Source organism: Saccopteryx bilineata, chromosome 5 (genome assembly GCF_036850765.1).
Source record: "Saccopteryx bilineata isolate mSacBil1 chromosome 5, mSacBil1_pri_phased_curated, whole genome shotgun sequence".
NCBI classification, from domain to species: domain Eukaryota; kingdom Metazoa; phylum Chordata; class Mammalia; order Chiroptera; family Emballonuridae; genus Saccopteryx; species Saccopteryx bilineata.
In genome coordinates, this window is record NC_089494.1 from 124374140 (window position 1) to 125392003 (window position 1017864).

The following is a 1017864-nucleotide window of genomic DNA, read 5'->3' on the forward strand; positions in this document are numbered from 1 at the left end:
TTGATGGTCATAGCAAAGGCAAGTTTTACAGGAAATTGTCTACGTCTCAATTGAAACGGCAACCCTGTTTGAGATGGAGCCAAATCAATTCTTGGAATGACATGTGTTTCACCTTTAGAGGAGCCAGTCAAAGACTTAGCTATTATAACATTATTTTTCAATTGGAGAACCTCTAGTCTTGTACCATTGCAAAGACCCCTTCTGGTGTTAAGATTTCTTAACAGCATAATAATTGCTCCAATCTTTAACCTCAATTTTTGAGGTGGCATGCCAGAAGGCGACAGACTATTTAAAAATTCCATTGAAAAGTTGTTGGCACTCGCTTTATTATCAGCTACAACGGAATCAACACTTAAATATGTTGTGTCGTTCCCTTCTATGATATTTAAGACATCATCATTTAGTTTGTCTACATCAGAATTTTTAGGACACAATATTGCCCTTTCACTAATTTCACTGATGTTTCCAGGCTGGATTTTATTACCAAAAACCCAATCCACTAAACTATCTTTGCATATCATTGACAAAGGAATCTCGACAACATCTTCACTCAATCCATTATCATCAGAAAGAGTTCCATTTCCAAGTTTTAAAAGCCACTCACTATATTCGGGGTCATTTGACCTCATGTTCATTGCCAGTGGGAGTTTCTTAAATAAATCCCATGATTTTGCAAATTTTATGCTATTTTGTATTATTGCGGCTTATGGAGCATGAGGCAATACTGATAGACATTGTCTAAAGTCACCTCCAAGAAGTAAAACTTTTCCTCCAAATGGATAATCATTTTTCATGATTTCTTTTAACAACCTGTCAGTTGTATCCAAAGCATGGTTTGAAGCCATGGTACATTAGTCAATTATTATGAGCTTGCAACATTGAGAAAATCCTTTCTTGCCATGGTCAAATCGATTAGTTTCTAATGAAGTTTAAAGACTGACAGTGTTCACATTTAATATTCATGTCACCAGAGGAATGCTCAAAAATTAAAGTTTCTCCGTTTGAAACTGTTTTAATCCTTTTTGCGTTTCAGTCAGCATTACTCTGTCATTTTTTGCATTTCTCTCCTGCCTTTGTTCAAGGGACTCATGTTGTCGAGACAGGCTTTTTTGTCTTGCATCTGAGGCAAGCCTTGTTTCTCTATGCTCATCAATCTCATTTTGCCGAGAAAGACGCATTTGCTCTGCGACTGAAGCAAGCCTTGTCTTTCTCTGCTCAGTGGCTTCTTTTTGTTGAGAAAGCCGTTTTTGTGCAGCTTTAGCTCCTTTTCTCTCTTCTTCAGTGCTGTATTTTCTAGGAGGCATTCTTAAAAGAAATTACATTAAGACATAGTTTTTATGTAAAACAGATGATTGCCAATGAAAACAAATGTTCACCTTCCCCCTGACCCGCTCAATTTGCGTTCAACCATGGCAACTTCACCCCATTGGCTAGTACAGTTATGCAAGCAACCAATAAGCTATTGGTGACAAACAGACACTTAAGCCGCATATAATAAAGATTCTTAAAGCTGAGAAAACTCTTTTTTATAGGATATGTTTTTTCAATGTGCTAGGTGATTGGGCTATATATAATACATATTTAGTTCCTATCAACATGGAGTTTTCATTCAGAACAATGCTACTTAGTTAACAGCTATTTAGTACAGGACAACTTAACAACTACCTTATCAAGAACAACTTCCATATTTGCAATCTTTTCTTCACAACGACGTTCCTGAGATCTTAGAACTTCTAGTTCTTCAGTCATCTTGTTTTTCTTGGTTGCAACTGTACTCAATTCCTGGCTTAATTCATTCTTTTTTTCTTTTAGAAAGTGGTGTTTCTACAATTATAGAAGAGAAAAATATCAGAAATAATTTGCTGATGTAGAAGCTGAGATATGATCAAGTATAAAACTGTTACATAAAGATCTGAATTATACTTTAATTCATATGCTGTTTAGTTGCTTCTGAGTTGGAGTTGGGAGCTGCTAGAATTATGTTACCATGTAGTGTTTTTATTTTTCTTTTTTTCTTTTTTTTTCTTTTTTTTAGCAAGAGAGAAAGACAGGAAGGGAGAGAGATGAGAAGCATCAACTCATAATTGCAACACCGTAGTTGTTCATTGATTGCTTCTCATATGTGCCTTGACTGGGGGCTCCAGCTAAGACAGTGACCCTTTGCTCAAGCCAGCAACCTTGGGCTTCAATCCAGTGACCTTTGGTGCCGGGGTCCAGCCCCGGGGGGGATCCAGGGGTCCCACAGGAGGAGACGGTGTCGGCGAAAATCGAGTGAGAGAGCCGAATTCTTTTCTTTCTCTTTATTCTCCTGTTAGCATTTACTGCCAGGCATCTCTGCTCAATGCTAGTATAGCTCCCTTTTTATACACACACACTGAGTTATAATCACATGGTGTTAATTATTGCTTTTGTTTCACTATGTTTGCATGTTTCCAGATAACAGTTAATTTACATCTATGAGTCACAAATCAGGTAGCAAATCATTGAAAATAACTTGAATAACAACATCAGTAAAAGCTTTTAAAGTATTAGTCTGTTGTGAGTTAAGGGGCAGAGAGAGATTTAGCAGACGACTAACAATGGACCACCGCTTGCTCAGGTAAATGGCCTTGAGTTTATACAGTGTCCTACAAGATTCTGAAAGGCTTGCCTCTAAAGAAATTAACATAACATTAAGGATAGCTTTCACCCAAAGATATGCAGAGTGCACTTGCAAGATAACCCAGCAGCAACACAAGACATTAACTGTTATTACTTTCTACATTTTATTTAAACACTAGTTAAGTTCTGACTCTATTCTTCTCAGAATATACCACTATTTGCAGATCAAATAAGCAGGAAGAAAGGAATGTTTCTCTACTTATCACATGAAAAGGCTAGGGAGGAAAAAGTGTTAAGTGAAGGCCGAAGGGTGCTCTGTGCACAGCCACTGCCTCCTAAGTCACAATTTATTCTTTTTAACATGATTAAGAAGGAATTCTCCTACAGACTTAACCCTTTACGAGGGATATCATAGCCAGCCTCTTATGTCTATGAGCCCAGTTCAAGGGGCTTACAGGCTTTTCTGTGGAACTCACACCCTCTGTCTCATTTCCAAAGAAATCACTACAAATCTACAGGGAAAGCATGGTACTATTATCCCTGTGCCACAAATAATAGCACACACCCAGAAAAAGGGGGGATATAAGGCCAGATTAATTCAAAAAGTCAAAGGGGGAAGTATCATTGTGCCTTTCCTTTGCGGTGACTTTGTCACCCCACAGCCATTGGTCTTCACTGCAGTGACTTTGTCACCCCGCAGCCATTGGTCTTCTCTGCTGTGACTTTGTCAATCAGCAGTTTTTGATCTTCTTCTGCTGTGACCTTGTCAGCCAGCAGTTGTGGGTCTTCTTCTGCTGTGACCTTGTCAGCCAGCAGTTGTGGATCGGCTCCCGACACTTTGGGATCAAGCCATTGACCATGGAATCATGTTGATGATCCCACACTCAAGCCAGCAACCTTGTGCTCAAGCTGGTGAGCCTCCGTTCAAGCCAGATAAGCCTGTGTTCAAGTCAGTGACCTGGGGTTTCAAAACTGGGACCTCAGTGTCCTAGGTCGATGCTCTATCTACTGTGCCACTGCCAGTCAGGCTCTACTCTTTCATTTTCATCACTACTGGTATTATTTTTTTCTAGGCTCAGTAAATCCTTGATAAAATCTACAAAATATGTAATAATTACATTGTCATAAAAAGAAAGTATATGATGATTTTAGACTGAGTAATAATATACCAAATTTTATTGGAACTTGTTTAAAATGACGAAAGAGATTTAAAGAAGATATATTTATTTGAAAGTTTTAAGGGTTTCTATTTTGTTTCAAGATTGGGTGTTCATTTAACAAATTCCTGCAGTCCCTATGACATAAAAGAAATGGGACACAAAGTTCCTGCCCTCGAGTTACTCATGGTCCAGGGATGAGAGTGAGCTTACTGATACACTTATGGAGAGTCTTTGGTATTCAACAAAATTTCATTAAAATAGATCATTTCCTTAAAGAACATCACGGAATAAGTAGACAAAAAGAAATGCAAGGCAGCCAAGTTAAAACACAGACCTCAACTTATTGAGTCTATTTCTTTAAATATTTTTTCATAGAGAAAATGTTGATGTAAACAAGATAGACGGTATCACCACTGTCATTTTGGATGTAAATAATTTTCCCTTTTCTGTTAGGTAAAAAAGTTTTCAGAAAGAAAGGGGGATTTATTTTACAAACTGCCTCCTTCCCTTTTGAAAGGAATGCTATTGATCTTGGATGAGCAGTTTCCTCCAGTGGGGCCGGCCTCTCTGATGCCAGCAGGCAGGGCCTCTCCACGCCCTCCGTACCTCAGAGGATGAGCATCAGCCCTGCTTCAGGTTTCCAACAGGCAAATGATAGATGAGAAAGAAAGGACTTAGGGGAAGAGAAAAGGAAGGGAGAAAATAAATGGTAAAGAGCAAAGAGATAGGTACATATTTGTGAATATTTAGCCTCATTCTCAAAAAGTATTGCAGCAGCTCCTTCTGGGTTTGGGGAAAGCAATTCCTTGAGTTGCACTTACAATTTTCCACTATGCTCTTTACGTTCTTGCCTCCGCTGCTGTTGGTTCAAACTCTTCTATTAAAAATGCAGATTTGTTCCAAAGTGTGATATGATCAGGGAACATTTGAGCATAACACAAATTTCACATTTACTTATACAAACTTTCGTTTCTGACAAATATTACATCAACGCAGAAAACTGCACCCAGCTAAACGAAGCTGTGTAGTAATACACAGAAAGCATACGTGCACTATTCAAACAACTATCTAGCAGCTACCTTAGTTTGCCTTAGTTATGAGCCACATCTGAGCAAATCTGGTGTTACAGAAAACTCACCTTCTACCCCTTCATAATAACCCCCAAGCTGCAGCCCTTCAATGCCACTTCCACAAAGAAACTTTAAGTAAGGGACAATAGTTGCTGTAGTATTTATGTATTTCTAAACCACTGAACATGTGTAAACTGTGCTACCACATTCATTAGGTTCCTATTTTTTGTGTGTTGCTGATAAAATTTGTTAGTGTGTTGCTCCTCATCCCATTGTTTCCACAAGCGTGTGGTTTGATTGCATAATTTTATAGACCACAGTAATTTTAGGAACACATGTCACATGATAGTGAAACTGGGCTTTGTTTATACTCATTCCCTGACTCTATCAGGAATGTCCTTTTGCCCATTTCCTGCATTTAACTAGCTCTTTTGAGATGCTGCTCAAATGTTCCTTCAGGAACCTTTCCCTTATTTTTTGTCAGAAATAACTTCTTTTCTTTTCTCCACCGTACTTTTTTAATCTCTTCTCTGTCTTACTCTGTTTTGCCGTATATTAATGAATGAATATATTGGCTTTCCCCACCTTGAAGACAGGGACTTACCTTGTTTGAATTTGTTATTGCTTCTTCCAAAAACTGTATCTTGCTCTGAAGGGCATCTATTTGATCTCTTTTATCTGTGATAACCTTTTGCACCCCCACTGCCACTTTCATATCTGAAAAGAAGAAAATAAAATGTGCCTTAGTTTCTCAATTTTGAGAGGCTACTATAATGTGATGGTTAAACATTATGAGAAGGTGACAAGTAAGATTCTCAAAGGCACCTAGATAGTTTCAAGGGAGTGATCATAGTAAAGGTCTTTGGATTTCACAATATTGGGATATAACAATTTTCATCAATTACTCAGAGGTTTTAAGCTAATATATGTATATATCATATATGTATTATACATATTTGATAATATTTTGTGTTTTCCTTGTTACTAAAATTAACTTCATTGCCCATTGTAAATTGCCATATCATCAATAGTAATAAATAATACTGAGAAAATTTATACTTACACATATAGGAAATATATGCATAAAATATATCTGCTTCTCCACCCCTCCCCTTCTCCTTCCTCTCTGTCTCTCTCTTCCCCTCCCGCAGCGAGGCTCCATTGGAGCAAGGATGGCCCGGATGCTGGGGATGGCTCCTTGGCCTCTGCCCCAGGCGCTGGAGTGGCTCTGGTCACGACAGAGCGACGCCCCGGAGGGGCAGAGCATCGCCCCCTGGTGGGCAGAGCAGCGCCCCTGGTGGGCGTGCCGGGTGGATCCCAGTGGGGCGCATGCGGGAGTCTGTCTGACTGTCTATCCCTGTTTCCAGCTTCAGAAAAATACAAATATATATATATATAGTTATATAGTTATATAATAAATAACGTATATAGTATTTTCACTAAAATAATTTTCTAGAAATTCATATTTAAAATACTATATAACACATTTACTAAATCTTAAACATTCCAGTGATATCACAAACCATTCCATTTTTATTCTCATGGTTATTGTCACGTGCTTTTAATTCACTCCTCTTTCTATATTTAAATTGGCAGCATAAGCATATAGGTGATTATTCTAATAGAACTGGTGACAGGATGAGAATGTTTTGTACAGGTAGTAGGCACAAAATATTTAAGACGTGGCAGGTCATTAAAAAAAATATATAAAACTCCTCCTTGCTTGGAAATTCAAAGTCAGGGACCCTATGTTGTTTCTTATAGTCAGCTGTGGGAAGTTTTGAAAATGTCACTGCTTAAAGGTTAAAAAGAAAAAAGAAAAGCATTTTTGGTATTGCTGTATTAGCTGACTATAAGAATAAATATTTAAGTAAAGTCTACATTTTCCCATTTCTCAGTATTTTTTTAATGTCAAAAGACTAAAAACTTGCTAAGTGTTGGGCAGATAAAATATATTATGCTCACTTTGTTAAAGATGGCGCTGCCCACATGGAAGCCCATCGCCCAGGTGATATTAATGTGTGTTGGGGGCGGGCTGTGGGCAGGCTGGATCCTTGTAGCCTGGGGCTTGGTTTTAGGACTAAGCCTTTCCCACACTTTTTGATGTGGGGTGGTGCAATCCCATCATGCCCCAGATATATGACTTTGTATTAGAGACTTCCCTATTTTGTATATTGGATTAAAGGTTTTGATTTCTACACTATAAAATGGGGGCAGAACGGAGCTTGCTCTCTTGGTTCCTGAGATTATCATTAGAGGAGAGAGCAGAGCAGAGAGCAGAGAAAGGCTTTACATTTGGCGTAGTCTGTGGCAGGATTCAATACAGATCGGCAAGGAGCCACCACCACCTTTGAGCGGTGTAGTGGAGGACTGGCTGCTGTTATGGTTCCCCATGGCTGTTATTTTGGGGACCGTAGGCTGGCTGACTTTTACAGCCATGCATGAGGAAACCGAGAGCTCTGTGGAAAAGGCTGCCTGGGACCTGCAAACTGAGCAGTGGAAGGAGCTGGAGCAAATGTGGGAGAAACAGATACTGAGCCTGGAGCTGGAGGAAGCGCTGGAGAAGGAGGCCGACCAGGTTTGCGAGATTCGCCTGGAAATGGAGCAGCTGCTGGAGAAGGATTTACAGGTTCATGAGTTGCAGATTGCTCTGGACATTGTGGAGAGCCAGCAGCGGTGGGAGGTTGAGGCTGAGACCAAAGCTGGAGCTGCAAGATCTGCAGAGCAGTGGCCCAGGACTCGAGCCCGGCAGCGGGAGCTGATGTTTTCAGGTCCTCTTTGGAGGATGAGGAGAATCGGGCTGGAGTTGCAATCCGCAGTCTCCAAAAGATGAGAGCCCAGCTGGAAGGATCTTGGGACATAGGGCTGGACGTCATCATGCTCTCCAGAGCAGAGATGGAAATGCTGACTGCCATTGCCACGTGCTCCTCTTTGGGACAGTGTAAGACCTGCCAGGATGGCAGGGATGAGGGGGGTGGCTGACGCCCCATGTGTGTGGACTGATTTCCTGGACTATGACTGGGGTGGGCACTGTCTCCTTTGTTGGATGGACTTACGGATTTTGGATAATGTTAAATACCCTGATGGGGGTGGGGGCGGCTTTGCTAGAGGCCCTTCCCCTGCCCCAGGAAGCTTTTCCCATGGCTAGAAAGAAGGCTGAGGATATTTTGTGCTTTTGGCAAAGTGCTCAGAGACTGGTGAAATGTACCTTTGTAATTGTTGAAATTGTATGATTTGTAATGTTGTTGTAATTTGTGTAATGTGCCTAATTTCCTTGCACAGGGATGTCAGTGGTGTAGATTGTGGGTAATAAAGTGAGCATAGGAGTGGATTGTTGGCAGATAAAATATATTATGCTCACTTTGTTAAAGATGGCTTTGCCCACATGGAAGCCCATCGCCCAGGTGATATTAATGTGTGTTGGGGGCGGGCTGTGGGCAGGCTGGATCCTTGTAGCCTAGGGCTTGATTTTAGGACTAAGCCTTTCCCACCCTCTTTGATGTGGGGTGGTGCAATCCCATCATGCCCCAGGTAAATGACTTTGTATTAGAGACTTCCCTATTTTGTATGTTGGATTAAAGGTTTTGATTTCTACACTATAAAATGGGACAGAATGGGAGCTTGTGCTCTTGGTTCCTGAGATTAGCATTAAAGAGGAGAGCAGAGAAAGGCCACGTGGAGGAGGCCAGAAGAAGCAGCCAAGATGGCGGAGTGTTGAGTGAGAAGCCAGTTTGTGCAGAGTTTGTGCAAGGAGAAGGAAGGAAGTGGGGAACAGAGGTGATAAGTCTGATGAGCTAGAAACCTTTGATTCTAGGAAACTCGGATAAGTTGGTAGCATTGTGAGCACTGAATGAGTGGGTTTTGGAGCCCAGTGTGTGTTTTTACTTGCCCGCCCGGTGCAAGCTAGAATTAAAGATGATGGCCCACCAGCTTTTGGCTCTGTTGTTTCTTTGCCGACTGTTCAAATCCAATGCGAACCTGCATGGGCCAGGCGGCTGTGATGGTGGACTTGGATACTGGCTTTACACTAAGATACAGTTCCTATAGCCAAACTGTCAAGAACAGGATAAACAGAGGCACAGTATATTGATATATTAGTAGATAAATGTCATTTAATTCCCATTCCTCAAACAAGGCACCACTTGTCATGGAGACAATGACTACTTGGAGAGCACATGACATGCACTGAGGGACCTAGGGGAGATGGCCTCACAATCCCTATACAGGTTTCATAAGAATGGCCCCAACCTCCAGTCCTTACAGGTATTTACTGATACACAGCAATAGAAGCAGGGAGGAGAATGAGGAAGTTGGGAGGGGGAACTTCTCTTTTTTTATTTATTTTTTATTTACTTATTTATTTTTACAGACAGAGAGAGAGTCAGAGAGAGCAATAGATAGAGACAGACAGACAGGAACGGAGAGAGATGAGAAGCATCAATCATTAGTTTTTTGTTGCGACACCTTAGTTGTTCATTGATTGCTTTCTCATATGTGCCTTGACCGTGGGCCTTCAGCAGACTGAGTAACCCCTTGCTCGAGCCAGCGACCTTGGGTCCAAGCTGGTGAGCTTTGCTCAAACCAGATGAGCCTTCACTAAAGCTGGCAACCTCGGGGTCTTGAACCTGGGTCCTCCGCATCCCAGTCCGATGCTCTATCCACTGCAACACCACCTGGTCAGGCATGGGGGGGGGACTTCTTTAGAGCAGACAAAAGGGCAAGGGAATAGCTCAAATGTCACAACCAACTGATTAATCAGAATTGCTAATTCTATCCCTATTGTGCTGCATTCAGCACAGTACTGTCTTTGTTCAGTACTTTTGTCAGTAAAGCCACTGAAAGGCAGAAACCACTGGACTAATCAAAAACACGAGGCTAGTATGTTCCAAAAGGGAAGTTTATTTTAAAAATGCCTGGGTGCAGGCAGGCTGAGACCAGCAAACGGTGTCAGCTCCAAGCTGTGGGAGAGAGCATTAGACACAGGGGTTGCTGCAGGCATTTGCTGGCATGAGGTTGGATGCACTTGGACATGCTCAGATTAGTTTATCTTGGTTTGTTGCCCTTGGTCACAGACTATCTCCCTTTCCCAACCCTCAGGTCCCTCCCGATGGCCTTGTTCCAGGGACATTTCTCAAAACCTTCCCAGGGTGAGGGAGTTGTTTAAGGGAAGGAAGAGGTTGGGTAAGGGAGATACTTAATAAAGAAGTTGCCCTAGTGGGAGGCTGGGTGAGGGGAATTTGAGTTTGAAGAGGCTTTGGATTTAAAGGAGCTCTGAACCTAAACCTAACAGCCACTGTGGCTTTTGCCTCAGGGCACTAAACTCTGTCCTTGTTCTATGTTCTTATTCAGGGCCTCTACAAAGTCTGACATCATTTGTTCCGAAGAATTCCGGGCTGATTAAGTGGATTGTGGTTAGCCTTCAAAGGTAATTTTCTTATATAAGTCTTCTATACTTTAAGATAACTTTAATCAATAAAAGTAAGCATTTGAATGCAAATACAAGATTACCTAGTTAATATAATCACTGTAATGTGACTGGGGCAGCTGTGAAGATGAGTGGAGGGTACTGAGGAAGGGACTCCGTGTGTGTGTGTGTGTGTGTGTGTGTGTGTGTGTGTGTGTGTGTGTGTATGTGGGGGAGACAGATCCCAAATGGGCCTCCTGAGTGACTTCTCCAAACCCCATCACTTTCTTGGTGTGAACCAGCAGAGAATGAGCTGAACCTCTGGGAACCACATAAAATATGGAATGACTCAAAATGTTGCCTGCCATCTTTGTGCAGGTGCCCTGAGAATCTTCTCTGTATTGTTCCAATTTTAGGGTGTGCTGCTGAAGCAAGTGCAAAAATTAGTCTTTTGACACTTAAAAAAATATTGAGAAATGGAAAAATGTAGACTTTACTTAAATATTTATTCTTATAGTCAGCTAATACAGCAATACCAAAAATATGAATAATATGAAACAGTAAATAACCTTTTCTTTGAATTAATATGGGCAGCAAGGTAAGGAAACAGATCTAGGTGGAGAGAAGGGACCCCTCATCCTAGGAGTTCAATTCCCAGAGCTCTTTCTCAGGAACTGACAATTAGCCACAGATATAGAATTATTATAGATAATGAACATGTGAAAAATAAGAGGTTGAATAAAAATTATCAGTAACTTGTATTTATATCAATATATCCTTAAAATAATTAATTGGCATTCACCAATATAAAAGTCTGTTAGAAATTATTGAAATAACTACAGGGAAAGAAAGATTCAGGTATTTGAGGGATTAAAGCAAGCACGTGGTACTCACCCCCCAAAACCAACGAGTGGAATTACTGTTATATAACACCCGTCACTGATATCTCTTTCATCATGTGGCACCATGACGAGCTGGCAGGCAATGTATCCAGGTTTGTGTTTTTAATAAATCTAGATCGATGGAATTAAAAACAAGAGAAAATCTATTAAAGTATACCGTAAGCACCAGATCTTTCCATGGACTTTAATGTATTTCCTGTTTGTTTTAGTTCAGACTGTGCAGACATCAATTTCATTTTCAGCTCATTTGTAGTAGTTTCCATTTCTTCACTTTCGTTTTGAAAATTCCTTTTTGAGACTTCATAGTCTTCTGTACATGATAATCAATAATAGATTGTTACTTTTTTCTATTTCATTGTTATGAAGTATGTTTTATTTGTAATTAATGATCACAGAATTTTGGAGCTGGAAGAGACTTCACTTAGTCTTCATTAGTTACATTGTCATTTGTTACAGAAATTAGATGTCCCTACATACACATTTCCAGGGATCTGTCTCTCTTTAAAATCTGCTTGGGTGGATTTTACCCACTTACTATTCACTGCTTTTCCTAGCCTGTGCAATTGACTCACATCTGTTTCATTTAAATCTTTTCCATAGATTATCATATCTACTAAAATAGATTCAACCACCATCTGTACAAGATAGATCTCCATGAAACAAGAAGTAACCTGAGGCTGTCACATGTGTTATCTGACTTTTTATCTCCAGTAACTATCAAGATACACACACTCAACTATCTATTTATGTTTATATATTTATAGATGATAGATTTACATATACAGTGAACACACAGAGCTAAGGCCTCTTTGCTGAGATCTCTGTCTATCCAGACATTTCTGTGTGGATGCCCTGGTGTCACTCGAACCCACTGTCTCATACTAACTGCATCTCCCTCTCCCATGAAACTTGCCTCTCCTTCCAGTTCCCATCTCTCAGCTGTTGGATCATTGATTTCCCAGTAATTCAAACTTAAAACCTGAATCCTCCCCAACTCCTCCAATCACTAAGTACTGTTGACTCAATCTCCAAAAATATTCTGAATACTTCATTCTCCTCTTATTCTTACTGCCACTGCATTAGTCCAAGTTCTCATCATATTTCCCTGAGACCCTGCAAAATCCTCTAACTGGTTGGCCTCTGGCCCTTTAGTCTTGCCTTTCTCTATTTACCTGTAAACATTGTTCTTCTAAAAGGTAAATTTGATGACAACAATCTCTTACTTAGTATCTGTTGCTGGCTCCACACTGTCTGGGTCCGACTATCTATTTCTGCCTCATTTTTTAGTCCTCATGCCTTCACATTTTACTCCAACAAATACTTCTGAAGTCACATTATGTTATTTCATACCTTCATGGTTTTGCCCATAGTGTTTGCTCTGCCTGGATTGCCCTTCCACCTCTTTCACCTGCCAAATTCCCTTTCCCCCTTCAAACCTACTACTGATGACAGCGCCTGTAGGACACTGATTCTCTACCGTCTCCTCCATCTGTACTCAGCAAACATCCACTGAGCCTCACTCCCTGTACTGCAACCCATTCTGTATAGTCCGGCTACCAACTAGCTGGGAGCCTCACTGTTGTGTTCCTAGGGCTTATCCCAGTATCTGGCTTAGTAAATGCTCAAGAACAAGTGGTGTTTATGGGAAGCAAATGATACCTCCACTGTTATGTGAACAAGAAGTGTTTCATTTTTAAATTTAAAGGCCTTGGCTTTTTCCTCTCAAGAAATTTGCATAAGTCTTATTACACATGTTGCTTCAATGTTAAACCTCTAATCAGGAGTTTTACTCAGAGGACTCAAAATTTCCATTTCCCTCACCCCTGTCTTAGAAACTCAATAAAGAACTTCATGGACACTGAGGGCTGACTAAAATTAACAGTTAATGAGGACAAGATATGAAAGCTCTTCCAGGAGAAGTATCAGGATTTCAGGCCATGAAGGACCTCCACTGCAGCATATTTTATCCATATTTGTGATGTGGGACAAAGAACTATTCTTCTGCAATAGTCCTAGTAGCCACATCGAACTTCACTGATAGAGCTATTTTTTTTTAGCAGAATTTGAACTGAAGTAACATACCTGTAAGACTGTTCAGCTCGGTCCTAATAGTTATCTTCTTATTCCATAGCTGATCTCTCTCTTGTTTGATGTCCTTCATTGCACGGAGTCACTTAGAGCCTGCATTCACCAGCTTCACCTTCTCCAGCTCCAGATCATGCTGTCTGGCCTTGAGCTCTCGGTTCTTCTTTTTTTGTTTGTTTTTCAGAGACAGAGAGAGAGTTAGAGAGAGGGATACATAGGAACAGAAAGACAGGAACAAAGAGAGATGAGAAGCATCAATCATTAGTTTTTCATTGGACACCTTAGTTGTTCATTGATTGCTTTCTCATATGTGCCATGACCGTGGGCCTTCAGCAGACCGAGTGACCCCTTGCTCGAGCCATTGACCTTGGGTCCAAGTCGGTGAGCTTTGCTCAAACCAGATGAGCCCACACTCAAGCTGGTGAACTCGGGGGTCTCAAACCTGAGTCCTATGCATCCTAGTCCGTCGCTTTATCCACTGCGCCACTGCCTGGTCAGACAGAGCTCTTGGAACTTTGCTTGTCTTTTATCTTTTAAAGTCTGAGTATAGTGATAAGTACAATGAGTAGAGTAAGAAATAAAAATTATATGCATATATAGTTATAACATTGTTTTAATATCCTATCTGTCTATCTATCTATCTATTAATCTATCATCTATCTATCTACATATAAAGCGTCAATAGAGTAAGTGGGAAAACAAAGGCCATATTTTACCTTTCATTTAACCTTAGATGTCTATTCTGCATATACTTGTGCCACTAGCCATATGTGACTATTGTGTATTTGAAATTTGGCCAATCTAAGCAAAGATGTTCTATAAGTGTAAAATATACCAGATTTCAAAGGCTTTATATTTTTAAAAATGCAAAATATCTCCATTTGTTAAATTTATTGCAATATAAAAACATTATATAAAATATTTTGGATATGTTGAGTTAAAAAATGTTATTAGTTTTACCTATTTTTTTAAGTGTCCACTAGAAATTTTAAAAATATGTGGTTCACATTCTATTTCAAGCAGACAGAGCCAGCCTAGATGCTTCCAAGCAAATGCCATGTGAATAAAAACTTTTTGTCAAAATGAACTTCTACTGTGTTGTGTATATTTCTCCAAATATTGATATAGGTATAGATATAAAAGTGTGTGTGTGTGTGTGTGTGTGTTTTCTGTGATTACACTTAATTTTTAACTTACTTTTTTGGTGATAAGATCGTTCCCTCAAATCAAGGCCTGTTGGTCTTAAATATAATTAGGCACACCTCATTTTATTGCCCTTTGTTATGTTGTACTTCATAGATGTTGTGTTTTTTTACAAACTGAAGACAAGACTTTCCATCAGCAAAAATATTACAACTTGCTTCATTGTGATACTTCACTGTGGTTGCCTGGAACCAAACCCATAGTATCTCTGAGATGTGCCTGTGATAGTCACTCCCATACCGCCTAGGATCAAATCCCAAGGTAGTGTTGCTCACAGGCAAGTTTTTAATGTCTCCATGTCCCGGTTTCTTCATCTGCAAAATGGGATAATAATGTACCCACCCCATAAGTTTTTTGTGAAGATTAAACTGATTTATTTTTGAGAGTGTAAGACTCAAAAGATAGAGCAAAAAAGGACAAAAAAAAAAACAAACCAAAACCCAAAATCTCAAGGACACGGAAACATTGTGATGACTTCCCAGGGGTGGGGAGAGGAGAGTACAAGGGAGATAAATGATGATGAACGAAGACTGGACTTGAAGGGGTGAACACACAATAGGGTGTACAGACATGTGTTGTAGAATTGGGCACCTAAAACCTGTATAATTATGTTAATCAGTGTCACTCCAATAAACTTAATTAAAAACCCAGTAGGTCCTTCCATTTGTTTGTACTATTAACAATACTAGAAATCCTTCTTTTTTCTTTAGTAAGAAGGTGGGACAATCATCTTTTCTCTAATATGTTCTACAAACCTATTCTAAAATTTCATTGTAAGGGTTGGCCATTAAGATGCCTTTATAAAAGTCTCTTTCATGGTGAGTTTGGCCATTAAAAAAATTCTTATAATATAATTAAGCAAAAATTTAACACCCGAAAATTCTAGTTTTTTAAATGCAATTAACTTGTGTATCTCCATAAGATAGGTAATAATCTATAGTTGGTCCTATTTTTAGAATAAAGAAACTCAGGCATCTAAAGTTATATAAGATCTATGGTTATCAGAGGCAAGGGATGGGGGGAATTGGGTGAAGGTGGTCCAAAGGTACAAACTTCTAGTCACAAGCTAGACAAGTACCAGGGACGTAATGTACACCACCACGACTGTCGTTAACACTGCTGTATACTATACAGAAGAGTGCCTGAGAGTAGATCCTACAAATTCTCAGCAAGGGAGAAAACATTGTTTTCTTTCTTTTCTTGGTATCTATATGAGATAATAAATGTTAACTAGACTTATTGTGGCAATCATTGCACAATATATGTAAGTCAAATCATTATGCTGTAGACTTAAACTTATGCAGTGTCAATCATATCTCAGTAACACTGAAAAAAAATATGTGATTTGTGTACTATTAGTTACCAAGGTAAAGAGACAGGTGACATAAAACTTAGGAAACCAAATGTTAAAAAAATTCACTCAGCTTTAAGTGCTGATGACTATTTACTGAGCATCTGCTGGGCAAAAGGCACAGACATGGGGCAGGGGTACAGGGATGAGTAAGGTGCGTCCCTGCTTGAAGAAGTCTGCCGTCTTAAGGGGAAGAGGACACACAGCTATTTAAATACGCACACAGTGCAATATAGAATGTGATCCAGTGAGATGAGATTTAGGCGGAGAATGGAACGGGGAAGGGAGTTAATATTTTCTAAACATCGTCTGTAGGCCAGGAACTAAGTGCTTGATATAAAATTTCTCATGTAAGCCTCAGGTAATCCAGTAAGGCTGTTCGGATTTTTGTTGTTGTTTTGTTTTGGTTTTTGGTTTTGTTTTGTTTTACAGATATAGAAGCCAAGATTCAGCAAACAGTCCAGTGTTTTTCACTTACTGGGTGGTGAGAGATGTGGTGCAATTTTAGGTTTGTCTGAAGAGGAAGAAAAACCTTCAATCTGGGGTCAGAAAAGCCTTCAGGAAGAAGCTGTACATTTTCTGATTTTTTTCTCTTCTGTACAGGTAGTTATGAGGCATTGTCAGGCCACTCTTTTGAAATCTAATGAAAGTATGAATACTTTCTCACAAAAAACATACATATGCACATACACACAAATACTTTCAAACAATTTCAGAGCATCCACAGACCATCTTTACACAACCCCTTTTCAGTAGAGGTCATATTTATGAATGGGGGAAATTTTCAGAAACAAAACCACACACACCCAACCTTGTACAGAACTTAAATTCCTGTAGCTTCCGTCTCCTATCATTACTCTCTTTCTCAAGCTGAGCTTTCTCTACTGGCATAGCACCCGCTGTTCACGCACGCTGGTCTACCAGCTGTGTCCTGTTCTCCATCTGCTGTCGCAGAATCTCGATCACCCTGTCGTTTCGGCCTTCTGTAGCCTGAGAGCCTCGCACTCTGCACGTTCTGGAGGTGATCCCCTTCATTTTTTTGGTGCTGCAGCTCCTGCAGTTTTAAGTCTACCCAGAAGGCAGAGCTCTGTGATCTCTGCATTGGCCTCAATGGCTCTCTCTTTCTCCTGGAGGAGAAAAAAAAATACAGTAGATTTTTAAAGTCATCTGTTTTTACATTTTGAATTTTCCAGCAAAGGTATTTTGTTTCACATCAAGTGTGCTCCTGTGATAAAGAAATGCTCAGAAGGTTGAAGGAACAGCGATAGTAATTTGTTTACTGATTCAGATATGCAGGATGATGCCTGGTACTGGGACGGGAGGGGCAGTTGGGCTGTGAATAGAATTACCTCCCTCTTTAATTACTAAAAAAAATACATAATGTAGTGTGTATCTACTGTTATCAAAAACTCAATAGAGCAGGAGACACAAGGTTCACAGACATTTTTATTTATTTATTCATTTTAGAGAGGCGAGGGAGAGAGAGAGACAGAGAGACAGAGGAGAGACAGAGAGAGAGAAGGGGGAGGAGCTGGAAGCATCAACTCCCATATGTGCCTTGACCAGGCAAGCCCAGGGTTTCGAACCGGCAACCTCAGCATTTCCAGGTCGACGCTTTATCCACTGTGCCACCACAGGTCAAGCCTACACAGGCATTAACGGACTTATTACCCAAAGAGAAAGAGGGGACAAACACAAATAACTGGAAGTGGGTTTTCATTAGGACAGAGCTAGGGACTAGCAGAGAGAACCACTATGGAGATCAACATGCTTTGAGAAAGGATTTGAGTTGGACCTCGGAAACAGTTTGGAAACAATTTGGAGATTAGAAGGGACTGGCAAGGCATGTGTGTGGTTTACTGGGAACACTGGGTGCATGTAGAGAAAGGCAGGAAAGGTAGACTGGGCCAGGCCATGAACAGTCTTGAAGGCAGGGAGTCAGATCTTATGGGGAAAGTAATTTTTGAGCCGAGGAGTGACACAATCGGGGCTGTATTTTAGAAGGATGACTATGGCAGCGCTTCCAGGCTGGACTTAGGAGGGAGAAAGAGGCCTGAGGAACCGAGGAAGGGAGCACTGCCATGCTCCGGATGTAATGAGGGGCGTTTAGAAGAAGGGGGCAGAGCTGTAAAAATGAAAGGAGGATGAACTTTAGGATATTTCAGACATTTAATTTTCATATTTTTGAAATCAGATATGAGGACACTGGGAAACACGCAATAGGCGGGAAAGAGGAGAAAGGCTCGCCCCGGGTCTGGAGCTCCACATACAGTGCCAGCTCCATCTTCGGTGAAACTGCCCATGCCCCTGCTCCTATGACAAGTGGCGCTCCCAGCAGAGTCCACGTGCCCCAGGAGGGGTTGCTGGTGAGAGGGAGATGTACTCTACTGCACCACCAATACCGCACAAAGGAGCGCCAACATTTCCTTTCTCTAAATTTCTCAGCCTGCAGCACCTCTAACAGAGTGCAGAGGCTGGTTCACAATGATCAGATCCCACTTTCTTTCCTTTTGAAAAAATATTTAATCTAAATTTCCATTTTAGTTTTCTATGTACATAATTTGTACATGTTTGAAATGTTATTTTGCTTTGAAATGAACACTCGACACTACTTCAATTTTGCAGAATATAGTATCTAGTTAAAAGACTATGGCTCTTTGAAGATCAGCTTTACCTAAGTTTTAAGCCATAACAGTTCTACTTAAGGAAAGAAATAAAGTATGGAATATTATGTTTTATATGTAAAACTTGAATAATGTCTAAGACATTCTATTGTGTATGTATATATAAAATATTTTGAAAATTTCGTAATTTTATAAATGAAACTAGCCTTGTAAAAATATTCTGGTGAAAATTTTTCCATAATTATAGTCATTCAGATTTTAGAGCATAATCTCACCAATCAGCTTTTGAAGTTGATCGTCCAAATTTTCAGATTCCTGGCTGAACCGGTCATGTTCTGTCCGTGCCTCAGTCAGCTCTGCATTGGCAAAGACTAACTGCTTCTCCAGCTCTTCTGTCTAAAACGGAAGCACAGATCACACAGCCTGACTGTGTCAGTGGGTAATATAAAATACATATTGTCTTTGGAAAATAAATATTATCTAGGGGGCAAAAATAAAACTTTATTGTGATGCGTTTTTGCAAAATTTTCTAAACTTAAGATCTATGTAGCATTCACACATATAAAATTAGTCAAATGAAATATTCAAGATTTAGTTTCTGTGAATATATGTTCTATAATTTGATATTTAAGGAAGCTTGATGTGGCACAAGTACATTCTACAGCACCTACACAAATGAAATGCATTATACTTCGAACTGTTTTGTTTCAAAATATCAGAGTATCAATAACAAAAGGCTTTGACTATAAAAGAATAAATGCCAACGAGTTTTTAGTTATGTCATTATTACATAGTCCCTATTTTGAAAGGGTGACTATATATTTATATATGTATTACATATTCCAATCCTCATTTTTTTTAGAAAATGGGACAAGCATCAGTTTTAAAGGGTTGTTACAGGTGTATATTTCCTCACAGACAGGGCAGCTATTTGACCTGTGTGGCTCTGCATTTCAATGACCTGCCGGAAGGGCCATCGCTGTTAGTAGCGTTCCAACCGCTCTTGACCTGCAGGTGCAGAACAGGCTAAGAGCTCAAGGTCTCAGAGGATTTTAGCTGAGCCACAGAAATTCAAAATTTAGATATTGATACATTAAACTAATAAGAACATGTTGCTAGTGTTATGTAATATTACCTGATCTTTAATGTGATACTTATAATACTATTTCATCATCTGCTTTTCAGTAATAAGGCATCTTTCATGTCTGTTCTAATGCTACATAAGGCATCTCTGCAACAGGCTTCCAAAACTATATCAAGAATAAAATTTATTGATTGGTTTGGATGACGAATTGTGATTAAACTTTCTTAGAGAACATGAGCAAGACTACAATTTTTTTTTTCTTTTCATTTTTCCGAAGCTGGAAACGGGGAGGTAGTCAGACAGACTCCCGCATGCGCCCAACTGGGATCCAACCGGCATGCCCACCAGGGGACGATGCTCTGCCCATCTGGGGCGTCGCTCTGTTCCATCCAGAGCCATTCTAGCACCTGAGGCAGAGGCCACAGAGCCATCCTCAGTGCCCGGGCCATCTTTGCTCCAATGGAGCCTTGGCTGCAGGAGGGGAAGAGAGAGAGAGGAAGGAGAGGGGGAGGGGTGGAGAAGCAGATGGGCGCTTCTCCTGTGTGCCCTGGCCGGGAATCGAACCCGGAACTCCTGCACGCCAAGCCGACGCTCTACCGCTGAGCCAACCGGCCAGGGCCTACAATTTTTTTTTATTTTTTTTATTTTTCTGAAGCTGGAAACGGGGAGAGACAGTCAGACACTCCTGCATGCGCCCAACCGGGATCCACCCAGCACGCCCACCAAGGGCGACGCTCTTCCCACCAGGGGGCGATGCTCTGCCCCTCCGCGGCGTCGCACTGCGGCGACCAGAGCCACTCTAGTACCTGGGGTAGAGGCCAAGGAGCCATCCCCAGCGCCCGGGCCATCTTTGCTCCAATGGAGCCTTGGCTGCGGGAGGGGAAGAGAGAGACAGAGAGGAAGGAGGGGGCGGGGGTGGAGAAGCAAATGGGCGCTTCTCCTGTGTGCCCTGGCCGGGAATCGAACCCAGGTCCTCCGCACGCCAGGCCGACGCTCTACCGCTGAGCCAACCGGCCAGGGCAGGGCCTACAATTTTTGATGACTATTTTTACCTAGACTTGGTTCATTTAAGATCTTAGTTTATTAATTTTACAGATATTTATTAATCCTATTATACATACACATAATGCAACTCTTTTTTTTTGCAACTGTCTTTGATAAATAAATATGAATACATAGAAGTTGTATATATCTCTTTATCTACACATACCTATATGACTTAAGAAAGTACTAACATAGGTTTATCAAACAGTTTCACATTTACCTACAGAGTAATATCACAACTTACAGGGATTGAGATATACATTTTAATATTTACATTGGATACATTTTAAAACTGACTTTGTTTTTACTTTGATTGTATGTTATGTAGGGTGGTGGGCAATGGGGGAAGGTCATGTGGGGAACTCAGGCTTGGGAACTTTGGCTAGGACTGCCCACAACCAAGCGTGCCAAAAGAAACTTCCCAGGAGCCCTTTGGAAAAGAGTGACACCTCCGTCAGCTAGTGAGATTTCACCACGTCATATTAGATCGACCACCCTAGGTACCCTTTAAATATCTCTCACGCGGGTCACCACTTGTGATTTCCCTGGCCTCCATGTCCCCTTGGGGCCAGGGAACCTCGTCAGATGGGAAGCATTCTGTACTCAATAAAGCCTTTTATTATTCCACATTTCATGGCTATGGCCTCTTCCTTCTTTCTTGGCGGGGAAAAATACCTTACATTTTGGTGCCAAAAACCTGGGAGGAGTTGAAGTCCACAAGGACCGCTCCTCTTCCTTTCCCCTCCGAGAAAGAACCAGGATCTCCAACCTTTCACCCACTTCGGTGCACGGTGCGGTAAGTCCCCTGCCTCCAGCCTTCCCCTCAGTTCTTTCCGCCAAGACTCCCTGTCCGGAAACCAGCTCCGTCAGGGACCTCTTTCCATTCCAAGTGCGTGTGCCCATAGAGACGTACTGAGTACATCCACTTTCGTTATCTGTCCCTGGCCAGAGCTTGAGTTTTGGAACGCCAGTTCTCAACTCTGACCACTCCGAGGACTGAGGGCGGCCGTGGGGGCACAGGAATCTCCCACCCTAAAGCAGAAGAAACTGTTCTTCTTCTCCACTGTGGCCAGGCCACAGAACCTATGGGATTAGCCTCTTGAAGGGACTTTCGGTTTTAACACCCTCACCAATTTATCGCCAAAAAAGCTGGAACCTGACTGGAGATCCCTTACATTCAGGGCTTCCAGTTATTTGCGCTCCTGTCCTAATCCCTGTGCCGCCTGTTTTATCACGCAGGCCCTTTTTTTGGTCAAACTTCACCTAAACCCTCCACTCCAAATCTTTTCTTCTTTGCCCAACCCCCAACTCTCTCCCCCTCCTGCCTGACCCCCGGGGGCGCCCCTTTCTCTGGACTTCTCTCTGGTCCCTCTACAGACCTTTGCCACTCGAGTCTCTTCCCTCCGGAAAGCCCCCTCCCTTCGCAGGATCCTGTTTCTCATTCACCTGCAAATATCAGTCTCTTTCTCCTCCCCTGCTGGCCAGGGGCCCCTCCCTTCTCCACTGTGTTCTTAAGCCCCTCCTCTGTCAGGCCATTCTTAGCCTGCCATTGGCCCTTACACCGGTTTGCAGGATGCCCAACCCCAATTTTCTTAAGGAAGGCCTGGCCTTGTCCTGCCTCCGGCTCCAGCGTTTCTGGCAGGATCTGGGTGCCGAGATTCCCAGGAGCCCCCCTCCTTTTATCCTAACCCCCAGACCCCTATATGGGACCTGTGACCATGGCATTTAAAATTTTCAATAATCGTGGCTAGTAGAAAAAGGCCAAGGCTGTTCGCCAGGCTCACATGCAGCAGAAGGTAATGCTCCAAACCCAGACTCTTGTGGCAGCCCTGAGGCTGACAGAGCAACAGGAGCAAGGCACAGGAAGTGCCTGATCCAAGTCCAAGCCACAAAAAAGATCCCTACCAGCAGCTTGCTTTAAGTGTGGCAAGCAGGGTCACTGGTCCCAGCAGGGCTCCTGCCCGTGGCTGCCCACTGAGCCCTGCCCTGACTACAAGCAACCCGGTCACTGTTGGAGTAATTGCCCCTTTGGGCAACAGGCTTTTCCTCAGCGCCACTACGTGGAGGACAAGCCACCTGAATGGGAGGCCAAGCCAGCCAGGTGGGTGCATCGCTCAAACTCCTAGGATACAGCCTGGACTCGGAGAACCCAGGGTATGCTGCAACGAGTGGGTAAGTCCATCTCATTTCTTGTGGACATGAGGGCTACCTTCTCTGTTTTGCCATCACACTCACACTCTGGACCTCTAATTCCCTCACAGGTCTCGATTATGGGAATGGATGGGACCCCTTCTTTTCCCCTTTGCACACCACCTGACATGCAGTTTGAATGGAATCCCCTTTTTTGCACTCCTTCTTAGTTATGCCTTCGTGCCCTGTACCCCTTCTGGGTCGAGACATTCTACACAGTCTCAAAGCCACTATCCAACTAACAGCATCTTCCCACTTACTCCGACCATTCCTCAGTACCAAGGGTTCCCACATAATCAATACTACCCTCATTTCTAACCATGTTTCTCACATCAAGCTTGCTCCCATGCAGGATCGCTAGCAGTTTGGAACCCATCTCCAGCTCACCAAAAAGATGGACCCTGCAAATCCTCCTATTACTCCTCTTTTTAAAAAATTCTTACAGAACCACATCCGCAAAGTTTTTCCAGTCACAGCCAAACAAATGTTCCTCCCAACTCCCCTCAAAGCCACCACCTTTCGATCTCCCCTTCCCCACGATGCCCCTAATGAGCAGGAAGTAGCCAAAGGAATAAGCGGGGCCCCTAATTAACACAAAAGACCAGAATGTAGGGTGGTGGGCAATGGGGGAAGGTCACGTGGGGAACTCAGGCCTGGGAACTTTGGCTAGGACCGCCCACAACCAAGTGTGCCAAAAGAAACTTCCCAGGAGCCCTTTGGAAAAGAGTGACACCTCCGTCAGCTAGTGAGATTTCACCACGTCATATTAGCTCGACCACCCTAGGTACCCTTTAAATATCTCTCACACGGGTCACCCTTGAGACTTCCCTGGCCTCCATGTCCCCTCGGGGCCAGGGAACCTCGTCGAACGGGAAGCGCTCTGTACTCAATAAAGCCTTTTATTATTCTACACTTTGTGGCTACGGCCCCTTCCTTCTTTCCTGGGGGGGAAAAATACCTTACATATTATATGTAAGAAAGTATTTCACAAGAATTAGATAATACATAAAACATTAGGTTACTGGTAGAAATGTGTTCATAGACTAATAATCCTACAAACTATTTCAAAAAATACTTGTAATGATCTATCAAATTTCTTTCAATTCTGCTTCTAAACTTTTTTACAGCACTGATAAAGCTGAAATTCTTTATTTTTCCTGTATCCTTGGAAACAAAATATGATTAAAGAAACTATTTTGAGCTTTAAATTTAATAAGAACACTTTTGATTTGAAAAGTTATTCGTGTGACTAAAACATTTTCTACTCCTAGGTAGCCTGGCATAAAACCATTTGTATCTTTGAACTGAATGTTTATGTGCTTTAAAAGCTTAAATTAAGACTTGCTATTTTATGTCTGTTTTGATTTTTTAAATATTCTGGATGACTATTTTTTTTTTTTTGTATTTTTCTGAAGTTGGAAATGGGGAGGCAGTCTGACAGACTCCCGCATGCGCCCGACCAGGATCCACCCGGCACGCCCACCAGGGGGTGATGCTCTGCCCATCTGGGGCGTCGCTCTGTTGCAACCAGAGTCATTCTAGCACCTGAGGCAGAGGCCACAGAGCCATCCTCAGCGCCTGGGCAAACTTTGCTTCAATGGAGCCTTGGCTGCGGGAGGGGAAGAAAGAGACAGAGAGGAAGGAGAGGGGGAGGGGTGGAGAAGCAGATGGGCTCCTCTCCTGTGTGCCCTGGCCGGGAATCGAACCCGGGACTCCTGCATGCCAGGCTGACGCTCTACCACTGAGCAACTGGCCAGGGCCTGGATGACTATTTCATAATATCAAACTTGATGGAAAAATTTATGAGACCAAAATTTTAAAAAGGAAATTTTGAAAAAGAGCCATGTCTTATCTTTCCATCTACGCTGAAGTTTCAGAAGTCCCTTCTGACCCCAGCAGGAACACTTGTTTTGTCGGTACTGACTCACCTGCTATAGCTCTGCTTTTACCTTTCACTTTTTAGAGTAAAAGTATTTAAATCAATCAATCAATCAATCAAAGATAAATGGAGAGTGAAAGGGAAAAATCATTGAAGTAGCAGCTGAGCTGATACAAACAGCAGTAAAAACACTATAAAGAAAAGCCTTTGAAGATGTCCAGAATAAGTACTGACATCTGAGAGGCAGTCAAGGTGTTGTTTTCTTCTTTTTAAATAGCAGCATTGGTTTTCCTTTTCACCATCTAAAAATCATTTTGTTTTGGATCACTGGACAAATAAGTACTGGGATCTCATTCTAACCTTACAGTGATTTTAGAGATTACCAATTATGCCGAATTGGAGCGTTTGTTTTCTGTGCTCAAAAAGACTCAGAACTGGGATAAGTAGGGTGCGGGGTGCTGCAGACCAGCACGGGGTGCATCGGCAGGACACAGGTTTGCACAGACTCCTCCAGCACAGGATATGGCTCCACCCAGTGCTACTGCATCTTCACATTTTGAGTATGAAATTCAGACCCAAATGTTTTCAGAGTAGGAAAAATCAACTTATAATCAAGGTCATGCGATATTTTTGTTGTCAAAAAGCGAAAATTAAGAGTAAAGCCAAATCTACAGGTCCAATACTGACAGTTTCCACTGGTAAGAACTCGCAAGGGGGAGCTCTAGAGGCTCTCCTAAAATGGCAAGAGAAGAATAGAAAAAAAAGCACTACAGCAACACTTGTAAGCTACGAAAGCTGTGTCTAAAGTTTTCTTCAAAACAGTGTCTCTTTTTACCAGTATGAAAATACTTTCGTTAATCTGAAGAGAAACACTGCCCTCCTAAAAAAGCTTTCTCACAATTTCTGCATTCTAGTTGGAAAAGTTTTGTTTAGACCTTTTTAAAAAATAATGAATACTTTTTTTTGAAAAAATATGTCCTCAAAAAAAAAATACTAATACCGCCTCTCACAAAATATGTTAATAATATCAGCATATCCTTATAAATTTCTTTTCCGACATCTCTCATTTAATCACAGATTTTATTATTTTCTTTGATGCATTTGCGTTATTTGGAAAACATATACTAAAATATGCACTAAAGCAGCAGAAAAATAGATTTTAAAATTTTAATAGGCTTTAGCATGTAAAGTCAACATACACAAAATAAACAGAAGAAACTGAATGTTTTGGATTTTATATTCATTACAACAAAAATAGTTCCTAACAACAAAATTATTCATGACCCCAAAATGCAATCCTATTGATAGGTTGCTTGTTCTTCCTAGCTCAGTTATATCATGTATGAATTCCTTTCAGGTCAGAGTATATTCAAATCTCTATTAACTGCTTCTTTTCAGTGGTCGGCAAACCCAGGCTGTTTGGCCCCTTGAGTGTGGCTCTATCAGAAAATACCGGCCCTGGCCGATTGGCTCAGTGGTAGAGCGTTGGCCTGGCGTGCAGGAGTCCCAGGTTTGATTCCTGGCCAGGACACACAGGAGAAGCGCCCATCTGCTTCTCCACCCCTCCCCCTCTCCTTCCTCTCTGTCTCCCTCCCCCTCCCCCCCCCTCCCCGCAGCCAAGGCTCCATTGGAGCAAAGTTGGCCCCGACGCTGAGGATGGTTTTATGGCATCTGCCTCAGGCACTAGAATGGCTCTGGTTGCAACGGAGACACCCCCCGGATGGGCAGAGCATTGCCTCCTGGTGGGCACGCCAGGTGGATCCTGGTGGGGCGCATGTGGGAGTCTGTCTGACTGCCTCCCCATTTCCAACTTCAGAAAAATACAAAAAAAAAAAAAAAAGAAAATACCACATTGTGGTATCCCCACACGCGGGGCCTTGGCCGGTCAGGTGACTGGGAGAGGCCCCACAGAAACGCCCTGCAGAATAAACAGCGCAGGGGAGGCACCAGTTGAGTGAGCATATGGCTCCACAGCTAAGGTTTGCCAACCACTGCAGGGAAAAAAAAAGGTACTTTGTGGTTCCCAACCTTTCTGGGCCTTGTTTTCTCCACCTGAAAATGAAGAATGTACAAGTTGAGGCTGTGATTACCTTGGAAAGGAGAAGGGGAAAGAAAAGGGAGAAGGGGGAGGGGAGAAGGGGAAAGGGGGGAAGGGGGAGGGGGGAGGGGAAAGGGGAGCCACATGCTCACTCAACTCGTGCATGAATCGCATTCTCGCACAAGTTTTGTGGAAGAGCCACACTCAAGGAGCCAGAGCTGCATGTGGCTTGAGAGCAGCAGTTTGCCGACCACTGCCCTGGCCTGATGACACAAACTCGAGTTTTCTTATCTCTTTCCTTCCACTGTTCTCTTCAATTTCATCCCTGGCCTAGATGTACCCAATCTCATTGAGCTCATTCCTGGGTCAGGGATTTTTGATTTTTCACTTGCTATTTCTTCTAAGATGAAATGAATTCGCTGTTTTCATTCTGTGTAAATCTCTGCTTTAATGTTATTAACTTCAAATGGCCCAACTTGACTTCTTATGTAAAATACAATCTTCTCCAACTTCCCTGTCCCTTTAGTCTTTTTGTTGATTGATTTTTTTTAGAGGGAGAGAAACATCATTTGTTCCATTTATTTATGCATTCATTAGTTGATTTTATATGTAACCTGATGAGGGATTAAACCTGCAACCTTGGCATATCAGAACGATGCTCTAATGAACTGAGCTCCCTGGACAAGGCCCCCCTTTGGTCTTCATGAATGCTTTCAGAGCATGTATCAAAAACAGAAACTATGATACTATACTGTTACATGTTAATTATTTGCCATGTTTAAGCATGTAAGGTCTAGGAGGGCTAATTCTTTGGCATTTGACAGAGTGCCTGGAATGTAGTAGACACCCAGTAAATATTTCTTGACTAAGTATTTGACGATTATTTCCCTTATAGTGTTCATCAAAGCTTAGTTCTTTCTTTCATGTTCTTTTCCTTTGGCATGGCCTTGTTACCCTTCTTTTTATTTGGAACCTGAAAGCATTGGATCGGCCAGTTGGTGTGGTCCATTTTCTCTTGAATGTCAGATTTCTAGAGAATATAAAAATTGAGTTCCTAAGTTACCACTTAGGTTCTGCATGCATGAAGATCAATGCTTCCAATGACCAGCGTAGTAGCTATGGAGAAGAATTATGAACCTTTTGCAAATCAATGAGAAAAAACTAAAATTTTAATTATTAGACAAAATGAGAGATCAAATAGATAACCTGAACAGACACTTCTCCCAAGGCATACAAATGGCCAATAGATATATGAAAAAGTGCTCATCTGCGCTATTAGAGAAATGCGAATCAAAACTACAATGATATAGATACCACCTCACATCTGTTTGATTGGCTATAACCAACAAGACAGGTAATAACAAGTGTTGGAGAGGCTGTGGAGAAAAAGGAACCCTCACTTACTGCTGGTGGGAATGTAAACTGGTACAGCCATTATGGAAGACAGTATGGTGGTTCTTAAAAAGAATAGAACTATTGTATGACCTGGCAATCCTACTAAGTACCCAAAAAACAAATACATTGGTATGCAAAGACACATGCACCCCCATGTTCACTGCAGCATTATTCAATGGCCAAGACATGGAAACAACCCAAGTGTTCCTTGAAAGAGGGTTGGATAAAAAAGATGTGGTACATATATACAATGGAATACTACTACTCAGCCATAGGAAGTGATGACATATTGCCATTCATGACATGAATGGACACTAAGAACATTATACTGAGTGAAATAAGTAAATCATAAAATTGAGACTCATGGACATAGATAAAAAAATAAAGTGGTTAACAGTGGGTGGGTGGGGGATATAAGGGGGACAAATACATGGTGATGGAAAATGACAACTTTGGGTGATGGGCACACAACACAATCAACAGTTCAAATGCTATAGAAATGTTTACCTGAAACATGAATAATGTCACCCCGTTAAATTTTCTAAGTAAAATTTAAAAAAATAAAAAGGGAAACACTCAAAGAGCAACCTGGAGTTCAAGTTCTTGGCAGCTGCTTGTTGTGACCTACTTCAAATACATAGTCCTGTTTTACGTTTATGAGACAAATATCTACTCTAAGTGAGCCATTAAAAATAAGTTTCAAGTCCTTTTGGTTCTTATTAAGAATTAAACACTTTATTTTTTGTTAAAAAAATTAAAAACACAATACTTCCTGGAAAGGAAGGTAGCCTAAAAATACAATTAGGATAGACCTTAGGGGGAAACACAAGGGTCAGACACAGTACCGTTTCCTCATATAGATCAGAGTCTGATGAAATCTAAGGTTCGTGAATTTTATTTCTAGCATTTACACATCTATTGTAAATCAAACATCTCACATGACATCTCTCATAATTGTTACATTTCTACCATGACACCATCATGGGGAAAACTAATTTCAGAGCTTAAATCCCAGTATCGTAATCCTACCAATTTATCCAATCTTTAGGTAATATCAGCCTTCACTTGGGTCAAACGGCGTATGGAAAGTCAGGTTACGTAGGTAGTCGAATCTCCTAAATAGGATTTTTTTTTTTTTTTTCTGAAGCTGGAAATGGGGAGGCAGTCAGACAGACTCCCGCATGCGCTGGACCGGGATCCACCCGGCATGCCCACCAGGGGGCGATGCTCTGCCCATCTGGGGCGTTGCTCTGCCGCAATCAGAGCCGTTCTAGCGCCTGAGGCAAAGGCCACAGAGCCATCCTCAGCACCAGGGCAAACTTTGCTCCAGTGGAGCCTTGGCTGTGGAGGGGAAGAGAGAGAGAGAGAGAGAGAGAGAGAGAGAGAGAGAAAGAGAGAGAGGAGAGGGGGAGGGGTGGAGAAGCAGATGGGCGCTTCATGGTAATTTCCTGGGCCGCGAAGTATAATAAAGTATATGTGCAAGTTCCAAACTCCATTCTTTAAGGGGTGTTTGTTTTTCAGTCATGCTTCATAGCTTCTCAAATGCTGCATTCATTTTGGTTACAGGTTTCAGTTTCTTCAAGCCATATTTTGGAATCATAAAATTTTTAGGTATTTCCATTCAAAGTTCTATAATATTGTGTGTGAACAGAAAGCCATTCAGATATGACTTGCAATGCCAGGTAAGGTTTAGTGACTTAATAAAAACAAACAAACACCCCCCCCACCCCCAAGAAAACAGAAAAGAAGGAACCTCGCTTATAACATCAGTACATCTAAATTATATCAAGGGGAGTGATCATAATTATCTAGATAAAAAAAATTTATTTGTAGAATTTGAGTGCTAAAAGACACATTTCAAGATCAATTAGTCCCACTTTCCTCATTTTACAGATAAGGAAACTAAAGCCCAGAAGTTAAGCAACTTATCTGGGGTGAGCTAAATTAATTCTTTTGCCTCTGTGTCTATAGAAACACTAGCATCTTATTGTGATAAAGAAGCAACACTGCACACCCTATAACCCAAGAGAAGCAGAAACACAGATCTCAATTTATCCTCCAGGTTTTGGGCAAAAAATTTGTGTGAACACAGCCATCAGTATTATGTACACAGAAGATAATGGATTTTCCACGTAAGGGTCAATGTAAAATGTGGCGTCATATCAGCACAATGGAAGGAGGTACAAGGCAAAGCTTGTAGGCTTAACATGTATTTGTTTTGATTGTGTCAATGAGAAACACGGGCCACACAGAACCAGTCCTTGCTTTCCTAGAGCCAGAAGAAGCAATGTAGGTTGTGAATATCTGTATGAAGTCAGTGCTATTTAAGGCTATTCAGAAATTTGGCATGTTCTTCTCCTCTAGGTAACAGAGTTTCTCCTCCTATCTTTGGGCCCATCTTTTCCTAGAAAAATGAAAATAGTTTAATAAGAAATGAGTCAACATTATTTGCATGGTCACTAAAATTAGTCTCACCCTGCGAAGACCATACCTTTAGCATTCCGTCCCGTTCCCATTTGAAGAGGCCACAGTTACTGAAACAGAAAAAAGGAGACTTACTTGGCAGTGAGAGGCCCAACACATGCAGACCCAGAAGAGTGTCCCCCATTCAAGCAAAAGCTGATCATATGTAATCATATGACAGTCATATTACAGGCTATGCTCAAATGCTACTGAAAATATTCCAATGATTTGAGAAATGGTCTTCAACTCTGTAACAGCCAGATACATAAGAAATAGAATTTCTAATGAGCATAACAGAGTTGTGCTCTTGGCAGGTGATGAATGCAACCTTGGTTCCTACTGACGATTGATAACTGGGATGAAACTCAGATTTAGGAAGCTAGCTTAAGTCTTGCCCAACTTTTCTCTTTTTCTGAAACTAAAAGGTTGGGATAAAAAAGAATTACTCTTCCTACCGGTCTGAATAATCTTTTCTCCTTTTTCATAACCCAAACACATTTACTTTCTCTTATTATTCAAAGGGTCTAGAGATGCTTATTCACCTTTTCTACCTTGGTGAGTGAGTCTCACCTGAGAAGGGATGTGGTTACTATGGGGAATGCTTATTTTCTGCAAAGTTACCGTAACTCGGGAAGGAAGAAACAGAAAAACACAGGAAAGACCTGGAAGTAAGTCTGACCTGTAGATCCGAGAGAATGTGGGGCATAGAGCACTGGTCCCCAACCCTTTTTGGGCCACGGACTGGTTTAATGTCAGAAAATATTTTCACGGACCAGCCTTTAGGGTGGGACGGATAAATGTATCACGTGACCGAGACAAGCATCAAGAGTGAGTCTTAGACGGATGTAACAGGGGGAATCTGATCACTTAAAAAAAATAAAACACCATTCAGACTTAAATATAAATAAAATGGAAATAACGTAAGTTATTTATTCTTTCGCTGCAGACCGGTACCAAATGGCCCATGGACCGGTACCGGTCCATGGCCCGGGGGGTTGGGGGCCACTGGCATAGAGGACTGCTCTACCTGCCTCATTCTTCTTCCCTATCTAGTTTTGTAGTGTCAGTCCTGGTGTTTGTCGTCTGTTTTCTTTTTTGAACTGCCAGTGCCTTACTAAAGCGTTGACTGCTGAGGCACCCATTTCAAAGAGGAAGCCACTTCAAAGATGCTAACTCAATAAACACATCATCAGCCACAGGACTACTTGTTCTTTCTTCGTGTGTTTTAAATCCCCCCTCATATGTAATAAGGAGCAAGCCTTGGAAGCCCTAGGCCTTAACCCCAATAAAAGCAGAACCCCACGCCAGTGTACTCTGGCTCCAGGCTCTCTCCAGGGACCTCGCTGTGTGGCCCCAAGTATATTGTGTAATTTCCAGGTCTCATAAGTAATAAACCTGTATCTTTTCAGAGTTCCCTGTTGGTTATAGCTGAAGGGTATCTGGCAATCATAGGAAAAACTACTAGGGCTGGTCCAGCCATAACGCTGGTTATTCATAGGCTGAGACCAATACAAAACAAAATTAGACTCTCCTCCTGCCGAGAGTCAGCATGCTGGTGGCCTGAAACTTGAGCCTCTCTATTACTTTCCCCTGCTAGAGACCCACTCAGTATCTACTGAGAGAACGTTTGCAGCCTACTAGATCAATGACAATATTTAAAAAATTACTGTTCTAGTTAGGGGTAGGCAAAAAATATAATGCAACCCATGGGCCAAATCCTGCCTGCATGTGTTTAAAGTTGTATTTGAACACAACTATCTCAATTTGTTTCTGTATTTATTGCTTATGGCTGCTTTCATGCTTCAACAGCAAAGCCGAGTTGTTGGGAAACAGGCCATGCAGCCTGCGAAACCTAATGTATTTACGAACTATAAAAATGATCCCCGAAAGTAGTCTTGCCTAATCTATTTACTCTCTGGCCTGTACAGAAAAGTTTGCTCACTTCCGCTCTAGCTCAAGAATTGACGGCCCTGGCCGGTTGGCTCAGTGGTAGAGCGTCAGCCTGGCGTGTGGGGGACCAGGGTTCGATTTCCGGCCAGGGCACATAGGAGAAGCGCCCATTTGCTTCTCCAACCCCCCCCCCCCCCCCCCCCCCCCCCCCGTCCTTCCTCTCTGTCTCTCTCTTCCCCTCCCGCAGCCAAGGCTCCATTGGAGCAAAGATGGCCTGGGCGCTGGGGATGGCTCCTTGGCCTCTGCCCCAGGCGATAGAGTGGCTCTGGTCGCAGCAGAGTGACGCCCTGGAGGGGCAGAGCATCGCCCCCTGGTGGACAGAGCGTTCGTTGCCCCTGGTGGGCGTGCCGGGTGGATCCCGGTCAGGCGCATGCGGGAGTCTGTCTGACTGTCTCTCCCCGTTTCCAGCTTCAGAAAAATACAAAAAAAAAAAAAAAAGAATTGACAAGAGAAAGCAGCTGTTCTTACAAAAATTACAGTGCTGCCCAGACGCCAAAACGGCACCTTGCTCTTCCATTTGGGAGTTGTACTAAACTGTTTATCCTTAATGAACAGAATTTTTCTGATACTGAAATGTTTTACAGAAGCCGCTGTCACAATAATTTGGGGAGAAGTCAAATATCAATAATCACAAAGCTTAAAACAATTATCTAGGCTGAACAATTCACAAATCAGCTCCTGACAGAGTGATAAACTAGTGTGAGGTTTGGGTCCCCCTTCCCCTAAATCAATCCTGGGAAAACTTGAAGTGAGAGTCAAGTATTAGTTTCAGGAAGCAAAAAATGCCCAAAACCAAACAAGCAAGCTAAATAGTAGTGAGACTATCCTGGTGAGACATTCTTGGGAAGACCGAAGGTGATTTTGAAATTGCCTCAAATTCCAAAGGATCAATATCATAAAAATTATGTCTTTTAAGAATAAAATTAGAATTTAATGACAAAAATAATAGCTAAAAACAATCCTATATACAGTTGTCTCTCGCCATATTGCGGTTCATTTTTCGCAGTCTCACTGTATCGTGGATTTTCAAATTATAGATATCTAATTTTGTATGGCAGATTTTTCGCTATATTGTGGGGTTTTGTGGTATATAGGTATTTTTACATATTTATTATTTTAATTATTTTTGTGGTAAAGTAAGCATTTTCTAGCCTAAAAAAATTGAAACCAATATAAAAATTTAATTAAAACATTAAAAAATATTAAATTGAAATAATAAAACCTTAAAATATATATAAGTAATAAAATAAATATAAGGTTGCTACTTCTCGGATTTCCGCCTGTCACGGGGGTTCTGGAACCTAACCCCTGCGACAGACCACTGTCCTTGGAAATTAAACACTATGAACCCAGCGTATTCACACTCCATTCAGTTAGTCAATAAACATTCCTGAGGACCTGCTATGCGCCAAGCAGTATGCTAAGTACTGGGAATAAAGCAGTGAAGAGGACAGGGCACAGAAATAAGGCTTGACTCTCACAAAGGACTGTCCAATGTTCCAATGGAACAGTATCATGTGGGAATTGAATAAAGAGTTCAGGAAGGTCTAAATGAAACAAGTAACCCCAGGCAGTTCTCATACCTGCAATGTTTTTTGGGGAGCCTGTCAAGGGAGATACATCTGCTTCCACAGGGACATTTGAAAAACCTTTTCGTGCCGTCGTGCCAATGGTAGTCATGTTGCTCAACGACGCAGGTCTCCGAAGGTTTGAAGTGGGTGTAGGCACACTGTATGAAACCAACAGGACCCACATCAGTCCGGTAAAGAGCTCTGAAGGAGAAACCAGCTAGCTATTATGACAGCAGCCTGTTCTCTCGTCATGACCCAGGTGGCTTGCTAGTGGGTGACCACCCTGCCTTCCAGCTGCTGCGAGCCATGTGATTTCTTGGGTCCCTCATACTGATACCACTTTTTCTCATGTTTGCCCCATGGAAGTACAAAATCTGCTGTGACATCAAGACAACAGAAGGTCAGAGGAAGAAGACTCCTGGAGAGCGCTGAGCAGCCCAGGCAGGGCTGTACCGAGGCAGCACAATGCCCTAGTTACAGGACACTGAAGCACAAGGCCATTTAGGAAGCTCATCAAGCACGTTCGCTCTTCTGAGGCCTCTGAAAAGGATATGAGCTTATTACTACTACTATTTTTTTAAGTAGAAAAACCAAGACAGAAATATTAATTAAATAATTTGTTTAAAATTTTGATTCTTAAAATGAACAAAGAGACTAAGAAACAGTGGGGGAAGCCTGAAAAAGGTGCTGGGACAGTGTGGTGTTAAATTCTGTTCATCACACTGAGTCCAGATAAACAACTCCCGACTCGGGCAGCCTCTGCAACCACAGAGCAGAGTGATGTGCCGGCAGTGGTGGGCAGGGCAATGCTCTCCTCCCCCAAATGGACAGTCTATTCCCTGGAGCCTGTGAGTATGTCAGCATTAAGGTAGCTAGTTTTCTCTTTTCTTTTCTTAAAAACTGTTTTCAGCAAGAGAGGAAAGTAGAGAAAGAAAGAAATAGAGAGAGAGACATAACATTGAGCTGTTCCTGTATGTGCCCTGATCGGGGATCGAACCAGTCACCTCTGCGTTTTGGGATGAGCTATCTGTCCAGGGCTAATTAGTTGGTTCTAAGACAGGGAGATTATCCTGGAACACATGAGTGAGCCCCAAGAAATCATAAGTTGTCCTTAAAAGTGGAAGTGGGACAAAGGGGAAGAGGTCAAGTGACGCTGAGAGGGCTCAACCTGCCTTTGCTGGCTTGCAAGAGGGAGGAAGGGGTCACCAACTCAGAATATGAGTGAAACTGAGAAGCCAAGAAAGGCAAGGAGATGGTTTCTATCCTGGAGCCTCCAGAAAGGAACATGACCCTTGAGGACAGCTGGATTTGAGCCCAGCCAGACTCACAAGACGTCTGACCCACAGAACTGTAAGATAATAAATTTGTGCTGTTTTAAGCCACCACATCAGCAGTCATTTGTTAGAGCAGTAACAGGCAACTAACACGCCAGCTTTCTCCTCAGGCTGCCACATCGTCGGGCTAACGCTGTCATGTGAGCCTGGAAGACCTTCACTCATTCTCCAGGGGCTGACCTCACTCAAGGAAGCCCTTTTGGTTGTAGCTGCTCCAGGGCTGCTCCCTAAATGTAAAGGAGAATCTAAAGTTTTAAAAAGAATAAAGACAGAAAAAACTGTACTTGGTAAGCTAAGCCTCTTTATCCTCTTCTATGCAAATACAAGGGTGACCAGCCAGGCAGGTATAAAATGAGTGGTAATGGAAGGAATAGTGCTCAGCAAGAGCTTTTTTGGGAGCCATTTTTAAAGCAATGTTAAAGAATAGAAAATTTATTATTTTCTAACAGACTTAGGATAAAAATTCTGCAAACACAGACAATAATGCAATTCATACTATAAGGTCTACCAGAAAGTTCTGTCCGTTTTTGGAATAAAACAAAATACAAATTTTTCTTACCATCAATAAACTTTATTAAATAACATAATTGCCATTATTATTAATGATTTCTTGCCAGCATGAGGGCAATTTGTATATCCCATTTTTGAAAAATGTTTTATCTTTTGATGCAAAAAATTGAACCAGTGCTTGTTTGGTATCTTCTTCATTTTTGAATTTTTTGCCTTTCAAAAAATTTTGTAAGGACAAAAACAAGTGATAGTCGGAGGGTGCTAAGTCTGGGGAATATGGTGGATGCGACAGACATGCTTCTGGAGCATTTCTTTCTTGTTGAAATTCGTAAAAATTACAGTGGTGTAAATGAACTTTATCAGTAGCCATGGGCACACGATGGCTTCACACATAAGACTAACGTGAATCAACTTTGTTAATTTTTAGTTAATTTGCTACGTAAGTATGTATACATTAAGTGATAAAAATAGAGAGGCACACATGCGCCAAATAAACATATGCTTACGTGTCAAAACTTGTGATAGAAACGGACAGAACTTTCCGGTAGACCTTATATTTTGGGATTCAGTTTAGTGGTTTAAGCCTGAGTAGAAACAGACAACAGTAGTTGGTCTTATCATGAGATCCCAGATCAAGTAGTTCAAGCAAGGTCCCAGAGGCTGTGAACTGAGGTGTGCTAAACCCTTGAGAAAGACTAATAACTTGGGTCCAATGGGCAAACGGGAAGAGATGTTAGAGGCTCATTTGCAGAACTGTGAACAGAGGTCAAAGGAGAGAAAAATCTCACTACAAATATTCCCCCACCAGAGCACACTGGACAGGGTGGGCTGAAGCCAGATCCTGGGCTAGTGTAAGCAGTGACCTAAGCAGGACTCTGGTCACAAGATATAGCTCCACATCCCAAAGGTTCTCCATGTTCTGCTGAGTCACAACAGCACAAAATAGGGCAGAGTGTCTTCCTGTACTCACTGTCTTGCATGTCACCACTTGACATTTCACTTCTTTGATGCTTCTCATATGTTCTTCCATTTGTTCTTTTTTCACAAGTGGCTCAAAATAGAGTTCCTGCAGCTCAGCCTCAGCCTGAAATGACAAGGAGTAGAAACTGTGTACCAAATCCAACATACACTCAGACAACAGTACAATAATAGAACTAAAGAGACAAGCTTTCCGTCAATGAGGACACAATAATAATGTGGTAAATGCAAACCAAAAAATGACCATAAGGAGACACAAGTTTTAAAACATTAAATACTACCATTCCCAACAGTGTCACCATGTCAAATGCACACAGAAAGGAATAACTCCTACCCCAATACAGATTCCAGCTATAGAAGGTATTCAGTGCCTCCCCAGCAATGACAACCCAGTCCATTCTAGTCTCTTATCCAAACAAAGCACTTGCTAGGAGCAACCCTGGTCATTTGGAACAAGGAGGAGATATGAGGGCAGCGAGACGTCTACAGTAGAGTATGGTCACAGGTCTGGAGTTAGTGCAGTTATACAAGACACAAGGACCTAGGGCCTTTGGTGCCACAAAAGAAGAGAAGCTCAGTTCTATAGTCATTTGAGTAATTCTCCTGATCTCAAGTCCAATAAAAAGATATGATATATAACCTTCTCGTTGGTCATTTAATTATCAAAAGAAAAGCAGATCATTCAGACTACTGGCACAAAAGGGGATGACACTACCCCCAGAGGACTGCTTGAAAATCTGTGGGAGGCCCTTGTTTTGTTATCTCCATCGCTACCCTTGCTACTGGCAGAGGCCAAGGCTGCTACACCATCTGCAATGCACAGAACAGTTCCCATACAACAAAGGATTTTTCTGAATGTTCTTTGGGACATGTAGATAAAAACCTAATCATAACCTCAGAACCTAACCACTTTCTATATAACACCACAATATTTGTGCATGATTTTAATATACACTGAATATTCTAAGAGTGCAACTAGACAACTCCTGTGTATACGGAGAGACAACTGCACCTTGGTGTCTTCAAAAGTTTCCCAAGATTATTCCTGTTAAAAAAAATATCACATTTTGAAATAAATAGGCCCATCGTATTTAAGCTACCAAGAAAACACATCTCCATGAGTCCTCTTTTCTATCTGTCTCAAATATATACAAAAACTTATAAATCCAACACTCTGACTACTTCACTATTTTTTTTAGGGTAGTTGTGTCCATGTGTTTACAAAATAAAATACTTATTATTTTTTTTTGGTATTTTTGAGAAGCGGTGGGAAGCAGACAGACTCCCGCATGTGCCCGACCGGGATCCACCCCGCATGCCCACCAGGGGGTGATGCTCTGCCCATCTGGGGCATTGCTCTGTTGCAGCTGGAGCCATTCTAGTGCCTGAGTGGAGGCCATGAAGGCATCCTCAGCACCGAGGCCATCTGCTCCAATGGAGCCTTGGCTGTGGGAGGGGAAGAGAGATAGAGAGGAAGGAGAGGGAGAGGAATGGAGAAGCAGATGGGCGCTTCTCCCGTCTGCCCTGGCTGAGAATCGAACCCGGGACTTCCACATGCTGGGCCAACACTCTACCACTGAGCCAACCAGCCAGGGCTAAAATACTTATTTTTAATATATTCTCCCTTTTCATTTTTACATTACAGTTAATAGAATATTAACATTTTCAATATACCATAACTGAACTAGTTAGGTGATTGATTATATCATAAACTTTATTTCAGGATAATAAGAGAATAACAAAATACCTGTCATTGAAAAGGAGCCCTGGGAGTGTTGTTAAACTACTGATTTATGCATTTGAGGCCCTGGCTGATTGGCTCAGTGGTATGGTGCTGGTTCAGTATGTGGAAGTCCTGGGTTTGATTCCTGGTCAGGGTACAGAGAAGTGCCCATCTGCTTCTCTGCCTCTCCTTTTCTCTCTCTCTCCCTTTTCCTCCCATAGGCATGGCTCAATTGGTTTGAGCTCATCAACCCCAGGTGCTCAGAATGGCTCCATGGAGCCTCCACCTCAGGCACTAAAAGAAAACCAGGCTTGGTTGCAAGCACGGTCCCAGATAGGCAGAGCATTGGCTCTAGATAGGGTTGTCTGGTGGATCCTGGTTGGAGTGCATGCAGGAGTCTGTCTATCTTCCCTCCTCTCACTTGGAAAAAAAAATTTGAAAAGAAAAATCCCTCTCACATTGGAAAGGCAGAAAATAGTAGAGAGTGATGAGCCATATAAATGTTACATTCACAGCAATAACTACATATAGAAATTTTTATAAGGAACTGAAGTCTAGTTAAATAATGTTAAGTGATATTCTTCAATGTAAGGGCAAAGGCAAAACTAAAATCTTTTGCAATTATTCTTGTTCTTTAAAGTAAACTCAAACTGCCATACAGCTACGTCCTGAGGTGAAAACACAAACCCTGGGCCCCACAACAGCACACTGAGTCTGAAGGACAGCTCACCAGCTTTGAAGTCTCACCTCCTTTAGAGTCCCGGTGTGCCTTGATTTTGCTTTTAGAATGTTCTGAAATTCCTTAGAGTCCAGGTAGGCCAGCTGTTCTTTCCTTTTTTTCCTGGCTGGCTCCAGTTCATCCTCAACTAGAGCAGGAAAAAATGGCATGAGCCAGAGCAGCCTGACCACGATTGTCAGAAAACTGTACTCCCTTAACTCAGTCCTTTCTGTCTCTGCACACCGGGTCCTTCAAACTTAACTCACCCCACAAGGCATCAGCAGAGGAAGGCTCTTAAGCTGTGAGCTGAGAAGTAGAAACTAGAATATGGGAGGTAGCAGATTTGACCACTGAATTAGAATCTCTTTTCTACTTTAAAGGAGCTGATTATGATAAAAGATAACAGAATATACCCTCTTTACAAATTGATGTTAAAATGACATTGCCAACTTCCGAATTTTAAAAATAAAAATAGGGTAATTCTAAACAAAGAAATTCTCTTTTTTTCAAAGTAAACCTTTATACTAACATACAGGCACAAAGATCCAGTGATTTCAAAGTAAACCTTTACACTAACATACAGGCACAAGGGTCCAGTGAGGACTCCTTTCCTAGTTTCCACACTGTGTGATTTCAATTTAATGCAATTACAGAAAAACAAATAGTTTCGGTTGTGAAAATTCTATTTAGGTATTCTACGTAGGAGTAAATGGAAGTAGAATAATGACTTGATTATCAGGGACACTGGCTGTGGCTTTCTCTGTCGTAAACAGTTTCTCTTTTCTACCATGAACTTTGACATCTGCAGTACCTTGAGAAGAAAATGTGTTCTTTTCTACACGTTCCTTTACTTCCAAGACATCCTGGGGGTCATTTTGCTTCTTTTTAATCCTGTTTGGATCTGTTTTTGAAAGAACTTGGCCTTTTGCCCTTAATTTGTTTATAGCAGCTACCTAGAAGAAAGAGAAGAGAGGGAGGTATAAATATAAAATGAGAGAGGCATCTGCTGCTCTGTTCTCCTTTCCAGTTTAGAAACCAATGAATTCAGGCTGCTCTCAAATATAAATTGGCAAAAAGTAGCTTCATTTTATTTTAGTATTATTACAGCTGTTAAAATTGAAAAGCATGGGAAACAAACCTATAATTTCATAAATAAAGTTTCAGCTTATTTAAATATCATGTTTAACATCAGCTGGTTTGTAGGCCTCTAGATCCATAGAGTAACCACATAAACATTTTGGGAGTTTGTTTTAGAATCAGACAATATTAGGATAGAATTCCAGTTCTGCTACTTACTGGTTTGCAACCCTAGTTACTTAATTGTTCAGCCTCAGTTTCTGCATGTATAAAAAGGCAATGAGAGCCTTTCTCTGTCTTTTTGGGTTCTGTGAATGAAATTAAACGGCATGGAAAGCATGCACCTGGACAGAGAAAACAGCAGGTACGTACTGATCACAGGTAGCATAACAGTGACGAAGAGGTGCAGTTCTGATTACTGTAGGTACGGCTTTGGTTTGTAGCTTGCCTTGGCCTTCCATGTGGTTATACAACTGCTGCTACCGGAGCAAAGAGAAAACAGCTCCTGACACAGGAAGGGAAGTTGTGGAGCATGCTGAGTAGTGGGGTTCTAAGACTTCCCAACTCTACTTCAATCAGAGCAACTTGGATTTTGTGTCTACAGACTGGTCTTCTGTATAAGATTTTGTGTGTGTGTATGTGTGACAGAGACAGAGTCAGAGAGAGGGACAGACAAACAGGAAGGGAGAGATGAGAAACATCAATTCTTTGTTGCAGCTCCTTAGTTGTTCATTGATTGCTTTCTCATATGTGCCTTGCCTGGGGGGGGGGGCACAGCAGACCAAGTGATCCCTTGCTCGAGTCAGCAACTCAGGGCTCAAGCTGGTGAGCCTTGCTCAAACCAGATGAGCCCACGCTCAAGGTGGCAACCACAGGGTCTTGAACATGGGTCCTCCACATCCCAGTCCAACGCTCTATCCACTGCACCACTGCCTGGTCAGGCCTGTATAAGATTTCTTTCAAAGGACTCTTTGAAAGAAATTGTACAGTCTTGCCTCAACAATTCCAAGAATTTCCCCCTAATGCCAGCATCTCCAGTTGTGAAAGAAACTGCTTCTAGGGCAGTGGTCCCCAACCCCCGGGCCGCGGACTGGTACCGGTCCATGGGCCATTTGGTACCGGTCTGCAGAGAAATAAATAACTTACATTATTTCCGTTTTATTTATATTTAAGTCTAAACAATGTTTTATTTTTAAAAAATGACCAGATTCCCTGTTACATCTAAGATTCACTCTTGGCGCTTGTCTCGTAAGTTCAACAATTATATTTAAAAATACCATAGTTTATACACTGGTTGCATAATTTTATTTTGTGCATTTATCCGTCCCACCCTAAAGGCCGGTCCGTGAAAATATTTTCTGACATTAAACTGGTCCGTGGCCCAAAACAGGTTGGGGACCACTGTTGTAGGGTCTAGGCCAAGTGTGGCCAACAGTTTTTGCCCCCCGGCCAGATTAGAAAGAAAACTTTTTTCATGGGCCGGACAAAATATTAAAATTAAAAAATGTTAAATACAAAATGATTCATTTAAGTAAAGAAAATTTTATTATGTAATTTGTTTAGGAATAAATGTAAGTAATTTAGTACAACAAATTAATAAAAGAACTAATGTGACGTGTTGAGGCACTTTGCATCGCCTATTATTTTTTTAACATCTGGCTCTATACTTGTAGCTATTCTTAAAACAGCCTCCAAATGTAAATCACTCAATCTTGATCTTGTACTTTTAGATTCATTAAAGAAAAAGTTTGTTCACAAATATAAGTTGAGCTGAAGATTACTGAAGATATCGTAGTTTATGTATAATGATTTAAAAGTACCACTTATTTCATTTCCACAGAGTGTCGTGCCAAGAATATTAAAAAATTTAATCGCGGGCTGCATAAACTCATTACGCAGGCTGGATCCGGCACAAAGGCCCTATGTTGGCCACGCCTGCTCTAGGCTATCTTCAGCCTGACAAAAAAGTGTAGAGATAATGGCTAATTTTCTTGGACTATTTTAATGGCATTATACTGATACCATTATCATTTAAAATTTTGTTGACTCTAATTATCATAATCAGAAAATAGCTATTAGGTGTCTGTCATTCCTGATCACAGGCATATATCATATAAAGTGTCAAAGACCAGGTATATCTTAAGGAAAGCAAACTCAAACACTGAAGAGAACAAATACCAGTTACCTTTTTGGCTTCTGCTAAAGCACTTAGTTTTGGTTTTGGAGGTGGTGACTCATCAAAAAAGAGAACATCATCTCCTTCTGAGATGCCTCGCCCCAGCCTGGGCGCCTGTGCGGCTGGGGTTCCTTCTAGCCTGGGGAACTCTGCTCCTCTTGCTGGAGACCGAAAACGTGGCTGTCCAGAAGACGATGGCACAGCTGGGCTCGTGACCTCATTTGAACTTTGCAAAAATCTTTAAAGAAATATGCAGTCACTAACTATGCAATCACAAAATAACAGACTAAGAGACTGCAGGTAAGTCACCAGCTGATACATACTAGGTCAGTAAAATGATTTCCCCTCTTTGGTTAATAATTCAGATTAGCATGCAATAGGAAGAATGCTGGTTTCACTAACTTCAAGTTGACTGATTTTGCATTGAAAAAACTGTTTTACCAATTTAGAACTGATTACTATTTTTATCAAGTGGCTTCCCAGTGGGTGCTGTCAATGAAACATAGCCCTGAAGTTGAGCTACGAACTCTGGTTTGTCTAAGACATTAGGAATTCACTAAATCTCTCTGTACTTTTATTTTATTTTTATTTATTTATTTTTTAAGTGAGAGGCAGGGAAATAGACAGATTCTTGCATGCACCCTGACTGGGATCCACATGGCAACTGTTGTCTGGGGCTGATGCTTGAATTAACTGAGCTATCTTCAGTGCCTGGGGCCAACACTTGAACAATCGAGTCATTGGCTGCAGGAGGGGAAGAGAGAAAGAAGGCAAGAGGGAGAGGAAAAGAAGCAGATGGTTACTTCTCATATGTGCCCTGACCAGGAATCAAACCCACAATGTCCACATGCTGGGCTGATGCTCTATCCACTGAGCAAACTGGCTGGAACCATCTCTCTGTATTTTAGTTTACTCTACTGGGAAGAGATAACTCATGTGATAAATTTGGAAGTACTTAACAGAAGGGCTCTACAATTCACATGGTGATTACTTTATATATGGTTTTGAGGGCTATTTAAAAACAACAAATCTCAGAAATTATATAGTCCGAAGCTCTCACCTTACAGATTAAGAAAGTGAGGCCCAAGACTGAATTGCTCACAGTGACAGGCTCTGGATTAGTACCAGGTAATCCCAGGCCAGCATTCTTTTCACTACCACACACCCACTCTTGCCAGCTCCAGACCCAGTTTGTAAACTGCCTATCACAACCTGCCCAAAGGTATGTTTTACTTGTTCAGCAAAATTCTGAAAACTAAAAATTATAATGCCGTTAAACTGACAGGAACTTTAATTTCCCACAAGGTCCACAACTCCATATATATTTTTATGTCCATATATCATCTGTTGGCACACGATAAACACCTCTAAAGACATCCCATCAGTACTTTGCAGATTATTGTTAAGGACCAAATGAGACACTATTAATACAGTGCATACCATGGTGCTTGGTACATGTTAAAGGCCTATAGGAAGCAGCTATATAACATATATAAACACCTATAAGTAATATGATTCAGATAACTAGAGCTCAAGAATCTCTGGGATAATCAGTCAATTAAACAATGAGTTGTACACCTGAAATTAATATAATATGTCAACTGTAATTAAAAAATAAAAAAATTAAAGTAAAAAAATATTTTTTTTTGCTTCATTTACCTTTCATATCCATTTCCACTTGATTTTGCCTCTAAAATAGCTATTTCCGGTGCCTCGTTTTTATCATTTACCTGAATAACTGCAGTCTATCCAATGGCTCAGCTTGTAATTAAAAATCTAATTGTGACAAATTAAGAGACAGGAGCCAAACAGGTCAATATGTGCTTTGTTTTCCCCAAACTCTTTTCAGATGTCATTCCTTTCTCTTCCACAGTGATATTAATGACAATAACCTGCAACACTTGGTCTCAGGATTCACTAACATTTTTAAGTCAGAAGTGTGTAACTTTAAATGCTATCTATTTAGGTTATGTTAACATTATTTTAATACTTTCAAAATTGAAAAGGTAGCCAGCCATTCAAAATCTAATTTTGTAAATCTATGAAGAGGATTCCTGAGGTGACTAATCCATAGGATAGTAAATGTTACTCTTACTGTTTCTTGATTTCTTCTGATTTCTTTTTCCTCATCTCCAACATATGCTGCCTCTGTTGCTTTAGGAGGGCTGAGGCCGAAATTGACTGAAAAGCAGGTTTCAGGGTCCCCATTATCCCTAAAACACAAGTCACAGACTGAAAGGTTTCTCAGAGGCAGTGGGGACTCAGGTATGAACGCTAAGCAGGTACAAGCTAAATCTACCTGATGACTTGGCTTTGGCTAAATGTTGTTTCAAGTTTCTGGCTCCAAATGTAGGCAAGTTCATCAGTTCCCTGAATTCCTCCGAGCAAGACAAGCTCTTCTGGGCTATTCCTGGAATATACAAACACCAGCTTTAGAGGATTTGAAATTTAGACTATTTAATGTTATGTGACTTATCACTTTTAAACTGCCTTCATAACTTAAGTCATTTGTAAATGAAGAAGATGGAATACGAAGGAAAAAAGGATCCGTAACCTCTAACCTCATACCAGTAGGACAGCAAGGGCATGGCAAACATGACTCCTGTGAATGATTAAAATCCTCATAGATGTGGGGTCGCTTCATACACTATTTCTGGACTATGCCCTACAAATAAGGGCCCATACTAGGCCCTGACCATTCTTATTTTATTTATTCATTTTAGAGGGAGAGAGAAGGGAGAGAGAGAGGAGAGAGAAGGTGGGGAGGAGCTGGAAGCATCAACTCCCATATGTGCCTTGACCAGGCAAGCCCAGGGTTTCGAACCAGCGACCTCAGCATTTCCAGGTCGATGCTTTATCCACTGTGCCACCACAGGTCAGGCCCTGACCATTCTTATAATAAAGCTCCAAGGACAATAAAGGCAGCATTCACTAACCTAGACCTATTTTTATGAAACGAATGGGTCTGACCAGGAATGTGATACTACTGATTCTAATACTGGACATTAAGAATTAGACCCAGAGCCCTGGCCGGTTGGCTCAGCGGTAGAGCGTCGGCCTAGCGTGCGGAGGACCCGGGTTCGATTCCCGGCCAGGGCACACAGGAGAAGCGCCCATTTGCTTCTCCACCCCTCCGCTGCACTTTCCTCTCTGTCTCTCTCTTCCCCTCCTACAGCCGAGGCTCCATTGGAGCAAAGATGGCCCGGGCGCTGGGGATGGCTCTGTGGCCTCTGCCTCAGGCGCTAAAGTGGCTCTGGTCGCAACATGGCAACGCCCAGGATGGGCAGAGCATTGCCCCCTGGTGGGCAGAGCGTCGCCCCTGGTGGGCGTGCCGGGTGGATCCCGGTCGGGCGCATGCGGGAGTCTGTCTGACTGTCTCTCCCTGTTTCCAGCTTCAGAAAAATGAAAAAAAAAAAGAATTAGACCCAGAAAACTCAAATTTTAAAAAGCATACTAACCTAAGACACAGCCAAGATTAATATGCTGTTATTTTCTTAAGATGCCACTAACTAAGCTTGATTCCTTCAGCTTAAGCCATATTACTCACTAAGATAGCAATTAGCAGATATTTGTTTGTTTATTTACTGATTTAAGTGAGAGGACGGGAAGTAGACTCCCGCATGCGCCCTGACTGGGATCCAACTGGCAACCTCTGTCTCGAACCAATGCTCAAAACAACCAAGCCACTGGTTGCAAGAGATAAAGAGAGAGAGAAGGGGGAGAGGGAGGGAAGAGAAGCAGATGGTTGCTTCTTATATGTGCCCTGATCAAGGATCGAACCTGGGATGTAAGCACACAGGGCTGACGCTCTATCCACTGAGCCAAATGGTGAGGGCGATATTTATAATTTAGAGTACAAATCTTCAAGATTGCACATTTAAGCTGGAGAAAGGAATGAAGTCTTGAGAAATAAAGTTACCAAGTTTTTGTTGAGTTTCCCGAATGATCAAATCTGTACCCTTCATGACCAGATTGGTCAGAGTGGTTTGAGTCTTCTTTTTAGGAGCACCAGCTGCTGCTCTGCAACGACAAAACGGAACATCAATGCCCGTCAGTGCTCTGATGCAGTAAAGGAGGCAAAGTTCTCATTTATTACATATTGCAGAAGTTTCTCCAAACAGTATTCAACTAGACTTTAACACCATCGCTCCACAGCAGAGCTGGTGAAAGCACCATGTCACAGATGTCCACAGCAACCTGCACAGTATCAGCTCGAGGCCATCTGGAAGGATAATGCGGCAAAAGAAATGGAAATCATGCCAAGATGTCAATCAACTAGTCTAGGAATTTATCTTAAGATAATTAAAGAGTATGCAAAAAACAAGATATTAACTAACATAAAGCTTTATTTGTAACATTAAAAATTAAAAAAACCACTAAGGTTTATCCAAAAAGAGTTGTTTAAATTATCGGAGCCATATAAAAAAATACTATGTAGCCACTAAAAATAATGCCATAAATATTTGATAAGGAAAACGCTGTGTTAAAAAAAAAGTTATAAAATATAGGTACAGTATGATTTCATTTTAAATTAGTAAAAATTTATATATGTGGAAAAATAAAAAACACCTAGAGGAAGCATATATAAAAACCATATACATAAATATATATTTTAAAATAATGCATGTATGTTGCTTTTTGCAGTTTGGAAAAACACAGAAATTATTTTAAATTTAAAAACATGCTTGGTATTACCAAGTAGGCAGGAAGTGAGGGTCCTCTTGCCCAATTTGTTGGACATGGGACAAAATCAATGCTTTGCTTAGATCAATGGCAATGCCCTTGTGCCAGGTCCCCACCTGTGATGTCCACAGATGTGCTTTTCACAATAACAGATGTCATAGGTCACCTACTTCAGGGACTCTGTGGAGAGGCTGAGATCCCCAGAAAAGAGGCTACAAACGCCTGCCTCCCCTACACCGTGTAAAGCTACACTGAATATTCCTTCACTGAATATAACATAGATTTCAAGAAGTCTGCAACCTCACTCTAACTGCAGCGAGGGAAATCATTTAAAGGATGTCAACACAATGATTAACACTTAACCAATCAGCCCTGACAATGTTCCAGTATTCACATTAGAACCCAAACAGAAAGCTCAGGATTTCTGTTAAAGACCATTGTGACACGACTCAATTTCTCCCCGTTCTGTGGGTTTTCCTCTCTACCTGGAAGTAAGAGGCCCTCACTACCTTGTTCTAGGCAGTAAATTATGAAAGATAAAACCTGCATAAGTCTTGTAAGACCATTACAGAAATGTATAACCACTCAGTTTATTCTTGTAAGACCAGCAAGATCCTGGTCCCTACAGCAGCCCAAGAATGTCTTACACTGAGGCCGCATATGAGGCAGAAGAGACCCCTCCATAGTAAAAACCATCCTGACACAGCCGCTCTCTCAGGCTGCTGCCTTTGCGGGCAAACTTCTTTGGGATTCGTCCTCCGGAGAAGGTGGACTGTAGGTCAGCTCGCTTGGCACTGAGCTTCTTATATTGGGCTTGGATGTGATACTGACAGTACTCACAGTCCTTCTGCAAAACAGGAAGACATGCTGCTCAGGATCGGGGAAACAGGCCAGCAAGGAATACAAACACACACAGTCCCTTTCTCCTAGCTTTGTGGGACATCGTTCTATGTGCAGAGTCCTCCCCACTCACCTTGGAGGCCATTTGCAAGGTGCAGCCATGAAGTCACTAAGGAGAAAAAGTTCTTTCCTTAAATCCCAATTATAGCAGTAGTTAGGTGGGAAAAAATTGATACAGTTCACTCTTGTAACACTCTTTCTACAATAGGAATAAAATTGGCTTATAGGACAAACCTTGAAAACTAAATTACACTAAGTGCAAGTCACACAGGAAAGGCCACATATTATATGTATCTTCTTCTATCACATATCCAGAGCAGGCAAGTCCAGAGACAGCAAGTAGGTCAGAGGTCATCAGGAGATGGAGGTGAGGGGGATGAGGGGTGGTTACTTAAAGGGCACAGGGTGTTTCCATGGGGTAATGAAAATGTTTTTAAACTGGAGGGAGCTGGTGGCTGCACAACAGTGAAATACACTAAGTACCACTTAAGTGTACATTCAAAACGGTAAATTGGATGTTATGTGAATTTTACCTCAATAAAAATTAATTTAATAAAAAATCAGCTGCTAGTGAGATTTTTCTATTTCTCTGGTTAACTCTTGGGCATATGCTACTCCTTCAGTGAAAGGAATACAAGAGACACACCATACTACTGTTCTGCTGGGTAAGCCTTTAGATATGGTAGCGATAAAGTTCTAGCTCTTGTATGGAGAGCTTCAGGAACATCACTCTTTTTCCAGCTACCTCCCTCCTTTCTATTTCCTGCCAATTAGTTCATTTGTGAGGTAGGAATGCGGGGGGGGGGGGGGGTGAAACCAAAACCTGTCATTTAAATTCTTTCAAAGAGTTCTAAAACATACCATGTTATACCCACTCTCATGGCTGTAATCAAAGACAGAGTAACAAGTGTTCGCTGGATGTGCAGAAACTAGAACTCTTACATACAGCTGGTGAGAATATAAAAGCCACTTTGGAAATCGGTCTTGTAGTTCCTTAAAATCCTAAACATAGAGTCACCCTACCACCCAGAAATTCCAAGAGAACTGAAAACATACATCTACACAAAAACTTGAACACGAATGTTTATAGCAGAACTGTGTATAACTGAAAGGTAGAGAGCCCAAATGTCTACACACTGATGGATATATGTGGTGTGTCCATACAACTGAATAGTATTCAATCATAAAAGGAATGAAGAGCTGACAAATGCTACACCATGAATGAAACTTGAAAATAATGCCAAGTGACATAAGGCCACACATTGTAGGATTCCACCACATCAATGATGTTCAACTGGAGTGCTGCAAGAATTTTTAAATCATACAATACCTGACTAGTTAGACAGGGGCACTGACCTCTTTTCCCTGAGATTGTCAAATAAAAAAATGACAACAGCCAACACAACAATAGATGTCCAGTGTGCATGAATCAAAATCATACCTGGGTTTTTTTTGTCAGATCTGCAGAAGATACATTTTTCGGTGTGCCACAGAATTTTAGTTTATGTGTGCCATGAGATGAAAAAGGTAAAAAAATCACTGCACTATATGAAATGTCCAGAATAGGCAAATCCATAGAAAACAGATTAGAGCTTACTTACGGGGGGGAAGGGGAAGGAGGCTGGGGCTGAAAATGTTCTGAAATTACAGTGATAAATGTTGCATAACTCAAAGTGAACTATGTTTGTAAATTATGAGGGTGAACTAAAATTCCATTTCTTCTACCGCCTAGTCAGCTAGCAATAAAAGATCACTTTCCTAAGAGGTTAAATTCTTCCTTACTCTCAGCTTTTCAAACTGGTAATTATTAACTACACATTCAATCTTCCCACTTCGATGCTTTCTATTATGTAAGAAACTTAGTTCTAAAGTGGTCTTTACCACTAAAGTACAATAATTTATTCCTACTATTTCCTTTCTTTAGCAGAAACCATCCTAACAAGGCTGAAACCAACCAAATTAACAGTCTGTGTACATGGTTCTCCATTCTTCTTCTTTGCTTTACAGGTTCCCAGATCAAGAGCTTCACCCATGATTAAGATCTTTTGAGGATGATCAATAGAGAAGCACACCTGCAGAAGAGAAGTGGAATGGGAATTAAAAGCAAATGAAGGCATGACCTTTAATCAGCAAGAATGGATAAAAGAATGGTTAGAGTGAGTGAAGGCTTGATCAGTCTAAGGGAATCTGAAGCCAGTGCCCTATAAAAGTTTTAGAAGTGGGAGGTATAGAAGACACATTTAGTTCTCTACCCAATATCCATCTCTCTCTTGTGTCTTTGCTCTCAGAATCTTGATTTTATTTGGGTTGGAAAATGCTGAGTATCAGGTAATGGATCCTGTTCCCAGTTCTCCCAGCATGCCTATGGCTAGCAATGGTGGTCAATGAGGCTACAGTTGGTTTTGGTAGAGAAGGTAGCTAGGGAAGCTTTTGCTTTACTGGTAAAAGCAGAGAGAGGAGGCTGGCTCACTTCCTGCCTTGAATGGAGAGGTAAAACAATGGCCAGACCTTCAAAGCCATCTTGTGACCAAGAGGAAGGCTGAGAGGTTCACAGACAATGGCCTTGACATCACTACATTGCCTGTGTCCTGATTTTTCCCTTTTTTAATGTGAAAAAAACAAACCCCATTGTTTACTGTTAAAAAGAAACTATAGTGAAGTTTTTCTGTTACTTGTAGCCAAACACATTGGAACCAGGAGGTGAAGATTTGTTGCCATTATCTGGTGCCACCGACCAGCAGGGCTAGAAATTCTGGGTCTTGAGGGAGAAAGGTGAGGAATTAAGAAAACAGACTCATCGAGAAAAAAGGATGGGATCTGAAGGCCTCTTCAATGCTGATGGCACTATCTGAGAGTGCCCCATAGCCCCAGTTTGCTTTATTATATAGCCATATGCAAATAAAGAAGTCTTTGATACAGAGTCACACATCTGAGGCAAAAAACAGGAACTCTCTTAAGGCATAAACAGGAATCCTCCCACCACACATAAGTGAAATCAACCAACATCTGAACAAAGAATGAGAGGAAGGGCATGTAAATTGCTTCCAGCAACTTAAGGAAGCAAGAGACGTTGGTGCAAATACTCAGCTTCATAGCCAATATGGAGGTGGAGTGGGGGGGGGGGGGGAACTTAGCCTTTTGCTAAAGCCTTGAATTTACAAAGGCTTTTTGCCACTTGCAGTGTACCACAATCTGGTGAAAACAAGGAATGAAAACTTTGTCTCTCACTACTGTAATAATAATCTGCTACAACAAAGTGTAGCTTCTTGCTGGACCAGATGAAGAAATGGTCTGTCCCATTCACACTGTATTTAGATTTACAATGGACTAGAGCAGGGGTCTCAAACTCAACTCAGCATGTGGGCTGCAGAGCAAGATCACAGCCGTTAGACGGGCCGCACTAGGTCTACAAAAGGCAACTGTTACGCAACACTTTTCTCACTGCAGTTGAAAACAAAAAAAAATCAGTACAACAAGCATAATCGTACATGCAGTTTACTCAGTGTCACAAAACGACCAGAAACTGTAGTTCGCATCACAACTGCTGTTAACTAAGCTAATATCTAGCTAGGATGCTAGAGAAATGAAAAATACAAGTAGGCCCCTAGGCTTACTTAATTTTATCCAAAATATTTTGAACTTCGTGGATTAGTCTGCGGGCTGCACAAAATTGTTTGGCGGGCCGCATGCAGCCCGCGAGTTTGAGACCCCTGGACTAGAGAATCAGTGAGTAGTACCCAAACTCTAATAATCTTAAGGAGATAAAGGAGATAAAAATACACTTTGACTCTAAGTTGAAGTTATGATTGTATTAATCAACGAAGCCAAGTACCCCCAACTACAAAAGTATAAACGCTTGTTTTTTCGATGTGCCACAAAAGTTTCTGTGGGAGAGCTAAGGAGGCCTGAGTAGAAGAGTTCAAACAACTCCAGGAACCCTTGGAACTAATTTGATAAGAAATAAAAGTAGTTGATACAAAACACTTTAGAGTAGGTGAAAATTCAGAATATTGGTGGGTGAGAGATGAAAAACAAGCAAAAACCCCCAGACTAATGGAGACATACAATATAAAAGCATGATTTATTACCTGGAGGTAGACCAATACAAATCTTTTTGACAGAATTTGACTAAGTTGCAAACAAACCCCCCCCCCTCCCCCCCATAACCACAGAAACAGACTCTCACCTCCTCTGAACCATCCTTGGGCTTCATGGGGTTAGCATTGAGCAGCCCTATGACGGTACCCTGCTCAGTTTTCCAGAGTTCTTTGTGAACTTCTCCAAACAAGAACAACGACACATACCGCGTCAGGTCACGAAGATCATTCAGTCGCCAGATGCTAAATGTTTTCCCCTGGAACAAATATTTATTCTTAGTATTTTAATAATTTTTGAATAGTAAGTTACACCGTCTCCATTTATGGTTCAATTGTTCTATTGTGGGAAAATATATGAGTGTAATCCACTCTGAATATAAAATCATCAGAATGTCTGTTAATTATAAATGAATCCTTTCAACAGGCATTAGAAATACCCTTCTCATTGTAAAGATGAAAGTGAGGTTAAGGCAAGCCAGTAGCAAACTTGTTACCAGAGTCTCTAATTCTCAACTCTAAGTGGTCAATGAGATAGCGCTGCCTTTCTAAATATCTCTAACACACACACACACACACACACACACACACGCACACACACATTCATGTGCGCACAATGTTAAAATGACAGGAGGAAGCTGTTACACTACTATTTAATAACTTACTGATATAATAACTTTATTACTGGTTAATATAATATTAATAAGGTTTCATCTCATCTCTATGCTTCTAAATCTTTGTTTAGCTTAGGAAAAAAGCACCATTTAAAGTAAACTAGTTGCATTTACCTAACTGCAAAATTTCAGAAGTGTTATTAAATACCTTAAGAAATGAAACTTAAGGCCCTGGCCAGTTGGCTCAGCGGTCGAGCGTCGGCCTGGCGTGCAGGAGTCCCAGGTTCGATTCCCCGCCAGGGCACACAGGAGAAGCGCCCATCTGCTTCTCCACCCCTCCCCCTCTCCTTCCTCTCTGTCTCTCTCTTCCCCTCCCGCAGCTGAGGCTCCATTGGAGCAAAGATGGCCCATGTGCTGGGGATGGCTCTGTGGCCTCTGCCTCAGGTGCTAGAATGGCTCTGGATGCAGCAGAGCAACGCCCCAGAGGGGCAGAACATCGCCCCCTGGTGGGCGTGCCGGGTGGATCCCGGTCGGGCGCATGCGGGAGTCTGTCTGACTGCCTCCCCGTTTCCAGCTTTGGAAAAATGGAAAAAAAAAAAAAAAAAAAAAAAAAGAAATGAAACTTAAAATGCTGACCAACTATAATATGAACAAACAATTCAAATCCTGAATCAAGCTATTTCACAAAGGCATCCAGAGTGGGTACAGTTTTAGGGTATGGTGAGCTATGGCCCGAACTCCAGGGTTATAATTACTCTTCCATGGGTTTGTCCAATGACTTTCTTAGAAGAGTTTATATAAAATTTCACACCTATTATTTCTGTCATTATACCCAGTTGTGATGCCATTAAAATTTAATCAAATAAAAATCAGACTTACACATTTGCTGAGGCAGAACAGGGGGCTACAGTAGGACTCAGAATCTAAAATTCAACTCCTGGTGTCAGAGCTCATAAAAATAAATCTAAAGTTGGCCACGATCTAAATCAGAGAATGAATTCATTACTGAACATGATTAATCACAGTATTTGAGCAATGGGAGGAACTTTCCACATAACTGAAAGCCAGTTCCTTCATTTTATAGATAAGGAAATGGAGGTCCTTAAAGAAAGATTAAGTTAGAGGAAGAACAAGGCTTAGAACCCATGTTCTGACTTGCCAGGCCACAAAATAATTTTCCTGCTAGGGCCCAGAAAACAGCAAGTTTAAAACCTGTTAGATCTTTTTTAATATCCATCAAATTAAATATACCAAACTGTGCTGGCACAGGTCAGCAGCTGAGAACTTCGGCTACTGATCTTACATCCCAGATCTAGGAACTCAGCCTCTTTGTACCTGCTCCTGTCCTCCACAAAAGGGACTACAGCATCACAGGGGCAACCACGTGGCACCAAAACAAAGACAAGTGAAATGCAGTAAGAATTACGTGGGTAATGAAAAGGCCAAAAAATACATTCACCCAGATCTTCTTTAGCCATAGCCCCTTGATACCAACCCAGTGATGGCATGGCAACTCGAGAACTTCCGAGCAATGATTTCAAAATGAAATAGTGATGGGCTCTGGCTAACAAGTCAAGAGCATGAGTGCCCCCTGCCAGTTTTTAACGAAGCAGCTAAGAAATCAGTAAAATGGCTTACATTGTTACAGCTCTGTGGAGTGATTTTCTTCACAATAACCCCAAATGTCACCCAATCTATTTCTTCCAGCTTTTCACTTGCCATCTTTTCCTTGAGCTGAGACAGTCTGATCAGTTTTCGACCAGTCATTTTCTTGTTCATTTCTGTGGAGGATACCCGAGGGCACCTGGGTCAAGAAACCAGCAATTAGTAGATTATTAGAGGTTATCTGGCACTGTAGCAGGTTGGTTAAAAGACGCATTAAAGGCAGAAACCTCTAAAGAACCTGTTTTCAGGGACGTTTAGTTATCTAGTTTGAACTAGGCAAACATTTACAAAAATAATTTTTAAAGCTAGGTTTGTGCTTCCTTAGATATAGAATTGGGGCTTCCTCACATATAGAAAATAAAGATCACAAATTCTTTAAGTTCTTATCAACTATAAGTTATAATATCCTTCTAAAAATGCCTAGGCCCTGGCCAGCTGGCTCAGTGGATAAAACATCAGCCTGGTGTATGGATGCTCCAGGTTTGATCCCTGGTCAGGGCACACAAGAGAAGCGACCATTTGCTTCTTCCCCACTCCCTTTCCCACCTCTCGCAACCAGTGGCTTGGAGCCTTGGCCCAGGCTGCTGAGGATAGCTTGGTTGGTCTGAGTGTCAGTCAGCCTCAGGCACTAAAAAATAGCTTGGCTGATTTGAGCATCAGCCTCAGGCAATGGTTGCCAGGTGGATCCCATTCAGGGTTCATGTGAGAATCTGTCTCACTATCCCCATTCCTGTCACTTAAAAAAAATTAAAATAAAGTAAATGAAATTAAAAAATAAAATAAAAAATGTCTTTTGACTTTAATACAAATCATGAGTTGATATAAGTAAATAAGATACTGAAATTTCATCATTCTGCAAGAATTGTGCTGGTTCTTCTTTTTCTAATCAGATTTTCTTAAGCCAACACTTTCACATAATAAAATATATTCTAGTTTCAATATATTCTTGTTCCTAATTACTGGCCAAAACATGGTGAATGGCAAATTATTTTTCTCAAGTAGAATATTAATATCTGTTATGTTTGATCATATTATATAGTCAAAGACAAGAGAAAACACAAATAAACATGACTTTGACTCTTTCAGAAGTCTTTTGGAATAGAAATTACTAGAGCTAACTGAATAATGAAGAATAGTCAGGAGAAAGCCTTTGCCTGATTTCTGTGAGTTTTTCATCAGATCACTATCCTTTGGAGTATTTTTAGGTTCTGATATAACAGAGACTACAATTCTTCAGCCCCCTAAATCTGTAGGCCACTGAGAAGCTTTGGCTGAGTAGTCTCACCTTTGTCCACCTCTATTCAATTCACATGTGTGGTATACTCGCATCGGTAACATCTTTCATTATTCACTGGGAGTGTCAACTGGGACAGGCAGTATCATCTCAGGAAGGGCGTGCTTACCTTGAGAAAGAAGGCTGACCCTGACCTATGCTGGTGCAGTGGATAAAGCATCAATCGACCTGGAATGCTGAGGCTGCTGGTTCAAAACCCTGGGCTTCCCTGTCAAGGCACACACGAGAAACAACTACTGCGAGTTGATGCTTCCCACTCCTTTCCTGCCTCTCTCTCTCTCTTCTCTTTAAAATCAATAAAATAAAATATAAAAGAAAAAAATAAAAAGAAAGCTAATGCTTCTCAATGAGTTTCAGTATCCCATTCCTCAGACTGCCTCAAACATAATTAAGACTGAATATTTTTTCGATTTTGGAGAACTGAGTCTTCACAATACTCGTCTACTGTATTACTCTACATATAGTACATACTGTAGAATGGCAGCTACTTGTTCTCTCCCTGCTTAAAAATATACAGTTCAGGAGCTCGGTAGGTTTTAGTTTAGATTGACAAGGTTTAGGTGTTCTAGAGGGGGTACGCTTGCTCAGACGGTCTGTACTAAAAGCAATCATGTTAGAGTAGATTACCACTCTGCCCTGGGCTTCAAGGGAAGTGATGATGAAGACGGTGGAGTAGTGGTATAGAGCACAGAATTTTTAAAAGTCTAAGCTTTTCACTAAATTGATCCTGGGATTTATTCCTATTTTAACTGAGTATCTTAGTTTTTCCACATAACAGATGCAAAGAATATAAATTTAAAAATTTTTTTTATTTTATTGACTTTAGAGAGAGAAAGGGTGAGAACAGAAGACAGGAACATTGATCTGTTCCTGTATGTGCCCTGACTGGGGATCGAACTGGCAACCTCTGCACTTCGGGACGATGCTCCAACCAACTGAACTATCCAGCCAGGACAAAGAATATAAATTTACCTTAAGTTATTAGGAAAAAAAGAGCATAGCTATTTTTTTTTAACATCAATTACATGACTATTATCCTGGTTAAACTGTATATGCCTTTGTGTATTATAGTCTCTATCACTGTTTCTGATTAAATATATAATCTGTTTATTTCATATCTATCTATCTATAGAAATATAGACATAACAAGCAAAAGTCTTCCTTAAACATTTCATATGCAAATGTACTGAGTCACACCCAATGCTTAATGCCAAGTTTTGTCAAGTTCCAGAGCTACTGGTATTATATGGATCTTCTGTGCAAACACACTATTTCTAAAAGGCTCTGCCCTCAGGACAGAGGAGGAATCTGCGGGGCCATGAGAGCAGAGTGAGGGGCTGTCAGTCACTGACCTGAGCCTCAGGCCAGAGAAAGCTTCCATGGAGACTGGCTGAGCTGTTTCCCCAGAGCTCCTGGGGGCCCCTGCACCCCGATCTCTGCTCATCCTACTAGGTTTGTTCCCAGGAGTTGCGCGGAGTGGTTGGGAGGGTGCACTTGTCATCCTTGAAGGTGAGCTTTTGGGTTCTAGAAAATTAACATAAAAATTAAGTGCAAGGAAAACCACAGTAATAACTACAACATTTTAAATGAAATTGTTGCTTTGTTCATCAAGACACACAATAACCAAATCCTGAAGTGAACAAAGGAAGCCCACAAGATCATTTGTGTACTACCCTCAAAATCTCTGCAATGGGCCCTGGCCGGTTGGCTCAGCGGTAGAGCGTCAGCCTGGCGTGCGGGAACCCGGGTTCGATTCCCGGCCAGGGCACATAGGAGAGGCGCCCATTTGCTTCTCCACCCCCGCCCCCCCCCTCCTTCCTCTCTGTCTCTCTCTTCCCCTCCCGCAGCCAAGGCTCCATTGGAGCAAAGATGGCCCAGGCGCTGGGGATGGCTCCTTGGCCTCTGCCCCAGGCACTAGAGTGGCTCTGGTCGCAGCAGAGTGACGCCCCGGAGGGGCAGAGCATAGCCCCTGGTGGGCGTGCCGGGTGGATCCCGGTCAGGCGCATGCGGGAGTCTGTCTGACTGTCTCTCTCCGTTTCCAGCTTCAGAAAAATACAAAAATCTCTGCAATGTAGTCCAGAAGAACTTTCTGTAATAATAGAAATGTTTTATACCAGTGCTGTTTAATGTTGGCCATTGATCACTTATAATTGACTACTGTTTCTCAAGAAAATGGATGTCTAATTTAATTTAAATAGACACCTGTGTCTAGTGGCTACTAAATTAGATAGTGCCACTTTAAAACACTGCTCCTGTTTAATGACGATTATCGAGTATTCACTGTATACAGAGCACTGTGGTTGATTGCACGGAGACTTCAGGATTCCATAATTAGTAGATATTCCTGCACAGATCAAATTCTATCTGAAGAAAATCCAAAGTTTGCTCCTTACTTTTGTTTGTTTCATTTCCTTTCAATCCATACTGTTTTATATATGGGGCTGGAGAACTGGGGGAACCAGGGCTTTCTACTAACATGGCTACTTTACATTTTTCAAAAGCCTTTGTTATTACATCTGAAGGTCAGAAAGCTTGGATATTTTCCTTAATATTACTCTCTCTTAAACCAGATTTCTGCTTACCCTCAGAGAGACTCTGGATCACTGCTCCTAAGCTAGGGGTCAGGGCAACCCTAGAACTTCAGAATCTCTAGAAATCATGTCTGTGCCTCACCCCTCAAACCCAACTTTGCAAGTTACCTAGTAAAATACCTTAGTTAATACCAAAGATCCTAAGGGGACACTATTCATAAGTGGATACATAAAATACACATTTGTTGTCAAAGAAATATAAACACCCTGAGGCTGCAACTGCTTTCTGCTACTGTGCCATAGGCCAATGCTGTTCAGAGGGGCTTTGTGAACATACATGCTTACACTAAGCTATGTTATCTACAGACCATTCTGTCTTCCATCTTCCAAAGAACAATCACTTTAGGCAAACAGGCAATACAACAAAATCAACAGTGCTTATAAGTCTTTTTCATGTTGTGTGCATTTAGGTGAGTGCTGAAATAGGCTTTCATTTGAGTACTGTTACAGACCCCTGGCAGAGAAACCTTTTCTTTTTTAAATTTTATTTATTTACTTTTAGAGAAACAGAGAGAAAGAGGGTGGAGAAGCAGGAAGCATCAACACATAGTTGCTTTCTGTATGTGCCTTGACCAGGCAAGCCCAGGGTTTTGAACCGGCAACCTCAGCATTCCAGGTCGACGCTCTATCCACTACACCACCACAGGTCAGGCCAGAGAAACCTGTTCTAAATGGGCCTTCTAGATTAATACAGCCTAACTTCAAACAAAACCTGACCACTTTATAAGAGAATCTGTGCTCAGTCTCACAGGCGTGAAGATGAAATCTCTAGATTGCTAGCATGAGAACTCAATTCAAATCAATTACATGACTACAGAGTTTAAAAAATATTTCAACCCATTAAATATTTAGTAAATACCTACTGTCTACCTAAAACTTTTCTAAGCACTTTGAGATGTAGAGAAACAGTACAGAATACAGCATATAGTTACCATTCCCAAGAAATTTTTCTCAGTGGGCAGATGTAACAGACCAACACACACACACACACACACACACACACACACACACACACACACACACACACGATAGTGTCAAAATATATTTTCAACAGAATCAGAGCAGTGAGCAGCCAGGCGGCCTGGGTACTACACCTGTAGGTGGAACTTTTGGTGTGTGAGCCACCCGGTTGTTTTTTGGTACAGTAGGGACATCAAGCTCTGCAGAAAAGCACGTCAACTCCTGAATTCTCTGAACTTTCTTTTCCTTAAGAGGGGGGCGTGGAGACTTATCTCCTTGATTAAAAGTAAAAAAAAGTAAAGAAAGTTTAGAAAGGGGCTCAAAAGCTGTTTCACCAGTAATTAGATGCAGAAATAATGTAATGATTTCTTAATATATAGAAATGCCTACTACTCCTAGAACTACAGTCTGTTTACCAGATTTATGTGGACGGGCTGGACTTGCAGGCTGTTTAATTGATGTCATTTTTAGCTGATCTTGTAAGGATTTCATTTGCTCTTGCAACTTCCTTAATTCTTCTAGGGAAAAAAAAAAGATATTAATTTAAGAACCAAACCAGAAGAAATATTATACATGATGAAAGTTCCGGAATCATTTTTGGTATCCACCCATCTTCCTCCTAAACTTTGGGACGCACAATATAATTACATACCAAGAACTTCACAATTAATTTTTGCACTTCAAAGGGGTCCCTTTAGAGCAGAGGTAGTCAACTTTTTATACCTACTGCCCACTTTTGTATCTCTGTTAGTAGTAAAATTTTCTCACCGCCCACCTGTTCCACAGTAATGGTGATTTATAAAGTAGGGAACTAACTTTACTTTATAAAATTTATAAAGCAGAGTTACAGCAAGTTAAAGCATATAATAATAATTACTTACCAAGTACTTTATGTCGGATTTTTGCTAAGTTTGGCAGAATAAATCTTTATAAAACAACTTACTACCGCCCACCATTATAGCTGGAATGCCCACTAGTGGGCAGTAGGGACCAGGTTGACTACCACTGCTTTAGAGAAATAAAACTTATTTCTGGTAATCAAGTCTCTAATACCAAGGTTAGTCATGAATTTGTACTACTGATAGAGATCATAGGTATATAACTACAGTTAAGTTTTTAGGAATCAAGACATTATTACATTTATTTCACAAAGTAAGTATCATAATTAATACAATAAATGCTTCTCTTGTATCAGAAGAAACTGCGAACAATGAATTTTATTATAATTTATAAATATCAGAGAAGAGGGAAAAAAGGACACTCCTTAAAACTTCTATTCAGGAATGGTTGCTAGTAGCTTTTATAGTCTTGTCTCTGGCTCCACATGCATATAAGTTCCAGAGTAATATATTTTTGTAATAAGCATGAAAAGCGTTAAGTCACCCTGTGAAGGGTCAGTTATCACTGGCTGTCCTGATATACATATACGTTGCTGGCTGGCTGTCACTTTGTATGCTGAAATGCCGGCCTTAACTGTTTGATGTACTAACTCAGACAATTGTTTTTAACAGTCATTTATCTCCACCCCTGACTAAACAGCTATTGATAAAAACTGCCAGACTGGTAGTCTTCATCTAGTGTAGAGAAAGCCAATAGTGAGGGTACCTTGCAACTCCTGATTCGTTTTCCCGTGACTAGGGGTAGGAGCAGGGAGGGCTCTGTTTTTAGTTTTTGATTGCGATGTAGGAACTTCTTCATCTGATAAGTCTCCCACATCTCCAAAGAGAGGAGCCAAACTTTCCTTATGGTCTTGAGTCTTCTCCACTTCAATAGCCTCCTCTGTGTAAGATTCATCGTCACCATCAGCATCGAAGAGCTCATCAAATGAGTCAGGTTCACCATCATTCTGGGCAAAGGGGTGGCTCTCTCCTGAATTACAATCCAAGGCTGACTCATTCTCCTCCAGCAGTGCGGTCAGCAGAGACAATTCATCTTCTTCTACTAAGGGAAAAAGAAGATAAAAGAGAGAAAATAAGCCTATCTGAGAAAAACTGCTAATGACAAGTATAGTTAATTACAACATTCAACATTAATAAGGCAATTAAAATGACTGCAAATTTACCATTTGCCTGATACAATTATTGGTCTTATCTCCACCTTCTCTCCTCCCAAGTGCTTCTCAGAGGGCCCTGGGCTTAGGGAGAAGGGATGAATATCTGCTTAGTAACCACATACTGGGCCAGTCACTAAAAACATCTTTTTCCCTACACTTACTACATCAGGCAATGAGACTCCCTGCATACCAACTTCAACCGGCAAAGGAGTAACTGAAAAACACACTAAACATATATTTAGGCCCTAGATGTATATATTCTCCCAGGTTTTAATTGTTTGAGCAATTAAAAATCATACAGGTACACACAATTATATAAAAAGTACTCAAAACTCATCAACCTAGAATGAACTAGAATTAGCCATCACTAGCACTCTGTCAGGTTTGCTTTTGGCCTTTACATTAGTTTTTCAAAAACTTAAAAAAAAAAAAAACTTATCAAGCCAAATTTTATCCCCTAACTCCTTACCACTACCTCCAGACCCCATTGCAATCACTATCATAATTTTGGTACAGCTAGTGCTCAACTTACAACCACGATTGGTTCCAACAGACCGGTCGTAACACAATTTGGTCGTAAGTTGAATAGGCTATATGTACAGTACTGTGAAATGATGTATAAAAATATTTAAGTCATATTTTATCATAATTTTCTTTCATTATTGTTATATAAATATATCATAATTTTCTTTGTTCATTTTATGCCATTTGTATCATCTCTACACCATTTTCTTTCTTAGTTTTACATTCGTCAGGTTTAAGTAAAACACTGCATAACCAGTACAACTGGTTTAATATTTGCAAAGACAATTTCCTCTTGGTAGACATCTTGGGAGGGGTTTGATGAAAAATATCCAAGACACAAAACACAATTTGCTGTACTGAATTTGGGATAACAGTTGAAATGGTGCACGTGGAGATGGTAGTGCTGCCGGAAGCTGGTCTGCACTGTCGTACGCCCAGCTGGGCAACGCTTGTGTTGCCAGATGTGGAGCAGTTGTGGCTAGTGATTGTGGTCCTAAAGTCGAATGGTTGTAAGTTGCATAGGTCGTAAGTCGATCAATATTTGTATATCATTCTAGTCAATTTTTCATATATTTATCATAAATATATATAGGTACTCATAATCAATACATAGTATTTGGTTGTTTTAAAAATATTTAAAGAAATTACTTCACACTGCATGTATTACTCTGTATCCTATTTTCATTCAACAGTGCATGTAAGATTGATCCAAATCAAACCTACACTTCAGTTTATTTCTTTCAACTGCTATTTAGTAGTTCACAGTAAGACTATCACATTTTATTAGCCCCTTTTCCAATAAAGAATATATGTGTTATTTCCAATTTTTTCACACTACACACTATGACACAATCATGCATACACCTTTTTGCATATGTGTGAGAATTTCTTGGAAATACATATCAAAAGTGCAACTTCTGAGTCCAGGTCAGGTAGCTCAGTTGGTTAGAGCCTTGTCCAGACACACCAAGGTTGCGGGTTTGATCCCTGGTTAGGGGACACACAAGAATCAACCAATCAACAGCTCCTGGTCAGAGAAATTTGACATCACACTGATTAACGGATGTCAAATGAAGAACTGCACACGTTAATACTTACTTACACCAATACTAAAAATATAAACTTGTTGATCCGTGACAGGAATGCACAGGGACTTTGGCTTAGTGATAGCTTTTTATTTCCACTTATTATAGTATGTTGACTGCTGAGAAAGTTGTTTCCAAACAATCCAAATAAAATGTAAAAGGTTAACCTCCCCAAAAGAATCAACCAATGAATGCATAGTAAGAGGAACAAATTGATGTTTCTCTCTTCTAAAATCAATTTTTAAAAAAGTGAAATTCCTGGATGGGCAGGTATGCACATTCTTCAACTGTACTAGACACTGCCAAATTGTTTTCAAAGTGGCTGTACTCTCACTAGCATCATACTCAAATACCATTTCTCCTTAACACCTCACCAATATCTATCTAATAGATCACCTAAGATTTTTTGCCAATCTGCTGGATGATTTAAAAAGGCAGCCAATTCTGTCCAAATAGCTTGATCCTGAAGCAGTTTGACAGTTAGATCCCTGGTCAGGGCACATACAGGAGCAGATTGATTTCCTGTCTCTCTTTTCCTCTCTCCCATCCTCTCGCTTTCTCTAAAATCAATACAATAGTAAAAAAAATTTTTAAAAAAGACAGCTCATTGTTTTGGCATTTCCTGATTACTATTAAGGTAAAGTGCTTACATTAATTGGTCAGTTTGATTACTTATTTTTTGACTTGTCTACTTTCTTGGCTCATTTCCCCCCCTACCTGGGCATTATTTCTTTATGAAATCAGAGGTTGGCCTTGGCCGGTTGACTTACTGGATAGAGCATTGGCCTGGAGTATGGACATTCTGGGTTCAATTCCCAGTCAGGGCACACAAGAGAAGTGACAATCTGCTTTTCTCCTCCTCCCTCTTCCCCTACTCTCCCCCTCCACAGCCAGTAGCTTGACTGGTTTGAGCATCAGTCCGGGTGCTGAGGATAGCTCAGTGGGTCCCAGTGTCAGTGTCAAGCATTAAAAATAGCTCAGTTGATTGGGTATTATTAGGTCCAGATAGGGGTTGCCGGGTGGATGCCGGTTGGGGTGTTTTGTAGGAGTCTGTTTCAGTATCTCCCCTTCTCTCACTTAAAAGAAAAAAAGAAATCAGAGGCCTTTAAAAGCAAAAACATTAAGGATATTTGATTCACTCCCTCACTGGAAAGAAAGGAGCTGAAGTCCAGACAGGGTAGGAGTTCGGTAATGAAACAGGTCAGCACAGGAGCCTGGGTTAGGATGGAGAGCTTTGGATCAGAAACCTAGTATCCTTTCTACTATTCCACACTCCCACACCATATGGTAAAGAGCCAACAGCCAAATATAAGGCCTAGAATCTAACTAACGGGTCTAAGACAGGGGTCGGGAACCTATGGCTCATGAGCCAGAAGTGGCTCTTTTGACGGCTGCATCTGGCTCACAGACAAATCTTTAATAAAAAAATAATAACGTTTAAAATATAAAACATTCTCATGTATAACAACCCATTCATTTCCTACTGCTCACATTCATGATTGCTCACATTCATGATTGCGGGTGGCTGGAGCCAATCACAGCTGCCCTCCAGGACAACACCAAGTTTTTATTGGATAATGCGTAATGTACACGGGTCGTTGTATGGCTCTCACAGAATTACACTTTAAAATATGTGGCGTTCATGGCTCTCTCAGCCAAAAAGGTTCCCGACCCCTGGTCTAAAGCTTAATTAAAGTCAGAGGTGTCATAACTTAGTTTTGCATGCTGAGTCCACAAAGACTCTTGGACTGCAGGGTACAATAGAGAAGAGGCAGCCCGAGTCCCTGGCCTCTAGGTGAGATGGCCACATCCTGGCAAGCGAGCCCAGAGGCCCTCCTCTCTCTCATTCCCAGCTGCTCTAGAGAGCACCCCAAGAAAAGACCTTGGCCCACACCCCTGGGAAACATGGGTGAAAAATGTTACTTCATGGCTCCATACACTTGGCCTTGAACCCATGTTCTTGCATGAGAATAGTAGTAGGCTAATCCATGATTTCTGCCCCCCGGTTTACCTCGGCCAATATGCTCTCCCCGTGTTACGGTGACCCCATCTTCTTGTCTCCTTAATTGCAAACCCCTGGGATCTGCTACCTGGAAATCACAATCTACTACCAGCAAGTTATCATATATCCTCAGAAATCTGGCTGTCCCTTGAATGGAATGTTTAATTGCCCACACTTCATATTGCAAATGCTAGAATAGTGTCCAGCATGTACCAGGAACGTAATATCTAGTAATCAACTCAAGGGCCCTGACGTCCCCTTGCTTATCACTGCCACTTTGAAGCTATTAACCTTTCTTCAAGACCACAGCATGACAGCAGATTTCTTTCATCAAGAAACCCTCATGGTTGCTGTCATTTCTTGAATTCCCTCGGGATACCTTCCCCTCTATCTTTATTAAGACAAATCCAGCCTGACCAGGTGGTGGCACGGTGGATAGAGCAGGGGTCCCCAAACTTTTTACACAGGGGGCCAGTTCACTGTCCCTCAGACCGTTGGAGGGCCGGACTATTAAAAAAACTATGAACAAATCCCTATGCACACTGCACATATCTTATTTTAAAGTAAAAAAACAAAACGGGAACAAATACAATATTTAAAATAAAAAACAAGTAAATTTAAATCAAGAAACTGACCAGTATTTCAATGGGAACTATGGGCCTGCTTTTGGCTAATGAGATGGTCAATGTGCTCCTTTCATTAACCACCAATGAAAGAGGTGCCCCTTCCGGAAGTGCAGCGGGGGGCCAGATAAATGGCCTCAGGGGGCCGCATGTGGCCCGCGGGCCGTAGTTTGGGGACCCCTGGGATAGAGCGTCAGACTGGGATGTGGAGGACCCAGGTTCGAGACCCCGAGGTCACCAGCTTGAGCGCGGGCTCATCTGGTTTGAGCAAAGCTCACCAGCTTGGACCCAAGGTCGCTGGCTCGAGCAAGGGGTTACTTGGTCTGCTGAAGGCCACGGTCAAGGCACATATAAGAAAGCAATCAATGAACTAAGATGTCGCAACGAAAAACTGATGATTGATGCTTCTCATCTCTCTCTGTTCCTGTCTGTCCCTATCTATCCCTCTCTCTGACTCTCTCTCTGTCCCTGTAAAAAAAAAAAAAGTCCAATCCATTGATCCTCCTACATTTTTACCACCCCTCTTCCCTCATTCCTCACTTTGGATCCATGCTCCAACATAGTAATCACTGCCTTCTAACAACTCTTCACTCCCTTGCTTCTTTCTCATGTCCTCAGTTTCCTTTACAAAATCTTTTCTATTTTATAGTGGCATGAGTTATTAAATAAATACAGAAAATTAATAATGTGTACAAAGTGATACAGAACTTCTACTTCACTTCTAATTAATTCAGTTCTAAACTTCTGTGGTAATCTAATAATAAACTGCTGACTATAGTCAAGTCATACAGGTTAAAAGGTGTCTTATTCTACTCCAAGAATACATTATTTTTCTATATTTACCTTATAGTCAATTTTACCATTCATAACTCATTGTGAATATTTTCTATAAGCTTCTGTCTTTATATAATTTCCAAAATTTTGAATGTTGACTTTGACATAAATCTTAACCCTGATTAAATCCAACAGACTGCCACTTCCATGCTTGCACCCCAAATGGTGTACTTCCCTGAAGAAAGACCACCATTCAGATTGGTTTGACTTTATATACTAGCCAAGAACAGGCATTCAGTAGTGCTTAAAATCCCCTTACTTCCCCTACTACATTTACTTTCCTTCTCTAACCATTTCAGTCTCTTCTCAAACCTGATGCCTCTCCTCCTTCTTTACTCTTAGCTGATCTTGTCTCTTTCCTAAGTGTACTGTGTCATTTTTTGCATTAATAACCTATTATAATAATCATAACCTGCATGTCTTTTTGCATATGAACTATAAACCTACTTTTGCCCATGCCTGCATTCTCTGCTTTTCCTCCTATGACAATGGATGAAGTATCTAGTTCTATTTATGGCCAGTTCTTTTATTTATTAACTGAATCCCATTCTTCTAAACTCCCCAAGGACTTCAGCCTACAATCATCAGCTCTCTCTCCTACCTCACCAATTTCTTCATCTTCTGTAGCATGTCTCTCAATATACAAACTCATTCCAGTGTCTTCCATCCTACCAACTTCCAGATATTATTCTACTTATTTTTGTTATCTTGCTTCCCTATTAGAATGTAAACAGAGATGTTCTTCAACAGTGTAACTCTACTACCAGGAAACTGATTTCATCTATACTGTTATCAAATTGTGAGGCTATGCCAACCAAATGAGATTTTATTTGATACAATGATTTCCTAGAGAACACATACCCACTCACCACTTGTTTTCATTACCTTCTCATAGCAAAGAGTTATACTTTGTATTACATAAGCTGCCCTGTAGGTAATTTGATGATTTTTAGGAAACAGGAAATTACTATTATACTAATGGTGCAATCAATTTCATATACAGTGTGTCTGTAAAATCATGGTGCACTTTTGACCAGTCACAGGAAAGCAACAAAAGACGACAGAAATGTGAAATCTGCACCAAATAAAAGGAAAACCCTTCCAGTTTCTGTAGGATGATGTGGCAGCATGTGAGCATGCGCAGATGATGTAACACTGTGTATACAGCGGAGCAGCCCACGGCCATGCCAGTCGAGATGTGGATGGTACAGAGGAAAGTTCAGTGTGTTCTGTGGCTCACTAAATTAGAATCCGTGACCAAAGTGCAACGTGAATATCGGTGCGTTTATAACGAAGCACCACCACATAGGAATAACATTACTCGGTGGGATAAGCAGTTGAATGAAACTGGCAGTTTGGTGGAGAAACCCCATTCTGGTAGCCATCAGTCAGTGACGAGTCTGTAGAGGCTATATGGGATAGCTACCTAAGGAGCCCTAAAAAATCTGTGCATGAGCCCACATCGAACTGCACTGAATAGGTATGAAACTGGGAGAGTTTTCCTTTTATTTGGTGCAGATTTCACATTTCTATCGTCTTTCGTTGCTTTCCTGTGATCGGTAAAAAGTGCACCATGACTTTACGGACATACTGTAGTATCACAGTGTGATGGATTTTAACATTTTGCTTTTTTTTTAAAGGCAATGTATAATAAACTTGGATTAAAAAGTTTCAGACAATGAACTCAATTACACAACCAGAAAAATAATGCATTTTATTTGTTAGCATCTCTTTACAACCAGCACAATCAATTTTGTGTTGCTCCCTGGCTAAGCTCTGCTAATCAGAGCAACATTTCTTTACTAAGTAAATATTTCACACCATTCCTGTAAAACGAATAAACCAAGAAAGGACTATACAATTTTAAGACAGAGCTAGACAAAAATCCCTTCAATATTAAATGTGAACTCTGAAGTCAGATTGCCTGGGTTCAAATCCCTGCTCTGACAGTTTCAACTGTGACAAGTTACTAAACATTGGTCTGTTGAAAAAATACAGTTGTGCCTGACCTATGTTGGTGCAATGAATAAAGTGCCCACCTGGAATGCTGAGGTCACTGGGCTTGCCCAGTCAGGCACATATGAGAAGCAACTGTGAGTGGATGCTCCCTACTCCACCCCCCCACCCTCACCCCGTTCTCTCTCTTTTCTGTGAAAATCAATAAATAAAATCTAAAAAAAAATACAGTTGCTATGAGGATTATGTTAGCTAATATAATTAGAATCTTAGAGCAGTGCTTGGCACATTGTAATTACATGCCAGCTATCTTTTTTTTTTTTTTTTTTTTGTATTTTCCTGAAGTTGGAAACGGGGAGGCAGTCAGACTCCCGCATACGCCCAACCAGAATCCACCCGGCATGCCCACCAGGGGGCGATGCTCTGCCCATCTGGGACGTCGCTCTGTTGCAACCAGTCATTCTAGCACCTGAGGCAGAGGCCACAGAGCCATCCTAAGCGCCCGGGCCAACTTTGCTCCAATGGAGCCTTGGCTGTGGGAGGGGAAGAGAGAGACAGAGAGGAAGGAGAGGGGGAGGGGTAGAGAAGCAGATGGGTGCTTCTCCTGTGTGCCCTGGCCGGGAATTGAACCCGGGACTCCTACACACCAGGCTGATGCTCTACCACTGAGCCAACCGGCCAGGGCCGCCAGCTATCATTATTATGCAAGACAATCAGCCTTGGCTAACTAGTTGGCTCAGTGGTGGAGAGCCGCCCGGTGTGTGGATATCCTGGTTTGATTCCTAGTCAGGACACATTGGAGAAATCCATTTGCTCCTGCTCCACACTCTTCCCCCCATCTTCCTGTCGTGCAGCCATGGCTCCACTGGTTCCAGCGCATTGGACCTTGGGCACTGGGTATGGTTCCATGGAGCCTCCACCTCAGGTGCTAGGAATGGCTCAGTTGCAAGCATGGCCCAGGATGGGTGAAACATCGGCCCCAGACTGGGCGTGGGGGGGGGGGGGGTGAGAGAGTGGAGGGTTGCCAGGTTGATTCTGGTAGGGGCACATGGGGGAGTCTTTCTATCTCCCTTGAAAGACAATCAGTGCTGCCAAGAGGAGAAATCCCACCCAATTAAAGCAAATAACCTTCTGTGACTTAAGTGCACTAGTTAGACAATACTTAAGGGGGAGGTCAGTTATTTTCACTATTTTGCAAGTGGGATAAAAAACAAATCCATAGTCAAAAGGGTGATTTTCTAAAAACAAAGGAAAATTTAGAAAACTGCCAGGACTTACCATCCATGCTGTCTAGGGAACAGTGGTGACAGTGAACTTCAAAGGAGGATCAGGTACGCAGATGGCAGAAATGCAGAATCTTGCATGTGTAAAATCATTAGAGAAGTTACCTTTGAGTCCCTCTTGCTCACACTGCATAACCAAAAAAACCCAGAATCCTACAAATCCTAGGGGCTCTGAAGGTAGAACTCATCCAGATTCTGACCATTTCTTACCCCCACTGTCAACACCATCTTCCTCCTAGTATGGAAGCAGTCCTGTTTTGTTTTGCAAAATATGGTTATAGAAACTCAGCTGAGGTACAGAGAAGTTTGTATGATACAAGATTACATGGATGAGACAAACTGTAAACAGTATTACTGTGCTATCTATTGGGGAATCTGCTGACTTGTAAGCTCTCCTGGGTTTAGGACAGTGGTAGTCAACCTGGTCCCTATCGCCCACTAGTGGGCATTCCAGCTATAATGGTGGGCAGTAGTAAGTTGTTTTATAAAGATTTATTCTGCCAAACTTAGCGAAAAGTTTTTATTTAAAAGTCAGTAATTATTATTATATGCTTTAACTTGCTGTAACTCTGCTTTATAAATTTTATAAAGTAAAGTTACTTTCCTACTTTATAAATCACCATTACTGTGGAACGGGTGGGCGGTGAGAAAATTTTACTACTAACAGAGATACAAAAGTGGGTGGTAGGTATAAAAAGGTTGACTACCCCTGGTTTAGGAAGACACTATCTCGTTCATTTCTAAACCAACCATCGTTTCCACCCAAGCCCATTCTTATCTTACTCTCTCACAAGTGCTATGGGTTCTATCCCCACAATACTGCTCAAAACTTCCACTTCCCACCAACTCAATCTCCAAAAGCCTAGTCCAAACCACCATAATCTTTTGCCCCGACTACTGCATTAGCCTCCTGTACAGGGTCTCTTTGACCCTCTGTAATCTACTCTCTGTATAACAGCTACACTAACCTTTTCTTTCCCTAGTAATCTTTTACCACAACGCCAATAGCGGTACTCCTTTAACAAAAATTGCTTAATCATTTTCCATTGCCCTTAGAACAAAATTTACAAACCCTATGAGGCAATGGATACTTTCTCTTGCCTACCTCTACTTCTTCAGTAAAACTGTGGGTCCACTACACCTCCCAAACATGTTTCCAGCAAGACTAAACTGCATTCAAATTCTTGAACACACTGAGCGCTTTCAGGCCTCAGGCTCTTTGAAAAGTCCCCCTCAGCTCCTTCTCGCCCTGCTGTCTCCGCTTAACTATCAATTTTTCTAAGCCTTTCCAGAACACCCTCAACTCACCCTGTTCACGATTTCGCCGCACTATCGTGTATCTGTTACCTTCTTTAGGTTGTAAGCGTCACAGAGCATAAGTAAAGAGCATTAGGAGTCCCGTACACGGCATGTAATCAATGATTATTATTAAATCATGACTTTAGAAAATGAATATGAGATTCAAACGGCATGTAGCTAACAAGCGTTTTAAAGGTTACTTAAAAAAAAAAACCACACAAAACTGGTCCCTTAAATAAAGTAAACAGCACCTCACGATGAGTTTAAGGAGTGCCCCGCAGCTGCTCAGCCCCGGCCCCACGGGCCAGCGCCCGCGCTCTCCTGAGGCTGCCCCCACTTCCCATCTCGCCCATTGATTACCCGCGGGCTCCGCGCCTCCCGTTCCCGGACCTCGCTAACCTCTCCCGCAGATGCCTGTGCCGCCCCTCTCTCACGCAGCCGAAGGCCTCCCACACACCTAAGCCCGGCTTCTTACCCGGTGCCGCAGCCCTTCCCTTTCTACAGCCAGTCCCGCCAAAATTCCAACTTGACTCCACCCCCGTCTCTAACGTTAGACGCAAGCCGGCTGGCAGTCGCGCGGATTGGTTGCGTCAGAGCTCTAGGAGGAAACGACCCGGGGGAGGGAGCGCATAACGTTCCTTGAATAGAGCAATATGATTGGTTCACGTAACCGGCCGCCCTCTGTTGGGGGCAAGGGAACTTCCGGTGGGCGAAATTCTAGGCACCTCTAAGTAGAATAAAGTGTTCTGGTACCCTCCAGTGGCAGGAAGCGTAAGTATTCTTCTATGGTATTTTTACATGAGGTCAAAACTCAGTTCCTAACACTCTGGGTCTATGTCAGCCAATCCTGAGCTTCATATTTCTCGTATTGCCTCAGGTATAGAAGGTTAGGACAAAGACGTGGTCCATATTCCAGGAATTATACCGTCTAATTTGGTAGATGTGATATATGTCATAATTAAGGCAACTACTACTGAGCACCAATCTTGCTGGAGAGAAGCCAACAAAGGAGAGAGCAAGAAACACTGAAATAAGTAGGTAAGCCTGACGTGTGGTGGCTCAGTGGATAAAGCTTCGCCCTAGACTGCTGAGGTCGCAGGTTTGAAACCCTCGGGCTTGCCCAGTCAAGGCATAAACAAGAAGCATCTATTAGAAGTTGATGCTTACCGCTCTCTACCCCCCCCACCTCTCTTTCTCTCCCACACTCCATCTCCCCCTTCCTCCCTCCTATCCCTCTTTTCCCTCTTTCTCCCTCCTCTCCTCTAAAATCAATAAATAAAATTTAAAAAATAAATAGGTAATACGAATTGTGTGGAGGATGAAGAACTCCCAAGTCAAGAACTTCCTTCTGTAATCAGTAAAATGACCGTGTTTGAGCAGGTAGGGGAAGAAAGTAGTTGTAGAGAGAAAAGGTGTGGCTATGTGCTTAGACTCTGGAGTTAAGATTGAAAGATTTGTAGAGAGAAAAGGTGTGGCTATGTGCTTAGACTCTGGAGTTAAGATTGAAAGATTTTTAACTGCTGCATACTAACTGTGCAACCTTGGGTAAATTACTTAACCTCTTAGTGCCGTAATTTACTCATCTGCAAAATGTATAGTAATAACTAGTTCATAGGGCATTGTGAAGACTGAGAAAACCTTGCAAATACATGTACTGTGCCCAGCACATGTAAACTTGAATATGTATTAATTTATATTCTTACCACTTTATAAGGCATTGTTTAGGAAGATAAAGTTAAAGATAGGTGCTCAGGAACTGAATGCCCCGGAAACAGAGGCAGAGAAGCACATTAGGAAATTGTGATAGTCCCAGATATAAGAGATATATGGAAGGGACAAATAGGAAACATTATGAAGGAAAACCTATCTTGCTTTGGTAACTGACCAAAGGAAAGTCTCCCTTGGCAGGAAAGGAGAGGATAGTGGCCATGTTGGCAATACCTGGAAGGAACTGGCAGAATTATAGAAATGGACTGGAAGGCTAAGGGAGGAGCTTATTTTGGACAGGGCAAGAGATGAGTTCAGGCTAGGGGGATGTTGTGGAGATAGCAGGTACCTTTAGATTTGTGATTGAATCCGAGGGGATGTATCAGGGCTTCAAGTGTAGGTTTTGGATGTGGTTTATTGAACACAGTTGAGTTCTCTAATGTAGATTGTAGAAGCTCAATATCTCAGTATGTTTACTTGGTTAATGTACCAGAAACTTACATCAATTCTTCCATCCTTACACCCAGCAGAAAGCAATGCTATTCAAAATCAGAAAATCAGACCTTTTACTGGCAGAAATTGTCAGTTCCCACAGCAACCCCCCACCCCCACCTCCCTTTGGAAATCTATTTACATCTGCCTTCACAAATTCCAAGCTGCACGGTGCAGAATTCTCTATAGCCTCATTCCAAACTTGAGTTTGTCCAACAAACTGGACCAAAGATGCTGCACTGATTAAAAATGTTTTCCTTGATCAGAGGCAACCCTCTGCTTAGATATAAATGGCTATGGTGAGAAAGAGGAAAAGCTGAGCTACTTGATTTTCATAACAAAATTGTCTGTGCTGCCCAAATAATTGTTTTTTCAACAAGTGTAGAGGTTACTTTAAACAAGAGTATGTTCTTCCATATAGTTATCTCAGCTGATGTTTTCCAAAGGGAAGCCAATAAAAAATGCTAGCCTTGATGGTTTCAGTTAACTCATTAGAATGTTCAACACATTTCTTCTTGGTTGCACTGGATAATAACTACAGTATATATTTTATATATGTGAAATACCTAACCATGATTATGGCTCCATATATTTAAAGTACAAAATTACTGTATAAATCTCTTAGCTCATTGAAAGTTCCTGAATCAATACTTTTTTGTATTATACTTCACATCTTTGCAATTACTGAGCTAGAAAGAATAACACTTAAATTACTCAGCAATGACCAAATTTTCCTAGCAAGAGTATATAATGTTATTTCAGTAATTTTTTAAATAACATACTATGTAAGTCAAAAGATGCCAAAGAAGATTGTTAAATTATTTCTACTCTTAATTTGCTTTTCATAGCAAAGCAGTCTGGATACCTTAACTTGTTCCACTAAAATATTTGAGTATTGGTTCATGACAATGGCATAATGAATTTGACATTTCATTAAAAGCAATTCCAAGTTAGCTCTTTCATTATGAGTCAAATGGAAGTGTTAGTCAATCTTCACAAGAGTCTTGATTTTATGATGCACACAATGCACCTTATGTATGTTCATATTAAATAATCTAATCGCTCAAAGTTATTTTTCTCATTTTTTAGAAAATAATAGATTTTATTTCTTAGAGCAGTTACAAGGTTACAGAAAAATTAAGTGTTAAGAACAGAGTGTTCCCACATAGCCCCTTCAACACCTAATTTCCTGTATTATTAACATCTTGCATTAGTATGGGACTTTTATTACAACTGATGAGCCAATATTGATATTCTTATCAACCGAAGTTGGCAGTTTAGAGTTCACTCTTTATGTTATATATTCATGCAGAATAGTTTCACTGCTCTAAAAATCTTTTGTGCTCTTACCAGTTCATCCCTCCCCACCCCCCCAACTCCTGGCAACCACTAATCCTTTTACTCTCTACATATTTTTGCCTTTTCCAGAATGTCATATATTTGGGATCATACAGTATATAGCCTTTTCAGGTTGGTTTCTTTCACTTAGCAGTATGCATAGAAGTTTCTTGCTTAAACTACAGTGTATCCGTAAAGTCATGATGCACTTTTGACCAGTCATGGGAAAGCAACAAAAGATGACAGAAATGTGAAATCTGCACCAAGTAAAAGGAAAACCCTCCCAGTTTCTGTAGGATGATGTGGCAGCATGTGCGCATGCGCAGATGATGACATAACACCATGTATACAGTGGAGCAGCCCACGGCCATGCCAGTCCAGATGTGGACGGTACAGAAGAAAGTTCAGTGTGTTCTGTGGCTCACTAAATTCGAATCCATTACCAAAGTGCAATGTGAATATCGGCGTGTTTATAACGAAGCGCCACCACATAGGAATAATATTACTCGGTGGGATAAGCAGTTGAAGGAAACCGGCAGTTTGGTGGAGAAACCCCGTTCAGTGACGAGTCTGTAGAGCAGCGGTTCTCAACCTGTGGGTCGCGACCCTGGCGGGGGTCAAACAACCAAAACACAGGGGTCACCTAAAGCTGCCACAGGTTGAGAACCGCTGCTGTAGAGGCTATACGGGACAGCTACCTAAGGAGCCCTAAAAAATCTGTGCGTGAGCCCACATTGAACTGCACTGAATAGGCATGAAACTGGGAGAGTTTTCATTTTATTTGGTGCAGATTTCACATTTCTATCGTCTTTTGTTGCTTTCCTGTGACCAGTCAAAAATGCACCATGACTTTATGAACACACTGTATATCTTTTCATGGTTTGATAGCACATTACTTTTTATCATCAAATAATATTCCATTGTCTGGATATACCACAGTTTGTTTATCCATTTACATACTCAAAGGCATCTTGGTTGCTTTCAAGTTTTGACAATTAAACATTCATGTGCAGGTTGTGTGGAAATAAAAATTTTTTTAAAAATTGGTTTTGATAGAAGCGTCAACTTTTCGTTGCTTCACTTTACTTTGTCATTGATTACTCCTCATACGTGCCTTGACCAGGATGTTCAAACCAAGCTAGTGACCAAGCTGGCAACCCCAAGCTCAAGCTAAGGAGCCTGTGCTCAAGCCAGAGACCTTGGGTTTTCGAACCTGGGACCTACGTGTTCCTGGTGGATGCTGTCTTCACTGCGCCACCACCTGTCAGGCATGTTTGGACATAAGTTTTCAATTCATTTGGGTCCCTTGTCGGCAAACTGTGGCTCGCAAGCCACATGCGGCTCTTTGGGCCCCTTGAGTGTGGCTCTTCCTCAAAATACCACGTGCGAGCGCTACCTCGATAAGGAATGTACCTACCTATATAGTTTAAGTTTAAAAAATTTGGCTCTCAAAAGAAATTTAAATTGTTGTAATGTTGATATTTGGCTCTGTTGACTGAGTTTGCCGACCACAGATTTGGGTAAATGCCAAGGATTGCATGCTTGGTTCTGCAAGAAAGTGTCAAACTGTTTTCCAAAGTACTATTTTGTATTTCCATGAGCAATAAATGAGAATTCCTGTTATTCCATATCTTTGCCAGTGTTTTGTTTATTAATAAACTATATAATCTTGTTTAAAATATTTTAAAATTTCCCTTGAGTTATTGGTATTATTGCCATTGGTGATATTGTTTTGGATTTTAGCCATTTAATAAGTGTGTGGTTATATCTTGTTTTACTTTGCAATTCCCTAAAGTCATGTGATGTTGAGCAGCTTTTTATATGCTGATTTGCCACCTGTATATTTTCTTTGGTTAGAGACCTGCTATCTTTTGCCCATTTTTAAATTGGGTTGTTTTCTTACTGGTGAGTCTTGAGAGTTCTTTGTATAATGTATTTTGGATACTGGTCCTTCATCAGATATCTGTTTTGTAAAGAGCTATTCCCAGTCTGTGGCTTGAGTTAGTTTTTGTTAAAGGTATAAGGTCTGTATCTAGGTTCATTTTGTTGTTGTTGTTTTGCATGTGGAGGTCCAGTTATGCCAGCGCCATATAAATATTCCTTTCTCAATCAAATTGCTTTTTCTCCTTTGTCAAAGACCAGTGGACTCTCTGGATCTATTTCTGGGTTCCCTATTCTGTTCCACTGATGTATTTGTCTATTCTCTCATCAATACCATGCTGCCTTGATTACTATAGCTTTATAGTAAGTCTTGAAGTCAGGTAGTGTTCTGCAATTTTATTCTCCTGCAATATTGTGTTGGCTATACCAAATCTTTTGCCTCTCTAAATTTTAGAATCAGGTTGTTGATATCCACAAAATAACTCATTAGGATTTTGATTGGGATCATGCGGAATCTATAGATCAGGGTGGGAAGAACTGACATCTTGACACTGCTGAGTCTCTCTATACATGAACATGGACTATCTCTGCATTTATAGTTCTTTGATTTCTTTTATTATGTCATGTACATATTTTATTAGATTTTATAAATATTTCATGTTTTTATGCTAATGTAAATGTTACTTTGTTTTTAAACTTCAAGTTCCAATTGTTCACTGCTGGTGTATTAGTAATTTCTATTTTCTATTTTCAGTTAATCTGGCTACAGGCTCACCAAATTTATTGGTCATGTCAAAGAACCAGCTTTGGTTTTGCTGATTTTCTCTACTGATTTCCTGACTTCAATTTAATTGATTTCTGCTCTAATTTTTATTATTTTTCTTCTGCTTATTTTGTGTTTAATTTGCCATCCTTTTCTTAGTTTCTTACAGTGAAACTTACTGATTTCAGAGCTGTCTTTTCTATATTGCATCCAATGCTATATAGAGTTCCTGCTAGGCACTGCTTTTGCTTTATCCTCAAATTTTGATTAGTTATATTTTCATTTTATTTGTCTAAAATATTTTAAAATTTATCTTGACTACTTCTTCTTTAACCCATGTACTATTTAAAAGTGTGTTGTTTAATCTCCAGGGCTTCTAAGTATCGCAAAGTTCTAACCAGCTTAATATTTTTACTTGAACAAAGTAAAATACCCCAAAACTTAAATGTAAAACCATTTGGTTTGCTTTTCTAGTTAGGGTAATATAGAAAGTTATTTTCTCCAGTATAAAATGGTAAGGAATAAAATAAACTAGAAACCTTAAACAAGAAATTAAAAGTAATATTTTCATAGTAATTTTAGAAATATCTTTAACAAGCATTCTCCCTGGGCTGATGCAGGATAATCTTGTAATCTAACTTACTGTTCAGTTTGTCCTGTGTGTTCTCTTGGCATGAAGATAAAATTAACTACATTGATTCCTGTTTGATTCCATATGTGTAGGTTTGTATTAAATCAGCTTTATCTAGGAGAGAGTCTTATGACATAGCCAAACAGAACAGATATTTTAATTTTCTCTTAAGTGATTTAGTTTCTAGATGCATAAGGTACTGTTAACTTTTATGGCTGACCCAGTATTAGGTAATAACTATAGGTTTACAAAATATGACACATCCTTATCTTTTCACTTCCTTAAAAGAACAATTTCTAATTGAATAACACATACTGGTCTCTAGTAAATGGGTTTGCTCATGTTCAGAGAATTAACAAAAGAGATCTGAATTAAGTAATAAACTTATATGAAACTGAATCCAGACAATACATTCTATGAAATTAGTCAATCACATATGAACAGTGTGAAAGATTCATAAGCAAAATTTTACTTTGCAATAACTATTTTTGTGATTTTCAATATATAGCTTGATCTAGGAAGAATAAACAGCAGTTCTTTTTAGAAATGAATGAACTTTATACCGTACAAATCCACATACCTGCAGCACAATGAAAGAACAAAGATAATGTCTTTGCACTGTGGTTATGTCAAATCCAGTGAGCCTAATGTATCTACTTCATCTATGCCAAATTATTTCCCTTTGTCCTGATGATCAAGTAAAAGCTCACAATACTCATATGAAAACATCCATATTGTAACTTACTGTACACTTACTGTGGCTGCAGTAATACTACAACATACACATATATACTCAACCCTAAATAGGTTTATCCTAAATGGATGAATAATAATACATTTCAAAACTACTTCAAAGACATTTTCCTTGAAGAAACCTGTGACTGCTTCATTTTTCTTGCCTCCTTAAAAGCTTCTTAAAGTTTATTAGTGATACTTCTTCCATGTAATTACTTTTAATGTGTCCCATGATGTCACACACTCATTAACTGAACTGAACATTTAAAAAAATGAAACTATTATCAGAAAAATTCTATATAAGAATTCTATTTTACAAGTTTATGGAAATACACACACACAAAATGTCCTGCATGGAACTTACTGATTTTCTTTCTCCAAAAACAAACATAATGAAGCCAAAATATTTGAGTGAAAACAAATAACAGAAAAGTAGAACTCTTGGAGGAAAGAAATCTGACATCTTGGAGGAAAGAAATGCCAACAATTAGATGATGCAGTCCATGACATGAATCTGTAATGTATCTATGTCAGGCAGAACCTCTCCGCATTTGGGGCAAGAATGAACTGGCACGGGCTGCTGCTGCTGCTGCCGCCAGCTCCTGTCCTCGTCTCCTGAGAGGAAACAGGAGATGAAGCGTTATTCCATTCCTCCCATGTTTCAAGCAGTCTTCTGATGGCTTTTAATAACAGATGGTTAATTTTAACATCAGTTAAGCACTGTAATCAGTACCTAGTGGGAAGTGAATCCAGGTCATTTTTGTCTTACTGAAGTAATCTATTCATAGAGATAACCTTCAAAAGTAGTACCTGCTTCCCTGTTATTTTAGGATCTGCGCTCTAGTCCATGTCCTAGGTATGTGAAAGCCTATGGTTTTATTTCTAGGATAATACATGTTCTAGTGAACACTAGAATATTTGAGAGAAGAAGAGATAGACAAGCATCTAAGTGTGAAGAGGAGAGAATGTAGAGAGGATGGTGAGCAGGGCATGGAGGGGGTGTCCTAGAACAGCTGTGTACCTTCTCCTTCTCAGAAGCGGAGACAGTAATGATGTTCGTTCAGCAGATACGCTTACGTACCGTGTGAGATGAAAGAGAGAGATACAGAATGGATGGGGGCATCAGACAAGAAAAGTGATAGCATGGCAAGGTGGCTTAATGGTAGGACAGAGAAAGGCTCAGACTGCTCCGTGCAGACAGGCCCCCTGGATGAGACTGATTCCACTTGAGAGGAGGCTTAAGATAAGGGTTATCCAGGCAAAGTAAATAAGGAGAAAGAATTGAAGAACAAGTCCTGTCAATTACCCCAATTTTAGAGTAGGACTGAGGTTCAAGTTGAAAAGAACACTTAAAATAAGTCTTGAGTCTAGGTAGGTCCCACACGTGCAAACTGTTATCAGTGCTGGAAATGATTTCTGGCTCCTGGGGCAGCTCTTTGATCTGACCTTTCTGGACAAATGCAAACCATTCATTCAACTCCCCAAATATTTGTTATTTTGGAGGATGGCAGTCGAGGTGACCTTTAACATGGTCATTTGCTTCTGAGCATATTACTTGCATTGAATAACATGTGAGACTATTATAGATGGTTTGTGTACAGCAAACTTTAGAAGCACCTTTGAATAGAAATACTGATAACAAGGAATGATTTCTGAAGCTGGTAGCTTTCCAATGGTCTTATTGTTCTACATCAGGTATCAGTAAACTGTTTCTGTAAAGGGCCAGAGAGTAAATACAGGGTGGGGCAAAAGTAGATTTACAGTTGTTTATATGGAAAATAATACAACTAATAAATAATAATAATACACAAGAATAAATTCTGTTTCACATATTCATAATGGTAAACCTACTTTTGCCCCACCCTGTATTTTGGGCTTTGCAGATCATATAATTTCTGTCACAGCTACTCAACTCTGCCACTATAGCATGCAAGTGGCCATAAACGACATTTCAACAAAAGGATATGACTGTTTCATAACACTTTTTTTTATAAAAACAGGGCACATTTGGCCTGTGAGCTGCAGTTTGCCAAATCCTGTTCTAGATGACAATCAGCCAACTACCAGTTTCACTTGAAACTCCTTTGCATCAATCTGTGCTTTTCTGCTTGTCCTGGTCTAAGTTTAAAAACTCAGACTTTGGATGATAGGTTCCCTCTACCTTCTGGCTTTTCACTATAAGATAAGTTTAGCTAGTTTTCATTATTAACACATTACACTTATTTTTGCCTTTGTGCTTTCATTCTCATAACACTCTTATCTAAATCCTACCTTCAAGGTCAAGCTTAAAGTCACATCTTTTCAAAGCCTATTCAACTTGCCTGCCCTTAATGATCATCCTTTTTTATCTTGGTGCTATTATTTCTATTACTTAAGTATCTTGTATTATGAAGTCATACAAATATCTTTGTATGTGCATATCCTCTCTCTCCAACTAAACTGTAAGCCCTCACAGTTCTGACCATGACTTATGCTTATGTATTTTCTTGTACTTGACTGGATGTACTAGACCAGACTAGATACTTAGATGGCCGCTAACAATGATGAAATGTACTGAGAGAGGCTCTTGTTTAAGGCAGCTTTGCTAGTAAACTAAAAAAAAAAAATTCTTAAAACAGACTCTAGAATATTGTTTTTGTTTGTTTTTAAGTGAGAGGAGGGGAAGATAGACAGACTCCCGCACGTGCCCTGACCAGGACCCACCCAGCAACACCTGTCCAGAGCCGATGCTTGGACCAACTGAGCTATTCTCAGCACCTGGGTCAACACTCAAATCAATAGAGCCACTGACTATGAGAGGGGAAGAGAGAGAGAAGGGGGAGAGGGAGGGAAACAGAAGCAGACGGTCATTTCTCATGTGTGCCCTGACCAGAGATTGAACCCTGGATGTTCACATGCTGGGCCAGCTCTATCCACTGAGCCAAGTGGCCAGAGCAAGCTATTGTTCTTTGATTTTTTGATTTTTTTTTTTTACAGAAATAGAGAAAGTCAGAGAGGGACAGCTAGGGACAGACAGACAGGAAGGGAGAGAGATGAGAGGCATCAATTCTTTTTTTTTTTTTTTTCTTTTCTTTACAGAGACAGAAAGAGAATCAGAGAGAGGGATAGACAGGGACAGACAGACAGTAACGGAGAGATGAGAAGCATCAATCATTAGTTTTTCGTGGCACGCTGCAACACCTTAGTTGTTCATTGATTGCTTTCTCATATGTGCCTTGACCACAGGCCTTCAGCAGACCAAGTAACCCCTTGCTTGAGCCAGCGACCTTGGGTCCAAGCTAGTGAGCTTTTGCTCAAACCAGATGAGCCTGCGCTCAAGCTGGTGACCTCAGGGTCTCGAACCTGGGTCCTCTGCATCCCAGTCCGACGCTCTATCCACTGTGCCACCGCCTGGTCAGGCAAGAGAAGCATCAATTCTTCATTGCAGCACCTTAGTCGTTCAATGATAGCTTTCTCATATGTGCCTTGACGGGGATGGGAGGGCTAAGCAGAGCAAGTGACCCCTTGCTCAAGCCAGTGACCTTGGGTTCAAGCCAGTGACCTCAGGTTTCAAATGCTTTGTCCACTATGCCACTGCCTGTTTAGGCCCAGCTATTGTTTTTTTATTATTATTATTTTTTAAAGGCATACGCCTTTTATTTTATTTTTATTTGTTCATTTTAGAGAGGAGAGTGAGAGAAGAGAGAGAGAGAGAGAGAGAGAGAAAGGGGGGAGGAGCAGGAAGCATCAACTCCCATATGTGCCTTGACCAAACAAGTGCAGGGTTTTGTTTTTTTTTTTGTATTTTTCTGAAGCTGGAAACGGGGAGAGACAGTCAGACAGACTCCCGCATGCGCCCGACCGGGATCCACCCGGCACGTCCACCAGGGGCGACGCTCTGCCCACCAGGGGGCGATGCTCTGCCCCCCGGGGCGTCGCTCTGCTGCGACCAGAGCCACTCTAGCGCCTGGGGCAGAGGCCAAGGAGCCATCCCCAGCACCCGGGCCATCTTTGCTCCAATGGAGCCTTGGCTGCGGGAGGGGAAGAGAGAGACAGAGAGGAAGGAGGGGGTGAGGGTGGAGAAGCAAATGGGCGCTTCTCCTGTGTGCCCTGGCCGGGAATCGAACCCGGGTCCTCCGCACGCTAGGCCGACGCTCTACCGCTGAGCCAACCGGCCAGGGCCTCTTTTTCTTTTTAATGTAAATAGGTATTTACTTTATATAGTTATGATGAATGAAAATCTTCTTTTAAGAAAGCGAGGTGCAAGAGATTGTCCTCAAGACAACTATGTTGGAACTTCTAGATATGAGGTACATTGGTGTTCCTAGGATATTTAAATTAGGTTAGAGAAAATGCACAGCAGTGCTCAAGTGGGTAGATACAACTTTCAGAGAAGAATACAGCTTTACCTGCTTATGTGAAAAAATGCCTGAGACTGTATTTATGTCAGTTCACATGCTGCTGCCTCTGCATGTGCCCTGTGAATACTGTTTACTTGTACCCTGAACTGCTATCTCTAATATTTACTTTAGCCTGTTTTTTCCTGTAAGATAACTTTGGTGGTGGGAGGTACGGGGGTGGCGGGACAGGAGGAAATGGGAGGTAAAAGGGACAGAGAAATTTCCCCAAGATTTAATAGTTAACTATACATACTAATATTATTTCTTTCTGCTGATAACATTGTGATGTAGTTCCATTTCAATAATCAGTTGGTATGTGGAAGGGACTTAGACTGGTCCAGCATTAAAAAAAAATTAACTGGTTTTATGTGAAATTTAGGATGACATCCTAAACCCAGCATCTTCTTACTGGAGCTGCTAGTAACTTTTCTTCTTGCCATGTCAGTTTTTGATCCTTTTAGAGGTTTTTTTTTCATATCTAGAAATCAAGGATAATACTTCCCTTTCAGTAGTGTTAAGACTGTGATTTATTATAAATTATAGAACATTATTACCAGTGTATTAAAGCCATGTAATAAACAGCATTATTACCAGTGTATAAAAACCATGTATAAATAGCATCATGTTTTAATAAGTGGCATGATCAATTTCACTCAGGAAATTAAAATCTGAATGTAGTAGTATATAATTACATGACAGTCTGTCTATTCCATGCATACCTTGTAGCGGTTAAAAGTCTCCTTTAAATAAGCTCTCTCAGAGCTTGGGTTCCATGTCCAGTTTTGCCCCTTGTGATCTTCTGTAAGATAGTGATAATGTACACCTGATAGACCTGTGTGAGGACTGTGTGAGATAATGTGTGTGAAGTGATCAGCACAGAGGCCATGCACAGTGAGCTCTCAATAAAGGGTAACATTATTATGTGCGTAACACCAGGTGATGGGTAAATATATAAGCTCTCAGGGAATTTATTTAAAGGAGACTTAAATGTATATTTAGAACACATAAATAATTATAATAAATAGCAGATGAGTACTAAAACAGGAATAAAGTACTTTGGAAATTCAGGAGGGAGAGGTCACATTTGTTGGTTTCACAGAGATGGTATTTGAAATGGGTTTTATTTATTTGTTTGTTTGTTTGTTTATTTATTTTTGTGGAATAACAAAAGGCTTTATTGAGTACAGAGTGCATCCCGCCCGACAATGTTCCCTGGCCCCAAAGAAAAGTGAAATGGGTTTTAAGGATGGGATAAGAGGGTAGAGGAAGACGAGTATATGAGTGAGGGAAGGGCACTTACATGAAGGACACCCCATAAACAAGTATATGTAGGTGTACAAGCTTAGGGCAAGTTCAAGGAACAAGGAATGATTCAGTTGGCTAACTGATGGAAGGGAACAGAGTGAGTGAGAAGTTTAAAAGTTTGGCTATGCCAGGCCTTAATTGTCAGCTTGGAGAGTCTAGTCTGGATTCAGTAGGTAATGGATGGAGATTGAGGTACTATGGAAGTAAGACTAGTGGATACTACATTTTTGGTAGCTAGATTTGAAATCCATTATATAGGATGTAGTAGAATTTTTAAGCATCTTCTTCAAGGATGCTTATTCCCTGGAAACCTGAAAGCCTAGAATCCCATGAGACTCACCTCTTTGGATGAGGTAATCCTGCTGGTCGGGGTCACTGGTTCTGGCCCCGTGACGGCTCTGCATTTCCATCAAGGACTGCCTACTGGGATTAAAAGCAACATTCTATGTGATGTTTTAATTCCCTGGAATATGACAACATTAAGCTTAAACACATTCAGCAGAAGTATGAAAAAAAAGCTGAATTATAATGCTAAGGTGCACAGGAACCAGAACGTAAGACTAATGTGCATTGTAAATATTATTGGTACTAGGACATGATGTGGTAAAAGTAAATAACAAGATTTAAAAAAAATCAGTTAAGAACTAACCAAACAACCAAACTGTCAATTGATGGGGGAATGGATTAGAAAAAAGTGGCATATTTCTCATGAGACACTGTAGAGCAATTAAACAGAATGAATTAATCTGCACATATATACACACAGTTCAAAATCACAGTGTTATGTAAAGCAAGTTGCAAAACAATATTTATAGATCATTTTGTAGCTTAAGCACAGGGAAATTAATATTATCTTGTTTTAAGTTATCATACAGAAGCCCTAGCTGCATAGCTCAGTTGGTTAGAGTATCATCCCAATACGCCAAGGTTGCAGGTTTGATCCCTGGTCAGGATACATAAAAGAGTCAACTAATAAATGTATGTATATGTGGAACAACAAATCAGTTTCTCTCTCTCTTTCTCCCCCACCCCCGTCCCCTTTCCTTTCGCTCTAAAATAAATAATATTGAAAAAGATACAGATACTACCGTATTTCCTCATGTATAAGACGCACCCCCCCCCAATTTAGGGGTCTAAAAAACTGGGTGCATCTCATACAGTGGTTGTAGTAGATTTTTTTACTTGCATTTCCCACCTTTTCAGGCTTGTTTTTTCACTCATTGTTGAAGACAGTGATTCGTCATCAGACACAGATGAGGACAAGCTAATGGACGGGAGTTTTGTCAGTGATGAGGAGCTGTATGAATTTTATGATGAATAAAACTTGAGTTCAATAACTCCATGTAATACTTTTTTTTTCCAAATTCCAGGCCCCAAAATTAATGTGTGTCTTATACATGGGAAATGAAGTATATGTAAAAATAAAAAACAAAGTCCAGGCAGTATGGGGAAGGGGAGAGAAGAAATATAATGAAGGATGGGGGAGAAAAACGACTTCAACTTCATCTCCTTTTTTCTTTTAATAAAAATATGCTTGAAACAAATGTTAGTAATTGTCAATTCTGGACAGGGTACATATTGGTGTGTATTTTTCTATTTCTATGTTTCAAATTTTTCTCAAAATGAAAATTTAGAATATAGAATTTTAGCAGTATTTTAAGATATATTATAGAATTATTTAAAATGTTAGGACTATTTCATCCATGACTGTGGCAACATATGGCTTTGAAACTCAATGTCATGTTCTTATAGCTAATCTAAAAGCAAAAAACTTGATCATGTTTCTACAAAACACAGCTAAGCCTTATAAGCCAAACTACAATGAAGTAACTCAATCAGGTGAAGTGTACCCAGTGATTCTTATAGCTCAAATTAGGCGGCACCATCTTTTTTTTTTTAATTGAGAGGTGGGGAGGCAGAAAGACAGATTCCCGCATGTGTCCCAACAGGGATCCACCTGGCAAGCCCCTATGGGGAAATGCTCTGCCCATTTGGGGCCGCTGCTCCATTGCTCAGCAACTGAGCTATTTTAGCACCTGAGGTGAGGCCATGGTGCCATGCTCAGTGCCTGGGGCCAACTTACTTGAATGAGCCATGACTGCAGGAGGAGAAGAGAGAGAGAAGTGAGATTTAGAGGTGGAGAAGCAGATGGTTGCTTCTCCTGTGTGTCTTGACCAGGAATGGAACCCGGAACTTCCAAACACTGGGTGACGCTCTACTGCTGAGCCAACCGGCCAGGGCCAGGCACCACCTTTGACAGGTCTGAAATGTGTTCTAAGTCTTCCCCTCACCTTACCTGTCTCCATCTTCAAAAACATTACTGTCTTTCAGTAAAATTGCCAGCTGCAATTCCAGCTGCTCCTTTTCTTCATGAATCTTCTCTCTGGCTGCTCTTTCAGCATGAAAGTCTGAACAGTAAACCTCCATCTGTCAGAGGAAGAAAGATAGCAGTCACTACCTAGCTGATGTACATTCTCTACAGCTCACCTATCGAGGTGAAGAGGCAGGACTGCAGCCTGTGACGTGCCTTCTAAATAATATGTACATGTTCCTACTTAGAAACTAGTATAGTGACCATGATTTTCCAACTACCCCCAGGTAGAAGACACAAGTTGTGTATGTGTGTGTACTTTAAACAATTAGAAACTGTCAATTACACGGATGTAGGTGGTCTAAATACTGTATTTACCATCAATTCAGTAAAATTCTCTGGTTTCTTTTGAAAAAATCATATTCATAATTAGCTTAATATAGTAAATGGTTTATTAACTCTGTCAGGTATAGCTATGAAGGCTGGCCTTATGTTCAATTTAAAATAATAATAAGTAAATGCTCTTTATTGAATTCTAGACATGTGCGAAGTCCTATGTCGACTATCTTATTTCATCTTATCAAAAGTCTTGGGAATATAGAATTGCTATACTCATTACACATTACAAGTTTAATAGCTCTTAATCTTGGGGAAATTAGTTAAGAGGTCAAAGCAGCATTTGAACCCAGACTAAAGCCCATATAGCACATCACTTCCTACAATAGAGCCAGCCTCCAAGATGGCACCGAGGATCATCACCTCTTGGTATTCATAACCTCACATGTCCCCCTTCCACAATGAATAAGGCCAGCCTATGTAACCACTAAAAGACACTGCAGAAGTGATGGTGTCCACGTGGCTTCTGAGACCTGGTTATAAGAGACACTATGGCTTCTGTCTTGTTCTCTCCTAGATCACTTGCTCTGTGGGAGAGCTAGCTGCCATGTCATGAGCTGCTGACGCAGCCATATGGAGAGGCCCATATGTTGAGGAATGGAGGTCTCCTACCCACAGCCATGTGAGCGAACCATCTTGGAAATGGATCTTCCTTCTTGAGTCTAGCCTCAGAAGAAACCCTGAGCCAGAATCACCCTGTTCCATAGGAAGTATATGAGGCTCTGGCCAGTTGGCTCAATGGTAGAGCATAGGCCTGCCTTGCGGATGTCCTGGGTTCAATCCCTGGTCAGTGCATTCATGGGAAATGACCATCTGCTTCTCTACCCCCCCCCACCCCCGTTCTCTTTCTCTTCCCCTCTCATAGCCAGTGGCTCAATTGGTTTGTGCATTGGGCCAGCACTGAATTTAGCTCAGCTGATTCGAGTATCAGCCCCAGAAGGGGGTTGCCGGATGCATCCTGGTCTGAGTGCATGCCGTCTCTTTATCTCCCTTTTCACTTAAAAAAAAAAAAGTATATGAGATAAAAGTGCTTGTTTTAGCTGCTAAGTTTGAAGAGTAATTTGTTACCTAGAAACAGATAAATACTATGCCATGACAGTAATTACTATCAGTTAACTGAATTAACTGATAGTAATTACTTCAGTTATAAAATTATAAAGTAAAAATGAACTACTTAACAGTGAATTGACCATTATTAAATACCAGTTTTTAATTTACTATATTTAAAATTAACATTTTTTCTTTTCAAATTTAGGGGTTCTAGGCAATAAATTTTAATCCATTACTTTTAAAAGTAAAGTTAACATTTTAAATATTCAATCAAAATTGTAGTTACAAAAAGAAAGCATGTAATAAAGAGATCTTTGTAAGGGAGTTCCTGCCATTTATGAGTAATCCAAAATTTTATGGCATCATTGATAGATTGTGGGGTTTTTGTGGATTTTTTTGAGAGAGAGGAAAGGTGGGAGGAAGGGAGAAAGAGAAAGAAGCATCAACTTTTTTTCTCCACTTAATTGTGCACTGATTGCTTCTTATATAGGCCTTGACCAGGGATTGAACTGGTGACCTCAGGCTGAAGCCAGTGACCACAGGCTTGAGCCAGCGACCTTGGGATTCCGGGTTTATGCTCTATCCACTATGCCACCACCAGTCAGGCCTCATGGGCTTTTCTGAGTCTTTTAGAACTGGGGCTTTGTTTTGTCCAGCACTATATCCCCAGCAGAGAAAACAGTGCCTGACATATTATAGGTGCTCAAAAAAAAAAAAGACTTGTTGAATGAATGAACAAGAATATCCATCAAAACAAAACAAATGTCTGAGTACAGAATGTGATAGAAGTATATAACTATAGTATCATGGGGTGGCCAAACAAAAGAAACACTATGTAGAGCTCAGGTTGAGATTCTGTTCCTCTAGAAATGAAATTAAAGCCCTAAGTGCATTCAACCAGCTCCATATTTCACTGGGTCAGCCACTCTGGGCAGCTAGTAATCAGTTTATAAGAAATAATAAACTGTTAACATTGTTATATTACAAATCTGTTTATCAGGTTGGGAAACCTTTTAAAGAATGATGCAAGCATGGGGAAATAGCTCTTATCAACTTTTGGTGAGAGGATAATTTTCGTTGTGCATTTTTGGAAGATAACTTAGTACTACTTATTCAACTAAAAACAGGCATACCCAGTGACTCTACTATTTCAATTCTATATCTTACTACAGGTTCCACAGTGCACAAAGACATGTATAAAAGAATGTTCAGCCTGACCTGTGGTGGCGCAGCGGATAAAGCGTCGACCTGGAAATGCTGAGGGCGCCGGTTCGAAACCCTGGGCTTGCCTGGTCAAGGCACATATGGGAGTTGATGCTTCCAGCTCCTCCCCCCCCCTCTCTCTCTGTCTCTCTCTCCTGTCTCTCTCTCCTCTCTAAAATGAATAAATAAAATTTAAAAAAAATTAAAAAAAAAAAAGAATGTTCAGTTCAGCATTGTTGATAATAGTAAAAATACCAGTACAATCTACATGTCTATCAAAAGAGGACTGGTTAAATCTATCACAGCAATGCACACTTTGGAACGCTTTGCAGCCATTAAACAAATAATGTATGGCTGTGAGTAATAACAAGGAGATATGTCCAAGATATATCATGAGTAAAACTGTTATAGTACAAAAGGTATAGAGTGATCCCCTTTTTAATTAAGCAAACAATAAAAATGGAAGAAACTTACTGGACACTCACCAAAGTGGAAATCAGGGTGTTGGATTTCCACTTTCTACTTTCTACATTTCTCGTTATAATCTAAAAATTCTATTTTATAATGACTAGCATTATTTAGATAATTAAAAAAATAAAAGTATTTTAGTACCTAATTACACTAAAAGCATCTCTGAAATCTCTAGTTATTTAGAAAGAAAAAGGTTTTCCTCCCGATTTTAAAATCTCAGGCAGGATATATTCTCATTCACAAACTGACTTCTACTCCACCCACCAGTAACCAGAGTAGGCCAAAACAGTTATGACAAGCCAATTGTATACAAATTCTTCCAGAGAATAATAAAAGAAGAAATGTGTCTTAACTTGATTTTATGAGGCCAGTATAACTCTGATATCAAAACCTGATAAGTATATTAGCAAAAGGAAAATTCTAGGCCAATATTACTTAAGAATATAGATACAAAAATCCTAAGCAAAATGTGAGCAAACCAAATTTGGCAATATATACAGAGGATAATTCAAGAAATACAGAGTTTATTTAATGTTTAAGAAATCAATTTGACTTGCCACATTAATAAAGGAAAAAAAGCATATAATTCCTAATTACATCATTAAATAAAGAAAAAAACATTTCATAAATAAAACTCAACATCTACTCAAAAATTTTTGGCAAACAAGGATAGAAAGAAATTTCCTTAATCTGAAACCTATAGCAGACATTAATAGTGAAATGTTGGAAGCACAGTCTCCGAGACTGGGAGCAAGGCAAGACTACCTGCCCTCTCCCAGTTCTATAACATTGTGTGTGTGTGTGGGGGGGGGGGGGCAGCCAGTGCAATAAGGCAAGGAAAAAAGTGGAAAGAAGGGGGTACCTGTTATTAGTCTAATGATATGATTAATGGACAAAGTCCAAAAATATTCAGAAATATTAGAATTAAAATGTGAGTTGAGCAAGTTTACTGCACACAAAGTCAGTATATGAAAGTCAATTATATTTCTATATAACAGCAACCCTCAGAAAATGAAGTTTTTAAAAAGATGCTATTTATAATATCATCAAAATACAAAATATCTAGGAATAACCTAATAAAAGAACAAAATCTCTACTATGAAGATTAAAAATATTACTGAGTAGCACTGAAGAAGATATGCCATTTTCATGGATTGTAAGAGTAAATGTTGTCAAGATGTCAGTTATCTCCAAACTGATTTAACATACAGGGGTCCTCGGGTTACAACTCAGGACATAGGAACACTGTTCCTTTGACAGTGATGTAACCCAAATTTTTGTGTAAAGTGAAATGCATCTTAGACTAGCACAGATGCAACACTTGCGCTTTTTTCAACAGTCCAAAATGGTGTAGGTAAGCGTACGGGGGGATGCCAGCTCCCTCACACATACGCTGCATTACTGCGTATTCTGCTGCACGCCACCAAACTAGTTCATCCATGTAGTCCGTAAGTACAATGCTAACAACGTAAGCTGAAACACTCATGTCTCAACTTTTTAAAGTTTCTATGGGAGTGTTATAAACTTGAAACATCGTATGTTGGGTCTGTTGTATTCTGAGGACTCCATATACTTAATATAATTTTGCTTGACCTGTGGCGGTGCAGTGGATAAAGAGTTGACCCGGAATGCTGAGGTCGCCGGATCGAAACCCTGGGCTTGCCCAGTCAAGGCACATATAGGAAGCAACTATGAGTTGATGCTTCCCACTTCTCCCCCCTTCCCACTCTCTCTCTCTCTCTCTCTTTCTCTCCCCCTTCCACTAAAAAATGAATAAATAAAAATATTTTAAAATATATATATTTAATATAATTCCAATCAAAGCGCCAGTAGGTTTTTCTGTGTGTGGGGGGAATATCAAGTGGTTTCTAAAATTTATATGAAAATTAAAACGGGAAGAAGACCTAAAGTTCTCTTGAGGAATATCAATGAGGTAGGAAGACTTACTCAGAACTTAAAACTTTTGATACTTTCTAATATGTCAAGATAGTATGATACCAGAGCAAGGAAATAGAAATAGCCCAGTGGAACTATAAGTATAGAGCAGGGGTCTGGAACCTTTTTGGCTGAGAGAGCCATGAATGCCCCATATTTTAAAATATATCTAATTCCGTGAGAGCCATACAATGACCTGTGTATGTTATGCATTATCCAATAAAAATTTGGTGTGTCCCGGAGGACAGCTGTGATTGGCTCCAGCCACCCACAACCATGAACATGAGCAGTAGGAAATGAATGGATTATAATATATGAGAATGTTTTATATTTTTAATGTTATTATTTTTATTAAAGATTTGTCTGCGAGCCAGATGCAGCCATCAAAAGAGCCACATCTGGCTCGCGAGCCATAGGTTTCCGACCTCTGGTATAGAGTCTAGAAATAGACCTAGGGTACATGGACACAATATATGACAAAGATGCCCTTTTTAATAAACAGTGCCAAGTCAACCAAGGGAAAAAAATATTAATCTTTACCCTTACCCCCATATAGAAAAGCTGATTCCAGGTGGCTTATAGATCTTAATGTAATAGGCAAAACAATAAAACTTAAAGACAAAATAGGGGAATATCTTCATGCCTTCATGGCCTCGAGGTAGTGAAAGTTTTTTTAAAAGGCTACATAAAGTACTAATAAATGAAAAAAAAATTGTCTACAATAACAAGTGAACTTTTGTTCATCAAAGGCACCTTTTATAAGAGTGAAAAGCAAATCACAGAGTGAAAAAAATCTGCAATGAATCTAATATAAAAAATTAAGAAAAAATCAGCATCAGAAGAAAAATGGACAAACTCCTGATTGGACACTTCACAAAAGAGGATAGTTAGATGGCCAGTAAAAATCTGAAAAAGCACTCAATCTTATTAGCCATTAGGATATGCAAATTAAATGAGACATCATTATAAACTCACTAGAATGCTTAAAAGTAAAAATACTGATAATACACATATAAGTAAGTATGTAGAGCAGTGAGAAAACTGTTGATGAGCGTGAAAACTGGCACAACCACTGTGTGAAACTGACAGCTATTAAAACTCAGTTTAGGCTCTGGCTGGGTAGATTAGTTGATTAGAGCATTGTCCCGATATGCCAAGGTTGCAGGTTTAAGCCCCGGTCAGGGCACATACAAGAATCAACCAATGAATACATAAATAAGTGGAACAACAAATTGATGTTTCTCTCTCCCTCTCTCTCTCTAAACAATCAATTAAGAAAAAAAACCAAATTGCCTGACCAGGCGGTGGTGCAGTGGATAGAGCATCAGACTGGGATACGAAGACTCAGGTTCGAGACCCCGAGGTTGCCAGCTTGAGTGTGGGCTCATCTGGTTTGAGCAAAGCTCACCAGCTTGGACCTAAGGTCGCTGGCTCGAGCAAGGGGTCACTTGGTCTGCTGAAGGCCCACAGTCAAGGCACATATGAAAAAAGCAATCAATGAACAACTAAAGTGTCTCAACAAAAAACTGATGATTGATGCTTCTCATCTCTCTCTGTTCCTGTCTGTCTGCCTGTCCCTATCTATCCCTCTCTCTACTCTGTCTCTGTAAAAAAAAAAAAAAAAAAAAAAAGTACACGCATATTCTATGAACCTACAATTCCATTCCTAGTTGTGGACCCAACAGAAAGGAATGCACAAGGTGAACAAAAACATGCACAAGAATTTCACAGTAACATTAATCATAATGCTGCAAATACTGGAAATAACCCAACTATCAACTGCAGAATGGATAACTTCATTGAGCTATTCACTTAGAAGTTTGATGTACTTTCCATATTTGATAGGCTCCAATTAAAATGTTGAAAAAATATTGTCCTGGCTGATGGGCTCAGTGTTAGTGTGTCGGCCCAGCATGGGGATATCCCAGGTTTGATTCCTCATCAGGGCACAGAGGAGAAGCGCCCACCTGCTTCTCTACTCTTCCCCCTCTCGCTTCTCTCTTTCTCTCTTTCTCTTCTCCTCCTGCAGCAATGGCTCAATTGGAGCGAGTTGGCCCCAGATACTGAGGATGGCTCCATGGCTTTTGCCTCAAGCACTAAGAAGAGCTTGGCTGCTGAGCAACGGAGTAACCCCCCAGATGGGCAGAGCATCACCTCTAGTGGGCTTGCCAGGTGGATCCCAGTTGGGGTGCATGCAGGAGTCTGTCTCTCTGCTTCCCTTCCTCTCACTGAATAAAAAAAAAATTATTGATGAAAAGAATATAAAATAAAAAAATGTATTTTCAACATCATCACTTTCCCATTTAAGACTATAAGTAGGACTGGCTTCACTCAGCTCATGTTTCAAAATGCAGCTTACCTGGGCTCTAAGAACAGTCATGGTCTCCAGGTCCTCCTCCTGCTTAGCGATGGTCTGCTTCATCTCATCCATCCGAAGCTGCTTGGAAGCCAGGGCCTTCTCTGCCAGGCCCAGTTTTTCAGTTAGCTCCTGCAGCACCGCCTTATCTACTTTTTCTGACTGGAAAAGACAAGTTTATTCTAGAAATGGCTTTCAAATATTTCCATCTATTTTAGTAAAATACTATGTGAAGGTTATTTTTTTAAATGATTGGCTCTAAGCTGTTTCGTTAATTAGCAGTGAATTACTTACTTGGAAAGTTGTATTCATGTAACTTACAGCTTGCAAGTAATAATTTTCTAATTTAAAATAATAATTTAAAAAAGAAAACACTGAAATAAGGGAAATTATAACTAACCCTGATCTCAATGAGGTTGTAACTTGCTAATATTTCTACTTTTTCATTCACATTGCTCTTACTTTGTGAAGTCAAAGGAAGAGAAAAATGTTTAAATAAAAAATGTATTAGGTTCTAGAGATGAATAATAACTTATTACAAATAAATAAAAAACAAAAACTATTTATCAGGATATAAACCCAAAGACCCTTTCTAATTCAAAGCTTCCGTCATCTTTATTTATTGCAGCTTTACTGAGGTAAAACTGACAAATACTTAAAATGTACAATGCGATGATACATGTATATTTGTGAAAGGATTCCTCTCATTGGGTTAATTAACACATTTGTTACCTCACATATCTATCCGTGATGTTAAATTGTCATACCGTGCTGGTCATTATTACTAATTTAAGTTGCAGCCCGAGAAATCCAGGGTTTCAAGTTCACTGACAACATGCAGTAGAGTGCCTCTCCAGCCCAGCGAATGGTCTCACTGTGCCCTACTCAGGGAGGAGCCTCCACTCAGCTCCCCTACAAACACACCCACTGTGAGAAATGCTGAGTTTACTCCCTGACTATGGGACATTAGCACCACCTCTGTATACAAAGCCTAGTATACAGATATAATTGCATTTTGCTTTATTGTACTTTGCAGATACTGAGTTTTTAACAAATAGAAGGCAGGCCCTTCACCAGCCAAGAGATTACAAATTGCTAAAGGCTTATGTATGGTTAGTATTTTTTTAGCCATAAAGTATTTTTTAAATTGAAGTATGTACTTTTTTTTAATAACATAATGCTATTGCACACTTAATATACTACAGTATAGCATAACAATTTTTATATACCCTTGGAAACCAAAAAATTCAAGTGATACCTTTTATTGGTGATCTGGAACTGAACCTGCAACATCAGAAGTTATTAACACTTAGACACGAGAAATCAGTTATAAACTGAAAGACAACCTTTGAAACCAGACTTAAAGATGAATGTAACTACTTTACATATAACATGTTCAACAGTTTCCATCCCTTACTAGGCTATCAAAGCAGGTTTTTTTCTGAGTACCTCTTTCCGTCTCAGTTCTTCAACTGTTTTCAATGCACTATCATATTCTTGCACAAGCCTGCTGTGCGTCAACTGTAGAGTGGCTAATCTGGACCTGTTTAAAAATACATTGAGAAATGAAATCTAGTGGAAAACATCACAGAAACATAGTCTTGCTTCCCAACCTTCTTGTGAACACTCAAATAGCAAAATCTTTTCTCCTACCTTTACTATCCCATCACCTACAAGCATTTTCTTACTCTCAAAGGAAACAAAATTTTTCCAAAAAATCAAAATAAGATTACAAGTATTTTCATAATTCTGTTATAATAAAACTTAAAATGTTATCCCCTCAGCAAAGTCTCTCTTTCAAATAAATGAGAAAAAAATTAAATGTATTCTCAAATCCTAATTCCAAGCTGTACAAAAGATCTACTGTTCTTAGCAAGTACCCATTCAGACACAGCACACTCACTTTTCTTCTTCTGTTTTTGCTCGCTCCATCTTGATTTCTGATCGCATGCTTTCCACTTGTAGCTCTAACTTTTTGTTATTATAGACAAGCTCCTGCTTTTCAGTCAGCTCTGATGGGGTTGCAGAAGTTTTCCTTTCAAGAGCCTGACATCTAAGAAAGATAAAGATATCATCATAAAAAGTACTCCTTCATTTTTCATTGGTTTTTAAACAAATCCCAAGATTATGTGGCAAATACAAAGCATTTTAGATTGCATTTTTCAGGGATTTAACAGTAACAAATAAAATATTTTACCTTTCTAGTTTCTTTACTAGAAGCAAGTAGTATTACTGAACCCTTATCCCTACACATAAAAAAATTACAGATTTTTTTTTTGTAAAAAAAAAAATTACATATTTCTGAATCTTTATGCCTAACATAAAAAAGCACAGATGTAAGATTGCACAAGCTCTTGCCCACTTGGAATAATTGTTTTAAATAGTCATGAAAATACAGTTTTGTTATTTAGTCACAGACCAAAGTAGTAATTGGCTAAAGATGCCTCTCATATAGTGATCCATGGATATCTTTTGTATTTTAAAAAGTGATGGGTTCTATTAAACACAAAGACTACGACTTCTGACAAAGATTCAGCAGGGGGAATGAAAGTGTCCTAAGTCCTTTTAAAGACCAGAAAATTGGCCCAGGCTGGTGGCTCAGTGGAGAGAGCGTCGCCTGGCGTATTGCAATTCTGGGTTTGATTCCCGATCAGGGCACACAAGAGAAGTGACCATCTGCTTCTCCTTCCCTGCCTCTCCCCCTTCTTTCCCCTCTTCCCCCTCCCCCCACAGTCAGAGGCTGGATTGGTTCGAGTGTGGCCCCAGGTGCTGAGGATAGCTCCATTAAAGCACATCAGCCTCAGGCACTAAAAATAGCTCTGTACTAGAGCATTGACCCCTGATAGGGTTGCCAGGTGGATCCCAGTCAGGGTGCATGTGGGAGACTGTCTCACTATCTCCCTTCCTCTCATCTAAAAAAAAATCAAAACTAATTTCCATATAATAATGCAACTATGAACCAATGATAGTTATGTGCAAGGCATCAATGCAAAGCATATTAAACATCTCACTTCATACATTATGACAGGAATTATGACATACATTTTACAAATAATAAAACTGAAGCTCAGGGAGGTTAAATAAATAACTTGCCCAAGGTTGATACCACAAATAAGTTATAGATTGATATTTCAACCTAGGTATGTTTGTCCAACATCCACAGCTATAACTACCATGTTGTATCAGCCTTGGAAAGTATTAACTCCAAGGAAATGCACACTGTATGTATGTTATGCTGGATACATGTTTGCCAACTAAACCAAAAGAACAACATCAACTTAGCTTTCCTAAATTTTGGGATAACTTCTTACATCAAGAGAAACTAGCAAATCAAAATTCTCAATTTATATATTAGCCTTTATAATTGATTGAAAATGAAAAAAATTTTAAATAATCACTCAAATTCTTGCTCTTTGCAGCTGCTTTATGTTTGTTTACATTAATGTTGTCAGCTCGTATAAGTCACAGGAAATCCAGCTCATGCTTTTTATAGGTCCTTATTTAGGCTAGTATGCTTAACAAATGCCCCCAAATAGAATCAGAGTCTCCAGAGCCCCATTCCCCAATATTACTACAAGCATTTCATGTTTGACCTGTACATTAACCTGAACATCAGTGTTCTCTGAATTCATATTTTAATTAGGTCTCTGTTTTTCATTATTCTTTTTTACATGAATCTGGGGTTGTTGTTTTTTTTTGGTTTTTTAGGAGACAGAGACAGACAGGAAAGGAGCGATATGAGAAGCATCAAATTGTAGTTGCATTACTTTAGTTATTCATTGATTGCTTCTCATATATGCCTTCACCAGGGGTCTCCAGCCAATTCAGTGAAACCTTCTTCAAGCCAGAGACCTTAGGCTTCAAGCCAGCAACCTCTGGGCTCAAGCCGGTGACCATGGGGTCATGTCTATGATCCCATACTCAAACTGGCGGCCTCATACTCAAGCTGGTGAGCCTGTGCTCAAACTGGATGAACCCGCGCCTAAGCTGGTGTCATTGGAGTTTTAAACCTGGGACTTCAGCATCCAAGGTTGATGCTCTATCCACTGGTCAGACTAATTAGATCTCTATTTTTCTTTTAGTGAGTAACAATGTAACAAAACTATGTTTTTATATAGTTTTATATAGTATGTTTTGTAAAAATATACTTTTTGAAGGAAGGTAAAATTCATCTCTCAGTCTTACTTTTCTTGAAGTCTCTTCTTCATTAGCTCAGCTTCACTGAGCTTTGTATGAGCCTCCTGAAGCTCCTTAATCAGGGTTGTCACCTGAAGGTTCAGGGCTTCCACTGCGTTTTCAGCCTGTCATACAGGAAATCCCAAGCACACATACATGATTTGCATCAGAGATTAAATACACCTCTTTGTGAGGAAAGTGTCAACCATTAGTGTCCAGTTAAGACTGACCGGTGAATTCATTAAATTTTGACAATGAATGCCCCAAATATCTTGTATGGAAAAAAAATGTTTGGATACAATACAACTCTGTTTCCTCATATAGATCAATTAGAATGTACTTATAATAATAACTTTATCATAATTAAAATTAATCTGATTAAGGTTCAGGGGACCAGGGATCACAGATCACAGCAGTGTCAAAGCACAATCTAGTTTATCCAGTTAGCAACTCAAACCCATATTGTTGGCTGATTTATGTTTCTAGTTCACTCAACTATTTTCTCTGTACTGCCTTTTTCCTGGCAGCTCTAGAATTTTAGTCAGGGAGTTTTATGGTGTTTTGGAAGTGTCAGTACTTCTTTCTTTATTACTGGTTGTCGAATTAGTTTTAGTCAACTGGGTACTATTACTCACAGGTTGTCTCTTCATCTCAGTTTTTCAAATGTTCTCCATTCTCTAGAAAGTAAGGGTCTTAGCCCAGAGTGTGGCATATAGTAGTCATTCAACATATATTTGTTAAATAAATGAACTAGCTAAAGTGAGTATCTTATGTAAATGCCTTCTGCATGAGCTGTGGCTCTTACAACTTTCTGGTTTCCTCAACTTCCCCTAGGTTTAAGACTATGTTTGCAGACTCAAAGACAGTCAGTAAGTTGCCATGGAACAGTGACTATATAAACATGAACCTTTCTCATTTAAATTATTTTATTCAAACCAGTAGTGGGATAAAACAAAGATCTTTCACTTCTATTCATGTGTCTGAGCCATATCCTCAAATGATGTCATTATAATAAGTAGATAACATTCCTTTCTCATTTTGCAAGCTTGTTCCCTTAGGGAATTTAGGAGAGAAAACCAGTCAAGAAGAGGTAGAAGAGTGATTTCCTAAAATCACTAGAATAGGAACACATCTCACTACAATTCAAATCAGGACAAGGAAATACGAGAGAAAAAAATATTCAACGTTAAAATTATTTCTATATTTCTAAAGCTAGTAGCACCCGTATGTCCACATGAGTGTGATAGCAGTCTCACAATCTTAGTACCTACAGTTTCTCTGTCTTTCTCCTCTTCTTTCTCTTTTTCTGTGCTCTCCTCTGTCTGGGTCTCAATCTCAGAACGATCATTGGTTTTCTTCTCAAAATCCAAAACTCTAAGAATTTACAGAATATAGAAAAATTACTTTCTCTTTGACTGTAAGAGGAACAACAATTGCAAAAGCACCACAGAGAACATTGTTCAACTTGGATCAATCCGGAGTTTTGAAATCTCATTGCATGCAATTATTAGCTTTGATTTAGCTTTCATCCTAAAATTAGCTGGATCCGATCTAAGGGATGAATGCATACAGAGGCAAAAGGTATAACTCATCCTGAACACTGAAAAACACGGTCTCTTTTCATGTAACTGAAATACTGTATGCACAAATATTTTTTAAATTTAAGTTTTTGTGTGTGTATACATGTGCATGCCTATATGTTACATGAATGTGTATGTGTCCTTTATAAGGATTCAGCAGAGAAGGAAAGACTTTTCCTTTTTGGACCCATCTAAGTTTACAGATCCTTAAAAACAAACAAATGCAGCAACATTCTTCCAGTGGATCATAATCACACAAAAGCCATCCCAATACAAATGAAACAGAGACACTGGTTAAAGAAGGTAGATTGAATATATGCATGTAATTTTCCTCCCATCCTGAATCCCACTAAAATTACTTTTAAAAATATAAAAATGAACTTTATGTATCTGTTCTTCTGAGATGACTTCTAAAAAGCCATATACCTATAAGAACAAAGAGAAAGGGAGAAGAAATAATATTAAGATTTGAGAAGCATAGGTATGACTGGGAACTGACTTTGACAGCCCAAGAAATGTGGATCTGAAACCAACAGAGCAAAGATGTAACTCGGTTTCCACTGTGAGACCCAAAGGCTCAGGAATTGGTGACAACAGGTACCTCTGGACCTAAGGATAAATGTAGGGTATGTTTAAGAAGGACTAGAAGACAGTATGATAAAGGGACCCTTCATTAATCAGAGTAGAGGACTTGGATTTCCTACTGAAAAGAGATGAGCTTACACACAGAATACTGAGACCTTCAGTCTTCTGTTTATCGCAAGAATTCTGGCATCTAGAAAAATACCCTCCAGGCAGGAGATTGGAAGACTCTTTTCTGGAGTATGTGACCAGGAGGAGGGAAAAGATTTCAAGTTTCTAACATGGGGTTCTCCAAGGAAACCTCCCAGCCAGATCTCCCTACATGTGTACAGTTAGCTTCTAATCCCCTCTAACATATGACCAGACAGACAAGGTTACCAGATATTTGAGGAAAATCTTAAACTGAAACAAAGAGTAAACAAACAAACAAAAAAACACTAAAATTAGAACATAAACCCACCCTCCCTCCAAAAAAAAAGATGAAAGTTGATCAATGAAGAGAGAAAGAAGAGGAACAGTTAAGAAAATCAGAGGATTTGTCCAGAAAGTCCAATTCATGATAAGAGTGGTGCTAGAAAGAGAGAACAGAGAAAACTAAGGATCAAAACTATACCTAAATTAATTCAAGATAATTTTTCAAGAACTGAAGGACATGAATTTGCAAAAGGAAAGAGCCCAAATGTCCAGAACAAATGCATGAAAAACAGGCTCAGACCAAAGCATATGAGAAGTTTCATTCCAGAAGAATTAGATTATAATAGATTATAATGGTTTTCTCAGCAGTAATACAATGAAGTGATGCATTCAAAATTCAGAGGGAAATTTATATCCAGTATAAAATTTTTTACCTGGTAAAACTGTGTACAGGGGTCCTTGGGTAATGACAGCCTCGACATATGACATTTTGAGTTTACGATGCTCACTCCCAGGAAAAGATAGAAACCCAGAACCCAAGAGATTTACTACCAAGGGCTTGACAGAAGGTTTTTCTATGGTAGAGGATGGGTTGGCAAAATTTCAAGCTGAAGACCCCAGCGATGACAGATACAGTAAAGTCTACAGAGCTATTATGGATGCCTTGCAATGCTATAAGCAAATTTTGGAAGAGAAGTCATCAGCCTTCCAGACTAACCTGGAACAATTCTTTAGGAAGACAATTAGGCTTGCAACAGATCCTGTACCCTCTACAACAGCTGCTTCTCGAGATGAAACACCATTAGTACAGGTAGAATCATCTCCAGCATCTCCTGCATGTTCCTTAGACAATCCTGATTCACCTGACCCAGTATCTCCAGCACCTTCAGCAGATTCCCTGTCTCTACAGCTTCCTCCTCCCAATAGGTCACTCTCTCCCACCCTGCAATGTCCCTTCCAGTGTGCAAGCCAACCACAGGAATAAAGGTAAGGAATTTTTTTTACATTCATTTTCGGTCATTTTTTTTGTTACTATAGTACAGTGTGCCATACAGTGTATTTATGTCCTTTTCCTTTTTCTGTGGCTTAGTTGTATTTTTATGTTCTAGATTATGATTTTTACAATTCTGTTATGATAGGTAAGTGATTTAGGCTAGGATATGTTTCAATTTACATCAAAATTTGGGTTATGTCACTGTCATAGGAACGAAACTGTGTTGTAACTTGAGGACGTCCTATAATTCAGACAGTGTAGTACTGATATAAAGATAGATATATAGATCAATGGAGTAAAATTTAAAGTTTAGAAATTAATCTTAACCTGTTTGGTCAATTAATTTACTCCAAGGGTACCAAGACAATTCACTGAGGAAAAGAATAATCTTTTCAACAAATGGTATTAGGATAACATATACCAAAGAATGAAGTTGAACATCTACCTCATACTATAAAGAATGAACTTAAAATAGATCATAGACTTAAATGTCAGCATTAAAACTATAAAACTTTTAGGAAAAAACATAGGAGTGAATCTTTGTGACCTTGGGTTAGTTAACGATTTCTTAGTTATGACACCAAAAGCACAAGGACAAAAAAAAGTAAATTGGACAGTCAAAATAAAATAAGTTTGTGCAACAAATGATATCAAAGGAGTGAAAAGATAATCCACAGAATGGGAGAAAATATTTGCAAATCAAAAAATCTAATAAAGGATTTGTATTCAGAATATATAATGAACTTATAATAAAAAGATAATTCAATTTTTTTTAAAAAGCAAAGGTTTGAATAGATATTTCTTCAAAGAAGATGTATAAATGGTCAATATGAAAAGATATTCAACACTATTAATCATTAAGGAAATAAAATGTTTAGTCATACAATAGAATATTATTCAGCAACAAAAAGAAATAAAAAATCAATGCATGCTATATCATGGATAAACTTTGAAAACATTACACTAAAAGTCAACCAATCACAGAAGACCACATATTCTATGATTCTAATGAAATGAAATGTCCATACTAGGTGATCCACAAAGAGAAAGTAGGTTACTGGAAGGAATGGGGAATGAGTGCTGATGGGTACTGGGTTTCTTATTTGGGAGGAAAATCTTCTAAAAGTATAAAGGAATAATGGCTATATAACTAACTTTGAGAATATTCTAAAAATCATTGAAATGTATACTTTAAATGGATGAATTATATATCAATAGTATCTTAATGGTAGCTCAAAAAAGCTGTTAATAAAGCAATGTACACATATTTCAAATTACCTATTTCGTACCTCTCTTTGGCTTCCCTGAGTGCATTTTCAAGTCTCTCCACCTTCTGGTTTCCTTCCCTTAGACCAATCAGGAGCTGGCTCACCGTTAATTCCTCAGATTCCAAATTCCTGGCACCTTCCACAGATCTGTTACTACATCAAGACGGTATAAAAGTTAAAAAGTTTTCATTAGAAAACAAAAATGTCATAGTTTAAGAATATAACTGGAACCAACTTAAAGAAACTACTTTCCAGAACATTCTCCAAATAGTTCTCATTTATTGACCAAGTACAGGAGGCTCTGTGACACCCCCGCCCCCAAGTGCCAAAGGCCCCCATTAGGGAAGGAATGGGGACTAATGAGTAGGCCTGCCTTACACTGCACTCCAAACGGTCGCTGCGCTCACAACACCAGACCAAGGGGTCCACAGAAACAGCGGAGCAGAGGTCGTCCTGGTTCCCAGTGCCCAGCTCGCTTAGTGTCAACAGGACCACAGTCAGAGTACATAGGCACACATACTGCCTGGGGTGATATGCAAACCACCTGCCTTTCTCCAGAAACCATCACATTCTCAAGTTGAGAAGAAATTCAAAGAATTAGAGCAGAGAAATGTAGGCACTATTGGTATGTCAAATATTTTTCTTGATTTCAAGATGTGATTAAATCAAGAGGGAATTCAATAACAAGCAAACAAAACCACCACCACCACAACTGACCATTCCAGAGGACTATGCTGATGCTTAGGGCAGCTCCTCTTTCAGGGACCTACTCAGCTCCGCCCAGCTAATAAACAGCCGGGAGTAATTCCAGTTCCCAGCTCCTAAGCTCAAACTCCAAACCTAGAAACCTTAATATACTTTCAGACAGGATGAAGAATTCTACATAAAAAAACCCAGCTGTGTGTCTGGAAAGCAGAAGTGGTCTGTGCACATGGATCTCACTGACGGAGCGGCTCGGGAGTTCAAGCAGGGCTTTCTTCCCACCACTTCCAGGAACGTCTTTTGATATTAGAAAAGCAATCTGGGGAAAACTGAGGAATTTCTAACTAAAAAGAGAATAACTTTCATCTATGCCAATTGTCCTGCTTGAGGAAGGAATATTACCTAATACTTATTTTCTCCCTTATACAGGGCTTGGGAGCCTAACAGAAAAAATAACCCATTTTCCTATTTTATAAATACATTTATTAAGTTTTAGGAAAAAAGATATTAAAAGTCTATGAGGAAAGAGATCTGTAGAGAAACTTTCAGATAACTCTCTCTCTCTTTTAGAGAGAGAGAAACAGAGACAGGAGGGAGAGAGATGAGAAGTATCAACTCGTAGTTGAGGTACTTTAGTTGTTCATTGATTGCTTCTCATACATGCCTTGATGGGGGGAGGGGCTCTAGCCGCACCAGTGACTCCTTGCTTAAGCCAGCAACCTTTGGGCTCAAGCCAGTTACCGTGGGGTCATCTCTGTAATTCCAAACTCAAGTCAGTGACCCCACGTTCAAACTGGATAAACCCACACTCAAGCCGGCAAGCTTGGGGTTTCAAACCTGGAACCTCAGCATCCGTGGTCCACGCTCTATCCACTGGGCCACCACTGGTTAGGCTAGATAACTGTCTGTTTAAAGTAAACTAATATAGTAGTAACTAGCCTATAGCAGTGTTTTTCAATTGCCCACTAAAGAGTTTACCACTCGGATGTTGTATGAAGATTATAGCCCAATGATCTTAGTCGAATTCGCTTATGCTCAGGGTAATTTCTACCTTAGCGGTCCCCAAAATAATTCTATTTTCACTGTTCCACAAGTGTAAAAAGGTTGAAAACCACTGGCTTATAGAGAATGAGGTGGAAGCCCATTATAGGGTGTGTTACCTGCAAGAGTCTGGGACCCAGTCCTTCTACCATCTCCTTAGAGTACCCCCATCATTTAAGGGCTCTGCTTCCTAATATGTACTTGGGACAGATTAACTTGAGACTCCACAGGTAAGATATTTGGGCACTTTCAAGAAACATGCAGAGACTCAGAGCAAGAACAGCCACTGCTATAGAAGTAATACTAGTCACCATGCTTGTACTCAGTAATGAACAGGATAGAGAAAATGGAACTGTCTCACTCAGTAAGCTGGCAGCCTGGTCTAGCCCAAACTACACTGGTATGCAAATTAGGAAACATAGCTCATCTGATTGAGAACAAACTTGTTTTCACTTTTTATCTGAAGGAGAGGAAACACCTTGAATGGTGAAGGTTAGTTAGCCAGAGAAGGCACCAAACATTGTTTTTATTCTCTGTCAGTTTTCAACATTCAAAACGAACATTCTTGAAAGATCCTCCTATAAATTAGTAAGAAGTGACCTTTTCAGCCCATAATGTTTGACCTCCCAGTAGAGAACTAGACATGACCACCCAGTCTGTCTGTCCCAAAGCCCTAGTCTTTCTTCACATACGTGTCAATGGAATCAATTCTTGTGGGCCCAGGACTTGTCTTGATTTCCTTCATTGCCACATCTGCTTCTCCTTCCTGTAGAAGCAGAAAGGAAAGGGCTTTAACACAATATGTCAACAAAACAAGTTCTCTATCAAAAGAGAAAAAGACAAAAGATCAAGAATATTTTTTTTATTAATTTAAATTGATTGTGTTTACATAGATTCTAGTGTCCCACCGAATCAAGAATTTTGATGACATGCAAACATTTAAATATGAAGACGTTTAAATTCGGTCACTCAGATGGAATAGAAACGTACCCTTCCCTCACTCCATGTGCCCTGTCAGGATTATAAATACCAAGGTCAGTCTCCTCTCATTCAGCACAGTCAACCTGACCCCATAACATGAAAGCTTATCTCCTCTCCTTGGCAGTTCCCTTCATTCCTAGGTTAAGGTCACACAGAGGTAGTGACAACTCCACGTACCTTCCCCGTACAGTTCTTTAATATGCTAGAACTTGCTTCTGCCCTGGCCAGGTAGCTCAGTTGATTAGAGCGTTGGCCCAATACACCAAGGCTGTGGGTTCCATCCCCGGTCAGGGCACATACAAGAATCAACCAATGAATGCATAAATAAGTGGAACAGTAAATTGATATTTTATTTTGCTCTCTCTCCCTTCCGCTTTCTCTCTAAAATCATTTTTTTTAAAAAGAGAAAATTTTAAAAAACATTAGAACTTGCTGAAGCAAAGTTGAAAAAGAGGCAGTTCTCTGCATTCACAAAGCACAAAGTCTGCTCCTATTAGAAATCCTATGCATCTTAGCCATTTAGGAAACAAGAAGATTAAGACCACTTAAATGACTTGAAGGACATTTCTATTCTAATGAGGTAGTGGGATAATCTTCCAAAAATGCAAACAGATGTTCTGGATAATTTTGGTGGATACACTCTTCCTAAATCTTGGGCAGTGCTTTCCAGTTCACAGAAGCAAGGCAAGAAAAATAGTGACAGTTAAAAAGAACTGTCACTCATCAGTGAGGGAACATATTATGCGAACCATGCATCCTGAATAAAGAAGCGTTCTGAAAACTTCTGATGCTTTTTGGGCTTCCTGAGTTTTATCAGTTATTTGCAGAAGGTTAACACTCTGATCAAATTTGTGTTTCATAATCTTTAGTCATTTGCAGAAAGGGTATTCTGGCAAAGTGTGCTTTCAAATGACATTTTAATTCTCTTGATTTCAGCCACTATTAATGAATCTAAATTTACTAGAGGACATGGGGGTGGGCAAGGTTATCAAGAGCCATCTATCTATAGTGCAGCTAAAGAATCAGAAAGTAAAGAAAGTCACACCCTAATATTTCAGAACTATCCTGCTAGTTTATCTTTTTAAAAATTGCTCCCCCACATACTCCCCTTATCTACAAGGTACATTTTTCTCCTTTCCTTTATCAGACATGCACTTTCACAAGCTGAAGAGACAGTGTGTAGGACAGGGGATCTGACCCTCACATGTTTCTTCCCTCTCTTCTCAATCTTTTTTAGTAGCAAGGAAGGAGACCCCTCTGTGGTTCATCCGCCTTTTTAGTAGGACTGCCGCACCCCCAGACCTAGCATGACAGGCACTGAACCCATGCTTAGGAATGGGCGGCGACGTGCCATCTTGCTCAGCGTGCTTCATTCCAGGTGGCACCCATGCGAGTTTGACAGCACTGGCTTCACACTCTGTTCTCAGAGGTTCCCGAGTAGCTGCTGTCGGAGAAGCTAAAGTGGTCCCTCCGCTCCTTCTTTTCTCTACTTCCTGTTTTTTAACAAACCATGGTTCCTCATAAGACCTGGTTTGAAAAGAGGGTTCTAATATTAAAAAGTGTTTTAAAGCCGTTATTTTACCAAATCTGATCATGACTGTGCTCACCTAAGTAAATGTAGAACACAGCTCTGAGACCTGGTCTGAAGAAGTTTATGCTTTTGTTTTAGATCATTCAGATAAAAGTATGACTTGTGAGGACATATTGGAAAAAATAAGGATGAGCTATTTCATCATAAAAGGTAATTGATGTTTTTTCATTTCCGCAATGGTAATCCTTACAAGCATTGTATTATACCTAAAAAACAAAAGCCAATTTACCTTTGCTACACTGAAATTTCTCTACTAAGTGGCTTCCCTGTGCTGAAAAAGAAAAGGTGGCATTTGTGTCAATTGCCCAGGTGAGCTTTTGGAATTTGCTTAACACAAAACCAAAACACTTACAGCCATCCTAATTTCAACAAAGGAGTCTTCAGAGGAGCCTCTGGAGTTCAGCTTGAGTTGCAATTCAGACACAATGCCCAGAAGATCTGCCTTTTCAGCTTGAAGGCGAGCTACTTGGGTCTTGAGCTGTTCCATTTCCTGCTCTGCTTCTGCCTTGGGGACCTTGAGGTCCCCAGTGGGGTGCTGGAAATAATGAAGAGCAAAGTAAATTAATGAATCAAGCTGAGGCCCTGGTGTCAAACTTGCCTATACCCACTGGCAAGAGAGTTTCCCAACATCTAAGTCTCCTGGGCTTTACAGTAGAAAATTCTCACTTTTCCTTGGCAATTTATTTTGACATAACATTTTAAGGCTTTTTAAAAAAAGATTTTATTTATTCATTTGAGAGAGATGGGAGGGAGAGAGAGAGAAGTGGGGGGAGAAGCAGGAACCATCAACTCCCCTATGTGTCTTGACCAGGCAAGCCCAGGGTTTCAAACTGGAGACCTCAGCGTTCCAGGTCGACACTTTATCCACTGCGCCAGCACAGGTCAGGCCTTGACATAACATTTTAAATAAACATTTTTACATTATTTTATTGTATTCAAATAATAGAAAATTATTCATGATAAGAAAGACATGCTTCTTCAGCGTGCGGGAATAATCTGGTATCATGAAAATAACCAGTCATATTGTTGGCAATGGCAAAACTGTAAGCTGTAGTCCAAAAATACCAGAAAATAAGGACAAAAAGCTCCCACAACTCAACCTCTTGCTTTTTTTCTCCCCCAAAATATATACCCACTCCACCCTCCCCATACCTCTCATGCCTTCTAAAAGGCAAATCACTTGGTACAGTAATGGCAAAAACACAATGAAAGGTTCAAAATTCTCCCAGGTATGTAGTCTGGGTATTATAATACCCTGTGTTTGGTGGTTTAAGGTTGTTAAATGTAAGTTTGCTGAGAAATAAGCAAACTGAAAATTCAGAGGCTGGTACGAAAGGTAAGAAAATTAAATTTCAGCTTCTCTAAACATTAATAATAAATCAACATTTCACTGATGTCAAATACATACTGTGTTCACCTCATTGCAATTACTGCATATGACAAAGTCAGAAGAGCAAGATTGTTTAGCTGAGGTGTTTAAACTGAGAGCAGGGAGAAAAGACTTGAGTCTACACTCTGCTAATTAGAGCATTTGTTGCCTTGAGTAGATTCACTTAATGTCTTGGCCTCAGTTTTTAGAGATAGAAAGAAGGACCTGGTACCACGTGGTTCCTGTGGTCTCTTCCAGCTGTGACCTTTGCGGCTTCTCTGATTTCCTCCTCAGGAAACCTTCACTGCTCTGTGGGCCTGGCACCACCAGAAATACATACACTTGGGATTATCAGAGGATGGAACACATTAGAAAACTGACACACACATATACACACACACACCCTCTGTGATAGACTTCTAAGGAATAGTAAACAGGTCCAAAGGCTCACAGTGGAACCAAAAAGTATCAAAAGGGATGTACCTAGACCATAAAACAGCTTGTCGGTGCAATACTAAAAAGTGCAGCAGGAAAGTGCCTCAGCTGCGAGATCACGCTTTTATTTATTTGAAGCAGTCCCTCGCTAGGAATCTACCACCGGCCTTAGAGAAAGCAACTCTGTGAGCCGGAAATCAGGTGTGCAGAAAAGGTTAAAAGCTTGTGCCTTCTCTCTAAGAGATGACTCACCCCGAGGAAACATACATGTAAAGGGATGAAAACACAAAGAAGAAATGTACTGCTTAGCCTGGAACCAGGAAGTAAGCGGGCAAGGGCAAGACTTACGTGTGCCCCATCAGGACTCTTCGTATTTAACCCCCCACCGCTTTGGGGACATTTTATAGAATGAATTTTTAAAATATACCTTGGCATAAAAGTAGGAAATAGAGTTGTTTTTTTTAAAGAGGCTTTTAGAACTTTATTTAAATTTTCTGTCTCCTCATAAAAGTATGTTCCTGGAAAGAGTTTAAACAAGCGACTGAAGACCAGATATGACACTAGAATCATGGCCCTTCAGGTTAATTGTCTTTTTCCACAACTGTGAGCATCTCTTCATTATCCTTGGGAAATTATGAATCTACTCATTTGCATATAAACACCTTGTGGGATAACACTCTACATTTCTCTCCATTTTCATACTGAGAGTCGTTCACTGCCTCCCTGGACTAGGAACTTCCCTGGCTCCCTCTCCTGCCTCTCAGCCCTGCTCCACTATTTGTCATGCTGCTGTCGCTCTTGAGCACTTACCACTGACCTTTGTGCAACACAGCAACTCCTCGGCCTTTCTGTCTCTATCCTACTGTCCTGGCAGTGTGTGCAGGTTGATATGCCATTTTACAATCCAAGAGGGAAAGTCTATCTAATGACTTTTGCCTAGCAATATGCACTTAAAAAAAGTTCTCTTTAGAGACATTAAAATGTATAATTCAGTGAAATTGGACAGAACCATTAATGCCTCAGCCTCACCCTGAGGACTGGAAGGCAGCTTTCTAAAGGAAACTCCCAACTCCCTTGCCTGTGTGACACAGAGGCATGAGAAGCCTGATGGCCTGGGGACACTCCCAGTAGGAACAGCGGCAAAAATGGGCCAGCATGAGTGATGACCGAGGGTTTTAAGAGCCATTAAGTATCTCTTTGTCCCAAACACCCAAGTCTTTTGTCCCAAGGACTCGTTTCTGAGTTCTGACTGTAGGTTGCTTCAACTTATCATCTGCACTGGAAGAAGCTGTCTGGAGCTTTAGCTTCTGATCTCAACTTCTTCCAATACTGAGACATGTAGGAAAACCTACAGGCAGACTCTCAGACAGACAAACTGCTTCTGGAAGCTTCCTCTTGGGCTTCAATGTGATAGGCCCCAATTGGCTGAAGCCAACTGTCAGCTCACATCCCAAAAGTCAAGAAATACCTGTAAGATATTTTCTTCTGGAGAATAGAAATTACTCATATATCTCAGGTGATCATTTCTTCAGAGATATTTAGACAATGTGAGTTTTCCCCTAGAAAAGTGACTTCATGTTCTTGGTAGTGTAAGACACATTGAACCATCAGAGGTGATGAACCTTATCAATAGTGAAACACTTCCAATACAAATATAAGTGTATTAAAGCTCAATGTTTTCACTGACCTCGTGAGCATAAGTTGATGCTATATTGATATATACTGCTCATAAAAATATGGGATACTTCAAAAACGAATATGAAGCAGTAAAATAGCCTCTAATTTTTGTGAGCAGTTTATAACTTATGTTTTTCTAAACAACTTTTCATTCTTTAGATTATTCCATACTATCCCCTTTTCATTATTTTCTTTCCATTTTATTTGCTTGCATTCTTTATCCATTTAAGATATTGAAGATCAACAAAGTAGTCTGGAAAAATCACTGATATCTGGGATTACATCCTCCCTGAATAAACCCAGTACTCCATCTTCCAAAGGTTTGGACAACAGATGTTCATCTAAACAAATAATACGCAGTGAGCTTTAGAGTGTGGGCAGACTTCATATGTGTTCTGATTTGTTTTTCACTAACTTTGACACCCACTCTTGGTTGTGAGCATATTTCCCAGGTTTTTGGGGTAAGTTAAAATATGGCCACCCCTTTTAATCTCCTATCACAACATGACATTTGTCAAACCATTTTTCAGAAGTAAATGTAAAACGTAAAATAAAAATCTGTTTTAGACTGAGAGGGAGGAAAAGGTCAATAAGTAAAAATTCTGAGTAATAGTAAATTTTAAAAATGTAAATTTGTATCAAAGACATACACTGGCCCTGGCTGGTTGGCTCAGTGGTAGAGTGTCTGCCCGGCGTGTGGAAGTCCCAGGTTCGATTCCCGGCCAGGGCACACAGGAGAAGCGCCCATCTGCTTCTCCACCCTCCTGTCTCCTTTCTCTCTATCTCTCTCTTCCCTTCCCGTAGCCAAGGATCCATTGGAGCAAAGTTGGCCCAGGCACTGAGGATGGCTCCATGGCCTCCACCTCAGGCGCTAGAATGGCTCTGGTTGCAAAAGAGCAATACCCCAGATGAGTAGAGCATCGCCCCCTAGTGGGTATGCCAGGTAGATCCTGGTCGTGTGCATGCGGGAGTCTCTGCCTCCTTGCTTCTCACTTCAGAAACACACACACACACACACACACACACACACACAAGACATACAACTAAAACTAACACTTGGACAGTTCTAGGGAGAAGTCCTTTTGTTCCATCTATAATGAATACAAATATTGATTTATAACCCCAACATTCTTTTGACTAAAATCAATATGGTCAAAGCTTTACAATTTTTTCCCCCTCAACAGAGATTATTCATGACCCTTACAATTGCAACCAACCTCTCAGCAATAATACTTCCTTCAAAATAATGAAAAACATCCATCTAACCTGAACCATGAAAGGGTTTGGTCTCGAAGACAAATAAGATCCCACTATATATATTAATAAAATAAAATCACAACTAACCAGTCTGCTTACCTTGAGTGAACTTTCTGTTTTCCCTTTTAGTTTTCCAAGTTCTTCCTTCAATTTTTCATTTTCATGACTCAAAGCTATTAGGCGCTCTTTGGCTTCTTTGCTCTGGATTTCAAAAATAAGGCGTTCTTCCTTTTGTTTCTCTGTCCAGGCTGAAAGTTCCTGAAATCGCCCTTTCATAGCTTGGTTATTTAGCTTCATGGCTTCTGTATGGGGTTCAGAGTGAGGGTATCACACAAGGGACTGGATTTGATTTAATGACTCAAACCACCTCTCAGACCATGTCACTGTGAGTCTATGAATCTAAAGATGCCATGTTGGGCCTGGGCCCAAGGGTCAGCCAGCAAATGACTACAGCAAGATGAGTGGTTTTTACTCCTAGATAGGATAGCCTAGTCCTCAAAAGTTATTTCTAGTCCTCAAAAGTCTCAAGAAAATAAAATTGATTAGGGTACCTCCATATAGCACACATATATATGAATAACTACACAGACTAATAATGTCTGTGAGCCCTAGATTCAAACACCTATCCCTCCAAAAGCCACGGCTTGAGAAATTGGAATGCTTCCTCTTTACTAGGTAAGATTTAGGTCAAATTCAGAAATAACAGCAGCCTTTCTTTCCTTTTCCTTTTAAATGAGGCTAAATGTCATTATGCCATTTCCCTGAGATACAAAAAATACTTTTTATTTTTATCTGTATCCAAAAGTAAATAATAGGAAAAATTTTAGCCTTACTAAAAGTTAAATTCTGTGCTTTTTGCCCCATGGAAGCAGATAGACAACAGGGAGTTCACCTACAAGCCTTATTACCCAGGGATTACACTCAGGACGGCCCAGGGTGAATGGAGACACAGAGGCCAGGTGCTGCTCACCTTTCAGCTGATGGTTCTCAATCAGGAGCTCTTTCATTTGCTGCAGCAGCTCCTCTGGGGTGAATGTGTCCAGGTTTGGGTGAGCCAGATTGGGGGGTCCATTTCCTGTGGTTTCACTGGGGCTGTCCCCCTTTTCTGTCAGGCAGCTAAGTGGTTGGTGGGACATGGCAGCAGTTCCTATGGAAAAGTTACAAAAATAGCTGTCCTCCCTCTGCAAGGGGTCCCCATGAGTCCCCCCAATTCATTAGCAATTGCTAATAAGTATTCCAAGAGTTGCCTACTTTCTCTCCAATTATATTTGAACATTTGATTCTTCCTTTTTTTTTTTAAGTGAGAGAGAAAGTGGAAGGAGAAGTGGGAAGCACCAGCTCATAGTAGTTGCTTCCTCAGTGTGCCTTGACCAGGCAAGCCCAGGGTTCTGAACTGGCAACTTCAGTGTTCCACGTCGACGCTTTATCCACTGTGCCACCCCAGGTCAGGCTGATTCTTCCTTTTAAACAAAAAAAGTATATCCTAGCTTCAGTGTCTATGTGTGTATGTGTATGTCTGTGTACATGAGTGTGCACAGGGGTGTGTAGAGGGGCGCAGTGAGGAGCTGGGATACAAAGGAAGAAGAGGGCATGGCATCATGATGGTCAGGAACCCTAATACAAGTCATTCCAGAGGGTTTCCATATGCATATCTGTAGACATGAGCAAAGTATCATTAAATTGATTTCCCCATGCAAATCTTTAAACAAATCACCATATTTTGGGTGAACTGTATGCTATGTGAGTTACATCTCAATAAAGCTGTCCATATTTCATTTCTTATATTGTTGGCTAACATATTTTGGATGCTTACTATGTCCTGAATCACTGCACCCCAGGTTCCAGTTTCTAACCTCACTGAAGCTCAACCATAGTACATATCTCTTTCACAGGGACAAAGCTGGGTTCACTGAGGGTTCATAGCTTGTCCAAGGTCATGTCACGAGAGGTGCAACCAAGTATCAAGGGGGATTCCAAACTCAGAGCTGTAAGACAAGAAAGGTCTGACTGAATATTTAGGCTTCAGCAGTTGATAATTTTGCAAAGCGCACTGAAAGGACTAGGAAATACTGCCTAACTATTGCATATTCTGAGACTATTTTAGGCATACCACTTTATTTTGTAGTGGGGTCCAAGTGGACATAACGAAGAGAAAGTGTATCCTAATTCTGCTTCTGTGTGGCCTACCACCTGGGCAAGCATAACCATCTCTTCTAAGGATAGGCCAGGGGTCCCCAAACTACGGCCCGCGGGCCACATGCGGCCCCCTTAGGCCATTTATCCGGCCCCCGCCGCACTTCTGGAAGGGTACCTCTTTCATTGGTGGTCAGTGAGAGGAGCATAGTTCCCATTGAAATATTGGTCAGTTTGTTGATTTAAATTTACTTGTTCTTTATTTTAAATATTGTATTTGTTCCCGTTTTGTTTTTTTACTTTAAAATAAGATATGTACAGTGTGCATAGGAATTTGTTCATAGTATTTTTATAGTCCGGCCCTCCAACGGTCTAAGGGACAGTGAACTGGCCCCCTGTGTAAAAAGTTTGGGGACCCCTGCTATAGGCAAACGTTTCTCCCCCCATACTGATGCCAAGACTTTTCATGAGGAATTGCAGTCAGTGAGTCAGTCGCTGGAAGATGAGAAGTGCACTATCTGATACAGCAATGTATCATAACATCTATGAGCACTTTTTCAATCCCCATATACTAAAATGTAACCACACACGTGGAGTACAGGGGAGTGCTGCTTTGCGATCCAACAGGGGTTATTATTCCCAGGCTCTCTGGAGGTCCCCTGGAACCAAGAGGCTGGCAGCCTGCCTTTGGTCTGAAGGAACTTGTAGAGATGGAGCTACTATTGATGGGACAGCAGGCCCAGTGACACTGTCACCTTTGTGACTTCTCCCTAAGGCAGCTAGCACAAAGAAAGGCATTTTTCTGAAATTTTTTAATGAGGATGGCAATTTCGGGAAGTAAAAGCACTGATAAAGCAAAATATTCAACTGGGATTCTTTTGAAGGCATCTGTTTTACACACCAATTCATTTAGAAAAGGGGAATCATGCTGAATTGCTCTCTCTTAGCATCGATGACTGGATGAACTGCTTTTGTTTTCCCTAGTAAAATAATCTATTATTTTGCATAAAATAATTTGTATAAAAATAATTTGAATAACGTCAGCTTTTCTGGCTTTCTATACAATTCATTTTTGCATAGAATGATTTCGGTGCTAACATTTCATAAAAATAGTTTTTTACTTATTAACAGTCTTCCCATATATTTTATAGAGGAATATTAAAATTCTTTGTAATAGATGTAAATATAAAATCCTTGTAATGTGTATCACTTCCTGGTCCACATTAAATTTTCTCAGGGATTCAATGATTATACTGTAAAAAGTACAATAAAAAAGTAAATGAAAACATTTAACAGATATTTTTAAAGTGGCTAAGCAGATATATGTAGATGGGTTTGGTTTCATCTTATTATATGCACACATTTCTTCTTCATGTTTTTTTCAAGGGAGGGCAAAGAGAAGGAAAGAAGAGGAACGGAAAGCAAGTAGGGGGAGGGTAGAGGAGAGAAAAGGCAGGGGAAGCGAGCAGAGGGCAAGTCGAGAGAAGAGCTTTTCCTCTAAAAACTGGGCAGATATTGTCGCCCCCAACTTTCCTTTTTCCCCCCACCAACCTTTTAGACATGGCCATGATAAAGTTAGAGGCTCTAGTTGTTACATTGCTGCTTCTCACTTCTTCAGGTTGCCCAGGTTTTATAAGGACACCAGGAAAAATAGCAGGCTTATACTAAGGGAGACAGTAGGAAAAATACTGGGTGCCACTAAGCAGATGTGTAACCTTCAAAAGTCACCTGGTCTCCTGCTGTGGTTTATTGACTTGTCTAGCAAATGATGATCATTATAGTTGGTTTCAGCTCAAAAAGTATTCTTAAGCTTCTAGCAAGCTCACAGTTGAACCCACACCGTTCAACACACACCCCCTAACACCCTCATGGCTGTGCCACCTCCTCTCACTAATAGCATATTATATATGCCTGTCCTAGTAAACCCTTTGTTATCCAGCATTGTTAGAAATTTTTATTTGGGTAATGCAGATGTCATAGTAAATAAAAAGTTAGCATATATGCCGAACACAAGCATGTAAACACTAAAATTATAAGCTTGCAAATTATTACCAACATTTTACTAAAAGCAATTTAATCAATTTTTGGTGACTTAAAAGGCACTCTATGGTTTTAGAATATTTGGGGGGACCTCATTAGCAGTTATCATAATAAATGCATATGTGAAACATCTGTTGGTAGAATGCCAGTTAGAAGAAGCTGAATTATCTGTTTTATTATTACCTTGAGCTACTTCCAATTAAGCAAACAGAGATGCATTGGTATTCCTTGCACACATCTTCAAGTTACAGAAGTTGCAACTAAGCCGTTTATTACAAGGTTCTGTCAAAGAACAGAATTTCTCATAAAAGTCCAACTAATCTGGATCTGAAATACGTCATTTCTAAGCAAAGGTGATATTTAATTACAGAAGGGTGAATTAATTTAGCACAGGATTTGTCAAGCTTTTGCCAATGATAAAGAAAGAGAAATTGCTGGCAGGTAAAAGATCCAAAGCAAATTTGAGATTTAATTCCCAGATTTGCTATTTGAATTCCTGATTAGCCTGACCTGTGGTGGCGCAGTGGATAAAGCGTCGACCTGGAAATGCTGAGGTCGCTGGTTCGAAAGCCTGGGCTTGCCTGGTCAAGGCACATATGGGAGTTGATGCTTCCAGCTCCTCCCCCTTCTCTCTCTGTCTCTCTCTCTCCTCTCTCTCCTCTCTCTCTCTCTCTCTCTCTCTCCTCTCTAAAATGAATTTAAAAAATTAAAAAAAAACTAAAAAAAACCCAAACCTTTGAATTCCTGATTATATATTTTCATCATTCTTAATTCCAGAGTTAAAGAAAATAATTATAGCAATGACTTGACTTTGTAGGCATGAGCTTAAAACTCATTCCTGAGTTGGCCTTAAAAATGATGTAGTGAAACTCCTTTATTTAGTGCAAGGATAACCTGTCCGGTTTCCACAGCAGATGGTCATAGAGGCCAGGCTTGAATGACTTCAATGATAGAAAATATGAGCAATAACCTTAGCAAGCAACTGCTCATTCTATTACAGGATGATTCTGATTGTCAGCAAGTCATTTTGTATCAAATGTTACTGAATTCCACCACTGGACACTCGATAGACCAGCAGGCATAATACAGAATAAGCCCAGGACCCTACCCTGATGTGGCTGATTCTCCAGATTTGATGATGAAGTATTCATAGGTTCAATTTCCAAGTGAAGAAAGTATTTTTAAAGAGTGAAAGCCCACTTGTGGATTGGAAACAATAGCTGACTATTGGCAAATTCTGGTTTGGTTTCCAAGATTGCATCAGCTAAACCCATCACCATCCTGGAAAAAGAACTCAGAGTATATATCTTACTAAGAGGATAAGAAAACCTCACCTTTTATGACAGAAGTGGTATTCTGGTTTTGTAATTTGCTAAGATATAGAAATTGGAAATAGATTTCACCTCATTGTCCCAGGCAGGAACCTGGGAGTTTTGATTGATTCTTCCCATTCACTCTTCCCCCAAGTCCCACGGGTCAGCAAGTGCTGTCACTTCCACCTTCTCTCCATCCCACCAGTTTAGATGAGGCCCTCTTGTTTTTCCTGGACTACAACACCACTGCACTCCACAGAGTATAGGATTGTGTGTGTGTGTGTGCGCGCCTATTTTGCCCTTTTACTGTGTCCACAGTACTTAGAACATAACTTGACATATTTAGGGGTTTCTTTCCCAGTAAAAGCTCACCTGACTGCTTAAAATTCACCCATTTAAGACAGAGTTCCAGCCCCTGAGCAAGGCAAATATGGCCTTTCAGGGTCAGTTCCCTCACTCTTGCTTCTGTGCTCTTGCACCTGTTGTTCTGCCTTCTGCCTGAAATGTCTGTCCCCCTTTTTGCCAGGGCAAACGTCCACTGGACAGTTCAATATTCAGCTCAAATAGATATCCTATGTGAAAGGCACTGTTCTTTGCTCTTGGCTCTTTTCTGCTAAATACTGTAATCACCCGATGCCAGTCCATCTCTTCATCAAACTTAAGCCAAGATCTCTATTTCATTCTTCCTAGAGACCGGCACACAGCAGGCTCTCAGTACATGCTTGGTGAAATGAAATGCAAACACAGTTTAATAAGGCATTTTAAAGTCTAATACTAGTCAAACATTTCTTGTTGTGTAGGTGACAAACCCGGAATGCTAGTATTATGAATTTTGCTACAGTTCTATGACATTCATTTCAGATTCCTATGCTCAACTTTTAAAACTTATTTTGAAAATTAGAGCTATTTTTATATCACTATAAAGGTATCTAGATGTTATTTCATAACACATATTCTGTTATTCAGTGCTCATACAAACATCAAAGTGAAAACAATGAAAACATAACTTTTTTCTTTTGGAATGAAATGGATTTATGTACAAAATACAAAGTTTAATTATTTTTCCTTTTTCTTTGCATTTACTATTCCATAGGTTCCAAATATATCAAATATGTAGTAAAAAAATTTCACAAAAAGCAGGGCTTGGAGAAGCCCATGTGCTTCTACTTAAGGGAGGGGGTTGGTGTTCCATGGTAAGGTAATAAAGTGACCACTTCCTTTCAAGAATAAAGTTTGTTTCATTTTTTGGAGGGTTCAATTGGATTCAACCTGAGGTCAATTATAAAAAAATTTTTTTCACTGCTTTTATACTGTTGTTCACAATATATAAATAACCATTAAAACTGGCCCAGCAGAAAAACAGATCAATGACCCCAAAAGACTCTAATGACTGTCTTTTCTCTACAGGCTACATTTAAACTTTACTTGCCTAGTCGGTTCCAAGGCAGCCTCCAGCCTTGGCCTCTGCTCCTGGATCTCTCCAGCACACTACAAACTGGACACATCATCCTGGGGATTAGCCAGGTCACCCTAGGCAAACAGCAAGGAGGGGTTCTCCTGTTAATAGTGCAGCTTGCTCAGATCTGAGGCTTTTGATGTCCTAACACAACCTTAAGGTCCTACTGCGTTGGTTTTCCATTTCACCTTTAAACAGATCTGTGGCATACCTTCCCATTCAACAAATTTCCTGGTGGAGGAGGCAGACCAGAACCAGGGTTTCATTTTCTCAGCAATGTTGACTGCCTACAGCTTACACATTTACACAGAAAAAACAATTCCTCACCCTCATCAAATATTCATATTCTTTTTCTCTTTATATATAAGTATGTATGTACATACACACCCAAAAACATTTTTCTAGACAGAACGGTTTATGAAGATGCCTTTCAGCTGTTCAGTATCCCACCACCTTAGGGAGAAGTCACTTGATCCTTAGTGTTCCTGGCCATCTCATGAAGCTAGAGTAGATTTTAGTTTTTACATCTTCCAAAGGTGTACTCTTAAACCACTTCCCTTATAATGGGCTGTACAGTCATTCCCAACCTGAGGGAGGGTGTCACCCTTAACCACCTTCTTGACCTACAGAGTAAGTCACCTGCAGCTCGCCAGGCCGGTAAAAGGGGGGAAGGGCACTTTGGGGCAGCTGCCCCCGCTGCCCCTTACCCACCGGAGGGGACAATCCACTCCTCGCCACCAACACCCCTACTGGCTCAGGGTTGCAGAGAAGAGGGCTGCGGGAACAGCTTCCAGGGCAGAGAAGGCGCCATGGATTAGCCCAGCCCCTGCCACCCCCTTCCCCAGCTCACCCGGCGCCCGCGCTCCCGCCTCACTCCGGGTCACTGCTTCCTCCGCATCGTGTCTGCGGGGGGGCTGGTGGGGGAGAGTCGGGACCCGGATGCAGATGCCGCCCAGAACACCAGCCTGGGAGCGCCGGCCAGGGTTCGCCGAACCTGGGGCTGACGTACTGCTTCGCGCTCCGCCTAGCGACGCTCAGCTGACTGCCGCGCCTGCCTCCCGGCCTCCGCCAAGAAATTTCAGGCCTCGCCTCTCCGCAGTCCTCCGGCCCCGCCCCTCCTAAAAGCCCCGCCCCCAGCTGTCCCGCCCCTCCGTTCCCCTGCGTAGGCCCGCGGCGACCTAAGCCTGTGGCTCGCATAGAGTCATGGCGACGATCCGGGGCAATAAGGTTTGCGCTGAGGTGTCAGTGTGACAGTGTGACAGTTGGTGTTAATTAAAATAATTAAACCAAGTATGTAGAGTCGGTCTTCCCCGCGGGGCTCCCTGTAGAAGGCCATATCCACAGGAGGTCGCTGCGTCCCGTGGAAAGAGGGGCATGGTCACAAGCATCTTTGGAACAAGGGTTCATTTCTTCTTGTCTTACATCTGGATATAGTAAACTGAGCATGTGTGGCTTTCCACCCGATTTTGCTCTTAAAATAGATCTTTAATTTAAAAAAAATCCTGCAGGATGCTTCTTAGGTTCTTGTTCCTAGGAAACAAGCCAGCCTTTGACACCTGTATTCTTCAGCTACCTCAGGCAGAAGGATGACTGGATTGACCTGTGTTGTACCTGAGAAGCAAGAGTATTGTATTGATATGCTGGACCAGGGGAGGGAAGATGCTTTCGATTAGACAGAATTAAAAAGGAGGAAACAAGACAAGGAAAGAGAACTGCCGTGGTTTGCATCCTAAGCACTGTGAGCAAAGATGAGCAACGATGAGGACACCGGATGCAGAAGACATCTGATCATGGCATGGTCAAGTTCTCTGCCAAGGCCAGTGCACCTGGCAGGTAACAGAACCTTCAACCAGACAAGAAAACAGACATCAGGGCTGGATCCCAGGTGGTCTGGAAGAGAGAGTGTGTGGAAGCCACTTTCTGCTGAAAACTAAGAACGACACACCAGGAAGAACTTGATTTGCAAATGAGGGAGCTGATGCTGCTGGAATCAGTGGGAATATTCAGCACACAGTTGTGCGTCCAAGCTGCCTACTGGCTGTAAGGAAACGGATGCCAGGGGCGGGTTTCTTCTTTTTTTCTTTTTTAATTTTTATTTGGGGGGGGGGGGGGTGGATTCTAATACAAATGGTAAAAAGCAGATGTTCCTTTTCCTGGCATCCGGGAAGGATTCAGTTCCAGTTTCTTTATTCAGACTGCCTACTCCTGGCCACTCCCAGTGCCTGGCCTTTCACATCACCCTGAGGTTAAACCCGGGAGGAACGGGGCAGGGCCGCTAGCAAGTGTAACGTGCCCAGATCCAATTTCCCAGGGTTCCTCCTGGGCCAAGTAGGGTGCCTGGGTTGAGTCACACTCCACGGGGCTTTCTTCTATTTTAAACCATATTAAGGTGAGATAAAGTGAGTATCAGAGAAGCTGGAGGGTAGGGTGGGGTGGGAGGGGGGGGGTCGCACACAAGGCTGCAACGCTGCTGTGGAGTGGGAGGATTGGAGGTGAATTTCTGGTAGAGAAAGTGGTCAAGGTAGTTTTCTCCCCATGGTCCTGCTCCCAGCAGGGGGCCTCAGAATCATTGAGCATCCCCACCACTTAGCTATGTGATCTTGGACAAATTACCTAACCTTGCTGTACCTCATTCTCTACCGTTAAATGGAGGTTATAATACAGGTCTAAAATCCAAAAAGTTAAAAAAAATTTTTTTTGTTCATTGACTTTAGAGAGAGGAGAGAGAAAGGCAGGGGTGGGAGAAGCAGGAAGCATCAACCCCTGCATGTGCCTTGACCCACCAGCCAGGGGCTCTGAAGCAGTGACCTCAGCACTCCAGGTCAGCACCCCATCCACAATACCACCACAGGTCAGGTAAAATCCAAAACCTTTCTTAATTCATATGGAGGCAGGCACAAACAAGAGAGCCAGAGAATAGCACTTAATTAAGCATTAATCCCTAGAGATGACATCTAGGCCTCAGTTGTGTTTCAGCTCCAGGCCCAGAAAAGCAGCAAAACAGACGAGGAAAAGCCACTGCTGACCTCCAGACAATCTGCATTGACTAATGACCACCTGCGTTGGCACCGTCCAATCAGTGGAACATGACCCTGAAAGAACACAGCTGGAGAACTAATGAATATTTTATTAAAATCCTCCCTTGGGACCTCCCCTAAAGTCCCTACCCTTAAAATCCCTTAGGACAGAGGTCCAGTGTGCTCTCTCTTTGGGGAGTACAGCTGGTGCCTTTCCCTTCCCCCTCCTTCTTCTCTTCTCCCCTCCAGGCATGTTTTCCTTTCCTCTCTCTTTCTTCTAAGCTCTAAGGGACTCTATGAGACTTGCAACCAAGGGGGCAGTGGGCAAGGCATGTGACACCTGTGATCATGTGCTCGGCTTGTCATGCTGCTCCAGGTGCTCCCTCACAGCTGAAACCATTGTGTTCCTTCTCAAGACCCTCTAAACACTTAATGCTTCACTGTTCTCCTTCCCCACCCCACACAGTCCCCCTCACTCCTATGACCTTGCTCAGACCCTCCAAGCTTCAGAGCTCAGCCATCAGTTGCTTGCTGACATTTCAAAACCGACATGTTATACAGGGTGGGGGTCAGGGGTTATATTTGGTGGGACACTTGAATCCATGTGAACACAATAAATTTAAATTAATAAAAAATTTTAAAAATTCAACATGTTATATATAATCCCCAAATTCATGATCTTGGCCAAATTGGCTTCTCCTGTCCATTCTCCATGTCAACGCATGCCATTTGCATTCACTCAGTTGTATATGTTAGACAATCTGGAGGAACCTCTGACTCTTCCCCCCAATATTGAATTAGTCATTGAGACCTGCTTAAGAGCTTTTCTGTAATTTATTTGAATCTCTGCTTCTATCAGTGGTGCACTGGTAAATGGTTAACCATTTGCTCTGGGGGAAGGGGGACACTTTGATTTGTAGCATTCATCAATTTCTGTAGAGTAAATATTCCCACAATGACTGATTTTAATCTATCAAAGGTTTAATAGCCTCTCCCCCAAATTCCTGAAAACTTAGTTGGCTTTTGTGAGATGGGAAAAGTCAGGTCCAGTCCACTCTGGTCCAGCTTCACTGATGTTTGCCCAGTCTGTGCCTCCTGCTCCAACTTTCTTGCCCCTCAGCTGGTCTGTAGCCAGCTGCAAAAAGGGTCTCATATCTGACCAGGCCACTTCCCTGCTGAAATGACACCGATGGCTTCTTGGGTGATTCAGTCCACACCTCTTACCAGTTTACTGAGTTCTTGGTGACACATCCCTGTCTATCTCTACAGTGTCATTTTTGGCCACCTTGTGGGGTTATTCCTGCCCACACTGCATGTCTTCCCCCCTCATCCTTCTCATGCTGTCTGCCCACTCGCATTACCTTTCTCTTCTGGCTCCTATTTTTTCTTCTTTGAGGAGACACAGCTCAGCTGAAGCCTCCTCCCACCATTTTCCAGGTTAGATGTGTGCCCCATCACTGTGTGTCTATAATAACCTTAGCAGGCTTTGTCACTGCACTTAAAACTTTGTACTTATGGGGTTTTGTTTTGTTTGTTTTGGTCCTTTTTCTTATTAGCCTGTATGCTTCTTGAGAGATACATTATGTTTTGTGTTTTTCCCTCCTCTCAGCTTTATAGCTACAGAGCCTAGGACAGCGCCTCTCTCAGTGTGTATTGGGGATGGGGTGGGGGTTAAGAGTTGTCCACTTATCTATTGCGGTGTAAATCATCCCCCATTACATACATACAATTTTTGGCTTAAAACTGTTCAAGTCAAAAGCAGTGACCAACCTTGAAAATTCCCAGAGCAGACAGAAGCTAGTTTCTTCATACAAGCAAATCTTAATTTAGTTGATTTTGCAAATCTACCATGACCAGAGTCATTTCTTATATATGACTCTATAAAGCAGAAGCAAAACTTGAACTGTTTCCCAAGGTTGAGATGAGGTAATTGTTGACCAACTTCCTATCATTTAAGAAAATTCTAATATTATAACCGATTTCTGTGAAGAATAAACAGTCTTATATGCACTCCTTTATAACAATATACCCCCGAGCACGATTCCATGTTTGGGTGGAGCACTCCCAGTTTGCAAACTGTCTTTCGGTGTGTGCTCAATACATTTTACTAATTGTTACTTTGGTGATTTGTTGCATTTACTTCTCTTATTTCTGAACTTTTGACAAAACAGCAGTAATTATCTTGCTCATGAATCTGGGGTTTAATAGGGTCCTGCTAGGTAATTCTCACTGAGCATCTTCCACAGGTACAGTCAGATGGTAACTGAAGCTGGGGACATCTTAAACCTAGGAAGATTCAGATGGCTGTGGCTCCTCAGGACTCTCTCTCCCCCTGCACCCCTCCCCCCAGCATGGCTGCCTCAGGGGGGCTGGTCTGAAAATCCACATGGTCCAAAGTGGACTTCCTCTGCCCTGCCTACCCATCTGCCCACTATGATGGTCATCTTTCCCCAGTTTGGGAGAGTACACCCCTAGACAGCAAGGTGGTTTTGAGATGTGGTTTTTCTGCTTTCAGTGTCCCTTTGCCTGTTTCAGGTCAGTTGCTCCTTTGTGTTTCAGTTCCTGAGGCTGAAAACTGTACAGGTTTTTTGGCACTGACCATTTGTCTTCCTAACATTACAAAAATGGCTCATTGGAAGCCAAGGAGTTGAGAGAAAGCTTTAGGAGCTCTGATTGGCAGATTTTAGGTCAAGGAAAAGAAAATGCCTACAAGAGTTTTTTTGGGGGGAAACCCTATTTTCTTTCCTAGTTCCCCCAGGTCCAGATCTTTGACATCTGAATGGATTCCTCATTTACTTTCCTATTTGTCACAGATAATATCTTCATCACTAATTTGCAACAATTGGGTAATTCTTTTGCATACTATTTCATGCAATAGATGCTTATTTTGAGCTTCCAAAATTATGTTTTATTATAATCACTATTCTGTTTTTCATTGAATTTATTGGGGTGACATTGGTTAATAACCATACAGGTTTCAAGTGTACAATTCTATTACACATCATCCACATACTGCATCGTGCGCTCACCACCCAAAATCAAGTCCCTTTCCATCAAAATTTATCCCCCTTTTACCTCCTTTCACTTCCTCCCATCCCCACTTTCCCTCTGGCAATCAACATATTTTTGTCTTTTTTTTTAATTTTGCTTAATCTCTTTACCTTTTCACTCAGCCCCCAACCCCCTCCCTTCTGACAGCCATCAGACTGTTTTATGTATCTATGAGTCTGTTTCTATTTTGTTATTTTGTTCTTTAGATTCCATATATAAGTGAAATCATATGATATTTGATTTCATATATATATATTGATATATATATATGTCTCACATAGACACAACAATATGTTGACAGCCAGAGGTGGGAGAGGGCAAAAGGGGCATAAATAGGGTTGGAAAGAGACTTTACTTTTAGTGATGGGAGCACAATGCAGTATGCAGATATTTTGTTGAGTTGTACACTTGAAACCTGCATGGTTTTATTAACCAATGTCACTCCTATAAATGCAATAAGAATTTTTCTAAAATAAAATAAAAGATAGCCTTGCTAGATAGAGTAGTCTTGATTATATATCTTTGCTTTTCATCACTTCAAATATTTAATGCTAATCCCTTCTGGCCTGAAGTGTTTCTGCAGAGAAATCATCTGACAGCTTTATGGCAGCTCCTTTGTAGGTAACTAACCTTCTCTTGCTATTCCTAAGATTCTCTCTTTTTCTTTAACCTTTGCCATTTTAATTATGATGTGTTTTGGTGTGGGCCTTTTTGGGTTCATCTTGTTTGGTACTCTTTGCACTTTCTGGACTTAGGTGTCTTTTTCCTTCACTAGGTTAGAAAAGTTATCAGCCCTTATTTCTTCAAACAACTTATTGATTCCTTGCTCAATCTCTTCTTCTTCTGGTACCCCTAAGATACAGATGTTGTTATGCTTGATTGTGTCTCAGTGATCCCTTGAACTTTCATTTTTAAAAATTATTTTTTCTTTTTGTTGTTCTGTTTTCTGTTATCGTATCCTCTAAATTGCTGATTTGACCCTTTGCTCCATCTAACCTGCTGTTGATTCCTTCTAGTATATTTTTCATTTCACATATTGTATTCTTCATTTCTGACTTTGTTTATATGGTTTCTACATCCATTTTAATGTCTACTTTCTCTTTGTTTAAGTTCTCACTGAGCTCATTCATTTTCCCCCTAAGGTCCTTGAGCATCCTATAACCATTGTTTTAAGCTCTACATCTGGTGTGTTGGTTGCTTTTATTTCATTTTATTCTTTTTCTGGGGATTTCTCTTGTTCCCTCATTTGGGGTATATTTCTTTGTTTCTCCATTTTTTCTGCCTTTTTGTATTTGTCTCTTTGTGTTAGGTACATCTGCTATGACTCCCAAACTTGTCATGATGGCTTTATAATGTAAATGTCTTGTGGAGCTCAATGGCATAGTGCTCCAGATTATCTGAAGTGGGTGCTCCAGGAATGTTTCCTGTGTGGGTTGTGTGCACCCTCTAGTTGTAGTTGACACAGCTCAGTGACTGTCGGAGTGTCTGTCTAGACCTTGTCTAGAAAAAGAGTGTGGCCCTGGCCAATTGACTCAGTGACTAGAGCATCGGCCTGGTGTATGAATATACTGGGCTCAATTCCCAGGCAGGGCACACAAGAGAAGTGACCATCTACTTCTCCTCTCCTCCCTTTCTGCCTTTTTTCCCTCTTTCCTTCCCACAGCCAGTGGCTTGATTGATTCCAGCATTGGTCCCAGCTGCTGAGGATGGCTCAATTGGTCTGAGCACATCAGCCTCAGGCACTAAAAATAGCTCAGTTGATTCCAGCATCAGCTCTAAATGGTGATTGCTGGGTGGATCCGGGTCACATATGAAAGTCTGTGTCACTATCTTCTCTTCTCTCACTTAAAAAAAGGAAAAAAGAAAAAGTGTGCACCAAAGATCCCTATTTGGTACATTCAAAAAACCTTTCTGCAGGATTTGATCTTGGCAGGGTGGTGCTGCCAGTAGCTGGAGGTTCAGGTTAGTGCACTGCCCAGGCTGGTGCTGTAAGAATAGGAGTGTTGAACCCTGGGAAGATGGTGTCTGAGTGCAGTGTAGGATAGGCACTCAGAACATAAATCTTAGTGGCTGACCCCTGATCTCTCCTTAGGCCCATGCCTCCCAGATCTCTTTATGACTCCTATGTACCCTGAGTTGCCTTCTCTCTATTATTGGAGCCCCTGGTGAGTGTCGGAGAGCAAAACCCTGTTCATTGACCCTTTAAGAGAGCATCTGGATTTCTAGCAGACTCCCTGCTCTTCCAGGAAGACAGAGTCCCCACTGATTTTCACTGCCAGATGCTGAGCAGGCCCCTCTTCCCAACCCTGGTGCTCTGGGTTAGGCTCCTGGAGTGAGGTTGAGGCTTTTATAGCTGAGAGATCCCTCTGGCTTCTTGGCCACCACACATGCGTGCAGGGGCCAGCCCTCTCTGCATCTCATTTCTTCTTACCAGTCTTTATGTGACTTCTCCCATAAATCCTTGGTTATAATACTCCTGATCAGCTATCCTTCAGTTGTTTATTCAGGTTGATTGCTCTATAATTTAGCCATAAATCCAGTTTGGCACTGGGAGGAGCTGAGTACAGCTTTAACCTAACTCCTCAGCCATCTTAGAATCTCCTAGATGCTTAAAAAAAAAAAGACAAGATTTTTGATGATGATAAATAAGTCATAAATGTGATCTTTAAGGACTTTGCAACTAAGCAGTAAAGATAGCCAGCAGTTTAAAGACTTGGGCTCAGATTCTGGCTTCATCATTTAATAGTTACTTCACTTCTCTGAGCACATGTTCTCATCTAAAAACACCTGCCTGCTGCCTTTCTAAAACCAGAAGAATCAGCTGAGCTACTATGTACCAAGTGCAATGCATCACTGTTGCGCTCTCCAGATGCATCAGAGAAATGCAGCAAGCAGAACAGGTGCAGGCACCAGTCTGGATTCTTGACTGTTGCACTGGCTGGGCTCTTGTGACACTTGTCTCTCCTGGTTCTCCTCCTGTCTTCCTCAGTGGCTCCTCCTATTTTGCTACCTTGCAGGTACTCCTCTTATTGAGTTACACAGGCTGGAGTCCTCAGGTCTCGGTTCTGGGCCCTACCCTCTGCCTATGAGTCTCCATTCAGGTGACTTTATCATTCCCTTGTCTTTAAATCCTGTTTATCTGTTGATGACTCCCAACATTACATCCCCATGTCAGACTCCTTTGAATTTCATACTGGAATGTTCACCTGTCTCTATGAGAGGCTACCCCTAGGGAATGGCACAGGCACACCGATGTGCACAGGCACTACACAAAAGCAGTTCTGATGGCTTCCCTGCCCAGCAATGCCTGGAATGCCATCTGACCCCACCCACCTTCATTCTTCATTTGGTTTCTTTTAGGTCTCAATGAGCTTACATCACACCTTCTCTGACTTGCTTAACTTAGGAATGGGTCCGTTCCACAATTATTTTGTCATTCCACCTTGCTCATTGTCTTCATTGTACTTTTCACATGCTCTACAATGTTAGTTGTTTTTTGGTCACATGACCATTACTGGTTATCCTTTCTAGAATTCTAGCTCCATGAGGGGATCATGTCTCTCATTTACTTTTCTATGCCCAAGGCTAAGCAAAATGCCTGACCTATATAGTAGCTGCTCAGCAAATATCTGATGAACAAATGAAAGGTTGTCCTAACTTTGCTGAGGTAATTTGGTCTGTTCTATAATAGTAATTAATAGAATTCAATGGTGAAATAATGCCAGTGGCTGAGGCCAGGTGGGTTCACATTAGATTCAGGCAGATGGTAGAAAAACTGTGGAGCTGGAAAGCATTGGACTATTCCATTTAATAAGGTCTCACAACAGTGGACAAGCACACAGGCAGGGAAAACTGCCTCTCAGACAAACAAACAGCAAAATGGCCCCTCACAGTGGTGGGCAGGCAATCTGTGCCTCCGCAATCCCCCATCTCTCTCGAGCTCTCGAGCGCAAGCACCCATAGCCTTATATAGGCCATACAAATATGGCACCACTATGCACTTACATGCCAATCAGGCAAAGAGCGCTTGCAGCTGGTAACCCTGCGAGCAAGCCTAACACAGCTGCCCCACAAATGGGAGATGATATCCTTGGAAGAGCCTAGTCTGCTACCTGGCACATAATGGGTGTTTATTAACTGTTATTAAATTTAAATTAAATATTAGTTTCCTCTCCCCTTTCTAGGTTATACACAATAAGCAAATACTGTAATGTGTATCAAAAAGCTCTTAATCAAATCTGGTGTGATGCACATCACATAGTTCTAAATTGAGTGTACCAACTGTGGAACTTACTATATATATATACACACACACACACACACACACACACATATAGATGCCCTGCAATGTACTTCCTGAGACAATTATTCCAATGATATTTATCTTGATGTATATTAAAGTTTGAGATTCAGTTATGTAGAATATAATTATATATTAAAGTGCAGACATGGGTATATTAATTATGGTTCTTCAAAACAAAAAAGACAATGGAAGAATAGCTATCTATCTATCTATTTATCTAACTATCTATCTAAAATCTATAGGGTTGGCCAGGAGGATGGAAATTCAGGTAAGACTTGATATTGCATTCTTGAGTGTGAATTCCACAGGGCAGCAGGCTGTAAATACAGACAAGACTTTAATGCTTCAGATTTAAAGAGAATTCCTTCCACTTTGGGAAACTTTATACTCTTTACTCTTAAGGTCTTCAACTGATTAAACAAGGCGTACTACATTATGGAGGATAAGCAGCTTTACTCAAAATTACTGATTTAAATATTAATCATAACTGAAATATATCTTCACAGAAACATCTAGACTAGGGGTCAGGAACCTATGGCTCGTGAGCCAGATGTGGCTTTTTTGATGGCTGCATCTGGCTCACAGACAAATCTTTAATAAAAAAGATAATAACATTAAAAATATAAAACATTCTCATGTATTATAATCCATTCATTTCCTACCAATCATATTCATGGCTGCAGGTGACTGGAGCCAATCACAACTATCCTCAGGGACAACACCAAATTTTTATTGGATAATGCTTAACGTACACGGGTCGTTGTGAGGTCAGGAAGTAAACTTCACTCCTTTTAATCAAGTAGTCAGCTAGCTAATTGCAGAAACCCTTTTGATGAAGAAGATGGCTAAAAGAAAAAAAGATGAGCAGTATCGTACTTTTCAGCAGGAATGGACATAGGAATTCGCCTTTGTGGAGAGAGCAGGTTCTGCAGTATGTCTAATATGCAATGATAAAATTGCATCAATGAAACGGTCAAATATAAAGCAGCACTTCAATACATGCCATACTACATTTGCATCGAAATATCCAGCAGGAGACAGCAGGAAGAAAGCATGTCAAGAGCTACTGTGCAGAGTGCAAGCTAGTCAGCAGCAACTCTGTGTTTGGACCCAACAAGGTGACTGGAATTCAGCTAGCTTTGCTGCTGCTTTAGCAATTGTGAGAAACGGAAAGCCATTCACAGATGGGGAGTTTGCAAAAACATTCATGCTTGATGTTGCCAATGAACTTTTTGACGACTTTTTGGATAAAGACAAGATAAACGAATAAAAGACATGCCTCTGTTGGCAAGAACTGTTCACGATTGTACCATCATGATGGCAAATCAAATTGAGGCAACACAAGTGAAGGACATAAATGCAGCACCATTCTTTTCTCTTGCTTTGGATGAGTCAAGAGACGTAAGCCATTTATCCCAGTTCAGCGTGATTGCAAGGTATGCTGTCGGTGACACACTACGTGAGGAAAGTCTTGCTGTTTTGCCTAGGAAAGAGACAACAAGAGGAGAAGATTTATTCAAGTCTTTCACTGAGTTTGCTAAAGAAAAAAATCTATTGATGAATAAACTTATTTCGGTGTGTACTGATGGTGCTCCATGCATGGTGGGGAAAAACAGAGGATTTGTAGCGCTTCTTTGTGAACATGAAAAGAGACCCATCCTAAGTTTTCACTGCATCCTACATCAGGAGGCGCTTTGTGCTCAGATGTGTGGTGAGCAGCTTGGTGAGGTGATGTCGCTGGTCATTTGGGTGGTCAACTTTATTGTTGCCTGAGCTTTAAATGATCGCCAGTTTAAAACACTGCTGGATGAAGTTGGAAAGAATTATCCTGGTCTGCTTCTGCGCAGCAATGTGTGTTGGTTGTCAAGAGGGAAGGTGCTCAGCTGCTTCGCAGCTTGTCTGAGCGAAATCCAGACTTTTCTTAAAATAAAAACCGTCGAGCATCCTGAGTTAGCTAACAATGTGTAGCTTCTGAAGTTCTACTATCTCATGGACATGACTGAACATCTGAACCAACTCAATGTGAAAATGCAAGGCGTTGGAAATACAGTCTTATCCCTTCAACAAGCAGTGTTTGCACTTGAAAACAAGCTGGAACTCTTCATCCCCGACATTGAAACAGGTCATTTACTACACTTTGAAAAACTGGGAGAGTTTAAAGATGCATGCACAGCAAGTGACCCTGCTCAACATCTTGATCTCCAGCAGCAGCAGGCTTCGCATTTAATCTCCTGCTGTCATTCAAAGCATACTTTGGAGAATTTCGTGAGCTCACTTGTCTTTTTAAGTTCATCACCCATCCACACGAGTGTACAGTGGACAGCACCAACCTGAGTTACATCCCCGGTGTCTCTGTCAGAGATTTTGAGCTACAAGCTGCTGACTTGAAGGCCTCAGACATGTGGGTGAATAAGTCCAAGTCACTGAATGAAGATTTGGAAAGACTTGCACGACAGCAAGCAGAGTTGGCGAGCAAACACAAGTGGGGAGAAATGAAAAACTTCAACCCGCAGACCAGCTGATTGTCAAAACTTGGAACCTGTTTCCCATCACATACCACACACTGCAGCATGTGAGTATTGCTGTACTGACAATGTTTGGCTCTATGTATGCATGTGAGCAGCCTTTCTCACATCTAAAGAACGTTAAGACCAACCTACGATCACGTTTAATGGATGGAAGTCTCAATGCCTGCATGAAGCTTAACCTCACCCCATATTGACCAGACTACAAAGCCATCAGCAAAATCATGCAGCACCAGAAGTCGCATTAATGGTAAGAAGTACTTTATTCATCATTGGTTAGCAACAGCATAACAACATTATTAAAAAGAATTCAGAGACTTGTTTAAAGTCTCACTTGTACTTTAAAAGTGTTGGTCTTACATAAAATACACACATTTACTTATATTTAGTGTTAAACATATTGTGTGGCTCTCATGGAATTACATTTTTTTTCTTCACGGAATTACATTTTAAAATCTGTGGCGTTCACGGCTCTCAAACCTTTTTGGATCTCAGCCAAAAAGGTTCCCGACACCTGATCTAGACTGATATTTGACCACACAGCTAGGCATTCTGTACCAGTCAAGTTGACACATGAAATTAACCATCACACTGGGCAAATGTTTTAATGATCAATTTTAAAAAGATTGAAATATTGTAATATTTTTTTTTAATTCTAGGCTAGGTTACATGGAAGACCTACAATACAAAAACTTATTCCTTCCTGCTACTTGCAGGAGTTTGTTACTGATTTCTTTTTCTTTTTAGTGTCTCCTCCCTATTCTTAATAGATTTAATACTTTAGAAGTGGAAAGGGGTTCCTAGTTAGAAGTTTATTAATCACTACCTACTCAGATTGGGAAGTCTCTCTCTCCTTAAAATAAAGATATCTGTGTGTCATATTCCCCCATCTCAGATATCAATTGCTTATTATTTCATTAAAAACCCACAAAAACAAAACTAAAGCAAGCTAATTCCAGAGCTCTGGTTGCTATGCCAGATGCTAGTTACCACAAAGAAAATGTAACTTCTGCTTTCTAATTTGCTGGTTATCACAAGGCCTCTTAATTCTCATGATTTACTTAACTAAATAAAACAACGCACTTTATGAAACTGCAAAGATATTTGTTATGAAAGGATGCAAAGCATTGTTCCAGCAGGAAATTATTTCTTCGAACAGTTCCAGGTGTTCAGTGGTACTCATTGAATCAAATTTGATTTTCCAAGCTTGTGACTGTTTATGTCCACTGGATGGCGCCAAAGGACGTGCCGTAGCTAGGATGCACTGGCTCCTACTCAGAAAACAACTTATATATTGAAATATATAAGGCTGACATCTGAAGCAAAGCACTCAAATTGTCTGAGGCCCTTCCTTTTTCTCCATTTTAGTGTGACATATGAATCAAAATAAGTGGACAAGGAAATGGTGTGTGGTATATTGTGGAATACTGGAAATGTAGGTCAAACACAAAGACAGCCCAATAAAATGCCACCCCGACACAGGGAACTCTCTTTCTCTCTCTCTCTCTCTCTCTCTCTCTCTCTCCCCCCCCGATACTCATGCTTCTGAGAGTAAAAAGTGAAGAATGAAAGTGATTAAAAATACTTTAAAAAAGACAAAGAGAAACTGTTGTAGAAAACCCTATAGAGAATAAAAAAGTTTGAGATGAAAAAAAAGAAAAGTGGGAGATGAGAGAAAGAGAGAGCTCTCAACTGAGCATGAGACTAAAAACTTGGTTTAAAAATATTAATATGAAAACTCCAGAAGGAAGAATTCTATTCCTCCATTTCTTGTAGTCCTAAAAGCTTGAAATTGAATGAATGTTATATAGGTAGAGGCTTAGGGAAAAAAAAAATCAAATCATCTAGAACCAATTCAATGGAATTTCTTCATTTCAAGGAACTCTAAAGATTAGTTCACAAAGATTAGAAATGATCCAAACCGCCTGACCAGGCAGTAGCACAGTGGATAGAGTGTCGGACTGGGATGCAGAAGGACCCCAGGATAGCCAGCTTGAGCATGGGCTCATCTGGCTTGACCAAAAAAGCTCACCAGCTTGGACCCAAGGTCACGGGCTCGAGCGGGGGGTTACTCAGTCTGCTGAAGGCTCGCGGTCAAGGCACATATGAGAAAGCAATCAATGAACAACTATGGTGTTGCAACAAAAAACTGATGATTGATGCTTCTCATCTCTCTCCATTCCTGTCTGTCTGTCCCTCTCTATCCCTCTATCTGACTCTCTCTGTCCCTGTAAATAAATAAATAAGAAATGATCCAAACCACATTCAGTACCTACTGGAGAAGGTAAAGTTGAAGCTTTAGGTAGGGAAAGAGAAAGCATCTTACTGTGGAAAAAGAGAAAAGAAAAAAGCAAAGTTGAGTGGGAACAATGGTAAACCTATTGGATTTACTTTCTCTTTGTTAAGCTCTTAAAATCTACCATTAAAAGAATAAGTTTGCATCTGATAAAGTGGAGCATAGAGAAAGAGGGTTATTCCTGCTGCAGTTGAAGGATTTATTGAGCATTTTATAACCTGTTTCTAGAGCAGGATCATAAACTACAATAGTTTGGAAAAAGATTCCCTGTCTGTGTCCTATGTCATCTATCTAGTGACATTTCAGAAAGAAAGACAAAGGAAAACATAGGTGAGGCAGCCCCACGAGCACACACAGGTGACTACTGAGGACAAGACTACCAAGCTACCTTCTGACCAGACAGTGGTGTAGTGGATAGAGCATCAGAATGGAATTTAGAGGACCCAGAATTGAAACCCCGAGGTCACCAGTTTGAGCATGGGCTCACCAGCTTGAGTGCGGGGTCACTGGCTTGAACATGAGATCATAGACGTGATCCCATGGTCTCTGATTTGAGCCTGAGGGTCACAGGCTTGAAGCCCAAGGTTGCTGGCTTGAGCAAGGGATCACTTGCTCTGCAGTAGCCTCCCCCCACCCCGTCAAGGCACATATGAGAAAGCAAGGCAATCAGTGAACAACTAAGGTCCAGCATCAATTTCCTCTCTCTGACTATGTCTCTATGTCTCTGTCCAAAAAAAAAAAAAAAAAAACGACAACATAGCTTGCTCCCAAGAATGTTTCTGAGCTCAGGGTTTCCTGCAGGTTATATAACTCCTAAGTGAAATGATGCTACAGGAATTCTATTTAATGCATAATAATATACCAATACTATGGGCTTTACGATTTACAACTCCAAGTAATTTACAACATTGGGTGTTCCTCTCTTCCCGGAGAGTTAATTTCCTACAAAAAGAGTGATTCCTAGGCTATTTTGTTTGAGCTGAATTATAAAATCTATAGATGGGAGTAATGTTGAATCCAGATTATTCCAATAATCATTCAAAAAATATCTTCTGAACATATTCTGATGAACCAGTGGCTCAGATTTGTGTGCTAAAGAATCGATTGAGGTGCTTGTTAAGATGCAAATTCCTGGGCCCAACTCCAGACATTTGGGTTGGAGGGATTGAAGATGGAGCCTAGGACTTTGCATTTTAAACAATTATTTAAGGTGATTCTGAGGAAAAATATTGAAAAAGATCCCTTAGAGAAACATTGCAGTAAGAAAAGGCAGGATTGGTTGATCAGAAAGTCCTTCAACTCACTTGTTTATTTGTTCATTCATTTTCCCTCCCTTCCTCTTTCCTGAATACATTAATTCAACAAACATTTCTGGTGCCCTAACTGTGTACTTGATGATGTGGGACAGGGGTCCCCAAACTTTTTACACAGGGGGACAGTTCACTGTCCCTCAGACCATTGGAGGGCCGGACTATAAAACAAATCTCTATGCACACTGCACGTATCTTATTTTAAAGTAAAAAAAACAAAACGGGAACAAATACAATATTTAAAATAAAGAACAAGTAAATTTAAATCAACAAACTGACCAGTGTGTCAATGGGAATTATGCTCCTCTAGCTGACCACCAATGAAAGAGGTGCCCCTTCCAGAAGTGCAGTGGGGGCCAGATAAATGGCCTCAGGGTCGTAGTTTGGGGACCCCTGATGTGGGACATAGTAAGTTTAAAGAGACTCAGTTCCTGCCTGAAAGGAACTTATATCTAATGCCTGATATCTATCTATCTATCTATCTATCTATCTATCTATCTATCTATCTATCTATAAATAATATATCTTATGCCTAGTATACACACAGATACATATATACAGATATCTAATGCCTGATATATATCTAATTATACACATATATTTAATATGTAATATATATGTATATATAATGTATCTAATGCCTGATACATACAGGGTTGGGCAAAGTAGTTTTACAGTTGTTCATATGGAAAACACAATAATTAATAGATAATAATATAAGAATAAACCATTATGCATACTCACAACTGTAAATCTACTTTTGCCCTATCCTGCATGTATATAATATTTAAATAATATATTTAATATTTATATACATAATATATGCACATATATACACATTATATCTAATGCCTGGTATATATAGACATATACACATATATAATGTATATAAATATATATAAGGCATTTGATATATATGTATATAATATATATCAGGCACAATATATCTAATGCCTGATATATACATATGTATACACATATGAATGACAATGTCAGGTGGTAAGTATCGATTTTGTAGAAGTGATGCTAAACAGCATTTAGAAGAAAATCATGGAAAGGCAGAGAAGTTTTGGGAGAGTGGGTGGGACATTGCCACGGCTCTGAATGATGAGGAGTGATCATGATGTTTGAGGGAAAGGAAGAGGACAGCTTCCTATTCTACTTATGGAGCTATGTAGAATGTTATTAATATCCCTAAGCCTGTACTAAAAGATAGCAGGTTGGCAAAGCATGACCAGGGATTAAAACTATAATCTTGTTAACTACCCTCAGAGGAGAAATAAAGGATGAGAAGCCAGAAGTTCTTGAATCAGCAATACCATCTTCTTGTTGTTTTCAATATTCTGATGCCAATCGGACCACTTTTTTGCTTTAATGAGTTGATAAATAATAGGAATGCTTGGCATGACATGTTTATTATATATATCCTGTTTTTCTCATAGATTCATATCTACTCCATCCAGTTTCTTTCAAAAAGTTAAGATTATGATTATAAAACACATGAAAGATATAGACAACTAGCACCCTAAGAAGAGAATTAGGACTGTTTAAGACCACGGAGGGAAGATTAGTCTAATTAAAACTCACCTTTTATTTAACAAAGAGATCTGTATTCCTTAAATTTATATTTAGATAGATTATTTTTTAGCTCTATTTTGCCTATCTCATTACATGAAAGAAATTTTAATCTAGCTACCTTGTTCTCTGTCTCCAGCTCTTCTTGCCAACATTCTCCAAAGCAGCAAAAACAAAATAAGCAATTTTGTCTGCATGTTCTCTGAGCCTATAAAGAGGTGGTATTACTATACCACCACTACAGGGGGAAAGGGCCAGAGTTGAGCCAGACAACTAGGATTTTAATCTTAGATAAGTTACTATCTGTATGGCTTTGGTGAAGTTACTTAATCTTTATGAGCCTTGATTTCCTTATCTGCAAAATGGACATAAATAGAAGTTGTTATAATGATTAAATGAATCCATACATATAAAGCGCTTGAAATAGCCAAGCCCAGACTAAGGACTCAATTCATGTTATTATTGTCATGATCTCTGGTGTTGAGAAAAGTACACAACATTAAGTTTCATAGGAATATAGGTAGACTAGAGAGATATTTTATTAACATATAATTATAAATTATTAATGTATCAATAACATTTAATATAATTTTATATCAATAACATTAATTATAAACAATTAATTTATAGTAATAAATTTTACATTAATAATGTATATATTATATTATAATTTATAAGTACATTATAATTATATTAATATAAAAAAGTATTCAACATTCCCCCAAGAAATAATTACTTATGATATGTCTTTCCTTGTAACAGAAACCATTTAAAACTATAATAATGCATACTATAAAGTCATATGGCACAGATATTGAAATAAGAGACTAGGAAGCATAGGGACATAAAAGAGAACTGGAGAAGAATCTAGTATAAAAACCCACCCAGTTGGAGCTTTGTCCTGAAGCATAGAGGTTGCTGGTTTGGTCCCCGGTTAGGGCACATACAGGCAGAGCTCGATGTTCCTGTCTCTCTCTCTCTCTCTCTCTTCCTGCCTCTCTCACAAAAGAAAAAAGAAAGAGAGAATGAAAGGAAGAGAGAGAGAGGAGAGAGAGAGAGAGAGAGAGAGAGAGAGAGAGAGAAAGAAAGAGAAAGAAAGAAAGAAAGAAAGAAAGAAAGAAAGAAAGAAAGAAAGAAAGAAAGAAAGAAAAGGAAAAAATCCATTCATTGCCTCTTCTGTACATGCAATGGATGGATCACACATTTGCTTCTAAGCTTTCTACTAACCATTGCAAAAGGGAAACGTGATCAGTTTATTCACAAGGTAAAAAGAGGCTAATTGTTTAGGAGAAACACAATTACTTACACAATTAAGACCAGAGAGGATACTCCCAACGAGATGAGGCTGTGTATTATAATAAAAAACATTTTCAATGTCTTTTCAACAAAGGAGCCAAAGGGTTTCAAGAGGCTGCTCCTATGACATTCTTCAAATGGTAACCCAAGTGCATGTCAGTAACAGCAGTTCTATGAGGAATGGAATTGTGTGGCCCAGGTGCTCAGCTTGCTGTTTGATTCTGCTTTATGGAGATGAGCTTGTTGAAATGTCTGGAACACCCATAACTTCAACTCATTCTTAATTGTCTGGTTTCATAAAACACAGTCATGACTGTTCTCTCATTTCATCCTCAGAAACCTCTCTCAGACAGAGATTATTAAACTCATTTTACAGATAAAGAAAATGAACTCAAGGATGGTTGGACAGCCAGGAAATTTAGGGGGAGGATTTGACCTGTTAACCCCTGAGCTCTACCCAATCTTTGGCCATGCCTTCATTCCCAGACTTTTTAGAGCCCTGTTGCATCTGCCTTACCTCTCATCCATTATTCTAACCCATTAAAATTTGATTTTTATGTCTGCAACTCCATTAAAGTTACTCTGGCAAAAGTTGTATGCGCACACACACACATGCCAGAGACAAAGAGAGAGAGACAGAGAGAGGGACAGACAGACAGGGAGAGAGATGAGAAGTATCAATTCTTTGTTGCAGCTCCTTGGTCTCCTTAGTTATTCATTGATTTCTTTCTCATATGTACCTTGACTGGGGGGCTACAGCAGAGTGAGTGACCCCTTGCTCAAGCCAGCAACCTTGTGCTCAAGCTGGTGAGCCCATGCTCAAGCTGGCAATCTTGGGATTTCAAACCTGGGACCTCTGCATCCCAGTCGATGCTCTATTCACTGTGCCACTGCCTGGTCAGGCTTTTTTCTTATTTTTTTTAGGCTTGAAACAACTTTGGCATTCTGTTCTCCTTTGGTTTTGGGGCACTTCTGGTCCTCCTTCTTCTTCCTCTACTACTTCTGCTCATGGTTTTATGAGCAACTGCTTCTCCACCCACCTCTCAAAGATTGGAGTGCTCCAGGGTGCTACTTCGGTCCTCTCCTCATCTCACTCTATGCTTTTTTCCCAGGAGACCCAATCCTCTCTCACGAAATCAACTGCTATCTTAAGAACATTAATTCTCCAATTTACACAGTAGGGTCACATCTTATATGGGGTTGAGTTCAGGGTCTGAGGTAAAAATAGTATTTCCTTTTTATCTTTCTTTCTTTTTAAAAAAATTCAGTGAGAGGAGGGAAGGCAGAGACAGACTCACACATGCACTCTGACTGGGATCCACCCGGCATACCCACTAGGATGTAATATGCTGCACATCTGGGGTGTTGCTCTGTTGCTCAGCAACTGAGTTAGCACCTAAGGCAGAGGCCATGGCGCTATCCTCAGTGCTTGGGGCCAACTTGCTCCAGTCGAGCCATAGCTGCAGGAGGGGAAGAGAGAGAGAGAGAAAGAAAGAGAAAAGAGAGAGAGGGAGAGAAGCAAGAGGTGGAAGGATGGAGAAGCAGATGGGCACTTCTCTTGTATGCCCTGACCTGGAATTGAACCCAGGACTTCCATAAGCTAGGCCGATGCTCTACTACTGAGCCAACTAGCCAAGGTCTAAAAATAGTGTTTCATCAATATAAGACTTGTTCATTGTTTTTTCAGTTGAATAAGAAATAAGACAGCAGGTTCAAATAGAGAGATGTTATGCAGGAAAAAGGTTTTCTTTAAAAACCACAATTGTATTCAGAGTGGTGACATGTTTATATTGTAAGGACATACAGGGAAATGAGACCATTTGGAAGAAGAGTGGTTCACACATTCCATTTCACAGTCAGCTTAGCCTACAGCATTGGGGTGAACAGGTAGAAAGAAAACATTTAAGTAATTCTTTCCCTCTCTCCATTTATTTGTTTATTTAAGACCAAGTACATATAGGTGAATTTGTATATGTTAATGATAACTCCTTATGCAGGGGCGGATTTAACAGTGAGTGTACCTGGTGTGTGTCCTGGGCCCCGACTTCTGAAGGGCCCTGCAAAACCTCAACTTTACACTTTTTTTTTTTTTGTATTTTTCTGAAGTTGGAAACGAGGAGGCCGTTAGACTCCCGCATGTGCCCGACCGGGATCCACCTGCACGCCCACCAGGGGGCAATGCTCTGCCCATCCGGGGCATTGCTCTGTTGCAACCAGAGCCATTCTAGCACCTGAGGCAGAAGCCACAGAGCCATCCTCAGCACCCGGGCCAACTTTGCTCCAATGGAGCCTTGGCTGCGGGAGGGGAAGAGAGAGACAGGAGAGGGGGAGGGGTGGAGAAGCAGATGGGCACTTCTCCTGTGTGCCCTGGCCAGGAATCGAACCCGGGACTCCTGCACACCAGGCCGATGCTCTACCACTGAGCCAACTGGCCAGGGCTTACACTTTTTTCTAATGACACCAAGTTTGGTTTCATATGTGCAATTTTAACATTAATAGTACATAATATTTTTATTTATTTAAATATATGGTTAACATGTATTTTTATTTTCCCTGCCTCTCTCTCTATTTTTAAGGGGCCCAATATTTTCTTCTGCGCCTGGAGTCTCGACCGACTCTAATCCACTTCTGTCTTTGTGCTCCTACGACCTCTAACTGTGTGCCTATTAGCCATTTTCATTTGGTTGTCCCACAAGATTTCAAACTCAACATGTCTAATATGTAATTTGTTTTATGTTACATCTCGCTGTTTTAATTAGATATAGCAAGATATCCACTCTCTATTATTCCTGTAATGAAGATACCCCTAAATTTTAGTGGTTTAACCAGTAAAAACTTGTTTCTCATCTGTGTAATAGCCCAAGGTAGGTGTTCTGGGTCAGGAGGAGTGAGATAAAATGGGGCATAGGAGGTCCTCTCCCTTCTTCCCCATTTCTTTCTTTCTTTCTTTCTTTCTTTCTTTCTTTCTTTCTTTCTTTCTTTCTTTCTTTCTTTTTTTTGTATTTTTCTGAAGCTGGAAACGGAGAGGCAGTCAGACAGACTCCCGCATGCGCCCGACCGGGATCCACCCGGCATGCCCAGCAGGGGGCGATGCTCTGCCCATCCGGGGCGTCGCTCTGTCGTGACCAGAGCCACTCTAGCGCCTGGGGCAGAGGCCAAGAAGCCATCCCCAGAGCCCAGGCCATCTTTTGCTCCAATGGAGCCTCGGCTGCAGGAGGGGAAGAGAGAGACAGAGAGGAAGGAGAAGGGGAGGAGTGGAGAAGCAGATGGGCGCCTCTCCTGTGTGCCCTGGCCGGGAATTGAACCCGGGACTTCTGCATGCCAAGCCGACGCTCTACCACCGGGCCAACCGGCCAGGGCCCTTCCCCATTTTTTATTTGTTCTTCCACCAGTATTTTGTGTCTCAGTTTCCTCTTTTCTAAGTGGGCCAACACTAGTACTCTTTATGAGGGTTTTGTGAGAATTGAGATAATCTATGCAAAGTAATTAGAATGTGTCTGACTTAGCACTGATGCTCAAAAGTTGGTTAACGCCCTGGCCGGTTGGCTCAGCGGTAGAGCGTCGGCCTAGCGTGCGGAGGACCCGGGTTCGATTCCCGGCCAGGGCACACAGGAGAAGCGCCCATTTGCTTCTCCACTCCTCTGCCGCGCTTTCCCTCTCTGTCTCTCTCTTCCCCTCCCACAGCCGAGGCTCCATTGGAGCAAAGATGGCCCGGGCGCTGGGGATGGCTCTGTGGCCTCTGCCCCAGGCGCTGGAGTGGCTCTGGTCGCAACATGGTGACGCCCAGGATGGGCAGAGCATCGCCCCCTGGTGGGCAGAGCCTCGCCCCTGGTGGGCGTGCCGGGTGGATCCCGGTCGGGCGCATGCGGGAGTCTGTCTGACTGTCTCTCCCTATTTCCAGCTTCAGAAAAATGAAAAAAAAAAAAAAAAAAAGTTGGTTAACTATTATTATTATTAGTCTCAGAATTTCATCAGCCACAAACTTTCACCAAACTAGAAACTCTCTTCTCTCATCACTGACTCCCAATCAGTCAAGAAGCCCTACTTACCTAATTAAAAATACATACATGTTTATGTTTCTTTAAATGCAAGAAATAGCTGTTTCTGACATGCAAATCAAAACAAATGTGTTTGGATTTATTTATAATTTTTAATTTATTGTATTGACATGGTTTCAAGTGTCCCACTCAATGTAACACTCTCAACCCCCTGCATCGTGCCCCCCCCCATGCCCCATGCAAAGTCTCTCCATTCCCATTTCACCCCTTCGTCTCCCCCCACCTCCAGTCCTCCTTTCCCTCTAGGACTTGCTATTCTGTTGTCTGTATCTATGTGTTAAGTATATATCACTTAGCTAATTCTTTCACCTCTTTTGATCCCAGCTCCTCTTCCCCCTTCCCTCTGATAACTGTCCATTTATTCCCTGACTCTGCCTCTGTTTCTGTTTTGTTCCCCAGTTTATTGTGTTCATTAGAATCCACATATCAGTGATATCATATAATATTTGTCTTTCTCTGCCTGGCTTATTTCACTTAGCATAAAAAACTCCAGATCCATCCATGCTGCACAAAAGCTAAGATTTCTTTCTTTTTCATGGTTGTGTAGTATTCCATTGTGTAAATGTACCACAGCTTTGTGTGTGTTTACATAGATTTTAGTGTCTCCCCAAATGCATTCCCCCTATACCACAGCTTTTTTTATCCACTCGTACACTGACACAGACTTGGGCTATTTCTAGATCTTGGCTATTGTAAGCAATGCTGCAATAAACATCTAGGCGCATTTCTTCTGTTGAATCAGTGATTTGGTATTCTTAGGACATATTCCTAAAAGTGGGATAGCTGGGTCATAAGGCAGTTCCATTTTTAATTTTTTGAGGAATCTCCATACTGTTTCCCATAGTGGCTGCACAAGTCTGCATTCCCAGCAGCAGTGCAGGAGGGTTCCCTTTTCTCCACACCCTTGCCAGCACTTGTTCGTTGATTTGTTAATGAGAGCTGTTCTGACAGGTGTGAGGTGATATCTCATCATGGTTTTAGTTTGGATTTCACTAATGATTAGTGATGTTGAGCATTTTTTCATATGCCTATTGGCCATCTGTATGTCCTCTTTGGAGAAGTGTCTATTTAGGTTCTTTGCCCAATTTTTTTTTTCAAAGTTGGAAGTGGAGAGGCAGTCAGACAGACTCCCACATGCACCTGACCAGGATCCACCAGGCATGACTACCAGGGGGCGATGCTCTACTCATCTGGGGTGTCACTCCGTTGAGGCCAGAGTCATTCTAGCACCTGAGGTAGAGGCCATGGAGCCATCCTCAGCGCTCGGGCCAATTTTGTTCCAATGGAGCCTTGGCTGCAGGAAGGGAAGAGAAAGACAGAGAGATAAGAGAGGAGGAAGGGTGGAGAAGCAGATGGGTGCTTCTCCTGTGTGCCATGACTGGGAATCGAACCTGAGACTTCCACATGCTGAGCTGATGATGCTCTACCACTGAGCCAACCAATCAGGGCCCTTTGCCCATTTTTTAAATTGGATTGTTTATCTTTCTGGTGCTGAGTTTTAGAAGTTCTTTATAAATTTTGGTTATTAACCCCTTATCAGACATATTGGCAATATGTTTTCCTATTGAGTGGGCTGTCTTTTCATTTTGTTAATGGTGTCTTTTGCTGTGCAAAGGCTTTTTAGTTTGCTATAGTTCCATTTATTTATTTTGTCCCTTATTCACTTTCCCACAGAGATATATCAGAAAAATATTGCTATGAGAGATATCAGAGTCTACTGTGTATATTTTTCCCAAGATTGTTATAGTTTTACAACTCACATTTAAGTCTTTTATTCATTTTGAGTTTGTTTTTGTGAATAGTGTAAATTGGTAGTTTAGTTTAATTTTTTTTGTATATACCTGTCTAATTTTCCCAATACCATTTATTAAAGAGACTCTCTTTGCTCCATTGTATACTCTTGTCTTCTTTGTCAATATTAATTGACCATTAAGGCATAGGTTTATTTCTGGGTTCTCGGTTCCATTCCACTGATCTGTATACCTGTTCTTATGCCAGTACTAGGCTGTTTTGATTATAATGGCTTTGTAGTATAACTTGATATCAGAAAGTGTTCTTTATTTTCAAGATTGCTGAAGCTATTCAGTTCTTTTTTTGGCTTCAGATAAATTTTTGAATATTTGTTCTAGATCGGTGAAGTATGCCTTTGGTATTTTAATAGGAATTGCATTGAATCTATAAATTACTTTGGGTAGTATGGACATTTTAATGATGTTAATTCTTCTTATTCATGAACACAGTATATGCTTCCACTTGTTTGTATCTTTCTTGATTTATTTTTTTAATGTCTTATAATTTTCTGTGTACAAGTCTTTACCTTCGTGGTTAAATTTATTCCTAGGTACTTTATTTTTCTTGTTGCACTAGTCAAGGGGATTGTTTCCTTAATTTCTCTTTCTGATTGTTTATTATTGGTATATAAAAATGCCACCAATAGCCCTGGCCGGTTGGCTCAGCAGTAGAGCGTCAGCCTAGCATGCAGAGGACCCAGGTTCGATTCCCGGCCAGGGCCCATTTGCTTCTCCACCCCTCCGCTGCACCTTCCTCTCTGTCTCTCTCTTCCCCTCCCGCAGCCAAGGCTCCATTGGAGCAAAGATGGCCCGGGCGCTGGGGATGGCTCTGTGGCCTCTGCCTCAGGTGCTAGAGTGGCTCTGGTCGCAACATGGCGACGCCCAGGATGGGCAGAGCATCACCCCCTGGTGGGCAGAGTGTTGCCGCTGGTGGGCGTACCTGGTGGATCCCGGTCAGGCGCATGCGGGAGTCTGTCTGACTGTCTCTCCCTGTTTCCAGCTTCAGAAAAATGCAAAAAAAAAAAAAGCCACCAATTTCTGAATATTAATTTTGTGTCCTGACACCTGTTAAATTCATTTATTATGTCTAGTAGTTTTTTGGCTGAGACTTTAGGGTTTACTAATGTATGGTATTATGTTGTCAGCAAATAATGACAATTTTACTTCTTTTCCAATTTGAATGCCTTTTATTTCTTCTTCTTGTCTGATTGCTGTGGCTAGCACTTCCAGTACTATATTGAATAAGAATGATGAAAGGGGACACTGTCTTGTTCTTGATCTTAAGGGGATTGCTTTCATTTATTTATTTTTTTAAGTGAGAGTAAGGGAGATAGAGACAGACTCCCACATGCACCCTGACCAGGATCCACCCAGCAACCATTGTCTGGGACTGATGCTAGAATCAGCTGAGCCATCCTCAGCACCTGAGACTGACACTCAGACCAAAGAAGTTATCCTCAGTACATGGGGCCTACACTCGAACCAACCATGCCACTGGCTACAAGAGGGGAAGAGAAACAAATGGGGAAGAGGGAGGGGATGAGAAGCAGATGGTTGCTTCTCCTATGTGCCCTGACCGGATATTGAACCTGGGATGTCGGCATGCTGGGCCAATGTTCTATCCACTGAGCAAACCAGCCAATGCCTATTGCTTTTAATTTTTGCCCATTGACCATGATGTTGGTTGTTGGTTTGTCATATATGGTCTTTATTATGTTAAGGTATGTTCCTTTAGTCCCACTTTGCTGACAGTTTTGGTCATGAATGGGTGCTGGATTTTATTGAATGCTTTTTCCACATCTATTGATCATATAATTTTTAGCCTTCATTTTGTTTATGTGATGAATCACATTTACTGACTTGTCAATATTGTACCAGCCTTGCCTCTCCATAATAAATTCTACTTGATCATGATGTATAATCTTTTTAATGTATTGCTGGATTTGGTTTGCTAGTATCTTGTTAAGAATTTTAGCATTGCCTGGCCTGTGGTGGCACAGTGGATAATGCGTCAACCTGGAATGCTGAGGTTGCTGGTTCAAAACCCTGGGCTTGCCTGGTCAAGGCATATATGGGAGTTGATGCTTCTTGTTCTTCTCCTTTCTCTCTCCTCTCTTTCTTCTTTCTAAAATGAATAAATACAATTTTTTTAAAAAAAAAAGAATTTTAGCATCTATGTTCATTAGGGATATTGGCCTAAGGTTTCTTTCTTTATAGTGTCTTCGCAGGAGGTCCTCATATTATGACACAGTTTGTTTCTATGACAGTGACGTAACCCAAATTTTGGTGTAAGTTGAAGCACACCCTACATCACTTACCTATCTTAACACAGTTATAAAATCATAATATAGAACATAAAAACACAACCAAGCCACAGAAAAAGGAAAAGAACATAAATATGCTCTACTGTACACTGTATTGCAGTAACAGAAAAAATGACAAAATATTAGTGTAAAAAAAATTCCTTACCTTTATTCCTGTGACTGGCTTGCACACTGGAAGGGGCATTGCAGGGTGGGAGAGAGTGACCTATTGAGAGCAGGAAGCTGGAGAGGCAGGAGAACCTGCAGAAGGTGCTGGAGATACTGGGTCAGGTGAATCAGGATTGCCTAAGGAACATGCAGGAGATGCTGGAGATGATTCTACCTGTACTAACGGTGTTTCATCTCGAGAAGCAGCTGTTGTAGAGAGTACAGGATTTGCTGCAGGCCTCTCTACCTTCTTAAAGAATTGTTCCAGGCTAGTTTGGAAGGTTGATGACTTCTTCTCTTCCAAAATCTGTCTATAGCACTGCAAGGCATCCTTAACAGCTCTATAGACTTTACTGAGTCTGTCATTGTTGGAGTCCTCAGCTTGAAATTTTGCTACCATAGAAAAACTCTACCAAACCCTTTGTAGTAAATCTCTTGGATTCTGGGTTTTCTATCTCTCCTCTTCAATCAGCTGCTTCTCCTGCTGAATGAGGTCCTCAGCAGACAGTTCCTCTCCATGTGATGTCAGTAGCTCTGTGACATCCTCAGCCTCCACCTCCAAATTAAGCTGTTTACCCAGGGCAACAACCTTCTCTGTTACAGTTTCCACTGATTCCTCAAAGCCATGGAATTCATACACAAACTGGGGACAGTTTTTTCCACACACCATGAAAATTTGTTCTCAATTTTTTAAAGATTTTATGGGAGTGAGCATCGTAAACTCGAAAGGTCATATGTCGTGACTGCTGGAACCTGAGGATCCTCTTTATTTGGTTTTGGAATTAGGATAATTTTTGTCTTGTAAATGAGCTTGGAAGTCTTTCTTCCCTTGAAGTTTTTGGAATAGCTTGAGAAGGACAGGTGTTAGTTCTTCTTTGAGTGTTTGGTAAAAATTCGCCTGTGAAGCCATCCAGTCCAGGACTTTAGTTTGCTAGGAGTTTCTTGACAACTGTTTCAATTTCATATGTTGCAATGGGTTGGCTTAGGCTTTCTGATTCTTCCAGATTCAGTTTTGGAAGATTGTATGTTTTTAGCAATTTATTTATTTCACCCAGGTTGTTCAATTTTTTTTGGCATATAGTTAGTTTTTCATAGTATTTTCTTACAATCCTTTGTATTTCTGTGATGTTAGTTGTTACTTCTCCTCTTTCATTTCTAATTTTGTTTATTTGGGTCCTCTTTCTTTTTTTCTTGATAAGTCTGGTTAAAGGTTTGTCAATCTTGTTTACCTTTTCAAAAAAACAGCCGTTAGTTTGAATGATCTTTTATTTTTTCTTTTAGCCTCTATGTCATTTATTTCCACTCTGATCTTTATTATTTCCTTCCTTCTACTTCCTCTGAGCTTTACTTGTTGTTCTTTTTCTAGTTCTTTTAGGTGCAATGTTAGATTGTTTATTTGAGATTTTTCTTGCATCTTGAGGTATGCCCGTGATGCTATAAACTTACCTCTCAGGATTGCTTTCATTGTGTCCCATTAGGTTTTGGGTTGTTGTATGTTCATTTTCATTTGTTTCAAGGAAATTTTTAATTTCTTCCTTGATCTCATTGTTAGCCCATTTAATAACATGCTATTTAGCTTCCAAATATTTGAATGTGTTTCAGTTTTCCTATTGTACTATGGTTGATTTCTAGTTTCATGCCATTGTGGTCAGAGAAGATGCTTGATATGATTTCAATCTTCTTAAGTTTATTGAGCCTTGTTTTGTGTCCTAACATGTGGTCTATCCAGTGTTTTTCAACCAGTGTGCCATGAGACATGGTCAGGTGTGCCGTGGGGAAATTAAACATGGGTCCCCAAACTACGGCCCGCGTGCTGGATACGGCCCGTGGAGGCTATTTATCCAGCCCACCGCCAGCCGCCTCCATCCGAACATAAACATTCCCCTTACAATCCCTCCAGCTATCAGTGATAGGAAAAGTGGAGGCACAGGGAACGCTCACTGACCAATCACCTTCTAGGATTCATCCCGACCACTAGCGATGAACCAATAGTAGGCCACCTCTCATCCACACCCAGGAAGGTCCCCGCTCAGGCTGCCATGCACTTGTCATTGTGTGGCCACGGCCACTAGTTGAAGCTGCTACTCCTCCCCATGGTCCCGATTTCTAATCCTGGTCAGGACTGGAGGTAAATGTTGCCACCACTAGATGAAGCCTCAGCCTCAGCCTCAGCTGGTTATGTCTATCCTGATGGTGTATATAGATATTTGACCTTTTTCTTTTTAAAAGAGGCCCCCGCAGAGGGTGATATACAATGCATCACAATGTTATCTAACTTTAAAGCTAAAGTTTGCTGATCTTCCTTTGGACAGTTTTTGGTTATCTGTTGCCAACGAGTTCCCCATTCTGGCCAACAAAGCTATTTTGACATTGCTCCCATTTTCAACCACATATCTATGTGAGCTGAGCTTCTCAAGCTTGACTGCGATAAAAACTAAAAACAGAGAGAGACTGAGAACTGTTGAGGAAGAGCTTCGTGTGTGTCTTTCTACCATTCCTGCCAGGATATCCCTTTTGTGTTCATCGAAACAGGCCCAGGTTTCACACTAAGTAAGTATAAATACATTTAGAAACTATATTATTAACTATATGTATAATATGTACTGTATTAGAGTGTCATTTTGTGTCATTTTGGTAGGTGGTGTGCCCCAGGATTTTGTAAATGTAAAAAATGTGCCGTGGCTCAAAAAAGGTTGAAAATCACTGGTCTATCCTATGGGAACTTGAAAATAATGTATGTTTTACTGCTTTGTTGTGAAACGTTCTGAAGATATCAATTAAATCCAATGATCTAGTATGTTATTTAAGGCCACTGTTTCTTTGTTGATTTTCTGTCTGGAGGATATATCCATTGACGTTAGTGGGGTATTAAATCCCCTACTATTATTGTATTGCTCTCAATCTCACCCTATATTTCCATCAAAATCTGATTTATATATTTAGGTGTTTTGATATTGGGTGCATAAATATTAACAATGGTTATCTATTCTTGTTGGATTGCTCCCTTAATCATTATGTAGTGACCTTCTTTGTCCCTTACAATAGCCTTTGTTTTAAAGGCCTTTTGACGTGGACCAGTGCAGTAGTAATTGCCCAGGTCTTGAGAGAAAACAGTGCGGAATGAAGAAACAAACTCAGAGAGAAAAGGATAAGATTGGGGGCCTCTGCAATGCCAATAGCTTGCAAGAGCAAGTCTCCACCCCCAAACCGCATTATTTATAGGTCAGAGCAAAGTCATTAGTAAATCAAAGAGATCTGATACAAAGTCACATTTCCAAGGCAACCCAAGAATTCTGCCAAGTACAGAAAACCCTCCATCCTGAATAACATCTTAATTTCACAAAACAAAGAATAAACATAGCTAACACAGAGGTGTGGAGAAGGGCATGTAAATTGCCTTTACCAACTTAAACAAACAGTCAGAGGTTGTGGGGAAGAGCTTAGCCTTTAGCAACTTAATCAAGCAAGTGAAGTGGGGGGATGGGACGAGTACTCAGCTTCATAGCTAACATGGAAATGTGGGAAAAGAGCTTAGCCTTTAGCTTAAGCCTTAAACTGTGAGGGCTTTCTTTGCCAGCTTGCAGTCTCCCACAGCTATTTTATCAGATATGAGTATAGCTACCCCAGCTTTTTTTTTTTTATTTCCAGTTGTATGAAATACTTTTTTCATCCCTTCCTTTTGGTCTATGTGTATATTCTGTTCTATGGTGGTCTTTTATACAGGTCTTGTTTTCTTATCCATGCAGCTACCCTATGTCTTTGGATTGGAGCATTTAATCCATTTACATTTAAGGTTATTATTGATATGAACTTATTTATTGCCATTTTATTCTTTAAACCTATAATTCTCTTTCTCTTGATTTTTTTTCTTTCCTTTTTTAAAAAAATTTTTAATTTATTCATTTTAGAGAAGAGAGGGAGAGACAGACTGAGAGAGAGAGAGAGAGACAGAGAGAGAGAGAGAGGAGAGACAGAGAAAGAGAAGGGGGGAGGAGCTGGAAGCATCAACTCCCATATGTGCCTTGACCAGGCAAGCCCAGGGTTTCAAACCGGCGACCTCAGCATTTCCAGGTCGATGCTTTATCCACTGCGCCACCACAGGTCAGGCTTTTTCTTCCCTTTTCTTACAGCAAGCCATTTAAAATATTTTGCAGTACTAGTTTGGTGGTAATGAACTCCTTGAGCCTTTTTTTTTTTTTGTCTGGGAAGCTCTTTATTTCTCCTTAAATTTTAAATGATAGCTTCGCTGGATAAAGTAGTCTTGGTTATAGGTCCTTGTTTTGCATCACTTTGAATAATTTTTGCCAATCCCTTCTGACTTGAAGTGCTTCTGTTGAGAAGTCAGATGTCAGACTTATGGGGACTCCTTTGTAGGTAATTAATTGCTTTTCTCTTACAGCTTTTAGTGTTCTTTATTTCTTAACGTGGCATTTTAATTATGATGTGTCTTGGTGTGGGCCTCCTTGGGTTCATCGTTAATGGGACTCTCTATGCTTCATGAACTTGTGTGACTTTTTCCTTCATCTGTTTAGGGAAGTGTTCAGCTATGATTTCTTCAAACAAGTTCTCTATTCCTTGTTCATTCTCTTCTTCTTCAGGAACCCCATGCAAATGTTTTTCTTCATGTTGTCACAGAGATCTCTTATAGTTTCCTCAGTCTTTTTGAGCCTCCTTTCTTTTTTGCTGCTCTGCTTCTGTTTACATTTATCTTGTCATCTAAACCAGTGGTCCCCAACCCCCGGGCTGCGGACTGGTACTGGTCCGTGGGCCATTTGGAAACAGTCTGCAGAGAAAGAATAAATAACTTATATTATTTCTGTTTTATTTATAATTAAGTCTGAATGATGTTTTTATTTTTTAAAAACGACCAGATTCCCTCTGTTACCTCTGTCTAAGACTCACTCTTTTTTTTTTTTTTTTGTATTAATTTTAATGGGGTGAAATTGATAAATCAGGGTACATATTCAGAGAAAACATCTCTAGGTTATTTTGACATTTGATTATGCTGCATTCCCAGTACCCAAAGTCCAATTGTCTTCTGTCACCTTCTAACTGGTTTTCTTGGTGCCCCTCCCCTCCCCAACCCCCTCCCTCTCCTCCTCCCACATCATAACCCCCACACTCTTGTCCATGTCTCTGAGTCTCATTTTTATGTCCCAACTATGTATGGAATCATATAGTTCTTAGTTTTTTCTGATTTACTTATTTCGCTCAGTACAATGTTATCAAGGTCCATCCATGTTGCCGTAAATGATCTGATGTCATCATTTCTTATGGCTGAGTAGTATTTCATAGTATATATGAACCAAAGCTTTTCAATCCACTCGTCCACTGATGGACGCTTGGGCTGTTTCCAGATCTTCACTATTGTGAACAATGCTGCCATAAACATGGAAGTGCATTTCTTCTTTGAAACAGTGCTATGGTGTTCTTGTGGTATATTCCTAAAAGTGGTATAGCTGGGTCAAAAGGAAGTTCAATTTTTAATTCTTTGAGGAATCTCCATACTGCTTTCCACAGTGGCTGCACCAGTCTGCATTCCCACCAGCAGTGCAGGAGGGTTCCCTTTTCTCCACAGCTTCGACAGCACTTATTCTGTGTTGTTTTGTTGATGAGCGCCATTCTGACTGGTGTGAGATGATATGTCATTGTGGTTTTAATTTGTATTTCTCTAATGATTAGTGATGTTGAGCATTTTTTCATATACCTATCGGCCATCTGTATGTCCTCTTTGGAGAAGTGTCTATACATTACTTTTGCCTATTTTTTGATTGGATTGTTTGTCTTCTTGGTATTGAGTTTTACAAGTTCTTTATAAATTTTGGTTATTAACCTCTTATCATACGTATTGTCAAATATATTCTCCCATTGTGTAGTATGGCTTTTTATTCTGTTCTTATTGTCTTTAGCTGTGCAGAAGCTTTTTATTTTGATATAGTCCCATTTGTTTATATTGTCTTTTATTTCACTTGCCTGTGGAGATAAATCGGCAAATATATTGCTGTGAGAGATGTCAGAGAGCTTACTGCTTATGTTTTCTTCTAAGATGCTTATGGTTTTATGGCTTACATTTAAGTTTTTTTCCATTTTGAGTTTATTTTTGTGAATGGTGTTAGTTGGTGGTCTAGTTTCAGTTTTTTGCAGGTAGCTGTCGAATTTTCCCAACACCATTTGTTGAAGAGGCTGTCTTTACTCCAATGTATGCTCTTACCTCTTTTGTCAAATATCAGTTGTTCATAAACATGTGGGTTTATTTCTGGGTTCTCAGTTCTGTTCTATTGCCTGTTCTTATGCAAGGTTGTTTTGAGTACGATGGCCTTGTAGTATAACTTGATATCTGGAAATCTGATACCTTTCACTTTATTCTTCCTTTTCAAGATTGCTGAGGCTATTCCTGTTCTTTTTTGATTCCATATAAGTTTTTGGAATATGTGTTCCATATCTTTGAAGTAAGTCACTGATATTTTAATCAGTATTGCATTGAATTTATAAATTGCTTTGGGTAATATAAAAGACATTTTAATGATGTTTATTCTTCCTAACCATGAGCATGGTATATGCTTCCATTTGTTTGTATCTTCCCTGATTTCTTTTATCAATGTTTTATAATTTTCCAAGTACAAGTCTTTAATCTCCCTGATTAAATTTATTCCTAGGTACTTTATTTTTTTGGTTGCAATGGTGAAGAGGATTGCTTCCTTAATTTCTCTTTCTGACAGTTCATTGTTAATGTATAAATATGCCTCTGATTTCTGAGTATTAATTTTATATCCTGCCACCTTGCTGAATTCATTTATCAGGTCCAGTAGGTTTTTGACTGAGACTTTAGAATTTTCTATATACAATATCATATCATCTGCTAATAATGATAGTTTTACTTCTTCTTTTCCAATTTGGTTGCCTTTTATTTCATTTTCTTGTCTGATTGCTATGGCTAGGATTTCCAGAACTATGTTGAATAAGAGTGGTGAAAGGGGGCACCCCTGCCTTGTTCCTGATCTTAAGGGGATTGCTTTTATTTTTTGCCCATTGAGTATGATGTTAGCTGTGGGATTTTCATAGATGGTCTTTATCATGTTGAGGTATGTTCCCTGCATTCCCACTTTGCTGAGAGTTTTGATCATGAACGGGTGCTGGATTTTATCAAATGCTTTTTTGGCATCTATTGAAATTATCATGTGGTTTTTCTCCTTCCTTTTGTTTATGTGATGAATCACATTGATTGATTTGCAAATATTGTACCCGCCTTGCCTCCCAAGAATAAATCACACTTGATCATGGTGTATGATTTTTTTCATATATTGCTGGATCCGGTTTGCTAATATTTTGTTAAGGATTTTAGCATCTAAATTCATCAGGGATATTGCCTATAATTTTCTTTTTGTGTGTTGTCTTTGTTTGGTTTTGGAATCAGAATTATACTCGTCTCATTAAAGAAGCTTGGACGTCTTCCTTCCTCTTGAATTTTTTTATATAGCTTGAGAAAAATAGGAGTTAGTTCTATTTTGAATATTTGGTAGAATTCACTTGTGAAGCCATCAGGCCAAGGACTTTTCTTTTTTGGGAGTTTTTTGATAACTGTTTCAATCTCATTTGTTGTAATTGTTCTGTTTAGGTTTTCTGATTCTTCCAGATTTATTTTTGGAAGATTATATGTTTCAAGGCATTTGTCCATTTCATCTAGGTTGTCTAGTTTTTTGGCATACAGATCTTCATAGTATTTTCTTACAATATATTGTATTTCTATTGTGTCAGTTGTTATTTCTCCTCTCTCATTTCTAATTTTATTTATTTGAGTCTTCTCTCTTTTTTTCTTGGTGAGTCTGGTTAAAGGTTCATTGATCTTGTTTACCTTTTCAAAGAACCATCTCTTGGTTTCATTGATCCTCTGTATTGTTTCTTTAGGCTCTATGTCATTTATTTCTGCTCTGATCTTTATTATTTTCTTCCTTCTACTAGCTCTGGGCTTTACTTGCTGTTCTTTTTCTAGTTCTTTTAGATGCAGGGTCAAGTTTTGTATTTGAGCTTTTTCTAGCTTTTTAAGGTATGCCTGTAATGCTATGAACTTCCCTCTCAGGACTGCTTTTTCTGTGTCCCATAAATTTTGAGTTGATATATGCTCATTATTGTTCGTTTCTAGGAATTTTTTTATTTCTTCTTTGACCTCATTGTTAACCCATTTGTTATTTGATAACATGCTATTTAGTTTCCAAGTGTTTGAGAATTTTTGAGCTTTTCTGTTGTGGTTGATTTGTAGTTTCATGCCATTGTGATCAGAGAAAGTGCTTGATATGATTTCAATCTTCTTAAATTTGTTAAGACTGCTTTTGTGCACTAACATGTGGTCTATCCTAGAGAATGTACTAAAAGCACTTGAAAAGAATGTACATTCTGCTGCTTTAGGGTGAAAGGTTCTGAAGATATTTATTAAATCGAGTTGATCTAGTATGTCCTTTAAGTCTGCTGTTTCTTTGTTAATTTTCTTTCTTGAGGATCTATCTAGTGATGTTTGTGGGGTATTGAAATCGTCTACTATTATAGTATTGCTGTTGATCTCACCCTTTAAATCCATCAAAGTCTGCTTTATATATTTAGGTACTCCTATATTGGGTGCGTAGATATTTATAAAGGTTATATCTTCCTGTTGGATTGCTCCCTATATCATTATGTAGTGATCTTCTTTATCTCTTACTTTAGCCTTTGTTCTAAAGTCCATTTTGTCTGATATAATAAGGATTGCTACCCCAGCTTTTTTTTCCATATCCATTTGCTTGAAACATTTCTTCCATCCTTTTATCTTCAGTCTATGTGCATCTTTTGTTTTAAGGTGTGTCTCTTGTAGACAGCATATGTATGGGTCCTGATTTCTTATCAACGCAGCTACCCTATGTCTTTTGATCGGATCATTAAACCATTTACATATAAGGTTATTATTGATATGTAGTTGTTTATTGCCTTTTTATTCTTTAAAACTATATTCCTCTTTTGCTATATTCTTTTTCTCCTTTGATCTGTTTACAACAGGCCCCTTAGCATTTCTTGCAGCCTTGGTTTGGTTGTAGTGAATTCCTTGAGATTTTTTTTGTCCGTAAAGCTTTTTATTTCTCCTTCAATTTTAAATGATAGCCTTGCTGGATAAAGTAGTCTTGGTTGTAGGCTCTTGTTCTGCATTACTTTGAATATTTCTTGCCATTCCTTTCTGGCGTCAAGTGTTTCTATTGAGAAGTCGAAAGTCATCCTTATGGGGGCTCCTTTGTATGTGATAGTTTTTTTTTTATGTTGCAGCTTTTAATATTTTCTCTTTATCACTTAACTTTGGTATTTTAATTATGAAGTGTCTCAGTGTAGATTTCTTTGGGTTTCTCTTTATGGAGTACTCTGTGCTTCTTGAACTTGTGAGATGTTTTCCTGCCTTAATTGAGGGAAGTTTTCAGCTATGATATGTCTGAACAAAGTCTCTATTCCTTGTTCTTTCTCTTCTTCTTCAGGATCCCCTATGATGCAGATCTTATTTCTCTTCATGTTGTCACAGAGCTCTCTTAGAGTTTCCTCAGACTTTTTGAGTCTCTTTTCTTTTTGCTGCTCTGCTGCCATGCTTTCATTTATCGTGTCCTCTAACTTGTTGATTTGATTCTCAGCTTCATCCATCCTGTTTTTAATTCCTTCCATTGTGTTCTCCATTTCTGATATTGTATTTGTCAATTCTGACTGATTCTTTTTTATTATTTCAATGTCTTTTTTATATTTGTTATCTCTTTATTTAGGTGTTCATAATGAACATCTATTGTTGTTCTAATATCTTTGAGCATCCTCACAATCATTATTTTAAACTCTGCATCTGGTAATTTGGTTATATGTGACTCATTCAGGTCTTTTTCTGGGGATTTCTCTTGATTCATTTGTGTTGCATTTCTCTGCCTTCTCATTTTGTCTGTGTAAAAGAAGTTTTTGGTCACTGGAGTCCACTGGGTGTGGCCCCTGTGTTTCCCTAGGTGTGGTCTGTCTGCAGGCCTGCCACCCCCTCTGCTGTTGCTGCCTAGGGCGTTTGGGTCTGGGCATTGCCAGTGCCTGCCCCTGGGGCTGTTGCTGTGGTTTTTGCCTCCCCTTCACGGGAGTAGCTGTATTACATGCTCGGGTGTACAAACCTCGGTGGCCTTGGCCTTTGCCCCGCCCCCGTAGGTGGCATTATGCTTGGCCCTGAGGGCAGGGGTGAGCACCTTTGCTCAGCTGCGGTCTTCACCTGATTCCAGGCTTTCACCCTGCCCTTCCAGGAGGAGCCTGCTTTTGGGACGGCTGCAAGTCTTGGCTACACAGGCTGGGCGGGACTGTGTGCCCACCCTCAGTAGCGGAATTCTGCCTGTTCGGGGCTTTTGGCTCCACCCCCGGGGGAGGAGCCAGCTCCCAAGTCAGGCCACAAGCCTTGGTTCCAGGGCAGGACAAGGCTGTGCTCCTGTGCCCTTGTTCAAGGGCATATCTCTGCCCCTTCAGGGGCTCCTGCCCTTCCCCCGCAGGCTGGATTGCAGGCGGTCCGCAGCTGGGCTTGACCACTTTTGCACATCCTCTCCTCCCCAGCTGGGCAGGACTGAGCTCACACCTAGGCCTCAGTGGTGGCCAGCCGGCTTCCACCCTTGCCGACAGAACTGCGCTTCCGCTTCCCGCCACCCGCCCTCAGGCGAGCCCTCAGCCATGTGGGAGGGGGCACTGCAGCTCAGACCCTAAGACTCACTACTGTAGGGCTGAAGGCTCCCTCCTTCTAAGCAACTCTGCTCTGAGTGCCGCGGGAGAGCTTGTTTGGCTGGTGTCCTGCTTCCCTTTGTTGGTATTGTTGTTTCCAGGGGAAATATTCACTTCAGATTTGGGGAGTGACTCATCCCAGGGGTTAGGGTGGCTGTCTCTCAAAATGTTTCTCCCTGTGCCTCCTAGATTACACTCTCTTTCTGCTACTCCGGTCCTCTCCTCTGTCCCCATCCCCCGGAGCCCGGGGTGAGTGGTTGTGAGAGAGGTTTTCTGCGTGGCCCCTTTAAGGAGAATCCTGGGTCTGAGAAATCAATCTCTTTCTCACAAACAGTATTCTGTCTTGTTTCCAGGTAATACTGTCCATACACCTCTTCTAGGCTCTAGGGCTATAGGCTGGGGCTTTGTTTCTGGGACTCAGGACCCTCCCCTCTCTGCTAAACTCACTTCCCACCATGCAAGTCTCTCCCGGCTGCAGTTCACTCCGGGGAGCTGGGCAGCCCTCTCCACGTTTCCACTTTTCCTACCAGTCTCAGTGTGGCTTCTTCAGTGTTCCTTGGTTGAAGAGTCCTCTTAGTTTAGTCCAAAGTTGGTTTTTCCAGATGATTGTTCTTAAAATTAGTTTGTATTCCACTTTGGTTCTGGGAGGTGGAAGTTGGTATGTCCGTGTACTCCATTGCCATCTTATCTTCTCTCTGCTCATCCATTCTTAGTTGAAGATCTTCAAGCATTCTAATAGCCATTATCTTAAACTATATCTGATAGTTTGGTTGCTTCCATTTCATTTAATTCTTTTTCTGGGGATTTCTCTTGTTGCTTCATTTGGGTCATATTTCTTTGTCTGCCCATTTTGTCTTTGTATTATGTAGCTGTGCTCTGATTCCCAAATTCTCGTGACATCTTTATGAGGAAGGTAGGCTCAGTGGTACTGACCTCCAGGCCACCTGACCTCCTTGCTCCTAGGACTGTTTTTTTTGTTTTGTTTTGTTTTGTGGGTTTTTTTTTGTATTTTTCTGAAGCTGGAAACGGGGAGAGATAGTCAGACAGACTCCTGCATGTGCCCAACTGGGATCCACCCGGCACGCTCACCAGGGGCGACGCTCTGCCCACCAGGGGGTGATGCTCTGCCCCTCCGGGGTGTCGCTCTATTGTGACCAGAGTCACCCCAGCACCTGGGGCAGTGGCCAAGGAGCCATCCCCAGCACCCGGGCCATCTTTGCTCCAATGGAGCCTCGGCTGCGGAACGGGAAGAGAGAGACAGAGAGGAAGGAGAGGGGGAGGGCTGGAGAAGCAGATGGGTGTTTCTCCTGTGTGCCCTGGCCGGGAATCGAACCCGGGACTTCTGCACACGAGGCCGACACTCTACCACTGAGCCAACCAGCCAGGGCTCTAGGACTGTTTTTAGGGGGTTATATTTACCCTCATGTTGTGATTCTTGAATGCTGTTGGCCTTTTGTGGATTGACTTAACCCTTCTGGCTGGCTGGCTCTAATACACTTGATCATGTGTATTAGATGCTTTGCAGTGTCTTTCCTATGGGGTGTATTTATTTTCCTCAGTGTGTGGTGTCTGCTGGGCTATTCCTTTGATTGTGCCACTTGTGTAGATCGCTGAGTCTAGCATTGGTATGGTCTGCTACCCACTACTAGTTGTATTGGTTCTGGGTCCTGTTGGGCAGAGTTTGGGTATGGGTTGATGTCATCCACTGTTTGTAACTCACCATGGGCTACCTATCTGGAGCTACTGCTCTGTTCACTGTTTGTTTGCATTTTCTGTGCTTGGGTAGTATGGGAAAGGCCAACCTGTGTATAAGGATCAGCTTCCTCCTGCTTAGAGCTGAGAGCAGCTCAGTAAAGGGGCCCAAATTCCATATAATTTGCCTCCACTTTTCAGCTCTCCACCTCCTCTTGCAGCCATGTTGCCTTCCCACAGTCTTTTGTAGAAAGACTGCAGTGAGGGCTCAGACTGGCCTCACCCCACCAACCCCTCTATCGGTTGCAATCTTAATGGGTTGGGACAGCTGAGGTCAGGAGGACAACATTAGTGGGACCCCCTACTTCAGGGTTCTCTTGATCAGGAGCTCAGTATAAGGAATGTGGCTGAGCCTAATCCTTCAGCCATTGCTGAATATTCCACTTCAGTTTTTCCCAGAAACATGAGCTGTAGGTTTAGGTTGGATCGGTCTGACAGTCCCCTGTGCAGTTCTTCTAGCTGGGAGCCCCTGGTCTCAGGGAGGAAGACCAAGAGAGTCCTCCCCTGAGGCTGACCATGTCTCCCCCTAGAAAGAGTCTAAGTCCATCAACCAGTCCAAACAATAGGCTCCAAGGAACCCACACCTTGAAGTCCATGCTCCAAGGCTCTCTCTCTTCCCTCTGTGGAATCTAACCCAGAGGGGGCAGGATATCTGGGTCCTGGGCTGGCTGACTGTGAAGCTCCACCCTATCCAATGCACATGTGAACTGCTGTGCAGGTGCTGACCACAGAAAGTGGAACTCACCTAGCTGGGCCCGGTGTCCAACAAGCCCTACCTTTGGACATGCCACCAGCAAGGGTAGCAGGGTCTTGCTCCAATGCTCTCTGTAGCTGGCCACTGGATGTGCTGGTCCTGAGCCTCCCAGAAGAGAACCTGGCACTGTATAGTGCAAGACACCACCTGTGACTGGCCCTCATGACCCTTCTTGGAGCTACAAGCAAACCAGAGTTGTGGCTGCCTCTGCTGGGCCCAGGTGCACATGGAAATACCAAGCTGCACATCTAGGCTGGCTTTTACCCACACTGGGCCTGGGGGCAAGTCAGCTAAAGCCCATGGTTCTCCTACTGCCTCTGGCTGCTTGTTGGGCTCAGCCATTGAATAAAACCTCTCGTAGAGTCTAGAGCCGTGATGGCGAACCTTTTTATAAAAACCGCCCACTTTTGCAGTGCTGGTCAACCTGGTCCCGCCTGCCCACTAGTGGGCATTTCAGCTTTCATGGTGGGCAGTATCGGAGCAACCAAATGGCACCATGATTGGCCCATCATGAAAGCTGGACCATCCACTAGTGGGCAGGAGGGACCAGGTTGACCAGCACTGAAAAAGTGGGTGGTTTTTATAAAATGTTTCGCCATCACGAGTTTAGAGCCTGGAGCAATTCAGGGATTAGGAAAGGTGGTGAGTGTGGCTCCTACCTGAGGGAGCCAGGTGGCAGTGTGTCCTGACTTTTTTTCAGACCTCAGTAGGGTGTGGCCACTAGGAGTCCAGTGGATGTGGCTTCTGAGACCCAGAGATGTGGTCTGCTCACAGTCTGGACAGTTTCTACTGAATCTCTCTTGAGGCTGAAGCACCAGTCATATTCTTGGGAGAGTGTAGGGGAAAGCTCCAGCCTCAACACCAGGAAACTGAGTCACTGACACACCTCCTGCTTCCTGGCTTACTTCTCAGAATGGCCCAATCTCTGTAGGGCTGTATGGGGAAAACAGCTGTGTTAGGATTACTTGCTGGTTTCCTGGCTACAAGCTCTTTGCACAATTGGTGCACGAGCATGTGGCAGAAAGCCGCATGCGTGTCTCTATGAAAAGCCATGGGTGCTTTCCCTCAGGGGTGATTCTCCCAGATTGCTCTCCCACCACTGCGGGCTATAGTCCCCTGATCCCCTCAGCTGCACTGTGAGGAGTGGTGTTCCTGATCCTTTGCCCTCCACTGTGAAAGGCAGTTTTCCTTTGTTTATTTGCTTGCCTGTCTCTGTGAGCCTCCAATAAATGGGTTTGGCCAGACACTTTCAAGCTCTGCAGTTCCTCTGCTGTCTGTCTGAATTCAATGTGAACCTGCTTGGGCTTGGCCACCAGAGCATTTCATGTGGGGCAAGAGAGATTCCCGAATGTGGGCAGTTGCTTTCCCCCAGGCTGATGCCACATGGAGGGGACTGCTCCACCCAAGGAAGATGACAACTGCAGTTTTAGAGAATGACTCCACACAGGGGTTCCAGTGGCCGTCCCCCACTGTGTTCCCCACCCCCCGGCCTCCAAATTCGCATTCTCCTCACAAAACTCTAGTCCTCTGAGCTCTCCCCTCTGCTGGGGCCCCGTGTAACTAGATGTGAATGAGATTTTCAGTGTGGGCCCTTTGAGACAGAGCCTGCATCTCTGAAAGTGCCTGGCCCTTTCTTGCAGACAGAAACCTCATCTTTTTTTTACCACCAAATGCTATATGGGCACCTCTTGCAGGCTCTGGGGCTCTAGGCTGGGTGCCTGGGGCTGAGGACCCTCCCCTCTCAGAGTGACCTTCCCAGCCATGAGAATCCCTCTGTACCCTCTGCCTTGCTGAATCCTAGGAGCGGACAGCCCTGTCTGCCTCTCACCCTTCCTACCAGTCTCTGTGTGGCTTCTTCTGTCATCCTTGATTATGGACTCCTCTTCATTTAGTCCAAAGTTGGTTTTTCAGGATGATTGTTCTTAAGTTTACTTATAACTCCAATTTGGTCCTGGGGGGCCTCAGTTGGAATGTCTACCTACTCTGTTGCCATCTTGGAATCTCTTGATGGATTTGGATTTTTTTAGAAAGAAAGCAAAAGCCACTCTCTCTGGGGATCCAATGCCTTCATATGACTTCAACTGCCTTCTTTAATATGGGTCATATGAGACTATGTGATTAGATTTAAAACTTTTGGCCTGACCTGAGGTGGCGCAGTGGTTAAAGCGTCGACCTGGAAATGCTGAGGTCGCCGGTTCGAAATCCTGGGTTTGCCTGGTTAAGGCACATATGGGAGTTGATGCTTCCAGCTCCTCCCCCCTTCTCTCTCTCTGTCTCTTCTCTCTCTGTCCCTCCCTCTCCTCTGTAAGATGAATAAATAAATAAATAAATTTTAATTTAAAACTTTTAGCTGAAAGGGGTCTAGGAAGTCTTCTTGTTCTCTCACTTTAAAACAGAGGAAATTACAGCTCAGGTAATGACAAAGCTGAGACTTAATTCTTTCTAATTTTTTGGTTTTGTTTTGTTTTTACTCCAATCACATGCTTCACCATACTCAGCTACCTTCCTATGTAGGGACCGTCACACAGTCCTCTTGATTCTCACTCCTGTGTTTATCTCCTAGCTTAATTCCACAGATAAGTAAACTGAGCCAACACCAACCAAACAACTCTTCTCCCTCATCCTCACAATTTTTATGTCTATTAAATGAAGACGACTGCTATATGAATTTTCTGTAATATCCTATGGATACCAAACCACTTATGTTTCCAGAGTATGTACTAAATTCTGATTCCCCTAGCCTGGTTACTTGGCTCCCCGAGCTCAGTGCAATATCCTTTCCCACTTTTTATCCTGAGCAGCAGATGGCACTGTATACAAGTCTGGAACATGTTTTCCATACTCAGAAAGTTGAGGGGAAATGTGCTCATCCATTTCTTAATTTTTTAGGCATGCTCACCCTCCTCTTCCTGGGTCTGAGTGATCACAATGAGTGTGAGCTGTGTACTAACAGGAATAAGTTATACTCTGTGTGTAATTTTTATGGTCCAGGACACTGGCTGCTGATCCATCACATGGCTTTGGCCATGTGACTGAGATGTGGTCAATGAGAGGAAGTGCTTTGCTCCATTTCCAGTTCTGGCTTATAAAACTCTCCCAAACCGTTCTTCCTTTTTAGCTGGATGTCAATGCCCAGGATGACTGTGGGAGTCATGGTGGCAGAGTTGCCCCTACCCCCAGGTTCTTGAATGACTGCATAGATCCAAGTGGCCCCATTGACTTGGACCCACATCGCAGGTCCAAGTCAAAGTAAAAATTAAACTGTAATATGTTAAGTCATTGAAATTGCAGAGTTTGTTGTTGAGGCGATTAGCCTACTTTTACTGATACAAAAATTAACTAATGAAACCCTATTGTTCTGTGTGGTGTTTCCTGGGGAAAATGTTTAATGATATTTCATAAGAAGCATCTAAGTTTCTGCACAATTGAGTGTCTTTTTTCCATATTAGTCTCCAAAAAGGAAGTGATTGCTCCCTGTAAAAGAAGGTTTTAATTGGGGCCTCCCACCCCCAATTGTTTCAGCAAAACAAAGGATTGATCTGCACACTGGAAGGTAGGCAGCTAGTGGGAATAATGCAAATTAGCTCTGGATAAAGACAGAGAGAGCCTTGTCAGATTCATTTATAAGTAAATCAGGTAGCTAACAAGTTGCCAAGCACATTGGAGTGAAGTAAATCCTTTAGTAGAAATAAGGGCACTCACTGTTATAAGAACTACTCAGGGTGGGGAGACTGTCTTTAAATCTGGTCACCAACAATTTCTCCCCTCCCCTTATCCACAGCTTTTCCTACATCAAGAGGTAGATCCTGTCTCCTCTCCTGTTGAATCTGGGCTGGCTTTGTGACTTGCTCTGGCCAACAGAGTGCAGGGGAAGTGATGTGGTACACAGGCAGCTTCTGCTTTTTGGAACTCAGCTGCCACCTGTGAGAAAGCCCGTCTGGACTGTGGAGGAAGAGGAGCCATGTGGGGGAGAACCCAGAGGTCCCAGCCAATGGCCAGCACCAACTGCGTGTCTTCTGAGTGAAGTCTTTTGGCTATTCTGTCCCAGCTAAGCTCCTAAGCTGAACGCAGCCACATATATGGCCACAATCTATACTATACGGAACAGAAGAGTAATTGATACAAGTTTGACCAACCCACAGAATCATGAGAAATGCTAAATCATGTTGTCAGGCACTAAGGTTTGAGGTAGTTTATCATGTGGCAACGGATAACCAAAGTACAGGATATGAGAATAGATATTCTTTAGTAGGAGGTAGGTGTTCCAGGCACGGCAAGAAATAAAACATGGTTTGGCAGAGGAGATAATCCCTCAACAATAAATACTGAAGTCTCCCAAGAGAGAGTCTGTTAGGCCCGGGGATCCAGCAACCACTGAGATACTATTACTGCCCTCATGGAGCTCATAACAAAGCTGCGGGAGACAGAAATGCAAACAAACAGCTGGATATGGGAATTGTACTGAGTGGGAGAACATAAAATGGGAGCAATCCATTTTCTTTTTTAATTGAGAGGAAGGGAGATAGATACCCACTCCTGCATGCGCTCCAACAGGGATTCACTGGGCAACCCCGTCTGTGGCTATGCTTGAATCAACTGAGCTATCTTCAGTGCCTGAGGCCAATGCTCTGTCCAACTGAGCCATCCTCAGGGGGTCTGGGGCCAACACTTGAACCAGTGGAGTCACTGGCTGTGAGAAAGGAAAGAGAGAGAGAAGGGGGAGAGGGAAGGGGAGAGAAGCAGATGGTCATTTCTCACCCAGAAAGCAAACCCAGAAAGTGTGCACACCAGTCCAGGCTCTATCTACTTAGCCAACCGGCCAGGACCAAGGCAATTCATTTTTAAAAGAGTAAACTAAGTTTATAAGCTGAGTAGGATTTGATGAGTAGCTAAAGGGGATTGCAGGAGAAGAGCAAAAGCATTTCGGGCAGGTGGAGATGGTGCACAGAGGAGGGAGGGGTGAATTGTGGTAAAAGCAGGGAATGGTAGCAGTCTGCAAAAGCTGGGCCGAGAGCAGGAAAAGCTCACCAGGTGCAGCCCACTTTTGCAGAGTTCCCTGGTGTGGGGCAGCTGTGTTAGGCTTGCTCACAGCTTTACCGACTGCAAGGACTTTTCTTGATTAGTGCGTGAGCACATGGCAGAGGCACGTGTGCATAGCCTGTATAAGGCTATGGTGCTTCCCCTGGGGGGCGATTCTCCCAGATCTCTCTCCCACCACCGTGAGGTGCAGTTTTCCTTGCTCCCTTGCCCTTACTATGAATAGCAGATTGTCCTTTATTAGCTCTTTCCCTTTTGTTTATTTACTAGCCTGTCTTTGTGAGCCTCCAATAAACAGGTGTGGCCCAACGCTTTCCAGCTCCACGGTTCCTCTATTGTCTGTCCGAATCCAACGTGAACCTTCCTGGCCTCGACCACCGGTATCACACTTTGTTTTTAACATACTGCCTCGTTCTGCTCAGACCCACGCCATGTCAGAGGACACTGTGAGCTGTCGATCTTCATGCCTGCCCACAGTGCTTACCACCAGCAAACGAGGCAGCTCTTACTTTGGTTGAAGTGGTGCACAGATAAAGTGTCAGGTTTAGGTTTGTGACAAATGAATCAAATCATTTCTATAACCTCTGGTATTTCTCAAAAGCATAAATTTGGACTCTGTGTGCTTTTATTACATAAATCAATTGGTATCAGATTTTACCAATTTTAAATTTACCAATTTTACCAATTTTTCATCTATTTTAACCCTCTGACTTACAAATCAAAACAAAACAAAAAATGTGACTCTACTTGCACTCTTTTCAGACTGCTGGTTTTAGAGGAAGAAAAATGAGTTATCTTTCTGAAGATGGAGGGGAAAAGTTCTGTTCCCAGACCCACATCCTGTTTTGGGGGCCAGGAGTCAAAAGCAGGTGCATAAAAACTAGGAAAAAAACTAGAAAAATCATTGAAACATTTTTATTGTAGTAAGAATGGTTAACATGAGACCTACCCTCTTGACAAATTTTTGAGTGCATGATTGCAATGCCGGTGACCGCTATCATGGGCAGGCAGGTTCACATTGAATTCAGGCTAACGGTAGAGAAACTGCGGAGCCAGAAAGTGTCGGGTCATACCTGTTTATCAGAGGCCCGCAAAGACAGGCGAGTGAATAAACAACAAAAGGGAATGAGCTAATAAACAAAGGAAAATCTGCTCTTCGCAGTAAGAGCAAGGGAGCAAGGAAACCCGTACCTCATGGTGGCTGAGAGTGATCTGGGAGAATCACCGCCCAGGGGCAGCACCATAGCCCTTATACAGGCTATGCACACATGCCTCTGCCTCGTGCTCACGCACTGATCAAGCAAAGTACTTGCAGCTGGTAAACCTGCGAGCAAGCCTAACACAGCTGCCCCACAACGTTGGATTCAGGAAGACGGTGAAAGAACTGTGGAGCCAGAAAGCGGTGGGCCATTCCGTTTAATAGATTCTCCCAACCGCAGATGAGCAAACAGGCAGAGGAAAACTACTTCTCATGGCAGCAGGCGAATGAACAGCGTAATATCCCCTCGCAGAGGCAGGCAAGTGATCCACTCAACACTGCCCTGAGGACAAGCACCTATAGCCTTACATAGGCTACACACACATGGGTCTGCCACATGCTCGTGCACTAATCATGCGAAGTATAAGTGAGGAAGTCTAACACAGCTGTTTTTCCTACAGAGGTGATGCCATCACCTCCACGTCAATGTCATGATACTTGGGGCTGAGAGTTTAAGGCAAGAATCTGAGTGGGAATTTACATACAGATGGTTCTCATGCTACCAAAGTTGGATTCTCTGCCACACCCCATGGCTTTTCTTGCCACAGCCCAGGTGGCGGGAATTCTCTGTTATTAATGGCATACCAGCACCAGAGTGGCTTTGCTGTGAGAGAAGTATGAGCTTTCCTCCCTAGGCAAATCATCTCATTTGCAGTCTATTAGTAGATAGATAGAAAAATAGATAAAATAAGTTGGTTGCAAATATTACAGGTTCATGGGAGGAAGAGTCAGAATAATCATTCAAAGAAATTCCAGTCTAGAGCTTTGTCTAACCCCATGTTACTAACATCACTCTTCTCAAAGCCCAGGAACTGGAAATGGCCCGTGTGTTCTGCACTCCTGCAGATACCACTTATTTAAGCATTTAAATATCAACACCAGCCTCCCACAGTTTGGTTTCCTGTATTTTGGCAGCTTCACAGAAGGCCAGGGAGAGGATGTGGATGCAGGGCTGCCTGGGCCTGCTGGCTGTCCGTCCACTTGTCTTGTATAAATAAGACCTCATCGAACAGCCACATTCAGGCTGAAAATGGGTAAGCCCCTCACCCCCTGAAGGCACATCACAGCCATGACCATGACCAAAAATGCTTTCCTCCACCTTGCCTCACAGCCAGGGGAACACCTGGGCCTGGTTCACTTTTCCACCTTTCAGGTTTGTGGTAGCCTCCGCAGCAGAATCAAAAAGACAGATTTATTCAAGGCTGTGGGTTTGGATCAGAGAGTGCCCTTGAGCAACGTCTACTCTCTGTGTCTCCTCATCCTAGCTGCTAACTGGAAGAGCTGATGGAGAGGAAAACATTGTTTCTTTTTCAAACCTGCTATAGCTGTTCTGCACACCTAGATACATTTCGTCAGCAAAAGGTTCAGCATTCACCTCCAGCAGTGGGGCTGGGAGTCCTTCACTGCACCTTTGTTCCACATAAGACGGTATGGTGCAGCTGTGTTAGGCTTGTTTGCTGTTTACCGGGAGCAAACCCTTTGCCTGATTAGTGCGTGAGCACGTGGCAGAGGCATGTGTGCATGGCCTGTATAAGGCTATGGGTGCTTGTGCTCAAGAGAGATTAGAGATGGGAGTTGTGGATGCAGATTGCCTGCCCACCACTGTGAGGGGCCATTTTGCTGTTTGTTTGCCTGAGAGGCGGTTTCCCCTGCCTGTGTGCTTGTCCACCGTTGTTAGACTTTATTAAACAGAATGACTCAACCCTTTCTGACTGCAGTTTTTCTACTGGCTGTTCAAATCCAATGTGAACCTGCCTGGCCTTGGCCACTGACATTATAGACTGGAATAGACTGGTGATTGCGAGTGTAGAAAACTCTTTTCCCTTAGAGATGAGCAGCCAGCTGATAATCTGGCTGCATGTCATTTGTTTCTGGGTTCTTCCTTCGGTTGTGGCTTTCTCTGAACCTTAACCCCTAGAACCGGAGCCCTGCAGTGCTGAGAGAGCTCTTACCTGCATCACAGTTTGGCTGCACACCCCTTCTTACACTGTGGGGAAACCATTCGATTTCTACTGCCTTGGTCCTCCCATAAAAGGGATTTTGGGGGATAATTCTCCAAGAAATCTCAAGTGGTTTTGAGACCAAAAGCTTGTTTTGATTCATCTCATTTCTTCCAACTATTTAGAGTTTTGTTCCCCTGCTTTTAACCCAGGAGGCCCAGACCCTGAAAATCAGTCCGGTGTTGTTGAGGAATCCCAAAGAAACCACAAGGAGGAACAGATGGAGCACGGTTCCTTTATTCCAAGAAAAAAGGTACTCGAAGGCTCCCTTTCCAACCTTTTTCCCAGCAGGTACTGACTGATTTATTTGACTTTTGAACTCCAGTCAAGAATGGAGAGTCTAAGTGGATCTACACTCAAACAAAGTGTTCAGGACTTGTGCATAGAATATTGATTCACTTCTAACTTGAAGCCTTTTTGGTGAACAAAGGGAAAGGATAGTAGAGGCTTAATTTTAGGTATCTTCAGTGGATTAGAGAGATAAGATGTCCTAAACTATAACCCAGGTCAGGTCATCTGACCCTCATTCCTATACAATAAACATCTCAGGAGGCTTCGCTCCCCAGCTATGACAGTGGGCATTTGTATGCTCATCCTATCATTGTCACATAACTAACCCTGCATGTTTTGCAATAAAAAGATGGAAAATTCAAACCAGATGGTTAAAATCCATGTGGCTCTGGTTGTAATAAAGGACAGTTATATATAGTTACACAGTCTTACCCATATACACATACACTACACTCATATGCTTAGAGTTTTACTTTACTCTGAATTTGATTATAATTCTATCTTGGCTTGGTCTATATTGTCAATGATCAGGGGGCCCGGAAAGATAGCTGGAGAGGCACCAGACTGACCATCCATTTGAGGCTATTTGACAGTTGGTCATAGTACTTAGGAAGCACCTCCAAGTTCATGACTGCAGTGGGTGCTACCCAAGTCATTAGCGCAGGAACCTTCCTATTATATAAAACTCCACCTAAAAATGGATGGGATCAATAGGAAAATAGAACAGAAGATAATATTTTCTGAATAGGTAACAGAGTCTACGGAAACAGGTCAATCTCAGGTCTTGGTTCCTTTGGAGTGTCCCTTTCACAAAATCCATTTCATAAAAGTAATAGGCTCCTCTCACAGCCCCTCTTCTTAGTATGGTGCGTGGCCCCAGGGCAGGCAACTCTCTGGGATGTCAGCCTGTCCATGTCAGTCAGGCTGCGTAGGGAAGACACGGGGTGGGGTGGGGTGGAGGTTGGACTTTCAGGACCAGAGCACATTACTAATGTTCTTCTATAGACAATTATGTATTCTTTAGGGGGGCGGGGAGTTAGGGGACAAATCAAGGTCATTTGGAAAATTCTGCATTAAACAAAGTGAAACAGGCTTCTTTAGCTTTTTAAAATTTTTTTATTTTTTCCTTTTGTACTTTTCTGAAGTTGGAAACAGGAAGGCAGTCAGACTCCCACATGCGTCCTACCAGGATCCACCCAGCATGCCCACCAGGGGGCGATGCTCTGTCCATCTGGGGCGTTGCTCTGTTGCAATCAGAGCCATTCTAGTGCCTGCGGCAGAGGCCACAGAGCCATCCCCAGCACCCAGGCCAACTTTGCTCCATTGGAGCCTTGGCTGTGGAAGGGGAAGAGAGAGACAGAGAGGAAGGAGAGGGGGAGGGGTGGAGAAGCAAATGGGCACTTCTCCTGTGTGCCCTGGCCAGAAATCAAACCCGGGACTCCTGCACACCAGGTCAACGCTCTACCACTGAGCAAACCGGCCAGGGCTTCTTTAGCTTTTAATATTTAAATTTTATTGCTAATCTCTAAGAGGTGGAAATAGAATAGAAATCTTTTCCAAGATTTTTTTGACCTGGAAGCCTTCACTTGGAATCTCTAACATGTCAGAGGGTGCTAATATCCCATAAAACCCAGTTTGGAGAATGTCATTTGGAGAAGTCAGGGAAGTCTCAACTGTCTAGGGTCACTAGCTCCACTGAAGCTCAGCTCCCAACCCAGTGGGGACATTCTGAAGTAGTGGACTTCATATTTGGGAACCCACATCCTTGGGGAGCACATGAAAACTTGCTAAGGGTACATAATACATGGATTTAAAAAAATCCTAGGCCTACCACTTTTATATTCACACTTTCCTAAAATAGCTCTGCCAAGAGCTGAATGGCAGTGAGCCATACCAGTGGATCGGAGAGTCTCCTGTTAGCCCCCCTTTCACAAAGTCCATCTCATAAAAGTAATAGGCTCCCTCACGCCCCCTCTTCTTAGTATGGTGCATGGCTCCAGGGCAGGCAACTCTCTGGGATGTCAGACAAAATGCTGTTTTTTTTGTTTTTTGTTTTTTTAATTTTATTTATTTATTTTTTTAATGGGGTGACATCAGTAAATCAGAATACATATATTCAAAGATAACAAGTCCAGGTTATCTTGTCGTTCAATTATGTTGCATACCCATCACCAAAGTCAGATTGTCCTGTCACCTTCTATCTAGTTCTCTTTGTGCCCCTCCCCCTCCCCCCTTCCCTCTCCCTCTCCCCCCTACCCCCATAACCACCACACTCTTATCAATGTCTCTTGGTCTCACTTTTATGTCCCATCTACGTATGGAATAATGCAGTTCCTGTTTTTTTCTGATTTACTTAAAATGCTGTTTTTTTGAGACTGTGCATGAAGTCTATTGACTAAGATTTAAATAATAAATCTTTTGGTAACTCAGATGATTTCAAATTTTTTGCTTTCAAGACAATTGAGGAAATACCTAATTGAGTTGTCAGAGAATTAGATCATTATAAATAATTGTGATGATAGATCTCTGAATCAGAAGGAGCTCTGTAATTGGCACTGCTATAATAAAATTTCTGTCATTCTTATCTAACTATTTATATGAAAAAGGTTTCCTGGTGCTTATAATAATAGTAACAACAATTTTTTTTTTTTTCTGAAGCTGGAAACGGGAAGAGACATTCAAGACAGACTCCTGCATGCGCCCGACCGGGATCCACCCGGCATGCCCACCAGGGGGCGATGCTCTGCCCACCAGGGGGTGATGCTCTGCTCCTCCAGGGCATCGCTCTGCCAAGACCAGAGCCACTCTAGCGCCTGGGGCAGAGGCCAAGGAGCCATCCCCAGCGCCCGGGCCATCTTTGCTCCAATGGAGCCTTGGCTGCAGGAGGGGAAGAGAGAGACAGAGAGGAAGGAGGGGGGGAGGGGTGGAGAAGCAAATGGGCGCTTCTCCTATGTGCCCTGGCCGGGAATCGAACCCGGGTCCCCCTGCACGCCAGGCCGACGCTCTACCACTGAGCCAACCGGCCAGGGCCAGTAACAACAATTTTAAAGTAGAATTAATATTTATGAGAAACATCATTTATAGTAGTTTTTCTCAGTTAAGTTTTACTTTTCATGTTTAATAATTATTTATAAAAATTATATTTGTGTTGTTTTGATAAATTACAAATAAATGAATAGTGCCTATACTAGTAGTTCAGTCCAGAAATATTTCTTTGATACTTAGAGCTCTATGGTCCCAGGAAAATTTTTAAATTCAATTTTAAATTAATTAAAGTGTGCAAGATTATTTTCATATTCTATAGATACTTTTACTGGGCGATCAATAGAGGATTTCAGGCATAAAATGTATCATATTAACATAAAATTACTTCATGAGTATGAAAGGAAATATAACCTTAAGGAGTAAATGAAATAATATTTTGCTTATTAAAGACAAACTTGCCAGTGTATATTTAGGGTGAATTATGATGGATACCAAATGCTATGATATTAAATTTAAAAGTTATATGAGTTTTATTTTATTTATTTATTTATTTATTTTTAACAAACAATTTTTTTAAAGACTTGATTAATTTTTCAGAGAGGAGAGAGAGAGAGAGGGAAAGGGTAAGAGAGAGCCAGAGAGAGAAGGGGGAGGAGCAGGAAGTATCAACTCCCATATGTGCCTTGACCAGGCAAGCCCAGGGTTTCGAACCAGCGACCTCAGTGTTCCAGGTCAACGCTTTATCCACTGCGCCACCACAGGTCAGGCCCTATGAGTTTTATTTTTAAATGTTCAATATTTCCAATTCCCCAGAAGTTATATCTCTTGCAACTATTTAAACTTTTAAAGACATGTTTTAGATGTTCACTTAAAGTGTGTGAGAAGACATGCAGTTAAAGGGTCATCAAGAAAGAAGTTGAGGTCTTGAGTCCAACAGCGTTTAAGGAAAATAGAGAGATAGGGATCCAGAGATGGCTATCTTTGGCTTAAATCAGGCTTTGGGCTTTCCTGCCTGGATTTACTTCACACTTCCTCTCTCTGCCATCCCTCCCATCTGTCATCCTTGCCTTTCCGAGTTTAGGTCCCCTCAGCTTCCAACTTAACGTCCACATTACAGCTAAGCTTCCTCCTCCCAGACGTGGTACTCATTTCCTTCTTGATAATCAACCCTGTGGACTTGGCCCTGAGACTACCTCATGGGACCTGACTCAGGGGTCATGGCCCCTGCCCTATATTCCCCAGCTCATTCTTGACCCAAATCCCCTTAGATGGTAGAAAGCCAAAGTTGGTCCTGGTCCCTGAGGCCTTCTCGACTCATCACCCTCTCATTAATTAGCACTAATTTGTAGGTTTGCACTTTTCAAAGTCCTTCCCTCTATGTATTATCTAATGTAGGTCTTTTTTTTCCGATCATTTGATCTTGTTTATTTATTTTCTTTTTTTAATTTTATTTTATTAATTTTAATTTATTGTGTTAATATGGATTCAATCTAATGTAGGTCTTGCCACAACCTACAGTGATAGATGAAGAAATTGGGGCTCAGAGGATTTGAGTGGTTTACCTGTGATTATGCAGCAAGAAATGACGGCGTTAATATTTGGATCTAGTTCTCTGTTCTCAAACTATTTTTTATCCATGACATCTCACTGTCCCCTGGAAGTCTGTTTTGGTTGATGACCAAAGCAAATCAATTGGGTTCTCCTGAGTCTGCAGTGGCCCACTTCTCAGTGCCCTGAGTGAGCCCACCCCCTGGTGATGGTAGTGGGTGTTAGGACAGTTTTCTTGTCTGATGAGGTCTCCTCTGGGGACTCCTTCAAGATTCTCCACTAGACACTGGGAATGAATCAACAGTCAGCAAGACAGAAATCAACACATTCATATATACTGCTCACAAAAATTAGGGGATATTTCAAAATAAGTATGAAACAATTAAAAAAAAGCATTTGATTTTTTTCCTAGTAAACAAGAACATCAGAAAAGCAAATAATAAGTCAAAGAAAGTTGTTCAATTATGCAAAGGAAATGCAAAACCGACTTTTATTTCATTGGTGAAAATGCACTATACAAAAGGCTGAAAGTATTGGAATATCTGTATGTTCCCTGATCCCCTAATTTTTGTGAGCATTATACTTAACTCAGAAGAAGGTATTATGATATGGAGCCAAGATAAAACAAGTATAAACAAACATTCATGTGAAAATGTGCAAGATTTGCCATGATTGGTGGTTTTTAGTCTGTATAGTAGTTGTACCAGAAATAAGACTTGGTCAGATATCAAAATACCAGTCATCTTACTTTAGTGTTTATTATTAATTAAAGACAAAGACTTTTTGAAACCAGGAAAAGCACTAAATCTCCATGTCAGTTTCCTATCAGTTCCTAGTTCTAAAATGTCCTTATCATACTCATGAGCAGGGGACAGTTCTCCTGAAGAAAGAATCTCATTTCATTGTGACTGAACTTTCAGAGACTGATATGCATAGACTTTCATAGACTGTCACACTGGGCAGGAAGTTAGAGGTCACTTTCTAATGTAAATGATCACCCAGGGTACTATTGGCATTTAGGGCAGGAAAATCCTTTTCTGTGAAACTTTCCTGTGCAGGAAAAACAACATTCTGGCCTCTACATATCAGTAATGCATCTGCCAGTTACTGTGACAACGGAACATCACCTCTCCCACAGTTCCACATATTTGGGGGGTTGGGCCAATGAGTTTGTAAAATTTGTGTTATTTGAGTTTGCTCACTTTTATTGTGAAAAATGGCTCTGGGCATTTTGTGTCTGTGAAATTGCTAATTACTTTTCTGCTTTGGAAGAGCCATTGTTATGGTAATGTTTGCTGGAGAAAGGGTTTTGTGCCAAAACTTTTAAAAAGAGCAGAGAAGGAGAAGGAAGAAGGGAAGAAGAAGCCAAGATGGAAGGGAAGGAGAGAGAAGCCAGTTTTGCAGATGAAGAAGCCATGTTGGCAGATCGAGAACCAGAGATGACTGAGACTGGTGGGGACCTTTGAAAAAACAGATGAGTTAGTGGCTTTGGGAGTCCTGAATGGAAAGGGAAGTGTTTTCCTACTGTGTGTTTACTCGTGACCGGTTGTGAGGCTAGAATAAAGGAATGGCCCACCATTTTTTGGCTCCACTGTTTCTTTACCATCTGCTCAAATCTAATGGGAACATGAATGTGTATGGCCTCGATGGCTGTGGCCCTGGGCCTTACAGGGGGAAAAAAGAAAAACAATCACACTACTTTTAGCTGACAAGGCTCTTTGCAGAGAGGACACCTGGGTCCCTTGCAGGGGGAGTGGCTTGCCTGAGGTCATATGCAAATTACTAATGAAGTCAGAATTTTACTCTAAAGAAGAGGTTGATGGTTGTCAAAGGGGAGGGAGGTTGGCAGACTGGGTGAAAAAAGTGAAGGGATTGAGTTCAGGTTGGTAGTTACAAAATAGTCATGGAGATGTAAAGTACAGCATAGGGAATACAGTCAATAATACTGTAATAACTATGGTTCTAGATGGGTACTAGAAATATCAGGGGGAACACTGTAAAGTATATGATTGTAACCAATATGCTGTATGCCTGAAACTAATACAAAATAATATTGAATGTAAACTGTAATTGAAATAAATTTAATTAAAATAATATTTTTAAAAATTAAAAACAGAATTATACTCTGATGTCTCATGAATCACCCTCTTGTTACTTACTATTCACCTATGAAGTAGGAATTACTTTATTAATTACTAAATTAGTAATTTAGGAATCACTAATTAATTTAATATTCATGGCTGTTGTAAGGTACCAAAAAGCTGAAAATTGATATTAATATTCTGGGAGGAAAGGTCCGGCTTTCCTATCAGGCTTTCCTGTCCGGTCCCTTCTTTAGGGAGGGGAGGGAGAAGAATGTAGAAGTTCCTGGCTTGCAATAACAATGGGTCATTCAGTTTCAAATCTAAAATAAAGGTTAACCTAGAAACTTCTCTTTCAATAGGTGTAATTTATATACCACCTTGCATTGATTGTAGTTCTTCCCCCTTCCTGGAATCTTGAGGGTAAAATACCTCTAGGCTAGTGAGAGAAGATGAACCCTGAAAGATTTGTAAACATCTATGATTTTGTTACCTTGAAAGTCTTAATTTTCTGTGTATCCCCTGAACAAATGTTGTCACGATGTCATACTCTCCCCCACCTGTGTGTGATCAAGGGTATATAAACAGCCCCTGAACTATTTTTGGGACTGCACAATTTGCATCTGATGCCCTGTGTCAGCTATATGCAGCCAGCACATTTAATAAATCTCCTCCTCTAATAAAACTCTTCAAAATTCATCTGGACTGGGTGTCTCTATTTGAACTCGATGAAATGAGGTACAGTGCCTTTCAGAATCTGAGGTGTGGTACTTTATAACAATGGCCAGTATTTATGAAATGTTTTAAAGTCCTAGGCAAACAATGCTAAATATCCCAAATTATCTCTACTGCTCACAAAAATTAGGGGATATTTCAAAATAAATATGAAGTGATAAAAAAAGGAAGCATTTGATTTTTTTAATTAAACAAGAACATCAGAAAAGAAAATGATAAGTCAAAGAAAGTTGTTCAATTATGCAAATGAGATGCAAAACCAACTTTTATTTCATTGGTGAAAATGCACTATACAAAAGGCTGAAAGTACTGGAGTATCTGCACTTACTCTGATCCTCTAATTTTTGTGAGCAGTGTATTTATAGCTCAAGGCATTATCAACAGGACTGTAAAGCCAGTATCCAAGGCCACCATCACAGCAGCCCGGCCCATGCAGGTTCGCACCGGATTTGGACAGTCGGTAAAGAAACAACAAAGCCAAAAACTGGTGGGCCATTATATTTAATCCTAGCTTGCACCTGGCGGGCAAGTAAAAAACACACACTGGGCTCCAAAACCCACTCACATTCAGTGCTCACAAAGCTACTGACTTATCCCAGTTTCCTAGAATCAAAGGTTTCTAGCTCACCAGACTTATTAACCTCTGTTCCCCATCTCCTTCCTTCTCCCTGCACAAACTCTGCACAAACTGGCTTCTCACTCAACACTCCGCCACCTTGGCTGCTTCTCCAGACCTCCTCCACGTGGCCTCTCTCTGCTCTCCTCTCTGCTCTCTCTTCTAATGATAATCTCAGGAACCGAGAGAGCAAGCTGCCGTTCTGCCCCCACTTTATAGTGTAGAAATCAAAACCTTTAATCCAATATACAAAATAGGGAAGTCTCTAATACAAAGTCACTTATCAGAGACATGTTGGGATTGTACCACCCCACATCAAAAAGGGTGGGAAATGCCTGACCAGATGGTGGTGCAGTGGATAGAGCATTGGACTGGGATGCTGTGGACCCAGGTTCGAGACCCCGAGGTCGCCGGCTTGAGCGTGGGCTCATCTGGTTTGAGCAAAAGCTCACCAGCTTGGACCCAAGGTCGCTGGCTCGAGCAAGGGGTTACTTGGTCCACTGAAGGCCGCGGTCAAGGCCCATATGAGAGGGCCATCAATGAACAACTAAGGTGTTATAATGCGCAACGAAAAACTAATGATTGATGCTTCTCATCTCTCCGTTCCTGTCTGTCTGTCCCTGTCTATCCCTCTCTCTGACTCTCTCTCTTTCTCTGTAAAAAAAAAAAGGGGGGGGGGTGGGAAAGGCTTAATCCCAAAACCAAGCCTCAGGCCAGAAGGATTCTGCCTGTCTTTAGCCCACCCCCAACACACATTAATATCACCTGGGCGACGGCCTCCTCATGGGCAACGACATCTTTAACAAAGTGAGCATAATATATTTTATCTGCCCAACAGTCGGTAAAAAAACAATGGAGCCAAAAACTGGTGGGCCATCATCTTTAATCCTAGCTTGCACCCAGCGGGCAAGTAAAAACACACACTGGGCTCCAAAACCCACTCATTCAGTGCTCACAAAACTACTGACTTATCTGAGTTTCCTAGAATCGAGGGTTTCTAGCTCACCAGACTTATGCGTCTCTGTTCCCCATCTCCTTCCTTCTCCCTGCACAAACTGCACAAACTGGCTTCTCACTCAACACTCCGCCATCTTGGCTGCTTCTCCTGGCCTCTGCCACGTGGCCTTTCTCTGCTCTCCTCTCTGCTCTCTCCTCTAATATTAATCTCAGGAACCAAGAGAGAACAAGCTCCCATTCTGCCTCCATTTTATAGTGTAGAAAACAAACCTTTAATCCAATATACAAAATAGGGAAGTCTCTAATACAAAGTCACTTATCTGAGGCATGTTGGGATTGTACCACCCCACATCAAAAAGGGTGGGAAAGGCTTAGTCCTAAAACCAAGCCCCAGGCTACAAGGATCCTACCTGCCACAGCTTGCCCCCAACACACATTAATATCACCTGGGCGACGGGCCTCCATGTGGGCAGCGCCATCTTTAACAAAGTGAGCATAATATATTTTATCTGTCCAACAAGGACTATAAATTACATTAAAAAATTTTTTATTATTATAAGTTAAAGGTGGGGAGGCAGAGAGACAGACTCCCTCATGCACCCTAGCCAGGATCCAACCAGTAAGCACACTAGGAGGTGATGCTCTGCCCATCAGGGGTTATTACTCCATTGCTTGGCAACCGAGCTATTTTAGCGCCTAAGGTGAAGCCATGGTGCCGACCTCAGCACTCAGGGCCAACTTGCTCCAATGAGCCATAGCTGTGGGTGGGGGAAAGAGAGAGAGAGAGAGTAGGGGAGTGGAAGAAAGGCAGATGGTCACTTCTCCAGTGTGCCCTGACTGGGAATTGAATCTGGAACTTCCATATGCTGGGCCAGTGCTCTACCACTGAGCCAATCAGCCAGGACCAAATTACATAATAATAATTTTTAGTTGTAATCTATTCTGTTACTAGTTACTTTCTGTAAAAAAGATAGCTCAGGGATAGATAGAAGAACATAACTGTGCCCATACTTACAGCCTCAAAGGGAGATCTGGAATATTCTCCTGACATGCCAGAGCTGAGCACCAAGCCTGGCCCAAAGCCTACAGTTAGTTGGCCATACTTGTTCATCTGAATTGAAGCACACGCCAGTTTGCATTTGAGCTGCTCTCGCAGCTAGTTTGTGAAAAGGTGTTTCTTGGAGTTTGTTGGGTAAACAAATGTTTTTTAAGTTTGCTCCTGTATCAGGGCAATGCCTCTTGTATGTATAGTCTATGGAAGGCTGTGGATGCTTGCCCTTAGGGCGGCAGATTGCAAATTGTGGATTGCCTTCCTGCTTGGGAAGTGCGATTGTTTGCCATTGTTTGCTAGAGAAGGGTTCCCCCTTCCCCCCCCCAGTCTGTTTTGGCTGGAGAGAGCAGAGAGAGAATCCAGAAGGAGAGAAAGAGAGCTGATGCTGGTGGGGGTCTGTGAGTCTGGCTGAGTCCGGAGAGAAAAAGGGAAGCGGTCTTCCCTACCTGTTTGCTTGTCCGCCATTAGGAGACTAATAAACTGAATGGCTCACCATTTTCTGGCTCCACAGTTCCTCTACTGTCTGCCAGAATCCAATGGGAACCTGCATCTGCATGGCCATGGAGGTGGCCACTGGCCTTACAGAGTTTCATTTCTAATTACCACAAGGGCTACTGTTTAGGTTCCTCTGGATTGTGGTGAGAAAACTCTACCCTCAGAAGTAGCCCGGATAGAATGGGAATGTGTGTGGGATGTGACCCAAACATGCCATTGGTGCTGCTGGGCGGCGAGCATAGAACAGGCCCCCTTGCCAGTTCATATTATCCCTCCCTCCCAGATGCTCTAGCAGCGTGAGCAAGATGCTGCCTGCCAAGTGCTTTGAGCTGCCTGGAACCAAGTGCGGAGTGAATATCAGCCTTACTGTTTCTAATCTGCAGATCCTGGGCTCTGTGTCTGGAAATACAAAGGAATGGGGCTGGGCAGACAGAAGAAGCACATGCATCTGAGCACCCCAGGCTGCTGTTTGCTATGTGCCTTTCCAACAAGGAACACTAAGCCTCTGCTTCTAAGCCTTGCTTGGCAAGTCCTATATATATGTCTGGGAGAAGAGCTTCCTCTGTAACATAAATGCTATTTTTTTTTATTAAACAATTAACTTTTGTTCCTTCCCAGCAGAGATCCTACACAGCCCCAGGCTGCTTCTCCTAAGTGAATTGTGGTAACACTGGGTTTCCCTGGAGAAAAGCTGTTTCTTAGGGTTCTGAGTTGTTAGTTTCATTTCTCCAACTGGACCCAGGGAAGAAATAGGGTAGTATAGACACTCAAGTTATACACCCATCAGTTTCACTAAATTCAGTGATGCAGAGTGTCCCTGAGATCCAAGGATGCTCTTTTAGAAGTTTTAGCTGTCAGGGTGTTTAATGCTTAAGAAGTGGCTTTGCAACCTTTATGTAAGCTTATCCCTGATAATAGCCCTACTTTCCAGCTTGCTGATGGACCAGCTTACTGCCCTTTGGCAGTTTTTTTTTGAAGTTTGACAGAAGCAGAACTAATATTGAAGCAATATTTATAGGTCTTTAAAAAATGACCAAGGTTGCCATGGAAACTAAAGACAAAATGATAAAGCTCCAGGGTAGGGGAGCTATCCTTTCCTTAATTGCTTATGAAGATATGTGAAAGGAACAGAAAGTTCAGGCCTGATAAAATGATAGATCTGTTCTAGGGCAGGAAATGAAAAATAGGTAACAGCACTCTTGGGGAGGCCCAAACCGACACTGTTGAAATCATTGACTCTGTGGAAGTGTTTCAATTATAGAATTTTAGTTACACTACTTCTCACATTTATGCTGTGGTAGCAATGACAAAAAAAAAAAATAGCTGTGTTACATTGACTACTGTATGATTAAATAGAATCTTTGAGAAGAAAAAAATGGTTAGCATATATGGTTCTTGGCTAGATTTTAAAACCAGTTTAAAAAAATCACATCACCTGTAGGCTCTGGTCAGTTGACTCAGTGGTAGAGTGCCGGCCTGGTGTGTGGAAGTCCCGGGTTCGATTCCCGGTCAGGGCACACAGGAGAAGTGCCCACCTGCTTCTCCAACCCTCCCCCTCTCACTTCTCTCTCTTTCTACCTCTTTCTCTCTCTCTCTTCTCCTCCTGCAGCCATGGCTTGATTGGAGTGAGTTGGCCCCAGGCACTGTGGATGGCTCCATGGCCTCTGCCCCAGGCACTAGGAAGAGCTCGGTTGCTGAGAAATGGAGCAATACCCCAGCTGGGTAGAGCATCACGCCCTAATGGACTTGCCAGCTGGATGCTTGTCAGGGCACATGAAGGAGTCTCTCTGCCTCCCCTCCTCTCACTGAATTAAGAAAAAAAATCACCTGTAGTTTCATCAAAGATTAAATAAGAATGTAGAGTGTTTCCTAAGTTTCTGTGATTTTAGTTGTTTTAGATATTTTTTCTGTCACTATGTACATATCCCAAGTACTGTAAGAGTAGACTATCCAGTGTTATAAAACATGAAGTATTATTATTTAAAGTTTCATTTAAAACTTAAATATGTAGCAGAGAACAAATTAAACCTCTATTTAAAAAGTGTACCTTGGAGATGACGTCAGAGTAATGGCAGAGTAGGAAGCGATACCGATAAATCTCCCCCAAAACTCAACAAGATCTTCAACCAGAAACAGAAAAACCTATACTTGGAGCTTCCAGATTCTTCGCAATACACCCAAAGGTATGATTGAGTGAAAAATTGGCTAAATATATAACCAAACCCCGAAGGAAATAGGGAGTAAGAAATGCTCCGCCTTCCTCACTAACCTAAACAGGGCGGCTTTCTCTGGTAACTGTGAATATAGAAACTGAGGCGGGCAAAGGGGGTGAATAGATCCAGGCCGCCGCAGCAAAAACAGCCGAACCAGGCTGTGGCTCAGAGATCCAAGCCGAGGAAAATCTGATCCTGTGGCAACCCGGGCAATACAAGCTAACACTCGCGCCAAACCCAAACAAAGAAAGACAAGCGGAGCGGCCATTTTACCCGGTCTCCTGGTCGGTGCGCAGTTAGTGGAAGAGAGATTTCTTCCTAAGCCGCGGAAGTGGGTGCCCGTGTTGCCCCACGGAGAGGCAGGGTCAGAGGCCTTTCTGTGGGCTGAGGGCAGAGTCTCTGGGCAGCCCCAGCGCCCTGGGAAAGCCACGCACGGGAAGGAGTGAGAACTAATCCCAACGGTGGAGATTTTCCGTGCTGGAGGCTGTTTCATTCAGAGGGAACCGCGGCCGGCCTCATATCCTGGTTTGCGCGCGCAGATAAGGAGTGAGCGATTCCTCCGAGTGCCTCGGCAGTGCGCGCCCGTGTTATCGCACAGAGGGGCAGAGTCAGGGGCCTTTGTGTGGGCCAAAGCGGAATCTCGGGCCGCCCCAGCGCCTTGCAAAAGCCGCACACGGGGACGGAGCGAGACTCAATTCCAACGCTGCAACTTTTCACTGCGGTTGGGGGTTTCACTCAGAGCGTGAGACTGCTGGCCGGATATCCTGGTTGCAGACAGTGAGTGAGAGTTTCCTCCAAGCGCCCCGGAAGTGGGCGCCCGCTTGTGTTACCGGATAGAGTGGCAGAGCCAGAGGTCTTTTAGTGGGCGGAAAGCCCGCCTGATTATGCTAGCAGCTCTGAATGACTGAGCCTTACCCAGAGCCCTGTGCTGAGTGGAAATAGAGTGGGGAGTTGCCAGCAATTTGAGCCTCTTACTATCCAGGCACAGGCAGCAGCAACCCCATACCTGGACTATCAGGCTACTAATTGAGGAAGGAAAGACTAGGGGAAAGGCTCCAGGAACACGGACTCTCTCACTGTCGGAGCCTATAAATGCTAATGAGCCTCGACTCCCAACGAGAATAAAGCACAATACATGACATTGCCATAGAGACTTATCAACTGCAAACCTCTACCTGAGCGTGCCAAAGGGGCAGAACCCGGGGTACAGAGTCACCGACCAGGAAGAGGGAGAGAAAAGAAAAAGCAAGAAGATAACCTCTCAAAATCAAGAATAATCTGCAGACTTTATAACCTATCCCATTTTATTATATTTGTTCGTTTGTTTCTCTTATCTTCATTCTTGAGACTTTTTTTTCCTCCTCCAATTTGGCCGATTAACTCTCTACCGGTCTTACTCTCTCCTCTCCTTGAACTACACTACCCATAAGTGTTACATCTCCCATTATCATTTCTCTTCTCTTCCTTTCTCTCTATGAGGGTTGCACTCCAAAACCCTTAACTCTCTCTCTCTCTCTCCTTTCTTTTTTCTTCTTTTAGTGGTTCCCTCTTTTTTTCTCTCTCTCTCTTTCTTTTCTCCCTCTATAGTAGTTTCTTCCTTTCTCCTTTACATCTCCTCTCATTCAAACCTCAATAACAAACAAATTATCTTATCTGGGACTCAAACCTATGTTTGTGGCATTTTGGGGGGTTTTTACTTCACCTTTTTAACTCACTAGCAGTGCTCCCATCCCTGGCTCTCCATAATATCTAGTTCTTGTTCCACTAAATACAATAGTAAGTTTTTAATTTGTCCCCCCATTTTTCCATTTTCCTCTTATTCCTCTCATCATAACTTTTAGAAAACCAACACCTAAAAGCAAATCATTTTATTCTTGACCCAAATTTTTTCCTTATTTGCTTTTTGTGGGTCCATACGCTCTTTTTTTTTTTTTTTCTTTTTTTTTTTTTTTTTTTTTTTTTTTTTTTCTTTCTCTCTTTTTTGCCCCTTTATTACTTTTCCCCAATTCAGGCCCTCCATCACAGGCATTGTTTGTTATAACTCACAGTCCACCACAAGATTTTCTCAAGAAAGAGGGGAGAGGAGAGGAGAGGAAAAAAAGAGGGGGGGAATAATTTCCTTTTTTTAAAAAATTTTTATTTTATTTTATTTTTCTTTATTTCATTATTAATTTTTTTAAAAAAAACAACTCTTTTCGATTTATTTTTTTATTTTTTTAACTTTTTATTCTTTATTAAATCTCATTAATACTATCAACAAAACCACCCTCAGATGCCATTAAGGAAGAGAAAATCGAATATCATGGATACAAAAGAAAGAGAGGTAACACAGCTAGATGAGGAAAAATCTATGGAGAAAAAATTTAATATATTCGAAACCTTGGAGCTAAATGACAGAGAATTCAAGATAGAAATCCTAAAAATCCTCCGAGATATACAAGAAAACACAGAAAGGCAATATAGGGAGCTCAGAAAACAACTCCATGAACACAAAGAATATATGTCCAAGGAAATTGAAACTATAAAAACAAATCAAACAGAGATGAAAAACTCAATTCACGAGCTGAAAAACGAAGTAACAAGCTTAGCTAATAGAACAGGTCAGATAGAAGAGAGGATTAGTGAAATAGAAGACAAGCAACTTGAGGCACAACAGAGAGAAGAAGAAAGAGACTCAAAAATTAAAAAAAATGAGATAGCCCTACAAGAATTATCTGACTCCATCAAAAAGAATAACATAAGAATAATAGGTATATCAGAGGGAGAAGAGAGAGAAAATGGAATGGAGAACATACTTAAACAAATAATTGATGAGAACTTCCCAAGCCTGTGGAAAGAACTAAAGCCTTAAGTTCAAGAAGCAAACAGAACTCCAAGTTTTCTTAACCCCAACAAACCTACTCCAAGGCATATCATAATGAAATTGACACAAACCAACAGCAAAGAAAAAATTCTCAAGGCAGCCAGGGAAAAGAAGAATACAACATATAAAGGAAGGCCCATTAGATTATCATCAGATTTCTCAGCAGAAACTCTACAAGCTAGAAGAGAGTGGACCCCAATATTTAAAGTCCTGAAAGAGAGGAACTTTCAGCCACGAATACTATACCCATCAAAGCTATCCTTCAAATACGAAGGAGAAATAAAAACATTCACAGATACAGAAAAGATGAGGGAATTTATCATCAGAAAACCCCCACTCCAGGAATTACTAAAGGGGGTTCTCCAATCAGATACAAAGAACAAAAAAAAAACAGAGCCACAAGTAAAAGCTCCAAGAAGAACACAATAAAACCAAATTTAAACTGTGACAACAACAAAAAGAAAGAGGGGGAGAAGACGGAGATTAACAGTAGCAAAGGACGATGGAGTGCAAAAGTACTCACAAAATAGTTCGCTACAATGAACAGGGTAGGGACCCTTTTCATTACTCAAAGGTAAACACCATTGAAAAAACCACCACAGAAGCACATGAGATAAAAAAGATAGCAACAGAGGAAAGATGTATGGAATACAACCAAATAAAAACAAAAGATAGAAAAACGAAAGAGAAGGATCAAACAAGACACAAAACTAACAGAAAGCAAGATATAAAATGGCAATAGGGAACTCACAAGTATCAATAATTACACTAAATGTAAATGGATTAAACTCACCAATAAAAAGGCACAGAGTAGCAGAATGGATTAAAAAAGAAAATCCAACTGTATGCTGCCTACAGGAAACTCATCTAAGTAACAAGGATAAAAACAAATTCAAAGTGAAAGGCTGGAAAACAATACTCCAAGCAAATAACATCCAAAAAAAAGCAGGTGTAGCAATACTCATATCGGATAATGCTGACTACAAGACAGGAAAAGTACTTAGAGACAAAAATGGCCATTTCATAATGGCTAAGGGGACACTGAATCAAGAAGACATAACAATTCTTAATATATATGCACCAAACCAAGGAGCACCAAAATATATAAGACAGCTACTTATTGATCTTAAAACAAAAACTGACAAAAATACAATCATACTTGGAGACCTCAATACACCGCTGACGGCTCTAGATCGGTCATCCAAACAGAGAATCAACAAAGACATAGTGGCCTTAAACAAAACACTAGAGCACCTGGATATGATAGACATCTACAGGACATTTCATCCCAAAGTGACTGAGTATACATTTTTCTCCAGTGTACATGGATCATTCTCAAGAATTGACCATATGTTGGGCCACAAAAACAATATCAGCAAATTCAGAAAAATTGAAGTTGTACCAAGCATATTTTCTGATCATAAAGCCTTGAAACTAGAATTCAACTGCAAAAAAGAGGAAAAAAATCCCACAAAAATGTGGAAACTAAACAACATACTTTTAAAAAATGAATGGGTCAAAGAAGAAATAAGTGCAGAGATCAAAAGATATATACAGACTAATGAAAATGACAATACGACATATCAGAATCTATGGGATGCAGCAAAAGCAGTGATAAGAGGGAAGTTCATATCGCTTCAGGCATATATGAACAAACAAGAGAGAGCCCAAGTGAACCACTTAACTTCCCACCTTAAGGAACTAGAAAAAGAAGAACAAAGACAACCCAAAACCAGCCGAAGAAAGGAGATAATAAAAATCAGAGCAGAAATAAATGAATTAGAGAACAGAAAAACTATAGAAAAAATTAATAGAACAAGGAGCTGGTTCTTTGAAAAGATCAACAAAATTGACAAACCCTTGGCAAGACTTACCAAGGAAAAAAGAGAAAGAACTCATATAAACAAAATCCAAAATGAAAGAGGAGAAATCACCACGGACACCGTAGATATACAAAGAATTATTGTAGAATACTATGAAAAACTTTATGCCACTAAATTCAACAACCTAGAAGAAATGGATAAATTCCTAGAACAATACAACCTTCCTAGACTGAGTCAAGAAGAAGCAGAAAGCCTAAACAGACCTATCAGTAGAGAAGAAATAGAAAAAACCATTAAAAACCTCCCCAAAAATAAAAGTCCAGGCCCTGACGGCTATACCAGCGAATTTTATCAAACATTCAAAGAAGACTTGGTTCCTATTCTACTCAAAGTCTTCCAAAAAATTGAAGAAGAAGCAATACTTCCAAACACATTTTATGAGGCCAACATAACCCTCATCCCAAAACCAGGCAAGGATGGCACAAAAAAAGAAAACTACAGACCAATATCTCTAATGAATACAGATGCTAAAATACTAAACAAAATACTAGCAAATCGAATACAACAACATATTAAAAAAATAATACATCATGATCAAGTGGGATTCATCCCAGAATCTCAAGGATGGTTCAACATACGTAAAACGGTTAATGTAATACACCATATCAACAAAACAAAGAACAAAAACCACATGATCTTATCAATAGATGCAGAAAAGGCTTTCGATAAAATACAACACAATTTTATGTTTAAGACTCTCAACAAAATGGGTATAGAAGGAAAATATCTCAACATGATAAAGGCCATATATGATAAACCATCAGCTAACATCATATTAAATGGCACTAAACTGAAGGCTTTCCCCCTTAAATCAGGAACAAGACAGGGTTGTCCACTCTCTCCACTCTTATTTAATGTGGTACTAGAGGTTCTAGCTAGAGCAATCAGACAAGACAAAGAAATAAAAGGCATCCATATCGGAAAAGAAGAAGTAAAGGTATCACTTTTTGCAGATGATATGATCCTATACATCGAAAACCCCAAAGAATCCACAAAAAGACTACTAGAAACAATAAGCCAATACAGTAAGGTCGCAGGATACAAAATTAACATACAGAAGTCAATAGCCTTTCTATATGCCAACAATGAAACAACTGAGAAGGAACTCAAAAGAATAATCCCCTTCACGATTGCAACAAAAAAAATAAAATACTTAGGAATAAACATAACAAAGAATGTAAAGGACTTATATAATGAAAACTATAAACCATTGTTAAGGGAAATCGAAAAAGATATAATGAGATGGAAGAATATACCTTGTTCGTGGCTAGGAAGAATAAATATAATCAAGATGGCTATATTACCCAAAGCAATATATAAATTTAATGCAATTCCCATCAAAATTCCAATGACATTTTTTAAAGAAATAGAGCAAAAAATCATCAGATTTATATGGAACTATAAAAAACCCCGAATAGCCAAAGCAATCCTAAAGAAAAAGAATGAAGCTGGGGGCATAACAATACCTGACTTCAAACTCTATTATAGGGCCACGACAATCAAAACAGCATGGTATTGGCAGAAAAATAGACACTCAGACCAATGGAACAGAATAGAAAGTCCAGAAATAAAACCACATATATATAGTCAAATAATTTTTGATAAAGGGGCCAACAACACACAATGGAGAAAAGAAAGCCTCTTCAATAAATGGTGCTGGGAAAACTGGAAAGCCACATGCAAAAGAATGAAACTGGACTACAGTCTCTCCCCCTGTACAAAAATTAACTCAAAATGGATCAAAGATCTAAACATAAGACCTGAAACAATTAAGTACATAGAAGAAGACATAGGTACTCAACTCATGGACCTGGGTTTTAAAGAGCATTTTATGAATTTGACTCCAATGGCAAGAGAAGTGAAGGCAAAAATTAATGAATGGGACTACATCAGACTAAGAAGTTTTTGCTCAGCAAGAGAAACTGATAACAAAATAAACAGAAAGCCAACTAAATGGGAAATGATATTTTCAAACAACAGCTCAGATAAGGGCCTAATATCCAAAATATACAAAGAACTCATAAAACTCAACAACAAACAAACAAACAATCCAATAAAAAAATGGGAAGAGGATATGAATAGACACTTCTCCCAGGAAGAAATACAAATGGCCAACAGATATATGAAAAGATGCTCATCTTCTTTAGCTATTAGAGAAATGCAAATCAAAACGGCAATGAGATACCACCTCACACCTCTTCGATTAGCTGTTATTAGCAAGTCAGGTAATAGCAAATGTTGGAGAGGCTGTGGAGAAAAAGGAACCCTCATACACTGTTGGTGGGAATGTAAAGTAGTACAACCATTATGGAAGAAAGTATGGTGGTTCCTCAAAAAACTGAAAATAGAACTACCTTATGACCCAGCAATCTCTCTACTGGGTATATATCCCAAAAACTCAGAAACATTGATACGTAAAGACACATGCAGCCCCATGTTTATTGCAGCATTGTTCACAGTGGCCAGGACATGGAAACAACCAAAAAATCCCATCAATAGATGACTGGATAAAGAAGATGTGGCACATATACACTATGGAATACTACTCAGCCATAAGAAATGATGACATCGGAACATTTACAGCAAAATGGTGGGATCTTGATAACATGATACGAAGCAAAATAAGTAAATCAGAAAAAAACCAGGAACTGCATTATTCCATACGTAGGTGGGACATAAAAGTGAAACTAAGAGACATTGATAAGAGTGTGGTAGTTACGGGGGGGAGGGGGGAATGGGAGAGGGAAAGGGGGTGGGGTGGGGCACAAAGAAAACAAGATAGAAGGTGACAGAGGACAATCTGACTTTGGGTGGTGGGTATGCAACATAATTGAACGACAAGATAATCTGGACTTGTTATCTTTGAATATATGTATCCTGATTTATTGATGTCACCCCATTAAAAAAATAAAATTATAAAATTAAAAAAAAAAAAAAAAAAAAAAAGTGTACCTTGTTCCAAATGTTCTTTATAAAGACTACAGGCCTTTCAGAAATAATTTCTGTACAATTCTCAAACAGAAGCAGTTTGAAAAAGCTGTAGGTTATTAAGGCTTCATGAGGAATGTACTATTGCATATAATTTAAAGCCACATCTAGTTATCAGTGTCTACTTACAATGCTGGTAGAAGAGTGGCCACTTAGTTCTCTATGAGTAAAGTAAAGTAAAGTTAAAAAAAATAAAAAATAAAAAAAAATAAAAAAAAAAAAAAAAATATATATATATATATATATATATATATATATATATATATCAGGATGAGGAATGATATTTTGGTGCTATTAAGATGGTGCTATTTCCAGGGACCAGTAATGCCCAAATTTTGTTTTTTGCTCACCACTCCCCTGCAAAGAGTTCTTTTGTGTGTGTGTGTGTGTGTGTGTGTGTGTGTGAGAGAGAGAGAGAGAGAGAGAGAGAGAAAGCGAGACAGAGAAGGGAGGGACAGATAGGGACAGACAGACAGGAAGGGAGATGAGAAGCATCAATTCTTTGTTGTGGTACCTTAGCTGTTCATTGATTGCTTTCTCATATGTGCCTTGACCAGGGGCTACAGCAGAGCAAGTAACCCCTTGCTCAAGCCAGCGACCTTGGGTTCAAGCTGGTGAGCTGTGCTCAAACCAGATGAGCCTGCATTCAAGCCAGTGACCTGGTGACCTCAGGGTTTCAAACCTGGGTCCTCTGCATCCCAGTCCGATGTTTTATCCACTGAGCCATCGCCTGGTCAGGCTGTAAAGAGTTCTTGACATGAGAGTGACACTCCAAGTACAAAAGCTAAATGGAAAATAAAATACAAGGCCTCTTTAGATCTGAGGATAATTGATACAAGAATAAGGCCACTCAAATGGAATCCACTTACCAAAATATCATAGTAGACAATGTAAGTCAGGTTTGATTGGTATGATTTTTTTAATGAAAAAATTTATAAAAATGAATTTATTTTGTCTAATAACACAATAATTTGATAATGACAACAGTAGACTAAATCATTTGCTCAACTAAAAATAAATTGTGTTGATTTAAAAGATGTGATAGACTGTTACTTTGGTGACTCTCAATGAACTATACTTTTTTCTATTTGTACCCTTAAGCCCCCTCACACATTGATTCTGGGCTTTGCCACGTGACAAGCTTTGGCCGGTGAAAAATTAACAAGGGTGATGCAAGTGAAGGCATGGTAATTCCTTGCAAACAGTCTTTGTCTTTTTTGAAGGTGTCATGGGAAAACATAAGCCACAATGTGGTGGAGCCCAAGAGGAGGAGAGCTGAGTTGAGCTAAAGAAGGAGCTATTCAAATTTAAAGCAGAATTCAGAAGAACTAAAAAATGAGCTAGAACTTTTGGGTTCATAACAAAATTGTTTTTCATCTCCAGTCTCTTCGAGAAAACAATTCTCAAAGTAAAACAGTTCTCAAAGCCTTAGTTTGAAGACAAAAGCCAGGTGCTGGCAGTAAAATATGGCCTCTGTGTGAAGGTCTTTATTAAGGCATCAGAAATATTTAAGGGGTATCTCAAAGGTCCTCTCAGCTAGACAAGAAGATCTCTGAGAATCTTAAGGTTATTTTTGTCATAATACTCTGATTTGCAGGCCTAAACAGAGAGAGGACTGTCTTGAAGAGATCTGTGAGTGTTGCTCTTATCTGATAGAGTGGATAATAATTTGATACATAGGAAACTACAAAATTTGTAATAAATTATATTAACCTAGATTTAAAAGAGACAATTCAAAATTAAAAGCTGCCTCATGACATCCAATCTTTTATGAAGAGGAAGCAAGCTGAGAATGAAACTCAGCTACAAACCTGGATCAATTCTTTTAGGGAAAAAGGGATATTACACAGAACAGAGCCTAGAGCACAAAGGGTGGAGGTAAGAGCCACAGAGACTCTCTAGGGAACAGAACTGGGCCACAGTCAAGAAAACGGCTCCATGTGCCTGGCTGTATTTCAAAATTGCTATGGACCAAGAAATGTTGTGTGCTTTCCATTTTCAATCTTTTCAAGTGAGAGTTTGTACTGTAGTTTTTCTTGAGACTGTGGTTTTCCTTGCAACCAAGAGAACTTGGTAGCATTTGGACCTGATGTGGAGGATAAGATTCTATTCCTGATGCCATAATATGATAAGAACTTGGGAGCTTCAAAGTGTATAAATATATTTTGCACATGGGAACAACATAATCCATTAGAGGCCAGAGGGTGCTCTGTGGTAGACAATACTTTGGTATCCTTCATTGAACCTCATCTGCTGGTATTCAGACCTTTGTATGGCTTCGTCCCTCATTGACTATGGGTTTGGCCCTGTGACTAGCTTTGGACAATGGGATTTTAGCAAGTGTAATGCAACTGGAGACTTGATAAGCACATTCACATTGGGGCTTGTTCTCTTGGAACAGTGCTCCTTAAAACCTAGACACTGAGCCGTGTGAAGGCCCAAGCAATTGTGTGGAAAAGAACTGAGGCCCCAGAAAACACCTCAAGCTAAGCCCCCAGCCAATGGTTATCACCAACTCTCAGTCACATGAATGAGGCCATGTTGGACTTTCTGGTCATTGTCATTCCAACATTTTAGCCAATAACACATGGAACAGAACTACTAGATCTATCAATAGAATTGTGCAAGATATTATTGTTATTGGTAAAAATCATTAAATGTTTGGGTGGTTTGTTATGCAATAATAGATAAGCCAGACAAGAGTATAATAATATTTACATAAAATTACATAATGACAGGATAAAATGTCTTTTACTTCACATTTGACTTCTGCCATACAATCACAAAAATAGCTGTTTTTGCAAAAATAGTCAAGGTTTATTATATTTTCCCAAGTGTTTAAAATTTTTTGATATTTGAATCTCTTTATTTTTAAGTATTGTTTATGTCATAATTCTTGTTTTAGAATTCTTTTTCAGAAAATTTTAATTGATTTTAGAGAGAAAGAGAAAGAAAAACATTGATTTGTTGTTCCACTTATCTATGTATTCATTGGTTGATTCTTGTTTGTGCCCTGACCAAGGTATTGAACCTGAAACCTTGGCATATTGGCAGAAGGCTCTAACCAACTGAACTATTTGGATAGGGCACAATTCTACAATATTTGATTCAACTTTATGAAATCGTACATTTTTTTCAATATTTACAATTTCTTTCTTTATTTTGAATGAGAAGAGGGGAGATAGAGAGACTCCAGCATGTGCCCCAACCAGGATCCACTCAGCAACCTCCATCTGGGGCCGATACTTGAATCAATTGAGCTATCCCTCAGCACCTGAGGCTGATGCTCTGGCCAGCCAAGCTATACTCAGTGCCCTAGGATGATGTTCAAACCATTGAGCCACTGGCTACAAGAGGGGAAGAGAAAGAGAAGGGGAGAGGGAGGGGGAGAGAAGCAGATGGTTGCTTTTCATGTGTGCCCTGACTAAGGCTTGTACCTGGGACATCTGTACACTGGGCTGATGCTCTATTCACTGAGCAAACTGGCCAGGGCATACAATTTCTTTTACAATAGACTTCTACAGTGTTTGAATTTATTATCTTCTATAATGTTGGTAGGATAAACACTAATGTCTTGAAAAAAGGGTTTCTGGGGATTAATTTCATAAGAGATCTGTTTATTCATAAATAATTTTGCTTTAGCATGAGTTTACTTTACATAAACAACCCAGATAATGGATACTCAGATTGCGAGGGGGCCCCTTGTACTACTTTATTTATTGCTGAGCAACCCTAATAACAAATAATGCTGGGCTTTATGGCAAAAGATGAGTTGAAGCATATAATTTAAGCATATGGTCTAATAGGAGCTACCTACTCTTCACCCTGAATCTAACTCTGGGTACCTACGCAGGTACGCCTCGGAGGGAAAGAACGATGGAGAAGTCTGGACTGCAGGCCTGTTCTGGCGTGCATTTATAATGTGGAAGAGGAAGAAAACAGGGAGGAATGCTCTGAAAATTCAGCTTTTGTATAGTCTGCAGGAGAAGGCTGAAGAAAGGTCAGTCCACCTGTTTTGTCCTTCAAGGCACCATGAGTCTGCTCACTGGTAAATGAGGCCTAGTGAATGTCCTGGGCTCTCATCAGTAAGATTAGTAAATTTTCATCTCTTCTGGGAGGGAGGATAGAGAAAGGAGAAGGTTGAAAATTCGAGGGGTAGGATAAAGGACTAAAGAATCCCACTGTGTACAATATTCATCTCATTGGGGAGATTCTACTGTTTGGGTGATGGGAGGTCACAAAGTAGAGAAAGGAGGTAGGCATTATACTCTGAGGGCAAGTCATTGTATTTCTTTCTTCATTCTGCCCAGTGGAAAAGAGAAAAGGCAACGAAGCAAAGGACCCATACCTCTGGGCACAATTCCTGTAGCATCAGAACAAGAGAAGCTAGTCACGGGATGATCTCTTGCCCAAGTTGTAGTTCTCCGAATTTGTTGCTGATAAAAGCTGCAAGATTTTTTAAAGCCAAGTTTTCCTAAAGTCTGAACTAGGAGAGAGCTTACTCCAAGAGAAAATTGAAGTGGAGCAAGACACTCTTGAGTGACAATGTGGAGATCAGTACAAGATGATATTGTGACTGGGAAGAGCAGAAAGGTCGAGAAAATTGATTGAACCTCCAACTAGCTTATTTAAAAATGTTATTCCAGAAGAGTTATCAACTTTTCTTGGCAAATGTTATTTTTAGTTATTTCCACAAATAGAACTTTTATAGCTATATTAAAGCTAGAATCTATGTCTCAAAGCCCATACTTTCTGAGTTTGGACACGTAAATTAAATATATGATAAGAGCACATTTAAATTGAATATTCAGTTTTAGGGATAAATAAACTGAAAAAAAAACCCTTGAAAACTGAAGTACATTTTTCAAAACATGACACATAAATTCATTTATTCACTCATTCAGCAAATATTGAGTTCCTGCTCAATGCCAGTCATTATATCTAGTGCTCATATTATTAATGTATATTTGGAAAACATGTTTAAAATGTGTAAAGTGGGGTCAGTGGCACTAAGTCATAATATTTTTAGTTGGAACAAGATCAGTAATGGAAAATTTGGGAAAAGCAGATAGTTTACCTTAGGGGTAGAAGTTGCTGAAATACTGACCACATTAAGCCTTTGCAATGACAGCACAGATAGAAAGATTAATAAGTGCAGAGAGCGAGTAAAAAATCACTTAGAGAAAAAGTACTCTAATTATGATGCCTTTGGGGTTTTGTTATAAATGAATCAGTTGGACTTTTTCTTGATGCCAGAAAAAAGGCTGCAATCAGCACTGGTTTCATTTACATTGCAGAGCAGTCTGTATTAACCCTTTTAATGCAATGCTTTCATTACAAATATGAGACAACCCAAACTTTTTCCAGACTTTCTGTTCATTTCTCAACAGTCATCACAATGTACTACTAAGCTGAAAATCCTGAGAGATCCTTCCAAGAATAGGAGGCCATCCCAGCAGCACACTTTTCAACAGGACTGGAACTCTTTTTTATGTAGCTGGCAAGAACATAGAACCAGCAAATTGAAAACACACAGTGGTATGCATGTTTGGAGTGTTTATAAACTTTCCCATGCATGCTATTCTATCAGTGTAGCAGATTCTGATGAACTGAGCTATCAGGCGACTAACTGTTCAGAGGTGAAAATTGGTCTGGTGTGTGCACACTCTGGGAATTTCCAGTCTGCTGAGTGGGCCTAGCCGGGGGTCTCCCCTTCCACTGCAGGGGTTTTGCCTTTTAAGAATTGTGTTCCACTCCACTCACTATGGCTTCTATCACCTCACCAGGATACTTCATTTCCTATGAGAAAGAGCCACTTACTGACAACATATCGGGGACACTCAGAGGCGCTTCATGGTAATCTACATATTTCCTCTCTCTACTCCTCCCCAACTGAGGCTTACTTCTTCCTTCTTTCATTTCATTCCAAGGAAATAGTTGTAAAAAGAAGGTCAACGAAACCCATCTTGCTCTTAGTCTGAGGGTTGGTCATGTTATAACATGTAAAGGGAAGTTTGGCTTCTTAGAGATCTGAGACCACATGCTTACTCTTAACCTTGTCGGTTACACAGACATTTAAATGAAGGCATTCAGCCTGACCAGGTGGTGTTGCAGTGGATAGAGCATCAACCTGGGATGCAGAGGACCCAGTTTCAAAACCCCGAGGTCGCCAGCTTGAGCGTGGGCTCACCAGCTTGAGCATGAGGTTGCTGGCTTGAGCCCAAAGGCCACACTGGCTTGAAGCCCAAGGTTGCTGGCTTGAGCAAGGAGTCACTCCCTCTGCTCTAGCCCCCCCACCCCCACCCACCTAGTCAAGGCACATATGAGAGAGCAATCAATGGACAACTAAGGAGCTGCAATGAAGAACTGATGATTCTCATCTCTCTCCCTTCCTTTCTGTCTGTCCCTGTCTGATCCTCTCTCTGTCTCTGTAACCAAAATAAAAAAAAGGGTGTTCAGAAGATATTGACAAGAAAATATAAAGCCATTCTTTCCCAGGTAGAGGTTCCATCTCCAAAGGTAAATTTTTCTTTTCCCAATTTATTAATTGTACCAACTTGAGTATTCACAGACATGTACTCCTAGCAGTCAGGGTCTTTGTTTTACTCATTGCTGTATACTCAGTGCCAAGAACAGTGCCCAATACACAGTAATGGAAGGGTAGATATTGAAAGTTATTTGTTGAAATGTAAATGTTGAATGATGACTATAGAGAGTCAAAATGCTCAATTTATGCCTAGTGTTTTCATTTAGTATCTAAAAATTATATACAAGGATGTTGGGAATTTGGTCTGATGGACTTAAAATTGCAGCAGGAATTCTTAGAGCCTTGTCTCGTTTACTTGAAAAAAATCAGCTAGCCTCCTTGTTTCCATTTTGCCAACTGTGCAAAAGACTGTTGGTCGGGTCTTCATTGTGATAGCAGAGTGAGGAAGTAAGCATAGTGCTTAACCAAAGTGCTCATAACACCTACCAAAGATTGGTGCATTTCAATGGGGTGCTTGTCCATGCCAAACTTAGCTCATTCTTTTTCTGAAATACAGATGCTTATTATAGCAGTTTAAAATGTCTATCAAGAGTTCAGTCCCCTGATTTCTGTCCTCTTCTGACAGGGCAGAATTGTTATAAACTCACAGTCATTGGAATGGTCATTTAAGCTAAAATATTGGTCCTCAAATTGGATGAATTTGGAACTATTGTAGATAATGGCTATGTGTCTTAAGCCTGACTTCTGAAAGTGTAGCATGTATGAATGTGTAGGGGAAGAAAAATGCAGTTGTCTCTCAGCAGTCCCAGAACATTCCTTTTATAGAACAAGACTCCAATAGAGTTTTAACATACAGTTATTTCATAGGAAGAAGGCCACATTTGAGAGCCAGAGGATCCCAGGCAGGGATTCCTAACCTTAAGCCCATTCCCAGCACCCCTAATGCCTGCAGTTATGTGACCCTGGACAAGGCGTTTAACCTCCTGGGAATCTAGCTTCTTTATCTATGAAATAACATTGGCTTCCTGCATCCCAAGGATACAGAAGGAAGAACAAGTTAACATTTATATAGCACATAGGGATCCTCCAAAAAAGGCACACATGAATAGGAAATACATTAGAGTAGGAAAAATGTCTTTAGTTTTTTTTTCTTCTTTTTCAAGTGAGAGGAGGGCAGATAGAGAGACAGACTCCCACATGTGCCCTGACCAGGATCCACCCAGAAACCCCCATCTGGGGCCAATGATCTGACCATTTGGGACCATGCTTGCAACTGAGCTGTTTTCAGCACCTGAGGCAGAGGCTCCATGGAGCCATCCTCAGTGCCTGGGGCTGATGCACTCAAACTAATTGAGCCATAGCTGTGGGAGAAGGAGAAAGGGGTGGCAGCGGGGGTGTGTGTGTGTGTGTGTGTGTGTGTGTGTGTGTGTGTGTATGTGAAGAAGCAGACGATTGCTTCTCCAGTGTGCCCTCACTAGGAATCGAACCTGGGACATCCACATGCTGGGCTGATGCTCTACCACTGAGCCAACTGGCTAGGGCCTACTTGTGTCTTTAAAACATTACCTGTTTTGTCTGTGTTCTAGTACAGTAGTTAAACTCATGGTCTCTGGAGTCTGAGGCTAGGATTTGAATGCTGGTGCACTTTCTAGCACTGTGATCTTGGGTAAGTCAGTAAACCTCTCTGTGCCTGAATTTTCCTATCTATAAAATGAGGATTGTAGTGGTATCTATTTTAGAGTGTTGTTTGCAGAATTTATTAACATATCATATGCAAAGTCCTTACAACATAGTGCTTGGCACATAGTAAGCAATGAATAATTGTTAGCAATTCTTAATATAATTTGGCATTGCTTGCTCTAATTCTCTTTGTCAGCTATATAAATCATTTTATATCCCTTCTCTCTCTCTAGCAAACCTGTAGGACACCTGCTAAATAACTGCTATGGACTGAATTGTGTTCCCCCACTCCCTAAATTCATATGTTGGAGCCTTACAACCCCACCCCCAACCCAGTGAGACTATTTGGAAACAGGGCTTTAGGGAGGTAATTAGGATTAAATGAGGTCAAAGGGTGAACCCCTAATTCAACAGGGCTGGTCTATTTATACCAGGAGGAAGAGACAAACGAGATCTCTATATGCACATAGAGAAAGGGTCATGTGAGGACAAAGGAGGAAGGTGACCATCTTAAAGTCTAGAAGAGCGACCACACCAGAAACCAACCCTGACGCACTTTGATTATGGACTTCCAGCCTCCAGAACTGTAAGAAAATGAATGTCTGTTGCTTAGGCCTCAAGTCTGTGGTATTTTGTTATGACAACTCAAGGAAACTAAAACAATGACATTGAAATCTCTGAATTCATATATTAAACGAGAGACAAATGAGCAGTGCCACTCAGTGTCTGATATAATCCTGAAATACCAATTGTCCATTGCATTAAAGTCTGGTATCTATGGGGAGGGGGGTGTCACAGCACAGAGTCGCATGCCATCAGGACTGCTGTCCACTTGATTCCCCCTAATGTTAATTTTTTTTTTTATTCATTGAGAGGAGGGGAAGCAGAGACAGACTCCCACATGTGCTGCGACCAGGATCCACCCAGCAAGCCCACTGGGGGGCGATGCTTTGCCCATCTGGGGCATTGCTCCTTTGCTCAGCAACTGAGCTCTTCTTAATGCCTGAGGCAGAGGCCATGGAGCCATCCTTAGCGCCTGGGGCCAACTTGCTCCAATCAAGCTTTGGCTGCAACAGAGAGAGAGAAGTGTGGGGAGAAGGGGGGAGGGGTAGAGAAGCAGATGGTGCTCCTCCTGTGTGCCCTAATTGAGAATCAAATATGTGGTTTTTTTCATCAAAATTTATTGAGGCCCTAAACCAGGAGTCCCCAAACTACGGCCTGTGGGCCGCATGCGGTGCCCTGAGGCCATTCATCCGGCCCCTGCCGCACTTCCAGAAGGGGCACCTCTTTCATTGGTGGTCAGTGAGAGGAGCATAGTTCCCATTGAAATACTGGTCAGTTTGTTGATTTAAATTTACTTGTTCTTTATTTTAAATATTGTATTTGTTCCCGTTTTGTTTTTTTACTTTAAAATAAGGTATGTGCAGTGTGCATAGGGATTTGTTCATAGTTTTTTTTATAGTCCGGCCCTCCAACGGTCTGAGGGACAGTGAACTGGCCCCCTGTGTAAAAAGTTTGGGGACCCCTGCCCTAAACTGACTCATAGATGTACAGGGATTTGTTAGCTTCTGTGAGGAGCTCTCACTTTTATTTCTTCTTTCAGGCCCACCCAGAGGATTTTGTAAGAATAAGAATTCAGTCGACTGGATCACCATTGTAGGGGAAAGCTGCAGTTGGGCTTGCTCTTTTGTTTTCAGGCTGTAATTACTTTGCTAGACTAGTAATGTAAACACCGGGGCAGAAAGCCACTTTTGTGTGCGTAGCCTATATAAGGCTACAGGTACTTTCTCAAGTGGCGAGTCTCCTATTCACTCGCCCACCACGACAAGAAGCGGTTTTCCCTGCCTGTTCACTCACCTGCCTCCACGAGAATCTAATAAACGGGAATGGCCCAACGCGTTTTGGCTCTGCGGTTCTTCTGTGGTCTGCCCGAATCCAGTGTGAACCTCCCTGGCCTCGACTTCCTGCATTATAACCATACTCTAGACCAGGGGTAGTCAACCTTTTTATACCTACCATCCACTTTTGTATCTGTTAGTAGTAAAATTTTCTAACTGCCCACCAGTTCCACAGTAATGGTGATTTATAAAGTAGAAAAATAACTTTACTTTATAAAATTTATAAAGCAGAGTTACAGCAAGTTAAAGCATATAATAATTACTTACTAAGTACTTTATGTCGAATTTTTGCTAAGTTTGGCAGAATAAATCTTCATAAAACTTACTATAGTTAAATCTATCTTTTTATTTATACTTTGGTTGCTCTACTACTGCCCACCATGAAAGCTGGAACGCCCACTAGTGGGCACGAGGGACCAGGTTGACTACCACTGGTCTAGACTAATGTGACCTAACATCAGCTGTGGACTTCCACTCCCTCACTAACTAACTAGTGCTTGCTGGAGTCCTTATCATTCCACTTCTGGGGGTGCCAAAAGCTCTCCCTCAGATATCTTCAAAGTCACCCTCCTTTGCCCTCTTCCTTCTGAGGCCTTGTCCTGATGGACTGGATTATACCACAGAGTTGCCTTTTAAAAATTTAGGCCAAAACAACCATGCATAAATTTAGTCATCTAAAGATTGAGAGATCTGAGGAAGGAGATTTGGGAGTCATGGGAGGTGAGGCTCAGCTCGGAATCTTCTCTACCACTTTTTTTTTTCTTCTTTTCCAAATTAGAGGAGGGGAGACAGATTCCCGCATGTGCCCCAACATATCCACCCAGCAACCATATCTGGGGCTGATGCTCTGCCCATCTGGGGCCATGCTCACAACCAAGCTATTTTTAGCACCTTAGGTAGAGGCTCCATAGAGCCATGCCCAGGCCAATGATGTGCTCAAATCAATCAAGCCATGGCTGGGGGGGGGGGAGGGAAAGGGGGAGGGGTGGAGAAGCAGATGGTTGTGCCGCGGACCAGCGCAGCTCCAAATAACGGTGCGGAATTAAGGAAACACACTTTGTCAGAACAAAACCGATGGGACCGGGAGGACTCCTCAAACTGCCTGGCAGCATCTGAGTGCCTCATAGCCCCAGTTCACTTTATTATATAGACCTATGCAAATCAAGGACCCTGATACAAAGTTGCACATCAAAGGCTAAGTCAGGAACTCTCCCAAGGCAAAAACAGGATACATTAGTGAAATTTACAAACATCTGAAACAAACAAAGTCAGAGGAAGGGCATGTATATTGCTTCCTGCAACCCAAGGAAGGAAGTGGAGTGGGTGCAAACACTCAGCATCAAAGCCAAATATGGAGATGGAGGGGGGAGAACTTAGCCTTTTGCTAAGCCTTGAATCTATAATGGCTTCCTGCCATTAACGGTCCACAACATGGTTGTTTCTCCTGTGTGCCCTGACTGGTAATCAAACCTGGGACATCCACATGCCAGGTGGATGCTCTACCACTTCTGTGGCTGCTTTTCTGCTTATCTTTCTATAACACAGGTGGCTGAGGCCAGGCAGGTTCACATTGGATTCGGGCTGATGGTAGAAAAACTTCAGAGCTGGAAAGCGTTAGGGCCATTCCATTTAATAAAGTCTCACAACAGTGGACAAGCACACAGGCAGGGGAAAACAGCTTCTCAGGCAAAGAAACAGCAAGATTGGTTCCTCACAGTGGTGGGCAGTCAATACACCACCTGTAATCCCCTCTCATTGCAAGAACCCATAACCTTATACAGGCCATACACATGTGGCGCAGCCACATACTCACTTATCAATCAGGCAAAGTCCTTGTAGCCGGTAAACCAGCATGCAAGCCTAACACAGCTGCCCCCCATTCCACCCCTGTAGAATTGCTCAACTCACAATAGGTACATTGCATACATATCAAAAATGCCAATCACAAAGGTGCCCTTCACAATGTCTCCCTGAGTACTCTGCCTAGGGAGTTAACTGGAGGCCTATCTCTAGCTCCTCATCCCATGGTAGGTGGGAGGGCCTGTATAGTCCAGGGCTGTGTCCTTTGAAAAAAGTGGCCTTGGTAGGTCTCTGCAACTTGGTGAGAGCAGCTTCCTGGTACAGGAGGGCCTCCACAGGTGCCACAACCCCCCATCAGGTCTCTCATAGTACTGTCCACAAGTGACGTGTCCATCCATCAAGGAAGCCAGTGCCTCCTCCTGGTTGCAGTCCAAGATCAGTCCATGATAGACAGCCAAGCTATCTGTGCCAGTCACCAAGGTAAAAGTTCATTACAGGCAACTAGGCATACAGCTCTTTATTAACAGACCTCAGCATCTTTCCATCAGTGCTCTGTTGCCACAAGACCCATCCAAACCCCTCAGCAAGCTCACAGGGCCTGGCAAGATGAAACACATTCAAGGCCTGTGCCACCTTGACAGTTCTCTTAGCTGACTTGAATACCAGCCATTTTCCTGGCGGATGCCAAGGCTACCCACTTCTCCTGTTTTTTCAACAGCTTGAACCTCTGTTGTGACTCAAGCTGCTACCAAAGCTCCAACAATACTCTATTAGGCTTGCCATCTAATTTCTCCCTATCTGTCCTGACCGCAATCAAATACACCCACATATGTGTTAGGTAACTTCTACAAGCCCGTTTCTCTTGCCAGTCAAAGGGGCAGCATGGGCAGCAGCCCTCACAGCCTTGATCCATCTCTGTTCTGGAGAGCATGATGCCATCGACCCTATGTCCTGCAACTGCAGCAAGCAAGCTGCCAGCAGCTTGGTGGGTTTCTGCCTGAATTGCACCCCCAACTCCATCAGCTCTGCCTGGGTGCAGGGCCTGACCACAGAGTGCTCCACTACCTGGGGAGGAGGCTGTGGCTGCCCCTGAGAGACTCCTGGCTCCTGGGTCTTTACCTTCTTGATGACCACCAGCGGGCTCTGAGTCTGCAGATGGCAGTTGCAGCCTGAGTGCCCCCCTCAGAAGAGTCGGAAATGCCTGCTCCCACCAAATCAGAGCCATTCTGCTGGCAGGACTGCAGCTCCACCTTCTGTGCCCACTTTGGCTCCTGTGGCTGCCGGCTCTTAGCCTGAGGCTAAGACTCGAGCTCCTGAATCCACAGTTGTTTCTCCAACAGCTATCACTGCCAACCTTCAGCTTCCAGGCAAACTGCAACTCATGGACCCACAACTCCTTGTCCAGAGACTGCTCCAGTTCCAGGTGTCTTTGGTGTTCAGCCTGCACCCCACACCACAACTCTCAGACCCAGTCAGCCTCCCTCTCCAGTGCTCACTCCATCCAGTTCATGCAGTTGTTGCCACTCAGTATTCAGCTCATCCTGGGATTTTCAACCTTGTTCAGCTTCCCACACAGAGCTCTTGATTTCTTCTTGCAGGGTTATAAAAAATACCCTGCCCATGGTCCCCACCAAGAGAGTCACTGGGAACAGCCACCTCTCTATTCCACCCTTCAAGGATGTTGGCAGCTTCATACCAACCTGCTCAGAATACTGCTTACACCAGATGTAATGCCGGTGGCCCTGGCCAGGCAGGTACACATTGGATTCAGGAAGATGGTAAAGAAACTGCGTAGCTGGAAAGTGTTAGGCCATTCCATTTAATAAAGTCTCACAACAGCAGATGAGCACACAGGTAGGGGAAAACAGCTTCTCAGGAAAAGAAACAGCAAGATTGGCCCCTCACAGTGGCAGGCAAGCAACCTGCCAGCCACAACCCCATTTCATTGCAAGCACCCACAGCCTTATATAGATCATACACACGTGGTGCAGCCACACATTCATGTACCAATCAGGCAAAGGACTTGCAGCTGGTAAACCAGCGAGCAAGCCTAACACAGCTGCCCCATGCTTGTCTTCCAGAATTCCCCAAGAATTCCTTTCCCTTCAGTGCATAGAAGAAGTCAATTGGGGCCCAAGGCTCAAACTTGCAGAAACCCTAATTCATAAGATGCTTGCAGAGCCTTCCATTTTAAGGCAATTTTGCTTATAAATTTATTATAAATATATCAGTATATGTTAGAAATAATTTACATGATATATGTAAATATTAGCTGTATAATATACAGAAATATTATAAATATATTTATAAAAAACATTTCATTTTCTTCTTTTCACTACATTAGGAACAATTAAAGAAATTTAGATATAAGAGGAATTGCTGAGTTCAAAGCTAATGATAGAATTGTCAGAAGCTGGGTCTCTCAGATTCATTCACTGACTTGGGAAAAAGCTGTTTGGAATTGACCTCAGAATTTATTGCTCAGGGTTAGGGTATTTAGAATCTGGAAGTAGGAATTATGTAAATTATGTATTTTAGAAAAATCAGGGCAAAATAGCTTTTCAAGTCTTTTATTATTTTATTTTATTAATTTTAATTTTAAAAATTTTATTTAGACAATTAACTTTAACAGGGTGACATTGATCAATAAGAGTACATAGGTTTCAGGTGAACATTTCTATAGCATTTGAACTGTTGATTATGTTGTATATCAATACTCAAAGTCAAATCATTTTCCCTCACCTTATATATATTTATCCCTCTTTACACCCTTCCCCCACCCCTTCCCCACTCCCCATTTAAACAAGTCCCCTTCCCCCTGGTAACCAAATCTTTTATTAAGGCTTTTCTAAGATCACGATTAATTTAAATAAACAGAGAGATTCAAAAAGTTGATTAGCTTACATTGACTTTCCTAGTTAACCTCCGTGAAGGTAAACTCAGATTTGATTTCTATGTATTTTGACTCTAAACGAACTACACAGAAAATGTAAAAATTAACGCAGAGTAATCACGCCAATGAGCAGCAATTATTTTAAGGCTGGCACGCGTTCGGAGCACGCTTTGCCCCTGGACAGCTTTGCCTAGGTGCCTCAGTGGGCAGCAGGGGGAGGCTGAGCGGCCGCTCCCAGCAGTGACTTTACCGGGCATCCCGCAGCCCCCTAAACAACTGTGCCCGGCGCGGGGCCGCAGCCCGCGGCTGCTGAACTTCCCGCGGGTCCCCGGCCCGAGTGTTACCCGGCCCGCGACTCCCCACCCTCTCCCGCTACCCGCCCCCGCCCCCCGCGGGGAGGGCAGGGCAGGGCAGGAGGCGGTGGTCGGCCCGCCCCACGACCCTTTTAAAGAGTCCCGGGCGAGGGCCGGGCATGGTGAGCCTGGAGGCGGGGAAAGCGGCGCACCGAGCTCCTGGAGCAGCTTGCGGGGCCCAGCGCCCGGGACTGCCCTTCCTCGGCCGGAGCCGGCGGTCTTGGATCGCCGACGTCCCCTGCGCCCCGCGGCCGCGCGCCCCCGCTCCGCCCTGCGGGCCCGGGGGCCAGGCCATGCGGCCAGGCTAGTGCGTCTGGGGCGCAGCGCCGACCGGGCTGTCCCGCCGCCCGCTCCTGCCGCCGGCATGCTGCGGCCGCTGCTGCTCGCCGCGCTCTGCCTCGCCGGCCGGCTAGTGCCCGCCCGCGGCTGCCAGCTGCCGTCTGAGTGGAGACCCCTGAGCGAGGGCTGCCGCGCCGAGCTGGCGGAGATCATCGTGTACGCGAAGGTGCTGGCGCTGCACCAGGAGGGACACAGCTTCTACAACTACCTGCCCTGGCAGTACGAGGCCGGCGATGCGGGGCTCTTCTACTCCGCGGAGATCGAGATGCTATGCGATCAGGCGTGGGGCAGCATGCTCGAGGTCCCCGCCGGCTCCAGGCTCAACCTCACCGGCCTGGGCTACTTCTCGTGTCACTCCCACACTGTTGTCCAGGACTACTCCTATTTCTTCTTCCTCAGGTGAGAGCCTGGGACCTCGCGCCCACACCACCTCTGCCTATCTGCGTGACCTCCCCAGGTCACCATTAATTGGAGCCATGTCGGGACTTCACAGAATCCTGTCTGTGCCATATGAGAATATCCCTGGGGTCCTTCCCTTACTCTTATCGGATGTCTCTACAAAGATACCAGACATCTCTAGCTAAGGGTGGTTTAAAACAACAACCACCAGGAATGATTTCTGTTTCATGCAAGAAAGAGTGTTTCAGGCAAAACGCTCAAGATAGTTTCTAATACTTCATTTGAATCAACTTAAAAAAAATTATTATTATTTAAACGTATTCAATAGGAGTAGCCTGGGCTGGTGAGAAAGAAAACAAAAAACTTTTGAAATCAGACTGTTGTTGGAATTCTGGTTCTGCTTCTCCTGATTTTGCAAGAGTTACCTTCCCAAGAATGTCAATTTCTTCTCCTTAGTAATGTGAAAAGCAAGGTTGGTGGAGGCTAAAACACAGTAACTCATGCAAACATTCCATGCAGGATAGATGCAGGAGTGGTCTCACTCCCTTCTCCCCACCTGCTTGGAATGCAAGGATGTGAATGGTGTGGAATGCAGCCTGGCTGTCTTCCTATTTCACATGAGTGAAACATATCATTCTCATATTAGCTACCAACAGACCTCAATGCCAAGCCATTCAAAATAGCCAAGGTTCAAGGGGAGTGGGCTTCTGGAAGTAAGACCCTGAGTCACAGTGCTTCCAAGAGGATAGGGGTGAATCAGGCAAGAAGCCCTCTCTGATTGGAGACTCCTCGAATCTTGAAAGTTGCTCTGTGGTGAAGATAGAATGCTTGTGCATAAGAATTTAGTCAATGGGTTCCACTGAAGTCTGAAACAACAGCAAGTGGAACCCTCAGTGCATTGATTGTTTTCAGTTAAGGTAGGAGAGTGATACAGAGCAACTGAGAGAAATATCAAAATGGAATCTAACATCTATGTCCAGATAGTGAATTAATCAAAGTTGTGATTGGTATGGGTTCCAGTCTGTCCAGCTGTGAAGTAGCAATAGGATGTTTGAATGACTGTGACCTAGGTCTGCAGATTCACTTTGAGCTCTTGAGAGTTCACATTTCTCTGAAAAGGAAAACCGTAAGTTCCACAGAGGGCATACATAAGCTCAGGGCAACACATGTTTTCCATATTGAAGCCAGAATAGCTAAGTTTAGAATCCATGGCGTGCTTTGTGTTGGCTTGAGTGGTTTAGCTAGAGTCAGTTGAATTATTTTTTTTCATTGCTGGAGAAGTGTAGTTTCTAAGTAAAGTCAGTGAGGAGTGACTGTACCTTTCTCATTTGGAGAGGCTTAACTCAGATATTTCATGTTTTTATTTAGCAAAAACACTGAGAACCCAGCTATAAAACTATACTATGACAAAATTTCATTTCCCAAAGAAGAAAGAGCTGCAGTGCTTGAGTGGACATTGTTTTTCCCCCCAACTTTAGCATGAAATACAGTTTTTGTCCATTGGCTCTGTGCTAGTCAGCAACTCTTTCATCTTTTGCTCTGACATATTTACAAAGGGGGAAGAAATTCAGAGTCAAATAGCAGTCTGATAGATTTCCACTTCACAGGGCTATGTTGTCCCGAAGTGTGTTAACAGCTGCATACAAATCATTCCTCCTCTGTTATTCGGGGACCCATTGAGACAGAATCTGGTCAGTGTCACAGTGGAAAGCGGCAGTGGGACTCACTGGTGAGTTCCTTTTCCTTTTCATGGCTTATCTTTGCAACAGGCTTTACACTAGGCTCTATAGAAATGTTACCTGACATTATACTGCACTTACTTCATGCCACGCACTTTCTTTACCTACATTTTGTGGTGCAAACCTTCATTGCCATCAAGAAGTAAGGTGCTAATATCATCTTGTTTTTGCAGATTGTTTTTGCTCAGAGAATTTTAAAAATTTGTTTCCTGTTAGAAGATAAGTAGTAAGGGCAGTATTTGAACCCAGGTTATTACAACTGGCCTTCTTTTCACCAAGAAACAACACTCTCTGTGAGAAGGAAGGCCTCTTGGGAGATATTACAAGTAGAGAAACATACATGCAAGCATGCACTTTCCCCATGCCTCACCCAAAGTCATCTTTTTGAAAACCTTAAGAATAGATGCATGTAGGTGAGGCAGAGATTTAATTAGAAACAGTAACTCCTCTGAGGAGAGCCACGTGAGACATTGTTGTGGAATTGGCAAGACTCTGTCTTCTCTGATTCCTGATTAAAGTTGGAACACCCAATAGATATCCACTGTACATCTGCCCTTTTCCCTTTTTTCCACTAGGATGGATGAAAATTATAACCTCTTGCCTCATGGAGTCAATTTCCAAGATGCCATCTTTCCAGACACTCAGGAGAACAGAAGGATGTTTTCCAGCCTTTTCCAGTTTTCAAACTGTTCCCAAGGGCAGCAACTGGTGACTTTCTCTAGTGACTGGGAGATCCAGGAAGACAATAGGGTAAGACTTGGCTGTACCCTGTACAGCATGTCTTGTGTGAGTATTGTGACTGAAGGAGTCAAGAGTACTTTCCCAAAAGCCCTGACCAAAGAGTATTATCCTCTCATCTCCCTCCTTACCAGCAATTAAAAAACAGTGCTTATAGCCTGACCAGGTGGTGGCGCAGTGGATAGAGCATCAGACTAGGACATGAAAGACTCAGGTTTGAAACCCTGAGGTCGCCAGTTTGAGTGCCGGGTCGCTGGCTTGAGCATGGGGTCATGGTCGCTGGCTTGAGCCCAAAGGTTGGGTTGCTACCTTGAAGCCCAAGGTTGCTGGCTTGAGCAAGGGGTCACTGGCTCTGATGGAGGCCCCCGGTCAAGGCACATATGAGAAAGCAATCCATGAACAACTGAGGTGCCGCAACGAAGAATTGTTGCTTCTCATCTCTCTCCCTTCCTGTCTGTTCCTATCTATTCCTCTCTCTGACTTTCTCCATGTATCTGTCAAAAATCAAAACAAAACAAAACAGTGCTTATACACTTTGGATTCCTGAGGCTTTCCTGTTTGGCATGGGGTTCCTCATGAAGTTAGGGACTTGGGAAGGTTAGCACACTGTACTTCAGTTTCCTCTTCTGTAACATGGAGACAGTGGTAGCGTCTATGTCATAGTGCTGATGCCATATTATTTCACTGTAAAATGTGTAACTATGTAAAGCCCTTAGCACTCTACACATGTGAGCCATTGTGACTATCATACTCATTGTTATTGATAGCATAGGACCCTAAGACATTTTCTGAGAGGAAAGAAAATGTCCTTAAGGAAATGAAATGAATTAATTGTGAACACTTCTATGATTTTTAACTATAGTTGTTAAGACACAGAGGTACAGGGTGGACCGGTGGTTGTTGAATGGAAGGGTCAGGATGACTTGGGGGATGAAAATATAGAAGGGATCTTCCAATCTGGGGCAGATGCCAGAGTTTTGGGGAAGTTTGAAGGATTGTTACTTTTACAAAGCAATGGCATTGCCTCAGTGGGATAATTGTGGAATGAGGCCAGTCCCTGGTCTGAGACATTTTAAGGTAATGAGACAGAGAGACAGACTGCTAGAGAGAGTTCTTCTGTGGAGATGTGGGTATCCCGTGGAACAAGGACTGTTTTATGGGTTAATGAATCATTACACATGTTTGAGGGTTTCCTTCCTTCCACCCTGACGTGACGGGTTTGGATGAAATGCTTTTATCTGGTGTATTGGCCTAGGGTAGCTGCCTTGTTCTTCCAGACTTCCTTATCGTCTGCCTAGAGCTCCTTGGCTCCTGGAGGCCTTCTTCATGTTCTTGGCAGGGACTGTTAGCCTGATGGTCAGGTACTTGTAGCTAAGGAACATTTTATTTTTACTTTCTAAATATTATCAAGAGGTTCCTCCCGTAGACCTACTTTATTAATAGCAGTATAGAATCCTCTTACCCTTCCTTTATTGTTTGTCAAAATTTTCTCAACACTTGTCTTATACTTTGCTCCTAACATGCTCCCGAGCCCCTGTTTCTTCCCCTTCTTAATATATACTATAAATATTAATCGCCCACTATATATTGACCTAGACTTGCCAAGTGTAAGCCCGAGTACCCCAAACACGAGTCATGTTCTAGCACACTCCAAATGAAATCCTTTTAGGCATGGCAATTTGGTTCTCCATTTTGTAGGAGTTCTGCTTATACTCCTAGATTCTCTTTTTTTAATTGCTTTTTTAAAAATTTTCTTTTTAATTTATTTTAGGGAAGAGTGAGAGAGAGAGAGAGAGAGAGAGAGAGAGAAAGCGGGGAGGAGCGGGAAGCATCAACTGCCATATGTGCCTTAACCAGGCAAGGCCAGGGTTTCGAACCAGTGACCTCAGCATTCCAGGTTGACACTTTATCCACTGCGCCACCACAGGTCAGGCTATTGACAATTTCTTGTTCCTTTCTTCAAAAAAACCGCTAAAAATGTTCTGCCCTTTTTATGAGTAGGTGAGCATCACATTGTCCAACTCAGGATGACTATATGTCATGTCAGAAGTGGTGTCTATTTTTTCTGCGGTGGTCCTCAGCCAGGGAATGAATCAGAAGAGCTGTTCAGGTCGCATTTTTATTCCAGCAGAAATAGGTCTGAGGACACTTTTGAAATCAAAACACATGACCTCCTCTCATTTATACTGAGGCCATTATAAATGGCCCTGGACAGCATAGCGTGTGTTACATGCCTTTCTTGTATGATGTGCTGTGTCCTAGATTAGAAGATTGGCAAATTCCCAGGCTTTCTCCTGTTTATGCTGTTGTTCTCAGCTTCTGGTCAGCTTGGACAGAGATTTAGATTGTGGTCATGAAAGGTAGCTTTCATTCTTTTTACTGATAATTCTTACTTTGTCTTGGAGGATCAATGAATCCGGGACTCGGGAGTCAATGCAGAGTTTAAGAAATGGAGGAGGAAGAAAATTGTACATAGGGAAACTTTTGTGATGTATTCCTGGGGCCATGTGCACCTCAGTCCTCGGCAGCAAAATCCTCCCTCTCTGCAGTTCCATCTATAGACGTCCTGCCCATGCCTTGGGAAGTAGAAGCACAATCTTTCAAAAGTTGCCAGAAAGTCAGCAGTGTTACAAAGTGTTCCGTGCTGCTCTGGTTCCGTGTCATGGTGTTTATGAGACCTTGGGGATGTCTCTGGCAAGTAGGAGCAACCACCAGATTTACTGGCAGGATTCTCTACACCAGCCAAGGACATTTTTCTGTCTTCTTTTCTGTCCTGCTGGGTGAGTATAGCCGTCAAAACAGAAGTTGGATATTTATCCTTCTCTGTAAATCCTGCTCCTTAGGACCAAGGCCCAGACTGACCAGATTTGTATAGATCTGTCAAAGAGTATCAGGGACTGAAATAAAATTTGTAAAAGTCATTTGCCATCTCTTTTGTTTTTTTCTTTTTGGAATTGGGAAGGATGGGGGAGTTATTCTCCCAGCTGCATTAGAAAGAATATAAATTTGTAATCTGAAAGTCTGGATTGGCTCTGTCATTTCCAGAGAAATGAGCTCTGGAAAGGCCCTTAATTTCTCATAATGTCAGTTTCCTCATCTTTAAAATGGGGATACAATTTATAACTATCTAAGGTTGTTGTAAGAACCTAACTAATTAGGGCATATTTGAAAGTATCTCATCAATAGGGTGATACAAGGGTTTATTACTGTAAATTGATTATTTTAAAATATGACTTTAAAAAGTTTTCTGCCATTTCCCAGGGGAGTGGCAGAGTGGTGGCTGCCTGCCATGGGATGGGGATATGTTTTGGAGATGGGAACGGAAGTCCACCATGTGTACTTTCATTCATTCAACAGAGTTTTATTTGATTCCATGCAGCGAGCACTTAAAAACTCATTTACTGAATTATAAACGGATGACATTCATATGGGTCCCAAATCTAGAAGTATAAAATAGTAGTCAGTAGAATTTCTCTCCTACCTCTGACACCATCAGCCCACTTCTCACTCATCCTCCAAACTGGTAGCAACTGTTATGAGTTTCTTATAAATGTTCAATGAGTATTTTCATGCAACAAATAATGCAAACATATTATTTGCCATCTTCTTTGACACAAATGTCAGCACATTATGCATACTGCTTTACCTTGCTTTACTCACAAGGCTATCTTGATCTTTCTATATTAATGCATACAAAGTTGCTTTAAATAGCTGCATAGTATTCCATTGTATGATGTGTCACAATTTTTTAATCAAGTCCCCTATTGATAGAGAGTTAGGTTGTTTCCAATACATTGCTGTTACAAAGAGTATGGACATGTGTGACATTATATACACTCTCCTCACGTCCTCTCAACCCTCCCTCCGCCAGAGCCCAGGGTAAGTTGTGTGAACAGGATTTTCTGTGTGGACCCTTTACGAGGGTACCTGCATCTCTGAGATCTCTTGTCTCTTTCTTGCAGACAGAAACCTTGGCTTTTTTTCACCGCCAAGTGTTGTCTGGGTGCCTCTTCTAGGCTCTGGGGCTCTAGGCTGGGTGCCTGGCCTGAGGCTGAGGACCCTCCCCTCTCAGGGTGACCCTCCCCGCAGGGAGAGTCTCTCTAGACTCTCAGCCCTGCTTGCTCCTGGGAGCAGGCAGCCCAGTCTCTGCCCTTCCTACCAGTCTCTGTGTAGCTTCTGTGACTCCTTGGTTATGAACTTTTCATTTAGTCTGAAGTTGGTTTTTCAGGGTGATTGTTCTTAAATTTAGTTGTAACTCCAGTTTGGTCCTGGGAGTTGGCAATTGGAACATCCACCTACTCTGTTGGCATTTTGAATCCAAGGAAGTGTTTAAGCATTGGGAAAATGGCAAGCATACTATAGCAAATTTTTAAAAATTCTAATTTTTGCTGGAAAGCTTGAATTTTATCAGTGGCAACAAATACCATGAATTGTTTTCTTTGAAGTGACAAACTTATTTTCCCATGTTCAAGAAATGTCTCTCAAAGCTGAATAAGGCCCTGGCCGGTTGGCTCAGCGGTATAGTGTCGGCCTAGCGTGCGGAGGACCCGGGTTCGATTCCCGGCCAGGGCACACAGGAGAAGCGCCCATTTGCTTCTCCACCCCTCCGCCGCGCTTTCCTCCCTGTCTCTCTCTTCCCCTCCCGCAGCCAAGGCTCCATTGGAGCAAAGATGGCCTGGGCGCTGGGGATGGCTCTGTGGCCTCTGCCTCAGGCGCTAGAGTGGCTCTGGTCGCAACATGGCGATGCCCCGGAGGGGCAGAGCATCGCCCCCTGGTGGGCAGAGCTTCGCCCCTGGTGGGCGTGCCGGGTGGATCCCGGTCGGGCGCATGTGGGAGTCTGTCTGACTGTCTCTCCCTGTTTCCAGCTTCAGAAAAATGAAAAAAAAAAAAAAAAAAAAAGCTGAATAACTTTAGTTTATCATTCATTCTTTCCAGTAAAATCCTGTTTCATGAAGAAAGCTGCTAGTTCAGCTCAGAACACAGCCATACTGTGCTCTTCCTTGGCACAACCATTGCGCTTTGATAAGCAGGTGAGGTGCCTTGTGTACTTCTGGTTTCATTACACAGAGTGTTAGAAACATGTATACCGAAGGGTTAGTATTTAATCAATGATTTTTACTGTTTCATCAAAGACATTGTTAAGTTAGACTGCCACTTCCTTTTCTCCCCACACAAGGCACTGAAGAATACAATGGCTATTAGTATATTTCGGTGCCACTGCCTGTACTTGCTCTACATGCCAGTGGTTTTACTCACCTTTGCTTTTGCAACAATAGGGCAAATGTCAGCACAGTAAAAAGGATATCTTAGTAGTATTCTGACAGTAGTTTTGATTTCATGCACCCCCTGAAATGATTTTGAGATCCCCAGGAATCTGTAGACTTCAAGAACCACTGCTGTAGACCAACTTGCTGATGAAAGAATGGTATAAGAGGAGGTGGTACATGAGATGAACATTCAAGGATGGGGATCATTTCACAGACTGAGCTATGCAAGGGTGATTCTGAGCCCTCACAATGGGGCCCAGGACCTCAGAAGACCTGGAGTAAACATTGATTGGAATGATTTCAGCATTGGGCTCCTAGCATAGAGACGAAAATGAAGTTGTGTGAGAGCAGTGTTTTTCAACTGCTGGTCTGCAGACAGTACCTGTCCGCCAGAAATTTCAGAAGAGTCAACTACCCTAATATATGAGGATTATAGACCGAAAAATTTTAATCAAATTCGCTATGTTCAGGGTGATTGCCATTTACCAGCCTGTATCATCGATGAAAATACTATTGAGGTTGTCTTAGATATCTTTGGAACTTGTAGGTATTCCTTCAGACAACCTTTTGCACCATGCAGAACATTTGCAAATCATGTGCAATAGATAAAAAGCAGTTGGACAAACTTATTTAGTATTCAATGCATCGTACATGTGGAGTTCGGAAATCAAGCACTAGCTTGTATCATGTGGCACTATTGTGTGTGGTAAAGTAAAACTTTATTTTTTGTGTGTTTCCACTTCCAGCCAGCTAGGTTATTCGCAGGTTCTAACTCCCATTCCCTATTCCTGTAATTCATTTTTTTCACACTTGCCCAAATAGCATTCAGACAAACTTATGTAGTGTTCAATGCATTGTACAGTGGTATTCAGAAACCAAGTACCGTTTGCACTGTAATGTGCTATGGTACAAAGTACAATAGAACTTTAGCTGTTGTGTGTTTCTGTGTCCAACCGCCTCCCTTCTCTCAGTAGTACATTTTTTTTTGTGCTTGCACAAATAGTCATGCATGTACTTGCCTGTTCAAAATGTGTCCATATTGTTTACAAATAAATCATTGCTGTTTTAGTGTCATTGTGCTATAAATTTTAAATCCTTCAAAATGGAAAGGAAAAAACAAAACATTTTAACCTTCTTTTTTTTTTTTTTTTTTTTTTTTAATAATTTTATTTTTTTAATGGGGTGACATCAATAAATCAGGATACATATATTCAAAGATAACAAGTCCAGGTTATCTTGTCATTCAATTATGTTGCATACCCACCACCCAAAGTCAGATTGTCCTCTGTCACCTTCTATCTTGTTTTCTTTGTGCCCCTCCCACCCCCTATCCCTCTCCCATTCCCCCCTCCCCCCCGTAACCACCACACTCTTATCAATGTCTCTTAGTTTCACTATTATGTCCCACCTACGTATGGAATAATACAGTTCCTGTTTTTTTCTGATTTACTTATTTCGCTTCGTATCATGTTATCAAGATCCCACCATTTTGCTGTAAATGTTCCGATGTCATCATTTCTTATGGCTGAGTAGTATTCCATAGTGTATATGTGCCACATCTTCTTTATCCAGTCATCTATTGATGGGCTTTTTGGTTGTTTCCATGTCCTGGCCACTGTGAACAATGCTGCAATAAACATGGGGCTGCATGTGTCTTTACGTATCAATGTTTCTGAGTTTTGGGGATATATACCCAGTAGAGGGATTGCTGGGTCATAAGGTAGTTCTATTTTCAGTTTTTTGAGGAACCACCATACTTTCTTCCATAATGGTTGTACTACTTTACATTCCCACCAACAGTGTATGAGGGTTCCTTTTTCTCCACAGCCTCTCCAACATTTGATATTACCTGACTTGCTAATAACAGCTAATCGAAGAGGTGTGAGGTGGTATCTCATTGCCGTTTTGATTTGCATTTCTCTAATAGCTAAAGAAGATGAGCATCTTTTCATATATCTGTTGGCCATTTGTATTTCTTCCTGTGAGAAGTGTCTATTCATATCCTCTTCCCATTTTTTTATTGGATTGTTTGTTTGTTTGTTGTTGAGTTTTATGAGTTCTTTGTATATTTCGGATATTAGGCCCTTATCTGAGCTGTTGTTTGAAAATATCATTTCCCATTTAGTTGGCTTTCTGTTGATTTTGTTATCAGTTTCTCTTGCTGAGCAAAAACTTCTTAGTCTGATGTAGTCCCATTCATTAATTTTTGCCTTCACTTCTCTTGCCATTGGAGTCAAATTCATAAAATGCTCTTTAAAACCCAGGTCCATGAGTTGAGTACCTATGTCTTCTTCTATGTACTTAATTGTTTCAGGTCTTATGTTAAGATCTTTGATCCATTTTGAGTTAATTTTTGTACAGGGGGAGAGACTGTAGTCCAGTTTCATTCTTTTGCATGTGGCTTTCCAGTTTTCCCAGCACCATTTATTGAAGAGGCTTTCTTTTCTCCATTGTGTGTTGTTGGCCCCTTTATCAAAAATTATTTGACTATATATATGTGGTTTTATTTCTGGACTTTCTATTCTGTTCCATTGGTCTGAGTGTCTATTTTTCTGCCAATACCATGCTGTTTTGATTGTCGTGGCCCTATAATAGAGTTTGAAGTCAGGTATTGTTATGCCCCCAGCTTCATTCTTTTTCTTTAGGATTGCTTTGGCTATTCGGGGTTTTTTATAGTTCCATATAAATCTGATGATTTTTTGCTCTATTTCTTTAAAAAATGTCATTGGAATTTTGATGGGAATTGCATTAAATTTATATATTGCTTTGGGTAATATAGCCATCTTGATTATATTTATTCTTCCTAGCCACGAACAAGGTATATTCTTCCATCTCATTATATCTTTTTCGATTTCCCTTAACAATGGTTTATAGTTTTCATTATATAAGTCCTTTACATTCTTTGTTATGTTTATTCCTAAGTATTTTATTTTTTTTGTTGCAATCGTGAAGGGGATTATTCTTTTGAGTTCCTTCTCAGTTGTTTCATTGTTGGCATATAGAAAGGCTATTGACTTCTGTATGTTAATTTTGTATCCTGCGACCTTACTGTATTGGCTTATTGTTTCTAGTAGTCTTTTTGTGGATTCTTTGGGGTTTTCGATGTATAGGATCATATCATCTGCAAAAAGTGATACCTTTACTTCTTCTTTTCCGATATGGATGCCTTTTATTTCTTTGTCTTGTCTGATTGCTGTGGCTAGAACCTCTAGTACCACATTAAATAAGAGTGGAGAGAGTGGACAACCCTGTCTTGTTCCTGATTTAAGGGGGAAAGCCTTCAGTTTAGTGCCATTTAATATGATGTTAGCTGATGGTTTATCATATATGGCCTTTATCATGTTGAGATATTTTCCTTCTATACCCATTTTGTTGAGAGTCTTAAACATAAAATTGTGTTGTATTTTATCGAAAGCCTTTTCTGCGTCTATTGATAAGATCATGTGGTTTTTGTTCTTTGTTTTGTTGATATGGTGTATTACATTAACCGTTTTACGTATGTTGAACCATCCTTGAGATTCTGGGATGAATCCCACTTGATCATGATGTATTATTTTTTTAATATGTTGTTGTATTCGATTTGCTAGTATTTTGTTTAGTATTTTAGCATCTGTATTCATTAGAGATATTGGTCTGTAGTTTTCTTTTTTTGTGCCATCCTTGCCTGGTTTTGGGATGAGGGTTATGTTGGCCTCATAAAATGTGTTTGGAAGTATTGCTTCTTCTTCAATTTTTTGGAAGACTTTGAGTAGAATAGGAACCAAGTCTTCTTTGAATGTTTGATAAAATTCGCTGGTATAGCCGTCAGGGCCTGGACTTTTATTTTTGGGGAGGTTTTTAATGTTTTTTTCTATTTCTTCTCTACTGATAGGTCTGTTTAGGCTTTCTGCTTCTTCTTGACTCAGTCTAGGAAGGTTGTATTGTTCTAGGAATTTATCCATTTCTTCTAGGTTGTTGAATTTAGTGGCATAAAGTTTTTCATAGTATTCTACAATAATTCTTTGTATATCTACGGTGTCCGTGGTGATTTCTCCTCTTTCATTTTGGATTTTGTTTATATGAGTTCTTTCTCTTTTTTCCTTGGTAAGTCTTGCCAAGGGTTTGTCAATTTTGTTGATCTTTTCAAAGAACCAGCTCCTTGTTCTATTAATTTTTTCTATAGTTTTTCTGTTCTCTAATTCATTTATTTCTGCTCTGATTTTTATTATCTCCTTTCTTCGGCTGGTTTTGGGTTGTCTTTGTTCTTCTTTTTCTAGTTCCTTAAGGTGGGAAGTTAAGTGGTTCACTTGGGCTGTCTCTTGTTTGTTCATATATGCCTGAAGCGATATGAACTTCCCTCTTATCACTGCTTTTGCTGCATCCCATAGATTCTGATATGTCGTATTGTCATTTTCATTAGTCTGTATATATCTTTTGATCTCTGCACTTATTTCTTCTTTGACCCATTCATTTTTTAAAAGTATGTTGTTTAGTTTCCACATTTTTGTGGGATTTTTTTCCTCTTTTTTGCAGTTGAATTCTAGTTTCAAGGCTTTATGATCAGAAAATATGCTTGGTACAACTTCAATTTTTCTGAATTTGCTGATATTGTTTTTGTGGCCCAACATATGGTCAATTCTTGAGAATGATCCATGTACACTGGAGAAAAATGTATACTCAGTCACTTTGGGATGAAATGTCCTGTAGATGTCTATCATATCCAGGTGCTCTAGTGTTTTGTTTAAGGCCACTATGTCTTTGTTGATTCTCTGTTTGGATGACCGATCTAGAGCCGTCAGCGGTGTATTGAGGTCTCCAAGTATGATTGTATTTTTGTCAGTTTTTGTTTTAAGATCAATAAGTAGCTGTCTTATATATTTTGGTGCTCCTTGGTTTGGTGCATATATATTAAGAATTGTTATGTCTTCTTGATTCAGTGTCCCCTTAGCCATTATGAAATGGCCATTTTTGTCTCTAAGTACTTTTCCTGTCTTGTAGTCAGCATTATCCGATATGAGTATTGCTACACCTGCTTTTTTTTGGATGTTATTTGCTTGGAGTATTGTTTTCCAGCCTTTCACTTTGAATTTGTTTTTATCCTTGTTACTTAGATGAGTTTCCTGTAGGCAGCATACAGTTGGATTTTCTTTTTTAATCCATTCTGCTACTCTGTGCCTTTTTATTGGTGAGTTTAATCCATTTACATTTAGTGTAATTATTGATACTTGTGAGTTCCCTATTGCCATTTTATATCTTGCTTTCTGTTAGTTTTGTGTCTTGTTTGATCCTTCTCTTTTGTTTTTCTATCTTTTGTTTTTATTTGGTTGTATTCCATACATCTTTCCTCTGTTGCTATCTTTTTTATCTCATGTGCTTCTGTGGTGGTTTTTTCAATGGTGTTTACCTTTGAGTAATGAAAAGGGTCCCTACCCTGTTCATTGTAGCGAACTATTTTGTGAGTACTTTTGCACTCCATCGTCCTTTGCTACTGTTAATCTCCGTCTTCTCCCCCTCTTTCTTTTTGTTGTTGTCACAGTTTAAATTTGGTTTTATTGTGTTCTTCTTGGAGCTTTTACTTGTGGCTCTGTTTTTTTTTTGTTCTTTGTATCTGATTGGAGAACCCCCTTTAGTAATTCCTGGAGTGGGGGTTTTCTGATGATAAATTCCCTCATCTTTTCTGTATCTGTGAATGTTTTTATTTCTCCTTCGTATTTGAAGGATAGCTTTGATGGGTATAGTATTCGTGGCTGAAAGTTCCTCTCTTTCAGGACTTTAAATATTGGGATCCACTCTCTTCTAGCTTGTAGAGTTTCTGCTGAGAAATCTGATGATAATCTAATGGGCCTTCCTTTATATGTTGTATTCTTCTTTTCCCTGGCTGCCTTGAGAATTTTTTCTTTGCTGTTGGTTTGTGTCAATTTCATTATGATATGCCTTGGAGTAGGTTTGTTGGGGTTAAGAAAACTTGGAGTTCTGTTTGCTTCTTGAACTTGAGGCTTTAGTTCTTTCCACAGGCTTGGGAAGTTCTCATCAATTATTTGTTTAAGTATATGTTCTCCATTCCATTTTCTCTCTCTTCTCCCTCTGATATACCTATTATTCTTATGTTATTCTTTCTGATGGAGTCAGATAATTCTTGTAGGGCTATCTCATTTTTTTTAATTTTTGAGTCTCTTTCTTCTTCTCTCTGTTGTGCCTCAAGTTGCTTGTCTTCTATTTCACTAATCCTCTCTTCTATCTGACCTGTTCTATTAGCTAAGCTTGTTACTTCGTTTTTCAGCTCGTGAATTGAGTTTTTCATCTCTGTTTGATTTGTTTTTATAGTTTCAATTTCCTTGGACATATATTCTTTGTGTTCATGGAGTTGTTTTCTGATTTCCCTATATTGCCTTTCTGTGTTTTCTTGTATATCTCGGAGGATTTTTAGGATTTCTATCTTGAATTCTCTGTCATTTAGCTCCAAGGTTTCCAATATATTAAATTTTTTCTCCATAGATTTTTCCTCATCTAGCTGTGTTACCTCTCTTTCTTTTGTATCCATGATATTCGATTTTCTCTTCCTTAATGGCATCTGAGGGTGGTTTTGTTGATAGTATTAATGAGATTTAATAAAGAATAAAAAGTTAAAAAAAATAAAAAAATAACAAATCGAAAAGAGTTGTTTTTTTTTTTTTTAAAAATTAATAATGAAATAAAAAAAAATAAAATAAAATAAAAATTTTTAAAAAAGGAAATTATTCCCCCCCTCTTTTTTTCCTCTCCTTTCCTCTCCCCTCTTTCTTGAGACAATCTTGTGGTGGACTGTGAGTTATAACAAACAATGCCTGTGATGGAGGGCCTGAATTCGGGAAAAGTAATAAAGGGGCAAAAAAGAGAGAAAGAAAAAAAAAAAAAAAAAAAAAAGAAAAAAGAAAAAAAAAAAGAGCGTATGGACCCACAAAAAGCAAATAAGGAAAAAATTTGGGTCAAGAATAAAATGATTTGCTTTTAGGTGTTGGTTTTCTAAGAGTTATGATGAGAGGAATAAGAGGAAAATGGAAAAATGGGGGGACAAATTAAAAACTTACTATTGTATTTAGTGGAACAAGAACTAGATAATATGGAGAGCCAGGGATGGGAGCACTGCTAGTGAGTTAAAAAGGTGAAGTAAAAACCCCCCAAAATGCCACAAACATAGGTTTGAGTCCCAGATAAGATAATTTGTTTGTTATTGAGGTTTGAATGAGAGGAGATGTAAAGGAGAAAGGAAGAAACTACTATAGAGGGAGAAAAGAAAGAGAGAGAGAGAAAAAAAGAGGGAACCACTAAAAGAAGAAAAAAGAAAGGAGAGAGAGAGAGAGAGTTAAGGGTTTTGGAGTGCAACCCTCATAGAGAGAAAGGAAGAGAAGAGAAATGATAATGGGAGATGTAACACTTATGGGTAGTGTAGTTCAAGGAGAGGAGAGAGTAAGACCGGTAGAGAGTTAATCGGCCAAATTGGAGGAGGAAAAAAAAGTCTCAAGAATGAAGATAAGAGAAACAAACGAACAAATATAATAAAATGGGATAGGTTATAAAGTCTGCAGATTATTCTTGATTTTGAGAGGTTATCTTCTTGCTTTTTCTTTTCTCTCCCTCTTCCTGGTCGGTGACTCTGTACCCCGGGTTCTGCTCCTTTGGCACGCTCAGGTAGAGGTTTGCAGTTGATAAGTCTCTATGGCAATGTCATGTATTGTGCTTTATTCTCGTTGGGAGTCGAGGCTCATTAGCATTTATAGGCTCCGACAGTGAGAGAGTCTGTGTTCCTGGAGCCTTTCTCCTAGTCTTTCCTTCCTCAATTAGTAGCCTGATAGTCCAGGTATGGGGTTGCTGCTGCCTGTGCCTGGATAGTAAGAGGCTCAAATTGCTGGCAACTCCCCACTCTATTTCCACTCAGCACAGGGCTCTGGGTAAGGCTCAGTCATTCAGAGCTGCTAGCATAATCAGGCGGGCTTTCCGCCCACTAAAAGACCTCTGGCTCTGCCACTCTATCCGGTAACACAAGCGGGCGCCCACTTCCGGGGTGCTTGGAGGAAACTCTCACTCACTGTCTGTGACCAGGATATCCAGCCAGCAGTCTCACGCTCTGAGTGAAACCCCCAACCGCAGTGAAAAGTTGCAGCGTTGGAATTGAGTCTCGCTCCGTCCCCGTGTGCGGCTTTTGCAAGGCGCTGGGGCGGCCCGAGATTCCGCTTTGGCCCACACAAAGGCCCCTGACTCTGCCCCTCTGTGCGATAACACGGGCGCGCACTGCCGAGGCACTCGGAGGAATCGCTCACTCCTTATCTGCGCGCGCAAACCAGGATATGAGGCCGGCCGTGGTTCCCTCTGAGTGAAACAGCCTCCAGCACGGAAAATCTCCACCGTTGGGATTAGTTCTCACTCCCTCCCGTGTGTGGCTTTCCCAGGGCACTGGGGCTGCCCAGAGACTCTGCCCTCAGCCCACAGAAAGGCCTCTGACCCTGCCTCTCCGTGGGGCAACACGGGCATCCACTTCCGCGGCTTAGGAAGAAATCTCTCTTCCACTAACTGCGCACCGACCAGGAGACCGGGTAAAATGGCCGCTCCGCTTGTCTTTCTTTGTTTGGGTTTGGCGCAAGTGTTAGCTTGTATTGCCCGGGTTGCCACAGGATCAGATTTTCCTCGGCTTGGATCTCTGAGCCACAGCCTGGTTCGGCCGTTTTTGCTGCGGGGGCCTGGATCTATTCACCCCCTTTGCCTGCCTCAGTTTCTATATTCACAATTACCAGAGAAAGCCGCCCTGTTTAGGTTAGTGAGGAAGGTAGAGCATTTCTTACTCCCTATTTCCTTCGGGGTTTGGTTATATATTTAGCCAATTTTTCACTCAATCATACCTTTGGGTGTATTGCGAAGCATCTGGAAGCTCCAAGTATAGGTTTTTCTGTTTCTGGTTGAAGATCTTGTTGAGTTTTGGGGGAGATTTATCGGTATCGCTTCCTACTCCGCCATTACTCTGACGTCATCTTCTTAACCTTCTTGAAAAGCAAAACAATAGTTAAAAAAAAAAGTGGTGATGACACTGAAAGTAAACCAAGTACTAGTGCTTCAAGTCTCAAAGAAACAGTGAAAAGGAAATGTGGAATGTGTTGGAACTTTGTTAGGCAGTATGATAAGGAGTATTTAAAACTTGGTTTCAGTGTAGCACCTGGTAGTGAATTATCACCATGGCCGTTGTGTGTAGTACAGTGGTTCTCAAAGTGTGCGCCAGGGCACACTGGTGCGCCCTAGAAGATTTCCAGGTGCGCCTTATGATATTCCAGAGAAATATATGCCTGTTGGGGACCAAAAAACCAACAGGGTTTTTGGAGTTTAGATTTTGGGGGAACAGAGGTGTAGGGTATTGGCTATAAGCTGACAGTCTGCCTAACCCCCCACCTCACTTGCCTGATTAGGTTGCAAAAGGCTGTTAACCTGTGGTGCTGGATTATTTACACTACCCCTCATGTTCCCCAGAAAGACTAAAGGCAAGTTTCTTCTATCCTTTGGTGTAAAGTTAAGATGATATGTATGGTGGGGGTTTCCTGCACTCAACACAAGAGTAAAAAGAGAGGAATTCTTCAATGTATTGACGAGGAAATGAGAATTTGCCTTTCAAATATATGCTCAAACATTGAAGAAATCGCTAGGACACATCAGGCTCATGTTTCTCATAAACACAAGAATGAAAAAACTTAACACATTTGTGCCTGGGACCTGCCGAATTTACTAAATCTTACTAAGAATGTATCTATATATATAAAAAGATAACTTTTTTGTCGTTTTTAAATTTTTTAACCCCTCTTTTTTACAAATTCTATAAAGCATAACAAAAAATGTAACATAAAAATGTTTTTTAATGTCAGAATAAATTTAATTTTGTTGTATTTACTTTGTTTAATTTCCATAAAAGCATGCTTGGATTTTGTATTTTTTTCTTTAATATTTGACTTAATGATTATAACATATTTCTCAGAAATTTGTATATAGTGCACCTACAATTATTTGTAGGATTTTAAATGCACCTTGACTTCAAGAAGTTTGAGAACCACTGGTGTCATGTTATGAAATTTTGTCAAATGATGCAATGAAACCTTTCAAACTTACTTGTCATTTGTATTCAGAACATAGAGATGTTATTGAGAAGGCACGGGATTCTTTTTTGAAAGATTACATAACCAAATGAAAAGTCAGAAAATTCAAATGAAGAAAATGATGACTTGTAACAAATCGCTGCTTTGAGCATCTTATTTAGCTACCCTTTGAATGTCAAACAGGAAAAGGTATTGAACCGTTCACTATTGTACAAGGATTGGTAAAGCCTTGCATCTTAGATGTTACTAGGGAAATTTTGGGCCCTCAAACCACACAAAAACTTGAGACTATCCTGCTTTTGGACAATACCGTTCAGAGAATTGTTGATATGACTAATGATATTGAAAAGCAAATTGTAGAGGGGATAAAGAAACCAAAATATTTTGCCATTCAACTTGATGAATCAACTGATGTGAGTAACCATGCTATTCTACTTTGTGTCATAAAGTATATTGATGATAAAGAACTACTCTGTTTAGGGAAGATCTACCTGGTCGACCACTAGTTCAGAGATATTTAATATTCTTAATGAGTACTTACAAGGGAGGGCCTAGTCTCGGAAAAGTGCATCAGAGTATGTACGGACCGTGCTGCAAGAATGATTGGATATCACTCAGGTAGTTGCAAAATAAAGAACATTGCACATCCAGAAATGTTGTCCACCCTCTGTGTGATTCACTGGTAGCATTTAGGTTCAAAGAAACTTTCCCCTGAATTGAACACAGTGGTGAATGAAGTAAAGATCATTAATGATATTCATAGTCAAGGTTTGAACTCCAGACTAACTGTTCATGACACGATGTGAAAGCGTAGATTCACACCACTTTTTCCTTCTCTATATGGAACTGAGGGGGCGCTCAAGAGAGTTTTCAAGGTGAGAGAAGTGAGATAGTTTCTGCAAGAGCAAAACTCGGCATTAGTAGAGCTTGTGCTGGATGAAGAATGGATGGCTAAGCTTGCATATATGGTGGATATGTTTAGCCTCTTCAACAAACTAAATATTTTTCTTCAGGGGTTTAACACAAACATTTTTATATTAAGAAGTAAGACAGATGCATTCAGAAACTTGTTTTTTGGGGAAGTTGCATACAGGAAGATGTAGAAATGTTTCCACTTTTCCAAGACTTTTTGCTTGCTTCAGACATCACCTGGAAATTCATATTTATTATAAGGCAACATTGAAGAATGTTAGTACAGAACTTTGACCATTATTACACTGAAAATGAGGATCCCTGTAAAGGTAACCTCGATCAATAACCCATTCATGGAAGACATCAATTCCTGCTTCTGTAATCATTGTGAAAAAGAAAAACTGAGACTTATCTTTTGGTGTAAACATAAAATGTAATTGTCACAACTTGGATATCACTGGAAAAAGAATATCCATCTCTTTGTTACAAAGCTATTAAATTTGTAATCATATATTTTCTACTACCTACTTGTGTGAGACTTTTTCAGTCCTATCACCGACAAAAACTAAACAAAGAAACCGAATGATGTTCTTACAGTGCTCATCTCTCAGAAACAAAACTGCAGCCTCTGTTATCAAGTGTTCTTGCAAAGAAACAGCAGCAGATTTTACACTAGCTTTACTTGAATTACATATTGCTCTCTAGAAATTTCAAGTTATATTCTATTGAAAATATTTTTTTACTGTTCATCTAGTTATTTTAGAGAGTTTTATTTTATAGTAGTATAATTAAAAGATAATGCACAAAATATTAGCAATGATTTTTATTTCTGCTTTAGCAGTCCCTGAAATAATTCTGTTTTCACCAGTCCCCAAGTATGAAATGGTTGAAAACCACCATGTTACAGGTTAGTTGAGCTGCATGCAGGGTGTAGAGGGCCAATGAGAATACATGAGTGGGTCCACACTGGGAGTTCTTGGCTTGTTTTTGAGTATGAGGTTCACAGTAAGAGAGCTCCCTCCCTCCCACACACAGAGGCTGCACTGTGCCAGCTGTCATGTCTTCTCTACTTTTGCCATCAAGTATGAGTTTTATTGAAACATAGTCATTACTCTTAAACATTGACTAATGCTATCACTATATAGTTACCATAAAAAAAAGACTTCTAATTTTGGAATAAACATAGATTCAGAGACAGCTGCAAAGAAATGGAGAGAAGTTGTTGGCGCCCTTCCCCTATGCTCCCCTATAGCTATATAGTACAGTAGCAAAACCAAACAAGGTCGTTGGCAAAGTACATGGAGCTGATTCAGATGTCACCAGTTATACAAGCACTTCTTTGTGTATGTATGTGTAAAACTAGACAAGTGTGTCACATGTGTAGCTTCCGTTCCCTGTCACCACAATCAAGATATAGGACTGTCCCATCACCTCAGGCTCTCTCAACCTACCCCTTTATAGCAACACTGTCCCTGCCCATTCCTAAGCCTTGGCAGCCTTTTCTTTCTCTAAAATTTTGTTATTTTAGTGGTTATATAAGTAGAACCTCACAATACATAACTTTCTGAGATTTTCTTCTTCAGTTAGTTGTATTTTTTATTGCTGAGTAATATTTCCCATTGTGGATGAACCATCCTTTGTTAAAACCACTCAGTGAAGAACATTAGGTAGTTTCTAGTTATTAGCTATTATGAATAAGCTACTCTGAACATTTGTGTGTGACTTTTGTGTAGACATATACGTTTTCATTTCTCTCTAGGAAAATGCCCACGGGTGTCATTACTGGGTTGTCTAGTAAGTTCATTTTCCATTTTAAAAGGAACTTGCAAACTGTTTTCCAAATGGCTATATCATTTACATTCCCACCAACAATGTATTTGTGATCCAGTGTTTTGCTTTGTTGCTAGCATTTGGTATTATTTCTATTTTTTATTTTAGCCATTCTGATAGGTGTGTAGTACAGTCTCATTGTAGTTTAAAATTTTTTTTCATTGAGTTATAATTCACATTACTGTAAGACTCATCCTTTTTTTTTCTTTTTTTCTTTATTCATTGTTAGAGAGGAGAGAGAGAGGGAGAGAGAGAGAGACAGAGAGAGAGAAGGGGGGAGGAGCTGGAAGCATCAACTCCCATATGTGCCTTGACCAGGCAAGCCCAGGGTTTCGAACCGGCGACCTCAGCATTTCCAGGCCGATGCGTTATCCACTGCGCCACCACAGGTCAGGCAAGACTCATCCTTTTAAGTGTACAATTCAGTGGTGTTTAATATATTCACAGATATGTGCAACCTTCATCATTTACTGAAGCATTTTCATCTCTCTAAACAAAAACCCAGAACCCATTACCAGTCACTCCTGATTCTGTCCTCATATATCAGAGGAGTCACATAGCATTTGTTTTACCATCACTGCCTTATTTCACTTAGCATGATATCCTCAAGGTTTACTCTTATTGCAATATGTGACCATACCTGTAGATTTTGATCTATGCTAGTCAACTCTCATTTTTAATCTCATTTTGATAATCATGTGATTTTACCATGACTCAGACTCTATCAGCAAAATGGGTAACAGTAGGTCTTTGTAGTACAGAACATGGGAATGATCAAACTCAGAGATTTGTGAATAATTAGTACTTGAGTTCTACAGACAGGCTCATACAGTCTGGCAGTTACAGCACGTATGCCAGGAAATCAGGGATTAGCAGGGGGAAAGGTCTCATCCTGGTTTGTTGAAGGAACTTCACTGAGTGTCCTCATTTTTTTCTTAATTTTATTTCTTTTCTTGAATAATAATGTTCAATCCTGAAGCCTTTCCAGGATATTCAATACATACATATTGAGAAGGAAAGGGAGGAAATAAAAATGAAGTCTGGTCTTCCATTAAGGGGCTGCTGTGTCTCCAAAGAATAGAGTCCTTCAGCCTCCACCTGGCCTCATGCAATTCCCCAAGACCTGGATTTACTATGGAAATGTGCTCCAGTATTAAAAGGAAATGAAATAAAACATCCTGAGAGTCTTGCAGGCTAGAAAATAGAAGTTCTGACTTTTGTTCCCGAAGTCTGTGGTTGCTTCCTTCATGAAATTCTTTCTCAATGTTTCATTGTCCCCACATGGAGGTGAAGGCTGAATGTGTTGACAGTCCTTGCAGAGGTTTTGCAAAGAGGCATGTGAACTTTGTAAGATCTCTGGCCATCAGGCTGTGACTTTACATAAGAAATGATCATTTATCTCCTTTCTGTCTTGGAAGCAGAAAATTTGCCACCATCTGAACCCTCCCTGTGGACATCCAAGCTCATGCAACCTTCTCTTGGGAAGGGGAAAGTGTCTTTGCCTTTATGCTTTCTTCTTTCCCACACTCCCCCGCCTCCCTGTTGCCAGTTTGCATCTGCATCATCATGTTCCTTTGTCCAACAGTTTCTCGCTCTGTGGTTTTGCAGACAAGTGCGGGCATCTCTGGGCATTGATTGCAGTGGTAACAACAAGCACTGACTGTGAATTTTGGGCAGAGGAAATATCCTCCTGTCTCCCAATGTTGCTCTGGTTCTTACTGGCCAGACCCTCTGGGACACTGTCAAGCTTCAGTTTCCCTGGCTGGTTCTCATCTTTTTTTTAAACTTAAATCAGCCTTGACACCTGGCAGAACCATGCTTCCTCTGAGGGCCCAGGCAACACAAGATGCTGCCAGCAGGTCCCAGGGGTATTGCCTTCAGAGTACACACAAGGCCATCTCATTTACTTTGTACAGATATAGGATGAAGAATGTCAGGGCTATAAGGGAGCTGAGAAGTCATCTAGTTCAACCTCTTAATGCTACATCACAAAATAATTTTATAGGAAAATAAAGACTCACTTCACAACTACAACTGTTAGTTAGCATGTGGTCTAGTAGTGCTGTTTTGACTTTCAATAAAATCATAATTTCAATGATAAAGCTATTAAAAATGTTAGTAGAACTAGTATAAGGTTCCAAAAGTGTGCGAAACTTCATCATAGCTTTGTAGTGAAGTAAAACCGTCATACTGAGAGTCAGAGGAAGTGAACCAAAATATACGTACATATATATATATCCTTGCGAACATAAAGTATAAAAGAAAGGCATTCTTACACAGTAGCAGCTGGTAACTGTAGGTGCTTTCTTCTTTCTGTTTATTTAATCTAGGAAGAGAATTCTTTTCTATTTCCTTATTTTGTGGCTGGAGAGAAGTATTGATTACTGTTTTCTAGGAAATGGTAGTTGTATCTGGAGACCAGGGTGGTCTTTCTGTGCTGTCTGTCTGTCTATCCATCTTTCTGTCTTATTTTCTTCTCCGGTTCTCCCAGCAGACCATGGGTTGTCCACTTGCCTCATGCTTCAACCTGTCTCTTTCTCACTGTCCCATCCTCCAGGCTACAGAGATGTCTTCTGCTGACCTGTGTTGTGTAACCAACCCCAAGAATCTGCTAAACAGTGGGAGCTGATCCTGGAATAATTCAAGTCAGAGCAGTAAAGAGTAGTAGTGACGTTATATTTATTACTGTTCTGTAAACATTTGCATTTAAAACTTTCGATCACTTAATTCTAATATGTATACATACATAAGTGAGTACAACAGAACACTCAAGCAAGAGCAGGACATAGCTTTTCTTTTCTGATTGATATGTTGAATCACTCAAGCTATAAAGCTGACACCATCTATACACCATCCACGCACGAGCCCAGCCAAGTCCCTCCTGTCCTGCTGTCCTAAGGGAGATCACACCCACATTTACTCCAGGTGTGTCTTTCATGAGCATTTATCTGTCTACAATTAAGTTATAAGCCACTAATGAAAAGGCATCCTATCTTTTAAATTCAATTCTTTTCAGAAACAAGAGGAACTTAATGTGTGTTTGTCAAAGATGAAATATTACTGTGGCTGAAGGAAGCAATGAGTCTTTCCTAGTGTTGGAAAACTGCTTATAAAGCCTGGTTGGAAAGGCCTGTGAGAGCCTGGATTCTGGATTTTGTGTTATAAGAAACACTAATTAGTTGAAGTCCTCTGGTGAAGGTCATTTCTTCTCCCTCTGGCCAATTCATGTTGCAAGTATGTTTTTCTCACGGCTGGAATTTTATGCTTAATGAAGAGACCTGTCTCAGGAAATTAGTGTTAGGATCTCATTGTCAGCACTGCAGTCAGCTGCTAACTATGGGGTGCTGGATTTGCTTTTTTCCTTTGGGAAGTTTAATCAGCGCTACTGTAGGCAGACATGTAGAGGTGCACCCCCCCAAAAAAAGTAAAAGGCATAGCTTCCCTTCCTGTGGACACTTAAAAGTGGTGGATACCATTGGATCAGAGCAGACCCTGAGATTGAATCCTAATACTGCTCCAAAGAGATTCTGTGACAGTAGGCAAGTCATTCAACTTCTCTGAACCTCCACTTTTTCTATAAAACTGGGGTATTGACACAGGGTTATTTTGAGATTAAATGACATATTCATGCAAAGAGCTTGGCACAGAGTAAGAAGTGGCCAGCTGGTGAATAGGAGCCCTATAATTTGGTAAATTCCAAAATGCATTTTTCATTTTCATTTTGATGCATTAAATTGCCATCTCAGCATAGTGTATATGGAGTGGAACTTTTATAGTAAGAACTTCAGGTTTCCAGGTACACATCTCTTTATTTTTTTTAAACAGAAAAATGTAACCTGACCTGTGGTGGTGCAGTGGATTAAGCACCGACCTGGAACACTGAGGTTGCCAGTTCGAAACCTTAGGCTTGTTAGGTCAAGGCATATATGGGAGTTGATGCTTCCTGCTCCTCTCCCCTTTCTGTCTGTCTGTCTCTCCTCTCTAAAATGAATAAATAAATTCTAAAAAAACAAAATTTAATAACATTTTGTAAACAATCACACTGAGCATTGTTAATTCAATAATATTTTTTCTATGCATTTATAGAAAACCCTATATAAATTCAATAAATTAATATAAGAGTAAAGATGAATAGGGAAGAATAATTTCTGAAAATGTTAAATTATAGCACTCAATACAAAGACAGATAACTGTGTGCCATAAAAGTTTAATGGCACAAAACATTAATTTATAATTTTAAATATGCCATAAAGCAAATTTATAAAAAAGCATCAACAGGCCCTGGCCAGTTGGCTCAGTGATAGAGTGTAGTCCTGGTGTGTGGATGTCCTGGGTTTGATTCCTGGTCAGAGCATATAGGAGAAGTGTTCATCTGCTTCTCCACTCCTCCACCTCTCCTTTCTCTCTACCTCTCTCTTTCACTCTTTCTCTATCTGTCTCTTTCCCTTCTGCAGCCATAGCTCGATTGGAGCGAGTTGGCCCTTGGCGCTAAGGATGGCTCCATGGCCTCTGCCTCAGGTGCTAAGAAGAGCTCAGTTGCCGAGCAACAAAGCAATGCCCCAGATGGGCAGAGCATTGTCCCCTAGTGTGCTTGCTGGGTGGATCCTGGTAGGGGTGCAAGCGGGAGTCTGTCTGACTGCCTCTCTGCCTCTCACTGAAAAAAAAAAAAAGCATCAACTTTAATTTTATTATAAGCCCATGAATTACTCAGAAGAATACTTATAAAAACTTACTAAAAATTAGTAAATACTGCAACTGAGGTAAAAACTTATAGGTAAACAAAACTAATTTATAAGGGTCAAAAAGGAAATGAAAGGGCAGAAGACAACACTTTCTGAAGATTATCTACTTCTTGGTATTTTAAAGTAGTTTCAATAACTGTGACTTAATAACTTGTTGAACACTCCAATAGCCCAGGGTGACAGCCAAATGCATAGAATTTATCCAGCATTGGTTTCAATTGTTGGGTCAGGTACATTTTCTAAAAGCATTTTTACACATTTCCCATGAGTTTCATGTACCACATAAAGCAAAAGTCTGCCTCCAATCCAATTGTATTATTCATTTGTATCAACTCCACAACCAAGCAGCATTTTGACAGTTTTTTTTTAAATGAGAGAAAGGGAGGTAGACTCCTGTAAATACCCTGACTAGGATCCACCGGTGCTATTTAGGGCCAATGCTCGAATCAACCGAGCCTGAGGCCAATGCTTGGATCAACCTAGCCACTGGCTACATGAGGGAAAGAGAGAGAGAAGGGTGAGGAGAGGGGAAGAGAAGCAGATGGTTGCTTCTCATGTGTGTGCTGACTGGGCATTGAACCTGGGGAATCTGCACACTGGGCCGACACTTAATCCACTGAGCCAACTGGCTGGGGCCCATTTTGACAATAATTAGTTTTTTCTGCAGGCTATAGACAGTGCAGGCTCTTGACCTTTTCCTCAAAGCTGGGGATCAGAACCTTTCTGAAGGAGAAACTAAAGCACAGCTACTTGCCCGTGTGCTGTGGCCTACATCAGAGGAGTAAATCCTTTTTCATCTGTGTGGTGAGTAACATTTTCTTGTTCCATGTGAGTAGCCAGGTAGAGCATTTCTCCCTGAGCAGCACACTGGGGAACAGATAAAGAATTTTCTAACAGAGGGTGATTGAGACCTCATTTCCTCTGTTGGTTAAGATAGTTGACTGTTTTATGGGTGATAAGTGCTTTGTTGTAGAAGGAGAATAGACATAACCTTACTTGGATTCCTGAAGGAGATGTACGCCTGTTGCATTCAGCTTTATTTATTTTTTTATTTAGAAAATATAATGGGGTGACATAGGTTTCAGGTGAACATCTCTATAGCACTTGAACTGTTGATTATGTTGTGTTCATCATCCAAAGTCAAATCGTTTTCCATCACCGTATATTTGTCCCTCTTTACTCCCCTTCCCCACAGCCCCCTAGTAACCACTTCACTTTTATCTATGTCCATGAGTCTTAGTTTTATATCTCACCTATGTGTAAAGTCATATAGTCCTTAGCTTTTTCTGATTTACTCATTTCACTCAGTATAGTGTTTTCAAGATTCATCCATGTTGTAAATCACAGTATGTCATCATTTCCTATGGCTGAGTAGTATTCCACTGTATACATATACCACATCTTCTCTATCCAGTCCTCTATCTAATGACACTTCAGTTATTTTCATGTCCTTTTGGCCACTGAAAAATGCTGCAATGAACATGGCAGTGCATGTATCTTTATGTACCAGAGTTCTCAAGTTTTGGAGGTAGATACCCAGTAGAGAGGTTGCTGGGTCATAGGGTAATTCTATTCTTTTCTTTTTTTTTTTTTTAGCAAAGACTATTTTTTTAAAATTAATTTTAATGGGGTGACATTGATAAATCAGGGTACATATGTTCAGAGAAAACATCTCTAGGTTATTTTGACATTTGATTATGCTGCATTCCCATCACCCAAAGTCCAGTTGTCTTCCGTCACCTTCTATCTGGTTTTCTTTGTGCCCCTCCCCTCCCCCAACACGCCTCCCTTTCCTCCCCCCTACCCCATTACCCCCACACTCTTGTCCATGTCTCTGAGTCTCATTTTTATGTCCCACCTATGTATGGAATTATATAGTTCTTAGTTTTTTCTGATTTACTTATTTCGCTCAGTATAATGTTATCAAGGTCCATCCATGTTGTTGTAAATGATCTGATGTCATTTCTTCTGGCTGAGTAGTATTCCATAGCATATATGTACCAAAGCTTTTTAATCCACTCATCCACTGACAGACACTTGGGCTGTTTCCAGATCTTTGCTATTGTGAACAATGCTGCCATAGACATGGGGGTGCATTTCTTCTTTTCAAACAGTGCTATGGTGTTCTTGGGTTATATTCCTAAAAGTATATAGCTGGGTCAAAAGGCAGTTCGATCTTTAATTTTTTTTTAATTTTTTTTTTTTACCATAATTGACCTTTTATTTCAAAAAAATTACAGGGAATGATTTCCAGTATATCTTATTTTATAAAAGTACTGACTATATCAAACATTTTTATATCACTATTAATTTCACTGACGAGCTGCCTTTTTGAAGGTACTAATTCCAATTGATGGGACACACGCCCTTAAAATAGGAAGTTCCCACTATTTATTCAAATGTCAAAATTAAGAATATTGAGAAGTTTATTGCTTTATGGCTGGGTAAGATGCTACTAGCACATTTTAGGTAAATAATAATCTTTTTAAAAACTAGGAGGTCATTCTCTTTAAAACTTTTAGGATAATTCACAGAAAATAGATATTTATTCAAATGACACACTGAAGGGCTGGGCTATTATAGACACATACAGGAAGCAGCTCTTTAAAGAAGATGCACAGACAGGTCTGTCTGGTATTACAGACGAAACTGAAATTAATAAAACTTGGAAGATCAATATTGTTACACTATGTTCAGTTAGGATAGTTTTAAAAATATTCAAACACTTAGTAGTCCATTTGTGCTTAAAATAAACAAATGCACGAGCTTAAAGAAACAGTCACCTCTGTACTGGTGTGAGGTGATATCTCATTGTGGTTTTAATTTGCATTTCTCTAATCATTAGTGATGTTGAACATTTTTTCATATGCCAATTGGCCATCTGTGTGTCCTCTTTGGAGAAGTGTCTATTCATTTCTTTTGCCCATTTTTGGATTGGATTGTTTGTCTTCCTGGTATTAAGTTTTACAAGTTCTTTATAAATTTTGGTTATTAACCCCTTGTCAGATGCTATGTCAAATATATTCTCCCATTGTGTAGTTTGTCTTTTTATTCTGTTCTTATTGTCTTTAGCTGTGCAGAAGCTTTTTAGTTTGATAAAGTCCCATTTGTTTATCCTGTCTTTTATTTCACTTGCCTGTGGAGACAAATCAGCAAATATTTTGCTGCGAGAGATGTCAGAGAGCTTACTGCCTATGTTTTCTTCTAAGATGCTTATGGTTTCACGGCTTACATTCAAGTCTTTTATCCATTTTGAGTTTATTTTTGTGAGTGGTGTAAGTTGGTGGTCTAGTTTCATTTTTTTGCAGGAAGCTGTCCAGTTTCCCAACACCATTTGTTGAAGAGGCTGTCTTTACTCCATTGTATTTCCTTACCTCCTTTGTCAAATATCAGTTGTCCATAGAACTGTGGGTGTATTTCTGAGTTCTCTGTTCTGTTCCATTGATCTATATGCCTGTTCTTATGCCAGTACCATGCTGTTTTGAGTACAATGGCCTTATAATATAACTTGATATCTGGAAGTGTGATACCTCCCGCTTTTTTCTTCCTTTTCAGGATTGCTGAGGCTATTCGTGTTCTTTTTTGGTTCCATATAAATTTTTGGAATATGTGTTCTATGTCTTTGAAGTAAGTCATTGGTATTTTCATTGGTATTGCATTGAATTTATAAATTGCTTTGGGTAATATAGACATTTTAATGATGTTTATTCTTCCTAACCATGAGCACGGTATATGCCTCCACTTATTCATATCTTCCCTGATTTCTTTTATCAATGTTTTATAATTTTCCGAGTACAAGTCTTTAATCTCCTTGGTTAGATTTATTCCTAGGTACTTTATTTTTTTGGTTGCAATGGTAAAGGGGATTGATTCCCTGATTTCTCTTTCTGACAGTTCATTATTAGAGTATAAAAATGCCTCTGATTTCTGAGTATTGATTTTATATCCTGCCACCTTGCCAAATTCTTTTATCAGGTCTAGTAGTTTTTTGACTGAGACTTTAGGGTTTTCTATATACAATTTCATGTCATCTGCAAATAATGATAGTTTTACTTCTTCTTTTCCAATTTGGATGCCTTTTATTTCTTTTTCTTGTCTGATTGCTGTGGCGAGGACTTCCAGAACTATGTTGAATAAGAGTGGTGAAAGGGGGCACCCCTGCCTTGTTCCTGATCTTAAGGGGATTGCTTTTAATTTTTGCCCATTGAGTATGATGTTGGCTGTGGGTTTGTCATAGATGGCCTTTATCATGTTTAGGTATGTTCCCTGTATTCCCACTTTGCTGAGAGTTTTGATCATGAATGGGTGCTGGACTTTATCAAATGCTTTTTCTGCATCTATTGAAATTATCATGTGGTTTTTCTCCTTTCTTTTGTTTATGTGATGAATCACATTGATTGATTTGCGAATATTGTACCAGCCTTGCCTCCCAAGAATAAATCCTACTTGATCATGGTGTATGATTTTTTCCATATATTGCTGGATCCGGTTTGCTAATATTTTATTGAGGATTTTTGCATCTAAGTTCATCAGGGATATTGGCCTATAATTTTCTTTTTTTGTGTTGTCTTTGCCTGGTTTTGGAATCAGAATTATGCTCGCCTCATAAAAGGAGTTTGGAAGTCTTCCTTCCTCTTGAATTTTTTGAAATAGCTTGAGAAGGATAGGAGTTAGTTCTTCTTTGAATATTTGGTAGAATTCACTTGTGAAGCCATCTGGCCCAGGACTTTTCTTTTTTGGGAGTTTTTTGATAGCTGTTTCAATCTCATTTGTTGTAATTGGTCTGTTTAGGTTTTCTGATTCTTCCAGATTGATTTTTGGAAGATTATATGATTCAAGGAATTTGTCCATTTCATCTAGGTTGTCTAGTTTTTTGGCGTACAGTTCTTCATAGTATTTTCTTACAATATTTTGTATTTCTGTTGTGTCAGTTGTTATTTCTCCACTCTCGTTTCTAATTTTATTTATTTGAGTCCTCTCTCTTTTTTTCTTGGTGAGTCTTGTTAAAGGTTCATCAATCTTGTTTACTTTTCAAAGAACCAGCTCCTGGTTTCACTGATCCTCTGTATTGTTTCTTTAGCCTTTATGTCATTTATTTCTGCTCTGATATTTATTATTTCCTTCCTTCTACTAGCTCTGGGCTTTACTTGCTGTTCTTTTTCTAGTTCTTTTAGATGCAGGGTTAATTTGTTTATTTGAGCTTTTTCTAGCTTCTTGAGGTATGCCTGTAATGCTATAAACTTCCCTCTCAGGACTGCTTTTGCTGTGTCCCATAAATTTTGAGTTGATGTATGCTCATTATCGTTTGTTTCTAGGAATTTTTTAATTTCTTCTTTGATCTCAATGTTAACCTATTCATTGTTTAATAACGTGCTATTTAGTTTCCAAGTGTTTGAATGTTTTTTAATTTTTCTGTTGTGGTTGATTTCTAGTTTAATGCCATTGTGATCAGAGAAAGTGCTCGATATGATTTCAATCTTCTTAAATTTGTTGAGCCCGCTTTTGTGCCCTAACATGTGGTCTATTCTAGAGAATGTACCATAAGCGCTTGAAAAGAATGTATATTCTGCTGTTTTAGCGTGAAAGGTTCTGAAGATATCTATTAAATCGAGATCATCTAATATGTCCTTTAAGTCTGCTGTTTCTTTGTTAATTTTCTTTCTTGAGGATCTATCTAATGATGATAATGGGGTATTGAAATCTCCTACTATTATAGTATTGCTGTTGATCTCGCCCTTTAAGTCTATCAAAGTCTGCTTTATATATTTAGGTGCTCCTATATTAGGTGCATAGATATTTATAATGGTTATATCTTCCTTTTGGATTGCTCCCTTTATCATTATATAGTGACCTTCTTTATCTCTAACTATAGTCTTTGTTCTAAAGTCCATTTTGTCTGATATAAGTATTGCTACCCCAGCTTTTTTTTCATTTCCATTTGCGTGAAATATTTTTTTCCATCCCTTTATCTTCAGTCTGTGTGCATCTTTTGATTTAAGGTGTGTCTCTTGTAGACAGCATATGTATGGGTCCTGTTTTCTTATCCACGCAGCTACCCTATGTCTCTTGATCGGATCATTTAATCCATTAACATTTAAGGTTATTACTAATATGTAATTGTTTATTGCCATTTTTTTTCTTTAAAACTGTTTTCTCTTTTGCTATATTCTTTTTTTCCTTTGATCTGTTTACAACAGGCCCCTTAGCATTTCTTGCAGCCTTGGTTTTGTTGCAGTGAAATCCTTGAGTTTTTTTTTGTCTGTAAAGCTTTTTATTTCTCCTTCAATTTTAAATGATAGCCTTGCTGGATAAAGTAGTCTTGGTTGTAGGTTCTTGTTCTGCATTACTTTGAATATTTCTTGCCATTCCCTTCTGGCCTCAAGTATTTCTGTTGAGAAGTCAGAAGTCATCCTTATGGGGGCTCCTTTGTAGGTGATAGTCTTTTTTTCTCTAGCAGCTTTTAATATTTTCTCTTTATCATTTAGCTTTGGTAATTTAATTATGATGTGTCTTGGTGTTGGTTTCTTTGGGTTTCTCCTTAATGGAGTTCTCTGTGCTTCCTGAACATGTGAAATGTTTTCCTGCCTTAATTGGGGGAAGTTTTCCGCTATTATATGTTTGAACAAAGTCTCTATCCCTTGTTCTTTCTCTTCTTCTTCAGGAACCCCTATGATGCGGATGTTATTTCTCTTCATGTTGTCACAGAGCTCTCTTAGAGTTTCCTCAGACTTTTTGAGTCTCTTTTCTTTTTCTGCTCTGCTTCCATGCCTTTATTTATTGTGTCCTCCAACTCACTGATTCGGTTCTCTGCTTCATCCATCCTGCTTTTAATTCCTTCCATTGTATTCTTTATTTCAGATATTGTATTTGTCATTTCTGTCTGATTCTTTTTTATTATTTCAATGTCCTTTTTTATATTTGTTATCTCTTTATTTAGGTTTTCGTAATGGCCATCTATGGTGGTTCTATCTTTGAGCATCCTAACAATCGTTATTTTAAACTCTGCATCTGGTAATTTGGTTATATCTGATTCACTTAGGTCCTTTTCTGGGGATTTCTCTTGGTTTATTTGTGTTGTATTTCTCTGCCTCCGCATTTTCTCTTCACGAGAGTGGCTGTGATCATGTGCTCGGGTGCACAAGGGTTGGTGGCCTTGGCCTTTGCCTGGCCCCCGTGTGTGATGTTATGCTCAGTCCTGAGGGCACTGGTGAGCACCTTTGCTCAGCTGCGGGTCTCCGCCTGTTTCTGAGCTTTTGCCCTGCCTTTGTAGGATGATCCCAATCAAGGAACAGCTGCTAGCCTTGGCTCTACCGCCAGGCAGGGCTGCGTGCCCAAGCTCAGCTTCGTAGCGGAACTCCGCCTCTTCTGGGCTTTTGGCTCCACCCCCGCGGGAGGAGCCGGCTACCAAGTCAGACCGCAAGCCTGGGTTGCACGGGCGGGGCAGGGATGTGCTCCTCTGCCCTTGCTCTGGGGCTGGTTTCTACCCTTTCTGGGTTTCCCGCCCTTCTCCCGGAGGCTGGATTACAGGCTGCCAGCAGCTGAGCTTGGCCGCTTTTGCACGCCCCCTTCTCCCTAGCTGGGCAAGATTGAGCTCACACCTGAGCCCACTGGTGGCCAGCCGGCTTCCGCCCCTGCCAGCAGAACCGCGCTTTTGTCTCCCGCTGCCGCCCGCTCTCCCGTGCGCCCTCAGCTGCGTGGGTGGGGGTGTTGCAGCTCGGACCCTAAGACTCACTACTGTAGACCCGAAAGCTCCCTCCTTCTATGCGACTCTGCTCTGAATGCTGCGGGGGAGTTTGTTTGGCTGCTCTCCTGCTTCCCTTTGCTGGTATTGCTGTTTCCGGGGGAAATATTCACTTCAGCTTTGGGGAGTGACTCGACCCAGGGGTTAGGGTGGCTATCTCTCAAAATGTTTCTCCCTATGCCTCCTAGATTGCACTCTCTTCCTATTACTGTGGTTCTCTCCCCTCTTCCCCCTTCCCCAGGAGCCCCAGGTGGGTGGTTATGAGAGAGATGTTCTGCGTGGTCCCTTTAAGAAGGATCCTGGGTCTGAGAAATCAGACTCTCTCACAAACAGCATCCTGACTTGCTTCCAGCTAAATACTGTCCTTACGCTTCTTCTGGGCTCTGGGGCTGCAGGCTGGGGCTTTGTTCCTGGGGCTCAGGACCCTTTCCCCTCTGCTAAACTCACGTCCCGCCACGCGAGTCTCTCCCTGCTGCCGTTCACTCCGAGAAGCTGGGCAGCCCTCTCCGCATTTCCGCTTTTCCTACCAGTCTTGGTGTGGCTTCTTTAGTGTTCCTGGGTTGAAGAGTCCTTTTAGTTTAGTCCAAAGTTGGTTTTTCCAGCTGATAGTTCATAAAATTAGTTTATAATCCACATTGGTTCTGGGAGGTAGATGCTGGTACGTCCGCCTACTCCAGTGCCATCTTGTCTCTCGATCTTTAATTTTTTGAAGAATCTCCATACTGTTTTCCACAGTGGCTGCACCAGTCTGCAATCCCACCAGCAGTGCAGGAGGGTTCCCTTTTCTCCACATCCTCGCCAGCACTTATTTTGTGTTGTTTTGTTGATGAGCACCATTCTGACTGGTGTGAGGTGATATTTCATTGTGGTTTTAATTTGCATTTCTCTAATGACTAGTGATGTTGAGCATTTTTTCATATGCCTATTGGCCATCTGTATGTCCTCTTTGGAGAAGTGTCTATTCATTCCTTTTGCCCATTTTTTGGTTGGATTGATTGTCTTCCTGGTATTGAGTTTTACAAGTTGTTTATAAATTTTGGTTATTAACCCCTTATCAGACGTATTGTCAAACATATTAACCCATTTGTGTAGTTTATCTTTTTATTCTGTTCTTATTGTCTTTAGCTGTGCAAAAGCTTTTTAGTCTGATATAGTCCCATTTGTTTATCCTGTCTTTTATTTCCCTTGCCTGTGGAGATAAATCGGCAAATATATTGCTGCGAGAGTTGTCAGAGAGCTTACTGCCTATGTTTTCTTCTAAGGTGCTACGGCTTACATTTAAGTCTTCCATTCTGAGTTTATTTTCGCGAATGGTGTAAGTTGGTGGTCTAGTTTCATTTTTTTGCAGGTAGCTGTCCAATTTTCCCAAGACCATTTGTTGAAGAGACTATCTTTACTTCAATGTATGCTCTTACCCCCTTTGTCAAGTATCAGTTGTCCATAAAAGTGTGGGTTTATTTCTGGGTTCTCAGTTCTGTTAAATTGATCTATATGCCTGTTCTTATGCCAGTACCAGGCTGTTTTGAGTACAATGGCCTTGTAGTATAACTTGATATCCGGAAGTGTGATACCTCCCACTTTATTCTTCTTTTCAAGATTGCTGAGGTTATTTGTGTTCTCTTTTGGTTCCATATAAAGTTTTGGAATATGTGTTCTATATCTTTGAAGTATGTCATTGGTATTTTAATCGGTATTGCATTGAATTTATAAATTGCTTTGGGTAATATAGACATCTTAATGATGTAAACATCATTATTCCTAACCATGAGCACGGTATATGCTTCCACTTGTTTGTATCTTCCCTGATTTCTTTTATCAATGTTTTATAATTTTCCAAGTACAAGTCTTTAATCTCCCTGGTTAAATTCATTCCTTGGTACTTTATTTGTTTTTGGTTGCAACGGTGAAGGGGATTGCTTCCTTAATTTTTCTTTCTGATAGTTCATTGTTAGTGTATAAAAATGCCTCTGATATCTGAGTATTAATTTTATATCCTGCCACTTTGCTGAATTCATTTATGAGGTCCAGTAATTTTTTGACTGAGACTTCAGGGTTTTCTGTATACAATATCATATCATCTGCAAATAATGATAGTTTTACTTCTTCTTTTCCAATTTGGATGCCGTTTATTTCTTCTTCTTGTCTGATTGCTGTGGCTAGGACTTCCAGAACTATGTTGAATAAGAGTGGTGAAAAGGGGCACCCCTGCCTTATTCCTGATCTTAAGGGGATTGCTTTTAATTTTGCCCATGAGTATGATGTTGGCTGTGGGTTTATCATAGATAGCCTTTATCATGTTTAGGTATGTTCCCTGTATTCCCACTTTGCTGAGAGTTTTGATCATGAATGGGTGCTGGATTTTATCAAATGCTTTTTCTGCATCTATTGAAATTATCATGTTGTTTTTCTCCTTCCTTTTGTTTATGTGATGAATCACATTGATTGATTTGCAAATATTGTACCAGCCTTGCCTCCCAAGAATAAATCCCACTTGATCATGGTGTATGATTTTTTCCATATATTGCTGGATCCGGTTTGCTAATATATTTTTGAGGATTTTAGCATCTAAATTCATCAGGGATATTGGCCTATAATTTTCTTTCTTTGTGTTGTCTTTGCCTGGTTTTGTAATCAGAATTATACTGGCCTCATTAAAGGAGTTTGGAAGTCTTCCTTCCTCTTGAATTTTTTGAAATAGGTTGAGAAGAATAAGTGTTAGTTCTTTGAATATTTGGTAGAATTCACTTGTGAAGCCATCAGGCCCAAGACTTTTCTTTGTTGGGAGTTTTTTGATAACTGTTTCGATGTCATTTGTTGTAATCGGTCTGTATAGGTTTTCTGATTCTTCCAGATTAATGTTTGGAAGATTATATGTTTTAAGAAATTTGTCCATTTCATCTAGGTTGTCTAGTGTTTTGGCATACAGTTCTTCATAGTATTTTTTTTTACAATATTTTGTATTTCTGTTGTGTCAGTTGTTATTTCTCCCCTCTCATTTCTAATTTTATTTATTTGAGTCCTCTCTTTTTTTTCTTGGTAAGTCTGGTTAAAGGTTCATCGATCTTGTTTACTTTTCAAAGAACCAGCTCCTGGTTTCACTGATCCTCTGTATTGTTTCTTTAGCCTTTATGTCATTTATTTCTGCTCTGATATTTATTATTTCCTTCCTTCTACTAGCTCTGGGCTTTACTTGCTGTTCTTTTTCTAGTTCTTTTAGATGCAGGGTCAAGTTGTTTATTTGAGCTTTTTCTAGCTTCTTAAGGTGTGCCTGTAATGCTATAAACTTCCCTCTCAACACTGCTTTTGCTGTGTCCTATAAATTTTGAGTTGATGTATGCTCATTATCGTTCATTTCTAGGAATTTTCTTATTTCTTCTTTGATCTCATTATTAACCCATTTGTTATTTAATAATATGCTATTTAGTTTTCAAGTGTTTGAGTATTTTTCAGTTTTTCTGTTGTGGTTGATTTGTAGTTTCATGCCGGTGTGATCAGAGAAAGTGCTCGATATGATTTCAATCTTCTTAAATTTGTTGAGACCGTTTTTGTGCCTTAACATGTGGTCTATTCTAGAGAATGTACCATGAGCACTTGAAAAGAATGTATAATCTGCTGCTTTAAGGTGAAAGGTTCTGAAGATATATATTAAATTGAGTTGATTTAGTGTGTCCTTTAAGTCTGCTGTTAATTTTCTTTCTTGAGGATCTATGTAGTGATGTTAGTGGGGTATTGAAATAGTCTACTATTATAGTATTGCTGTTGATCTCGCCCTTTAAATCCATCAAAATCTGCTTTATATATTTAGGTGCTCCTCTATTAGGTGCGTAGATATTTATAATGGTTATATCTTCCTGTTGGATTGCTCCCTTTATCATTATGTAGTAACCTTCTTTATCTCTTACTATAGCCTTTGTTTTAAAGTCCATTTTGTCTGATATAAGTATTGCTACCCCAGCTCTTTTTTCATTTCCATTTGCATGAAATATTTTTTTCCATCCTTTTATCTTCAGTCTATGTGCATCTTCTGTTTTAAGGTGTGTCTTTTGTAGACAGCATATGTATCGGTCCAGTTTTCTTATCCATGCAGCTACCCCATGTCTTTTGATTGGATCATTTAATCCATTTACATTTAAGGTTATTATTGATACATAGTTGTTTATTGCCATTTTATTCTTTAAAACTGTATTCCTCTTTTGCTATATATTTTTTTCTCCTTTGATCTTTTTACAACAGGCCCCTTAGCATTTTTTGCAACATTGTTTTGGTTGTAGTGAATTCTTTGAGATTTTTTTTGTCTGGAAAGCTTTTTATTTCTCCTTTAATTTTAAATGATAGCCTTGCTGGATAAAGTAGTCTTGGTTTTAGGTTCTTGTTCTGCATTACTTTGAATATTTCTTGCCATTTCCTTCTGGCCTCAAGTGTTTCTGTTGAGAAGTCAGAAGTCATCCTTATGGCGGCTCCTTTTTAGGTGATAGTCTTTTTTTCTCTAGCAGCTTTTAATATTTTTTTTTATCACTTAGCTTGGTTATTTTAATTATGATGTGTCTTGGTGTAGATTTCTTTGGGTTTCTCTTTAATAGAGTTCTTTGTGCTTCTTGAACTTGTGAGACGTTTTCCTGCCTTAATTGAGGGAAGTTTTCAGCTATGATATGATTGAACAAAGTCTCTATTCCTTGTTCTTTCTCTTATTCTTCAGGATCCCCTATGATGCGGATGTTATTTCTCTTCATGTTGTCACAGAGCTCTCTTAGAGTTTCCTCAGACTTTTTGAGTCTCTTTTCTTTTTGCTGCTCTGATTCCGTGCCTTCATTTATTTTGTCCTCTAACTTGCTGATTCGATTCTCAGCTTCATTCATCCTGCTTTTAATTCCTTCCATTGTGTTCTTCATTTCTGATATTGTATTTGTCATATCTGACTGATTCTTTTTTATTATTTCAATGTTCTTTTTTATATTTGCTATCTTTTTATTTAGGCGTTCATAATGACCATCTATTGTTCTAATATCTTTGAGCATCCTAACAATCATTATTTTAAACTCTGCATCTGGTAATTTGGTTATATCTGACTCATTCAGGCCTTTTTCTGGGGATTTCTCTTGATTCATTTGTGTTGCATTTCTCTGCCTTCTCGTTTTGTCTGTGTAAAAGTAGGTTTTGGCCACTGGAGTCCACTGGGTGTGGCCTCTGTGTTCCCTCGGTGTGGTCTGTCTGCACGCCCACCACCCTCTCTGTTGTTGCTGCCTAGGGCGTTCGGGTACAGGCGTTGCCGGTGCCTGCCCACTGGGGCTGTTGCTGTGGTTTTTACCTTCCCTTCACTGGCTGTGATTACGTGCTCGGGTGTACAAGCCTCAGTGGCCTTGGCCTTTGCACCGCCCCCACGGGTGGCGTTATGCTTGGCCCTGAGGGAAGGGGTGCTCATCTGCGGGTCTCCACCTGATTCCAGGCTTTTGCCCAGCCCTTGCAGGAGGATCCCACTCGTGGGACAGCTGCAAGCCTTGGCTCCACCCCTGGGAGGAGCTGGCTCCCAAGTCAGGCCACAACCCTGGTTCTGCAGGCCGGGAAAAGCTGTGCTCCTATTCCCTGCTCTAGGGCAGGTCTCCGACCCTTCTGGGGCTCCTGCCCTTCTCCTGCAGGCTGGATTGCAGGCAGCCTGCAGCTGGGCTTGATCACTTTTGCACATCCCCTCCTCCCCAGGCAGGCAATACTGAGCTCACACCTGGGCCTCAGTGGTGTCCAGCCTGCTTCTGCCCTTGCTGACAGAACCACACGTTTGTGTCCCCACGCCACCCGCCTCGGGTGAGCCCTCCGCAGTGTGGGTGGGGAAACTGCAGCTCAGACCCTAAGACTCACTACTGTAGTCCCGAAAGCTCCCTCCTTCTAAGCTACTCTGCTCTGAGTGCTGTGAGAGAGCTTGTTTGGCTGGTGTTTTGCTTCCCTTTGCTGGTATTGCTGTTTCCAGGGGAAATATTCACTTAAATTTGGGGTGTGGCTCATCCCAGGGTTTAGAGTGGCCATCTCTCAAAATCTTTCTCCTTGTACCTCCTAGATTGCACTCTCTTCCTGCTACTCCGGTCCTCTTTTCTCTCTCAGTCCCCCGAAGCCCCGGGTAAGTGGCTATGAGACAGGTTTTCTTTGCGGTCCCTTTAAGAAGAATCCTGGGTCTGAGAAATCAGTCTCTTTCTTACAAACAGTAGTTTGTCTTGTTTCCAGCTAAATACTGTTCATACACCTCTTCTAGGCTCTGGGGCTGCTGGCTGGGGTTTTGTTCCTGGGACTCAGGACCCTCCCCTCTCTGCTAAACTCACTTCCCGCATGCGAGTCTCTCTGGGCTGCTGTTTGCTCCGGGGAGCTGGGCAGCCCTCTCCGTGTTTTCTCTTTTCCTACCAGTCTCAGTGTGGCTTCTTCAGTGTTCCTTGGTTAAAGAGTCCTCTTAGTTTAGTCCAAAGTTTGTTTTTACAGATGATGGTTCTTTTTTTTTTTTATCATTTTCTTAATTAAATTTAATGCAGTGACATTGATAAATCAGGGTACATATGTTGAGAGAAAACATCTCCAGATTATTTTGACATTTGATTGTGCTATATACCCCTCACTCAAAGTCAAATTGTCTTCCGTCACCTTCTATCGGGTTTCCTTTGTGCCCCTCCCCTCCCTCACCCCTTCTCTCCTCCCTTGCCCTATCCTCCCTCCCCCCTACTCTCCCCACCCGCCCACCCCCATTACCATCACATTCTTGTTCATGTCTCTGAGTCTCATTTTTATGTCCCATCTATGTATGGATTCATATAGTTCTTAGTTTTTTCTGATTTTGATGATGGTTCTTAAAATTAGTTTGTAATTCACTTTGGTTCTGGGAGGTGCAAGTTGGTACGTCTGCCTACTCCATTGCCATCTTGTCTCTCAGTAATTCTATTTTTAATTATTTCATGATCCACCATATTTTTCTTCCATATGGTTGTACTAATTTGCATTCCCACCAACAGTGAATGAGGGTTCCTTTTTCTCCGCAGCCTCTCCAACACATGTTATTACTTGTCTTGTTGATAATAGCTGATCTAACACGTTTGAGGTGGTATCTCATTGTGGTTTTGATTTGCATTTCTGTAATGCATGTCCTCTCCCAATTTTTTAAAATTATTTTTATTTATTCATTATTTTTAGAGAAGAGAAACAGGGAGAGAGAGAGATAGAGAGAAAGAGAGAATGGAGGGGAGGAGCAGGAAGCATCAACTCCCACATGTGCCTTGACTGGGCAAGCCCAGGGTTTTGAACCAGTAACCTCAGTGTTCCAGGTCGATGCTTGATCCACTGTGCCACCACAGGTCTGGCCTCTCCCCATTTTTTTTTTTTTACAGAGACAGAGATAGAGAGAGGGATAGATAGGGACAGACTGACAGGAATGGAGTGATAAGAAGCATCAATCATTAGTTTTTCGTTGCGCATTGTGACACCTTAGTTGTTCATTGATTGCTTTCTCATATGTGCTTTGACCACGGGCCTTCAGCAGACCTAGTAACCTCTTGCTTGAGCCAGCAACCTTGGGTCCAAGCTGGTGAGCCTTGCTCAAACCAGATGAGCCGCGCTCAAGCTGGCAACCTCGGGGTCTCAAACCTGGGTCCTCGGCATCCTGGTCCAACTCTCTATCCACTGCGCCACTACCTGGTCAGGCCTCTTCTCATTTTTTAATTGGGTTGTTTGCTTGTTTGTTGCTGAGCTTTGCAAATTTTTTATATATTTTGGACATTAACCCCTAATCGGAGCTATTATTTGTAAATATCATATCATCTTCCATTTGTTGTCAGTTTCTTTTGTGGGGAAGAAGCCTTTTAGTCTGATGTAGTTCCATTCATTTATTGTTGCCTTTAGTTCCCTTGCTTTTGGAGTCAAATTCATAAATTGTTCTCTACGGCCAAGGTCCATAAGTCTAGTACCTATGTTTTCTTCTATGTAATTTGTTGTTTCTGATCTTATATTTAGGTCTTTGATCCATTTTGAATTAAATCTTGTGCAGGGGGACAAACTATAGTCAAGTTTCATTTGTTTGCATGTGGCTTTCCAATTTTCACAGTACCATTTCTTGAAGCTTTTTTTCATTGTGTGTTTTTGGCTCCTTTGTCAAAGATCATTTGTCCATATATATGTCATTTTATTTCTGGGCTCTCAATTCTGTTCCATTGGTCTATCTGTTTTTCTGCCAGTACCATGCTGTTTTGATTATCGTGGCTTTAAAGTATAATGTGAAGTCAGGTATTGTGATACCTCCAGCATCATTCTTTTCTCTCAGGATTGTTTTGACTATTTGGGATCTTTTATGGTTTCATACAAGTCTGGTAATTTTTCGTTTGGTTTCTTTAAAAAATGACTTTGGGATTTAATGGGGATTGCATTAAATTAGTATATTGCTTTGGGTAATATGGCCATTTTAACTATGTTGATTCTTCCAATTCATGAACATGGAATATTTTTCCATTTCATTGTATTTTTTTCAATTCCTTTTAATAATGCTTTATAGTTTACAGTATATAGGTCCTTCACATCCTTTGTTAAGTTTATTCCTAGGTATTTTTTGTTGTTACAATTTTAAGAGAAGTTGTTTTTTACATTCAGCTTTAAATAGGAAAGATGCCACCTCCAGATTAGAGTTAACCTGGCCTCAAATATTTTTACTATCCTCTTCATTTAAGGACTTCACAAATCAAGGATGCCTGTTCATATCAAATTGGTTAGGCAGTATGAATTTTATTCCATGGCAACAGCGTGAGCTGATCCATTATTTGGGATGAGCTGATGTTATAGATGTCTGGCATGACAGACTCTTAACTACTGGGACATTCTTCCACTATCAGCTGGGCTCCAAGATCCAGATTTGCTGAAGTAGCCATGATTTCAATTGTAGTTTCAGTAATTAAATCATTACTTCATAATGTCCCCTTTGGTTTTATAAGTGTGGCTTCCAGTGTATTCTTGGAATTTGGATATTAAAAAAGTTTGCAATGGCAGGTCCTAAGAATAGCAGCCGGAGGCCGACCAGGTGGGAGTGGAGGGCCTCGTGACCATTTTCTAGTTGGGCCTTTCCATCTGCAGCCTCAGATTTACTGTAGGCTCTCAAGCCCCGGCTTGTTTTGATTGATGTTACTTCCAATTTCTTCTGCTTTCTGGACAACAAACGTCCCACTTCTCTGCAGCCGAGAGCATTTGCAGGCCCTTTCCCGCTGCTATACTTTGTGGTGCTTGCTGCCCGGGTACCACAGAGACACCTCGTTTCAGTGGACCACTCTGCATCACCAGAGCAAGGCCCACGTTGTGTCCTTCGGTCACATTTCCTCTTCCCCATCGCCCCACTCACATGACCTCCCTGGACTTCTCTTTTAATCTTGAATCCCAGAGGGTGGGCATGGAGGGTCAAATGCCTGGCATGCTGTGAAATGTTTCATATTGATGTGTGAAAGGCTGCTTCTAGGCAAGAGTATGGGTTTGATTGCTGCCATGGAGAGAGCTCTGTGCAGAGAGAATTCTCAGGGCAAGTAGACTGGCTAGATGCCAAGGCCTTTTATGACCATAGACTAAATGCCTGTGCTGCCCAGCCCAAATTCATATGTTGACATCTTAACCCTCAATGAGATGGTTGGGAGGCAGTTGAGTCTTGAGGGTAGAGGCCTAATGAATGGAGTTAGTTCCTTTATATAAGAGACCCCAGAGAGCCCCCTTACCCCTTTGGCCCTGTGAGGATACAGTGAAGGCTGGCTGCCCATGAACCAGGAAGCAAGTTCTCACCAGACACCAAATCTATTAGCGCCTTGATCTTGCAATTCTTAGACTCTAGAACTACGAGAAGTAAATTTCTGTTGTTTATGTCACCCTGTCTACAGTACTTTGTTATAGTAGCCAGAATGGACTAATACACCTATAAATATTATGTTTCAGTGTCCTGGTTGGATGTTTAAAAAACAGACTGTTCTGCAGAGCACTTTTAGGTTTACAGCAAAATCAAGTTGCAGGTACAGAGATTTCCTGTATACCCCCACGCCCACACTTAGTCCTCCCCCATTATTATATCCCCACTAGAGTGGGACATGTTATAAGTAATGAATCTACATGACATGTTATCATCAAAAAGGGTGTGTAGTTTACATTAGGGTTCAGTCTTGGTCTTGTACATTCTATGGATTTGGACAAATTAGTAATCAGATTTTCCACCATTATACTATCATATAGAGTAGTTTCCCTGCCGTAAGATTCCCCTATGCTCTGCTGATTCGTTCCTCCCTCCTCTCCAGTTTTACTGGCTTTTAAAGCAAGAATTAAATTATTTTGCATACTGAATAGGGTATATGTAGAGGCCCACGGGTCTGTTCTGAGTACCCTGCTGCAGGCCTGGCCATCTGCACCAAGGGGCCTTGCGAGTTTCGGGACCACAGGAGGAGTGAGTCAGTGAGTCAGTGGTTCAGTATGAATTTGCTTATCTTTCTTCTAGTTAAAAAACAACCAGGGATGAATTGATTTTGTGGATTTTTAAAATCTTTCTCTTCAAAGGCTGTTGAAACATATCATGTTCTTATTATTCCTTTATAAAGCCCAACTAATGCCCAGTAGGTGGAGTTGGGGCTGAACAGAACATGGAAAGGTTCTTGTCTGTTCAGAATTTGGGCTGGGGTTAGGTGCAACATGAACCTTGGTTGTTTCCATTGGTGGGTATGTGGAGGCCTGGAATGAGCATATGTGGTAGGTTGGGGGTAGGTGGGAGGGCCAGCGAGCCCCTTCCTCCTGAGCCTTCTGAGATGATGTGGGCAGAGGACTGGAAGACCCTGTGTGGATGACATTTACGAGGAGGATTGGCTCCTGCTTCCAGATGCAGGGGCTTAGGAAGAGGATGTGAATGGTAGAGTCAAAGCCCACAATACCTAAAACAATTTAAACCTTAGAATGAGACTGACCACGGAAGCCCACAGATGACTAGGGCAGAGGGAGCGAGGCATGGACTGGATTCCTGACCTTGCCAGCTGTCTGACCATTGGGAATCCCTTAGTGTGGGAGCCTCAGACTCTTCATTTGTCATGGGGAATACAAGGTAGGCATGATTATACTTAGCTAGAAGGGCTGCGGATTTCACGAGATGATATATATAAAACACCAGATACAGCAAATCTCTGACACATAGTAAGTGTTCCAAAAAAACCCTCAAAATGATAACTGTCAATTATCAAATTGATGGAACACGCTATTGGGGGGATTGTGCTAAAGTTGAAATAAGGTGTTAAGGAGACCCAAATCTGGTCATCAACCATCATCCTTGGATGGGGTTCAAGGATCTGGCTATGCCATGTGCTATATAGTAATACCCATCCAAGACATTGGACTAGAAGCTCACAGAAAGCCCTCCAGTTAGGCAGTGATCTAAGACAGGGGTCGGGAACCTATGGCTCCCAAGCCAGGTATGGCTCTTCTGATGGCTGCACCTGGCTCACAGACAAATCTTTAATAAAAAAGATAATAACATTAAAAATATAAAACATTCTCATGTATTACAATCCATTCATTTCCTACCAATCATGTTCATGGTTGTGGGTGACTGGAGCCAATCACAGCTGTCCTCTGGGACAACACCAAATTTTTATTGGATAATGCGTAATGTACATGGGTCGTTGTGAGGTCAGGAAGTAAACTCCCCTCCCTTTAATCAAGTAGTCAGCTAGCTAATTGCAGAAACCCTTTTGACGAAGAAGATGGCTAAAAGAAAAAAGATGAGGAATATATTATAGTACTTTTCAGCAGGAATGGACAGAGGAATTCGCCTTTGTGGAGAGAGCTGGTTCTGCAATGTGTCTAATATGCAATGATAAAATTTCATCCATGAAACAGTCAAATATAAAGCAGCACTTCGACACACGCCATACTACATTTGCATAGAAATATCCAGCAGGGGACAGCAGGAAGAAAGCATGTCAAGAGCTACTGTGCAGAGTTCAAGCTAGTCAGCAGCAACTCCGAGTTTGGACCCAACAAGGTGACTGGAATTCGGCTAGCTTTGCTGCTGCTTTAGCAATTGTGAGAAACGGAAAGCCATTCACAGATGGGGAGTTTGCAAAAACATTCATGCTTGATGTTGCCAATGAACTTTTTGATGACTTTTCAGATAAAGACAAGATAATCAAACGAATAAAAGGCATGCCTCTGTCGGCAAGAACTGTTCACGATCGTACCATCATGATGGCAAATCAAATTGAGGCAACACAAGTGAAGGACATAAATGCAGCACCATTCTTTTCTCTCACTTTGGATGAGTGAACAGACGTAAACCATTTATCCCAATTCAGTGTGATTGCAAGGTATGCTGTCAGTGACACACTACCATACCATGTGAGGAAAGTCTTGCTGTTTTGCCTAGGAAAGAGACAACAAGAGGGGCGGATTTATTCAAGTCGTTCACTGAGTTCGCTAAAGAAAAAAATCTACTGATGGATAAACTTTTTTTGCATTTATTTATTTTGCATTTTTCTGAAGCTGGAAACAAGGAGAGACAGTCAGACAGACTCCCGCATGCACCCGACCGGGATCCACCCGGCACGCCCACCATGGGGCGACGCTCTGTCCATCCTGGGCGTCGCCATGTTGCGACTAGAGCCACTCTAGCACCTGAGGCAGAGGCCACAGAGCCATCCCCAGCGCCTGGGCCATCTTTGCTCCAATGGAGCCTTGACTGCGGGAGGGGAAGAGAGAGACAGAGAGGAAGGCGCGGTGGAGGGGTGGAGAAGCAAATGGGCGTTTCTCCTATGTGCCCTGGCCGGGAATCAAACCCGGGTCCTCCACACGCTAGGCTGACGCTCTACCGCTGAGCCAACCGGCCAGGGCGGATAAACTTATTTTGATGTGTACTGATGGTGCTCCGTGCATGGTGGGGGAAAACAGAGGATTTGTAGCGCTTCTTCGTGAACATAAAAAGAGAACCATCCTAAGTTTTCACTGCATCCTACATCAGGAGGTGCTTCGTGCTCAGATGTGTGGCGAGCAGCTTGGTGAGGTGATGTCGCTGGTCATTCGGGTGGTCAACTTTATTGTTGCCCAAGCTTTAAATGATCGCTAGTTTAAAACACTGCTGGATGAAGTTGGGAACAATTATCCTGGTCTGCTTCTGCACAGCAATGTGAGTTGGTTGTCAAGAGGGAAGGTGCTCACCCATTTCGCAGCTTGTCTGAGCGAAATCTGGACTTTTCTTGAAATGAAAAACGTCAAGCATCTTGAGTTAGCTAACACTGAGTGGCTTCTGAAGTTCTGCAATCTCGTGGACATGACTGAACATCTGAACCAGCTCAATGTGAAAATGCAAGGCATTGGAAATCCAGTCTTATCCCTTGAACAAGCAGTGTTTGCATTTGAAAACAAGCTGGAACTCTTCATCGCCAACATTGAAACAGGTCGTTTACTACACTTTGAAAAACTGGGAGAGTTTAAAGATGCATGCACAGCAAGTGACCCTATTCAACATCTTGATCTCCAGCAGCTAGCGGGCTTCACATCTACTCTCCTGCAGTCATGTAAAGCGTGCTTTGGAGAATTTTGTGAGCGTGCTCATCTTTTTAAGTTCATCACCCATCCACACGAGGGTGCAGTGGACAGCGCTGACCTGAGTTACGTCCCCAGTGTCTCTGTCAGAGATTTTGAGCTACAAGCTGCTGACCTGAAGGCCTCAGACATGTGGGTGAATAAGTTCAAGTCACTGAATGAAGATTTGGAAAGACTTGCATGACAGTAAGCAGAGTTTGCGAGCAAACACAAGTGGGGAGAAATGAAAAAACTTCAACCCCTGGACAAGCTGATTGTCAAAACTTGGAATGCACTTCCCATCACATACCACACACTGCAGCATGTGAGTATTGCTGTACTGACAATGTTTGGCTCTATGTATGCATGTGAGCAGCCTTTCTCACATCTAAAGAATGTTAAGACCAACCTACGATCACGTTTAACGGATGAAAGTCTCAATGCCTTCATGAAGCTTAACTTCACCACGTATCAACCAGACTACAAAGCCATCAGCAAAATCATGCAGCACCAGAAGCCGCATTAATGGTAAGAAGTACTTTATTCATCATTGGTTAGCAACAGCAGAACAACGTTATTAAAAAGAATTCAGAGACTTATTGTACTTTAAAAGTGTTGGTCTTACATAAAATACACACATTTACTTGTATTTAGTGTTAAACATATTGTATGGCTCTCACGGAATTACATTTTAAAATATGTGGCGTTCATGGCTCATTCAGCCAAAAAGGTTCCTGACCCCTGATCTAGGATGATGGAAAGCTGCCATGCTGCTCAGGAAAGCGGGTGCCTGTGCTGGTGAGTCAGCCTCGCAGGGTGCCCAGGGCCCCTCAGGGCCTCATCGTCTTATCTTCCTGACACACTCATAAAAGCTGTCAACAGTAGGGTGCCAGGCTCCCATTTTGCCACATGGAATGTCATTTCCCAGACATGCTGGTCTTTTCTACTTGGCTACTCAAAGTGACAGTTATATCTTGGAGCCATGAAGACATTTTTCAAACTTGTGGCATGAATGTGAACCACAATACTGGCAGTGGGATTAGTTTCTTCATCTAAGAAATGACATAATAATGGAACTTCATAAGTTTTGGGAGGTTTAAATGTATTTACTCATTACTTACTTAGTATACTTATAGTAAAGGCTCAAATATTGGCCCTGTTGTTATTACTATGATTATTCTAGCTTCTTTCTTCTTCTCCATCTACAACTCTATTGACTCCTACTTCCTATCTTTGATTTGGGTTCCAAGAAGTTTCCATGAAGAGCAGGGGTTTGTTGTGATGTCATGTGGAAGCTATGTTTGTCCTGTCCCCATCTCCCACCTGCCCTCCTCTGTTCTGATCCACTGAGTCAGCCCAATTTTCTTCCTGTGTGCTTGGCAACAATCAGGTCTTACTCTCGGTGAGAGATTGGTTCCTACCATTTCAGAAGCTGGCAAGAGAGTGTCCTTGTCTGACCTTAAGGGATGGGCCTCAGTGGCATACGGGTGCTGAGCAGAGCCTTGGGTTGGGCATGCATGGGGTTTCTCTGGGCAACAGAGAGAACTTCCAGAAAACACTCTGCCAATTCCTTTTATGGGATTCAGGGTGGAGATTCTACCATTAGGAAAAAACTAGACCTCCTGACCCTCTCATCTACCCTTCCTTTCTCCTATAAAGGCTGGGGTGTCCTGTGGGCCTGGAGTACAGCCCAGCTTGGGTATTCCTGACCGTGAGCTCAGCCCGCAGCTCCTCTGTGATTCCTGACCAGAGCTCACTGTCTCGCTCCATCCTCTTTGCTTCCAGTAGCACATGTTCCAGTCGGATTATAATTCCCTATCCACCCTACCCCTCCCAATCCATGCTATCTGAGGGATATTATGAGGCAGAGGTTAGCAGGATAAAATGGTCACCTACAAGGTTTCCTACTTCTGTATAATTGAAATCACTGAAACATAACAATCTACCAGCAGTCAGCTTCATCCCCTCTGCCAATGGAGATAACAACTGTAAAAACACACTGTGGGAAAAACAGGAGGAGAGGAATGTGGCCAGTCCTTGCCAATGGGACAGCCATTTTGGTGGCACTGGAAACAAACCTCTGGCCTGTGCTGTCCTATTCTTGTGCTCAGTGGATGACACCTCTCATAGAGCTGCTACCTGTCTTGGCCATGTCCCCAAAGCAGCCTGTCTCACAAATGGAAATTCCACAGGAAGCTTGGAAACCCTGCTCTGATTTCTGCATGGGATGGGACGTTTCTTACTGTACGCATCAGGCCTTTCCTATCCAACACGTTTCATTTTGGTGGCTTAGGTGATTTCAGATTGGGGATGCTCTCTCCACCCACGATCCCTCACCGTTAGAGAGGCTACTGACCATGCCTTTGATCATCTTTGACCTGCTCGAATGCTGCTTGTTCTCGGGGTGCTTTTCATTTCTCTTCTCCTTTTACTTTCATAACCCACCGATGTCATGACAGATGTCTGGAACCGAACCCACAATATCTCCATGGTGTGCCAGTGCAGTAGAAGTTGGGCAACATGTGCAGTGAGTGAGAGGAGAACTTACACCTTCTCCTTTACATGGAGGCAGCACTAGGAGCTAGCACCAGGAGCCCACCAAAAAATTGCTGTCTTTGGCCTTTTGGAGGAGACTTCCATAGTGGAAGAGCTGATTGGCTCCCCTTACCTTTTCCTGAACAGACGGTGCTGGTCTGGTCTGGACAGACAAGAATTTGTGGCATTTCCCAAAGAAGCTCTGTCAGGACTCAAGAAAGAGGCTGGGCTGTGTGCTGCTGCCTGCTTCCCTGCCCTTTTCTGTCACTCAGAAGTTGCTTAGGAATGGACTCGGGAGAGGCCTTTCTGTGGAGCCTCCTCCCTTCAGCCATGCGACTTACCCTGCAGGTTGAGGCCGCTTTATACCAGGACTCATGCCTGGGGACGGGGCTTGCACCATGTTATGATCAATTCTGTCTCTTGCTTCCCTAAGGGCAGGGCTCATCTGTTCTATTTTCCCTGGTGATCCCCAGACTGTTTATTAGCAAGAGACCTCATGTCTTTAAGAGAGAGCTTTGTCCTCTCTGGCTCCTCCTGGTCCCTAGCAGAGCACCTGGTGCACAGTAAGGGCTCAGTTGTAGCTGTTGCCATTGTTATTATGAACTTATTTATTTCTCATCATTCTGAAAGCAGGGTGGTGATGTCCCCATTTTATAGATGAGGAGCCAGGCTTGGAGAAGCCCACCTGGTCCCACCACCAGTGCGTTGCAGGGGTGGGATCTGAACTCAGCCCTGTCCACGTTTACAGTTGGGGTTCTTTTTGCTATACCAGTCACCTGCCTCTGCTGTCCTGTTCACTCCGAGCCAAGCTGATTTCTGGGATCCCTATTGTAAAAGCATCTGAAATGTGACTTGGGTGTAAGTAGCATGGGACAGCTTTCTCACCCATCCTGGTGGATGGGACTTGGCAAGAATTAGGAAGGTATCAGGGCTTTAGCTTAGAATGGGATATAGCTCAGGATATGGAGTTAGGTCCAGCAAAAAACCCAGACAGCCCAGCTGTAGGACCAGGCGGAGCCAGCTGTATGGCCTGTGCCCACAGCAGAGATCAAGGAGACTTGCCCCGGCCAGTTTTAGAAATTGAGGATGAGGCATAAATGAAGCCTGACCACACTACGCATTCTTAGACTCAAAGCCTGCCTGGCTGTGAGTACTATGACAATAATAAAATGAAATGAAACAGAATTGCCAGTGAAGTTGGGGAGAGGGCTTGTATTCGAGGCCTTGGGAAGGAACAATGAGAATGTCCTAGGTTTGTGGATGGCGTGAGGTGACAGTTTAAACAAGAGTTACTGTCCTGCGGCAGTGGGGGTGAGGGGTAGGGAGAAGATAACACTCCCAGCCTTGAGACGATGGTTGCAGCCTCATCGAGCTGGAGAAAATCCATCTTAGAGGAGACGGGAGAGAGGCGAGGTTGAGAAGCCGTGTTTGGTGGCTGGCTGCAGTTGTGGGTGGGAGGAGGAACAAGACTTGGCAGGCAGACTCTCTCAGTGGGAGGGCAGCAGACTGCAGCATGGCAGACCCCGTGCAGAGACAGCCAGGGGAACGAGGGCCGCGCTGCCGAGAGCCAGAATTCAGGGTGCGGAAAGGACGCTGGGTTTGGGAAGGAAGAAGTCGTTGAGGACCCCAGGGAGCTCTTTCCTACCTTTCCACATCTCCACCAACAGTAGTCCACAGTGAGAGCCTGGGCTCCCAGCGAGTGATCTGAGGTCCTCAGAGAGTAAGTGTGTTCACCGTGTAGGATCAACGAAGGCAAAAGCTGGCCTGCTTCCTTTTAGAAAAGATACCAGCCACTTGTGTTTCTTCCCAGGCATTGGTTCAGCTGACCACACAGTGGCCCCTTTCCTCCCATTTCAGTGACTTAGCAGAGTTTTACTTTAGGCCCCAGGGACAAGGAGGGAGGCAGTCATCTGAGGCCAGTAGATTTCTTGGAGCCTGATTCCATGTGGTGATAATCTACCAAAATATGGTGACTTGGTAGATTTATGTGTTAGGGTAATTAGCCTTGACACTACACTACTAAGTAGACAGATTCCCTATTTAAACTGTAGACACTGAAAACTCAAGAAGCAGAAGGGTTTAATGAATGGTCTGACTTTGCCCAGTGCTTTATAATTGCTTAGTCTATTGCTTTGTGGAGTGACTTTTAAATTTGGGTAGAGACGTAGTACTTAAAAATGGAAAATAGGTCATTAAAGCAACAAAAGAATCAATATAATTATCTTCTTTGCCTGGCAGAAGCCTCCAAAGCTCAGAAAAATTAAAGTTGGGGTTTCCAGTAAATGAGGCTGTTTGTTAAATGGCACCAAAGTCAAGAAATTCACTAGCGTACTAAAGCAGCCTTTATAAGGCAAAACTGCTATGTTGTGGGAGATGGAGAGCGGTGTGAGTCACTCAAGTCATTGGCCTCAGAGCGTTGGAGGACATTGGAAGAGAAACAACAGAAGTGTGGCAGCTAGAGATCTGGAACATTCTATGGGGTTGTGTATTGTGGACAGATCACTTAACATTTCTGGGTCTCAGTTCTGCTGCCAGAGTCCATGTGGGACAGTAAACCTTGCCTTCCACCCAGGTTTGTTGAGAAGGCTCAAAGAGGTGAGCTACAGCAGTGGTCCCCAACCTTTTTTGGGCCATGGACCAGTTTAATGTCAGAAAATATTTTCACAGACAGGCCTTTAGGGTGGGATGGATAAATGTATCACGGGACCGAGACAAGCGTCAAGACTGAGTCTTAGATGGATGTAACAGAGGCAATCTGGTTTTTTTTTTTTTTTTTCTGAAGCTGGAAACGGGGAGAGACAGACAGACTCCTGCATGCGCCCGACCGGGATCCACCCGGCACGCCTACCAGGGGGCGACGCTTTGCCCACCAGGGAGCAATGCTCTGCCCCTCTGGGGCGTCGCACTTTTGCGACCAGAGCCACTCTAGCGCCTGGGGCAGAGGCCAAGGAGCCATTCCCAGCGCCCGGGCCATCTTTGCTCCATTGGATCCTCTTTGCGGGAGGGGAAGAGAGAGACAGAGAGGAAGGAGAGGGGGAGGGGTGGAGAAGCAGATGGGCGCTTCTTCTGTGTGCCCTGGCCGGGAATCGAACCCGGGATTTCTGCACACCAGGCCGACGCTCTACCATTGAGCCAACCGGCCAGGGCCAAATCTGGTCTTTTTTTAAAAGTAAAACATCGTTCAGACTTAAATATAAATAAAACAGAAATGATGTAAGTTATTTATTCTTTCTCTGAGGACCGTACCAAATGGCCCACAGACCAGTACTGGTCCACGGCCCGGGAGTTGGGGACCACTGAGCTACAGGACATTACTTCAAATGCCATCAAGCACTAGACACAGAAAGATATGGTGAGGTCTCTCTAATTTTAGAAAATGTCAGGGTTTTAGCAAGCTCAATGAGTAGCCACCAGCTTCCTCTCCTGTGTTCTGATTTAATTGTGTTGAAGATTGTTTTTGGTTTTTTTTTCTTTTAACTGATCAAGATGGTATTGGAAAATGTGGTTACTATCTGCAGGTGAGAGGGCTTTTCCCCAACTCGGGATTCAATGGACCCATCCAGGCAGGCCCTAACTCCCCCCAGGCTACACTAATTCCCCCCCAGTGGAAAGACTCTAACATTTTCAGACTTAGAGGAGAAGAGTAGGCAGGGGGCTCGCTCTGGCCAACTAGCTCCCAAGAGGATAAGGGGAGAGGGTGAGACCAAGTGAGGTGTGTGCAGTTCCTGTTCCCATTCCACCAATCTGTATTCACTCCCATTTCCAAGAAGGATGGTGAGTGAGGGGCCCTGGAGAGACTGGAAAGGTACCTCTAATGAAGCATCCACTACGCAGAAACTAGATGTCAGGGGAGGAGATCTCTCCTAACAGATATTGCCATTTAGAAAGAATCCAGTGCCCCAGCAGCTGATGCTATGGCTCTGAATTCATTAAAACCCATTTGCATCACTCCCAGATGTTTCCTGTCCATGGATCATGACAGATACATTGACATGGAGCATCTAGGGAAAGGTTCGCAAAGAAGACTTATAAGAGGCTTAGATAGAAGATTTCCTTTCTATACTGGAGACTTGATGGCATGTAGTCACTAAAAGTGAACTCTGTTTGCTTTCATAAGACTCAACGATTTCTCATCCAAAGTGAATTATAGTTTGAGTCCTGCTTGGGTGGGGTGTACCTTCTCCATGTATCATTTTACAGCTTGTAGAGTGATGAAGTCTTCTCTTTGGGAATGAGACATCCCTGGGTTGTTTTACGTGATGCCTCCTTTTAGCTGAAACACCTACAGTGCTAGTGTCCACAAATTTATGACTTGTGATCACATCAGAAAAGAAACATTAACAGTTAACAACAGATTACTGCTATACTTATATACTTTGACCATTATGGCTAATTACTATGGTGAACTGTTAATGTCAAAACCATTAGGGTTTAATAAAAAAATGATAATATATTTGCCTTTTCAAGTGCCTGTGACCCTTTCAGTGACTTACCCCTATTATCTCTCTCACACAAATAAAATAAAAATCTAACAATCTTTGGGAGTAGGAATCAGAAACATATATTGAGCACTAGTTAATGAATTTGCTGAACCATTATTTCAAGATTAGTTGTGATGTGAGAGTGTGCATGTGATTATAAAGTATATGAACATATAATGTACTATAAAATATTGGTGTCTGGAAACCCTTCTCTTAGTACTTCTTTTAAGTTTAATGTATAAGTATTAGACCCTAATGCCTGCACATTATTACTATATTTACTAAGTGTGACTGTAGGAAAGTCCTTGTCCCTTTAGTCTCTTTCCTCATCTGTAGAGTTAATTATATCATTAGGGATGCCTTTAGCTGCAAGTAAGAGAGAATTCTGGACTCAGCTAATTTAAAATATTTAATATTTTTCCTAATGAGGAATGTATCATTCCACGAGGTAAGAAAGGAAAATCTCAAGCAGTTCTGGACACAGAATCAGGTCTTGGGTCCCTCTGGGTGACTCTTGGGGCTTGGCATTCTATCTATGGTGCCCCTGTCCTCAGGCTGGTTCCTTCATGGTTGCAAGAAGGCTGCAGCAGTTTCAGGCATCAACTCCAGACCCAATACGTTCCAAAAGAGGGAGACATTCTCTCTTCCTGTGTGGCTTTTATTAAGAAAAACAACAACAACAAAATATTCTCGTTAACAACCTCCTCCTCCCCACAACCAGCAGACTTTCTTTCACATGTCATTGGCTAGAAGTATGTAGCATGCTTATATCTAATAAGGACCCCTCTCCTAGGACAGCCCTCCTAAAGTAATGGCCAAGTGGAAAAGAGTGAAACTTTAACAAAGTCAAGGTTTATTAGGAACAGAAGAAGAATTTAAACCAATAAAGTGAACCCTATAGAATTATTGTGAGGAATAGATGATATAACATTTTTTAATGAGTGAACACATACAAAACTCTTTGAACAGTGCTTCTGTGTCCCAGTCCAGTGCTCTATCCACTGCACCACCACCTGGTCAGTGAACAGTGCTTAAGACATGGGAAGTGCTATATATGTATTAGTTTATTGTGATGAACAAATACCCCATTGGTAAGTCTCAGAGTGCCATACCAACACAAAATAGTATTATGACTGGTGTTTTATTATAGGAAAGAGGAAACAGATGGATGCCAAAGATAAATAAGAGGGAATCTAGCTGATGCTCAGAGGCAAAGAGGAGACAGTGAGCAGTTGGCCCATATTTGGTCATAGTCTTTATACAGGGAGGAGTTAGTGCAGCCTTCTCAATAAAGGAAAACTACTATTTCCCCAAGTGTTAATGAATTCCAGTCCCAATAGTCTCTTCTTTTCCACAGCTATTTTTTTCACTAGTTGAAAGTGGTATTTAACTTCCGAAGTATTTTTAAAACAGCTGGAGGGCTCTTAACCAAATAAAATGTTTAGATTTTATTAGTTAAAAAAATTTTTTTTATTTATTCATTTTAGAGAGGAGAGAGAGTGAGAGAGAAAGTGTGTGTGTGTGTGTGTGTGTGTGTGTGTGACAGACAGAGTCAGAGACAGAGAGACAGACAGGGAGAGAGGGGGGGAGGAGCAGGAAGCATCAACTCCCATATGTGCCTTGACCAGACAAGTGCAAGGTTTTTGAACCAGTGACCTCAGCGTTCCAGGTCGATGCTTTATCCACTGCGCCACCACAGGTCAGGCCTAGATTTTATTACTTTTGATGGGAGAGGGGGAGTGGAGGTGGAAAATTGTGTTATGTATCTCTGTGTGTAAATTTAAATATCTCTTTATGAAAAACACATGCACACTTGTAAGAAACTACAAAAGCTAGAGTAATTGTACCCAAGACAAAGAAACAAAAAATTGGCATTTTTAAGCTTTTAACTATAACTAAAAATAATCTTCCTAGTTCATGTTTGAAACATTACTCAAGAAAAAAAAAACCCTACTGTGTGTATCCTGAATAATTTTAGAGCTCATTGTCATTCTGTGTGACTTCAAGAAATTCCCTGCTACATCTGATGGCATTTTATACCATTTGGGATAGGCTTTTGTTCTGGCCACTTGATAGAGCACATTAAACATAACAGGTGACAAAACAAAAAAGGAAGACACAGCTCTAAAAGGAAAAGCTCATTTCACATTAATGCATCGTTTTACTTTTATAGCCTTGAAGAGATTTGGGAGGAATGGCTGATTGTTATGTGTTTTTCTTAAATACAAAGCAAATTACTTTAAAGAGAGGGTGTCCGTTGAACAGAAAAACTTGTCATATCAAATCTTTTTTCTCCAGGGAAACCAAAGAAGGCACAGAGAAATCTTGGGGCTCTTAATTTTGGCATGGAAACAGCATTTTCTGTTTTCATCTTTCTTGGTCTTTTATCAAATTTTACTTCCAACCTTCTCAGAAAGCAATGTTCCATTATTTATAATACCCTCATAAAGCTGATGTTTGCCAGTTCTATCTGGTTTGGCATTGAATATCTTTAAATCCAAATTATAATTTCTTCCTTTATCAGAGATTTACAGTTCTTCCCACTGATAGCCCTGAAAAAGGGGTCAGAGATGTATTTCTCTGCATTTGTGGAGTCCTGTCTTTGAAGTTGAGACTGCAGCTAGCTTTGGACCCCCAAGGAGAGGATTGAAATGGAAATTGTACTGATTTTGACTGATTATTTGGGATGAGAGATTCTTTCTGCTTCCTGGTGCAATGAGCTTAAGCTCCATTAACTTCCTAATGCCTAGCCCTCCTTTGGATATCAATCTAATGTACTTCACCAGCTGTCCTGAATTGCTCCAGGCTCCAGAGCAAATACTGAGCAAGGCTCGGATATATTTATACAGTGATCACAGAGCCTTTGGTACAAAGCAACAGATTAGCACCCAAAGTTATGTATGCTAACATATTTTCAAAGGCTCACAATGACCATTTCTCTTCGTAGATTTGTTCCATAGACTATAGCTAGGATAATTTAAGACCAATGGAAGGTTCCCCCCTTTCTTCACTTTTCATGCTACTTGACTTTATTCTTCTTTCAAGGAAATACTAGTCTTAAACAAGGAGTTGACCCACCTGCTGTTTCCTTCTCTGACACATTCTTGGGAACAGCAGGATTAGTGGGTAGCAGTCACTTGTGCAGGCTATTGTGACACAAGGTTTTCACAGCAGCCCTGTGATGTGTATTATGTTCCGTACTCTCGTGTCAAAGATGTGGAAGCTGAGACGAGGTGGGAGGTGGCCGCTTGCCCAAGCCCCTGAGCAAGGGAGGGCAGAGTCTGGGCTGGGGCGTAGGTCTGTGGGATTCCAAGTGAGAGAAAGTGAGATAGAGAGACAGACTCCTGCATGTGCCCTGACCAGGTTCCACTCGGCAACCCCTGTCTGGGGCTGAAGCTCTGCCCATCTGGGGCTGTGCTTGCAACAGAGCTATTTTTAGCAACTGAGGCAAAGGCTCCATGGAGCCATCCTCAGTGCCTGGGACCAATGCATTTGAACCAGTTGAGCCATGACTGCAGGAGGGGAAAAGAGAGGGAGAGAGAGAAGGGGGAGGGGTAGAGAAGCAGATGATCGCTTCTCTTGTGTGCCCTGGCCAAGAATTGAACTTGGGGCATCCACATACTGGGCCGATGTTCTACCATTGAGCCAACCATCCAGGTCTGGGGTCAGGCCTTCTGCGTGGTCCCTCAGGCTGAGTGGCTATAAGCTCCATGAGGCTCTTCCTCAGTCACAGTTCCACAGTGTTCAAACCTGAGAGAGCCACCTTTCAACTCGCTATCTCTGAGCAAGTCAGCAGTGAGGCTCAGGGGAGAAATTTTTCTGCCCACATTTGAACAGTTGGTGCCTGAGGAGCAGACTAATAACGTCTCTGAGGTATTACTGTGGAAAGATGGTCAACCACTTTCTATTTTTCTTTCACCTCAGGCCATGTCAGTATTTTATTTGCATGTATATATTTTAATCTCATCATTCTCTTCATTTTATTTCTTCAGTGTTCTCTACATGTAACTTTGGAGGATATGACGTGATGGGCTAAGGATGGGCAGAGGAATCCTGGAAGATTAACTGGATTACTCATTCCAGTCAGAGGTCCACGGTGTACCCAGTACAGAGGTGGCGTAAAGGAAAGCTGGCTTTGCTCTGCAGCGGTCAGGGTTAAGTGATCAGGGATGGCTTTGAGCAGGTCACTCCTGACTGGGGCTTAAAGTAGGATGGTACTGTTTGGCTGGGTTCTCAAAGAAGACAAAGGACACTGAGTATGTAATGGCACCAAGTTATAAAACACTCCCATGCGGCTGGAGAATTTAAATAAAGTTCATTATTGTTAAAGAAGACATTCTGAGATGAACTGAGAGGAAAGAAGAAGGTGTAGCTAGAAAGGTAGGCAGAAAGTCGGGTAGAGAGAGATGGCATGGGCCAGCTTGGGGTTCTATTGAGCTGATGCCATTGAAACATTTCAATCTGGCAGTGAATAATCTTGGTTCCGTGTCTGACTAGTTCTCTAAGCCTAGCGGAGGATACTTTCTGTACCTCCAGGAAACATCATTTCTTTGTAGGATCAGCTAAATGTCTGTGTCAGTAAATAATTATTTTTGAATTTGGGGATTATCCTAATTCATTGCTTTATTAAGTTAATCATTCAACTAATATTAATTGAGGGCCCACTTTGTCCTTGAGCTGTTTTAGAAGATAGAGCAGTGAGCTAAAAAAAAAGCCTTTCTCTCCTGGAACTCACATTCTAACTAGCTATTTGTGGCTGTTCATTGTTTGGCTGGCTACGTAGAAGGTTTGAGAACAGCACCACACAGACCTGCTTTTTGGGTCTATGGATTTTAGCACAACCATTTTGGCTCTGTTCTCTGTGTGACCACAAGAACTCATTTTCTATTTTGTACCTTTGTTTTCTTATCTGTCAAACGGGCATAATCGTGGCCATCTTTGGTGAAAGCAGCTGGAGAACAAATCAGATATTGTGCAGATGGGGGTCGAATTAAGAAGAGCAGTTCCCAGGAAAACCCAAAGTCCATCCTTTATTCAGTCAGTGATTTCCAGACATTTTTGGCAGTGGCTCACACAAAGAACATTTTGGAATCAAACAGAAGTTTGGCAAAATCATGAAAGAGATGCCCCGATCTTTTGTCTATTCTATCCTGATTTATTTATAAATGCTGGTAGAGACCTGCTGCATTGATTTCACAGCCTCTGTGCCTAACCCATCCTTCAGGCCAACAAAAATTGTCTTAACTTGAACATTCCTCATGCTGGCAGGATTTTAAACTTCATTTCTCCCATTTTTTTGCTGAGTACTTGATGGATTTTTTCAGCTCTTACTTGACCTCTTATAACCCAGGCAACTGTTCCCAAACTGAGCCATAGATCACTCAATCTCTATTACCAAGGAAACCAGTGAGTCATACATGCCCACTGTGCACTCTGCCCACCATGAGGTGACCCAGGCTGCCCTGTCATAATAATTCCAGTTGGGCATTTAAATAGAGTCAGGTGTGGTGGTTGAGAAGCCCTCTTTCCTCTCCTCCCCTTCCTTCTAGAGGGTCTTGCTTTTAGCTCTGAATAAATTATCATGACATGACGCCTTAACCCAGAGAGAACCACAGGTCTGAGCTTGTGCAGCCAGTTCTGGTTAGGGTGCACAGGCTTCTCTTAAGGGTTTCTGATGTGGGGAAAGAGGTGGAAAGTTTAGAAATGTTTGCATTATCTGTTCTAATGTACAGAAAATCCAGGATAAGGGGAAAAAATGACAAATGCACCTTTTTCTGGAGTTCACCTACTCAAGCATGCTAAAGCATCTCGCATTGATTGTTTTGATAGAGTACATTTCGCCTTTTTCCACTGGCTCCTCCAGAGCTGGTCTCAGTAGCAATGGCTAGAATGTCAGAGGGTGATGGAGGAATTTCTCCCTTTAGATGTTGGCTTAGCATTTCAGTAGAGCAGTGTCCCTTCTTTATTTCCAACTGAAACAACCTGGAGACTTCTCAGGTTGATTCTCTCTTTCTGTTAAATAAATACTGCTTTCAGGCTTTCTGGGGTACTTTGGGGATAGTTTTCTATTATTTTGAACTCTAAAGCCCAAGGCCCTATTGATCATATGTAGTTTATTTATTCATTCCCTATTTCTACTAAGTGGTGGTTTTGATCCTCCAGAGTGAGAGTGCAGGGGATTGGGGGAGAGAGATGAGGGAAGCATGCAAGGTCTTGCTTGATTGGGACTATATGAAACTGTATTAGTGCTTTCTGGGCCAGTCTACAAGTTTGTGTGTTTGTTTCAATTCCATATGTCATACAATATTATATTAGTTTCAGGTATACATCATAGTGATTAAACATTTATATAATTTATGACATCATCACCCCATAAGTCTAGTGCCAATCTAACACCATACATGTTATTACAATATTACTGACTATATTCCCTATGCTGTACTTTACATCCCTGTGACTGTTTTTGGTTTTTTTCATAACTGGCAATTTGTACATCTTTTTTTTTTTTCTGAAGCTGGAAAAGGGGATAGACAGTCAGACAGACTCCCGCATGCGCCTGACTGGGATCCACCTGGCACGCCCACCAGGGGTGATGCTCTGCCCACCAGGGGCGATGCTCTGCCCACCAGGGGGCGATGCTCTGCCCCTCCGGGAGGTCGCTCTGCTGCGACCAGAGCCACTCTAGCGCCTGGGGCAGAGGCCAAGGAGCCATCCCCAGCGCCCGGGCCATCTTTGCTCCAATGGAGCCTTGGCTGCGGGAGGGGAAGAGAGAGACAGAGAGGAAGGAGGGGGTGGGGGTGGAGAAGCAAATGGGCGCTTCTCCTATGTGCCCTGGCCGGGAATCGAACCCGGGTCCCCCGCACGCCAGGCCGACACTCTACCGCTGAGCCAACCAGCCAGGGCAATTTGTACATCTTAATCCCTTCTGCTCTCAGCCACTTCCCAACCCCCTTCCCAGTTGGCAACCATCAGTTTGTTTTCTGTGACTATGAGTTTGTTTCTGTTTTGTTTGTTGATTCATTTTGTTTTTTTAGATTCCAAATATAAGTTATGGCATATGGTATTTTGCTTTCTCTAACTTATTTCACTTGGCATAATATCCTCTAGGTTTATCTGTGTTGTAGTAAATGGTAAGAGTTCATTCTTTTTTATGGCGGAGTCACGTTCCATTCTGCCCGATATATGTGTACTATATATATTTTCATTATCTAGTTGTCTATCAGTGGAAACTTAGGTTGCTTCCATATCTTGGCTAGTATAAATAATGCTGCAGTGAGCATAGGGATGCATATATCTTTCTGAATTAGTGATTTGGATATCTTTGGATGAATACTCAGAAGTAGAATTCATGGGTCATATGGTGGTTCTGTTTTTGAGTTTTTGAGGAAACTTCATACTGTTTTCCACAGTGGCTGCACCAGCTGACAGTCCCACCAGCAGTGCCTGAGGGTTCTCTTTTCTCCACATCCCTGCCAATGCTTGTTGTTTGTTGATTTTTTGATGATAGTCATTCTGACAAGTGTGAGGTAATATGTCATTGTGGTTTCACTGTAATTCTCATTTCCCTGATGACTAGTGACTTTTAGCATCTTTTCATATATCTTTTGGCCATTTGTATGCCCTCATTAGAGAAGTGTTTATTCTGATGACCATTTTTTAATCAGATTGTTTAGAGGTTTTGTTGGTGTTAAGATGTATGAATTCTTCATAAATTTTGGATATTAACCCCTTATTGGGTGTATCATTGGTGAATATCTTCTTCCATTCAAAAGGTTGTCTTTTTATTTTGTTGATGTTTTCTTTGCTGTGCAAAAACTTTTTAGTTCCATGTAGTTTTATATATATATATTTTTTAATAAATTTTTATTAATGGTAATGGGATGACATTAATAAATCAGGGTACATATATTCAAAGAAAACATGTCTAGGTTATTTTGTCCTCAAATTATGTTGCAAACCCCTCGCCCAAAGTCAGATTGTCCTCCGTCACCCTCTATCTAGTTCTCTTTGCCCCTCCCCCTCTCCCTAACTCTCTCCCTCCCTCCCTCCCATGTCCTCCCTCCCCCCCACCCTTGGTAACCATCACACTCTTGTCCATGTCTCTTAGTCTCATTTTTATGTTCCACCAATGTATGGAATCATGTAGTTTTTGTTTTTTTCTGATTTACTTATTTCACTCCTTATAATGTTATCAAGATCCCACCATTTTGCTGTAAATGATCTGATGTCATCATTTCTTATGGCTGAGTAGTATTCCATAGTGTATATGTGCCACATCTTCTTTATCCAGTCTTCTATTGAAGGGCTTTTTGGTTGTTTCCATGTCTTGGCCACTGTGAACAGTGCTGCAATGAACATGGGGCTACATGTGTCTTCACGTATCAATGTTTCTGAGGTTTTGGGGTATATACCCAGTAGAGGGATTGCTGGGTCATAAGGTAGTTCTATTTGCAGTTTTTTGAGGAACCACCATACTTTCCTCCATAATGGTTGTACTACTTTACAGTCCCACCAACAGTGAATGAGGGTTCCTTTTTCTCCACAGCCTCTCCAACATTTGCTATTACCCGTCTTGTTGATAATAGCTAATCTAACAGGAGTGAGGTGCAAATCATTGTAGTTTTGATTTGCATTTCTCTAATAACTAATGAAGCTGAGCATCTTTTCATATATCTGTTGGCCATTTGTATCTCTTCCTGGGAGAAGTGTCTGTTCATGACCTCTTCCCATTTTTTTATTGGATTGTTTGTTTGTTTGTTGTTGAGTTTTATGAGTTCTTTGTAAATTTTGGATATTAGGCCCTTATCTGAGCTGTCGTTTGAAAATATCAGTTCCCATATAGTTGGCTGTCTGTTTATTTTGATATCAGTTTCTCTTGCTGAGCAAAAACTTTTAATTCTGATGTAGTCCCATTCATTTATCTTTGCCTTCACTTCTCTTGCCATTGGAGTCAAGTTCATAAAATGTTCTTTAAAACCCAGGTCCATGATTTTAGTACCTATGTCTTCTTCTATGTACTTTATTGTTTCAGGTCTTATATTTAGGTCTTTGATCCATTTTGAATTAATTTTAGTACACGGGGACAGGCTGTAGTCGAGTTTCATTCTTTTGCATGTGGCTTTCCAGTTTTCCCAACACCATTTGTTGAAGAGGCTTTCTTTTCTCCATTGTGTGTTGTTGGCCCCTTTATCAAAGATTATTTGACCATATATATGTGGTTTTATTTCTGGGCTTTCTATTCTGTTCCATTGGTCTGAGTGTCTATTTTTCTGCCAATACCATGCTGTTTTGATTATCGTGGCCCTATAATATAGTTTAAAGTCAGGTATTGTAATGCCCCCAGCTTCATTCTTTTTCCTTAGGATTGTTTTGGCTATTCGGGGTTTTTTATAGTTCCATATAAATCTGATGATTTTTTGTTCCATTTCTTTAAAAAATCTCATAGGGATTTTGATGGGAATTGCATTAAATTTGTATATTGCTTTGGGTAATATGGCCATTTTGATTATATTTATTCTTCCTATCCAAGAACAAGGAATATTTTTCCATCTCATTGTATCTTTTTCGATTTCCCTTAACAATGCTTTGTAATTTTCATTATATAGGTCCTTTACGTTCTTTGTTATGTTTATTCCTAGGTATTTTATTTTTTTTGTTGCAATCGTGAAGGGGATTATTTTTTTTGAGTTCGTTTTCTAATATTTCATTGTTGGCATATAGAAAGGCTATGGACTTTTGTATGTTATTTTTGTATCCTGCGACCTTACTGTATTGGTTTATTGTTTCTAATAATCTTTTTGTGGAGTCCTTCGGGTTTTCGATGTATAGGATCATATCATCAGCAAAAAGTGATAGCTTTACTTCTTCTTTTCCGATATGGATGCCTTTTATTTCTTTGTCTTGTCTGATTGCTCTGGCCAGAACTTCTAGCACCACGTTGAATAAGAGTGGAGAGAGTGGACAACCCTGTCTTGTTCCTGATTTAAGGTAGAAAGTCCTCAGTTTTATGCCGTTTAATAGGATGTTGGCTGATGGTTTATCATATATGGCCTTTATCATGTTGAGATATTTTCCTTCTATACCCATTTTGTTGAGAGTCTTAAACATAAAATTGTGTTGTATTTTATCAAAAGCCTTTTCTGCATCTATTGATAAGATCATGTGGTTTTTGTTCTTTGTTTTGTTGATATGGTGTATTACGTTGACTGTTTTGCGTATGTTGAACCATCCTTGAGATTCTGGGATGAATCCCACTTGATCATGATGTATTATTTTTTTAATATGTTGTTGTATTCGGTTTGCCAGTATTTTGTTTAGTATTTTAGCATCTGTATTCATTAGAGATATTGGTCTGTAGTTTTCTTTCTTTGTGCCATCCTTGCCAGGTTTTGGTATGAGGGTTATGTTGGCCTCATAAAATGTGTTTGGAAGTATTGCTTCTTCTTCAATTTTTTGGAAGACTTTGAGTAGAATAGGAACCAAGTCTTCTTTGAATGTTTGATAGAATTCACTAGTATAACCGTCTGGGCCTGGACTTTTATTTTTGGGGAGATTTTTAATAGTTTTTTCTATTTCCTCCCTGCTGATTGGTCTGTTTAGGCTTTCTGCTTCTTCATGACTCAGTCTAGGAAGGTTGTATTGTTCTAGGAATTTATCCATTTCTTCTAGATTGTTGTATTTGGTGGCATATAATTTTTCATAGTATTCTACAATAATTCTTTGTATATCTATGATGTCTGTGGTGATCTCTCCTCTTTCATTTTGGATTTTATTTATTTGAGTCCTGTGTCTTTTTTCCTTGGTGAGTCTTGCCAAGGGTTTGTCAATTTTGTTGATCTTTTCAAAGAACCAGCTCCTTGTTTTATTGATTTTTTCTATAGTTTTTCTGTTCTCTATTTCATTTATTTCTGCTCTGATTTTTATTATCTCCTTTCTTCGGCTGGTTTTGGGTTGTCTTTGTTCTTCTTTTTCTAGTTCCTTAAGGTGTGAAGTTAAGTGGTTTACTTCGGCTCTCTCTTGTTTGTTCATATAGGCCTGAAGTGATATGAACTTTCCTCTTATTACTGCTTTTGCTGCATCCCAGAGATTCTGATATGTCGTATTTTCATTTTCATTTGTCTGTATATATCTTTTGATTTCTGCGCTTATTTCTTCTTTGACCCATTCATTTTTTAGAAGTATGTTGTTTAGTTTCCACATTTTTGTGGGTTTTTCCCCCTCTTTTTTGCAGTTGAATTCTAGTTTCAAGGCTTTATGATCAGAAAATATGCTTGGTACAATTTCAATTTTTCTAAATTTGCTGATATTGTCTTTGTGGCCCAACATATGGTCAATTCTTGAGAATGTTCTATGTACACTAGAGAAAAATGTATACTCTGTTGCTTTGGGATGAAGTGTCCTGTAGATGTCTATCATATCCAGGTGTTCTAGTATTTCGTTTAAGGCCACTATATCTTTATTGATTCTCTGTTTGGATGACCGATCTAGAGCCGTCAGCGGTGTATTGAGGTCTCCAAGTATGATTGTATTTTTGTTAGTTTTTGTTTTAAGGTCAATAAGTAGCTGTCTTATATATTTTGGTGCTCCTTGGTTTGGTGCATATATATTAAGGATTGTTATGTCTTCTTGATTCAACTTCCCCTTAATCATTATGAAATGACCATTTTTGTCTCTGAGTACTTTTTCTGTCTTGTAGTCAGCATTATTAGATATGAGTATTGCTACGCCTGCTTTTTTTTGGGTGTTGTTTGCTTGGAGTATTGTTTTCCAGCCTTTCACTTTGAATTTGTTTTTATCCTTGTTGCTTAGATGTGTTTCTTGTAGGCAGCATATAGTTGGATTTTCTTTTTTAATCCATTCTGCTACTCTGTGTCTTTTTATTGGTAAGTTTAATCCATTTACATTTAGTGTAATTATTGACACTTGTGGGTTCCCTACTGCCATTTTATAAATTGCTTTCTGTTAGTTTTGTATCTAGTTTGATTCTTCTCTTTTGTTTTTCTATCATTTGTTTTTGTTTGTTTGTGTTCCATACTTCTTTCCTCTGTTGCTACCTTTTTTAAGTCAAGTGTTTTTGTGGTGGTTTTTTTAAGGGTGGTTACCATTAAGTAATGAAAAGGGTACCTACCATATTCATTGTAGTACCCTATCTTATAAGTATTTCTGCACTTCATCATCCTTTGCTACTGTTAATCTCCATCCTCTCCCCCCTTTTTTTCCTTTGTTGTCACAGTTTAAGTTTGGTTTTATTGTGTTCTTGGTGGAGCTGTTACTTGTGGTGTTTTCTTTTGTTCTTTGAATGTGGTTGGAAAACCCCCTTTAGTATTTCCTGGAGTGGGGGCTTTCTGTTGATAAATTCTCTCATCTTTTCTGTATTTGTGAATGTTTTTATATCTCCTTCATACTTGAAGGATAGCTTTGATGGGTATAGTATTCTTGGCTGAAAGTTCCTCTCTTTCAGGGCTTTAAATATTGGGGTCCACTCTCTTCTAGCTTGTAGAGTTTCTGCTGAGAAATCTGATGATAATCTAATAGGCCTTCCTTTATATGTTGTACTCTTCTTTTCCCTGGCTGCCTTGAGAATTTTTTCTTTGTCATTGGTTTGTGTCATCTTTATTATGATGTGCCTTGGAGTGGGTTTGTTGGGGTTAAGAAAACTTGGTGTTCTGTTTGCTTCTTGAATTTGAGGCTTTAGTTCCTTCCACAGGCTTGGGCAGTTCTCGTCTATTATTTGTTTGAGTATATTCTCCATTCCATTTTCTTTCTCTTCTCCCTCTGATATACCTATTATTCTTATGTTATTCTTTCTGATGGAGTCAGACAGTTCCTGTAGGGCTTTCTCGTTTTTTATTATTTTTGAGTCTCTTTCTTCTTCTCTCTGTTGTGCCTCAAGTTGTTTGTCTTCTATTTCACTAATCCTATCTTCAATCTGGGCTGTTCTGTTAGCTAAGCTTGTTACCTCGTTTTTCAGCTCGTGAATTGAGTTTTTCATTTCTGTTTGATTTGTTTTTATAGTTTCAATTTCCTTGGTAATATATTCTTTGTGTTCATTGAGTTGTTTTCTGATCTCCCTATATTGCCTTTCTGTGTTTTCTTGTATCTCTCTGAGTATTTTTAAGATTTCTATTTTTAATTCTCTGTCATTTAGCTCCAAGGCTTCCAATATGTTAAGTCTTTTCTCCATAGATTTTTCCACATCTATTTGTGTTACCTCTCTTTCTTTTGTATCCATAATATTCGATTTCCTCTTTCTTATCGGCATCTGAGGGTGGTCTTATTGATAGCACTAATTAGAATTAATAAAGAGTAAAAAGTAAAAAAAAAAAAAAAAAAAAAAAAGGGTAAAACACCCCACAAAAAAAAAACAGTAATAATTTATTATTTCCCCCTTTTTTTTCTCTCTCTTCTCTTTCCCTCCTCTCCCCTCCTCAGGGTAATATCGTGCCTATAATGGAGGGCCTGATTTGGGGTGAAGAGTTCAACGGGCAAAAAAAAGGGAGTAGGGACCTACTAAATGCAAAAAAAAAAAGGAAGAAAATCTTAGACAAGCATAAGATGATTTGCTTGTAAGTGATGGTCAACTAAGAGATATAATGAGAGGGATAAGAGGGAATCAGAAAAAAGGACCAAAAAAGAATAATAAAGAAGAAAAAATAAAAATAATAAGTAAAAATCTGTTGTATTAAGTGGAGCGAAGACTAAATACAATGGAGACCTTGGGTTGGGAGGACCCAAAATGCCACAAAAATAAACAAACAAGAGAAAAAAAAATAAAAACAAAAGCAAAAAAGAGAAATAAAGCCAAAAAAAAGCCTTGAGTCCCAAATTAACTAATTTGTTCGTGATTGAGGATTATATGGGATGAAAGTAAAATGAGAAAAGAAAAAACGAATAGAAAGGAAAAAATAAGAAAAAGAGAAAAACGAAGGAAGAAATAAAATAGGAGGAGAAAAAAACAAAATAAAGCAAGACAAAAAAAAAAACAAAAGAGGAGAGAGTGAGAGTTAAGTGTTTTGGAGTATAACCTTAAAGGAGGGTGAGGATGAAGAAGAAAAATAAAATGCAACACTCATGGGTAGTGTAGTTCAAGAAAGGGGAAGCATAAGATGGGCAGAGAATAGAAGGACCGAGGTGGAGGAAATAAAGGCAAAAAGATAGAAGAAACAAGCAATAACAACAACAACAAAAAAAAAATTAGTGGATCAAGTTGTAAAGTCTGTGGGTTTTTCTAGATTTTGAGAGGTTAACTTCTTCCTTTTTCTTTTCTCTCCCTCTTCCTAGTCGGTGACTCTGTACCCCAGGCTCTGCCCCTGTGTCACTCTTAGTTAGGGATTTGCAGTTGATGGGATTCTATGGCAATGTCATATAATTGGCTTTAGTCTTGCTGGAAGTAAAGGCTTGTTGGCGTTTGCAGGGTCCAACGATGAGAGAGTTTGCTTTCCTGGATTCTCTCTCCTAGTCCCCCCTTTCTGAATTAGCAGCCTGGTGATCCAGCTATAAGGCTGCAACTGCTTCTGCCTGGGGAGTAAGAGGCTCAAAGAGCTGGGAAATCCCCACTCTATCCCCACTCAGTGCAAGGCTTTGGGAAAGGCTCTGAGAGTCAGGGCCTCCAGTGTAATCAGGCGGGGGTGGGAGTCAATTGTTGTCAAGGTGACTGTTCAGCGCCTATCATTTAGTTGGACCTCTCAACCCAGGCTTTCCACACTTTGTAGCCTGTTTTTGCAGGGAAGAAGAGGCACTAGTCTCTGCTTACGACTAGTGTAGTATAGACCTTATTATCTGCCAAGTCCTTCTTGTTAGCGTTTATCCCTGAATATGGAGGCTCTATCAATCAGAAGTTGCCCCCGCCCCTTTAGCGAGAGGCACTAAAAAATATCACGCCTCTTGTCTTGGATCGCTGAACTGAGAGAGATCTTATCAATTAGAACCGAGGGTGCGCAGATTTCATGGGTTAAGCTAATTTCAGTGATTGGGTGGCAGCTGTGTTTCCGAAGGTATTTTAGGCTGCCTGCGCGCGCCCCTCCCCCAACGCTTGATTGTTAGCTTGAATGGCTGGGTGAGGTGCCCCACCCACGGAGAGAATCTCCCAAGCCTCTCCCGCTCGCCCCGCCGCTGGCGGCTGGACCGCACCAGGCGCAGGATAATGGAGCCCCCTGGGTGTGCGGGCCAGCAGGGCGCCCTGGGCGCGCGAATGGGGCGCTCCAGGCACCGGTGGCCGGCGACCCCCACTCGCAGTGTGCGGGCCGCTGGGAACGTCAGCGGTGCTCAACCGGACCGGGCGCGCGCGGCTGCTCGCGGCGGCTCGCGGCGGTGGCTCGTGGCGGCCGCTGGCGGTTCACGGCGGCGGCTCGCGGTGGCTCGTGGCGGCTCGCGTCGGCCGCTCGCAGCGGCTCGCGGTTCCCAAGTATATGGGCTGACTCACCACAGGCGCACTTCCTTGCGGTTTGAAAGAACGTCCCTGTGGTAGATTCCTCCACACCCTCGTCTTTCAGATTTAAGTGATAACAGTCCTTTCGCTATCAGTTTGTGTGGAACTCCGGAATGCTCCGAGGATAAATTTTTCTGTTTCTAGTTGATAAATTTGTTGTGATTTAGGGGAGAGCTGCCGGATGCGCTGCTCATGGCGCCATTTCCGTGACGTCACTCTGTTTTATATATTTTTTATTTATTTATTTCTGTTGCCTGAGGAGATATATCCAAAAAAGTATTAATAAGAGTCATGTCAAAGAGTTGACTGCCTATGCATTTTCTTAGGAGTTTTATGGTTTCATTCTTTTGCTTGTGTTTGTCTATTTTTCCCAACACCACTTTTGAAGAGACTGTCTTTACCCTATTGTATATTCTTGTATCTGTCATAGATTAATTGATCATATGGGGTGGGTTTATTTCTTGGCTTTCTATTCTGCTTAGTTGATCTATATGTCTGTTTTTATGCCAGTACAATACTAATTTGATTAACTATAGCCTTGCAGTATAATTTGATATCAAGTAGCATGATACCTCCAACATTATTATTATCTATTAATCAAGATTGCTTTGGCTATTTGGGGTAATTTTTTGTTCCATATAAATCTTAGGATTTATTTGTTCTAGTCCTGGGGAAAATGCCATTGGTCTTTTGATAGGGTTTGCATTGACTCTGTAGATTGTTTTGGGCAGTATGGACATTTTGATGGTATTAATCCCTCCAATTCATGAGCAAAGTATAGTCTTCCATTTATTTGTATCTTTTTCAGTTTTTTTCTTCAATGTCTTATAGTTTTCCAAGTACAGGCTTTTTACCTCCTTGGTTAAGTTCATTCCTAGGTACTTTATTTTTCTTTTTTTTTTTCCTTTTTGTATATTTCTGAAGCTGGAAACGGTGAGGCAGTCAGACAGACTCCCGCATGTGCCTGACCGGGATCCATCCGGCATGCCCACTAGGGGGCGATGCTCCGCCCCTCCGGGTCGTCTCTCTGCCACAACCAGAGCCATTCTAGCACCTGGGGCAGAGGCCACAGAGCCATCCTCAGAGCCCAGGCCAACCTTGCTCCAATGGAGCCTTGGCTGCGGGAGGGGAAGAGAGAGACAGAGAGGAAGGAGAAGGGGAGGGGTGGAGAAGCAGATAGGCGCTTCTCCTGTGTGCCCTGGCTGGGAATCGAACCTGGGACTCCCGCATGCCAGGCCGACCCTCTACCTCTGAGCCAACCGGCCAGGGCCTAGAACTGTTTTCTTAATTTTTTTCTTTATTTTATTATTGGTATATAAAAATGCAACTGAATTTGAATATTAATTTTGTATTCTGTTACTTCACTGAATTCATTTATTAGTTCCAGAGGCAGATTTAATGGTGGGCACACTGGGCACACGCCCTGGGCCGCAACTTCTGAAGGGTCCTGCAAAGCCCCAACTTTACACTTTTTTCTAATGTAGGTGGCCCAATATTTTCTTCTGTGACCAGGGCCTCAATTGACCTTAATCCACCTCTGATTAGTTCTAATTGATTTTTGGTGGCTTTCTTAGGGTTCTCTCTATATAGTATCTTGTCAAATGCAAATAATGGCAGTTTCATGTCTTCTTTTCCAATTTGGATACCTTTTATTTCTTTTTCTTGTCTGATTGCTGTGGCTAGGACTTCCAATACTATGTTGAATAAAAGTAGTGAAAGCACTCATTCTTGCCTCATTCCTGATCTTTAAGTAAAAGCTCTCAGGTTTTTTTTAATTTTTATTTTATTAAATTTAATGCAGTGACATTGATAAATCAGGGTACATATATTGAGAGAAAATATCTCTAGATTATTTTGACATTTGATTGTGCTGTATACCCCTCCCCCAAAGTTAAATTGTCTTCTGTCACCTTCTATCTGGTTTTCTTTGTGCCCGTCCCCTCCCCTAACCCCTCTCTCCTTCTTCACCCCATCCCCCCTCCCCCAACCCCCATCCCTGTTGCCATCACATTCTTGTTCATGTCTCTGAGTCTCATTTTTATGTCCCTTCTATGTATGGATTCATCTTAGTTTTTTTTCTGATTTACTTATTTCACTCCGTATAATGTTGTCAAGGTCCATCCATGTTATTGTAAATGGTCCGATGTCATCATTTCTTATGGCTGAGTAGTATTCCATAGTATATATGTACCAAAGCTTTTTAATCCACTCGTCCTCTGACGGACACTTGGGCTGTTTCCAGATCTTCGCTATTGTGAACAATGCTGCCACAAACATGCGGGTGCATTTCTCCTTTTCGAGCCGTTCTATGGTGTCCTTGGGGTATATTCCTAAAAGTGGGATAGCTGGGTCAAAAGGCAGTTCGATTTTCAGTTTTTTGAGGAATCTCCATACTATTTTCCACAGTGGCTGCACCAGTCTGCATTCCCAGCAGCAGTGCAGGAAGGTTCCCTTTTCTCCACATCCTCGCCAGCACTTATTCTGTTTTGTTTTCTTGATAAGCGCCATTCTGACTGGTGTGAGGTGATATCTCATTGTGGTTTTAATTTGCATTTCTCTAATGATTAGTGATGTTGAGCATTTTTTCATATGCCTATTGGCCATCTGTATGTCCTCTTTGGAGAAGTGTCTATTCATCTCTTTTGCCCATTTTTGGATTGGGTTGTTTGTCTTCCTGGTGTTGAGTTTTACAAGTTCTTTATAAATTTTGGTTATAAACCCCTTATCAGACGTATTGTCAAATATGTTCTCCCATTGTGTAGTTTGTCTTTTTATTCTGTTCTTGTTGTCTTTAGCTGTGCAAAAGCTTTTTAGTTTGATATAGTCCCATTTGTTTATCCTGTCTTTTATTTCACTTGCCCGTGGAGATAAATCAGCAAATATATTGCTCCGAGAGATGTCCGAGAGCTTACTGCCTATGTTTTCTTCTAAGATGCTTATGGTTTCACGGCCTGCATTTAAGTCTTTTATCCATTTTGAGTTTATTTTTGTGAGTGGTGTAAGCTGGTGATCTAGTTTCATTTTTTTGCAGGTAGCTGTCCAATTTTCCCAACACCATTTGTTAAAGAAGCTGTCTTTACTCCATTTTATTTCCTTACCTCCTTTGTCAAATATCAGTTGTCCATAGAGCTGTGGGTTTATTTCTGGGTTCTCTGTTCTGTTCCACTGATCTATATGCCTGTTCTTATGCCAGTACCAGGCTGTTTTGAGTACAACGGCCTTGTAGTATAACTTGATATCAGAAAGTGTGATACCTCCCACTTTATTCTTCTTTTTTAAGATTGCTGAGGCTATTCGTGTCCTCTTTTGGTTCCATATAAATTTTTGGAATATGTGTTCTATATCTTTGAAGTATATCATTGGTATTTTAATTGGTATTGCATTGAATTTATAGATTGCTTTGGGTAATATAGACATTTTAATGATGTTTATTCTTCCTAACCATGAGCACGGTATATGCTTTCACTTGTTTGTATCTTTCTTGATTTCTTTTATCAGTGCTTTGTAATTTTCTGAGTACAAGTCTTTAGTCTCCTTGGTTAAGTTTACTCCTAGGTACTTTATTTTTTTGGTTGTAATTGTGAAGGGGATTGTTTCCTTAATTTCTCTTTCTGACTGTTCATTGTTGGTGTATAAAAATGCTTCTGATTTCTGAGTATTGATTTTATATCCTGCCACTTTGCTGAATTTATTTATCAGGTCCAGTAGTTTTTTGACTGAGACTTTAGGGTTTTCTATATACAATATCATATCATCTGCAAATAATGATAGTTTTACTTCTTCTTTTCCAACTTGAATGCCTTTTATTTCTTCTTCTTGTCTGATTGCTGTGGCTAGGACTTCCAGGACTATGTTAAATAAGAGTGGTGAAAAGGGGCACCCCTGCCTTGTTCCTGATCTTAAGGGTATTGCTTTTAATTTTTGCCCATTGAGTATGATGTTGGCTGTGGGTTTCTCATAGATGGCTTTTATCATGTTGAGGTATGTTCCCTGTATTCCCACTTTGCTGAGAGTTTTGATCATGAATGGGTGCTGGATTTTATCAAATGCTTTTTCTGCATCTATTGAAATTATCATATGGTTTTTCTCCTTCTTTTTGTGTATGAGATGAATCACATTGATTGATTTACAAATATTGTACCAGCCTTGCCTCCCCAGAATAAATCCCACTTGATCATGGAGTATGATTTTTTCCATATATTGTTGGATCCGGTTTGCTAATATTTTGTTGAGGATTTTAGCATCTATATTCATCAGAGATATTGGCCTATAATTTTCTTTCTTTGTGTGGTCTTTGCCTGGTTTTGGAATCAGAATTATGCTCGCCTCATAAAAGGAGCTTGGAAGTCTTCCTTCCTCTTGAATTTTTTGAAATAGTTTGAGAAGGATAGGAGTTAGTTCTTCTTTGAATATTTGGTAGAATTCCGTTGTGAAGCCATCGGGCCCTGGACTTTTCTTTGTTGGGAGTTTTTTCATAACTGTTTTGATCTCATTTATTGTAATCGGTCTGTTTAGGTTTTCTGATTCTTCCAGATTGATTTTTGGAAGATTGTATGTTTCAAGGAATTTGTCCATTTCATCTAGGTTGTCTAGTTTTTTGGCATACAGTTCTTCATAGTATTTTCTTACAATATTTTGTATTTCTGTTGTGTCAGTTATTATTTCTCCTCTCTCATTTCTAATTTTATTTATTTGAGTCCTCTCTCTCTTTTTCTTGGTGAGTCTACTTAAAGGTTCATCAATCTTGTTTACCTTTTCAAAGAACCAGCTCCTAGTTTCATTGATCCTCTGTATTGTTTCCTTAGGCTCTATGTCATTTATGTCTGCTCTGATCTTTATTATTTCCTTCCTTCTACTACATTTGGGCTTTACTTGCTGTTCTTTTTCTAATTCTTTTAGATGCAGGGTTAAGTTGTTTATTTGAGCTTTTTCTAGCTTCTGAAAGTGTGCCTGTAGTGCTATGAACTTCCCTCTCAGCACTGCTTTAGCTGTGTCCCATAAATTTTGAGTTGTTGTATGCTCATTGTCATTCATTTCTAAGAATTTTTTTTATTTCTTCTGTGATCTCATTCTTAATCCATTCATTATTTAAAACCCTGCTATTTAGTTTCCATGTGTTTTAGAATTTTTGAGCTTTTCTGCTGTGATTCATTTCTAGTTTCATGCCGTTGTGATCGGAGAAAGTGCTTGATATGATTTCAGTCTTCTTAAATTTGTTGAGAGCACTTTTGTGCCCTAACATGTGGTCTATCCTAGAGAATGTACCATGAGCACTTGAAAAGAATGTATATTCTGCTGCTTTAGGGTGAAAGGTTCTGAAGATATCTATTAAATCGAGTTGATCTAGTGTTCCCAATAAGTCTGCTGTTTCTTTGTTAATTTTCTTTCTTGAGGATCTATCTAGTGATGTTAGTGGGGTATTGAAATCCCCTACTATTATAGTATTGCTGTTGATCTCACCCTTTAAATCCATCAAAGTCTGTTTTATATATTTGGGTGCTCCTATATTAGGTGCATAGATATTTATAATAGTTATATCTTCCTGTTGGATTACTCCTTTATCATTATGTAGTGGCCTTCTTTATCTCTTACTATATCCTTTGTTTTAAAGTCCAATTTGTTTGCTATAAGTATTGCTACCCCAGCTTTTTTTTCATTTCCGTTTGCATGAAATTTTTTTTCCATCCTTTTACCTTCAATCTGTGTGTGTCTTTTGTTCTAAGGTGTGTCTCTTGTAGACAACATATGTATGGGTCCTGTTTTCTTATCCATGCAGCTACCCTATGTCTTTTGATTGGATCATTTAATCCATTTACATTTAAGATTATTATTGATATGTAGTTGTTTATTGCCATTTTCTTCTTTAAATGTGTATTCCTTTTTTTGCTATATTCTTTTCCCACTTTGATCTGTTTACAACAGGCCCCTTAACATTTCTTGCAGCATTGGTTTGGTTGTAATGAATTCTTTGAGTTGTTTTTTGTCTGGGAAGCTTTTTATTTCTCCTTTGATTTTAAACAATAGCCTTGCTGGATAAAGTAGTCTTGGTTGTAGGTTCTTGTTTTGCATTACTTTGAATATTTCTTGCCATTCCCTTCTGGCCTCAAGTGTTTCTGTTGAGAAGTCAGATGTCATCCTTATGGGGGCTCCTCTGTAGGTGATAACTTTTTTTTCTCTTGCAGCTTTTAATATTTTCTCTTTATCATTTAGCTTTGGTATTTTAATTATGATGTGTCTTGGTGTAGGTTTCTTTGGGTTTCTCTTTAATGGAGTCCTCTGTGCTTCTTGGACTTGTGAGAGTTTCTCTTGCATTAATTTAGGGAAATTTTCAGCTATGATATGATTGAACAACATCTCTATCCCTTGTTCCTTTTCTTCTTCTTCAGGAACCCCTATGATGCGGATGTTATTTCTCTTCATGTTGTCACAGAGCTCTCTAAGAGTTTCCTCTGACTTTTTGAGTCTCTTTTCTCTTTTCTTCTCTGCTTTCATGTCTTCATTCCAGTTGTCCTCTAACTCGCTGATTCGATCCTCTGCTCTATCTATCCTGTTTTTAATTCCTTCCATTGTGGTCTTTATTTCTGATATTGTATTTGTCATCTCCGACTGGTTCTTTTTTATACTTGCTATTTCTTTATTTAGGTTTTCAAACTGCCCCTCCATTGTTGTTCTAAGATCCCTAAGCATCCTTACAATCATTATTTTGAACTCCGCATCTGGAAGTTTGATTATTTCCATATCACTCAGCTCATCTCTCAAAGGTATCTCTTGTGGTTTCATTTGGGTTGCACTCCTTTGTCTTCTCATCATGGTGTTTTATTTGTAGAGTTGGTTGAGTCTAGGCTTGGTGTTGTCTGCCTCCAGTTTTCAGTTGTGTTATTTCTAGGTCTTCTTGGGTAGGTATCAGCTATTATTTGTAATCTACTTTCGGATTTGGGCAACTTTGAAGTCTTGATTTGTTTGTTTTCTTAACAGGTGATAGTCTTGTTAACTGATTTCAGCAGGGGGCTTCCTTGAAACTGTAACCAGGAATGCTGTGGGTGTAACCTGAGACGCTGAAGGTCTCTTCCACCAACTAATCTCACTGGGGGCAGGGTTTTTTCTCAGCTTCAGTAGGGGCAGGTGTATCTCAGATCTCCATGGAGACCTGAGTTACTGCCCCTCCTCCCCACTTCTTGTTTTCAGCTGTGTCTTGTTGCGCTGATTGGAGCTGGATAGATGTCCGGAGATCTCTGATCCGGAAGCACTTTAGCTCTGTTTTGTGAAAGGTTCAGTCCCTCCCCCAGCTATGGCCGCCTCCAGCAGGAATGAGTCAGCTTTTTTATTTCGTTTCTTGCATACCTTAGCCCCTCACAGTCTGTCCCTCTCCCTGTCCTTTCCACTTGGGAGATAAACTGGTCTTTTCAACCCACCTTGCTCCCTGGTCGCCAGGTAAGTGGCTGTGAGCAGTAGTTTCTGCTCTTTTTCCTCTGTGAAATCCTCTCTGGGCTCTCAGCCTCACCCCCCCTTTTGTTCCTGTAAGCAGAGGAGATTCAGGCACTCCTTACCAGGATTAGTTTGGCTTCCTCTTTGCTCCTTGGTTTTTGAGAGCTGTTCTTGCAGTTCAGTGTTGGTTTTTCATGCTGATTTTTCCTAAATTGATTTGTATTCCAGTTTGGTGTAGAGAGCTGGGTGTCTGTGCGTCTGCCTACTCCGCTGCCATCTTGGAGCCTCAAAGCTCTCAGTTTTTCACGATTGAGTCTGATGTTAGCTGTGGGTTTGTCATATATGGCCTTTATTATGTTGAGTTATATTCTCTCTATCCCCATTTTACTGAGAGTTTTTATCCTAAGTGGATGTTAGATTTTATCAAATGCTTTTTATCCATTCATCATTTTTAAAATGTAGTATATGTTGTTTGAGGATATTGAATCAGCCTTGCATCCTGGGAATAAATCCCACTTTATCAAGGGATGATGTTTTTAATGTATTTTGTGTGCTAATATTTTGTTGAGGATTTTTGCCTCATCTTCATCAGAGATATTGGGATATTGGCCTATAATTTTCTTTTTTTGTAGTGTCTTTGTCTAGTTTTGGTATCAAGATAGTACTGGCTGTTTAAAACGAGTTTTGGGTGCTTTCCTCTTCTTCAAGTTTTTGGAATAGTTTGAGAAGGATATGTATTTATTCTTTGACTATTTGATAAAATTCACTATGAAACTTTCTAATCCAAGGGTTGGTTTGTTGAGAGTTTTTTGATTACTGGTTTGATTTCATTAATAGTTCAGATTTTCTGGGGTTTTTTTTTTTCTGATTCAGCCTTGGAAGATTGTGTGTTTATAAGAATTTATCCATTTCTTTAAGGTTGTTCAATTTGATGGCAGATAATTATTCATAGTATTTTCTTTAAAATCTTTGTATTTCTATGTTGTCGGTTGTCACTTCTCCTTTAATTTTTGATTCTATTTATTTGGGTCCTGTTTTTTTCTGATTAGTCTGGCTAAAGGTTTATCAATTTTGTTTATCTTTTCAAAGAACTGACTCTTAGTTTTAGTTATATTTTCTACCTTTTTTTAGACTGTTTATTTGTATTCTCTTTTATTATTTCCTTCTCACTTTGGACTTTACTTGTTGATTTTTTTCTAATTTATTATATGTAAAGTTTGAGTATTTGAGAATTTTATTATTTATTGAGTTAGGCCTGTATTGCTATAAATTTTTCTCTTAGAACTGCTTTGGCTTTGTTCCATAGATTTTGGGTCATTGTGTTTCACATTCACTTGTCATCTTTTGATTTCTTCCTTGATCTCATTGTTAACCCACACATTGCTTAGTAGTACATTATGTTGTCTTCATGTGTTTTTTTTCTTAATTTTCTTTTTGTAATGGATTTTAAGATTTATACCATTGTGATTGGAGAAGATGCTTGATATGATTTCAGTCTTCGTAAATTTAGTGAGACTTGTTTTGTGGCCTAACATGGTCTATCCTGGAAAATATACCATGTGCACTTGAAAAGAATATATATTCTGCTGTTTTGGGGTGAAATGACCTAAAAATATCAACTAGGCTCATCTGCACTTATAAGTCATTTAAGGCCAATGAGTCTTCTAAGGATGAAGAAAGTGAACATGGTGATCAAGGGTATTTTTAATAAGATGCATGAGGAAATGGTTGTAGCATCTAAAGGGTCTTCTCCTGATTCCAAGTAATCATTAACCCCTCAGCAGTTTAGCCAACCTGAATTGAATGACTTAGTAAGAGATTTGGGCCTATCAAAGAAAGCAGCTGAGTTATTAGCCTCCAGGCTTCAAGAAAAGAATGTACTTTACCGGTCAGCTAAAGTATTCCATTTCAGGAAGCGTGAACAAATTTTTGTGGACTTTTTTTCCGAAGACAACACTTTGTTTACTGTCATGATATCAGTAGTCTTCTCAGCCAGCTAGGTGTTACCATTTACAGTCCAACAGAATGGTGGCTATTTCTTGATAGCTCTAAATGGAGTCTGAAATGTGTTCTCCTAAACAACAGTAATGTTTATGTTTATGCAGCGGTTCCAATTGGTTATTCAGCTCATCTGCAAGAAGATTATAATGACATAAAAATTGTCCTCAACTTACTGAAGTATGAGGAGCATAACTGGATTATTTGTGTGTATCTTAAAATGGTAAATTTCCTGCTAGGACAACAGAGAGGTTTCATGAAGTATCATTGCTTTCTGTGTTTGTGGGACAGCCGAGCTCGGGAGAAACACTGGACACAGAAGGAGTGGCCGAAAAGTGAAGCTCTGGAAGTAGGGATGCAAAATATTGTGGGTAAACCTGTAGTGAATTGAGAAGGATCATTTTTCCCCCACTTCACATCAAACTTGGCCTAATGAAACAGTTTGTTCAGGCTTTGAATAGCGAAAGTGAATGCTTTCAACATATTATTTCTGCTTTTCCTGCTTTGTCTTTCGAGAAGATAAAAGCAAGTGTATTTGATGAACCTCAAATTTGAACCCTCATACGTGACAAAGAGTTTGCCAGGAAGATGAATAAGAAGGAGAAAGCAGCATGCAGTCTTTCGTGGCAGTTACAAAGAACTTCCTTGGCAACAAAAAAGCAGAAAACTATGAACTTCTGGTTCAAAGGATGCTGTTGGCTTTCTGTGACATTTGGATGTAACATGAACATTAAGATTCACTTTGTGAACAGTCACCTTGATAAGTTTCCCGAAAACCTTGGAGCTGTTAGTGATGAGCAGGGAGAAAGAACACTTTCATCAAGATCTGAAGATGATGGAAGAGTGTTATCAGGGGCAGTGGGACAGAAATATAATGGCCGACTACTGCTGGAGCATCAAACGAGATTGTCCTCAACAAGTACACAAATGCAAGAGCTACAAACACAATTTTTTAATTTAAAAAAATTTATTTTTATTTTTATTTTACTTATTCATTTTAGAGAGGAGAGAGAGAGGGAGGGAGGGAGAGAGAGAGAGAGAGAGAGAGAGAGGAGAGAGACAGGGGGGAGGAGCTGGAAGCATCAACTCCCATATGTGCCTTGACCAGGCAAGCTCAGGGTTCCAAACTGGCAACCTCAGCATTTCCAGGTCTACGCTTTATCCACTGCGCAACCACAGGTCAGGCCTAAACACAATTTTTTGCCTGAATAGAATTTAAAGAAGTTTTGCACAAATTTAATGATTAAACTACGTGTTTTAATATGTGTCCTATTTCAAAATTGTAGACAAATTCTGATGCAATCATATCTTTTAGTGTATTAGTGTATTTACTGCATTATATAAATTATTATATTTTCACAAAGATGATGCCCAAGAAGACATTGTACTTTATTATATTAAACTAAATGTTGAAAATTTTACAATAAGATGAAAACCTAAAATCTTGAATTGCAAAAAAACTGTAGCTTACAGAGAAAAACTAATGTCAGATTTGAGATCAGCACACCCGAATTACATAAGAACAAGTGTTTTTGTGGATGCAACTTTTTGTTCCCCAGTGAAGTCCACTGAGTCCCCCACTATTACTGTATTACTATCAATCTCTCCCTTTATGCTGGTCAATATTTGCTTTATATATTTAGGTGCTCCTACAGTGGGTATATAGATGTTTACAAAAGTAATATGCTCTTGTCGGATTGATCCCTCCTTTATCTTTATGTAATACTCTTTTTGTCTCTTAATAGTCTCTCGTTTTAAAGTCTATTTTATCTAATATAAGTATTACTATGCCAGTTTTTTTTTTCCATTTCCATATGCATGAAATATCCTTTTCCACTCCCTTATTTTCAGTCTGCGTCTTTCAATCTGAAGTGGGTCTCTTGTAGGCAGCATAGGTATGGTCTTGTTTTCTTATCCGTTCAGCCACATATGTAGTTATTGCCATTTTATTGTTTTCTTATTGTTTTTTAGTTCTTTGTTCCTTTTTTATTTTCTTGCTTTCTTCTCTTGCTATCTAGGTCATTTTTTATAGTGTTGTGTTTGGATTCCTTTCTCTTTATTTCTTATATATTTTTTTGTAAATTGTTGGTTGTGGTTACTATGTGCTTCATATATACCAAGCTATGTTTATAGCATTGTATTTTAAGTTGACAGTTGCTTAAGTTCAAACACATTATAAAATCACTACGGTTTTTACTCAACTCCTCCCATGTTTATGTTTTTGTCATTTTTTTTACTGGTTTTTTTTTGTGTTTTATATCCCTTCATTTTTTGTTGTAATAATAAATTTGATTTTCCTCCTTTTGCTTTTTAACCTTTTAACTAGTTTTATAGGTGATTGATCTACTGATTTTACTGTTTGCTCACAGATTCCTTTGGGAATCTGGTGCAAGCAATGCGTCCTCTCCAAGAAAAATATATTTATGTCCATACTATACTTTCATTCATTGTCTGAAGCCCACCCATAGAACACCAGGGGTCAGAAATGAATAATTCCTATTCAGGGATCAGAGACCAATGCTCCCAAAATGCAGCATCTCCCTGTCCTGTCACTGGACAGCACTAGATAAATCCTGTCCTGTTCACAGATTCCCCTTTCCAGACTTCCATCAGCCATCAGCTACTCCCTGTTGTTGTTGTTGTTGTTACTATTATTTGTGTGTGTTATAGAGAGAGATAGACAGAGGGACAGATAGACAGGAAGGGAGAGAAATGAGAAGCATCAATTCTTCGTTGCAGCACCTTAGTTGTTCATTGATTGCTTTCTCATATGTGCCTTGGCGGGGTGGGGGGGCTACAGTGGAGTGAATGACCCCTTGCTCAAGCCAGTGACCTTAGGCTGAAGCCAGCAACCTTGGGCTTCAAGTCAGTGACCTTTGGGCTCAAACCAGCGACCATGAGGTCATGTCTGTGATCTCACACTCAAGCCAGATGAGTCTGTACTCAAGCTAGCTACCTCGGGGTTTCGAACCTGGGTCCTCTGCATCCTAGTCCGACACTCTATCCACTGCACCACTGCCTGGTTAGGCAGCTGCTCCCTATTATTGATCACATCTTTCTTCAGAACTGGGGTAATGCCAAAGATTACACTATGGACTCTTTATCCTTCAATTCTTCTGTTTTGATTTAGGGCCAGGGGACAAAGGAGAGGAATAAATAGTTCATTTCTAATGTACACTTGATTCATATTCTTACTTAGCTTAATCCTCACTACCAAAATAGGAAGAAAATGTGACTATACATTGAAGGTCTAAGAGGTTAAGTGATTGGACAGTCATGCAACTAGTTAGTAGTTGAGTAGGATTTAAACTCAGATGAGTCTGCCCCCAGACTGTTATTTTTGCTTGACTAAAAGCTTTACACTACTTCCCCCCCTCCGCCCCCGCATTGACTAGGGAACTACCCTGACCCTAAAGTGACTTCTGGAGACATCTAATTTTGTGGATTTTATTAGTGTAACTCTCAAAAGGTCATGTGATTTTGGTGATTTGAAGTCCTTGCAGACCATTTTATTGTGGTCTCCTGAGTACCAGTCGTGCATTTAAAATGCAACCATTTTCTCCCCATCACATTTCTCAACTATAAAATCTCATTCCCAGGAGAAGCAGTCAACTGGGGCTTGGCTTAAGGAAAGAAAAAAAACAACATTTCATTTCTCTTTTTCCAGATGCCTTCTTTTTCTTTTTGCATTTTTGCTTCTGTAACTGAAATAGTCTGATGTATTTTGAGCCATTTCCTTTATCATGTAAAACATCTGCCAACAGGGTCCTGTACATTGGCAGAAAGACCAGCATGTATTCAGACATTTAGGTCTGAGGTGTTAACTCAGAAGTAATATTAGAGATGGCGGAGGCCTTGGAGTGGGCATTGAATCCGTCCTGGCCAGGTTTATCCTATTTTTAAAGGCTTCTAACAGCCTTTGATCAACTGCGCTGGTATCTAAAAATCTCTGTGTTAAGGAAATTCTTAGAATCAGCTAATTAGTTATTTTTATTAAATCATTGGCTGTATAAAGTTACTTTTTTGGTCACTCTTAATAGGATTGACCAGGCTTTGATTTCATCACCCTTTTAGGTAATTATTTTGATTTTGTCAGAACCTCTATTATGTCATGCAATAATTTTTCTTTGTGGCTTCTGTAAGAGAGAGACTGACCCTGACCTTTCCTGAGTGTTGAATTTATTCTTAGAGGCCAGCTGATATCTGAACAGAATTTATCTACTTCTACCATTTTTATGAACTAATCTTTATTATAAAATACTAGAAAACCTGGCGGTCATAAGAAATGACCGCTGTTCTAGATATTATAAATTGTAATTAAAATGATTTGTGCAAAGGTGTCTGCTAATTCAAACTGAATTACCCAGGGCAGGCGGCGAGGACGTCCCTTTGCTTACTGCCCCACGGGGTTTCCCCCTTCTACTTGCTTAATTGCTTAAAGTAGAGTGCAATGAAGGAAACCACTGGCAGTACATTTCTTAAGAGCCACCGCTAGCTCAATAAATAAAGGTGATTTAAATAATAAAATGTTAATTCACATGTCAAAGATCTCTTTGTACACAACATTTCTTGTGTAGATCTTTCCATCATTTTTAAGCTCGCCTTGCAGAGGACCATCAATTATTTTTAATTTTACGTCCGTTCTTTCACGAACTCTTGAACAGGAAACATAAAGTTGACCATGTCCAAATGCAGGCTCAGGTAAAAAAATGCCAACATGCTTAAACGTTTGGCCCTAAGACTTATTGATGATCATAGCAAAGGCAAGTTTTACAGGAAATTGTCTACGTCTCAATTGAAACAGCAACCCTGTTTGAGATGGAGCCAAATCAATTCTTGGAATGGCATGTATTTCACCTTTAGAGGAGCCAGTCAAAGACTTAGCTATTATGACATTATTTTTCAATTGGAGAACCTCTAGTCTTGTACCATTGTAAAGACCCCTTCTGGTGTTAAGATTTCTTAACAGCATAATAATTGCTCCAATCTTTAACCTCAGTTTGTGAGGTGGCATGCCAGAAGGCGGGATTATTTGAATGCCGTGGCAACTTCACCCCATTGGCTAGTACAGTTAGGCAAGCAACCAAAAAGCTATCGGCGACAGACACTTAAGCCGCATATAATAAAGATAAAGTTTCATTCTCATGCAACTTAAAAGAATGGTCAGATGAGCTGTACAGAGTTGAGCTCTGGAGTAGGACTTTACCTTACTCAGAAGGCGGACATCTTTTCTATTGGAGTGAGATCGGAGGATACAGATACATTTAAGGAATGGAGGAGAAAGCTGAGGAATTTTTCTCTGTGTGTGTGTATATGTATGTGTGGAAGACTTTATTTCTCTGTATAGTAGGAAACAATGTCATCTGCCAAGAGTGAAAAGAATGAGGTGGTAGGAGGAGAGGGGATTTGAGAAAGTGCTTAAGGTTAGAGTTGTTGTTGTAAGGAATAGAAAAGAGTTGATTTGGGACATGTAAAGAAATGACCCAGCAGAGTTAAAATTGGAGGTTCTTAACTTGTAGTAGAAACAGTCTCAGGAGTAGGTGGAGAGAAGATAGATTTTTGCTTATATCTGGGGCTGGCATATCATTGGGTGTGTTTATTTGAAAGGACAAGAGGGCAGGGGGATTAGGGAATGAATGAGAACATAGTTGAAGTTATGAATCATTGATTTTCTCACACATTGAGCAAATATTTATTAAGCAACCATGGGAGACAGAGTGGCTGGTAAAGAAAGAGGTAAATATAGAAGTAAATGGATACTTCCAGAGAAAACAGAGGATCAGGAGATGAGAAGCCCCAGGTGGTCAGGGACCAACAAAGGAAGTGAGGGCCTGAGAAATCTGGAAGGATTATAATAGAATCTAGTATTTAAATAGCTCTGTATGTATGCAACACATTTTTCTAGATTCTTTGCACACATTAACTCATATAGAAACCCTATGAGAAAGGATCAGTGTTATTCATGTTTATGAGCATAGAAAGGTTAGTAACTTGTCCAAGGTCTCCCATCTCATGTGGGTATAGTCTGGGTTCAAATCTCAACTATTTGAACCAGGCAGTCTGGCACTGAAGCCTAAGCTCCCCACACTGTACCATACTGCCTAAAGGACATTGTGGTCAGAATGGGATGCAGAACGTTGAAGGTAGACTGTTTCTAGGTAATGACACAGCATTGGATATATCCATAGGAGAAAGTAGCTAAACCCGGGTATGGGTAAAGATCACTGGAAGCAAGACTGGTGGGTCATTATTCAAGTGATTACTGATTGTCACACTTGGAATGACAGCAAGACTCAAGGGAGAGAAGACTGGGCTGGGGTTGGAAAGCATTCACATGTGTAGCTGCTGATGAGTAGGCCAGTCAATGACAAAATGAAGAGGTGAAGATAGTGATGCAGTCAGATGGTATGAGTCCCAAGCTCCAGGGTTATTATATGTGAGTAGAGGAGAAATAGTGTGGAAATGCTATTGCTGAGGGAGGAGCATGCTAACCCCTCTTCCCAACCCTGGAGCCTGCCGAACTGGGAAGCTGTGTTCTTGGGAAAGAGCCAAGATTCAGCAAGGTAGGCACATGGAAGGAGAACTCTCCACGTGAGTTGAAGATGTTTGGGGACTTATTCTCTATACTGAAGAGTTCAAGTTATTTGGGAGGGAGATTTGGGGAGCCTGGCTCAAAGAACACTGAGGAAGGCAAGGGATGGGAGATGGAAGGGGCCAACATTTTGGATGATGTCTGAGACATGAGCAGACTGTTTACTTTCAAGGTTCCCTGTAGGGCCCTTGTTTTTCAACACATTATTTATTTATTTATTTATTTATTTATTTATTTATTTATTTATTTAGTGCATGTGAGGGAGAGACAGATAGGAAGGGAGAGAGATGAGAAGCATTAATTTTTTGTTGCAGCACCTTAGTTGTTCACTGATTGTTTTCTTACATGTGCCTTGACTGGGGGTCTCCAGCCAAACCAGTGACCCCTTGCTTAAGCCAGCAAGCTTGGGCTTAAGCCAGTGACCTTGGGGCTTCAAACCAGCAACCCAACCTTGGGCTTAAGCAGCGACCATGGGGTCATGTCTACGATGCTGTACTCAAGCCCATGACCCTGTGCTCAAGCCAGCAACCTTAGGATTTTGAATCTGGGTTCTCAGCATTCCAGGCCAATGCTCTATCCACTGTACCACCACCTGGCCAGGCAACATACAAGCTTTCTGAGTGCACATTGCAGATAGGTGACCTGTTATTGCTGAATAGAAAAGAAACCGAAGCATTTGGTTTTTTTTGACAGAGACAGAAAGAGAGTCAGAGAAAGGGACAGATAGGGACAGACATGCAGGAAGAGAGAGATGAGGAGCATCAATTTTTCATTGCAGCTTCATAGTTGTTCAGTGATTGCTTTCTCATACATGCCTTGACCTGGGGGCTACAGCAATGCAAGTGACCCCTTGCTCAAGCCAGCAACCTTAGGCTCAAGCCAGCAACCTTTGGGCTCAAGCCAGTAACCATAGGATCATGTCAATGGTCCCACGCTCAAGCTGGTGAGCCTGTGCTCAAGCCAGATGAGCGGTGCTTAAGCCGGATGAGCCCATGCTAAAGCTGAGTGACCTCCAGGTTTTGAACCTGGGTCCTTCGCATCCCAGTCAGATGCTCTATCCACTGTGCCACCTCCTGGTTAGGCCCAAAGCATGTTAAACCGTTTCATGGAGAAACTTTACAGACTCTTCTTCTGGAAAGCCTTTTTAAAGGATTAGAGACGTATTTGATGAAAACACTGTGGCTGAATTTCTGCCCAGGGCTTGAGTTTGACAATATCAGAATTCTGTGCACAAGTAAGAAAATCACCCTTAGAACTTGCTCCCAAATTAGTGTCCCCCATTATAATATACAGACATGTGGAGAGTAATTTTATTTGAAAATGAAACATAATTTTAAACATTATTTTCTTCCCATTTTACATCTAAAGACTTTTCTCTAATACTCTTTACCTTTCTCATACTCATTACAAAAACTAGTGGCCAGGTCAGAAATGGAAAGTTCTTCCACCATCTAGCATTTCTCTGATTTTGTCCTGCAGGATGTGACCTTACTCCATCCCACTTTGACTACTCGGCTTGCCTTTGTGTAGCATTTCACAGGTTTTAAAGACCTTCCACATTCATTTTTCATGTTTGATGTTTTCCCCAAATTCTATCAGAACTGCATCATTACTCCCATTTTAAACATAAAGAAACAGCCTCAAGAGGTAAAGGGTCACCAGCGCAGGATTAAATGGTGTTAGATTATCCAAATGGAGTCAATCTGGAGGCACGTTGGTAAGAACCAGTACTGGAGTGTCAGGAAGGCTGAGGGGGCATTGTGGGTCACTGTGGTGTTAAATGCCACGTGGTTGACAGCGATAGAGAAACTCGATGATGGAGTGGGCTCGAATGCCATGGACCCTAGCCAGCGTTAGGCATGTAGATGTCATCCGTCAGTGCCAGGGCCGGGCCTCACAGGGACATGATAGAAAAGAGCCACTAACTCAGAGGCAGCTGTCTTATCTCATTCTCACAAGCTCTGCTCTGTGGAAGCCATTCATCAGAGCCCCTAACAGCTCTTGCAGTTCATTAGTGAGCTTAAAAATGGACAGGGGTAGGTTGAATAGCTTGTCTAATATGATAGCGTGCAAAAGGAAAACCCAGCGTTGGGCAGGGGTCCTGTTTGGGCAGCATTCTCCTGTTGAACTGCAGAGTCATGCTTTAGCTGGATGATCCTGGTTGGCCTGGATCCTTGCTTTATTAGTCACGGTTCTCTATCTAGTTTTCCAAAGAAACAGGAATAGAAATATTTCTTAACTATACGTTTCTAAAAATTTCTATCTTTCTAAAGAAAGATTTATGAGGTACTGATTCACAGTCTGCTATCTTCAAGTGAGAAGAAAGCTGGTGCTGTGGTCCCGGTCCAAACCTGAAGGCCTGAGAGCCAGGAGAGCGGATGGTGCAGGTCACATCTGAACCTGATGGTCTGAGAATTGACTGATGGTGTAAGTCCTGGTCTGAGTTCGAAGGCCTGGAACCAGGAGAGCCGATGTCTGAGTAAGTTTGAGAGCAGGAAAAGGTGAACATCCCAGCTCCATCAGAGAGCTAGCACTTGGCCTTCCTTCACCTCTTTGTGCTATTCGGGCCCTCAAAGAATTGGAGGAGGCTCACCCACATCAGTGAGGGTCGGTTTTTACTCAGGCTGCTGATCAAATGCTAATCTTTTCCAGAAGCACCCTCACAGGTACACCCAGAAATGTTTTACTAGCGATCCGGGTATCCCTTAGCCCCGTCAAGTTGACACAGAAAATTACCCATCACTTATCTCCAGTTCAGATCAGCCAGGTGCCTGCGAAGCTGTTCTTGTTTCCTCTGGGGCATGTGTCAGAGAGGCTCCTTTAACAATGGTTGCCCATTTGATAGATGCCCTCTGTCCCCTCACTTTGGATACTGAATGTCTTCAATGGAATAAGGGCTCTTTGTTACATCAGAGCAACTATGTTAGGGGAGGACTGAACTACACGATTTCTGCTCCAGGGATGTAATTGTGGTCAGAGAACAAATACCTGGATGTTTCTGAACCCACTCCTCCGGGGCTCCTGTGTGCAGAATCCCTCCTGCATAAGAGCAGATCAGGTGACTTGGGTGAATGTTAAGGCTAAACTGTTGGCATAAATTATGTGCCCCCTAAAGGAGTTTCAGAAAGAGGTAACTGAGATTATTCAACCTCCCTTATTGAAAAGGCAATTTTCTACATGGTAGCCAAGTACAGTCCTGCAAAGGGGTGGGAAGAGGGATGGCTCATGACAAACTAGTATTGGTTTATTTCAATTCACTGATGTGTCCTGCTGAGGACATTAAGCATGGTCATTCCTAAAATGACCAGAGGGAGGTTGAACAGAAAACTGCTGAGGAGAGGCAACATGTCACATTTCCTCTTTGTTTCCTTTCGTTGTATTTGTCTCTTCTGTGCCCGGGGCTTTTCAAACTTCTTTCTTCCCAAGATTATGGCTTTCCAAGCTCTCTAAGAGAAAACCAAAGTTTGGATTTGCTATGGGCAAGGGTTGGAAATGGTTTCCTGGCTGACTCACCTCATGTGCTTTGAGCCACACTCCTCATAAGCACCTCCTTCAAGCTCTGCTTATGTCTGTATTAAGTTGTATTTGAACAGCATTGTGATTTCATTTGCTTGGCTGTGTTTGGACATGTGGAGGCTCTTGGTGTGTACACCTGCATTCCTTGATGGCTCCCATATGCCCCAGCAGGCCTTGAGTTTAGAAAAAAAATAATCAGTTACTTATGAGTTGGCAATCTTCTACTTCAGACCTTGGGGCCTTTTCTTCATTGTTATTTCTTTTCTGGATTGTACCTGTCATTTGGGATTGATAGAAACTGTGTGTCTTGTTAATGCTTTTGAAATGAAGATTGAATTTCACTTAATGTTGAATTGAGATGTCTTTGCTGCTGATGATTCTAATGGGGTCCCTGGATTCTAATGGGGTTCCAATTGGCTTCGGTTCATAAATCTACTTGGGCAATGAGAAGCAATGTCTTTGGAGTGTTTTGGAACAGAGTATGTATTAGAGAAGTCACTCCTAAACTTCTGTGTTGTTGTTCTTGACGTGGTGATGATATTCATCTCCGGAAGAGATCTGTAAGTCAGAAAGAGCACTTTCTGGGTCATTTTTTTTTTTTAATATTAATATTTTTTTATTAAATTTAATGCAGTGACATTGATAAATCAGGGTACATATGTTGAGAGAAAATATCTCTAGATTATTTTGACATTTGATTGTGCTGTATACCCCTCCCGCAAAGTTAAATTGTCTTCTGTCACCTTCTATCTGGTTTTCTTTGTGCCCCTCCCCTCCCCTAACCCCTCTCTCCTTCTTCACCCCCTCCCCCCTCCCCCAACCCCCCCGCCCCTGTTGCCATCACATTCTTGTTCATGTCTCTGAGTCTCATTTTTATGTCCCTTCTATGTATGGATTCATCTCAGTTTTTTTTTTCTGATTTACTTATTTCACTCCGTATAATGTTATCAAGGTCCATCCATGCTATTGTAAATGATCCGATGTCATCATTTCTTATGGCTGAGTACTATTCCATAGTATATATGTACCAAAGTTTTTTAATCCACTCGTCCTCTGACGGACACTTGGGCTGTTTCCAGATCTTCGCTATTGTGAACAATGCTGCCACAAACATGCGGGTGCATTTCTCCTTTTCGAGCCGTTCTATGGTGTCCTTGGGGTATATTCCTAAAAGTGGGATAGCTGGGTCAAAAGGCGGTTCGATTTTCAGTTTTTTGAGGAATCTCCATACTGTTTTCCACAGTGGCTGCACCAGTCTGCATTCCCACCAGCAGTGCAGGAGGGTCCCCTTTTCTCCACATCCTCGCCAGCACTTATTCTGTGTTGTTTTGTTGATAAGCGCCATTCTGACTGGTGTAAGGTGATATCTCATTGTGGCTTTAATTTGCATTTCTCTAATGATTAGTGATGTTGAGCATTTTTTCATATGCCTATTGGCCATCTGTATGTCCTCTTTGGAGAAGTGTCTATTCATCTCTTTTGCCCATTTTTGGATTGGGTTGTTTGTCTTCCTGGTGTTGAGTTTTACAAGTTCTTTATAAATTTTGGTTATTAACCCCTTATCAGATGTATTGTCAAATATGTTCTCCCATTGTGTAGTTTGTCTTTTTATTCTGTTCTTGTTGTCTTTAGCTGTGCAAAAGCTTTTTAGTTTGATATAGTCCCATTTGTTTATCCTGTCTTTTATTTCACTTGCCCGTGGAGATAAATCAGCAAATATATTGCTCCGAGAGATGTCCGAGAGCTTACTGCCTATGTTTTCTTCTAAGATGCTTATGGTTTCACGGCCTACATTCAAGTCTTTTATCCATTTTGAGTTTATTTTTGTGAGTGGTGTAAGCTGGTGATCTAGTTTCATTTTTTTGCAGGTAGCTGTCCAATTTTCCCAACACCATTTGTTAAAGAGGCTGTCTTTACTCCATTGTATTTCCTTACCTCCTTTGTCAAATATCAGTTGTCCATAGAACTGTGGGTTTATTTCTGGGTTCTCTGTTCTATTCCATTGATCTATATGCCTGTTCTTATGCCAGTACCAGGCTGTTTTGAGTACAATGGCCTTGTAGTATAACTTGATATCAGGAAGTGTGATACCTCCCACTTTATTCTTCTTTTTTAAGATTGCTGAGGCTATTCGTGTCCTTTTTTGGTTCCATATAAATTTTTGGAATATGTGTTCTATATCTTTGAAGTATGTCAATGGTATTTTAATTGGTATTGCATTGAATTTATAAATTGCTTTGGGTAATATAGACATTTTAATGATGTTTATTCTTCCTAACCATGAGCACGGTATATGCTTCCACTTGTTAGTATCTTCCTTGATTTCTTTTATCAATGTTTTGTAATTTTCCGAGTACAAGTCTTTAGTCTCCTTGGTTAAGTTTACTCCTAGGTACTTTATTTTTTTGGTTGTAATTGTGAAGGGGATTGTTTCCTTAATTTCTCTTTCTGACTGTTCATTGTTGGTGTATAAAAATGCTTCTGATTTCTGAGTATTGATTTTATATCCTGCCACTTTGCTGAATTTATTTATCAGGTCCAGTAGTTTTTTGACTGAGACTTTAGGGTTTTCTATATACAATATCATATCATCTGCAAATAATGATAGTTTTACTTCTTCTTTTCCAACTTGAATGCCTTTTATTTCTTCTTCTTGTCTGATTGCTGTGGCTAGGACTTCCAGGACTATGTTAAATAAGAGTGGTGAAAGGGGGCACCCCTGCCTTGTTCCTGATCTTAAGGGGATTGCTTTTAATTTTTGCCCATTGAGTATGATGTTGGCTGTGGGTTTCTCATAGATGGCTTTTATCATGTTGAGGTATGTTCCCTGTATTCCCACTTTGCTGAGAGTTTTGATCATGAATGGGTGCTGGATTTTATCAAATGCTTTTTCTGCATCTATTGAAATTATCATGTGGTTTTTCTCCTTCTTTTTGTTTATGTGATGAATCACATTGATTGATTTACGAATATTGTACCAGCCTTGCCTCCCCAGAATAAATCCCACTTGATCATGGTGTATGATTTTTTCCATATATTGTTGGATCCGGTTTGCTAATATTTTGTTGAGGATTTTAGCATCTATATTCATCAGAGATATTGGCCTATAATTTTCTTTCTTTGTGTGGTCTTTGCCTGGTTTTGGAATCAGAATTATGCTCGCCTCATAAAAGGAGTTTGGAAGTCTTCCTTCCTCTTGAATTTTTTGAAATAGTTTGAGAAGGATAGGAGTTAGTTCTTCTTTGAATATTTGGTAGAATTCCGTTGTGAAGCCATCAGGCCCCGGACTTTTCTTTGTTGGGAATTTTTTGATAACTGTTTCGATCTCCTTTGGTGTAATTGGTCTGTTTAAGTTTTCTGATTCTTCCAGATTGATTTTTGGAAGATTGTACGTTTCAAGGAATTTGTCCATTTCATCTAGGTTGTCTAGTTTTTTGGCATACAGTTCTTCATAGTATTTTCTTACAATATTTTGTATTTCTGTTGTGTCAGTTGTTATTTCTCCTCTCTCATTTCTAATTTTATTTATTTGAGTCCTCTCTCTCTTTTTCTTGGTGAGTCTACTTAAAGGTGCATCAATCTTGTTTACCTTTTCAAAGAACCAGCTCCTAGTTTCATTGATCCTTTGTATTGTTTCTTTAGCCTCTATGTCATTTATTTCTGCTCCGATCTTTATTATTTCCTTCCTTCTACTACCTTTGGGCTTTACTTGCTGTTCTTTTTCTAATTCTTTTAGATGCAGGGTTAAGTTGTTTATTTGAGCTTTTTCTAGCTTCTGAAAGTGTGCCTGTAGTGCTATGAACTTCCCTCTCAGCACTGCTTTCGCTGTGTCCCATAAATTTTGAGTTGTTGTATGCTCATTGTCATTCGTTTCTAGGAATTTCTTTATTTCTTCTTTGATCTCATTCTTAATCCATTCATTATTTAACACCCTGCTATTTAGTTTCCATCTGTTTGAGAATTTTTGAGCTTTTCTGCTGTGATTCATTTCTAGTTTCATGCCGTTGTGATCAGAGAAAGTGCTTGATATGATTTCAGTCTTCTTAAATTTGTTGAGAGCACTTTTGTGCCCTAACATGTGGTCTGTCCTAGAGAATGTACCATGAGCACTTGAAAAGAATGTATCTGCTGCTTTAGGGTGAAAGGTTCTGAAGATATCTATTAAATCGAGTTGATCTAGTGTTCCCAATAAGTCTGCTGTTTCTTTGTTAATTTTCTTTCTTGAGGATCTATCTAGTGATGTTAGTGGGGTATTGAAATCCCCTACTATTATAGTATTGCTGTTGATCTCACCCTTTAAATCCATCAAAGTCTGTTTTATATATTTGGGTGCTCCTATATTAGGTGCATAGATATTTATAATAGTTATATCTTCCTGTTGGATTACTCCCTTTATCATTATGTAGTGGCCTTCTTTATCTCTTACTATATCCTTTGTTTTAAAGTCCAATTTGTCTGATATAAGTATTGCTACCCCAGCTTTTTTTTCATTTCCGTTTGCATGAAACATTTTTTCCATCCTTTTACCTTCAATCTGTGTGTGTCTTTTGTTCTAAGGTGTGTCTCTTGTAGACAACATATGTATGGGTCCTGTTTTCTTATCCATGCAGCTACCCTATGTCTTTTGATTGGATCATTTAATCCATTTACATTTAAGGTTATTATTGATATGTAGTTGTTTATTGCCATTTTCTTCTTTAAAGGTGTATTCCTTTTTCTTTTTTTTTTTCTGTATTCTTTTCCCACTTTATCTGTTTACACCAGGCCCCTTAATATTTCCTGCAGCATTGGTTTGGTTGTAATGAATTCCTTGAGTTGTTTTTTGTCTGGGAAGCTTTTTATTTCTCCTTCAATTTTAAACGATAGCCTTGCTGGATAAAGTAGTCTTGGTTGTAGGTTCTTGTTCTGCATTACTTTGAATATTTCTTGCCATTCCCTTCTGGCCTCAAGTGTTTCTGTTGAGAAGTCAGATGTCATCCTTATGGGGGCTCCTTTGTAGGTGATAACTTTTTTTTCTCTTGCAGCTTTTAATATTTTCTCTTTATCACTTAGCTTTTGTATTTTAATTATGATGTGTCTTGGTGTAGGTTTCTTTGGGTTTCTCTTTAATGGAGTCCTCTGTGCTTCTTGGATTTGTGAGAGTTTCTCTTGCATTAATTTAGGGAAGTTTTCAGCTATGATATGATTGAACAAAGTCTCTATCCCTTGTTCTTTTTCTTCTTCTTCAGGAACCCCTATGATGCGGATGTTATTTCTCTTCATGTTGTCACAGAGCTCTCTAAGAGTTTCCTCTGACTTTTTGAGTCTTTTTTCTCTTTTCTTCTCTGCTTTCATGCCTTCATTCCAGTTGTCTTCTAACTCGCTGATTTGATCCTCTGCTCTATCTATCCTGTTTTTAATTCCTTCCATTGTGGTCTTTATTTCTGATATTGTATTTGTAGTCTCCAACTGATTCTTTTTTATACTTGCTATTTCTTTATTTAGGTTTTCAAACTCCCCCTCCATTGTTGTTCTAAGATCCCTAAGCATCCTTACAATCATTATTTTGAACTCCGCATCTGGAAGTTTGATTATTTCCATATCACTCAGTTCATCTCTCGAAAGTGTCTCTTGTGGTTTCATTTGGATTGCACTCCTTTGTTTTCTCATCTTCTTCTTTTTTTTTTATTTGTAGAGTTGATTGAGTCTAGGCTTGGTGTTGTCTGCCTCCAGTTTTCAGTTGTGTTATTTTTAGGTCTTCGTGGGTTGGTATCAGCTATTATTTGTAATCCACTTTCGGATTTGGGCAGCTTTGAAGTCTTGATTTGTTTGTTTTCTTAACAGGTGATAGTCTTGTTAACTGATCTCAGCAGGGGGCTTCCTTGAAACTGTATCCAGGAATGCTGTGGGTGTAACCTGAGACGCTGAAGGTCTCTTCCACCAACTAATCTCACTGGGGGCAGGGTTTTTTCTCTCAGCTTCAGTAGGGGGAGGTGTATCTCAGATCTCCATGGAGACCTGAGTTACTGCCCCTCCTTCCCACTTCTTGTTTTCAGCTGTGTCTTGTTGCGCTGATTGGAGCTGGATAGATGTCCGGAGATCTCTGATCCGGAAGCACTTCAGCTCTGTTTTGTGAAAGGTTCAGTCCCTCACCCAGCTATGGCCGCCTCCAGCAGGAATGAGTCAGCTTTTTTATTTTGTTTCTTGCATACCTTAGCCCCTCACAGTCTGTCCCTCTCCCTGTCCTTTCCACTTGGGAGATAAGCTGGTCTTTTCAACCCACCTTGCTCCCTGGTCGCCAGGTAAGTGGCTGTGAGCAGTAGTTTCTGCTCTTTTTCCTCTGTGAAATCCTCTCTGGGCTCTCAGCCTCACCCCCCTCCTTCCCTTCCTGTAAGCAGAGGAGATTCAGGCACTCCTTACCAGGATTATTGTGGCTTCCTCTTTGCTCCTTGGTTTTTGAGAGCTGTTCTTGCAGTTCAGTGTTGGTTTTTCATGCTGATTTTTTCTAAATTTATTTGTATTCCAGTTTGGTGTTGAGAGCTGGGTGTCTGTGCATCCGCCTACTCCGCTGCCATCTTCTCTCTCTCTGGGTCACTTTTTTAAAGCATAAATTACCCAATTTCTCTTAAGAAATCAATGGCTTAAAAAATGAGGGATTATCATAACATTAAAAAGACTTGGGAATTATAACAACCAAATGACAAAGTATAGGCTTATTTGGGTCATGATTTGAATAAGCCAAATTTTTTAAAAACCTGTGATGTGATTGTACTGCGTATTAGCTAATATTAAGGAATTATGATGAATTTTGTTGAGTGAGATAAAGATATGATGGGTCTGCTTTTTTAAAAGTGCCCTTAGAGCTGGAGAAGCCTACGAGAAGCCTATTTACAGGTTAGGGGATGTGATATAGAGGAGTCCCTCTAAAATACACTTTCAAAAATAGCTGGGGAAGGACCGGTGGATGGATGAAACAGAAGAGGCAAAATGCTGGGAATTGCTGGAGGTGGTTGGAGATGAGTACATGGAGGTTCACTGTATTCATATCACTGCTTTCATGTGTGTTTGGAAATTTCCATAATAAAAAGGGATTTAAAAAAAAAGATTTGTTTTCTGGGTGGAAATGGAAAATAGGATGTGGTAAACATCATATCAGCGGGTAGGAAGAAGACCAGAATGTTGGGGTGTCTGTTTGCTGCTAATGCAATACATTTTACAATACAACTTTCTTTACAAGATGGAAGTTGTTCGGGGAAAGTGTTTTATTTATCTTTCTAACACCTACAGTGCTAAATAATGTTCCCTGAGTTTGCTACATTTATCGTTCATTTCTAGGGGTAAAAACATTTATGATTATAATGTCTTCATGATGAGTTGACCCTTGGCGAAATGTCCTCTGTTTTTTTGAGTAATACTTCATGTCCTCAAGTCTGTTTTTCTTGCTATCAATATAGCCATACCTGCTTTCTTATGCTGATTGTTTCTGTTATCTATCTATATATCTTTTCTATCCTTTTACCTTCAAACTGTTTGTGTCTATATTTAAAGTTCTTGTAGATAGCATATAGTTGGGTCTTAGTTTTATATCCAATTTGATCATCTCTTTATTTTATCTTTAATTATTTTATTAAATTTATTAGGGTGATACTGGTTAATGAAATTATACAGGTTTCAGGTGTACAATTCTATAACACATCATCTGTATACTGCACTGTGTGTTCACCACCCCAAGTCGTCTCCCCCTATCACCATATATTTTCCCTCTACCCTCCTCCACCCCCTTAGTGTTTAATTCATTCATATTTAATGGATGGGTAGAAGTCTACCATTTTGCTATTTGTTGTTTTCTACTTCTATCTGTTATATCATCTTTGTTCTTACCTTAGTAGAAAGACAGGATGCAGAGCAAATAAAGTAGTCTCTTTTTTTAGATGCAGAATTCCAGGAGGCATCATTCATATTCCCTTTTTTGAGACGTATGCTCCTGGAGCACAATTCCAGTCAGTACACCGCAGGTGAGGCACCCTGGGGTGGGACATCGTATTGGCCAGTCTGCCTTTCACTGGCCCTCATAGCAAAGGCCTCTGATGCCTGTCCTCCTTAGGTTTTATTCAGCCACATTTCTTGGCCTCCTTGAGACATATATGAATGGCTTTAAATACATGGCTCCAGCGGTGGAGCTTAGGGTTATGTCAGTTTCTTCGGCTCAGAATTCAGTGATCACTAACATTACACACAGTCCCATGCATGAAGTAGGGACCAGTGTGTTCTCACTGATTCACAGCGCTCTTCACTCCACCTGTGTTCCCTAGTCCATACCACGGATTGATGTTCTTGTTTGGGTTTCTTCACTTGACTGTCCTCTTGTGTCCACTTTACTCCAGTATCCTAATCCTGCCCACCCCAGGACTGGAACAGTGTCCTGCGCTCCGAGTGCAACACCGGGTGCCAGCTCTCTGTGCTCCTGCCCAGCCTCTCCTGGGCATAGCACCTCAAATAGCGCCCTATACCTTCTGATGTTCCCTCTGCAGCCCTTTCTGGCCTCCTGAGCCTGTCCCAGCCTAGTAAGAACTGGCCACACGGGACTCTCCTTCCTACTCATTCTTAGCTCATACATAAGAATTGAGCTTTAACAGTCCTGGTCAGACTGACCCGAAAGCACAGTGCTCAGCTCTGGGAACTACATTAGGATGAATGGATCGGAGGATTCCAGACCATGGAGATTGAAGAGGTCTGACCATGAGGAGTCTTGAAAACTGTAATGTGAGAAATGACCCAGGAAGCTGAAACGTTTCCCCTGGGATAGAGGAGGTTTGGAGAAGATGTGGCGATTTGCACAAATCTTTAGCTTTTTTTTCTGTGTGATTCCAGAAGCAAGAATTATAACCATTTGTGTTATAGTTAGTTAAAGGTACATAGGTCCATTGACTTTGGAATAGGTAGTTGTGGTAGGAAGAAACACGCAGACAAACACACACAGTGGGTTGGGTGCCAGGCGTGGACGAGTGTACACCATGCGCGGCAGCGGACTGACCACTTGTCACAGGACTTGCTGAGAGTTTGCCTTCACTGGGTAAGAAGTTGTCAATAGTTACTGTGAAACACGTGATTCAGCAAGGCTGAATTTTGAAAATTTTTTGACTAATAAGTAGGCCCCAAAGGGTTTTAAAGAAGGAAAAAGAGATCTTGTAGTTTTTCTTTTTGACTAGGGTCATTTAAGTTACCCATTGAATAAAGCCAGAGGAACAAAGATTACCCCTCCCCCTCCAGTTTTGGGACTTTAACAGCCCTCCCACTGACTGGCTTTCTCAGCACCTCCGAGCATCTCTGCAGGCTTTGTTTCTTAGTCCCTGAGTCCCTTTCCCACCCACCTGCTTCCTCATGGGGACCCACTGTGTCCCCTAGGTTTCTTGGTCCCCAGTTGGGTTCTCCGAGACTGTGTATTTTATTCAGACCGTCTCTGCCTCCCAGACCTGCCTTCTCCCCTAAGCAGGACGTGTGGCTCCTCTTCTTTTGCACCCAGAAGCTCTAGAACTCCAGGCTAACCCCCTCCTCTGCACCTGTGCTCAGGGTTACCCGCGGACTCCTCACCACTGTCACATCTGGTTCTCACGTTTCGGAACTGCAAGTCTTGCAAATCTCCAGCCAGTCTCACTGTGTTCTCTTTCATTCTTCTCCATGGCCCAGCTCCACTCCTGAGACCCAAGATGATCACATATTCTGGGTAGTCTCTCACATATACATATATACACATAGGACATGACAGCAAGGTAGGAGCTGCAGCCCGGACGCTCCAGTGTGAATGCCGGGATGACATTCGGAGGAAGACGTCAGGGATGTTTCGAGATCCACAGAAAGTGCACTAAGGGCCAGAAAATGGGTGTCAACCCAGGCCCTTGTGGAGACCACACCTGCTGTTCCACTCAGCCTGTCCTCAGAATCATCAGGGCCTAGATATTCCTAGGCTGAGTGAAACCTGACAGATCAGCTGCCATAGCAACACAGTTATAAGTTCTGTTTGGGCAACGAGTTTGCACTTTGGAAGGCATGATAGGATTTCTACTTAAACCCACAGGCATGGATAGGATTTCGTAAATCATAACAAGAATATAATGAACTCGTTTCTGCTCGAAAGTATTTGCAGCCTCTTGGTGCAATGCTTTTTGTGTCTTTAGCCACATTGTGTGGCAAGGTGGTTTAAAGCCAGAATTGGAAATATGTAACATCCAGCTCTTTGACTTCTAGACAGCTTTTTGGGAGACTACGAAGGACTCTTAAAATCTCGGAGTTTTACTTGAAGGTTGCGTAGCCAGAGCTCATGATACCAGATGCTTAAAGCAGAAACTGAGGCCGTGGCACTTCCATAGCATCTGAACCCAGTCTCCTCCAAGGCACAACACTGAGCTCACAAATGAGTACCACACCAAACTTAGTGTCCTGTCAATCTGTCAAAGGGAGGACATTCCAATCTCCCTGGTTTTACTGCAAAGGGCAGCTGTGCCAGGGGGTGTTTGCATTGCTGAGTTCAGGCACCCTGATCAATGTTTGCCAAGATACACGTGGCAGAGGAAGTTGTGTCCACAGACGGCGTGCTCAGAGGAGGATTATTGACTTGTAAAGCTTAACAGAGAGTGCTTATTGAGTACCCAAGTTGCAGGCACAGAGGGAGGATGGTGAGTGATGGAGATGGGGCCAGACATGCATGTGGCCTTCGAAAAGCTCATCATTGAGCACAGAGGTGAAGGTAAGTATGTACAGGACCATGAGGTATATCTCAAAGGCACCTTATAACACAAGTGGTTTTCATTCTTGCCTCTGCAAGATAAATGCAAAAAGGGAGCTTCCAAGCACCATGGGAGTCCAGAGGGTGGATTCCGTGCAGCCGGGGAGACTGGCCTTGGAGCAGGTATGATTTCTGGCGTGATGGTAGGAGATAGGTCTGGAAGAGGAAACACCAGGAGCAAAGACTCAGAAGTGACACATGGAGTATGTTTAGAGAGTAGTGAGACTGGTTCAGGTGCCTCTTATTGAGTGCTTGTGAAAGAGTAGTGATGTCACATCAGGAAGTGAAGTGAGAACTGTCTCCTGAGCTCTGGTTGCCTTTGAAGGTTTTCTGAAGGGAAATGGCATAATGCAAGTGTGCCAGCATTTGTTCCCCGAGGAGAAGGTCACCCAGAGATTCCTTTCCCTTCTAGAAAATTAGAGTTATAGGGGGGGGGGGGTGTCTGTAGAAGGACATTCTAATCTGGTTTCATCTACTCAGTTTCTTTCCTGTGTTCTGAGGTTTTCAAAGCCTCCAGATGGTCTCCTTCCCTCTACTGACTTTTAAAAAGAAGTGATTTATTCTTCAAACCTGTCAAGGGATTGTCTTTCTTACTTCACTTACCACGGGGGGGGGGGGGGGGGGGGGGGAGAGCCCGCAAAGGAGAGCATATGTTTGTCTGTCAAACATTTGGCAAGTATCCAGACAAGAGCACATTTCCCAGACGTCAGGCTCTCCTAGTCTGTAAACTGCTTCTGATGGACCTTTTTATGTACGCTCCATACTAGAAAATGTGACGTCCAAACAGGCGTTTTTGCCAGACTCAGGCAAAGGGGAGCAGGGAGAAGTGGAAGGTCATGGGCGCAGCCAACCGAGAGCCGGGCTGTAGTTTCTACAACTTCCTGGGTGACGTAAACTCTCTGGGTTCCCATGGAAGGAAGAGTGAGGAGGGTGTGGAAAGAAGGAAATGAGGGATAAGGAAAGGGATGGAGAGAGGGGACACTGGAGAGGAAGCAGCAGGTCAGGATAGTCTTATAGACAGTGTGACAATTAACATATGACAGGGACTTCTAGGCACCAGGCCCTTCACCAGCTTCATGTCCAGTCCTCACAATCACCCAGCTGTTTGATATTCATGGCCTGATTTGGCCTGAGGGGTGAAGAGGCTTCTGAAGTTTGGTCAACTGCTCAGGGCCACTTAGCTCTAAAGAGGCACCTGATTATAACCCAGGGCATGTGGTTCCCGAGGAGTCTCCTGACACGGAGGAGCAGAGAGGAGTGTGGAGGAGGAGGAAGGCTGGATGGGGGCCCCCGGCTGGGAGCGAGGAGCGGAGCTTGGAGGAGGAGGAAGGCTGGATGGGGGCCCCGGCTGGGAGGTGGCTTCGGAGTCAGCACCTGCGGCAGGTCCTGAGTCCTCCGGGCAGGAGGTCCAGCTGGGCCAGAAAGAGGCCCAGGACACCATCAAAGTGGGGACCACTCAGGAGTCATTGCAGTGTGATCATGCTAAAGACTTCATTCATAATCACAGCACCTCTGGTCAATGCAGAGAACCTTCTGGAGAAGCGGATGTCAGTTTATAAGAAGTGGAACAGATGGTAGAAGTTAGGGTGGGGTGCACACACTTGAGGAGGTGAGAGGAATGGCCTGCAGATGGGTCGGGGGACAGTGGCACAGTAGTGGCGATTGATGTACTACTACATGCTGTGAAACTATGTAGGTAAAATAGGTTAAAACGGTTACTTTTAGTTTCAGCATATTTTACCGCAGTAAAAGAGAAAGGCCTAGCTTTTCCACTGGTCAGTGAAGTCTAGCAGTGGGCAGGGCTTCCTGGCTGTAAACTCAGTCAGTCAGAGGACCTTGTTGGGGCCTGTTCCGAGCTGACCTCCCAGTAGACACTCACAGCCTTGGTAACGGGGTCACAGCACAGAGGCGGCTCAGGCTGCAGAAGGTTTATGAGTCAAAATGTTGCCTTCTCAGGGACTGGAGTGGAATTTGATGTTCATTGTGAGTTTTTAAAACCTGGGGCTGCTGTACTTCCTCACTTAGGTTGCCTCCTTAATTCATCATAAAAAGTTTTTTTCTTTTTCTTTTTAAATTGATTGATTTTAGAGAGACAGGGAGAGAGAGAGACGGTAACATAGATATGTTCCTGTATGTGACTTCACTGGGGATCGAACCGGCAATGTCTGCACTTCGGTATGACGCGTTAACCAACCTAGCTATCTGGCCAGGGCTCCTTAATTCATTTTCAATTGAATACACATCACATACTAGTGGGATTATGGAAGAGGATGAGGAGGCAGTCATCTGGAATGGTGGTTTTAAGTTTATTTTTTTTGGTAGCTAAAAGCACCATGTCCCAGACAAATAGTATCATGTGGTTTGCCCAGGTTTTTCCCAAGAGTTGGAAGGTAGTGGCTCTGTGGGCTCTGCGGGGAGCACACCCTGTGTGCACTGCCAGGGGCTGGGAAGAGCCAAGAGGGGAAGGCTGAGGCCCCTGAAACTGCACTTGACCTCCTAGTTTGCAAATGAAATCTGCTTTGAAGACCTCAGGAGTCTATCACAGAGCTTCAGAGCATGGGGGCACAACCTTTTAAGATAGATGCTCTGATTTCAAGTGTAAGCTCCATCACGTACCATGGGGCAAGTTACTTCAGCTCTCTGAGCTTCATTTTTATTATCTGTAAAGTAGGGAAAGTAGTACAATCTACTGAGTGGGTTGAGAATGTATCCAAAACACCTAGGACAGTGCCTGGCATGCAGTAACTACCCAGTTAATGTAGTTACTATTTTTCTTTCTCCACTGCTAGAACATAGTGAAGATCAAGCCCCAGGTCTGAGAATCTTAGTGCTTTGGGCAAGTGCCTTCCGGCTCCCACAACTGTGAGTCAGCTCTGATGGTCACGTCCACATGTGCTGTCTGTCCCCAGGCAGTTACCTTGCTTGGCAACTGGCCCTTTGGAAGGCTGGCTGGGAAGCCTGTTCTGCTTATGCCTGGGCTCTGAGTCAGTGCCAGGCCCTGGTCAAGCCCCTGCTCTTTCCTGAACTTGGCTTTTCTTTCTGTAAGTCCTGTGTCTCCTACAGGGCCAGGACTTGGTCGTAGCACATCTCCCCGGGGCCGAGTGCCCTTCTCTGCTGCAGTGTGCTAATAACCCTGGTGCTCTGTCCAGGCTGAGTCTGTGATGAGCACCTGCAGAGGGAACTGCATGGCCTGGACACCAAGGCATATGCAAGGGAAATGCAGCCCCTGAGGCGATAATTGCTCAAAGAGAATAGCTTTTAAACTGCTATTTCTAATCATGTGAGGAAAACAGGTGTGAGTATATTATCTGTGCAAAAATGTAGGCATTACAAATAAAAACACAGCTTTCTTTACACATTCAGTCTCAGGCCCCTCCCCAGAGAGAACCATGCTGACAGTAGGGGTGCTCGTAAACTCTGACCAGGGCTTTACATACACTATGTGGACCCTTAAACAGTAGTTTTGTATTGAGTGTAAACTGTGGTTGAAAGAAGAACTGACATGAAAAGGAAGATTAGTAAGAAAAGATTATCATTTACTTTCAAATCCAATGGTTCATTCTAAACGGTGCTCAAAAGTATTGGCTTCACATACTTGAATCCGGCAATAAAATACATATCTTTAATGCTAAAAACAATAGTTTTGTGGCATTTTTTTCATAAATGGTATCATACTACAGGAATGGGTCTAAAACTTGGTGGGGTTTTTTTTCACATGATATACATGTAAGAAATCTTTCACTCATCCTTTAATTCTGCATAGTATTTCCTAGGGTGGATGAGCTGTTGTTCATTTAGCCATTCCCTTAAAAATTATTTTATTTTTGTTTTTCAATTACAGTTTACATTCAGTATTATGTTGTATTAGTTTCAGTTGTGCAGCATAGTGGTTAGACAATCATATACTTTACAAAGTGTTCCCCCCGATATTTTCAGTGCCTACCTGGCACCATACATAGTTATTACAATACAGGGTTGGGCAAAGTAGGTTTATAATTGTTTTATGGCAAATACAATACTAAATAAACATACAAGAATACACTCTGTCAGAGCTCATCACTCAGACACAGCGAGGCTCCTCAGAGTTTGTTTTGTCTCACAGCCCCAGGCCTACAGAGTGCATGTGTGTATGCATGTGCATGTGCGTTCATGTATGTGCATGCACATACAGGTTTGGGTCCATGCACCATGCTGTGTGCTCAGGGCTTTAATCCTCACCCAGTGTGCATATGTCCTCAGAGGACCCAATTGTGGCTGCAGGACAAGCTGACAGGACACATCAGGACCTTTCCTTTCTTTCGAGGGGCCCCTGGCAGCTTTCTTTGTTTGGAGGCCTCTGTAGTTACCTCATTGGTGCCAGTAGGTCTCAGGATGCTTAGGAAGGCAGCACTCCCCAAAGTCTTGGGGTTCAAGTCCAGCACCTTTGGTCAGGGGAAGTTAGGGCTGGAGCTGGTAATGCTAACATTCCAACACATGTGACTTTTGTTCAAAAAAAAAAAAAAAAAGAATAACCTTTGTGTTTCACATAGAACTGTTACCTTACTTTTGCCCACCCCTGTATTATTGCCCATATCTCCTGTGCTACAGTTCACATATACTGAAGTGTATATGTAAGTCCTGTGTCTCCTGCAGGGCCAGGACTTGGGCATAGCACATCTCCCTGGGGCCGAGGGCCTGTCTCGGCTGCGGTGTGCTAATAACCCTGGTGCTTGACTATTTTGTAACTACCAATCTGTGCTTCCTAATTCCTTCTCCTTTTTCACCCCGTCCCCTAACCCACCCTCCCTCTGGCAGCCATCAGTCTGTTCTCTGTGTCTATATTCTGTTTCTGTTTTGTTTGTTTATTTATATTGTTCTTCAAATTCCACATGTAAGTGAAATCATGTGGTATCTGTCCTTCACTGACTGACATATTTTACTTAGTATAATATCCTCTACTTCCATACATGTTGTGACAAATGTTAAGATTTCATTCTTTTTTAATTAGCTATTCTCTAAGTTGTTTCTCCTTTTTCAATCTTATAAACATTTCTGCCGTGACCATACTTGTTTGTCCCCATTAGGAACATCTGTGCATATTTTCCTAGATGGGTAATGAGAAAAGCGAAAAATAACTTTTATAGGTTAAAACTTTTATAGAAGGAAACAAAATTTTATGGCTTTATTAATAAGACAGAGATAGAATCAAGATTGTATATAAGAAAAAGTAATGGACTGGAAGATCAAAAAGCATATACTTAAATCAGTTTTTAAAAATGTCATCATCAAATATGAGTCTATAGTTTTTGATCCATTCAAAATATATAGAGAGCTGCATAGTTTCCATACTATAATTTTAAGTTTGCCATTTTTTAAAAAGATTTTATTTATTCATTTTAGAGAGGAGAGAAAAAGAGAAAGAGGAGAGAGAGAGAACTGGGGGAGGAGCAAGAATCATCAACTCCTATATGTGCCTTGACTGGGCAAGCCCAGGGTTTCCAATTGGCAACCTCAGCATTCCAGGTTGACGCTTTATCCCTGTGCCACCACAGGTCAGGCCTCCATACTGTAATTTTAAGATTATTATAGGATCGTTCTGGATTTAAAATTTTTTGACAAAAAATTTTTGAAAAAAAGGAATACCCTATCCCATAGTAAAGCCACATGAAATTGGTATACTAACAGCTAAATAGGATGAAGTAGGTCCAATCAGACCTTCGTGTAAGTCAGAAGTCTAAGGAGGAGGCTATATCATCTGTGGGGAAGGGAGGGTGGTATTTAATAAAATGTAGGGGAATAAATCTATTTGCTATTTGGAAAAAATTTAAATAGTTATACCATATACTCAAATAAAATCTGGTAAATTAAAGAAATAAATATAAAAACTTAAACTTTAAATTAGTATAATACTTTTAGAAAACAATATGGTAACATAAAGGAAAATTCTTAGAAATGTTATTACTTCTAATATAATAATTTAATAATTCACTTATAGGTGTTAACCCTGAAGAAGTAACCTTGATAAAAGAAAATGTGGTGTCTTATTTTCTTTAACAATATTTAAAATAGTACACCATTTAAAAACAGCCCATGTACCCAACAAAAGGTATGGCTAAGTAGATTAAAGAGTAATATTGTTGCAGCCATTAGAATAATGAAGCCCTTGGGTTATAAAGTTTTTATGAAATGTAAGCTTAAAACAGCAAAATTGAGGGCCCTGGCCAAATGGCTCAGGGGTAAAGAGTTACCAAGTGTGTGGATGTCCTGGGTGTGATTCCTAGGGCACACAAGAAAAGCAACCATCTGCTTCTCCATCATTCCCCCCTATCTCTCTCACTCTCTTCCTCTCCCACAGCCATGGTTTGATTGGTTCTAATGCATCGGCCCCAGGTTCTGAGCGCATCGCTTCAGGCACTAAAAATAACCCAGTTGCAAGCATAGCCCCAGATGGGGAGAGCATTGACCCCAGATGAGGATTGCTGGGATCCTGGTTGGGAATTTGGGAATCTGTCTCTCTCTATCCCCTCCTCTCACTTGGAAAAGAAGAAGAAAATTGAAAATAGTGCATTTATAACCAGGTTAAAACAATCATGCCAGTAAAAAAGAAATGAGGGTTGTCTTAGAGTGGCGAAATGATAGGTGACTTTTGTTTTCTATTTTTCAATAGCCCAGATTTTAAAATAACTAGCATATGATGGTTTTAGAACACATTATTTCATTCAACAGTCACTCTTTGGAGTACTTACTCTGTGTCAGGCATCATATGAAGCAGTAGGGCTATAGCAGTAATGATGAGATCAAGTCACTGTTTTAGAGTATAGTAGAAAAAAAGACAACCATTAATAAGTAAACCTGCTAATCTGTGCCCATTGAGACCACAACCAGAGTGTTGAGATAGAGTCACTTAGGGAGGCTGCATAAGGAGGTAGGGAGAGCTATCTAAGGAAGTGACAAAGGAAACAGAGGATGACAGTGAGCCTGCCATATGGCATCGTGGAACAGCATCCCAGAAAGATGGAACACCAAATTGCTGAAGAGGTTGCTAAGAGTAACTTAGGTTGTTTGTATAGTGGAACAACAAGTAAGGCATATTTATGACTTCTCACAGCTAATACCCACTTTTCATTTGTCACAGAATCTGGTCATCACCTTGCACTGGGTAGGATTCTGTAATCTAATGCCTTTCATATGTAAATTTTGCTCTGACCATGTTATTGAAACTTTCAAATTTGCGAGGACTTTATGCCAGATACCAAGCCAGAAAGAACAATTTTCGAAAGTTGGCAGAAACATGTCACTTTGTGCTTTTTAGTATCTCTTTGTTGGCTGTTTCAAGGTTTTACAATAATATTATTCCCTAATAAATATTAACTGCGAATTAATTCTGGACATAAGCTTATTGACAGAGCCCAGTGGTATGTAAGTATAACAGTTAACATTTAGTGGCTTTAAAGTTTACCAAATAAATCTGTGCATATTCTGAACAATATTGTCAGTATCTCTACTTTGTGAAAGAAAGAAAACAGCTGCTAAGCCAGCAAGTGGCAGAGCCAGGTTAGAAGTGAGGTCACACTAAATACCCACCCCAGCTCTTTTTTAAAAAATTAAATGTATTGGGGTGATACTGGTTAATATTATATAAGTTCCAGGTGTACAGTTCTATATATTGCATTGTGTATATATTGCATTGTGTGTTCACTGCCCAAAGCCTCATCTGTCACCATATATTTGACCCCCTTTACCCTTTTCATCTTCCTCCTCACTCTTCTCTCTCTTCCTCTCCGGTAATCACCATACTGTTTGTTACCTGTTCCTTTGAGTTTGTTTATTTATTGCTTTCTGTCTTATATCTCATGTATGAATGAAATCATAAGATACTTGTCCTTTTCCATCTGACATTTCATTTAGCATGATATTCTCAAGATCCATCTGTGTTGTCCCAAACGACAGTGTTTCATCCTTTCTTATGGCTGCAAAGTATTCCACTGTATATATGTGCCACATTTTCTTTATCCAATCAGCCACTGATGGACACTGACTGCTTCTATGACTTGACTATTGTGACCAATGCTGCAGTGAACCTAGGGATACATGTATCTGTATGAGTAAGTGTCTTCAAATTTTTCAAGTAGTTAACCCAAAAGAGGGACTGCTCTAGTCTTAATTTTCTGAGGAACTGCCATACTGTCTTCCATAATGGCTGTAGCGGTTCATGTTCCCACCAACAGTGAATGAGGGTTCCTTTACCCACTCCTTACCAACACTTTTTATTTCTGTTGATATTAGCCATTCTAACTGATGTGAGGTGGTATCTTATTGTGATTTTGATTTGCATTTCTCTTATATTTAGTGAAGTTGAAGATCTTTTCATATATCTGTTGGCCATTTGTATGTCTTCTTGGGAAAAGTGTGTTCAGGTCCTCTGCCCATTTGTTTGGATTGTTCTTTTTTTGTTGTTCTTATTGAGTTGTATGAGTTTTTTGTGAATTTCAGATATTGGCCCCTTATTGAGGGTGTTTTTTTGCAAATATCTTCTCCCGTTCTATTGGTTGCCTTTTTGTTTTGTTGATGGTTTCTTTTGCTGTGCAGCCTTTTAGTTTGATATAGTCCTGTTTAATTTTTTCTTTTACTTTCTTGCTTTTGGGGTCAAGGTCACAAAAGCCTCTCTGAGACCAAGGTTTGTGAGTTTAGTACTTATGTTTTCTGCTATGTATTTTATTGTTTCAGGTCTTATATTTAAGTATTCGACACATTTTGAGTTAATCTTTGTGCACAGTGTTAATTAAGTAGGAATCTCGTTTCATTCTTTTGCATGTGTAGGGCCACCTGTCTTGATTCAGTAACAGAAAAGCCAGTGTCTGCATTTGAAAAGCTCTCCCTGACTTTCAGCTCAGTCAGGCCCTGGATGTGGCGTAGACAAGTCGTCAGTCCCTGCGAAGTAAATAAAGGCATGCTCACAGCTCATAAATCTCTGTCACATTCCCCAGAAGGGCGGGTGGCAGGAGCCCTTTGGGGTTTCCAGCCAGTGGTGACAATGCCAGGAAAACAGACCAGCCACCAGGAGGAAAAGGAGGGCCTGGTCCTTAGCTGCCCTTTGCAGAAGTGCTGGACACTGAATCCCGGATACTTGGAGCCCATGACTGTGAAATGGGCATCAGATCAGAGAGGGGTCAGGCCAACAGTTCTACTGGAAAGAGAGCAGGGGTGGAGTGGGCCAGCATTGGCTCTGGGCCAGTCCTCCTCTAGGCTTCCATTCTTTGGTGGATCCTTACTGATATCAGAGAGGACTACCTCGAGATCACCCTGGACCAAGTCAGAGGTCCACAGGGCGAGGTGGAAGATTTGACTTGGCTATCGATCTGCTACTGTTCCCTGGGGCAACAGCAGTGTCCCAAGCAGCCAGCCAGTGACTCAGTGCACCCCACTCAGCAGTCGTCCGCACACCCGGGGCTGGGGCAGGAATCAACTTGGCCTCCACCGCTAATGGTAGCTCATCTGTCAACTGCTGGGTTTGGAGGAGGGGGCCACATTTTTAGCCCTTTCATACCATCCTCTCCCATAGCTCAAGCTACCCTGGAGGCTGAGCACACACACATCAGAAGACCCGTTGCTCAGATCTCTACAGAACCCTGAGAGTCCAGTGAACATGAACAGCACCTGTCCCTGCCAAGGGAATTCCTGCATCAGCAAGTCTGTAGTGGCTGTTTCCTGCCTGCTGTTTTCATGGGTGGGAATCCCAACCCTGACAAGGACTGGCCAGCTGGGGACTGAGACGCCCAAGGCAGCTCTCAGCAAACGTTCAGAGGGTTCAGGGGTGGCAGATGTCTTTCAGCAGCTGCACCTGAAGTTCAGAGAGCTCCATCATTCAGCATGGTCACTGACTCCCCAGTGGCAGGATGGGCCCCTGTACTGTGTTGTTAATTTTCTGGGATCCTAAAAACTAAACTAAAACACCCTCTTTCTCACTTTGCCTGGAAGTATCTCTTCCACTGCACCATGGAAAGTGCTGGGCACTGAAAGAGAGCCCTGGCCCTGGCTGGTGAGCTTGGTCGGTTAAGAGCATCGTCCCGAAACAACAAGGTTGTGGGTTTGATTTTCGATCAGGGCACACATGGGAAGCAACCAAAAAATGCATGACTAAGTGGGACAACAAGGGAATGCTTCCCTTCCTCCTCCCCTCTCTCTCCCGTTCTCTCTCTCTCTCTCTCTCTCTCTCTCTCTAAAATTCAATAAAATTAAGCCCTGGCTGGATACTTGTTTGGTTGGATTGTCGTCTTGGACCATGGAGGTTACTGGTCTGATTCCCCAGTCAGGGCACATACAGGAGCAGCTCAATGTTCCCGTCTCTCTCTCCCTGCCCCTCTAAAGAAAGAAATGAAGAATAGGAGGGAGGGAAGGAGGTAAGGAGGGGAGGGGAGGGGAGGGGAGGGGAGGGGAGGGGAGGGGAAGGGAGGGAAGAAGGCAGGAAGGAAGGAAGGAAATAAAGAAAAGAGAAAGAAAGAGAGAGAGAAAGAAAGAAAGAGAGAGAGAGAAAGAAAGAGGAAAGAAAGCAAGCAAGCCCTAGCAGCCCCCTTATCCAAGAATCTGCATTTCAGTATTTCCTCCCCTCAGTAGGTCTAGAAAAGCATTGTGGGTTTGGAATCAGTCTTCCATGGTCTAGTGCTTTCCAGTCTTCTTGACATCATAAACAATGGAAATGTGTATTTTCATAATTCCCTGAATGAGATACAGATTCACCCACAAGAAGCTCAGAACTTAGACTGAGATGCCACAGAATGGAACTTGTTCCTGGTAGGCCCGCATGTGTAAAACTGAGTAATAATATATAGAGAGAGCAGTGGGATGCAGTGAAAAATTCATTCATTTATTTGGAAGAGTGGTAATTAAAATATATTTGAATGAACTTATTTTAAAAGTTACTGAACTCCTAGACTCATTATGCCATTTTCAACTGTAACAATAAGATTTTTGTTCCGGACATTGAAAACAATTCCCTGGGGAAAATGGAGATGAACGGGGATCATCAGGGGCGCTGGGGTGTCTCCAGAACCGAGAGGCTCAAAAGCTCTGCAGCTTGTAGTCAGTTCTTGTTGTCTGTTGGTGGCTGTGCCCTGGTCAAATGAGATTTGGAGTGATTTACTTACTCCAGGGCCAGTGTGCAGTGGCTCACTGTTAATGAGCATTACATCAGAAGGAGATAAAATATACAGCATTTCTGAACTTTACTTGACCAAAAAATCTCTTTGTCCCCTTGTAAGCATCCCAGGAGATGAGCACTGTGTAGACCCCGCTTTAGGCAACACCCTGTGGTGGATTTATCAGAAGATGAAATTTATTTCTCTGTAACTGAACTTAACCAATAAACTTTCTTTCCACGATGGCAAAAATGGACCCAAAGTGGTGCAGTCTCACCTGATTATAATCATGGCCGATTCCTGAGTTAAGCTATGACTGTTTAAGACCCTGTCCAGTTCCTCTCTCCTCTCTGAAGCCAGCATCCAAAATGCGATCCTGTCCCCTAAATTTACCTATGTTTTCTCTAATCTGGCATCTCCCCTCTAAAATTCACTGTCTTTTTTCATCTCTACCATGGCCTGCAGCTTTTGTGGGATTTGGTACATACAGGGATAGACAAACAACCCAGTCAGGGGTGTGGGGAGAGTATCAGGAAAAAAAAAAGAGCACTAATTTCAGCAATCTTTAAAGCCAGTTCCTGTTCTTCCCAGAACAGGTAGTCAAAACTGACTTTCTTTTTGGGAAACGACGTCACAAGGATCACAGTGAACTCAGCACCCATTTTCCGAAGGTATCACCTGCTTCTCTGTTTGTTGCCCATTTTTAAGTCCTTGAACTTATTTCTGTTTCAACCTGCATCCCTTCCTCTGTTTTTTGAATGCTTACAGTGTGCTAGGTGCTGGGTGCAAGGGTGAAAACATAGAACCCTTGAAAAGATGGGCTTATGGTCTAAGAGAGAGGGAGACTTACTAAGGAGAGCATGATGCAGTAAACGTGACAGTAGAATCAGGGAAGTCTTCACAGAGGAGGTGGTCCTCGAACTGAGACTCAGAAAATAAATAGAATTTCGTGAGTTGGATAAAAGTGTGAGGATTGTGGGTTGAGGCAGATTTTCTAAGCAGGACATAACTACATGTGCAAAGGTGCAGCCACTTAAGGGAGCCTAGTGTAGTCAGGGAGTAGCAATTTGATCAGGAAACTCAAACTTAGGATGGATAATAAAGCTCCATTTATTGTTCACTTTCTGTCAGGTGCTAGGTCAAATGTGTTACATATATTGTCGGATTTAATCTTCAGAGCAAATCTGTGGAGAGGCTTTATTATCCGCATTGTATAAAGGGGACCAAGGGGAGGCAGCTTCCCTGACCTGAGCAAGGCCCCGCTGTCGGGCAACGGGGTAGCCAGGATGGCCTCACATTGCATTGCCGGGTGTTGAACAGTTTTGCTCTCTACCGTGTTCCCACACAGGACGCTAGGGAGCCTCCAGCTTCCCAGGGCCCAGCAGTGGGGGAGGTGAGCTCTGGAGGCAGTGCTGCAGCTGGGTGGGGGTGGGGGGCTCTTGCCCAGCTCCCTCCTCAGCTCCCTCCTCAGCTCCCCCCTCAGCTCCCTCCTCAGCTCCCTCCTCAGCTCCCTCCTCAGCTCCCCCCTCAGCTCCCTCCTCAGCTCCCCCCTCAGCTCCCTCCTCAGCTCCCTCCTCAGCTCCCCCCTCAGCTCCCTCCTCACTTCCTGGTAGACCCAGTCCCATTTCCCATTTTCACCCCCATCTCCTCACCTTCCCAACACAGCCTGTCCGCGGCACTTGCTTCCTCCTTGTAGGCTCCTGGCACAGGGAGACAGCTCTCTGGACTTTGGGTGTGGCAGAGAGCCTGCTACCAAGTCAAATACAGTCATAGGAATCTCAGCTTCTTCCTCCAAAGAGTCCTCATAAGAACTGCCTTGTTGTCACTTCTGTGGTTTGGAAGATTTTTCAGCGGCGCTGGGTGTCATCCTGCCTATTAGGATTGAATCAGTTGGGACGCAGGTCTGCACGAGCTTGACTCTGCCGCCCACTTCCTCACAGACCTCTGTCTCTGTCCCACCTCCTCACAGACCTCTGTCTCTGTCCCACCTCCTCACAGACCTCTGCCTCTGTCGGGTTGAAGATGGTGCAGAGAGAACTGCAGGGCTCCTGGCTGAGCTCTGTGAGCGCTCGCTCTATCAAGCCCAAGTACCCAAATCACACACAGGATGAAGAAAGTTTGTCTTCTGCCCTTGTTTGGGTCAGAAAACAACACAATGTAAACTTTTCAGAACTAACAAATTGCTTGCCTAGAGTGTCTACAGATCTCCACCTCTAATCACTGATGTTTATGGGTGATGCATGTTTGTAGGTTCTAGAAAGCTTATCTTTCCAGAGTTGCTGGAGAATGCATTTTAGAAATAGTTGCTAGTCATTTGGAAAAGGAAAATTTCTTAAAGAAACACATATTTGAAAACACAGCCCTTGTGTAGAAATTCCTGCTTTCTTGATGAAAATGTAAAGCAATTTTCATTTGAGGTGATGGCCAGGGTTCAGGGGGCCTCCTGTGGTAGTGTTGGCAATCGCTTCATCATCTTATGGGGTTAACCTCTGTTTCTAGGGCTGAAGTCACCCTACTTGTTGACATAGCCTACTTTTCTGTGGAGATAAAGAGTTTGTGCCTGGTTAAATGTCCTTGGGTCTCAGATTTCCTATTGGTGACATTGGACAAGTTACTAAGAGTCCTGCTGTGTCTTTCTGCTGCCACCCAAACCTTACCCATGTCAAAGAGAGGCTATGGGGATCTAGAATGACAAATTCACCAAGATCTCTAGTCACCTCATCTATCCCAAATTAATAACATCTCTGCCACCACCCCTAACCCCACCACCACACATACGGGGTTTGCAGGAATCTTTTTGTTCCACCTTGGTTTCTTCAGGTCATCATTAAAATGGTCTTTTCATTGCTGTAGTTTCTCTAATCTAGGGAATAGCTGTCCCTTTGATCTAAAGGATGCTTATGAAGAGCATTGACATCTCAGAAGTGATTACTAAAGTCCCACCGAGAATACAGATCTTGTCGCATCCCTCTGTTTGCTTTTGTTTATTATCTTAAAATGCAGCTTTTGAAGAACATCATAAACATGACTTCTCACCTTCTCTTTGGTGTGTTCCAGGGTACCAGATTCTGTCTTCTCAAACTTTGAACAAACAGCAATGAAAAAACCCAGTCTTGTTTTAATAGACTGTGCTTGGACTTTCATCCTGTTCTTGATTGAATAATCTACAATAACTTTTATTTATTATTATTATTTTAAAATTTTTCCTTCTTTTCCAAATGAGAGGAGGGGAGATAGAAAAACATACTCCCACACGCACCCCAACCAGGATCCACCTGGCAGTCCCCATCTGGGGCCTATGCTCTGACCATCTGGGGCCGTGCTTACAACTGAGCCATTTCTAGTGCCTGGGGTAGAGGCTCCATGGAGCCATCCTCAGTGCCTGGGGCTGATGCACTTGAACCAACCAAGCCATGGTTGTGGGAGGGGAAGAGAGACAGAGAGAGAAGGGGGAAAGGGAGAGATGGAGAAGCAGATGATTGCCTCTCTTGTGTGCCCTGACCAGAAATCAAACCCGGGACATTCACACTCTGGGCTGACACTCGGCCACTGAGCCAGCTGGTCAGGGCCTACCTACTATAACTCTTAGTGACTTAATGAGAGAGTGGATATAAAGTGCTTGGTCTGCTACTTGGCCATATTAAGCCCTCAGTTATATAAATGGTTGATCCTTGAACAACATGGGTTTGAACTGAATGGGTTCATTTATATACAGATTTAAAGAAATACCTGTACTGTTTTTGATCTGTGTTTGGGAAACCACGGATATGGAGGGCCCACTGTGTGCATTGCTCTATAGGGAATTGGAACATTTCTTGGATTTTGGTATCTGCAGGGAATCGGATCCTGGAACCAATCTCCCGTGGATACCAAGAGACAGCTAAGTTTTGGGGAAGTCCAAAGTTTTATGCAGATTTTCGACTACATGAGGGTGGGTACCCCTAAGCTGTGCATTGGTTCTCCAGAGTCTCCTGTGTCCACCTCTTCTTTTTGAGAGGGCTTGTTTTGGCCAGAAGGGGACAGTGTTGCATATGTGGTCTCCCCAGAATGTGGCAGCCCCAGGAGACCAAAGCTTTCTATTAAATGACAGCTACTTTTGGAACACTTAATTTGATTCGGATTTAGTATCGTATGCCTAAAATGACCAGGGTGATCAGGCCACAAAGAACAAAGGGAGTTGGCCTTCAGGAGTCTTCACTGTGACAGGCAGTGGGTGTACGGCCAGTGCTGCGTGGGGCTTGGTCGGTATTGTGTGGACAGTACTGTGGAAACTCTGGAGCAGGAAACAGGATGTAAAATTGGAGAGACCCCATGGGGAGGGTCATGGAAGGGGACTCGCAAAATGGTCACAGCATTGCCAATCAGAGGATGGGAGACAGTCTTTCAGGAGGAAGGGAGAGCATGGTGGAGGCCCAGAGATGGGGAAGAACATGCTATTTGGGGGGACAGCCAGGAGATAGGTTGCTTTGGGCTTACAGGGGATGAACAGAAAAAAATAAGACTGGAGCCTGACCAGGTGGTGGTGCAGTGGATAGAGCATCAAACTGGGATGTGAAGAGCCCAGGTTTGAAACCCCGAGGTTGCCGGCTTGAGCGCAGGCTCATCCTGCTTGAGCATGGGGTCGCTGGCTTGAGCGTGGGATTATAGACATGACCCCATGGTCACTGGCTGGAGCCCAAAGGTCACTGGCTTGAAGCCCAAGGTTGCTGGCTTGAGCCCAAGGTCACTGGCTTGAGCAAGGGGTCACTCGCTCTGCTGTAGCCCCCCAGTCAAGGCACATATGAGAAAGCAATCAGTGAACAACTAAGGAGACTAAGGAGCCACAACAAAGAATTGATGCTTCTCATCTCTCTTCCTTCCTGCCTGTCTGTCCCTATCTGTCCCTCTCTCTGTCTGTCTCTGTCACACACACAAAAATAATAATAAGAAGAAGAAAAGGACTGGAGACACAGGCCAGGCCTAATCACAAAGGTTAAGGGTTTTCAAAGATCTCATAATAATGCTACAGTTGGTGAACATTTACTATTTCTTTGTCCATTTGGGCTGCCATAACAAAAATACAATTGGATGGCTTATAAACAAATTATTTTTTCACAGTGCTAGATGCTCAAAGTCCAAGATTCAGGTTCTAGCACAGCCAAGTAAGGATTTTCTCCTGGGTCTCAGAGAAAATCCTTATTTTTTGTGGTAGAAGGGGCAAGGGAGCGCTTTGAAATATCCTATAAGGACATTAATCTCACTTCTGAGGGTTCTGCCCTCAAGACCTAATCACCTCTTAGGCCCCACCTCCAAATACTTTCACATTGGACATTAGGATTTAAACATTTTAAATTTGGAGAGAGACATTCAGGCACCTGCACAGGATATGGTTCTGAGCACTTTACATGTAAAACTCATTGAATCCTTGAAGCACCCCTATACAATGGCACCCTAATTTCCCACTACACACCTGAGGACAGTGAATACTGGGTTCCCTGGGAAGTAGACTGGGCTGAGTAATATGCAGGAGGCTTTATTGAGTGCTCCTGAGATCACACCGAGGAGGGGAAGGGACGGACAGGGAAGAGCAGGACTGGGCAGAGGGAGAAGGTGGGCTGCAGTACAGTCTCGCCAGAGGTCACCCCCTCTCCCAGCTCTGCTCTGAGGCTGGGAGCGCCCTCAGCAATGTTCAAGATGGGAAGAATGCCTGGTTTTCATACATATCTTTGTCTAGCCAGTCACTGGATGTGGGCACCCGGGGAAGGAGGTGTGATGGCAGTGAGGCAGCTCTCTTAAATCGGGCAGTTTCTGGAGAGAGACTCAGCTGAGGACTGTCAGCACTCCAAGAAGCTGGGGCAACAACGCCTTTATTCCCTAAGGGGTCGGGCAGCTGCAGCAGATATCCCATGATCATGATCTTAAGAACCATAGTAACCATGTTTAGGTTGTTATCATTTCCCCTTAACTTAATAGAGATATAATTGGCATCTAACCTTGTATAAAAGTTTAAGGTGTATAATGTGTTGATTTGATACATTTATATGTTGTGAAATGATTACCACCTTAGCATTAGCTAACACCTTCTTCCTGTCACATATTGACCATTTCTTTTTGGGGTGAGAACATTTATGCTTTACTCTGTCAGAAATATTCAAGTATATAATGTAGTATTGTTAACTATAATCACCATGCTATATATTATTAGATCCTCAAAACTTTTCATCTTATAACTCAAAGTTTGTAACTTTGACCAATACCTCCCCATGACCCCCCACCCCTGGTAACCATTATTCTACTGTTTCTATGAGTTTAGCTTTTTAGAATTCTACATATAAATGATACTATACACTACTTGTCTTTCTCTGACTTATTTCACTTAGCATAATGCCCTCAAGGCCCATTTATGTTGTTGCAAACTCAAAGTGCAGAATTGCCCTCCTTCTCATGGCTGAATAATATTACATTATGTGTATGTGTACAAACACGCGCACACACATTTTCTTTTCCCATTCATCTGTTAACAGACACTAAGGTTGTTTCCATATCTTGGCTACTGTGACTAACACAATGAACATGAGCGTGCAGATAAATCTTTGTGATCTTGTTTTCATTTCTTTTGGATAAGTAGAAAGAAGAGACATTGCTAGATCATGTTATTTCTATTTTTAATTTTTTGAGGAACCTTCATACTGTTTTCCATAGCAGCTGAACCAATTTACATTCCCACCAATAACGTAGAAGGGTTCCCTTTTTTTACATCCTTACCCACACTGTTATCTATAATAGTTTTTTTATTTTAATTTATTGTGTTTACATACATTCTAGTGTTGCCCAAATGCATCGCCCTTCCCCCATATTCCCCTCAATATCTCCCTTACCCCTCCCCCATACTGCCCTCCCCCCTTCCCTTCAGGTTTGTCCCATATTTTCATCCTCTTTCCCTCTGTTCTCTTTTCCTCTGATCCCTTTGTTCTCTCCTCTGTCTCAATTTCGTTCCTCGGTTCACATTATTCATTGGATTCCTCAAATGAGTCAGGTCATATGATATCTTTCTTTTTCTACCTGGCTTATTTCACTTAACATAACAGTTTCCATGTCCATCCATGTTGTCACAAAGGGTAGATTTTCTTCTTTTTCATGGCCCCATAGTATTCCATTGTGTATATGTACCACTGCTTTTTAATCCATTCATCCACTGACAGACACTTGGGCTGTTTCCAGATCTTCACTATTGTGAACAATGCTGCCATAAACATGGGGGTGCATTTGTCCTTTTGAAACAGTGCTATAGTGTTCTTGGGGTATATTCCTAAAAGTGGAATAGCTGGGTAAAAAGGCAGTTTGATTTTTAATTTTTTGAGGAATCTCCATACTGTCTTCCACAATGGCTGCACCAGTCTGCATTCCCACCAGCAATGCAGGAGGGTTCCCTTTTCTCCACATCCTCTCCACTTATTCTGTGTTGTTTTGTTGATGAGCGCCATTCTGACTGGTGTGAGCTGATATCTCATTGTGGTTTTAATTTGTATTTCTCTAGCCTGACCTGTGGTGGCGCAGTGGATAAAGCGTCGACCTGGAAATGCTGAGGTCGCCAGTTCGAAACACTGGGCTTGCCTGGTCAAGGCACATATGGGGGTTGATGCTTCCAGCTCCTCCCCCCCTTCTCTCTCTCTCTGTCTCTCCCTCTCCTCTCTAAAATGAATAAGTAAATAATTTGTATTTCTCTAATGATTAGTGATGTTGAGCATTTTATCATCTGCTTATTGGCCATCTGTATGTCCTCTTTGGAGAAGTGTCTGTTCATTTCTTTTGCCCATTTTTTGATTGGATTGTTTATCTTCCTGGTGTTGAGTTTTACAAGTTCTTTATAAATTTTAGTTATTAACGCCTTATCAGACGTATTGTCGAATATGTTCTCCCATTGTGTAGTTTGTCTTTTTATTCTGTTCTTATTGTCTTTAGCTGTGCAGAAGCTTCTTACTTTGATATAGGCCCATTTGTTTATCCTATTTTTTATTTCCCTTGCCCGTGAAGATAAATCAGAAAATATATTGATGCGAGAGATGTCGGAGAGCTTACTGCCTATGTTCTCTTCTAAAATGCTTATGGTTTCACTGCTTACATTTAAGTCTTTTATCCATTTTGAGTTTATTTTTGTAAATGGTGTAAGTTGTTGGTCTAGTTTCATTTTTTTTTTTTTACAGAGACAGAGAGAGAGTCAGAGAGAGGGATAGACAGGGACAGACAGACAGGAACAGAGAGAGATGAGAAGCATCAATCATTAGTTTTTCGTTGCATGTTGCAACACCTTAGTTGTTCATTGATTGCTTTCTCATATGTGCCTTGACTGTGGGCCTTCAGCAGACCAAGTAACCCCTTGCTCGAGCCAGCGACCTTGGGCTCAAGCTGGTGAGCTTTTGCTCAAACCAGATGAGCCTGCATTCAAACTGGCAACCTCGGGGTCTTGAACCTGGGTCTTCCGCATCCCAGTCCCATGATCTATCCACTGCACCACCGCCTGGTCAGGCTAGTTTCATTTTTTTTCAGGTAGCTGTCCAATATTCCCAACACCATTTGTTGAAAAGGCTGTCTTACTCCATTGTATGCTCTTACCTCCTTTGTCAAATATCAGTTGTCCATAAAGGTGTGGGTTTACTTCTGGGTTCACTGTTCTGTTCCATTGATCTATATGCCTGTTCTTATGTCAGTATCAAGCTGTTTTGAGTATAATGGCCTTGTAGTATAACTTGATATCAGAAAGTGTGATACCTCCCACTTTATTCTTCCTTTTCAAGATTGCTGAGGCTATTGGTGTTCTTTTTTGGTTCCATATAAATTTTTGGAATATGTATTCTATATCTTTGAAGTATGTCATTGGTATTTTAATCGATATTGCATTGAATTTATAAATTGCTTTGGGTAATATAGACATTTTAATGATGTTTATTCCTCCTAACTATGAACACGGTATATGCTTCCATTTGTTTGTATCTTCCTTGATTTCTTTTATCAATGTTTTATAATTTTCTGATTACAAGTCTTTAATCTCCTTGGTTAAATTTACTCCTAGGTACTTTATTTATTTATTTTTTTGCAATAGTGAAGGGGATTGTTTCCTTAATTTCTCTTTCTGACAGTTCATTGTTGGTGTATAAAAATGCCTGATTTCTGAGTATTAATTTGATATGCTACCACCTTGTTGAATTCATTTTATCAGGTCCAGTAGTTTTTTGACTGAGACTTTAGGGTTTTCTATATACAATATCATATCATCTGCAAATAATGATAGTTTTACTTCTTCTTTTCCAATTTGGTTGCCTTTTATTTCTTTTTCTTGTCTTATTGCTATGGCTAGGACTTCCAGGACTGTGTTGAATAAAAGTGGTGAAAGGGGGCACCCCTGCCTTGTTCCTGATCTCAAGGGGATTGCTGTTAATTTTTTCCCATTGAGTATGATGTTGGCTGTGGGTTTGTCATAGATGGCCTTTATCACGTTGAAGTATGTACCATGTATTCCCACTTTGCTGAGAGTTTTGGTCATGAATGGGTGCTAGATTTTATCAAATTCTTTTTCTGCATCTATTAAAATTATCATGTGGTTTTTGTCCTTCCTTTTGTTTACGTGATGAATCACATTGATTGATTTGCGAATATTGTACCAGCCTTGCCTCCCCAGAATAAATCACACTTGATCATGGTGTATGATTTCTTTCATATACTGCTGGATCTGGCTTGCCTCTATATATATATATATATATATATATATATATATATATATATATATATATATATATATATATATATATATATATATATATATATATATATATATATATATATATATATATATATATATATATATATATATATATATATATATATATATATTTTTTTTTTTTTTTTTTTTTTTTTTTTTTTTTTTTTTGTATTTTTCCGTAGCTGGAAATGGGGAGAGACAGTCAGACAGACTCCCTCATGCGCCCGACCGGGATCCACCCAGCACGCCCACCAGGGGCGATGCTCTGCCCACCAGGGGGCAATGGTTTGCCCCTCCGGGGCTTCGCTCTGTCACAACCAGAGCCACTCTAGCGCCTGGGCCAGAGGCCAAGGAGCCATCCCCAGAGCCCAGGCCATCTTTGCTCCAATGGAGCCTTGCTGCCGGAGGGGAAGAGAGAGACAGAGAGGAAGGAGAGGGGGAGGGGTGGAGAAGCAGATGGGCGCTTCTCCTGTGTGCCCTGGCTGGGAATCGAACCCAGGACTCCTGCACGCCAGGCCAGCGCTCTACCACTGAGCCAACTGGCCAGGGCTGGTTTGCTAATATTTTGTTGAGGATTTTAGCCACTAGATTCATCAGAGATATTGGCCTATAATTTTCTTTTTTTGTTTTATCTTTGCCTGGTTTTGGAATCAGAATTATGCTTGCCTCATAAAAGGAGCCTGGAAATCTTCCTTCCTCTTAAATTTTTTGAAATAGCTTGAGAAGGATAGGAATTCGTTCTTCTTTGAATATTTGGTAGAATTCACTGGTGAAACCATAGGGCCCCGGGCTTTTGTTTGTTGGGAGATTTTTGATAACTGTTTCGATGTCATTTGTTGTAATCAGTCTGTTTAGGTTTTCTGATTCTTCCAGATTGATTTTTGAAAGATATGTTTCAAGGAATTTGTCCATTTCATCTAGGTTTTCTAATTTTTTGGCATACAGTTCTTCATAGTATTTTCTTACAAACCTTTGTATTTCTGTTGTGTCAGTTGTTTCTTATACACTCTCTAATTTTATTTATTTGAGTCCTCTCTCTTTTTGTCTTGGTGATTCTGGCTAAAGGTTCATCAATCTTGTTTACCTTTTCAAAGAATCAGCTCCTGGTTTCATTGATGCTCTGTATTGTTTCTTTAGCCTCTGTGCCATTTATTTCTGCTCTGATCTTTATTATTTCCATCCTTCTACTAGCTCTGGGCATTACTTGCTGTTCTTTTTCTAGTTCTTTTAGATGCAGGGTTAAGTTGTTTATTTGAGCTTTTTCTAGATTCTTGAGGTAGCCTGTAATGCTATGAACTTACCTCTCAGGACTGCTTTTCCTGTGTCCCATAAATTTTGAGTTTTTGTATGCTCATTATCATTTGTTTTTAGGAATTTTTTTATTTCTTCCTTGATCTCATTGTTAACCCATTCATTATTTAATAACATGCTATTTAGTTTCCAAGTGTTTGAGTATTTTTCAGTTTTTCTGTTGTGGTTGATCTTTAGTTTCATGCCATTGTGATCAGAGAAAATGCTTGATATGATTTCCCAATCTTCTTAAATTTGTTGCAAGTGCTTTTGTGCCTTAACATGTGGTCTATTTTAGAGAATGTACCATGAGCACTTGAAAAGAATGTATATTCCCCTGCTTTAGGGTGAAAGGTTCTGAAGATATATATTAAATTGAGTTGATCTAGTATGTCCTTTAGGTCTGCTGTTTCTTTGTTAATTTTCTTTCTTGAGGATCTATCTAGTGATGTTAGTGGGGTATTGAAATACCCTACTATTATAGTATTGCTGTTGATTTCACCCTTTATATCCATCAATGTCTGCTTTATATATTTAGGTGCTCTTCTATTAGGTGTGTAGATATTTATAATGGTTATATCTTCCTGTTGGATAAAGGGAGCAAGCACCCTTTATCATTATGTAGTGGCCTTCTTTATCTCTTACTATAGCCTTTGTTTTAAAGTCAATTTTGTCTACTATAAGTATTGCTACCCCAGCTTTTTTTTTCATTTCCATTTGCATGAAATATTTTTTCCATCCTTTTACCTTCAGTCTGTGTGCATCTTTTGTTTAAAGTGTGTCTCTTGTAGACAGCATATGTATGGGTCCTGTTTTCTTATCCACACAGCCACCCTATGTCTTTTGACTGGATCATTTAATCTATTTACATTTAATGTTATTATTGATATGTAGTTGTTTTTGTTTTTGTTTTGCTTTTTTCAGAGACATGGAGTCAGAGTGAGGGATAGATAGGGACAGACAGACAGGAACAGAGAGAGATGAGAAGCATCAATCGTCAGTTTTTCATTGCAACACCTTAGTTGTTCACTGATTGCTTTCTCATATATGCCTTAACTGTGGGCCTTCACCAGACTGAGTAACCCCTTGCTCGAGCCAACGACCTTGGGCTCAAGCTGGTGAGCTTTGCTCAAACCAGATGAGCCCGCGGTCAAACTGGCGACCTCAGGGTCTAGAACCTGGGTCATCGGCACCCCAGTCTGATGCTCTATCCACTGTGCCACCGCCTGGTCAGATATGTAGTTATTTATTGCCATTTTATTTTTTAAAGCTGTATTTTTCTTTTGCTGTATTCTTTTACCCCTTTGATCTGTTTACAACAGGCCCCTTAACATTTCTTGCAGCATTGGTTTGGTTGTAATGAATTCCTTCAGTTTTGGGGGGTTTTTTTTGTCTGGGAAGCTTTTTATTTCTCCTTCAATTTTAAACAATAACATTGGCTGGATAAAGTAGTCTTGGTTGTAGGCTCTTGTTCTACATTACTTTGAATATTTCTTGCCATTCTCTTCTGGCCTCGAGTGTTTCTGTTGAGAAGTCTGATGCATCCTTATGGGGGCTCCTTTGTAGGTGATAGTCTTTTTTTCTCTAGCAGCTTTTAATATTTTCTCTTTATCACTTAGCTTTGGTGTTTTAATTATGATGTATCTTGGTGTAGATTTCTTTGCGTTTCTTTTTAATGGAGTTCTCTGTGCTTCTTGAACTTGTGTGACTTTTTACTGCATCAATTTAGGTAAGTTTTCAGCTATGATTTGATTGAACAAAGTCTCTATCCCTTGTTCTTTCTTTTCTCCTTCAGGATTCCCTATGATGCAGATGTTATTTCTCTTCATGTTGTCGCAGAGCTCTCTTAGATTTTCCTCAGACTTTTTGAGTCTCTTTTCTTTTTGCTGCTCTGCTTCCATGCCTTCATTTATCTTGTCCTCCAACTCGCTGATTCGATCCTCAGCTTTATCCATCCTACTTTTAATTCCTTCCATTGTGTTCTTCATTTCTGATATTGTATTTGTCATTTCTGACTGATTATTTTTTAATATTTCAATGTTCTTTTTTATACTTGCTATCTCTTTATTTAGTTGTTCATTATGACCATCTATTGTTGTTCTTACTAAGATCTTTGAGCATCCTAACAATCATTATTTAAACTTTGAATCTGTTAATTTGGTTATAGCTGACTCATTCAAGTTCTATAATAGTTTTTGTTTGTTTTGTAAGATAGAGAAAAATAGACAGACAGGAAGGGAAAGAGACTGAGAAACATCAACTCCTAGTTGCAGTACTTTAGTTGTTCATTGATTGCTTCTCATACATGCCTTGACAGGAGGTGGGGGGGGGGGTTCCAGCCAAGTCAGTGACCTCTTGCTCAAGCCAGTGACCTTGGGCTTTAAGCCAGTGACTTTGGGTTTCAAGCCAGCAACCTTTGATTTGAGAGAGGGGCTGTTGGGCAAATAAGTTTGTAAAATGTGATTTTTATGTTTGCTCACTTTGTTAAAAATGGTGTTGCCCACATGAATGGCACTGCCCAGGTGAAACTGCTAATTACCTTCCTGCTTGGGAGGGGGCTTTGTTATGCTAATGTTGCTGGAGGAGGCATCTTTGTGGGCCCAGATAGTTTTTTAGAAGGAGAAAGGAGAGGAGGAAGAAGGAAGCCAAGATGGCAGGGTGCTGAAGCAGAAGCCAGTTTGTGCAGAGAGGAGAAGGGAGAAGATGTTCAGATGGGGAACCAGAGGTGACTAAGATTGGTGGGGAGCCTTTGATTCTAGGAAAACCCGGATGTATCAGTAGCTTTGTGAGCTCTGAATGAGTGAGTTTGGGAGCCTTGTGTGTTTTTTAGTCACCTGCTGGGTGCAAGGCTAGGAATAGCCCACCAGTTTTTGGCTCCACAGTTTCTTTACTGTCTGCTCGAACCTCATGGGAACCTGCACTTGCCTGGTGGCAACGACTACCACAGCTACTGGGCCTATAGGGAGGAAAGAGAGAAAGAGTAGCATTGACTCATTATTTCACTTAGTTGTGCACTCATCAGTCATTTCTTGTATGTGCCCTGACCTGGGATTGAACCCACGACCTCAACATGCTGGGATGACACTGTATCCACCAAACCACCTGGCCAGGGTCTGTTTCTCTACGTTTTACAGTCCTGTGAAATCTGCAGCCATAAGCACCACTGGCCACCAGAATCAAGTGTTCAAGGGGTGTCCCTTTGGCATAGCCACAACCACAGGGGCAACAGATGTGTGACCATGTTCCTTTCTGGGTGTTTCCATGACCTGGAGCAAGGCAGAGGCTGATGTCTGTGGTGTTTGGAGAATATTGCAGTAGTTCTCTGGATGTGTACTCATTTAGACCTCTCAGGCTGAAGCTTTAAGATAAGCAAATAGGCCCCTTTCCCAGAAAGACTGCATGCTTTGCTGCCTCTGTACTGGGCCCTGGGGTGGGTTAGTTGTGGGAGACCTGTAAGAGCTGTTCCTCCATTTGCTATAGCCTCGGGGACACAGCCTCACCACTCTCTTTGGGGATTCATCTCTCAGGCGCAGGTCTTAAAAGTTGGAGTCCCCAGCATGTGGTTCCAACACTTCACTCCTCAGGGAGAAGCTGAGAGTTGTGAGTTCCTTCTCACCTATGGGTCACCACACCAGGGGATTTCTGACAGGCTTGAGTGTCAGCCTCTCTTTACTGTTTTGACGTGAGTTTTTTCTCATTTATCGAATGTGTAGGAGTCACTCATCCAGTTACTGGGCTTCTTTCACAGGGAACTGTTTTGTATGCAGCCGTAGATTTGGTGTGTCCATGGGACGGGGTGAATTCAGGATCTTCCTGTGTCAGCATCCTACACTGTAACTGTGTCTCTTATCTTTTTGATGACAGCCATTCTAATGAGTGAGGTGATACTGCGTTGTGCTTTTGATTTGTATATCTTTGATGATTACTGATGTTGCATATCTTTTCATATACCTGTTGGCCTGTGTATCTACTTTGAGGTCTTTTGCCTGAGAGAGGTTGGAGCCAGTTCATGGACCAGTGCAGGCTTCACAGCTTGGACTGAGGTCTGTCTGATGCATGGGTGGGTAAGTGTTCTCTGGGGTCCCTTGGCAAGTGGTCACTGAATCCCACAGCTCCCACAGAGGCACTTCGGTTTATAGAGTGTAAGACAAAAACAAGGACGTCTTTGGCCACCATGTTGCTAATGTCACTTCTCTGTCTTATATCTATAACAAATGATAGTGTCATATATTTTTGCATGTAGCAGTTTGTACATGTGGGAGTAGTTCTATGAGGAAAAGCTAGAATTACTAGATCAAAGGGCTCGTGAAGCTTTCATTTTAATAGATGTCGCCAGATAGTTTTGTGCGGCAGTCTGTGCTCCACCTGCAGTGTATGAGTGTGCCTGTTTCCCCGTATCCTGACTCCTTGATTTTACCAGTTTGTGAAAAACAGCAATTCACTGTGGCTCTGATTTGCAGTTCTCTTACTATGCAGGAGGCTGAGATGCTTTTCCTCTGTTTGCGAGAGATTTGTAATACTTTTCCTGTGAACTCTCCGTAGTCTTTGTGCATTTTTCTGTCTCAGGTTTTGGTCTTTTATTTTTTGATTCATGGAGTTCTTTCCTTTTTTGGTAGGAGTGACACATTTAGGTTTTCTTTTTAAAAACAAGATTATCCAAGGAACCCAAATATAGAAAGCACAAGAGGCTCTGTTTGTGTTTGAGGACAGAGCAGGATTCACAGGGTGGAACCCAGGAAGGAGCCAGGAGGGGTGGCCTCATCCTGGAGTGGGGGGTGTGGGTAGTCTTAGGGTCTGTGTCCACGAGCTCTTGGCGGCACCCAGAGACACTGACATGGGCCAGTTTTCTGTAACTCACCTGCCTCTTCCTTCATGGTGATCCCCCCCCCCCCCCAGCTTATGTGTTCCTCAGTGCAGAAGGCCCTGTTTGAGGAGGAGGACCATGTCAAGAAACTGCAGCAAAAGATGGCTACCCTCGAGAAGCGGAACAGGCAGCTCCGGGACCGGGTGAAGAAGGTCAAGAGGTCCCTGCAGCAGGCGCGGAAGAATGGCCGCCACCTGGAACTGGTGAACCAGAAGCTCAGTGAGAAGCTGGCGGCCACAGCGGGAGCCATCCCGCACATCAACGCCCTGGGCCAGGAGCCCGCAGGCAGCGCCTACCTGCGGGGTTAGCGGACTCCCCACGCAGCAGCCAGCACTGCCGGCACACTGCCACTCCCCAGGGAGCAGAGGGAGATGCTGTTAGACGTGTACATATTTCAGATCTTGTAGAAGATAATTTTACTATGCATTTGATAATGTCTCATTGGTTTAAAGGGTAAGTCTTGCTGCCCCTACCTTGCCTGGCCCCAGACACAGTGCTTGGAAGCCCAGAAGCAGCAGGATCCTGGAGTGCTGTGTGCTTGCCAGGGGCTCGTCCTCAGCTTCTGGGAGCAGCTTGCAAAGCACTAAGAGTGGGGACAGAACATTTTAGACTCCCTAGATATATGAGACTTCAAGGGGCTTGTCCTTTATTTCAGGAACAAAGGCAGTGTGGTCTGAGCTCTAGAACAACTGCTAGTTTTGAGGAGTGACCTGATCAAGTCATGGGACCACCTGGTGTCTCATTTTCCAGCTCCTTGGGAGGAGGATGGCAGCCTTGGGAAGCACCCAGGATGCCTATAAGTAAACATGTGCAGGTGTTCCTGCTGCAGCCAGCAATTTTCACAGCTGAGGAATGTTAAGACTTAACGAGCTCAGCACAGGTAAGGGAACTGAATCGGGCAGCAGATCATTAAAAAGATAAATTAGACCCAATTTCTAATACCAGCTCCCCAGAGCTGAAGATGCTATCTAGAGGTTACTTTAATCAAGAGGAATGTGGCATTTGTGGGCCTGTCACGTTCCATCACACCACATTGCTAAGTTGGAAAACCCTGAGCAGTGTCTTAGCCCATTCTAAATTTTAATTTATTGTTTGCTCAGTAGTTTCTCTGAGCTTTTCTGAATTCAGGGTGAGCTGCCCCAATAATGTGGACTTCTGTAATGACACTGCCTTACCTACTGGTATCAGGTGACCTTACCTCATTCCTGTCCAGTCTCCCAAAAGACTTGTTCCAGGTGTTCCAGTCTCTTGCTTCTTCATGCAAATGCTTTCCATCCCCCAGGACTGGCCTAGCCCTGGAATGTTTGCATATCAGTCCACCTGTCAAGACTATACCTGTACACAATCAAAACACTTCATCCTCTGGGGAAAGAAACCTTTAAAGACAGTTCTACAAGTAACAAGTAAAGGGTTTGTTATACACCTGAGCTTGTAGGCACATTTGATCAAGTCCCAGTTGTGTTACTAAGAAGTCAGCTGAGTGTCCTCTCTCAGTTATCTTCTATTGAGGGACCTCCAAACTGAGTTTCCCAGGACCCTACAGGGCCTGATCGTTCAGTCTTCTCCATTGGAAGGGACAATTACTGTAAGGTTTCCATTCCACGGCAGTTGGCAGAGTAAAACTTATGTCACTTGAGTCTTGGTGGCAGGCCGCTGCCTCCGGGGAGAACTCTGCTCTGCCCTGAATGGCATTGGGACATTTGACTCAAGAGCACCTCATTTCCAAGCTTTTGCCACCACTTTATTAGCTGTATGCTTCCTAGTGGGGTACAATAGAAAGTACGTCTTCTAGATAATGCTTCCTAGGGACATTTCCTTAGCATGGTTTTGCCTTTACTGAAGAGAATGACAAGCCTAAGGGTGATTTATAGTCAGTGTTTGAGGAACTGTGGAATCTGGTCACTATAGCTGCATTCTCTTCTCCTTTTTCAATAAATATGAGCAATATTTCAGCCACACCAATAAAGCAATGCTTTTCTTTTGGGTCAGGGGAATTTCAAGTTTGGCCTGGAAAGACAATTTGGATCCTCTGGGGAGCATGTGTGAGTAACACCTGGGGCATTGAGGACACTGAGCTCAAGCCTCTTCTGTATTCCTTGTTGGGATGTGGCCTAACCCTGTCTTTCTTGAGGTTTCCATCTCTCAACACACCTGCGGAAAAGCAGTGCTATCCTGGCCTGCTCCCCACAAGGGACAGCAGCTGCATTAATCAGTATCACTGAAAGCACACTCAGATCAATTGCCAAAGGGAACTCCCCTGTTATCTGCTGTGTTGTTATCCTAACCACAATCCTTACTCTCTGTTTATTTTACTAGTAGGGACTATATCAAATTAAAAAGCTTCTGCACAGCAAAAGAAACATACAACAAAACACATAGACAGCCAACTAAATGGGAGATATTTGCAAACAACAGCTTTGATAAGGGGTTAATATCCAAACTATATAAAGAACTTGCAAAGCTCAGCAACAAACAAGCAAACAATCCAATAAAAAGAATGGGGGGAGGACCTGCACTGACACTTCTCCCAAGAGGACATACAAATGGCCAACAGGTATATGAAAAGATGCTCATCTTCACTAGCTATTAGAGCAGGGGTCCCCAAACTTTTTACACAGGGGGCCAGTTCACTGTCCCTCAGACTGTTGGAGGGCCAGACTATAAAAAAAACTATGAACAAATCCCTATGCACACTGCACATATCTTATTTTAAAGTAAAAAAACAAAACGGGAACAAATACAATATTTAAAATAAAGAACAAGTAAATTTAAATCAACAAACTGACCAGTATTTCAATGGGAACTATGCTCCTCTCACTGACCACCAATGAAAGGGGTGCCTCTTCTAGAAGTGTGGTGGGGGCCAGATAAATGGCCTCAGGGGGCCGCATGCGGCCCGCGGGCCATAGTTTGGGGACCCCTGTATTAGAGAAATGCAAATCTAACTACAATGAGATACCACCTCACACCTATTAGATAGGCTATTATCAACAAGACAAGTGTTAGAAAGGTTGTGGGGAAAAAAGAACTCTCATTCATTGCTGGTGGGAATGTAAATTAGTACACCATTATGGAATAAAGTATGGTGGTTCCTCAAAAAATTAAGAATAGAACTACCATATGACCCAGCAATCCCTCTAATGGGTATCTACCCCCAAAACTTGAAAACATTGGTACATAAAGACACACGCACCCCCATGTTTACTGCAACATTATTCACAGTGGCTAGTAGAGGATTGGATAAAGAAGATATGGTACATATATACAATGGAGTACTACTCAGCTATAAGAAATGATGACATATTGCCATTTACAACAACATAGATAGACCTTAAGAACATTATACTGAGTGAAATAAGTAAATCAGAGAAAGCTAAGGACTGTATGATTTCACACATAGGCAGGATATAAAACTGACTCATGGACATAGATAAAAGAAAAAGTGAAGTGGTTACCAGGGGGAGGGGGAGGGAGTGAATGGGGGAAGAGAGTAAAGAGGGACAAATATATGGTGACAGAAAATGATTTGACTTTAGGTGATAGGTATAACATAATCACAGTTCAAATGCTATAGAAACATTTACCTGTAACCTATGTACTCTTATTGATCAATGTTACCCTGTTAAATTTAATTTTCTAAATAAAATTTTTAAAAAAGAAACAAGATCTCAAATAGCCTAACTTAACATTTTAAGGAACTAGAAAAATAAGAGTGAAGTCCAAAGTTAGTATAAGGAAAGAAATAAAGATCAAAGCAGAAATAAATGAAAGACTAAGAATACAATAGAAAAGATTAATGAAACTAAGAACTGTTTTTTTGAAAAGATATACAATATATACAAACCTTTATTTAGCCAGATAAAAGAAAGAGAGAGAGAGAATCAGACATGAAAGAGGGGACATTACAACTAATACCACATAAATACAAAGGATCATAAGAGACTACTATAAATAATTATATGCCAGCAAATTGGACAACCTAGAAAAAATAAATTTGTAGACATACCAACTATAAAGATTGAATTATGAAGAAATAGAGAATCTGAAGAGACCACTTCAGGAGACTGAATCAGTAATTTTAAAAAAACTCTTCCAATACACAAAAGTTCAGGACCAGGTGGCTTCACTGTTGATTTCTACAAAACATTTAAAATATAATTAATACTATTAATTCTCAAACTCTTCCAAAAAATAAAAAACACTCTAAACTCATTTTATAAGGCCCCATTACTCTGATAAAACCAGAAAACCATAAGGAAATTATAGCCAATATTCTTCATGAAAACACAGAAATACTCAACTAAATAGTATTAAAAATGATATTAAAATAAAATATTCCATTAAAAACAAACTGAAATCAATAATACATTAAATACACCATGATCAAGTGGGATTTATTCCAAAGATGCAAAGATGCTTCAACATTCATAAATCAATCAACAAGATAAATTACATTAACAAAATGAAGGATAAAAATCATATGATCATCTCATTAAATGCAGAAAAGCATTTAATAAAATTCAATATTCATTCATGATAAAGACTCCCTACAAAGTAGATATGGAGGAAAGTACCTCAACATCATAAAGATCACATGCAACAAGCCCGCAGCTAATATCCTACTCAATGGTGAAAAACCAAGAGCTTTTCCTTTAAGATGAGGAGAGACAAAAATGCCCACTCTTACTACTCTTGTTCAACAGAGTGCTGGAAGTCCTAGCTACAGCAATTAGGCCATAAAAATAAAGGCATCCAAACTGTTAAGGAAGATGTAAAACTTTCTCTATTTGCAAATGACATAATTATATGTAGAAAACACTAAAGACTCTACCAAAAATGTTAAACAAAGTTAGTAAAGTAGCAGGATACAAAATCAATATACAAAAATCCATTGTGTTTGTATTAATAATAATGAACTATCAGAAATAGAAATTAAGAAAACAATCCCATTTACATTTGCACTAAATACATAAAATACCTAGGGATCAGTTTAACCAAGAAGGTGAAAGATCTGTACACTGAAAACTTTAAGACATTGATGAAAACAATTAAATACACAGATAAATAGAAGGATATTTTATGCTCATGAATTGGAAGAATAATATTGTTTAAATGTCCATACTACAGATTTAATGCAATCCCCATCAAAAAGCCAATGGCATTTTTCACAGATAAAGAACAAACAATCCTAAAATTTGTATGGAAACACAAAAGACCCTAAATATCCACAGCAGTACTGAACAAGAAGAACAAAGATTGAGGCATCACATACCCTAATTTCAAACTATATAACAAAGCTACAGTAATCAAAACAGTATTGTACTGACATAAAAACAGCTACATAGCTCAGTGGAACAAAATAGAAATCTGAGAGAAAAACATATGCACTTTAGGTTAAATAATTTATGAGAAAGGAGTCAAGAATATACAACACAGAAAGTCTTTAATAAATGGTGGGAAAACTGGACAGCCACGTACAAAAAAATGAAACTTGACAACTATCTTACATCATAAACAAAATCGACTGAAAATGGATTAAAGAGTTGAATGCAAGATCTGAAACCATGAAATGCCTAGAAAAAAATATAAGGAGAAGCCTCTGTCTTGGCAATGATTTCTTGAATTTGACACTAAAAGCAAAAGGTAACAAGTAGGACTAAATCTCATAAAAGCTTCTCTGTATAGCCTGACCAGGCAGTGGCGCAGTGGATAGAGCGTTGGACTGGGATGCAGAGGACCCAGGTTCGAGACCCCAAAGTCACCAGCTTGTGTATAGGCTCATCTGGCTTGAGCAAAAAGCTCACCAGCTGAACCTAAGGTCGCTGGCTGGAACAAGGGGGGTTACTCGGTCTGCTGAAGGCCCACGGTCAAGGCACATACAAGAAAGCAATCAATGAACAACTAAGGTGTCACAACAAAAAACTGATGATTGATGCTTCTCATCTCTCTCCATTCCTGTCTGTCCCTATCTATCCCTCTCTCTTACTCTCTATCTGTCCCTGTAAAAAAAAAAAAAAAAAAAGCTTCTGTACAACCGTGGAAACTATCAACAAAATGAGAAAGCTACTTGTGGAATGAGGGAAAATATTTTTAAACTATGTCTGATTAGGGGTTAATACCTAAAATACAATTCAATTAAAAAATGGGCAGAGCCTGACCTGTGGTGGCGCAGTGGATCAAACATCAATCTGGAACGCTGAGGTCGCCAGTTCAAAACCCTGGGCTTGCCGGGTCAAGGCACATATGGGAGTTGATGCTTCCTGCTCCTCCCCCCTTCTCTCTCTGTCTCCCCCCCTTCTCTCTCTGTCTCTCTCTTTCCCTCTCTCTCTCTCTCCTCTAAAATGAATAAATTTTAAAAAATTTAAAAAGAGAAGCAACATAGAAATATCATAAATAACAGTTAAAAAAATAAAAAATGGGCAGAGTATTTGAACAGACATTTTTCAAAGAAAACCTACAGATGGCCAACGGGCACATGGGAAGATGCTTAGTATCACTAACTGTCAAGGTAATGCCAATCAGAACCACAATGAGGTATCACCTCATACTTGTCAGAATAGCTGTTCTCAAAAAAAAAAAAAAAAAAAAAGGAAAAGAAGAGAAATGATAAATAATGACAAGGATATGAAGAAATAGGAAATTATGCATTGTTAATAAAATGTAAATTGGTGCAGCAACAGTGGAAAACAGTATGGAGTTTCCTCAAAACATTAAAAATCAAAATGCTATATGATCCAGAAATTCTACTTCTGGGTATTATCCAAAGGAAATGAAACCACTTTCTCAAAAAGATATATGTACATCCTTGTTCGTTGCACATTATTTACAATAGCCAAGATGTGTGTGTGTGTGTAAATGCAATATTATTTACACACATAATAAGCAAGGAACTCTTGCCATTTGTGACCACAATGGAGGAACCCTGAGGGCATAATGGAGATAATTCAGATAAAGAGACATATTGTATGATATTTATATATCGCATCTAAAAAATCAAAACATACAGAAACAGGATCTAGAATGGTGGTCCAGAAGCCACCATAGAGAGATGGAGAAATGTTGGTCAAAGCTTGCAAACCTCGTTATAAAATAAATGATTTCTGGGGATCTGATGTACAGCATGGTGATTATAGTTAATAACAATATATTATACATGTGAAAGTTGTTACAAGAGGAAATCTTAAATGTTCCCAACAAAAAAAAAGTAATGGTATTTTTGTGAGGTGATGGAAGTGTTAGCCACACTACGGTGGAAATCATTTTGCAACATATAAGAGTATGAAAACAACACATTATACATCGGAAACTTACACCATGTTATACGTCACTTATATCTCAGTAAAGTTGAAAAAAAAAAGAAAATAAAGTCTAATGTCATCATCCTTTAAGTGGAGATGGTCTTCCTCTGAAGGTCAGGGAGTAATGCAGAAGATACTGCCACTGAAATGTATTCCTGATCTCATTGCGAGATGAGGTCCTAGGATACAAAGATCAGTGTAGCAGTGCTCACCTTTTGGAGACAAAGTGGGTATTAAATTACAGAAAATATCACCAAGAAGGCCATCCAAATGACTTATCAGAATTGATGGACTTCCTATTATATTATATATATAGTGAACAGAAGACATAGTAAACAGAGGGCCTGGCTGAGTCTCTACTTATGGGAAAGTCATAGCCTTTCCACCTGAGACAGTTCATGGAGCTCTTTGATTTAAGGTGAGATCAGGAACCCTTGAAGAGAGACTTCAAGGTAACATTACAGAATACTATACATCTTCCTAGTTGTCGACCAGAAACCTGTAGGTGTTCACCACTGTAAATGTGTGCCAGAGAGGGAAAATTCTAAAACCGTTCTGGGGTTGGATAATGGTGCTGGGTGATCCCTCAACCAACAGTCAAAGGGGATGCTGATGGGGGTCCAATAGTAAATGGTGTTCTACTGCAAGGCTATCTCACAGTAAGTTTCATGGGTCTGGGAACCCGTTCTGAGATTATTTTCCCCAGCTCCTGAATATGTAGTTGGAATAGACATTCTTGGCACCTGGCAGACGCCCACATTGCATCCCTAAACCATGAGATTAAGGCTAATATGACAAAAGATCAAGAGAAAACTGTGAAGTTTCTCCTCTTTAGTAATGCTAAAGTATATAAATAGTAAACAAAATAGAATCCATGAGAACAGTATCTAATCAAATAGGGAATATCAATAAGAGACAGAAGTTATAAGAAGGGAACCAAATGAAAATTCTGGAGTTGAAAAGCACAATAATGGAAACAAAAAATTCACTAGAGAGGGGGCTCAATAGCAGATTTAAATAGGCAGAATAAGTGATCAGTGAACTTCAAGATAGGTCAATTGAGATGATCAAGTCTGAGAAATAGAAATAACAAAGAACAAAGAAAAATGAACAGAGCATAAGAGGCCTGTAGGATTCCACACATTACCCAACATACTTCCTGGCGGTCCCAGAAGGAAAGAGAACAACGAGGCAGAAAGGTTCGTGGTTGCCAGGTGCTGGGGTGAACTGGAGAGTAGGTTCAGGGTTTCTTTTGGGGTGTTCTGGAATTAGATAGTAGGGATGCTTGTACACAATTGTGAATATACTAAAACCCATTTAATTGTGTACCTTCAATGGTTAAACAGTGAAATTTTGTCAGACAAATGTTACAGCAATAAAGAGAAATCATCATTTCAGTCCCTCCTGGTTTTTCTCCCTTATTCCTGAGCCCAAGCCACACGGCCTACTCCACTCTGCACCAAATGCTTTTGCTTATAGCATTCCCCTGCCTTTTGCCTTGGTCTCTCTTTGTTCCTCTATTTCAGAAAAATTTTATTCAAGTTTCAAAATCTGCTCGAAGTCTATCATGATTTTCATTCCCCATAGCCACTGTTGTTATGCTTTAAAACAGTCTGTAAACTACGTAGCTATTGAAAAGGCTTCAGTTAGCCAGATTAATCTCAACTGGAAAGTTTTGTGAAGAATCTTTTTTTTAAAGTTTGGTAAATTTTTTTTTTATTTGGTAAATTTTTTTCCAGTTTGTTTTTATACAAACAAATACCAGGAAATTTACCATCTTAGCCATTTGTAGTTGTACATCTCAGTAGTAACAGGTATATTCACATTGTGCAACAACTAAGTATCAATGATACCCTGATTTGTGAAGCCTACCTAGGTAAATCAATTACTCCTTCCTCTGTGATCCTGTAGCATTTTGGGCACCCTCCCATTCTAGCACTGACCACATTTCTGGTTAGTTCTGTGTCTGTCTCTATCACTAATGTGTGATCTCCTTAAGGGCAGGCTGTGAGGCTAACTCATCTCTGAGTTATCTGACCAGCACAATGTGATACTAACTAAATGCTTTTAGGGGAGGGAATGAGGGGTAAAGATAGCAGTGGTGTCATATAAGACCTGGAGATGTGTAAGGAGAGTGTAAGAGAGAAATGACACTCTTCATCACCCACACTTTCTCCTCCTCCTCTATATCCTTGGCCAAGAACAGGGGCCAGGCGTGTTACTCAGTGGGTTCCAGGGTCCTGTTAGCTGCTGGCCTCAAGGAAAATCCTACCTCCAGAACAGTCTTTCATGGTTAATGCCCTATAGCAGTTGAATTGCCATTATTTAAAGTTATCTGTCTATGTGCAAAGATCCAGGTTCTGTTTAGCTTCCAACTTTCCTAAACTATAGGACCACAACCTTGAAAAATACCATCTACTTGCCATCTTTAAAGTGAACATATAAGAAAATATAAGGCATCCCTGGCCAATGGCTCAGTTGATAGAGCATCGGCCTGGCATATAGATGTCCCAGGTTCAATTTCCAGTCAGAGCACATACGAGAAGCAACCATCTTCTTCTCTCCCTCTTCCCCTCCCACAGCCAGTGGCTCAATTTGTTTGAGTGTCAGCCCCGGGTACTGAGGATAGGTCAGTTGGTCTGAGCATGTCAATTTCAGGCACTAAAAATAGCATGCTCAAGCATTAGCCCTAGACAGGAGTTGCCAGGTGGATCCCGGTTAGGGTGTATGGAGGAATCTGCCTCACTATCTCCCCTTCTCTGACCTAAAAAAACAAAAACAAAAACACACAAAAAACAAAAGACAAGAAAAAAAACCACACCAAAAAACAAAGAACAAACAAAAAAAAGAAAACGTGGCAAAAATCACTTTTTGGTTATCTGGACACTATTTCTCCGAGGAGGTTACTAAAAAACCCCTTGCTTTTCTCCTCCCTCTTTACCCCTGTGGTCATCCCTTGATGTCTACAGAACTTGTTGGCACTAGAGGCTGTGAACACAGTGATGGGATAAAACTCTAAAGAAATTGTTTGCTAAAAGCTCAGGGAGGAGGCTCAAAAAGGAACTAAAATGGCCCTGGTCAGCTGGCTCAGTGATAAAGCCTTGGCCTGTCATGCAGACATCTTGGGTTTGACCTCTGGCCAGGGCACACATGAGAAGGAGCCATCTGCTTCTCTTCCCCTCCCTCTCCCCCTTCTCTCTCCTCCCCTCTCACAGCCAGTGGCTTAGTTGGTTTGAGCATCAGCCCCAGGAGCTGAGGGTAACTTGGTTGATTCAAGCATCGGCCCTAGATAGACGGCAGTTGCTGAGTACACCCCAGTCAGGGTGCATGTGAGAGTTTGTCTCTTTATCTCCCCTCCTCTCACTTAAAAAAAAGGAACTAAAATGATATTTTTTGTTTATCTGTGGTTTTCCAGTGAATCCTGTTCCCCATTAAAGGACTGAGTTGGCTACCTCGCACGCCCCTGTGAGGTGAGTTTCCATTTGCCAGATGGCTGGCATGAACTGGTGGCCTGGCATTTTCTTCCTTCCTGTCCAATAAAATTAGGAAATTCAAACCAGATACTGAAATGTCCTTTTCTTTTATTAAAAACAGTTCTTAACTGTAGCTGGGTTCTCTGAGGGTGAACTTGAGTATGTCTGAACCTTTAAATGGTAAAAAACAGGGACAAAACTGACATTCTAAAAGTGCTAGACAATTACATAATGTGACTAAAAATGAGTGGGGGGCTGTCAGTAAGATGCTTGCCAGTCTGCCCCTCCTACCAGAATGGGGCTCTTGCCTCAGCATTAAAAAGAAAACAAAACCCCGTTCACAGGATGCCCACCAGCAGCCATGCCTGAGAAATCACTGCTCTGAGCATAAAATAGGCCATTTATCTTCAGAATAAAATACATATTTGGGGAGAAATTATTTTGGGGAGCCCCCTTGATAAAATCTCAGTCGAGGCATATGGAGTAGCTCTGAATATTGGTTGACTGATCCAAATGCAAATCCTAGACTGATATATTAGCTATCTATTTCTGTGTAACAAAGGATCACAAACTTAGTAACTGTGTGATTACCAGTAACTCAGTAAAACTATAAGATAATGAGTAGACACATCTTCATTGCTGTCTCTACCATTTTCATGGCTAGGTATTTTTATGAAGGACAGACAACTGACAACCCTAGAGGTAGCTGAAAATCACAGAAGCACTGGTAATTACCCACCATCTCTTTGATATAGTCCAACATCCAACAATGAGTCTATAAGAGAGTCAATTAAAAGCATATAGAAGTCCAGGGTAAATGAGACTCTAAGGATTCTCTAGGGCAACTTCAACCTGTGCTCAAATCTTTTCTTTAGCTCTCTTAGTTCTAGTTGCTATAGCAGAATGCCACAGACTGGGTGGTTTAAACACATTTATTTTTCACAGATCTGGAAGCTGAGGAGTCCAAGTACAAGGAATCAGCAGATTCGGTGTCTGTAAGAGCCCTTTCCTGGTTACAGATGGCCGTTTTCCCACTGTGTCCTCTCATGAAGGAGAGCAGAGAGGGGTAGCAACCCTGATCTCTTCTAAGGGCACTAATTCCATTCACGAGGGCTCCACCTCATGACCTACTCACCCCCAAATGCCCCACCTCCAAAGTCATTACACTGGGGATTAGAGTTTCAGCATATAAATTTGGGGTGGGGGGGGACACACCAACATTCAGTCTACAGTACTCTCTCTCAGCCTAAGGATCCTGGGGGAAACTTCCAACAATGGCAAGTATGGTTCCTGAGCTGAAGGACATCACTGTGAGAGGCAAACACACAGGACTGAGTGTTACTCTTGTTCCTTGGAAATGTTTTCCCTATGATGTAGAGATAATTTAGTTTCTCTGTACTAGTTTCTCATCAGTAAATGTAAAGCCAACCAATCCACTTATCCATCATCTTTATATCTACTATATTTGCTCTCCAATGTGGCCCCTGAAAACAGAATTGATTTTCCTATCTTCCTAAACATCAGAAGGATTGATTTATTTTACAGTTGTTCACGTGCACGGATCTTTTGCAAAGAGCAGCTTTGCCTCCACCCCAGTTATTATTTGCAGACGGTGTTTAAAACTCATTTTCTCTGTTCAGTTAGATTTCGCTTTGAATTCCTCAAGGCGGTCTCTTTACTTGAAGTTAATAACTCAGACCCAAGTGTTTAGTTTGGAAGAGGGAGGCTGTTGCAGATCTCTGGAAAGTTTTTCTAAGCATCCACTCTAGGGAGGGGCCAGCCTAACCATTCCACAGCTCTCCTCCAGGTAATCCCTGTCGATGTCCCAGAGGCACGAGCCTTTCTGACCCGCCCAGTTTGCCAGCTTGCCAAGAATTACACACCTGGGGGACTGCAGAGACAAAAGAAATGCATCAGGTTGAGAGACATGTTTTTAAATTCTCATAATTTTTTCTTGTTTTGAACATGAGCATCAGTGATGAATACAACAGTTGCCCTGACGTCGCTATAGAATTCTCATCCCACTCATCACTCACGCTGGCAGGCAACAAGAGGCTGTCTTCCCTCATTGCACACCATGACAGCATGCAGCAGCGTCACCAGGGCAGGGGACAGAAGGCACTGAGGATGGGGAAGTTACAGACGGCTTTCAGTTCAGGAAGAGCAGGGTAAAATGGGAGGACTGTCCCTCAGTCTAACTTCCATCCCATAGGAACTACTTCTGCTTTAAAAATCATGTCAGCCATGGTTCCATATTTTCAATCCATGTCATTTATTTATTTAACTTTTGCACTTGGATTCTCAGGTAGTAGATTCTTGTCCTTTAACTTTCAGAAGATGGTGGTGATAAAAATGAACATTATAATAACCCACAAAGCAGAACATACAAAAAGTAACTACACAGTGTTTCACAAAGAACTCCTATATCTCTTAGGAAAAGGCTCTTCTCTCAACTCATGTTTACTATTTTGGTGTCAGAATAAGTGCTAACAAGCCAGTAGGTTGTACCCATCAAGCACTTCCTATTTTCTGGCTCTCAAATAATCAAATATCAGCAAGGTTTGGGCTGGGAGGGTCACGAGGGCCTCTTTCCATCCAACTTAGTCTGTAAAGTGTTAAGCCCTCCTTTCCCTTTCCAAAACGCTGATTGATGTAGACAGACATTTCTGGAAGTTTATCACACTACCTGTTTAGTGAGGAAGAGACAGCTCTTTTCATCAGACGAAAAAGAGGCATAAACAATATTTCAAAAGAAAAATTATAACATCTCCCTGCATATGATTTCTCTCAACCCATGAACTCTGACTTCCTTTTTTCTAGAATATACATAAAAATTTTGCCAGGTTTTCCCTTGGCCTTTATGCCTCCCTATTGTTTAATTCACATGCATAAATTTAATCTCTTCAGAACAGTATGAGATCCATAGTTCAGATTAACAAAAGTCCTCATCATTTCAACCACCCTTTATACTTTTCCTGTTACTTCATTGTCTACTTTCTTAACTGGACCCGCCATGTCCCTATCTGTCAACAGGGCTGCAGGATAGTCCTTGCTGAGTAACCAAGAGCCCTATGATATTTTCAGCTTTCTTCCCAGGAGCACAGCTAGCAATTAGCTTCCCATTCTAGGCTCAGAGAAGCTGGATACGTGCTGTATTCCCAGAACTGTCCAGTGTGTTGGGATGGAACATAAAAATAGCCTTCTCCACTGCAGGAGACATATCCTGATTAGAAATCTTGAAATAGTTTCTCAATTTCTTTTTCCATGAAAGGGACTAGTTTTTCAACCAGGCAGTTGGCACATAGCCATACGGTTTTTTCAGTTTGCTGGCCCTGACATCTCCTGAGAACAAGTCTAAAAGCTTACAAACATCTTTTGCTTCAGGAGCTTAGTAGAAAGTTGGAGTGGACCCACCCACCTCTGGGCCATGATCCTGATTCTACTAGTGATGTCTACACCATGGTGCTCAGTAAGTGATGCAGATGGCACCCACTCCTGCAATTCTTGGAAACCTGCCATCTTGTTAGCCTTTAGGTTCCCTGATAATTATTCCCTATGCAGTCTTTAAAAACCAGTTCCTTAGACCTTATTGGTCTTGAATAACTACAAAGTTCACACTCATTGAATAACAACTCCCCATTTTCTCCTCACCTCAGCCCCTGGCAACTACCATTCTACCCTCTGCTTTTATGACTTTGACTATTTTGTTTGGAGGGTAGATTCATGTAAATATTTTCACCATAACAAACAAAACAAAGCCCATTCCTTGTCATGAGATCTGGAATAAGGCTACTCCAGCCCATGTTTAAGAGTGCTAGTGATATCTCAGGCAGGGGAAGCTCATTTACTTTTTCAACAAATATTTATTGTGCACCTACTATGTGCCAGGTGCTGTGCTTGTTCTGGCTGACCAACTCAGGCAGGTTCCAGCCACAGAGTCTAATTCTCTAACAGAAGAAACAAACAAAAATAAATAAACTAATAATTATAAACAAATTATTTGCATGAAATCAACAGTGTGTTGAGGAAATGTTGCAGTGGAGAGAAAATCAAGAAAGACCTATTTTAGAAAGGATGGTTGGAGAAGGTGACCTTTAACATGAGATCTGGAAAGTGAGGGGTTAGAAGCAGTCTGCAAATAGATATGATCCTTTAGGAAAGGGAAATCATTTTTGGAATGTGGTAATTGGCATTAGTGTCTACTGAGAGCAACCTCTGATCTTGTTTCCTCTTCCTTCCCCCACATTTCTGCTACCTGTAGTCATCTAGGGAGTGGAACTATACCTTAAAGGGAGACGGAAGAACTGGCACCCCCTGCAATTGCAAGGAGCCTTCATAATAATACTTTACATTGCTATGAACTCCTCCTTATATCTTTAGTCTTGATTTTGCCCCTAAGCTCCAGACTCTTATATCCATTCGCACACATGATATCTCCATCTGGTTGTCTGCTCTAATACATATCTCAGACTTACTGTGTGTAAAACAGAATTCTTGATTTTCTGCCTGAGACTCCCTTACATCAGCAAATAGCACCAACTTCTATCCAATTATACAAGCCAAATATATCCAGAGTCATTCTTGATTCTTTTCTTTTTCTCATCTACTCATGCAATATATCAGCAAGACCTGCTGACTCTATCACCAAAATATAGCCAGAATCCACCTACTTCTCTCCTTCTGCAAGGCCACCAGCATGGTCCAAGCTCCCAGTGTCTGGAATGCTGAAACAACCTCCTACAACTTCCTGGCTCCTATAATTGTCTTCTCTACAACTAATTTTCCACAGCATAACCAAAGTGTGTGTTGTAACATGAAATCAGAGCTTCCTAATCCCTTTGTAAATGTTCCAAGGGCTTTTCCTTGCGTTCACAATCCCCAAAAAGCCATTGATCCATGCATCTCCTCTCCCCTAACCTATCTCAGCTCCTGTTTCTCAACTAAACTCACTACTCTCTAGTTATACAGTGTGTCTGTAAAGTCATGGTGCACTTTTGACCGGTCACAGGAAAGCAACAAAAGATGATAGAAATGTGAAATCTGCACCAAATATTTATTATTCTTTTTTACAGGGACAGAGAGAGAGTCAGAAAGAAGGATAGATAGGGACAGACAGACAAGAATGGAGAGAGATGAGAAGCATAAATCATCAGTTTTTCGTTGGGACTCCTTAGTTGTTCATTGATTGCTTTCTCATATGTGCCTTGACCACGGGCCTTCAGCAGACCGAGTAACCCCTTGCTCGAGCCAGCGACCCTGGGTCCAAGCTGGTGAGCTTTTTTTTTTGGCTCAAGCCAGATGAGCCCAGGCTCAAGCTGGCAACCTCGGGGTCTCGAACCTGGGTCCTTCCGCATCCCAGTCCGACGCTCTATTCACTGCGCCACCACCTGGTCAGGCAAATCTGCACCAAATAAAAGGAAAACCCTCCCAGTTTCTGTAGGATGATGTGGCAGCATGTGCGCATGCGCAGATGATGATGTAACACTGTGTATACAGCAGAGCAGCCCATGGCCATGCCAGTCGAGATGTGGATGGTACAGAGGAAAGTTCAGTGTGTTCTGTGGCTCGCTAAATTCGAATCTGTACCAAAGTGCAACGTGAATATTGGCGTGTTTATTACGAAGCGCCACGACATAGGAATAACATTACTCAGTGGGATAAGCAGTTGAAGGAAACTGGCAGTTTGGTGGAGAAACCCCATTCTGGTAGGCCATCAGTCAGTGACGAGTCTGTAGAACAGGGGTCCCCAAACTATGGCCCGCGGACTGCATGCGGCCCCCTGAGGCTATTTATCTGGCCCGCCACACTTCCGGAAGGGGCACCTCTTTCACTGGTGGTCAGTGAGAGGAGTACTGGAGTACTGTATGTGGTGGCACTGCAAAGCACAGTGTCGCTCACATACAGTACTACTTCCAGTGATGCGGGACGCACGCGTCATGGCTCTGGAAGCACGTCATATCACTTGTTACAGCTAGCAGTGACAAATATGGAACTGAACATTGACCATCTCATTAGCCAAAAGCAGGCCCATAGTTCCCATTGAAATACTGGTCAGTTTGTTGATTTAAATTTACTTGTTCTTTATTTTAAATATTGTATTTGTTCCTGTTTTGTTTTTTTTTACTTTAAAATAAGATATGTGCAGTGTGCATAGGGATTTGTTCATAGTTTTTTTTTATAGTCCGGCCCTCCAACGGTCTGAGGGACAGTGAACTGGCCCCCTGTGTAAAATGTTTGGGGACCCTTGTTGTAGAGGCTATACGGGATAGCTACCTAAGGAGCCCTAAAAAAATCTGTGCATGAGCCCACATCAAACTGCACTGAATAGGTATGAAACTGGGAGAGTTTTCCTTTTATTTGGTGCAGATTTCACATTTCTATCATCTTTTGTTGCTTTCCTGTGACCAGTCAAAAATGTACCATGACTTTATGGACACACCGTACTGGGCTTTTTATTCCTTATTAAAGACCTGATTTATTCACTTTAGAGAGGGAGGAGAGAGAGACAAAGAGAGAGAGAGAGAGAGAGAGAAAGGGGGAAGAGAAGAAAGCATCAACTCCCATATATGCCTTGATCAGGCAAGCACAGGGTTTCAAAACGGCAACCTCAGAGTTCCAGGTCAACACTTTATCTACTGAGCCACCACAGGTCAGGCCCTGGGTTTTTCATTCCTTGACTGTCCAAACTCATTCCAGCCTCAGGGCCTTTGGACATATTATTTCTTCTGGCTTCGTCTTTCATACCTTTGCATGATCCCCTTCTTTTCTTACTTTACAACTTGATTCAATGACCTACCTCCTCCAGAGGTCTTTCCCTGAGCACGCTGTCTAATATATGATATTTTTCGGTAATTGCAGTACTTTGTTTAATCTCATTCATAGCATATATTTCTATCTGTGGTATCCCCCACTTCATTATAAAATTAGCTCCATGGAACCTTGTCTGTTTGCTTACTGCTACACTGCCCAGAAAGGTGGGTCCATCCTTCCTACCTACAATGCTTGACATACAGTAGATGGTCATTACATATTTATTGGATGAATGCATAAATGAACAAAATCTAGTAAAAGATACTTTTATGACAGTCGTAAAATATACAGTGTGTCCGTAAAGTCATGGTGCACTTTTGACTGGTCACAGAAAAGCAACAAAAGACGATAGAAATGTGAAATCTGCACCAAATAAAAGGAAAACTCTCCCAGTTCCATACCTATTCAGTGCAGTTCGATGTGGACTCACGCACAGATTTTTTAGGGCTCCTTAGGGAGTTATCCCGTATAGCCTCTACAGACTTGTCACTGACTGATGGCTACCAGAACGGGGTTTCTCCACCAAACTGCCAGTTCCCTTCAACTGCTTATCCCACCGAGTAACGTTATTCCTATGTGGTGGTGCTTTGTTATAAACGTGCCAATATTCATGTTGCACTTTGGTCACAGATTCGAATTTAGTGAGCCACAGAACACACTGAACTTTCCTCTGTACCATCCACATCTCGACTGGCATGGCCATGGGCTGCTCTGCTGTATACACGGTGTTCCGTCATCATCTGCGCATGCGCACATGCTGCCACATCATCCTACAGAAACTGGGAGGGTTTTCCTTTTATTTGGTGCAGATTTCACATTTCTGTCGTCTTTTGTTGCTTTCCTGTGACCGGTCAAGAGTGCACCATGACTTTACGGACACACTGTATATTAAGAAAACAGTTTTATCCTCACTTTATAGATGAGGAATTAGAGGCTGAGATACCCACAGAGATTAAGTAACTTGATCAAAATCACATGATTAATCTTTTAAAAGGCTGGGATTCAGACCTGGTAGTCTGACTCGTTATATTTTTCTCTTTTTAATAGAAAGAATGTTTTATTTTTATTTAAAAATCTAATCATCTTTATTGAGCTATAAAATATGTATAATAAATATGTTCCTGTCTATGTCTGTCTCTCCCTGCCTCTCTAAAAAAAAAATCATAACTTTAAAAAAAACATAACCCATCTTATCTACATGCTGCTTACAAGAGACTCACTTTAAATGGAAAGACACACATAGACTGAAAGTGAAGAGATGAAAAAAGATATTTCAAGGGTTAACGTAATACACCATATCAACAAAACAAAGAACAAAAACCACATGATCTTATCAATAGATGCAGAAAAGGCTTTCGATAAAATACAACACAATTTTATGTTTAAGACTCTCAACAAAATGGGTATAGAAGGAAAATATCTCAACATGATAAAGGCCATATATGATAAACCATCAGCTAACATCATATTAAATGGCACTAAACTGAAGGCTTTCCCCCTTAAATCAGGAACAAGACAGGGTTGTCCACTCTCTCCACTCTTATTTAATGTGGTTCTCGCCACAGCAATCAGACAAGACAAAGAAATAAAAGGCATCCATATCGGAAAAGAAGAAGTAAAGGTATCACTTTTTGCAGATGATATGATCCTATACATCGAAAACCCCAAAGAATCCACAAAAAGACTACTAGAAACAATAAGCCAATACAGTAAGGTCGCAGGATACAAAATTAACATTCAGAAGTCAATAGCCTTTCTATATGCCAACAATGAAACAACTGAGAAGGAACTCAAAAGAATAATCCCCTTCACGATTGCAACAAAAAAAATAAAATACTTAGGAATAAACATAACAAAGAATGTAAAGGACTTATATAATGAAAACTATAAACCATTGTTAAGGGAAATTGAAAAAGATATAATAAGATGGAAGAATATACCTTGTTCTTGGCTAGGAAGAATAAATATAATCAAGATGGCTATATTACCCAAAGCAATATACAAATTCAATGCAATTCCCATCAAACTTCCAATGACGTTTTTTAAAGAAATAGAGCAAAAAATCATCAGATTTATATGGAACTATAAAAAACCCCGAATAGCCAAAGCAATCCTAAAGAAAAAGAATGAAGCTGGGGGCATTACAATACCTGACTTCAAACTCTATTATAGGGCCACGACAATCAAAACAGCATGGTATTGGCAGAAAAATAGACACTCAGACCAATGGAACAGAATAGAAAGTCCAGAAATAAAACCACATATATATAGTCAAATAATTTTTGATAAAGGGGCCAACAACACACAATGGAGAAAAGAAAGCCTCTTCAATAAATGGTGCTGGGAAAACTGGAAAGCCACATGCAAAAGAATGAAACTGGACTACAGTTTGTCCCCCTGTACTAAAATTAACTCAAAATGGATCAAAGATCTAAACATAAGATCTGAAACAATAAAGTACATAGAAGAAGACATAGGTACTCAACTCATGGACCTGGGTTTTAAAGAGCATTTTATGAATTTGACTCCAATGGCAAGAGAAGTGAAGGCAAAAATTAATGAATGGGACTACATCAGACTAAGAAGTTTTTGCTCAGCAAGAGAAACTGATAACAAAATCAACAGAAAGCCAACTAAATGGGAAATGATATTTTCAAACAACAGCTCAGATAACGGCCTAATATCCAAAATATACAAAGAACTCATAAAACTCAACAACAAACAAACAAACAATCCCATAAAAAAATGGGAAGAGGATATGAACAGACACTTCTCCCAGGAAGAGATACAAATGGCCAACAGATATATGAAAAGATGCTCATCTTCTTTAGCTATTAGAGAAATGCAAATCAAAACAGCAATGAGATACCACCTCACACCTGTTCGATTAGCTATTATTAGCAAGACAGGTAATAGCAAATGTTGGAGAGGCTGTGGAGAAAAAGGAACCCTCATACACTGTTGGTGGGAATGTAAAGTAGTACAACCATTATGGAAGAAAGTATGGTGGTTCCTCAAAAAACTGAAAATAGAACTACCTTATGACCCAGCAATCCCTTTACTGGGTATATACCCCAAAAACTCAGAAACATTGATACGTAAAGACACATGCAGCCCCATGTTTATTGCAGCATTGTTCACAGTGGCCAGGACATGGAAACAACGAAAAAGCCCGTCAATAGATGACTGGATAAAGAAGATGTGGCACATATACACTATGGAATACTACTCAGCCATAAGAAATGATGACATCGGAACATTTACAGCAAAATGGTGGGATCTAGATAACATGATACGAAGCGAAATAAGTAAATCAGAAAAAACCAGGAACTGCATTATTCCATATGTAGGTGGGACATAAAAGTGAAACTAAGAGACATTGATAAGAGTGTGGTGGTTACGGGGGGGAGGGGGGAATGGGAGAGGCAAAGGGGGAGGGGGAGGGGCACAAAGAAAACAAGATAGAAGGTGACAGAGGACAATCTGACTTTGGGTGACGGGTATGCATCATAATTGAACGACAAGATACCCTGGTCTTGTTATCTTTGAATATATGTATCCTGATTTATTGATGTCACCCCATTAAAAAAATTAAATTATTTAAAAAAAAAAAAAAAAAAAAAGAAAAAAGATATTTCATGCAAATAGAAGAGAAAGCTGGGTTAGCAATACTTATATCATACAAATAGACCTTAAAACAAAAAAGCAAAAAAAGAAAAGACAAAGACGGACATTACATAATTATAAAGAGGTCAATCTAAGAAGAGGAAATAAAAATTGTAAATATCTATGAACCCAAAATAGGAGCACCTAAATATATAAATAAATTATTAATTGACATATAAGGAGAAATCTATAGTAATACATTAATAGCAGGGGATTTTAATACCCCATTCACATCAATGCACGCATCATCCAGATCGAAAATTAATAAGGGAATACATGTAATGGCCTTAAATATCATATCAGATCATACTAACACAAGACATTTCTTATAACATTTCATCCAAAAAACTGCATACTATATACATATTTCCCAAGTGCACATGGAGTATTCTCCAGGATAGCTCACATATTAGGCCACAAAATAAGCTACAATAAATTCAAGAACATTGAAATCATATCAAGTATCTTTTCTGACCACAACGGCATGGAACTAGAAATCAACTATGGGAAAATAACTGAGAAAAACACAAATATGTGAAGACTAAACAACATGCTATTAAACAAGCAATGGATCAAAGCAGAAGTCAAAAACTATTTTGAAACAAAACTGAAAACACAACTTTTGAAAATTTATGGGGTACAACAAAAATAGTTCTAAGAGTGAATTCTTAGTTATACAGGCCTACCTCAAAATACAAAAATCGCAAATGAACACTCTAACACTACACTTAGAAGAACTAGAAAAAGGAGAACAAACAAAACCCAAAGTAAACAGAAGGAAAGGAATAGTTAAGAGCCAAGTGGAAATAAACTAAATAGAAATTTCAAAAACATAGAAAAGATCAATGAAACCAAAAGCTGATTCTTTGAAAAAACAAACAAATGTGACAAACCTGTAGACAAACTCATCAAGAAAAAAAAGAGCCCAAATAAATAAAATCATAAATGAAAGAAGTTACAAGTGACAAAACAGAAATACAAAGGTATTTTAGTATTCACTAAATAATACTATGAAAAGTTACTTGCCAAAAAATTTTACAATCTAGAAGAAATGGATAAATTTCTAGATATATATATATACATATATATGCATATATATTTATATATGTATATGTGTGTGTGTGTATATATATAATTTTCTAAGATGGAACCAGAAAGAAATTTAAATTCTAAATAGACTAATTACTAGCAATGAAATTGAAGCAGTAATCAAAAACCACCCAACAAGTGAAAGTCTAGAACCAGAGAGCTTCACAGGTAAAACCTACTAAATATTTTTAAAAGTACTAATACCTCTCCTTAAACTATTTTCAAAGAAATGGAAGAAGAAGGAATGCTTCCAAACTTATTCTATGAGGCCAGTATTACCCTGATGGTTCAGTATTACCCTGATACCAAAAGCAAACAAAGACATTACAAAGAAAGAAGACTACAGGCCAATATCTTTGATGAACATAGATGTAAAAATTCTCAACAAAATATTAGAAAACCAGATTCAACAATATACCAAAAGGAGTATACTCCACAATCAAGTGGGATCATCTATCCTAAAGATGAAAGGATGGTTTAACATCTGTATATTAATCACATTAAAAAAGAAAGGGTAAAAACCATATGATCATTTCAACCAATGCAGAAAAAGCATTAGATAAAATTCAACATCCTTTTATGATAAAAAATCCTCAACAAAATTGGTATAAAAGAAACATATCTCAACATAATAAAGGCCATATATGACAAATGCATGGCTTAATATCATACTCAGAGGTGAAAAGTTGAAAACATTTTTCTAAGATCAGGAACAAGACAAAAATTCTCACTGTCACCACTTCTGTTTAATATGATATGAGAAGTCATAGACACAGTAGTTAGAAAATAAAAGGTAAAAGTAAAAGGCATTCAAATCAAAAAGAAAGAAGTAAAAGTCTTCCTATTTGCAGACAACATATTAGTACGTATAGAAAACCCTAAGGATTCCACTGAAAAACTATTAGAATTAATAAATTCAGTAAAGTTGCAGGATACAGAATCAATGTATAAAACCTGTTGCATATCTATACACTAATAACAAACAAGCAGAAGGAGAAATTAAGAAAATAATTCCACTGACAATTGTACTGAACAACACAAAACATCTAGGAATATATATATATATATATATATATATATATATATATATATATATATATATATATATAGACAGACATCTAGGAATATATATATTGAGAGACAGAGAGAGAGGAAGGGAGAGAGAGAGACAGGAACATTGAGCTGCTCCTGTATGTGCCCTGACTGGGGATCAAACCGGCAACCTTCATGCTCTGGGTTAATGCTCCAACCAACTGAGCTATCCAGCCAGGGTTTAATTTTTATTGACTTTTAGAGAGACAGAAAAAGGAAGGGAGAGAGAGGGGAGGGGGAAGGGAAGCATTTGTTCTTCCACTTCATCATGCATATTTTGGTTTGTGCCCTGACCAAAGGAAAAAATTTAATCAAAGATATGAAAGAGCTGTATGCTGAAAACTATAGGACATTGAAGAAAGAAACTGAACAAGATACAAATAAATGGAAGGATATACCTTGTTCATGGATTGAAAGGATTAATATTGTTAAAATATCTTTACTGGCCCTGGCCAGTTGGCTCAGTGGTAGAGCATCGGCCTGGTGTGCAGAAGTCCCGGGTTCGATTCCTGGCCAGGGCACACAGGAGAGGCGCCCATCGGCCTCTCCACCCCTCCCCCTCTCCTTCCTCTCTGTCTCTCCCTTCCCCTCCTGCAGCGAGGCTCCATTGGAGCAAAGATGGCCTGGGCGCTGGGGATGGCTCCTTGGCCTCTGCCCCAGGCGCTAGAGTGGCTCTGGTCGCAGCAGAGCGACGCCCCAGAGGGGCAGAGCATCGCCCCCTGGTGGGTAGAGCGTCGCCCCCTGGTGGGCGTGCCGGGTGGATCCCGTTTGGGCGCATGCGGGAGTCTGTCTGACTGTCTCTCCCTGTTTCCAGCTTCAGAAAAATACAAAAAAAAAATAAATAAATAAAATAAAAATATCTTTACTACCTAAAGCAATATATAATTTCAGTGAAATCTCTATTAAAACCTAATCCTAAAATGTATATGGAACCACAAAAACCCAGAATAGCCGAAGAAATTTTGAGAACATTGGGAGGTATCATATATTCCTGAAATAAACTATACTATAAGCTACAATAATCAAAACTGTATGGTACTGGTATAAAAACAGATATATAGAAACAGAATGGAGAGCCCAGAAATATATTCTCACTTATATGGTAAATTAATCTACAACAAAGTAGGCCAGAATATACAATGGGGTAAAGATAGTCTCTTCAATAAAGACTGTTGGCAAAACTGAAGAGATACATGCAAAAAATGTAATTGGACCACTTTATTATACCACATTCAAAAATAAACTAAAAATGGATTAAAGACTTAAATGTTAAGACCTGAAACTATAAAATTCCTAGAAGAAAACACAGGTAGTAAATTCTTTGACATCATTTATAGCAATGTATTTTTGGATATGTATATTCAGGCAAGGGAAACAAACAAAAACAAATAAAATAAAATAAACAAATGGAACGGTATTAAGTTTTTGCAGAGCAACAGAAAACATCAAGAAAAGACAATCTACTGATGGAAGAAGATATTTGCCAATGATGCACCCGATAAGGGGTTAATACCTAAAATATATAAGGAACTCATACAACCTAACACTAAAACAAACAAACAATCCAATTAAAATAAGGGCAGAGAACCTGAATAGACACTTCTCCAAAGAGGATATACAGATGGCCAACAGACATATGAAAAGATGTTCAACATCATTAATCATCAGAGAAATGTGAATTAAAACCACCTATCAGAATGGCTATCATTAATAAATAAACAAATAACAAATGCTAGTGGGGATGTTGAGAAAAGGGAACCCTTGTGCATTGTCAGAGGGATTATAAATTAATGTAGAAACTATAGAAATAAAAAATATAGCTGCCATATGCTCTGGCAATTCCAATTCTGGGTATTTATCCAAAGGAAACAAAAATAATAATTTGGAAAGATTTATACTAGTAATTAATAGCAATATATACTAGTATTTACTATATATAATACTATACTATATACTATATAATACTAATAGTATATATATAATAAATATATACTAGTAATTACTAGTATATATTACAGCATTACTAGTAATAGCCAAAATAAAGAAGCAACCTAGATGCTCATCTCTATCTATCTAAGGTAAACACACACACACACACATACACACATACACACACACACACACACGCACACATGCATGCACAAAGAAGAATATTATTAAGCAATAAAAAGGATGAAATCTTTCCATTTGTGACAACATCAAGGTACCTAGAGGATATTATGTTGTTAAATAAGACAAAGAAAGACAAATACCACAAATACCATATGATTTTACTAATATATGGAGTCTAAAAAATAAAACAAATGAATAAACCAAACAAAATGGAAACAGACACATATATATAGAAAACAAGCTAATGGTTGCCAGAGAGGAGGGAGTGGAGGATGGGAATAAAATTTTTGAAAAAGAATAAAAAGAAAATGTTAATGTATGAAAAATAAGTTAATTAGCATTTAAGAATAAATTGAATTGAATGGATGATGCTATGCAGGCACCAGAAGACAAAACAAGTGTAGAAAAGTAAGAAACCCTTATGACTCTTGATCTAGATTTCACCTCTGGAGGAAGCTCAGAGTCAAAAGTTAGAGCTTGGAGGTTTCCCATGCCTCAGTCAGTTCTCACTTCCTAGTGCTCAAGCAATAACTGGCCCTGGAAATCTAGGGAGAAAAAAAAGAACAAAGTTGGAGGCATCCATTTTTGGCATATCAAAACTCTGTTTTGGAAATAGCATACAAAACAGACACATAGATCAACAGAACTAAATAGAGATCTCAAACATAAACCCACACATACACAGTCAATTAATTTACAACAAAGGAGCCAAGGATATACAATGGTCAAAGGATAGTCTCTTCAATAAATAGTGTTTAGAAAACTGAACAGCCAAATGCAAAAGAATGAGACTGGTCCACTATCTTATATCATATGGAAAAGTCAACTAAAAATAAAACCAAAGACTTGAACATAAAATCTGAAATCACAAAACTCCTAGAAAAAAACATAGGAGGAAAGCTCCTTGACATTGATCTTGGTAATGTTATTTCTGGTTTTGACACCAAAAGGAATGACAACAAAAGCAAATATAAACCACTGAGATTACATCAAACAAAAATGCTTAAGTACAGCAAAGGACACCGTCAACAAAATAGAAAGAAAATCTACTGAATGAGAAAATACTTGTAAATGATGTATTTGATAATGGCTTAATATCCAAAATATATAAAGAACTCACACAGCTCAATAGATTAAAAAATAATCTGATTTAAAAATGAGCAGAGAAACTGAATTTTTCTGAAAAGATAAACAAATGGCCAACAGGTACATGAAAAGGTGCTGAACATCACTAATCAAATGCAAACAAATATAAATAACTACAGTGAGGTGACACCTCACAGCTGTTAGAGTGGCTATTCTCAAAAAAACAAGAGGTGCCTGACCAGGTGGTGGCACAGTGGATAGGGCGTCAGACTGGGATGCAGAGGACCCAGGTTCGAGACCCCGAGGTCACCAGCATGAGCGTGGGCTCATCTGGTTTGAGCAAAAAAGGCTACCAGCTTGAACCCAAGGTCACTGGCTCCAGCAAGGGGTTATTCGGTCTGCTGAAGGCCCTCGGTCAAGGCACGTATGAGAAAGCAATCAATGAAGAACTAAGGTGTGCAATGTGCAATGAAAAACTAATGATTGATGCTTCTCATCTCTCTCCGTTCCTGTCTGTCTGTCCCTGTCTATCCCTCTCTCTGACTCACTCTCTGTCTCTGTAATAAATAAATAAATAAATTAATTAATTAAAAAAACAAGAGGTAAGTGCTGGGGAGAATGTGAAGAAAAAGGAAACTATGCACCATTGATGAGAACGTAAATTGGAAAACAGTATGGAGACTCCTCAAAAAATTAAAACTGGAGGCCCTGGCCAGCCGGCTCAGTGGTAGAGTGTCGGCCCAGCATGTAGAAGTCCCAGGTTAGATTCTTGGTAGGGCACACAGGAGAAATGCCCATCTGCTTCTCCACCCCGCCCCTTCTTGCTTCTTTCTCTCTATCTCTCTCCTCCCCTCCTGCAGCCATGGTTCAATTGGACCAAAGTTGGCCCAGGTGTTGAGGATGGCTCAGTGGCCTCTGCCTCAGGTGCTAAAATGGCTCTGGTTGCAATGGAGCAAAGGCTCCAGATGGGCAGAGCATCGCCCCCAAGTGGGCTTGCTGGTGGATCCCAGTTGGGGCACATGCAGGAGTCTGTCTCTCTGCCTCCCCTCCTCTCACTAAAATAAAAATATAATAATAAAAAAAGAAAGAAAATGCGCTACATGCATATACACACACATTAGAATATTATTCAACCATAAAAAAGAAGAAAATCCTGCCATTTTGCAACAATAATATGAGTGGACCTTGAGGGTATTATACTAAGTAAAATAAGTCAGACAGAGAAAGAAATACAGTCATGCACTACATAGCAACATTTCAGTAAATGACAGACCTCATGTACAATGGTGGTACCATAAGATTATAATGGTGGTGGCGGCATAGTGGGTAAAGTGTCACCCCAAAACACTGAGGTCATCGGTTCGAAATCCTGAAGTCACTGGCTTTGAGCGCAGGCTTATCAGCACAGGATCACTGGCTTGAGCGTGAGAATTGTCCACATGATTCCAAAGCTCATCAGGTTGAGCCTAAAGGTTACTAACATGAAGAACCCAAGGTTGTTAGCTTGAATAAGAGGAAACGGGCTTGCCCCAGTCAAGACACATATGAGAAGCAATCAATGCACAACTAAAGTGAAAGCAACTGTAGGTGGATGCTTCTCACCTTCTCCCTGTCTCTCTCTCTCAAAAAGAAAAAAAAAAAAGATTACAATGGAGATTCTTATGGCCTAGAGACATCAAAGCTCTTTTAACATGGTAGTGCATGCATTATAATTATCTACAGTAATATGCTGTACAGATTTGTAACCTAGGAGCAATAGCCTGTACCATATAGCCTGAGTGTGTTGTAGGCTGTACCATCTAGAATTATGTAAGTGCACTCTATGATGTTTGCACAATGATGAAATTATCTAACAACACATTTCTCAGAAGATATTCCTATCATTAAATGATGCAGAATTGTATTATAAAATCTCACTTACATGTGGAATTTAAAAACAATCCTGAATTTATAGATACCCAGAAAAATTGGTAGTAATCATAGGCAGGTGATGGAGGGTGGGAAAAATGGGTGAAGGTATTTAAAAGTTACAAACCTTCAGTTATAAGTCCTTGGAATGAAATTTGCAGCATGATGACTATAGTTACTACTGTATTGTATACATATTTGAAAGCTTCAAAGAGAGTAGATCTTAAAAATTCTTATCACAATATAAAAGTTTGTACCAATATGGTTTGAATGTTAACTTACTATGGTAATTATTTCACAATATACACATGTCAAATAATTATATTGTACACCTAAAACTAATACAGTGTTATTATATGTTAATTGCATCTCAACTTTTAAAAAAGAGAAAGTATAGAAAGCCCCTTTTCACCATTGAAATAGAAACTAGATTTCAATTATTGATTCAAAAAGTGAAATGTTTCATGAATAGGCAACGTCAAGATATTCGGAGAACAAAATTGTGCACTTTCCAAAGAAAAATACTTTTCCAGATACCAGAGAGCTCTTGGGAGATGGTTAGTACTTAGACATTTAGAACAAAATTAAATGCTGAATATCTTAATTTCCAGCATCTGGCCCAATACCTTAAAAGGGTATTGTGAGATGGAGAAAGTGAAGGCTAGACTAAGCATAGCCCGTTATTAAAAAGGTGTGCAGCACCACTGAAGAGTTGCACTCTGATTGGAAGACAGCTATTGCATGAATACAGAACTATGGCCAATGACCTATGACCAGATAAACAGACCTAACCACGTGAGGCACTGGGTTGCCATTTACTCTGCACCAGGCTCTGAGTTAAATGTTTTTCCTATGTTACCTCACCAAATCCACACCGCCATCCTGGAGCTAGGATTTTACAGATATAATATGGAGCCCGATTTTACAGATGAAGACAATAGGGCCAGAAAGGCTAACTTCCTCTCCCTCGCATAGCCAGTAAGTGATGGAACTAAGCTTGTGACTTTGGAGCCATCTGACTTCCTGCAATTCTCTTCACTGTCAAGCTAACTGCAGAGTCATTAAATGAGCAACTAAATGAGGGCTTGTCTTTCAGGAGCCCTCACTGGGTGCTAAGATATTGCGAGACACACTCTAGGTGCGTGGAGATTCCTACCTGTTGGAAAACTGTAGAGACAAAACACTCTGGGAAATGGGCAGGAACTGGAATATGCTGTGGAGGGCATCCCCTAGGAAGGCTTCACCTAACTACCTTCCTCTCGGACAGTGAGGAGGCCATACTTAGCATATAACTAAGGTCTCCCTTCCCCCTACAATGAAATTCCACTTAATTACTCACCTCTTTAATAAAGGGCACCAGGGAGCAGGTAGAAACAGAGAAATTGGTACAGAGCTCACTAAGGAAGTAAAAAGGAATAACATTTAGAATTTAATATGTGAGAAACAGATACTTGCCTCATTAACAGAAATAAACTAAATATGCAGGAGTGAGAAAAAGTAAGTTAATAACAATAAATAATACCATAAATAAATAAATAATACAAGAATAGACTGTTTTACATGCTTACAGTTGTAAACCTGTTTTTGCTCCACTCCTGTGTATAGCAGTAGAGGTAGCTCAGTCAGGAGTCCTTAGTTGCAAATTGTAGAAAACTCAACTGACATTATGGTAAAGAAAAACTGAGGACTTTAAGTTTCTGAGTTAGTAATGCAGTCACATGATTTCATAAGGTGGCACAGCATGTACACTGAAAACACCTACCGAAATCCCCTAGCCATTCTGGTTTCCTCTCCAGAACCAACCTATACAGTCAGTTTCCTATATACATATACATGGACACACACACACACACACACACACACACACACGATTGGATATACAATCAGGAGAACTAGACTCTAGTCTTAGTTTCCTTCAGAACACACTCTGGGACCATGGGCAGGTAGGTCACTTTGGCATTTTGAGCCTTAGTTTCCTAATTTCAAAATAAATGGGTTACATCTTTTTCCAGTTTGAGGAGTGTTTGATTTGACAAATTTTCACATGAGAGGTGTTGCTGAATTCCCCGAATCCATAGACATTAGTATTAGAATGAGGGAGGGTGGCATAGTTCTATAAAACATTCCAAAACACCTACCACAAATATACAGGCCCCCAGAAGTAGTGCTCCCAGCTGACTCTAGGAGAACAGTGACAATAACCAGCCTAAAAAGCCTTTGGCTTAGTCTCCAATGTTTGCCTCCAACCCTCAGTGTGTTGGAGCCAGATCACACAGACTGGAGAGAAATGATTACCTATTTTCCCAGCTCCTTGACTTCATGTCGGTAGTTTAAAATTGGTCACAGAAGGGGCTGGCCCAGATGGCTGCTACAGCAAGCTCCACCGCTCATGGGCTCTGGGTTCCTGCCCTGGGACCTGGGGATAAGTTTAGCTGTGGACATGGGGGAAAAAATGGTCACAGGAGAAGCAGCACAACAATACCTTGGCAGGTGGGAAGTCTGGGCTTCAGGGGTGCTCTTGACAGAGGCCCAGCCACAGCCCCTCTGAGATGGAGGGAGGAAGGGGTGGCTCAGACAGAGGAACGGAAAAAGACCAGATCGGGGATCAGGTCAGGAGGAGGAAGGGTTAAAAGAAGAAATGGTTATCTGGAGTCAATCCCAGTGGAACTGTGCACATGGAAAGTCACCTGAAAGGGATGGTGATGGGTACCAGGCAGTGTCTCTGAACTCCCCGTGTGCCCCATGATCAGCCCATTCTCTGCCTGATGGAGATTCCATTGCTAGATTAAAGCAACCAGCTCTGATTCTAGTAGACTTCAAAATACAACTTTATGCCCTGTTGGACGTTCATTTTGTAAAATGAGCAGCACCTGATGCAACCAGCCAGGCACATAGGAGAGATGATTTAGAAATGGGAACCACTCCAGGGTGCTCCCAAGTCCTTCAGTAAACCAGCCCCTAATTCCCCACCTGTCCTCTTGCTCCTTTCTGTTGGCAACAAGATGAGGGTATTAGATACAGCCTGGGGTTGAGAAGGTTGTTCAGAAGACAGCACAGAAGGCAAGCTGTGACAGAGGGGGCAACGGAAAGAGGAATCCACTCACTGGTGTGCTTTTCACTCTCAGGTGGCTGGGTTATCTCATAGGAGTCTGGTTTTCAAATGGTCCTTTAGGTGCACAAGCATTTATATAAGGCTTCTAGGGCAAGGTGATCTACGTTTGAGCTGCCAGAATGGGGACACAGTGATGGGTCCACTATGATAGGTCACAGTGATCCTGTCATCCCTATCTACCAGCTTGTGTAGTCAAATGTGCAAAATATGGGGTATGTGCTGTTTGTCACTGGTTCTCAGCCTGGGTGGTACTCTGAAGCTCCCTGGGTGATTGCAATGTGGGTGGAGAACCAACTGATGTTCTCCACCTTCTCTTATAGGTGGGCTGGCCCTGCTGTCTTGTCTCTCCTCTCCTTCCCCAAGCAGCTTGATATTCCTAAGCCAAATTCAAACATCAGGAAAATGAAAATAGAAGTCCTGATTGCTCACCATGCAAGCAAAGGACTAAGGATACAAAACACAATGGGTGGAACCGGACTCAAGAGGATCTTCAGGCCCTGGATGGGTGGCTCAGTGAATAAAACATTGACCTGGGCCCTGGCCGGTTGGCTCAGTGGTAGAGCGTTGGCCTGGCATGCAGGGGACCCGGGTTCGATTCCCGGCCAGGGCACATAGGAGAAGCGCCCATTTGCTTCTCCACCCCCCCTTCCTCTTTGTCTCTCTCTTCCCCTCCCGCAGCCGAGGCTCCATTGGAGCAAAGATGGCCCGGGTGCTGGGGATGGCTCCTTGGCCTCTGCCCCAGGCGCTAGAGTGGCTCTGGTCGCGGCAGAGCGACGCCCCGGAGGGGCAGAGCATCGCTCCCTGGTGGGCAGAGCGTCACCCCTGGTGGGCGTGCCGGGTGGATCCCGTTTGGGCGCATGCGGGAGTCTGTCTGACTGTCTCTCCCCGTTTCCAGCTTCAGAAAAATACAAAAAAACAAACAAACAAAAAAACCATTGACCTGGCATACCAGAGGTCATGGGTTTGACCCAGCCAGGGCACATAGGAGAAGCAACCAATGAGTACTCAACTAAATGAAACAACAAATTTATGCTTCTTTCTCTCTCTCAAATCAACGGAAAAATAATAGTTTTTAAAAAAGAAGATACTTAGGTTTTTGTTGGTTAGTACTTTATAGAGCCCTAGGGGATGTGAGAGACATTAACTAAGCTGCTCCTGAAAGCCAGATAGCCAGGGGGTAGCAGAGCCTGAGAAGGAGAGGAGAGCTGACATAGGAAGGGGAGAGGAAGACTTATAGGGGAAAGTGAGATCAGAGATATTGGCAGGAGGAAGTCACTGCATAGGTGATCTTTGACTATTGTCACCAGGTGGCCTGGCTGAGGGCCTGTGGAAAAGATTGTTACTTGACTCCCAACAGCTCTTCTCCCCTTCTTCCTTAGATTGCTTCAACTCTTCAAGTTTTAGCTCCTCTGCTAAAGACTACAATTCCCTGCCTTCCTTGCAACTAGGTGGAATCACACATCTAAGTCCTGTCCCATGGGATGAGTGCGAGTGAGGTGTGCAGTTCCGGTTGGGCGCTCACATGGGAGCTGCATGCCCATCACTTTGTCTCTTCTCTTCTCATTGGCTGAGGGTGGTGGGGTGGATTGTTTTTTGGTGGATAGAGAGAATGGTAATGAAACGGTGGAGCAATAGGGTCGGTGCCCTTATAAAAGAAACCCTAGAGAGCTCTCGTGTCCCTTCTGCCATGTAGGACACAACAAAAAGAGAGCTGCCTGGGAAGCGAGCCCTTAACCACTGGTGCCTTGACCTTGGACTTCCAGCCTCCAGCACTGAGAGAAATAAATGCCGGTTGTTTATAAGCCACCAAGCAATGGTAGCTTGTTAGAGCACCTTTTGCTCCCTTCTTTCCTTCTACCATTAGCATTCAATGGAACCTCTGAAGATGTAGAAAAGGTTTTGAGATTTGTCATCTCCCAGGAACTGTGCTGGATTGTAGGAAGTTTATAGAACCCAAGAGAATAAAGGACACCGACTAGACAGAGTGGACTCAGGACGCAAAAGTGTCAGAAGCAAGAGAGCAAGAGCACAGGATGCTGTGCACAACTGAAGCAGAATTTCCCTCCCTTCTCACTGCCTCTAGGAGCCTCAGGGAAATGCAGAGAATCTCTGTACACCATCTTAAAATCACAGCTTCAGCTGAAGAGAAATGAATTGATTTCAGAGAGGGTTAAAAAGTATCAAGAAAAACTCATGCACACATCATGAGTGCATTTTCTATAAATAGGAAGTCAGTATAAATCTGCCCATGTTAGCCATGAACAAGATGTTTATGTTAATGGTATAGCAACTATGCTAACAAACTTCAGAGAAGAGATTTAAAAAAAAAAAAAAAAAAGAAGGGGAGAGATGATGTCAGAGTAATGGCGGAGTAGGAAGCGATACCGATAAATCTCCCCCAAACCTCAACAAGATCTTCAACCAGAAACAGAAAAACCTATCCTTGGAGCCTCCAGATGTTTCACAATACACCCAAAGGTATGATCGAGCGAAAAATTGGCTAAATATATAACCAAACCCCAAAGGAAATAGGGAGTAAGAAATGCTCCGCCTTCCTCACTAACCTAAACAGGGCGGCTTTCTCTGGTAACTGTGAATATAGAAACTGAGGTGGGCAAAGGGGGTGAATAGATCCAGGCCGCGGCACAAACGGCCGAACCAGGCTGTGGCACAGAGATCCAAGCCAAGGAAAAACTGTTCCTGTGACAACTTGGGCAATATAGCTAACACTCGCGCCAAACCCAGACAAAGAAAGACAAGCGGGGCAGCCATTTTACCTGATCCCCTGGTAGCCGCATAGTGGGCGAGAGATTCCTTCCAAAGCCCCCGGAGGGTGCACCCATGTTACTCCACAGAGAGGCAGAGTCAGAGGCCTTTGTGTGGGCCGAAAGCCTCCGGGCTGCCCCAGCACCTGGGGAGAGCCGCACACAGGGAGGAAGCGAGAGCTAAATCTAACACTGGAACTTTTCAGTGCGGGTGGGAGGTTTCACTCAGAGGGCGAGACTCCGACCTCACATCCTGGTCTGCGCGCACGGAGAGTGGGAAGGAGACTCCTCTCAGCACCTCCAGAGTGGGAGCCCGTGTTGTCCCACGGAGAAGCAGAGTCGGGGGCCTTTGTGTGGGCCAAGGGTAGAGTCACAGGCTGCCCCAGTGCCTTGAAAGAGTGGCACACGGGGACGAGTGAGAGCCAATTCCAACATTGGAACTTTTCAGTGCGGGCGGGGGGTTTCACTCAGAGGGCGAGATTTCTGGTCTAACATCCTGGTCTGCACGCGCAGACCCGCCCGTGTTACCGGACAGAGTGACAGAGCCAGAGGTCTTTGAGTAGGCGAAAGCCCCGGCTGATTATGCTAGCAGCTCTGACTGACTGAGCCTTACCCAGAGCCCTGTGCTGAGTGGAAATAAGAGTGGGGAGTTGACCGCTCTTTGAGCCTCTTACTATCCAGGCAGAGGCAGCAGCAACCCCATAGTTGGATTCTCAGGCTGCTGGTTGAAGGAAAGACTAGGAGAGAGGCTCCTGGAACACGGACTCTCTCACTGTCGGAGCCTATAAACGCTAATGAGCCTCAACTGCCAACGAGACTGAAGCACAATACATGACATCGCCATAGAGACTTATCAACTGCAAACCTCTACCTGAGCGTGCCTAAGGGGCAGAACCCAGGGTACAGAGTCGCCAACCAGGAAGAGGGAGAGAAAAGAAAAAGCAAGAAGATAACCTCTCAAAATCAGAATAATCTGCAGACTTTATAACCTATCCCATTTTATTATATTTGTTCGTTTGTTTCTCTTATCTTCATCCTTGATTTTTTTTTCTTCTTTTTTCTTTTTTTTTTCCTCCTCCAATTTGGTCATTTAACTCCCTACCGGTCTTACTCTCTCCTCTCCTTGAACTACACTACCCATAAGTGTTACATCTCCCATTATCTTTTCTTTCCTCTTCCTTTCTCTCTATGAGGGTTGCACTCCAAAACCCTTAACTCTCTCTCTCTCTCTCTCTCTCCTCTTTTTTTCTTTTTTCTTCTTTTAGTAGTTTCCTCTTTTTTTTTTCTCTCTCTCTCTCTCTCTTCTTTTCTCCCTCTATATTAGTTTCTTCCTTTTTCCTTTATATCTCCTCTCATTCAAACCTCAATAACAAATTATTTTATCTGTAACTCAAACTTATGTTTGTGGCATTTTAGGGGGTTTTTACTTCACCTTTTTAACTCACTAGCAGTGCTCCCATCCCTGGCTCTCCATTTTATCAAGCTCTTGTTCCACTAAATAAAATAGTAATTTATTAATTTGTCCCCCCATTTTCATGTTTCCCTCTTACTCCTCTCATCATAACTCTTAGTCAACCAACACTTAAACACAAATCATTTTATTCTTGATCCAAATTTTTTCATTATTTGCTTTTTGTGGGTCCATACCACCACCCCTTTTTTTATTTATTTTTTTTTCTTGCCCCTTTATTACTTTTCCCCAATTCAGGCCCTCCATTACAGGCATTGTTTGTTCTATTAAATACAATATAATTCACAGTTCACCACAAGATTTTCTCAAGAAAGAGGGGAGAGGAGAGGAGAGAAAAAAAGGAGGGGGGGAATAATTTCCTTTTTTTAATTTTAATTTTATTTTATTTTTCTTTATTTCATTATTATTTTTTTTTTAAAACTTTTTTTAATTTTTTATTTTTTTAACTTTTTATTTTTTATTAAATCTCATTAATACTATCAACAAACCCACCCTCAGATGCCATTAAGGAAGAGAAAATCGAATATCATGGATAAAAAAGAAAGAGAGGTAACACAGATAGAAGAGGAAAAATCTATGGAGAAAAAATTTAATATATTGGAAACCTTGGAGCTAAATGACAGAGAATTCAAGATAGAAATCCTAAAAATACTCAGAGATATACAAGAAAACACAGAAAGGCAATTTAGGGAGCTCAGAAAACAACTCAATGAACACAAAGAATATATGTCCAAGGAAATTGAAACTATAAAAACAAATCAAACAGAGATGAAAAACTCAATTCACGAGCTGAAAAACGAGGTAACAAGCTTGGCAAATAGAACAGGCCAGATAGAAGAGAGGATTAGTGAAATAGAAGACAAGCAACTTGAGGCACAACAGAGAGAGGAAGAAAGAGACTCAAAAATTAAAAAAAATGACATAGCCCTACAAGAATTATCTGACTCCATCAGAAAGAATAACATAAGAATAATAGGTATATCAGAAGGAGAAGAGAGAGAAAATGGAATGGAGAACATACTCAAACAAATAATAAATGAGAACTTCCCAAGCCTGTGGAAAGAACTAAAGCCTCAAATTCATGAAGCAAACAGAACTCCGAGTTTTCTTAACCCCAACAAACCTACTCCAAGGCACATCATAATGAAATTGGCACAAACCAATGGCAAAGAAAAAATTCTCAAGGCAGCCAGGGAAAAGAAGAATACAACATATAAAGGAAGGCCCATTAGACTATCATCAGATTTCTCAGCAGAAACCCTACAAGCTAGAAGAGAGTGGACCACAATATTTAAAGTCCTGAAAGAGAGGAACTTTCAGCCATGAATACTATACCCATCAAAGCTATCCTTCAAATATGAAGGAGAAATAAAAACATTCACAGATACAGAAAAGATGAGGGAATTTATCATCAGAAAACCCCCACTCCAGGAATTACTAAAGGGGGTTCTCCAATCAGATACAGAGAACAAAAAAAAAATAAAGCCACAAGTAAAAGCTCCAAGAAGAACACAATAAAACCAAATTTAAACTGTGACAACAACAAAAAGAAAGAGGGGAAGAGGATGGAGATTAACCGTAGCAAAAGACGATGGAGTGCAAAAGTGCTCACAAAATAGTGCACTACAATGAACAGGGTAGGAACCCTTTTCATTACCTAAAGGTAACCACCATTGAAAAAACCACCACAGACGCACATGAGATAAAAAAGATAGCAACAGTGGAAAGATGTATGGAATACAACATCCATACATCCAAATAAAAACAAAAGATAAAAAAATGAAAGAGAAGGATCAAACAAGACACAAAACTAACAGAAAGCAATCTATAAAATGGCAATAGGGAACTCACAAGTGTCAATAATTACACTAAATGTAAATGGATTAAACTCACCAATAAAAAGACACAGAGTAGCAGAATGGATTAAAAAAGAAAATCCAACTGTATGCTGCCTAGAGGAAACGCATCTAAGTAACAAGGATAAAAACAAACTCAAAGTGAAAGGCTGGAAAACAATACTCCAAGCAAATAACATCCAAAAAAAAGCAGGCGTAGCAATACTCATATCTGATAATGCTGACTACAAGACAACAAAAGTACTCAGAGACAAAAATGGCCATTTCATAATGGCTAAGGGGACACTGAATCAAGAAGACATAACAATTCTTAATATATATGCACCAAACCAAGGAGCACCAAAATATATAAGACAGCTACTTATTGACCTTAAAACAAAAACTGACAAAAATACAATCATACTTGGAGACCTCAATACACCACTGACGGCTCTAGATTGGTCATCCAAACAGAGAATCAACAAAGATATAGTGCCCTTAAACAAAACACTAGAGCACCTGGATATCATAGACATCTATAGGACATTTCATCCCAAAGTGACTGAGTATACATTTTTCTCCAGTGTACATGGATCATTCTCAAGAATTGACCATATGTTGGGCCACAAAAACAACATCAGCAAATTCAGAAAAATCGAAGTTGTACCAAGCATATTTTCTGATCATAAAGCCTTGAAACTAGAATTCAACTGCAAAAAAGAGGAAAAAACTCCCACAAAAATGTGGAAACTAAACAACATACTTTTAAAAAATGAATGGGTCAAAGAAGAAATAAGTGCAGAGATCAAAAGATATATACAGACTAATGAAAATGACAATATGACATATCAGAATCTATGGGATGCAGCAAAAGCAGTGATAAGAGGGAAGTTCATATCACTTCAGGCATATATGAACAAACAAGAGACAGCCCAAGTGAACCACTTAACTTCACACCTTAAGGAACTAGACAAAGAAGAACAAAAACAACCCAAAACTAGCCGAAGAAAGGAGATAATAAAAATCAGAGCAGAAATAAATGAAATAGAGAACAGTAAAACTATAGAAAAAATTAATAGAACAAAGAGCTGGTTCTTTGAAAAGATCAATAAAATTGACAAACCCTTGGCAAGACTTACCAAGGAAAAAAGAGAAAGAACTCATATAAACAAAATCCAAAATGAAAGAGGAGAAATCACCACGGACACCGTAGATATACAAAGAATTATTGTAGAATACTATGAAAAACTTTATGCCACTAAATTCAACAATCTAGAAGAAATGAATAAATTCCTAGAACAATACAACCTTCCTAGACTGAGTCAAGAAGAAGCAGAAAGCCTAAACAGACCTATTAGTAGAGAAGAAATAGAAAAAACATTAAAAACCTCCCCAAAAATAAAAGTCCAGGACCTGACAGCTATACAGTGAATTTTATCAAACATTCAAAGAAGACTTGGTTCCTATTCTACTGAAAGTCTTCCAAAAAATTGAAGAAGAAGCAATACTTCCAAACACATTTTATGAGGCCAACATAACCCTCATACCAAAACCAGGCAAGGATGGCACAAAAAAAGAAAACTACAGACCAATATCTCTAATGAATAAGATGCTAAAATACTAAACAAAATCCTAGCAAATTGAATACAACATATTAAAAAATTAATACATCACGATCAAGTGGGATTCATCCCAAAATCTCAAGGATGGTTCAACATACGTAAAACGGTTAACGTAATACACCATATCAACAAAACAAAGAACAAAAACAACATGATCTTATCAATAGATGCAGAAAAGGCTTTTGATAAAATACAACACAATTTTATGTTTTAGACTCTCAACAAAATGGGTATAGAAGGAAAATATCTCAATATGATAAAGGCCATATATGATAAACCATCAGCTAACATCATATTAAATGGCACTAAACTGAAGGCTTTCCCCCTTAAATCAGGAACAAGACAGGGTTGTCCACTCTCTCCACTCTTATTTAATGTGGTACTAGAGGTTCTAGCCACAGCAATCAGACAAGACAAAGAAATAAAAGGCATCCATATCGGAAAAGAAGAAGTAAAGGTATCACTTTTTGCAGATGATATGATCCTATACATCGAAAACCCCAAAGAATCCACAAAAAGACTACTAGAAACAATAAGCCAATACAGTAAGGTCGCAGGATACAAAATTAACATACAAAAGTCAATAGCCTTTCTATATGCCAACAATGAAACAATTGAGAACGAACTCAAAAGAATAATCCCCTTCACAATTGCAACAAAAAAAATAAAATACTTAGGAATAAACATAACAAAGAATGTAAAGGACTTATATAATGAAAACTATAAACCATTGTTAAGAGAAATTGAGAAAGATATAATGAGATGGAAAAATATTCCTTGTTCTTGGTTAGGAAGAATAAATATAATCAAGATGGCTATATTACCCAAAGCAATATACAAATTTAATGCAATTCCCATCAAAATTCCAATGACATTTTTTAAAGAAATAGAGCAAAAAATCATCAGATTTATATGGAACTATAAAAAACCCCAAATAGCCAAAGCAATCCTAAAGAAAAAGAATGAAGCTGGGGGCATTACAATACCTGACTTCAAACTCTATTATAGGGCCACAACAATCAAAACAGCATGGTATTGGCAGAAAAATAGACACTCAGACCAATGGAACAGAATAGAAAGTCCAGAAATAAAACCACATATATATAGTCAAATAATTTTTGATAAAGGGGCCAACAACACACAATGGAGAAAAGAAAGCCTCTTCAATAAATGGTGCTGGGAAAACTGGAAAGCCACATGCAAAAGAATGAAACTGGACTACAGTTTGTCCCCCTGTACTAAAATTAACTCAAAATGGATCAAAGATCTAAACATAAGACCTGAAACAATAAAGTACATAGAAGAAGACATAGGTACTCAACTCATGGACCTGGGTTTTAAAGAGCATTTTATGAATTTGACTCCAATGGCAAGAGAAGTGAAGGCAAAAATTAATGAATGGGACTACATCAGACTAAGAAGTTTTTGCTCAGCAAGAGAAACTGATAACAAAATCAACAGAAAGCCAACTAAATGGGAAATGATATTTTCAAACAACAGCTCAGATAAGGGCCTAATATCCAAAATATACAAAGAACTCATAAAACTCAACAACAAAACAAACAAACAATCCAATAAAAATATGGGAAGAGGACATGAACAGACACTTCTCCCACGAGGAAGTACAAATGGCCAACAGATATATGAAAAGATGCTCATCTTCTTTAGTTATTAGAGAAATGCAAATCAAAACTGCAATGAGATACCACCTCACACCTGTTAGATTAGCTATTATTAACAAGACAGGTAATAGCAAATGCTGGAGAGGCTGTGGAGAAAAAGGAACCCTCATACACTGTTGGTGGGAATGTAAAGTAGTACAACCATTATGGAAGAAAGTATGGTGGTTCCTCAAGAAACTGAAAATAGAACTACCTTATGACCCAGCAATCCCTCTACTGGGTATATACCCCAAAAACTCAGAAACATTGATACGTAAAGACACATGCAGCCCCATGTTCATTGCAGCATTGTTCACAGTGGCCAGGACATGGAAACAACCAAAAAGCCCGTCAATAGACGACTGGATAAAGAAGATGTGGCACATATACACTATGGAATACTACTCAGCCATAAGAAATGATGACATCGGATCATTTACAGCAAAATGGTGGGATCCTGATAACATTATACAAAGTGAAATAAGTAAATCAGAAAAAAACAGGAACTGCATTATTCCATACGTAGGTGGGACATAAAAGTGAAACTAAGAGACATTGATAAGAGTGTGGTGGTTACGGGGGGAGGGGGGAAAGGGAGAGGGAAAGGGGGAGGGGGAGGGGCACAAAGAAAACTAGATAGAAGGTGACAGAGGACAATCTGACTTTGGGTGATGGGTATGCAACATAATTGAAATACAAGATAACCTGGACTTGTTGATCTTTGAATATATGTAACCTGATTTATTGATATCGCCCCATTAAAAAAATAAAATTATAATTAAAAAAAAAACAAAAAACAACAACAACAACAAAAAAAAAACCACAATGAGATATCACCCCACACCAGTCAGAATAGCATTCATCAACAAAACAACACAGAATGAGTGCTGGCGAGGATGTGGAGAAAAGGGAATCCTCCTGCACTGCTGGTGGAAATGCAGACTGGTGCAGCCACTGTGGAAAACAGTATGGAGATTCCTCAAGAAATTAAAAATCGAACTGCCTTTTGACCCAGCTATACCACTGTTAGGAATATACCCCAAGAACACCATAGCACTGTTTGAAAAGAAGAAATGCACTCCCATGTTTATGGCAGCATTGTTCACAATAGCGAAGATCTAGAAATAGCCCAAGTTTCTGTCAGAGGATGAGTGGATTAAAAAGCTTTGGTACATATATACTATGGAATACTACTCAGCCATAAGAAACAATGACATTGGGTCATTTACAACAACATGGATGGACCTTGATAACATTATACTGAGCGAAATAAGTAAATCAGAAAAAACTAAGAACTATGATTCCATACATAAGTGGGACATAAAAATGAGACTCAGAGACATGGACAAGATTGTGGGGGTTACAGGGTGGGGGGGAGGAGAAGGAGGGGGTTGGAGGAGAGGAGGGGCACAAAGAAAACCAGTTAGAAGGTGACGGAAGACAATTGGACTTTGGGTGATGGGAATGCAGCATAATCAAATGTCAAAATAACCTAGAGATGTTTTCTCTGAACATATGTACCCTGATTTATCAACATCACCCCATTAAAATTAATCAAAAAAATCAAAAAAAAAACGAGGGAAAACTATAGTATTAGATATTTGTATTAGAATATCCAGAATATATAAAGAAATCTGGAAAAATCAATAACAAAAGGACAATAAACAAAATAGGCCAAAGACTTGAACAGGTACTTAAGAGGAAAAATTCAAATGGGCTATATAACATAAGGAAAGGTGCTGGACCCACAAGGAATCAGGAAAATGTAACTTAAAACCATAATGATATATAAATATACAACCATTATTTTGGCCAAAGTTTAAAAGCCTCACAGGAGCAAGAAATGGCAAGGATATTGAGTAATAGGACTTCTCAAAGCTGTTGGGTTTCTATGTGGATTGGCACAAACACTTTGGGACACTATTTGACATTATTAACCTAAATTTTAACATGTATATATCCTATGACCTAGTAATTTTCCTTCCGGGGGGTAACCAGGATTGCATAACTACCAGTACACATGTAAGAACATTTCATAGGCAAAAACTGGACACAAACCAGATGCCCATTTCCTGTAGAATGGATAAATACATTATAATGCATTCAGTGGCATGCTGCCTGATGTTTAACAACAGGGTAGGGGGAAGTCCTAATTTGTAGCATTTGCCAATTTCCACAATGTAAATATTCCCACTATGGCTAATTTCTGGCTTCCCACATGGTATCAGCCAGCTTGCAAAATCCTAGAACATTTAACAATCAGCTCTTTTGAGCCTATACAAGCCAGTTTCAGCACACCACTGAATTGATTCATACACTGGAATACTACACAGCAATAAAAATGAATGAACCACAGCTACACATTCCAACGTGGATACTTCTCTCAAATATAATGTTGACCGAATCACAAAAGAATACATAGAGTATGATTTGATTTCATTTATATAAAGTTCAAAATCAACCAAATTAAATCAGAATGTTTATGAACGCATACTTAGGTGGTAAAAGCATAACTAGAAGGGAAGAGATCACCACAAAAGTGAGGGTATGGTTAACTCTACTGGGAAGAAGAAGATTATAAGTGACAAAGAACATGTGATGAAATTCTGGGGTGCTGGCAATGTTCTATTTCCTGACCTTAGTGGAGTTATATGGGTATTCTCTTTGCAAATACATGTTAAATTATATATACAGATTGTATGCATCTTTGTATGCATAGGTTATCATCAGTGCTGAGCTGCAGCCTGCTGGTCCCGGCTCACACCAGCTTGTGAGAGCCAGTTGTATTATCTCTTCCCAACTCCACATTCACCGATATGTTGACAGCTTAAAATCAGCCCTGGTGTGAATCTTTACACTACAGTAATTGTCCAACACCACAAATCAGGAATTTTCTTTTTCTGGAGAGCTGGTTTAACAGTACACCTCTCGTTGAATGTAATAATACATTTTTAAAAATATGATCTCAGAACTAGCTTATTTAGGTAGATGTTTTTGCAAGGCTGGATATGGCAACGATTTCAAAGCAAACTGCATTAAAAGAAACCCAGCACGGCAAGAACTTTGTAATGAAAGAAGGCTTGAAAGTTAGATGAAGGGAATGGATTGGGAGAACTAGAAAATGTTTGGGGCTCTTAATTACTTGGTGTGTAATAAAAATCATTTCACTGATGATAAAATGAAGGGCCCTATCTAAGGAGTCATTATCTTTCCTTATAGAAAATGTTCTTGGTAGAAGATAGAGTGGACCAAAAACCTTTTTCAGTCCACCACTAAACTTCACTGTCTCAGTAAATTCATACCACAAGTGTCCCAAACCATTATACATACTAACTTTCTGGCAATACTTGCCACTTCCCTTAGTAATTGACAGTCCTAACTTAGAAAGCAGTAAAATAAACAAAACCCAAAACCCCTGCTGTCTTTATCTACATATTTATGAGCCTATATTCTTCAAAGTATGGAACTATACTAGAGGCTCATAGGACAGCACTTTCATTTTAGTTTTCCTGATAGTAAATTATTTTAAAATCGTATTTTACATTATAATAAGCCCCAACCTATTATGATGTGAAGAAAATTTTCAGTAGTTTTCAAAATAAGTCATAAGTCTGCAGAGAAATGTTGGGCTTGTGAATGACTTCTTTAAATAGTGACCTCAGATCTCATGGGGCCGGGGTGCATAGAGCCATATTTCAGTGGCAAAGGTTCCACTCTTGGAGAAGGACCTCAACAGGGAAATTTTAATTATAAAGTATTATCATTTCAGTTAAAATATGATTGATAATAATGGATTTGGTCAAATGTTAATATCCTCATATATAAACCTATAATGTGGCAACTTAGCTTGACTGAAAAATAATGTTTTCACTTGGGGAGGAGGTGTGAGGAGTAGGGGTTGGAGATGTCCCTCACCTCCTGAGTGCTTTTGATTTGCTTGTTTTCATTTAAGATCAATGTACTGGGAAATCAAAGATAACCAACCATTGGGGTTTGTTATTATCCCACTGGTTCTTGAAAGGAGCAGTTTATCTTGAGTTGAGGTGGCAGGGGGTGGCGGGGATTCTCCATATGGGGAAGCTCTATGGTTCCTAGTAGGAAAATGGCTGGGAATTAGACTGTTGTCCTGAGACAAGTCTTTGGTTTGGACTTCGGAATGCCAAGTCGTGCGGGGGCAGAACATGCCCCGGCAAGCACTGATAAGATTGTTTAAAGGAAACAGCTGATCCCTATGGCCTTTTCCCTACACACCTGAAAGGTATTAGTTAATCACCCTTCTCTGCACCTGAACCCAGGCTCTGCTAATTTGCTTGATGAGCAAAGAGACAAATAAATACGATGAGGCTGCAGAGATCTGGGCTCTCAGTCCTAGAGGCTGGGAGTCCCCTGTTCCCATCTTTTCTCTGGATGTTGTGTCTTATGTATGTTCTTTCTTAAGTCCTGCAGTGCCTCCCTTTCATGCATACCCACTGCCGAGCTGGTCGCGGCCGTTCCTGGTAACTGGGATACCAGAATAAGTTCAGAGTCCACAGGTAGAATCTGCAATACAGATGAGTCAGAGCCTCAGGTGGTGGGTGGCTTTCTTATAAGCTCTCACCCACTACTTTCCTCTCCCATTCTACCAGCCTGGAGTCCCTCACGAGTCCATCTCACTGCTATTGCTTGGCCATATGCTTCCAGCTCCCAATTGATATTTACATTATTGGACGGGATTTCATTCCGATTCGTTGTAACATGAGGTGAAAAAAAAATAGCCTATTTAGCCCTGGCCGGTTGGCTCAGCGGTAGAGCGTCGGCCTAGCGTGCGGAGGACCCGGGTTCGATTCCCGGCCAGGGCACACAGGAGAAGCGCCCATTTGCTTCTCCACCCTTCTGCCGCGCTTTCCTCTCTGTCTCTCTCTTCCCCTCCCGCAGCCAAGGCTCCATTGGAGCAAAAGATGGCCCGGGCGCTGGGGATGGCTCTGTGGCCTCTGCCCCTGGCGCTAGAGTGGCTCTGGTTGCAACATGGCGACGCCCAGGATGGGCAGAGCATCGCCCCCTGGTGGGCAGAGCATTGCCCCTGGTGGGCGTGCCGGGTGGATCCCGGTCGGGCGCATGCGGGAGTCTGTCTGACTGTCTCTCCCTGTTTCCAGCTTCAGAAAAAGGAAAAAAAAAATAGCCTATTTATTTATCAGCATATTTAATACCTGTGTTGCCAATGGCAGTTCCACTGCATAGTATCACAGGGATTTCTGTCACAACAGGTATTCTAGGAGCCAGAAGAGAAAGAACTGGCTCCACCCCTAAATACTGTTAGAACCACAGTTAAGCTATCATAATAACAGGAACTACATTGCCTGACCAGGCAGTGGCATAGTGGATATAACATTGACCTGGGACTCTGAGGACCCAGGTTCAAAACCCCATGGTCAGTGGCTTGAGCCCAAGGTCACTGGTTTGAGCCCAAGGTCGCTGGCTTAAGCTTGGCTAGAGCCCTCCAGTCAAGACACATATGAAAAAGCAATCAATGAACAACTAAGGTGCCACAACTATCAGTTATCTCATCTCTCTCCCTTCCTGTCTGTGCCTGTCTGTCCCTCTCTCTCTCTCTCACTCTTGCTAAAAACAAACAAACAAACAAACAAAAAAACAGGAACCACCTCCCCTAATTAAAGAATCTCTTTTTTAAAAAAAGTCCTATTTATGTTTGCACGAAAGTACTTCTAAACATAAGACTAGAATTGGTTAGCAGCATGCAACTTTAGGTTGGCTGATACTCTTTAAATTATTTCCAACACAATCATGGTACACCAAAGTGTGAGGATGTGTTGAAATCAAACCACAGGTATTGTGGCTACAGACTCAGTTTTGATATTTCAAGCAATAGAAGAGAATTATTTTCAGGACTATTTTTCAAATGAAGGCGCTTTGTGGAAAGAAGAAAACTATTTTTCAGAAATATTGGTGGAGCTTATCAAAAACCAAAACATACCTTTCAATACAATCCTACATCCCCATATTTTCAATCAGAATTTCTTCAAGTATGAGATAGGTAATTTGTTTTAAAAAGCTGATTCTGAGATGCACTCCCTGGTGGAGAGGTATGTTAAAAATGCTGAGTTACAAGTACCAGGGACAGCAGAATCATGCAGCCTTGTTTCCCATTCTTTTTTTTTTTTTAATTTTTTTTTAATTTTTATTTTTATTTATTCATTTTAGAGAGGAGAGAGAGACAGAGAGAGAGAAGGGGGAGGAGCTGGAAGCATCAACTCCCATATGTGCCTTGACCAGGCAAGCCCAGGGTTTTGAACCAGTGACCTCAGCATTTCCATGTTTCCCATTCTTGTAGTAACTCAAAATGTTTAACAAAGCCCCACACAGGACCCTGTGAAGGAGGGAGAATCAGCCTTCAAGTAGCTTATGCTCTGATGTGACAGTTTAGAACTCAAACATGAGGCACTGAATAGAAAATTTACAACACAGAGCAGAACGGGGCACCTGCGATAGACCCTCCTGTTCACCCAGGAGTATAACTAACCATGTATCCCCATGGCCGGAGGATTTTCTGTCCTGTCGGTGAGGTCACCAAGGTATAGAGAGTATCCAGTGTGTGGTTGAGTCATTCAGGCATCAGAGGGGAGTATCTTCAGCCACAGGCTCCCCACTTGCACAGCCAGCGGGACGCACAGAGCTGGAAGAAGGATGCCACTCAGAGGGCAGCACAGGCTCTGGAGGACTTTCTCCGTAAATGACACACTCAAGACAGAAGCCTAGGTAAGGAGTTGTGTTCCATCTTGCTGGGACTGCTGAGCAATGGTGTGGTTTACTTAGAGACCCGTAGGGAGTTGCCCACCATTTCTGATCCCCCAGTCCTCCTAATTTAGACTCTCCCTTCCTTAGGTAGTATCTATATGGTCATGCTTAGGATGATCAAAAAACACATTTTCTCTGTCGATGGAGTAGATAGATATATGTTTGCTCAAAATCCTTTCCTTTGGGAAACTACTTCCCCCTCCCCCACAGTCCATTGTAATACTGATCAATCTTTGTGATTTGGGTGGGGAAGGACCACCCTTCCAGCACCAGGGGTGGAGGGTGTGATAAACACAAGAGCAAACCTATTACCTGACTTCACTGGTCAGCCTAGGTCAGAAAAATCAGCCTTCCCAGTTTCTGGCGAGCTAAGGAGAGACTTTCTCTCTTCTACTGGGATCATAAGCTATTAGGACTATGTGAGACGGGGCCACCAGAGTCCTCTTTCCCTCCTTAAAATGTCCTGGCTGGAGAGAAGAAGAGCTAAGGAATATGGAGAGCAAACCCTGAATACATAAAAAATCAGCCCAAGTACATGGGCTCAGTTATGTAAACCCATTCATCTCCTTTTTTGTTGTTGCTGAATTATTATGTTGGGGACTGAAAAGCCAACAAGGTTTATGCAGTTTAGGTTTTGGGGGGACAGAGGTGTGGGGAACTGGCTGTAAGCTGACAGTCTGCCCAACCCCCACATCACTTGTTCTGTGAAGTTACTAAAGGTTGTTAAGCTGTGGTGCTGGATTGTTGACACTACCCCCATGTCCCCCAGAAAGACTGGAGGCAAGTTTCTTCAATCCTTTGTTTTGAGTGAAGTTAAGATGATATGTATGGTGGGGGTTTTCTGCACTTGGTAAAATTCTTGGGTTGCTTTGGAGATATGATCAGAAATCTCATTGATTTGCTAATGGCCCACTTTGCCCTATAAATAAATGAGGAAGTGGTTTTTGAGCACGCTCTGTTCTTGCCAGCAGCTCTGCAGAGCCCTCCCGAGCCAATCCTTTTATTCTTTAAGCGTGTTTTTTTAATTCTGCACGTTCCCACTCAGGACCTGGAATTACTAGCCCTGCTGGTTCGCGACAGAATTAGTTCAAATTTGGATTGTCATCTGTAACAAAATGGGTGAGTCACCAGATTTAGCAAATAGAAATACAGATGCTCAGATGAACTTGAATAGTGTCTGAATATAAGTATATCTCTACTAGTGCATAGCATATACCACACTAAAAAATTGTTTTCTGAACTTTAAATTTAACTGGGCCTTCTGTGCTTTATCTGTTAACCCTCTCTGGGACATATAATGTGTCAAAGTGTTTTTAAATATTTTGCTTCAATGGGAAGACTTGGGTGACCTGGTGTGTGTGGCGGGTACTCCAGTGGAACACTCAAGAGCTCAAACATAAGGCACATGAACAGAAAACTCAAAACACAAAGCATGCTCGGCAAATCTTATAGGGCCTATAGAATTTAAAGAATAAGGAGAAAAGACAAGGAATGTTTCTACAGAAGCATCCTAATAGAATCTTTCTTCTCTAAACATCCCTGCTTAATACAAACCGGAAGGTGCTAAGGAGCTCCAGGGTCATCCTCATCAGACCTAGAAATGCTTCAGTTGAGCTGTGAGTCCCACTTTCCTCATGCATGGCAGTCATGTGAGAAACCTTTAACACTTCCCAGGCACAGCTCATAGCCCAGACCAATTACATCAGGATTAGCAAGGACTCACCCAGATGATTTCAAGGTGCAGCCACAGTCAAGAACCATTGACTAGAAGACCCTGAAAAAGATTTAGCAAAATTGTAGAAGTTTAAACAAGAAGTGAGAAAGGTCATCCCCCAGCTCTCACCCACCCTCTGAGCAGCTATCAGGAGGCAGTAGATCACCCCCAGATGGGAATTAGCCTGCTGGCAGCTGGCTGTTGGGACATCATGGTATGGGACCTTCTTTTCAGGCTTGCCCACGTGTGGCCACATGGCTGGTGGTGTTTGGGCCTCACAGAAGCTGACAGAAAGGCCCATTCTTGTTCATTGTCCAGAATAAATAAAGCCTCTGGCTGAGAGAATGACCAGTTTGTGCCTACACATTCCCTGAGCCAAGATAAATCTCACTAATGAGCTGAGGGGGTGGAAGCGTTGGGCAAGGCCACGTGGGGGCAGGTGCGCTAGATGAGTTTCTGTGATAACCCAGAACAGCCTTTCTCTCCTGCTCTCACCTTGTGCAGCCAGACCGCCCTCAGATTTCTACCTGCTGGTGTGTGTCCCCGCTGGCAGGTCCTGTCACGGCTTTCCACTCCTTGATCTCATTCCCAGAGCAGCAGATCTTCCTCAGAGCCTCAAAATCACCAAACAAGGCAACCTAGGCTTCCTCACCCACCCAGCCCCATCAGCCTCACCCATTCCTCAGCCTCCCAGCACAATCTCTGTCCCAGCACAGCCCTCCACCCTGGGGGAGGAAACAATCTCTGTTGATCGGTTTTAGGCTCACAGCAAAACTGAAAGGAAGGGATAGAAATTTCCCGTATATCATCCTGCCCCCACACACAGCCTCTCCCAGTATCAACATCTCCCTCTTGTGTGGAATGTTTATACGATTCATGAACCTACATTGTCACATCATTACCCGTAGTCCATAGTTTACATTAGGGTTGACCTCTGGTATTGTACTTAAAGTTCCTGGTGCTTTCCTAGGCCTCTTGAATGCATCAGATACCAACTGTTGGCAAACTGAAAGAAAACATCTGGAGCTGTCTTAGAATAAACGGACTTAGAACACTATCCCTCCCAGCTGTGGTGACTGTCAGTAGTGGAACAGGCATGGCTAAAACTGAAGACTAGGTAATCATTCATAATATGCATAAGTCAAGCCTCTATGCTGCACAACCTGAAGCTCATACAGTACTGTATGTCAGTTATAGCTCAATAGAGCTGAAGAAAGGAAAACAACCCTAAAGACTGGGTAAACGGCCACCCTAGAGGTGGGATGACACTGAGAGGACACTAAGGCAGGGCCCAGGGCAGGCTGGTGGGCTCTTGTCCCCAGTGCCACATGGGTTCTGGCCGTTTCCCACTGCTGCTCTTACGTGCTAGGCTTGGATGCTCAATTCTGAACCAGTACCTTCTCAAGTGTATAGGTCCCTCTGCCCGGACACAAGAGGAAAGACAAGCAAAGGGGATAAGGTGGTAAAGGCAGGGCTGCGAACTCTCTTCCAGTTGGGCTTCCAGATGAGTATGGCACAGCCACACCTGCTGGGAACCCCAGCCCTCACAGCCTCCGACAGCCAGCATGCTAACGAAGACACAGTGGGGCTGGCGACATCATGCTAAGTGAGGGCTCTAGGACAAGGCTCTTCCTACCTGTCCTCCACACGCACAAAGCACAGCAAGGGCCCAGGCTGTTCCTAAGAAGCAGCAGACTAAGGAATGGCAGGAGGGAGGGCAGAGCTCGGACAAGGAAAATGAACCCCCACAGCGGCTGCAGTTGGGTTTGCTCTCTTGTTTTCCGGCTGCTGCCACTTTGCATAATTTGTGATGCAAGCACGGGGCAGAAAGCCACTTTTGTGTCTGTGCCTATGTAAAGCTACGGGTGCCTATCCTGTGGGCGATTTCCCCCTGCTCACTTGCCTGCCATAAAAAGCAGTTTTCCCTGCCTGTTCCACTCACCTGCCCCCATGAGAATCTAATAAACTGGAATGACCTGAGGCCTTTTGGCTCTGTGGTTCTTCTGTGGTCTGCCCGCATCCAGTGTGAACCTCCCTGGCCGTGACCTCTGGCATTACAGACGGCCAATGCGCAAATGTGCAGACTTGGGGGAGAAGTGCCCTGCGATGAATGGCATTAAGCGGTCACCCTATTTGTGCAGGCAGAGAGGCCGACCAGCTAAGGGCCACTGCAGTCATTGCATTTACTGGCACAGTAGTTTGGCGGTTCATTAATTCATTCAACAAACAGCAATTTAGTGCTGACCAGTGGATAGGGATAAGAGGAGGGGCAAATTGCCATGGCACTTGACCTCTTGTTATTCATACCCAACCTCCACTATTTCCACTTGTAACAAAAAAGCCAGGGACAGGTAAGGGGAAGGGAGAGACTGCTGCAGCTCACCCTGAGTGGGGAAATCAACCCAGTAGCCTCCTAACATGCTCCACTAACAAGTCTGCTTGGAGTGGGGAGCTGTGGGTGGATGTTTTTAGGAGCATCACCAACAAAATTCACAACTGCTTTAGGAAACTTCAAAAACCATTTCACTTTCTCTGGGAAGAACAGGATTGCACACATTTGCTTTGGGAACAGGTGATGGGGAGCCTGGCTCCACTGTCAGCAAGTCTAACAGCTTCTCTCTCCTCTCTTTGTGAGAATAGAAGGCGCCAGGCTTGTCACAATAATGTGCGGGCCTTGGAGTCACAGAGGGTGGCTTCCCTCAGAAAAGTGGGCATCAAGGAGAAGCCACAATGGTCCCAATTAAAAAAATGGCTGCACCTGCGGCCCCAGGGACTTACCTTCTGAGTGCAGGGTGTGGCACAGTCCTGCCCAGTGCTCCAGAGCCGCTCATTCCTGTCACTGTTAACACTGGTGGCTCGGGTCACAGCGGGGCTTTCTACAGAGAGCTCCAGCAGAGGGTCTGTGCTAGCAGCCGGAGTAGAGACGTGATCCGACTTCATCTGCCTTGAACCCTCATCTTCACCATTCAGCAGCTACCTTTTCCTTAACAAGTGTCTGGTCCCCCGCTGGAGGTCCCGCGCCTAGCCAGCAGAGGGCACTGTGCTGCCCACCAGCATGTCCTCCTGGGCTTGACTGCTCCATCCACCCCTCAGAGGGGATGGGAATTGAATTGAAAGTTTAACCCAAAGGTACTACCCAATTTGGCTGAAAGTAATAGTGAGTTCTTAGTTTGTTGGGCAGCCAAACTACTAACACTTACTACCTGCAGCTTCTGTGAGGCATGGTAGCTTACCAATGCCGGCCTCTGCCAGCATCCACGCCTTTGGCTGCTGCCCGCAAATTGAAATAAGCTCAGGAAAGACTGGACTTCCCAGTTAAAGACACATAAATACTAAGGCCTTGAGAATCAGCATATGGTCTTGGACCAGCGGCACCTGCATCTTTTGAGAGCTTGTTAGACCTGCAGAATCAGGTGTCATCCCAGGCCTACTGAATCATAGCCTACAGGCTAACAAGATGCCCAGGTGTTTCACATGACAGTTTAGGTTTGAGAAGCATGGTACCAGCAGACGTTCTTGCATCTCAGTTATACTTCAGAGGGTCCCCATCCTGTGCAAGCACGCTATCTGTACCCCGCTCCATTTTATTTGTTGCTCCACAAGGTCACGAATGTCAATCACCACACAGACTAGAACTAAGAAAGGATGTACAATGCCTGCATTACCATTGGCCCTTTGCTTAGCATAAGTTTGTCATGATGTAACAGGTTTGGGTTTTCAGGACAATCACTGCAGGTCTGGATGTTTATTCCTAAGTACTTTCTCTCTCAAGAGGAATGTGTCTTCCAGGTTATGGTCAAGGACTGCAGACTGGTTGCAAGAGTCTCCTAATTCCTAAGTGTTCCAAGCCTTTCCGTAGAGTGATGATGTATGACTTCTACATGTGTTTACTGTAGTGCTCAGTAGACAGATGCCACTTTGAGTGATAAAATAAAAATTAAATTGGTATAGCTTTAGTGAGGTATAACTGATATATAAAGAACTGCACACTTTTAATGTGTACAGTCTGATGAGTTTGGACATATGCAAACACATGTGATACCATCACCACAATCAGATTATAGACATATCCAACACCGTTCATATTTCCTTGTGTCACTTTGGGTTTTTGTTTGTGGGGCAGCTGTGTTAGACTTGCTCACAGGGTTACCAGCTGCAAGCACTTTGCCTGATTGGTATGTGAATATGTGACTGCACCACGTGTGCATGGGCTGTGTAAGGCTATGGGTGCTTGCAATGAGAGGGGATTATGAATTGTGGATTGCCTGTCTGCCACTGTGAGGGGCCATTCTTGCTGTTTGTGTGCCAGAGAAGAGGTTTTCCCTGCCTGTGTGCTTGTTTGCTGTAGTGAGATTTTATTGAACGATAGTGGCCCAATGCTTTCTGGCTCCACAGTTGCTCTGCCTGCTCGAATCCAGTGTGGACCTGCCTGGCCTCGGCCAGAGGCGTCACATCTGGCATAGTGGGCAGGATTCATGGCAGATGGGTATGGAGCTGCTGACACCCTTGAAGGGTGAGGTAGAGGACTGGTTGTTGTAATGGCTCCCCATAGCTGTCCTTTTGGGGACCGTGGGTTGTTTTTCACAGCCCTGCAAGAGGCCACCCAAGGTGGAGAGCTCCAGAATAAGCTGCAAACCCAGAGGCAGCAACAGCCTGAACTGGAGCGAGCGCTGGAGAAGGAGGCTGAACAGGTTTGTGAGTTGCAGTTTGCCCTGGAAGTTGAACATTGGCAGCAGCAGTTGTTGGAGGAACAACTGCAGGTTCAACTTCAGGCTGAGAGCCGGCAGCCACAGGAGCCGAAAATGAAGCTATGCCGGTAGAGTGGCCCTGAGTCGGGGGGAGCAGGCTTTTCCAGCTCCTCTTCTGAGGATGAGGAGACTTGGGCTGAAGCTGCCATTCACACACTGAAAGCTTGGCCAGTGGTCATGCAGAAAGTAAAAACCCAGCAGCAAAGAGTACCTGAGCCCTGGTAGGCTTGCTGTGATTGTGGGACATAGGGATGGATGGCATCATGCTCTCTGGAGCAGAGGTGGAGAGGCTGGCCACTGTTGCCATTTGCTCCTTCTTGGGGCAACATCTTCAGAGCTGCCATGACTACAGGAATGAGGGGGGAGGCCTGAGGCCCTATGTGAACCTAGTTGCCTATAATGGACCTTTACCTTGGTGATTTGCTCAGACAGCTGAGCTATCTATCATGGACTGACTCTTGGACTGTGACCAGAGGGGGGCACCAGCTCCCTTGTTGGATGGACATGCCACCTTTGGACAGTATGAGAGACCCCGATGCAGGTGAGGGCAGCTCCAGTGGAGGCCCTCCTGCATCAGGAAGCTGCTCTCATCGAGTTGGAGAGATGCACCAAGGATACTTTATGGTTTCCATGGACACAGCCCTGGACTATACAGGCCCTCTCACCTACCGTGGGGTAGGGGGCTAGAGAAGGGCCTCCAGTTTGCACCTTGGGCAGAGTGCTCAGGGAGATATTGTGAGGGGCACCTTTCTAATTATTGTAATTATTGTGTAACTTGTGCTGTTGCCGTGGTCTCTGTTTGATGTCATGTATATTGTGAAGCAAGCAACCCTAAGGGGGTGGAATGTGGGGCAGCTGTGTGGGACTGGCTTGCTGGTACTGGCTGTAAGCACTTTGCCTGATTGATGTGTGGGTGTGTAGCAGCGCCACGTGTGTATGGCATTATATGAGGCGATGGGTGCTTACACTCGAGAGAGATGGGGGATTGTGTATGGTGGTGCCAGCCGGCCACTGTGAGGGGCCATTTTGCTGTTTGTGTACCGGAGAAGAGGTTTTCCCCTGCCTGTGGCTCATCTACTGTTGTGAGGCTCCATTAAACAGAATGGCTCAATGCTCTCTGGCTCCACAGTTTCTCTACCATCTGCCCAAATCCAGAGTGGCCCTGCCTGGCATTACATTGTTGTTGTTGTTCTGTTTATTTTAGTAACAACACTTATTATGAGTTCTACCCTTTACCAAATACTAAAGTACATAAGATTGCATTGTAATCTTATGTACTTCAAAATTCTCCCCAAAATGTCTTCATTTAGCATAACTGAAATTTTATATCCGTTAAATAACAACTCTCCATTCTTTTTGCTTCTAGGAGTTTTGATTTTAGATACCTCACATAAGTGAAATCCTGTAGTATTTGACTGGCTTGTTTTGCTTAGCATAGGAGTCTCTTGGTTCATCCATGTTGTCACAAATGGCAAGATTTCCTTTTTAAGTTGAACAATATTTTGGGGGGAGACAGCTGTGTTAGTCTTGCTCTCTGGTTTCCCAGCTGCAAGCACTTTGCACAATTACCGTGTGAGCACATGGCAGAAAGCCACCTATGTGTCTATGAAAAGCTCTGGGTACTTTCTCTCAGTGGTGATTCTCCCAGATCACTCTCCTGCCACTGTGAGGGGAAGTTTTCCTGACCCCTTGCCCTCCACTTTGAAAAGCGGTTTTCCTTTGCTTATTTGCTCACCTGTCTCTGCGAGCCTCCAATAAACAGAAATGGCCCAATGCTTTCTGGCTCCACAGTTCCTCTACCGTCTACTGGAATTCATTGTGAACCTGTCTGGCCTTGACCACTGGCATTACAATATTTCTCTTTTTTTTCCCTTTTAATTTAGAAATGGGAAGGCAGAGAGACAGACTCCCACATGCTCTCCAACTAGGATCCACCTGGCTAGCCCCCTACAGGGTGATGCTCTGCCTGTCTAGGGCCATTGCTCCATTGCTCCACAACCAAGCTATTTTAGCGCCTGAGGCGAGACCAGGGAGCCACCCTCAGCAGTGAACACAGCACAGCGCACAAGCTGGTGCGAGCAGGCAGAGGGACTCCAGCTGGCTGTGTCTCGGGTCCTTCCTGACCACCTCTGTTGGTTAGACTCTGCTCTCAGCTGTGTAGCTGCTCAAAAGCTCAGTGTGATCGGGGTTGGAAACTGAGTCTTTCTCCACCTTCTCAGGTGAGGCCTTTTCATTCAACAAAAATGTTCTGAGTGCCTCCTATGTGCCTGGTGCTTTTTTGTGCTGTGTCTTTTTTTTTTTTTAACTTTTTTTAAAATTTTTATTTTATTTATTCATTTTTAGAGAGGAGAGAGAGGGAGAGAGACAGAGAGGGAGAGAGAGAGAGGGGGGAGGAGCTGGAAGCATCAACTCCTATATGTGCCTTGACCAGGCAAGCCCAGGGTTTCGAACCGGCGACCTCAGCATTTCCAGGTCCACGCTTTATCCACTGCGCCACCACAGGTCAGGCCACTGTGTCTTTTCTTAATCAATTCTACTTGCCGGTATGCTGGCTCCTTGAAGAGACCACATTCCTTACAAGTCTGAGGACCACTGCTCTAGGCTGTAAAGCTCCAAGATCTCTCTTGAGTTCCTTACACCAAAAAAGGACATCTAACATATTTCCATTGAATTGTGAGCTTTCAAAAGAATTTAGTATTTATTAAGAGTTAAAATAGCCTGACCAGGCGGTGGCACAGTGGATAGAGCGTCGGACTGGGATTCAGAGGACCCAGGTTTGAGACTCCGAGGTCACCAGCTTGAGTGCGGGCTCATCTGGTTTGAGCAAAGCTCTCCAGCTTGGACCCAAGGTTGCTGGCTCGAGCAAGGGGTTACTTGGTCTGCTGAAGGCCCACGGTCAAGGCACATATGAGAAAGCAATCAATGAACAACTAAGGTGTCGCAATGAAAAACTGATGATTGACGCTTCTCATCTCTCTCTGTTCCTGTCTGTCTGTCCCTATCTGTCCCTCTCTCTGACTCTCTCTCTCTATCTCTGTTAAAAAAAAAAAAGTTAAAATAAACATTGATTTATTGTTTTACAGAGAAACAGGGCCTTTGAGGACCTGCTTGTACCTAGGGTATAGTTACATGTCTGTGTGTCATGGTTGAGAGGGGTACAGGATCAATGGCGGGGAGGGCAGAGAAACAGATTGGAGAGAGAATGGCCTGTGATGTCACTATTTGCAGTCTTGTAGAAAGTTTCCCAAGTCATTTGGTCAAGTCCTAGTTATAAGCACCCAACAATAGATTGTTTCCATTTAGATCTACATATTTTTCCATCACAACTTTTTTCAGTTACAACAGTATTAGAAACCAAGAATCTGAATTAACTAGACTTGTACCCAGACATTCAAAGTGCTATACTACAAAAAGAACCTACTAAAATCACATTAATGTAACAAAGATAAAAAGCTTTGTTTTGTTCTGTTTTAATCTTATCCTTTTTCTTTGTGTATGTTTTCTATGTTCCTAGGTAAGTACAGCACTATGTGCCTATACTTTCCAAATATATAAACAGTCATATATTAGGAGTGCTCGCACGCTTCAAACACATTGTATAATAAAGGGTGTACAAAGAAAACTGTTTAGAGATCACTGAACCAGATTAATGATCTCTTGCTGTCTTTTGTCAACAAATGGATCAGAAAAGTTCTTTTATTGCCATTATCTAAAGCCAGGAACATGCTACCACGTTCTTTAGGCCTGAGTCATCCTTGTTAACATTCACATCTGAGCTTGTTAATTCAACACCAGACTTGGAAAGAAACAACAGGAAATGTGAGTTTCAGAACCACTTCACAATTCTGTCTCCTGCTCTGCCTTGCCTCTGAGCCGGGATTCATGTCTGGAAAAGCCCCCAAACCACAGGTTCAACTGAGACTTCTGCATGTTTCTCAGGAAGCAAACAGAGTACACTTGACATGGTGACACCCTTCTTTAGGCAAAGAGCGAATTCCCTCACTGCACTGGAACCCACCACAGTGGGAATACGGGGACCCAGCTATGTCTGAGTGTCAGAGAGTTCTAGAGCTAGAAGCTCCCTTAGGGATCTTCCTGTTAAACCTATGATTGTATAAAATGAGGTCACTAGAGGCCAAAGACCACAATGAGTCACCAAGATTATACAGCTCATCATGGCATGTCTGGGACCACGACCAAGTCTTTGGGCTCTATTTGGGCTCCCAGAGTCTCTGATGTCCCCTCAGGGCTGATGCGAGGGAGGGACACGGAGCATTGTTGGCTTAGGATGAGACAAACCCAGATAATGTCTGATGCTCAGTGATCCCAGACAGTGTTTCAACGAAATGTTTTAAAGCACACGCTGGCTCAGTGCATCTGTGCGGGGTTCCTCACAAGGGAATCATGCAGAGCGGCCGGCAGGGGATGGTTGCGTAGCACAGCCCAACCTCTGCAGAGCAGAAAGCTTACCAGCTGCTCCTTCAACCCTGGATGACGGGCTTGCAGCTCGGGCTCTGCTGACATGCCCACACTACAGCACACGCTGAAGGGCCAAGGACAACTGAAATGCACGGAGGGGAGAACGGGACCTCAGTGAGGGCAGCAGTGTGTGTGTCACTCAGAGCTGTATCCTCAGAGCCTCAAATAGCACCGGGCACATATGAGGCACTCAGAACATTTTTGTTGAATGAAAAGGCCTCACCTGAGAAGGTGGAGAAAGACTCAGTTTCCAACCCTAATCGCACTGAGCTTATGAGCAGCTACAGCTGAGAGCAGAGTCTAACCAACAGAGGTGGTCAGGAAGGACCCGAGACACAGCCAGCTGGAGTCCCTCTGCCTGCTCGCACCAGCTCGTGCACTGTGCTGTGTTCACTGCTGGCCCAGGGGCCTCAGTGAAAACTCATATTTTCTTCCAAAGCTGTGAACTAAGTCCATTTATGACCTTCACTTAACTGGGTGGCTGCTGCCCCTTCCCGATTTGCTCGGTTATGGGAGGAGAGACTGCAGTGGGCTCTGTACTCCAGGCCCCTCTGACCTTCACACAAGCCACTTCCTTTCTCTGAGACTCAGTTTCCTCATTCATGAGGCATAAAGAATATGTGCCATTCCCACTTCCCTCATGAGCTGCTGAGAGGACTGAAGGGCAATTGATGGTGAAGTACTTCAGACACGAAGCCCGTCTCTACCCGTTTGCTGGCAAGTAGAAGCCATGTCTACTCAGTCCTGCAGCAGGTGTTGCCTGTGAACTTATTCCTTTCAGGTAGAGAGAATCTGTTATGACTTCTCCAGAGACAAAGCCTTTTCAGCCAGTCTGTGTGTATGTGTTTAATTTTAGTCATAGGACCAGCCACTGTGGAGCCTGACTTCATTTCCCATCTCTACCTGCAGTATCCGAACTTCAGTGATTTAAAAACAAACATGTTGGCTCTGGCCAGATGGCTCAGTGGATAGAGCATTGGCCCAGCATATGGAGGATGTTCCAGGTTTGATTTCCAGTTGGGGCGCACAGGAGAAGTGACCACCTGCTTCTCTCCTCCTCTCTTTCCTGCTTCTTTCCCTCTTCCCCTCCCACAGCCCGTGGCTCAATTGGTTTGAACATTGGTCCCAGGCACTGAGGATTGCTGGGTTGGTCAACCTCAGGTGCTTGGTTGATTAGAACATCAGCCCCAGACAGGTTGCCTGGTGGATCCTGGTTGGGGTGCAAGCAGGTGTCTGTCTCACTCTCTCTCCTCCTCTCACTTAAAAAAAAAAAAAGCATGTTAACACCATTTGGTAAACACGGTGCACCTATGGATTTGAGATATTTGGCCAAAGTTTTTTTTTTCTGAAAATTTAGTTTGTCTTCTCAGGACAAAGAAGAAGTGCTGTGTCTTGAAACTTGAAGCTTCCTCAGGCCAGTTTCCTCATGCCTTGGTATTTTGTGCAAATTCTTACAGCAAATAAAGGATTTTAAAGACATTAACAGATTATATGGAGTTTTGAGGACAGTTTGGTTCTTTCCAGCATCACTGGTCTGTCCCCACACTGCCTCTCCCTCACCGCATGTACTTGGACCACAAACCACAGCACAGGTTCCACGCCCCTCCCCCCCCTCCCACTGTCCAATTGGCAAGGGTGGCTGAGTGGCCATGAGCACACTGACAGAGGAAGGCTGGTGTGGTAACAGCCTCCTAGGGGGCATCCACAACCCCCCATTCCTGGTAGTCACACCTTTATGTAATCCTCATGTCTAACAAATAGAATATGGCGGAAGAAATGTGGTGTCATTTGCAGTGTGAGGTTATAAAAAGACTGCGGTTTTCATCCTGAGTTCTCCCTCTCTCTCACTGTGAGCTGACCTATGAAGAGACCCACGTGTATGGCTAGGAATGAAGCCCTCTATCCAACAGTCTGCAAGTGACTCAGCCTGCCAATGACCATCTGAGCCAGCCAACAGCAGACTCTTCAGTCTCAGCCTGGTCCTGAGATGCCCCAGCCCGTGGACAGCAGCAGGACAAACCCTCATGAGGAACCTGGAGCCAGCGGCACCCAGTGTAGCCATACTCCAATTCCTGACCCACAGAAACTGTGAGATAGTCAATGTTTGATGTTTGAAGTTTTAGTCTTAAGTATTTTACTACACAGCCAACAGATAACTAGTATGAATGGAAAAAGATGAAGAAAAGTAGAAATGGTAGAGGTGGAGAAAATAAAGAAATAAGGGAAGGAGCAAAGGGAGGGAAGGAAGAGAAGACTGAGCAGGATAGAGGCCACCAACACCCACCGCCATAGCAGAGTGGTAGAGCTTGGCCCCTGGTACCAGCTGGTCTGGATTTGAATCCTGGCTTTGTCACTGTATTGGTCTCCATGGTGCTATAACAAAGTGCCACACACTGGGGGGGGGGGGGGGGGGGGGCGGCAGGGGGGGGGGGCTTCAACAACAGAAATTCATGGTGTCACAGTCCTGGAGGTGAGGAGTGTGAGATGACGGTGTTGGCAGGCTTGGATCCTTCTGAGAGCTGTAAGGTCAAGAATCTGTTCCAGGTTCTTTGAGGCTGCTTCTAGCTGCTCTGGTGATCTTTGGCATCCTTGCCTTGTAGGCATCTGTCTTCATCATGACATGGCTGTGTGTCTGTCATTGTTCAAATTTTCTTCTTTCTAATGATCCCAGTCATATTGGATTAGGGCCTACCCTAAAGAGCCTATTTCCAAAAAGGGCCACATGTTGAGGTACTGAGGGTTAGTACTTCAACATATGAATTTGGGGGTGGGACACAATTTAACCTATAACAACCACTCATGGCTGGAAGAAGTCACTTAACATCTTGGTGCCTCCATTTCCTTACATAAAGACTGAGATATAATAGTACCTATATAATAGGATTGTTGACGGGATTAAAGGGGCTAATATTCAAAGAAAGTTTAAAACAGTGGCAGGTACATTATTCTGTAGGTGTTTGTAAAAGGAGTCAATCGGCCCTAGCCGGTTGGCTCAGTGGTAGAGCGTCGGCCTGGCGTGCAGGAGTCCCGGGTTCGATTCCCAGCCAGGGCACACAGGATAAGCGCCCATCTGCTTCTCCACCCCCCCCCCTTCCTTCCTCTCTGTCTCTCTCTTCCCCTTCCGCAGCCAAGGCTCCATTGGAGCAAAGATGGCCCGGGCACTGAGGATGGCTCCATGGCCTCTGCCTCAGGTGCTAGTATGGCCCTGGTTGCAACAGAGCAATGCCCCAGATGGGCAGAGCATTGCCCCCTGGTGGGCGTGCTGGGTGGATCCCAGTCGGGCGCATGCGGGAGTCTATCTGACTGCCTTCCTGTTTCCAACTTCAGAAAAATGCAAAAAAAAAAAAAAAAAAAAAAAAGGAAAATAAAAGGAGTCAATCAAGCTCATCTGCCTGCTGGGCTTGGAGGCTGTCTGGTCACAGTGAGTCTCAGTGGCCAGAGCTGGGATTCTCCTTGTTTTGTTGGGAAATGGCTCTCCCCCTCTCCACCCACATGTAGAATATAGTGGATTTTGCTGATGAGAGTCAGTGAGCTCTTGGAAGCATGGTGGGAGGGTTTAGGGTGGTTTCAAAAGGTGGAAGATCAGTCCGACAAGAAGTACTATAATCTGGCTAACACTTAGGCTAGAGTTAACCTCAGACACTCTCTGAGGAAGGCAGCAGGTTATTACAGTCACAGTCAAGATTTGTTTCATTAGAAGCTATGGAGTGTTTCTGCTCAAGGTGGTGGTGTTGGGTGAACAAGTGTGTTAGGCTTGCTCTCTTATACTTTGCTTGATTGGTGCACAAGCACAGGGCAGCACCTTGTGTGTATAGTCTATGTAAGGCTGCAGGTGCTTGCCCTCAGGGCGGCAGATTGTAGATTGTGCATTGCCTGCGCCATTGGGAAGGGCTATTTTTTGCATTGTTTGCTGGAGAAGGGGTTTCCCCTACTCCACCCACTCCAGCCCCTGGCCTTTGTTGGTCAACCCCGAAAGGGAGAAGCAGTTTTCCCTGCCCACTTGCTTGTCCACCATTGCGAGACTCTAACAGGAATGACCCACCACTTTCCGGCTCCAGTTCCTTTACCGTCTGCCCGAACTCAATGCGAATCTGCACGGCCACGGCCACCGGCCTACAGGTGATGACAGGGTGCTGAGGTTCTGCACTTCTCCCCAGAGACCCCGCTCAGCTGGCCTGAGCAGTAGCACTTTTAAATCTTTCTCAAGGTGATATAAATGTGTGGCAGGAAAGAGAATCTGTGCAAGAGGCGAGCCATCTTCGGGACCCTTTCTATACCGAGTGTGCTCATGGCAGTGGCACCACCTGTGGAATCAGAACCTGCATTTGAACAAGATCCCTGTGGTTAAGTGAGAAGCCCTGGGGTGCAGCAGTCTGAGCAGCAGCACCTGGGGGCCTCTGGCAGGAGCAGGGCTGAGGAGGAGGCCTCCCCTCCAGGGCAGTCTGACAACCTGCACCAGAGGCCGTGTGAATTCCTTTCCTCTCTGGCTCTTGAGATATCCTTCAGAGGTTACTGCCCAGACACAAGAAAATTAATTTTTAGGACTTACTCCTGAGTGAGTAAGCTTTCTCTTCTTCTCCAGGGTGGCTATGTGGCCAGCACCTGGGGCCAGGTGAGAGAAAATGAACCATTTTCATGTCTGTGCTGGGGAGCAGCGGCCCCCACAGGAGCGGCTGGTCCAGGTACTCTTCCGTGTGACCACAGCCAGGATAGCCTCCCGACTCAACATCCCGAGTGAGTTTTTCTCCAGGACTCGAATTAAATAGGCTGGCCCGGCAAGGCCCATGGAAATACTCAGATCTTGACATGCTCAAGAAAGAACATGCAATTTTCAGCTAAAGAAGTGTAACAGGGAGGGAAGAGATGGGCAAAGAAGGAGGCGAGAGGAGAAGGGTGAATAAGCTGCCCAAGAACTGCATTTTCCTGACCGACTGTGTCCTTCAGGAAAGAATCTGAGCTTGCCGATGGAAACATATTAGGAAGATGAGCTCATGCTAAATACAGTTCCTCTCAGGGGAGGCTGAATGAAAACAAGAGATCTGAGACACTTTCTTGAAAATAGATCAGCTTTGAAGATTGTTTGGAGGAGAAGAGCAGATGACAGGGCAGCCTGAATGTCACAGATGAAACTCCATGTGTATGAGCCGAACTTTCCAGAGATATTGATCAGAGCCAGAGAATAACTGCAAAAACAAACAAACAAAACCCCAGCAGTGATACCATTATTGTCCGCATCTCCGATTCTATATCAAATCCAGCTTCTGTGACATTTCTCCTGAGATATAGAACAGAAGAACAAAAAACATAGCTACTTATACAGCAAGGCCTACGCTTTCTGAGGTTCCTCATTATTGGACTGAATAGTCTGGCTGGAGCTATTAAAGAAGATGACTTTCTCTTAGTGACATAGAATGAACTCTAGTAATGCTGACGTTCCAAAATATTAACTGACTTGATCATGTCACTTGTCAAAATAATTGTCAGGGGTCCTTGGTTACCTACTAAATAAAAGAAGTCCAGATTTTGTAGTTTAGGATTCATGACCTGCATAAAGTCATGAGAGACAGTAGGACACAATGGCCTTTGGTGTCCATCCCAGCTGAGTTTGAAGGTCTGCTGACCTTGAGTAAAATCACTGCACCTTTCTGGACCCATTCAGGCAATAAAGACACCTTCCTTGTTGGGCTAATGTTTAAAGGAGATATTGAGTGAAATGCACTTAGCACTGTGTGTAGAACACAGTAAGTGGTCATTGCATGACATTACTTTTATTATTACTTATTGCTGATAGTAATAAAGCTTCTCCAGCCCGTCTTTGTCTTTCTCCCGTGGCTTGCCCACATCCTTGCCCAAGGAATCAGGTCTGAGTCCATCCACATACACGTGTCCGGGCTCCATGCTCTCTCACACTCTTCCTCCTAACTCCTCTTCTTCCTTCTTTCTTCTTTTCTCCTTCTTCCTCTTCTTTTTTCTGTTCCTCCTAATTCTTCCTGCCCAAACTCTGCTGTTCCTTCCAGGTTTGCCTACAGGGCGCCTGTTAGATTCAGGGAGTGCTGATATGCTGCGGCTGCCAGAGTGTAACTATTGAAGGAACAGGGAGTGCTGATATGCTGTGGCTGCCAGGGTGTAACTATTGGAGGAACAGGGAGTACTGATAGGGCCCCTGTGAGGCTGAGAACAAAGGAGGTCAGAGACCCTTATCAGAAGTTTATGTTTAAAATTCACCACTAAGCTAAACCCGGCCCCTGTTGCTATGCCGACCCCTGTTGCTATGCTGCGTGTGACCTCCCTAGCCAATAGCTAACTGCCACATCTGTTTCTGTATAATGCTTGCTCACTTAGGATATATAAGGACCTAGCTGTAAGAGCCAGGCGCGACCCTCATTTGCAGCTCCTTGTGAGTATGGTGTCTCCGGACATCTTGGGAGTTCGCCCCTGCGCAGGTTAAACTGGCCAATAAAGTAACATCTAAACTCCTGAAAGTCTCCAATGTTTGTTCTCGTACCCGGTGGATGCAACAGCGCCCTCTGTCATGCAGCCTTTTGGGGTAGGCCCTCCAGGGGTCTGCAAACTTTTTACACAGGGGGCCAGTTCACTGTCACTCAGACCATTGGAGGGCTGCCAAATACAGTGGTCCTCTTACTGACTACCAGTGAAAGAGGTGCCCCTTCCAGAAGTGCAGTGGGGGCTAGATAAAAGGCCTCAGGGGGCCGCATTGCGGCCCGTGGGCCGTAGTTTGGGGACGCCTGGTAGGGGATAGGTCAGATCTGCCTGGGTTTTCTCAGCCTGAATGAAAATCATTGATATAGTAGGTGCTCAAAAACTGCTGAGTGAATAAATAAACGAAAGAAAAAAAAACGCTAATGACAGGGTCTATGTGATAGGCTTCGAAGGGAACTGGAAGGGAAGCAGATCAGGGAGGGTTTGTAGGCCCTGAGGTCTAATTTTACTGCTGCCAATGGACCTGAACAAAAGGCAAACTCTCCTTGGGTTTCTTGTGTGCGGCAAGGAAGCCAACACATTTTCCTACAGCTCCGATACCAAATGAGGTCTGTAAGTGCTTTCAGGAGTATCAGCCCATTGAGGCAAAGGCAGCTCTCCTCCTCTCACTTCCTGGAGTGAAATAGGCCAGACAGACTCCCCGTGGAGACTGGGCCTTGTCCTGACCTCTCACTCTCCAGCTTTCTCCAGCCTTGAAAACCCGATAAAAAGTTCCAGTTGTCCCACAGATCACAGTCGAAAGCTGCAAGGTCCACTAGGCACACACAAGCCAGCAGGTCTGCATTAGGCAACTGTACGAATTGGGTGGGTAAATAACACAGAGGCTGTGGGCTGGCAACGCTGGGCCCTCAGCTAGAAGCCCTGCACAGTATGTCCATGACTGCACACACACAGACACAGTCTCTTCCTCTCTCTCATAAGTAATGTAACAGGGGGGCTCTTTTGGAAATTACACATTCTAGGGGCTCACTGCAGGCTTTGCAACCCACTGTATAAAAAAATGGAGCTCAGCAAAGCTCTTCTTCTTTGGTCTTTCTCAAACTGGGGGCCGCTGGTGCAGCCAAGTACATACATACCCGTCCTGCCCAATGGCCTGGCCAGCATGTAGATGAAAGATATCCTGACTTCAGAACCTTTCTTTACAGTGTGCTTTCTTTCTTTACGCTGTGCTGCCTCCATACAGGCTGTGGAGGGCAGGGTTCTCTCTCCATTTCTATTATATAGTTTCCCCCCTTCACAGTTGGATGAATTATCTGGTTGTCAGATCCAATCTCCCCAATATATGTGATCATTGAACTGTAAGTCCCCCACAACCTTCCACACACACACACACCAAATATATATATGAATATATATGAAAACGTAACAGCCAGCCTTCTGCGCAGAACAATTTTTTTTTTTTTTTTTTTGCATTGAGAATTCCAAGGCTGTGTTGGGAGCGTGGACGTGTGTGTGCCCTCTCAGTCCCTATTCAGAGAGGGCTTCTTGCAAATTAGCCTTGGCTTTTCTTGTGAACAAATGACTATCTAGTTAGTGTGACCTGAGTTTCAGGGCTCGCCTCCAGTTATCATCTGCAGCAGGAAGGAAAAGGGGCGCTTTCCTGTCCAGCATGGTGTTCAGCCCGCGAACCCTCTGCAAACCCTGAAGCCAAGTCGTGCCCACCTGCTCCCTGCACTTCCTGCTCACTGGACCAGTGATATAAAATATTTAGGGGACCTCATGTGTTTCTGGGGGCTCGAGTCAAGCCCCAAACCCCTTCCTTCAAATCCAAAATTCAGAGAGAAAAGGAAAGAGAGAATTGTTGGAACACCCACCTCCTGCTCCTTGTGGAGGAAACAGACCACATAAATCGGAAGGTGATTAATTCTTTATTGGAAGAAAACAAGAAGTCATCAGTCCTGTCATTATGATAGAAATCTTGATATGTGTACATGATTGTCAAGGCAGAGATCATTTGCTACATAGCCCATTCACAATTTTGCAGAGCTGCAAACCAATGAGGGCTAAACTTCTTGCAGAGTTTATTACATGCATGGAATAAATGCAGTTTCCCTTCTTTGGACAAGCATGTTTTTATGGGGAAATGGAATCAATTGCAGGGCTGGTAATAATAGAAACAGGGACATTCCTCGGTTCGCATCCGAAGCTCTTGGGAAACATGCTCAGTGTTGGGAGAGCTGCAGGAAGGGCTGTGACACTGTGTGGTGACTGACGCCCATTGAGAAATAGTCCCAGATTTGATTCCAGACAGAATGTACCTTTCATGCCTTCCAACCTGAATGTGGGACTAAGATAAATAAAATGTGGCCTCATCTTTGCAAACCAAGCATTTCTCCTGCCATTCGGACAGCACATCACAGCACTCTGAGGGCCAAGCACTCCTGGGAGGGAGAGCACGAACCCCCCCCCCAAACCTGCCGCCCTGTAGCCCCAGCACCCCTGCTCCCAGAGTGCACGCTACCACGGGGCCAGGAACGGCAGTCTGTCCACGTCCAGGTTTTCCTTTGAGAAGTACTTTATCTAGTATTTGGGGCTTTGAGTCCCTGGAGATGTCTTATCGCTATGATTGAAGCCACAAAACTCCTCTTACTTTCTTTTTGTTTCTGTCCATAAGAAAATAAAATCACCTCTAAGTAAAATAATTTGGTAAGTAACCAGAAGACATAATCATCATAGAAGTTTCCCTGGAGACCAAAATGTTAACAACAGATATGGCAAAAGCAGAAGCAGCGGCTTTAGTACAAAGGGTGAATGCAACAGTTTGGACCTGTAGTGTAGAAAAAGATACAGAGAAGCCATTCCACGCTTTGCTTTGTCCACAAAACCAGATCTGGCAGCCACATGCTATGGGTCTGGCTAACAAACGCACAGCCTTTGGGTCTGCAGAAGCTGGGGCCCCAGAGCCGCAAGGTGAGCAGCTCCCGCTGCAGAGGTGGGGAGGGCGGAGTGCCTTCCTGCTGCCGCCGGCCTGGGCTGCATGGGGGGGGGGCCCTCACGGTGGGGCTAGGCTGCTGCGGCCGATTGTGAGGCACAGGGACCATGAAGGTTTGGGCTGCAGGGGGCATGGGCCTCTATCTTCCTCTTTCTCCTGTCTGCTGTCCACAGTAGCTAGCTCATCTATAGACTAGTTTCCTTTAGTCTTCAGATAGTAGGTCTCCACCTTTTAGGAATCTGTTCACCTTTCCTAAACATCTTCAATTCTGAAAACCAAAGGACTGGAATAATCTTTTTTTTCTTTTTTGCAAATGTCAGGTGCACTTGAAGCCCCCAATTAGGACCAAGTGCCTCCCAAATAGTGGTGGATTCACACAGGTAAATACATATATTTTGGAGACACACTAAACAGTGTTTGGTCTGGAATGTGTTCAGGAAAAGGCCAACTGTCAAGTGTGAGAGACAGAAAGGGGGCGTGGTGCTGTTTCAGGAGCTCATGCAAAGGCTTCCTGCACTGGTGGGGTCAGAGGACCTTCACTGTGTTCACCAGAAGTGACTGCGATCCTGGGAAGGAGCGCCTCTCGTTTCTGTCCATGGAAGCAGAAGGAACCACCCTCCCCGGCCCTTGCTTCCCATTCTCATATTCAAAGAAAACCTCAGGGTGCGCTGTGAAAGTCAAACACAATAGGATGTTGCTGGCGGGAGCACAGAGGCAGTAGCCTCAGCTCTGCTCTCTTCAGCCCTGGAGCCATGATGGGTCAGTAGAACGCCTCCAGTGTGAAATCAAGAGTGGTCGAGGCTCTGGGTAGGCCACAGGGCCATAGTGGCCAGGGCCTTACCAATACAGAGTTAGCTCCACTGAGCCATGGTCTTTTCTTTCTGTTTGAGACAGCTCATAAAACATAAACTCCAGTGTGTTAATCAGATTGAGCTCCTTGAAATAGGGTCATCCCCTTTCAGGAGGGGTCTCTTGGGCTCACTCTTTTTGTCTCCAGTGTTCTTGGTCTTTGTTTAAAAGGGTATCTCCCTCTCTCCCCCACAATCCATCCAGGACACACTGGACACCAAGGTAGACAAGTGAACAGGGTGAGATTAGTGCTGGGCGGGTAAACTGAGTCTGAGTGTCATGCTTCCTAAGTGCCAGCTTCTGGCCTGTTTAGCCAAAGGTGTCTTCTTTTGCTCTAAGCCAGTCTACCAAGTCCCTAGGACACTATGCTAAGAGCTAGCTGGAGAGTGGGACCCTCTCAAAGGTCAAGCTCCTCTGCGGGAGAGGGCTGCCCTGTTCCTGTGAGGAGATTTTAGAGGTGACCGAAATCACTGCCATAGTCAAGGATACAAAGCCACACCTGGTTTGGGGGGCATGCTCTCTGCATAGTTTTATTTAGAAAGGGAACATGAAGGGGACATACCCTTTCTATTCTCCTGGGTAGCCAGAGGCAGCAGGAGGCGGTGAAGCTGCCACGAGCAGCCCTGGTGTAGCTATTGGTCCATCTTGGCATCTTCCTTTCTCAAGGGCTTTCATGGTCAGGTGCACTTCCCATGGGCAGGACTTGCCACTCTCAGCTCCAGCGGCCTCTACCCCATCTCAACCCCACACTCCAGACCCAGTGTGCTTGCTGGGTGAGAGCAGGTCTGGGACATTCTCACTGCTCCAGACAAATGCTGGCTTCTCTTGTGGCTTCAAGGGTGAAATGAAGGTCAGGGAAGTGAGGAAGGCACAGATAGGCAACTGAGGGAAAGACCATTCAAGGATGCTATTTCAAATGTGATATTCTTTTTTTTTCTTCTTTTTTTTTTTTAAGGTGAGAGCAGGGGAGATAGTGAGGCAGACTCCTGCATGCACTCTGACCGGAATCTACCCAGCAACCCCGTCTAGGGCAGATGATTGAGTACTGAGCTATTTTTAGTGTCTGAGGCTGGTGTGCTCAGACCAACCGAGCCATCCTAAGCACCACGCTCAAACCAAGCCACTGGTGAAGTGGGGGAGAGAGGGAGAGAAGGGAGAGAGAGGGGGTGGAATAAACAAATGGTTGCTTCTCCTGTGTGCTCTGGGAATCAAACCCAGGACATCCAAATGCTGAGCCAATGCTCTATCCACTGAGCAACTGGCAAGGGCCTCAAATGTAATCTTAAAATGAAAAAAAATCCACTTGCTCTAAGAAGGTGAAGAGAAGGAATAGGGGCTAGGGCTTGGAAGGGAGTAACCCTGTGATGGGATCAGTGGTCGACCCTTAGCCTCAACCACACACACTGGCTTGGTGGTCCACATACAAAATGCTCAGCTACTATTGGTGGAATTTGACAGCAGGAGGCTCCTAGCACTCTGCCACCCACTTGGCAGGTCTGAACAAAAGGCACATTCTGGGTTCTCTTCCCGAGTCGTAATGAAGCATAAATAATACCCACTACCACTGGAAGAAAACTTCTAGCTTTGTATCATTCAGGCTCTCTCAAAATATCAAAAAATTCTTCCACATGGTAGTTATTTTCTCCTCTTCATAAAACAACAAGAAATAATCTAAGTCTGATGGCATAGATAGCGTGGACTTGACTGATGTTAAGTTCAATCTTTGGGCTGAAATCAGCCACCATCCCCTAGCACTATGTGATCGAGACCTGACAGGTCACTGGCCAGGCATGGCCAAGAGCTGGTCCAAACTGCGAAGAGGACCCCTGCAGCAGGGCCCAGCTCTCTGCTGCTCCACACTTTCCAGGCAAGACGTGTTCAAACAACAGAACATGCACCCCATGTAGCAGCTCCAGAAAATAATATAATTGCCAATAACAGAATTTGGCTTCAAATGTTGTTTTCCCAATGCAACTGACTACATATCACACATAGTACAGAGTATAACTCTGCAGGCACACATTATAAGTACCAAATTCAGGCAAATTTTCACCCCCTATGACATCTAATTACTGGTTTTCTTATACAATAGAAACTTCAATGTTCCATTAACCTGGTAATAAGCAACATCCTACTAAACCTCCTGGAGAGATGCCTCCATTTCCTCAGATTCTCTTTACAAATTCATGCTATTGCCCTTCTGAAGGTGGGGAGAGGTTGATGCATATCTAACTCAGCCGATACTTGTTTCTTAACTGGGTCTGTTGTCACTTTATAGTTTTCCAGGCTTTTCACAGATTTTGCAGTCATAGCCTGGTTTTACTCTGGTTACCTGTGTGGCAGATGCCAAGTGGGATTCCTTCGCAGGGGTTGAGTGCCTGTGACGTACGTGGAACACGGTAGACCAGCTGCCTATCTTTCTTAAAGGAGGAAGAATGGAGCTCTGAATCTAATATGTGTGAGTGTGTGTGTGTGTGTGCGCGCGCGCACGTGTGTGTGTGTGTGTGTGTGTGTGTGTGTGTGTGTGTTGGGGAGGCTATCTCTAAATATTTGACCTGGACATAGGCGAAAGTGATGTGCAAGTGTAAGTGATGAAGATAGCTTCATGAACAGGACCTGCCAAGTATGGCCAACTACAGGAACAGGGCATGAGGACAATTGTGATGAAAATCACTGGCCCATCAGCAGACCTCAAGGTCACATAATAGGCTTGAGCTGACTGTGTGGAATGCAGACTCAGTGCTGCCTAGCCATCGAGGGAAGGCTCTTGCAAAGCTGGCATCTGGAGCCCCCTGCTTGCCTCTGTAAGGCAGCATCCTTAACATTTCCTTGAAAACTGCTTTGCTCTGGATTTCACACTGTCCTTGCTCCATCTTGCACACCTAGCCCCCATGTGAGTGAACAACACGGCCCGGTTTGCCCGGGTCATTGCCAGTTTTAGCACTGCAAGTCCTACACCCCAGGAAATCCTTTAGTTCCTGGCAAAGTGGGAGCTTTGGTGATCCTTCCTCCCCATAACAGGTCTTTGGTTTTCAGAGAGCCTTGGTCAGAGGGACAGCTTCAAGTGCTCGCTGGGCCTGAGACAATCTCCGTAGACAATCACCTCTACGGACCACCCCAGATAAATGGATTCTTTTCCAAGGCCATTTCCCTCTTCTCCTCCAGATTATATTCGTACAAGAACAGAGTAAACATGTGCAGAAACAACTTATGTGAGTTGGAGGTCATTTTCAGTGTAACATTAGAAATGCATTTTAAAAAAACAAAAGAAAGAGATTAATTTGGAAACTGCATAGCTGAGCACAGAACCTTTGTGGGTACCCCTCACGGGAAATGAGAGCAGCGTGGAATGTTCACGTTCAACAAAATGTCACCGTGTTCCTTTTGTGAGAGAGGTCCTCAAACACCTGCCTGGCAGGCATCTCCCTCAGAGCAAGTCTAGCCTCTACAGTTCAGCCTGTAGTCTTGGGGAAGCAGGCTTCTTAATTTCTGAACTCTGATGGCAAGAGGCCCCTAGGGTTCTCTGGTTGGTGGGAGGTTTGCTGGAGGAGATGCCAGGAGAGGCGATCTGCAGGTTCCCTCCCAAGGTGGCCCGGAGAGAGGACGGACCTGCCTGCTGGGCTGTCCGCTTAGAGAGCTGCTGCTCCAAAGAAGGGGAAAGAAGAGAAGGAAGAGAAGTAAAGTGCACTCTTCACCTTGGAGACAGATTCTCAATCCTCTTATTAGAAATTTTAAAAATTCACCTTGCAATTCGCCTTGGAGGAAAAAAAAACTCTTAAAGATTAACATAAAACTCTACTACTGACAAGCAAACAAGATAGGCCAAATAACTAAGTATAGATTGCAAAGACATATATCTTAAAAAGCAAAAGAATACCCTAATGCACAATATTTATCAATACTTAAATAATCCAGTTGAAACCTTTTTGTCACTAATGAAAAAACACAACGTAGACAGTAACCTATACTGAGAAGAGCAGAAATGACAGAACTGGGGGGAGGACAAAGAAAATCCATTCCGTTAGAGCTTTGCAAGATTCATATATACAGCACCAGGTCCTATTAAATCAGCTCCCTTGAGTCAATACAGTTTGTGAGAAATGAAACACTTCAGAATTGCAGTATAAAATATGGCCATAAAAAACTTCTGTCTTCCAGTCCTGTGCAGGAAGGCGCACCATGCAAAGTGGGATCCCTCTGGAGTGGCTGTTGGCGCTGGGGCCGCTTGGGAGGCCCTGCGCTGGCTCCGTCTGAGGCCCTGCCCCTTGGCCCCACCTCCAGAGCCAGTCACTTGCTTCCAGAGTGTACTGTCGTCACAGTGGTGGGCCTTGGTCTCCGCTCTGCTCCCACTCCTGAGACCCCCGATGAAGAAGAAACGAAACTACAGAGCGTGGCGGGTGCCAGACCTGCAGGGGACAGTGGACACAAGGGGTCAACACTTCAGAAGGAGACCCCTCTTCCTCCTGCAAGGGTTTGTGTGGAGGCAAACTTCTACAACTGGGTTCTAACTTTTTACCCACTCGCAGGAAAACATTGACAATGTGTCCAGAGTGCTTTCTTCTTAGACCCCATTCTCCCCTCCGTTTTTCACTACCACTGCTCTATATTCGAATAGGACATGGGTTAGCTAACATAATACAATAGGTTCCATTTACTGAGCACTTACTATGTCCTAGGCATCGGACTCTGTGTTAAATACACACCATCATTATGAGAACTGTTTATTTCTTACAACAGCTTTATGAAGTTGTTTAAGAATGAAGGAAAAATGTGACACCCCTTTAGGACCCCTGCTTGGTGTGTGATTTGTACTCCTGGACACACAGCATGTGAAATGGGGTCGTTTCCCTATTTCTGTGTTAACTTAGCAGACCCCTGGCCTGAAAAGCCCATCCTGGACTGCAGTCCGAGGCTTGCTAAGCAGGTGTGTGGCCCCAGAAGATCTGGATGTGGATGAATCCACTGAAGCCAAGCTCCAGTGGTGTGTTTCTCCCCATGAACGTCAAAGTCTTGGAAGATATCTAAAATAAGTGATATGATGGCTTCACTGTCGTAGCCATTGTATGAATCTTCATAGAAATGATCGACTATGGGTTTCCTTTGACCAACGGGTGGAAAGGATCTTCGCTGAACTGTAAATGTGGGTCTAGAGTAGTGTGCCTTTGGGTCAGGGGACACTCATGGAGACTTCTTGGAAAAATTGAAGGGCTGGATATTCCTGGATAAGACTGAAGGATTATTTAGTGATGAAGCAAATGTCCTCCTGAGAGAAATGGAAGAAAATGGGATAGCCAGAATGAAGCCAGGCTCAAGGGTGCTCAATGGCCAGGGAGACAGGGCTGACCAGAAAGGTCAGGGCAACTGCTCAAAAGTGGAGACGAGCCATTGGAATGGCCTGATAAGAGATTAAAATAAATATATAAAGGGGCGTGGGAGAGAGAAATAAGGAGAGTGTAAGTGCACCCTCAATGATATAATATTCAATGCAAAGATAGACAATAAAAATTGTTACTATTTGATTGTAAAACCAATGCATTTTATACAAAACAGCTCCATTTATCATGCTCATCAAAATATATATATGAAAAGTCAATGAGATCAGACTGTCATGAGTCTCTGCCATCCCTTCCTCAACACTTACGAGTGACTCACGGTGACAAGAAAACTGGAGGGCAAGTAGATCAGATAGTGTCTGGGATTTTGCCAGATAGACATGAACTTGAAGCACAGATTCCTCATCTATAAATGGACAACACAGTGCCTAGGATTGTGTTAATACTAAATAAGTATTTTTTGGAATGTAAATTGGTACAGTCACTATAAAAACAATATGGAGGTCCACAAAAAATAAAAATAGAATACCATATGATCCAGCAATACTTCTTCTGAGTTATCTACCTGAAAAAATTGAAAACACTTATTTGTAAAGATATATGTATCCCTATGTTCATTACAACATTATTCACAATAGCCAAGACATAGAAACAATTCAAGTGACCCTCAATGGATGATTAGATGACCCTCAATGGATGATTAGATAAAGAAAATGTGGCACATATATACAATGAAATATGACCAAGCCATATAAAGGATGAAATAGTTCCATTTGAGACAACATGGATGGATCTTGAGGGTGTCTAGCTAAGTGAAATAAGTCAGACAGAAAAAGACAAAACCTGATTGATTTCACTCATATGTGGGATATAAACAGAAAGCAACAAGCAAAACAAATAAACACACAAAAAACAAACTTACAGACACAGATAACAAACAGTACCGTGGTTACCAGAAGGAAAGAGAGTTGAGGGAAGAATGAAGAGGGCAAAGGGGGTCAAATACGAGGTGAAAGAATGAGACCAGGCTTCAGGTGGAGAGCACCCAATAAAAACACAGACGTTGTGTGATAAAGATGTACACTGAAACTTGTATAATGTTATTAGTGTACCTCAACATACTGAAGGCTGTAAATTACAAATCCTTACCCAATATCAAAACTGAAAGTTTTTCTTCTAAAATCAGTAAAAAGACAAGACTACCCACTCTCTCCACTCTTATTCAACACAGTACTGGAAGTCTTAGCCAGAGCCATCAGGCAAGAGAAAGAAATAAAAACACATCCATACCAGGAAAGAAGTAGTAAAGGTATCACTCTTTGAAGGTGACAAGATCCTGTATATAGAAAACCCCAAAGACTCTACCAAAAAAATATTAGAAACAATAAACCAATACAGTAAAGTCATAGGATACAGAATCAATATACAAAAGTCTATTGCTTTCCTACATGCAAACAATGAAACTTCAGAAAATGAACTGAAAAAAACAATTCCTTTTATAATTGCACCAAAATATAATAAAATAAAATAAAATACCTAGGAATAAACTTAATAAAGGATATGAAGGACCTATATACTGAAAACTACAAAGCATTATTAAAAGAAATTGGAAAAGACACAATGAAATGAAAAAATATTTTATGTTCATAGATTGGAAGAATCAACATAGTTCAAATGGCTTATTACCCAAAACAATATACTAATTTAATGCAATCTCCAATAAAATCACAATGTCGTTTTAAAAAAAAGTACAATCATCCCAAACAACTTTCTAAGCACAATAAACAATGTCTGTGGAAAAAAAAGAAATAGAACAAAAGAGATCACCAGATTTGTATGGAAACCATAAAAACCCCCAAATAGACAAAGTAATCCTGAGAAAAAAGAAAGAAGCTGGAGTTATCAGGCTACCTGGCTTCAAATTATACTACACAGCCATGATAATCAAAACAGCATGCTATTGGCAGGAAGACATACAGACCAATGGGACAGAATCGAGAGCCCAGAAATAAAATCACATATGTATGGACAAATAATCATTGACAAAGGAGCCCAAAACATATAATGGAGAAAAGAAAGCCTCTTCAACAAATGGTGCTAGAAAAACTGGAAAGCCACATGAAAAGAATGAAAATTGACTACACCTGTCCCTGTACACAAAACTTAATTCAAAATGGATTAAAGACCTAAATATAAGATCTGAAACAATAAATTACACAGAAGAAAACATAGGTACTAAACTTATGGATCTTAGCCATAGAGAACATTTTACGAAATTGACTCCAAAAGCAAGGGAATTAAAGGCAAAAATAAATGAATTGGACTATATTAAACTAAAAAAGTTTCTGCATAGTAATGGAAACCAGCAATGAAACAAAAAGAGAGCAAACAAAAAGGCAGTCAACCACATGGGAAATGATATTCACAAACAACAGCTCTGATAAGGGGTTAATATCCAAAATATATAAAGGACTCACAAAGCTCAGCAACAAAGAACCAATCAAATTAAAAACTGGGAAGAGAACTTGAACAGACACTTCTTTCATGAAGACATACAACAACAAATAGATATAGTGAAAGATGCTTATCTTCACTAGCTATCAGAGAAATGCAAATCTAAACTACTATGAGCCTGACCTGTGGTGGCACAGTGGATAAAGCATCAACCTGGAATGCTGACATCGGTTAGAAACCCTGGGCTTGCCTGGTCAAGAGGCAACTACAGTACTACGAGTTGCTACTTCCTTCTATTCATCCACCCTTTCTCTTTCTCCTCTCTCTATAATAAATAAACAAGCAAACTACAATGAGATACCACCTCACACCTGTAGATTGGCTGTCATCAACAAGACAGGTGTTGGAGAGGCTGTGGAGAAAAAGGAACCCTCAATCACCGCTGGTGGGAATGTAAACTGGTATAGCCATTATGGAAGGCAGTATGGTGGTTCCGCAAAAAATTGAAAAGAAAACTACCATATGACCCAGGAATCCCTCTACTGGGTATCCAGCCAAAAAACTAAAAAACATTGGTACACAAAGACACATGCAGGCCCATGTTCATGCAGCATTATTATTTACAGTGGCCAAGACATGGAAACAACCAAAGTGTCCCTTCATTGGATGACTGGACAAAGAAGATGTGGTACATATATACTATGGAATACTACTCAGCCATAAGAAATGATGACATATTGCCATTTACCACAACAAGGATGGACCTTGAGAACATTATACTGAGGGAAATAAGTAAATCAGAAAAAGCTAAGAACTGTATTATTTTACACATAGTGGGGTATAAAACTAAGACTCATGGACATAATTAAGTGGGACAAATATACAGTGACAAAAAATGATTTGACTTTGGTTGATGGGCACACAATACAATCAACAGTTTAAGTGCTATAGAAATGTTTACCTGAAACATATGGGGAAAAAAAATGCAACCTGAAACTTGTATAATGTTATTAACCAATGTTACTCCAAAAAACTGATAAAAAAGAAAGTATTTAAAAAAGTTAAATCATGTCCTAGAGTTTTTTGGGAGTATTAAATGGGATGAATTATTGAAAGTGCCTGGCTTACAGCAGGTACTCAGTAAATGATAGTGCCTTCCTCTCTCCCTGATTTCTCCTAAATGCCAGTGGAAAAGTTCTGTTTTTGCTACATACGCACAATCATTTTGGCTGGGCAAACTGAGGCTGCTCGAAACACTTGCATTTGAACTGTCCAGGCTGCTGCCAAGGTGGAGTCTTCTCATATGTCTCACAACGGCGGTGGCATTAAATGCTTGCTGAAATTTAAGAAAGGAAAAAAGTAGACCAAATAATTCCAGTTAATAAAAAAGATGCAGGCTGTCTATTATTTTTCCTGTTACCCTAAGCATTTCAAATGTCTAGAAATGTTCTCATGAAACTCTAGAAAGAAAATTTATATTTTACCTTCTCCCAAACGTACACTAATGTATCTGACCCCTTAATCAAAATATATTTGTAAAGTGAAACTAAGAGACATTGATAAGAGTGTGGTGGTTACGGGGGGAAGGGGGGAATGGGAGAAGGAAAGGGGGAGGGGGAGGGGCACAAAGAAAACAAGATAGAAGGTGACAGGACAATCTGACTTTGGGTGATGGGTATGCAACATAATTGAACGACAAGATAACCTGGACTTGTTATCTTTGAATATATATATCCTGATTTATTGATGTCACCCCATTAAAAAAATAAAATTATTATAAAAAATATATATATATATTTGTAGATAAAAAATACTTTTCTTCTGACATAATAAAGATACAGAATAAATGTAAACCAATTCTCTTTATAATCTAAGAGAAATAACTTTTAGAATAAAAAGGACATTATAATAATATAGTAGCTTAAAATATGACATTTAAAAATAATTTTAACTTTCCTAACTGGTGATTTTTTGCCCTAAATAATAGCATTTCTGCTGACTAAAGGTTGGTGGAATTAATTTTGTTTCTGTATGGTGTCTCACTGTTGGCACTTAATTACCTACACTTATTAGAACACAGGTTTTAGGTACCTAGTCAATGAACACAAAACCTCAATGGTTTACACACATCACATTTTTATCAGACAGTATCAATGATTTCAACTCAGATGTCCTGTTTGTTTCCCTTTCATGTCACATTATTACAAGTCAACCATTCAAAGTTCCAGCAAGGTAGAGAAAACAAGGATTATGTGCCTTGGCTAGTTGGCTTAGTGATAGAGCATTGGACCGGCATGTGGATGTTCCCGGTTCAATTCTTGGTCAGGGTACACAGAAGAGGAGACCATCCATTTCTCCACCTCTCCCCCTTCTCTTTCTTTCTCTCTCTTCTCCTCCTATAGCCATGGCCCAATTGATTCAAGCACATGGGCCCTGGGCGATGAGGATGGCTCCCTGGAGCCTCTGCCTCAGGCACTAAAAATAGCTTGGATGCAAGCATGGCTGCAGATAGGGGTTGCCGGGTAGATCTTGGTTGGGGTGCATGTGGGAGTCTGTCTCTGTATCTCCCCTCCTCTTACTTGGAAAAGAAGGAAAAAAAGAAAATGAGGATTATATAAGATACAGCACATGAATTGGAGCTGGCATACTATTGCTGCTTTTGACTCATAGTGGGGAAAAATTAAATCACAGACTTCATCCATCTCACATCATGATACTCCCTTCAAGTCTTATTGACTTCATCATTATTGGTTAACATTAGCAAAATATTTGGTTGTGGTTCTGGGGATTTTCATCGTAACTCTTAGAAATGAAAAAATGCTCAAACCACACGGCAAGTTTCCATGTGAGTGGTTAAACTCACTGGGAGTTTGATCAACACAAGACTTACTCTCCATTTGCTCTTGGCAAAGTTCTTCCGGATCTGGGCGCTGACAGACTCATGGATGTTTTTGTTGAGAGCTGTGTCACCTGCGATCCTGAAACACAGGCAAAGATGCTTCTTCAGAAGGGTTTCTTGGGGGGGCTCTGACACTGGTCCTACTTTTGCTGGGAAGCCTCATCCTGCCCCTTTCCGGAGACTCCCTGAGAGGCTGGCTTGCCACTGCTCTACCAGGCCACGGGACATCCTCCTGTGGCTGCCGTCTGCCTGTGCACAGTCTGCCTGCGTGCCGTCTGCACCACTGCGCTCCAAGTCCTGCCCCAGTCCTACATGTGGTACTCTCTCTACCCTGGGTTGGCACCTTCGTGGTTGAATTGTTCCTGGCTCCCACTTTTTCCTCTTCTGACCTGCATTTCTGCAATATCCACAATGACAACACCACCTGAATGCAGTTTCCATCCCCGCCCCTTCTTCTCCCTCTTCCTCCCTCCACACCAGCTTTCTACCTATAGCATGTCACCACCACCATCTCAAATGTGTTCCCTGCCTGTTCTGATCACCAGAACCCTCCCAGGGCCTCTTCCCAGCTTCTACCTGCCTAAGGACCCTCTCTCTTTCTTCTCTGTGCCCTCTTTCCCATGGACCAGCTCACATCTGGGGGCCCACAACTCCCTCCTTGTTCTATCTCAGCTGAACTCTTCACCTGTAACCACCCCCTGCCCCCCTTACCCCCCAGCATGCCAGCCCCTTCTCTGTGCTCAGTGAGAGCATTGCCCTAGTCAGCCCTGCTTGGCACACCCACTCCTGAATTTCCCAGATAAGCTCTCATAAATGCCAGGACCACATCCACTTTATATTAAACTGGGCCCCTGATATTACTGGGCCATAGTTCTTGCTTGTTCCTTAGCCTTCTATTAATAAAGAAGAAGGTAGGTATAATCTTTACCTTCTGTCCTTAAGAGTTCCCCTTCATTTTATGACTTCTTTCCTCTGCTCCCCCTTCCCTTCCACCCCACCCCCAGTCTTACACCTCTCTCTTCCCCTCCTCTCTCTCAGCTTACAGCCTCTCTGGTCCTAGTGATCACCTGGAGGTCACTCACAGCCCATTCTTCTCCCACACCTCCCTCCTCGACCTCACATCACTGCCCTCCATGTTCGACCATGGCCGCCCCCACTCAGCCTTCTGGGCATGGACACTCCCGTCTTCCCTTTCCTTTTCAGCAAACTATAACATTCTAGATTGATATATGATGCCCCTAAAATTTCTTGCATCTTGGAGAAGTCACTGGGAAGACAGATGCTGGGGACATGAACCATTCTTTCTGGGTGGAAAGTGTATGAGGACACCTGTTGTCTCAGACCCACAGGGCCCTGGACTCAAAACAGCCTGGATGCCAGACTATGGAGTCTACATGTTTTGAGAAATGAAAGGAAGAAGCTTAGAATTTATTCAAACAAGAAATATAATCCTTGGATAAAAAAATACGTTCCTACCTACCTAGCCTTTTACTTTATTGCTGAAAACATGATTGAGGGACTGGGCATTAAGTCTATGCCAGGCTGGGCCCGAGTTTTGAATACAGTCTGATGTTTCCAGTGAAAGTAGCACCCCCATCCAGATTCCTGCTTTGTCCCAGAGGGCTGAAAATGCTTAGCCAAGAGGACACTCAAAAGGAAGCTGTCATGAACCAGATTTCTACTAGCAACAACTGTCAATCGCCCCCTTACCCAAGAGGCACACAACAAAAAGAAATAAGATCTGAGTGGGCAATCCATCCAAAACCAGAGTAACAGGAGGCTAGGGGGTTGTAGACATCTTTATTAGGTTTTTTCTCCTGGAAAGCTCATGTGAGTATTTCCTCCTGCACTGTTTATAAAGGCCACATCCTCAGAAAAGGACATTCCAAATTGTCTGTGGCCAGCTCTTTCTTGGAAACAGCCGCACAGAGTGGTAGGAAGTATGGAACTCATGGGGCTGAGCACAGCCACAGGGCAGAGCCGCACTCCAAACCAAACAGGCCAGTGAGCAGGCAGGGAGACTCCCTTCTCTGTGGGTGAGCATGGGCCCAGATGAAAGGAAAATGCACACTTCCAATTATTCCATGAATGTTCCGTGCTCACTTCCCACAGCCCAAGAGGCCCCCGCAGCAGGGAGAGAACCAAGCAGGGCACACAGCAGTGGCCCACAGGCCCTGGCTGGGCAGCTACCTTGAACTTGACTGCACAAGCCCTTCCTCCATGGACACCACGATGGAAACACAGCTGCTGCTCCCAGTGAGCCCAGGGGTTACAGTGACAACACGTGAGGCTCAGGGTGCACGGCACAACTAGCTGCAGCGTCATTCATCAGCTGAAGGAGGCACGGGGTTTTAGAAATGGAAGAAACTTCAGTTGTCATTTAGTTGTCCTAGGAATGACAATGCCTCTGATACAGGAGAATGTCGTCATAGATTCATGTACACGCTGTGCGCGTGCACACACACGTTAAGCTATGGAGCCACATTTCATTCAGGTCTCTCCCCTCCCTTGCTTTTCAGTCTTTACCTCTATTCTAACACTGTGGCTGTTATTTACATAACTCACACTTTGCCCTCCTTCACACACAGAGCACCAAACTCATCTCTCCTTGCCTTTTGGTGTTTTTGTGTTTTCTACACGGGCTGCTAAACCTCCATGGCTATACATTTGCATTTTTCTAGCCACTTGTTCAAGACGTCAGGTGTTTCCCAGACTCCTGGGCTGTGTCCTGATTCCAGCTTGGCTGGATGGAGACAGCAGATGGGAGGGGTCTCTGTCAATGCTGACAGGAAAGCTGTGGTGCCACGCTGGCTGGCCCCCAGGTCCCGAAGGTGGGCACACTGCCGCTGGCTGGCCCCCAGGTCCCGAAGGTGGGCACACTGCCGCTGCCATGGACCCCTGGGTCACCGATGCCCAGGACCATCTCTTTGGTTTGCTTTTTACTGAAACTGGATACTGAGGTTTAGAACAATCCAAACCAGATGAATGAACCCACCAAGGTGCTTCCCTATAACCAGGAATGGGTTCCCACACGCCACTTGCCAGTCCTTACTCTTTGGCCACCAGCCAGCTAGTTCCTTCCCATGTGTCACCAAGAGCCAGGCAAAGCCCCGGCAAGGGGCTCAGGAAATAGCTGGTAAGATGGGCTGACTGCCCTCCAGGAGGAGCCCTCTCCTGTCTGCAGTGGTCTGTTTGAAGGCTGAGGGAAGGCCCCTGTGACTTCCAGAGGCCTCTCCTGGCCCCAACAGGCCTGATTAAGCTGGAGGAGCAAGTGCAGAAGGACAGACTCTGCCCTGTGGACAGAGCTGGTGTGCTGAGCTGACCGGCTGCAGAGCGTGCTGCTGGCGGACTGCGCATCACTGGACAGTCCCTCTGCCACCAGCCAGCTCTCAGCCGAATCCACCTTCTTCACTCAGGGAAGATTATGTATAAAAACAACAACAACAACAACAACAGGTATATCACACAGCCCAGTAAGTGGGGGTGTTTCAATGATGCTTAAGTCAAATGCACTCTTTTTTTTTTTTTTTTTACAGAGACAGAGTCAGAGAGAAGGATAGACAGGGACAGACAGACAGGAACAGAGAGAGATGAGAAGCATCAATCATTAGTTTTTTGTTGCAGCACCTTAGTTGTTCATTGATTGCTTTCTCATATGTGCCTTGACTGTGGGGCTATAGCAGACCTAGCGCCTCCCTGCTCGAGCCAGCGACCTTGGGCTCAAGCTGGTGAGCCTTGTTCAAACCTCGCTCAAACTGGCGACCTCGGGGCCTTGAACCTGGGTCCTCCGCATCCCAGTCTCACGCTCTATCCATTGTACCACCGCCTGGTCAGGTTCAAATGAACTCTTTTTTAAAAAAATCATCCTCCGATGATGGACTCTTAGAAATTTTGAAACAAATAGTAAAAATTATAAAACACTAGAGGAAAAAACACCTCTGAAGAAAGCATTTAATTGTTCAGCTCTCATGCTATACGTCTCAATGGGACCCAGGCCGATGACTTAGGTCTTCATCTCTTGCTCGACCTCTTCCTGAGCTCCAGGCTCACTCAGCACGGCACACACCACAGCCCTCCATCCAGACCACCCTCGTTTTCTCACACAAGCCTGCTCGCTCTCCTAGCACAGGCATCCTCCCAGTCCCAGAACTGAAAACTCAGCAATACCCTTAGGCCCTCCCACCCCACCCACCAGTGCTTTCCTCCATCTGCAGATTCCCCACCATCTGCTGATTCCCCGCCATGGACGTGAGTGTCTCTAGTGGTCTTCTCCATCCCTGTCCACCCTGTGGTGCCGGGCAGGCCGCGTTCACTCTCCTCTGGGCCAGCCTTCTCTCCGCCTCCTGTCTGCAGGGTTCTGCCCCTCTCCTGTGCCCCATCTCCACAAACTGTCTTCTACCAGGCAGCCAGGCTGAGCTTGCTGAAATGCAAATCTGACCACCCTGCTTAAAACCTGCCAGGGGCCCCTGCCGTCCAAATGGAAAAGTACACATTCTTTAGTACAACCTTAAAATAACAGCGATTTGTATAGATTGGAGATTTATTAGGTAGTAGTTACTCTTCTTGTATGTATTATCTCATCAAATCCTTAGAAAAGCCCTGTAGGCTGCTGTTACTTATGATCTCAATTCTACAGGGGAGGCCCCAAGGATTAAGGAGCTTGCCCACCAAGCCCTCCTCAGTAACCGTGGTGAGACCAGGACTTGAACTCAAGACTGCACTAGGGCTCAGAACCCTAGGTCTGTCCCCCTATCCACTCTCATCTCCTGCCTCGCTCTTTGTCTCCCCGACCCCAGGAATACCTGGTGCTGTGGTGCGAGCGATGAGTGTGCAGTGAGCAGTGGAAGCCCCTAGGCCTGGCCTGGGTCACTCACCTGGCCTGGAGCCCCCTCCTTATCCTGGGAGGCCTAGTGAACGAGTTCTCATAGCCTAAAGCTCAGCATTCTTGTAAGGTCCCTCTTCTTTCTGCTGAGGGTCACCCTGTCCTTCTGCCAGGCTCCTCAGTTAAAATGAGCTTTCCTTTCTTTGGTTTTTCAAAAGTGACTGGTGAAGGAAAAACTGGGTTTTAACCGGCCACCCGTGTGCCTTCCACAGACTGAGGCTGGATCAGTGAACAGGTACTAGGAAGCAAATCACTTTCTTTCTTTTGAGGTCATTTTCCTCCTTTATAAGATAATCCCAAAAGTCTCATTACATAGCCTGTCTAGTGGTGGCACAGTGGATAGAGTGTAGACCTGGAATGCTGAGGTCCCAGGCTTGAAACCCCGAGGTCACCAGCTTGAGCATGGGCTCACCAGCCTGAGCATGGGGTCGCTAGCCTAAGCATGGAATCAGAGACAGGACCCCACGGTCATTGGCTTGAGCCTGAAGGTTGCTGCCGTGAAGCCCAAGGTCACTGGCTAGAGCAAGGGGTCACTGGTTCGGCTGAGGACCCCCAGTCAAGGCACATATGAGAAAGCAACAATGAATAACTAAGGAGCCGCAACTATGAGTTGATGCTTCTCATCTCTCTCTCTTCTTGTCTTCTTGTCTCCCTCTTTCTCTCTTTCTCTCGCTAAAAAAAAAAAAAAAAAAAAAAAAAAAAGTGTCATACATATAAGATAAATGAGTACTGGGGATGTAATGTACAACATGATGACTATGGTTAACACCACTGTATGGTATATCCTAAAGGTTTTCATGACAAGGAAAAAAGATGATTTTTGTTAAGGTGACAGATGTTAACTGAGCACACTGTGGCAATCATTTCACAACAGATACGTATGATAAGCCATTCTGCTGTATACTTTAAACTTACACCGTTTTGTATGTCAATTATATCTTAATAAAACTGGGAACAAAAAGTTTTACAGATTCAAAGACCCACTGTTTATAAAGTAAGAAAACTTTATTATCTTTATAGTCACATACTTTGACCTACTGTCCAAAGTGATTTACTAAAAAATAAAAGTCAAGATGATATATAATCAAAACTGTCTCCTTATTCAGAAAATTACTATCCTCCCCCTCCCCAGCCTATCCCCCCCTCCCCCTGGACATCTCTCTAGGTGAAGGGTCATGCAGTTCTGGTGGCAAACAGTTCTGCTTTTGCCACCAGCTGGCTGTATTGTCTTGGCTAAGTTATTTCATCTTTCTAAATCCATCTCCTTATCTTTGACATGAAGATATGGCCTACTTTACAGGGTTATTATAAAGAAATGAAATGAGATGTTATTTTCATGTAATTAATACAGTGCCTGGAACATAATAGGTTCTCATTAAATGACAGCAGTTATGATAAATTAAAATACTGGGAAACTGGGTCATGGCACTACCCTAAACAGGTCCTGGTCCTCTCTGGGGGGTTAATCAGCAGATGAGACTGTGGAGGAAATGCTACAGAAGATGGTGGAATAAACAAGGGGACAGTTTTCTAGAGTGTTTTCTAGGGGAAATTTCTCTGGCACTGAAGGTCCTGTCCGTTTATTTTCATTAAATTACATATTTTACTACTGGCTTTTGTTTCAAAATGGATGTTCACGGTGCTTTAGTAGTAATAGCAATGAAGCATTTACTATATACACTAGAAATTGTGCCAAACCCTTCATATGCATTATCTCAGTTATTTTTTATGCCAACCCTGTAAACAAGGTATCAGTATTCTCATTTTAAAGATGAGAAAATCAGGGCTCAGAGAAGTTAAGTATATATAAACCCAAAGTCACAGCTAGCTGATAGTGGAAGTGGGTTAGGATCTAGTAAGTGGCACAAAAACAAGGTAGCCTCAAGGACACGGCTAGAAGTGTGCACAGACTGCCTAAACGATCAACTAATCCCTCTGGAGTTGAAAAGACACTAACCAGAGAAGCATCTTAAAAGGAAAAAAAATATATAACTCAATTCATTCAACTACTGAGTAATAACTTCAAAAAATAAAATGTCTATCTTAGTGCCTTGTTGGTACTTACCTTCAATAAAAATGACCCTAAAAAAATCATGTAAAGTGACAAAGCTCCAGCTATCTTTTGCACATTTAAGTTGTCACTAGTGCACTCAGAAGACTGAGCTTGAGGGAACAAAAGATTTTAAGTGTTGGCATCTGGGGAGGATTAAGGCCACTAGCCAGAGAGAAATGCAGTCATTACTGTGGCTTTCATAATTAGTGATAGCCAATGAGATGTGTACCTGGGAAGGCAACAGACACATGGCCTCTCTAGGAGGTGATCTTTCTTACCATGGGTGCCGGGCTGCCTGCTCGCAAGTGTATCTTTTATTTGGATCTTTCTCCATCAGATTTCGGATGAAGTCTTTTGCTGTTCAGAAAGAAAGCACAAGGAAGGAATCAGTCTGGGGATTGAGATATGACACCAGCGGCTCCCTGAGAGTGTCGGGTGCTGCATGAGAATTACGAGACCCTTCACAGACCTTGTGGTACCCTGGACACGTGGTGCCCTGGACACGTGGTACCTGTGACACATGGTGCCCTGGACACGTGGTACCCTGGACATGCAGTACCTGGACACATGGTGCCCTGGACACGCAGTACCCTGGACACGTGGTACCTGGGACATGTGGTACAGGGACACATGGTTCCTGGACACGTGGTACCCAGGACACATGGTTCCTGGACACGTGGTACCCGGGATATAAGGTACCAGTATCTGGGGAAAAGGGAAGCCAGGTTTGGGGCTCTGAATGTTGACCTGCCAGTGAAAAAACAGCCAAGCCAGGCCTGGGACCCTGCCTCTCCACTCAACGTCCCTTCCCTCTAAAAGTCAGAGACACTTTTAGTTCAGAGATGAAATATCTGTCACCATGAACTTTTTGTTCCACTCCTGCCACAGGGAGATGTTTTGTTGATGTCCTCTCCATGTTTTAGAATGATGACACAGATTCAACAAAACTCCTGGAGCACCTGCGAAGCTCTCAGATCAGGTGATGCAGTGAAATGTTCCCTTGTGAGAAGTGGGGAGTGTTTGGAGGCCCGGGGATGAGGTGCGACCCAACAGCAGGACACTGACCACATGTAAGACCAGGTCACAGAACCAGATCACACCTGTGGGCCAGGTCGGGAATCTGCAGCTTCACAGGGTCTGGCAGCACATTGCCCACAGGCCTGGGATTCTGGGAGAAGGCCATGCCCTTCCCAAGTCCGAAGGAAAATATTCCCCACCTGGCTCTTTCTTGCAAGCCCTAGAGCAGGGGTCCCCAAACTTTTTACACAGGGGGCCAGTTCACTGTCCCTCAGACCATTGGAGGGCCAGACTATAAAAAAAAACTATGAACAAATCCCTATGCACACTGCACATATCTTATTTTAAAGTAAAAAAACAAAACGGGAACAAATATAACATTTAAAATAAAGAACAAGTAAATTTAAATCAACAAACTGATTAGTATTTCAATGGGAACTATGCTCCTGTCACTGACCAATGAAAGAGGTGCTCCTTCCGGAAGTGCGGTGGGGGCCGGATAAATGGCCTCAGGGGGCCACATGTGGCCCGCGGGGCCGTAGTTTGGGGACCCCTGCCCTAGAGAACTGTACTCCCAGTTTTAGAGAATTGAGGAAGAGAGCAGGATGTTTCCAGCGAGGGGGAGAGGAACACAAATAATACAATGCAATATTTGCATCAGTGAGCACAAAGCTCTATTTTATCTGTTATTTGATTTGATTCTTACCACTGTCCTTGATAGGAAGGACTATTACTACTATCCTCTTTTATCAACTTGAGAAATTTTGTCAGTTTACATGGGCCCTGGCTTCTTTACCCCTGAGGACAAAATGCTGAACTTCCCTGGGAACATTTTAAGCTGGTATGGTAGCTGAGACCTGGGTTCTGGAGTGAGGCTTGGGATCGAATCTCAGCTCTGCCAATTTCCACCTGTATGACTTGGAACAAGTTATTTCACCTTCCAGGCCATAATTTCCTCACCTGTCAAATGGAGCTAACAGTAATACCCCCGACAGGCTGTCCTGAGGATGAGCGCCTGTGCACAGCTCGCAGTACTCAGCACACAGTAAGCACTTGATATAAATGGTAGCTAATGTGGTTTCACTCCCAGGGTATGCAGATCAGGACAAGGCTAGGATTTGGTGGAGCAGTGAGTCCCTGTCCCATGGCTTGGTTTGGGCCCATTTCAAGCCTGCCTTCCAATTTGCAAGTCAAGCTCAAGCATAGGCCATCCTGAGCCCCTGTCCCGGGCCTGTTGGGGTCGGGTGGTCTGGGAATAATGTTCCAGGGCTGCCCACCAGGAGCCAAGACTCACCCGAATCGGAGATGTCATCCCAGTACGGGGAGTCGAACTCATACTCTGCCTTGAGGATCTGTTCAAAGAGCTTGGAGTCATTTTCATCATAGAAAGGAGGGTAGCCGCAGAGCCTGGAAGACAAGGCACAGTGAGGATCTGACAGGCTGCATCTCCTGGTAGCGGTCAGACAGCCTCCCTGGAAGGGCCAGCTTCATTCCAGCTGGGGAAATCCACACTGTGTGTGCAGCCCAGACAGCCTCAGTGAGGGAATCCCACACTCTGCTGGCACCGGGGCACAGAACTAAACTTGTGATTTAGTAAATAGCAGAAAGGGCTAACTCAGGTGATAACTGATGTCCACCTTAATTCCTGAACATTATTCAACAGAGTTCCATATGCCATAAAAGCCTACCAGAAAGCCTTCTGTGTATAAATGTAATGGATCTTATTGTTTACAGTATTGTCCCTTTATAGATGATGGGTTAATGGAAAAAACAAACAGAATACAAGATTCATTTTAACAAATCATTATAGGAACAAAAGAAAATTTCATCAGAGTGAGTACTAATTTGCCAGGCAGAGGTGGACTTAATGGTGGGCACACCGGGTGCGCGCCCTGGGCCCCGACCTCTGAAGGGCCCCGTAAAACCCCCACTTTACACTTTTTTCTAATGACACCAAGTTTGGTTTCATATGTGCAATTTTGACATTAATAGTACATAATTTTTTTTAAAATATGGTTAACATGTATTTTTATTTTCCCTGTCTCTCTTTTTTTCAAGGGGCCCAATATTTTCTTCTGTGCCTGGGGCCTCAACTGACCTTAATCCCCATCCAGCCAAAAGTCACCCTAAACTGTACACTGTCAGCCCACCATACCCAGACTGAGTATATTTGAAAGGTTATAGTTTTGCTCATTATTAAGCATACATTGGCACAAATTAGAATACGATCATCCTTTTCCACCAAAGCCTTTCAAAGTTGATTTTTAAATTGGGATGTTGGAATGTTGAAGTAACATATAGTTCTAGAGATACTGACAGTCATCTGACAAACATAATAGGAACAGAAATTTTCATTAAATACCCTAAATACAATTCATTCCATAAAATTATAGGTGCTCTCTCTGGTTCTGCTGTCACCCCCAATGCGACCTGACAAATTTCTGGACCTCAATTTTCTCATCTGAACACGAAAAAGACAGACTAGAAATTTTTCAATATTCTTTCTGGTTTTAAGATGCTGTGGTTCTATGGCTCCCTGCCCCAATTTGGCTGGTCAAGACCGAGGGGAAGGCCCTGGCCAGTTGGCTTAGCAGTAGAGCATTGGCCCAGTGTATGGAAGTCCCAGGTTCAATTCCCAGTCAGAGCACACAGGAGAAGCGACCAGCTGCTTCCCCCCCATCTTTCTTTCTTTCTCTCTCTCTCTCTCCACCTCCCGCAGCCATGGTTTAAATGGTTTGAACAAAGTTGGCCCCGGGGCACTGAGGATGGCTTCATGGCCTTGCCTCAGGTTCTAAAACAGCTTGGTTGCCAAGCAACAGAGCAATAGCCCAGATGGGAAGAGCATAGCTTAGTAGGGGCATGCTGGGTGGATCCCGGTTGGGGCATATGCGGAAGTCTGTCTCTCTGCGTCCCCTCCTCTCACTTAAAGAAAAAAAAGACTTAGGGGAAGAGCTGGTATGTGCTTGAAGTCCAGTCCACATGGGGCAGATCCCAGCTGGGACTCAACAGATGGGAAAGGGTGGGATTGAGGCTGGGGCTGGAAGGAACGGACAGACAGAAGGCAGGGTTGGATTCTGGAAGGCCAGGTGCAAAGCTGGATAAGACAGACCTCGCCCTCGACAACCCCCTGGGTGGCAGCCACAGTGGGAGTTCTGACCCCACACAGGCTCTGAATCCTCCCACATAGCCAAACTTTGTTCAAAGCATAGGTACAGCTTGGAGACCACCTTAATGAGAACAAATTAACAGGAATCAACAGATTCCAGGCCTGTGAAGGATGTGGCTTGTTGGCAAATAAGAAATCTCATAAAGGTTCAAAACAGCTTTGGTCCAGCTACTCCTGCTACGAAACGCAGTGTCACTAGCTTGGCTGCACAGGGGACTGGGTGACATTGTTAAAGGCTGTAGGACTTTCTTGGACTGATGTGATTCTAAAGCGTTTATCCCCACAAGGTTGATTTAGGGTCCCTGTGCCTGGAAAATTTCATTTTTAAAGATTTGCTACTTTTGGCGAAATGAGTAAGAGCCAGTGCTTCTGAAACCACCAAGCACATATTTCACTGCCCAGGAAACCCAGGAGCCAAGAGATGGATATGTACATTTCCCATAATGAGGATTAGGACTAAAAGAAATGTGCATATTAGGAAAGGCAGACAGAGCAGAATGTTAGTGCCTCTTGGAAAGTAACTGAATTTTAGATATGCAAGGCTTCTGTTTATTAACAATGGAGTAAGTTTCACTTTACACTCTGGCTTTCTTTTCAAGGAAAAAAGCCTTTAAGAAAATTCCAAGAAAGATTTATTCTTCTTGTACCAATTTTCTTAATGTATATCTCAACTTCTTCTGGTTTTAGCTCTTCTCTGGGAAGGAGGAGTAAGACTGAGGAAAGAAGAAAAGGAAATAGATCTAGCCTAGAGACTAAGTAAATTAAATTTTAAAAAGAGGATTTCAGAATAAGAACCGTTAAAGAACAGAAGAACAAACAGAAGTTATGAAATCTTTCTCAGAGCTAGACATTTCACAGAGCTCCCTGGCCAGGATATTTCATTAGTAAGTTTGTGGGCGGGTCCAAAGAGGAGAAGTAACAGGTTTGTGCTGTTTATCACCATACACAGGCCACTGGCATCTGTGGTCTTGGACCTGCCTTTGCATGTGTAATCTCTGTATGATTATTTTACACATAATACCACCTAAACAATTGAAAAATTATCTCATCATGCATTCTCAAAGAAAATAAAGCCATTCCCAATTGTTCTAGGCATAAACGTTTATGGTTTTGTATAACATCTAAACTTGCCAACCAATAACCAAGAGTTGGGCAACACACCTTCACAGTGCTCATCCACTGTCTCCATCCTAAGCTTCTATTTTCCTTATAGCTTTTAGTACCAAAGACAGACACAGAATGGACAGAAGGGAGCTGACGTCAGAATGGTGAGAGGCAATGAGCTATTACCTCACATTTGTAAAAATAGATATCATAAAAAAAAAAGAGAGAGAGAGAAGTGTTGGCAAGGATGTGGAGAAAACAGAACCCTTGTACACTGTTGGTAGGAATGAAAAGTGGTGCAGCCACTACGGAGAACACTGTGGAGGTTCCTCCAAATACTAAAAATAGAATATATGATCCAGCAATCCTACTCCTGGGTATATATCCAAAGGAAATGAAATCAGTACCTTGAATATACACACACAAACTCTCTCTTCCTCTCTTTCTTCCCCACATTCATTGCAGCATTATTCACAGCCAAGAAATGGAAATAAAATTTAAGTGACCACTAATGGAGGAATAGAGCAAGAAATTGTGAGATGTATATGTATTTATATATCACAACTTGATATATGTATGTACGCATGTATGTATTATTTATCCTTATAAAAGAAGGAGATCCCGCCATTTGTAACCACGTGGAAGAACATGGAGGACATTACACTAAGTGAAATAAGTCTGACACACAAAAAACCTGCATTATCTCACTTACATGTGGAACCCTGCCAAGTCAAACACACAGATTCAGAGAGTAGAACGGTGGTTTCCAGAGGCAAGGGGGCAGGAGCTGTTGGTCAAAGGTACTGGCATACAGTTATGTAGGATGAATAAATCTAGAGATCTAATGGGCAACATGGTGATTCTAGTTAATGATACTGTATTGTATCCTAGAAATTTGCTAAGAGAGTAGATTTCAGAATGTAAAATAAACAGTACAGAATACAAAAAAAATAGTAACAATGGAATTAGAAAATATGCTAAGGAGTTTGACTGTTAGCAATCATTGACTAGTATATGTATATCGACTCATCATATACACCTTAAATATATAGAATTTCTATTAAGGAAAAAAGTGGCGGCAGAATAAGTACCAGCCATGTTTAATATCAAAGTGACTTTTTATAAATTTTTTATTGTGGTAAGAAAAGTTAATGTGAGATCTAACCTCCTAAGTTTTTAAGTGTAAAATACAGTACGGTTGACTATAGACACAATGTTGTACACCAGTTCTCTAGAGCTTATAGATCTAAAACTTTATACCCATTGATTAGAAACCCTCCTCTCCTTTCCCCTAGCCCCTAGCAACCACCATGCAACTCTTTAATTCTATGAATTTGATGGTTTTCAATATCTCATTTAAGTGGAATCATGCAGTGTTTGTCTGTATGGGCTTATTTCACTTAGCATAATATCCTCAAGCTTTATACATATTGTCACATATTTTGCAATTCTGTTCTCTTTAAAGGCTGGATAATATTTCACTGTTTGTATACTGTATTTTCTTTATCCATTTATCTATTGGATAGACATTTAAGTTGCTTCTATATCTTGGGTATTATGAATAATGCTGTAATAATCATGAAAGTGTTTATCTCTTTGAGATCCTGATTTCAAGTCTGTGGATATATAACCAAAAATGGGTTTGATGGAGCATATGGTACTTCTGTTTTTAATTTTTTAGAAACCTCCATACTGTTTTTCATAGTGCTGCACCATTTTTCATTCCCATCAACAGTGTGTAAGGTTTCCAATTTCTCCACATCCTCACCAATACTCTTTGTCTTTTGTTCTTTTTATTTCTCCAAAGAAGACATCCAGATGGCCAACAGGTATATGAAAAAATGTTCAATATCACTAATCTTCAAGGAAATGCAAATCAAAACCACAATAATAGATTATCTAATACCTGTCAGAATGGTTATTATCAGGCAGTGATTTTTAAAAAGTATTTCCACATGGATCTCAGAGTACTTTGTGGTCATCATAGTTAATCAACTAGCATATACATGTTTACTTAGTGCCTTTTGTATACTTTCTGTGTAGCATTCATTTGTTCATCAAACATTTATTTCTCATCTACTACATAGCAGGTACTAGGTTTGATACATAATGAAGATATAATGAAAACTAAGAGCGAGTTCCTGCTTCAAGAGCTTCAGTGGGAGAGACACAAACAGATAATAGCAAAGACAGTAACAATGACAGAGTATGCGAAAATCGCTATGAGTCTAGAGAATATGAACATTGAAAATAATTCTTGAGAGAGGGAAGTAGTGGATAACTATACTTTGTCTCAGAGGATGAGCAGGAGTTTTATGGGAGACAGAGGGGGCCCCAAGTGGGGGTGGCTAACCAGGAACAAAGACAGGGAGGCAGAAAAGAGCAGTATATTCAAGAATGAAAGAGAAATCTGCTGCTGTTATAGCGTAAAATATAAGTCAAGGAGTAGTAGAGACAAGGCTGGTGAAATGGACAGTGGCAAGACCAGGGAGGCTGTGTTTCCCGTACTAAGAGAGACAGTCTATCCTTTGGGTAACCAGAAGCCCCTAAAAGGGATCTGGTTATAGACGGGGGAGGTACATGGGCAAATGGCTTTGCAGCTGAGGGAAAGGTCGGTAGATTTGAGGCAGGAAGACAAGTTAGCACTGTACCAAGCAAAGGAAAGACAGGTGGCTGCAGGTGGTGGCAGCTGGATCACGGGAACATAAAGATTCCAAAAGGAGTTGAGAGAGAGTTTCCAATGCGGTAAGTGAAGGCCAGGATAACACCAGGTCCCCAGCAAGGAGGCTGGGAGCCGCCATCATCCATGGCGGGGAACACAGGAGGAAGAGTGGATCCAGGGGTTCCAACTTCTGCCTTCAGTGGCCCCACTCAGGGAAGCAGTTCTGGGCAGTTGTTGTAGGTGGGATGGGGGTGGGGAGAGTCTGGCCCTCCACAGGGTGACTCATAAGACAGCCTGGCATTAGTGGTAATTAGTCCTAGTAATCACACTGGTCCTGCCGAGGCATGGGCTGAAGAAGGCTGGGAGTAGAAAGCTAGTAGTGCAGACATGGACAGAGAGGCAGAGAGGTCAGGAGGGAAAGACCAGCCAGGGGTGAGGCTGTGAGAGGGGCCAGTGCCCAGGGTTCTAACGGTGTCAGGGGTTTCCATTTGGTCCACACAAAGTCTTGAAGAAAATCCCTTTTCCTTAAGAAAATTGGAAGGAATCTGTCCCTTACAACTAAAAGTGCAAACATCTCACAGAGGATAAGATGAACAATTCCATTCTGGCTGGGGTGAGCTGGACCCGGTGCATGTGAAGGCAGCTGGCTGGCAGTGGGGACAGAAGCCTGAAGCCAGGGACTTGCTCTGGCCCGGGGATGCCAAGTTAGAACCATCGGCATTTGCATGAAAGATGGGAGAATGGATAAGATTACTCAGCAAGAATTTATAGACACCAGAGCTGCAGAATGATCCTAGGCTTAATCTGGCCCACAGACTTGTTTCGTGAGGCCAGCAGTGACTGAAAACAAATGTGACTGTGAATGCCCTTAGTAACAACCAGCTAGATCACCACAGTCTCCACTATTCCCTATTACACCCAGCTGGACACATTTACGTCATTGACCACCTGGCCCTTCATACTCTAAGTTGGTGACATTGAGTAAAGGGCTGAAAATGGTGGTCTGGAGAAGGCAGCTTTTAAGGGGAGGAGGGGTTATTCATTGTGTTTGGTGCTGCTGGCTACATGAGCTGCGTCAGCCCTGCTGGCCAAAATGCTCAAGGCATGGTGTGCGCGTGTGTGATATTCCTCCTCGGTAATCACAGCAGGAATTTAGGGAAGAATGAAAAGACTGAGTGGTGTGATCAGGTAAGGCTCCTGGGAGGAGGTATGACCTGTGCTATGATTCTAGGCTGGTGCCCATCAGACTCACCTAGGAAGGTGGTAAAACCTTAAGGTTCCCTGCATTCTCCTAAAACTGAGTGCATTGGAATCTTTTAAGGGCAGGGCCTATCTTTATGTTTGTTCTTTTTTTTTAATGTATATAGAAATTTATGTTCATAGTTTAAAAGTTTAAATATAGAAGAGTATTGGGAAAATTCTCTTCTTGATCCACATTCCCACTCCTGCTATTAATTTCCTGTGAAAGCTTTTTAGAAATTTTCTTGGCATGTAAAGCATGGATGTACGTGTATGAGAATTCAAATTACCTGGAAGTATCAACTAGATGAGAGGTTTCAACCAGCGGTTGAGAAACACTAGACTAGATGGCTTTATACAAACAGCTAGTTTGTTTCTTTGCATGTTCTAGAAAGCCCCCAGCATGTGAATAAAGATGATCCCACTTCAGGGGGACTATGTGTGATTTTTCCCTCTTAGGTTTCCACTGAATATCATCAGCTGGCTACCTTTTCCTGCTTTCTGACCCAGAAGACAGCAACCTACCCCAACTCTTCTGGGCCACATCTGCCCTCCTTGAGCAGATCCCTCAGGCCCCCACTAAGAATAGAGGACAAAAGAAAAAATGCCCATCAGGCAGTCTTCTGGCTGTACCAAACACTGACCAGGCATCTGCTATGTCTCAGGCCCAAGGATACAGCACTGAATGAAGCCATCAGAGCCCTTCTCTCATGCTGCTTACCTTCTACTTGGAAGGAGGGCAGATACTCAACACAAAAGTTTAGAATAAACAAGAAATATAAAAATAGACAGGAAAAATCATGTAAAGCTGGTCATGGGAAGCCACTGCAATTTCATCCTCAACAAAGAGCATTCCACTGCATATTCTGTTCTCTGTGCCTGAAATGCTCTTTTTTTTTTTTTTTTTTTTTTCTGAAGTGAGAAGCAGGGAAGCGGGGAGGCCGAGAGACAGACTCCTGCATGTGCTTGACCAGGATCCACCTGGCATGCCCACCAGGGGGCAATGCTCTGCCCATCTGGGGCATCGCTCCCTTGCAATCATTCTAGAGCCTGAGGCAGAGGCCATGGAGCCATCCTCAGCGCCCGGGCCATCTTTGCTCCAGTAGAGCCTTGGCTGCAGGAGGGGAAGAGACAGAGAAGAAGGAGAGGGGGAGGGGTGGAGAAACAGATGGGCACTTCTCCTGTGTGCCCTGGCCGGGAATCGAATGTGGGACTTCTACATGTCGGGCCGATGCTCTACCACTGAGCCAAGAGGCCAGGGCTATGCCTGAAACGCTCTTATTCCTTGCTCCCAAAGCTCTGCATGTGTGGCTCTTGTTCCATGATGTCTTTCCCAATGTCCACCTTGGCCAGGGCAGGCTCTCCTCTGTGCTCCCCAGGCACCACCATCATGGCATCCATGTTGGTTGATATCTCCAACCATCATCTCCTCTATTAGACTCTGAACTCCCTGAGGAAGGTGGAAGCTTCTCATTTATTTCTACAATCCTGGTACTCAGCCCAGGGTGTGCTTAGCAAAAGTCTGCTAGATGAATGAGTCTGCAAGTGCTTCAGGGTTTCAGGACTGTGCCCACTACCCCGCGAGCCCTCTCCCCGAACATTTCCCGTTTGTCACACTACACCTCAACCCCATTTCTTTCTTGGGTCCTCTCAAAAAAATGTAAAAAGGATTATTTTATGGTTATTACAATTATATTCCCACCTTGATTCTGATTCCTGGAGGAAAAAGACATGCCATATTTCTTTTGTATTTTTCATTAGCACTCAATAGTATTCCACAAACGTGTTGACTATTGTTTGATAAACAGGAAATAGTTCCAGGTAATATTTATGCATGTGTATGTGCATGCACACTCAACAGCACATATGAAAAATGACTTAAGAAGAAGGGATGAACATCCCCAAATGGGTATTTACTCTGGAAAAAGTAATTCAACTAAACTTTCCCAGGTGTTACAATTTTTGCAGTAACGCCTTCTAATGGCCAACAGTATCAGCTATCAGTGACATCCTTCAAAACAGGCTGGAGCAAGCACAACATATCTTCAAAAGTATTCCCTGTGCTCATATCTGTCCTGTGCCCTGACAGATTCTCCTCCATGGACCCATCTCCCTGTTCTGGATTCCGTCCAGCCGGTAGATGCGCATGTGATGACACAACTCACACTATACCCACTGTCCCCACATGAATCCTCAAACCAGAAGCTGAAAAGTATATGTGAAGAAGGACTTTGCATAGGAGAGGGATGAGCAGAAAACCATAGGCTTTTGTTCTGGGGTCCAGAAGTCATCATTTGGTTCAAGCCCTCATGTCAAACCCTAGGAAAGTGTGTGTCAGAGAGACAAGGAGATGGACTCAGGAAAATAGATAGTGCAGATCTGGGCAAACAGGTATTTGCCCAGGGCTCTCATTTAAAGCAGCAAAAGCCACTTTAATCCAATTCCACAGATTTTTATGGAACCCTGATGTTATGTCAAATGCTGATCATGTTGCAGTAAAGGAGACAGGCCCTGTTCTTGCTCTTTAGAGTCCATCCCTATTTGAACAGGACAAGTGGAATGTTGACTCTTCTACAGAAACCAGTTATGCTGTGCATGTCCCATCAAAGTTAATGACAATGGCCACCATCTGTTGAGCGTTAATATATTGTGTTTCCAGCACTGGGCTACACAACTTATCCATGTTGTCTCACTGAGGCAAGTATTTAAATCTTCCATTCCCAGATGAGGAAATTGCATAAATGATTAGGCAACTCGCTCATATCTAAGGGGTGGAACAAAATCTTCACTTTCCACATCTAACTCCAGAGCCAACTCATGTTAACCTTGAAACACTATGGCCAGATATTTCCCTGCAAAGATGTGGCAACACTATATGTACTCTCTTCCCAGACCTGTCTCTGCAGCCAGGACGTCATGTTTTCCTATCTACTCAATTTGGAAATGAAGCCAGACACAAGGCTTTAAGACTTGCCACATATTTTCAAATTCTATGTAGTCTCAGAATTATCCACTAATGACCATACATCCTGACTTAAATTTCTAACCTGTTACAGAAGGGAGAAAGAGTGATGCTGCCTCTGGCCATTACTTTGTGCAGTGTTATGACTGTGTGGACAGAATGTACTGGAAACCTGCATACAAAAGCTCAGCTGCTTGTATACCAATATTTCCAAGCATTGAGCTTCGAAGCCCTAAATTCTAGTAAGAGCTCAAGATTTCCTGAGAAATTTACCAAAAGCACATTTGTGAAGAAAGAGTAATTTTTATGCAATTAGACGAGGATACCATGAAATGAACTGAAATAGCAAACCTCTCTAGATAAGCCACGAAGAGGCCAGCTTAGGCGCAAGGAGTCTCTGAAAGATCCCTCTCTTCTGTTTCAGAGCCCTTCCATCCAAACAAACTCCCAACTCTGGTTGCCATTTCTGATGATTATTCAGTTGTCAGTGTGTACTGTTGCACTCAAATCCTTTTCATATAAAATATTTCAAATAAGTTTTGGTCCTTAAGAAGCACATTACAGATAATTAGAAAGTTTGCTTACATATATGTATTCCTTGATGCCCTGGTGACAATGGGTCAGTGAGGCACACCTCAACTCCTGCCCAGCCCCATGGTGTCCCACAAGATTGACAGAGGCTTTCTGTCCTTCACGTCCCCTCACAGCTCTGGGTGGGAGCTGAGTGCGGAATGAAGGCTACTGGACAAAATCAATCAGATCTGAGCGTTTCTCCTTTGGAAACCAGAGTCTGACCAATTCACAACAACTCTGCGCAGCACTATCTGCTCTTCCTTCTTGGCACCTGGTAGATATTCAGCGTTTATTTAATAATGGTCTTGAAGGGTAAGCCATCAGTCACCCTGCACAATGGCTTTGCAACACGCTCCTTCAAGACTCAGATCACTGTTGCTCACCTTGTGCAGCCTTTCTCCGAGCCAGGCAGGGCTCACGGCTCTGCCCCAGGAGCTCTCCAGCCCTTGCCTCTCATCTGGGTGACAGCCAGCAGCCGGGATTGTAACCTATCTGTTTACTGACTGTTGCTGCCAGCAGACAGTAATCAGCTTCAAGGCCAGGGAGGAATGAATCCATCTCTGCAGCTCCATCATATTGCCTGGCACATATCACGCTCAATAAATGTCAGTTAAGTGAGTGACTGTAAATCCTCTGCCTCCTCTTCTCTAGGCTAAATATTCTGAAGCACTTAGCTGCCACTTAAGTGACAGTTTTCAGGCTGAAAACTGAGGAGAAATCAATGAGGCTGAAATCAATATAGGAGAGCAGAGGAGGTGAGATGTTTTTCCATCTAGCCTGCAGCCACACTGTTCAGAGTATAAAAGTGATGCAGGTGAGATATTTCCTTCCTACTTCTCCCCCCAGGTGCCCTCTCTACCCCAGGGAGTTTGCAAAGACAACGTCACAGACATTGGTGGATCCTACCTTCCCTGAAGTCACTGGCAGGAAGTTGCTCCTATTATCATCTAAAATGCAGAATTTCTTTACTCAATTGCATAGCTTGTAACCACCCCACCCTCCCATCGCCACTGTGTATACCTCTGCATTCACACTTTGAAACCAAAGGTAATTTATGTTTGACTATTTCCTAAGGGGTTAGAGGTGAACCAACTGTCAACAGGAAACTAATTAAGTCGTTCTCCCGAAGCAGTGGAGAGAGGATCACAGACCTGTGAAAGAAACTGAAATGTGGTCAAGCAGCACTTGTGTCTCAGACTAAAGCTAAGACAAGGCAGCTAGTCCCCCCAGGGTCCACTCAGTACAGAATAAGGAGGGGAGATTAGGCAGCTTCCTGAGAAACCTTGGGAAGCAGCCACACTGAAATGCAGTCAGAGAATTAAAATCCGTAAACCTAGAATTATAACAATCAATCAGTGAAAGCTGTTGAAATAAAAACGATGAAGCTGGAATAAGGAAAGAGCAGGGCGATGGTTAGTCTCTAAGGCAGGAGGAAGGAGAGAGAGGTGTGAGAACCGACCAGCACACAGCCGCTCTGACAAGCCAGCAGGAATGGCTGTGCCGCTGGACAGCAATACCCTTGAGTGAGAAGGGGGAGGGGAGACTGATGCAGGCGTCATGAGAACAGCTAAGGTGGTCCGATTCCACTGCTCTGCTTCCTTGTTTTTAAAGGAAACTTCTGGTTTTGATTTGTTTTCTCACGAAGCATTTCTTTTCTTTATTTATTTATATTTTTTTACAGAGACAGAAAGAAAGTCAGAGAGAGGGGTAGATAGGGACAGACAGACAGGAACAGAGAGAGATGAGTAACATCAATCATTAGTTTTTCGTTGTAACACCTTCGTTGTTCATTGATTGCTTTCTCATATGTGCCTTGACCGTGGGGCTACTGCAGACCGAGTAACCCCTTGCTCGAGCCAGTGACCTTGGGTCCAAGCTGGTGAGCTTTGCTCAAACCAGATGAGCCTGCACTTAAGCTGGCAACCTCAGAGTCTCGAACCTGAGTCCTTCCGCATCCCAGTCCAATGCTCTATCCACTGCGCCACCACCTGGTCAGGCTCACGGAGCATTTTCTATCAGGCAGAGAACGTGCTAGGGCGATAACATGCATCTCCAATTACCTTGTGGGACACAAATCTCATTATGATTTAGTGAACTGACACTCTAGTTTTGTTTATTTTTACAAATCTCTTCTGAGTCTGGCTAGTGTGAATCAATTTACTGGGAGCATCTGAGCAAGATGAATACACATCTAATTGAGTTTCTAAACTTCTATAGCCAAAATCAAGACCACAGGCCCATGGCGGCCTGAATGAGCCAATGTGTCCTATTTTGCAAAGCTAATGAATATAACAAGATGATTGCTGCCTGCTGGCGATGCCAGTGAACTATTCTTACTCGTGTTAACGCTCCTCAAACCACTGTAACTCCCCTGGCTTGGTTATTTCTCTGGGGCTCAATAATGACTCCACACTCTGTCCTACTGAAGCTGGGCTCATGCTCTCATCCTGGGACATACGTATCTATAAGAAAGGCAGCTAGTAGCACAGTAAAGTAATGGTGATTACCTTAGTGAAGATTATCCTTTGTCTCAGAATGGACATGGCTTGAAGATTAGGCAGTCTTAGTTACACTCTTAACAAAACTGATTATTCTGTGCATACTAACCAGTCAATACTTATGTGACCTAGTTTAAAAAATTGAACAAGCCTGACTGGGTAGTGGCGCAGTGGATGGAGTGTTGGACTGGGATGCAGAGGACCCAGGTTCGAGACCCTGAGGTCGCTGGCTTGAGTGCGGGCTCATCTGGTTTGAGGAAAAAAGCCCACCGGCTTGAACCCAAGGTCGCTGGCTCTGGCAAGGGGTTAGTCGGTCTGCTGAAGGCCCGCGGTCAAGGCACGTATGAGAAAGCAATCGATGAGCAACTAAGGTGTTGCAATGCGCAATGAAAAACTAATGATTGATGCTTCTCAGCTCTCTCCGTTCCCGTCTGTCTGTCCCTGTCTATCCCTCTCTCTGACTCACTCTCTGTCTCTGTAAAAAATAAACAAATAAATAAAAAAATAAAAAAAATAACTGAACAATATAGGAGGCTGGTCAAGAAAAATATGGAGATTACTATAGTATTTTGCCTGGAGTATCTTCTAGGCAAAGAGCGCAGAGGTCACAGCACGGGTAAGTGCCCTCATCATCCATGGCAAGTACACCCTCAGTGACCAGCCTGCCCTAACACTCTAATGCCTCATCTCCTTAAGATCTTCCTCAGCTTTTGTATCAGTGAATATCCATGGCCTTTCTCCATAGCATGTTGTGTCCCTGAGCACAATTTAGGCAAGCGGTCATTAAATCATCTTCCTGAGCTGTGAGAAGAAAGGCAGCCATGTGTCATCACAAAATCGAGTCTGGTCAATTAAAGGCTAATCTCAACTTGAGCGGAAATCTTTATTTCCTCAGAACTTGTTGTCTTGCTGAGCTAGCTTTGTCACACTAGACACCGACACGCTCATCAGGGCAGCTGGCACACTCCACCCTCAATCCTTCCCAGAAGCCTAAGCTCCACAGGCAAAGATGTTTCTTATAAGTCCTGATCCCCACAGGGAAATTCCTGGCAGGATAAGAACCCATCAAATGTGCTATAAAAAAATAAGTATCCTAGATAGGAAAGAACATTTCTCTTTCCAAATGATGAGTAACATAGAAATGAGTGAGGAGGTCAATAGAGAACCAATCCATCAAGTATCCGCACTGGCAAAATTAGGAATGCTTGTATAGTCTATGGAGAGGAGAGAATTTGGTGCTGCGGCCTGTCACAGTCACCTTTTCTGCAATCTAATACCTCAGTGCGACAGGTCTGCCACATGAATATGTACTCCAAAACACCTGCAGAGGCCAACCTCTTTTCCGATTCAGGTGACATGAAGAATGAGGGCTCTGCACAGATCCCCACGGGATGCCCAGCTTACCACTGAGTTCTGACTGCCTGTCAGGCCTGTCTGCAGCCTTGCCCACTGTCTTCAGATGAAGGATGGGAATGGGACGACCAGGCACAGTGGGTCAGCAGGAAGTGGCACAGTCTGAGACTGATATCCACAAGTTCTAACTTCTAACACTCGTTCAACCCAGACCCAGCTTTGTGCCAGGACCCCAACCAGGCCATAGGCCTCCTCAGAATGTTTGTATCAGCCTTGAACATGCCTCAGGCACCACTGTTCCTGTGCCGGCATCTCTCCCCTGGTCAGAATGCTCTCTCCTCTCCTCTCTGCTTGTGTTGGCTTTCCTTACCCTTCTAAATGTACCTGGGATGGTGCCTCTTCCTTCTTGAATATCCATGTGCTCCATGGGCCTTCATCCCAGGACCTTCGAGAGCTGTGCACAAGCCTCCCTACGTGTCACTTCAGCTTCTCATGAAATCCCTTGCCCTACCATAAACCTTGTTAGTACTCTGCTCAGAGGCATTGTGTCTGTCATTTTCATATCTTTAGCACCTAGTACAGAGTTTGGAAAAGAAAAGGTACTCAAGAAATGCTAGTTGTTGACTGGCTAATAATAAATTCAAGACAAGTGGCTAAGCATAACCATAGCGTGTAGCAAATTATCTCCACGATATGGCCTATCACTCAAGAATCTGAACATCTTAAAAGGTACAATTGAGATGTCCCAAGTCCATTCATACCCTGCTTGAGACTGTCTGAGCTCTGGAGGTCACAAAGGAAAACAGAAGCCCAGCTTGCCATTTTTGAAGTTGGACACAGTCATGAAAACAGCTTATTGAGTTTATACTTAAAATAAAGATACACAGTACTTCTTTGCTTAATACCATACTTGAATCCAGTCAAATATTGTACTATATACCATAATTATAAGGATTTGGATGTAGTACTGTTCAAATCATATCGGATCCATATGCCAGGCTGAACTAATAGAAGTGGAAGAGAGAAAGAAAAAATTGCTGATTTCAGAACCGCCACATGTACACACACTAGTCTGTGGATATCTCAAAGGGGTCTCAAGTTTCACATGCCCTCCTAGTCTTTTTCCTTAGCCATCTACAAAAGCTTCCCAGTTGAATGTATTGATACACTATAGGCAGATCATTTTCTTCTCAGGTAATGAGACATACAAGTGTGAGTGTGTGAGTGTGTGTGTGTGTGTGAGTGTGTGTGTGTGTGTGAGTGTGTGTGAGTGTGTGTGAGTGTGTGTGTGAGTGTGTGTGAGTGTGTGTGTGTGTTCCAGCATTCCCTGAAGATGCCACATACTGTCAGACCTTTCACCCATCAGAGTCTCCTCTGATCACAGTCTTTCACTGTGTGCAGTGGGCTCTGTCTGCAAGGAAATATTCCCTTTCTTGGAGACAGTGAGGAGGAAAAATTAATTTTCTAGCAATTACAGAAACTAGTTAGCCTAAACTCACCCTAAAAGTATGTTTGATAAGTTTTGGGGAAAGAAATTGTAAATTGAAAGTAACTTTATAGTGGACCTAAGCAAAATAAACTATAACAATAAAAATCAAAATGATCCTCCTGAAATAACTGCAGCAAGCCTATCACCGATGACTACCCTTTAGGGTTAGTGGCAGTAAGTCACCTGAGAAGAAAGAAGAAATCCAAAAGCTAAATTTTGATTTTCACCACATATTTTTCTCATTGTGATTTCTTTTAGAGATGTCCTCATATTTTCACTGTGGTGTACATTCCCAGAAAAGCCAAGGTGGTACATGAAAAGACACTCAACATCATTATCCATAACAGAAATGCAAATCAAACCCACAATGAGATGGCACTGCACATCTGTTCTGTGAGGACGGCTATTATCAGAAAATGAAGAATCACAAGTACTGGCAAGGATGTGGGGAGACTGGAAGCCTCGTGCATTGCTGTTGGGAATGTAAGTGGTGGTGCTACTGTGGAAAATGGTATGGAGTTTCCTCAAGAAGTTAAACATGGAATTACCATATGATTTAGCAATCCCACTTCGGGTACACACCCCAAAGCACTGCAAGCAGGACCCATGCAGACGTCTGTCTACCAGTGTTCAGAGCGATGTTATTCACAATAGCCAAAAAGTGGGACCTGTCCCACTGTCTACTGATGGATGAATGAAATATAGTATCGACACAAAATGAAATATTATTCAGCCTCAAAAATGGGTACAATTATGACACGTGCTACATCATGAATGAATCTTAAGGAGAGTACGCTAAGTGAAATAAGCCAGTCACAAAGGACAAGTACTGTGTGATTCCCCTTACACTGAGGAGCCTAGAGTAGTCTAATTCCTAGAGACTTCTGTGATTCCTAGAGACTTTCTAGTAGGCTGGTGGCTGCCAGAGGCTGGGGGTGGGGAATTGGGAGCTAGTGTTTAACCCTTTGAGTAGTACGAACGTTCATGTTCATCCTTGTGCCTCCTGACCATCCTTACGATTGAACAAAAATTTTTATTTTAAAAATGTGTAAGGCAACATTAAAAAGAGGCAAATATATGTTCTTCTTGTTTCCATAAATTGGTTATCAAACAAACATGATTTTAAGTTAATAAAACTGTAACTGGAACTAATCTAATTTTTGGAAAAAATAAACTCACTACTGGGGGTCAGCAAGCATGAAGAAAACTCACTACTCAAAGGGTTAATGAGGACAGAGTTTCAATTTGGGAAGATGAAAGTTTTGGAAATGATGGTGGTAATGGTTGCACAACAATATGAATGTACTTAAATACTGCTGAATTATATTTTGAAAAGTGGTTAAAATAGTAAATTTTGAACTATGTCTATTTTGCCACAAGAAAAAAAAGGCAGGGGGCGAAGCTGAGGTGGTGAGCATACTTACAGTATGTAGGCAATCACCCCAATAGACCAGCAGTCGACAGCTTTGCTGTAAGGTTTCTGGGCGAGGACCTCAGGAGCTGTGGGATGATAAAGGAGAGACACAGCCTGACAATTTCAATGTCTGAAACAGAAGATACTTTTTTAGGGTTTTTTTTTTTCCTTTTTTAGTCTGCTACTAGGCTGAACTACCTGTGATTCTAAAACCTGAGTAGAGATACATGACCTATTTTATTGGCTGACTTTTTTTTTTTTGTATTTTTCTGAAGCTGGAAATGGGGAGAGACAGTCAGACAGACTCCCGCATGCACCCGACCAGGATCCACCCGGCACGCCCACCAGGGGCGACGCTCTGCCGCGACCAGAGCCACTCTAGCGCCTGGGGCAAAGACCAAGGAGCCATCCCCAGCGCCCGGGCCATCTTTGCTCCAATGGAGCCTCAGCTGCGGGAGGGGAAGAGAGAGACAGAGAAGAAGGAGTGGGGGGGGGGTGGAGAAGCAAATGGGCGCTTCTCCTATGTGCCCTGGCCGGGAATTGAACCCGGGTCCTCTGCACGCCAGGCCGACGCTCTACCGCTGAGCCAACCGGCCAGGGCCTGGCTGACTTTTTTAACAAGAAAAAAATGAGGGCACGGGTGTGTGTGTGTGTGTATGTGTATGTAACTAGAGATTATCAATCAAATGCAATCAATCAACAAATACTTAACTGGTGACTATTTTATATCAGTGTTGTGCTAAGTGCTATATTCTATTTGGGGCCTGGGGTATGATGTCCCCTCAAATCAGTTCAATTCAAGGAGGCATTTCTTGCCCCCATGTAGAGCCTTTGTAGGTGTTGTGGGGACATCAGTGTGAAGCCCCTCCCTCTGCCTTCACACAGCTTACCATCAAGTAGGGGTCAGACCTGGAACCTGGTCTCTGCCACCTGCCTGAGGCCTGCCTGTAGTCACCCCCTAAGGTTTTGGGTGGGTGATCTGTCAGTAGTCGTTTCATTTTCTCATTGGTGAAACCAGAAAAACGCTATTTCATCTCACTTCCTTGGTTCATCAAGAGTCATCCATCCCAGGGGCTGGGCTTGTGTTGTAATAATCCTACACTTTCTGTTCCTGGCCTTAAGGTGATAGCCCAGTGTTATCCACCACCCCCCCCCCCCCACTGCCGTGTCTCCCTTACGTATTTGTGCCAAGAGTAAATAAAGACAGTAAATTTTCTTCACTAGCAAAACCTTTTTTTTTTTTACCCAAATATATGTCATTGAGGTACCTCTAGCATAGACTTTCCAGAAATATTAAGAGGGTAGAGAAACCAAAAATAGCTACAGCTTGCAACGCACTCATCATAGGCTGAACTATGTGTTCTATGGGTTTGGGGTGTATAACCTCACTTACCGCCACTGTCTTTGGGGGCTTAATTATCTTTGTCATCATTATCTCCAAGTTACAGGTGAGGGCACAGAGGGACTGAGAGGGTCATGACTTGCCCAAAGCATCCAGCAGGAAAGTGGGCAACTCACCGACTTCCTTCCAGAGATCTATCCTCAATCAAGGGCTGCCACGATCTGGGTCTTATGCTAGTCATTAATAAACACTTTCTATGGTAATCCTGTCAACAACTCTGACAATGACCATATCTGCACCTGATAGAGAAGTTCAGTTTTTGACATTAAACCAGAGCTATAAACCAGTCGACCTTGCGCTTGTCCCAGCTCTTCCCACTGGAATGCACTGATGGTTAAAGGGCAGGCTTTCTTCCGTCTGGAGGAAAAGTCCCTGTGCAGAAAAACTAACAGCAAACTCTCTCTTTCGTTTGTTTGAAGACATGTCTTCCCGAGCCAGGACAGGGAAGGGTACAAGCTCCTCTGGATGTTTCCAGTTGTGATGGTGAGAAATACAATGCACAGGTGATCCCCAAATCTCATTTTCGGTTTCAGCCCCCATTTCTCCAGACTCCCAATCGGACTATTGTTTTTAACAAGAGCAAAATAAATGTGTTCATTCTTTCCTTGTGACGTTCACCCTGGATGCAGGAGCAAAAGGAGAGATGGAACTATAGGGCGAGGAGACTCGCAAACTGGAGAAGAGGCCTTAGCGAACGGGGAGGTGGCTGCATCAATAGTTCCTTTACCCCGTATCTATTGATAGTATTATAATATATTTCTCAGATGCTTCTATTATGGCAACTGACCAAAGGGAGCCATTTGCCATAGTAAATGTCTTGCTGATTTAGGAGCTATGTGCTCTCTGAGCTCCTGTTCTGGTCTGAGTGGCCACATGGGCACAGATGGTGGGCGGTGAGTGCATCTCCACAAGGAGCATATTTCTGAACCTCCAAGGCCATCCTCGTGGCCAGAGAAAAAGTTCACTGGAGTCAGAGAAGACTCCCTGAGCAATGTCTGACCTACCTTCACCTCCCAGCAGAGATGATGGCAGATGTCATGAGCACAGAGCTAGGCTGGTGGGCAGAGGCCCTGGCCTCCATGTCATGATGTCTGCAGGGCCCTTTAGGGAGAGGGACAGCCAGCCTGGCCCAGACACTCCGCAGAACCAGATGTCAAAGAGCACAGAACACAAGGAACTCTGCACAGGATTTACAGCACCAATTCATGTCATGCACCAGGCGCCACAGGTGATAGGTACATAGAAAGGAATGTGGAAAAGGAAGCTGTCAGCTGATCCCATAGTTAATGAGCAAAGGTTGGGCCCATCCCCTGAGCCACGATGTATAGAGGGGAAAAGGAACACAGTCCCTCCCTGCAAACCAGGTCTGGCCCACAGAGATGCTAATACTCCAGGTTCTCTCGCATTCCCCATGCTCACTGTCCCCAGCACTGTGGATTGGGAGGCATGGAGCTTTAAAAGAACATCCTCCCCCTTCTCCTCGTTGTCATCATCTGTTTGAAAGAGCAAAAGCACTGGTCACCATCTAGTATTCAAAATCCAAAAAAATAAAGGACACGGTTTTCTTCCAGAAGCCAGCAGAGCCAGGCGGCGCACATCAAGCCTTTCACCTTTGTTTGGGCAAATTCACCATTTCAGAGAGCTGTGCAAGGTACTGCAGAGACTTGAAAACCAAGTGGCTGATTCTTATGCAACCTGGAGCTTGAATGTCACTTGAGATGTGAAGATTCCTAAAGCTATAGATGGCACATATAATTTTGAAAATATGGATTTTGTTTAAATGATAAAGTTTATAACATCAAGTAGTTTTTTTAAAAAAAAGACTTCTAGATCTTTCTCAAGACACTTCTATTATGGCAACTGACAAAAGGGGCGACTAACAAAATGAATGCCGAGGGTCAATATGTGGCTAGTAGGGGAAAGTTCTAAATGATTAACAAATACCAGCATCACATGTAGGTAGGAGCAGTCTATGTGCATGTGCAAACACTGCTTGTTGTTTTTGGTATTGTGTCTTATCTGGGTTATATTAACAATAAAATATAAACAATTTTTTAAATGATAATTAGAGGCAGGTGAACGATTTGCTTTCTGGTGAAGTTCTTAATTGCCTGGAAATGCAAAGGGTAATGCAGGCAGTGTAATATAATGACAAAAACAATGAAACCAATTGATTCGGAAATAACATTCACACCAACTGAAAATATTTTAAAAATCATATAATGGCACACACACACACAAATGATCTTAACTCTAATTTCACTAGTGATTCCTGGAACCAAATGTTCTTTGGGATATGTTTGAATAAGCCTACCTCTGTCATTTTAAATAGCCAGTTTTCATCTCATAGTAATTCTTGAAAAAAAAATTTCTCAGGCAACATTCAAAACTCTCTGACAATCTGTTTTGGTGACCAAATAATAATGAGCCCCTATGATCAGCTTGGCTCTTTCCTCTCAAGCTCTGTGTTCTACAGTGGGTTCTGTTGTTTCCCCAAATGTTTCATTAACAAGGCTCCTGGCCCACCTCCCACAATTTTCTTGATCCCTTTCCATAGCATGTCTCCCTGGGAGAGCCACTTCTCACTCTAATCTTTTTAGAGACCAGTTTCCACTTTGAGAACAAGCCAAACTCTCTTGTACTGTGTTATCCATCTTATGCCACTGGCAAGAATTCTGCTGTAATTCTCAAAAGTCATAGCATCCAATTTACAAAGTTTCGGAAGACAAATGAGCTTCCAGGCCGAGGAGGCCCAGAGTACAGTCCTTCTGGAGCCTTGTGAAGTGATAAGGGTTCTCTGAGCCAGCCACAATTCCAACTCCACCCCAACATTGCCTGCAAGTGCCAAAGAACTTCTTAATCAGGGAGAAAGAATTGTCTCTTCTGATTGTACCTAGCACAATTCCTGTGTAGTGAGATGTTAGTAATGACTCTGGTCACTACCACACCTTCTAATAGAGGGAGGCTTTTAATTGAAATAACTTAATTGTAGCTCTTGACAAAGACAGTAGTCATTAAAAGGCACTGTGGCTGGTTTGTGATGTTATCAGTCCCCAGGCAGAGCAGGAAAGGACTTAGTTTCCCAGCTCATTCATGACAGAAGGAAAAGACTCAAGTAGAGAGGGTACACACAGATTCCTCAAGTACATTTCAAGGCACAACCCCTGGGGACTATCAGTAGCCATAAATGGCAGTGGAGAGACTCACTCACCTGGAGGTATTGAAAAGACACATGCAAGATAGGTAGCAGGTCCAACCTTCTGATTGTCCCTTAGGCTTGGCCAAAGCCAGCCTTTTAGAGCTGGAGAAAGTAGGGCTGGGGTGGAGGCAGCACTACCTGGGTGACATGTGTTGGGCATGACAGTTGGGTTCCCAGGTCCAGTCAGCAAAATCCTATGATACACTAGCCTTCTTGTATGCTCTTACTGTACTTTATGCATCCACTCACTGCTGTGTGAATCTCATAGTCAAATTCGGGGTTTAGCACATTCTGGTTATTAACAAACAGTTATTCAACTGAGCCCAACCTACTTGACACACATGCCACTATTTCCATAAGAAAATGTTTTTCAAATTCCATATAAGTGATTTACAAATAAGCATAGCTGTCTTAAATACATATATTTGGTGAGTAGGTACAGGCAGAATAAAAGAATAAAATAAGATGGAGAGAGCAACAATTCAGTCGTCAATTGGGAAATACCTGTATTAGGTACAAGATCAATCACTAAATTCCTGTCCTTTAGCAAATGATTTCTGACACAAATTGTGGTGATAAAGAGGAGGAACTGGCCCTCATCCTCCATGTGTGCATGTGTTTGTCATTCTGCTGTTCTCCTTTTAGAACATTTTCAAAGGGATTTCAGAATTTCTAGTTTTAAGGTTAAAGGGCAGAAAAGATATTCTGTTAAATGACCTCTCAGAACCTCCATCCTGGTCAAATCATGGGGGCCATTAATTGTTTTCTTGGTCACTCTTGATAGAAGCAGCATCCCATTGGCTAGATTCATTTACACCAGTAAATGTAAATTAAACTCCATGGAAACTACACAGCCTCGGAATAGCGTATGTGAGCTACTGAAGATATCCACAGACAGATGCGGTCCTTCTCAGCTTCAAGCTGAACTCACACTCTCGGAAAGAGCAGGTTTAAGATTTAAAATAATTGAATTTACTGCTGAGAGACACTACCAACTCAAGGTGGAAAATTCCACTTGGTAAGAAATATCTTTTCTAAACCACGCTGTATCATATTGATGCAGAGCAAGGATTTCTGGTAAAGGAAAGGAATCCAGAGAGTTCAAAAAGAAAATTAACAAAAAACCCCAGAAACCTTTCATCTCTTTTTTTTTTTGTTTTTTTTAAAATTGATTTTTAATTTACTGTGTTTACATAGATTCTACTGTTGCCCTGAATGCACCCCCCCACCCCCGTATTCCCCTCAACATCTCCCTTACGCCCCTCTCCATAGCGCCCTCCCCCCTGCTCTTCAGGTTTATCCCATCCTATCATCCCCTTTCCCTCTGTGCTCTTTTCCTCTGGTCCCTCTGTTCTCTCCTCTGTCTCAATTCTGCTCCTCAGTTCACATTGTTCATTAGATTCCTCAAATGAGTGAGGTCATATGATATTTGTCTTTCTCTGTCTGGCTTATTTCACTTAACACAATAGTTTCCAGGTCCACCCATGTTGTCGCAAAAGGTTAGATTTCCTTCATTTCACGGCCCCATAGTATTCCATTGTGTATATGTACCACTGCTTTTTAATTCACTTATCCACTGATGGACACTTGGGCTGTTTTCAGATCTTTGCTATTATGAACAGTGCTGCCATAAACATGGGGGTGCATTTCTTCTTTTCAAACAGTGCTATGGTGTTCTTGGGGTATATTCCTAAAAGTGGGATAGCTGGGTCAAAAGGCAGTTCGATTTTTAATTTTTTGAGGAATCTCCATACGGTTTTCCACAGTGGCTGCACCAGTCTGCATTCCCACCAGCAGTGCAGGAGGGTTCCCTTTTCTCCACATCCTCGCCAGCACTTATTCTGTGTTGTTTTGTTGATGAGCACCATTCTGACAGGTGTGAGGTGATATCTCATTGTGGTTTTAATTTACATTTCTCTAATGATTAGTGATGTTGAGCATTTTTTCATATACCTATTGGTCATCTGTATGTCCTCTTTGGAAAAGTGTCTATTCATTTCTTTTGCCCATTTTTGATTGGATTGTTTATCTTCCTGGTGTTGAGTTTTACAAGTTCTTTATAAATTTAAGTTTTTAACCCCTTATCAGACGTATTGTCAAATATGTTCTCCCATTGTGTGGTTTGTCTTTTTATTTTGTTCTTATTGTCTTCAGCTCTGCAAAAGCTTTTTAGTTAGGTATAGTCCTATGTTTTTATCCTGTCTTTTATTTCACTTGCCTGTGGGGATAAATCAGCAAATATACTGCTGTGAGAAATATCGAAGAGCTTACTGCCTATGTTTTCTCTTAAGATGCTTATGGTTTCATGGCTTATATTTAAGTCTTTTATCCATTTTGAGTTTATTTTTGTGAATGGTGTAAGTTGGTGGTCTAGTTTCATTTTTTTGCAGGTAGCTGTCCAATATTCCCAACACCATTTGTTGAAAAGGTTGTCTTTACTCCATTGTATGCTCTTACCTCCTATGTCAAATATCAATTGTCGCCCTGGCCGGTTGGCTCAGTGGTAGAGCGTCGGCCTAGCGTGCGGAGGACCCAGGTTCGATTCCCGGCCAGGGCACATAGGAGAAGCACCCATTTGCTTCTCCACCCCTCCGCCGCGCTTTCCTCTCTGTCTCTCTCTTCCCCTCCCGCAGCCAAGGCTCCATTGGAGCAAAGATGGCCCGGGCGCTGGGCATGGCTCTGTGGCCTCTGCCTCAGGCACTAGAGTGGCTCTGGTCGCAATATGGCGACGCCCAGGATGGGCAGAGCATCGCCCCCTGGGGGGCAGAGCACCGCCCCTGGTGGGCGTGCCGGGTGGATCCCAGTCGGGCGCATGCGGGAGTCTGTCTGACTGTCTCTCCCTGTTTCCAGCTTCAGAAAAAAGAAAATAAATAAATAAATAAATAAATAAAAAATATCAATTGTCCATAAAGGTGTGGGTTTATTTCTGGGTTCTCAGTTCTGTTCCATTGATCTATATGCCTGTTCTTATGCCAGTACCAAGCTACTTTTAGTACAATGGCCTTGATATCAAGAAGTGTGATATCTCCCACTTTTTTGTCATTTTCAAGATTGCTGAGGCTATTCATGTGGTTTTTTGCTTCCATATAAAGTTTTGAAATATGTGTTCTATATTGTTGAAGTATGTCATTGGTATTTTAATTGGTATTGCATTAAATTTATAAATTGCTTTGGGTAATATAGACATTTTAATGATGTTTATTCTTCCTAACCATGAGCACGGTATATACTTCCACTTGTTTGTATCTTCCTTGATTTCTTTTTTCAATGTTTTATAATTTTCTGAGTACAAGTCTTTAATCTCCTTGGTTAAATTTGCTCCTAAGTATTGAATATGTACTTTATTTTTTTGGTTGCAATAGTGAAGGAGATTGTTTCCTTAATTTCTCTGACAGTTCATTGTTGGTGTTTAAAATGCCTCTGATTTCTAAGTATTAATTTTATACGCCACCTTGCTGAATTCATTTATCAGTTCCAGTAGTTTTTTAACTGAGACTTTAGGGTTTTCTATATACAATATCATATCATCTGCAAATAATGATAGTTTTACTTCTTTTCCAATTTGGATGCCTTTTATTTCTTCTTCTTGTCTGATTACTGTGGCTAGGACTTCCAGAACTATGTAGAATAAGTGGTGAAAGGGGGCACCCCTGCCCTGTTCCTGATCTTAAGGGGATTGCTTTTAATTTTTGCCCATTGAGTATGATGTTGGCTGTGGGTTTCTCATAGATGGCTTTTATCATGTTGAGGTATGTTCCCTGTATTCCCACTTTGCTGAGAGTTTTGATCATGAATGGGTGCTGGATTTTATCAAATGCTTTTTCTGCAACTATTGAAATTATCATGTGGTTTCTCTCCTTCCTTTTGTTTATGTGATGAATTGCATTGACTGATTTGCGAATATTGTACCAGCCTTGCCTCCCCAGAATAAATCCCACTTGATCATGCTGTATGATTTCTTTCATATATTGCTGGATCTGGTTTGCTAATATTTTCTTGAGGATTTTAGCATCTAAATTCATCAGGGATATTGGCCTATAGTTTTCTTTCTTTGTGTTGTCTTTGCCTGGTTTTGAAATCAGAATCATGCTCGCTTCATAAAAGGAGCTTGGAAGTCTTCCTTCCTCTTGAATTTTTTGAAATAGTTTGAGAAGGATAGGAGTTAGTTCTTCTTTGAATATTTGGTAGAATTCACTTGTGAAGCCATTGGGCCCAGGGCTTTTCTTTGTTGGGAGATTTTTGATAACTGTTTCGATCTCATTTGTTGTAATCAGTCTGTTTAGGTTTTCTGATTCTTCCAGATTGATTTTTTAAAGATTATATGTTTCAAGGAATTTGTCCATTTCATCTAGGTTGTCTAATTTTTTGACATACAGTTCTTCATAGTAATTTTTTTTACAATCCTTTGTATTTCTGTTGTGTCAGTTGTTACTTCTCCATTCTCATTTCTAATTTTATTTATTTCAGTCCTCTCTCTTTTTTTCTTGGTGAGTCTGGTTAAAGGTTCACCAATCTTGTTTACCTTTTCAAAGAATCAACTCCTGGTTTCATTGATCCTCTGTATTGTTTCTTTAGCCTCTTTGTCATTTATTTCCACTCTGATCTTTATTATTTCCTTCCTTCTACTACCTCTGGGCTTTACTTGCTGTTCTTTTTCTAGTTCTTTTAGATGAAAGGTTAAGTTGTTTATTTGAGCTTTTCCTAGCTTCTTAAGGTATGACTGTAATGCTATGAATTTCCCTCTCAGTACCACTTTTGCTGTGTCCCATAAATTCTGAGTTGTTGTATGCTCATTATTATTCATTTCTAGGAATTTTTTTATTTCTTCTGTGATCTCATTGTTAACCCATTCATTATTTAATAACATACTATTAAACCTTCAAGTGTTTGAATGCTTTTCAATTTTTCTGTTGTAGATGATTTCTAGTTCCATGCCATTGTGATCAGATAAAATGCTTGATATGATTTCAATCTTCTTAAATTTGCTGAGACCAGTTTTGTGCCCTAAATTGTGGTCTATGCTAGAGAATGTACCATGAGCACTTGAAAAGAATGTATATTCTGCTGCTTTAGGGTGAAAGGTTCTGAAGATATCTATTAAATCAAGTTGATCTAGTATGTCCAGTAAGTCTGCTGTTTCTTTGTTAATATTCTTTCTTGAGGATCTATCTAGTGATGTTAGTGGGGTATTGAAATCCCCAACTATTATAGTATTGCTTTTGATCTCACCCTTTATATCCATCAAAGTTCACTTTATATATTTAGGAGCTCCTATATTAGGTGCATAGATATTTATAATGGTTAGATCTTCCTGTTGGATTGCTCCCTTTATCATTATGTAGTGACCTTCTTTATCTCTTACTATAACCTTTGTTTTAAAGTCCAATTTGTCTGATATAAGTATTGCTACCCCAGCTTCTTTTTCATTTCCATTTGCATGAAATATTTTTTCCATCCTTTTACCTTCAGTCTATGTGCATCTTTTGTTTTGAGGTGTGACACTTGTAGACAGCATATGTATGGGTCCTGTTTTCTTAACCATGCTGCTACCCTATGTCTTTTGATCAGATCATTTAATCCATTTACATTTAAGGTTATTATTGATATGTAGTTGTTTATTGCCATTTTATTCTTTAAAGCTGTATTCCTCTTTTGCTATATTCTTTTCCCCTTTTGATCTGTTTACAACAGGCCCCTTAACATTTCTTGCAGTATTGGTTTGGTTGTAATAAATTCCTTCAGTTTTTTTTTGTCTGGGAAGCTTTTTATTTCTCCTTCAATTTTAAACAATAGCCTTCCTCGATAAAGTAGTCTTGGTGGTAGGTTCTTGTTCTGCATTACTTTGAATATTTCTTGCCATTCCTTTCTGGCCTCAAGTGTTTCTGTGGAGAAGTTTAATGTCATCCTTATGGGGACTTCTTTGTAAGTAATAGCCTTTTTTTTCTCTAGTAGCTTTTAACATTTTCTCTTTATCACTTAGCTTTGGTGTTTTAATTATGATGTGTCTTGGTGTAGATTTCCTTGGGTTTCTCTTTAATGGAATGCTCTGTACTTCTTGAACTTGTGTGACTCTTTCCTTCATCAATTTAGGGACGTTTTCAGCTATGATTTGATTGAACAAAGTCTCTATCCTTTGTTCTTTCTCTTCTTCTTCAGGAACCCGTATGATGGTGTTGGTCAAATAAGTTTGTAAATATGATATATATGTTTGCTCGCTTATTGTTTTCATTGGGTGTGGGGGACAGGCTGTAAGCAGGCAGGGTTGTTACAGCCTAAGGCTTAGTTTTAAGACTAAGCTTTTCCCCACACCCTTGATGTTGTATGATGTGGGGTGGTGCACTCTCATGAGGAATCCCATTATGCCTCAGATACGTGACTCTGTATCAGAAACTTTCTTGTTTGTACATTAAATTAAAGGTTTTGATTTCTACACTATAAAATGGGGCAGACAAGCCCATGCTGAAAGAGAGCAGAGAAAGGCCACGTGGAGGAGAGGAGAAGCAGCCAACATGGTGGAGTGCTGAAGGAGAAGCCAGTTTGTGCAGAGTTATGCAGAGAGAAGGAGATAGGGAACAGAGGTGAATAAGGCTGGTGTGGTAGAAACCTTTGATTCTAGGAAACTCGGATAAGTCAGTGATTTAGGAACCCTGAATAAAAACGAACGTGTTTTCCCACTGTGTGTATTTCTTGCCCGCCTGGTGCAAGCTAGGATTAAAGCTAATGGCCCACCAGTTCTTGGCTCCGTTGTTTCATTACCGTCTGTCCGAATCAAATGCGAATGTGCATGGGACAGGCGGCTGTGATGGTGGCCGTGTCTACCAGCCTTACATTTGGTGTAGTCTTTGGCAGGATTTGATATAGATCAGTATGGAACCACTACCATGCTTCAGCAGTGGATTAGAGGACTGTCTGCTGTTATGGTTCCCCATGGCTGTCTTTTTGGGGGCTGTAGGCTTGCTCACTTTCACAGCCATGTGTGAGGCAACCAAGAGCTTTATGAGGGAAGCTGCCCGAGACCTGCAAACCGATCAGTGGAAGGAACTGGAACAAATGTGGGAGAAAAGATGCTGACCCTGGAGCTGGAGCAAGCACTGGAGAAATAGGCTGACCAGGTTCATGAGATTCATTTGGAAATGGAGCAGCCACTGGAGAAGGAATCACAGACTTGTGAGTTGCAGATTGCCCTGAACATTGTGGAAAGCAAGCAGTGGTGGGAGGCCGAGGCTGAGGCTGGGTCTGGGGCTGCAAGGCCCATGAAGCAGAAGGCGGCAGGAGTTTGCATTTCCAGTTCCTCTTTGGAGAATGAGGAGAATCGGTCTGGAGTTGCAATCCGCAGTCTCCAGAAGGTGAGAGCCCAGCAGCAAGGAGTACCTACTACACCCCTGGTAGGTCTGCAATTTTAGGACATAGGGTGGATGCCATCAAGCTCTCAGGAGCAGAGATGAAAATGCTGACTGCCATTGCCAAGTCCTCCTCCTTGGGACACTGTAAGACCTGCCAGGATGGGAGGGATGAGGGGGTGGCTGAGGCCCAGTGTGTGTGGACTAATTCCTGGACTACAACTGGAGTGGGCACTGGCTCCTTTGTTGCATGGATTTACGAATTTTGGACAATGTGAAATACCCTGATGGGGGTGGGGGGCAGCTTTGCTAGAAGCCCTCCCCGTGCCCCCAGAAGCTTTTTAAAGGGCTACAAAGAAGGCCAAGGACATTTTGTGCTTTTGGCAAAGTGCTTAGAGACTGGTGAAATGTACCTTTGTAATTGTTGAAATTGTATGATTTGTCATGTTGTTGTAATTTGTGTAATGTGCCTAATTTCCTTGTGCAGGAATACCTGTGCTTTAGATTGTGAAGTGAGCAAAAGGGGTGGAATGTTGGTCAAATAAGTTTGTAAATATGATATATATGTTTGCTCACTTATAGTTTGCATTGGATGTGGGAGACAGGCTGTTAGCAGGCAGGGTCATTATAGCCTGAGGCTTAGTTTTAAGACTAAGCTTTTCCCCACACCCTTGACTGTTACATGATGTGGGGTGGTGCACTCTCATGAGGAATCCCATTATGCCTCAGATATATGACTTGGTATCGGAGACTTTCTTGTTTGTATATTGGATTAAAGGTTTTGATTTCTATACTATAAAATGGGGCAGAGGAGCCCATGCTGGAGGAGAGCAGAGAAAGGCCACGTGGAGGAGAGGAGAAGCAGCCAAGATGGTGGAGTGCTGAAGGAGAAGCCAGTTTGTGCAGAGTTTGTGCAGAGAGAAGGAGATAGGGAACAGAGGTGAATAAGGCTGGTGAGGTAGAAACCTTTGATTCTAGGAAACTCAGATAAGTCAGTGGTTTTGGGAGCCCTGAATGGAAATGGAAGTGTTTTCTCACTGTGTGTATTTCTTGCCCGCCTGGTGCAAGCTAGGATTAAAGCTAATGGCCCACCAGTTGTTGGCTCCATTGTTTCACTACTGTCTCTCCGAATCAAATGTGAACTTGCATGGGCCAGGTGGCTGTGATGGTGGCCGTGGCTACTGGCTTTACAGATGCAGATGTTATTTCTCTTCATGTTGTCACAGAGCTCTCTTAGTTTCCTCAGACTTTTTGAGTCTCTTTTCTTTTTGCTGCTCTGCTTTCATGCCTTCATTTATCTTGTCCTCTAACTCGTTGATTCGATCTTCAGCTTCATCTGTCCTGCTTTTAATTCCTTCCATTGTGTTCTTCATTTCTGATATTGTATTTGTAATTTCTGACTGATTATTTTTTATTATTTCAATGTCCTTTTTCATACTTGCTATCTCTTTATTTAGGAGTTTGTTATGACCATCTATTGTTGTTCTTATTAAGTACTTTGAGCATCCTAACAATCATTATTTAAAACTCTGCATCCGGTAATTTGGTTATATCTACTCATTCAGGTCCTTTTCTGGGGATTTCTCCTGATTAATTTGGGTTGCATTTCTCTGCCTTCTCATTTTGTCTGTGTATAAGAAGGGTGTGGCCACTGGAGTCCAATGGGTGTGGCCTCTGTGTTCCCTATGTGTGGTCAGTATGCAGGCCCGCTACCCCCTCTGCTGCTGCTTCAGGCATTGGGGTATGAGCGTAGCTGGTGCCAGCCTGCTGCGGCTCCATCTCATTTTTAAAAACAATGAAACTTCCCATTTTCCTTACTAAAGAAAGAGGGAAAAGGGCTTAACCAAGTGGAAGTGAGAATGAGGAGAGTGGCTTTCTTGTAGGGATGGAGTGAGGGGCTGCATTAATCACTCCTCTGGCCCTTATAAAACAGAAGAAGACATTTCCCCTTTCCTGCACTCTCAAGGTATGCTAAAGAGCAGTTTCTTCTGAAAGGGACAAGGAGATTGAGATCTCATCCTGTTACCAAGCTCTTAAACTCAAAGCAATTTGTTCGCCTCTGGGGATGTTTTGAGTACCACTCCTCTCAGTACATCAAAGATAAACACTCCCAGGGGGCAAAGGACAGGGACATGGTTAGGAGAGAGCAGCCCACGGTGGTGGGAGCAGCCCTCCATGCCAGAAAATGAAAAATACTGGTCTAGAACACTGGCAACGAGGCTGTGTTTTTCCCTTTATGAATCATTTAATGGGCTGGGTTCCATTTCAAGCACTGGCATTATGTAGTGAAGAAAGCAGACATGACCCCTGCACCCACAGCACTTCTTTTCTGGGCACTGAGTGTAGACACAAGCCACAGAAGTAATACAGCCTTAGCTGCTTTACTCTGGACAATGATCAGGCCAAGACAGAGAAGATAGCAACAAAATGGGAGAGGTGTTATTGCTTTTTTTAAAGTTTAATTCACTCTAAATAAAACTTTGAAAATACTAAACTTACTTTAAATAAAATTCTGAAGATACCCAGGAAAAGAATACATCACTTCCAATAGTCAAATAAAGAAGACAGTGCAAACAGAAAGAATGGGAAAAAGACAGATGGGAGAAACACATCACTTTGGCTAGCAGAACTGTAAAAGTAAGCCTTGTGTGTATTCTAAGAATAAAGCAATAGGTATAAAGATGAAGCAGTAGGAGAGGTAAAAAGGATCATTTTAGAATTAAGAGGTAAAGATGTAAAATAGCTGTCTGGATTTAGGTTATTTTAACTTAAAACAATTTCAGTTGTCTGGATTTAAACAGTTTTAAGTAGTTAGGCATACTGACTTCTCAGTGAAGGAAACCTACGATCTACCACTTACTATATGTGTGAAGTTGGCCGTGGCTTTTTTTTTTCTTTCTGAAGCAAGAAGCAGGGAGGTAGAGAAACAGATTCCCACATGTGCCCAACCAGGATCCACCCAGCAAGCACACCAGGGTGGGGCATTGCTCTGCTGCAACTGGAGCCATTCTAGCACCTGAGTTGAAGGCCATGTAGCCATCCTCAGCACCCGGGCCAACTTTGCTCCAATGGAGCCTTGGCTGCGGGAAGGGAAGAGAGAGAGAGAGAGAGAGAAAGGAGAGGGGAAAGGGCGAAGAAGCAGACGGCTGCTTCTTCTGTGTGCCCTGATTGGGAATTGAATCTGGGACTTCCACATGCCAGGCCAATGCTCTACTACTGAGCCAACCAGCCAGGGCCTGGCCGAGTCATTTAACTTCTCTAAACCTCCTATAAAATAGGAACATTAATAAAGCCCAACTTTTAGAACTGTTAAGTGACTTACAGGAAATAATAAGCTTATAAAAAGTTAGTAGTAGTTATTATGTAAGGAAGAAAAGTTGGTAAAACCAAAGGAATAGAAGCAGAACTCAGGTTTTATTATTTTCTAGAAATAAGGATGGACAGCTACTTGATATCATTTGGTATTTTCTCTTGGTTTTAGCTTAACATATTGGAAATTATCCGTAAATTAAAATGTTCACCCTTTTGATGAAAACCTTTGGAAATCATCACTGTGCTGGGCTCATATGTGACAGAGGGGCATGCCACGAGAACTTGAATCTGAGAGTTGGAAGAATCCTTAAAAATCCCTATACACACCTCTCATCCAGCTGGTCCCTTTGTCCATTTAGTTATTTCTTTTGCTCATTTAATCACCAGCCTATTTACATAGCCCCCACTCTCTCCAGGCACCATTCTGAACACTGCAACCCACGAATTTCCTGTTCATCACTGCTGACAGAAAATGCTATGGAAACAAGGACAACTTGTCATAATATATGTGACAAAACCAGCAAAAGAAAGGAAATAATAAAAATCAGAGCAGAAATAAAATAGAGAACAGAAAAACTATAGAAAAAAATCAATGAAACAAAGAGCTAGTTCTTTGAAAAGATCAACAAAACTGACAAACCCTTGGCAAGACTCACTAAGGAAAAAAAGAGAAAGGACTCAGATAAACAAAATCCAAAATGGAAGAGGAGAAATCACCACAGATATCATAAATATACAAAGAATTATTGTAGAATACAATGAAAAACTATATGCCACCAATTTAACAATCTAGAAGAAATAAATTCCTAGAACAATATAATCTTCCTAAATTGAGTCACAAAGAAGCAGAAAGCCTAAGCAGACTCATAAGCAGGGAGGAAATAGAAACAACTATCAGAAACCTCCCCAAAAATAAAAGTCCAGGGCCAAACAGCTATACTAGTGAATTCTCTCAAACATTCAAAGAATATTTGGTTCCTTTTCTACTCAAAGTCTTCCAAAAAATTGAAGAAGAAGCAATACTTCCAAACACATTTTATGAGGCCTATATAATCCTCATAACAAAACCTGGCAAGGACAACACAAAAAAAGAATACAGACCAGTATCTCTAATGATTACAGATGCTAAAATACTAAACAAAATACGAGCAAATCGAATACAACAAAACATTAAAAAAATAATTCATCATGATCAAGTGGAATTCATCCCAAAATCACAAGGACAGTTCAACATACGTAAAACAGTTAACGCAATACACCATATCAACTAAACAGAGAACAAAAATCATATGATCCTATCAATAGATGCAGAAAAGGCATTCAATAAAATACAACATTATTTTATGTTTAAAACACTCAAGAAAATGGGTATAGAAGGAAAATATCTCAACATAATAAAGGCCATTTATGACAAACCATCAACTACCATCATATTAAATGGCAAAAAACTGAAAACTTTTCCTCTAAAATCAGGAACAAGACAAGATTGCCCACTCTCTCCACTGTTATTCAATGTAGTACTAGAAGTTCTAGCCAGAGAAATAAGACAAGAGAAAGAAATAAAAGGCAATCATATTGGAAAAGAAGAAGTAAGATTTCACTTTTTGCAGATGATATGATCCTGTACATCAAAAACCCTAAAGACTCCACAAAAAGACTATTAGAAACAACAAACCAATAATACAGTAAGGTCGCAGGATACAATATCAGTATAGAGAAGTCTATTGCCTTCTTATATGCCAACAATTAAACATCAGAAAATGAACTAAAAAAAATAATCCCTTTCATGGTTGTAACAAACAAACAAACAAAGAAAACCTAAAAATAAACATAACAAAGAATTTGTAAAGGACCTCCATAATGAAAACTATAAGCATTGTTAAGGGAAATAGAAAAAGATACAATGAAATGGAAAAATATTCCTTGTTCTTAGATAGGAAAAATAAGTACAGCTAAAATGACCACATTACCCAAAGCAATATACAAATTTAATATAATTCCCTTCAAAATTCCAATGTCATTTTTTTTAAAGAAATGGAACAAAAAATCATCAGGTTTATATGGAACTATAAAAAACTCCAAATAGCCAAAGTAATCCTAAGGAAAAAGAACAAAGCTGAGGGCATTACAATACCTGACTTCAAATTATATTATAGAGCCATGATAATCAATACAGCATGGTATTGGTAGAAAAATAGACACTCAAACCAATGGAACAGAAAAGAGAGCCCAGAAATAAAATCACATATCTATAGTCAAATCATCTTTGATAAAAGAGCCAAAAACACACAATGGAGAAAAGAAAGCCTCTTCAATAAATGGTGCTGGGAAAACTGGAGACCCATGTGCAAAAGAATGAAACTCCACTGTAGTTTGTCCCCTTGTACTAAAATTAATTCAAAATGGATCAAAGACCTAAATATAAGACCTGAAACAATAAATTATATAGAAGAAAACATAGGTACTAAACTCATAGACCTTGATCATAAAGAATATTTTATGAATTTGACTTCAAAGGCAAGAGAAGGTAAGGCAAAGATAAATGAATGGGACTACATCAGACTAAGAAGCTTTTTGCACAGCAAAATGAACTGACAACAAAACAAACAGCCAACTAAATGAGAGATGATATTTTCAAGCAACAGCTCAGATAAGGGCCTAATATCCAAAATATACAAAGAACTCACAAAACTCAACAACAAACAAGCAAACAATCCAATAAAAAAAATGGGAAGAGGACATGAACAGACACTTCTCCCAGGAAGAAATACAAATCGCCAGTAGATATATGATGCTCATCTTCACTAGCTATTAAAGAAATGCAAATCAAAACTACAATGAGATACCACCTTACACCTGTTAGGTTAGCTATTATCAACAAGACAGGTAACAACAAGTGTTGGAGAGGCTGTAGAGAAAAAGGAACTCTCATTCACTATTGCTGGGAAAGTAAATTAGTGCAACCATTATGGAGGAAAGTATGGAGGTTCCTCAAAAAATTAAAAATAAAAGTAACATATGACCCAGCAATCCTTCTACTGGGAATATACTCCCAAAACTCAAAAACATTGGCACATAAAGACACATGCAGCCTCATGTTCATTGCAGCATTGTTCACAGTGGCCAAGACATGGAAACAACCAAAAAGCCCTTCAATAGAAGATTGGATAAAGAAGATGTGGTACATATACACTATGGAATACTACTCAACCATAAGAAATGATGACATAGTATCATTTACGACAACATGGATGGCCCTTAGTAACATTATATTGAGTGAAATAAGTAAATCAGAAAAAACTAATAACTATATGATTCCATACATAGGTGGAACACAAAATTGAGATTCAGGAACATAGATAAGAAGTGCATTGGTTACCAAGGGGAGGGGAAAGAAAGGAGGGGGAGGTGGTAGGGGAGGGGAGGGGCACAAAGAAAACCAAATAAAAGGTAATGGAGGACAATTTGATTTTGGGTGACGGGTATACAACATAATCAAATGTCAAAATGATCTGGAGATGTTTTCTCTGAATCTATGTGCTCTAATTGATCATTATCACCCCATTAAAATTAATGGTCTAAATAAAATTAAAAAATTTTTAAAGGGTTTAAAATGTCTAACCTGACACGTACCCTATAACATCAGCAAGAAGAGGATGGCACACAGGCAACCATGTTTTAGTCTAAAGTTCATCTGTTTCTCTTGCTGGCTGGCCTCACCTCCCCGAGGAGGCCAAAGAGAAAGGCATTTGACTTGAACTTCATGCATGTCACAGTGGGGAGGAAAAGGCCTGAAGAGATGAAAGCCAGAGGTAGTAAAGACTTCTTTTAATATCATGGCCCAAGGGGCTCGTGAAAGGAGATCACAGAAGTTAGGGGTTGGGGTGGCTAGATTCAAGTTGTCCTCTGCCAGACAGGCTAGGTGATGTGACTGGGGTCTTTACAGGCAGGTGGCCTAATGGGAGCCCTGAACTTCTATGAGAGTGCTTTAAGAAACAGTAAGACTGTACACAGAGTGGCACTCTTATCTCTGTCACCTCAGATCCAGCATTGGCTCAGAGGACAAAACTGCAACCCGGCTTTGTGCCAGTGCATCTCAGACAACTCATTATCTTCCTACCCCTCAGTGTTCTGTCTTGAAGAGTACCTGCACTTTGTCCTGCAGTGAGGCCTTTGTGGAAATTATAATAACTTGAGCTCAACTGAAGAGCTGTGTGTGACCCCTCATTTCAAGGAATGCCACTAGGGATTTGTGTCCAGGGCTTCATACTTGGATTCTAAACAGTCTTCCTGTCCCTGAGGAACGTCCACAGGTGGTAAGAAGGAGCACCGCGCACCCAGTCATGGCCTGTTCAGAAAGGGCAAATAATATTCTTAAGGTCAAGGAGAATAAAAGTTCGGCATTCACTGTAGAAGAGAATTGGGCCTCGGCAAGAACTGCATTATAACAAGGAGCTAATATTGAAAGTGCTTAGTCAGATCTGCTTCCTGTCAATAGTAGGATTTTCAGCAGCAGGTGTATTAAAAGAGAAAAAAAAACAGATTAACAAGGGCCTTTGCTGTGAGCATTTTAAAAAGGTGTTGCTTCACTTAGGTTTAGGGTATTGTAATCCGGATTGTTGGCAAACAAAAATACAGCTCTAAAGCAGATCACTCCTTGCCGGTGGTCTGTCTTCAACCCTCTGGTTAAGAGGACCAGAAGTTTCCTGAGACAGCTCCATTCTCTCTTGTATGCTTCCCTTGGAACTGTTATGTACTAAAATTACATCACAAAAGAGCAGCTCACTCTGATTTTCCTAGCAGCCTCTTGAATTTTACCACAGGCATGAAGTCTCCACTAAAGAAAGCACCATCCTGGTTTTTAATTACCATTTTGATCTAAGCTGGATTACTATTCAAATGCTACCAAAGCCAAAATGTGGCCCGAGGGTGGGGTAGCGAGGCCAAAAAATGAGAAGGGAGTGGAAAATGGGAGGGCGGCTGGTGTTTTAAAATGTGGCAGAGACCTGGAATTCCGTGGGATGAGAAAAGAGAATGTTCTGAGGAAGGCATTTCAGAGCAATGTGGCAACAAGTAACCCTGAGATGTGTCCTTAATAGGTTTTGCCAAGAGTCAGCTGCCATCTGAATGGCTGTGACAGGGACTGGCTGGCTGCCTTGCACTTAAGCCCACTGTGTCTTTTGAAATCTGGTAAGAAGCTACACTTCAAAACAAAGAAGAAAGAGATATTTCAAAGTTTTGGTTTTTAGTCATTAAACAAAACAAACAAAAAAGAGTAAATTACCAAAAATACTGCTTTCCCTCCTCTCCATCATAACAAAATGGTGCCAGGTTAGAAACTGTGAAACTATCCCAATAACAAAGATTTCAAGAGGGGCATTAAGAAACTTCAGAAGAATGAGAAATGCTTTAAAAGTGTTAGGAGTAAGGGAGATTCCAAGATGGCAAAGGAGTAGGTGGATGTCCCAACTGCCACCTCCCAGGACCAAATTGGATTATAACTAAATTTAAGAATAATCATCCTGAAAAAACAACTTCGGATGAAATGAGGAGTCGATAACCAAGGATTATAGAAGCCACACAGAGATTGGTAGGAAGGGCAGAGACGTGAACAGGGCTGCCTGCTCCCAGGAGTGAGGGGTGGCTGAGGGTCCAGAGGGACTCTCACTGCGAGGAGGGTCACCCTGGGAGGTGTGGGTGCTCAGCCCCAGGCTGACGCCCCAGCCTAGATCCCCAGAGCCTAGAAGAGGCACCCATATAGCATTTGGGATAAAAAAAGAGCCAAGGTTTCTCTCTTTGAGAAAGAGACAAAGTTCTTGGAGATGTGGGCTCCATCTTAAAAGGCTAGCGCAGAAAATCTCACTCACAGCCACTTGCTTGGGGCTCTGGTAAGGGAGGGCTGAGAAGACTTGAGTTGCAGGAGGACAGTGTGAAGATGGTGGCCCAGGGATAGACACTGTGGGGGATGGCCACTGGAACCCCTGTGTGAGTCATTCTCCAACACTGCAGTTGCCATCTTCTTGGGTGGAGCAGCTCAGCCCGGGGAAAAGCAACTGACCCACATAACAGAGGCAGCCACAAACTCTGGATTGCTTGTAGCTCCAAGAAGGCTGCTGAGGGCCAGTCATGGGCAGTGTACTGCACTGGTCTGTGCAGGGTTCCCTCCAGGGAGGCCCAGGGCAGGCAAATCCAGTGGCCAGCTGCAGAGAGCATCAGTTCAGGACCAAATGAATTTGCTGGTGGCATGTCCTAATGGAGGGCTCGTTGGACACCAGGTCCAGCTGAGGTGAGTTCCGCCCTCTGTGGTCAGCACCTGCACAATGGTTGGCGTGGGCACTGGATAGGGTGGAGCTTCACAGTTGGCTGATCAGGGTGCTGGATAACCTGCCCTGCGGAGCTAGGTTCCACAGGGGGAAGGGAGAGAAGCTTGGGGCACGGACATTCAAGGTGTGGGTTCCTTGCAGCCGATTGTTGGGACTGGTCAAGGAGCTTAGACACTTTCTGTGGGGGTGGGGTGGCACACTCTTTCCAGGGGAGGACTTTCTCAGTCTTCCTCCCTGAGACCAGGGGCTCCCCAGCTGGAAGAACTTCTGCAGAGGGGACTGTTCACCCCACCCAATCTGAACCTGCTACTCATCTTGATGGAGAGAAATAGAACTGGAGTATCCAGCAGTGTCTGAGGGATTAGGCTCTGGAGTAGGGGCCACTTTCCCTATACTGAGATACTTACCAAAAGACCCCCAAGTAGGGGGTCTCACTAATGTTGTATTCTCAACCTCAGCTGCCCTAACCCACCAAGCTTGCAACCTGCAGAAGGGTTGGTGGAGTGAGGTCAGTCTGAGCCACACTATAGTGTTTCTACCGAAGACTCTGGGGAAGATCAGGCAGCTGCAAGAGGAGGTGGAGCAGCTGAAAAGTGGAGGCAAATCTTACAGAGCTTGGGGCTTTTACAGAACTGCTGTCATCGCTAAGCAGGAGCAAGATGATTCTTTTTTTTTTTTTTTTTGAATTTTTTAAATAATTTTATTTTTTTAATGGGGTGACATCAATAAATCAGGATACATATATTCAAAGATAACAAGTCCAGGGTATCTTGTCGTTCAATCATGTTGCATACCCATCACCCAAAGTCAGATTGTCCTCCGTCACCCTCTATCTTGTTCTCTCTGTGCCCCTCCCCCTCCCCCTTTCCCTCTCCCATTCCCCCCTCCCCCCCGTAACCACCACACCCTTATCAATGTCTCTCAGTTTCACTTTTATGTCCCACCTACGTATGGAATAATGCAGTTCCTGGTTTTTTCTGATTTACTTATTTCGCTTCGTATCATGTTATCAAGATCCCACCATTTTGCTGTAAATGTTCCGATGTCATCATTTCTTATGGCTGAGTAGTATTCCATAGTGTATATGTGCCACAGCAAGATGATTCTTATACACAGGTTGGCACCTGCTGTACTACCCAGGCACAGAAAACACTGACACAAACAGCAAAAAGAGCATAGCTCCAGACTGGTGGCCCATGGCTGGTTACAAACAGCTGCTGACACCAACCCATACCTGAAGGCCCAAGAGGACCCAGAACCAACACAATGTATTCATGCATGGGAGATTGCACCATCATTAGACTTAGCTAGCTACATAAGCAGCAAGATTGAAAGAGGAGTCCAACAGGCACCACATACTGCTTAGAATAAATACACCCAACAGGACAGACACTACACAGGGTCTAATACACTTGAACAAGGTTGACCCTTAGAGCCAGCCAGCCTGAAGGGATAACCCCACCCACAAAAGTGCCATCTGCATCCAATATTCACATACTGCAGGAGTATAAATATAACCCTCAAGAAATATCCCTAGAGCAAGGAACTCATGTGGCCTGGAGGTCAATACCACTGAGCCCACCCTCCTCATAAAGATGCCACAACAAATTTTAAAGTCAGAGTAGAACTACTTAGTACACAGACAAAATTGGAAGACAAAGAACTATGAACCAAATAAATCAATAAGAGAAATCCCTATAAAAAGAACCAAATGAAATAGAAGTAACCAAACTACCAAACACAGAGTTTAAAATAATGGTTATTAGGATGTCAAGGATCTTAGAGCAACAATGGGTGATCACAATAAGAATTTAAACAAAGAGATAGTATGTATTAAAAAGGTCACTGAAATCATAAAAAGGACCAGTCAGAAATGACAAACACAATATCAGAAATGAAGACTACACTAGAAGGAATCGACAGCAGGCTGGATGAAGTGGAGAATCGAATCAGCGATTTAGAGGACAAGATAAACATAAACACAGAAGCAGAGTGCAAAAATAAAAGAGGCTCAAAAAGACTGAGGAAACTCTAAGAGACCTCTGTTACAACATGAAGAGTAACAACATCTGCATAATAGGGGTTTCTGAAGGAGAAGAGAACATACAAGGGATAGAGAACTTATTTGAAGAAATCATAGCCAAAAACTTCCCTAAAGTGATAAAGGAAAAAGTCACACAAGTTCACGAAGCACAGAGAGTCTCATTAAGGAAAACCCAAGGAGGCCCACACTAAGATACATTATAATTAAAATGCCAAAGTTAAGAAACAAAGAAAGAATACTAAAAGCTGCAAGAGAAAAGCAATTACTTATTTACAGAGGAGCCGCCATTAAGATGACGCCTGACTTCTCAACAGGAACATTTGAGGCCAGCAGGGATTGGCAAGAAATATTCAAAGTGATGTAAAACAGGAACCTATAGCCAAGACTACTCTATCCAGCAAAGTTATCATTTAAAATTGATGAAAAAATAAAAATTTTCCCAGACCAAAAAAAAAAAAAAAAAAAAGACTCAAGGAGTTCATTATAACCAAACCAGTACTGCAAGAAATGCTAAAGGGCCTGCTATAAAAACAGCAAAGTAAAAAAAAAATTGAGAGAAAGAGGACTGTAGGTTCAAAGAATAAAACGTCAATAAATAAGTACATATCAATAAGTAACCTTAAATGTAAATGGATTAAATGCTCCAATCAAAAGACACAGGGTAGCTGCATGGATAAGAAAACAAGACTCGTACAGCCTTGGCTGGTTGGCTCAATGGTAGACTGTCAGCCTGGTGTGTGGATGTCCTGGCCTCGATTCCCAGTCAGAGTACACAGGAGAGGTGACTATCTGCTTCTCCACCCTTCCCCCTCTCCCTTTTCTCTCTCTCTCTCTTCCCTTCCTGTAGGCAAGGCTCTACTGGAGCAGGTTGGCCTGGCCACTGAGGATGGCACCATGCCCTCACCTCAGGTGCTGAAATGGCTCCAGTCATAACAGAGCAACAGCCCCAGATAGTCCGAGCATCGCCCGCTAGTGGGCTTGCTGGGTGGATCCCAGTCTGTCTCTCTGCTTCCTCAATTCTCACTCAAGAAAAATACAAACAACAACAACAACAACAAAAGAAAACAGGACCCATATATATGCTGTCTTCAAGAGACCCATCTTGGCCTGGCCTGTGGTAGCGCAGTGGGTAAAGTGTTGACCCGGAATGCTAAGGTTGCCCGTTCAAAACCCTGGGCTTGCCTGGTCAAGGCACATATGGAAGTTGATGCTTCCTCCTCCTTCCTCTCTTCTCTCTCTAAAATGAATAAATTAAATCTTTAAAAAATTATTTTAAAAAAGAGACCCATCTTAGAACAAAAGATACACACAGACTAAAATTGAAGGGATGAAAAAAAATTTCATGCAAATAGAAATTTTAAAAAAGCTGGAGTAACAATACTTATATATGACAAAATAGCCTTTAAAACAAAGGCTATAGTTAGAGACAAAGAAGGTCACTACATAATGTGGGCGATTCAACAAGAGGCTATAACCATTATAAATATTTAGGAACATCTAAATACAATAAGGCAGATTTTGACAGAAATAACAGATGAGATTGAAAGCAATGCTATAATAGTAGGAAATTTTAATACCCCACTAACATCAATGGATAGATCCTCAAGACAGAAAATTAACAAAGAAACAGCAGCTTTAAATGACACATTAGATCAACTGGATTTAATTGAATATTTCACAACAAAGCAGTAGCGTATACATTAGTTTCAAGTGCTCATGGTACATTTTCTAGGATAGATCACATGTTAGGACACAAAACAAGGCTCAATAAATTTAAGAAGATTGAAATCATATCAAGCATTTTCAATACCACAATGGCATGAAACTAGAAAGCAACTACAATAGGAAAACTGAAACACATTCAAAGACCTGGAGACTAAATAGCATGCTGTTAAACAACAAATGGGTTAACAATGAGATCAAGGAAGAAATAAAAAATTTCCTTGAATCAAATGAAAATGAAATACAACAACCCAAAAATCTATGGAAAACAGCAAAAGTTGTCCTGAGAGGGAAGTTTATAGCATTACGGGCATACCTCAAGATGCAAGAAAAATCTCAAATAAACAATCTAACCTTGCACCTAAAAGAATTAGAAAAATAACAACAAATAAAGTTCAGAGGGAAGTAGAAGGAAGGAAATAATAAAGATCTGAGTGGAAATAAATGACATAGAGGCTAAAAAAAAGCAACACAAAAGATCAGTGAAACCAACAGCTGGTTCTTTGAAAGGGTAAACAAGATTGATGAACCTTTAACCAAAGTTAAAGACTCATCAAGGAAAAAAGAGAGAGGACCCAAATAAATAAAATTAGATATGAAAGAGGAGAAGTAACAACTAACATCACAGAAATACAAAGGATTGTAAGAAAATACTATGAAGAACTAACTATATGCCAAAAAACTGAACCACCTTAGTAAAATGGATAAACTCCTAGAAACATACAATCTTCCAAAACTGAATCTGGAAGAATCAGAAGGTTTAAGCAGACCAATTACTAAACATGAAATAGAAACAGTTATCAAAAAACTCCCAGCTAACAAAAGTCACCAGATGGCTTCACATGTAAATTTTACCAAACATTCAAAGAAGAACTAATACCTATCCTTCTCAAGCTATTCCAAAAAATTCAAGAGAAGGGAAGGCTTTTAAGCTCATTTTAAGAGACAAGCATTACCCTAATTCTAAAACCAGGTAAAGAAACTACAAAGAAAGAAAACTACAGACCAATATCCATGATGAACATAAATGCTAAAATTCTCAACCAAATATTAGCCAACTGGATCCAGCAATACATAAAAAAAATGTACATAATGATCAAGTGGGATTTATTCCAGGGAGGCAAGACTGGTACAATATTCACATCAATAAATGTGATTCACCACATAAACAAAATGAAGGATAAAAACCACATGATCATATAGATGCAGAAAAAGCATTTGATAATATCCAGCAACCATTTATAATAAAACTTTTAGCAAAGTGGGAATACAGGGAACACATCTCAACACAATAAAGGCCATATATGACAAACTGACAGCCAACATCATAGTCAGTAGGAAAAAATTAAAATCAATACCCTAAGATCAGGAATAAGACAGGGGCACCCCCTTTCACTACTCTTATTCAACATGGTTCTGGAAGTCCTAGTCATAGCAATCAGGCAAGAAATTAAAGACATCCAAATTGGAAAAGAAGAAATACCGTATTTTCCCATGTATAAGATGCTCACATGTATAAGACACACCTTAATTTGGGGGCCCAAAATTTGAAAATCAATATATTACATAAAGTTACCAAACTCAAATTTTATTCATCATAAAATTCATGCAACTCATCACTGTCAAAACTGCCATCCATTAGCTTGTCCTGACCTGTTCTGATGACAAATCACTGTCTTCATGTATTGCCTCACCCTCAGTTCCATACAGTGGTCGGCAAACTCGTTAGTCAACAGAGCCAAATATCAACAGTACAACGATTGAAATTTCTTTTGAGAGCCAAATTTTTTAAACTTAAACTATATAGGTAGGGACATTCCTAATCGAGGTAGCGCCCGCATGTGGCATTTTGTGGAAGAGCCACACTCAAGGGGCCAAAGAGCTGCATGTGGCTTGTGAGCCTCAGTTTGCCGACCAGGATCTATGACATTTGAAATGCCACAACCACTGAATAAGACACACCCAGTTTTTAGACCCCCAATTTTTTTAAAAAATGGTGTGTCTTATACATGGGGGAAATATGGTAAAACTGGCATTATTTGCTGATGACACAATACTGTAAACCCTAAAGTTTCAACCAAAAAACTACTAGACCTAATAAATGAATTCAGCAAGGTGGCAGGATATAAAATTAATATTCAGAAATTAGTGGCATTTTTATATACTAATAATAAACAACCAGAAAGAGAAATAAAGAAAACAATCTTCTTGATTATTGCAACAAGAAAAACAAAGTACCTCTGAATAAATTTAACCAAGGAGGTAAAAGACTTGTCCTCAGAAAATTATAACACATTAAAAAAAGAAATAAAAGAAGATACCATATTTTCCCATGTATAAGACACCCCCATGTATAAGATGCACCTTAATTTTGAGGCCTGAAATTTGAAAAATAATGTATTACATAAAGTTATTGAACTCAAGTTTTATTCATCATAAAATCCATACAACTCTTCATCAAGCTCAAAAAAGTGGAAAATGCAAGTAAAAAATCTACAACCACTGTATAAGATGCACCCAGTTTTTAGACCCCAAATTTTTCACAAAAGGGTGTGTCTTATACATGGGGAAATATGGTACAAACAAATGGAAGCATATACCGTGTTCATGGATAGTTAAGAATTAACATCATTACAATGTCCATACTACCCAAAGCAATCTATAGATTCAATGCAATTCCTATTAAAATATCAATGGCATACTCTACAGATCTAAAATATTCCAAAAATTTATACAGAACCAAAAAAAGAACCTGAATAGCCTCAGCAGTCTTGAAAATGCAGAACAAATTGGGAGGTTTCACACTTCCTGAACCCAGTTATACTATGAGGCCACTGTAATCAAAACAGCCTGGTACTGGCATAAGAACAGTCATACAGATCAATGGAACAGACCCGAGAACCCAGAAATAAAAGACAGTCTCTTTAATAAATGTTGTTGGGAAAACTGGACAGGTACATGCAAGAAAATGAAACTAGACTACCAACTTATACCATTCACAAAAACAAACTCAAAATGGATACAAGATTTAAATGTAAGTCATGAAACCATAAAAATCTTGGAAGAAAGAATAGGCAGTAAACTCATCGATATCTCTCATAGCAGTAATTTTGCCAATATATCTCTGTAGGCATGTGAAATAAAGGACAAAATAAACAAATGGGACTATATCAAACTAAAAAGCTTTTGCACAGCAAAAGACACCATGAACAATATAAAAAGACAACCTACTCAGTGGGAAAACATATTTGCTGAAACGTCTGATAAGGGGTTAATAACCAAAATTTATAAAGAACTTCTAAAACTCAATACCAGGAAGGTAAACAATTCAATTAAAAATGGTCAAAGGAACTGAATAGATACTTCTCCAAAGAGGACATACTGATGGCTAATAGGCATATGAAAAAATGTTCAATGTTACTGATCATCAGAGAAATGCAAATTTAAACCACAATGAGATACCACCTCACACCTGTCAGAATGGCTCTCATTAACAAATCAAGAAACAAGTGCTGGTGAGGTTATTGAGGGGGAATGCAGACTCTTGCAACCCCTGTGGAAAACAGTATGGCATTTCCTCGAAAAATTAAAAATGAACCAGCTATCCCACTTCTAGGAATGTATCATAAGAATCCCCAAACACTAATTCAAAAGAAGATAAGCACCCCTATGTTTACTGCACCCTTGTTTGCAATAGCCAAGATCTGGAGACAGCCCAAGTGTCTAACAGTGGACGAATAGATAAAAATGCTGTGGTACAATTACACAATGGAATACTACACAGCCATGTAAAAGAAGGAAATCTTATTTTTTGCAACGGCATGGATGAACCTGGAGATTATTACACTAAATTAAATAAGCCAGGCAGAGAAAGACAAATACCATATGATCTCACTTATATGTGGAATCTAATAAACACAGTAAACCGAGGAACAATACAGAAACAGAGGCAGGGTCACAGAAAGCAGATGGACAGCTGTTAGAGGGAAGGGGGATGAGGGGATGAAATCAAAAAAGATGAAGCGATTAATCAAATTGTATATATACTTAACACACAGATACAGACAACAGGGCAGCAAGTCACAGAGGGAAAGGGAGGATGGCGGTAGGGGGTATGGTGTAAAGAGGGTGAAATGGGAATGGAAAGATACTTTGCGTAGGGAATGGGAGGCACAAAATAGGGGGGTCAATGGTGTTATATTAAGTGGGACACTTGAAACAATAAATTAATTTTAAAAAATGGTTAGGAGTGAGCTAGTGGGGCTGGACATGTGGAGTGGGGACTCCACCAGAGCAGGGCTGGGTTTACTTTGACAGTGAGTTCTTGTCCCCATCCATGTTCACTGTGTCAAGGGTAATAAAAGGAACAGGCTCCACAGGACTCCCACTTAGGGGGCCCTGATCCTCTCTATCAAATGGTGTCTGCTTACAGCAACTGGTGTGATGAAATGCTCGCAGCTGCCTGTCACTGAGCAGCTGCTGAGAGAGAAGGAAAGAGAAAATTCTTACTTAAGTTGTCTGCCCACTCATCTGTGCCCTGTATGCCAATTTATCGGTTATATAAAATCCTGCTTCAACACTTGTGGTCTGAGAGAATGAGAGCAATGATATAATGCTTAAGCCAGATACTAAAAAATGATATTTATGTGAACAAATAAAAATCAAGCTCTGGGGAGTGTGTGTGGGGTTGGGGGTGGGGAGTGGGGGGTGAGGCTGGGGGAGGGGGGTGGGATAGCCACACAGAAGAGTGAGGATTAAGGGTTGGGAACAGAGTAACGATGAAAAAAGATGAAAGAAAGCCCCTTGATTTGGGTTGTTGAAAAGACACAAATGGGTATGTTAATCAATTTAATCCAATTGCTCCTGTCTGTTCTGAGTGAAGATGGGAAAAATGACAGGCACTATCCTTGACATAGGGCTATGTATATACTTCAAGGATACTGAGTCATAGCTATAGAAATGCCTATGGTAGAAGCAGGAAAATCAAGAAGGTCAATTAGTCCAGCCCACTTATTTTACATAGGAGAAATTGAGAACCCAAGAATTTACACGAAGGGCCCAGGCCTCCCTCACATTAACTCATAGCAGAGATACTTGCATCAGATTCCCGGCTATGAATGTCAGCAACTGCAGGCTGGGTGGCTTTGAGAACAGAGGTCCTCATCTCAACATTGTGCTGGCTGGAACCACTGGTTTCCAAGCTCTCACCAGAACCACTGGTCTGACAGTAAGGTCTAAAAAATGCAATGATTCCATGAATTAAGAACATTTTCCTAACTGTGCAATAACAAAAAACATGCTCAGAATATTGACCAACTGTTCTCCTTTTCCACTTAGAAGTGAACAGGGTTAACTGGTTTAAACTATTTAAGTCAGTTAAGCCAGAGCCAGACCAGGGACTTCTGCGATGCAGGCTGGGACTCCTTTCCCCCAGAGTTAGGAACATCACATTTAGCCGCCATCTATAAAACCAGGGCAGAGTTCTGCTTAAGAACATGACGGTCCAGATGGAAATCTCCTCGTTCCTGAGTAGCATCCAGTAATGAAAGAGCGTGGTTGCTGGTGTGCACTTGTAGGGAAAGTGGCTGCAATTAGGCTTGCTCCCTTTGTTTTCCAGCTAATTGCTTTGCCTAATTAGTGACATAAGGCTGTGGCAGAAAGCCAGTTTTGTGTGGCATAACCTATATAAGCTTATGGGTACTTTCCTGGGGTACATTTCTCCCTGCCTGTTCACTTGTCCACTTCTGCAAGAATCCAATAAAGGGGAAGAGCCCAGCACCTCTCAGCTCTGGGGTTCTTCTGTGGTCTGCCTTAGTCCAATGTGAACCTGCCTGGCCTCGACCACCTGCGTGACAGCATTCCAAATGAAATAATGGCAAAGGGATGGATAATCACTCTATAAGGCTCGAGGAAAAAAGAAAGTCTCAAGTAACTCAAACACATCAGTAGGCAATGGAAGCCTCCACCACCCAGCCTTTTTGTTCTTTCCAAGTGCAGGCTGGGATTCCTGAATCTTCTTGTGAGAGAGCACATGCTTGTCTTCCTCTGGTGAGGCACTCTGTCACTTAATTTATAAGCAAAGGCTTTAAAATAATTTAATTTTCTTTCTGAAATCAGGAGAACTAGATTCACAGAATCTGAGAATCACACCAGTGTGCAAAGAGCAACATCAAGAAATAAAACCACAAGCTTCCTCTACCAAACAGGAGTAGGCTTGTTGTCTTTAGCCTCATCAATTACATGACTGAAGTGGGTGCTTTCTGTGACTTTACTAGTTCTATTCAGTGATTCATGAGACCTCATTTAGATGTTTTAATTAATGTTTGCAGGTCACATAAATAATTTTCCTAACTTTCTTAAGTGCTGACTCTCTCTTATTGGGGACACCAAGGGGAATGGTCTACTTAACTGAACTAAATCCAGGTCAATACCATACTGATAGTCACCACGTTGTCCTGACAAGCTGATTTCCACCAGATGACCCCATCTTTTCTCCTTAACTGTCTCCATGTATTTATGCCCACCCTCTCTCCAAGCCAAATGAGTCTGCTCACTTCTCCCAGATACAACACGCAGTTCATGACGCTGGGCCTTTGTTCTCCTGCTTGCCTGCATCTGTCTCTCCTCATTTTCCCAAGTTTCACCTGTCCTTCATATCCTGCCTTCTCCATGGTATTTCCATGGTTGTTCCAGCCCTTGATGATCTAGCTCACCTATATCTGTGATGTTGCTTCTGAAATATGTCAGTGATTTGATGCTGGAAACGTGCTTATGAGGATCTATGTCACTTGCCTGCCATACTCCACTGGAGGAGCCCTCTACACTGCAAGTGGTAAGAACTCAGCATACATGGATGAGAGATCACATCTCCTGCTGTTCATGATGTGACAATCTGCAAAGGCGGTGGCTCCTCATAAAGGGCGTGTAATAGGCAGCTGCTACGGGTAAAGGGTGAAACTGAAGTACTCAGATTCCTTTGCCTTCTTTTATGGTACCATGTGCACTGGGGTACTGAGGATAAACAGCCCTTTCTTATTATTATCATTTCTTCATTGTTAGAGAGCTAATTTAAATTGAAGCAGTAATATTGATGTTGGCAAAATTAACTATTCAGTTGAATAGTAATTTAGGTAACAACAAAAACAACAACAAAACAACAGTGTTCACAAACTGACACCAATACTTCGACCCAGAAGGAGTCTGAACTAAAACTTAAAGCAGCCAGCAACTCTCTGCTCAGTCAAGAGAGAATAGCACTCTCTTTCTCCTCTTTCCCAGATGCCAAATGGGGCTGGACCTGCCCTGTTCAAATGGAAACTGCCCAGCAGAAATGAGGTTGTGGATCTTTGTTCCAGATCCCAGTGGCCCAACCTGCAGCCATTGATGGGGGGCAGGTGGAGTTGGCCATGTCCATACTCAAGGTTGACAGCATGCTGGGGTCTTCTTATAAAGACCTGTTTCACCTTCTTTCTTGCATCATTTTGACAGCCAGACTCTCACAGACCTAATTAATTATAATTAAGTCATAATTCAAGGTCCCCAATGCCAATGATCAATACTAATCTAGTTTTTATCTTACTTGACTTAGTAGCAGCAATTGCCACATGGTACCTTCTCCAACCTGAAGCACTTTCCAGATCCCACACTCCCCTGGTTCTCTTCTTACTGCACCTGCTGCTGACTCCATGGACCTCTGAGTCCTCATGACTCAGCCCTGGGGCCTTTCTTTCCTCCAGCTGGCTGGTGAGCTTATCCAGGTTCATGGCTTCAAAATGCATCCAGAAACTATCAGCCCCCAAATATTACCCATCTTCATTACTCATGGATTCCATATTTTTTTTATCTGTTTACTTGCTTAAAATTTATTTATAGCCCTCAAATCCATACTCATGATGTTTTTGCAGTGATTTGTGGACATGAGCAGAGTGGCCAAGACTTTGAGTCGCCCAAGGTGCATATTTCCAGGTGACATCAAGGCGGCAATGCTCTTCCCTCTTGCTTTGGCTCTTATGCTGCCTACAAGTATTGTTTTTATGTTTAGTTAGTGTTTTTCACATCATTGTATGTTTTGTTGATTTCACTGTTTAAATGGCCCCCAGCTGTAGTGCTGAGCTGCTGTCCAGGGTTCCAGGCATAAGAATGCCAGGAGGTATCTTACGGAGAAAATTCATCTGTTCCACAAGTTTCATTCAGGAATGGGTCATAGTGCTATTGGCCATCAGCTCAATGTTAATGAATCAACAGTAATATTAAATAAAGTGTTGTCTGAACAGAAACACAACATAAAACAAGGTTACACAGTGATCAGTTGCTGAAAATGGTGTGACCAGAGGCCTGCAGGAACCGACCCCTGCCTTTCCCCTGGGAGCAGTGGCTCAGTATTCATGGTGACTCAGTGTTCTCGGTTACTTTACAGAACATAACTACCATATCTAACAAGAACAGATTGTATAGTTCCAGACTGGAATTCTCTCTAGGTCTCCAGACTCATATTGCAGCTGCCTCCTTGTCCTTGCAAAACTTTAACAAATCAAATCTCAAATTCCAGATAACATTTTTGCAATTTTATTCTCCCACAGACATCTCAATTAAAAGCAACTATGCTGTTGTAGGTGCTCACGCCAAAAATCCTTGGAGTTACCCTAAATATCCCTTTCAATTTTTCAGAAAATCTTGATGATACTATCTTCAAATTGTACCTGGAATCTGACACTCTGCCAGCCTGTTCCTTAGAGGGAGTCTGTTAAAAGTCAGATTATGTCATGCCTTACCTTAGAACCCTCTAAAGGCTTCCTGCCACCCTGAGTCAAAGCCACAATTTTATTTATTTATTTATTTTTTTTCTTTTCTTTTTTTTTTTTTTTTTTTTTTTATAATTTTATTTTTTTAATGGGGTGACATCAATAAATCAGGATACATATATTCAAAGATAACAAGTCCAGGTTATCTTGTCGTTCAATTATGTTGCATACCCACCACCCAAAGTCAGATTGTCCTCTGTCACCTTCTATCTTGTTTTCTTTGTGCCCCTCCCACCCCCTATCCCTCTCCCATTCCCCCCTCCCCCCCGTAACCACCACACTCTTATCAATGTCTCTTAGTTTCACTATTATGTCCCACCTACGTATGGAATAATACAGTTCCTGTTTTTTTCTGATTTACTTATTTCGCTTCGTATCATGTTATCAAGATCCCACCATTTTGCTGTAAATGTTCCGATGTCATCATTTCTTATGGCTGAGTAGTATTCCATAGTGTATATGTGCCACATCTTCTTTATCCAGTCATCTATTGATGGGCTTTTTGGTTGTTTCCATGTCCTGGCCACTGTGAACAATGCTGCAATAAACATGGGGCTGCATGTGTCTTTACGTATCAATGTTTCTGAGTTTTGGGGATATATACCCAGTAGAGGGATTGCTGGGTCATAAGGTAGTTCTATTTTCAGTTTTTTGAGGAACCACCATACTTTCTTCCATAATGGTTGTACTACTTTACATTCCCACCAACAGTGTATGAGGGTTCCTTTTTCTCCACAGCCTCTCCAACATTTGCTATTACCTGACTTGCTAATAACAGCTAATCGAAGAGGTGTGAGGTGGTATCTCATTGCCGTTTTGATTTGCATTTCTCTAATAGCTAAAGAAGATGAGCATCTTTTCATATATCTGTTGGCCATTTGTATTTCTTCCTGGGAGAAGTGTCTATTCATATCCTCTTCCCATTTTTTTATTGGATTGTTTGTTTGTTTGTTGTTGAGTTTTATGAGTTCTTTGTATATTTTGGATATTAGGCCCTTATCTGAGCTGTTGTTTGAAAATATCATTTCCCATTTAGTTGGCTTTCTGTTTATTTTGTTATCAGTTTCCCTTGCTGAGCAAAAACTTCTTAGTCTGATGTAGTCCCATTCATTAATTTTTGCCTACACTTCTCTTGCCATTGGAGTCAAATTCATAAAATGCTCTTTAAAACCCAGGTCCATGAGTTGAGTACCTATGTCTTCTTCTATGTACTTAATTGTTTCAGGTCTTATGTTAAGATCTTTGATCCATTTTGAGTTAATTTTTGTACAGGGGGAGAGACTGTAGTCCAGTTTCATTCTTTTGCATGTGGCTTTCCAGTTTTCCCAGCACCATTTATTGAAGAGGCTTTCTTTTCTCCATTGTGTGTTGTTGGCCCCTTTATCAAAAATTATTTGACTATATATATGTGGTTTTATTTCTGGACTTTCTATTCTGTTCCATTGGTCTGAGTGTCTATTTTTCTGCCAATACCATGCTGTTTTGATTGTCGTGGCCCTATAATAGAGTTTGAAGTCAGGTATTGTTATGCCCCCAGCTTCATTCTTTTTCTTTAGGATTGCTTTGGCTATTGGGGGTTTTTTATAGTTCCATATAAATCTGATGATTTTTTGCTCTATTTCTTTAAAAAACGTCATTGGAATTTTGATGGGAATTGCATTAAATTTGTATATTGCTTTGGGTAATATAGCCATCTTGATTATATTTATTCTTCCTAGCCAAGAACAAGGTATATTCTTCCATCTCATTATATCTTTTTCGATTTCCCTTAACAATGGTTTATAGTTTTCATTATATAAGTCCTTTACATTCTTTGTTATGTTTATTCCTAAGTATTTTATTTTTTTTGTTGCAATCGTGAAGGGGATTATTCTTTTGAGTTCCTTCTCAGTTGTTTCATTGTTGGCATATAGAAAGGCTATTGAATTCTGTATGTTAATTTTGTATCCTGCGACCTTACTGTATTGGCTTATTGTTTCTAGTAGTCTTTTTGTGGATTCTTTGGGGTTTTCGATGTATAGGATCATATCATCTGCAAAAAGTGATACCTTTACTTCTTCTTTTCCGATATGGATGCCTTTTATTTCTTTGTCTTGTCTGATTGCTCTGGCTAGAACCTCTAGTACCACATTAAATAAGAGTGGAGAGAGTGGACAACCCTGTCTTGTTCCTGATTTAAGGGGGAAAGCCTTCAGTTTAGTGCCATTTAATATGATGTTAGCCGATGGTTTATCATATATGGCCTTTATCATGTTGAGATATTTTCCTTCTATACCCATTTTGTTGAGAGTCTTAAACATAAAATTGTGTTGTATTTTATCGAAAGCCTTTTCTGCGTCTATTGATAAGATCATGTGGTTTTTGTTCTTTGTTTTGTTGATATGGTGTATTACATTAACCGTTTTACGTATGTTGAACCATCCTTGAGATTCTGGGATGAATCCCACTTGATCATGATGTATTATTTTTTTAATATGTTGTTGTATTCGATTTGCTAGTATTTTGTTTAGTATTTTAGCATCTGTATTCATTAGAGATATTGGTCTGTAGTTTTCTTTTTTTGTGCCATCCTTGCCTGGTTTTGGGATGAGGGTTATGTTGGCCTCATAAAATGTGTTTGGAAGTATTGCTTCTTCTTCAATTTTTTGGAAGACTTTGAGTAGAACAGGAACCAAGTCTTCTTTGAATGTTTGATAAAATTCGCTGGTATAGCCGTCAGGGCCTGGACTTTTATTTTTGGGGAGGTTTTTAATGGTTTTTTCTATTTCTTCTCTACTGATAGGTCTGTTTAGGCTTTCTGCTTCTTCTTGACTCAGTCTAGGAAGGTTGTATTGTTCTAGGAATTTATCCATTTCTTCTAGGTTGTTGAATTTAGTGGCATAAAGTTTTTCATAGTATTCTACAATAATTCTTTGTATATCTACGGTGTCCGTGGTGATTTCTCCTCTTTCATTTTGGATTTTGTTTATATGAGTTCTTTCTCTTTTTTCCTTGGTAAGTCTTGCCAAGGGTTTGTCAATTTTGTTGATCTTTTCAAAGAACCAGCTCCTTGTTCTATTAATTTTTTCTATAGTTTTTCTGTTCTCTAATTCATTTATTTCTGCTCTGATTTTTATTATCTCCTTTCTTCGGCTGGTTTTGGGTTGTCTTTGTTCTTCTTTTTCTAGTTCCTTAAGGTGGGAAGTTAAGTGGTTCACTTGGGCTCTCTCTTGTTTGTTCATATATGCCTGAAGCGATATGAACTTCCCTCTTATCACTGCTTTTGCTGCATCCCATAGATTCTGATATGTTGTATTGTCATTTTCATTAGTCTGTATATATCTTCTGATCTCTGCACTTATTTCTTCTTTGACCCATTCATTTTTTAAAAGTATGTTGTTTAGTTTCCACATTTTTGTGGGATTTTTTTTCCTCTTTTTTGCAGTTGAATTCTAGTTTCAAGGCTTTATGATCAGAAAATATGCTTGGTACAACTTCGATTTTTCTGAATTTGCTGATATTGTTTTTGTGGCCCAACATATGGTCAATTCTTGAGAATGATCTATGTACACTGGAGAAAAATGTATACTCAGTCACTTTGGGATGAAATGTCCTGTAGATGTCTATCATATCCAGGTGCTCTAGTGTTTTGTTTAAGGCCACTATGTCTTTGTTGATTCTCTGTTTGGATGACCGATCTAGAGCCGTCAGCGGTGTATTGAGGTCTCCAAGTATGATTGTATTTTTGTCAGTTTTTGTTTTAAGATCAATAAGTAGCTGTCTTATATATTTTGGTGCTCCTTGGTTTGGTGCATATATATTAAGAATTGTTATGTCTTCTTGATTCAGTGTCCCCTTAGCCATTATGAAATGGCCATTTTTGTCTCTAAGTACTTTTCCTGTCTTGTAGTCAGCATTATCCGATATGAGTATTGCTACACCTGCTTTTTTTTGGATGTTATTTGCTTGGAGTATTGTTTTCCAGCCTTTCACTTTGAATTTGTTTTTATCCTTGTTACTTAGATGAGTTTCCTGTAGGCAGCATACAGTTGGATTTTCTTTTTTAATCCATTCTGCTACTCTGTGCCTTTTTATTGGTGAGTTTAATCCATTTACATTTAGTGTAATTATTGATACTTGTGAGTTCCCTATTGCCATTTTATATCTTGCTTTCTGTTAGTTTTGTGTCTTGTTTGATCCTTCTCTTTCGTTTTTCTATCTTTTGTTTTTATTTGGTTGTATTCCATACATCTTTCCTCTGTTGCTGTCTTTTTTATCTCATGTGCTTCTGTGGTGGTTTTTTCAATGGTGGTTACCTTTGAGTAATGAAAAGGGTCCCTACCCTGTTCATTGTAGCGAACTATTTTGTGAGTACTTTTGCACTCCATCGTCCTTTGCTACTGTTAATCTCCGTCTTCTCCCCCTCTTTCTTTTTGTTGTTGTCACAGTTTAAATTTGGTTTTATTGTGTTCTTCTTGGAGCTTTTACTTGTGGCTCTGTTTTTTTTTGTTCTTTGTATCTGATTGGAGAACCCCCTTTAGTGATTCCTGGAGTGGGGGTTTTCTGATGATAAATTCCCTCATCTTTTCTGTATCTGTGAATGTTTTTATTTCTCCTTCGTATTTGAAGGATAGCTTTGATGGGTATAGTATTCGTGGCTGAAAGTTCCTCTCTTTCAGGACTTTAAATATTGGGGTCCACTCTCTTCTAGCTTGTAGAGTTTCTGCTGAGAAATCTGATGATAATCTAATGGGCCTTCCTTTATATGTTGTATTCTTCTTTTCCCTGGCTGCCTTGAGAATTTTTTCTTTGCTGTTGGTTTGTGTCAATTTCATTATGATATGCCTTGGAGTAGGTTTGTTGGGGTTAAGAAAACTTGGAGTTCTGTTTGCTTCTTGAACTTGAGGCTTTAGTTCTTTCCACAGGCTTGGGAAGTTCTCATCAATTATTTGTTTAAGTATGTTCTCCATTCCATTTTCTCTCTCTTCTCCCTCTGATATACCTATTATTCTTATGTTATTCTTTTTGATGGAGTCAGATAATTCTTGTAGGGCTATCTCATTTTTTTTAATTTTTGAGTCTCTTTCTTCTTCTCTCTGTTGTGCCTCAAGTTGCTTGTCTTCTATTTCACTAATCCTCTCTTCTATCTGACCTGTTCTATTAGCTAAGCTTGTTACTTCGTTTTTCAGCTCGTGAATTGAGTTTTTCATCTCTGTTTGATTTGTTTTTATAGTTTCAATTTCCTTGGACATATATTCTTTGTGTTCATGGAGTTGTTTTCTGAGCTCCCTATATTGCCTTTCTGTGTTTTCTTGTATATCTCGGAGGATTTTTAGGATTTCTATCTTGAATTCTCTGTCATTTAGCTCCAAGGTTTCGAATATATTAAATTTTTTCTCCATAGATTTTTCCTCATCTAGCTGTGTTACCTCTCTTTCTTTTGTATCCATGATATTCGATTTTCTCTTCCTTAATGGCATCTGAGGGTGGTTTTGTTGATAGTATTAATGAGATTTAATAAAGAATAAAAAGTTAAAAAAAAATAAAAAAATAACAAATCAAAAAGAGTTGTTTTTTTTAAAAAAATTAATAATGAAATAAAGAAAAATAAAATAAAATAAAAATTTTTTTTAAAAAAGGAAATTATTCCCCCCCTCTTTATTCCTCTCCTCTCCTCTCCCCTCTTTCTTGAGAAAATCTTGTGGTGGACTGTGAGTTATAACAAACAATGCCTGTGATGGAGGGCCTGAATTGGGGAAAAGTAATAAAGGGGCAAAAAAGGGAGAAAGAAAAAAAAAAAAAAAGAAAAAAGAAAAAAAAAGAGCGTATGGACCCACAAAAAGCAAATAAGGAAAAAATTTGGGTCAAGAATAAAATGATTTGCTTTTAGGTGTTGGTTTTCTAAGAGTTATGATGAGAGGAATAAGAGGAAAATGGAAAAATGGGGGGACAAATTAAAAACTTACTATTGTATTTAGTGGAACAAGAACTAGATAATATGGAGAGCCAGGGATGGGAGCACTGCTAGTACGTTAAAAAGGTGAAGTAAAAACCCCCCAAAATGCCACAAACATAGGTTTGAGTCCCAGATAAGATAATTTGTTTGTTATTGAGGTTTGAATGAGAGGAGATGTAAAGGAGAAAGGAAGAAACTAATATAGAGGGAGAAAAGAAAGAGAGAGAGAGAAAAAAAGAGGGAACCACTAAAAGAAGAAAAAAGAAAGGAGAGAGAGAGAGAGTTAAGGGTTTTGGAGTGCAACCCTCATAGAGAGAAAGGAAGAGAAGAGAAATGATAATGGGAGATGTAACACTTATGGGTAGTGTAGTTCAGGGAGAGGAGAGAGTAAGACCGGTAGAGAGTTAATCGGCCAAATTGGAGGAGGAAAAAAAAGTCTCAAGAATGAAGAGAAGAGAAACAAACGAACAAATATAATAAAATGGGATAGGTTATAAAGTCTGCAGATTATTCTTGATTTTGAGAGGTTATCTTCTTGCTTTTTCTTTTCTCTCCCTCTTTCTGGTCGGTGACTCTGTACCCCGGGTTCTGCCCCTTTGGCACGCTCAGGTAGAGGTGTGCAGTTGATAAGTCTCTATGGCAATGTCATGTATTGTGCTTTATTCTCGTTGGGAGTCGAGGCTCATTAGCATTTATAGGCTCCGACAGTGAGAGAGTCCGTGTTCCTGGAGCCTTTCTCCTAGTCTTTCCTTCCTCAATTAGTAGCCTGATAGTCCAGGTATGGGGTTGCTGCTGCCTCTGCCTGGATAGTAAGAGGCTCAAATTGCTGGCAACTCCCCACTCTATTTCCACTCAGCACAGGGCTCTGGGTAAGGCTCAGTCAGTCAGAGCTGCTAGCATAATCAGGCGGGCTTTCCGCCCACTTGAACACCTCTGGCTCTGCCACTCTATCCGGTAACACAAGCGGGCGCCCACTTCCGGGGCGCTTGGAGGAAACTCTCACTCACTGTCTGCAACCAGGATATCTGGCCAGCAGTCTCACGCTCTGAGTGAAACCCCCAACCGCAGGGAAAAGTTGCAGCGTTGGAATTGAGTCTCGCTCCGTCCCCGTGTGCGGCTTTTGCAAGGCACTGGGGCGGCCCGAGATTCCGCTTTGGCCCACACAAAGGCCCCTGACTCTGCCCCTCTGTGCGATAACACGGGCGTGCACTGCCGAGGCACTCGGAGGAATCGCTCACTCCTTATCTGCGCGCGTAAACCAGGATATGAGGCCAGCCGCGGTTCCCTCTGAGTGAAACAGCCTACAGCACGGAAAATCTCCACCGTTGGGATTAGTTCTCACTCCCTCCCGTGCGTGGCTTTCCCAGGGCGCTGGGGCTGCCCAGAGACTCTGCCCTCAGCCCTCAGAAAGGCCTCTGACCCTGCCTCTCCGTGGGGCAACACGGGCACCCACTTCTGCGGCTTAGGAAGAAATCTCTCTTCCACTAACTGCGCACCGACCAGGAGACCGGGTAAAATGGCCTCTCCGCTTGTCTTTCTTTGTTTGGGTTTGGCGCGAGTGTTAGCTTGTATTGCCCGGGTTGCCACAGGATCAGATTTTCCTCGGCTTGGATCTCTGAGCCACAGCCTGGTTCGGCCGTTTTTGCTGCGGCGGCCTGGATCTATTCACCCCCTTTGCCCGCCTCAGTTTCTATATTCACAGTTACCAGAAAAAGCCGCCCTGTTTAGGTTAGTGAGGAAGGCGGAGCATTTCTTACTCCCTATTTCCTTCGGGGTTTGGTTATATATTTAGCCAATTTTTCACTCAATCATACCTTTGGGTGTATTGCGAAGCATCTGGAAGCTCCAAGTATAGGGTTTTCTGTTTCTGGTTGAAGATCTTGTTGAGTTTTGGGGGAGATTTATCGGTATCGCTTCCTACTCCGCCATTACTCTGACGTCATCCAAGCCACAATTTTAACAATGACCTATAGTCCCAGTCAGCACATGCCCTACCCATTACTTCTCTGACTTTATCTGCCCTATTCTTCTCTCTGCTCACCCCACTCCTTCCTGCATCAGGGCTTTTGCACCAGCCTTGGAATACTCCAAATAACAGCATGGCCTTCACTTCTGTCAAATCTTTACCATATCACCACCTTCTTCGTGAGAGCTGCCCTCATCACTATGAGGGCAAACAACAACTACCTACACATATATACATACTTGCTAATCTCTTGCCTGCTTTATTTTTTTTTCCAGAGCACTCATCACCACAAAAGCTACTAACTGACATACATAGCTGTTTGCTTATCATCAAACTCCCACCCACTCAAATGGCAGTAGCATGAGAGTGTGGACTTTTATCTGCTTGTTTTCATTCTCCTGATATAGCCTCAGTGCACAGAACAGAAGATGGACACTAAATAAATAATTCTTGAAGGGATGAATAATGTAGCATTTATCATACATTATTCAATGTATCTGTTTGCCCTCTGTTTCTCATAGTAGTACTCTGAACATTTTGAGGTCTGTCTTATTCATATGCAGGCTGAACGAATAGAAGTGGAGGAGAGAAAGAAAAAATCGTTGATTCAGAACCTTGAGGCTTTTGATCAATAAACAAGCATCTGTGCAAAAATGAGTAAGATGGAACGATGACGTCAGAGTAATGGCGGGGTAGGAAGCGATACCGATAAATCTCCCCCAAAACTCAACAAGATCTTCAACCAGAAACAGAAAAACCTATCCTTGGAGCCTCCAGATGTTTCGCAATACACCCGAAGGTATGATCGAGCGAAAAATTGGCTAAATATATAACCAAACCCCGAAGGAAAAAGGGAGTAAGAAATGCTCCGCCTTCCTCACTAACCTAAACAGGGCGGCTTTCTCTGGGATCCGTGAATATAGAAACTGAGGTGGTGAATAGATCCAGGGGGTGAATAGATCCAGGCTGCGGCACAAATGGCCGAACCAGGCTGTGGCACGGAGATCCAAGCCGAGGAAAGACTGATCCTGTGGCAACCCGGGCAATACAAGCTAACACTCGCGCCAAACCCAAACAAAGAAAGACAGGCGGGGCAGCCATTTTACCCGATCTCCTGGTGGGGTGCGCAGATAGTGGGAGAGAGATTTCTTCCAAAGCCCCGGGAGTCGGTGCCCGTGTTACCCCACAGAGAGGCAGAGTCAGAGGCCTTTCTGTGGGCCGAGAGTTGAATCTCTGGGCAGCCCCAGCGCCCTGGGAAAGCCGCGCATGGGAGGGAGCGAGAACTAATTCCAACACTGGAACTTTTCCGTGCTGGTAGGGGATTCACTCAGAGGGAAACGCAGCCGGCCTCATATCCTGGTCTGCGCGCGCAGATAGTGAGCGAGAGATTCCTCCGAGTGCCTCGGCAGTGCGCGCCCGTGTTATTGCACAGAGGGGCAGAGTCAGGGGCCTTTGTGTGGGTCAAAGCGGAATCTCGGGCCGCCCCAGCGTCTTGCAAAAGCCGCGCACGGGGACGGAGCGAGAGCCAATTCCAACGCTGCAACTTTCCCATGCGGTTGGGTGTTTCACTCAGAGCGTGAGACTGCTGGCCAGATATCCTGGTTGCAGACAGTGAGTGAGAGTTTCCTCCAAGCGCCCCGGAAGTGGGCGCCCGCTTGTGTTACCGGATAGAGTGGCAGAGCCAGAGGTGTTCAAGTGGGCGGAAAGCCCGCCTGATTATGCTAGCAGCTCTGACTGACTGAGCCTTACCCAGAGCCCTGTGCTGAGTGGAAATAGAGTGGGGAGTTGCCAGCAATTTGAGCCTCTTACTATCCAGGCAGAGGCAGCAGCAACCCCATACCTGGACTATCAGGCTACTAATTGAGGAAGGAAAGACTAGGAGAAAGGCTCCAGGAACACGGACTCTCTCACTGTCGGAGCCTATAAATGCTAATGAGCCTTGACTGCCAACAAGACTAAAGCACAATACATGACATCGCCATAGAGACTTAACAACTGCAAACCTCTACCTGAGCGTGCCAAAGGGGCAGAACCCGGGGTACAGAGTCACCGACCAGGAAGAGGGAGAGAAAAGAAAAAGCAAGAAGATAACCTCTCAAAATCAAGAATAATCTGCAGACTTTATAACCTATTCCATTTTATTATATTTGTTCGTTTGTTTCTCTTATCTTCATTCTTGATAATTTTTTTCCTCCTCCAATTTGGCCGATTAACTCTCTGCCGGTCTTACTCTCTCCTCTCCTTGAACTACACTACCTATAAGTGTTACATCTCCCATTATCTTTTCTCTCCTCTTCCTCTCTCTCTATGAGGGTTGCACTCCAAAACCCTTAACTCTTTCTCTCTCTCTCTCTTTCCTCTTTTTTCTTCTTTTAGTGGTTCCCTCTTTCTTTCTCTCTCTCTCTTTATTTTCTCCCTCTATATTAGTTTTTTCCTTTCTCCTTTACATCTCCTCTCATTCAAACCTCAATAACAAACAAATTATCTTATCTGGGACTCAAACTTATGTTTGTGGCATTTTGGGGGTTTTTACTTCACCTTTTTTAACTCACTAGCAGTGCTCCCATCCCTGGCTCTCTATTTTATCTAGTTCTTATTCCACTAAATACAATAGTAATTTTTTAATTTGTCCCCCCGTTTTTCTGTTTCCCTCTTATTCCTCCCATCATAACTCTTAGTCAACCAACACCTAAAAGCAAATCATTTTATTCTTGACCCAAATTTTTTCCTTATTTGCTTTTTGTGGGTCCATACCCCCTTCTTTTTTCTTTTTTCTCTTTTTTTTTGCCCCTTTATTACTTTTCCCCAATTCAGGCCCTCCATTACAGGCATTGTTTGTTATAATTCACAGTTCACCACAAGATTTTCTCAAGAAAGAGGGGAGAGGAGAGGAGAGGAAAAAAGGAGGGGGGGAATAATTTCCTTTTATTAAAATTTTTATTTTATTTTATTTTTCTTTATTTCATTATTAATTTTTTTTAAAAAAACAACTCTTTTCGATTTTTAATTTTTTTAACTTTTTATTCTTTATTAAATCTCATTAATACTATCAACAAAACCACCCTCAGATACCAGTAAGGAAGAGAAAATCGAATATCATGGATACAAAAGAAAGAGAGGTAACACAGCTAGATGAGGAAAAATCTATGGAGAAAAATTTTAATATATTGGAAACCTTGGAGCTAAATGACAGAGAATTCAAGATAGAAATCCTAAAAATCCTCCGAGATATACAAGAAAACACAGAAAGGCAATTTAGGGAGCTCAGAAAACAACTCAATGAACACAAAGAATATATGTCCAAGGAAATTGAAACTATAAAAACAAATCAAACAGAGATGAAAAACTCAATTCACGAGCTGAAAAATGAAGTAACAAGCTTAGCTAATAGAAAAGGTCAGATAGAAGAGAGGATTAGTGAAATAGAAGACAAGCAACCTGAGGCACATCAGAGAGAAGAAGAAAGAGACTCAAAAATTAAAACATAGAGAAGAAGAAAGAGACTCAAACATTAAAAAAAAGGAGATAGCCCTACAAGAATTATCTGACTCCATCAAAAAGAATAACATAAGAATAATAGGTATATCAGAGGGAGAAGAGAGAGAAAATGGAATAGAGAACATACTCAAACAAATAATAGATGAGAACTTCCCAAACCTGTGGAAAGAATTAAAGCCTCAAGTTCAAGAAGCAAACAGAACTCCGAGTTTTCTTAACCCCAACAAACCTACTCCAAGGCATATCATAATGAAATTGACAAAAAACAACAGCAAAGAAAAAATTCTCAAGGCAGCCAGGGAAAAGAAGAATACAACATATAAAGGAAGGCCCATTAGACTATCATCAGATTTCTCAGCAGAAACTCTACAAGCTAGAAGAGAGTGGATCTCAATATTTAAAGTCTTGAAAGAGAGGAACTTTCAGCCATGAATACTATACCCATCAAAGCTATCCTTCAAATATGAAGGAGAAATAAAAACATTCACAGATACAGAAAAGATGAGGGAATTTATCATCAGAAAACCCCCCCTCCAGGAATTACTAAAGGGGGTTCTCCAATCAGATACAAAGAACAAAAAAAAAACAGAGCCACAAATAAAAGCTCCAAGAAGAACACAATAAAACCAAATTTAAACTATGACAACAACAAAAAGAAAGGGGGGAGGGAGAAGATGAGATTAACAGTAGCAAAGGGCAATGGAGTGCAAAAGTACTCACAAAATAGTTCGCTCCAATGAACAGGGGAGGGACCCTTTTCATTACTCAAAGGTAACCACCATTGAAAAAACCACCACAGAAGCACATGAGATAAAAAAGATAGCAACAGAGGAAAGATGTATGGAATACAACCAAATAAAAACAAAAGATAGAAAAACTAAAGAGAAGGATCAAACAAGACACAAAACTAACAGAAAGCAAGATATAAAATGGCAATAGGGACTCACAAGTGTCAATAATTACACGAAATGTAAACGGATTTAACTTACCAATAAAAAGGCACAGAGTAGCAGAATGGATTAAAAAAGAAAATCCAACTGTATGCTGCCTACAGGAAACTCATCTAAGTAACAAGGATAAAAACAAATTCAATGTGAAAGGCTGGAAAACAATACTCCAAGCAAATAACATCCAAAAAAAGGCAGGTGCAGCAATACTCATATCTGATAATGCTGACTACAAGACAGGAAAAGTACTCAGAGACAAAAATGGCCATTTCATAATGGCTAAGGGGACACTGAATCAAGAAGACATAACAATTCTTAATATATATGCACCAAACCAAGGAGCACCAAAATATATAAGACAGCTACTTATTGACCTTAAAACAAAAACTGACAAAAATACAATCATACTTGGAGACCTCAATACACCGCTGACGGCTCTAGATCGGTCATCCAAACAGAGAATCAACAAAGACATAGTGGCCTTAAACAAAACACTAGAGCACCTGGATATGATAGACATCTATAGGACATTTCATCCCAAAGTGACTGAGTATACTTTTTTCTCCAGTGTACATGGATCATTCTCAAGAATTGACCATATGTTGGGCCACAAAAACAACATCAGCAAATTCAAAAAAATCGAAGTTGTACCAAGCATATTTTCTGATCATAAAGCCTTGAAACTAGAATTCAACTGCAAAAAAGAGGAAAAAACTCCCACAAAATTGTAGAAACTAAACAACATACTTTTAAAAAATGAATGGATCAAAGAAGAAATAAGTGCAGAGATCAGAAGATATATACAGACTAATGAAAATGACAATATGACAGATCACAATCTATGGGATGTAGCAAAAGCAGTGATAAGAGGGAAGTTCATATCACTTCAGGCATATATGAACAAACAAGAGAGAGCCCAAGTGAACCACTTAACTTCACACCTTAAGGAACTAGAAAAAGAAGAACAAAGACAACCCAAAACCAGCCGAAGAAAGGAGATAATAAAAATCAGAGCAGAAATAAATGAATTAGAGAACAGAAAAACTATAGAAAAAATTAATAGAACAAGTAGCTGGTTCTTTGAAAAGATCAATAAAATTGACAAACCCTTGGCAAGACTTACCAAGGAAAAAAGAGAAAGAACTCATATAAACAAAATCCAAAATGAAAGAGGAGAAATCACCACGGACACCGTAGATATACAAAGAATTATTGTAGAATACTATGAAAAACTTTATGCCACTAAATTCAACAACCTAGAAGAAATGGATAAATTTCTAGAACAATACAACCTTCCTAGACTGAGTCAAGAAGAAGCAGAAAGCCTAAACAGACCTATTAGTAGAGAAGAAATAGAAAAAAACATTAAAAACCTCCCCAAAAATAAAAGTCCAGGCTCTGACGGCTATACCAGTGAATTTTATCAAACATTCAAAGAAGACTTGGTTCCTGTTCTACTCAAAGTCTTCCAAAAAATTGAAGAAGAAGCAATACTTCCAAACACATTTTATGAGGCCAACACAACCCTCATCCCAAAACCAGGCAAGGATGGCACAAAAAAAGAAAACTACAGACCAATATCTCTAATGAATACAGATGCTAAAATACTAAACAAAATACTAGCAAATCGAATACAACAACATATTAAAAAAATAATACATCATGATCAAGTAGGATTCATCCCAGAATCTCAAGGATGGTTCAACATACGTAAAACGGTTAACGTAATACACCATATCAACAAAACAAAGAACAAAAACCACATGATCTTATCAATAGACGCAGAAAAAGCTTTTGATAAAATACAACACAATTTTATGTTTAAGACTCTCAAGAAAATGGGTATAGAAGGAAAATATCTCAACATGATAAAGGCCATATATGATAAACCATCAGCTAACATCATATTAAATGGCACTAAACTGAAGGCTTTCCCCCTTAAATCAGGAACAAGACAGGGTTGTCCACTCTCTCCACTCTTATTTAATGTGGTACTACAGGTTCTAGCCAGAGCAGTCAGACAAGACAAAGAAATAAAAGGCATCCATATCGGAAAAGAAGAAGTAAAGGTATCACTTTTTGCAGATGATATGATCCTATACATTGAAAGTCCCAAAGAATCCACAAAAAGACTACTAGAAACAATAAGCCAATACAGTAAGGTCGCAGGATACAAAATTAACATACAGAAGTCAATAGCCTTTCTATATGCCAACAATGAAACAATTGAGAACGAACTCAAAAGAATAATCCCCTTCACAATTGCAACAAAAAAAATAAAATACTTAGGAATAAACATAACAAAGAATGTAAAGGACTTATATAATGAAAACTATAAACCATTGTTAAGGGAAATTGAAAAAGATATAATGAGATGGAAGAATATACCTTGTTCTTGGCTAGGAAGAATAAATATAATCAAGATGGCTATATTACCCAAAGCAATATACAAATTTAATGCAATTCCCATCAAACTTCCAATGATATTTTTTAAAGAAATAGAGCAAAAAATCATCAGATTTATATGGAACTATAAAAAACCCTGAATAGCCAAAGCAATCCTAAAGAAAAAGAATGAAGCTGGGGGCATTACAATACCTGACTTCAAACTCTATTATAGGGCCACGACAATCAAAACAGCATGGTATTGGCAGAAAAATAGACACTCAGACCAATGGAACAGAATAGAAAGCCCAGAAATAAAACCACATATATATGGTCAAATAATCTTTGATAAAGGGGCCAACAACACACAATGGAGAAAAGAAAGCCTCTTCAACAAATGGTGTTGGGAAAACTGGAAAGCCACATGCAAAAGAATGAAACTCGATTACAGCCTGTCCCCGTGTACTAAAATTAATTCAAAATGGATCAAAGATCTAAACATAAGACCTGAAACAATTAAGTGCATAGAAGAAGACATAGGTACTCAACTCATGGACCTGGGTTTTAAAGAGCATTTTATGAATTTGACTCCACAGGCAAGAGAAGTGAAGGCAAAAATTAATGAATGGGACTACATCAGACTAAGAAGTTTTTGCTCAGCAAGAGAAACTGATAACAAAATCAACAGAAAGCCAACTAAATGGGAAATGATATTTTCAAACACCAGCTCAGATAAGGGCCTAATATCCAAAATATACAAAGAACTCATAAAACTCAACAACAAACAAACAAACAATCCAATAAAAAAATGGGAAGAGGATATGAACAGACACTTCTCCCAGGAAGAAATACAAATGGCCAACAAATATATGAAAAGATGCTCATCTTCTTTAGCTATTAGAGAAATGCAAATCAAAACTGCAATGAGATACCATCTCACACCTGTTCGATTAGCTATTATTAGCAAGACAGGTAATAGCAAATGTTGGAGAGGCTGTGGAGAAAAAAGAACCCTCATACACTGTTGGTGGGAATGTAAAGTAGTACAACCATTATGGAAGAAAGTATGGTGGTTCCTCAAAAAACTGAAAATATAACTACCTTATGACCCAGCAATCCCTCTACTGGGTATATACCCCAAAAACTCAGAAACATTGATACGGAAAGACACATGCAGCCCCATGTTTATTGCAGCATTGTTCACAGTGGCCAGGACATGGAAACAACCAAAAATCCCGTCAATAGATGACTAGATAAAGAAGATGTGGCACATATACACTATGGAATACTACTCAGCGATAAGAAATGATGACATCGGAACATTTACAGCAAAATGGTGGGATCTTGATAACATGATACGAAGCTAAATAAGTAAATCAGAAAAAACCAGGAACTGCATTATTCCATACGTAGGTGGGACATAAAAGTGAAACTAAGAGACATTGATAAGAGTGTGGTGGTTATGGAGGGGAGGGGGGAATGGGAGAGGGAAAGGGGGAGGGGGAGGGGCACAAAGAAAACAAGATAGAAGGTGACAGAGGACAATCTGACTTTGGGTTATGGGTATGCAACATAATTGAACGACAAGATAACCTGGACTTGTTATCTTTGAATATATGTATCCTGATTTATTGATATCACCCCATTAAAAAAATAAAATTATTATTAAAAAAAAATGAGTAAGACATAGTCCCTGCTCTAGAAAAGCCACAGTGTGGTGTGGAAGAGACACAAATAAATATGCATCCAGAGGCAATGTAATCAAAGCCATGATAAAGGGTAAGGAAAAGAACTAGGATAATAAAGGACAGGACAGGTGTTGGGAAAACAATCAAAAGTGGGTAACATGTAAGCAGGGCTTTGATGGCTGAATAGAAGTAGACTGTAGGGGAGGAAACAGCCCACTGCCTAGGTATGTCTCCACAGACATGAGCTCCCTAATGTGGCTCCTTCCTTGTTCTAAAAGATCACCAAGGAGTCTCAGTGCTTAAACATGAAGAAATAGAATGCTATATTCCCACAATCCTCCTCTTCCTTCTCCGCATTCACAGAAAACTTGATATCTGATCAGAGAATTACAGGGTGGCTCCACTTGCCTCCATTTAGGGCAGTAGGAATTGGGCCACATCTGAACATTGTTCCCAGGTCCCAGACTCATCAGCAGCAAACATCTAAACAGAACCAGACCAAATTATGGTAGTCACTTAGAAACCCAGAGAAACTGCCATTCCATGGGCTCTGCCAAGAGGCAGAGAAGCAAGAATCAATTTAGAAAGTGCTAGAGCTTTCCAACATCAGAGCCAAATATGAGAACAGTGTGAGGCATATGCAAATTAGGACATTCTTTATCAGACATGAAATCATAACGCATATATGCAAGAGACAACTTCTCAAAAAGGGACCCTGAGCAGCCACCACACCTTCTACAGCTGCCAGCCCAGAGTGGGCTGGGCACTGGACTGGTGACGTAGCAGAGCACCCTGGCAAGGCCCCCGGACACTGTGACCGCACAGACCTCAGCATTTTCTAATGTCTGTGGTTGGAACAGGTTCCCTCCTCCACATCTCTGAAGAGAAAGGAAAATAAGTTTGTCCATTTGTTTTTATTTTCTGCTTGCCTGACGGCTTGGACTGAGCGGGAAAAGCCACACACACACACACCATACACGCTTACCTTTCTGCCCACTATCCCCACCCCCAGACATAAGCATGCATTTTGCACATGTCATGCAGCTCCAATTTCAAGTGTCCCCAACAGGGCCCGGTCTGTTCCCACAACCATCACTTTATTCCTCCAGAACTGAGATGGCTCACTGTGCCATTTCCTCCATCAAGGCCTGTGCTGGCCTTAAAACGGATCAGAACAATCCACTCTTCTCTGTCTAGTGCACACACAACATCCAGGAGCACAGCCCCCACCTGCACAATAAAGAGCTAAGCAGCCTGAGCACACCACCTCATCCCTGCCACATATCATCACCGTTATCTCTTCCTTCTGAACCTCTTTGTCTCTCAAGTTATTCCCTCTGCCTGATCTTTTCTCCTGTCCCTTAATAGTTCCTTTAAAGGTGCAACAGCTGCTATGCAGCAGCCATTATTTGCAAACACTTGCTAGGCTGTGCCATGGGGTTTCCCACAATGCTCTGGGACCCCCGCCCATTCGGTGAGGCCAGCTTTCCTCAGCCTTTGGGGGGTGGGGGGGGGTTCTACCCAGAGACAAACAGGAAGGATGCTGGTTGCATAACACACCCTCCTCTCTTACAAGGCAGACTTCCTATTCTCATTAAGAAAGACCATCATGGTTTGCATGATGAAAATTCAGCCTGAATCTCCATTTTCTAAAAGGTTTTTTTTAACCGTTTTCTCAGACATTCCTACCCTGTACCTGCTCCCTGGGCTTTCCCCAGTTAGGGCTTTTGCACAACTGAGGCCTCTACCTCGAATTTTCTGTCCCCTAAATTCCCATGGCTGGCTGCTCGAGTCTCCTCCCTGTGCCCTTAACCCAGTCCCAATCCCTCTGTGCCTTTGTCACTCTATCACATGCCTCAATTTTATTTTCTTTGATTTGTTGCACTTATAATCTGAAAAAAACCCTGTTCATTTATTTGTTTCTTTGTTTACTGTCCATCGCTCCCAACTAAATGTAAGCGCCAAGAGGGTAGGCACTGGTCTGCTGTGTTCACTGCCACCACCCTAATGTCTAGAACAGCATCTGGTACGTAGAGGAATTTTAATATACATTTGCTGAGTGAATGAATATATTTGTGTAAGTGAAAGTCTCAAAAACTTCACAACGAGTTCCAACCGCCTTTCTCCAGGTCCCAGGAGACAGAGGGAACTCTCAGAACCCCTGAGTTCAGGTCTGACGGTAGACTTCTCTGCATTCCCTGTTAACAAAAATGGGCTTCTGATTTTCAGGAAAACCTTTATTCTCAGCTTCTCCAGTGCAGATCAAGACTGGCTAATTCAAGAGAGTGACTTCATTAAGGTTTGAACCAGAGTCCACCTATCAACCTTTCTTTCCAGCAGCTTCTTCTATCTCAACATTTTAAATGTTTTGTGTCTGCACCTTTGTGTTAACTTAGCGTCTTAATGTAGATCATTGGAAAACACATACATGCAACATTTCCGGGATTGGAACCTGGGAATTCATCCAAATCAACTCCTGGTCTCAGTCAGGCCAACACCCAAATCAAACAGGATCTCTACCCAGCTCTTAGAAGGGTTGAAGGGGAACCGCTTCCCCGCAAGCTCCTTCCAGGGCCTCTCATTCTTCCATCAAGGGGAATGAAGGTGGCTGTGATCATATGCCAGCCTCACATGCCTACGAAGACCAATGAAGGTGACATGCAACGACACACACACTGTCCTTACCAACGTAGCCTGGGGTCCCACAGGCCGTGGACATCACATCTCCTTTGCCCTCCATTTTTGACAATCCAAAGTCACTGATCATTATTTTGGACTCCTCATCTTGGCTGTAGTACAACAGATTTTCAGGCTAGAAAGATAATAAAAAAATTACAAACTGTGCTTAGAACTGGTAAACTGTGGCAGACTCACCAAATTACAAAATCTGTTCACTGCTGAAGAATTAACTTGACCTTTAGATAACAGTAAATGTATTAAGAAAAGCAGTCTCAATGAAGCATTGGAGAGGGCCCTGCACAGCAGAGGGCACTTACTGTTTTCAATAAATGTTACTGCCTGCCCTCTTATTAGTATTTCCGCTACTCAAAAAAATAACATTTGGACGCAAACCACTCTAAACAATAATGTAAACACAGCCACTTTCAATGGGAACCTGCGCCGCCCCAGGAGAACTGCCTCGTGCAACTTGTGCCTCAAACCTTGGAATGTTCCAAACAGGGCAAAATGACCTTCAGACTGGGCCTTGGGCAACATTGTCCCCCCTCAGAAAACCTGTTTGCAATGATAACAAGAAAGTAGTTATTATGACTACTAGACTGAAAATTAAAAACATTTAGAATTAACATTACTATGTATGTTACCTGCATCTATTGATGTCATTGTTCCTCTTCCCTTTCTCATAAACACCCTAGCCTTGTCTCTTGATCAGAACAATATTTGGGCTTCTGCCTGAATTAATGATACCCAAGTATTCATGTTGGTCTCAAACATTTGTTGCCTCTCCAAAGGGCCTTTGTTGCCTCTCCAAAGAAAGGCCTTTTTATGTTTAGATTAGCACTAGAAAGCTGATGCCTCTCAGACTTGCCAATCATTTCCTGGGTTAACGGAAAGGGGAGATCCAGAAAGAAAATTACTTTTGCAGATGCTATTTTTGTTCCATTATCAGACCCCTGTGAGCAACCTTCCTCCAATCCAAGGGTCTCTCCCCCTGCCCTGGGTAAACCCTGGCCAGCAGTTCTGGCAGATGAACTCACTTTCCCTTTCCTGAGCCAGTTGACACCTGCTTGCTCTGCTCCCTGGGAAGCAGACGGGTGTCATCAGGAATGAATGGGAATCAGAAGATCCAGCACTTTCTAGCCATGTGTCTTAAAGACCCTGAGCTTCCATTTGCCTCGCTTCAAGCAGGAGTTGTGACGGTTCCTCATTTGCTTCCCTGAACAGAATGTGGCAGAGCTCAGGCAGCTGGAACGCACCTCACCTGCCGAGGTCTGTGCACAGCTCTGGTCTCTAGGAGGACTCTGAGCATAGGTGCCCTGCCTCGGGGGACAAAGGGCCCTCAGTTCTGGGGTTGAGGCGGGCAATGAGATCTTATTGGCACAGTGTTTTATGTAAAAGCCAGGAATCTCCTGGTTCCTGGCAAAGGGGGAAGGACTTAGGGAGACTGAGGGAGGTATCACAGGCTCTGAGCTGTCCCTGCCCTGCCAGACACTGGAGAACCTAAACACAGGGGTTCACCGTTTTTTTTGTCTGTTTTTGAAGAGTTGCTCAATTAATGGTGTTGTTACTGTGGGAGATAACATCAAGGACTGACACCTCTGCTGCCATCTGGTTACGTCCCCCGACCAGGAAAATTCTGAAGATGTACTAATTTTGAAGATGAAAATTCTGAAGAAGAGTCACCACGTCCCGCATTTCTACCAAACCTGAAGGAAGTGCACAGGAAGAGTTTGGACTGGGGACTCACGTGCCCACACGCTTCATGTCGGCCTCTTCTCCCGACCTGAGAGGGAGGCCAGATTCTCTCTTGTCAGTGCTTGGTGGGGAATCTTTGGTTGCTAAATATTAAATCTTGGGGACTATTCTTATGTAGAGTATCTTGACTTATTTAGAAAAGAATGGCTGGAGATACGATTCTTCAATGGTTTGAGGTTGGGCCCAGGCCTCTGGATCTTAGAACTCCATGAGGGCGATTCTGGGGTACAACCTTTATTGTGGAGAAATTTTGAGAACTGCCCAAGACTCTTTTCTTGACTGAAACTTAGGCTGCTATGAGCTCTCTTCCTGACTAGACCTTGACCTTGGACTTCCGTGTCCCTTCTGTCTTTGCTCGGCCTGTACAGCCCAGTCTCTGCAAGAATGCTGCTAAGTTGGTTGAGAGAGAATCCCTAACTCCTCATGTCTGGTCGTATTCTTCATCCCACGTCTTTGATGTTGTTAAAAAAGTTATTCATAACTTGCTGAAGATGGTTAGGAAGACTTTATTTAGGGGGAATACTGCAATGCAGTTGCAATAGGGGAGAGAGACTGGCCTCAACCCTGAATACAATAAACACAGGTGGAGACTGATAGCCTAGAAGCAGGGTCGAGTCGGGGATGTAAAATGACTAAAAGGGAATGTCAAGGGGAGGGAGATTCTGGCCACACTGACATAACAGGAGCTTTGTTGAAGGCAGGCCAGGTGGTTAGATACGGAGCGCAGGGACAAGGAACCTGATCGGCTATCAAGGGTAGGTGGGGATTTTTGCTAAATCACTAGGATTCTCGTTAAGACTGAACTATGGGTAGAGCCAATGGACTCAGGATGAGCCCAAGGTCAAGGCCTGGTCAGAAAGAAGGCTCAAGGGTGTCCAGCTCAAGTTTGGTCAAAGTCTCCTTGGTCAATGTCTAAGTGTCTGGCCTGCCTTCGGCAAGAATCCTCCTACTGCTGATGTCTCCTCTCAGTAACTTTCCATCCATGACCCCTTGCTCTGCTCTTGTATGTGTATCCCCCCTTCCTTGCTGAATTTGGGGATTAGTTGGATTCTCTTCCCTATTGCAATATTATAATACCCTCTTGAAGCAGTCTTAAATATAATCTTCCTTACCATTCAGGGGCCAGAATAATTTTCTCTTTAACAGAACCCCATTTTTCTCTATTCTTTACCCAAAATACAACACAAAAATAAATGGCATTTAACAGTCACTATGACATGAATTCTGTGGATGAAGCATGAGATCAGAAGAAAATCAATGTATGCTTGCGATGAGTTTTAAAAGAGGGTAAAATGGGTCAATCAATAGTTGAAATGAGAATAATGCTCAGAAAGTGGGAGAATGACCCGATCACAAGTGCACGTGGTGCACGTTTTCTGCGGCTGTTTAAGGGCTACCCTGTGCTGAGCAGTGAGGGCCCATCACAGGAGCAGAGAGGCCTTCTCCTTTAAAATTCTTGACTTATAATTTTCCTTGTCCCAGGGCCTCTGAAGCTGCAAAGTCAACGATCTTCTCTGAACAAGGCTTCATCCAGGCAAGAGATTGTCAAAGGGCCCAAATCTCTTCTCAAACATTCCTCCTACAGAAGATTGATCTGGGTCAATACAGCATTCTTTCCGAGGGCAATTATCCCTACGGGGGATCCAAAGGACTGGTCATTCACAGTTAAGATCAATACCTTTAGTGGGTGTAAGACTAGTACAGACAGCAGGGCTTTCTGTTAGGGAAGAAAGTGGGAGAGAGGGCAGGCGCAGGGATAATGTGGACGGAGGGCAGTGGAAGGGCTGGGGCAGTGGTGGGATGAGGGGCAGGGGTGACCTCACAATTCTGCCTGGGGTCCTAGGAAGCTCAGGGCTCACCTGAAAAAGTAGCTCCTGTATTTTATGGCATCTTTGCAAGACAACTGGTGGCCAATACCTGAGTTGGAAGGTCAATCTAAACTCTTGAATATTCACATGATAAGCTTTTAAAAGATCCAAATCAACATTTCCTGTAAAGTTGATGTTATACATAATCGACCTCCTAATCTAATATGATGATTCTCAACTGGGGGCAACTGTACCCCCCAAGGGACAGCTGGCAATGCCTAGGGGCATTTTTGGTTGTTACAACTCCAGGAGTTGTACTGGCATCTGGTGGGCAGGGGCTGAGGGTGCTGCTAAACATCTTACAGTGCCCAGGACAGCCCACCACAAAGAGTGACCCAGGTCCACGTGCTGCTAGTGCTGGGCTGGGAAGCCCTACCCTAATTGGAGGAGGCAGTAGTGGATATTTTCCATCTCAGTCCTTTATTTTAGAAAAAGAACTGATTCGATCTAAATTGTGCCCTGGGGCAAGAAGACACAAGAATACTTTCTAGATAAAGAAGGAAGTATAGTTGAATGTGGGATGGTATCCCAGATTTGTGCCTCAGTTTTAAATTAATCTTATCATCTTCTCCATTGCTCTGGCCTAGGTAATGTAGCTTGTTTTAATTGTTTCAGATGTTTATAAAAATTTAACATCAACTTCCTCCACACACACCAAATTCCTTTGTGCCTTTGAAAAGAGATCACAAAAAGGTCCTAACACGGCAATTTTCTTTCTGGTGGGTTATCTAAAAGCTCCACAGGCTGGAAGCTGCAAGTATTTCTCCAACAGTGTTACATGGGAGTGAGATATACTAGTATCCCCCGTGCAGCCAATCTGATTTTCTAATAGGGAAATGAGCAATGCCCCCTGGGAAATGCCTTACCTGCTTAGAAATTATTTTTAATAAGTGCAGCCAGCCCATCACATCACATCTCTGTAGTTGCCACACTAACTTGTTCAGAGGTTGCTGCCTGCTTTGTTCTGGAAGCACAGAATAGGTGTTTGGGGAGGGCGTGAGAGAGCAGACAAGGCAGGGCTGACTGACCAGAGTGCCAGCGAGGCCACCGTCTCCATCCAGCCCTTAGCTATCCCTCCAAACAATCTCTAGGTCTAAAGATTAGCTAACTGTGCTCAAAGGCCATGTCACCTGTCAAGAAGCCTGCAATGGGCAAAAGGTAGGGACTTGGTCAACGTTCCCATACTCTCAGCCAGTGGTTTTCCAAGTGTGGTCCTCAAGGCAATATGAGTGTCACCTGTAGTCCTATTATAAATGCAAGCTCTCAGACCCCACTGCAGACCTGTGGTATCAGAACTTCAGGGCCGAGACCAGAAATCTGTGTTTTTCCAAACCCTGGTAATTCTTTTTTTTTTTTTTAATTTATTTTATTTTATTTTATTTATTCATTTTAGAGAGGAGAGAGAGAGAGGAGAGAGAGAGAGAGAAGGGGGGAGGAGCTGGAAGCATCAACTCCCATATGTACCTTGACCAGGCAAGCCCAGGGTTTCGAACCGGCAACCTCAGCATTTCCAGGTCGATGCTTTATCCACTGTGCCACCACAGGTCAGGCCTACCCTGGTAATTCTGACATACACTGACTAACATTTGGGAGCCACTACCATAGTCTGACAATGATCACATGGAGTGAAAAAAACTACGTTCAGTTCCCATTAAAGGAAAAGCTACACCATTTTATACCTTGACTCCCAGTACCAGACAATGAGAGCTGCTGAAATTCCATTTTTACTCATGTTTAGAATGTATTCTTTAAATTGGTTTAGACTTCCCATAGCCATATATATGGCTTCAGTACAATATAATCCTTGTGTTTATGATATGAGCAGTAGGTATGACTGCTGCAGTGACCTCTGCAGGCTAGACCTGGAACTGCTCTAGAATGAAGCAACATTACCACCCTGGATCAACAATGCTAACTGTACTGTTTCTCAAATTGATATGTTCAATATTTACCCTTTGGTATCAACACAAACCCCGGCAGAAATGTATTTCCAAAGTGCCCAAATACGGCCAAGATCCTTTAATACTACTGAGTGAGGGGTAGGGATACCAAAACCTCACAAAGTAAACGATAAGAAAGGAACCCCAGGACCCTATAGAAGGCTGTGTTTGTCATTCATGTAAGCTGTCTTTCCTGATAACCTTCCATATCCCTTCTTTCTCATCCACTGCCCTCTACCCACTCTCTCCCTTTTTCATTCTGCATGTTGTGGGAGAACAGCTGGAATAAGGAGAAGACTGAGGAACTGCACTGGAAGAATGGGCCCTGTGGTCTATACATCTTGAACAAAATTACCTTTTCGATAGGCTTAAATCAATACACAACCTACCTCTTGGTGGCCCTTTGGCAACATTATGATTATAAAATCTCTCAGACGATTGCCAGCACCATTGATCTGAATCTTAATTCAAGCTACTTCCGAGTCCCAATGGCCTGGATGACTAACAGTACCCAAAGCACATTATTCATTCCACCCATGTTTGCATCAAGGCAAACCCATTCCTCCCCCGGAGCCAGTCCTCTTGGACAGGTGCATTATGGGTTGGAGAGCAGCTGGAGAATATTGCTAAGCAATGGCCTCACCTTGAGGTCCCTGTGAACAATGCCCATTCTATGAAGATAGTATACAGCATCCAAGACCTGGCGGATCAGAGTGCTAGCATCTTTCTCTGTGTAAAATCCCTTCTCCACGATCCTGTCAAACAGCTCTCCACCGGATACACTGTTAGAAAAAAAAAAAAAAAAAGAACAAATCAGAAGTTTGAGAAGATCTGTTAAATTGTTTAGGAAAAACCATCAATAAGAGTTTTCAATATGATAAAATACCCAAATTTTATTTCAAAAATGAATACATTGTCAGAGTAGGATTTTGTCCCACCTATTCCTTAGAAGCTCTACTAGGGAGGTATTTCTAGTCATGGTGGTACAAATGTCCAGAATGAAGTGATGGGAGTAAAAATAAGCCAGGACCCATAGAGTAGCCAGGTTTGAAAGGTCCCTCCTGGCCTCTGTCTCCTTGCTGCTTTGATAATGTAAAATCAGAATAACCTCTGGAAATGTTAGCATCATCAGCTATAGGGAGGTTATGCTGGTTAAGATGTCTCCTTTGTACAAGATAGTATTCTTAAAGGAACCAGGGTGTGTGTGTGTGTGGGGGGGTGCTATGGGCAAAGCATCGAGCAGCCAACAGAATGTCTGGGGTTTGACTAAGGTATGCTCTTAATATATTGGGTGCATGAGCATTCTTGAGTCTTTAAGCCTCAGTCTTTTTATCTGTAAAATGAAGAGGTTAAGCTAGTCAACCATATCCCACAGAGATTAGGAGGACACTCTTAGAGGCATCAGAAACTGAAAGCTACATGTGATTTATGAAAGGAAGGAAGGAAGGAAAGAAGGAAAGAAGGAAGGAAGGAAGGGAAAGAGAAGTGAGGGAGGGAGGGAGGGAGGGAAGGAGAGGAGGGGAGGGAAGGGGAGGGAAGGGGAGGGAAGGAGAGGGAAGGGAAGGGGAGGGGAGAGGAGGGAAGGGAAGGGGAGAGGAGGGAAGGGGAGGGGAGAGAAGGGAGGAAGGACAGGGAAAGAAAGGAAATGACATCTTATTACATTGCTTTCCTTTAGTTTTTGGTGACAATATTTAATTTTAATTTGCTTTGAATTTCAAACTGCATTAAATTTTTTTTTAATATTTATCAAAAAGGGGCCTGGACAAGAAAAGGCTTTTTTGAAACAGGTCAAAAAGCCAGATAAACAACCCGTATAGACCCTTTCATTTTGATATTTGATGCTACTCTGAGTTTAACAAAGTAACAACAGAGCTGTACGGTTCTGAATAGAAACAACTAAACTAACACCTTAGCCTTCCAAGTCTTAGAATGCATACTTCTCTAAGAAAACAGTGCCATCTTGGAAATGAGCTTCAAGGGATATTGTAACACAATTTTTTTTCCTATAGAAGAGAAACAAATATTCCAGAAAACAAAATGAAAAAGAGATTTGAAATCTTAAACACTTAAAACAGTTTTATAGACAAAGAAGAGTGACGTCACAGAAATGGCGCCGTGAGCAGCGCGTCCGACAGCTCTCCCCTAAATCACAACAAATTTATCAACTAGAAACAGAAAAATTTATCCTCGGAGCATTCCGGAGTTCCACACAAACTGATAGCGAAAGGACTGTTATCACTTGAATCTGAGAGACGAGGGTGTGGAGGAATCTACCACAGGGACGTTCTTTCAAACCGCAAGGAAGTGCGCCTGTGGTGAGTCAGCCCATATACTTGGGAACCGCGAGCCGCCGCCGCGAGCGACCGCGAGCGGCCGCCACGAGCCGCTGCGAGCAGCCGCGTGCGCGCCAGGTCCGGTTGAGCACCGCTGACGTTCCCAGCGGCCCGCACACTGCGAGTGGGGGTCGCCGGCCACCGGTGCCCGGAGCGCCCCATTCGCGCGCGTGCCTTGGGCATTCCACGCGCCCAGGGCGCCCTGCTGGCCCGCACACCCAGGGGGCTCCATTATCCTGCGCCTGGTGCGGTCCAGCCACCAGCGGCGGGGCGAGCGGGAGAGGCTTGGGAGATTCTCTCCGTGGGCGGGGCACCTCACCCAGCCATTCAAGCTAACAATCAAGCGTTGGGGGAGGGGCGCGCGCAGGCAGCCTAAAATACCTTCGGAAGCACAGCTGTGACCCAATCACTGAAATTAGCTTAACCCATGAAATCTGCGCACCCTCAGTTCTATTTGATAAGATCTCTCTCAGTTCAGCGATCCAAGACAAGAGGCGTGATATTTTTTAGTGCCTCTCGCTAAAGGGGCGGGGGCAACTTCTGATTGATAGAGCCTCCATATTCAGGGATAAACGCTAACAAGAAGGACTTGGCAGATAATAAGGTCTATACTACACTAGTCGTAAGCAGAGACTAGTGCCTCTTCTTCCCTGCAAAAACAGGCTACAAAGTGTGGAAAGCCTGGGTTGAGAGGTCCAACTAAATGATAGGCGCTGAACAGTCACCTTGACAACAATTGACTCCCACCCCCGCCTGATTACACTGGAGGCCCCGACTCTCAGAGCCTTTCCCAAAGCCTTGCACTGAGTGGGGATAGAGTGGGGATTTCCCAGCTCTTTGAGCCTCTTACTCCCCAGGCAGAAGCAGTTGCAGCCTTATAGCTGGATCACCAGGCTGCTAATTCAGAAAGGGGGGACTAGGAGAGAGAATCCAGGAAAGCAAACTCTCTCATCGTTGGACCCTGCAAACGCCAACAAGCCTTTACTTCCAGCAAGACTAAAGCCAATTATATGACATTGCCATAGAATCCCATCAACTGCAAATCCCTACCTAAGAGTGACACAGGGGCAGAGCCTGGGGTACAGAGTCACCGACCAGGAAGAGGGAGAGAAAAGAAAAAGGAAGAAGTTAACCTCTCAAAATCAAGAAAAACCCACAGACTTTACAACTTGATCCACTAATTTTTTTTTGTTGTTGTTGTTTGTTTCTTCTATCTTTTTGCCTTTATATCCTCCACCTCGGTCCTTCTATTCTCTGCCCATCTCATGCTTCCCCTTTCTTGAACTACACTACCCATGAGTGTTGCATTTTATTTTTCTTCTTCATCCTCACCCTCCTTTAAGGTTATACTCCAAAACACTTAACTCTCACTCTCTCCTCTTTTGTTTGTTTTTTATGTCTTGCTTTATTTTATTTTTTTCTCTTCCTATTTTATTTCTTCCTTCGTTGTTCTCTTTTTCTTATTTTTTCCTTTCTATTCGTTTTTTCTTTTCTCATTTTACTTTCATCCCATATAATCCTCAATCAAGAACAAATAAGTTAATTTGGGACTCAAGGCTTTTTTTTGGCTTTATTTCTCTTTTTTGCTTTTGTTTTTATTTATTTTTCTTTTTTCTTGTTTGTTTATTTTTGTGGCATTTTGGGTCCTCCCAACCCAAGGTCTCCATTGTATTTAGTCTTCGCTCCACTTAATACAACAGATTTTTACTTATTATTTTTATTTTTTCTTCTTTATTATTCTTTTTTGGTCCTTTTTTCTGGTTCCCTCTTATCCCTCTCATTATATCTCTTAGTTGACTATCACTTACAAGCAAATCATCTTATGCTTGTCTAAGATTTTCTTCCCTTTTTTTTTTTTTGCATTTAGTAGGCCCCTACTTCCTTTTTTTTCCCCCTTGAACTCTTCACCCCAAATCAGGCCCTCCATTATAGGCACGATATTTCCCTGAGGAGGGGAGAGGAGGGAAAGAGAAGAGAGAAAAAAAGGGGGAAATAATAAATTATTACTGGGTTTTTTTTGTGGGGTGTTTTACCTTTTTTTTTTTTTTTTTTACTTTTTACTCTTTATTAATTCTAATTAGTGCTATCAATAAGACCACCCTCAGATGCCGATAAGAAAGAGGAAATCGAATATTATGGATACAAAAGAAAGAGAGGTAACACAAATAGATGTGGAAAAATCTATGGAGAAAAGACTTAACATATTGGAAGCCTTGGAGCTAAATGACAGAGAATTTAAACTAGAAATCTTAAAAATACTCAGAGAGATACAAGAAAACACAGAAAGGCAATATAGGGAGATCAGAAAACAACTCAATGAACACAAAGAATATATTACCAAGGAAATTGAAACTATAAAAACAAATCAAACAGAAATGAAAAACTCAATTCACGAGCTGAAAAACGAGGTAACAAGCTTAGCTAACAGAACAGCCCAGATTGAAGATAGGATTAGTGAAATAGAAGACAAACAACTTGAGGCACAACAGAGAGAAGAAGAAAGAGACTCAAAAATAATAAAAAATGAGAAAGCCCTACAGGAATTGTCTGACTCCATCAGAAAGAATAACATAAGAATAATAGGTATATCAGAGGGAGAAGAGAAAGAAAATGGAATGGAGAATATACTCAAACAAATAATAGACGAGAACTTCCCAAGCCTGTGGAAGGAACTAAAGCCTCAAATTCAAGAAGCAAACAGAACACCGAGTTTTCTTAACCCCAACAAACCCACTCCAAGGCACATCATAATAAAGATGACACAAACCAATGACAAAGAAAAAATTCTCAAGGCAGCCAGGGAAAAGAAGAGTACAACATATAAAGGAAGGCCTATTAGATTATCATCAGATTTCTCAGCAGAAACTCTACAAGCTAGAAGAGAGTAGACCCCAATATTTAAAGCCCTGAAAGAGAGGAACTTTCAGCCACGAATACTATACCCATCAAAGCTATCCTTCAAGTATGAAGGAGATATAAAAACATTCACAAATACAGAAAAGATGAGAGAATTTATCAACAGAAAGCCCCCACTCCAGGAAATACTAAAGGGGGTTTTCCAACCACATTCAAAGAACAAAAGAAAACAACACCACAAGTAACAGCTCCACCAAGAACACAATAAAACCAAACTTAAACTGTGACAACAAAGGAAAAAAAGGGGGGAGAGGATGGAGATTAACAGTAGCAAAGGATGATGAAGTGCAGAAATACTTATAAGATAGGGTACTACAATGAATATGGTAGGTACCCTTTTCATTACTTAATGGTAACCGCCCTTAAAAAAACCACCACAAAAACACTTGACTTAAAAAAGGTAGCAACAGAGGAAAGAAGTATGGAACACAAACAAACAAAAACAAATGATAGAAAAACAAAAGAGAAGAATCAAACTAGATACAAAACTAACAGAAAGCAATTTATAAAATGGCAGTAGGGAACCCACAAGTGTCAATAATTACACTAAATGTAAATGGATTAAACTTACCAATAAAAAGACACAGAGTAGCAGAATGGATTAAAAAAGAAAATCCAACTATATGCTGCCTACAAGAAACACATCTAAGCAACAAGGATAAAAACAAATTCAAAGTGAAAGGCTGGAAAACAATACTCCAAGCAAACAACACCCAAAAAAAAGCAGGCGTAGCAATACTCATATCTAATAATGCTGACTACAAGACAGAAAAAGTACTCAGAGACAAAAATGGTCATTTCATAATGATTAAGGGGAAGTTGAATCAAGAAGACATAACAATCCTTAATATATATGCACCAAACCAAGGAGCACCAAAATATATAAGACAGCTACTTATTGACCTTAAAACAAAAACTAACAAAAATACAATCATACTTGGAGACCTCAATACACCGCTGACGGCTCTAGATCGGTCATCCAAACAGAGAATCAATAAAGATATAGTGGCCTTAAACGAAATACTAGAACACCTGGATATGATAGACATCTACAGGACACTTCATCCCAAAGCAACAGAGTATACATTTTTCTCTAGTGTACATGGAACATTCTCAAGAATTGACCATATGTTGGGCCACAAAGACAATATCAGCAAATTTAGAAAAACTGAAATTGTACCAAGCATATTTTCTGATCATAAAGCCTTGAAACTAGAATTCAACTGCAAAAAAGGGGGGGAAAAACCCACAAAAATGTGGAAACTAAACAACATACTCCTAAAAAATGAATGGGTCAAAGAAGAAATAAGCGCAGAAATCAAAAGATATATACAGACAAATGAAAATGAAAATACGACATATCAGAATCTCTGGGATGCAGCAAAAGCAGTAATAAGAGGAAAGTTCATATCACTTCAGGCCTATATGAACAAACAAGAGAGAGCCGAAGTAAACCACTTAACTTCACACCTTAAGGAACTAGAAAAAGAAGAACAAAGACAACCCAAAACCAGCCGTAGAAAGGAGATAATAAAAATAAGAGCAGAAATAAATGAAATAGAGAACAGAAAAACTATAGAAAAAATCAATAAAACAAGGAGCTGGTTCTTTGAAAAGATCAACAAAATTGACAAACCCTTGGCAAGACTTACCAAGGAAAAAAGACACAGGACTCAAATAAATAAAATCCAAAATGAAAGAGGAGAGATCACCACAGACATCATAGATATACAAAGAATTATTGTAGAATACTATGAAAAATTATATGCCACCAAATACAACAATCTAGAAGAAATGGATAAATTCCTAGAACAATACAACCTTCCTAGACTGAGTCATGAAGAAGCAGAAAGCCTAAACAGACCAATCAGCAGGGAGGAAATAGAAAAAACTATTTAAAATCTCCCCAAAAATAAAAGTCCAGGCCCAGACGGTTATACTAGTGAATTCTATCAAACATTCAAAGAAGACTTGGTTCCTATTCTACTCAAAGTCTTCCAAAAAATTGAAGAAGAAGCAATACTTCCAAACACATTTTATGAGGCCAACATAACCCTCATACCAAAACCTGGCAAGGATGGCACAAAGAAAGAAAACTACAGATCAATATCTCTAATGAATACAGATGCTAAAATACTAAACAAAATACTGGCAAACCGAATACAACAACATATTAAAAAAATAATACATCATGATCAAGTGGGATTCATCCCAGAATCTCAAGGATGGTTCAACATACGCAAAACGGTTAACGTAATACACCATATCAACAAAACAAAGAACAAAAACCACATGATCTTATCAATAGATGCAGAAAAGGCTTTTGATAAAATACAACACAATTTTATGTTTAAGACTCTCAACAAAATGGGTATAGAAGGAAAATATCTCAACATGATAAAGGCCATATATGATAAACCATCAGCCAACATCCTATTAAACGGCATAAAACTGAGGACTTTCTACCTTAAATCAGGAACAAGACAGGGTTGTCCACTCTCTCCACTCTTATTCAACGTGGTGCTAGAAGTTCTGGCCAGAGCAATCAGACAAGACAAAGAAATAAAAGGCATCCATATCGGAAAAGAAGAAGTAAAGCTATCACTTTTTGCTGATGATATGATCCTATACATCGAAAACCCGAAGGACTCCACAAAAAGATTATTAGAAACAATAAACCAATACAGTAAGGTCGCAGGATACAAAATTAACATACAAAAGTCCATAGCCTTTCTATATGCCAACAATGAAATATTAGAAAACGAACTCAAAAAAATAATCCCCTTCACGACTGCAACAAAAAAAATAAAATACCTAGGAATAAACATAACAAAGAACGTAAAGGACCTATATAATGAAAATTACAAAGCATTGTTAAGGGAAATCGAAAAAGATACAATGAGATGGAAAAATATTCCTTGTTCTTGGATAGGAAGAATAAATATAATCAAAATGGCCATATTACCCAAAGCAATATACAAATTTAATGCAATTCCCATCAAAATCCCTATGAGATTTTTTAAAGAAATGGAACAAAAAATCATCAGATTTATATGGAACTAAAAAAAACCCCGAATAGCCAAAACAATCCTAAGGAAAAAGAATGAAGCTGGGGGCATTACAATACCTGACTTTAAACTATATTATAGGGCCACGATAATCAAAACAGCATGGTATTGGCAGAAAAATAGACACTCAGACCAATGGAACAGAATAGAAAGCCCAGAAATAAAACCACATATATATGGTCAAATAATCTTTGATAAAGGGGCCAACAACACACAATGGAGAAAAGAAAGCCTCTTCAACAAATGGTGTTGGGAAAACTGGAAAACCCACATGCAAAAGAATGAAACTCGACTACAGCCTGTCCCCGTGTACTAAAATTAATTCAAAATGGATCAAAGACCTAAATATAAGACCTGAAACAATAAAGTACATAGAAGAAGACATAGGTACTAAAATCATGGACCTGGGTTTTAAAGAACATTTTATGAACTTGACTCCAATGGCAAGAGAAGTGAAGGCAAAGATAAATGAATGGGACTACATCAGAATTAAAAGTTTTTGCTCAGCAAGAGAAACTGATATCAAAATAAACAGACAGCCAACTCTATGGGAACTGATATTTTCAAACGACAGCTCAGATAAGGGCCTAATATCCAAAATTTACAAAGAACTCATAAAACTCAACAACAAACAAACAAACAATCCAATAAAAAAATGGGAAGAGGACATGAACAGACACTTCTCCCAGGAAGAGATACAAATGGCCAACAGATATATGAAAAGATGTTCAGCTTCATTAGTTATTAGAGAAATGCAAATCAAAACTACAATGAGATACCACCTCACTCCTGTTAGATTAGCTATTATCAACAAGACGGGTAATAGCAAATGTTGGAGAGGCTGTGGAGAAAAAGGAACCCTCATTCACTGTTGGTGGGACTGTAAAGTAGTACAACCATTATGGAGGAAAGTATGGTGGTTCCTCAAAAAACTGCAAATAGAACTACCTTATGACCCAGCAATCCCTCTACTGGGTATATACCCCAAAACCTCAGAAACATTGATACGTGAAGACACATGTAGCCCCATGTTCATTGCAGCACTGTTCACAGTGGCCAAGACATGGAAACAACCAAAAAGCCCTTCAATAGAAGACTGGATAAAGAAGATGTGGCACATATACACTATGGAATACTACTCAGCCATAAGAAATGATGACATTAGATCATTTACAGCAAAATGGTGGGATCTTGATAACATTATAAGGAGTGAAATAAGTAAATCAGAAAAAAACAAGAACTACATGATTCCATACATTGGTGGAACATAAAAATGAGACTAAGAGACATGGACAAGAGTGTGGTGGTTACCAAAGGTGGGGGGGGGGAGGGAGGACATGGGTGGGAGGGAGGGAGAGAGTTAGGGGGAGGGGGAGGGGCACAGAGAACTAGATAGAGGGTGACGGAGGACAATCTGACTTTGGGCGAGGGGTTTGCAACATAATTTGATGACAAAATAACCTAGACATGTTTTCTTTGAATATATGTACCCTGATTTATTAATGTCATCCCATTACCATTAATAAAAATTTATTAAAAAACAAAAACAAAAACAAAAAACAGTTTTATAAACAACTTTTAAAGCACACCCGGACAGTAACATACACACATTCACAAATATACAAGACTATGACTCATTTTCTGCAAGTCATGGCAATTAATGTGCAATAACTACTAAACCACTGATTTTTTTCTTTAAAAAAAATAAAGAAAAGGAAATTGCAGCTATAAAAGCCATCCAAGTTACCTACGGTCATTCTGAGTGATACTGTGCTTGGAGAATGTCTTGTTTCCAAAGCAAATGGAACAATTGAGATAAGAAAGGAAAGATGCTCAGGAGAAAGAAAAAGCAATTCAAAGAGTGAAAAGAAATGGAAACAATTGTGCAGAGACTACATTTTGATGACCATGTTGTAAACCAGGGGTCCCCAAACTACGGCCCGCAGGCCGCATGTGGCCCACTGAGGCCATTTATCCGGCCCCTGCCGCACTTCTGGAAGGGGCACCTCTTTCATTGGTGGTCAGTGAGAGGAGCATAGTTCCCATTGAAATACTGGTCAGTTTGTTGTTTTAAATTTACTTGTTCTTTATTTTAAATATTGTATTTGTTCCTGTTTTGTTTTTTTACTTTAAAATAAGATATGTGCAGTGTACGTAGGGATTTGTTCATAGTTTTTTTTATAGTCCGGCCCTCCAACGGTCTGAGGGACAGTGAACTGGCCCCCTGTGTAAAAAGTTTGGGGACCCTTGTTGTAAACAATCCCTCCTTAGGTAAACCAAAATCCCCAACATCCCCTCTCAGCAACTGACTCCACATTCTCACCGGCCTTCATTTTTCTAGACCCTCCTTCCAATGAGTTTCAGTATCTGAAACTTTGCAGGCTTGAGGATGTAGGGCAGGAGCTGCACTGCTGCCAGGAGCAGGGCAACTGCATGCATTCACATCGACTTAACCCTTTGAGGAGGGAGTTTTTTTCATGCTCGCTGACCCCCGGGAGTGAGTTTCTTGTTCAAAAATGAAATTAGTTCCAGTTACAGTTTTATTAATTTAAAATCATGTTTGTTTGATAACCAATTTATGGAAATAAGAAAAACATACATTTGCCTCTTTTTAATGTTGCCTTACACATTTTTAAAATACAAATTTCTGTATGATCATACTCTGGATGGTCAGGAGGCAGAAGAACATACATGAACTTTTGGACTACTCAAAGCGTTAATTTTTTACTTGACCATTCATTCAACATTTACTGAGTGCTCATGATACGCCAGCTACTGTGTGCACGGTCGGTGCCCATCGAGGCAATATTAGCTATAAAGGAGGAAAGTTTGTTTTAATTGTGCCCCTCTGCATCCTCTCCCATCAGGCCACCTTTCAAGGAAGGTGTGACATAGTATTCCAGAGCTCTCTTACCACTAGTCCGCCTGCTACTCAGGTCCTGTGCGGAAGGAACCTAGGGAAGACTGCTCCTCTTTCCCACCGCACCTCCTCCCCATAGTCCTGCAGGACCTGCCAGGTCCTTTCCTTCCCTCAACACTGATCTTTCCTATTTGCATTCTCTCAGTTCCCTTTTCTGCTTCTGACATGTAAGATGCTAACAGATTCTACTGAACAACACTAGTTGTACTGCAATAGGGCAGCCACGCAGTGAGAAATTAACCTCCCGAGTTGAAGTGTAAGATACTGCTGTGGTATGTACTGCCATAGAGTTCCAATTTTCTGCACATTTAGTATTTCCCTTATTAAATTTCAAATTGTATCAGGTCTTCATTTTTCTGAACATTGCTTAGAAAGAATTTGGTTTTCTTAGAAATAAAAGGCGCGTAGGAAATATTTAAAAACCTGTCAATTTAAAAAATGTAACAATACTAATAAAAATACCTTAAATTTGCAAATCATTTTATGCTTTTCAAAAATCTCCTTAAGCAGACATTTCAAAGGCTTGACTGTTTTTAATCCTCTCAAATTCATATGTTTAAGCCCTAACTCCTAAAATGATGGTATTTGGGGGGGGGGGGCTTTGGGAGGTGATTAGGGTTAGAAGAGGTCATGAGGGTGGGGCCCTGTGATGAGATTAATGGCTCCATAAGAAGGGGAGGAGAGACTAGTGCTCCTTCTCTAATATGTGAGGACATAGAGAGAGAGAAGGTGGCTGTTTGCAAGCCAAAAAGAGAGTCTTTAACGGGAACCAAATCTGCCAACACCTTGATCTTGGACTTCCTAGACTGCAGAATTGTGAGAAATACACTTCTGCCGCTTAACATACCCCGTCTCTGGTATGCTGTTACGGCAGCCTGAGCTAACGAGACAACCATTCATTTATTCAAAACTCCTGTGAACCAGAATCCCAGAATCAATAATAAGGAAACAAGTTGAGAATTGTGACATAGGGCATGTCTGAATTGAGCCTGGAGATCATGGTTAGGTTCATAGGTTGGTTGTTTGGTTGGTTGCTGATCTGACAGACAGGCAGTTCCCTAGTCTCTCCCTTATGGCAAGCTTCCTACATTCATGGATTTCCCGATTAAAAAATGCAAAGCATTGCCTGACCAGGCGGTGGCACAGCGGATAGAGTGTCGCACTGGGATGTGGAGGACTCAGGTTCAAGACCCCGAGGTTGCCACCTTGAGCGCGAACTCATCTGGTTTGAACAAAGCTCACCAGCTTGGACCCAAGGTCGCTGGCTTGAGCAAGGGGTTACTTGATCTGCTGAAGGCCCGCGGTCAAGGCACATATGAGAAAGCAATCAATGAACAACTAAGGTGTCACAACAAAAAACTGATGATTGATGCTTCTCATCTCCCTCCATTCCTGTCTGTCTGTCCCTATCTCTCCCTCTCTCTGACTCTCTGTCTCTGTAAAAAAAAAAAAAAATGCAAAGCATCAAAATATACTTAGAAGGATCAGGGTCCAGTGACTGAGAAAAGAAGTAGAACCATAATAAATAAAATGATGAATAAATCAATAAATAAAATGATGAATATAGCCACAGGGACAGAGGCTTGGCTGTGGGGGGGACACAGATGTGGAAAGATTAACTACCAAAAACTAAGGGAGAGGACAGAGAGGTGATTCAGATAGTCTCTGCTCTTCTCAATTCAAACTTTGATGATGATTTAGAACAAACTGCCTTTGAATGAGACTTGGGTTTGCTTGCTCAGTGTCTGATAAAACCCTTGACTATTATAGTATACAGTTTTCATATTGTATGTGAATTTTAAATATGCAAATGTGAAATAGTTTGATGTAATAATCTCAGTAAACAATTGTCAAGAAACAATTTCAAAGCTGCTGGATCTAGTAAAATGTAAGCTCTGATTCCACTGTGGTATACTGTAATGCTGTATAACTTTGTCAGTATACCATGCATACTTTGTTAGTATGGGGCAAACCGTTCTATTCTTTACATGCACTTGAACTTCCTCATCTAACTTTGGTAGGTATTATCCTCTCACTTTAAAATTTACTGCCAATTAAAAAAAATTGACTGCCAATTATAATTTAAAATGTTTTATGTCTTATAACAATATCATCCACATATTCACTAAAAGATAGTCCTTGTGCACTTATGAACACTAGGCTCCAAAAATCTATTTCTCTAGAATTTAGATATAATAAAATAAAATGAAGAAGGCTGAAGGAAACCAGCATGTCACCCCCAAGTATGCTTCTTTGACATAAAAATTATTCTGAGCTGAAGGAAATGAAGAACCAGGAACAGCTCCCCCTTTTATATCTAAAGGCAAGAAATAAACTCACTTTTATTGGAGACAGACTTTCACCAGCCCAGAGACAAGTTCCTGCTCTAGTCACTTCTTCAGGTCTTCACTGTATTGTGAAGGCTCCCAAGTACATGTAAAAATTCAGTATAATGTGTATGCTCTTCTCCTACTAATCTGCCTTTGTAAGTTTAATTTTCAGACCCAGCCAGAGACCCTAAGGAAAATGTTTACCTCCCTCCAAGCCCAAACAGGGCTGTGTTGTTAATTTCAGATAGAATAGTCTAGGAATTATTAGCAGTGATGCTAGGATAATAAAAAATAAAGCAGTGTTACAGAAAACATGCCTTGAAATTCACAGCCTGTCACATAAGTAGGCAGAGAAAGAGTAATAGAACTGGTGACACTGCCTGATCTCTGGTGACTGCCTGATTAGAGTATCAACTCAGAATGCTGAGGTTGCTGGTTCGAAACCTGGGACTTGCCTGGTCAAGGCACACATGAGAAGCAATCAATGAACAACTAAAGTCAAGCAACTCTGAGTTGATGTTTCTCTCTCTCTCTCTCTTTCTCTAAAAATCAATAAACAAAATCTTGAAAAAAATGGGTGACATGAATACAAGAGCAATGTGGTCTTAATGTGCCCCTGACCTAGGCTGCTTATAAATGTGTGTTTTCTAAGAACCACCTCCTCTGTTTACATTTATCTAGTCCTAACATGAAGGTATTCTTGCAATACGAAGGTTGTGATTAAGAAAGGCTACAAGCGCCCTGGCCGGTTGGCTCAGCGGTAGAGCGTTGGCCTGGCGTGCGGGGGACCCGGGTTCAATTCCCGGCCAGGGCACATAGGAGAAGCGCCCATTTGCTTCTCCACCCCCCCCTTCCTCTCTGTCTCTCTCTTCCCCTCCCGCAGCCAAGGCTCCATTGGAGCAAAGATGGCCCGGGCGCTGGGCATGGCTCTTTGGCCTCTGCCCCAGGCGCTAGAGTGGCTCTGGTCGCAGCAGAGCGACGCCCCAGAGGGGCAGAACATCGCCCCCTGGTGGGCAGAGCGTTGCCCCTGGTGGGCGTGCGGGGTGGATCCCGGTGGGGCACATACAGGAGTCTGTCTGACTGTCTCTCCCCGTTTCCAGCTTCAGGAAAATACAAAAAAAAAAAAAAAAAGAAAGAAAGGCTATAAGCAAAGCATTTTTCAAGTGTGAAACACCAAGGTCCAGATGAAAGATATATGCACTTTTTTCACCCAGTTTACAGAGAGAAATCATCCATCTTCTCAGTCTTTCCCTCAATCAAGTCAATTGGCAGCCCCGGGGATCTCCCTCCTCCAGGGGGGCAGTCACCAGCCTGTCTCCCAGGCCCTCACCCTTAATCCTTACAACTCCGTGTGGCTTTGGCACCCACACAGTCTGCTTTTGGGGGGACTCCTTCACATACTCTGGGAAGATTAAAGCTTTATTTCATGTAACCTCTGCTTTCAATGATTTCCTCCTTCAATAAATCCTACTTTAATAATAAAAATGTCTTTATTCTTAGAATTCAGTTTCACAATATCTTTCAGGTCTCAATCTGTTCAGAAATTTCCAAAACACAAACACACACTTCTTCCTTTAACGGACCAGATTAATTTAACTCCTTGAGTTCCATAATGCTCTGATTCTGGCTATTTTCTCTTCTGAATATCTGGGATGTTAGGACTGAACTGTGTCCCCCCAATATCAAATATTGAAATCGCACCCCCCCAGTACACCTCAGAATATTACTACATTTGAAGAAAGAATCTTTAATTAAAGTTAAATGTGGTCATATGGCTCCAATTTAACTAGTGTCTTTGCGAGAGAGAGAAACACCAGGGATGCACACACACAGGAAAGACCATGTGAAGACACCGTGAAAAGGCAGTCATTTACAAGCCAAAGAAAGAGGTCTCAGAAGAAACCAAACCTGCAGAAACCTTGATCTTGGACTTCCAACTGCCTGCCAGAATGGTAGGAAAATAAACAACTGTTGTTTAAGGCCTCCAGTCTGTGGTCTTTTGTGATGGCAGCCCTCACAAACAAACATACTGGGCAACATAAAGCACTTTCCTGATTCATGCAGCATATTTTTTAATGTACAGTCCCTTCTTTATATATATATATATTTTTAAAGTTCATTGCGGGGAAAACCTTTGTGATACTTTATTTGCCCTGTCTACTTTATAAATTTACCAAATTATCAAATAATCTTCTATCAAGTCAGACAATATGTTGTCTGTTTCCAAGAGGCCCACAGCGGGGGCAGGGAGTTACTAAGATACGCAGAGAAGTTAAACACAGTAGATAGTGCCAGTATTGGGACTGGGGCAGTGAAGGTGATTTGGAAGACCACAAAAGGACTCGGAGAAGGGGCCCAGGGACAGGGCAGAAGATGAGTATGAACTGTCTTAAAGTCAAAGCAGTATTTAGTCAAGTGGAGGAAAGCCCAATGGCAAATAAAGTCTAGAAATCTGAATGATCATGACAGGAGTTTTTGGTAAATTCTCTCTCTTCAGAGAAATGTAGTCAATGAAAGAGGTCAGTGAGCACCTTCGTCCTCTAAGCCCACTGCCTGGCATGCTTTATTAGTCTGTATTTGGGGGCTACCAAACAAGCTCAAGTTGACAAGACCACCAGCAACTAATGACTTGCTAAACTGTGACTGCAGATGGGTGACCACCGGGCATTAAAAAAGAGACACATTAGTGCTTAGAAGAGGCTTCCTGGAGGAGGTGTCTTAACTTCCTTTTTGTGTCTCTGGAGTGTAACACAGTCCTCACTGGATTACAGGAAAATGTCAGCTGAGTCCCAGAGGAAGTTGGATGTGAGAAAGGAGTTAAGAGGAAGAACATGAACGGCAGGGAGAAGACACAGAAGCAGGAATGAACACGGTAGAAAAAGAAGCCTGACTTATCTGGAAAATGCAACTGGTGAAGTCAGGGCTTAAAGGATTCTGAAAACCAAGCAGAGAGTCATGAATGGGCTGCACCAGATGATAGTAAATTCGGAGCTACTTGATATCTAAGGTAACCCATTTCTGAAAGAGAGGCTGCTGAGAGTACTGCCATTGGTGTCTGCAGGTGTGGGGTGAGGGACATCTAGGAGCAAGGTCATTTCCGTAGTGTACATGCTGTCTTCCAATGAAGGTCTGTAGTTGCCACCCTGGAGGACCCCTGCTTTAATACTCTTAGACCTGCAGACTCCCTGACCCCCTTAGTTGTGTTCAAAAGAGCAAATTCATCCAGCCAGGCAAAAACTTTCATTGTTTCTGGTTGGGCCTCAGTGATTTCTTAGAATATCTTCTTCTCCTCCTGCTTTCCAACTATGCCCCTTCAGTTCCCAGCCGCTGTCCCTCCAGACTATCCAGGAAAAGTGTGGTTATAGCCAAAATGATGAATAAGGGAGAACAAAAAGGCTTCAATTCTGTTTGAGAAACTTATTTGCTGAGAGCAAGGAATTTTACTTTTGCGTTACTCATAAGAAAAGGACTAACGGGTTTGTGAAGGAATGATGAACATGATCAAGGTTTCAAGGAAAATAGCTATTCTCTTCCAATTCAAAGCATCTGTTCATATTCAAATATATATATATATATACATATATATATATATATATATATATATATATATATATATGTAAATTACAAATAATTTTTAATTTTCTGTTTTCCAAGAGGGCAAAAGATATCTTATTCATATAGAAAATCCCCAATATCTATGACTTGTATTCCAGTGGGGGAGGGAAAGAAAGAAAGAAACAAACAAACAAACAGATGAATGTGGAACTCTCAGTGAGCTCTAAGTGCTGTGTGGAGGGAAAGAAAGAAAGAAAGAAACAGATGAATGTGGAACTCTCAGTGAGCTCTAAGTGCTGTGCAGCGAGAGACCTTCGCTTGAGACAGGTACCTGGTGCAGCCACCCTGAGGCCTGTAGGAGGGTCCCTCAGGATGACAGGGAAGAGCCAGCAACAGATTGGAGTAAAGAGCTTCCGGGCAAAGGGCTGAGTTTGTCCTAAAACTCCGAAGATAGCACAGAATTTAGGGTATTTAGGTACCAAAAAGGTCAGAATGACTGGAGTTTTCTGGGGAATGAGTAGAATCATTGATGGGAGGGAAAGTGCAGATCAAGCAGGGTCATGTGCTATGGACTGAATGCTCGCATCACCCCCAAATTCATAGGATGAAATATAACTGCCAATGTGATGGTGGTTGGATGCAGGGCTTTGGTAGGTAATTTGGTAATGAGAGTGGTGCCCTCATGAATGAGATTAGTGCCCTTATTGAAGTGTAGAAAAGAAAGGCTTGTAACATAAATAACTTTTGGCAAACTTACTTTCTCTAAAACAGAGACTTTTAGCAGAACTTACTTTTTCTGAAAGTTACTCCCTATTGGCCTTGAGGCTGGTTTCCTAGACTGTGGTTTTGGACTAGCTTTGAAGTAGCAGGTGTTCTCAGAATGTTTCTCCCTGAATTAACCCTATAGATAAACATTGTAAGAAAGTTTGTTTCAGTGCTTTGTTTTACTGTTATGCTTTCTCCCCTCCCCATTCCTCAATCAGTATGTAATTCTCCCTATAAAACCTAACTCCAAACTGTAGGTTTGGGCCACATTGATTTGAACAACTTAGGTTTCCATGTGGTCCACATAGCCGGCTAATTAAAGACTCCTAATTTCTTTTTTTTTCTTTTTTTTTTTTTTAAATATTTTTCTGAAGCTGGAAACGGGGAGAGACAGTCAGACAGACTCCTGCATGCGCCCGACCGGGATCCACCTGGCACGCCCACCAGGGACGACGCTCTGCCCACCAGGGAGCGATGCTCTGCCCCTCCAGGGCATCGCTCTGCAGCGACCAGAGCCACTCCAGCGCCTGGGGCAGAGGCCAAGGAACCATCCCCAGCGCCCGGGGCCATCTTTGCTCCAATGGAGCCTTGGCTGCAGGAGGGGAAGAGAGAGACAGAGAGGAAGGGGGGGGGGTGGAGAAGCAAATGGGCGCTTCTCCTATGTGCCCTGGCCGGGAATCAAACCCGGGTCCCCCGCATGCCAGGCCGACGCTCTACCGCTGAGCCAACCAGCCAGGGCCAAGACTCCTAATTTCTTAATTTGGCTAATTGATTGTGTGGCAAGATGTCTTATCTCCCTGTTCCGATACAACACTTATAAGAAGAGAAAGAGAGCTCGCTTGCCCTATTTTTTACCCTGTGAGAACACAGTGAGAAGCGGGCAGTCTACAATCTGGAAGAAAGCTCTGACCAGAACCCAATCATGCCTGCACCCTGGTCTGGACTTCCAAGCTCCAGATATATGAAAGGTAAATTTCTGTTGTTTATAAGCACCCTGATTGATGGTACTTTGTTATGGCTGCCCAAATAGATGAAGATGTCATGTAAACTAAGATTCAAACAGGATAGGTTTATTCTACATTTCATAAGAAATTATTGGAGGGTTTTCATCCAGAGGATAGGTGAACTGGTTTACACTTTTACAAGCTCATTCTGGCTGCTGCGTGGAGAATGGGTTGTAGAGGCAAGCGGAGGAGCAAGCATATTGTTGAGGGATACTGCAGTGACCAGGTGACAGACGATGGTGGCTCAGCCTGGGAACACGGAAGCTGGGGAGAAGTGGACAGACTGGAGTATGTCGTGGAAAGTCAGTACACAAAATGACGCTGATACAGGCACACAGGAAGGACAAGAGTCTACACTGTCTCCTACATTTTTTGAGAAGCAAGTAGATGGTGGTGCCATTATTTGAAAGGGGGCCCCTGGTGAGAGAACAGGTTTGGAGGAATGAAAACAACTAGGTGAGCAGCAGCCACCAGAACTTCCTGCAATGGTCAAAATGTCCTTTATTGGCAGTGTCAGGCATGGTAGGCACTAGTCACAAGGGGCTACTGTGTGTTTGAAATGTGGCTAGTACAACTGGAGGAGGACTTAAATTTTATTTGTGATTCATGTACGTAGCCACACGGCACTACCCTATTGGATAGCATAGGTCTAGAGTCTTGAGTAGATTACATGAAATCTGAGATGCCTATTAGGTGAAGACACCAAGCAGGTAGCCATATATCATATATATATGTCTGAAGTTCACGGAGAAAGATCAGGGCTAGAGTTCAACATGAGAAAGTCATCAGCATGTAGATGGTCTTCAAAATCAAGAGTCTAGATGTGATCAACCAGTGAGAGTGTGTAGCTGGATGAGAGGAGATCATCTAAGTGCTAGGAGCCAGTTCTCAGACGAGGAAGGGCCAGCACAGAACCAGTCAGAAAGAGGCAGGGAGCGAAGAAGGAAAGTATGGTGCCATGGAAATCAAGGAGGAGGTCTTGGTCAACCCTGACAAATGCTGAGAGATCAAATAAGATGGGGATAGAGAAATGCCCATCATATTTGCCACAATGAAGGCCATGGCTGGAGGTAGAGGTCTGAGAGTCACTGGCATATGAGACTGTCCTTGGGACAAGAGATGTTTGAGTACCCCGAGAAAAGAAGGGCGCCCAGGACTGAGGTCTCTGAGCCTTTCTCATCTGTAAAAGGGGAAATTATACCTGCTCTAAGAATTACATGAGACAATGAAAGGAAAATCCCTAGGTAGCCTCTTGGCGTGCTTTAGTGGTTTGTAAATGTCCATTCCCTTTTCCCTTCTCCGTGGGGCAGGGTGGGTGGGGGAGGGGTGGAGGTGTGCAGAGGCAGGAGCAAACCCCTGACTGACAAGGGATTGGTGTGAGGGTGCTGGTAGGAACAGGGAGTTGGAAGGAGAGGAGGGTGACACAAAGGTTCTGGTTCTCCAGACAAAAGAGCCCCCTGCTCTTCTCTCTGCTCCCCACAGATACACTGGAGTTTTAGGAAGCTATCTATGCAAATGATTAGAATGGAAATTTGTGAAAGTTTCAGTTGTAGTACATAAATACACAATTTAGTACTGTGGCTTCTGCATTAAATAGTTATGTCTCTATAATCTTATAAAATTAGGAAGAGCCTAACCTGTGGTGGCGCAGTGGGTAAAGCATCGACCTTGGATGCTGAGGTCACTGGTTTGAAACCCCGGCCTTGCCTGGTCCAGGCACATATGGGAGTTGATGCTTCCTGCTCTTCCCTCCTTCTCTCTCTCTTTCTTCCCCACCTCTCTAAAATGAATAAATAAAATTAAAAATAATAATTAAAAAAAGTTTAAAAAATGAGAAAGAATGCTTTCACCCTAGTACAGCACATTTCCTGAGCTGTCCAGGTTAATGAAGTACTAACTGACACAGCTTCACTCAAAACAGTGACCGTGCAGTGGAGCACAGGTGGCATGAGCTTTATAATAAGCAATGTTCTTGAAGGTATAAGGTATACTTTTGGAAAATATTTTATAATAAACATACCAGTCTTCCCACAGTTAAGTCCAATTAGGAAGATTTTACTTGGCAACACATTTTTCTATTATAATTCCCTTAATATTAAAATAACTTTGCATTCCTTGAGTAGGGAACAATTGAGAGATTGGAGATGACTCTAGACTAGGTCTAGGAACACAGCTTGGTCACAGATAGGCCACAAAAGTGGTAACTCCCATGCAGGAAACAGCCAGTTGGCTGAAAGCACATCTTTATCTATCTTGAATAAGTGATTATGTTTAACATTAATGAGGACAGTTATGCAATTTCACATATGACCAGATTCAGTACCTGAAGACAAACTTGACAGGGCACCAACTTTATGACAAGCCTAAAAAGTGCTTTTGAATTCCTTTTCGTTTGTCCAGCTTTAAAGAAAGTTCACTACATGTGTTTACATTGGTTCCAGTGTTTCTCAGTCAGAGGGACTGCTACTGAAAACGGTATCGCAGATGTGTAGGGAGCACATGCATTTAGGCAATAAAAGAAAAGTCTAACAATGCCTCTAAAAAGCAGGAATAAAATAAAAATTGTCTGCTTGTTGTTAGCCTTGCATAATGCTCAATGCTTCTGTTGATTAAGTCTGCACGGTTCCTATGTTTACCTTCTATCAATAGCAATGACAGAGATGCAAGCCCGCAGTTGACCACTGCAGGGCTCCGTGGCTCTGGGCCACCTTTATACCTATTGAACCCTTACATCTAATCCCAACTCATCATTTAGAGCCTAGCTGAATGTCACTACTTCAAAGAAGCCTTTAACGGACCCCCAGATGATATGAGTACCCCCATTACGTTCTGAGCACCCATACTTCTGCACAGCACTCACCAGTGGAATTGTTGGCATGTCTATAGGATGCTTGTCCTCCCACTCTGCTCCTGCTTAGCCCAGACTGCGAACTCCAGGAACACAGAGGTAATGCTAGTCTCTATGCTGGAATTGGTGTAGCCAGGGTTTCGCATGGTACTTGGCATAGATGAAAAACTAAATATGTGTTGAATGAAGGAAGATATTGCACAAAAAATACATAGTGAGTGGAGTCTGGGTCCCATTGGGTATGGCATTCCTAAGCTATCATACAAATCCTCAAAGCATGTGCCATGGAGTGCACAGAAGTGTTCTGAGGCTCACCTGCTGAGCAGACTGGCAGCTGAGCCATATTCTCTCTCCTTTATCTCACTCTATCTCCCCACCCACCCACGCTCTACTCTCCCAGTCACCTAAACTTGTTAATGGTTTGTATGCTATGCCGTTGTCTCATGAATCATCTCTCTCTTTGGTCTCTTCTGCTCTGACTTTTGCTTTCTTGCCAGGAATGGGCACAGTGTACTCTGAAGAAAGTTTCAGGGCCCATGGCCAGCCCAGTGAATTCATTGTTCCACCTGGCTGGTCTTGGCTTTGTCCAGGACTCTTAGGAGACACCTGCAGTTTCCCCTCAATAGAAGGTCATATCTAAAAGTAGCTAAATAAGAGAAACCATCAGCGTATTTATAGAATCATCCATTTTTAAAATCATGTCAAAAAGCATTTAGGATGACCTGCTCAAGGGTAAGTTAGAGAGTGATAGAGAGCAGTGTGTTGGGACAGACTCATCCTCAGGGTATGTGTGACTGGCTGACAACACATGGCTCAATTTATGCCACGTAGACTGAACAGGGCAGATCGAAACAGACTGAAGCAGTCAGCAGAGCCCAAGCAGTTAGGCCATGCTAGCTTGTTGTCATTTGTGTATTTTGATAAATAACCATTTAAAAATATTCCCTTGTAATTGCATAAATATTCACTATGCACTGAAATATCTTTCTCAATCAATATGGTCTGTTAGAATGAAAAAGCAAAATGAACTTGGCACCAGACATTCCAGGTAAGTAGTCACTGTGCTGCTCTTTCCCACTCAGCTCAAATAGCTGCATGGGTGAGGATATAAAAACCCATTCATGGTTACGGTCAGGCAGCCTCCGAAACACATTCCTGTGGGTGAGAGTCCTCTTATGGGACAAAAGTGATTTTTCCTGATGGATTATTTCCAGTTTTGTCCTTTCTAGCATGCATACATTGTCCTTCTACATTTAGCACAGAGAAAAATAAAACATACCATGACCTTTAAGGTGATCACTGCAACAAGTTCAAAGATGACATTTAACAATCTATGTACATAAAAGCAAGGTAGAGCATGAACAGGAAGTGGAGAAGAGTGGAAGCAGCACGCTGAGGAAAGGACACAGGAGAGTTTTCAGAGCTGTCTACTCAGAGACCTCCCCCGACATCATCCTGAACAGAAGCAGGAAGGTATCGCATGGAGAATACACACTGATGAGCGGCGCCCACTGTAAAAACTTCCTCCTCAATTTCCGGCAAGCTTTTCTACGATGCATGAGCCACCAGTGCACAGATCTGTGATTCAGTAATTTACGTTTTCACTTTCAAAGGTAACGCGAGGCATCAAGCCAAATATTAAATGTTTCATTGATGATAAAACACCGCAAGGACAATCAGAAGTCTAAAATGCCACAGAAGTGACACAGGATCCTGGGACATGCTTTAACAAAGTTGCTGTCTTTGATTTGTAGTGTTCTGGAAGAAAGTTCTGTCTCATACTATCCTTTCTTGTGTTTGAAGAAACACACACACATGCACATAACACAACACAAATAAATTCCATACACAGCCACACTTTAAAAACACAGAGAAATCACCTAAAGTAGAAACACCCTTTCTTCAGTGCCACAGATTGCTTACTTTTCTTTTTCTCTTCAGAACATTGTTTCTAGTGTTTCTGCTTGTGTTTGTATGTGTATGTAAATGCAGTTCATGGTTAGTTAAAAATAACTATGAGCTTTGGTCAATCTAGGTCTTACAAAACAGACCAGCCCTCCTCAACGAGCCGGGCCCCCACAGGGATCCTCACAGCCTGTGAGTGACAGGGCTCTCAGCAGCAATGGCCACCGAACCTACTCACTGAACACTAAACACGGAGCTTTGTGGGCACAGAACTGAGAGCTCCAAGCAGAGAACTTGACTTTTATTTTTAATGTTCACCTTTCTTTGCTGCCAGTGTCTTTTAAAATGTGCCTTCCTTTCTGTATTACGTACACTAGAATAGCAATAATTTAAAAACAAACAGAACAAAAGAAAAAAGCCTGGAAATGACAAGAGTTGATGAGAATGTAGAGAAATGGTAACCCTCATACGTTGCTGGTGGGAATGCAAATCAGTGCAGCCGCTGTGGGGAAAACAGTTCAGTGGTTCATCAAAAATTAAACATTGAGTAACCATAGGACCCAGCAATTTCAGTCCTAGGTGAACTGAAAACATATGTTCACATAAAAACTTGTATATGGCCTGACCAGGCGGTGGTGCAGTAGATAGAGCGTTGGACTGGGACAGAGAGGACCTATGTTCGAAACCCTGAGGTCGCCAGCTTGAGCATGGGCTCATCTGGTTTAAGCAAGGCTCACCAGCTTGAGCCCAAGGTCACCGGCTTGAGCAAGGGGCCACTTGGTCTGCTGTAGCCCCCTGGTCAAGGCACATATGAGAAAGCAATCAATGAACAACTAAGGTGCTACAACAAAGAATTGATGCTTCTTATCTTCCTTCCTGTCTTTCTGTCCCTCTCTCTGTCTCTCTCTGTTTCTGTCACAAAAAATAGCAACAAAAAAAACCTTGTATATGTTCAGAGCAACATTATATATAAAATTACAGAAGCAACCCCACTGGCCATCGAATGATGAATGGATAAACAACATCTGATCTACTCACATAACTCATGCACAGAATACTATTCAGCCATAAAAAGGAATGTAGTACTATACAGGTTACATCACTGCAAACACATTCAAAACGTTATGCTAAGGAAAACAACTGGACACACAAGGCCATGTTATATGATTTCATTTATATAAAATGTCCAGACCAGGCAAATCCATATAGACAAAAGGTAGATCAGTGGTTGCCAAAAGCTGGGGGGAAGATGAACTGGGGTGTGACTGCTAATGGGTGCAGTTTACAGTCAGGGCAATATGTTGCAGAATTAAATAGTCATGTTTACAAAATCTTGTGAATATACCAAAAACCACTGAATTGTATACCTTAAAAGAGTAAATTTATGGTACATGAATTAGATCTCACTTTTAAAAATTTCTTTTTCTGGACCCATTATTTTTAATAACAGAATGACAAATGTGCAAAAGGTATTTATATCAACCCTAAAAGTAGCCTGGTTTTTGGCCTTGCCCATGTAACAAATGGAATTTTGCCCTTTGTCTTGGTTTTTCTTAGCTGAAGAGATTAATGAAATGTCTCCATATCTGTTCTATCTTTTTGGTGACGGACAAAGGTCTCTCATTCCAGCTATGACTTCCTCTTCTGTCTCTTACTGCGTGCTGTCTTGCACTCACCTAGAGCTACTTAAAGAGCTCTCTGTCTCTAATACAGGTTCTTCTCTTGACGAATAAGTAGAACTACACGTAAAGTACAGAGCCTTTGTCAGATGTGGTATTCTTAGATGACCGCTGGGAATAAACCACTTAACAAAGAGTCGAAGTCACTTTCTCTGGAAACAGCCTTTAGTTAGTTACACCTCCCAAAGTCTTACATTATGTGACCTCAAATAACTGTTAAATGGTACATCACTTACTCAAATGAATGTGAGTCTTTTCTTTCTTTTTTTTTTTTTTTTGTATTTTTCTGAAGCTGGAAACGGGGAGGCAGACAGACTCCCGCATGCGCCCAACTGGGATCCACCGGGCACGCCCACCAGGGGGCGATGCTCTGCCCATCCGGGGCGTCGCTCTGTCGTGACCAGAGCCACTCTAGCACCTGGGGCAGAGGCCAAGGAGCCATCCCCAGCGCCCGGGCCATCTTTAATCCAATGGAGCCTCGGCTGCGGGAGAGGAAGAGAGAGACAGAGAGGAAGGAGAGAGGGAGGGGTGGAGAAGCAGATGGGCGCCTCTCCTGTGTGCCCTGGCCGGGAATCAAACCCGGGACTTCCGCACGCCAGGCCGACGCTCTACCACTGAGCCAACCGGCCAGGGCCAAATGTGAGTCTTTTCTTATTCCTATCAATAGATCCCTTCAGCTGAGAACTTAATTGCAATAAAATTTCACTAATGCGATGTGCTTCAAAATATACCAGGAGTGGAAGATGACGTCAGAGTAATGGCGGAGTAGGAAGCGATACCGATAAATCTCCCCCAAAACTCAACAAGATCTTCAACCAGAAACAGAAAAACCTATACTTGGAGCTTCCAGATGCTTCGCAATACACCCAAAGGTATGATTGAGTGAAAAATTGGCTAAATATATAACCAAACCCCGAAGGAAATAGGGAGTAAGAAATGCTCCGCCTTCCTCACTAACCTAAACAGGGCGGCTTTTTCTGGTAACTGTGAATATAGAAACTGAGGCGGGCAAAGGGGGTGAATAGATCCAGGCCGCCGCAGCAAAAACGGCCGAACCAGGCTGTGGCTCAGAGATCCAAGCCGAGGAAAATCTGATCCTGTGGCAACCCGGGCAATACAAGCTAACACTCGCGCCAAACCCAAACAAAGAAAGACAAGCGGAGAGGCCATTTTACCCGGTCTCCTGGTCGGTGCGCAGTTAGTGGAAGAGAGATTTCTTCCTAAGCCGCAGAAGTGGGTGCCCGTGTTGCCCCACGGAGAGGCAGGGTCAGAGGCCTTTCTGTGGGCTGAGGGCAGAGTCTCTGGGCAGCCCCAGCGCCCTGGGAAAGCCACGCACGGGAGGGAGTGAGAACTAATCCCAACGGTGGAGATTTTCCGTGCTGGAGGGTGTTTCACTCAGAGGGAACCGCAGCCAGCCTCATATCCTGGTTTGCGCGCGCAGATAAGGAGTGAGCGATTCCTCCGAGTGCCTCGGCAGTGCGCGCCCGTGTTATCGCACAGAGGGGCAGAGTCAGGGGCCTTTGTGTGGGCCAAAGCGGAATCTCGGGCCGCCCCAGCGCCTTGCAAAAGCCGCACACGGGGACGAAGCGAGACTCAATTCCAACGCTGCAACTTTTCCCTGCGGTTGGGGGTTTCACTCAGAGCGTGAGACCGCTGGCCGGATATCCTGGTTGCAGACAGTGAGTGAGAGTTTCCTCCAAGCGCCCCGGAAGTGGGCGCCCGCTTGTGTTACCGGATACAGTGGCAGAGCCAGAGGTGTTCGAGTGGGCGGAAAGCCCGCCTGATTATGCTAGCAGCTCTGACTGACTGAGCCTTACCCAGAGCCCTGTGCTGAGTGGAAATAGAGTGGGGAGTTGCCAGCAATTTGAGCCTCTTACTATCCAGGCAGAGGCAGCAGCAACCCCATACCTGGGCTATCAGGCTACTAATTGAGGAAGGAAAGACTAGGAGAAAGGCTCCAGGAACACGGACTCTCTCACTGTTGGAGCCTATAAATGCTAATGAGCCTCGACTCCCAACGAGAATAAAGCACAATACATGACATTGCCATAGAGACTTATCAACTGCACACCTCTACCTGAGCGTGCCAAAGGGGCAGAACCCGGGGTACAGAGTCACCGACCAGGAAGAGGGAGAGAAAAGAAAAAGCAAGAAGATAACCTCTCAAAATCAAGAATAATCTGCAGACTTTATAACCTATCCCATTTTATTATATTTGTTCGTTTGTTTCTCTTATCTTCATTCTTGAGACTTTCTTTTCCTCCTCCAATTTGGCCGATTAACTCTCTACCGGTCTTACTCTCTCCTCTCCCTGAACTACACTACCCATAAGTGTTACATCTCCCATTATCATTTCTCTTCTCTTCCTTTCTCTCTATGAGGGTTGCACTCCAAAACCCTTAACTCTCTCTCTCTCTCTCCTTTCTTTTTTCTTCTTTTAGTGGTTCCCTCTTTTTTTCTCTCTCTCTCTTTCTTTTCTCCCTCTATATTAGTTTCTTCCTTTCTCCTTTACATCTCCTCTCATTCAAACCTCAATAACAAACAAATTATCTTATCTGGGACTCAAACCTATGTTTGTGGCATTTTGGGGGTTTTTTACTTCACCTTTTTAACTCACTAGCAGTGCTCCCATCCCTGGCTCTCCATATTATCTAGTTCTTGTTCCACTAAATACAATAGTAAGTTTTTAATTTGTCCCCCCATTTTTCCATTTTCCTCTTATTCCTCTCATCATAACTCTTAGAAAACCAACACCTAAAAGCAAATCATTTTATTCTTGACCCAAATTTTTTCCTTATTTGCTTTTTGTGGGTCCATACGCTCTTTTTTTTTTTCTTTTTTCTTTTTTTTTTTTTTTCCTTTTTTTTTTTTTTTTCTTTCTCTCTTTTTTGCCCCTTTATTACTTTTCCCCAATTCAGGCCCTCCATCACAGGCATTGTTTGTTATAACTCACAGTCCACCACAAGATTTTCTCAAGAAAGAGGGGAGAGGAGAGGAGAGGAAAAAAAGAGGGGGGGAATAATTTCCTTTTTTAAAAAATTTTTATTTTATTTTATTTTTCTTTATTTCATTATTAATTTTTTTTAAAAAAAACAACTCTTTTCGATTTGTTATTTTTTTATTTTTTTTAACTTTTTATTCTTTATTAAATCTCATTAATACTATCAACAAAACCACCCTCAGATGCCATTAAGGAAGAGAAAATCGAATATCATGGATACAAAAGAAAGAGAGGTAACACAGCTACATGAGGAAAAATCTATGAAGAAAAAATTTAATATATTGGAAACCTTGGAGCTAAGTGACAGAGAATTCAAGATAGAAATCCTAAAAATCCTCCGAGATATACAAGAAAACACAGAAAGGCAATATAGGGAGCTCAGAAAACAACTCCATGAACACAAAGAATATATGTCCAAGGAAATTGAAACTATAAAAACAAATCAAACAGAGATGAAAAACTCAATTCACGAGCTGAAAAACGAAGTAACAAGCTTAGCTAATAGAAAAGGTCAGATAGAAGAGAGGATTAGTGAAATAGAAGACAAGCAACTTGAGGCACAACAGAGAGAAGAAGAAAGAGACTCAAAAATTAAAAAAAATGAGATAGCCCTACAAGAATTATCTGACTCCATCAAAAAGAATAACATAAGAATAATAGGTATATCAGAGGGAGAAGAGAGAGAAAATGGAATGGAGAACATACTTAAACAAATAATTGATGAGAACTTCCCAAGCCTGTGGAAAGAACTAAAGCCTCAAGTTCAAGAAGCAAACAGAACTCCAAGTTTTCTTAACCCCAACAAACCTACTCCAAGGCATATCATAATGAAATTGACACAAACCAACAGCAAAGAAAAAATTCTCAAGGCAGCCAGGGAAAAGAAGAATACAACATATAAAGGAAGGCCCATTAGATTATCATCAGATTTCTCAGCAGAAACTCTACAAGCTAGAAGAGAGTGGACCCCAATATTTAAAGTCCTGAAAGAGAGGAACTTTCAGCCACGAATACTATACCCATCAAAGCTATCCTTCAAATACGAAGGAGAAATAAAAACATTCACAGATACCGAAAAGATGAGGGAATTTATCATCAGAAAACCCCCACTCCAGGAATCACTAAAGGGGGTTCTCCAATCAGATACAAAGAATAAAAAAAAACAGAGCCACAAGTAAAAGCTCCAAGAAGAACACAATAAAACCAAATTTAAACTGTGACAACAACAAAAAGAAAGAGGGGGAGAAGACGGAGATTAACAGTAGCAAAGGACGATGGAGTGCAAAAGTACTCACAAAATAGTTCGCTACAATGAACAGGGTAGGGACCCTTTTCATTACTCAAAGGTAACCACCATTGAAAAAACCACCACAGAAGCACATGAGATAAAAAAGACAGCAACAGAGGAAAGATGTATGGAATACAACCAAATAAAAACAAAAGATAGAAAAACGAAAGAGAAGGATCAAACAAGACACAAAACTAACAGAAAGCAAGATATAAAATGGCAATAGGGAACTCACAAGTATCAATAATTACATTAAATGTAAATGGATTAAACTCACCAATAAAAAGGCACAGAGTAGCAGAATGGATTAAAAAAGAAAATCCAACTGTATGCTGCCTACAGGAAACTCATCTAAGTAACAAGGATAAAAACAAATTCAAAGTGAAAGGCTGGAAAACAATACTCCAAGCAAATAACATCCAAAAAAAAGCAGGTGTAGCAATACTCATATCGGATAATGCTGACTACAAGACAGGAAAAGTACTTAGAGACAAAAATGGCCATTTCATAATGGCTAAGGGGACACTGAATCAAGAAGACATAACAATTCTTAATATATATGCACCAAACCAAGGAGCACCAAAATATATAAGACAGCTACTTATTGATCTTAAAACAAAAACTGACAAAAATACAATCATACTTGGAGACCTCAATACACCGCTGACGGCTCTAGATCGGTCATCCAAACAGAGAATCAACAAAGACATAGTGGCCTTAAACAAAACACTAGAGCACCTGGATATGATAGACATCTACAGGACATTTCATCCCAAAGTGACTGAGTATACATTTTTCTCCAGTGTACATAGATCATTCTCAAGAATTGACCATATGTTGGGCCACAAAAACAATATCAGCAAATTCAGAAAAATTGAAGTTGTACGAAGCATATTTTCTGATCATAAAGCCTTGAAACTAGAATTCAACTGCAAAAAAGAGGAAAAAAATCCCACAAAAATGTGGAAACTAAACAACATGCTTTTAAAAAATGAATGGATCAAAGAAGAAATAAGTGCAGAGATCAAAAGATATATACAGACTAATGAAAATGACAATACGACATATCAGAATCTATGGGATGCAGCAAAAGCAGTGATAAGAGGGAAGTTCATATCGCTTCAGGCATATATGAACAAACAAGAGAGAGCCCAAGTGAACCACTTAACTTCCCACCTTAAGGAACTAGAAAAAGAAGAACAAAGACAACCCAAAACCAGCCGAAGAAAGGAGATAATAAAAATCAGAGCAGAAATAAATGAATTAGAGAACAGAAAAACTATAGAAAAAATTAATAGAACAAGGAGCTGGTTCTTTGAAAAGATCAACAAAATTGACAAACCCTTGGCAAGACTTACCAAGGAAAAAAGAGAAAGAACTCATATAAACAAAATCCAAAATGAAAGAGGAGAAATCACCACGGACACTGTAGATATACAAAGAATTATTGTAGAATACTATGAAAAACTTTATGCCACTAAATTCAACAACCTAGAAGAAATGGATAAATTCCTAGAAAAATACAACCTTCCTAGACTGAGTCAAGAAGAAGCAGAAAGCCTAAACAGACCTATCAGTAGAGAAGAAATAGAAAAAACCATTAAAAACCTCCCCAAAAATAAAAGTCCAGGCCCTGACGGCTATACCAGCGAATTTTATCAAACATTCAAAGAAGACTTGGTTCCTATTCTACTCAAAGTCTTCCAAAAAATTGAAGAAGAAGCAATACTTCCAAACACATTTTATGAGGCCAACATAACCCTCATACCAAAACCAGGCAAGGATGGCACAAAAAAAGAAAACTACAGACCAATATCTCTAATGAATACAGATGCTAAAATACTAAACAAAATACTGGCAAACCGAATACAACAACATATTAAAAAAATAATACATCATGATCAAGTAGGATTCATCCCAGAATCTCAAGGATGGTTCAACATACGTAAAACGGTTAATGTAATACACCATATCAACAAAACAAAGAACAAAAACCACATGATCTTATCAATAGATGCAGAAAAGGCTTTCGATAAAATACAACACAATTTTATGTTTAAGACTCTCAACAAAATGGGTATAGAAGGAAAATATCTCAACATGATAAAGGCCATATATGATAAACCATCAGCTAACATCATATTAAATGGCACTAAACTGAAGGCTTTCCCCCTTAAATCAGGAACAAGACAGGGTTGTCCACTCTCTCCACTCTTATTTAATGTGGTTCTCGCCACAGCAATCAGACAAGACAAAGAAATAAAAGGCATCCATATCGGAAAAGAAGAAGTAAAGGTATCACTTTTTGCAGATGATATGATCCTATACATCGAAAACCCCAAAGAATCCACAAAAAGACTACTAGAAACAATAAGCCAATACAGTAAGGTCGCAGGATACAAAATTAACATACAGAAGTCAATAGCCTTTCTATATGCCAACAATGAAACAACTGAGAAGGAACTCAAAAGAATAATCCCCTTCACGATTGCAACAAAAAAAATAAAATACTTAGGAATAAACATAACAAAGAATGTAAAGGACTTATATAATGAAAACTATAAACCATTGTTAAGGGAAATCGAAAAAGATATAATGAGATGGAAGAATATACCTTGTTCTTGGCTAGGAAGAATAAATATAATCAAGATGGCTATATTACCCAAAGCAATATACAAATTTAATGCAATTCCCATCAAAATTCCAATGACATTTTTTAAAGAAATAGAGCAAAAAATCATCAGATTTATATGGAACTATAAAAAACCCCGAATAGCCAAAGCAATCCTAAAGAAAAAGAATGAAGCTGGGGGCATAACAATACCTGACTTCAAACTCTATTATAGGGCCACGACAATCAAAACAGCATGGTATTGGCAGAAAAATAGACACTCAGACCAATGGAACAGAATAGAAAGTCCAGAAATAAAACCACATATATATAGTCAAATAATTTTTGATAAAGGGGCCAACAACACACAATGGAGAAAAGAAAGCCTCTTCAATAAATGGTGCTGGGAAAACTGGAAAGCCACATGCAAAAGAATGAAACTGGACTACAGTCTCTCCCCCTGTACAAAAATTAACTCAAAATGGATCAAAGATCTAAACATAAGACCTGAAACAATTAAGTACATAGAAGAAGACATAGGTACTCAACTCATGGACCTGGGTTTTAAAGAGCATTTTATGAATTTGACTCCAATGGCAAGAGAAGTGAAGGCAAAAATTAATGAATGGGACTACATCAGACTAAGAAGTTTTTGCTCAGCAAGGGAAACTGATAACAAAATAAACAGAAAGCCAACTAAATGGGAAATGATATTTTCAAACAACAGCTCAGATAAGGGCCTAATATCCAAAATATACAAAGAACTCATAAAACTCAACAACAAACAAACAAACAATCCAATAAAAAAATGGGAAGAGGATATGAATAGACACTTCTCCCAGGAAGAAATACAAATGGCCAACAGATATATGAAAAGATGCTCATCTTCTTTAGCTATTAGAGAAATGCAAATCAAAACAGCAATGAGATACCACCTCACACCTGTTCGATTAGCTGTTATTAGCAAGTCAGGTAATAGCAAATGTTGGAGAGGCTGTGGAGAAAAAGGAACCCTCATACACTGTTGGTGGGAATGTAAAGTAGTACAACCATTATGGAAGAAAGTATGGTGGTTCCTCAAAAAACTGAAAATAGAACTACCTTATGACCCAACAATCCCTCTACTGGGTATATATCCCCAAAACTCAGAAACATTGATACGGAAAGACACATGCAGCCCCATGTTTATTGCAGCATTGTTCACAGTGGCCAGGACATGGAAACAACCAAAAAGCCCATCAATAGATGACTGGATAAAGAAGATGTGGCACATATACACTATGGAATACTACTCAGCCATAAGAAATGATGACATCGGAACATTTACAGCAAAATGGTGGGATCTTGATAACATGATACGAAGCGAAATAAGTAAATCAGAAAAAAACAGGAACTGTATTATTCCATACGTAGGTGGGACATAATAGTGAAGCTAAGAGACATTGATAAGAGTGTGGTGGTTACGGGGGGAGGGGGGAATGGGAGAGGGATAGGGGGTGGGAGGGGCACAAAGAAAACAAGATAGAGGGTGACAGAGGACAATCTGACTTTGGGTGGTGGGTATGCAACATAATTGAACGACAAGATAACCTGGACTTGTCATCTTTGAATATATGTATCCTGATTTATTGATGTCACCCCATTAAAAAAATAAAATTATAAAAAAAAAAAAAAAATACCAGGAGTAATTTTAGAAAGGAAGGATGCTGTTATGGCGATGAAAATGTTCTAAAACTGAAAGCAATGGTGGCTTAACTTGGTAAATTTACTAAAAATCATTATATACCTAAAATGAATTAATTTTGTGGCATATAAATTATATTTCAATAAAATCAAAAACACAAAATAAGCCAGGGAGCAGAAGGAGGAGGAGCAGGTGGAGGTAGAGAGAAAGCAAGATGAGCCCCGGGTTGACAGTGGGCCGAGGGATGAGGGGACAAAGTGAGGACAGCTGTGGGTGTCCCAGCACCCCGCAGACCCCCCTCGCAGGGAGTGGAGGCTGATGAAGGCTCTGGGCTGAGTCCCTGTGAGGCCATTCCCTTAGCGTAAGAGTGGTGCTTGCCCGGGGAATCTCCACCCCCCCCCCCCCATGATGACAGCTCACATCCGACGACCAGACGATGGATGAGAGGACGGAAATATCCACCTACTTACTCCACGTTTGTTTCAAGGCAAGAGAGACCTTGGGCCCCCCAGCTCCTGAGCTCGGGTCACTGGCCGAGGCTTTCGCTCAAAGTGCCTCACAGGCCACCGGCTCCCTCTGCCCTGCCTGCTTCCTTCCTTCCCGCAGATGCTGATCTGATCCCGCGGCTCTCCTGCCCGCAAGCTGCTTCTTCAGAGGCTGTTTCCAGAACTATGGCAGAGGCTCACTGAATCTTCTCTCTATGTTTAGAAATGTTTAACACTTTTCATAATAAAAGTAAAAAAAAAAACAAAAAAACCCAAAACTAAAGAACCGCAAACTCTAGGAAAACCGATGTGTCATAGGCTGTACCTAATACTAAATTGATTATTCAATGAATTCTAAGTTGGACACCTGTCTCCTCAACAGCAGTGCTTCCTTGCTCTTTATTTATTTATTTATTTATTTATTTATTTATTTTTTAAAGGGACAGAGAGAGAGTCAGATAGAGGGATAGACAGGGACAGACAGGAACAGAGAGAGATGAGAAGCATCAATCATCAGTTTTTCGTTGCAACACCATAGTTGTTCATTGGTTGCTTTCTCATATGTGCCTTGACCGCGGGCCTTCAGCAGACTGAGTAACCCCTTGCTCGAGCCAGTGACCTTGGGTCCAAGCTGGTGAGCTTTTTTTTGCTCAAGCCAGATGAGCCCATGCTCAAGCTGGCTATCCTGGGGTCTCGAACCTGGGTCCTTCCGCATCCCAGTCCGATGCTCTATCCACTGCGCCACCGCCTGGTCAGGCTTCCTTGCTCTTTTATAAGGACTCTAAAACACACACATGTTGTTCCGGTGGATTTGTTGAACTCAGCAGGTCTCTTCTCACCCTGTATGCAATAGTTTCAAGAGCCTGTGTCCCTGCCAAGCATGAAGAAAGGAACAAAAGGAAATCTGAGAGTTATGAGACAGACCCTAAGAAGGCAACAAGACACCAGGACAGTCTATATCCATACTTGAATTTAAAGTCCATTTCCTACATTAAATATAATTTTACCCTCTGCTAGAAAGCCTGCAGGCAGGAGGGTAACAAGATATCCGTGATTTAATTATTTAAAGTCACTGATACCACAGCATTTTAGAGGGCCTTCCATGCACTTTGTCTGTTCTATGGAAAGGATGAGCTGGAAACTCCCCTTTCCTTAGGGATTCCAGGAGCCACCAATTATCTGAAATTGCTTCGCTTTAAAACATCCCAAATCTTATTAGAAATCTCTGGTTATCTTACCATTGGTCAACTCCCATTGGTTCATTTCATAAATGCCGGAACTGCACTAAACATCCTCAACCGAAGAGATATGTATTACTGATTTTTTTGTATGGTAGATCCAACTCAGCATCCAGCCCTACGGAGTGTGCTGTCCTGTGCCAAAAATAACCCTCTCCAGGGAGGCCCTGCCTCTCCCAAATTCCTCCAATATCTCCAGAGCGGTCTTGGTTTACCTCTCTATGCCTTGCTCAGTGTTGTAGTGTTTCCAGTTGTAAGCCCACCTATCTGTCCATCTATCTATCCCAGGAGTCTTTTTGGCTCTACCTCCTGCTTCTGATCTTGTCTCTACCCCTGACATGGTACTTCTATGAATGGATTGTTCACTTAAACACAAAGTCCTCTCCTCCTTGCTAATGTTCCACACAGGCTGACCTCTGCCCTGTCTCCCACAGTCCCGAACCAGGGTTGTCTGTCTGGGAACGCTGCCCAAATGGAGGACAAGGCAGGGGCTGGATGAACTGTTAGGCACAAAGAGAAATAAGGAAAATTAAACCCCAAACGATGAGAGGAAATACTAAAAGCACTACTCTGTTACCATGCTAGTCTCAACATGGCAACACGGGGCTCTCTTCCGTTCCCTCCAAAAGACTCTGACAATCACCAGGGTGAGAGAACTTTGTGGACATCCAGGAGCCCAGAGAAGATGTTCCAGCCCACCACCAAAGCAAAACAAAATCTGAGGCTGGACCCAGAGTAAAGGGTAGAAAGAAGAGTTTCACTTTACCTGTGTCAACCTCCCCGCCAGACACAGCTCAGGGACAAGAGAGACCTTCTCAGCCTGAGATTTCTCCCATGGGGAAGTGAGAGCACACGATCGAGCTCACACCCAGCTCTGCAGGACACTGCCGAAGAAGCTCTCTGCTTCCTTGCCCTCCCCAGAAAACAGTGGGGGGCACATGACTGCAGGACAAGGAGAAGCTGGAAGAACAAGAGCTAGGGCTCTCTGAGGGTGTCATAGGGACACAGACCCTACTCCCTCTGAAAGCTCACCATGAAATGCTAGGAACACCTTGCCTGCAGACTCCCCCCAAGCCCCCATGGGCTCCACTAACCCTCCATGCACCTCACCCACATACCCCAACCCACAGCTGGCAGCCTGTGCACATCCCCAGTGGTGGTGAGAACATCTCTGCCGACAGCGACTGAGCACGTGCAGAAAGCTAGCCCCACTCTGTGAGACTGGGAGAGAGCACACAGATGTGAGACTCAGCACCACCCCAGGGAAAGCAAGCTAAGGGGAAGGATGACATGACTTTGCAGGATCCAGGGGAGGCATACGATCTTAAGAATCCCTCCACCAAAAGAGTCAGCAAGAAGTATAGAGCAGGTATATTCATAGAAAAGGTCTGAGAGGTCTCTAACATGGCACACGAAAGGTATTTTTCACCTGAAGTCAGTCAGTATGTTTAACCATTTCTAGAATACTATACAAATAAACCTTTAAAATATAAAGTGCTGACAATAGAAGTATCAGGGAGATTGACAGTGGAGAGAAATGTAACAGCCAGAAGAACTAAGAGGCCAGACCAAGGACGGTTTTAGCTAGGATCCCAGCAACTCGGGCAAGGGCTCTGAAAACTTGAAAGAACAGCGGGTTCAAAGCTCAGATGAAAGAAATATGGTTGAGGTTTGGGAACAATGAAGAACCCAGATGGCCTGTTTGTGAAGCCCCAGGTGCTGGGAGATAAAGCCAGAGCAGTCAAGAGGCAAGACCATAAAGGGAGGGCCCTGACTTAAGGCCTGATTGTACTGGTGGCTGAGACACGGTGTTCTGAGCAGAGAATTCCATGTTTGGAGTCCCATTTTAGGATGAGCATCTGGTGCGTAGACCAGGGTAGGCAGAACAACAAAAGAGGCATGGAAACCATCTGAAGGCTAGCAGAGAGGTGGCAGAAAGAGTAACACTGCCTAAAGGGGCAAGGAGGAGGGAAAGGAAGAAAGGAATCTGAGAGATCACTGGCAGAGAGGATTGTCTGGGGAGAGGGGAAGGAACTGGATGGGGGAAATGTTTTAGAGTATGATGTGTGTCTGTCTAGCACCCTTCCCACCACTAAGAGACACTGTCACCTCATGTCATTAGAAAGAAAGGATATAAAGAATCACAAAGATGAATTCAAAATGGCTAATAAACATTTAAAATGCTCATTAGAGAAATGCAAATTTAAGCTGTGTGTGTGTGTGTGTGTGTGCGCGCGCGCATCCCCGATTACCCATGTGACTTAGGCTAGGTAAGGGGTCCCCAAACTTTTTACACAGGGGGCCAGTTCACTGTCCCTCAGACTGTTGGGAGGGCCGGACTATAAAAAAAAACTATGAACAAATCCCCATGCACACTGCACATATTTTATTTTAAAGTAAAAAAACAAAACGGGAACAAATACAATATTTAAAATGAAGAACAAGTAAATTTAAATCAACAAACTGACCAGTATTTCAATGGGAACTATGGGCCTGCTTTTGGCTAATGAGATGGTCAATGTGCTCCTCTCACTGACCACCAATGAAAGAGGTGCCCCTTCCGGGAGTGCGGCGGGGGCCGGATAAATGGCCTCAGGGGGCCGCATGTGGCCCGCGGGCCGGCTGTAGTTTGGGGACCCCTGGGCTAGGTCAATGCAAGTCCTCCCTGTCAGTTTACAGAGTTTGCCAAGGCGTGATTGTGTTTTCTTGGATCAGTAAGCTAGAATGATTCAGACTTGAAGTGATCTGTGGCTATGGTCCGCATTGCAAGAACAGAGTTTCTTCATGGTAGCAAAAAATGAACCGACATAAAGAAAGAATATGACAGAAAAGATCTCCAGAGTGATCTGAAGAGAGAATGAATAAATACAAGAGAGAAACCTGTTCCTAGAGCTCAGTTCTGCTAAGATGCTCTTACGTGCAACCGAAAGAAACTTGACTAAGTATAAATGTCACGCTTGCTTCCTGCATGGGCAACCAGGACAGGACGGTGACATTAATCAAGGGAAGCAAGAGAAGAGGCAGAAGATATTTTGAAAGGGGAGAGAAAGTGTTTGGAATTCGAGCGGGTGGCTCTAAGTTAATGCATAAGCATACAGAATTGGTTTCTTTTGTTACTGATTTTTCATATGTTCTTTATTGGGTTTTATATTGAAACACTTCTCAAAGTGGTAAAATATAAATCCTTATTTACAAAATACCAGAAAACTTTTAATGATATATAAAGTCGCCTTGTGTTTCTAAAAATGAACTGCTTGGGAAAAAAATCAAGAAGTTGTCGGTGTAACTTTCATAAGAATTTGGAAGTTAAATCAATACATAAAACTATCCAGTTGAACACAATCTTTACCTGTTCAACAGAGACCTGGGCCCAGGTCTCCTGGGTCAAAGCTACTTGTAGCATGTGCTCACCTTGTAAGTACTCCACAGGGACACAGAGGCTACGCAGGGGCCCGAGAAAGGGCACAGGGGCAGAGGTGGGGTTCTAACAGAGGGGAGGGTAAGGGGAGAAGTGACAGCAGGTTCTCCTCAGCGAGGAAGAAACTCATGGGCTGTCGGAAGCAACAGAAGCTCTGCAGAAGCCCTGGCATTTGGCTCCAGGATCAAAATCCCTGGATGAAAACAGGGCATGGTTTGGGACTCTCTGCAGGTCTGGCTGTCCTCCCTGTTAGCTCCCTCTGGCAGCAGAGCCGTCCCGATGCCGAATCTAAACAAAAGGAGCCCACAGCATCCACTAGCTCAGCACTTACTCAAAATCTGTCAACGCACCTACAGTGGAATTTCAATCAAAATCGGCTTAGCCTTCCTTTTCCCTGGCAATATGAGCACGCTGCCAGCCATCTCTCACCGTCCCCAGCAATGGACTACAGGGGGTAGGAGGAAGGTACAGGAGTACAGATTATTTTTTAATGGACTTTATTTTTAGAGCAATTTAAGGTTCACCCCAAAATGGAGTGGAAGGCACAGAGACTTCTCATATACCTCCCACCCCCACACATGCACAGCCTCTCCCATTATCAACACCCCTCACCAGGGTGGGGCATTTGTTACAACAATGACCCTATATTGATACATCATTATCCAAGGTCCACAGTTTACAGGGTTCACCCTTGGTGTTGTACATCCTATGGGTTTGGACAAATGTATGCTGACATGTAGCCACCATTACGGTATCACATGGAGCTGTTCCACTACCCTGAAATCTTCTATACTCTACCTGTTGATCCCTCCCTCACCACAACCCCTGTTTACCACTGATATTTTTACTGTCATCATGGTTTTTCCTTTTCCAGAATGTCTTAGCATTAGAACCATTCAGTATGCAGGCTTTTCAGACTGGCTTCCCTCAATAATGTGCATTTCAGTTTCCTCCATGTCCTTTGGTGGCAAGTACAGCTTTTTAATTTTGTTGTTTCTTTAAACACACACACACAAAAAACAACTGATTGGGTCCCTCCATAATTCTGTTTAGAACTTGCCAGGCTGCCAGCCCCATATTTTAGCTGCTGCTCCCTACTCCAAGGTCAGAGCTGGGCATTCGACATGGGGTTTGGTGACCTGATACCACAGATGTCTGAGAGTGTCCAGCCCTACAATGTGTTTTTTCCACACATCAAGCAATTCTCAGATACCACCTGGATATCCTAATTTTTTTTTTTAAGTGAAAGAAAGGGAGACAGTCTCTTACATGTGCCTGACTGGGATCCACCCAGCAACCCCTGTCTGGGGCCAATGCTTGAATCATCTGAGCTATTTTTAGTGCCTAAGGCTGGCACTCAGACCAACCAAGCTATCCTCAGCACCCAGGGCCAATGCTCAAACCAATCAGGCCACTGGCTGCAAGAAGGGAAAAGAGAGAGAAGGAGGAGAGAGAGGGAAGAGAAGCAGATGGTCTCTTCTCATGTGTGCCCTGACTGGGAATTGAACCCAGATGTCCATAAGCCTGGCTGATGCTCTGTCAACTGAGCCAGCCAACCATGGCCCTAAAATTTAACTCAATTCTGACACTCTTTACTTGGAGACAGAGTCAGATTCCGTAGGTTAAGGACTCAGTCCTATAAGACTGCCTCCCCCATTTCAGATGCCAATTTCAAGTCAGGATGTCATCTGTGCTTTTGATCAAATGGCTATACCCCTTTTATACTCAGAGGTTCCCATGCCCCTTCTTTGGTTTAATCAACTTGTAGAATGGCTGACAGAATTCAGGAAACATTTTACTTACTAAATCACTGGTTTATTATGAAAGGATGTGACTCACTGACGGACAGAGGGAAGAGATGCACAGGGCAAGGTATGGGGAAGGGCAGGGAGCTCCCATGCCCTCTCCAGGTGCTCCCCCTCCCAACACAGAAGGTCTTCAAACTGCTCCTTCCAAGTTTTCAGGCAGCCTCCATAGGTGGAACGGATCATTCACTGGCCCGTAGGTGACCAAACTCAATCTCCAGCCCTGCCCCCTGCAGTGAGTCCTAGGGCGGGGCCTGAAAGCTCAACCCTCTCATCTCCAGGTGGATTCCCCTGGGAACCAGCCCGTTCTCAAGTTACCTAGGAGCTTTGCAAAAGGCATTAACAGAACAAAAACACCTTTGTGGCAGCTCTCATTTAGAAAATTTCAGTGTTTTTTTGTTTTGTTTTGTTAAAGAGGCGGAGGGAGAGAGAGACTGGAACAGGAAGCTGCTCTTGTGCCCTGACAGGGAAATTGAACCAGCAACCTCCACGCTCCAGAACGACGCTCCAACCAACTAAGCTATCCAGCTAGGGTGAAAATTCCAGTGGTTCTAAGAGCACTATGCCAGGACCTGGGCAAAGACCAAATAAATATTTCATATTTCCTATTAAAATTGCACTATTACAAGCCGGAGGTTGAATCCTTGCTCCTCTACTTGTAACTTCCTGAATTTAGATATGATACTTTCTAAGAACTCACCTCAATAAAATAGAAGTAATAATTTCACAAGATCATTAGGAAGGTTAAGTATGAAAAATAATTAGACACAGAGTAACCACGCTACAAATCTTAGCCATATTATTATTACTATTATTAAAACAGTTATTATTCTAAGGCACTTCAAGGTAGGCAAATGCTTGGGATCACATCTCCATTTTGCAGATCGTATCGAGTAAATTCATTGATTCCACAAATGTTTACTGAGCACATGTTTTGTGACAGACACTCAGCTAGGTGTAGGGAGGGACCTGTCTAAATGCCCAAATGGATCATAAGGAACTACTTATTATGCTCAACCCTGTTCCAAAGATCAGGCTTGAAAAGATGCAGGCAATACAAAAAGAGAAAGCATATTTAATACTAGTAAGAAAAATAAAGCTAAGAAACAAAAAAGCTAAGACGGGGAGAGGGAAGCGGTAAGCACACAAAGCCATGAAGTTCTCTGTCCTCTGTGGAAGCAGCCCACAATGTGGCTCTAAGATTTTTCTACAGCCAAGTCCAAGAGGTTTGTGTCTATAATTGAACACAAATCAGTTTATCATGAGAAGCACAACAGAGATTATCTGAATGGAAGCCACTGGAGGTGCTTAATCACAGCGCATCTTGGAGAGGCTGAAGGTTTGATCTGCTTACCTTGGACTCTTTAGCCTATCAAAATATTTAAAATAATTTAGAAATTGGATATACATGCAATGCGTATACTTATAATAGATATGAATGCTTTTGAAAGTCATAATAATATGAGTGCCAAATGGCTGAAGGAAATATTAATACATATCATTATAAGCAATCAAATTGAATTGGGGTTTATGGCAAACATAATGAAAAGTACGGAGTGAAGAGGCACTGGTTAGCATTTTAATTTTGATGTTTCTAAAACATTACCTGTGCTAGAATTCTTCTATGGCTGTAGACAGGAATGGTTAATTCAAAATGTGCCAAGGATTGAGGTAATAAGTCCATTCCCTGACTATTGCCAAGCCTGATGGAAATTTACTCAATTAATGAAGCAGCTATTTGCCACGCAGAACTAGAAGTTCCCTTCCTGGCTTTTCTCCTCATCTGCATGTTTACCAAACCTGGGGCACCATCTATGACTCTCCACCCACCATTAATTCATGCTTCAAATTCTGCCTGTCTTTGTTCCTAACATACTACTACTCTCTCCTCTCATCTCCATCTCCATCCTTACTAAGGAAGATGGCTTCTTCATCTCTTTTGGTTGTCAGACCAGCTTTCTAGCTTCACTCCTTCCTAGCAGATCCTCTTCAAATTGGCTCTTCACACTACGATGGAGAAAGGCTAAGACTTAACGTGGCAAACAGGTGATGCTACATAACAATTGTAAGATCAACTGCCACTGTGCCCCAAGCTGGAGGCATAGTGTCTTGCATAGAGATTCAGAGCAGGGGAGTGACCTCATAATGATATTTTAAGGCTAATTACTATATGCCAGGCATGATGCTTAACATATTATAACATGATTTCATTTAACCCTCATGACTGCCCAGTCTTTGGGGTATATACTATTATTGTCTCTATTCAGCAGATGAGGAAAATGAGAATAGGTGTCAGTACCTGCTAGACAGTAAATGGTGCGGCTAAGATCTGAAATCAGGTCCATTTTGGTACCAGCACAAACATTTGTCAATCCTAAGACATGGAAGATCCTGTCAGATGCTAGCACTGTCCCTCATTGCTTCTGTCACCTATTTACTCCAGATCACTTCCTTTTATTCACTAATGATCTGAGCTCCTTGCTTACTGTCATATTCACCATATACAAAGATTACCCTGCCCATGACTGAATTACTCAGGGCTTAAATGATGGTCCTCTCAGACTCACCAGTGATTTAGTCCTTGACCCGACCTCATTACCCATTCACACTTCTGGTCATACCCAAGACCTCATTATCAATAACTGCAGCCCCTTCATAATCTTTACATCAGGCATCCTCCTTTCTGATTTCCACCTTCAATCTTTCCAGCCCATTCATTCCAGTACCCAGACTCCAATAAGCCTTCACCCCCATTGAAACCTTCAATCCATCTTTCCTATGGACCGTCTTTTCATTGTCTCTAGACAACTCCATGCTCTCTCTTGCTTCCTTAACTAGCTTAAAATCCACAGCCAATCATTAGAACCACCATTTCCCCATGTGCCCTTGCTCCTTACCCCATCATATTTACTTGGCAAAACCATCACCCTGGTTACAGCCTACCTCCTCTGTGCTTATACCAGTACAGTTTAACATGCTAGAGGAAGGACACACAAGCTCTCTGACATGTCCACTTTAAATTCCTGACCCTGCTGACCCCTTTTCATGCTATCTTGCAATTATGTTCTATTTTTCTAGTCTATTCACTTTCTGACTCCTTCAGACAGAAAACCATTTTAGAACCTTTCCTCTCCTCCCATCTCTATTTTTCAGGACTCTCAGCAGTTAGTTTCTTCCTCTCCTTCCCTGAGAAAACTGAAACAATCAGAAGAGAATCTCCATAGACTCTCGTTACTTAGAGCATTTGCACAAGTCACCCCTTCTGCCCCTTTCGTGGACACCTGTGCCTGATCCTTCCAGAGCCAATCCTTATGCTTATGCTCCAGATCTCACCTCCTTTTCTTTAACTCAAGTTCTTCCTACTTGCCCCCTCCCCTGCATAGTAACAATTTTTCCTTCCCTCTGCTGGATCATCCTCATTGGAGCACAAATATACTACACTATACTTTTTCTCATTAAAACAAACAAAACAAAAGCCTTATCTCACTTCCCCTGTCAGCTACTGCCTATTTCTGTATTCTCCTTGGTAGCAAAGCATCTCAAATACACTCTCTATACTCAAATTTAAGTCCTTTCCCCACAATTCTCTCTAAAATCTTTGCCTCCAATCAGGGTTTGCCCAAGCACTTCACTAAAAATGCTTTTTATCAAGATCACTAGCAAGTCTTCATTGCTAAAGGCAGTGGCCAAGTCTCGGTCCTCAATTTACTTGAGCCACCAGCAACGTCGGACACTGATGGCCATGCCTTGCTTCCTGAAACACATAACTCTCCTTCCAAGGAAATGCTCTTGATTTTCTCACCTTGCCAGTCACTCTGTCTTGGTCTCCTTTTCTGACTCTTCCTCTTCTCCCAGATTGTTAATGTTGGGGATCCCCCAGGACTCAGAGGTCCCCCTCTCCACCTACCTGCACTACCTCGGGGGCTCATACTGGGTGGAGGAAAATTCAAGCGGAAATTCCAATGACTACCCAACTTCTATCTACAGCTGAGACCTCTGGCATAGACACATCAAACTCTCTGCTTCAATTCTCCACTTGGGTATATCTCAGATGTTTCAGATTCACCATGTTCAAAAACAAATGCTGATCTTCCTTTCCAAATCTTCTTTAATAACCTTACTTTCCCCATCTCAGCTGGTGGCAACCCCATCCTTCCAATTGCTCAGGGCAAAATCTTGGCATCGCTCTTGCTTGACTCCTCTCTTTCTCTTACTGACCTACATCCAACCTTCCAGGGAATATTACTGACCCTCAAAACATATCCAGAATCCTATCGCAGCTCCCTAGCAATTAATCACCCTGGTCTGAAACACATTTTAACTGGCTCATTGGGTCACTGCAATGAGGATTTCCTTACATTGACTACTGCCCCCTGTCCATACTCAGTATAGTAAAACAGCCAGTGTAGTTCTCTGAAAACATACTAAAAATCTCCTCAGAGTCAAGCCACAGTTCTAAATCCACATAGGACCACAGAGCGCTGGAGGATTAGTCCTCTTGCTGCATCTTGACCTTTATCTTCCTCTCTTCTTCTCTACCTCAACCTGCACTCATGTCTTTCCACTTACTGTTCCCTCTGCCTGCAGTGCTCTTCCCTTAAACATCCACTATGCTCACTTGCTGGGCTCCTTTAAGTCTTTGCTCAGATGTCATCTACTCAATAAAGTTTATTCCTGACTGTCCTCCCCTTGGAACCCTGGTCACTTTACACCACTTAGTTTTTCCTGGAATAAGTACTCAGTATCTTCAACATACTGCATAATACACTTATTTACTTATTGTATTTATTGGTACTGTCCCCTCCTCTATATAGGTAGAGATTTTATTGCCTGTGTTGTAACCTACAACCATCCCTGGTACTCAGTATATGTATACTTAATATACAAATTCTGTGGTATGAAAAACATATGCAGAACTATATTCCAAAGTTCCATTATTCTAGGCATTCTATTATACACAACCACAATGACATGAAGCCACTAACGGTGGGGCCAGTCAGGGTACTGGCAACTTCAGTGAAGAAGTAAGGATGGTTTTACTTTTCAGTCTTTTTATGTGTTAAGAAGTATATTTTAATTATTTCCCCTTATAAAAGAATCTTTAGTCATTATAATCACTCATTTCAGAAAGAGATACTGCAAGTGATCATACCCCTCCTCTATACTTTTCTGTAGGCAGAGTAAAGGAAGGCAGAAACATGAGCATACACACATACATGAAGACACAAACACCATACAACAGCGGCAACCCCTCTGGAATCACAGGGTCTAGTGGCCAAGGCATGCAGCTGTGCAGAATGAAACATATGGGGGGAGGTGAGTGAGTTGAGTTTAAGGGGTGGACAGAAAAATCAGACTGCTTCTCTCAGGCAGCCATCAAAGATAGTATCTCCTTATGATGATTTTAGAAGCAAAGTGTCTAGCTCTGTCTTATTACCATGCTAATAATGCAATACTAGAGTGCTTTCTCCAGTAGGCTATAATTCATAGCCTACAGTTAAAAGTGGATAAGGTCACTGTCAGGCCTCTAAACGCTGCTCTGATACCAATTCACAACACAGCCTATCTCTGCTCTGCCCTGGTTACTATCCTTAGACAGCAGCTCTGCTAATGGACTGAAATTGCAACATGATTCACACACTTGTTCAGATGTAACCTGTCCTGGTCAAGGATGTGTGCAAGCAGCCACCCGGGATCACATAGCTGACAGAGCTGTCCCTGCAAGAGGTTAGCACAAAATGGATTGCTAGAAAAACATGCAGTATTTTCTGTAAATCTTTAATTTCACTGGAAAAAATGTGAATCTGCCACATTTATTAAGACAGGCAATGTCTTGACTGTCTCAGCCCTCTAAACGTATACTGGAAGTCTGCAAATGCAACATAGTGCAACGGAGGCAGTGTCTCTACTTCACGCGTGAGCAGACATTTGAGCACATTTTCCAAGTGAAATAGCTGTTATCTACTTATAAATATGTTCTATTTGAACATTTCTGTGGCTTTTAGACACATCCTATAAAATAGTGATACACTATAATCTGTCCTTGTATATAACCAAATAAAAAAATAAGTCTTATTGCCTTGCTGTTGGGAGTTGTTTTTAAGGCCATGATATATTTTTGGAGCCACCACATGGTACAGAAAAGCATGCCCAAACGACACCCTCCTTCCAGTGTGTGTCATTTATGCCTCTGAGTGTTCATTTATCATCATAACAATTATGCTTGTTCTATAAAATATAATGGGCTAGTACACATTGTAAGTGTCAAAACAGAAAACTTAGGCATTTACATGCTCTCTCAGTAAAAATGCTACTTCAAGCAGGATATTATGAAATATTGTATATAAGTTCATACTCAGGATAGCTGCATTGTCCTCACTGGTGATTTCATGTCGGGTCACAAATACATTGTGGCCTGATATTTTAGAGTACAACCTTTCTAATATTCCTCCAGATTGTTTTAAAAAGTCGGCAGAAGCTTTAAGATGTAGCCTATCATAATCACAGTAAACCTTTCTTTTGCTTTCCTTACTTGGTTAATGAGTTTTTACAAAACAGAAAAGTCCCAGATGTTGGCCCTCTGGCCCCACATCCCACAAGTTCCATGAAGGCTACAGAACACCTGGGCAGAACAGCCTGGGGACTGCGCAGATGGTGGGTCTGGATGCGGTCATGAGTACAACTGTCAGAGGCACGGATTTAAGACAGACACTCCTCACCAGGGCCCTGGGTGCATGGAGCACAGTACAGAGGGAACTTGGTCTCAATGAACTCTTACCCGGTTCACAAACAAGTGCAAAGAATTAAAACAGAGAGAGAGCTACTCTGGTGGACTCAAGACCTGCCCATATTCAAAAACCACAACGGTCACAGGTACAGCCCAGGAGCTGGGAGATATAAGAACAAATTCAGCCTCCACCATTTAGGCAAGTCATTGACCTCTCCAAGTCTCAGCTTCCTCAGCCATCCCAGAATAGGTGCAAGAACTTAATAAGGGATATAGTGTTTGGTATAACCTTGCTCCATACATTAGAATAAAGGTAATTACTAATCATAATGGTAACATGCTCTGATTGTGGCTTCTTGAAAATCGTTTTCCAGACCATGGCCCTCAGGCTGCCACAGAACTGGATCTAATTAAAGTTGACAACATGCAAATCTGTTTCTTATTTGATATCTGTATTCCTTTTATAACACTAAACATCATAAATTCTATTTTATGGGCTAAGTAAAAATCCTGATTAACTTTTTATTAGCTAGAAAAAGCATATGGCATGTTCATAAGGATGAAACAATGAAAAGTTCTGCCATGAGACTTCAATGTATTTTTGCAATGTGTGAGGAGAGCGGAAAATTACGTACTTTATTTAGAAAAATGTGTCACTTGTAAATCCATTATGTAAACAGTGGGATTTAAATGAAAACAAATGATAAAATGTTCTTTGCAGGAGGAACATCAATTTTAAATATGTACAACATCTAACACTGAAATTTTATTCTGCTAGGGTCCTTGATCGTGAGACAAAATTGCAAATCCTCCTGAGAAAATGTTATTTTGAGTATACGTTTGATACTGAAAGTTTTCAGAAGCACATTAAAACTGTTCTGGTCTTGGACATGTGTAAATTATGAATATTCCCTAAAAAGAGAAATTGCCTATCCAATCAAATGCCTTACTGTGCAGCAGTATCCAGCCTGCTCTAGGACATGAGCCTTTGGGGACCCTTTCCACTCCTTCCCCCCTGGGACAGCTGCGGACATGTCACATGACATTGATCCTACCTGCCAGATTCCAAGAAACTTCAAGATGAGAAAATAAATAATATCCATTGACATTGCTGGTGGGTACTTAGGACTTTTTAAGGGAGCTGTCTGTTAAAGGTTGACTGGTCACTATTCTGGCTGAACATTCTTTGAAAAAAATTTAAAAATCATGTTTGAATGAATCTATCTGAGTTGAGGTCACATTTTACTTTCTCTTCAAAATGCTTGCTTTTATGTTTTCTTTGGGAAGGAAACACCCTATTTTTAAATTTATATGTAGAGGAGCTTTGAAATACATGCAAATATAGGACCACACTAGTGTCTGACAGTGGTGAGGACTGCATAGTTATGCCCATAACGGGCTTTCACGTTAATTGTCTTATATGGGCCTGTGGCAATCTGGTGAGGGGCCAGGCAAGAGTCTGCAAGCTGATTTCACAGACAAAGGGTGGCAAACAGGGGATCCCTAACTGCCCCCCAAACACAAGGCTAATGAGAAACACAGCAGGACACTCTTATGCCGCAAACTATTAAACAAATGTGCTTAGTTATTATCTGAGATGTTTACATTTTTGAGAAAGTTATGATGAAAGAAAATGCGCCTTTAATTCTTTCACGGTACATCAAACATCTGGGTGGCAGAAGCGGGGGCACAGACAAGCAGGTTCTGTCACCTGGTGGGACCCGAGTGGAGGCTCAGAGAAATAAGGCCGCTCAGGGTTGGGGCTCCTTTCTAGGCAGAGCAGCAGCATCTCCTTACATCTAAATCCCAGGCAGCAGGTTGCCTGGCATCAAGCTCTTTAAAATATTAACACTTCTCCAAACAGCCTTTAAACACAAGGACTTCTCAATGTCTGTGATAACCGGGATGTATTCAATTGCCTTTGTTAAGTGGATTTACAAAGGTTATTTTTTGTCAGGCAATTACATTCCTCTCTTACACCGGACGATGCTGAGGTTCTGTGTCCTGTCTCCAACGCAGGTGAGAACTGGGAGGAAGCACTGGCTCCGGAACCGGAACCAAAGTGACTCCCCTGCTGGGTTACTCCAGAACCCCCCCCCCCAGGGATGCTGAGAGCCCAGAACACAAGCCCCTTGCGAACAGTCCCTTCCCTGTACACACTGATGCCACTTTCCCTATACTTTTAAGATAAAAGGCTACCAAAGATCAAAAGATACCGATCCAGAAATATATGTTAAAAACCGTCTCACATATACTGAAACTACTGTTGAGAGGTGAAAGGTATTCTTGGCACTTTTGTATAGGTTTGAACATTTCCAAAATAAAATAATAGGAAAGTTAACAATAATGGTGGAGGTTACAGGGGCATTGATATACCTTAAAAAATCATTGAGCTGTACACTTAAGATTTGTACATTTACTCATAATCATGGTATGTATGTTATACTTTAAAACGAAGTTCAAGAAAAAGAAACTTAAAACTACTGCAAGGACATAAACATGGTAATTTTCCGTGTATTTTAATTTAAAAATTACTTTCAGTTTACACAGTAACTACACTGCCTCTGGATATCTTGCTCTCTTTAGTGGCTGATTAGTGATGTCCTTAAAGATGGTCTTGAAGGTGAGTGTTCGCCTGGGCCACCCTGCAGCTGCGGCATTCTCATATGCAACTGTATCTCTGTGCTATGTTTAACAGTTCCTTCAGTAGACAACTTTCCCCTTTGGTCGAAAAGAAGATGAGAAGTTCTAAAAATGATGCCAGAAAATGTAGACATTCATTAACTCTGGGTCTGTCTGACCAGCTGTGTGAGGTTAGGAAAACTATTCAATCTCTGTGAGCTATAGGTACTTCACCTTTGCCTTTATGAGTTAAAATTCTACAATTTTCCTGCTTAGATAAATCAAACATGTAATAAATTTCTGTCCTCCCAAACTGTGGGCTAGCTCTGTCCAAAGAATCACAAATTCTGAATTAGGTAAGCATGACTCAGCGAGATTGCTCTACGAGAGATGTCGGACACACGGAGAAACGCCCAGCACAATGCCAGGGAAGCTGCAGTCTCTTCAGATCCACGTTTACTCGTCTCCTGTGCTTCGGCTGTTCTTCTCCCGCCACCGACTCGGAACACCCTTCTTTCTACCTCTGCTCCGTCCACACTCTACTAACGTCCCAGGCCACGTAGCTTCCCACCTGTCTCGAGGACCTCAACCATCCTGCCATTAGAGAAATGCTAATTAAGACTCTATATTTTGTCACTGATCTATTAGGTAATATTTGTTAACTGTTTTTCTGCTTTCTAATTTTCACTCTTGTTTCAAGTCATCCTCAATAGGTTGCATTCATTTCAATAATGACATTTCTTTTATTTCTGCCAGAATACTGAAAGCTCAGTAAGAACAGGGATTTTTTTTACCTTACAGCTTCATTGATTTTAAATTATAAGGCCCTTAGAGTTTACCTAGTCCCAATCCCTTGGTAAGCAGTGGGTGAGGAGACCCACATCTGTCGTATAGAATGATGGTGTTAGTTCTGGATACTAGTGCTGTGTCCATACCTGGTGTTTACCTCAGAAAGGAGACCTCTGGCCCACTCAATCCTACTATCTCCCACCAGTCACTCCCCATCAGATCTTGACCATGCTTGTCACTTTCTGGAAGTACCTGTCTGACTGATGTACACTGCTCACATAACGAAATAGCATAGACTGGTTGACTGGTTGACATGCACTTTTCTCACAATTTTGAAAGTCCCAGATTACAGTGCTGGCAGATCTGGTGTCTAATGAGAGCTCGTTTCCTGGTTTTCAAACAATCATCTCTTTGCTGTGTTCTCACACGGTGGAGAGCAGAGACAGGAAATAGGGCTCACGTATCCCTGTAAGGGCAACAATCCTATGATGGGGCTCCACCCTCATTACCAATCACCTCGCAAAGGGCGCATGTTCTAACGTCATCACATCAGGGGTTAGTATTTAAATATGAATTTTGGGGGGACACAAACACCCAGTCCATCACAGCCAAGTGCTCAGCTACATATTCTTCACAACACCTCTGTGAAGAGTACTTTTCTCTCCTTTTCAGATGAGGATCCTGAAGGACACATTTCTATTACTCTTAGGGGATGACTTTACAATTCAGGCTAATATCAAACCTCTGTGGGATTATTTTAAAGTGCAACCCAGGTGTCAACTGCTCCTGCTGACCTTCCAGTTTCTGTGTCTCCTTACCAGACTTTCTTATTCCCCACTCCATCCTGGATCAGTCCTTCGCTGAATTGATCAAAAAGAACCCAGCCACAGAAAAGCATGGATGAGCGATGTAGACTCAGCTGAGACCCAGAGGAGGGAGTTCATTTCTCACTCTGCACAGACAACAGCGGAGAAGTCAGTCCTGACAAGTCAGCTCTGTCTCACTCCACAGTCTGCCCTCCCCCAATCTATCTCTGAAGGTTTCAGCTTTTCCTCAGCCCCTCTGCTCCTTGATGGCCTGGCTGCAGGCTCCTCTCAGCTAGAATGCCCCCATTTCCTGCTCCCTGTGGTACAGGCCAATTTGGTCACCCTGCAACTGCTTTTCCATCACATTTCCTGATGTGCCTTAGAGATCAGTAAGCCAGAGGTCCCTCCACATGAGGAGGTTAAAGAACTCCTACTACAACTTTGGTTACAGAACACCAGGTCTATGCTGATAATTCTAACAGTCTAGTGCTGTGTCCATACCTGGTGTTTACCTCAGAAAGGAGGCCTCTAGCCCACTCAATCCTACTATCTTCCACCAGTCACTCCCATCAGATCTTGACCATGCTTATCACTTTCTGGAAGTACCTGTCTGTCTGATGTACACTGCTCACAAAAATTAGGGGATATTTTATCGCTTCATATTCATTTTGAAATGTCCCCTAATTTTTGTGAGCAGTGTATTTACCTGTTATCATGGGTTTTCCTCTACTAGATAATGAGCTCTCTGAGTGTACGGTCCTTATCTGTTTTGTTCACAACTGTATTCCTGATGCCTAGAAAAAGCCAGTCACCTAGTAGATGCTCAGTAAGTATTTTTTTGATAAATGAATGAACAAATATATGAACAAATGGTGGCCAGAGAAAGCAACACTGAATTCTGAAGCTCTGAGCCATCCAACACCATGGTTCCCAGATTTTGACCTGCCACCAACCACGCAATATTGAGTGATCAATGCTCTCCCTAATATATCTCTTCTGATGAAATCCTTTTCCTCCTTGTATTGCATTCTAGAAGGTGTTTTTATAGCCTGGATGTGGAGGGAGCCAAAAGCAGAGAAACTGCTCACTCTCATCAAAGATGAGAAAATGTATTGTGAGAAAGCATATCATTATCAATTTCAAATTACTCACTGAGCAAATTAAATGTGCCAGAAACTGGGTAGGCAACGAGATTATGTGAGATGCAACATGGTCCTGCCCTCCATCCATATGTCCATGCTTTTCCAGACACTAGGCTATTGGAGATCCCTGTTATTCCTGGCAAATTCATCCTCCAGGCTGAACTCCACCTGCATCTTCTCTGGCAGTACCAGTCCCTTCATTATTGATGCTTCCCAAGAACCCTGGGGGTGGGTCAATGTCTGCTACTATGTGGTGTAATTTAACAAGTCTGTATCTATGTACATACAACTATGGCTTACGCAAAGACAGTGAGCTCTGTAAGTCAGAGCCTATGTTGTATTATTTCACAAAGACTCACCAAAGGCTTCTGTTGAATGAATTAATAAGGTCCAGATGATAGGTGTGCTGTTTTTGGCTTCTAAGAACTACTCACTTGCATGGTCCGATGTATGTCCTTGGGCTGCAATTAATTCTAAGGCTGAAAAGACTAAAAGAATGCTAGCACTCATAGTAGGCTCCCCAGCATAGCCTTTTGGAACAACAACCTGTCTGTGGATTTAAAATACCTTAGATATGAATCCTTACTGATTCTTCAGAGCCATTCAAGAGAAAAAAATATTTTTTCTCCACTCTAGTGGTTTCATTCTCAAACAGGCTTGAAAGACTACCATTTCTATCTCAAACCTCTATTAAGAAAATCAGGGCTTTGTGTCAGCCACTGGCTTGGAACAATGGGTCTGTGTTTATTTTAGTTGAGATTCGAGAATGTGTCAGCAGCCATCTTATTTAAGATGTCACCTTTGGGTCTGAATGCCCTTAAGCAATGGTTGGGTTGAAAGATTAATAAGAATGCCTTACTTGTTTGAGGAAGCTGTTCACAAACTTACCACATTTCTCATCACTCATCACATCTTTCCATGTTCAACAACAAGGATCTGTTCTGTGTTATTAACAGGATGAGGTCTTGAGATAAGTCTCAATCATCTCCTCCTAGATATATATAAGTGAACATATGAAACCAGTGGGAGTAATCTGTATATGCCCTTTTCCTTCTCTCATTGATACCCTAAAAGTCACTCTTTGCTAAGAATTCTGGAAATGGACCAAGTTGGGTTATCATTATATCCTAATTAAAGTCATTAAGTCTCTGGTCACATAAAATCTTGTGTGATTCAGATGGCAAACGATCTGATGTGGCATCACTCTGCTATTCACCTACAAAGGCATTTCTCCCTAGAAGTGACAACTATTAGAAGCAGCAGCACCACCATCCAAAAGCTTGTGGAAATGGAAATTCATTCCCCTTTTCCTAACTACAGACACTGAATCAGAACCTCTAATGGCGAGACCCAGGAATCTTTCCTAATAAAGCTCTCCAAGTGATTCTTATGTGTACTAAAATTTGAGATCTGCTCTAAAGCTCTCTCTTATGTAGATTTCTCAGGCATGCTTCTCAGTGAATAACAATCAAAAGGCTAGGACAAACAATTACTTTCTGGCTCCTACAACTGCTAATAGAGAATTATACACAGATTTTGCCATAGAATAACTGCAAAAGAGACTTGCTGATAGATTGTCCACTGAAAGAGAAACAGTAGGAATGACAGAGGAGGCAGAGTTTCAATACTTATGTTCATTCATTGGAAGACAATATCGTTAAAATGTTGTTAACATACTCAAAGTCATCTAGAGATTCAATGCAAATCCCATAAAAATCTCAATAGCAATTTTTTTACAGAAATTGAAAAGGCAATCCTAAAATTAACACAAAACCACAATAGACTCTAATTAGCAAATGCAATCTTGAGGAAGAAGAATGAAACTGATCACATTTCATAATTTCAAAATACAGTACAAAGCTACAGTAATTAACAGTATGGTATTGGCATAAAGATAGCTATATAGCCCTGGCTGGATAGCTCAACTGGTTAGAGCATTGTCCCAAAGTGCAAAGGTTGCTGGTATAATCCGCAGTCAGGGCACATACAGGAACAGATCGGTATTCCTGTCTCTCTTGCTTCCTGCCCTCACTCTCTATAATCAATAAAATAAACATTAAAAAAGAGACAGACATATGACCAATGAAACAGAATTAAGAGCCCAGAGTAAACTTACACATATATGTCAACTGATCTTCCACAAGGGAGCCAAGGATACACAATGGAAAAAAAACGGCCTCTTCCACAAAGATGGTGTTAGGAAATCTGGTCCCCTGTGGGTACCACTATTGTAGCAAATATACTACAAAAAAAAATCAACTCAAAATGAATGAAAGACTTAAACTGATGGCCTGAAACTGTAAAACTCCTAGGAGAAAACACAGGGGGAGCTCCTTGACACTGGTTTTGGCAATGATTTTTTTAGATATGATACCAAAAGCTAAGGTGACAAAAGCAAAAACAAAGAAGTAGAACTGTATCAAACTAAAATTTTGCATGGCAAAGGAAACAATCAACAGAATGAAAAGGCAACTTATAGAATGGAAGAAAGGAAATGATGTCAAAGTAATGGGTGGCAAGAGAGATAACCTTGATCTCTCCTCTTGAAATTTCAACAAATTGAACAGCTATAACTCATCAAAGGAACCCTGAATGGACTTGCAGGTTTGCCTGAAAGATCTGCACATCGAATGGACTAAAGGTGGGAAGGGTAGAAATGGAAAGTGGGGGTAAAAGATAAGGAGTACTTGCAACAGAGCTCCAGAGAGGGGAGAAACCTGGCCTGTCTGCATTTTCTTCTGCCAGGGCTAGGGAGGAAGAAGAAACCCAGTGTGTCTGGGTCATCTTCTGCTGTGAGGAGTGTAGAGCTTGGGTTGGGGGGCACTCAGAGAAGTGTTAAACCAAAGGAGCGACTGAGTGCAGGGATGGGCAGAAGATAAAACTCTGGAACATTGCCAGTGCTCCTGCAATCAGCTCGCAGGCCACACTTGGGATAGAAAAAAAGAAATACAAAGTGCAGGCCCCCAACCTCCCAGATCCCATCTCCCTCCCCTCACAAGGTATAGAGAATAACAATGTCATACACGAGAACAAACTCTGCAGAACCACTCTTTCCCCTCAAGAACAGGGGTACTCTCTGTCTGGTCCCTGGTCTCTTGGGAACCAGGGAAGACCATGCAGAGGCCCATGCAGTGGAAGAACAAAGAACGCTGTAAAACTCTCACAGCCCAGTTTGCCTCCATCATCCCAGCTGCAGCCCAAGCTGCAGCATCACATGGGGGATGAGCCCAGAGACCTTACAAAGCTAAAACTTGTAATCCAGCATCACCTAATGGAAAATAATAGAGAAACTTCTTGCAAGTGTAATACCGCTCTCAAATGCCATGTAGGCAGCAAAAATCTCCATCCAATACCCTGAAAAAAACAAGAAAGAGACACAGTTTAGGGGAGAAAAAAAAGGAAAATCTCAATCACATAAAAACTTGGGAGTTAAATGACAGAGAATTCAAAATTGAAATTCAGAAAATGCTCAGTGACATATGAGAAAATATTAAAAGGCAATTTAATGCACTCAGAAAGCAAATTAATGAACAAAATGAGTACCTCACCAAAGTGATTAAAACTTTAAAAAAGAACCAAACAAAAATTCTGGAGATAAAGAATTCAGTATATGAATTAAAATGTGAGTAGCAAGTTTAGTTAATAGAACAGAGAGGCCAGACAGATGATAGAATCAGTGACACTAAAGACAGGCAAATAGAGATAATACAGAGGGAAGAGGGGAGAGACTCAAGAATTAAAAAAATTGTAAAGCTCTACAGGTATTATCTCACTCTATCAGAAAGAGCTATATAAGAATAGGTATAATAAAAGATGAAAAGAGAGAGAAGGAAATGGAGAGCCTATTCAAACAAATAATTCATGAGAACTTCCCAAGCCTATGGAAAGAGTTAGATCCTCGAATCCAAGAAGCAAACAGAACACCTAGTTACCTCAACCCAAAGAGGTCCTCTCCAAGGCACACCGTAATAAAACTGTCAAACACCAACAACAGAAAGACAATCAGCAAGAAAGCTAGGGAAAAGAAGAAAATAATATTTAAGGAAGGTCTATCCAGGTTATCATCAGACTTCTCAGCAGAAACTTTACAAGCCTGAAGAGAGTGGATCCAAACATTCAAAGTACTAAAAGAAAAATTACCAGCAAGGAATACTATATACATCAAAGTTACCCTTTAAATATGAAGCAAAAGTAAAAACTTTTCCAGACATACAGAAGCTGAGGAAAATTTTCACCAGAAAACCCCATTGCAGGAACTACTCACGGGAGTTATTCTACAAAGAACAAAACAAGACAAAACTACAAATAAAAGCTCCAACAAGCTTACAGTATACAAAAGGACAATCTATGACAACAAAAATATAAAAGGGGAAAGGATAAAGGTCCGAAACAGCAAAGAAGGATGGGAGGCAGAAGCATTCATAAGACAAAGGACTCTTGTAAATACAAATCTTTTTTCTCAATAACCTAATGGTAACTACTCAAAAAAAACCCAAAACTGAAATACATAGCTTTAAAAAAAGGGGAAACAGAGGAAGAAAGTATAATATACCATCAAACAGACAAACCAAAACCTAACAGAAATACAAAGGAAAAGAACCAAAGGAGACATAGAGCTACCAGTTAAAAGATAAAATGGCTATAGGAAGTCCTCATGCATCAATAATTACCCTAAATGTAAATGAACTGAACTCACCAATAAAGAGGCACATATAGTAGTAGCAGATTGGATCAAAAAACAAAACCCAGCTATATGCTGCCTTCAGGAGACACATCTAAACTGGACAAAAGTAGACACAAAGTAAAAGGTTGGAAAATGGTTCTCCAAGCAAATAATACCCAAAGAAAAGCAGTGGTAGCCATACTTATATCTGACAATACTGATTTCAAGACAACAAACATAACAAAAGACAATGATGGGCATTATATAATGTTAAAGGGTACACTACATCAAGAAGATGTATCACTTCTTAATATTATATATGTGCACTGAATCAGGGAGCACCATTATATATAAGAAAACTACTAACAGAACTAAAGGAAGATACAGACAAAACACAGTCATAGTTAGAGATCTCAACACTCCACTGACAACTTTAGTAGACCATCCAAACAAAGAATCAATAAAGAAATACTGGCCTTAAACAACACTAGACCAAATGGAAATAATAGACATTTACAGAACATTTCATTCCAGAATGTCAGATTATACATTCTTTTCCAGTGCACTTGGAATATTCTCAAGGAGAGAAAATATGTTGGGCTACAAAACTAGTCTCAACAAATTCAAAAACATTTAATTTATACCAATCATATTCTCTGACCATAAAGCCCTAAAATTAGAATTCAACTGCAACAAGGAAGTAAAGAAACCCACAAAAATGTGGAAATTAAACAATATACTTCTAAAAAATGATGGGGTCAAAGAAGAAATAAAAGCAGAGATCAAAAGATATATAAGGACAAATGAGAATACAGCAAAAGCATTAATAAGAGGGAAGTTTATATCATTACAGGCTTATCTCAAGAAACAAGGCAGATTCCAAGTAAACAACCTAACATTAAATCTTAAGGAACTAGAAGAATAAGAACAAAGGCAATCCAAGGCCTGCAGAAGGAAATAAAAATTAGAGCAGAACTAAATGAAATAGATAACAAAGAAACCTATAGAAAAAATTTATACAACAAAGAGCTGGTTCTTTGAAAAAATCAATAAAATTGACAAACCTCTGGCTTGATTCTCTAAGGAAAAAAGAGAAAAGACTCATATAAACAAAACCTGAAATAAAAGAGAAATTACCACAGACACCACCAATATACAAAGGGTCACTATAGAAGATGAAGAAAGACTATGTCACCAAATTCAATAATCTAGAATTGGGTAAGTTCCTAAAACTATAAAATTTTCCTAGACTGAATCAAGAAGTAGAAAACCTAAAAAGACCAATGAATGAGGGAATAGAAACAATCATCAAGAACCTCACCCAAAAGAAAAGTCCAGAATCAGATGGTGACACTAATAAATTCTACCAAACAGTCAAAGATTTGATATCTTCTCAAAGTCTTCCAAAAAAATCAAAGAAGAGGCAATATTCTCTAATACATTTTATGAGGTCAACATAACCCTCATACCAAAACCTGGCAAGGGCAACACAAACAAAAAACTACAGACCAATATCTCTAATGAATACAGATGCAAAAATCCTAAACAAAATAATAGCAAATTGAATACAACAATACATTAAACAAAATAATCCATCACGATCAAGTGGGGCTTATTCCAGGAGCACAAGGATGATTTAACAGAAGCAAACTGATCAATTCTACATCAACAAAACAAAGGACAAAATCATATGATCCTATCAATACATACAGAAAAAGCATTCAATCAGATACAACATCCATTTATGATTAAAGACTCATTAAAATGGGTATAAAAGGAAAGTACCTCAACATAATAAAGGCCATATATGACAAACCATCAGCCAATAGCACAGTAAATAGTGAAAAACTGAAAGCTTTTCCTCTAATATCAGGAAAAAGACAAGGATACTCACTCTCCCCACTGTTATTCCACACAGTACTAGAAGTCTTAACCAGAGCAATCGGGCAAGAAAAAGAAATAAGACATATCCACATAGAGAAAAAAGAAGTAAAGGTATCATTTTTTGCAGATGACATGATGCTGAATATAGAGAACCATAAAGACTCCACCAAAAAATTATATTAGAAACAATAAGAAAACAATAAAAGTTGCAGGATACAAAATCAATAACAAAAGTCTACTGCTTTCCGATAGGCCAACAACAAAACTTGAAAAAAAATTTTTAAAAAGTTCCTTTTATAATTGCAACAACAACAACAAAAATACCCAGGAATAAACTTAACAAAGAATGTGAAGAACCTGCCCTTGGCTGGTTGGCTCAGTGGCAGAGTATTAGCCCAGCATGTGGATGTCCCAGGTTCAATTTCTAGTCAAGGCACACAGAAGAAGTGCCCATCTGCTTCTCCACCCCTCCCCCTCACTTCTCTCTTTCACTCTTCCTTCCCCTCCTGCAGCCATGGCTCGACTGGAGCTAGTTGGCCCCAGGTACTGAGGATGGTTCCATGACCTCAGACTCAGGCTCTAAGAAGAGCTCGGTTGCTGAGCAATGAAGCAATGCCCCAGATGGGCAGAGCAGCACCCCCTAGTGGGCTTGCCAGGTGGATCCTGGTCAGGGCAGATGCAGGAGTCTGTCTCTCTGCCTCCCTTCCTCTCACTGAATTAAAAAAAAAAAAGAATATGAAGAATCTATATACTGAAAATTAAAAGGCATTATTAAAAATTTGAGCCTGACCTGTGGTGGCACAGTGAATAAGCATCAACCTAGAATGCGGGGTTGCTAGTTGGAGACCCCAGGCTTGCCTGGTCAAGACAACTACTACAAGAAGCAACTACTACAAGTAGATGCTCCCTGTTCCTCTCTCTCTCTCTCTCTCTCTCTCACCCACTACTCTCTCTAAAAATCAATAAATAAAATAATTTTTTAAAAGTAATATTAAGCAAGACACAATGAAATGGAAAGATAATCAATGATAATGTAGTGGAAGACTCAACATAATTAAAATGGCCATATTACCCAAAGCCATATACAAACAACACAATTCTCATTAAAATCCCAATATCATTTTTTAAAGAATAAAAAAAAAATCACCAGATTTGTATGGAACCATAGAAGACTCCAAATAGCCAAAGCAATCCTGAGAAAAAAAGAACAAAGCCACAGGTATCCACTACCTGACTTCAAATTATACTATAAAGCCATGATAATCAAAACAGCATGGTTTTGGCAGAAAAACAGACATACAGACCAATGGGACAGAATTGAGAACCCAGAAAAAAACCCACATATATATGGAAAAATAATCTTTCACAAAGGAGCCAAAACATACAATGGAGAAAAGAAAGCCTCTTCAAGAAAGCCACATGCAACTTGACTAGTTTATCGCCCTGTACAAAAATTAATTCAAAATAATCAAAGACCTCAATATAAGGTCTGAAACAATAAATTACATAGAAGAAAAAATAGATACTAAACTTATGAATCTTAGCCATGGAGAACATTTTACAAGTTTGACCCCAAAGGCAAGAGAAGTAAAGGCAACAATAAATGAATGGGACTATATTAAACTGAAAAGCTTTTGTATAGCAAAAGAAACAAACAACAAAACAAAAAGGCAGCCAACCAAACAAGAGCTCTGACAAGGGGTTAATAATTAAAATATATTAAAAACTCACAAAGCTTAACAACAAATAAGCAAACAATCCAATTAAAAAATGGGAAGAGGGGGATTAGAAGATGGCAGTGAAGTAGGTAGATGCACAGACACCCAGCTCTCACCACCAAACTGAAATACAAATCAATTTAGAAAAAATCAGCCTGAAAAGCCAACTCTGGACTACAAGAACAGCTCTCAAAAAACCAAGGAGCAAAGAAGAAGCCACAACAAACCTGGTGGGAAGCGCCTGAATCTACCCTGCTTACAGGAACGGAGGAAAGGGTGAGGCTGAAAGCCTAGAGGGGATCTCACTCCAGGGAAAAGAGCAGAAAATACTGCTCACAGCCACCTGCATGGTGACCAGGGAGTGAGATGTGTTGAACAGGCCAGATTATCTCCCAAGTGGAAAGGAGAGAGAGAGGGACAGACTGTGAGGGGCTAAGGAATGCAGGAGACAACCTAAAAAAGCTGACTCATCCGTGCTGGAGGTGGCCATAGCTGGGTGAGGGACTGAACCTTCCAAAAAACAAAACTGAATTGCTTCTGAATAAGAGATCTTGGGACATCTCTCCAGCTCCAATCAGTGCAACAAGACACAGCTGAAAACAAGAAGTGGGGAGGAGGGACGGTAACTCAGGTCTCCATGGAGATCTGAGATACACCTCCCCCTACTGAAGTTGAGAAAACACCCTGCCCCCCAGAGAGATTAGTTGGTGGAAGAGGCCTTCAGAGTCTCAGGTTACACCCGTCGCATTCCTCGATACAGTTTCAAGGAAGCCCCCTGCTAAGATCAGTAAACAAGACTATCACCTGTTAAGAAAACAAACAAATCAAGACTTCAAAGCAGCCCAAATCTGAAAGTGGATTACAAATAATAGCTGATACCTACCCAAGAAGACCTAGAAATAACACAACTGAAAACTGGAGGCAGACAACACCAAGCCTAGACTCAACCAACTCTACAAATAAAACACCATGATGAGAAGACAAAGGAGTGCAACCCAAATGAAACCACAAGAGACACCTTTGAGAGATGAGCTGAGTGATATGGAAATAATCAAACTTCCAGATGCGGAGTTCAAAATAATGATTGTAAGGATGCTTAGGGATCTTAGAACAACAATGAAGGGGCAGTTTGAAAACCTGAATAAAGAAATAGCAAGTATAAAAAAGAACCAGTCGGAGATGACAAATACAATATCAGAAATAAAGACCACAATGGAAGGAATTAAAAACAGGATAGATAGAGCTGAGGATCGAATCAGCGAGTTAGAGGACAACTGGAATGAAGGCATGAAAGCAGAGAAGAAAAGAGAAAAGAGACTCAAAAAGTCTGAGGAAACTCTTAGAGTCTTAGAGAGCTCTGTGACAACATGAAGAGAAATAACATCTGCATCATAGGGGTTCCTGAAGAAGAAAAAGAACAAGGGATAGAGACTTTGTTCAATCATATCATAGCTGAAAAACTTCCCTAAATTAATGCAGGAGAAACTCTCACAAGTTCAAGAAGCACAGAGGATTCCATTAAACAGAAACCCAAAGAAACCTACACCAAGACACATCATAATTAAAATACCAAAGCTAAGCGATAAAGAGAAAATATTAAAAGCTGCAAGAGAAAAAAAAGTTATCACCTACAAAGGAACCCCCATAAAGATGATATCCAACTTCTCAACAGAAACACTTGAGGCCAGAAGGGAATGGCAAGAAATATTCATAGTAATGCAGAACAAGAACCTACAACCAAGACTACTTTATCCAGCAAGGGTATCAATTAAAATCAAAGGAGAAATAAAAAAGCTTCCCAGACAAAAAACAACTCAAGGAATTCATTACAACCAAACCAATGATGCAGGAAATGTTAAGGGGCCTGTTGTAAACAGATCAAAGTGGGAAAAGAATATAGCAAAAAGGAATACAGCTTTAAAGAATAAAATGGCAATAAACAACTACATATCAATAATAACCATAAATGTAAATGGATTAAATGATCCAATCAAAAGATATAGGGTAGCTGCGTGGATAAGAAAACAGGATCCGTACATATGCTGTCTACAGGAGACACACCTTAGAACAAAAGATACACATAGATTGAAGGTAAAAGGATGGAAAAAAACATTTAATGCAAATGGAAATGAGAAAAAAGCTGGGGTAGCAATACCTATATCAGACAAATTGGACTTTAAAACAAAGGATATAGTAAGAGATAAAGAAGGCCACTACATAATGGTAAAAGAAGTAATCCAACAGGAAGATATAATTATTATAAATATCTATGCACCTAATATAGGAGCACCTAAATATATCAATATAAAGCAGACTTTGATGGATTCAAAGGCCGAGATCAACAGCAATACTATAATAGTAGGGGATTTCAATACACTACTAACATTAGTAGATAGATCCTCAAGAAAAAAAATTAACAAAGAAACAGCAGACTTATTGGACACACTAGATCAACTTAATTTAATAGATATCTTCAGAACCTTTCACCCTAAAGCAGCAGAATATATATGCTTTTCAAGTGCTCATGGTACATTCTCTAGGATAGACCACATGTTAGGGCACAAAAGTGGTCTCAACAAATTTAAGATTGAAATCATATCAAGCACTTTCTCCGATCACAACAGCATGAAACTAGAAATGAACCACAACAGAAAAGCTCAAAATTTCTCAAACACATGGAAACTAAATAGCAGGTTGTTAAATAAAGAATGGATTAAAAATGAGATCAAAGAAGAAATAAAAAAAATCCTAGAAACGAATGACACTTAGCATACAACAACTCAAAATTTATGGGACACAGCAAAAACAGTACTGAGAGGGAAGTTCATAGCACTACAGGCACACTTTAAGAAGCTAGAAAAAGCTCAGATAAACAACTTAACCCTGCATCTAAAAGAATTAGAAAAAGAACAGCAAGTAAAGCCCAAATGTAGTAGAAGGAAGGAAATAATAAAGATCAGAGCAGAAATAAATGACATAGAGGCTAAAGAAACAATACAGAGGATCAATGAAACTAGGAGCTGGTTCTTTGAAAAGGTAAACAAGATTGGTGAACCTTTAACTAGACTCACCAAGAAAAAGAGAGAGAGGACTCAAATAAATAAAATTAGAAATGAGAGAGGAGAAATAACAACTGACACAACAGAAATACAAAATATTGTAAGAAAAGGCTATGAAGAACTGTATGCCAAAATCTAGACAACCTAGATGAAATGGACAAATTCCTTGAAACATACAATTTTCCAAAAATTAATCTGGAAGAATTAGAAAACCTAAACAGATCGATTACACCAAATGAGATAGAAACAGTTATCAAAAAACTCCCAACAAAGAAAAGTCCGGGGCCTGATGGCTTCACAACTGAATTCTACCAAATATTCAAAGAAGAACTAACTCCTATCCTTCTCAAACTATTTCAAAAAATTCAAGAGAAAGGAAGACTTCCAAGCTCCTTTCATGAGGCGAGCATAATTCTGATTCCAAAACCAGGCAAAGACAACACAAAGAAAGAAAATTATAGGCCAATATCTCTGATGAATATAGATGCTAAAATCCTCAACAAAATATTAGCAAACCAGATCCAACAATATATGGAAAAAATCATACACCATGATCAAGTGGGATTTACTCTGGGGAGACAAGGCTGGTACAATATTCGTAAATCAATCAATGTGATTGATGACATACACAAAAAGAAGGAGAAAAACCATATGATAATTTCGATAGATGCAGAAAAAGCATTTGATAAAATCCAGCACCCATTCATGATCAAAACTCTCAGCAAAGTGGGAATACAGGGAACATACCTCAACATGATAAAAGCCATCTATGAGAAACCCACAGCCAACATCATACTCAACGGGAAAAATTAAAAGCAATACCCTTAAGATCAGGAACAAGGCCGGGGTGCCCCCTTTCACCACTCTTATTTAACATAGTCCTGGAAGTCCTAGCCACAGCAATCAGACAAGAAGAAGAAATAAAAGGCATTCAAGTTGGAAAAGAAGAAGTAAAACTATCATTATTTGCAGATGATATGATATTGTATATAGAAAACCCTAAAGTCTCAGTCAAAAAGCTACTGGACCTGATAAATGAATTCAGCAAAGTGGCAGGATATAAAATCAATACTCAGAAATCAGAGGCATTTTTATACACCAACAATGAACAGTCAGAAAGAGAAATTAAGGAAACAATCCCGTTCACTATTACAACCAAAAAAATAAAGTACCTAGGAGTAAACTTAACCAAGATGACTAAAGACTTGTACTCGGAAAATTACAAAGCATTGATAAAAGAAATCAAGGAAGATACAAACAAGTGGAAGCATATACCGTGCTCATGGTTAGGAAGAATAAACATCATTAAAATGTCTATATTACCCAAAGCAATCTATAAATTCAATGCAATACCAATTAAAATACCAATGACATACTTCAAAGATATAGATCACATATTCCAAAAATTTATATGGAACCAAAAAAGAACACGAATAACCTCAGCAATCTTAAAAAAGAAGAATAAAGTGGGAGGTATCACACTTCCTGATATCAAGTTATACTACAAGGCCGTTGTACTCAAAACAGCCTGGTACTGGCATAATAACAGGCATATAGATCAATGGAACAGAACAGAGAACTCAGAAATAAACCCACAGTTCTATGGACAACTGATATTTGACAAAGGAGGTAAGGAAATACAATGGAGTAAAGACAGCCTCTTTAACAAATGGTGTTGGGAAAATTGGACAGCTACCTGCAAAAAAATGAAACTAGATCACCAGCTTACACCACTCACAAAAATAAACTCAAAATGGATAAAAGACTTAAATGTAGGCTGTGAAACCATAAGCATCTTAGAAGAAAATATAGGCAGTAAGCTCTCGGACATCTCTTGGAGCAATATATTTGCTGATTTATCTCCATGGGGAAGTGAAATAAAAGACAGGATAAACAAATGGGACTATATCAAACTAAAAAGCTTTTGCACAGCTAAAGACAATAAGAACAGAATAAAAAGACAAACTACACAATGGGAGAACATATTTGACAATATGTCTGATAAGGGGTTAATAACCAAAATTTATAAAGAACTTGTAAATATCAACACCAGGAAGACAAACAACCCAATCCAAAAATGGGAAAGGAAATGAATAGACACTTCTCCAAAGAGGACATACAGATGGCCAATAGGCATATGAAAAAATGCTCAACATCACTAATCATTAGAGTAATGCAAATTAAAACCACAATGAGATATCACCTCACACCAGTCAGAATGGCGCTCATCAACAAAACAACACAGAATAAGTGCTGGCGAGGATGTGGAGAAAAGGGAACCCTCCTGCACTGCTGGTGGGAATGCAGACTGGTGCAGCCACTGTGGAAAACAGTATGGAGATTCCTCAAAAAACTGAAATTCGAACTGCCTTTTGACCCAGCTATCCCACTTTTAGGCATATACCCCAAGAACACCATAGAACAGCTCCAAAAGGAAAAATGGACCCCCATGTTTGTGGCAGCATTGTTCACAATAGCAAAGATCTGGAAACAGCCCAAGTGTCCGTCAAAGGACGAGTGGATTAAAAAGCTTTGGTACATATATACTATGGAATACTACTCAGCCATAAGAAATGATGACATCGGATCATTTACAATAACATGGATGGACCTTGATAACATTATACGGAGTGAAATAAGTAAATCAGAAAAAAACTAAGAACTATATGAATCCATACATATATGGGACATAAAAATGAGACTCAGACACAAGAACAAGAATGTGACAGCAACGGAGGTGGGGGATGCGGGAGGGTGGATGGGGCAAGGAAGGAGAGAGGGGTTGGAGGAGAGGAGGGGCACAAAGAAAACCAGATAGAAGGTGACAGAAGACAATTTGACTTTGGGGGAGGGGTATACAGCACAATCAAATGTCAAAATAATCTGGAGATGTTTTCTCTCAACATATGTACCCTGATTTATCAATGTCACTGCATTAAATTTAATAAATAAAAATAATTTTAAAAAATGGGAAGAGGACATAATAGACACTTCTCCTTTGAAGACATACAAATGACCAATAGATATATGAAAAGATGCTTATCTTCACTAGCTATTTAAGAAATGCAAATAAAAACTACAATGAGATACCACTTCACACCTGTTAGACTCGCTGTTATCAACAAGACAGGTAATAACGAGTGTTGGAGAGGCTGTGGAGAAAAGGAACCCTTATTCACTGTTGGTGGGAATGTAAACTGGTACAGCCATTATGGAAGACAATATGACTGTTCCTTAAAATATTAAGAATAGAGCTACTATATGACCCAGCAAACCCTCTACTGGGTATCTACATCCAAATTCAAAAACATTGGTATGCAAAGACACATGCACTCCTCATGTTCATCGCAGCATTATTCACAGTGGCCAAGACATGGAAACAACCAAAGTGTCCCTTGATAGAAGACTGGATAAAGAAGATGTACATATATATAACAGACTACTACTCAGCCATAAGAGATGAGATATAGTGCCACCTATGAAAAGATGGATGAACTTTGAGAATGTTAAGTAAAATAAGTAAATAAGAAAAAACTAAGAACTATATGATTTCACACATAGATGGGATATAAAACTGAGATTCATGGACAAAGACAAAAATGAAGTGGTTACTAAAGGGAGGGGAGTAGGGGGAGTAAAGAAGGACATATATATGGTGATGGAAAATTATTTGACTTTGGATGATGGGCACACAATACAATCAACCATTCAAATACTCTAGAGATGATTACCTGACACCTATGTGTTCTTATGGACAAATATCACCCTATTAAATATAATTTCTTTTTTTTTTTTTTAATAAATTTTTATTAATGATAATGGGATGACATTAATAAATCAGGGTACATATATTCAAAGAAAACATGTCTAGGTTATTTTGTCATCAAATTATGTTGCAAACCCCTCACCCAAAGTCAGATTGTCCTCCGTCACCCTCTATCTAGTTCTCTGTGCCCCTCCCCCTCCCCCTAACTCTATCCCTCCCTCCCTCCCATGTCCTCCCTCCCCCCCCACCCTTGGTAACCACCACACTCTTGTCCATGTCTCTTAGTCTCATTTTTATGTTCCACCAATGTATGGAATCATGTAGTTCTTGTTTTTTTCTGATTTGCTTATTTCACTCCTTATAATGTTATCAAGATCCCACCATTTTGCTGTAAATGATCTGATGTCATCATTTCTTATGGCTGAGTAGTATTCCATAGTGTATATGTGCCACATCTTCTTTATCCAGTCTTCTATTGAAGGGCTTTTTGGTTGTTTCCATGTCTTGGCCACTGTGAACAGTGCTGCAATGAACATGGGGCTACATGTGTCTTCACGTATCAATGTTTCTGAGGTTTTGGGGTATATACCCAGTAGAGGGATTGCTGGGTCATAAGGTAGTTCTATTTGCAGTTTTTGAGGAACCACCATACTTTCCTCCATAATGGTTGTACTACTTTACAGTCCCACCAACAGTGAATGAGGGTTCCTTTTTCTCCACAGCCTCTCCAACATTTGCTATTACCTGTCTTGTTGATAATAGCTAATCTAACAGGGGTGAGGTGGTATCTCATTGTAGTTTTGATTTGCATTTCTCTAATAACTAATGAAGCTGAGCATCTTTTCATATATCTGTTGGCCATTTGTATCTCTTCCTGGGAGAAGTGTCTGTTCATGTCCTCTTCCCATTTTTTTATTGGATTGTTTGTTTGTTTGTTGTTGAGTTTTATGAGTTCTTTGTAAATTTTGGATATTAGGCCCTTATCTGAGCTGTCGTTTGAAAATATCAGTTCCCATAGAGTTGGCTGTCTGTTTATTTTGATATCAGTTTCTCTTGCTGAGCAAAAACTTTTAATTCTGATGTAGTCCCATTCATTTATCTTTGCCTTCACTTCTCTTGCCATTGGAGTCAAGTTCATAAAATGTTCTTTAAAACCCAGGTCCATGATTTTAGTACCTATGCCTTCTTCTATGTACTTTATTGTTTCAGGTCTTATATTTAGGTCTTTGATCCATTTTGAATTAATTTTAGTACACGGGGACAGGCTGTAGTCGAGTTTCATTCTTTTGCATGTGGCTTTCCAGTTTTCCCAACACCATTTGTTGAAGAGGCTTTCTTTTCTCCATTGTGTGTTGTTGGCCACTTTATCAAAGATTATTTGACCATATATATGTGGTTTTATTTCTGGACTTTCTATTCTGTTCCATTGGTCTGAGTGTCTATTTTTTTGCCAATACCATGCTGTTTTGATTATCGTGGCCCTATAATATAGTTTAAAGTCAGGTATTGTAATGCCCCCAGCTTCATTCTTTTTCCTTAGGATTGTTTTGGCTATTCGGGGTTTTTTATAGTTCCATATAAATCTGATGATTTTTTGTTCCATTTCTTTAAAAAATCTCATAGGGATTTTGATGGGAATTGCATTAAATTTGTATATTGCTTTGGGTAATATGGCCATTTTGATTATATTTATTCTTCCTATCCAAGAACAAGGAATATTTTTCCATCTCATTGTATCTTTTTCGATTTCCCTTAACAATGCTTTGTAATTTTCATTATATAGGTCCTTTACGTTCTTTGTTATGTTTATTCCTAGGTATTTTATTTTTTTTGTTGCAATCGTGAAGGGGATTATTTTTTTGAGTTCGTTTTCTAATATTTCATTGTTGGCATATAGAAAGGCTATGGACTTTTGTATGTTATTTTTGTATCCTGCGACCTTACTGTATTGGTTTATTGTTTCTAATAATCTTTTTGTGGAGTCCTTCGGGTTTTCGATGTATAGGATCATATCATCAGCAAAAAGTGATAGCTTTACTTCTTCTTTTCCGATATGGATGCCTTTTATTTCTTTGTCTTGTCTGATTGCTCTGGCCAGAACTTCTAGCACCACGTTGAATAAGAGTGGAGAGAGTGGACAACCCTGTCTTGTTCCTGATTTAAGGTAGAAAGTCCTCAGTTTTATGCCGTTTAATAGGATGTTGGCTGATGGTTTATCATATATGGCCTTTATCATGTTGAGATATTTTCCTTCTATACCCATTTTCTTGAGAGTCTTAAACATAAAATTGTGTTGTATTTTATCAAAAGCCTTTTCTGCATCTATTGATAAGATCATGTGGTTTTTGTTCTTTGTTTTGTTGATATGGTGTATTACGTTAACCGTTTTGCGTATGTTGAACCATCCTTGAGATTCTGGGATGAATCCCACTTGATCATGATGTATTATTTTTTTAATATGTTGTTGTATTCGGTTTGCCAGTATTTTGTTTAGTATTTTAGCATCTGTATTCATTAGAGATATTGGTCTGTAGTTTTCTTTCTTTGTGCCATTCTTGCCAGGTTTTGGTATGAGGGTTATGTTGGCCTCATAAAATGTGTTTGGAAGTATTGCTTCTTCTTCAATTTTTTGGAAGACTTTGAGTAGAATAGGAACCAAGTCTTCTTTGAATGTTTGATAGAATTCACTAGTATAACCGTCTGGGCCTGGACTTTTATTTTTGGGGAGATTTTTAATAGTTTTTTCTATTTCCTCCCTGCTGATTGGTCTGTTTAGGCTTTCTGCTTCTTCATGACTCAGTCTAGGAAGGTTGTATTATTCTAGGAATTTATCCATTTCTTCTAGGTTGTTGTATTTGGTGGCATATAATTTTTCATAGTATTCTACAATAATTCTTTGTATATCTATGATGTCTGTGGTGATCTCTCCTCTTTCATTTTGGATTTTATTTATTTGAGTCCTGTGTCTTTTTTCCTTGGTGAGTCTTGCCAAGGGTTTGTCAATTTTGTTGATCTTTTCAAAGAACCAGCTCCTTGTTTTATTGATTTTTTCTATAGTTTTTCTGTTCTCTATTTCATTTATTTCTGCTCTGATTTTTATTATCTCCTTTCTTCGGTTGGTTTTGGGTTGTCTTTGTTCTTCTTTTTGTAGTTCCTTAACGTGTGAACTTAAGTGGTTTACTTCGGCTCTCTCTTGTTTGTTCATATAGGCCTGAAGTGATATGAACTTTCCTCTTATTACTGCTTTTGCTGCATCCCAGAGATTCTGATATGTCGTATTTTCATTTTCATTTGTCTGTATATATCTTTTGATTTCTGCACTTATTTCTTCTTTGACCCATTCATTTTTTAGAAGTATGTTGTTTAGTTTCCACATTTTTGTGGGTTTTTCCCCCTCTTTTTTTGCAGTTGAATTCTAGTTTCAAGGCTTTATGATCAGAAAATATGCTTGGTACAATTTCAATTTTTCTAAATTTGCTGATATTGTCCTTGTGGCCCAACATATGGTCAATTCTTGAGAATGTTCCATGTACACTAGAGAAAAATGTATACTCTGTCGCTTTGGGATGAAGTGTCCTGTAGATGTCTATCATATTCAGGTGTTCTAGTGTTTCGTTTAAGGCCACTATATCTTTATTGATTCTCTGTTTGGATGACCGATCTAGAGCCGTCAGCGGTGTATTGAGGTCTCCAAGTATGATTGTATTTTTGTTAGTTTTTGTTTTAAGGTCAATAAGTAGCTGTCTTATATATTTTGGTGCTCCTTGGTTTGGTGCATATATATTAAGGATTGTTATGTCTTCTTGATTCAACTTCCCCTTAATCATTATGAAATGACCATTTTTGTCTCTGAGTACTTTTTCTGTCTTGTAGTCAGCATTATTAGATATGAGTATTGCTACACCTGCTTTTTTTTGGGTGTTGTTTGCTTGGAGTATTGTTTTCCAGCCTTTCACTTTGAATTTGTTTTTATCCTTGTTGCTTAGATGTGTTTCTTGTAGGCAGCATATAGTTGGATTTTCTTTTTTAATCCATTCTGCTACTCTGTGTCTTTTTATTGGTAAGTTTAATCCATTTACATTTAGTGTAATTATTGACACTTGTGGGTTCCCTACTGCCATTTTATAAATTGCTTTCTGTTAGTTTTGTATCTAGTTTGATTCTTCTCTTTTGTTTTTCTATCATTTGTTTTTGTTTGTTTGTGTTCCATACTTCTTTCCTCTGTTGCTACCTTTTTTAAGTCAAGTGTTTTTGTGGTGGTTTTTTTAAGGGTGGTTACCATTAAGTAATGAAAAGGGTACCTACCATATTCACTGTAGTACCCTATATTATAAGTATTTCTGCACTTCATCATCCTTTGCTACTGTTAATCTCCATCCTCTCCCCCCCTTTTATTCCTTTGTTGTCACAGTTTAAGTTTGGTTTTATTGTGTTCTTGGTGGAGCTGTTACTTGTGGTGTTGTTTTCTTTTGTTCTTTGAATCTGGTTGGAAAACCCCCCTTAGTATTTCCTGGAGTGGGGGCTTTCTGTTGATAAATTCTCTCATCTTTTCTGTATTTGTGAATGTTTTTATATCTCCTTCATACTTGAAGGATAGCTTTGATGGGTATAGTATTCGTGGCTGAAAGTTCCTCTCTTTCAGGGCTTTAAATATTGGGGTCCACTCTCTTCTAGCTTGTAGAGTTTCTGCTGAGAAAGCTGATGATAATCTAATAGGCCTTCCTTTATATGTTGTACTCTTCTTTTCCCTGGCTGCCTTGAGAATTTTTTCTTTGTCATTGGTTTGTGTCATCTTTATTATAATGTGCCTTGGAGTGGGTTTGTTGGGGTTAAGAAAACTTGGTGTTCTGTTTGCTTCTTGAATTTGAGGCTTTAGTTCCTTCCACAGGCTTGGGAAGTTCTCGTCTATTATTTGTTTGAGTATATTCTCCATTCCATTTTCTTTCTCTTCTCCCTCTGATATACCTATTATTCTTATGTTATTCTTTCTGATGGAGTCAGACAATTCCTGTAGGGCTTTCTCGTTTTTTATTATTTTTGAGTCTCTTTCTTCTTCTCTCTGTTGTGCCTCAAGTTGTTTGTCTTCTATTTCACTAATCCTATCTTCGATCTGGGCTGTTCTGTTAGCTAAGCTTGTTACCTCGTTTTTCAGCTCATGAATTGAGTTTTTCATTTCTGTTTGATTTGTTTTTATAGTTTCAATTTCCTTGGTAATATATTCTTTGTGTTCATTGAGTTGTTTTATGATCTCCCTATATTGCCTTTCTGTGTTTTCTTGTATATCTCTGAGTATTTTTAAGATTTCTAGTTTAAATTCTCTGTCATTTAGCTCCAAGGCTTCCAATATGTTAAGTCTTTTCTCCATAGATTTTTCCACATCTATTTGTGTTACCTCTCTTTCTTTTGTATCCATAATATTCGATTTCCTCATTCTTATCGGCATCTGAGGGTGGTCTTATTGATAGCACTAATTAGAATTAATAAAGAGTAAAAAGAAAAAAAAAAAGGGTAAAACACCCCACAAAAAAAAACAGTAATAATTTATTATTTCCCCCTTTTTTCTCTGTTCTCTTTCCCTCCTCTCCCCTCCTCAGGGAAATATCGTGCCTATAATGGAGGGCCTGATTTGGGGTGAAGAGTTCAAGGGTCAAAAAAAGGGAGTAGGGACCTACTAAATGCAAAAAAAAAAAAAAAAAGGAAGAAAATCTTAGACAAGCATAAGATGATTTGCTTGTAAGTGATGGTCAACTAAGAGATATAATGAGAGGGATAAGAGGGAATCAGAAAAAAGGACCAAAAAAGAATAATAAAGAAGAAAAAATAAAAATAATAAGTAAAAATCTGTTGTATTAAGTGGAGCGAAGACTAAATACAATGGAGACCTTGGGTTGGGAGGACCCAAAATGCCACAAAAATAAACAAACAAGAGAAAAAAAAAATAAAAACAAAAGCAAAAAAGAGAAATAAAACCAAAAAAAAGCCTTGAGTCCCAAATTAACTAATTTGTTCGTGATTGAGGATTATATGGGAGGAAAGTAAAATGAGAAAAGAAAAAACGAATAGAAAGGAAAAAATAAGAGAAAGAGAAAAACGAAGGAAGAAATAAAATAGGAGGAGAAAAAAACAAAATAAAGCAAGACAAAAAAAAAAAACAAAAGAGGAGAGAGTGAGAGTTAAGTGTTTTGGAGTATAACCTTAAAGGAGGGTGAGGATGAAGAAGAAAAATAAAATGCAACACTCATGGGTAGTGTAGTTCAAGAAAGGGGAAGCATAAGATGGGCAGAGAATAGAAGGACCGAGGTGGAGGAAATAAAGGCAAAAAGATAGAAGAAACAAGCAACAACAACAACAAAAAAAAAAAATTAGTGGATCAAGTTGTAAAGTCTGTGGGTTTTTCTAGATTTTGAGAGGTTAACTTCTTCCTTTTTCTTTTCTCTCCCTCTTCCTAGTCGGTGACTCTGTACCCCAGGCTCTGCCCCTGTGTCACTCTTAGTTAGGGATTTGTAGTTGATGGGATTCTATGGCAATGTCATATAATTGGCTTTAGTCTTGCTGGAAGTAAAGGCTTGTTGGCGTTTGCAGGGTCCAACGATGAGAGAGTTTGCTTTCCTGGATTCTCTCTCCTAGTCCCCCCTTTCTGAATTAGCAGCCTGGTGATCCAGCTATAAGGCTGCAACTGCTTCTGTCTGGGGAGTAAGAGGCTCAAAGAGCTGGGAAATCCCCACTCTATCCCCACTCAGTGCAAGGCTTTGGGAAAGGCTCTGAGAGTCAGGGCCTCCAGTGTAATCAGGCGGGGGTGGGAGTCAATTGTTGTCAAGGTGACTGTTCAGCGCCTATCATTTAGTTGGACCTCTCAACCCAGGCTTTCCACACTTTGTAGCCTGTTTTTGCAGGGAAGAAGAGGCACTAGTCTCTGCTTACGACTAGTGTAGTATAGACCTTATTATCTGCCAAGTCCTTCTTGTTAGCGTTTATCCCTGAATATGGAGGCTCTATCAATCAGAAGTTGCCCCCGCCCCTTTAGCGAGAGGCACTAAAAAATATCACGCCTCTTGTCTTGGATCGCTGAACTGAGAGAGATCTTATCAATTAGAACCGAGGGTGCGCAGATTTTATGGGTTAAGCTAATTTCAGTGATTGGGTCGCAGCTGTGTTTCCGAAGGTATTTTAGGCTGCCTGCGCGCACCCCTCCCCCAACGCTTGATTGTTAGCTTGAATGGCTGGGTGAGGTGCCCCGCCCACGGAGAGAATCTCCCAAGCCTCTCCCGCTCGCCCCGCCGCTGGCGGCTGGACCACACCAGGCGCAGGATAATGGAGCCCCCTGGGTGTGCGGGCCAGTAGGGCGCCCTGGGCGCATGGAATGCCCAAGGCACACGCGCGAATGGGGCGCTCAGGGCACCGGTGGCCGGCGACCCCCACTCGCAGTGTGCGGGCCGCTGGGAACGTCAGCAGTGCTCAACTGGACCGGGCGCACGCGCGGCGGCTCATGGCAGCCGCTCGCGGTGGCGGTTTGCGGGGGCTCGCGGCAGCTCGCGGTGGCAGTTCGTGGGGGTTCGCGGCGGCTCGCGGTCGGCCGCTCGCCGCGGCTTGCGGTTCCCAAGTATATGGGCTGACTCACCGCGGGCGCACTCCCTGGCGGCTTGAATGAGCGTCGCTGCGGTAGATTCCTCCACACCCTTGTCTCTCAGATTCAAGTGATAACAGTCCTTTTGCTTTCAGTTTGTGTGGAACTCCGGAATGCTCCGAGGATAAATTTTTCTGTTTCTAGTTGATAAATTTGTTGTGATTTAGGGGAGAGCTCTCGGACGCGCTTCTCACGGCGCCATTTCCGTGACGTCACTCTCTAAATATAATTTCTAAATTCAAAATTCAAAAAAAAAAAAACCCAGAAAAAAAAGAAGAAAGTATTTGCAATCATATATTTGATAAGGGGTTAGTACCCAAAATACACGAGGAACTCCTACAGCTGAATAAATAAATAAATAAATCCAGGTTTAAAATGTATAAGATTTAAATGGACATTTCTTCAAAGAATAGCCAAGGTACATTTAAAAATGCTCAGTTGACTAATCACCAGACAAATGCATATCAAAACCAAAATAATATATCATTTCATATCTATTATCAAAAAAACTAGAACTCATTCAGCCGAAGATCTACCTACAGTTAACAGTACTGTACTGTGCACTTTGTTGAGAGGACAGATCCCATACATTCTTACCACAATGAAAAACAACTCCATAATCTCTTTCCTCTGTTTTGAGTAAAGAACCTATCCCATTGGATTTCGGAGTACTTTGCAGATGTGAAAGTGCCCAACAGTGAGACTATGGGCAGCAAGTAGGCAAGGTGGGTAGAGGAACATGTAAGTTTTCATTCTGTTCTGGGTGTGAACCTCCAACGCTGTCATTGGAGAGTTGGGACCAGTTATGAGATTCATAAAATAGTACGTTCAATAGATGGGAGAAACTGAGATTCATGGACAGTTTCATTCACTTCAACTCTGAATAAAAACAGTGGGGGTGGGGGGGGGAGCCAATAAAGATCAGAAGTCATAAGGCATTTAGTAAAACCCTCTTGAGGGTCTTGTATAATAATCCCCAGCAGCTCTAAACCTATCGATTCAGCTTGAAACTATGAAGACTTGCTCTTTACTTGAGTCATTTTTTAAACTTTACTTGAGTCATTTTTTTTTTTTTCAGGGAAAGTCAATTTATTTATCCAAGTAGAGATTTAAAAACCTAAGAGAGCCATCTGGTGGTTTGTGTGCCTAAATTAAAGTCCTTCTCCTGGGCACAAAATTTCTACCCTGTGGGCACTGTCATTGGAGCAAATGGCACAAGACAAACTGGAGTTGATAAAGCACATGCTTATGCTATATAAAATCCAAATGGTGTGATTTGGACAGAACCAAACCAAAAATAAGGTTGGGAGATGCTTAAGAGTAATTCTGCTATTATTTTCTCTACCTGCTCTGAAAAAGAAACCTAATAGTGTCTATAAATAATAAAAATGGTGTTTTCAACTCTATGTCATGGTTGTATTTTTCATACACAATAAGAAGACAATTTAATAATTACAAAACTAGAACCCAAACCAAAAAACACGAATCAATGGCTTGCTGAAGTGCTGCAAAGGGTTCAATTTGCTTTATATTTTCCTCTTTGTAACAGAAGCATCAGAGTAGGGTGGGAAAATAGTTACTGTTCAGAAAAATTAAAATCCTGAGCATTACTGATAAAAAGAATTTAATATACCCTTACTTTCAGGTCTATTGTTAATGGTTTCAGTGAAGGGTCTATTTCTTCAAATATTGAAAATGTCTTTTTCTGTAATAAACTTTTTTCATGTCAAAAATGTATGTGGATTACCCTCACTAGGAAGGAGGGAGATCACTTCAAAATCTCAGATAATTGACTGGAATTCTTCGGTAACACTATACTTCATAAACATTTCTTCTAAGGCTTCTGTTATTCCAACCTCCCCAGCCCCAAATAAGTTACTGCAAGCGTGTTTTTTTTGTTTTTTGTTTTTGTTTTTGTTTTTGTTTTTTGTATTTTTCTGAAGCTGGAAACGGGGAGAGACAGTCAGACAGACTCCCGCATGCGCCTGACCGGGATCCACCCGGCACGCCCACCAGGGGCGACGCTCTGCCCATCAGGGGGCGGTGCTCTGTCCCTCTGGGGCATCGCTTTGCCGCGACCAGAGCCACTCTAGCGCCTGGGGCAGAGGCCAAAGAGCCATCCCCAGGGCCCAGGCCATCTTTGCTCCAATGGAGCCTTGGCTGCGGGAGGGGAAGAGAGAGACAGAGAGGAAAGAGGGGGTGGGGGTGGAGAAGCAAATGGGCGCTTCTCCTTTGTGCCCTGGCCGGGAATCGAACCCGGGTCCCCCGCACGCCAGGCCGACGCTCTACCGCTGAGCCAACTGGCCAGGGCCTGTTTTTTGTGGGGTTTTTTTGTATTTTTCCGAAGCTGGTAATGGGGAGACAGCCAGACAGACTCCCGCATGCGCCGGACCGGGATCCACCGGCATGCCCACCAGGGGGCGATGCTCTGCCGCAATCAGAGCCATTCTAGCACCTGAGGCAGAGGCCACAGAGTCATCCTCAGCGCCCAGGCAAACTTTGCTCCAGTGGAGCCTTGGCTGTGGGAGGGGAAGAGAGAGACAGAGAGGAAGGAGAGGAGGAGGGGTGGAGAAGCAGATGGGTGCTTCTCCTGTGTGCCCTGGCTGGGAATCGAACCCAGGACTCCTGCACACCAGGCCAACGCTCTACCACTGACCCAACTGGCCAGGGCCCTTTTTTTGTTTTTTAATGAATAAAAACCACAGCTCCTTATATGAATGCCTAATTACATCAATTTCACTGGAAAGCTTGAGGAACAAGTAGTTAAGTGTTGTTCCTCATTATTGACTATATATTTATTATTAAAGTGAAAATGGGCTGTAAAAATGTACCAGAAAGTTGCTGTAAATGTTGAAAATCAAAAAGTAATTTAAAAATTACTTATAAAACCAGTACAAAGACTATGTAAAAAAAAAACGATGTCTCCCAAACTATTGTTTAAACCAAATACAATAGTAGCAGAGATGAAATATATTATACATCGTCCCTGGCCTATTTCTAAATTAATGGAATTATTTTATGGCTTAACATTTTTGCTTATTCATTATTGTGGTTTTCTTGAATAAACCGAACACCTCCTGAGGTTCATAACTAGAATTATGCAAATTATATATTTGTTAGTTTAAAATAACCTAATTACATTAAGTATATGTTCCACCTTTAATTGAATCAACTTTAAGCTTTAATTCCAACTGTTACTGCTATGTTTGTTTATTATTTATGGGTAAATCTATATCTTGTTCCAACTTTTATTTTTAATTTATAGTCATTGTTTTGTTGTATCAGATATGAAACTTGGAATTCAGTTTTTGTTTGTTTTTTTGTATTTTTCTGAAGTGAGAAGCAGAGGGCGGCAGACAGACAAGACTCCCGCATGCTCCAGATGCCTGGTGCCCACCAGGGGGCGATGCTTGGCCAACCTAGGGCTTTGCTCCACTGCAAATGGAGCCATTCTAGCGCCTAATGTGGAGGCCATGGAGCCATCCTCAGTGCCCAGGCCAACTTTGCTCCCATGGAGCCTTGGCTGTGGGAGGGAAAGAGAGAGATAGAAAGGAGAGGGGGAAGGGTGGAGAAGCAGATGGGCGCTTCTCCTGTGTGCCCTGATCGGGAATCGAGCCCAGGATTTCCACTCGCCAGGCTGACGCTCTATTGCTGAGCCAACCAACCAGGGCCAGAGTTCAGTTTTTAAAGCTTAAATGATTTCCCCATATTTAAATAAAAAATTAAACCTTAAGTTTAATGAAATAAAGTTATTTTTGTTCTAACACTTATTTTGAAAACATGCACTTGTTTCCATGCTATATTAGGAAATAAAATATCACAAAATTTCTCATATGTTTATATACAATTTTTTCTGTGAGATACACTAAGTCAGTTCCAAATCAGGTCAAGTTTTTCCCCAAAGGACATTTTAATAATGTCTAAAGGCAGTTCTGTCATTACATGGCAGGGGCAAGGGGTGGAGGTTGCTACTGGCATCTAGTGGGTAGAGGCCAAGGATGTTGAGACACATCCTTCAATGAGCAAGGCAACCCTCCCCCACAAAACAAAATTATCCAGTACAAAAAAGTCAGTAGTGGCAAGAGGGAGAAACGTCACAGTAGGTGAATGAAGATAACTGAGCTGAGAGGAATACACAACATGTACACATCCATCCCCCCAAGCATCTTCCAGCTACCTGTGCTATGAGCCCTACCTGTGTTACGAGTCCAAGTCTGCTTTCTGTCTGACTTCCAATAATATTCCTCCAAGCACCTCACAATAACTCGCAGGCTCCCCCCCTTCTTACACCCACTTCCATAAGAAAAATGCAAGTACTTTTCAAGGCAATTGTTTATTTCTTAATCATTTGTGTTTAAGATGCATAAAAAATATGCTGTTTTTACTTAGGTTCCTATCTTTTCTTTTTTAATATGTCATCGATGAACTTTTTGAGGAAATGCCTAACACTATTTTCCCCATAAACTCAGTGGTTTTTATTGCACAATTTTGATTGCATGGTGAGTCTTAGAAATGCATAAGCTGTATCATAGCTTTTAACTAATTCATGTCTTATTTTTGTGTTAAATATACTTATTTTCCTCTCTGATTAAATTCCTTACTTTTTTTTTTCCAAAGTTAGAAGCAGGGAAGTAGTCAGACAGACTCCCGCATGCGCCTGACTGGGATCCACCCGGCATGCCCACCAGGGGGTGATGCTCTGTCCATTTGGGGTGTTGTTCCATTTCTGCTAGAGCCATTCTAGCACCTGAGGTGGAAGCCATGGAGCCATCCTCAGCACCTGGGCCAACTTTGCTCCAGTGGACTCTTGGCTATGGGAGGGGAAAAGAAAAATAGAGAGAAAGGAGAGGGGGAAGGATGGAGAAGTAGATGGGCACTTCCCCTGTGTGCCCTGGTCAGGAATAAAACCCAGGACTTCCACACACTGGAATAATATTTATTACTTTTTTTCAATGCTCTACTGCTGAGCCAATCCTGGCCAGGGCCAAATTCCTTACTTTGAAAATGCTTTTAAAACATGGTCAAAAGGTGGGGTTTTTTTTTTGGGGGGGGTGTATTTTTCTGAAGTGAGAAGTAGGGAGAGAGACAGCCTCCCACATGCACCCAATGGGGATCCACCCGACATGCCCAACCAGAAGGTGGTGCTCTGCCCATCTGGGCCATTGCTCTGTTGCAACTGGAGCCATTCTAGCACATGAGACGGAGGTCATGGAGCCATCCTCAGCACCCCGGCCAACTTTTCTCCCATGGAGCTTTGGCTGCAGGAGGGGAAGAGAGAGACAGAGAGGAAGGAGGGGGGGAGGGTAGAGAAGCAGATGGGTACTTCTCCTGTGTGCCTTGGTCGGATATCGAACCCGGGACTTCCACATGCCAGGCCGATGCTCTACCACTGAGCCAACTGGCCAGAGCTCAATGGTTGAAAGGTTTTTTGTTTATTACTTTAATTTTCAGAATTTATAAGATCCATAAAATTACAGAGAACATTATTAACAAGCATCCTAGTATTCACTACTGATTTACGAATTTTACATTTTCCTTTAAACTTCCTTCTAATGAAGGAAATAACACAACAGATAAAACTCAAGGCCTTTTGGTCCCTCTTCAGTCCTGTTCTTAGACTCAGTCTTATTCTCCTCCTTTCCTAGAAGCAAATATTACAATGAACAGCGTTAACTTTTCAGTTTGTTTTTATTTTTTAATACCCATATATATCTAGAGATAATATACTAGTATTTCTTTGTCTTTTATGCACAAATGCCCTTTCTTTCTTTCTTTCTTTCTTTCTCTCTCTTTCTCTCTCTCTTTCTTTCTTTCTTGATGAATAGATATTATTTTATTTTACTTTAAATTTCCATCCTACACTGCTGGTTATTTTGAAACTTTTTTTCAAATAATTTTATTTTTCAATTACAGTTGACATACAACATTATGTTAGTTTCAGGTATACACCCCAGTGATTAGACATTATATAACTTACTAAGTGATCATCCCAATAAATCTTGTACTCATCTGACACCATCCATAGTTATTAGAATATTATTGACTATATTTCCTATGCTGCATTTTATATCCCCATGACTATTCTGCTACTACCAATTTGTACTTCTTAATCTTTTCATCTTTTTCATCTAACCCTCATCTCCCTCCCATCTGGCATCCATTAAAACAGTGGTCCCCAACCTTTTTTGGGCTACGGACTGGTTTAATGTCAGAAAATATTTTCACAGACCAGCCTTTAGGGTGAGATGGATAAATGTATCATGTGACCGAGACAAGCATCAAGAGTGAGTCTTAGACAGATGTAACAGAGGGAATCTGGTCATTTTAAAAAAATAAAACCTCATTCAGACTTAAATATAAATAAGACGGAAATAATGTAAGTTATTTATTCTTTCTCTGTGGACCAGTACCAAATGGCCCACGAACCGGTACGGGTTCACAGCCCGGGGGTTGGGGACCACTGCATTAAAATGTTCTTTATATCTATGAGTCTGTTTCTGGTCTACTTATTCATTTATTGGGTTGGGGAATAAGTTCATAGCGTTTTTACCGAAGACTTTTATTTAAACAAAAAACAATAATTATATCAATAAGTTAATCAATTATATATTCACCGTTGCTGTTTACAACCTCTTCCTACCTCTCGACCAATTTGTTGATGCTGTTCACCCAAAAATCTCCTGGTCTGGTGTCAAAGAAGTTGTTGAGCCAGTTTTTAAGGACCTCTTTGTTATCGATGGTAACGCCCTTCATATGGTTTGACAGGGAGCGGAAAAGATGGTAATCGGTCGGTGCAAGGTCCGGAGAATACGGTGGATGCTGAAGGACCTCCCATTCGAGCTCTTGGAGTGCGGTTTTGATGATTTGTGCAACATGGGGCCTGGCGTTGTCATGAAGGAGTATGGTTTGACCATGTCGATCAGGTCTTTTCAGTCGAATAGCCTCATTCACGCGGTGTAGCTGGGCAATGTAGAGCTCCTTGTTGACCGTGGCATTCTTTTCGAGCATTTCCCAGTGCACCATGCCCTCCCAGTCCCACCAAACACATATCATGATCTTCTTTGGATGAAGGTCCGGCTTGACTCTCGGCTTTGTCGTATCTCCTGGAGCCACCCACTCCTTTCTTTGCTTCATATTGATGTATAGCACCATTTCCATCTCCTGTGATGATTCGGTAAAAAAGCGCCGTTTATGACCGCGTGTTGCTGGATGGCGGGCGAGATGCTGAGAAGCAATTTGAAGGCGACTTTCTTTGTTTTTTTCGTAGAGCTTATGAGGCACCCAGGCTCCCAATTTTTCAGTAAATCCCATTGAATGAAGGTGATTGAGAATCGTTTTATGATTGCACTTCGTTTTTTCTGCCAATTCACAACTGGTTTGGCGACCATTCTCATTCAAAAGTGATTTGAGACATTCTTCATCGAATTCAGAAGGCCTTCCGCTGCAGGACATGTCATCAACGTCAAAGTCGCCATTTTTGAACTTTGCAAACCATTTCTGTGCTGTAGACTCGCCTATGACACCTTCTCCATACACATTGCAAATGTCCCGGGCTGCTTCAGCAGCTTTTTGACCTCGATGAAAAGCAAAGAAGAGCAGGTGTCGAAAATGTTGATTTTTGCCTCCTGGGTATTCCATTTCTAAGCCTCAAAACTAATAAAAAATTAAATAACTCAAAAATACAATTAACATAGTTTTGTAGAGCAGAAAGAGTTTTAATGAATGAATAATTACCCTTTGCCAAACAGCAAACAAATCGTTGTAAAATAAAAGAAAATATAAAAATGCTATGAACTGATTCCTGGAAGATGGCAGCAGAGTAGGCGGATGCACAGACACCCAGCTCTCAACACAAAACTGGAATACAAATCAATTTAGGAAAAATCAGCATGAAAAACCAACACTGAACTGCAACAATAGCTCTCAAAACCAAGGAGCAAAGAGGAAGCCACAATAATCCTGGTAAGGAGTGCCTGAATCTCCTCTGCTTACAGGAACGAAAGGGGGGGAGGTGAGGCTGAGAGCCCAGAGAGGATTTCACAGAGGAAAAAGAGCAGAAACTACTGCTCACAGCCACTTACCTGGCGACCAGGGAGCAAGGTGGGTTGAAAAGACCAGCTTATCTCCCAAGTGGAAAGGACAGGGAGAGGGACAGACTGTGAGGGGCTAAGGTATGCAAGAAACGAAATAAAAAAGCTGACTCATTCGTGCTGGAGGCGGCCATAGCTGGGGGAGGGACTGAACCTTTCACAAAACAGAGCTGAAGTGCTTCCAGATCAGAGATCTCCGGACATCTCTCCAGCTCCAATCAGCGCAACAAGACACAGCTGAAAACAAGAAGTGGGGAGGAGGGGCAGTAACTCAGGTCTCCATGGAGGTCTGAGATACACCTGCCCCTACTGAAGCTGAGAAAAAACCCTGCCCCCAGTGAGATTAGTTGGTGGAAGAGACCTTCAGCGTCTCAGGTTACACCCACAGCATTCCTGGTTACAGTTTCAAGGAAGCCCCCTGCTGAGATCAGTTAACAAGACTATCACCTGTTAAGAAAACAAACAAATCAAGACTTCAAAGCTGCCCAAATCCGAAAGTGGATTACAAATAATAGCTGATACCTACCCAAGAAGACCTAGAAATAACACAACTGAAAACTGGAGGCAGACAACACCAAGCCTAGACTCAACCAACTCTACAAATAAAACACCATGATGAGAAGACAAAGGAGTGCAACCCAAATGAAACCACAAGAGACACCTTTGAGAGATGAGCTGAGTGATATGGAAATAATCAAACTTCCAGATGCGGAGTTCAAAATAATGATTGTAAGGATGCTTAGGGATCTTAGAACAACAATGGAGGGGCAGTTTGAAAACCTGAATAAAGAAATAGCAAGTATAAAAAAGAACCAGTCGGAGATGACAAATACAATATCAGAAATAAAGACCACAATGGAAGGAATTAAAAACAGGATAGATAGAGCAGAGGATTGAATCAGCGAGTTAGAGGACAACTGAAATGAAGGCATGAAAGCAGAGAAGGAAAGAGAAAAGAGACTCAAAAAGTCAGAGGAAACTCTTAGAGAGCTCTGTGACAACATGAAGAGAAATAACATCTGCATCATAGGGGTTCCTGAAGAAGAAGAAAAAGAACAAGGGATAGAGACTTTGTTCAATCATATCATAGCTGAAAACTTCCCTAAATTAATGCAAGAGAAACTCTCACGAGTCCAAGAAGCACAGAGGACTCCATTAAAGAGAAACCCAAAGAAACCTACACCAAGACACATCATAATTAAAATACCAAAGCTAAGCGATAAAGAGAAAATATTAAAAGCTGCAAGAGAGGGCCCTGGCTGGTTGGCTCAGCAGTAGAGCATCGGCCTAGCGTGCGGAGGACCCGGGTTCGATTCCCGGCCAGGGCACACAGGAGAAGCGCCCATTTGCTTCTCCACCCCTCCGCCGTGCTTTCCTCTCTGTCTCTCTCTTCCCCTCCTGCAGCCGAGGCTCCACTGGAGCAAAGATGGCCCGGGCGCTGTGGAAGGCTCTGTGGCCTCTCCCTCAGGCGCTAGAGTGGCTCTGGTCGCAACATGGCGACGCCCAGGATGGGCAGAGCATCGCCCCCTGGTGGGCAGAGCGTCGCCCCTGGTGGGCGTGCCAGGTGGATCCCGGTTGGGCACATGCGGGAGTCTGTCTGACTGTCTCTCCCTGTTTCCAGCTTCAGAAAAATGGAAAAAATAAAAATAAAAAAATAAAAGCTGCAAGAGAAAAAAAAGTTATCACCTACAAAGGAGCCCTCATAAGGATGACATCTGACTTCTCAACAGAAACACTTGAGGCCAGAAGGGAATGGTAAGAAATATTCAAAGTAATGCAGAACAAGAACCTACAACCAAGACTACTTTATCCAGCAAGGCTATCGTTTAAAATCGAAGGAAAAATAAAAAGCTTCCCAGACAAAAAACAACTCAAGGAATTCATTACAACCAAACCAATGCTGCAGGAAATATTAAGGGGCCTGGTGTAAACAGATCAAAGTGGGAAAAGAATACAGAAAAAAAAAAAAAAGGAATACACCCTTAAAGAAGAAAATGGCAATAAACAACTACATATCAATAATAACCTTAAATGTAAATGGATTAAATGATCCAATCAAAAGACATAGGGTAGCTGCGTGGATAAGAAAACAGGACCCAAACATATGTTGTCTACAAGAGACACACCTTAGAACAAAAGACACACATAGATTCAAGGTAAAAGGATGGAAAAAAACGTTTCATGCAAACGGAAATGAAAAAAAAGCTGGGGTAGCAATACTTATATCAGACAAATTGGACTTTAAAACAAAGGATATAGTAAGAGATAAAGAAGGCCACTACATAATGATAAAGGGAGTAATCCAACAGGAAGATATAACTATTATAAATATCTATGCACCTAATATAGGAGCACCCAAATATATAAAACAGACTTTGATGGATTTAAAGGGAGAGATCAACAGCAATACTATAATAGTAGGGGATTTCAATACCCCACTAACATCACTAGATAGATCCTCAAGAAAGAAAATTAACAAAGAAAGCAGACTTATTGGAAACACTAGATCAACTCGATTTAATAGATATCTTCAGAACCTTTCACCCTAAAGCAGCAGAATATACATTCTTTTCAAGTGCTCATGGTACATTCTCTAGGATAGACCACATGTTAGGGCACAAAAGTGCTCTCAACAAATTTAAGAAGACTGAAATCATATCAAGCACTTTCTCCAATCACAACGGCATGAAACTAGAAATGAATCACAGCAGAAAAGCTCAAAAATTCTCAAACACATGGAAACTAAATAGCAGGGTGTTAAATAATGAATGGATTAAAAATGAGATCAAAGAAGAAATAAAAAAAATCCTAGAAACGAATGACAATAAGCATACAACAACTCAAAATTTATGGGACACAGCGAAAGCAGTGCTGAGAGGGAAGTTCATAGCACTACAGGCACACTTTCAGAAGCTAGAAAAAGCTCAAATAAACAACTTAACCCTGCATCTAAAAGAATTAGAAAAAGAACAGCAAGTAAAGCCCAAAGGTAGTAGAAGGAAGGAAATTATAAAGATCAGAACAGAAATAAATGACATAGAGGCTAAAGAAACAATACAGAGGATCAATGAAACTAGGAGCTGGTTCTTTGAAAAGGTAAACAAGATTGACGAACCTTTAAGTAGACTCACCAAGAAAAAGAGAGAGAGGACGCAAATAAATAAAATTAGAAATGAGAGAGGAGAAATAACAACTGACACAACAGAAGTACAAAATATTGTAAGAAAATACTATGAAGAACTGTATGCCAAAAAACTAGACAACCTTGATGAAATGGACAAATTCCTTGAAACATACAATCTTCCAAAAGTCAATCTGGAAGAATCAGAAAACCTAAACAGACCGATTATAACAAAGGAGATCGAAACAGTTATCAAAAAACTCCCAACAAAGAAAAGTTCAGGGCCAGATGGCTTCACAACGGAATTCTACCAAATATTCAAAGAAGAACTAACTCCTATCCTTCTCAAACTATTTCAAAAAATTCAAGAGGAAGGAAGACTTCCAAGCTCCTTTTATGAGGCAAGCATAATTCTGATTCCAAAACCAGGCAAAGACAACACAAAGAAAGAAAATTATAGGCCAATATCTCTGATGAATATAGATGCTAAAATCCTCAACAAAATATTAGCAAACCAGATCCAACAATATATGGAAAAAATCATACACCATGATTAAGTGGGATTTATTCTGGGGAGGCAAGGCTGGTAAAATATTCGTAAATCAATCAATGTGATTCATCACATAAACAAAAAGAAGGAGAAAAACCATATGATAATTTCAATAGATGCAGAAAAAGCATTTGATAAAATCCAGCACCCATTCATGATCAAAACTCTCAGCAAAGTGGGAATACAGGGAACATACCTCAACATGATAAAAGCCATTTATGAGAAACCCACAGCCAACATCATACTCAACGGGAAAAATTAAAAGCAATACCCTTAAGATCAGGAACAAGGCCGGGGTGCCCCCTTTCACCACTCTTATTTAACATAGTCCTGGAAGTCCTAGCCACAGCAATCAGACAAGAAGAAGAAATAAAAGGCATTCAAGTTGGAAAAGAAGAAGTAAAACTATCATTATTTGCAGATGATATGATATTGTATATAGAAAACCCTAAAGTCTCAGTCAAAAAGCTACTGGACCTGATAAATGAATTCAGCAAAGTGGCAGGATATAAAATCAATACTCAGAAATCAGAGGCATTTTTATACACCAACAATGAACAGTCAGAAAGAGAAATTAAGGAAACAATCCCGTTCACTATTACAACCAAAAAAATAAAGTACCTAGGAGTAAACTTAACCAAGATGACTAAAGACTTGTACTCGGAAAATTACAAAGCATTGATAAAAGAAATCAAGGAAGATACAAACAAGTGGAAGCATATACCGTGCTCATGGTTAGGAAGAATAAACATCATTAAAATGTCTATATTACCCAAAGCAATCTATAAATTCAATGCAATACCAGTTAAAATACCAATGACATACTTCAAAGATATAGAACACATATTCCAAAAATTTATATGGAACCAAAAGAGGACACGAATAGCCTCAGCAATCTTAAAAAAGAAGAATAAAGTGGGAGGTATCACACTTCCTGATATCAAGTTATACTACAAGGCCGTTGTACTCAAAACAGCCTGGTACTGGCATAAGAACAGGCATATAGATCAATGGAACAGAACAGAGAACCCAGAAATAAACCCACAGTTCTATGGACAACTGATATTTGACAAAGGAGGTAAGGAAATACAATGGAGTAAAGACAGCCTCTTTAACAAATGGTGTTGGGAAAATTGGACAGCTACCTGCAAAAAAATGAAACTAGATCACCAGCTTACACCACTCACAAAAATAAACTCAAAATGGATAAAAGACTTGAATGTAGGCCGTGAAACCATAAGTATCTTAGAAGAAAACATAGGCAGTAAGCTCTTGGACATCTCTTGGAGCAATATATTTGCTGATTTATCTCCATGGGGAAGTGAAATAAAAGACAGGATAAACAAATGGGACTATATCAAACTAAAAAGCTTTTGCACAGCTAAAGACAACAAGAACAGAATAAAAAGACAAACTACACAATGGGAGAACATATTTGACAATACGTCTGATAAGGGGTTAATAACCAAAATTTATAAAGAACTTGTAAAACTCAACACCAGGAAGACAAACAACCCAATCCAAAAATGGGCAAAAGAGATGAATAGACACTTCTCCAAAGAGGACATACAGATGGCCAATAGGCATATGAAAAAATGCTCAACATCACTAATCATTAGAGAAATGCAAATTAAAACCACAATGAGATATCACCTCACACCAGTCAGAATGGCGCTTATCAACAAAACAACACAGAATAAGTGCTGGTGAGGATGTGGAGAAAAGGGAACTCTCCTGCACTGCTGGTGGGAATGCAGACTGGTGCAGCCACTGTGGAAAACAGTATGGAGATTCCTCAAAAAACTGAAATTCGAAATGCCTTTTGACCCAGCTATCCCACTTTTAGGAATATACCCCAAGGACACCATAGAACGGCTCGAAAAGGAGAAATGCACCCCCATGTTTGTGGCAGCATTGTTCACAATAGCAAAGATCTGGAAACAGCCCAAGTGTCCGTCAGAGGACGAGTGGATTAAAAAGCTTTGGTACATATATACTATGGAATACTACTCAGCCATAAGAAATGATGACATCGGATCATTTACAATAACATGGATGGACCTTGACAACATTATACGGAGTGAAATAAGTAAATCATAAAAAAAACTAAGAGGAATCCATACATAGAAGGGACAGAAAAATGAGACTCAGAGACATGAACAAGAATGTGATGGCAACAGGGGCGGGGGGTTGGGGGAGGGGGGATGGGGTGAATAAGGAGAGAGGGGTTAGGGGAGGGGAGGGGCACAAAGAAAACCAGATAGAAGGTGACAGAAGACAATTTAACTTTGCGGGAGGGGTATACAGCACAATCAAATGTCAAAATAATCTAGAGATATTTTCTCTCAACATATGTACCCTGAATTATCAAGGTCACTGCATTAAATTTAATTAAAAAAAAGTAAAAACAAACAAACAAACAAACAAAAAAACGCTATGAACTTATTCCCCAACCCAATATTTTGTTTTTCAATTAGTTGTTGATAGATATGTATTTATTGCCATTTTATTATTCAGATTATTTTAATATTTTTTTCCGTTTCTTCTTGTTCTTCAGAAATAAGGCTGTTTAATATTTCATGTAGTAGTAGTTTGGTGGCGATGAACTCCTTTAGCTTTTTCTTGTCTGAGGAGCTCTTTATATGTCCTTTGATTCTAAATGATAGTTTTGCTGGATAGTGTAATCTTGGTTGTAGGTCCTTGTTTTTCATCACTTTGAATATTTCCTACCTATCCTTCTGGCCTGCAAAGTTTCTGTTGAAAAATCAGCTGACAGTCTATGGGAACTCTCTTGTAGGTAACTAACTGCTTTTCTCTTGCTGCTTTTAAGATTCTCTCTTTGTCTTTAATCTTTTGTATACGATATTTAATTATGATGTGTGGGCGTCTTTGGATTCATCTTGTTTGGGATTCTCTGCATGTCCTGGACTTGTATGTCTATTTCCTTCATCAGGTTAAGTAAGTTTTCTATCATTGTTTTTTAACATTTTCAATTTCTTGCTCCCTCTCCTCTCCTTCCAGTAACCCCATGACGCAAATGTTGATATGCTTGAAGTTGTCCCAGATGCTTCTACACTATCTTCATTTTATTTGGACTCTTTTTCCTTTTTGCTGTTCTGCTTGGGTGTTTTTTCCTTTCTGTATTCCAATGCACTGATTTGATTCTCAGCTTCATCTACTCTACTATTGATTTTCTATAAATTATTCATTTCAGTTAGTGTATCCTTCATTTCTGACTGGTTCTTTTTTATGGTTTCCATGCCTTTTTTATGCTGTTGAACTTCTCCCTAAGTTCATCTACTCTTTCCATAAGTTCACTGTTTTAAACCTACATCTAGTAGATTGCTTGTCTCCGTTTTGTTTAGTTCTCTGACTAGAGTTTTGTTCTATTCTTTTATTTGGGATATGTTTCTTTGTCTCCTCATTTTGGCAGCCTCCATATTTTTGTTTCCATGTATTAGTGTATTAGGTAGAGCTGATACATCTCTCAGGTTTGGTAGAGTGGCCTAAGGTAGGAAGTGTCCTATAAGGTCCAGTGGCACAGCCTCCTTGTTGACTCAAGCTAGGCACTCCAGGCGTACCTGCCCCTGTCTGCCCTGTGTGGTTTGTGTACACTCTCCTGTTGTAGTTGAGTCTGGATTGTTGTTGCCACGTCAGTGAAAGAGATTTACCCCCAGGCTTATTGGCTGTAAGGACTGGCTGCAACCACCATGGAGGATCAGCTGTGCAGGGCCCACCCCACCCCATGGAGAACTTACTTCAGTGAGGCTCTGATACCTGCCGACGCTGCCTGTTCAGTGTGACTCTTATGGAAGTAATTAGGTGGTTCTTTAACATGGTCTGAAGCAGTCCACTGAGTGTGCTGGCTTGGGCTATCCTGGGAGGTGCAGGCAAAGGTCAGCCACCACCTGTGTTCTGTCTTGGACCACCAGACATAAGCTATAAAGAAATTTGCAGATAGGTGCTACTTTTCCTGGGCTTGGAGGAGCTCAGGAGAGGCTAAGCTGTGAACCAAGGCTGGCTCCTACTAGTATCAGGCCTGGGACTACTTAGCAAGAGGTATGGGGCACACTGAGGCAAGATGCCGCTTGTTTGAGAGATTTTAGGACAGCTTGAAGCCTGAGCCAAGACAGGCCATTCCTATGGAGAAGCCGCGGGAAACAGCTTGGGTGGACCCACAAGTTGGTGGAGCGGGGTCTCAGGGAATGACTAGGGTGGGTTGAACAGTGATAGCCAAGTTGACAGAGACTCAGATAAGCCACCTACCTGTCAGTTCTGTGGGGGAAGGGCTCAGAAAAGGAACAATGGCCTCTGTCAGGACTTATGTCTGGGAGAAAGCTGGCCTCCAATTCTCACTCTGATGCCAGACATTTGAGTTCCTCCCCATATGTCCTTGGTGCCTTCTGACCTGCTGCCCTGGTGCTCAAACTCAGAGGAAGTGAGTCCAAGTCAGTCCATGCCTGGGCCCTTTCAGAGGTGTGCCTGGGACTCCAGCAGCCTCCATCTCACCCAGCCACAATCCCCACTGGTTTTCACAGAGAGAAGTCATGGAGACTTGTATTCCCAGCACTGGAACCCTGGGCTGGGGAGGCCTGATGTGGGGCTAGGACCCTTTACTCTTCAGGAGAACTCCCACAATCCAGATATCCCTCCCAATTTTTATCCACCACATGTGGGTGTGGGACCAGCAGGTCCACATCTCCACCTCTCCTACCAGTCTCCATGAGGCTTGTTTTTTTCCATCCTCAGTTATAGGACTTCCATTCAACTAGATTTCAGGTGGTTCTGAATGCTGGTTGTTCTGTAGTTTAGTTGTATTTTTGATATGGTTGTGGGAAGATGAAAGTACTGTATTTACTTACACTGCCATTTTGACTGGAAGCCTACAAGTGCTTTTTTACACTGCAACTTGCATTTTCCATTAAACGTTTTTGAGACCTATCCATATTGATCATATCTAGAATGGATTTATTTTAATTTGTATTGTGTTTTATTGTCTGATTAGATCATGGTTTTAAATCCATTCTTTTATCCTTTGACCATCTGTTTTTAGTTCTGTGAATTGCCTGTATCTGTATAGAGTCACTTGTCCTTTTATTTCTAGGATTTCTTTATATAATTTATAGATTGATTACTAGTTGAGTACATTACATTGCAAATATTTTCCCTACTCTGGGCTTATATTTTAAGTGTATTTATGCTGTCTTATAGTGTACAGAAGTTTTCCATTTTGATGCAAAATATATCACTTTTCTTAGGTCTCTCTGCTTTTTGTGTTTTGTTTAAGAAATTCTTTTCTAACTAAGGTTACAAAAATATTCTACATTTTCTTCCAAAAGGCTGAAGGTTTGATTTCATGTTTAGATTCAGAAACATGTAAGTGCATTTCTCAAGTTTTGCACACAGTGCATGCTTTAGGGAATACACTACGTATGAAAGCTTTCTGTATTGATTTCTTAAGAAGGAACATACCAAGGGGGTGGTGGTGAGAGTAGATAAGCAAGGGAAGCCTAGAAAACAGGGTCAGAAAGGCCCTTTAAGGTCGTCAGGGTTAGCCTTGCCACCCAGCACTGTCAGGGGAGGCAGACCCTGGCCCACTGACCATGACCATGACCTGGGGTGGAATCGTGCCTACAGTGGAGGTGAAGATGTCAGACTATGTATCACAGTTTGATGCTAGCAATCATTAAGATAATCCTCTTGGCCTCTTACTCTGATTCCCTACAACTAAAACAATATTCTGATGACCTATAGGAAAAACAATATGCTTCCTAGCAAACATAAATCCACTGGATAATTATATATTTCTTTATAAATTAACATAATTCGCATTCTCCATTTATGGATTAATAGATTTCTGTTTCAACTGAAAGACTGACACTTAGGATACTGAGAAATCAGCTGAGGTCTAAACCAGGGACTGTGAGCATTAACTCAGTGGTTCCCAACCTTTTTTGGGCCACGGACCGGTTTAATGTCAGAAAATATTTTCACGGACCAGCCTTTAGGGTAGGACGAATAAATGTATCACGTGACCGAGACAAGCATCAAGAGTGAGTCTTAGACAGATGTAACAGAGAGAATCTGGTCATTTTTTAAAAATAAAACATCGAGCCCTGGCCGGTTGGCTCAGTGGTAGAGCGTCAGTCTGGCGTGCAAGAGTCCAGGGTTAGATTCCCGGCCAGGGCACACAGGAGAAGCACCTATCTGCTTCTCCACCCCTTCCCCTCTCCTCTATGTCTCTCTCTTCCCCTCCCGCAGCCAAGGCTCCATTAGAGCAAAGTTGGCCCGGGCGCTGAGGATGGCTCCGTGGCCTCTGCCTCAGGCACTAGAATGGCTCTGGTTGCAATAGAGGGATGCCCCAGATGGGCAGAGCATTGCCCCCTGGTGGGTGTGCCGGGTGGATCCCGGTCGGGGGCATGCGGGAGTCTAACTGCCTCCCCGTTTCCAACTTCAGAAAAATACAAAAAAAAATAAAAATAAAAAATAAATAAAACATCGTTCAGTCTTAAATATAAATAAAACGGAAACAATGTAAGTTATTCTTTCTCTGCGGACCAGTACCAAATGGCCCACGGACCAGTACCAGTCACGGCCCGGGGCTTGGGGACCACTGCATTAACTGATCCATCCAGGTCAGTTCCATTCCTTGGAGGCTGCTTATGTGTGTGCTGACCTTCCCCACATCTTCCCCAATCCTAATGAAATCTGAGGCTGAATGAATTTCAAGCATGGGGACAGCCCAACCAACCACCCTCTCTTCCTTTCTCTCTACTCTGATTTCCACTAAAGTTGATCAAAGTCCAGAGTCCCTTCTTAGTTGTTATTTTTAAACAAAAGCACCAGGTAGATGCCTATCTGCTATGCCAACACAAAACGCCCAGCCCTTAAATGTCATTGCTATCAAAAGCTATTAGCCATGGGCACTCCTTTCATTCTTAAGAACAAAGTTAACTTAATAACACACTTCAATCAACCTGTGGGTAATGAACAATCCATGGGAATCCCCAAAGCCAAAGCAAGACCCTCTGGAAACCTGCACTACCACCCACAAGTTTCCTACCACTGGATTTCTTAAAGAAGGCACCCACCTTAACCCTAAGGAAATCTGAAACAGGTTCAATGCCTCCAGAAATTTCAAAAACATCTTTTCCACATGGAAATGTATTTTTTCACATGATTAGCTTTGATCCTGCCTTTCACAGAGAGCAGTCTTTGAATCTCCTGAAAGTGTCAAGTTGACAAGGTCCCCTGCTGGTTATATTATGTTCTGTGTACCTCATCTGTGCTCTAGTCTTCCCATCAGAAAAGATATGCGGGCCTTGGCTGGTTGGGTCAATGGTAGAGCATCAGCCTGGCATGCAGGAGTCCTGGGTTCGATTCCTGGCCAGGACACACAGGAGAAGCGCCCATCTGCTTCTCCACCCCTCCCCCTCTCCTTCCTCTCTGTCTCTCTCTTCCCCTCCCGCAGCCAAGGCTCCATTGGAGCAAAGATGGCCCAGGCGCTGGGGATGGCTCTGTGGACTCTGCCTCAGGTGCTAGAATGGCTCTGGTTGCAACAGAGCAATGCCCCGGATGGGCAGAGCATCGCCCCCTGGTGGGCATGCTGGGTGGATCCCGGTCGGGCACACGCAGAAGTCTGTCTGACTGCCTCCCTGTTTCCAACTTCAGAAAAATACAAAAAAAAAAAAAAAGAAAAAGAAAAAGAAAAGATGTGTTTGTGCACTGGGGGTAGGGAGGAAATGGCAGATTTGAATTTTCTTGGCCAAACAATCCTGTAGCTAAACATTGCCCTCCTTTGCCTCATGGACCTCTTTCCATGGCATTTCGTTGTTGTGGCTGAGTTTCCATTATATTTGTGTGCCCCCCTCCCTGGGTCCTATCCTTCACTTGATTCTAAGTACTCTAGAAACCAAAACCTACATCTTAACAAATCTGAATCTACCACAATGACTGCTACACTGGGATACTTCCAAAAACATCAGTTCCGATTGGCTTTTTCCAGCATCAGGAGTAGAAGAGTGCAGTGTTCCTTAGAATGCAACTGCACTCTGCCTTCTGAGCTTCCTGATGAAATTCTTAAAAGTAACATACCTGCTGTCCCCAGTTCCTGGCAATAGCAGACACTCAATGGATAGGCACTGACAAAATACATAAATCAGCAACCAAAGCCCACTTTGCCCCCTGAAAGCAACAATAAACAAAGCTAACAGAAGATAAGCCCAACATGTGGCCGAATGTACTGGAAACATGATCAGATAACACGGCACACAGAATACTTGAAATCAGATCTGTCCCAGAAAAATATGTCATCCTTATGGGAAGTAGACATTCAAACAGAAGAATTCTGGTAGAACTTTATTCTGGACAAACTTCTTTCTCATGGCATGTGGGAAAACTGATGTTTGGTCATCTTGATTGTCAATTTCTCTTCATTCTACACTAGCACTACTGTTTCTGCAGGAACAGGTGGGTGAGTACAGGTGGAATAAATATTTAGATCTGCTAGAAATGCTAGAAAGAAGAAGAGTCCAAAACAGTATGAAGACTGTGGCTTGAAGCCAGAATATCCTTCCCTGCCTGGTATTAACAGACTTTGCTGTGACATTCATTTCCCCTTATCAAAGTAAAGAATAATACGCATGACACTGCTTTTTATTAAAAAGGTTAGCCAGCTGTGGCAATGGCATTAAGCAGCAAGAGCTCTGGAAGAAATTTTGAGGCTTTCCACACTCTGAAAAAGAAAAAAAATAAATAAAAATACCATCTTTCTGAAAATCCAAATGGCAAGAATGAAGGGAACTTTGCAAAAATGTGTTCTCATGCATATTTACAAGGTGATCCTGCTGAGTGCCTCTGTCTCTATCGCAAGACTGCCTTTCTTCTTTTTCCTTTTCTTATCTTTCCTGTCGAGTAAGGTTTGTTTCTCACTGTGTGTTTTCCTCCCTCAGCCCTGCAGGTGGCGCCTCTTTCCAGTACCCTCTGACTGCCCTGCTGTAAACAGATCTTGATTTCTCAGAAGCAAGTACTTCTCACTTCACCTTACGTGACTAAAACAAGTTTTGCTTTTAGTCAGAAACCAACTGTTCCTGGAATCACAAAACCATTGAACTTTATTAAGCCGAAATTAATACAATGAGGCGGAGGGGGAAAAAAAAGAATGGGCTTTCTCAACTGGGACTTCTATCTAACAGGTTCATGTGGGAGATGAATTTTCATTTCATGGTGAATCAGATAGATAAGCAATATACACAACAGCGTAGTCTTCCAAACAAAAAGCCATGTTACAGTCTGAACAAGTTGATGGACACTCTGACTATGACTGTCCACATGTCAAGCACACAGGAACTGGGTGTGCTCATGGATGTGCACGTGAATCATGTCATACTAGAGGTAGTACTGTGTGACTGTTACTTGATCTTTGTGAAACAGTGTGTTGTTCTTTCCATTCCAAGCTCCCCCTCTGCCTGGATCCTGACACCCAAAGCACTGCATCTTCACTGGGTAAGGCTGGGCAGTGTTCTGGGCAGCAGCAGGTAGGCTAACCCAAGAGTGCTGGCTGCACACTGCTCCAGCCTCCACCCCACAACTTGCGGACCTCAGCCCTATAAAACCTGAGGACTTATTCCCCCAGTCACTGACCAGAGAGCTTATGCTGTTTGTATACAAGAGCCTCTAAGTGGGAAAACTAAAAAAAAAAAAAATTAAATATCTTTGAATCAGTTAGTTACAAAGGATAAGTTAGTATATCTTTGAAAAATTATATGATAGATACTATTCTAAGCACTTATATAGTATGTCCTTTAACCTTCACAACAATCTCTGAGATAAGTGCTATTAGGATCACATTTTAAAGAGAGGATACAGGTACAGAGAGGTTAGGTGACTTGCTCAAAGTCATGCAGTAAGTTGTAAAGTCAGGACACAAACCCATGCAATCTGACTCAGAGCTGGTTCTCTGAATCATCACTGTCCTGCCTCCCTGTACTGTGGGGGTGGCTCCTATTCTCTTAATGGAAAGCCATAAGCAGCATCCACACTAATACCAGTAATCCCTAGCTGGGGGGGGGTAGGGGGTGGAAGAGGAAGGTCGTTGCCAATGTGGCCTTACTCGACCTTAGCAGTAGCTGACCCATGCCGCTCCCACATGTGCATCACCATCTGCCATGGGAAATTTCCAGCCCTTCAGTTCAGAATTTCTGTTGTTCCAGGAATCTTCAAGGGCTTCTTGGAAATCCCATTTTCTAATAAGGATGAAATCATGATGACAAGCCCTATTGGGGTGAACAACCCCAAAAATGTACAGTGGGTCCAATGTAGTAGAAATTTATTTCTTGTGCACACAAACTCACGGGTTCCAAATGACCGATCTCCTTCCAGGAGTCACTCCTGGACCCGAGATCCCTCCTTCCAGTTGTTCCATTTCCTTCAACAGGCCAGGTGTACATCTCCATCAATCAGCAGAAGGAGGAAGAACACAAAGGATTTTGCACAAAAATTTTTGATGGACAGGGCTTGGAATTGGTACATGTCATTTCCACTCACATTCCATTGGCCCAAACATAAGTCATGTGGCTGGACCTAGCTGCAGGATTAACTGGAAAATACAATTTAGCACTGTACCCAGGAAAAAAAGGAAGGGGGACTGATGAACAGCTAGCCAGCCTCTGCCACACAAACTAACTTTAGAATTCACAGAAGAGGCAATCAATAAATTTCAACCTCTGTATCAACATAAAGTACTAATTTTTTTCCATTTTTTAAGGGGAGAACCATGACATTGGAACCTTAGGTTCTTTGTTTTATGTAAGTAGATTAATATAAAGTAGACCTTAAAAAGCAAGAACATGGCTTGACCAGGCGGTGGCGCAGTGGATAGAGCCTCGGACTGGGATGGAGAGGAACCAGGTTTGAGATCCCGAGGTCGCCAGCTTGAGCGCAGGCTCATCTGGTTTGAACAAAGCTCACCAGCTTGGACCCAGGTTGCTGGCTTGAGCAAGGGGTTACTTGGTCTGCTGAAGGCCCGCGGTCAAGGCACATATGAGAAAGCAATCAATGAACAACTAAGGTGTCACAATGAAAAACTGATGATTGATGCTTCTCATCTCTCTCCATTCCTGTTTGTCCGTATCTATCCCTCTCTCTGAAAAAGGCAAGAACATAGAGTTTCTTAATTTCTAATGTTTTCTTCCACAGAAGAAGACCACTGCTGATCTCCTTCAATGCCTTACTAGTTATGGCTGAGCAGGAATTAGGATGCTGTACCCAGCAATTACTGACTTCTGTTTCTACGTTATCATTATAGTAAATATAACCAGAGTTTCATTATCATCCTTTGATGGAACTGTAACCAGAGGAAAGACTGATGATGATCTCAGAAATCACAGTGTAAGGTATTTTCCGCCGAAGAAGAAAAAAGGACATAGCTACCAAGTGTGGACAAGCAAGAGCTTTATTTAGAGCGCTCCTGGGCGAGGTTCACTGGTCCGCAAGACAAGGGCCAGGGAAGTCGCGCAGCTTCTCCCACTGGGGCGGTGGGAGGTTGGGGGGGGGGGGTAATTTATAGCGTTGGTAGGGTGGTGTGGGTGGCGAAATTTCATTGGCTGACAGACAGTTGTTCTTTTCCAAATGCTCCTGGGCCGTTTCTTTTGGCAGTCATGGGCATGTGTGGTTCCTCATGTGACCTTCCCCCATTGCCAACCGACCTCACACACAGCAAGGTGAACCTGCCTGACTGGTGGTAATGCATTGGATAATGAGTCAACCCGGAATGCTGAGGTCGCTGGGTCAAAACCCCAAGGTTGCTGGCTCTGAGCATGGGCTCACAAGTGCAGGGTTGCTGGCTTGAGTGAGGGATCGTGTACCCAGTCCCAAAGCTCATCAGCTTAAGCCCAGAGGTTGCTGGCATGAAAAGCCCAAGGTCACTAGCTTGAAGGGGACACTGGCAAGGCCCCAATTAAGGCATGTACGAGAAGCTCAATGAAAGCAATTACGATGCTTCTCACCCTCTCTCTCCCTTCCTGTCTCAGGAAAGGAAAGGGGAAGGGGAAAGGAAAGGGGAAGGGGAAAGGAAAGGGGAAGGGGAAGGGGAAGGGGAAGGGGAAGGGGAAGGGAAGGGAAGGGAAGGGAAGAAGGGAGGGAAAAAGAAAAGGAAAAAGTTATAAAAAATAAAAGGTGAACCTATTCTGGTGGAAGTGAGAATGGGGTGCTTACCCACTGGGCTCCTGCCTTATTTCCCCTCACAACCTCAGGCTTCTGGCATACCTTAGGACAGTGGGGAACAAGTTTAAAAACTACTGCTCAGGCCCTGGCCGGTTGGCTCAGTGGTAGAGCATCGGCCTGGTGTGCGGAAGTCCTGGGTTCGATTCCTGGCCAGGGCACACAGGAGAGGCACCCATCTGCTTCTCCACCCCTCCTCCTCTCCTTCCTCTCTGTCTCTCTCTTCCCTTCCTGCAGCCAAGGCTGCATTGAAGCAAAGATGGCCCGGGCGCTGAGGATGGCTCCATGGCCTCTGCCCCAGGTGCTAGAATGGCTCTAGTCGCAACAGAGCAACGCCCCGGATAGGCAGAGAATTGCCCCCTGGTGGGCGTGCCGAGTGGATTCCAGTTGGGCGCATGCGGGAGTCTGTCTGACTGCCTCCCCGTTTCCAGCTTCAGAAAAATACAGAAAAAAAAAACACAAAAAAACTACTGCTCAGAAGCCATGTCAACTACTGGAAAGAGCTATGGACAGACTGATATTCTAGGAGTAAGGATTTCCACAATTACCTCTACAGCTGTATTTTTCTAATAGCAACTATATGACAATGAGGAATTCCTTTTCTAAGGATAATTGCTTGTTGAATGAAAAACAATGGGAGAACCTCTCTGATCCTATAATCAGATCACCTTTCTATTTAACAATAGAGTCTTCCAGGGGCTTACATTCAGAGAAGTTAACAAGCTTGGGGACCAACCACCAGATGTTAATTTCTATGCCACCTTTTACTGCAGAGAACAATTTCACACCACCTCTAACAGAAATCCTGCGATTGGGATTATACCTTTGCCATTCCTTTCTAATTGACCAAATCAAATGATGAAGAAGTTGGGTCCCAAATTAGCGCATGTCTAAAATTAGATATAGGGTGTTTGGTAACAAAAGGCAGCAAAGACATCTAAGTCATTCCAATTTCTTATAAGCCTTTTTAATGAGTTGGCTACCTTAAAAGGATTTATCTTTTAAAGGGCACATGTATCTTGATTCCAGAAGACAGAAAGTCATTGCACTAATCAGTTTCTCTTTTCCCGCCTTTCAAATGACAAGAAGAGCAATGATAGTATCGTGCTCATATAGATATGTTTTATCTTCAGCATTCATGGTGGTTGACATAGGACAAATAGTTGTAGAAGGAAGGAACTAAGGAATGAACAAACAAGTGAAGTAAGAGGGAGAGGAAGGAGGCATTTTGTGATACAATCTGAAATGTTGGATAATCACAAGAAGATACTGAAATCAGATGAGGAGATATCCCCTTGCCCTTGAGCCACTGATAAAATGAAAGTAAACCCAAATCTTGCAGAGAGACAGCAGGTCCCCTAGGCTGGGTCTAATGGCATAAATCCTTGATTAAGAACCAAGAGGCCTGCGGACTAGAATCTGTCTTTTTGCTAAATAGCTAGAATTGTAGGCCTTGAATAATTTACATTTGAAAATGAAAATGATACTTTTTGTTCTATTTGCAGAGAAGAGGTGGAAAGTCAGGGCGGGTAGAGGCTGCAAATAGGCTACAAGATAATCAAAGGGCAGCTAACTAAACCATTTGGGAATATAAAAGCAATCTACAAATGCAAAGTACTGCTGCCATTTCAAAATCTATAAGACTCTGCCTGTGACATTTCCAATTTTCAAAGTGCATTCATTATCTTGGTGCTCCAAGTATTAAATCAAATAATAAAGGTGTCTACTTTTGTATTTGGAGTGCTCCTATAATAGGAGCAGATGGTTTCACAGATGAGGAAACAAAAATTAGTAGGACACTTTAGTAGCCTCACAAATGATCATGTGGTCATTAAACAGTTCCAGAAAACACTGAAAATCCCAGCTACCATGTGAGTGGTGCCCATCAGGTAGCATTTTGATTTTCATTAGGTAACAGGAAGAAATCATCAGTGTGTCCAAACGACTCATTAATAAGCAGAATCAGAAAAGACCGCAGTGTCAGCCAGCTCTGACCTGGCACCTGTGTCAGCGTGAGGGGCTTTCCCTCATTTCTTCCTCACAGACTGTCAGTGTTTTCCTTTTCTTTTTTGGAAGAGCCCTATAGGTAGTCCCTATGTAAGTGGGATAAGCTTAGGAACAAAAACAATTTCAAAATAAATGTAAATATGGTTGCCAGAACTTAAAACAAAGAATTTGGGCATCTAGTCCACTTTTTTAATTCCTTTCCTACTGGCTTCCTATCAAAAGCCAAAATGTCCTGTTAAATATGCCTGAAGTCCGCCAGCAACTAAAAAATTAAATTATATATAACAGAGTGGCAACACTCTGCAGAAATATTTTAAAACTGATTGAATCATAAATTTGCCTAATATCTTCCCAGGGCGCTGAGCAAATAGATTATCTTCACAGAAGCTACTGCAGGGGAGCAAGAAACCACCCGCCCCTGCAGCTACGGAGAGAAAAAACAGCTTCCCCGTCTGATTCAGCAGCTCAGCTCCGGCCACAGCCTCCATTCTAGAGATCTGTGTCCCGCCGAGATTTGAGAATGCATTCACTTCTTTATTAGCCTCGTATTTCACTTTTCCTCCTCAAACTCTTAATTGCATGACACAGTTTTCTTTTTGTTTGTTTCCACACTGCAAAGGGGTGGGGAACAGTTGCTACCTTCCTCAACCCCCATCTCCTTTTACCAAGAAAACAAAAACCTTCCAACAAAGGCTTTAGCACTCTCCCTACATTTTCTCAGCCAAGAATTTTCTCAGCTACAATGTATTCCATCCTTACAAACCCTCACTGTCTTTTTTTTTAAACTTCCATTATATCATTGGGGAGGCTACAGCTTTACGTGGGCTTTCCCGCAGCCTCACTCAGGTTCTCACCAGCCCCACCCCCACCCCCACAAGGTGACTCCCCCAGAAGGAAGGTCTTACCCTGAGCAGACCTGTGCTGGGCTGTCCCCATCCCTTCCCTCTCTCCATCACAATTCAAGCCCCCAGAGAGTCAGGGAAGCCCTCTTGGCAATGCCACCGACTGGGATGCTGCGAAGAGCGGCGCCTCCTCTGTCGTTCCTGTCCCATTACTCCCAGTTTCACAACTGCTGTCAGGCAGCTCCCCACTCCTCTCCCTAACCCGAGGCTCTAGTCATCTCAGGCTCCTTCTGGCGTTCAGATCTCCTGATTTGCAGACCTGGACTTGAACCCTGGTTCAGTTCAGATCTCTGTGGATGAAATTGCATCCCAGCCCCCAAAGCATCTCAGTGTCTGCAGCCTCCATTGCTACCTGATCTTATCCTGCCCTTTTGTTACGCCTGGTATACAAAAGACTGGCAGCGCTTGCTGACTTGAGCACCCAAGGGTTCAATTTTACATCGTGAAGCACGTGCACTTGTAATTTCTTTTCTTTCTGACACTTGAGCAAGGCGAGGCAGGTACTCCCACAACAGCAGCAGAACCCTCTGCTCAGAAGCTGAGTCACTTGCTCAAGGGACCATGGCTACTAACGAATAAAACTTTGATTTTTACTCCTAGAGTTCTGTATTATTTTCATACTGTCTAGGGTTTCTGACAATCCCTTCAAAATTGTAAATAAGTTCCAAAACTAATCACCCTCTAAGGTTTTCTAAGCAGCTCACCGTGCTCGTAAGAGGAAATAAAGGAAATGCCACAGATGAGCCCGAGACGTCACGCGGTGGCCTGGGTAAAGCCACAGCTCTAATCTTCAAAGATATTTCTGACAGTAATATTTTTAACTAATTATGTCTCACAAGTTGTTACTAACCATCTGCCTATGAATGTTGAGTTTGGTTCAGGATGTAAGAGGAGAACTCACTCTAAGAAATTTATAGAATCCTAGAGCCATGAACCAATGATTGCTCCCCATCCAACTGAAGAAGCCTTTCCCACAATCAGCATCTCTCAACTGGACCTCAAGGCCCCGCTCACTTTAATTTTACAACACAGGGTTTTGAAAGAATTTGAATCTGTAGGTAGTGGTATGTAGAATGGAATTGTCGGTGTTACATAATTCCAAAAATCAAGTATTTGACCGGTTAATACTGCCTAAGAAACTCCCACAAGACTGGAGACAGGAAAAAATTCACTTTGCAGTGTGGAAGGGTGGCTTTCAGCTTACCCTCTTACTGCACGACCTGAGAACATTGGGACCCTAACATATAATTGAGGTCACTTAAAATAAGCTTTAGTCCATTAAACAAATCATTCATATTTAATACCTGATAATATTCTCGATTAGTAAAATCATTGGTAAACTCTCGATATAACAAATAAAAAGAAGTAAACAGCCCGTCTGTAATATCTGTAAAATCTGAGAAAATTGGTGCTATTAAAGAGAACCAGTACAAAAGTATATAGAGTTTAACAACAACAAATAAAATACATTTATACTACATTGATCATTATTAAAAATACATTATTATAATCCTGTTTTCTGGTATAGTAGTGTAAAGTTTAACCTTAATTAGCCAGACCTCCACTAATTGGTACTTTGAATAATCAAAATTGTTGTTTTCTAAACTTAATTTTTTTTTTTGTATTTTTTCTGAAGCTGGAAATGGGGAGAGACAGTCAGACAGACTCCCGCATGCGCCCGACCGGAATCCACCTGGCACGCCCACCAGGGGCGACGCTCTGCCCACCAGGAGGCGATGCTCTGCCCCTCCCGGGCGTCACTCTGCCGCGACCAGAGCCACTCTAGCGCCTGGGGCAGAGGCCAAGGAGCCATCCCCAGTGCCCGGGCCATCTTTGCTCCAATGGAGCCTTGGCTGTGGGAGGGGAAGAGAGAGACAGAGAGGAAGGGGGGGGGTGGAGAAGCAAATGGGCGCTTCTCCTATGTGCCCTGGCCGGGAATCGAACCCAGGTCCCCCGCACACCAGGCCGACGCTCTACCGCTGAGCCAACCGGCCAGGGCTTGAACTCAAATTTTAAGAGAAAGAGGCAATTGATACTCAAAGTTCATAAATGCTGAGTAAATGAAACACCCCAGGCTGTGCTCTGGAGTCAGCTGTATGCCCTGTCCCCTCTTTAACTCCTACCTTTCTCCCAGTGGAAAACTCTTATTTTCCAGTCAAGTTTTATGTTAAAGATTTGGTGATGCATAATGTCTTCCCAAACTGAACAGTTAGTCCTTCTTCCTTTAAAATCCCAGATGACTTTATAAATCTCTCTCTCTAATTAACACTTACCATCCTGGATTGCCATTGTATGACTACCTATCGGACCAAGGCCATTATCTTTGTGGTTCCCAAACACAGCATATAGAGCTGCTCAAAAAATGCTTATATTATAGAATAATATATAAAATGCTTGTATTAAAGAATAAATAAGGGAATGAGTGAAAAGTAGATCTTTCCACCATCTATATCCACAGTTACACTGTGGTACTGTGGATCTTCATTTCAGAATGATGATGCTGTAATTCCTAAATTGATAATGACTAAATGACTTCTGTATAACTAAATGCTAATAAGGATGTTGAAATATTACTATGCCTCTCATAAAGATGTTCAACTACTATTAAATCATAAAATCAGGAGTTTCTAGCTAACATTCCTTCCAGTTAATCCAACTTGATAAAACCTTTCTTGCCCAGTAGGCACACCAACTAGGGGGGGGGGGTGTTGCTATTCTTAGAGCAGCACAGCCATATGTCATATTTTGATGAGACACACAGAGAGTGTGTCTCAACCCCTGGCAAGAGCTGAGCAACGGAATTCTGGCTTAAGTCCCCATTACAGCAATGACCTTTGTTTGTTTACTTTGAACAGAAGTAGCTGTTTAAACGGAAAGAGATAGCCACACTCACAACCAAAGACAAGGCTAGTCTTCCTAAACCAGCATGTACTATACACACATTCATGTGATACAAAAAAATGCATAAAACAATATTTTCTTACCCTTATAAGTATGGTACACTATTATTTTCTATTCAATTCTCTCTCTTTTTTAAGCCAGTTATAATCTACCAAAATGATATAATATGTGATGGTGGGTCAAGATCTGAGTTAGAAAAAAAAAAGAATCTATATTCCCAAACCACCAATTAAGCAATGCATAAATCAGTTGCCTTGACTTATCCCGAATCCCTACTGATCAGAAATAATGGTCAATAGAGACAGCTGTATTCTGATTCTACCCAACAACTTTTACCAGATCTTATTTCAGGCTTTTAGAACCAATATTACTATCAACACCAATACCACAAAGGAATAATTTACTTGAAGAAGAAGAAAAGTGATATTCAACTCATAAATAATACACTAAAAAAAGACTTTCCATGGGAGATGTGTAAATGAATATTATCAAACATTTAAAGGAATTACACAAACAAACTTACCCTCTGATGGTCTCCAGGTCCTACCCAACCCCCACCCACAAAGTTTCACAGAACCCACTATTTCCAGTTGTCATATTACAAATTGTCAATCATCTAGAATGTGCACTTCACCTGAGTTTCAATATCTAGTGACTCATTCTTGGAGAAATCTCTTCCTCAAGAGTGTTGTCACTTTAGATACAGAAAATAAGAGACTCTTGAAAATGTGACATCTTCTGGGAGGATGGGTGACGGCAGACAAGGCCAATGGCCGGACAGAGGGTCTGAGCAGAGTACCACACCGCATTTCATTAGTCTCTGGTCAAGTTCACTCAGTATTTCACTTGAGTAATAGGTAGTAATATAATTGTTATAATAAACTCATTTATGTTGCAGCAGTGGTGGGGGGACTGCTGATTATAATCAGCTACCTTTATGTAAAAACTGATAACAGCAAGGGTTTGCACATAAATGATGTTCTTTTTTTTTTAACCTTTCCAAATGATGCTACTTAAAATTATATTTAAAAGGCTGAAAAAGAGGATGAAGACAGCACAGCTGTGGACACGCCTGGAGAAGAGTGACCTAATACCACTAACGGAGAGGCAGTTGAGTCCCTTACCCATCTGCACATGTGCACACATTTCAGAAAAGCTAGAAATAATTCAGAGAACATTACTGGTTTGTTTCTGGCTGACCAAGAAGAGTGAATTAAACCCTGGATGGTTCATCTATGGAATTTACACCTTTTAATAAATATTAGAGTTTACTTTGTGATGGCATTTCACTTCTTTATTAAATCAAACTATTTAAAAAAGTGTCTGGGCACCATCTGAAAGGCTGTTATTTGACAAGGCAGTGAGATATGGCTCCTTCCTGTGCTATGGAAGCACCTTCCCTTCCAGTGTTATCAGTCGACATAAGTCACCAGGAGACAAGACAACTGTAGGTCTGGTAGCTTCCAAACAGACTGTCCTGAGCTCCCTGAGCCTTATGCCCCTTGCAGCCTATTAAAGAGCAGCTGCATTCCCCACATCTCTCATCTGACTTACTCTGTGTTACCACATTTGTGTTACAGTTCTGGAGAGATAGAGGAACTGGTATTGACTAAAATTGCTTATCATGCAGCTATTGGACAAACGACAGATTTAACCCAAAAAATAATACAAAACTTCAGGAAAATTACAGGTTTATTTGACAACTACTTATCTTCTTAATGGTGATCAGCTATTCCCTGGAAGGAACACAAAAAATCAGACAAACTCTTTTGGAAATAACTCTGATCTTATTATGGGACCTACTTGGGAAAACCATTTACTTACTGAGCTTTGGTCTTTCTGTCTGTGAAGTCAGGATTCTGTGACTGTAACACCCCAGCAGCCCTAGCATCCAGCATAACAACATAAAAGGAACAAGGATGCCTCTGTGGTAGGGATCTAAAAGAATGCATTTCAGTGACCTTCAGTCAGCATGGCACACACTATGTGAAGCCCTCAGGAAGCACCGAGACGGGACACTATGTCACTCCCATGCATCCCGGGTGCTACTCATGTTCTTCACCCACCCACCTTGGCCCCAACCAATGGCCTGGCCTCAAATCCTGGTTCTGCTGTTCCTGAGCTATGTGCTATTTGTACTTCCTTAGCTGTAAAACTGAGATCGTGGTAACAGAATCTGACTTGTAATGATGAGTTAGAGACAGAATAAGATAACGGACGTCAACTGCTCAGCACAGGTCCAGCCCACAACGCGATGGTAAAAGGGAACCATCCTTACATTTGTTCAATTTGCGTGTATTGACTGTCCTCTTCACACAAGGCTCAGCTGAATCTTGTCTCCAAGTAGCTCCCATGAGCACCAAAAACAGATTGCCATACTCTGCCCTGTATTTGCCTAAAACCTAAATGGAGAGAACAAGGCTTCTACACCTGAGAGGTGTGACATTAACAAGGGTTTTGCTTGAACCCAGGGTTTATTTGACAGAAATATTGCCAACAACCTTATCTACTCAATGTTGACATCAACTCTAATATCATTTCACTACCTGGCTTGGATAGCCACATCCTGCACAATCTCTGGCTGCATGCCAGCTACACCTAGCTGGCTGTGAAAAATTTACGCTCCCCTTCACAGACAGAGTGCTGCTTCTGGGAGGCAGCAGCCCAGCCAGAGCCCATACTTCCAGCCCTCCACCCCCATGTAAGACGAAGCCACACAGGTGAGTTGTAGCTAAGGAATATGGGGGTGGTGGTGATTTCATTGCTTCTAGGTCCTCCTCAAACCTCCTGCTGGGTGGTTATCTACATCTCCATGTGGAATACAGCCAAGTCTCTGCCTGCCTGGTAGTCTGCATGGTGACTGCAGGGGAACCCCAGGCCCCAGCCAGGCTTCCAACTGGATATCACATAAATGAGAAATAAGCTTCAGTCACGTGAGGCCCCTAAGATCAGGGATTTATTCGCTCTAGCAGGCAAGAACTCCAGATTTCCTTCCTAGAAGCAGGTGAGTATTGCACCGTGTGTTTGAAGAAAAATAAAGCTGCCTTGATTTATACCAGGCTCATACAGAGAATCCTGGCAAACAACCTGAAGTTCACTGGAAGATTAAGGTTTAAGAAACATGTGGCAGTGAAAAGAACAGGGTGGTCTGTCACAGAGATGTCACTTAAGAAGCCACACTACTTTAAACAAAATTGAACTGGGTGATGAGGCAATTTAGCCAGCCAGAAAGAACTGGCACAGCCCTGTCTCCTCCTCCCTGGGCCAGATCTTCCTGGAAGATGTCTGAATTCTGTTTAGGGGTGTACTTAAAAACACAGAAATAATAACAATTAATTTCAATTAACTTATTAATTAAAATCTTTGCAATCTTAGTGAAGGTTTTAGATTATAATTCAGTGAATAAAGTCCTAGAAGGAGAAATTCACTGACATTAAAAAATAAGCTACAGGCAACTAAAAGTGGAAATACCAACTATTGAAAAGCTATGTATTTTCAATCATACCCAAGGGGAAGGGGAAAATGGTAGCGACTTCAACATAGTTAACAGTAAAACACGGGCTACCTTAGGGGCAACATAAAGGACAATTCAAAACAGGCCATAGGAATAATATGCTGATTCACCCAGAATTGAGAGGAAATGATGGAATCAGATCTGGGTTAAATAGTCCTAAAAATCTCTAAAATTAATTATATGTTTTATATGTCCAAGATCTAGTACTAGAACCAGAACTAGAATGTGGGATTCTTCAGGGATCATAATGTGTTTCTTGACTTTTAACTTTAGGCTTGCTGCTCCGTTGCCCAGTGTAAAGCAAGGCACATTAAGAATCCCAATCTGGGTTCGACTTCAGCAGCGTTGCTCAAGTGTTGAGAATGCAATGGTGGTTTTAAAAATCAAGAACAAGCTCTGGCCAGATAGCTCGGTTGGTCAGATCATGGTCCTGAAGCACTGAGATTGCTGGTTTGATTCCCAGTCAGGGCACGTACAGGGATGGTGTGATGTTCCTGTTTCTCTCTTCCTCACTCTCTAAAATCAATAAAATAAACATTTAAAAAAATCTTTAAAAATAAAAACAAGAACAAGGGACAGACCCTTGACACAGGAGCACTTCCTGTGTTCCCACTAATATCACTAAGCCTCTGGCTCCAGTCTAGATTTTGGGGGGAAATAACTAATTTTTGTGCTTTATTCATTGGTAGAAAATACATATATATTTAGTAAAAATATCAAACTACGAGTACAGTCAATTCTCATATTGGTGGAATCCACATGTGCAAATTCGCCTTCTTGCTAAAATTTCTTTGTAACCCCGAAATCAATACTGTGGCTCTTCTGCGGTCATTGGCAAACATGAACAAAGGGGAGAAAAATCTGAGTCCCAATGCACACAAGGTTGACTGAAGTGACAAGGTGACACTCTGCCTTCTTATTTCAGTCCTCATACTATACACAGGTCTCATTTTTGCTGTTTATTTAGTGTCTTTTTTCCCTTTTTTTTTGGTGACTTCACTGTTTAAAGGGGCCCCAAGCATAGTGCTGACGTGCTGTCTAGTGTTGCTCAGCACAGGAAGGCCGGATGGGCCTTAGGAGAAAACACGTGTTTGATAGGCTTCATTCAGGCATGAGTTATAGTGCTGTTGGCCCCGAATTCAATATTAATGAATCAACAATATATATATATATATATATATATATATATATATATATATATATATATATATTAAACAAGGGGTCTTTAAACTGAAACACACTTAAACCAAGGAGATGTATTGATGGGCTGATGAAAAGTTATGTCCAGAGCCTCATAGGCAGCTGGAGCCAGCCCTGTTTCCCCAGGAGCAGTAGCTCAGTGTTTGCTCAGTCAGTATTCCTGGTGACTTTGTACATTTAAAAGTTTAAATTTCAGGAGCATATATTATGTTTCAGACATGTTAAACTTCTTCACAAACATGTTTCTCTATATTAGGCATACCTGAAACTGTATCAAGCCTGATAGAGAGCAGTACTTACAAAGTCACCACCTTGAGGAAACTGGTGTCTCTATTTCAGTAAATAGTAGTCAGGCCAAGGCCATAAAAAGCTTTCCCATCAAATAGACAATTCTTGCTAAGTAAACCGAATGGCAGTTAATAGTTTTGGAAACTACCAGAGTCATTTCCTGTAGACTGCCTGCAAAGCCTACTGACCTTTCACACCACTTGGTTACCAAAATGAAGCCAGCCCACTGCCTCTACACTCACCTCCAGCCACGCCTGGCCAAAGTCCAGACTGGAGCCAGAGGCTCTGGAACATCAGTGGAAACACAGGCAGTGGGCCTGTGTCAAGGGTCTTTCCCCTTGACCTTGGTTTTTAAAACCGCTGTTGCATTCTCAACAAACTTAGTAACACTGCTGAAGTTGAACCCAGATTTCTACTCTTAACCTGCACTGCTCCACATTTAGCAACAGAGTAGCAGCTCAGGGTTAAAAGTGGAAAAACATATTATGGTCCTTAGAGAATCCCAAATTCTAGTTCTGGTTCTAGGATATAGGAAAGGTAAAAACATTTTGAAAGATTTTAGGACTATTTAATCCAGATCTAATTCCATCATTTCCTCTCAGTTCTCGGTAAATCAACATATTATCCCTACAGTTTGTTTTGGGTTGTGCTTATGTTGCCTCTGAGGTAACCTGTGTTTACCATGAATCATACTGAAGTCACTATCATGTTTTCCTCCTGAGTACAAGAGTCCTCGGGTTACGACAGTCTCAACATATAACATTTCAAGTTTACGACGCTCATTCACATAAAAACTTGAAAAAAACTGAGATGTGAATGTTTCGGCTTACGCTGTTAGTGTTGTACTTACGTACGATGTGGGCGAATGGGTTTGGTTGCATGCAGCGGAAGAATACACAGCACAGTATGAACTCTTCCTCTTTCTGTGGCTTAGTTGTGTCTTTATGTTCTAGATTATGATTTTACAACTGTGTTAGGATAGGTAAGTAACTTAGGCTAGGTTGTGTTTCGACTTACACCAAAATTTGGGTTATATCACTGTTTTAGGAACTAAACTATGTCGTAACCTGAGGATCCTATGTACAATGAAAAGTATAGCATTAGTGTGACAGCAGACAAACTGATTACCTGGGAACTCTGATCCACTTTGAAAGGATCGGGGCAGATACATAACCTAAAATAATAACCCAGTCTGCCAAATGGAGCCATTTCTAACCCTGAATGTAAAACTGCCACTTTCTTCAAAAGTTCTATTTTCCTGTGAAAGCAAGAATTTGAAATTTATTACTAGAACAACTGGTTCTACTGAGGAAAAAATTCTTATGTTTCCAAATATAATGAAGAACATCAAGAATTGCAAGTAAAGTTTAGCCAATAAATGACAGTTTTTAGAGAATGACACTTTCATCTATTAAGACAATTATTGTCAAATATGAATATGAATATACAACTTAAATAGATGGATATTTCTTCAGGCATCCAGATTCCTGGGATAATTTTAAAGCAATTTTCAAGCTTTTCACCCCAGGACAATTACTGAAAAATATAGGAAACAGTCAAGCTCTACATGTCACATGGCAGGATCCCCAGAGGGGTGAACTAGTCCTTTATCTTTTTTTAATCAACTACATTGTTACATGGATTATATCAGAGAACTGTTCAATTTTAGAGCTGGGCAGGACTTAAGTGTCTCAATGAGGCAGGTGAGGGGGTGGGGGGGGCGCAGCGTGCAGGTAGGTAATCAAAGTGTCCTAACTAAGAAAGAGGGAACAGACCAACTATCCATCAAGCGGGCAGTAGTCCTTTGCATGTTACGGCACTCCACCTAACTACAGTGGACCCTTCTATCTGATATGAAATATCACCTTTTACCTAAAATACAGTGAGTTCGTAAAGTCATGGTGCACTTTTGACCGGTCACAGGAAAGCAACAAAAGATGATAGAAATGTGAAATCTGCACCAAATGAAAGGAAAACTCTCCCAGTTTCATACCTATTCAGTGCAGTTCTATGTGGGCTCACACACAGATTTTTTTAGGGCTCCTTAGGTAGCTATCCCATATAGCCTCTACAGTCTCATCACTGACTGATGGCCTACCAGAACAGGGTTTTTCCACCAAACTGCCGGTTTCCTTCAACTGCTTATCCCACCGAATAATGTTATTCCTATGTGGTGGCACTTCGTTATAAACGCACCAACATTCATGTTGCACTTTGGTCATGGATTTGAATTTAGTGAGCCACAGAACACACTGAACTTTCCTCTGTTCCGTCCACATCTCGACTGGCATGGCCGTGGGCTGCTCCGCTGTATACTCAGTGTTATGTCATCATCCGCGCATGCGCACATGCTGCCACATCATCCTACAGAAACTGAGAGGATTTTCCTTTTATTTGGTGCAGATTTCACATTTCTATCGTCTTTTGTTGCTTTCCTGTGACCGGTCAAAGTGCACCATGACTTTACGGACACACTGTAATTAACTATGTGTTGTCACAATGCAGTGGCCACAGGGCCATGGAGGAGAGGGGAGGGGAGGGAGCTGGGAATGGGCAGGGCTGAAGTGGAAGGAGCCAGGTCTGTGAGCCGAAGGCCCTGGGGACAGGGGCTGGTGTATTAAAACAATGGCTCCCTAAAGGTATCACCATCCTCACCTCCACAACCTATGAGTCTGTGAGCATACAAAGCAAAGAGACTGCAGATATGGCTAAATCAAGAATCTAGAGGTGGAAAGATTAGTCTAGATTATCCAGGTGGGACCAACATAATCACAAAGGTCCTTAAAAGAGCCAAAATAGGAGATAACAATGACAGAAAAGGAGAGCAGAGAGGAGGAGGGTATTACATACATACTGACAATGTGACGATGGAGGAGGAGCCTAGGAACCCAGTCTTGCAGGCCATCTCTGAGATGGGAAAGGCCCCGAAACAGAGTCTCCCCCAGAACCTCCAGGAGGAATACAGCTCTGCTGATACTATCACTGTAGCCCAGTGAGCTCCTGTTGGACTTCTAGCCCTCACAACTGTGAGATAATACATTCGTATTGTTTTAAGCCCCCAATTTTGTGGCCACTTTTAGAGTAACAACAGGAAACTAATATAGTAGCCAACGGTCTGAATGTCAGTGTCTAAAGGAGTGAAGCTGGTGAGATGGGGCAGAATCAGGCTGTTGTTGGTAACTATGGATATAGTTTGGGAGAGTCAGGGAATCCACTCAGCTGGAAACCTTAGCAAGTGGTTAGAGTTATAGCTGCATCTCTAGGAAGAGAGGTCTGGCACAGGCATGACAAGTTTGGGCCAGGACCCTAGTCCAACAGAGATGTCACAATCCCAGTGGAAACCACAGTAACTGCCCTGTCCCACTGCCTGGGCAAACAGATAGGCATCTGAGAAGGCAGCTAAGGGATATCAGGCAGTGAGTTTCTGACCCGCTTTCTGCTGTGACTTTTGGGGATAAAAAGATATCTTCCTGCAGGGTGAGGAGATAACCCTATGTCTGTTAGCCAGAAAACACACCTGAAAATAAAAACCCAAGAGGATACAGAACTAAAAGATGGAAACAGGCTGGGACTGGAATCCAGCTGTGTCAGAAGCCAGTTGTACCTGGTGACTTTTAGTTCTGAGGCAATGATTTTTGCTTGAGCTAGTGTGAGTTGCATTGCTAGTACCTGTACTAGAGTGAGTCCTGAAGAATGAACAGTCATGATGAAAATTCTCTCTTTTTCAAATAGAAAATATTAGCCCTCTGGCATTTTGAAGAAGGCAGATCAATTCAGGGGAATAAGGACAGGGAAGGAAGGAGAGTTGTGAATACACTAGCCATGACTTTAGTTCAGCCAGCCCAACACTTTAAAAACTCTTAAATATTTTCAAAGTTAAATATCACAGGGTGATTGTTTACAAATATAAATATATAAAAAAGAAAATAAATCACCTATTATCCCACTATCATAAGATAACCTGTGTTGATGCTTTAATTTATATAGGATATAAATGTTGGTTTGGTTATAAGGTCTGCTCCTGCTCCTCTTCATCTATTCACAGAATAGATTATTACATATATTGGCCCTTGTATAGTAATTAAATATATAGAAATATAAAAAATATGGAAGATATAGAAAAGTAATTAATATATAATATTAAAATTAATTAAGGAAATTAAATAAAGTTATGCCATCTGGATAGGAATTAATATAGTGTGTGCAGATGTGATAGACAGACTCTGACTTTTGAGCAGAGCCCAGTTAGTGTGTGTGTGAAGGTATACATAGATAAGAAGTGGCTTGATGTCATAACTTTGTAAATTAATGTAAATAAGAACATCTTAAAAAGTGTTTTGATGTAAACATTTCAGTAGATTAACATAAAAGGGGTTCCCTGCGAAGAACTCCCAAAAAGGTGGTTTGAGGTGATAATCTTGTAGACTGACATCTGTTAGAAGGCGTTGGCCAGAAAAGGTACTAAACCTGAGGGGCCCCTGCTGCAGTAGTCACCCAGACTACAACGTGAACGTGAACTGTCTCCACACCCCTCTGAGCTCTGACCAAAGACAGCCGAGAGGAGCACACCAACGGGGCCCCCTTAAGCTGTACCCAGGCACGCCAAAAGGATTTGTGAATAATAAATTGCCTGTGTGATTCTTGCAACTAACTCTGTGTGTCGGTCTCGTGCTTTTCCTCCAGTGGCAGTTAGTGTCGGCACTGATCAGTAGCATCCTCATAGCCGCCTCAAGAGTAGACTCAAAGAGGCTGCCAGCCCTGCTGATAAACAGGAGGGTCCCACACATGGGGAAGTCAAATCAGGGACGCCTGATCAACACAGAGCTTGGACTCCACTGGGGCAGCCCTTCTGTTTCAAACATCACTTTAATGACAGTCTTCAAGAATTTTGGGGAAAGGATGCAAACCTTTCCAGACACCCTCTTTGTTGTTTCAGAGCTCAGTGGTTCAGCCATACCTGTCTGATCATGAAACATAATGTCTGCATTATGAAACAATAGTGTTGACCTGTTGTCAGTAGAAGATAAGACTTGAGTTGACTTCAACAGGCACAGAAATAATAAGAGTCAACACACAAACTGTATGAAACACTGACTGGCACAACAGAATTCATGGTGTCTCCTCTAATTCTCATCAGGTCTATCATCATGTACACAGATGGTCATTTGCAAAGCTTGAGTGAAGCTAAGAAGGCCATATGGAGATCAAAGAGAACCAACCAGTCTCAGTGCACAGGACTACTACTCAGATTACAGGGTGATGCCACTATCAAGACCAGATCATAAAACAATATAAATATCTGTCAGCATCCATGATCTCTGCACATTAGAGAGTTCTCTGTATGTTAATGTCTTGTTTACTTTGTATAAACTCTGCAATGAAATTGTGAACCCCAAATCAGAATGAACTATAAAAATAAACTAATCCAATGTAAACTTCATTTTGTTTTCCACTTGATAATAAACTGAATATAAAGACGTTTTAAGTTATAAAAAGTAGATTCAGTTCAAACCAATTCCTAATAGCTACACTTTAGTGAGAAAACCACTTTATATATGCTTTTAACTGAATTTTCTGTTAAAATTTATTTTAAACTTTGGATGGGGGTGAGAGAGAAGCAAAATCGCTTTATGAAGCAGGTTATCTAACTGCCAAAAGGAGAAATAGTTCATAAAAGAGTATACTTTATTTAGTTAATGAGATACTCAACCAGTTAATAGAGAGATTAAGCTTTGTTAGAAAGGAGAGGGAGTGGGTAGGAAGAGAGAACTGAGTGAGATATTAAAATGCTGGTTGCTAGGGGAAACCTCCCAAGTAAAAAAAAAATATGGCTACCCCATGGTGTGGTCCTAGTTTCTCTTCTTTCAGTTTAATCCAAGTCATATGAAGCTGGAAGGCAGTGGTGTGGAGAGCCAATCTCCCTCTCTAAAGCCTTTTACAAGGCAGCTGCGAAGGAAACTTCATGGTTTCTTTCTCAGAAATATAAACTGCCTCCTACAAAAATGTCTGAGAGGCTATAACTCATTTCTGAGACATCTGAGGACAAGCTAAAACTGTAAACATTTTAGAAATTAAAAGGAATTATGTGGCTCTGGCTGGTTTGCTCAGTGGTAGAGTGTTGGTCCGGCATGTGGATGTTCCAGATTTGATTCCTGGTCAGGGCACACAGGAGAAGCGACCATCTGCTTCTTCACCCCTCCCCCTCTCCCTTCTCTCTCTCTCTCTCTCTCTCTCTCTCTTCTCTCTCTCTCTCTCTCTCTCTCTCTCTCTCTCTCTCTCTCTCCTTTCACAGCCATGGTTCAATTGGTTCTAGCGCATTGGCCCCAGGCACTGAGGATGGTTCTGTGGGGCCTCCAACTCAGGCACTAAAAATAGCTTGGTTGTGAGCATGGTCCCAAATGGGCAGAGCATTGGCTGAAGACAGGGGTTGCCAGGTAGATACCAGTTAGGGCACATGTGGGAGTCTGTTTCTCAATCTCCCTTCCTCTTACTTGGAAAAGAATAAAAGTTAAAAAAAATAAAAGGAATTCTGGGCCATTGAAGGATGCATACCACCTCGCTGACTTGTGTCTCTAAAGGATCCAGGCTGTTTTCACCCAAATACAGCAAGGAAAAACTGCCATATTAAAATGAAAGTGTAATATTAAGGCAGCAAACTCTATCAAGCTGTTTGTAATTCTTTAAACCTTTCTCTTCATTATTCATCTTCTTTGAGAAGCTAAACAGAGGTTAGTAATTAGTGACTGGTTTCTATTTATTCTTAAGTCAAGTTTTGTTAAAGATGAAAGCAGACCTGTGTTGTCACTATGATTCAGTCATTCATACCAAATAGAATTCTGCCAATCAACTCAAACAGGGCTAACCATAAACCACTCTCACCTGGTGGCAGGAGAGATATAAAAACTGAAAAGAATGAAACAGTCCCTGAAGGGACTACTCTGGAAATTGAGAGGATGCATGCCACAGTGGTATTTCCTAACCAGACAAAACAAAATTAGATCATGAAAATAGACTTTCTGAGCAGAGCCCAAACTTAAATGATAGTTCACGCACCATAATTTTCTGCTGTTCCTTATCATGTTCATTTCTGAGTACAGTGGTTATTTGTTTTTAACTAATTTTAGCAAACAGAGACCTACATATCTAGGTCATTAATCAATTGTATTTATGGCTGTGCTCAAATTCTGTCAATCTCACAAAAATGGAAACAAACTGTTCCCGGGTTTACAAACCGAGATGTTCCCGAGACGTTGGGAGGGAAGAACATGGGGATAATTGGTAGAGACGCACAATCTGTTACAGCCGTATAGTTCATCAACAGGAAAGCCAAGCTCTCCTGCCGCTGCACCCCCGAACAGCTGTTCACCGTTCCTCTCTTTTTCATTTATCCCAGAATTGAGAGTGGCAGTCTTTATCTCAGTCAAGGGCTCTCTTTCTTGCACTGTGGCCAATGTTGCTTCCTGCTTTACCGTGATGCCTGTGCACGCACACACACACATGCACACACACACACACACACACACACACAGGCCTTTGGTTTAGTTTTGTGACTTGATCATGGGAAAGTATAATTTTATTAGTATTTGTCCACCATTCACGATTCTCCATCAGTCATTTCATATTACAACAAAAATTAGAAGCTCATAAATTCACGAAGACTCCATAATCGTACATTAAAGTCATAATAGAAATTAAACAGCATCTTTAATCTCCTCTAAACATAAAACACAGTAGGGACAGAACAGATAGAAAAACTACTGGCCCACAATTTTGGGGGGCACAACAGGAGGCACTGTGTTAAAAGGCTCTTTTAACCGTGTGATTTTTTTTTTCCTGAGCATAGGATCAATAAATCAAAGAGAACAGCTGATCTTGAATCAACATGAATTTCTCAGTGAGATAATTAAAGACAGAGATCATTAAGGGCTCAGTACAAAGGCTGATATGAAAAATGAATCCATGCTGAAAATGCACCATATCAGACATTTTCCCATTTAGAATCTGATGTTACTCATCAGCACAACTACCTCCCTTTCTCAATTGCATCTTTACAGAGAAAGATTTAGGCTCTGATTGTGACAGCAAAATGAAATTTTTTTGTCACACTGACAATTGATGCTCACTACTGTGAGAATTTGATTGGTGGCATAAAAATAATTACTATTTGAGATTGCTAGTGGAAGATCCAGCCTGCTGAAGGAAATACGGTCAGTGATTTTTACAAGTTTGAAAGCCCTGGGAATTAGTACAAATACAGCCTATTTTTAAAAAATTTAAATACGGTAAAAAAGAAATTAAAATAGTATAAGGGGATATATAGTGAAAGTAAGTTTTCTTCTTACTCTAAACACTCAACCTTTCCTTCAAGAATCAACCCCTAGCAGTTTTCTAAATATTCATCTAGATGTTTCTTGTACAGAAAAGCATCTATGCATCTGCATAACTTGTTTAACACCAGAAATAACAGAACACTACACAATGCCGTGCACTGTGCTTATTCATTAACATCATATCTTCTCAAGCGTCCCATGTCAGTGCATCCAAAGTAGCCTCACTCAGGGGACAATATTTCCATGTATATATGTATGTGGGATAATTGATAGAACTTTGAAAGTGTAAAACAATGTTAACTTCTAAATAGGCTGAACTGGTATCTGGAACCTGAGAAACACACTATTCTTCTGGATCTACTGTATTCCAATTTGCAGTGGCCACTTCCCAGGTATCACTGTTGCCATTGTTACTCTACCACAAAGCTGTGTTTCCTCCTCTGCACAGTGACCCCAACAGCTCCCCTGGCCACCCACAGACCCAGGTGGAACAAAATCAGATGCACTTGAAGGGCAGGAGCAGGCAAGGCCGAGTACCTCATAGTCCTCATACTCTCTTGCAAGAATGTCCTGAGGCGTCTAAAATTCCTGTTATTAGCCATTCGTCTGTCTTCAGGATGACAGTCCATCCATCTCTGTGTAATCTCCAGGACTTAATCGTTCATGACTTTGTTTCTGCCACTCAAAAATGTCATTATTTCTCTATCAAGCCCAGGAAATTGAGAACAGGGAGATGGTGGAGAGGGTAAGTCACTGCTGAGGGAATTTGAGGTGATCTTTCTTAATAGAAACATACATAATTCAGTGCCTCGAGAACAATTCCTGGAAACAGGATCAACAATTCGGGCTTTCTGGGAGAGGCCTGAATCAACATACCATCAGTTAAGAAAATGGCACCTCTTGGGAAGGCAGATATTTGAGCAAAGTTAATATTGTAGTTATTACTGACTTCAGGTGGCTATTCCAAATGTGAAAGGGACAATCCCTCAGCACTGACTCCATGTAAAAGATGCTAAAGCTGAGGTGTGCCTGGTGTTTTTAAATAGACACATGCCTCTACTAAAGGTCCCACAATTGTGGGAGAGTGGAGTTAGTAATGACCATTTTTATATTACCTTTAGAAGATAAGGCTTAAGTCTTTAAGAGCCCTTTACAACCATTATTCAGTTATAGACCTGGCTGGAATCTCAGGAGGCAGCTATTTCAATCCCCTTTTTATCTGGAGTATTATAAATTAACTACCTTGGATAAATGTTTGTTCATTTTACACAGGAAAAGGTAACTTATTCAGGGTTAACTATATTTGCAGAGTTTGAAGATCTTAACACCAAAAAAGAGAAAATAAGTAATTAAAAAGCACAATGATTAGAAAGAATTTTGCCCAAGTCCCAACATCTTTTGAATAAATTCTCTTAGTTTTTTCTTTTCATTGAAAGGATCGCCACCAATGGGGATAGATAACACATTTACATGAGAGTGTGTATTATATTGATATTTACACAAAATGTGACAGATCACATATTCTTTACACACTATGGCTACAGAAACTTGTTCACTACATACCATGGTCTGATTTTTAAAATAAGTAGTCAATTAAAAATTATTTCAGAAAAAAAATTATTTCAGAATATCCCATTATTTGCATGGTTTTTTATCATTTAGACACATGAAGCAATACTCTCCTACTATATCAGGAAAGTCTTAAAAATTCATCTACTTCCTTTCAGGATTTTTCCCAAGGGCTTGTTACCTACAATAGCTAGAGTCCTTTGTTGCAAAGAACTTAGAGTAAATCAGGAGGAAATATATATATATATATATATATATATATATATTTTTTTTTTTTTTCATTTTTCTGAAGCTGGAAACAGGGAGAGATAGTCAGACAGACTCCCGCATGCGCCCGACCGGGATCCACCCGGCACGCCCACCAGGGGGCGATGCTCTGCCCATCCTGGGGGTCGCCATGTTGCGACCAGAGCCACTCTAGCGCCTGAGGCAGAGGCCACAGAGCCATCCCCAGTGCCCGGGCCATCTTTGCTCCAATGGAGCCTTGGCTGCGGGAGGGGAAGAGAGAGACAGAGAGGAAAGTGCGGCGGAGGGGTGGAGAAGCAAATGGGCGCTTCTCCTGTGTGCCCTGGCCGGGAATCGAACCCGGGTCCTCCGCATGCTAGGCCAACGCTCTACCGCTGAGCCAACCAGCCAGGGCCAGGAGGAAATATTTTGGTGGGGACTGTTTCTGAGAAACTCACTTCTTTACTCCACATCTGAACTTACAGTCTCTCTTCTTGCTCCATCCCATCTGATCCTCCAGAGATGCAGTCAGAGGTCACTGATCTATTGAAAGCCCTTGTCAATTCAAGGAACTCCACTCTTCCAGTGACAATGACTGCTTCTTAAAACACCAACAGATTAGAAAACATTTCCTGCTGTGGCCTAATCCCTGCATAGAAGTCTCTATGACTTGTCATAAGTTGGTACAAACTAGCCAGTGGGGCCTGGTGTGTGCTTAACAGTGACTTCCATGCACATCACACACCAAGACAAAAAATTCTCCGCTCTTGCCTGACCTGTGGTGACACAGTGAATAAAGCGTCAACCTGGAAATGCTGAGGTCACCGGTTCAAAACCCTGGGCTTGCCTGGTCAAGGCACATATGGGAGTTGATGCTCCCAGCTCCTCCCCCCTTCTCTCTCTCTGTCTCTCCTCTCTCTCTCTCTCTGTCTCTCCCTCTCCTCTCTCAAATGAATAAATTTAAAAAAAATTAAAATTCTCCGCACTTAATGGTATGTCTTGCTTACGGTTTAATTTGTTGTTGCTGTTGTTTTAAGGCATCAGAAGCCACATCTGTAGGCATGGTAACATCATCCCTTTCAGGGGACACTCATGCATCCATTATAAATGCAAATGCTGTGTTTAGCTGCTCTGAAATGTTTTTGTTCCCATTTGCTTAATCACTAGGGGTCTGAATAAATGGCTGTCAGATAGGTGATGAAAAAAAAGACGATGTTGAATACAAATGTTAACTCACAGGTTGGTTTATTAGAGTGTTCTTTAAAAAACAAAACCTAAACTCCTAAATTGATTAGCTTGATAATCATTATGGACCCATTATGTTCCAGATGTTGGGGTAGACCTTGAGGATGCAGAAATGAGACGGTGAGCCTTTTCCCAAATAGCTTAGTCAGAAGAGAGAGGGACATGAGCAAGTAAGAGCAAAGAGAACCTGATGAAAACATGCACGAGACAGTGAAAACAGAAAGGAAGGAATGATTTAAAGCCCAGAGAGATGATAGGTTAGAAAAAGTATCACAGACAAAACAGCTATATAAGTGAGTAGCCAACCCATCCATTTCTGAGAGTAAAAGGAGCCACTTTTATTTATGAACTGACAGAGTGGTTTGTCCCATTAGTAGGCCTATAAAATTTTTAATAACTATTTTTACAATAAAGTTATTTCCAAACAATTTCAATAACATATCCGTATGTTAAAAAAATATTTTCACTTCTTTATGTTTATTGTCTAAATATTATAAAATACTATAGACAGGCCCTGGCCGGTTGGGTCAGTGGTAGAGCATCGGCCTGGCATGCAGAAGTCCCGGGTTCGATTCCCGGCCAGGGCACACAGGAGAAGTGCCCATCTGCTTCTCTACCCCTCCCCCTCTCCTTCCTCTCTGTCTCTCTCTTCCCCTCCTGCAGCCAAGGCTCCATTGGAGCAAAGTTGGCCCAGGCGCTGAGGATGGCTCTGTGGCCTCTGCCTCAGGCACTAGAATGGCTCTGGTTGCAACAGAGCAACGCCCCAGATGGGCAGAGCATCGCCCCCTGGTGGGCATGCCGGGTGGATCCCGGTCGGGCGCATGCGGGAGTCTGTCTGACTGCCTCCCTGTTTCCAACTTCAGAAAGATACAAAAAAATAATAATAATAATAATAAATAAATAAAATACTAAAGACAGAATAATTACTCTTGGCACATATTCACAGAGTTGGATCAATTTGTATGCATATCCATGTCTAAATCTATATCTAAAAAATTAATTTTTTTCAAATATGGGTTTATTACTTTTATTTTCACATAAAATTGCTTAAAAACTTTTCAAGTGTATTTTATGACTACCAAGTTTGAAACAGTCAATACTTTCAATTGTTCTTCACTGATCATAATATTTTTAACTTGGAAAATACTCTCCACAGGCTAATAAAATACCTTATAAAGTCAGAGCAAATCCTGCTAAGCAGAGAAATTCTAACTGTAAATTTTTAATCTAAAAGTGGCCCTGGCCGGTTGGCTCAGTGGTAGAGCGTCGGCCTGGCGTGCAGGAGTCCCGGGTTTGATTCCCAGCCAGGGCACACAGGAGAAGCGCCCATCTGCTTCTCCACCCCTCCCCCTCTCCTTCCTCTCTGTCTCTCTCTTCTCCTCCTGCAGCTGAGGCTCCATTGGAGCAAGGATGGCCCGGGCGCTGGGGATGGCTCTGTGGCCTCTGCCTCAGGCGCTAAAATGGCTCTGGATGCAACAGAGCGACGCCCCAGAGGGGCAGAACATCGCCGCCTGGTGGACATGCCGGGTGGATCCCGGTCGGGCGCATGCAGGAGTCTGTCTGACTGCCTCCCTGTTTCCAGCTTCGAAAAAATGAAAAAATAAATAAATTAATTAATTAAATAAAAAGTGTATGTGTGTGTGTTTCAGCCTAAACATTTTCCTATAGGTACTGCCATTTCGCCACCTTTCTTAGATAAATACTGCCTTTCTTTGATACATATCTATCTGTAAAAGACAAACCTTGTCAAATAAATTGTATCTATTAATAATTTTTAATCCAAATGTGGATGCTGCAGCATAATTAACCCCCCCTCATTCCACTGCAGCACAGATATAAAATAATCTAATTAAAAGTAGACGCTCCACCCAGGTACCTCCTACAGACTGAGTTATCTCAAAGCACAGTTACAGAATTTCAAAATTCACTCTTAGACCTTATTTGAGCTCTCATCACTGAATTTGTTTAGTTTCTTTTGTAGGGTATATTTTAAGTTTTGTTTGCAATAATTGCAATATTGCAAAATCTTCAAGAGCTGCTGTTTTTCACATTAACTTTTTTTTTTTTTTCATTTTTCTGAAGCTGGAAACAGGGAGAGACAGTCAGACTCCCGCATGCGCCCGACCGGGATCCAGCCGGCATGCCCACCAGGGGCGACGCTCTGCCCACCAGGGGGCGATGCTCTGCCCATCCTGGGCGTCGCCATGTTGCGACCAGAGCCACTCTAGTGCCTGGGGCAGAGGTCACAGAGCCATCCCCAGCGCCCGGGCCATCTTTGCTCCAGTGGAGCCTTGGCTGCGGGAGGGGAAGAGAGAGACAGAGAGGGAAAGCGCGGTGGAGGGGTGGAGAAGCAAATGGGCGCTTCTCCTGTGTGCCCTGGCCGGGAATCGAACCCGGGTCCTCCGCACACTAGGCCGACGCTCTACCGCTGAGCCAACCGGCCAGGGCCACATTAACTTTTTGAATGCTTTGATTAAGGTTTCCAACTGCTTTTTTAGTCAATGTAACCAAAATATGGGAGATTTCTTTACAAAGAAGTTTGATGCCATTTTAGTATGCATATACTGACTTACAAAGTATCTCCCTTAAAGTCTCATACAGTTCTAATACCCAACTGATGGAGCAGGTAGCTTAGAGAGAACAGTAAGTGTCTAGAATAAGCAGAATCCATGAGAATGGAAGAGGAATCTAACCAGACCACGTGAGAGGAGAGCTGAGCAGGGCTGGGGACTAGGCTGAGAATGGAGACCATTTAGTTTTCAGTAGCTCCAAGCCATCTGACTATGAGCTATCCTTCTGCAGTTCCAGAATCCCTGGTGCAGGAAGAGAGGATGCACTGAGGTCAAGTTTTATACCTGCAGGGTAGATGCAGCAGGCAAAGCAGGAAGACCACTGGCAAGGGAACGGTGGCGGGGGTACTTGAAGGGGTGAGGCTGGGTAGGAAAGGCCAAGGAAGGGGGTAATGGGGGGTTCTTAATAATATCAAAGAACAGGCAAGAGAAAAATAACAGGGATTGTTGTGAACTAGGCTAAATACAGACATGGAGTGGTGGAGATTAAGATGATGGAACTCTGGGGAACACCATTCTAGAGAGTGGCCTTGAGGTTGGAACTGGTTGAGGAACACTGCAAGTGATCTCATGGCTTGTCAACAGGGATACTGAAGGTACCACGTTGATCATGCTAGCCATGGAAGTTGGGGGATATGTCAAAATCTCTGAGTCAGACACCGAATTCCTCAATGAACGAAAAAGATTGGGAGCTGGCAGAAACAAGAAAGGCTAGGGGAATGAGCTTGAGAGCCTGGGCTATGAAGAGTGAGGATTTTTACTTTGAGATGTGAAATTAATCATCCAGATGTTGCAAGAGGGGATCTGTCAGAATTCTAAATGTCTTCTTCAAAATGAGAACCAGAGAATTTCCCTATAATCCCAGCCATTACAAATCCCCTCTATGTGAAACATCAAATTTCATACATCCATCAGGGCTGACAAACCAGCATCATTATCCACACACCTCCTTCAGAAAAAGGTAAGACATGGCTTGAGAAATATTGTTTCAGGAAATGCAGAGGCTGAGCTAGCAAATGCAGAGAACCCAACAACTGGATTTCTGATATCTGCACTGGTTTCACAGAGAGTGACACCGAGAATACGGGGACAGCAAATAAGTCACAAGAACGTGGAGTTTGAGACTGACACCTCAGAGTTATCTAAAACAACTAATCCAGCAACAGCAGTAAGAACCCCTCTATGTTACAGACAGACTCAGAGAGGCCAGGCACTGAGCTATCACAGAACTTATGAGATGCAGAAGGAGCCTGCGATCCATCCTTGTGGTTCCAGCCTAACGTTCCGGTGTTCCTAACCGAACCTCTCAAACAAGCCCCGTGAGACCCCGCGTCTCCTTCCAGACACCTGACAAAATCTCCCAAATGGGAACATGAACTTCATACTTAATAGCATCAACATCCCCCTTGAAATAGTTTGAAAACCATTTGGATTTCCATGATTCTAATGAGGGGACTGTCATTTCCTCAGGAGGACAGAAGGTAGGGTGGGATTAGTTTATGTCCAAGATCACCTTGGGCTACATCTTGTGACTGCATGGACCCTGCCTTCTAGAAACTTACATTTAAATTGTGAGGGCAGGATTTAATCACTGAAAAGTAACCGCACTCGGGCATGAACACACTGTAGGGGTTCTAGAGCCTCTCCCTCAGACCTCTTCCCTGAAACCCTCACTCCTTCTCCTGAACACAGGTCCTGGGGGATGTGGCTCATGCACATGCCACAGAGCCCGTCTGCTGTGTCCTCGCACGTGCTCACTCTGTCTCCTCCAGCCTCCCGCCGACATTCATCCACCGCAGGGGCTCCCCTCATCCTCTACCTGCTGTTCTGCTGCCAGGATGCTCTTTTTCTAGCAGCCACATGCTGGGAGTGGTGCAAGATAAAAATGTATGTTCCTTGTTCAAAAGGCCAAAAAAAATTTTTCCTTTCCTCTACTATCTCTCCCTCAACCTGTCATGGTATTTTTTATCTGTTATTTATGTCGCACTCCGTCAATCATGAGGGTACACACCTGGGGGTGAGTGCAGACCCCGATGGCACCTGTGGTTACAGCCCGCATTGGTATGCTGGGGGTAGGCGCCTGATGCAAGCAGCCCACCCTGTGCCCAGGTCCTCAGCACGTGGGGACAGGGGGTAGGTGATCTGTCCTGGGCAGCAGGAGGTGGAACCAGGCTGGCATGAGCCGGGGCTCCAATCCCCTTGGACTTCACTTACAAAACACAAATTCAATGATTAAACTATTAAGAATATTAAGATGGCAACTGCAAAGCACGGAACCCCAAACATGGGGGGGCCCTTCCGAGCTCAGGGCTCTGTGTGCCTATGCTGGTCACACGCCCACAACGTCAGGCCTGGTCATGCTGCTTAGTGCCTCTCTTCATTTAGGTCTCTGCTCAAATGTCCCCTTATTGCAGAGGTCTCATAGACCACTTTGTATAAGGTAGTAATCTACCCACCCACCTTCCAGTTTTCTTATCCCCCTCACTCTCTTTGTTTTTTTCAATAGACTTTATCACTATCTGATATGTACTCACTTGTGTGACATCTCTCTCCTCTGTTGTGATGTAAGCTCTACACAGGAAGGGAATTCATTATATTCATTGCTGTATTCTCACTGGCCATTAATGCCAGACACATGGGACTCCATAAGCACTTGTGGAGCAAATGAATGAATGATTGTCATGATGCATAATGACCAGGATAGACAAAAATGTCACAGAATTTCAGAAAAGAGTGACTTCCCCATGGGCTAGGGTCCCAGATCACAGAGAGTGTACAGCTCACATTTTCAAGAAGAGCAATTATAACTCACAACAATTGCTTTTTTTGAGGTTTGTGCAGGGAGCTCTGAGTCACAAGGTAAGCCCCCTGGTGGAGGAGATGCCCTTGGGTGATTAGGACTTAACCAGATAAATGTGCTTGAGTGTGGGATAGGGTGGAGCTGTGCTCCACGCTGAAGGGCTGGTACAAAGAGAGGCATTAGGGAGCCTTTATGGGATGTGAGGATTTTAATCTGGTGCTTTAAAAGAAAAGAGAGGCCCCACTGGTGGTGGTGCAGTGGCTAGAGCACTGACCTAGAATGCTGAGATCCCAGGTTCAAAACTCCAGGTTCGCCTGATTAGGGCTTGAGCATGGGATCATCAGCATAACACAAAGGTCACTGGTTTGAAGCCCAAGGTTGCTGGACTGAGCAAAGGGTCACTGGCTTGGCTTGAGCCCCCCAGTCAGAGAACATGTGAGAAGCAATCAATGAACAACTAAAGTGAAGCAACTACAAGTCGATGCTTCTCACACTCTCTCTCCTCTCTCTCCCTTCCTGTCTCTTTTTCTCTCTCAAAGTCAATAAAACAATGTTTAAACAAAAGAAAGAAAGAAAAAATAAAAGAGAGGGTCTGGATGTCTGATAAGAATAAAAAGAACATTAAAGAAACTGGGAAGACGGGAGAGAAAACCTGAGGCAGGAACAGCCCAATCCTATGTGTTCAGGGCATGAGGAGAGTGGTGTGGCTGAGGCAGAGAGCCTGTTTCTTTTACTAAGTCATCAAATAGAATCGCAATTCAGGAGCACCTCAAACCAGAAGGTCTAACCTAATACAGTCAGAAACGTATGACTGCATAGGCACATGTTTACAAGTCCTAAGTTTTCATCTACTACAGAACTAGAGGCAACAAAGTCATTGGGGAGATCTTCTCTACTACAAGCTTCCACTTGCTGACTTCAGGGTATTACATATATCCTTAAATCAAATAAATATTTGTACAATGTGTAAGTTAATAAATGAATAATTTCTGAAGTTGATGTTTTATATTCTAAGCATGACAGTACTGTTTATATATATTTTTATGATTTCTCAAATGTAAGTATTAGTGACCAGATGTTACTTATCAAATTCTTACAGTTGTTCATAAAATGCATGGGATTTTAAAATCATGCAGACTTTAAAGAACTCATTTAAAATTTAATAAAAGATTAATTTTTATTAAAATTGTATGAAACAGGTAAAATGATGTTTAGAAGAGTATTATGAAGATCTTTTAGTCAAAAAAGATTGTATTGAAAACATGACTATGAAAAGTCAAAACTGTTACAAAAGTCAAAGAAGGACATTAGATATTAATAGAAGGGCCAATTTACCAAGAAGCTACATAGCCCAAACATGTACCAACCATCAGAGCTCCAAAATATATGAAGCAAACCTTGACAAAATTGAAGGGAGAAATAGCTCTATAAAAATAGCAGGAGACTTCAGTATCCAACATTGCATAATATGTAGATGAACAACCAAATAAGACCAGTAAGGAGACAGAGGACTTCAACAGCGCTATGGACACATTAGACCTAACACATATACAGAACTTGTCATCCAACAACAGCAGGATCCACACTTTTCTCCAGTTTGCATGGAGCATTACTCCACATATGTCAGACAACAAAACAAGGCTTAATAAATTTTAAGCATGACCAGGCGATGGCACAATGGATAGAGCATTGGACTGAGATGCAGAGGACCCAGGTTCAAAGCCCCGAGGTCACCAGCTTGAGCGTGGGCTCATCCCGCTTGAGTGAGAGATCACCAGCTTGAGTGCAGGGCCACTGGCTTGAGTGTGGGATCATAGAGACATGACCCTGTGGTCGCTGTCTTGAGCCCAAGGTTGCTGGCTTGAGCAAGGGGTCATTTGCTCTGCTGTAGCCCCCTTGTCAAGGCATATATGAGAAAGCAATCAATGAACAACTAAGGAGACTAAGGAGCCTCGACAAAGATTTGATGCTTCATCTCTCTCCCTTCCTGTCTGTCTGTCCCTATCTGTCCCTCTTTTTGTCTCTTTCTGTGTCTTTGTTGCAAAATAGATAGATAGATAGACAGATAGATAGATAGATAGATAGATATTTAAAAGACTTAAATCATACAAAGTGTCTTTTCCAATTCCAGTGGGAGAAAACTGGAAATCAACAACAGAAGGAAAATTGAAAACTTCACAAATACATAGAAATTAAACAACATAGACAGCCAATGGGTCAAAGAAGTCACAAGATAAATAAGAAAATAGCTTGAGGAAATGAAAATACAACATACCAAAACTTATGGGATGTACCAAAAAAAAAAAAAGAGTTAAAAGGAAAATTTTAGAGAAGAAAGATCTCAAACACTATGATGGTATATGCTGGCAATTTTATATGACTGAGCCTAGTAAAACTAGCTCATGATTATATTGAACCTTCCCCTTCCCCTTCCCCTTCCCCTTCCCCTTCCCTCTCCTTCCTTCCTTCCTTCCTTCCTTCCTTCCTTCCTTCCTTCCTTCCTTCCTTCCTTCCTTCCTTCCTTTCTTATTATTTTTTTACCTTCTTCATTCTCTCAACCTTTTATGCTGCAGGGTTTCTTTCCTGTGGCAGAAGGACCAAATAAGGCCTATTAACCAATTAGACTGGAGGGTGACAGAGAAGCAGCAGCTGCCACCAGCAGTCAATTGCACTTGCCTCTGCCAGCATCTCCAATATCTCTCCCACTAAGACTTCACCTTCCCATCCCAGCCAGACCTGTGCCCAGAGGGCAACACTCTATACAGACTTAACCCCCAAGATGGATTCCAACAGACTAAGCCCCTCACAAATGGAACCCCTCACAGGGTGAATCACCCCAAGAATGAACCCCTCACAGACTAGACACCCCACAAACTGAACCCTTCCCAGACTGAGTCTTCACAGGCTGTAGCCCCCACTTGCTGGAACCCTCACAGATGAATTCCCCCTCCTCACATCCTACCCAGGCTCCTTAATGCTTCTCTTTGTACCAGCCCTTCAGCCCCTCCACATCCCACACCCAGCACATCCACCTAGTTGAGTCCTAATCACCCTCCACCAGGCACTCCCTCTGACCCACAGCTTCCTGGGCAAATCTTGAGGGCCAGAGTGGTTGTGGGTTACAACTGTTACTCCACAGAGAGGGCCCCACTGGAGAGTACCTGCTATGGTGTGTGTCCCCCGATCCCTTCCACCCACTCAACACTGAACGAGGCTCACAATTAGTGTCTCCTGTTAACAAAGATAAGATTTTGGCAATTTATATGTAAATCTATTAAGGTGTCATAGTCAGAAACACTTTTTCCCTCATTATTAGGCTCGGCTACTTACAAAAGAATTTATATTGGGAGTAATAATTTGTGCTCTAATTAAAACTGTTTCTAGGAACACACTGTATGAATTATAAATACAATATTCATTTGAAGTTAACACTGGCAACCCCTAAAATAGGGGCTTGTTCAAACAGCTTTGTGCACAAGCCAATGAAGAAAATAATATTTTCTCTTGGAAGCTGTGTATATTTTCATATCTTGGACTACTCAAAAGTCAAATTAATATTCCTTGAAGAAAGTGTGTTTAATCATTAGTTTTTCAAACTCAGCAGGTAACTAGTTGGACATATCTTAATGCTATCATGGAATGAAAGGAATATAGAAAATATTTGTATCTCATAAGATACACATAATTTAACAAATCACAATGTTGGTCAAATACATTCATCCATAGTTGTCTGTTCCTTCATTAATTAAAAAAACTATTTAAGAAACAAACATGATCATTACTGTGATGAACTAAGATTGTTTTAGGGATTTCCAGTGATATAATTTAGTTTTATTTTCCCCCTCACAAACCTCTAAAAACTACAGGGCATTTTCTAGTTTCTGTTTTTAAAATACTCATTAAATCATAAGTGATACATTTTTCCTGGTTGACTCAGCTATTCACATTAATATTCCTGTGAAGTTTTTTTTCCTAGAAAACATCCTCAGTGTATTGTATTATGCTAATTAAATGCATCCCCTGGGTCACATTTTGTCTTGGATAAATGAGTGAAACTTTCTGCTCAAATCCTTTATGTAAAATTAAAATAGTTGCTCCTAAGTTTGTTGTACAAATTAAGTGAGTGAATTAATGTTGACTATTACTCACTGTATAGGTAATCATATTAATTGAACAAATTTCTCTTAAGTGTTTATTGTATGTGCAAACACTGTTCGAGCAGAGAAAAAAGACAAATTTTTATGATGGTGACAAGTATTATGGACAAAATCAAAGTTGAGGAAGGGGAAAAGGAAGGGGTGTGTGGGGGGAGAGGTACTGGCAGGCCTGCTATCTCTTCCAGAGAAACAGGAACATCTCAATGAAAAGGTGACATTTGGCACAAATTCTAATATTTCTTTCATTCCATGATAGCATTAAGATATCTGAGGGTAAGTGTTCCAGGCAGAAAGATGAGTGGGAACAAAGGCCCATGGCAATGCAAGCTGTGTGTGTCTGAGGAACAGCTAGCAGGCCAGTCTGGCTGCAGCTGAGTGAGTAGAGAGAGGAGTGAGGACGAGGTCAGAAAGGTTACCAGGGGCCTTGTCACAGAAGCACCCTGGAGATCGCAGCAAGGACCTGGTCTCTCACTCTGACGTGGAAAAGCAATAGGAGTTTTCAACAGATGCATGACAAGATTTGGCTAATATGCTGAGAAAGAATAGTGCACTAGGGGAAGGTTGGGGAAGAAAAATTAGTTTTATATATGATAATATTTTGGACGAGAGTAGTAGCTGTATAGATGATGAGAAAATGGTTGGATTCTTGGTAGAGCATCAAGTTGGTGACCACAGAATTTGCCCTTGGATTAGATTACAGAGCATAAGAGAAAAAAAATGAGTTAAAGATGACGGTGGGGTTTTGATCTGAGCAGTTAAAAGAATGGCATTATCATTGGCTAAGATGAGACAAACAGCAGGAGAAGTAGATTTTGTGAAAAATTCAGGTTTATTTTGGATCTGGTAAGGGAGCAATCCTTATTACATGGCCAAGTGAAGCTACTGAGCAGACAGATATATAGCCTGATGCAAGGGAGTGGTCCAGACTGATGATATAAATTCGGATGTTACCACATATAGAAATTTAAATCTTATCGAAAATATAATTCAACAGGCAATATATTTCTTTTAAAAAATTAATTCTGATGTGTTCTTTGAACTGTATCAGCCTGAAGTGTATTTTATTTTACACCCTAAGTTGCTATACATGCAAAATGGGAGGTATTGAGGGCGTGTCCTTTTTCATCTCCAAATAAACAGGCTGATACTCCCCAAGCAAAGCCTGATGAGAAATAAACTCTAAACAAATTGGCTCTTCATTTGCAACTCACTCCAATGTCATAATGACCTCATACTATCTAAAGAAAAATGTTCCCAAATTGGCCTTCCGAAAAAAATGTATTTTCAAAAAAACCCAAATACAATTTAAACATAGAATTCTAAAAGCAATCAAGTCTCTTGCTGTAGCAGCACAGGAAAAAATATTCCACAGTACTCAGAATCGAAACAGTTAGCTAAGTAATAAAATTAGGGTGCTGAGAATCCCCTTTTATATTTGAACATCAGTGTCCAAGGTGATATTTACTAGGAAACCAAAAATCTCCCAGGCACAAATATTGTGAAATACAGTCCTCCCAAATGTTGTGTTCAGGATCTTCCCCAAGTATTTAGAAACCAAGTACTTTCTAAGGTCTTCCCAAAAACCCAAACCCTACTTTCCCATGACCAAACAGAATAGATATGGGGGTATAAGGAATAAATGCTATTAATATTTGTCAACAAAAAATAAAAATACAATAACAAAAAGCCCACAAAACCTTCCGACCAAACCAAATATTCTGACACATTAATGGTTTTCTGTCATGGCTTTTCCTCCCTATTTTTTTCCATTGCTTTTTAAGAATCTCACTGATTTAGATAACGAATGAAGGAGAGAAAGAATAAGAGTGAGGCCAATTTAAATTTTCAAAATATCTGACATGGAAAATTATAAAGAAATACATGATATTAAAATACACTTAATATTTAGACTAAATTATCAAAGTTTTACCAAATAGAATTCCTTTGGGGACCAACCAGAACTAATGTAAATTGTAGATGACATGACTGTTTATATAGAAAATGCTAAGACTGCCACAAAGCTACTACAACTAATAAGCAAACTTAACAAAGTTGTAAATTAATGCACAAAAATCAACTGCATTTTTATATAATAGCAGCAAGCCACTGGAAAATGAAATAAAAACCCATTTATAGTAAGGAATTTTTAGAATAAATTCAACAAATATATGAATGACTAGACACTGAAAAATAGTATAAAGCGGCCCTGGCCGGTTGGCTCAGTGGTAGAGCGTTGGCCTGGCGTGCAGAAGTCCCAGGTTCGATTCCCGGCCAGGGCACACAAGAGAGGCGCCCATCTGCTTCTCCACCCCTCCCCCCCTCCTTCCTCTCTGTCTCTCTCTTCCCCTCCCTCAGCCGAGGCTCCACTGGAGCAAAGTTGGCCCGGGCGCTGAGGATGGCTCCATGGCCTCTGCCTCAGGCATTAGAATGGCTCTGGTTGCAACAGAGCAATGCCCCAGATGGGCAGAGCATCGCCCCCTGGTGGGCATGCTGGGTGGATCCTGGTCGGGCGCATGAGGGAGTCTGTCTGACTGCCTCCCCATTTCCAACTTCAGAAAAATATAAATAAATAAATAAATAAATAAATAAAAATAAAATGTGTAAGGCAACATTAAAAAAAAGCAAACGTATGCTCTTCTTGTTTCCATAAATTGGTTATCAAACAAACATGATTTTAACTTAATAAAACTGAAACTAATTTCATTTTTTGAAAAAATAACTCACTCTCAGGGGTCAGTGAGCCTGAAAAAAATTCACTACTCAAAGGGTTAAGAAAATTACAAAGTTAAAGGACTTATGTGATCTCATTTCAAGACTTACGAGAAAGCCACAGTGTGGTACTGATAAAAGGACATATAGACTAACGGAATAAAATAATGAATCCAGAAATTAATATAGCCATATTTGGTCAACTGATTTTTGACAATGGTGCCTAGGCACCATTGCGGAAAGAATGTCTTCTTAATTGCGGAAAGAAAAGTCTTCTCAACAAATGAGGCTGAAATAGACCCAAATGGAAATGCTAAAACTGTAAAACTTCTAGAAGAAAAAACCCCCACAAAATACTTGGGGTAGGCAAAAACTTCTCATACAGGATACAAAAAGCACAAATCAGAAGAAAGACCAAATTGATAAGTTAGAACTTTTTACCATTAAAACATTTCCTATTTAAAAGGTACCATTAAGAATTAGGTGATGGTTTGTTAGATATGACACCAAAAGCGTGACAAAAGAAAAAATAAGCTATACAAATCAACACTCAAGACTTTGCTGTTCCAAATGATATTATCATGACAAGTGAAAGGATAACCCATAGAATAGAAAAAATATTTGCCAATCATCTGCCTAATAAGGAACTTGTACACAGAATACATAAAGAAGTCGTACAACTCAAAAAGTCAAATATCCCAATTTTAAAATAAATCCAGTATTTGAATAGACACCTTAATTAATGGTACCTTTTAAATAGGAAAGATTGAATAAATGCCTTGATGAACACTTATTTGCACTCATAAGAAAAGTTAAATTGTTAGACTAACCCTCAATTCTCCTGGATACCTATAGCAATCCAAAGTCTGAAAATCATAAAAATAATAATGAAATTTAAGTATATATTCTGACCTTCAATAAAAAGCCCTTTTCAGTCACTCAGCTCAATAATAATGGTGTTTCGGAGCTTATTTCTCAGGTCTTGGTTACAGTGTAACACTCTTGCACATCATCCATCACTTATTTCTAATAAAGCTAGTCCTGAACTTCTCTTAGGAATTATATCACTTAGAGTGAGGCACTTGTGTGAGGGGGGAGCTAATTTTATCTTACATTTAAAAAATGCATGTTCAGGTATAGTGTCTACCTGAATATTTAGCTTTCTTATTCTTTTTTCTGTTAATATCCAGTGTAACTAGGATGCAGAAATAATCTACCGGGGATGATAAATGTCAAGGTCTTACTGCAGTTATCTTTTCTCGTTCTGGCATGAAGTCTGGTTCAGTCACTTGTGAATCTGTCAGCAGAATAGAGTGGAGGGACAGAGCACACAGCTACTGTTGGGAAAACAGCTGTGTTAGGCTTGCTCGCTTGTACTTTGCATGATCAATGCATGAGCACCCTACAGAGCCTCGTGTGTGTAGTCTATGTAAGGCTATGGGTGCTTGCCCTCAGGGGGATTGCCTCTCCACCACCGAGAGGGGCCGCTTTGCTGTTTGTTCGCCTGCTGTAGTGAGAAGTGGTTTTCCCCCGGTTCGGAGACTCTAATAAACAGGAATGACCCTACACTTTGTGGCTCCACAGTTCCTCTACCGTCTGCCCAAATCCCACATGGACCTGCCTGGCCTCGGCCACCAGCATTACAGCTACCATCTACTGCCACCTCCCCCAGCTAGCCTAGAAATGAACACAGGGTGGGAGTTCTTCCTAGAGACAAGTGCAGAGTGTACTTCACAATGGGCCCACAGAGGTGTATTTAGGAAGCAACATTAAAAAAGCCAAACTGTCATTCTGAAGGTAGGCACACCCTGCAATGGTAGCGAGTCCATCGTGGCAACTTCAGATTTTCAGTCTGACCCAGCAGCTACAGGCTAGTCCAAGTGAGGACTGCAGCCTCCTGTGTTCGGCAAACTGTCTTTAGTTGGGTACACAGATCTCCAATGTCCCACAGTGCTAACCACTTCCTATTGTCTTAACTGGCCCACTACATTAGTTCATTTTACCACCTGGCCTTTTAGGCATTTGAGTTTGCAACCCTTGCTCCACAATCATCAATTTAAAACGGTACTTATGCCTGACTAGGTGGTGGTGCAGTGGATAGAATGTCGACCTTGGATGCTGAGAACGCAGGTTGCCAGCTTGAGTGTGGACTCGTCCAGCTTGAGTGCAAGCTCACCAGCTTGAGTGTGGGATCATAGACATGAACCCATGATCTCTGGCTTGAGCCAAAAGTCACTGGCTTGAGCAAGGGGTCACTGGCTTGGCTGGAGGCCCCCAATCAAGGCAAGTATGAGAAAGCCATCAATGAACAACTAAGGTGCCACAACTATGAGTTGATGTGTCTCATCTCTCTCTCTCTTCCTGTCTGTGTCCCTGTCTCTCTCGCTAACTAATAAATTAATTAATCAATTATAAAAAAAGATACTTACAGTTGCATGACCAAGTACAAGTGATTTGGGCTTTCATAAATGTCTTCCAGGGCAACAATGTTTTCATGCTTAATCCTGAGAGAAAAAAATGAAACACACACAGGATAATGAGACATGAAAACATTTAAAACCAGATGTCATCTTAGCAAAAATTTCTAAATGTAAAAGAGAAGCAGGATCAAAATGGTTCCACTTGTGCTAAGCCCCACATCAGCAAACCAAGACTTAATGGCTAATCTAATTGTTGTTACCACCCCCAGGAATGTAATCTTAGCTGGTCAGTCCGGAATTTTCTGGTTGACACCGGAAGTAATCTGCTTCATAGCCCCTTTCTTTCCTCCACAAATACACAGATCACCTAGACTTGAAACAGTCCATCATTTCCCCTTCTGCATGTAACACCTTTCCATCTGGTATACCTCCTCAGAGCCCCTTCCTACTTGCTAGATGGGATGCTGCCCAAGTCATCAGTTGTTCAGTAAAGCCAATGAGACCTTTAAAATTTATTCAGATGTATTTCTGTTTTTCAACATAATCCAAACTCCTTATTTAAGACCCTTCACAATCACGTCCCCAAACCTGTTTCCAGACCTATTTCCCATTACTCTTGCCCTACCCTCTGCTCCCTTCATTCCTTCCCGAGCCTCTGTGCTCTCCCATGTAGCAGTACAGGATTGACTACTGCTGCTTCATATATGTCCCAGCCTCCTTGCACTTATTCATATGGATCCCAGAGATGGGCCAAACCTGTCACAATCCCTTTGACTTGCAGGGAGAATTCAATTCTCCCTCTTCGGTGGTCTCCCAATGGCATCACAGTCTGGCCCAAACAGTTGATGTATGCAAATCCATCCCCATAACAGACAAGATATTCCAGGGCACTGTTTCCTTGTCAAGTTCTTAACTCCACTGCAGGCACAGGAAAACCACATTGACCCCTCCTTGTGAACCTAGTCACCACCACCAGTGTCTATTCAGGACCCCAAGCAAACTCAACAGATGCTGCTCAAAATATGGTTGCCAGTCAGCACTAGCATCTCCTAGGAGCTTGTTAGAGGTGCACGTTCTCAAGCTCTCACCCTGTCAGACAGAATCAGAATCCATAAGGGCAGGCCCAGGGGTTTGTTCTAATAAAATCCTCAGATGATCTGTATGCACTAAGTTCAGCTAAAGAAATTCTGTATCAGGCCAGTGCTTCTTAAAGGAAGTGCACACAGGAATAACCAGAGGTTCTGGCTGCACGTCCTGATTGAGCAGCTGGAGGTGGGGGCACTGTGAGTCTGCATTACTAAGATGCCAATGCTGCTGTTCTGCGGACCACACTCCGACAGCAAAGTCCTAACTACAGAATCAAAGGAGAAGGAAACAGCCTAATGCCAGCCCCTGGAACACCCCACTAAGAGCAGTTTCTGCCCTGGAATGTAAGGTCTGATATTTATGTAAAGCATTTGAGAGGAGAATCATTTCATTATGACCTAATTAGCTCCTACTACAAGCTCATCACTGAAATGACTGCTGAGCCACCGAAAAGCCAGCATTTAACAAACAGCTCCTTGTAAACCCTCTAAGCAGGGACTACTTCTTACTCATTTTGCCTCCCCTTGTACCTGTATTGACCTGCTTAATAAATGTTTCCTAAATGAAAGGAATTCAAACATTGTTACTATTAAACAGCAAAATCATTATTTAGTTGGGGAAAACAGAGACAGTTTTCCTAAGTGTGAGATGTCTGTCCATCAAAAAGAAGTTTACAAAGCAGAACAAACCAGAATATCATGCCTTTGAGCAGATAAAAGGAAACAAAATAGTTAACTGAGACTGGTGACACTTTGATTCCTCCAGCTTTTATTAGTTAATGCATTTGTTTGTAGAAGCTGACATGACAAGCTACATACACTAAATTCACTTTTCACCCGATTGCAATGCGTACACCTAATTATTGGTTAGCAGTGGTTAGTGATACTTGAACAAAATAATATCAGCAATATGTACATGAATCGAATAAACTATACCATCCAGGAAACCCAGACAGATTAATCTGGGACTGCCCATATCCTAGATGTTTGCAAAATTTTCATTATTGGAAAAAACTAAAAGAATATCACCACAAAAAAGTGTAAGAATGTGGATTTTCCCTTTCATTAATGTTTTAATATTTGCCATTGGAGTCAATCCTATGGGCATAGGTATTTTCTTTCAGTCAGTTAATTTGGGGTTAATTAAAAGCTTAGACTTATGGGATAATGAAAGGAATGTGGTTTATATGTAGGGTTGTCAAGATAAAATGCAGGGTACCCAGTTATGTCTAATTCTGGATAAACAATGAATACTTTCTTAGTATCAGAATGTCCCAAATAGTGCATTGCTGTTTATCTGAAATTCAAATATGAGTGGGTGCCCTGCGTTTTCATGTGCTGACTATGGCCTTCCTACGTGAATCACAGTCAATGAGCCACTACAGTAGGCTCAGAGATCAGTCCTCCTGTGACAGCTGCAGTTGGAGGTTGTCTGAACCTTGGACTATGGCTATTAATTCAACTATATACAAAGAATCAACTATGTACAAAGCACTTGCCCAGCCAAAGCAGGAGACTCTAACATAGAATGTAACCCCTTCTTTGGATGCAGGAGATGGAGAAGTTAATCTATTTACCCAGCCATACCTTACATGAGTTCTTTCAGTATTGGCATGACTAATTATTCCCATTCTACCAGCTATTCTAACTATTCCTCCTAGTCTACTAACTATTCCTCTTAACTAATGAATCAAACAATCAAGCAATTGTCATTTGCTGTCGTCTTTCTACTATGTGTCTGAGAGAATACAATAAAAAATAAAATAAAATTTTGCTCTCAAAAAAAAAACCCTCACCACATAGATGGAGAGATCCACAGAGCAATTAGGAAAGAATTAAATGACAAACTGCAGAGTTGGTGCTACATTCAGAGAAAGCAAGGCCCCGTTCGGGTCAGAACTGCAGTGCTGGCCTCAAGAAAGTAATGGGATTTGAGTTGGGTTCAGTAATGCTTGAATAAGCACACTTTGGAAATTTTAAAGGAATCCTAAAATGGCCTCTTAAATGTCTCTTAAGAAAAGTGCTTCAATTAACTTTTTATATATGAGAATGTGAAAAAAGAAAACATTCTGGCTTCCCACAGCTGTTTTCAGGTACTTTAGACCACCCTCGGAATCCCTTGCATATACAAACACTGCATTTCAACTTTTGTCATTATTTCAGTACCTAGACTATCTTCACATAAGGCTATATAAATATTCATAAACACATCTTGGGGTGCCCAAGTCCCTGGTATGGTACGAGCCATCACAAGAGAGACAGCTCAGCACTGTGAAGTTCACACAGGCGGGCATCTGGCTTCAGCTGGAACACTGCACAGGCAGTCTGTCTTTTATTTACCAGAAAATCAGCCTTCTTATAACTGGGAGTGACTCCTAGAAGCAGCATAGAACAACCTTATGTCCTCTTCTCATATATCCTGCAAATATTTGACAGATACGATATCTGTTTAGTCTTCTCATCACCAACCAATCTTTCTCCCAGATGGTTTACACACCTCTCATCATGTTACTGTCACTCTTGTTTGTCCAGACTATAGTATTCAGAACTAAAAGTAATAATCCCAGTGTAAAATAAAGCACCAAAAACAGGGTATCAAGTAGTAGATTAGAATTATTAACCATGATGAGCTTGATACTACATTTTTGCAAATAAAGCCTAACATTAGATTCTTTTTTTATTGGCATATAAAGAATATAAGTTCCACAGAGGTGGGGATTTTTGACTATTTCATTCACTGCTATCTCGCCAATGCCTAGAAATATGCATGGCTAGTGGGATTTTAATACATATTTTTTGAATGAATGGTGAGTGAATGAGTGAATGAAAAAATATCCAGCTTTAAAAAATTTGAATAATATTCTGATGTCTTATCAAACACTTCTGTTTGTCTAAGTACATGCTATGTTTGGGGGGGGGGTGAAATTAAGAAAAATCATTTCGCCTGGCCTGTGGTGGCACAGTGGATAAGGCGTCAACCTGGAACGCTGAGGTCGCTGGTTTAGAATCCTGGGCTTGCCTGGTCAAGGCGCATATGGGAGCTGATGCTTCCTGCTCCTCTCCCCTTCTCTCTCTCTCTCCTCTCTAAAAAATGAATAAAGACTTAAAAATACTTTAATAAAAAAATCTTAAAAGAAAAATTATTTCTTTCTTTCTTGGGTCAGATTTTTTGTGTTTTGTTTCCCATTGTAAGCAATACAGGAAATAACATTGAGAATGTCAGGATACTATCAGTCACAAAGGAAAGTGATAGTTGAAATACTTTCCAGATGGTATTAAAAAATAATATCTTTATTTTTTGTAACTTAACAGGTATATTCAAAGATGTTATTTCATTCATATAAGAACGCTATAAAGTAGGCATTATTATTCCTATTTTATAGATGATCACTCTTAGTTTATAACCACTTAATTACATCCCTCTGGGGTTCCTCTCTTGCTAACCATTCTCCATGCTGTCTCTTGAGCCATCATTTCATAATCTATATAGAACGGATCAAACTTCTTGGCTTGAATTCTTCCAATTCTCCTTGTAGTCTGGAACAAAGTCCAAATGACTCAGCATGAAATACTAGGTCCCTTGTTGCTAAGTTCCCACCTGCCCATCCCACCTCATCTTCTACCAATGCCCCACACCAAAATTTTACTGTGCGTGGGCAGCTTTCACACACCTGTACACGTTCTCTGGCCATACAGGTATGCTCATCCTTCTCATAAAACTAGTCATTCTGGCCCTGGCCAGTTGGCTCAGTGGTAGAGCGTCGGACTGGTGTGCAGGAGTCCCAGGTTCGATTTCCGGCCAGGGCACACAGGAGAAGCATCCATATGCTTCTCTACCTCTCCCCCTCTCCTTCCTCTCTGTCTCTCTCTTCCCCTCCCGCAGCCAAGGCTCCATTGGAGCAAAGTTGGCCCAGGCGCTGAGGATGGCTCTATGGCCTCTGCCCCAGGCACTGGAATGGCTCTGGTTGCAACAGAGCGACGCCCCAGATGGGCAGAGCATTGCCCCCTGGTGGGCACGCCGGGTGGATCCCAGTCGGGCGCATGCAGGAGTCTGTCTGACCGCCTCCCCATTTCCAATTTCAGAAAAATACAAAAACAAAACAAAGCAAAAAACCCAAACAAAACAAAAACTAGTCATTCTCCAAGATTCATTCTGTATCACCTCCACTGAGAATCCTTTGCTATTCCTTACCTCTCACAGGGCTGAACCCTTCTTCCCTGGCTCACCTCACTGCTTTCATCAGCCAGTGGTTGTACATACTGCACTGTGTCCCACATACCTGTGTGCATGCCTATGTGTGTATGTATTTAAATAATTTCTTATGCTGATTTAAGTGTATAACTGGTTATCTCAGAAACTGTGCTAGGGTGGGAGGTTTTTCTGAAGCAGTTTCTTCATCTGAACTACAGGAGAGAGAAAAATTACTCGAGTGACTCTCTTCTCATTTTTCCCAAGGATGCACCAGTCCAGCTGTGTAAGAGAAAAATTTAATTCAGCGTATTTAGAGAATGTCTTAGGGTATTAAGTCTTGATTCTCTCACTGAACCCAATCAGAGAAAGGTTACTAGACTGCTGCACTGACAAACTTTTATAAAGAGGCACCTTTATTTAAAATTTCTTAATCAAAATATTCAACACCTGGTTCATCCAAAGATACCCATCATGCTGAACACAATGAAATATATACCAAGTACTTAACTGCTCGGCAACCAGAGTACGTGGGGCTTCAGCTCTGCTACATCTAACTGCAAGGTGTTGGACAAGTCATTAAATACTTCTGACTGCATTTCCTCATTTGTTAAGTAAACATGAAAACATGTGGTTTCATTATCTATATACATAACACACAAAACTATACAGTTGTAGAGGTAAAAATACGTATGTGCACATATTTCTATCATATTACATATAAAGAAAGATCTTGTCTGTTAAGAATAGAGGCTGGGCTTAAGCAAAACAGTACAAAAGAAGAAAAAAGTCATGGACACGTACAACAGCGTGGTGCGTGCTGAGGGGAAGGAGGAGGAAGGGGGCGGTGCTGAGGGGGAGGAGGAGGAAGGGGGCGGTGCAGAGGGGGAATAGTGGTGATGGGGACTCAACTTGGGGTGGTGAACACTCAATACAGGGCACAGATGATGTGTTGTAGAATTGTGCACCTGAAACTTGTGTAATTTTGTTAACCAGAGTCACTCCAATTAAAAAAATAAACAAATAAAAAGAATATACCAGTAGGCCACCCAGGAATGACCAGAATTCAAAATCCAAAGCTTCAAATCATCCCTCTTTGCTGCCAGCAGATGGGGCTGAAATCAACATTAGACTAAGCTGATCACGGTACTCAAATCAACTACATCTTAAGAATGCAAGGCAGTTTTTTTTAAAAAAGATTAGTACTTCAGGCCTGGCCTGTGGTGGCGCAGTGGATAAAGCATCGACCTGGAACACTGAGGTTGCCAGTTCGAAACCTTGGTCTTGCCTAGTCAAGGTACATATGGGAGTTGATGCTTCCTGCTCCTCCCCCCTTCTCTCTCCCTCCTCCCTCCCTCCCTCCCTCCCTCTCCTCTCTCTCTCTCTCTCTCTCTCTCTCTCTCTCTCTCTCTCTTCCCCCTTCTCTAAAATGAATAAATAAAAATCTTTAAAAAAAAAAGATTAGTACTTCATTTGAGAGTTCCTCATTGTAAAATGAGTTTTGCTTTGAATCCTTAAAAACAAATAAGCCCCTGGCTGGTTGGCTCAGTGGTAGAGCATCGGCCTGGCGTGCAGAAGTCCCAGGTTCGATTCCCGGCCAGGGCACACAGGAGAAGCTCCCATCTGCTTCTCCACACCTCACCCTCTCCTTCCTCTCTATCTCTCTTCCCCTCCTGCAGCCGAGGCTCCATTGGAGCAAAGATGGCCCGGGCGCTGGGGATGGCTCCTTGGCCTCTGCCCCAGGAGCTAGAATGGCTCTGGTCACGACAGAGCAACGCCCCGGATGGGCAGAGCATCGCCCCCTGGTGGGCATGCCGGGTGGATCCCAGTCGGGCGCATGCAAGAGTCTGTCTGACTGCCTCCCTGTTTCCAGCTTCCGAAAAATGAAAAAAAACGAAAAACAAACAAACAAAAAAAACCCCAAAACAAATAAGCAACAAGCCAAACCCTTGTGTGCAGCTGACTCTATTTTGAAAAAGCATCCCAGGCATCTCCAGCACAGTTGAAGGCACACGGCAGTGGGGGCCTGGCCTGCATCTGCATGTAGGGAGGCCAGCCAGAGCCTGTGGTGACACCGTGGAAGGGGCACCTGCTAGATCGGCCCCATCTCTATAGGACTATATGCTGGTCACATCACTTTCCAGGGTCTGTTTCCTCGTTTAGAAATTAACTAGTCAGACAGGATGCTCTCTGAGGTCCTTTCCAGCTCTAACTAATGATCAATGAATCTAAAATTATAATGAGGCAAAGGGTACAGAGGTGCACATGGGCCCACAAAGCTTGATTCTGAGCCAATATTCTATGTTCTCTGGAAAAGTGGTTGCTAAACAAAAGTGGGGATGGCAAGGAGCCATCCCCAGCGCCCGGGCCATCTTTGCTCCAATGGAGCCTCGGCTGCATTACCACCTGGATTACCACTCAAACTTCAACAAGCTTTATTTTTTTCCCCATGGGTAAGTTTGTCAAGACATGGAATAGGTTTTCTTTCCCTCCCTCCCTCCCTCCCTTCCTCCTTCCCTCCCTTCCTCCTTCTTTCTTTCTTTCTTTAAAATTTTTGCATTGATCTGATAGCGAAGGGGAAGGGAAGGAGAAAGAGAGAGAGAGAGAAGCATCAACTCATTGTTTTACTTAGTCGTTACTCATCAGTTGCTTCTTGTATGTGTCCTGACTGGGGTTCAACCCATGACCTCTGGCATGCTGGGTTGATGCATTATCCACTGAGCCACCCAGCCAGGGCCTGGTATAGGCTTTCTTGACATAGGAAAACATTTATACAAAAAGGATATTCTTTCCCTTCTCCTGTAGCCCTGAGCCAATAGATAAATGACCGAGTGATCCGTTCATGTCTTGAATAGCTCCAGAAGACCCAGCTGGGGACTGGTTGTCTTCAGTCCAAAAGAGAAATTAGGCTAGGGATCCAAATAAGGTGAGAATGAATAAAAGGTGAACAATTAATTCTGACCCTCCTAAAGACTTACAGAACAAAGACACTCAAAAGCTGGATACCTAAATCCAAAAAGGTTAGAAGATTTGACTATTTTTTTTTCCTACTCCTATTACCATCCATGACAAGCTTTACCCTGGGTCTCAAACTCAGCTGTATGTTAGAATTATCAGAGGCATTTTGACATATACAGATACCTGGGTCCACCGCTGGAGACTATGATGTAATTGGCTTGGGCTGTATGTAGCATAGGCATTGGGATATTGGGGGAAATAAGAAAGCCCTCTCAGGTGATCCAAATCCAAAACCCCTGTTAAGTTATTGAGTTAATATAAACTTTAGATGCTGAGAAAGGATTCCCCTTTTGATGCGTGGGAGTTGGTAATTCCATAGTTTCAGTTTCATTTTAAAGTTATCTTGGCTGAATACATTAACTTCTTAATGGGGCTGATATAAAGGTAAGATTCAGGGTGTCCTGAGACTGAAGGTTCAAGGCTACCTGGCCAACATATTAGTCCTCTCAGGAAAGAGTATGAAAAATAACAAATTTCAATGGGTTAATTGTAGCTTCTAATATTCCTTAGTAAGGCTTTGAAACACTAAAACATTTAAGAAAATGTTGTCATTTCCATCTCTGGATTTCTTGGTAACTTTGTCAACAGGTAATATCTGTTTCTGTGAATGCTTTTCCCGGAGAAGAGATGCTCCGTCTCAGAGAGTCCCGAGGCACTCCCCTGCCTCGGAGTAGAAGTAGTCTTATAACTTTGACTTAATAGTTCCACTGATTTGAAAATACAGTGTCCAAAGCCACCTTAGAAGGGGAACATCAGAAAGTTTGTTCCGAGCACACTGCATGTCACGACAACGTGAACTGAGAAGACAGGCCGGTGTGAAACATGGCTGGTGACGTCAAGCCGGTGCCGCCCACCTGGCCTGCGTCCTGCGTCTCCACCAAGCACGCGCTGACCCCCGGGCTGAGGACACACGGCTTGACTTCGGGAAGCGTTTTAGAGGCTTCTAGCTCTGAACACCTACATGTAGGTGAATGTAAAGGAAAGGGGAGCAAAACAATGCACTGGAATTTGGGGGGAAAGGTATCATTTCCATTTTCTACTGCGAAAACTTTCTTGGTGCTGCTCCCCACAGTGAGCGTCTTGTGTTGCAAAACTCTAACCCAGGACTAGGCCAAGTCAGTAGGTGCCCTGAAAGGCAGGCTGAGCTTCCCGGCCCCACATGGGCAAAGCTTCAACATTGACAGAGACCGGAGCACTGGTAGGAAACAAGAAACATGAGGCCTGCCACCCATGTTTCTTCCAGATAAGGACACATCTGGGGCCAGGGGAGCATGATCCCAGCGGCTCACTACATCTCCTGGGACAGGGTGCCATTTATTTATAAAGAAAAATTGTAAAATAAAAAGATGAGGTGAAAAAGTAAGAAGAAAAACAGAGAAGGAGGGAAGTCTATTTTGAAACACTGTCTAATATCAGTTCATTTTCATCCTGAAGAGGGTTAAACTTGTGCTATAAAATGTTCCTCACTATTTTAGGAAAGTGCCCACATAAGAGATAATGGTGCAGAATCAAGCGTTCTTTAGTTTTTGCACATCAGTAATTAATGCTGTCTCACAGTCTGTTCAGGTCAGACACAGGCTTCAGAAAACCAGACACACTCAATTGGAAGGAAATAGTTTACAAGTGACTACATGCTGGGAATTCATTAGAGTATTTGTGGTTGGTCTTGTGCCATATATGTTTTTTGTATATTTTAAAACACAGAGATAATCTCTGTGTGTATGTAATAAAGGCAAGAGGCAGTTTCAACTAAGATTAGAGTCATGATCAAAAGAACAGCATGGTTTGCTTTGCTGATGATATTTTAAAAGGTGGTGTGTGATATTCACATTACCTCTGCCAATTGCAGTATTGTGTAGATAAGGGTTAAATGCAGAGGTAGTCCTGAGTTTATAGTTTTATCATGTACTGGTAACAAATGCGATGTGATTATGATAATCCAATAGGTGTCAACTTTTAAGAAACTTCCCAGGATAAGCTCCGAAGCTACGTGCAAATTCTCAAAAATGATGCTGCTAATAGATGTGCCTAATAAATTAGTTGCTATTCACATAGTTTTCTATTTTAGGAGCTGAAAGGAAATTAGTAAAACAATTGTGCCATTAGGGATGAGAACACAGAAGAATCCAGCCACATGGATGGTCTCTGACAATTACACCAGGAGAGCCAGACGGGGAGGATGGCAGTAGCTTCGTTCCTATGCTCAAGTAAAACAGCTCATGTGGCCTGGGTGGTGGCCATGGTCTGCAAGCCAATTCGGGGAAAGGTTGGCCAGACTGAGCTCACACACAGGCTGTGAGGTGCATTTTAGGTGACTCTGCAAGCACAGAGAGAGTTTCTGCTCCAGGCATCAGAGCATATTGTCTAGACTTCACTGACATCACTTTCGACTAGAGCTTTTCAGGTTGGTTTCCCCCAAATCCTCCAGATTCTCAATAAATATTTTAGAAACTGTCATGAAACACAACTAAACAGCTGCAATTAGATACCAAATGTGAACTCACAATGGAGACTACCATGTTAGACTACCATGTACATTGGTGTTCGCTCATTGACAAGATTTGTAATGAAGTTATAAAATTGAACTTAAAAATTCACTCTAATAAGATACCTCATTTCTTACTTGTTTATTAATTGGGGTCCTATATAAGCATTTATTTTTAAAAGGGTCCTGCTACAGGAAGGAAGGGAGGGAGAGGGAGGGAACTATTATTTCCCAAGGGCTGAGCCAGCCAGCCCTGTATAATACACTCTTCAGGCAGAGAGCTTGGAAAAAATGGTTTAGCTCAGGGGAAGGAAGCCAAGAACATCTGTCAGATAACAAAGCAGAAAGAATAAGAGCCTGGGTGGAGGAAGGGGCAGAACGAGGGGCCAGAGCACACACAAAACTGAATCAGGATTGGTTCCCAGTTGCATGATGCAAAACCAGAAGGCAGCTGAAGCCCCCATGTGGATGTGTGCTGGCTAATTTGGAGCCCTGGGGGAAAGAACACTCTAATACAGGAATGAAAACTGCCAGCTCTAGGATCTTCCAATAAGGGTGTAGCATTAGATGAACCACTTGGTGATTTTTCCTCTCTCATTTTTCTCTTTCTCTTTTTTTTGGGGGGGGTAGGTGAGAAATGGGGCTAGTGGTGGACTTATCATCTGAAAGTCTAATGTGGCTTGATGAGAAATAAACACATAGAAGTTCTGCTAAATAAGACAGCCCATTAGACAATATGATGGAATACTACACAAAACGCCACCAACTGCACTTGCACTGCAAATGGAAGCCGGTGAGGGGGAAGGGGCAGGGAAAATACAACCTCTTATGTCACTGTCACACTTTCTCAAATATCACTGCACACAAGAGCCCTTAGAAAAGCATCATGTGGCGGCGGGAAGGCAGAGGCCTGGCCAGTCCAAGCTCCATCACTCCACAGCCCAGTGCTGGGTGGGGAGGATGCCTCCAGGCCTTGGATTCTCGAAGATGGCAGCGGAGTAGACAGACACACAGACTGCCAGCTCCCACCAACAAACTGGATTACAAATTAATTTAGAAACAATCATAAAAAACCAACTTTGGACTAAAAAAGCAGATCTCAAAAACCAAGGAGCATAGAAAAATCCACACTGATCCTGTCAGGAAGTGTGGGGGCACAGTGAGGGCTCCCCTGCTCTCAGGAGTGAAGGCAGGCTGAGCCTAAGGGTCCAGAAGGGCTCTCATTAAAAGGAGAGAGACCCTGAGTGATGGGGGCCCTCAGTCTCAGAACCAGAAACTCAGCCGAGAAACCCAGGGACTAGAGGAGACAGCCGGATAGCATTGAGTGGGGAGAAAAGCGAAAGTTCTGTATGTGGGAAGCAGCTGGGTGCCTTAAAGGGACAGAGCAGAAAATATCACTTACAACCACCTGCCAGGGGCTCTGGGGGCGAGGAAGGCTGAGAGAACTGACTCAGCTTGCACAAGGAAAGAGGGAAGAGCGAACAAACGGAGACGGGGAGAGGAGTGCCTGGGTTGACGTGAGTTAAGCTGATTCATTCTCCAGTGCGGAGGTAGCCATAGCTGGGGGAGGGGTTGATCCCTCCACCCAGCACAAGCCTAAAGTGCTTCCAGGTGTCCTATCTCGAAAAAGCTCTCCAGCTCCAATCAGCACAAAGGACACAGCAGAAAGGAGGAAGTAAGGGAGAGGGGTAGTAACTCAGGTTTCCAGAAAGACCTGAGCTACACCTCCCCCTTCTGATACTGAGAACACGCCCCGCCCCAAACAGCAACTGGCAGAACACTCCTTCAGATTCTCAGCGGTCACACCCACCACGTTCCTGGATATAGTTTCAACTAAGCCCCCTGTTGGGATCAGCAAACAAGCTGCCTGCTGAGTTAGGAAAACTGAAAGCAAACTGAAAGCAGGTAAATTAAGACTTTAAAAGGGCTCAACTAGTTAAGGAGACCACAACTCAAACAAGTCTGCAAGCCACACAAAAAAACAATAGGAAGACAGAGGAACTTAAACCATATGAATCAACAAGAAAAATCCTCCCCCAAAAGATCTAGATGAAATAAAATAATCAAACTAGCAAATGTAGACTTTAAAATAATGATTGTTAGGATTCTTAAGGATCTCATAGCTACAATGGATGGACTTAATGAGCACCTAAAGAAATTGTAAGCATCAAAAAGGACACAGAAATCATATAAAAGAACCAGATAGAAATGACAAACACAATATCAGAAATTAAGACTACACTAGAAGGAATTAAAAGCAGGTTGGACGAAGCAGAGGATCAAATCAGTGACTTATAGGACAACAGAAGTGAAAGCTCAGAAGCAGAACAGAAAAAAAAAAAAAAAAAAAAGAAAGAAAGAAAGAAAGAGGATCAAAAAGTCTGAGGAAACGCTAAGAGAGCTCTGTGACAACATGAAGAGAAACAATATCCGCATGTAAAGCCAGTAGCCACGGCCACTATCACAGCTGCCTGGCCCAGCAGGTTCTCATTACATTTGAACAGATGGTAATGAAACAATGGAGCCAAGAACTGGTGGGCCATTACCTTTAATCCTAGCTTGCACCCAGCGGGCAAGCAAAAACACACACTGGGCTCCAAAACCCACTCATTCAGTGCTCACAAAGCTACTAACTTATCCGAGTTTCCTAGATTCAAAGGTTTCTAGCTCACCAAACTTATTCACCTCTGTTCCCATCTCCTTCTCTCTGCACAAACAGGCTTCTCCTTCAGCACTCCACCATCTTGGCTGCTTCTCCTGGCCTCCTCCATGTGGCCTTTCTCTGCTCTCCTTTTTCTGCTCTCCCCTCTAATGCTAATCTCAGGAATCGAGAGAGAGCAAGCTCCCAGTCTGCCCCATTTTATATTGTAGAAATCAAAACCTTTAATCCAATATACAAACAAGGAAGTCCCTGATACAAAGTCACTTAGGGTGGGAAAGGCTTAGTCTTCAAACTAAGCCTTAGGGTATAACAGCCCTGCCTGCTTACAGCCTGTCCCCCCCACACAATGCAAACTATAAGTGAGCAAACATATATATCATACAGTGTATCCGTAAAGTCATGGTGCACTTTTGACCGGTCACAGGAAAGCAACAAAAGATGATAGAAATGTGAAATCTGCACCAAATAAAAGGAAAACCCTCCCAGTTTCTGTAGGATGATGTGGCAGCATGTGCGCATGCGCAGATGATGATGGAACACCGTGTATACAGCGGAGCAGCCCATGGCCATGCCAGTCGAGATGTGGATGGTACAGAGGAAAGTTCAGTGTGTTCTGTGGCTTGCTAAATTCGAATCCATGACCAAAGTACAACATGAATATCGGTGTGTTTATAATGAAGCACCACCACATAGGAACAACATTACTTGGTGGAATACGCAGTTGAAGGAAACCGGTAGTTTGGTGGAGAAACCCCATCTGGTAGGCCATCAGTCAGTGACGAGTCTGTACAGGCTATACAGGATAGCTACCTAAGGAGCCCTAAAAAAATCTGTGCATGAGCCCACATCGAACTGCACTGAATAGGTATGAAACTGGGAGAGTTTTCCTTTTATATGGTGCAGATTTCACATTTCTATTGTCTTTTGTTGCTTTCCTGTGACCGGTCAAAAGTGCACCATGACTTTATGAACACACTGTATTTACAAACTTATTTGACCAACACCGTATAGTAGGGGTTCCTGAAGGAAAAGAGAAAGAACAAGGGATAGAGAACCTTATTGAAGAAATTATAGCTGAAAATTTCCCTAAATCATGCAGGAAAGAGTCACATAGTTTCAAGAAGCAGAGAAAACTCCATTAAAAAAGAACTCAAAGAGACCTACACCAAGACACATCATAATCAAAATACCAAAGCTAAGGGATAAAGAAAGATACTAAAAACTGCAAGAGGAACGTAGTCAATCACCTACAAAGGAACCCCTATAAGGATGACAACTGACTTCTCAATAGAAACACTTGAGGCCAGAAGGGAATGGCAAGAAATATTCAAAGTAATACAGAACAAGAACCTACAATCAAGACTTCTTTATCCAGCAAGGCTATCATTTAAAATTGAAGGAGAAATAAAAAGCTTCCTAGAAAAAAAAAAACTCAAGGAAATGAAAAAAAAAAAGCCGGGGTATACTTATATCTGACATAATAGACTTTAAAACAAAGACTATATATAGTAAGGAATAAAGAAGGTCACTACATAATGATAAAGAGAGCAATCCAACAGGCAGAGATAACCATCATAAATATCTATGCACCTAACATAGGAGCACCTAAATATATAAAGCAGACTTTGATGGGCATAAAGGGCAAGATCAACAGCAATAATATGATAGCAGGGGATTTCAATACTCAACTAACATCATTGGATAGATCCTCAAGAAAGAAAATTAATGAAGAAACAGCTGAATTAAGGGACACACTAGATCAGTGGTTGACAAACTGTGGTTCATGAGCCACATGCAGTTCTTTGGCTCCTTGAGTGTGGCTCTTTGGCCAGCTTAGGAGTACCCTAATTAAGTTAATAACAATGTACCTACCTATATAGTTTAAGTTTAAAAAAATTGGCTCTCAAAATAAATTTCAATCATTGTACTATTGATATTTGGCTCTGTTGACTAATGAGTTTCCTGACCACTGCACTAGATCAACTGGATTTAATAGATATCTTTAGAATCTTTCACCCTAAAGCAGCAGAAAATACATCCTTTTCAAGTGCTTATGGTACATTCTCTATGATAAACTATATGTTAGGGCATAAAACGAGTCTCAACAAATTTAAGAAGATTGACATTATATCAAGCATCTTCTCTGACCACAATGGCATGAGACTAGAAATAAACTACAACAGAAAAACTGAAAAACACTCAAACACTTAGAACTAAACAGCATGTTATTAAATAACTAATGGGTCAACAATGAGATCAAAGAAGAAATAAAAAATTTCCTTGAAACAAATGAAAATGAGCATATAACAATGCAAAATTAATGGAACACAGCAAAAGCAGTCCTGAGAGGGAAGTTCATAGCAATACACGCATACCTTAAGAAGCTAGGTAAAGCTCAAACAACCAACTTAAAAGAACTAGAAAAAGAACAGCAAATAAAGCCCAGAGGAAGTAGAAGGAAAATAATAATAAAGATCAGAGTGGAAATAAATGACATAGAGGCTAAAAAAAAAATAATACAGAGGATCAATTAAACCAAGAGCTGGTTCTTTGAAAAGGTAAACAAGATCGATGAACCTTAAACCAGACTCACCAAGAAAAAAAGAGAGGACTCAAATAAATAAAATTAGAAATGAGAGTGGAGAAGTAACAACTGACACAGCAGAAATACAAAGGATTGTAAGAAAATACTATGAAGAACTGTACGCCAAAAATTAGACAACCTAGATGAAATGGACAAATTCCTTGAAACATATAATCTTTCAAAAATCAATCTGAAAGAATCAGAAAACTTAAACAGACCGATTATAACAAATGAGATTGAAACAGCAAAAAACTCTCAACAAACAAAAAAGCCCAGGGCCCGATGGCTTCACAGGTGAATTCTACCAAATATTCAAAGAAGAACTAACTCCTATCCTTCTCAAACTATTTCAAAAAATTCAAGAGGAGTAAGACTTCGAAGCTCCTTTTATGAGGTAAGCATAATTCTGATTCCAAAACCAGGCAAAGACAACACAAATAAAGAAAACTATAGGCCAATATCCCTGATGAATTTAGATGCTAAAATCCTCAAAAATATATTAGCAAACCAGATCCAGAAATACATGAAAAAAATCATACATCATGATTAAGTGGGATTTATTCTGAGGAGGCAAGACTGGTACAATATTCACATATCAATCAATATGATTCATCACATAAACAAAAGGAAGGACAAAAACCACATGGTAATATCAATAGATGCAGAAAAGGCATTTGATAAAATCTAGCATCCATTTATGATCAAAACTCTCAGCAAAGTGGGCATACAGGGAACATACCTCAACATGATAAAGGCCATCTATGACAAACCCTCAGCCAACATCATACTCAATGGGCAAAAGTTAAAAGCAATCCCCTTAAGATCAAGAACAAGGCAGGGGTGCCCCCTTTCACCACTCTTATTTAATATAGTTCTGGAAGTCCTAATCACAGTAATCAGACAAGAAGAAAAAATAAAAGGCATCCAAATTGGAACAAAAGTAAAACTATCATTATTTGCTGATGACATGATACTGTACATAGAAAACCCTAAAATCTCAATCAAAAAACTACTGGACCTGATAAATGAATTCAGCAAGGTGGCAGGATATAAAATTAATACTCAGAAATAAGAGGCATTTTTATACACCAACAATGAACTGTCTGAAAGAGAAATTAAGAAAACAATTCCATTCACTACTGCAACAAAAAATAAATAAATAAAGTACCTAGGAGTAAACTTAACCAAGAAGCTTTAAGAATTGTACTTGGAAAATTATAAAACATTGATAAAAGAAATCAAGGAAGATACAAACAAGTGGAAGCATATACCGTGTTCATGATTAGGAAGAATAAACATCATTAAAGTATCTATATTACCCAAAGCAATTTATAAATTCAGTGCAATTCCTATTAAAATACCAATGACATATTTCAAAGATATAGAACAAATATTCCAAAAACTCATATGGAACCAAAAAAGAACATGAATAGCCTCAGCAATCTTGAAAAAGAAGAATAAAGTGGGGGGTATCACACTTCCTGATATCAAGTTATACTAAAAGGTCATTGTACTCAAAACAGTTTGGTACTGGCATAAGAATAGGCATATAGATCAATGGAACAGAACAGAAATAAACCCGCACCTTTATGGACTATTGATATTTGACAAAGGAGATAAGAGCATACAATGGAGTAAAAACAGTCTCTTTAACAAATGGTGTTGGGAAAATTGGACAGATACCTGCAAAAAATGAAACTAGACCGCTGACTTACACCATTCACAAAAATAAACTCAAAATGGATAAAAGACTTAAATGTAAGTTGTGAAACCATAAGCATCCTAGAAAACATAGGCAGTAAGCTCTCTGACGTCACTCACAGCAATATATTTGCTGATTTACCTCCACGGGCAAGTGAAATAAAGGACAGGATAAACAAATGGGACTATATCAAACTAAAAAGCTTTTGTACAGCTGAACAAAATAAGACGACAAACCACACAATGAGAGAACATATTCGACAATACATCTGATAAGGGGTTAATAACCAAAACTTATAAAGAACTAGTAAACTTCAACACCAGGAATACAATCCAATCAAAAAATGGGGAAAAGAAATGAATAGACACTTCTCCAAAGAGGACATACAGATGGCCAATAGGCAGATGAAGAAATGTTCAACATCACTAATCATTAGAGAAATGCAAATTAAAACCACAATGAGATATCATCTCACACCAGTCAGAATGGCGCTCATCAACAAAACAACAGAGAATAAGTGCTGGCGAGGATGTGGAGAAAAGGGAACCCTCCTGCACCGGTGGTGGGAATGCAGACTGGTGCAGCCACTGTGGAAAACAGTATGGAGATTCCTCAAAAAATTAAAAATCTAACTGCCTTTTGACCCAGCCATCCCACTTTTAGGAATATATCCAAAGAAACTCATATCACTGATTCAAAAGAAGAAATGCACCCCCATGTTTATGGCATCATTGTTCACAATAGGCAAGATCTGGAAACAGCCCAAGTGTCCGTCATTGGACAAGTGGATTAAAAAGCACTGGTACATATACACAATGGAATACTATGGGGCCATGAAAAAGAAGGAAATCTTACCTTTTGTGACAACACGGATGGACCTGGAAACTATTATGTTAAGTGAAATAAGCCAGGCAGAGAAAGAAAAATATCATATGACCTCACTTACTTGAGGAACCCAGTGAACAATATGAACAGAGGAATGGAATAGAGATGGAGGCGGAATTAAAGGGTCCAGAGGGAAAGCGGACAGAGGGAAAGGAGAAGATAGGATGGGATCAGAGAAGGGAAAGAGATTGGTGAAATTATATACACATAACACAGCATTATAGGGAGCAGGACGGCAATTCCAGGGAGGGGGGCAAGGGGATCTTGAGGGTAATACAGGGGAGAGGGGAATGCATTTGGGGGAACACTGGAATCTATGTAAACATAATAAATTAAAATTTTTAAAAAGCATCATGGCACATTCTTTGAAGATAGCTTGCATAAAACTCACAGACCTAGTCTTCATAAAGCATCAAGAGAATACCTACGAGTGTCATATACGAGGCCAAGCAGTAGGATATAAAGATAAATGTAACACAGTCCCTGCAACCAAGCGGCTCTTTAGCCAGTGACAGCTCTGTGTGTAAACATTATGATACAGCACAACCAGCAGCCTGCTGGGAGCAGCACACAGGCTCTGGGAGCACAGCCTGCTTCACATCATGCTCTGCCTGGGTACTCGGGCAGGGCTGCACCCGGAGGATGACATATGCTCTGGGAGTTGGCAAGTTTGCCAAGCACAGAAAGACAAGGAAAAGAGCCAATCAGAAAGTGAATAGCATTTGCAAAAACAGAGAGTGAGGTCTGCTGTGTTGGGTCTTGGAATACTCAAGTGGACGGGGCTCATGGGAGACAAATCATGAGGGTAAAGTGGGGAACATTATGAGAGGCTTTGTTGCTAAGTTCAACAGTGAGAATTTTACATTAAAGGCACTAAGAGGTAATATGCAAGTGTAAAAATCTAGCTCTAAAAAAAATAAATGTAGTGTTTCTTTTGCAGGATATTTGAGTGATGTGAAATAGTTCCTTTCACTGTGCTTGAGGTTTTAACTTGCTCCTACTAATGGTGTAACTTTAAATATTTACTCCCCTTTTAATTTACTAAGGGTAAAGTATATATGCACTTTTCTCTTACGTCAGTGATTTTCAACCTTTTTCATTTCATGGTACACATAAACCAATTACTAAAATTCAGCAACACACACAAAAATATATTTTTTGCCAATCTGACAAAAAAAATTGGTATAATTTTGATTCATTCACACCTGATAGCTATTGTTGTGTTGGCTGTTGTCTTTTTTTTTTTAATTTGACAATCTAAAGAAAAAGAGGTCAGTGCCCCTGACCAAAGTCAGGTATTGCATGTTTAAAAATTTTTTTGAAATACACCAGTGTGTTTTTTGTGGCACACCGGTTGAAAATTGCTGTCTTATGTCATGAACAAGTAGAAAAAGTCAACTTGACCATACTAGATTTCCTTGGGAATTAAGACTAACATATGAGCTCTTAATAGGTAGTGATGGAAAAATGTCAAATCATAACTCTTTTCACTAACAGTTATTTCCTCCGCACAAAAAGGGAAAGGTAAGAAAGAACACAAGTCTCTCTCATTTTGTGGGAATTTGTTCCTCAGAGTTTTCCTATATCTCCAGAACTGGAACACCATTGACTAAGTGTTTCTTGTTGTCTGCAGAAAATACTCTCTTTATTGGAAAGATCTTTTTGTTTTCATGAACCACAAGGACTTTCAGTAGTGAAAGTACCAGGCACTTGGTAGAATTTCTGACAATGGAAAAGCCTGTCCAAGCTTCCATGGGCTCCTAATTCACAGCCTCTGTCCATTTGTCAGTTGGGCCTCTCTTTCATATATGTCAGAGACATATATATCTGTTCTCTCTCTTTTCTCCTTAATTATCATTCAAACTCAGTACTTAATAACACAGAATGAAATGAAGGCAGTGGGCTTCATGCCTGCCTCTCTGTATGAGTGTGTTCAAACTTGACAAAGTACAGATCTTAAGAGACAAAGTGTCTCCCAGAGAACACTAGCTCCCCATCTCCAGGTGTCCTGGGAAAGACTCTTTGAAGTGGAGATTAAGGAAAGAAAATAACACTAAAGTCCACCCAGTGGAGAGATAGTGAAAGCCAACTGACCAGCCAGATCCTACACGTCATATTGAAAGCACACACATCGCCAGCTTTTCCCCAATCCAATTAAAACACTATTACTAGACTGGTGGAATCTAAGAAGCATGCATATTTTTAAAAGTTTCTGGCAATTCTGATGATTAGTCAAATTTGGGAACTAATGTTCCCAGTGTTTTTCAACAACTGGTCTGCAAACCAGTCTACCAGAAATTTCGTGCCAGTCAGAGAGAGTTAACAACCCTGATGAAGATTATAGACTTATAATCTTAGAAGATTATAAGTTATATGAAGATTATAGACTCAATAATTTTAGTATGAAGATTATAGACTCAATAATTTTAGTCGAATTCACTTAGGCTCGGGGTGATTTCTGCCTTAGTGATCTCTGAAATAATTCTCCTATTTTCCCTGATCCCAAAGTGTAAAAAGGTTGAAAGCACTGTGCTAGCCAGCCCTCCATGTACAGATGGGAAAATTCAGTGACTACCCACAAACTCTCAGCTGGTTATAACAACAGTATGTTGTAGAATACAATTTCTTTACACTCTATGAAAACACAATTTGTATAGATGAAGTTATAAAACTGTAAAAATAAATAGAAACCTTATTTAAAAGTGACTTGGAAGACTAGAAGAGGGAACTCTCACTATGTATCACTGCAGTGCAAACTACTGAACCCAACAAGAAGAGTTAGTACTTGCATCTCTGGCAGGAAGTAACACTACCACCTCAGGAGGAGGAAGAAAAGATTACTCCTTGCTTAGTATCAGCTCAGCCAATGGGAGGCTGCCATGCATGATTCAGCCATTAAGAAGCCTATATACTTAAACTTGTCACAGTTTCCTCCAGTGGACTCTGTGTTTATAACAGCTTCCCCCAAGTCTATAAAAGAGCCTTTCTCTCCTTTATTTCTCTGGACGTGTTATGGTTTGCTCTCAGAACACATGTCCTTATTGCAATTCTTTGTTCTTCTTGAATAAACCCATTTTGCTGGCAAAATATCTGATAAATAAGCTATCTGTTAAATGTCAAAAAATTAAAACAACAGACTCCTAAATAAAATATGTTCTACTTCCTCCCAGGTTTGAATTTTGAAGTCTCGAACTCCTCTCAGGGTGGTGACATGGGGAGGATTTCAAAAGTCAGAGTGGAGGGCACACACAATGGGTAGGAACATTTCCTTGGTCCTGTGTCCTTGACCCTGCAGACACCGCCCCACCACAGAAAGGGCACAGGGCTAGAATGGAACACATGAGGCCAGGGCTCCTTGTGCCAGGTCAGAACGCAACTGCCTGTGGAAGGCGGGACTGCCACACTGGAAGTCCGTCTCCGTCACTCCATATATATTCGTCTGTGTAGATACGTATGTATATTTTTACAGAGATGGCTTTTCTACTAAGCACTGGAATATAGAAAATTTTAGAGGAAACTGTTCATATGTTTCTAAAGTTAAAGAATTCAACATGACAAAGGAGAATTTCTGAAGTTTTAATGTAATAGAATAATTTCCCACATTTCAGTTGGATTTTGATATTTCTTTTCTTGATCAGTCCCATATTTTTTGTAATAACTATCATTTACTTAGAACTTTCTTTGTCCAAACACTGGACTAATCACATTGAATTTCCTTTCTTCCCCCCCCCCCCATCTTTTCCAAGCGAGAGAAGGGGAGATAGAGAGACAGATTCCCTCATGCACCCTGACTGGGGTCCACCTGGCAACCCTCGTCTTGGGCCAATGCTCTGCCCATCTGGGGTCAATGTCACAACTGAGCTAATTTTAGGGTCTGAGGAGGCTCCACAGAACTATCCTCAGTGCCCTGGCTTGATTGATTTGAGCCACTGGCTGCGGGAGGGAAAGAAAGAGAGAGAGAAAGAAGGGAATGGGGTGTAGAGAAGCAGATGGTTGCTTGTCCTGTGTGCCCTGACCAGGAGTTGAACCCAGGATATACACACGCCAGGCCAATGCTCTACCACTGAGCCAACCAGCCAGGACCTACACTGAATTTCAATACCTTATTTGAATAACTGAAAAATGTTAAGGGACTGGCTTACTATCTTTATTTTACAACAAAGAAAACTGAGATTCAAGGGGATTTGGAAATTGGCCCAAAATCAGTTACGTGGCATGTCCTGGCTTCACACCCACAACTCATTTTTTTTTACTACTATAGAAACTGCCTTTGAAATGAAAGCATTCATGTGTTTTTCCTATTTCTTCAAAATTAATAATTTTTTCCAGAAAAAGATAAATTTTACTACTTATATAACATTATAACAGGTTAGGTTTATGAGATTTTTTCAAATTTCTACTTTATCTGTAACTGTGGCCAGAGATGGTTCCTCAGAGCTATACAAGCCACAGGGAGAAGCTATGAACTGGTAAAATGAAAGAATATTAAATATTTCTCACTAATATTTCAGGAAATTACTATCTTAACAGCCTTGAAAATAAATCTTGTAAGATTAATTATAAGAATGCTTTATATTGCCTGACCAGGCAGTGGCGCAGTGAAGAGAGCATCAGACTGGGATGCAGAAGACTCAGGTTCGAAAGCCCGAGGTCGCCAGCTTGAGCATGGGCTCACCAGTTTGAGCACAGGGTCGCTGTTTGAGCATGGGATCATAGACATGACCCCATGGTTGAGTCCAAAGGTTGCTGGCTTGAAGCCCAAGGTTGCTGGCTTGAGCCCCATTTTGCTGGCTTGAGCAAGGGATCACTTGCTGTGCTGTAGCCCCCTGGCCAAGGCACATATGAGAAAGCAATCAATGAACAACTAAAGTACTGCAATGAAGAATTGATGCTTCTCATCTCTCTCCCTTCCTGTCTGTCCTTGTCGGTCCCTCTCTCTGACTCTCTCTCTGTCTCTGTCAAAAAAAAAAAAAATACACACACACACACACACACACACACACACTTTATATTACAGAAATCATCTCCCATACTAAAATTTGAGTTTTTTGTGTAGTTTCTGGCTAAAAATAATAATCAGAATAAGCAAAAGAGTGGGTAATTCTCACAGACACTATTTCATTAGTGGAAGATACTAAACTGAAGTTATTTACAATGTTTCAGTTACTCTTAAAAAACTAGGTATGTGTGAGAAATTAAGAAAATTTTTAAATAGTATAAAATACTTCATATAAAGTCAGATAGCTTCATGATAAAAAAAAAGGACAAATTAACTTGAATATATGCTTACAATTGGACTTTATGAAAATGTTCAACCACTGAAAACGTGAAAAGAGCCTTGGCCAGTTGGCTCAGTGGCTAGGGCGTTGGCCTGCCATGCAGACGTTCTAGGTTTGACACACCCCCCCGTCAGGGCACACATGGGAAGCAACCATCTGCTTCTCCTCCCCTCCCTCTCCCCATCCTCTCTCCTTCTTCCCCTCCTCCAGCCAGTGGCCCAATTGGTTCGAGCATCAGTCTCCCACTCTAGGGGTGGCTCGCTGGTCCGAGGATTGACCTCAGGCACTTAAAAATAGCTCTATTTGATTCAAGCATCGACCCTAGAAAGGGGTTGCCAGGTAGATCCTGGTCAGGGCGCATGTGGGACTCTGTCTCATTATCTCCCCTCCTCTCACTTAAAAAAAAGTGAAAAGCTCATGGAATGATTCTGGGAGACCTGAGACCCATGGTGAAGGTCAGATGCTAAGAAAATGACAGCTTTGTGGAAGAAAAGGAATAGTTTTAAATCGTTTGTGCAGATTATCTAAATTTCAAACAATCTCAATTGGAAATCTGATCCTAACTTATGAAATTTCTGGGCAAGCAATTTGATACAAATATTCACTTTCTTCTGAGATAAGAGATTCGTTGGATGCAGCCTTATAGGAACATTAACATGAAATTAATATTAACTTGTAATGACTTATGAAAAAATATAATATAGGAAGTCATTTCTCTGTGGAGTTACATAAGGCATGAATCAGAACTTGCTCTGCCAGCAAAAAAAAAAAAAAAAAAATTGTATAAGTTAGTACAAAAGGCCTAGCACCCCACCACAGTCAGAGCAACACCTCCACAGTTGGGGGGACTGGAATTCCAGGAGAAGCTGCAAAGCCCAGATGGCTGAGAAGAATCGGGAACTCTGAGGAAAAGGTGAAGGAAACAAGCCCAGAGGCAGGATGGGAATAAGATAAGCTCATTTCTAAGGAGAAAGGTCATGGAGGTTTCCAGTAATGGGACAAAGCTTTGGGTAAGGAAATAGTAAATTTGATAACATATTAAGTTGTTGACATATCTGATTTGTCATAAACCAAAAAAAATTGAATTTTGGTTTCAAGGTTTAGTCACCTGGCACAAACCTCAAGTTTGGCTTATATTTATGTCTTGACTCATGCTAACGGAAAAAGAGACAGTTATTTCTGTGAGGAAATTCAAAGAGGTAACTCTGTCCTGTTTGTTTCACTCGGGGAAAGAGACTATTGGGTGAGAAGCCAGGGGGCGCTTCTTCATCCCCAGGAAGACAAGCTCACACACTCTGTATAAGGAGAATGTGTAGTCTGGCCAGGAGAACAGATACATTATCCCTAGTTTTTACAATCATTTGGGAAGAAAAAAAAATTATGGAATTCACTCTTCCAAGACTACTGTTGACTCCTCAGTTGTTGTTTTTTTTTGTTTTTTATATGTCTTCCTTCAAATATACTGGAAAATACTCAAGTTTTTTAAAAGAATATTCCCCTATAGTCACTGGAAATGACCATAGAACATTCTTTGGTATTATCAAGATCCAATCATAACTAGAAACCCTAAAATAGTCTAAAGACAGTGGGTAGAACCAAAACATCAAAAAAAACAGTGTTAGGATAAATTTAATTTATTATATCCTTTATTATTGACAAAATTATTTTTTGAATCTAGCTTCTGGCTATATTTGCATGTAATAAGCATGCTTTCCATGTTTTCATTCAAGCTATTTTCCTTTTTCATTATTGGAAAGATTACGTTCACAGCTTGTCCTGGAGAAAATCCCTAGAAATTCCCTTTCTGGTTCACACTGCTCTGCTGAACAACAGGCTCTGGTCATGGCACTCAGCCAATCACCTATGCTTTAAGTGTGGAGTTTTTCACTTTAAATGGCAGATGATTTATTCCATCTCACCTACAAGGATACTCATTAATTCATTCATCAACCATTTATGGAACACTTATTATGTGCCAGGCCCTGCAAGTGCTGGACTAAAAGACTCTTAGCCCCGGCCTCAAGGAAACCATGGTCTAATTCATCAATGGGCCAGTAAATAATTACAACACACAGTAATAAGGTACAGCAGCTCAGGGCACATGAAATTTCATCAGAGTCAAAATTTCGCTTAAAATCTGCTCAGGCCCTGGCCGGTTGGCTCAGCGGTAGAGCATCGGCCTGGCGTGCGGGGGACCCGGGTTCGATTCCCGGCCAGGGCACAAAGGAGAAGCGCCCATTTGCTTCTCCACCACCCCCCCTTCCTCTCTGTCTCTCTCCTCCCGTCCCTCAGCCAAGGCTCCATTGGAGCAAAGATGGCCCGGGTTCTGGGGATGGCTCCTTGGCCTCTGCCCCAGGCGCTAGAGTGGCTCTGGTCACGGCACAGCGATGCCCCGGAGGGGCAGAGCATCGCCCCCTGGTGGGCAGAGCATTGCCCCTGGTGGGCGTGCTGGTGGATCCCGGTTGGGTGCATGCGGGAGTCTGTCTGACTGTCTCTCCCCGTTTCTAGCTGCAGAAAAATACAAAAAAAAAAAAAAAAATCTGCTCAAAATTTTGCTGTCTCAAAGTGACTCCTGCCAACCCGTCTTCTATGATGTTCTAAAATCAGGAACAACTGATTTGTTACGGTCATATGTTTAATAACTATTCACTTATTTTTTTAAAGGTCAAGAGAGTTTATCTAAACCATCACAGGGATGTAGAGTACAGTCAGTAATATTGTAATAACTATGTGTGGTGCCAGGTGGGTGCCTGAAATACCGAGGGGACCACTTTGGAAAGTATATGATTGTACAGCTACTGTGCTGTACACCTGAAAATAACACAAAATAATACTGAATGTAAACTGTAATTAAAAAATAAAATTTAAAATATAACATCTAGAAAGGGGGAAAAACTGTATTTTAAACCAACGGTTCTCTATGACTGATAAATTATTCCGTAATATCACTTTGAAAGAATTTATCTGAAGTATGCAATTTAGAGATTCTTATTCTTTTTCACACACTGAAAAAAAAATGATCATGCTTGTGGAGTGTGCTGGACAGCCCAACAGACTGTCTCCAACAATCTTCAGTCACAATGTGTCACACAGCACAGCTCACAGAATATTCTCTGAGAATGTGTGTGCTCAGTGTTCTTTTTACCAATTACAGAGAGATGCAAATAGGCGGATTACTTCTCACATACAAAAAGACATTTTTTCCCTGGCCGGTTGGCTCAGTGGTAGAGCATCGGCCTGGCATATGGAAGTCCCGGGTTCAATTCCCGGCCAGGGCACACAGGAGAAGCACCCATCTGCTTCTCCACTCTCCCCCCTCTCTTTCCTCTCTATCTCTCTTCCCCTCCACAGAAAATACAAAAAAATAAAAATAAAGGACATTTTAACCTGTTTATTAATTTCTCAAATCCTCATGGTTCCCCAGAGAACATAAAATAGCACTCATTTCTGAAATTTTGTAGCTGATTTGTCCAATAGGCTTACAGATAATATCTCCAAATGAGGCTCTAATGCTACTGGTAAAACATATATTTATTGAGAACCTATTATGTGCAAATGCTTTATGCTAGCATGTGTGAGACAGAGCGTACAGTTTCATTTTAACAGTAAGGGAAACAGGGAGGCTTGTTAACCTGCCGAATACCATGGAGCTAGGATTTTCCTGATTCTGAATGCTTTTACTTTCTACCACCCTGCTGGTAAAATCTGTAACGTAGACAAAGCCTTGCCTAATTAAATGGGGTGAGGTAAACTGACAGCAAACAAAATCCCAAATTGGAAGAAACATTCTCAGTAGCAAAGCAAATGAAGAGTTTTCTAGGAGTAGACATTGCTGGGGCTAGGAACACAGATTCTTCTCGGTGAGAAGGAGCTGTTCTGCAGAATAATAAGAACATCTGTCGGTTTATAGCATCCAAAAGGGGAGTTTCACAGAACATATATTACGAGGTATTTTCCTCTCATTAAAGTCACAGAGTTTTGGGTACTAGTGCTTTCAGAAACAATTATATTCCAATGTACCTACCAAAAGAGTTTTTATGTAAAATCTCAAGTGTACAGAAGTCTCCAACTGAATACCAGGGATATGGATAGAATCTCCAAATCAGGAATATATATCCACAAGTCATTTGATTCTTAAATAATAACCCTTTTCTGGGGAGCACTGTAATGAAAAATACCTTAGGGTTTAAATGATCTGGTAATGAATGCAGCATATGCAAATAAGTATAACTAAACAAATAAACAGATGGACAATAACATACAGAATGTTAATTAAAAAGTACATAAACATTAGATCTCCTTTAAAACAATTTTCACATGAGTGTATCCTAGAGAAAATGGAGATGAAAATTCTCCTGAGTTTTCATTAATGTGTGTGGGGGGGGCAAATGAACTGGATGGACTAACCGTTAAAGCCCTTCCTGGTTCGGATCAGACTCTTAAAAATATTTTCTCCATATTTGTAAGACAAATAAATAAATAGAGAGAGAAGGGTCCTTTTCTTTCTGATGTCAAAAGTCCAGAAGCTTGTTGTCTGGATTAATTTACATATTCAGCAGAGGGAGACTGGAGGTCTTGAATGTCCCGTGAAGGAGCTACTTGTCACAGCTGAAGCGGAACCAGAGGGATGAGGCCTCTGCCCTCGTGAAGAAGATGGCACAGAGAGGATAAGGAAAGACAAGAGACAGGGAAGATCATTTCTGATTGTAATAAACACCGGGAAGGAAGTAGTGGATCAGTAATGGAGACGACAGTGGCCACAGAAGGTGTCCTGCCAGGAGGTATTCCTACCATAGCAGTCGGAAGGTCGAGAGTCTCACCTCCTCCCACTCTTCTTCCAGGTTTAGAGTTGATGACACAAAGTGAGTACAGGCAGGGAGGACTGCACAGCCAAGTGCTGGATGGAGTTCACCTAGTCCTTCGGCAGACGCTGACTTGAGTTCTGAGGATGTAACTATAAAAAGACGCCTCTGGTTGTCTGAGGAGACTCCAAGAAGCAGGCTATTCTGTTGCTGTGTGTTATAACTTAACATGGGAGTAACGGGATCATGTCAGAGGGGAGCCTGACCAGGTTTAGCAACTCAGAAGATTTCTTGAAGGAAATGATTGAGGCAAGCAAAGGACAAGTAGGATTTACACAAGTCAAGTAGGGTGAGGGCACGGCCAAGGGAAAAGGAGTCTTCCAGGCAGAGAAGAGACTGCAAAAAGGCCCAAGGGGCAGCTAGTACAGCGATTACCAGAAAGAGCATGGGGTCTGGCATCATCAGATTATAAAGAGCCGCAAGTGGGGATTAGGATGGCTGGACAGATGCAGAGGAAAACAGGCAAAAACAAGGGCAAGATGATGGAGTGCAAGCAGGCCAGAGCTTGGGATGTGACCCAGATGGCAACGCAAAGCCGTAAGTCTGAGGAGGGTCATGTGATGGAAACTTTGGATCTGTGACTGAGAAAAATTGAACTGGCTGGGAGCTTAGCCTTCATCGATTCCCACCCCTTTTGCAGTGAACTTCCAGTCAATCAATAAGGGAGATGCTACTAAAGGGGGGGGGGGGAGATGGAGAGACAAGGAAAAGGGGATAGCCCCTGCCAACCCAACAGCACTCTATTCCCTTCCCTGAGAACTGTCTCACCACAGGGCCTGCAGAACTCCACAGCCTCTGGTCTCCAAGGCACAGGCCAGGAGGACGGTGGCAGTGTGTGTGTGTGTGGGGGGGGGGATATTATGAAGCTACCAGGCTGGGGTCCCGGGGTGGCCTTCCTCTACTCACTAGGATTAGAAGTCAGCTTGTGCCTTCACAATGTTTTCCCTCTTATTTGCATGTCAAACCACAGAAAGAACATGTTTCTTTCCCTCTTCTACCATATGTTTGGTGTTACCATCTGATTGATACTCCTTAATATAGCACCACAGCTCAGAAGGGGGAAAGGAGCAAGGATGCTTTTCTGCTAATTCCTAACCATGTCCTCTAACAGTCTGTTTCTTCCAAGAATAATAAAAATTGCTAACCTTTGTATGATTTTATACAACTGACTTGCCTCCCTCTCAAGTGAGGGCACCTGTACATCTACAAGTCCAGCTGCACCAACTTCGGGACCCTCCCTGGACCTTCTGCGATATTAACGTGTCCACTACCTAACCTCCACGCCCAGGCTGGCCAACACGGACCCTAAGAAGGAAACTAATTTCATATGCTCAGGTGTTTTCATAAAAGAGACATGCAAATGTCACAATTAAGGGGCAGGAAAGGACAGATAACAATGAAATTTACTTCCCTCTTAGAGTTAAACAAACAAACAAACAAACGCATGACATCATAAAGAGGAGAATGTTCCCAGGCATCCCCAAACTACGGCCCCCCGCGGGCCACATGCAGCCGCCTGAGGCCATTTATCCAGCCCCCTGCCTCACTTCCGGAAGGGGCACCTCTTTCATTGGTGGTCAGTGAGAGAAGCACTGTATGTGGCAGCCTTCCAATGGTCTGAGGGACAGTAAACTGACCCCCTGTGTAAAAAGTTTGGGGACCCCTGTAAGCAAAGGTATATACAGTTGTTGAATTTTAGGGATGTAAATATCCACATCCTCTTCAAAAATAAAGTATGATTTTGACATTTAGCTGATTTTAAAATGCTTATTGGGTTGGTGCTCATATGTACTAAGAAAATTTGAGCACAAAGGAAACTCCCCCAGTATCCCGAGAAAATGTGACCTGTGCTGATTGGCGCTGAAAGCCTTGACCGACAGCAGGAATGACGGCAGAACCAAGACTATGGGCGGAACATCACCGGGAACAGCAGAAAGAGCCCTGGCGATCAAGGTAGCTGGGCTCAAATTCTTATCCTAACATCGACTGGTTGCATAATTTTAAGCAACACACTCAGCCCTTCTCAGCCTGGTTTCTCGTGGGTAAACAGTGACACCTCTTATAAGATCATGGTGAGAATTAAGTCAAATACAAATTTGATTACATATCAAATGTATGTTATAAATTTTAACGAGTGTATATAAAATACTTTGTATAATGCCTTGGCTAAATAAAATACATTTGTTATCAATAGAAACTCTAAAATCTCCAAGGTCTTGTTGCAAGATGAAAAGGCTCTGAGAGTGGATGGTGGTGGCAGTTGCACAACAATGTGTTGTACTTAATACCATTGAATTTTACACTTAAAAAAGTTAAGATGGAAAATTTTTAGGTTATGTGTCTTTTACCACAGTTTTTTTAAAGAAATGAACTCCAAGCAATATTTGGAAAGTGTTTAAAATGTCTGGACAGAGAAATTCAGAGTAATCTATAGGGAGATTCTTCAAACAGGTTGGTTTTCTTTTAAGACAAGTCGATTGTTTCTCATTACTGAAATAGGTACTTTCAATAGTGAATTGCTACTAGTAAAATGTTCAATTGAGCATCCTCTAAGTATAAAATGAAACACTGTTTTATCAGGAATCACATTTTAGACAAGTAGAAAGAATTATTATTATTATAAGATAAAAGCCTTTGTTCTACAGATCATTGCTCCTGCTTTTAACTTAGGTTTAACATTTATAAATAAAATGTGCTGCATTGAAATACATAGGCCCCATTTCTACTGATCATGGACATTTGCAGGACCACATACCAATAGATGTGAAATACAGACAGGCCTCGTCCATCCTGGGAAGGCCCCTGGGCCCTCTGCTCCTGCAGGAGAGTATTTCTCCCTTCCCACGCCCACGGACTGGAGTTCCTGAGGGCAGAGCCTCCTCTGGAGGCGCCCGCATGATGCTATGGGCTCAGAGCAACTCAGCAAACAGCTGGTGCATGAATAGCATGTAATGTTTCATCTACTCCAAATTGTGATGTCTGAACAGTTTTGAACTAACTCAGAAGTTTCACTAATTATATTTACTAAAACAAACAAACAAAAACGTGGAGGGACTACAAGTTTATTGAGAAAAGGAAAAGTGAACACTTTAGCTGTGCTGGAAGTCACAAGTCCTGGTTCTCAGTGCTGCTGTCCAACACAGCCAGATCAGGCCACATTGGAGAGTCAGAAGCCGGGACCTGAGCAGGATATAATCCATAGAGAGGCGTCCCCAGCTCCCCAAACCTACCTTCTTCACCACTCACCCTCAAGCTATCCTATCCTATTTTATATCCTTCATTGCATGTATCAACTTCTGAAATTAATCGGGTTGTTGTCTACTTCCCCTACCCCACCCCCATGTAAACTCCATCAAAAGGGAGACACTGTCTATATTGGTTATTATTGTATCCAGTCTTCTAGCACAGCATGTGACATATGCAGAATGAATGGATGAATGAATGAACATTTGAACAAAGCAAATCCTAATCTCTTGCTTATGTTGTCACCCAAGAAAGACCCACTTTACAGGGTGGAGTAAAAATACCTACTTTTGCCCCACCCTGTACATGGCCAGAATCTTGGCTACCATCATGAATTTGAAATGTCTAGTTCATGTTATGGTGAGGTCCCTTGAGGGGGAACCCTGAGACACCACCTCTCAGAGGCAAGGAAAGTGACATGGAATGGGCTGATAGGAGCAGACCCTAGTTGTGAGAATGTGAAACAGCAATGACAGCAAGTCAAGAATCATGGGGACTGTCAAGGGGGAAGGTTGATCAGGTGTCTCAGAGGTCTGGGCAGAGAGTCTCCTGTATGGAATATTTTTTTTTAAAGGGGGGGGGGGGCTCTGCTGCACCAGTTGGACAGGGGACCAGAGATCCTTGGTCCCCAAAACACTGAGCTAAGAGATGAGCTTCAAAATCTCCCATCGCCCTGGCCAGTGGCTCGATGGATAGAGCATTAGCCCAGCGTATGGACATTCCAGGTTCAATCCCCGGTCAGGTCAGGGAAGACAGAGAAACAACTATTTGCTTCTCCCCTCCTCCCTCTCCCTTTTCTCTCCCTCTTCCCCTCCCACAGCCAGTGGTTTGATTGGTTCAAGTGTGGCATTGGGCCATGAGGATAGCTCCATTGGAGTGCATCAGCCTCAGGTGCTAAAAACAGCTCAGTACTTGAGTATTAGTCCCAGATGGGGTTACTGGGTGGATCCTGGTTGGGGTGCATGTGAGAGTCTACCTCACTATCTCCCATCCCACGTTCTGTTCCTATAGAAACAATACCTGAAGGACAATTGGTGGGACAATAGAATGGTCACTGTGGGGTTGTCTTATGGCTGAAAACAGCTGCTGAAGGGGTACATGAGGGCATCTGTCTGTTTGGCAGTGTCTTTTGACAAAGCAAATGTGGTTTTTGGTTATGTTTATTTTTATTTTCCAAATGTATCACTGCATAGTCTATACTGTGCAGCTTGAGGAGACCAAGGTGTAGTTGACTAAGGGGGATATTTTTTTTTAATAATTTTATTTTTTTAATGGGGCGACATCAATAAATCAGGATACATATATTCAAAGATAACAAGTCCAGGTTATCTTGTCATTCAAATATGTTGCATACCCATCACCCAAAGTCAGATTGTCCTCTGTCACCTTCTATCTAGTTTTCTTTGTGCCCCTCCCCCTCCCCCTTTCCCTATCCCTTTCCCCCCTCCCCCCGTAACCACCACACTCTTATCAATGTCTCTTAGTTTCACTTTTATGTCCCACCTACATATGGAATAATGCAGTTCCTGGTTTTTTCTAATTTACTTATTTCACTTCATATCATGTTATCAAGATCCCACCATTTTGCTGTAAATGATCCTATGTCATCATTTCTTATGGCTGAGTAGTATTCCATAGTGTATATGTGCCAAATCTTTTTTATCCAGTCATCTATTGACGGGCTTTTTGGTTGTTTCCATGTCCTGGCCACTGTGAACAATGCTGCAATAAACATGGGGCTGCATGTGTCTTTACGTATCAATGTTTCTGAGTTTTTGGGGTATATACCCAGTAGAGGGATTGCTGAGTCATAAGGTAGTTCTATTTTCAGTTTTTTGAGGAACCACCATACTTTCTTCCATAATGGTTGTACTACTTTACATTCCCAACAACAGTGGATGAGGGTTCCTTTTTCTCCACAGCCTCTCCAACATTTGCTATTACCTGTCTTGTTAATAATAGCTAATCTAACAGGTGTGAAGTGGTATCTCATTGCAGTTTTGATTTGCATTTCTCTAATAACTAAAGAAGATGAGCATCTTTTCATATATCTGTTGGCCATTTGTATTTCTTCCTGGGAAAATTGTCTGTTCATGTCCTCTTCCCACTTTTTTATTGGATTGTTTGTTTGTTTGTTGTTGAGTTTTATGAGTTCTTTGTATATTTTGGATATTAGGCCCTTATCTGAGCTGGTGTTTGAAAATATCATTTCCCATTTAGTTGGCTTTCTGTTTATTTTGTTATCAGTTTCTCTTGCTGAGCAAAAACTTCTTAGTCTGATGTAGTCCCATTCATTAATTTTTGCCTTCACTTCTCTTGCCTGTGGAGTCAAATTCATAAAATGCTCTTTAAAACCCAGGTCCATGAGTTGAGTACCTATGTCTTCTTCTATGTACTTAATTGTTTCAGGTCTTATGTTTAGATCTTTGATCCACTTGGAGTTAGTTTTAGTACAGGGGGACAAACTGTAGTCCAGTTTCATTCTTTTGCATGTGGCTTTCCAGTTTTCCCAGCACCATTTATTGAAGAGGCTTTCTTTTCTCCATTGTATGTTGTTGGCCCCTTTATCAAAAATTATTTGACTATATATATGTGGTTTTATTTCTGGACTTTCTATTCTGTTCCATTGGTCTGAGTGTCTATTTTTCTGCCAATACCATGCTGTTTTGATTGTTGTGGCCCTATAATAGAGTTTGAAGTCAGGTATTGTAATGCCCCCAGCTTCATTCTTTTTCTTTAGGATTGCTTTGGCTATTCGGGGTTTTTTATACTTCCATATAAATCTGATGATTTTTTGCTCTATTTCTTTAAAAAATGTCATTGGAATTGCATTAAATTTGTATATTGCTTTGGGTAATATGGCCATCTTGATTATATTTATTCTTCCTAACCAAGAACAAGGTATATTCTTCCATCTTATTATATCTTTTTCGATTTCCCTTAACAATGGTTTATAGTTTTCATTATATAAGTCCTTTACATTCTTTGTTATGTTTATTCCTAAGTATTTTATTTTTTTTTGTTGCAATTGTGAAGGGGATTATTCTTTTGAGTTCGTTCTCCATTGTTTCATTGTTGGCATATAGAAAGGCTATTGACTTCTGTATGTTAATTTTGTATCCTGCGACCTTACTGTATTGGCTTATTGTTTCTAGTAGTATTTGTGTGGATTCTTTGGGGTTTTCGATGTATAGGATCATATCGTCTGCAAAAAGTGGTACCTTTACTTCTTCTTTTCCGATATGGATGCCTTTTATTTCTTTGTCTTGTATGACTGCTCTGGCTAGAACCTCTAGTACCACATTAAATAAGAGTGGAGAGAGTGGACAACCCTGTCTTGTTCCTGATTTAAGGGGGAAAGCCTTCAGTTTTGTGCCATTTAATATGATGTTAGCTGATGGTTTATCATATATGGCCTTTATCATGTTGAGATATTTTCCTTCTATACCCATTTTGTTGAGAGTCTTAAACATAAAATTGTGTTGTATTTTATCAAAAGCCTTTTCTGCATCTATTGATAAGATCATGTGGTTTTTGTTCTTTGTTTTGTTGATATGGTGTATTACGTTAACCACTTTACGTATGTTGAACCATCCTTGAGATTCTGGGATGAATCCCACTTGATCATGATGTATTATTTTTTTAATATGTTGTTGTATTCGATTTGCTAGTATTTTGTTTAGTATTTTAGCATCTGTATTCATTAGAGATATTGGTCTGTAGTTTTCTTTTTTTGTGCCATCCTTGCCTGGTTTTGGTATGAGGGTTATGTTGGCCTCATAAAATGTGTTTGGAAGTATTGCTTCTTCTTCAATTTTTTGGAAGACTTTGAGTAGAATAGGAACCAAGTCTTCTTTGAATGTTTGATAAAATTCGCTGGTATAGCCGTCAGGGCCTGGACTTTTATTTTTGGGGAGGTTTTTAATGTTTTTTTCTATTTCTTCTCTACTAATAGGTCTGTTTAGGCTTTCTGCTTCTTCTGGACTCAGTCTAGGAAGGTTGTATTGTTCTAGGAATTTATCCATTTCTTCTAGGTTGTTGAATTTAGTGGCATAAAGTTTTTCATAGTATTCTACAATAATTCTTTGTATATATACGGTGTCCGTGGTGATTTCTCCTCTTTCATTTTGGATTTTGTTTATATGAGTTCTTTCTCTTTTTTCCTTGGTAAGTCTTGCCAAGGGTTTGTCAATTTTGTTGATCTTTTCAAAGAACCAGCTCCTTGTTCTATTAATTTTTTCTATAGTTTTTCTGTTCTCTATTTCATTTATTTCTGCTCTGATTTTTATTATCTCCTTTCTTCGGCTGGTTTTGGGTTGTCTTTGTTCTTCTTTTTCTAGTTCCTTAAGGTGGGAAGTTAAGTGGTTCACTTGGGCTCTCTCGTTTGTTCATATATGCCTGAAGTGATATGAACTTCCCTCTTATCACTGCTTTTGCTGCATCCCATAGATTCTGATATGTCGTATTGTCATTTTCATTAGTCTGTATATATCTTTTGATCTCTGCACTTATTTCTTCTTTGACCCATTCATTTTTTAAAAGTATGTTATTTAGTTTCCACCTTTTTGTGGGATTTTTTCCCTCTTTTTTGCAGTTGAATTCTAGTTTCAAGGCTTTATGATCAGAAAATATGCTTGGTACAACTTCGATTTTTCTGAATTTGCTGATGTTGTTTTTGTGGCCCAACATATGCTCAATTCTTGAAAATGATCCATGTACACTGGAGAAAAAAGTATACTCAGACACTTTGGGATGAAATGTCCTGTAGATGTCTATCATATCCAGGTGCTCTAGTGTTTTGTTTAAGGCCCACTATGTCTTTGTTGATTCTCTGTTTGGATGACCGATCTAGAGCCGTCAGCGGTGTATTGAGGTCTCCAAGTATGATTGTATTTTTGTCAGTTTTTGTTTTAAGGTCAATAAGTAGCTGTCTTATATATTTTGGTGCTCCTTGGTTTGGTGCATATATATTAAGAATTGTTATGTCTTCTTGATTCAGTGTCCCCTTAGCTATTATAAAATGGCCATTTTTGTCTCTGAGTACTTTTGCTGTCTTGTAGTCAGCATGATCAGATATGAGTATTGCTACACCTGCTTTTTTTTGGATGTTATTTGTTTGGAGTATTGTTTTCCAGACTTTCACTTTAAATTTGTTTTTATCCTTGTTATTTAGATGAGTTTCCTGTAGGCAGCATACAGTTGGATTTTCTTTTTTAATCCATTCTGCTACTCTGTGCCTTTTTATTGGTGAGTTTAATCCGTTTACATTTAGTATAATTATTGACACTTGTGAGTTCTCTATTGCCATTTTATAGATTTCTTTCTGTTAGTTTTGTGTCTTGTTTGATCCTTCTCTTTCGTTTTTCTATCTTTTGTTTTTATTTGGTTGTATTTCATACATCTTTCCTCTATTGTTATCTTTTTATCTCATGTGCTTCTGTGGTGGTTTTTTCAAGGTGGTTACCGACAAAGGGGGATATTAACACACAAGGAACTGTCAAGGAATTACTATAGCAACATGGAAGACAACTATTTTCTACTGTGATGGGGTTGAAAGTCACTCTTCCAGAAACAAACAGAAAGCTTCACTGAGTGGATGCCAAAGCCCTCTGACACACTTAACCTGAGTGCTTCAGTAGGGTCGATGCTGCACATGGCCCTTCCCTCTCCCCAGTCACATGGCACTATGGTCATGGATGCTGACCACAGGTCATGAGGTAAAGGGCAGTAAAATTGTAACAAAGGTTTTACTAAGAACAATGGACTGAGTCACCAAATATGTATCAAGGAGGGACAATACAGAATGACCCATACCCTTATTCTTACTCCCTGCTCACCTGCTTGCTTATATGTAGACAAAAAGTTTCACGTGAGTAACTGTCCAGGGTTTAACTATTTAAACCACAACCCCACTAAGTGGGGCACAAAACTTCCACTTACTGGTCGCCATTGGTGTTGCTTCTGTATGTAAGTAATAAAGGATATGTCTGCTCAACTGGTCCTCCTTTTTGTTTCTTTGGGATCCTGCAACAAAACCAGATCCATTTTCTGGGTCTAGAGCTCCTGCATTACAATTGGCATAGTTGGCAGGATCACACAATCCCAAGGAACCACCAAGTTGGGTTGACCTTGAGCAACATGATGAGTGGGGGAATGCTGGCGGAAATCCCAGACTAGCCAGCTAGCTGCATGTGGCATGACATTGCCACAAAGGTGGACTCTTGGGAGTCTGCCGAGAGACTGAGTGATGCCCGTGAAAGTCCCATTAGCATCCCAGCCACCCTGAAGGCAGTGGGGGACCATTTGGGGCTGAGTAAGAGGAAAGGCTTAAGGACAGCCATAGTGGCACTTGTGTAATCCCTCCTGGGTGCCTTGCAGGTCACCACCCAAAAGCAGCAAATCGAAAGTACAGCATTTGGAGGAAGAACTTAAGCTAGAAAGTGACATGTGGTTTATACAAACCAATAATAAGGAGTCTTTGGGAAAATAGCTGGAATAGACTAGTGAGCAGTTAACAGAATTAGCCTGCTGCTTTGTTCACAGTCAGGGCTGCACCTTGGCTCTGGCCCATGTCAGAGCAGTGGTCTCTCAAAAGGAGGGGACCCACCGAAGTGGGACCTGAATGATAAGAGTGACTCTGACTCCTATGATGACAGCGAAATAATGGTTATTAACGAGGAGGCAGAGGTGCCCTGGCAGCCCGCCCAGTGGTAGTACAGAAGATTAAGTCTCAGCCACCAACGGTGTCAGGGGGGGTGCAGCCTCCCCCCGACCCTGCAGGTCATCCACACCATGGGTCGGCCCGCCGTACCCACAAGCCAAGCTGGTTGAACTGGCTGCTAAGTTCTGCCAGAAAGGCACTGAGAGCATAGCTTCCTGGCTTCTATGCCTGTGGGACATGGGTGCTGATGGTATTTCTCTAGCAGAGGAAGAGCTATCCCTAATGTCTTCTCTCCCAACTCACCCCTCACTACGCCAGCGGATACACGGTACCAGTTTCCCGGAACATGCAGACTACATCCCTGTGGATTTGGTTGATGGTAGGGTGTCACACAACAGGCCTAATGAGAGGGATCTCCCTTCCTCCTCGAGGTGGTGGAACTGCAGCAATCTATCCGTGAGTTAGGTATGCGGCAGGCTACTCACAACCCTAACACACAGGGCCCGCATACGGAGACCGTTACGGCTGGCACGAGGGACTGCGTGGTGCAGAGGGACACTCCTGCGTATTTCAGCACCCTCATTCCCATTCTTCCCTCCCAGGTGGGGCAGCCTACACAGGCTGTAGCCCAAACGGTCACCGATTTGGGGGAAGTAGAAATCATGAGGCAGTAAAAGGGGGTGAAAGCAGAAAAAGGACAAGGAGGAGGGAAATGCTGCCTCTGGTATGAGTGGGCCTGTCCAGGTTTCTCGTGAGCAGCTCTGGACAGAAGTTGTGAAAGCAGGGTGGAAAGCCCCACTGGGTCCTCCTTGCTCTTTGGCAACAATCAACGGAAGAGCAGGAGTGGCAGCCCGTGCCGAGGACAAGGCTGTGTTCTTTGGAGTGAACTCCATCCACAGCCACTACTTTGTCAGCCCCACAACTGCCAGACATCAAAGACTTCCTCGCCCCGTTTCCCCCTGCACACCCAAGGATGATCCTTGGGGAGGGGGTGCCCTCCTGCTCCCCTATGAAACAGGCTGAGGGACCCAAATGCAGGGACCACTGAGCACTGGAGGCCACATGAGGCACCAGCCATCTAATGGTCCCCGCAAAATATCTACCATATACTGGCCCTCGTGGACACTGGGGCTGAGTACTCATGTAGGCAATCCTGAATGCTTCAGGGGGCCCTTCTCCCATCATTGACAGCTACAGGGGACCTGCCATCTGTGTGCAAGCTGTTACTCTCCCCCTTGGGGTGGCATGGCTCCTCCCCCATTCTTTCCGAGTGTACAGCTCCCCCATCCTGAGTATATTCTTGGAACTGATGCAGTGGTGGGCATGTGCCTGCAAACTACCATTGAGGAATTTCATTTAGAAGCAAGGAAAGTAAAGGCTGTCCTACAGGGATGTTTAGCACGCCCCCATGCGGCTACTATCTCCTCGATGGGTGGTGAACGTCTGCTGGTACTACTTGCCAGGGGGCATGCTGAGATAACACTAACCTACGGGAATTGATGACAGTAAATATAATTCATCAAGCTCATAGACCCTACAGTGTGCCAGTGCAGCCAGTCCACAAGCCAGAAAGCACCTGGTACATGACCGGGGACCACAGAGTGTTAAATAATGTAGTTCCCTTCTTGCACACAGCAGTTCCCAATACCACTGATGTGCTAGAGCAGCGGTTCTCAACCTGTGGGTCGCGACCCACAGGTTGAGAACCGCTGTGCTAGATGCTTTGAGTCACCAGCTCAGGATGTATCACTGTGTTCTCGACTTAACTAATGCCTTCTTTTCTGTAGCTATAACTGAAGATAGTTACAGCTATCTTCAAGACCAATATATAGCTATATCAAGACCAATTTACTTTTACTTGGGAGGGGCAACAAGGGACCTCGACCGTGTTACCTATGGGATATCTGCACAGTCCTACTCTGCCACAGGCTCATGGCAACTGATTTCTCTGCCTGGTCCAGATCGGCAGAAGACCTATTGTAACATTATGTTGATGATGTCGTGTTAACCTCTGACTCTCTTCCTGCCCTAGAGAAAGCAGCTCTCTCTTTGTTAACCTACTTTTGGCAGCGAGGATGGGAGGTCAAAGGGTGCAAAGTGTAAGACTCTGCCTTATCTGTCAAATTCTTGGGGGTTATCTGGTTGGGTAAGACAAAGGTTATGTCTGCTGCGGTCATAAAAAATATACAGGCCTATCCACAACTACAGTGCACCAAGAAATTGCAGGAGTTCTTAGATTTGTTAGGCTATTGGAGAATCTTCATCCGCATTTAGCCCAGCTGGTACAGCCCTTTGTGCACTACTGTGGAAAGGGGCTGTCTGGGATTTGAGCACTATAAGGCAGCTTTTTGGGCTGCTAAGCAAGTTGTAGCCAGTGTCTAGTCTCTGGGCACAGTTGACCAGAACCAACCATGAAAACCAGATGTTCATGTAACACCCAAGGTATACAGTTGCAGATTATGCAATGTCAAGGCAGGGTGATGACAACACTAGGGTTCTGGTCCCAACTATGGTGTGGGGCCAAGGGCCAATACAGTCCCATTGAACAAGTTAATGAAGTGCACCAAGCCCTGGTAGCAACAAAAACCAGAACAGGGCCAGCCTCAGTCAAAGCCTTCACCACCTACCCCATTGTCCTCTCGGTGCACTCAGTCATGCAACAATCCAAGAGTATGGTGGCAGACATCCTCCCTGACCAAGTGGAGTATGTCTCTCCAACAGAGAAGTCTTTCCACTAGTCCTTTAGCGAAGAACTGCAGGTCATTCTAGGGTTGGTGACATATCAGAATGCTGGACAACCAAAGCCTGAGCCAGAGATGCTGCTGCCATCACCCAGCCATGAGGGGAAGCCATGTTCATGAAGAAGCATGGTATACAGACAGCTCCTACCAGGGCGCCCCACCCCAGTGGTGCGCTATTGCATATCACCCTGTGACTGAGAACATCTGGCTAGAGAACGAGGGAGGAGAAAGCAGCCAATGAGTTGAATTCTGAGCTGTTTGGATTGTCATCACACAGGAGCCCGGACCACTGACCATCTGTACCAATGGCTGGGCCATATACTGAGCGAGGACTGACACTCTGGTTCCCTGTCCGGGAATGCACAGGATGGACAATACATCAGAAACCCCTTTGGGAGCCGGCCACATGGGTCACAAAAAGACTGTGACTATTTCACGTCAGACATCACCGACCCTGGTGGAGCCCAGGCAATGATGGAGCAGACACCCTGGCGTGAGTCTACTGGCTGGAAGATGCTCCAGGGGCCGACACTGTCGAGAGGCTACACCAGAAGCTCCACCATGTGGTCACAGGGCCATGTGGGATACTACTGGGGCCTCTCACTGTGATGCACGGAGGTAGTGATCACGTGTCAGCAATGCCCAGTGTGTGCTGAAAGACAAGCATGTCCCCTCCCCTGTGATAGCGGGAATATACAACAGGGTGGGATACCCTGACCTGATGGCAGGTGGACTACATGTGTCATTTGCCTTAACCTGTGTGGATATAATCAGGGGTATTCCACAGGCCTACCCAAGTGGAAAGGCTAACCAAAGAGCAACCATTTGGGGGGCTCAAGCAATTGTGTGCCTCGTATGGCTCTCCAGAAGTCAGTGGAAGTGATCAGGGTCCTCAACTCACTGGACACTTAGTACAGGAATGTCCACTCCACACTGACTGGGGTTTCCCTCTCCCCTACAACCCAACAGCAGCTGGACTCAGAGCATTACAATGGCCTCTTGAAGAATGCCTTACAGAGTGACACTCACTCTTTTCAGGGTTGTATAGCATGACTGGCAGATGCCATTTGGGTGCTAATGTACAGCTGTAGGGAGGACAGGCAGCCCAGCTGACGCTGCTAACCCAACTGTGGGCGGTGCCCATTCGCATTTAGATCCGTGCCAGCCCGGACCTCAACCCAGGACAGGGCCAACAGAACAACATACTCTCACCAGCCCCTCAGGCTGTCTCCCTGGGGTGGCCCAGCCTGATTTGGGATTGGGCAGTGCAGATTAGCCCCAAGTGGTGCTCTCTCTTCTCCCCCTGGAGGCAGGTGTTAGAGCAGGGGTCCCCAAACTTTTTACACAGGGGCCAGTTCACTGTCTCTCAGACCGTTGGAGGGCCGGACTATAAAAAAAACTATGAACAAATTCCTATGCACACTGCACATATCTTATTTTAAAGTAAAAAAACAAAACGGGAATAAATACAATATTTAAAATAAAGAACAAGTAAATTTAAATCAACAAACTGGCCAATATTTCAATGGGAACTATGCTCCTCTCACTGACCACCAATGAAAGAGGTACCCTTCCAGAAGTGCCGTGGGGGCCGGATAAATGGCCTCAGGGGGCCGCATGTGGCCCGCGGGCCGTAGTTTGGGGACCCCTGGTTTAGAGCAACATTTGCTGTTACAGCCAAGTGATTCAGGGACATGGCCCACCCAGACCCCGTGTTATAATACTGGTTCAGACATAACACCGAGGGGCCTCTGTTTGGCAAACCAGAACTCCCTCTCTCTGCCAGGGAACGGGAGGGGGGAGGCTGTGACAGACAGAGAGCTGGTACTGTAAGCCTCGCCAGGCCCCACAGAGTGCAAACCTTCTGATGTAGGACCATACATGACATGGATCCTGCTAGAGAGATTTCCCACTCAATGTTACTTTATCTCATTTGTCTTACCACCCTTAGTCTCGGTGCCTGCCACTCCTTTCTGTAGTGGACCGGTTGTTTTGCAGACATCAGAATCCAAGTGCTTGCTGGGTGTGCTCTCAATTCCACGTGTCCACCACCGACAGCCTGCCCTGGCCGATCCACTCTGTGAACCACACGCACCATGTGGTCCTGGCTCAGTCAATGCAATGCTGCTGACCCGACATTCAACCAGACCGAGAGACAAGTCTTCCAGCTTGTGTGTGAAGCATTTCAACAAGCAGGCAATAAAACTCCTGTTAAGCCACAGCCCTCTGTGTATCATGCTATATGGATGGACTTAACTGAATGGCCACTGTACATATAGAGTTGTGGGTTCCAGCCCCACTCTGTATTGAACGGCACAATGGGATACTAACTTAGCCTGTACGATGGGGTGGACTCCCTCAGACTTTTGTCTTATTGAAACTGTAGTGACTGGCACAGATAAATGGAGCCAGCACTGGGGGGCGGGTTCCCTGTACTTTGAGGTACATTTTGGATCTGTAGCTTATATGGATAACCCTTCCTGCCCTAATTGGACTGGCTGTTGTACCTGGGATTCTCCCTATATCCCTGGACTCATCCTCTCCACCTTGCCCAGTATTTCCAATAACTGGGCCAGTGTCAAAGCAAATGACACTATCACATCTGGCAAATGGTCTGGTGGGAATATCCCCTTGTCCTCTTTGCCCCACCCATCAGCAACATTGTCACCAGAAAGGCTGTTGATGCCCTCCCCAGCATGTAGTCACAGATCCTAGTCACTCTCAAGAAACCAGCTTTCGCCAAACCTGAGAAATAGTCTTTCTTTAGGGACTCAAACTACCCAAATCGCAGGCTCACAGAGTCCAGTGTAAAAATCAGAGCATCCCCAACGAAAGCCTGTGCCTGACCTTCAAAGGGGAACACTGATTTTCACACAGTCCTTGGGACCAAGTTTCTACAATCACCGAGTGGTCTGCTTAGGTATCTAATGATGCTTATTGTTTATAATCTCATTATGCCAATTATTCTATATCACTATACTTAAGGTTGACCCTTTCCAGTTTAGTCTTCTGTAGAGATGGAAGTCCTTAGCTAGAAACCTCAGTTATTTGAGGATAAATTGTTGCCTCACCTCTCATTGTTTCTCATGGGAAAAAAATGACAAACCCTTCAAACCCATTAACCTTCTCTCATAAGACCACTAATACATGCTTTTAGCTATTTTCTTGTTCCTCTCTGGCACTTCTCCAAGTCCCTTCACATTCTCCTAATGTATGGCAGCCAAACTGAATATGCCACTCTAGGGATGGAACAAATCATAAAAAAAAAACCCAATTCTTAACGCATACTCAACTCCTAAAACATCTGTTCCTGCCTTTATACCTACCAGAGCATTCAACGACTGTGGGTCAGCCTCTTGGGGCCTCATTAAGAGGGAGACACCCCACCTTTTAGGCAAACATGAGACAGCGCAAATGAGCCACCAGAAGGTCTGGGTTCCAGCCTCCAAACCTCTTGGGAGTTTCATTTCCTTCATCTCTAAAATGAGAATAACTCTATTCAACTGACTTATTGCACATTGCTGTGAGGTTCAAATATATGGTGAAGCACTAAGTCAGATACTAGTCCTCAAAAGCCCCCTGCACAATTAGGACATAGTCCAGTCTCTAGGATGAACTGCAACGCCCAACAGGAGCTGGTCCTACCAGCCTTTCTGGCTACTCCACTCACTCTGCTCCAGCCACATGGATTTTCCTGTTCTTCTCCAACAATCCAAGGTGATTTCCTCTCAGAGCTTTCACATTCCTATTTCCCCTGCCTGGACGTCTCATCCTCAAATTCTGTATGGCTGGCTCCTCACACTTTCTGTTTCTGCTCGAAAATATGATGTTCTCTGATCTCTTAAAATAGTCACATATAAAACAGGGAAGGAGTTAGGGTCAGGGGGAAAATGAATCTTAACTACAAATTCTGCAAACCACAGAGAAGCCTGAAAAAGAGTTCAGTGTGGCCTTGTCTAAATAGAAAGATCTCTGTTCATCAACCAGAAGGTCAGGATATCACCCAGTTTGGCTAGACTGGCAATAAGCAATCTTGGCATAGTGCTTTAGAGTTTCTATTCATGTGCTCATTCATTGCACAAATATTTAATGAGCATCTCCTGCATGCTGGGGATGGAGACAGAGACTAAAACAGTTTCTAACATAATGATGTTTATACCCTCCTGTATAATAAACCTTCAGAGAGCGGCAAATGAACATCCTCAAGCTGTTCTATACAGTCAGACTGTTTTTTTTTAAATATATATATATATATAATTTTATTTATTTTAGAGAGGGGAGAGAAAGAGAGAGAGAGAAGGGGGGAGGAGCAGGAAGCATCAACTCCCATATGTGCCTTGACCAGGCAAGCCCAAGATTCTGAACCGGTGAACTCAGCATTCCAGGTCAATGCTTTATCCACTGCGCCACCACAGGTCAGGCAGATTGTTTTCTTCATAGCCGATGTTTGAATTGTTCCCAATTCAGAATGCAGTCCCATGAACAATGATGATCAATGTCTTTACTTTTCAAGGCCACACTCAAAAGATTGAAACCTTTTTAACTAAGACTCACCACCCTCCTTAAAGAACCTATTCCCATATCCTTTGCCAAATTTAATGACAGATATTGTGTATGCACAAAAGTCACTGTAAACACAGTGGCCCATGGCTTCCGAGGGCCTGCACTGATCTCTGGAGACTTAAGTTCCTGCACACATTCAAAATGAAGTCTTGACTGCTCACTCTGAACAGCTCCCTTCCCTTGTTTTGTTTATGCTGCAAGACAATGAGCCAACAAGTACTGAGAAGGAATCCTGAGCATTATAAGGTTTTTCTCACAAGGAATTAGCACTATGATGAGGGTCTGGGGGACGGTTTTATCCCCAGTGGTACATCTTCTTGGTGTCCCCCCCACTCACTGATCCATAGGTATGAACTCTGAAGAGTCTGCTGCTTCTCACCTTAACAGTAGCCTTTATAAAGTATTGTCTTGTGTTATGCAAGAAATGGGTACAACAGGATCTCAAAAAAATAAGATACAGAAGGGAGGCTCAGGTCATTAGGGAAAGCTCACTGGTAAGATGAAGAAAGTGAATACTACTGGGCAGAAAGAGGAGGGGAAAGCAAAGCAAATCAGCAAAATAAGAAAGGAAAAAAAAGGAAAGGAAATGAAAGAAAAAAGAAAAAAGAGAAGGGCCTTAGCCATGGTCATGGTGTGTGTATGGGAGGGGGGGATTCACAAGGAAAAGCAAGAGGGAAGGCCCAGAAGCAGAAATGCGCTCTCCAGGGAGGAAAGAACACTGGGGAGGGGAAGGGATATTTCAGTCAGTTCTGAGGTGACCTGGTGATAAGTGGCTTCAAATATCAATGTAAGGAATTTGGGCTTAATTGTTAGAATACTCTATCTTCAGGGTTGGAAAGAACTTCCAGAGGTCACTGTTAGGTCGCCAACGGAGAGGCACACAAGGCCTTTTGAGTTTTATAAGAAATTTATGTATGTGTCTGCGAACAGACGGATGGAGATCCCAGTGGCAGCAGCGCCCAGTGTCTGGGGACTGAAGCCTTGGTTAGTGAGCAGTGTTAGCCAGACGGCCAGCCTCGATGGGAAGCCAGGAGCTTAGCCTCCGTGGGGCCCTGGAACAGGTTAGCCTTGAGGATGGAGTCCTGGGCGGGTGCTGGTTGGTCACTAAGCCACAGAATGTTTAGGTAGGTGATGGGAGGAGATCTATGAGACCTGCCCTGGAGCCAAACTGCTTCAAGTTTCTCCAGGCTAACTGAGGTTTTGATAAGGGGCCCTGGACCTGAACCTAACAGTCATCTAGTCCAAACTAGACCAAAAGCAAAATCAAAGCCCACCTGGGGCACATGAAAGCTGTGCTCCCCTGGCTCCCTCTCTGCTCAGTCTTAGGAGCAGGTTATCAGTATAGAGATGCAGCCCTGTCTGTCTGCCTCCCACCGTCCATGCCACTGAACTTATAGCCATCACCATGGATCTGGGGCCCACGCTTCAGATCATCCTACCAGCCAATACTGATCCAAGCACAGAGAAAAGGGACATTATAACAAAATCAGAAACTCTCATATTAAATACACACACACACACACACACACATTGTAAGAGTTACTGTTTGGCACTTTTCTGCAAGATGTGGTGAAGGCTAAAACAAAACAAGAGGGAAAGGATATGTCCCTATCTGTTATGACTATAATCAAGTTCTGCCACACAATGAGCTCCTCACCTCGCCTCCCAGAAGGCCTCCAACTCCGCTCCCTGTGATGCTCTGACAACTTGATGTGGGAACACCACACGGGAGTTCCAGAACAAAGGACAAACCTCCAGCTCCACCAGTTTGGTATCTGTATGTAGATATGTTCACTGTCATCTTGGGCTTTAACACCTTGGGATAAGATGTCCCCATGACATCAAGTAGAGTGCAGAGTTTACTGCATAATGTTATAGTTCTTGAAATCACAATAAAATAAAACCCCTGGTCAATTAAATGAAGGATAATATATATTGTACGTCTTTTTTTAAAGCTAACAGCCACGAACTCAGCATCTAATAAAAACACTCTTTCTTTTAAGTGAAGATCTTTGTCACCCTGTTGTTTTATGTCATCTTCATAATACTTTATAGAACAAACTGAATGTAAGGTATTGTGAGGCCAGGAGAGTGTGATACCTAACATTTTATCTTTTCCAAAGTCACCTGCACTTCAGGGCAACAGCCTAACACCAGAGGTCTCAAATGGGGAAAATGCATCAGACTCACGTAGAGACAGATGGAAATCCCAAGACCCCATGCCAGGCTTAACGAGTTCAGACTGTCTGCAAGGGAGCCCCCGGCTTTCCCCCAGTGACACCCAGGGTTGAGAAGTATTGCTCAAGACAAAGAAATTTTCTAACTGTGAATTTTAGCCTTTAATACCCTCTATGGAGAAAATAGAAGATATGAAAGCATTTTAATATTCCTGGCAAGAAACCAGCACAGGTTTTTGTATGTGAAGCTCTCTTTTCAGAATAGAAAAGTGCCATTAATTCACTCCAAAGGGCAGAGCCCAGACTCTCAGAAAGAAGACAGGAGACCAGGAACATATGGGGCCTTTCCAGGATGGTCTAGATGTGTCTACAACAGCTGAACTGGGTTTCATTAATTCCAACCAAAGCTGCCCAGGACTGTGCCTCGGCCTAGCTCTTTAAAGATAGGCAGTGAGAAGGTCCTCAGTATATCCTGAACACTCCTCTGCACATGCCCTAAATCAAACATGGAAGAAAAACATGGAGATGCATACCCCACACTCGGGAATTTATGTAGAAGGTACAAAATAGGGGCTGAAAGGGCAGCAATCAAAGCTGTTTTCCTGGAGATAAGGAAGGAAAAGATAAATTGGAAAGCAATTCTGAGGGGCTCCAAAGGCAGGGGCAAAAGATCTGAACATCTCGCAATTAATAAACAGGTAGCTATCGAAGATTTTTGACTGCACAGAGGGTTAACATCAAGCAGGGAAGCACAGTGATGAAGGGCAGGGAGTCTGAAGCCAACGACCTGGATGGATAAGTAAACTGTGGTCCATCCAGACACTGGAATATTATTCATCACTAATAAGAAATGAACCACAAGCCACAAAAAAATATGGAAGGAACCTTAACTGCATATTGCTAGGTGAAATAAAACTCATCTGAAAAGACTCCACACTGTATGATCCCAAATATATGATATTCTGTAAAAGGCAAAACTAGAGACAGTTAAAAAAAACAAAACAAAAAAAAGCCGTGATTACCAGAAGGAGAGAGGCAAGGCGGGAAAGGAATGACAAGGCAGAGCACAGGGTGTTTCCACGGCAGTGACACAATTCTGCCGGATACTGTGACGGTGACACATGTTACTACACAGTAGTTAGATCCATAGACTGTACAACACAAAAAGAAAAATCTCATGAGAACTATGAACTTTAGCCAATAATAATGTAATATATAGGCTCATCAATTTTAACAAGTTTGCCACATTAATGCAAGATACTAATAATAGGAGACACTGAGGGGAAGAATAAATGGGAACTGTCTGTACTTCACACCCATCTTTTCTGAAAACCTACAACTGCTAAAATAAAGTATATTAACAAAAAAGTGATAATGAGCCACGACTACATATGCACTAATGTGACTAAAATTAAAACCACTGACAACCCTAAATATTAATGAGCAACTAGAATTCTCTTACATTACTAGAGGTAAGGAAACCGGTATAACCACTTTGGAAAACAGTTAAATACACATACAAATCACCTCCTACATATGTCCACATGAAGACTTAAAATAAATGTTTATAACAGCTTCAACATAATAGCCCCAAACTGTAGAGAACCTAAATGGTCACCAACAAGTGAATGAATAAATACTTGTGGCACATTTATATGGTGGAATGCTAACCAGCAATGAAAAAGACCAAGTACAGGCCCTGACCAGGTGACTTAGTGGATCAAGTGCTGTCCCAGCACACTGAGGTTGCAGGTTCAATCCCCGGTCAGGACACATATGGGAAGCAATCAATGAGTGCACAACTAAGTGAAACAACAAGTTGATGCTTTTCTCTCTATCTCATTCTCTCTTTCTCTCTCTTTCTCTCTCTTGCTCTCTCTCTCTCCCTCTCTCTCTCTCTCTCTCTCCCTCTCTCACCCCAAATCAATAGAAATAAATTTTAATAAAAAAATAACAAGTACAACAGCAGAAATGGAGCTCAGTAACATGTTGAGTGAAAAATACCAAATAAAATGAGTACATACTGTGTGATTCTATTTACATGAAGTTTGGAAACAGGCAAACATAATTATAATAAAACACAATCAGATCAGGGGCTGCCTGGGTCACAGGGTGGAGGGAATTAACTGAGAAAAGACACTGGAAATCTTTTGAGGCTATGAAAATATTCTGTATCTAGGCGGAGTGGTGGTTGTCTGGATGTTCACATGAGTCAAAAACTCACAGAACCATACACTTTGAATGGATACATTTTCCTGTATATAAATTAAGATTTTTTTTTTCTGAAGTGAGAAGTGGGGAGGCAGAGAGACAGACTCCTGCATGCACCCAACATGCCCACTAGGGGGCGATGCTCTGCCCATCTGTGGCATTGCTCTGTTGCAACCAGAACCATTCTAGTGCCTGAGGTGGAGGCCACAGAGCCATCCTCAGCACCTGGGCCAATTTTGCTCCAATGGAGCCTTGGCTGAGGGAGGGGAAGAGAGAGATAGAAAAGAGAGGGGGAAGGGTAGAGAAGCAGATGGGTGCTTCTCCTGTGTGCCCTGACTGGGAATCGAACCCAGGACTTACACAAGCCAGGCCAATGCTCTACCACTGAGCAAACTGGCCAGGGACAAACAAAATAATTATTAAATTTAAGGAAAACCAAAAAAAGGTACAAGAAAGTAAATGTCATCCAATATACCTTATGATTTTGCTGTGAAAATTATTTACACAGCAACATAATATAAGCACTGATCTTTGATTTAATCAATTAGACATGCATGAGGTGTGTGTGTGTGTGTGTAAGAGAGAGAGAGAGAGAGAGAGAGAACAAGTGTCTGTGAGGTTAGATAAAAAGCTAAGTCCTTGCCCTGGCCGGTTGACTCAGTGGTAGAGCGTCGGCCTGGCGTGCAGAAGTCCTGGGTTCGATTCCCAGCCAGGGCACACAGGAGAAGTGCCCATCTGCTTCTCCACCCCTCCCCCTCTCCTTCCTCTCTGTCTCTCTCTTCCCCTCCCACAGCAAGGCTCCATTGGAGCAAAGATGGCCCAGGCGCTGGGAATGGCTCTGGTCGCAACAGAGCGACGCCCCAGAGGGGCAGAGCATTGCCCCCTGGTGGGCAGAGCATCGCCCCCTGGTGGGCGTGCCGGGTGGATCCCAGTCGGGCGCATGCGGGAGTCTGTCTGTCTCTCCCAGTTTCCAGCTTCAGAAAAATACAAAAATACAAAAAAAAAAAAAAAAGCTAAGTCCTCATGTTATAATGATCTCAATAGATGGTGTTCTAAAACGGATGAGTCAAAACATAGTGGAAACATATCATTTAGAAATGTGGTGCAAAATACCAGCAGAAACAGTTGAAGGAATTCAAAGGTTACCTCTCTGAGGACTGAATCCAGGAGTCAGGAATGAGTGGATCAAACGACTGCTATTCCTCATTTCAAATTTAGTCTTACTAACTGATTATTAAAACCATGTACAAGTATCTTGCTTTGACAAAAGTAAAGTTACATTTTAAAATAATGTAAAAACCCAAAAATATGCTTAAGTTGTATTGTTAAGTACAAAAAGCTAATTTGGGTGTAATATTGAGTATGACATAGTTTTCACTGAAAATCAAATAACAATGAAACCTAACCATATATGTATGCATTTATGAAAATAAAGAAAAGAATGGTAAACAACAAAATTTTAACACTGGCTACCTGAGAAGGAAGGAATTAAGGATGATAAATGTGTAAAATAGGTTAACTTTTTCCATACACATTTCTATGTCCCTTGACGTGCTAAATAATGAATGTGTATTAATTTTCCTATTAAAAATATCAGGCCCTGGCTGGTTGGCTCAGTGGTAGAGCGTTGGCCTGGCGAGCAGAAGTCCCGGGTTTGATTCCCGGCCAGGGCACACAGGAGAAGCGCCCATCTGCTTCTCCACCCCTCCCCGCTCCTTCCTCTCTGTCTCTCTCTTCCCCTCCCGAAGCTGAGGCTCCACTGGAGCAAAGATGGCCCGGGCGCTGGGGATGGCTCCTTGGCCTCTGCTCCAGGCGCTGGAGTGGCTCTGGTCGCAACAGAGCGACGCCCCGGAGGGGCAGAGCATCGCCCCTGGTGGGCGTGCCGGGTGGATCCTGGTCGGGCGCATGTGGGAGTCTGTCTGTCTCTCCCCGTTTCCAGCTTCAGAAAAATACAAAAACAAAACAAAAACAAACAAACAAAACAAAAATCAACACAACAGCAAAAATTGAATACAAAGATTTAAACTGGATGATGTCAAAGGTCCCTACATATCTAACACTGTAGGATTGCATGAGTCCTGCCCATCCTCTACTAGAATCCAGGCTTCCATGATTTACTGTAATGTGACATTATCCCACACATGCCCACATGTAATCTTGGCAAATCTTTTAAAACATCGAATGAAGACATATATGGATTCTACTGTAACTTGACCACATACAAGCATTTAAAAAGCAAGCCTTTCACAGATTTCCATGAGGTGAGAACCAGAGCGTTAAGGCAGAACATACATGAACACACCAGGGGGCACAGGGCGAAGGGAAGAAAGGTTCTGGCAGCCAGGGAAACTGGCCATGTCATAGGCTTGGTCCTAGGTACTTTAACTGGTATGCCACTTAATTTCTGCAAGTTCTCTATCCCTTGTTCATTCTTTCCTCCTTCAGAAACCTCTATGATTCAGATGTTGTTTCACTTCATGTTGTCACAGAGGTCTCTTAGACTTTCTTCAACCTTCTTGAGCCTCTTTTCTTTTTACTGGTCTGTTTCTGTGCTAATGTTTATCTTGTCCTCTAAATCACTGACTCAGTTCTTTGTTTCATCCAACTTGCTATTGATTCCTTATAGTGTAGACTTCATTTCAGAGGTTTTACTTGCCATTTCTGACTGGTTCTTTTTTATGGTTTCAACGTCCTTTTTAATGCTATCTCTCTTTTTTTATTTTTTTTAATTTATTCATTTTAGAGAGGAGAGGGAGAGACAGAGAGAGAGAGAGAGAGAGAGAGAGAGAGAGGAGAGACAGGGAGGAGCTGGAAGCATCAACTCCCATATGTGCCTTGACCAGGCAAGCCCAGGGTTTCGAACTGGCGACCTCAGCATTTCCAGGTCGATGCTTTATCCACTGCGCCACCACGGGTCAGGCCTACTATCTCTTTAACTTCTCATAAGGTCATTCATTGTTGCTCTAAGATCCTTGAGCATCTTGATAACCATTATTTTAAACTCTGCATGTGGTAGTTTGGTTGCTTCTATTTCACTTAGTTCTTTTTCTGGGGGTTTCTTTTTTTGATTCATTTGGGGCATGTTTCTTTGCCCATTTTGTCTGTGTATTAGATAGTTCTGCTCTGACTCCCAAATTTGTTGTGATATCTTCATGGGAAAGGTAGACTCATTGGTACAAACCTCCAGGCCACCAGAGCTCCTTGATCTATGAATGTTTCTTGAGGATTATAATTACCCTCCTGTTGTATGTGAGTCTTGAATGTTGTTGGCCCTTTTTTGAGTGGAGTTAACCCTTCAGTCTGGCTGGTTCTAAAGGGTGAACCTTAAGACACTGTGCAGTGTCTGTCCTCTGGCTCATAGTTATTCTCTGCAGGGTCTGGTGCCTGCTGGACTCCCCTTTGGGTGTGCCACCTGTGTCTAGATGAGTTTAGCACTGATATGGTCTGTAACCCTCTACTGAATGCATTAGTTCTGGGTCCTCTTGGGAGGGGTTTGGGTACAAGTTGATGTCAGACATTGTCTGCAACCCACCATGGGCTTCCTGTCTCAATAATTTGAGAGGTTTTTCAATGAAAGAATACTAACAACAACAACAACAAAATCTCTATAATAATTTTCTACTGTCAATGAAACCATAGGCATTTTAGTTGTTTTGGAAATTATACATAGCATACCTTTCACAGTAGAGATTATGACACTATTACTCAAAGAACTAGACTGAGCTGCCCAAGCTGCACAAGAACAGAAATACGCTACTCCCATGTCCTTAGCAGTAGAACCACCTCTCCCTCTCTTCTAATGCCTTCTTCTTCCTCTCTAGGACAATTGGGTGGAACTCCAGCCTCCTCTTGTCCTTATCTAGTGAACTTTCCAATACAACCACGACAATTAAACCCACAGTATTAAAACTCAACCTGAGACAACAAACATGAACATGCCAGGGGACATGAAACCTTCCCTATGCCTGGGCAGTTGTTTTTGTTCTTCAACCAGGCTTCTTTGTAACCCCTGAAGCTGCCTTGTCATCTTTTTTCCAGCTCAGAGTTTTGAAGTAGAAGCTCCCTGAGAACAGATCCCAGAGCCATCCCTTTGAGGACCAAGAAGGAGGTAACACAAAAGCCTGTCATCTTCTCAAAAAGTATTGAAGAGCTGAGGAGGGGAGTCTTAAGAGGAGTAACTTTTTATTTTAGCTATTGCCTCAAAAGAGTTCCTGTATCAGCTTTTTGATGGTCTAGTCTCAGACAAGAATTATCCAAGGAAGTAGAGAAATAAAGAATGACCAGGATAACCTGTCACAAAAAAACCCTCAAATGACGCTCTCCTGAAGTGTCCATGAAGGGTCCATTAGGGCAGGTAGCTGGACATGTCGTCTCAGGGACCAGGCTGAGCCTCTTTACCTGGAAGCAGGTATCTGAGGCCAGAATAGTCACAGAGTAGCCTCCAGAAACCAGCAAAACCAGGGGAGGGCAGAGGAGCTTCAGGAGCTGGAATGGCAGAACTCCAAAGTTGGAAAGAGGTTCTTAAAGGTCCGAGGATAGCCTCTGTTACATCCCTTCCAAGGATGGGCAGAAAACCCATGGTTAGTTTAGATAGACTCTCCAGGCTCTGTGCACTTACTTGGGTTCAAGAGTCCAGGGTCTCATTCTAGAACTCACCAACCAGTTCTAGGAACAGCATATGGTAGTGGTTAGGGCACTGGGAACCAAATGCCTACCTTCTACCCCTGGATATGATACTCACATTTTGTGACTCTGGGAGAATTAGTAAATATCTCTGTATCTCAGTTTCCCCATCAGTATAACGGAGACCTCACAGGGTTGTCATTTGGATTAATATGTAAAGTACTTATAAGATTGCCATATATATTAAGAACTATATAAGCATTTACTGTTACTACCACTTCCCTTTAGGTGTCCTCAAATCTTGAATCCTTTTAACAAAACTCACAGGAAACTGATGTATTATCCATAAAGTCAATGCATAATTTTGACTTGAGATTTATAACCAGCAAGGAGAGGGGGAAAGTCAGGTCTGTTGAATAGTATATGTTCATTCAAGTAAGAAAAGTCTACTTGAGAAACCAGATTAAGATCAAAAGGTTGTTTTTTGAGCCCAAAGTCAGATCATCCACCTGGGTGGCCAAGCAAAGGAAGACTGAGTCACCTTTCCACACCAAGATTGTCCCTGCTCAGTGGCCCTGAGAACCTGTGTTGGTTGGTCAGGACATGCTCTACTCTGAAATGTGTTGGAGACATACCCACCAGTTCTTTATGCTCAAACTCTTCCTTTTCTGATATTCCATTATCATGCTTAGTATTAGGAAAGGCTGGCTTCAGCTAATTCACAAGGAAAAAGCAAGTTTTCTTGTCAGCTGAAGAGGAGTCTGCTGTGAAAGGAAAGGAGAAAGCATCTAGAATCAGGGGTATGCCCAGAAAGTCGAGTTGGGGCCAATTGTCAGCATCAAGATTTGTGAGGACAGGCCCTGGCAGGTTGGCTCAGTGGTAGAGAGTCAGCACAGCATGTGGATGTCCTGGGTTTGATTCAGTCAGGACACACAGGAGAAGTACCCATCTGCTTCTTCACCCCTCCCCCTCTTGACTCTCTCTCTCTCTCTTCTCCTCCCCTCCTGCAGCCATGGCTCGACTGGGTGAGTTGGCCCCGGGTGCGGAGGACAATGGCTCCATGATCTCTGTCTCAGGTGCTAAAAAACTGGCTCCAGATACAATGGAGCATGGGCGCCAAATGGGCAGAGCATCACCCCCTAGTGAGCTTGCTGGGCAGATCCCAGTTGGAGCACATGTGGAAGTCTGTCTGCCTCCCCTCCTCTCACTAAAAAAAAAAAAAGATTTTCCAAGGACAGCATATATGTTATGAACTTGAAACTTGAAGCCACCTGCTTATCTCTGCGTTGTCACCTGGCTGCTTGCTCTGCCATGATTGCTGAGGTCAGATTGTGAGCATCTTCTCCCAATATGAATTCAGTAATCTGAAGTTGGTGGCTTTAAATCAGCAGTGTGGGTAGTTATTTACACCACAGAAATGGGTAAATGCCACAGGAGAGCCAGTTGTTAAATATTTACCAGCATACCATTGAGCTGCTTTGCCAACACCTAACTGAAATGGCCCTTTTGGAAGCCCAAATGGCTTCACTCTTGCTAAAGCCAATGGGTGCTGCCTGGGCTTTATTTTTTTCCACCTCTCTAGAGAAAAATAAAGTCATTTCCTCCTTAATAAACCTCTTTATCATCTTAGCTTCTAGGCCTCTCTGCTGACTGGGCTCTGCAACACTGGTGTTCTCCATGGTCCTCTTCCTTAGCATTGCGACATGTCCTTTGTGCCACAGCTGGGTCACTTTTTCCTCCTGGAAGACATCCTCACCTGCCTTGTCTGGGTAATGCCCATTTCAAGAATACTCTGTTCTTATCTTAATCACAAATGAATGTCCATCGACATGTGCGACCCTCTGCTAGACGGCAAGAACCAGGAAGACAAGGACTTAACATTTCAGCAACAACAATAAGAACAATGACAAACAGCTGTCACTAGCTCTTGCTCTATTAGGCACTGTCCCAAGTGCTTTGCATACTTTTTCTATTTACATTTTACACTTTTTTCTATTTACATTTTACACCACCAGTCTATGCCCTATGACTTCTCCCGTGAGATACTTGCCACTTGCAGAGTTGAAATAACTCATCCAAGATTACACAGACCGATATGAACCCTGAAGGGCAGGCAAGCATTGAAGCCCATGTACTTCACTAGGGCCCTACAACACCTTTTCTAGTTGGTATGCTCTGAGAATTTGATGTAACATAAGTCTAAGGAAAAAAGAGAGGTGAGGAGAGCCAGCAGATCTTGTAAAAGTAGATGTTCTTCAATATCAATATAAATTCTTGAGAACAGAGTTGAAATTGTGAGTTGTATTCCTGATAAGCCAACTGGAGAAGCTGGCTTTAGATCTGGCTCCAGAATTCAGCAGCCCAGCGCACCAACTCCTGGTCCCTAAGAAGAGCTGCAGGTCTCCACTACCGAAGGGTCAGAGTGGACTTCCCAGGCAGGTAGCTGCTCCGGAGAAACCAAGAGGTCCACATGGGGCCAAGTCCAGGCCCTTCTCCCAGGCTTTCCTTCAAGGCACAGCTCCTCCTCACAGAAGGAAGGAGTACAGTGCCAATTCGAATACATTTTCTCACATTATCCTCATGAAGACTCTATGACAGGAGTCGAGAACCTATGGCTTGCGAGCCAGATGTGGTTCTTTTCAGGGCTATATCTGACTTGCAGACAAATCTTTAATAAAAAAAAATAATAACGTTAAAAATATTAAACGTTCTCATGTATTACAATCCATTCATTTCCTACTGCTCATGTTCATGGTTGCAGTGGCTGGAGCCCATCACAGCTGTCCTCTGGGACAACACCATATTTTTATTGGATAATGTGTAACATACATGGGTCACTGTATGGCTCTCATGGAATTACATTTTGAAATATGTGGCGTTCATGGCTCTCTCAGCCAAAACATTTCCCGACCCCTGCTCTATGAGGTAGGACTTTCAGATCCCCACTTTAGAAATGACAGGAAAGTGAGGTTTAGAGAGGTGGGGTGCATAGTCCAAGGTCCACCCAGATAAGAACAGAAGCAGGATTAGCACTACCGCCACCAGACATCCAGGCTTGTGCTGTCAGTGCTGCTCCAGGGGCAAAACGGGGCCACAGGAATTGAATGATTTGGCAAAACACTGCTGTACATTGATAGTAGAAGGAAAAAAATAAATACAGTATTTTCTGATCAATCACACAACTGTTTACCCGAGAGTAAATAGTATCATTTCTTTAGCCCTCTATCACCCAGGAGAAAAATCATCTTAATTGTATCGCCAAAGATTCCATTTGCAAAACGGTTCTTGCTAACATTACAAACCATTCCAAATAGCTATCTTTCATCTCTGAGTATATCCTATACCACAGAGGTCAGAGGTCAGAGTCATCTCGACCACAAAACAGTGGAAGAGGTCTAACCACATTACCAAGCCTTCAGATTCCTCATTGTAAACTCACGTTGCACTCCCTAAGATCATCATTTCACAAGATTGCACTTGGCTGGCCCCGTAGGTAAATGAGCTAGTCATTTTCTAGAACTATTTGGAGAAAATTTGATGGTGGAAACATGGATCGGGGAAACAAACAAGAATACAAACAGGTAACATTTACTGAGCACACACCATGCGTCAAGTACTGTTGCTAGTGTTTTATGACTATTAATTCATTTATTCTTACACTAATCTTCAAGATAAGCACTAGTATTGGCCTCTTTCACAGATGGAGAAACGGAGGCACAAAGATGTGAACTAACCTTATCACTCAGTGTGTGAGCAGTTGAAGCTTGAATGTGCATGCACGCAGGTCTCAGACCTACCCCCTCGACACCACGTTACAGTGCCCGAGCACTAAATACGGTCACTGCACCAGCCTTTCAAGGGGAAAACAACCTCTTCCTGCAACACTGTCTTCCACTCTTCTTCTAGGGGAGGGGGGGAGGTAAATTTGTTGCCTTTAGTCAGAAGTGAATAGCAAGGTTCTACGTGATTGCTGAGTCTCAGATATTTCTTCTCCCCTTTGCCAGTGGTCAGCTGGACAATCAAGAACTGGTCCGGCGCACAGGTACATGAGAAGGTGCTCAACATCACTAATCACAGGGAAATGCAAATCAAAACCACAGTGAGATATCACCTCACACCTGTTAGAATGGTTATTATCAAAATACTAAGAGATAAAAAATGCTAGTGAGGATGTAAAGAAAAGAGAACCCTTGTGCACTGCTGGTGGGAATGAAAACTGGTACAGCTACTGTGGAAAACAGCATGAGGGTTGCTCAAAAAATTAAAAACAGAATTACCATATGACCCAGAAATCAGGGTCTTGAAGAAATATTTGCACCCCTATGTTCACTGTGGCATTATACACAGTAGCCAAGAAACAAAAACCAGCTAAGTGTCTGTCAGTGGGGGAATGGATAAAGAAGATGTGGTGTATAAATACAATGGAATACTATTCAGCCATAAAAAAACAAAGAAAATCCTGCCGTTCGCAACAACATGGCCTTAAGGCCATTATGGTAAGTGAAATAAGCCAGTCAGAGAAAGACAAATGTTGTGTGATATCACTTACATGTGGAGTCTAAAAAAGCTGAACTCATAGAAACAGATGGAGAAACTAGAGGGGTGACTGCCAATGGCTTGGAGGTGAAAGGGGAAGATGTTGGTCAAGGATACAGAATTCCACTCGTAAGACAGAATCTTATCTAATGTACAGCAGGGTGACTATAGTTAACAATACTGTACTGTATATTCGAGAGTTGCTGAGATTAGATCATTAATGTTCTTAACACCACCACAAACTATAAATTATGTGAGGTAAAGCATGCATGAACTAACCTTATTGCTGTAATAATTCTGCAATACATATATGTATCTAATCATCATGTTGTACACTTTCAAGTCAATGTTATATGTCAATTAATACATCAATAAAGCTGAAAAGAATAATATAGATGCCACCAGCTAAAATCCCTGCCTTCCATTTGGAGCCTTACCCCATCGGGATAGTCTATGATTCCCACAACTATGCAGCAGGTAGGGAGGAAAGGCCTCACCTACTGAGCTTTCTGTCTCAGGGCCCCGAGGCAAGCTCAGGCGAGCAGGTTGAGGGGCACAGGCCGGGTAGGACCATGTGGAGAAGAGCTGGGCCTGCTCTCCATGAAGTATCTGTTTCTTGTCTCTCTGGGTCCTCGATTTTCTGCTCTGGCAGTGTTCTGTGAGGGGTATGGAGTTGAGAGAAAGCAGTGTGCGGGGCAGAGGTCCTGGGTCTGAGATTGAGTGGCCCCTCTCTGGAGGACCTCGGCCAATCACCACCTCTTTGCTCAGCTGTGAAACTAAGACAAAGCACCTGCTTTGACTCAAAGGAAAGAATTGTTCTGGTTGCTTTCCACTCCAGGCTGGGTGGCTGAGACAGACAGGGAGAACATTTCCGTTTGCCCTTTCCTCCAACCTTTGTCTGCCCCCAGCAACCAGGATGCCAATGATGCATGCAATGCCCAGTTCTGCCCTGTGGCCCCAGCTCCCTGCACCCCCCCTCCCAGCACCACAGACTGAGCACAGCTGCTGGCACCAGTCCCTCCAGGCCCAGGCCCTGGGGAGAGGCTGGGCTGTTTACTTTCCGTTCCCCTAACTCCTGTTTCCAAGAGCTCCTGGCCAAAGAGAGAGGGAGGGAGGCTGCCCCAAGAGGCCACATCCAAGGGAAGCCCAGGGCGGAGGCAGAACGTTGGACCACACAGGCTGTGGGCTCCGAGGGCTGGCCGTGGCACATCTGGTACCCCCTCCATACCCTGAGAATTCCCTTCTTCTGAATCAGCCCCCTGACCAGTGAACAAGAATTAAAGTGTGAAAGTCCTGCCTGGGACACAAAACAGGGGATGGAGAAGAGCCACTGGAGGTCAAGCAGACCCCCGAGTGGCCTGAAATGACCAGATACTAGGAAGGGGAGGACAGCTGGGGGCAAAACCCTACTGACAAGTAGACAGGATCATCCGACAATGACGCAAACACTACCTACTGCCCAGGGCCTCTTCTAGCCAAGGTATGTGTGTCTGTCTACCTGTCTCTTACACAAGTACACACACACACACACACCCCTCTCTTTCCTGTCCTCTCACCCTGCATTAGAAGCCATGTGGCTCACAGAAAGGGATCCCGACGGAGGAGTTGGGAGACCTGGGTTATAGTTCCAGCTTGATTATGTCCTATTCTTACACCCTTCATCTATCCAGCCTTCAGTTTTTTACTCTGTAAAATAAAAATATTTTACTGGATCAGTATTTCCCAAAGTGTGGTTCTTTGGTACCCTAGTATCTGGGAAAAAGGATTCAATGAGCAACTGAGTTTGAAAATGTCTGGCACTACCAGCACAGGCATGCCCCTTCCCCACTCCTATAGATAAATGTTGACCTGAAAACAAACCCTTCACTTTTTCTGTACCCGTAGACACATAACAGATGAACAATATATCATACATTCCAATAGTTCATGGGAACCTGAAACATTTAAAGCAATCCCTAGAAATGCTCAGTCTCACTTCCAAGTTACAGGTGATAAATTATTATTTTCAAGAATGAGCCAAGTGAAGATAAGTAAGACTGAGCCTCAAATTCCCAAGACTCTTTGAATAGCATGAAATAAGTTCTTATTGAAAGTTCCCCAGAGAAGCTAAGCATACCAATTATGTCTCAAGCAAGGCAAAAATTCAGTTCCCCATTTGCCAACATGGCTCACAAGCCAAAGATTTAGTATGCTATGTATTTTATCTGATTGTTTATTAACGCCTGTCATCCTCAAAGATGCTGGCACTTGTACTACCTCCTGTGCCCAATTTCCAGCAACCCCAGGACTTTTACCTGAACTGTTTGCACAATACCCATCTCATCACATTGCCTGCGCTGCTACATTTGTTCACCCTGAGAAACGAATCTTTCCAGACACTTGGGTGCTAAGACTTCAAAGCTACATGAGAGATCATGGTCCCGGCCTTAGGAGGTGAACCTTCAACCTGAGAAGGCAGATGGGTAAATAAGTATTAATGATGGAAAGGGATCAGGACTGCCATGACAAAAGCATTTAAAAACGCCTGGGAGAGCCCGGGGCAATGCCGAAAGGCTCCACCTCAGACTTGGGGCCAGCTGCACCAAACAGCCAGTGTGGCTGGCGGTGAACCAGGATTGAATGGTTCAGGTGGGCAGGAGCATCCTATGCCAAGTCCCAAAGACCTCCAAGTGCCTCATGTTTTGGGGGAACAGTAAATGGAAGCGAGTCTCACGGAGAGTGTGTGTTCAAGGGCTGGCAGGGGTGAAAGACAGGACTGGAAAGACAGTTTCGGGTCACATTCTTGGCTTGGTGTGCAAAACTAGGGAGGTTGGTCTTTACCCTGGACACAGAGGAGGAGCAAGCGAAGACTTGTGTTGAAGGGAGTGGCGTGATCAGGTCTGTGTTTGAGGAAAGAATCAAGTGGAAAGTACATGAGAAAGAGCTCAGACAGGTGCTAACCCATCCATCAGCAGGGCTCTTTCAGACAGTTCCACATGGGAAAAATGTGAAGGATAAATTGGAGGAGGGAAGGCAAGAAGGTCAGTTCAGGGAGCTATTTTAATCAATCAGTCATCAATCAAGTAAGAGATGACGGTCATAAGGACATGGACAGTTAGACGGCAGACTTAGAACATTTCAGAAGTGAGGTATATCTAATGCCCAAGTAAAGGGGTGCCCGGTTGGGGTGAGAGGCAGAGGAATGACTTTTTTGCCTTAAAGTGTCAAATGAGAACCCTAGGTTTCTGGCTTCAACAAGTGCACAACTGGTGTCTCCAACAGACTGAGAAGAGGACATGGCAGGAAAAGCCCATCTGGGTGCGAGATAAGGAATTTGGACATGCTGAGCTTAAGGTAACAGAAGAAAATTTGTTGTGAAATATCAAGCAAGCAGTTGGAAATGAATGTATGCACTCTCTGGAGAGATCAGGAGCAACATTGCTGGTCTGTGTGCCTATGTCCTCAACTCCCACACTCCTACACGGACAGGCAGAGTGTGCACGCTCACAGCCTCACATGTGTCTGCAAACCCAGTGCCCAGCACAGAGCCTGAGAAAGAGGATTCCGGAACTCCACAAACAAATATTTACTAAGTATTTGAAAAATACTCATTAAAGAAAGGCATTTCTGGTGTTTCAGAAATTCATAACATAAAATGGCCCTCCTAATCAGGAAGGGGGAAGCTGCCACTCCCCTCTCCTAACTCAGAGCTTCCACAGCCTGCGATCTGTTCAAAAGTTTACCCTCGCTTGCACAACATGGAGTGTCTGTCACCCAGGATCTTTCTTTCACTGGGGTTGTTTTCACACCTTTTCTGGGCTGGAAAAGGAACTAGTTTTGGAGATTCCCATTATTGGTGAATTGTCTATAAAAGTAGAGGGCACAAGAGATTGTGGATAAAGATGACAAATGACCTCATAATGATTTACCATAGATTTTTTTACTGTGGCCCTGAATGGTTGGTTCAGTGGTAGAGCGTCAGTTCAGCATGTGGCTGTCCCGGGTTCAATTCTCAGTCAGGGCACACAGGAGAAGCTACCATCTGCTTCTCCATCCTCTCTTCCCTTTTTCTTTCTCTCTCTACCCCTCCCACAGCCATGTTCAATTGGTTCAAGCACACCAGCCCCAGGTGCTGAGACCACCCCAGGTGCTAAAAATAGCTTGGGTACCAGCATGACCCCAGATGAACAGAGCATCAGCCCCAGACAGGGGCTGCCAGGTGGATCCTGGTCAGGGTATAGGCTGGAGTCTCTCTATCTCCCTTCCTCTCATTTGGTAAAAAGGGGGAAAAATATTTTACTGAAATCAGACTTTGCTTTGGATAAAGAACTGAACATACACAAAAAAAAGTGGTTGCTGCAAGTGAGTATGGGAAGGCAGACAGACAGAAACATCAGGGGAAAGTTTTGCCAATCATGAGATTTGCATTACCCCAGTTCTGGAAGATTCTGAAGTCCTACCTCCTATGAGCAGTCTTATAATGGGGCTCATGCCACAGGATCCTACTCCATGTGCAGCACTCATGGGTAGGTGGACTTCTTCCTGCATCTTCCAAGAGCTGAGCTCCCAGTCCACAGGTACCTGACACAAACCAGGTGAGTGGAAGTGAGTTCACAAGGTCAGGGTGATTCTGTGGGTAAGAAGAAAGCCCTTCTAATGACTTGAAATTGTGTGTACAACCTAAATGTTTTAGGACCAAATTGAGACTTGCATGTAAGGAGCCACGTCAGGGATCCACATGCACTTCAGATTGTGTCAGAGCATGTCACTCCCGTGTCTAGTCAGATAAGAAATGGTCATAATAGTAGGGAACAAAATTTGTCATAACAGAAAAACTTGTTCACACTATTTACAGGACATAAAATATTTGTGGGTAGAAGTTCATACCGCAAAAGACTGATAAAGGATTTAAAGATCTCTAAACAAACAGCTTGTATAGTAGTTAAGAAAATCAGAAGGAAAACCACTATAGTATCAGACATTTTAGTTGCTGAAAGGGAGAAAGAACCACATTTCACCAGATCAACATTTGCTAAACAAAGGAGTTTGGAATTTCCTTGGAATCAAAACACAGGTTCCTTGACACCCCCATATATATACATATATATATGTGTGTGTATGTATGATAATATATTTATATACATATATACACACACACATATATATATATCCCTCTCCCAAATGTGAGTGGATTGCAGAGTGGGGTCTCTAAGTTTTGCCTTGAATTACATAAAGCATTTGAATTAAAATGTAGGGTCCATCATTTCTGAAATCTCCTCGAGCTGAGGTTTTTTGTTTTGTTTTGTTTTTTTGACAGAGACAGAGAGAAAGTCAGAGAGAAGGATAGATAGGGACAGACAGAGAGAAAGGGAGAGAGATGAGAATCATCGATTTTTCGTTGTGGCACCTTAGTTGTTCATTGATTGCTTTCTCATATGCCTTGACCGTGGGGCAACAACAGACTGAGTAACCCCTTGCTCAAGCCAGCAACCTTGGGTCCAAGCTGGTGAGCTTTGCTCAAACCAGATGAACCCGCACTCAAGCTGGCAACCTCGGGTCTCGAACCTGGGTCCTCCGCATCCCAGTCCAATGCTCTATCCACTGCGCCACCGCCTGGTCAGGCTTGAGCTAAAGTTTTAAAGGGAATATTAACCAAAATAAGAGGAACCTACTGAGCTTCCCACTAAAGCAGCAGGAAATTTGAAGTCTAATCTACTTTAGTATTTCTCCTCCCCCTTTTATTTTTCTAGATTGACTATTGTACAGCCTTCTATTGTTATATATTTTTTTAGAAATTAAGGCCTCTTGTTTATAACAGGCTTTTTTTTTCTTTTTTAATTTAATGTGTCTTCATACATCTTCTGGTTGACATCAAGGGATTAATACGATTTTGGAATCTCCAAATGCGTAACGTAGTCCCATGATGCCAGTGGGTACAGTGAAGTCATGAAATCTCCCAGGATTCCGTAAGCCAATTCTGTCTTCTCTACATCCCCACAGCGCCCCCTGCAGACTGTAGGAGAGCACAATTATCAGACAAGAACCTAGAAGTAGCAGCACCTTGCCTGAGTTAACTGAGTCTTCCCCCATCAACTCTCAAAATAGGGCAGGGGTAAGAGGCTCTTCCCTTTCCATTTCCAATGCTCTAACCCAAAACGTGACCCATAATTTTACAATTCAAGAAAACAGAATGAACGGTTCAAGTAACCCAGAAAAGATACTAAGTCACCATTACTGCTCAATAAATAATGATAATACTTATTATTGGACCCATGTGGACCCAGACAGTCTCCAGAAACACCTATCACCTTCTTTTGAATTACTAAACAGTCATTGTGTACAATTTTGCTGATTCCAAAGTATATGTAGTTATCCTCTCTGCTGCCCTCTCCTTATTCAATTCTCTCCCCAAATAGAGACTATATCACATCACACATACTGGGATATTTTGGTCTTTGTTGACCTAATGAAAATAGGTTTGCTATATCCATGCATTACATTTATATATATGGCAGATAGCATGTCATTTATAAGCCGCTCATTACATGATTAATCTGCCTTGGTTTAATTCTGTTTCCAACCAGGTTGGCACTGTTTCCAGACTGCAGAGGTTCAATAAACAACCTAAATCAAAGACAATGCTAGGAACTCATCAGTACAGACTCTTTCCTCTCCTTCCGGACCTCCTATCTGGTCTCCATCACTACAGTCCAGAAGGGATTATACAGATCATGTACACTGAGGGTTGTGAATAAGTATTTATCAGAACTTATGAAAAGTTTTTTTAAAAGTACCCAGGGATTGAATTCCTCAGTGGGCTGTCCTAAATCTGCGGAAAGCAGACTGGCCCAAAACATGTTTTTCATGTTTGGTTCCTGAGATATGTAAGAGGGCCTCTCAGCACATGGTAGGTACTAAAAAAATATTAGTAAAACTACTCTAGATCTCTAGGTCCTTTATTCTCTTTAGTCCCGTTTGGACAAAGCACAACGTGTATCCAGGAGTTCTTTATGGGCAAAATATCTGCATCGTTCATGTTTTGTCATGCTGGAGAGCAGCTGTAGAAAATGCAACTATCTCAGGCTGAAGGAAAAACCCCACACATAATCACATTCTTTGAGCAGAGATGCTTTACCACGATGGTCCACCACTGACGCACAGGAGTGGAAAAGCAATCGAATATCCTTAAGGATCTTCATGTTCACAGGAGGGACCTGGGTTCAGCTACTGCTTTCATGTGGTGACTCTGAAATTCAAGGCATGCATAAGGTCTTTCTGAAGCTAGTAATTATCCTCACCAAAGAAATGTGACTAGAGTGCTTGCACACAAAGGTGTTCTATAACTTACAAATTCATGTTTTACAGCATTGTCTATCTTAATGTAAACTCTTCAATGCCTAGAGCGTGATTATGGTTTCTCCTCTATTGCACCCAACACAGGAACATATGCAGTAGGTGCTAGCAAATTTTGGTGCTGTTGTTTGACAATGATGCCAACACCAATATTACACCCAGGTTACTGTTCCAGCTGTGCTGACAGTAGACTACACCTCCCAGAGATCTAGGCAGAGCCCAGACAGAGCTCCCCAGCTTGCATCAGCAAATAACAAACTTCCTTCAGACTTACATGAAGAGAGAACGGCCGATGGTAGATGGTGAACAGTCCTACTGGCAGCTCAGGAGAACTAGCAAGGTGGTTCAGAAGAACACACGAAGGATATGAATGAGGCAACAATCTAAAGTTGCAATGGCTACTATTTACCAGGAGCTGGCTCTCTCCACACACCATCAATTAGAGAGCACCTGGGCCTTCTGCCTTTCTGTCAGAAGAAAAGTACCAGTCTCTGCATGGAGTTTAGGTCATAAATCTTCACCTTATGTGGCAGTTTCAGAACCACCCTCTCATTTACTGAAGTACCACCCTGAAAGGGAAATCCTGTCCCCTCCCAATGGAAATGCATCTGTGGGAGAAGACTTTTAACCCAGAAGTCCAATGCCCATGAGTTAGCAGAGCTGTGAACTGTAGGGTTACCTCCTAAAAAATGCCGCCCCAGCCTCAATTCCTAGACGTTCAAAGTGAGGTTTCCTGAGCTGGAATGTCCCAGCTGAGTTCAGTTCTCAAGGAGCCAACAGATGTTTCATCAACCACGAAGAGCACTACAGTTTCAGCTTAACACCCTGCATTCAGGAAAATAAGAGCAGTGGCTACAGAACCCAGGTGTGATCCGCAAATGTGTTTTCTTTTTTTTTTTTTTCTCTAAATACACATCTTTCTTGCCACTGCTTGTATCTGACAAGGGGAGAGAAGTACTAAACTTCTCTAAGAGGCTAATAATTCCTACAGGGAAGAAGCTACGTATTTATCATTCGATATCCCCACTGACAGGGGCATGCAAGAGGCCCAGTGAATGTTGAAAAAATTCAACCTGAACTCCACAAATAACTTCACTGCCTCATCTAAGCATTTATCTTCACATCCTAGGTTTACTGGAGTCCTCACAGGAAAGAAAATTCTCTGCTTTCCTCTACCACTGAGGAAGTCAATAGAGACAGATAAAACAGCCACAAGAAAAATGCAAAGAAGAGAAACAAAAATGACAGGTCTAAAAAAAATGTGGGTGGCTGGGTAGCCTGCAGGACAGGGAGAACAGGGTTAAACTATGTCTGAGAGTCTACAGAGAGCCTGCTGATTTAAATTCTGCACATCACCATAGGATTTCAGCATCAGAATTTTTAGGGTAAAAATCCATACATCTTCATTTTTAAACACACACCCTTCTTGTTTCCTAAGTCTGAGTGACACCTCCAGGTTACAGCAGAAACTCCCTGGTCCCCTTCACCTTGGTCTTACTAGGTCATCTCCCTTTATAGAACTGCTGACTCCTCATCTTCAGCCCTTCACAGAATGTCTGCCTTATGCCCATTAGTAAAAGTAGAGACCTATACAGACTTCATTTCCCAGACTCCCCATGATTCTCTTCATAAGGTGCTGAGCCTTAGGAGAACAGAGAAAGGAGAAGTGAAACTACAGTCCATCATGGAGATACTAGATTTATCCAGGGCTGGTGACACAATTAGCAGAGCCCAGTGCAAAATAAAAATGCCCTTGTTCAAAAATCAAGGAGATGGCCCTGGCCAGTTGGCTCAGTGATGGAGCATCAACCCAGTATGTGGAAGTCCTGGGTTCGATTCCCATTCAGGGAACACAGAAGAGGCAACCATCGGTTTCTCCTCCCTACTTCCCTTCCCCTCCCACAGCCATGGCTGGATTGTTTTGAGCACATCGGCTCCAGGAATTGAGGATGGCTTGGTCGAGCCTCTGCCTCAAGTGGTAAAAATAGCTCCATTGCTAGCATTGGCCCCAGATAGGCAGAGCATCAGCCCAAGAAGGGGTCACTGGGTGGATCCCAGTTGAGATGCATGCAGGACTTTGTCTCTGTATCTCCTCTACACTCACTTTAAAAAATATAAAATAAAGCAGGGAGATTTGGAGGTTTGGGGAGGGAGAAGTACATAGGTTTGGATTAGATAATGAGGGTGGGGCCCTATAATAAGATTAGTGCCTTTATAAGAAGAAGGAGAGATAAGAGCTCTCTCTCTACACCATGTGAGGATACAGTGAGAAGGCTGCTATCTGCAAGCCAGGATGAGAGTTTCTCAGACTCTGAATCTGCTGGCATCTTGATTCTTGGACTTCTCAGCCTTTTGAACCATGAGAAATAAATGTGTATGGTTGCTGCAGCGTCCCCAGCTGACTAAGACACCCTGTATTACTCACTTTGTGTTAAACAGGAGTCTGCTTTCTGCAACCGAACCCTGACCAGTGAGTCGTCACTTAACCTTATCAGTAGGTTCTTAGCAACTGCAACTTTAAACAAAACAAAGTATAATGAAACCAATTTTACCACAGTCTGACAGAAACAAGAGTTAAATTCCTATGGTATATTTCTAGTCACAAAAACATCATCAAACTTTTAAAAGAACATTTCTAATATTAAACATTGAAATAAGTGTAAGCTATTCATACATTTAAGAAAGATGAACAAAAACAAGTACAATAATGATTTTCCACCCCACTTATTTCAGTTCAGGACTGCAGGTGGCCAGAATCTGCCCCATCCTGGCAGCTCAGGTGGGACCCCACCTCAGGTAGGCCACCCTTCCACTGCAAGGCCACTCACATACCCCACACTCACAAAGGGACACTAAAGACACACCGATTCACCTTACGTGCATATCTTTGGGGTGTGGAAGGAAAACTGGAGTCCCCAGAGGAAGCCCACTTAGACACAGGCAGAATATGCCAACCCATACAGAAAGGGGCCCTCGCCAGAAACTGATATTTTTTTCTCATCAACATTATAACAAAACAACATTGCCCACAACACCATTACCGAGGGCCTACTGTACTCTAATCTCCTCCAGCCCTTATCCCTGGGTCCCTGGGCATGGCCACAATGCGGCTGCCCTGCCCAAATCAATCATGACCTGGGACCCCTTGAGTACTAGCAGGCTGGAGCAGACAAGAACCACGGGCTCAACCTCCTGGAAATAAAAGTTTTCTAGCAAAAAAGCAAGTGGACAAACTGCTTATGAAGCTAAATTAGCCTTTAAAGTCCGAGTCATGGGAAACATTTCTACATCTGAGACTTTGGGAAGTGCCTGAGTTCACTGACGCCCTGAAAATGAGTAAGACAAAAAATGCAGAGTCATCTTCACTGATTCCAAACCCGGGTGGTTCCACATCCCCTCCCGCTCCTGCCTCTGTGGACTCTGAGGAGTGAGGAGTGCTGGCAGCCTCAGCTGCAACACAGTCATAACACAAGAAAAATATAACTGGGATTGGCATGTCCCCAAATGTCAAAATTAGTTGCTTATAAAAATAAGGATCACACCTACAGGCTTAAGCATGGTTGAGCAAAACAAACTTGTTTGGTTATAAAAGAAATTATTAATTACATCTTGAAATACTTGGGGCAGAGTTGCTAGGTGGTGGCTGGTGTTTTGTTTTTTGTTTTTTCCTTCCCCCAAATCACATTAATGAAAATGTGACATGGCCAAGTATTCCTCTGTATAATATGAATGTCATCAGGCTCATAACATGAGTTCATCTCTCATAATAGCACAAACAAAACTTCACTCCCATGTTTCAGTGAGAAAAGAAGGGATTGCAGACTCCCATCTGGCATAACAACTGCCGGGCCTAAGTAATCACCAGTTGAGTGGCTCAAGCCTGGAAAGGCAGATAAATCCTAGAGGATCTAGATTGGGGGGAGGAAGGGAGGGGAGAAAGGAATAAATGCTAAAGACCACTGAGGATTTTATTTTAAAGAAATATTCAGCCTGACCAGGCAGCGGCACAGTAGACAGCACATTGGACTGGGACGCTGAGGACCCAAGTTCTAAGCCCCGAGGTCACCAGCTTGAGCGCAGGCTCACCAGCTTGAGCATGAGGTCGCTGACTTGAGCGTGGGATCATAGACATGATTCCATGGTTGCTGGGCTTGAGCCCAAGGTCACTGGCTTGAGCAAGGGGTCAGTAACTGCTGTAGCACCCTGATCAAGGCACATTAGGAGAAAGCAATCAATGAACAACTAAGGAGACTAAGGAGCCGCAACAAAGAATTGATGCTTATCTCTTTCCCTTCCTGTCTGTCTGTCCCTATCTGTCCTTCTCTCTGTCACAAAAAGGAAGGGAAGAAGGGAGGGAGAGAGCGAGGGAGGGAGGGGGGGAGATTCAGAGCTATAAGATAAGGAAAAGTTTTGGCAAACAAACAGAGGACAGTGGTGGAAGGCAAAAGGCAGACCTCAATACCTACTGCATTTCCACTTAATCATCATTCATTTATTAAATACCTGCTGTGCGCCTAATAGTATGCTTGCCCTGTAGATGCAGAAATGAACACCAGTCAGGCCTTGTATTTAACAAGCATCAGTCCAAAGGAAGAGAGATAATAAACAAATAATCAAATAATCACAGTGCGTATAACAACTGCACAGTAATCTAAAATGGGTTAAACTACCACCAGAGGCCAATCGCTTCTTTTTGCCAATAAAGTTTTATTGGTATGCAGCCCATTCTCTTATCTACATATTGTCTATGGTTGCCCTTGCAATAAACAGCAGACTTGAGTAGTCACCTGTATGGCCTACAAAGTCTAAAACATTCACTGATGGGCACGTTACAGAAAATCTTTACTGACCTCTGGTCTAAGACAATAAAATGGGGGCCCTACTTTAGACTGGAGTTGTAGGAGGTTTCCTGGAGGAAGTGATGTTTAAGAGGCAACTGCAAGATGAGGAGAAATGAGCCAGGCAGAAACCAGAGAGAGGTCTCAAATAGAAGGAGCTGTGTGTGAATACCAGAGGTGGAAAAGAGCTTGGCAGGTCCAAGGTCTCTAAGGGCTGAAGCAAACACAACGGAGAGACAGAAGCAGCTCCAGGATTCCCATCTATAACAGTAGCAGTAGCTGCAGGAGTAACAGCAGTAGCCAGCAGACACTGAGTGACCACTAGGGCCAGGCTATGTTCTAAGTGTTACGGTTAAATTAGCCCCTTTATTATTTTTTTAATATATTTTTTTACAATTTATTTATTTTTTTACATTTTATTTATTCATCTTTTTAGAGAGAGAAGACACAGAGAGAGAAAGAGACAGAGAAAGGAAAAAGATAGAACGAACAGAGGGAGGAGCGGGAAGCATCAACTCCCATATGTGCCTTGACCAGGCAAGCCTGGGGTTTCGAATCGGTGACCTCAGCGTTCCAGGTCAATGCTTTTACCCACTGCGCCACCACAAGTCAAATTAGCCCCTTTAAAACTCAAATTCCCCTCACCCAACCTCTTCCCAGGCTCAAACCAGAACATTTCCATCCCACACTGTAAGGCTGTAGTTAATTTGCTTGCTATTCTCTCTTAATGACTTCCTGGCCTTCCCTTTGAAATGTAGCAAAAAGTTCATTTACCTTTGCAGGAATATCTGGGAAAGCTTGCATTGGAAGAGTTTAAATCACAATGGTTGTTTGTAAAAGCCTAATCACAGACTCAGGTCCCAGCTATTCCCAGGAGACTGACCTCTTGGTTGTCTTCAGAATTTACCAAGGACATCAAGCCTGTGCTACATCAAAGAACTGTGTCTCTGCAGCAGATTTCCCTGCGTCCTGCTCATTGTCAAGTCAGTGATCAGTGCCACAAACACTGATATGCCAATTTGAGTATGTCCAGGTGCAAGTGACCCCATGCCAGCAAATGCCAACAACCCCTATATCTAATGCTTACTTCCACAGCTCACAGTTTGGGGCTGACACCCTTTGCTGGCCTCAGCCTGCTTGTATCTAGTATCCAGGTGCTTTTAAAATAATTCCTTTTGGAGCACACCAGCCTCGTGTTTTTGGTATGTCATGTGGTTTCAACTTTTCACTAAGTATCTTACATACATTAACACTTTATTCCTTAATGGTCTGATGGGTTCAATATGTTTAGAAATGAGGGGCTTGCACCTACATTTGCATAGCACTTTATTTAATGCTAAGAAAATGTCAACTGGGCCTGACCTGTGGTGGCGCAGTGGATAAAGCGTCGACCTGGAAATGCTGAGGTCGCTGGTTCGAAACCCTGGGCTTGCCTGGTCAAGGCACATATGGGAGTTGATGCTTCCAGCTCCTCCCACCTTCTCTCTCTGTCTCTCTCTCCTCTCTCTCTCCCTCTCTGTCTCTCTCTCTTCCTTTCTCTCTCCTCTCTAAAATGAATTTTTAAAAAATTAAAAAAGAAAAAAAAAAGAAAATGTCAACTGGTCACATCAAATAATTTTGAGGTGGGGCCAGGCTGATAAGACACTTGGAAGAACCAAATCCCCATCCCCTCAGCCCATCAAGGTACCACCTTAGCAATGTCACTGTGCAGAAGGAACTGACATATAAGGGCCTCTAAAACAAGATAATTTAATTAGGTTAATTACATACTGACATTCAAAAGAAAGATAAACCTTGGCTGGTAAATCATGAACCTTGTTTGTGATTTCAGACCTTAAATCTATACTGAAAAATATTGGAGAATAAGAAAAGCTTGATTTTCAAAATAAGAGAAAAGGATGGATTTCAGAAAAGAAAAGAATAGATTGTCAACCTTGCCAAATTCTAGACAGAATATTAAATGAAAATTTTACGAACATTCAGAAAACACTGAGGTGATGACCCTGGGCCACCCCAACCTCCTATCCGGGTGGACAGGTCAGAAGAATGCACTGATGAAGTGCATGTTCATTTCAGCCAAGATATCAACCAAGACTTTTTCATGTATTGTTTTGATAAAAGAGAGACAAGGGGGCTTTGAAAAATGCCATAATGCAGATGTATAGATGTCTGCACAATTGTAACCAGAGAGAAACTGAACTGAGCAGGGCTGGCCTCTGTGCCTCTTCCTCCATGGGAGCGAAGCCCACCCAAAGGAGAACAGCAAAGGTTACTGACTCAGAGCTGGTTACAGCAAGGCTGTCAGTCACAATCACTTGCATTTGGCGGAGACTCAAAGACAGGCAGATTGGTGGGAAAGCTTTGTAGTAAAAAAGGGAGATCTTCAGCGATGCCCTGATTGGAGACTGTTCACACAGGGAAAGCTGTAGGCAGGCTTACTAGAAGTGAGCATCCTCTGTGGCTGGTTTGGGGAGCATATTGGGCTTTATGAGGCTGCTCCTAAATTGGAAACAAAGATAAAAAATTAGCAAAGTGTCAGTGATTGATCAAGTCCCGGCCATTTAGGGTCAACTGCCACAGGGGTTACTGTTTAACTCCCTGAACTGGCTGCCGAAATTAGGGGTCAGAGTTTCGATGTAACACATGGTCAGGCCACTGTACACTTGTATAATCAGTATCCTACCCACCACCATTCTGTGTCCAACATGGGAAAACAGACTGTTCAGGTCAGTTTTCTTGAAAGTGGCATGAAGAAATTTTAGAACATAGTCTGAGAAAAACCAAGCAATTAGCCCCAAATTCAGTGGTGATGAAATTAAAAATCAATTAAATATTCTCCCCAAGGAAAATTAGGGGCACAAAGATAGATGAAATTTAAATGTACTCTAATAAGTAGCTAAAATGAATGTCAGTTTATATGTGGCTAATCAATGGATTAGGTAGGTGGCTAGCTGATTCATCTACTGCCAGCTCTGGGACTTGGAGCAAGTCACTTCCTCTCTGTCAGCTGTAACTGCTCATCTGTAAAGTACATAGTTTGAACTGAAATTTCTCAGATTCTTTAAGGCTGAAAAATTTTAGGATTCTGTGATTCTGGCCTTTTATTCTCCATGTGGCAGCTTTATGTCTGTCCATCTAGATATATTAATTAATTAAGAGCTGAATTTGACAAAACAAACACACCCATGTTTTATGGGAGTGCATTCATTCAACAATAATTATGTAACTACCTAAGGATAAAGCACCCTCCTAGGAGAAAAGAGACCAGGAGCTAAAGGAGCAGTAACAATAGGTATACAATTAAGCAAGAAACAATGTATTCATGATGATACAAAAAGTGCTATAGAAAATGACAAATACTCTGAATATTCTGAACAGCTTTCCTAAAGGTTGTAAAAAGAATATAATCAGCTAGTGATTGTATTTTTTATTAGCATATTGTCATTTGCAAAGAATTTTCATTTGCATTAAGTTTCATGTGCTCCCATTCCCTTTTCCCCAGGCTTTGAAGTTACTTTAGCAGGTATCTACTGCAAAGGGCATTTAAAAGCAGGCTTATGTCAGAATACTGGCAGCTCTACATTTTACAGGATGTTCTGGCCAGAGAAAACCCAGTCACAGAAATTAGCTAAATAACTTCAATGATGGGGCCCAAATGTTCCATAAAACTGATTTTCTTTAAAGTTCTTGTTCCTAGGAAGTGGTAAATGATGAAAATTGCCATTTCCTGCTGCCCTCCACCCCCTCCTGAAGTTACCGGTAGTATTGAAGGGGCAGGTTTTAAAAATGCAGTCTCATAACACTAGAATGCCTTACATTTTCACTGGAAAAAGGGGGGCTTGGGAGATCTTTAACTTGTTACTTTCTGGCTGAGAAGCTTCATTTCTAATGTATGCAGTTCTGGGGCCACCATTCAAACATGCTTCCAGTTGCTGTAATTTAAATGAACCCTGCAAATTAGATACACAAAGTACTTTTGCCCAGGAAGCACAGCCAGCATCTGCAGGCATGCTCTTCAAAGTGCCTCTCGCCCCAGAAAACAAGTCAGCCTCTTTTAAAGACCAAACAATTCTGGCTTACATTTTACAGTCTGCTCCTACTGGAGAAGACACAACTCTAACAAATTTAATGCAGAGCATGAAGTCATTTCTTGATCAGCAGTGGCAAATGGCAAATTGGTTGCCTTTTGGGGGAACCCAAATCCACAGAAATGCTCTCTTTCTCTATTATTTCCACTCCAGGGTGAGAAACGGTTGAGCAGGTGCATGGGGGTGGGCCTTGGTTGACCTGCATGCAGGAAACAGGAAGTTCTGGGAAACCAATGGTCCCTGCTTTGTCATTTACCAAAAACAAGCACCTAAATACTGCTTCAATATTACTACTCCAATAAGGAATTCAGAGTCCCACCTGAAAAATCCCCAAATAGCAGGCACTTCAAAAAGCATAGGATTTATCTTTGTTTTCCTGCAAACTCTCATGGGTGTGTCTCCTATTTAAACGCCGTGACTAAAAGCCCTTGGGGATGATGCTAAGTGTGTAGTTAGGGTGTCTAAGCATTACTCTTAACACACTCAAAATCTTCAGGTGGCCAAACCAGCTATGGGGTTCTCCCCACCCAGTCACTATGGTACACATCAGGCAGAGCTCTGTGCCTTGCAAACTGTCACCTATGAGATACAAAGGGGACAACAGGCAGTTGCAGTTCCTAAATGTCCTGACAATTGCAGTAAGTGCTGTACTGCCCACATTGTTTCATTCCCCTTGGAATATTCATATACTTTATACTGAGTTGCTATAAACTCATTTCAACACTACTTAGACGAGAGCTTTCTTTACTTAATATTCATGTTCCTCTGCAAATTTACATTTAAATACAGCATTAAAAAAAACCCTAAGAATCTCACTGTTTAAAAGAGCTTCAAGGCAAAATCTTCAATAAGTCAATGCAGTTGACCCTTGAACAATGTGAGTTTGAACTGTGTGGGTCCACTTACTTGACTGTTTTTCAATTACTACTGTAAATGTATTTTCTCTTACTTAGAATTTTCTTAATATTTTCCTTTCTCTAGCTAACTTCATTGTAAGAATACAGTATATAATACATATAACACAAAATAGATGTTAATCGACTGTTTATGTTGTCAGTAGGGCTTCTGGTCAACAGTATGTTATTAGTAGTGATGTTTTGGAGGAGTCAAAAGTTATATGCCAGTTTTCAATTGCATGGTGGTCAGTGTCCCTAACCCCTGTGTTGTTCAGGGTCAGCTGTCTATGCCCTTTATAGTGCAGCCACTCATTTATCCCGGGGTTTCTGATGATAGGATCATACCAAAAAAATCCTCAGAGATGCTTAGGCAAAGATAAATATTCTCTCTTGAACATCAAATAAGAAAAGGAGGGTGAAAATATTAAAAATAATATGCAAAGGAAAATTGCTACATTACGAGAAGATAATGAATCCCATGGCAACCTACACAAGGCACTCCACCTGCACATTCCTCTGGGGCCCTCACTGCTTTTGTCTTTCCCTCTGTGTTTGTGAGTTTGGTCCAAAATTTTCACACGTGGCTCACACAGAGCCACCTGGAAGATTTTTCTTTTCTTTTAATATTCATGTCCAGACCCCAGTCCCAGAGATTCTGCTTTAATGATCTGGAATAGGCCCTGGTAGTTTTAATATGCAACTTGAGTCCAGAATGACAGGCTGTAATCAGAGTCGATACCTCATTGCCATCCATCACCTAACCCTGCATCCATCACCTAACTCTGCATCCATCACCTAACTCTGCATGCATCACTTAACCCTGCCTACATGCAGACACAACTAGAAAGCCAATAAGCTGCTAGCTCCAAATCTCCCAGAATTCTGTATACAGAATATTATTAGAGGGGCTCCACACTGTTGTTTGTTCCTGCTTATTTTGGAAGTCAGGGTATATTTTAGGAAAGTGGTTGTGGGCTGGCTACTCTTCAGTTGTTGCTTATTACTTTTAGGTTATTATCATAACAAGTTCTCTTAACATTGCAGAGAAATCTGTTTTCCTTTAAAAGGAAAGTAAATCATAAAATCAAAGTATGGTATGGTACTCAGAGATCAAGTCCAACCAGACAATTTACAGAATAGGCAACTGAAGCCAAGAGTGAATAAAGGAAAAATTGCTGCCCTGCCTGGATAGCTCAGTTGGTTAAAGCATTGTCTAGATAGGCCAAGGTTGCAGGTTTGATTTCTAGTCAGGGCACATATAAGAATCAATGAACAGGCCCTGGCCGGTTGGCTCAGTGGTAGAGCGTCGGCCTAGCGTGCAGAGGACCCAGGTTCGATTCTGGCCAGGGCACATAGGAGAAGCGCCCATTTGCTTCTCCACCCCTCTGCCGCGCTTTCCTCTCTGTCTCTCTCTTCCCCTCCCACAGCCGAGGCTCCATTGGAGCAAAGATGGCCCGGGCGCTGGGGATGGCTCTGTGGCCTCTGCCCCAGGCGCTAGAGTGGCTCTGGTCGCAACATGGCGATGCCCAGGATGGGCAGAGCATTGCCCCCTGGTGGGCAGAGCGTCGCCCCATGGTGGGCATGCCGGGTGGATCCCAGTCGGGCGCATGTGGGAGTCTGTCTGACTGTCTCTCCCTGTTTCCAGCTTCAGAAAAACGCAAAAAATAAAAATAAAAAAAAATTAAAAAAAGAATCAATGAACACACAAATAAGTGGGACAACATATCGATGTTTCTTTTTCTCTCTCTCTCTCCCCCCACTCCCTCCCTCTCTTCCTCATGGAAGGGAGGGAGGGAGGGAGGGAGGGAAGGAAGGAAGGAAGGAAGGAAGGAAGGAAGGAAGGAAGGAAGGAAGGAAGGAAGGAAGGAAGGAAGGAAGGAAATAATGAACCACTAATGGTAAGATGCTCCAAGTGAGAGAGAACCAAGAAAACAAGCACAGTCCAAATGTTCTTATAAGAGACAGGGTTAAGACCAGTCTCTGTTAGTAGGTAGTTAGCAATCCAGCAGGCTGTCTGTGCTGTGTGACTCATGTTCCTTATCAGTCAAACAAAACTGACCTAGGGGAGAAAGTCTCAAAAGCTGCTCTTTGTACAGTGTCAGGCAGGTTCTCACTTGCCAGGGATTGAATCAGAAAATAAATCCTACAAGAAAGGGAGGATTGGGGAGGGGGTATTTTCTTTTACTAGAGGACTGTTCTTTATTCTGAGATTCCCTCTTTCCTGTATTTTTACAATGTTATGTTTCTTTTTGTGTGTGAAATGACCTTCACAATAGATTCAGTTGGTTCAGATGTGTGTATACAGAATAGCTGCTGCATAAACATTCTTGAACTGCAGGGAAAGTTCTTGTGCACAGAAGCACCATGTGGGGCACCGAGTGCACTTTTAACTGGGGAGGACGCAGACAATGCCCTTTGGCAATCAGTACACTTGGAAGAAGAGGAATACCTTTGCTTTATCCACAACATGCAGGGAGGGGCAAAAGTAGGTTTGTAGTTGTGAGTATGCGAAACACAGAGCATATTCTTGTATTATTATTTATTCTTTATTGTATTATTTTCCATACGAACAACTGTAAACCTACTTTTGCCCCAACTATATTTCAGTGGTTATGTTGTTGGATCAGTAAGTCAACCTTAGGCATTGTGAAGGTGAGTGAAGGCAAAAAAGAAAAAACACATTTTCCACCCTATGTGTACACCTCGTTGTTCCCCCACTGTGTGCTCTACTGAGGACTGTGAGGAAGAGGGCAGGGGTAAAGGTGAGACCTTACCTGAGAATTGAACTGACTTTCTGATGCCCACCTCCTGGTGCACAGGCCAGGCCGTCCAGAGACAGGAAGTGAGGGTGCGAAAGGAAACCAGGGAAGGCGGGAAAGGGAACTGGATGTTTCTTTCCTGGACTCGATGTTAAGGGGTGTCTGTGCCCAGCATTTTCCCTGCAAGTGGCAGGTGAGTAATGGTGGAAGCACGCTGGGAACCAGGAAGGCAGGCTCCCTGATGGGCCCACCAAACTGACTCCTTGGCTATCAGTGGCAAAATGGGTCCCTTGAAAGACAGAGATATCTTGATTTATGGAACTCTCTGTGTTTAATTTTTCCTTTGTGGTATCTTAGCTTTTGGTATTATCAGAAGCACCACAGGTTAGCAAAAGTGACCATGTTCCTCCGCAGAAAACACTGAGCAGAGGGTTAGTACTGGGGCTCCAAGGGAGGCTGCAGTAAGGCTCCCTCATACTCGTGGGGTCTTCTCTTGGAACTAGCTTTGGAGATCAGGCGTTGTCTTTAATAAAAGAGTCAGACTTCCTAGCCACGTAGCTTTTACTGCATCCCTTCTGTTGTAGACTGCATTGGCCATCTTACACAAACATCCCAACTTTTCAAATTTATAGTTGGTCTTGCTTTCATCATTTTGGACTCTTTTCTTTACCACTTGGAGTCGTTAAAGATGGCACCCATCAGAGGGACTCTATTTTCCCTGGCCCTGGCCTGCCATTTACCCTCCCATGGAACCTAGGAACCTAGAGGCTAGCGTTCTCAAATGGAGTCTGGTCCTTCGGCTCGAGGGGGCTCCGAGCTCTGAGAAGAGCTCTCAGGGAGTTAAGAATGAAGTGGAAAGTGAGCACTCTGTGACAAGAGGGCAGGGAGGGAGCCAGCTGGGCCCTGGAGCCACTGGTGGGATTCAGCCGGTTCACACCAGTTTGGCAGAACTGGTACCTAATTTTTGTTGAGTTTGGCGAACAGTTAAAATGGCACTTGTAATCAGGGTTCTCTCTAAAGTGGGCACCTGGGCAGCCATCCAATGTTGAAATTACAAATTTACATTCCTTACTCTTTTTTTACATTCATCTGCATAACAGCGTATTCTAAGTGCCCGTAGTAGTGTTCATTCTGTCCATTGGTGAAAAAAAAAAATTTTTTTTTTGAGGGAATGTCTCGCCCACTATCTGCGCACACCGACCAGGAGATCGGGGAAAATGGCTGCCCCACTCGTCTTTCTTTGTCTGGGTTTGGCGCGAGTGTTAGCTTGTATTGCCCAGGTTGCCACAGGAACAGTTTTTCCTCAGCTTGAATCTCCGTGCCACAGTCTGGTTCGGCTGTTTGTGCCACGGCCTGGATCTATTCACCCCCTTTGCCCACCTTAGTTTCTATATTCTCAGTTCCCAGTGAAAGCCGCCCTGTTTAGGTTAGTGAGGAAGGCGGAGCTTTTCTTATTCCCTATTTCCTTCGGGGTTTGGTTATATATTTAGCCAATTTTTCGCTCGACCATACCTTTGGGTGTATTGCGAAACATCTGGAGGCTCCAAGGATAGGTTTTTCTGTTTCTGGTTGAAGATCTTGTTGAGTTTTGGGGGAGATTTATCGGTATCGCTTCCTACCCCGCCATTACTCTCACGTCATCTCTCTGGTGAAAAAATTTTGATGGAACTATGCCTATAATATTTTTTTATTCATTTCATAAAACTCATTATACCTTTGACGAAATACAACATTTTAATTCCTTCGTGTTTGTTACTTCAATAAAAACATATAACACAAAGAGAAAAAGTGCCAAACAACTAGAGGGTGACACATGGTCACTGGAAATATCTTAAATAATAGTTTATTTATTTTTGTCAGATATTATTTAATATTTTTTCATTAATATTTTAAAACTCTTACAATCTAGTTTTGTGTACCCTCATTTATTGTTCTTGCTTAAGTACTAAATGCATGAAATAATAAAATACTTTTTGGTATACTGTTTTTTAATACTTAAGACAGTCACTAGGGCAGAGAATGGGTTGTTAAATTACTTGAATCCCACCACTACCTGGGACCTTGCTGCAGCCCCTGAAAAGCACAGCAGCAGACAACTCAGGTAGGTCTAGGCTCCAGGAGGAAGTGTCCATGCCAGAGTATCCAGTCCATGCGAATAGTCCCATGTTTACAGGTGTAGTGGATTCAAAACTCTCTCAGCATTTCACAAGGATTTAAAATGGTTACACATAAACCAAATCTTTCTGCTAAAAGTCAGCCATCAAGATGTTCTGCACCTCTATGAGGGCTGAGTCCCTCCTTCCAACTCACCCTGTTGAGGTAACAGTGAGTTAAGAACTTAAACTTTAGATGGGACTAGTTCCATACATCTCTGCTGTGATAACAGAAACATTCTTCTTCAGAGGGATAAAATTATGTATTTTTTTTTTGTATTTTTCTGAAGTTGGAAACGGGGAGGCAGTCAGACAGACTCCCGCATGCGCCTGACCGGGATTCACCCTGCATGCCCACCAGGGGGCAATGCTCTGCCCACCAGGGGGCGATGCTCTGCCCATCTGGGGCGTCGCTCTGTCGTGACCAGAGCCATTCTAGCACCTGAGGCAGAGGCCACAGAGCCATCCCCAGCACCTGGGCTATCTTTGCTCCAATGGAGCCTTGGCTGCAGGAGGGGAAGAAAGAGACAGAGAGGAAGGAGAGGGGGAGGGGTGGAGAAGCAGATGGACGTTTCTCCTGTGTGCCCTGGCCGGGAATCAAACCCAGGACTCCTGCACACCAGGCCGACACTCTACCACTGAGCCAACCAGCCAAGGCCAAAATTGTATTTTTAATTGCCCAATTTTCACTGAAGTAGGAACACAATTTTGAGAACCACATATGCAGGAAACTGTTGGTGGAATGCTGAGTTCACTAGGCTGCCCCCTACTCTTGAGCACGGCTTCTGAAAAACCAAGATGGGTCCCCCATGGCCATAGTTATACCATGTGAGCCTGACCATCTAGATAACTCTTGACTCAAGACAGGTCTAGGCTGCCCGAGGCATCTGCACTTTGAAAAAGGAGGGTGGGAAGGATACAGGGAGAGAAGAGAAAGAGGGAGGCAGGCAGGGAGGGGGGGAGAGATGAGAGAAATGAGACTTGAGGATGAGAGAGAGAAAGATACAAGGAGGGGAGCCTTGATGTTGAGTTTACTAATGGTTAAACCCTAGAAAGAAGATCATGAATCCCTACGACGGCACTCCAGGAAAAGATAAGATTGCTGCTCCCGGAAAGTCTTGGTTGTTCATATTTTCCTTTGATGAGCTAAGATAAACCAGTGTTCTCCTAAGTTAACTGAAGTTGATTTTCTTTAGGTAATATGGAAATGCCTTACAGGTCTGTGTTGGGCTGCTGCTACTAAAAATTTTAGCACAATTTAAAAGATATCTAAAATATTTCTCAAAATGTTGTAAAAGACTTCATATAGGTTTAGTAGGAGAAAGTCAGGGTGTCGATCATCCTCAGTGAGCCTTCCGTAAGTGTTGGAATCTGTGAGTCTGCATGAATACTTATGTTCTGAAGTACTACATCCACGAGACCACTTTTCAGAGGAATAAGCCTGGCAGAACCCCTCCTTTCAAACGGCTGAACGAAGTTGATGATGTTGGTGGTCCACCAGCCACAACTGACACTCACTTAAAACTCATGCCAGGCACAGCTCAGAGCACTCCACTCACGGAGGAGGAAATGTTCTTTTGAGCAGGACAAAGTCTGTGTCCTAAAGTCTCCAGCAGGCTTCAGAATGACCCAAATGTCAAGTCACTGAAGACCAGCCACAGCGGTCCAGGCTGATATTCAGGGTCCTAGAGGCTCTGCACTTGGTCACCACATTTAAGAAACAGGAAACAGCTGTGGAAATTACTTATCCTGAAGACACATGAAAACTGTGCCCAAGTGTTGACAGCCACTCTGCCATCATAATGTTCTGATTATTCTAAATTTGGTTAATACAATCATATTCATGTAGTTCTTGAGGAGATAAAAACTCAAAGGGGAAACGCTACCTGAATGAGAAAGCCCAAATCATGAAAGATATTAGGAACACAGAGATACTCAATCATTCATTCCATTGTTGACAACATCAGATAAAATCTAAGGGGCCCTGGCCGGTTGGCTCAGCGGTAGAGCGTCGGCCTGGCGTGCGGGGGACCCGGGTTTGATTCCCAGCCAGGGCACATAGGAGAAGTGCCCATTTGCTTCTCCACCCCCTCCCCTCCTTCCTCTCTGTCTCTCTCTTCCCCTCCCGCAGCCAAGGCTCCATTGGAGCAAGGATGGCCCGGGCGCTGGGGATGGCTCCTTGGCCTCTGTCCCAGGCGCTAGAGTGGCTCTGGTCGCGGCAGAGCGTCGCCCCCTGGTGGGCAGAGCGTCACCCCTGGTGGGCATGCCAGGTGGATCCCGGTTGGGCGCATGCAGGAGTCTGTCTGACTGTCTCTCCCCGTTTCCAGCTTCAGAGAAATGCAAAAGAAAAAAAAAATCTAAGGGTCCAGATAAAATGGAGGAATGGCCAGAAATTTCACAATCAGGTAGTCTCTGAGACTGTTCTGACATAGCTCCAGAACCTGCCTGCACCCACAGCAGTAATCCCGACTCTTCCCTACCTTCCTTCCCCACCCTCCCCTGTACAACATTCTCCAGTGGTGACCCAGTGCCTCACAGATGAAGTCCAAGCCCTTCCGCCTCACGGGTAGACACCTCTGTGCTCTGACCCAACTTCCACGCTCTGTCTCACCTACATCTTCTCAAACATGCCAGCCATGGCCAAACTCAGGCCCCCACTTTTTATCTTTTTCAGTCTATAATCACTCCAACTGTTCCACCCACTGAAATATTTCTCCCTTCTTTCTGCCTCCATCCAGAAAGGCCTACCTATCCTTCAAGGTCATTCCAATGCCATCTTCCTCTGATTCACCAAGTGGCAATGTTGGGCTCCTCTTCTGAACCCCTCTGCCAAACATCTGCACTACCCTAAAGATGCACAGGCCACTTCTATACACACTTGCTGGGTGTTCTGGGAAGGCTCCCTGTCCCAGAACAAGTCAGCTTCTTAAGGTATAATGGGATTTCATTCATTTTGAAAGCACGCACATAGTAATCGATAAGGTTCAAAAAATAAATGACTCTATTAATTCAGCTCAAAATACTGCCAGTTTCTTTCTAGAAGGCAGCTTAGCCATTGAAACTTTAGAGCCATTAGCAAATATTGTTTTTTCATATTTAAAATTCTGGAGAACCTACAAACATGAGAGGCAAACCTTAACCAGAATTATTTTAAACAATATGGGTATGTGTGTTGTATTCCATTCACACATTTCCCCCTGCACTCTACATTTTTAAAGAAAACATTACGTGTTCCATCCAAAAAGAGTTGACAAAAAAACTGGAAATTCTGGAACAATTCCAATAGGGATTTAACATATTAAATTGAAACTAATTTTTTTTAAGTTTATAGTTTCTTAATGCCAATTTCCATCTTTGAAATGAGTACAAATTGGCCACTCTCAAAACATTTTTGTTAGGATACATGTACTTATGTTTTTAAAATACTTGAAGATTCTACTCACTCAGGAAATAAATTATTCTGAATTTTGTATGAGGAAAGGGAATACATATTGTGTCCTTAATCTTTCCCCTTGTGAAACTGGTATAATTCAATTCAACAAAAATATATGAAGCACCCACTCTGTAGCAGGGACTTTGCCAGGCACTAGACATAATCCCGCTCTCCAAGGAGCTTCCATCCAGCGTAGTAGGGAAGACAGACAAGGAACTGGGCAATTACTCTGTTGTGACAAGTATAATGGGAGGAGGACAGCAGGTGCTCTGGGGCACACAGAAGTGGTAGTCAAGTCATCTTGGTTTCCAAAGGAAAGTTTCCTAGACCAGCGCTTCCCATGGGGAAGTGTGCTCACCAATCGCCCGGGGTTCTGGTGGCACATCCTGATTCACAGGGTCCAGGGTGGACCCTCTAAAAAGCTCCTAAGAAATACAGATTTTGATGGTATAAGAACCACACTCTGGGCCCTGGCCGGTTGGCTCAGTGGTAGAGCGTCAGCCTGGCATGCAGGAGTCCCGGGTTCGATTCCCGGCCAGGGCACACAGGAGAAGCGCCCATCTGTTTCTCCACCCCTCCCCCTCTCTGTCTCCTTCCTCTCTGTCTCTCTCTTCCCCTCCCGCAGCTGAGGCTCCACTGGAGCAAAGTTGGCCCGGGCACTGGGGATGGCTCTGTGGCCTCTGCCTCAGGCGCTAGAATGGCTCTGGTTGCAACAGAGCAATGCCCCAGATGGGCAGAGCGTCACCCCCTGGTGGGCGTGCCAGGTGGATCCCGGTCAGGCACATGTGGGAGTCTGTCTGACTGCCTCCCCGTTTCCAACTTCAGAAAAATACAAAAAAAAAAGAACCACACTTTGAGCAGCAGAGGCCCGGAAGACTAAACCCCAACAGAGAACAGAGCAGCGCGGAGGAAGTGCCCTCCATGCACAGGAGACCTGTGAACACAGCCAGAGAGCAAGCACAGTGCAGCCACTCCTCTGCTCTTGGATCTTAAAGAGAAACAAAGAGAATCAAAGGGTAGGAAAAGATCAACAATCTTGCAAGCACGATGCATCTCTCTTAGGCAGATTTAAAGAGTTCTTCAATTCAGAGTAATTACAAAAAGGCAAATCTAAATTATTTAGACGTCTGAGCTATACAGTATTTTTAAAAGAGTTCACTTATTTCAGTTACTTACAGACTCTTGAACCTTTGGCTGTCCAGATCATTGCCTCATCTATTTAGATGAAAAGGTAATTACTATTGACATTTAGCATAAGGGTTTCAAGAATTTTAATATATTCATTCTCCTAGGTAGGTTTTCCAAATACGTTATGTTTTTTATTCTATCACATATTTACCACACAATTTTTCAGAATATTAGAAAAGATCAGTTTCAACTGGATCAGAATTTCTATTAAATCAGGTTCAAGGCCCTGGCCGGTTGACTCAGTAGTGGAGCGTCAGCCTGGCGTGTAGAAGTCCCAGGTTCGATTCCCGGCCAGGGCACACAGGAGAAGCGCCCATTTGCTTCTCCACCCCTCCCCCTCTCCTTCCTCTCTGTCTCTCTCTTCCCCTCCCGCAGCCGAGGCTCCATTGGAGCAAGGATGGCCCGGGTGCTAGGGATGGATGCTTGGCCTCTACCCCAGGCGCTAGAGTGGCTCTGGTCACAGCAGAGCGACGCCCCAGAGGGGCAGAGCATCGCCCCCTGGTGGGCAGAGCGTCGCCCCCTGGTGGGCGTGCCGGGTGGATCCCGGTCGGGCGCATGCAGGAGTCTGTCTGACTGTCTCTCCCTGTTTCTAGCTTCAGAAAAATACAAAAAAAAAAAAAAATCAGGTTCAAAATAACAAGATTTTTATACAATAACTATAGTAGATATCATTCAAAAATAGATACAATGGAAAAATATAAATGATATATTGATATTATGAGTTATTTCACTTTAAAAATTACTCTTGTTCAACCAGTGGTGGCACAGTGTATACAGCATTGACCTGGGATGCTGAGGTCCCAGGTTCAAAACCCCAAATTTGCTGACTTGAGCTCAGGCTCACCAGCCCGAGCGTGGGGTCACCAACTTGAGTATGGGGTCAAAGACATGACCCCATAGTCACTGACTTGAGCCCAAGGTCACTGGCTTGAGCAAGCGGCCCCTGGCTCAGCAGGTGCTCCCTGGTCAACACATATATGAGAAGCAATTAATGAACAACTAAAGTGATGACACTATATACGTTGATGCTTCTGATCTCTCTCCTTTCCTGTCTGTCTCTCTCTCTCTCTCAAAAAAAATTTTGTTCTTTATGCAAGTAAATGAATGAAGCTTATTACTACAAAAGGAAATTAAATGCCTATACTAACTGAATTCCTGAATACAAAGAATACAGAGGTCTGAAATACTGCATGCTCTGAAAAGTCCCATTGCCATCTGTTCATCTGACTCAACAACAATACTGTGACTATTTCAGACATAATTCTTGTGTACATAGTGTCTTTAGAACAAAATTTCATTCAGAAGTTTGTACTGTACTGCCTGACACTTGGTCATTATAAAGTAAAAAAGATACTCATTCAAATTATTTTTTAAAGAGAGATATTATCTTTTTAGAAAAGTTATATTGACTGAATAATAACAGGCTTAAAAATAACTTAAGAACTGTCCCCAAACTGCCTAAATAAGCTAGAGCATCCATGTCTGCATAATGAAATACTGTGGTATGACTTTATTTTATAAGATAAAAACTTTGCCATATTTCTTGAGGAAATTATATCAAACGAGCAACTTTTTTTTTCAGTGACAATAAGCAACTTACTCATGATATTGTTGGTAGATCAAATTTAGCTTACTGACCTATTCCTACTATTCCTACAATATTCTACAAGGTTTTAAGTAATAAGCACTCCAAAACATGAAAAAGAAAGAAAAAAGAAACTCACTCTGAGCCCAAGAACAAGTCAAAGTTTCAACCATTCTACTGACACCTTTAAAGAAAACCTGAGTAAAAGCAGGTGAGAAGTTTCCAGGGCCCAAACTGTGTTCTGATCCAACAGAAAATGGGTCTTTTATGCAGTTAAACAGAAAGCTGTGCCCACAAACAAATTTGCCTGCCAAGTTTTAGTGTTATACGAGAGATCAGTAACACTGGAGGCACTAGACTACATCTGTACTCCACTATCCTTTGGGGCCACCCTCCCAGCCGCTGTATCAAGTTGCTTGTCCTGGAGGGAGTCCTAATAGGATTAAACAAACAACAAATAAACAAACAAACACAAGAATACACAGGGCTTCACAGTAAGGGAATCCCTGGGTTTGGATTTGTAGAAATACAATTTGAACAAACCAACTTAACTCACCCTAGGGAAGCATGCATTTTAAAGAAACAACTATATTATCACTTTGTTCCCCAGCAAGGAAACTCACTAGAAAGAATATCTGATGCTTGAGTGATAACTTCTTTCTCTAAATTTACTTTTAGACCCAGAAAAAGTTACAAAGTACATGTATACAAATTTGCCCTTGAGGACAATTCTGTGGCTTCTTGAACAGGTGCATTTATTCTACAACTTCCTTTTCTTAATAGTCACCCCAGGCTCTGCTCAGTGGCTTCCCTAACCTGGCCACCCTCAAGATGACCTAATGTTCCTCAAACCCGCTCAGATGCCCCACGAGAGTATGTGAGAAGGCAGCCTTCCCTTTGTTTCTAGAATATCCATAAAAGATGCAGAGAAGGCACTGAGGCTCAAACAGAGCCAAGGAGGCGCAGGAGCGGCACCTGTGTGTTCAGCAGGCCCCCCTGGTGGGCAGCCAGGTGTGGAGAGTGAAAAATGCCTTCCTGGATTATAATCTCTCCCCTCAAGGAGACTTTCCATATTTTCCAAATTATCCCACAGTCTGTAGCTAGCTCCTTCCTCCTGCATCCCTGAGAATTGGTATCTTCATTCTATTGCCAAAAAACTGGCACAAGAACTGGCGTCATCAAGCACACCTGAAATAGCAGTGAGCATCCTCAATGTTTTACCTTTAACACAGACTGAGTGAGACTGGCCTAGGAGCACCTTCCTGCTGAATCCCAGCGAACCTGAGACCATATAGAGAGCACAGCCCACAGCAAGCTGCAGCCTCAGGACGTGGGGAGGAGGCCGGGAGAACAGCGTAGCTAATTGAAACCACCAGGGGAATTTCAGAAGCCAGATTCTTTTCTCCCTGCCACATATACCAAAGGGCCTTTTCCTGAGGAATGCTGTATAAGAGCGCCAATCTGGTTCTGTGGAAAGAGCCCTGAATTAGGAGACCAGAAACCAGCGTTCTGGCCAGGCATCTGCCAGAGTTAGCTCTGTGACCTTGGGCAGTCACTTAACCTCTCTGCACCTGCTTCTTCATCGGGAAGTAGAGAGAGCTGGACCAAGCTCTCTAAGCTCCTTCTGTTCTAATGCTCTGTGACTCAAATGTTAGGGGACGCGGACAGTACGACAGACAAGAAGAGCAGAGGTTGTCATAGATTTTTTTCAGCAAGAAAAACAGTAAAGCTGGCATAGTCATGATAAGTCTGCAGCTACCTTGGGTATTATCAGTACGGTTCTCTCTTCTCTGGATGAAACCAGCCCCCTCACTGCTGTTGGCTCTCCATACTCTGCCAGCAAGGCTTCCCTGAGCTTCACTAAGGGTACCCTAAGAACTGCACCTAAAGAGGGGGCAGTTCCTGTGTGACTGACTTCCGGGAAGGCAGCCTCTCCCTAGTCCCACTGTCTGACCAGATGTCGTCGGTACACATACAATAAAATAAACCACAAACCTTGGCACACGCATGCTACGTGCCAGGCACTGTTCGATAGTGCCTTCCATGCATTAATTCTTTAATTCCTACGACAACCATGTGATGCAGGTACTAATATCACCCCCATTATCCTGACAATGGAGGCACAGAGTTGAAAAGATTTACCCAAGGTCACAGAGCTTCTAAGTGGTGCAAGTCAGATGAAAACTAGGTAGGCTGGTTCTCAGGTCTTCACCAATATTTTACACTGTCTTTCTAATGACACTAGAGATTAGACAGACAAATAGAAATTTATCTTTCACCATTAGTGAGCAGCCTGGCATGCAGTGCGCTGTTGCCTACATCAGGACTATGTGCTCCTCTCTTATAGGGACAACCAGAGGGAACAAATCATAATGGGAGAGAGAGACCAGGGTCTGACTTCTGCTCTATCTGTTACTGCTTATGTGACCTTTGAAAATTTCTTACATAAGCCATAGTTACTCATCTGTAAAATGTAGATAATAATATGTACTTCATAGCTTTATTGTGAAGATTACATAAGACAGTGCTTGTGGAAGTCACGGCTAGTTTCTAAATTATAACAAAGTGAGAATCTCTGTATTTAAAATCTCAAAGGATAGATAAAAATTACTGTAGAATTCTGCCTGACCAGGTGGTGGCGCAGTGGATAGAGCGTCGGACTGGGATGCAGAAGGACCCAGGTTCGAAACCCCGAGGTCGCCAGCTTGAGCGCGGGCTCATCTGGTTTGAGCAAAGCTCACCAGCTTGGACCCAAGGTCGCTGGCTCCAGCAGGGGGTTACTCGGTCTGCTGAAGGCCCGCGGTCAAGGCACATGTGAGAAAGCAATCAATGAACAACTAAGAAGATGCAACGCGCAACGAGAAACTGATGATTGATGCTTCTCATCTCTCTCCGTTCCTGTCTGTCTGTCCCTGTCTATCTCTGCCTCTGTAAAAAAAAAAAAAAAAAAAAAAAAAAAAAAAAATTACTGTAGAATTCTGGTGACTAAGTTGGGACAAAAGACTGAACTCTGATTTTAGAGTTATGTCTATTAATTTAGTTATCTGACATTTATTTCAATTAATCTATTAATATTTACTGATATCTATTGAAATGTACTGAAGTCTATTTCTTACTATTCATTAGAAGTCATATGATTTCAAATTCCTATCAGTTGTTCTAAGAGTGTCCCAAGTTCCAACAGCAGTTTCCTAACAGAAGGGAAGGCTGAGGACCTAAAAGATAAAAAATGGTTCTGCAAGTGAGACGCTCTCTGCTGTATCCCCAGCTCCACCACTCATCCATGCCGTACACTCTGTACCTCAGTTTCTTCTTCCATAAAATGGAGACCAGTTTCTGTTCTTATCTCTCCTACAGAAAAAGTATGATGAGAATGGTACTTACTATCATTTTCATAACCCCTAACATTGGAACATTTTAAAGGTATTTCAAAGGCCTTATTATGTTATTTAGGTAATTAGATAGATTTTTTTATAATCATAGAACCTATTTATTAAATTAAGCAAAAAGTCTTATTTGCTCTTCAGTGGATATAAAAAAACTGAAATGTATTTAAAATGTGTGTACATGTATATATATATATATATATATATATATATATATATCTGTATACACATACTTGTGTAGATATATGCACATACATGTGTGTATTCAGCACATCATATCTATAGCCCTGAACAAGAACAAAGACACCACACCTATCATCCCACCGCCTTGCTTACAAATGTCCTACGTGTTTGCATCCCCAGTGATACCGACCACGTCTGAATCATACAGTCAATGCTGTTTTTAAAATATTTATGAAAAAAAATGCAAATGGCTAACAGTGAATCCCTTTTATCAAACTCCATGTAACTACTATTTTTGAAATGATTTCTCTTATTGTATATTTCCTGAAAACTTCAGACTGGTAACTTCAGACTCTGGCCTCAATTTTAAGCTGACTTTGGGAGAAAAAGTCAGCTATACAGCTTTAAAATGATAACTGTTTAAACCACCAAATGATAATTCTGGACTTTAGGTTTGTAAATAAAATGTATTCATCAAATCACATATAGTTTAAACTAGACTAGACGAGTCATTAAGTAAAAGTTCGCTGAAACTGTTTAGCTACCTGTATAAATAATGCCAAAATTATGTAGAAAATAGAATGGACACAACCTAAAGTTTAACAGAAAAGAAACAAACCTTTGGTGTGTATTGATTTCTTTTTCTATATTTGCCAACTTAGTCAATTTCAGGACTCCCTATACTTAATCTTCCACGTTTGATCCCCCAATCTAAGCCATACTGACTCTTTAAGACTATTAAGCTACAATATAAAGATATAAACTTCTGTTGGAATCATTTAAATGAAATTTGTATAAATCATTAGCTAAGTAAGTTTATAGAAGGAGAAAATATTTGCCAAGATACATTATTAGAGGAATTTAAACCACCAAGTAATCTGCACAAGGGCTGAACTCCCAAACACACAGGCAGATTGGATGACAGAGAGATAGCACATGGAAATCAGCATGCAAATAACTGACACTCTTTCCAGAACTGTGATGAAACACACTGTTTCTTCAACGACTCTATCTACAGCGGCATACACATAGTGAAAAGGTGGCAGGAAGAGCCAAACTCACTTTCAGTCTGTCTACTTGCCACAGGAAAGTCATCTTCCCCTCACATGTGCCTCCTCTTCTAGCGCACCCCACACTGGCTGACAGACCCGCCATCCTCTGGGTCACCAGAGCCAGAAAGAACTGTGAGTCAGTAAAGCGTCGGCCTAGCGTGCGGAGGACCCGGGTTCAATTCCCGGCCAGGGCACACAGGAGAAGTGCCCATTTGCTTCTCCACCCCTCCGCCGCGCCTTCCTCTCTGTCTCTCTCTTCCCCTCCCGCAGCCAAGGCTCCATTGGAGCAAAGATGGCCCGGGCGCTGGGGATGGCTCTGTGGCCTCTGCCCCAGGCGCTAGAGTGGCTCTGGTCGCAACATGGCGACGCCCAGGATGGGCAGAGCATCGCCCCCTGGTGGGCAGAGCGTCGCCCCTGGTGGGCGTGCCAGGTGGATCCTGGTCGGGCGCATGCGGGAGTCTGTCTGACTGTCTCTCCCTGTTTCCAGCTTCAGAAAAATGCAAAAATGCAAAAATGCAAAAAAAAAAAAAAGAAGAACTGTGAGTCAGAATGGATTTCTTCTGTACCCTAACATCTCTCTGCTTAGTCAGTGCCCAAGCCCAGTGCTCCGGACCTCCTTAGTATCACCTGACCCCTCACGCACCCCTTGCCTCCATTCTCACCATCATGCCTTAGTTCAGTCAGGGCTGCGTTCAGAAAACCCACAGTCTCAGGAAGCAGACACTGCACGCAGCAGGGTCAGGAGCGACAGAGGCAAGCTCGGTGCCATGGGGTCTCGCCCAGGCAGGGCAAATCAAGGGGGGAATCCTGGAGTAGGGCATCTCAAATTAAGGCCTGGCCCACTGAAGCAGGAAGGAGGGGGTGGGAGAGGCTGAAGCCTGAATCATCTGTTCAGGAATCATCTGTTCCTTTGGGGGAACAAACGGAAATATGGGGTATGGGGAGGGGGAAGGGAACACTAGGAAGCAAGATCACAAAGCAGGGGTTCGTTTACAAAGGAGTTTGAATTCCATCAAGCAGGTGCCTTTCTGCAATTCAAGTTAAGAGGGGTGGCATCAGACATGCATTTAAACTCTCCTTTCTCTCATGTTGGGGGACATGATCTAAGACAGAGAGACAACCCAAACTATTCCACATACAACCCGAGAGACCAGAGGTCTGTGGTCACTGGGCAGGCAAACCTCCATGGCCTGCTCAGGCTCATTTGAACATCCCCATTTTTTAGGAAGGGATACCACCAATACTGTTTCCCCCATTCCTGGAACTCTGTAAGCAATGCCCAAGCAATTGGTAGAACAAACAAAAATGCATTCATTCAGGGTCTCAAATCAAATTTAAAATATTCCTGGATTATCCGCTCTGGACAAAGCACCACACAAAGGCTTATGAAGGAACCAGATGCATTCTCTCTGGCTGTATTGCTGCTCTGGCAGCAGCCCAATTTCATTTCTTATACACATGCGCCCTGTTAGGATGAAATGAACAGTATCACCGAAAGGTGGGCTGAACAAAGTTGAGTGCACTGTCTGCCTGGCAGGGAGAGGCTTCTCTCATTGGTAGTCCAGAAACAGAGAAGCCGGGCACAGGACTGCAGAGAAGGAAATACACCAAACCAGGCCCGATCCCAAGGTCCGGTCTCCAGAGAAGTGTGTCAGGCCTTCTCTGTGATGTGAGGCTTCCCTATAACAGCCTGGTTTGAACAGGTCCGGAAGGGGTTGTGGCAACACTCCAGAGGCCTGGGGTCCTGCAGCAGACATGCCGACACACGCACGCTCCAAGTGCGGCGAGATCGTTACCTCAATCACACACACAATATGACGATAGCCACCAACAACTTAACTGCATTTCTCAACCCTGTTTTACCTGAATTACATATTCTGTTTTGTTTTTCTCAAAATGAAGGGAATTTTCAGCAAGGCTTCTAGGCTTCTAGGATCATTATACACACACACACACACACACACACACCTGCCTCCCTAGTTGTCATCTCATAGCCTTGAACCATTATTCTTCACACTTTCTGCTTGTGTCTTTAATTCCAAAGCTAGCTTTCCAGACAAAAGGTCTTTCTTTATGTTAGAATGTCATTGTCTAGGCAGATCAGACAGATCCTTAAAAAGCTATATTGGTGCTTGAGAAACTGAAGTACAGTATCAACTTGACCAGCGTAGCCATTTTCAGTCATTGAAAGAGTGGTTTTGTTCACCCTGAATTGAAGAATTTCTATTGAAGCATATGTTTCTCTAACACTCACACAATAAACTGGCATTTGGCAGTGATTTCAACAAGTGAATGGGGCCAAACTTCCATTAGAACAAAGCTGAGGCAGTGAGAAGCAAGCCAGATTGAAATGAGTTAATCTACAGAGAAGTCTCTCTCTGAAGGCTGTTACTACAATAGAAAACCAGCTGTGCCAGCACTGCCTTCCCTCCAGTCGGTCTGCACAGAGAGAAGCATGTCTGGTCTGAGGGAACCAGGTTATTAATGCAAGAAATGCCCAGGCCTCTGAAGTCCTGCTCTTATCTGGTTAAGGTGTTTGATGCACCATTCCTCCAGGAGACCCAGCCCACTGTGCTTTCTGCCATCCAAGCTGACCCAGCCACAGGGAATCCTGGGCTCTGGTACCAGCTACCTTCAGCAGCTCTGATCCCCTTCCAATAGTGGGATCAGCACCTATACTCATGCTAAATTGACCAATCCCAACACCAGCCTTAAAGAGCTGGGTTCTGGCTCCTGAAGCCAGCCACTGGCTGGGGCCTGCACCCCTGATGGCACCGTAGGCTCAAGCTATCGCCCTCTATGATAATGAAATTCAGCTCCTCTAAATGGAACTTCTCGCCTAAAGGAAACATGTCTGTGTGTTTGTGTGTACATGTCTCTCCACACTCCTGGACACATGAAGAGCAGCTTCACGCCCTGGGAGGTGAGACCAGGAGGCAAGGTCTCTAAAGCAGCTGTACTCAACACTGACTTGGCCGCATGTTAGAATCACATGGGGATTGCTTTGTAAAATGTCCAAAACCCACCACAACCTCCACTTCTTCCTCAGTTGGTCTAGGATGGGGCCTGGACATGTTCTGAAAAGCACCTCAGATGGTTTTAATATGCAAGTAGGGCAGAGAACCACCAATTTAGAGAGAAAAAAAGACAAAGATGATCAGCAGAGACTCCCCTGTGTACCCAGATGAAGGAGAACAGCAATTGCAATTTTTTTTATTAAATTTAATGCAGTGACATTGATAAATCAGGGTACATATGTTGAGAGAAAATATCTCTAGATTATTTTGACATTTGATTGTGCTGTATACCCCTCCCCCAAAGTTAAATTGTCTTCTGTCACCTTCTATCTGGTTTTCTTTGTGCCCCTCCCCTCCCCTAACCCCTTTCTCCTTCTCACCCCATCCCACCTCCCCCAACACCCCGCCCCTGTTGCCATCACATTCTTGTTCATGTCTCTGAGTCTCATTTTTATGTCCCTTCTATGTATGGATTCATCTTAGTTTTTTTTCTGATTTACTTATTTCACTCCGTATAATGTTGTCAAGGTCCATCCATGTTATTGTAAATGATCCGATGTCATCATTTCTTATGGCTGAGAAGTATTCCATAGAATATATGTACCAAAGCTTTTTAATCCACTCGTCCTCTGACAGACACTTGGGCTGTTTCCAGATCTTCGCTATTGTGAACAATGCTGCCACAAACATGCGGGTGCATTTCTCCTTTTCGAGCCGTTCTATGGTGTCCTTGGGGTATATTCCTAAAAGTGGGATAGCTGGGTCAAAAGGCAGTTCGATTTTCAGTTTTTTGAGGAATCTCCATACTGTTTTCCACAGTGGCTGCACCAGTCTGCATTCCCACCAGCAGTGCAGGAGGGTTCCCTTTTCTCCACATCCTCACCAGCACTTATTCTGTGTTGTTTTGTTGATAAGCGCCATTCTGACTGGTGTGAGGTGATATCTCATTGTGGTTTTAATTTGCATTTCTCTAATGATTAGTGATGTTGAGCATTTTTTCATATGCCTATTGGCCATCTGTATGTCCTCTTTGGAGAAGTGTCTATTCATCTCTTTTGCCCACTTTTGGATTGGGTTGTTTGTCTTCCTGGTGTTGAGTTTTACAAGTTCTTTATAAATTTTGGTTATTAACCCCTTATCAGACGTATTGTCAAATATGTTCTCCCATTGTGTAGTTTGTCTTTTTATTCTGTTCTTGTTGTCTTTAGCTGTGCAAAAGCTTTTTAGTTTGATATAGTCCCATTTGTTTATCCTGTCTTTTGTTTCACTTCCCCGTGGAGATAAATCAGCAAATATATTGCTCCAAGAGATGTCCAAGAGCTTACTGCCTATGTTTTCTTCTAAGATGCTTATGGTTTCACGGCCTACATTCAAGTCTTTTATCCATTTTGAGTTTATTTTTGTGAGTGGTGTAAGCTGGTGATCTAGTTTCATTTATTTGCAGGTAGCTGTCCAATTTTCCCAACACCATTTGTTAAAGAGGCTGTCTTTACTCCATTGTATTTCCTTACCTCCTTTGTCAAATATCAGTTGTCCATAGAACTGTAGGTTTATTTCTGGGCTCTCTGTTCTGTTCTATTGATCTATATGCCTGTTCTTATGCCAGTACCAGGCTGTTTTGAGTACAACGGCCTTGTAGTATAACTTGATATCAGGAAGTGTGATACCTCCCACTTTATTCTTCTTTTTTAAGATTGCTGAGGCTATTCGTGTCCTCTTTTGGTTCCATATAAATTTTTGGAATATGTGTTCTATATCTTTGAAGTATGTCATTGGTATTTTAATTGGTATTGCATTGAATTTATAGATTGCTTTGGGTAACATAGACATTTTAATGATGTTTATTCTTCCTAACCATGAGCACGGTATATGCTTCCACTTCTTTGTATCTTCCTTGATTTCTTTTATCAATGCTTTGTAATTTTCCGAGTACAAGTCTTTAGTCTCCTTGGTTAAGTTTACTCCTAGGTACTTTATTTTTTTGGTTGTAATTGTGAAGGGGATTGTTTCCTTAATTTCTCTTTCTGACTGTTCATTGTTGGTGTATAAAAATGCTTCTGATTTCTGAGTATTGATTTTATATCCTGCCACTTTGCTGAATTTATTGATCAGGTCCAGTAGTTTTTTGACTGAGACTTTAGGGTTTTCTATATACAATATCATATCATCTGCAAATAATGATAGTTTTACTTCTTCTTTTCCAACTTGAATGCCTTTTATTTCTTCTTGTTGTCTGATTGCTGTGGCTAGGACTTCCCGGACTATGTTAAATAAGAGTGGTGAAGGGAGCACCCCTGCCTTGTTCCTGATCTTAAGGGATTACTTTTAATTTTTGCCCATTGAGTATGATGTTGGCTGTGGGTTTCTCATAGATGGCTTTTATCATGTTGAGGTATGTTCCCTGTATTCCCACTTTGCTGAGAGTTTTGATCATGAACGGGTGCTGGATTTTATCAAATGCTTTTTCTGCATCTATTGAAATTATCATATGGTTTTTCTCCTTCTTTTTGTGTATGTGATGAATCACATTGATTGATTTACGAATATTGTACCAGCCTTGCCTCCCCAGAATAAATCCCACTTGATCATGGAGTATGATTTTTTCCATATATTGTTGGATCCGGTTTGCTAATATTTTGTTGAGGATTTTAGCATCTATATTCATCAGAGATATAAGCCTATAATTTTCTTTCTTTGTGTTGTCTTTGCCTGGCTTTGGAATCAGAATTATGCTCGCCTCATAAAAGGAGCTTGGAAGTCTTCCTTTCTCTTGAATTTTTTGAAATAGCTTGAGAAGGATAGGAGTTAGTTCTTCTTTGAATATTTGGTAGAATTCCGTTGTGAAGCCATCAGGCCCCGGACTTTTCTTTGTTGGGAGTTTTTTGATAACTGTTTCGATCTCATTTGATGTAATCGGTCTGTTTAGGTTTTCTGATTCTTCCAGATTGATTTTTGGAAGATTGTATGTTTCAAGGAATTTGTCCATTTCATCTAGGTTGTCTAGTTTTTTGGCATACAGTTCTTCATAGTATTTTCTTACAATATTTTGTATTTCTGTTGTGTCAGTTGTTATTTCTCCTCTCTCATTTCTAATTTTATTTATTTGCGTCCTCTCTCTCTTTTTCTTGGTGAGTCTACTTAAAGGTTCGTCAATCTTGTTTACCTTTTCAAAGAACCAGCTCCTAGTTTCATTGATCCTCTGTATTGTTTCTTTAGCCTCTATGTCATTTATTTCTGCTCTGATCTTTATTATTTCCTTCCTTCTACTACATTTGGGCTTTACTTGCTGTTCTTTTTCTAATTCTTTTAGATGCAGGGTTAAGTTGTTTATTTGAGCTTTTTCTAGCTTCTGAAAGTGTGCCTGTAGTGCTATGAACTTCCCTCTCAGCACTGCTTTCGCTGTGTCCCATAAATTTTGAGTTGTTGTATGCTCATTGTCATTCGTTTCTAGGATTTTTTTTATTTCTTCTGTGATCTCATTCTTAATCCATTCATTATTTAACACCCTGCTATTTAGTTTCCATGTGTTTGAGAATTTTTGAGCTTTTCTGCTGTGATTCATTTCTAGTTTCATGCCGTTGTGATCGGAGAAAGTGCTTGATATGATTTCAGTCTTCTTAAATTTGTTGAGAGCACTTTTGTGCCCTAACATGTGGTCTATCCTAGAGAATGTACCATGAGCACTTGAAAAGAATGTATATTCTGCTGCTTTAGGGTGAAAGGTTCTGAAGATATCTATTAAATCGAGTTGATCTAGTGTTTCCAATACGTCTGCTGTTTCTTTGTTAATTTTTTTTCTTGAGGATCTATCTAGTGATGTTAGTGGGGTATTGAAATCCCCTACTATTATAGTATTGCTGTTGATCTCGCCCTTTAAATCCATCAAAGTCTGTTTTATATATTTGGGTGCTCCTATATTAGGTGCATAGATATTTATAATAGTTATATCTTCCTGTTGGATTACTCCCTTTATCATTATGTAGTGGCCTTCTTTATCTCTTACTATATCCTTTGTTTTAAAGTCCAATTTGTCTGATATAAGTAATGCTACCCCAGCTTTTTTTACATTTCCATTTGCATGAAATGTTTTTTTCCATCCTTTTACCTTGAATCTATGTGTGTCTTTTGTTCTAAGGTGTGTCTCTTGTAGACAACATATGTATGGGTCCTGTTTTCTTATCCACGCAGCTACCCTATGTCTTTTGATTGGATCATTTAATCCATTTACATTTAAGGTTATTATTGATATGTAGTTGTTTATTGCCATTTTCTTCTTTAAAGGTGTATTCCTTTTTTTGCTATATTCTTTTCCCACTTTGATCTGTTTACAACAGGCCCCTTAACGTTTCCTGCAGTATTGGTTTGGTTGTAATGAATTCCTTGAGTTGTTTTTTGTCTGGGAAGCTTTTTATTTCTCCTTCGATTTTAAACGATAGCCTTGCTGGATAAAGTAGCCTTGGTTGTAGGTTCTTGTTCTGCATTACTTTGAATATTTCTTGCCATTCCCTTCTGGCCTCAAGTGTTTCTGTTGAGAAGTCGGATGTCATCCTTATGGGGGCTCCTTTGTAGGTGATAACTTTTTTTTCTCTTGCAGCTTTTAATATTTTCTCTTTATCGCTTAGCTTTGGTATTTTAATTATGATGTGTCTTGGTGTAGGTTTCTTTGGGTTTCTCTTTAATAGAGTCCTCTGTGCTTCTTGGACTTGTGAGAGTTTCTCTTGCATTAATTTAGGGAAATTTTCAGCTATGATATGATTGAACAACATCTCTATTCCTTGTTCCTTTTCTTCTTCTTCAGGAAACCCTATGATGTGGATGTTATTTCTCTTCATGTTGTCACAGAGCTCTCTAAGAGTTTCCTCTGACTTTTTGAGTCTCTTTTCTCTTTTCTTCTCTGCTTTCATGCCTTCATTTCAGTTGTCCTCTAACTCGCTGATTCAATCCTCTGCTCTATCTATCCTGTTTTTAATTCCTTCCATTGTGGTCTTTATTTCTGATATTGTATTTGTCATCTCCGACTGGTTCTTTTTTATACTTGCTATTTCTTTATTCAGGTTTTCAAACTGCCCCTCCATTGTTGTTCTAAGATCCCTAAGCATCCTTACAATCATTATTTTGAACTCCGCATCTGGAAGTTTGATTATTTCCATATCACTCAGCTCATCTCTCAAAGGTGTCTCTTGTGGTTTCATTTGGGTTGCACTCCTTTGTCTTCTCATCATGGTGTTTTATTTGTAGAGTTGGTTGAGTCTAGGTTTGGTGTTGTCTGCCTCCAGTTTTCAGTTGTGTTATTTCTAGGTCTTCTTGGGTTGGTATCAGCTATTATTTGTAATCCACTTTCGGATTTGGGCAGCTTTGAAATCTTGATTTGTTTGTTTTCTTAACAGGTGATAGTCTTGTTAACTGATCTCAGCAGGGGGCTTCCTTGAAACTGTAACCAGGAATGCTGTGGGTGTAACCTGAGACGCTGAAGGTCTCTTCCACCAACTAATCTCACTGGGGGCAGGGTTTTTTCTCAGCTTCAGTAGGGGGAGGTGTATCTCAGACCTCCATGGAGACCTGAGTTACTGCCCCTCCTCCCCACTTCTTGTTTTCAGCTGTGTCTTGTTGCGCTGATTGGAGCTGGATAGATGTCCGGAGATCTCTGATCCGGAAGCACTTCAGCTCTGTTTTGTGAAAGGTTCAGTCCCTCCCCCAGCTATGGCCGCCTCCAGCACGAATGAGTCACCTTTTTTATTTCGTTTCTTGCATACCTTAGCCCCTCACAGTCTGTCCCTCTCCCTGTCCTTTCCACTTGGGAGATAAGCTGGTCTTTTCAACCCACCTTGCTCCCTGGTCGCCAGGTAAGTGGCTGTGAGCAGTAGTTTCTGCTCTTTTTCCTCTGTGAAATCCTCTCTGGGCTCTCAGCTTCACCCCCCCCCCTTCCGTTCCTGTAAGCAGAGGAGATTCAGGCACTCCTTACCAGGATTATTGTGGCTTCCTCTTTGCTCCTTGGTTTTTGAGAGCTGTTCTTGCAGTTCAGTGTTGGTTTTTCATGCTGATTTTTCCTAAATTGATTTGTATTCCAGTTTGGTGTTGAGAGCTGGGCGTCTGTGCATCTGCCTACTCCGCTGCCATCTTCCATCCCCCAGCAATTGCAATTTTAAAAAGCAGTTCCTACCAGGCTTTTTTCCTGGGCAAGATAATCTCTGCAGGCCACAAGGTACCCATCAGAAGAGCATGTTGAATCCTGGTGCGATGTTTCATGCAGACAGTGCCTCTTTAACCAGTCAGAGACTCAGTTTCCTCAACTCTTAGAAAAAGGGCTATTCTAGATATACTTGTGTTACTTCTCTCGCCTCCCACTTTGCAGTTTTATGCATCTCCTTCTTTATTCATTTCTTACTTATATGCAGACTGTTTATGTATTTGCATTTCTAAGTCTCCAAAAATGCTATATGAGCCCGGGCCAGTTGGTTCAGCAGTAGAGTGTCAGCCTGGTGTGTGGAAGTCCCAGGTTCAATTCCTGTTCAAGGCACACAGGAGAAGCGACCATCTGCTTCTCTACCCTTCACCTTCTCCCTTCTCTCTCTACCACTCTCTCTTTTCCCCTCCCACAGCCATGGCTCAATTGGTTCGAGTACATTGGTCTTGGGTGCTGATGTTGGCTCCATGGAGCCTCAGCCTCAGGCACTAAAAATAGCTCATTTGCGAGCATGGTCTCAGATGGGCAGAACATAAGCCCCAGATGGGGGTTGCTGGGTGGATCCTGGGCAGAGCACATGCAAGAGTCTGTCTCTCTATCTCCTCTCCTCTCATTTAGGAAAAAAATACTGTATGTGTTGCCTTGGAATTAGATTTGGATAGTGTCTGCCTTCTAAGTAAATAATAGTACAGAAATTATAAGCTTTATAATTTAACCAGGATATATGACACTGGTGATATGACAGTGCCTAATGTATAAAATACTCCATTCCTGAGACCAGAGCTAACCATTCTTCTGGGGAAGTTTGTGCTGAATCACACAGAGCCTGCCCCTTGAATGCCAAAGTCAGACCGGCAGCTTTGTACTGCACAGCACCTGACTTCCACAATGCTTGTCATTTTCAATTCCCTGTGAGCTTACTTTAATATCTACTTATCAAAAAAGATTCATTTTGGAACTAGTTCCAGAACAAGTATAAAGACAGCCTTAAGGATATATTAACTACATTACTTTAATCTAATGAAATATACAAATCTCTCATCCTGTAATACATTCAGAACATAGGAGGGCAAGCAGTCGCTCAGATGAGCCTACTTGGATGAAAAATAGCATGGAAATTTACAAATGACCACTGTATCTGGAGGTATTTTGGAACAAAGCAGGTTTCTGGAACTCTACTTACAAAGTACTGAATAATTTTTTTACGTTGTTTTCATAAAACTTGAACATCTAGCAAGGCTAGATCACAGCTGAGTTCCAGACCTCCATAGTCACTGGCTATCTCCCCCTGGCCACTTAGAAACCCTCATACTGGCATGTCTACATCAGAATTCATCATCCGCCCTCAGTCAATAAGGTCATCGATCCACCCAGTTATCCAGAAACCTATTAGCTATTCTAGAATCCTATTTCCTCTCAACCCTCTCCCTACTCCTTCCAAATTCCTAAGTGTTAGAGATTCAGTTTTGTGCACACACTCATATTTTCCAACCCATAGCTCCTATTTAAATGCGTTGCTCCACAGACTCCTCCAGTGTCCTAACTGCTCCCACTGTATTGAGTATTGCCCCCTCCAACCCACCCTACCCTCTGCCACAGTCATCTTTATAAAACAATCCTGATCACACTGCCCCTCTCATTAAAACCTTTTACTGGCTCCTTATTATCTACAGAATGATATTCAAGGTCCAAAGCAAGGTATACACCCCCCTCCCAATCTGAAATCTCAAACCTCGAACCCTCTGTTCCAGTCTGATGAACTACTTGGAGTTCCCAGCACACTAGCCTGCCTCTCTTCTCACCTCTGTTTGGGCTATTCCTCCTGGTGGAATGACCCTTTGCCTTTCTGCCCCCAACAAAATATCCTCATTTTCTAGGCTTACCTCCTCCACAAAACCTGTCCTTCCTCTCCATCCCCCCAAAAAACACTTGATCAGAATTCTCTCACAGCATCTACGTCACAACAACTGTGAGTTCCTGGTGGGCAAGAACTGTATCTTATCTTTTAACCCTAAGTGCCTAGCAAGTCTGCTGATGCATAGGAATTCAATAAATATTGGTTAAATGAATAAATGTTTCAATGGCGGCATTCTAACAATGGTTCCAAAACTATATATATTTTTTACAACTCAGATCCTTTGCCTTTGGCTGTTTCTGAAGCGGAACCACCTCTTATTCCACTTCTAAGTCATTTGTAGAGAACCAAAACATAAATCAGTCCAGGAGATACATCACCTCCTTATCCCCTGAGGAATCATTTCTTTGTTCTGTATTTCTGAAAGAACAGTCATATTTCAAGATATCCCAAAAGCTGATGGTGTGAAACTGCTGAATGAATTGTACCCAGTCCCTGGCCTTCACTGTATGAAATGCCCTCTCTCTGGCATGACAGTTATATGAGTGAGGCACAGGGTGGAACCTCTAATTAAAGCAGAATGAGAGTGACGTCACGGAAATGGCACCGTGAGAAGCGCGTCCGACAGCTCTCCCCTAAATCACAACAAATTTATCAACTAGAAACAGAAAAATTTATCCTCGGAGCATTCCGGAGTTCCACACAAACTGAAAGCAAAAGGACTGTTATCACTTGAATCTGAGAGACGAGGGTGTGGAAGAAGCTACCGCAGCAGCGACGCTCATTCAAGCCGCGAGGGAGTGCGCCTGCGGTGAGTCAGCCCATATACTTGGGAACCGCGAGCCGCCGCGAGCAGCCGACGCGAGCCGCAACCGCGAGCTGCCGCGAGCCCCCGCGAGCCGCTGCCGCGAGCGGCCACCGCGAACTGCCACCGCGAGCGGCCGCCACACGCCGCCAGGCGCGCCCGGTCCGGTTGAGCACCGCTGACGTTCCCAGCGGCCCGCACACTGCGAGTGGGGGTCGCCGGCCACCGGTGCCCGGAGCGCCCCATTCGCGCACGTGCCTTGGGCATTCCACGCGCCCAGGGCACCCTGCTGGCCCGCACACCCAGGGGGCTCCATTATCCTGTGCCTGGTGCGGTCCAGCCGCCAGCGGCGGGGCGAGCGGGAGAGGCTTGGGAGATTCTCTCCGTGGGCGGGGCACCTCACCCAGCCATTCAAGCTAACAATCAAGCGTTGGGGGAGGGGCGCGCGCAGGCAGCCTAAAAATACCTTCGGAAACACAGCTGCGACCCAATCACTGAAATTAGCTTAACCCATAAAATCTGCGCACCCTCGGTTCTAATTGATAAGATCTCTCTCAGTTCAGCGATCCAAGACAAGAGGCGTGATATTTTTTAGTGCCTCTCGCTAAAGGGGCGGGGGCAACTTCTGATTGATAGAGCCTCCATATTCAGGGATAAACGCTAACAAGAAGGACTTGGCAGATAATAAGGTCTATACTACACTAGTCGTAAGCAGAGACTAGTGCCTCTTCTTCCCTGCAAAAACAGGCTACAAAGTGTGGAAAGCCTGGGTTGAGAGGTCCAACTAAATGATAGGCGCTGAACAGTCACCTTGACAACAATTGACTCCCACCCCCACCTGATTACACTGGAGGCCCTGACTCTCAGAGCCTTTCCCAAAGCCTTGCACTGAGTGGGGATAGAGTGGGGATTTCCCAGCTCTTTGAGCCTCTTACTCCCCAGGCAGAAGCAGTTGCAGCCTTATAGCTGGATCACCAGGCTGCTAATTCAGAAAGGGGGGACTAGGAGAGAGAATCCAGGAAAGCAAACTCTCTCATCGTTGGACCCTGCAAACGCCAACAAGCCTTTACTTCCAGCAAGACTAAAGCCAATTATATGACATTGCCATAGAATCCCATCAACTGCAAATCCCTACCTAAGGGTGACACAGGGGCAGAGCCTGGGGTACAGAGTCACCGACCAGGAAGAGGGAGAGAAAAGAAAAAGGAAGAAGTTAACCTCTCAAAATCAAGAAAAACCCACAGACGTTACAACTTGATCCACTAATTTTTTTTGTTGTTGCTGTTGTTGTTGTTTGTTTCTTCTATCTTTTTGCCTTTATTTCCTCCACCTCGGTCCTTCTATTCTCTGCCCATCTTATGCTTCCCCTTTCTTGAACTACACTACCCATGAGTGTTGCATTTTATTTTTCTTCTTCATCCTCACCCTCCTTTAAAGTTATACTCCAAAACACTTAACTCTCACTCTCTCCTCTTTTGTTTTTTTTTGTTTTTTTTGTCTTGCTTTATTTTGTTTTTTTCTCCTATTTTATTTCTTCCTTCGTTTTTCTCTTTTTCTTATTTTTTCCTTTCTATTCGTTTTTTCTTTTCTCATTTTACTTTCCTCCCATATAATCCTCAATCATGAACAAATTAGTTAATTTGGGACTCAAGGCTTTTTTTTGGCTTTATTTCTCTTTTTTGCTTTTGTTTTTATTTTTTTTTCTCTTGTTTGTTTATTTTTGTGGCATTTTGGGTCCTCCCAACCCAAGGTCTCCATTGTATTTAGTCTTCGCTCCACTTAATACAACAGATTTTTACTTATTATTTTTATTTTTTCTTCTTTATTATTCTTTTTTGGTCCTTTTTTCTGATTCCCTCTTATCCCTCTCATTATATCTCTTAGTTGACCATCACTTACAAGCAAATCATCTTATGCTTGTCTAAGATTTTCTTCCTTTTTTTTTTTTTGCATTTAGTAGGTCCCTACTCCCTTTTTTTTGCCCCTTGAACTCTTCACCCCAAATCAGGCCCTCCATTATAGGCACGATATTTCCCTGAGGAGGGGACAGGAGGGAAAGAGAAAAGAGAAAAAAAGGGGGAAATAATAAATTATTACTGTTTTTTTTTGTGGGGTGTTTTACCCTTTTTTTTTTTTCTTTTTACTCTTTATTAATTCTAATTAGTGCTATCAATAAGACCACCCTCAGATGCCGATAAGAAAGAGGAAATCGAATATTATGGATACAAAAGAAAGAGAGGTAACACAAATAGATGTGGAAAAATCTATGGAGAAAAGACTTAACATATTGGAAGCCTTGGAGCTAAATGACAGAGAATTTAAAATAGAAATCTTAAAAATACTCAGAGATATACAAGAAAACACAGAAAGGCAATATAGGGAGATCAGAAAACAACTCAATGAACACAAAGAATATATTACCAAGGAAATTGAAACTATAAAAACAAATCAAACAGAAATGAAAAACTCAATTCACGAGCTGAAAAACGAGGTAACAAGCTTAGCTAACAGAACAGCCCAGATTGAAGATAGGATTAGTGAAATAGAAGACAAACAACTTGAGGCACAACAGAGAGAAGAAGAAAGAGACTCAAAAATAATAAAAAATGAGAAAGCCCTACAGGAATTGTCTGACTCCATCAGAAAGAATAACATAAGAATAATAGGTATATCAGAGGGAGAAGAGAAAGAAAATGGAATGGAGAATATACTCAAACAAATAATAGACGAGAACTTCCCAAGCCTGTGGAAGGAACTAAAGCCTCAAATTCAAGAAGCAAACAGAACACCGAGTTTTCTTAACCCCAACAAACCCACTTCAAGGCACATCATAATAAAGATGACACAAACCAATGACAAAGAAAAAATTCTCAAGGCAGCCAGGGAAAAGAAGAGTACAACATATAAAGGAAGGCCTATTAGATTATCATCAGATTTCTCAGCAGAAACTCTACAAGCTAGAAGAGAGTGGACCCCAATATTCAAAGCCCTGAAAGAGAGGAACTTTCAGCCAAGAATACTATACCCATCAAAGCTATCCTTCAAGTATGAAGGAGATATAAAAACATTCACAAATACAGAAAAGATGAGAGAATTTATCAACAGAAAGCCCCCACTCCAGGAAATACTAAGGGGGGTTTTCCAACCACATTCAAAGAACAAAAGAAAACAACACCACAAGTAACAGCTCCACCAAGAACACAATAAAACCAAACTTAAACTGTGACAACAAAGGAAAAAAAGGGGGGAGAGGGCGGAGATTAACAGTAGCAAAGGATGATGAAGTGCAGAAATACTTATAAGATAGGGTACTACAATGAATATGGTAGGTACCCTTTTCATTACTTAATGGTAACCACCCTTAAAAAAACCACCACAAAAACACTTGACTTAAAAAAGGTAGCAACAGAGGAAAGAAGTATGGAACACAAACAAACAAAAACAAATGATAGGAAAACAAAAGAGAAGAATCAAACTAGATACAAAACTAACAGAAAGCAATTTATAAAATGGCAGTAGGGAACCCACAAGTGTCAATAATTACACTAAATGTAAATGGATTAAACTTACCAATAAAAAGACACAGAGTAGCAGAATGGATTAAAGAAGAAAATCCAACTGTATGCTGCCTACAAGAAACACATCTAAGCAACAAGGATAAAAACAAATTCAAAGTGAAAGGCTGGAAAACAATACTCCAAGCAAACAACACCCAAAAAAAAGCAGGTGTAGCAATACTCATATCTAATAATGCTGACTACAAGACAGAAAAAGTACTCAGAGACAAAAATGGTCATTTCATAATGACTAAGGGGAAGTTGAATCAAGAAGACATAACAATCCTTAATATATATGCACCAAACCAAGGAGCACCAAAATATATAAGACAGCTACTTATTGACCTTAAAACAAAAACTAACAAAAATACAATCATACTTGGAGACCTCAATACACCGCTGACGAATCTAGATCGGTCATCCAAACAGAGAATCAATAAAGATATAGTGGCCTTAAACGAAATACTAGAACACCTGGATATGATAGACATCTACAGGACACTTCATCCCAAAGCGACAGAGTATACATTTTTCTCTAGTGTACATGGAACATTCTCAAGAATTGACCATATGTTGGGCCACAAAGACAATATCAGCAAATTTAGAAAAATTGAAATTGTACCAAGCATATTTTCTGATCATAAAGCCTTGAAACTAGAATTCAACTGCAAAAAAGAGGGGGAAAAACCCACAAAAATGTGGAAACTAAACAACATACTTCTAAAAAATGAATGGGTCAAAGAAGAAATAAGCGCAGAAATCAAAAGATATATACAGACAAATGAAAATGAAAATACGACATATCAGAATCTCTGGGATGCAGCAAAAGCAGTAATAAGAGGAAAGCTCATATCACTTCAGGCCTATATGAACAAACAAGAGAGAGCCGAAGTAAACCACTTAACTTCACACCTTAAGGAACTAGAAAAAGAAGAACAAAGACAACCCAAAACCAGCCGAAGAAAGGAGATAATAAAAATCAGAGCAGAAATAAATGAAATAGAGAACAGAAAAACTATAGAAAAAATCAATAAAACAAGGAGCTGGTTCTTTGAAAAGATCAACAAAATTGACAAACCCTTGGCAAGACTCACCAAGGAAAAAAGACACAGGACTCAAATAAATAAAATCCAAAATGAAAGAGGAGAGATCACCACAGACATCATAGATATACAAAGAATTATTGTAGAATACTATGAAAAATTATATGCCACCAAATACAACAATCTAGAAGAAATGGATAAATTCCTAGAACAATACAACCTTCCTAGACTGAGTCATGAAGAAGCAGAAAGCCTAAACAGACCAATCAGCAGGGAGGAAATAGAAAAAACTATTTAAAATCTCCCCAAAAATAAAAGTCCAGGCCCAGACGGTTATACTAGTGAATTCTATCAAACATTCAAAGAAGACTTGGTTCCTATTCTACTCAAAGTCTTCCAAAAAATTGAAGAAGAAGCAATACTTCCAAACACATTTTATGAGGCCAACATAACCCTCATACCAAAACCTGGCAAGGATGGCACAAAGAAAGAAAACTACAGACCAATATCTCTAATGAATACAGATGCTAAAATACTAAACAAAATACTGGCAAACCGAATACAACAACATATTAAAAAAATAATACATCATGATCAAGTGGGATTCATCCCAGAATCTCAAGGATGGTTCAACATACGTAAAACGGTTAACATAATACACCATATCAACAAAACAAAGAACAAAAACCACATGATCTTATCAATAGATGCAGAAAAGGCTTTTGATAAAATACAACACAATTTTATGTTTAAGACTCTCAACAAAATGGGTATAGAAGGAAAATATCTCAACATGATAAAGGCCATATATGATAAACCATCAGCCAACATCCTATTAAACGGCATAAAACTGAGGACTTTCTACCTTAAATCAGGAACAAGACAGGGTTGTCCACTCTCTCCACTCTTATTCAACGTGGTGCTAGAAGTTCTGGCCAGAGCAATCAGACAAGACAAAGAAATAAAAGGCATCCATATCGGAAAAGAAGAAGTAAAGCTATCACTTTTTGCTGATGATATGATCCTATACATCGAAAACCCGAAGGACTCCACAAAAAGATTATTAGAAACAATAAACCAATACAGTAAGGTGGCAGGATACAAAATTAACATACAAAAGTCCATAGCCTTTCTATATGCCAACAATGAAATATTAGAAAACGAACTCAAAAAAATAATCCCCTTCACGATTGCAACAAAAAAAATAAAATACCTAGGAATAAACATAACAAAGAACGTAAAGGACCTATATAATGAAAATTACAAAGCATTGTTAAGGGAAATCGAAAAAGATACAATGAGATGGAAAAATATTCCTTGTTCTTGGATAGGAAGAATAAATATAATCAAAATGGCCATATTACCCAAAGCAATATACAAATTTAATGCAATTCCCATCAAAATCCCTATGAGATTTTTTAAAGAAATGGAACAAAAAATCATCAGATTTATATGGAACTATAAAAAACCCCGAATAGCCAAAACAATCCTAAGGAAAAAGAATGAAGCTGGGGGCATTACAATACCTGACTTTAAACTATATTATAGGGCCACGATAATCAAAACAGCATGGTATTGGCAAAAAAATAGACACTCAGACCAATGGAACAGAATAGAAAGCCCAGAAATAAAACCACATATATATGGTCAAATAATCTTTGATAAAGGGGCCAACAACACACAATGGAGAAAAGAAAGCCTCTTCAACAAATGGTGTTGGGAAAACTGGAAAGCCACATGCAAAAGAATGAAACTCGACTACAGCCTGTCCCCGTGTACTAAAATTAATTCAAAATGGATCAAAGACCTAAATATAAGACCTGAAACAATAAAGTACATAGAAGAAGTCATAGGTACTAAAATCATGGACCTGGGTTTTAAAGAACATTTTATGAACTTGACTCCAATGGCAAGAGAAGTGAAGGCAAAGATAAATGAATGGGACTACATCAGAATTAAAAGTTTTTGCTCAGCAAGAGAAACTGATATCAAAATAAACAGACAGCCAACTCTATGGGAACTGATATTTTCAAACGACAGCTCAGATAAGGGCCTAATATCCAAAATTTACAAAGAACTCATAAAACTCAACAACAAACAAACAAACAATCCAATAAAAAAATGGGAAGAGGACATGAACAGACACTTCTCCCAGGAAGAGATACAAATGGCCAACAGATATATGAAAAGATGCTCAGCTTCATTAGTTATTAGAGAAATGCAAATCAAAACTACAATGAGATACCACCTCACTCCTGTTAGATTAGCTATTATCAACAAGACGGGTAATAGCAAATGTTGGAGAGGCTGTGGAGAAAAAGGAACCCTCATTCACTGTTGGTGGGACTGTAAAGTAGTACAACCATTATGGAGGAAAGTATGGTGGTTCCTCAAAAAACTGCAAATAGAACTACCTTATGACCCAGCAATCCCTCTACTGGGTATATACCCCAAAACCTCAGAAACATTGATACGTGAAGACACATGTAGCCCCATGTTCATTGCAGCACTGTTCACAGTGGCCAAGACATGGAAACAACCAAAAAGCCCTTCAATAGAAGACTGAATAAAGAAGATGTGGCACATATACACTATGGAATACTACTCAGCCATAAGAAATGATGACATCAGATCATTTACAGCAAAATGGTGGGATCTTGATAACATTATAAGGAGTGAAATAAGCAAATCAGAAAAAAACAAGAACTACATGATTCCATACATTGGTGGAGCATAAAAATGATACTAAGAGACATGGACAAGAGTGTGGTGGTTACCAAGGGTGGGGGGGGAGGGAGGACATGGGAGGGAGGGAGGGAGAGAGTTAGGGGGAGGGGGAGGGGCACAGAGAACTAGATAGAGGGTGACAGAGGACAATCTGACTTTGGGCGAGGGGTTTGCAACATAATTTGATGACAAAATAACCTAGACATGTTTTCTTTGAATATATGTACCCTGATTTATTAATGTCATCCCATTACCATTAATAAAAATTTATTAAAAAAAAAAAAAAAAAAAGGAGAATGACTGGCATAAACCAGCATAATGTATGAGGTCTACCTTCATCTCACCTGCCCATGTAGATGGAAAATAACACTGATGCCCCTGTCTTTGTGGCTTCTAAGGAGCCACATAAAAAATAAAGGCAGCATCCTCAATTCAGGTATGGGCAGCTCCTGTGCCCAAAGAACCTCTGAAAGGCTCTGAGCCCACCTAGAATTCCATCTAAAATGTCAAATAACTGCAACACAGCAGCAACTTAATACCTAGCAAATACCCTCTTATCCAAGTGCTGATTTCATATTAGAAAATGGGCAGTTTAAATAAATGTTTCATTAACAGTGTTTTCCTGCTTTCCCCCATTCTCTTCCATGGAATCATTTCATGCAATTCTCCACAGGACAATCTGGAACTCTTTGGGTCTTAAATATATAATCCAGGAAACCTAGAAACCATCCAAACAACCAAATAAGTAAGTGCAAACCCTTACATTAAGGAGCTATTCAAATCCACCTGTTCTAGAGCACATATCACACATGATACAGAACAGGACGCACTCTGCGACCACCTCGGTGTGCTGGGTCTGTACAAAGCATCAATCAAAGGGTGCTGTCGGTCCCTGACACAGACGTGGGAGGAATGTGTTATTCAGAAATATTGTGTGGGTGTGACACTTTGTTTTAAGACCCTACAAGGCTTGTTTCCATTCTGTTTTGTTTCTCTTGACAGGATTCTTACTCTATGCTGGTTCCAAACCCCAAAAATTTCAAGGATATTTCTAAAATCTGTTATTAATAGAAGTTCTTAAAACTTCCATAGCACAGTGTTCAGATACACTCCAAACAGGCAAAAGCAGGTACAATGTATGGGTCTGTTCCCCAAACCTTGTGAACACAGGGAATGGCTTGATCATGATGGACACCACATCAGTGAGATGTCAGCTTTTGGGCAGGTCCAGCCCCACTGTAATGATTCTGTGTGTGCCATTGTACCCAAGGTGGGGTTTTGATTTGGTTCTATTTCACATGGAGAGCAAAAATAAAACTCAATGAAGATGTGAAACACTTAAATAGTGAACTCTACAGAACTTTCTGGGTGCCAGGTGTCATGTGTAATAGGAAGTAGACTTGTCAAAAAGTGTGGAAATAACATTGGTGAGGTTGGCATTACAAATTCTGTGAGGCATTGAACTCTATTCTCTTTATTCTCTATTCTCGGAACTTTATTTATTTTGGGGGGGGGGGTGACAGAGAGACAGAGAGAGGGACAGATAGGGACAGACAGGAAGAGAGAGATATGAGAGCATCAATTCTTCACTGCAGCTCCTTAGTCTCCTTAGTTATTCAATGATTACTTTCTCATATGTGCCTTGACCAGGGGGCTACAGCAGAGTGAGTGACCCCTTGCTCAAGCCAGCGACCTTGAGCTTCAAGCCAGAGACTTTTGGGATCATGTCTATGATCCCAGGCTCAAGCCAGCGACACCGCACTCAAGCTGGTGAACCTGTGCTCAAGCTAGTGACCTCGGGGTCTTGAACCTGGGTCCTCCACGTCCCAGTCCAATGTTCTATCCACTGTGCCACTGCCTGGTCAGGCATATTCTCTGAACTGTATCTCCTTATTATAAAATAAAGCAATTACAACAATAATAATACTAGTAGCTACCACTTACTACATAACAGGCGCTGTTAAAAAGGCTTTACAAACACTTGTGATGCACCATTCCACTTAATCCTGAGATTATATGTAGAGAAATATTATTAACTTCATTTCACAGAAGAGGCTCAGAGTTCAGTAAACTGGCCCAAGGTCACCAGCTAGAGTGAGTGTCATAGTCTCAGTTCAGAACCCAGTCTACTTGACTACTGTGATCTTAGGAAAAAGTAACTACATCAAATGACTGCTGCGCATGCTGTAAGACTTAATACATATTGGTGAAAATTGCTCTGGATCGTCAGTCACCATTGACAGAGCCCACCCACTCCCTGCCGGCCAGTGTTCTGGTCATACTCTTTGAACTCCGGAAGGCCAGCACCTACAGGCTTCCCCTCCCTCGGATCAGGGACAGAGGGTCCCGAGTCAGCCAGGGAAGGAGGCCGTGCTCCTGACACTTACTTTCTAAGAACCGCTATCTCATTCTCTATGCTGCTTTCCTTGCCCTTCAGCGCCTTCTTAGGGATGCACTTCACTGCAAAGAGCTTTCCAGTCGCCTTCTCTTCGGCTAAGACCACTTCAGAAAATGCCCCGCTGTGAAGAAAAAGGGAGAAAAAAAAGCAGTTTAGATTCAGGAGTTTGGGGTTCCACAACGGTTGCTCCAATCCCACTACCAAAGTTTGAGCAATAACAGCGACATGAACAACCACTAGCATTACTGTTATTTTATTATCCAGCCTCACTCCTGACCATACTTTTTTATGCAAAGAAGAACACACACACGCACGTGCACACACACACACACGCACGCACACACACACTCACTCACACACGCACACACACGCGCGCGCGCACACACACACGCACACACAGGCGTGCCTTCATGCAAAGGGACACGTGGATGTTGCATAGGTTTGGCTGCCTCCGAGGGCCCCTTGCCGCCCTGCAGAACAACACTGTAGCAGTCACTTGGGAGCAAACAGAGATGTTCCCAGGATGGTTCCTACAGAGAAAGGCCGCCTCCATCTCAAGTTGTCAGCACCCCACCCCTGTGTAGACCAAAAGTCATATTAAAATTTCTAGATTATTCGCAGGCCCTTTCATCCCAAGAAAATTTCAGAGCACTCTGCAAACATTTAATTAATTCTTACAGGTAGGTAAGGACATAACTAACGTGTGAGGTAGTGCACCATGAAAGCATTGACACAGAGTTAATTAGTTGTAGGGAGAGGCATGTAGCTCTTCAAGCTAAACCAAACAAAGACACAAATGACGCCCTGAGTGGGAGAGACTTTCCTGCCTGAAAATATCAATAAACTCTGCAAGGGCAGAGCAACAAGCTACAAATGTAACTAGCACCAGAGTCCGGACACCCCATTTCTCCAGAGAAGTCCCCTGTGGTCAGTGAGCCCTGAGCCAGTCCTCAGTAGCTACCTGGTCCCTCCCTCCTGCCACCTCCTGTGTTTACCAAAAGGCAGTGTCTGGGTGCAGTGCTTGGGCTGTGGGCAAAATATCCCCAATGACTCTGAGACCAAAACAGATTCCTCCATTGTCTACTCCAGATCTCAGTAACTTGGATCTCTACACACAGGTCAAGGAAAAGTACAGGACACAGAGTCATTCTCTGTCCCTAGACTTTCTCTTTTATATTCAGAGATACACTAAACATGGCTTCTACACAGTTATAATGAGAGACAACCCCTCCTGCATCAAAAGAAACCATTGGGGCCCTGGCCAGTTGGCTCAGTGATAGAGTATCAGCCCAGCATGTAAAGTCCCGGGTTCAACTCCCAGTCAGAGCACACAGGAGAAGTGCCCATCTGCTTCTCTACCCCTCCTCTTCTCACTTCTCTCTCTCTCTCTTCCCCTCTTGCAGCCATGGTTTGATTGGAGCCAGTTGGCCCGGGCACTAAGAATGGCTCCATGGCCTCTGCCTCAGGCTCTAAGAGCTCAGTTGTTGAACAATGGAGCGATGCCCCAGATGGGCAAAGCATCATCCCCTATTGGGCTTGCTGGGTAGATCCTAGTCGCGGCATATGTGGGAGCCTGTCTCTATGCCTCTCCTCCTCTCAGTGAATAAAAAAAGAAAGAAAGAAAAGAGAAAGAAACTACTGGAAGGACCAATGTTATCCCAACACCCATGCCTCCAGGGCCTTTGTTCTTCAGTCAACATCGAAGAGATGCCTAAGCAAGGAGAACAGACTTCTCTCTCCCTCTCCTTCACCATCTGAAGGGATATACATCTGTCATGGACCAAAGAAATGCAAATAGATATTTTTAAAACCCTTTCCAGTGAGAGGAATTCACTCTACTTAGTACAATTAACTGAGTATTTGCAACAGCTCTCTGAATGGAACATTAACTCCCATGAGAGGAGTCTATCTTCAAGATCTGTATCTAATTATATAAATCTGAAGGGCAGAAGAGAAGACATTCCACAAGAGAACCAAGTGGAACTGAGGTGTTCTACTCAAACCACAAATTAGCGACCAAGTAGGAATCTTCCCTCACAGTACCAGGTGCCTCACACGGAACCAGCCAGAAAAGCAGTAATGAAATATAAATACATGAAAACGCACAACAGATTTATCCCAGAGTGATGTATGGAATCGGACGTTCCCAGTAACACTTGGTCACTGCCAATGGCTTTTGCCCCGAAAGACCAAGTTATACAACTTCCAGGAGTCCCCTAACCCAGCAACTGTCCCTCCCCGAGCTCTGTCGTAGGGAGAGACCCAGGTGGATTCCTCTCAAAGTAAGTGAGGATTCTTAGATGGAAGAAACTGTGAATGACTACATACATGCCCCCTCATGTTACCCTCCAGGAAATGGAACAAGAACTACGTTGGAGAGGAGAAAGATCAGTGAGGAAAGACCAGGACTCTAACATCATGAGTGAGGAATTCTATGCATTCATTTTCAGTTTCCCTATTTGCCACTTGGGTCCCTGATGCTGAAAATACCACAGTAGTTTCTCTCGTGAGTCTGTTGAATTTACTACGTCCATTTTCCAGAAGGTGGAGAAGCCCTTTAGCAGTGGCCTCCAAGCTGCCAGATCTCAGATGGAGAACTGCTAGCAGACCCCACTCTGCACCCACCAGCCTCCTGCCTCTGCAAGGTCTGTGTGTAGCTAACAGACTGCAGCCAACACAGAGGAGGTTCTGTGCTTAGCTGTTGCTATCAGGAGCCCATAATAGGGAAAAGTGCTTTTTGTTTTGTGGATCACTCTTTCCCTGAGTGGGAAGTACGGCTTCTGTGTGAATCTTCCCCTTGACCGTGACATAATGAGGAAGGGGTTAGACCGTTAGAGGCTGCCATCAGGTGCCGTGCTGGTGGCTGCTGCAGGAAGCTTATGTCAAGGTAAGGTGGTTCCTGGATCAAGAGCTTCTCTACCTTTGTCCCTGACTGCAGAAGGGATAGACTACCTGTGATCCTATGGTGAGGGCAGGACAATGGGGCACAGATCCATAAATTCCACTTCTTGGTATAATCTAATAAATTGATATCAGGGAGTCAAACAGATATTTACAAACCCATGTTCCTATTGGCATTGTTCACCACAGCCAAAAGGAGGAGACAACCCAAATATCCATTAACAGATGAAAGGATAAATGCATGTGGTATAGACATGCCAGGGAATAGTCAGCCATAAAAAGGAATGGAGTTCTGACCCAGGTTATACCATGAATGAACCATGAAGACCATATACTAAATGAAATAGGCCAGAATCAAAAGGGCAAAGAGTGCATAATCCCATGTATATGCGGTACCTTGAGTAGGCAAATTTATAGACAGAAAGGAGAATGGTGGTTGGCAGCTGGGGAGGGAAAAGACAGTATTGTTTAGTGGGGACAGAGTCTCTGGGAAGATAAAAATGTTTTAGAGATGGATGGTGGTGATGGTTACATAAAAATGTGAATGTACTCAATGTCACTAAACTGCACACTTAAAAATGTCTAAAATGATACATTTTATGTTATATATATACATATATATATATACATACATATATTACCACAATAAAAAATATAAATAAATAAAGTCTTCCTGGTTCTACTAAATGGCATTACCTGGGACAGATACATTGAAAAAATCTGATAAACCTTTTCATTCATTACCCCCTTAAAGGAGAAAGAAATGTTATAATCATAGGGTACCAGATGTTGTGTACTAACTACTTGGTATTTCCAAAGTGCTTAGGCATGTATCAACTAATTCGATTTAACAACCTCAAGAAGTGTAAAGGAAGTTAACACCACTTCTATTTCATAGTGAAAACATGGAGGCTCAGTCGCACAGGTAGTAATGGACAAAAAAGAATACTTAGGTTTTATAACTTCTCTGAGGTCCTTTTCAATGCCCTGAGCTGGACTGAGGCCCCCTGCTAGCTGGGCGCCAGCCTTGCAAGCCTGGAAGGTGACCACAGTGCAGGGCCACCCTGTGTGTGTGTGGGGGGGGAGCTGCCACCCCCCGCTGTGCAACTCTACCTGCTTTCTCACTTAGCCAAACACAACACTCCTGTGCCTTCTTCAGGCTGCCCAAAGACAAAGCTCTCCGGTCTTTTTAGGGGATATAAGATTAGTATAAATTGTTATTGTTCTTGCAGTAAATAGAAATTACTCGAAGACACTTCCCTGTTCCAGGAAAGCTAATTAAAAATATTAGAAGCAGAAACTCATGAATGAAGAGTTTAAGCCCTTTGACTTCATTACACAACAAAACGATATGTGTGTCACACGGCTCTGAGAGAGGTGAGAAGGCAGAGGGAGCTGGAGCTAGGCTGGGAGGGGCTGGTGGCAGCAAGGAAGGCAGCAAGAAAAACGGTTTGAGAGTCCATAAAACCTTCAGACAACCCCCCAAAATAAATTCCCTAGGAACAGAAACTGGGACACAGAATTACAAAGTTTTAAAATACAAAGAGGTCAAAGCAAGTTGCACTCTATCATCTGTGAAATATAAGCACTGTGTGTTTGAAACTGAATGTGGGGCCTTCCAGCCGGACTGAATTGTACTCGTATTGTAAAAATGGCAGGCTGTGGGTAGCCAGCTTCCTCCAGACCCCCTGCCTCTGCTGTCGGACTTCTCTCCCCACTACCACTGGACTAGAATCAGGAGCTCTGGGCGCCCGGGGAGTGGGGTCTCCCAAACTGCTCATTCCAATGATGTCTGTGTTCATCCTATCGATCTTCTGTGTGGCCTCTTAGGGTCTTGGCCCCCTTCCTAAAACTTTCTCTTCTTCTTCTATGACATAGTACTCTCCTTTCACCATTTTTTTTTCTCTATCTCCCCCACTGCTCTTCCTCTCATCAAATGTCAACGATCTCCAAGGCTGGACCCTCAGCCCTCTATTCACCCTGTCTTATATCCTCCCCCTGGAAAATCTGTTGTTTTCAGTTTCCACCTATCTCTGCATGGCCCTAACCTGTACCAAACTTTTCATCTCTCCCATGTGCAAACCTCATCTTTCCAGCTGCATACTGGCTCTTTCTAGATAAACCTACTGGCCAGCCTCTCATCCTAACCAAAGTAAAAAACAGTATCTCCATTTCCAAACTTCTGTCTCCTCTAGTCTCTCATTTCTACTAATCCAGTGACACAGCCTAAAACCCTACTTCACTCCTCTCTCTCATTTCTACCATCAAGTGTATTTAGGTCTTCTGTTAAAAAGACTCTCGAAGGCCTGTCCATTCCATTCCTACACTCCTGTTCAACTCTGGACTGCTTCCAGGACTCTCTCCCGGCTCCTCAGCCCCCAGTAAGTCCATCTCTCACCTGTTATCTCCTACTCGCTACTGCAACCATCTGAGTATTGTCGCTACCCTACTTAAAACTTTGAGGTTTCACATCTACAGGATGAAGTTTTAAATCCTTTGCAAGGTATCCATGGCATTCCAAGTTCTTTCCAACCTGACCCCAACTTTGTGAGATCACCTACCCCTACAGCCATCCTCCGCAACACAAACACACTCCACCATAAACAACCCCCACTGCCCACAGCAGTCAGCGGGCAGCGTCCCAAACACTCCCATGCCTTTCATACCACCGGCCTCGGTGCAAGTCCTTTCCACCACCCCCTTCCTGGAACACTATTCCTACTTCTATGTGTGGCAAAATTCCACTTATTTAAAGGACCCAGGTGGCATATTTCCTTCTCTTTGAAGGCTTTCCTAACTGCCTCCCAACCAGACAGAATGAGGCCCTCATGTTGAGGCCTGCACGGCTGGCTTATGCCTAACTAAAGCTAATGATGTGTTCCACTGTGGTCCTTTCTGTGCTTGCCCGTGTGAGAGTGGGAGTCCTCAATCACTCTGTTCTGTATCTCCACACGTCGTGATCCCTGCACCACCAGGTGCCCAAGGCAGTTTTGATGAGCCTCATAAGTTGGGGCTCTCCTCTGATTCTCCATTTAGCTTTTCCCTGCACTGCAGATCCACAAAAGAAATGATACACGGTGGTCCCCCACTAAACGCGATGTCGCTCTCTGTGGTCTCAGCTACCCACCATCAGCTGGTCTTCACTGGTAGAAATACTAAATTTGTGAATTTATGATATGACTTTCTCCCCATAAACCTTCACCTTTGTTAAATAAGTAAAATTTGTCGGGGAAGAGGAGAGGTCAGGTTTTTACATAGGCCTTAGAAAATACATAATTATGAGAAAAATAAAATTCCAGTGTTTTGAAAATTGCAAATTTTCAAGTTGTGACATGATATTTAATTTAAAATATATATATTATTCTTTTTAAAAAGAAAAACACACCAAATTTCCATCTAAATTAAATCTATGACAAATTACTGAAAAGGTCAAACAAGCTATTCTTGAAATGCTAAACACCATGTGGGGCAAAAGCAGGTTGACAATTGATCATATGGAAAATAATCATAAACAGTAATACATGAATAAACTCTACATTTCATATACTCAAAACTGTTAACCGGTTTTGAGTACATGAGTACCCTGTATTTCTGGCCTCTGAAGATAAGCTCAACAATATACAAAAGTTGAATCCTTCTGCTTTTTCTTCCACATTTCAAAGAAGATCAAGTCATCACCTAGGGGCAGCTTCCCCCAGGTACCCAGGAGGAAAGAAACAATCTTTTGAAAGCTGAATTTTCAAGATATGAGGAAAATGGTCATATTTTCTATAGTGACTAAAGAATTTCAGATAACTATTTTTTATTTTAACTTCATAAATGATGGCTTTCAAAAATGCTGTTTTATTAAATGCTAGTTGTTTTAAGAATGGAATCCTGGTATTATAATGGTACAGTGTCCAGGCTATAAACTGAGGTTGTGTACTAAGTCCTCTATGAGTGAACTGATCCAGCTCCAACTAGCCAGTGGGAGACAAAGAAAAGAAGTGGAGCTATGTGCACTGGGAAGTCCTTATATTCCCAAGTCCTTCAGCAAGTAGCACAAAATCTACGTGCTCTGAAGATGCCTAGGCTAAAAAAAGATATGTAAGGGTTTTGAAACTAAAGAGCGACATTTACCTTTTAGTTGTTAAAAAACCTTAAGCTGCCCTGGCCGGTTGGCTCAGCAGTAGAGCATCGGCCTAGCATGCGGAGGACCCGGGTTCGATTCCCGGCCAGGGCATACAGGAGAAGTGCCCATTTGCTTCTCCACCCCTCTGCCGCGCTTTCCTCTCTGTCTCTCTCGTCCCCTCCCGCAGCCAAGGCTCCATTGGAGCAAAGATGGCCCGGGCGCTGGGGATGGCTCTGTGGCCTCTGCCTCAGGCGCTAGAGTGGCTCTGGTTGCAACATGGCGACGCCCAGGATGAGCAGAGCATCGCCCCCTGGTGGGCAGAACGTCGCCCCTGGTGGGCGTGCCGGGTGGATCCCGGTCGGGTGCATGCGGGAGTCTGTCTGACTGTCTCTCCCTGTTTCCAGCTTCAGAAAAATGGAAAAAAAATAAAAAATAAAAATAAAAATAAAAAAACCTTAAGCTATTCTAAGCATCTTATCTCTAGATCTGCTGCTATATATTGAGATCAAAACTCAGAGCTATGAAACAGAGAAAACACTATAGAAAAATATTAATACAAAAAAGAACTGGTTCATTGAAAAGATCGATAAAATTGACAAGCCCCTGGCTAGACACCATAAGGAAAAAAGGACTCATACACAAAATCTGAAATGAAGGAGGAGAAATTGGAACAGACATCACAGATACATAAAGGATCCTATAATACTCACAAAAATTAGGGGATATTTCAAAATGAATATAAAGCGATTAAAAAAAGCATTTGCTTTTTTTTATTAAACAAGAACATCAGAAAAGCAAACGACAAGACAAAGAAAGTGATTTGACTATGCAAATAAAATGCAAAACCAACTTTTATTTCATTGGTGAAAATGCACTATACAGAAGGCTGAAAGCACTGGAGTATCTGCACATTCCCTGATCCCCTAATTTTGTGAGCATTGTACTATAATACTATGAAAGATTATATGCCACCAAATTCAACAATGTAGAAGAAATGGATAAATTCCTAGAACTATACACTCTTCCTAGACTGAGTCATGAAGAAGTGAAAACATAAATAGACCCTTATATAAGCAGGATGGAAATAGAAACAATTATCACAAACTTCCCTAAAATAAATGTCCAGGACCATATGGCTATACTAGTAAATTCTACCAAATATTCAAAGAAGAGCTGGTATTTATTCTCTCAAAGTCTTCCAAAATATAGAAAAAAGAAGCAATACTCCCTAACACATTCAATGAAGCCAACATAACCCTGATACCAAAACCTGGCAAGGACAACACAAAAAAAGGAAACTACAGAGCAATATCTCTAATAAACACAGATGCATAAATCCTAAACAAAATACTAGCAAATAAAATACAACAATACATTTAAAAAAATACACCACAATCAAGGGGAGATTCATTCCAGGAGCACAAGGATGGTTCAACATACAGAAATCAATCAATGTAATACACCACATTAACAAAACAAAGAACAAAAATCATATTATCCTATCAATAGATGCAAAAAAGACATTTGATAAGATATAACATCATTTATGTTTGAAACACCCAATAAAATGGGTATAGAAGGAAAGTGCTTCAACATAATAAAGGCTATCTATGACAAACCATCAGCTAATACAATACTAAATGGTGAAAAAATGAAGGCTTTACCTCTAAAATCAGGAACAAAACAAGGTTGCCCTCTCCACTCTTATTCAACATAGTACTGGAAGTCTTAGAGCAATCAGGCAGAGGAAGAAATAAAGAGCATCCATATTGAGAAAGAAGTAAAGGTATCACTTTTTGCAGATGACATGATCTTATATATAGAAAACCCCAAAGACTCTCCCGAAATACTATTAGACACAATAAAACAATACAGTAAAGTGACAGGATACAAAATCATATATAAAAGTTCACTGCCTTCCTATACTCTAACCATGAAACTTCAAAAAATGAACTAAAAAAAAATAATCCCTTTACAATTGTAATAAAAAAATACACTACTTAGGAATAAACTTAACAAAGGATGTGAAGGACCTATATACTGAAAACTAGAAAGCATTGTTGGAAGAAATTGAAAAACACACAATGAAATGGAAAAATATTCCATGTTCATGGATTGGAAGAATCAACATAGTTAAAATGGCCATATTACCCAGAGCAATATACTAATTTAATGTGATCCCCATTAAATTCCTATTGTCACTTTTTAAAAGAAATAAAACAAAAAATCACCAGGTCTGTATGGAACCATGAAAAACCCCAGACAAAGTAATCCTGAGAAAAAAGAAAAAACCAGAGGTACCATACTACCTGACTTCAAATTATTCTGTAGAGCCACGATAATCAAAATGCCATGGTATTTGGCAGAAAAACAGGCACACCGACCAATGGAACAGAATTGACAGCCCAGAAATAAAACCACATATATATGGACAAATAACCTTTGACTAAGGAGCCAAAAACACACAATGGAGAAAAGAAAGTCTCTTCAACAAATGGTGCTGGGAACATTGGAAAGCCACATGCAAAAGGATAAAACGTGACTATAGTTTGTCCCCTTGCACAAAAAATTAATTCAAAATGGATCAAAGACCTAAATACAAGATCTGAAACAATAAATTACATAGAAGGAAATATAGTTACTAAACTTATGGACTTTGGCTATAGAGAACAATTTATGAATTTGACCCAAAGGCAAGGGAAGTAAAGGAAAAAATAAATGAATGGGACTACATCAAACTAAAAAGCTTCTGCACAACAAAAGAAACCAACAGCAAACAAAATGTCAACCAACCAAGTGGGAGATGATATTTACAAACAAGAGCTCCAATAAGGGATTAACATTCAAAATATATAAAGAACTCACAAACTCAGCAACAAACAAGCACAGAACTCAATTTTTAGAAATGGGTAAAGGACCTGAACAAATACTTCTCCCAAGAAGACATACAAATGGCCAACAGATAGTGAAAAAAATGCTCATCTTCACTAGCTATTAGAGAAATGCAAATCAAAACTACAATGAGATACCACCTCACACCTGTTAGGTTAGCTGTTATCAACAAGACAGGTAATAACAAGTGTTGGAGAGGCTGTGGAGAAAAAAAAACCCTCATTCAATGCTGGTGGGAATATAAACTGGCACAGCCATTATGGAAGAAAGTATGGTGGTTCCTCAAAAAATTAAGAATAGAATTACCATATGACCCAGCAATCCCTCTATGGGGTATCTACCAAAAAAACTTGAAAACATTGGTACAAAAAGACACATGCACCCCCATGTTTGTTGCAGCATTATTTACAGTGGCCAAAACAGGGAAACAACCAAAGTGTCCTTCAATAGAGTATTGGATGAAGAAGATGTGGTACATACATACAATGGAATACTACTCAGCCATAAGAAACGATGACATATTGCCATTTACGACAACATGTTTGGACCTTGAGAACATTATACTGAGTGAAATAAGTAAATCAGAGAAAGCTAAGAACTATATGATTTCACACATAGGTGGGATATAAAAGTGAGACTCATGAACATAGATAATAGTGAAGTGGTTACCAGGGGAGGGAGTGTGGAGGGAGGGGTGAGGGAGGGAGTAAAGAAGGACAAATATGTGGTGATGGAAAATGATTTGACCTTGGGTGATGGGCACACAACACAATCAATAGTTCAAGTGCTATAGAGATGTTTACCTGAAACCTATGTACTCTTATTGATTAATGTCACCCCTGTTAAATTTGATTTTCACAGTAAATTTTTTTTAAAAAGTCAGAGCTAAGCTCAGCCCAGGGATGGGCTGGCTAACCACTGACTCACTACCAATTATTATCATAAAAAGCAAAAATAAGACTCTATGGATTCTGCTTTCCTGATTTCTAATGATCTTTAACCTGAAATTGTTAGGAAAAGTACCAGATAGCATCTAAAATAAGTACATGGGCTGCTGCCCATGAATTATGCTGCACATAATTCAAAAACAAATACTTTTCTCATACAAGAGAAATTTAATCACAAAATGGACAAATGTTTAGCTCTGACAACCTACTGTGACGTGTACATTTTAGGTGGTCCACGAATATCCATCCAACTGCTTGGTAAATCCTTTAAAAGACACCCCTGATTTTCAACAAGAATCAGGCATTCTGTCTTTTTGATTCATGACAGTACACTAAACTGATCACTCAGTAAAATTATATTTATCCCAAATTAGACTAGGAAATAATCAGACAGTGATGAAAGGATGTTCCCTATCAGCTTACATTCAGCTATTACTGGACCATTGCCTTTGAGCTTTTTAGTTATTCTACATACAAATCAGATTGATTGTGTTATTAACTTCATTAATGACATTGCTTCTACCTATTAACTGCTACTATGGTAATGCCTAGTGCCATTACTGTGCTGGGCAACTGGGCCGAACAATGTTACACCCAGTTCTTAGTCCATAAATTAAAATGTTCTTTTCCACTACGCGTACTATTTTCCTCAGTGTCATGTCAGGCCAATAGTAGGGCCAGTGGGGAAAAAAATGAAAAAACCTAAAGAGTGAAAAATCAAGTTGGTGATATTTGGCTTTAGAAAATAAAGAAATAGAATGCCTTTCAGACCTATTGTTTTAGAGCAGAATCCATTCTAAAATAAGAAACCCTGTCTGCTAACCCAATCACTAGTCTTACTAACCCCAGAGAATCCAAACAGATGACAAGCATGAAGTCCGAAGGTCTCCATGTCTAAGCAACTCTCCAGGCAGAAATTAGGAGATTTTGGAAGTGACTTCAACTCTTTCTGTTAGAAACATCAGTTTAAAAAGCTTCACAAATTCCCATACCCCTAATTACATGTTGTAGTGCTAATTCAGTCCATTGTCCTAAAGAAAGCCACACTCAAACTGAAAAACAAGGTTTTGTCAAGCAAGCAAAGCAAAAAAGGTCTTCCTTTCACATGTTTCAAGAACACATATGTGTGCCTGAAAATTGATATCCTATTTAAATATAACATCTATTCATTAGAGTGTGTCTTCTAAAACCTTGTTATTAGAAGGTTTTATAGCAAGCCATATGTTCATTAAAAGTATTAAAATATATTTCTTAAAAATAACCTGTAATCTGGCTCTTATGAATTTGGACTCATGCCTCAAAAACCAGTTCAAATTAGAGACATCCTTAATCCTTTGAGTAGTACAAATGTTCATGTACATCCTCGTGCCTCCTGACCATCCAGAGTACAATTGAGGCCTGACCTGTGGTGGCGCAGTGGATAAAGCGTCAACCTGGAATGCTGAGGTCGCCGGTTCAAAACCCCGGGCTTGCCTGGTCAAGGCACATATGGGAGTTGATGCTTCCTGCTCCTCCCCCTGTTCTCTCTCTATTTATCCCCCCCCTCTCTCTCTCCCCTCTCTCTCTAATAAAAATGAATAAATGAAATCTAAAAAAAAAGTAAATAAACAGAGTACAATTGATTTATTTTAAAAATGTGTAAGACAATATTAAAAAAAGGCTAATGTATGTTCTTCTTGTTTCCATAAATTGGTTATCAAACAAACATGATTTTAAGTTAATAAAACTATAACTAGGGACGTCAAAGAAATGGCACCATGAGGAGTGATACCAATAAATCTCCCCAAAATTTCAACAAGTTCTTTAACCAGAGACAGAAAAATCTATCCTTGGAGCATCTAGAAGTCCCACACTGAACACGAAGGTATGATCGAGCGGAAAACTGACTAAATATATAATCAACCCTGAAGGAAATACGATGGAGAAAGGAACACTCCGCCTATCTCACTAACCTAAACAAGGGCTGCTTTCACTCGGAACTGAGAAAATAGGAACTAAGGCGGGCAAAGGGGGTGAATAGAGCCAGGCTGCGGCACAGACATCCAAGCCGAGGAAAGACTGTGCTTGTTGCGACCCAGTCAACACAAGCTAACACCCACGCCAAACCCAGACAAAGACAGGCAAGTGCGGCAGCCATTAGCCCCGATCTCCTGGTCGGTGAGCGTGGATAGTGGGTGAGAGGTTCCTCCTAGCACCCCAAGAGTGGGCGTCTGTGTTACCGGACAGAGGGGCAGAGTCAGAGGCCTTTATGTGGGCTGAGACCAGAGTCTTGGGGTCGCCCCTGCACCCTGAAGAGCAGTGTGTGGGGAGTGCACGAAAGCGAACTTCCCTATGCTCAAACTTCTCTGGGCAGGGGGTGGGGGGCCTCACCCTGGGCGAGGGGTGGCCACCCCGATATCCTGGTCAGCGAGTGCGGACAGTGGGTGAGAGGTTCCTCTTAGCGCCCCGGGAGTGGGCACCCGTGTTCCCGGACAGAGGGGTAGAGTCAGAGGCCTTTGCGTGAGCTGTGACCGGAGTCTTGGTGTCGCCCCTGCGCCCTGAAGAGCGGCGCGCGGGGAGTGCATGAAAGCGAAATTCCCTACGCTCAAACTTCTCTGGGCGGGCAAGGCGCCTCACCCAGCCATACAAGCTAACAGACCCGGGAAGGATTAGCTTAACCCACAGTCTGCTCACCTCCCAACTGACCTATGCAACCCTAACTGACAAGATCTCACTCAGTTCAACGATCTAAGACAAGAGGCATGATATTTTTAGTGCCTCTTGCTATGCACGTAGGGGTGGGGGCAACTTCTGATTGGCAGAGCTTTCGTCCTCAGAGCTATATGTTAAAAAGAGGGATTTGGCAGCTTGTAAGACCTCCTGTTTTGCAAACAGCGACTAGGGCATCTTCTACCCAGCCAAAACAAGCTACAAAGTGCCAAAAGCCTGGGAAAAGTGGTCCCACAGAGTGCTGAGGCATACTGGACATGCCTAGAGGCGCATAGAAAGGCACCTTGAAAACAATTGGCTCCCAGCCCCGCCTGATTATGCTAGCGGCTCTGACTGATCGAGCCTTACCCAGAGCCCTGCACTGAGTGGGGGTAGAGTGGGGATTTACCAGCTCTTTGAGCCTCTTACTCTCCAAGCAGAGTCAGCAGCAACCCCATAGCTGGATCATCAGGCTGCTAATTCAGGAAGGAAAGACTAGGAGAGAGGCTCCAGGAAAACAAACTCTCTCATTGTCGGAACCTGCAAATGCTAACGAGTCTCGACTGCCAACGAGACTGAAGCATAATATATGACATCGCCATAGAGACTTATCAACTGCAAACCTCTACCTAAGCGTGCCACAGGGGCAGAGCCCGGGGTAACAGAGTCACTGACCAGGAAGAGAGAGAGAAAAGAAAAAGCAAGAAGATAACCTCTCAAAATCAAGAAAAATCCACAGACTTTATAACCTTTTCCATTTTATTTTGTTTGTTTCTTTCTTTCTTTCATCTTCTTGTCTTATTTACTTCTTCTTCCACTTTGGTCATTTAATTCTCTGCCAGTCTTACTCTTTCCTGTTCTTGAACTACACTACCCATAAGTGTTACACCTCCCATTTTCTTTCCATTCTTCTTCCTTTGCATCTATGAAGGTTGCACTCCAAAACCCTTAACTCTCTCTCTCTCTCTCTTTTTTCTTATTTCTTTTTTCTTCTTTTCGTTTTTTCCTCTTTCTTTTTTTCTCCCTCTATATTAGTTTCTTCTTTTCTCCTTTACTTTTCCTCTCATTCAATCCTCAATCACAAACAAAGTATTTTATTTGGGACTCAAATTTTTCTTTGTAGCACTTTGGGTGCTTTTTAATAAGCTTTTTGAAACTCATTAGTAGTGCTCCCAACCCTGGCTCTCCATTTTATCTAGTTTATGCGCCACTAAATACAATAGTAATTTTTTTATTTTTTTTCTTCTTCCCTTTTTCCTGTTTCCCTCATATCACTCTCATTATATCTCTTGATCAACCATCACTTAAAAGCAAATCATTTTATTCTTGACCCATATTTTTTCCTTTTTTGCATTTTGTGGGTCCATACCTCCTTTTTTGCCCCTTTTTTACTTCTCCCCAACTCAGGCCCTCTGTTATAGGTAGTTTTTGTTCTATTTAGCACAATATAATTCACAGTTCATCACATTTTTTTTCTCAAGGAGGAGGGGAGAGGAGAGGAGAGAGAAAAAAGGAAATAATAATTTTTTTTTACTTTTTATTCTTTATTAATTCTCATTAGTACTATCAACAAAACCACCCTCAGGTGCCATTAAGGAAAAGGAAATCGAATATCATAGATACGAAAGACAGAGAGGTAGCACAGATAAATGAGAAAAAATCTATGGAGAAAAAATTTAATATATTGGAAACCTTGAAGCTAAATGACAGAGAATTTAAAATAAAAATACTAAAAATACTCAGAGATATACAAGAAAACACAGAAAGGAAATTTAGGGAGCTCAGAAAACAACTCAATGAACACAAAGAATATATTACCAAGGAAATTGAAACTATAAAAACAAATCAAACAGAGATGAAAAACTCAAGTCACGAACTGAAAAACAAAGTAACAAGCTTAGCTAATAGAACAAGCCAGATAAAAGGTAGGATTAGTGACATAGAAGACAAGCAACTTGAGGCACAACAGAAAGAAGAGACTCAAAAATTTAAAAAAAATGAGAAAGCCCTATAGAAATTGTCTGACTCCATCAGAAAGACTAACATAAGAATAATAAGTATATCAGAGGGAGAAGAGAGAGAAAACGGAATGGAGAACATATTCAAACAAATAATAGATGAGAACTTCCCAAGCCTGTGGAAAAAACTAAAGCCTCAAATTCAAGAAGCAAACACTACTCCGAGTTCTCTTAGCCCCAACAAACCTACTCTAAGGCACATCATAATGAAATTGGCACAAACCAACGATAAAGAAAAAATTCTCAGGGAAGCCAGGGAAAAGAAGAATACAACATATAAAGGAAGGCCCATTAGATTATCATCAGATTTCTCAGCAGAAACTCTACAAGCTAGAAGAGAGTGGACCCCAATATTTAAAGTCCTGAAAGAGAGGAACTTTCAGCCAAGAATACTATACCCATCAAAGCTATCCTTCAAATACGAAGGAGAAATAAAAACATTCACAGATACAGAAAAGATGAGGGAATTTATCATTAGAAAACCCCCACTCCAGGAATTACTAAAGGGGGATTTCCAACCAGATACAAAGAACAAAACAAAACAAAACCACAAGTAAAAGCTTCACCAAGAACACAATAAAACCAAATTTAAACCGTGACAACAAAAACAAAAAAAGGGGGGAGAGGACGGAGATTAATAGTAGCAAAGGACAATGGAGTGCAGAAGTACTCACAAGATAGTATACTACAATAAACCGGGTAGGAACCGTTTTCATTACTTAATGGTAACCACCCCTGAAAAAAGCACCACAGAAGCACATGACTTAAAAAAGATAGTAACAGAGGAAAGGAGTATAGAATACAACCAAACAAAAACAAAGGACAGAAAAACATATGTGCCTTGACCGGAAGGGGGGGGCTACAGCAGACTGAGTGACCCTTGACTCAAGCCAGCGACCTTGGGCTCAAGCTGTGTCCGCACTTAAGCTGGCAACCTCGGGGTTTTGAACCTGGATCCTCCGCATCAAAGTCCAACACTCTATCCACTGCGCCACCACCTGGTCAGGCAGGACAGAAAAACAAAAGAGAAGAATCAAACAAAATACAAAACTAACAGAAAGCAATTTATAAAATGGCAATAGGGAACCCACAAGTGTCAATAATTACACTATATGTAAATGGATTAAACTCATCAATAAAAAGACTCAGAGTAGCAGAACTAATGAAAAAAATCCAACTGTATGCTGCCTACAAGAAACACATCTAAGCAACAAGGATAAAAACAAATTCAAAGTGAAAGGCTGGAAAACAATACTCCAAGAAAATAACATCCCCCAAAAAAGCAGGTGTAGCAATACTCATACCTAATAATGCTGACTATAAGATGGCAAAAGTACTCAGAGACAAAAATGGTCATTTCATAATGATTAAGGGGACACTGAATCAAGAAGACATAACAATTTTTAATATATATGCACCAAACCAAGGAGCACCAAAATATATAAGACAGTTACTTATTGACCTTAAAACAAAAACTGACAAAAATACAATCACACTTGGAGACCTCAATACACTGCTGATGGCTCTAGATCGTTCATCCAAACAGAAAATCAATAAAGATATATTGGCCTTAAACGAAACACTAGAGCACCTGGATATGATAGACATCTACAGGACATTTCATGCCAAAGTGACAGAGTATACATTTTTCTCTAGTGTGCATGGAACATTCTCAAGAATTGACCATATGTTGGGCCACAAAATAACATCAGCAAATTCAGAAAAATTAAAATTGTACCAAGCATATTTTCTTATCATAAAGCCTTGAAACTAAAATTCAACTGCAAAAAAGAGGGAAAAAACCCACAAAAATGTGGAAACTAAACAACATACTTTTAAAAAATGAATAGGTCAAAGAAGAAATAAGCGCAGAGATCAAAAGATATATACAGACAAAGTAAATCAGAAAAAACCTAAAACTGCACTATTCCATACGTAGGTGGGACATAAAAATGAGACTAAGAGACATGGACAAGAGTGTGGTAGTTGGGGGTAGGGGAGGGAGGGGGAGGGGAAGGGGGAGGGGGAGAGGCACAAAGAAAACTAGATAGAAGGTGACGGAGGACAATCTGACTTTGGGTGATGGGCATGCGACATAATTGATTAACAAGATAACCTGGACATGTTTTCTTGAACTTATATACCCAGATTTATTTATGTCCCTCCATTAAAATTAATAAAAACTTTAAAAAAAAACTATAACTAAAATTAATTTCATTTTTTGAAAAAAAAAAAAACTAACTCACTCCCGGGGGCCAGCGAGCATGAAAAAACTCACTACTCCAAGGGTTAACTTTAGTAAGTTATGCATTAGAAGGAGACCTACTAAAAACAGCTATTCTTTTTCACTCAAAAAATCCCATCTTCCTGTTCAACTGGTAAATTCAATAATGACTAGCAACCTTGTATAAAAGCTTCAAGAACCATGACGAGATATGCTTGAAATATTCAGATGACTAGCCTGATTTTTGTCCAGATCAATTCTCATTCCACTTACATCCCTGTGTCTAAAACCACTGGAGAAGATTTGAGTATGACAGTGCCTGTCACAGGGAACGGCTTCAAAACACCAACAAAGTCACTGCACGTGACATCTTTGGTTTCTTACAATTTTTCTGTGGTGCTGAACCTTGACTGTTAACTGCTTCACTGATCCAAATACAGAAGACAAATCAATTCCAAATGAATGCATATTGCCACTTTTTAAAGAACATGCTTCATTTAATAGTGCAACTTTCCCCCCTTCACTTCTCTGACAGCATCCCATTTTATCTCTGCTCTTCTCCAGTCACTTGTGAAAGGAAGATATCGAACGCAAATGAGCCCGTTGTTTTTCCTTAGCACACCAACCGGGACCATTAATAACAGCCTGGTCTTGGGAGATGACAGCAGGATAAAAGGTTCAATTCTCTTGGGATTACACAGTCTCCTTATAGCCACAGCTAAAAGGCTAGTAAACACTGAAAGGCACATTAAGTGTATTTGTGCAAGGGTATAGTTGACTTGGATAATAGGAATAATGAATTTGATGAGATTGGAACATTCTCCAGCTTTCATAAATTGTGCAGACCTCCTCAGTGGTGTGTCTCATTGTGGTCTTCACGGATCTCCTGGTTTGACAAAGATTCTCCCTACACAGGTGGTTCTTCAGAGTGAGCCTCCTGTTTCGCACTCCCATCCCTTACGGCAGGGATTGAGACCTATCAGACCCTCAGGTCCCTTTCACCTATGACTGCTATGAAGATACAATGGCCTTGTAATGCCAAATACACAGTCTTTGGAGGGGCTGGTGAACATCATTGCCACATGGTGAATAAACCCACAATCCTGAAGATGGCTGAATATTTAGGATTAATCCCCACTGTCACATGGCCATGCCCACTCAGTGGGAGCCTCAGAAGGCTCTTTTTTTTTCCGGTTGAGTTGAGAGAGAGAAAGGAGAAAAGAGGGGTTAGGAAGAGAGAAGCATCAACTCATTGATCCACTTTAGTGGTACTTCCCATTGATTGTTTCTCATACATGTCCTGATTGGGGCTCCGACCAGCAACGTTGGGGTAGAGCTGGTGCCCTCAGGATCAAGCTGGTAACCCCGGGATCAAACTGGAAACCTCAGCACTTTGGGACAACACTCTATCCATTGGACCACTGGTGAGCGTGGAAGACTGGGTTTTTTTAATTTATTTATTTTTTCATTAAGGCTCTTACTTTAAGCACTCTCTTAAACTTATTCTAACTCTTGTTCAGGGCAGGTATAACAACAGATAACCCTGAAAGAAAATGCTTTAGAGCTCTATGTCAACATCAAGTCAATGTACGCTAATTCGTCTTCCAAGCTCCCTCATAAAAAAAAAAAAAAGTCATTATTATTATACTAATTACTACATTAAAAGGACATTTGGCTGTATTCTCATGAAGAAAATAGAAGGCCTATCGTAATCAGGTAAAAAAATGAAGAAAAATTTAAAATAGCAAAACGTTGAAAATATCCTAAATATTCATCAAAAGGGAACTGGCAAGTAAATTATAATCTAAAATTGCACTGAAGTATTATGTAGCCATTTAAAATAATTAAGTAGATTTATGTGTGCTGAGCAAAGTGCCTATTATGTTCCCACTTGCATGACATACAAACCACACACAGAGAAAGAGAGGGAGAGACAGTCAGTCCCTGGAAGACAGACAAGGGAACACGTTTGTCTCCAGAGAAGCCTGCAGGCAGGCTACTTAGGGGACTTCATTTTTACCCATTTTACTATATACGTGTGCTACTTTTTCCATTAAAATTTATTTAATGAAATGGAGACATTTTTGGAAAAAGCAAATGAGAATAATCAATAAGCATCTATGCAAAATCACTCTCTGGCTAATTGAGGCTTTGTACTAGATGTTCTAGCTGGTTAATACCCTATTAATGAATGCCAATAACACTCCCAGTATACAGCCAAGCTCACCCTATGTGCTGTCTAGAATACCTGTCTAAATATTGTAGGACTGGTGTGCACTGGTGAACAACCCTCTCAATCTGGTTCACAATTAGCCCACACACCTTCCCTAACAAGGAAATACAACTGTTTTTTGAACACAAATTTCTCTTTACACAGATCATTCATAAATAACATCCTTCAGGGAGAACTTGAAATGGAAGGATGAGTACATGCCAACAGCCAGAAACAAGGAAGGTAGAGGGGAGTCAAGAAAGGCAGGTGGCATCCAGGAGCTCGCAAAGGTCAACAACACATTCTCCCCTGGAGCCTCCAGAAGGAACTCGGCCCCGCCGAAATCCCGATTTTAGCCCTGTAAGACCTACTGCCGAACTTCTGACCAGAGCTGGACGATAACAAACCTGTGCTGTCCTAACCCACCAAGTGTGTGGTGATTTGTAACCACAGCAATAGGAAACTAATACAAAACTGTATTATTAGTATTTGTCCCTATTTGACATGAGGAAACTGACCTCATCAAGGCCCTAGAACTTGTCCAGATCTCTGAGCTGGTGCTTGGAGGTGCTGGGATCCAAGCCCAGGTGTGAGGAGTTGATGGAAGGCTGTCACTGGAAAGGTGGCCTGGGGTCACACAATGGCCGTTGTTCACATCAAGAGGAAGACTGTCACTGAGCACAGCAGGCAGTGAGAAGGGATGAGTTTTTGAACACATGGGGGAAATGAACAAAGCTGGTTACTAGGTGGGATTCTCAATCCAGTCAAATATGCCGTATTTCTTCCTGTTCTACATCAATTTGAACAGAAACAGGTTAAGTGTGCATACTGACAAAGTGATACAGCTTTGCGCCATGCAGGAAACTCATTTGTGGGCAATGTTTCTCCCACTGAGTGATATAAAAGATATTTTCTGTACTTTCACCTGGAAAATCCCCTTCTTTCTTTTTATGAAAGTAATCACTTTATAACTGGAGGTTGAGCCTCCAGTCCCAAAAAAGGATGAAATTCCCCACTCGTCTCCATCACTGAGCTGCACTAGGACACTTCCAATACACAGGCTATAGACAGAAGTTGGTCAAGACACAATTATTCTGTGCTTCCTTCTGTGTAAGAGAATAACCAGGAATACAGATTATTGGTAAAAAAAATAATAAAGCTTCCCTGCCTGACCAGGAGGTGGCCTAGTGCAGTGGTCCCCAACCATTTTGGGGCCACGGACTGGTTTAATCTCAGAAAATATTTTCACGGACCGGCCTTTAGGGTGGGACGGATAAATGCACAAAATAAAATTATGCAACCGGCGTAAAAACTGTGGTATTTTAAATACAATTGTTGAACTTACGAGACAAGCATCAAGAGTGAGTCTTAGACAGATGTAACAGAGGGAATCTGGTCATTTTTTAAAAATAGAACATCATTCAGACTTAAATATAAATAAAACGAAAATAATGTAAGTTATTTATTCTTTCTTTGTGGACTGGTACCAAATGGCCCACGGACCGGTACCGGTCCGCGGCCCAGGGGTTGGGGACCACTGGCCTAGTGGATAGAGCATCAGCCTGGGACACTGAGGACCCAGGTTTGACTGGCTTCATCACGGACTCATCTGGCTTGAGCACAGACTCACCAGCTTGAGTGCGGGGTCTCCAGCTTGAGCGTGGGATCATAGACATGATCCCATGGTCACTGGCTTGAGCCCAAGGTCGCTGGCTTGAGCCCACGGTCGCTGGCTTGAGCAAGGGGTCATTGGCTCAGCTGGCGCCCCCCCTCTAGTCAAGGCATATATGAGAAGCAATCAATGAACAACTAAGGTGCCATAACTTTGAGTTGATGCTTCTTATCTCTCTCCCTTCCTGTCTGTCTGTTCCCCCCACTGCTTTGCTTAAAAAAAATGAACTTCTCTAACCTAGATAATTACCACTATCATCATCTAAACTGCTTAGGTCTTGTTGAAGCTTATTTTTAAAGTATTTGCCAACCATTTTCTAATTCTACCAATAACCAACCCTATATAACACAACTATTCCCATTTTACAACTGAAAAAAACAGAAATTCAAAGATATTAAAAATTTTGCTAACAAGATAATAAACTGACATTGTTACCCCAGTTTGATGCCAGACATACCTTTTCATTTTTAAATAATGTCACCTCTTCAGTAGTACTTAATGCCACGATTCAGGAAAAGTAAAAAGAGTGGGGAGTGCATAGTTTTTTTTCCATTGTATTTTACCTACCCCCCCCCCAAAAAAAATGCCCAAACACTGATCCATACTGCGTCGATGGCAATCTGGGCTGTGATGGGTAACTCATGGAAGCTTCCTTAACCACAAAACCCACAAACAGAGCTCCGAAAACAGGCTCGCTCTCAGTTCCTGAGAGTGTCTGCCCCTGTCAATCCCAAGGGCTGAAGGCAGAAGGTTCTCTTCCCTCCTACTTCAAGAATCTACACCCTCTGTTAAAGAAGAGTGAAGAATTTTTAATTTGGACCACTGTTTGTGTTCCTAAGGCACTCCTATGAGGTACTCCAATTAGATCCTATCCTTATTACCTTTATATCTTAAATTTCTACATAATTTTCATTCTTTTCAAAAGTCTAAAAACTCAGCAGACTCAAGATTGACCCTCCTGTTGCCCCACTTGCTAATTGCTTCTCTTTTTAACCTGTCCACACGTCTCATTATGCATTTCCTGATTAACAGCGATGACATAATCTTCCAGCACAATTGACAAGTTCTCCCATTTCCTACAGCAAAATCACATTAACATTCTCTCACCTGAAAGAAAAGGAAAGTTCATGCTCTCTGGGCATCAGTGGTTCAGGCTGAGGTGTAAAGCTTTACTCACAATTAGAACCACACACACACAAACTACTCACCAATTTGTTGTGAGATACTGATTATAACATTATTCCTGCCAAAACTAAGAATAGGTCAGCCTAATGGCTACCCACAAACACAAAAGCTCATTTCCTGAGATACTGCTGCATACAACATCCCCAGGAGTGAGGGGATAGTGTTCACTGAGCTTCTCTCAGTTACTTGGCCACGAACATTATGAGCCATCAGAGATGATGGGAATGAATGCACTCTGCCCCTACCAACCCTTGCCAGTCTCAGATGATAGTGATGGTGACCTGACGCTCTGATCCCCACAGAGGCGCCCAGGCACCAGCTCTGGGCTTCTCCCATCAGGGCAGCGAAGCCCGCTGTTGGCTCAGCAGGACGTCTGTTTTTCTCCCCACTCAAGGCAGACTGCATCCATCAGAAACTTCATGGCTCTCTCTCCTTGACACTGCAGTGTTCAGGGTCAGCTGGTGCGATTCATGAAGAGGAAAGCAGGGTGAATGGGCAAAGCAGAAGGGTTTCCCAGGGCAGGGTGACTGGAAAAGTTTCACAAGCCTTGCCTGCCCTGCAGTATCTCCTGAAATCAGCCCACTAAGGTGCTAGTGCCATTTCTTTGGGTTAAGGGACACACTTACTGATCTTTCCTCTAAAATGCAAGTTCATTTCCAGGGAGCATTCCACACGGTGACATGAGCACCTGCTCAGCAGGAAGTCCTCGATGACATTGGAATGATCCATATTTTAAACCTCAGCTACTTGGTGCTGGCCCTGTGAAGACGAACTTCAGTTTCAAAGGGACCTAGACTAACAGCTGTCGCTGACCCATGTCCACAGTACATTCATTTTGTACAGCTTCCAGGAGGTAGTAAAGGACAAGTGGCAAATGTCCCCTGCCTTGCTCCTGCCTCGGGAGCATGTCACAAATCTGAGAGCTGGAGTGAGGAGAGAACTCTGGCCGCTTATTCAGCAGAGGTACAGTGAGCACTCTCACAAACTAGGTCCTGAGGATACAGGGGTGAAGGAAGCTCCCAGGCCAGTGGGAAGGAAGGGAGACTATAAATGAATATATATGTCAGTGTATGAGTGAGAAGCAAGAGGCAGGGGAAATGGCATGTGTGTTTGTAGATGGGTGGCCAGGGCAGGCCTCTTGGATGAGAATTGAATGAACAAGGAAGAAAGCCATGAGCATGTCTGGAAGACTTCTTCAGGATGGAAAAACCATAAGGGAAAGGCTCTGGACTGGTGAGGGCCCTGACTCGGTAAGAGCAGGACAGGTGGCTAAGGGTGCCTGGAGCTCTGTGAACACAGGAAAAGATGAAGTCCAGAAAATCCAGCGTTAGTGCCCCTTGGCCACAGCTAGGCTATGGCAGGTTTGAGGTGTGGGTGGGAGTAGTTTCTGAGGGCTGTGAGCATATACTTGTCTAGAACACTCCTATCTTCTGTATGAGAGCTAAAAAATACATAAAATAAGCATAAAGAATCAAGCCCAGCTGGCCCTAGCCAGCTGGCTCAGCGGTAGAGTGTTGGCCTGGTGTGTGGAAGTCCCAGGATCGATTCCCGGCCAGGGCACACAGGAGAAGCGCCCATCTGCTTCTCCACCCCTCCCCCTCTCCTTCCTCTCTGTCTCTCTCTTCCCCTCCTGCAGCCAAGGCTCCATTGGAGCAAAGTTGGCCCTGGCACTGAGTATGGCTCCATGGCCTCCGCTTCAGGTGCTAGAATGGCTCCAGCTGTAATGGAGCAACACCCCAGATGGGCACAGCATCGCCCCCTAGTAGGCTTGTTGGGTGGATCCTTGTCAGGCGCATGCAGGAGTCTGTCTATTTGCCTGCCTCCCTGCATCTCACTTCAGAAAAATTTTAAAAATTAAAAAAAAAAAAAATCAAGCCCAGCATTGGCTTCATAAATGCCATCATTCTAGCTAAATTAACTAATCACTCTTATGCCTCCTGAAAAGTAGAACTGATATCAATCAAGTCCAAGTTCCTCACAAAGCAGTAAGAGATTTTCATTCTCCCCTGAATGATCCCATGAGCTTCTGAGACTCAGCCTCCCTTTGCCTGAGTTTAGCCACTTATGAGATGGAGAAAATGCCCTAGCCTTTGCCTCAGGAAAGGGATACAGAGGTGAGAGCTGCAGGCCTGCTCTCAGACCCCACCCCAAGGACAGACTCGAACTCTAGCACCAGCCAGCTCCAGTTCCCACACTATCGCAGCCTGTCTTCTGCACAGCACTGGCTGTGTGTGGTTCTCAGTACATCACTAACTGGCGGGACACCTCGCAATTGGTCAACACCTCATCCTCACAATGCAAATTCATTTCATATAGTAACCAAAAGTGATTATGGACGTTTATCTAAACCACACACATATAAAAATGTAACACTAAAATGATTTAATTTCTTTTTTTCATTTGCCACATACTTTTTTTATTTAGAAAAGTCAATTTAATGGGGTGACATTGATCAATAAGAGTACATGGGTTTCATGTAAACATCTCTATAGCATTTGAACTGTTATTTTGTGTACCTGTCACCCAAAGTCATATCATTTTACACACTGTATATTTGTCCCTTTTTACTCCTTTCCCTTTTCTCCCCCTCCTACTGGTAACCACTTTACTTTTATCTGTCTCTATGAGTCCGTTTTATAACCCACCTATGTGTGAAATCATTTCTGATTTACTTATTTCACTCAGTATAATGTTCTCAAGGTCCATCCATGTTGTCATAATGGCAATATGTCATCATTTCTTATGGCTGAGTAGTATTTCATTGTATATACAGACCACATCTTCTTCATCCAATACTCTATCGAAAGACACTTTGGTTGTTTCTATGTCTTGGCCACTGTGAATAATGCTGCCACGAACATGGGGGTGCATGTGTCTTTGTGTACCCGTATTTTTGAGTTTTTTGGCTAGATAGCCAGTTGAGGGATCGCTAGGTCATATGGTAGTTCTATTCTTAGTTTTTTGAGAACCACCATACTTTCTTCCATAATGGCTGTACCAGTTTACATTCCTACCAGCAGTGAATGAGGGTTCCTTTTTCTCCACAGCCTCTCCAACACTTGTTACTACCTGCCTTGTAGATAATAGCCAATCTAACAGGTATGAGGTAGTATCTCATTGTAGTTTTGATTTGCATTTCCCCAATAGCTAGTGAAAATGAGCATCTTTTCATATATCTGTTAGCCATTTGTATGTCTTCTTGGGAGAAGTGTCTATTAAGGTCCTCCTCCCTTTTTAAAATTTTTTTAAATTTTTTAATTTTAATTTTCTTAAAGACTTAATTCATTTTAAAGAAGAGGGAGAGGGACAGTGAGAGAGAAGGGGGAGGAGCAGGAAGCATCAACTCCCATATGTGCCTTGACCAGGCAAGTCCAAGATTTCAAACTAGCGACCTCAGCATCCCAGGTTGATGCTTTATCCACTGCGCCACCACAGATCAAGCCCCCCCCACCACACACCCATTTTTTAAATACTGGATCGTTTACCTATTTGTTGCCGAGGTTGTGAGTTTTTTTATATATTTTGTATATTAACCCCTTATCAGAGGTGTTGTCTGTAAATATCATCTCCCATTTAGTTGACTACCTATTTGTTTTGCTGTCAATTTCTTTGGCTGTGCAGAAGCTTTTTAGTTTGGTATAGTCCCATTCATTTATTGTTGCCTTTACTTCCCTTACCTTTGGGGTCAAATTCATAAATTGTTCTCTACACATTTGCCACATACTTTGATGCTTCTGAAAAGTACACTTAAAAATAACAACCAGAGCCACAAACTACCATTGAATCAGATCTACCTCGCCACCAGCAGCAAGGCGAACTCCTTTTCTCTCATCGCTGCTGCTTTCCTCTCTCCTCCATGAACGAATCACTGTGTCTCAACCTCCCAGATGACAGAATTGCAGAACTAAACAGATCAGCTGTCCATCTCCAGGATGCTTCAGTGCTGGTGTCTTTCCTGAGTATAAACATCAGGGACCATTGTAATGACCTTGTTTCTCTGCTTGACTTTTAAACAACGACACTGATCCACATCTCCCAAGTGTGAGCAGACATCAGAGGGGCCATGTCTTTTCTATTCTGTAAGCTTCATATTATTTGAACATTAAAAGACCAAAGTGTATATTTTAAAAAGAAAAGGATAAGAATACATGTCATCGCACTGTTTGTCAACAGAGCATGTGGTACAACATCCAAGTGAATGATATTTAGTGACTGAGTTCCAACGCCTTAACCATGCTGTAATAATATGTAAGAAAACCTGGCCCCTAGCCAGATGGCTCAGTGGATAGGACATCAGCCTGGCATATGGATGTCCCAGGTTTGATTCCTGGTCAGGGCACACAAGAGAAGCAACCATCTGCTTCTCTCCCCTCTCTCTCCCCCCTTCTCTCCCTCTTCCCCTTCCATAGCCAGTGGTTTGATTGGTTCAAGCATGACCACTGGTGCTGATGATGACTAGTTTGGTCCCAGCACGTCAGTCTCAAGTGCTAAAAATAGCTTGGTCGATTTGAGGATTGGCCCTAAGTGGGGGGGGAGGGGCTGGTACCAGGTAGATCCCAGTCTAGGTGCATATGGGAGTCTGTCTCACTATCTTCCCTCCTCTTACTTAAAAATATTAATGAATTTTAAGAAAAGAAAGAAAGAAAGCCTGGGTTCTTTTAAAATGTAGCTTAAAAGTCCAGGTAAAAAAATACAATAGAAGTGCTGGAAACATTTTAGGAAAAAAGAATTAGAAGATATGCATAAGTTAACCTTCCTAAAAAAGACATAAAAGCGCTCTCTCTCTCTCTCTCTCTTCCTGCTATTGATAGATATGTAAATTCCAAACTGCCCTCTTGATGTTCTGCTTATCTGTCAGACCTCACCCTTACTGGACTAATGACCCTGAGACAGAGGAATTCCAAAAAAGCAGAGAAGCCGCCCCAAGGAGGGGCTCCGGACACACCAGGACTTTTGCCTCAGTATCCCCTCAGGCTCTCCCAAACACTATATAACTCGCCCCTAGTCTGTAACCGGTGCTCTTCTCCCCCAGGAGAAGTGCCCCGCAGGGTTCCTTTCTTCCTTTCAATAAAGCCTGTGACTCTGGTCAAAAAAAAAAAAAAAGACATAAAATCCTAATATCATATTGAAAAGGAGAAAATGTTAAGTCGTACAAAAAAAATGAGGCATAGTAGAAGATTTTGTAAACAAAGTAAAAAAGGAAAACGTATAGGCTAGGGTGGGAGTAGAGAAATCACTGTACCACATATGACAAAGAGTTACTATCCTGTGACACCAAAGACTTCCCACTAAGGCTGCACATGCACAACTCCAGGGTGCTCTGTTCACAGAAACCAGAAACCACTCCCAGCAGAGACACTCCAGTCCTACAAACGATGTGGGCAAGGTTACAAGCACACAGTTCTCAGAACGGCCAATGAACATGTTAACTGATACTACACCTTACTGGTCATCTAGGAAATACAAAATAAAACCTCAACAGGACAGCTCTCTTCTCATTGGGCTGGGAAAAGGTCAATATATGTGGGAAAGTTGCTGCCTATGAACTGCCACAGTATTTTTAAAAATGAATTTTGTTATCCATGTTAAATTTCCTTTTAGGACAGCTGTGTGTATAAAGACACTTACTGCGGCACTTTAAAAAATGGAAAATAGGCCCTAGCAGGTTGGCTCAGCAGTAGAGCGCCGGCCTGGCGTGCGGGGGACCCGGGTTTGATTCCCGGCCAGGACACATAGGAGAAGCGCCCATTTGCTTCTCCACCCCCACCCCTTCCTTCCTCTCTGTCTCTCTCTTCCCCTCCCGCAGCCAAGGCTCCTTTGGAGCAAAGATGGCCCGGGCGCTGGGGATGGCTCCTTGGCCTCTGCCCCAGGCGCTAGAGTGGCTCTGGTCGCTGCAGAGCGACGCCCCGGAGGGGCAGAGCATCGCCCCTGGTGGACGTGCTGGGTGGATCCCGGTCGGGCGCATGTGGGAGTCTGTCTGACTGTCTCTCCCCGTTTCCAGCTTCGGAAAAATAAAAAAATAAAAAAATGGAAAATAATGAAAACAACATGAATTTCCCACAATGATGGAATGGTACATCCATACCATGGTTACTAAAAGGAATACATTAGAGATATATGTGTTGATCTAGAAGGATGTAATATTCCGGTTTACCTAGAGGGATATAAATATCCCAAACAAGAAAAGTAAGCTATTATAGAGTCATTCAGTGGACTACTCTGTAGTAAATTAAATACTGAACTCAACATGTATTAACAGAAATAAATCTTGGAAATATGAGAATAGTGAAAAAAGGCAGGCTACTGAAGGATACTATCCTACCATATTGATTCCACTGATGTTACTCTATGAAACACATACACACATACATCAATAACACTAAGCCCTACATTGTTGGGATATGTAGTATGTATGTAGGCAGTAAAAGTATAAAGACACACAAAAATAATGCACACTGGCTTCAAGTACAGGTTAAAGTATTTTATGATTTTTTTAAATTTATTTAACCAAAGGCAGAAGAGACAATGGTGGCTCTAGGAAACTGCGGAGTTGGGGTCACCTAAGGGAGGAGGCCCCGGGTCCCTGTTTTGCTAGGACAGTCCCAGCTCATGCACACCACACAGCATAATAATTAACAGGCCCAACGTTTACTCCTATTAGCATCTGGGGCACCTATGCTTAACCTCTGTGAGCCTGTGTCCTCATCAGTGCAATGGTGACAGTGACAACCACACAGCTCTTGGGGTTGTTGAGGATTAAATGAAAATATGGAAATTATACAGTCAGTCCTTAATGTGATCCGTAAACATCACTTTGATGAGGCTATAGACCCTAAAACAAAACATTCACAAGAATTACAAAAACTCAAAGGAAATAAAACAAAATTTGCCTGGACAAAATTGAGCGCTGAATCTTTGCAAAGCAGAGGTATATGAACACCCTTAGCAGAATGGGAATTTTCTAGAGTAAATTAGGACCTAGGGAAGGGGGGGCCTTGTCCAGGTTCAGACTACATGACCAACAGTGTTAGAATATAACTAAAGAGGCCTGGAGACCCTCAGAATGACTTCTGGATGTCAGTCACAGTGTTTAACTTTAACTCCTGGCCTCATTATTTCTCTGAACTGCTTTCACGGAGGACTTCTTCATCACTCCCATGAGGAGGACTCATCACTCACCAACGTACATTCAACCACTTAATGATGGAAGAAGAAGATAAAGGTCCTGCTTTTTGTATGTTTACAGACACTGGATCCATAAATTATTACATTCACAAAAGACAAGAGCCAGGAAACAATGAACAAATAAAAACAAGTAGAATTAAGATCTCATTTGAGTGGTTTGGAAAAGAAGTTGGAGAACAGAGAAAATAACAAGGGTGCCATCCGACAGACCCAGAGGTCTGTCAGCTTGACCTGTGTGGCTCAGAGTAGGAAAATGCCCCACGGAAACACAGAGTGGGAGATCATGTCAGGCTGAACTGAGATCCCTACTGGTTTCGTGTCTCAGTGTGCCTTACCACCTTTCCCAGTAACAGAATGCTGACATCATGAGGACAGCAACGGGTCCAGTGGCTAGCTGTTCACTGAACCCAGCTAGGCTAGAGTGCCCGGCCTTATAGGTACATGTGGCCATGTGACTGAGCGTTGGCCCATGGAGAGTAAGCAGATAATGTGGGCCCTTCCAGGTTGACCCAGACACCTCCCACCTGGCTCCATTCTTGTTCACCCTGTGCCCCTCTCAGTGCAGAGGATTCTGAGGTCCTAAGTTTCTCAGTCCCCATGTAAAAGACCACCTGCCATCCAGGGGCATCTGTACTCAACTGTGATGAGAGTAAACCATCACAGTGGTTTGCTTTAAACCACTAAAATTTGGAGGTTTATTCGTTACTACAGTTAACACTAATACACCAAGCTGCAAAGTCACAATCCCCAACTTCCCTTTCAGCCAGAAGTGGCCAATTAGATTTAAGCCCAAGTCATCATATGATGTTTAAGGAAGAGTTCTTGGCCTTGGCTGGTTGGCTCAGCGGTAGAGCATCAGACCGGTGTGTGGAAGTCCCAGGTTCAATCCCCAGCCAGGGCACATAGAAGAAGCACCCATCTGCTTCTCCACTCTTCCCTCTCTCCTTCCTCTCTATCTCTCTCTTCCCTTCCCACAGCCAAAGCTCCATTGAAACAAAGTTGGCCCCGGGCTTTGAGGATGTCTCCATGGCCTCCACCTCAGGCACTAGAATGGCTCCGGCCACAACAGAGCAATGCCCCAGGTGGGCAGAGCATCACTCCCTGGTGGGCATTCTGGGTGGATCCCAATCGGGCGCATGCAGGAGTCTGACTGACTGCCTTCCTGCTTCTAACTTTGGAAAAATACAAAAAAAAAAAGAGTTCTTTAAAGGGAGCTGATTTGGCAAAGGCATATTCTTTTGTCCCTTGCCCTTCCTTTGCTTCTTTTTTTTTTTTTTTTCCTTTGCTTCTAGAATAAAGACATGACATCAACTTGTGACCTTGAGGATAGACATTCTTGCTAATGATAGAATTTAAAAATACAAAGACCCTAGGTTCCTTGTTCCTTCTTAGAGCCACTGTGCAAGCCCTTGATTCCCTATCTTTAACATTATTTTACATGAGTTAATAAACTTACATCTGTTTGTACCATGTTAGTAGACACTGTGACCATCTGCCAAGTCACTTCTTTACTAACAAGATGGTTGTAAGAACTACCCAATGAACATGGACGGTCTGTGTCACATTGAAGAGCAGTAGTAGGAAAAGTGAATCATAGCAAAAACGCAGAGCCATTGAAATCATGAAAATGAAGACAGAGTACCAAAAGTGCACTGTGATTAGTAATACAACTGGAAGTTGATGGCAAGAAAACCAGGCTTTAAAAAGATAAACTCATGACCAGTCAGTCTACGAAGGAACACTGCATCACATTACAAAATAATGACCAGGAGAGGGGACATGAAGTGGTACCTGGGATGCTTCCTTCCATTCAAATAATCTCACAACCAGACAATGCAAGAGAAACAGCAAACAATGCCAATACACAGTGATCCATTCAAAGGTCAGTCTTGAAAATAAAACAAAAGGAATTAAACATGACTCTTTTGGTCAAGTAATCAATAGATATTTGTTGAATGAATAAATAAAAAGAACATACAATTTTTAAAATTCCAAACAACAAAGAGGAAAAAGGACAAGGTGCTTTATCAAATTATGAAAAAAGAAACCCAATTATGAATGGAAAATTATTATTTTTTTATTCTAGGAATGATTTAATTGTTCAATAACCTACCCAGGGAGGGTGCTATAAAGTAAAAATGATCAGCTAGCCAGGCCAAAGCTCCCCACTCTATATAGTGTTTGGAATATCCTTTATTGGGAAGAGCTGGGTTAGGGACCAGTTAAAAATGAACTATGGCCCTGGCCGGTTGGCTCAGTGGTAGAGCGTCGACCTGGGTTCGATTCCCGGCCAGGGCACATAGGAGAAGCGCCCATCTGCTTCTCCACCCCTCCCCCTCTCCTTCCTCTCAGTCTCTTCCCCTCCCGCAGCCGGGGCTCCATTGGAGCAAAAGATGGCCCGGGCGCTGGGGATGGCTCCTTGGCCTCTGCCTCAGGTGCTGGAGTGACTCTAGTCGCGACAGAGCGACGTCCCGGATGGGCAGAGCATCACCCCCTGGTGGGCGTGCCGGGTGGATCTCAGTCGGGCGCATGCGGGAGTCTGTCTGACTGCCTCCCCATTTCCAACTTCAGAAAAAATACAGATAGATAGATAGATAGATAGATAGATAGATAGATAGATAGATAGATAGAAATGAACTATGAGAAGGTTCCCCAAGTCCTAGATTACAAATCTGTATAATCAGAGATAAGCAATCTCTTCACCTTTATTATCAATTCCCTGGCCTCAGTTATCATACCCAAGTGCCTCATGGAGCAGTAATTTGTCTCATCAACCACCTTATGAGAAAAGCCAGCAAAAGTCACTTTTCAGCTTGTGACTGGTCCAGACAGACAATTATGAGAATGCTACTTATAGGAGCCAAAGAAAGAGAAAGCAATGCCAGGTGCCAGCCATTTTAAATCTTGCTTCTCAGTTATAATCAGTCTGCATTCTACAGTTTTTCATTAGAACATGGAAGACAAGTCTTGAAAGAATGTCCCACTATGCTATTCTGTGCAAAAGGTTTAGTTTGGTTATGTTTTTTTCAATTCTGACAATTTCCTGTAGTCTTCTCTACTCTGGCAGCTCACACCAGTAGACACAGGACTTACTGTATTCATCATTAGTAACTTGGTTGCAGATAACTGGACTTTGCCCACAGACAATACGTTAAAGCAAATGTGGTGCACACAGACGAGGAAAGGCCAGAGCACAAGAACCTCTGATGTTGGTAATTTTCATGCCTCCCCAAAATTGGTTATCTCACCTCAGGAGAATTAATGCACCCCAGTCGTGTTGCTGGAGAAGACTGCTTTTTGCTTGTCTGGGTCCTTAAATGATATACTCTGCATATTCCCGAAGAAAAACCAGTCTCAGCAGTTCATCAAATTGTGACGGTCTCACCACTAATGTCCAGGCAAGAACACCTGGACATTATGTGAAGGTGTATTATCACCTTCACATAGCTCCTACCCTTGGCTTTATTTGCCACAGGGAAGCCTCACATTTAGGATTCTTTAAGTTAATGTTCTAATTATTTTTTGCTGGACAATCTCAGACTTCTGATCACCTCGGTCTCCAGACCAAGGATAATATTTCAAGGCAGAAAGGTGGAAAGGGATCCACAAAAGTAATACACAAACATGGTTCTTGGCAGAAAGCACATGAGAATGACCCTAAGAACCCCTAATAAACTCTCCCACGTACCATAAAACTCACAATAGGACTTTTACGCATCTCCATTTGTTAAACCTAAACCATAAGCATGCAAATTAGTGAGTAGAATTTCCCACCAGAAATGTCTAGCATGCTAAATGGGACCCCCAATCAATTTTGAATCATAAGCTATTAGATCTAGATGAGCCACAGAGATCAAATTCAATCTCATTTCCTAGAAAAGGTAACTGATGTTAAGAAGGGAAGAGCAACTTTCCCAAGGTCCAGACATAACAATGGGATGACAATTCAATCCAGAGCTTTTCCAAACAAAATATTCATGTTCACCTGGGAGCAGGAGGGGAGCAGACTAACCGTGCTGCTTGTGCTAATGCCCACAGCTTCTCAGTTCACTGTGCAGCAGTGCTCAGGAGCACGCTGCCTCTGAGGCCAGCCAGACCCTGACCTGAGTCCCTGCACTAGCGTTGATCATCTGTGAAAGCTTGGGGCAGGAACTTAACCACCTGAGCCTCAGTTTCCCCCCACACAGAAAGGGCTATGACTTCCTTGCTTAGAATTGCAAGAAGCATTTTTTTTTATATATTTTGAGCATATTATCCATCTTGATACATTATGAGCAGCTGGCTAAATATCTTTTTCTTGAGTATGTAAGAGAAAATTCACATTTAAGTTGTTTGTATTACCAAAGCCTGAGTCCCATGAAGCGTATGACAACAGGCCTTCTTTTACCTCAGTGTAATACTAGGGAACAGATGGTTTATCTGTTCTCTTCCATATTTAATCATATTCCTCCTGAAAGGCTCATAAGCACTAGTTCTAGAGAAAAATCTTTAAAATATAGATTGGTGTAAGGGCATTCTTCATGATTTTCACAACACTCCACTTTAAAATTGTATTTTCTTAAAGGGCAGACTTTCTTGCTCAATGAGCAAACAAAGAGCACAATTTGTAAGTGACTTGTGTCTACTGCATAAAAGAGCAACCAGCTCTGTGTCGTTCACCAATAAAGACCTTGTAAAACAGACCAAAAGATCCATTAATACACACTCATGAACACTGGCCCTCTACAGCATTTTATATCATCTAAATCCAAACAAATCATGGTAAATATAAATTATGCAATCTGGGTATAAAGACTCATAGAGTACCCCCTTTCACTCAGAAAAAGTGTCCCAGTTGGGACTACACATTACATACTAATTACATATATTAGTCTCTGGCAAACAGTTATAGGTTGAAAGTACTTAATCAAGAGATGTGAAAGAATCTTGACCTAAGTATGTCACCTTGGTTGGGCAAGTGACCTATCACCTCTAAGCATTTGTTTCCTCATATGAAAAATATAGGGACTATAACATCTATTGTGCAAGATTACTTAAAACAGCAGAGGCAGGCCCTCCAAGTGTCTGGCACACTGATGTCCTATAAGTACAACTATGATGATAATGAAGGTAAGAATCCCATCCTTTTAGCTCTCTAAAACTGTGTCATTATCTATAACAAGTGATACTCATATCAATTTCACTTCCATATGATGCTTTCTGGTACTTATGATGTGTGATTTATAAGATCAGGAGGCAAACTTAAACCTGGTGAGTCTCTTCCAGCTCCCGCCTCCTTTGATTCTTTATCGGTAGCGCTCCTCATGGCGCCATTTCTCTGACGTCTCCTTTGATTCTTTTACTCCCAGATTCACTGGCTAGAAAAAAACTGTACTTTCAGGAGGGGACAACAGTCACACCTTGTGTCTATACTAGAGAACCATATTATCTCCTCTCTGCCAAGTCACATGAATTCTCTCAGATTTTATTCTCATGCAGAATGAATATACTTGTTAACTGAAATATAGGGGTGCTAACAAATGTGCTTCAGTCTGAAGGTGACTGGACATTTGTCTCTATAACAGTTTTCTAGCTGGCACATGCTAGTATGTGACAGTTTTGGGTATTTTTATCATTGTCACTATTATGTAAGAGTAGTTATCTGTTAAGGACTCTTGAACCAGACAACTTAGAAAGTTCCTCCATAGACTAGCTATGCTACATTGGGTAAGTTACTTAGTATCTCCAATGATGCATCATCATCTGTAAAATGTGAACAATACTACCTACCTCATAGGGTTATGACTGCATGGGTTGATAAATGAGTGGTGCTTAGAACAGTTCCTGGCACTGAAAGCATTCAATAATTATTGTTTTGTCACTATTAAAAGCATTACTATTATCTCCAATATATATTATTGAATTAAATCAAATGTCAAACAAATAGTGTGCTATTGTTTTTGCATTTTTTAAGGAGATGTAAGACCTGAGGAATGGCCAAGGAGGAGTAAGCCCACAAAAGCCTCTCTCTCCCACTGATTACAAGTAAAATCTCTACACAGAATACAGAATTCAACTTTTTGAAGACTCTGAAAAGCATACAATATCAGATAGGATGACAGGGACATTGAAACATGGAGAAACATACATTGGTAAATTTCTGGACTAAATTTTCCTCCTGTAGCTCTTGGCTTTGATCCAAAGGTAGGTCAAAAATCAAACTGTACAGTCAAAGCAAATAACAAACACTTCAAGGAAAAGAATCTCCTCTTTCTGCCCAGATGACTAGGATACAGGGCTCCTGGAAATTGAAGTGTGTGATGGGATAATCAGGGTATTTTTTTCCTGTTTTCCTCCCTGCTTTATGTAAAGCCAGCCCTACTCATGGCATGGCATCATTGATGGGCAACAGGAGCACCTGAAATGCCAAGAAATAACCCATCTCTCTGGCCAAAGGCCCTAGAAGCAAGGCAGGGGAAATCTTGTGTCTAAAGATTATATAGAAAGGTTGGTTACTCTTGTCTCTTCCTTTTCTCTCACTGCTTTGCCCGGAAGGCAGCCCTAGGCCCACAGAACTACACAACAGCATGCTAGGTGGGAAGGTAAAACTGACACGCCCACCCACCTTACTAACAAAAGAACTGGGAAAAGGGGGCCCTGAGATTGAGGGTCTGAAAAAAATTCCAAGACAGGAAACAGGGAAGGAGACCTTGTAAATCTGTGTATCGATGAACTCAAGTTCCAAGCTACCCATGACACACACATGTGTAAAACACACTCAAAGGAGAAATGGCTTTGAAAAGTAAATTATGGCATAAAGAACCACATAAGTCCTAGACTAACTTCTGAATAGCACATATATGGCAGAGCCCAACAGCATAACAAAGGCTTTGAACACTGAACTGCCACTGGCACCATCACCCACAAAAGGTGAGACAGACTTGGCATCTGAGCCTAACCTGGCTGACTCCCTTCTTTAAATAAAAGAAGACGTCAGAGAAATGGCGCCGTGAGGAGTGCTATCGATAAATCTCCCCAAAACAAATCTATCCTTGGAGCGTCTGGAAGTTCCATACACTGAAAACGAAGGCAGAGGCAGTGGCAACCTCATAGCTAGATCATCAGGCTGCTAATTCAAGGAGGAGAGACTAGGAGAGAGGCTCTGGAAGAATGGACTCTCTCATTGTCAGAGCTTACAAATGCTAACCTTTTCCATTTTTTTTTTTTGTTTCTTTCATCTTCTAGTCTTTATTATTATTTTTTCTCTTCCACCTTGGTCCATTTATTCTCTGCCCATCTTACTCTATCCCCTTCTTGAACTACACTACCCATAAGTGTTACATCTCCCATTTTCTTTCTTTTCTTCTTCCTTTCTCTCTATGAGGGTTGCACTCCAAAACCCTTAACTCTCTCTCTCTCTCTCTCGTTCTTTTTTCTTTTCCTTTTTCCCTTTTTCTTTTTTCTCCCTCTCTATTACTTTCTTCTTTTCTCCTTTACTTTTCCCTCATTCAATCCTTGATTGTGAACAAATTATTTTATTTAGGACTCAAATTTTTTTCTTTCTGGCATTTTGGGTGCTTTTGACTTTGCTTTTTAACTCATTAGCATTCCCCCCAACCCCAGCTCTCCATGCTATCTAGTTTTTGCTACACTTAATACAATAGTAATTTTTTCCCCTTTTTCTCCTTTCCCTATTATCCCTCTCATTATATCTCTTAGTCCAGCATCACTTACAAGCAAATCATTTTATTCTTGACCCAAATTTTTTCCTTTCCTGCATTTTGTGGGTCCCTACCTCCTTTTTTGCCCTTTTATAACTTCTCCTCAACTCAGGCCCTCTGTTATAGGTAGTTTTTGTTCCATTTAGCACAATATAATTCACAGTTCATCACAATATTTTCTCAAGGAGGAAGAGAGAGGAGAAGAAAAAAAGAGGAAAATAATAAATTTTCTTTTCTTTTTCTTTCCATTTTGTTTTTTTTTTTACTTTTTATTCTTTATTAATTCTCATTAGTGCTATCAACAAAACCACCCTCAGATGCCATTAAGAAAAAGGAAATCAAATATCATGGATACAAAAGACAGAGATGTAGCACAAATAGATGAAGAAAAATCTATGGAGAAAAAATTTAATATATTGGAAACCTTGGAGCTAAATGACAGAGAATTAAAATTAGAAATCCAAAAAATACTCAGAGATATACAAGAAAACACAGAAAGAAAATTTAGGAAGTTCAGAAAACAACTCAAAGAACACAAAGAATATATTACCAAGAAAATTGAAACCATAAAAGCAAATCAAACAGAGATGAAAAACTCAACTCACAAACTGAAAAACGAGGTAACAAGTTTAGCTAATAGAACAGACCAGATAGAAGGTAGGATTAGTGACATAGAAGACAAGCAACTTGAGGCACAACAGAGAGAAGAAGAGAGAGACCCAAAAACTTTAAAAAATGAGAAAGCCCTACACAGGGGTCTCAAACTCGCGGCCTGCCAAACAATTTTGTGCAGCCCGCAGACTAATCCACGAAGTTCAAAATATTTTGGATAAAATTAAGTAAGCCCGTGGATTAGTCTGCAGGCCGCACAAAATTGTTCGGCGGGCCGCATGCGGCCTGCGGGCCACGAGTTTGAGACCCCTGCCCTACAGGAACTGTCTGACTCCATCAAAAAGACTAACATAAGAATAATAGGTATATCAGAGGGAGAAGAGAGAGAAAATGGAATGGAGAACATATTCAAACAAATAATAGACGAGAAATTCCCAAGCCTGTGGAAAGAACTAAAGCCTCAAATTCAAGAAGCAAACACAACACCGAGTTTTCTTAACCCCAACAAACCTACTCCAAGGCACATCATAATGAAATTGGCACAAACCAATGATAAAGAAAAAATTCTCAAGGTAGCCAGGGAAAAGAAGAATACAAAATATAAAGGCAGGCCTATTAGATTATCATCAGATTTCTCAGCAGAAACTCTAAAAGCTAGAAGAGAGTGGACCCCAATATTTACAGTTCTGAAAGATAGGAACTTTCAGCAAAGAATACTATACCCATCAAAACTATCCTTCAAATACAAAGGAGAAATAAAAACATTCACGGATACAGAAAAGATGAGGGAATTTATCATCAGAAAACCCTCACTCTAGGAAATACTAAAGGAAGTTTTCCAACCAGATACAAAGAACAAAACAAAACAAAACCACAAGTAAAAGCTTCACCAAGAACACAATAAAACCAAATTTAAACTGTGACAACAAAAAAAAAGGGGGGGGAGAGGATGGAGAATAATAGTAGCAAAAGACGATGGAGTGCAGAAGCACTCATAAGACATTGTACTACAATGAACATGGTAGGAATCGTTTTCATTACTTAATGGTAACCACCCTTGAAAAAACCACCACAGAAGCACATGACCTAAAAAAGGTAGCAACAGAAGAAAGAAGTATGGAATAAAACCAAACAAAAACAAATGATAGAAAAACAAAAGAGAAGAATCAAACAAGATACAAAACTAACAGAAATACAATTTATACAATGGTGATAGGAAACCCACAAGTGTCAATAATTACACTAAATGTAAATGGATTAAACTCACCAATAAAAAGACTCAGAGTAGCAGAATGGATTAAAAAAAGAAAATCCAACTGTATGCTGCCTATAAGAAACTCATCTAAGCAACAAGATTAAAAACAAATTCAAAGTGAAAGGCTAGAAACCAATACTCCAAGCAAATAACATCCAAAAAAAACCAGGTGTAGCAATACTCATATCTAATAATGCTGACTATAAGATGGCAAAGGTACTCAGAGACAAAAATGATCATTTCATAATGATTAAAGGGACACTGAATCAAGAAGACATAACAATCTTAATATATATGCACCAAACCAAGGAGCACCAAAATATATAAGACAGCTACTTATTGACCTTAAAACAAAAACTGACAAAAATACAATCACACTTGGAGACCTCAATACACCGCTGACGGCTCTAGATCGGTCATCCAAACAGAAAATCAATAAAGATATATTGGCCTTAAACGAAATACTAGAGCACCTGGATATTATAGAAATCTACAGGACATTTCATTCCAAAGTGACAGAGTATACATTTTTCTCTAGTGTACATGGAACATTCTCAAGAATTGACCATATGTTGGGTCACAAAAATAACATCAGCAAATTCAGAAAAATCGAAATTGTACCAAGCATATTTTCTGATCATAAAGCCTTGAAACTAGAATTCAACTGCAAAAAAGAGGGGGGAAAAAACCACAAAAATGTGGAAACTAAACAACATACTTTTAAAAAATGAATGGGTCAAAGAAGAAATCAAAAGAGATCAAAAGATATATACAGACAAATGAAAATAACAATACGACATATCAGAATCTCTGGGATGCAGCAAAAGGAGTGATGAGAGGGAAGTTCATATCACTTCAGGCATATATGAAAAAATAAGAGAGAGCCCAAGTAAACCACTTAACTTCACACCTTAAGGAACTAGAAAAAGAAGAACAAAGACAACCCAAAACCAGCCAAAGAAAGGAAATAATAAAAATCAGAGCAGAAATAAATGAAATAGAGAACAGAAAAACTATAGAAAAAATTAATAGAACAAGGAGCTGGTTCTTTGAAAAGATAAACAAAATTGACAAACCCTTGGCAAGACTCACCAAGGAAAAAAGACACAGGACTCAAATAAATAAAATCCAAAATGAAAGAGAAGAAATTACCACAGACATCATAGATATACAAAGAATTATTGTAGAATACTATGAAAAACTATATGCCACTAAATTCAACAATTTAGAAGAAATGGATAAATTCCTAGAACAATACAACCTTCCTAGACTGAATCAAGAAGAAGCAGAAAGCCTAAACAGACCAATTAGCAGGGAAGAAATAGAAAAAACTATTAAAAACCTCCCCAAAAATAAAAATCCAGGTGCAGACAATTATACTAGTTAATTCTATCAAATATTCAAAGAAGACTTGGTTCCTATTCTACTCAAAGTATTCCAAAAAATTGAAGAAGAAGCAATACTTCCAAACACATTTTATGAGGCCAACATAACCCTCATACTGAAACCTGGCAAGGACGGCACGAAAAAAGAAAACTACAGACCAATATCTCTAATGAATACAGATGCTAAAATACTAAACAAAATACTAGCAAATCGAATACAACAACATATTTATAAAATAATACATCATGATCAAGTGGGATTCATCCCAGAATCTCAAGGATGCTTTTACATACATAAAATGGTTAACGTAATACACCATATCAACAAAACAAAGAACAAAAACCACATGATCTTATCAATAGATGCAAAAAAGGCATTCGATAAAATACAACACAACTTTATGTTTAAGACTCTCAACAAAATGGGTATAGAAGGAAAATATCTCAACATGATAAAGGCCATATATGATCAACCATCAGCTAACATCATATTAAATGGCATAAAACTGAGGACTTTCCCCCTTAAATCAGGAACAAGATAGGGTTGTCCACTCTCTCCACTCTTATTTAACGTGGTGCTAGAGGTTCTGGCCAGAGCAATCAGACAAGAGAAAGAAATAAAAGGCATCCATATCAGAAAAGAAGAAGTAATCACTTTTTGCAGATGATATGATCCTATACATCGAAAACCCCAAAGACACCACAAAAAGATTACTAGAAACAATAAACCAATATAGTAAGGTCATAGCCTTTCTATATGCCAACAATGAAACATTAGAAACCAAACTCAAAAAAATAATCCCCTTCACAATTGCAACAAAAAAAATAAAATACCTAGGAATAAACATAACAAAGAATGTAATGGACCTATAGAATGAAAACTACAAAGCATTGTTAAGGGAAATCAAAAAAGATACAATGAGATGGAAAAATATTCCTTGTTCTTGGTGATAGGAAGAATAAATATAATCAAAATGGCCATATTACCCAAAGCAATATACAAATTTAATGCAATTCCCATCAAAATTCCAATGACATTTTTTAAGGAAATGGAACAAAAAATCATCAGATTTATATGGAACTATAAAAAACCCCAATTAGCCAAAGCAATCCTAAGGAAAAAGAATGAAGCTGGGGGCATTACAATACCTGACTTCAAACTCTATTATAGGGCCACGACAATCAAAACAGCATGGTATTGGCAGAAAAATAGACACTCAGACCAATGGAACAGAATAGAAAATCCAGAAATAAACCCACATATATATGATCAAATAATTTTCGATAAAGGGGCCAACAACACACAATGGAGAAAAGAAAGCCTCTTCAATAAATGGTGCTGGGAAAACTGGAGAGCCACATGCAAAAGAATGAAACTCAACTACAGTTTTTCCCCTTGTACTAAAATTAATTCAAAATGGATCAAAGATCTAAATATAAGATCTGAAACAATAAAGTACATAGAAGAAGACATAGGTTCTAAACTCATGGACCTGGGTTTTAAAGAGCATTTTATGAATTTGACTCCAAAGGTAAGGGAAGTGAAGGCAAAGATAAACGAATGGGACTATATCAGACTAAGAAGTTTTTGCTCAGCAAGAGAAACTGACAACAAAATAAACAGACAGCCAACTAAATGGGAAATGATATTTTCAAACAACAGCTCAGATAAGGGCCTAATATCCAAAATATACAAAGAACTCATAAAACTCAACAACAAACAAACAAACAATCCAATAAAAAAATGGGAAGAGGACATGAACAGACACTTCTTCCAGGAAGAAATACAAATGGTCAACAGATATATGAAAAGATGTTCATCTTCATTAGTTATTAGAGAAATGCAAATCAAAACTACAATGAGATACCACCTCATACCTGTTAGATTAGCTATTATTAACAAGACAGGTAATAGCAAATGTTGGAGAGGCTGTGGAGAAAAAGGACCCCTCATTCACTGTTGTTGGGAATGTTAAGTAGTACAACCATTATGGAAGAAAGTATGGTGGGTCCTCAAAAAACTGAAAATACAATTACCTTATGACCCAGCAATCCCTCTACTGGGTATATACCCCAAAAACTCAGAAACATTGATACATAAAGACACATGTAGCCCCATGTTCACTGCAGCATTGTTCACAGTGGCCAAGACATTGAAACAACCTAAAAGCCCTTCAATAGATGACTGGATAAAGAAGATGTGGCACATATACACTATGGAATACTACTCAGCCATAAGAAATGATGACATCGGATCATTTACAAGAAAATGGTTGGATCTTGATAACATTATATGGAGTGAAATAAGTAAATCAGAAAAAAAAAACAAGAACTGCATGATTTTATACATAGGTGGTACATAAAAACAAGAGTAAGAGACATGGACAAGAGTGTGGTGGTTATGGGTGGTGAGGGAGAGGGAGGGAGAGGGGAAGGGAGAGGGGGAGGTGCACAAAGAAACTAGATAGAAGGTGACAGAGGACAATCTGACTTTGGGTGATGGGTATGCAACATAATTGAATAACAAGATAACCTGGACATGTTTTCTTTGAACATATGTACCCTGATTTATTGATGTCATCCATTAGAATTAATAAAAATTTATTTTAAAAAAAAGAAATCATTCTCCTGCAGATTTTGATAGTACCTAGAGTCTCACAACATTATACTGTACTGAAAGTATCCAGATACAATCCAAAATTATTTGATATAGCAAAACAAAGGGAAACCAAAATCAACAGATTCCAACCCCAAGATGATTCAGTTTTTGAAATTATTAAAGACATTAAAAGTGGTCTTGGCCAGTTGGCTCAGTGGTAGAGTATCAACCTAGTGTGTAGAAGTCCCAGGTTCGATTCCAGTCAGGGCACACAGGAGAAGTGACCATCTACTTTTCCTCCCCTCCCTTACACCCTTCTCTCTCTCTCTCTCTCTCTCTCTCTCTCTCTCTCTCTTTCTCTTCCCCTCCCACAGCCATGGCTCAATTAATTTGAGTGTATTGGCCCTGAGCACTAAGGATGGCTCCCAGGAGCCTCTTCCTCAAGTGCTAAAAATAGTTCTGTTGTGAGCATCAGCCTCAGATGGGCATAGCATCAGCCTCAGATGGGGGTCACCAGGTGGATCCTAGTCCAGGCACATGTGGGACTTGGAAGGAAGGGAGGGAGGGAAGGAGGGAAGGAGGGAGGGAAGGAAGGAAGGAAGGAAGGAAGGAAGGAAGGAAGGAAGGAAGGAAGGAAGGAAGGAAGGAAAAGAAGTAAACAGGAACAAATTACTGACATATGCAACAACATGTATGTATCTCAAATACACTGTGCTGAGAGAAATAAGCCAGACTCAAAAGGCTCCAAACTGTATGAGTCCATTTACATTTCATTCTGTAAAGAAAAACCACAGGGAAAGTGAACTACAGGGAAAGGTTGCAAAGAATTAGGGCTACAGGGAGGGTCTGACTTTAAAGAGGTGGTAATGAAAATGTTGTATCTTGATTGTGGTGTTGGTTACATGACTCAAGAGGTGTCTGAAAATTCATACTAAAGAGTATACACCAAAAGAGTGATTTTTACTATAGATAAACTTAAAAGTATTCTTCAAAGCTAATGCCAATACATACATGGCACTAGCTCAGTACCAGCCACTGTATTACACTCTTCTTACTGAATGGGAAACGTAAATTAACATAGTTTCCCCTCTCAATTTGAAGCTAGGCTCTTTGTTAAATCCATGCCATGGAGTCAACTGGACTAAATTATTACATTATTAATTAATATTAATTACATGACTAATATAGACTTTCCAGCAAGGCAGACCTGTGAGATGAAATCCTGCTTGCCCCACATACTTCCTATGTGACTCAAGACAAGTAATTTCAGTTTTCCTAGCTGTGAAAAGGAAAGAACAGTCCTATCGCACAGTATTGGGTGGGAATTAAGTTAGATAATGGCAGCTCACAATGCAGCATCTTGTATATGGTAGACAAGATTGAACAGGCATTATTACTTTTATCATGATTTTATTTATTGATGCAAACACTCCCACTGTGGTCCAAAGTAAACCTAAATTGTTATAAAATTTGCATAATAGTGAATAGTGTATTAAATAGTATAAGAAGTATATGTATGTATATGTAGGGTTACCCTTGTGCTAATAATCCACAATGTGTGCTATATCTCCCCCTTGCCTTACAATAACAGCTGCCTGATGAAATAACTAATTGTGATGAAATAACTAATTAGTATTAGCATTAATAAAACCTTGTTTCCGTACTGCTCTCCAGCTGAAAAGCACTTTCGGATCCATTATGTCATTATCTCATCATAACAACCCAGGGAAACTCCTCTCTAGGACAGCACAGTGACAACTGCCTGTGTGAAGGCATCATTTATCACGCTATTAGCATCAGCCCCAGTCCACCGCGGCAGTCAGGCAGAAGAAGAGGTGAACAAATGTCTGATTTAAACGCAGAAGACAAATGTGGAGCTAAGACCACAACCATCATTTGAGCTTTCACTACTTTGAGGTTTCACTTTTAATAGATGATGACATTCAGCAAACATTTATTAAACACTTTTAAGGAAGAAGTTAGGGGCCCTGCCCTCAGGAAGCTCACATTCTTCCTTTGTGGGTCTACCACACATCATATGACTTGATTAATTAACAGGTTAGCACTAAAAGCCAGAATACCCACACATTTACAATAATTGCCTTGTTCTGCAGATGCTCTCATGACTTACTTACGCCCTGTCTCAAGAACCCAAAAGCCTGATATGACTTCCCCAAGGCTGCTGAGTCCCGTTACTGCACCCACTGTCCTAGCACCTCTTGTGAAGAGCATTCACAAGAGAAAGATTTTCAAGAGGCAGAAAAATAAAAGGCCAGCACTAAAGCCAGCAAAACCCCCCCAGTAGGCAGCTACAACCAGAAACACTTGCTTGAGGAACTGACAATCATGAATTCCCGTGAGAATTTCCCATTCGGGACATCAACAGGGCAGGAAATCCAAACCTTTGACACTCATGATGGGATGATACACAATCCTGACTGTATTCTTTGAGATCTGTGCTGTTTGTTGATCTGTTCAGGAAAGGTAACAGCCAAAGCAAAGTTAGATAAAAGAGTGGCTAACGTTGGTCCTCCTATTACGGGAACTGTCAACAGGAGTCCCACACAGTCTGCTTGTTTTTCCCTTGAGCTCTCTAAGTACACCTGTGTCACCTGGACCAGGACACTTTTTTCCCTCGGAAATACGCAAATACTCTTATGAGCTTTATTGAGCTTTTATGAACACAACCTTTCTCTTGGGTTTAACAAAACCCACAGGTGGTCTGTCTGCTGCATCACAGCCATTTCCAGGTTCAAAGACATTTATAGGGGCAGCTGGAAAAGAGGAAACAACACAACTGGCCACCAAGAGGTCTAAATCGTAGAACGCAAAATGAAGCCTCATTTACCAAAATAAAGACCATATATATATATATTCTTTTTAAAATTTTTAGTTATTGATTTTACAGAGAGGAGAGTGAGAGAAAGACACTGGTAGTGGTGGTGATGGGGTGGGGGAGCGAGCAGAAAGCATCAACTTGCAGCAGCTGCTTTTCATACATGCCTTGACTGGGCAAGCCCAGAGTTTCAAACCTACGACCCAGGGTTTCAAACCGGTGACCTCAGCATTCCAGTGCTTTATCCACTGCACCACCACAAGTCAGGATAGACATGCTATATTTACTAACAGCTCCAGTCAGGAGCCCTGGATCCCCCTATGGTCAGGTACAAAAATAACTGGGCTTTCAGTAGAGCAGGTGGTAGAAACTTCAAGGTGTCTGAAACCAGAAGCAGCTTAAATCATTGCGTCCCAACTGAATCACAAATACATCCAGCCCCATTCATCCGTCTGCCTCTTTTGGAAAGGGTTTTATAAATATTTTGGTGAGTTGACACAACTTGATACTTAACTTCATTGAACATTTGAGCCACAAGCTAATGCTTTGGATGGAGTTACAATGTATTGGGCCTTTTATTACACCCAACTGTACCAGAGATTAAGGACAGCTTCCTCTAGTATAGCGCTTTGTTGTATTTCCCAATGTGCTTGACCAGGCAGTAGGATCCACTGGCCACTATCCGACAGCCCAGGCAAGAACACAGTAGGTATTATCATCCCCGTTTTACAGAGGACAAAACAGACACAAAACACACACCTTAAGTGAACTTGGGCATCTCCACACTCACAGGTTGGATGTGCTCTCCCCACCGCTCAGAGATGCTGCTGGCTTGCTGAAAAATTAGACAATCCATTCCCATGATCCACATGATGAAAACAAGTCTGTGCCCATACCAGAGCATGGATCCTTCTGTGTAGTGCCAGGGGTCTCTGTAGTACCACACATTTGCATCACCCATGGAGCTGATTTTTTAAAAATACCAATGTCTAAATACCACCCAGAGATTCTGGTCAAGTGGACTCAAATAAGGCCCAGGTATATGTAATTTTTAGAATTTCCTCCAGGAGCTTCTAATTTGCAGCCACAGAGGAAAACAACTAGCCTTGAGGCCCTGGTAGGTATGAATATCTAAGCAGTATTTGAGCATAAATCCAGAGAAGCTGAGGAAGGAAGATGTTCAATTCCAAAACCTAGATTCACTGCCACTGACAGATACAGTAGTCGCCCCTTATCCACAGGGCATATGTTCACAGATAGTACTGAACCCTATATATACTGTTTTTTCCTGTGTATACATACCTTTCCACTACAAAAGGAGTTTATGCTTCTCTCCGGCATATCTGAAAAGCCAGCATCTCTATTCTTGTTCTTTGGGGCCACTGTTAAATAAAATAAGGGTGACATGAACACAAACACTGTAACACCACAACAGTCAATCTGATGACTGAGAAGGCTACTAAGGAACTGATGAGCGGAGAGCTTCTAAAGCACTTGAGGTGCCGAACAAAGGGATGATTCATTGATAGACATCTGAGATGGAGCGGGACGGTGCAAGATTCCATCACACTACTGAGAACAGCACACAATTTAAAACTCATGAAGTTTATTTCTGGAATTTCCCGCTTAATATTATCAAGCTGCAGATGACTATGCATAACTGAATCAACAGAAAATGAAACCGCAGATAAGGAGGAACTTCTGTATCAATGACCAGAAACTTCAGCATCTTTATGACAGCACAGAACACCGACTGCAGATTAAAATCATGCACAGGCACATGTGCTGCGGGGCTGAAACCATCCTGCTTCAGAATCCAGGTCTTCTGCAAAACCTAACTGCCCAATCCTTTCCCTCCTTCAGTCTCCATTTCTTATCAGTCTTCCATTCTCATCTCTAAGGGAGGAGAAGTCAATTGCGTACAAACGACTGAATTACAGCTTCTCGCAGCGTGTCAGGACTGCTGGTCTGCATTCATTTGTATTCATTTCCACTGTCTTCCCTGCAGAATGGCTGCATAGGAATCCAGAAAATGCCAGGTTTGTACAATTGTGTCCCCACTGCATCCTGCATAAGGCACTCCTCTGATTTTTCAGGGGTGCCCAGAATTCAATCTGTTGTGTTGGTGACTCAAGGGAAGGGCTCATTTACTGGGTGGTCCCAAGGGCTGAACTGGCAGCTGGTGTAAAAATCAGGACCACACTCCTCTTGGCAAATGGCTCAATTCTGCCTCGCCCACGTGTAGCCACCTCAGTGAAAATATACTCAATTTTCAGATACACTTGTCAATGAAGGAGCATGTTCATGGTGGATAATGAAAAATAATTAAATGAGATCTTAAGACATATTTGGAGATGGCTTCAGAAAGGGCTTACAGCTTCCTAAACCAGCAGCACACCTCTGAGCTCAAGCCCATAAGACATGCTTATGCTGACAACTAGTTTGGGTTCATATTGGGGTTTTATTTACCCACAACATGATTTCTGTTTTAAAATCTTAGGGCATTTCCTCCCTACAATAATGGAAGCAGGCAGGCAACAACACAGAATGTTATTTTCAGCTATTACAGCCCCCAAAAATGGGAACAGGCATCCAGGAGGGAATAGGCTGTGCATCCTAGAACTTAGAGCAGTGGTTCTCAACCTTTCTAATGCCGTGACCCCGCAATACAGTTCCTCATGTTGCGGTGACCCCAAACCAAAAAATAATTTTGGTGGCTACTTCATAACTGTAATTTTGCTACAGTTATGATTCGGAATGTAAATACCTGATATGCATTATGTATTCTCATTGCTACAAATCAAACATAATTTAAACATAGTGATTAATCACAAAAACAATATTTAATTATATATTGAGAAATATTTATTACTAATGGACCTCCTTACCTAGTGTATTGGGGTTACCATTCCGTAAATAGCTACTTAACTAATGGATCTGTTTTTTCCAGATTAGTGGCAAGTTTTCTATATAGAACAGTGTGAACTACGTCATAGGATACACTGCAGTTTCTGCACAGCATGGTATCTTTCAGGGCTCTCTCACACTATAAAGCAGTGGTTTCTGCAGTGGAATCCACATCTCATTTACTTCAATGGGAGACCCGTGGATTCCGCAGAAGAGAGATCCCCTGTACGGCAGAAATGCAGTTCCAACACATTTCTTCCTCTCCTATTCAAGTCAATGGGAGGCCGCAGCAGGTTCCGCTCAAATATAGAGCATGTTGCTTAATTTTTTCCACGCTAGGACTTTTCCCAGAGCAGAAAAATTCCAAAGGTGGAATCCGCCACCCCCAATAGACTTCTATAGGAGGCAGATCTTTTACACTGCAGAATCCGCACAGCAGATTCCTCAGTTTGAAGCCTCTTTCACTCTATTGGGGGTAGCGGATTCCACCTTTGGAATTTTTCTGCTCTAGGAAAAGTTCTAGCATGGAAAAAATTAAGCAACATGCTCTATATTTGAGCGGAACCTGCTGCGGCCTCCCATTGACTTGAATAGGAGAGGAAGAAATGTGTTGGAACTGCATTTCTCCGCCTCTTATTGAAATCAAAAGGAGGCTGCGGAGGATTGTGTGGTAACCCGAGATTCTCGGGAGCTCTCTTCCACAAAATCCGCTGCCCTCCCAATGAAATCAATAGGAGGCAGATTCAATGCCAGAAACCACTGATTTCAGCAGTTTCCTCATTCAGAATATGGGGAAATAGTGGGAGATATGGGAGATAATTATACATTGGGGAATAGTGTGAACTATATCTTATAGTGGTCTCTTATAGTATAAGACCGATGTAGTTCACACTGTGTAAGTGTATGGTGCTTTGTGTAAGTGTAAGCTGCTTTGTGTACTGTGTAATGATTACACACAAAGCACCTTACACTTACACAGTATTGTGTGCATGGTGTGTGTACTGTTTTTACATTATTAACCTTTTTTACAGCAGCAGGCTGTCTCACAGGCTCTCTTGGCTCTCCGCCTCTTGCCTCTCTGCCTCCTAAGCTTCTGTCCTCCCGCGGTTGCTGCACTCACCCACTGATGATGTCAGCAAGCGCCCGACACACGTAATTCGCTGCTATGGACGAGCAGCCGGCTGCTATGGACTGTGGAGTGTCCCCCCCCCCCCCCCCCGCTTCCCCCACCCCTTAGGCCCCGGACGGATGATGCAATCACGTCTGCGCATTACCGCAGGCATTCAGTTTGGAACGCACGTCCATAACAGCATGCGTTCAAGCTGAATAGTGCTGCTGCAGACGGTAGCGCGGCTTCTCAGCGGCTAAAGCCATCGGAAATATGTGTTTTCCGATGGCTTTAGGTGACCCCTGTGTTTTGGTCATTCGACCCCCGCCAGGGTTGCGACCCACAGGTTGAGAACCGCTGACTTAGAGGAATTCACCTGGTGCCCTGTGGCTACTTCTGAACCACAATTACTGACAAAGTCCAGTGAATGAAGGAAAAACTACAGGGTAATTCAGTGTAGGGGCAGAGATTTGCTTATCATTTAGAAGTCATTCTAAAACCTCAAGGTTCTGAAAGAACAGGGTGCCACTACCCCATCCATGTCAAGACAGGCAAGTTCACATCCAGAGGAAAGCTGACTCGTAAATCCATGTCACTCGTAATGATAAAACAGCACTGCTCTGGTCAAATCCTGGTTTCTGATCCTTTTTCCTTCAAGAGTGGGGTTCCAGGTCGGAAAATGGCTATATCGCACACGGAGCTCAGCATGGCAATCAGCACCCTCAGCAAAAGCAGGCGATGCCCTTTAGCAGGTGCTGAATGGAAAGACTAGCAGTTACACATGGGAAGACTTTCTCCAGCCTCTGAACTTTGGCACACATGTATCTTCCTCTGCTGAGACACCGTCCTGCATCTCAGAAAATTGAATCAGAGTGCCCACACTCCATCTGAAAAATGATTTGGTGCTAGAACTGCCAACCCAGTTATCCAGGTTGGGAAGGCAGTAAATTTTCCAAAAATATCAATGTTTCTTATGAGCTTGTTTTCCTTTAATATTATTAGAAAGTCTTAAAACAAACAACATTCCTTTTTTTTATGACTTTGGCTTCAATGCAGTAACTAAGTTAGGGTTCCTCCCAGGTTGATCAGGGTTATTTCAACTAAATGTGGATATCAAGAGAAGAAGTTTAGTTGGGGAGATAAATGCGTTGCTTTTTTAAAAACTGTAGTAAAATACATATAACATAAAATTTACCATCAAAACCATTTTTAAGGGAACACTTCAATGGCATTACTATATTCACATGGTTGTGCTACCATCACTATCATCCATCTCCAGAACTCTTTCATCTTCCCAAACAGTAACTCTGCCCCCACCCAGCAGTAACCCCCAGTTCCTTCTCCCCTGAGTCAATGACCATTTGGATCGTTTCCACCTTCAACCATTATAAGTAGTGACATGTTTACTTATAGAAGGTACCAGAAAAATATACAAAGTGAAATGGCAGAGTTGGAAATGAGGATTTCTCACTGACGGCAGGGAGTAAGCTGGAGATTGGGTTTTGGGAACTTCCATCCTAGAGCTTGTGAACATTGAAACCTCATTTAAAATGAACTCAGGAGCCTGACAGGTAGTAGTACAATGAATAGAACATTGACCTAGGACACTGAGGTCCCAGGTTTGAGACCCTGAGGTCGCCGGCTTAAGCATGGGCTCACCAGCTTGAGTGTGAGGTCTCTAGCTTGAGCATGGGATCATTCACACAATCCCATGGTCACTGGCTTGAAGTCCAAGGTCACTGGCTTGAGCCCCAGGTTGCTGGCTTGACCAAGGAGTCACTGTTTCAACTTGAGTCCCTGGGTCAAGGCACATATAAGAAACAATAAATGAACAACTAAAGTGCCACGACTATGATTGATGCTTCTCATATCTCTTTCTCTCTCTCTTTCTCTCTCTCATTCTCAAATAAATAAATTAATTAATTAAAGTCAGGAACTAGGAGAAAGAATACTCACAAGGGTCTGTCACTCAACCCATCCTGCTGACCCCAACAAGGAAAGACCCCAAAAGGAAGAGATGTATCTGTATCTCCAACAGGAAGTCACACTACTCTACTTCCTCTGTTGGAAGAAGAAAAGATTCCTCCTTGCCCAGTAACAGCTCAGCCAATGGGAGACTGCCATGACTCAGCCATGAGAAACCTCTATACTTAAAACTTCCAGTTTCCTTCCATGATGCTGTTTTTACAATAGCTTCTTCCAAGTCTATAAAAAAGCATTCCTCTCCTTTGTTTCTGGACTTGTGTGTGGTTCACTATTAGACTGCGTGTTCAGCATTGCAATTCTTTGTTGTTCCCAAATAAACCCATGTTGTTAAAAATCAACAAAACTGGGCCCTGGCCGGTTGGCTAAGTGGTGGAGCGGCGGCCTGGCGTGCGGGAGACCCAGGTTCGATTCCCAGCCAGGGCACATAGGAGAGGCGCCCATTTGCTTCTCCACCCCCCCCTTCCTCTCTGTCTCTCTCTTCCCCTCCCGCAGCCAGGGCTCCATTGGAGCAGGGATGGCCCGGGCGCTGGGGATGGCTCCTTGACCTCTGCCCCAGGCACTGGAGTGGCTCTGGTCTTGGTGGGGGCGACGCCCCGGAGGGGCAGAGCATCGCCCCCTGGTGGGCAGAGCTTCGCCCCTGGTGGGCGTGCCGGGTGGATCCCGGTCGGGCACATGCGGGAGTCTCTCCCCATTTCCAGCTTCAGAAAAATACAAAAAAAAGAAAAAAAAAGTCAACAAAACTGTTTCTGAAAGTTGGGATGCTTGTTAAAATGTAAATGTCTCCACCCTACCCCAAGTTTTGCTGAATCAGACAGGCTTGGAACAGGACCCAGAACTCTGCCTTTTTCACGCTCATTAGGAGATTCTGCTGTCCGAGAACAGTTTGGCCTCAACCTGATGGGTGAGGCTTGGAGCATAGATGAGGTGAAGGAGAAGACTGTACAGAGAAAAGAGGGGCATCTCTGGAATACAATCTCCAGTGGGCCACTCTGGAGAAGATGGGAAAACTAAATTAGTTATGCAGAGAGGCATCAGGGAATCAATGTGAGATAAATAAAAGACACAGGAACAAGGGCCCAGCAGAGGTAAACAGCATGAGTCGGGGTCTCTGAGGGCAGTTTTCTAGAAACTGCAGTCTCAGGCGCCGCAAGCCCATACACAGTGCCTCTATTCGGTTTTGAAAAAGCTTCCTTTCCTCTGGGTGCCTCCTGGCCAGCAAACTACAGAAATCGAAGCAGATGCTGGGCTTAATCTCCCATACTACTCCCTCCCCCCTCATGCCTGGAAAAGGAGCAATAGGATTTCCTGACTTTAGTGGGAAATCACTCTATCGGCAGAAACCAGGAATTGAGTTCCCTTTAAAGTACAGTGAGCTCCATCTCAGTGTGAGCTTAAGCCTTCCCCCATTTGATTAACAAAAACAAAAAAGAGAAAGGACATCTCATGATTGCTGGGTATCCCTTTCTCCTAAGGGCAGAATTCTCAAAAGCAGGCAGGCACCACCTGAACTGACATAGGAAACTGTTTCCACTGATCCAGGACTTCCAGATTTTTCTTAGTCTCTTGGTTTTTCTCTACTGCATTTATCAGCTTGAGGGATATACTACACACACTGCCCATCAGAACAAAGAATGAGGAAATAAGGCTGCAAGAAGAGTTCAGCTTGTACCTTACTGCAGAATTTCAAGCACATTCAAACAGCAGCTATAAAGCTTTCAGAATCATTCAGAAACTCATCAACTATCCTTAAAAGTTGTTTTTATTTTTAAACTTTTTTTTTACACAAATAATGCAAGCAATATATTTAGTATAACACTACTGAGTCAAGTTGATATGGTGGAAAGACTTTTTCCCCACTTTGTAACACACGAGGTCCAGACCAGGAATATCGATCTGGCCTTGTTGCAGGATTCCAAAGAAACCACAAGTGGGGCCAGATGGAGTGGATATAGCCTTTATCACTTACCTACAGGAGCAGCTCTGATGGCAGGTCAGTGAAAGCTCTGCGCCTCACTGGGTGGTATCATGATTTAAATAGTTAAGCCCTGAGCAGTTACTTAAGTGAAACTTTTTGTCTATGTGCAAGTAAGCAGGAGAGCAGGGGACAAGGGGAAGGGTACACGCCATTCTTTGTTGTCCCTCCTTGATATATACCTGGTGACTCAGTTCCATTGTTCTTAGTAGAACCTTACTTACAGTTTTACTACACTCTATCTCATGGTCCATGGTCAGGATTCGTGACCATGGCACCATGAGGCTGTGTTGAGGAAGGGCTATATCCAGCATCGACCCTACACTCTTGTGTCTTTGGAGGATCCATTGCTTATTTTTTTGATCTTTTGGTAAGCAGACTTAACATGAGATCTATCCTCTTAACATATTTTAAAGTGCATGGTACCATATGGTTAACCAGGGTTGTAAGTTATACAGCAGATCTCCAGAACCTATCTTGCATAACTAAAACTTTATATCCATTGAAAAACTACTCCCCACTTCTCCCTCTCTACAGCCTCTGGCAACCACCATTCTATTCTCTGCATCTATGAGTTTGACTATTTTAGATACTTCATATAAGTAGAATCATGCAGTGTTTCCTCTTCTGTGCGGCATATTTCACTTAACATAATGTCCTTCTGGTTCATCCATGTTATTGCAAATGGCAAATTTTTCTTCTTTTTTAAAGACTCCATTTATATAATGTTCCATTTTATAAATATGCCACAGTCTCTTTCTTCATTCGTCTGTCAAAGGATTGTTTCTATGTCATGGCTATTATGAAGAATGCTGCAATGAACATGAGGGTGCAGATAGCTCTTCAAGATCCTGATTTCAAGTCTTTTGCTATCCTTAAATTTTTTAATGAGGCACTCAGAACTGTAACAACCCAATAAATTATTTCCTCAATTAATTAATGCAGTTACTTTGAAAAATGTTCTCAGCTCTGCAGTTATATGGGGGAATATTAAAAGACTGCTTTCTTGTTCCCTTTGATTAATTCCACAAACATCTGAGTGCTGTGCAAGGAACTAAGAATACAATGTGATCCAAAGTAGTGTTCGGTAGTACCGAGAGGAGGAGGGCCCGGCTCCTTCCACTGATTCCTTTACAGTGTGCAGAGAAAAACTTCTCACTCGCTTGTTTATACATTATCTCTTCTGATCCTCACAGCAAACCCAGGAAGCAAGTGAGAAAGGCATAATATATCCATTATGCAGATTAGAAGATAAAGGCTTGAGAAGTTACGTGACTTGCCAATCCTCACATATTTAGCAAATAGTGGAGACTGGAATCAACCTAGATACTCCCTTCTTCCCATCTGTGAGTCTCATACAAAAGAATAAATTCTAGGGCGCCCCTTCTTTGCAGGGGCGATGGTAAGTTTTCATATATACATGTGACATGACAAGGCCAGCTCTTCTTTGCTACATTTTGTTTGTATCTGGTAAAGCCAAAGCATGTAGTTCTGGCCTCAATGAAAACCAAACAGTGACAGAGCCACAGCACCAAGAGACACAATTTTGCCACGAGAAACATAATTAAGTTCTTATAAAACGCACACTACTGCTGGACCATTTGCTTTCACTGTTTTTATTCTTTGTTATGCAACAATGCTGAATAAGCAACACAGGACAGACAGTGCTCATGAAGAACACAACTTAAGCTCCTTCTCTGTGCCAAAGAAGTAACCAGATGGACCACTTAGCCAGGAAAAGTTCCCTCCAGAAAGCAGAGACCTGTCTTCCGGACACTGCAACATTTGAAGCCTTTGATCTGCCTCAGAGTAGCTTTCTACACCACAGTTTTATGGCCTTTCAAATTACAAAGCCAATGGAATCATCTTAGTATTCCTCTCCCACACTGGGCTTTGCAGAAGGATGTTCATGTCCTTGGCACCTGGGAGAGAAAGGAGGTCCAGAAATGATGTGCTCACAAGTTCAGTTCTTGAAGACCTGGGAGTTGGTCTGCTCCCCTGTCCAAAGTGATGCCACACCACTGGGCAACCTGGCCAGTGTCACTTCAGCTCCACAACCATCACACATGGGTGTGTTCAGAGTGCCTTTTCACACATCAGTTCTGAATGCCTTTTCACTAAAACTTCCCACACTCCCCCCCCCAACTTCTGTGCTGATCAGGATAGGATCAGAGTAAGAATAAGCATAAACACCTCAAAAATACATGGCAATCCAGAGGAAAAAAAAACTAAGAAACAAGGTGACAGTGGTCCATGATTGCTCTGAGGCCCCTTGGAATCGAGAGAAGATTTGGGCCAACTCCTCAGGAGAGGTCAGCTTAGTCCAGGCTGTGCACTGCAGAACTCAGGGAAAGCCTGGGTGAGCAGCTGCCTCTTGCGGGGGAGGAGGGGATAAAAAGAAGGGGATAAAGTGTCCACCAGCGTCTTTGACAGGACATGTTCCCAGAGGATCACACATTTAGCCTTTCTGAGTGGTTAATATGCTCAAGATCTCTCCCAGAGAGGCCCACCTCAGCTGATGCAGGAGAGGAGGAGCAGGTGTGGGGTACTCCATCGTGTCAGACAGCCAGGTGTCCTCACACAGGAGCTCCGAGTCTCCTTGAGTAACACTTACTATCCAAAGGCCAGTACTACCTGCTTAGGAATCTAGACTCTTAAACATTGTGACCTGACCATCATTACAAAGCAGGATATCAAGAGAAATCATTCTAACACGACCTTTCATCCCACAGACAACCCTGCAGGGGCCCACAGCCCTAACTCTGAAAGACTGGCCCAACAGAGGAAAGGAGAAAAGACTGATTTGTAGGAAACTCAAAACACACAAACCAGGGTAAGTCCCCACTGTCAGCTAATCCTCCATCAAATGCATTTATTCATAACAGGTAGAGTCAGCCCCGCTAAATTGGGCCTTGCTTAAATTTTATGTCTTGAGAGAAAGAAGATCTCTGCTCACAAGTGTCCCCCTTCTCCCCATCAACCCCTCTTTCTCTCTTCTGTTTCTCTTGCCAATGCCCCCTTTCTTTCCTTCCCTCCTCTGCCCAGCCTGTTTTCCTTATTAGAAGTAGCCCAGGCTGCCAGGCAGCTGTGACACATGCCTGCGGAGGGACCTGGTACTCAGCTGTAACCAGGTTCCCAGGAGTTGGTTTGGGTTCATGCATCTCACTGAGTGTATTTAAATACATTATATGCAGCCACCCGGCTGACTGGGCAGGGAGAGCAGCAAGGACTTCTCCTTCAATCCCAGCAGCCCATAGCTGGATACACACACATGCACACACTCACATCCCATACACAAATGTGCACACACATACATGTGCATGCACATATACACATGCATATATACACATGCATATGCACACAAACACATATACTCAAATACAAACCCACAGATACACATACACATACAAACACATACACCCGCACACACACATATACAGAGACACACCCACACGTGTACACATACACTAGCATGCACACACACTAGTAGCCCCGAAGGGCAGCAGCTCAGAGCCGATGCAGCTGCACCAAGGGCAAAGCCGATTCCCTCCTGCAGTCAAGATGGGCTCCGAGGAGGAAAGGCTGAAAGGGGCAAACAAACCGCCCTCCCAGGGCCTCAGGCACACTCAGCTCTCTGGGTGGCAGCCAGGCACCAAACCCTCTGCACCCTCCTTCACGCTGCCCTTCGGACCCCCCTCCATTCTCCCTGCCAGTACCGGGCCAGGCTGGGCGGCCTCAAGGAACACGAGCTGCCTCCACCTGGGCGCAAGGCCAAGCCTCCCGCTGCTGTCATCCTGGTCAGGTCACAGCCTGCTCTGCCCCTGCTCTAATGGGACCTTGGGCAGATCACTGAACTTCTCTGTCTCCATTCTCCTCCTGTAAATGTGAGCAGTGACAGCACCCACACTGGGGGGTGTCAGGAGGACAAAATGCGATTCCCCGTGTGTGCTCAGGGACAAGACCCACTCAGTAAAGGTGGGTTCTGTTACCCAGATCCCGCCTCACCTCTACTACTCACCTCTACAAGCCAGTGAACAAGACACGGCTCTGCCTGCACCCAAATTCTCTTACGGGTAAACTGATCACCAAGGTCCCCTCCAACTTCCACAGTGTGTTACCCTCTGACTTTCCATCTGCTGCAATGCACCCCTGCTTCTCCCTTTTACAGTCTCCTTCCTTCAGCCCAGCCCTTCTCCCCCCAGTCCCACCCACCACTGCCATAGCAACCTTGCTAAAGCCATGTCCCTCATGGTGTTACTCTGCCCCAAAGCCTACACTGTATCACCTCACATGACAGTCCAAGCTCCTGACCAAGCCGCTGCCTCACATGGGCTGATCTTCTCACCACCCTGCAGACTCCACACCCCTCCCTCCCTCCAGCCTTGATCAGCTCCTGCTGCTGCGCTGGCCTCCAGGGGTCCTGGGATGTATGCTCTGTGGGTTAGGGGGACTGCTGTAACCCACTGCTAAGTCTCTCACAGAGAATCCCTACTTTGGTGTATTCTAAAGGAAAGACTGACTAGATGACAAATTGGCAGGGTGTCCCAAGCCACTTTTGACAGAAAATCCTCTCTAAATGGAAGTCCTGAAGGTCAAGCAACTTGCCCAGTCATAAGGCAAAGGGTGGATGCTAGACCTCAAAACCTAATCTTCTATGTTATGTACTAAATATATTTGCAACCACTAGAAAAGAAGGTCATTATCACTCATAGTGACAGCAAGGTATCCTCCCACCCCACAAGATAAAGCCCCCACCTCTGGGGGCCTGTCTCTGCCAGAGTGAATTCACACTAGGTGGGACCGGGCCTCTGCCTCTGTCTTCAGTGAGGTCGACTAACAGGTTAGTCCAGCCTTGGACAGTGAATGCTTCTGCTCCAGGAGAGAAAGAAGGAAATTATTCAGCTTTCTTCCCTGTCTTGATCCTCGGCAGAGCTGAACACCATACCCTCCTGGGGCAATCCTGGCTTGGCCACGGTTTTTCTAAATGACCCAGGGAGGTTTCTTCTTCCTGTAATTTCTTCTCCTCAAGCAGAGCACACAGTGTCAGTGTGTCCCAGAGTGTCTGGTGAGGGTTCTGGAACTAACACCAGGCCTCAACAGGCACTTTCTGTTATGTAATGGGGCTGCTAATGCCCAGCAGCGCCCCCTAGGTTTCCTCCAAACCAAACGGCTAGCAGGCAGACTGTGCTCTCCTGAGTCTGCTCTAAGGCACACCCCAACCCCACCTGCAAAGCCACCTGTTGTAGAAAATGGGAAAATAGCCTTCTTTATGTTGTTCCAGCCACATCCTATCATAAAACCCCCTGTGTGTCGCCCCTACACAGTCCTGGAGTCACCTGGTGAGAGATTCAGATTTAGCAGGGGGTGGGGTGGAGTGGGGGTCGGAGGGATCAATGCTAATGCCTCAGGTCCAGCTACAGGAACTGTGTTTCTGCTTTCAACTCTGATGTATCGTTTTTTCTTTTTTTCATCTTGTTTTTTTCAGAAGCACCTGGAAGGTGAGAAAATAATGAAATATGCATGCAGATCTGGAGCGTGGGCAGCAAAGATAGAGCAGAACGGGTCTGGCAGTGACAAGCCCCAGGATTGTCCACTCACATCTTAGCCAAGGTCATCGGTCACCCTAAATCACCTCACCAGTTCAGCTCTAAATACTGAGAATTGATAAAAAGACAATATGTGGAAGAACTTCTGGATAGCTTTTACTTATCCGATTCCCTTTCCATATCTCTTGCAGTTAGCCTATTAATCAACAAATGATATAAATGATAATAAAGCAAAATGTCTGACAGGAATGCAAAAACAAAGACCAAGAAAGTAGGTTTCAGAAATGAGCCAAAGCAAGTCGTTTAGAACCAATGCCTTAATTTATTCACAGTGAATTGTGATGAAGGCCCAGCAATTCCACCTCTAGGTATCTATCCAAAGAAAATGAAAACATTGATTTGAATAGATATCTCATCCTTATTTTCACTGAAGCATTATTTACACTAGCCAAGATATGGAAGCAACCTAAGTGTCCATCAGCAGATGAAGGGATAAAGAAGATGTGGTACAAATATATATATAATGGAATACTACTCAGCCATAAAAAAGAATGAAATCTTGCCATTTGTGACAACATGGATGGATGTAGAGGGTATTATTCTAAGTGAAATAAGTCAGAGAATGACAAATACCATATGATTTCATTGTATGTGGAATCTCAAACAAACTAGCAAACCAGCGACAGATTCATGGACACAGAGAACTGATGGCTGCAGAGGGAATGGGGTAGGCAGAGAGTGAGAAAGGGGAGGGGGTCAAGAAAGACAAGTTTCCAGTTATGTAAATAATAGTGTAATAACCTTGCACTGTGTCAGATGGTTACTAGACTTACCACGGTGGTCACTTTGTTAGATATATAAATATTGAATGACTATGTTACATGCCTAAAATTAACATAGTATTGTGTATTACTTATATCTTAACTAAAAAAGATAAAATAATTTTGCATGAATATCTGCTATCTAAATTCTATTGTGAAAACTCACAGAAATCCTTAATTTAGATGACATCATTGGAAGGCAATATCATTTTTGTTTCCCTATATGACTTTTTAATCATTGCACTGCAGAGAATTAAAATGCATCCCAATGAGCTTAAATGTAGTAAAGTATCGTGGTCAATCCCAACACTGACTTTGGTGTTTTCTAGAAGCCCCAAGCCCATCCTGGAGTCCTAAGATCAGCTGGTTCCCCATCCTCTCTCAATCTCAGAACTCATCTTTCCCACTGCTCACCACCACTCTTCATTACTCCCCACCGCTCCCCACCGCTCACTCCACTGCTCCCCACTGCTCCCCACTCCCCATTACTCCCCAGAGCTCCCCACCACTCCTCATTACTCCCAACTGCTCCCTAACACTCCTCATTACTCCCCACTGCTCCCCATTACTCCCCACAGCTCCCCACCACTCCCCATTACTCCTCATTACTCCCCACCACTCCTCATTAGTCCCCACCACTCCTCATTACTCCCCACTGTTCCCCATTACACCCCACCACTCTCCATTACTCCTCATTACTCCCCACTGCTCCCCATTACTCCCAACAGCTCCCCACCACTCCTCATTATGTCCCACTCCTCCCCACCACTCCTCATTACTCCCCACTGCTGCCCATTACTCCCCACTGCTCCCCACCACTCATTACTCCCCACTGCTCCCCATTACACCCCACTGCTCCTCATTACTCCCCACTGCTCCCCATTACTCCCCACTGCTCCCCACCACTCCTCATTACTCCCCACCACTCCCCATTACTCCCCACCGCTCCCCACTCCTCATTACTCCCCACAGCTCCCCATTACTCCCCACCACTCATTACTCCCCACTGCTCCTCATTACTCCCCACCACTCCTCATTACTCCCCCTGCTCCCCACTACTCCCCATTACTCCCCACAGCTCCCCATTACTCCCCACCACTCCTCATTACTCCCCACCACTCCTCATTACTCCCCACCGTTCCCCATTACTCCCCACTGCTCCCCATCGCTCCCCACCACTCATTACTCCCCACTGCTCCCCATTACTCCCCACCGCTCCCCATTACTCCCCACTGCCCCCCACCCCCCACCACCACTCCCCAGCTCCCATCTCTAATCTGGAAGCCAAGAACTTCTCTGATCAGCACTCACCCAGCAGCTGTCTTTAGAACTGTCTCTGAAGACATCAGTAATGAGAATTAACTCAACCCCATCTAGGTTTTATATAAGTTGAAAATTGGGCACATCAGAGACATGGAGTTTAGCCTGATCATAGCCAAAGAGATCCTGAATACCTCTCTCTGTTACCAAAACTCACGTACCCTGGCCTAAGGCCTTCTCTTCCTCTGTAACCCAGAGGTCATCTGCTCTGTTGCTCTGCTGGCACCAGGTACCAGGTGCTCACTAAGATCCTGGCCACAGGAAAAATCAGGTCCTTCAGTCTGGCCTTGGGACTCAAGTCTAGGGTTCCTACTCATCACAAAAGTACCCATTGCTTTTACTTCTAACCACCCTCACATTCTCCCCTTTCCCATTTTCCCATTCCTTCCCCAACCCCCTCAAATAAATACATCCCTGTACCACCCTTTCAGGGGTCCCCAAACTTTTTACACAGAAGGCCAGTTCACTGTCCCTCAGACTATTGGAGGGCCACCACATACAGTGCTCCTTTCTCTGACCACCAATGAAAGAGGTGCCCCTTCCTGAAGTGCAAGTGCGGCAGGGGGCCGGATAAATGGCCTCAGGGGGCCTCATGAGGCCCGAGGGCCATAGTTTGGGGATGCCTGCGTCTTCGTTCAGCTTACATACCTTCTAGTCTAATCACCTAATGCATATTTCTTGTCACTTCCTAGTTTTAGGTTTAGTCAATTTTCATAAACCAGGTTTTTGTGAAATTATTGTGTACTTTTCAACCCCAGTTGTTTGGGGAACAGATATGAAAATTTATGTAAAACTTATTAAATATGGCATTTCATCGTTTTAAACAAACAATTTGTAGTTCAGATCTGTCTGGATCTATCAGGACATTCCAAATCTTAAAGCTAATAGAATTTAAGTCCATAACAACCATAAAAAGGAATTCAACTTGTTTTGAAATGTTATTAATGGACTGTTTCTATTGTATGTATAGCTAAAGTTTGCTACTGTAGCACAGACTACTAGCTGTTCGGCTCTAGTTAAGCTCTTTCTTCTCTAGGGGGAAAACCCCTGATTCCAATATGGATCCAGATCTACACCTCAGAATGGAGACTACTTCCCACAGCTCCATTACAGTCAGGAACAACTGTCTAAGCTCTGGCTAGTTTGCATGTGCCCTCTGCCCCCTGTTCTCTGTCCCTTCTTCCATTCTGCTGCCTGGGACACTGATGCCCTCCATTTTGCACCATGAAATCAAGGCCATATAAGACAGAGAAATAAACGAGAAGGAGCTTGGGTCCCCGCCATCACCAAAGTGCCACGCCAGCCCTTAACCACCTACCAAACCTTGAATAAGAGAAAATCAGCCCATTTGACTCAGTTATCTGTAGTCTTCTTTGACTTGCAGTCAACCTTCATCCCAAGTACTATTAGCCAGTAAAAGAGTCTGAAGTTTTCAAACTGAACATGAACATAGCCCAGGTGCCCATCAAATAGATGAGTGGATAAAAAAAGCGATGATACATCTACACAATGGAATACTACTCAGCCATAAAAAAGAAGGAAATTTGACCTTTTATAACAGTATGGATGGACCTCGAAAGCATTATGCTAAGTGAAACAAGCCATTCAGAGAAAGACAAGTACCATATGATTTCACTTATATGTGGAATCTAATGATCTAACAAGCAAAAGAGAGACAGACTCATAGAGAGCAGGCAGACAGCTGTTGGGGGTGGGAGGCTGGAACAGGGGAGTAAAGAGATTGATCAAGAAAAGGAAAAAAAGAAGAAAGAAACCTCATGGACATAGACAACAGTGTGGCGACAGTGGGGACAGTGGTGGAGGAGAGTGGAGGGAGAACAAATGGTGATGGATGGAGACTTGACTTGGGGGGTGGTGAACACATGACACAGTGTACAAAAGATGTGTTGTATAACTGTACACCTGAAACCTATATAATTTTGTTAACCAGCATCACCCCAATAAATTCAATTAAAAAATTTAAAGACATTAACTACCAAGGTAATTTACTAAGCACTTGGGCACATCATTTGGAGAACAAAGAAGCATTTAAGAAAACATACCTTTAAATGAACATTCTTTAAAGAAAGCTTTTCCTGAAGTAGGTGACTATATATTTCCAGGTTTTTTTCATCTTTCATATCATTAAACCCTTGACAAACAACAATCAATCATGTTGTACATTCTTTCTATATTCTACTAGCACAATATATTGGAGTGTTTCCATCCTTTTAAAATTGCCTAATGCATATTTCTTAACTTTGTCAAGGACACAAACCTTAAATGAGCAATCAACCCAAATGAGCCATTCTGGCATTCTGTCTTTATTGAAGAACTAACATTTTATTTCTTTAACTAGAAAAAAAAAGTCTTTGATTTTAAAAATTAAGGAAACATTTAAAAACAGGAAAGAACTGACCCCTTTTAAGAGAAAAGTACCCTGGATAATTGGAAAAGGCATATCACTGTTTAAACTAATTGGAAATATTCCCAGATTATATTTAATATTTAGCTCACGCTAAGCAGTCACTAAAATTAATGTCATTGTTATGCCCTGCATAATATTATAAGGTCATGTGTACACATGGCAGTTAGAAGAAATAAATATTTGTCCACAACTGGAAACTTTTCAGGCAATAAAAATGGTGAAGGCATTTTCCTTTTTCATAAACAGCATGAACTTTAACTGGGCAGCAAATTTTTGTTGTGAGAGTAAAATAACGTGCTTGCTTTGGAAGTAACCAGAATCTAAGTTTTCAGCCCACAAGTTCACAGTTTTTTTAATTAAAGGATTTTGACAATAGTGGGTTTTTTTGTTTTTTGTTTGTTTGTTTGTTTTTTGTATTTTTCTGAAGCTGGAAACGGGGAGAGACAGTCAGACAGACTCCCACATGCGCCCGACCGGGATCCACCCGGCACGCCCACCAGGGGGCAACGCTCTGCCCACCAGGGGGCGCTGCTCTGCCCCTCCAGGGCATCGCTCTTGTTGCGACCAGAGCCACTCTAGCGCCTGGGGCAGAGGCCAAGGAGCCATCCCCAGCGCCCGGGCCATCTTTGCTCCAATGGAGCCTTGGCTGCGGGAGGGGAAGAGAGAAACAGAGAGGAAGGAGAGGGGGAGGGGTGGAGAAGCAGATGGGCGCTTCTCCTGTGTGCCCTGGCTGGGAATTGAACCTGGGACTTCTGCATGCCAGGCGGACGGTCTACCACTGAGCCAACCGGCCAGGGCCAGACAATAGTGTTTTTAATTCTAAATAAGAAGATTTTCACCTAAAACTGAAATTCCATCCTTAAACCACTCTTACCCCACTGATTTCTATAGTTTATGTTATTAATAAACCTCAAATTCGAAACAATGATAGTCAGCTCTTGAACAACCAAACCAATGAAGGTAACAAGTGACAAAGAAATCCCAAGCCTGAATATGAGAATGAATTCAAAACTAACAAGCTTTGTGACACAGTAAGCTGGAATGGGGAGGGGGGAGCAAAGAGGCAGCAGGTCTGCCTTCCTACCTATGATTTTCTAACACAGTGTGTGTAATGAATATAGTGTGTGTGTGTGTGTGTAAAACTAATGTTAAAACTTACCAAGCATTTCCCAAGCACACACCAGCTAAGAAGAAAAAAATGACTCAAAACTAACCTACAAGCCAAAACTATACACAGTGAAGCTAGCCTGGGGTTCAACATTTTCCACAGATAATCCTCCCTAGATAATCTGGTCCTCATATGTACCCACATATGACATACTGTACTATAAATGGCTGAGACTTTTCTTGTCGCTACTGACAGGACACCTGCCAGTCCTGAGACCCCATCTTGCTCTGCAATTCATAACTCCCCTCAAAGGTCACTGAAGAGATGTTTGTTATGTTATCCCAGGTCTCAAGTCCAAAGATAAATCTTCTTCCTATCATATCTTTTAATTATTCTCAGCATCTCCAAACTGCAATTCCCACATTTTAAAACATGCATTTCCATCTGTCCTTCTAAAGCTCAGGTGAGGGGAAGGCTTCCACCAGAAAACAAGTATGACCTCACTGTGGCAATCCATCAGCAACCCACTTGATCCTATCCCACAAGAGATGAATGACAAAACAGATATGCAAACAGGTTAGTGTCACGGGCACCACTCTGGCCTAAAAGGCACAAGTAATCATTCCTCAGTGAGAAAATAATGTACTTCTAAATCACTCATCTGTTTCTGTCAGTGGTAGTATCTTTAATCTGCTTATATATTCTTTCTTTGAGAGTGAGTCCTCCATTACAAAGAACCTAATCGATGCCATTTATAAAAATGTAATTCCAAAGGAAAGTTCCTTCTCAATGACCACCACACAACTGGAATTAGGTCTGAGCTGCCAGGCACTTAAAAAGAAAGATGTAAGATGCTTCTAGAAGCCAGTTTCATTGGCCCAAGCATGCAAACCCCATGGATGTGTTTACTTCCCTCCACCCAACCTCAAGCAAGTTTTATTAGCTCAGCTACATACTTGCCAAGTGTTTCAGTCAAGTCAAGACTGTTCTCAAGCACTCCGAAAATCTGTCTTGTCACTTTTTACAGGAAAAGTACCTAATGGAGTTTCAATATGCCAGGTGGGCAGGCTTGGAGCCCACAATGACTGTGGGGGGAAAGGTAGCCAGCTCCCTGCGTCAAGAAGATTCCTCTCCCTCCAAAGGCCCTTGCGTGACCAGTTATGGTTGTAAAAGACAGTGGCTGCATGTGTATTTTGTGACTCCAACTTCCCACTGGGGACACCCACCGTGATGGTGGCCTAGGCTGTCTGCTATGAACCTCCCACCTCAGAAACCAGCCCCAGAGCTGGGGACATGGCCCTGGGGCCTACAGACTCAAAATCCAGAGTCAATGCTATCCATAATGATCCTTTTCAAAGAGGACATATTTTTTTTTAAAATACGCCTCCAGGTGGAAATGTGCTAAACTGGCTCTGGCCAGTTGGCTCAGGAGTAGTGCATCAACCCAGCATGGGGAAGTCCCGGGTTCGATTCCCAGTCAAGGTACACAAGAGAAGCGACTATCTGCTTCTCCCTCTTTCCCTCTCTTTCTCTCTTCTCCTCCTACAGTCATGGCTTGATTGGTTCAAGCAAGTTGGCCCGGGTGCTGAGGATGGCTCCATCAAGCCTCTGCCTCAGGCACTAAAAATAGCTGAGTTGTGAGCATGGTCCAGATGGACAGAGCATTGGCCCCAGACAAGGGTTGCTAGGTGGATTCCAGTCAGGATGCATGAGGGAATCTATCTCCCCTTCTCTCACTTAAAAAAAGAAAGAAAGAATTGTACTAAACAGAAGAGCATTGAGAATCATCACAACAGATCTCTCAATGACTTTTAACAATCACCAATAAGTGGGTGTCCTATGCCTGGTCTGTACAAAATGTTGCATGTTATCTCAGTGAATCTTCTCACAGTGTTTGACAGCTGAGGAACTAAGCATGCCTCACCCAGTTCATGGTGGATAAGGAACAGAGAGGGGACGCGGAGTCAAAACTGCCTCACTCAGAAGTTGGAGCCCCTCTGCAACTTAGTCTCTGACAGTGGACTCTGGGATCTTTTGTTCTGGTGGGATCTTTTAGGCACAAAATTCTGTATCTGAATTTTCCTCCAGATACAGAAAAAAGGTATGTATCTCCTTATCTTTGCATCACTTTAAAGAGTAAATTTAAAGCAACTTTCCCCATGAGGCTGTACAAACTTTAAAATAAAACACAAGTTAATAAAATAAAGTGTTCCTAACAGAAGCCATATCACCTGATTTAACCTCTGCCCTTACTCTGGTGCCTTTTTTGTCCAATCTGATAAGCTCAAGTCAAGGCCATCCATTACAGACTGGAACAGCACAGCCCAGACATTCCCAGACATATTCATGCAAAGCTTGAGATTCTGTCTTCAGGTAGCTGTCACACTGTCTTAGTCCATTTGGGCTGCCGTAACAGAATACCATAGACTAGGTGGCTTCTCCCAGTCTGGAGGCTGGAAGTCCAATATCAAGGCACCAACAGATTCAATGTCTGGTGAGAGCCTAGTGTCTGGTTCATAATGGCATCTTCTCACTGGGTCTGCACATGGAAGAAGGTGTGAGCAAGCTCTCTAGGGTATTTTAATAAGGGCACTAATCTCATTCATGAGAGCTCCGCCCTCATGATGTAATTTTCTCCTAACGACCCTACCCCCTAACACCATTACATTGTGGGTTAGGTGTCAACATATAAATCTGGAGGGGACACAAACATTCTGTTGATAGCACATACAAACTCATACCCTCCAGTGACCCATAGTTACAACCCAGTGTGCATGGGCAAGATGATTCTATAACAGGTGTTGAAATCCGAATGTGCACAACCCAGTAAGTTATCAGACCCCAGTGTCTATACCGCATTATTCTCCTTTTCAATGCCCAGTGAATAAAGCAATGCCTGATTCCCTTATGCTACGAAAGTAACCACTGAGGGACAGTAGGGCTAACACCCTAATACTTTTCAATATCCATCCTGTCTCCTCTTTCTATCTTAAAATCTACTCCCCATCTCTTCCCTGACTTCACTTCCCTGCTGGGGTAGACCCTCAAATCCCCTCTCCACACCACAGCCCTGGGTGGTAGAAGAATCTAGCAAGTCAGAATGCCCAGCACTCTGCAGCAGCTGGCCTTGGTGACAGTCCCAAGGGCAACACTGCTGTTTCACAATACTTATCACACTGTAATTAATTTCAGAACAGTGTCTCCTGAGTCCTTTGGCAGGGATGGGACAACCCTCGAGTGGTTTCCTGGGCCCAATTAAGGCTTAACAGCAGAGGCAAGGGCTGTGGTGTATGGGGTGCTGCTCTCACACAGGGGCTGTGAAAGACTGCACCCAGAGAAACTTGGAGACACTCCAGCATACCGCTGACCTGCTCCTTCTCATGCCCTGGCCAGGTGCAACTAACACCTTTAGCGCCTGAACTTGTAAGTGTGGCTGCCTCATTCGCATGCTATCTCAAGCGGAGAACAGCGTGTCCAGCAGCACGTCCCCCTGATGCTGAAGGCTGGAATGCAGCTTCCAAGGTGTCTGAGCTCCTGGCAGCGCGTGGCTCTCTGCAGAGCTGGACTGAGCCTGGGAGCAGCTGCCCATGCAGATGGTCAAGCTCAGGCAAATGAATGTGTGAGCTCGAGATAAAGGCTGGGAGATGAGAGTGGTGACGATTAAATGGAGAGGTGTAAAGAGCATACGCAGTCACACACCCTAGTAATACCAAGAAAGGAAAGTGTGACAAAGCATTCCATTTGTTTATGTCATGTGGACGGTCTATCTATACTAAAAAAATCTACTCTGGCACCTGCAGGATATAGTCACTGCTTATATTGTGGTCTGATAAGTTGAACCAACCCTTCATTTTGGGCTCAGTGGAAGACTCTAAAGATAAAGTCATTTTCTCATAATTCACAGGGCATATGGAAGAATCACCAGATGTATTTAACCACCTTCACATACATGACTTGGGCACCCATATGTGATTTCAGGGAGCTTGGAGGCCTTTATCCTCAGAAAAAACAATCTGCAGCCTTTAAATAGATAACATGGGAATTTTACCTCAACTGCAACTCCTGCATAAAACTAAGTTGTTATCAGTCCCTCCTACCTCAGAGCGAACAATGTCATGAGAATTAGAGCAGGCGGTGTCTGTGAAGGAAGGAGAGACTGGGAGAGATTCCCTAAGACCTGGGAGAGAGTATTTTCCAGGCTGTGCTCATCCACAGAGGTCATTTTGAGATTCTGAAATGCCCAGGTTGTCAAAACAAGAATGGAAGGGCCATGAACCCATAAGTTTGGCTTATTATTTAATAAGCCTATATTAATAGATATTTTTATAGTTTCATTTCAGATATTGACTTGATAAATACTGCCAAGTATCTGTGCAGGACATAGTGTTCTGCCCCAAAACAGAAAGAGAAATCTGTCTCATTGACTCTTCAGAACTCTTTTGAGCCTGACACCACGCTCCTGACAACAGGAGTCCCTGAGAACCCATCATAAATGATTCCCATTACCTGGCGTCTTCTTCTAGGCTACGTGTCATAAACAGGGAGCTAGGGCCAGCTGCAGGCACTGAATAATTAGAAAAGGACCTGAGGATTGGCTTAGTGTCCATCCAAGAAAATCAAATCCAAATAAACAAAAAGGTGCAAATTAACCAAAGCTCCCTCTACTACAGGGAAACTCCCAGGTCCAGGCCAGTCGTTAGGAAACAGTCTGTGAAATGAGTTATCAAATTATCAGCCTCATGGGTCAATCAATCAGGCCACTCAATGCTATGCCCTAGAGGCTGATGGGAGGGGTAGTTTCTTTGGTAATCCACATGTTCCTGAGGGGTTAGAGTAAGTCAAAATTTTCCCAATAAAAAGACACCTGTTAATTAAAAGAACCTTAAAAGAAATCCTATTTTAATGTGAAAATGAGTTCCTAATTTCTTCTTTTGCACAGGGTTAGTTTTCCCTGCACAGAATTTTCTAAAAGCAGGGCCGCCACGGCTCTAAGCCTATGCCTCTCCAACACAAAGACTGAACAATGAGAGGGCTTGCATATTACGGTCTACCCACCACTGCCTTCTCCTGAAATCCTGTAATAGAGAAAGAGACATTGTGTGTGGGCCACAACGTGCAATTTTAATGATTATGTTATTAGGCAGGGTTCTCCAGAAAAACAGAACCAACAAATAAAGAGAATTATTACAAGAAACCACGTACATGATTATGGAGGCTGACAATGGTGAACTGACAAGCTAATGACCCAGGTGCAAGTCCCAGTCTGATGGCTGGCAGGCTCCAGACCCAGGAAGAGCCCGTGTTTCCGTTTGAATCAAAAGCCAGAAAAAAGCCAATGTCCCAGTTCAACGGCCATCAGGAAGGATGAATTCCCTTTATTTGGGGGGTGGATGAACCTTTTGTTCTATTCAGGCCTTCAACTGATTGGACAAGTCCCACACACCTTTGGGAGAGCAATCTGCTGATTTAAATGTTAATTTCATCTAAAAACACCCTCATAGAAGCACCCAAAATAATGTTTGACCAAATGACTGGGCACTTGATGTTCCAGTCCAGTTGATGTACAAAATTACCCTTTACAATGATGATGGCCTTTTTCTGCAAGTGAGAATGTAAGATCAGGTGTCCAGGACCCACATGAAGCTGAGGACCCCAGAGTTAACTTGGCCAACACAGAGAGACCAGACTGCAGGGTTGGAGCCCAGCTGGCGGACCCCTGGGTGAGGAAAGTGCCTTAGCATCAGGCCCTCTGAGCAATCTGGTAGCAGAGTCCAGATGGACAGCAGCAGAAGGACCTGCCTGAGGTTGAGCTCTGTTCTACTGTGAATAGTGACAGTACCAGAGACAGTCGCACACCCGTACTAACCTCAGGTGTCAACCTCTAGCTAATCTGCAGGAGGAAATAACATTACATCTTAGCATTTTCAGCAATTTTCTTTTAAAAGTTTCAAACTTCACTTATCTGTGACTTTGTTTGGGCTTATGACTCTCTGAGAAAGTATTAACATTCTGTTCACAGATAAAGAAGCTGAATTATAAAGTGTGGTAGGTGGTGTGGTTGAGGATCCACAGTCTGGCCATCATGATTCAAGTCCCCATCTTTCCTCTCCGGATGCTGGCAGTGCTCACAGCCCTATCTGCCTTGACTCCTTTCGGCTCCCATGGCTTCCTCGGACCAGGCCTCCCCTCCCCCCACCCCATCATCCTCCAGGTGAGGTGGCCGGTGGCAGCCATGTTGGAGGTGGCAGAGACTCTCCACCAAACCGGATGCATTCACAGCCACAGGGCTTACCTGGCTTCACCACGACCTGCTGCCTATGTCTACTTGTTTCCTCCACGATATGCAGAAGTAGGAGCACAAGGGGCTCTAAAACCAGCACAGTAGCATCAAGCAGCCCTCAGTGTTCCAGGAGCCACCCTGGCAGAGGCATCCTCAGGCCTCATCCATCTTTCAAGTCTGGAGACACCTAGAGGCCACCATGACCCTCATCCCCAGCACTGTGCCCCTCTCTCCCCTTCCCTCAGCTCATTCCCTCACTACAATAATCTGCTTTAGCCATATTTGCTAAAAATACACTTCACTTCTGTGTTATACTTACTAATACATTCTATTTCATGTTTGCATCCTTACTTAGAAATACCCGAATGGGCAACAGTGAAAACAAGCTGAGTGTCATAGCATTTCCTTCAGGAAGGTTCCTGTGCTCTGCACACAAATCTGAAAAGCAAACCTTCCCATGCTGGGTGGTAATTGTATATAAAACTGTTCCATATTGGGTGCTAATTGGTGATAAAAAAGAAACAAGCTAGGCTTGGAGAAGAGACAAAAAAGCTAACCAGGAAACAGATGACTTGGGCACACAATGGAGCTCCATGCCCCCTTCTCAGACCTGCCCTCCATGAGCACATGCCCAGCCCAGAGTTACTGTCACCACAGAAGGAACTGCAGAATGGCCTCTTCACTAAAGCCATATGACACATCAGAAACCTGGAGGGCATCTAAAGACCTGGATTAGACCCATGAGCCATCCCTCAGAAGCTGTTTTCCTGTCTGAGGGCAGGAAGTCATATTTCCACTGCACAAGGTCCCCTCCTATGACCTCATTCTCCCCAGAGTTAACGTCTCTGCTGGCTTTCGTGGCAATTTTGGAAGAGCTTCCTGACTTTCCTGGCATTCCCAAGAACTTCGGCTCTCTTCTATAATTATTTGAAGGATAAGGACAGCTCTCCTTCTCTGATCTTCCGGGAAAAATGGAAGTAGTCTTCTATGACCAATTTTTTTTTCTTTTCTTTTTAGAAATGTAATTTAATGAGTATATTAATCAAAAGAGTACAAAGGGTTCAAGTAAACATTTCTATAGCATTTGAACTGTTGATTGCATGTATGCTCATCACCCAAAGTCAAATTATTTTCTGTCACCATATATTTGTCCTTCTTTACTCCCCTCCCCCTGGTAACCATTGCACTTTTATTTACCATGAGTCTCAGTTTTATATTCCACCTATGTGTGAAATCAATCGTTCTTAGCTCTTTTTTTATTTACCTATTTCACTTAGTATAATATTCTCAAGGTCTATCCATGTTCTCATAAGTGGCAATATGTCATCATTTCTTATGGCTGAGTAGTATTCCATTGTAAATATGTACCACATCTTTTTTATCCAATCCTCTATCAAGGGACACTTTAGTTGTTTCCATGTCTTGCCACTGTGAATAATGCTGTGATAAACATCGGGATACATGTGTCTTTGAGTATCAATGTTTTTGAGTTTTTCAGGTAGATACCAATAGAGGGATTGTTGGGTCATATAGTAGCTCTACTCTTAATATTTTGAGGAACTACCATACCGTGTTCCATAATGCCTGTACCAGTTTACATTTCCACCAGCAATGAATGAAGATTCCTTTTTCTCTACAGCCTCTCCAACACCTGTTTTTACCTGTCTTGTTGATAACAACCAATTTAACAGGTGTGAGGTGGTATCTCATTATAGTTTTGATTTGCATTTCTCTAATAGCTAGTGAAGATGAGCATTTTTCATATATCTATTTGCTGTTTGTATGTCTTCATAAAAGAAGTGTCTGTTTAGGTCCTCTCCCCATTTTTTAATTGGATTGTTTGCTTGTTTGTTGTTGAGCTTTATGAGTTCTTTATATGCTTTGGATATTAATTCCCTGTCAGAGCTATTGTTTGTGAATATCAACTCCCATTTGGTTGGCTATCTGTTTGTTTTGTTATCAGTTTCTTTTGCTGTGCAGAAGCTTTTTAGTTTGATGTAGTCCTATTCATTTATTTTTGCCTTTACTTCCCTTGTCTTTAGAGTCAAATTCATAAAATATTCTCTATGGCCAAGGTCCATAACTTTAGTACCTATGTTTTCTTCTATGTGATTTATTGTTTCAGATCTCATATTTAGGTCTTGGATCCATTTTGAATTAATTTTTGTACAAGGGAACAAACTGTAGTCAAGTTTCATTCTTTTATATGTGGCTGAATTTTCCCAGCACCATTTCTCAAAAAGGATTTCTTTTCTCAATTGTGTGATATTGGCTGATGGTTTGTCATATATGGCCTTTATTATGTTGAGATACTTTCCTACTATACCCATTTTATTGAGTGTCTTAAACATAAATCTGCACCTATTAGTGGGATCATATAATTTTTGTACTTTGTTTTGTTGATGTGGTGTATTACACTGACTGATTTGCATCTGTTGAACCATCCTTATGCTCCTGGAATGAATCCTACTTGATTGTGACTTTTTTTTTTAAGTGAGAGGAGTGAGAATAAACAGACTCCTGCCTGTGCCTCAACTGGGATCCACCTGGCAACCCCCATCTGGGTCCAATGCTTGAACCAGCTGAGCTGTCCTCAGCTCCTGGGGCCAACGCTCGAACCAGCTGAGCCACTGGCTGCAAGAGAGAGGAAGAAGAAGAGAGGGGAGAGAGGGAGGGCAAGGAAAGTACATGTTCAATTCTCATGCGTTCCCTGACTGGGGACTAAATCCAGGATCTCTACACACTGGGCTGGCGCTCTATCCACTGAGCCTGGCCAGGGCCTGTATTATTTCTTAATGTATTATTGTATTTGATTTGCTAGTATTTTGTTTAGGATTTTCTTTTTTTGTATTTTTCTGAAGTGAGAAGTGGGGAGGCAGAGAGACAGTCAGGCATGTGCCCGACCGGGATCCATCCAATATGCCCACTAGGGGGCAATGCTCTGCCCATCTGTGGTGTTACTCCATTGCTCAGCAACCAAGCCTTTCCTAGCGCCTGAGGCAGAGGCCACAGCACTATCTTCAGCACCTAGGCCAACTTTACTCCAATGGAGCCTTGGCTGTGGGAGGGGAAGAGAGAGAGAGAGGGAAAGGAGAGAGGGAAGAGTAGAGAAGCAGATGGTCATTTCTCCTGTGTGCCCTGGCTGGGAATCACAACCGGGACTTCCACACGCTGGGCCAACACTCTACCACTGAGCCAACCAGCCAGGGCCTGTTTAGGATTTTTACATCTGCATTCATTAGAGATATTGGTCTGTAGTTTTCTTTCTCTGTATTGTCCTTGCTAGATTTTCGTATCAGGGTTATGTTGGCCTCATTAAATGTGTTAGAGAATATTGTCTCTTCTTTGATTTTTTGGAAGACTTTGAGAAGGACTGGTACTAAATCTTCTTTGAATGTTTGGTAGAATTCAATAGTGTAGCCATTTGGTCCTGAACTTTTTTTTGTGATGTTTTTGATAATTGTTTCTATTTCCTCACTGCTTATTGGTCTGTTTAGGTTTTCCACTTCTTCTTGATTCAGTCTAGGAAGATTCTATAGTTTAGGAACTTATTCTTTTCTTTTAGATTATTGAGTTTGGTGGCATATAATCTTTCATAGTATTCTAGTATGATTCTTTGTATACCTATGATGTCTGCAGTAATTTCTCCTCTTTCATTTGGATTTTATTTATTTGAGTCCTTTCTCTTTTTTCCTTAGAGACTATAGCCCAAGTTTTGTCAATTTTATTGAAGTTTTCAAAGAACCACCTCTTTGTTGTATTAATTTCTTCTGTAGTTTTTGTTCTCTATTTCATTTAGTTCTGCTCTAATTTTTGTTATTTCCTTTCTTCTGCTGACTTTAGGTTGCCTTTGTTCTTCTTTTTCTAGTTCTTTCAGATGTAATCTTAGTTCATTTATTTGTGATCTCTCTTCTTTCTTGATATAAGCCTGTAGCGATACAAATTTCCCTCTTATTTATTTGTGTGTGTGTGTGTGTGTGTGTGTGTGTGTGTGTGTGTGTACGAGAGAGACAGAGACAGGAAGGGAAAGAGATGAAAAGCATCATCTCATAGTTGCAGCCTTTTAGTTGTTCATTGATTGCTTTCTCATATGGCCCTATACTGGGGAGCTCAAGCTGAGCCAGTGACCCCTTGCTCAAGCCAGTGACCTTGGGCTCAAGCCAGTGACCATGGTGGTAATTTCTGTTTTATTCCACAATTATCTCGATTGGCCTTCCTTTCTCCAAACACAAATTGAAGACATTTTCCTTTACCTGGAGGTGAAACACACAGAGAAACGGGGACTGTGCTTGTTTACTGTTGACAAGGTCCTCAAGGAGGGCAGAGAAGTAGGGACCACAGTGCTGGGGCCAGAACAGGAAGGAGGGGTCCAGGGGGGCCAGAGCTCAGAACCAAGCTGGTGCAACATTTACATCTCTCCAATCGCACAACTCACGGAGACAGAACGCCACCCCTGCCACCTTTTTCAGGTCTCAGGATCTTGGCTAGTGCACTAGCCCAAACTGGGTTCCCCAGGTTTAAAATAAACTCATTAAAAATATTTTTAATCATTTTAAAACCAAACCCTGAGACTAAATGAGCACTCCTCAACAAAGATAGACTGGAGTCTCCCAAAGTCTGGAATTCAGGGGCTTGGCCAACAACACACAGTCAGCTAGAGGCCTGGAAGAGGTGGGCAACGGCAGAAAGGAGGAAGTTAATGCAGCCAGATCTTTTCATGAAAGATGATGAAGGGGAAAAGGGAACAGGAAGACAAGAGTGTTTCTCGTATTATCTCTTTTGCACACTTAACTAACACTGTGATCTGGACAAGGAAATGATTATTAACAACCCTGAAATAGAAGCTACTATCATCTGAAAATGTCCTGAACCCCAACAATAGGAGATCTTATTTACCTAGGCTTTATGCAACCCTTAGTGACAGAAAACAGTCGTATAAACAAGGAACCCTCCAGCACCACCACAGCACCCCACGGGTGAGTTCAGATGACCAATGAGCCTTATCTCCTTGCAGTGTATCTTTAGGTGCAGTTGCTGAATTCAATTACATCCACAAACTGAAAGATCACACGGCAGCCACAGCTGCTTATCATGTGTACCAAGTAGGCTGCTGCAGGGATACAGATGTGTGTCACACACACACGCCCATGGACAACAACTAACACCAAGGGTTTCCAGGTTGTGTCCCTATCCCTTTTCTCTAGTTTTCTAAATAGTTTGTCTTGAACCTTGTAACTGCCAAGACAGAAAATTCATTGAGAAAGGGGGGAAAAAAATCTATGATTCAAACTTTTGCTCCTTGAGCATAAGAATAGTGAAAATGGCTGGTGAAATTTCTTCAGGAGGAATATGGTTATTTCTCCACTGAGTTACCAGGCACACGGGTGGGCTGAACTCGAGGCCCCCACCAGAGGCCCTATTCTTCCACCTTGCTCTGAATGTAACTTAAAAGAAAAGATTTACTCCCCTGACTGCCTCTGCCCTCCTCCCACCTTGCTGCTGTATACCTTCTGTGTGGGGACAGGGACACAGATGCAAAGAGAGGGACAGGAGCAGGCTACAGCCCTCCACTTCCCTCTTCAGAGAGATGCTAAGAAGATTAAAGAGGTAATTGTTGCTTCTGTCACTCTTCAGCCATAAGATGCTCTATAAATACCAATAACCGCCCCCTCAGGGGATCCACATTTCATTACAGTGGAGGTAAGGGCTGCAGCAACCTGCAAGAAAGGCGTTAGCACGAAGGGAGCTCCTGTCATTCTGCACAGACCGTGACTCATACAGCATCCCGCTCCAATTGGAGGCGGGAGCTCCCTGGACTGCTAGCACCTAATATTCCTACTGACTTACATGTGTGGATCCAGTGAGCACTTATTAGGCATCAACTGTCTGCATGAGGGACTGCAAAGAATACTGGTTAAGTGCACGGTCTCTGGAGCAAGGCTGCCTGGCAGCAGTCCCAGCTGTGCCCACTCACTTGGGAAGTCCCCTCACCTCAGTGCACCTCCCCTTTGTTGTGTCTTCACTCACAACGCAGGGGTGATGACAGAACTCACCTCACAAGGTCCCTGTGATGATTCCCTGGATTCATCCATGTCTCATGGTGAGACCACTCTCTGATACACAGTGGCACACTAGACATTTGCTGATTCTAAGTTGCTATGAAACATAACTATCAAATATGTGGCTCCACAGTATTCTATTTATTCCTTGGGTATTTTAAATTTGGTTATTTTAGCATTAAAATGGGATGAAGGAGGAAAGATTTACCAATGAGATGAGACTGAGCACTTAGCCACGTTGGGAAAACGGAATCAGAAGGAAGGGCCCTCGAGTTTGGAGCCGTAACAATGAGGGTGTTGAAGCGCTTTTCCGTTTAGCCACCAGGCAGTGCCATAGAAAGAGAGTGGGGAGAGGGGCCTTCACCTCAGACACTGTTTAGAATTACAGGCGCACAATGATAATAAAGCAGGCTGACTCTTAGTTGATATTATTGTTTTAAGTTCTTCACAAGCAATGCCCACTCTTCGCACCTGCTCCTAATCCTTCCCTTAGTCTCAGAATGCCGGTGCATACCAGGGTCTCCCCTAAAATAGAAAGAGCCGCTCACCTGAATCTTCTACTAGGAAGTCCCGAGTCCATGCTGGGCAGGGAGCAGGTCTCCCTCCACTGCAGATTCTCGAGGACGACTTCCCGTAAGGCAGAGTGCACCTGCTGTCAGCCAGGCCCAGGAGGCAATCCCTGACCAGCAGCTCCTTGAGTGGCTAAGAGTAATGGTCCCCAAAGTACGGTCCCTACATCAGCAACAGCAGCAGTACCTGGGACTTGTTAGAAGTACAGGTTCTCGAGCTCATTCATGATCTACTGAATCAGAAACTCCGGGGGTGGGGCCCGGGCATCTGTGTTTTAACAAACCTTCCAGGGGGATTCTGACAATCATGCAAGTTTGAAACGACCAGATTCAAGAAAGTTACTTAAATTGTTCTGAGTCATAGTTTTCTCATTTAGAAAAGGGGTTAATGTCCCTCACCTCATAAAGTTATCATGTAAGAATTAAATGTGACAATATAAACATGGTGGGCACTCGATGCACTGTACCCACGTACCAGTGTCAGCAGAACAGACTCACAAAATGGCAGCAACTCAGAAACAACAAGAGGAAGCCTGGAATCCACACCAGCCCTGATTTTCAGAAAAGTGGTTTGAAGGATAGTTCAAGGAGAGAAGCTCAGGGAAACCAAGAGATAATACTGTACCCTACCCGAGATGCCAGGGTCACAGCATCACTAACCTATGCTAGCTGTGACCCGCAGAGATCCCCACAAACTGGTTCCAAGCATCCTACGGGTTGGAAATCCCAGAAAACAAAAGCATTCCCATTTTATTGTTAAAATAAGGGTAATATGAGTTTTGAGAAGATGCTACCAGAGAGAGAACTAGAGGTGTCTGAGTTCAAACATTGGTATTTAAAATGTATACTGGAAGTCTTTAGAACACATTCTGAATTGCTAAAGGGTACTTTTAGTAAGAAACAGTGATAAGAGGCATCATGTCCCGGCTGATGGTGTCTGTAATTCTAGAGCTAGGGTATGAGCTCCCTGCAAGAATCCCTTCTTGGATCACACACCACCATTACCTGAAACAGCTCTGGCAGAGGTCATGAGGGCCTCCTAGCAGCCAAATGCAGTGGACACCTGTCAATCATCTTGTCCTCTCCAACATCTCATAGTCAACCACTCCCACCTCCCTCAACTTCTCTCCTTCAACTTTCATCACACCACCTATTCTTGCTCTCCTGTCATCACCTTGACCTCCTTCTCAGTCTTTTCTGTGGGCTCTTTTCCCCTGGCCCCCAGGGATGCCACACCTCATCCTGTCTCCTCTAGCCTATTGAAAGCTCATTCTTCCTGCTCTGGAGTCTGCTCTGAGTATATGAAGAGAGCGGAATGGGACAAAGATCCAGGTCAGGTACCACTTCTGAATATTGGCCCTATCACTTACTCTGTCAGCTAAAATAGACACAGGAACAGACAAAGAGCACAGTCTTCTCTCTTTAGTCTTCTCATCTTGTCTTTTTTTCTCTCTGTAAATCTCATTTCCCTGGGCATTGGGATGACTTCCACAGCTACCTCCAGCCTCAGGTCAAGACTGATCACTCGATCTTTTTTTTTTTTTTATCACTCAATCTTTATGTCCAACAACCTACCTACCTCCACACCTGGATGTTACACCAGCATCTCAAGATCCTGATATCTGAAAGTGAGTCCATTATCCTTCCTATGACATCTGTTATTTTTACTGTATACTTCACTTCAATTCCATAATAATGGACATGGAGCAGAAAAAAATAAATAAAGAGCTGAGTAGCCTAGGAATGAGGACTGGCAAGCCTACCAATAAGTATGTTTAGAGCCAGACAATGCAGGTGCTAGTAAGAGTAAAGCAGTGGCTCACCCAAAATTCAAGTTCAAAGTAGAGTACAAAAATTGAGGTGGGCATGCTTATAGTATTTAATATCAAATTGTTCTTCCAGTTTCATTGGTCACTCTTGAAACAAACCAGAAAAACACTAACGTTCACTGAAGATTCTGATACAATAAGAGAAGTTTCTGTAAAGAAATATAACCATCCTTTCTGAATAAGAACCTAAATTCACACTAACTACACAGTATCTTTATTTCATTTCCCAGCTCCATTAGACAGTCATGTAGTAATTACCCCTACCCTGCCCAGCATCAGCCGGCCCACAGAGCTTCTTCCCCTGTTTTGGAGAGGCTCAAATATATGTGTGTTCAGTGACCTCTCAACATCCTCCCCATTTGCTAGTCATGCTAATGGCACCATCTATCTAGTTGCCCGAGCTACAAATCTGGGATGCACTCTAGACTTTTCTCTCTTCTTCGTTTACCACCATGAAGTCAAAAGTCATGAATTCCCATAATGTCTGCTTTCTATACTGTGTTTAAGTGAGCACTGCTTTCCCTGACCCTCCCATCACCACTGGCACCTCCACAGCTCAGGGAACCTTCTGCTTAGAATTTGCCAATAAATGCCTCTGCTATGCTTCCTATTTCATAAAAGTAGGGAGAACCCATTCTAAAACACACTCCTCCTGAAACCCACCTCTAATATATTAAGTATAATTCATCTGACATGGTAGGAAAGGAAAGGGGAGAAAGAGGCAACTTCCATGCCCATGAACACAACTTTATATTATATTTCCCAAATTCAAATCTAGGAGGGGTTAAAACCTCATGGATAACCCAAAAGAACTGAAAGCAAGGACTTGAACAGATATTTGATATATGTTCACAGAAGCATTATTCATAAGGGCCAGAAGACGGAAGCAACTGAAATGTTCATGGATAGATGAATCGATAAACAAAATGGTGCCGGCCTCACCTGTGGGGGCACAGTGGATCAAGCATTGACCTGGAACGCTGAGGCCGCCGGTTCAAAACCCTGGGCCTGCCAGGTCAAGGTACATATGGGAGTTGATGATTTCCTGCTCCTCTCCCCTTCTCTCTCTCTCTCTCTCTCTGTCTCTCTTCTCTAAAATGAATAACTAAATAACAAGTAATTTTTTTAAAAAAGGTATAAACTTTCAGTTAAAGATTTAAAAAATGGTGCCTAACCATACAGTGGAATATTATTCAGCCTTAAAAAGGAACGAAATTCTGCCACACGCTACAACCTGGATGAACCTTGAGGACAGAGCATGCTGAGGAGAGAACGTAATGAACATTATGGTAAGCAAAATAAACCAGACACAACAAGACAAATATTGTATGATTCGCTTCTACGAGGTACCCACAGTAGTCAGATTCATAGAAACAGAAAGGAGAATGATGGATGATGGATGATGGTTACTAGGGGGAAGAGGAGAGAAATGGGAAGTTAGAGTTTAAGGATCTTCATCATATGGACACAGTCTGCTTTTTCCTATTTTAACTTCTCTCAATTTCTGCACGGATCACCTTGCTAGCTGATGTCATCAACGGGCCATACCATTTATGCCTTCAGCTTACTTATGCCCACATTTCTCTGTGTTCTCACTAGCCTTTAACTACTGTAAGAGTTATCCCCTCTTTGGACATTCAGCTGCTTGCCTCGCTCCCCAGGTAAGGAACAGTGGGCTCCCAGAAGGCAGAAACTATGCTGCTCAGCCCTGGATACGGGAAACATGGCCTCAAGCAGAAGGCCTGCCACACATATGATAGCCAATAAAAGTTGAATGAAAGAATGAATGAATGCTGACTATAAAAAGAGATTGAGATCAGGAATAAGGGAGAGGAAAGAAGACAGACTTGAATATAGGTGCACAAGACCTCCTATAGAAAGAAGTGTTGTGCTCAAGTGAGAGGTAGAGAAAGCAAGGTTTCTAATCAAAGGAAAGGAAGACTCAAAGGCCACACCGGGCTAAGCAATCACTGCTGGGGTGCACAGACCATCTGCAGCTCACAGGTCTCACCAGGGCCTAAGCCAATAAGGCAGGTGGTAATTTAGACATGAATAAACAGGGACAAGTGAGGAAGGACGGCATGTATAACAAGTCATCGGTATCCCAAAATGCCCTCACACTTCGGTGACGTGAGTAGGAACAACAGAGGATAAGAAAGGCAGAGGCATCTCAGCTCCAATGGCAACTTGTGGTCGAGCTCAGAAAAAACTTTTTCAATGTGTCTCTCCTTACTGTTGCACTAGCAGAAAAGGAAGCAATCTGAGACCCACTTGGCTGGTGGAAAAGATGGGCGGAAAAACTCAGGTTGGAAGCTGGGAGTGCTTGAATCCTGCCTTCCTTGATTCTCTGGCACTTACATGAACTGAGGGCCCTCGGCCAAGCGCACCGAGGAAGCCAGGATAGTGCCTTATCTTTGACACTCAGGTTTGGGTCGCTGACATGGCCAACTGACAGGCCAAGTCAGCCCCACACCGGTCACTAAAAATAGGTTTGCCCTCCTGAATGAGATGCTGTTTCCAGTTAGAAGTCAACATCAAGAACATGTGATCGAAGGCCCAGAAGTAAACATGAAAGAGAATCATGAAAAAAGCCACCCCATTTCTACCTGAACACACTGATGCAGAACTAACATCCACTGTCCAGGAGGAACGAGCCTGCTCCCTGCAGCCTGCAGTGTGCGTGTGCGTGGGCAGTCAGGGAGCAATGAATGGCCGCTCAGCCTCCAGCTTCTGATTGACACTGGCAGACAAGAAACGTGTAGAGCCTGACCAGGCGGTGGCGCAGTGGATAGAGCATAGGACTGGGATGCGGAGGACCCAGGTTTGAGACTCCGAGGTCACCAGCTTGAGCGTGGGCTCATCTGGTTTGAGCAAAGCTCACCAGCTTAGACCCAAGGTTGCTGGCTTCAGCAACAGGTTACTCGGTCTGCTGAAGGCCCGCGGTCAAGGCACATATGAGAAAGCAATCAATGAACAACTAAGGTGTTGCAACGAAAAACTGATGATTGATGCTTCTCATCTCTCTCCGTCCCTGTCTATCCCTCTCTCTGACTCTCTGTCTCTGTAAAAAAAAAAGAAAGAAAAAAGAAACGTGTAGAACCATACATGGGGAGGAGAGAGGAAGAGGTGAGGACACTAACAGTCCCACCCCACATACACGGGCGGGGGGGGGGGGGGTCTGTTTAACACGGAGGTGGCAGCACACAGGACCATAACACATACTTCAAACCAGGACTGGGTTTATTGGGATTCAAAAGGTATATACAGTATTTGGAGGAAAGATTTAACAGTATGAGAAAATGCCCAGGATATGTCATTTAATGAGAAATGGAAGAAACAATACGATATAAAAGTAATTGTGTTAACTATTTATGCACAGAAAAAGCCAGAAAAATGCACAAAATATTTAACAGTGAGTATTTCTGAGTGGCAGGATTAGAACCGATTTTTATATTATTTTTAAAATCTTCATATATCATATAATGGAGGGGGTGAGGAAGGAACAAGCATTTCTTAATGTGCAAACACAAGCCTATATATACTACACAGAAACTCAAAGTTTTCAAAAGCATTAGAGAAAATCATGAAATCTGGAAGTCAAATGTAGCCCTGGAGGTAGCTGTGTTTGCAGAATAATGGATATTCTCAAACAATCTGTAAAACCTAATTATCTGGTTGCTTACTAATAAGTGAACATTTAGAATCCTTGACACGAATCTTTGGATCAAAGAAAAATCCAAAGCAATCAAGCAGAAAATTCACCACCCTTTTTTCTGATATTTATCCATTTACTTATATATCAGGCTATGCCCTAAAGAAAATACTTAATACTAAATCCTTAAAAATAATAACCTAGTAAAACAAAAAAGTGAGGACAGGAATAATCAACTTCTATGAGACCCGATTTTACACAAAGGCTTAAAAGAATAATTTAACAAGTGAATTTTCAAATTCCTTGAAAGAGTCATTTCAACTAAATTGTTCTCTTAGTAAAATATAATATTATTTTCTCCAGAAGCTGCAAGTTGAAAAGCCAGATTCTTAAATCCTTATTAAATAATATTATACTGTAAGCACTTGTGGCAAAGCATTTTATTAACTTTTCCTGGGAAAAAAGTTATCAGCATTCCCACATAGGAAATTGTTGTTACGCGGTTCTTTGTTTAAGGACGAGCAATTCCTGTGCAAGGTGTGTGTTTTCTTTCCCAAATTTATGGCAGAGGGTAGCAAACCAAATGAATGATATTATGCAAATGCTGCCTCTCTGAGCTTTGCCTCGGTGAAGGCGGTGACAGTACCACCGGCTGCCTGCACACCTCACAGGGCAAGCCTAGCTCAGGGGAAGGCTTAACTTCTTGAGTTACTAGTACAGGCTGAAATCCAGACGTTTCTAAGTCTACAAGGGGAGGAGGAGGAACCTGTATCTTCTCACCTATAATGCTGGATTTAATCCAGGAGTGTACAAATGCTGGAGTGTTCTTTCCTCTCTAAAAAGAAATAAGACCAAGTTCCCACTTCAAAACAACCCCCCAACTAGGTTCAGTGGGGCAGTGAGTTCAAGAATCTCAAAAATAGCCCTGGCCGGTTGGCTCAGCAGTAGAGCATCGACCTGGCGTGCGGGGGACCCAGGTTCGATTCCCGGCCAGGGCACATAGGAGAAGCGCCCATTTGCTTCTCCACCCCCCCCCCTCCTTCCTCTCTGTCTCTCTCTTCCCCTCCCGCAGCCAAGGTTCCATTGGAGCAAAGATGGCCCAGGCGCTGGGGATGGCTCCTTGGCCTCTGCCCCAGGCGCTAGAGTGGCTCTGGTCGCGGCAAAGCGACGCCCCGGAGGGGCAGAGCATCGCCCCCTGGTGGGCAGAGCTTCGCCCCTGGTGGGCGTGCCGGGTGGATCCTGGTCGGGAGCATGCGGGAGTCTGTCTGACTGTCCCTCCCCATTTCCAGCTTCAGGAAAAAAAAAAAAAAAAAGAATCTCGAAAATAGAATAAGCTCCCTGCCCCCACCATCCCCTCCTCTCCTCACCCCATTTCCTCTGCACCAGAGGGGCTGCAGGTTTTCACACTCTAGGAATCTCTCCCTACAGAGAAGTTGACTTAATTTCGGTTAGCTTTAATGGCTCACCTTTCTGGGACCTGACGCTGTGTGGACTACTGAGGGCATGAAATTTGGGACTAGGAAGAGGCTGTCTCAGCTGATGTTCTCAGAAAATGAATAGTGAGTGATGAGAGAAAAGTTGAGGTAGCTCTCTTGTTACTGAATTTTTTTGTTTATTTTATTTTTTTACAAAGGTAAAAATGTTTAGACACTCATTAAATACATTGCTCAAGTAATTTCATCAGTTTACAGAGTTTTAACTACCAAGAAAACATGAAGGTGACTCCCATCCACTAACACTTACTATAACTACACGCTTAAACATGGCAGCAGCCTCCATTCCCTCTGCTCTCCACCTGCTTATAAGCCAGTTGCTCAAGGGGCCGAGAGAAAGACAGGATATACTTGGTTTGTTTCAAAAGGAGTTATCAAAACTGGTGAGCTTTCTAGCCAAAATGCTCTAGAGATCTTAACCAAATGTGGTCTTGGCCACAACCACCCTCACTTAACATGTCGCTGTGTTTGGCAGCCATTGTTTGTCTAGACCAGCTGTAGCTCTGCAATCGAGTAACCAGCCCTTTGAAGACACAGGGCCAGGCACAGATTCTACCCGAGGGGCAGAGGGTTACAGGACCGACAATCCCCCTTGGCACATTAAATGCTGATCAAACTTATCAAAATATCATGTTTTCAATCCATTATCTCATTTGCTCCTTCCACTACTTTTCAGTACTTTTATATGAAGAAACTCAAGCTAACTCTCTCAAATAGTTGTTAATTCTTGGTGACTCAGGATTGATGATTCAAGATTAGGTTAGCCTTTTTTTGGCTTTCCTGTGTCTTTCAGGACATTTCACCACATTTCCACCAATGGGTAGGCAATAGTTTAAGAGGAAGACAATGAGTCTGCAGCCACAGAAGTGAAGTTGCAGCCCAGCACCGTGACTCAATGGGGACCTTCTGCTTACTCTCCCTGCGTCTCTGTCTCTTCAGCTGTAACATGAGGGCAGTGCACACTCATCAAAGAGCCAAAAGGATGATTAAATGTGACAGGCTAGACAGAATGGTTGGTGGTTGCTCAAAATATTACCTCTGTTGTTTAAAGTGGTTTTTAAAATAATATTGGCTCAATAGAAACAAGACCAACAGCCGAAGTGAAATCTTGGAATTATCAGAGAATTTTAATTATCTGCAAGGACCCCTGAAGTCATGGGTAATTGAGGATTCTCTATGCTTAGTGGCTGCTAAAGAAATGCCCAGATGAGCAGGAAGATTTCTTTTTTATTTCCATTCATCTGACTTGCTAAGGAAATGCTGCCCTGTTATCTTTCAATTACAAATCTACCATTAGAAGCTCTTCGTGTCACTAAAATCCACTGAACTCCAGCACTTTATAAGTACATTCTCATCTGATTTCCACATTATTATGGTACATGCAGATTCAGATTTTAGGGATGATTATTCCCTGCCCAACATCCAGAATGGCAGGGGAATGAGTGTGCTATTTAATTTAACCTTCTGGTTAAGAGAATGAGTTGCCTGATGATCCATACATAAGCGGCCAAATTTCAAATTATATGAAACATGACAAAATATATTTGGGGTGAATATATACTGACCACTCCTTTCTGCCATGTCAGACATTAGCCACTAACTCAACTTCCCAAATTAGAGTCTGTGTGCTGGGGGACAGGTGAAGTCACAGATTACAGTGGCGCATCTTCCTGGAAGATCAGTCTTCTCAACGGGAGTCTGTGAAATAGCCAGGGGTGCCTGAGTTTGTCTGTTTACTGTTCTCTACACTTGACAAGACTCAGGGGAAGGCTGTAAAGCACTACTGAGGGTGGAAGGATGGGCCAATTTATTGAACACCATTTGCCAAGGCCTGTGCTAGATGTCTGCAACCCCATCATCCTAATTAATGTCACCTAGTCAATCAACAAGCCTGGGAAGAAGATAAGGAGACAGCCAGTGTCGTTAATTACTATTTGAGATACTTTTTAACCAGGCATTCAGAACCCAGCTCAGCATTTGTGTCACACCCTTCAAGTCGCCAGCCTAGGTAAGAAAGAAGTGCCAGGAGCTTGGTTGTGAAAACACTCCAGTGGCAACCCTAGACGTGAGAAAACGGGTTGATAAAAACATACAAGTGCTGACAGGTTATGAACTGTCATTGTTTACATTAAATACTATACATATAAAGACAAATGAGAATGATAACACAACATATCAAAATTTCTGGGATGCAGCAAAAGCAGTAATAAGGGGAAGTTTATATCATTACAGGCTTATATCAAGAAATAAGAGAGTTCCCAAGTAAACAACCTAATATCACATTCTTAAAGAACTAGAAAAAAAAAACAAAGGCAACCCAAAGTCAGCAGAAGATGGGAAACAGTGAAAATTAGAGCACAACTAAATGAAATGAGAAAAAATATAGAAAAAATTAATACAACAAAGAGTAAATTCAGAAAATAAACTAAAAAAAACCCAATTCTTTTTACAATTGCAACAACAACAAATACCTAGGAATACACTTAACAAAGGATGTGAAGAACCTATATATTGAAAACTGCAAAGCATTATTGAAAGAAATTGAAAAAAAAACCACAATGAAATAGAAAAATATTCCATGTTCATGGATTGGAAGAATCAACATAGTTAAAATGGCCATATTATACAAAGCAATATACTAATTTAATGCAATCCCCATTAAAATCCTAATGTCATTTTTTTAAAAAAATAGAACAAAAAATCACCAGGTTTGTTTGGAACCATAAAAAACCCTGAATAGCCAAAGAAATCCTGAGAAAAAAGAAGGAAGCCAGAGTTATCATACTACCTGACTCCAAATTATACTGCAGAGCCATGATAATCAAAACAGCATGGTCTTGGCAGAAAAGACAGACATACAGACCAATGGAACAGAATCGAGACCCCAGAAATAAAACCACATATATATGAACAAATAATCTCTAACAAAGGAGCCAAAAACACACAATGGAGAAAAGAAAGCCTCTTCAAGAAATGGTGCTGGGAAAATTGAAAAGCCACATGTAAAAGAATGAAACAACTACAGTTTATCCCCCTGCACAAAAATTAATTCGAAATGGATCAATGACTGAAATATAAGGTCTAAAACAATAAGTCAAATAGAAGAAAATACAGGTACTAAACTTACAGACCTTGGACGTAAAGAGCAATTTATGAATTTAACCCCAAAGGCAAGGGAAGTAAAGGCAACAATAAATGAATGGGACTACATCAAACTAAAAAGCTTCTGCATAGCAAAAGAAATTGACAGCAAAACAAATAGGCAATTAAACAAATGGGAGATGATCTTTGCAAACAGCAGCTCCAATAAGGGGTTAATAGCCAAAATATATAAAGAACTCACAAACTCAGCAACAAACAAGCCAACAAGGCAAGAAACAAACCAACAAGCCAATTAAAAAATGGGGAGAGGACCTGAACAGATACTTCTTCCAAGAAGAAATACAAATGGCCAACAGATATATGAAAAAATGCTCATCTTCACTAGCTATTAAAGACATGCAAATCAAAACTATGATGAGATATCACCTCACACCATTAGATTAGCTATTATCAACAAGACAGGTAATAACAAGTGTTGGAGAGGTTGCTGAGAAAAAGGAACCCTCATTCACTGTTGGTAGAAATATAAACTGGCATAGCCATTATGGAAGACAGTATGGTGGTTCCTCAAAAAACTAAGAATATAACTACCTTATGACCCAACAATCCCTCTACTGGGTATATAACCCTCCAAACTCAAAAACATTGGTATGTAAAGACACATGCACTCCCATGTTCATCGCAGCATTATTCACAGTGGCTAAGACATGGAAACAACCAAAGTGTCCTTTGAAAGAGGGTTGGATAAAGAAGATGTGGAACATATATACAATGGAATACTGCTCAGTCATAAGAAATGATGACTTATTGCCATTTATGACAACATAGATAGATCTTGAGAACATTATACTGAGTGAAATAAGTGTTGGGCAAATGGGCTTGTAAAATTTGTGTTTTTTGAGTTTGTTCACTTTTAGTGTTAAAAATGGTGCTGGGCAGCAACAAGTATGTGATCTGTGAAAATGCAAATTACCTTCCTGTTTGGGAAGGGCTATTGTCTTGCTAATGTTTGCTGGAGGAGAGGTTTTAGAGCCAGAAAGTTTTGAAAAGAGAGAGCAGAAGGAGGAGAGGCAGGAGGAAACCATGTTTGCAGAGTGAGTACAGAGAGAAGGTGTGCCGATGGGGAACCAGAGGTGAGGGGCTTTTGTGAGCTCCGCTGATACTGGTGGGGCCTTTGATTCTAGGAGAAACTGGAGAAGATTCTCCTGGTTGTGGAACTGGATAATGTATATTTTTGTGAGCTCTGAATGAATCAAGAGGAAAGTTCTTTTTTGGCTCCACTGTTTCTTTACCATCTGTCTGAATCACATGGCCTGCATGTGAATGGCCATGATGGCAGTGACTACTGGTCAAACAATAAGCAAATCAGAAAAAGCTAAGAACTGTATGATTTCACACATAGATGGGATATAAAACTGAGACTCATGGACACAGATAATAGTGAAGTGGTTACCAAGGGGATGGAGTTGTGGGGCAGGGAGGTGGAGGAGAGGAGTAAAAAGGGACAAGTATGCAGTGATGGAGAGTGATTTGACTTTGGGTAATGGGCACACAACACAATCAATAGTTCAAATTCTATAGAGATGTTTACTTGAAACCTATGTACTCTTATTGATCAGTGTTACCCCATGAAATTTCATTCTCTAAATTTAAAAAAAAAAGAAAGGAGTATCTTTCACTTTGTTTTTCTCATTGAAAATTCAAATCACTCAAGTGTTGATTAACTCTCTTCTCCAAATAAACCCTGCAAGAAGTCCAAGTAGCTTTGCAAATTCTCCCTAGAGGCTATCCTTTTGTCCTGATAAGAGAGGGAGCAGTCAATCTTTCTCTCTAACAGCTCTGAAGAAAAGTCTTCAAGTTTCTGCAGGGAAATCTTCACACACATTCTCTCTCTCTCTCTCTCTCTCTCTCTCTCTCTCATGAGAATAAAGACGGATATAACCAACCTTACAATACCTTCATCAGTACTCTGCAATAGATCTTTTATTTCTTTTTCTTTTTTTTTGTATTTTTCTGAAGCTGGAAACGGGGATAGACAGTCAGAAAGACTTCCGCATGCGCCCGACCGGGATCCACCCAGCACGCCCACCAGGGGGCGACGCTCTGCCCACCAGGGAGCGATGCTCTGCCCCTTCAGGGCATCGCTCTGTCAGGACCAGAGCCACTCTAGCGCCCGGGGCAGAGGCCAAGGAGCCATCCCCAGTGCCCGGGCCATCCTTGCTCCAATGGAGCCTCGCTACGGGAGGGGAAGAGAGACACAGAGAGGAAGGAGAGGGGGAAGGGTGGAGAAGCTGATGGGCGCCTCTCCTGTGTGCCCTGGCCGGGAATCAAACCCAGGACTTCTGCACGCCAGGCCGACGCTCTACCACTGAGCCAACCGGCCAGGGCCTGCAATAGTTATTTATAATTAAATTACTTCTTTTTTTTAAACTAATTTTAATGGGATGACATTGATAAATCAGGGTACATATGTTCAGAGAAAACATCTCTAGGTTATTTTAACAATTGATTATGCTGCATTCCCATCACCCAAAGTCCAATTGTATTCCGTCACCTTCTAACTGGTTTTCTTTGTGCCCCTCCCCTCCCCTAATCCCCCCTCCTCCCCCCCACCCCGTAACCCCCACACTCTTGTCCATGTCTCTGAGTCTCATTTTTATGTCCCACCTAAGTATGGAATCATATAGTTCTTAGTTTTATCTGATTTACTTATTTTGCTCAGTATAATGTTATCAAGGTCCATCCATGTTGTTGTAAATGATCCGATGTCATCATTTCTTATGGCTGAGTAGTATTCCATAGTATATATTCCAAAGCTTTTTAATCCACTTGTCCACTGATGGACACTTGGGCTGTTTCCAGATCTTCGCTATTGTGAACAATGCTGCCATAAACATGGGGGTGCATTTCTTCTTTTCAAATAGTGCTATGGTGTTCTTGGGGTATATTTCTAAAAGTGGAATAGCTAGATCAAAAGGCAGTTCGATTTTTAATTTCTTGAGGAATCTCCATACTGTTCTCCACAGTGGCTGCACCAGTCTGCATTCCCACCAGCAGTGCAGGAGGGTTCCCTTTTCTCCACATCCTCTCCAGCACTTATTGTGTGTTGTTTTGTTGATGAGCGCCATTCTGACTGGTGTGAGGTGATATCACAATTTGGTTTAATTTGCATTTCTCTAATGATTAGTGATGTTGAGCATTTTTTCATATGCCTACTGGCTATCTGTATGTCCTCTTTGGAGAAGTGTCTATTCATTTCTTTTCCCCATTTTTGATTGGATTGTTTGTCTTCCTGGTATTGAGTTTTACAAGTTCTTTATAAATTTTGGTTATTAATCCCTTATCAGATGTATTGTCAAATATATTCTCCCATTGTGTAGTTTGTCTTTTTATTCTGTTCTTATTGTCTTTAGCTGTGCAGAAGCTATTTAGTTTCATATAGTCCCATTTGTTTATCCTGTTTTTTATTTCATTTGCCCGTGGAGATAAGTCGGCAAATATATTGCTGCAAGAGATGTCGGAGAGCTTACTGCTTATGTTTTCTTCTAAGATGCTTATGGTTTCACGGCTTACATTTAAGTCTTTTATCCATTTTGAGTTTATTTTTGTGAATGGTGTAAGTTGGTGGTCTAGTTTCATTTTTTTGCAGGTAGCTGTCCAATTTTCCCAACACCATTTGTTGAAGAGGCTGTCTTTACTCCATTGTATTTCCTTACCTCCTTTGTCAAATATCAGTTGTCCATAGAACTGTGGGTTTATTTCTGGGTTCTCTGTTCTGTTCCATTGATCTATGTGCCTGTTCTTATGCCAGTACCAAGCTGTTTTGAGTACAATGGCCTTATAATATAACTTGATATCCGGAAGTGTGATACCTCCCACTTTATTCTTCCTTTTCAAGATTGCTGAGGCTATTCGTGTTCTCTTTTGGTTCCATATAAATTTTTGGAATATGTGTTCTAAATCTTTGAAGTAAGTCATCAGTATTTTAATTGGTATTGCATTGAATTTATAAATTGCTTTGGGTAATATAGACATTTTAATGATGTTTATTCTTCCTAACCATGAGCACGGTATATGCCTCCACTTATTCGTATCTTCCCTGATTTCTTTTATCAATGTTTTATAATTTTTCGAGTACAAGTCTTTAATCTCCCTGGTTAAATTTATTCCTAGGTACTTTATTTTTTTTGGTTACAATGGTAAAGGGGATTACTTCCTTAATTTCTCTTTCTGAGAGAACAATCTGACTTTGGGTGATGAGTGTGCAACATAATTGAATGACAAGATAACCTGGATATGTTTTATTTGAATATATGTACCCTGATTTATTGATGTCACCCCATTAAAATTAATAAAAATTTATTTATAAAAAAAGCTGAATAAAATGTTTTAAAAAAATTCTCTTTCTGACAATTCATTGTTATTATATAAAAATGCCTCTGATTTCTTTGTATTAATTTTATATCCTGCCACGTTGCTGAATTCATTTATCAGGTCTAGTAGTCTTTTGACTGAGACTTTAGGGTTTTCTATATAGAATATCATATCTGCAAATAATTGATAATTTTACTTCTTCTTTTCCAACTTGAATGCCTTTTATTTCTTCTTCTTGTCTGATTGCTGTGGCTAGGACTTCCAAAACTATGTTGAATAAGAGTGGTGAAAGGGGGCACCCCTGCCTTGTTCCTGATCTTAAGGGGATTGCTTTTAAATTTTGCCCATTGAGTATGATGTTGGCTGTGGGTTTGTCATATAAATTACTTCTTTAAAGTTGTACCTTCAATGCTAAAATGAGACCCAAGATAAAAAAAAAAAGATCACATTCAAACAACTGATCCTGGAAGAGGTGAACAGGTATCTTAGGGTAAATTGGGGGAATTTCTGTTGGAATGGTTTCTAGGCCTGTTCCAGAGTCCCTTTACTGAGTCCAATTATTCCCAACAGGAATTAGTTAAGGGTCTGCCACATAATCTTAGAAGAAGTCAAAGAATTCTCAAAGGAAGTCAAAGCCATGCCAAGGGGCAGCATATGTCACATCTGAAGGCATGAAAGGAAGAAGAGACTAAAAATCAGATCAACAACTACAACAATAAGTTTAACTCCAAAGGGTTGGTGATTACTGGCATAGATAATGTAAAGGGACTAGATTACAGGGGAGTGGTTTTATATAATGGCTATTTCTAGTTGAAAAATCTGTTTTCTCAAATACTAGCAGGCTGAATGATGAAGGTAATAATTAAAGCAAAGATGTCATATTTCTCATTCTATCTGCAACAGAAATTAACAGTGGTCTTTATAAGGAACAAAAGTCATAAGGAACATCTTCCTTTTATTAGTTGGGAACTTCTCATCCCTCCTAAAAATTTATTTTTGTTAAAATTAGTATTTGACATTCACCAAATGCCAACAATATGTCTGTATCTGCTATTATGACTGTGTCATTTGTTCACCTCTGAACTGACTTGCAGAACATTTACTAACTTCATCCCAGAAAATAACTGTCAGGCACGAAAATAAGAAAGGCAATTAAAAGTTGCACTAACAACAAAAATAAATTAGTGATATAATTTTATGCAGTTATCAAGGCATGTTTTATGACTTTTACATTAAAAAGAGTGAAAACTTTATTCCTTTTTATTACTACAGACAGTGCAAATGTGATTATTATAATGGCCAAAGGCAAATCCGGAAAAGTCCAGCGGACAGACTCCTGTCTAAAAATGTGTTAACATTATTAGACAATGATACTTTGAATACCCAAAGGAAAGTCTGTCTGCTCTGCAGCCCAATTGTGTCTTTCCTTTTCTTGCCCATATTTTGGTGCTAGACATCTCATAGTAATAGCAAAGTTAGCATGAAAGCCAGCCAAATAACAAGAGCCTAATGCCCATCTTTCCTGCCAAAGAAGCCAAAACAGAAACAGTGGAGCCAAAGCTAAGTCTAACTAAACTCTAGCCATGCAGTATTTTAACAGGTTTCAAGGTGGCTTTATTCAGAACTTTGACATTAACTCAACTAGTATTTTCTCTTCCTCAAAGTCTCAGAGACAGGAGAAATGGAGGTTTCCATTACCATTCTCCTGTCTGACTGTATGAGCACTATACACAGTTCAAGCCTCCAGGAAGGCAATTACAATATTACACTGCACACTGTAACTACTCATTTCTACTCTTGTGTGTTCCCTCCCCTGCCATTGCAGGGTCCTGAAAATGCAAGCAACATCATTTATCCATCTGTATATTTGACCAAGTGTCAGACACACAACGGGCATCCATCATCTATGTTCCATAAATACTGAATTAATGTCATAAAATAGGGCATCCATCATCTATGTTCCATAAATACTGAATTAATGTCATAAAATAGGAAATCCCTGAGAATACTTTCTGTTCATAAATATACTTCCTACTCAAGCTAAAATTTCACTACTAAAGGTTAATTTCTTTGGATGTCTTCCAGAGCCCTTAACAAAACCGACCTCTCTGAGAGGGGCGTCACCATTTTCTCAACTGCTATGAGATAGTAAAAGAAAATGGCTCAACACCTGAGGGATATATTAGAAAGGAAAGAAATAGGGAGGAGAGGTAGAAATAGTAAAGAAAATGAGAGGAAAAGGTTAGATGGCAAGGAGGCAAAGAGACATTGCCTTCCTCAGGGTGCTGCCTGGACTGCGCCATCACGCCTGCTCTCCTGACGGACTGTGCACATCTCCAGGACTAGTCACTTCTCACATGCTTCGCCTGACAAACGAAATGGAGGAAGCAAGGTTTTACTTTTCCCAAAATGCTCAACAATGGCTGAAAATTCCTTTTTTTTTTTTTTTGGTATTTTTCTGAAGTGAGAAGTGGGGAAGCAGAGAGACAGACTCCTGCATGCGCCTGACCAGGATCCACCCAGCATGCCCAATAGGGGGCGATGTTCTGCCCATCTGGGGCATTGCTCCATTGCAATCAGAGCCATTCTAGTGCCTGAGGCACACGCCATGGAGCCAACCTCAGTGCCCGGGCCAGCTTTGCTTTAATGGAGTCTTGGCTGAGGGAGGGGAAGAAAGAGAGAGAAAGGAGAGGGGGAGGGGTGGAGAAGCAGATGGATGCTTCTCCTGTGTGCCCTGACCAGGAATCGACTGCCACACAACAGACAGATGCTCTACTGTTGTTTCTTTTTGATATTTTCTTTAAAGGAAAACAAAACGAGAGAAGAGCAAAAACACTCCACGTGCAAACTTTACCACCTAAAATGGCCGTATCAATAGACTCTAGACACAAACTCTGACTTAAGGTAAGTGTTCAAGGTCTGTGGTAGAACCACAAACGCTGAATGTGAATGGAAGGGCCTTGCAGGTCTATCTGAAATGCTAGTAGAGTGACATTCCATTTTTGTATTATGTTTAAGGGAAATCAAAGTTTTAAGAAAAGCAAATTACTAGTAAAGATTACTTTAATAACTCTTTGAACCTATGGTTGAAGAGTTTTAGTGCATTCTAATTCATTAAAAAGGCCTGATGAGGCCCTGGCCAGTTGGCTCGGTGGTAGAGTGTTGGCCTGGCGTGCAGGAATCCTGGGTTCGATTCCCGGCCAGGGCACACAGGAGAAGCGCCCATCTGCTTCTCCACCCCTCCCCCTCTCCTTCCTCTCTGTTTCTCTCTTCCCCTCCCACAGCCAGGGCTCCACTGGAACAAAGTTGGCCCGGGCGCTGGGGATGGCTCCATGGCCTCTGCCTCAGGCGTTAGAATGGCTCTAGTTGCAACAGAGCAACACCCCAGATGGGCAGAGCATTGCCCACTGGTGAGCATGCCGGGTGGATCCCGGTCAGGCGCATGCGGGAGTCTGTCTGACTGCCCCCCCCCCCCGTTTCCAACTTCAGAAAAATACAAAAAAAAAAAAAAAAAAAAACCTGATGAAGTATTACTGCTTCATTTTACGCCAGCAAAAAATTTTATAACTTTTAAAAATGAATTGAAAATTTCCATTTTTTTCATGTCTTTGTGTAAGAAAAATCATTTTGTACAATTTCCAATCCATTCTTTGTTCTAAAGATTTTACTGAAACTGACATTATCAAGTGCTTCTTGGGCTATTTGAGGAAGTGAGTTCCCAGAACACATGAAGACAAGTTAAGTTTAGATAAAGGAGCTTGGCTTTTGTCATAGCAAATTAAACAAAAAACTGTTCTAAAAGGACTAAAATATAACAAGAATGTCCGAATATGCCTGACCTGTGGTGGCGTAGTGGATAGGGCGGTGATCTGGAGCACTGAGCCCACCAGACTGAAACCCCGGGCTCTCCCAGTCAAGGAACATACGAGAAGCAACTGCAAATTGATGTGTCCTGCTTCTCTCCCCTTCTCTCTCTCTGCTCTCTCTAAAATTAATAAATTAAATCTTTAAGAAAGAAAAAGAGCATCCAGTCTACTGTTTCATAATTAACAAGTAGCTTTTATAAGGAGTTGGGTGAACGAACCCCAGGCCAGGGGAGCCTGGTCTCTGGCTTCCACCAGATTTAAAGAAGTTTCTGCTAGGTAGTAAGTCAAATTATGCCACCAAATTCTTTCTCATTTTGTTAAGGGAAGCTAAAACCTCCTCAGCTTATTTGGTGTCAAAGACACGGCAGAAGAAACAAGCAAGTCCTCACCCTCTCAGGACTCTCGGGCCCACAGGTCCAAGTGCAAACTGCTCAGGGGCATAGGCATGCAGCCTGTTCATGCAACATACGTTCACCATAAGCACACTAATGCAAGGGGAGGGGTGAAGAGTAAGAGAAAAATCCAGTTGTCTTCGGAGCCAAGCCCTCAGACACAGGCAAACAAAATGCACAACATTTCAACTTTATCACTTTAGTCTCTACAGCTCACTAAATGGTGATAAAACTTACCGTCAATCAAAAAGGATGGACATTCACAGGATAAACTTGAGAACATGTGGCCCTTGCTGCCCGGCCTCCAGTCGATAAATGCCCCCCACCCCAGATGAGAGCTTTCAATAAATATTAAACCACAACAACCATTCTGGTCTCTGAGACACATGCAGTCTTTTTACCCACAGAAAGCACCTGTCATAATAACTGCAAAAATGAGTAGTGGAAAAGAAAAGTAATGTTAGCCTGTGCTATACAGAACAATAGTCCCCAGATAGCCAGGAATTGGTACTTGGGAAAATAGCTTGTGATAGATAGACAAGAGTGGCTGACGTCTGTCCTACCAAGACAAATGTCAAGTCTTTCACATGAGAAGAGCATGGCTCTATTTTAATAACTGGGAGAAGGATATGAGAAAGAATCCTGAACCAGAAGGCTGAGATCTCAGGAAAATTTCATGGGAAACCAAAATCCAATCGTTGTATTATGTCTTTCTAAAAAATGAAATATAGTGCTGTTCAAGGATATGCTTCACATTTAATGTCCAAAGGCAATTTTATTCTTTAACTAAAGTCAAACTATTGACTATGTGGTAGAATGGGGCAAAGCAGGAAGGAAAGAGGTGGGCTTCCTTTATGCCATGGAGAACAAATCTATCGCATCTCTACCACGACACCTCAAACCTCAGGAGCTCTAGTGAGAATTTTCAATAGCAAGGTTAATAACCCCTAACACAACACCAAAATGTAGACCCACTACCCCTGTGTAAAAAATCAGCAGTAGTAGGCAAATTTTATTACACTATTTAATGCCCAAACCAGTGAAACAAAGAAAACAGGTCCCAGCAAACAGGAAGGTAACCACTTGAAAAAAGACAGGCTCAGGGACCTTGACTGATGGAATAATCTGTGCTTAGAAACCAGGTGTTCTTAGAAGCTAAGCCTGGCATTTAAGAAATGAACTAAATTAATGCCCTTGGAAGCCTGGCCTTTTCATCTTTTCAGTCCAGAGAGGACAACAGCCATATACATAATTCCATCAGGGCAGAGGACAAACAAGGTTCCTTACCTAATATGAAGCAGAGTGTCAGAGGCAGACAAAAAGACTCCAAGAACTGTTCAGAATTAGGGTTCTTTTCCAAGGCAGATCTGCCATCAATGATCCAGATGAAGTGGAGGAAGACAGATGCTCAGGGTGAGGAGTCTGTGACGTCAGCCCCAGAATCGCTCCAAGATCATCTTGGCACAGGCAGGGAGTGCAGGAAAGTTATCATACCAGGCCTGAATTCTATCAAGCCAAAGGCCTGCTGACGAGGCTGGTCCTTGGCTGGCACCTGAGAACCTAGATCTTCGAGGGGTTCCCACCACCTAACTAAAATGAGTGGCTCAAGTCCTGGCCAGGTAACTCAGGTGGTTAGTATCACTCCAATATGCCATAGTTGTGGTTTTGACCCCCAGTCAGGGCACATACAAGAATCAACTAATGAATACATAAGTGGAACAAAAAGTCGATGTTTCTCTCTCTTTCTCTTTGTCCCTCTCAAATCAATCAATAAATTAAAAAAAATAAATAAAACAGCTTTAAAAAGAGTGGCTCAGTGTTTGTGCAACAATGTAGTTTCTGCCTAAATAGAACAAAAATCAAGATAAAAGAGAATTCACTCTCTCTACCTGACTGCCATGCAGGGATATCAGCCTTCTCCTGCCCTCAGACTAGAATTACACCACCAGCTCTCCTGAGTCTCCAGCTTGCCAACTGCAGATCATGCGACTTCTTGGCCTTCGTAATGACATGAGCCAATTCCTTAAAGTAAACATCTATCTGTCTGTCTGTTCGTCTGTCTGCTGTTGGTTCTGTTTCTTTGGAGAACCTTGACTATAGGTTTGAGAATATCACAAGGAATTTTTAAATTTTTCCATTATGGATGGAGATTTGATCATTTAGGTCCTTAAATTTTTGGAATCTTTAAGCAATCACCTGTTAGCTGTTATTATCCTTAAAGCAACTAGTTAATTCTGGGCCAGTAAGGAGGGTTCACAGCTCATGAGAAGAACAGCTGGAGTATAAGTCAGGGCCCTAGCCTACATCACAGTTTTGAGCGGACCGAGCCCAGCCCCTGGCCCGATTATTACAATAGTGGCCATCAACTGGGCACCCTTGATCTGGGCTCAATGCCAGACCTTTCACACACTTTATTGCAAAACACAAATTCCTGAAGGACTTCCTATTTTGCAGATGAGATTCAGACAGGTAGAACAATTTGTCAGAAGTCACAAGGCAAGATGTGTGGGTGATTCCAGATTCCATACACTCTATTAGCAGTGGTTAACTCTTTCACAGACTGGCATGAAATTTCTGACAGACCTGCACCAGTCCATAGACGGGAGGTTGGAAAACACTGCTCTAAACTACTATTTTTTTTCCTTAAGTGAGAAGCAGGGGGCAGAGTGACAGACTCCCACACACATCTTGACCAGGATCCACACAGCAAGCCCACTACCCAGTATTGTTCTGCCCATCTGAGGCCACTGCTTGTAACCAAGCTATTGTATTTTAGCATCTGAGGCTAGGCCATGGAGTCATCCTCAGCACCCGGGGCCAACTTGCTCCAACCAAGCCATGGCTGCAGGAAGGGAAGAGAGAGAGAGGGAGAGAGAAAGGAGATGGGGAGGGGTGGAGAAGCGGATGGTTACTTTTCCTATGCGCCCTGACTGGGAATCAAACCTGGGACTTCCACATACTGGCTGACACTCTACCACTGAGCAAACTGGCCAGGGCCTGCTCTTGACCATTATGTGGCCAACTACAATTTGAGAAATATTCCAGCAGACTTTTTTTTTTTTTTAGTGTTTGGAAGAGAAAAAATTTAAGGCTGGTTATGAAGGGTAAGAAAGCAACAGAAAAGTAAGGAAGCTTTTCTCTATCGGCAGATACAAAAATATTCAGTATTACACTACGCCTTTGCAAATACTAAAAGCACCATGAGAAAAGTGGTCCCAGACCAGGTCAGACTCCAAAGACATAAGGGAACAGTCACCAGAATTCAAGACACTGGTGGCCCCTACAGTGGACCACTGTAAGTGTTGCATTTGTTCTGCCTGAGCTGAGGGGGAAATCAGTGCCGTGCATAGGAAGGCTTCCACAATGAGCCGACGGTTCTTCTTTCCTTCTGGAATTTTGGTTCATGCCAGGTAGAGGATAACTACATGATCAGCTCCAGGAAAACCCTGGCTGCTCAATGTCTAACGAGCTTTCTGGCAGACATCATTTCACACATGTCACAACTTGCTCCTGGGGAAATAAAGGGACTCTACCAAAGAGGACTCTTGGAAGCCTGTGCCTGGTCTTCCCTGGACTTTGCCCCGTGCACCTTTTCCTTTTGCTGATTCTTCTCGGTATCCTCTCACTGTAATCAATCTTACCATGAGTATGATTATATGCTGAGTCTTGTGAGTCTTCCCAGCAGATCATCAAGCCTGGGGTGGTCTTTGAGATCTTTCATAGAGAGGGGAGCTTCACACTTATTTTGTGATTGACCACCTGAGCTGTGATAGCATAGATTCTCATGAGCCAACCCTTCACCTACCTTGTAGACAAGGAATGGCACATTTCTCATCTGACTAGACTAAGTCAGTGATGACACTTCAAACTCAGAGGTACAATTCACACTTCAGAAGAGGCATTTGTAGAGCCAACTAAGCTTGGAAAGGAGGAAGCATGGGAGCCTGAAATTCTTGCCTAAGAAGACAGTCAATCCTTCCTCATTTACACTGAGATTCTAAACATAGCCATTTACCGGTGAGGCTTGACCAACTTGTAGCATCCTGAAGACATCGAGCTAAAAGATGCTAAAGAGCATTACTGCAAGCAGGTGTGTATCCTACAAGTTCATCACTATGCATTAGTCTGGGCTCTTCAGAAATGCAGAACCAACAGGAGCTACATAGAGACATATGTAAGAGGAGAGTCACCATAGGAATTGATTGGCTCACATGCTTATGGAGGCCAAGAAGTCCCACAGTCTGCTGTCTGCAAGCCGGGGAGCCAAGAAAGCATGCAGTGTAATTGAATCTGAGTGCAGAGGCCTGAGAACCTAGGGAGTTGATGGTATAAATTCAAGAATCTGAAGACCTGAACATTAGGATCTTTGATGTCTGAGGGCAGGAGAAGATGGATGTCCCAGCTCAGGAAGAAAGAGTGAATTCACCTTTGTTCTATTCAGGCCTTTTGCAGATTGCCTGATGCCCACCCACACTGTGGAGGGTGATCTGCTTTACTGAGTCAAGTCCAATCTCTTCCAGAAACACCCTCACAGATGCACCCAGAGATAACATCTTACCAGTGATCTGGGTTACCGCAGCCCAATCACACTGGCACATAAAATCAACCATCACAATACAGTACTGCAAATATCCTCTGAATCCATGGCCTTGGGTTTTCCTCTTTCTGTGATTTTTTTCCTCTTTTCATCCAGTGAATATACACCAAGTGCTAGCTTTCTGAATGACCACACGTGAGATATTTGTGGGAAGTACTAACAACATGGCCCCGGTCCCCTTCAAATTGAGTGAATCCTAAACAAGCACTCCATACATTGCATCTGTCATGTTCTGCTTTCCTTGGCCCTACTTTATCCTTCTCTTGTTGACTAAATCACTGAGCAAAATTGGGGGAGAGGGCTGTAAGAAAGCCTAGACTGGCCCTGGCCAGTTGGCTTAGTGGTAGAGCGTCGACCTGGCATGCAGAAGTCCCAGGTTTGATTCCCAGCCAGGGCACACAGGAGAAGCACCCATCTGCTTCTCCACCCCTCCCCCTCTCCTTCCTCTCTGTCTCTCTCTTCCCCTCCCACAGCCGAGGCTCCACTGGAGCAAAGTTGGCCCGGGTGCTGAGAATGGCTCTGTGGCCTCTGCCTGAGGCACTAGAATGGCTCTGGTCGCAACAGAGCATCACCCCCTGGTGGGCATGCTGGGTGGATCCCGGTTGGGCGCATGCAGGAGTCTGTCTGACTGCCTCCCCATTTCCAACTTCAGAAAAATACAAAAAAAAAAAAAGAAAGCCTAGACTATTTCTGTTTGAAAAAGGAAAAAAAACATCATGCAGCTCAAGCAGGAAAAGAGGACAGAAGGAAAAATATCCATCACCAGTAATTAAATTTAGTGGTCTGCACAGGTCACTGGGTAGGGAGGAGAAGGATCCACAAACCGCCAGGAAGTGTGGGGCAGAAAAGTAGCTGAGCTGAAGAAAGTTGTTCAGCGGAGGTCGGTGTGCCCGCCTCGTCTCTAGCAGAACAGCAGCATTCAACGGGTAATTCTGAGGCTGAGTGAGATGAAATCTGACCCAATGCCTGGCATGTGGTCTGTCAGTTTTCCCCTGGCAATGGAAGGTGGCCTGCGTCCTACTCGCCCCCAGGCCCAGAATGTACCTGGGCACAGTCTTAGTTCTTTTCAGTTATTTAGGGAGAAAATTCAGTATTGGGACATCACTATAGTACATTTTCAGTTACTTTAATTCTGTGGACCTTGTCCAAGACTCTCCCCAAGGGTCTTCCCTTGCTGTGCAGAAGCTCCTTTCCCTAATGTGTCTCCACCTGGGGAACAGCTGGCTGAGATCTGGGCTTGAAAGGGTGCCAAGCATGGCCCCTCATGGGCAACAGAGAAACCACGAGGCTGAACAAGGGGGAGCCCTCAGGGAGTGAGCAACTCGACATCTCCCGCAGCAGTCAGTACTGGTGTCCTGACACCATTCACTCATCCATTCGTTCGTTCATTCATTCTATTTGGAGGAAGATTAAAAGGCTTCAAACCTGGCCACAGCCCCCTACTTGGACCTGCCAGGGGTGAATAGACACAGAGAGTAGATGGATGAGTTCCGGAATCAGCCCCAGAACAGCCTGCAAACAAAGGAGGGTTAATGGAAGAGAAGTTCAGGGTCACGGCCTCCTGAGACTGTGAAAATTCTCTGGGACTATCTCCCTAGAGCAGAGGTCTCCAAACTATTTACACAGGGGGCCAGTTCACTGTCCCTTAGACTGTTGGAGGGCCGGACTATAAAAAAAACTACGAACAAATCCCTATGCGCACTGCACATACCTTATTTTAAAGTAAAAAAAAAAAAAACGGAAACAAATACAATATTTAAAATAAAGAACAAGTAAATTTAAATCAACAAACTGACCAATATTTCAATGGGAACTATGCTCCTCTCACTGACCACCAATGAAAGAGGTGCCCCTTCCAGCGGTGGGGGCCAGATAAATAGCCTCAGGGGGCCCATGCGGCCCATAGGCCATAGTTTGGGGACCCCTGCCCTAGAGCATGGACAGGTCCCAGTTTATCCCTGGAGGCCAAACAGCCTCTGCTCGCTCACTCACATCACCGCCAAGGGTGAAGAACTGCTCCCAGTCTCTGGTACAAGCATTTCCACTGTTCCCAAAAGCCTGCAGAATCTAAAATCCACTATGCCTCAGATTGCTCCCAAATTCTGCTACCCAATGACTAATGCCACACCCTATACTATCATAGCTTTCTCTGCTCAAGAAGATGCAGTTGCGCCATCTAGGTTGCCTTTCCCAGCTGTGACCTGACTCCCCCAGTCCCCAAGGTGCAGCTGAAAGTCAAGGATGAGGTCAGGAAAGAAAGGCAAGAACACAAAGAGGTAGCAGAGAACTTCAAATCCTCAATGGAAATGAGGAAGTTGTCAACCTAAAACGTAATATAGAAGAGATGGGGCATAGCCATCACTCCTAGCTTTCCTCGGTGATCCCTCTGGGGAAGAAAAGGAGAAAAGTCAGACATGGTCACATGGCAAGAGAGGCCCACAGAGCGAGGACATGCCTCCACATCCCCCACCCCGGAGTCAGAACACACCGTTCCCACCCTCCTCGCGGGTCAGGTTAGTGCCCTCAAGAGTCACACTGCTCTGCTCGTGGGTCAGTGAGTCTTTTAAGCAAACTATTCCTTGGGGAAGTGTGGGTCACTTACCACCTTTTGGTGTGTGGCTATGTATATGTGATTAACTGATTCCCTAGGGCCCTGCACCCCACTCCATCTCTCAGTCCCCATTTCTATCTCCTCTCACTTCCAGACACAACCACACGCCCCAGCTCCCTGTAGCCACTTTACCTTCAGGAAGAAATGAGCTAAAAACTGGTCTCAGCCTCCACTTGTGCCATCAGTAACCAAAGAAAGAGGCTCTAAGCAGCTTACACAGAGGTAAGATGCGTGCATGTTTGACTGACCTTCCTACAAAACTGTCTGTAACTTTTGGTTTATTGTTTTAGTGTTTTTCTTCCTGTGCTACAATAACAAGGCAATAAGGCCTGACCTGTGGTGCAGTGGATAAAGCATCAACCTGGAACACTGAGGTCACGTTTGAAACCCCAGGCTTGCCTGGACAAGGCACATATGGGAGTTAATGCTTCCTCCTCCTCCCCCCTTCTCTCTCTCCCCTTTCCTCTCTTCTTTCTCTAAAATGAATAAATAAAAATCTTTAAACAAGGAAATAAGAACAAAGTGGAGGAAACACACATTTTGAAAAGTAAGAAATAAAACAAATTTCCTGGTTTGTTATTCAAAACCCAATGAAAGCATTTAAAAATGTTAATCACAGTCAGGCAGAAAAGCTCCAAAACTGAAAAGCTCTGGAAAGAACAGAGCAATCTCACACTGAAGACACATGGATTCTGGCTCCAGCTCTGCCCCTTAGGAAGCATGTGCACAGTTCTCACAGTCCGGGCAGCTCTTGGGCCTCAGTTTCTTCATTTGCAAAATCAATATACTGCCTCATTCTCAGATGACAGCATGTGGCCACAATAGGACTAGCAGAAAGTCATGTAATTAATTCAGAAGATCTGGGGTAAAGGTGAATTTGATTTACTGTAAGTTCTAGATGTTCACAAGCACATTGATCCCTTTCCATTTTATTGGAAGCAAAAACTTGAGATAACAGGGTGCTGGCAAGCTGTAGCACTGACAAGGGACCACCTACGAACAGGTATCTGTGCCCCCAGATGCTCTGTTCTATCAGAGGCAATGGCTTCTCTCAAGGACATAGTTATCACACAGCTTTGCTGAGCAATCCTTTCCATGGCAAAAACAAAGGTCAACATCAGCTTAATCCCATCTAAATGCTTACAAATGCCCAGAGTGGGCTCTGAAGTGATAAGGATTTTCGATGATTATCCTGGCTTCTGACTTCTGTCCAGCAAAGAAAGGCAAGAGAGAGCAGGGGTGTGTGTTTGTCTTCACCATTACATGTTGCAATTAATGTGAGGCAAGGAAGTCGGAAGGCTGGAAAAAAGGGGAAGAGAAAGCAAGCAGGACAGAATGTGGGAGATAAAACAAAAGAAGTGAGTGACTCCTGGCCACCTAAGTGACCCCACACTGGGGGAGGTGAAGTGTTCTAAGACTTGTGTTCCCCTGGTCCACATGGTCTACCGCAGGGGTCCCCAAACTACGGCCCGGGGCCACATGCGGCCCCCTGAGGCCATTTATCCGGCCCCCGCCACACTTCTGGAAGGGCACCTCTTTCAATGGTGGTCAGTGAGAGGAGCATAGTTCCCATTGAAATATTGGTCAGTTTGTTGATTTAAATTTACTTGTTCTTTATTTTAAATATTGTATTTGTTCCCGTTTTGTTTTTTTACTTTAAAATAAGATATGTGCAGTGTGCATAGGAATTTGTTCATAGTTTTTTTTATAGTCCGGCCCTCCAACGGTCTGAGGGACAGTGAACTGGCCCCCTGTGTAAAAAGTTTGGGGACCCCTGGTCCACCAGATACTAACCCAGTAAACGCAATGAAACGAAGCCACACCAGCACGCGTGAGCAGTCCCAGGACTCGCTGGAGGTGAAACCCCCGGCAAAGGCAGCTACAGGCGCAGCTTCCTCTAATCTCGTCTTTTGATGCACCTGGGGTCTCCGTCACACCCTCCTCGGGGCTGAGACTGGCTGCCAACTGTTTGCCGGCCCCTGTGCTAAGTGCCAGGCAGAGCGAGGTGGACATGAAGACCCACAGGTGACACCGGACAGACAATGTGACAGTCAGGAAAGGATGCTCTGAGGTGACATTTAAACTGTGGGCTTAAGTATGAGAAGCCAGTTAGGCAAAGGGAGAAGGGCAGGGGGAGGAGGAGGAAGAGTCCGAAATGAGGAAAGAGCAAGTACAGGGCCCTGAATGGGAGGGGCTCGGGTGCTAGAAGAGCTCAGAGGAAGCCGGCACAGCTGCCGGTGCAGTGAGGGGGGCATGACTGCGAGAATGAGGGGCAGAGTGGAGAAGCAGACAGAAGCCACACCACGCCTGGCCTCTTGGCCAAGGTAAGAAAGTTAAGTTATAATCCACACGTGGCAGGGGGACGACTGAAGCTTTAAAACAGGGCATGCCTTGATCTGACCACTGCTTCCCAGGAATCCACTGGCCCCCACAAGAAGCTAAACTGAAGAGCAACAAAATGAAAGGAGGGAACCCTGGAGAGTTCCCACACCGCCCTGGAGAGGGAGCCGGTTCGGGGACTCAGCCGGCGGCAGAGACAGAAACACACTCTTTGAGAAATGGGCTGAGGCAGAGTTTTGAAAGTAGGATAAGAAAAGGAACTCTGGTGAGACAGAATTGGAGGTAGGAGTCTTTAACAAGCATTTGCCTGCAGCCACAAAAAACTCTCAGGCTAATTCACAGGACAGCCTAGGTGAGCAGCTCAAGGAGACAGCAAGGATACGGGGACAGGCTGGGCACAATCCAGCACTTTCTGTCAAGAAAGTTTGATAAAGCTGGAAAAGTACGTCTGGCCTGTGACGTTTCCAGGAGTAAAATGCATGAAACCAAATGAAGGGAAACATAATTCCTGTCTCCAAGATAGCCAGGGGGAGGACAGACAGGGGCTGGTTACTCTCTGCCCTCCTGGATCCATCTTCCACCCTCCGTGTCTGCTCTCTGTCCCAGAAGCCAACCCTGCTCATGGTCTCACCTAGCCTCCCTGGTCCTCTGGCTTCAGGCTGGTCAAGGGGGAGAGGGGGTGCCATCAAAAGAACAGAGGGTAAGAGGAGGGAGACCCGTTCCCTCCATGATGCAGTCCAGGGTTCCAGCAATGGCTGTACCCACAGCCACTGTTCGCTCTAGCACCTGTTCTTCAGGGACCAGGGGGTCCCTCCCACTGTCCCTTTGCCTAGGACTGGCACTAGTCTTTGGGCTTCCTAATAGCTATCATTGATGCCCTTCACCTTGCCACACTCCTGTCATGAGCTCTTCCATTAAAGTCTCTTCATTAGAACCACCGGAAGTGAGCACCCTTTCCTAAATGGGACACCCCCCAAAACACCACAAGGGCCTTGAAACACCCCGTCTTAAAAACCCTCTATAGCAATATCACAGCAGCCCAACAAGCAGGAGGACGTGCCTTCCTGGCATCAGAGGGTTGACTCCACATCTGATCCAACTATTCCAAAGCTCAGAGAAGTTTCATTAAAGAAGAATCATTGCACTGCTCATCATGAACAGTGCACCAAAGAGGAAATTGTAAAATAATGCTGGATCGGCTAAAGTTAGCTAAAGGTAAGGCGGGGAAGCGACATATACCTGGCATGGCCTATTCTCCAGCACAATCAGGGAGCCTGAATCATTTAATAGCAGGATGAGAATTTTCGGACCCTATTTCCAGTTCTCCCACCAACGCATTCAAAAATGTTCCTAGTACAAGATATTATTTTTTTTTTTTTATTTTAGTGAGGAAAGAGAGAGAGAGAAGGGGGTTGGAGGCAAAGCAGGAAGCATCAACTCCCATATGTGCCTTGACCAGGCAAGGCTGGGGTTTCAAACCTCAGTGTTCCAGGTCAACACTTTATCCACTGTGCCAACATAGGTCAGACCCTAGTGCAGGATTTTAAAGTCTTCCTGTCATCACATATGAATTGCAATGACTGATACATTTTTCTATGTAGGAGTAATTTTTACTTTAATCTTGCCCATTTGTTCACTTAATAAATATGGGTCAATATTTGTTGATATTGGTAGGCACTGGGCAAACCTTGGGGAGCAGTGACCAAGATACAGTCCTGTGCCCTTGAGATGAGAATCTGGTTGTGAGAAGTGAGATAGGCATGTTTTGTTAAACCCAAGACAATCAGTGGTGCTCAGGGGGCAGTGCAGGTGCCAGCAGAGCACCCAGGAGGGGGCGTCTTCTCCAGCAGAGGAGAGCGTGTGAAGGTTTCCTGGACGAAATGAAATCTAAGCAGAGGCCAAGGAGAGGCGGAGGAGCCAGCCCGGGAGAGAGGGCGGGTCAGACGCAAGGCAGGGGGCCTCACATGTGTAAAGGCTGGAGGTGGCAGAGAGAACGTAACACAGCCCTGGGAAAGCAGAATGTGACAGGAATAGTGGGTGGGAGGAGCTGGGGTGTGGGTGGCACCTCGTGAAAGGACTTATCAGTGGGGAAACCACAAAGTTTATCTGAACATGTCCACAAACCTGGACATGTTCAGAGTGACATTTTGCACTGGGAAAAAGACATAAACCAAGGCCATCCCAGATATGGCAGACACATGGTCACTCACTTATCCAGCTCATGAGCCAGTCTGCACATTCAGGGCAAAGAGAAGTCCTTGCTGAGCAAGGAGTGACATGTTCCTATCCATGCTTCAGGACAATCATTTTGGCCCCTTTGTGTACAATACAGCAAGAGAGGGGCTGAAACTGAAAACAGGAGAGTGGAAAGGATGTTACTAGAGAAACTCAGAAAAGAGATGGTGTAGGCTCCCTGCAAGGGGGAGGGGGTCACTGTTCACAGATAAATTCAAGAGATTAAAATTAAAATTTCAGATGTAGGAAAGTGATTAAAAATAGGGGGTGGAGGAGAGATTAAGGATTGAGAAAAGAGCCCAAACCTTAACCAGAAATCCGGATGGGCAAGTGGAGAAGGCTGTGGAGCCATGGGAGATGGGGGCTCAGGCAGGGGTGGGATGGAGAAAGGGAGTTCACTCACTGGGCTGGATTACTTAGACACATCAAGGGAGCTGCTGGATACAGGAGCTGGGAAGGAAGCCTGAGCAGGACACAGGGACTCAGGACTATCAGCACATATGTAATCAATCATGAAGGTGCCCCTGGAATGAGTGGCCTTGACCTTAAGAAGTCTCGGCCCTGGCCGGGTGGCTCAGTGGTAGACCGTCAGCCTGGTGCGTGGATGTCCCACAGTTGATTCCCAGTCAAAGAACACAGGAGAAGTGCCCATCTGCTTCTCCACCCTTCCCCCTCTTGTTTCCCCCACACACACTCTCTCTGCTCCTCCCCTCCTGCAGCCATGGCTCAACTGGAGTGAGCTGGCCCCCAGCGCTGAGGATGGCTCCGTGGCCTCTGCCTCACGCACTAAAAAAAAAAAAAAAAAAAAAAGGCTCCGGATGCAATGGAGCAAGGGCTCCAGATGGACAGAGCATCGCCCCCTAGTGGGCTTGCCAAGTGGATCCTGGTGGGGCGCATGCGGGAGTCTGTCTCTGCCTCTCTTCCTCTCACTAAATAATAAAATAAAAAAGAAGTCTCCATGGACAGATGAGCTGTAGAGGCTGCAGGGAGTGGAGAAGTGAGGGGACAAAGAAACAAATCAGGCAAGACATTTGGCCTTGGTGGGTGTACTCTGACAGGGCTGGAGGACACAGAACAAGCAGACCAAGACTTTGAGCAGGAAGGTACAGAATGCGACTAAGTAGAGTCAGGAGCCCAGGCAGGAACAAATGGCTTCCCTTAATGCAAACACACACCATTTAGGGCCTTTTTCTTGATTTCAGTTCCACAGAAACCAAACCCTAACATAACCAAGTCATCCAGGATAAAACATTCATGGCTGCCTGCACAAACCTGAAAGAGAATGTGTCTTACATCTGTATCTGAGACAGCCTAGCTATCATTTCAGGCTGGCGCTAATCTGACTAGATAGAGGAAGACTACATTTCTGCCACTGACACTTCAGGACAGACAGAGGTGCTCCATGCCGGGGGATTTCTCTGCATTCCTCTCAGTTGCCAGGGTAACACAATTTGTCACAGAGTAGAACCTTGTTGAGCCAGGAAAGTGGTCACTCTGCTGACACTAGGTGACACCCACGGACGTACAGGAGGAAAGCTCTCTAGTGCTAGAAATACAAGGAGAAAGAGCAACCACCCCTTCCTTCCATGTTCACGCCACACCTAAATCATCCTTGCTTTCCGGGTGTGAACACAGACTCCATGGACATAAGCAATCCCCTCAAAGAAATAAGTAATACCATAAGCATTTTTACAAAAACCACTACCCACATATTTCCTAAAGAGAGCTCAGACTGGTAAAACATAAGCCAGAATACTATATTCTATTTTTATTTATCTATAAGGTGCTTTTTGTTGTTTTTTCTTTACTTGGGGATGTGGGGGTGGAAGCTCCCAGCTTTTCCTCCACGTTGACTGGACGTACCAATGACATGCTAGAGCTTGAATTATAGCAGTTATTCTCATCCAGGGAATTAACTGTGTCCCCTCGTCATACCTGTTATGATGTAGTAATGCTCTGGGATGTGGGGTCCCTCCAGGCAGAGCTGGTGAGTTATTTTTTATCAATGTGTAATTTATCTCACTACCAGCACATGCTGAAAATCAAGAAAAACCAGAAAAAGACAAGACTCCATTCTCTCCTCCTGTTATACTCAACTAAAACATCCTGACCACAAATTCAACACCAACAGACTTATTTGCCCCTTGATCTCTGTTAGTGGCTGAGCCAAGGAAGAAAATGTTACACGGTATAACTATCAAATATCTTTGAAAAGTCCATCCTGAATGACTGGCCTTGCGGGAATAAAATAAAACCACCAGAACATGATTCAGAACCATCAAATGGAACCCAGGAAAAGTAGCCTGGAAACGATGGACAGAGAAATAGGCGTGACTCAAACTGAACCCGGACGACGGTTTGGTTGTACTGATCACAGTGGGTTATCCTGCTAGCCGGGAACACTGGATTCTAAGCTCCCTGCCATCCTGATGAAAAGTGCAGTGCACACTGCTCTGCCCACAAAGCTTTGACCTTCAGAGCCAGTAGTATGAGCTCAGTGCTTCTTAATTGGATTTTACTCCTTTCACTAAGCTCCCAGAGGAAAGCCCAGGCTGATTCAAGCTTGAAAGTTCTTCCTACGCTTGGATATGAAAGTGGAAAAGAGACCAGGCGCAAACACCCGGAACCTCTCCCTGCCTGGTGTTGGAATCCCTTACCCACAAGGCAGGCAGCCCAGCGTGGGTTCACAGGAAACCACCATGCCACTCAGAGCCTCCTGCCTCCTAAGGGGGACAAGGCTGGAGATTCTGTAATCAGATCTGCAGGACCCTGAGTAAACAGTTCAAACCAGCAAGAGGGACTTCTCTAGGCATGAGGGAAAGCACTAGGTTTGTTCTTGCAGATGAAGGTAGGAGGCAGAATTCACAGAGCAGACACTGCAGTGACGGCTAAAGAGTCTGTCTGCACCTGCCGTCCTACTCCTTGTCCAGTGGCTGGAGCAAGTGGACTCCTCGGTTGTCGCAGACACTAACATGAGCCCAGAGAAAGACGACAGCCCTCTGGGGATGGAGGAAGATAGCATCTGACGCTTTATTTTATAGAAATAAAGCAGAGCCGCTCTCGGCAGGTTAGTGACTCAGCACCAGCTGTCACAGGCCTGCTGTGAGGCACTTGGTTTTCTCCTTAAATCTTCAGTCTTCCTAGATTGCATGACAGCCCTTGCAAGATAGAGGTTGTTGGAAATAATCACAGACTCCAAGCAGTCTGGGATGTTGTATTTTTCTACACAATTCAAGAAAGGGATCTATTTGACTAAAATTTCCATCAAAATGTCCCAAAGGGTTAATTAAATAAGCCTCAGTTACCTCAAAATCATACTTATCCAGAAATCATTGCCAATAAAGTTTTGCTGGAATTATGAAAACAAATATTACAATTTATAAAATAATAAAGTTATTCATTTGAAGTGGGGTATCAACATAAAATATTTAAAATATATCATGCTTCCACTACCTCTATCACAAAAGTGCCATATTTTTCAAAAGTTGCATAGTGTGACTCTTCACTAAAGCTGGTAAAAAAGAATTATATACAATTCTTTGTTGATCATTGTGTAATTATCTCACTACCATTGTGTAATTATCTCACTACCAGGTAGTGAGGGTAGCATCTCACTACCATGTGCTGAAAATAAAGAAAAAGCAGAGAAAGATAAGGCTCCGTCCTCTCCTCCTGTTATACGCAACTAAAACATCCTGCCTACAGATTCATCACCGACAGCGATGATTTTTAAAACTCAATTTTGTGGCCCTGGCCAGTTGGCTCAGTGGTAGAGCGTCGGCCTGGCATGCGGGGGACCCGGGTTCGATTCCCGGCCAGGGCACATAGGAGAAGCGCCCAATTGCTTCTCCACCCCCACCCCTCCTTCCTCTCTGTCTCTCTCTTACCCTCCCGCAGCCAAGGCTCCATTGGAGCAAAGATGGCCCGGGCGCTGGGGATGGCTCCTTGGCCTCTGCCCCAGGCGCTAGAGTGGCTCTGGTCGCGGCAGAGCGACGCCCAGGATGGGCAGAGCATCGCCCCCTGGTGGGCAGACCGTTGCCCCTGGTGGGCGTGCCAGGTGGATCCCAGTCGGGCGCATGCGGGAGTCTGTCTGACTGTCTCTCCCCGTTTCCAGCTTCAGAAAAATAAATAAATAAATAAAAATTAAAAATAAAAAAAAAAAAAAAAAACTGAATTTTGTTACTGGCTGCATGATGAAAACATACTCCATATGCGACAGCTCTGGCAGCAATCGCTTATTTACCAAAGAAAACCTTCCTTTTAAAAATTCAACACAAGGATTACATCAGAGTAATGGCGGGGTAGGAAGCGATACCGATAAATCTCCCCCAAAACTCAACAAGATCTTCAACCAGAAACAGAAAAACCTATACTTGGAGCTTCCAGATGCTTCGCAATACACCCAAAGGTATGATTGAGTGAAAAATTGGCTAAATATATATCCAAACCCCGAAGGAAATAGGGAGTAAGAAATGCTCCGCCTTCCTCACTAACCTAAACAGGGCGGCTTTCTCTGGTAACTGTGAATATAGAAACTGAGGCGGGCAAAGGGGGTGAACAGATCCAGGCTGCGACACAAACGGCCGAACCAGGCTGTGGCACGGAGATCCAAGCTGAGGAAAATCTGATCCTGTGGCAACCCGGGCAATACAAGCTAACACTCGCGCCAAACCCAAACAAAGAAAGACAAGCAGAGCGGCCATTTTACCCGGTCTCCTGGTCGGTGCACAGTTAGTGGGCGAGAATTTCTTCCTAGGCCCTGAGTGTGGGTGCCCGTGTTGCCCCACGGAAAGGCAGGGTCAGAGGCCTTTCTGTGGGCCGAGGGCAGAGTCTCTGGGCAGCCCCAGCACCCTGGGAAAGCCACGCACGGGAGGGAGTGAGAACTAATTCCAACGGTGGAGATTTTCCGTGCTGGAGGGTGTTTCACTCAGAGGGAAACACAGCCGGCCTCATATCCTGGTTTGCGCGTGCAGATAAGGAGTGAGCGATTCCTCCGAGTGCCTCGGCAGTGCGTGCCCGTGTTATCGCACAGAGGGGCAGAGTCAGGGGCCTTTGTGTGGGCCAAAGCGGAATCTCGGGCCGCCCAGCGCCTTGCAAAAGCCGCGCACAGGGACGGAGTGAGACTCAATTCCAACGCTGCAACTTTTTCCTGCGGTTGGGGGTTTCACTCAGAGCGTGAGACTGCTGGCCGGATATCCTGGTCGCAGACAGTGAGTGAGAGTTTCCTCCAAGCGCCCCGAAAGTGGGCGCCTGCTTGTGTTACCGGACAGAGTGGAAGAGCCAGAGGTCTTTGAGTGGGCGGAAAGCCCGCCTGATTATGCTAGCAGCTCTGACTGACTGAGCCTTACCCAGAGCCCTGTGCTGAGTGGAAATAGAGTGGGGAGTTGCCAGCTCTTTGAGCCTCTTACTATCCAGGCAGAGGCAGCAGCAACCCCATAGCTGGATTATCAGGCTACTAATTGAGGAAGGAAAGACTAGGAGAAAGGCTCCAGGAACACGGACTCTCTCACTGTCAGAGCCTATAAATGCTAATGAGACTCAACTGCCAACGAGACTAAAGCACAATACATGACATTGCCATAGAGACTTATCAACTGCAATCCTCTACCTGAGCGTGCCAAAGGGACAGAACCCGGGGTACAGAGTCACCGACCAGGAAGAGGGAGAGAAAAGAAAAAGCAAGAAGATAACCTCTCAAAATCAAGAATAATCTGCAGACTTTATAACCTATTCCATTTTATTATATTTATTCGTTTGTTTCTCTTATCTTCATTCTTGATACTTTTTTTTCCTCCTCCCATTTGGCCGATTAACTCTCTACCGGTCTTACTCTCTCCTCTCCTTGAACTACACTACCCATAAGTGTTACATCTCCCATTATCTTTTCTCTTCTCTTCCTTTCTCTCTATGAGGGTGGCACTCCAAAACCCTTAACTCTCTCTCTCTCCTTTCTTTTTTCTTCTTTTAGTGGTTCCCTCTTTTTTTCTCTCTCTCTCTTTCTTTTCTCCCTCTATATTAGTTTCTTCCTTTCTCCTTTACATCTCCTCTCATTCAAACCTCAATAACAAACAAATTATCTTATCTGGGACTCAAACTTATGTTTGTGGCATTTTGGGGGGTTTTTACTTCACCTTTTTAACTCACTAGCAGTGCTCCCATCCCTGGCTCTCCATATTATCTAGTTCTTTTTCCACTAAATACAATAGTAATTTTTTAATTTGTCCCCCCATTTTTCGGGTTTTCCTCTTATTCCTCTCATCATAACTCTTAGACAACCAACACCTAAAAGCAAATCATTTTATTCTTGACCCAAACTTTTTCCTTATTTGCTTTTTGTGGGTCCATACGCTCTTTTTTTTTTCTTTTTTCTTTTTCTTTCTTTTATTTTCTTTTATTTATTTTTTTTTCCCCCTTTATTACTTTTCCCCAATTCAGGCCCTCCATCACAGGCATTGTTTGTTATAATTCACAGGCCACCACAAGATTTTCTCAAGAAAGAGGGGAGAGGAGAGGAGAGGAAAAAAGGAGGGGGGGAATAATTTCCTTTTTTTTTAATTTTTAATTTTATTTTATTTTTCTTTATTTCATTATTAATTTTTTTAAAAAAAACAAATCTTTTCGATTTATTTTTTTATTATTTTTTTAACTTTTTATTCTTTATTAAATCTCATTAATACTATCAACAAAACCACCCTCAGATGCCATTAAGGAAGAGAAAATCGAATATCATGGATACAAAAGAAAGAGAGGTAACACAGCTAGATGAGGAAAAATCTATGGAGAAAAATTTTAATATATTGGAAACCTTGGAGCTAAATGACAGAGAATTCAAGATAGAAATCCTAAAAATCCTCCGAGATATACAAGAAAACACAGAAAGGCAATTTAGGGAGCTCAGAAAACAACTCAATGAACACAAAGAATATATGTCCAAGGAAATTGAAACTATAAAAACAAATCAAACAGAGATGAAAAACTCAATTCACGAGCTGAAAAACGAAGTAACAAGCTTAGCTAATAGAACAGGTCAGATAGAAGAGAGGATTAGTGAGATAGAAGACAAGCAACTTGAGGCACAACAGAGAGAAGAAGAAAGAGATTCAAAAATTTAAAAAAATGAGATAGCCCTACAAGAATTATCTGACTCCATCAAAAAGAATAACATAAGAATAATAGGTATATCAGAGGGAGAAGAGAGAGAAAATGGAATGGAGAACATACTCAAACAAATAATAGATGAGAACTTCCCAAGCCTGTGGAAAGAACTAAAGCCTCAAGTTCAAGAAGCAAACAGAACTCCAAGTTTTCTTAACCCCAACAAACCTACTCCAAGGCATATCATAATGAAATTGACACAAACCAACAGCAAAGAAAAAATTCTCAAGGCAGCCAGGGAAAAGAAGAATACAACATATAAAGGAAGGCCCATTAGATTATCATCAGATTTCTCAGCAGAAACTCTACAAGCTAGAAGAGAGTGGACCCCAATATTTAAAGTCCTGAAAGAGAGGAACTTTCAGCCACGAATACTATACCCATCAAAGCTATCCTTCAAATATGAAGGAGAAATAAAAACATTCACAGATACAGAAAAGATGAGGAAATTTATCATCAGAAAACCCCCACTCCAGGAATTACTAAAGGGGGTTCTCCAATCAGATACAAAGAACAAAAAAAAACAGAGTCACAAGTAAAAGCTCCAAGAAGAACACAATAAAACCAAATTTAAACTGTGACAACAACAAAAAGAAAGAGGGGGAGAAGATGGAGATTAACAGTAGTAAAGGACGATGGAGTGCAAAAGTACTCACAAAATAGTTCGCTACAATGAACAGGGTAGGGACCCTTTTCATTACTCAAAGGTAACCAAGATTGAAAAAACCACCACAGAAGCACATGAGATAAAAAAGATAGCAATAGAGGAAAGATGTATGGAATACAACCAAATAAAAACCAAAGATAGAAAAACAAAAGAGAAGGATCAAACAAGACACAAAACTAACAGAAAGCAAGATATAAAATGGCAATAGGGAACTCACAAGTATCAATAATTACACTAATGTAAACGGATTAAACTCACCAATAAAAAGGCACAGAGTAGCAGAATGGATTAAAAAAGAAAATCCAACTGTATGCTGCTTACAGGAAACTCATCTAAGTAACAAGGATAAAAACAAATTCAAAGTTAAAGGCTGGAAAACAATACTCCAAGCAAATAACATCCAAAAAAAAGCAGGGGTAGCAATACTCATATCGGATAATGCTGACTACAAGACAGGAAAAGTACTCAGAGACAAAAATGGCCATTTCATAATGGCTAAGGGGACACTGAATCAAGAAGACATAACAATTCTTAATATATATGCACCAAACCAAGGAGCACCGAAATATATAAGACAGCTACTTATTGATCTTAAAACAAAAACTGACCAAAATACAATCATACTTGGAGACCTCAATACACCGCTGACGGCTCTAGATCGGTCATCCAAACAGAGAATCAACAAAGACATAGTGGCCTTAAACAAAACACTAGAGCACCTAGATATGATAGACATCTACAGGACATTTCATCCCAAAGTGACTGAGTATACATTTTTCTCCAGTGTACATGGATCATTCTCAAGAATTGACCATATGTTGGGCCACAAAAACAACATCAGCAAATTCAGAAAAATTGAAGTTGTACCAAGCATATTTTCTGATCATAAAGCCTTGAAACTAGAATTCAACTGCAAAAAAGAGGAAAAAAATCCCACAAAAATGTGGAAACTAAACAACACTTTTAAAAAATGAATGGGTCAAAGAAGAAATAAGTGGAGAGATCAAAAGATATATAGAGACTAATGAAAATGACAATACAACATATCAGAATCTATGGGATGCAGCAAAAGCAGTGATAGGAGGGAAGTTCATATCACTTCAGGCATATATGAACAAACAAGAGAGAGCCCAAGTGAACCACTTAACTTCCCACCTTAAGGAACTAGAAAAAGAAGAACAAAGACAACCCAAAACCAGCCGAAAAAAGGAGATAATAAAAATCAGAGCAGAAATAAATGAATTAGAGAACAGAAAAACTATAGAAAAAATTAATAGAACAAGGAGCTGGTTCTTTGAAAAGATCAACAAAATTGACAAACCCTTGGCAAGACTTACCAAGGAAAAAAGAGAAGGAACTCATATAAACAAAATCCAAAATGAAAAAGGAGAAATCACCACGGACACCGTAGATATACAAAGAATTATTGTAGAATACTATGAAAAACTTTATGCCACTAAATTCAACAACCTAGAAGAAATGGTTAAATTCCTAGAAAAATACAACCTTCCTAGACTGAGTCAAGAAGCAGCAGAAAGCCTAAACAAACCTATCAGTAGAGAAGAAATAGAAAAAACCATTAATAACCTCCCCAAAAATAAAAGTCCAGGCCCTGACGGCTATACCAGCGAATTTTATCAAACATTCAAAGAAGACTTGGTTCCTATTCTACTCAAAGTCTTCCAAAAAATTGAAGAAGAAGCAATACTTCCAAACACATTTTATGAGGCCAACATAACCCTCATACCAAAACCAGGCAAGGATGGCACAAAAAAAGAAAACTACAGACCAATATCTCTAATGAATACAGATGCTAAAATACTAAACAAAATACTAGCAAATCGAATACAACAACATATTAAAAAAATAATACATCATGATCAAGTGGGATTCATCCCAGAATCTCAAGGATGGTTCAACATACGTAAAACGGTTAATGTAATACACCATATCAACAAAACAAAGAACAAAAACCACATGATCTTATCAATAGATGCAGAAAAGGCTTTCGATAAAATACAACACAATTTTATGTTTAAGACTCTCAACAAAATGGGTATAGAAGGAAAATATCTCAACATGATAAAGGCCATATATGATAAACCATCAGCTAACATCATATTAAATGGCACTAAACTGAAGGCTTTCCCCCTTAAATCAGGAACAAGACAGGGTTGTCCACTCTCTCCACTCTTATTTAATGTGGTACTAGAGGTTCTAGCTAGAGCAATCAGACAAGACAAAGAAATAAAAGGCATCCATATCGGAAAAGAAGAAGTAAAGGTATCACTTTTTGCAGATGATATGATCCTATACATCGAAAACCCCAAAGAATCCACAAAAAGACTACTAGAAACAATAAGCCAATACAGTAAGGTCGCAGGATACAAAATTAACATACAGAAGTCAATAGCCTTTCTATATGCCAACAATAAAACAATTGAGAACGAACTCAAAAGAATAATCCCCTTCACGATTGCAACAAAAAAAATAAAATACTTAGGAATAAACATAACAAAGAATGTAAAGAACTTATATAATGAAAACTATAAACCATTGTTAAGGGAAATCGAAAAAGATATAATGAGATGGAAGAATATACCTTGTTCTTGGCTAGGAAGAATAAATATAATCAAGATGGCTATATTACCCAAAGCAATATACAAATTTAATGCAATTCCCATCAATCTTCCAATGACGTTTTTTAAAAAAATAGAGCAAAAAATCATCAGATTTATATGGAACTATAAAAAACCCCGAATAGCCAAAGCAATCCTAAAGAAAAAGAATGAAGCTGGGGGCATTACAATACCTGACTTCAAACTCTATTATAGGGCCACGACAATCAAAACAGCATGGTAGTGGCAGAAAAATAAGACACTCAGACCAATGGAACAGAATAGAAAGTCCAGAAATAAAACCACATATATATAGTCAAATAATTTTTGATAAAGGGGCCAACAACACACAATGGAGAAAAGAAAGCCTCTTCAATAAATGGTGCTGGGAAAACTGGAAAGCCACATGCAAAAGAATGAAACTGGACTACAGTCTCTCCCCCTGTACAAAAATTAACTCAAAATGGATCAAAGATCTAAACATAAGACCTGAAACAATTAAGTACATAGAAGAAGACATAGGTACTCAACTCATGGACCTGGGTTTTAAAGAGCATTTTATGAATTTGACTCCAATGGCAAGAGAAGTGAAGGCAAAAATTAATGAATGGGACTACATCAGACTAAGAAGTTTTTGCTCAGCAAGAGAAACTGATAATGAAATAAACAGAAAGTCAACTAAATGGGAAATGATTTTTTCAAACAACAGCTCAGATAAGGGCCTAATATCCAAAATATACAAAGAACTCATAAAACTCAACAACAAACAAACAATCCAATAAAAAAATGGGAAGAGGATATGAATAGACACTTCTCCCAGGAAGAAATACAAATGGCCAACAAATATATGAAAAGATGCTCATCTTCTTTAGCTATTAGAGGGATGCAAATCAAAACGGCAATGAGATACCACCTCACACCTGTTCGATTAGCTGTTATTAGCAAGTCAGGTAATAGCAAATGTTGGAGAGGCTGTGGAGAAAAAGGAACCCTCATACACTGTTGGTGGGAATGTAAAGTAGTACAACCATTATGGAAGAAAGTATGGTGGTTCCTCAAAAAACTGCAAATAGAACTACCTTATGACCCAGCAATCCCTTACTGGGTATATATCCCAAAAACTCAGAAATACTGATACGTAAAGACACATGCAGCCCCATGTTTATTGCAGCATTGTTCACAGTGGCCAGGACATGGAAACAACCAAAAAGCCCATCAATAGATGACTGGATAAAGAAGATGTGGCACATATACACTATGGAATACTACTCAGCCATAAGAAATGATGACATCGGAACATTTACAGCAAAATGGTGGGATCTTGATAACATGATACGAAGCGAAATAAGTAAATCAGAAAAAAACAGGAACTGTATTATTCCATACGTAGGTGGGACATAATAGTGAAACTAAGAGACATTGATAAGAGTGTGGTGGTTACGGGGGGGAGGGGGGAATGGGAGAGGGAAAGGGGGTGGGGAGGGGCACAAAGAAAACAAGATAGAAGGTGACAGAGGACAATCTGACTTTGGGTGGTGGGTATGCAACATAATTGAACGACAAGATAACCTGGACTTGTTATCTTTGAATATATGTATCCTGATTTATTGATGTCACACCATTAAAAAAATAAAATTATTAATAAATAAAAAAAAAAACAACAAAAAAAAAATTCAACACATAAAATAAAATCCTAAGAAGCCCAAAAGTCAGCGTTTTCAATATTAGTATTTTATGCAACCTAGAAATAATAGGAACTTGTTTTCCTTTTAGGTATATGTGTGTGTGTTTTGATCTAAGGCTGACTCACTTTCTGGCTCCACTCAGAATCCACTAAGGCCGTTTGGGGAGCCAGCTACTTGCACACAGTGTTTGAAGCCTCAGGAAAGCCAGGGGTCTGATTCATCTGTAACCTGTGCCCTGCACGTTGTTAATAAAAGCTGTGGAAAAGTCAGGAAATGGGATTTGGCTCTGGTTATCTAGTGGATTTTCCTATTTTTCATAGCAACTTGGAAAAATTTCCTACCCAAAGTCAGTGGATTTGGGGATAGCCCTGTTCTTGTTCTATTCTTGGAACTTCCAGTAAGTGGACTAAGGCTAGTCACCTCACCTCACTGGGCTTAGTTTTCTCAACCTTGTCTCTGATTTATTTTTTTAAATACATTTTAAAAATGTATTTCATTTAACTTAATTTCCTTTCTCAGACTCTATCACAAGACCCATGTTCAGTGCAGCATTATTCACAATGGCCAAGACAGGAAAACAACGTAAGTATCCATCAACATATGAAAGAATAAAGAAAATGGTGTGTGTGGTGTGTGTCTGTGTGTGTCTGTGTGTCTGTGTGTGTTTATGAGGGAGAGGTAGAAATTGATGAGATCATGTCTGCCATGTCTTGAAGAAAATATATGGGAAAGTCATTAATGCTTATGAAATCTCCTGTCCCTGAGTTTTAAAAGGAAGATAGATTTCCATTCATTTGAAATGAATGACATCTCTTGGACCTTTCTAAAATTTAGGTCAACAGACAGGAAATTTCATTCACTCAAGAAAATCAAGCAAAAAGACAAACTAAACTGATAGCAACTCTAATGTTCCCTGAGAGCGATGTCTTCACAACACCCCAGCCTCACCTGAAGCCCTGCATCCACAGTAAACCTGTGGCCATCTCTCAGCAGGGACTGACTGTCATTATCCATTTCCCGGGGAGTCGAAAAGTCTTGGACAAACATAGTAACTGTAATCTTCACCCAACTGAACATCAACTCTCTTCTTGTAATACCTTGAACAGGTTTTCTTTAAGAGTTTCATTTTGGACTTTCACATTAGCCTCCCCAAAAATTTATAATCACTAGCAAGGATGTGGTAAGATGGGCATGTTGATACATCATTGTAAAAGTGTAAATTAGTAAAAATATTTCCAAGAGCAACTTTGGCACCTGGTAAGCCCTTAAAACAATGTATTTCATTTAACTTAATTCTCCTCAGATTCTATCACAACACCCATGCGCACTGCAGCATTACTCACAGGAGCCAAGACACAGAAACAACCTCAGTGTCCTGCCAACATACCGAAGGATAAAGAAGATGCGGTGCAGCACATATATACATACATATATACACGATGTAATATTATTCAACCAAGAGAAAGGAAATCCTGCCATTTGCTCCAACACAGAGGAACCATGAGAGCAGTACACTAAGTGAAATAAGTCAGATAAAAACAGACAGTTACTACATGGTTATCACTTATATGTGGAATCTAAAAAGAGGCAAACTCAGAAATAAACCATTGAAAAGTGGTTGCCAGGGGCTAGAAGGTTGGTCAAGGGCACAAACTTTCAGTTATGAGGTGAGGACATTCTGAGAAGCTAATGTAAAACGTGGTAACTACAGCTGACAACACTGTATTGTATAACTGGAATTTGCTAAGAGTAAAACCTAAGTGTTCTCACCAAAAAAAGAAGATAAATATGTGAGGTGATAGACGTGTTAATTAACTAGATGGGAAGAATCCTTCCATAAAATACAGGGATGGGCAAAAGTAGGTTTACAGTTGCAATACAAATAAAAATATAGTAATAAATAAATAATACCTGAATAAACTCAGCCCTGTCCGGGGTCTCAGTAGATAGAGCATCAGTCTGGTGTATGGACCTCCTGGGTTCAATTCCCAGTCAGGGCACACAAAAGAAGTGACCATCTGCTTCTATCCCCCTTCCTCTCCCCCTTCTCTCCCTCTTCTCCTCTCACAGCCAGTGGCTCAATTGGTTTGAGTGTCTGCCCTGGGCGCTGAGGATAGCTCAGCTGGTCCAAGCACATCAGCCTCAGGTGCTAAGAACAGCTTGGTTAATTATCAGCACCATACTGAGTTGCCGGTGGATCCTGGTTGGGGAGCATGCAAGAGTCTGTCTATCTCCCCTCCTCTCACTTAAAAAAATAAAAAGAATAAACTGTGTGTTTCATGAACTCCCAACTGTAAACCTACTTTTGCCCCCATTCTGTATACATATTTCAAATCACCACAATGTTTATATGTACACTTTATCTTACAAATTCATTTGTCAGTTATACCTCATAAAGCTAAAAAAGAAGTCAAAACCGGGAAGTCAAATAAAGAAAATAATCAGGATTGTGAAGAGAAGATTTATGCACAAGACTGGGCCTTGCATCTGTTTTTCATAGTAGTTTTTAAAAATGAAAATAAGCCCAATGTTGAACAATAGGAGAATGAGTAAATTAAGGTACATCCAGTCAATGAGATATTCAGATACCATGAAAAAACATATCTGCAAACAACTATATAATTCATGGTAAATAATGTTAAATATAATGTTGATTAAAGAAAACTTGGATGTAAAGTTACATAGAAAGTATGAATACCAACTTGGATAAATGCACTTTCACCAATGAGAACAATAATTATGATGAGCCAGTAATGAAGCAAGTCCATCTCTAGTGATAACATGGGTTCATGTGCATTTCTAATCTGTCAATAACTCTCCAACCTTTCAGCCTCCCTGCATTCCAGTACAGTAATCAGAAGCTTCTTCTGATGACATTTCATCTGACCTGCTGGACTAACAGCTCCTTTCAGGCAAGAACTGTTCTAAACATTACTTTGGTTACCAAGCAATTATTCTACTCTGACACCCTAGGAAAGGTTATTCGTTCTGGATCACCTGGGTATCTGCCAGTGAGCGTGGAATGCCCAGTTGGCACAAAGAGGTTTTCCTTGAAGGAAATACACCCAGTGTCTATTTGATTCCAATGTTAGAGTGGGACCACTGCATCAGAGAGCTCTGAGCCACCTGTCACTCACACACCAGGAGTGGCCAGCTGTGGGCCTGCCTGGGCTTCATTTCTAAAGGAACCTGAAGGTTTGCAGTTCACCATGGCTTAACTCAGGTCCCCAGACCAAACTTCCCTGCCCACCTTCCTCAGCCCACAGCCCAGGCAAATGCCTGTCCTCTGTGCTCCCTCACCCAGGGCTACTTCCTATAGAACTACTCAGCAATCCCCCTGGCGGAACACCATCCTAAACAACTTGTGGCCACCTCCTGCTCTGCGAGGGGTCTTGCCTCTGTTTTCTCTCTCTAGAAACGGTTTTCTCTAGCACAGTGGCAACCCCAAACTCCTTGCTCTCTTCAAAGACATGATACTGAAACACTGTTCAAACATCTCCATAGCCCATAGTGACTATGCTACTTCTAATCTCTCTCTTTCTCTCTCTCTCTCTCTCTCTTCTCTCTTCCTCTCTGTCACACACACACACACACACACACACAGAATGAAAGAAAACTAACAAGGGCATGGTCTATCATCCTGGGTTTAGGCAAAATAATAGCTACTATTTTTCAAAAACATTGTATGCCAGGCACAGGGCTAAATCCTTTCCATGGACTGTCAGCTGACACAGGTACTGTTACCATCCCCATTTCACGGATTAAGAAACACAGGCTTCATGTATTTAAGCAACTGATCCAGAGCTGCAGGACTAAACTAGAACTCAGACCCAAGCAGCCTAACCACAGAGCCCCCAAAATGTTACACCAGGCCTCAGCAGCTTTCAGCATTTGGAAGGTTTTTGGGGAGTCCACCAACAGGTTATTCAGGCACACCCATAATGAGACTCCTTTCTTGCAGAGGAAAGCTTGGAGTGTTGGGGGCGCTGGAGCAGGGTGGGCTGAACAAACAAGTAAAGAAGAGCGGGCAGGAACAGGACTGCAAGGGCAGCAGACTCCACAGCAAAAACAATTTCACTCCTCTTGGAAAAAAACATGACGACATGTGGCAAGTGGTTTTTGGCTGTACCCACTGCCAAGGGCTAGTCAGGACCACCCCTCCCGTGCCCAGTGGAATTCCCCACCTTGCAGCAAACCCACTCCGCAAAAAGAAAGCTGCTTCACCCAGAGTATCTCCTCGAGCACACAATCTGGCGGATTACACAGCACCACACTCACTGTGCCGGGTTAGGAGTATCATGTCCCATCAGGTGGTTTGGAAATAAAGGCTTGCACCCAGAAGGCTGCCACAGAAGTGGAAACAGGACTTTGGGAGTGTTGAGTCATTCCACCACCTCCCTTCCTCTCTATGCTACACTTTTTCCTTCTCTGAATTTTATGTGCAACTAGCAATCAAGACAGGAAAAACAAGAAAGTCTTAAACACACCAACAAAATGCTGATTTGTCTATTCTTTAATAACACAAAACCTCAGCAAAGGCAAATGGAATTACATGAATAATTCCATAAAAAGTTAAATCCAAACTAAACCTTTCCATTTCAAGAGACATTTGTAGAGACCTCTCCATTAATATATTTAACACTGAATTTCTTTAAAGGGACTATCCTATATTTTCTAAAGAAAAAAAAACTATGTAAGACACAAAAAAACAACAAAGAATATTTTTTAAAACAAATTGTAAATCCTGTCTTGTATTCTGCTCTACTGCACAAGACTTAGCCACCACCAGATATTTATAAATCTTTTCCCCCACAGTCAAAGGCCTATCTTTTTTAGAGAAGACAGAATAACTATGATTTCAATCTGTCACAAAGAAGTGATTTCTTAGCACTGAGCTTAGACTAACAAAGCAAAATGTGAAGAAGCAAGACCCTGAAAAATAATCAGGGACACATAACACTTGGAAGAAATAATTTTTAAAAAATATAAACACAGAATAAATGGATATCGCCGACATATGCTCCAAAATATGAAGAGAAATGGCTAGGAGACTTAGGAAGTAACTACATTTTGGAAAGAAAACCACACACGTTTCAAGTGATATGAATAGATTTTAAAAGATTGGGGAAGTTAATACGCTAAGGAAGGTGGGACACAGCAGAAGAGCGGAGGAAATCTATAAACATGGGAAAGTATGAACGATTGAAGAGGGAACAACACAGTTACCAGGGGAAATCAAAGAGGCTTCCTTTGTTCGGTAGAAATTCAAAATGAATGTTAAATAAGACCTTTTGAGCACAGAAGAGAAACAAACTCTTCATCCTGATTTCCTCAATTTGGACTGAATTAGACCATCAGGCAATATCTGAAAACCCTCAACTACAAAGACCACACCTACACAGGCAAAGCCAAGTGGAGAATTAAGGTCATCAATCATTCAGCAATATGAGATGAAAAGTTGGGACACTGTGACTACGAAGGAGGATTTTTCAAGGAAACTATCCAAATTCAAATTAAAGGCAAACAGTTGCAAAATTTTCTTCAACACTTTGCCTAAAATATTCCTAAACAATGGTGAAAGCTTATCAGAATACTTCCAGAAAGACACCTCAAGTGGGCATTAGCGGTAGAGGTACTTGAACAGCCAGGCTTGAGATAGATGTACAAAGTTCAAAAAAATGCAAGACGTTTGTACGAAACTTTGTATCGCCCACCAAGTATGAGATAATGAGGCTGACCTGTCTCCCCCGCTCTCTCTGAAACCACAGAGGGAAACAGATGATATCAAAGATAAAACATGTCATAACCAATGTACATTCCTTGACACAGACCACTGTCTTCCTGGTATGGTAAGTTTGCTGCTACAGATAGGGTTTTACAAAACAGAAAGAGTTCACCACAGTTATCATCAGGAAATAGAACAGCCAGGGCTTAGCCAAATAAATAAGCATGTGCCTCTTACTTCACTGCCTCTATTTCCCCTACTATCCACTTAAAAAAAATTAAAAAGGAACTACCATAAACCACATATTAATTAGATGATACTTGTCAGACTTTTGAGTTTTAGATAACTGTGGCATCCTCTCAGAAATCAAGAATTGGATTAGAGTTCTCAACTCTTAATTTTTCAAGGAAGGATGGTACATCCAAACTACTGAGATTGCTACCATTTCATGAAAGACAGGATTTCATCACCAGAAAATGGGAAAGACAAAATTTCAAAGAAGAAAAAAGGACAGTCCTTTCCTTCTAATCCATGTGGATTCCTGAAAACCCTAGTACATTTTCTTCCTCATCTTCCTGCACACCAGTGAAAACTGTCACAAACCAACACCAAGGCAAAGTAGGCCCGAGGGTACAGAGCAGTGCTTCTCAAAGGGGGGCCCTTGGACCAGCAGCATGTACACCACCTGGGAACTTGTCAAAAATGCCAGTTCTCAGGTTCCGTGTACAGAGCAGTGCTTCTCAAAGGGGGGCCCTCGGACCAGCAGCATGTACACCACCTGGGAGCTTGTCAAAAATGCCAGTTCTCAGGCTCCATGTACAGAGCAGTGCTTCTCAAAGGGGGGCCCTCGGACCAGCAGCATGTACACCACCTGGGAACTTGTCAAAAATGCCAGTTCTCAGGCTCCAACCAACTCCAGGGCTAAGCCTCGAATCTGTGTCTCAACAAGCACTCAGGGTAATTGTGGTGCAGGTGGAAGTGTGACGGCCACTGATATAGAGCACATGGATGTCAGCAATGAGAAAGAAATCCAGAAAGCCTGATTCAATTCGGCAGCCCCAGCTTCCTCATCTGCAAACCAATGCACAATTTATTATCAAATACAGGGGGTCCTTGGATTATGACAGTCTTGACATACAACGTTTCAAGTTTATAATGCTCATGTCCATAAAAACATTAAAAAATTGAGACATGAGTGTTTCAGCTCTTATGAATGCCTTGCAATGCTATAGATAGATTTTGGAAGAGAAGAAGTCAACCTTCCAGACTAGCCTGGAACAATTCTTTAAAGTAGAAAGATGCCTACAACAGATCCTGTACCCCTGACATCAGCTGCTTCTCGAGATGAAGCACCTGTAGTACAGGCAGAACCATCTCCAGCATCTCCTGCATGTTCCTTAGGCAATCCTGATTCACCTGACCCAGTATCTCCAGCACCTTCTGCAGGTTCTCCTGCCTCTCCAGCTTCCTCCTCCCATTAGGTCACTCTCTCCCACCCTGCAATGCCCCTTCCAGGGTGCAAGCCAACCACAGGAATAAAGGTAAGGAACATTTTTTACACTCATTTTTTGTCATTTTTTCTGTTACTACAGTACAGTGTACAATATAGTGTATTTATGTCCTTTTCCTCTTTCTGTGGCTTAGTTATGTCTTTATGTTCTAGATTATGATTTTACAACTATGTTAAGATAGGTAAGTGACTTAGGCTAGGGTGTGTTTCGACTTACACCAAAATCCCGGACACATCACTGTCATAGGAATAAAGCTGTGTCATAACCCAAGGACCCCCGCACATGGTCTGACAATGGAACAGAATATTGGAAATCAGAATTATCCCATATCCAGGAATTCAAGATCCATAAACATCAGCCAATAACCAGCTTATTCCTCATCCAAACATACAGTCCTTCTGCACTGAGACTCACTCACCACTATCACCAGCACCAGCACCATCTCTGCTATCACCAACACCATCACATTATGTAAAACACTACACCATATGATCCGTTCAGACAACTGTCAAATTTGTGATTTCATTTGAGGGCAAGTTAGCTACCTTGAGCATGCTGTATACACTCTTAACAGGAGGTTTTTGTGTTTAAAGAAACGATCCTGTGTCCTGTCCCTTGGAATACAACACAAGATTCCTCCCCACAGTGCAATCCCCACATTTACAATTTCTCAAGTGGGCTGACAGTCTGTTGTAATGACACACAGCACACAAAGAACCCTGCAGGGTTCTCAGCACTTCTCCAGAAGGCCCCGAGTGGCCTCAGCCAAGACCCACACGGGTGGGCTATGGGTTCCACTCAGCTTCCAGCCAAGTAATCTGCTCTGTGTCCCCTGCAAGCCTGCCCTTAGGATCCCTGGGGACCATGGAGCACCTCCTTAGATTTCCAGGAGTTTCCCTGAACCTCACCTTGGCCAAAGAAGCTGGGCCCTTTCTCCTCAACCCTTCAATAAAAGTCCTCACCTGCTGAGAGATGCAGGGACCTACTCCTGGGACCTCCAGAGAGTGTGTTCCCCCAGAGGAGGGGAAGGGCCTGACCTCTGTCTCAGAAGCTGCGCTGGAGGAAATGTGTGAGCACCACTTCTTAATACTCCCAGACCCACCCGTGTGATACAACCTAGAGCAGGCAAGGCCCACTGTGAGACAAGCCAAAAAGGACAGTAGGAAGATAATCCTTTCAGGGACAGAAAGAACCCCAGAGGTCTAAAAACAGATGAGTAAGTGATTCATCATCTAACAAAAAAACAAAAAAAAAAAAGTGGCTGGAAAATTCAGTGCTAAACACCCCCACTGTACCCCTCCTGTTCTTGTTATATTCAACTCAGGCATCTGCTACAACTTACAATTGGTTTCATTTTTAATCGAAGCCGGTTCCACTTTTCTTTCTTTAGCAGCTGTGAGGAGGAGCAGCGAGCATGCTGAAGCCGGCAGAGGGAAGGGGGTTAGCTGACTGCTTCCCCCGCCCAGAGCCACCGAGGCCACAAACTCACCCAGCAGATGGAGTCCCAGGAAATACCAGGAGGTGAGAGGGCCATCATGAAAGAAAAGCCCTTTTGCTGTTAACGGGTGGGAAAGGGTCACAGGTGGACTATTGGAGCCCTGGCCTAATAGTCTCCAACTTCGTTTCTTCAAATGAGATACCAACCCAGAGACTCGTAAATCTCAAAAATAGCTGATCAAAAGACTTCAGCAGATGTTCTAGCCTTTGTTTTGGAGTCATGATTTTGATTCCTGGCTTTGTAACTATTATCAAAAACGGGCCTAAAAAGCCAGTAAAATATCACTATAAATTAAAATGTACATACCATGTAGTTCTACCCAAAAACCCTCAGTGTAGAATGGTAGGGCGAGTAAAGGGTGAGTGTGGCAGCCTCTCCTGGAAACATTCCCAGGGCACCTTGGTGGCCCTGTCACCTGCCTTCACGCAGCGCAGCATCTGTGACAGCCTTGGCTGCACGGACCTACACAGCAATCAGGTGGCTGATTCTACAGGACAACACAAGATGGGAATTTTTTCTTTATTAAGTGAGAGGCAAAGGAGGCAGACAAACAGACTTCCACATGCGCCCCAACCAGGATCCACACAGCAAGTCCCCTACAGGGTGATGCTCTGCCCATCTGGGGCCACCATTCCGTTGCTTGGCAACCAAACTATTTTAGTGCCTGAGGTGAGGCCATGGAGCTATCCTCAATGCCCGGGGCTAACTTGCTGGAACCATTCAAGCCATGGCTGCAGGAAAGGAAGAGGGGAGGACGGGTTGAGAAATAGGTGGTTGCTTCTCCTGTGTGCCCTGACCAGAAATCAAACCCAGGACTTCCATACACTAGGCCAACACTCTACTACTGAGCCAACCAGCCAGGGCCCAAGATGGGAATTTTAACACGAATTCACATGATGGAAGAGCAGCCTAAAGTTTGAAGGTAAAGTTGAAATTCTTTTAAAATTAAAGTCAGAAAGTTCTGAGCTCAGGTTCTTGGCATTCTCCCCATTTGCCCCCACCCCAAAATCAGAAAAGCCAAGGCTTAGCTATGCCCAAAGAATAATAAAACAAGCTATGGAAAATAAGCCAAAATCATCTCATTCCAGAGATGGTTACTCAGCACCCAGACTGACCCAAATAAAAACTCCATGAACAACGTTGAGTGTGGTAGTGTTAGGAGAGCCCAGGAAGAGACCTAAAAACTTAATAATGAATTAATGCAATGGACTTCTGAGAACACATTTTTTTTTTAAGTGAGAGGAGGGGAGATAGAGAAACAAGACTCCCGCATGCTCCCCAACCAGAATCTACCTGGCAACCTCCATCTGGAGCCAGTGCTCAATCAACCAAGCTATTTTTAGTGCCTAAGGCCCACACACTCAGACCAATCAAGCTATCCCCAGCAGCTGGGGCCAATGCTCAAACCAATCAAGTTACTGGCTGCAGGAGGGGAAGAGGGAGAGAAAAGCGAGAAGGAAGGGGAGAGAAGCAGATGGTCACTTCTTTTGTGTGCCCTAACCAGAAATCGAACCCGGGATATCCATACACCAGACCAACACTCTATTTCCTGAGCCAACAGGCCAGGGCTGAGAATACATTTAAATGTAAGATGGGGTTTATGAGGAAGGGAAGGGCATAAATTCACCATAAGCATTCAAGAAATGTCACGGACACACTGGCCACTATAACCAATCATTATGTTCTGACATCTTTTGACAATTAGGACAAATCTAAGAAAAGCAAACACACCCAGTGGATCTGCAGAGATGCATTAAAAATAATCAGTAAACAAGGAAAAAGGAAAGACTTGTATCAAGCCTGATGTTCAATAGAGGTTAGACCCCAAGCTGTTGTCAAACATATTACATATCTGCCCCCTGCCTTATTACCCTGGATGTGCAGGATGTGTGCTCTTTGACTTGTGGAACCAACAACAAAAAGATTTATCGTTTCACTTTCCCCAGGGAGCAGTCCTCCAGAGAAGTACCTTTTTTTAACCATGGGTCTACAGCCCTGCGAGATACATTTATTACAAGGAGACAGATACCAGTCTGTTTTGAGCAAACAATAAGAATAAATCTAAATCAGGCAATATAATACTTCCAAGGAACTGGCTTTTCCCTTATTGGAACAGGGGGTAGGGTGAACTGCTCCAAGTCCTTAGTGTTTCAAGAAAAGTGGTAGTCCCTAACTAAGGATGGCACTGGTCCCCAGGGGTTATCTGGAAGCAAACGAGATTTTGTGGCTGGTCACAGTGGGATAGGAAATACTGCTGCTCAGCAAATGGCACCAAGGACACTGAGTGTCCAGAGATACTTGGACAGTGCTCAGCAAGGAAGAAGCACTTTGGCCATGGTGCCAATAGGTTCTCACTGAGAAACACAATGTGTTATTTTTTCCAATAAGGTAGCCCACAATCCCAGTGTCACTGTCTTGATTCGCACATTCTATTAAACTTTCGACACGTAAGCACTAAGTGTCTCCTCTATGTCAGGTACTCTTGTCAACGAGGTGCAAACAAGTCATATACTATCACTTGCCCTTTCGCCACAGATCTCTAAACATTTGTAGGAAAATGCAATTTAAAGGCTTTGAAATTCATAAACAGCTTTAAAGGACTTGGTAAGTACTGCTAAACAGAAGTCTTGTTGGTCCTGGTGAAAAATCACTTGTAATAAACATTTAACTACATGTACAAATATTAAAGCTAAGTGGATAAACAATATGACCACGTTCCTGTTGATACCAAACGTTTGCTGAGCAAACTCAACTCCTTCTTCATAGATAATGGCTCAAACTCTGGCTCATCCATGTTATTGATCACTTTGCATTCCAAATATATGAAGGTCTTGACAGGTGAAGTTTTACTGGGGTTTTTGGCATGTGGTACTTATAGAGCAAGACAGTTACAGGTGTTAATTTTGATCTGACAGATTGTGACTAATTTTTTTAAGATAGCTGGTTAGGACTGTGGGCAGGTGAGTAAATACACAGATATGCTAAGCTAATAGTGGCAATGTCTTGCCAGTTCACCACCTGCCTTCATACTGAACCTAAAAAAGGTGAGTATTACCGCTGCGGCACCATGCTGCCTACAAGGAACATCAGTGATTGGCCCCAAAGGTTTCTTGGCACCATAGTTGCACTGGATACTATGTATTACCTTTAAAAGTCCCTATGTTTCTACCATGGGCAAGTGCCATAAACTCCTGAGGTCTGCAAAATGAGCTGGCTGAACTGGAAACAGCTGTGCCTGTCCCCAAGGGGAGTACCAGGATCATTTTCCATATTTCAAAAGGCCCAACAGAAACCACACATTTACGCACAATATGATGGCACAGGCTAAAACATACTCGCTTTGAACCAGAATTATGTCGACTCAGTGTGCCATGGTCATGGTCAGAGCACAAGGAAAAGAAGCCCTTGCTGGCAGCTGGGTCTGTCCTTTATTGATAAAAATATAAAGCAAATTAACAAGGCTTCAAAAGTACAGTTTCCTTGTGGTTAAAAGTTGATCTTTAAGATTCCTTCTCTGCAATTCTATGATTCTAACATTCATAAAAATTTATTCATATCAAGAGTAACCCATTCTTAGTGTATCCCTAATACATAATTAACAATAAGAACTAGCTTTTTCTCTTAGCTTCCCGATACTTGTTTTCAACTAATTAAGAGCATATTTATTTATAACGAGGTGCCATATTTCCAAAACAATTAGATGCAATTGTACATTCTCTGAAGATATTAAGGAAAGGTCTGGGTGGATTGGCTCAATAAATAGTTTCTTCAAGTTCTTGCTCTTCTAAAAACTGAGGCAACTAGATGCTTTTTTCCCCCTTTGGTCCTTTTCTTTCAAATAGCAACAGAAAACTTTCAAGTGCCCCCAATGCTGTCACTTGAGTGACATCCCTGGAGCTCCCTGGCCTCAGGGTTTTCATCAATAAAAGCAGGGGCAGGCCCTGGCTGGTTGGCTCAGCGGTAGAGCGTCGGCCTGGCGTGTGGGGGACCCGGGTTCGATTCCTGACCAGGGCACATAGGAGAAGCGCCCATTTGCTTCTCCACCCCCCCCTCCTTCTTCTCTGTCTCTCTCTTACCCTCCCGCAGCCAAGGCTCCATTGGAGCAAAGATGGCCCGGGAGCTGGGGATGGCTCCTTGGCCTCTGCCCCAGGCGCTAGAGTGGCGCTGGTCGCGACAGAGTGACGCCCCGGAGGGGCAGAGCATCGGGCGCATGCGGGAGTCTGTCTGACTGTCTCTCCCCGTTTCCAGCTTCAGAAAAATACAAAAAAAAAAAAAAAGCAGGGGCAGGAAGTCAGCCCCGCTGCAAGACCCATGGCAGAAGCAACTCAGATGATGAAGGGTGAAAAAAATGTTAAACAGTCAATGCATTATTGACTGTAGTTTATTCTCATTTAGATTATTAACAATAGATGATGATTCTAAAGTATGTGGATTTTTAAAAATCAAGTATTTTTAAACACACTAATAGGACAGTTTTCTACAGGAATTCTATAATGCATCCTTTCCTACAAGAAAAAAAAAAAATCTCTTAGAAAATGAATCCTGAATTCCAGCTTTATATTTGGTTGTGATTTTAGAGTCGTTATGTAAGATCTGTTCGTGTAATTATTTTGAGATACATGTAATTTTTTTTTTTTGAATGCTTGCTATGCCAGGAACTAGGCTAAGAAACACCATCAATTATTTCATTTAACCCTCACAAGTAAAGTGAGTTCTGTCATCACCATGACATGAGAAAAATGCTTAAACACTGAGCAGAAACTTGCTCAAACGATGGCCTCTCGAGTGAAGAGAAGAACTAAATCCATCAAGCCGGAATCAGTTCCCTTAGCCACTGAGCACGTCCACAGAGCAGATGTAAACACTGGAGGACCAGCAGGTGACAGCTTGCCATGAGTCAATTTTGAGAAACAGCCCACAGCCTCTCCTTGCATCTTGTTTCGTGGGCTCATGTTGGTCTTCAGACCATACCGTTAGAGACTTTTGTTTCTCCTCCCAGTTACTTTCAAACATTTCGCTCCATGTTCCTCTTCTGTCAACCAACAGATCAATGTTAAATACGCAAGCAGATAATGCAGGCAAAAACAAGCAAACAAGACGAAACAAAACAAAAAAATATATAAAACCTTGTTTCTGAGATGTAATCCAGGAGCTGTACTGGTGCCATGATGACGACTCTATTCACCTGTGTACCGGATAGTCCCACTCTATGGTCGCAAGGGTCCATGCAGCTCTGCACATACAGAACCACCACTTTTCTCCCACACACCTGCTCCTCTGTGTGTTCTCAGCCAAGCTGCATCACCCTTGACCCAGCTGCCCAAGCAGGAAGCCTCTTAACCCTTCTTTCTTCGCTGCTCACAAAATCAAAATGATCCCAATGAATTATACTTAACGACCTCAGCATATCTTCTATCTGTGCATCCTTCCATGACCCCTGCCAGCTGGGCACTCACCTCCTCCCCTAAAACCCTCTTCCGTGAATCCAAGGGCAATTTATCGGTCTCCATGGCACCTGTCTGGAACTTCCCAACTATAGCTCCAAAGTGGTCTTTCAATTGCACAGAAAGGCTGATCATGTTGCCCCTTCAATTTTCCCACCTTCATGATAAATTCCCAACCACCAACTATGCCATATAAAGTCCTTAAGTCCACGGCCTCTCACTCCATTTCCAGCTTCCTCTCTCACCACTTCCCCTAATCTTCCCTGAACCCCAAAACAGACCCCACTCTCTTCAATCTATGTGGAAGCCCTTTCTCCCTTCACTGAGTAAACTCCTACCCATTCCTGAAGCCTCAGGCCCAGCACCACCTCCTCCGTGAAGCCTTCCATCATGCACAGGCAAACTCTGAAACACTGTGAGCACACCCTTCTGTGGCTCAGCTCAGGAATCTCCCCTACCAGCCTCTCCACACAGGGACACATATCCTTCTCCCCAGCAGAACATGGGCACCTTGCCCAGGAGCTGGGGCCTGGCTGTCTCTGTGCCATCACCAACCAGCATAGGCCCTGGCACAAAGGAGAGGCTCAGTAATGTCCACAGATTAAATAAATGAGAATAAAAACAACACACGTGGGAAGGAAACCATTGGCTTTATAATTTACTGAGGGAAAACCAGACTTGGAATCTGATTTGAGCCTATGAAACATTCTATAAAGGGAGAGGTGAGGAGAAGCAAGAAGTATTCTTGGACCAGAGATTTGTACCAGGAGGAGGAGAGAATTAAGTAAGAAGTACTTCCTCCCTGCATGCCTACGTCACACTCTGGGCAAAGGTTGTGAGTCCTCGTCCACTAAAACACAAAGTCCTCGCTCAAGTGGGGATTCCAGAAGGATCAAATCACATCTTAAAATACACACTATGCCTCAGAATATAAATTTCTCAAGCCATAACAATTACATTTCACATACTATTTAGTAGGGATTAGTGGTTGTGGGACTAAAGACTATTAAAAAATACAGCTGACCCTTGAACAACAGGAGGATTAGGGGTGTTGAACCCCCATACATTTGAAAATCCACTTGTAACTTGTGACTCCCCAGAAACTTAACTACATAGTGTAATTCTGGTCACTTCATAGTGACCAGAAGCCTTACAGATAACATGAACAGTTGATTAACACATATTTTGTGTGTTCTATGTCTTATATACTATATTCTTACAACAGAGTAAGCTAGGGTAAAGAAACTGTTACTAAGAAAATCATAAAGAAAATCCATATACAGTATTTATTGAAGAAAGTGCACATATAAGTAGACCCACGCAGTTCAAACAGTTTAAGCCATCTGAAATCAGAATAAATACAGTTCTGAATGTAAAGTCGGAGGTCAACGCAGCTTCCAAACTCCAGGCTTCTTTTCTGAGGTCTTTTATCTTCCAGTGACAGAAGCTGTCATCAATAATAAAGGAGCAATTCAGATGCTGCTTTCCTTAGTCAGCCATCATATGGCTCTCAAAATTTGGGTAGGGCAGCAAGAAGTTCACAGTGAAGTTTAAATAGCAAAGGCATTTCCCATCACTAGAACATTACTCCTCTGGACACACTCTAAAAACTCACTAATAAGTGCCACACGTGTAAGGGAACCACTTTAGAGGACTATCTTGTAGAAATAAAACATTGGCACGCCCTTCATATTCTGAGCAAAAAACTTGCCTATCCAGGTATCACCTTGAAATTTCATCCTAAGTTTCCAAAGTCACAACATCCATGTGCTACTTCTATAGGCCAATTCTAACCATTCACAGAGGTTATGGCCTATAAATTATGTTTCCGTGAACACTGAACTCACAAACATGAGCCTCTGCTCTGGGAAAACTCAGGGTTCAGTGCCTGAGAGCCTGGGGTCCCAACATTTTATCAGCCAATCAGCACATAAATTTGCTTTATGCCTGATTCTGTTTAAAGATACGTCACTTAATATATATTGCTGGTTCCTGAACATTGAGCTGATGGCCAGCAGCACTGAAACTTACTCCTGAACAAGCTTATCTAACACATTTATTTTCTTCATCAAGCACATCCCAGCCTTTCTGCACTTAGGAAAACGAGCCAGCACTTCAGCATGATGCTTGGGGGCTGTCTGAAACAGCAAAACCACAAACAAAAAGCACCAAAAAATGCAAAAAAAAAATGGCACTAAACAGACTACTTGTTTACAGTGTGAGAGCTGAAGTAGGATATGGTGCTCTGCCTTGTTCAGACCTGAGCTGGGAATTTGCAAGTGGGGAAACTCCAACTTTTCACTGCTCTGCTCATGTCCGCAAATGACTACAAAAGCATCATGAGGTCTGTTTGGGGGGGGTGGGGGGGTGGCAAATGCGTTTCAGTGAGTGGATGAATTTGCAAATATAGAATCCATGAATAGCCTGACCAGGCAGTGGCACAGTGGATAGAGCGTCAGACTGGGATGCGGAGGACCTAGGTTCGAGACCCCGAGGTCGCCAGCTTGAGCGCAGGCTCATCTGGTTTGAACAAAAGCTCACCAGCTTGGACCCAAGGTCTCTGGCTTGAGCAAGGAACGTTACTCGGTCTGCTGAAAGACCACAGTCAAGGCACATATAAGAAAGCAATCAATGAACAACTAAGGTGTCACAACAAAAAACTGATGACTGATGCTTCTCATCTCTCTCCGTTCCTGTCTCCGTGTCCCTATCTATCCCTCTCTCTGACTCTGGAAGGAAAGAAAGAAGGGAGGGAGGGAGGGAGGGGAGGGAGAGAGGGAGAGAGAGGGAGAAAGAGGGAGAGAGAGAGAGAGAGAGAAAGAATCCATGAATAATAAGGGCTGACTGTAGCTTATGTTACATTACAACATTACCAAGTCTAAATAAAGTGCTGTAGGAGGCTCCAACAGAACCAAGCCACAGAATGGCTGCTGACTGAGGGAGCTACAGTCCAGCCCTGACACTCACCTTTTGTCTTCCTGAATGTACTCGGGGTACCCACTCCTCCTTGCTATTGAGCCTCAGATGAACCTGTGTGTGGTAGGACAGCACACCACACACTCTGAAGGGGCTCTAACACACCACTCAGAGGGCAAGTGCTCTCTGCTCAAGAACTACCTGATGAAGAGGAAGAAACTAATGGTAGCAGCTATGGATGCAGGCTGAATAAACAACTGGGCATATAACTTAGGAAAAGTTCAAAGAAACACAAGACCATTACAATGTAACTTCTACTCCTGTCTACAGTTTCTCTGAGCTTCCACTTATGATAATACAAAAATAGGTATGGACTAATGCTGAAACTTTTTAAAAAATGTTTTATTTATCAATTTGAGAGAAAGAGGGGAAGGGAAAGAAAGAAATATCAAAGGCCAACCACTGAACCCTCCTATCCCAGGGGTCAGTCCTACCCATCCCCAGACACAAAAAACAGCTGCAACACAACAGAGCTCCACGTGTCATTAGGAGAGGTACTCTCAAGAAAAGTTTACATTCTCCTTTGAATATATTTATCAAACTCTGTAACATCTTTATGTTTTGTTCAAATATATAATGGTAATTGATCATAAGAACTAAATACAGGAATTTTTCATATTTACACCCTTAAAGCCACAGGATATTTAATTTCAACATATAAACATATTTTTTGCCAGGACAAATATAATACCTTAGGATAACATTCTGTGGGAACAGAATATAAATTCAGAGAAAAAAGAGAATGGGGTAGAAATACCAATGGTTAAAGAAAAGTCAATTCAAGAACAATACTGGGTACCCGGTGCACCTGCCTGTCCATTTGGGGAGCTCCTGGAAGACGGGCCTCAGCAGGGCACATGCAGGCCCCAGCCGTCGGTGGTGCCCTTGGGGGCTCCTGGCCAGGTTCCTCAGCCTGGGAGCCAAGGGGCAGGCAGATATCACTAGAGAACCCAATTATCACCTGTCTGTAGAGCCTAAATCACTTAAGACATGCAGTTGTCCCTGTCCACTGTACCCAGTGGTACCTGTAGTCACCTACAACTGTGGCATAGTTCAGGGTGGTCTTCCCTGCCATTGGACTGCACATGCTGCCCAAGGTTATGGTTCACATACATAAAGAGATGGACTCACTGGCATAAATCCCTAAGTGCATTCACAACTTTTTGTTGATTAGTGTAATTGTGCTTAAAAATACTTGCTGTTTTGCAGATGTTACTTATGAGGTACTTTCCCTATTGCAAGAAGTGATGATGAAATTCACTGTTATATTAAGAGTCGTGTTGCCATATTGGGAAGTCACATTAATTAAGTTCAAGTCACACATATAAAGAAAAAAAGGTATAAAGAGTGGTTATTGAAATTTGGAAGCTAGTCCTTCCTAAAAACCCTCTGCCTCCAAGCCCTTTTGCTGTTGACATCTAACTAATAAAATTCGACTTATTCGAGAGTAAAGCTTCCCATAAAATACATTTGTGTAACTAATAAAAAAAAGAAGAAGAGTCTATTCAAATACTTTTTAAATGGAAGATGGTGCATATCAGGTCTCTGTGATATTTAGATTCCACTGGTTATATTTAAAAGAATGATGTAACAGTTTTATTTAAATGTTAATATTTCAAGTAATCTGGAAATTGCATACTTTGCCACACTAAAGTTATGATGAAAAATTTGAGCTATCAGCTCAAAATGGGCAAGAGGTAGATGACTTTATGAAATTATTTTAGGGATGAGATGAGCAAAAGGCAGAGTACAGGCACCTCAAAGGGAAGCCCATTCCTTTAAATAAATGTATCTCCTTTTAATGTATTTATTATTAAGTTCTAGTATAGGATCTTAACATTGTATAAGAGAACCTGGAAATCTGGATTTTCTATGTACAGTTTACCTTTCTCTGATGTGTTGGCTCAGAAAATTTTAAACAGTGTGCAGGCCAAATAAAACACATGCACCAGCCAACATTTTTTCTGCCTTGACTCTGAGCAAAACTATCTTCTGTCAACTTTTCTATACACTTTAAGAAGGATCTTCACAGAACACTTCCTGGTGTGTCAGGCACTATCCTGGGTGCCTAAGAGATGTCACAGAGAGATGACGGAAACACAACACCTACCCTCAAAGAGGATAGCCCAGGGGGTCATCAACCAGCAAAGAACCTTCTGCAATATCACTATTAAATTCAGTGCTAGAGTTAGATCTTGGGTGCAGTGGCCACAGGACCTTGACATGAATGGATAAAGAATAATGGTTTTATTTGCGAAAGCTTGGGACTGAGAGAAGGCAAGACCAGAAGCATCCTGAATAACCGAGACAAGCTGTGACTTCAATGTTGGTGACTCGGCATGGCTACCCTGGGAGGGCTCTTTGGGAGACGGGCCAACGGGGCAGGCAGGAGCAAAGGTCATGGCAGGACGTCCACAGGCAAAGAACACCTGCCTGCAGGGAGACAGAACCCAGTCCCTGTCCTCATTTTCAGTTCCTGTGTTAAAAACAGGCATCTGATGGAAATAAACCATTGAGACAAGATCCAAAATAATCTTAACTGGGCATAAAAGCTCCTATAAAAATTCTTCTTTTAATCACTTCTGGAAGGCAGCTGAAAGGTACACATAACAAAACTTAGCTTGGAAGCAATCATCTTAATCTGTTTCTTTGAAAGATTCATTAAAACTAAGATTATGAAGAGCAGAAGACCAGGGGGGCCCAGCTGAGGGGCACGGTTGAGATAAGACAGAAATAGTTTTAAGATCACAGAAACACAGCTGTGGGTCAAATGAGGAGGTGTTATGTACGCTCAGCTTCTTCCCAGGCCCATAATTCAATTCCTGGGGATGATACTTGAGTTAAAAACATGAAGCTCAGGAACAGCCTGCAGGACACAGTGGGCAGTGCAGAAGAGTACCTGTGTGGCCTTGAACTTCTGAGCCCCGCCAACAATAGCTGCAGAAGAAAAGGATGGGCTGGACCCGGAGAAACCAGCAAAGGCAGCAATGAACTCCACCACTGCTTTGAACTCCAATGAGATTTTAAGAGCTTAAGCTGATTTCAAGAGTCTGCTCAGGTCAGGCCTAGAGCAGAAGTGGAGAAGATAAACAAGAAAGACAGAAATGTCCGCATGGCCCCTTCTCCCCAGGACACTAAAAGAAAGGGCATGTTCTCCAACAAATGGCTGCTGGTTTTCAACAGAGAGCAACAGGGATATGAAGCAGGAGACCCTTAGGGAAATTCTGGATGGGGGACCCAGAATTTGAACACACTGGATAGTAAGCCCTGAACTGAAAAGTCCTCCATAGCACTCATCATAAAAATAACAATTTTGGCAACAATTCCCAAAGTTCTTAATTCCACAGAGGAATGGAGAAGGAGGGGTAAAGAAGAAAGGACAGCAGCAGTGTGAGGAGAGAGTCCCCCTCCTGGCCACACAACACCCTGGGGCTCCAGCACCCGTCTCCACCATCCCCTTCCCAGCAAAAGGTCTCTACAGAATCCACTTTAAGGAGCCCTGGACAAGGGCTACCAAATGCTCACCCACCAAGCCTTCTTCAGTAGGATTTCCCCCAGCATAACAGAACGTCCCTCACTGTGCTAACAGCCACAAGCCCTGCACTCCAGTCCTATTCGGACGGCCCTTGTAAGCCACCCACTTTACGGGCATCTCTCCGCAAGTACACACTGAGGAGGCTGGACCAAATTTAGTTAGCAGACAATCCCTTTAGCCTTCTCACTCCCATATCCCCCCATTCCCCTGGTTCAGCAATTTCAAAACAAATTCGTCTTGCCAAAGACGAATCTCATTCCAGATGCTTCCACTGTGAGCATTATATATCCAGTGAATACTATAGCCATTTTATTTTAAGAGGGAAAGAATCAGAATTCAGGGGAATAGACTAAAATTTGAATCTTATTATTAACACCAAAATGAGGATTAGGCTTAATAGTTAAGAGTGTAATTCCTAGAGCCGGGCTTTATTTTCTCATCTGTTAAGTGGAAATAATAATAATAGCCTACCTTATAGAGCAGTCACTTAGAGCAAATGAGTGAGTACTTGCAAAGCAGTTAGAACAAAATCTAGGCCTGACCTGTGGTGGCGCAGTGGATAAAGCATTGACCTGGAAATGCTGAGGTCGCTGGTTCAAAAAAAAACCCTGGGCTTGCCTGGTCAAGGCACATATGGGAGTTGATGCTTCTAGCTCCTCCTCCTTCTCTCTCTCTGTCTCTCTCTCCTCTCTCTCCCTCTCTGTCTCTCTCCTCTCTAAAAAAAATGAATAAATAAAATAAAATAATTAAAAAAAAACACATTAGCTTTAAAAAAAAAAAATCTGACCAAAAGCACTCTATGTCTAAGTATATAACTGTTCCATTTATCACCAAAAGCAGCTACAAATTAACTCCATCCCAGTCAAACTGGAGGGGCACCATCTGCAAGGGGGAGCTCACCTGGGGCAGTGAAAATACCCAGCCCTGCTTCTCCCAACTCCTGGGTGGCCCACGTGAGGCCCCAACACGGCCTGCTACCTGTCCTGAGCTCTCACCTGTCCCCTCGCCCATGCGCCCCCTACCACACCCACACCAGGGTAGGCCCCCTTCGCTGGGACCACTGTGCCAGCCTTCCAACTCTCTTTGCAGGTTGCCCCAGCACCAAACCCCCTACCCCAGAAACAGAGGTTGTTTCTAACATTGTAGTATTCTAATAGTTTTATCAGCTGGATATTCTAATAGCTATTCAAATACTTCTGCTGTGTGGAATTAATGTCTCCATTTCTGAATTCATGTAGCATTTATCTCTGCTTAGGGAAAGCAGAGAAGTGTCTTCTTTGAGCCTGATTTGAACCCCAACTCTGCTACTTACTAGCTGAATGTCTCAGGTGAGAGAATTAAACTCTGAACCTATCTCACTAAGGTTATGAGGATAAATGGGGATATATGTATATATGTAAAATGCTTGGTTTAGTTTCTCTTTACCTTCCTTCTCTAGTAGAATTTATCAGTTCTCAAATTTTAATATAGTTATTTAAGTTTATAAGTTTCTTCTTACATTGCAAGTTTTTTGTGTTAGGATTTTTGTCTTTCTCTAAGGAACTAGCACAAGGCCTTTATAGTTTTTATATATATTTCTTCTTTTCCAAGTGAGAGGAAGGGAGATAAAGAGACTCCTACATGCGCCCTGACCAGGATCCACCCAGCAACCCCTGCCTGGAGCTGATGCTCTGCCCATCTGGGGCCATGCTCACAACTGAGCTATTTTTAGCACCTGAGGCAGAGGCTCCACAGAACCATCCTCAGTGCCCAGGGCCAATACACTCAAATCAACTAAGCCATAGCTGTGGGAGGGAAAGAGAGAGAGAGGAAAGAAGAAAGGGGAAGAGTGGAGAAGTAGATGGTCGCCTCCCCCGTGTGCCTGGAGTGGGTTCCTGGGATTTCCACACACTGTGTTGCCACTCTACTGCTGAGCCAACCAGCCAGGGCAGATCAATGGAATATTTTTATACTTAGTCTTCATAGTATTTGTAATAATTCCCCACTTTAACCTGTATTCTTGCTAATGACAATAACTGGCCCATAAATGTAGTATAGATACCCAGATGGTTCTGAGGGAAAACTGTATTTTGAGTCTTGAATGATTTTATTCTATCCATTCAAATTTATTTTCTGTTCACTTTTTTCATACATCCTACTACCAGAAACCACTGTGATTGACATTGTGTGGTATATAGAAAGATATGTTCCTATTTCCAGAATCACCCATTGGCACTGTAAGAACATTTTAACAGGCTTCATAAATTTAACCAACTGGGTGTTTTGTTTTTCTTTTTAAAAAACACTTGAAAATCATCATCCTGAAAAGGAATATTTTATTCATGACGGGAAAATGTTTAGTATTCAAAATGGAATGAAAAAGAAAAAAATAAAAAAGGTCAGCATGAATTTCCAAAGGCATCTGGAAAACTGGCAAAAGAATTAAGGCTGCAGAAAGCAACTGGTGATCCCAGCTGGGATGAAATTTCCTTCATGTGCAAACCCTGAATAGAAAATAAGTTTCTAAGATTGATTGCATGATGTTTTCTTTATGCACAATACCACCTCTAAAACTGCTTTAGGAATTCCCAGAGACAATCCTCTGGAAAGTTCATTTACATAGTGATTCTGATTTAATAAGGGGGTAAGGGAGGACACCTACTACTTGTCACCAGGGCTCCAAACAGGCTTTAAGTTAAAGTAGTTCATTTTGCCTTGAGAATAGCAAGAATCCGGGTGGAAGTCTGATTTAAAACAGACTTAGAATCTTCTCGTATACCCCACCCCCTTGTTCAAAAGAGTGAGATGCCACCTGTCAGAGTTAATGTCCCCTTGTGCCCCATGCGGGTGCATGCCATGGCTAACCCTAAAATGACTTACAAGAAGAGTGGCCTTCTCACGGGACTCCTAGAGATCTGCTACGGTGAGTATGCTGATTTCACCCCCTCCCTTGAACTCAATCAACACATAAAGGTGTTAAAAACATCAGAAAACCACAACATGGCGATCCAAAGCCATGGATTTTGTGACCACTTTGTCGTCAGCCTCTTCCCGGAGAAGGAAAGAGATGTAGACAGATAACAGTTGACAAGGACTCCAAGATCAAGAAAAACGGTTTCCTTTTTTAAAGAAACTTTCAAACTCGTGGCCATTAACACACACTGAAAATAACTGGATGATCGCCAACCAGGAAAGGGCACGTTACTAAAACTGGCCCTCCAGCCTCTGAGAAGCTCAGCAGAATTATGCTTGCTGTGAGGAGAGGAGAAGGAAGGTCTGGTTACTGTGCCAATGTGCTAGGAGGCACAATAACTAGGTCACGTTCCCACTTGGGCTTGGATAAAACCACTCAGCTGCTCCAGGCCAGCCTCTGGGTGGAGCTGTTCAAAGCCTAGTCTGCCTCTTGTGGTCAGTGTCTCTCCATGAGGCCTGAGGAAGGCACCTCTGGCCACACACCTCTAAGAGGAGCAGGGTCCGGACACTTCCAGAGTCCTTGATATCCTAAGGAGCGTGTCCCAAGTGCCATGGGCAGAGCACAGCCCTAGGTCTAAGCTCATACCCAAGGCATCCACAGCACATGAAAAGTACACATGAATGACACACACATATATGTGACAGTCAGTGTCCCCCACCAAAACCCCTCAGCTCCCTTTACCCCCACACACTGTGTGACACAATTCTTCCCACTGGAGCTGATACAATGAATAATGATGAATGAATCCCTTCTCTAAACAGGTAATCTTGCCTCCTCGTCCAGGTCCTGCAGAATGAAATCTTGTGGACTGGAAGCACCTTCCATGAAGTATGGTTGTGTCTCCAGCAGCCCCCTGGGGTGTACGTCATGCAAACTTAATGAAAAGTTCCTCTCAATTCAACCTGTAAGCCTTGCCTTGATCCAAGACTCATAAAGCATTTTCCATCAATAAGACTTTTGGAACAGTTCACAAAGATGACGTCAGAGTAATGGCGGGGTAGGAAGCGATACCGATAAATCTCCCCCAAAACTCAACAAGATCTTCAACCAGAAACAGAAAAACCTATCCTTGGAGCCTCCAGATGCTTCGCAATACACCCGAAGGTATGGTCGAGCGAAAAATTGGCTAAATATATAACCAAACCCCGAAGAAAATAGGGAGTAAGAAATGCTCCGCCTTCCTCACTAACCTAAACAGGGTGGTTTTCTCTGGGAACTGTGAATATAGAAACTGAGGCGGGCAAAGGGGGTGAATGGATCCAGGCCGGGCACAAACGGCCGAACCAGGCTCTTGGCACGGAGATCCAAGCCAAGGAAAAACTGTTCCTGTGGCAACCTGGGCAATACAAGCTAACACTCACGCCAAACCCAGACAAAAAAGACAAGTGGGGCAGCCATTTTACCCGATCTCCTGGTCGGCGCACGCAGATAACAAAAGATTCCTCCGAGTGCCTCAGCAGTGCGCGCCCGTGTTATTGCACAGAGGGGCAGAGTCAGGGGCCTTTGTGTGGGCCAAAGCGGAATCTCGGGCCATCCCAGCACCTTGCAAAAGCCACACATAAGGACGGAGCAAGAGCCAATTCCAACGCTGGAACTTTTCCATGCAGTTGGGGGTTTCACTCAGAGTGTGAGACAGCCGGCCAGATATCCTGGTATGCACGCGCAGATAGTGAGCGAGAGTTTCCTCCAAGCGCCACGGGAGTGGGAACCCGCCTGTGTTACCGGACAGAGTGGCAGAGCCAGAGGCCTTTGAGTGGGCGGAAAGCCCGCCTGATTATGCTAGCAGCTCTGACTGACTGAGCCTTACCCAGAATCCTGTGCTGAGTGGAAATAGAGTGGGGAGTTGCCAGCTCTTTGAGCCTCTTACTATCCAGGCAGAGGCAGCAGCAACCCCATAGCTGGATTATCAGGCTACTAATTGAGGAAGGAAAGACTAGGAGAAAGGCTCCAGGAACACGGACTCTCTCACTGTCGGAGCCTATAAATGCTAATGAGACTCAACTGCCAACGAGACTAAAGCACAATACATGACATTGCCATAGAGACTTATCAACTGCAAACCTCTACCTGAGCGTGCCAAAGGGACAGAACCCGGGGTACAGAGTCACCGACCAGGAAGAGGGAGAGAAAAGAAAAAGCAAGAAGATAACCTCTCAAAATCAAGAATAATCTGCAGACTTTATAACCTATCCCATTTTATTATATTTGTTCGTTTGTTTCTCTTTATCTTCATTCTTGATATTTTTTTTCCTCCTCCCATTTGGCCGATTAACTCTCTGCCGGTCTTACTCTCTCCTCTCCTTAAACTACACTACCCATAAGTGTTACATCTCCCATTATATTTTCTTTCCTCTTCCTTTCTCTCTATGAGGGTTGCACTCCAAAACCCTTAACTCTCTCTCTCTCTCTCTCTCGCTCTCTCTCTCTCCTCTTTTTTCTTTTTTCTTCTTTTAGTGGTTCCCTCTTTTTTTCTCTCTCTCTCTTTCTTTTCTCCCTCAATATTAATATCTTCCTTGCTTCTTTATATCTCCTCTCATTCAAACCTCAATAACAAACAAATGATCTTATCTGGGACTCAAACTTATGTTTGTGGCATTTTGGGGGGTTTTTACTTCACCTTTTTAACTCACTAGCAGTGCTCCCATCCCTGGATCTCCATTTTATCTAGTTCTTGTTCGACTAAATACAATAGTAATTTTTTAATTTGTCCCCCCATTTTTCTGCTTCCCTCTTATTCCTTTCATCATAACTCTTAGTCAACCAACACCTAAAAGCAAATCATTTTATTCTTGACCCAAATTTTTTCCTTATTTGCTTTTTGTGGATCCATACCCCCTTCTTTTTTCTTTCTTTCTTTTTTTTTTTTTTGACCCTTTATTACTTTTCCCCAATTCAGGCCCTCCATTACAGGCATTGTTTGTTATAATTCACAGTTCACCACAAGATTTTCTCAAAAAAAGAGGGGAGAGGAGAGGAGAGGAGAGGAAAAAAGGAGGGGGGGAATAATTTCCTTTCTTTAAAATTTTTATTTTATTTTATTTTTCTTTATTTCATTATTAATTTTTTTTTAAAAAACCAACTCTTTTCCATTTTTTATTTTTTAACTTTTTATTCTTTATTAAATCTCATTAATACTATCAACAAAACCACCCTCAGATGCCATTAAGGAAGAGAAAATCGAATATCATGGATACAAAAGAAAGAGAGGTAACACAGATAGATGAGGGAAAATCTATGGAGAAAAAATTTAATATATTGGAAACCTTGGAGCTAAATGACAGAGAATTCAAGATAGAAATCCTAAAAATCCTCCGAGATATACAAGAAAACACAGAAAGGCAATTTAGGGAGCTCAGAAAACAACTCAATGAACACAAAGAATATATGTCCAAGGAAATTGAAACTATAAAAACAAATCAAACAGAGATGAAAAACTCAATTCACGAGCTGAAAAACAAAGTAACAAGCTTAGCTAATAGAACAGGTCAGATAGAAGAGAGGATTAGTGAAATAGAAGACAAGCAACTTGAGGAACAACAGAGAGAAGAAGAAAGAGACTCAAAAATTAAAAAAATGAGATAGCCCTACAAGAATTATCTGACTCCATCAAAAAGAATAACATAAGAATAATAGGTATATCAGAGGGAGAAGAGAGAGAAAATGGAATGGAGAACATACTCAAACAAATAATAGATGAGAACTTCCCAAGCCTGTGGAAAGAACTAAAGCCTCAAGTTCAAGAAGCAAACAGAACTCCGAGTTTTCTTAACCCCAACAAACCTACTCCAAGGCATATCATAATGAAATTGACACAAACCAACAGCAAAGAAAAAATTCTCAAGGCAGCCAAGGAAAAGAAGAATACAACATATAAAGGAAGGCCCACTAGATTATCATCAGATTTCTCAGCAGAAACTCTACAAGCTAGAAGAGAGTGGACCCCAATATTTAAAGTCCTGAAAGAGAGGAACTTTCAGCCATGAATACTATACCATCAAAGCTATCCTTCAAATATGAAGGAGAAATAAAAACATTCACAGATACAGAAAAGATGAGAGAATTTATCAGCAGAAAACCCCCACTCCAGGAATTACTAAAGGGGGTTCTCCAATCAGATACAAAGAACAAAAAAAAACAGAGCCACAAGTAAAAGCTCCAAGAAGAACACAATAAAACCAAATTTAAACTGTGACAACAACAAAAAGAAAGGGGGGGAAAAGATGGAGATTAACAGTAGCAAAGGACGATGGAGTGCAAAAGTACTCACAAAATAGTTCGCTACAATGAACAGGGTAGGAACCCTTTTCATTACTTAAAGGTAACCACCATTAAAAAAACTACCACAGAAGCACATGAGATAAAAAAGATAGCAACAGAGGAAAGATGTATGGAATACAACCAAATAAAAACAAAAGATAGAAAAATGAAAGAGAAGGATCAAACAAGACACAAAACTAACAGAAAGCAAGATATAAAATGGGAATAGGGAACTCACAAGTGTCAATAATTAAACGAAATGTAAACGGATTAAACTCACCAATAAAAAGGCACAGAGTAGCAGAATGGATTAAAAAAGAAAATCCAACTGTATACTGCCTATAGGAAACTCATCTAAGTAACAAGGATAGAAACAAATTCAAAGTGAAAGGCTAGAAAACAATACTCCAAGCAAATAACATCCAAAAAAAAGCAGGCGTAGCAATACTCATATCTGATAATGCTGACTACAAGACAGCAAAAATACTCAGAGACAAAAATGGCCATTTCATAATGGCTAAGGGAACACTGAATCAAGAAGACATAACAATTCTTAATATATATGCACCAAACCAAGGAGCACCAAAATATATAAGACAGCTACTTATTGACCTTAAAACAAAAACTGACAAAAATACAATCATACTTGGAGACCTCAATACACCGCTGACGGCTCTAGATCGGTCATCCAAACAGAGAATCAACAAAGACATAGTGGCCTTAAACAAAACACTAGAGCACCTAGATATGATAGACATCTACAGGACATTTCATCCCAAAGTGACTGAGTATACATTTTTCTCCAGTGTACATGGATCATTCTCAAGAATTGACCATATGTTGGGCCACAAAAACAACATCAGCAAATTCAGAAAAATCGAAGTTGTACCAAGCATATTTTCTGATCATAAAGCCTTGAAACTAGAATTCAACTGCAAAAAAGAGGGAAAAAATCCCACAAAAATGTGGAAACTAAACAACATACTTTTAAAAAATGAATGGGTCAAAGAAGAAATAAGTGCAGAGATCAAAAGATATATACAGACTAATGAAAATGACAATACGACATATCAGAATCTATGGGATGCAGCAAAAGCAGTGATAAGAGGGAAGTTCATATCACTTCAGGCCTATATTAACAAACAAGAGAGAGCCCAAGTGAACCACTTAACTTCACACCTTAAGGAAATAGAAAAAGAACAAAGACAACCCAAAACCAGCCGAAAAAAGGAGATAATAAAAATCAGAGCAGAAATAAATGAATTAGAGAACAGAAAAACTATAGAAAAAATTAATAGAACAAGGAGCTGGTTCTTTGAAAAGATCAACAAAATTGACAAACCCTTGGCAAGACTTACCAAGGAAAAAAGAGAAGGAACTCATATAAACAAAATCCAAAATGAAAGAGGAGAAATCACCACGGACACCGTAGATATACAAAGAATTATTGTAGAATACTATGAAAAACTTTATGCCACTAAATTCAACAACGTAGAAGAAATGGATAAATTCCTAGAACAATACAACCTTCCTAGACTGAGTCAAAAAGAAGCAGAAAGCCTAAACAGACCTATCAGTAGAGAAGAAATAGAAAAAACCATTAAAAACCTCCCCAAAAATAAAAGCCACATGCAAAAGAATGAAACTGGACTACAGTCTCTCCCCCTGTACAAAAATTAACTCAAAATGGATCAAAGATCTAAACATAAGACCTGAAACAATTAAGTACATAGAAGAAGACATAGGTACTCAACTCATGGACCTGGGTTTTAAAGAGCATTTTATGAACTTGACTCCAATGGCAAGAGAAGTGAAGGCAAAAATTAATGAATGGGACTACATCAGACTAAGAAGTTTTTGCTCAGCAAGAGAAACTGACAACAAAATAAACAGAAAGCCAACTAAATGGGAAATGATATTTTCAAACAACAGCTCAGATAACGGCCTAATATCCAAAATATACAAAGAACTCATAAAACTCAACAACAAACAAACAATCCAATAAAAAAATGGGAAGAGGACATGAACAGACACTTCTCCCAGGAAGAGATACAAATGGCCAACAGATATATGAAAAGATGCTCATCTTCATTAGTTATTAGAGAAATGCAAATCAAAACTGCAATGAGATACCACCTCACACCTGTTCGATTAGCTATTATTAACAAGACAGGTAATAGCAAATGTTGGAGAGACTGTGGAGAAAAAGGAACCCTCATTCACTGTTGGTGGGAATGTAAAGTAGTACAACCATTATGGAAGAAAGTATAGTGGGTCCTCAAAAAACTGAAAATAGAACTACCATATAACCCAGCAATCCCTCTACTGGGTATATACCCCCAAAACTCAGAAACATTGATATGTAAAGACACATGCAGCCCCATGTTTATTGCAGCATTGTTCACAGTGGCCAAGACATGGAAACAACCAAAAAGCCCTTCAATGGAAGACTGGATAAAGAAGATGTGGCACATATACACTATGGAATACTACTCAGCCATAAGAAATGATGACATCAGATCATTTACAACAAAATGGTGGGATCTTGATAACATTATAAGGAGTGAAATAAGTAAATCAGAAAAAAACAAGAACTGCATTATTCCATACGTAGGTGGGACATAAAAACGAGACTAAGAGACATTGACAAGAGTGTGGTGGTTACGGGGGGGTGGGGGGGATAAGGGGGAGGGGCACAAAGAAAACTAGATAGAAGGTGACAGAGGACAATCTGACTCTGGGTGATGGGTATGCAACATAATTGAACGACAAGATAACCTGGACTTGTTATCTTTGAATATATGTATCCTGATTTATTGATGTCGCCCCATTAAAAAAATAAAATAAAATAAAAGACTTTTGGAACAGCCGCTACATGACTCCGGATCATGGTCGCACACTCACATTCATGCTATAGCGCATGATTTTGGGGGGTATGATGTTTCCCTTTTTAAAGAAGACAAACCTCCACATTGGCAGAGTTTTTCTGAAACACTCATTAGTCAACAGAGCCAAATATCAACAATACAACGATTGAAATTTCTTCTGAGAGCCAAATTTTTTAAACTTAAACTATATAGGTAGATACATTCCTTATCGAGGTAGCGCCCACACGTGGTATTCTGTGGAAGAGCCACACTCAAGGGGCCAAAGAGCTGCGCGTGGCTCGCGAGCCACAGTTTGCGGACCTGCTTATGAGCCCTCAGAAGCCTCACAAGTGTACATTTTTCACAATGTATTAATTTAAGAGGCACATTGGATGAGATGCACTTAAACCTCTGCAATTAGCAGATTGGTAACTCTTCCTGTGTTTCTGAGCAGCACACAGCAAGACACAAACACTGAGACAGGACAGAAACATCTCCTGGAGAAAGAAGGTACACCAGATTATTTCAGGGCTTCTTCTCTTCTGCTTGCAACTAGCTTTACTTGACACAATTTATTTGCAGACAGAGGACCTAGTAGCAGGAGATTGGGGAAAAAGCTGAATGTGAGAAAACCTGTAAGGTTCCAGGCTGACTCAGGTAAAATTCTACAATGGTAAGGGCTTCGAAGTCTCCTCCTCCCAAAGCAGAGGGATAAATAGCCCAGTGCTCCCAAACAGTCTCCCAAAATATCAGAGAAAGAGCCACTGACACAGACATCACTCAAGAATGGACATCTCTGGGGAATGCCTGCTCCAGGAATCGCCACAAGCCACACACAGAGCACCAGCCGCACACGAGAGGCTGAGCGGCAGATGCCTCCGGCCAGGAGGGAAGCTCGGGGAAGAAACACTGCGGTTCCCTCTCCCACGGGAGGCTCCATTTCTTCACTCACTCATGAAAGCAAAAGAGGGAGAGGCAGGTGTAAAAGAAAGATGCTTTTACTTCCTAAAAGGACTATTTCAGAACTTACATTCCAACAGACAGAGCTAGCACTTATTGAGCAAGGATTATGACTTGGTTAAAATACATACATACATTTAGTAAGAGCATACAATATCTATATATTGTATTTATTTCAAGCTCTCAATAAAAGTTAGCTACTACAATATGTATATAGCATGTGTTTGTGTGTGTCATTCTGAGAATAGTAATAATTGGAAAATGAAATATGTGAAGGTAAGGTTATTTTCTTAGCTGCTTCTCATTTTATTAAAGTAATAAAGCAGTCTATTATATGTAAGTTGTACATAAAAATTTTTTTTTCTGATAATGAATCCATAATTAGCATAGAAAAATCTAAGAAATACAGCAAGGCAAGAAGGAGAAAATGAAAGCTATCTGTCATTTTAGCACCCAGAGATGGCTGCTACCACTACAATTGACATACATGCTTCTGGCCCTCTCCTTTTGCCTTTAACTACAAATGTTCTTCCACAAAATTGAGGTCATGTTATTGCATAACTTATTTTTCACATTAAACATTATATTAAATGTATCCATGCCTTTAAACAATATTCTTCATCATGAGTTAAAGTCGGCAGAGTGTCACATTCTATAGATGTGGCATAGGTTATCAAATGTGTATTAGTAAATGAGTTGTTTCCAACTGTCAATTACTATAGGAAATACTAGTGCATAAATATATTTTTTCATTAAAGCCTTATTAAGCAATAACTGCCTAAGTTAAAATGTACAAGTTAGTGTTTTTAGTATATTCATAGAATTGTACAGTCATTATCACAGTTTTGGGACATTTTCATTAGCCCTCAGAAAATGCCCCCTTCCCCTTTAGACGTGATTCTGGAAGATATTTTCCCACAAGCCCTCCCACATTTAGTCTTTCGCAACCATTAATCTGCTTCCTGCCTCTATAAATTTGTCTGTTCTAGACATCTGACGTAAACAGAATCATATAACAAGTAGTTCTGTGTGACTGGCTTTTTTCATTTAAACTACTGTTTTCAAGGTTCACCTATATTGTAGCATATTTCAGGACTTTGTCCTTTTTATAGCCAAATATTACACCATTGTGTGGATATACTGCATTTTGTTTATCTGGTCATCAGCTGATGAACATTTAGGTTAATTTAGTGAGTGTGAAGTAATATCCCATTAGGGTTTTGATTTGTGTTACTCTGAGGGCTGCTGATGTTGAGAACCTTTTCAGGTGCTTACATTTGTATATCTTCTTGGGAGAAATGTCTATTCAGATCCCTTGTCCATTTTTAATTGAGTTGACTTTTAATTATTGAGCTGTAAGCATTTTATTTTAGAAAGAAGTCTCTTATCAGATTCGAAAAACAATTTTCCCATCCTGCAAGTTGTCTTTTCACTGTCTTGATGGTAGCCTTTGAAGCACAAAAGGTTTTAGATATATAACTGGTTCTTGTACATTGATATTGCATCCTACAGCCTTGATAAACTCATATATTAATTATAATAGATTTTTAGTGGATTCCTTAACATTCTTTCTCTACAAAATAAAGTCATCTGCAAATGGAGACAGTTCTACTTTTTACTTTTTACTTTCCTGGATGCCTTTTATTTCTTTTTCTTGCCAAGTAGCCCTGGCTAGTGCCTTCAGTAATATGTGGAATAAAAGTGAAGGGAGCAGGCATTCTTGTCTTGTTCTTATCCCAGGAGAAAGCATTCATTCTTTTAGCATTCAGTCTGATGGCAGCTCTGGGAGTAGAATTCTTAAATTATTATTATTATTATTATGTGTTGTTGTTGTGTTATTTTGGTCCTTTTCCACTCTATCCCTTCACCAGAATTGGGCACCTGAAACCTGTATAATTATGTTAACCAGTGCCACTCCAATAAAATTCAATTAAAACAAAAAAATATTTGTTGTGGGGTGATTTAAAAGGCTATATCAGTTTATGCCCATTCATAAGAAATCCTAAATATGTCCATTTCCCAATTTGCAACTCTCTCAATATTTATATCTCCAACAGAATTTCAGCATTCTTTGTACTTGTACTAGGTAGGAAAGGGACAGTGACAGGTTAAAGAAAATCTCAAGTAATTCTGACCTTCAAGAAGACTTGAAGTGAACAGATTCAAGGAAATCAAATGCCCATGTAAAATAAATACCTGCTCACATAAAGCCTAAACAGTGGGCATTACGTTAAAGCCAATTTGACATTTTCAGGGAATTTAGCCTCTCAATTCACTGCTGAGGGGAAGACTGAATTCTGAGCATGTTCTGAAATTCTGTGCCGATCTTCCTTCTTGACTAAGCCCCGAGTTTTCATTCCACTGCTCACCCAAAATAATTCTATGGTTCTTTACAATACCGAAAAGGAAAAAAAACCTGGCAAGATCTATTCTAATTGTATTTAAATCTGTAAACCCTAAAACAAAGAGGGATTTGACAGTTACTTGATTTGATTATTTAGTCAAAGCAGATACTTCAGATCAAAACCTACATCCTAAAACCTGGATTATCAGTTTGACTCCTACACAAATTATATTAGAGCAACATCTCAGTTAGCCAGGATACACATAAAGAGGGATGAAAGAAACCATCTGAACTTTAAAAACACCTGCCTTCAAATCTCAGATCTTTCTATTCCTAGCTGTATATCCTTGGGCAAGTCACTTATCCTCTCTGTGCCAGCTGAGTGTATATAACTCCTACCTTGCAAGGATGTTATAAAGGTTGCATCACATAAAGTGCCTGGAACATAGTAAGTACAATTATTACCAGCAGTAGTATTTCCTAACTAAATTATTCAGAAAATGGATTGGTATGGTCCATTACAGTTTCTAGGTTTCAAAACTGTGTAGCAGAAACGCCTTCTAAACAATTCTAGTCTTCTTTGTATCTCTCTATTATGGTAGACAGTTAAGCTTCCATTTCATTTCTAAGTGCTTTGTGTGTAAGATTATATAAATTACAAAAAGCTATGTTAGGCTCATCCACAGGTAGCTTATAATCAGGTATAAAGGGACATAATACACATCGTAAAGATTTTATATGCATTATTATTACACAGTGTTATAGAGATAGAAGGTGCAGGAGATTGAGCAGACTGCACAATGAGTAACTTGATGCACAATCTAAAACATGGTTTTCATTACTGAATTCCAAACATGAGCTTATACAACTGTTGTTTGCCTGCTTTCCTTGAAAGGGTAGCATAGGGGAAAAGCCAAAGAACTGAACATTTTACTCTGACCTCATACCCCCATGTCCCCTGACAGGCCATGCCTACACACTGAGCACCAATTAGCAATGACACCGCCAAGCCCATCTCTCCCACTTCACAAGCTCCTGACGCATGCTAACTGGCATGTCCGGAACTGTCTGATGAACACGCTAATGAGGACTGACCAGCTCTGCCTAGGTGATCGGGCTGCTTCTGTGCTGTGAGCACATTCACAGTCTTCAGAAAATGCCAACTGTGATGTTAATCCATGCTGAGAGGCTTGCTCTGTGTACTTGGGCAAGCTTGGGAATGAGTGTCATCAAGACCATGTATTTCCCTCGCTAGGTACCACTGTTTATATCTGACAAAAGTTCCTGTCTTCCAAGTGTTAGCACCACTTGGCAAACTGGAAAAAAAAGAGGGTGCAGAGCTCCCTTTGTAACAGTTACTAAAGCACCAAACCCAGACCCTCAACTTGTACTCATTCCACAGTCACAGCCTGGACACTGCCATGGTCCAGGTGCCAGACGTAGTCTGTCTTCCACAGACTTTCTGGAAGACAATACAAAGTTTAATTAAACCAGCATCAAATGCCTCACATATGCCTCTAGCTTATACATACAAACACAGATACACACACACACACACACACACCAGGCTGTCTCATAACTACAATAGCAATGTCAGCCACAGAAAATCATGCATCAACAACTAAAAATCATCAAGCAATGACCAAAAAAAAAATCCCACAATAACATGGCAGAGAGGCATTCCTTTTACACATGGGTCTGTAAATTAAAGAGGCTGTGGCTCCATCCTCAGTGAAGGCACAGACAAGAATCAGCCAATGAAAGCATAAATAAATAGAACAACAAATTGATGTTGCTCTCTCTTTCTCTCTCTCTTTAAAAATCGTTAAATATAAAAATTTTTTAAAAAGAAAGCACTCCCTCAGGCAGGAGAGCCAGGCCCCTGGCACTGAGGGGCTAAGGCCACATGGCAAGAATGGTCACTCCACAATCAGCTGGGCTTACTCAGGTCGCCGCAGCTTGTGACAATAAGAGCTGATGCTGATTGAGCACTTACCTGGACGCAGGCACTGTGCTAACAGCTTCCCACATGTTAGTTCATTTCATTCCCACACAGCCTGAAACAGGTGCTCTCAACCACTACATTCCCCGGCCGCCCTGAGATGCCAATAAAGAATCAGTAGGAGGACAAGAAGAAGAAGGAGAAAGTCATTTTCATTCATTTCAAAGGAGCACCCATGAAGAAGATCAGCATTTGGACCCTGGCGCTAATGGGAAGAGCCTTGCACACAGAACCACTGGGAGCCTGCACTGAATTTGCCGCCCGCGGCTGTGCGGCCTGTTTTCTCAACCTGACCAAAGAACAAAATGTTCACAAGCCCCCTCTCCAGAGTCAACATTCTGAAGCCTGAGAACCCAACATGTCCTGACATCTGCTCAAGGCCACGTGAGGCCTGTATGACACAAACCCTGCGCTTGGCCTGGTTACTAGAGGAACACAATATAAGACATCTTTAACCATACAGTGCTGTTTTTCTAGCACTCCTCCCTCCTGTTTGAGATAGCTCTTGGCTTCACGTTTTCATGCCACTTGCCCGAGCCAAGCTGTGAGCGCACCAGGAGAGGGCTCACTTCAATGCTGCCCCTCCTGCCGCACCTGCTCCATTATCAGTGCTCCGTGTATGTACAAAACTGACCTTCTTTCACCATTGTTTTGGAGGCACAGCCAGTTCTTTTCACTGCCAAGTCTAAAGGAAAAAGGAAGGCTTTCAACTAAATCCAAATGAAACAAATTCACACACTGTATTAGCTATTTCACATAGGTACATACTTTTGTTTTCATCTGAACCTCGAACCATTTGTTTTAACCCAAAAGATATGAGCAAATGACCCCCTAGCCATTCTATCATTACTGAATACGTGAGCCTTCAATTAGTTGGTAAGTGCTCTTTAAAAATATGTTGATTTGAGTGCATCGTGATGAAATTAATCATCCTTTATGTTAGGGTGGCATGAAAAGCAGAGCACCAGTACACTATTCGCTTCATCAAAAAGAAAGGATTTGGGGGCCTACTTTCTGTTGTCAAATTGAAGAGATATTGCATAAAATAGGCTACAAGTGTGACTGAAACCTTGCAGCACTCCCAACCTTGACCTCATATCTGAAATCATGTATTTGCTCAATTGGAAACTTAAATAGTATCTATCGCAAGATACTCCTCTGGAGACAGGCCAATGGAAAAACGGGCTTCCCTGGATGCAAAGCCAGACCTGCCCTCATCGTCCTTCCTACCCCTTCTTCACTCTCACCACCCAGGCCAGACACTCACCTGTTTCTTCTCACTTATACCCCTCTCCCATCAGTCCTTGCAACCAGAGCCTTAAGACACTACGGGTATATAACCTAGGAACTGTGGCATCGGGGAAGAAAACACATGAACAAATGCGTCCCTTTTTCCAGGTCTGTCCAACATGCAGCCAATAGCCTGAAAGGGCCCCTTCTACTTGCTCCCTGGGGAGAAATGTGGTTCTGACTTGCCCTTTTGTATCCATAGGGCCTGTGACATAATACTGGGTGTGTGTGTGTGTGTGTGTGTGTGTTGAACTGCATTCTTCCCTCTTTCCAATCTGACACACAAAATATTATTTCTACCTACCCTTTATCAGTTACCAGGATACTTGGCAATGCCTACTCCTCCATATGCAAGGACAGTATCTCTAAATAACACCCCTTTTTTTTTTTCTGTTTTTAAAAATATTTTTTTTATAATAAATTTTTATTAATGGTAATGGGATGACATTAATAAATCAGGGTACATATATTCAAAGAAAACATGTCTAGGTTATTTTGTCATTAAATTATGTTGCAAACCCCTCGCCCAAAGTCAGATTATCCTCCGTCACCCTCTATCTAGTTCTCTGTGCCCCTCCCCCTCCCCCTAACTCTCTCCCTCCCTCCCTCCTATGTCCTCCCTCCCCCCCACCCTTGGTAACCACCACACTCTTGTCCATGTCTCTTAGTCTCATTTTTATGTTCCACCAATGTATGGAATCATGTAGTTCTTGTTTTTTTCTGATTTACTTATTTCACTTCTTATAATGTTAGCAAGATCCCACCATTTTGCTGTAAATGATCTGATGTCATCATTTCTTATGGCTGAGTAGTATTCCATAGTGTATATGTGCCACATCTTCTTTATCCAGTCTTCTATTGAAGGGCTTTTTGGTTGTTTCCATGTCCTGGCCACTGTGAACAGTGCTGCAATGAACATGGGGCTACATGTGTCTTCAAGTATCAATGTTTCTGAGGTTTTGGGGTATATACCCAGTAGAGGGATTGCTGGGTCATAAGGTAGTTCTATTTGCAGTTTTTTGAGGAACCACCATACTTTCCTCCATAATGGTTGTACTACTTTACAGTCCCACCAACAGTGAATGAGGGTTCCCTTTTCTCCACAGCCTCTCCAACATTTGCTATTACCCGTCTCGTTGATAATAGCCAATCTAACAGGAGAATAACACCCCTTTTTTAAAGTTCTCCTAAAGGATTTACACTAATTCATCCACTTTATGACACGGTTTTTTAAAGGCATCTAGCTGGTTATTAGAGGAATCACACTGGGCAAAAACTTCCCCAAAATGAAGTGATTTCAGCTAACATTTATTGAGCACTCAATATACATACTGTGTTATTAAGCAAAATAATAAGAATAACTTACCCGATGCATCTGACCAAAACCTAATAGCTCTCCTATACCATGTGTACCATTATTACCCCCATTTTATGAATTAAAATTAGAGGCCCACATTATGCAGACATAAAACTGGTGAGACAGAAAGCTGGAACTCAGGCCTGGGTACTGCTTTACCCCCATCCACAGACCACCCCCATCTTAATAAGATCCACTGTAATACTAAGAAAGCCTGCAGGCCACAACATTCTAGGAACAGCTCAAATTTTTGCAAAATAGTGCCTCAGAGATTTTTTTTTACATACTCAAAAGTGTATGCCTGTACCTGGGTAGCATATACCACCCAGGATATCACAATACAAGAATTTTTAAAGTATGCAATAAACCTTAGTAATCAACAAACTTTTTACCCACTAACCCTAAGAAAATGTCAGTAATGCGCCTTTGATATCAGAATGAAAGAAGTGCAGAGGAAAGTTTTATCACTGAAAGGGTCAGATACCTATGTAATTTATGGAACCCAGTGAACTGAAAATGGGGGCTGGGGTTTCTTATTCAAAAAATATTAAGATTTTGAAGACACAGGAAGAAGCATGATACATGAGGTAATGAGGCCTTCAAGCTTGGGACTCTGTGTAAGTTCAAAGGCTACATGCTCAGGAAGCTGGCCCCAGACAGGATCAGTGTCCAGGACTCCCAAGGTCACTCTGGGCTCTCTATTAAAGAGGCTTAACAAATAGGCTGTGAACTGGTCTGTGAGCTCAGCTGCAGGTATCAGAGGCTTTCTCCAGAATTAACCACATGCAAAATCAGAATCTCAAACTGGACTGTTAACAGCTTGGCTCCTGGTAGCTCTGAATGTGAGCTCAATACAAGACACTGTTGTTTGTTTATTTGTTTGTTTGTTTTGGCTTGGAGAGTTTGTGTATTTTGTGTATTTTTTTCCTGAAGTGAGAAGCAGGAAAGCAGAGAGACAGACTCCCACATGCACCTGACCAGGATCCACCCAGAAAGCCCACTAGGGCGCGATGCTCGCCCATCTGGGGTGTTGCTCCATTCCAATTGGAGCCATTCTAGTGCCTGAGGTGGAGGCCATGGAGTAATCCTCAGTGCCTGGGCCAACTTTGCTCTAATGGAGCCTTGGCTGCAGGAGGGGAAGAGAGAGATAAAGGGAAAGGAGAGGGGTGAAGGTGGAGAAGCAGATGGGCGCTTCTCCTGTGTGCCCGGGCCAGGAATCAAACCTGGGACATCCACACTCCAGGCTGACATTTTACCACTGAGCCAACCAGCCAGGGCTCAAGACACTGCTTCATATGCTAAGAAGTTGCCTTTGACAGCAGGAAAAGGTCATCTTACATATATACCCTTAGAGAAATAGATTTCAAAACATATCCTAAAGAGGCCCTGGTCAGTTAGCTCAGTTAGAGCACTTCCACAAAACATCAAGGTTGCAGGTTTAATATCTGGTCAGGGCACATATGGAAAATGACCAGTGAATGCACAACTAAGTAGATGACAAATAAATGCTCTTCTCTCTCTCTAAAAAGCAATCAATTTTTAAAAATTACCCTAAAAAGAAACGAGTAATGTTGCATATCATGCTGGTATATCTTTCTTAATAGAGCAGGTGTTCAAAATTTTTAATAATCCTATTGGCTATCTCCTGGTGCTTTCTAATTCATGAAAATATAAAGAAACCATTTCAGGTTCATAATATATAATGAGGCTGATATTGCACATCTAATAATAATTTTTTTATTATAAGCCCTGAGAAAAAGTAAATCTAATCTAATTAACCTTTTTTTTTTTTTTTTTTGCCAAAGAGAGACAGACAGGAAGGGAGAGAGATGAGAAGCATCATCTCCTACCTGTGGCACTTTTTAATTCTTCATTGACTGCCTCCCTTAGTGCCCTGACTGGGGACCCCTTGCTCAAGCCAGCAACCTTTGGGCTGAAGCTAGCGACCATGGGATCATGTCGCTGATCCCACATTCATGCCAGTGACCCTGCGCTCAATCTGGAAAGCCCGCACTCAAGCTGGTGACCTCAGTTTCCCAGGTTGACGCTCTATCCACTGCACCACCACTGGCCAGGCTAATCTGATAAACTTTTGAAAAACACTTACAAATATATTGTAACAAGAAAAAAGTTATTTTAGTGTGAGCAGAGCAACAACAATAACAACAACAAAAAACTTGAGTAAAAAAGCCTGAGATGGAGGTCAGAGACTCTCTGTCCCCTAGTCACTCACTGCCACAGGCACCCAGCTCAGCACCAGTTTGTACAGGAGGCACAGAAATCATTCTGCGGTGCAGGTTTCAGCCACTTGAGAAAATAAACCAACTTGATCTGAATTTCTGGACATCTTTCTGAATTTTCCATGACCTTTGGTTAATGGATACCTAAGCTAGAAACAATGTGTATTTTTTAAAGTTCCGGAGAACACTTCATTCTGTTTGTCAGAACACTGGGGTGAGCACTTGACTTTTGTTGCTTTTTGTTTGTTTTTGCAAATAGTTTGATTCAAAATCTCAGGGTTCTCTTGATATTTTAAAAATGATTTTTTCTTTTTCTAAAAAAAGTGTATTGATTTTAGAGAGACAAGAAGGGAGAGAGAGAGGGAGGGGCAGGGAGGGATAAGGAGAGGGGGAGAGAAACATCAATTTGTTGTTTCACTTAATTATGCATGTATTGGTTGATTCTTGCATGTGCCCTGACCTGCAATCTAATCCACAACCAACCTGGACTATCAGGATGACACTATAACCAACTGAGCTACCCTGTCAGGGCTAAAAATGATTTTCTTCATTGTGCCTGTAGAGAAATAGGAACTTGGCCTATTCCTCTCTCAGCACAGGGGTTTCTGATGAGGTGAGCTGGGTCATAGCCTCTAAGCACCAGCGTCCTCCTGCATGGATTGAGTATGACACAACTTCCCATCTCCAGGTTCAAAGGCAAGGCCTCAGAGGCACCTGAAGAGAAGGGTGGCAGGGGTGACGTTCTGGAAACTCAGTAATAATGGTCAGAACACACAGGCACACGTCTCCTACCTGCACCCTCAGGACCAGGCCACTGGTGCGGGTTCCCGGGACACACCCTGGCAAAGCCTGCTCCACTGCAGACAGCACAGCGAGGAGCTGCACACAGCCTCCCAGAAGTTCCTTCTTACGGGTCTAAGTTCAGATCGCTGTCTTGTGACATATGTGACCTGTGGCCAGTCAACGTTCCACAACTGTCAAGCAGTACTTAATTCACAGGGTTACTAATGGATTAAATGACCCTCCAAGCAGTCAAGTGTCTAGTGATGAGCAGATACTCAAATATGGGTAGCCATTATTATTCTTTTTCAAAGACATCCACACCTTGCTTGCCACTAATGCCAGTCCTGGTGACCTCCTTGGAAACTGCAATACATTAAGAAAGTAGGTGCTGCAGTAGAGCGTTGGCTCAGCCTGTGGATGTCCCAGGTTCAATTCCCAGTCAGGACACAAAGGAGAAGCAACCATCTGCTTCTCCACCCTTTCCTCCTTTCCTCTTCCTCCTCCTCCTCCTCCTCCTCCCTCCTCCTCCTCCTTCTCCTCTCTCTCTCTCCCCCTCTCCCTCTCTCTTTCCCTCCTGCAGCCATAGCTCAAATGGTTCTAGCAAGTTGGCCCCAGGCACTGAGGATGGCTCTATGGCCTTGCCTCAGGTGCTGAGATGGCTCGGTTGCTGAGTAACGGAGCAGCAGCCCTAGATGGGCAAAGCATCGCCTGGTAGGGAACTTGCTGGATGGATCCCGGTCAGGGCGCATGCCAGAGTCTGTCTCTGCCTCCCTGCCTCTCACTTAATAAAAAAAAATTAAAAAAAATAGGAGGTGCTGGCAAAATGAAAACTGCATCCTTTTTTCCCTCAGAAGTTTAGAGCAAGGAAAACATTTACCTCAGAGTCAATGAATCTGGGACACTGAGACAAAGAATTTGTTAAATTCTGAGGGAAAGAACATCAGAAAATGCCACTGGACATGCCAAAGAATTTCTCATCCCTTCTTCAGTTCTGCAGATAACAAATCTCCTGAAGAAAAATAATGCAGTTGGTAACTACAGTCAAGGGTTTTAGATATATTGGCATGCAGAAAAAAGTCATAAAACCACCAAAGGCCTGATTTGCAGGAGAAAAGCTGAAAAAAGCCAATTAGACAGGGCTGCCTTGAGTAATCTCAAGACTGCAACAAGCCATGTTGGGGGGGGGGGGGAGAATCTCAAGAAGGAAAAGAATAGAAAACAGTAATATTTCACAGAGTGCCACAGGACATGGCCCACTGTGGCTACCCAAATAACAGAAGGAGGTACTCATCCAATATTAGTATATTTCACTTTGGGCCACCCTCCTGAGGAAGGCCCCTTTTAGAGCCTGACAGTGTGTTTGCTTTCTCTGAGCACTGCCCCCGTGGTGCCCAGAGAAAGAGCCTGTAGACAGGCTGAGGGAGGAAGCACAGCAAGGCTCCCCAGTTTAAAACTTCACCCCATCCCTGGCCAGACAGCTTGGCTGGTTAGAGCATCATCCCGAAGTGCAGAGGTTGCTGGTTCGATCCTCGGTCAGGGCACATATAGATCAGTGTTCTTATCACTCTCTCTCCCCTTTCCTCTATTGCTAAAACCAATAAGTAATAAATTTTAAAAAATAAAATAAATTTTCACCCCAGCTAATCCACTGAGTAGGCAATCCACACGTGGAAAAGTGGTGACAATTTATAAAGATGAAATCCAGACTAAGAAAATACAGGCAGAACACTCTGAAAAGCTTATCAGTTATGAAAATATTTAGAAAACCGAGCTTCCTGAGAGACCATGGAGACAGTCTCATTACTCAGGATTTTTATAACTGAGCCAGACAAACTCTCCATCTATTATTATTCAGCATGGAAGGGACTGTGGGGGACGCGGCAGAAACCACCCCTGCAAGCAAGGTCCCCACGCTCAAGGGCTTTCAGTCGTGTTAGAGAAACTGCCACAAAGAAAAACACTTGGGACAACTGACCCTCAACAGTGTGATTCTGAGGTCAGAAGAGCAGAGATAGGGGGCCCTAAGTGGGGTGTGTACGTCTCAGGAGACCTGATGGAAATGGCAGGTGATGGAAGCAGGAGAAACCACACGAGCAGGACACAGGCTGGGTGGGTCTAGCACAGCTGCAGGACACAGCGGAGCCCCATCTCTCAACGCCACTGAAGCCCCAGCTGGTACAGTATCAACCACACCTAAGAGTTTAGCAACCCTTTTTTAAATGAATACAGGACCACCGCAGGGAAGTAGTTCACTAGAGAAGCTATACTGGGGAAAAAATACTTCAGTTACTAGTTCTTACGATTCCTCTTTGTTACATTTGTTTAAAATTACTTCCCTTCTCTGAGAACCCCCAAACACTTCACATCATGTCTATATAACCATGTGGGTATTTGGGCACACATCCAATTCTCTCTGAGAGTTCAGAGGGCAAAATTTACCAACCTGGACTGGGACGACCCTTTCAGGTGATGCGTAAGGGTGCTGGCTTTGGCCCTAAGGTAAGCTAGGTTCAAATCCCAGTTCTGTGTGACCTCAGCCAAGTTACTTAACCTCAACCTCTCTGGGCTGCAGTCCCCTCGTCTCTGAAACAGGGATAACACTTTATTTTATTGGGCTGCTGTGTGGATTTAATGTCAAAGGGCCTGTAAAACCCCGTACTTGGCACAGTGTCTAGTACATGGTAAGTCCTCATAAACATTTGCCATTATTGTTATTACTATTACTGTTACTAAAACTACATGTCTTACACAAGCTAGCATTCTCTTTGGCACACAACGGGAACTCTTCCACACTGAGAAACGCTAGCTCTTTTTCACTTATGACTTCTTAGGCAGCAGCCCAGCTCACCATCCCTGAGCCCCATGTCAGACAAAGCGCCCCTCTTCCTGGCATCCATATCATCTACCTCCCATGGCAGCACTGTTACACTGAACTGTAATTACATTATTTGTCTCTCTCCTCAAAAAGTTCCCTAGAGACATGACCAAGTGTCTGACACAGAGAAGACTCTCAATCCATACCAGTGGTTTACCCAACAATAGATTCTGTCATCTCCATACAACATCAAGGTGGTTAATTCTTTGACAGACTGACACAAAATTTCTAGCAGACCAGCAGTTGAAAAATCAGTGACCTATACTATCTGTTGAAATTCATTTTAAAGAAAAAAACTGTGGATTTAGTGTAGCAATTCTCAAAAGTCTTATCTGAAGCCAGCCTAAGGGAAATAACAAAGGCACATCCCCAGATGGCTCTGACCAGAAAAACCCATTTGAATTTCTATCATCAAAACTAATTCAAGTTTCTCTCATTCCTATGGGGCAGGCAGGGCTTGTCAAGAGAGGCCCAGTTTACTCAGTCCTCAATAAACCCAGGAACTTTCCACAGGGTTAGTATCTGTCTCACCTCCCCCTCCTAGCCTCGCTAGGAGCCCACACAGCAACCCCCAAACTCCAGCTCCCTGGAGAGTTTCTAAGGTCACCCAGCTTGTAGGACTTTCAGAGTTAACCAACTTTCTGGAGATCTCTGCATCTTAGTGGCCCATTCCTACAATCTCAGGATAAGGTTATATCTAGGGAATGGACACTCAAAATTTCTAGAAGAGAAGACAGCCATCAGGAGCAGCCTGGGACTAGGGAGAAGACTCAGAGGCTGCCACACTCATGCCCCCAACAGGACTGGGCCTGGGAGCTGAATATGCCAAGGCAGAGCCTTCCACAGATGGCAGGCACAGTTTAACAGCCTACTGCAAAATTCCTGAATTAGGCTCTTCTGAATGGGTATGAGGGGACAGGAACCCACTCCTGAAGGATGCAGAGTCAGGAGATCTGAATTTAGTCCCCACTGTCATTTAGGACTGTGGAATCTTCTATAGAGAAGGTATTCTTGATTACCTTGTTTGTTAAATGGGGATAATTATACCTGAATTATACTTGCCTACATTACAGACCTGTTTTAAGTCCCAAATGAGATAAGTATGTGTAGTAAGGCCTTATACAAATAGAAGGTATTATTGTGTTATGAAGATTATAGTTTTAAAAATATTTCTTTCTCATAAATGTAAGTATCATGCACTCTTTGAAACCTAGCAATCATCTTGGGGCAGGGTTTCTATAGAAGTTGGGCTGTAGTCAACTTTGGAAGCATCAACACAAAACCCAGTGTTATGTGGGCTAGCTTTGCTACCTCAATTCAAGTGTGTATTGTGTCATTCTCAGTGTTTAAGGGATTGGTACGTTAAGTAAATTTTTTTAATTATAAAAGTAACAAGTCATCCTAAGGAAGACAGTAAGCATTGATTAGTTGGCTGGGTGGTTTCTGGGTAACATGCCCTCCAGGGGGTGGGGAGATCTCAGGACAGGCCCCAGAGATTAGCTGTGGGGGAGGACCTGTGAGATTATGGTGGTGCTGTAGTTATTTACTAACCATATGAAGGTATTTCATTATTTTGCCAGCTGGTTTGACTGAATCACTGTGCTATGGACATAGGGCTGTCAGCTATGGACATAGGGCTGCTGGTCTTCGTTGAGGGCTGAGGGCGCCTGATTTTCTTCATAGTATTTTGTATTAGCTTGGTGCTGGTGATGATGTTGTTGGGATTATTGTCATGATCCCTCTCTCTACCCTCGTTGCTACCTCTAAACATGCACAGTCACCAGTGACACAGAACTTGGTGCCAACAGGAGACCCTGCTCAACTGACTTCCAGTGGGCTAAGTATATGTGGGAAGAAGGAGGTAAAATATATTCCTGTCCAAGTGTGGCTGACTCTTCCTGGCTGGGGAAGGGGAGAGGAACTTAGCTTCTCACTCTGTGGGGTGAAATAAATACGGTTTTCTATGGACTGAATGTTTGTCTCCCCAGAATTCGTATGTTGAAACCTAACCACCAAGGTGATGATATTAGGAGGCGGGACCTTTAGGAGGTAATAAAGTTACAAGGTTAGACCTTTCATGAATGCCCTTCATGAGTGAGATTAGTGCCTTTATAAAAGGGACCCCTCAGAGCTTTCTCACTCTTTGCACTCTGTGAGTTCATGAGGAGATGGCACTTCTATGAAGCAGGCAGTGGGGCCTGAAGAGACACCAAATCAGCCAGCACTTTGATCTTGGACTTCCCAGCCTCTAAAATTGTGAGAAATGTTTTTGTTTAAAAGCCACCCTGTCTATGGTATTCTTTTGTGGCAGTCCAAACAGACCTCAGGACTTACAGGCAGAGTGCCGCCTTCTGCCAAACTGCTCACTCGAAACCTTCAAGCTAACCTCTCCTCAGAACATTGTGTTCACATTCAACTCATTCTTGGGATTAGAAGGTGAAGTCTTTCTGATTTAAGTGGAGATCAGCAGTACAGCTCCCCCATCTTGTGGGCCATGAAGCCGAGGTGCTCTGAGATTCAGCGGCCTGCCTGAGCTCTCCCAGTTAGCCCTGGCTGCAGCCGGAACTCTGGGGCTTTGGCTAGGTCTCCTCTGGTGTTGTCCCTAAAGATGGAAGCAGTGAACATCCGAGGCATCGGTCCATCTTCATCAACGTGATGATAATTACCAGAGGAGAAACAAGCCTGTGAGAAGTCTCCTTCTACAGTCACTTTCTCCGTGTTCCTATGTCTCCTAGGCTTCTCTTGTGGGTGCTGTAAAGTGAGCTGCGGAGGATGCGTATGGCTCCACAGAGAATTTGGAGCTGCACATAGTAGATGCCTTTGCTTCCTCTGCATGATAGGGCTCCTAGGCCATGTGCCCCTAAGCTGGTGAGAGGGACCCACATTCAAGAGACCTGTGAGCAGAGTGCAGGCTCCCAGGATCCCTGCAGGGTCTCAGACCTGAGTTAGGAGGGCCCTGGTCTGAGGCCTGTGTCCAGGCTCTATCACTCACCAGGGGAGCAGGCCTCACACACCAGTGGCGCCTAGCTCATATGTGACACCTACAGGTTTCAGTGTATTTGTTGAGTAAATGAATGGGTAAGTGGAATAAAAGAAGGAGCACTGGCTTTGATGACAATAATCAAGTTCACATCCTAACTGTGCCACTTCTGAGCTGAGAGACCTTGAGCAAATTTCATAGTATTTTTTAGTCTGTTTTCTCATATTGAAGTAGGGATAACAATACCTACCTTTCCAGCTTATTGTAAGGCTTGTTACAGAAACAGTAAAGGATTTAAAGCATGCTACATATTATAGTTACTAAGTAAAGAAGCACTGACTTGGTGTTTTAAGCAAAGAGGTGTTAGACCTCATTGTGTGATTTCAAATTCATTGAAAATCTCTCTACCTGATGCCTTGAGGATTACCATTAGAGAGTTATTTTTTTGGCTGATGACACTTTCTCAAGTATAAGAAATTAAGCACTTACAGCGATTTATAGGTCAGTGTGAAATAGTTTATATTTCATTAGAATGAGTTTAGAGAATGAGATGGGAAAGAATTTTGAAAACTACAGGGGTTGGATTAAGGAACGGTAGTACTATTGATTATGCCAAAGAGGAGACTGGAGGCAGGAAAGTGAGCTGGTCACAGCATTCATTCTTTCATGCATTCATTCAACAAACAGTTTTTGATATCTTACTATGTGAGGAACACTAGGAAGGTCTGGTATGTTTTATCTCTGTGGACACTGATGACCATATTCATTGTGATCTGATGGTCCACATGGAAGCCCCAACCGGGAAGACTGGGAAGTAGCTTGACATTGTTCCAAGCGGGAATATTTACACCATGGAAATCAGCATTACAAATCAAAGCTGGTTCACTAGCACACAGCTGATTCCAGCACTTCCCTCACTGTACCATGACACATCCACAGAAGGGAAGGTATCTTTTAACCCCATCTGGGCCCTCTATCCCCGTCAGCTCCACTAACCAGCCTGTAGCAGTGTGGCGTGGGAGAAAGAGCTCTGAATTAAGTCAGAAGCCTCTTCCATTCCCACCTGTCACTTAGCGGCCTTTCCACCTAGGTCATTTGACTTCTCCGAACTTCCATTTTCTTATCTCTAACATGAGGGCAATGACTGCTGCCTACTCATAGGGTTGCTCTAAGACTCAGAAAGAATCACGCACATACCATAGAAACATTTTGCAAACTGCAAAACCACCACACAGCTTCAGAAAACAGTATGGCAGGACCTCGGAAGTTAAGCCTAGGATTACCATACAATCCAGAAATTCCATTTCCAGTATAACCCAAAAGAACTGGAGATAAAGATTCAATGAGATCTGTGCACACCCACATGGACTGAGGCATCATTCGCAATCGCCGAAAGCAGAAGCAACTCCAAGTGTTCACGGACAGATAATAAATGAGCACAATGTGGTCTACACAGAAAATGGAATATTATTCTGCCTTGGGAAGGAAGGTGGTACTACGTAGCACAATGCGGACAAACCTTGTGGACATTATGCTAAGTAAAATAAGCCAGACACAAAAGTATAAATATTGCATGATTCCACTTATAAGAGTTACACAGAGTACTCAAATTCATCGACACAGAAAGCCGGATTGTGGTTGTCAGGGGTGGGGGAGGGGAAATGGGAAGTCAGTGTTTAATTGCAGTCAGTTTCCCTCTTCCCTGGGCCGGTGAAGAGGATCTAAGATGGATGGTGGAGATGGTTACACAATACTGTAAATGTTCTTAATGCTGCTGAACTATACACTTAAAAATGGCTACGATGATAAAGTTTATGGGGCTTTTACCATAATTTAAAACACACACACACACACACAAATATAAGGTATTGATACTCTGTCCCAGTGTCAAAGGAGCTGAAAAAGCAGCACAAAAGCCAACAATGTTTTGAAATTATTACCAGAATCACAAACTCCATTTTTTACTAATCAAGGTAACACAGGTAGGAGGAACTCAAGCAGTATCCTCCTTGTACATTACTGCCAGAAACAGGCTATCCCCCACATTGACTCAAGGTCTGCTCCAAAAGCTCGTTTTGAGCTTGTTGTTGTTAGAGGTGTATTTTCTTAGAGAAGTGAAACTCTGCATGGTAGTCAGGATCCTCGGGCCCAGAGAAGCCTCGAGTCCCGGCCATGGCTGAATGGTAGCATCACCAGTTCCCGGTCTGGGCCTAGGAGCAGGGCCTGCGCCAGGGGAGGAGGAAGGAGTGAGAGAGACCACAGAGGCAGCACCGCAGTGTCTCCCTGTCCAGCGTCCAGACCAGCTATGATGGTTGAGGTCAACGGGCCTGGGTCCTCTTCCCAAGATGCCTCACTCAGCCCTCAGCTGCCCAGTGTGCTACTAGGAAGGTCAAGACCAGAGCCTCCTCAGTTTCTGTAAAGTTCAAGACTAGAATTACTGTATTTTTTGCTCTATAAGACACACTTATTTCCCCCCAAAAGTAGAGGGTAAAATGCCCGTGTGTCTTATGGAGCAAAAAAATACGGTATTTTATTAAATATTTTAACACATCATTTGGTTCAGAATTTTTTTTCTTATTTTCCTCCTTAAAACCCTAGGTGTGTCTTATGGTCAGGTGCGCCTTATGGAGTAAAAAATACGGTACCTCTTTTCCCTCCTGTCCACTATTCAAACACTAATTCTCTCCAGTTAAGTCTGGGAGACAACAGGCTTTCTTTAAAATCCCTACATCATACATGACTGGCCCCTCAACTTATCTGAAGATACTGTATCTTCTAAAGTTTTAAGGCAAATTTCAAGCAGTCTTTTTTTTTTTTTTTAGCATGGTTAAAGAACTGTCAGCCCATACAGTGTGGGACAAAAGTAGGTTTACAGTTGTTCATATGGAAAATACAATAATCAATAAATAATAATACAAGAATAAACTGTTCTGCATTCTCACAACGGCACACCTACTTCTGCCCCTCCCTGTGTATGGGAAGACACCTGGGGGTGGGAACCCTGGCTGGGACTGGGGTGTCTGCGGTCCCCCTCCCCCAGCCCTGCCACTGTGCACAGCTGTTCTTCACTCCGCCTACAAGTGTGCTAACTCCACAAAGGTTGGGAGGTTTGGTTGTTTTGTTTTGTTTCGTTTTCCCAAAACACTGTGGCCATGGTGGGAGTTGTGTAGGAGGGAAGCAGGAATGTCAGGGCTGTCTGAGGTTTGATTGAATATGAAACCTTTAGGTATCCATTTACAGCACCAAATCCAGTTTGGTATAAAAAGCAATTTCAGTGATATGTGTTGTGGTCATAAAACACAGACAGAGAAACTCTTAACAAGTAGTAACATCAACTACTCTCAGTTTCGGAGTCTCGACTTGCCCAGCTCACCTGTCATAGAGGTCCTAATAAATTGTGACCCAAAGACTTTGTCCATCAAAAGAACTAAAATGGACAGGTGAAGATGAGGGATATCTCCCAATTCAGACATTAGCTCCCCACACGTCCTATCTACATCCTGGGATCCGGGAAATAAATTGTGTCAGCTCTTCTCCCACACCCTATCCAACAGAAAAAGGAAGGAAGAAAAGGAAGGAAGGAAAAGAAAGGAAGGAAGGAAAGAAAAAAGGAAGGGAAGGGAAGGGAAAATGGGTGGGAAAAGGGAAGGGAAGGAAGAAAAGGAAGAAAGGAAGGAAGGAAGGAAGGAAGGAAGGAAGGGAGGGAGGGAGGGAGGGAGGGAGGGAAGGAGAAAGAGAGAGAGAGAGAGAGAGAGAGAGAGAGGAGAAAGAAAGAAAGAAAGAAAGAAAGAAAGAAAGAAAGAAAAAGTATCTTTATGCTGAAGAAGGGCCACAGCTGCACCAAGACCTCTGTGCCATATGAGAAAACAGAAAGTATAGTTTAAAAAGACTCTTTGCACAAGCTGATATGGATGGGGCAGATTAAAACACACACACACACACACACACACACACACACACGCAAACCCGCTCAGGGTGCAGGAGAGGTGTAGAGAGACAAAGCTGATGAGATAACTGGAGGAAAAAACAAGCCTGTGATATATGGCAAACTAGGTCACTCCACCCCACAAACTGGCCCAGAGAACGTTTCAGGCGGAGTCCCTTGGTTAATGCCAGCACTATATGCACTAATCACCCTCCTGTGGGGAATAAATGCTGAATGGCTCAACGAACCATTCAAATCTGTGCAAACGACCTCTGAGGAGCAGTGTTCCAGCACCACAGGGACTAATGAGGAAGAACTAGCATTTACAGAGGACATACTTAGGGCCATGCACTGTTCTAAATGGTTTCCACATACCCTCATTTAATTCTCACTATAATCTTTCAATTAAGTGCTAGTCATACCCTGTTGTATAGATGAAGACATGAGACTGTTAATGGCAAAATAATTTGCCCAAAACCTTACAGCTCAGAGGCAGTGGACCCAGGATTTCCATCCATGTCCTGGTGACCTCAGATTCTACATTCTTAGCTGCTCACAGTATGTGTTGCAGAGAACAACCAGCAATTGTCCGTCCCTGGCTGACTGATGGCTTCTCACCTCAATCTGGGGGGAGTTAAAACTGCACCATTATAATTGCAACAAGAGCTTCCAAAATCAATTTCCAACAAATACTGACATGTTCTTCCCACAATACTGGCCCTGAATATCCATAGGTAGTCAACCGCAACCACAGCTGCTGAAGGCAGCTAAATTTGATAACAGTTACTATTTAGTCAATCCCAATTATGTCCCAGGCAACTCAGTACTTCACTGAATCTTTACAGGAATCCCACAAAGTGGCAACTTCTGTCACCATCTAAACAGGGAAAGATTAAGGAACCTCTCCAGACACATATAGCTATGAATGGCTGTGTTGGAATGACCTTCATATTATGTCTATTCATTGTCTCCTGACGTCTCCCTGGCCTGGCCTCAGCCAATATGCTGTCTTAAAACCTTATCCTTGAGGCCCTGGCCGGTTGGCTCAGCGGTAGAGCGTCGGCCTAGCATGCGGGGGACCTGGGTTCGATTCCCGGCCAGGGCACATAGGAGAAGCACCCATTTGCTTCTCCACCCCCCCCTCCTTCCTCTCTGTCTCTCTCTTCCCCTCCCGCAGCCGAGGCTCCATTGGAGCAAAAATGGCCCGGGCGCTGGGGATGGCTCCTTGGCCTCTGCCCCAGGCACTAGACTGGCTCTGGTCGCAGCAGAGCGACGCCCCGGAGGGGCAGAGTATCGCCCCCTGGTGGGCAGAGCGTCGCCCAGGGGCGTGCCGGGTGGATCCTGGTTGGGCGCATGCGGGAGTCTGTCTGACTGTCTCTCCCCATTTCCAGCTTCAGAAAAATACAAAACAAAAACAAAAACAAAAAAAACCCTGATCCTCGAATAAACCATCAGCTAACATCATATTAAATGGCACAAAACTGAAGGCTTTCCCCCTTAAATTAGGAACAAGACAGGGTTGTCCACTCTCTCCACTCTTATTTAATGTGGTGCTAGAGGCTCTAGCCAGAGCAATCAGACCAGAGAAAGAAATAAAAGGCAAGAGTTTGCTTAAAGGCTTTTAATCACTGTAAAAAAAAAAATAGAAGACTGGATAAAGAAGATGGGGCACATATACACCAGGGTATACTATTCAGCTAGAAGTAATGATGACATCGGATCACTTACAGCAGAACGGTGGAATCTTGATAACATTATGCGGAGTGAAATAAGTGAATCAGAAAAAAACAAGAACTGCAGGATTCCATACATTGGTGGGACATAAAAATGAGACTAAGAGACATGGACAGGCGTGGGGTGGTTACAGGGGGGGGTGAAGGGAGGGGAGGAGGGAGAGGGGGAGGGGGAGGGGAGGGGGAGGGGGAGGGGAGGGGGAGGGGGAGGGGGAGGGGAGGGGGAGGGGTACAAAGAAAACTGGATAGAGGGTGACAAAGGTCGATCTCTCTTTGGGTGATGGGTATGCAACAGAATTAAATGACAAGATAACCTGGAAATGTTTTCTTTGAATATATGTACCCTGATTTATTGATGTCACCCCATTAAAATAAAAATTTATTTATTAAAAAAAAAAAGACATCCATATCGGAAAAGAAGAAGTAAAGGTATCACTTTTTGCAGATGACATGATCCTATACATCGGAAACCCCAAAGAATCTACAAAAAGACTACTAGAAACAATAAGCAAATACAGTAAGGTTGCAGGATACAAAATTAATATACAAAAGTCCATAGCCTTTCTATATGCCAACAATGAAACATTTGAGAATGAACTCAAAAAAATAATCCCCTTCACAATTGCAACAAAAAAAATAAAATACCTAGGAATAAACATAACGTAGAATGTAAAGAACCTATATAATGAAAACTACAAAGCATGTTAAGGGAAATCAAAAAAGATACAATGACATGGAAGAATATTCCTTGTTCTTGGATAGGAAGAATAAATATAATCAAGATGGTCATATTATCCAAAGCAGTATACAATTAATGCAATTCCCATCAAACTTCCAATTACATTTTTTAAAGAAATGGAACAAAAAATCACCAGATTTATATGGAACTATAAAAAACCCCGAATAGCCAAAGCAATCCTAAAGAAAAAGAATGAGGCCCTGACCGGTTGGCTCAGTGGTAGAGCGTCAGCCTGGCGTGCAGAAGTCCCGGGTTCGATTCCCAGCCAGGGCACACAGGAGAAGCGCCCATCTGCTTCTCCACCCCTCCCCCTCTCCTTCCTCTCTGTCTCTCTCTTCCCCTCCTGCAGCGAGGCTCCATTGGAGCAAAGATGGCCCGGGCGCTGGGGATGGCTCCTTGGCCTCTGCCCCAGGCGCTAGAGTGGCTCTGGTCACAACAGAGCGACACCCCTGAGGGGCAGAGCATTGCCCCCGGTGGGCAGAGCGTCGCCCCCTGGTGGGCAGAGTGTCGCCCCCTGGTGGGCGTGCTGGGTGGATCCTGGTCGGGCGCATGCGGGAGTCTGTCTGACTGTCTATCCCCGTTTCCAGCTTAAGAAAAATACAAAAAAAAAGAAAGAAAAAGAATGAGCTGGGGGCATTACAATACCTGACTTCAAACTATATTATAGAGCCATGACAATCAAAACAGCATGGTATTGGCAGAAAAATAGACACTCAGACCAATGGAACAGAATAGAAAGTCCAGAAATAAAACCACATATATATGGTCAAATAATTTTTTATAAAAGGGCCAACAACATACAATGGAGAAAAGAAAGCCTCTTCAACAAATGGTGCTGGGAAAACTGGAAAGCTACATGCAAAAGAATGAAACTTGACTAAAGTTTGTCCCCTTGTACTAAAATTAATTCAAAATGGATCAAAAACCTAAATATAAGACCTGAAACAATAAAGTACATAGAAGAAGACATAGGTTTTAAACTCATGGACCTGGGTTTTAAAGAGCATTTTATGAATTTGACTCCAAAGGCAAGGGAAGTGAAGGCAAAAATTAATGAATGGGACTACATCAGACTAAGAAGTTTTTGCTCAGCAAGAGAAACTGACAACAAAATAAACAGACAGCCAACTAAATGGGAAATGATATTTTCAAACAACAGCTCAGATAACGGCCTAATATCCAAAATATACAAAGAACTCATAAAACTCAACAACAAACAATCCAATAAAAAAATGGGAAGAGGACATGAACAGACACTTCTTCCAGGAAGAAATACAAATGGCCAACAGATATATGAAAAGATGCTCATCTTCATTAGTTATTAGAGAAATGCAAATCAAAACTGCAATGAGATACCACCTCACACCTGTTCGATTAGCTATTATTAACAAGACAGGTAATAGCAAATGTTGGAGAGGCTGTGGAGAAAAAGGAACCCTCATTCACTGTTGGTGGGAATGTAAAGTAGTACAACCATTATGGAAGAAAGTATAGTGGGTCCTCAAAAAACTGAAAATAGAACTACCATATAACCCAGCAATCCCTCTACTGGGTATATACCCCCAAAACTCAGAAACATTGATACGTAAAGACACATGCAGCCCCATGTTTATTGCAGCATTGTTCACAGTGGCCAAGACATGGAAACAACCAAAAAGCCCTTCAATGGAAGACTGGATAAAGAAGATGTGGCACATATACACTATGGAATACTACTCAGCCATAAGAAATGATGACATCAGATCATTTACAACAAAATGGTGGGATCTTGATAACATTATATGGAGTGAAATAAGTAAATCAGAAAAAAACAAGAACTGCATTATTCCATACGTAAGTGGGACATAAAAACGAAACTAAGAGACATTGACAAGAGTGTGGTGGTTACGGGGGGGGGGGGAGAGATAAGGGGGAGGGGCACAAAGAAAACTAGATAGAAGGTGACAGAGGACAATCTGACTTTGGGTGATGGGTATGCAACATAATTGATCGACAAGATAACTTGGACATGTTTTCTTTGAACATATGTATCCTGATTTATTGATGTCACCCTAGTAAAATTAATAAAAATTGAAAAAAAGTTAAACACATCCACTTCCAAAAAAATAAAAATAAAAAACCTTATCCTCAAGACTGATTTGTCCAAGACAGTGAAACCCTGTGTTACTGAGTCCTGCTGAAACACTAGGAAAAACAGCACAAGACACACAGCTGATTGTTGGAGATGCGAAACTAATCTGGTCTGCCATGGAATACACCTGGCCTGTGGCGTCCATTTGGAGGTTATCCTTGGTCTCAATGGAAGCTGAGTAATTCATACGCTGCATAATACACATTTTTAAAAGTCGAGAGGGATCTAATAGAAAATGAGCCCAAGGAGAAAGTGATTTCCTGCACCACAGAAAATCAAAAGGGTGTAACCAGCATGTACTGGTGAAGAAGATCAGGACAGCATCTCTCCAGGAGTCCACTGTCCTACTGTCTTTGCCACATATACTCCAGATTGGCCATCTTGAGTTAAAAAAAGGACCTTGGATCAGCTGTCTAGGGAACCAGGCTTCATGTGGGGCCTTCCATCAACAGTTCTTTCTTCAATTAAAGAAACTGTGTTCCCACAGGGGGCTGTGGGCTCCCTGGTGGTTCTTGTAAAATCTGGTGAGGATCAGAGGCTTGGGGTTCTGGGGTCTTCTATGCTGGGTGCAAGTTGGCCCATGATGTGCAATCCTCTGCCAGACCAATGTCCACACCCTCCCAGAGGAGAGAGGACAGAGACAGGAGGAGATTTAAGGAGCTTTATTTGGGGGAAAGGGAAGATTAAAGGGATTTACAGAGACCCAGCCAAAGAAAACTTGAACAAATTAACCCCTAAAGTCCTCCCACGAGAGAAAATAAGGTCTATCTGCCACGCCTGATCGCTGTCCATTCAGTTGCCAAGTTCGAACCAGAAATTCCTACTTGAAACACAGTCCTCATTAGCCCCTCTGGGGACATGCTCTATCCAGAAATGCAATTTCCCAAATCCTACCCTCATAGTCAATAAAAACACTAGATTTTATCTATTTCTAATCAAAAAAACCTCCTGGCTTTTCTTCTCCAATCACAGTATAATATGTCCTATCAAAAAAAGAGTAGCTAGGCCCTGGCCAACTGGCTCAGTGGTAGAGTATCAGCCTGGTATGTGGAAGTCCCAGGTTCGATTCCCAGACAAGGCACACAGGAGAAGCACCCATCTGCTTCTCCACCCCTCCCCCTCTCCTTCCTCTCTGTCTCTCTCTTCCCCTCCCACAGCCAAGGCTCCATTGGAACAAAGTTGGCCCAGGTGCTGAGGATGGCTCTATGGCCTCCGCCTCAGGTGCTAGAATGGCTCCGGTTGCAACAAAGTGATGCCCCGGATAGGCAGAGCATCGCCCCCTGGTGAGCATGCCAGATGGATCCCAGTTGGGTGCATGCGGGAGTCTATCTGCTTTCCTGCTTCTCACTTCAGAAAAATAAAACAAAAAGAGTAGCTAGAGCTCTTACATTTACTATTTTTCACAGAATTCTTGGGCTGTGAATTCCCCAATCAAGTAAGAAATTAGAGGTTCTAGGCCCACCATCAAATTGATCTAGATGATAATTCCAAAGGCAAAAACCAGCATTTTTTTTTTAATTTTTTTTGCATTTTTCTGAAGCTGGAAACAGGGAGACAGTCAGACAGACTCCCGCATGTGCCCGACCGGGATCCACCCAGCACGCCCACCAGGGGGCGATGCTCTGCCCATCCTGGGCGTCGCCATGTTGCGACCCTCCTGGGTGTTGCCATGTTGCGACCAGAGCCACTCTAGCGCCTGGGGCAGAGGCCACAGAGCCATCCCCAGCGCCCGGGCCATCTTTGCTCCAATGGAGCCTTGGCTGCGGGAGGGGAAGAGAGAGACAGAGAGGAAGGCGCAGCGGAGGGGTGGAGAAGCAAATGTGCGCTTCTCCTGTGTGCCCTGGCCGGGAATCGAACCCGGGTCCTCCGCACGCTAGGCCGACGCTCTACCGCTGAGCCAACCGGCCAGGGCCAAAAACCAGCATTTTTGCGGAAAGTTCAGTAGTTCTTCCAGCTGCTGAAATGTCCAGCCTATCCCAACTTCCCTCTGTGATAGAAGAGGAGATACCTCAGCCCATCCTGGACATAAGCTCTTGGAAGAAAGGAAATTCACCTTAAAATGCAGCAACCTCTCACAAGGGGAGCCCAGAAGTCCAAAGGACATGAACTTACCCTCTAAACCAGTGGTTCTCAAACTTTTTGAAGTCAGGGCACATTTAAAATCCTACAAATAATTGTAGGCAAGAGGGATTAAAAAAATAAAACAATGACAAAAACGTTATCTTTTTATATAGATAGATCAGGAGTCGGGAACCTATGGCTCGCGAGCCAGATGTGACTCTTTTGATGGCTGCATCTGGCTTGCAGACAAATCTTTAATAAAGAAAATAATAACGGGCCCTGGCCAGTTGGCTCAGTGGTAGAGCGTCGGCCTGGTGTGCAGGAGTTTGGGTTCGATTCCTGGCCAGGGCACACAGGAGAAGCGCCCATTTGCTTCTCCACCCCTCCCCCTCTCCTTCCTCTCTGTCTCTCTCTTCCCCTCCCGCAGCCAAGGCTCCATTGGAGCAAAGATGGCCCGGGCGCTGGGGATGGCTCCGTGGCCTCTGCCTCAGGCGCTAGAGTGGCTCTGGTCGCAGCAGAGCGACACCCCAGATGGGCAGAGCATCACCCCCTGGTAGGCATGCTGGGTGGATCCTGGTCGGGTGCATGTGGGAGTCTGTCTGACTGTCTCCCCGTTTCCAGTTTTAGAAAAATACAAAATAATAATAATAATGTTAAAAATACAAAACATTCTCATGTATTACAATCTATTCATTTCCTACCACTCATGTTCATGGTTGCAGGTGGCTGGAGCCAATCACAGCTGCCCTCCAGGAAAACACCAAATTTTTATTGGATAATGCATAACGCACACGGGTCATTGTATGGCTCTCATGGAATTACATTTTAAAATATGTGGCGTTCATGGCTCTCTCAGCCAAAAAGGCTCCCGACCACTGATATAGATACATTCTTAGTAAGATTTAATAAATTTGACAGGTCCTGGCACGAATGTGTTAAGTTTTTTCATTCTTGTGTTTATGAGAAACATGAGCCTGATGTGTTCTAGCAATTTCTTCAATGTTTGGGCATATATTTGAAAGGCAAACCCTCATTTCCTATTCAATACATTGAAGAATTCCTCTCTTTTTACTCTTAATTGTGTTGAGGGTAGAAAATCCTAATTCACATAGATAGGATGTTGAAAATTGTAGTAAAATGTTCAAAGCTTTTTTAGATATTGCCACATATTCATCTTTTATAGAAATCCAAAAGGCTTCAAGAAACAATTCCTTATGTTTAATCATCAATCCACGATCAGTGGATATAGCTGCTAGTTCTTCTTCCTCTGTTAATGTTAAACCAAAATCACTTGAAGCTTCCATGAATGGGTTTCTAATCCAATCGTATTGTTCAGTGTTAAGGGATGGAAAATGCTATAAATTAAATTCTGCCCGTCAGCCTTCAAGTCCTATTTTATTTACACTTAAAACTTTTGCTCACTTCCAGAATTGGATTCTTCAATATCACGCTTCTTTTTGAGAAATCTATCCATTTTATTTGGGTATATTTATCTAAAAATAATATAATGATGTGTTAATAATAAATATAATAATGATATGTTAACAAAAAGAGTGGTATTTCCATAATGAAATGGTATAATAGAATAACTATATTTATTTTTATATCTGGGCACATTCCGCGAACCAGTGCAGATGGTAATTCCAAGTCCCAAATAGGAAAGGTGCGGAATTAAGAAAATACAGGGTCTGGAGGGCCCTGTAATCACTGCTAGCAAGAACAAAGCATGCCCCAAAACCATATCTTGCTTTATTTATAGGGTAAAGTGGGCCATTAGCAAATCAATGAGATCTTTGATCATGTTTCCAAAGCAACCCAAGAATTTTACCAAGTACAGAAAACCCCCACCATACATATCATCTTAACTTTCTGCCAAACAATGGATAGAAGAAACCTGCCTCCAGTCTTTCCGGGGAACATGGGGGGTAGTGTAAACAATCCAGCACCACAGCTTAACAGCCTTTTGCAACCTAATCAGGCAAGTGAGGTGGGGTGTTGGACAGACTGTCAGCTTACAGCCAATTCCCCACACCTCTGTCCCCCAAAAATCTAAATTCCAAAATCTCTGTTGGTGTTTTGGTCCCCAACAGGCACATATTTCTCTGGAATACCATAGGGCGCACTTAGAAATCTTCTAGGGCACACCAGTGCGCCCTGGCGCACACTTTGAGAACCACTGCTCTAAACTGTTGCCAAGAGCTTCCCAGAGCATGGACAGGTGCTCAGAAAATCCTTAGGAAAATTGACTCAAACCACCAATGGCACCATTCTTTCAAGTCAAAATCCTTGGAGAATCTCATACCCCACATCCAATCTACCAGCAATTGCCATCAGCTCTCCCTTCCAAATAGATCCAGCATTCAACGACTTCTCATCCCTCCACCACTACTCCCCACTTTTGACCCAGCACCATCTCTTCCCTGCATTGCTGCACTAGCCTCCCAACTAGTCTCCCCACTTCTGATCTGGAGAGCACCAGTCCATCAACCCAGCAACCACAGCCATGACGGACACACCTAAGTCACATCAAGTTACTCCTCTCTGCTTAAAACCCTCCAATGTTCCCCAGGTCCTTAGAGCAAAGGTCATTCTTTACCATGGTTGATAAGGCCTTTGGGAGTTTGCCCACCTCCCTTCTTCTGTGCCCGCTCACCCCTGCCGTGCCTCTCTAACCTCAGCTTACACTCTCCTCCCTGATCTGTCAGTTCCAGCTGCATAGCCTCAGAAACACCAGGCACATTCCCATTTGAGGCTGTTAGGCCCCCAGTCCTTGCTGTTCCCTCCAACTGGAATACTCTACCTTCAGCTATCCGTATGCTCCTTCAGATATGTATTCAAATATCAGCTTCTCAGCAAAGCCACCCTGCTTCAAGCTGCAATCACTTCTCCTCCAAAAGGAATCCCCATTCCGATTTATTTTTCTCCCTGGTGTATATACTATATAAAACACTCCAAGTTTTACTTATTCACACTTTTTATTTCCTGACTATCTTGCCAGAATGTAAGCTCCAGGAAAGCGGGCATTTTTATCTGTGTGTTCAATGATAAACAGCTCTACCTGGTGCCTAAAATATAGCAGGTATTTAATAGAAATTCCTCAATGTATAAGAGGCTGAATTGATATGATGCCTTGAAGAAGAAAGCAGAAGAAGGAGGAGGAGGAGGAGGAGGAGGAGGAGGAGGAGGAGGGGGAGGAAAAGGAGGAGGAAGAGGAAGAAGAAGAGGAGGAGGAAGAGAAGGAGGAAGAAGAGGACAAGGAGAAAAAGGAGGAGGAGGAGAAGATGAAAAGGAGGAGGAGAAGGAAAAGAAGAAGGAGGAAGAGGACAAGGAGAAGGAAGAAGAGGAAGACTGAGAAATGCAAGCTTCTAACAAATATTACAGCTGGGATACCCTTGAGTAGAGAAATCTAGGGACTCCCCCACCCCTATTTTCCTCTTGGTAATATGCTTCCAAATACTTCTCTGAGACTCTAAAAGTCAGAGTAATCCCATAATAAATACTATAAATATTTAAGAATTCAGGCAGCCAAATATACAAACCACCTCAAGTAGTTTTACATCCCCCTTTTCTCCCTCTAAATACAGCCCAGGAAAGAACAGTGAGTCCGTTTTCCACCTGGGCCTTCAGATAAATCAATCATCTTTGTCCCCAACAGTTGTATTGAAAGAGCACTTCAGAATAAGAAGTGTAAGTATAATACTGTGGGAAAGATAATGCTTGCCCCCCCTCCCAGAAAGTTCTATTTATACCCTTCCTAAAGCAGCATCCAGCAGCCTCTCATTTAATGAAAAAGGGAACACACTATGCTACTGATGTCAGCAGGATCAGAATTCTTATACTAGGCTGTCTCACTCAGCTACTAGCTTGGACATAAAACTGTCCCTCTCACCAGGAATCCACTGCACTTGGCCATGCACGATGGCTCCTGAAGAAACGATAACAAGTACCTTCCATGCACAGACGAGCCTTCAAATCTCAGGGTTGTCAGAGTACTTGAAAACCATCTCACCTTCCCTATCCCCCTAATTTTAGAGATGAGGAGCCGGGCAAATGACCAATCAACCCACAGGCCACACACCCCATTAGTGGCTGAGCCAGACCAGCAACCAAGGCTCACACCCTATAGGATGCCTGCTTCAGCCCCTACAGACAGCAATTACTTACTTCCACGTGAAATGTTAAATCTGTAAGAAAACCATGTATTTATACCACACAGGGATGAATATCTATTGTTAGGATGTGCCAGTTCCTATATTCCAGGGGAAATGAGGTCTATTGGGAAACTCCTTCTGCATCATACCAAGTATTAAAGCCTTATCTATTCAGATGCCGTTCAGGGCAGGGAAATTACAGAAGAGACTTCATGAGTCTGGGGTACTTCCTGGACACCATGCCAAAGCCTTCTTCCCATATGTATACTTCCCCAAATGGCATATTTTCATTTTCTTGTTTCAGTATGGAATACTACTCAGCCATAAGAAATGATGACATCGGAACTTTTACAGCAAAATGGTGGGATCTTGATAACATGATACGAAGCGAAATAAGTAAATCAGAAAAAACCAGGAACTGCATTATTCCATACGTAGGTGGGACATAAAAGTGAAACTAAGAGACATTGATAAGAGTGTGGTGGTTGGGGGGGGAGGGGGAAAGGGAGAGGGAAAGGGGGAGGGGGTGGGGCACAAAGAAAACTAGATAGAAGGTGACAGAGGACAATCTGACTTTGGGTGATGGGTATGCAACATAATTGAACGACAAGATAACCTGGACTTGTAATCTTTGAATATATGTATCCTGATTTATTGATGTCACCCCATTAAAAAAATAAAATTATTTAAAAAAAAAAAAAGAAGTTGTAGAAGACATCCATAGTAAAGGTGGCCTGAAGAACCTCAACAAACATGCCAGCAGAAAAGTTTACTGCTCCTAGTTTGCTGGTACACAGCATTTATCTGCTCTCACAGTGTGCCAAGAATCTGACATGTCACTGATTAATAAATAGCAATTATTTATTGTAAGTAATTACCACTTTGTCAAAAGATAAGGTTAGGGCCCTGGCCGGTTGGCTCAGCGGTAGAGCGTCGGCCTGGCGTGCGGGGGACCCGGGTTCGATTCCCGGCCAGGGCGCATGGGAGAAGCACCCATTTGCTTCTCCACCCCCCCCCCTCCTTCCTCTCTGTCTCTCTCTTCCCCTCTCGCAGCCAAGGCTCCATTGGAGCGAGGATGGCCCGGGCGTTGGGGATGGCTCCTTGGCCTCTGTCCCAGGCACTAGAGTGGCTCTGGTCTCGGTAGAGCGACGCCCCAGAGGGGCAGAGCATCGCTTCCTGGTGGGCAGAGCGTGCCCCTGGTGGGCGTACCGGGTGGATCCCGGTCGGGCGCATGCGGGAGTCTGTCTGACTGTCTCTCCCCGTTTCCAGCTTCAGAAAAATACGAAAAAAAAAAAAGATAAGGTTAGGTTCCAGAATATTCACTCTCAAAAGAAGCCACACTGCAGCCCATGGATTAAGTAAGAAGTCTGTCCTGAGTGAGGCCTGACTCAGAGGTGTGTCTGCTAACCCAGGCTCCAACCACAAGGACGGTCTTTTCCCCTATGCTGTCCTTTGCTTCCTCCGCCTCTTTTCCCATCCTCTTGGACCAGCCTTCACTCCTATTTGGCCCTCCCCTCCAGCAAGGTCCCTCTGACCACAAAGACTAAACAGACCCTTAAGCTTCAGCAGTAAGTGTTCTGTTCTGCAAAGAAAAGTACCTGAATCAGGCAGCCAAATATCAAATGACAGTTCTGAGTAGTACTCATCAGGCTTTTACGATGCTTTATTTGAAAAGCATTTTAACACTGAAAGCTGAGAGTCTGGCTCCTGGCAGGGCTTTCCTGCCTTAGAATCTTAAGGATATACGGTGAAGGGGTGACAAATAGAACGATTGGGCTGCAGAGTACCTAGGAAATAAATCCCAATCATAATTATTGATGCCTTTGATTTACGCTAGGTTTCATTACTCAATATCCACACTGATGGGATCGGAAATGACCACTCTATTTAGACACAGGACATGGCTCAGGGTGAAACAGGCATCCTGAACTTCAGACCACTTCTAGAAAGTCCAAAGAAACAATGTTGATAACCCAAAAGCTTTGAAATGCTACAGATTTAGATAAGACATTACCCTGCAATTATGTTTTCTTTACATTAATATTAGTATTAGCTTACCAAATGCTAAAATTAAGTCTCACTGTTATTAAACACTTACCATTACATAATTTACAAAGTGTTTCAACCCCATATGGATAATCATGAGTTGTTCTGCCTAGATTCAAATATCAGCTCTACCACTTAATAACTAGCTCATATTTGGCAGGTCATTTACTTTCTTTTTCCTCAGTTTTCCAATCTGTCAACTGGGATAGTAGTAAATACCTACCTCATATGGTTATTATGACAGTAAAATGAGTTGATACATGTAAGCACTTAGAATGATGCCTGCTACTCAGTATTCATTTGATAAAGTTGCCCACCGGACCTGTGGTGGCACAGTGAATAAAATGTTGACCTGGAATGCTGAAGTCTCCAGTTCAAAACTCTGGGCTTGCCTAGTCAAGACACATATGAGAAGCAATTGTTATGAGTTGATGATTCCCACTTCTTCCCCATCTTTCTCTCTCTCTTCTTTCTAAAAATCAATAAGTAAAATCTTTTTTAAAAAAAAAAAAGTCACCCATGATTACTATTATTATCATTATGTCATTGAGTAAAAACATTTTGATCATTTTATTGTTTGTTTCATTCTTCTGGAACTCCTGCCAGCTTTATAGGACCTCTATGGGAAGCTCCTTCTCAAAAGCTCTTTTTAAGACAGCAAGCAAAGTGTTGGGACCCCCAAAAAGACCCATACCCAAGCTCACAGGGAACATGGCCAGAGTCCAAAAGGTTATTCTTCAGAGCGCTACACTCTCTCTGGCACCTGAAATGAAATCCCATCTTTCCCAGAGTGGAGACCACTGCAGTCATCCCCAAGCCACAGCTCAGTGAGCCTCAGAGCCCACAGCTGCAGAGGTGTGGCTGCAGGGTTCTCCCTGAAAGCAGGAGTCACTTAGGGGACACTGCATCAGTCTGCCTGGAGGCCGGAGGCAGAGTGACCAGTATGAGGGTTTCAGGTGGAAACATACCATGCAAAGAGATGCATTCTCACATGAAGAGACTCCACTGTCTCCAGTCAGTCCCCTGAATCACAGTCATATAATTGGTGTAGGGATCACAAGTAAAGGCTCACTTCTAGTTTCTCAGTAACCTGAGCATCTCAGAGTTACAACCTCAAACCCAAATAAACCTCAATGGCAATTTTCCAAAGTTCTCTCCAAAACTCACTCCTTAGCTGGCCATGCTGAGAGGCAGCCTCAAACCCCTCCTTATGAACAGGCTAAGTCTTTGGTTTTCACTGCAACAAAGATAGAAAGGGAGACCCTCAGAGGCACTCCCTAAAGAAAAGCACAAATGCTGGAGGCCCTATTCACCAAGGCAGCATGTGCTTTCCCAGCAATCAGCATGAATGGGACGCCACCTTCACAACTTCACTCTGGGGGACCCACTGCAGATATGGGGGTGGGGGCAGCAGGGAAAATGACCAAACAACTGCAGTGGGCCCTGGGTGTGGAGCAGAAGGCAATCTGGGTTTGAAAATATTGTTCTGGGAAAGCAAACAAAAATACAGGTAAAGGGAAAAAAGAAAGGAAAGGAAGAGCATGCGGACTTGTTCTACGAAACACCTCCTGTTCCTCTTCCCAGCCTAATCAACACCTCCATGAATCCCTGCAAAATGTCCAGTTCCTGTAGCACCTGTGTGTTAATTAGATACTGACAGATACCCATCAGCAACAGATACTGATCACATGAGAGGAGAAAATCACTTGAACTTCAGATTCACTCAGCAGTGCCTAATTCTCTTTCACTATCGGCCTCCCCACCTATGCTCCGCGCTCAAAACAAAACAACAAAAAACCAAAAACCAACTTCTGGGCAGAGAGGGAACAGCAGCTGAACACAGCGCCACATGCTTGCTCCTTCTGATTATTTCTTTCTTGAGACGCAGCCATCAACATCGGACTAAATACAGCCCTGGAGAGAAACGCCTGCACAGTGACACTGACAGACCTTCCCTCCGCGACGTGCACCCCAGGGTGTGCGGCTGAGCCTCTGAGAAATGGACACACTCTCAGCTGAGGTGCTGCCCACACATGACCCTGCACACTGCGAAATTCTTCCCTTCCACGAATCGTGGCCATCCAAAGTCTTGCCTACACCTGGTACGTGCAAAATGCCAATTCTGTAAGAATACATATAGAACAAAATGGGAATGACCAAAACCTTATTTTCTCGTGACCACATCTCTCGTTCACACGGTGCGCCCCTACACCCGGTGAGTAAACGCTCACAGCCAGTAAAACAGAAAATCCACTATCTCAGCCAACAGTCACGCGTGGGGAGAAAGAAGTCAAGAGGATGGCGGTGTCAGGGGAAGTGTAAAGTCACCGGTCGGCGGAGTCTGTCCTTCTAAAGCCCAGAGCTCCCCCGCCCAGGAGCCGTGCCAATCTGCTCCCGGGGTCGCAGAGTGCTCGGCATGGCTCAGAGCCCACAATGAGGACGTGGCGACCCACGGTTCCTGCGGCGGGGACGACGGTATTGGCGACAGCGGAGCCGCCTAAGCCCCTGCAGCCGCAGCCCCCTCCAAGCTCTTTTCCCCGGTCCCACTTACGTTCCGAGGGTCTCCTTGAACTCGAAAATTTTCTTGATGTCCTCCGCTTGCTTTTTCCAGGAGGAGCTGCTCTCGCAGTTCTCTCGGGCCATGGCAGACGAGGACGGCGTGCACGCGGAGCGGGCGGCGGCGAGGCCGGGCACGAGTCCTGGCGGGCGCGCTGAGGAGGGGGCGCCCGGCGGCGGCGGGGACGCAGGGCCGGCGGCGCGGGCCCGGACTGTCCCGGAAGGCCGGGCTGGCGACGCAGGGATGCTTGACGCGGGAGCCGGAGGAGCCTTGCTGCTGCGGCAGAGCTTCCTCTTCTGCAGTTTCCTCTTTCACTCTCGCTGCCGGCGCGGTCCCTCCCTGGCTCGTATTTCTGCTTGTCTAAGGCACAGACTTCCTGCCGCCGCCGCCTCCTCTCCCCGGCTTCTCTGCTGCAGATTGCCAGCCTCACTTTCTGCTACTTTCTTGCCTCGGTTCTCCGCCTCCCCGCCGCCCGCCTGCACCCTCCTCCTCCTCCAGCTGCGGGTTCCCCGCCCTCCCCGCGCGCCTCCGCCTTCGGGGATGTCCTGCGTCCCGGGAGCTGTCAGCTGCCGGGCCACCCTCCTGGCCGCCGCGCGCGCCCTGGAGCCTGAGAAAGAGCAGGTGTGGGGACACGAGCAGGTGTGCGGCGTTGAGGCGCGTGCGGGAGAAACCAAACCCCTGGGGTGATTTATTAATTCTGCAAAGTCAAGTCTGGGGGCGCGAGGGCTTTCCTCCCCGGCGGCTGGCTGGGGCGCCTCAGCGTCGCGCTTGGCTGCAGCCGGCTGGGCGGGGCAGGGGCGGGGGTGGCGACGCGAGGCCTCGGGGATGTTGGGCGTCCTTTCCTAGTCCCAAGCACTGGCCGGTGGGATCCGGAGCTGCGCCGGCCCCGAGGGCGGGGGCCGGTTGTTATGGTGACCGAGGCGGCGGCCGGGACGCGAGCGGAGGTGTACACTGACTTGGCTCCGCGGCGCCCGCCTGGGCTAGCGCTCCTCAGCTTGTTAGTCCCTTCAGACTGGGTGACTAGAGCTAATTCGCATTGCACCAAAATCGGCGCTAGCGCCCTACTGGGGCTCGTGGCGACGAGAAAGCCTGGGAGCTTAGGGACTGGGGATGCGCAGGACGTGCCAGGCGCTGCCTAGTTTTCCCTTTAGGAGCAAAATTCCCAGCGTTATTTGGCTGCTGGGAGGCGGTTGGGTTGGAGGGGGTTGTTTCGGTCCCGGCTTCGTGCGCCTCTCGGGCTGCTCCGGTCCCGGGCGAGAGCGGCCAGCGCATCTGGGACTGCCCTGCGCTCCTGCTCGCCCGCCCGCTCCCCCCCCCCCCGTTTCTCCCTATTTCCTCCCGCCGCTCTGCGGCCTCGCAAACCCAGAGACTTAGTAGAAAGCGAATGTCTGCCCCACACCCTCCTTAGTCCCACCCGGCTTAGTAGGGTACCCAGGTGGCAGGACATGGACATGGAACCATCCTTTCTAACGGGCTAGGGAAACAAACCTCGAGTTCCCTCTGGCCTTCTTCTCGGAGTTGTACTTTGCTCCCATGTCTCCCTGTCAGAGGGCATGCATGTACGGATACCCCGGTCCCAACCTGCAGGGGCTGCCTCTTGTTCCAGAAAATTATAGCCTTCCCTGTATCAAGACGATCGTTTCCCCTAGAGCCCCCCTAGGCTGGATTGGGTAAACAATCCTGGCTTTTGATGGGAGACAGGAGACACCTGTCCCATTTTCCCAGTACTGTTCCAATTTCGCTGTAAATGGGGGGGAGGGGCGGTGTTCTCTCTGAAAAGGAAACTTCAGTACCTTCTGCCTGGTTCTAACAATCTGAATGCAGGCTAATTGCTCTTGCGAAACAGCCTGGACCCGCATGGGTCCCCCAACTGCTTCCCTGATCCCAAGGTGGTCAGACGATAACCTGGCCCTCATCCCCCCCACACCTCCATGCTGGGCCGTCTTTCAGAGGCTGTTAGCTTAAGACTCTTCAGGCTGAGGACAGCAAATAGGGGATTACTTGGAGTTGGAAACACAGACTGAATTGACACATGAACGTTCCAAGACAGATGGCTGAGGAACCTCTCTCAAAGTCAAGGCATATCACCCAAACCCAAGGCTAACAGCACCTCCCTCAATAAGATATAAATTTGGAGAACTATATAATCTTTGATTTGGGTTAAATGTTAGGTGTGAAGAGTAGAAACCAGGCATAACTGAAATCCCAGTTGGCACCTCCTATGCCCTACCATAAGCATTTTCTATTTTTTTTCTCCTTCCCTTTGCCCTTCTACTTACTCAGTTCTTTCCTCTCTATTTACCCCCTTGCTCCTTGCTTAAGAATCAGTGTTTAGGACTTATAAGTCAGTGTTGTTGTTGTTGAAGTGAGAGGAGAGAAGACAGTGAGACAGACTCCTGTATGTGCCCCAACCAGGATCCACACACACACACACACACACCTGCCAGGGCTTGCCAATGCTGAAATCAACAGAGCTATTTTTAGCACCTGAGGTTGATAACACTGAGACAACTTAGCTAGCCTCAGCACTGGGGGACAACACTGGAACATATCGAGCCACTGGCTGCCAGAGAAAAAGAGAGAAAGAAAAGGGGAGAGGGAGGGGAAGAGAAGCAAATGTCACTTCTCTTGTGTATCCTGATCAAACCCTGGATGTCTATAATACACCCGGCAGACACGCTATCCACTGAGCAAGCCGGCCAAGGCCTGTTGTTTTTAACATGATGAAAAGCTTATCCAGAATATCACTAATCTTTGAAATTTTAAGAATTCTTAGGACCAGGCTCTGACTGGGTCACTCAATTGGTTAGAGTATCAACGAGATACAGCAAGATTACAGATTCGATCCCCAATCAGGGCACATACAAAAATCAACCAATGAATGCATAAATAAGTGGAACAAATTGATGTTTCTCTCTCTCTCCCTTCCCTTCTCTCTCTAAAAATAAATAAATCAAGAAAGATAAATAAATAAATGTTTGGTCCAAAAATATATTATTCAAAAATATTTTATTAGGTGACCTCATATAGATAACACCCTACTTGAAAAATTTGCTTAACTCTCAATCAGAATTCTTACATGGAAAAACATTATTAAAAGTTTCCCATGAGGCCCTGGCCGGTTGGCTCAGTGGTAGAGCGTCGGCCTAGCGTGTGGAGGACCCGGGTTCGATTCCCGGCCAGGGCACATAGGAGAAGCGCCCATTTGCTTCTCCACCCCTCCGCTGCGCCTTCCTCTCTGTCTCTCTCTTCCCCTCCCGCAGCCAAGGCTCCATTGGAGCAAAGATGGCCCGGGCGCTGGGGATGGCTCTGTGGCCTCTGCCCCAGGCGCTAGAGTGGCTCTGGTCGCAACATGGCGACACCCAGGAGGGTCGCAACATGGCGACGCCCAGGATGGGCAGAGCATCGCCCCCTGGTGGGCGTGCCGGGTGGATCCCGGTCGGGCGCATGCAGGAGTCTGTCTGACTGTCTCTCCCTGTTTCCAGCTTCAGAAAAAATGCAAAAAAAAAAAAGTTTCCCATGAAATAGACTGAAAACACTTTGATTTAGAGGCTTCTTGTCCAAATGCTGCAAATGTTTTGGCACCTTAAACTGTGAGCTTAGTTCCTTGAGAACATTATGCTAAGTGAAATAAGTAAATCAGAAAAAGCTAAGAACTAGATGACTCCACACATAGGTGGGATATAAAAATGGCACTCATGGACACATAAGTGAAGTGGTAACCAGGGGGAGAGAACGAAGGGGAGTAAAAGAAGGACAAATATATGGTGACAGAAAATGATTTGACTTTGGGTGATAAGCACACAACACGATCAACAGTTCAAATGCTATAGCGATGTTTACCTGAAACCTATGTACCCTTATTGATCAATGTCAGCCCATTAAATTTAATTTCTAAATTTAAAAAAAGATAGTTACTTGAACATATTTCCTATACACCAATAATTAACATAAGTCATTGTCATCATACACTACAATAGCACCTAGGAAAACCATACCTGAATGAGGAATCACGTAGAACTGACACCTTTTTAAAAAGCAGGCTGTCAAAGAGTCAAGGTTAAGAAGAGGGACTCAACATGGCCATTTCATATCTCTATTCAAAGAAATAAAGACTAAAAAAACCGTTAGTCATAATTTTGGGTCATAAAAAAACCGGAGTGTGATCCAAGGAAAATCCCCGCTAACCTGGGAAAGGTCTAAAGGCCCACTTGTTAACATGTGCCTCTTACAAATAGCTCTTCATGGAAGAATGCATCTAGTTCATGGGATAAAAAACAAAGGTGGAACCAGAACAGTATCTACACTAAATTTCTATGATTAAAAAAAAAAAGTGTAAAGAAATAGGAAAAACAAATGGCAGTGAATAATCAATACAAGGAAAATTTTCTAGTGCCCTGGCTGATGGCACCATGCTTAGAGCAATGCCCTGGAGCATGAATGGCACCAGCTGGACCCCGAGGTCACTCGCACATCCAGAGGATGCCGGTTCAAGCCCCAGTCAGGGCACATATGAAAAGCAGTCAGTGGCATAACTAAGTAAAATGAGTTGATGTTTTCTCTCTCTTCCTCCCTCCCTCTCCTTCTCTCTCCCCCTGCATTCTTCTCTCTCAAAAAAGTAAAATAAAGTATGGTCAAAGTAATGGAACAGATCATATTAGAAAAATAATTGCTAGAGAATAGGTAAAATTTACATTCAAATACATAATTTACAAAAAAAAACTTGTATAAAACAAGATCTTAAAGCAAAGATGCACCTGACCTGTGGCACAGTGGATAGAACATCGACATGGAATGCTGAGGTGGCCAGTTTAAAACCCTGGGCTAGGCCCTGGCCGGTAGGCTCAGCGGTAGAGCGTCGGCCTAGCGTGCGGAGGACCCGGGTTCGATTCCCGGCCAGGGCACACAGGAGAGGCGCCATTTGCTTCTCCACCCCTCCGCCGCACTTTCCTCTCTGTCTCTCTCTTCCCCTCCCGCAGCCAAGGCTCCATTGGAGCAAAGATGGCCCGGGCGCTGGGGATGGCTCTGTGGCCTCTGCCCCAGATGCTAGAGTGGCTCTGGTCGCAACATGGCGACGCCCAAGATGGGCAGAGCATTGCCCCCTGGTGGGCAGAGCATCGCCCCTGGTGGGCGTGCCGGGTGGATCCCGGTCGGGCGCATGCGGGAGTCTGTCTGACTGTCTCTCCCTGTTTCCAGCTTCAGAAAAATGAAAAATAAATAAATAAATAAATAAATAAATAAAACAAACCCTGGGCTTTCCTGGCCAGGGCACATATGGGAAGCAACCACCATAAGTTGATGCTTCCTACTCCTCTCCCCTCCCCCTGCTCTCTCTAAAATCAATAAATAAAATCTTTTTTTAAAAAAAAGATGCATTTGCTCAGGAAATATAGGTCAAGACAACAGAAGAAATTAAAACATGAGCTGGAGGAGCTCAGGAAACAAGCAGGAACAGAACAACTGTAGATATAGACTGCATTGGAAATGCACAAGGAAAACTTCTAAAAACCTATAAAACATCCAAGGACCACTCCTGAAGCAAGACAGAGGACAAACAACCCTCATTTCTACAGGTTCCACATCCTCAGATTCAACCCACCTCATATCAAAAATATATTTTTAAAAAAGTTGTCTTGTTGCCTGACCTGTGGTGGCGCAGTGGATAAAGCGTCGACCTGGAAAAACTGAGGTCGCTGGTTCGAAACCCTGGGCTTGCCTGATCAAAGCACATATGGGAGTTGATGCTTCCAGCTCCTCCCCCCTTCTCTCTCTCTGTCTCTCTCCCTCTCTCTCTTCTCTCTAAAAAAAAATAATAATAATAAAAAATAAATAAAAAAGTTATCTCATTGCTGACATATACTGTGTGGTTAGGCCTATTCAGGTTGCCTCCGTACGGAAAAGTACAGAGTTCTTCTCTTTATTTCCCAAACAATATGGTATAACAACTCTTAATACAGCATTTATATTGTATTAGGTATTATAAGTAAACTAGAGAAGGCAGGAGAAATGTATGTAGGTTATAGGCAAATACTGTACCATTTTATATAAGGGACTTGAGCGTCTGCAGCTCTTGGTATCCATGGGGGGTCCTGGAACCAATCCCCCCAAATACAGAGGAACAACTGTAGTGGGAAAATAAAATGGAAACAAAGATTTGCTATAAAATTATATAAAACGCAGAGAAAGTTCGATATATTCAAAAATGGTATCCCTTCTGAAAAGCATAAAACAATGGAACAAAAAAAATATGGAAAGATGTTATTCAAAAAAGCTTTTCAGAATTAAAGATTTTACCAATTGCAACAGCGCATCATGTGTCAGCTATAGACTGAAGGAGCACATTGTGTATCAGAAAATATATGGATGATCCTTATCAAAACACATCCTAATAAAAGTAGTTATTTTCTAAGATATAATCATTTGGTTTTCTCAGAAAAAAAAATTAGTCACATGTATTGTGACAAAAAAAATAGATCAGCCTGTCACAGATTTCTCTAGTCACGGTCAGTGAGAAGAGATATGTTTATAAAGTCCCAAAGGAAACCAAATGGTGCCTGACCAAGCAGTGGCACAGTGGATAGGGTGTCGGACTGGGACCTGGAAGACCCAGGTTCAAAACCCCAAGGTCGCCAGCTTGAGTGTGCGTTCATCTGGTTTGAGCAAGGCACACCAGCTTGAGCCCAATGTTGCTTCCTTGAGTAAGGGGTTACTCGGTCAGCTGTAGCCCCACTGTCAAGGCACATATGAGGAAGCTATCAATGAACAACTAAAGTGCCACAACAAAAAAATGATGCTTCTCATTTCTCTCTCCCTTCTTGTCTGTCTGTCCCTATCTGTCCCTCTCTCTGTCTCTGTCAAAAAAGGGAACCAAATTGTATAATAATATCTAACACTAGGCCTTGTTCTAAGGGATTTACCATATTTATTAATCCTCACGTCAAGTCTATGAAGTAGGTAATATTATTCCCATTTTATCGAGGAGGAAACCGAGACTTAGGTTAAATTACACAGCCCTGGTCACCCTGCATGAGTGATTGAAGCCAAGCAGCTGCTGCAGAGCCCTGTCCTTCACTATTGCGCTGTGATCCTCCAGTGTTAATCAAATACAGGGATCACATAAACGCTGAGACATTGTCACTAGAAGGAGTAAAAGTGGATTTTGAGCAGGCAAACGTGATAAATGTCCACCGTGGTATAAAAACCATCTTTTTAATAAAGGAAAAAAGGAGTGCTGACAGTTGTTCAAAACTAAACCAGGAGAATCACATGACTGCTACATCCACAAGTATATCTTTTGGGGGGTGGGTGATTATTGGAGTTTTGGGTTTAATTATTTTCAAACCTCAAGCAACCATGTCCCATTGGATATTTACTTAGTGGACATTAGTCTTTAACTTCCTACCTCAGACCTGAAACAAGTGTGAGATTTTCCAAGACTCAGATTTTACTGCTCCTAAAACTGACATTGAAACACAATTTTTCCAGTTTGTGTTAGAATTAAGAGTCTATTCTTCACTCAAGGAAGTGTATTTGGCAATATATACAGGTGCATTTATAAAGTTAAGGACACTAAAAACAGGAAATATGCCATCTCTTATATGGGGAACTAGGCCTAAATAAAAATGGGACCTCCCCTGATTTTTTACCCAGAACAGGATCTATAACAGACATTGAAATCTAATCTCACCTACTAATATTTTAACTTAATGGTACATTCAAAACAAATGAAGGAAGTATATTTGATGCTGTTCATAAATAAATTTACAAAAGTTGAGGGCATTGAATCCATAAAATGCTGCCCATACATAGAGCCAGACCTATAAGCAACCAACCACAATGGGCTCAAAAAATTTCCCATGAAATGTAATATTCTCCAAATTCCCGTATCTTTAAAAAATCTTTTCCTGTAGCCTAACCAGCAGTGGCACAGAGGATAGAACTTCGACCTGAGATACAGAGGTCCCAGGGTTGAAACCCTGAGGTCACCGGCTTGAGCGTGGGCTCATCTGGCTTGAGAGCAGGCTCACCAGCTTGAGCGCAGGGTTGCCGGCTTGAGCATGGGATCATAGCCCTGATCCCAAGGTCACTGGCTTGAGCAAGGGGTTATTGGCTCCGCTGGGGCCCCTGATCAAGCCACATATAAGAAGCAATCAATGAACAACTAAGGTGCCGCAACTATGAATTGATGCTTTTCATCTCTCTCCCTTCCTCTCTCTTTCTCTTAAAAAAAAAAATGAAAAAGGCCCTGGCCGGTTGGCTCAGCGGTAGAGCGTCGGCCTAGCGTGCGGAGGACCCGGGTTCGATTCCCGGCCAGGGCACACAGGAGAAGCGCCCATTTGCTTCTCCACCCCTCCGCCGCGCTTTCCTCTCTGTCTCTCTCTTCCCCTCCCGCAGCCAAGGCTCCATAGGAGCAAAGATGGCCCGGGCGCTGGGGATGGCTCTGTGGCCTCTGCCCCAGGCGCTAGAGTGGCTCTGGTCGCAACATGGCGACGCCCAGGATGGGCAGAGCATCGCCCCCTGGTGGGCAGAGCTTCGCCCCTGGTGGGCGTGCCGGGTGGATCCCGGTCGGGCGCATGCGGGAGTCTGTCTGACTGTTTCTCCCTATTTCCAGCTTCAGAAAAATGAAAAGAAAAAAAAAAAAAAAAAAATGAAAAAAATCTTTTCCTATAGAGATGGTAATTATCAAAAGATGGGAGCCTGATTGTAAGATGTTCTTTCTTTATTTTTAGCTAATTAAACCACAAACATTTTTTAAATATAAACAGCTAGTTAAATACTGTTGAAGCAAGGAGAGAAATTACTCATTCTGGTACATGTGGGGACATTGTGACGATGAATTATAACTGTAATGGGCTGTCCATCAACCATCTTGGGTGCCTTAGTTTCTCTGTTGAACTTGTACTTTGAAATGGACACTTTGTGGGTTTCTGTCTTTTGGTTTTTGTTGCTGTTGTTGTTTTTAGGTGAGAGAAGGGGAGATAGTGAGACAGACTCCTGCATGCCCCCTGACTGGGGTCCACCCAGAAACCCCATCTGGGGCTATTTTTAGTGCCTGAGGCTGATGTGCTCCAACAGAGCTATCCTCAGCACCACAGGCCATGCTCAAACCAATCAAGCCACTGGCTGAGGGAGGGGAAGAGGGAGAGAGGGGGACAGGGAGAGAAGCAGATGGATGTTTCTCCTGTGTGCCCTGACTGGGAATCAAACCCAGTCTATACACCGGGCCAATGCTCTATCCATTGAGCCACCGGCCAGGGCCTATGATGGACACTTTAGATAGAAAAATGAAAAAAGCACAGTCCTGCTCTTAAAATGTTCAAAGGCTAAGAGACAAAGACAGACATATAAACAGATAGCAAGGAAAAAATGTGAAGAACACTATCGTGGGGTTTGCACAGAGGGTGATGAGGAAGCACAGATTAGAGGGGGTCCAACTTTCTGGAGGTGTCAGGAGAGGCTTCACAGAAATGAGGACTTTTGTACTGTGTCTTAAAGGATCTGTAAGAATTTGCCAACTGGAGAAAAAAGGACCGGTACAGATTTCAAGCAGAAGGAAAAGCATGGGTAAAAGTACAAAAATTAAAGAGAGGTGTAGCTGTCAGAATAGTATGGTGAGAGCTCCCTAAATCTCAGTGGCTCAGAATAACAAAGGTTTGTTTCTTATGCCCACCTGCTGGCGGAGCAGCTGCCATTTTGAACTTTGCTGGTCACTTCAGGGAGGGAAATCCAGCCAGGTCTTCCACAAATAGTTAATTGTTCTGCTGCCCTGGAAATGACACATTACTTCCACTCACAAGTTATTGGCCAGAGCTAGTGACAGCCTCACCCAACCACAAGGGGGCCAGGAAGTACAATCTTAATTGCCCAAAAGGGGGAAAGCCAAATCTATTTGGAAAAGAGCACTAATGACCACCAGAGGTACACAGAAAGCCATGTGTTCAGAAGTGGTGCTGTGCATGTGGGGTTAGAGTACGAGCAGAGAGGACAACACAGATAGACTAGAGGAAGCTGGAAGAATCTGTTTTCGAAAGGCCTTGATTGTCCTTCCTTTGACCCCAAAATAAAAATTTGAAGTACTTCAACAAGTGTGTCAATGAGGGTTAAAAACATTGCAACAGCCCTGGCTGGTTGGCTCAATTGAGAGATAGATAGGCCCGGCGTGCGGACATCCTGGATTCGATCCCTGGTCAGTGCACACATGAGAAGCAATCGTCTGCTTCTCTTCTCCTCCCTCTCCCCCTTCTTTCTCTCTCTTTCCCTCTAGCAGCAAGTGGCTCAGTGGTCTAAGCATTGGCCTCAGGCACTGAAGCTAACTTGGTTGATTTTTTTTTTCTACAGAGACACAGAGAGAGTCAGAGAGAGGGATAGATAGGGACAGACAGACAGGAACAGAGAGAGATGAGAAGCATCAATCATCAGTTTTTCGTTGTGGCATCTTAGTTGTTCATTGATTGCTTTCTCATATGTGCCTTGACCGTGGGGCTACAGCAGACTGAGTAACCCCTTGCTCGAGCCAGTGACCTTGGGACCAAGCTGGGGAGCTTTTTCTCAAACCAGTTGAGCCCGCACTCAAACTGGCACTTCGGGGTCTCAAACCTAAGTCTTCCACATCCCAGACCAATGCTCTATCCACTGCGCCACCACCTGGTCAGGCTAACTTGGTTGATTTGAGTGTCAGCTCCAGATGAGGGTTGCCAGGTGGGTCCCAGTTGCAGTACATGTGGGGGGTCTGTCTCTCTATCTCCCCTCCTCTCACTTAGAAAAAAAAATTGCAACATTTTCCTCCCACCTGGGAATGTCTGAATGGTTCTGTCAACCACAGATAGACGGGCTCCTGGTGCTTTTCCCATCCCAGTGGAGTACAGCCTTAAGCACAATAGAACACTGTCCACCTAGGAAAGAATTTGGTCAAGGAACTCCAGAGAAAACTGCAGTGTTGCTTCTAACATTCCTTCTTTTGATTAGCAATAGATTTCAATTTCTAGTCATTAAGTAATCTTGAAGTCTGGGGTGAAGTCCTAAGGATGTGCCAGAGACAGACTAATTAGCCAGCATTCTGCAGGGCACTCTACAATGGGAACTGTCTGCAGGCATCAGCCTCAGAGACAGTCAGGGGCCGTTAACTGCTCTGAATGTTACCTCTAGTCCAATAGAGCTTTGGCGCTGGAATCATGTTACTGGTGAGTGGGTGGGTACACTATGCACAAGTGACTTTGCAAATAGCCTGGCACAGGAAACAAGCCAACATGTAATTGGGTTTGTCAGTGGACCTGCTGAGATCTATTTTCATGTTCAGGCTTTGGCCTTAGGGCCACAATGAAAGCGGGTGCAGTAGAGGGGTTTCTTAGAGCACAACATGGGTGAAAGGCATCTCTGTGCTCCAATATTGCTGCTAGAACCAGAACAAGGTGCTATTCAAAATAAAAGAACCCAGGTCTCATCTGATGTCTCACATACTCCCTGACTTCAGCATTTTCCAGTCTTTTCTTCAGAAGAGGATAAAATATGGTGGAGATGGATGAGATCACGTGTGCAAAGTACTGTGGGCTTCTCAGAAGAAAAGCAGTCCATAAACATAAAGTATTAATAAATAGTATGTCTCCTTTTTCTTTTTAAATAGCTATCACATCTGGCTTTGTTTTGTTTTATTTTTTCTTTGTTTGTTTGTTTTGGGGGAGGTTTTTTGCCTGGATTATAAAATGAAGGATTTAAAAATAAAAAATATCCTACTCAAAACACAACCACCCACAAGACTTCCTCTAGATTGTCACATATTTATACATTAGATGTAAATAATCTTGCACTGTCAGCAGACTCTTGTTTCCAGCAGGGGCTTCCTAGCTGAAGAAACCCATCAAAGAGTCAGGTCCTGCTAATGCACGACCCCCTGAGGTGTCAGCACTGTGCGCATTAACTTTTCCAAAACAACACTAAAAATCTGTAACCAGAAATGTAAGAGTTTTTATATTTAAGAACTACAAGTAGAGACCAATATTTTTATAAAAGCAAATGGCTTACGGCTTTTTTTTTTTTTTAAGAATATGCTCCTTCAAATTGAAAGTGCCCCTGTAAGCCACCATGGCTCTGTCTCTCCAAATGTTTTTTTTTAAGATTTTATTTATTGATTTCAGAGAGAGAGAAAGGGGGGAGGAGTGGGAAGCATCAACTCATATTAGTTGCTTCGCATATGTGCCTTGACTGGACAAGCCCAGGGTTTTGAACCAGCGACCTCAGCATTCCAGGTCGGAGCTTTATCCACTGCGCCACCACAGGTCAAGCTCCAGTTGTTTCTAAAAACAGAGGAACGGGCCCTGGCTGGTTGGCTCAATGGTAGAGCATCTGCCCAGTGTGTGGAAGTCCAAGGTTCAATTCCTGGTCAGGGCACACAGTAGAAGCGCCCATCTGTTTCTCCACCTTCCCCCCTTCTCTCTTTCTCTCTCACTCTGTCTCTTTCCCTCTCTCTCACTCTCTCACCCTCCCCTCCCATAGCGATGGCTCGAATGGTTAGAGCAATTTGGCCCTGGGTGCTGAGGATGGCTCCCTGGCCTCACCTAATGCACTAAATAGCTCCATGCCAAGCAACAGAGCAGCGGCCCCAGATGGGCAGAGCATCATCCCCTAGTGGGCTTGCCAGGTGGATCCTGGCCAGGGCACATGCAGCAGTCTGCCTCTCTGCCTCCCCACCTCTCAATAAAAATAATAAATAAATAAATAAATAAATAAATAAATAAATAACAGAGGAACAGTGCAGGCAAAGTATTCACAAGTTACCAGGCAGAAAATTCAGTTAAGTGCTTCTCAGCATTCCATGCCCTGCTGCTCTTTCCAGCGTTCCCAGATTGAGGCATCTGTTGAACTTGCACCACAGATGGACAAAATTCTGTGGGATTATTGGGGTATTGACAAAATGTGGGTGGCCCACCTAATGCAACAATGGCCTTAAGCTGACACATTAGGAAAGAAGAACCTTTCTCCCAATTAAATTTATACAGGAACTAACCAAAGGGCAGACTGAGGAACTAGTGTTGGGATAACCCTGGAGCTCCTCGGCCATTCCCAGTTACCCTCCTCCCTGGAGAGGCCCAGCTTCCAAATCTCAGCTCTACCAGCCCCTCAAGGTTAATAACACTATTTCCCGCTAAATCAGCCAGAAACCACACTGAAGTGGGTTTATTTTTAACCCAGCCTTTGTCATTTATTATTACTGAAGAACTAAGAGATAGCTTTTGGCTGAATACCCCATGGAATATTCAAAATCTTCACGTAGGATTTGACCCTCTATCACACTGATGTCTTTTGGAGTGGCCTTCTCCTCCTCCATGCCAGTGTTCCTCATTAAAAAGGACATTTGTATTCAAAACAAGAGGCTGGCCTGACCTGTGGTAGTGCAGTGGATAGAGCATCAACCTAGGACATTGAGGTCCCAGGTTCAAAACCCTGAGGTCGCCAGCTTGAGCATGGTCTCGCCAGCTTGAACTCAAGGTCACTGGCTTGAGTATAGGATCATCGAAATGATCCTATGGTTGCTGTTTTGAGCCCAAGGTCACTGGCTTGAGCAAGGGGTCACTGGCTCAGTTGGAGCCCCCGGTCAAGGCATGTATGAGAAGCAATCAGTGAACAACTCAAGTGCTGCAACTATGAGTTGATGTTTCTCATCTCTCTCCCTTCCTCTCTCTTTTTCTCTCCCTAAAAAAACAACCAAGAGGCTCTCTTAGTCAGGTGCCTGAGGGATCCTGTGGTGATATCATAATGCAGCCCTTGTGACATCGTAGCTTTTTTTATGGAAAAATCATGGGTACCTCAGATGACATGGTATATTTAACTGCAGGTGGGGGTTAAATATCATTTGCAGAACTCTTCAGCACACAGACTTAAGAGCAAACACTTGCTTTACTAAAGAGTCTTCTTTCTGGATTCAAGTATATTTTGTTTCTGAAGAGTATCTTTCCCCTGGTCTGCAAGATGGAACTTCTGCTGAGTTGGTGACTTCTAGAACCACAAGAACCCAGCTGTGTGATGCATTTGTGTTTCCCTCTTCTACACTGCATTCAAAGTATTTGTTCAGGTCTTCTGTTCATGGAACTGGACATATATCTCCTTTGTCACCTTTCTTTTTAGTCGAGTCAACCTGACTGGAGCCTCTCAGAGCAAACCCAGAATGACTTTATAAATTGGTTATCAGGTACGTAACGCTATGTTCAACCCTGACCTCATTCCTCTGCTGTTTTCAAATTTAATTTCAAGCATCTTCTTCTTCCCAGTTTATTTTTCCCAGGCACCAACTACTACTGCCTGCTCCTCTCAAACCCAAAAAATACTTCTTTCTAAATGACCTTTGATAGATGAGGAAACGGAGGCATCAGAACTTGTCCAAGGGCACAAGTCTACACAGAGGAGAATGGAGCCCACAGTACAGTTCCAGCCAAAAGCAAAGCCCACCTGGTTATCCTGCCTCTGAGGCAGTAATAGAGAGGAGGGTTTTGGGGGAAAGCCAAGGTTGAACAGGACCTTTACCCATCAAATTACAATTCACACCCAGAAATCCGGACAGCAAAACCTATGCTTCTCACATAAAAATATTTCTTCATAAGTACTAAACCCAAATTCAGAAACAAAACACCCTGGAGAAAATTTGGGCCCTGTATAGATCACTCTCTGGTTCTAAGAATGGCATTAAGGCCAGGGTCCGGCCTGGGGGTTATTCTGCTGGTAGTATGGGGAAGCAGAGACAGCTCTTCATTGGGAACAGTAACCATGGTAAGCCTATCATGCTCAGCTCTGTGCCTTCCATTGAGACACTGGATTTCCCCCACTCTCACCCTGCGCCCTGACCCCTCACACTCTTATCAAGGACACTTTGGCTATGGCATTCCCTTAGGGGGTTTAAATCACCAAGCAATTAAAACCCAACACTGTGGGTGTGCAGCTCTGAGTTTGAATCAAGGCAGCCTTCCCGCTACCCAGTTAATATATAAGTCAGAAATCCAGCACTGTCCCTGGGGTTGCTCTGATATACCCCTGCATGACCAAGCACAGAACGCTAATTCATTCTTCATTACCATACCCAGCATATTTCACACCAAGTAAACAATCATTGTGTAGGATTTCTATCCTAAACCCTCCTACAGATAAGTGTGTGTGTGTGTGTGGGGGGGTGTTTCCTCTGGTGCTTGGCTGACTCAGATCTCTCCTCTCCCCGTGGCTGCCTTGAGGAGGCCGAGGTGCCAGGTTTTCTGGTTTCAAAATAAATTGGCAGAAATCTAAAGCAGTGCCAATACCGCCCTCCTGCCCGCAGGCAGCGGGTCCCAGTGGGAGGTCTCTTAGCAACCAGGCTCAAATCAAATATTTGGGTGTCTGAGCACATTTTGATTGGAATGAGCTCATGAACAAAAACTTCTCTTTCCCTCAACCCAGCTCCTGAGGATTATGAGCAGATGCTGAGCCCCTCATTGCCTCCTTGTGCTGGGTGAATCTGTGACTCACGGAGAACGTTAAATGAGAGCCAGCCCAGACTGGCCGGCCAGAGACCCAACTTCTGTTCCCCGCTTGACATGTATCCTTGGACCAGACACTGCATGGTCCTTGTTGCTGTGTCCACATAAAGCCCAAAGTTGTCATTTGACCCTCTGCAGACAGCCTTTTCACCAGAAATCAGAGTATTCGTAGGCACACCGAGGGCAGGAGCTCCAGTTAAACCAGAAGTGAAACAGGAGGAAGGAGGCTGTCAGGGTTCTCTCCTCTTCAGTCTGCCATCTCTTCCTCCGCCTGCCCAACCTTCCCCGCAAATGGCAAGTAGTAGATGGAGGTGGGGGGAGGGGACAAATGGGTGCTAGCCAAGAGGTTCCTATCTTTTACTTCCAACCCTGACTCCTGGTTTATGCTACCCCAGTATACTTGGGAAAGGCTAAATACATTGAATTTGGCTTCAGATGCTAGTTCAGAATTATATGAACACAAGGACTGGGGCAGCTTGATCTCAGCTTTCATGTCCTGATCTCCTGAAAGGTGAACAGTCAGGGCTCCCCGCCAACAGCCAGCAGGACCACCACTCTGACCCTGTCCCTGGATGCCCACCCTCAGTATCTATCTTCCCACCCCGCTGGCCACTCCAGTGCCTTATTTATATTCACACAGATATCTAACCTCTCCACTGAGCCCCAAAAGGCAAATGTCATGTCTCATCGCTCTGGTGTCCTTCAAGTTGCCTAACCCACAGCTCTGGGTGCCAGTAGGGCTAGGTCCTAAGAAAACAACAACACACATAGAATTTAATGAACACCCAAACCTCTTGGGCATGAGGATGCTCAAACTGTGTGGCTTGAAGAGCTCTTGCCAATAGGAAAGGTCATCTTTTCTTTCAGGGGAATTGAGAAGTCAGAGGGCAGTGAGTAGAGAACAGAGCCTGGGTTCTGGGGCCAACACCATTGGCTCACCTCCGCCACTCTCTAACTGTGAGGCAAGTTGCACAACCTGTCCTAGTCTCCATTCCATCTGGAAAATGGAAATACAATAGTATTTATTTTGCTAGATTGTTCTAAGAAAGTTGAATAGTAACTGTAAAGCATGTAAAAGAAAGTCAGTCAGTAAATGGTAGATCAGGGATAATCAACCATTTTATACCTACCGCCCACTTCAGTATCTCTGTTAGTAGTAAAATTTTCTAACCACCCACTGGTTCCACAGTAATGGTGATTTATAAAGTAGGGAAGTAACTTTATAAAATTTATAAAGCAGAGTTACAGCAAGTTAAAGCATGTAATAATAATTACTTACCAAGTATTTTATGTCGGATTTTCGCTAAGTTTGGCAGAATAAATCTTTATAAAACAACTTACTATATTTAAATCTATCTTTTTATTTAGAGTTTGGTTGCTCTGCTACCACCCACCATGAAAGCTGGAATGCCCACTAATGGGCGGTAGGGACCAGGTTGACTACCACTGTGGTAGATTGTATTGTCATAGTAATTTTTTCACCCAATCATTTAATCATTAAAAGCGTATTTGGGCCCTGGCCGGTTGGCTCAGCGGTAGAGCGTCGGCCTAGCGTGCGGAGGACCCCGGTTCGATTCCTGGCCAGGGCACACAGGAGAAGCGCCCATTTGCTTCTCCACCCCTCCGCCGCGCTTTCCTCTCTGTCTCTCTCTTCCCCTCCCGCAGCCAAGGCTCCATTGGAGCAAAGATGGCCCGGGCGCTGGGGATGGCTCTGTGGCCTCTGCCCCAGATGCTAGAGTGGCTCTGGTCGCAATATGGCGACGCCCAGGATGGGCAGAGCATCGCCCCCTGGTGGGCAGAGCGTCGCCCCTGGTGGGCGTGCTGGGTGGATCCCGGTCCGGCGCATGCGGGAGTCTGTCTGACTGTCTCTCCCTGTTTCCAGCTTCAGAAAAAAAAAAAAAAAAGCGTATTTGGGTCACAATTAAGTTCTTATTACAAAATTGTTTTAGTTATTGCTTTTAAAAGCTACAGAAGAGTATGAGGTCATCGAGCACCCCAGCATCTATGGCTAAAGCTAAATCATATTATCACTTCTAAATCACCCTTTGGCTTAAGAAAAATAAGTATCTGTGGCCACAATTACAAATCAAATATTTATTAAAATAATTTTTGTGTAAGGAAATATGAAATTTAATGATCAGGATTTAGCAGTGCCCCTGAACTCCAAGTGGTGTAACTTCCTTCCTTGAGCTGCTCGGGAAGCAGCCTGAACTTTTCTCTAGGAGACTCAGGGATCAGTTTTGTTGACTTTGGTATTATTATAGAAAATGCCAGACTTCAAGCACTGAGTGACCTCCTCCTCTGAAATAAGCCTGAACTGAGGCTTAACAACAAACACATTTTATCCTTTTCACTTGTCATCAAACAAAGAAGGCAGCATTATCTATAAAAGCCCTCAACTAGAACCAGCCCAAGTGCCCAACAGGTCTGGACTGTGTTTTCAAAGAGCAATGAAATATGAAACTTTCACTTAAGGCATAATCTAGCCAAAATAATACCAATTGAAGAGCTAAAACAAAATACAATGTTTGTATCACTCTAACAACCAGGTTTATAAAATAATAAAAGGGAACAAAAACTTCTAAATAGTAGAATCTGTTAAAAAAGATTCAAGTTTGACCCCCAAGAGTATACTTTTCTAATATGCTTTTTATTTTAAAACCATGCACTTGGATTAAGTCCTTGGTTATCTTTACAACATAACTTTTTCTCCTATTTAGTGTTTATTGAGCATCTACTATACACCAGGCATTGTTGGACAGACAATAGTGAAAAAAAAATTGCCATCCTCATGGCACTTATCTTCTAGAGTTACACAGAGATATAAATAAACATGCTGTTGTACCACTTTACCAAAATATTTTACATTTCAAGTTTCCAGCCACACTGCCAAGCAGCTAGGGTTTAATGAGCACCCCCAGTAGATGAGAGAACAAACTTGGCCAGCATCAGCTAGTTAGTGACAGACCCCGGCCTAAGTCATTCGTCCTCTTACTTTTGGCTATGGTAGACTAAATAATTCACATCAACCTGCCTACCAAAGACAACTTTAAAAACTAGAAATATTTGTTCAATTTTCTTTTGCATCAAAGCAATAAAAAGGTAGTGAGACAAGGACAAACTGAGGAGAGGTTAGCCAGCCCACAAAGCTTTTTTTTCAAAGCCATGTGTCAATCTGGAAAAAAACAACTTTGAAAATGAGATCTTGTTTTGATAGCCTCCCAAGGCAAAATCCAAGAGAGCCTGCCAAGGTTGGTAATTCAGATCAATCATTTCCATTTTAAGCCCAAGGTGGGGGAGAAGAGGACCATGCATCCCTCAGTCTTATAGACAGGTTCACTTTATCTCTGAGTCCAGGGAATTCTTACATTTTACACTTGGATTTAGGTGTTTCAGATGGGAAGGAACCTCAACACTTGGCAGACACAGTGAAAATCCTCTCTAGAAGGATATTTTACCATTATTCATATATACATACATAAAACACGACATGTACATATGTCATGAACTGCTTAATGATGGGGATACATTCTGAGAGATGTGTCATTAGACAACTTCATCGTTGTGCAAACATCATGGAGTACACTTACAGAAACCTAGATAGTAGAGCCTACTACACACCTCGGCTATACGGTATAACCATTGCTCCTGAGCTACAAACCTAGACTGCATGTTAGTGTATAAAACAACATGAAATTAAATCAAGTACAAAAGAAAATGATGCCATCAGGGGTCATGGTATACAGAAGAAGAAGGAGGCTGCTGCCAGCATCACACAGTATGTTGTTTTACAGAAAAAAAAATTTATATGTAAGTAGGAAAAGTATACTCTAAAATAATGATAAAAAAGTATAGTATAGTAAATACGTAAACTAGTAACGTAGTGTTTAATATCATTACCAAGTATTATGTACTGTACATGATTGTAAGTGCTATACTTTCATACATCTAGCAGTGGGTTTGTTTATACCAGCATCACCACAAACGTGATAAATGCATTGTGCTGTGACATCACAATGGCTGCTATCTTACTAGGTGATTGGAATCTTTCAGCTTCATTCATGGCACCATTGTCAGGTATATGCGGTTCCTTGTTGACTGAAACATTGTTATGCAGTGTACAACTGTGTGTGTGTGTGTGTTTAAATTAATAATTCTTACTAAGAGAATTAAATCACCCCCCAAAACAGGACAAGATATACAAGAATAGCTGAAATAGCCAAGAGTGGTAACAGGCCTACAAAAACTTTAAAAATGGGAATTCTTAGATACAGACTATAAAACAACTCTACTTACTATATTCAAAAACATAAATGCCACACCTGTAAATTTGGACAGGGAACTGGAAACTATAGAAAAATGACATAAAAAATATTTAAGAACCAAAAAGAAATTCTCAAACTGGGAAATACAATCATTGGAATTAAAGAGCCCAATGACAGGGTTAATAGCAACTTATCACAGCTGAAGTGAGAACTAGTGAACTGGAAGATAGGGCTGAAAAAAAAACCCCATCCAGACTTTAGCTTGAAAAAGGGGGAAAATATTTTAAAAAGGATACATTTAAAAGGTCTAACATACATTTAATTAGGTATCCAGAGTGGAAAAAGATATTGGACCAAGGGCAATATTTGAAAAATAACCAAGAATTTTCTAGAACCAAATGACTGATACCAACTCAGTTTCAAGAGTTCCAACAAATCCCAAGCAACATGAATCTTTGAAAATTCCACACTTAGGTACAACATAAAGAAACTTTAAATAATGAAAAATAAAGTGAGGCCCTGGCTGGTTTGCTCAGTGGTAAAGTGTCAGCTGGTGTGTGGAAGTCCCAAGTTTGATTCCCAGTCAGTACACACAGGAAAAGCAACCATCTGCTTCTCTATCCCTCCCCTCCCCCTCTGCCTTCCCCTCTTTCTCATTTTCTCTCTCTCTCCACCGCCCCCTGCAGCCATGGCTTGATTGAGCGAGTTGGCTCCATGGCCTCCACCTTAGGATCTAAAAATAGCCCAGTTGCCAATCAATGGAGGAATGCCCCAGATAGGCAGAGCATCACTCCATAGGGGGCTTGGGTCCTGGCACATGCAGGAGTCTGTCTCTCTGTCTCCCTTGCTCTCACTTGGAGGGAGAAAGAAAGAAAGAGAGAGAGAGAGAGAGAAAAGAAGAAAAAGAAGGAGAAGGAGAAGGAGGAGGAGGAGGAGGAGGAGGAGGAGGAGGAGGAGGAGGAGGAGGAGAAGGAGAAGGAGAAAAGAAAAGAAAAAGGAAAGAAAAAAGGAAGAGAGGAAGGAAGGGAAAGAAAGATGAAAGAAAGAAAGAAAGAAAAAGAAGGAAGGAAGGGAGTGGAGGGAGAGAGGGAGGGAGGGAGGGAGGGAGGGAGGGAGGGAGGGAGGAAGGAAGGAAGGAAGGAAGGAAGGAAGGAAGGAAGGAAGGAAGGGGAAAGAAAGAAAAAGACAAAGTGAAATCTTGAACCTAAATCATCTGTGGCTGAGTTTGGCTTTCTTCCCACTGAACATGGGCCCCCAATGTTTTTTCACTTGCTCCCTTCTCCCTGGGTAAGTGGCAGGCTACATCAAGTTTTAAGTAGCCCTCTTTTTACATAAGCAGAAACACCATTTGTTTCTGGAGTATTTCTAATGCTACAAGTTAGCAATGATCAGAAGAATGAAACACACTATTTAAACCAGTGGACCAAGAAGAGTGAATTTTTTAACTCATAAAAGCAAACAAATCAGCAAAGGCCAGTTGAAAATAAGATGAGGACAATACAAACTGTAACAGGAAGTCATATATTAATTTGTGAGTGAGTGAATTCTTACCAAGTAAGGCAATTATACCAAGCACATACCAGAAATATTGACTACCAGGAAAGTTTCAGACAAACTCACTACGGGAAAAAAAACAACTTTATCTTGTTTCTTTAATCTTCTCCCATTATACATTATCAGCTTCAGGTTAAAATAACATAAAGATTATTTAAATTTAGGGTGGAAAGTGACTTATATGAAATTGCAGTGTATTGAATCTTTTCAAGAACTACAACCCTGGGCTTGCTACTAAGCACCAGCCTTAGAGAGCATGGAAAAGATGACCATGACTTTGAAACAGTCACAGTCTGTGGGACATCCCTCCAAAACAGCCTACCTAGAATCTGTCTCTTGTTCCCAACTTATAGAAACCCTCCCATCCTGCTCAGGGAAGGGTAAGACATAGTTGAAAAGTCACTAGAGCAGAAGTTGGGATATGAAATTCTAGACTAGATAGTTCAGGCTCAGCCCTGCCTCCTTTCACTCATGCATTCACTCCCCAGGCTCAGTGCCTTAGCAGCAAGATAAAGAGATCAGAAAAGAAAAAACCAGAGAGGAAGGGAGGAATACAGGGGTGATTGGGGGTGGATGTGTTCTGCTCAATCTCTGGGTAGTGGTGAGCTGTGTAGTTCAAAACAACCCCAGGCAATTCTGACAGGTCCAATTCCAGAAGCAGCCCAGGCACAAGAGCATGGTTCCCTAATGTCCCCAGTTGAACAAGATGTTCTGCAATGTCTCCCTTCCCTGCTTCTGTTTCTGTCTCTGTTTGAACCTGAGAAGTAAACTTTGGCCACAGTTCCTCTCTGGCTCTTGGCCTCACTCTTGACACGTTTAGTCACCACAATGGACAGGTTACAAGCCACGCAGCGGCCCTCAAAGCCACTCTGTGGCAAAACAGATCCTATAACAAGCTCATTAGTTATCAATAGTGCAGCTGCTCTGAGCAGCTTTATCACCAGCCCAAGGTAACAGCAGAGACACCCACAGGGCTTTCAATGGCCACTCCTCAGTTCCATCTCTCTCTCTTTCTTCCTCTCCCGATGGCCTAAGTGCCACATTTTGCCTCAAATCCCAGCCTGTGGCCCCATCTGATGCTCCCTGTTACACCAGAACCTTCATTAGACTGTTCACACTCTGCACGTGAAACAGCACCCAGCAGTAATCATCTTTATTTTTAGGACCCTTTATGGTTTCTCAGGAGTGTTCATTTAGTGGGAAGCCTCAGTTATGAAATGGTGGGTTGCATGGCCTCAGGAGGATTTGGGGGTTATAGACAAGTGACTTGCTGTCCCTTTGAGCAGTATACAAATCTTTCCTATCATCATTGGCTTCAGCCCTACAGGGGAGCACAAAATAGCCACCTCCTAGAATAATCTGTGCCTGGGAAGAATACTAGCCACCTTCATTGTCTTCACATGTTCACAGGGTGACTTTGCTGCTCCATCACTGTCGGTGGGCCATGGGCTTCACTTGGCTTTGCCAATTGTGAGGATGAACTGACACCAGTTCATTCATCTACATCTTTGCTTAGCTCCCTGCACCGTGACCAGTGGCAGACATTTAGAGAATGTCTGGCTGTTGGCTGCAGCTCACTGGTTTTGACCTGGCCAAACCGGTTCTTAATGTGCAGAAAACAAGGAGGGCAGATGTACCTGCCATACGGGTATCCTTAGCATTTGGCAATTCTGTAATTCCTACAGGTTCAGATAACCAGAAATCACAGCCTGGCGGCCCATGGGCTCAAGTGAGCCTATAATAAGAAAGGATCCTGTGATTCTGTGCCTCTCTGGTGAAAAAAAAAAAAAAAGTGTGGTCTGGTTGTTAGAGTGAAACACTCACTGAATTAGAAAACATGAAAAAAACATGGTAGTGAAATCTTAACGTGAGCTTGCTTTGATTTTTTTTTATTGGAGATGTGTATTAAAGAAACCTGAATTAAAGCAAGCCTTGGAGTTCAAAAGTTATGATATTCGGAGTTTTACTTTCGTTTAAACTGAAACCTTTGGGGATGAGCAGTAAATCTGTACAACTGGAAATGAATTCACTTATTCTGGTCTTTAAAAATGATGCATGAGCCTGACCAGTGGTGGAGCAGTGGATAGAGCTTCAACCTGGGACGCTGCAGTTCCAGGTTCAAAATTCCAAGGTTACCAGCTTGAGCGTGGGATCGCCAATATGATCCCATGGTCGCTGGCTTGAGCCCAGGAGTCACTGGCTTGAAGCCCAAGGTCACTGTCTTGGAGCCCAAAAGTCGCTGACTTGAAGCCTAAGGTCACTGGCTTGAGCAGGGGGTCACTGGCTCAGCTGGAGCCCCTCAGTCAAGGCATATATGAGAATATATGTGACACAACTATGAGCTGATGCTTCTCATCATCTCCCTTCCTGCCTGCCTGTCTCTTGCAAAGAAAAAAAAGAAAGAAAGAAATGATGCATGTATCATTGGCTTAATATTGAACTTTGTCTATGAGGGTTCAAATTCTTCTCTAAAGTGGGACTGTATTGCAAGCACCTACCACCTAAACAGGACCCTCAATGTAGTATCAACAGTCAAGGACTTAGGTACATCTGGTTCTTCATCCATGTATAAAACATTGCAAATCACCTGGGCCTGTAGTCCTTGCTGTCAATACAAGTCACACCAGCCAAGTTCAACCAGCCAGCTTGATCAGAACATGGTGGCCATTAGGCCCTGGTTGTTCATTCTCCCTACACTCCCACTGTTCCTTGCACCCCCACTCAACTAGCCTTGGTTAATGAGTGTCATGGTTCACACACCTGGGTAAGCTGTCAGTACAACACATTGCCATCACTAAGAAACAACCAAGGTGGCCACCCTCTTAGAGAGAGGTAAGTCAGGCTGCCTCAGGTGCTCAGTTCTGAACTCTTGTAGGACAAGGTCTGTACTTTATTTATTGCTGTACTATCAATGGATGGCATCTGACAGTCAGTCAGCATATGCTTCCTGAATGAATGAATGAGTGAATGAATGATTGTGACATTCAAAAACAGTCTATTACTAGGGGACCGGGCTAAATAGTAGTCAGTGTCAGTTAAACTCATGATCTTAGCAATTTGGACGTTTTTACACGGCCTCACTATGTAGGTGATTCCTTTGATCTAGCTATGCTTTTTGAAAAACCCAAAAAGAATGTTAAAAAATGTGTGGTGAGCAGCATAACACCCTCGTCTTCTTGGAGCTAGAGAGGTAGCCTTGCATATTTTTCTGTAAGTGAGTAAATAAGAACAGGATGAAGGGGAGAGAGGCTTGTGCATAGGATTAGGTGCACAGCTGCCACCATGGAAAACGCACACTGGTCTGCGAAAACAGACATAAGAGACATCTGATTTTTTTCCCCCGAAGTGAGAAGCAGGGAGGCAGACGGACAGACTCCCACATGCACCCAACTGGGATCCACCCAGCATGCCCACTAGGGGGTGATGCTCCGCCCATCTGGAACGCTGCTCCTTTGCAACGGAAGCCATTCTAGCACCTGAGGTGGAGGCCATGGAGCCATCCTCAGTGCCTGGGTCAACCTTGCCCCAATGGAGCCTTGGATGTGGGAGGGGAAGAGAGAGAAAGGAGAGGGGGAAGGGTGGAGAAGCTGATGGACACTTCTCCTGTGTGCCCTGACCAGGAATCGAACCCGGGACTTCCATATGCCAGGCTGATGCTCTACCGCTGAGCCAACTGGTCAGGGTCAACATCTGTCTTTTGTTTTGTTTGCATTTTAGGGTGGTTGTGTTTTCCAGAAAATGGATATTCCTGAAGAATCTAAAACTGAGAAAATTGGCTAGATCTAATCTTATTTCCAGCCCTGAAACTATGTGAATTCTGGACAGCTTGTCTTTTCTAGAAATGGCCCTGATAGGAAAAAAAGGGGGGGGGCAGTCTTGAGCGGGAAACCAACCCTCTTCTATGGTGATTAGTTGGTTTTCCTTCATTCACAATGATTTCCTCACTTATATACACTATAAGTACGTACACAACATCAGTGCACACCAGACGCTGACCGTTACTAAAGCATTGCAGACACAGAGATTAAAAATTTCAGAGACCAGTCAAACTGCACTAAATCAGAAGGAAGATTGTTCACAATCTAATTCCATCTCAATCCCAGAATTGTTTTTTTTTTTTACTTAGAAATTAAATTTAATGGGGTGACATTGATCAATAAGAGTACATAGGATTCAGGTAAACATCTCTATAGCATTTGAATTGTTGATTGCATTGTGTGCCCAGCACTCAAAGTCAAATCATTTTCTGTCACAATATATTTATCCTCAATCACAGAATTTTTTAGAAAAGTATGACAACCTTAGCTAACAGAAGGTTACCGAAAAAGGGAGTAATAGTTCCTCATGGAGAGGATTATGGGGCCACTTTAATAAACTGAGAATAAGACAGGCACTTAATATTTATTGTAGTCTGGCAAGATATGCACCTCAGGCACTCAAACTTTCCAAAACTAGTTTATCTTTAATAGGCCAGGTCCTTGTTTAAATTATTAATTTGTCAGATATTTAAAATGGTTTTGCTAATTAAACACAGAAAAGCTTCAACTCAGTCACCATGAATTCCAAATTAGAAGTGTCTGAGCTTAATGAAACTGCTTTAAAGAGTACAATTAATCTTCTTATAATTTACCTTAGGACTTGGGCACATAGGTAGAACTAGTAACCCGCTCCTACAGCCATTGTTTTGTTGGTTCTATGAGGCTAACTTTATTTTATTATTTTTTTCTGAAGCTGGAAACAGGGAGGCAGTCAGACAGACTCCCGCATGCGCCCAACCAGGATCCACCCGGCATACCCACCAGGGGGTGATGCTCTGCCCATCCGGGGCATCGCTCTGTTGCAACCAGAGCCAGTCTAGCGCCTGAGGCAGAGGCCATGGAGCCATCCCCAGTGCCCGGGCCATCTTTGCTCCAATGGAGCCTTGGCTGCTAGAGGGGAAGAGAGAGACAGAGAAGAAGGAGAGGGGGAGGGGTGGAGAAGCAGATGGGCGCTTCTCCTGTATGCCCTGGCCGGGAATCAAACCCGGGACTCCCGCACGCCAGGCCGACGCTCTGCCACTGAGCTACCGGCCAGGGCCGAGGCTAACTTTTTTTAAGTGGAAGGAGGGGAGATAGACTCCCGCATATACCCCAACTAGGATCCACCCGCAACCTCCATCTGGGGCTGATGCTCAAATCAACTAAGCTATCCTCAGTGCCCAGGGCCTATGCTTGAACCAATAGAGGGGAAGAGACAGAGAGAAGTGGGAGAGGTAGGAGGAGAGAAGGAGATGGTCACTTCTCATGTGTTGCCTGACCAGGGATCGAACCAGCATGAAATCAGCATGCTGGGCCAACACTCTATCCACTGAGCACACTGGCCAGGGCCCTATGAGACTAATTTTTAACCTTAATCTGATTTTTCTTCCCCTGATTCCCAGGCTACTAGGGCTGCATGTTTACCGCTCCCCACACCCTGAGCTGCTGTAAACTTGAAAAATGCAAATTAATTTCAATATTAGCCTAAGTAAATTCCATAAATAATGGATTCCAGAAGCAAGGAGGAATTTGAGAGGAATTTTAAAAACTGTCCTATTGCTTGGACTAGCCCCACAAGCACTCCGTTTATCCTGTGGAGGAACACAGGGCAACGGCAGGCAGAAGAGCCTCGAGGTTAGGAGTCCGGTTTCGGCACCAGATAGAACTGGGTTTTAACCTCAGCTCTACCTATGCTTTAACTCTCCAGTGCTTTAGTTTCCTCACCTGTGACACTGGTGAGACTGTATATAAAGACCTGGGCCCACTGCCCAGGGCACAGACAGGCTCATGAAATAAGAGCTATTGGAATCATTACCAATAAAGCAGGCATTAGCTGCTTCCCTTACATTAAGAAAGGACAGAAAAAATAAAATTGCTCTTCCATTTCCCAGCTGCTAACATGTGAAAAGACCTTGGAAAAGGCTTTTATGCAAGGGACAAGTAATAGTTAAAATAATTGATAACCCAAACGTCTATTCCATGAATTAGACCTCCCACGTGGGAGCCAGCACTTGAAGCGGCATGGCTCTCTCCAGAGAGTTATGTGTAGGAAGCTGCTGGAAACTAGGCCAGTTCCGGTGGATTGTCCATTAGCATAAAGCAATTGCTGGAAGCCTGCCAGACCCACTGACTTAGAACAATGACACCCTAGTGTATGGAAGTTGAGCACTGCAGCCGCAGCTCTGTGTGAAGGCAGGGATTATTTCACAATCTTTTTTTTTTTTTTTTTGTATTTTTCTGAAGCTGGAAACGGGGAGAGACAGTCAGACAGACTCCCGTATGTGCCCGACCGGGATCCACCCGGCACGCCCACCAGGGGCGACGCTCTGCCCACCAGGGGGCGATGCTCTGCCCCTCCGGGGGGTCGCTCTGCCGCGACCAGAGCCACTCTAGCGCCTGGGGCAGAGGCCAAGGAGCCATCCCCAGCGCCCGGGCCATCTTTGCTCCAATGGAGCCTCCTTGGCTGCGGGAGGGGAAGAGAGAGACAGAGAGGAAGGAGGGGGCGGGGTGGAGAAGCAAATGGGCGCTTCTCCTATGTGCCCTGACCGGGAATCGAACCCGGGTCCCCCGCACGCCAGGCCGACGCTCTACCGCTGAGCCAACCGGCCAGGGTCTATTTCACAATCTTGTAACACAGCTCACCTTCAAGACAGCCAGGAGCACCCCGTTGCCAGGAGCCCACCCAGACTTGACAAAGGAACATCGATCCAAAAGCTCATGGATACATTGGCTTTTGGACCTCAAAACACACTTTCCTCAAAAAAGGTGTTACAAATAGTTAATTTTTTTCCCTCAAATCCACCAAAGATTCCACAGTTAACAGTATCCCTAACAGGTTAGCTCTGGGTTTGAACTCTGAGGCCAGTGGCTTGCTTTCTTCATTACAGTAGTTTGCAGCAAAATAAAGCATTCCAGTGCTGAAGTTTCTCATTTGTAAATTCGAAACAATAGCAAACAATTCTATCTCATTGCATAGTTGCAAAAATTGAATTAATTTGTATAAAGCATTTAGATAGTGCCTGGCTCATAGTAGGTCCTCAGTAAACGTTAGGTGTTATTCTCTTTATCATGAAGGACATGAAGTCACAGAGCAGGATTTCCACCACCACCAGGAGGACCATAACAAGGAATTTCCGTCTCCAAGGAGAGTGAGGAATGGCACAGGAACCCTGTGGCAAAGAGGAAAGACCAGGGGGAACCAGTGTCCCAAGGCAGCTGATCACTGAGCACTTTCTATTTTCCAGGCATGGTGCTAAGGGCTTACTCATCTCTTACTCTTCCAAACAAAGCTTTAAGGCAGGGGTCGGGAACCTATGGCTTGCAAGCCAGATGTGGCTCTTTTGATGGCTGCATCTGGCTTGCAGACAAATCTTTAATAAAAAAAAATAATGTTAAAAATATAAAACATTCTCATGTATTACAATCCATTCATTTCCTACCGCTCATGTTCATGGTTGTGGGTGGCTGGAGCCAATCACAGCTGTCCTCCGGGACAACACCAGATTTTTATTGGATAATGCCTAACGTACACAGGTCGTTATATGGCTCTCACAGAATTACATTTTAAAATATGTGGCATTCATGGCTCTCTCAGCCAAAAAGGTTCCCAACCCCTGCTTTAAAGGAAGTATTAGTGCTATAACTATCACCTCTAGTTTGTTCATAAGGCAAAGGAACTCATTTAACACCACTGGTCTCATTTCCTTCTTCTACCAATACATCTCCTCAGTTGCCTCCCTTCAAGTCTATGCCTAACAATTATGAACGGCCTTAGAAGAATGTTTCTCAGTAACATATTTCATATTTCATGAACAGCCTTCACTCCACAGGAGAAAAAGGCTGAAAAGATGAGCCCCCATTATAATCCTTCTCTCACTCTCCAAGAAATGTTTATTTTCTAGAGCATTTAGGCAGTGCCTCCTGGGGAAGGGCCCTACTGTGCTCCTTCTCACTAGAACATTTTCTGCACACTGACACTCTATCTCATTAGTGCCTGGATCCATTTCTAGTACCAAAAGCAGTGGAAATCATGCCAAGAGCACAGGTCGGGTAAGCGCTGTGTGTCAGATGAGTAATTGGCACTGATATTTCTACTGTTTGTAGAAACTGAGTCGGCTTCTATTTATGAAGACAATTCAGAAAATAAAGGAAGAAGCTTTCATTGAACAGGAGCCTTCAGGTGGAATGGTCATTAATCACAGCTATGTTCAGGTACAAGGAATTAACCTCCTAAGTGCTAAACCACTATGAGGAGAGAGGAAGAAAGAGGTTCATATAGGTGCTTACCATTTTTTTAGCAAGTAGGGCTGGAAAGTTCAGCCAAGAAAAGTTGAATGGAGTTGTGGTGGACGATGGGCAAAACCACCTGAGTGAAGGGAAAGAAAGCCCCATTACATGCAGGGAAAATAGAAAGACTAGCCTCATCCCTCCCCTTGGGGGTTTCATGTCAGCAAAAATGTCACTGATCAAAGAAAAGAAAGAAGACAAAGACAGGAGCAGCAGATCCCTTGAAGACTAAAATGCATTCATAGCTTTCTGTATTCCAAAACAATGAAGAGAGTAAAAATCCAAGGTTTTTGGCATCACACAGCACATCTGGTTTACTTCAGTTAGCAAACATGATAGAACATCTATCAAGGGCCCAGCATTTGAGGTGTTTGCAAGAGTTTATTGGCTACAAAGCCATGATTCACTGAAACATTTTCACCCTGGGACAGAGACAGAATCTTCTTCACCGGCCAGAACAATTCACCTTTGTTAGCGTCAAGTTCTGCTTGGAGACAGAGATGTCCTCTCCTATCAAAGTTTCTCAGAAATCAGAAACTTAGCTGTGGAGGGGGAAGTCTCAAAGCTACAGATTCTGAGGGAGTTCAGATGTTGACAGATGGATATATTATTTTGCTCTTCATGAATATAGTATTACTCTTCTTATGGTTTAATTTGCCTTTTGATAGTTCCCAGTTTTGTGCATTGCCATGGTTACAAAAAAAACATCTTAAACCCTTGAAAATCAAGTCAAAGTCAAGTCAAACCTTTTCCTATTTAATATGAGAACAGTTGTCAGGGAAGTGCTCTGGACCTCAGTCAGCACTCACTCCCATAAACTAGAGAATTTATCCAGGCAGATTACCGTTTGGGGGGCCATGAAATCTCTACCTCTTGAAGGCTGTATTTTTTATTATTTAATAAGAAATTCTCTTTATTCATTGCACTTTACAAAAACCACAGCCAGTTCTGCAGGCATAAGTGCACCAAAATTCCTATGTATAATACTAGCAGAAGCTTCTTTTTTTTTCCAGTAAAAAGAGCAGATCATATATGTATCCCATTCATCTAGAATCATTTCTGTTGATGAAATGCTCTATATTAATGGTAATATAATTAATGAAGAAAAAATCTTTTATTAAAAAATGTGTATTTAAATGTTTGCCATGTGGAAATGACACTAGCAACCCTCCTCATAACATTATAAGCTGTTATTTGGGTGGAGGGGGAGCAAAAAAAAGTGTAATCCTTGCCCTCAAGTATCTAAATTCTGTACGTGGAACCCAAATATTCTAATGAATACAGGAAAATAATACAATTCTTAATTTTAAAAAACCTTCCTAAACTTAGCCTTATTGATAATTAAGTAATTGATAATGACTACTCTTATTAGTCTTATTGAAATAAGAGGCTTACTTGGATTAAAATTATATTTAATTTTATCCTTCAAGCAGTTACCCAAGTGAGCCCACTGGACATTTTATTTGGTTGAATTGTTGAGCTGATAATTCATATATCTATTCAACACTTACTCAGTGTTTGTTATTGGCTAAACACCACACTGAGTACTGAAGATTTAGCTGCAAAGAGGAAATCCTAGGCCTTGTTCTGATGGGTGGGTTGTGCCAACCTTCTTTGTAATGAGGTGGGAGTAGCAATGGGAGCACATAGAACAGTGTTAGGGCCCTGGCCAGTTGGCCCAGCAGTAGAGCATTGGCCTGGTATGTGGAAGTCCCGGGTTCAATTCCTGGCCAGGGCACACAGGAGAAGCGCCATCTGCTTCTCCACCCTTTCCCCTCTCCTTTCTCTCTATCTCTCTCTTCCTCTCCCATAGCCAAGGCTCCATTGGAGCAGAGTTCGCCCAGGCGCTGAGGATGGCTCCATGTCTTCCACCTCAGGTGCTAGAATGGCTCCAGTTGCAACAGAACAACATCTTTAAGGGGCAGAGCATCGCCCCCTAGTGGGCTTGCCGGGTGGATCCTGGTTGGACACATGTGGGAGTCTGTCTCTCTGCCTCCCTGCTTCTCACTTCAGAAAAATAAAATAAAATAAAAATTTAAAAAAAGAACAGTGTTAGAATGGTTTCTCCTCACCTTACAGTTGATCATGGGTCTAAAAAACACCTGTGTGTCTGAGATAACACAGAAATGAGACCATTTTCTTGCTCATCAGCTTACCCCAGCCTTCTCTGACAGAACCCCTCAACACTAAAAAGAGCTGGTCCTATTTTTACCTCTAACAGCTCCAACTTTTTTTCTGGTGTTTCCATTCAAGCATACCACCTCATATCTGTCAGAATGGTGTTCATTAACAAATCAACACACAAGTGCTGGTGAGGGTGTGGAGAAAAGGGAACCTTCCTGCACTGCTGGTGGGAATGCAGACTCCTGCAGCCACTATGGAAAACAGTATGGCATTTTCTCAAAAAGTTAAAAATGGAACTGCCTTTTGACCCAGCTATCCCACTTTTAGGAATCTATCCTAAGAATACAAGATCACTGTTTCAAAAGAAGATTTGCATTTCCATGTTTAATGCAGCACTGTTTACAACAGCCAAGATCTGGAAACAGCCCAAGTGTCCGTCAGTGGATGAGTGAATTAAAAAGCTGTGGTACATATATACAATGGAATACTACACAGCCTTGAAAAAGAAGGAAATCTTACCTTTTGCAATGGCATGGGTGGGCCTGGAGATTATTATGCTAAGTGAAATAAGCCAGGCAGAGAAAGACAAATATCATATGATCTCACTTATATGTGGAATCTAATGAACAAGGTGAACTGAGGAATGGAATAGAGGCACAGGCAGGGTCACAGGGAGAAGAGGAACAGCTGTCAGAGGGAAGGGGGTGAGTGGATGGGACCAGAGAAGGTGAAGGGATTAGTGAAATTATAAATACATAACACAGAGATAAGGATAACAGGAAAGCAAATCCCAGAGGGAAGTGGGGAGGGAGGTAAAGGGTGGGGAGGCAATGGGGGTGTAATGGGGGCATATGGTTTGGGGGTGGGGATGTTATATTGAATGGGACACTTGAATCCATGTTAACATAATAAATTAAAATTAATAATAAGATAAATAATTTTTTTAATTGCTGGATCAAAATGGGTATACATTTAAGATATTAATAGATATAAATAGATTTTGTGCAATTACCCTCCAAAGAGCTTGTCTCAAGTTACACACCAAATGACCTGAGAGTACCCCTGCCCCTTCTCCCAGCAAGACAAGGCATTAATAGCACTGAGCAAACTGAGAGGTGAAATGTGGCATCTCCTTTGCTTTTTCTAATTGGCAGATGTTTTGGGATTTCTTCTTCTGCCTGTTTGTCTTCTAATATTTCCCTAATGGTTCATATTTTTCTATGCACTTTATACTTTTTAAAAAACATTTATTTTATTGATTTTAGAGAGAGAAGGGGAGAGTGCAAGAGAGAGACAGGAACATTCATTCCTGTGGGTGCCTTAACTGGGGATCAAACAGGCAACTCTGTGCTTTGGGATGATGATGCTCTAACCACCTGAGCTATCCAGCCAGAGCAGTTCATCTTTCTCTTATGGGGTATATATATAGGACTTTCTTTATAACAGAAAATTAGACCTTGTCTGTCATCTATGTTGCAATCTTCTCTCCGTTTTTTCCTTTGCCTTTTGACTTTGTTTGTGGTATTTTTTGTTGCTCAAATGTTATAAAAGTTTTCTGTAATCCAAAATAATAATAATAATAATAATAAAGAGCAAAATTTTTATAGGTTTTGTAATATAAGTATATGCCAAGTTCTGTGAGACTACAAGGGAGTGAGTGATTTCCCTCTGAACAGATCTTTAAAGAGATGTGAGAATTCTACAGCTGGGGGTTAGGGTTGCAACATTCCAGGCAGAAGACCATCAAGAGCAAAGAACAAAAAAGAGAATGAGCATGATGTTGGGGGTAACCTCAAATATTTACTGTGTCTGAGTGCATTTAGGCTCTTATAGCAGAATACCATGAACTGTGTGGCTTAACAACAGAAATTTACTTCTCACAGTCCTGGAAGGAGTAAGTCCAAGATCAAGGTACTGCCATATTTGGTGTCTGGTGAGGACCCCCTTCCTGGTTCATACACAGCCATCTCCCTCACATGGTAGAAGGGGGAAGGGAGCTCTCTGGAGTCCTTTCTCTAAGGACACTAATCCCATTCATGAGAGCTCCACCATCATGACCTAATCATCTTCCAAATGCCCCCCCTCCCAATATCATCACCTTGGGGATTAGGTTTCAATATATGAATTTGGTGGAGGGTAGACACAAACATTCTGTCTATAGCTTACTGAGACTGTGTATAATATTCACTAGGGTATGTATAAATAGTAAGATAAAAGTGAAAAAGAGAATGGTAACACATTGAAAGGCTCTGTATATTACATGCTAAAGAAGATTACAGGTCTACTACAAATAGGGAAACTGAGGTTCGTAGTCATTACACTTGTTACCTAAGTTCACTCTCAAATAAACAGGACTTGGGGAAGAAATTTACCTTTCTCCTTCTTACTAGGACAAGAATCAGGAAACAGTAAATACCCCAATGTGGAGAATATTGAAATCTTTGGTGATCAGCAATATTGATGCCTTTGCCCCTGCAGCCTGCTCCTTACCCAGGACAGAGAACAGAACAGCCTTTGGGAGGTTCTTGTTGACACACAGCTCAGCTCCATAATCAGAAGGGCCTGAAACCCAGCTGCTGCTTGCCATGGATCTCATGCAGCAAAGCTAATTCATAAGCTAAACCCCATCCACTTCATCCACAACCCTGGCCCTCTACTTTGGGACCTAAGACACCCTGTCAGTGGAGAGCTGGCAGCATGCACTGTATGACTTTGCAGGACGAGACCAAAAAGAACCACTTCCTCTGTCCTGGCCCTCACTCTGGGAAAATGATTGGGGGCTTAGCAGAGTTACAGAAATTACCCTACCGTACTTAGGATCCCGACAGTCTTATAACCAAGGTGTATTTAGTAAACCATATGGCCTCATTAGGTCCTAGAGAAGAGCTAAATATACTGGATTAGTAAGGTCTGAGTAAGTAATTAGAACTCAAGTGGGGTTTTCATGGGTAAGCCCCTTCTATCACCAAAATTCTTCTTAGTTTTATCAATATATCTCTAAAGCATTTGTGAGCACCAAGCCACATCCTGCTCTGAGTTGTTGAGAGCACAGTGTTCAAATCCAACCTCCATCACTGTTTCTGGACTTTAGACCAATTATTAACCATGTGCTCTCAGGCAAGCACTCTTCCTTTCTGCACTTCACAGGGCATGTGATGACCCATCTCCAGTGGTTTTTGTCAGGACCACAAGAGATGGTCTAGGTAGAAGGGCTTGTAAAATCTCAAATATACTATTATAATATTATTATTACCTATGGCTCAAATCTCATTAGACAGCCAGTATTTTCAGTTTTGTATGAAGGGCAAGACCCATTCTCATGCTCACTGGTGAAATCCAGAAACATTATACAAAGATTCTGTTGTTTCCAGTTAATGGTCCCAGTGTACATTGGATGATACTGTCACAAGTTTGTTTTTGTTTGTTTGTTTCTTTCTTTCTTTTGGCAGAACTTCTAAGTTCAAAGTGCAATTCATCATAAACAAAGGCCTGGCTCTGACCCAACATGTTAATCAATGAATTAATTCTTCCTTTATCCATTGACCTTGGGCTTGAAGCAGTGACTTACCAAGGGAGGAATGAAAAACTCTTAAGCCATATAAGCTGCCTTGGGGACTAATGGAAAAAGCAAGCATCCCTTGGTCTTCTGAAAAATGAAGGGCCAAAATGACCAGTGACCTCACTGCTATCTGGCCACCTTAGTTTTGTCTAGTTTTCCAGCAGGTTCTACAAATCAAAATAGTAAGAGGAAAAAAAAGGGACATGGAAAATGCAAATGAAAGAGAGCTAAGCTATGCTCTTGCTGTGAGTTATATGCTGGACCTGGCCATTGCTATTATAATACTTACTTTTAAGCACTTTCATATATGCATTCTCCCTCTTCCCTTTCTTCCTCCCTTATGTTTCCCAGATTTTTTTTTAATTACAGTATAAAAAAATAAAACATATAAAAAATGTCCCATTTGAACCACCTCACGTGCACAGTTCAGTAGTGTTTGTAAGTCACAATGTTGTAGGCCTCATTGCAGTGTGCCTTTTGCTTGTACGCAAGGCAATCCTGGGTGGCTGAGACTATGTGGTCTTCTGAGGGCAGTGTCACATGAGAGGGAGTGGCAGCATATCTTCAGAGTTCTCTACATTTTTCCAAGAACAGCAGAAAATGAACAAATCACAGGTTAAAGAGAAATTCCAGGCATCGGTGTCATTTAAGGATGACTGTGAACTTCACTCTGGAGTATTGACAGCACCTGGCCCCAACTTAGAGGTCCCTAAATAGAGATGTGATGCTGGAGAACTACAGCAACCTGCTCTCAGGGGGACACTGTGTTACTCAACCAGAGGTGATCCTCAGGTGAGAGCAAGAAGAGCCATGGATATGGGAGGAGGGATTCCCGAGCCAGAGAGTCCCAGCACACTGAATATGTCAGCTTACTCCTGAACTCAGTTGTTTCTGGCCTGGCAGCAGCGAGTAAGCGCATCTCATGTATTATGGAAACTGCTTCATGACTGGAGGTGATTCTTTTCTCTTAATCATTTCCTCTATGTGGTGTAACTCAAGTAACATAAAGAACTTTTTGGCTAAAATATTCAAATGGGATAACCACTTCCATCTATACACCATCCAGGTTAAAAAACACAAACTAATCTGTAGGAATTTAGCAACATCAAAACTATATTTAATAGTACAAGGGTCATAAAATGATTGGAATGTGATCCTTGGTATTTATTTAATATTCTGATTTTTAAGGTTCATTATATGCTGGGAAATTTTTATATCTGAAATCTTAACTGACTGTACTTTGACAATTATTTTATCATCTTATGCTTCAAAGACTTGTTGTAATACTCAAAATAGGTTCTCAACAGTTAACTATAACATTTACCAGACTTTTAATAATATTTCCATCAGATTATTTTAAGTAGCTCTAACATTTATTGGGCCCTTTATAGAAAATTCAAAACAATGACTGAAAATTATAAACATCATGAAACTTGTGTTTATATATTCCAAGTATACTTTAATGTGAGTTTATGATCTATTATACATAATCATTCATCTAACATTTTGTTTTAATATGTATGAGTGATTCTTATAAAGGTCATTAGCATAATTATATTATATATAATCTAATTATTTAAAATAGTCACATTGGTGTACAGATCTTGCAAAACTGAAACTTTGTACCCATTAAACCACTCCCCATTCCCTCTTCCCACCTTTATAGACTTTTAAATCTCTATTATTTCCTTCCAACCATTTTGTTCTTCACAGTGTCTCCCACCAATAGACCATTCCAGCCTTTTTTTAGATGCTGAGGTCCCAGATTCGAAATCCTGAGGTTGTCAGCTTGAGCATGGGCTCAACTGGTTTGAGTGAAGGCTCACCAGCTTGAGCATGAGGTCATGGGCTTGAGTGTGGGATCATCAAAATGATCCCATGGTTGCTGACTTGAGCCCAAAGGTCTCTGGCTTGAGCCCAAGGTCACTGGCTTGAGCAAGGGGTCACTGGCTCCACTGGAGCCCCCCAGTCAGGGCATGTATGGAAAGCAATTAATGAACAACTAAAGTGCCACAAGTACAAGTTGATGCTTCTCATCTCTCTCCCTTCCTGTCTTTCTTTCTCTCTCTCTCTTTCTCTCTCTAGAAAGAGAGAGAGAGAGAAAGAGAATCAATTGTATTTCTATATACCAGCAATAAATAAAATTTTAAAAGAATACAATGATAATAGCAACAAAACTGAAATACTTGGAAACACATAAAAGATGTGCAAGATCTCTACATTAAAAAGTTCAAAAGATGGTTGAGAAGAATTAAATGCTTCAGTAAATTAATATATGTGTCATATACATGAATCAAAATATTCAGTTTCTTAAGATTTTAATTCTCCCCAAAGTGATCCATTGGTTCATCATGATCCCAATCAAAATCCTTCCAGGCTTTTTGGAGAAATTAGCAAGCTGATTCAAAAATATGAAGGCAGAATAGTCAAAATGACCTTGAAGAAAGATGTACTGGTGTGAAAGTGTTACACTACTATACTTCAAGACTTACTATAAATCTACAAGACAGTGTGGTATTGGTGAAAGATAGACAGATCAAGGAAACAAACTAGGAAGCCCAAAAAGTGTGTGTGTGTGCACGTGAGCACATGCACAAGCAGCTGCTTTTCCACAAAGTTTCCTAGGTAATTCAGTGGGGAAATTTATTTCAACAAATTAACTATAGTTAATAGAACTATTAACTATAGTAGAACTATTAACTATACTTATGGAAAAGAATGTACCTTGACCCCTACCTCATACCACATGCAAGAAATTTATTTCAGTTGGATCTTAGACCTAAAAATAAAAGCTAAATCTATAAGGCTCCTAGAAGAAAATATAGGGGTATATATTTTTTACCTTGAGGTATGTAACAGTTTTAGACAGTACACAAAAGTATTAACTATGAAAGGATTGATGAATTGAAGATAGTCAAATTTAAAACAATTCTGTTCAAAGGATACCATTAAGAAAACTGAAAAGGCAAGCCACAAGCAGGGAGAAATATATTTATCTAACAGAGGTCTTATTTAAAATATGTAAAGTACTTCTACAAGTCAAAAAAAAAAAAAAAAAAAAAAGGCCCTGGCGGATTGGCTCAGCAGTAGAGCGTCAGCCTGGTGTGTGGAAGTCCCAGGTTCAGTTCCCGACCAGGGCACACAGGTGAAGCGTCTATCTGCTTTCCACTCTTCCCCCTCTGCTTTCTCTCTATCTCTCTCTTCCCCTCCTGCAGCCAAGGATCCACTGGAGCAAAGCTGGCTCCGGCACTGAGGATGGCCCTGTGGCTTCCGCCTTAGGTGCCAGAATGGCTCCTATTGCAGTGGAGCAACGCCCCATAGGGGCTGAGCATCGCCCCCTGGTGGGCATGCCAGGTGGATCCTGGTAGGGCACATGTGGCAGTCTGTCTGCCTCCCCACTTCTTGTTTTGGAAAAAAAAAAAAGACAATACATAAGTCACCATGTAGAAAGGGGTTCAAAATCATTAGTCAGGCCCTGGCCGGTTGGCTCAGTGGTAGAGTGTCGGCCTGGCGTGCAGGAGTCCGGGTTCGATTCCTGGCCAGGGCACACAGGAGAGGCGCCCATCTGCTTCTCCACCCTTCCCCCTCTCCTTCCTCTCTGTCTCTCTCTTCCCCTCCTGCAGCCAAGGCTCCATTGGAGCAAAGTTGGCCCAGGGGGTTGAGGATGGTTCCATGACCTCTGCCTCAGGTGCTAGAATGGCCCTGGTTGCAACAGAGCAACGCCCCAGGTGGGCAGAGCATCGCCCCCTGGTGGGCATACCCAGCGGGTCCCGGTCGGGCGCATGCGGGCGTCTGTCTGACTGCCTCCCCGTTTCCAGCTTCAGAAAAATACAAAAAATACAAAAAAAAAAATCATTAGTCATTAAGGAAATGCAGATTAAAACCAGGGCAACGTGCCATTTACATCCATTAACAGTTAAAATGAACAAAACTGACAATATTAAATATTGGCAAGGATGGGAAGCATCTGGAATTTTCTTTTTTTCTTTTTTCTTTTTTTTTTTTTAGAGAGAGAGAGTCAGAAAGAGAGAGAGAAAGAGAGATAGTAATTTTGAGCTGCTCCTATATGTGCCCTGATTGGGGAATTCAACTGGCACCCTCCGTGCTCCAGGACCACACTCCAACCAACCAAGCTATCTGGCCAGGGCTTAATTTTTATTGATTTTTAGAGACAGAGAGAGGAAGGGGGAGAGATGGGAGGGGAAAGGGAAGTATTCATTTGTTGTTTTACTCAGTTGTTCATTCTCTAATTGCTTCCTATGAGTGCCCTGACCAGGGATCAAACCCTAAACGTTGTTGTTTTGGGACAATACTTTTAATTGACTGAGCTAACCGGCTAGGGCCATAACTGGAATTTCCTTACAGTGTTAGTGGGAGTTTAAAATGGTACAACCACTTGGTATAACAGCTTAGGAATTTTTAAATAAGATTAAACATACACCAACCATATGACTCACCAATTCTACTCTCAGGAATTTATACAACAGAAATGAAAATTTAAGTCATTGGAGAGTTGAGAGTTGGAAATATTCTGTAGGTGTGACTGGGATGGAATTCAAACTGGAGTGGGTGGAAATGTGCCTGGGAAGGAAAGAAGGGGAGAAAGAGCAGAAGCTAGAGGGGGTGTGGGATATGGATTTCTTTGTTTGTACAGCCTTGAGCATATTAGGCATATATGTGTCACACCAAAAGTCAACATAAATTCCAAATAGAATTGTTTAACCAAATAGAGAAACTACAGGAAAATAAACTAAAATAATTTTGAAACATCTGGAGAAGAGTTAGGAGGAGATAACTGTCTAGATGCAGTATATTAAATTAAAATTTAGAGAAGACTATCTCTGGCAACATGAATTCTTGAAAATATGTCAAAAAAACAATTAAAATGCAAACAGACCAGGAAAAATATTTGCACCCAACCTAAGAAAGGGGTAATGTCTTTATTATTATGAGAAAAGTCCTTATTAATTGATTGATTTTTTAAAATGTTTCCAATAGATAAATGAGAAAAGAACAGAAACTTAACATTCAGAAAACCAAATCCAGTGGACAAATAAACGAATAGATGTTTATTAGGTCTAATAAAAGAAGTCAAAATACTAGATTTTCATTTTGCTACGAAATTAGCAAAAAAAATTTTAACTAACATAATAATGGCAAGAGGTAGTTTACAAATAGATGCATAAAGAAGCAATATATAATTACATATCACTTATATATTATAAATTGAAATAATTCTTCTCAAAGTCATTTTGACACAAGGCATTAACTGTCATCAAAACATTCTACCGACTTTCCTCTTCTCCCCAACCGAGCAGTGCTCTCTCCGCGCGGTGCATTCTGGGGACTCAGGTTCGGCCCGCTGCCGCCACCGTCGCCTGAGAGAAGCAAGGAGAGGCCGCACCGGGGAGAAAACGCGGTAGTCGCCACTGGAGAGGCGTCCACTGCCCAGCATCTACCACCAGAGAGGCCCGCCCACCCACTCACCCGTCCCGCTGCCCGTTCACGATGCAGCCTGCTTCTGCGAAGTGGTACGATCGAAGGGACTATGTCTTCATTGAATTTTGTGTTGAAGACAGTAAAGATGTTAATGTAAATTTTGAAAAATCCAAACTTACATTCAGTTGTCTTGGAGGAAGTGATAATTTTAAACATTTAAATGAAATTGATCTTTTTCACTGTATTGATCCAAATGATTCCAAGCATAAAAGAACGGACAGGTCAATTTTATGTTGTTTACGAAAAGGGGAATCTGGCCAGTCATGGCCAAGGTTAACAAAAGAAAGGGCAAAGCTTAATTGGCTTAGTGTGGACTTCAATAATTGGAAAGACTGGGAAGATGATTCAGATGAAGACATGTCTAATTTTGATCGTTTCTCTGAGATGATGAACAACATGGGTGGTGATGAGGATGTAGATTTACCAGAAGTAGATGGAGCAGATGATGATTCACAAGACAGTGATGATGAAAAAATGCCAGATCTGGAGTAAGGAATGTTATCATCACCGGATTTTGAGAAAGAAAATTAACTTCCCTGCAAGATTTCATAATTGAGAGAATTCCTGAGTTGATAGCTCTAAAGGCAGATGATGCATTTGCCACCTTTAACCCATTTTTCAACCTGTTTTTCTTAAAGGCTTCACTAAGGGTTGATAAGTACCATTGTATGGGGCAATTTAAGTCAGCTAAGGTAGTAAGTAACCTTATGCATGAACATTTCTCAGATTTTCATCATGCTGTTGAGGTCCTAGGCAATTGATACAGCAGTTGTGATAAAAAACATTTCACCTAAGTCTCCTTTACTTCATAACATATATACTGACATGATAGGAAGCTCTTGGATTACAGAAAGATAACTAAGTTTTAGATTTTAGAACATGACTCAAACTGGCTGACACAAATTGGTTGATACCTTAAACTGGTAACCTTTGTTCCCTTTGATATATTCTTCAGGATTGTTCCACTAAAGTTTTATTTTTCAAAAATTTACTTCACATTATTGTACACAAGTGATCACTTGTCAGTGTTCCAAATGTATCTTAGCTAAAACTAGTGAATGCCCTAAAAACTTAGATGGTTTTTGAAGCCTATACATTTGGTATTGTTTGACCCTTGAACTTTTACATCTCTTAGCATGGAGGACAAAGAAAGGCTGTACATTGTTGCTTGAGAGTCTGTACATTTAGACCAAATTTGTATTTGCACTGTCAGTATGGCAAATGAGTGAAAAAATGTTAATACACTATTGGATTTTTTTATTTCTTTTTTTGGATCCAGCTTGTACCACGGCTGAAAACCTCAATTTATGTTAATGACAGTGGGGATTTTTTTTAATGTCTACATTCTTTCTAATAAACTGTTGGAAGACTTAAAAAAAACAAAACAAAACAAAAAAGAACATTCTACCTGCCCTGTGGTGGTGCAGTGGATAAAGCCTTGACCTAGAACATTGAGGGGGTGTTCGCCGGTCCAAAACCCTGGGCTTGCCTGCCTGGTCAAGGCACATATGGGAGTTGATGCTTCCTGCTCCTCCCCCCTTCTCTCTCTCTCTCTCTCTTTCTCTCTAAAATAAAGAAATAAAATCTTTAAAAAAAACACATTCTGACTGTTATTTAGATTCAACAACATTCATTGCAGATGGTCTGTGGATAAAGATGTTTCTTGTAGGGTTAGTTATTATAACAAAAGAGAGAGAAAGGGTAAAGCGATTTAAATATCTAAATAGAAATCATTAGGCATCCTAGTTAAAATTTTAGGTACTGGAATCAGACCTGGGTAGAACTCCAGCTCTGCCTCTCCTGACCTGCATTACCAATTTGCCTTCCAAAGTTTCTCATCTGAAAATAAATAGAAGTAAATAATATTACCTGCCATCCTAAAGTTGTGGGAAATAAATGAGATAAACATGGAAACCACATGACAGTCAGCTGAGCATATAATAAACATAGTACATGTTCAACATTATTATTCCTTCTGCTTGATGAAATTCCATTTAGCCATGAGAGATTTTTTTTTTTTTTTTTGTATTTTTCTGAAGCTGGAAACGGGGAGAGACAGTCAGACAGACTCCCGCATGCGCCCTACCGGGATCCAGCCGGCACGCCCACCAGGGGCGATGCTCTGCCCACCAGGGGGCGATGCTCTGCCCCTCTGGGCGTCGCTCTGCAGCGACCAGAGCCACTCTAGCGCCTGGGGCAGAGGCCAAGGAGCCATCCCCAGCGCCCGGGCCATCTTTGCTCCAATGGAGCCTTGGCTGCGGGAGGGGAAGAGAGAGACAGAGAGACAGGAGGGGGGGGGAGAAGCAAATGGGTGCTTCTCCTATGTGCCCTGGCCGGGACTCGAACCCGGGTCCCCCGCACGCCAGGCCAATGCTCTACAGCTGAGCCAACTGGCCAGGGCCACCATGAGAGATCTTTAGAGAATATTTTACAGAAAATATTTAGCAAAATACATATGATAAGTAGGAAAAAAATTCTAATTACAAACATCATATTTTCATTACAATTCTAATAAACCATGTATCTCTAATAAACTATAGGTGACCGCAGAGAGCCTGGAAGTATTAAATGAGCTTGATAAAGTTGTGTTAGGATGATAAGATTATGGGAGATTTTCTTTTGCATCTTTCTATAAACTTATCATATTATTTGCATATATAAAAATAAATTCACAAAGCAGGAAGCATCCTCTCTCCAAACCACCCATTCTCACTTTTGAAGCAGAAGCCAGGAGCAGCCAGGGCAATCAGCCTGGCATGCCAGAGCCCTCTCTTGCTCATTGTCCTTGACTGGCAGCTGGACCAGAAGGCCAGTCACCACGTGCTGATGACTAAGAGCTCCATCTTTTCAAGCTTTCTAACTGAATTCATGGGCACATCGACTGTGTCCCTACTGTCCCTGCCATTATAGATTCTGCCCCTAATCACACATCATCAGCAAGCACACAGAGGAGTCCCGGGAAGAGGGGCCACACTCTGGGATGCCTTCTTCACCTCTTCTAGTCAAGAAAAGCTGCGCTTTCCAGGCCGAGTGTTGCCTGAAAGCTTCTTTCCTCTTCAAAGCCCTTCAGCCTGTGCCTAATCCAATGATTAAGTGGGGCTTTGTTGTTTAACTGCTTCATGACCTCTGTGTGTTCGTTTTGTCTACACAACACCGAGTTTGTGGTAGCACGTAGAAATGACTTTGAGTCCCCAGTTCAAGCCACTGTTTTTTGAGGATTTTTGTTTTTATTTAATTTATTAATTTTAGAGAGAGGAGACAGAGAGAGAGAGAGAGAAGGGGGCAGAAAGCATCAACTGCCATATGTTCCTTGACTAGGCAAGCCTGGAGTTCTGAACTGGCAGTCTCAGCATTCCAGGTCGACGCTGTTACCCCCTATGCCACCACAGGTCAGGCTCAAGCCACTGTTTGAGAAAGAAAATGGTCAGTTAATTTTCAATATAAGTAGCTAATGGTAGTTGTGACTAAAACCTGCTTAGTATAAACTTGAATCACAGTCAATGAAAACAGTATCGTGCTATTCATCTTGGAGCTTGAGACATCATGCAGTCCACAAACATTTTATTTAGTATATATTGAGCATCCCCTGTATGCCTGGCATTATACAAAATGCTACATTACAAATTCTCACAGTTGAAAAAACTTCAAGATCATGTATTCTAACAATGCAATAGGTTCTTGGACCTGATTTATAATATCTCCATCAAGAAGAACTTTAGGGCCCTGGCCTGTTGGCTCAGTGGTAAAACATCAGCCCAGCATGTGGAAGTCCCAGGTTCGATTCCCGGCCAGGGCACACAGGAGAAGCGTCCATCTGCTTCTCCACCCTTTCTCCTCTCCTTCCTCTCCTCTCTCTCTTCCCCTCCAGCAGCCAAGGCTCCATGGGAGCAAAGTTTGCCTGGGTGCCGAGGATGGCTCCGTGGCCACTGCCTCAGGTGCTAGAATGGCTCCAGTTGCAGGAGATCAACGGCCAAGATGGGTGGAGAGTATCACCCCCTGGAGGGCGTGCTGGGTGGATCATGGTTGGGTGCATGCAGGAGTCTAATTGCCACTCCCTGCATCTCACTTCGAAAAAATGCAAAAAACAAAAAACCTCTAATGAGGAGGAACTCTGAGGTTCCCAAGGTAGTCCACCCCACTCCAGTTCAGCTCGGACTGTTAACAAGTTCTCCCTTGGGTAGGTTCATTATTCCCATTCATCAGTTATGCTGAGGGAACTGTAATCAGCTATCACCTCTTGCTAAGAATATGAATTACTCCTGTCCCTTGCACTGGCATAAAAGTGTCCTAGTTGTCTCTCACCCTGTGACTCAGCAAAAGTTGCAGATATTTTTAGATGTGGAAGTTGACAACGCACCAAACTGGTGTTCTGTACTCTAGCGCCCATCCAGAAATACAGAGAACCCAGGTTAGTTAAAATGGTGTGTAAACACTGGATTTTAGACACCCTGCTGATGTTCAGTCTATGTCAGCGGTTCTCAAAGTGTGCACCAGGGTGCACTGGTGCGCCCTAGATTTCCAGGTGTGCCCTATGGTATTCCAGAGAAATATGTGCCTGTTGGGAACCAAAAAACCAACAGGATTTTTGGAGTTTAGATTTTGGGGGGACAGATGTGTGGGGAATTGGCTGTAAACTGACATTCTGCCCAACCACCACCTCACTTGCCTGATTAGGTTGCAAAAGGCTGTTAAGCTGTGGTGCTGGATTGTTTACACTACCCCCATGTTCCCCGGAAAGACTGGAGGCAAGTTTCTTCTATCCTTTGTTTGGTGTAAAGTTAAGATGATATGTATGAATGAAAAAACTTAATATATTCATGCGGGGACCTGCCGAATTTACTAAGTCTTACTAAGAATGTATCTATATATATAAAAAGATAACATTTTTGTCATTTTTAAATTTTTTAACCCCTCTTTTTTACAAATTCTAAAAAGCATAACTCAAAAAATGTAACATAAAAATGTTTTTTAATGTCAGAATAAATTTAATTGTATTGTATTTATTTCATTTAATTACCATAAAAGCACTCTTGGACCTTATATATTTTTTCTTTAATATTTTACTTAATTATTATAACATATTTCTCAGAAATTTGTATATAGTGCATCTACAATTATTTGTAGGATTTTAAATGCGCTCCGACCTCAAAAAGTTTGAGAATCACTGGTTTATGTAATTAGGAGCCCACCAGAAACAAATTCATCTCTTGGATGATGAGTCACAAATTCCTTAAAAGGCCCAACTTCCAGCCCCTGGCACTGAAGATGAATGACCTTTCATCCTGAGTATAAAGTACTTGATCCTCTTGAGGGAGTCACACTCGCAAAGGGCGTACTGACCAAAAGTTACTGACTCACTCCGGTTATGAGGAAATGCTTCGCCTGAGAAAAAAAAGTAAGTAGGGGTGGAGAAGCTCAGTAGCTGAAAGAAAACATCTAAATTTAAAAAAATTTTAATAATTGTGCTATATGACCATGAAGCAATGTGTTCAAAATTTTTATGTAAAGTGGCTTTGAATTTAGAATTCTCTACCCACTCGAATTACTAATCGCCTATAAAGGGACAAAAAGACACTGTGGGACATACATGGAAGAACTCAGAAGATTTACTGCCCATGTGCCCACCATGGAACGATTACTCGAGAAACTGCTTTGGGAAAACATAAGAGGAATTTAAGAAAGGGAAAGAAATGGGATAAAAGTAAGACAGACTGCTAAATATGACCTAGAATACCAGCCATTAGGCTTGGACCTCTGTCAGGCAGCAAAATTCTAGAACCAGAATACTGAGTTTCTGTTTCCACAGGTCCATTCACACTTGAGAAGGCCCTTAGTGAAAAGCTCAAAGATCTCTAAAAATATTTATCTTCATTGAGTCTGGTCTTTAATCCATCTTGTCTTCTTCCATAGTGACTAATTCATACAAGCATCCACAGTAGGGTTCCACTGGGGTTGATACAAGTCATTTCCAGCCCCTGGCTGAGCAGCCTTCCAAGGGATCCATCTCTGATCATCTTGTAGAGGATTTCCTGCTGCAGAACAGACAGAACTGCTGAACTCAAAGTCCTTGAGTCTGTGGTGACTCTTCTGACCCAAAAGTCAGAACATAATCAACCATCAAGTTAGAATGTAGTATCTGAACAAAACAGACAAAATGTTTAAAACAAGGCAATTCTCAAAAATTCAGGATATATGACTAGCATTTTTATCCCAGGGAAGAGAAAAACAGCAAGCGTGCAGAGGTGAAAGCCTTGCCTAGCGGACACTGGGTGGTGGCCCTTTCCCATGAGCTGTGTCTTACTCTGCTTTGCTCTGAGGAATCCTCCCAGCAACCCCGCCTGGCCTGGGCGGGGAGTAACACGTGGTGCTTTAACAGGCTCAGAACTGGGCACTGCTTTAACTCCATAGTATTTACAGATTTGTTTGATGACTATGCAGATGAAAGCCATTGTGATGGTGGGGAGTGGGAGGACAGAGAAAGAGAAAGCACCTGATAACTCAGCTTCTGCTCTTTTTTCCTTAAAAACTTAGCTCAGGCCCCTCACCACGAATCCCACTAAGCAAACAAGTTCTTCAGTTGGAAGCAGTTGGGCAGCTTGTTGTCATGACTCCAGCATACCCTCCAGAGTAGAGCAGGGTGGGGTTTGGGCATCTTGCTTTCACCGTAAGCCACTTATCAGAGTATTCCTTCCTACCCGTTAGACTATTCTACCTCAGAAGAATTCTGAAAAATATGATTTTCCATCTCATTACCTTTCCATGATATTTCAGTGTTTCTTACAGATTGTTACCCCTAACAACCATAGAGCAACCAGTCTACCCTTCAATGAATTCTCATCACGAGTCCGTAGGAAATACAACTCCAGGAATGTATATTCAGAAGATGAACCTCTGAACCTACCTCTTCTCCAGGGCTCTGCAAGTGACCCATTAGTCTTGGCCCCAAAATGGCCCAGTGCTAGATAAGAAAGGAAGATAAGAACTTGTAGGCTTCTGTGGCCTGCGGAGACTGTGTCATATTCATGAACTCTACGCAAGAAGGAGACAAGCTCTGGGCAAGCTTGCTTCCCCAGAGAGATTGTTTCATACCCAGTAGACAGATGCCCCAAATTCAGAGAAGCAATAGGCACTTTGCAAATATTTACCTAGCTACCTGGCAACTGGGCAGTACAGGTTCTGTTTAACTTCAAAGACACACACCTTGCACTCCATTCTCTTCATACACATAGAAAAGGCTACCGTTTTTACTGTGGCTATCTTTCCAAGTGTTAAAAACCATGTGAATGCTGGACCCCTTTAATTTCCAAATCATTCAGTTCTCCCGGATTTGAACATCCAACAGAGAAAATAAATATTAACGGTTTGGGCCCTGGCTGGTTGGCTCAGTGGTCGAGTATCAGCCTGGCGTGCAGAAGTCCCGGGTTCAATTCCCGGCCAGGGCACACAGGAGAAGCGCCCATCTGCTTCTCCACTCCTCCCCCTCTCCTTCCTTTCTGTCTCTCTCTTCCCCTCCCGCAGCCAAGGCTCCACTGGAGCAAAGTTTGCCCGGGCGCTGAGGATAGCTCTGTGGCCTCTGCCTCAGGCTCTAGAATGGCTCTGATTGCAGCAGAGCAACGCCCCAGATGGGCAGAGCATTGCCCCCTGGTGGGCATGCCGGGTGGATCCTGGTCGGGCGCATGCGGGAGTCTGTCTGACTGCCTCCCTGTTTCCAGCTTCAGAAAAAAAATAATAATAATAAATATATATATATATATATATATATAAATAAACGGTTTGTTTTCATGTGTGAAGGGAATGGTGTCATTCAGCCTTTGAGTTCAGATTCATCCTTATATCCTCAGAAATGAGATTCACAAGCACCCTAGACTTTTCTAGTTCTGCTGCTGATCTTCCACAGATCAATTAAGGAAACTATAAGTGTCTGGCACTTAAACAGATCTACCAGGCAAAACATGATGGACAAAGGACCCAGAATGAAACCTTCCCACACTTTTCATCTGCAGGGGAAAACTCAACAAATGCCTTCAGAGATGAGCCTGACTAAGCCACCTTCCCAAGATGTGTAAGTACCTGTGGACATAGTACTGAGTTGATAGCATTTTACCAGAAAGGTTTGCATAAAAGGTAGAGCACATATAAAGAACACAAGAGGAATACTTTAGTCACTAAAAACCCACAGAGCAAGACAGACATTTGTCTTTATATAGGGAGCATTATCAGGTCCTGGACAGGTAGCTCAGCTGGTTAGAGTCATCCTGATATGCCAAGGTTGCAGGTTTGATCACCACACTCAAGGTTGCAGGTTTGAGTCAGGCACACTCAAGAATCGACCAATGAATGCATAAATAAGTAGTACTACAAATCAATGTTTCTCTCTCCTTTTCTCTCCCTCTAAAAAAGAATCAATAAAAATGAATAAATTAAAAAATAGCATTATCAGATGTGCCATATGTTATGCTTTTAAGTTTGAGGACCTAATGGAGATAAATATTACTAAGCCTTTTTTATTAACTATCACTTGCATGGTGCCATCTTGTGGTAAATGCCTTTAGCAACTTGAAAAATACAGAAGGCCAAATATTTCCACTTTATAAATTTTATGAAGTGTAGTATTAAGACTATGTTTTTATTTACAAAATTGAATTTAATAGGGTTACATTGATTAAAAAGAGTACATAGATTTCAGATAAACATTTCTATAGCATTTGAACTGTTGATTGCATTGTGTGCCTATCACCCAAATTCAAATCATATTCCATCACTATAGACAGTGGTACCTTGACATACAAGCACATTAAATCATGAGCAATTTGAGAGATGAGCAGTCTCTCGTGGGATTTTTTGCTTTAAGTCACGAGCAGATATTTGAATCATGAGCTTCTACCACCCTCCACTAGATGGCCTGCTGAACGTTCTGAAAGGGAGGAAGAAACAAACTTCCATGGAAAGGTTTTTTTGAAATGGCCTCTAAGTGAAAGCAAGGAAGGTGTGGCGAAAGAAACAAAAGTCAGTGAAGAAAATGATGATTAAGCAAAGTAAAAAAATAGCAATTAAGTTTAGCAATAAAGTTACATATCATATATAGTAAGTTAAAATTTGCAATTAAATGTAGTGTTAAGTGTAGAGAGTAAGTTATGTCAAGTGATAGTGCATGAAATGAAAACCTCCTCCGCCAGTCTCCTTCCCCTCCACCAGCATCTTCACCTGAACTTGAAGGTAAATAAATACACTTTATAAACCAGTTTATTTCTTTACAATTTCTCTTATTGTGTGTGTGTGTGTGTGTATATATATATATATGTATTTGTTATTTATAAAGTACATTTTCTTATTTAAAAGCATATAAAACAAAAAATTTGTGTGTTTTTTTGGGGCTGGAACGGGTTAATTGCATTCCCAATAATTTAAATAGGGAAATTCAATTTGACACACAAGCAAATTGAGTCATGAGCTCGGCCATGAAACGAATTAAACTCATGTGTCAAGGTACCACTGTATTTGTCTCTTTTTATTCCCCTTGCCCTGGTAACCACTTCATTTTATCTATGTCCATAAGTCTCATTTTTATGTCCCACCTAAGTGTGAAATCATATAGTTCTTAGATTTTTCTGATTTACTTTTATCATTTAGTATAAGGTTCTCAAGTTTCATCCATGTTGTCATAAATGACAATATGTCATCATTTCTTCTGGCTGAGCAGTATTCCATTGTATATATATACCACATCTTCTTTATACAATCTTCTATCGAGGGACATTTTGGTTATTTCCATGTTTTAGCCACTGTGAATAATGGATGAACATAGGGGTGCGTGTGTCCTTGTGTACCAATGTTTTCGAGTTTTCTGGGTATATACCCAGTAGAGGGATTGCTGGGTCATATAATAGTTCTGTTCTTAATTTTTTGAGGAACCACCGTACTTTCTTCCATAACAGCTATACCAGTTTACATTCCCACCAGCAGATAATGAGTGTTCCTTTTTCTCCACAGCCTCTCCAACACTTATTATGTCTTGTTGATCACAGCCAGTCTAACAGGTATGAGGTGTTATCTTATTGTGGTTTTGATTTGCATTTCTATAATACCTAGCAACGATGAACATCTTTTCATTTATCTATTTGTTGTTTGTATGTCTCCATGGGAGAAGTGTCTGTTCAGGTCCTCTGCCCATTTTTTAATTGAATTGTTTGCATGTTTGTTGCTAAGCTTTGTGAGTTATTTATATAATTTGGATATTAAATCCTTATCAGAGCTGTTGTTTGTAAATATCTCCCATTTGGTTGGCTGCCTTTTTGTTTTGTTGTCAGTTTCATTTGCTGTGCAGAAGCTTTTCTCTTTAATATAGTCCTATTCATTTACTGTTACTTTTACTTCCCTTGCCTTTGGGGTCAAATTCATAAAATGTTCTCTATGGCCAAGGTCCATAAGTTTAGCACCTTTGTTTTCTTCTATGTAATTTATTATTTCAGACCTTATATTTTGGACTTTGATCCATTTTGAATTAATTTTTGTGCATGGAGACAAGTGTAGTCTAGTTTTATTCTTTTCCATGTGGCTTTCCAATTTTCCCAGCACTATTTCTTGAAGAGGCTTTCTTTTCTCCATTGTGTGTTTTTGGCTCCTTTGTCAAAGATTACTTGCCTATGTATATCTGGTCTTATTTCTGGGCTCTTGATTCTGTTCCATTGGTCTGTAAGTCTGTTTTTCTGCTAATATCATGTGTTTTTGATTATCATGGCTCTGTAGTATAATTTGAAGTCAGGTAATGTGATACCTCCGGCTTCATTCTTTTTTCTCAGGATTGCTTTGGCTATTTGGCATCAAATATCAAATGCTGCCTGACCAGGCGGTGGCACAGTGGATAGAGCTTCGGACTGGGATGCGGAGGACCCAGGTCGCCAGCTTGAGCGCAGGCTCATGTGGTTTGAGCAAAAAAAGCTCACCAGCTTGGACCCAAGGTCGCTGGCTTGAGCAAGGGGTTACTCGGTCTGCTGTAGCCCCATAGTCAAGGCACATATGAGAGAGCAATCAATGAACAACTAAGGTGTCGCAACAAAAAACTAATGATTGATGCTTCTCATCTCTCTCCGCTCCTATCTGTCTGTCCCTATTTATCTCTGACTCTCTCTCTCTCTGTCTCTGTAAAAAATATATATATCAAATGCTTTTTCTGCATCTATGGATAGGATCACAAGATTTTTGTTCTTTGTTTTGTTAATATGCTGTATCACATTGATTGATTTACATATGTTGAATAATCTTTGTGGCTCCTGGAATGAATCCCACTTAATTGTGCTGTATTATTTTTGTTAATGCATTGTTGTATTTGATTTGCTAGTATTTTGTTTAGGATTTCTGCATCTGTATTCATTAGAGATGTTGGTCTGTAGTTATCTTTTCTTGTGTTGTCCTTGCCAGGTTTAAATATCAGAGTTATGTGGCCTCATAATGTGTTAGGAAGTATTGTTTCTTTTTCTATTTTTTGGAAGACTTTGAGAAGAATAGGTACCAAATCTTCTTTGAATGTTTGGTAGAATTCACTAGTGCAGCCATCTAGTTCTGAACTTTTATTTCTGCAGAGGTTTTAGATCATCGTTTCTATTTCCTCACTTTTTATGGGTCTACTTAAGTTTTCCACTTTTGTGACTCAGTCTATGAAGATTGTATAGTTCTAGGAAACTACCCATTTCTTTCAGATTGTTGAATTTGGTGGCATATAATCTTTTATAGTATTCTAGTATGATATTTTGTATATATATGATATACAATAATCTGTGGTTATTTCTCTGCTTTCATTTTGAATTTTGAGTCCTTTCTTTTTTTTTCCTTAGAGAGTCTAGCCAGAGGTTTTCAATTTTATTGCTTTTTTCAAAGAACCAGCTCTTTGTTGTATTAATTTTTTCTATAGTTTCTTTGTTCTCTATTTTATTTAGTTCTGCTCTAATTTTTGTTACATCTGTTCTTCTTCTGACTTTGAGTTGTCTTTGTTCTTTTTCTAGTTTTTTCAGATGTAATGTTAGGTTATTTACTTGGGATTTGTCTTCTTTCTTTCCTTCCTTCCTTCCCTCCCTCCCTCTCTCCCTCCCTCCCTCTTTCTTTCCTTCTTTCTTCTTTCTTTCTTTCTTTCTTTCTTTCTTTCTTTCTTTCTTTCTTTCTTTTTTCCTTTCTTTCCCCAGGCATGAAACAGCTCTGGCCACCAACACAGGAATCAAGCTAGGATGAACTAGGGCTGAACATCTGCTTTGCCCCTGACTGATATAAGAGCAACACCACCAATCAGGTGCCTCCTTGTCCATTGCCAGGAGCTTGTCTTGTTTCTTAATATAAGTCTGTAATGATACAAACTTTCCTCTTATTACTGTTTTTGCTGCATCTCATAAGTTTTGATGTCGTGTTTCATTGTTGTTTGTCTGTATATATCTTTTAATCTCTGCTTTTATTTCTTCTTTGACTCAGTCATTTTTAAGAAATATGTTGCTTAATTTACGCATTTTTGTGGGTTTCTTTACTTCTTTTTTGCAGTTGAATTCTAATTTCAAAGCCTTATACTCAGAGAATATGTTTGGTATAATTTCAGTCTTCTTGAATTTTTTGAGGATAGTTTTGTGGCCCCACATTTGGTCTTTCCTCAAGAATCTTCCATGCACACTGGGAAAAAAATGTATAATCTGATATTCTGGGATGAAATGTTCTGTAAATGTCTGTTATGTCTGTATGATCTAGTCTGTCATTTTCTAAAAAAAAATTAGAAAATTAACTTTAACAGGGTGATATTGACCAATAAGAATACATAGGTTTCAGGTAAACATTTCTATAACATTTGAACTGTTGATTATGTTGTATACCCATCACCCAAAGTCAATTCATTTTCCATTGTTTTATATTTGTAGTATGTCATTTAAGGCTAATATTTTTTATTGATTTTCTGTTTGGATGATCTATCTAAAGTTTTCAATGATATGTTGAGAAATCCAACTATGATTGTGTTTTTGTCTGTTTTTTCTTTTAGATCTGTTAGTAGCTGTCTTATATATTTTGGTGCTCCCTGATTTGGTGCATATATATTAAGAAGTTGGACTTCTTGATATAATGTCCCCTTTATCATTATGAAATGTCCATCTTTGTCTCATTACCATTGTTGTCTTGAAGTCAGCATAGTCAGATATTAGTATGACTACACCTACTTTTCTCAGGGTATTATTTGCTTGAAGAATCATTTTCCAACTTTTCACTTTGAGTCTGCTTTTATACTTGCAGGCTAGATGTGTCTCCTAAAGGCAGCATATGGTTGGGTTTTCCTTTTTGATCTATCTGCTACTCTCTGTCTCTTTATTGGTGAGATGAGTCCATTTATATTTACGGTCAGTATTGACACTTGAGGATTTCCTATAGCCATTTTATGTTTGTTTCCTTGTAGCTCTGTGCCTCCTTTGGTTCTTCTCTTTTGTTTCTTTCAGTTGTTTTTGTTTGGTGGTAGTATCTACTTTTTTTCCAGTTCATCTTTTTTGAAACTGTGTTTCAGTACTGTTTTGTGTGTGTGTGTGTGGGTGGTTACCAGTAGGTTTTGTTGTTGTTGTATTTTAGCAAGAAAGAGAGACAAACAGACAGGAAAGGAGAGAGATGAGAAGCACCAACTTGTAGTTGCATCACTGTAGTTGTTCATTGATTGCTTCTCATATGTGCCTTGACTAGGAGACCAAGCTAGTGACCTCTTGCTCAAGCCTGTGACCTTGGGCTTCAAACCAGTGACCTTTGGGCTCAAGACAGTGGCCATGGATTATGTTGATGATCCCAGGCTAAAGTCAGCATCCTTTCACTCAAGCTGGTGAGCCTGCATTCAAGCCAGATGAGCCTCTACTCTAGCTGGAGACCTTGGCATTTTGAACCTCGGTCCTCAATATCCCAGGTTGATGCTCTATTCACTGTACCACCACTGGTCAGGCATCATTAGGTTATTAAGACAAAAATTTTCATATATACAAGAGTCCTTTGTCTTTAGAGTGTTTCTTCACTCTATTCTCCTTTGTTACTTTAGATCTTTATCCTCTCCATTTTTATTATTTTATTATGTGCCGCGGACCAGCGTGGCTCCTAATAACAGTGCGGAATTAAGGAAACACACTTGTCAAAACAAAAACGATGGGACCGGGATGACTCCTCAAACTGCCTGGCAGTATCTGAGTGCCTCATGGCCCCAGTTCGCTTTATTATATAGACATATGCAAATCAAGGACCCTGATACAAAGTTGCACATCAAAGGCTAAGACAGGAACTCTCCCAAGGCAAAAACAGGATACATTAGTGAAATTTACAAACATCTGAAACAAACAAAGAGTCAGAGGAAGGGCATGTATATTGCTTCCAGCAACCCAAGGAAGCAAGTGGAGTGGGTGCAAATACTCAGCAGCAAAGCCAAATATGGAGATGGAGGGGGGAGAACTTAGTCTTTTGCTAAGCCTCGAATCTATAATGGCTTTTTGCCATTAATGGTCCACAACAATTATGCCACAATATTTTATTATTGCCACAGATTATCCTTGTGTATACTGTAACCTTGTTGGAGGTTTCACTTGTAGTTTTGTTCTTTGTATCCGGTAGAATAACCCCCTTGAGTATCTCCTGCAGTGGGGGGTTTTCTGGTGATAAATTCCTTCAGCTTCTATGTGTCTGGAAAATTTTTTATTTCTCCTCCCTATTTGAAGGATAATTTTGATGAATATAGTATTCTTGGCTGAAAGTTCCTCTCTCTCAGTACTTTGAATATCTGGGTCCACTCTCTTCTGATTCATAGAGTTCCTGCTGAGAGGTCTGATGACAACCTGATGGGCCTTCCTTTATATGTTATATTCTTCTTTCCCCTAGCTAACTTGAGGATTCTTTCTCTTTGATTGACTTTTTTTTTTTTTTTTTGGTATTTTTCCAAAGTTAGAAGCATGGTGGCAATCAGACAGACTCCCACATGAGCCTGACTGGGATCCACCTGACATTCCCACCAGGGGGCGATGCTCTGCCCATCTGGGGCATTGCTCCACTGTGGACGGAGGCATTCTAGGGCCTGAGGCAGAGGCTATGGAGCCGTCCTCAGTGCCAGGCCAACTTTGCTCTAATGGAGCCTTTGCTGCAGGAGGAGAAGAAAGATATAGAGAGGAAGGAGAAGGGGAAGGGTGGAGAAGCAGATGGGCACTTCTCCTGTGTGCCCTGACTGGGGATCAAACTCGGGACTTCCACATGCTGGGCTGATGCTCTACTGCTGAGCCAACTGGCCAGGGCTCTCTGTGATTGACTTTTGATAGTTTTAAGACAACTTGCCTTGAAGAAGGCCCATTGGGTGTGGGTAACTTGGTATTCTGTTTGCTTCTTGGATTTGAGGATCTAACTCTTCCCATAGATTGGGGAAGTTCTCATCAATTATTTGTTTGAATAGGCTCTCCATTCCCTTCTCCCTCTCTTCTTCTTCTGATATACCCATAGTTCTTATATTGTTCTTTCTGATGGAGTCAATTTTTGTAGAGCTCTCTCATTTTTTAAAATTCATGAGTCTCTTCTCTCTGTGGCATCTCTAGTTGCCTGTCTTTGATGTCACTGATTCTCTCCTCTATCTGGTCTGTTCTGTTAGCTAAGCTTGCTAGTTCATTCTTCAATTCATGTATTGAGTTCTTCATCTCTTGTTTTTAAAGTTTCACTCTCCTTGGTGAAGTACTCGTTTTGTTCATTAATTTGTTTTCTGAGCTCATTAATTTGCCTACCAGTGTTTTCTTGCATCTCATTGAGTATTTTTAGAACTTCAATTTTGAATTCTATATCGTTTAATGTCAAGGTTTCCATGTAATGAATATTGCTTTCTGGAGGTTTTTTATTTTCTTTCTAAACTACTTCTCTTCCTTGTGTAGCCATGGTATATTTTTTATTCTTCCTTAATGGAATTTCAGATTGTTATTGTTAAGAAATCATACAAAAAACAACTACTTAAAAAATTAAATATTAAATAATTAAATAATTTAAAATTTTTAAATAATGAAAAGTAATAAAGAAAAAAAACAAAGAATAAAAACCAAAAAGCAATAATCAAAAACAAACAAAACACCCACAAAAAATTAAAATAGAGATTAAAGAAAAATAACTCAAAAAATAAAAACAAATAAATGTTTTCAGTTCAGAGAGGTTTTTCTTTTTCCAGTAGGTGGCAGTGGATTAGAAGTTTTAGTCTGTGAGATTCTGGGGTTAACATGCACTGAGATGTTGATTTGCCTATTGTGACGCCTTTATGGCTTTAGCAATGGCAAGCTCAGACCTCTAGGCACTCCTTTTCATCTGTCAACAGACCAGGGGACCAGACATAGAGCACTTCTGTTCTTCAGGTGAAAGAGTAGCCCTGTAGAACTACTTGTGGGGTCTGTCTCTGCCACTCCCCACACCCCGTGAGGCGAGGAAGGCAGGATTTGGGAGGCTGAGGGGTATCACTTTGTTTTTCTCTGTCTCTGTGCCGAGGGTTGGCTGCCAGCTGACCACGGGAATGCTGGAAGTGACCCCTTGTCATGAACCAGTGCAACTTGTAATTTTGCAGGTCTTTGGTGGGAACAGCAGAGGATTAGAAAATAAACACAGAAAGTAAAAGCATAGGATTTGAAGGTCTTCTGGTGGCTGATGACCTACCAAAAGCGAGTCTCCATCCCCAAAATGCTTTATTTATATGGCAGAGAGCAAAACAAAAGAGCTCAGATACAAAGTCACATTTTTTAGGCAGACCAAGCATTCTCCCAAGTGCAGAAAACCCCACCATGCATAACATCTTAACTTCACAAAACAAAGGGTAAAAAGAAAACTGCTTCCAGTCTCTTCGAGGGACATGAGGGATGAGACAAATAGAAACAATTAGGATCACAGCTAACATGGAGGTGTGGGGAAGGGCATGTAAATTGCCTTCACCAACTTAATCAAACAATCAGAGGTCGTGGGGAAGAGCTTAGCCTTCAGCAACTTAATCAAGCAAGTGAGGTGGGGGAATGGACAGCAAGGACTCTGTAAACTTACTGCCATTCCCCCATACCTCTGTCCCCTACAAATCTAAACTGCAATGCCACGGACCAGCATGGCTAATAATTGTCCAGGTCCTGAGTGAGAATGGTGCAGAATAAAAAAATAAACTCAGAGACAAAAAGGATGGGATTGGGAGGTCTCTGCACAGCCAATAGCATGCAAGAGCAAGTTTCACCCCCAAACTGCTTTATTTATAGGGCAGAGCAAAGTCATTAGCAAATCAAAGAGATCTCTGATACAAAGTCACATTTCCATGGCAACCCAAGAATTTTCCCAAGAACAGAAAAGCCCCCTAACATCTTAACTTCACAAAAAAAAAGGATAAAAAGAAAACTGCCTCCAGTCTCTTCAAGGGACATGGGGATGGGACTAGTGAAAACACAGCTAACATGAAGGTGTGGAGAATGGCATATAAATTGCCTTTACCAACTTAAACAGTCAGAGGTTGTGGGGAAGTCCTTAGCCTTTAGCAACTTAAGCAAGTGAGGTGGGGGGATGGGCAGGAAGAATCCTGTTAGCTTACTGCCAGTCCCCCACACCTCTGTCCCCCAGAAATCTAAACCACAAGGACCCTGTCAGCTTGCAGTCTCCCACAACCCCTCATTCTGCTGACACTTTGGTTTAGTGTCTTCCCTACTGCTCCCCAACCTCTCTACTCCTCCCAACAGAAGAAGACCCAGTCAGTCCAGGATTCTCTCCTCTCTGTAATCCCAGCAGACAAAAACCCAGACAGTCTGGGTTTCTCTCCTCTCCAGAGCCTAATCACAGTGTGTCTTATCTTCCACGTCTCTTCTCAATCCTTCCCACCTTCAGTCAATTCCATGCACAATTCTTTCAGGTGTGCCTGCAAGCCCAGCTGGGGTTCTTTCACTGCATTACAGCTGTTCAATTTGTTGAAATTTCAAGGGGAGAGATCAAGGGTATTTCTCACACCACCATTACTTTGGTGTCACTCCTTGTAGTAAGACTAATTTTGACCAGTATAAGAACAGCTTGAGCTTCCATTTCTTAATTTAAAACAAAATAAAACAGAGTTTATAATATGTTGTTCATTGATCTAAGAGTTAATAAATATTGATTGAGATTTCCCATACAGAAGTCAGCAATCATAGACTCCAGGAAGAACATTTGAGGAAGAAATCTGTTTCACAGAAAAAGAAAATTAAATGACAATTACCTATCTTTGAGTAAAATCTTCATTCAGTGTGTCAGGCTCTAGACCATGTTGTACTATCTCATGTCTGAATGGTTTAGAATGTAAGGAAATTTTTCCATATATAGTCATTGATAAGTTGGTCTCAAACAACCTGAAAGGAACTTAAAGGTCTGAACACATGGACTCGAGGCTTTTCTGTTTAGTTTTTTAATCTTGAGAAAGGGTTATCCAGTGGTGTCTCCCTGAAACTTATACAAAGGATGCAGGGTGTCTCATTCACCTATGAAAACATCACACAATTGTTTGCATATCTGCAGAACCAGATCTGAAAGTAAGGTTTCCTACCTTTTTGTCCCATGGTCTTTGCTGTAGACCTTAGTGCTCAACTTACATAGTGAACCCACCCTGGTTAGGAGTGGGGTAAAGTTCTGCATTCTGTATGGTTATGAAATCAGAGCCACAAATCTGTGGCAGGGAAGTGATGAGGAGACACCTGAGCAAGGTGCCCAGCTCTGTCAAGTTGGGGACTGAAGAAGCTCCAGACCACTCTCAGGATATTATATGTTGTCAATCCAGCCTTACAGCAAACAGACCCTTCTACCCATGCACTTGTGAACCACCCCAGCCTGGAAAAGCTTCCTAAGTCCTTCTCTCACTTGTGATTATACAACAGAGTCAAGTTTTCAAAAGGTGCTCCTTGAATGCCCTTGACTGGCTGACTGATGACATATCACAGTGAACCACAGAAGAACCCAATGATTGGAGCATAATGGCCATTAAATAAATACCTGGTTGACTTCATTTAAAAAACAAAATTCAATCAGAATTCTCTCCTGCCCAAAGTTGAGTTCTTTTTATCAGATTAAAATTAAACAAACAGGCCCTGGCTGGTTGGCTCAGTGGTAGAGCGTCGGCCTGGAGTGCAAGAATCCGGGTTCGATTCCGGCCAGGGCACACAAGAGAAGTGCCCATCTGCTTCTCCGCCTTTCCCCCTCTCTGTCTCTCTTCCCCTCCTGCAGCCAAGGCTCCATTGGAGCAAAGTTGGCCCCGGGCGCTGAGGATGGCTCTGTGGCCTCTGCCTCAGGCACTAGAATGGCTCTGGTTGCAACAAAGCAATGCCCCAGATGGGCAGAGCATCACCCCCTGGTGGGCGTGCTGGGTGGATCCCGGTCGGGCGCATGCAGGAGTCTGTCTGGCTGCCTCCCAGTTTCCAACTTCAGAAAAATACAAATAAATAAATAAATAAATAAATAAATAAAAATAAAATTAAACAAACATTAATTTCCCACTGGTGTGTTCAAGGCACAGCCTAATATAATAATCTCACTTGTAGTTTAATTTGCACAGCCATCCTGGCTAACTGAGGCCATCCTTCCGTAAACATGGCTCACTGTGGTGGGAAGTCACTCTACTGGAAGAAATAAGCCGTGATGGGAGAAAGGTATCACAGTTAGCTTTCAGGGAATTGGGGGTGGCGTGAGAGTGCCTGAAAATAATTCTGAGGGTCATGTGGGCAACTAACTTCAACTCTCTAGAAAATAGGCGCTGGGCATGGCTCAAAAGGTGGGACAGAGAAAGCCACAGACAACGCCATCAGTCAGGTAAGAGATGGGAGGAGGGTGTGATTGGAAGTGGGCCATCAACTTCTGAGGAAGGGAGGAATATCAGATGAGATCGGGTGCGTTCAGGGTGGTATGGCCGTAGACTTAGGGAGGAATATCAAAGGAAGCCACAGGCAGCCCAGGAGCAGGAGTTATTTTGGTGAGAATGTTAATGTGGAACAAAGGAGTAAAGTGTGTTTTTAGGTGATCAACTAGAATTCCCTGGTTGGCAAACCGTGGTTCGTGAGCCACATGAAGCTCTTTGGCCCCTTGAGTGTGGCTCTTCCACAAATACTATGTGCGGGCGCTACCTCGATAAGGAATGTACCTACCTATATAGTTTAAGTTTAAAAAATTTGGCTCTCAAAAGAAATTTCAATCATTGTACTGTTCATATTTGGCTCTGTTGGCTAATGAGTTAGCTGACCACTGGACTAGATGAATGAGCGTGAGGATTTTGTAGCTTCCTTCCTGCCCTCCCTCCCCAATTTCACTGCTCACTGACATTTCATGAAGGAGCAAGACTGCAGGTCTAAAGTGAGAAACACTAACTTTTGTTGGTCTTAGCAGCCAACAAAAAATGTTAGAAGGAAAAGAAAATTAACACGAGTGACTGAGGGTAGTGAAGGTAGAGTGGTGACAAAGTATATTTTTGAGTTGTCCATTTTCTTCTTGTTCCATTGTTGAAATACTCTGGGGACATGTTTGTGATACATCAACCTGGAAGGAAGTGGGGAGAAGATGGGAGGAGAAATGCTAAGCACATAATTAGGCAGTGGGAGGCAAGTTGGAGAAGGGAACACAGGCTTGGGAGGAGCCGTGGACATAGTTTCAGAGCTGTAGGGAGGAGGTAAAAGCAGCACCTAGGAAGTCATACTAGGAGAGAAGGCGACAACCTGGCAGAGAAAAGTGGAGAAGCAAGAATACATGGGGGAAACAGCAGGCACAGAGCTTATGGTGGGGGCATGATCGCACCCTAAGTAAATCTGCTGCTCTGAGGAGTCCCACTCCCACTGCTGCCCACCCCAAATACTCCTGCCACTGCCCTCTTTACCAGCTCACCATTTGTTACTGCCCTCTTCATCAGGTGAGATCACTGATTACATCACAAACTCAGTTTTGGGTAGAGAATAATTGAGCCAGACAGATGACACCTTAAGAGGAAGAATATAAGTCTTCTGTTCCCTACTCTTCCACCTCCATCCCCCAAAGGGAATATCCATTCTCCTGGGATCCTTCTGAATAACAAATCCAGAGGGAAAAAAAAGAGAAAACAGAAACAAGGCAAAGGTTTTTCTGAGAGCAGAGTTTTCCATGAGGCCATACTGCCTCTTTCTCTGTTGACCACAGCCTGCTGTGTATAATAAATACATTTCTTGCTGGTGGCAGGGAAGCCCCTTGGGGGGCTGGCTGATGCTGTTCTGTTGAAGTCAAAGCCACTGAGTCTAAGCATCTTTAGGGTAAGTGACTTCTCTGTGGCCTCCCCACGTCCTCAGCCCAGCCTTCCAACTCCACCCTGATAGAAACACACATGTCCTGTTGCAGATAGAAATACACGGAGTAGAGGTAATAAAAGTGGTCTGTCTATAGATGCTTTCTATGCAAATGTTCACAAATATGAAAGAATAATGTTCGCAAAAGATCAAGAATGGAGATGACAATGTAAAGAGTCAATGAATTGAAGACAGAAATATCCAGTCTGAAGAGTAGAGAAAAAAAGGTGGGTTTTTTTGTTTGTTTTTGGGGGTTTTTTTTAGGGGAATAGAACCACAAGACTGTAGAATATCAAAAGATTTGACATTTGTGTCTTTGGAGTCCCAGAGGAATAGGAGAGGTTGTTATAGAAAATGTGTTTGAAAACTAATGACCTGGCCCTGACCACTTGGGTCAGAGGTAGAGTGTTGGCCTGGTGTGTGGAATTCCCGGGTTCAATTCCCAGTCAGGGCACACAGGAGAAGCGACCATCTGCTTCTCTACGCTGCCTGTTCCCTCCCATCTTTCTCTCTCTCTTCCCCTCCTGCAGCCATGGCTCAAATGATTTGAGCAAGTTGACCCTGGGTGCTGAGGATGGCACCATGGCCTGGCCTCAAGTGCTAAAATAGCAATGGAGCAGCGGCCCCAGATGGGCACTTGCCAGGTGGATCCTGGTTGGGGCATATGTAGAAGTTTGTCTCTTTGCCTCCCTGCCTTTCACTTAATTTAAAAAAAAAAAGAAAGAAAGAAAGAAAAGAAATGACCCAAAACTCCCCAAATTTCATGAAAGATATAAACTTGCAGATTCAAGAAGCTCAGCATACCCCAAACAAAATAAATACAAAGAAAACCATACACAGATGCATGAAAGTGAAGTCAAATTGCAGAAAGCCCCCTACCCCCCCAAAAAAAACACCACAAACACACAAACTCAAAAGCAGCTGGTGAACAACACCTTTTCTATCAGAATTATAGCAGAGTTAGACCTCAGGTACCAGGGAGGCCAGAAGACACCGGAACAGCGCATTTAAAGTTCTCAAAGAAAAGAACTCTCAATCCAGAATTTTGTATCCCATAAAAATATTCTTCAGGAATAAAGGCAAAATAGAAACATTCTCAGATACAGGAAACTAAGAATTTGCCACTAGCAGACCTGTTTTAAAAGAACTGCTAAAATAAGTTCTTTGAACTAAAGTAAAATTATGCCAGAGGGAAAGTTGGCCTTTCAAGAATTAAAGGAAGAGCTACAGAAATGTCGGGATCCGGGCCAATCCACACAAGCTTCCCCTTTCTCCCAGGGAGAGTTGTATGTGCATCTCTATTTCTCCACTGGGATGCATTTCTTCAAGGTCAGAGAATGTTTGTGATTATTCCCGTATTGACCTACAGTACCTGCCATTGTGTGTGACCTAGTAGATGGGTACAAAAGTTCAGGAGCTACAATGCCCGGACATGAATCCTGAAACTGCAACTAACAGGGTGTCCTCGAGCTAGCCACGTACCTCTGTGCTTCAGTGTTCTTATGCATAATATGGGATCATGTTGCCATGAAGATTAAATTAGTTAACATTGAGAGAGTGATTAGAACAGGGCTGGGCACACAGTAAATACTATGTGTGTTAACTATTATTGAAAATGCTTAAATATTGGTAATTTTTCCTAGCACTAGCTGACATATCATCAGGCTTTGATTTAAAAGCCAACAATTATCTAAGGGCTAAGCTAATCTCAAATCAAATCCTATGTTACCTGTGTTTTTTTGTAAAACCTATATCAGAACATTCTGAACATCAAACTAGTCAAAAATGTTCTCTACATAAATCTCAACTGTAAATAGTGTAAAACGGGACATAAATTGACACATAGGTACTGCAAATGAATATCAAGGTGGCACCTGTGAGTCTGATACCTAAAGCTTTGTCCTGTCCCTTCATTCAGCATAGCAGAACACTTTTATCACAGGTTCTCACTGGAGAGCTCAATCAGAAGTTTTTGTTAGCAGTACTTTTCATGAATTTTTTTCAAGATAGTTGTTTAAAGTAGATTTGTATTCAAATTTCTAGGAAATTTAAACTGCAATTCCTCTATCAAGTTTTATCATCAGAAACTCACTTACTTAAGCCTCCTAAAGAAATGTCTTAAAAAAATTAGTTTGATGATTTGTCTGGTTTTTAAAAGGGTTGGTATAAGTAATGGCCATATGAAGAAAATCTTTGCATTTTCTGCAAAACTGCTAAAGTATAAAGATATTCTCCACTATACAAATTTCACAGTATAAATCCCAAAAGACAGTGTATCTCTCCTGATTAATTAGTAGAGGCACTTTTGTCTGATAATAAAAATTACAGTTTAGCAGATCTCCGCCGAGGCTGCACGTCAGAATTACCTGAGCAGCTTTAACAGCTCTGTGCCCAGGCCAGACACTGTACCAATGCCAGAACTCTGGGACTCAGACATTGATTTTAATATTTTCTCCAGGAGATTCCAATGTACAGCCAGAATTAAGAACCCCTGCTACCATTTATCATTTTAACCTTTAAACATCTTGACTTTTAGGAAATTCAAAGCTTACTGCCTTATAATACTTAGCCAAGATTTTGTATATTGTTCATTCTTTAGCCTCTGTGGCTTAAAATTTTCTATTGGTTTTTTGTTTGTTTGTTTGTTTTTTGTATTTTTCTGAAGTTGGAAACTGGGAGGCAGTCAGACAGACTCCAGCATGCGCCCGACCGGAACCCACCCGGCATGCCCACCAGGGGGCGATGCTCTGCCCATCTGGGGCGTAACTCTGTTGCAACCAGAGCCATCCTAGCACCTGAGGCAGAGGCCACAGAGCCATCCTCAGCACCAGGGCAAATTTTGCTCCAATGGAGCCTTGGCTGCGGGAGGGGAAGAGAGAGACAGAGAGGAAGGAGAGGGGTAGGGGTGGAGAAGCAGATGGGCGCTTCTCCTGTGTGCCCTGGCTGGGAATCGAACCCGGGATTTCTGCACGCCAGGCTGATGCTCCACCACTGAGCCAACTGGCCAGGGCCTCTATTGGTCTTTTTAATTGTTATTAAACACACTTTATAAGTGTTGGGAAAACAGCTGAGTTAGTTCTGCTTGCTTACACTTTGCATGATTGTTGTGTGAGCATGTGGCAGAGCCACATGTGTGTAGTCTACTTAAGGCTATGGGTGCTTTCCTTTGGGGTGGTGGAGAGCAGACTGCTGCCCACCACTGCAAGGGGCTGTTTTGTTATTCATTCACCTCCTGCTGTGAGAAGCAGGGTGGGGGTGTGAGGGTGTGGGGGGGTTGGTTCCCTGCCTGTTCACTCCTCCGTTCTTGCAAGAATCTATTAAATGGAAATGGCACATCGCTTTCCAGCTCCACGGTTCCTACACTGTCTGCCCGAGTCCAATGTGAGCCTGCCTGGCCTCGGCCACCAGCATCATAATAAGTTATCTCAAATAATTTGGGGAAGCAGGTAGAGAATAAGCCCTGATTTTTTAAAAACGTCATTCATGACTTCATGGAAATCCTTCTAAAAAAGTTTTTTAAAAAACTATACTGGGGGCCCTGGCCGGTTGGCTCAGTGGTAGAGCGTCGGCCTGGCATGCAGGAGTCCCGGGTTCGATTCCCGGCCAGGGCACACAGGAGAAGCGCCCATCTGCTTCTCCACCCCTCCCCCTCTCCTTCCTCTCTGTCTCTCTCTTCCCCTCCTGCAGCTGAGGCTCCATTGGAGCAAAGATGGCCCGGGCGCTGGGGATGGCTCCTTGGCCTCTGCCCCAGGTGCTAGAGTGGCTCTGGTCGCAGCAGAGCATCGCCCCCTGCTGGGCAGAGCGTCACCCCTGGTGGGCGTGCCGGGTGGATCCTGGTCGGGCGCATGCGGGAGTCTGTCTGACTGTCTCTCCCCGTTTCAGCTTCAGAAAAAAAACAAAAACAAAAACAAACAAACAAACAAAAAAACTATACTGGGGCCCTGGCTGGTTGGCTCAGTGGTAGAGCGCTGGCCTGGTGTTCCGGAGTTCCGGGTTCAATTCCCGGCCAGGGCACACAGGAGAAGCGCCCATCTGCTTCTCCACCCCTCCCCCTTTCCTTCCTCTCTGTCTCTCTCTTCCCCTCCCGCAGCCAAGGCTCCATTGGAGCAAAGTTGGCCCAGGTGCTGAGGATGGCCCTATGGCCTCTGCCTCAGACACTAGAATGGCTATGGTTGCAACAGAGCAACACCCCAGATGGGCAGAGCATCGCCTCCTGGTGGGCATGCCGGGTGGATCCCGGTCGGGCGCATGCGAGAGTCTGTCTGACTGCCTCCCCGTTTCCAACTTCAGGAAAATACAAAAAAAACAACAACCCGAAAAACAAACAAAAAAAAACCTATACTAGATCTTTGGATAACAGGTTCCAGAAGTTTATTTTCTGGGGTGTGAAGTCATGCTAACTTTTAGGTGTTCATAAGCTATTTCTTTTGAGATTTAATGGTGGGCCCTAGGGTTAACGTTCCAGAGTTTAGTAATTTAGTTTTATATTAGTTTCCCACTGCTATGCAAAAAAAAAAAAAAAAAAAGCCACAAACTAATGGCTTAAAACAGTGCACAGTTGTTATATTATATATCACAGTTTCTGAATGTCAGAAGTGCATACTTACCTGACTTCTCTGCTCAGAGCCTCTGGAGGCTAAACCAGCGGTTGGCTAGGTTGGGTTCTCAACTGGAAGCCGCAGTAGAGAAGGATCAGCTTCTGTGGCTCTAGAATTCAAGGCAGCTTTGCCCTCCAAGTCAGCAGTGGAGACAGAGGTCCTGCTGCTTTGAGTCTTTACTTCAGGGAAGGCTGGTACCTTCTTTCGAAGGACTCACCTGCAGTGCACACCAGCCTCTCAGATGTAGGTGTTTTCTGCTTCATATGGGTATGTGTGTTTGCATGTTTCTAATATGCTTTGTGAGGGCACCCAGCATGTAGTAATTAATGTATCAGACTACTGCCTGGTGGGGTGATAACCCACAGCAGTGTCCAATTCTGTTAACGGACAGTGGTGTCTGATTCTGTATCAGACAGCATAGAGCAGGGGTCCCCAAACTTTTTACACAGTGGGCCAGTTCACTGTGCTCAGACCGTTGGAAGGCCGGACTATAAAAAAAACTATGAACAAATCCCTATGCACACTGCACATATCTTATTTTAAAGTAAAACAAATCAAAACAAAAAAAAAAACCCAAAAAACGGGAATACAATATTTAAAATAAAGAACAAGTAAATTTAAATCAACAAACTGACCAGTATTTCTTTTATTTATTTATTTTTTTGTAGTTCAACAGTGACTGATGAATTTTAATATTATGTTTATAATATGACAAAGGTAACAGGACAGTTGAGGAAGTTGATATAACAAAATATATTTTACTAGACAATTTAGAAGACCACATTTCACAAGTAAAAATTGTGAGGCATTAAACAAATCAGAAATACCATAATAAAATAAGTCTATTGTACCATATATTTTCTTTCTTTTTTTTATTATAATTTTATTTTTTTTAATGGGGTGACATCAATAAATCAGGATACATATATTCAAAGATAACAAGTCCAGGTTATCTTGTAGTTCAATTATGTTGCATACCCATCACTCAAAGTCAGATTGTCCTCTGTCACCTTCTATCTTGTTTTCTTTGTGCCCCTCCCCCTCCCCCTTTCCCTCTCCCATTCCCCCCTCCCCCCCGTAACCACCACACTCTTATCAATGTCTCATAGTTTCACTTTTATGTCCCACCTACGTATGGAATAATGCAGTTCCTGGTTTTTTCTGATTTACTAATTTTGCTTCGTATCATGTTATCAAGATCCCACCATTTTGCTGTAAATGTTCCGATGTCATCATTTCTTATGGCTGAGTAGTATTCCATAGTGTATATGTGCCACATCTTCTTTATCCAGTCACCTATTGACGGGATTTTTGGTTCTGTCCATGTCCTGGCCACTGTGAACAATGCTGCAATAAACATGGGGCTGCATGTGTCTTTAGTTATCAGTGTTTCTGAGTTTTGGGGGTATATACCCAGTACAGGGATTGCTGGGTCATAAGGTAGTTCTATTTGCAGTTTTTTGAGGAACCACCATACTTTCTTCCATAATGGTTGTACTACTTTACATTCCCAACAACAGTGGATGAGGGTTCCTTTTTCTCCACAGCCTCTCCAACATTTGCTATTACCCGTCTTGCTAATAATAGCTAATCTAACAGGTGTGAGGTGGTATCTCATTGCCGTTTTGATTTGCATTTCTCTAATAGCTAAAGAAGATGAGCATCTTTTCATATATCTGTTGGCCATTTGTATTTCTTCCTGGGAGAAGTGTCTGTTCATATCCTCTTCCCATTTTTTTATTGGATTGTTTGTTTGTTTGTTGTTTACTTTTATGAGTTCTTTGTATATTTTGGACATTAGGCCCTTATCTGAGCTGTTGTTTGAAAATATCGTTTCCCATTTAGTTGGCTTTCTGTTTATTTTGTTATCAGTTTCTCTTGCTGAGCAAAAACTTCTTAGTCTGATATAGTCCCATTCATTAATTTTTGCCTTCACTTCTCTTGCCTGTGGAGTCAAATTCATAAAATGCTCTTTAAAACCCAGGTCCATGAGTTGAGTACCTATGTCTTCTTCTATGTACTTAATTGTTTCAGGTTTTATGTTTAGATCTTTGATCCATTTTGAGTTAATTTTAGTACAGGGGGAGAGACTGTAGTCCAGTTTCATTCTTTTGCATGTGGCTTTCCAGTTTTCCCAGCACCATTTATTGAAGAGGCTTTCTTTTCTCCATTGTGTGTTGTTGGCCCCTTTATCAAAAATTATTTGACTATATATATGGTTTTATTTCTGGACTTTCTATTCTGTTCCATTGGTCTGAGTGTCTATTTTTCTGCCAATACCATGCTGTTTTGATTGTCGTGGCCCTATAATAGAGTTTGAAGTCAGGTATTGTAATGCCCCCAGCTTCATTCTTTTTCTTTAGGATTGCTTTGGCTATTCGGGGGTTTTTATAGTTCCCTATAAATCTGATGATTTTTTGCTCTATTTTTTTAAAAAGCGTCATTGGGCCCTGGCCGGTTGGCTCAGCGGTAGAGTGTCGGCCTAGCGTGCGGAGGACCCGGGTTCGATTCCCGGCCAGGGCACACAGGAGAAGCGCCCATTTTGTTTCTCCACCCCTCCGCCGCGCTTTCCTCTCTGCCTCTCTCTTCCCCTCCCGCAGCTAAGGCTCAATTGGAGCAAAGATGGCCCGGGCGCTGGGGATGGCTCTGTGGCCTCTGCCCCAGGCCCTAGAGTGGCTCTGGTCGCAACATGGCGACGCCTAAGATGGGCAGAGCATCGCCCCCTGGTGAGCAGAGCGTCGCCCCATGGTGGGCATGCCGGGTGGATCCCGGTCGGGCGCATGCGGGAGTCTGTCTGACTGTCTCTCCCTGTTTCCAGCTTCAGAAAAATGAAAAAAAATAAATAAATTAAAAAAAAAAAAAACGTCATTGGAAGTTTGATGGGAACTGCATTAAATTTGTATATTGCTTTGGGTAATATAGCCATCTTGATTATATTTATTCTTCCTAGCCAAGAACAAGGTATATTCTTCCATCTCATTATATCTTTTTCAATTTCCCTTAACAATGGTTTATAGTTTTCATTATATAAGTCCTTTACATTCTTTGTTATGTTTATTCCTAAGTATTTTATTTTTTTTGTTGCAATCGTGAAGGGGATTATTCTTTTGAGTTCGTTCTCCATTGTTTCATTGTTGGCATATAGAAAGGCTATTGACTTCTGTATGTTAATTTTGTATCCTGCGACCTTACTGTATTGGCTTATTGTTTCTAGTAGTCTTTTTGTGGATTCTTTGGGGTTTTCGATGTATAGGATCATATCATCTGCAAAAAGTGATACCTTTACTTCTTCTTTTCCGATATGGATGCATTTTATTTCTTTGTCTTGTCTGATTGCTCTGGCTAGAACCTCTAGTACCACATTAAATAAGAGTGGAGAGAGTGGACAACCCTGTCTTGTTCCTGATTTAAGGGGGAAAGCCTTCAGTTTAGTGCCATTTAATATGATGTTAGCTGATGGTTTATCATATATGGCCTTTATCATGTTGAGATATTTTCCTTCTATACCCATTTTGTTGAGAGTCTTAAACATAAAATTGTGTTGTATTTTATCAAAAGCCTTTTCTGTGTCTACTGATAAGATCATGTGGTTTTTGTTCTTTGTTTTGTTGATATGGTGTATTACGTTAACCATTTTATGTATGTAAAAGCATCCTTGAGATTCTGGGATGAATCCCACTTGATCATGATGTATTATTTTTTTAATATGTTGTTGTATTCGATTTGCTAGTATTTTGTTTAGTATTTTAGCATCTGTATTCATTAGAGATATTGGTCTGTAGTTTTCTTTTTTTGTGCCATCCTTGCCTGGTTTTGGTATGAGGGTTATGTTGGCCTCATAAAATGTGTTTGGAAGTATTGCTTCTTCTTCAATTTTTTGGAAGATTTTGAGTAGAATAGGAACCAAGTCTTCTTTGAATGTTTGATAAAATTCGCTGGTATAGCCGTCAGGGCCTGAACTTTTATTTTTGGGGAGGTTTTTAATGGTTTTTTCTATTTCTTCTCTACTGATAGGTCTGTATAGGCTTTCTGCTTCTTCTTGACTCAGTCTAGGAAGGTTGTATTGTTCTAGGAATTGATCCATTTCTTCTAGGTTGTTGAATTTAGTGGCATAAAGTTTTTCAAAGTATTCTACAATAATTCTTTGTATATCTACGGTGTCCGTAGTGATTTCTCCTCTTTCATTTTGGATTTTGTTTATATGAGTTCTTTCTCTTTTTTCCTTGGTAAGTCTTGCCAAGGGTTTGTCAATTTTGTTGATCTTTTCAAAGAACCAGCTCCTTGTTCTATTAATTTTTTCTATAGGTTTTCTGTTCTCTAATTTATTTATTTCTGCTCTAATTTTTATTATCTCCTTTCTTCGGCTGGGTTGTCTTTGTTCTTCTTTTTCTAGTTCTTTAAGGTGGGAAGTTAAGTGGTTCACTTGGGCTCTCTCTTGTTTGTTCATATATGCCTGAAGTGATATGAACTTCCCTCTTATCACTGCTTTTGCTGCATCCCGTAGATTCTGATATGTCATATTGTCATTTTCATTAGTCTGTATATATCTTTTGATCTCTGCACTTATTTCTTCTTTGACCCATTCATTTTTAAAAGTATGTTGTTTAGTTTCCACCTTTTTGTGGGATTTTTTCCCTCTTTTTTGCAGTTGAATTCTAGTTTCAAGGCTTTATGATCAGAAAATATGCTTGGTACAACTTCGATTTTTCTGAATTTGCTGATGTTGTTTTTGTGGCCCAACATATGGTCAATTCTTGAGAATGATCCATGTACACTGGAGAAAAATGTATACTCAGTCACTTTGGGATGAAATGTCCTGTAGATGTCTATCAGATCCAGGTGCTCTAGTGTTTTGTTTAAGGCCACTATGTCTTTGTTGATTCTCTGTTTGGATGACCGATCTAGAGCCATCAGCGGTGTATTGAGGTCTCCAAGTATGATTGTATTTTGGTCAGTTTTTGTTTTAAGATCAATAAGTAGCTGTCTTTTATATTTTGGTGCTCCTTGGTTTGGTGCATATATATTAAGAATTGTTATGTCTTCTTGATTCAGTGTCCCCTTAGCCATTATGAAATGGCCAATTTTGTCTCTGAGTACTTTTGCTGTCTTGTAGTCAGCATTATTAGATATGAGTATTGCTACACCTGCTTTTTTTTGGATGTTATTTGCTTGGAGTATTGTTTTCCAGCCTTTCACTTTGAATTTGTTTCTATCCTTGTTACTTAGATGAGTTTCCTGTAGGCAGCATACAGTTGGATTTTCTTTTTTAATCCATTCTGCCACTCTGTGCCTTTTTATTGGTCAGTTTAATCCGTTTACATTTAGTGTAATTATTGATACTTGTGAGTTCCCTATTCCCATTTTATATCTTGCTTTCTGTTAGTTTTGTGTCTTGTTTGATCCTTCTCTTTTGTTTTTCTATCTTTGGTTTTTATTTGGTTGTATTCCATACATCTTTCCTCTGTTGCTATCTTTTTTATTTCATGTGCTTCTGTGGTGGTTTTTTCAGTGGTGGTTACCTTTGAGTAATGAAAAGGGTCCCTACCCTGTTCATTGTAGTGAACTATTTTGTGAGTACTTTTGCACTCCATCGTCCTTTGCTACTGTTAATCTCCATCTTCTCCCCCTCTTTCTTTTTGTTGTTGTCACAGTTTAAATTTGGTTTTATTGTGTTCTTCTTGGAGCTTTTACTTGTGACTCTGTTTTTTTTTTGTTCTTTGTATCTGATTGGAGAACCCCCTTTAGTAATTCCTGGAGTGGGGGTTTTCTGATGATAAATTTCCTCATCTTTTCTGTATCTGTGAATGTTTTTATTTCTCCTTCATATTTGAAGGATAGCTTTGATGGGTATAGTATTCGTGGCTGAAAGTTCCTCTCTTTCAGGACTTTAAATATTGGGGTCCACTCTCTTCTAGCTTGTAGAGTTTCTGCTGAGAAATCTGATGATAATCTAATGGGCCTTCCTTTATATGTTGTATTCTTCTTTTCCCTGGCTGCCTTGAGAATTTTTTCTTTGCTGTTGGTTTGTGTCAATTTCATTATGATATGCCTTGGAGTAGGTTTGTTGGGGTTAAGAAAACTTGGAGTTCTGTTTGCTTCTTGAACTTGAGGCTTTAGTTCTTTCCACAGGCTTGGGAAGTTCTCATCTATTATTTGTTTGAGTATGTTCTCCATTCCATTTTCTCTCTCTTCTCCCTCTGATATACCTATTATTCTTATGTTATTCTTTTTGATGGAGTCAGATAATTCTTGTAGGGCTATCTCATTTTTTTAAATTTTTGAGTCTCTTTCTTCTTCTCTCTGTTGTGCCTCAAGTTGCTTGTCTTCTATCTCACTAATCCTCTCTTCTATCTGACCTGTTCTATTAGCTAAGCTTGTTACTTCGTTTTTCAGCTCGTGAATTGAGTTTTTCATCTCTGTTTGATTTGTTTTTATAGTTTCAATTTCCTTGGACATATATTCTTTGTGTTCATTGAGTTGTTTTCTGAGCTCCCTAAATTGCCTTTCTGTGTTTTCTTGTATATCTTGGAGGATTTTTAGGATTTCTATCTTGAATTCTCTGTCATTTAGCTCCAAGGTTTCCAATATATTAAAATTTTTCTCCATAGATTTTTCCTCATCTAGCTGTGTTACCTCTCTTTCTTTTGTATCCATGATATTCGATTTTCTCTTCCTTAATGGCATCTGAGGGTGGTTTTGTTGATAGTATTAATGAGATTTAATAAAGAATAAAAAGTTAAAAAAATAATAAAAAAATAAATCGAAAAGATTTGTTTTTTTTAAAAAAAAATTAATAATGAAATAAAGAAAAATAAAATAAAATAAAAATTTTAAAGAAAGGAAATTATTCCCCCCCTCCTTTTTTCTTCTCCTCTCCTCTCCCCTCTTTCTTTGAGAAAATCTTGTGGTGAACTGTGAATTATAACAAACAATGCCTGTGATGGAGGGCCTGAATTGGGGAAAAGTAATAAAGGGGCAAAAAAAAGAAAAAAAAAGAAAAAGAAGGGGGGTATGGACCCACAAAAAGCAAATAAGGAAAAAATTTGGGTCAAGAATAAAATGATTTGCTTTTAGGTGTTGGTTGTCTAAGAGTTATGATGAGAGGAATAAGAGGAAAACAGAAAAATGGGGGGACAAATTAAAAAATTACTATTGTATTTAGTGGAACAAGAACTAGATAAAATGGAGAGCCAGGGATGGGAGCACTGCTAGTGAGTTAAAAAGGTGAAGTAAAAACCCCCCAAAATGCCACAAACATAAGTTTGAGTCCCAGATAAGATAATTTGTTTGTTATTGAGGTTTGAATGAGAGGAGATGTAAAGGAGAAAGGAAGAAACTAATATAGAGGGAGAAAAGAAAGAGAGAGAGAAAAAAAAAAGAGGGAACCACTAAAAGAAGAAAAAAGAAAGGAGTGAGAGAGAGAGAGAGTTAAGGGTTTTGGAGTGCAACCCTCTCATAGAGAAAGGAAGAGGAGAGAAAAGATAATGGGAGATGTAACACTTATGGGTAGTGTAGTTCAAGGAGAGGAGAGAATAAGACCGGTAGAGAGTTAATCGGCCAAATTGGAGGAGGAAAAAAAGTATCAAGAATGAAGATAAGAGAAACAAACGAACAAATATAATAAAATGGGATAGGTTATAAAGTCTGCAGATTATTCTTGATTTTGAGAGGTTATCTGCTTGCTTTTTCTTTTCTCTCCCTCTTCCTGGTCCGTGACTCTGTACCCCGGGTTCTGCCCCTTTGGCACGCTCAGGTTGAGGATTGCAGTTGATAAGTCTCTATGGCAATGTCATGTATTGTGCTTTAGTCTCGTTGGCAGTCAAGGCTCATTAGCATTTATAGGCTCCAACAGTGAGAGAGTCCGTGTTCCTGGAGCCTTTCTCCTAGTCTTTCCTTCCTCAATTAGTAGCCTGATAATCCAGCTATGGAGTTGCTGCTGCCTCTGCCTGGATAGTAAGAGGCTCAAAGAGCTGGCAACTCCCCACTCTATTTCCACTCAGCACAGGGCTCTGGGTAAGGCTCAATCAGTCAGAGCTGCTAGCATAATCAGGCAGGCTTTCCACTCAAAGACCTCTGGCTCTGCCACTCTGTCCAGTAACACAGGCGGGCGCCCACTTCCGGGGCACTTGGAGGAAACTCTCACTCACTATCTGTGTGCGCAGACCAGGATATCCGGCCAGCAGTCTCACGCGCTGAGTGAAACCCCCAACCGCATGGAAAAGTTGCAGCGTTGGAATTGGCTCTCACTCTGTCCCCGTGCGCGGCTTTTGCAAGGTACTGGGGCGGCCCGAGATTCCGCTTTGGCCCACACAAAGGCCCCTGACTCTGCCCCTCTGTGCGATAACACGGGCGCGTACTGCCGAGGCACTCGGAGGAATCTCTCACTCACTATCTGCGCACAGACCAGCATATGAGGCCAGCCGCGTTTCCCTGTGAGTGAAACCCCCACCAGCACGGAAAATTTCCACCGTTGGAATTAGTTCTCGCTCCCTCCCATGCGCGGCTTTCCCAGGGCACTTGGGCTGCCCAGAGATTCTGCTTTCGGCCCACAGAAAGGCCTCTGACTCTGCCTCTCTGTGGGGTAACACGGGCACCCACTCCCGGGGCTTAGGAAGAAATCTCTCGCCCACTAACTGCGCAACGACCAGGAGATCGGGTAAAATGGCTGCCCCGCTTGTCTTTCTTTGTTTGGGTTTGGCGCGAGTGTTAGCTTGTATTGCCTGGGTTGCCACAGGATCAGTTTTTCCTCGGCTTGGATCTCCGTGCCACAGCCTGGTTCGGCCGTTTGTGCCGCGGCCTGGATCTATTCACCCCCTTTGCCCGCCTCAGTTTCTATATTCACAGTTACCAGAGAAAGCCGCCCTGTTTAGGTTAGTGAGGAAGGCGGAGCATTTCTTACTCCCTATTTCCTTCGGGATTTGGTTATATATTTAGCCAATTTTTCACTCGACCATACCTTCGGGTGTATTGCGAAGAATCTGGAGGCTCCAAGTATAGGTTTTTCTGTTTCTGGTTGAAGATCTTGTTGAGTTTTGGGGGAGATTTATCGGTATCGCTTCCTACCCCGCCATTACTCTGACATCATCTCTGACCAGTATTTCAATGGGAACTATGCTCCTCTCACTGACCACCAATGAAAGAGGTGCCCCTTCCGGAAGTGCAGCGGGGGCCGGATAATTGGCCTCAGGGGGCCGCATGCAGCCCGCAGGCTGTAGTTTGGGGACCCCTGGCTTAGAGCTTATTATCAGGTTAGCTTCCCTAAATTCATGAATTTAATTTGCCCACATCTTTACTTCATATATTAAGTCTTCTTGGGCTCCTGCAAAAAGGTGTCACAAACTGGAGGGGCTTAAATAACAAAAATTAACTTCCTCACAGTTGTGGTGGCTGAAAATTCAAGGTCAATGTGTTGGCAGTTTTGGTTTCTTCTCAGTCCTCTCTTCTTGGCTTGCAGATGTTCTTCTTTCTGTGTTCTCTCTTGGTCTTTCCTCTGCATATCCAAATTTGTCTTCTTACAAGATGGGATAGATTGCATTGTCGGCGGTGGTGCAGTGGCTGGAGCATCAACCTGGGAGGCTGAGGACCCAGGCTCAAAACCCCAAGGTCGCCAGCTTGAGCACAGGCTCATCAACATGATCCTAAGGCTGCGGGCTTGAACCCAAAGGTTGCTGGCCTGAGCAAGGCGTCACTGGCTGGACTTGTCCCCGCTCCCCAGGTCAAGGAACATATGAGAAGCAATCAGTGGACAACTACAGTGACACAACTACAAGTTGATGCTTCTCATCTCTCTCCCTTCCTGTCTCAGAAGAAAAAAAAAATCACATAGATTGGATTAGAGCCCATCCTAACTACCTCATTTTAGTATTTTTCTTTTTTTAAGTGAGAGGAGGGGTGATATAGATAGACTCCTGCATGCACCCGGACCAGGATCCACCCAGCAACCCCCATCTGGGGCTGATGCTCAAATCAACCGAGCTATTAATCAACTGAGCTATCCTCAGCACCTGGGGCCAACATTTGAACCAATCAAGCCACTGGCTGCAAGAGAGAAAGAGAGAAGACGGAGAGAACAGAGAAGAGAAGCAGATGGTCACTTCTCATGTGTGCCCTGACCAGGGATTGAATCTGAGAGGTCTGCATGCTGGGCTGATGCTCTACCACTGAGCAAACTGGGCCCTCATTTTAACTTAATGACCTCTTTAAAGGCCTTAGCTCTAAAATCAGTCCCATTCTGAGATACTAGGAGTTGAGATTTCAACATATAAACTTTGACAGGACACAATTCATTCAGCCTGTAACACTTCACTGCCTACTCACAGTCATTTGAAACAGTCTTTAATTTATCTCCGTTTATTTTATATTTCATTATCTCAAAGAGCTTACTAATCATTTCAGCCTTTGTTCCTGCCCTTAGGGAGCTTGTAATATAACTAAACACCAGAGACAACTAGGAAATAATAAAGTAGGGTATCAGCTGTTAGTTTGGACAAAGTGGACTGTAGTTTTCCAGAAGTTCAAAGTAAGATGAGGGTCAAAGGCACAGTGGCTGTAGTGGTCCAGGAGGGCCTCAAGAGCAGGATTAGGTCATAGACACTTGCATGAGGCCTAATGTTTAAATAGTCATTCTTCTAAACCCTAGGGATACTTTAGAATTGCTGGGGTGTGGGGGAGGCTTTAAAAATACTGAAGCCCTGGAAATTTCAGCTGGGTCCTTTCCATTGGGATAGAAGGAAGAAAGGAAGAAAAGGAGGGAGGGAGGGAGAGAGGGAGAGAAGGATTCTGATTTCATCCAAGTGATGAGAATGTGGAATCAGGACTAAGAACCACTGGTTTAAATGAATGAAAGAAAGGAGAACATTCCAGGTGAGGGGGAGAAAGATGAGCAGGGGCATGAAAGCAGGAATAACATGGTATATTTGAAGGACACTGAGATGACTAACTGGCCTGGAGCTGTGGTTATGTTTTAAGAGTACAGGGAAATAAGTTACATGGGGCAAGGTGAAATTGCTATAAGCTTTCAGGAACCTGTCTATACAGATAGGAAATACAGGAGAAAGGGGGAAACCAAGTTAGCAAGCTCAGCTAGTAGTTATTACAGAAAAATAGGTGCAAGATAACGAGGAGGCACTAGTACAGATATGCAGAAATGGGTATAAGGATTTGGAAGGAAGAATTGGTAAGACTTACTAAGTGATAAGCTGATAAGTGATATAAATATGGGAGAGTAAGAAAAAGGTTGAGTTGTAAATGATTCCAAGGTTTTGAGGCTGATGGTCTGAGACTATACCGTTAACAAAACACTAATGGAAAAAATAAATTGTTGGTATGGAGTAAAGAGCTTGATTTGGCTAGATCATGAGCTTCACTATGAGATTTTAACCTTCTTACGTCAGGAATAACATTTATGCATACTTAGCATACAAGTAATAACTGCTGAATACCCTTTGGCTGACTAGAGGTAAATGAGGTCAAGTTGGAAACATCCATGACAGATAAGAGAAATTAACCCCAAAGAGATAAGAATTGAGACCTGGAGCACAGCTGAGCCCTGTGAGTGATGTCCTAGATATCCTATAAGGATAAGATAATAATTGGCAAGAATCTCTCAGGACGTCTCTATCCAGCATCCACTCCCTCTTCGCCGTTGCCCACTCATGTGCAATGACATCTGTTGTTTTTGTAGCCCTTTTCTGGTTCCTCAATTTTTCTTTGGAAAACTTCCCCACTCCTAGTGCATGTGGTCTTGTTAGGACTGTCAAAGTGTGGTGGCCATGCTGGCTGGGGTACTGACCTACTATTTAAACTTTAGGCCTTGTGCATAACATTAAACCTGCCCTTACCCTGGCCAGATGGCTCAGTTGGTTAGAGCATCGTCCCAAAGCAGAGGTTGTCGGTTTGATCCCCAGTCAGGGCACATACAGGAATAAATCTATGTTCCTATCTGTCTCTCACCCTCTCTAAAATAAAACAAACAAAAAACCTGCCCTCCTCCCTGAGGTCTTCCAGAACCACTGTGCCTTACATCCCACTCTTTTGACTTTTTAGAGAGCTGATTCACATTTTTTGAACTAGCAGATGTTGCCCCTTGACCTAAGCTGGGCCAAACTCTCTGTTCTAGAATTGAGTCTTGCACAGAGTATGAGCTGTACACCAAGCAGAGTATCTCTGATGAGCAAGTCCGGGAGTCACTCACTTCCCACTAGATCTCGGAATTGCTTAGGCCCCGCCCCTCGCCACGCCTATTCTCTCCTCTTCGCTGAGTTCTGAGGTTCCTCACATCCTCCCAGCGCGTCCCTTTCACCAGTTTGTTTCTGTCACTTGCAACTAAAGCTTAATAGATTGACCACATTTCTTTCCATTATTCAATTTTTCCACAGCTTTACTTTGCATTCAAAATCCAGAATGAGCATACCACACCCTGAGATCTTCATTTCTCCTTTTCTAAGGCCCATCCCAGGGATTTTTATTTCCATTTCAAAGAAGACAACTATGACGACCAAGGGGATGGGAAGCTGCCATCTGATACCCTTTCTCATGCCTTCTCTTCTGTTGAAAGAGGTCCCTGGGCCCCTTCTGCACTGGACTGTATTTTAAGTTGTTTAAAATGTTATATCTCTTCCTACTATATTTATTTTTCCAGTTCTCAAGTCCCTTGCCATCAATGTCACATGCCCTTGAAGAGTGAGGATATGCCTCTCCATCCATTCTTTCCTGTCCCTACCCCATGTCTTCTTTCTTTGGGTGACCACTTTTAAAAAGACACAAAAAACTAAGAATTGCAATGCTCTCAGCATCACCAGAATGCATACAGGAGGCTTTGCGTTTATCATAGGTGAGAGAAACAGATATAAATTCTGGCTGTGGGCCCTGGCCGGTTGGCTCAGCGGTAGAGCGTCGGCCTAGCGTGCGGAGGACCCGGGTTCGATTCCCAGCCAGGGCACACAGGAGAAGCGCCCATTTGCTTCTCCACCCCTCCGCCGCGCCTTCCTCTCTGTCTCTCTCTTCCCCTCCCGCAGCCAAGGCTCCATTGGAGCAAAGATGGCCCGGGCGCTGGGGATGGCTCTGTGGCCTCTGCCTCAGGCGCTAGAGTGGCTCTGGTCGCAACATGGCGACGCCCAGGATGGGCAGAGCATCGCCCCCTGGTGGGCAGAGCGTCGCCCCTGGTGGGCGTGCCGGGTGGATCCCGGTCGGGCGCATGCGGGAGTCTGTCTGACTGTCTCTCCCTGTTTCCAGCTTCAGAAAAAAAAAAAAAAAAAAAATTCTGGCTGTGGACGTTTGAGCTTCCACTGGGCTTAGAGATAAACACTGCTTACCAAACTAGAAAACAAACACTCCTAAAAGCGATGTTACTTGGCATTTACTCAACGCTTTTCATTTACAAAGCAATTTGTAGACATTAAAGAACAAGCTGTCAGTTCTCTCCATAAGAAGAAATGTATAGGCCTGGCCGGGTAGCTCAGCTGGTTAGAGCATCACCCAGATGTGCCAAGGTTGCAGGTTCAATCCCCAGTCAGGGCACAAACAAGAATCAGTCAGTGCACAACTTGGTGAACAACAAATTAATGTTTTCCTCTCTCTCTCTCCCCCCTTCCTCTCTCAGATCAATCAATACAATTTTAAAAAAATATATTTCTAAAAGAGAATAAATGTATAATGCTGAATATAATCCTGTCTCGTTCCTCAGACCTAAACAATGGGCCCTGCATATAAACTGTGGCTGAACAAGATGACTTCTTGTGAGGAAAAGGGGGAATGGTGCGGGAATGAAAGAAGTCAGGAAGAAGAAAGAGAAAAACTGCCACTTTCTAGTGAATATTGAGAGTCTGGGGGGACAGTCTGGAGAAAAATCTCCAGGGTTCCGGCCTGGCTCTGCTTCTGTTTTCCCTATGTGATGACACACTAAGTTTCCACAGAGATTAGGTTGTTCCCAGCCATCCCTCAAACTGTGGGATGGCATCTTTTGGGTGTCTCTTCCTTTACGTTACTGGCCCACGTTATTCCAAATCTCGGTGTTGGCTGGCATACCAAAGCAAACCAACCTCCAGTTCACGGTGGTGAGTGTGCATGTGCATGCACACACGTGTAAAACAGTATCTGAACTCCTTCTTGCCCTGCTGCTCCCCTCCTTTCTTATTTAGGGTTGAGGGCTGGGGAGGGATGAAATAATGACCCACACCTAACAGCCCAGGGTTGTGCATTAATGCGACTGGGAAGAACTCAATGAGATTAAGGAGGGGATTACTCTTTCTGAAGAAATCATTCCATCAAAAGGAAGGCGAGCCTGCGCTTGCCTAGAGAAATCGCTGGCTGTACTTCTTAGTTAGACACCTGGAAACTGCAAATAAAGGCAGGGCATGAAGGTCAGAGCCAAGACTTTCAACAGCTTTGCACACGTGTTTTCCTTAAAGATCCCTATATTTCAGGATTTACTCACCCATCAAGTATCCTTTTGTGCCTTGATTCTCCCAGTCACAGCCAGTGATCACTGATGTCCAAGTCAGGGAAATCCAATATAGAAAGTACAATCCCTTCAACATGTTCCCTTCTCTCACTTCTCAAATGTCAGACTAGTATGCATGGAATTGTGTGGCACTGAAGAGAACAGGCCACAAACCATCTTTAGGATCACTGGATGAATGGGAACACAATGAATTTTTTTTTTTACTATGGAGTCTTGTTTTTATAAACTCCATACATATATTAAACCAACTTTTAACTTATAATATCTCACTTTCCACACCTTATAAACTAACTACACATGAAGACATATCTTTATTTTCTATTTGGCTGTTAATACATAGGTAACCACATTATCCTTTCCTAATCATTCTATGGGTTGGATGTGTCCTTCATTCACTATTGAATTGTGTATCTCCTGAAGATCAGGGACTATTGCCTCTTACTAGTCCAGGGCTTTCAAACACCTGAACTAAAGCAATCAAAGAATCAGGAAAAGGGGAAACTAGATAAAAGAAATATAGCCACCTAAGACTCAAAACCAAGTGAAAGTTCATCTGAACAGTGATGGCACAGGGGCTAGTGTTGCCCTGGAACACTGAGGACCCAGGTTTGAAACCCCAAGGTTGCTGACTTGAGCACAGGCTCACCAGCTTGAGCATGGGACCATCAACATGGTCCCACAGTCACTGGCTTGAAGCCCAAGGTCACTGGCCTGGCTGGGGCCCCCAGTGAAGGCACATATGAGAAGCAATCATATGAGCAATCATAACTTAAGTGCCGCAACTACACGCTGACTCTTCTCATCTTTCTCTCTTCCTGTCTCTCTCTTTCAAATTTAAAAAAAAAAATAGAGAAAAAGAAAAGATAAAAAAATGAATAAACAAGTGAAAATTCTTTATTGTGCTGCTCCTGATGCAGCCCTGCTCACAGATACATTATGGTCATACTCTAGAGTGGGGAATGAGAGGAAAAAATTATACCCAGCCAGTATCAATGCATATGCTTTCAATTATTCAGGTGTTTTATTTTCCCCCTAGGTCTGCAGTTAGTTTCCTCAATGTGATGAAAGTTGAGCGATCTATTCAATCAGAATCTACTTAGAACAAGAACACAAGGGCACAATGCCCAATTGTGTGGCTTCACTACTGCTTTAGTAGAAGGGACTCTACTACGCCAAAAGCTTAGTTGAGGGCACATGATAAAAACAGACATATGAAGCCACAGGAATTGTCACTGAACTGCAGACCCAAGACAAAGCGGAGGAAGTCCAGAGCCGAATGCATATGCTCACCGGCAGGGCTGTCTCCACAGCCGCTCAGAATGCCACTGTGAAACTAAAGTGAACTGACCTGATTGACTTAAGCGGGTGGTAACTTGAATGGGGAGAAAGTCATTAACACAAGAGCACAATGAAACTGGTCTGTCCTAAAAGGAGTAAGGAGGATTCCAAGCCCTATTTTGTATGCTTCCAAATTTGTTCCTGTGCCCTGGTTGGGCAGCTCATGTGGTTACAGTGTCATCTCAATATGCCAAAGGTGTGCATTTGATACTTGGTCAGGGCACATGTAAGAATAAATCAATGAATGCATAAGTCAGTGGAACAAATCGATGCCCCTCCGCCCCCTTCCTCTCTCACTCTTTAATACAAACAAACAAACAAACAAACAAAAAACACCAAGTGTTCCTGTGCTTGGTATCTAGTTCATTAAAGTAGGGACTTGTATCAACGGTCTCCACTAGAATTTCTGAGAACAACGTATATATTTACTTACAGAGAAAAGTTAAAAGGGCCACAGGTCTGCATAAATCTGCACAACCTTTAGGTTAGTCTTGTGGTGTTTGCAGTAGCATATAGGGTGAAGAGGGTAGGCTTTGGAGTTAAGATTCATTTTCTATAAAATGGGAGGAAATTACTGCTTAATTCATAGAGCTATTGAGCTAAAATTAAGTAGTGTACATAAAGCATTTGGCATTCCTTATCCTAGAATTTTTTTTTTTAACCAGGTTTGTCATTTCTTGTGTCTCCTGAATGGACACATTCTTTTTCAGTCCCCAATCTATTGCTTTAATATAACTGAATTTGAAGCATTCCTGATATACCTGTTGTATGTCAACTAAACTTCTTTTACCCCTATGCTTCTCCCTCTTCATCTGCAGTCAAGTGCAGTGGCTCTGGAAATACACACGCTCTATCTC

General features: G+C 41.9%; 5 protein-coding genes, 1 long non-coding RNA gene, 4 other non-coding genes and 3 pseudogenes across 16 annotated transcripts; 3 read left to right on the forward strand and 10 right to left on the reverse strand.

The window, feature by feature from the left end:
* Positions 1–1635: 1635 nt before the first annotated feature.
* Positions 1636–18079, reverse strand: LOC136306533 (coiled-coil domain-containing protein 158-like; annotated as a pseudogene).
* Positions 10569–10670, reverse strand: LOC136307130 (U6 spliceosomal RNA). The gene has a single exon (XR_010725817.1). It is a non-coding gene; the product is annotated as a U6 spliceosomal RNA (small nuclear RNA).
* A 10775-nt stretch (positions 18080–28854) lies between the features above and the next one.
* MCM10 (minichromosome maintenance 10 replication initiation factor) lies at positions 28855–71491 on the reverse strand. The gene is made up of 20 exons (XM_066233869.1): positions 71467–71491; positions 69688–69766; positions 60937–61272; positions 59748–59849; positions 59466–59606; positions 57133–57304; positions 54460–54625; positions 52300–52467; positions 50069–50185; positions 47861–48060; positions 46450–46550; positions 44830–44940; positions 44626–44743; positions 42540–42768; positions 40089–40230; positions 39307–39425; positions 36829–36942; positions 34027–34172; positions 30522–30564; positions 28855–30434 (listed from the first exon to the last, which is right to left on the reverse strand). The coding sequence occupies exons 2-20, from the start codon at positions 69692–69694 to the stop codon at positions 30351–30353; spliced, it is 2616 nt and encodes an 871-aa protein (XP_066089966.1). The 5' UTR covers positions 69695–69766; positions 71467–71491; the 3' UTR covers positions 28855–30350.
* A 6761-nt stretch (positions 71492–78252) lies between these two features.
* Positions 78253–119991, reverse strand: OPTN (optineurin). Of its 5 annotated transcripts, none has more exons than XM_066233874.1 (14): positions 119804–119991; positions 112982–113127; positions 112111–112313; positions 107626–107808; positions 105394–105467; positions 102980–103111; positions 99392–99494; positions 98130–98245; positions 95848–95997; positions 95394–95487; positions 93948–94106; positions 86519–86649; positions 84563–84645; positions 78253–79153 (listed from the first exon to the last, which is right to left on the reverse strand). In XM_066233874.1, exons 2-14 carry the CDS (start codon positions 113016–113018, stop codon positions 79026–79028), a joined length of 1593 nt encoding a protein of 530 aa, XP_066089971.1. In that variant the 5' UTR covers positions 113019–113127; positions 119804–119991; the 3' UTR covers positions 78253–79025. The 5 variants fall into 5 exon arrangements, with proteins under 5 accessions (XP_066089971.1, XP_066089969.1, XP_066089970.1 ...); XM_066233872.1 differs by having other exon boundaries at positions 112982–113158; XM_066233873.1 differs by lacking the exon at positions 119804–119991 and adding an exon at positions 119665–119798 and having other exon boundaries at positions 112982–113158.
* Positions 119992–158691: 38700 nt separating this feature from the next.
* On the reverse strand, positions 158692–158767 carry TRNAT-CGU (transfer RNA threonine (anticodon CGU)). Its single transcript has one exon. It is a non-coding gene; the product is annotated as a tRNA-Thr (tRNA).
* Positions 158768–204115: 45348 nt separating this feature from the next.
* CCDC3 (coiled-coil domain containing 3) lies at positions 204116–332579 on the forward strand. Its single transcript, XM_066281180.1, has 3 exons — positions 204116–204735; positions 207050–207224; positions 331104–332579. The coding sequence occupies exons 1-3, from the start codon at positions 204362–204364 to the stop codon at positions 331377–331379; spliced, it is 825 nt and encodes a 274-aa protein (XP_066137277.1). The 5' UTR covers positions 204116–204361; the 3' UTR covers positions 331380–332579.
* Positions 230155–246674, reverse strand: LOC136306278 (ankyrin repeat family A protein 2-like; annotated as a pseudogene).
* Positions 332580–332982: 403 nt separating the features above from the next.
* LOC136338626 (uncharacterized) lies at positions 332983–334683 on the reverse strand. The gene is made up of 2 exons (XR_010731986.1): positions 333990–334683; positions 332983–333650 (listed from the first exon to the last, which is right to left on the reverse strand). It is a non-coding gene; the product is annotated as an uncharacterized lncRNA (long non-coding RNA).
* A 27242-nt stretch (positions 334684–361925) lies between these two features.
* LOC136307213 (small nucleolar RNA SNORA5) lies at positions 361926–362049 on the forward strand (annotated as a pseudogene).
* A 36105-nt stretch (positions 362050–398154) lies between these two features.
* On the reverse strand, positions 398155–935269 carry CAMK1D (calcium/calmodulin dependent protein kinase ID). 3 transcript variants are annotated; one of them, XM_066278887.1, is made up of 11 exons: positions 934520–935269; positions 746433–746564; positions 632468–632542; positions 496632–496770; positions 490432–490558; positions 437195–437270; positions 420019–420131; positions 417986–418064; positions 410764–410851; positions 409135–409209; positions 398155–404492 (listed from the first exon to the last, which is right to left on the reverse strand). In XM_066278887.1, exons 1-11 carry the CDS (start codon positions 934609–934611, stop codon positions 404400–404402), a joined length of 1089 nt encoding a protein of 362 aa, XP_066134984.1. In that variant the 5' UTR covers positions 934612–935269; the 3' UTR covers positions 398155–404399. The 3 variants fall into 3 exon arrangements, with proteins under 3 accessions (XP_066134984.1, XP_066134982.1, XP_066134983.1); XM_066278885.1 differs by having other exon boundaries at positions 409092–409209; XM_066278886.1 differs by lacking the exon at positions 934520–935269 and adding an exon at positions 903652–903866 and having other exon boundaries at positions 409092–409209.
* On the reverse strand, positions 620175–620250 carry TRNAT-AGU (transfer RNA threonine (anticodon AGU)). Its single transcript has one exon. It is a non-coding gene; the product is annotated as a tRNA-Thr (tRNA).
* A 39863-nt stretch (positions 935270–975132) lies between the features above and the next one.
* Positions 975133–976295, forward strand: LOC136306218 (prostaglandin E synthase 3). The gene has a single exon (XM_066232586.1). It carries the CDS (start codon positions 975333–975335, stop codon positions 975813–975815), a length of 483 nt encoding a protein of 160 aa, XP_066088683.1. The 5' UTR covers positions 975133–975332; the 3' UTR covers positions 975816–976295.
* Positions 976296–987486: 11191 nt separating this feature from the next.
* On the reverse strand, positions 987487–987630 carry LOC136307284 (small nucleolar RNA SNORA48). Its single transcript, XR_010725941.1, has one exon. It is a non-coding gene; the product is annotated as a small nucleolar RNA SNORA48 (small nucleolar RNA).
* Between the last annotated feature and the right edge of the window lie 30234 nt (positions 987631–1017864).

What these genes read in the sequence shown, in the direction of transcription:
- MCM10 (XM_066233869.1), bottom strand. An exon ending in GCCTCATATGCGGCCTCAGT is followed by an intron (nt 46,551 to 47,860) that starts GTAAGACATTCT and finishes TTGTCGTTGCAG; the next exon opens with AGCAGCAGCTGGTGCTCCTA. An exon ending in GGAAACTCAACAAAAACTTG is followed by an intron (nt 44,941 to 46,449) that starts GTAACTTTATTT and finishes TGTATATTCCAG; the next exon opens with GAATAGCCCAGAAGAGCTTG.
- OPTN (XM_066233870.1), bottom strand. Translation starts at nt 117,335, where the DNA reads ATGAATACTTCATCATCAAATCTGGAGAATCAGCCACATCAGG. An exon ending in AGAATTGATTCCATTGACAC is followed by an intron (nt 103,112 to 105,393) that starts GTATGTGAAGAA and finishes GTCTTGATGTAG; the next exon opens with TAACAGATCTGTGGAAGGTG. An exon ending in GGATTACCTCATCCAAAGAG is followed by an intron (nt 79,154 to 84,562) that starts GTGAGTCTCATG and finishes GTTTCCTCTCAG; the next exon opens with GAGACGAGGACAGGAGCTGG.
- LOC136306218 (XM_066232586.1), top strand. Translation starts at nt 975,333, where the DNA reads ATGCAGCCTGCTTCTGCGAAGTGGTACGATCGAAGGGACTATGTCTTC.
- CAMK1D (XM_066278885.1), bottom strand. Translation starts at nt 934,611, where the DNA reads ATGGCCCGAGAGAACTGCGAGAGCAGCTCCTCCTGGAAAAAGCAAGCG. An exon ending in TTGTTCACAGGGACCTCAAG is followed by an intron (nt 490,559 to 496,631) that starts GTGAGGCCATTG and finishes TTATCTTTCTAG; the next exon opens with CCTGAAAATCTGTTGTACTA. An exon ending in TTTGCCCAGCCAAAATGATT is followed by an intron (nt 404,493 to 409,091) that starts GTGCGTATGTAG and finishes TGTCCCCTGCAG; the next exon opens with GTCTGGCACCCGCCACGCTC.
- CCDC3 (XM_066281180.1), top strand. Translation starts at nt 204,362, where the DNA reads ATGCTGCGGCCGCTGCTGCTCGCCGCGCTCTGCCTCGCCGGCCGGCTA. An exon ending in TCCTATTTCTTCTTCCTCAG is followed by an intron (nt 204,736 to 207,049) that starts GTGAGAGCCTGG and finishes TTTTTCCACTAG; the next exon opens with GATGGATGAAAATTATAACC. An exon ending in AGATCCAGGAAGACAATAGG is followed by an intron (nt 207,225 to 331,103) that starts GTAAGACTTGGC and finishes CCCCCCCCCCAG; the next exon opens with CTTATGTGTTCCTCAGTGCA.